The sequence below is a fragment of the Watersipora subatra genome, chromosome 1 (assembly GCF_963576615.1).
Source record: "Watersipora subatra chromosome 1, tzWatSuba1.1, whole genome shotgun sequence".
In the NCBI taxonomy this organism is placed as follows: Eukaryota; Metazoa; Bryozoa; class Gymnolaemata; order Cheilostomatida; family Watersiporidae; genus Watersipora; species Watersipora subatra.
The window spans coordinates 17,370,507-18,422,007 of record NC_088708.1 but is presented as its reverse complement, the minus strand read 5'-3'; the positions used below and the strand labels follow the sequence as shown (position 1 = coordinate 18,422,007).

Sequence of the window (1,051,501 nt, the reverse complement as noted above, 5' to 3'; positions counted from 1 at the left end):
TTGCAATTAACCTGCAATGATATTATAGCCTGTGTCATCCTTTGCAATTTTTTGGAGCTTTCAAAGACATTTTAAAGACTTGAAAGACATTTTTGTTTAATATTTATATTAATAATGTTGCATAAAAGCTCATTGCACTCATTGATATGTTTGCAGTCAAAACTAGCTTTTTATGTGCAATGGAAGAGGGGTTGCCAGCATCAATCCATTGTAAGATCAGATTACCGTAATGATGCTATCAAAGAATATGCTATAAATCTGCAAATTTATAAGTTGTATAACAATAATATAATCAAATGCTACAGATATATTCAAGAACATGTGGCATAAATGAACCATACGTATAATACAAACAGAAACAAAGCTTAGCATTTTTGAAGCTAAAATATTTGCATCGTTTGCTCGGCCAGTTCAGTTGTGTTCTGATTGTTGCTTTTAATGGAATGAACAACTTCTGGTTGTTCATTATCTTCGACAGTATTCTCTGACCTCAACTCTTGTTTCGCACTGCTGAACTAGTCGATATTAGCATCCAAACAATTTTTTAGCAAAGCAAAACTTTTACGCATTGATTTTTTCACACATCCAACGGGTAAAGGTAGTGATTGCTAAGCACAGCTTTTAGCCTAAAACTAGTCGTTCATACACCATCGTAACTGTAAACCGTTTTTATATGCAGTACATGAAAGTATCAAGACCGTGTTAGACAAGAAACTACTATTAGCCCGATACACTACTTAATTATTTCTATGATGTTGCTTTCAAAGTTTAAAGAAAAAAACGAGAAGCCTTGGAGTTGGACCACGAAAGAATTATTGTTTTGTTAATGTAAACGATTCATTATAACAGGATTTTGTGGACACTTTTCTAGTGATCACTCGCAATTATTCGAAGAATGTCGGAGTGGCGATCAAATGGAGGTGGCATTCAATTAGAGGTTTTACGGTAATCCTATTTCTCACTAAAAGGTGTCTCAAAGAAGCCAAATTTGCAGCAGTATTTTAGTCAGAGAAGTTAGTTTGTCTGTAGATGCCCTAAACTAGGTTTTAAAGTTAGTTTTTGTATCAAATGCAGAAGCCTTGACAAAGAGTAAAAAATATTTCAACAAAGGTCTTTGCTACTCGCTCAATAGAATCATATGAGAAATGTATTACAATGGACCACCACTTACAGTTTATTAAATGTGTCCTTGCATTTGCTAGTAATAGTTTCTAGCATCTTAGAACCTTGCATTCCGGTTAACAATGATAAATAATAATAATGAACTATAGAAAATAATTCAAATTGCGTTAGTGTCATTGTAATTTCTTTTGTTCCACTTTTCACTCATCAAAAGCTTTTTCATGTCTTCTTTAAAAATGATTAATTGCTTCATAATTAAGGAGGTTTTTTCAAAAATCAAACATCATAGGTTAATTGTAAACCATTCTCAATGTACCATTGTAGCATGACACAGTGTCAGGGGGATGTATGTCCCTCTATTACATGATGCAAATGCAAAGTTTAAAGGTTCACAGTGATAACGGCAAAAGCAGTGTGGTGACAGTACCTTCTACTGTAGCTAGCAACACCTGTAGCTAGCAACATATTTCAGCAACACCTAGTTATTTAGCGGCACCTCAGTTATCTAGCTAGCAAGGCCTCAGTTATCTAGCTAGCAAGGCCTCAGTTATCTAGCTAGCAAGGCCTCAGTTATCTAGCTAGCAAGGCCTCAGTTATCTAGCTAGCAAGGCCTCAGTTATCTAGCTAGCAAGGCCTCAGTTATCTAGCTAGTAAGGCCTCAGTTATTTAGCTAGCAAGGCCTCAGTTATCTAGCTAGCAAGGCCTCAGTTATCTAGCTAGTAAGGCCTCAGTTATCTAGCTAGCAAGGCCTCAGTTATCTAGCTAGCAAAGCCTCAGTTATCTATTGGTACCTCCAGTAGCAATCGGTTCCTCCTATAGCTAGTGACATCTTAATAGCTAATGGCCCTTCCTACAGTTAGCAGCCTTTTCTTCAGCTAGCAGCACTTATAACTATCAGCATTTCCTATAGCTAGCAGTATAACTTTCAGCTAATAACCCTGGTCATTTCAAATCTCGCTCCGCTTGTATCACTTGTAGCCATGGCACAAAATATCTTAGCAGGGCATAGCAAACACTTGCACCCTTTTGTCATAGATGATTAGGTACAAAAGGATTTACTCAAATTCTCTATATGGTTTATCACTGCCCTTTACTGCCTGTTAAATGTTAAAATCTTACCCCGTTTTGAAAGAAAAATTAATAAATTGAACTTAGTTTCTTTTTGGTAGTGCTTATTAGTGAATTTATATTTCAGTAACTCGAAAGTGAGAGGCAATCACAAATTAAACATTATAATGCTCGCCAATAGTAATGAGGTTGCGCTGGCAAGGGTCCAGCTTCATGCAAATGATAGTACTCATGGGCAATACATGAGGTGTGTGAAATGATAAGCGCTTTCAATTCATTTGCGACGTCCTCCATTTCTATATCTAAGACGTTGAAATCAGCATTCTTGTAGTACTCTCCTATTTTTGCATTGGTAGGCACAAAATGCAAGCTTTGAACAGTGTGGGCAAGATTATGGGATCGTTTTGAAGCCACAGCTTCTACTTCTCGTATGACAGGGTTATGGCCTATGAAATGGGTATCTGTACTTCTATCAATATAGCCTAGGGGAGCGTGGTTTGGTGCATCCCTTACCTCAAGGTGCAAGGTCGATGGATTTACGCTTGCAAAAAACTGTAGGCTTCCAAAAACATCTCTAAATTCTAAAAATATATCTCTTTTGTCTGAAAATTTGGTTACTTCGACTACTAACGCAACCGTCTTTGTTAAAAAATCTATGATTTCCATGCACAGTATTGGAAAGTTTGCTTGGCTGCGAGATACCGCATAGCAACATGGCCGAATAAATAAGTCTCGCCAGGGCTTTAAACAGGCAATAGAGGGATTTGGTGGCAAACCTTTGACAAGAAGGCCAGGAAGTTCGCGTGTCATCGGGTAATCATGCATTTGATAGGAAGTGTGCATTACCTTCAGTGCTGCCACCATTATTATTGCTTTGCTTATGACTGTTCTTGGAAACTTGTACTCCAGAAGCACAGAGTTGTTCTGCTCTTGGGCATTGATGGTGGCCAGCCAAGGAACAGCGTTTCCTGATTGCATGTTAGCCATGTGGTGTAAAGTCGTTATTACTGTGAATGGAACACTTTTTGTATCCGTCAACATCTTCCACACCATCTGCTCCTGGGCATCTGGTTCCAGCACATTGTGCAGTTCTGAACTATCAATCCGACTAATCGGTTTATTGTGTTTGGGAAAATACAGCAAGCTCGTTTCTTGAGTGAGTAGAAGGCCTCCGTGTACAGTCATGACCATATTTCTTGACCATAGCATTATATTGGCTCGTTGCAACTGCATGTTTATTGCTACTAGAAATATTGGCTCGTACCAGAGACGAGAATCTAATGGCCCGACACTGCGACTTACATCATAGATTACGTAGTATAAGATGTCATCTTTTGCTCCTTCTGGTCTAATCATCAACAATGATACTCGTTGAAGTCTGAGGATATCAGTGCAATCCACCAATATTTGATTTGCGGGGCCAGCCATCACCTCTTAATCACCTGACAAACCTGTGAATTGAAGTAGACGTTCAGCCCTTCGGACATTTGTAAACTTATATTATCCAAATAGTAATCACCTGGCACTTTTAGTAAGTTATTAGCAAAGGTTTGTAATCAACTCAATACTGTATGTATGCTATTAATAAATGTTTGTAATATGTTTGAAACTGTCGGTATAATATTGAGAAATGTTTGTAACCCACCTGGTACTGTATGCATTATATTGATAAATGTTTGTAATATACCTGAAACTGTAGATATGATATTTGTGAGTGTTTGTAATATATCTGGTACTGTGTGTATAATAAGGATAAATGTTTGTAATCCACCTGGTACTGTATGTATGATATTGAGAAATGTTTGTAATCCACCTGGTACTGTAGATATAATATTTATGAGTGTTTGTTAACTAAAATTTTCAGAAACAAATATCTAAACTAAGCATTTAATCTCAAATATTATTACATGATCTGCTTGTGTGAATGCTTTCCATTGCCAGTAAGTACTGACAAAATGATATTAGCTGATAATGTTGTTAATTGTTAATCCGCTCTCTGACGATGTATATAGACAATGAAAAACCATACCTAGTTACGTCTGTGTAGTGTTTTCTTCAACAAAAAGTGATCTAGTATTCTATTTCATTTAAGAGTTACCGCATATCTTGATGACATCATATGGTCTGCATTAAAACTATGATATTTGTTAATCCAACAATCTTTCATAACTTTCATAGTTTTTAACTTAGCTATTTTTACAATAGCTGCATAGTTTTTGTACAGGTTTTCTTGTGACCTCGTGATGAACCACTTTAGCATTGCCATAAAACCCATTATAAGTTTGTCATGTTGCTCTTTGATTGGATGAAGATTTTTTAAGGCTAAAAACAAAAAATTATCCAAAGTGGTTAAAGTAGTACTGTTAGCATGAATGTGTATCACAAGATCCTAAAAACTCCTCAACATAGTGCAGTAGTTTGGGGTAGAACATAATTCTTGTATTTCTATACGTATTTAAATGGTAGCCTTACGAAACAAATCAATGCACATTCCGGGATTAATGCATGTAAAATGCTAGTACCAGGTTTTTTATGTGTGCTTTGCCTTCAAGCAAAGCCTGAAGTGATGGCAAATAAATTATGTAGATTTCCGGTGTTAAAAGTAGGAATTGGTTGTTCTCATAACTTATTAATCGATTTCAGTTTTAACTATCCCAATAAAATGCTATTTATTTACATATAATATTTTAAATACACACTTTGTAATAGTGGTTGTTCGCAAGTAACACCTGCTACAAAGTGTCTTACAAGGATATGCAAAACAACTATACAACCTGGTACTAAACAACTATAAACCATTGTGTTTGACAACCTAGGAACTATCCATCAACCTTATGAAGTCTTTCCATAAAGTTAATGCTACTGCAAGCTGGCGTAGAAATATGATTAATTTTGCTATAGAGAAGATATTAAATATTTTAGCTCGGCACCCAATGTTTTTGATTTGTGTAATTCTGATAAACAGCAGTTTTTTTCAGCAGATGCAGAAACCATCATACAACCATAACTGACTACAGAAAAAGCAGGGTGTAAAACTCATCAGTTTAGCTTTTGTTAAAATTTGTCAACATTATGGCAACTGATGATCAGTTAATCAGACAAGCAATAAAGTGCCACTCAGTTATACAAAGAATTGTCTGCTCTTTGTTGTTTGTGTCCAGCTCACAACTTTCTCTAGTGATTATTTTCTGTGTAGCATTGCATCGGATTAGTGCTGTGGGAGCTACTACAGACTTCACAACTGAGTGTTAAGTCTGGTATTTATACAGCGCTTAGTTTATTTTCCTGCAGTGTGCTTTATGTTGTGTCATTCAATGTGGTGCTGTTATGTTTTCTCTGTAATTTTCTGTAATGTGCTGCCCCATGCTTCATACCTTGCGCAACTGTCGATGTTGCTGAGATGACGGTACAAAATTGATGCCCATTGAATGATTTTATCACTTCTACCTGCAAAGTCTCGGCTGATGTTACACAGTTGATGTGAGTTTTTTATCTGTGCATTGCTGCTAGTTACCATTGACAGGGCCTACAGTAGCAACTAGAGGCAATCAATGTAACAGGTCAATCTGTAACAGACTGCTTCTGGGTCTTGTGATATAAATGCGATATAAGTTATCGGTGAGCCATGTACCTAACTATGGCACTATCACAACCAGTATCAATTATCAATGATGAATTAGATGTAATATAAATAAAGCCACCGAGGTGGAGTGTGACTATTTCCAAACAGTAACAGCTGAGAGTTTAATCAGAACTCACATGACAACATTTAATAGCTCATAGTTATTATAATAATATATCTAGAACAAACACTGCAAATTTAATTTAATTAATTTTGCCAAATTATTAACGCGTTAAACAAAACCACAAGCGATTATAGCAGGTTATCTAAGTAGCCGTATGTGTTAGTAAGAGAAGCCATAAAACCTCCACTAGTCATGATGTCATGACGTTTTGTACCAATTTATATGTAAACTGGCTGCTGGAAATTTGGCTCAAGAAAGTATGTATTGACAGCAATGTATCTAATTTCACAAGTTGCCATAGGTTATTGCAAAAAAAGTGCATCTTTTATTGGATATCTGATGAGTCCTGATTCGTGGGTAGGCTTATGCGTCATGCTTAAAAATGGTCTTCATTAAAGTCAAGGAAATGAGAGACAGGTGTGTGTGTGAAATGAAATGGATATTACCTTTATTTCCACCAAAAAATGTGGTTGAGAGCAAATCAGGCCATGAGACAAAAAACATACAAAAAATATCAAAGTGAATCATGCGTATCAAAAGAAAAAGTTATTTTGCGTAATGCTGTTCTATAGTGTAAATTGATAAGTTGATGATGTCTCGTATAAGGTGCATATGGTTTTTTTAGGAAGTAGGAAAGTAATGGATGGTTAGGTAGATTGGAGATGCGATTTGAGTATTTTAAACAGCAAATATCTAGTTACACATTTAGCTCCTCATTTAGACGCTTGTCATTACTGTCCATATCAAGTAGCATAACCCTAAGGGAAAATGTTTGGTGGTGTTATGATTTTCTTTATCCGTTTTCGATGCAAAGAGATACCAGCTTGGAGAAGCGTAAGACAAAATGGACAATATATGATTCTGGTGAAAGAGTGATAGTCTCAGTTACTAGCTAAGGTGCAAAGCTACTTGATATTTGTCCCGGGATGTATAACTAAAGTTGAGAGAGTTAAAAACTACTCAGAGGTGAATAAATTGTTTTGGTAATAGACAGTTTTAGCGCTGATGACCAGCACAGAATTTTTTCCTCTTTGATTCATTTATATCAATATGTATATTCATTTTATTCTATAATACTAATCCTTCTTTGTAGCCCATACGCTTCTTTCTCTTCTCACTCTTAGACACTATATATGACCCCTTTTCACTCTTAGACACTATATATGACCCCTTCTCACTCTTAGACACTATATATGACCCCTTCTCACTCTTAGACACTATATATGACCCCTTCCCACTCTTAGACACTATATATGACCCCTTCTCACTCTTAGGCACTATATATGACCCCTTCTCACTCTTAGACACTATATATGACCCCTTCTCACTCTTAGACACTATATATGACCCCTTCTCACTCTTAGACACTATATATGACCCCTTCTCACTCTTAGACACTATATATGACCCCTTTTCACTCTTAGACACTATATACGACCCCTTCTCACTCTTAGACACTATATATGACCCCTTCTCACTCTTAGACACTATATATGACCCCTTCTCTATACAAAATGCAAAAATGAAAGATTTCGGCAAAAATGCTTATAAAATTTTTTACAGAAAACAATGTCTTTCTCACTCAAATTATACCAACCCATCAACTTAAAATTAAACCACGACAGCTAAACCAGAGCATTACAAAACATTGTCAGTAAAGTAGGGCGTAATACCCAATCCAAAGAGATGCGCAAGTTAAGCATGCGATCAGCATATGCTGTACAGGTCACCATCTCTCTATAATAGTCTATACCAAATTGTATAACAGTACAACTAATCGCACGATTTCTAAAGGTTAAAATAATTAAGATAGTTTTAGTGCGATGGGAATACTTACCACACAGTAATTGTACATGGTACGACTGTGTATATGATATAATGATCTAGAGTATACACTTTGTAACGCGAAGAACTTACCTCGTGGTCATTAGCTTCAGCTCGATATGATTACATGGCTTCTGTAAGAAGTGAGAGTATCAGATAAAAATATACATGTATATCCATCCGTCCAACCACATGAGATGGTTCATCAAAATCTTTTAAAAATATACACTATCATTTTTAGTTTGAACAGGTTGAAATTTTGTAGAAAACACTGCTTGATATGTTTAATTATGCTATTTTAAAATTACTCTAGTCGACCAGCATTATAAGGCTAAAAGTAGTTATTTTATAGGAATAATAAATTACTCTCCGAGGGCTGTAGCTTCGCTGTTTTCTATAACTGCATTTCTAGATTATGTGCCATGCTTCTTATTGGTCTGACATGTTTGCTGTAGATATTGGTACCATGACACAACCAAATTCGACATCTGAAGATTTGAGTGACCTGGTTCGGCTAGAGAGTGTAACTGCAGTTGAGCTAAGAGGAGTTAGTAATTTCAATAAGTCAGGCACATTAGTCTCTGTATATAATGTATCTGGACGGCAGGACGGCCCATACATATTCAACCCTTTGCTATTGCATCTCTATAAAATGCCTGGAAACACTGATGTTGAAACTACAGTGAAAGTGGATGACCCCGATGATGGACACACAATACTGATGGCTGTAGGAAGTCTTTGTTCCACTACAAGCCTATTACAACTGTATCTCGGATCAACTACTAACATTCACATAGCTAGTATTGATGATGAAAATATATGGACAGCAATTGACACAAATTCGGCCAACTCATTAATATGGAAGGAGCGCAGTGACTCGTATATGAGGCCATATCATGTGGCTATGACGCAATGTCAATGGGCGCGAATTAGCCTCGGAAGTGAGTATGTCCAATCAGTCGCATCATTTGAGGCCCATGGTAAAAACCATTCCTTGTGTCTACGATTTCATAGTCAACTTCATGTTTACCAAAAGGCGATATTAGTTATGGCAGCGTTGAAGCTATTTGAGGCTAGGTTCCACTTGCATACTCATATTATAGCTTCTGAAATGCCTGCCAACATGCCACCATTGAAAGCCGATACGGACGCTCTGTCATGTTTACAGCATGTCGGTGACAGCGTACTAAGGCCATACAGTATCAATGGTTCTGATAGTTTAAACAATGGCGTGAATTACGTTTCTGAGTTGCTCGAGTTGGTGCACAACGCTGTAACACTTATTGTTGTGCATAAGGAACGAAAACCGGAATCGCATGTAATCGAGTTCAGAAACACCATCGATATGCTATGCTTTTACGCAAAGGTCGATTTATCTACAAACACAATTACTGTCCATACGGAAGATGATTCTATTCTTGGTCATATCGTTCAAGCCAATGGAGAAATGTTAATAAACAATCGACTAGAAATGAACAGCAGGTTAATTGCTCCTTATAAAAACTTGCAGAATCAACATTACCGTGTACAGCATGTCTATAGTGCGACTGACCCGGCCTTTAAGATGGCTGAGTGTGCGCTGACAGATGCCCTTTCTGCTTTACACATCCACATTAATGAGAAACTAGAAGCACCCCAAAAGGCTATGATTCTGGCCTACAGTGCATACTTGGCCAAAGCTTACTACGAGTTATTCATGACAGGGCCTCTACCGACTGTCGAGGAATACCCGTACCGCAAGAAGAAAACTCAGGATTGATAAAATTTTACTATTTCTGTCTATTTGTTAATCAATTTTAATAAACAATCACGAAGTAAAAAAAGCTATCGCTTTTGTAGCACATTTAAAGATAATGTTCTATAAATGACACTCTAAAATGTAGTTGTAGTGGCCATTGGCTAGGTTCTTCTACCCAATGGATTTGAGTCTAAATACATAACTTTTATAATAACTTTTAAATATAGTATTTTTCAGGGTGGTGGGTTCTCCAGCAGGTATATCAACTACCAAAATTATGTACTATATGTAATCTAAAACAATTTAATTGTTGTACACAAAGTTCATTATATGAAAATGAAAATACAAATCTTTTAAAACTTCATATCAAGAGAAAAGCGTTTCGTTTAATTCAAACAAATTTGGAGAAAAAATAAAAACACAGTAAAGGTGTTTAAATGTTAAATAATTAGCAAGTAAGGGCTAAATAAAGTGTTTTCTACTACAATGATTACAATGAAAAATTATTTGATACTGATACAAATAATACAAACTGAAAAAAAAACATGAATATTTTGACTTAATAATGACAATGAGTACATAAAAGTGTGTGTATGAAAAGGTTTATGTTGAAGAAGAAGCTATCCATCCAAACTTTGAATACAACGATACTGGTACATATGTAAAATTGAGATATATGATTTAAATACATCACTGTAGTGCACGAAAGTAAACAATAATCTTTGTCCGGCAGAAGTTATATAGTTAGGAGGTGAATGCTGACAGTTTTCAGTGATTGACATTAGGATTTGTCATTAGTCAATGCAAATAAAAGTCGAGCTAGAATTGAAGGCATGCAAATTAAAATGGCACATTTGAAAATGACAAGTTAAAAAATAGGTAATTAATATAAGCATTTTAAAAAACTTGAAAAAAACCAATGCAAAAGGTTTCTGTTTGTTTTTGAAATTACTAATTAAATTATATTGATTAATAATGAAAAGTACTTGCTTAGCTTGTATTTTGCTGTCTCAGCTAAAAGTAAAAGTGGTAATACAACTCTGATACGTCGAACGAATGCAACGTGGAAAACAATGCCAAGCCGATAATTTAATAACCGATAGTTTTTTCGCAGTTAATGTATTTTAACCAATTCACTAGACATACATATGATAAAAATTTAAACACCTCATTTTATATATAAAGATTATTAAATAGATATACATTGAGATATATATCTATCTTTATATATCTTATATATAGATAAAAATCGTAGATTCGCATGAAGAAATTCACCAAAAAATTCTTTCACCGCCGCAAAGCATTATTTTTTGTTCCAAAACAATCAGAAGAACTCATGTTGAAACTGCCTTCAAATCTTTCATTTAGATTCTCAGACCAAACCTGGCTTGAAAGGTCCAAACTCCTTAACAAACCAACTGGTGAACACGAGAGCTACAAATTGGTTGACAAAATGGTTGATACAAATGAACTTGTCAACTATCCAATAGAATTTTTAAATGGCAAGCAACCTGTGGGGCTGTTTCCTCATAGTCGTATTTTGAAAAGAGGAGTCCCAGTTATACTTCTCTGAAACAGACCCACCAAAGCTTTGCAATGGAACTTGATTAGTTATTGAACAGAAGATGGTCTATGTGCTAGAGGTCGCAATTTGGACCAGAGTCTCTCTCATTCCATTAGATTGGCCATTTTAATTTGAAAGACTTCAGTTTTCAACCAAACTCAGCTTTGCAGTGTCTGCAAATAAAAGTCAAGGGCAAACAATAAAAGTTGTTGGACTGAACCGTACTGAACGGAAAAACCATCAAGTACATCAAGAAGTTATTTACAACTTATATTCATATCTGATCTACTGATTGTCTTAAACAGCTTAACCCAGTAGTATACACATCTATCGTATATTTTTGTTCTTTGCAATATCGATTGACACGCCACGCTGATTTATTAAGAGGAAGTTCAGCGTATGTGCCTTCGATCAATGATTAAATAAAGTAAGATAACAATAGACGTGTATATAATGACATTGAAACTGCGCAATACCAGTTTCACTTTGTTATCACTATGGGAATGAATACTGCACGGTACAGTGAACCTGTTAGTAGTAGCATTACTAGCAAGCCTGTTGCTGACATCAATAGATTGACGGAGATATAGCTATTGCATCTAGCTGTGATAGGAGTAACGGGTGTTTTATTAGACAAATAAAGAAATGTCACATAACCACATAGCGAGACTTATTAGAACTGGAAACAAATCACAACTGCAACAAGCTCTCAAAACTCTATCCTTTGCGAACAGACCTGAGGAGCTGCTGGGAAGAGCCACAGAAAAGGCTCTTCGAGTGGCAGTGTACGATGGGCACAATGAAGTACTTGAAGTTGTATTACAAGCAATGACCGTTGGTGAGAGGTTAGAGATCATGAAGCAGCACGATGAGCAGGGATATACTTTTATATCAATGGCTGCTTATAAAGGACACATCGACACCGTGAGAATGTTGCTCAACTTTTTAAAAACTGATAACGCTGAATACCAAGTGTTATCTGCTCTCAATTCTCGCAACAGCACAGCAATTCATGCCTCGGCTCATTCAGGACATGTCGCCATTGCTGAAGTTATGCTAGCCTCCATTAATCCAGAACAAAGAGCTTGCCTACTGTTGCTTCAAGACTCTGATAAATACACTGTTCTCTCCTTAGCAGCATTTCACGGTTACAGCGAGTTCGCTAAATATGTACTTAGCAGCTTAGAAATGGAAAAAAGGTGGAAACTGTTAAAAACTGTAAACGAAGAGGGTTTCACTTCTTTGCATATTGCCAGCTCAAAAGGACACGGCTCAACAGTAGCTGTTATTCTAAAGACTCTTAATATTAAGCAAAAAATGGAGTTGTTGAAGAGCGAGAACAAAGAAGGTTTTACCGCCCTCTCTCTCGCCATACAGTTCAAACACCAAGATGCAATGAAAGAGATACTTAATGCTGTCAATGATAAATACAAGATGGTTTTGTTGAGACAGAGAAGTAAAAAGGGTGGAACTGCAGTGACTGCCGCAGCATACAGTCAAAGTTCTGAAATGATGAAATGTCTATTAAAACAGATTCACCGAGATTCCCATTATGAGCTGCTGAAAGAGTGCGGTGAAGGTGGCCGAACACCCTTGAATGTAGCTGCATATAAAGGCTACAGTGAAATGGTTGAAGTGATATTAGAATCAGTTGAGAATGATGAAAAAATATCATTACTGCAAATGAACGAGGAAGATGGGAATACAACACTGTCTCTTGCTTCCTTTGGTGGTCACCTTGAAGTGGTAAAGGCTGTTCTTGACAGCATCAATCAGGGGGTGCGTGAGAAACTTTTAGCTCTAACAGATAAATACGGCAATACTGCAGTTCATGTGGCAGCAAGCTGCGGCCATGGGGAGACATTCATGGCCATGATTAGCTCGGTCACCCAGGCTCAGATGTACAGTCTGGCTCGCTTGCAAAATGATAAAGGTAAAACTATATTTCACTACGCAGCTGAAGAAGGCAACACGGAAGCTCTAAACAAAATTCGTCAGGAGACATCAGAACCTCAGTGGCAAGAGCTGATGAACATGGAAGATACAGAAGAATGTACTGCTCTTGGTGAAGCAGTAAGCAGAGGCCAGACTGCTGTTGTAAAACTTTTGCTCAATTCTATTACCCCTAAACAAACACATGACATGTTAAAAATTTCAAATGACTACCAAAGGACGCCACTCCACTTTGCTGCGTGTAAAAGCTATTTTGAAACAATCAAAGCGGTACTAGAAAAAATAAGCCCCTCAGACGTTTTGAGCTTGCTCACTATAACTGATGTGGATGGAGAAAGTCCTATATTTGAAGCGGCTGCACAAAGCGAGGGTAGAGTGCTTTCAGTTATGCTCAAGATGATTGACAACCCTAAGAAGATATTTAAGGCATTATCCGAAGTAAATGCTGAAGGACTCATCTCACTGCAGTCAGCTGCAAGTCGAGGAAATGCTGATGCAGTTGAAGTAATCTCCTCAAAGATTTCAGCGCAAGGACTTGAATATCTGCTCTCAAAAACTGATGCGAATGGTGACACAGCGTTGTCACACGCAGCTAAAAGTGGCAAAGTAAATTTTATCAAAGTTGCAGCAGGATGCCTTAGTCCGGAGAGACTATATTCTATTTTAAAGACACAGAACTTGCAAGGTCATACTGCCATGCATCATAGCGCCAGCCAGGGCTGCCTACAAGCTGTCACAGATGCTCTACAATGTCTAAACCCGGAGTCGATGTCTGATCTACTAGCTGTCAAAGACTATGAAGGTTCAACAGCGCAAGCACTTATTTCTGCTTCAGCTGATTATCAGACACAAAAGCAACCTGATCCTCCAGCAGGTTAGTATAACTATGACATAAATGGTAGACTCCTATGCTGCACCACCAACACTGTTTAAAGTAAAACTCGAAACACTCACTGTACTTAGTTTACTAGTCGTCAATCGATTGTCTAGTAGTCGTTACATAATTGGTTTTATTCTGATTTGTTGTCATACAAGTTAGACTGTGTGACATTTAGAGGTCATATGAATTGTAGCTTGAACTGATCAAGAAAGAGATTGCTTACTAATAAAATGTTATTAGGGTTTTCCATTAATTTAGTCATTAGTGAATTATCACATAACCTAATAATTTTGTGCAGCTGATAAAAACTTTGTAGTAATCGAAGAAGTGCCGCAGGAACTCAATATACCTCTTGGAGATGCTAACAAACTGAATGAACTTTCAAGAGGGAAGACTCAGCCCGATAATTCTTTACCAAACGTCATAGGTCGTGAGGCAGAAAAAGAAAAAATGGAAACGCGTTTTGATATAAAACGAGAACTACCTGAGAAAAAAAAACGTGTCGTCAAGAGTGAAGGTAGGATGACATGTTCTTATCACAACTGTCACAAATATTGTTGCTACGGAGTTACTGATTGTAGCTAAAAGATAATTTGACAATAGGTAGGATCTAAGTTATATCTACACCACACCTTGAAATGATTTTAAATAACACTGAAAAATATATTTTTGCGTTTTAGCCGATTATTTTAAGGATTTTTAACAAAATTGTTAATTGCAGTAAGGAATTGTGTCCTCTTTTGCAAAATAGTTTTTAGAAAGAAGTAGGTGATACAATGCTAGTACTTATCTGCTATTCAAGCAGGGCTATGGCTAGAGGCAAAGGATTACACTGTATAAAGACTTGCCAATTTTCCAAAGTAAAAATATTGACTTCATCAATGCACATGTTTTGAAGTATCTTGGCTTAGCGTGAGCTATTTTTTGTTTTGTATAGATGTAATACAACAGATTTCATCAAATACATTACAGATAGCAGTCGCTAATGCGTACACATTAGTTATATAGTAAAATCAAATGTATATGTATGTATGTGTACTTGTGGGTTATTTTGCCTTTTAGTATTTTTGTCAGCAAACATCCAAACTTATCAATTTTCACCATTTGTAAATTGTAACAGACACTAGTCACCAATGCGAACACATTACTTATAGAACAGTCAAATATATGATTTTTAACATTCTAGAAGTTCAAGGTCTAAATGAGCTAGACAAAGATGATAAACCGAAGGAAGACAAACAATCACAGGATATGATGAAAAACCATGAACTAAACATACTGTGCCGAGACACTTTTAAAGATGAAGGTGAAGCATAACAGAAGTCATCTAATGTGTTACAGATATTAACCACCAATGTGTATACATTATTTATAGAAAGGCCAAATATATGATTTCTATAATTTTAGAAGCTAAAAATCTAAAAGAACGAGACAAAGATGATATAATGAAGGAAGACATACAACTACAGGATATGATAAAAAACCAGGAACAAAACATCCCATGCCAAGACATTTTTAATGTTGAAGGTGAGGTATAACAGAAGTCATCTAATGTGTTACAGATATTAACCACCAATGTGTATACATTATTTATAGAAAGGCCAAATATATGATTTCTATAATTTTAGAAGCTAAAAATCTAAAAGAACGAGACAAAGATGATATAATGAAGGAAGACATACAACTACAGGATATGATAAAAAACCAGGAACAAAACATCCCATGCCAAGACATTTTTAATGTTGAAGGTGAGGTATAACAGAAGTCATCTAATGTGTTACAGATATTAACCACCAATGTGTATACATTATTTATAGAAAGGCCAATTATATGATTTCTATAATTTTAGAAACTAAAGATCTAAAAGAGCTAGACAAAGATGATAAACCGAAGAAAGCCAAACAACCACAGGATATGATAAAAAACCATGAACTAAACATACCATGTCGAGACACTTCTAAAGTTGAAGGTCAAGCTAAGTTAAAGGCTTTGCCTAATTGCTATTAAATTTGAAATATTTTGTGGGTAGATTTCTGCTTAGATGTAAGTATCACAATGTTGTTCTTTCGGGTTTCTCTTTCATCTTAAGACCCAAGACTTCATAGCTCATTATGTCATAAAACACTATGATTTTTTTGCTTCCAGAGATTTACAATCATAGCTTCATGTCTTTTTAATATTGATGCACAAACACCTGAGAATGTTACATCACAGACGCTCAGTAGGCCTGCAACTTTTCATATGTCGGTAAACATGATCCAGTCATGATTCGAAAAGAACTACTGAACAAGAAGAACTTGCTTATAAGAAAGAAAAGCAGTTCCGGAGAGTAATGTGGATATTTTATTCATGTAGACTATAAATTGCATCATTTTTGTTTCCAGGAGCACAAGGTCAGTTAACTTCAAAGAAGGTTATTGACCCTCTCACGGACAACAGCTCCTCTCTAGAAGGGTATACTGAATTAAAGCCAGTACGTAACAGCCTACAAAATATTCCAGGTGCTCTTACATATCAGAATGATGGTAGGTATAAGCATAAGTCAAGTAGACTATGGTGTTGAAATAGTTATTTTTTATTAGAGGTGAATGAGGAAGACACTGATGTAAGTAGGAGTAATACTGTTGCTACGGAATTACTATTTGTAGCTGAAAGATAATTTGAAAATAGTCAAGTTACTCAGTCAAGTCCACACACACCTTGAGATGATTTTAAATAGCACTAAAAATTATTTGTTGTGCAATTGCCAATTATTTTAGTGAATTTTAACAAAATTTTTAATTACTGTTAGAGAATTGTGCTTTTTTGCAAATTTTTTTTAGAAAAGAGTAGGTGATACAATGCTAGTACTCATCTGATATTCAACTAGGGCTATGTCTAGAGGCAAAGGATTACACTTTATATAGACTTGTCAATTTTCCAAAGTAAAAATATTGACTTCATCAATGCACATGTTTTGAAGTACATGTATCTTGGTTTAGCGTAAGCTATTTTTTGTTTTGTACAGTGTAGTAACCTTTGCTAATACAACAGATGTCATCAAATACATTACAGATAGCAGTCTCTAATGTGTACACATTAGTTATAGTAAAATCCAATGTATAATTTTTATTATTTTAGAAGCTGATGAGGATCTGAAGGTGCTAGACAAAGATGATATACTGAAGGAAAACAAACAACCACAGGATATGGTAACAAATCATGAACAAAACATACCATGCCAAAACACTTTTAATGTTGAAGGTGAAGTATAACAGAAATCATCAATTGCATTACAGATACTAGTTACCAATGTGTATATATTATTTATGGAAAGGCCGAATATATGGTTTCTATAATTTTAGAAGCTGAAGATCTAAAAGAACAAGACAAAGATAATAAACTAAAGGAAAACAAACAACCACAGGATATGGTAACAAACCATGAACAAAACATACCATGCCAAAAAACTATTAATGTTGAAGGTGAAGTATAAAAGAAATCATCAAATACATTACAGATTCTAGTTACCAATGTGTACACATTATTTATATAAAGGTCAAATATATGATTTCTATGATTCTAGAAGCTAAAGATCTAAAAGTGGATATGCAGGGACAAATCCTTTTGCTACTACAACAGTATTACATTTAGATATGCTAATAAAATTTGCTAATTTGATTAGTGCATTTGATAATTTTAACATTAGCATAATCTATATATATATTTCTCAAAGTTTGTGTGTGTATTCATGTATTCATTTGTAGATGTGATTGTCCAGCTAGAGCTATTATTTTAGCACTGTGCCCACGTGTTGCGATGCCTCTGCTAAGAGATATTTTTTGTAAGGTTTAATTACTATAACTTAAGAGAATGAACAAACTGTTCATCAGTTTGAGAATCAACAAACTGTTCTAGAGTGTATTCCCAGTTCAAAAGTGAACTGCAGAGGCCAATGTCAGATCCTCCCCGATCCAGCACTTCAAAGTTCTGGAAGGACATCTGGGAGAAAGAGACTACTCATAACACTACTGCAAATTGGCTGAAGAGGCTTAAAGAGAGCCATCAACACACTGTGGCTCAGCAAGGACTCACCATCAGCAAAGTGGACATCAAGTGCAGAGTGCAGTGCATGAAGAACTGGGAAGCACCTGGCCATGACATGATTCAAGCCTTCTGGTTGAAGAAATTGACATCACTTCACACTAGAATGGCTAAGCAGATGGAATGCCTAATAGAACAAGGTGACCATCCGGAATGGCTGACCAAAGGATGAACTGTACTTCTGATAAAAGATCCAAAGCAGGGGCCGATTCCCAAAAACTATCGACCAATAATGTGCTTGCCCACCACCTGGAAGCTGCTCTCAGGAATAGTTGCCGACAAACTGGAAGAGCACATAAGTCACTATATGACCAGTCTCCAGAAAGGAATTGGGCGCAACACCCGAGGAGCCAAACATCAGTTACTGGTGGATCGGACGGTCTGTCAAGACAGCAGGAGAAGGCATACCAATCTTGCCATGGCTTGGATTGACTACAAAAAGGCCTTTGACTCAATTCCCCATAGCTGGATACTTGAGTGCCTCAGTATGTACTATGTTCACCCTGCTCTTGTGGCATTCATCAAGATGTCAATGACCAAATGGAAGGCGGAACTGGAGGCTAATGGCAAAAATCTGGTGAGTGTAAAAATTAAGCGAGGCATCTATCAAGGTGACTCCTTATCACCGCTGCTCTTCTGCATATGCCTAAACCCTCTAAGCGATATGCTGGAGAAGACTCAATATGGGTACCAGTTTAAGAATGGCACCAAGATAAACCACCTCTTCTGAATGGATGACATCAAACTGTACGCTAACAAAGGAAGGGACATTAAAGATATAGAAGAAGGGTACAAGTACTTGGGGATTATACAAAGCAACATCAACCACGAAGCCGAGGTACGTCACAAAGCCATTACCGAATAGAAGAAACGCCTTCGACAGGTCCTACAGAACCAGCTCAATGCCAAGAACCAAGTCATGGCAATAACTACCTAGGCATTGCCAGTAATAAGATATCCAGCAGGCATAATAAAGTGGACTGAGGAAGCCATCAAGGAAATAGATATAGAAACTCGTAAACTGCTGACCATGCATGGAGCACTCCACCCAAAATATGATACTAAAATCTCGATAGGAAAGATGGCGCTAGGGGACTCAAAAGTGTACAGCAGACAGTGAAAGAGGAAGAACAAAGCATCAAAGCCTATGCAGCCTCCATGGCCACTTCAGATAAGTTGCTAGCTGAATTTCAATCGGCTGCTTTGACAATGGAGCTTCGCCCTGATGATGAGGCAATTGACTAGCACGTGAAACCTCTTCATGGTGCTTACCACCGACAAATATCTAAGGTTGGCAATCTTCACCAGAAATATATGTGGCTGAACAAAGGAAACCTAATGGCCAATACAGAGTCGCTAATCATGGCAGCGCAGGAGCAAGTGCTCCCAGCAAGGCAACTCCAAACGAAAATCTATCACACTAGAGATAATTCTAGATGCAGACTGCAAAGATGCACCTGAGACCATCCAACACATCATCAGTGGATGCAAGCAGCTAACAGGAAACGCATACAATGAGCGGCATAATCATGTCTCAGGTGTTGTGCATAGAAGTCTATGTGATGAGTATGGCCTTAATAAACCACAACACTGGTGGGAAGCTCCTGGTAAGGTCAATGAAAATGACCGCGGTAAAACCCTCTGGGACTTCTACATCCGGACTGACAAGCATATCCTAGCAAACCAACCAGATATAGTGGTGGTGGACAAAGAGAACAAGAGGGCTACTATAATAGATATAGCAGTACCCAATGATTACAATATAGCTAGCAAAGAAAACGAAAAGGTAGGGAAATATCTCCCTCTTGGAAAAGAGATTGAAAAATGCTGGGATGTAAGAACAACTGTAATTCCAGTAGTCATTGGGGCACTGAGCAAAATAACACCGGCGCATAAAATGTGGCTTGCCCAAATACCGACAGCAATCAACTCAGGTGAGTTGCAGCAAAGTGCACTATTGGGAACAGCTAAGATCTTGAGGCAAGTGCTCAAACTCCTAGGTCTCTGGTAGGAGACCCGAGTTAGAGCAGAAATTACCACCCATACGGGTTAACCGGGGTGAGGAAACAATTTATATATATATATATATATATATACATCATGCTACAGACAGTACTGTTTCGGCTATTGAAGCCTCATCACTGCATCTCAGAGCTCAGGCAAGGGACACAAATCCCATTACCAATGACAGTTGACTTCCTGCCATGAAACAACTAAGCTGCCTCACAGACTTTAAGAAAGTCAATTTACTGACATTCGAGTGCTCAAATCACAAAAGTAGTGAGCTTTGCACATCCCTATATATATATATATATATCTATATATAAAATATTTATAAGTGGAACTTCACTCTATAAGTTAAACATTTTATTACTAATAGTTTCATGTGGTACAATCAGTATCACACTCTTCAGATAAAATGTCTAAAATGAATTTCATACTCCAGTAATAAATACGCCGTTATGCAGAGTTAGATAAGCTGATAATTGGATGAGTGTACAGAAGCCAAAAGCCAAATAGTTAAGTGATACAATTATGTAGCAAGAACTTAACATATATATATATATATATATATATATATATATATATATATATGTATATAATAGATAAGTGGTCAGGCTTACTGCTAACAGCACTCTACGCTCTAAAAAGTGCGTCGTGTTATAACTAACTAGAGTGTTGGAATAGGTTAATGTTACTTATCTTTCTTCCAGATTGGTGTTTTACTTTGGGGTCACGACAGGTCTGTTTCGTGCTGGTGCACTCTTCAGGTGACTTGTGTTAAATGTATATATATATATATATATATTCTGCTATATATATATATAGTAGAATGCCCGGCGTTGTTCGGGTAATAAAAAGGTTTTGGACAGATAATTTGTTTTCGTTTAACATATACAACATTTACCATTGTGACTTTTAAATTTCTTATCATAAAGAAAGTGTTTTTGTGCAGTTCAAATAAATTAAGAGAAAAAGTAAAACAACAGTAAAGGTTTTCAAACTTTTTCGAACAACTGTAACTTTTAAATTTCATATCATGAAAGAAGTGTTTTGGTGAAATAGATTAGAAAAAATATAACTCTAAAGGTGTTTAAATGTAAATGTGAAATCATTAGCAAGTAATGGCTAAATATAGTCTGTTTTGCTACCATTATACAATGAACAATTATTTGGTATACAATTATATGATTTTAGTTCGTTTCAGTGTTGACATCATAAGGCGAAAATATTGTATAGAGTAGCAAAGAAACCCATAGTAATTATCTAATGCAAACACCTGGTGAATCAACAAAATCATTAAAAAATAGTAACAGAACAATATGTTTATCTTAGTAACTATAGTTACCTACAAAAACTTTAGAGTATTTTTTGGTTATGATCTGCAAGTAAAGGTAATATTACAATGTACTATGTGCAAAAAGTACCATGGAGTTTTTACCTTCAAGACAGATGTGTACAATAAACGCTGAATCTAACTTAAATGAATTTAGCTTACTAAAGGCATACTTAAAGGAAGTTTTAGTATGTATTTTAGTAAAATTCAAACTTCAAACTAAAATTTTATCAGTATCTGTTTGCGAATCTGTTTTACCATAACGGATATTGCTGAACTGACATGGTGAGCTACGTATAACTCTTAATAACATATATAATCAGTACACAAATCACCAAATTTTAATTTCAAGAGAAATTTTTGTTAATATCGTATGGCGGAAAACAAATTCGCCCTGGTATGGCGAGGGCAAAAAACCATCATGTTTTATAGTTAGGCGAACAATGTTTTGTAACAGGGGCATCATAACCCGTGGGCGCAATGTATCAATTAATACGCCATAAAGCGTGTGAAATCGGAAAAAGGATATATCTATATATATATATATATTTCTCAATGTACGTCTGTCGTATGTGTGTAGGTTTTCCGGCTATAGCTATTATTAGAACAGCTGAGCTGGACAACAATACAGACTCAAAGTCATGGCTTACCGTCATTGGAAGCCTAACCTTATTAACTAGCTTAGTGCAATTTTCCATTGGCAATATGCCAGGCTACTGGCTTGAAAGGTACAGTTGTTTGACAAAGTTTTAAAACCTTTACAGTTGTTTTTATTTTTCTCTTAATTTATTTTAACTACGCGACACACCTCTCTCATGATATGTACTTTGAAAGTTAGAATGGCAAATGTAGTTATATGTTAAATACAAATCAATTTTCTGTTCAAAGACTCTTCTATTACACGGGCAACACCCCGTGTAATAGAAGAGCCCTTATAATACAGTGTATAATAAGAGCTTTCGTACACTTGTGGTTAGATGCTTGGTTTACAAACATGCGGTTGCAATCATCAGGTGTTCAAATTCAGCACGATGCAAGCTTGTCATTCTAAGATTTAAATAGCTATAGCTAAACAAACTGATTTACAGAATCACAGAAAACACGCAAACACTGCACTGAGATTTATCTCTATAAAGAACGAATTAGCCCTAATATGGCGAGGACGAAAATTCATTGTGTTTTATAAAGTTATGCGAAAACATTTTATAATAGGGGCATCGTAACCCATAGGTGCAATGCATCAATTAATATGTCATTTAGCATGTTGTGAAATCGGAAAAAAGGTATACAGTTTATAGTAAAAGCAATGGTACCGTAAGAGCCTTTGTAGGCTTGTGGTTAGATGATCGGTTTACAAGCATGCGGTGGCAATTATCGTGAGTTAAAATCCAGCACGATGTGAGATTTTCGTTACAAGGTTTTAATAGCTGTAGCTGGACACACCGATTCACAGAATCACAGAAAACACACAAACACTGAGTTTATATATAGATTATTATTATAACTACAGCTGTATATATACAACTGAAGTAAATATTATCTAAAAGAGAATTACATTAATAAAACTAATAAGGAGCGTTTAACTGTAAGTATGAAGCTAAATATAAAATTTATTTAAAGAATAGTTTGTACTCACTGTAAAACCTCTATTTGAATGGCATGGGGCTCTATTTTTCAACCCTTCCTTATAGTGGCATTTAATTATAGGTTGCCTTCAAATAAAGAGTTTATGGTAGTTTTTTGCTACTGTCAGCTTGAAGGATGCTTTTGTATGTGTAGGTGTGTGGTATTTTGCCTTTTACTAACTTTGTCAGCAAACCTCAAAACTTAGCAATTGTTATCATTCTTTGTAAATTGTAAATTCTCACAGAAAACTTCTTTTTAAAAGTTTTTACATCTTTAAATTTTGCTGCATATTATCAGCTTTCAGTTCTTGCAGCGACAGCAGATATGCAGTCATTGCCGAGTAAGGAGACAAATTCAGCTGACGAGTTAGAAATACTGAATGCTCAAGCTAAGGAATACGGTAAATACATACCATAACTTTTATTTGATGTACTCGCTGCAGTTATACATTTCTTCAAGCAGTATACTAGCTGGTTAAATTTTTCCTAGAAACAAACATTATCATTGGTAAAGACATTAACAAAACTCCATATGATCTTTGACTTAATTTCATGGATAACTTTTAGTTTGCTGACTAATAATTGTCCCTTTCCTTTGTAGCGCGCAAACAAGAAGAAGTGTTAGCTCGTATTGCCCAGATTAAATCTCAAAAGACATCAACTGGTCAGTAGTCACGTATACATTGATTGTTGTATATTGCATATGGCTGCATAGCGCATATGATACTCTAATACCTCTGTGTTATGAAAACAAACATACTCAGGTATTCTAGTTTTGAACAAGCAAGTCACTACGAATTCTGTTTATGAAGTGCACAGTTTTCATACGCATAATCTTAAATGTATAGTAAATACACAACACAAGTCAGAGAGTAGTTGTCAAAGCCATTAGCATCACCTATGAAGCAGCTGTTTAAAATGAACTCAATACTTCGAAATAAATTATGTGTTCAACTCACACTGATACAGGATAACATTTATTAATATGTAGAGTGTATTTAGTAGCTTGCCAGTGCCATTCTATATGTAAGCACATCTCTACATCAGAGAGTTAAAGCACTTTACCCATAAAGGTTTCAACTAGGCGTTGTCATTAGTTTTTGATCCTAGTGATTCTCATAAAATCTGTCAAACGCAGCAGAATTCTTGAGTTGCAAACATCTTCACAACCATAGTTGGTACCGACATATACATACATGGACGAGGTTTGCAATCCAAATGTTCGACATTCACTAGTACTATCATTTGAGCTGCCTTTAGCGTACTCTTGTCAGTAGAGAGGCTTGTTGGTTACTGTAATTGCTGGAGTGTCTTGTTGCTTGCAACAGTTAATGAAGTGTTTTATTGTGTCCCGTACTATAAAGAGTGTCTTATTTAATATTGCATTGGATTAAAAGTATTGTTATCTTCTTCAGTTAATTAATTCTCCTGTACTCTATTGTATTTGATAGAGTGTCTTGCTCAGTGTTGCAGTTGTTGGAAAGTGTTGTTATCTGCTGCAGTTAATGCATTCTCTTGTAGTCTACTGTACTTGATAGAGTGTCTTGCTCAGTGTTGCAGCTGTTGGAAAGTGTTGTTATCTGCTGCAGTTAATGCATTCTCTTGTAGTCTACTGTACTTGATAGAGTGTCTTGCTCAGTGTTGCAGCTGTTGGAAAGTGTTGTTATCTGCTGCAGTTAATGCATTCTCTTGTAGTCTACTGTACTTGATAGAGTGTCTTGCTCAGTGTTGCAGTTGTTGGAAAGTGTTGATATCCTTGTCAGTTAGTGAAGTCTCGTGTTGTCTACTTATTTATGAGAGATCACACGATTTTCTGCATCGGTTTTACCAACACTCTAAATGACCCTATTTCATATAAAACTTTTCTTCTTACTATGAAACATCTATAATCCTATAAGCAGCAATGATACTTATCCTTTTGAATTGACTTTGTGCGTTTAACTAACGTAAAAAATGGTTTGCTCTTGCTAGTATTAAGGTATTTGTGTATGTAAACAGAAGCTAGGTTCATATATGAGATGGCTGAATAGATCAGTGACTAGATTCAGTTCGGGCTGCAAAAAGATTGTATATTACAAACCCAACCAGAGTCGACCTGCAGCCCATTCTTTTGGTGGCTCATAAACCTGTCATTAAAGAGACAAAACTTAGTGGGAATCAACCTGCTTGTCAGCACTCACCCGCTTTTTCTGTGGCTTGTATGTTGATAAGTCTAGTCCACTGCAAACTACAAAACTTGAATTTGAATAATAAGCTACAGAGAGTTAACTGTTGCTTGTTTTAAGCATTCCTGTAAACATAGCGCAGCAGCTCAATTGAAATTTAAAAACAATAATAATTTGCATTGAATATTTGGTATAGTTAAATTTTTAAGAACAACATTCCAATTGATAACTTTTGTAGCTAATGGCTCTGAGGAGTGAACTTAATGGATGCTGACAATGAGGCTCAAGAACACAACAGCTGCTCACTTATGAGTTTAACTTTCATTGGCTATTGTTATGTCTTTTATCAGTATTCTTTTGCATTATTAGTTTTTATATTTAAGGTGTTGCATTTGTTGAAATAAAGATGTATTTTTTGCTATTAAATATTGGTATCAATTATAGTTTAGCCCTTTCACTAGTGTCTTGAAAAAATACCTTAACTCTGTATGGCAGGAGTTGCAATAAAGTATAGAAATCCCTACTTTGTGTTCTTTTCATTCAATATGTCTTTTATTATATTACGTGTGAGTTTAATTTTACCTTGCATATATTTAAACAAAGCATTTCAATAATTTATTACAATATAAACTGTGCATTTTACTTGCAAAAGTCTACGTTTTTTATTTAGCACATGTATACTAATCTTACACCTCAACAAGTAACTAACGATGTCACATATTGTTAGCCACCTCTATGCCCTGCCCATTATATAATATTGCAATATGTATTTAAGCAGAAGTGTCAGGGTTAGAAATGATAGATGACCAGTAAGTCAAAAGAAATAATAAATTGTGAGATCACGGAATACCATAACTGCTGTAAAACATTGCAGCAAGCACCTCGATACATCAACAAGCAAACATGACAATCTAGGGCAATTGCTATGCTGCTAGAAATATCAAGCATGGGAGTTGTCCAACCTTCAAAGCTGGTGCAACGTGAATAATTATATGAAACATCAGTTAGATTGGGAGTCGTCTGATCATTATAATGAACAGCTTATGAATGAAAAATAGCACAAAATTGCTACTAAATCATGATTATTATTGATCAACACCACTTAATATGAAAAAGGCTAACTGGCTACAACAATCACTAATAGATATTCAGTGAGGCAAACAACTCTACGGAGCGTCAAGCACAAGGAGAGATATATCACCAATATTACAGGAGCCAGCTAGATTTATGACTTGTTGGAGCGAAGTAGCAGTCAGCATGCACCAGATCAGCAACTAGTCATCAGCGAGACAATTATTTCCAACACTTTATTTAGTATATTTAGATATTGCTTATAACATCATTTTAGTCTAGAAAATGTTGTATTGTATAGCAGTAGAAAAAATATAGCTTAATTTTTCAAATAATTATTACAATAATTATTATAACAAAAAAAAACAAAACATTTCAGATATTAATTAGTATAAATTTAAATTATTAAATAATAAAATTTTCTCCCTTGACAGAAGCACAGCAATAAATATTCATTCCGAAGCACAATGCACGACTAGCAACTCAAACATACTTGCATCTCTAAATGTCTCAAGCAAACTTATATGCATTCTTTTTTGGATACATTTAAGCCATTTAAAGTGGCTGGCAATCGTCATTGCACCAGCATGAATGTATAAGGAGTTGGATGGATAGACTTCTATGTTGCACCGTTATATATCCTTGAGACGGGCCGATGGTACAAACAAATAGCCCCAGTCTTACTTCGTTTTTGCTTGCAGCCGGAGCAAAGCGAAAGTGGTTTTACTACAACGATAATATAATTACAGTCCATGACTTCATCTATTTTACATAACATTTTCTCCTATGGTATTTTAGATACGGTAACGGCTTTTTGTTAACTTGCCATTGGTTGGTAACGTCATTGATTGTTGAAACATAATGCTCAGTCATTCTTGTTAAACGTAGTTTCATTTTTGTTGTCAAAACCTTTACTCGTACACTGTTAATGCTCACTCTAGGCCAACCAACGAATGTCCGCTTATAATTTGCCGATGGTCGCAATTATCAGGTTACATTTAATTAATGCTTTTTATTTATTTAATTATTGATTTGTTTATAGCGACGGAAAAGTTTGACCTTTTGTGATTTGAGATCATGCAGTAATTTCAAATAAACAAATATAATTTGAGCCATTGCATTGTCAACCAATCAAGTTGTAAATTATTCTTTTGCCTAGCTATTATCGTTCAAGAAGCATCTTTGCAGAGGCATACTGTATGTATCTTATTCAACGTAAACGTGAATTTGAATAAAAAACAGCATAATGTAAATATCATAGTTAAATAAAATGTAGTGGAATATCTTTGTCGTGTTCTAATTATTTGCTTCACCGCTTCTTAAAATTTGTCTAAAAATGTGAATTAGCGATAGAAATGCCAACCTCTGTCGAGATTGGGACTTGTCTAGGTTCGGACTTGTCGACGTTGGGACTGTTTCCCTTCAGGAAGTATTAACAAACGATATCAGGGAGCGTTGTTTAAACACACTTCAGTTGGAATTATTATTTATTACTGTTAGATGTATTTTGTTCTTTTAAGTTTATGAAATGGTTTTTGCTTATGTTTAAAAAATTTTTACATTGACCAATATTGCCCAAAATTATAGTTTGTTTTGATGCTATTTGGCCATTTTTATATTAACACCAGTTGGTCGTTATTTTTAAGGAGTAGTTCTTATGAATAATATTGTGTTTTACTGACATTTTGTTTTTCAGCGGACAAAATAACTTGATCAGCAGACTGCTGTGGTTGACAATGGATGGCAAGGAACACACAAAATTATAGGTGATCGAGATGGAGAAGTACGAAAGAATAAAGGTTGTTGGACGAGGAGCATTTGGGTGAGTTTGTTTTTACACTGGAAGCAATTTTGAGTGATGCATACAGCTGTGCAATTTTTGCATGTCATGCGAGGCTGGGAATTGATCCACATCGCAAAATATATTAATTATATTTAGCTGCGGATGTACATTACCTTCGCATAATTTGACCAGCGTGCCGAGTTCGGTGCAACTATACGAATTTGCCATTTTGGTTATATAGCCAATGATATACAGCCCCCATGGGGGCTGTATATCATTGATATAGCCATATGACTGTGTATTGGTAGGGTGGTTCACCTCATTCAGGCTGTCTCAGACAAAAGCCTGTCGATAGTCAAACAGATTCCTGTTGATGCCATGACTAAGGAAGAACGCATTGCTGCTCTGAATGAAGTTAAAGTCCTCTCTATCCTCAATCACCCCAACATCATTAAATACTATGAAAACTTTTTGGAACAAGCAGCACTTATGATTGTCATGGAATACGCAGAAGGTATGTAGTTTTAGGCGGTGTTTGTAATGTATCAATGGCCATCTTACAAGCTCCATCAGTCTCTAGGGCTATTCTATGTAATAGTTGGGGCGCTTGACTCTTGCTACCAAATTAATTCCTTTAATGGAACATAATTTGGCCTACATGTTCGGTAAAAGTTAATATTTGATTTATAGCTTAATAAACTGCCATAACTTTGGAACCACACAGTATATAAAAAATGTCTTGATGCCAAGTTAATCAGCATGAAATTTTACATCAGCTGGTCTTACAAAAAATGCCAAAAATGTGTTGCATAATTACCTCGGACACTTTTTTGGCCATTTTCCCTACGACCATGAGCATGTTCGAGTCGGACGATTTATCAATATTATTACTGCTTGCGGGATTATTTTTACTGCTAAAAATAAAATAATCACACTCAGTAGTACTATTCTTCAATAGATAATCACTCAGAGTCCATTGATCTACAATTAGTGAAACTTCTGTAGTTGTAATGCGTCTGACACAGCTAGTCATTGCTAAGAGAAAATTAAAAAAAAAAGTTTTTGCAAAGTGAAGCTATGCTCAGGATGGGTTGGAAGCATATTTTCTTTTGCTCAACTCATAATAACAGCTAATTGTTTACTTTCATTCAAGTAGAATTAAAATAGGCTAATCAAAAGCATTTTGTGCGAGTCCTACTAAAGCCACACCATGTGGCTCGTGACCATACGTAAACACTTTGCCGAGCCGTACTACCCGGCTCGTGGTAGTGAAAGAACTAAAATGAAGAAAACTGTTTCCATCTAGAGTGATGGATTTAAATCAAAGGATTCTATGATTTGATGTTATGATTGAGTATTTTTACGTTACGAATTTGTTTTATTGTCCCATTTGAGAGAATTGAGCTCAACAAATACTTTGATAAATCCTCCATCTAGGCCGAACCAAATCACGTTTCTAAAGCCTTGAACTTGCACTTTGCTACACATCAATGTCTATATGATATATAATATTTAACAGGAGGGACGCTGTTTGAATTCTTGCAAACGTCAACGAAGCTGATAGAGGAGGTGGAGATACTCAAATATTTCACTCAGTTGCTTCTCGCTGTCCAGCATTTTCACTCAAAGCAGATCCTTCATCGAGACTTAAAAACCCAGAATGTTCTCCTCGACAAGACGCGTAAAGTTGTCAAGATCGTGGATTTTGGCATCTCTAAAGTATTAACAAAGTCTAATGCTTTCTCTGTAAGTATCTATCTGCGCTAACAAACTTCGCACAATACTCCAACAAACAAAGCCTTGATGATCTTAATGTCATTAATTAGTCTTAATGATTAATGCCTTTTTTCTTCAAGAGGAGTTGTAATCTCTTGGCTTTTGCATGAATCAAATGCAAAGCTGGTGATTCAAGTATGTTATGCTGACACGCAATCGTGACGTTCTGCTACCTGCTCTACAGGTGGTTGGCACACCGTGCTATATCTCACCAGAGCTGTGCGAAGGCAAACCATACAACCAGAAGAGTGACATCTGGGCTCTCGGGTGCATACTCTATGAGATAACCACTTTGAAGAAGGCTTTTGAAGCCCCGGTAAGGTTAGGTAATGTTTGTCTTTCTCGCTAATGCTATTCTCCAGTGCCTTACACTGTTAAATGCCCAATTTTTTTTCAAAAGTAGTACAAATAAGGGTAAAAATTCATATCAATAAACAGCAGTTATACGTAATGCACAAGTTATAGTAATATTGATGATAAGTTATGGTGTACTTCTAAATCGTAAACAGGCATAGCTAGTCAACATTGTCTGATGACTTTGAGAAAAAAGACCTTCCTCAAGATGTGGTCGAGTGTTTATGAGCAGGCAACCCTAGGATATATCAAGAAGATGGGACTGCCCTTTTTGAAATTGGTACAATATTGGCAAAGGAGACAGTCCTAAATACATGCAAAAATATGTGTGCTCATTTGACAAATTTTAAGTGTGTAGATATTAGTTAGTGTTTTAGAGAGGTGTGAGATTTACATAAAGTTAACAATTCCAAGAATTGACTCATTTCTAGGTAATAGAATTGATCTCTACTTAACCATTTGCATCACCTTCATCAGAAGTTTGCAAGGTTCATCTCCCAAGTGAAATTTGACATGTCTATTGCAACGTGTAACACAGCTGTTACAACTAAAGAGTTAGGTATAGGAGTCTCACGTTCTAAGAGTTTTCAAGAACACTATCGTCTGCTTCATGTATGGTTTCAAGGGAAACGGTAACATTTTTAGAAAAAATCCATTGATGGACTCGTGTAAGGCCAAGTTTTTATTTCAACGCAAATGTTTTTTTTGGTTACTAGTTCAGTCTTTGACCCACCAGCTATGTTGTATCCTCAACAATGTCTAGCAGTAATATAGACTACCATCATCTTTGTTACAGTCCTTGCCAGCATTGATAATGAAGATAATGAGGGGAACGTTTGCTCCACCTGCAGAGCATTACAGCCAAGAGCTTAAGGATCTCATTCTAAACCTGCTACAGTTGGACCCGGACATGCGACCGAGCGCCAACCAGCTTATGGCTAAACCTATTGTCATAAACACCACATTACTTCTCCTTGACATCGGCAGCACCCAGTGCAAAGCGAGGTATATAGAAACACGGAATTACTTCTGCAGTCATTAATGAGAATTTTTCAAGTTTCTGTTGTGTATGTTACCATTATATGACAAATAGAGATGATACTGGGTTTGTCTGAAGTGTGTCGGTTTGACTCCTTTTTAGGCCAGATGTGATAACCCCACAGGGCAGGTCTGCTAAAGTTACTTCTAAGTGCAGTAAGTGATATCACTATTTATTTTAGTATTCACTCTGCTGCGTTATTCATCTTAGATCTACGGTTGTCTCTTACTGATTGTGTGATAAAGACACTGTGGTAACACCAGCCATGTATCCATGCCTGATAGCAGCTGACGAGCCATATGTAACTGGGCATGGCTGTTTATTGAACTGTATGTTGTTTTATGTTCAATGTCATCGATGCATGAGCTTGCTTTTAGAGCTCTCGTGTAACATCAGCATACATTTCATACAGGTATGAAATCAGATGCGGAGTCTCCTATTATTCAAATTAAGTCGCACAGCAGAGTGTGGTGCTGGGGCAATGGCATATCTAAGCCGGGCATGTTGCCTCTACCCTCATCTGACTCCGAGATAATTGAGGTCTCTTGCAGTAGGAATCAGCGAGCGGCCGTAACTCAGAGTGGCACAATGTTTGTCTGGGAGGTAAGATTATCTTAGCATAATTAATGTGTTATACATTGTAGTGTTGGGAGGCTGATCATGCTCTATCTTGGACTGCTGCATAGCTAGTTCATCTAATATTTCACTGTCAATTCTCGACGCGTGAAGTCAATCTGTTGCCAGATATCAATATCGTTGTATGCTGGAGTGAAAACTCTTACAAGAATACACCATTGTGTTTCATTTAATTTGTTGTACATCCAAAGAACTTGGCGATAAATATTTGAAGTAATTACATGTTAAAACAAATGCCTTATATAAAACAGTACATTACCTTGCCTACTACATTTTCTTTACCCTACATTACCTGCAACTGTTTATCATCTGTTTTTATTACCCGTGCGTTTTCATTCCAAAGCCTTGCCATTTAAGCCACACTAGCCTGATGGATTTGTTAGGCGATGTATGTGGTTATATGTGTGCAAATACACTTCCGCTCTCCGTTCCGATGCAACGTGATGGCATAATTTTATGTGTGCTCAATCGTGAAAGCAAGTAGTTAGCTCTTATTAGCAAGCTTCATCAAATTATTCATTGGCAATGGGCCAGGCTAATAGCAAGTGGCAGTCAACTACATTACCCGTCATTGTTTATAGGCTGATTTTTAGTACCTGGGCAATGCCTGGCATCTAGCTAGTATATATATATATATATATATATATATATATATATATATATATATATTGTACTATATATTATGTATATATATATACTAGCTGTGCCACCCGGCGTTGCCCGTGTAATAGAAAAGTCTTTGGACAGAAAATTGATTTGTATTTAACATGTAACATATGCCATTCTAACTTTCAAAGTACATATCATGAGAGAAGTGTATCGTGTAGTTGAAATAAATTAAGAGAAAAATAAAAACAACTGTAAAGGTTTTAAAACTTTGTCAAACAACTGTACCTTTCAAGCTAGTAGCCTGGCATATTGCCAATGGAAAACTCCACTAAGCTAGTTAATAATATTAGGCTTCCAATGACGGTAAGCCATGACTTTGAGTCTGCATTGTTGTCCAGCTCAGCTGTTCTAATAATAGCTATTGCCGGAAAACCTACAGACGGACAAAAAAAATAGAAATATATATATATATTTCTATTTTTGAGAAATATATATATAGATATAAGATATATGCAGATCTCAGTGTTTGTCTGTCGTTTGTCTGTCCAGTTATAGCGATAAAATTTTAGCAACGAAAAATCACCTTCATACCGGATTTGTACTCGCGACATTCATTTCACAAATCTACTAGCAAGTACACGTAACCACAAGGCAAAGCCGTTCTCATTCTCATTTCTCTTAGTCTCTTACCATATTATACTGTATACCCTTTTCGTGATAATTAATATTCGTGATAGTATTAATTAGTACTACCTTTTGCGTTTGTTATTTTTTTAGAAATTTGTTGAAAGCTAGTTTTTTCATAATTACCTTTTTTAGTTTGTGCTTTTTAAATGTGCCATTTCAATTTCAAATGTGTCGTTACATTCCTATTTCCGGTTTTTCCTAAAACTCGATCGCTAAATCTGTAAAGAGTAAATATTTTTCACATGGACAGTTTTATTATCTTGACTAGGAATTGTCTCTATATTCTCTCTCTGTTTGGTCAGACAAAGTACCGGATAAAGAAATTTCGATATCTCAGTATCTCGATATCTTTGTACTATTATCGAGAGGTACCAGTATCATCGTATTCGAAGTTTCAATGGATAACTTCTGCTGCAACGATAACCTTTTTTATACCCACGCACTTCTATGCACAAATTGTTATTATTAATTCAACATATTCATGATTTTTATTTTGTTTTCTCAGTTCATATTAATTGTGTCTTTACCAACTCATTTTTCGTTGTAGTCGTAGCAAAACAGACTTTATTTAGCCATTTCTTGCTAATTATTTCACATTAACATTTAAACACCTTTACAGTTATTTTGATTTTTTATTTTATTTCAACTACACAAAACACTTTTCATGATACGAAGTTTGAAAGTTAGAATGGTAACTGTTATTATGTTAAATAAAAATTTTTTTATGTGCAAAGAGTTTTTATTACCCGTGCGACGTCGAGCTAATCTAATCTAAAATTTTCCCACTACACCCTTCTAGAAAGAAGGAAAGGTGTGGGAACTCTTTTATTACAAAAATTCTTTACTAAAAACCTCTCAGGTCTCGAGTTGTTCTCGGCCAAAAAGAATTAAAAAACACATTTGTTCGGATTGTTGGCACAAACAGACCTGCTTTTTGTCGAGTGTTGTGGTGCTTGATAGTATTTTTAAAATCAGGGACCGTAAAGTTCCTTTCCGCTGCTTTTAAATAAAATGCACACCTAATATCTTTTCGCCGACAAGTGTATTCTTTTCGCCGATACGAGCATTCAACTAGTTTATTTATATATAGATGGAGCCGGTGAATGTAAAAAATAAATTATAAGCAAGAAACTAAATTAATAAAGTAATAATATCCAATAAAGGAATATGATTAATTGAAGCGTAGATGCGGTGACATAGGAGTCAGATGGTGTGTAGGTAGGAGTTGCAATAGATAGCCCAGTCTAATTTAAACCACGTCTGTTTCTTAAATTGACATAACTTACTAATTTGTTCTGTTTTATTTGAACTATAAAAATTTTACCTTCTATTAATGCAGTCAGTTTATCCACACACACACTTATATTCAGCTTTCTTTTTTTCATAACAGCTACTGGACAATCTTTCAAAAACTTGTTAGTTAATTCATCCAACGACTTTTATTCATAATTTTCTATTGTTTTATTGCTACGAAAATATTGCCTTCTTCCTGCTTTCACAACTGTTGCTGCTTGCACTTGTATTCTTTGAGCCCAGGATTTTAAAACAAAAAGATGGATGTGAAGCAATGTTTACTATTTAAACCAGCGATCTACTAGTTGGTGCTATAATTTTTGCTGTTTCCTCCTATCATTGCACATAAATCGTGCTTAAAGTTGCAAATCATTGGGTAAGGAATTTTGTATATCCTCATTATCTTGATCTGCGTGTATGTTTAACTAGAGCTCTAAGGATTTGTTTAGAAAACGATGCAAGAGTCAGTAGGCAATGAGTTTCGCTACTTTCTACAGTGATTAGATACATTTACTTTTAACATATGTGTAATATCTGTACTAAGTTTCTGACTTTTAATAGATTCAGAATGTTTGGAAATTGCATTTGCTCACACGCTTAATCTTCTGCTGTGTATGACTATTGAAAAAAGTTTTCAATACCAAATATCATATCTTTAATACGAAGCGATAATACAGTTAGTCTTATTACGAAAACCCATCAACCATGGTTGTACATTTTAATATGAGGATACTTTGGGAGTTGCCTTACCATTATGTACCTGTTAGCAGGGTTGCACAACTTCACATAGTTGCTTTAATTATGAAAATGATAAGAATGTGTAAATAAGTGCAATAAATATTAAATGCAGTTAGTATAACCTGTTTGTTTCTATAAAATTGTTATTGATACAATAGTTTATTGCAGTCAATTACGCTCTGCATAATTCTCACGCATATTTTTATCAACATTGAATGAGGGAATAAGTTATTGGTTTTTATTATAATTGCTTTAGGTATGCAGCTGTTTTTAGACTTGTAATATTTACTATCAATCAAATGCTGTGGATATGCTGTTACATCCTAAACTAGCCTGTGGCCTCTTTATGACCTGATGAATGTGTCAAGGAGCAAATACTTCAGTAGATAAGTAGGCCATACATATATTCTTCAGAGCGCACCTTTTGGAATGGATACAGAGTATCCCTACATTCCTAGATTACTGGAAGGCCAGTCTGCTGTCTCTATCCAGCATGTCTCCTGCGGAGATCTTTTCATAGCCTGTGTTACAGGTATGTCTGCCTAAGTCCTAATGAGTATCAAGGGTCGAGATGTGCAGGGCTGGTGTTGGATTGACGAGTTCACTGCTAAAATATTGTAGGACAACTGGTTGGTTTTCAACTATCTTTTTGACCTGTTTAGTACTCATGTCTGACTAGGGTGAGGGTAGGGAAATGCTGGAGCTTAAGATAGAAACTCGAGTGTTTTTGTTGTTGATGAACATTAAGTTAAACCCAAAATGCTATTTTTGTTGTTTTTACGTAGATGTTCGCCTTTGTGCATCGTTTATACAGATGGTATTACTGATATTATTTCACTTTTTATCAAATTGTTTAACCATTTGTGAACAAGGAGCACAAGTCTAGATCCTCATCTCTCTGTAGTTTTTTTGAACTTTTCAGGCTGGTTGGAATGTTTGCTATTTTACCATCGCATTTCCTCAAAATGGTCACTTTGTTTCGTTACATTTATCTGTGATTGGTCGACTTTTAGTTTCATGTATCTGTGATTGGTCAAATTTTAGTTACATGTATCTGTGATTGGACGATTTTCAGTTACATGTATCTGTGATTGGTCAACTTGTAGTTACGTGTACTTTTAATTGGTTGACTTAGTCCGATTACAGCGAAAATGAGTAGCTTGTTTAATCACTGCTTTATGTTATATGCAAGGTTATTGGTAGCGCTTCGTTCACAAACAGCAAGAAAGGTCGGCTTTTTGTTGGATTGATGAGGCAACTTGGGCTTTTCATGACTGTGCTTAAAAACCTCTCAGCAATTGAGTTCACTCATCGAAGTCCTGGCAATACAGCTCACTTAACTCATAGTAACAGACATGGTTCTCCTGCATCGTAGTAATAGAGATCACTCACTTACCTCATAGTAACGGACATGGTTCTTCTGCATCGTAGTAATAGAGATCACTCACTTACATCATAGTAACAGACATGGTTCTTCTTCATCGTAGTAATAGAGATCACTCATTTACCTCATAGTAACAGACATGGTTCTCCTGCATCGTAGTAATAGAGATCACTCACTTACCTCATAGTAATGGGGATCTTGTCACGTTACGATTTATTCGTTCTTCCTATTTGGCAGAGTTTAATTTTGTCTTCATTAAAGAGTTCTGAATGATGACATACAACCTTCAGACAGGTAAACCTTTAGCGGTACTCAAATAGTGCTCAATTCCACTAACACTGACATGGTGAGGTAAGCCGAGGAACACTTTATTTTGTAGACAGAGGGATCTTAATGACCTTTGGCAGTGGAGCCAATGGCTGTCTGGGCCACGGCGATAATCTTGACATTGCACAGGTTTGTCCTTGACCGTCTTTCCGTCTAGTACTGCCATTACTGTTAAAATTGTTGTGTCATTATCCTTTAGCATTACGTTGATATTTGCAGGCGAAAATAGTAGAAGCACTACTAGGATATGAGGTAATAAAGGTTTCGTGCGGACCAATGCACATCATGGCAGTGACCAATGACAATGAGGTATTCGCTTGGGGAAAAACAGACTCAGGTATATTGTCTGACTAAAACTTATTCGCATTACTTACACTACTGCTACATAACATGCACTATGTGTCCATGACGCGCATCATGCAGATTTGGAGTTGTGCGCCTGTTGCGTTAACCGTGCGAATTAAGTGTTTCTATAGACATTCGCATATGTGGATTGACTCCAGCGCCTTGTTGAAAAGAGGTAAGAAATTGTACGCTATAAGTTAATAATTAATGATGCAGTTAGCGACGCACGTGTTAGCGACGTAAACACGTGAAACTCGATCGAGAAAAGAAGAATGGAAGTATTGAAAATGTTTAAAATTGAATAGCCGACGCGGTATTTCAATGCGCATCATTTGCAAGTGCTGTTTCCATTATTCGCAAGCCTTTATTATGGATTCGACAATCTTTTGCGAATTGCAAAACTCGCTTAGCTTGTGGATTTATGCCGTTTCCATGATGCGGTTACCTTACGGATTGGTCCAGATTTGCACATCATGCGTGTCATGGAAACATAGTGATGGATGTTTTTACATGAATATTCACATGACAAAGGTTAGTCTAGTCGTCTATAATTAGTTTTTTTACCCGCAGAGTGTTGGAGAAAGTTCGAACAATTATTGTGCATTTTACTGAAAAAGATTTGCTTTATGCTTGTTGATCACTCACCGCCAAACTCTTCCCATTTGTTGACCACTCACTGTGAGACACTCCCATTTGTTGACCACTCACTGTCAGACACTCCCTATTTGTTGACCACTCACCGTCAGACACTCTCCATTTGTTGACTACTCACTGTCAGACACTCCCCATTTGTTGACTACTCACCGTCAGACACTCTCCATTTGTTGACCACTCACTGTCAGACACTTCCCATATGTTGACCACTCACCGCCAAACACTCCCCATTTGTTGATCACTCACCGCCAAACACTCCCCATTTGTTGACCACTCACTGTCAGACACTCCCCATTTGTTGATCACTCACTGCCAGACACTCCCTATTTGTTGACCACTCACTGCCAGACACTCCCTATTTGTTGACCACTCACTGCCAGACACTCCCCATTTGTTGACCACTCACTGTCAGACACTCCCCATTTGTTGACCACTCACTGCCAGACACTCCCTATTTGTTGACCACTCACTGCCAGACACTCCCTATTTGTTGACCACTCACTGCCAGACACTCCCCATTTGTTGACCACTCACTGTCAGACACTCCCCATTTGTTGACCACTCACTGCCAGACACTCCCTATTTGTTGACCACTCACTGCCAGACACTCCCTATTTGTTGACCACTCACTGTCAGACACTCTCTATTTGTTTCTCAGGCCGGCTTGGTCTCGGATCAGAGGAGTCAACTAGCTACAATAAGCCTATGCAAGTCACCACGTTACCAGATGACTGTAATCCTACCAACGTAGTCTGCGGCTTCAACTCTTCGGTGGTCCTCACAGCTGAGGGGCGTACTTTCTGCACAGGCAGCAATCGGTAAGACAGCTGAACCAAAGGAAACAAGGAGTCTTTATTGTAACACCAAAGATTTTCTGATATGCATACTTGCTGTTCGGCGTATATGAATGTCCTTCATTTCCTGTATAAGTATAGCTGCTGTATTACGTATGTAGATATCCTTTATTATCTGTATCAGTATTATAGCTGTTGTATTACATATGTAGATATCTTTTGTTATCTGTATCAGAATACCTGCTATATTATATATGTAGATATCCTTTATTATCATATTATTACATTTCTGTTGTTTCATTATATTTCCTTCAGCATCATGCGGATTATCGTAAATATCATATTTCTGTTGTTATTTTTTTTATTGTTATGTAGGGATAATAAACTCTGCCTCGACTCACCGCACCGAGAGCTCAATGAGACCATTTATAGATTCACAGAGATTACTCATGGGGCTCTGTGTACGAGTGAGATCGTTCAATTTTCTCTTGGCACTATGCACAGCGCAGTAGTCACTGGTAAGTTACTATGCACAGCGCAGTAGTCACTGGTAAGTTACTATGCACAGCGCAGTAGTCACTGGTAAGTTACTATGCACAGCGCAGTAGGCACTGGTAAGTTACTATGCACAGCGCAGTAGTCACTGGTAAGTTGTTATGCACAGCGCTGTAGTCACTGGTAAGTTACTATGCACAGCGCTGTAGACACTGGTAAGTTTTAAAATTTGTGATGCTTGTTAGAAGTCTGTTTCGAATAAATGTATTGTGGGAGCATGAGCCAGAGAATACACCTCTACCAGTATGTCTATGTAAGCTTGGGAAGGTATCGTATATATGAGTCTTTTCTGGTTACTCGCAAGTTACATTGCTATATAAGACTTTCACCACTACATAGGTTAATCATATGCCAACATCTCGTAGAGGTCTGTAATTCGTGTTATGTATGCTGCCTTATCACTCCATATTCTATCATAGCTGCTCTATATGCTGCCTTATCACTCCATATTATATCATAGCTGCTCTATATGCTGCCTTATCACTCCATATTATATCATAGCTGCTCTATATGCTGCCTTATCACTCCATATTCTATCATAGCTGCTCTATATGCTGCCCTATCACTTCATATTATATCATAGCTGCTCTATATGCTGCCCTATCACTTCATATTATATCATAGCTGCTCTATATGCTGCCTTATCACTCCATATTCTATCATAGCTGCTCTATATGCTGCCTTATCACTCCATATTCTATCATAGCTGCTCTATATGCTGCCTTATCACTTCATATTCTATCATAGCTGCTCTATATGCTGTCTTATCACTCCATATTATATCATAGCTGCTCTATATGCTGCCCTATCACTTCATATTATATCATAGCTGCTCTATATGCTGCCTTATCACTCCATATTCTATCATAGCTGCTCTATATGCTGCCTTATCACTCCATATTATATCATAGCTGCTCTATATGCTGCCTTATCACTCCATATTCTATCATAGCTGCTCTATATGCTGCCTTATCACTCCATATTATATCATAGCTGCTCTATATGCTGTCTTATCACTCCATATTCCATCATAGCTTGGTATCATAGCTATCATGGTAGAAATCAATAGTATGGAATAACAGTAAGGCCATCATTCGTGAATTATGTAAGGTAGCTGGCTAACAGCTCCATTATCAAAATATTACTAGTTCCTCTCAGCATGGGCCAATCAACATAAGAATATTGTTTCATGTTTGTAGAATATTGTTTCATGTCTGTCCCAGTTGTCGGCAGAGATTAGATAAAATCATTCTTTATACCGATGGTCAATACCCATTGTATCAAGCATCCTGTGTTACTGATTGCAAGAAACCAGTGATTAGCTCCTCATTAGAATCTCATCAACGTAGAATCTCTTCAATGTAGAATGCATAGTGTTGAGTTGTTAGCTGATGGGCTGTTTAGCTTAGAATGATATTGGTTTCTTTGCAGCGTCTGGTCAGGTGTACACATTCGGTAGTAACACATATGGCCAACTGGGAGTGGGTAGGAGTGAACCTACACGGGCTGTTTGTCTTGTGGAGTCCCTCGAGTCTGTTATCAATGTTTGCTGCGGAGACACATTCACTGTTGCTGTTACTAAGGGTAGGAGAGATGCAAATATGTCTGCCAACATTTCTTTATACATTAATATATATTTTTAGCTAACCGTTTTCTTTTTTAGACTTGCTGATGTTCCTCCTGTTACCTCTGAAGTGGTTGCAGCTGTGATCTATCGTACATATTTCAATACTGAACACCTCTAATTCTAAGACTCATTGTTACCAAGACGACTGGTTTTACAATTCCCAAAGTGCATTACGCTATGTGATCAGCTGCAGCGTTAATCTAATTATAGCTTGGAAGTCTTAAAAGGTTGACTTGCAACAAAATTCACATTACAGTTATTTGGTATTAAAAAGTTTACCTTGTCTTACTCTGCTGTGTTGTAGGTGCAAAATATGTTGAAATGTGATTACAAGTTCTTAAAACCTCAAAAACGAACAGTTAATCGCAGCCATCACAAAAACGCCGTAGGTTGGAATCTCTTTATATCGATGACGTACACAACCCGACGTAGTTATTGTTTTGACATGCGATGTTATCACGTGAATTGAAAGGCCAATAAAAGGCACAATATAAAACCTCTTGTAGTACTAGTTTATGATAAAAAAAACAACAACCACGTCGAGTTGAGTACGTCATCAAAATAAAGGGATTCCAAACTACAGCGTTTTCGTGATGGCTGCTATTAATTGTTCGTTTTTGAACTTTAAGAGCTTGTATGTAATCACATTTCCGCATATTTTGCACCTAAAACACAGCAGAGTAAGACATGGTGAACCTTTTAATACCAAATAACTGTAATGTGAATTTTGCTACAAGTCAACCTTTAAAAAATATTACTCTGAGTAAAAAATACCTTCTTGTTGGTTTGCATAAATTCAGCAAAAACTGTTTTGAAAATGTTGTTTTTAAATGGTTACATTTAACCTGTATGAAAAATTTACACTTATAAGATTTTATAAATGTAAATTATAATATAAATGTAAATTATATTATAATTTACATTTATAAGATTTTGTTTTCAAGTCAGCTTAGGCAAAATGGTTTTTAGCCGGATGGCAATACTTGCGAAATAAATGTTGGCCCATTTGAATTTTGTGGAATCATGTGTGCTGATTTGCCTTATCGGAGTTTGGAAGCTTCCAGTCACTCATGAGCCTGACTGGCCTTGCTAAACTAATAACATTGCTCATTTCAATCAAAGAAGTTCAGTAGTAGTTTTGTATACATGTAACTCATAATGCTCAGGTGCCCGTGTTAGATGGATATAACAAGGGTATTCTATGTCTATGGCTTTACTTTACTGGTTGTCTGAAGTGTTTTCATAAAATTTGTTTGTCTACAACTTTTAATAAAGGACGCATCTTGAAAGCGATATTAGTTTTGAACTGCTGACACAAGCTCTAATACAACTCTTCTATATAAATAGTTGGGTACAAAGGAATTTTTGTACTGAACTAAATTGTTTTTACTGAACTATAATTCAGGCACTGGCTGTTCTTAATGAACTGCCTAAAGAGGCATATGACATTTGTGATTTCTCAGTCATTTTGTAAGCATGTATTTTGAAGAGGACTGACGATTTTTAGCCAATCCCCAAGGGCAAGTCTGTGAGCACTGGAATCTTATAGGCTGAAGTCATTGATAGTGTATACCGGTAACTGTATATCTAGCCCATCTTTTATGAACCCTCCCTTTGAAAAACCTCTGACCTGATATTTGCAGGCGGCTAGTTTTTTATCACATATCAATTTGCCGTCTTCATTCCTCATTGCTAAAGTTACTATTAGTAGAGAGCAAACATAGCTAGGTAAAAGTAGTCTCCTTTGTGTTGAAGTATACCTTGTTCTTGCAGAAAACAATGTTTATACATGGGGAAACAAGTCAAGAGGCCGGCTCGGTAATGAAGATAGGGATACAATGGCTCCATGTCAGGTAGAAATCAATGTTGGAAGCCTACAGCTTGTATCAGCAGCTGCGTCTAACGGTGGTACACTGCTGGCCTTTGGCAATATTGGCTAATAAAATAATGCAGGTAGTGTTGGCGAGTGCCTGCAGGATTTGTTACCACGATAGTATTTATCTCATCAACCATATACACCACATACTGACTCTTCCTTGCCTGGCACTGGATTCAGTTTATTTAGAATTTAGATAGAAATTGGCAAAATTGCTCTTAATATTTGTTAATTTGGAAATTTAGAAACGGTTAGCTACGAATCTCATGTAATCATATTTTACATATTTTTGTGCAATACTCTATGCAATGCTATGTAATAATTTTATAACAACTGGCAAGAGGAAGTCATAGTTTAGACTCTAATAATTTATTAAGTTGATTTATATTACACATACATAATATATATCACTATGTAATTTTAAACGCTATTATAATAGAGTCACAATGAGAGATTTTATGTGTGAAAAGAGTGAGATACACTGCACTGCCAAGTTGCTCATTCAGACTAGTGTACATTATACAGAGTGGCGTAGAGTTTACGATTACCGAAACATGATAATACGAAAATATGTGTAGAAATATATGGGTAAAAGCTGCATGCTAAAATATATGCCAAAAAATTAACTTTCATCTAATCCTAACAGCGCATTACAAAACATTTCCTTTTACTAAAATTGATGGCAGTAACATAGGGGCGCAACTGCAAGCAGACGATGGAAATGTCTCCTGCATGGTGGATGCTGCGGTATGGCTGTAAGTAGGTTAGTGGAGTGTAGATGTAGAGATTGGTAGAGAGGATAGGAGCGGGGTGGCTTTACATTTATATGCCTTGTTTCTCAAGATATTTGTAGGTTGGGTTCTCATATCCACTCTGCATAACATCATAAGATACATTTTGGATAGTATGCAAACAAAAGAATGGTTAAGCATTATAATTATGAGTTGGGGAAACATACAAGACTTGGGAAGAACTACTAAAGATTTGACTACAGTGTAAATATTTATAATTTCCAAGCATAGTTCATTCATACCATTATCACATCTGTTGGTAGCAAGTTGGTTCAATCACAAATGATGTTTAAACCGCAGACGTGCGTACATTGAGCAATAGCAACATAAATGCTTCTCAGAGAGCTTAATGAGGAAATGTGTGTCATATAAAATTTGAAGAGCCGTTGATGTCAATTGCTATTCGCTGATGAACACAATCGTTTCGGTGCCAACCATAAGGACTTACAAATGACAGATGGATGTTACCTAACCATATTAGGTAACATCCATCCATGTTTGTTTCTATTCAATGACCAAAGCTTGAAGTATTGTGATACATGAAATAATACTGTATATATATATATATCTATATAACCACAGCCTACATATACCATCAAACATACACATACGAAGATACTTTGTTATCGTAAAATCATTATAAAATGCATCAAATATGTTCATACAAATACAATGTACTTCATTTCATTTACTAAATTATAAAATTAGTATAAAAATCTTGCCGTTGAAATGTTAACAGAATACAGCATAATGCTTATTTTGCATTTTAAAAGCTACCTTTGAATTCAGGTGAAAGTTGAGTCTCCTAGGACTCCAAACCTGTTAGCAAACTCGGAACATAACTTGGAACATACCTGCATGCTGGCAATGTGCTTATCCTCAGCTGACATGTTGTCCTCAACTGAGACCTCCAGATAGCTCTCCTTTGATGGTTTATTGCCCTCAAGCTTTCTCTTAACAACAGCAACAGCTAGCACAACTACTGCCAGACCGGCTATGACTCCTGAAATCATGTCAAATGCTACTAACAACATGCTGGCCGGACACCTAGACATCTATTACCTAGCACCTCAACCCACACAATTAGTCACACAATAGTTCACCTGTAGAAGTAAAACAACAATTATCTGTTATGACGATTGCCCTAGCTATTCTAGTACAGCTATTCTATAGCCTAATAAGCGTAACATAAGCTACAGCTCAGAACTTCTCAAAACATCAGAACTTTCATCGCAGCATAATAGCTTGTCGACTATAGCGACAATATAGCTTACCAATAGCAATGCCAATGCCAGCTCCGGCTGAGATACTTGAAGAAGAGACAGACATCGAGCTAAAGGAGTTAGAGTTTACTGCGAGTCCGATACCTTTAGCCATGTGATTCACCTAAAACATACAAAGGGTAGGTTATTCCTGAAGACCTGGCCACTATTCATTCCCTAAAGACTATCATTTCTTTATGAAAAAAGACAATGTTAACAATGTTTGGTTGTTAACAATGTTAACAACCAAACATTGTTAACAATGTTTGGTTGCAGCTGCACCCAACCATGATCACATCTTTTGGATGTTTCGTACGAGTTGCCAAGCGTTTCATGGAACAACTTAAAAATGTTGGTATATAAGCTTCTTCATGACAAGAGAATACATCCTGAAGAATAAACCATGAAAACATGACAAAACAGTTCAAGGGTGACAGAAAGGGTTGAGTCAGTGTCATGGGTTATTAGTTGTAGCGATACACAGTACAAACTATACTCCCTCTGTGACCGTTTTACAATGACGAAGAATTAGGTTGATCAGTTTTAAAGAGAGAACTCAACTGTGAGGCCTGGTTCAGACCGATGCCTTATGTACATGCAGCGCCCTGCTAAGCAAATTTATGCAGGCGTGCGATTGATGTGCCAATCGCTATGAATCGCTATGAACCAAATAGCTATGAAATCGCAGGGTGGTGCAAATAAATCTTGCGCACACTCCACAAGAACATTGTCCTGCGCGGCCGTGCATAGTCGTGGGTTCGCTACGCTAAGGTTGGTGTGAATCGAGGGCACCACTTAATTTTAGGCTCATGTGGTTTTGACCCTCCACCGCAAAAGAGATGAGTCAAGGACCTTGTTCGTTTACTAACAAATTAAGGTCTTCGTTTTCACGTTTGTTGTAATTATTATATCATGTATGAATATGGAGGATTTTGTCACTGTTGATGAAATACAATTTATGGAAAAGATATGGAATATCAAGGTTTTTTAAGACAAAAGCATTAAACATTACAAAAACAAAAAGCTACTAAAACAATCCTCTGGGACTTACTTGCTGCCTGTTTTCTTTTATTGAATCTTTTTAACCATATAAACGTTGCAATTCATCATTTTTGTCTGTTGCGAAGTACGCTGTTGCTGACGCTAGTAATGATATTACATGATTTCTTGAAACTGACCAAAATACAATTTGTGTGAAGTCGTGCGCTCTTTGCGAATAGCTGTATCATAACTAATTGAAGACAACTGCTTGTGCGAATTGAAACGCATGATTGATTATCCAAAAATATTTGTCTGAACCAGGCCTTACAAAGGGTGCTTTTGACAGTGTTTCTTGGACTATAGATACGCTGCCTTTGTTTAACTTATTGTACCGATGCCATTTATAGTGCTGCTATCATGTATTAGCATCCCTTGAATAATGTTTTTGTCATTGTTATTGATCAAGTACTTGTTTCATGCGTGATTATTGTTCAATCTTCTCTTTACATCCGCGTAGTGCTATATCGACTGTCTGAAAGACGAGAATGTCGTAAATCCGCATACCTTAACCTGAGGAGAGATCGCTTTTTGTCCATAGGCAGGCTCATTTTTTATCTTACCATCAGCATCAAAGACCTTAACTGCTTTCACTGGCTCGATCAGCTTCTCTGTACAAACAATACCTCCATCAGTAACGGAAACATTCTATGGAAACATTCTATAACGTTCAGTGATGGAAACATTCTAACATATACACGAGTTGTGAAAGGAAGCCTACTATTACGAAGCTCTGTAAACAATGAATTACAGAGAATTACGCTAATTTAAAATCTTTATAAAAACATTTATAGAAGGGTTAATGATACTAATTGCTGCTGAGTATTGAGATAGCTGAGCATTGAGATAGCTAAGCATTGAGATAGCTGAGCATTGAGATAGCTGAGCATTGAGATAGCTGAGCATTGAGATAGCTGAGCATTGAGATAGCTGAGCATTGAGATAGCTGAGCATTGAGATAGCTGAGCATTGAGATAGCTGAGCATTGAGATAGCTGAGCATTGAGATAGCTGAGCATTGAGATAGCTGAGCATTGAGATAGCTGAGCATTGAGATAGCTGAGCATTGAGATAGCTGAGCATTGAGATAGCTAAGCATTGAGATAGCTAAGCATTGAGATAGCTGAGCATTGAGATAGCTGAGCATTGAGATAGCACACTGACTGGGCACAATCATACCTTCACCATTAGTTGCTAGTAATGATATTGGCCAATATTGGAACCTGCTTACCTTTGGCAGCAAAATCGGCAGCATACTGTTTATACATTCCCCTAGTTGGTGGCTGGCTAGTACCAGGTTGGCTAGTACCTGGTTGGCTAGTCGCTGGCTGGGCTGGCTTGTTTACTAGCACTTTAATGACTGGCTTTGGTTTCCCTGACTTATCAGGGTATGCCTTGGAATCAGCATCCTTGGCCTCAGCAGGCTTGGAGTCAACAGCAACTCTTGGTGGCTGGAAATATAGTAGCAGTAAGAGATAGTTTTCATTCTTTATCAGTTGGAGTAATTATTTGTTTCATTTTATCATTTCTAGAATAGGTAAGTCTGGTGAATCCAAGCAATGTGTTAACATACTGTAACTAACACGCTGCAGTTAACATGCTGTAGTTGATACGTTGTGCTAACATACTGTAGCTAACACGCTGTGTTAACATGCTGTAGTTAACACGCTGTGTTAACATGCTGTAGTCAGATTGTATCGGCCTTGCATAATGAAGTAACATTTTGTGCATCCGAGATAACCTTGAACCAGACGATAAGTGGCTCCATAGAGGTAACCAAGTTAGATGCCAAAATATAGTGAAACCGTTGCGCAAGAGGCAAAAATGGCTGTAACAAGAGGCTAGTGCCCTTAACTTCGTAATAAGAAGCAAAAGTATCCTAAAACATTCCTATTAATGTCTGTTAGATATATCATTCACCAATCAATTAAATTTACGACGTTTATGACAACTTGACTCATAAACAACTTGACTCGTGTGCCACTTGCGTTTTAGTGCAAATGAGAGGACTTGGAAGAAGTTTGACTAGAAGTTCTCAACATAGTAAGCCGTTTAAACGTAAACATTGTTAGTGTGAAAACATGAATACTGTCTTATCTAATGTACTCTGATGAAGCCTCACTGAAGGCTAGGATCAGTATACTACCAAAAATGGAGAGGATAAACCATTGACGAAATTGCCAGTAAATCAAGGCTCGAAAAAGAAATGAGTAATAGGGCTAATAATGGGAGCAAAAAAAATGAAAAGGGGGAGTAGGGTAAGGACCTGATCACAAGAATATAGAAAAAAGGCAGAGATTAAAAGACGAAAGGTAAAGGAGATTGAGGACAAAGAGAGAGTGAAGCGAAGGAGAGAGTGGAACGAAGAGGAGGATGGAACGTAGGGGAGGGTGGAACGTAGGGGAGGGTGGAAAGTAGGGGAGGGTGGAACGTATGAAAGGGTGGAATGTAGGGGAGGGTGGAATGTAGGGGAGGATGGAACGTAGGGGAGGGTGGAACAAAGGGAAGGGTGGAACGAAGTGGAGAGTGGAATGTAGGGAAGGGTGGAACGAAGAGGAGGGTGGAATGTAGGGAAGGGTGGAACAAAGAGGAGGGTGGTACGATGGGGAGAGAGAAGACGGAGGAGAGAGAAGACGGAGGAGAGAGAAGACGGAGGAGAGAGAAGATGAAGGAAGATGGAGGAGATGGAAGACAAAGAAGAGAGATGAGAAGGGAGGCAGTGTAAAATGGTGTGAACATACTTTGGTCACACGCTCGGCCAGCAGCTCATCCTTCAAGGAGCTGATGTATTTGTTGATGTCATTGAAAGTTCTTGATCTCCAGCTATCAACTTCATCAAGAATTTCTTTCTTCATACTGTCGCTGTCGAGCATGTCCAAGAGCCCTATGCTCTGGTTGATACGAGCACTATCAACAATAACAGGTTTTGCCCTAAATTCAAGCATACTCTAGCCATCCGCTTACATTTTATTACCATAATTCAAAATGGCAAATTGCTTTGTTTGAAGATTATATAAAATATGAACAATGAGAACATATAGGTCTAGAATCATGATGAATCAGTTCCGTAATACCAACTAACATAAATTAAATTGAGATTAATTACAAATTTCTCTGATAAAAAAAGGAAGAAATGCAAAAAAAAAAGATGAGAGTCATTAGTCAACACTGTAGACATTTCATTAGCCATTACCGCATGACATAGTTGCTTGGGTGTATTGTGTATTAGATTAGCTGTAAGACCTTAACTTACAGGACTGTATCTATATTGCATTGTTTGAGCATATAAATATATATCGCCGTCTGCTTTCAAGCCTGCTCACGAGCATAAAAGTTCTCACGCAAGAGCCATTTGTACAGGAAGTCAAATAGCACAAAAAGCCGAGTAAGAACACATCTATCAACACATATTTCAAGTGTTGCTTTCAAACGAAAATAACATGAAATGTCTAGTGAATTTGAGCGGTCGAATTCAAGTTAAAATAAGAGGTTTATATCAAAAGCAGGGGAAAAGGGAAATACAAGGGATACTAATATGTTAGAAGTAGGTTATTTCATATAACATTTGTCTCTAACAATGGGTTGTTAGTAAATGAGAGACTGAAAAAAGCGACTGTTTCTTTGTGATAACATTTCAAGTTTAACATTTGCATCAAGCTTTGAGAATAGGTACTATATTATCAGCAGTTGCTTTTACATATGATCTAAAGCTATGAGCAGTAGCTCTAAGTATGACTAAAGGATAGCAGTAGTCAATTTGTATGACTAATCATCTACAAATAAAACCAAAGAATGAGAAGATAATTGCATCATTTTATGATGTATGATTGCTGATTCTAAAGCACTTGACAATCAACTTTAACCAAGGTTCTCTACCTGATGAGAGTGAGATGAGTGAGGGTGGCAGGAAGCAAGTCACGACCTTGCGCTGCATCACGGTCTCTGATCTTAGTGTAATGACTAACGCAGTGTTTCTTGTCTTTTTCTTCAATGCTGATATACCTCATCAACAGCTTTGTTATCTGTGCAGGCTGAAAGATACAAACAAGTTGGCTTGAACAGACATGGGTGAAAGTAAGCTGAACAGGTAGAATGGGGAGTTACTGAGAGCGGCTAAGAGATGGCGTCTAAAGTAGATAGAAAGGGTAACTACTACCTTGGATAGTATTGCTAGCAAACGGAGAGAAGGAATCAGTTTTGTTGATGAAGCAAGCGGTAAGCTGGTGTAATATTAAGCAATACGATCAATATTATGATGAATTATAGATATGTTAGAGCTACTGACAGAATTAATCATGTGATAACAAGATGGCTCCCAAGAGAGGGAAGATACAATGCAAGGGTACGGTACTAACTGCTTCTTTACAGAGTTAAACCGAGGCTAATGAGAGAGAGAGAGAGCACTCATGTCAATGTTAGAATGTCTCCCGTTTGACAATTTGAGAGGCTGGTCAATGGTATAAACTACACGCAGCCAAAACTTGCTGCTTTTGACCAGACGTGCTTCATTCAAGCCATGCGCCGGCTCATGGAAACACAAAGTCTCGTTTCCATAGCAACTGTATGATGCCAAACATGAACAGGCTGCTCTTAACAGCTTCATATCTTATTCCAATTCACCAACTGAAGAAAAATTGCTAAAGCTAAAAAAGAATGTGCAATTTCCAAAGGTAAGTGTAAACAAATTCGCAATTTATAATCATTGACTAGGTGTGGGGCTTTATACTACATAGTGGTACCATAACTTGCTTTGAGACCTTGAGCAACTGAAATGGTGCGGTGCTGGACCACCACTATGACAATGGAACCAATGGAACTATGACAATGCTATTAATATTCTCTTCATCAGCCCTAACTTACGAAACTGAAAGCTTTGTGTATGTTTTTTCTTAGTTTACTGTGTCTTTTAAATATTTAAAGACTTTTGCTTTGGATGCTTATGCAAATTCTATACATTAACAGCATTTTGAAAGGTTTAATCAGACCTTCATCTTAAACAGATAAGGTTAAAATGCAGAGAAATATACCAGAAACATAAAAGCGAATTTAATGCTTCAAATATGCAAATGAAAATGCCAGATCAATAAGAAAAAAGACTTCTACTGCATGATAAACAATTGAAACGGAGCCGATGCTACTGCGTCGCTATTAGCAATGGCACCAGAGAAAACAGGATGGTGTTGGCTGTTTGTTGGCTGTTTGTGCACCTGTGCAGGTGCAGCGGGTGAAGTGCGTGTATCAATCGTGTCAAATGTGAATGTTATGAGACTAAAGATAGAATACTGGTTGCACGTGACTAGCGACTCTATAGTTGTCTAGCCTTCCATCTATTTATGAAGAGTTCATGATAAACTAGTTTTTCATATAAAGCGACTCCAGGTGACACCCTTTCCACAGAGACATACATGTAGGTGAAACCAATAGTTTAAAGACTACCAGAGAAGAACTGGTCACCACAATTACTTGTCAAGAAACTTGTATATAATCTAATCTAGAGCTGTTGGAATAGTTGAACACTAGATCAAAATTTTAGAGAACATACCGCTCCACTAGAAGAAGAACAAAGAGAAATAATGGTCCAAAAAGTTGTGAGAGAATCTGCTTAGCCGAGTGATCCCAACCACGTGTAACATTTGTTTTAAAATTTGATCAAGTACAGACACAAGCGCTGAACCAAAGACCTGCACTGCATTTACAATAAATATGCAGAAATGAACGGGCTTGACGAATAACACATACTTTTGAGTGGCTGGCGAATGGGTGAAGGTATATTTACGGTAACCTAGTCTTGGTTGTCAGTTCAAACAAAAATGTTAGTTAAACTACTACATCTACTTCATTTAGTAAACAATCTAAGAGGAAACGGGTGCATTTTTAAGCGCTTGCAGCCGACTTCATCTGCGGCTGACATTACTTTGGGCCATTCTTTGAACATAGCAGAGCGGTCATCTTTGAACTCCTTGCCATTGTTTTGTAACATAATTTAAAAATATATGTCTATAATTACTGCAGGCTATTAACTCTTTTACACCGTAAGACAATGATTTATTTGTCTGTGACTATCAAACGCAGCGTTGACTAACACCGAGTACTTGCGGTAACAAAACAAAAACTATCCAACTAAACTTGATATGCAGCACCCAATAAAACAAGAGCCTGAGCAAACTGACGCCATGAAACGTCAACAAAACAGCCAAAGAATACCAGCTAACCCTTTAATCTAAGTTTCGTAAGAATTTAAGGCTGATGAAAAAACTAGGTGTAAATAGCACTGCTGGTATATCAGTAGTGAATCTGGCTACAAAAGCATTGAGATAACACTTTGCAGCAATCCTATATAGTCGATACGTTATATAACAGTCCTAGGTATTAGTAGATGAAGAATGACTATCAATATGTATAAATATATAAATCTCAAAGTGTGTTTATGTGTGTGCGTAGTTCAGTATGTCCAGTTATGTCCAGTTATAGCCATATAAATCTTGGAATTAAAATCTCACATCCTGCTGGATTTGAACCTACGAAGATTGCAACCACAAGTTTGTAAATCCAATTGTCTAACTACGAGTATACGAAGGCTCTTACAGTTCATAGCTCTTACTATATCCTGTATACACCCTTTTCTCGATTGCCCACGCTAAATGTGGTATTAATTCAAGCTTTATGAACTCTATTAACTCTATGAAACATGATGCTTTTTTGTCCTCGCTGGACTAGGATGTCAACAATAATTTCTCTCGCAATTAAAATTTGGCGATTGTATTTCAGTTCAGCGTCACCCATTATGGTAAAATCAGGTTCGCAAACAGATAAGTGATAAAATTATGTTACAAGTTTTCTAAAATGCCTACTAAAACTTCCTTCACATATGTTTATAGTAAGCTAAATTTATATATGTTAGATTCAGCGTTTATGTTACACGTCTGTCTTGAAGGTAAGAACTCTCCACGTAGTACATTGTATTGTTACATTTTTTTGCAGATCATAACCACAAAATGCACTAAAATTATTGTAAGTAAATATAGTTACTAAGGTTAACATATTGTTTTGTTACTATTTTTTAATGATGATTTTGAAGATTTTTACCAGGCAATGATTGCATTAGATAATTACCACGGGTTTGTATACCCCTCTATACGTCTATACAATATTTTCGCCTTATGATGCCAACACTGAAACGAACTAAAAGAAGTACTAAACGAACTAAACGTAGCAGAACAGACTATATTTAGCCATTACTTGCTAATGATGTCACATTTACATTTAATTAAAGACTTCTAGAATTTTATTTTGCCTCATTATTCATTTCAGCAAAACACTCCTTTCGTGATATGACATTTAAAAGTTACAATTGTTTGAAAAAGTTTGAAAACCTTTACAGCTGTTTTCTTTTTTCTCTTAATTTATTTGAACTGCAAAAAAACACCTTTCTCGTGATATGAATTTTAAAAGTGAGAATGGTAAATGTTGTATATGTTAACTAAAATAAAAAATTTCTGCAGAATGACTTTATTACCCAGACGATGCCGGGCATTCAGTAGTTATTGTATAAACTCATGGTATAACAGCTGGATCACAACCAGAGCTTGTGAAAAGAAATACTTTCAGGAGAGCTTTTGGCATGTGCCAGAGTGGGCTAAGCCCGAGTGGCTAGGTTCATATGAGATAAAATGATGCAGACATTTGTTATTTAGGCTGATGGAAGTTATGCTGACAAACACATGGCTGCTTTATATACAAAGATCATTGAGACAACTAGCCCTAAGTGATCAGCACACTTTGTTTTACTGCACAAAGCTACACTTTGCAGTTACGCTGATAATAATGACCAGCGATACCCAAACTCTTACAGCAACTGTAGTTCAATACTGTATTGAAATTCAACAGCTTTTAGTACAATTTAACATTTATTCAATCGATGACTTAGCCTGAGATCTACTAATCAGCATGCCCCTGCACATCATGCAACAATGGCAAGTGGCAAGTACCGACTCACCAGACTATCTAACAATATCAATTACTAACCTCTGGCTGATCAGCTTCCAGCTCTGTCATGAGTTTCTCAATAGTTTTTCTCTTCTTGGAGTCGAGACTGGACTGAACATGCTGCTGGTGAACAGCGTCTAGCTGCAGCACTTTGCTGTCAGCTGCAAAATTGTAAGTGAGAATTCCTAAGTGATACTGTACCGGTATGGTTGAACATGAAAAGGGAACGCAAACAGTGGATATGCGTGCAATTGTGATAACAAAAAGGTTCATGTGAGAAAAAGGTGAAAATGTTAATATGAGTATGACGCTCATATACCCAGAGAGGAACATAAATAGAGCTGTTCCTCATGATTCCATTAGCTTATTAGGGTTTAGCCTAGCCTGTCTTGACAAACTATTGTTTTTGCGTAGTTGTCCCCCGTCGAGCGGCGCGCAACAACAGCTTGTCACAAGACGTACTGCACCTGATGCATCAGCTGCACTTATAGGGAGTTGTTCTCTTCTGTCTACGTGGCTTGGCCGCGATGTTATGTCGGTCGCTCCATTGGTAATCATAACGGATTTCACGCAAAAATTTATGTAGAAAAAAAAACAAGATTACAACGTTTAACCAAAGACCAGTTTCTGTGATGAACTTTAGTAGAACTTAAGAATAAAATAAACTTAAAATAAAATCCATAAGAACAAATAAAACTGACTGATACAAAAATAGAAATAAAACTGACTGAGCGCACAAATAACGACATGTTTTTGTGCGCTCGAGAGATTTTTGTTTAGTCGCTGTTGTTGCCTAAGTTCTCAAATTCTAATAAAGTTTACTGCAGAGAGGGGTTGCCAGTTAAACGTTCTTATCTTAATTTTTCTACATAAATTTTTGCGTGAAATCCATTATGATTACCAATGAAGCGACCGGAATAACATCGCAGCCAAGCCGCGTAGACGGAAGAGAACAACTCCTTATAAGTGCAGCTGATGCATCAGGTGCAGTATGTCTTGTGACAAGCTGTTGTTGCTCGCCGCTCGACGGGGGGACAACTACGCAAAAACAACAGCTTGTCAAGACAGACTAGGTTTAGCCATACTAAACTGATCTTTCGTCAAATTGGTAGAGTCGGAACACAGAAAATGACATTTCATGTGTCAGGCTATAGGTATAATCACAACAATGACAAACTGTTACAATATCTCTTACAATAACTAGACAACAATTTACTGCTATGACTTATGGCCATTTACAAGTTCAGTTGGCCTATGTCTAATTCATGCACTTACCTGTTGCCTGCAAGGCAAAATACTCTTTCTGAAATCTAGGAGTTATCTCCTTGTTCATGAGCTCAGCACCCTTAGGATCCGTCTCCTTTAGGCGCAGCACCCTTGTCCGTGCCTCGGCCCACTCCTGCATCAGCTACAACATGAGGGCAGTGAACAAATTAAGATAAATAAGAAAATCTTTAAGTGAAACCTACCTAATGGCTCAGGATTTGATGTCACACTGGTGAGAGACAAAATTTCGAAAAAAGCACGCCTTAGCTAATGTGGTGGATCAAGACTGCAGTCTGACTGCAGCAATAAAAATAGGTACGAATGGACAAGACGACCTACACCTACAAGTAGTGGGCCCTGCAGAGGACCACGAACAATTGAAATTACTTGAAAAGGGTCGCTTGCCGCCATAGCACAACTTTCATCTAGCACTAGCACACACTCACTTCTCCTGACCAAGCCTGTAATTAGTCGCCCATTCAACCCTTAGTAATCAAGTGGAACATCGATAAAAGGCATGGAGACTCAAGTGTGTATACAATGTCACAGAACAGCTGCTGTGGCTCACCGTGGCAAGCATCGACTAAACAGACAGACCTAAACAATCAGATATAGTAACAATGACTGCAGCAATATAAAGACTAGCTAGCACCATAATCACTAATGTTATATGCTACGAACTTTTGTTGTATTAATCATCTTCGTGGCATGTAAATGGTTTCAAACGTCACATATTTAATCTTTCAAAGTGATTAAAACCTCCGATTCAAAGAGTATATTTTTTAAAACATTGTATCAACAACGAAGTAGGCCCTACTGCGTATGATGTAAACATCAATATTCGTATTATTGCATAAATCTTTGCGATCGGAGGTTGGATTTTAATCGTCTACATTGGTGACGTCTTTACAGCATCCCTACGCAGCTCTGTTTTCAATGCACGTGTTTTAAAAATACATAATGTATTTTTAAAACACATGCATATGTATTATCTCCAAATTTGAAAGAAAAATTTCTCACGCCTTTTGCCCTTGAACGCATTTTAATAGTGTCAGCCGTGATATAAAATATCTGATATGATCTATATATGTAGCTGAAAACGCAACAGGATAATATAGAAAACACGGAATTGTGTGATAATTTCTTCATAGCAAGTAAACTCGTCAGTTACGAACAATTGGGAGTTGCGCAACCACCCCTGCATATCATGTAAATACGTCTTCCTCATTTCTACAATCAAAACCACAACTTCGAAGCTCAAAATTTTGTAGCGTGTAACACTAGTGAATGATCTGCTGTCCGATCTGCCATCCATACTATCATGAATTAAGCCAAATGAAGGAAACCAAATATTTATTTAACGCATTGGCTTGCATCCCTCACTATAGTTTGAGATTTAGCTGGACAACAAGTTGACCTATTAGGTCTCTTAGCTTTTAAGGAGAACAACAGCAATAAATTGTGTCAAGCTATTTCTCAGGATTACTAACAACTCGTGAGTGACATCATATTAAGACTGGGGCAATGCTGGCGGCTATTAGAGTAATCTAATAGCTGCGTTTCGTTTGGAGAGACTTGTATTGTGAATTGAATCAATTACTGATATTACTCACTCCCCAGACTACACTGGCTAGTAGTCACAACTCGCTGTGTAATCCCTTCAGCTATATTCACTAGGAGGAAAAGTCACACTAGTAGCAGCGGAATAAGTTAGCAGTTCATCAACCTTAAAGATTTAGAAGTTGCCATTCGCACCCATGCCAGTAGCATTTTTATAAACCTTGAGGAGAGGGAGACTGTCTGATACACAAGAAGCAATGACAAGATGACGTACAGAAACTTGTCGCCATGTAGTTTCTAATCGTAATGAGGTCCTGACGTACAGTGGATATCCAGCAGAATATTACTTGATTGTAGAGGGACAAACAACTAAACATAGGATAGGTACAAACTATGACCTTAACAGTAACGAACAGGAAGTGAGTTTCCTCCTTGGATTCGCTGCCAGATTTGGTGTATTCTAGCGTGCCAATCCATAATTAGGCCAGCCGTGTATTCCAGTTAGAACAAAAATATTGTTGACAAACGATATCCAAAACCCTTTTCCAAATAAATGGCAGAGGTGAAAGTAGAGGTGTAAAACCAGGAAATCTATCTATGAGCTCATATCAATAAAGGCACGAGAGAAGATTCACATATCGCTAGCAATAGATGAATAGGAAGGTGATCAAACAGGATTGTCCAGAGATGCGGAGACATGCTTCGCGGTTGCCATAGCAATCCCTCCAGTATTCACTAACCCTGTTGAAATATAACCTAGTTCCGTTACACGCCAGAGTGGACATATTAACAATCTATAGGTTGGCTAACAAGCACACTGAGAGTTATACCTATGCTGTCCGTGTTATGTCTACGTGTTATGTCTAAGATCCAAAAATTTCAGTTCAAAAACTGAGCAGTTCAATATAATTATCTATAGTTCAATATAATTATCTAGCATCGAACGGTTTTCAGTCAATATTGTGCACAGATCTTGAACCTTTTTGTCCGTTTTATGACTTTAAAATAGTGACAGAAGCTGATGTTTGGCCAAAATTACACAGATATTGTTCAAACCCAATCTGTAATGTTATCTGCTAATGTTAATGCAATACTGTTCGGTAATCTTCACGTGTTTCAGAAACAAAGACCGACTAGTGAACCCTTTTTACATATGGGTGTGAATAGCTATACATAAACAACCGTGTCAGTGATCAATTCAAATCTATATACATGTATTTCCTATATGTTCATTTGACCAGGCTTTTGCAAAAACTGCAGAAAGTGAAAAAATATTCACAACAGACTAGGTCCAAATATACCTTGGTTCTTAAGGTGAAATCAGCCAATCCTACGCACATGAAATGGCTCACTATTTTACTGGTATTTGTTCCATTTAAAGATGAGCTTAAACAATATTTTTGTAGATTTTCGAGGATCTGACTGCCCGGATGTTTCAAGATTAACCCTTTAAACCCTAACGGCCAGTTCCCCAGCACTGAGTAGGGTGTGTCAAAAACCCTAACGGCCGGAAAACCCGGCATTCACATGGCTCTGTTTACAAAAGCTATTTCTAAGTAACAGCGTAAACCAATCGAATTAATTCTTGCAGTCTGAGCTATTCAGCCGTGATCACGTTTTGTCAATTTTAATCTTTAAACATTCTGGCAGTCAGGCCACTTCAAACATCAAAAACAATCACAAATGATAGAAGAACACTGTTAAATAAAATAAATATTTTTAAAATAAATTTTTTATTCTATTAAAAATACTTTTTAATAAAATCTAAAATCTGTTGCAAGTTCATCTTGAAGAGGGTGACCTAGCAAATGGTAATATTTTAAAACATGTGGAATGCAACGAGCAATTTGTACAAAACTCTCACCTTGGTGATCTTATCATGGTTGTCTTTCGTCAACTCCTTCTTGGCAAGTTCAAAAGCATCGTGTTCGTTGTCCATGTAGGCGTTCTCTTTCATGTGGAAATAACTATCTACTACAGTCCCCTCGTTCAACTTTGCTGAACTCTGCGCAGGTTTCACATCAACTATAATCTTTGGCTTATCAACATCGTCAGAGCTGGTTGAGTTGGACTCTGGAAAGGACATCGGAGCGCCGATATATATAATCAACAAGCTGTTAAAAAACTTCTACACTGTGCAGCAAATGTCAATGACAATACAGTGAACGGAAGGATATAAGGGCTGCAAGTTGGTGACCTTACAAGTTGGTGACCTTACAAGATTTCTGTCTGTCTGAACTAAAACTGTAACTATTTTCATAATTGTTAATAATTTCTTCTCATGGCAATAAACTCATGATTTCATCCAAACAGTGAACAAACAAAGGCATGCCACAGCAAACAAAATATCCTTCCACCTTAAAAAACATCTCCTTTCCACCTTATAGGACTACCTTATACTGCCGGCGGCACTGATTAGGTTCTCTCAATCTTGCGTAAACTTTGGTATACGCATGAGCACACGCATGAGCGCACCGTGTAATTACAGTAATTATGCAGGAGCTTTGAATGACAAAGATGAAAATTGTTTAAGGTCAATTTAAGCAGAGACAATGGTGGATTCCTAGGAAGAGAACTAGCTGCTAGGGTTACCGCTGCCCTGACAGGTGCTAGCAGGAGAGTCTAACCTACTGAGCAGATACAATTATATACTAAGAGTTTTATCAGGGCTTGAGTGAAAGGACAGACAAAGAAAATCCATTAGCACTACTGGTGAGCTAACAAGGTTCTGTCAGTCTAATTATATGGAGACTGGAATAACCTTTTGTCACGGAATAACAAGGTTTATGAATTAGTTAATCTCCAACTAGCTCGCGTCTCCTCAGCCAACAGACAGCAGTGCTGACAATTCACTAAGAAGATCGTACATCTCCTAATTCTTCAATAAACAAGTTATTTTCTTGGGAATTTTAAGCTGACTGCTCAATGGTCGCCATTCATGTACAAAACTAAACTGACTTGCGTATATGAATATTAACATAAGAAAACTATGATAGCCACGCAAAGGTTTGATTTGGTCAAACCTTTTTATTCTGATTGACCAATTTGAACCGTGACAGTGTGAGGGTCTAATCTTACCATCTGGGCAGCAGACATACTCGACGCCTGTGAACAAGTCTGTCCCGCATGGCAATAACATGGCAAAGCTGTCTGTTTTCATGTGCTCAATTCCACGGCATGCCTTGTGGGCGACATCGCTCCACCAGTCGAATCCATGGCACTGCTTGGGCTGATGCACGTGATCAAATGTACAGTCGGTTGGAACTATTAGAGCATCACTTTGGAATGGTCCAGTCAGACACCTGCAGAGAGATCAATACACCTAATAGAGATAATGGCAAGAGTGAACTTTAGTTACATGTACATTGTACAGTACATGAAGCCTGTGTACTGAGGTGTGACTCGACTGCCCTTTCCAAGGGAAGAGGGTAGAGATGGAAAAGATGAGAGCTTAAGCGGTGTAGGTTTATGAGAGCAAAGGAATGTGTGTGTGCATAGAAACACATTGTAAGGAGAGAAGACAGCCATATTAGCGACTGAGTATGACTGGCCTGAATAAAGTGAGACAAGAGAATGTGAAATGATAGACACTGTGAATAGAGAGTGACCTCAAGGGGAGACCAACTAAAATGCAATAGAAGATTAGGAGTTAGCCGCATTATCAACTGCCACCTGCGAGTTGAATGCACTGCGGCACTCGGCACCCTTGGCCCAGCAGCCAAACTGCACTCCACGAACTTTATGAAAAGACTTTAACAATAATAATCAATTAGGGGTTCATTAAAGATGAAAAGAAGCTGGCAGACTACATGGATACCCTATTACAACAGCTGCGCAATATATTATGACACAAACGGTGCAGACTTGAACAATATTCAAGTTTTCTTACCAGATTCTAACGAAGGTAGCTAGTACTGAGACAGCTGTGGAAGCTTTAGAGAAGACCGATTACTATTTTCATGACCAAGCAGTGTATGAGATAGTATCTTACCGATAGGGGCGCACTTTGAAAGCCTCTGATGAGCCGCAATTCGATTTACCGAGCGAACACCAACCGGCGATACGTTTTTCTTCACTTGACTCAACGATATTTGTAATGTCGAGTGTAGGGTATGACTTCTTGCAGTAAGCTAGTATCTCACTCTTGCCCTCCATGCAGTCGGTTCGCGGATCAGCCATCCAACTGCCATCCTCATGCATGTGCATGGCACCCATGTCGCACACAAATGCCACGGATGGCTCAAACTTAGATCCGGCACACAACTGGACTGCCACCACAACTGTCAAATAAGATAGCAACTGAATACTAGATCTTAGACAAAACATGATAAGCACATGCATGTAAAAATTAGACGGAATTGTGTTGTGTCGTTGAGTCAGAAATCAGAGGAAGATTTTCCCATGCTTTCACTCAAGACTAACGGAAATGAGACCATGCACAGCGTAAACAAATACTGTTCATTATAAAAATACTATTAAGTACTCTCTAAACAGGCGAGCCGAGGTCTGAGGATATTGCATCAGGTGAGAGGGTGGACATCTTGACATTAAAGTTGGTAAAATATTGTGTAATAAATTGATCGTACAAGTTATTTGCAGTGTCTAATGACATTGTGTAAAAAGGTAATGCATATACTAAAATGAGCGATTAATTAACGACTCAATGCTCAATATAGCAGCACACGAGGGAATTGAAGAGTAACAATAACAATACATTAAACCTATAATCAAGGAAGAAGCACTTGGCCATGGCTACCACCTTCGATTCGTGATGGGAGCTAACCTGCAGAAGGTAAGTTATATGTTTGCTGAGCTAAGAATGTCATGTACTTAAGGGAGAGGACCGTAATGAGATGGTCACATATACTCACCAGCCAGAAGCAATGATGTACCTCCCTTCATCGTTTACGATGTAAAGAAGGGAAAAGCAGATGAATACGCAGATCTCTAACTTCCTTAAGAGTAATATGTGGAGATATTATGTCTACAACACAATAGCAACATAGTGGTACTAAGAGTAATATGTGGAGATATTATGTCTACAACACAATAGCAACATAGCGGTACTAAGAGTAATATGTGGAGATATTATGTCTACAACACAATAGCAACATAGTGGTACTAAGAGTAATATGTGGAGATATTATGTCTACAACACAATAGCAACATAGTGGTACTAAGAGTAATATGTGGAGATATTATGTCTACAACACAATAGCAACATAGTGGTACTAAGAGTAATATGTGGAGATATTATGTCTACAACACAATAGCAACATAGTGGTACTAAGAGTAATATGTGGAGATATTATGTCTACAACACAATAGCAACATAGTGGTACTAAGCCAATAAGCTAGCCAACTGCTTTCTTGGCAAAAGGCGTTTGGAGGTAACTCATACAAAGAAAACAAAAAAAAAATCTATAACTATGTCTAGTTTTTTGTTAGTAATGGATTTGTCATATAGATGCATGTATAATATACAAAATACAGGCACTTCACTGGTTATTGATATTATTGGCACGTGTCTGATTTTATCTCACAGATTGTCTTTTCTATGTCAATTCATCTTTCTATAGGAAGTGACCTTAATAATATTCATTACTGAGTAGATAGAGTCTAACAAGAAAAAAAATTTGAATTCAGGTACTAACAAAATTCAGGCAAATCCTGATGCTGAGTAGCCATGTTATCGCCAACTATTTTTCGATATATATAAAAGAATCTCACTCACTCTAGTCATTGTCAACAAAGCGCAACATGGACTAAAATAGAACCACAACCAATTTTCATGATAAACCTAACAACCAAGTGACAAGCTATAATTTTGTTTTAAAAGAAATATAAAGTAGGCTATTGTTTAGCTTCACAAAATCTACTATTGTGTTACCATTATATTTGACATTTATTAAAATGCTAGCATAAAACTAAGATTTTATTATTGAAATATCATGCGTCAGAGGGTTTCACACACCTACTATATAAACTCTATGATCATATATTATTTTATTCAAAAATAACTGCATGTAATGGTATATGTGAACATACCTATGTGTATTCGAATCTATTTTAAATGCCTGGTGTTACAAAATTAGGGTCAAGCCAGATATACGTGAAGCTACTTATTGTCTTAATTAGTGGGAGCTTTACAAAGCGTTACAAATGCATATAATGCCTCTTTTTCTATTAATATGTACAAAATATAAATGCTTCAAAATATTATACGCTGGCAAAATGATAGAGACTGGTTTAAACTAAACAATTTGTGCATCTACCGCATGTATCTTAACTTCTATAATAGCAGAATCAAGTTTGTTGTCAGTAAACAGACTTGCTTTGATGGTTTATTTCTTGCCTTAAAGTTTATTGCCGGAACTTATTACAACTGATTTGTGTTCTTTGCTGAACAACTACGACAATTGTCGAAGCTTACAATTTTATTTAACTACAATAAAAAATATGATTATTGGAATATGCATGATCAAAAATTGTTAACCGAGAATTTTATTTTGTGACATGAATAGACGCGATTACACTCATTAAGTAATTTTTACTAATATGCATAAGTAAAAATATTTGTTCGTTAGATATAACCATGATAGTTTTAGAATATGTTCTTGGATATTTTATGGCTACCACTCATGGATGTTTGTATGAACTTATGAATTCAACGACTGATAAATATGACTTAATATGTTACCAACAAACCTTTGATGCAACTGACAGAATTTAGAAATATTGTGCAAACAGATTTAGTAACCATCCACAATAAAGACAGTTTTTGCTATAAGTGTAACCTAAAACACAATCGATCGAAAAAGTTCCCGCTCTCATAGCTCCAACTGTTAAAAACAGTGTATAACAGTATTACTTACATTAAATCCTAGTGCCAAAATTAACGATGTTAATTTGAAATACAGACACTAAAAACCTTAGTCGCGATCTGGCGAACTACTAAGACTACAAGGACTAAGCCACCAAATTGGATGGTATGTGACGTCATACAAAGACGTCTTCTCCAGATGAGTTGAAACCAAATATATAAAAATCGTGGAAGTGTTTGATATTTTATCATGAACCATTTTAACCCTGTATCCTATACTTATATTGAGAGCCTGTTGTTAATTCCTGTCTATCTTCAAACAAATATTTATAACAGTGGTTACACAAACGACCTTCCACACAAACGACAACAACGACCTCGTTGTTTCAACATGTTTTGATTGGGCAACTTTCTTCTAACTGACCAATGAAAATATTCATTTGGATGATTGAGCGATATGAAATATCGAGTTGCTAATGTATACAATAATGGCGCTCGCGAGTTCCGCTATTTTCGAACAGTGTTCCGAATTATAAATGTTTATTTACGTCGTGAAAAAAACAATTCGCATTAAAAAGCTGGTAAGTTGCTTAATATTATAAATTTTAATAAAAATAAAGGCATAGAGGCATGTTATTGTTGAAAAACGCTCGTATTAAAACCGTTCGTATGCTCATTTTGCTTGTTGCTTCATGCAAAACCTTTTTTACACGCCAAGTATAAAATTTTGCAGTTATTTTGTTAATATAGCTAGACATTTACATGTAATTTTTGTATTTGACGGATATGAACTAGGTCTAGGTCTAGGTGTTTTAAGAACCTGTAAATCCCGAAATCGGGCAAAAGAAGGCCGTTGAGAACTTTATTTAAAAATAGTCAATAAAACATAAAATTATGGTAAGCCGCGCAAGTTGCGCGATGTTCTAGGTAAAAAACTATTCATATAAAACCCGGTGTTTGCACATACAGCTGAAGGAGCACCCCCCGTAACCAATCTTGTTTCATGACTGTGAAGAACATTTTGTATTTGGTTAAAACTTTCGATAAGAGATTCATGGCAGTCGTCAGATAAAATCTTTAGCATGAGAGACATTCTTGCATGTTTGCGTCTTAGTTCTAAAAGTTCCAGATCTACCAAAATTCTTGCCTCTGTAACACTCTGCCTACCTTTCAAACCAGATATAAACCTAACCGCCTTTCTTTGAACTGCTTCCAATGATGCTACCTGTCGCATCAAATGAGGGTCCCATACTTCACTCGCATATTCCAATATTGGTCTACACAGAGTGAGATATGCAACCCTTCTAACCCTCATCGGCGCATTAAACAAAACATGTTTCATCATTCCCAATCGCTGACTTGCCTTAGATATGATTGAGTCTATATGTAAATCCCAATTAAAATCATTTGATATAAAAACTCCGAGGTATTTAAAACTGTCTACTAAAGATAAAGGTCTGCCACTTAGGTAATACACCACATCTGGGTTTCCGCTACTCTGCCTTGCAAAACGAACGATTTGGCATTTATCAGTGTTAAAATTCATTTTCCAGTTATAGGCCCACTGGTCTAATATGTTTAAATCCTCCTGGAAATTCACTGAATCCTGAAGGGTGTTTACCTGAGAAAAAAGTAAAGCGTCGTCTGCAAAAAGCTTGATAGTAGAAAACTTTAGATTATCGGAGATATCATTTATGTACACCAAAAATAGGTGGTAGCTCAGTAGCTTCTAATATATATATATATATATATATATATATATATATATATGTATACAGTTCATGTAGCAACAATTAAATTAGAAATTCGACAGCTTCAAGTTATGCCATATGGCAGTAAGCAAGCTAATGTGATTAAATTATAAAGATTAGCAGAATATATATCTGCAAAGCTTTTGTTATATGCTACAGATAAATAGGCCTATGCGTATTTGACCAACTAGCTGAGTTTTGTATTAACACCATTTTTGAACTGAGAATGAATTCAATAATGAATAACTAGTAGTGAATGCTTGCATAAGGATGATAAGGTGACAACTAAAATGAAAACGTGATTGCTAAAGAATATATGTGCATCTACTGTGTTAGTTTAAGGCTGTCAATGTTGCTATAAATCATCTCAATAAACTTACACTCATTGCTCCAAAGGGGGATTTCATTCATCTCAAATATTATGAGTTAGCCTACTCTTAAAAATTATATACTCCAGCCTTCAACATAAAGCTCCTCTTCTTTGATAAAAAATACCAAAGAATTGCTTAAAAATTTAGAAGTTGACTTTTGGACATGTGTAATATTTAAAGGTGTTTTTATGCTTTGTCAGGACAGCCATCAGCGCACATTATGTTTCAAGGTACATTGCATTGGCTCAGCATAGAACTACATATGAGAGCGTCATCACAGTCACCCTAAAACCTGCAGACAATCTTCTTCTAATGGTATTAATATAGAATTGATCATCAAAATATCTTCTGAAATAACCAGCTACTTGAATCTTAGCAGTGTTTTGCTTTTTTGTGATATATGCAACTAACCTCTGAAACTCTTATGTGTGTTAAATTACTTAATCGTTTGCTGGCATTGGAAATGGCTTTTTGAAAAGTACTAACTTTCTATTGATAACATAAAGCATCTGTGACCTGGTAGTCTAGAATTCCTAACCCCCAAACACCAGATTGAGCTTCAACTTTAAACCTCTCTTTGCAATGGAGCGCATCTCCAGTCATTAAGGTTTTTTTGACAGTGAGCTCAAATATGTCTACCAAGATCACAGAGACATTGTTTGTGCAACATTGTGCTTAAATACACGCAGCCTCAGCTTCCAGTAAACTAAGCCGACATCATATTTTATCTTGAAAGGATTGCTCATACATAGCTGATGAAAGGCATGTAACTGACTTATCTCGTAATACAGGTGCCAAACAGTTAACCTTTATAGTTTCTAAAGAGGAAATAATATGTTTTCAAGTAATACTAAAAGTATGATAAGGGTGTTTGAAAGAACTTCTAAACATGAAGCTTGTAAATTGTGTGTTATGATGCCAGATGCAAATGACAGATAACTAATTATTTGGTGAAGTCTTCGTTATTTATTTAAAGGCGCGAGAATAGATCTTAGCATGTAAGTGGAAATTTATTCTAGCATGATAAACAAAATATATATATGTAAAATTGTCATAACACAATTCGAATATTATTAGCCAAAGAGAATCCTGCCATATGAGTTACTATAGAACAGAATGAGCATCAAGGATCATGTAAGAGCCAATTTAGCAAGAATTTATTTCTAGAGAGTCCGCTAATGTCTTACCTAAATTTGGTATCACTGGCTCTAATCTGGTCGCACTGTTAGTCAGTGTAAGTTATTCTACAATGGCTCGAAAACCAGCCAAACTTTTCGCAGTAGAAGTTGGTAAGTTAGTACATTCTGTAAATGGGTCTTCACTCACAGAATCAGCCATTTCTACATTTTAACCTAACTTTGTAACGCTATAGAAAAGTATTATTAATTGTATTCATGCAAATATTATTTGCGAATAACATGAAATGTTAAAGCGAGTACAGTTAAATGTTGTATTTTACTGAATGTGATGAAACCACATTTGGTACTTAGCATATATTTTAGTACTCAGATTCAGTATTACTTTAATGCTGAATCATCAGCTAGTAATTCAAAATTATTCAGATTTTCTCTTTGTGTTGTTCTCTGTACAGTATAAGTGGAAGGGACAACAGGTAGTTTAAATTCACTTTAACATTTACTATTCTTATTATTGCTATTATTCTTAATTTGTTTGTTATTTGCTTAGATCTGTATAAGTTGCAATAACAATTTCTGATTGTCAATAGAGTTTCATCAGATGACTTATATTTCTCTTTAAAATAATTGGAGCTAATCTTGAGCTGTATTAGGATATTATGGTTTGTTTATTATTATTCTTTTTAATTTCTAATGAATTTTTATTTATTTCCATGGTAATTACCAGTAATATATTCTGTGATTCCTTCGGAGGGCTTATACGTGTATCGAATTGCATGTGTTGACACAAACTAAACTTTCACTTTGAACAATACATACAATAGACAAGTTATTCAGTATCCTTGGCACTTTCAGCACAATACCCTTAGTCTCTCTGCCCTTTGGCTAAATTCACATAATTGCAATAATAACATATTCTATCAAGTGGTTTGAACATTTAATGCTTTCCATTCATGTTGATTCTTGTATTCAGTAGTCCCTTATTAGTAAAGTAAACTGTTTATCAAGTTTATCATTAGCTCCAACTATAGACGCCTCAAATAATTTAGCTTTATTGACTTTCAGATTAACCCTTGTATATTGATATTTTGTCTGTCTAGTGGCATCAGGGTGTAAAAACACCCCATTTAGTAAAAATCTTTTTAGTTTATATATAATTTGTCTTCATTTGTTTGTTTGTCCTCTATCCATTATAAAACCAGTGAGCGAATTTTGACCAAGCTTTCGCAGGACAACTTCTATGGGTCTAGAGATTATTTTGGGGTATATAGCTCTGGGGGGTTGGGGCTAGAGGCCCACTAAGGGGCCAAAAACAAAATCATTATGATATGTATTTTACTGTTGCCACTATAAGATAAACTATAGTTGTCTGATATAAATAAAATTTATGCAGTTAAACATCAATGGGTTTAAACATGGTTTTAAGATGTTGGTTTCCTGGGGGCTGGGTTGGACGCCCTCTGTTGGCTAAACCTTATTAATCCAAACTCACCACTATAACCTAGGTCACATTTATAGCATTTAATTCAAACCTTTGAAAGAAAACCTTTCTATCTGTAAGGAAGGTTTAAACATATTGAGATACGAGATGGACATTGTGAAATAATGTTTCAAGTGTTATGTCATTAGAAATTTTGATTTTATAGTCAGATTAAATTATTATTTAATTATTGTAGAATATGATAGGATTGATGAGTGACGTTAAAAAGTACAACACACGTGTAAACACAAACACATAAACTTCATTTCATAGAAGTGACCCGGGAAATGCTGGATATTTCTGCTAAAGATTTTAAAGAACGAATGTTACATGTGCTCTATTATAGACTATATTCACCTTAACTAACTACTATTTTAGATTGACCTGTCATAACTGTATGGTGTCGTACCACGATGTCACGCTGTGCTCTACAAGTATTTGTGACAGTTGTCATGGCTGTCCTCCGGCTACTAGACACAGTTACTTCCGTACCATGTGACCTGTATGACAAGACCATGGTATGGCGAGAAATGTCCACCTCAATTGAGGTCCCGTGGATGTTGGACAGTGTATGCGAAGACTCCAAAGAGTGTTATGGAACTGAAGGATATGCCGACCATGTCCAACTTTGTCCAGTTTTTGTTCAACTCGGAGACTCTGTAAATCTCACTCTGTCAGCTGATAGTCTGTATCAACTGCGACCAGCCATAGGTAATACTATTGATATGTGCTTGTATTTTGCTGATTTCTTAGTGTCGATGTCCAAGCAATGTTGTGCGCTTTATGTACATGACACACTCCTTTTATGTTAGGTTCTCAGCTATGTCCTTGACCATACCTGTATTTATTTACATAATTATGAGAAACTCGTGTAATCTCGACTACGAATTTCCTTTTTTACTTATTCTTAAAAGGAATAGTCATTGCTTGACTGATACTACTAGATAATACGCTCTGTCAGAGAAACCTGAACACCTGCTAATTTTATACTTAGGTTAAAAGTTATCTTCCCCTGTTCTTATAGCCAAATCTCTACTAAGACTATTACAGCATACAATACCTTGTTGATTTATGCAAAAACACGACAAACCCAAGCTAAGTGCACCTATTAAATTGGATCTCTTCAAGTTCCAATTTTCTCAGTTTAAAAGCGGTCATGTTTTAGCAAGTTTTAAGTATATAATGTATTGTAAATGTATTATTATTTTAACAAGTTGCCAAACAAAACGATGACAAAAGCTCTCTTGTGACTTGTGGTATAGCAACACAGGTGCATCCAGGCTTCGCTGTGATTGGTGAATATTTTAGCATGCGGTTGTTCGGGCGATGTCGTTCAGCATCCCTTACATATCATTGGTTAGGTTTGTCAATGATGAGCACATTTTTGCATTGTGAAAAGTAATACACCATAAGACATCCATTTTTATAATTCTGTTATAAAAGAAAATAGTCTTAGGAAATGCTTTTAAATCCCCATTTTCAGTGACCAATATTCAACCAGGAAAGGGGGTTTTTAAAAAATAGTCCTTTTTATCAAGTGTTGCAAAAACACAGGCTTACCTGATTGATTTGTACAGCCGGCAGCGTAGCGGTACAAATTGTCTCCTGCTGAATATGGCTGTCCTAAAACATCAGTCTTGTGTCACTCGCTATCAAAAATAGGTCCAACATGACTTCAACTGTGAAATTGCTGAAGCGGAGCCACTAATGTGTAGAATAAACATGTTCTGTTTTTGTTGCAGTTCTCCGTGCTCAGTGGGAGTCCTGCTTTGGCATACCTGCTGTCTCTGCCAGTGCTGAAAACGTGATGGTGCTAGATAATGTTCCTGCTGGCAGCACTTATGTAGTTCAAACATCAGACAATGACATTAATTTCTGTGAATTTGGCGTAAGGCTCAACTTAACTGTACTGCCACATGACTGCAGAAGTGCTGAGGCTGATAGCCTTTGCTCCTCGCATGGTACCTGCATGGTAGAGACATACAACCAATCTATGTACTCCTGTTACTGTGAGGAAGGCTATTATATGCGGCACTGCGAGGAGTATGATGCGTGCACAACCGCCGAGTGTAACCATGGTGGCACTTGTATAGACGTTGTGGCTGGCCTGGTGGAACAGAACTTTACTTGTGATTGTTTAGAGGGTTACGCAGGTATGATTAGTTACACAGCAACATTATGTTGCCGTCCCTATCTCTTAATACATTTAAACCTCAACACCTGAAGTTAATTTGTGTCCATATTTGATTTGTATGTTGAAATGCTCATATGCTGGAGCAAATATTCTTTAAAAAATGCATTATGTTTTTTTTATTTGTTCTATAATCTAAAGCTTGGAAAGCAATAATAAAAATTTCATAATAATTATGAAATAATTAATTTTAAATATTAAATATCATTAATTATTAAATTTCATTATAATAATTTCAAATAACTACATATAGCATTAAAGTAAATAATTTACATAGAATGATGTAAAAAATTAAATATAAAAAACTGAATTATATATAAAACTCAATTAATAAAGTATAATAAATTAAAAGAGATTATTGTTACATTATCTTAGAGACATGTAAACCCAAGCATGGTCTCAACGATGCATATGTGCTATAGGAAAGTGAGTGGTAGAAATACACAGTGTAACCTTCTCAAGCTTACGCTAGATGAAGTTTAAATTAACTTATTTTATACATTTATTTTATTTTAAATTTTTATTCGTTTTTAATTTTACTCACAAAAATTTAATGTTTTGAGAAATCTTTGACGCTGTATGTTGGAAATTAATTTTCATGTCAAAACAGGTATTTTCTCATATTTTATGTCAAAAACTTGTATGCAGAGGTGATCGATCATAAGTTGAAGTTTTACTGAAAAAGTTTTTTTTTCAAAATAGGGCAGTAAATTTCAGAGAGTGAAAGTAAAAAGTAAACGAAAATTTTTGATCCTTGATCAAAAGAGTGAGAAGTACGTTTAGGGAAGGAAAAGAACTTTCTTTAGCCTTTGAGTATGGTTGCTAGTCCGAATTCTCAGTGCCACATAGCTGTACTTTATACCTTCTAACACTTCCTAAGCTCTGTGTAATTTCCTTGTTAAAACATAAAATTTGCGTCATGCTAAGTACACACGTGTTGCCTTACATTTCCTAAGACATAGTGCATCCATATCTCAGCATTCTTATCTCAACAGTCATACGTCGCTATTCATATCTCAGAGCGGATGACTCATAGGCGTATAATCCGAGCTTATTGACTCACCCTCTTCATTCATGAGCTTTTGTTTTGTTCACTTAAAGTTAAAAACTGCCAGACAGTAAAGCACCCTCTCAGATAGCGCCATAACAACATACATCCTTTTCACCGCAGCGTCACTCTATTATGTATAACTTGAAAGTTCTTTTATATGGTGATTTCTGGAACACTATAAAGTTCTAAATGGTCTTCAGAAAGTTCTGCACCCTGTGTAGACATGAAGAATATGTTAGCCTGATTGGTAATGGATGCTGCCACCCTCCGTAGAGTCTTTAGTCTTGTAGCCTTATGGTTTATTATAAAGCACTGCTGACAAAGAATGGGGAGGCTTACCTGCAAGACTAACTAGAGAATGAAGTGGCCATCTGCAGGAGCAAGCAGCAGCTCTTCTTACAGCTGCATATATTATTATTAAGATATGGCCTTGTACATGTACATGCGGGCCCTACATGTACATGTAGGGCCTGCATGTACATGTAGGGCCTGCATGTACATGTGACATATCACACCATTTATGCTGTTTATAACCAATTAGCCATCTGACTGCTTGCAGGTGCCGACTGTTCAATTATTACTGCCCCATGTGAAAACACGAACTGCGGGAATGGCAGCTGTGTTGGCATCACCTTTCTACAGTATGAATGCCAATGTCTGTCAGGTAATCTCTCCTCTTTTCACTAATTCAATTGTTGTCCAGCTGGTTTAGATACAATAGCTGTTAGTATAGAGGCTAAACATAGCGGCATCACTGAATAGAACTTTGTGTTTGAGGAACTGATAACCGTTGAATGATGAGTCTTTAAAAGGTGTAATCAGCAGTGGTTATTTTATGTACATATTTATTTGTATTTATATAGTATTAAAGACTAGCTTTGGCACTAATAATCATTCTTGTTTCTGTGATTTGCCATTGCTTGTAAGATTTTGCAAAACTTTCGCTTGAGAGAATTTAAACACTAATTGTTGGTTGTTCTTTTATCATTTTAGGGTTTGAAGGAGACCACTGTGATAGGAACATAGACGACTGCATAGGCAACCCGTGCATGCACGGTAGTTGCATTGACATGACTAATGCATATCGATGTCTATGCGACAATGGTAAATAGTCATGAGCAAATAGCGGAGGGACAAATTTAGTTCCTCGTGTAGACTGTAGACTAGCAACTGCGCTCTTTTCTTTTATGCAATATTCATTACTTTTCAACATAAAGCAGAATGCTATTGTATCACATCACGTTTTGCTAATGATGACGAGGTTCTTCTGTAGGATACGAGGGAGATAACTGCAGCGTAAATCATGATGACTGTGATCCACCTCGGTGTCTGAACAATGGCACTTGTGTGGATGGTATTGCCGAGTACACCTGCTTATGCGTGCCTGGCTATGAGGGTATCAATTGCTCTCTCGAAATTGATGAGTGCTCAACTTCTCCGTGTTTTCATGGCGACTGTATCGACCAGTTTAATGCATTTGAGGTAGGTAGTTTCTGTCGTAATTGCTATCATCTGATACAGCTGTTATACCAGGGAAATATATTTGAAAATCCTTAACTTGTTTATTAAGATTAGATTTAATTCAACAGCAGTAAAGCATTGCATATTATGACATAGTTTAATAGACAGGATAAAACTGTGTGTGTACGCGCGTGCATTGAAGGAATTAGGAGCTGCTTCACATTAGTGAGACAACTCCCAATTACCATGTAATGATAAAATTGATCGATATGTGTTTTCATTTTGTTGCTCTAGTGTGAGTGTCCTGATGATGGGAGATTCTACAGTAAGTCAACTTGCGAGCTGCTTAACCCTTGCACCTACAACACCTGCAGTGGCCAGTCTACCTGCGTCCCATCTTCTAACTGGACAGCCAACTACACGTACAGCTGTAACTGTTCAGTGGGATATGCAGGTAGCAACTGCTCTATAGACATAGATGAGTGTGCCGGAGTTGTCTGCCATAACCATGGGAACTGCACAGATGGCCCTGGAAGGTTCGACTGTCTCTGCATAGAGGGATATGGAGGTAAATCCTATTAGAATCTTATTGGGATAGCTTTTGGCTGGTCTGGTCTCTAGGGCCTATATAGATATTATATCAAATGTGATAAAAAATATGTGTTTAACAAAGACATGGGATAACGAAAATGATTTTCCTTTAGTTGTTGACATACATGTTGCTCTGCTTAATCTCAATTCTTTAAGGTGTACTATGGCCATCCTATAGGATTAAATTCACAGTCGTATAGAACATATAGGCTGCTCTGCACTTGTTGTCTGAACTGCAACACAAATAGCCCCAGTATAACAAATTATTTCAAAATCTTTAAAGCTGTTTGATACCCGTAATGCAGTTTCTAGTTAATTGCTTATGAGCTCTGCAGAGGATGCGTTAAATTAATAATTTGTGAAGTTTTCTTTTCTCAGATGTCCAACTGTTTTGTGCCACCTTACAATTGTCATGGTCTAACATGCCTTTGTTTATCTTTGCTATGAAGCTAGTGACAGCCCCAGCTGTTTTTTACAGGCACATACTGTGAAGAAGAGATAGATGAGTGCGGCAGCGATCCCTGTTTTGGTGATGCCATATGTAAGGACTACTTGAATTTTTTTGTCTGTGAGTGTCCCCTCGGCATGACGGGAGAGACCTGTGCGGAGGAAGCCACCTGTGCTGATAATCCGTGTCAGAATGGAGCCGAGTGCAATAGTACACAGTTTAATGAGGTTAGTTCTTATTTTATTGACTAGGCAACAGACAGGTATAGTTTGAGATTATTCAACTTCCAATAGTTCTGACAGGTTATAACTAGTGCCTGAACCAGGTACGCAATGCAACACAGTTTGTATTTGGTGAAATTAATCTTCTTGGTCAACTCATTGAGAAACTCATCAGGAAGACACATGTGGCTAAGTTTAGCCTGTGGCCTTATGCAAGTGTAGCAAAAACAAGCAATAGAGAGCTGGGTAACAAAAATTATGGGATACAATCTTTGATATGCAATCTTTTTGCATATCAAAGACTGCATCCCATAATTTCTGATCACATACCAGATTAGAGTGTGTTAGTTTGCATTCCATCAACTCTGACTAAAATGTTTAGAAACTTTTAAATGCATGCATGTACGACTTGCATGAACTACTGCATGCATAGTAGTGCATGAATGTACCAATAAGTTTTACAGGTAGAAAATGGATTGGCTTAGCAATTGTGTACTGTTGCTTGCAGACTGTCTGCCACTGTGTAGATGGGTACACGGGCAGGTATTGTGAACAAGAGATAGATGAGTGTAGTTCTTTTCCCTGCATCAACGGCGTCTGTAGGGACTCCCTCAACATGTACTCCTGTTTCTGCTTCAATGGCTGGAAAGTGAGTAAATCATTTGTATGACCCTAAAGTGATATTTGATTGAGCGATTGGTATATGAGTGATGCGTTTAGATTAAATAATAGAGTTTGTAATTTGCTGTCATTCAGAATTGGGAGAATTGTTAGAGTGCTGTTGGTAAAATCATCAAACCTGACCAGTTGCAATTGATGTTTAGGTAGTAGCTACTAGCTGGCTTTCAAACGCTTACATCATCTAAGAAGTCTATCATAATTCTGTTTTATAATAATCTATATATGTAAATCTGAAAGTCTGTCTGTCTGTCTGTGCAGCTATAGCTATTAAAATCTAGAAATGAAAGATCCGTTTCATGCTGAATTTGATCTCGGAACCTCTCGTTCGCCAGGCGATACTCTAACCAATCAAGCTACACGAGATGCAATAGATTCATTAGATGATATGAGTCATTTAGTTGGTTAAAATACACATAGCACTCTGCATTACGCAACACCACTAAAGCTTGCTCTCACGGCTCTTATTAGTAAGTTTAGCAATCTGAATACTAGCTTGCTCAAATTAGCCATTGGCAATGTGGTAGGCAGATGGCAAGTGGCAGACAACTACATTACCTGCCACTGTTTATAAGCTGTTTTAATACCCGTGCAATGCCGAGCATTTGGCTAGTCTATCAATATTCTATCTAATTCAAAAGTTTATCTTTATTTCATAACCATATAAATGATTTGTTTGTTTCATAATTGTCCATATTTCTCAACAGTTTAACTTTTTACTCATTGGTACAAATATATGATAAAGTAAACCATGTGATATTATGATATGGTCTGGTTTGGCTCAGGGACGAAACTGTGACATCAACCATGATGACTGCGCAGCGGAACCTTGCCGCAACAATGCAACCTGCATAGATGGAGTGTCAGATTTCAGTTGCCGCTGCCAGCTTGGCTTCAACGGAGCCTTCTGCGAGGTCAACATAGATGACTGTGCCAATGTATCCTGTAGTCAGGGGAACTGCGTTGATGGTGTAAATTCTTTCTTCTGTAGCTGTGACCCTGGATATACAGGTAAGCTAGCACTACGCTTTGTAGTAGCAAATGATGTGAACATGAAGCTCTTTTTGGCCACTGTTATCCAGGTCACACAGGGTACTGTTAGGGTGGAAAGTACTATTTTATCTGTAGCTATAGTCATGACCACTTATGCGGGTAAGTATGCTTTTCTTGCAGCTCTGACTTTGGATGCACAAGGTAGGTCTGCGCTTTTTCTTTGAAATTGTCAATCTAGGTGCTAGACACACAGAAAACTTACTACATTTTGTTTTACTGTAATCCTGAAGATGAGCACACAGGTATGTAAATACTCTTTTTTTCTCAGAGTTTATATGTATGGATAGCGCTATTGATGTCAGTGCTCTTTTTTTACATCGGTTATAGATAAAATGATGCGACTGCCTTATCGAGCTTAGTTAAATGAGTTAGATGAGCAGTTATTACCTCTGGTGCTCTCTAATTGGCACATAACATAAAACCTCTAATTGAACACCACCTGTATTTGACCGCCACTATAGGAGAGTAGTTGAAAAATAGAGCGCCATGGCATTCAAACAGAGGTTTTGCAGTATTTACAATAATTGTTTTACACATACTTGTTTGTATACTGACCTACAGTTTTGGTTACAACCTTTTGTATTAACCTCATTTTTTGTTTGCTCATTCTAAAATACCTCTACAGCCTTTTACATTCATTACTATTGATCTAGTTTAGCAGAGGAGAAGGAGGAGACAGGCTGAATTTGTTAGAAGTAGTTACTAGAATGGAACTTTAGTTTGTCTTTCGGCTTGCTTCAACTCATGAGCCGTAAAGACACAGATTATAATAAGTTTCTTAGCTTTTACAAACATTGAAGAAAAAAATTAGACTGGGTAAAACAGATTTTTAGTTAAACGAGTACGTTAAATATCCTAGATTCAAGGTCTGGGCAAGTCATGCTACATGAATACCAGTGTTCTCCCACAATAATAAATTAAACTTGAATGTATCAAAAGACTACTAGCGGTATGTTGATTCAAGGGTCGCTGATAATTGGCATCTCATTGCTGGAAGGTTCGTATATCAAATCGGATGTTCTGAGTATTTGTTTTCCAGGAACATTCTGTGAGCAGGAGATAGATGAATGTGCAACCCAGCCATGTATGAACGATGGAGTTTGCACAGACATCATCAATGGGTTTGAGTGCGAATGCGCATTCCCTTACTCTGGCCTAACCTGTAACCTGCTGCCCTGTGACAACTTCCCTTGTCTCAACCAAGGCACTTGCTCCAACATTTTCACCCCGCCAGGCTACCTTTGCAACTGCGCCAGTGGCTATGCAGGTATGATCATACATTGCTCTTAGTTATGGTTCTATGTGGTCAAAGATGTGGGGTTGTTTGAGAGTGCGAAATGAGAAGGGTACAGGAAACACAGAAATTCACAGTTGTTAGATAGGGTGAGCAATCTCTTGAAGATCAAGTATAATGTCTGCTTAGCTCACTGTAAGCAGAGGCTGTGTGCATGTTAGTTAAGAGCCATTGTTGTACAAACAATGACTCTGTGATATTGACTGGACATTACAGAGTCCAGTGGCAAGGTAACCTTGATGACTGGAGACTTGCCCGAGAGCACTTTAAGGTTGCTGGTACATGTCATTCCAGTCACCACCGGTGGCTGGAATTTTTTGGGGGAAGTGAACCCCAAAATGTTGTTGGCAGGTCAGGCATTTTAGACCACAAGGCCACGGCCTCTCTCAGATCATGAACTATCAAATAATAGGCACATGTCAGAAACTAATAGGGCAGCATCGCTGACATCAACCGACATTTGAAAAATTAGTTGCGTAAGATATAAAATATATTTATAAACAATTCATTTGACTGTTACTGCATTGTTTGTTGGCTGTGCACTCGGACCATAAAGTACGTCTTCGATAGTTTTTCATGTGTTCAGTCAGAATATCAGTCAAAAAGACTCACGATGTTTATTCTTTTAACTTGTCATTGGAGTAGCCTTTTTATAAAATTTATTGATTAATAATTCATTAAAATAATAAAGAATTTTACAAACTCATGTCAATAATAAAAATAAACTTAAAGGACTATCTGTTATGTTAGATAAATTTATAACTAAGTTTGTCTCCTTTTTAGTTTCATAATGCTCTCCAGGTCAGAGCTTTTCTATAGTGTGCTATTTCAGGGCTGTAGGTTAATTACTGCTAAATTTATAAGCGTGTAAAAGTGACATCAAAACCTCAGATGGTGCAGGTCATGACTGATGACATCAGAGGCAAGTGTCTAATTGGTTGTGCCTCTCACTTGACTGTATCTGAGCTGATCTCATTCTTCTTCATAGTTGCTGTGACCTCTAGAGTGACATCCTAGGGTCACATTCTAGAGTGACATCTAGAGTGCTAAATCCTGCTAGGGTTGGCTGTAGGTTAACTCAATAATACAATCTCCTAGCATGGTCGATATATGCAGTCAGATTTATCTGTATTTGTAGTGGACAACTCCAAATGTTTGAGGCTTTTGCTTTTTTTGTTAAACTTTCAAATTTTAGAAACATCAAATGTATCTATATGAGGATCTATTGGGACTACATAGATGTACTGAATGCTCTATGCTTTCAACGTGCCCAACATGGTGATTTTTATGATGGACTTAGGTGCTTTCTTGCAGGCAGTACCTGTGATGACAACATTGATGACTGTCAGAGGACAACAGATGGAGTCATTCCTTGCAATAACCGAGGAGCATGTGTAGATGGAGTTAATGCGTATGTCTGTTTATGCCAACCTGGCTGGGTTGGGTCTGACTGCCTCTACCCTGTCAATGACTGTCTTGGTATGTGTTAGCTTATCTCAGCTGGTTTATTCTAGTCTCAGCTGGTATATTCTAGTGGCAACTGGTGTCAGTTGGCTTGTTGCAGCTGTCACTTGATCAAAGTTGATTTTGTCATTTTGCGTCGATTTGTTGAAGTGGAACTGACAACATTACAAATTTTCAATTATTATTTAACAATACAATCGTGGTTTCTCATTTATTAACAATTGAATTGATTTTAGCAAAATGGCAAATCAATTTTAGAAATAAAAAAATTCAGGCAATCACTCAATACTGATGCAACTATAATTTTTTGGAAACACATAGGTATCTGATGCAGACGAAGAGTTTTCATTATGTCTGACTAATCAGTGTGCTATTAATGGGTAGTCGCCAATTTTGATTATCGTCTGGTGACATTTTCTTTGCTCATAAAGCATAAGCAAGGTCATTAAGCAAGGTCAAAGCATATGGCTCAAGTCCATAAAGCTTATGTCATAAATATGTCTTGTGATAGTCTCTGAGTCATGACTATAGTATTACACCAATCTTCTCAGTTGTGCTATTAATAATTTTCTCATTTATACAATTTGAAAATTTGAGAATTGGGTAATACTAAACAGCTAATCTCAAAAGTTAATTTTTTAAAATCTAACACTGTATGAGCTAATGTTATGAATAAATTTTGAAATCATACAATTTTTAGATGCCTTGAAAAGCCAAACCATTTTAATATAATTATACTTTTAGCTAATATTTATGCTGATTTTCAGGAATTTAAATGTTGTTAAAGCATATTATTCAGACCAAAATACTATTAAAACATCAACTTGTAATGTTACGGAATACTGATAATGTATTTAGTTTGTGCGCTGTCAGTTCTCTTCTAGAAGAAAAGCTCTGTCAGTACATATTCAGTCAGGCTTCTACCGTCATCACCTCTACGACTTCATTGCTTCAGCAATGAAAAAAGTTATATGAACAAATGCGAATATCATTGCTACCTTCTCTATGCTGTGCATTCTAATGAGCCTGCTAATCGATTGGTCTACCCTGCACCTTCTTTTTTAATATGTAAAACTTAACACATTTCGGTACATGTTAACTGGTCACCAAGATTTGCAGGATGTGTTAGTGAGCCGCTGTTATAATCTTGTTTACTAACGAGTACCACATTTCTTGTTTACAGAAAATGACTGCCGACATAACTCCACCTGTATTGATGAGGTTTTTGGATACCGATGTGGATGCACTGCAGGCTGGGAAGGCACTCTTTGTGATGTAGAGACCAATGAATGCACTGAGAGTTCCTGTGAGAATGGTGCTACTTGCATTGATCTCTTCAATAGCTTCAGGTGTTTATGACTTATGTACATCGATAATACTTGATATACTAATAAACTCGCAGCAGAAACATTCTTAGGCATGACCGATTGACCCCTCTTAGCAAGAGAGAGCAACTCATCTTTTCCTTTGCTTAGCAAATGCTGACATTGCTATCTCTGTATTTATTTAGATGCGAGTGTGCAGAGGGCTGGTACGGTGATACCTGCGCCTTGGAGGTCAATGAATGTGAAAGTGAGACCAATTGTCTCAATAATGCAACTTGCATAGATCTGACCAACGATTTTGCTTGTATTTGTCTTCCCTTCTATACAGGTGAGGTTGAGAGTTGTCTGCTCATTATTATTCTTTACATTCTTTATTCACATTTCATCATTATTATTCTGACAGTCAGTTTATTTAAGACCTCTGACAGGTTGACATTCGTTCATGTAACATTTACAGAACATATATTGCTATGAAGGCCATGAAGTGATTGATCAATTCCATTAATTTGACAAAAATAATATGTACCCATTCATCATGCCTCAGTTAGCAAGGATTCGCAGTTGGCAGTGTTTCAGTATTGTGGAGCCTTAATGATTTACCATCTGTTAGTTCTATTTGACACACTGTAATATATCTGAATAGGGTTGGGCAGTTGTGACGTTTTAGTTGTGACATCTTAGCAGTCACATATCAGCTGCGACATATTAGCTGAGCCATATCAGCTGCGACATATTAGCTGCGACATATTAGCTGGGACATATTAGCTGTGACATATTAGCTGCGACATATTAGCTGCGACATATTAGCTGTGGCTTACTAGCTGCAACATATTAGCTGCGACATATTAGCTGTGACTTACTAGCTGCAACATATTATCTGCGAAATATTAGCTGCGACATAATAGCTGCGACATATTAGCTGCGACATATTAGCTGCGACACATTGGCTGCGACATATTAGCTGCGACATATTAGCTGCGACATATTAGCTGCGACACATTGGCTGCGACATATTGGCTGCGACATATTGGCTGCGACATATTAGCACCTATATTCTCAATCATAATATGATTATAATAAAGCCAATGAAATAATGAAACATGGCAGCTTGTATGTGTATTTTGTTCATCATCAGTTTGAGATTGAAATATTTCTCGACAGCACGCAAATGTTTTTGCAAACAAAATGGAAATCATTTGTATGATGTTTAATACAAAAATTAACATGCTGTAAAAAATCAAAGTTTTGCAGAGAAATTGTCCACAAATTTAAAAAGCTTGTGGAAAAAAATCAACTCTGTGGATGACTTCTTTGCAGAAAGCAGCTCTGGCTGTGAAAGTTTCCATTACAAATCATATTTACAAGTGCAAACATGACATCTCTACAAACGTCTCCTTCAATGTCTGTATGATAAGACGCTGTATTGTAGGAAGCTTGTGTGAAACATTCTATCGTCCCTGCTCAGCAGAGTATAATGAGTGTCTTCATAACTCCACTTGTACGGAATTCACCAACGGAACCTTCCATTGTGGTTGTATGCCAGGTACAGTGCAACTATTCAGCCTAGACAAACATTCTGACTAGGTAGTCAGAAAGAGGTTTGCCAATTTTAACTTGGTGAAAACACTTTTCTTAAACAGTGTGTATCAGGATGTTGTAAAAGCTAACGAAACCCTAAAACAACATCATCAATGTTTTAATATGTCACGTGTGTAACCTATAAATGCGATCAAATTAAAAAGTTATGGTTTCGCTGGGGGTCGAACCCAGGACCTTCCGCGTGTGAAGCGGACGTGATAACCACTACACTACGAAACCCGCTTGAAAGTTGAAGTGTTTAACGCATTACTTGTACAATGCATTGACCGCTTATCTATTACGCTGCGTTGATATTAAGCCGCTAGTTTTTGATTGAGCTTTGCACTTTCTTTTATGGGAATCGCCCTGTATTGGTTAATGAACCACGGGCGGTGTGTTGCTTGCAGGGTTTGATGGCCGGCTGTGTGAAATAAATATCAATGAATGCTCTGACACGCCATGCAAGAATGGAGGCTCGTGCGAAGATATGATCAACAGCTACAGGTGCCAATGTATGGCAGGTTATACAGGTGTCCAATGTTTGACCGAAATTGATGAATGTCAGCCGAATCCATGCGTCAACAATGGCACATGTCAGGACCTGGTCAACGAGTGAGTGAAGAGTTATATAATTTATGACATACCAAAATATCGTTTTATAGACACGGTGAAGGGTTTTTAAATTATGGATTGATTGAAGCCTAAGTACCTTCACCAAAAATTGAAAGCTAGTTTCTCTCAAACTTGAGGGAAGCATGAGTTTACACAAGGCTATTTCGATGGTACGCAGGTTCAAATGCACCTGTATTACTGGATATATTGGAGCTACCTGTAGCCAAGACTATGATGAATGTACTAATCCACGCTGCCTCAACGGAGGGAGCTGCATCAACACTATAGGGAGCTACAAGTGCGTCTGCTCTCCTGGTTTTGAAGGTCAGCATTGCTCTGGCTCTCTTGCTATTTCCCCCTTCTTCACCTTTTTTTGTAAATGAAATATATAATATAGATGTAATCCTACAACCTCGCATGACATCTGAGTGTATGCTTGCAACAGGAGGCAATATAGCAAACTAGATCTGCAGTGCCATACATTACCAATTACATACTTGAAAATTCTTTTTTCTTCTATTTCACCCATAATTTAAACCGAGGTGTTAACTCTTTGGACCTTATCATTTGTATCATAGCCATATTTCATGGCTGTTCGCTGTTCGCCGAACCTACTTGAATGAGTTTCAAATGAAATTAACAGGCCAAGCTCTAAGTAAGTGACTCATGATTAGGCCTCCATTGCTTATATACTCTGGTATACAGTTACAATAGTCATATACTCTGATATACAGTTACTATAGTCATATACTCTGATATACAGTCACTTTAGTCATGTACTCTGATATACAGTCACTATAGTCATATACTCTGATATACAGTTACTATAGTCATATACTCTGATATACAGTTACTATAGTCATATACTCTGATATACAGTTACTATAGTCATGTACTCTGATATACAGTTACTATAGTCATGTACTCTGATATACAGTTACTATAGTCATATACTCTGATATACAGTTACTATAGTCATGTACTCTGATATACAGTTACTATAGTCATATACTCTGATATACAGTCACTTTAGTCATGTACTCTGATATACAGTCACTATAGTCATATACTCTGATATACAGTTACTATAGTCATATACTCTGATATACAGTTACTATAGTCATATACTCTGATATACAGTTACTATAGTCATGTACTCTGATATACAGTTACTATAGTCATGTACTCTGATATACAGTTACTATAGTCATATACTCTGATATACAGTTACTATAGTCATATACTCTGATATACAGTCACTATAGTCATATACTCTGATATGCAGTTTGAATATATATTTTTTGAAATGTGTTTGCAGCAATTTGAAATAGAATAGCAATTTAAATATCCAAATAAGGACTTACTAATTTCTGCTAATCTGCCCTACTGAAATCCAAGAGCTTTGTCAGTCTCTCAGCAACAGATCTGTATTATAGGGGCAGATTGTGATGAAGAGATCAATGAATGCAGAAATGTCTCGTGTTTCAATGGAGGCAGTTGCTTAGATGGATTAGCCTCATTCTCTTGCCAGTGTGTGGATGGTTATGTTGGGACATTCTGTGAGACAGACGAAGATAATTGTGAGGGAACATATTGCGGCAATGGGAGGTGAGCTATAAAATAACATGCAAGTTTTTACTCTAATCAGTCTGTTGTAGAATTAACCGTTCTGTTGTTATTTGTTCAGCTGTGGTTTCCAGTGAGAAGCTGAGACAATCTATGAACTGTTTTAAACTTTGGCACAGTCAAACCTACGCACACCAAGTTAATCTGTTTCAATACATGTACTGTATTTGCTTTGTATGTCAAAACCATTGTATGATGGAGCAATTGTTGTTATAAGAACACAATGTCTTGTTTAATTCGTCTAAATGCCTGAAAAGCAGTGATAACTACTTTAAGTAAATACATATATATACATAGCGTTGAAAATATGTGTAATATAAAACTATTTAGAAGATTAAATTATTTGTAGACAGTGAATAAATAGAGTCATAATCAGTAAACAGAAGTTTGATCATTGCTTTATTTGAGATACATGTGAGCAGACGTGTAAGTTCAGCATTGTGAAGTCTCAGTGGTACAGCGATAAAACTCATTCCATAAATTCATATTTCTTTTGTTATTCCTAGGCTATATTTTAACTCCTACCACATTTTTACTTTCACTTGTAAAATTGCAACATTTCATCGAATGTTAAAAATCAATTCGTATATCAAGACTAATATTCGCTCAAATTTCACAGCGTAGGAAAAATGCACATATAAACATATCATAAGTTCATGTTTGACTGTACAGGTATTACTAGCAGTTCCAAGCATTGAAGCATACAAGTTTAAAGAGTAGACAAACTAAGTATTGAATATTTATTTCGCATTAATAATATTGATTATGTATCAATAATCAATATTATTGATTATGTATCAATAATCAATATTATTGATTATGTATCATCATTGATTGTGTAATCATTGATTAAGTATTTTGCATTGATAATATTGATAATTGATAATGTATCAATAATATTGATTATTGGTTGCATACTGATAATGAAAACTGATCAAGGGCAATTGTGAATATTTTATACCTTCACATTCTCTCACAGGTTTTGTATTTGTATAAGTTTATCCAACTCCATTGAAATACAGAACGAAGAGAAAACTGGTTATCAGAATTCTTACTATTATGTGTTCTCATGTATATAGCAAAACGTAAATGTTTCAAATTGTGTTTGTCAACGGTAAAGAATGAAATGTACAAAGAATGTATTTTTTGATACGGTTGAGAGAAGACACATTTTTAAAAAAGGTTGGAGGTCCAGTTGCAGCAGCAGCCAGGCTGTCTGTGATAATAGTAACTACTGGTGTCTGACCGTCGCTGCCGTGTCTGACCGTCGCTGCCGTGTCTTACAAGTTTCTAAGACTATTTTTTGTTAGATTTACCTTATTTCTATATTTCAACTAAATTTAAAGACATGTAAAATAATCCATTGCGATCAGAACAATGATATCATAAATGTATGGGCTGAAAAACAGTTTTAAGAGCAAAAGTAAGAATGTGCTAACGGAGAATAACAAACCGTTTTCTTTCAGAGTTGTTCACGTACTAACTTTATGACTCTCATAAAATTGATACATGGATTTTTTTTAAATGACAGCCCTGGTGTGATATTCTGTTAAAAATATTGTTTTGTGTATAAAACATAACATTATTTGGAAAAAGTTATTGCTTCGAATGTGGTCTATTTGATTGCTACAACGTGCCATATCACCAAATCAACCTTGTATGGAAATAAACCAACAATACAGTTTGTCTTAGTAAATGCACTCTTGGTCAACTATCACATGTACATGTACGTAGCAAAAGAAAGTGATCAAACAAACACATTGCACAACTTTTCAATAGTTTTGAAAGGCTGAAGTAGAGCGGCTGCTCCGTTATATGAATTTTTATTAAAACTTGAATTGGGAATTGAATTGATTCTTACACAACACGTTGCAAAAGAATTGGGATTTGAATTGGTAATTTTTTGATGAGAATTGAATTGAATCGAGACATTTTTTAAAGCCTTATGAATATCTCTGTTAGGGAGTGTTCAGATGTGTCGTGGTGGTAGTAGTAGGTAGTAGTTAGTAGACCTGCGCTCACCGTATGAGGAGTTACACACTTTTATTTTTACCACTAAACATTTCCCAGAGTGATATGACCCTTTGTAGCTGCATAGATCAAGTCGCTGGATACAGATGTCAATGCAATGCTGGATTTGAGGGCTACAACTGTAGCATAGACACAGATGAATGTGCGAATGCACCCTGCATGAATGGCGGCAGCTGTCAAGATTTAGTCGATGCATACAGATGCGACTGTCCACAGGGTTTCTCAGGTACCAACTGATTTAGTTTACTACATCATATTTGTGTAGTTTTCAGTCTTTTGTTTTGCAGCCCATCTGCTAAGACTTTGGTTGGTGTACAAACCTCTATTTCTTCAGCATTTGAATTGTATGTTTTATGTGTTTGCAGGCGAGGATTGTCAGTTTGATGCCTCAGTGTGCGCTGATGGAGTCTGCTTGAATGGAGCAACATGTGTGGAAGGTCGAGGCACAGAGTATGAGTGTTTGTGAGTACACACTGCCAATGCTATAGTTAACATAATTATTTTCTTTGCAATTTCTTTAATGTATTACAAAAATAATAATTTTTTAATTGTAAAGACTTTTTGTTTATAAAATGGTTCGGACTAACATTTACAAATTTGACGAGTAGCCGTAAAATTGAACTCTGCAAAGCAAGAGTTGTCTGTTCTTTTTTAATGTGGACTAGTATGAAAGAGAAAACAATTCTTAATTTTGGAAATTGGCAGCTGTTTATTGAGTGCTAGATAAACCTGTCAGTAAGTCCTTATTATTAACATTTCTTGTAATGCTAGTCAAGTGGGACTTGGTAACTCACAGGCTTTGACCTTGATAACTTCTGCTAAATGATAGCCTCTACTTGTGCTGTTTTGAAGCAGCAACTAGGCCTGATCTCTTGATTATCTACCATTGACCTTTAGGTGTCTAGATGGCTTTGAAGGCAGTAGCTGCGAAATTAACATAGATGACTGTGAAGCGCATGCTTGTGCTAATAGTGGTTTGTGTGTTGACGGAATCAACAACTTCACATGTCTGTGCTCGGATGGCTGGACTGGTGCTAACTGTACTATAGACATCGATGAATGCGCTCCTAATCCGTGCTTGCAAGGTGGCATCTGTCTAGAAAATACTACGCCACCTGGATTTAGGTAAGTAGGCCATTATCAGTGATATCAGATTGCAGTGCATTTACTGTTATCTGACAAGAAATGGCAGGTGTTCTTCTGCCATCTTTTAGATGTTTGTGTATATCCGGCCTTGGAGGTGATGTTTGTGACATTAACTATGACGACTGCCAAGGATCCTGCTTAAATGGTGGAACTTGCACTGACCTGCTCGATGGTTATAGCTGTGAGTGTCAGCCATGGACGAATGGCACACGATGTCAGAATATCATTATTACTACTTCAGGTATGACATGACCTAGCAGGTCAATAACCCTTTACCTCCACCTACATCTTAACTGTATGCTAGCATTTGTTAACTGGACAAGCTTCGGTTTATATTCTATATTAACCAGTCGTGCTTTGTTGTTTGCGTGTGTCTGTTAGCACATTTAAAGACTATGAGTTTCCATATTTTTGGCCGATGTCATTCAAACTTCACACGCCTATGCTCCGTGCCTTCTACCGGGTCACTAAAATATATGGTTTCAAAACTCCATCTGGTTTCTGAGGACCCACCTGCAGACTATCCGATTAAAAATGAAAAAAGTCTCGGGCATCGGCGGGCTTGCTGCTAGTCATTTCAAAGCTTTGTAAAAATTTTCAACAGTTTTATTATCTCTGCGGCTGGCAGCATTTGCTATGAGTAAAATAGTCTGAAAATCAATAGCAAAAGGAAAATAAGCTGGTAAAAGGACAGATATTCAGATTGGGCTGATTAAGAAAACTTTCGAAATGAAAAGCAGTGGGCTGCCTTTTCTAGCTGTTAGCTAAATTTCCTACAGAAAGTTTCTGCAATGTTCTGTGTTGAAATTAATATTATGGTAAGAAACTAATTTCTAATGTTTTTTTCTTATTAATTCCTACATCCTGATAATATTCTCTGTGGGTTTGACCAGTTTGTTAAGTTTTATACATGTTTAAAAAGTTGCTCATTTTTATAACTAACCTGAAGCTAAGTGCTGTGACTATTCTGATATTTACACCCGTCATATCAATTGTGAACAGAAAAGTTCTTTGTTGTACATCTAAAATATTCCTTCAATATGTAGACCAAATAGCAACTACAGTTTGTTTAGATGCCATGTGGGGTATGCATACAGCTTTTGAAAACTTGTAAGATTATCACAGAGAAAGAAGCCACTATATGTATCTGCCTTTTTGACAGACCATAGATTGTCAAAAGACTTAACAATTTCTGTTGATTTCAATGGTTTCGCTATGCCACCTTCTAAATATTCTATAATTTCTATAGATCTTGCACCTCTTTTAACTTTTACACATTCTGCTCTGAATACCACTCTACCCGCTACAGAGTCTACACTTTTGACAGATGCATCACCTGTTACAGATTCTACAGTTTCTACAGGTGAAACACCTTCTACAGGTTCTACATCCTCTACAGGTCAATCACCTGCTACAAATTCTACACCTACTACAGGTGAATCATCTCCTACAGAGTCTACATCTCCTACAGGTCAATCACCTGCTACAAATTTTACACCTACTACAGGTGAATCATCTTCTACAGACTCTACACCTACTACAAGTGAATCGCCTGCTACAGATTCTACACCTCCTACAGGTCAATCACCTGCTACAAATTCTACACCCTCTACAGGTGAATCATCTTCTGCAGAATCTACACCTCCTACAGGTCAATCACCTGCTACAAATTCTACACCTACTACAAGTGAATCACCTGCTACAAATTCTACACCTACTACAGGTGAATCATTTCCTACAGATTCTACACCTCCTACAGGTCAATCACCTGCTACAAATTCTACACCTACTACAGTTAAATCATCTACAGATTCTACATCTTCTACAGGTGAATCATCTCCTACAGATTCTACACCTACTACAGGTGAATCATCTCCTATAGATTCTACACCTACTACAGGTCAATCACCTGTTACAAATTCTACACCTCCTACAGGTGAATCACCTTCTACAAATTCTACACCTACTACAGGTGAATCATCTACAGATTCTACATCTTCTACAGGTGAATCATCTCCTACAGATTCTACACCTGCTACAGGTCAATCACCTGTTACAGATTCTACACCTCCTACAGGTGAATCACCTTTTACAAATTCTACACCTATTACAGGTGAATCATCTCCTACAGAGTCTACACCCTCTACAGGTGAATCATCTTCTGCAGAGTCTACACCTACTACAGGTCAATCACCTGCTACAAATTTTACACCCTCTACAGGTGAATCATCTTCTGCAGAGTCTACACCTCCTACAGGTCAATCACCTACTACAAATTCTACACCTGCTACAAGTGAATCACCTGCTACAGAATCTACAAGTGAATCACCTTTTACAGGCTCTACACTTCCTACAGGAGCAGCGACTTCTACAATTTCTACACTTGACAGTTCTACAAAAATTTCAACAGTTTCAATGGCTTACACAGAGTCCACATCTCCTTCTACATTTCATACAAACGTTTCATTCTCTTCGGACCTTACGCCGTCAAATCCTACAACCTCTGCCTCGTCTTTTCCAGACTCTACAGCTTCATCTCAGTCGACAGCCTTTTTAGTTTCAACTGTTTTCACTGAGCAAGGTATGCAATTTATTTGCTTTATTATTACACATATAAATGTATCATTTCTATTGACAAAAAATAAGATTGCGGAACAACCATGGCCCGGTCGGTTGGCATGCTGATCTCTTACAAAATGGGATCTTATAGCAGTTTTTGCATAGGATGCAGTTTCCAAAGTCTTTATTCGCAGGGCAGTTTCACAACTGCAATTATTATCAAAACAAAAAAACAAATTATGAAAATGGGTGAGCTAGTGATGTCAGTCTCAAAATCACATTTTTGTTGCATATTATTATACTCTATTCCTATTTTTCATTGTTTTTGGGACAATACTAAAATTCCATAATATGCTGAGGCTTGAAAAACCATTAGATTATTTTCATAAATTTATCTCCTTGAAGGAAGACACCGCATCATAGTTCTTAGTACTTCTTACATTCATATCTTGATTTGGCTCACTAAAGGGTTGCTTCAAAAGCCTTCTTATCCTAACATATTTGGGGTATTAACTTTAAAAAACAGGAAGCTACTTGTGTCTTATTCTCTAGTTATATTTCCTTGTGACAAAAATTGTTTCAAAGCGCTGCTGTGAAAATTGATCGATGTTTACTATTGAGATGATTGCAATGGCAATATTACTATCATTTTCTTGAATATTTTTCATCATTTTGGTTTTGGGCTGAAGAGTAGACTTAGAGATTCCATGCTATGTCTACCATTTTATTGACTTCTCAGAGAGCCTCTGCAGCTGTGCTACCTGCATGAATGGAGGTCGTTGCATAGACATAGAAAATGGAGTTGAAGGGAACATAGGCTATGAATGCATGTGTCCAATGCCCTACACAGGCAACAGATGTGAACAAGGTAAGTATAAACTGATAATCTGTAGATGATATCACTTTTGCTACTAATTACACTTACACTGATATTCTGTTGGAAGGTGGTCTTGCATATACGTGTAAGTGATTCCTTCGTAGGCTGTTTAGTTGTCGAACAGATAACTCCGAATATAAACAAGAATCATGTTTAGTTCAATAATGCTTAGTTGCACTAGCTTATTGAAAACTGAAGAAAGCAGACAACTTTTCTCCTGAGAAATTTACAACTGGCGTAAATTGTATGTACACCAACGATTTGACATAACTCAGATGTTAAGGTAACCATTTGACTAGCTATTGTACTGCAACATACACTTATTTCAAGTTCCTTATTTTTATTTTTTATTATTTACCACTGATATGATTCAGACGCATTTCAAGGCCATCATTGCTGCCTACCCTCCTTAATAGGGAGTTGCTTTCTCTATGCTTCATCTGATTAGATTTCTTTTACCCAATCTGATATAGTTTTCTATTTGTTAATCAGCAAAGATTTGTATCAAATATGCTTAATTGCTGTATTTTGCTGTTGCTCTATTTATAAACTGTTAGGTTTGAAAGTGATTTGTCAATATGGTCAAAATAGCAAATAGAACATTTACACAATCGTGCTTTCATTGACTGCTACTTGCACGTGTTTGTTATTGACTAATACTTCTTTTGTAGAAAGTGTTGTGTACCCTCCAGCCTTTTCCATGAGATCTAGCCTCAGTCACTCTCTCAAGCTAAATGGTTCCATAGATCTGTATGTGACATTCTCTGTTTCTGCTGGTGGGAGTTTGCTGGTTGTAACCAGCGACACCAGTAGTCCAAGTAAAGTACTGCAGGCATCAGTTAATAACAACAGCATAGTAGTTGTTGCTACATGCGTGCTTGATAGCGATATGCAACTTGAGCAGATGGTCCAAGCTGAGTGGAATGGCAAGCACACTCTACAGCTCAGGTACATCTCTCCACATCCTCACGTATAGTCTTTAGCCTCAGGTCTATCAGCTTTAGCAGATTTCTTTGAGAGTTGCCAACAATAGTTAGCGTTCTGTAACATATGATTAGTTGGTTTAACAGTCACTATTATGTGTAATTAAAAAATAATTTTTGAAAAATTTTGTTGGTATAAGTGCGGTCATGTTTGAGGGCACCTATTTGAGAATAACTAATATTAACAGTGTGCTAATGCTAATACCGGTAATAAAATATTATAATATAGAATTATATGTTAATAGTGACACGTAACACCGCAACTTGAACACAATAGCCAATGGAAACACATCAACTGATGTCATTTTTGGAGACTTATTTTTAGAATTTTAACCGCAATAAAGTTTTGCCGATTTTAATCTTGAAACATCCTGGCAATCAGATCACTTAAAACAACAAACTTAATCTCAAATGATACAAAAACATATAGATTTTTTGTCTAATTATTTTTTAATTTGACATGAGAAGCCCTTTAACCTATTGTTATGGATGTCAACTTCTTTTGTCTGTGGGCAATCATAGTAGTTACACTTGTAGATATGACACAACTGATGGCAGCTGCTATCTTTCCTTGGCAGTAGACAATCAGACAGCTGTCACATCAGAGAGAGCAACAGCGGGTGTCATCACACTAGATACTCTTGTATTGGGAACATTTGATGACTCATCCTTCACTGGCTGCATATATGACTTGCTTATTGGTCAGTCTGAGATAGATGTCGTGGAGGATGCACTCTCAGGCTACAATATTGGTAGGCTATTATTTAGAATTAGCAGAAGGCCTGGCGCCTGCAGGTGAGATTTTTAAAAAGCTGGTTCTTAGGAACCAGACAGAGTTTTGAAACGGAAGGAACGGAGTATATGCATGTGGAATTTAGATGAAATGTTCCAAAAGTATGGAAATGCATAGCATTTACATGGACAGACATACACAGACACACGCACAGACACGCACAGACACGCACGCACACACATACAGGTGTTTCTCAATGTGATGTTTTAAAATTAGTAAGCAATATTATTGGCTGTATTTTTTAGGTAGCTGCGACTCAACTTCCTGTGCATATAGTTTGTGTGAGAATGGAGCGGAGTGCCTTGAAGATGATAACGGGTGGTATTGTGACTGCCCGCCTAGTTATGCTGGGAGGTTCTGTGAAAAGAGACATTGTGATGTGAACCCATGCCTACACGGTGGATCTTGCATTGTGACTGGCGATGGAAAAGACTACATATGTCTCTGCCCCTATGGAAGGCATGGAGTAGACTGCTCTCAACCTCTTCAGATCACCAATCCATATTTTCCTGGTAGGTGCTAGTGTGCTGTATAGTTCGGGTTGCCTTTTTCCTTAAAGATGACCTTACACAAGTTTTTGTAGATTTTTTTCAGAAAGTATTAGTATTTTTTTATCATTTGTGGTTGTTTTTAATGTTTGGGGGTGATCTGACTGTCAGGATGTTTTAAGATTATATCGACAAAACTGATCAACGCTCAGAAAAAAATATGTGTGAAATTATGTCACTAGTTGCTATAGTTGCGATAGCTGATATCAGTTATTGCATTCAAGTTGCAGTGTTACACGTCTCTTTTCTGTCGGTCTCTTTGCAACTATAGATGTCATAATCGAACTTTCGCTTGATCTGGGCATTTTAACCGCGATAAAGTTTTGTCAATTTCAATCTTGAAACATCTAGATTAAAATCCATAAAACTTGATCATGATCAAAACGATCAGAATTAAAGTACATGCAAAATGGCGTCGCTAATTTTAATCGCTGCTATAGTTGATATCAACATTTGCGTTCAAGTGGAAGCACTACTCATCTCTATTCTGTCGTCTCTTTACAATCATAATCACACTTTACGTTGATCTGATCATTGATCGTTTTGTTGATTTTAACCTGGAATATCCTGGATATCAGTTCACCTCAAACACCAAAAACAATCGCAAATGATAGGAAAATATTAATACTTTCTGATAAAATCTACAAAAACATTGTGTAAGTTCATCTAATTTTTATTAAGCATTTTTGTCACATTTTTATGTGTGAAGAAGTTGTCTCACCTATGGTAGAAAAGTAACTCCATAGCGGCCTTTTGTTATGATGAGTTGTCATGCTTATAGGGGAAGTGGAAGGCTACTCAGCATTTCTATCCTACCCTAAGGTTTGGGGCATAGCTGCAGGCTCGACCTTTTACATAGAGTTCACTGTCTCTACTGAGAAAGCATTAAACAATAGCCTGCTCCTCTTTACTGGACAGCAAGGCATTGGCAGGGGCTCCGACTATCTTGCACTGGGCCTTCATAATGGTAAGTATAGTCTCTTTGAAGCGTTATCACTTTACTTATAAATGATGGCCTGTTTTCAGTTTGATGCAAAAACAGATTTTTCAGCGTATGCAGACTTATGTCATTAGGTTAATAGGTCATTAGGGCATGAATTACTAGGTTATTAAAGAAATTTATGATGTAATCTAAATTTAAGGTTAAATAAATACTCAGCCAATGGTTTCTTAGTAAACTTACACAACGGTTGTGAACATTTTAAATGATTCTTGTTGATGGCTACATAGTATGAAATTAAGAATTGTCTTCTCTTTTATTCAAATAACCATCAGAAAAGAGACAGACAATTCTTTATGTCACTGAGGGGTGTTTTATGGCTGTCTAGCAAACTCAGAAAGGTGCTTGTTTCAATCATGATTTTTAAAAATCAGTCAGAACGATCAATTATAAGTCAGTGAATTTTCCTATTGTTACATCTAGGCGCAATATTAATATTGACAATTCCATGGAGAGCTCATTTCAGAGTGTCATTCTACGTGTCATTAGTTTGTTATAACTGCCCTCTATTTACTTATTTATAGAAGCATGTTATTGTTATAAAAACAAATAGAAAATAGAAATTTGCAAGAAAATGGTAGCAGTCTGCTGGTGTATACATATGTAAGAATCAGTATGGAAGCAGTTGCCAGATAATCTAGCTTAACTCTCATTGTCATTTGTCTACTCCTATATAGGTTTAGTGAGAGAGTATAGGATGTTTCTTCCATCAACTTGCATAGCATAGTAAAGCAGAGTTGTTTGTCTTTTTGCTACATCATTTGTTTGCTGTTTTTACAGGCCATGTGGTGTTTATGTTTGACCTCGGCTCTGGTCCTGCCACCCTCACTTCTCAAGATAGCCTGATTCTTGGTAACTCTTTGCACCAAGTCGAGTTTGGCCACAACAGCTCCCATGGCTACCTTATAGTCAACAATCAGTCAGAGGTGCAGGCTTTTAGCTCAGGGCCACTATCTCGACTCAACTCTCAGTCCTCACTGTATGTGGGCGGAACAGATCTTGAGCTGGCATTGTTGCCTATAGATGTTCCATTCAAGGAGCAGTTTATAGGTTGGTGAAAATGCAATGCATTTTTGTTTTGTTGCGTATTTCATGAATTCTTCAAAAGAACTTGATAAATGTTTACTAATTGTGGATTACACCTTTATATCGTAATGAAGTTTTAGCCATGAAGTTTCAGATACGAAAAATCTGCTTCACCCTAGATTTGAACTCTCAACCTCTCGGCCTGCAGACAGACAAGCTAATCTACTACACTTTGCTGTCCTTGCCATATTATGGAATAATAATGCACATACTTATGCGTCACTTGCGAAAAGACTAGCGCGCTTTCGTGAGAGGTCATTACGCGTAACATAACTTCAGACACGGCTCTAATCATGGCTTAAGTTACTAGCTTAGGTTACCCAAATCTATTGAGTAATTATTTTATCACCCATGCACCGCTGGGCATTCAGTAGTATTAACTATAACACTAGATTAGCTATTTAGTATCTTTCTATCTTAGATCTTAAGCTAGACTATGTAATGTTATTGAGGTCTATTTACGATATTATAAGATGTGTGTACAGTCTCACCTACAAGTCTCTGTACGATATTATAGGATGTGTGTACAGTCTCACCTACAAGTCTCTGTACGATTCGGCTATGGTTGCTCCTGGTTATCCAGCTGGTCTGGTGGAAGCGGGTCGCAATGTGCAGCAGTGTCAACGTAAAGAGTGTGATGTGCACAGCTGCTATAACGGGGCTACCTGTGACGATCTTGGGTCTAGCTTTAGGTGAGCTACAGTCCGGCCTTTCTATCATGATTTGAATGTGTATCCTCGATATGAACTAGCCATTCCTTTGTACAGTAGGCACTCCTACAACATGAATAATCTGTCCTGAGAACATTTACATTATAGGGATTTCACCGTATTCCAACAGTAGAATACATGTAAATTGCCTAACCCGTTCCAAGATCTTCTCAAACTTACCCCCTTGGCTCTTTGAATTGGAAAAACTAAACACAACTTTTTAATTATATGACTGAGCAGTAACTGTTGTATAATCGGTTTGTATCGACAGCTTTTCCTTTTTTTGTTATCACTTTCACTCAGTTTAGGGTTCATGATTACATAATTTTATGTCAAGGTGTGGGGTGCACACACCTTCAATGCTAATTTAAATCAATTCTTTCACTTTTTTGAGCTTTTTTTATGCAGCTGCGTAAAACAAGCTCAAAACAGTGAGAGAATTGATTTAAATTAGCATTGAAGGTGTGTGCACCCCGCACCTTGACATGACAGAGTCTATGATAGACGTCATTTTCTCTCCAAAGTGCAGCAGAAGAGAAACGATATTTTTAAGGCTATGGGATTCTCATTATTCAAATGAAATTTGAGAACTTGCAGTGACTTGACACTTTACGTTATATGGAAGTGATATCAAGTTATATCAAGTAATATGTAACGTTAAGTAACGTCGAGTAACATTATATGGAACTTCGTATGATGCAGAAACTTGTCATTATTTTTTTACGTTAAGTGGAATTTGCGTAAAAGGAATATAAAGTACAATAGAATATGAAAACAATATTTAAAAATTTTCCGCTATAAACGTATGCGCATACTTGATGTACTGCACGGGTAGCAGTAAAAATAATGGTTTGAATTATTTGCATGCAATTGATGAAGATAGAATTAATCGAGGAAAGGAAATCTGAATTTACAATCTTTATGCAATTCACATATCTGAAACCTTTACATGGATACTGTACATTATGTGGAATATACATAAAAGGTTTACATTATAAGAGCATCTACTGTACTCTTATCAGCGCAGATTCCAGGTCAGCATATTGTTACTGGATTTGTAGGTGCATATGCCCAGTGGGGTGGTCAGGCATGCTCTGTGATGAAGCATCCCTATCTAACATCTGTGACACAAACCTGCATAACTGCTCAGCTGGCTCTACATGTGTTCCTACTCTCGAACAACAGTATAAATGTCTATGTCCTCTGGGAAAGTCTGGCATTTTTTGCTCTCAAGGTAATCAACAACATTCAGGAGTGTGAAAGGTAATAGCAGGTGTTCTAGTGAAAGGTATTAGCAGGTGTGTTAGGGAAAGGTATTAGCAGGTGTGCTAACAGGTGTGAATTGGTTGGTGACCGTCCGGGGTAAAAGTAGGCTTATAAATAGCCAGATTATCACTGTCATCGCTCTATCAATGGATGTTTTTAATGGACCAATCGTGATCCAGTGTGTCAACAAAAGAAGCTGCAGATAGAGATTAGCTGTTATGAATATTCAGATACGTACTAGATAAGTCAGCAAGCACTATCGACGGTTTCAACAAAACTATAGAAAACATGTTTAAACGAGTAACTTTGTTATATAAAGTGTGACCTGTAAGCTGAGTTTGTCATAACTTTTACCTGACAAGTCCAAATATGTTTGTGCGATTCAACAGAATGTTCGGTGCAGGCCTGTGTTCCCTGGGACGGCTGGGCGGCTGAGCCGTCCCAACCTTTTAGTGATTTTCTGCGGCTATGTACTAAGAATTGCAATCTAAGTTCATTCACTTGGAATTTCTATCAACTAATTTACTAGCAACTAGTGTTCTATACTGTCTCCGTGGTGATCTCACAAAATGAGTGATCTTGTGAGAATTTGTTAAGACTTGGACCCTGAACTGTATTGCTTATAGTTGGGGTGTGAAAAAGACTCCCAAACTTGCATTTTCTTTATTATAACATAACCGAATCAAAACATTGATGAGGAGCACCATGGGGCAGGCTCGTCTAAATAATCTTCTAATATTATACATATATAAAGATGTTGAAATAAATACAGAATCAGTTGTGAAAGATTGTTGCCCATGAACACATTGACAGGACAAGAGCTATTGCAATAAAGAAGTAATAGTTCTTGTTCTGTCAATGTCCCTTACATAAATCTATCTATGTTCTAATCTAAATCTATCGTGTTTTATATTGTTAGTTGAATAAAGATAAAGTTTTGCCTACCATGAACCATAAACAATATATTTATGTAGATTTTGATGCTTACAATTGATTGCATTTATGCATACTTTGACGGTTGTTGATGCTTATAAGGTCCAGAGCTTCAGGGCATTGCCCCGAACCCCGTTGGGGGCTTACACCGTACTCCAAACCCCCAGGTGTTCATAACTAGTTGCCTAACATTTGCCACCCCAGCTTGCAACCAGGGAATACAGGCCTGGTTCTGTGATTAAAATATGGCTACCATGTTTTATGTAATGTTCTTTACATTACAAGACCTCAAGAAGCTCTGCTATATTGTGTTTAAGGGAACTCACAATTCATTTACCAAACATTTGAACCAAATGATTTTGAGAATATTGGTTGTTGGCAAATTGCATTGAAACCCAACTCAGCGATACGTTGGGTTAGTTTACTCTTTTTCTAATGTCAGATGTTGAAGAGGACAACTCCTAATTTTGCATTTTATAACTAGCAAGAGGCATAGTTGGCCATGATATACACGGAAAGCTTCCAATGACTTGCTATATTATTTTGCTACAGAATGTCTTTGTGACATGGTTATGAATTTATCTAATATTTCTCTCCAAACATTTCTACCCTCACATAGACACTGTAGACAGACTTCTTGCTTAGGCAACTTGTCACCTACTGGTCACCTAATCAAGCTTGTCTTTTACGCTGTAGATCTACTCATCAGTGACCCGCTGTTTGATACTGAGGAATCCCACATGGTGCTCAACGCTGTAGATATAAGAACTAACACTTCTATAAACATGCAGTTCAAGCCTACTAAACACGAGGGCCTCCTGTTCTACTCATCCGAGCATGAAACAGAATATTCCGGAGACTTCTTGGCCATCTCCTTAACAAATGGTTATGTTATGATCTCTATATCTATGGGGAACGCAATTCCATTGGTTCTACTTTCAACCAATCAGAGCGTTTTAGGTTAGTAGAATGGAAGATAGTTTTGGCCCATTTATGAGAATGTAACAACTTGTTAGATTACCTAACTTTGGTAATGTTGATTTATGATACGTGATCCCAGGTGTGGTTTGAGTCTTTAATATAGTGTTTAAACTCTAATTTCATGAACACTAGTACACTAGCAGTCCCGTGTGCTGTGAGAGATCATCATGTGTAATAACTATGTGCACAGCTATTCATAGAAGTGAGAAGGTGGTTGAGTGACACAGTTGGTAGCATGCCTGATTACTAAATGGAATATCAGAGTTCAATTTCAGTGTGGAGCAGTCTTTTTTTTAATGCTTTTAGCGTGACTTTGAACAGACGGATGGTCACGGCTCCTATTGTAGTCAATCTTGTGTTTATCATGGTTTCAACCCAAGTCCTTATTCAATTACTTTATGCAGGCAAAAACAAAAGCAAATATGTTGTAGTTACATACAATACAAGAGAAGAAAGACTAGGTGTCTTTGATATATTTTGGTTGGCCAGTGGGAAATAGTCAAGTGTATATTAGAAAAAAACCATCTGAACAAGAAATTGAGACAAATGGTTGCTAATTAAAATCTGGGTTTATGGGCATCTGGTTCAATCGCTTACAGGAGAATGGAATAGTGTGGAGCTGATACGAAAAGGAGGAAATGTCACTCTGATATTGAATGGTAACAGCGAGTCCGCTGTAGCTTCTGGCTCTTACATCCTTTTGGATGTGTCTATCTACTTTTACCTCGGTAAGTGCGAGACAACTCCTTGAGGCAATGCATCTGTCTTTACTATATATATTCTATGTGATGACTGAGCATTGTATCGTTTCTAGCTGGGTTGCCTGACTTGACGAGACTGAACCCCAAGGCAGTCAAAGGAGAACCATCAACGTACGAAGGCTGTGTTAGGAGGCTCGTGGTGAATGGGTTCAGATATCATCTTACTGTCTCAGGTGGTCTCTTCATTTCCTGCTCTCCCTAGTTGTACTCTCTCATCTACACTCTTGTTTTTATGTCTCTGTATTGAGCTGCAGAAAAGGTTGCATTAAATTAATGCACCCTTTTCTTTTTCATTTCCGAGGTTCTCTGACTGTAACTCACCCAGGCAAACTGTTAGTTATTCGCAGATGGGTATCTAGTTAATGGCATGAGCAACACTTTATTAGTGTTTGTAATTGTAGGTGCTGTGAGTGGAGTGAATGTGAAGGATTGCGATGGAACACGCTGTGGAGATTCTGTGTGTCTGAATGGTGCTACCTGCGTGCCTCAACACGAGGCTAACAACTATACTTGCCTCTGCACTCAGGTATATACCACTCCCTATATCGGCCTGCCTCTAGTTTATTTCTGATTTATACTCATTGCTGCTTGTTGATGATGTCAGCAGACAGCATCTAGGCCTTATTTTCTCTCTCATACCTAGTTGCTACTTACAGGAATTTTATGGACAAAACTGTGAGAATTCAATACAATGCAAGGACAGGTGCTCTACAGGTGCTAGATGTGTTGAGGTTGCTGCTAATGACAGCTATTGCATGTGTCCCCTTCATTACACCGGAGTTACTTGTGATGAAGGTTTGTCAGTTATAGGAGTGATTACAGTGGCTTCTTTTGTTGCAGTTTTATGACTGTAAGATTAAGAAGCTTGTAAAGCCAAAAGTACCCTGTTAAGTTTGTAGCTTTTATAACCTGTTTACTTGTGCTGGAGGGACTACATATTTTCATTGGTAAAGTCCCTCAGCGTGTAACAAATGCACAACATTTTCAGACTATATTTTGAACATTGAATCTGAAAATGCCTCTTTTACTTTTGAAATTTTCATGATTTTATTGAGGCAAAAAATTATTTCTGGTTTATTTTTAGGTGAAATGTTTAAATAGTTATATTTTGGAATACTCAAATTGTACAACTAATTTTTCCCCGATGAACCTTTTACTAAGTATTTCCCGTTGGGTTCTATATAGCAGCCCATAAAATCCATCCTATAAATATACAGTTTCAGACAACAACTCCAGTTTTCACATGCTGGGCAGAGAAGAGAGTTTTATATTGGTAGAGGAGGTGCCTGCCCACCCAAACAATTCAACCCATTTGTCCATCTCCTTGGAGTTTCTTGCTTCTACTGACGGTCTGCTTTTGTGGTATGGACAGGTATGTGACAGCGTGTGATGAAGGGGTTCAGCATACCGTTTGTCTAAACTGAGAGTTTAACAGAATGGTGCTTAGGGTAGGCTAACATACTCTTCATGTAACTTCTCCATAGCCTGTGCTCAGGGCCAGGGTTTATTATGTTTGTTTTTTTATTTTAGACCACAAAGTCTGATTACATTGGCGTCGGGATCGCTTGTGGAAGGCTGAAGATTGCATGGAGCTTGGGCTATCTGTCTTCCAATGAGCTCTTCTTAGCTAATATTCATGTTGCAAATGGAAGCTGGAGGTCTCTTGCTATCACTAGGTGAGTCAGCTGTTAAGGTGGCACCTGGGAACATGTGCTTATTTCTATCAATAGTTGAAATTATTTATAGTAAAATCTCATATTATGCTCTAATAGTTGTCCTGAATGTTTATTTACAGCTCAAGTGGTGATCTACATGCGCAATTAGATGGAGAGAATTTCTATGGCACCACGCCTGGACTTTATAGCTCTCTAGATGTCTATGCACCTATGTATTTTGGTTAGTATATATGTACAGAGTGTCTGTATATTGATTTTTTACACTTGGCAGCGCTGCTACTAGTGAATTTGATGCTGTCTTTTGCCATGTTAGTGATAACTAAATTTGAAAGTAGGTAGTTTGTTGTTGAGGGAATGATTTGTCAGTGTCATTACTGTAAGAGAACTTTTAAAATCATAATTAACATTGAATATCTATCTCAGGTGCTGTGGAGAAGCAATAGGGTCACTGCTAGTTTGTCTTGCAGTGATTGTATACTAGGGGCAGGGATGTGGAGTATTACTGAAACAAGGATGACAAAAAATGCATGTCTTGGAAAAGATTTGAAGGAGAACACAATAGAAATAAAAAAGAAATTTTTAAAAATAAACTTGCACCAAATCTTTGTAAGTTTTATCAAAAAGTGTCAGTATTTTTCTATCATTTACGATTGCTTTTGATGTTGGAGGTCATCTGATTGCCAAGATGTTTCACGATTGAATTCGACATAACTTGATCGCGGGTCAAATGCTCTGAAGGAAAATATGTGCAAAATAACATCACTAGTTGATATCGCTGCTATAGTTGATATCGGCTTTTGCAGCATTACGCGTCTCTATTCTATTGGTCTCTTTGCAACTACACGTCATAATTGCACTTTCTCTTTCACTTTCTCTTGATCTCAGTGTTTTAATTGTGATAAAGTTTAATTTATTTTAATCTAGAAACATCCTGGCAATAGGATCATCTCAAACTTCAAAACAATTGCAATTGATGGAATAATACCGTAATAATAATAATAATAATACCGTAATAATAATAATAATAATACCGTAATAATAATAATAATAATACCGATACTTTCTGAGATTCACTAAAGTTTATACGTGTTCATCTTTAAAGCGTCTGCCAAAAACAACTTCCAACATAACGCTATGATAAATAAGATTGCAATGTGAGCATAACAGAAAATCATTTATAAAATAGTCCTATGTAAAATAGGGGCCATAAAATGGTCCATCTCATCAGTGCTGTCATAAGCTATAGCCTTGCATTGCCCTCATTGTAGCCTACTGTAGAAAATTTGGTTGAGCGTTAATCATTTCTTACTGTAGAGGTAAATGTCAGTAGATAAGTATAAAGTTAAACTCACCACATAGATAGTACAAAATCTCTTTTGTGTTTACAAAGTTCAAAAAAACGTAACATTAATTGGATTTGGACCATCGGTGCTGCCAGTTGTTGGTTTGTTATAAACACTGACAGGTCACAACAGGTACTACCATGAATGCTCTTTAATTGTGGCTGAAATCAAGAAAGAAGCTAATCTATAGGAATATCTTCTCATAATAAAGCGGAGAATATTTTGCATATAACTAGTTGTATATCTTCATTTGTTTCAGAGTTTATCTGAACCTCCTCATGAATATATTCCATGTTAGTAAGTCGGTTCTCCCATAGGCTAGTTAGACAGCTGATAGTTTTAATAAAACAAGAGGGTATATTCCAGGAAGTGTTGGCTATCAAAGGAACATATCAGAATCTACAGGAAGCTTATTTGAGCTGCCATTCTCAGGGTGCATCAGGAAGCTGCAAATAAATGAAGAGGCAATAGAAAGGCTTTCCTACTGGAGCTCAAATATTGACAGCTGTGACACGTGATAGCCGGTGTGCTTTGCTTACCCAAAGCATCGCATTCATTTTGCATAATTTGACCCGTAGACACTAGACGGTGTGCAAGCTTATTCCATTAAGGTTTTTTTATGAAAAATTGGGGACAGCTTTTTATTTACCTAGTTCATGATTTGAGCATCACTCATTGGCTAATGGTCACTAGCAAAGCATCACTCATTGGCTAATGGTCACTAGCAAAGCGATCACTCATTGGCTAATGGTCACTAGCATAGCTTATTGTCTACATCTCTAGCATACATTTCCACATTTCCGTTCTTTTACAATTTTTGTGAATGTTTTCATTAGTTTTTCTGTTTACTACTTGTCACTTTGTTTACTAAATAGTCATCATTTTTATTTTTTCTTTGTGTGCTTTTTCTCGAAGTCGGTGTCCATAATAGTTTTTTCCGTCCATTGCATATCTATCACTGCTCAATTTATGAATTTTAAATGTATTTTACTGTTTTTACTAATTTTTACCACTGGTTTATCATAATTGTATCATAAGTTGTATTCTTCTGTCTGTTTTATTAACTCTGGCATAATAGTCATGAGCCGAATTAAAGATCTCCATTGTCTTCTCTGTATTGCAGCTAAAGCTGCCAGCTATATATAATATATGTATTTTAAATGCGCAGTTGCCATGCAACGGAGCAAGCTTTGATTTCATTGGTCATAAGATAACGCTACACACATTGTACTTCTGATCTTGAATTGTTAGTAGTTATCACCACCTGCTTGAAACTGGGTGAAGGAAAAGCTCTAATCACTCCACCAGATATTTTTTGTAGTTGCCCATTTAGTTAGTTATTATGAGCAGCTTCATGAAAATTTGACTTTAGTAGAGAAAATGTTTGATAACTTCCTTGTGTTGTAGAGGTCAAGTTCTGCTCTTGGAAAGTTTGAAAAGTTTATGGAGTGCACAACTTCTGTTTCAACACATTTCTTTTTTGTGTTCATACATAACAGCTTTCTACTTATCAGGTAGCAAGAGATAAGTTGCTCATCTAAGAAAATCTTTAGCATGATAAGAGTGAGTGTTTGTCCATTCATCTGTAGCCGCAGCTGGAGGGTAGGATAAATGATCGCATTGTGTGGGACTCGAACTCATGACCTTCATAACCTTCATAGATCAAGACTATAACACCTGCACCAATCAACTGCATTTCAGTATTGCAGAAGGAATGTGCAAATAGCTATTTCCACAGTACCCTAGATGGCCAGGGTATTAGTTGATATAAAGAAAAATGTGAGTGTTGATCTAATGATGTTTTTAGGGAATAAAAAACTGCAACTAAAATATTTTTCACCTACAAACGCATGTGTTTGGCCGATAACGGTATTACCTGAAAAGTAATGCTTCAAATGGAAACAAAGAACATATTAGGTTTTTGCAAATATTCAACTCAAACAAATCAAAAAAATCCTAAGTTGATCAACAAATAGATCATAGCTGTTAAACTGAGCATATATCATGGTATTTTCACTATTGCTGTCATGTCGCAGCAGAGCACATTCAGTTGCAACACCTGTTTGTGTAACGGTTAATCGATAGTGTCCTCTGAGAAACAAGATTATATTGCTGATTGACTACATGAGACCTGCATGTGGTGAGTATGCAAGAAGACACGCCGTATCTGTCACTCCTGTTGAGATGTAAACACAAAGATGGAGATTAAACAATAAACACTGTTTAGTTTAACAGCTTAATTGCTAACAAAGCAGAGATACGTGCAGATGATGTAGCCCAAACTTTTGCTAAAAGAATTTGTATGTGAAAAATTTTGAAGATCAGTAAATTGTGCCAGTTTAAACAATGGCCAGCTGAATGGTCTTAAACCAAATACATCTAGCTGATTTTTTTTGTTGAAATTATAGGAAGTTCTGCCTCACATTTGTCTGCACAATAACTGAATTACACGAATACTGCTCCTTGCTAATAAAATAGTCAACTTCTGTTATGTTCAATCAATTAGCTAGACTAACAATAGTTGTACCCAAACACCTGGTTATATAATATATTTGTTAGAACAACGTGCCCTAACAGAAAGGACATCTCCAGCACGCTATCAATTTTATTTTTTCTCAACTAGGTGCCCTAAAGCATGACCACACTTCTATGAACAAAATTTTTTACAGAGGTTTTCTGAGTAGCAATTGTTAAACTAATGAACTATGTGACAGAACACATGCTGTTGTTGGCAAACCCTTGAAGATATCAGCTTTGCTTGGCATGCATGGGTACGTGTAGTGTCCCACAAACAATGACTTGATTAAGCATATCTGGGTCTAGTGGTTAGAGAGCTTCAATGTCCAAATGCTGGCCCAGTTGTGGAGAGTGATTCAAGGATGAATACCCTTTTTTGTGAACACGGGTGGCCTTTGTTCAACCCCAACCAATCATTCACAAAACAGCTGTTCTGAACCACTAGGTCATGATTGCCTTTTCTTAGTGGCTAACATAGCAAGTGTTTAAATGAATCAAAGAAGTAAATAGCAATCTTCAAACTTGTAGCATTGCATATCAGGTATTTTTTCTGTCTGAGTGTTGAGTTGAAGATTGCAAGCATCTCACACTTAAATTGTAACAAAACATTTGAACGCAAGTAATAAAATATGGTTTAGGTGGTTATTTAACAATTCTGATCGTTCCTAAATGTGCTCTGAGTGTTATGAACAAGGACTTGAAATCACTAAAATCTGAAGTAGTTGATTAAAATATTAGCAAATTAGGGCATTCTTTAAAACCAAATAGAAAACAAGCTTCGAGTTGAAACCATCATTTGTTGGGGTTTAGAGGTGACGACTATATTAATCTCTTCGAAAACTTTGTTTTGTTTTCTAGTTAGCTCAACATTTCACTGTACGTGTACTAGTTATTGGTTAAAACATTATTGAAGACACACCTCTCTGGTATCTTTTTTTATTGGAAGCCTTCTCTTATTTGGGCTGATGGATACCAGTCAATCTAATTGATTTGCAGCACAGCATTATGATACCAGGTGCAACATTGATGCCATCTTATTGATACCATAGCTAGATTCTCTCTACCAAGAAGCCCAATAGTTATAAAGGGGCGTGTCCAAGCAATGTTGCTAGTCCAACAATGTAATGGTTGCTAGTCTTTACAGTAACATCAATAATTGACAAGGTAACATATAGTGTTACACAATCAAACAGCGGCATCATGATATTGCTGAATCATAATAAAAATGAAACTACCAACCTATAAACTATGTTTGTCGAACAGCTGTACAAGAGCGCCTAAGCTGCTGTTTAGTAAGGAAATAATTTCTATGAAATACAATTTTTCAGGAATTGTTTTAAAACCTATTTATTAATACAGATAAAATATTAAAACTTTTTTGTTTCAAAAACACCAGGTGAATTAAAAGCAGCTAATTCTGACAGGTAACAGGTATCTGCTTGGATTCAATTTTAATTAGAGACTAAGAAAAAGGAGTTTATCGAGGGCTAATTTGTATTGGAGTTGCATCCCTTTCGATATTGGGCACACAAAACCTAACAAATGTGACAAGAAGCCAATTGAAAAATGGTTGTTGGGGAAATCCCTCATCACTTCAATTCTATTCAACAAACGAGGGACTAATCGAACGCACGACATGGAAATGAAGCAATAGTAAGAATATGCGGCTATAATGACGACAGCCCTCTTTAATTTTTCAGTTGCTCGCCTTAAGAAATACCCCAAAAAACGGTCTACTTTGTATTCATGAGCGCAAGTTTCGCTTTGGAAAAAAATTGAAAAAACAAATTTTAAGTTAGTTATTTTGTTTATACTGTTTCTGATAACTTAATTTAACAAAAAAATGTATTTAAATTAATTTTATCAACTATAAAATCTTCAAGTAATTTGTTATTGCAATTGTTCATTATTCGACACGAGCAGCTATACAAGAACAAGTGCATCATTACGATTGTTTCCGGTGAGCGAATATTTCGATTTTGATAGGAAGTGTCTCTATTCGATTCAGCTGCTTTCAGCAATATATTCACAACATGGGTGACAAACCAATCGACAAACTTGCCGGTAACGATGTCAATCAGCTCATCAGTTTAGCTAAATGTGCTGAACAGGCAGAAAGATATGATGATATGGCATCTACTATGAAAAAAGTGGTTATTTTGAAGCGGGAAAGCAAAGGCTCGTTGGCCAGCGAAGAAAGAAACTTGCTATCTGTTGCATACAAAAATGTCGTTGGAGCCAGAAGATCATCGTGGCGAGTAATTTCTAGCATAGAAGGAAAGACAGAAAATAACGACAGAAAACAAGCCATGGCCAGAGAATATAGAGAAAAGGTGGAGGCCGAGCTCAAAAAGATTTGCAACGAGGTTTTGGTAAGTGACTATAATTTGATATAATTGAACAATTTGCTGGCTTACGTAAGTATCTTTTTCTTATTTTTGCACGGTGATGTTAAATAATATACACTAAACATGCCAACAGGTAGTAATCATAATTACAGTACTCATCGTTTCGACGAGGATTATTGGACATGTCTATCCAGATTTTGCGTAACTGATGGCGATTTGTAACGATAGATTAGTTTTTTGTTGATAAACTAAGAATATGTTCTGAAAATATTACGTGGAAGAATTTTACAAAATTACTGACATATTTTTTTAATGCCGAACCTTTTGACGATATGCTCTTGTGGTGCATTTTAGTAAAGGGTGATGACTTCCGCAATGCCATCCACTTAAAATCAGCTCAAAGCTTCTTTTTTTTATAAATTATATCGTTTTCTGTGGTGTCGCTGACCAAGTCCTCTGTATTTGCTATCGGGTGAATTATTGACCCATGCTGTTTTTGCAAAACGTAATCGAGTTCATTGACATTAAGTAGAAGATTAGTGCACAATCATGTCTGTCTCTACCAGGTGTTGTTTAAAATGTTTCTCATGTCATGCATTCATGGTCTTGTTCATTTGCTTCAGGACTTGCTCAATGAGCATTTAATACCCTCTGCTGCAGAAGAGGCCGAATCAAGAGTTTTCTATCAGAAAATGAAGGGTGACTATTATAGATATCTTGCAGAGGTGGCTTCTGCAGAAGAGAAAAAAGGTAAGAATATAGACATGGCGTTAATTAACTATGATTAAATTTTTTTTTAGTTGTGTTGCTTGCAATTCGGTGCTCTTGTTTTGCAGGTGTGGTTGATAGCTCAAAGGATGCCTATGCTCTAGCTTATGAAGATGCCAGTAAGGGCATGCCACCTACACATCCCATTAGACTTGGTCTTGCTCTGAACTATTCTGTCTTCTATTATGAAATCCTCAATAATCCAGAAGATGCCTGCCATTTAGCTAAAAAGGTACTTGAGTAGGCTTGTTGATGCAACTGCAGTTTATGCTTAAGTGGGTCATATATTCTTTTCTGTGATTCATAAAGTTTCTATTTGTCTTAGGCATTTGATGACGCAATTGCTGAGCTGGACACTTTGCAGGAGGATGCATATAAAGACAGCACACTTATTATGCAGTTGCTGCGAGACAATCTCACTGTGAGTGTATAATTTTGTTATGTTGCACTCTGTAATTTCATTATTTAGTCGAACTTCTTGGGTCTGCATTTGCATGCTAATACTTCTTTCAGAAATAGTTTACCGTGTTATTGAAGTTAAAAGCGTACTTCAAGACTAACATTTGAGACTTATGGGATTACTATTGTAACAAATCCTTGCCGGCAGGCCATTCGTCATACTTACACATTCCTGAGGATGTAGTTTTCCGCAATTACCATATATTTATATGGTGAGCGTACCACTTTATGAGATTGGGCTATACCTCATGGAGAAGGTAACTACAGTTAGGCTGGTCGTTATCACTCTTGGCCATGGTAAATGATTGCCATTGCATTTGATGAGTGATCCAAGTCGAATAACAGCTATGCAGACCAGTTATGCTGGCCTGTAAATATAAGTTGAATAAATAAACCTGCAGAAACTCATTCAAAGGTAACACGACAATATTAATGAAGTCGGCACAGCATTAATTTTTTCAAATTTTGAGTTCTCAAACATTTGCGTCATGCAGATGCTTTAAAATGCTGTCGACTATGCGTTTTAACTGCTCCAAATTGCGTATGAGTAACAGATGAATGGTTTTCATATTTTTAATACAGTAACTTTAATAGTCAGAACTAACAATCAACTAGTTTTAAACTTTGTTGGTTTACAAAGTAATGCAAAGGGGTAATATAACAGTACTATTAAACCACAGCGGTTACCAATGTATACTTGATGCTCGATGACAATAGGTCCATAATGATATTTGTGATAGACTTTTTTTTTAGTCATTAAAATGTGCTATCGCTTTTGCGCATGCAGGCTGAATTATTGTCAGTTATTCTGTGGAAGGTTTAATCCAGATTAAAATAATGTCAGGTTGTAGAGCTTTTGCTAAATGTACGGGCATTGCCGGTTGCTCTTCAATCAACTGCATAGCATTATGATTTGTAAATAATGCACTGACGAAAGGTAGTGAGCAACATAATTTAGATGTCATAGATGAAGAGCAAAATTCGCTACTTTTAAAGCGGATTATAATGCCTTTGTAGTTGTGGACGTCAGAAGATCAGCCAGTGGAGGAAGACAATTAGCCTTGCACCATCCTTGCCACTTGGGGCAGTCTAGACACCAACAAAGCGGCTGTTATGGCAAACACATCCTTCATCCTTTTTACAGAGCAGCACTGCATATGCCTTTCTCTACCCTTCACAGCTTTTCTTTCATGGTTGTGATGGAACAAAATCTCCGCTTATTCATCTGACTGGCTGTTCTTCACATACCTCTTCAGTCATGGTTGACAAACTAGCTCTCTTTATCGCACACTATTATACACACACAGACCGGTGCTGTCTAGTTAGCACTGGCAACCAAGAATCTACTCTTCTAATAATTAACTTCTCTCTGTCGTGTACTCTGGATAGGCTAGCTACGCCACTGACTCAACCTCTCATTCTGCAGGAAAGGAACACGTATATGACTACTTAATTTGCTATGGCTGTGTGATGTCAGCATCTTAACATCTCAGTTGTGACACTAGCTATTAGTTCATTTTGTGATTAGATTCTTTGTGGCAACTTGGTTATGTCATTGGCGTATGGTTATATTTACCAAATAGTGTTTTATATTGTGATAGATAAGTTAGTACTGCAGTATATATACATCTCATATTTTTAGACTGTATCATAGAATACAGATTTTACGATGGTTCATTCTGACATATCATTTTCCACATCATCATCCTCGTCATCAATTGCATTAGGTCCAGAGTCTGGTGCTACAAAACACGACAATTGAATTGACAAAATATCACAAAAACACTACTAGGTAGGCCAACAAGAAATTGCTCAATTGCGACTAGGATTTCGGCAGATCTGGTTATCACATTTTCTCAAAAGCTAAACTCATAAATGCAAAAAATAATAATGAAAATATTTCCACAAAGTCGATGTTATTAAATTAAGCGTCTTCTGGCACACCCTAGAAATTTATGTACAAAAAGACAGAAAGACAACACAATTACATGTATGCTATGTAGGTATATTAGGTATTGTACTTTGATACAACGCGGAAACAAATGAGTTGCAGTGTAAGAAAAGAGAACTGATGACTGAGTAAACCGGAATAAAAGTAACCTTGTAAACAACTACGAATACAGAATTTAGGGAATGAGCCAATGAGAATCATGGCTGCAAACAAATTAGTGTAGATAAAACCTAAGATAATTGGCGTTTTCGTTGTCAAATAAGTATTAAATCTTCAAAAGATATCAAACAATAACAATTGAGTTATACTTTTCAAAAGTTATCGAAAAAAATTATTTTCCAATGAGTAGACTAATCAAACAATTTTTATTTTGCTTGTATTTTTTTATTGCTGCTAAGTTAATAGGAAGTGGTAAGCGAAAATACATTTGTACGGATGAATCTACAAATATATATATATTTCTCAAAGTTTATGTGTCTCCCTCCAGCTATAGCTATTAAAATCTTGGAATAAAGAATCCGTATCAAAAGAGACATAGTAGTTGATGCAAACATATGTAGTTGATGCAAACACATATGTAGTTGATGCAAACACATATGTAGTTGATGCAAACATATATGTAGTTGATGCAAACATATATGTAGTTAATGCAAACACATATGTAGTTGATGCAAACATATATGTAGTTGATGCAAACATATATGTAGTTGATGCAAACACACATGTAGTTGATGCAAACACATATGTAGTTGATGCCAACATATACAGTCAAACATGGATAACTCGCCTGTGGATGGCTCGAACACATGGTTAACTCGAACGGTTTCTTTGGTCTGTTCCCATGTAATGATAAATTGCTATACATAACTCGACCTCAACTCTGTTAACTCGAACAGTTTTTTGCCCAACGGCTATCGAAACGGTTGTTATCGCTTTAGAAAATCACTTTATTCCAAGCCATAGAGGTAAACCTCAACTTTTCGTAATTCATAAGCGTCGTTATTACCACCATCGGCAAAATATTTTTGTCAACGACTTTTCTAAAGGTTTGGTGGAATTTGATTTATACCAAACATCCGCTTACCGATCGCCCTTTGGAAGCAAGGAAAAGTGAGGTAATCTTTGCATAAACTTCAAGAAAAATCGGCAAAATTGATCGTGGGTAAAAAGCTCAAAAGAAAATTGTGTCTTTTCTTTTGAGCATTTCAACAACGATCAAGTTTTGCCAATGTCAATCTAAAAAACGTCCTGGCAATAACATCACCTCAAACAACAAACCAATCTCAAGTGATAGAAAAATCTCTATACTTTTTGACAAAAACGTTTTAAACTTTACACTAGATGCATTTAATTTGAAACAAGCCATTTGTGCTTTTGATTTATATTATAGTTTGTATATGTACATGTATCTACTAATAAATAAGTAAATACATGGACTTGTGACAGTGCTCTAATAACTTGAATGCTCTGATAATTCGAACACTTTCGCTCGGTCCCGTGAAGTTCGAGTTATCCATGTTTGACTGTATGTAGTTGATGCAAACATATATGTAGTTGATGCAAACACATATGTAGTTGATGCAAACATATATAAACCATCAAATCAAAATGCTTGACACAATAAATGCACCTCAACGCTGTATAACTCAATCCAAATGATGTGCCCAACCAGTATGAACTTACCTGCTACTCGTACTGATGGTTCTAAGGTAGTCGAGTCTTCCTGATCTATCCTCTTCAGCTTGCCGTCGTTACTCCACATGACACCCAACGTAAAGTGGAATTCAGCCATTGGATGACAAAACAGCTTCTGTAAACAACATACTAGCTATAAAAAATCAAGATTAAATAATAAAACGATGCCTCTATTCAAAGAAATAACATTCATATTGTTGCTGCATTATGCATGCATTCACCTATTTATCTACCATCTAGAATTTTTGCCACCCGTTGAGAAGCTCATGTTTATGAGCAGTTAATCCGCAATTTTAACTTTTGTAATCTTCGCACATAGGTATTTCCAAAAAATAATTTATTCAACGAATGACCTTAAAAATAGTATAAAGGAACAAGTGATGTTGCCCTGAAATGATCGCAATGAAACCCTATCAATTTTAACAGATTCTTCCCTTATGATTTATACTACTACGAGAAAAATGGAATATTGCATACTGGAAATTATCTCTCTCTCTCTCCCCCTACCCCCTCCTTTCTCTCCTGCAGCCAGTCGAGGTGACTAAGACTATCTATGGTTGTGGCTTGAGTACGATTGCATTTTGCCCCATAATTGTAACTTTAAAAAAACAGCGAGATAAGTTTGTAGGCCAATGGGTACCAGTAGCAGCATTTTCACAATGGCTGACACGGTAACGCATAACAACATAAATTCAAAATGCAGTTTAAACAACTAAGAGAGTTATTAGCCAACAAAATTCCTATACAAAACAAGAATCAAGAGACATAGTTTACTGAACTCGCTTGTAGAGAATTAAAGAAACACACAATTTAGTCTGCTTCAGCCATTTAATTTTATTGCTATGTGTAAATGCTCGTGCGATTATTTGCTTAAAATCAACAGTAAAAACAGGTTTCAACGGTAATCTCTGAAAATAAAGAAATTTTTTTTACTGTAGTAAAAATATTTTCAGCCGAACTGACACTTAGAATGAGATTCCTAATCGCTTTTTACATTTTCTTTGTATATAAAAAAGTGTTCACTCGAAAGTGGTTTCAAGTTGAGCAGGCTTGGAGCATGAAGGTTCCCACACTGCCTTTTCTATAGCTGTTTCTATATTTTCTAGGAATCTCCCTTTTTGGAAGCAAATATTTGCTTATATATTATAAAATTCAATGCTGGTCAAATTGTAAATTGAGTTTTGAGTTCACTCCTCTCATAGTTGAATTAGGCTTTTTGTGCTAAGATAGAATTTTGCTTCTATATAAAAAGTTGTTTGTACCAATAATAATAATGTCATTCAATAGAAATATGCAAACCAAACTTTGACCAAAACTCATATACCATATAGACTCGTCCATATGCATACAGCATGGATAGTGCAACCCTTGATTGTTTTTGCACAAAATCCAATACTGTATTTACATATACTTTATGTATAATAAGATTCACACTTCTGGGTAGGCCCTACATCACACCCATTATACATACTGTATGTCTCATATACAAAATTCAAAACAAAGAAACGGGCAACAGACTATGGTGTCAATGTAAGTAGGATCTAGTTGATATTGCACAACTAACCCAGTTAGTATCAGGTGCAAGCATGTCACACAATTATTTAACTCAGTCGTGTTTACAATCTAAACTAAAATCCAAATTGTGAATACGCAAAATAACCAACTTCATGGTTGGCATCTATCAGAGAATTATCACATTGTCCAAAATCATACAAGCAAATGTAATACAATAAAATTAAATAAATAAGAAAAAACAGAGGAAGACAGAATAAGCAAAGCTAAAAGATATATAGCACTGCAGGTATGAATCAGATAAGAAAATTGGTATTGGAAGGGCATTACCTTAGCTATGAAAATACATGCGAATGAATGCGTGCGTTAATTAGAGGGAGAAAATAAAACCTATTCATTTTAAGGTACTTGTAGACTATAAGTGGTACACATAGTGAATGTAGTTCTGCTAAGAAGTTCACCGGTAACGCTAGGGTTTGCTAAAAGTACCATGGGAATTAATACTAGGCCTACCGGGTAGGTTATGGTTACAGATAATGCATTAATTCGTACACCTTCAAAAGTATTACCTGTGTATAGTGTGGTCATCAACTGGATAGAACACCTACACGCTCCTCACTAGTAATTTCTAGCGCCTGGGACAATAGATCATCTTAACTAATATTGCGAAAGAAAATATTGAACTTTTTCCAATTTAAATGTTAAATATTCCAAACTTGTTTTGCAGGATATATATATATATATATGCTTCATAAAAAAACACTTTAACAAGTGGCAAAACATTTCAGAAATGTAGAATTACATCACAGTTTTCAATACACCGCACCATCAGGATACGATTACCTTGACATACGATTTTTCCCCTTATGAAGTGGAACATGATGATTTTCTTCACCTCACCATACGAATCTTATTTCACCATATGAATTTAACAAAATTTTCAACCGAGTTCAAATTTAGCAGTCGTTCTTATTACGTATGGCACAATAACAAAGACGCTGAGATGATGTTAGCCGAAAACACTTTCACAACGCCTGAAAGAGACAAGATGACCGGTTTCTCTGAGTTCAACAATTTTTGTGTGTAAAATGGTAATATTTTTACTTTAAAAATCAGTATCAAAGTTGGAGTTGCGATCAATCCAAACCGGTCAGTGGTCAGACAACTTCCTTTGACCTGGTAACAAAAATTTACTTCATTACAAAAACTGCATCATTTGGGCTTTCTTGCCGAATTAGGTTGACAAAGGTTTTTAATGATATCGGCTAAAATTGTATTGAAAACGAAGCCAGAAACTAATAAGTGATAGAATTTTAGTGAAAAAAAGTTGAAATTCAGTAAAATAGTTAAAAATACAAACTACAATTTAGCTTCAAGTGTGTGTTTAGTAAGCTAAACTGATTTAGAGTGAATTCAAAGTTTATGTTATGCGTACGTCTATCTTGAAGGTAAGAACTCTCTACAGTATGTACTGTACATAGCACATTGCAACGTTACATTTTAATGCAGATCACAACCGATAAATACACTAAAGTTACTGTAGGTAACTATAGTTACTTACAGTAACTATAATAATAACATAATAACATACTATTTTGTTACTAATTTTTAATATGTACTCAGTACTTGTATTAAATGTTGATGATTTTACTAAAGTATGCTTGAATTACAATATACAATTACTATGGTTTCTATACCCCTTCATACGATTTTTTCATCATACAATTTTTTCACCATTTTGCCAACTCTGGAACAAATTCAAATCGTATCCTGAGGGCGCACTGTACAATACGTGAAAACTTGAGCATGATCGGATGGAGAAACTAGGACAAGTAGGTTGAAGGCCGTTTAGCAAATGCACCCCTACCTGAACATTCAAATTTGCACTTGTTGCAATTACAACAAACTATCTCTGCTAAACAATGAGGGCAATAGTGTGCAGATAACATTACATACTCACAATCTACGAAACGAAATTTGACAAGCTAGAGAAATGGTGACCATAGGAATGTCACTGACACAGCATAAGAGCATACAGTGAAGTCATAGCCAGCCCACTTGCATGCCATACTACTGTTCTGGTAGGCTATTTTAGCTGTCACCTACCAATATCTGTGCTTGCTCTGGCGTTAGAATAGAGCCCTTTTTACAAACAATATATTCTTGAGAAAGAGTTACAACTCCTCGCTGCAATGTCGTTGGCAAGCCTAGTTTTCTTAGTTGCGGCTCCATCGCATGAGAGAATTCTTTGAGAGGACCCGGCTCGAGCACTACAGTTTGGAGTACGTCTGTGCCTGAGCGTGCATAGTCTAGCTCTCTGTAGTTGTTGAACCACCTACAGAGAGATAACAAAGAAATACAAAGCTTGAAAAAGGCTATGGATAATCACAGGAACAATAACCCTCTACTTGAGACCATTTTAACATACAAATTTAACAACATACGATGTCAAACCTGAGAAGAGTATGGAATTTACAGCTGAAGCAATTTTCAACACCAAGTTTTTCAAAATACGGTCATACTTGAACATACGAGCGCCCCAACATGTGAGAAACTCGAGATATGAGCTGATTTTTGGGCAAGTTTCTTCCTTGAGATACGAGCGTATGAGCCAGTTGTCAATGGCCACTACATGGCCATCAAGCAAGTATGCGAGAGGCCGCTTTTGAGAACAGCAACGCTCGGTCTTTCTCCTCAAATTAGTTTGAAGAAAGCTTTTAAAAGGTTGGCTAAAAGTTATATCGAAAGAGAGGCAAAACGTGGGCAACTGGAAACAGATACTAAACAAATAAGACCACGAAATTAAAGTTAGTTTAGCAAAAGATTAAAAGTTAGCTTCAAGTGTGTGTTTAGTAGGCTAAACTCATCAATATTAAATTCATAGTTTTTATTAGGTAATAATAGTGTACCTAATGTGTATCGTGTTCTATGAATGTACCGAATGCGTTGCTCTCAAATCTCTCTTAGACAGCCATTATCCAAAATCTCTGTCTCAAAGGTAAAAACTCTGTTCAGTAGTGTACATAATTATGTTACATTTTATTGCAGATCATAACTAAATTGGTATTTGTTACTTTTTTAGCGCATGCACTGAATTACAACAACTAAAAATACGTTTTCCACCGTAATATCCTATTTAGGTGGTTTTTTTTCATATAATGCTAACAGATTAATTTGTACTTACATGTTTCATATAGGAAATAGTGCTTTGAGATATGAGTAAATTGACATACGAGTACTAGTATATTATCATACCTTGACATCCGTCAAGGTATGATTGTACTGCAGTTTGTGAGTGAAAGTGAGGAGGCTGGTAAACAGTAAAATAAAACGTAAAAGAACATGACAATAATAAAAATGTATCGATGAAATATTAAACCAAACACAGCCTTTGTTCAAGTAAGTTATACCACATCTTTCTATCTCCATTTGAACCTCACAGCCTATTGGTATCTCCATAGAAAAGTAACAATAAAAACCTTTTAGTACTTTGTTTTTACATGAAATTTAGCACTTTCATATAATTTACTGTAATGTATCGGTTTTATTGCTATGGTTACTATGGTTACTTGAAGTATTTGTTACCATTTTTTGAACTTTGGAGCAAATTAAGCGGAGTACAATTGTCTGGGATTTACTTTCGTTTTAAATAGATAAATCTTTATTTTGCATGACGATTTTCAATGTTAATTGCTAGACTGCTCTCACGGTAACAATCCATAAATATGTTCATTGAAGGCAAATGTCCCTAATGACTGCTCAGGTGTATCCCTGAGGTTCTAATCAGATCATAGAACATTTATATGCAAAATGAAAGTTGTAATATTGCCGATTGAGCTTAGCCTTGCTCGGAGTGGGTTCAACCCTTAGTTGACATTAAATTAGTCATTAGTAAAGCCATAGAATCTACTAAGCCAGAGCCATAAGCTTTGGCTATCTACTTATATAACTCTTCCATCACGAGATATTTTTTTAACGTCACGGAACACTGTTCTTATTATAGTAAAGATTTTTGTAAAATTTTACAAGGCGGTCAATGATGGCGAGTGGTAGGCTTAGAGTATCAAATAAGCTTACATGAGCAATCAAGTTACTAATTAAATCGGCGAAGCATAGTTGCAGCTGATTTAAATTAAGCATTAAGTTTTTAATTTCATTTTGTAAAATAATTAAAAGATTGCTTACACCACCTGATGTGGCATGGGTGTCTACTAACCTGAATGCCAGGAGTTCGAGTTTCGCGCATAGTAATCTTTTATGAAACACTATATTATTTCTTCAGTGTGGCTGTTTCACGCAAGATTACAAAACCGTTTTTAAGTACATAGATACATATATTTGCTTCAACATACAAAGCTTCATATGCCAAGGTCGGCTGGTAAGAATAGTGACTACAAGATGTGATGATTTTAACAGACAGATCTTCAACAGATTAATTTCATCTGTCCAAGTTTGTCCGCACCATTTACAACAGCAACTAACACTTTAACCTACTTGACAACTTCTTTTCGGGTTTTATTGGTGAATAACAAGCCAGTTTGACCCTTCAACTCTGCGCTGACAAGATGTAAGTTATCTTTGAACTCTTCATCAGCGGTGCGACCGAGAGCTACTGCCATCACTTTATTTTTTCCGAAGAAGAATCTGTAAGAGCACACAACTCGTAGTACAATTTACTTGCTGTCCACTCCTGTCATGTCTTACACAACAGCATCCGAGTCTCCGAATGAAGAGAGAGGAATCTTACCGGCTCTGACTCCATTCCTGCCTGACATCCTTCAGCCTTACATTCCTCATGTTGTGTGTAGAAAATGTGAAAAGACGAGCATATTTGTCTAGGCAGTCTCGAATCTAAAAGCAAAAACGTATTTCACTTCTCAGTGACACACGCCTTCACACGCTTTTAAGGATTTCATTGTGATTCCTATATTTAGCAGCAGAAATATACTTTTTGGGAAGACATGACAGCAATAGTAAAGACTGGATGAATGCCCGGCTTTGCCCGGGTAATAAAAACAAGTTACTATTGCAACAGAAGCTCGTTGTATTCAAATTTTTGATAGATGGGTAATAAAAAACTATTTGCGCAAAAAACTTATTTTTGTTTAACACATACACCATTTACCATTCTAACTTTTAAACTTCATACCACGAAAGAAATATTTTTGTGCAGTTCGAATAAATTAAGAGAAAAAATAGACCTTCTTTGTTTGCCAGAATGGAGAGAAAATGTAGGGGCAATTCCTACTCTAAATAATACAATTGTCCATGTGAAAAGCATTTAGCTTTTACCGATTTACCGAAACCGGGAATAAGAGTGTAACGGCACATTTGAAATTGAAACAGCACATTTGAAAATTACAAATTAAAAATTAGGTAATGTTAAAATAAACTTTTCAAAATTAAAAAAAAAAAAAAAATGCAAAAGGCAATATTAATTAAAAATAAAAAAGCACATTTGGTGCGTGCAATTAAGAAAATGATATACAGTATATGGTAAGAGCATGAAAATGGTAAGGACGGCTTAGCCTTGTGGTTACGCGTAATTGTTAGTAAACTTGCAATATGAATGCCACGAGTTCAAATTCACTATACAAATGATCTTTCGCTGCTAAAAGCTTATTGCTGTTACTGGACAGACAAATGACAGACAAACATTGAGGTTTATACATATAAAGTTGAAAATAAAATAAGTGGCTATAAGATTTGAAGCATGTTTCCAAAGATTGATATTGAGTAGCAAATTTTGTTTAATAAAGCCCAGAGAACATATTGAATAGATCAATATTAGATCAATAGATCTGTGTTAGAGAGACATTTAACATTTTAACTGCCCGTCTTAATTGAAGTTGCACAGGGACAGCTATTAGCTTGCGAAACATTGATACAGACCATAGACCTATTAACTATACTAAAGCATAGTTAATAGGTCTATTGGTACAGACATAGAGCAATGATTAGTAAAGGTGGCAGCAAAATATTGTGGTGGAAGCTGAGCTTGAAAAGAAACCATACCTCCTCCACTAATGTCTGTTTTAGCTGTATGCCCTTCTTTTGTGTCCGGGTGAGTGAGACTAAAAGAGTGTGATGCTACATAAAGTGATATCTATACGATTTCTGATGTAACATCCCATCATGATTACACACTCTTTGGAATTATTTTTCCAGCACACCACAGAACTTGATGCTGTGTTGGCCATGTACATGTACCTCAAAATGCTACCACACTCGCAAGAGACGACTAGATGCATTATAGAACTCCAGTTGAATGTCATTTAGCAGCAGTAGCTGAATGCAAGTATAAGCAGATAAACACTGTATAAGTAGATAAACGCGTACAAGGAGATAAACGCTGTATAAGCAGATAAACACTTACTCTTTTTGTCTCTCTTTGACTTTGGCATGATTGTGTACGTTAAAGAATATCTACAATAAAGGGGACAAAATAGTTATTAATGGATAGCAACAATTGCGATGAAGATACATATGATGGGTACATATGATCATGTGCCAAGTGCCTATTGGTAAGTCAGTGTAGATACGGATGTGCTGAGAAAGGCATGATGACAATGTTTACGTATTTCACTAAAATCATTACAGGACAGACAACTTTAATCAAGAGCGTATGCCTTGTGGAATCTTTTTATAATAGTTTAGCACTCTCAAGCATGACCAGTAATACAGGTCAATGACAAACTAAGTTGTTATAGCTATGTGGTCAGCTATTGTCACAGCTCCAAAAATTGAATGCTCTCGGCAATGCTTCGTTATTGTTGTTTTTTGTTGTTAGAAGCTGTTGAAGAGCGTTGTTTAGCATGATCAAATATCTGCTATGAAAACAAACTGTATCACAAATATAATTATGGATTTGCCTACAGATTTTAAGTCTATAGCGAGCTCTTGTCTAACAACATAAGTGATACATTGCTATTGTATTAACTCAACAGTTAGTAATATTTAATATTTGTTGAATTTTTGTTTTGTTTTTAACAAGTGTATTTAAATATTAACATCTTAGGCCATGAAAATCTCAAAATTTTAGTTGCAACAAAAATATGAAAGCCCAATGTTAAATTTTTGCTATACGAGTATCTAAATATTTAAAGTATTGCATGCTCAGCAATAATTTGCTGTTATGTGCCGTTACGGGTCTCGTTTGGGTTTTCTCTGTCCATGGTTTGTCATTGAAGACCACCCTCTTATGTTCACAATTTGGGCTCCATAAAAATTGTTCTTTTTATAGGGCCGAACAGTAGTCATCGAATGAGCACAAAGATGCATCAAAATATTTATCAGTGCCTAGCACTCCTCTTTTTTTACAAAACCTAATGAGATTTGCTATGCTCAAGGGTGTCGGCAGCTCGGTTTCCATCACACTGTTCTGAAGAACTAAATTTGTCCACAAATTATAGTTTTTATCATGAACCTGTGGGCTTCAACAGTAGATACATAGTTCATCCACAATATGAAGTTGTTTTAAGATCCTCGGCCAACAGCATCTCTAGTGCAACTGTTTTCTAGGTAGCTTATTGGCTTTTGCAATTTTCCAGTTTGTATTGTCTATGCCAATGCCCAACAATAAATCAGGTGCTGATGAATGTATGTGGCACCCAAGGCAGAGCCAGCAAACGATGTGAAGTAATAGCAATTTTGCAAAATGTAGAATACTACTCATTGTTTTAATGGCTCAACCGGTCATTGATGGTGTTGAAGAATGTGTTAAAACTTCATGTCTATTACCTGGTAGTAAATCAGAAAACATTTGTTTTAGCCATGGCGATTTTCATTTCTAGAACAACGACATTGGTTTAGGTAGATCTGCAACTCATTTCCATCAAAATTCTTTCGAGTCTGCATTTGCTAATTTTAATCCCAATGTCTGAAAGCATATCATATTTAAAAAACTTTGGTTTGGTTCGAAAAAGATGATCTTAGAAGAAAACTAGGAATTGCTGACCTCTGCAACAGTCTGCTTGAGCAGCATTTCTAAACAACTTTGTTGGCATTTAAAAATTGCAATATAAAAATCATGAATGATTTTATGTTACGGTTATATTCTTGAACCTTTCCACTAATACCGAATTATCACAGAGCTACTTACACTTGAGCTGCTAATTCTTAAGCCTTCCCTAAAACTTTTCCTTAATTCGAGGTTGTTATATATGCATGTGCTTGTTCGCGTGCCTGCTTATAGTGAAAGAACAAGTGTTAAACAAACAACAGATTCACTTTTGAGAGGCCTATAAAATGGTGTATATATATATATATATACATGTATATATATATATAAGAGCTATCCGAGGGTGAGTTATCCGAGTTTCACTGTATATAAGATATATCTATAGAAGTTTACAAAAAGCAGTGTTCATCTTCTTAACTGACTTAATATGGCTCAGTCGGCAAAATCATTATTGTGTACTTGTTATAATGCTCCGCTTGGGTTAATCTATGGTGAGCTATACTATTTGTAGTGGTTCGGCATTTTTTGCAGGTTTCCAGAGTTTATGGCGTTTGTGTGTGGTCAGTGGCTACAATGCTGTTTTGAACTTAAATATATGTGACGATGACGGAAAAAGATTTTTTTCTAGTAACTTTGGGTTTTAGGCCTATGTCAAGGAAATGGACTACATAGATGCGCCTAAAAATGTTTAGTTGCTAAGATAATTTTGTCATACACATTTATTGTATATTTAACGAAATGCGTAATAGTTTATGAATAAACATGTTTGCTGCCAGCATGATTATATGTTGTGTAAGGCGTTTGTTTTGCGTAACACTTCTACCGTATCTGCAGCGAAATCTTGCCCTGTACTGTATGCCAATTTTGACATTAAATGGATTTTCTACTATCAATGTTGTACAGTGAAGTGAATGGGTCATGAAAATAATAGTACATAAGTTTTGCCATTGAAGTAGAAATGTTTGCAGTGAGGGTAAGGTATCACGATACCGGTAATGATAGATTCATTGGCTCTATAGAACTTTTTCACTACTGCATGCAATTAGAGCATGCTCCCTGCAAAGCAAAGAAGCATTGTTCCCTATTGGTTTTGCTATGAGGTGTGGATTCAACATATGCTGAAGCTCCAAGCCATTTAACCAGACTTTATGGCACTGAGGATAATGTTTATGTATTTTTAAACACTTGCCGACTGCCCGACGTTGCACGGATATTAAAAGCAGCTAATAAACAGTGTCAGGAAATGTAGTTGCCTGCCACTTGCCATTAGCCTGGCACATTGCCAATGACTAATTTGAGTAAGCTACTATCCGTATTGCTAAACTTACTAATAGGAACCATGAGAGCAAATTTCAGGAATGTTGCGTAATGCAGAGTGCTATGAGCATTTTAATTGACATAACGACTCATATCGCCTAGTGAATTCATTGCATCACATGTAGTTTAATTGATTAGGTTATCGCTTAGTGAACGGGAGGTTCCGAGATCAAATCCAGGTCAAAGCGGATCTTTCATTGTTAGATTTTAATAGCGATAGCTGAACACACTGAACAACGGACTTTGAGATTTGTATATATATAGATATAAACAATGAAGTTTGTTATTGCTTCACACAGGATCTGACTTTTCTACTGTTAATTAGACAATGAGCGCAAAACCATGTTTGAAGCTGCTCAAATGAAGCTAAATCATAAGGGAAGCTGATGGCAAAAAGTTGGAATAATTTGATATAGCTGGAATAGCTATTAAATGAGTATGCAGCTCATTAACTACTATTGGTCATGCGTTGAACAAATCAAGACGAAACTCGCTGGGTATGAAGAAAAAAAAGATGAGATTCACTAGTAATAGTCAAAAACACAACACAGTGCTTGAACTAGCTACAGTTTTGGGGGGAAACCATTGATGTATCAGAATTAGTAATACTACTAGTGAGCTCACATACTGAAAACAATTTGAAAAATATGTGAGTAGTAATCTAACATGCAGTATAAGGTAGCGCTTGCAGATGCTACAAAGGCTGGTGGCATTTAAACCTGACTACCAGGGATGTAAAGGGGTACACCTTGACCTTTTCTGTTAATTACACAACAGAAGCAACTTGTGATGATGCTGGTGAATGGTTAGAGCATGATGGCCAGAGACATGGCGCTGCCAATATATCGGTTGCCTATACCATTGTAAATGGGACTGATGGCCAGCTGAGCTGACATGAAAGTTGCCATGAAAAATAGAGGAGGTATTAAGCATCACTCAAAGTCATGAAACCAATCAAACAGGCATTAGGTAAATGTGAAAGTTTGTTGTTATCCGACCGATTCATGAACCCTTAATGAGTAAAGCAAATGAGACAGGTTAATGCCATTTCAATGTAATAAGCAGCTTAATTAGTTATGAAGAAATGTGTTGATGTAAATTATGATGGTCAACTTTTGGTGATGAAGTGATAACCTGTGACATAAAATTTTAGCTATTGAGGAGTTTTCCTGTCTTCAAGACTTGTGGAGATTTGAAAGACATTTTTGAGCATCTTTATAAGGCAACTGAAAATGTGCAGCCTCACAATGCAAAGTGGCTATGAGAAGTTCTTGGTTAATTTGGTAATGTATACTTGTGAATGACACTTTGTTGCAGCTCCTACTTACATTGTAAAAATTTTGCTTTATCAAACTAAGCATAAACATGGCAACAAACAGTAGTATAATTGCTAGCACCAAGATGAAAAGCAGCATCAACAACAACTCTCATGAGACCCATGAATTAAACTTTGTTCATAAGGTTGACTGGTTTGAGGCCAAGGAGAAGAATGAGGAAAACCTATGATTATGTACTAGACACAATGGTGGTTCTGCAAACCTCTAACAAGATAGCACAAGTGAACTCTCACTTTGGCGATAATATGGTGAAGGCACGGCCAGTGTCTATGAAGTGAAAATTTGGTGCGGCTAACTTCATAATTGATGAGGACCTGATGAATGTGTTCCAAGATCTTAACAAAATTATTCTAAGAAATAAGTTTCCAGATAAACCAAAATGGGAAGCTTAGGGAATACTTCTGCAATTGTGAGCAAGGATGGGTTGCAAGAGCAACTTTAAGGCAAAAGAAAAACCATGATTTTGCACCCTTTTTATATCGTAGCAATCTCTCAAGCCTTGGCACTTATTAGTGTTTGGAGTGCCATTAGGCCTGCCTAACCGGCTTATATAAGCATGTCAAACGGAGGGCATGCGTCTGTACACAAGTTTGATTGTGTTGGAGGAACTAAGACTACAAGCAACAGATTGGCTTGCGGAGATCACACCTTGTTTTATATAAAGTTTTAGAGAATGTGAGTTCTAAGAGTTGGATGCCCCACGAAAGAATATATATGCCTAATAGATGTATAAGGGGTGGGAGGTCAAGGGTCATAATTTATTTGCTTGACGCAAATCCCGTTTCCACAAAACTATTTTAGGTGAACCTCAAATAACTTATGTAGACAACTAATTAAAGTGAGACGCGACGCACACACATATATGAAACAGTATGAACGATTCAGTCAAAAAATTGTTCCCGGTGTCTACGCTTACCAACCAACAGAAAAATAGTATAGATCAAAACCTATGTTTTAAAGAAGCAAATAAATAAGGTAAAGTAGCAACCATTATGGAGAACACTTTTAGAATACATGTGGTGTGATAGCCGTCGTTCTAAAAGTCAAAGATATAATTTTAACGATGACAAATCACAATCTTTCCTTGAAGTTTCAGGTTTTTGGCTATGTCAAAAAAATGAACTAGATACATGCGCTCAAGAAATTCTGGTTGTTAAAATGTTTTTATAATTATTGGCAGACATTTATTATGTTTTTAAAAATAAATACAAAAAAGTTTTTAACTATAAAAATCAAACTTTTGCGAAAAACATAATTTTATGTCGCGGATTGAAAAACAGTCCGTCGGCGGTCACTTCCTTTCAAAATTAGGCCATTGGTTGAAAGAAGCTTTTTAATTGCTTTCACGTTTATTAGTATTTGTGTGAGTAATATCGTTTTCGTTCCTCGAAATTTTGTTACCAGCTTTAAATTTGTTGTTCCTTTGTAGTGTAAGTATATATTTTCGTGATTATGATAAGATTAAGCAGAGCGGCATTGCAGCTCTGATTTAATCTGTATATTTGCCTTCTAGAATCATCATGTTCGCAATATTTTGAATACGTTATAGCAGTGACATTTAATGTTAGTTTAAATGTACTGTTCTATCATGGTATGTAACAGATTTTAAGCAGGTTTATTTAAAGCTCAGTTTGATTTTCGATTATATATAAACGAATGACTTGTCTAATACGTTTTAACTTTATTTAACAACGAGGAAGCCCGTTGTTGGATAAAATCATAACACTTGATCAAATACATACATGTAATTTGAAACATTAGTTTAAAATTAAACTAGGTTAATATATTTTGGATAATCAAACAACTTCAATAATTAATTCTCAAGTTGAAACACTACGGTTGGTTGCTAATCTAGGAACTAACTGTTTTAAAAATTGAATTTTTGCCAGACTTGGTCCTGAGTGTGGCCCACTTAAAAAATAGGCTACCCGTAAGCTGACACAATGTTTGAACTTGACCTGCAATAAATAGCTTAGGGATATTCGGTACCCATGGACCCAGTACCCAGTATGTACCATAGAGAGTTCCTATTGTCTAGACAGACATCCATAATATAAATATTGAATTTAACTGTAATGAATTTAGCTTACTAAACACATACATAAAGCTAAGTTTTAGTATGTATTTTACTAAACTTCAACTTTGCCATCGGCTAAAATTTTATCACCGATCTATTGGCGGTTTCGTTTTCACCATATTTTATATCGAATAATGCTGAACTGAGAAAGACCAAGCATTGTATCTCTTTCAAATGTTGTGAGAGGGATTTTGATGTATAGCATATTGCCATCTTCACTCTTTCGACGTTTTCAATGCACTGAATGCCAAATTTTAATTTCGATATAAATTTTGGTTGATGTCGTGTAGCGAAACAATATCGTACAGCAGGAACAGAAAAAACATCATGTTCCACATCGTAAGGCGAAAAAATCGTATAACAGGGACATCGTAACCCGAGGGCGCATTGTATGTCGATTTATCAGGCCGAGTTGAACAAGGAACTGCTTTGAGTAAAACGTTAGGTCGAATAAGGCTATTATTATTTCGACTGTTTTCAAAGTTTTAAAGAAAAAAGCTAAGGCTTTGGAATTAGAAAATGAGCTTTGATATGCCATAACAATAGCTGCTGTCACGTCATACAATGTTCCTCAAGCGTACTCTCATCATTCATCAGAACGCTTTAGTTTTTAGGTCAGATTGCAAACCACATTATGGATGAATCTAAAGACAATGAATCGGGTTTAGACCTTGGTGACTTAGAATTAGAATGTAGTTCTTATAATTGTGACAGTTGATCTTTTCTGGTACACTGTCACTAAAACTATTGCAACCACTACATCATCAACAAAATAATTGTTATTGATGTAGCCGAGTCCTTGCACTATTTTGTGGACCATTTCTACTGATCATTTTTTATTATTGGTTTGTAATGATCAAAGCATTTCAAAGTTTCGGTCAAATACAGGTGGCATCTAACTAAAGGGTGGTGCTGTGTTTTTTAACCCTTCTACAGTGGTGTTCTGTTAGAGGTGATGTTCAAATAAAGGTGGTGTTCAAATAAAGGTGGTGTTCAAATAAAGGTGGCATTCAAATGGGGTTTATGGTAAATTTGTTCTGAACTTCGGTTTTCAAATATAATAGTTTTTACACATTTACATGTAATTTATTCATAAGGCACTGTTGTATTTTGTCATATTGCTTTTTAGCTCGCATCTATATCGTAGTCCAGATAAATTTTGTTAACTTTATTAGTATTACTATGGTTCTAGCTGCACTGTGCCAATGCGGTTTTGCTGATGACTAATTATCAATAAGTTGCGTTAATGCCTATGTTGATTCAATAATTTAGTTTGTTTATTCATTACAAATTACAATCTTCTCTAGCTGCGATGGTTTGCTGTATAATACATTCACACTGTATAAATTATCAAGTAAATCATTAGTATCGTTAGTCATGTACTATAAGCACCTAATCGAACCACTATGTATAGCACCAAACAGTAAAAATGTTTTCTAAAAAGTAAGTAAATGTTGACATATGCCACACAAATGTTATTTCAATTTGTGATCCTCTGAAATACTCTTAGTTTTACTGTTTCATGTAATAATTTCATACCAGTGTTGTCTAATTGTTTGCTACGTTTCTCTAGATTGTAGACTGTTAGTGGTTACCCTGCTAAATCTAATAGCAACTACTACTTGTATAAACGCTGGCAAGAAGTATTGCGAGTTCAACCGGCGATCTCTAGCATTTAGCAGTTGCTACAATCAATGTATTCATGTTGTGATTAGAAATAGTACTGTAGATTGATAGTTGACTTTACAATGGAACAATGTTCTGATCTCATCTAATAAATATTTATAAGGATAAATCTGGTGCTGAGATTAGGTATTTAAAAACTGGAAAACGTGTTTAAACTAAAACTGTTGATTTACATTACAAATCGCTTCCTACAACCATGGTAATCAGTCACTAAAGAGAGATGGGCTTTAAGGTATATTACTGATCTGACAGATCTCTCAATGGATCTAATGTACTCTAACATTGTTATTTAGTTAATCTACTTCAATTTAGTTGGGAAGTTGGGAGTCATGGATATCTATTATCTGTAGGGACTGCGATTTGTGTAACCAGGAAATGTGATAGTCAAAGTTTTGTGGAAGGTATCACACTTTACATTCAGTTTTACTCTAGTCTGTCTGTTCATGACTGTCCTGAGGCTGCTGTTGAACAATGAAATGGTTATGATAAGGTAGTTCTTGTTTCAACTGGCAAAATTGAGGTATTAGATTTGATACAGAGTGCCCTGCAGCCCTGTGATATGTTGCGTATCAGAGAATTTGTCCGGTGTGCGCGTGATCAAAGTCAAACTTGGTTTTTAGTTACGAGCAATGAGCCATGTGCCATCTCAATTCTTAGCCAGGTCCTTGAACACCATCACTTATTTACTTTAGGCTGAATAAAAACACATTCAACATGTCACGTGAGGAAACAGTAATACGGGCTAAGTTGGCTGAACAGGCTGAAAGGTATGATGATATGGCTTCTTACATGAAGACAGTTGCTGAATTCGGCGCTGAATTGAGTACAGAAGAAAGGAACTTGCTAAGTGTTGCGTACAAAAATGTGGTTGGCGCCAGGAGATCAGCATGGCGTGTTCTCTCAGGAGTTGAACATAAATATCAAGATGAGGAGGGAAACAAAGGCAAGCTTGCTGCAAGTTATAAGGAACAAATTGAACAGGAACTTTCTAAGATTACTCAAGAAGTTCTGGTATGTTTTTTAAAAATTAGTTTCATTTTGTTTCATATTCAAATCAGGACATCCTTCTTCCTTATTATTTAGGTCTATTCACAAAAACATTTCAATATCATTCGGATGTTTTTCAATAAGGAATGAATCCTAAAGTATGCCATTTAACTTTATGGCCTGCATATTTGCTTAGCTTTCTGGGTTCAAATTGTAAGCTTTTTTGTTATAAGCTATTGCGCAAATAAAAATATTGCGCTACCATTGATGCAATGTTTGAATGTTAAAAAATCAGTCTCTGCAAGTTTATTGTGTTTGATCATGCTAAAAAAATTATGTGATATTAGTCACCTTTTAGGATGATTTATATTTATTGACAGCATCATCCTGCTTGCATTTTTATACAAAATAGAAATCTATCTGCGAGAACGCTGGTTTGCTGGTGTGCTTGAATGACTCGCTGAGGATGTGACTGAGGCATATCCTATGTTTAATGATTGACTCACAGGGGCTGCTCGATGATAAGCTCATTCCAAGTGCTGCTGATAATGTAGAAGGAACAGTATTCTATCTGAAGATGAAGGGGGATTACTACCGATATGAGTCTGAGTATGCGACTGGTTCTCGCCGGGAGGGTAAGTGGTTGTATGAATGCTGGCTGTTGGATCGCTCCTGCAGGCTTGTATGCATCATATGCTAGTATTAACCACCTCATTATTCCCTCTGGCAGTAATTACGCTGTGGGATAGTGGGGTACTGAGTTTATTGTGTCTGTTCTATTTATCTTTCATTATATCTCTGCCGTCATATGTAATGTCATTTGGTAACATGTTTCTCTATCAATTTAGTTCTTTTCTGCTTTCTATAACAAACATGGGTTTATTAATGCGTAGAGCCTCTCATGGACCGGCATAGATTTAAAATTTGCATAAAGTTGGTGTTACTTCCATTTTGGTAGAAGTAATCAAGGACTCCAAGGCTGCGTATGAGAATGCATTTGAAAAGGCTTCATCAGATGGGGCAGGATTAGCCCCTACACATCCTATCCGCCTTGGCTTAGCCCTCAACTTCTCAGTGTTTCACTATGAGATCATGGCTAACCCAAAGCAGGCGTGCACACTAGCTAAACAGGTTTGCGATCACTTAATTTCATTAGTTGATGTCAAATTGATCTGGTCCTAGAAGTTGTTGCCACTAGATGCCTCTAGTCATCCTAGCTGTACTTTTTGTCTTCATAACTTCCTTGAACTACTTATTGCTTGTTTTTATTTAGCCATTGTCAGTCATGAAATGTATTTAATGCAACAATAGCGCGACTGCGCTGTTGTCTAATTAGTTTATCTCGCAAGAAAGCTCAAAAAGATCTGGAATGCAGCATATTCGATGGTAGAAAACTTTGACATTGATAAAAAAATCTTTTTGCAAATTCTGACAATCATCATCTTTACATGCTTGAAAGATAGGCCCTTAGTAGCATTCTATAAAACATGGATACTATAAAAATTTATCCAAAAGAGGACAATTTTCCTGCGAGATTCATCTCACGAAAGGCCCCCTGACAAAAAAAGTAGCATTGAAAAGTTTCATCTGCCATCAATTACAATCCAGTGTACATTAAAAGCCTACTGCTTCCTAAAGCCGGTTTAAATCTGTGCAGTGACGATGAAAGTACATTTGTTTGTCTGATGTAAAGATAAAGTTCGGTGCTTTAGCTCACACGTAGCACGTTCAAATCAACTTAGAACATCAAGTCATCTTATAGCCCAGAGATGTGACATAATTACTTTGTTAGTTCAGAATGACACCACATCTATTTTTATATATACATGTTGTTGAAATTTGTGCTTCCGATACATAGATGTTGCAAGACAGCAGTTTGCATCCTTCTTGTTTCTTCGGATGAATGATTTTCTAATAGCAAAATTCTCCACAGCTTGTTGATGCATTGAAATGAGGCGTAACACTGGAATTTTAACAACTACCAGTGTCTTTTTGTGCTTTGATGTATGCCTAAAGCGTGTACAGATTTGTTTTCTTGAGTTTTCTCTTTGTGCGATAGACTTTTCAGATGTTGATGGTTGAGCGCATTTTGGTTGTTGGAAAAACCAAAATTCAATTAGTTGTAACAAAACATGGGCTGCTTTGTTAATTTCTGTTCGATGTTTCTGTAACAGTTGAATAAGATTGATTATGGACAAAAAGATATTTAACTAATATGGACTGAAACACTTCTGTGAAATAACGGCGCACTCATAACTCTTTTAGTTGTGAAATTTATTTTTGTTACAACCGAGAGACTTTCTTTAACAAGTGTTCTTCAAGAGCTTTGAACAATAAAAAAATAGCACGTTAATGTGTTACTAATGCAGGTTAATGCTAAATTCTTGCATGGTCAAGTAAATAGTCGACTACATATCTTCACGATTTCGCCTCGCATTTTTCATTAACCAGCAGTAGCGCTTGTGGCAGGCATATAAAATTATTAGGAACTTTTCACAAGAAAATGGCCCTAACTTAAAGTAAAGTTTCTGATCAGTAGCCATTTTTACAAGTTGTAGAATTTTGTGGTTTTAATGCATCCATTAGGATTGTGCTAATGGCTAATTTGGTGCTTGAATGATTTTTGTTCATCCTCTTGATTGTCGAATACACATTGTTACTTGATACACTTTGTTAACAGGCATTTGATGATGCTATTGCTGAATTGGACTCCTTAGATGAAGGCTCTTACAAAGACAGCACCTTAATCATGCAGCTGCTACGGGATAATCTCACCGTATGTACCCACTTTAATATGTACCCATTTTAGTATTTACCCATTTTAATATGTACCCATTTTAGTATGTACCCATTTTGGTATGTACCCACTTTATTATGTACCCGCTTTAATATGTACTCACTCTATTATGTACACACTTTAATATGTACTTACTCTATTATGTACACACTCAAGTATGTACCCACTTTATTATGTACTCACTCTATTATGTACCCACTTTATTATGGACCCACTCTATTATGTACTCACTTTAATACAAGCATATGCTTTGTCATTGTCTTTTGTTAGTCTGATTTCCCTTCTACATAGAACATGCTTACAATGAAGTGTACAACCAAGCTTCCTCATCATAACCTTGACAAACATAATTTCAGTTGTGGACATCAGACAATGCCGATGCCGAACCAGATGCTGAATGAGCCAACAGTGCCACTAATGCCCTTCCTCAAGTCTCTCCCCCTAGCCATGTCTCTGCTCTTCACTCTACCATAATACCACAGAGAATTCTCACTATTCGCCCTACGTCAACAGCCGCTAACAGAGACCCACCTTTCAGCGCGGTGTTTGTTGTCATTTCTGTGCACATTTTAAAATTATTCGCGCTTACTTTTTCTTCGTTTTGTCCGTCTAAACTCTCAGTCATGCTGTATGTTTACACGCAGCTCATAGTTGGAGGTAGACTCACTTAGTTTCTTTTTGTTAAATCATTTATTTACATTAATTTGTTGTTGGTAGAAGTGTTAGAATATACTGCGTCAACAGATGGACATATCAATGTTTTGTACTACTTAGTCTCGTTATGTATCCTCCGTCTACGCAGTACAAATTACATTGTCTCTAGATATGCTTGAAAATATATATATAGAAATAATAGAGATGAAAATAGGTGCATTCTGTATAGCAAATAAGTAGGCTTGCCAAATTTGACATGTTACCGTCATGGAAAAAAACTCAATATTTAGAGACTATTACAGCCTCCATTACATCTGCAGGATAAACCACTTCAAATTCCTAGCATATTCTATGGCTAGATATGGCACAAATCCTATCTCACAAACCGATACGTGTATAGGCAAATTTAGCTGAGTGGTCTGGATTCTTTGAGACTGCCAGTAAGGTATGTTACATTTAGGTAGAATCTTGAAAGCGTTTCACACAAGTTCTTAACATGGGTCAGTTGTTCTGAGTTGTGTAGATCTCATTAGAAAGAAGTTGATATGTTGTGTGTACCAAATACGCCAACTGCGTAATGAATTAATAAATATTAATCATTGTGACGTCGTACACCAACTACCTTACAATCCTTGTAACGGATGGAATTTTTTATCGCAGCAACTATCAAGACTCGACTTCATTCCTTTACTTGAGTAGAGCTGTTCTCCTCCTTGATACCATTGTTAGTTGGAGTCTTAAAGTCAACCTTGTGGGGCAAATTGTTTTGGTTAGGTGGTATGGTTGGTGTGTAGAATGGCGATGCCTGATATTCTCTGTATCTACGGTGTAAATGCAATGGAGCACTGACTAACATACAGACTACTACTGTTATGGAATGGTGTACTAACAATGCAAATGTTTGGAGCAATGCTTTTGTGTTACTGTTATAGCATGAATCTATTGTGAGCATTGACTAACTCTCTTTTTCTCAAAAATAACTTCGTTAATATTCAAAATTTCCCTAACTTTCGAGCATATGCGCAGATCGGCCTAAAGCTACAAAAATTATTCAGAAATAAAGAAAAATTGTCCCACCTGTTGTATTGGTCATCTTTGGCGGCCCCTGCAAGATGGGCTGAGGGGACTCCACCAGGAATCTGTTGACTTAGATATTTCATACCTGGCAAGGTTTGTGATGTTGTCAAGTTGTTAGCAGGGTTGAATGAGGGATAGGACACAGCAGCGTGTAGCATGCTTGGCCCTGCAGTAATGAAGTTTGTTTCATTTTAGATTGGTAAAATAGGCTGGATGGAAGTTGAAAAGAATTAATATTATCAGTATTTTAATTATTTGGTAGTTGATGACATAAACGCTGACCATAAGTATTACATTTTGTAATACATGCTGACCATAATGTATACCATTTTAAACCAATTAGCTTCTAACACATTATTTCTTAGCTTTGACATTCCTATTTGAGAGTTATCTATCTATGTGTAATAATTGATCTAAGCTGTTTCACACTGACCATCTTGTGTGTTGGGCTGGACAGTATTGTGATGAGCAGATGATATGTTGGAGCTAGTATTGTTGCTATTTGAGCTGGACTTTGATTTGCTGCTTCCACTTCCTTTAGGTTTTCTTTTCCTAGTCTGTATTCCTTCCTTTTTCATAGAGGGTGGTCTATTCACCTGCACAGAAATCATAAACATAGCTTTAGTGTTACACAGATTGAAATAAAGTCATTGATCAAATACGTTGAGCTCTGAAAAGAAATTCCAACGTTGTTTATTGGCTGTTGAGAGATGAACATAATTAGGGTTTGCGGGAATGAGTAAAACCTCGCTGTTCATAAAAATATTCAGATAGGTCAGTTAATGCTTTGCTCAGCAATTGTCTGACATTTTTCCTTCAATTAAGGCTGCTTGGTCGTAAGTCAAACTCTCCAGCTTCTTTGGCAGCAAATCGAAACAATACAAATACTAGTCTAACAATAATAACACCTTCACATTCAACAGCTGGTGGAGAGGAGACAAATCCACGCACTTTGGGAAAGTAATTACGGGACAAACTATTTGATGTCATTCAGAACTAATTGCCTTGTAGAACAGTTTACGGTCTTTTGGCATGTCTTCTAGCGGCAGCGTAGTCAATGACAAACACCAACTGTTAGGTAGCTGACAGCCAAATTGGCTAAATAAAAATGTTAATGCTGGCATTAATGTTGTTATTACTATTACTAGTACTCTCGCTGTCCGGTGCGCCGTGAGAGATGTTCAGGTGTAATGTCTGTGTATGTGTGTCTGTCTCTAGGTGTATGTCTACCATGCTGAAACTGACTAGTTCTAATCCCACTGAAAGCAGTCTGTTTTTCTAACCCGTAAGAGTGGCTTCAAACAGACGGGCACAGTTCTTATTGTAGTAAAGACTGCTCAGGTTTTATTAGTCTGAAGATTTTGCAAAGTGTTGTTTAAGATAGTCTAATATATGCATAAAGGCAAATCTTATTTTAAATATAATAATAGACATTTCTATTACAGCTAACTTTCCTAAGGATATACTGCTGAGGACTTTGAGTCTATACGATGACTCTGTCTCTCTATTATAGCAAGCAAAATTATATCCCTATAACAACAGTTCCAATTCAGCAAAGTTCAAAGTTCAATAATGCTTAAAATTTTGTTTTGCTTCGATCAATCTTGTGTAAATGTAGCAAAACATTTTTAATTGGGCTAGAATTATGAAAACAACTATTTTCTCATATTTTTCATTTTATCCACTTACATGAAGCAGCATTTAGGCAGCAGTAAAAGTTTGTAATAAGCAGCATCTGAATTCACAAATTGAGAGAAACAAATCTAAAGTTTGTTGCAATATATAAATTAAAATCTTTTATCAAATCTTTTTTAAATGATCAAGGTCATATCTATATATTCTGATAGTGCCAAAAGAGTAAGTGGTCTTTTATTGGGCAATTCATGATCAGCTCATATCAGCAGGCCTGTAATCACAGCTTTTAAGCCGCTTCCTTTTCATGGGTACACAACTCCAGCTTATTTATGATTTGAATGCACGCTAACTACCACTTACCTAACAGTTTAATACTTTCAAACTGTTGGTTGTGAATATACTAAATTAAATGAAAACTATTTAAGATTCCATAATTAAATTGTAGGTCTATTTCATTTCTTCTCAAAAATGTGTGAATATGAAATGTAATTTATTTTTGTAGTTGTATAACAATCGCATTAGTACATGTAGTTCATGATTAGCAAAGTATTATAACGCAAAAAAGTATCTAGAAAAATACTACATTTTATACTGTACAACTACCTACTGTACAACAAATACAACTAATCATCGAAAGCAATGGTTTGGTATCAATGATTTGATAAAACAGTTTCACAATGTCATTATCTGTGGTTTTAGAAGGAAGTGAATCATTTGGACACCATTACGGCATTAGATATACGCATTGTCTTTATTTCAGAGCCATATTAGCTCTTCTAGATGCATGGACATAGCACTTACATTGTGAAGCTTATAATACAGTCCACAGGCGTTACAGACAGGTTCTCCTTCATTGTTTCTCCTCCACAGAGTCGTAGTGCCAGTGTTGCAGTTAGCACAGACAAGTCCAGTACGCCTGCTCAGTCCGGCCTACAAATAGACTTGTCAATTTACTAGCTTTTCCTCCTACTTTTATATACGGTATACTGTGGAGCACTCCAGCTTAGAATTCAATGGAATTCAGTGCTACACAGTCGAAAATATAATGGTATGTTACCTGATTGGTAAGTACATAGATAAACATGGCATGTAATTTCTCTAATAAAAGCTATAGAGCTATCAGAGCTACATCTCTAACATAACTAAACCTCTAATAGAGCTACACCTCTAATAGAGCTACATCTCTAATAGAGCTACATCTCTAATAGAGCTACATCTCTAATAGAGCTACCACTTTTAATAAGCTACATCTCTAATAGGTGAACATCTTTGACTAAGTACATTTCTGACGAACATACATCTCTGACTAAGGTACATCTCTGACTAAGGTACATTTCTAACTAAAGTACATCTCTGGCTGAGGCACATCTCTGACTAAGGTAAATTTCTGACTAAGGTACATTTCTGATTAAGGTACATCTGTGACTGAGGTACATCTATGACTAAGGTACATCTCTGACTAAGGTACATCTCTAACTAAGGTACATTTCTGAAAAAGCTGTCAGAAGTAATGAATCTGATTATTTTTATTTTGTAACGACTTCAACAGCGTGTTCTATAAAACAACAGATGGTACTTTGAGAGAAGTGCAAACATGCTACTGCAAGCAAAGTAATGTGCTCATAATAATAATAATAATAGAAGTGTTAACAGATGTGCACATAGATGTGGTCATAGATGTGCTCATAGATGTGCACATAGATGTGTTCATATATATGCACATATATGTGTTCATAGATGTGTTCATATATATGTGTTCATAGATGTGTTCATAGATGTGTTCTAATATGTGCGCAGAGATGTGGTCATAGATGAGCTCTTAGATGTGCACATAGATATGTTCATAGATGTGCTCATAGATATGTTCATAGATGTACACATAGATGTGATAATAGATGTACGCATAGATGTGTTCATAGATGTTCTCATAGATGTGTTCATAGTTACGTATATACAAATCTCATAGAATATTCTTAATTAAGAAGTCTTACCGATGAACTGGGCTGCTTCTTTGGAGGGGTAGGCGTTGGTTTAACTTGTAGTGGACGGTTCAAGCCATTCATTTTCTGGTAGAGACCACATGCATTGCATAGGTAATGTCCATCAGTATCTCTTCGCCAGAGGGGCGTATGCATGGCCCCGCAATTAACACATTCTCTGTTCTCGCCATAATAAGGATCTTCGGCAACTATAGCATAGAATGAAACTTATATTTCCATGATTCATTTGAATATTAAAAAAACTTTTTAAATACTGTTAATTTTCAATTATGTTTTATAACATTTTTAAATTTTTACAATGAATCGATAATAAATAAATGTTTGTAGCCACAACTGATAGGAACCACTGACATGTAGGGCAAAGATGTGGACTGGAAACAGCAGAGTTGTAAGAAAGGCATGCTGTGTTTGTCAAGGCTGCTACTCAATGGTGAACTTCAACAGACAGAACATGGAATGATGAATAAGTAGTCAGACCTACTGCTACCAGCACTCTACGCTCTGAAAAGTGCGGAATGTTATAAATAACTTGGGTGCTGGAATAGGATAACTGCAGTTATATTTTTTCCACTAGATGTTCTCCTCTGGAGTCACTACAGATCTGTTTTATGCTTCTGTACTCTTCAGGTTATTTGCCACCAGTCACCTGAAGAGTGTAGAAGCTCGAAACAGAACTGTAATGACTCCAAGTGACAAAAAGGATAAGTATATACCTAGCTATACGACATTTTCGCTATACGATGCCAACCATGAAACGGATTAAAATCGTATGGCGAGGGCGCGCTGTACAGTTAACCTATGCTAACTCTCTAGTTATTAATAATATAATCCATTTATAACTATTTAGTTATCCTACGCTATGTTCAAAAGTAATTCTATGACGTGAGTAATTCTATTAACAAGATAAGGTTTTCTTCAAACTAAGACACCCGACTAGCGACGCCACGAAACAGATTTGTAGTGCAGAGAGATTCAACTTTTCAAATAAGCTTTTATATAATATATATATTTATTTTATGACAAGAAAACTAATCATCATTGTATCTATTTACTGCCATAACTGAGATGAATGACCAGCACATAGTGTAACTACGTGCTCAGACAGTAGTATCTTGAAATAACTGCTTGTGGTCATTTAGACAGCATAGAGCTACGGTATATAGAACTATGGTATATAGAGCTATGGTAGACAGATCTCCTGCACATAGAGCTATGGCACATAGAGCTATGACACATAGAGCTATGGCACATAGAGCTATGGCACATAGAGCTATGGCACATAGAGCTATGGCACATAGAACGGTAACACATAGAGCTATGGCACATAGAGTTATAGTACATAGAGCTATGGCACATAGAGCTATGGCACATAGATCTATGGTACATAGAGCTATGGTAAACAGATCTCTGGCACATAGAGCTATGACACATAGAGTTATGGCTAATAAAGCTGTGGCACATAGATCTATGTTACATAGATCTATGGTACACGCTTAGTGAAGGAAATGGAGAGTGAAGTATTGTAGCATTATAACAACCGTCTAGTAGAGAGCAACATTGGTGACCCTATTAATCTTATCAACTACTGAGAGAGCTATCGCAAGTCTGTTTTCCTGCCAATTTGATCAGAGATAAGTAACTCTGATCAGATTGGCAACCCAGCTTTGTTTTGGGCTACATTCTGAAGTTTTCCTTGAACACTTTTCTAATGAATTGTAATTAAATGATTAAATGCTATCAAGATCCGATAAATTGCAAAAGGATTAACACGGGTGATATAATATAATCGGAAAATTGAGCTCTTAATAAATTTTAAAACTTATTTCTGTTTCGTTAAATATGCTTATTTTGTTAAAAAAAATTATGCTCTCCGCTTGGTTCCTAGAACTAGTACGTAACTTGAAGGGGCGTTACTGAGTTCAGCGTTGTGTTCCCATTCTCCATTGTATGAGTGTGGCAATTGAAGAGAGCTTGAACTAAAGTGGAGTGTACCATAGACCTTATCTTATCCCGTTTCCACGCATGTCATGAAAACCTGATTATGCCGAGCAGTGCTATCGCAGTGTCAACAAGCTTACCACATACCCGTTTGACTAAGTTAAACACTGCTGGCAACATCGGCTCTCCTTAACGCCGCGCTCACTCCTGAGAGGACAGACGCTATACTTAAACATTACTCGTCGTCGGCTGAAGATCATTATGTAGCTTACTTTATTATAAGTTGTTCCAATATCTTCATATCTACATTGATATCTTAATACTAATATCTTCCTTTTAGTGTGATTTCTTTAGATGAGACATCGATTAATCAGTACCAGAAATATTTATAAATCGGATCTCGCTCATGTAAACTTTATCACGTTATGTTGTTCAAGGTTTGAGGACAAAATATTTTATACTGAAATAATTTTATCATATACAGTGCTTACGTGAGAAAAAAATAGAATAGTTGTAATAAAAATATTAGCAATTCTACAATCATGCTTTTGATATGCATTGAGGTCATAATGGAGCAGTAATTTAAAGATATATCCGGATTGGCCAATATATTCTATGTGAGAATTGTTTTGTTATTGTAGACTGTTATATGTTCCTATATTTTATCAGTGTATCAAAGAAAGCTTACAAATAAAATCATTATTATATTATAAAGGGAAACCTTTAATATATTATCAAGCTAATCAGAATTCACACTACAAAACTAATTTGCTTCAAGTTAAATTTTTCCAAAACTTCAAAACGGTCATAAATGAAGCACTGTCTGTAAAAGTAAAAGACAGTTTATCTTATTTTCTTTTCTTCAAGATTACACTGCAGATTTTTTCAAGTTCTACTCACGACTACATTTACCCGCTTTAATCGATCAAGTTGAAGCAATAGTTTGGAACATTTTGGAGCCTGTACAACCAGGAAATTTTACAGGTTTGACACTGACCAATGACACAAATTTAAACAAGCGACTCAGCCTGCAGCCTCGACAGGAGTTAGCAAACTCCAGCATAAACATCTGCATATAAAACGCTGCAAACACTCAGGGACAATCAAAAACTGTTTGCTCAAGGGCCGTAAATGCATATAAACTTATTAATTATCTGGAGACATACGGCCATTCTTATCAGAAAGCACACTAAGAGAGATGATGTTCAGTTTGCTTTATTACCATGAAAGCGGTTGGATGCTTGGCTCTGAAAAACTTTGTAGTTGCCAGGCGGACACCTGCAATGCTTCATTGTGCGCCGCAGCTAAAGCTTCTAGTTTGAATTACTTCCCAAATATTAAAAATAGTTCACAATTTTTTTTCCCATGTAGCTAGATATATGAGGGGGGAGTATTTATATCAGCCATAGAATGTGTGTTAACCTGCCTGCGTTTGCCAATGAAAGTGTAATTTGTTTGAAAACAGCGAACAGACTGCGGGGCATTTAATAATGTTTTATGATAGCTTTGATGAGGATTTTTAAAACTTTCTTTGGCATTTATATCATCTCCAAGCAAAAATGTTTTTATAATGTGTCGGTAAAGACCTATTTTAATCAAAAGAAATGTGACAAGTTAAACTTTAAAGAAGTGACTTTCTGAATAACTCTGATGTATTTCAGCATTTAAATATAGTGGTAAGGGTACTATTAAGTTTCAGTAGGATGAAAAAGTAAGTAGTCGTCTCTCCTTGGAGAACGATGCTGGCTCAAAACACAAAGATAAGATATTGTATAATTTGGACAAAGTTTTTTAAATGGTGTGTAAATGGTGTGAGGCTTCCTTTACCAACTATTATATAACTTTATTATTTCTTCATCAGACTAATACATATTGTTTATTCAAAATGCAATCAATAATAAAGCATACACTACATCACCATTGCTAATGCCTTTCAAATGCATTTTAATTACAAATATGTTACTAATTCATTTCTAATGCATTATCATTGCGAATGCATTGCAATAGTTCATGAATCCCTATTGATACTGCACAGTTTAGTAATTTCATGGACACAAACTATTTTTTGATTGGTTGTCAGCTACTAATAATATTTAAGTTAATAAAGCTAATATAATATACAACATTAATTTTAAATTCAAATTTTTTATATACATCTTTTATAAAATTGTGGAAGTTTGTCTTTCCAAAAAATTAACTTTCAATAATATTTATCTATGGTTTGCTTAAATGAAGCAATAAATTTGCTAGTACAATAGTAAAGAGAAAGCGCAGGTATTTGATAATAACAGCGTGCCCTGATCTCATTCATCAGCTAATTTGTTTCTAAACGCCAGTGAACTCTTTCAGAGAATCTCTTTTAGGATTGTCCATAATATGTCTGTACCTGGACCTCCTGCGTTATCTTCTCATATTAATTTCTCAGCCGCTATCAGTACAACTAGTTACACGCCAAGCGTGACTGACCAGTAATATTAAAAGGTAGTCCACAAAAAGATTAGAGCTTAAATACAGTGGTAAGAGGAATGCCTATAGTTAGATTTACTTTTCAGAATGGCTTTGTTGGAGGCATGTTGAATTAAAGTATTGATAATATTGAGTGAAAGAAGATGATAAAAGCAGCTTTTGATTTTTCACAAACTCCATCCAAGAGTTTACTTGTAATCACACATGTTTCGAAACAGTTCAGCACTTTTTTTAAACATGTGCAATATTTTTATTTATTAAAAACTCCTGCATTTTAAGGCTTCCAAAGTTAGGAAATGTCCTGTAGACCTCCATCTGGCTTCGATCTATTGTATTATAGAACTTACTATCAGCAACATTGTCTAGATGCCTCCGAATTTCCTGAGTGCTGTTTGTAAACCCTGTCATAGGATAGCCTGCTGTCCAAGAGCTTGGTGCATTTGGATCAAGCATGTAGCCTGGGTATTGCGGAGTAGCGGGTAAGGAGTAACCCAGTCCTATAGGACTTGGGTAGGCTGCAGGATCCCAGGCTCTATCAATAGATATTGCACTTATTTATTGATTGTCTCTATAGTTTTGGTCAGATATTGCTTATTAAAGCAAATAGCAGCTTAAAATGAAGTAGAAGCACTTGACTTGCATGGCAATTTAAAAAATAGACTCATATTCTCATGCAAAAATTAGCCCCACATGTACTACATAAGGAAGTGCCTTTTTCTTTGAAGATGAGAATGGACTTAGAGCAGAGCTGAGCAAAGCAGAGCTGTCTGAAGCTTGCATAGCAATATATATACCTACCCTCTCGCAGAATCAGATGTAAGTGAATATTTTGATTCGCTAGGCATTTTTATAAAAGTTGTCGAGCAAAGCAACTGAAAAAGTGCTGTGAACCGATAAATAACAAGAAACCTTGGCTCGATACCGAACCGGCCCGAACTTTTAAAAATGTGTTTCCTTAATCCACCAAACTTTGACGATCTCAACACCATCGACTTGAAGTAGAATCTTTCATCAAAATTTTTTTTGTAATTTACCTGGTTGGAGTGACAGAGTAGTGGTGGGAGAGTAGAGGTGTCGTTGAACTCGCGGAGAACATGTTTCCGGTTCTGTAGATATCTGTGGCCGAGGAGTGATAATAGGGGTTGCCTTTTGGTGTACCCGTACCGTACAATCCTTGGGCGGTGGAGAGGGTCGCTAAGTTGTCCTCATACGTCATGAGTGGCATAGTGCTTGGAGGCATTGTCGCTGCCTGACTCACCGCTCGTGTATCTATAGTACCAAAAAAGTTATCCACCTCCGGAAAATCAGGTCTTCCCATATAGCTAGCCGGGATGGCATCTGGCTGAACAGCGGAGGCGTGAGAAGCGCCGTATATGGGAGGATGAGATGGCTGAGCGGGATTTAGAGTGGCATGAGTGGTTTCTGAGGCTGGTCGGTTGCTCTCCGCTCCTTTCTGAACAGCGCTGCTTCTGACAGTCTCAACAAACGTGTTGCTGTTAGTTACAGGGCTGCTGTTACCCTCGGACATACCTGCAGTCCAATAATACATCATTTTTGTCAAAATATATTACTATTTTTTAAATGGCAGACATTTTCAACTTTGACGGCCTTCACCCCAACAAAGTCAGTTTCCGCGTCAATAAATTTGACTTTCTGGACACTTTGGTTTGCTTATCTGCTTCATAATCACGTCTGCTATCATACAGACATCATACAGAAATAGAAGAGAACATACAGCAGTCGGAATACTCTATGTACACTTTTCAATCATTTATAAAAAGTAATACGAAACTCAACATAAAAAGCATGAAGTTGTATTCTAGATACACACGGAAAGAAAAGAGTTGATATGTATATGAAATGATACCTGCTGATAATGCTAGACAATAATGGAATCTCGATGAATGCGCATTGTAGAAATTATAGATAAACACAAGTTATACTTACCATGATGAACGTCTAACAAGAAAGTCTGCCAGCATCACATACCCAGCTGACATTAACCAAAAACATCAATGTCAGCATTCCAGCGCCTGACAGCCGACAGCGACAACACCATGGCTTACTTTAACAGAATCTAACACAACTCTGGTATAAATAGCTAGGGTATATGCTAATAGTGAAAGACGATCATGTGATCTTCGCTAGCTGTATCTCGTAGAAATTATCTACAGCTAATGCATGCGCACATTTGGAGAGATAAATAGTGTTGGTGTCAGCCGCGCCAGTAGAAATGCTCGCAAAGAGTAAAAGATATTGCTGTGTTGTGGCACTAGTGTCTAGATGGGAACACAAGAGCTACCCAAATAGAAGATAACTGCGAGCTAGATGTCGATAAGGGTTAACTTTAATTATGCCTTCAATAAATGCTAGAAATTTATAAAGATAGAGTGAGCGAACCGCTATCAAGAGATAAACCCAATTATCTTAACCCTACCGTCGTGCGGCCGATGGTGATAAGCTCTCTTTCTCTCCTGTTAATCTCTATTCTCCTTCTTATTTCTTGAGTTACTTTGTCAAAAAATTATTTTTTGAAACGTCGAAAGGGACGTGGTCTGGCAAGGAGCGAAGTAAATTTGTGAGTGAGCGCGAGAAGGGGGAGGAGTAATGGACGTTTAAAGCTATTTGGTTCTTATCTCTAGTTTGGTTTACTTTGTAACAACTCTTATCAAGGCAAAGTTTACAGTCTATTTGAAGTCATATGCAGTTGACTGGGTAGCATACAACTTGGTCAATATACCAGTCGCGTAACATTGAGTAGTTGGGTTAAATGCAGCCGCACCTTCGCAGCCCGCTCGCCACTGATGCCTCTTTTATGTTCAACTAGCCGACTGTCCGGCTTTGCATGAGTAATGAAAAAAGTTTTGACACAAAAATTTATTTTTAGTCGACATATACAACATTTACTATTGTAACTTTTAAATGAAAGTATTTGTTTATTTCTATGTGCGCTATAAGTCTAATTAAGTTTATGCTATATATACATATATTTATAATCTTTTCGAGAAGTCTGGGCGCGAATATTTCTTTTAGTATACTGGCAGTCCCGCACACCATTAAAGATTGGCAGGTGTAATAAGTATGTTCACAATTACTTCATAGCATGGCAAGGTGGCCGCTGGCATTGCGGTTTGTGCACCCGTCTGCAAAACCACTGTTTCTGAGTTCAGTTTCAGTTCCAAATGGCAGCAAAGGTTGCAAGGGTGTGTATTTTATCGTTATAACTAGACATACATACCACAGATCAACAAACACCAAGATTTGTATATAGCTATTGTTTTTTGTCTTAGAATTTAAACAGTGCTTCTGGACGAGACTGCCTAAAATGGAATGCTTAAAAAGAACTTATTTAACAATGCAATCAACTTGCAAAGACCTCATTGAGGTTCAAATTATTCGACTTTGTTTCCTTAAATATTTGAGAAAATACCTCATTTATTTGTATTACAGAATGCAATTAAAAAACAAATTAAAATAACTATCACTGCTGTTTGATAAAGCAAACTATTTATCTAAATTGTAATTTTAGACAGAGTGAATTCTTGAAAATATATTTTATTTCATATAACACGACTCAATTACATAATGGGGCAATGTCTCTTCTTAACTTTATTATGTATTTATACTAGCCAAATGCCCGGCGTTGCACGAATATTGAAAACAGCTTATAAACAGTGGCAGGTAATGTAGTTGCCTGCCACTTGCCAATAGCCTGGCACATGGCCAATAGCTAATTTGAGCAAGCTAGTAGACATATTGCTAAATGTACTAATAAAATCCACGAAAGCAACCTTTAGTGACGTTGTGGAACGAAAAGAGCTGTGTATTTTGACTCGAATAATGACTCATATCGCAGAATGAATCGTTGCATATCACCTAGCTTAATTGATTAGGTTATCGCCTGATGACCGAGAGGTTCTGAGATCAAATCTTCTGCAATACGGATCTGTTATTATTAGATAGTAATGACTATAGCTGGACAGACCAAACCACGAATGATGACAGACCTGTCAACTGAGATTTATCAATATATATAGATCACAAAGTTTATCGTCATCTGTTCAGATGTCAGATGTTTTCTTGTTAGAGTGAATTATTTTTTGCCACACGATATCAACAATAAATTCTCTCGAAATTAAAACTTGGCGATTTTTGTACTGATTATATACGTTATTAAGAGATATACGTTGCTTGTCATGGCAAGTTCAGCATTAACCGTTAAGGTAAAAACAGATTCGCAAACAGTTCAATGATAAAGTTTTCGTTAAAGGTTTGAAGTTTACTAAAACACATACTAAAACTTCCTTTAAGTATGTGTTTAGTAAGCTAAATTTATTTATTTTTGATTCAGAGTTTATGTTACACGCCTGTCTTGAAGGTAAGAGCTCTGCCCGTAGCACATTGCAATGTTACATTTTCTTGCAGATCATAACTAGAAAATGCACTTAAGTTATTGTAGGTACCTATTGTTATTAAGGTTAACATATTGTTTTGTTACCATATTTTAATGATGACGATTTTGATGATTTTTACCAGGAGGTGATTGCATTAGCTAATTACTATGTGTTTCTATACCACTCTATATGTCTATACCATATTTTCTCCTTATGATGTCAACACTGAAGCAAACTAAAATCATATAATTGTATACCTAATAATTTTTTATTGTAATCGTAGGAAAACAGACTATATTTAGCCAATATTGCTAAGGATTTCACATTTACATATAAATACCTCAACAGTTTTATTTTTCCTTCTAATTTATTTCAATGAAACACTTCTTTCATGATATGAAATTGAAAAGTTACAGTTGTTTGAAAAAGTTTTAAAATCTTTACAGTTGTTTTAATTCTTTTCTTAATTTATTTGAACTGCCCAAAAACACTTTTTTCACGATATGAAAGTTAAAAGTTAGATTACTAAATGTTGTATATGTTAAATAAAAATGAATTGTTTATCCAAAGACTTTTTTATTACCCAGGCAATGCCAGGCATTCAGTAATATAATATATAAATCTCAAAGTTTGTCAATCTGTCTGCCCGTCTGTACAACCATCTATCTAGCAATAGTGGTAAACTGTTACAAACTGGATTTGAACTTACAACCTCCAGTTTTGTAGATGGACATCCATTTATCCAATACACTACACTGTGTAACTGGCTATTCCATGGAATAAATTGGGCACATACTTAAAACACATGCTAATTTTTCATGGCTTCACGTTAGACACTGCAACTAGAATTATGCGGAAAGCCATACCAGAAGAAAAATGCATGCCTATACATGAAGAAAAATGCTTAAACTCATAGCCAACAAGACTATTGCAATCAGTATAGATCTGCATTAGGCACTGCAGCTGGAGCGATATGAATTAAACAGAAATAAACAGAGTAAACAGAAATAGCACATTACACAGAGATAAACACACACCTTGATTTGTCAGTTAGAATGGTAAATGTTGTATATGTTGATTAAAAGTCAATTTTTTGTACAAAAACATTTTCATCACCTGTGCAACGCCAGGCATTCATTAGTAGATATAAAAATCTCAAATTTCTTTTTGGTCCGTCTGTCCATATGTCTAGTTCTAGCAATTAAAATCTAAACCACTACACTGCAATTATTCAACTGACAGTGATAAATGATTGTGATGACATTCATTACATCAGTTACAATACTCACACTTAAACTGCTTGGAGTTATTAACTAGCACATTTGATCCATTTGATCCGTATGTGGAATGATTATTAAGCTGGTTTCAAAAATGAATATTGTTTTAGTAGAAATTTAAACTACTTGTTTACGAGGTGAGCTTGTCAAATTCATTAGGTACTTATTTTATTTCACCTAGTAAATATATATATGTATATATATATTTCACCTAGTAAATATATGTATGTATATATATATTTCACCTAGTAAATATATGTATGTATATATATATTTCACCTAGTAAATATATGTATGTATATATATATTTCACCTAGTAAATATATATATGTATATATATGTTTCACCTAATAAATATATATATGTATATATATATTTCACCTAGTAAATATATGTATGTATATATATATTTCACCTAGTAAATATATATATGTATATATATGTTTCACCTAATAAATATATATATGTATATATATATTTCACCTAGTAAATATATATATGTATATATATATTTCTCAAAGTATGTTCGTATGTCCGTCTGCATTCTGGCTATAGCTATTATTAGAATAACTGCAGCTGGACAACAATGCTGGCGCGATGTCATGGAGTACCGCCATTAGAAGCCTAGCAGCTTACTGCAATTCTCCATTGGCAATGTGCCATGCTAATAGCTTGAAAGTTACAGTTGTTTGACAAAGTTTTAAAACCTTTGCAGTTTTTTCATTTTTCTCTTAATTTCTTTCAACTACACAAAATACTTCTTTCATGATAGGTAGTTTGAAAGTTAGAATGGTAAATGTTATTATAGTTATGTTAAATACAGATCAATTTGCTGTCCAGACTTTTTTATTACCCGAGTAACGCCGGGTAGCACAACTCGTATATATATATATTTGATATATTTGTATAGTATATATTGTATATATATATATATATATAAAATTGTTTCCTCACCCCGGATACCCCGTATGGGTGGTAAATTCTGCTCTAACTCGGGTCTCCTACCAGAGACCTGGGAGTTTGAGCACTCGCCTCAAGATCTTAGCTGTTCCTAATAGCGCACTTTTCTGCAACTCACCTGAGTTGATTGTTGTTGGTATTTGGGCAAACCACATTTTATGCGCCGGTGTTATTGCGCCCAGTGCCCCAATGACTACCGAGATTACAGTTGTTCTTACATTCCAGCATTTTTCAATTTCTTCTCCAAGAGGGAGATATTTCTCTACCTTTTCTTTTTCTTTGCTGGCTATATTGTAGTCATTGGGTACTGCTATATCTATTATAGTAGCCCTCTTGTTCTCCTTGTCTACCACCACTATATCTGGTTGGTTTGCTAGGACATGCTTGTCAGTTTGGATGTAGAAGTCCGAGAGGATGTTAGCGCTGTCATTTTCATTGACCTTACCAGGAGCTTCCCACCAGTGTTGTGGTTTATTAATTAAGGCCATATTCATCACATAGACACAACACCTGCGACATGATTATGCCTCTCAGTGGATATATATATATATACATATATATATATATATATATATATATATACATGTATATATATACATATATATATAGCTATATATATATATCCACTGAGAGGCATAATCATGTCGTAGGTGTTGTGTATAGAAGTCTATGTGATGAATATGGCCTTAATTAATAAACCACAACACTGGTGGGAAGCTCCTGGTAAGGTCAATGAAAATGACAGCGCTAAGATCCTCTGAGACTTCTACATCCGGACTGACAAGCATGTCCTAGCAAACCAACCAGATATAGTGGTGGTAGACAAGGAGAACAAGAGGGCTACTATAATAGTTATAGCAGCACCCAATGACTACAATATAGCCAGCAAAGAAAAAGAAAAGGTAGAGAAATATCTCCCTCTTGGAGAAGAGATTGGAAAATGCTGGGATGTAAGAACAACTGTAATTCCAGTAGTCATTGGGGCACTGGGCACAATAACACCGGCGCATAAAATGTGGCTTGCCCAGATACCGACAGCAATCAACTCAGGTGAGTTGCAGAAAAGTGCGCTTTTGGGAACAGCTAAGATCTTGAGGCGAGTGCTCAAACTCCCAGGTCTCTAGTAGGAGACCCGAGTTAGAGCAGAAAGTCCCACCCATACGGGTTAACCGGGGTGAGGAAACAATTTAATAAATATATAAATAAATATATATATACCGTGCCGTACTTTGTAGCTAAACAAGCACTATCGCAACCAACCAACACCGACAGAAAATGCAACTGCAAAAATCGGGAAAATTGCCCTCTAAACGGAGAATGCCTTTCAAAATGCATAGTATATCAGGCAACCGTAGAGTCTGAGGAACGCGATGGGCAAGAGACACAAACGTATGTAGGCCTCACCGAAACAACTTTTAAAACAAGACTAGCCAACCACAAAACATCCTTTAAATATCCTACTAAAAGGCTACAAACAGAATTGAGTAAATACATATGGGACTTAAAAGACAAAAACATTCACTATAATATAACCTGGAAGATCATCAAAAGAGCGCGGTCTTACAACACATCAACAAAATCTTGCCAGTTATGTCTATGGGAAAAGTACTTCATCATATTCGAACCGAAGTTAGCCAGCCTTAACACTAGAAGTGAGCTGATATCCACTTGCCGGCATGCCAGAAAACACCTAATTAGCTCAATAACATAATTTGACTACATAATTTGCTGTATACTATAATATATATATCACACAATAGTATTAAGCCCTCAGCTTTATTAAGTAATTTTATAGCTTGTACATTATACATTTTAGTCATTCTACCTGAAGATTGCAACACGATTGCATGAAACTAATAGTAGTAATGATTTTAACCTGTAGTTTTGAATAAACTTCATATATAAATATATATATATATATATAATATATATATATATTATATATATTACTTCATGGGCAATAAACTCATTTCAAACATGAATGTTTTTCAAATTATGTCATGCAATAATCACAAAACGAAAAAAGGAACAAAAGGGCAACAGCTAGCTACAGTTAAAGCCAAATACATGGTTTAATAAATAGTGTGTAAAATACCTTTCTCTGCTAAGAGAACGGATATCAGGTGGAAGATTGTTAAAGCAGCTAGCAATGATATTTTCAATATAATTGTTAGATGTATGCAATTTGTTCATATCACATAAGTTGCATGAGTTGAAAACCTGTAACTGTCGTGTAAAAAGTGAAAACCACAAAACATTTAGCATAGGTAAAGTGAGAGGATGAAAAGATTTGGAAAGATCATTCGTCGGAATAAAATATGCTAGAATATGAACCAAACTAAGACAGGTTGCTAAGAGCTATCTAGATTAATCTTATTGACTTTAGCAATGTTGAGACAGACAGCGGCTTCCTGTATAGCTATCAGTCTACAAGGTCAAGTTTAAATGATAGTAAGATGAAAGGTCAAGGTTAAGTGTGACATGAAAAATACTGGTTGACTTATTCACTGAAGAAAGATCTGAAAGTTTAAAAATATATTCTGAAATCTTTTCAGAATGCTTTTCAAAATACAAATGTATATTCTAGAGCCAGTGTGACATCCAGCGATATTATTATTGCTAGTAAATCTTTGTAACTCAGAAGCCATGATAGGACCCTGAAAAACTTCATAGATTGAGTCTAAATGATCATAAAGCATAAACTGGCGCAGAATGAAGCCTTCCATGATAAACCACTATAATAGACTAACCTCCAAACAAACTCTGCAACATGAATATAATTTATGAATGAAAGGAATTGGCTATTTAATAGTATGAAGGAGAGAGAGGGAGAGAGGGAGGGGGACGGGGAGGGGGAGAGGGGGAAGAGGAGGGGGAGGGGAGGGGAGAGAGGGAGAGGGGGAAGAGGAGGGGGAGGGGAGAGAGGGAGAGAGGGAGAGAGAGAGAGAGAGAGAGAGGGAGAGAGAGGGAGAGAGGCAAACATACAGACATACAGACATACAGACATACAGACATACAGACATACAGACATACAGACATACAGACATACAGACATACAGACATACAGACATACAGACATACAGACATACAGACATACAGACATACAGACATACAGACATACAGACATACAGACATACAGACATACAGACATACAGACATACAGACATACAGACATACAGACATACAGACATACAGACATACAGACATACAGACATACAGACATACAGACATACAGACATACAGACATACAGACATACAGACATACAGACATACAGACATACAGACATACAGACATACAGACATACAGACATACAGACATACAGACATACAGACATACAGACATACAGACATACAGACATACAGACATACAGACATACAGACATACAGACATACAGACATACAGACATACAAGCGTACAATATTATTTTACACACATTTTGTAATAAAATTGAAATTTGAAACAAAGCATTTTGTCAACTTTTTTTTGAGGATGTCACTGAAATCCTTTTGTACATGAATTCAAACTATTTTTTACTGCAACCCTTCATGCATAATGATGAATTCTGAATATTATACCTACTAGATAAACTATTGATTATCATGCTATTTGCTGTTAATTAATAAACAAAAGCATAAACATTTTTAATAGTGTAGTGTAATGACCATTGTCAAGTCTCTTATTCCATTGAACTCAGAGCCACCTGACAAAATACATACAGTTCTTTAATGGAATGGAACTGTCAGCTTATGCTTTTAGGTAATATGGAGACATCTATAAAAATGTTATGATCATCAAAAAAGCTTTCACCCTGTCAAATTCTCATTGGTTATTGTTTACCTAATGTCAAATGATGACCAGAGAGTATTCCTATAAGATCAAATTTTCAAATCTACTCAGTTTATGATTGTTTTAATCTAACCATGTTCTTGATAGCTTTTTACCAGGTTAAGACAACTCTAAAGGATGAAACAAAAATCATCGGCGCACGGCTGTAAGTTTGTGTTGCGGGCATTATGGATATTATTAACACTCTTACAAAAGGTATATTAACTAAATAGATTTGCACCAGGAGCAGACAACTTTACTGACTATACTGAGTGTCATGACAACATTATAAAGTGACATATTGTGTATGTATTATCCCTATAATAGGGATAATATGGTAAAACGAATAAAAGCTAATTATTAATGTTTAAAAAATTCCTTCTTGGTGAGAAAATACTTGATTTATATATCATTTTAATGTATTGGTTGTAACCATAGTTACAGATCTACAAGCAGTTTTCTTGAAAATCAATAAATTGTGACATAAAAAAAAAGTTTGTTCATCTCTTTGAACCAATCGCACATTTATTCACAGAAATATATAAATAATAAGACAAATAAAATTTAGCTCGTATAATAAATAAGGCCTGACAGACTAAATCAACAATGTCCTAGAGTTTGGTATGAAAGCAGGTGGTCAAAAATGGAATACTGTGTGAAGGCTAGAAGGGGTAGTTTCCCTACTTGCACACTGACCAGAAGCCATAAAGGAATGCATGCGCTAACATCAGTACAGAAATACTATAATTTTTGCTTCAACAATATTGTAATGTACACTCGTTTCCTGATAAATATTTTAAACAATTCTTCATGAACATTCGTTATAATTACATTGAGATATCATTGGTCATACAATGTACAACAGAAGGAATAGGTTACCGCGTCAAATAATGTATTAGCCTAGAAGCCCGATGTTCTAGACTGTAAAAGAACGATAAAGAAGACTGCTGATAAGAAACAAATTTGACAATAATAAAGAAATTTTAATTGTAAAAACAAGAAAAATAGGTCATGTATAAAATTAAAAAAGTTAATTATGTACAGATGCAGGAGAATAAAAGCTAGGAGAGTAAGTTTATTATCTTAGCAAAATAGTTCTGATGAGTCAGTCACCTGACAGTCTCTAAGACATAAGTGACCTGCATTACACTTCATCAGTTTACTGTAACTTGACTCGTAGCTGATAATGAATTAGAATATTCTTTGGTAGCGGAGGTAAAAAATGTGTCATAAGTGAGAGATTGACTAGCTGGATTGTAGAGGGTGCTGCCGGCACTGAACATGTTGAGGCTGTTATTGTTTTGTGACGAATATAGTGAGATAGAAGGAAGGGTGTCGGCTTTCATCTTTGGCATATCTGGCTCACTGCAAGAAATGTGAAAGAAGTTTGGCTATAGCACTTTATACACTTTGCAACCATATTGTCTTTTTAAGGAGGCTTGAAAGAAAAGAACAAGTTATCAAAATGGAGCTGTTTATCATGTGAAATAAAAATTGATCACCGGTTATCAGGAAGTCAATCTATCAATCTATCAAAACATGATGAACTGCTCGAGAAGATTACCTATGTAAATTATGAGAACCTTATTTAGAAGCTTTTTGCTTTTTGAACTGGCTTTTTAAAATTAAGGTTAAAACCGAGCCCTCTACTCCTATCACCAACCTAGTCTAGAGCTGTGATAATTGGGTGATAATATTGTTATAAAAGTTTTTTGTCCTTGTTTTAAAGGCCTAGCGGTATATATATATTTTTTAATATTAAACCTTATTTGGCACCAATATCATAATTGAAAATAAATGTTTTCCATGATGTGCCATTACAAATATAATCCAAAGAAAATAAATGTGACAACAATTTTGACTTTGATAGAAACTTTCTGAATAGCTCTGACGTATTTCAGCGGTAAATTAAATGCATTGATAATGGTATTATTAAGTGTGTCTGTGGGATGGGAGTAAGTAGTTGTCTCTCCTTGGATGATTGTCTCATCCTCTAGAAAATAAGCTATAACAGTTCACTTGCACTGGTGACGCAAAATGAATTATTCTGTTGCACTTTGACCAACCAAGGCTTTTCCATTTGTGAAGCACGTTGGTTAATTTAGCCTTTGAATAGTAGACTTTAACTGTACCTTGAGAAGTTGTCAGACCTCGTTGTGCTGTTAGAAAGAGGAGACAAATCGTCTGTGCTGTTTGCTGGAGAAGGTGCTGGTGACTTTCTCTTCAAAGCGTCTGTTGACTTCCTTTTAATCATGTCTGTTGTAGCGGAGCTAACAAGATGGCTGCTTGCAGATTGCACTGTATTTGGATTGCTCTTTGGTTCTAAAGAAACGAATGTCACACGCTCAAGGCATTTAATTAAAAAATTGCACATTGCAAACATATTTCATATTCGTAGACCTAAAAAATTTTGACAAAAACTGTTTATTGTGCAAGAACTTGTCAACTGAACTTTTGGTTTTCATTTCTTAAAGCTACTTTGGATGCTTGATGGAATTCAGAGAGTTCATCTGAAGTTCCGGAATATTCCTTACTGATATTTTCAAACAATTATGTAAGATACGCAGGACCAAATCTGTTTGCATAAATGTAGATAAGAAAGAGTTGACTCACTAGCAGGCTTCTCCTTATTGGACGATTTGGGCTTTCGTTTTCTTGTTTGAATTCCATCCTTTTTCATAGTTAACGGTCGATTTACCTGCGACACACATAAGCACAGAGCTAGTTACAACTAAAGCCTATCTGAAATTTGAACTGTTTCAATCAGCACCTTTCTGTTGGGCTGACAATATTTAAAATCAATCTAAAATGTTGCTCACGAAATTGAAATATAACAAAAAGTAATAAAAAAATGTTTACTATGACGACAAACAGAAAATGTTATGTTTTTTATGTTTAGGTTTTGGAATCTTATGAATGAGTTAAAACTTACATTATGTAGTTTGTAGTAGAGCCCGCAGGCATTACATACAGGTTGACCTTCATTGTCTCTCCTCCATAGTGTAGTTGACGTTGTATGGCAGTTGGCGCAGGTGGCTGCTTGGCGTCTTGAGGATGACTGTAAAGTTCAGAGTATGAATTCTAGTTCAACGTAGATGAATCATGTGGATTGACTGCATGATAGCACAAACCTTATGGGTACATCAAAAGAACTATTCATGCCTAAAAGCCGATAAGCATTGGATATTTAAGATATTGGAGATTATTTATGACCTCAAGTATGCCTAAATGAGAAAGCTTTGACTTCCAGGTCATGTTTAAATTCCGAAGTGATAGTCTCATCTCCGTAAGTTAGCAATAAGGACCACAATAAGGAAAATATTCTATCAATAACTTGGCAGTTGATAAAAAATTACTGCATTGTTTTTGATATAATTTAATTAAAAGTTTTTGACACATGACAGCAGGTGACACTCTGTGCTATAGTTACATGTCATGCATTCACACACGGCTTCATTTTTTACCTTGTGCCAGGAAAATACGGATATTTGTTGACACATCATACTTGGTAATATGTGATGCCTACAGTCATTTTTTAACTCTTTTATCCTTAAATTTACTAAAATAATTTTGTTCAAACTCTTGGTGAATGTACCAAAATGGGAGTTATGCTCTCAATACAGAAAAGCTCATATTGCTAATACGCTATATAAACAATATATAAAATAGCATGATGTGATTTGTTGACTGCAAAAATTGTTTTTCACACAGTGTAAAATAAAAAGTTGTTGACAGGTTAGTAGAGGAATAGATGACAATCACCGTCTCGGCAACGACCTTGACTCACAGACTAGCAACGATGACATTCAGCTGTGGCCACTGACATCATCTCCGCGTCAAAACAAACTCATAGAAATTTCAACTCCACAGTTTAGTTGAAAATATTTTGTCAAATCCGACATGAGAAATTCCAGAATTGTTTTTGGTGTTGAAAGATCTGAAGGGACTGGCTTTACACAATTTGACAGCAATGGCATACAACAGTGTAATGCTGATCTTTACATTAGTGGCCTTTGACATAAAATTAACACTAGCATGCGACGGCGCAAGCCAGCGCTGCATGCTACTTCTCATGCCAAAACTGGGACAGATGTTACGGCCAAAATTCCTATTAACCCGTTAAAACCAGAGCCCGATGTAGTCCGGGGAATTGTCTTCCCATCTGATCCAGCTCACGAGTAAACTTGACGAGTAGTTTCACTTTGTTTATCTATGCTTCTAGTTCACACAAGATTACAAAATTTTGGTTTCTTTATGCATGATATGTTTTTAGTTTAATCACTAAGTGTCAAGTAGATTGGACAGTTAGTTTTTGAAATATCACCAAAATACCTTCTGAGCACTTCTAAGCAACCGACAAATGAAAGACGGCTGCTAACAGAACATCAATTTCTAACAGCACACTGATTGACATTTTTGGTAATGAAGGATCCAAATTTAAAAAAGCTAGAAAGTTTTTTCCCCTCAGCAACAAAAACTATTTGTGATTTATTCATAACATTTATAATAAATATACAGACTCTATCAGACTCTGAGTACCGCAATCGTTTCTTCAATTTTATTTAAAACATCAGTTCTTTGAACGAATATATACAAAACAATTCACTGCATTTAATTTTCTTTTGTTTATCATTGACTTCTATAAGCGCTAAGGTTCATTATGATATTCAGTTCAGAAGGAGTTGTGCTATCCTAAGTACTTTCACAGTCAGTGGAAAGTTGTTAATACCATCCAGCATCAGAGTATCTGCTTGTATATACTAGACTAGGTATCAAAGCGTTAAAGGACCAACATTTTACCTTTGCAAGAAGCAATCACGGATCTCAGACTGATTAACATGTCAAATCGCATAAAAAATGGTTGTTATTAAAGCTCTTTTAGCACCAAACCGTGTTCAAACACAATATACAAACAGGATTAAGCTATGCATAACTTTGCAACAAATAGTTCATGTATGCCAACATTACCAACCGGTGAAACAGTTAATCTTTTCTTGAAGAAACGGTTATTATTATTACTTTATTATTATTACTATTATTTTATTATTACATATTCATAAAAATAATAATATAAATATTATATTAATAAAACTGAATATATGTTATATAAACTATAGTTGAAATTTAAAATGAATTATGCAGTTTGCTATATTTATAGAAAGGAGTTATGAATGCCTTAACAATTTCTTCTTTCGATTTCTGAAGCTTTGTATTACAAAATTGCTGATGGTTACAGAATGGCATAATATTTTGATTGCCTATTACTATTATTTAAACTAATAGATAGCATAAGTATTGCATCTATTATTTATAATGATAGATAATAGATAATCTAAATATTATATTTATTTATCTATAACAAACTATTTAAATTCTATATCTAATATTACTTACCTATTAAATAATAATTAATAATTGAGATTTATACATGTGCAGCCATCACAATATTATAATTAAAAACACCATAATTCGTCAAAGCAGATCTCCGCTATCTCATAATTGAGTATAGCATTGGAATTAGTTTAAAATAATTTAGAATATTGGATTCATAGATATAACAACAGATATAGATTCTAATATAAATTCTACAGATCTAATATGCACAACAACTCACAGTTATTAGAAATAAAACTTAATTTACTTAGTTTTATTATCAGTAGTTAATTTCATTGTTATACCTATTATATTCGTGAATAGGATATTGCGAGGTGATCTTGATAAAATATATTTGAATTTTTTAGAACAAGATACAACATTTCTGTTACCAAAAATATTTGTCGCATTGCTGTACATGTCTGTGTATGTCTGTACAAATTACACAGGCTTTATAACTCCTTCAAAAATTCAGTTTTAAACAGATTTTCAGCAGGATTTTTCTATGCCATTTTAAAAATTTTTGAATGCCAATTGATATTCACCGTGCGTCATAATTTTTACAAAAACCTTTTTAAAAACATTATCAAGGTCGTTACCAACATATGATTTTACAATACCAGTAAAGTTTATGTAATGCCATTTCGCCTTTTTTCTTGAATATTTGAATGTGTTTACTGGACATTAAATGCTTAAAAATTACACAGTATTTAATGTAAATACGTAGAAGTAGCTGTCTTACTAACCAAGCGTCTCTGAGCGCTCTTCATGAGAGGTCTGTTCTGCCCGTTGGTTGTGTGGTAGAGTCCACAGGCATTACAAAGGTAGTGACCAGTGCCATCTCTCCTCCAGAGTGGAGTAGATATTGAGCCGCAGTTCACACACTCCCTGCTGTCAGCATACAGACTCGAGTCCATCATACCCATGCCGTGTTGAGCAATGTCTACTGCAGATCAAAAAAAGCCTCGTGAGGGTTGTCAGATTGTAAAGTTACACTGCATATGTTAAACTGCATATGTTACACTGTATATGTTACACTGCATATGTTACACTGCATATGTTACACTGTATATGTTACACTGCATATGTTACACTGCATATGTTACACTGCATATGTTACACTGCATATGTTACACTGCATATGTAACACTGCATATGTTACACTGCATATGTTACACTGCATATGTTACACTGCATATGTTACACTGCATATGTTACACTGCATATGTAACACTGCATATGTTACACTGCATATGTAACACTGCATATGTTACACTGCATATGTTACACTGCATATGTTACACTGCATATGTTACACTGCATATGTTACACTGCATATGTTACACTGCATATGTTACACTGCATATGTTACACTGCATATGTGAGAAAGCGTAAACCGCAACTGTTTCTTTTTTCTTCCTTGAGCATCTTCTAGAAGAGGCAAAGACTTTATATTCAAACGACAACATTCTTACAAATCGCCTATCAATTTTGTCATCATTAACAATTTGACCGTCAGATTAAGTTGGAACGACAATAATCTCTTTTTGATAATAACATTATCGATAAAAGCAATAGCGTTTGTGATACACTTGTATGGTTGAATAACAATAAGATAGATTTATCACAGAGCTGTGAGAATAAAACTTGCATCTCTAGAAAGCTGGCTAGTCTGTAGCTTTACGAAGTCAGCACAACCGCTTGACAGGCTTATTTTTGAATTCAACCGAGTTCAACTTTATGTAAACAGAACTCGAATACAATTCAATGGCATTACTAGGCATACTCCGACAATAAACAAATGTAAACATTTTCGTATATCCATGGTTATGACACAGAGTGTACTGTAAACTATCTGGATGTTTGAGGTCAGCGGCGTGTTAGTTACAATGCTGACTCTAAAGATGTTCATCCATAAGCTGTGCTGATGGATGACATATGCTGACTAATACGCTAATGACCATAACAATAACAAAAAGTTAATTGGCCACAAGTTATGCTAAATAATTAGGAAATAAACAGAAATATTAAAAGTGCACGGGTGTGGAGTGAAGATGGAAGGCTGAGAGAGAGAGAAAAGAGAGAGTAAAAGAGGGTGAGAGAGAAGTAGAGGGAGAGAGAGGGACATGCGAGAGGACACGAGAGAGGGACATGAGAGAGAGAGAAAGAGAGAGAAAGAGTGAGAGAAGTAAAGGAGGAGAGAGAGAGAGAGAGAGAGAGAGGAGAAAGAAGGAGAGAGGAGAAAGGGAGAGAGAGAAGAGAGAGGGGGAGAGAGAAGAGAAAGAAAAAGAAAGAGAGAGGAGAGGGGAGAAAAGAGAGTGGAGAAAGAAGGAGAGAGGAGAAAGGGAGAGAGAGAAGAGAGAGGGGGAGAAAGGGAGGGAAAAAAAGGAAAAAGAGAAACGAAGAGAGGATGATAGGAGCGAGAGACAGACTGCCTGTCAATGCAGTCAGTCAATGCCTGAAAATGTTATTAATAATGAGTTGCTTGTATATTTATGTCCAGTTGTCGTTTGCTTTGCTGGCAAGTGCCCGAGCACTCTGGTCAGAGGCATATATACTGCCCGGAACACTTAACTTATGGAGACACGATTAGCGGCTGACTCATGGTGAATCAGGATGTAGAAGGAAGCCATCTATCACAAAACAACGTCGCAGCCTTATCGTGCCAAGCCTATTGTCTTGGCATTTCAAGCCTCCTTTGTCGACCATATTCATCGGCGAGCAACAACTTTGCTTGACCCAATAATTTATTACTTTATTACTTTAAGCTCAACAAGCCATAAAACATCTCAATACGTAAAATACTACAATTTGTGGCCAGCGCGACCCAGTCTTTTACAAAACTCAAGGGTCTCTATAGCGATGGACTGAAATACAATAAGTGATTTATGGCAAATAACAGTTGAAGCGCTATCAGAATTTTTGGTTGTGTATTTATTTTGTGCTAGGATGTTTACTGTTTGTACCGGTTTGCTGATTGTGGGATTTTGTACAATTTTTACAGATTTATTCGGGCTGGAATATACAAACTTATATTATGAAATATAGATATATTTCATATATGTTATTAATATATGTATGTATTATACTTGAGCATAGCGTCTATATTATGTGTTTATCGCTTTTATGTCGTTTATCGTTTGTGTTTATCACAGCTGCACAAATGTTGCGCTGTGATATATTTATTTTAATTTTGAACCTATATGTATGATGTATGTGATACATAATACATACATAATAATTATAATAATATATGCCTATAAAATGTACTTTGTCAATTATAATATCTATGTTCACTGCACTGTAATTAATCTATCGCAATCTGGTATTTCAATTGCAAAACTTTTTATGCTTGTAAACATATTGCAGAGTTGAAGAGGAGCCGCTTTTAAAGCAGGTTTACAAGAAAGTCGCACTAAAAATTTATTTATGCAATTCACTTATTAACATCAGCAATTTGCAATACTGCATTAGTTGAAGTCTGGTTTAACAATCGCTTGCATAACTTAATGCAATATATTAAACACCCGGTACATTCAGTTCTGTTGAAAATAATTATAAATTAATTAAATTAGTAATTTAGTAATTTTGGCAATCTAATATTTATAATACTGATAATAATAATATTAATATTGATAATATTAATAATTTGGTTCTATGACAATAATAGCATTATAGAAATAGGGTGTCGGTAAATATAAAGAAAACCAAGTGGGTTGGCTGTGATTCTAAGTGAAATAATTATAATAATAATAATACCAATAATAATGAATATAATAATAATAATAATAAAATATGCAGTCAATCATAAACTATAATAAAATATAAACAATGATGCTCTGTTGTTGGCTAATTTACTGAAACAGTACAGACGTATTACAAATCATTAGCACAAGCGCAATTTGTTATATTATAACGTACTGTATATTATAAGTTGCGCTGCCGTATTTACTATCTGTGAAATCTGGTCTAGAGTCGGAAAAACATGGTGTATAAACTCCCAATATGATATGCTGAGCTTTGAAGACATCAAAACTGAAAATTGCGAAATTGAAAGAATCTAAACTAGAGAGCTTCCGTTAAAGAGGAGAACTTTGTTGCTTGTTTTGAAGCTGCGCTGTTATATAAATTATTTGACTGGAGAGAGATGTCAACATGTGCAAATCAGGGGTTATTCCATAGTTCACTAGTGCGATGGTCAGGTTTCAAGGCAATCAATTGTTTGTTTATAGTTGTCAGTTGGGAGCAGTGTGTTACATTACAGGAGTTAAGAGACCAGCGAATGCAATAGTTAGCTACACGCTGTCTAGTAATGCTGCTTGTTATGTTGACAACTAAAATTGAAACGATTGTTGCTTTGTAAGGGTAACTTGTTGCTGGTAAGAATTCAGAGTAAAACTATTGATCCAACTGGCCATGGATTTGATACCTCAAAGCAACCAGCGTTATTGTAGCTGCATAGAGCAATTGCATGTATTTTAATTAGGATAGACTGTTTTGATATATTATTTTGACACTTTGAGTTGACCCTGTGACAAAATCATTAGGATGTTTGACATATTGAGGCAGCAGATCGGCTACATCAATTAAAAAGCAACCAAACCAGCCCACCATGCAATGGAATACTACAGCGTTGAGTCACACTCTGGAGACACCCAGAGGAGAGTTATCCGCAAGGCTCTATTTACTCTCACAGCGCACGGCGACAAATGCAGTTGAAGGTCTTACAATATGGTGATATTCAACGCTTACCCGAGGTAGCGAGGCTATCCGGAGAAGACTGACTGACATCTGCCATAGGTGCTTGTACCCAAGCATTGCCTGTGTCTCCATATGACGGGTACATGGACCTGTTGTACCCTGTCATCTCGTACATGTCGCCATTGGTCACATGGCTGGAATGCGCTGGTGGGGGATAATTTCCTGAACCTATAAGATGATATATAGCAGATTTTTGGTGCCGGTTAAGCAACGCTATTTCTATGTTAAAGAAGGATAATACACTAGATGTCACTTTGGTGTCAATTTATACTGACTCGTGCATGAGTTTGAAAACGACCCAGACTTTTCAACGATGCTCAGTTTTTAAAATTAGTTCGTCTAAAATTAATTTTGACGAACAAATGCTAAGAACCTTTTGTTTTTTAATGAAAATTCATTGAAATTAGCAACAGACTGACTTTTAATATTAAATAAACAAAAACTAAATAATGAACCAAACAATAAAACCTTAAGTTTAAATGATCGAGTTTGAAAAAATTTTTTAGTGAAGCATTTTGAAGGTTTAAATAAAAAAACCAGCAATTTAATACTTTAATCACATTTTTACAAAATTAACAGCTAAATTGTAAATATTTTATGTGTTCCTCTGATGGATAAAATATAATATAACAAGTATACAATGATAACATAGTTAATTTTTTAGTACCAATTAAACCGCATAAAACATAGACTATTTTTAAAACAATAGATACATGTAGGCCAGAGATATGTTCTTGAAAGTTGAAAATTAAGTAAAATTCAACATTAAGACATTTAGCTGTATATTTTGAACCAGAAATAAAAAGAAATGTGATTGCTCTGGTCTAAGGTTTTCTCTCCTCTTTTTAACAACTAAGATAACAATTCATGAACTGAAAACTACACACTTTCATCACTCCTGGATATTAGTATGACAATGGATGCATAAGTCATTGATTGAAGAATACATTGTTTCCTTATGGAAACGCGCACCATGACAAAAGAACACGGAAATATCTCATGTTTAATGATGATTAACAAAAGACATGGCTCATATTTGAAGCAAAGATGACAATCGTAAAAGTAATCGTTGTTGCATGTTGCTATATGAATCTTTGGCCTCATGAGGTCACACCAAGTGAGTCCAAAAGCACATGACCCATCGACCTAATCCTCTGTTTACAAAAAGCAAAAATGATGACAAACAGCACGACCACCAGTGACTGTATTATGCTCCCTCTGTCAGCTAGTAAGTAAAAACAATTTGCTACCTTTCTTTGTTTAATCTCGCCAAATTCTCTGTCCGCACGCACGTGGTTTCGCTGATTTCGGACCATCTGGGTGATGAGAAACGGTATGTTGAAATGTCACTGATAACAGAAGATAGTCGGGCGACCACGAGAGAGATAGTTGGGTCTGTAAACTTGGCAACTTCCATTTCCTAGTTGCTACTACTTCTTTGTCCAATTATCATGTTTAACATTTTTCATTGCTATTTTAAATATGTCATAGTCATGCTTTATCAAAGCACCTGATAATGGATGCCATAAGTGCTCTTGTACTGAAGACTATATGGGTTGTCAGCATCACTCATGTTTCTATTAGATAGTCGAGTCACAAGATGTTGTGATTGTTTTAAAATAGCGCATGAGTTCTCACACAATGACAGAATTTACCAAAAGCCAGGCTATTTGTGGTATAATTATGAGCGTTCTAAATTCTGATATAATGTAATTTCAGGATACCATAATAGTGGTGCAGACCACAGACAGAGCAACCATAGACATTGACGCCTAATATCAATGTCTATGGTTGCTCTGTCTGTGCTTACGCTGTCATAATATATACGACACTCAAAGTAAACCCTAAATAAACTAGTTAATACTTTTAGAACATTTAAAAAAAATGTGATGAAGTTCTTTTTAAGCCTAAATTGTGCAAGAAGGAGACATAGAAAATAATTCAATAATGTCCCGTTTAAATTACTAACACGGCTCTTGATCTTTATATCTGAGAACAAATATGTCATAAACAGTCTAGATTGTCCAGGCTACGACCAGCTATACTCTCCTACCCTGGCCAAACAACAGACATCACTAGATGTGCGTCATACCCCTTCATCCCCCAGTAAGCTCCCTAATTTGTACACTCTGCAAGTTAGACAGCGTGTGTCCACGAGTATGATTTCATGCCTTCAAAGGTTATATTAACCTACTTTCAATTTTGATGTTACGGCATTGCTTCCCTTTAATAAATAAATGTGGTGAGATATTATTGGTATTATAGCTGATAGCACTTCAGATAGTAAAAGAACCTTGGAACCAAGGCTGGAAAAAGCTGTGGCTATAGTAAATTTCAATGATTATAAGCCAGAATTTAGGCCGAGCCTTACCCTGCATGCTGTTCCACGTGGCCGTCTGCTGAGGTAAATAAGGACTTGAGCTCGCTGACTTGCCAGAGCTGACTGTGCTCTGGGAGGAAGGCAGGTAGCTGCTGGTGTTCATCTCGTACCCTGATGGTTGGTAGGTCTGAAAGTGAACAAGTGGTCATTAGTTAGTCTCGCCAGTTCTGCTGGTAGTCAGGCAGCGTGAGCGCAGGGCAGCATGCGCAAAAGCTAGAAGGAAGTGTTTATAGCAGTGTATGTTGCAGGCAGAGGACCAGCGTTAACACTGTAGTTATGAGGCAACAGTTTTAGAAACTCGTTATCAGTGTTGAGTGCCTTCGCTATCCGGGTCTAGCCTGAAGAAGGCTGATGTATAGCCTCTGCTCCAGATGCTTTTTCTCTATCATTTGAACTCGCCTAGCTTTAATTCTACTCTCATTGATACCAACAGAGAGCATTTAAATTTGTTCTTTGTTATATATTGTAGAAATGAGGATTTCAAAACTGGTTAGTTGATGCTGCTCTGCTGACTTTTATAAGGTCAGCGAGTTGCATACTGTTTGTTATACCCTTTGATTGTTTGAAAACAAGATAAGTGAACGGAACTGATAAGACACAATATTACGTACCTCTAGCAGAAGAGCAAGCATCCTATATGATAACTATAATCATAGAGGTTTCACAGAGCGACACCTCTCAAATAGTCTGATAATCTGCAGTTCCCTTTTTAAATTGAGTAAAAATGGAGCAGGACTGGCCAAGGCCTCTGCTCAGTTCATTACTATGCGACTGAGTGCTGCATAAGCTCTAAGGGAGGGGTCATGGGGTCAATCGTTGAAAGACAGTTGTTTAGTGGATCATAGGGTTCTATTATTACATCATCTGATGTTACAAGCCTTAAAATAAAGTCATAGACTGAGAGTTAACGGGCCAATGATGGAAAGGATCGTTGAGATGGTTAATTAAAGTGAGAATATTTGAACGTCTGTACTAAAGCTATTAATTAGAGATATTACACTGAAACAACTATTCTGCTAGCAACTAGTCTGCTAATTTGAACCATGTGGCTGATCGTACCTACCAGACAAAATAACACTTCTTTTCGATGCAAATTATTTGAGTCTTACACATATTGGTAAAAAAAAAAATTTGGCCAAAAGAAAACGGCATCATAAAAAATAAACATTTAAAAAACGTTAAAACATCGTTTTTTAATTTTTTTTCACTTCATAGACATCCACTTTTCTTTCAGTTGGTAGTGACAATATTCACTCCCCTATAGTTGGGTCTACGTGACACATTTGACCACTTTATATATGCAGCTCCTTATATGAAATGCTTTCATACTATTGAATTTACAAGCAGTGAGCTTAATGCCAATTGATCGATAGGAAGTTGTCATCTCTCTCAGCAGTTCGACTATTCAGTGGCAGGTGTTAAACTTCAGACATAGCCTGACCCTGTCAGCCGCTTAGATAAACAACCAAACTCTGGAAGTCGTAGAATCTTTTTGTTATTCAATTGTAGTGCAAATTTTTGTTCTGGTGACCTCTCTATGGCGCAGGAGCTGACGTGACTTGTGACAGCACCACCATTCAAAATATTTTTATCAAGAGCTTAAACAGAAGATCTAAAGCATTGTTGTTTCATTTATTTGCAGTTAATGCAGGGAAGATAAATAAAAAATTGTTCATAAGCAATGTTCCGATATACCAGTAACAATCAACACAAGTCAGTATTAAAATAAGTGTGCTATTGGGAACGGCTAAGATCTTAAGGCAAGTGCTCAAACTCCCAGGTCTATGGTAGGAGGCCCGGCGTTGAGTAGATATTACCACCCACTTGGTTTAATAAGGATGAGGAAACAATTTTTTGGTACACATTTGAGATTACAAAAATGCTAGCTAAACAGAACTTTACACGGAAAATCAAATTTTCGTGGAGTAAAATAACATGTGTAAGAGGAACGAATACTTAGCTAATAGTCACTACAATTCTGTTACCATTTCTTAAAAGAATACTATTATTAAATGGTCTTATTCACCTGATCACGGCAGCAAATGCTGACTTGTTTTCTTGTTAATGCAAGATTTCTATTTGTAGACATTACGATGCGATATTTCTACTTGTAGACATCATGATGCGATATTTCTATAGAACATCAGCTGATTAAAACAAAACCATCAGCTCTCTTCAACATTCTTGCGCGAATAGACAAATTACTTTAAAATTTTTATCTGTGACTGGTGTAAATATTTCAAATATTTCAGTGGTTGTAATCTTATTATGAGGGAAGCGACCCTCACTATGACCAAAGAGTCAACAAGCCCTACGCGCAATGTCTAAGCAAATCGTGGTCATTGTTAGCGCACTCATCGATATGCTGATGGGATATTGCTCTACATGTATATGCAGGCAGGCAGCTCCACAATCCAGTGCAGGTCTTTTATCAAATTTATCAAATGTCAAAGAGTGTATACAATCACTCCATACTGACATTATGCACACTGTTTCCTTGCTTTCAATAAACTTGAAAAATATATATTTTGATCATTTATATGCTCAGATGAATACCATAATACAAATTCAGTGACATGATGTAAAATGAATTTGGTAGAATTTTTATGTAAGTTTCTAATATTTATCAAAACCAGGAAAGCTTAATGCTTACATTCCTAATAAAGAATTGACCAATCAGCCATTACTAAAAACGTCTATATTATATTATTATAAAGTTAATCCTGTAATTTATCGAGGTAATACTTTAGCAGCAAAATAATTATATAACAAGTGCTCTCCATCCAAACTGAATATTATCTGAAAAATATTAAAAAAAATTTTTATTTCGTTACATTCTTCTGCTTAGTCACTGCATAAAGATAATTACCATAGAAACAGTAGGGTAAAGACTGTTATTTTTTAACGTCAAATAATTTTCATATAGCATGAATATATTGAAAAATATATAAAAATTTTCTAAATATTAACAATTGCTGTCATGCTAATATAACTAAATATTGTTTCCACACAACAGGTCTCCCAAAATATTTACTGGTACATTAGAGGACATCAAGAAATATCAATCATGTATTTATATGAGACTCAATTTACTCTGACCACTTGATACCCTGGTCGCCGATTGCTAATGTTTCATTTACCTACCAATAGGGATTATTATATCAGACAGAAATACTAGATAATCAAAACCTCAGAAATTTTCTGAACCTCAAATTGACATTCATTTTGACTTTCGCGTTAATTGAGGGCTGCTAGCATTGACGCTGACATAATTAAGGAGATATGGATCTACGGGAGACGGTAAAGTGACAACTAGGAGTGTTTTCTATAAAGGAAGTACCCCTATTCATAACCGGCTACTCAAAGAAAAGGGTTAAGAACCGAGATAATTCTACTGGGAATTTTATAACTCCAAAACTGTGGGAATATATGAATAAGACGACGAATAATAGAAGAAATATATAACTTATACTCACTTGAATATCATTGCTGTAGACCGATGATGAAGAATAGTTATAGCAAGGAATGCTGCCATACAGCTTGTCATATTCATTTCCTATAGACATGTTATCCGTACCCATTGGCATTACCATAGGCGACATGTATTTGGAGTAATCCTGCCCTGCCGTAGCTCCGACGGCAGCCATGCTCGAAAAGGGTTCCTGGCTAGAAGAAATATTACAGAGGTTTAAAGATTGTCAGAGATGGGAAAGCTCAGCCACAAACAAAGCTCAAGATATCTTTATGACTGATTCATAAATAAACTTTGATCCTAAACTCAGTTTGACCTTAATCTGTCCTTTTTTAGTTTCAGTAGTCACAACAATACAATCACACCGCGTTTGTTTATTTTTTAGAAAATAAAAAATGAACTTTCTTTAGCGCTTCAGAGACAATAACCGCTGATAATGGACTCCACGTTTAAAAAGTTTTGATAAACCTAAGTGCAACACGTATTTATCGCTTCATTAGCAGGTTAGCAGGAGATCATGTAATCATCGTAAGGCTGTTGACAGACTAAGTGAACTTTAACAAAATATGCGGCATCATTAAAAGGAGTTTCAGGTTTCGTTCTATGATTAAATTCCTTCGCTTTTGAAATGAGTTGTTATGTCAGGAGCAGTCGAAAGGGTTTAACTATCCCCACCTTTGGCATCCTCGCTAATTTGACATCCCAAACTCATAATAGATTTTTTTTCTGGGATAATTTGAACAAAATCTACGATGAATGTCAAACTGCTTCTATTTATAACCGTACAAATCTTGCACAGCCAAAACTCCCACGATGAAGAGCCTAGATCACACTCACCGCTCTACAGCTGACAAATTCTCCAGTCAATTAAAACTGTCACAGATATCATTAACAAACAAAAGAGTATTTCGCATTGACGAAATCATTCATTACAAAATAATATAATAATATATAATAATAAGATATAATAATATAATACGCTAGTATAAAATAACTTTGTTTACACGAGTTGTTAAAGTTTGCAAATTTGCAGCTTCAGGTATTTCTCTTTGCGATGGTCATGCTTTAGATGAGGCGAAAAGCTTAAAATAGTTAAAATATAGTTCACTTAATAAAGATATAGTTTGTTTCTCTGTGGGCATCTCAACAGAATGATAAACTAAAGTTGTACTACTTAAGCTGCTAGCGTATCGCAACCAGCATTTTATCTCGTATGTCCTCAGTGACCCAGAGTAATGAATCTTACCTTTTTATCACCTTATGGATTCTATCAGCCAAGTCTTGCACTCTTGTTGCAGATGCTGTCTTCATTAGATATGCTCGACCAAAAGTGAGATTAAGACTTGTTTGTACAGCAGATATAAGACGTTCCTCTTGTACCACTGTTTGGCGTCAGCCAATAGGAGATGAGAAGAGCGGGCACCAATCTTCGCTGACAGATAATCCCCGTATGTTGCCATGAAGGTCGATACATAATGCCAAACGCTAGCCGAATGCTGATTGGGCAAAGAAGAAATTATTGTTTATTTTTGTGTGGAGACGATTGCTTTAGTCACTGTGGTCAACAGCAGTAATGGTTTGTTTAAAAACAAGAAATTATGAATTATTTTAGGTACACTGTGGCTTATAAATATACTCAACTACTTAAGGGAAAGACAAATAGGCACGAAAAAGACAATTAGCATATAGAGACTGATTGAGTCATTATTATAATAGAGAGACTGCAGGTATGACCAACAGGTTTCATTCGGCGCAATACGCTCTCGCCATAATGCCACAGATGGACTAGGAAGAGAAACAACAAGTTTGTGTAACTTTATTAGACCTCAGCTCGGTATCCAGCTGAGACCCGGCAATTTGTTATCAGAAAACATAGAAAAGTGAATATTGATAACACATGGGCAGAAGCAGCGTGTGCAGGTCTTAGTTGCTCGTGTAACATATGGGGGCGCGCAGACAGCATAAGTGTGCCCAGTGCATTTTTATTCCTCTTTTTGTCTTTTGCATTGATGTAATTGTGGCCATATTGGAGAATAGTCATGTTAGCAGTTGTTTCAGCAGCAGCAGACAGTGGCTGTTATGAAAAGATTATTGTAGAATCTTGACAAGGTTTCGGTTAGAGACAATATAAATTTTTTTGATTGCCTGATAAAGTCATAATTCGTATGACTTAGGCTTGTTTATCCTGTCAAAAGATATTCAATTAAATCTCATTTTATTCATACTAGATTAAATCTATGATTAAATCTATGCATCTGTATAGCTCTTATGTCTATTCACATATCCCTGTCCATCATGCATAACGCAATCAACTGACAATAGAGGCATCGTGTTATAATTCTTTTTTAGGTTTAGCGAGCCTAGCTGTAGCTTTTTCTAACTCCGTTAAGTTGTAGAAATGTATAAGGTAACAGCATTCAAAAAAGCATTCAAATGATGAAAATAATAAGGAAGGTTTTTTATAGATACTAGTACTTTGGTAGTCTAGTGTTGTGAAATATTGTTAATAATTGTAATAACTATACGTACATTTATTGCAATCAGCCACAATTCAGTTAAATGATGTAGATAGTAGCATGCCGGGCTGCAATAATGAAAGTTGGAAGTTCGAATCCTATATGATGGAAGCTTTTTCCCAACCACCAGCTCTGGGTATCAACATACAACTAATGCATGAATTAAAATTATACAAATTCAAATTAAATATTAACACAAAAAAATATGTTTTAGAGTTTATTAAATGTAGGTCAAGAATTAGGTCATGACAATTTTTATAATTTATAAATAAAAGTTAAAGTTTTTAAAGATTGTATTCACACACCTTTCTGTTTATCTATTTTTGAATGATGGTAAGGACTCCGGTCTGCTCGATAGCCAGCCAATCAGGTGTGAGCACTGAAGCCATGTAAACGGCCCTAATAACTGACTGTAATGAATTAGAAACACTTGAAATACACTTGAAGTATCTTGACTTCGGACATCGCTGGCTCACGTTGACCGCAGCCAAAAGGAGGATAATCGTTTTCGCTCAGTCTTGGAGGCGTTAGAAAATCCAATTTTTGACCTGGTCATTGGCATTGAAAATGTGAAAATTTGATGATTGATTGTGTGATTGAATAGGAAGCCGAAGAAGCTCTTCCGTTCAACTCTAACCTTCTCAGGATAGTTAGAGGGGCTCTTTACTTGCTGTAAACTAGTAAACAGGCCTGCTACATAATTATACTTGTGGAGTCTACAAAAAGCTATCAAGTAATTTAAATTTACAAATTCAAATCACCACAAAAATATCTCTATGTGAAGACAGCACTGCAACGAAATTATTGCTGCCGCTAAAACAAGTTTAGATAAATAGTTATTAACTTTATTCATTATTATAGGTAGATATTAAAATTATTTACAATTTTGCTTAACGTAAATTAGACCATAAAACAAAAACAAAAAATATTAAATTAAATTATGCGTATTTAAAGAAAACGCTCTTTTTGTATAACATGACATACTTTTAATATTTCTTGCGTGTCTTTTTATGGCGTACTTATAACTTGCAGGAGTAAGCGCTAGGAGGCAAAAGAAAGATTCCCACAAGTCACCGCTAGCTGCTCTCGCTAGCTGTGAGACCCAGTCAGAGAACGCTATAAACAAGCCGGTATGTTATTGGAATAATTATTGCCACCAAGGATCGGCTGGTATTGACACAAGATAAGGCTGCTAGCAGACAGAATGGTGTGGACTGGTGTGAAGGCTAGTGATGAAGCTATACGCCAAAGGCTGCCTTATCTCTGCCACTCAACCAAGAATTAGGAGAGAGATTAGATATATCTTGGCTTGGTTGGCAGAGCAAACATTGACAGACTCTGTCAAGTGCTGGAACAAGCACTTCGGCATTCATGACTCTCTTGCTCGACCTCTCACCTCGCCAGTGTTTCCATCTAGCCCTAGTCTTGCAAGGGTATGCTCCTTCTATAGGCTTGTTATATGTTATTTAGTCATAAAAACTATTTTTGTGGTATAGACACTTTATATCATCATTTTATAAGAAATATTTGCTAAAAAATTGACAACGACAACTTTAAAACCATTATGTAAGTAAATGGGTGCAGGCTGGTGAAAGAAAAATATTATAAATTATTATTATAGTTGTTATTACAATAAATATAAATATTATTATATTATCATAATTATTAAAACATTCACAAGAGTTATTATATAAAGAATATTATCATAATGCTGAAAGAAGATAAAATTAAATATAAATTTCATTTTTTGCTCAAATAATTGAACTAAATTTGTGTTTTTATTAAACAAATTAGTCTGGTAATGTATTAATTTAACTAATTTTGTAACATGCTTAAAATAGTTTTTTTCACTACTTATAAGAAGAACCAAAAACTTATACATAGTGAAACAGCATCATCATAGATTAGGCAGCAACCTGTTTAAACCATTTAGGGTGACAGCAGCTGCGATAGGGTGATAATCTATCTAGGTGTCGTCAGCGAAGACAGACTGGTGGACCAGCCCGGTACTTGAACATTTGGTCGGAGGCCAAATCACTCGACATGGCAATACTTGAGCCAGGTCCTCTTTGGCACCCTCTCCGACAGTAATTTCACTGCGTGTAGAAACCGAAATGCGATAAACCTCTCATATCAAGTGATCATCGGTAAAATTCTAAAAATAGACAGATAATTGACAGCCGAGAATTGAGCTTTCTATGAATGCATTCATAGCCAACCACGCGGATCAGTGTACGACGGTGTAAATTTAGCCGATCCTGTTCTTACAAGTTTAGACTCAATTTTTACAGTGATAGTCATAAGTTGATGACTTGGTATCTTCTAACGTCACAGATAAGGAGGAAAAGATGAGTAGAGCTTTAGGAATTATGATGAAGGAGCCAAGAAAAGAGTGTTAGCTTAATATATGTAACCGCTAAATATATCTAGCAAGCTATTTTTAAAAAAAATGTGTGAATTGCTCAAGTAGATCCACGATGTGATGATTCTATTTTGTACCTACCCAAAGATCTATACTTAAGTTTAATAATAGTTTCAAGTGTTCTTATATAAATTATTGTTTTTCCATTTATGATACCCATTTTTCCTTTTTATCAATTTTTTGTGTGGCACCAGATGTAAAACATTTTTATATGAAAACAATCATGAACTGCCCATAAAAGTATATATCTATAACATATATAATTAATATTATTATCTTGGCAATTCTGTTCACGATGAATATTCATTAATGTAGAGCAGCGGTGTACAAGCTGCCATTTTGTGTACACGGAATAAAAAACACGCAGTTCAAATAAGAACGTAACGGTTATTAAGCGGACGCCCAGCCTTTGTCTGATTCACTTGATAAGGGAGCGTCAGAGCATTCCCAGTGACTAGAGAACAATCAATAACTACAATATATCATCCACCCTGTAATGAACTTGCATTGAAAAAACAAATTGGGAATTTTACCTTGGATAGAAAAAGATACGAGAATAAGGGAGATATGCAGACCTACTAGGATTTTTATGTGAAAAAGTCAATAGCATGCAAATAACTATATATTCGCACAATAACAATAATATATCAAAAAACATAAAATATTATACATTAATTATAATAATAATACTATAAAGAATATACATACTTATAAAAAGTGGCGTATCTTTTAAAGCTAACAAAGACATTCTTGAACAAGTTTATCGTAATCAGACAATGCTGACTTCTCAATGCTGACTTCTCAATGCTGACTTCTCAATGCTGACTTCTTTCTTCATATAAATCATAAATGCTGACTTCTTTCTTCATATAAATCAGACAATGCTGACTTCTCAATGCTGACTTCTTTCTTCATATAAATCATAAATGCTGACTTCTTTCTTCATATAAATCAGACAATGCTGACTTCTCAATGCTGACTTCTTTCTTCATATAAATCATAAATGCTGACTTCTTTCTTCATATAAATCAGACAATGCTGACTTCTCAATGCTGACTTCTTTCTTCATATAAATCATAAATGCTGACTTCTTTCTTCATATAAATCAGACAATGCTGACTTCTTTCTTCATATAAATCATAAATGCTGACTTCTTTCTTCATATAAATCATAAATGATAAATAATGTTTGACAATTAAACAGGCAGACAGGTAAGATTGTTGAAGTCTAAGATTTACTATTGATACTAAAAGTTTTTATTTTCGTTATTTTTGCTATAGTTATTTATATATAATGATCTTTTGAAGAAAGAGTTGTGCCCTCACATAGCTAATACAATGACAGAGGTTTTAATAAAAAATGAGAAGATTTAAACTATAAAGAAGCAAATAATTTTTACAACAAAAGTTACCAAAAACATGGTGAGTGAAACATTTTGTATAAAACAGCCTAAATGAACAAAAAAGAATGATATCATTTTTTTTATAAACTAATTACAATGATGCTGCATTCTTTTCAATATTTTTAGCTGCTCTAATCATCTCACATTATTAACAAGAATATTACAAGAAATAAATTGCAGTCTTTGATTTTAATTTTTAAAGCTCACTGAACAATTTTAAAATTGACGCAAACAAAATAAGAGTATAAATTCCAAAAATCGGAATTGAAATATTTACTGAAGCCTTGAAAAAGACTTGAAGGTGGATCAGCTATAGCACCAATCTATAGCACCAATATATAGCACCAATCTATAGCACCCTTCTAAAGCACCAATCTATAGCCCAAATCTATAACACCAATCTACAGCACCAATTTATAGCACCAATCTATAACACCTATCTATAGCACCCATATATAGCACCGATCTTTAGCACCCATCTATAGCACCAAACTATAGCACCAGTCTATAACACCAATCTATAACACCAATCTATAGCACTGATCTATAGCACCCATCTATAGCACTGATCTATAGCACCCATCTATAGCACCGATCTGTAGCACCGATCTATAGCACCGATCTATAGCACCGATCTATAACACCGATCTATAGCACCGATCTATAGCACCATGGCTGCCTAACTTGCTGTCTATAGATTGAGGGTTTATGTAAGGTCATTGGCTGCATCAGGATAGCAATCAAGTAATAAAAATCTCTCTAACTAATGAAATTATAAAATAGCTGTCATCAAAGAATACAAAAGATTAAAATTCTGGAAATAATTGTAAAATTAAAAAAATAAAACAAACAAAATAAATGCCAAACAAATATGTTATTTGTAGAAAATAATGCAAATCATGCTAATCTACTCATGCTATAAGTAACCCAAGCAACAGGTTGTCTCCTCTATCATTATATATACTAATAGTAATAATAATAATATATATAATGCATCACAGCAAACACTTCTTACAATATTAAATTTTCTATCAGTCAATCAGCTACATTGCACCAATGTTTTATGTTATCTATTTACATTAATTATATATTATATGAACTTTAGTTTGCATCTGTAGCTTTAGGTAACACAAACAGTTCAAGTCTACAATCAGATTTTTTACTAGCTAGTGATAAATTTGGGATTATATAGGATTTAGATAATGACAGGCCTGCTGTGGTGCCTTGTGACAGGCCTGCTGTATTACCTTGAGACACGTCTGTTGTGGTGCCTTGTGACAGGCCTGCTGTAGTGACTTGTGACAGGCCTGCTGTGATGCCTTGTGACAGGCCTGCTGTAGTTCCTTATGACAGGCCTGCCGTGGTACCTTGTGACAGATCTGCTGTGGTGCCTTGTGACAGGCTTGCTGTGGTAACTTGTGACAGGCCTGCTGTAGTGCCTTGTGACAGGCCTGCTGTGGTAACTTGTGACAGGCCTGCTGTAGTATCTTATGACAGGCCTGCTGTAGTACTTTGTGACAGGCCTGCTGTGGTACCTTGTGACAGGCCTGCTGTAGTGCCTTGTGACAGGCCTGCTGTGGTACTTGTGACAGGCCTGCTGTGGTAACTTATGACAGGCCTGCTGTAGTATCTTATGACAGGCCTGCTGTAGTACTTTGTGACAGGCCTGCTGTGGTACCTTGTGACAGGCCTGCTGTAGTGCCTTGTGACAGGCCTGCTGTGGTACTTGTGACAGGCCTGCTGTAGTATTCTGTGACAGGTCTGACACAGCTCTTTGTAAAGCTGCCATGAATCACAAACCTTTTTAATATTTTTTAAAATCTAGCATTACTTAAATTATAACTTGAAGCTTTAAAGTAAAATAGCAATATTATTGTGTTATATCATAAAAAGGCAAACTTATCCGCTTGAAGACTGTGGTTACTGTCAGACTCAACAAATCAATTATTGTTTATTTTTGGGTGAAGGCAAATGTGTATCTATTTATGTAAAACAGCTGTAATGATTTGTTTAAAGTAAGTATGAATCTATTTAGACATACATACTTGCTGATAAATATGGTTAATTAGTTCAAAAAAGACAATTGAACGACGTATGAATTACAATACGATTTCTTTGTTGGTGAATTATGTATAAATTATTGCATAGTTTTATGTAACTGCACCTTGAGTCTAAAGTCCAGTATTCTACGACAATCTTGCTGGACACAATACTTGCCTGTTCATTTCCAAACTAGTTATTAGACATTTACACAAGTTCAAACTCTGCAGAAAACTGAGTAGCTTAATAAATTGCATGTATAACCTTTGGATTTGAAATTTACATCAATATAAACACATTTTCGAAACATGAAATTTGACAAAACAACATTACATCTTACTACAAGCAAATCAACAACAAAAATACAATTATTAATTCTAGTGGCCTCAGCTACTGCCCGATGTCCAATTAAAATTTTTCAATTTTGTTAGTAGAGGGCACACAACTCCGGCTTTGAATAAATAAATTTTGAAAGGCATAGGCTGATGTAAAAATTGAATTTGTTCACATCAATTGGTATCAAAGAATTTTTTATATGTTTATTGTTTCTCAAACTAGATATTTGTGAAGTTGCTTACCACTAGTTCAATCAGCCTACCACTAGGTCAATCAGTCTACCAGGAGGTAGACTAGTCTACCAGGAAGTAGGTTTGAGAGGAGGTTGAGTCTTAAGAAGAAGAAACGGGCAGACCTCATTGAGTGACCATTGTCATCAGTAACACTAGTAGGAAATGTTAGGGGATTAAGTTCGTTGCAAAGTGAAAATTTTGTTTACTGCTTTTATCTTTTAGGAAATCCTATCAAGAACTGATAACTACTCTGGCTCAATCCGATTACATGCGCAGCCCAAAGAATGAGCAAAGCTAAATGGCAAAAAGAGAAGACAACTTCAAAGTGTTGGTAATAATTACAAACATTGGGCTTCAATTCTGAGGTGCTATTAAGGTAAATTATCAAACTATAAATTTGAAGCTTTAGCTTTCACCAGGCTTTATCTATAACCAGCCTACAGACAGGTATTTTGTTCACATTATCCTGTAAATCGCTTCAATGAAAATCTCCTAATAGGCTCGACAATAGTTAGGAGTCAGCTAACTGACTTAAATGTACTTTGTATTTGACGTAATTTGTGTATTTCAAGGCGCAGTTTGATGATCTCTGCAAAAGATTTTTGTGTCAAAAGTCATAAGGCTGTAGGATAGCAATATACGTACATTCGCTTCAGGGCAACTCAAAGTATCCTGGTTTTACTAAAGTTTATTACATAACTAATTGAATGTCCGACGTTGCACAGGTAACAAAAAGGTTTTTTGCGCAAAAAATTTGCTTTTTAATCAAAATATTCAGCCTTTAACATTCTAACTTTTCAATGAAAGTGTGTATTTCTGAGTACTGTGTTTATTTCCGTGTAATTCATACTGTACCAGCTGCAGTGCCTACTGTCGCTCGATACTGGTTTCAATAGTCTTATTAGCCTTGTGAGTTAAAACTTTTTTCTTCACATATGGCCACACATTTTTCTTTTGGTATGGCTTCACGCATAACTCTAGCTGAATTGTTAAGCGTAAAGTTATTAAAGATTGGCAGGTGTATTAATTATGTGCTCAATTTATTCTATAGTAAAGTTAGTTAAACAGCGTAGTGCACTGGATAAATGCCTGTCTGTAGAACTGGAGGTTCCGAGTTCAAATCCCGTGCAAAGCGAATTTTATGATTCTAAGACTTTATCACTATAACTGGACACACGGACAGACAAACAAACGCTGAGATTTATATATATATATAAATACAGCTACTTTTTATGGTGTCTGCTAGTTTGTTGTTACACTAAGCAGTGTTTAGTTATACTGCAACCAGGCAGTAGTTGGGAAAGTGAACTACTACTAGGAGCTATGATTGTACTTGACCTCAACAAGTTATCAAGAGAAGTTTACCCAGGCTATACAGCTTAGTAATTTTTAACTCATATCAAGGATACTTCAGTGTGAAGAGTAGTTTGAGTTTTTAATATTATCCAAATTGTCATTACTACCTTTTCAGGTGAAAACAGATGTGGTAGTTTTGTAGCCAAGTAGGAGTAAACCAAATTGCTGAACTTATTGAATTCCAACAATCATTGACCAGAAACATTTTTAGATTTGTACAACCTATGAGAAACAATCTTTTTGCTGTGCCAAAGCTACTAGCAGTGTGCTAAAATAAAAGCGCATTAATTATGTGATATTTATGATATATTCATGATAGTGCTTAGAATTTTTCCAAAATTAAAAAGAGCAGACAACTTTTAAAGTTTGTTTACGATAAGCTTCACATTGGGCACTTTATTTACAACAGTACTGTTAATTGGGCACTTCATTTACAACAGTCCTGTTAATTGGGCACTTTATTTACAACAGTACTGTAGATTGAGCACTCTATTTACAACGGTACTGTCAATTGGGCACTTTATTTACAACAGTACTGTTAATTGAGCACTTTATTTACAACAGTACTGTAGATTGAGCACTCTATTTACAACGGTACTGTCAATTGGGCACTTTATTTACAACAGTACTGTTGATTGGGCACTTTATTTACAACAGTACTGTTGATTGGGCACTTTATTTACAACAATACTGTTAATTGGGCACTTCATTTACAACAGTCCTGTTAATTGGGCACTTTATTTACAACAGTACTGTAGATTGAGCACTTTATTTACAACGGTACTGTCAATTGGGCACTTTATTTACAACAGTACTGTTAATTGAGCACTTTATTTACAACAGTACTGTAGATTGAGCACTCTATTTACAACGGTACTGTCAATTGGGCACTTTATTTACAACAGTACTGTTAATTGAGCACTTTATTTACAACAGTACTGTCAATTGGGCACTTTATTTACAACAGTACTGTCAAATGGGCATCATTTCTTTTGTTTCTGGAAAAGACATGCAGGAAGCATGAGCCTGCATTACATGCATTCTTATATAGATGTAGATGTAGGTTACATATCCATCATCAGACATCATGTACAAGTATAGGTTACATATCCATCATTAGACATCATGTACAAGTATAGGTTACATATCCATCATCAGACATCATGTACAAGTGTAGGTTGCATATCCATCATCAGACATCATGTACAAGTATAGGTTACATATCCATCATCAGACATCATGTCCAAGTATAGGTTACATATCCATCATCAGACATCATGTACAAGTGTAGGTTGCATGTTGGTCGTCAGACATAATTTTAGATGAGTGCAAGTTATGCCTCATCAGTCATAGGTACATTTAGATTATTTATCTACATGTATGGTTAATTGATTTCATATGTACAGTATATATAATTTCACACATATATGATCTGAAAAACATTCCTGATAAATGTAAGCTAATTTTTTTATGGCTTAACATGGCAGGTAAAAATTTAGGGTGGGTGTCGTTTTTGGCACATTTAAAGGTAGATCTAAATTACAAATGTAATGTAGGGTCAACAGTCTAAATGAGTATTACGCTCAAGTGGTCCAAAATAGGGTTAAATATTTTAATCTGAGGAGATTTTGATTTGATTACATGGAGATGAGTGCAAGTAGAACGACATGCACAAACATGTTCACTAGTAGCAAAGTAGTAGTAGCAACTAGTAGCAAAGAGTCAGAGAAAAAGTTTAACCACATTAAGTGCTTATAAATATCTTAATTTTAATAAAAAATAGACAAAAAATTATACTTACACTTTGAGATTGAGTGATTATTTGTATGAATTGTAAAATTGTGCTATTGTTGGCAATAGTTCTAGGGTAGGCTTAATAGTGATCAGTTGGTTGTCATTATTTGAAACCCCGAACGAATAAAGATTAAAAGAATTTCACATAATACTTACATAGTGTTCAATACCAGCTCGACCTGTGTGGGATTGAGTACTCTTAACATGTGTTACTATTAACTGAAACCTAACAATTATTCTTCACTTGACCAACTTACTACTGAGTTTGGGTCTACAATCTAAGGTATGTTATAAAACTTGATGCAATGACACACTGAAATACTCATCCATTAATGGAATACGGCATTCACACATTTATGCACAGACGCATTGAGGTAGTGATAATTTTATTGAAATTTACTAGATGCCTGTTAAATACAGATAGCTTCAAAAGTGAGAAATATTTAGTCAGACAGCTGGAGTGCTGCACTAAAAACATAGGTCTCTTGCTGAATTTATCTAAAACTAGTGGAGTGCATGGCGTTGTACGAGTATTAAAAATCAGCTTATAAACAGTGACAGGTAATGTGGTTGCCTACCACTTGCCACTAGTCTACATTTGTTACCTGACTCTGTCAGACTGAACGTGTTGCAAAATGCATCCCCTCGGTTAATCTGACAGTTCCAGAGGAAGGCCTTGATAAGTGTCAGGACCACCCAATGTGGTTTATAAAAAACTAGTTCTCTACTAGAGAACATGTTAACACTACCAAGCATTGTCACTGCATGACAGAAGCATGCCAATACTTTTAACTTACTATAATATTTGTGGATGGGGCATGTTACATACTCTACAATGTTTGTTGGTGGGGCATAATGCATACTCTCTACAGAATTTGTAAGTAGGGCATATTACACACTCTCTAAAATATTTGTAAGTAGAGCATATTACATACTTTCTACAGTATTTGTAGGTGGAGCATATTACATACTCTCTACAGTATTTGTAGGTGGAGCATATTACATACTCTACAATATTTGTAAGTAGGGCATATTACACACTCTTTACAATATTTGTAAGTAGGGCATATTACATACTCTCTACAATATTTGTAAGTAGAGTATATTACACACTCTCTACAATATTTGTAAGTAGGGCATATTACACACTCTCTACAATATTTGTAGGTGGAACATATTACCTACTCTCTACAATATTTGTAGGTAGGGCATGTTACGTACTCTACAATACTTGTAAGTAGGGCATATTACATACTCTCTACAACATTTGTAGGTAGAGCATATTGCATGCTCTCTACAATATTTGTAGGTAGGGCATGTTACATACTCTACAATACTTGTAAGTAGGGCATATTACATACTCTCTACAACATTTGTAGGTAGAGCATATTGCATGCTCTGTACAATGTTTGTAAGTAGGGCATATTACATACTCTCTACAACATTTGTAGGTAGAGCATATTGCATGCTCTGTACAATGTTTGTAAGTAGGGCATATTACACACTCTCTACAATATTTGTAGGTGGGGCATGTTACATACTTTCTACAATAGCCATGTTAAGTATCAATTAATAGACTGTTTACAATACCCAATCTATAGAATATCTCATTTTAGTGATGTGACTGTAAATGAGATGTGACGAATGATACAATAAACTGTGGACAATCGACCCATTCATTGCTTTACTCTTGTCCAGCAAACAAACAATAGTAAGCTAAAACATGCAACAGACGCGACTCAGACAAGTTACATGACATCAACTGCACGCAAATGAATGGTGGAAATCAGAGAGTCTTCTCCGAGGTTAGTAAAAAGAGAAACAGATTATTATCATCTCACTGCCAAACCAGAACTAACAACCCATACTTTCATCACCTATTGTAGTTATATTGTTCAAATCAGCTATTTATCTTTTTTACTATTTGCTGTAGATGCTAGCAATTGCTTCTAATGCTTCCTACTGTACTTCTATGATGTGCAATGAAATGTTGTGCCTCTATAGACAACCTTGCTAAAAGATCAGTTCCTAGCATTAGGTCGCGTTTCATAAAGAACACTGCTCCTAGGCTATTCTATTCCTCGGAGTTTTCTGCATTCTCTTTAGTAAAATTTAGTTTAGATTTTGAAACGCAGACACCTGACAGATACATGCAGACACCTGACAGATACACGCAGACAAATGACAGATACACGTAGACAAATGACAGATACACCATACAACAGCCAGATACATGCAAACACCTGACTGATACATGTAGACATCTGACAGATACATGCAGACACCTGACAGATACGCGCAGACACTTGACAGACACACGCAGACACCTGCCAGATATACGTATCAGAGAATGTGACTAACTGAGATTCATAAACAGTTTGACATGATTCAAACACGGCAGAGAAGTGACAGGGACTTTTAAAAGAAGCAAATAATACAAAAAAACTGAACTTGCTGTATATATTTGCTAAAATAGCTGCCATTTCTGTTTGCTTCTATACAGCATCATCCACTCTTTTCACTAATCCTTTTTATGTGCATCTCTCACATAACTGTTTTTTACATATAAGTTGAATACAACCATACAAAGACCTATAATATAAAAGACCTCAAAACTTAACATTGCCACAGAAGTGTGCTAAAATACAGCTTAGGCGTGCGTGCATGTAGCACCTAGCATTTTAACATGAGCTTAACAACGTAGCAAGCCTCCATATGGTATCGCCACAAAACCTGCTTTGTCACCAGGAAGAGAGTGAAGAGAGGAGCAGCCTGCCAAGGCATGCTATTGAAGAATACAACAATAAAGGTGTCACACCTCAAAAAAAAGACTATTTGAGTTCATGGGTGATGATTCTGCTTGCCACGGTTGTAACTTTGACACTTGCGACAATCAGCATAGCTGTAGCCATTAGCTTACAGGGTGAGTATCAGTAGTTCAATTGGTACCTCTATGGAATTCAATATGCTTGTTTGTTTGTTTTGATTGTTGTGTGTTCAGCTATCCTTGTTGATCAGCCTCAAAAGCATTGCAACTGTCAGGCAGTGTTTTTTTAAGAGGAGCGACCTTTTGTTATGTTCTATGGCAGAGCTGTTCTTATGTAAAATGCCTGTCATTATCCTTTCACAATATTTTTGTATTTTTTGTTTAATAACACTGTTTTTCACTTTCATCACAATATTTGATATTTTGTAGGGACAACACAACCTGCGACACTTGCTGCTACAGGTCGGGTGGCTACATTACTGTTCATTAGACATCTAATTCTATCTTGAGAGCTCTGATGGTAGCAATTCTTATGTTGGTTAATTTAAACTTACTGTCAGGTTTTTTGCAACAAAATCGCATAGAAAGAATGTGATGTATGACCAGAGCTGATTACTTGATGACAGGTGAATAAGGTGTAGACCTTTTACAGATGATTGCCAGTGAGTTAGGTTTATTATTAGTATTATTCTTACTATTATTATTGTTGTTATTATTATTGTAGATACATATGTTATTCGGTTTAGCCTAAACAGAACATTTAATGACACGCTTGCCGATAGCACGAGTCTGGAGTTTCATAGACTAGCTGAGACCACTTGCACTCAGGTAACGATACTGACTAACTCTACTTTGTGAGTCTCATACTAACATAAGGCTGAAGATTAAATATAACATAGGTGAAGTTACAAAGGTAACGTTACAACATAATAAGCTGTATCTGTGACCTGTATGATTCTCTGCATGTAATACCTTCCATTAAACCTTGTATGCGTGACCATGCAAAAAATACTGTGTGTAACGCATTCTTTTAAAAACGTAAGAATAGGTCATGACTTTGTGACGAAGATTAGATGAAACATCAACTATGGAAGTATGGGTATCTCTGAAAAGGGGCAGATACTGAGATATGTGTTGATGTCTAGATGTGTTGGGTTAGTTAGGAGTGAGATGTCCAAAACAAGGAAAGATAAGATGGAGGTTGTCAAAAAGGAAATAAACTAAATAAAGAAAAAGGGAGATAGAGAGAAAGAGGGAGAGAGAGGGAGAGAGAGGGAGAGAGAGAAAAAGAGAGAGAGAGGGGGAGAGAGAGAGGAGAGAGAGAGGGAACAATAGAGAGGGAGAGAGAGGAAGAGAGAGAGAGGGAAAGATAGAGAGGGAGAGAGAGGAAGAGAGAGAGAGGGAGAGAGTGAGCGAGAGTAAGAGAGAAAGAGAGAGGGAAGGAGAGAGAGAGGGAGAGAGAGGGAGAGAGAAGGAGAGAGAGGGAGAGAGAGGGAGAAAGAGAAAGAGAGAGGGGGGGGGGAGAGAGAGAGGAGAGAGAGAGAGGGAGAGAGAGGGAGAGAGTGAGAGAGGGAGAGAGAGGGAGAGAGAGGGAGAAGGAGAGGGTGAGGGAGATGGAGAGGGAGAGGGAGAGAGAGAGGGAGAGAGAGAGGGAGAAGGGGAAAGAGGAAGAAAGGTAAAATTGTGGCCATGGTTCTTAGGAGGTTTGACTACCATTCAGACAAAGCAGTGATCCGTTCTTGTTCTTGAGTAGAATGCTCCTGGTAGCGGTTTGAGATTCTAGTACCACATTTCTTACAAACGTGTTGCTTGTGACAGCAAAAGTGTTATTTCTTAGATGCTTGAACTCATGTGAACTCATAAGCAGTGCTTTGTCTTAATTGAAGCACTGTAATCGTTTAATATTGAAAAGAACAAAAAGGCAACCAGGAATAAAATTTAGCTAAAACTAAGTAATGGAAACTCAATGATACCCATAGTTCCTATTATGTATACCGATAGTTGGTAAAGTATGATCACAGTCTGTGGTTCAAACTGGAATTAGATGGAAACTTGCTTGATAACTTTGAGACATATACAGCAGACTGAAGAGAATTGAACTCGAGTTGCTCATAAGTACATCATGGACATCAAATCTATTTTATACCCTGATCTTGGTCTGCTTGATGATCTACTCAACATTGTTGAAGAGTTTCTGTGGGCTAGTACGGTCCCACGTTTGATGGTACCCTTTTAGGGACATTGCTAGTGGCATCTTGGCTGACTAAGCGATGCATACATGCTCAAAATATATAAGGAAAATGACAAGAAAAACTTGTATTACATTACTAGCATTAAGCTTGGCTCGGCCTAAGATTTTTTAAAATTTTCATTTCGATAGCTCACTGCATGCAACCATGTAGATTGTCAACGCGAGTTGCTAAAATGTTTTCCCAACAACAATCCATGAACGCGTTCATTGAGGGCAGTTGTCCTTGATGCGTGTGAATGTGTATTATTGAGTTTCTAATCAGATTGCTGTTTAAGAGGCGGGTTGTAAGGAACCGGACAGAGTTTTGAAACCAACCATTTTTATGACCTGCAGAAGGTAGGGAGCACATGTGTGTGAAGTTTGGATAAAATCAACTACAAATGTAGACATGCACAGTCTTAGTGGGACAAATAAAAACACTCACACAATTACACTCACAATTACATGATATGATCTATTAATAGAGCTATCGCGCATACTGTATCATCAAAGGTCAAGTAGACACAACTCCGACTTATAGCTATATTTAATTACCGCTTAACTTCTCCTTTTATTTGTGCATATACTTTTAGTATTTTCTTTGATTTGTTAAAATTATTGAAATTATGTAGATGGATTTTTCTAGCCTTACTTTTTTACTGTAGATTGTCAGTTGGGCATGACATCAATCATAGACTAACACATGCATCGCTATTCCATAGACACTGGAGTTATCTATACTCGCATAAACCAACTTACATTAAGCACCAGTAGGCCTACATAGTATTTCTATTATACATTGCACATAATACCTTGCTCGACACGTTTTTCATATATTTGGATCATATGCAACATTCTGTATATATTAGTTAGAATATAACAATTCGTGTATGGTACCAACGATGTACCATATACCGTACAAGAGGACATTAGGCACACATACATCTTATATGCAGCCACCCAAAACATATTCTCAAGTGTTACATTTGCGACACTTGACACAACTCATCATTGTTTCAGATAGACGAGCTTTACAGCGCTAGCAGTTTAAAAGATGCCTACCTTGGATGTCTTCTGACTAGTTTCAGGTAATACAAAAAACTACCTTTAATTTAACTGTAGCAAGGGTCAAGGTCACATATTTTATCCTTGTTCCAGATTTGATAAATTATCTTCGTATGTACATTTGTCCTTCAAAATAGGCATGGTGCTGACATGGCATATGCTATCGCCAAGAATTTGGTATGTAACTTGTCGCCCACACTAGGCGTGGTGTAAACAGGGCATATGCTACAGCCAAAGATCTGATTACATTACATGCTACTGTGGCGAGTCTGATGTGTGTCTATGACAAGGTGTTATGTTAAACTTAGCGTATTGGTTATCACTCTGTTGCCACGGGGAGATGATTTGTAGAAAATTCAGTTTGACGATGTATAAAATATGAGTTATGGTATTGAAGATTAGTTATGTTGATGAACTAGGTTGATTAATGCATTTTCACAGTATTCCTTTTCTGGCCAAAAAACACTCTGATGATCATTGTTTGTAATTTAACCCCATGCCTGGTAAAAGTGGGCATGAATTCAGTTTAGGAGATGGATGCACCTCTTCATGGCCATTTCATGTATGTACCATCTATCATTGAGAGCTCAGTCTATAGTGCTGATAACGCATTAAAATTAGTGACACAGTTTGTCACAGACGTGTTACTGCTATGAGCATAATATTGATAAGAAACTATAAGAAACTATAGTAATGTTGAATTTTAGGTCAGTACAACGCGCATACAATGCATGCGCAACGGACATACAAGTCACTTGCAACGCACAAACATTGTGGATACAACACCGACAAAAGTAATCAATAACGCATTAACAACAAAATATTTATATTTATAGTCTGTTAATAAAACAGGTCTAAAACATTACACAAAGTATTCTGTTTATTTTCTATTGACCGTTGTAAACTTGTATAAGCGTTGTGATGGTAGTGTATGCGCGTTGTATTCACAAAGCAAGCTTAGGAGGAGACAACTTCAATATAAAGCCTCTAGGAGAAAAAGCTACTAAAGGTTTAATCATAGATGCTTATCACTTACTGTACAATGAAGCCTGTCAAGAACTAGGCATGAATGACAAGAGCAATAAACTCCAAACATAACTAATGCTTAAGCTAAATCAACTAATCCGAACAGCTTAACACGAGGTGATTCAATCCAATGAAAAGATTAGGAGGGTTTATAGATTATGTTCTTATCTATTGCCTGTGTGGAGCAGCTCATAAATATATACATAAGTGTGTGCGTACATAAGTACATATCGGCGTGTATGACTACATAGCATGAGAAACCTCTCATAACTACATGCATAAGTAGCTGCTTATATGGGCTCTTATGAGTATATAGCCTAAAGACCTCTCAAAAGTGCATACATAAGTACCTGCTCATATGGGCACAAATGAATATATAGCCTAAGAAAGCTCTCATAAATAGATCCATAAGTATGTACTCTAAGGGCCTGTAGGAGTACTTAGTTTGAGAGACCATATAAGATTATTTATGATCTCCTCTTCACTTTACAAACATGTTAGATGAATACCGAAAAAAATTTCTTGGATCCATCGGCAGGCATATTTCTATTCCATAGAGTGATAGCAGCATCTGCTGCTTTTATTGACAGTATTGTGCTGAGTTTAACTCGTTATCTATAGCATAAGAATCAACAGTTCTTGAAGCATGCTCCAGTCCAATCTATCTTAGGTTTACATTTAGATTTCTGGTATAAACAGAAAACTGGGAGTTGTTTTATCTTTTCTTTAGACAAGTGTTTTTAGGCTTTTTGTTAGTGAAAGACCTGCAGTTGAAATGTCTACAGTTTTTTTTCAGTCAACGAAAGTTATAACAAATCTTTTCTATTTTAATTGCTTATTTGTTAGTGGTTATAGTAAGCTTATAGACTCCATTTAAACATGGTTGAGCATTTGTGAGGTAATTGATTCATTTCATTTTCCTCATACTAACTAATACTACTTTATCCATCTCTAAAGGTATTTTGTAATATGGATTTCAATATATGTTTTTGTAGTGATAAGAAAAACTCTATAAGCAGCTAAAAATTACGCTGCTCTACAGTAATGGTCAGTTTTAGTTAGTATCCTTTATGTTACAAAATTCTTCTCTGCTGCCAGTTCTGGCAGCGTTATGACTCAAGCCATGCTGCTGTTTGATAACCAAGCAAGCTTAACTACCAAGAAGGTCCCACAAGGCGTAAAACTTAAACCAGAAGAGTATGCCGTCTTAGATACACTAGATACGAGAGGCAAACTATACATCTCCAATTATATATCTGGAACTGCTAGTATACAATCTATAGGTAAGTACATGTAAATACATGTGGATATTGACATACAGTTCACTCAATGTTGTCAAGGTGCTCCATGCTACTTTTCTTTATATATTTCTTTTTGTTGAAGTTCCAACATCGTTATGGATGGCATTATGAGCAGTTTAGTCTTTGAAGAGTTGTGATTTCAGCTTAAATACATCGTTACAAATATTTGCTTATTCTCCATTCAAGCTTGTTGAGTGTGGGAACCATTAGCATGGAGTGACTAGCGTGGCAGCGGGATTACCTTGCATAGTTTGTCAAACAGCACCAGTTCAGCGACCTGTGTCATCAAACAATCTGCAGATGACCTTGGTAAATCTCTGGACACAGGCTACTGCTCTCTATACATCTGTTAAACTGTACAACTCCATGACTTGCCCTTTCTGTCACCAGATACACCAACCAATGTGACAAAACTTCTAGACAAGATTGAGAAAGTCAGAAAAGATGAACGCTGTGACTCGTCTCCGTGCTTGAACGGAGCGACTTGCTTTGATGGGCTGGACACATTTTTCTGCTCATGCCCGGATGCTTACACAGGCAGCACTTGTGGATCTGGTGAGCACAAACTCTTTCTACATAGGAGTACAAATATTTACCTGAACCCTTTCAGTCAGTGAAAATATATTTTGAATAAGCTCGGCTAGTCATGTAATTTTATTGACACTTTTGCTACTATCACTCCCATCAATAGAAGGACCATCTTTCAAAGTTTTTGGCCAGCAAGTCTGCTTGATGTTTGCTTCTTTAAGAAACATATGCCACTGCAGCAAGAACATAATGAGTAATTGTAGCAAAACAACATACTTATTTCAGGATATATTTACCGGCCCTGTGCTGACAATGTTCTGTGTGCCTCATAGTTCGGGTTCACGTCACACCAATGTATGAGAGGATTTACATTTTTGCGAAAAAATGGTATTTGAACACCTGTTAAGCATACTTAATCATTTAGCGTATTTAGCGTAAGCAAGAGGCAACTACATTCATTTTTGCAGCAGTCTAAATAAAGTGGAAAACTGCTACAAGTCCGAAAACACTCGCCTATCATGTTTTCTTTATTAATAGATATAGTGGAGTGTAACCCAATGTCATGTGGTGGCAATGGAGAATGTTTAGAACTAGCTGGAGGTGGCTTCAGATGCATTTGTGATGATGGTTTCAGTTCTTCCAACTGCCAGACGGGTGAGTTCTTCAGCTAATAGTGAATTTGACATCTCTAGTAGCCATGACCAAAATTTGTTTGCTCTTCTAAACCGAATGATATTTTTTAAATGTAAAGTTGAAATATATGTCGGTTAGTCTGTGACACCCCATTAGATTAACTTTTAAGTCAATTAGTCATGGCTCACTCTGTGCATTAAAAAACTGCAGCGGGTCACGCAAACAATGAGTCAAGTTTGGAAACAACAATGCATTACTCAGCCTCGTGTGTCTGCAAATTGTTCATAATATTTATTTTATTAATTTTCCACGTCGCATCTACTGTTTGACACAATCGGATCGATCCTTGGAGCCAACGTTCTTTCATGAGCAATACTTTTTTTAAAACTGCTGACCTTTTTAATTGTATCCATCTGATCGGCAGCTTTTATTTTATTTATTATTGGCAACTTGTCGACTACATTATGCGGATCTTTGCTGGGGGCAATGTTGATCCATGACTGCACTTTTATTAATCATACAACGAATCAACTTGTTAACTTTTTGTCAATGAAATTTTTGTCATGGATTCTGGCTTGAATTTATTTGTCATCACGGTTCTGGGGGCCTTTGGCACTAAAATGTTTTCACGGTTCTCAAAACTAGCCTATTGGTATGCATGCCTGTAGGCCCATGGTATTACCTCACAGGTGGTACCTGCAACTGCTTTATTGGCAGTCTTCAGTACTATGGTACTGGTGCTGCTCACCGATGATCATTGGTACTGTATGCTGGTGGTGATTCTTGGCAAGTTGCCAGAGGTTATGCTTGCCGCCATTGCTGTTAGCTACAATCATCCTAAACAACCACACACAACCTCTACACTAGCACCGCAGTGTCTCTTCAGAAACACTGATCTACTAACACCATAACAAGGTTTTATCGGCATCTTCTGCTTCTCTTTTACACAGACATCGATGACTGCGCTGACAGTCCTTGTAGAAATGGTAACTGTACCGATCTCGTAGCAGACTTTAACTGCACGTGTAATGACGGATATACTGGCATCCTTTGTGATATTGGTAAGTGATTTACTCTTTAGTTTTTTAATAGTTTATTGTGGTTCAATCTTACTGAATAAGAAACAGAAGGTGGTAGAACATAGTGTTGTAAATCAAACAAAAATATTACTTGTAGCCAGCTGGCGTACAGTTTTACGGTATGCAGTGCCTTAATATCACAAAAAATGGTGGGTTGCTGATCTGAGAGTTATCAAAAATTAACCATGAACTATGAGCCATCAGCTTACGATTTTTCTATTACATAACTTCCTGCATCAAAGTTTATAAAATCCTTCGCTCAAACCTCATCCATTTTCACACATAATAAACTTGCTGTTTCAATTTTTTAGAAGTTGATCCACCAATAAATTGCACCAACCATCCGCCATGTGGAGACGCAACCATCACTAGAGAAGTTGTAATCAACTCCTACACTGTCAGTGATGTTGACTCTCTATAACCTTCTAATCTACTTTGATCTGAGTGTAACATCATCTGCTGTCAGTTCAATTGCACATGCATCCGTCAATCAAGATATGTTAACTGCTGCATATGTTGACTGATAAAATTGCAGGAAGGAGAAAGTGTACTATACACGTGTATTACTGGGTACAGAATTGTGGGCTCTGCTAACAACTCTGTCAATACAGAGAGTGTGTACTGTGAGAGAGATGGCACATGGACAGCTACTCCCACATGTGAATGTAGGCAATAGTTTCAACTTTGAGGTAGCAGTCCTTCCTACTGATATGTGTCTAGTCATGTCGCCGCTGAAACCATGTTTAGTCACAGCCAATGTTTGAAGTCAGTTTAGGATGCTACATTCCAAAAGAGCTTTCAGTACTGTGACGGGTAAATTGATGAGGCAACTCCTTATAAAATGAGCAATAATATAGATAAACCTCACATCATTCTCATGCATTACTGTAAGCGTAAATCACATTCTATCCTGGTGTATCAGGCTCGATTATCAAAAAATTTGAAACCGATGAAAGCTTGAAATTCTCTTTGCTATACAACGACTAGTTTTGCTTTGTTTCAGCTGTTGTGTGTGGACTGCCTCCAAATGGTAGGAATACAACATCTGTAGTCTCTGCTGAAGTTTCCTACCCTGACAGCTACACATACACTTGTCTCCCAAACTACAAACCTGATGACATCATGGAACTAGAGTGTCTCTTTAGTGGCGACTGGTCTCTTCCACCACCATCCTGTACTGGTATGTGGGTTGCTACCTCTACTACGTTATGGTATTAATATGTAGACCTGCTCTCGTCCCCCTCCTGTACTGATATGTGGGTTTGTTCTCTGCTCCTTCCCTAGACTCACATATGCTTATTTTATTTTCAATTTTCTTTGTTCTCATTTGTCCTTCAAGTATTTTTCCTTTTTCTCTCCCATCATGGTGGGTTTCTCTAGTCGACAATACTCTGCAGCCTTGTTAGGTGATTCTGGCATAAATTAACCCTGCATCCTTTGTCCATCCATTACCAACCACCTACATTACTCTTCAGTTTTGACGTGTGGTTTTCTATGCTCTCCCTACAGCATCTTGTACAGAACTGCTCTTCTGGTCTCTTCCACATAATACTTCACTGACACATGCTTCTGTATTGTCATATCTGATCATGTTTGTGCATTGATCTTTATTTTTAGGTTTCTCATCATATTTGTGTTCTGATGTGACTTTCTCAGATCATCCACCACCTTCCAACTCTGATATGCGCTTTTTGTTTTGTTCGTCGCTTTCCTGTTTTTGTTTTAACTGTTAACAGCTGTTAACTTGTTTTAACTGTTGAAATATTAGTAGTTTGTTGAATGTAACATTACATTAAAAATGCTACCTAAAAACCAATTTAAAGGATACTAGTACCAGAGACAAAATATTAGTACCGAATACTATCTGGTGCTAACTCTCTCAGTTTAGCTGCCTAATTCTTTACAATTTACCAAAAAATATTTATTGTCATACTATAAGATCAATGAGGCTCATAAAAAACTACACGCATTAAACTTGAGCTCTGTAGAGATCTAGTTGACATCATGCATGTTGCATCCATGTTTGTTGTCTATGCCATTCAAACTTCAGCCCTGTCAAGCCTGTTCAACTCCTTTTCACTCCTTCACAGTAACTACTCCAACAGTACTATAACTGTTTATTTGGTAAATTAGATTTTACCTTAATTTTAAATTTTGACTAGAAACATTTTTATCACAAGTATTTGCATGTTAAAGTTTAATTAAAGCTGTTTATATAATTCTGGTTACTACACTCATAACTGATCTTATCACCATATCATCACTGAGAGAAAAATTAAGAACACAAAGAATGTGTTCTTTGTGTTCTCAATTTTCCTGAATGTGTACTAGCTACCTATTTCCTGAATGCTAGTACATGTACACATTCAGGAAATAACTTCAACATTGTATTTTAAATCATGAATAAAATTAACTATATATATATTAAATGCTGTGGATATACATGTATTTAATATACTATTTCTTACAGAAATTCAATGCTTTGATTCTGCTCTGCCTGACCTACCTGATGCAACCTTTACCAGAAGGAATGCTTCAGTAGGTGAAACAGTAGACTACATCTGTAATGAGGATTTTCGGCTAGCTCCTTCATCTCCTACTTCCATGATTAGAACACAAAACCTGACCTGCCAGAGTGATGGGACATTTACTGCCCTTACTCATAGCTGTGTCTGTGAGTATTTCTCACTCTTATTCAGTTTTAGGTATCATTCATATGGATGTAGTTTATGAGCTTTACAATAGCTCATAAACTACAACCTTATTGCAATTATAAATTGCATAAATTGTATAAATTCATCAATTACAATTTCATAAATTAAAATTTTTAGGGAGTTTTTAAACGGCAACTATTAGGTTATTTCTATTAGGTTTTACCAGCGCTGTGTAGTGGAGAGTCTCATAACCAAATCAATCAAAAATCATAGTTTCCAAACGAACAGACCGCCTATATATATATATTTCTCAAAGTATGTTTGTCGTCTGTATGCATTCCGGTTATAGATATAGCTTTAGCGCACGCTGATTATTTTACTGATGCGGCCACGCGTTATGACGCCCCTGTTGAGAAATGTTTTTCATAAGGTTCAATTACTATATTCTTCGCGCGCAGACAAGTATAATGTATTCGTGATAAGAGCCTCGACATTCTATCTCCTTTCGTTCAAAAGAAGTGCGATATCTCATTTTTACATTTGTACCAGTATTGAGAGATAGTAGTATTGTCATATTCAACATTTTGATGAATATCTTTTGGTGGAACAGTAACCTTTTTCGAATACACATGCTTCTATGCAAGAATTTCAATTACAAAAACGAACATTTTTTTGTGTAAGTTTTGTGTAAGTACCTCCTAAGTTAGAAAAAAGATAATTACTTATGTTGCTGACATTATAGCTGATTCAGATTCAGATTTTTGTGATTACACAAATAATTAAAGTAGCAGCGCTCACTCTGATGGTGGTGAAAGTAATAGTTTTGTAAGAGTAAGGAACATTGTAAAGGATCGTTTCGTAGCGATCGTAGCTTCACATCGCTTTATCAATACACAAAGTATAGATACATTGAATTTATTGCATGGCAGTGTTTTTAACATATTAGAAGAATAAAATATGTAACAAAAAATTTCTAAATGAGTTTGAAATTGAAAAAATATTGTTTACATATTATGAAGCAATATCGGCATTTTTCGTTAAAATGGCTGGCCGTAGGCCGATAGCCAAAATTGTACATGGACGGCAGTGAAAGGGTTAAACACACACTTCTATACAAGAATTGTTATTATTAATTCAACGTATTCAAGATTTTTATTTTGTTTTCCCAGTTTGTAATGATTGTGTCATTACCGAATCATCCTTTATTGTAATCATAGTAAAACCGACTCAATTTTAGCTATTACTTGCTAATTATTTCACATTTATATCTAAACCCTTTTATGTTGTTTTATCTTTTGTAATTTATTTGACCTGCACAAAACTTTTTCCTCATGATATGAAGTTTGAAAGTTACAGTTGTTTGACAAAGTTTGAAATCCTTTACAGCTGTTGTTATTTTCTCTGTTAATTTGTTTCAACAACGCAAAACACTTTTCTCATGATATGCAGTTTAAAAGTTAGAATGGAAAATTTTGTTATATGTTAAATACAAATCAACTTCCTGGCCAAAGACTTTTTTATTACCCGGGCAACGCCGGGTAGCGCAGCTAGTTTTTTATAATTTCTAATAGAGAGACCTGTTAACAAAAATTTTTTTTTGTTAATGCTAACAAAAAAAATTGTTTCTTTTCAATAGCTTTAAAATTGATTGCTGTATTATACACCTTTTAAAAAAGGACAAAATTCATACAAGATGATACCAATAATTCAAGATACGCTAACCCTTTTTAAGCTCAAGTCACAGCGCAAGTCTCACCTAACTTGGCATATAACTTAAATTCTGATGGGTTTTGTATCTGCAACCTGATTCTGGTTTGTGTTTCTAGAGTTATACAATTTTAAAAGCTTATAAGAATTTTCAAGATCTGCAAAAAACAGATTTGTTACCACATTTTAAAGGAGAAAATAACTTTTAGACCAATAACGATATATTTTTCTGAATTTTTCATTTTCAAATATTTCTGCTATAATACATCATTGCTAGTTGTATTAAATTAGGTTCACTCAGGCCTACAGAGTTGAGTGGATAATTATGAACTGTGTAATATTGCAACTGCCGCTGTAGCTGGCTACTTACTATGTCTGCGATGTAAGGGTAAAAATGCCTTGCTTTTCCTGCACAATATAGACACACCCAAAGACAAATAGTGTTTTAATTTACACTACAAATATCTGAAAGCAAGTTGATCCCATTTTTATTAACATTGAACTCTATTAGATGTAGTATACAAATCAAACTGAATCTGTCTATTAGACTGAGATACAGGGTATAACACTTAGAATATAATATGTATATGTATCACAAAGTTTGTGTGTGTATGTGTGTCATTCCGGCTATAGCTATTAAAGTCTTAGAATACAGAATCCGAACTGAAGAATATTTGATCTCGGAGCCTCCCATGTTCACCAGTCCGACGCAGTACCAATTAGGCCACAGAGATTTATTTGTTAGCTAGCCAATATATGTCAGTATATGAGAGTAAATATCCAACGACTTTGTGTACTACGCAGGGTGATTGCGTAACGTGAGACGAATAGCTCTCATTACTAAGCTCACTAAAATTTTCCATTGGCATTGTGTCAGGCTAATAGCAAGTGGCAGGCAACTCTCATTACTTCTCATTGTTTATAAGCTGATTTTTAATACGCGGGCAACGCCGGTACACGTAGCTTTTATATAATAAATTATGGAAGCTTTGGATTGCAGTTGTATTTCATGTTGCGAATGCAAGCAGGACCTTTTTTGTATTTTGCCATAGGTTAGCAGTTTGCAACACTGTTCCAGCATTCGAAAAGTATCACATACATGTTTAATAAGCGTAACATTGTTGTATGTGTTTAGGTAGAAACTATGTTATACACAATATATTTGAATCCACACAACATCAGTGTTAAATTTGTTTGTCATCTCATTCTATTTTTACTATGTTTACCTTGTGCACTTTTGTTTAGCTTGTGTGAACTAACTTGATTATTACTGGTTCAGGTACTAGTGATGGTGTTAAGCTATTTTAAGTAATACTGATATTTACCAGTAAAATTACTTATATATTCCGTAAGTCAAACAATTAAAATATGCAATTAGCAAACTTCTAAAAAATAATATTAATGAAAAAGGGTAGAATAACTAATGAAATTTACATCCTTACTTATAACAGATGTTCGTCCCTGTTTGTTTGCTCAGTCCTGTACGGCTGTGAGTCTTGACAGTCAAACATGAGTCGTGACAGTCCCTAGGCAGTGAGTCTTGGCATTTGGTGGGAGAAAAAGACTTTGCAGGCAGGATAGACGGGCTCCTCATCAGGCAGAGGGGAGAGCCAAGCAGAGCCTAGGGAAAGAGGCTGAGTCATTGGAGTTGTTTTCTTTTATAGATGTCTAGAATGTAGGAAGGCTAGCCTGTGAGAGTGGGTTGAGTGTTAAGATTCAATGCTTTATGTCAGGTGTGCAATGATATCTCGTTGGCGTAAGTCTTCAGCTGGTGTACACGATATAGACAAGTAGATTGGAGCTCATGACTTACTCCTGGTATCTAGGTGGTGTCTGACAGAGAATGGCAGATCTGTATACGTATAATCATTTGACTCGCCTCTAATGCTCCTTTGGTGGATTTCTGGTGGTGATTGATAAACTCAATTGCTTTCACATCCCTTTGACAATTTCTCCAGCTGGTGTTGACACAATTTCTTTGATCGATTCCTCCAATTTTAGAGTTTCTAATTTGCATTTGGCATTTTCTAATTCTTGGATCTTTTGATGTCTTTGGGTGTCTTGCTGCTTGAACGTTTTATAGGCTTATCTTGTGGTCTGGTTGCATTTCCTGTTGGTACATTGTTTTCTAATATTTGCATACAACAGCATTCACAAAAGGGTGCCCCAGTTGAGCATAGCACTCGCAGGAAATAAACCTAAAGAAGGCCATAAACATGCTCTAGCATTCTCTGTGTGAGTTTAATCCTGCTATAGATTGTGCTGCTCACTGGAAGTTCCCTTTGTCAAGTGGTAGCTGATAGCCTTTGCCACTGAATGCAGATCGGGCTCTTGACAACATGAATTTGACGAGTCCGTTGCTGTAATGCAGGCAACTCTTAAAAGAAATATAAAATGAAAGCTCATTCAATATAAATAAAGTATGAAAATCACATATTTGTTGGAATTATTTCAAGTTGAAAGAATTCGCTCACAGGTTATGCGTTTCGGTTAAATCTGCTAACCAATTTTTACATAAAATTCTAATCTAATAATTCTAAATCTAAAATGCGTCACTAAGGTTAATTTGCTGTAGATAAAAAAATGACTTTTATTTAAAAGTTGTTAACTGCATAAATAAAAGTTTTCTTGACTGCATTACCACACAGTATAACTAAGAAATATTAAAAAAAACACGGAATACTTTCATTCTTTTCTCTTTTCCTTTTGCTGTTTTGTAGAGCATTGCACAAATCATGCATTGGATTACATCTACCATTCTTCATGTTTTCAAACAAGAGACTGTATAATTCAGTAAGCGTATCACGCAAAAAGACAAACAAGACTAGCTAACAATAGTGTGCTCTGTTTGCAACAGATAAATACCCAAGAGACTGCCGAGACTATTATGCTAGAGATAATCTCTTTTCCGCTGCTGCCGATGCCTGCGTCACAGTCACAACAGATGCAGACGGACCTACAGCCGACCAGTCTCACCTACCTGTCTTATGCTGCCAAGAGCTTCAGGAAATCTGCACTCGAGTATATAGTATATCATCTGCACAAATTGTTTTGTCAGAAATGCTTTGAAGATTACAGACCATACCTCAATTATTTTTTCTTTCCTATTTTATGCGGCATCTTTTACTCTCAATATTAATTGCCTTGTCAGCGTTGTAACTTATTTATGTTTAAATGCTGTTTAAGGTTTCACCAATATCTGATTCCTCATATGCTACTGTTGCGGGCCAGTGCACAGAGACAACATCGGAGGCTATTCTACCGAATACAGAATTCTTTGGTAATGACAGCAAGCTTTGCTACTCAACACAAGAAGTCAGTTATACCGGGAATCACAGCCAGATTGTTTATATTATTGCTAGCAGTGCCGGTATTTGCAAGCAACAGGTGAGTTTGTAGATCGACGAATACTTGACAGCTACAACACATTTGTTGTAGATATATTGTATCGTAAAAGCTATTTTTCTAAAACACCAGGCTATTTTTCATTTAAACAAGAATTCTAATTGAGCGAGTGAAAGTGGAAGTGAAATGAAAGTGAACGAAAGCAAATGCGAAGGTGAAAGCAAATTGAACTAGAATGCAATCTGTAAGGAACAATAGCAAGATGTGAGAAATAACATGTAAAGGAAACTGTCGGTTCTCTTTACTCTCCAAGAGAATAAATACACCGTGTGTATCACAAATGCAGATATATATATTTGAATAATATATATGTAAATACATGGAGTCAATGTGTGTGCATACAACTAACTACATGCCAAGGGATTACGGCTCTCTCTGCTCGATTCTTCTCTTCAGACTCCTTATATAGCCAGTTGGTGCGATAGGCTCGGCCCTCTTCTTCAGGCTTGTCTTCCCCAGCTTGAAGAAGAGGGCAAGAAGATGCTGAGCTTCTTTAACGAGCTCGGCATACCGAGCTGGCTCATCGATGACCGAGTCTCCTGCTGTGATGAAACTCGGTTCGATCGTGCCGTCGATCGTAAGGTCGTCTCGGCAGCTGGCTCTGAACACGGTGCTCTGCCGTTACACATAGTGGTTTAGCGAATGGTTTTAACTTACTGTAATTTGCAGCAACAACCTGGCTTCTAGTAGAAATAAATGTTTATATGTATATATTTTATTAATATAATAATTAATACATATAATATATATTATATTAGTGAAAATGCTTATAAAAATTATTTAAAGTTGCTACAATTGTTTAAAATTATTAATTTTGTTTTACAAACTTTTATTGTCTGCAGGTTGTAACTATATGCCAGGCCAGTGCGGACTCTCTCTCACTAGTATTGAGACGTTATGGAGAGTCAAGTGGTTTTCTCTATGGTACGGCCATCTTTCAGCCTGTTGATGGCTCAGCTCTTCTCATGAATGTCTCCAACAGCGCCTACACCAATGCTGTCTGTGATTGTGCTACCAGTGGGTCTGCTGTAGATGCAAATGCTAGAGGAGATTGTGCATCAGGGTATGTATAGCCTGTCTTCTAGCCTGCGCTACTTCTAGATCTGTCATTTGCTTAAGCACCGATACTGTATAGGCCATTAAAACCAAGAGTGAAAGTTCTTTTTAAAACTGCCCTGTGTGTATAGCAAACTAACATACAAATTACAGAAGCTTAGATCACTGTGAATAGCCTTATCTCTTACAGCCAAACATACAGTGGTTACAAGAAACGGTTGGGGCTGCCAACTCGCAGATTCCTGACTTAGTCACTAATCTATATCTGTATATATAATTTTCAGTGTTTGTTTTTTTGTTAAATCCTGTGTCCAGTTATAGCAATTGAAATATAGTAATGAAAAATCCAAACGGCACTGGATTTGAACTCGAGACCTCCAGATCTAGAGACGGCGAAATTAATCATTAGGCTACACAGAATATAATGGACTCATTGGGCAAATAGTCATTAAATTGGTTGAGATACTCACACTTAGAGCACTTGCTTGCTAACACTGTTGACCGTTGCGCATAAGCGCGTTGCGTTGTTAAGCCGGCCCAAAATGTTTTTGGCCATTTTAGGTATTGTTTTAGTAAAGATTTTAGTAAGGGTCTAGCTTTCAAGGTAAGTTACTCAAATTCATTAGGTAATTATTCCATAACCTGAGCAATGCCGGCCATTTGGCTAATCTGTAATAAAGTACGGACTGTTTCCGCCCGATACCACCATTAAAAGTTAGGAAAAAAGATCACATTATACAGGATTCAAACTAGTAACTTTCACCTTGGTAGTCTGGCGTGCTGGCACCTGCGCCAATCAACCACCTTCTGTGTTTCTGAATATAATAATCGTGTCCATAGTTATTCTCTTTGCGCTTTAGCGGCGCAACCTCTTACAGCACTCTGGGCTGCCAGGGTGCTAGTTCAAATAATTTTAGAATGTACGAATGAATAATAAACTTCGAGTGAGTCGTACAAAGAACAAAAAGTTATTCAGATTTCGAAAGTTAAATGCAGGGTTGGTGTAGCTGAGCATGTTTTCTCTTGCCATCATCTAGCTCCTAATACTTCCTGCTTCTTTCACATGGTAGCAATTTATTCTTCTGATTATGGCTAAAAATACAGCCTTCAATAAAACTGCCTTACAAACTAAATAACAGTGATTTGCACTGCTTTTTCTTTTGAAACACAAAGCTGCTCAAGCATGGCGCTCTCACTAGTTCATCCAATTTGGTTGCCCTCTGAAGGAGTCATGTTACAATTTGAATTATAGCCCATAAAATTCAAGTTTCATGGTTTAGTACATTGTCTGAGAGTTCTCAAAACAGAGGTGAATAAATTGTAACCCACGACTGTCACTAAAAGTTAGTTTTGTCATCTTTACAGTTTACCAGAAACTAAAATACAAATTCTTATAAAAATGTGAATATTGTATCCTGCTGAACTAGCTCTACAAGGAAGGTCGATGTTAAACAAGCGCATTGGCAACAACAATGGAAGAAGAATCATTGGATGTTGTGGTATGCCAGGACTACGGAGTGTACTGCATGCCACACTAACAACATTCATAATCATTTTTTTTTTTAAATACGTTAAGTAGTTTGTAAATTTAACTACTTAGCTTAGCAGACAGGAAGCAGAGTTAGCACCTCGTGCATCATATATTGAGAAATATTTGAAAATGATGGTTAGCTTGTTTTTTTAGAAAAATAAAACTTGAAGAACTTAAAAAAGGTTTATTACAAAATACTAGTAACAAAGAAAGATTTATAGAGGCTAAAAGTGAGACCAAATACAAATTTAGGTCTTTATGACTAAGGATTTTAAATGCTGTATTTCGCTATTGAAGAATAATGAAATAAAATAAATTTACATTTCTTACCATAACGAATTCAATTGAGTGACTGCTAGCTATTTTTTATCTAGAGAGAATGGCCTGGTTTGCATTTTGAATCACTTATAAAAGACTATTTGAACTCGCAGTTGGTTCTTTCCATCCGAGTATAGCATGTAAAATGAAAGAATCGTCATCGTGCCTGCCATGTCAAGAGGAAAACACAAAATGCGCACATTTTTTAGACTTAAGGACAGATTTGATAATGCCTTCATGCTACTCACAATAACTGGCATCAGAAAAATGTTCAAATCTTGAAACGATTCGATTATGACAAAAACATATTAAAGCGCAGGGAGTATTAAAGCAGCCAATCAGAATTCAATGTAAAATGCCTCATCAATAATCAGAGAAACATCTATCAATATATGCTGACCTTTTTCTTTTCACAGCTGCAGTTGCACGACAGTGGGTCCTGTATCGACCTCATTGAGAGACACAATAACCCAGTATATAACACCGGACAGACCTGCCTATGTCACCCACCTTCAGTTGTCTCAGCATAATAAACCGGCAGCTGGCAACTTAAACAACGGAGACTTTATTATAAGTGTTGGTGACATTGAGTGCTGCGAGGTATTCTAATGAATACCAAGGACCTAATGCAGCCAGCTATGCTAGGCAATTGACGGAGCTATGGCACACAGGCTATATTATTTTACTAGTAAATCCTACAGTTTTAGATATCTAACCATAGCGGCCCAAACCTATCCTCTGATTCTAAAAAAAATGATAGCGGCTAATGATTTCTGAAGCTTACTTTACTAATTGACTTATTATCATTATTCTTCTCATTATTAATGTTTATAATTACACTCTCTCAAAACATTGAAACCTTTTGAAGTTATCTATTTCCTGTTAGCTGAGAACACATAGTCAAGTGTCAAGAGAAGTGTATTATAAAATACATGATTTTAAACAAAGTTTATTTTTATTGTTCAAAAGGTTAAACCTTGCTTAGTCAGTGGTTCAGTTTTATAACAGCATCTAGAACAGGAGCCAAGTATGTTATATTAAAGTTGAATATTTGACATATATAGATGACATATATAGAGCTATTCTTTTACTCAACCTAGACTAAATATTAAGCTGCTTCATATTTTTTCAACAGCAAAGTAAAGAGCTAAACTTTAAAGCACAAAAGAGCTAAACTTTAAAGCACAAAAGAGCTAAAGTTTAAAGCACTAGATTTTACTAACTTTCATACCAGAAAATGAGTTAGGTTTGGTTTTAAGGCTACAGACAGTGTAGCTTCGTGTTTCTTTATTACCATTATGAAGGATTTGGTCAGCCAGTCAAGTTCTATGCTGACTAAAGGTTTCAAAACTTGTATATATGAATAAAATCAGTCGAAATGTGCAATTGTAATGCTATTTATATTATGTCGTTTGGGTTTGCAAAATCCCTTTGCTTCTATGCCATGGGATTCGTGGTTTCCACTCATCTAGTAAGTTCTACCTGTAATAATTATACACAAATAGACATTAGTGAGAATTGTCAGCCACATTGATTATTAGTCAAGTAAAGATTTCTAGATTCAACCATTGAACAGCAAGGCAGCAGATAGGCGACAATCAGAATAAAAGCAGTTAGCTTTAACAACTTCATAAAGTCACGTGCGTTAACCGACTTCCTCAAAGACATTGGTTATAGCTGGAGAACTCTTATCATGCAGTATACTCTTTAAAATTTTGTACATGCAACTGTATGTAAAGGCATATCTTTTGGTAGTCTATTGGTAGGGGCCTGAATGAAGTATAGCTACAGGAAGTAGAGCTCCTACTGTATCTTCTTGTTTCTTATGCCCACAAAATTTTAAATGATTCAGTTTTTAGAGTTGAAGCTCTTTTTTTGGTTCTGATATGTGCTTATTTATTGCTTAGAGTGGTGTGTTAGCAGAGCAAACACAGACTTCATTGATTGTGAGTGTTTGACTGAGGTTGTATGATTGAATCACATGACTATGTTCCATACCTTAACTACATTAAAACTTAAAGGTTGACTTGCAGCAAAATTCACATTACAGTTATTTGGTATCAAAAGATTCACCATGTCTTACTCTGTTGTCTTGTAGGTGCAAAATAAGTAGAAATGTGATTACAAGCTCTTAAAAGCTCATAAAACGAACAGTTAATCGCAGCCACATTAGACCCCCATAGTTTGAATTCTCTTTCCAAAATGGCTCAAATGGGACGTAGTTGTTACAAGATGGTTTCTGTTTACACTTTCATGCAACCTCATGCGTCGACATATTTTCACAAATATTCTTCATGCATTCAATAAAACCATGTCTATTGTTCTTGCGTGTCTGTTTTATCGTCATTGTATTACTGTCACTTTTAGCACTGATATCTTATAACTTACCGTAAAAATTTGTTTAATTTTTTAACCTTAGCTCGAAGGAGTACATATCATTGTCTGATAATCATGACGAGCCTGTTGGTCACCTGTGATAATCGAAAAGTACTGCAGAAATTATTTGCGAAGCATGGGGTCACATGATCAGATTACGACTTGACGATTAGATCAAGCCAAAACAGAACTGTAAAGTAGCGAGCATCTATATTTAATACGGGATCTTCGGTAAAACCCGAAGTATTTGTCATAAACTAGTGCTACGATAAGTTTTATATTGAGCTTTTTATTGGCCTTTCAATTCACGTGCATGAGAACATCACGTGACAAAACAATAACCAAATGTAATGACTACGTCAGAGAAATACACAGATTCCAATCGACAGTGGCTTTTCGTTTTTGAGCTTTTAAGAGCTTATAATCTTATTTCCACATATGTGGCACCTGCAACACAACAGAGTAAGACATGGTGAATCTTTTGATACCAAATAACTGTAATGTGAATTTTGTTGCAAGTCAACCTTTAAGTTGAAGCTCGAATTACACTGTATAGCAGTTTGACCACAAAAAGTTTGACATTAACAAAGTTTAGCAGATCATATTTTGAAAAATATTTAATATGTATCAAAATAGGATTTCTATGCTGTAACCATTTTGTACAGTCACATGGTATATTTAACTAACAACATTCATTCGTTTCATTGTCAGTCTAGTTGGAACAGTTTCCATGTTTCTGTAGTTATTTATGATAAAAATCACCAAGTAAATGTTCCATTGAAAAAATGCTGATCACAAGGCTACGAGTGGTCGAGGTAGATTGCTTACTTTAGTATGCATAAGTGACGAGCTTAACAAGGGGGCACAACTCCCTGGCATTCCATCAACTATGTCATTCATCCCACAATTCCAACACAAACAAGTGTTACCATGACAGCGGTGTGGTTTTGCATAAATGTGCCAACTTAATTTTTCAGTATCTACCTGTGAAAGCCTTTTTGAGCCACAACGCTCAGCTACTAACAGATAAACTTGGCACATATTATTTTACATGAAGGTATCAAGTTTTCCTTTGAGGATCACAACTTAATTTAACTAAAGCAACAAACACTGACCTGAGTTTTCCAGTTCTATAAACCATTGACACTTTCCTAGGCGGTCATCTTCGGCCAACATCTGTTTCACTAGCTCTCTAAGCTTGCGTTTCGATGTCTATGAGAAAAATGATATCAGGACATGGTGAGAGCTATTACACATATTGTGCTTGCAGCAACAAACATGTAGGCTGTGTGTTTATTTTGACCTTTATGATGTCATAAAAATGAGCGTACAGCAAAGAGTAAGAGCGATCTGATACACTGGCAGTCTGAAGCTCTAAGTTGCCTATCTGATCAGGAAGAAAGCTTCACTCACTGCATCATACTGTCTCATACACAAATATCTGTAAGACTATCTGAGTAAGTCTGAGTTACGAAGTGCTTTATATAATTGCTGGTAGATCAACATGTGTAAGCATACTAATTGATGGATATGAAGCTAATCACTCTGAGCACACAACTCAGTCTAAAAACCAATGGTAAGATAGTTTGTATTACTTTTCGCTTATTATCTGTGGCGGGGAACTCATCAAAATATAGAATCCTGGCCGGCTGCTGTCGTTGATACATCTACAATTGTTATAAACAGCCTTCAATTTACACACTGATGTTTAGGATATTTCTATAGAAGCAATCAATTGACCTTTTCCAATGCTGATGGTATTTGTTTCATATATACATCTCATTTGTATATATACTAGCAAAGTTTCCGGCATTGCACGGGTATTAAAAACAGCTTATAAACAGTGGCAGGTAATGTAGTTGCCTGTCACTTGCTATTAGCCTAGCACATTGCTAATGGTTAATTTGAGTAAGCTAGAATTTGGATTGCTAAACTTACTAATAAGAGCCGTGAGAGCAAGCTGTAGCGATGTTGCCTAATGGAGAATGCTATGCATACTTTCACCCAGATAGTGACTCACATCACACAATGAAATAGCTCAATGGGTTAGCATATCTCCTGGGAAATGAGAGGTTCCGAGATCAAATCTTTGATACTGATTCTTAATTCCAAAGTTTTAATAGCTATAGCTGAATAGACCGAATCAATAAGCTATTAGCCTGGCACATTACCAATGGAAAATGGTATTAAAACTCAGCTTGTAAACAATGAGAAGTGATGAAAGTTGCCTAGCACTTGCTATTAGCCTGGCACACTGCTAATGGAAAATTCCAGTAAGCTAGTTAATGAGCGGTAGGATTCTAATGAGTGTACGCCATGACATTGCGTCAGCGTTGTCCAGCTACAGCTATTCTAATAATAGCTATAGCTGGAGAGACACACATACATACATGTACTTGGAGAAATATATATATAAATAGAAGATAGATATATTTTTTGTAATTCACTAAACGAGTGAATTACTCATTCACTTGCTTAGCTTCATGTGTAGTAACAGTTTCATTTCTTCCTCACTATACTAGCTCTCGGTGATATGGTATTAAACATGACTAATCATGCTGCTGTGTGGCTAGATAATTATTATCACAAAGTATGATTAGATGACTTGTTATAGTGTTCATGGTAATACACAAAAACAACAACAAGGGCCCCTACTCAAACAACACAAGTTACAGTAACTACTACATCCGGAGTTAAAATGTTTTACTGTGATCTAAAACAGAACTTACGCTGATCTGCAGAAAACTATGCACTCAGACATGTTACTACTATTTTAATTAGACTCTATTCGCACAAAACCCTGTACATCTGGCAAAATAAGAACATGAAGGACACCTTGTTCAAGTTTAGAATACTGAAGAATACACATGTACTGAACCTTGTACAAGTCTGGTATACCGAGGAATATACATGTACTAAACCTTGTACAAGACCGGTATACTGAATAATACACATGTACTGAACCTTGTACAAATCTGGTATATCGAAGAATATACATGTAATGAACCTTGTACAAATCTGGTATACTGAGGAATATACACGTACTGAACCTTGTACAAGTCTGGTATGCTGGGGAATATACATGTACTGAACCTTGTACAAGTCTGGTATACTGAGGAATATAAATGTAGGGAACCTTGTACAAATCTGGTATACTGAGGAATATACACGTACTGAACCTTGTACAAGTCTGGTTTACTGAGAAAAATGTATGTACTGAACCATTTGCAAGTCTGATATACAGAGAAATAAACATGCACTCACCCTTGTTCTGTCGGGTATACAGAGGAAAATACATGTACTAAGCCTTACACAGATTTGAAATACTGAGAAACAAACATATAGTAATACTTACACCATTTGATTTACAAAATTGAAGTAAGCTTTCTTCAGGTATTCGACGTGGCTTCTCTTTTGTTCTAGAAAGCAGAAAATGTATAGCTTATTTTTAATATGTAAACATGCCAAATATTGCGAAAATAAGCATGTTAATACAGACCAACTGTCATGGTTTTAGACAGCTACTTTTTGTAGTCTTCTACAGTTGTTACGCCGGAGGTCTATAAGCGAGTAAGTTTATTGAAAACCATAGTTATGTAGCACCTGAATTTAGATCGCTGATTGTTTCTATGTGGGACATTCAACAACTAAAATTACAAAGAGACAACTCTTTGTTAGATCTCACCTCTAAAATAAGAAAAAGTCTTCAGTCTCATTTTTATACATAAATACTGCAGAAAGAGCCCAGCAGTAATAATAATTCAATAATATATATTGGGAAGACAACTCATAGGCTGCTCTACCAACCAGTAAACTTGTTTAATCAGCTAACAGGACTTTTCTCTGCATTAAAACTACTTTTTAAGCTTATATACTACATATAAGATGTGCTACATGACTCGTACAAGAAACAATGTGTCATACACATGTGAAATACATGTACCATGATGACTTACTGTAAACTCTCCATAAGATGGTGCAGCTTGTGAATATATAGAAAGTTGCAACACGCAATAAACTCGATTGACTTGTAAAGACTTACTGGATGCAGCAGGTAATTTCATCTCCGATCCAGTCATTCTGTTTTCCAGTCACCACCTAAACACGAATGATAAAGATTATAGGATTGCAGGATTGTTGCTTGATCATAAGATATTACAAGCTGCATATTCTAGATGTTTCTAAATTTAAAGGTAAAAGTACTAATATAACATTCCTACCAGCTGCCATTAGCAACAGTCTTTTTTTCAAAATACTAATATTATTTTTCTCACAACCCGTTATTTAATTGTATTTACTCATAATAGTGTATCTTGTATTATGTTTGTTTCATAGCCACAGTTTGCAAAAGATGAAGTCTGTAAACACATTTATAAATTATTAGGTTTATTACTAAAAATGGAAGAATCAATGCTGCCAGCAGCCAGTAAGAACGTGTCTATTTTGCTTAATTGCTTGATGACAGAGTTGATGACAGTAGGCCAATGAGCAGTGTAGGATTGACAATGAAGTGAAATGGTCTAATCTCATAGGCATACATCTATAAACCATGAAAGAATCACATGTAATCAAGCTCTACTACTATATAATACAAGTCTATATTTGTAGTCTACTTAGCACATGATTAGATATCTTCAACGCATAAATATAGGAAAACTTCTATCTGGAATGTCAAACTTGGTAGTATTTAAATACCTGCTTGCTCAAGTGGGACTAGAGAGCTAGTGCCATGACAGGGTGGAGAATTGAAAATTAAAAATGGTGAATATTTGAATGAACATTTAGTTTAGTCACACCGATAACTGTATGACTATTGAGTGTATGATGAACAGTCTGTTTATACAAATCAAGTTTGTATCTGCCTCTGCTTATTCGAAAACAAGCCTCAAAAAAGTTTAATACCCCCTGATTTGCTTTGAATTCCAGTAAGCAAAGTTTTGGCCAATTTTTGTGAGAAGAGATGGGACATTGACAACTAACTGGAAATACATTTTTGCTTAATCTGGAGAGTAAGAGTAAATATCTTTACTTTAATTAAACATGAATATCTATAGGTAGTTTACTGTGGCAAATTACACAAGACTAAAGATTATATTACTATTCATAACAGTTGTAAAAATTGGCCTTCCAAGTTTAATGTTCACCAAATCAAAACGCAAACCTTCAAACACCTCAATTTACTGACATGTATCACTTTTACATAAAGGAAAGTAATGTTAAACAAAGAGCACCCAGCTCTGTGACAGAACAGATAAACAGTCAAAACACTGATATTTCACCTACTAATTTTAGAGCAGTCAACCTGAATTATAATATTATACAATGAACGGACACTAAGTACAAATGCTACAGTTTCTGTCGGTATAACAGGTCACAACAAAAGAGCACAACTTACACAACAAAAGAGCACAACTTACACACGCTTGTCTTATCTCAGGGTGGAGGCAGAATATCTCCTCTATAGGTCCTGGATACTCCACCTTGCCATATATATTAAACCTGTCTTTATCATTCATTCTTCCAAGGACTTTAAATGTACCATCAGGGAACATTTTTCCTGCATCTCTGAATAAAAATGTACACATAATATTTCACTCATGTATTTAAGTAAGACATAAATCATAAAGTCAGCAGCCTTGTAGATTATCAAGTTGTATTACTTGAAGCTAGATTAGCTATTTATATACTGACAGTTCAAGACATGGTTTAGCCAATGAGTTCTAACAAAGAAAAGAGAAGACATGAATTTTCTCACAATCTTAAAACAATGAACAGCTCAAAGAAAGACACATTAAGGAATAAAAAGGTTACCCAGTCCTAATAAATCCGTCATCAGTGAACATCTGTTTAGTTTGTTCTTCGTCATCTTTGTATTCTTTAAATACTGAAAAATTCTTTGCTTGTATTTCACCGACTTCTCCAATGTCCACCACCTGGTCCTGTGCATCAGCTATTCTCACCTGTAAAAAATAGCCCAGCTGTATACTTAAAGGAGAAGATCAGCCACAAACTTTGATTGTGAGAAATTAAAAGTTTATGTTTGTAAATTTAAAAAAAGCGCAATGCAACTGCTGATATCACTCTCACTCTCTACTATAGTAACTGATATCACTCCCTACTATAGTAACTGATATCACTCTCTACTATAGTAACTGATATCACTCCCTACTATAGTAACTGATATCACTCTCTACTATAGTAACTGATATCACTCCCTACTATAGTAACTGATATCACTCTCTACTATAGTAACTAAACTTTTTCTATAGTTCTGTCTAAAGCTGAGATTTCACACTAAACCTAATAATTTATTATATGCAAGTTAAAATGATAACAACTGGTCTTTCGCACATTTATGTGACAGTGTGAGTAAAGCACATGTGATGTCTGGTGCATATGTGTGGTTACCGCTGTGAAAGTATTAAAAATAATCAGTGAATTTTTCACAAACAAAGAACTATCTAGAAGAATCTTTATTAGAAGTGCAGATAAGTGTTGATAGAGTTATGTTAATATCTAATAAATAAATGTTTGCCACACGCATACAAAACCTCACCTCAGTATCAGGCTGTGGAGACAATCTCGCTGTCTTTAAACGGAGTTTAGCATCTTCTGATTGACCAGGAAGAATCATTCCAATTCCTATCATCTCCGTCATACCATAACCAATCTTAAAGTATAATGAATAACAAAAGTAGGAAAACTTAAACTGACTATAAGAAATATTCTAAATTCAACTCAATACTATAATTGAGAAATCAATGATAAGTTCTAATAACAATACATAGAGCTGATTGTCTAGCATTAATCTCATTTATTCTAGTAGTCAAGAATCTTAAAATTTATGTTTTCAAAGACTGATTGTCTGAATGATAAGTCTAGAAAACAAATAAAAACATTACTGTTAACTTTCCCAACAGTTCAACTAAATGGTAAAACTGTACTGTTGGATCTTTTGATGAGAGTTGATTGCTATGAATTGCTTTAATGTTATTATAGAAGTACAGAGAACATACATACATTGAGAAAGCTTTTGAGAACTCATCAATACTTTATTAAAACTGTCACAACTATTGACTTATTTTGTAGCAATACGTAAAACAGAGTTAGTGAGAAAAAATAATTAATCAGGCTTGTTTGAATAAAGGTTCTACAGTATCTGCCTACCAGTACAGCTGCCTTGATGATCTGTTGAAACTCTTCAATGAACTGATAAGATATTAACTGACCACCGAGGGTTGCAATCTTTATTTGGTGAGGTTGAACCATCTCCTGCTCCTTCATGTACTCCATAATAGCAGCTATCACACTGATGGTTAGTGCTATTACCTCCACCCTAAATAGAATCATGTAATAATGTTATGTGCCGCTTTACAATAGATAAGAAGTTGGGATAAGGGCTAGTAGAACACGTTACAGTTTATGAGAGTAGCTTTCTAGTCTGAAAATCCATTCCGGAATTATGGAAATGCAATGAGAGCGCACAGAATATTTCTAGATGTATTTTAGGTCATAGATAGTACATTACAAGTCATATAGAGTATGTTACAGATCACAGAGGGTATGTTACAGGTCACAGAGAGTAAGTTACAGGTCACAGAGAGAAGTTACAGGTCACAGAGGGTATATTACAGGTCACAGAGAGTATATTACAGGTCACAGAGAGTATGTTACAGGTCACAGAGCGTGTGTTAGGTATCATGGAAAGTATGTTACAGACAGTCAGAGCTTGTAGCATAACTTGTATGATCTACACGTAACAAGCAATGGGTATAGGTTACATGAACTCTAACTTTATAATCCCCAGGGCAAGTAATTCAATACGAACAGGCATGAAGTCACTTCTGTGAAGTTTAGACAACCAAGTAGTAGTCCTTGCACCATCAACAAAATCTATATCATGAACAAAACCTACTTCTCAGCAATGATGGTTTCTGTGAGCAGTTTTCCTGGCTCCTTCAAAGGCATTTCTTCATAAGTTTCTGGTATCATAACAATTGCACCAGCTGACTGAACAAGTGCTCGCACTAGACAAGTGTAGCTGACCAAAGTGTCAACATTCATGTTTGACACAATTGTGGTCTAAAATTAGAGTAACAAATGACAGAGAACTTTATAAATCACAGACAGATTGGTTAAACAAAGAACAGAGTTAGAAGCGAAAAGCGAAAGGTGAAGTTTTTAGCTATTTTTGAAGATATTTAGGTAGATATTAGTAGTAGTCAGCAGATGCTGAAGAGATCAATTTAGAGATCTGTCAAGACATACACACATGCTCAGTTTATCTTTCAATTGGCCAAATGGTTCTCTGGTTGGTGATCTTCAAAGGAAGATCAAAGTTATGTCAAAGGAACATCAATGTTATAGATCTGAGTCCAGCAAAGTGAGCTACTTATGTGCCATAATTGGAGATTGAATGTCATTTGTCGACAGGAGTAGTTCAAGGTCAGATGTCACTCCTGCTACCACCAATGGCCTTTTTAGGGAAGATATACGTTTACCTCAATCTCAATAGAGAGTAGGAAGAGTAGAGAAAACAACCTGATAATACACACTTACCATAGTGAGCCCTGGACCAGTCATGAAATTAGCAAAACTGTGCTGGGTGCGAGATGCGCATTTTGGATTTCCTGTACTTCCCTGAAAATCGATGTAACTCAATACCAGTTTTACAATTGTAAACTGCAAATAAAATGCTTCAGAATAAAATAATGTTAATTAAAAACTTTTTTATTACCGTTTTATTTAGGGTCTTTAAATGTAATGCCACTAAACTGTAGCGCTTATCTCTTGTATTAAGCTGCAGTTACCAAAATATCATATTCACATATTTGCAAATGACACCGAATATGAGAAATTTTATAAATAGTTTATAGCGTTAAATAATAAATTGTATAGACATACAATAATACTTAACAAATTACATTGTCAACCATCTAATCAGCGCTTATGAAGAAGCGCTGATTAGATGTAGTTGTGTCAGTAGCTTGGCAAAAAGAAGTAACTTCAAATAATTACTTTGGGAGTGATATATGCTGTAAAATTGACAGGTTATTTTTAAATTGTCAATACATTGAATTTAGTTTTATGACATTTTTAGCATTTCTACCCACCTATCTTATTTTAAAATAGAAATATCAGCTTTAAATAAAATCTAAGACTGCTACAAAAAATTAGACAGGTCTTACCAACATATACAATTTATTAAAATAGAGGTAAATGGTTAGCTCTATGTTATATATTTAAACTAGCGGAGATCAATCAAAAGCTAGCTAGCCGTCAAGTATAATATTAGGTCAGAAGCCTTCAATTATACATAACTATTTAAACAACTCATAGATCTTCCATTATTGTACTGGAATGCTCAGACTAACTCCTGCTTCACTCTTCCAAAAGTACTGTTATTCTTGTATTAAGGTCACAAGGTCAGCTAATTGCTGCCATAAAATACAAGTACCTGTCTAATCAAACCTTTCATACAATTTGTAACATACAGATATTGATGGTGAACTATTCAATACCGAAGTGAATAGATGCTGGCAGATGAAGTCAGGTTGAACTCTTTCTCTAGCTTCAGTCAGCTGATCATCTGACACCGTTTCTCCAAGCTCCTTCAGTTTATACAGAGTCTTCACAGCCTTGTGGGTAGGAGATCTGTCTTTGTAGGAGCTGTCATAGAATATGTGCTCCAGGGATGGTAACCTGAGGTCAAATTGAGACTATCATTGTTTACTAGCTAGCAAGGATTACCCCAGAGCGTATTGCACTAAAAGTTAGAAATTTGGTCTGGTGTGCAAAGTTACGCAGTCTGCATAATAGTTTAAGTCAATAGCATACTGTTAATCTTATAGATAACTAGCCCAATGCCCGGCATCGTACGAGTATTCTGTAGTTATTGTTCGGCCAGCTTGACAATCGTTATGTGTACCGGTCAACAGCGCTAGTTATTAATTCCGAGCAAGCGTATCTCAACCAATGTAATGACTATTTGTGCAATGAATCCATGGTATTCCGTGTAGCCCAATGGGTAATTTTACCGTTTTTAGATCTGGAGGTCCTGAGATCAAATCCAGTGCTGTGCAGATTTTTCATTGCTAGATTTTAATTGCTATAACTGGACACAGGGTTTTGACAAAAAGACAAATACTGAGATCTATATATAGATAAGTGTGACGAAATGTAATGAGAAGAACCAATAAATGTGTAACTATTGAAGGAGGACAGCCAGGAGGTGTAGACTTATTAGAAGAAGACAGCGAGGAACTGAAGGAAGTGTGAGTACTGTGGAGTACAGTGTTCATATAGCAAACTTTATGACTCACCTGCTAGAAACTTTACCAGTTGTCTCAGAATCCAGAAGAGAAAAGAGAGCGGAGGCATTGTGCCCTCCTGCACCCTCTCCACACACGATAACTTTAGGGGCCAACAGCTTTATTTGAGTAGTTATCCTCTCTTCTCTAGGAGGGTGGATAAACAAATGCTGCAAATAAACATACAATGAGTTTTTACCTCACAGTGAATTTATACACAATTTTTAAACAATAAACATGACCAACAACTATGGAAGGCATAAATTAATCTCTTGACCTTATAAAATGAACTTACAGCAAATCCTAGGCCTATTTCCGCTGCGGCAGCAAACAGTGCAAGAGCTTGAAATGTTGAGCAGCCAATCAGAGCAATACTATCGACACCAGGAATGAGATCCAAGGAAAGTAACCCTTTAGCATATTCTTCAGCCTGTAGAAACAGCATCATGTGTTAGGAACCTACACACAGCAGACATGAGCTATGACTATAACAAACAATGTTAAAAATCCTTAATCTTAATGTATGAATATTTAAGGCAGTCACATGGGAAGTAAATAAAAATAGGTTTGTGTGTGATAGTTGAACAAACTTTGTGAGTAATATCTACATGTAAATAAACTTTGAGAGTAACATCTGAATAAACTTTGTGAGTAACATCTGAATAAACTTTGTGGGTAACATCTGAATAAAGTTTGTGAGTAACATCTAAATAAACTTTGTGAGGAACATCTAAATAAACTTTGTGAGGAACATCTGAATAAACTTTGTGGGTAACATCTGAATAAACTTTGTGAGTAACATCTGAATAAACTTTGTGAGTAATATCTGAATAAACTTTGTGAGCAATATCTGAATAAACTTTGTTAGTAGCATTTAAATAAGCTCCATCTTTTATAGATTTAAAGACAGGGCAAACAGGTGAGTAAACTAAAAGACAAAAATTACTCGTATAAACACTATATGTACTAGAAACTTGCTAATCAAGTAATTCTGATTGGTTGGTCAAGGTCATAGCAAGTACACTCTTTCACAGCATAGTGAAAATCATCTCTTGTTATATTAGTCAAGGAGGGTACATGCTATATTATGGGATCAAACAGCACTTTAAATGAAGCTGTGTAATCTGTACTGACCTTTGCATGTCACTTCAAAAGTTCTCGTTTGTTTTTCGTGACAGGAGGTGCACAGGCTAAATGATGGTAACAGAACAAAGAAAACTTGCAAAACCTCTTCTACAAGAGCCAATAACTCAAAACAACAAGGTGAAACTCCCTAATGACCCATCTTTTGACTTTGTTATTTGGATGCGACGCGTTGTTGGCCTTCTATATTGATCAGCTATAGAGTTATCAGCTATAGAGTTATCAGCTATAGAGTTATAAGCTATAAAACTATCAGCTATAGAGTTATCAGCTATAGAGTTATAAGCTATACATTTATCAGCTATAGAGTTATCAGCTATAGAGTTATAAGCTATAGAGTTATCCGCTATGAAGTTATCAACTATAGAGTTATCAGCTATAGAGTTATCAACAAGAGCTCAAGTTTCACAACATATAAAGTATGTAGTGAAACTTTAAAGCAATTTTAGATGGCTGCTCGTGTCTGTGAATCCCTAAGCATTACTTAACTGAGTCATTTGCATCAACTTGTCTCTTAAAGTCAGCAATGTTACTTAGTTTAGAAGAGCATTAGTTGGTAATCACTGATTCAAGTGTATTATCTGAATATGGCGGTCATTTCCTCACATCACCCTTTGAGCTCTAAGTTTCTGAGACAGCTACTTTGTGCTTGCATCTATTCAGTTACAAGCAATAGATGCAAGCTTACTTTTATTGCTAGTAACTGAATAGTAATAGAAGCTATTTAGTTCAACTAAGCTTATTTAATTGTGCAGATAACTCTACAGCTAATATTAATTCTCACAATCTATCTTGCTGTAAGTCAATTATCTGTACTAAAATTAAGGATATCCCTCAACCACCATCCTTGTGTGATCTGCAAACCTCTTTATCAATCATGTGTGCAAATCTCTCACCTGTGCCAAGATGTCAAGATTGCTGACTCTCTCTCCTGTATCCATATTTATTAGCATTACTTGTTGCTGCTTAGCTCTTGTGTTAGCAAATGCTTGGTGGAAAAGATCATATCTGTTGCCAGGCATTGCAGGACTTTTGGTATAACTTTTAGTTAGAGGAGACTGCATGCTGGCTACCTGCTAGATATTTGGCTTCGCTATCTGCAAGACATTCATTAAAATTGTCTTTCTTCCAATTCTACTGTTTTTAAATGTATCAAATTTTTAAAATCTATGGCTCTAACATTCAAGTTATCGTTGATGGGCCTTTTGTCTAGTATATATTACTAGCTGTAATACCCTATTATAGTGTCTAGTATATATTACTAGCTGTACTAACCTATAGTGTTTAGCATATATTACTTGCTGTAATACCCTATAGTGTCTAGTATATATTGCTAGCTGTACTACCCTATAGTGTCTAGTATATATTGCTATCTGTGCTACCCTATAGTGTCTAGTATATATTACAAGCTGTACTACCCGATAGTGTCTAGTATATATTACTAGCTGTACTACCCTATAGCGTCTAGTATATATTACTAGCTGCACTACTCTATAGTGTCTAGTATATATTACTAGCTGTACTACCCTATAGTGTCTAGTATATATTACTAGTTGTACTACCCTATAGTGTCTAGTATATATTACTAACTGTACTACCCTGTAGTGTCTAGTATATATTACTAGCTGTATTACCCTATAGTGTCTAGTATATATTATGAAGTGTCACTGTGTTACCAGAAATCTTCCAGACTTAACCAGACTTCGATCTTTATTTACAGAAGTGAGTCAGGAAGAAACACGTGCTCTCACTAGTCACCATTTACCACCTATGAATATCAGCTCTTGGTTACAATCAGCATAGAGTCTTTCACATTGCAAAAGTTTGATGACACTGCTAAAATAGTATTTCACAGTTGACCTTGGGGGTTCCATGATTAAGGAAAATGTGTGGCTCATGTGTTAAGATATTTTTTCCTATTTTTAAAGTCTAAAAATACTACAACGCTGCTTTAGTTTCTAATGCAACAGCTCTCTCAATTTTAGTCTTTCAAAGTACTGTACAATAAAGAATATATGCTAGGCCTAATCCGGCAATTCACCTTCATCTAAGGCAAGTACTGTACAGACATTTCTAACAAATATGAGAGTGGATAACTACCAAGAACTTGAGCTGGCTACTCCTGCTTGAACAGGAATAGCCTACATACCTTTGTTATATGTAGTTTCTGCCTCAAACTGTGAAGTGTAACGCTAAATGCTGTTAATCTATGTAAGTGATAGACTGCTCCGAAGGCTTTAGCAATAAGACAGCTCTGAACAACTACTCTAGTAGAGCACACTGTGCTATATATTTATCAACCTTATCAGTGATAAGTGATGTGGCCTTTGACCTGCAAGTATTCTAGTTGGTGCTAACATTCTTATCTCATGTCGTACCAAAGGTCCTCTTGTTACAAGTCCTATGCAATGCACACCTGACTATCTCATGTAAAAGCTTCTACTGTTGCTTTATTCGATACCCAGAGTGTAGTAAGCTGCTCTTTATTTTTTTAATAGCAAAGTAAAAAGCTAAACTTTAAAGCGCAAAAAGAGCTAAACTTTAAAGCGCTAAAGAAGAAAATTTTAAACCACTACAGTGCTAAATTTTAAAGCACTAGATTTTACTAATTTCATAACAGAAAATAAGTTAGGTTTGGTTTTGAGGCTACATACAGCGCAGCCTCGTGTTTCTTTATTGTCACCATGTAGGATTTGGTCAGCCGGTCAAGTTCTATGCTGACTAGAGATGTCAAAACTTGTATATAAGAATAAAATCAGTCTAAATGTGCAATTGCAACACTATTTATATTATTTCATTTGGGTTTGCAAAATCTCTTTGCATCTATGTCATGGGATTCGTGGTTTCCACTCAGCTAGTAAGTTCTACCTGTAATATACACAAATAAACATTAGTGAGAATTGTCGAACACATCGGTTATTGATCAAGTAAGGATTTTTGGATTCAACCATTGAACAGCGAGGCAGCAGATAGGCGACAATCAGAATAAAAGCAGTTAGTTTTAACAACTTCATAGTGCCACGTGAGTTAACCGACTTCCTCAAAGACATTGGTTATAGCTGGAGCACTCTTATCATGCAGTATATTCTTTAAAAATTTGTACATGTAACTGTACATAAAAGCATATCTGTTGGTAGTCTATTGTACAAAGGTAGGTCTATGCTCCTCAGGAGCCTGAAGGAAATAGCGACAGGAAGTAGAACTCCTATCGTCTTGTTTCTTATGCCCACAAAATTTTAAATGATTCAGTTTTTAGAGTTGAATCTCTTCTTTTGGTTTAATATGTGCTCATTTATTGCTTAGAGTGGTGTGTTAGCAGAGCAAACGCAGACTTCATTGATTGTGAGGGTTTGACTGAGGTTGTATGGTTGAATCCCATGACTATGTTCCATACCTTAACTACATTAAAACTTAAGTTGGAGCTCTAATTACACTGTATAGCAGTTTGACTACAAAATGTTTGACATTAATAAAGTTTAGCAGGTCATATTTTGAAATTTTTTTGATTTCTATCAAAATAGGATTTCTATGCTGTAACCATTTTGTACAGTCACATGGTATATTTAACTAACAACATTCATTCGTTTCCTTGTCAGTCTAGTTGGAATGGTTTCTATGTTTCTGTAGTTATTTATTATTTAAATGATTGCTTCGGTAGTTCATTCACCATGTAAGTATTCCATTGGAAAAATGCTGACCGCAAGGCTACGAGTGGTCTAGGTAGATTGCTTATTTTAGTGGGCATAGGTGACGAGCTTAACAAGGGAGCACAACTCTCCGCCATTCCATCAACTAGGTCATTAATCACACACTTCCAACAAAAACAAGTGTTACCATGACAACAGTGTGGTTTTGCATAAAAGTGCTAACTTATTTTTCAGTATCTACCTTTGAAAGCCTTTTTGAGCCACAACGCTCAGCTACTAACAGATAAACTTGGCACATATTATTTTACATGAAGGTATCAAGTTTTCCTTTGAGGATCACAATTTAATTCAACCAAAGCAACAAACACTGACCTGAGTTTTCCAATTCTATGAACCATTGACACTTCCCTAGGCTTTCATCTTTAGCCAACATCTGTTTCACTAGCTCTCTAAGCTTGCGCATCGATGTCTATGAAAAAAATGAGATCAAGACACGATGACAGCCATCACACATATTGTGCTCGCTGCAAAAGATATGTAGGCTGTGCGTTTATCTTGACCTTTATGATGTCACAAAAATGAGCATACAGAGCGATCTGATACACTGGCAGCTGTCAAGCACCAGCGTCTGAAGCTCTAAGTTGCCTATCTGATCAGGAAGAAAGCTTCACTCACTGCATCATACTGTTTCATACACAGATATCTGTAAGACGATCTGAGTAAGTCTGAGTTACGAAGTGCTTTATATAATTGCTGGTAAATCAACATGTGTAAGCATACTAAATGATGTTTTTGAGGCTAATCACTCTGAGCACACAACTCAGTCTAAAAACCAATGGTAAGATAGTTTGTATTACTTTTCGCTCATTATCTGTGACGGGGAACTCATCAAAATATAGAATCCTGGCCGGCTGCTGTCGCTGATACATCTACAAATGTTATAAACAGTCTTCAACTCACACTGTGATGTTTGGGATATTTCTATACAAGCAATCAATTGACCTTTTCTAATGCTGATGCTATTTGTTTCATATACCATCATATTTGTATACATATTTGCATAATCCACTAAGCAGGTGAATTACTCATTTACTTGCTTAGCTTCATCTGTAGTAACTGTTTCATTTCTCTCACTATACTAGCTCTCGGTGATATGGTATTAAACATGACTAATCATGCTACTGTGTGGCTTGATAATTATTATTACAAAGTATGATCAGATTATGTACTTGTTATAGTGTTCATGGTAATACACAAATACAACAACAAGGGCCTTCCACTCAAACAATGCAAGTTACAGTAACAACTGAATCTAGAGTTAAAATGTTTTACTGTGATCTAAAACAGAACTTACACTGATCTGCAGAAAACTATGCACTCAGACATGTTACTACTATTTTAATTAGACTCTATTTGCACCAAAACCTTTACATCTGGCAAAATAAGAACATGCAGTACATCTTGTTCAAGTTTAGTATACTGAAGAATACACATGTACCGAACCTTGTACAAGTCTGGTATACTGAGGAATACACATGTACTGAACCTTGTACAAGTCTGGTATACCGAGGAATATACATGTACTAAACCTTGTACAAGTCTGATATATGGAGGAATATACATGTACTGAACCTTGTACAAGTCTGATATACGGAGGAATACACATTTACTGAACTTTGTACAAGTCTGGTATACCGAGGAATACACATGTACTGAACCTTGTACAAGTCTGGTATACCGAGGAATATACATGTACTGAACCTTGTACAAGTCTGGTATACTGAGGAATATATATGTACTGAACCTTGTACAAGTCTGATATACTGAGGAATATATATGTACTAAGCCTTACAAAGATCTGGTATACTGAATAATACACATGTACTGAACCTTATACAAGTCTGATATACGGAGGAATACACAAGTACTGAACCTTGTACAAGTCTGATATACGGAGGAATACATATGTACTGAACTTTGTACAAGTCTGGTATACCGAGGAATACACATGTACTAAACCTTGTACAAGTCTGGTATACCGAGGAATATACATGTACTGAACCTTGTACAAGTCTGGTATACTGAGGAATATATATGTACTGAACCTTGTACAAGTCTGGTATACTGAGGAATATATATGTACTAAGCCTTACAAAGATCTGGTATACTGAATAATACACATGTACTGAACCTTATACAAGTCTGATATACGGAGGAATACACAAGTACTGAACCTTGTACAAGTCTGATATACGGAGGAATACATATGTACTGAACTTTGTACAAGTCTGGTATACCGAGGAATACACATGTACTGAACCTTGTACAAGTCTGGTATACTGAGGAATATATATGTACTGAACCTTGTACAAGTCTGGTATACTGAGGAATATATATGTACTAAGCCTTACAAAGATCTGGTATATAGAGAAACAAACATATAGTAATACTTACACCATTTGATTTACAAAATTGAAGCAAACTCTCTTCAGGTATTCGATGTGACTTCTCTTTTGTTCTAGAAAGCAGAAAATGTATTGTTTATTTTTAATATGTAAACATGCCAAATATTGCAAAAATAAGCGTGTTAATACAGACCAACTGCATGGTTTTAGGCAGCTACTTTTTGTAGTCTTCCACAGTTGTTACGCCCGAGGTCTATGGGAAAGTAAGTTTATTGAAAACCATAGTTATTTAACAACTGAATTTAGATTGCTGATCATTTCCATGTGGGACATTCAAAAACTAAAATCACAAAGGAGAAACGCTCTTTTACGTTTCACCTCTAAAATGAGTAAAAGCCATCACTCTCATTCTGATGCATAAGTACCGCAATAAGAGTCCAACAGTAATAGCAGTTGAATGATAAATATTGAAAAGACAACTCATATATCTATGAGCTACTATACCTGCTCTACCAGCCAGTAACAGTATCAGATCAGCTAAACAAACTTTTCTCTGATTTAAAATTACTTTTTAAGCTTGCATACTACATATAAGATGTGCTACATGACTCATAGAAAAAACAATGTGTCATACACATGTGAAATACATGTACCATGATGACTTACTGCAAACTCTCCATAAGATGATGCAGCTTGTGAATATATAGAAAGTTACAACACGCAATAAACTCGATTGACTTGTAAAGACTTACTGGATGCAGCAGGTAATTTCATCTCCGATCCAGTCATTCTGTTTACCGGTCACCACCTAAACACGAATTATAAAGATTATAGGATTGCAGGATTGTGACTTGATCATAAGATATTACAAACTGCATGTTCTAGATGTTTCTACACTTAAAATTAAAAGTACTAATAATACATTCTTACAAGCTGCCATTAGCAACAGTCTTTTTTTCAAAATACTAATATTATTTCTCTCACAACCCGTTATTTAATTGTATTTACTCATAATAGTGTATCTTGTATTATGTTTGTTTAAAAGCCACAGTTTGCAAAAGATGAAGTCTGTAAACACATTTATAAATTATTAGGTTTATTACTAAAAATGGAAGAATCAATGGTGCCAGCAGCCAGTAAGAACGTGTCTATTTTGCTTAATTGCTTGATGACAGAGTTGAACTGTAAGTTCTTCAGGCAATGGTAGGCCAATGAGCAGTGTAGGATTGACAATCAAGTGAAATGGTCTAATCTCATAGGCATATATCTATAAACCACGAAAGAATCACATGTAATCAAGCTCTACTACTCTATAGTACAAGTCTATATTTGTAGTCTACTTAGCACATGATCAGATACCTTCAATGCATAAATATATGAAAACTTCTATCTGGAACGTCAAGCTTGGTGGTATTTAAATACCTGCTTGCTCAAGTGGGACTAGAGAGCTAGCGCCATGACAGGGTGGAGAATTGAAAATTAAAAATGGTGAATATTTGAATGAACATTTAGTTTAGTCACACCGGTAACTGTATGACTATTGAGTGTATGATGAACAGTCTGTTTATACAAATCAAGTTTGTATAAAACTTCCTTATTATAAAACTTGCCTCAGCTTATTATAAAACAAGCCTAAAAAAGGTTTAATAACCCCTGCTTTGCTTTGAATTCCAGTAAGCAAAGTTTTGGACGAGTTTTGTGAGAAGAGATACGACATTGACAACTAACATTTTTGTTTATTACGGAGAGTAAGAGTAAATACATTTACTTTAAACATGAATATCTATAAGTAGTTAACTGTGGCAAATTACACAAGACTAAAGATTTTATTACTATTTTCTTACAAAATGTTGGATTTCTAAGTTTAATATTAATCAAAACACAGACTTTCACTTTCAAACACCTCAATTTACTGATATGTATCACTTTTACATAAAGGAAAGTAATGTTAAACAAAGAGCACAGAGCTCTATGACAGAACAGATAAACAGTCAAAACACTGATATTTTACCTAGTAATTTTAGAGCAGTCAACCTAAATTATAATATTATACAATGAACAGACACTAAGTACAAATTCTACCGTTTCTGTCGGTATAACAGGTCACAACAAAAGATCACAACTTACAAACGCTTGTCTAATCTCAGGGTGGAGACAAAATATCTCTTCTATAGGTCCTGGATACTCCACCTTGCCATATATGTTAAACCTGTCTTTATCATTCATTCTTCCTAGGACTTTAAATGTACCATCAGGGAACATTTTTCCTGCATCTCTGAATAAAAATGTACACAATATTTCACTCATGTACTTAGGTAAGACATAAACCATAAAATCAGCAGCCTTGTAGATTATCAAGTTGTATTACTTGAAGCTAGATTAGCTATTTATAAACTGACAGTTCAAGACATGTGTTAACCAATGAGTTCTAACAAAGAGAAGAGAAGACATGAATTTTCTCACAAACTTAAAACAATGAACAGCTCAAAGAAAGACACATTAAGGAATAAAAAGGTTACCCGGTCCTAATAAATCCGTCATCAGTGAACATCTGTTTAGTTTGTTCTTCGTCATCTTTGTATTCTTTAAATACTGAAAAATGCTTTGCTTGTATTTCACCGACTTCTCCAATGTCCACCACCTGGTCCTGTTCATCAGCTATTCTCACCTGTAAGAAATAGTCCAGCTGTATACATGAAGAAGAAGATCAGCAACGAGTTTTGATTGTAAGAAATTAAACGTTTATGTTTGTAAATTTACAAAAAGCGCAATGCAACTGCTAATATCACTCCCTACTATAGTAACTGATATCACTCCCTACTATAGTAACTGATATCACTCTCTACTATAGTAACTGATATCACTCCCTACTATAGTAACTGATATCACTCTCTACTATAGTAACTGATATCACTCCCTACTATAGTAACTGATATCACTCCCTACTATAGTAACTGATATCACTCCCTACTATAGTAACTGATATCACTCCTTACTATAGTAACTAATATCACTCCCTACTATAGTAACTGATATCACTCTCTACTATAGTAACTGATATCACTCTCTACTATAGTAACTGATATCACTCACTACTATAGTAACTGATATCACTCCCTACTATAGTAACTGATATCACTCCCTACTATAGTAGCTAAACTTTTTCTGCAGTTCTGTCAGGTTTAAAGCTGAGATTTTACACTCAAACTAATAATTTATTATATGCAAGTTAAGATAATAACAACTGGTCTTTCGCACAATGACAAACAAGTAACAGTGTGAATAAAGCGCATGTGATGTCTGGTGCATATTTGTGGTTACCATTGCAAAAGACTTAAGAACAATCAGTGAATTTTTCACAGACAGAAAATTATTTAGAAAAATCTCTATTAGAATTGCAGAGAAGTGTTGATAGAATTGCGTTAACATCAAACAAATAGATGTTTGCGACCGTGTAAAAAACCTCACCTCACTGTCAGCTTGTGGAGACAATCTCGCTGTCTTTAAACGGAGTTTAGCATCTTCTGATTGACCAGGAATAATCATTCCAATTGCTATCATCTCCGTCATTCCATAACCAATCTTAAAATACAACGAATAACAGAAGTAGAAAAAGTTAAACTGATTATGAGAAATATTCGAAGTTCAGCTCAGTCCTATTATTGAGAAGTCAATGATGAGTTCGATTAACAATACATAGAGTTGATTGTTTATCATTAATCTCATTTATTCTAGTAGTCAGGAATCTTAAAATTTAAGTTTTCAAAGACTGATTGTCTGAATGATAAGTCTAAAAAACAAATAAAAGTATTATTGTTCATTTTCCCAACAGTTCAACTAAATGGTAAAACTGTACTGTTGGATCTTTTGATGAGAGTTGATTGCTATGAATTGCTTTAATGTTATTATAGAAGTACAGAGAAAGTACATACATTGAGAAAGCTTTTGAGAACTCATCAATACTTTATTAAAACTGTCACAACTATTGACTTATTTTGTAGCAAAACATAAAACAGAGTTAGTGAGAAAACATAATTAATCAGGCTTGTTTGAATAAAGGTTCTACAGTATCTGCCTACCAGTACAGCTGCCTTGGTGATCTCTTGAAACTCCTCAATGAACTGATAAGATATTAACTGACCACCGACTGTTGCAATCTTTAGTTGGTGAGGTTGAACCATCTCCTGCTTCTTCATGTACTCCATAATAGCAGCAATTACACTGATGGTAAGTGCCAGTATGTCCACCCTAAATAGAATCATGTAATATTGTTATATCACGCTTTACAATAGATAAGAAGTTGTGATAAGGACCATTAGAATATGTTACAGTTTATGAGAGTAGCGTTCTGGTCTGAAAATCCTTTCCGGAATTATGGAAATGCAATGAGAGCACACAGAATATTTCAAGGTGTATTTGAGGTCATGGATAGTACATTACGAGTCATGTAGAGTACGCTACAGACCACAGAGAGTATGTTACAAGCTGTAGCGAGTCCATTACCGGTCATATATAGTACACTAGCTGCACTACCCGTCTACAGGAACAGATTCACATGCAGCATAAGGTTTATTGAGAGTTGTCTTTCATACTGTAAAACAACTCCCAATATGCAGTCTACTGAAATTGTTGTCATGATCAGAGAATGCATGCACATATAATCTGATATAATGGAAATAATCATAATATAATGGAAATCTGCAATGTGTCTTACAGCTAGATGCGCGTAAAATCTAGTAAATATCCTAGATTCACGTGTCTAGATTCATGCATCCGTTCACCCTCGTCTATATTTGCAGTTGACGATCGAGCATTTCTGCCGCTGAGCACCCGCCTCGGCTGACCAGTCTTTACCCGCTGAGCAGTTGACAATTGCGTTCTTGCACTTGCCTCGCAATTAATCGCTTCGCACTCGCAATCAATCGCCTTGTAATCAATCGGCCTGCACCCGCCTCGCAACCAATCGCCTTGCACTTTCCTCGCAATCAATCGCCTCACAATCACCTCGCAATCAATCGCCTCGCACTCGCCTTGCAATCAATCACCTCGCACTCGCCTTGCAATCAATCACCTTGCACTCGCAACCAATCATCTTGCAACCAATCACCTAGCACTTAATCGCTTTGCAATCAATCGCCTCACACTCGCCAACTCTTTTATCCGGAAAGCCGCGTCTGGAGACTCTCGCTGTACTTGGGGCAAAAAAGGTCTCCCACGCATCCCTGAGTGACGCCACGGCCCCAAGCCTAGCTGTGCTACCCGGCGTTGCCCGGGTAGTAAAAAAAGTCTTTGCACAGAAAATTGATTTGTATTTAACATATAACAACATTTGCCATTCTAACATTCAAACTACATATCATGAAAGAAGTGTTTTGTGTAGTTGAAATAAATTAAGAGAAAATAAAACAACTGTAAAAGTTTTCAAACCAATGTAAATTTAAAATTTCATAACTTTCAGTGACCTATATATTTTGATAATGTATAGTGGAACCTCAGTTCTCAAACATAATCAGTTCCAGAAAGTAGTTCGAAAACCGAGTTGTTCGAGATCCAAAACAATTTTTCCCATTAAAATAAAATAATGTAAATTTTAATCCGCTCCAAGGCGAGAAAGCAACTTCGGTAAAGTATTTTTTCAACATTTTACACCATAAGCTGAACTTGTACCTGGGTAATAAAAATGTCTTTGCACAGAAAATCTATTTGTATTTAACATATATAACAACATTTGCCATTCTAACATTCAAACTACATAGGTAACATGAGAAAACATGATAGGTAACAGATCATGAGAAAAGTGTTTTGTGTAGTTGAAATAAAGAGAAAATAAAAATAACTGTAAAATTTATCAAACTTTGTCAAACAACTGTAACTTTCAAACTTCATATCATGAGAAAAATGTTTCGTGCAGGTCAAATAAAATTTAAAAATAAAACGACTATAAAAAGGTTTAGATGTAACAGTGAAATAATTAGCAAGTAATAGCTAAATTGAGTCTGTTTTGCTACGATTACAATATGAGATGATTCGGTAATGATACAATTAATACGAACTGAGAAAACAAAATAAAATTCGTGAATATGTTGAATTAATAATAATAATTCTTGCATAGAAGTGTGTGTATAAAAAAGTTACTGTTTCACCAACAGCTATCCATCAAAACTCTGAATACGACGATACCGGTACGACGATATGTTACGTAAAAATAAAATATTGTAGTGTCTTTGTCTGATCGGAGGTGAGAGAATCTAGATGCTATTCCCACTCGAGATAATACAGTTGTCCGCGTGAAAAGTAGTGACCTTAACAGCGATTTAGCAATTAAACCCAGAAATAGCCAGAGATAAAGCCAGAAATAGATGTTCACAAAAACGGCGTCGTGTTTCATAGAGTTAATAAAATTTGATCGCCTAATTCTAATATCGAGAGAGTCTATTGTCGATATCGTTTTGCCGAAAACAATTTAGCCCTAATACGTCGAGGACATAAAAACATCGCGTGTCATGAAGCTAACAGAAAGCCATCGAGTTGAAATTATTACGTCATTTTTGTGTAAAAACGGCAAAAGCTGAATAGGTATAGAGGTGTGTACTAACCTGAGATTTTCGTTAATGCGCCCTAGATACCTAGTAGCCGCTGATAGTCCGATAGGTACGGTACTCTATAAGGCGGACACTCAATCAAACATGCAGACAGACAACGATTGCCGTTTATATAATAGATTACAGATCCCAGAGAGTATGTTGCGGGTCAAAGAGGGTATGTTACAGGTCATAGAGAGTATATTACAGGTCATGATGAGTATGTTACAGATCACAGAGCGTGTGTTAGGTATCATGAAAATAATGTTACAGACAGTCAGAGCTTGTAGCATAACTTGTATGATCTACGCGTAACAAGCAATGGGTATACGCTACATGAACTCTAACTATATAATCTCATGGCAAGTAATTCAATACGAACAGGCATGAAGCCACTTCTGTGAAGTTTAGACAACCAAGTAGTAGTCCCTGCACCATCAACAAAACCTATATCATGAACAAAACCTACTTCTCAGCAATGATGGTTTCTGTGAGCAGTTTTCCTGGCTCCTTCAAAGGCATTTCTTCATATGTTTCCGGTATCATAACAATTGCACCACCTGACTGAACAAGTGCTCTCACTAGCCAACTATAGCTGACCATAGTGTCAACATTCATGTTTGACACAATTGTGGTCTAAAATTAGAGTAACAAATGACAGAGAGCTTTATAAATCACAGACAGATTGGTTAAACAAAGAACAGAGTTGGAAGCCAAAAGCGAAAGGTGAAGTTTTTAGCTATTTTTGAAGAGATTTAGGTAGACATTAGTAGTAGTCAACAGATGCTGAAGAGATCAATTTAGAGTTCTGTCAAGATATAAACACACGCTCAGTTTATCCTTCAATTGACCAAATGGTTCTCTTGTTGGAGCTCTTTCTACGTCAAAGGAACATCAATGTTATGGATCTGAGTCCAGCAAAGTCAAAGGAACATCAATGTTATAGATCTGAGTCCAGCAAAGTGAGCAACTTATGTGCCTTAATCAGAGATTGAATGTCATTTGCCGACAGGAGCAGTTCAAGGTCAGATGTCACTTCTGCTACCACCAATGGCCTTTCTAGGGAAAATATATGTTTACCTCAATCTCAATTCTGTTAGAACTAATTTGGCATAGAGGAGTAGAAAAAACCTGATAATACAGACTTACCATAGCGAACCCTGGACCGGTCAATAGGTTAGCCAAACTGCGCTGGGTGCGAAGTACGCATTTTGGATTTCCTGTGCTTCCCTAAAAAACAATGTAACTCAAGACCAGCTTTACAATTATTTAAACTGCAGGTAAAATGCTTCAGAATAAAATAATTTTAATAAAAAACTTTTTTATTACCATTTCATTTAGGGACTCTAACTGCGATGCCACTAAACTGTGGCGCTTATCTCTTGTATTGGGCTACCGTTACCAAAATATCATATTCACATACTTGCAAATGACACCGAATATGAGAAATTTTATAAATTTATAGTTTATAGCGGTAAATAATAAATGATATAGACATACACTAATACTTAACAAATTATATTATCAACTATCTAACCAGCGCTTATGAAGAAGCGCTGGTTAGATAGTTGTGTCAGTAGCTGGGCAAAAAGAACTGAGAAGTAACTTCAAATAATTACTTTGGGAGTGATAAATGCTGTACAATAGACAGGTTATTTTTAAATTGTCAATACATTGAATTTAGTTTTATGACATTTTTAGCATTCTACCCAATTATCTTACTTTAAACTAGAATTATCAGCTTTAGATAAACTCTAAAGACCGCCGCAAAAAAGTAGACAGGTCTTACTGACATACACAATTTATTACAATAGAGGCAGATGGTTAGCTCTATGTTATATATTTAAACTAGTTGAATCCCTGGCGTTGCCCCAATAATAAAAAAAGTATTTGCGCAGAAAACTTATTTTTATTTAACATATACAACATTTACCATTCAACCTTTAAACTTCATATCATGAGAAAAGTGTTTTTATGCAGATTAAATAAATTAAAAGAAAAAATAAACAATGAGTTCATAGACATGTGCGTATAAAAAGGTTACTGTTGCTGTGGAAGCTCGTTGTATTCAAAGTTTTGATGAACGATATTGATAAAAACGTAAAAATGAGATATCGGACCTTCTGTGTCTGATACTTTGTTTGACTGAATGGAGAGAGAATGTAGAGACAGTTCTTACTCGAGAGAATACAATTGTACATGTGAAAAGCATTTAGCTTTTACAGATTTACAAAACCGCAAATATGAGTGTAACTGAACATTTGAAATTGATACGGCACATTGAAAACTACAAATTAAACAAATAGGATGTGATGGTAAAAAAATTAGCTTTCAAAAATTTCAAAATAAACAACAAATGCAAAAGGTAATGTTAATCTATATGTATAAATCTCAATGCTTGTCTGTCTGTCTGTCTGTTGTTCGCCTGTCCGGTTATAGCCATAAAGTTTTAGCAATGAAAATTCACCCTCTTACTAGATTTCTACTAGAACTCGTGACAATCAAATCGCAAATTTACTAACAAGCGTGTGTAACAGCAAGGCTACTAACAAGCGTGTGTAACAGCAAGGCTACTAACAAGCGTGTGTAACAGCAAGGCTACTAACAAGCGTGTGTAACAGCAAGTCTACTAACAAGCGTGTGTAACAGCAAGTCTACTAACAAGCGTGTGTAACAGCAAGTCTACTAACAAGCGTGTGTAACAGCAAATCTACTAACAAGCGTGTGTACAGCAAGTCTACTAACAAGCGTGTGTAACAGCAAGTCTACTAACAAGCGTGTGTAACAGCAAGTCTACTAACAAGCGTGTGTAACAGCAAGTCTACTAACAAGCGTGTGTAACAGCAAGTCTACTAACAAGCGTGTGTAACAGCAAGTCTACTAACAAGCGCGTGTAACAGCAAGGCTACTAACAAGCGTGTGTAACAGCAAAGCTACTAACAAGCGTGTGTAACAGCAAGTCTACTAACAAGCGTGTGTAACAGCAAGTCTACTAACAAGCGTGTGTAACAGCAAGTCTACTAACAAGCGTGTGTAACAGCAAGGCTACTAACAAGCGTGTGTAACAGCAAGTCTACTAACAAGCGTGTGTAACAGCAAGTCTACTAACAAGCGTGTGTAACAGCAAGTCTACTAACAAGCGTGTGTAACAGCAAGGCTACTAACAAGCGTGTGTAACAGCAAGTCTACTAACAAGCGTGTGTAACAGCAAGTCTACTAACAAGCGTGTGTAACAGCAAGTCTACTAACAAGCGGGTGTAACAGCAAGTCTACTAACAAGCGTGTGTAACAGCAAGTCTACTAACAAGCGCGTGTAACAGCAAGTCTACTAACAAGCGCGTGTAACAGCAAGTCTACTAACAAGCATGTGTAACAGCAAGTCTACTAACAAGCGCGTGTAACAGCAAGGCTACTAACAAGCGTGTGTAACAGCAAGGCTACTAACAAGCGCGTGTAACAGCAAGTCTACTAACAAGCGTGTGTAACAGCAAGGCTACTAACAAGCGTGTGTAACAGCAAGGCTACTAACAAGCGTGTGTAACAGCAAGGCTAAACCATTCTTATCACTCCCATCGCTCTTACTATATACTGCATATCACATTCGCGATTGCACACGCTAAATTATTAATTAATACAGTGCGCCTTCGGGTTACGATGCACTGTTATAAAAATTATTTCGCTCTATGATATGGAACACAATGTTTTTTCATCCCCATCATACAAGGACAAAATCTTTTCGACTTTTTTGCGCCATACGATATCAACAAAAATTTTTTTCAAAGTTTGGCAGTTGGTGTACTGATTACGACGAAATAACAAAAATTCTGATATGCTATTCGCCCAAACCCTCCCGCAACGTCTGTAAGAAATACGATGATCGCTTGCTTTCTACCTCAGTTCAGTGTTATTCGTTATAAGTTATAGAAAAAACTAAACCGAAAACAGATGGATGATAAGATTTTAGCCCACGGCGAAGTAAAATACATACTAAAACTTAGCTTCAAAGTGTGTGTTTAGTAAGCTAAATTCATTTTAGTTAAATTCAACTTTTATGATATATCTCGAAGGTACGAACTCCTTACAGTACGTACTGCTACTGCTCATAATACATTGTAATATTACATTTTTTTTGCGGATCATAATCACCAAATACACTAAATAAACTAATGTTACTATAGGTAACTATAGTTAGTAAGGTTAATATACTATTTTGTTGCTAATGTTTAATATTTACAGTACGTATATAAAACTTTGATACTTTTTACCAATGGTTGTTCGCATTAGATAATTACCATGGGGTTCTCTCTACTTCTATACGAGATTTTCGCTATATGGTGCCAACACTGGAATGAATTAAAATCGTATGGTGAGGGTCCATTGTATATAGATTTTTAAGAGCAAAAAAGTCTCAGCATACGTTTTTATTATTGTTGTATTGGAAGATGAATTGTGTCGAGTTCTTGTTAATAATAAAAAGTGCACATTTGCAAGGAAACGTGCAATCTGAAAAGGATATACAGTATATGGTAGTAGCGATGGGAATGATAAGAATGGCTCAGCCTAGTGGTTAGGCACACTTGTTAGTAGACTTGTGATTTTAATGTCGCGAGTTCCAAACCAGTACGAAGGTGATTTTTTGTTGCTATAACTTTATCACTATACCTGGACAGACGAATGACAGACAGACAAACACTGAGATTTATATTAATATAGATAAAGATAATAATAAAGCGGATGTGAGCGAGGATTAATCAAAGGCTAGCTAGCCATAAAGTCAAGTATAATATTTGGTCAGAAGCCTTCGATGATTCATAGAGTTATTTAAACAACTCATAGATCTTCCATTATTGCACTGGAATGCTCAGGCTCACTACTGCTTCACTCTTCCAAAAGTACTGCTATTTCTTGTATTAGGGTCACAAGGTCAGCTAACTGCTGCCATAAAATACAAGTACCTGTCTAATCAAACCTTTCATACAATTTGTAACATACAGATATTGATGGTGAACTATTCAATACCGAAGTGAATAGATGCTGGCAGATAAAGTCAGGTTGAACTCTTTCTCTAGCTTCAGTCAGCTGATCATCTGACACAGTCTCTCCAAGCTCCTTCAGTTTATACAGAGTCTTCACAGCCTTGTGGGTAGGAGATCTGTCTTTGTAGGAGCTGTCATAGAATATGTGCTCCAGGGATGGTAACCTGAGATCAAATTGAGACTATCATTGTTTACTAGCTAGCAAGGATTACCCCAGAGCGTATTGCACTAAAAGTTAGAAATTTGGTCTGGTGTGCAAAGTTCCGCAGATTGCATAATAGTTTAAGTCAATTGCATGCTGTTAATCTTATAGATAACTAGCCCAATGCCCGGCATCGCACGGGTATTCTGTAGTTATTGTTCGGCCAGCTTGACAATCGTTATGTGTACCGGTCAGCAGTGCTAGTTATTAACTCCAAGCAAGCGTTTTAAGCATTAGTATCTTAACCAATGTAATGACTATTTAACCGATGAACCCATTGTATTTCGTGAAGCGGTTAAGTTCGACGTCTCTAGATCTGGAGGTCCCGAGATCAAATCCAGTGCTGTGCAGATTTTTCATTGCTAGATTTAAACTGCTATAACTGGACACAAGGTTTTGACAAAAAGACAAATACTGAGATCTATATATAGATAAGTGTGACGAAATGTAATGAGAAAAACCAATAAATGTGTAACTATTGAAGGAGGACAGCCAGGAGGTGTAGACTTATTAGAAGAAGACAGCGAGGAACTGAAGGAAGTGTGAGTACTGTGAAGTACAGTGTTAGTATAGCAAACTTTATGACTCACCTGCTAGAAACTTTACCAGTTGTCTCAGAATCCAGAAGAGAAAAGAGAGCGGAGGCATTGTGCCCTCCTGCACCCTCTCCACACACAATAACTTTAGGGGCCAACAGCTTTATTTGAGTAGTTATCCTCTCTCCTCTAGGAGGGTGGATAAACAAATGCTGCAAATAAATATACAATGAATTTCTACCTCACAGTGAATTTATACACCATTTTGAAACAATAAACATGACCAACAACTATGGAAAGCATAAATTAATCTCTTGACCTTATAAAATGAACTTACAGCAAATCCTAGGCCTATTTCCGCTGCGGCAGCAAACAGTGCAAGAGCTTGAAATGTTGAGCAGCCAATCAGAGCAATACTATCGACACCAGGAATGAGATCCAAGGAAAGTAACCCTTTAGCATATTCTTCAGCCTGTAGAAACAGCATCATGTGTTAGGAACCTACACACAGCAGACATGAGCTAGGAATACAACAATGTTAAAAATTCTTAATCCTAATGTATGAATATTTAAAGCAGTCACATGGGAAGTATATTTGTAAGTAGGTACGTAAGTAAGTTTGTGTGTGATATTTAAACAAACCTTGCGACTAATATTTGAATAAACTTTGTGAGTAGCATCCAAATAAACTTTGTGAGGAACATCTGAATAAACTTTGTGAGTAACATCTGAATAAACTTTGTGAGTAACATCCAAATAAACTTTGTGAGGAACATCTGAATAAACTTTGTGAGTAATATCTGAATAAACTTTGTGAGCAATATCTGAATAAACTTTGTGACTAATATCTGAATAATCTTTGTGAGGAACATTTGAATAAACTTTGTGAGCAATATCCGAATAAACTTTGTGAGTAATATCTGAATAAACTTTGTGAGCAATATCTGAATAAACTTTGTTAGTAGCATTTAAATAAGCTCCATCTTTTATAGATTTAAAGACGGGGCAAACAGGTGAGTGAACCAAAAAACAAAAAATACTCGTATAAACACTATATGTACTAGAAACTTGTTAATCAAGTAATTCTGATTGGCTGGTCTAGGTCATAGCAAGTACACTCTTTCATGGCATAGCGAAAGTCATCTCTTGTTATACTAGTCAAGGAAGAGTACATGCTATATTATGGGATCAAACAGCTCTTCAAATGAAGCTGTGTGATCTGTACTGACCTTTGCATGTCACTTCAAAAGTTCTCATTTGATTTCCGTGACACGAGGTGCACAGGCTAAATGATGGTAACAGAACAAAGAAAACTTGCAAAACCTCTTCTACAGGAGTCATTAACTCAAAACAACAAGGTGAAACTCCCTAATGACCCATCTTTTGACTTTGTTATTTGGATGCGACGTGCTGTTGACCTTCTATATTGATCAGCTATAGAGTTATCAGCTATAGAGTTATCAGCTATAGAGTTATAAGCTATAAAACTATCAGCTATAGAGTTATCAACTATAGAGTTATCAGCTATAAAACTATCAGCTATAGAGTTATCCGCTATACATTTATCAGCTATAGAGTTATCAGCTATAGAGTTATAAGCTATAGAGTTATCCGCTATGAAGTTATCAACTATAGAGTTATCAGCTATAGAGTTATCAACTAGAGCTCAAGTTTCACATCATATAAAGTATGTAGTGAAACTTTAAAGCAATTTTAAATGGCTGCTAGTGTCTGTGAATAAGCATTATTCATTACCCTAAGCATTACTTAACTGAGTCATTTGCATCAACTTGTCTCTTAAAACCAGCAATGTTACTTAGTTTAGAAGAGCATTAGTTGGTAATCACTGATTCAGATGTATTATCTGAATATGGCGGTCATTTCCTCACATCACCCTTCGAGCTCTAAGTGTCTGAGCCAGCTACTTTGTACTTGCGTCTATTCGGTTACAAGCAATAGATGCAAGCTTGCTTCTACTGATTGTAACTGAATAGTAATAGAAGCTATTTAGTTCAACTAAGCTTATTTAATTGTGCAAATAACTCCACAGCTAATAATAGTTCGCACAATTTATCTTGCTGTACGTCAATTCTCTGTATTAAGAAATAAGGATATGCCTCCACCATCATCTTTGTATGACCTGCAAACCTCTTTAACGGATCAATCAAGTGTACAAATCTTTCACCTGTGCCAAGATGTCAAGATTGCTGACTCTCTCTCCTGTATCCATATTTATTAGCATTACTGGTTGCTGCTTAGCTCTTGCATTTGCAAATGCTTGGTGAAAAACATCATATTTGCTGCTGGGCGTTGCAGGAGTTTTAATATAACTTTTAGTTAGAGGAGACTGCATGCTGGCTACCTGGTAGACATCTGGCTCCGCTATCTGCAAAACATTCATTAAAATTGCCTCTCTTTTTTTACCTTCTCTTCATTAGTACGCACTAGAGTGAAAACAAATGGTGCGCCTCAGATAATTTTAGTCCTTAACCAGCATTTGTATATCAAAATTGTTGCCTTATTATGCGACTAAGAAAAAAAACAATAGAATGTCATAATTTATAATGTATCACACTGTTCTAGGTTATTGTTGGTTAATTGTAAGTTAGCTGTGTTCAGACCTGCCAACCCAAGAGTGGGGCAATGCGTGAGATTTGGTTTTGGGGCAATTAATGTATCAATGATAGTATATATATAATTGAGGAAATTGGGGCAAAATCTCACGCATTTTCATTTTTTCTTTGGGGTGATTGCGTGAGTCTCACGCCCAATGCGTGAGAGTTGGCAGGTATGGCTGTGTTATGTACATGTGTTAGCTGTGATTTGTTAGCTTGTTTTTTACCTTCTAATTTAACCGTATTGAAATGTACCAATTTTTTTTAATTTGGGGCTCTAACATTCAAGTTAGCGTTGACGGACCGTTTGCCTAGTATATTTTACTACCTGTACTATCCAGCGTTGCCCATGTAATAAGAAAGCCTTCGGACAGAAAATTTGATATTTAACATATTTTTATTTTACAAATTTTTATTTAACATATATACTACAACATTCACCATTCTAACATTTAAAGTTTATACAATAAAAAATTATTTTCGTACAATTCAGATGAGTTAAGAAAAAAGTAAAACAACTGTAAAGGTTTTCAAACTTTTTCAAACAACTGCAAGTTTTAAATTTCATAACTTGAAAGAAGTGTTTCGTTGAAATAAATTAGGAGGAAAACCAAAAATATAAAGGTGTTTAAATGTAAAATCATCAGCAAGTAATGGCTAAATATAATCTGTTTTGCTACGATTACAATGGAAAATTATTTGGCATATAATTACATGTATACTATTTTAGTTCCGTTTCAGTGTTGGCCCGCAAAAAGGCAAGCATGCAAAGCTAGAGACGGACTTTGCGACGATACCCGATAGCTGCCAATCTAGAAATAAGCACCGCAACCAAAAGAACGCACGATAACGCTTTCATTTTTATTGTTTCATTTATGTGAAGTTTCGTTTGTGTATTAGCAGTAGTACATGTATATGAATTATGTTTGATATGTACCCATACAATTTTTTGGATTATTGGAAATATTTTTATATTGAACTATCGATAATGTCATTGTTTACCCAGAACAATATTATTTTTAATCAATAAAGAGTTCATAATCATCAATCCAGAACAGGGACTATGGCCGGAACGGCCATTTGTTAGTTTTCTCACTCTCCGGCGTACCTGCCAGCTCTCACGCATTGAGCATGAGACTCACGCAATTGCCCCATGCCTCACGCATCTCACGCCCGTGTCACGCAATTGCCCCTTTTATCCTAGCAAACCTGTTTTTTGCCCCAATCTACAAGTAGTAACCATATACTTACTACTAATAAACAACTATGTATAAACATATTTGTGGCATTTCATCTATCAATAACCTCCACCTCCACGACATGTAGTTTCCATATGGAGTTATATTATCTTTCGCGGCGGTGTTTTTATACACTGAAAATTTACCCCACTTGTCAAATCCTCGCGTTTTCATTGCCCCCAAACAGGCCTGCCAACCATAGAGTGGGGCAATGCTTGAGATTTGGTTTTGGGGCAATTGATGTATCAATGATGTCCAATGATAGTATATATAAAACTGTGGAAATTGGAGCAAAAATCTCACGCATTTCTCACGCATTTTCATTTTTTCTTTGGGGTGATTGCGTGAGTCTCACGCCCAATGCGTGAAAGTTGGCAGGTGTGCCTCCAAAATAGACTCTCACTCCTTTCCCCACTCCAAGGTTGGCAGGTCTGCTCTCCGGGCAAGTTTTACCCGCGTTTCATCAGCAATCAGTTGTATATGAAAGAAGCCCGAATTTTACGAAACTCAGTTGGTGTTTGGACATCGTACCATAAAATACAGATACATGTATTTTACTTGCAGTCTGATTTATTAACTCGAATTTTCCCGAGACTAATTGGAAACGACCTGGCATCTGTTTTAAGGACACAGAACTGGACTGCAATATATTAACAGCCCCGTTGTCCGGACTACGCAATTGGACTCGGTGGCCAACATAGTCAATAACAACAAGTGGTAACAGGCCCGGCGTAACTTTTTCAGACATTTGCCCGCAATCCATTATAACATGGAGTGGTATAGAAAACCATAATTGTCATACTTTGTAATGCATAAAGCTGGATGTTTTATGATGGTAGAAGTAACAAGTCCAGAGCCTTTTCGTTTACTAATTGCTAGCAGAAAGCACAATGCCGATGTACGTGGTGCACATGCACAACCGGACATTACATAACAACAGTAATTATCTAATGCCATCACCTCCTGGTGAAAATATTCATTAAAAAATAGTAAGTAAATAATATGTTAACCATAGTAACTGTATGTACCTACAATGACTTTAGTGCATTTTGTAGTTAGGATCTGCAAGATAACATAACATTACAACGGACTACATGGAGAGTTCTTACCTTCGAGACAAACGTGTAACAGAAACGTTGAATCTAACTTAAATGAAGTTAGTTTAATAAACTCATACTTGAAGGGAGTTTTAGCAAACTTCAGAATTTCCACTCAAATTTTATCATTTATCCTTTTGCGAAGCCGTTTTTACCATAGCCGATAACGCTGAACTCGCCATAGCGAGCAGTAACGTATATCTGAATCTATGTATATACTCAGGGTCGTATATCTTCACAGTGAAGCTATACGGCTCTGATATACCTATATATTTATCAGTGTTGGTGTGCAGGTGTATCCAGCTATAGCTATTAAAACATTAGACTAAGGAATCTGGACTACATAGGATTAGAGCTCGGATCCTTTGGTTTGCTAATCAACTAATTACTAATTCAGCCACAGACGCTTGATAGACCCCAAGGCAATATATGTCGCAATCGGGGAGCAAATACCCAATGGCTTTCTGTAACTCCGCAGGGTGATAGCACAACGTCCCAAGAAGCTGGTAGCTCTTACTAAGCTTCCTCAAATTATTAATTGGCATTGTGTCAGACTAATAGCAAGTAGCAGGCCACTCTCATTACCTCTCATTTTTTATAAGGTGACTTTAATACCCAGGCAATGCCGGGTAGCACAGCTAGTAACGTATATAATCAGTTCACAAATAGCCAAATTTTAATTTCGTGAAAATTTATTGTTAATATTGTGTGTCAGAAAAAATTCGCCCTAGTGAAATAATAATGAAAAAGCATCGTGTTTCATAGAGTTAGGCGACACATATTTAAAACAAGGTCAATGTACCGCATGGGCATAATGCTCAAACAATACGTCATTTAACGGGTGCATACACTATGATAGTGATATGATAGTGTATTTGAGCAAAATGCCTTGTATAGCTCAGTAGTAGAGCACGTGGGTTTAACACGTGCGGTTGCAATCTCTGTGTGTTCACATCCATCAGAATGCGGAATTTTAATTCCAAGATTGTAAAAACTATAGCTGGACCTACACATGGACACACTAACATTGAAAAATATATAGATGAGGCATCACAGGCATCACAGACTCCCTTCCTTATTTCCAGAAGTGAGTCAGGAAGAAACACCTGCTCTCACTGCAGTCACCATTCACCACCTATGAACATCAGCTTTTAATTACAATCAGCATAGAGTCTTTTACACTGCGAAGGTTTGATGATTTTGCTAAAATAGTATTTCACAGTTGACCTTGGAAGTTCCATGATTAAGGAAAATGTGTAAAGACCTTTTTTCCTATTTATATTTTCAAGCTCTAATAATACTATAACGCTGCTTTACTTTCTAATGCAACAGCTCTCTCATTTTTAGTCTTTCAAAGTACTGTACAATAAAGAATATATGCCAGGCCTAATCCGGCAATTCACCTTCATCTAAGCCTCTAAGGCAAGTACTGTACAGACATTTCTAACAAATATGAGAGTGAATAACTACCAAGAACTTGAGCTGTCTACTCCTGCTTGAACAGGAATAGCCTACATACCTTTGTTATATGTAGCTCCTGTCTCAAACAGTGAAGTGTAACACTAAATACTGTTAATCTATGTAAGTGATAGACTGCTCTGAAGGCTTTAGCAATAAGACAGCTCTGAACAACTACTCTAGTAGAGCACACTGTGCTATATATTTATCAACCTTATCAGTGATAAGTGATGTGGCATTTGACCTGCAAGTACACTAGTTGGTGCTAACATTCTTATCTCATGTCGTACCAAAGGTCTTCTTGGTACAAGTATTATATTACGCACACCAGACAATTTCATGTAAAAGCTTCTACTAGTACGATATTCGATGCCTAAGGTGCAGTAAATTGACAGTTTCTAATCGATATGCCATTTTTAGAAAAAAATTCAAAAATGGTCACAGTTGTATCTAGCCATTTGGCTTCAGCCAGAACATACAAACTGCAAGTAACTTGTTCTCTGTAAGAACATAAGGTTTTCTCCTAATTTAAAGTTATAGTAACTTTATTTATGATCATGTAATCATTCAGCTTGTCTCTTGAAGTCAACCTGTTGAAGACCGAGATGTGTTGAGCTTGTCTTTCGAGGTTGTTTTCTCTTTTTATACAAATATTAGCTTTTCGATTTTCAAACTTTAAAGCCACTCCTCTCTGAATTTGAACATGTACATGTATATGACTGGTTAAGTTAAGATGGAATGCAGAAAGTAAAAATTCAAAGGTCATATGAATTGTTCAGCTTGGTTAATGATAAACTGGCGGGGTTGAATCACTCACCACATTAACAAACAAACACGGCTCTCTATATGCCGCTGTATATATTATCATATAACGTTCAACACCTTCTACAACTTACATCGTCTAGATACACATAGCTGGAGTTATAGTTTTCCAAAGTATAGTTGTGGCTTGCATTTTAAATTCCACAATGCAACCAGGCACGGACAGACTCGTGTGTGTACATATCTACTTACGCACACACACACACATACATATATATAAAAAATGTTTTCTCACCCTGGATACCCCATATGGGTGGTAATTTCTGCTCTAACTCGGGTCTTTCACCAGAGACCTGGGAGTTTGAGCACTCGCCTCAAGATCTTAGCTGTTCCCAATAGCGCACTTTTCTGCAACTCACCTGAGTTGATTGCTGTCGGTATCCGGGCAAGCCACATTTTATGCGCCGGTGTTATTGCGCCCAGTGCCCCAATGACTACTGGGATTACAGTTGTTTTTACATTCCAGCATTTTTCAATCTCTTCTCCAAAAGGGAGATATTTCTCTACCTTTTCGTTTTCTTTGCTGGCTATAATATTGTAGTCATTGGGTACTGCTATATCTATTATAGTAGCCCTCTCGTTCTCCTTGTCCACCACCACTATATCTGGTTGGTTTGCTAGGACATACTTGTCAGTCTGGATGTAAAAGTCCCAGAGGATCTTAGCGCGGTCATTATCATTCACCTTATCAGGAGCTTCCCACCAGTGTTGTGGTTTATTAAGGCCATACTCGTCACATAGACTTCTATACACAACACTTGCGACATGATTATGCCACTCAGTGTATGCGTTTCCTGCTAGCTGCTTGCATCCAGTGACGATGTGTTGGATGGTCTCAGGTGCATCTTTGCACAGTCTGCATCTAGGATCGTCTCTAGCGTGATAGATTTTTGTTTGAAGTTGCCTTGTTGGGAGCACTTGCTCCTGGGCTGCCATGATTAGCAACTCTGTATTGGCCGTTAAGTTTCCTTTGTTCAGCCACATATATTTCTGGTGAAGATCGCCAACCTTAGATATTTGTCGGTGGTAAGTACCATGAAGAGGTTTCGTGTGCCAGTCAATTTCCTCATCATCAGAGCGTAGGTCCTTGCTATAAATATATATATATATATATACTGTATATATATATAGGTATATACTGTATATATATATATAAATAAATATATAAATATATATTATTTATATTATATATATTATTTATATAAATATATATATATAAATACATGTATATATATATATATATACGAGCTATATATATATATATATTTATGAGCTATATATATATATATATATATATATATATATATATATATATATATATATATATATATATATATATATATATATATATATATACATAAGTAAAAGCGTAAGATCTGAGCAGAGTGCTCAATGATATTTTTGCTCAATGTCTGTTTTATTGATTTTATATATATAAATATATATATATATATATATATACCGATGAACTTTTACATATTCACCAGCACTAAAGTGAGAGCTAAAGTAGTAGCCCAATTTTTAGATTAATAAAGAATAGTCGTTGTTACTACTAAAAACTAATAATACCATTGCCACTACGAGCTATGGTACCTTCCGGCAGTGTCAGTTTTTCCTGTGCATTTTATAGCTATTAAGCGTATCTTTCAAAACCCTTCAATCAAACTCAAAATTCTGCATCTATTGTTTACACTACGAGCTTTCCCTTGGCTCATTAACAATTATAGCTAGAACAAATTCTCTTCTTACATTCTCACCTCTACCCAAAATTAGCATTTTTATTAAATTTGTCGACTCTTAGGTTTCACACAAACTGTTTCATCAGTATTATGAACTTTAACTAAGAGGCTCATAGCTCTTCATAAGTTGAGTCTACACCTCCTATGTAAAAGGCAACAGAGCCTAATGCTTCTCTACCATCATTACCTATAGAGTGCAGCTTAACACAAAGTCTTTTGTGACCGCTGAACCACCTGCTATCGTTATCATTGTGTCCTAATTTCCTTCAAATCATTTCCATTTTCAAAACCTCCCGAGCCTTTTTTCTCATGACCCTTTCACATCACCTTTGTCTAATTTTAATGATGGAAAGTCATTGAAGGGGAATGCTATAACTAGTGCACGGCCACATGGTAACGCTTAGCCTCAAGACCAGTAAAAACATCACAGGGAACATTAGAAACACTACAGCAATGTAAAAGCTTAAAACATTTACTACAAGGTTTGAAAACCTACAAAATATGCTTAAAAAGCATGTAACATGGCAGAACACACTAGTACATACTTCAACAAAAACGCAGCTGTCATCCTGCCGACTGTGCTATGTACTGTCACTTTGTACACAGGTGAACACTGCCTCCCCACTCTGCTGTGTATGTTTTATGGAGCATTCCACATTTTCTACACTTGCAACCTACAGGTTGATGTAGATAGAAGCAAGCCTTTCCAAAGTTAGCCTGCTGATTGCAGCCCAAGTGTACAATGCAACCAGGCATTCAAATAATGTAGATTAGATGCTTGCATATATAAAAAAAGCATCGAAAAGCACATTTATTTATAACCATGATATTATATTTTTTATCAATGATTTGGTCATTCATAAAACAACACTTTCTAAGTGTTACTAGCCCTTTTTCAGAGCCAGACACACCTTTGGGAGTCTTTTTTTAATCTATTTCCTTACTATATAACTTCATAGCTGTTTTTCGGTCAATAATTTGCCAGGGCTATGAGTCTTTCTTTCAATTTTCAACGCTGGAAAATTTTGATAAAACTTTAATAGTTAGTCAAAATTACGCATACATTTTATTGAAATGCATGAATTTTCTGAGCTGTCAGTTAACCAATGGAGCTTCAACAAGAATCCTTTTTAAAAAATATTTTAAGATAAATTCTACGCATGAATGCACCTGTGTGCAGATAAATATAAATACTTGTGGCACATTCACAGAGATTAGGCACATATGTCTAGAGGTGTCTGAACACGTGAAATCTGTACACATAATATCTAGACACATAATTTCTATATGTGTCTGAACATGTAATGAAGGGGTCAAAAGCAGACACAAAGTGCATTAGCTTACAAGTTGGACAGCATACTATTCAAAAAATGTATCATTTTGGTCTGAAGACAAACATTAAAACATAATTAGCTCTCAGGAGAATTTTATTATAATATATTTGATAGTTAACAATGTTTACTGACTGCTACTGTTCAAAAAGGTAAACATTGCTCTTGGAAACAGCATTTCAAACATATGAGCAAAAGCTAAATATGCAAATTAATGGTATAAATTTGATATAGAATATAAAGCTATTAATGCATCTCAAAATAGACTTATCCTCGAAATATCATCTAAAGTTGTTCAACTCTTTTTAAACAGAAAGACGAAATCTTAGACCTCTACGACTTCCTGACATTCAAAACAGAGAATGAGCAGACACATATATAACCTTAAAAGTACCTCCAGTACATGCCGATGTTCATCCTTTATCAGTGAGTAAGGTTAGGGCAGCCTATCAAGTGTTACGTAAAGCAAATATATAAAAGGATATATAAGGCTGTTATCGGTTCAAGTTGATAACACATATCAGCAACACTAATAAGGATATTTTATTTGGTTGCCGATAACCACCACTCTGTGTTCCTTTACAAAGTCATGGTGCAGGTTGTGGTCCCTCCTCATCTAGTAAGTTTTACCTGTAATACATATTGAAAGACATCAGTAAGAATCATTGGCTAAAAGATTCATTCGCTAAGGGAGGTATCTTGCGTGCATTCCTCAATTAGGGGACATATGGAAAGTCGCATTTGATTCTATCCACCAAACTAAGTAGTTGGTTTAAACGCAACTTTGAGACAAAATATTAATGCCTGATTCAGACTGATGTCATATGTATTGCGTGCGAGGTGCTGCGCCCTACTATGCCCACTTATGCAGGTGTGTGATTGATGTGTACCAAATAGCTATTAAATCGCAGAATGATGTAACTAAATCTTGTGCCACTCCACAAGAGCATTGTCCTGTGCAGTCATATGGTTTATCAAAAAATATCAGTCTGAATCAGGCATTACTAGAAGCAAACCAGAATCTTTAGAGCTGCCAGCAGCAACTGTGGTCAGTTTTTGTGGCGTATAGCCGTTCTCAATAGTAAGTCTGAGTGGAGCAAAACTAACAACTTCTTGTTTTTAATAATTGTAAGTATTTGCAGCTGAAATTGATGTTTTAGTTAAACAAATGAAAACATAATGGTTAGGCACCAAAGTTAAAATGTTGGATTGCATAGCTATGCTCAATGTTGTTATCATGTAAATATTCACAAATACTGAATGTAGACGAGGGTTTATCAACGCTTTACTGATGTGCATTAAACTAAAAATGATGAGTAGAAATGTGAAAAATTGCTAAAAAACGAAATAACTTGTTATGACTTGATTAATGATTCCTTAGCTATGCCCCCTATTTTCAAATACTGGAAAAGATAAAGATAAACAAACTAGCTGGATGCCAGGCGTTGCACGGGTAATAAAAAAAGTTTCTGCCCAAAATATATACTTTTAACAAACATGTACAACACTTACTATTCTAACTTTTAAATAAAGGTGTTTGTTTATTTATGTGTACTATGTTAACTCTGTATAATTTATACTGTACTGGCTGCAGTGCCTACCATATATCTATACTGATTGCAACAGTTTTGTTGGCCATGTGAGTTTAAGCCTTCTTGTCGAGTATGGGCACATGGTTTTTCTCGTATGGCTTCACGCATAACACTAGCTGCAGTGTTAAGCGTGAAGCCATGAAAAATTGGCATGTGTAATAAGTATGGGTCCGATTTATTCCATAGCATAGCCAGTTGAACAGCGTAGTGTATTGGATAAATGCCTATCCGCAGTAATGGAGGTTGTGAGTTGAAATCTAGTGTGCACCAACTTTTGCAATTTTAAAACTTTATTGCTATGACTGGACACACAGACAGATGCACACTGAAATTTATATATATTGTATAAATTGTATAGATAAGAACTCAGCAATTTTTCTTTTTTGTCTGTTGCAAAGCGGTATCTTTAAAAGATTTAAATGGCAGACGACGATAGTAATGTCACATGATTTTTTGAAACTGGCCAAAATGTAATTAGTGTAAAGTCATGCGCTCTTTGCAAATTGCTGTATCGCAAACAATTGGGGACACAAAACTGCTCGTGCGAGTTGAAACACGATTGATTACGCAAAAATTTTGGTCTGCACCAGGCCTTATCTCTTGATGGGATTTACTTGCTCTCTAATGTTCTCGGCTAATTGAAGTTCGAGGGTTTCGTTTAGACAACAAACGGTAGCGGGTGCAAAGAATCTAAAGTGTATTAAGCTATCACAATAGTAATTTTTTCGATTGTTCGTTGTTGCAGTTTCCTCAGCACTCGCCTTCTTGTCTGTTCTGTCGTTTCACTTCAGTATTACTAATATTATTATTATTAAACAGTGAAGTGTGCAATTTTGCTATTGAGGAAATTTGTATCAAACTGGTTACCGTTCCTAGTCCTACTACTCAGCTCCTTTGAAGTAGCCCTAAGTCTTAAAAATGTTGGTGACTCTTGATCTAGACACTACGAATAATTTATATGCTAGAATAAGATTGAATAGCACTTGGACTAGTACAAAACAAATAAAATGTTGTAGACCTTTGTGAAGGTTACTTCATTCCTATTACGCCTTTGCACCAGCTCTGAGTTTTTAGCTATGGCTGGAATAGTATCAAAGATTAGGATTTAACTCATTGCTAGCTCATTAGTGTACTGTTTAAGTAGATTATTAAAAGTGCAACTTCCAATCCTAATGGGTTATAGAGCTTAGGAAATACGATGAAATACGGCGAGTATGCCTGTAAAATTAGTACTTGTGGAACAGACCATCGTCATTTTAGAACATTTCTCAACCTCGGACATCCAATATGGTCAAGGTAAGTTGTTTATTGTAGTGGGAATAAAGAACTCATTTAACAAGAAAAGACAGTGCTTCACAACTTCATTAGGCATGATCTCCATCGTACAATTCCATGAAACGAAAGCATTGAGCTATGACGACAGAAGGGAAAATTTGTTGTGAAATACCAAACAAAGTCGGCACATAACTTTTTTATCATGTATGTGTCAAATGTAATTTGTTAAGAGCAAGGGTGAGGCAACTCTTGATTGGTAGGACTTGACAAATTTTAGAAAAGTAAAGACATGTTCCAAACTCAAGTGTTAACAACTTATCTAAGCTGAATAAACAGATATCTACCTGATTTCTCCAGGTCAATAAACCACTGACATTTTCCTAGACTCTCATCCTCTGCCAACATCTGTTTCACTTGCTCTCGAAGCTGGATTTTTGATGTCTATAAGACATGAGATTATGATCTTGTGACAGCCTTCGGGCATATTATGCAAGCCATAGCAAATATTAGTGAAATATTGGAAATTTCAACCAGCGGTGTACACTACGTGTTTATTTTAAATTTTGATTATGTTGTCCTAGAAATAAGCTTATAGAGAGAGAGTAGGAAAAACTGCATGATGGGGATGAGCACACAACTCTACCCAATTAATTCAAACAATGTAGCTGATGATATAGTGTGGTATTTATTACCTTCCGTCCATTTATGGTGACAGGAAAATCGTCAAAATATAGAATTCTAGCCGGCTGCTGTCGATGATACATCTACAATTGTTATAAGTTGTCATTAATTACTACACTGGGATGCTTGGGATACAGTGGACCCTCGCCATATGATTTCAATTTTTTTCAATGTTGGCACCGTAAAGCTAAAATGTTGTATAGAATAGTAAAGAAACCCATAGTACATATCTAACGCTAACACCCCCTAGTAAAAAACATCCAAATTTTATATACATACTGCACATATTAAAATTTAGTAACAAAACAGTATGCTAATCTTAGCAACTATAGTAACCCACAACAACTTTAATGAATTTAGTGGTTATGATCTGCAATAACATGTAACATTACGATGTATTATGTGCAGCACATACCTTTGAGAGTTCTTACCTTTGAAACAGATGTATAACATAAACATTGAATTTAACCTAAATAAATTTAGCTTACTAAACACATACTTGAAGCTAAATTTTAGTACGTATTTTACTAAACTAAACTTCAACTTTGTCATTGTCTAAAATTTTATCAACAATTTGTTTCCGGTTTCGTTTTTGCTATAACTTATAACGAATAACGGTGAACTGAGAGAGCAAGCATCGTAACTCTGTCAAGTGTTGTGAGAGGGATTTTAACAAATAGCATATCGACATCTCCGTTATTTTAATATATTCAGCCCACTGGCTGCCAAATTATAATTTCGAGAAACTTTTGTGTTGATATCGCATGGTGAAGAAAATGTTGTATGGAGAGGAAGAAAAACATCGTGTTCTACATCATAAGGCATAAAAAATTGTATAACAGTGACAACATAACTCGAGGGTGCCCTGTACTTCAATAAAAGTAGACAGTTAACTTTTTCTAATGCTAACGGTATTTGTTTCATAAATTAGTCATTCGCTTGCTTAGCTGCGTGCTAACTGCTTCATTTTGTCCGCAATATACCAACTCTCAGTTTTACAGTATAAAAACATGACTGGTCATGCTACTACATAACTCAAATTATTACATAATGTAATCAGCATAATTATAGTGTTTATGGTACGAGACCAATATTACAATTTATGTCTTCTACACAAACAGAACAAGTTATAAAAACTGCTAGAGTTACCTTTTTCATTCTGGTTTAGCAACAAAACTTACTCTCATCTACAGAAAGCTGTAATCTTGTATGGTGAAAATTGAATTTAATTAAACATTATAACAATACACTCGTATTGTTATAATATTTTTATTGAATTCAATTTTTACCACAAACAGGCACCAAATCTTTTTTCATGTTTGGTATACCAAGTGATAAGCATACCCTAAACTTTGTACAAGTCTGGTATACTGAAAAATACACTTTTACTAAACCCTGTACAAATCTAGTATACTGAGGAACATACACGTACTGAACCTTGTACGAGTCTGATATACTGAGGAATATACATGTATTAAACCTTGTACAAGTCTGATAGACTGAGTAATATACACATACTGAACCTTGTACAAGTTTGATATACTGAGGAATATACATGTACTAAACATTGTACAAGTCCGATATACTGAGGAATACACATGTACTAAACTTTGTACAAGTCTGATATACTGAGGAATATACATGTACTAAACCTTGTACAAGTCTGGTATAGTAAGGAACATACATGTACTAAACTTTGTACAAGTCTGGTATACTGAAGAATATACATGTACTAAACCTTGTATAAATCTGTTATACTGAGGAATATACATGTACTAAACCTTGTACATATCTGATATACTGAGGAATATACATGTACTGAACCTTGTACAAGTCTGATATACTGAGGAATATACATGTACTAAAGCTTGTACAAGTCTGGTATACTGAGGAATATACATGTACTAAACCTTGTACAAGTCTGAAATACTGAGGAATATACATGTACTAACGCTTGTACAAGTCTGGTATACTGAGGAATATACATGTACTAAAGCTTGTACAAGTCTGGTATACTGAGGAATATACATGTACTAAACCTTGTACAAGTCTGATATACTGAGGAATATACATGTACTAAACCTTGTACAAGTTTGATATACTGAGGAATATACATGTACTAAACCTTGTACAAGTCTGATATACTGAGGAATATACATGTACTAAACCTTGTACAAATCTGATATACTGAGGAATATACATGTACTAAACCTTGTACAAGTCTGATATACTGAGTAATATACATGTACTAAACCTTGTACAAGTCTGATATACTGAGTAATATACATGTACTAAAGCTTGTACAAGTCTGATATACTGAGTAATATACATGTACTAAACTTTGTAAAAAGTCTGATATACTGAGTAATATACATGTACTAAAGTTTGTTCTTATCCGGTATGCTGAGAAACAAACATATAGTAATACTTACACCATTTGATTTACAAAATTGAAGTAAACTCTCTTCAGGTATTCGATGCGACTTATCTTTTGTTCTAAAAAGCAGAAAATGTTTAATTTGTTTGATATATGTAAACATAACATGTTGATACATAAAACCCTTCCGGGTTATAGCAGCTACAACAATTTTGTAGCTTTGGGGGTAGCTTGGTAGGGTCTCAAATGTATGAGCAAGTAAGACTAATGAGAACCATAAGTACTAAACTTGCGAATTAATATATCATAAAACCTTTATTTAAACGCTATGGTGCTTTATTATTCAACTCTTCCCCTATAGTGGCATTCTATTAGAGGTGACATTCAAATAAAGATGGTGTTCAAATAGAGGTTTTAAGGTAGTTAAGCAGTTAATCAAACATTATTAATTACAAAGAGAAAACTCTTCTTTTGCTCCTACCTTACCTTAACAAATAAAATCTCCAGTCCTATTCTGATACATAAGTTCTGCAGTAAGAGCCCAGCAGTAACAATAGTTTAATACATGTAATAGATATTGGGAAGACAACTCATAGGCTGCTCTACCAGCCAGTAACAATATCTGATCAGCTAAATGAATTTTTCACTAATTTAAAATGAATTTTAAGCTTGCATACTACATATAAGATGTGTTACATGACTCGTACAAGAAACAATGTGTCATACACATGTGAAATACATGTACCATGATGACTGACTGCAAACTCTCCTTAAGATGGTGCCTCGTAAAGACTTACTGGATGCAGCAGGTAATTTCATCTCCGATCCAGTCATTCTGTTTACCGGTCACCACCTAAACACAAATTATAAAGGTTCTACAGCCTCAGAACTTTTGTGTGTTCTGGAAGTTTCCCAAACAAAAGGTAGGCAAGAATTAGGTCATTTTTTCTAGAGAAAAACTATAGTGATTTTAAGGTTCTGCTTGTCTCTGTTATATTTCCTAATTTGATAGTGAACTTCGCCATCTAGACACCTTGTATGATTCACCGCTCCTGCCCAAAATGAATGCTAGTTGATCTGTTGATCTTGGGTGGTCTGTGATATTGTGTGGTCTGTCTGACTTGCCATAGTGTTATAAATTTGATTAGGTGTGCTTGAAGTCATATTTCTGTCAGCCTTTGAGCCAACAACATGAGTTTTTCAGCACTATTTTTCAACGCTGATACTTTCTTTTATTTGTATTAAGTTTCATCATTACGCAAATATCATATATATATGTAATCAAGAATTAACCAGAAGGGAATCACATACTATTATAAGGTAATTGTTATATTTTTCATATTATGTGTTTTATTTTATATGTTACCAATGGCTTCACAGATGACCAACTGTATAATTAATATACTTTCAATAATCTTTTATCGGCAATCAAGTTATTGTTTTATTGTATTTTCACGGTGTTGACAAGCATAAATAATAAACTTGAATATAATATACACTATGCCTCATCATTCGTACGTGACAACATAACTGTGAGTCAGGGGATCCGCTACAGTGATTATTAATCATTACAAAGATGTCCACACATTTTTAATGACTGCTGATGACTCTTGCTAGCTCCAGCTTCACGAATTCACTTAGTCTAACAGCAGTGCAAAAATTACATACACTTGCAAACAGTTTAAACATATGATAAACATAGTACATGAATTAGCATTAGAATCTGCAGCCTTATATTGGTCTTAATTTTAAAAATATTCATAATAAATTGTCATGTGCTCAGTGTAGAACTCATGTACACTATTTTCGTCTAAGATTTTGTTAGAAGTAATTTGCTTTAATAACCGATGGAAAGTATACTTTGTTTATTTTGTAGAGTAGGAGTAAATATATTTACCTTAAACATGAATATCTATAGGCATTTTACTGAAGCAAATCACACAACACCAAAAGTTTACTGTAGCGAATTACACCACACTAAAAGTCTACCATAGCGAATCTCACAACACTAAAACTCTACTGTAGCAAATCACACAACACTAAACCTCTACTGTAGCAAATCACACAATACTAAACCTCTACTGTAGCAAATCACACAACACTAAAACTCTACTGTAGCAAATCACACAACACTAAACCTCTACTGTAGCAAATCACACAATACTAAACCTCTACTGTAGCAAATCACACAACACTTAAACTCTACTGTAGCAAATCACACAATACTAAACCTTTACTGTAGCAAATCACACAACACTAAACCTCTACTGTAGCAAATCACACAATACTAAACCTCTACTGTAGCAAATCACACAACACTAAAACTCTACTGTAGCAAATCACACAACACTAAAACTCTACTGTAGCAAATCACACAACACTAAACCTCTACTGTAGCAAATCACACAATACTAAACCTCTACTGTAGCAAATCACACAACACTAAACCCCTACTGTAGCAAATCACACAATACTAAACCTCTACTGTAGCAAATCACACAACACTAAAACTCTACTGTAGCAAATCACACAATACTAAACCTCTACTGTAGCAAATCACACAACACTAAAACTTTACTGTAGCAAATCACACAACACTAAAACTCTACTGTAGCAAATCACACAATAGTAAACCTCTACTGTAGCAAATCACACAATACTAAAAGTCTACTGTAGTGAGACACACAACACTAAATATTTTATTACAATGTCTTAACAGTTGTAAAAGTTGGCCTTCTAAGTTTAATATTCATAAAATTAAAACACAATCCTTCACACACCTCAATTTGCTGACACCTAACACTTGATGACCGACAAAGAGCACAGAGCTCTGACAGAACAGGTAAACAGTCAAATTGCTGACATTTTGCCTACTGATTTTAGAGCAAATAACCTAAACCATAATGTTATACGTGTACAACACGTGGACCCTAGGTTTAAAGACGCGATGACAGCAGACGAAGAGTGCACAGCTTTGTGACATAACGGATAAACAGTCAAGATGCTCACATTTTGCCTACTGATTTTAGAGCAAATAACCTAAACCATAATGTTATACGTGTACAACACGTGGACCCTAGGTTTAAAGACGCGATGACAGCAGATGAAGAGTGCACAGCTTTGTGACATAACGGAGAAATAGTCAAGATGCTGACATTTTGCCTACTGATTTTAGAGCAAATAACCTAAACCATAATGTTATACGTGTACAACACGTGGACCCTAGGTTTAAAGAAGAGATGACAACAGACAAAGAGTGCACAGCTTTGTGACATAACGGATAAAAAGACTAGTTATAATGCAGTATCTACATATTTTTAGAATACGCAACTTAAATCATAATACTATTCTATGAATGGACACTGAGTTAAAAACACTACAGTTTCTGTCGGTGTAACGGGTCACAACAAAAGATCACAACTTACAAAAGCTTGTCTTATTTCGGGATGGAGACAAACTATCGCCTCTATAGGTCCTGGATACTCCACCTTGCCATATATGTTGAATCTGTCTTTATCATTCATTCTTCCAAGGACTTTAAATGTACCATCAGGGAACATTTTTCCTGCATCTCTAAATAAATATGTACACATAATATTTTACTCATGTATTTAAGTAAGACATAAATCATAAAGTCAGATAAGATCTGTAAGCCTACAGATTAGCTAGACCAATCAAGTTTTGTTTCCAATGAAACAACCTTGTTGCCAATCACATACAACCAATCAAAAATCTTTTTGATAAGCAATTTCATTTCCAATTATTTTTCAAAACGGCAAAACCGGATCATGGTCGTCATGGCAATAAAAAATTCAACGCGTTCGTTCAATGCAAAGGAAGCTTCAGAAATTTTGTGAGAGTGGGATTTGCTAAACAATTTTGTACTTGTAGCGAATTTTGTTCTGAACAAGACGCATTTTACAGTAAAACAATATCTGCATTGATTCTCGGGATATTGCATAAATACTAGCGGTATATTGATTTTTCGAAAATTCGTTTGAATTAGTTTGGTCAGATTATCGATTTTAGCGCAGTAGTGAAAGAGTTAAAACGATGAACAGCTTACAATGAACAACTAGATTAGCTATTTATAAACTAACAGTTAAAGACATGTGTTAGCCAATGAGCTCTAACAAGGAGAAAAATGATTTGAGTTTTTACACAACCTTAACACAATGAAGAGCTCAAAGGAGAACAAAAACAAGAAGGTTACCCAGTCCTAACAAATCCATCCTCAGTAAGAACTTGTTTGGTTAGCTCTTCCTCGTTTTTGTACTCTTTAAATGCTAAACAACTCTTTGCTTGTATTTCACCGACTTCTCCAATTTCAACCACCTGGTCCTGTTCATCAGCTATTCTCACCTGTAAAAAATAGTCCAGTTGTATACTTAAAGAAGAAGATCAGCAACAAGTTCTGATTGTAAGAAGTTAAGATTTTATGTTGGTAAATTTAAAAAAGGTGCAATGCAACTGCTGATATCACTCTTTACCATAATAACGCAATTTTTTCTGCAGTTCTGTCAGGTTTGAAGCTGAGTTTTTACAAATCACCTAATAATTTATTATATAAAAGTTAAAATGATAACAACTAGTCGTTGGCACATTTCAGTGTCTGGTGCATATTTGTGGTTACCATTGTGAAAGTGTTAGGAATAATCAGCGAGTTTTTTACAGACAGAGAATTATTTAGAAGATTGTTTTCAGAATTGCAGAGAGGTGAAAAAGACGCAAAGTGATATCAGTATCAACACCACCTGTCAATGAGAATCCTCACCTCTGTATCAGGAAATGGATACATCCTTGCATCCTTTAAACAGAGCTTCCCTTCAGAGCTGCCAGGAAACAACGCTCCGATTAACGTCAATTCTGTCATTCCATAGGCGATCTTGGAGCACAGCATGTAACAACAGGTAATCAAACCGATTATTAATTCAATTCAAACTTCAACGCAAGATTATGATAAATGGTAAGTAAATGGTAAATTTTAGTAACAGTACATGCAGCTGATTGTCTGGCAATTTAAAAATCAAGAAATTTTAATTTATAATTGGAAAAATCATGATAATTGTTAAAATTAAGTTAACACAATATTGACTACCTTTGTGTAACTTGTAAATTGAGTCATAAACTCTTTTGCAAAATTTAATATTTTATTGAGAAATATTTTGATGGTATTAAAAGAGGTGTCTCAAGCATTCATCTATACCCGTTATTCTGTATCTGCATCCTGTGAAGTTGTCCACTCAGCGTTATAATCGCAATCAAGTTTTACCTATTTTAATCTAGAAACATTCTAGCGATCAGATCACCTCAAACATCAAAAACAATCTGCAATGCTAGAAAAATACCAATAATTTCTGATAAAATCTACAAACAATTTGTGTAAGTTCATTTTTAAACTATGAAAAACTCATCGATTATTCAACAAAGTTCACAAAAAAATACTATATACACCGTAAAACCTCTAATTAAACGCCATGGCGCTCTATTTTTCAACTCTTTCTCTGTAGTAGCACCAAATAGAGGCGATGTTCAAATAAAGGCTGGCGTTGTATTTTTCAAATGGCTCGTCAGATCTTTGGGAAGATCAATTTAGCCCTTTTATGTGCGAAGCGAATGTCACCTATATATTTTGCCTTCTCGTTCCAGTAGAGCCATAGTAACTCTTTTAGATGCAATAAATCTGCTAACTTACCACAAACTTGTCAAAAAATCTCTTAATAAATATGCATTGAGAAGCCAAGAAATATTTTTACCAGTTGATATCTATAGCTTGCAATTAATTCTGTGATGATATTATAGCCTGTGTATTGCTTTGCAATTTTGGAAAGCTTTCAATTTTTATTTCATTCTGATTTTGAAGACATATTTCTATTTTATATCTATATTTAACAATGTTGCATTAAAGCTCATTAGCACTCATAAGCACTAAGATGCTATCAAACAATATGCTATAAATCTGCAAATTTATGTTATATGATGATAATCTATCGAATGCTACAAATATATATATTCATGAACAAGTGACATAAATGAACCATACTTATAATACATTCAGAAAGAAAAATTAATGCTTTTAAAACAAAAATATTTCCATCGTTTACCCAAATAGCTGCATTCTGATTAATGCGTTCGATGAAACGAACATCTTATGGGTGTTCAATACCTTTCACAATGTCTTCTGATCTCAACACTTCTTCTGCACTGCATTTTTTTAGCAGAGCAAAACTTTTACGAGATGCATTTTGCACAAATCCAAAGCATAAAAGTTTTGTTTGCTAAGCAAAACCTTTAGCCTAAAACTATCGTAGTTGCTCATATATCGTCGTAAATGTAAACCGTTTGTCACATACTGCGAAGTATCAAGATCGCGTTAAACAAGGAACTACTATTAGTCTGAGACAACTACTAAGTATTTCCATTGCGATGCTTCAGTTTTAACAGAAAAAGTGAAAGGCTCTGGAGTTGGACAACAAGAGAATTAGTTGTTATTGAAGTAAGCTATTCATTATTAATGTAATTTTGTAGACACTTTTCTAATGATTACTAGAGGTGGCATTCAAATAGAAGTGGCGTTCAATTACAGGTATTACAGTACTTGGGCGTATGTTGTAGGAAATTACATAATATACTTAGTCTGTTAAAAAACTTTGTTATCTGCCTGAAATTATAATAAAGCAAATTAAGTTAACTAATGTTTTTACAGTCTTTACCCACCATAGCATTTATCTTGGTGATCTCTTGCAGCTCTTCAATGAACTGATAGGACATTAACTGACCACCAAGCAGTGCAGTTTTTAGTTGATGAGGTAGAACCACGTTCTGTTCCTTCATGTACTCCATGATAGCAGCAATTACATTTATGGCAATTACTAGTACCTCCACCCTAAATAGGATCATATAATATTGTAGTGTCACGCTGTACAGTAGGTAAGAAGTTGTGACAAGGGCCATTAGAACATGTTACAGTTTATAAGAGTAGCTTTGTGTTCTTAAAATCTTTTTAAAACCAGTGTATTCGTACTGAGAGTAGAATGAATCTTATAAGATGCATTTCAAGTCACATCGAGTATGTTACAAGACATAAATAGTTGGTTACATGTCATAGACTCTATGACATATGAATAGACTCTATGACATAGAGAATATGTTACAGGTCATAGAGAGTATATTACAGGTTACAGAGAAAATGTTACCGGTCATAGAGAGCATATTAAAGGTCACAGAGAGTGTATTAAAGGTCACAGATAATATGCTACTGGTCACAGAGAGTAAGTTACAGGTCATGGAGAGTACATTACTGGTCATAGAGAATACGTTAAAGGTTATACATAGTAAGTTACAGGTCATAAAGAAGAGAGTATAGTACAGGCAGTGATTACTTGTTGCACGTTCTGGTAGCATAATAAAAAATGCTAGATCCACTCTAATCTTATAATCTCATGGCTTGTAATTCAATATGAACAGGCAAGAAGCCACTTGTATAAACTCAAGGTAGCTGACCAACTGTCATGACATTAAGAAGACGTACGCCGTGAATGTAACCTACCTCTCAGTAATTATGGCTTGTGTGAGCAGTTTTCCTGGCTCTTTCAAAGGCCTTTCTTCATATGTTTCTGGTATCATAACAATTGTACACGAGGCTTGGACAAGTCCTCTAATTAGAATGCCATAGCTGACCAATGTGTCAACATTCATGTTTGACACAATTGCATTCTACAGTTAGATCCATATGCATACTATCGAATCCATACATTCTGCGAATGCACGGATGTGAAGCCAAGCGTACAACCACTAAGCCAAGCAGCGAGTTTGCCTCCAGCTAGAATAATTGTACTTACATGTATAATCATTACACATCACAATCTCTCACGCAATCATGATCTTCAAGCGTTCTAGAATTATTCAAGTGTGCTAATTTTTCCATAGTATTGCAAGTAGGCCGAGTGGTATTATAGTGGATAGCATGCTTGTCTACAAAACTATTATTTTTGAGTCCAATGCCAGTGCGGAGCAGATTTTCACTCCTATAAGTTTATCGCTATAACTGGACATATGAACGACAGACCAACAAACACTTGGATTTATATACTACTGAATGCCCAGCGTAGCATGAGTAATAAAAAGGTTTTGTCACAAAAAAGTTCTTTTTAATCAACAAAGACGACATTTACCATTCTAGTTTTTAAATGAAAGTTACTTTTTAGTTTTGTAACTTTTTAAAACTTTAACTTTTAAATGGGTGTTAAAAAATGATTACACCTCATAGAAATAGAAACCAGACCTTTGGTCAATGTACAGATGTGAAACAAAGTGCACTACCACTAAGCCACATAGCTAGCTTCGCATAGCGTAGAATAATTGAACTAACATCTAAAATCATTACGCTTCACGATCACTCACGCGATCATGATTTTCAAGCGTGTTAGTATTATTAAGCATATAATCATTCCGTAGTATGGCAAGGTCGCAGCGTGGTGTAGTGGTTAGTGCATCTGAGTGCAAAACCAGTGGTTCGAAGCTCATTATTAGTGCAAAGCGGTTTTTTGGTTCTGTAACTTTATTGCTATAATTGGACATACAAATGACAGACAGACACGTAGGCCAACAAACACTTAGATTTATATATATATAAATATACAGCTGAAAAATACAGCTGAAAAACATACATTCTATTTTACACATGGTAGTGAAAAAGTTTGTATAGACCAATTTTTTAGCACCTCAAAAGAAACATCACGATACTGTTTTTATGAAGTTTTGTCGTAAAACATATTGTCAGTCCCAATGTCAACTTACTTAATAGAACTCAATTGAGTGCAGTAAAATGATAAAATAAAGAAGACAATTTGATAGTGCATACTTACCTCAATCAGTCCTAGTTCTGGCCCACTCACTAGGCTTCCAAGACTACGTTGGGTTTGGGATGTGCATTTTGGGTTTCCAGTGCTACCCTAAAGAGAAAACAGGAGATTTCTTACAAATGCTATGAAGTTAGTCGTACTGAAAATAAAATGTCCTTAAATAAAATATTGTGAGCCAACATTTTCTGACTTTTTTAGCAACTTTTTAACCCAAAAATCAAAAGAAAAATATTGTTAAAGTTTGAGAAGTTGCACGAAAATGATCAAAATGTTGTATTTGCATTTTAACTGAAAACTCAAATTTTAATTCATTTTAAACACTAAAACAAATAATCAGTTCAAACATATAATTCATTCATTTCAGTTTTCTTTAACAAGATAGATGTGAAAGTTTACTTTTATTTTTACTCATTTTAATAAAGGAGATGAGAAAAAACATTTAGAAAAGTGAACTAGTCACTAGAATCCGATTGAATATAGCATCGCAAGCCTTTAATCACACACAAAACTATTAACACGGTGATAAAATCATTCCTTTATTTTCTGGAAAGAATTATTTCTACTTAAAAACTTCTAAAGGTACTACAACTTACTAAAGAATGCAGCTGTCATATCAAACCTTTTTTACATCGATGTCAGCATTGTGTTGATAACAGAATACAAGTACACACATTATCAGTTGTACATCGGCGGTACATGTTGATAGTTTAGCAAACTCTAAAGGCAACCTATTTTATCACAGTGAATTATACTGTACAGAGTACAGTATAGCTATTGATGGTGAACTGTTCATGTCTCTAATACTGGGTAAAGAGTTACTAAATGATACTGTACAGAGTATTGCTGTTGATGGTGAACTGTTCATGTCTCTAATACTGAGGTAAAAAGATAATGAATGATACTGTACAAAGTATAGCTATTGATAGTGAACTGTTCATGTCTTTAATACTGAGGTAAAGAGTTACTGAATGATACTGTATAGAGTAGAGCTATTGATGGTGAACTGTTCATGTCTCTAATACTGGGGTAAAGAGTTACTGAATGATACTGTACAGAGTTGAGCTATTGATGCTGAACTGTTCATGTCTCTAATACTGACGTAAAGAGTTACTGAATGATACTGTACAAAGTATAGCTATTGATAGTGAACTGTTCATGTCTCTTATACTGGGATGAAGAGTTACTGAATGATACTGTACAGAGTATAGCTATTGATGGTGAACTGTTCATGTCTCTAATACTGGGGTAAAGAGTTACTGAATGATACTGTACAGAGTACAGCTATTGATGGTGAACAGCTCATGTTTCTAATACTGAGATAAAGAGATACTGAATGATACTGAACAGAGTATAGCTATTGATGGTGAACTGTTCATGTCTGTAATACTGGAGTAAAGAGTTACTGAATGATACTGTACAGAGTATAGCTATTGATGCTGAACTGTTCATGTCTTTAATACTGGGGTAAAGAGTTACTGAATGATACTGTACAGAGTATTGCTGTTGATGGTGAACTGTTCATGTCTCTAATACTAGGGTAAAGAGTTACTGAATGATACTGTACAGAGTATAGCTATTGATGGTGAACTGCTCATGTCTCTAATACTGAGATAAAGAGATACTGAATGATACTGTAGAGAGTATTGCTGTTGATGGTGAACTGTTCGTGTCTCTAATACTAGGGTAAAGAGTTACTGAATGATACTGTACAAAGTATAGCTATTGATAGTGAACTGTTCATGTCTTTAATACTGAGGTAAAGAGTTACTGAATGATACTGTATAGAGTAGAGCTATTGATGGTGAACTGTTCATGTCTCTAATACTGGGGTAAAGAGTTACTAAATGATACTGTACAGAGTTTAGCTATTGATGCTGAACTGTTCGTGTCTCTAATACTGACGTAAAGAGATACTGAATGATACTGTACAGAGTATAGCTATTGATGGTGAACTGTTCATGTCTCTTATACTGGGATGAAGAGTTACTGAATGATACTGTACAGAGTATTGCTGTTGATGGTGAACTGTTCATGTCTCTAATACTGGGGTAAAGAGTTACTGAATGATACTGTACAGAGTATTGCTGTTGATGGTAAACTGTTCATGTCTCTAATACTGGGGTAAAGAGATACTGAATGATACTGTACAGAGTATTGCTGTTGATGGTGAACTGTTCATGTCTCTAATACTGGGGTAAAGAGATACTGAATGATACTGTACAGAGTATAGCTATTGATGGTGAACTGTTCATGTCTCTTATACTGGGATGAAGAGTTACTGAATGATACTGTACAGAGTATAGCTATTGATGGTGAACTGTTCATGTCTCTAATACTGATGTAAAGAGATACTGAATGATACTGTACAGAGTATTGCTGTTGATGGTGAACTGTTCATGTCTCTAATACTGTGGTAAAGAGTTACTGAATGATACTGTACAGAGTATAGCTGTTGATGGTGAACTGTTTATGACTCTAATACTGACGTAAAGAGTTACCGAATGGTGCGGTACATCACCATTAAGTTAATATTGCTACTGTTACTATTACTGCTGCTGAAAAAATTTTTAGCAGAACAGCCTGCTCAATCATACCGAGGTGAAGAGGTACTGACAGATGAAGTCAGGTGTAACTCTCTCTCTAGCTTCAGTCAACTGATCATCCGACACAGTCTCTCCAAGCTCCTTCAGTTTATACAGAGTCTTCACAGACTTGTGGGTAGGAGATCTGTCTTTGTAGGAGCTGTCATAGAATATGTGCTCCAGGAATGGTAACCTGAGGTCGGATAGAGATTAAAAATGTTTACTAGCCTGCAAAATTGTGCCAGAGTGTACTTCCCTAAATTTTATCAAACTGTCTTTGTGCCATATTGTGCAGTTTACAAACACATGAAATCGAAAGGATTTTGATTTGGCTGACGACACCCTTGTCTTATTGCTAAATCAGAGATCTTTTTCATATTGATTTCAGGGTTTTTATAAAACATTGAGTGATGAATATGACGTGAATATAAACTGGGGTGCTATGAAATGAGGTACCATGAACAGCAAGATTATGAAGTAAAGTACCAGTTTGTGTGATAATGAAATATGAAGACTGTTGTATTTTGTGTTAGTTGTTTTCTCCTGCATACATATTTTATTGTGTTAGTTGTCTGCTCATGCATAACCTAAGTTCTCAGCATTATGATATAACCTGGTTTTCTTGAGGGTTTAATAAAGTTCCCTTCCAGTTGAACTTGCATCAGAATCTGACAGTAATAATTTGTCTGAAAAATAATCCTGGTATAATCCTAAATATTAATGGCTTTAATACTCACATCTGACAAATTAAACATGGTGGCAGCGGTGTGAATGAACATTTGTGTAAGATGGAGGGCATATCACCACCACAACAGCTGGATTTAAGGGCAAATGACCTTGCAGGAGAATGGCGTCGCTGGGTACGTTCTTTCAGTGACTATTTACTTGCTATCGATCTAGTAGGAACAAGTGGAGCTAATGAAAGGAGAAAATTAGCTCTATTTAGACATGTTGGTGGTGAAGATGTGAGAGAGCTGTATAGCCAAATGGAGTTCGTAGGCACTGACAATGAAGGAAATCCAGAAGAGATTGCTGAAGGTGCAACAGGCAGGAAAATAGATGATGTCCTGAAGCGGTTTCGAGAATATTGTAACCCAAGATCTGGTGTTATAGTAAGCCGGTATACTTTTCATAACTGCTCACAAAGTGGAGAACCCGTGGATGTGTACTTAATGAAACTCAGGCGCGCAGCTGAGAGCTGTGAGTTTGGCAATCAACGAGATTCTCTAATCAGAGATAAACTACTTTTTGGACTAGATGATCATAAACTCAGGGATAAAATGATGCGTGAACCAGATGAACGTTTAACTCTTGATTATGTTATAAAGGCTCTACGAATTGCCGAGGTTTCTAAGAATGCACAGAACTCCAGTGAAAAGCCCACAGAGGTGAGTTTTGTCACATCCCACAAGAATGGTTCCAAATTAGAAAATGATAAACCAAAGATTTCATGTAACAAATGTGGTCGACGGCATGTTCGAAATCGATGTCCTGCTTTCGGAACAACTTGTCGAAAATGTAAACGGAAAAATCACTGGGAGTCAGTATGTACCAATGAGGTTACTCAAGCCGTAAGCGAGTTACAGGTTGCTGATAATAATGAAGCTAATTCTGACGAAGTGTTTCTTGGCGAAATATTTGACATAGACAGCGTAGGTCTAGAGGCCGGTTCATGGTATTCCAACGTGAGGGTTGACACTGACATTAAAAAGAATCAATTGATGAGATTCAAATTGGACACTGGTGCGGCCCTGAGCGTTTGTGGTCCTCAACATTGCGTAGGAACTCAATACCCATCTACAAAGAAGCTGTATGGACCAGGTCGTACACTTCTCAATTGCATTGGCGTCATTTCTGGTAAACTTACTGCGGGTCGGGAGAAAATAACAGAAGACATATATGTCATAGAAAACCAAAACACCCCGTTATTGAGTAGAAAAGCATGTGAAAGCCTCAAGTTTGTCACCGTTGACAAAAGCAGGTGCGAAATCGGGTCTATACGCGTCAGTGATAGTTTGTTCAAAGGACTAGGTAAGCTTGATACAGAATATTCCATTACCTTGGATGAAAACGCAAAGCCGTTTGCATTGCATGTTCCACGCCCGATTCCATTCCCGCTTCGACAGAAAGCTAATATTGCACTTGAGAAAATGGTTGAAGACGGGGTAATTGTAGCCATAGAAGAACCAACGCAGTGGGTGGCACCAATGGTGGTAGTGCCGAAACCTGGGCAAGACAAGGTCAGGATTTGTACTGATTTCACAGAACTCAATAAATATGTACTCAGAGAAGTTCACCCTATGGCCACAGTAGAGGAAAGCCTGGCATCCATAAGAGGTGGCAAAGTGTTCTCAAAAATCGATGCCAATAGCGGTTTCTGGCAGATTCCGTTGTCAGATGAATCCAGTAAGTTGACTACTTTCCTTACGCATCGTGGCCGATATCGATATTTAAGACTCCCACAAGGACTAAACAGTGCCCCAGAGATCTTTCAAGCTGAAATGAACAGGATTTTGGGGGATCTTGAGGGTCTTATAGTACACATGGACGATATACTAGTGGTTGGACAATCTACAGAACAACACGATTCAAGACTCAGCGTAGTATTAAGGCGACTCGAACAAGCTGGAATGACTTTGAACAAGTCCAAATGCCAGTTTGGGGTATCTAAAGTGCAGTTTCTAGGATATGTCATTGATCAGTTTGGAATCCACACAGGACCAAGAGTGCAAGGCATCTTGGAGTTTCCTACTCCTGCTAATGTAACCGGAGTAAGGAGTTTTCTCGGATTAGCTAATCAATACGCGCGGTTTTCTCCTCAGCTGGCTGATGTTACCAAACCTTTGAGAGATTTACTTCGCAAAGATGTGGACTGGATTTGGGGTTACGGTCAGCAGGAAGCCTTCCAGAAGGTGAAAGAGATATTTGCCAATCCACCGGTACTGGCGACATATGATCCTACCAGAGAGACTATAATCACAACAGATGCTAGTAATCAAGGATTGGGAGCCACCTTAAGTCAGGTGCAACCAGATGGCACTCGAAGACTAGTCGCTGCAGCGAGCCGCTCTCTAAGCGATACAGAACAACGGTATGCGGCTATTGAAAAAGAGGCTTTAGGAGTCTGCTGGGCTCTAGAAAAATTCTCCCAGTACATTCTAGGGATGAAGAAAGTTTTGATTGAAACAGATCACAAGCCGTTAATCACACTGTTCGGAAATCTATTCCTAGACCGGCTACCCGCAAGAATTCAAGGTTTTAAGCTCAGGCTACAGAGATTCGATTATAGAATTACACACATCAGTGGGAAAGACAATATCGCGGCTGATGCCCTATCGCGGAATACATCTACCAAACCTGACGAGGCAGATGCTCAACGGGTGGAAGAAGTTGAGACAGTAGTAAATGGTGGTGTGAGGTTAAATGGCTTAGATACCAGGTTGGAACAAATGAAAATAGACCAAAGAAACGATGAAACCCTAAGCAAAGTGCTTCAGTTTGTCAGTGAAGGTTGGCCAGCATATTTATCATCCACGGACACTCTCATGCAGCCTTATTTCGAACGAAAAGCTTTTCTCTGCATCAACAAAGGGTTTCTGATGATGGGAAATCGACTGGTGATACCGCTAAATCAAAGAAGTAAAGTATTAGAGGATATACACAGGGGTCACCTGGGAGTAACCAAATGTCAGACTCGTGCGAGAAATAGTTTGTGGTGGCCGTGCATGTCCAAAGCTATCGAGACAATGGTTGGCCAATGCCAGATCTGCCAAAAAGACTCTAATACTTCATTTGAAACTCTGAGACCTACAGCCACCCCGGATCGCCCCTGGCAAGTCGTTGGTTCGGACTTATTCCATTTTCAGGGTCAGACATACTTATTAGTTGTGGACTATTATTCCCGATTTCCTGAGATCGCATTGCTGGGTAAGGATAGCACATCTAAGAATGTGATAAATCACATGAGAAGCATTTTCTCGCGACATGGGATACCAGAATGCGTCATTTCCGACAACGGTCCCCAATACTCTGCACAGGACTTTGTGGAATTTGCAGAGACATATGGATTCACTCAGGTCACAAGCAGCCCTCATTACCCGAGAGGGAATGGCGCTGCCGAAAGGGCAGTGCAGACTATTAAGAAAATGCTAACAAAAGAAAAGGATCCTTATCTGGCCCTTCTGGCATTCCGGACATCCCCTCAACTGGGATTATACTCTCCCGCTGAGTTACTGATGGGCAGAGTACTAAGAACCACTGTAACATGTCATCCTGATGCACTGATACCCAAACTACCAGATCACGAGCAATTTAAAAAGAAAAATGACTCGTACAAAGATCAAATGAAAATCAATCATGACAGTAATACTCGCGTAAAAGATTTACGACCGCTAGAGAAAAACAGTGCAGTCTATATACGAGATAACCATCGTGACGGTGTTATAGAAAATCGACCGAATGTAAACAATCGAGCTGTACAAATCACTTGTGATAATGGCAGAATCGTGACACGTAATCGGTCCGCAGTTGTACCTACTCAGCCAGCTACTCCAGCTCCAAATACACTCACCACTCGCTCAGGGCGAACCGTTAAGCCCCCTTCGTACCTTACTGACTACGAGTTGTGAATCCCAACGTACATTGTAAGGTTGCCTGTTAATTAGTTTTATTAACCAACATCATTACATGCTTTGTAATCTAGAAAAGGGATGTTGTATTTTGTGTTAGTTGTTTTCTCCTGCATACATATTTTATTGTGTTAGTTGTCTGCTCATGCATAACCTAAGTTCTCAGCATTATGATATAACCTGGTTTTCTTGAGGGTTTAATAAAGTTCCCTTCCAGTTGAACTTGCATCAGAATCTGACAGTAATAATTTGTCTGAAAAATAATCCTGGTATAATCCTAAATATTAATGGCTTTAATACTCACATCTGACAAATTAAACAAAGACAGCCTATAAGTGCGACTCTATTATATGACAACAACCTATAAGTGTGAGACTTTGATATGAAGACAGCCTACAAGTGTGATACTATGACATGACAACAGCATATAAGTGTGACACTATGACATGACAACAGCCTATAAGTGTGACACTATGATATGAAGACAGCCAATAAGTGTGACACTATAGTGTGAAGACAGCCTATAAGTCTGACATTATAATATGAAGACAGCTTATAAGTGTGACATTATGATATGAAGACAACCTATAAGTGTAACACTATGATATGAAGACAGTTTTTAAGTATGACACTATGATATGAAAACAGCCTATAAGTGTGACACGATGATATGAAGACAGCCTATAAGTGTCACAATATGATATGAAGACAGCCTATAAGTGTCACAATATGATATGAAGACAACCTATAAGTGTGACACTTTGATATGAAGTCAGCCTATAAGTGTGACACTATGATATGAAAATAGCCTATAAATGTCACAATATGATATGAAGACAGCCTATAAGTGTGACACTACGATATGAAGAAAGCCTATAAGTGTGACACTATGATATGAAAATGGCCTATAAGTGTGACACTATGATATGTGATGCTAAATATGTGAGCAGCATAAAGTAAAAGAACACATTCATACAGCATGCTTTATGACTCACCTGCTAGAAACTTTCCCAGTTGTCTCAGAGTCAAGAAGAGAAAGAAGAGCGGAGGCATTGTTCCCTCCTGCACTCTCTCCACACACAATCACTTTGGGAGATAGCAACTTCATCTGGGTAGTTATCCTCTCTTCTCTAGGGGGGTGGATAAATACATGCTGCAAACAATGTACATGTATTTAATTGGTAGAGCAACCCAAAATGGTTTGTGGCAAGTTGTAGGTAACAATTTCAAAAATTTCTCCACATTTGCTGCAAACAAATGAACCAATCTATGAATATATGGGAATTTTTTAAATAATCAGTGAACAAACTTAATTCAGTGTAAAGAATAAAACTTACAGCAAATCCTAGTCCTATATCTGCAGCCGCTGCAAACAGCGCCAAAGCCTGAAATGTTGCGCAGCCAATCAGAGCAATACTATCTACACCAGGAGTGAGATCCAAGGTAAGTAGCCCTTTAGCATATTCTTCAGCCTGTAGAAACAGACTCACATGTCAAAAACCTGCTTCCAGATTACCAGAGCTAGAAGTATATGAAAAGGTGATATTTTATAGGGCTTTTTCAAAATATATTTTGCATTCATAACTTAATCAGTTTACTTAATTTAAATAAGATGTATTTAAGGTAGAATGAAAGTTGATTCAAAAGCTGAAAACATTCAAGGTGAAACTAGAAGAAAATCAAAGTGCGATGATAACAGATGAGTGGAGCAAAAAATACAAAATGTCTGTGTTGTAGCAGATGTTTTTTCTTGGCAATTAATTTTGGTTGACCAATCACGATCCTAATGACCTATTAGAATTTGAAACAGGTTTATGCGAAACAATTTTGACACAAATGCCAACTTTTAAACATTTTGAATTACAATTTGGTTTTGCAAACTGACTGCAACAATTATCAGTGTCGTTTACATATAACCTTTCTTTTTCAATTCCTTGTCTATTTCGTAACTCTATCTCTCTCCTTCTCCATCTCTCTCTCTCTCTCTTTCCCTCTCTCTCCTTCCCTCCCTCTCCCTCCCTCTCTCTCCCCCTCTCTCTCCCTCCCTCTCTCTCCCCCTCTCTCTCCCTCTTTCCCCCTCTCTCTCCCTCCCTCTCCTTCCCTCTCCCTCCCTCTCCTTCCCTCTCCCTCCCTCTCCCCCTCTCTCTCCCTCTCCCCTCTCTCTCCCTCCATCTCCTTCCCTCTCCTTCCCTCCCTCTCCTTCCCTCTCCCTCTCTCTCCCTCCCTTTCCCCCTCTCTCCCTCTCTTCCAAATATGCCAAATTATGCCATACAAAGATCATAAAACAAAAAAGGGCAACAGTTAGTCAATCAAATCAAATAAATGGTTTGACATGCAGCAATTACACTATCTTTCTTTGTTAATAAAATGGATAATACACGGAAGATCGTTAGTTGTTAGACCAATTGTTAGAGGTTGTATGCAGTTTGTTCATACATAAGCTGAAATAAGTTAAAAACTTGTTATTATCATGTAAAAATCGAAGAAACAAACTATGCAAAATCTTGCTACCTATAATTAACGTAACATAAACATTTAGCATAGGCAGAGTAAGAAAATGCAAAGATTTGGAAAGATCTTTCATTAGAATAAGATATGCTGGAATATGATGTAGATTTGCAATTAGTTAGAGAGCTTTTTTGCAACAAGCATAAACCACTAGTGACGTATCTTGGAGCTAGATTATAATAAATGTGTATACCATAAATAATATGGCAAAAGATCAACTTAAAACAAAATGCTGCGGCAGATTTGGAGTTAACGTATAGCCTGCCAAACTGGAGCAGAGTCAACGACTTCGTGGCTTCATTACAAATAGTGGCAACTCAGTTTCTTCCAGAGTCAAAACAAATCCTAGCAGTTTGGGCTCACATCTTCAAGTGATACATGTAGACCGGCTGTTATATTTAAGAGTAAAGCTATATTGAAGGTTTCATCAGTGTTATAAAGAACATCTGATTTTTGTAAATGGATTATGACAGTTGGTGCGAGAATTAGTCGGTAGTAAAAAAAACAAACTGTGAAACTTGTATCACTTTTACTGTAGTCAGTCACTCAGAGGAACAGAGCCTAATTTTTTAATCACCCAACTTTTTACCAATTACCAAACTGCCGCAGTTTGTGTAAAGCTAATCAAACAGTCGCAGAAGGCAGCTTGTATCTGGAAGTTCTCAAGCGGTTATCAAATGAATCCGTCACATCAACTTATCTCGTGATGTCAGCAAGGCTACTTTGTTTAGTTTAAAAGAGAACTGTTTAGTAAACATTGTCTCAGAGCTATTACAAGAATGTAGACATCAAATCTCCTCTTTCGTCTACAGATTTAGCTAGCTTTGTCTTCTAGCAGAACTTCTTATCACTGGCGTATTAAAAGCTGGTAAGTTAGGAGGATACATTCAGTACCGTTACCAAGCTTCCAAGAATTTATCTTCAATAGAACAACTATCTGTAATAGCGCACTGGCAATCCCGTGTGCCGTGCCAGATCGTCAAGTGTAATAATTCCGTGTACAATTGTTCTTAGATATGGAAACGTGGTCGCGTGGCGCTAATGGTAGCAAATCTGGGTATCAGCGTTCAATCCTTGTGCGGTACAATTGTTTTTTTTTCCGAACGCTCTTAGTGTGATTTCAAACAGCAAAATGGACAGCTCTTATTATAGTAAAGATTATAGTAAAAGTTAGAAAGTACTAGTATGGCTCTATCACAATCACTCAATGTCCTATAAACCACGGCGAGGTTTTAATGCATCGATTACCTTTGCAAATCTCTCACCTGTGCCAATAGGTCAAGATTGCTGACTCTCTCTCCTGTATCCATATTTACTAGTAATGATCGTTGCTGCTTTTGCCTCGTATTAACGATTGCTTGTTGGAGAAAATCATATTTGTTACCTGGTTTTGCAGGAGCTTTAGTATAACTTTTAGTTAAAGGAGACTGCATGCTGGAAACCTGCTGGCTATTTGGCTCCGCTACCTGCAAGACATTCATAAAAGTTGTCTTTCAATTGCTCCAGTTGTCACCCAGCACTGTAGAATCTATCATAGACATAGTTCACTGTAACCTTAAAGTTTAAACCTTTTTATATGTGTTAATTTATTGGCAATAATTTCATTTCAAACAGAAATGTTTTCCAAATTATGCCATACAACAATCATAAAACAAAAAAGGCAATGGTTATCCACTAAAACTAAATAAGTGGTTTGATATATACTGTTTAAAATACCTTTCTCTGCTAAGAGAATGAATAATAAGTGGAAGATTTTTAAAGCAGCTGGCAATGATATTTTCAAAATAATTGTTAGATGTTGTATGCAATTTGTTCATATCACCTAAGTTGAAGTGTGTTGAAAACCTGTAATTGTCATGTAAAAAACGAGGACATAAATCATGAAAGATTTTTCAAGCCTCTTTAAACTGTTTCCTTCTCATCTGTAATGCATGACACTATATTACAAATGACATTCCTGACACTTATTAGGATATATGCTGGTGTAAACTAAGATTATACTACTGTACTAGAATAATTACCTAGAATGAATTTGAGTAACTTACTACCTGGAAAGCTAGATCTTTACTAAAATGTTTATGAAAACCATACCCACGTTTTCAGCCAGTTTAACAATCGTTAGGCGTAACGGTCAACAGTGCTAGCAAGCACTTTAACCATGAGTAACTTAGCCTATGTAATGACTGTTAGTATTACGTGCAGCTTAATGGTTAGGTTTGTCACCTCTAGATCTGGAGGTTCAGAGATCAAACCCAATGCTGTGCGAATTGTTTGTTGCTAAATTTTAGTTGCTATAACTGGACACAGGGTTTAGCAGAAAGACAAAAAGACAAACACTGTGATTCATATATATAGATTAGTAATCTCTGGCTGCGTATTGATATCAGCAGTCTGTTACAGTTAGCATAAAGATATACAAATGACAAAGGTTTTGAGATTGATATGAGATTGTAGAAACAAAACATTAAATTTAATGGAAGTGTATTGTTGGCCAAGTCTAAAAAGATTCTGAAAAAAGTTCTGTTATTTAAGTTATATAGTTAATTATCTACTCAACTTAACAATGCATTCATGCTTCCTGCAATGCATTAATATTGCATGTTGTCTATAATTGACAAAGGCGTTTGAAAATCTTTTCTAGTCAGTGTTTGTCATAAAAACCAATTTTATTTGTTTAGTTTTTTAAATACAAATTGCTAAGAAGTTTAAATTCATTGCATGGCGCTATCAATTTGTGCTATATTAAATCATTGTTGCAAAAGCTTAAAGGTCAGGAAATTCCACATTAGTTGATTTTTTATTTTAAGCAACCTTACTTAACTATTACAATGACAGGGCGTATCAAATCTCTTATTTTATGCTGCGCTAAATATATAAAAACAGCACAGTATCTTACTATACAGTATACTGTATCGTAATACAGTATACTGTATGCGTTATCGGGGCGTCTATAGACGCCCCGATAACGCATACAGTATACTGTATTACGATACAGTATACTGTATAGTAAGATACTGTGCTGTTTTTATATATTTAGCGCAGCATAAAATAAGAGATAACGTAAATTTCCTATTACATAAATACTAGCTAACTTAAAGCATTTATGTAAAGTTTTTGCTTATTATTTGCTTATTTGAGAAAACAACATATAGGGGCATTTCTATTATATATACTCTGGTACATACCCTGATAATCTAGTGAGCCATGAGAGATTGTCAAGTGTGCCAATAAACCGAGCATAATAAGTAATTACACAATTATCTAAAAATACCAGAAGGGGGTCAAATGGTGCAGGTGTTAGAGTTGATCTACCAAGCTGAATGTCACAAATTGCAATTTTGTGAAAACGATGTTTTAGATTAACCTTTAATCCTGCTCTCAAGCAGACAGAGGAACATACACCACCCATCATAGTACGGATACTGTAAAATCTCGACTTGAACGTCATGGCGCTCTATTTTTCTACTTTTCCCCCGTAGCAGCGCTTTATTAAACGCGATGTTTAAATAGAAGCTGGCACTGTATTTTTCTATTAGCTCATCAGAATTTTGAAAAAATAAATTTAGCACTTTTATGGGTGAAGCGATGCTAATTTCATTTACAGTTTGCAGTCTCCTTCAGGGGATCGACAATAATGCCATCGGCCTCAGCATTTTTGTTAAACCGTTTTTCATATACGCCGAAGTATCAGACCAAGTTGAACTAGCAACTACTTTGTGTTAAACAGTCGAATACAGTTATTAATTATTTTGATGGTTTTGAAAGTTTCAAAGGAACAACAATGAAGCATTAGAGCTTTGAAAACGAATTTCAAAACGTCATAACAATGGCTGCTATTACGTTGAACACTGTTCCTGAAAAATATTCTCATCGTTGATCAAAAAACTTTGAAGTTTTCAGGTCAGATTATAAACCGCGTTATGGATGAATCTGAAGACAATGGATCGGACCTAGACCTCATCCGACCTCAAATCAGAATGCAGTTCTGATGATTGTGACAATTGGTCTTCCTAGGTACTGCAACCACCACAGCAACAATGAAAGAATTAATTGTTATTGATTATTGATGTAACATTATTAGTATTATTATAATTATTATATTGTTATAATTATTATAGCATTATTAGTCATTATTAGTACCATGTTGTGGACACTTTTTTTGCTAATCGTATTTCATTATGAGTTTGTAAAGATCAAAGAATGTCAAAGCAGCAGTCAACTAGATGTGGCATTCAAATAGCTGATTTATGGTATATTTTTATTTTACTTTTTTTTAGACATACAATTACATACACATTACAATAAAATTGAAAAACTCGATTTAAAGTATCATTGACGATGTTACTTAATTACTTGTTTTCTTAACTAATAACATAAAATTACCGTAATCATGGACCATAAACCAACTAAAAGTGACACGAAAAAATAGAAAAGTTGTTGATACAAACCAATAATACTACAGTTACTGTACAGTAATTAAACTAACTAGAAATTCCCCTGTCATACAGCCCATGACCAAAGAGATATTAGAAAAAAGAAAGGGTACTGATGATTGAGAAATGCAATATTAGCAGTCAAATGGCACTGCAGCGCAATAAGATAACTGCAATGGTGGCTGTAATGTACTGGGTGTGGGTGTTATTATATACAACAAACAGCAATAATGAAAGGATAAGGTTATATGTTTATATTTTTCCTCCTGCAATAGGAGAAATGCAAGATTGGCTAATATTAGAAGCAAAATGCACTGATATTATTAGAATAACCAATATTATTAATATGGTAATAATAGAAAACCAATGCACAATTTTGTTTACATTTCAAAACGTCATAGCTAACAATATCAAGAAGTTGTGATATTTATATAGATTTTTAGAAAATCTATTTAAAAAAGTGTTTGGTCATGACAAACAGCAATAATGAAAGGAAAAGATTATATGTTTATATCTCTCTCTCCCTGCAATAGGAGAAATGCAATATTGACCAATATTAGAAGTAAAATGCACTGATATTATTAGAATAACCAATATTATTAATATAGTAATACAGTAATAATAGAAAATCAATGCACAATTTTGTTTACATTTCAAAACGTCATAGCTAACAATATCAAAAAGTTGTGATATTTATATAGATTTTAAAAAATCTATTTAACAAAACTATTTACAAAAAATAATAACAGTAACATATTACCCATCATCGATGTTGTTAGTGTGACTATAAGACTTCAATAGTCATCCAAACTTATGATTAAATATTGTAATAATCTCATAAGAATCGTTAGAAAAAAATATCGTCATTTCCTTTACTTTCACTGCTTTGGACATCAGTTAGAATACCAAAATACTCAAAAGTTTCCAAAATGTCAGTTACTTTGAAATCCACAAAAAAGAAACGATATCTGTACTTCTACGTTAATTACAGAAACCTTCGGCAATTCGACAATGCTATAGACTGGTGAAATGTGCACGTTATTTTTTCGTGAAATGCGCACGACTTACAAACTCTATTCTCTGTTGCTCGGCGTTTCGTTTGCCGGTCTTAACTTTTGTTAAACCAAGCTTTTCAAGCGTTTTGTGATGATTTTCGGCCAAATCAATCTGTCTATTTGTGTATAATCCGATCAGATGGGTAAGTTTTAAGAGACTGTCGACAATTTACAAAGATTTGGTAACATATTTAAATAGGCTTATATGTGTTTTGTATCGTTATTATACTTTAACGACTCTACAAAACGATGGTTAAATTTGTTGATGAGATTTCGAGACAAGGGTTTGCGACGTTGTTGATGAATAATTTTCGTAAGTTGTGTGCACATGCATTTATCATAAAAACTCAAACTTTGCTCCTCTCGTTCGGTCGTGGGATAATATAAAGTGCATATTTAGCATGTACAATCGCGAAAATGATATACAGTATATGGTAAGAGCGATGAGAATAGTAAAAACAGCTTAGCCTTGTGGTTATGTGCGCGCACAAGGCTAAGCTGTGCGCGCACATAACCATAGTTTGAGTTTTTGTGCGCACAAGGCGCACAAAAACTCAAACTTTGCTTCGCTCGTTCGGTCGTGGGATAATATAAAGTGCATATTTAGCATGTACAATCGCGAAAATGATATACAGTATATGGTAAGAGCGATGAGAATAGTAAAAACAGCTTAGCCTTGTGGTTATGTGCGCTTGTTAGCAGACTTGTGACATGAAGGTCACGAGTTCAAATCCACTTAAAAGTCATGAAAGTGATTTTTTGGTGCTAAAACTTTATCGCTATAACTGGACAGACGAAGAATAGACAGTAATGCAATATATTACATGTAATACCGCAAGTACAATATTGTTATATGGAAGTAACCATATTGTACTTGTGGTACTATAGTAGCAAAAGTAGATAGTATAATGAAAAAAATGCCTAAACCGCTGGAGATATGCTATATTAAAATGAAAAAACACCCAATACATCAGAGGACCATCAGGAAAGACAGTCATCATATACCCATCTACAAGCGGATTACGAACTTCTCAGGAAACTAACCCATGAAGAAAAAGACACCAATTGATCTGCCAGAAAACTATAAAATGAGATTAGATCTTTATCAGATACGACCAAAACAATTGAAGTTGTCATCATTCTCAATCATTACACTCCCATGACATACTTAAGACAGTCCACTCAATTTCTAACTCTCTGCAACATAAAGAACAGAACCTCAGCACCTCGCAGGCTAACAGATGCATCTATAAAAGAGATCAGCTCCAATGAGTCAGCCTCCCCTTCTGTCTGCAGAGTCTCTATTCCCTGCATTTGGAGCCTCTTCCTCCATCATCAGCTGAGCTTCATCTCCTTCACTATCTCAACTGCCGTGCCTTTATATATCTAAGGACTGGCACGACTCTTGTTTGACTTTTGAAACTCACAGCCGTAGGAGACTGAGTAACGAACATGGACGACAGTTTGAGTAAGAGTCTAACTTTTATTGGCTATTTCATCCTTTTGTCATTAATATTACTTGTTTTAGAATTTTGTTAGTCATGTATTGTTAGACTTATAGAATAAAGAAGTATTGTATCTTTTGCTGGTAACTATCAGTATTGCTTACAAAAGCTTAATACCTTCACTAGTACCTGAACTAGTAATAATCAAATTAGTTCACACAAGCTAAGCAAAAGTGCATAAGCTACACATAGTCATCATAGAATAAGAGGACAAAGCAAATTTAACACCGATGTTGTAGGTGTGTGGATTTATATTGATTGTGTATAACAATTTCTCCATAAACACATAACAATATTTCTTTAGTTTTAAACAACATAACTCTATCTTTAAGTCTGCAAGTGTTGTACAATGGAAAGTATATGCTATGAGAAGGTTACGTACCTATGTATGCCTCTGCTGCTACAAAACCTTGCAGCGTAGCGCTAAGTATTGTTTACGGTTATGGGTTAACTGGTCGCACTAAAAGGCCTAGAGAGGAGACGAGGCAGAACGACTGCAGAACAAATGGTCATTAATCAGAATAAATCATATGACAGATTGGTGTCAACATCTTGACCTCGTGTTATAGCAAATACTATCCCGCTTCTACGGCCTTCTGCAATGCATCCCAAAGCATTTCCTAGGCTAATTTGATTAGTTACTAGTCTATAATGGCTACTAGTATATTGAGAATTACTGTATCCAGTACATAATTCGTTAGGGCTTTCAGGTAGTGTAATGGTGTAGAATAATGGTGGTGTGTCTGTGTTTCAATCATATGCTTCGGTACGATTTCCTTCGAGGTAATGTTTTTTCTAACACTTATCTCTAATCCAATAACACCTAAATTTGTCAGGGGTGCATATTAATCGTCATAACTTTCAAACCACACAGTCTATAAAAAAATATTTTAATGCCAAATTAATCATCATAATTTTTACATTAGCTGATGCCATGAAAGATGCCTCAAATTTCACTAATGAGAACAAAACAAAATTTTTTCTCGCCATATTCCAAAAGACCGTGGTCATGTCCAAGGCGGATGATTTATCAATATTATCAGAATTTACCAGAGATGTTTATAAGGCTTTGAAAAATGACTGATTTTATTTCAATTCTCATCAAAAAATTAACAATTCAAAAAATTTACAATTTCTTGACATCATTTATCGTGTAAGAATCGATTGAATTCACAATTCATTGCAAAAGCTGTTGTGTATGTATCTGGATACGTCAGGATGTTTATGGATTGATTAGACATGATATATTAAAATTACAATCGGCAGCTTTATTCACAAACTCACGCTGATCAGGTCCTGGTCCTCAGTCGTTACTAGGACCGCAGTGAATACTGATCACACATTATATAACATATTTCTACAACATCCCTTCTTGGGTTTGTTTAAAATGAAAAACATCTTTCCAAAGTAAAACATACATATATCCAACACTATTATACACTACTTGAGTATTGCTTGACTAGAACTATGCGAGTATTACTAAGTTACTACTTGGTGTTACTAAATCTCTATTCAAGAGCCAATATACGCTGATTATTATCAATTTACTGTCACAGCACAAACACAATCTTTCAACTTCTCAGGTAGTTTCCTTTCTCTCACTGGACGATTTCTTTCTCCAGCTATTCCTCCATAAGTTCCATCTCACTCAGTGCTTCCTGTGGTAGCTCTGGCACTCTCAGTGTCTCCTGTTGTTGCTCAGGCACGCTGAGTGCCTTTTGTTCTCTCTGCATCCTTATCACTATACTGCTTCCTACTGTTCTTCCAGCATAATTATCAACAAAGCATTCAGATGGCACAAATCTTTTTACATTAGACACATTACGACCATAGATTTGGCCGTTGTCTGTCTCTATTGTAACTTTCGCACCTACTTCATAAGTAATGGTGGTAGGAATAAATGAATAGGGAGTATCAACTTTACTTGGGTCTGAGTTTTGCACCAAATCCTAATCACCTACTATAGTGTCTGAATATGGTTTGTTGTCAGCATATAGTTTAGACGGATGTCATTGTACAGACATGTAGCAGTTAAATATTAACCAGCGACATTATTATCTACATTTGAAAATTGAGGCAACTTCGTACGAGTATTTCTCCCAAAAAGCATCTCAGCTGGGCTTTTCCCATTGCTGTATTTCATTTGGGCTCAAACTAATGTACATCTGAACGCCATTACATATTTGGGGATTTCCACCTTATAATCTTTGTCAGCATCATAAGCAATACGAATTCTTTTCAACATACTAGCATTTTGTCTTTCAACCTCGTTGTTAGCCTGAGGCCATCTAGGTATCACTCTCAAATGTTCGATTCCATTGTGAGCGCAAACGCCAGTAAAAACTTGGGGTATAAAGTGAGGCCCATTGACACTTTTGATTGACTTGGGTAGACCATGAATAAGAAACACTATCTCTAGCTCATGGATGATTTTCTCACAAGTGATAGTTTTCATGTATACTAGCCTATCTCAAAAAGCTGACTGCTGTTACAGTAGTAGTCGGCTTTTTGAGACAGCTCATAGCCTTATACCTAGTCAATTATGGCCAGAATGTATTCCTCTGATGATAGTGGACCCCAAAAATCAATAGCTATGTCGGTCCATGCTATGGGTCCTGCAGGTAATTGGATAGCCCTGATAGGTTCAGGATTTGCACTTTTAGAAGTGGTTTGACACCCATGGCAGCTTTTACATAATATCTCAGCGTCTAGGTCAATACCTGGCTATTAAACTTTTGATCTCAGATTCTGTCTAATTCAGACTACATCCAGGTGTCTTTCATGGGCCAAATGTAAGATTCTAGACCTAAGCTTTTAGGGTGTCAACAATCCATTGCTTCTGAGTATTAGTTTACCAACTGTATATAGATCATCTTTTATAGCTCCATATATATTTGAACCAGTTATATCTTTCCAATTTTGAAAGTTTATACAATTCCTATCTAGCCATAGTTCGTCATCTTTGGCAGACGCAAGTTTGATTTCTCTAGTAGTGACTTCAGAAGGTGTTGCTGACTGTGCAACAAACCGAATGTATGCCATATCTTCCAGCTGCGCTTTAGACAGAGTTTGACCTGTATTTGCTCCAAGGAGTCTACTTAGTGGATCAGCAATGTTGTTTTTATCTTTTACATAAACCACTCTAAAGTTGTATGGCTGTAGTAGCAGCACCCATCGCTCTATTCGAGTACAATATTTAGATTTGGGGGAGTAGATTTTGAATAACGATTGGTGATCTGTGATCAAATCAATTTTTTACAAATCCAAACAAGTGCCAAAGTCTTTTTTTCAGTTTGACTGTACCTCCTGTCTACATTAGACAACCTTCTGTTTGCATAATCGATAACTTTGTTCGCACCCCTCTGGTTTTGAACCCAAATATCCTAAAGTGTTGTGGTCAGACAGAACATTCTTGAGCTCACTGAATGCTTTTGGTTATTCGGCACCAAACACAAACAGTTCTTATGTGTCAGCTTTCTGAGTGGCTCCTACTGGTCTGAAAGAGTTGAAAAGAATCGACCTAGATATTCAACCAACCCAAGGAAACTACAAACCTCTTTAGGTTTGTGAAATCCTCAAACTGCCTAAACTTTTTCAACTCCTGGTTCAATACCTTTGCGGATGAGCCTATATGCACAAAAAATTCAACCTCCTCAACTCCAAACAAACATGTTTTAGGAGTGAAGGTCAAAACCACACTCTTCAAAGCACCAAATTTAGCCTTGTGTCAGGCTCTTCTTTTGTTGAGCCATGCATTACTAGGTCATCACTCATATTAGCCATCCTTGGTATGCCCCTGCAATAAAATATATGCAGTGATACCAAAGTCTTTTAAAAACGTGTGTGGGTGGCAACATGGAACTGCACTGACATCTCCATTTTGGCGCACATCGAGTAACAGATTGTGTAAAAAAAGTAATTATAAAGGAAGGATTGGTGCATTTTGACGCGAGTTGTTTTGCTTATTAAAAATAGAGAATCGAGTCAATTCCTCTAAGGTGACAGTAAAGACTCGATTCAATTCTTACTGGTAGGATGCTCTGAGTCAATTCAATACTACAGTAAGTAAAAGATACCAGAGAATCGCATCTTTTCAATTCAACTGTGAAGTGAGCCTTAAAGCTTGCTCGAGCAAGCATGTTAATTTGAGCATCTATCTCGGCGGTTTACGGCATTGTTATTACTGATAAAATATAAATAATAACCTTTAGTAGTACTTTTGTTCAATAGATAATCACCCAGAGTCCATAGATCTAAAAATTAGTAAAAATTCGTAGCTGTAATGCGTTTAGCACGACTGGTCATTGCTAACAATAAATTGCGATAAAAAAACAACAGAATTTGAAAAGCGAAACTACGCTCAGCATGGTTTGTTAACGTATTTTTATTGGCTCAACGCATGCAAATAGTTGTTTCCTTTTGTTCAAGTACTGATAAGTTAGGGTAATTTAGTGGTGTAGTGGTAAAAGTGCCGGGCTATAAGTCGGAGTACCCGAGTTCCATTTTTGCGCAAAGGTATTTATTACTAAGGCTCTTGGTGTGACCTCGAACAGATGGACACTGCCTTTATTATAGTACTGTAAAGGTTTTGTGCGACCTTCACTTTCCTCCACTAGTACAAGACTCGTGCATAAGTACAATACATATATTTCTGCTTAGTTCATCAAGGTGTACAAGAAATTAATCAAGTGACAAGCAATGAACAGGCCCAGAACTGTTACAGCTCTGCTCTACTAGACAAATGTTCGGGCTTATATAGCTGCTAAACTCCGCCCCTGTTCTGCTTGGTTAGACCCAGCACGGCTCGGCCCGGCTTGGCTCGGTCCAGCTCGGCTCGGTCTTCAGTCGGTACGACTCTGGCTTAGCTATGCTTGACTCGGCTGTACATTGGCTTGGCTACATGTAAGGGGATGCCATCCACCACACACTCCCCCCATTGGCGACTAGGGTCTCCAATTCACATCCTGTGGAAGGACTAGCTGGGCCAGAGCCTCCTGTTGGCGGGCTCCATAGCGGAGGGGCTCTATCTCCTCCAATAGTAGCTGGGGTTCCCGGCATAACTTCATTCAGTGGCTCCTCTACGCTGTCCTCTGTCAGAGTGGCATCCAGCAGCGCCTCTGCTCCCTCCTCCGTAATCTCCAACACGGCAGAATCTGGCCGTCGTGCCTCATCCCTCTCCATGTTACTCCCTTTGTAGGCCACCACGTTTGCCGGTGTTGGCCTACCTACTCCTTATCCAGTCAGGGTTCTGTCCAGGTCCTCCACATCCGTGTCTGAGGCAGCTGCCCCGGGGCAGCTCGTGCCGGCCTCGGCGGCCGCCTTCTCCCACTTCTGATCTCCCTGGTCTGCTGCCACATCGACTGGCTTCGGTGCACTTAGGGCTTCCTCAGCTTCTTCCAAGCTCCTGGTGATCAAAGCCAATAGTTCCGGCAAAGACGCATCACATGCATCATCCAAGTTCTCCAACAAACTGAGGGCGTTCGGGGTGAGCGAGTGCTCCAACAGAAAGGCCTTGGTAGCGGCGGTGAGAACTACCTGGTTGTCTTTTTGTCCCACCTCCGGGTCGTTTGCCGGTGACTCCATCGAGTAGCACACTCTGTTCCCGTACCGGTCTGGCCTTCTAGTAGTCCGGGCCGGCCTTGGGTTGTGACGGACAGGTTCCGATGAAGTCTCTGGTGTCGGAGCCGTTCCAGTCTCCTCCGGGTTTGATTTTGGTTCTCCCGGAACTTCTTCTAGTGGGACCGGATTGGCTTCTACCGAACTTGGAGAGGGTCCTTGGCGTCCCTGGCGTTCTCCTTCCTCCGGTCCGGCCGGGTTTTCTCCCGGAGTTACCTCTTGTCCTTGCTTTTCAGCAGCCTCCAGCAGCAACCTTTCCCAGTTGGGGGCGACATTATCGGCACAAGGTTCACTCTGGCCAGACAATGACCCTCTTGCAGCCCTCCTGTACTTGAGACAGCACAGCCCCTACTCCACATCTGCTGGTGTCCGTGTCCAGGATATACTGCCTCCGAGGATTCGGATAGCCCAAGATCGGGGAGGTGCTGATTCTTTCCTTCAGCGTGTCAAAGGCGGCCTGTTCTCCTTCCCTCCGTCTTCAGGGCTCTCCCTTTGCAGTCAGTCGGTGCAAGGAGTGTGCTATAGTGGCAAACTCCGGGATGTATTGTCGGTAATAACCGACCATTCCGAAAAATCCTTGGAGTTCCCTTACTCCGCGCGGACTCGGCCACTTCGCTACTGCCCCCACTTTGTCGGGGTCTGTAGAGACTCCGTTCTGGCTTACTATGTGACCCAGGTAGCAAACCTGAGGTTGTAGTAGCTCACACTTGGAGGGCTTCAGCTTTAGTCTGGCCTTGTGAAGTCTCTAGAAGACCTCCTCCAGCCGATGTAGATGCGTATCGAAATCCGGGGTGATGACGATAATATCATCTAGATATAGCAGCAGCGTTCTTTAGTGGAGGCCATGTAGGACGCGTTCCATGAGTCTTTGGAAGGTGACGGGGGTGGACGTCAGTCCGAAAGGCAACACCTTCCACTTCCACAGCTCAGACCGTGTCGAGAAGGCTGACTTCTCCTGCGCTTCTGCATCCAGGGGCACCTGCCAGTACCCGCTCACCAGATCGAGTGTACTAAAATAGCAACCGCCGGACAGGGCGTCCAGGCTGTCATCGATGCTGGGTAGCGGGTAGGCATCCTGCTCCCTGACAGCGTTGAGACGCCGGTAATCAATACAGAAGCGCCATTTCCCGTCCTTCTTCCAGACCAACACAACGGGGGAGCTCCAAGCTCCTCTGGCGGGCTCGATGAGTCCTCGTTTGAGCATGTCCTGGACCTGTCTCTCGGCCTCTGCCTCCTTTTCTGGTCCGAGTCTGTGAGAGGGTTGTCGGATTGGCCGAGTACCCTCCTTAAGTGGAATAGAATGTTTCACCTCCGAGGTCCTTCCCACGTCGTCATCAACCGTACTAAATAAGGTGGCATACCGACACAGCAAGGTTGCCAGCCCGGACGTTTGTCCCCTGTCTTCACAGTTCGGCCGGGCCGACTGGAACAATTCCTCAAGTTGAGCTGGCACTCCATTGATTGAAGTCAGACCGGCGTCACACAGTAAGGGATCGTCCTCTTCGACCTGCGGGGCCTCCACTACCGTGTACGTGCCGATTGTGGCTCTGGACCGAAAAGTCAGCGGCCGCTCCGTAGTATTCATACAGCGGGTAATGACTTGTCCCTTGGGTCCCGGCTGGTTCAGGCTACTGGCCATGGGAGGTCCGTCGGGAAATTCCTCGATTAGTCCCAGGGGGCAATAGTTCCGCGTGGTGATGCGACAGTGTATCGCCATCTCTGTCCGGGCGGGAACCACTACCCCCCTTATCACCTGCACTCTGCTCTGGAGCAACCGCCCATGCCGGTCCGTGCAGACTAGCTGTCGGCCATCCACCCAAACCACCGATTGCTCAAACTCGAGAGCGCATTAATGAGCCACGAAGAACGGCATTCTGAGGATGGCATCCTCGCTCAGTCGGCTCACTACGAAAACCTCCTCCGTCTTTACGTCCTTCAAGCGCATAGTTAGACGGATTATTCCGTAGAAGGGAAGCCGTGTTCCATCAGCCAATAGTTCGTGGCTGTCACTCTCCTTGAGTCGATCCCGCACGGTTCCTGGCAATCAATCAAATACCTGCTTACTGATCAGATTGGTGGTGCATCCGGTGTCCAGTAGGAACTGGATGGGCCGCCCCTCTACTTTTCTTGGGAGGAAATAGCTGGTGGAGTGCGGTCGGCTGAGGGCTTGCGCCCTAGGGGTGTCCTCCAGGACATCCTCCGTGTGGCCTGGAAGGCTTCCTTTCCGTGGTGGGGCGAGGACAGCACTTCGGGCCGTACCACACCCGGAGCAGTTCTGCTGCTCTCGTGATTGCCACTCCTAAGGCGGAAAAGGGGTCGGCCCTGCCGCTTTCAAGGCAGGCTTCCAACTGTCTGGTCCAGTGGGGATGGTTCTCAGTATCTGTGGCGGAGGAGATTTGGGGGTCACCCTCCTACGCTTCGGGCTACGTCCCTGCCGTTTGCACGGAGCGGTGTAGGCAATATCCGAGACAAGGGGGCTGTCCAAACTAATCTCACCCAAGGACTGGTAATAATTTCGTGTCACCACAGGTCCTTCCTGTACACGAATTCTCTTTGGCCTAGTTCTTGCTGGTTGAGACCAGCCATCAGCCATCGTCAAGTCCCGCGAAATCCTAGTATATTTCCGTGTTTGCTTGGCCTTGGCACAGCCAGTAGTCAGAGCTACAGCTGTGGCCGTCCTCTCCCAAAGCCGGTTTGGTGTGGCGAGGGCAGTTCTTTCGTCCATGCCCCGGTTGGCCACATCCCCAGCAAAGAGTAGCTGGCTGGCTCCTTTTCTCAGCTGGGGTGCACACCTGCTCCTGGAGCCGTTTCACCTTGTCCGTGAGAGTTTGGACCAGCCGAGCTAGTTGTCCTATGACATCGGTCTCAGCCAAGTTCACCTGGTCAGAGGTTCCTCCCTCCAGAACTCGCACCGAGGATCCGGTGGGCCTACGCTCGCCCCCGGGATTTGGAGATAGTCATTTCCGGCTTGTACAGCGTCTGCCAGCGTGGGTGTAGGTATGGCCAACAGATGTCTCTGCAGGGCAGGGTCCCTCAGCGAGCTGCAGAAAGTTTCCTTAGCCATGCTATTTTGATGGCAATTTGGCAGGTCCCCGTACGCAATGCGTACCAGCCTCTCTACCTCCATAGCATGCTCCTGCAGCGTTGTTCCCTCCTCTCTCTTAAGGGCATTGAATTGGCTCAGCGCCTGCCTAGCGGATAGTACGAACCTTGCCTGGAGGGCATTTAAAATGGCCCTCTGGTCCTCGGCTCGCCCACAGTCCTCAGCCTGCTTGCCCAACGCTTTCCAGAGATGCAATAGAGTTGCTCCTTCCGTCCACTGGTTGGCATCGGCTACTTCTGTGAAGCGAGCAATAAAATATTCCACATCTTCTTTCCCAGTATACTGGGGAATCCTGAAGCGCGGCACCGGTTCCTGAGCTCTCGGCATCAGCAACACCTGCTCTAGTGCCTCGACTAGTCCGTCGGGTCCCGGGTCAGCGCTCCTGGCTTTCCTGTTAGCCATGTCTGGCTCCTAGTAGGTTTCTACTCTTCTCCCAGAGCAGTGCCTCTACTGTGTCCGCGGCTGCTGGCTCCTTTCTGGGTTTCTTCCCATGGGAAGTTCTTCCAGTAGAGTCACACCGCTTCCTTAAGCAAGTCCTGTCAGATTCCTTGGTAGGTTTCTGCTTCTGGAGCAGTGCATCTACCGGTTCAATTGGCAGGCTTTCCGCAGCTCTTCCTGGGCTTCTTCCGGTAGGAAGTTTTTCCAGTAGGAGCCTGCTGCTTCCTCAGATAGGTCCTCTTAGTAGGTTTCTGCTATCGGAGCAGTGCATCTACTAATCCGGTAGGGCTTTCCACAACTCTCTCTGGGTTTCTTCCAGTAGGAAGTTTTGCCAGTAGGAGTAGTGCTGCCATTTTTATCCAGCCCAGTTTATCCTGAGTCCAGTGATCCAATGCAAGTCCTGTGGTGGAGTTCTTGGGATCGTTACCAATCCCACTGCCACCACCAGTGTAAAGGTTTTGTGCGACCTTCACTTTCCTCCACTAGTACAAGACTCGTGCATGAGTACAATACATATATTTCTGATTAGTTCATCAAGGTGTACAAGAAATGAATTAAGTGACAAGCAATGAACAGGCCCAGAACAGCTCTGCTCTACTAGACAAATGTTCGGGCTTATATAGCTGCTAAGCTCCGCCCCTGTTCTGCTTGGTTAGACCCAGCACGGCTCGGCCCGGCTCGGCTCGGTCCAGCTTGGCTCGGTCTTCAGTCGGTACGGCTCTGGCTTGGCTATGCTTGACTCGGCTGTGCATTGGCTTGGCTTGGCTACATGTAAGGGAACGCCATCCACCACAGTACTAGTTGAATGCCTGGCATTGCACAAATAATAAATTTTTGCATGGAAAATTTATTTTTAATACACATACCCAACATTTACTATTCTAACTTTTAAATAGAGATATTGGTTTATTTCTGTGACTGCTATAAGTTTAATTAAGGTTATGATATATTTGATTAATATTTATAGTATTTTGGGGAAATTTGGGCATTTATTTTTCTTCTAGTAGTTCAAGCGTGCTAACTGATGCATAAAGCATGCTTATTTTAACCAAATGTCGGTAAAGATTGGTAGGTATAATAAGTACATGTATGTACACAATTATTCCATAATATGGCAAGTAGGCCAGATGGCGTGGTGGATAGCACACCTGTCTACAGAACTGGGATTTCTGAGTTCAATTTTTGTGCAAAGTAGTTTTTTCGTTTCTACAACATCGCTATAACTGGACATACAGACGACAGACCAACAAATGACAAACCAATAGGCCTACTTAGATTTGAATATATAGAATTTAATAGATAACAGATAGGAACATACTTCTAATACAAAAGTGCATACAATCAATTCACCATGCTGACAGTTACAGTTACACGGAAGACTTCCAACAATATCATATAATTACGTGTGTTATCTACACGTCTAATACAAACATTGCGGTAGAGAGTATAGCATAAATAAAGAGAAATTTTTTTATTCAAAGACAAGTGACTTTCTATCTTTTCTTTTCAACATTTGGTCCAGTCTCAATCATTTACTCTCCATTCCATGTGAAGCCTTATTTGTTGTCTGAGCTTTATCTAAAGATGATCCACTACATATTTGCTTCTTTAAGTTGTCCTTCTTCGATAGGCTAATCTAACATCACAAATTTACTTGTTCACACTATATATATATATATATATATATATATATATATATATATATATATATATATATATATATATATATATATATATATATATATATATATATATATTTTCTATTTATATATTTTCTGATATTTTGGCACATTCGGTAAAGCTTTTCATTTTAGTACAATTGCATCTGAGGAGTGCTTCGCACGAAACAAATTTGTAACGCAAATACTAAAAGTTTACTTTTTTCGCAATAATTTTTCAAATATTTCATACTCCACTAATAATCTTTTAGGTTTTTAGTGTAGAGTTCTCTTTTTATATGCTTTTGCACTTGCTTTTAGTTAATATATATATATATATATATATACATATATATATATATATATATATATATATATATATATATATATATATATATATATATATATGTATATATACAACTAGCCTTTCTTGAGCATGTCATAATACTGCATAGCCTTATCTTTATGCAACCATAGACTTAGAGCCAGATACTGTTTATCCAGTGTGCAAAGAAAGTGCTTACCTTATTGGCCTTGAATCCTTGAATTTCAGCAAGAGAATAAATGACCTCATAGGCTTACCATATTTTCATACGGTAAGTGTGCTGCTATGAAACGGCCTGTTAGCCGTAGTTGACAGGGTCTGTAGGATTAAAAGCATTTTCTCAGCTGACAAATGGAATTTTATTACTTTTTATGGACTGCTCTAAACAACTGAGCTTATGGCAATGGCAGCACTTGGCAAAGTCTGCCATACGGCAGCAACTACAGCTGTCACTAACACTCCCTACTCAACAGTGTATGGCTAACATTATTAGATTTCCAAGTCCTCTCAAGTCAAGAGTTTCTAAGGCTGGATGTGGTAGCTTTATGAGCTTACAAATCAACAGTTGCGCAGAGCGTGTGACAAGGCATGTATGGTTCATATGCTATTCTGTTCTTAGAGCAAACATAGTGATGGTTTCATACATATTAGCATATTAGCAGTCCTGGGAGCCGCAATATCTCATCATGTGTAATCACTATGTTCACAACTATTTTTATATATGCAAAGATGGTCGAGTGGTGTCGATGATAGAGCACATGGTTGGTCATCCAAACATCTGGGTTCGATCTCCATATAGTGCATTCTTTTCACTCCTAACGTTTCTTCGGACAGACGAACAGACAAACTGACTCAGCTCTTATTATAGTAAAAATAATTTTATCAGATTTTCTTCAAATCATTAAATACTAGTTCCCTGCAATCAGTTTCAAGTAGAGAATCATGGCTACAGCTTGAAATATGTAAATATTCAAGTTAGGACATAATGCATTCAAATGTGATTGAAAATTGGCTCGCTAAAAGTTTATACTCTATATGGCATAAGCTAGGAAGTAATTATAACGATTTATTAACTAGGATGGTTGAAGGTGAATCAGCCAGTCTCCCATGCACATAGTTTGTAGATACATCAAAGACTGTTCTAGTGTCATGGCATAATACAAGGTGTAGGTTAGTATATTCTGGAGTGTTCTTTACTCTAATAATAGCGTAGGAATCGTCATCTCTACGAAAGAGTTGGAGCTAGCTCAGAATATCTTGTTAGTAGGTTTTGCCTGTAATATGAATAGTAATATCAAAAATAAACAATAGCATTTACTTGAATGCACAAATAATTTGCCCTTCCATGTTTTGTATTTGTTTGTAAATAAAATGCAGGCCAGATTACTACAAGTTCATGAAATTGTTATCTGTTTATTACCCTTACAATTGCTATTAGAGGTTGCAATTTCAGACTAAAACAGTAATTAGTTGAATCAATGTTTTTAAAATTATAGTCTACAACGCAACACAACTGTTCATCCTGGAATGTAGCAACTATTGGGTTTATAAAGATAATAGCATATTATTATATTTGAACTATTGTATTATATCATTATTTGAATTTAATCCATGTCTGATTTACTAAACGAATTTAACCAAAATTGAACGATTGTTAAACAGAAACAAGTTTGTATGTATACCATTTTATATCTATTCTAGAGCTTAACAGATTGCTCTGGCACTGTTGAAGATGTGCTGTTCCTAAATACATGTAACATGCACAGTACATGTAATATAGACAGTCTCAATTACCTAAGCAGAATTGGTCTCAAATTGTTTATAAGCATCAAATAAAACGCTGACAAAAAGTTTTCATTGTAGTGTAATTTCTGTAAAAATATAGTCTCAATCATGAACAAGCAACATATAATTCTATCGGTTGGTTTTGCAGAACAGTAGGATGCAGTAGTGATGAGGATGTGGAAAGGACAGGAGGCACCGAGCGTGCCGCAGAAACAACAAGAGGCACCGAGCATGCCGGAGCTACAACAGGAAGCACTGACCGTGCTGGAACCTATGGAGGAGTGGCTGGAGAAACAATCGTCCAGTGAAAAGAAGGAAACGACCTGAGAAGTTGAAAGATTATGTTTGTGCTGTGCTGCATTCTGATGCATTATGCAATAGATGGCAACATTTAACCTTGATACAAACCTCCTATAACACTGCTCATGGTCAAAGAGGTATGTAAAATTGTATTATATTCTCAATGACTGTCTATTTTTAGACATGCTGAGAACAAAGCACCTTTTGGCATCAACTATGAAGCAAATTTATCTATCATTAACTTGGAGTCGTAATTCAAGCTCTGGGTAGAGTCAAATAGCATACAATAACGAAATACTGCTAAATAAAATTTACTTCACTTTAAGAACCCATAAAACAATTTTGTGATAGCACTTTTGTCGACACATACATGTACATTTTGGAGCAATTTGGAGTTATTTTTGCATGACTGTAGGGTTTATGGAGAAGGTGAAGATTAATTTTCACAAGTATAAGTTGAATATTTACCTGATTTTTCAAGATCGATGAACCACTGGCACTTCCCTAAGCTTTCATCCTTTGCCACTTTTTCTCTCACTTGTCTTCTAAGCTCCGGTTTTGATATCTGCAGGTAAATAGAATTCTACCATTGTATTTGCTTGTAAAGAATAACTGCATAGCTCTACAGATAAAACTGATACATACTGATACATGTGGTTATTGTACCAACCTTTCTTCCATTTTCGGTAAAAGGGAATTCCTCAAAATATAGTATTCGTGCCGGTTGCTGCCTTTGATAGAGCTAAAACATTCACACAGATACCGATTGTATTTCAGCGCAACTTGACATATCTTTCTTTTTTAGTTTGTTTTGTTTTGATAAATATACAGAACTCGAAAATATATTTATACAAAACTTACCCCATTTGATTTCCAGAACTCAACCAGTTCTTCTTCGGCGATTCTGTGTGATTTTTCTTTAGTTCTAAAATGCATGCATTTATTACACACATTTAGAAAAACCCAACGTGCGTTTGACTATTCATAAAATTTGCATATAGGCCTATATATATTTGTATATATGTATTAGAATATATATATCTATATATATATTTTCAAATTTTGTGTGTATGTATGCGTGTCCAAATATAACTATTAAAATCTTGGAATAAGAGTTCGTAAAGCAGAAGATGTGATCTCAGAACCTCCCGTTTGCCAGTCCGACTGCCTTACCAATTAAGCCACACAAGCGTAACAGATTCGCTAGACAATATATTGTAAAGGTTGTGTGCGCTACCTTTACTGCTCCACCAGTACAAGACTCAGTGCAAGAGTTCATACATATATTTTATCGGCTTAGTATACAGTGGTTACAACAATAGCATGCAACAAGTCGTATAACAGGTGCAGATCAGCTGTGCCTTCTCATCAGAGCGCGTGCTCTTATATAATAAGAGGCCCGCCTCTTGTTCCACTTAGCTTGGCTCTGACCGGCTTAGCTTTCTTCCTCTTGTTATTCCGCATGATTGAGCACTGCCCGGCTCGGCTTAGCTCAGCCTTAGGCTCAGTTTTCGGTAGATCACAATCCACAACACACTCCCCTCCATTGGTGACCACGGTCTCCAATCTAGACCTTGGGGAGAGCTTATGGCAGCCACCTGGCAGACCTCCTCTTCTCCTGTCAGAGTTCTGTCTAGGTCCTCATCATCCACTTCTAAAGCAGCTGCCTCGGGGCAGCTCGTGTCGGCTTCGGTAGGCGCCTTCTCCCATTCCTGATTTCCCTTGTGTGTTGCCATATCTACTGGCTTCAGTGCACTCAGTGCTTCCTCAGCTCCTTTAAAGCTTTTGGTGATCAAACCAAAGAGTTCTTGTAAAGATGCATCACACGTGTTGTCCATGTTCTCCAGCATACTAACGTCATTCGGAGTAAACGAGTGCTTTAAAAGGAAAGCTTTGGTAACGGACGGGAGAGCTGTTTTACTACTTTCCTTTTCGACCTCCAGACCGTTTTTCGGCAGCTCCATTGAATAGCACACTCTGTTTCCATACCGTTCCGGCCTCCTAGTAGTCCGGGCCGGCCACGGGTTGTGTCAGACCAATTCTGAGGGAATTTCTGGCATCAGAGTCGTTTCGGTTTCCTTCGGGTTTGATTCCGGTTTTCCTGGAATTTCCCTGAGTGGGACCGGATCAGTCATTACTGAGCTCGGTCTTTGATTATCTCTCTCCTCTGGTCCGACTGGGTTTCTTATGGGAGTTGCTTCCTGCCTTTGGGTTTTTGCGGCCTCTATCAGCAGTTTTTTCCTAGCTAGGGGGCAGCATTACTGGTAAGGGGCTGTTTTACTACTTCCTTTTTCGACCTCCAGACCGTTTTTCGGCAGCTCCATTGAATAGCACACTCCGTTTCCATACTGTTCCGGCCTCCTAGTAGTCCGGGCCGGCCACGGGTTGTGTCGGATCAATTCTGAGAAAATTTCTGGCATCAGAGTCGTTTCGGTTTCCTCCGGGTTTGATTCCGGTTTTCCTGGAATTTCCCTGAGTGGGACCAGATCAGTCATTACTGAGCTCGGTCTTTGATTATCTCTCTCCTCTGGTCTGACTGGGTTTCTTACAGGAGTTGCTTCCTGCCTTTAGGTTTTTGCGGCCTCTATCAGCAGTTTTTTCCTAGCTAGGGGGCGGCATTACTAGTAAGGGGCTGTCTCAGATTTCCTCCAGATTTTTTTCCGGTCTGCTGAGTCGGGCTCCCTTCATGTTAGAGCCCCTTCTTGGCTCCAGGGTAGCTGGGGCTTGTCCCAGCTTCTCTGGACAAGTGTGGTAAGGCTTCAGTCTCGCTTTGCTCTGAATTGAAAACTGGCCCTGCCTCTCTACCAGATAGGTGTAGTTGCCCCAGGCCTTTAAGACCTGAGACGGTCTCACGAACTTCACCTGTAGCTTGGGGTTTTTCCCCCGTCTCTGACGTTTGTTCGTGAACCATACCCAGTTCCCTGAGGCATACATTGGTTGCTCTTCTCGGTCTTCCTGTCTCACCTCCATCTGGTTCTGCCATAGTGTATCATGCACAGTTTGCAACCTTTGCTGCACTTCGAGGGCATGTTCGTGGGTAAAGAAAAACCCAGTCGGTGGAGGGTGGCTCTCCAGCTGGTCTGGCAATCTCAGCTCCCTTCCCAACATCAGCATATTGGCTGTTTCTCTGGTTGCGGAGTGATGGGTGCCTTGGTATGCCCTCATCAGCTGGGGAAGTAACAAGTCCCACACTTCCTGTCCTCGAGCTAGCAGTAACGCCCTCAGGGAATCTCAAGTCCACGGTTGGGTGGTAAGAGATGGTGTGCGTTTTCCCCACATTCCAGATCTGGCACAGTTTGGCCATTAGTTGGCTCTCGAACTGCATCCCTTGGTCTGTGTGGATCTGCTCTGGTAGCCCCAGGTAACAGAACACCCGCTCATCCAGAGCGTTCACGACCACCAGTGTCATTGGCTATTGGTCCTAGAGGGGAAAAGGTATCGACCGTACCGCTTTGAAGACAGGCTTCCGATGGTCTCGCCCTGTGGGACTATCCTCGCTAGCCCTTAGCATCTTAGACGGAGGAGATTTAGTAGCCACCTCCCTAGGTTTCTGGTTATGTACTTGTTGCTCACACGGAGGGGCATAAATGGCATCTAGGATCGGAACAGCATTGAGACTGGCCTCACTCAAAGACTGATAACAATTTCGTGTTTCCACAGGCTCTCCCTGTGCACATAATTTTCAGTCTAGTCCTTACTGGTTGAGACCATTCGTCAGCGTTCACCAAATTCCGGGTGGTTTTGGTACATCTCCGGGGTTGTTTGGCCTTGGTACAGTCAGTAGCTGGAGCTACTGCTGTGGCCTCTCCTCATTTCTCGAAGCCAATTTTGAATAGTGAGGGCAGTTTTCTGAACGTGCCCTGGCCTGCCACAACCCCAGCAAAAGGTAGCTGACTGGTTTCCCTTTTTTGTTTGAGTGTGGACTCGCTTCTGGAGTCATTCTACTTGTACTCTAGTGAGCTGCAAAACGTCTCCATGGCCATGTTATTCTGGTGAGGGTTTGGTAGGTCTTCGTACGCAATGCGTACCAACCTTTCTACCTCTATGGCACGCTCCTGGAGTGATGGTCTTTCCTCTCGTTTAAGGGCGTTGAGCCGGTTTAACGCTTGTCTTGCGAACAGCCCGAATCTTGCCCAAAGGGCACTGAATACAGCTTCTAGATTCTCGGCTTGCCCACGGTCTTCGACCTGTTTGCCCAGTGCCTCTTGCAGGTGCAACAGGGTTGCTCCTTCTTCCCACTGGTTAGCGCCAGCCACCTCCAGAAAGCAGGCAATAAAATATTCCACGTCTTCCTTTCCCATGAACTGGGAAGTCTTGAATTGTGGTGCCGGTTTTTGGGCCCTTGGCATCAGTAGCACCCGTTCTAGTGCTTCGACTAGCTGATCAGGTTCCGGTCGGCGCTTCGTGCCCTTAAAGAAGCCATGTTTTGTGGTGAGGCTTTCAATAGGTTTCTGCTCCTTTCCTAGGGCAGTTCATCTACTGAGTCCATTGCTGCAGGGTTTTACACAGCTCTCTCTAGGTTTCTTCCTGTTGTCAGGAAGTTTTTGCAGTAGGAGCAGCGCTGCCGTTTTTCAGACAGGCCCTATCCCGTGTTGTCCGGGTTTCTTCTTACTGTCACTTTGAAGGCAGCAAAACGTTCATCCAGAAGTCCAGCGATCCAGTACGTGTCTCGTGGCGGAGTTATTTGGGATCGTCTTAATCCCACCGCTGCCACCAATGTAAAAGTTTTGTTTGCTAACTTTATTGCTCCACCAGAACAAGACTCAGTGCAAGAGTTCATACATATATTTCATCTGCTTAGTATACAGTGGTTACAAGAATAGTATGCAACAAGTTGTATAACCGGTGCAGATCAGCTCTGCCTTCTCTCAGAGCGCGTACTCTTATATAGTAAGAGGTCCCGCCTCTTGTTCCACTTGGCTTGGCTCTTACCAGCTTAGCTCTCTTCGTCTCGTTATTCCGCATGATTGAGCACAGCCTGGCTCGGTTTAGCTCAGCCCTAGGCTCAGCTCTCGGTGGATCACATTTCACAGCAATATGTCGCTATATGGGTGCAAATACGCAACAGCTTTTCGTTGCTACACAGGGTAATGGCATAATGTCACAAGAAGTTGGTAGCTCTTATTAGTAAGCTTACTCAAATTTTTCATTGGCATTGTGCCAGGCTAATAGCAAGTGGCAGGCAACTTTCATTACCTCTCAATGTTAATAAGCTGATTTTTAATACCCGGGCAAAGCTGGGTAGCACAGCTAGTTTATCTATATATGTAAATGTCAGTGTTTGTCATTTGTATGTCCAGTTATAGCGATAAGGTCTTAGGAGCAAAAAATCTGTTCACACTGCATTTGAACTCCGAAGCTAAAGAGAAGTAGAGAAATATTTCTTGTTCAGAGAGAAGATTGAAAAGTGTCAGCATGTATGAGCAACTGTAATTCAAGTAGACATTGGAGCATTGGGTACAATAACGCCTGCACATCAAATGTGGCTTGCCCAAATACTGGCAACAACCAACACAAGTGAGTTTCAAAAAAGCGCGTTATTGGGAAGTGAGGCAAGTGCTCAAACTCTCAGGTCTCTGGTAGGAGACATGAGCTTGATCAGATGTTACCACTTACTTGGTTTAACAGGGGTGAGGAAGCAACTTTCCTTAGTATATAAATTAACTGTAGAGGCTCAGCAACCTCATGTGTCTGAAGACACAGCCTCCTAATTAGAGATACCCAGAAACAGATGAACTACTGTGGCAAAATAGCACAAGGCCTTTGCTTCCACAAAATGGCTCATCCGGCTTGAATACAATCAATTGAGAGTTATGCTCCGTTAAACATAAGTCTTCTTATTAGCTTTGACAATGCTAAAAGTGTTTTTCACCATTCTATATTGTTTTATACTTAATAATTAAGATGCATCAATAACAATTTGTGTTAATCATTTTGGTTTTTCCTGTTATAAATAAACATTACAAGCAGCCTTGCATAGCTATCATCTAACACTCTCCAAGCAGAGGGACATAATGGTTTATTTACTTACTGGATGCAACAAGTGATTTCATCTCCAATCCAGTCATTCTGCTTGCCACTCACCACCTAAATAGGAGTTGTGTGCTCAGAGTACATTCATAGCAAGATGACATCCATACGGAAGTATAGAATATTATATTTTATAATATTCTACAACATTTTATAATATTTTATAATGTCTTATCACATTTTATAATACTTTGTGATGTTTTATAATATTTTATAGCATTTTATAATATTTATAGTTTTTATACTGTTTTATAATATTTTATAATTTATAGTGTGGGTGACTGTCAAACACTTTCTGGTACTAAACTATTCTGTTTCATGCAAATTTGTGGCATAAATTGCAGAAATTTTGAACTTAGTCGAAATGCTGGCCCACAGACTAACCAATAGCTAGTTTTAAGAATGTCTCTAAAAACAATGTGGTCTGTTACAGCGCTACCCCTTCCCTACTTTTGTGTTGGAGTAATAGATGAAGATTACTTACTCAAACAATCAACCTTATTTCTTTATTACTTACATATGCTTGACTTATCTCAGGATGACGACAGAATATCTCCTCTATAGGTCCTGGATACTCCACCTTGCCATGTATGTTAAATCGGTCATTGTCGTTCATTCTTCCAAGGACTTTAAATGTACCATCAGGAAACATTTTACCAGCGTCTCTGAATTATACAGAAAGTGTGATGTTTCAAACGTATATGTAAGGTTTCATTGTAGTAACTAACAAGTACTTGACTGAAACCCATCCTCATCAGTAGTACTAGAGCTAACTGGAGCAAAAAAGTGTACTTTAGCGCTTTACTAGTTGGTTTTACAGCACTTAGTGTATTTACTCACTCAGAGGTTCAGGAAGCACTTAATACGCTGTTTTTTCTGTCACTAAAGCAGCGGACATAATCAATGTTACACAATATTAATTATGTCATTTCATTTATATTATGTTATTTCATTTAGCAATTAGTTCACGAAAAATCTTTGCAAACCTTTGTCTGCTGTAGTAGCTATAATTGCTAACATATTTCAAAAGCTCTTGTCAGCAGCTTGTTGACACTGTGACTAGCCTGTGAGTCAGTATATCGGTCAGCTATACAGAGAGCAAAACAGAGTTTCACTATTATCTTGAAGAAAAACATATGAACTAACCCAGTTTTGATAAATGCATCATGGGTAAAGGTTTGTCTCGTTAGTTGTTCATCATTCAAATACTCTTTAAAAGCCGTGATGTTCTTTGCTTGGATCTCACCGACTTCACCAATGTCCACCACCTGGTTTTGGTCATTAGCTATTCTCAACTATAAAAGGTCATGAACCCATAATAATCTTTGTAATGGTCAATCTGTACGAACTGAGTGTTCAACCTTCTTTTACGCTGCAATTCTTCAGATCAGCAAATTCAGCAACCGCAATTGAGCGCTCACAAATCCTGTCATTCTTACAGAAATATGATAAAAAGGTGTTTACTATTACTTTACAACAATTTTTGTTATGAAATATTTATTAATACTTATTAATATATATTATAATTATATTAATTGTCTTATTTTCTGTTGCATGTTCATTATTTTAATGGCCAGTATACAAAAATATTTCATATCAAAATTACCTGGTTTTTTACTACACTTCAGTAAAACAGTTTGGTTTTGCCGAGAATTAACATAATACCAGCTCTTGTTATTCTGAGATAGATCGTTTGTTGTCTTTTCAAAACAATTGCTATAAGTAGCTTAAAACTTTACCAACAGTTTTGAAACTTGGTTGTATAGTCAACAGAAAACTGGAAATGTTGAACATACGAAATACTGCATGAATGAATGAGTGCAGCAGAGATCCTGGCAGAGGTCCCGACTATAATTGTTCATTGCAAAAATAAAAATATGCAGACCATTAGAACAGTAAAGGACTCTCACCTCTGTGTCTAGATATGGATACATTCTGGCCTCTTTCAAGCAATGTCTAGCTTTCTCATCGTTACCGGGAGGAGTCATTCCGATGCCCACCATCTCTGTCATTCCGTAGCCAATCTGCAATCATACGGATCGGCCACGCATATCTGCTTACACCATGAAAATTTAAATTAAAGAAACATTATTTTGCAGAATAGAAGGCCTTCTGTTTAAAGGTAAGATACATGCAACTAGCGGGAAAATAAACTTGAAGGAGTTCAAGGGTGCAAAGATCAGCATAGCAATGTACCTTTTCTGTCCTAAACTCAACTAGAGCTTTAAACTATTATTGGAAAACCGCATATGAAAAAAGTTTATTCTCTCAGCATTTCCCTTGTAGAATATGGCATAAGCGATGGGCAATGTCAAAATCTACTTGAGAGAATAATAAGGCGGAATTGATTAGAAACTAGAGAAGACCCCGTTGTGGAAAAACGAGTTTTGTCAAAGATGTTGATACAAGCTGACCGGTACGAAAGCAGCTCACCATGCTATAAATATCTCTGTTTCTAGACACTTCAGCGTAAGTACAGTTATAGTTAGAGAGGACAGCACAGGTTGTGTGTTCTATAAAATGCTCAGATATATTTTTCCAAAGTGCTAAAACTGACAGATAGTACGAAATATAATACCCAAAAAACACTGTGACAGATGGTACTATTATATTATATTAGAAAACAGACAGTGAGAGAAGATACATGTACTATTATAGATTATACTGTACTTATTGTAAGAGATTAGTGCTTACTGTAACGGACGCCTTTGTTAAAGTTTGCAATTGGTCAACAATCTGGTGAGAGAATATTTGACCACCGCAAACAATTCGCTTAAGTGGTAGAGCTGGTAACACTTCGAGCTCCTTCAAGTGATCCAGAATGGCGCCAAGAACGCTCATGGGAAGGATTATCACATCTACCCTGAGAATAGCGAGCACGATATTAGCTATCTAGACCAGCTTGTACACTGCTCTATACCCTAGTGGCACTGTACACTATTTTATACCATAGTGATACTGTACACTACTCTATACCCTAGTGATACTGTACACTACTCTATACCCTAGTGATACTGTACACTACTCTATACCCTAGTGACACTATACACCACTCTATACCCTAGTGATACTATATACTACTCTATACCATAGTGATACTGTACACTACTCTATACCATAGTGATACTGTACACTACTCTATACCCTAGTGACACTGTACACTACTCTATACCCTAGTGACACTGTACACTACTCTATACCCTAGTGATACTGTACACTACTCTATACCCTAGTGATACTGTACACTACTCTATACCCTAGTGATACTGTACACTACTCTATACCATAGTGATACTGTACACTACTCTATACCCTAGTGATACTGTACACTACTCTATACCCTAGTGATACTGTACACTACTCTATACCATAGTGATACTGTACACTACTCTATACCATAGTGATACTGTACACTACTCTATACCCCAGTGATACTGTACACTACTCTATACCCCAGTGACACTATACACTACTCTATACCCTAGTGATACTGTACACTACTCTATACCCCAGTGATACTGTACACTACTCTATACCCTAGTGATACTGTACGCTACTCTATACCCTAGTGATACTGTACACTACTCTATACCCTAGTGATACTGTACACTACTCTATACCCTAGTGACACTGTACACCACTCTATACCCTAGTGATACTATACACTACTCTATACCCTAGTGATACTGTACACTACTCTATACCCTAGTGATACTGTACACTACTCTATACCCTAGTGACACTGTACACTACTCTATACCTTAGTGATACTGTACACCACTCTATACCATAGTGATACTGTACACTACTCTATACCCTAGTGATACTGTACACTACTCTATACCATAGTGATACTGTACACTACTCTATACCCTAGTGATACTGTACACTACTCTATACCCCAGTGATACTGTACGCTACTCTATACCCTAGTAGTACTATACACCACTCTATACCCTAGTGATACTGTACACTACTCTATACCCTAGTGATACTGTCCACTACTCTATACCCCAGTGATACTGTACACTACTCTATACCCTAGTGACACTGTACACTACTCTATACCCTAGTGATACTGTACACTACTCTATACCCTAGTGATACTGTACACTACTCTATACCCTAGTGATACTGTACACTACTCTATACCATAGTGATACTGTACACAACTCTATACCCTAGTGATACTGTACACTACTCTATACCCTAGTGATACTGTACACTACTCTATACCCTAGTGATACTGTACACTACTCTATACCCTAGTGACACTGTACACTAGTTTATACCATAGTGACACTGTACACCACTCTATTTCCCTATCCACACATTACACTGTAGTACACTTTAGTCACACTGTACAATGCGCTATACCTTTGTCATAATGTATACTGCTTTGTACTCTAGCCTCGCTATACACTGCTGTTACATCTGTTGCACTTTATACAGTAAACCCCAGACATCAACTAGTAAAGCTCATCAATGTAGCTCTTTAGAATTGTCATTATATCTTACTCTTCTTCATTAATAACTTGAGTGAGCATTGCTCCTTGTTTCTGTATCGGTCTCTCTTCATACGTCTCTGGTATTGTGATGATGGTTCCAGTGGTGCGGGCGAGAGCAAGGAGAAGAAATGAGTAGCTCCCGACAGTGTCAACATTCATATTAGGCACGAGGGTCGCTGTCAGTAGATGATATATAGCATTTCAGTATTTACTCACGGAACTCTGTATACAATGCTCTGAAAATCTTGTCTTATCCCACGACCAAACGAACGGGAGCAAAGTTTGAGAGTTTTTATGATAAATGCATGTGCACACAACTTTTGATGAATAATTTTCGTAAGTGAGCAAACGATGGTTAAATTTGTTGATGAGATTTCGAGACAAGGGTTCGTCTCATTGTTGATGAATAATTTTCGTCAATGAGACGAACCCTTGTCTCGAAATCTCATCAACAAATTTAACCATCGTTTTGTATAGTCATTAAAGTATAATGACGATACAAGACACATAAAAGCCTATTTAAATATGTTACCAAGTCTTTGTAAATTGTCGACAGTTTCTTAAAACTTACCCATCTGATCGGATTATACACATATAGACAGATTAATTTGGCCGAAAATCGTCACAAAACGCTTGAAAAGCTTGGTTTAATAAAAGTTAAGACCGAAAAACGAAACGCCGAGCGACAGAGAATAGAACCATTAAGTTGTGCGCATTTCACGAAAAAATAACGTGCACATTTCACCAGTCTATAGCATTGTCGAATTGCCGAAGGTTTCTGTAATTAACGTAGAAGTACAGAAATCGTTTCCTTTTTTGCGGATTTCAAAGTAACTGACATTTTGGAAACTTTTGAGTACTTTGGTATTCTAACTAATGTCCAATGCAGTGTAAGTAAAGGAAATGATGATGATATTTTTTTCTAACGATTCTTATGAGATTATTACAATATTTAATTATAAGTTTGGATGACTACTGAACAATGACTACGTAATACAGATTTTGTAAAAATCTATATAAATACCACAACTTCTTGATATTGCTAGCTATGACGTTTTGAAATTTAAACAAAATTGTGCATTGGTTTTGTATTATTACTATATTAATAATATTGGTTATTCTAATAATATCAGTGCATTTTACTTCTAATATTGGCCAATATTGTATTTCTCCTATTGCAGGGAGAGAGAGATATAAACATATAATCTTTTCCTTTCATTATTGCTATTTGTTGTATATAATAACACCCACATCCAGTACATTACAGCTACCATTGCAGTTATTCTATTGCACTGCAGTGCCATTTGACTGCTAATATTGCATTTCTCAACCATCAGTACCCTTTCTTTTTTTTCAATATCTCTTTGGTCGTGGGCTGTATGACAGTGGAATTTCTAGTCTTATCTTTCTTATATCTATATATATATTTCTCAAAGTATGTCCATGTGTCGTATGTCTGTCTGCATTCCGGCTATAGCTATTATTAGAATAACTGCAGCTGGACAACAATGCTGACGCAATGTCATTGAGTACCATCATTAGAAGCCTAGCAGCTTACTGCAATTTTCCAATGGCAATGTGCCAGGCTAATAGCTTGAAAGTTACAGTTGTTTGACAAAGTTTTAAAACCTTTACAGTTGTTTTCATTTTTCTCATAATTTATTTCAATTACACAAAACACTTCTCTCATGATATGTAGTTTGAAAGTTAGAATGGCAAATGTTGTTATATGTTAATTACAAATCAATTTTCTGTCCAGACTTTTTTATTACCCGGGCAACGCCGGGTGGCACAGCTAGTATATATATATTTCTCAAAGTCCGTCTGTTTTCCGGCTATAGCTATTATTAGAACAGCTGAGCTGGACAACAATGCAGACTCAAAGTCATGGCTTACCGTCATTGGAGGCCTAACATTATTAACTAGCTTAGTGAAATTTTTCATTGGCAATATGCCAGGCTACTAGCTTGAAAGGTACAGTTGTTTGACAAAGTTTTAAAACCTTTACAGTTGTTTTTATTTTTCTCATGATATGTAGTTTGAAAGTTAGAATGGCAAATGTTGTTATACCAAATACAAATCAATTCTATAAATATAAATCAATTTTCCGTCCAAATACTCTTCTATTACACGGGCAACGCCGGTTGGTACAGCTAGTTATGTATATAGCAAGGTGTCTGGTATTGTTTCAATTAGCACCCTGTATATCACATAAATGAACTGGCTGAGTGCATTTTTAATATGAACTGCAATAGTAATATAAAAGAAACTGTAAAGGCTGGGAACTGTTTTCTGTTAGCATTTAAACCTTGAGCACAAATTCAGACATTGGTATCGCCTCCAGCAAACTGAGACCAGCTTTGGAGAATTTTCATCTGCACATTATAAAACTTGTAAAAAGGAATTTCATTGTTTCCTGTATTATTCTATATTTAAAATTTCTGTTTGATGTACACAAAGACACTGCTTGTAGAGAACATAAAGAATTTGATCTCGTACATTAATCTAAATTGGAACCATCAGTTTCACAGCAATAAATAACCATCCTGTTTGTAATGGAGTCTAAAATCTGTTTTTCTGTTCATTAGCTAACGCCAGGTAAATTCATACGTACCATTTCCAAACACTGGTCCATCGCATAAAGTCTCTGCAATACTGCCTTGAGTTCGACAAACACACTTGGGTTTTCCTGTGCTTCCCTAGAAAACAAAGGAAGTCGTTTATAATCATATCATGACATTGATTAGCGTTAACTCTGTAGACGATAGCTACGCTCATTGCACATGTTACCGTTAAGATTATTGCTACTTTTACTCTGTTACTGTTACTACTGCTAATATTGCTACTGTTACTCTTACTGCTAATGCTACTACTGGTAGTGTTAGTGTTATTGTTACTGTTATTGTTACAGACACTTTTCTTTTTAATCTTTTGCAGCTGTTACTATTAGGCACGGTCACTGTTGCTGCTACTTTTTGCAAGAATTACTGTTATTGCCAACATCAATGCCACTGTTACTGCTACTTTCACGGTCATTGCTACTATCAGTGAAACTTTCTGTTGCTGTCACTTTTACTTGTACTGCCTGTACCAATGCCACCGCTAATGCTAATGTTACTGCTACTGTTTCCTGCTATGGCTACTGCAGCGGTTACCTTAATTTATGCTGTTACTACCACTGTTACTGCTCCCGCGACAGCTTATCTCACTTTTAATATTAATCTTACTGATACTGTTACTAGCACTGCTACTTCAGAATGCCTCGGACAGCTGCTCGATCATACCGAGGTTAGGAGGTACTGAATGATAAAGTCAGGTGTAACTTTTTCTCTAGCTTCAGTCAGCTGATCATCAGACACAGTCTCTCCAACCTCTTTCAGTTTATACAGAGTCTTCACAGACTTGTGGGTAGGAGATCTGTCTTTGTAGGAGCTGTCATAGAATATGTGCTCCAGGAATGGTAGCCTGCGAGAAGCGGTAGAGATGGAATAATACAATAGGAATATGATATCGTTATAATATGATAACCATTAATTTAACTTTATCATAAACTAGACGATTTGAATAATCTCAAAGTTGGTAGGTAGTACTCCCCATTATCTTTAAGTTATTTAGATTCAAAACTGTCAAAGATAATTGAAAGGTTACATTGACTCACTTGCTAGAAACTTTACCAGTTGTCTCAGAATCTAGAAGAGAAAAGATAGCGGAGGCATTGTGCCCTCCTGCACCCTCTCCACACACAATCACTTTAGTGGATAACAAGTTCATTTGAGTAGTTATCCTCTCTTCTCTAGGAGGGTGAATAAAGAGGTGCTACAGATAATGAAGAAAAAAAACTAATTCCTTGTGTGAACCTGTAATGAGTTGGGGACAAATGTTTTCTTTTAAATAGACTATAATTATATATTTCTAATGAGCTATTTAATGTGTGTTTCTAAGTATCATACTTGTTTATGAAGTGTCCACAGGTCCACAATGTCCACAGGTCATTAGAGTACATACATAATTTGAGTTTTAGTTGCAAGCTTGAAATTGACTTGCAAGCAGATTTTAATGTTTTGAAATCAGTAAGGAAACAGTAATCTTAAGTCGGTTACAATAAAACTAACCTCATCAGATCCTTTGTTCACACAATTTTAAAAATAAAAAATTTAATGTTTAAAATATCATCTAACGCATATTGATTCAAGTTTGCTGCCTTAAAATGTTGAACACTGTGAGTATTATATTATCTACCAAATTTTGTAAAGCAAAGATGAATATCACTTGGGTAATAACACTAAAAACTAAACATTTATGATCTTCTTCCAATGAAACATGAGACTCACCTCTGAGTAGTAATTTTCTATTTTAATATACAAGCCAAGAAGTTGGGCCATTTTTGTTGGCCAAGTTTTTGCACATGATTTTCAAGCATGCTCGCTAAAGCGTGAAGCGCGCAATTTCAACCAATCGGGATTAAAGATTGGCAGGTGCAATAAGTATGCGCACAATTATCTCCTAGTGCATATCACCAGTTGGACGCGTAGTTTAATGGATAGAACCTGCAGTTATGCAGACAGGCGTACTGAGTTCAATTCCATCATGCAACGAATTTTTTTTCTGGAACTTTATCGCTACAACTGGACACACAAATGACAGACAGATGACAAACAAGCATTGAGAGTTATATATATAATTACAGATTTATAAATATATATAAAACATGGTCGAATCTTTGAGAAAGCCTCATCAAACCCATGCGGTTCGATCAAACGCAGATTAAGAACCAAAAGGGTTAAAATCATGTGACTACAAACTACTGACAACCAGCAACTAATACCAGCTAGTACTGCGCTCTCTTTGGCTCATAGCCGGTGTCCATTTGGCAAATCTAATACATAATCGTGAGCTGTTAAACTTACGGCAAATCCTAGGCCTATTTCTGATGCGGCAACAAATAGCGCCAAAGCCTGAAATGTTGAGCAGCCAATCAAAGAAATGCTGTCCACACCAGGAGTGAGATCCAAAGTAAGTAGTCCTTTTGCATATTCCTCTCCCTATGTTAATAAATAAACAACAGTTAGATCCATATTTGTAAACTGCAAAAACTGTCAGGTTTCGATGCCAACAAAACTTTCAACTTATCATTATTGCTGCCACATTCACATGGCTGAAATTGATCAATGGTAACTTATATACAGACTCATGTACATAACATCGCAAATAATTTATCACCAATTTACACTTCTGCTAACAGGTTACACCGTGGTATAGATAGTTTCAAATAAAACGACCAATGTAAAAGCATTTACCAATTTCAGAATAGCAAGGTTGCTGATTCTCTCTTCTGTGTCCATATTCACAAACAATGACTTCTTCTGCTCCTTTCTCGTCTCAGCGAATACTTTATGGAGAAGGTCATGTTTGTTAGCCTGTCCAGTTCCAGGAATGCGCATGTAACTTTTTGTAAGTGGAGCTTGCATGGCGATTGTATTACCTGCAGCAGTTTCACTTCAACAGACTGGTCTGTGCCATTTTACTTTAAACATCTATTATAGGCCTAGAGCTTAATTTATTAGCTCTTACCTTCTCATAGACATGTGGTGTAGCAATCATTGATCTCACCATTTACTACCCATAGCTCTATGTAGTAGCAAATATTATTAATTTCCCTTTATTACAATCACATAAAAGTTTATTTTTTAATTTTTGGCTAAAAAGATAATTGCACTTTTTTTCTTACTCCATAAATTGTAGAGTTATCAGAGCCGAACTTGTATTAAAGTTAAAATACTTTTAACTTTAATACAAGTTAAATAGAATAGCTTCTTTAAAAATACATCTCAAGTTGTAAAAATTATAAAACATAATTCAATATTTTAGATTGTGGACAACTATATTTTAGCATTTTGGCTGAGGTTTTGTTAGTAGATAACGCGTCGAAATGTGAAGGTATAATGTTTCTTCAAGGTCTACGTGCAGTTTTCCTAACAGCTCTATTCTACATTATCAGTAACAAAGCTGTCATATCTCTTGCTATCCACTCTACAAATCATTTCTATTATAGCTATCACGCTTGCATTTTTTCAATTGAGAAAATTTCACCGGATGCGCAGCTAACTCTATTCAACAAATGTACAACTAAGTTTAGCAATTGGATTGCTTTATAAGCTATATATATATATATATATATATATATATATATATATATATATATATATATATATATATATATATATATATATATATATATATATATATATATATATATATATATATATATATATATATATATATATATATATATATAGCTATATATATATATGGCTGTATATATGTTGTATATTATAAGCTATTAAACATCAATTTAAAAATTGCTTTCAACTTTATTTTGATTATCCATAAAAATAAGGTAGACAACTTGTTATGTCATTTCACTAATAATGGTTCATGGATTGCGTGGAACGGTTATTCTGTTTGACCATTTTTCCAAAACGTTACAAATTTCACTATAGGCAGCACATTGTGTGATGGCAGCGCATTGTGTGATGGCAGCGCATTGTGTGATGGCAGCGCATTGTGTGATGGCAGCGCATTGTGTGATGGCAGCGCATTGTGTGATGGCAGCGCATTGTGTGATGGCAGCGCATTGTGTGATGGCAGCGCATTGTGTGATGGCAGCGCATTGTGTGATGGCAGCATATTGTGTAATGGCAGCACATTGTGTGATGGCAGCACATTGTGTGATGGCAGCGCATTGTGTGATGGCAGCGCATTGTGTGATGGCAGCACATTGTGTGATGGCAGCGCATTGTGTGATGGCAGCACATTGCGTGTTGGCTTGCACTTATTTGAAGATTATCAACTTGTATTTTAGCAATAAAACACTACATTTACCGCTACTCACAGTAATTAAAATATGTCTTTGTATCATTTTATGACTGCTCCTTGCATTGTATTTTTAAAAAAATGGTTAACCTTACCTTGACTTCTTGGAGATAATCTTGTTTTCTGTTTGAATGCTGAAAGAAATTATACCAATGTTAAATATTGAATCGTAAAGCACGTAAAACAGATACCGCAGTGCAAATGTCTCTGACTGCGATCGCGCAGTCCCAACAGGTGCTAATATAAGATATCAGAATGTTTAAATACATCCACTGATTGTCTGATTTGGTTTTGGTAACTAAAGAAATATTCTTCATTGATTAGCGTGCATTCACCGAAAACCCTATCAGGTATCTTCAACTGGCACGATACAATCATGCTATTCATTGTATACTGTTACCAACACCGTGTCTTATCTATGAGATAAACAGGAATAGGATGAGGGGTGTTGCCAAACAGGTGCTCTGCATACCAATGCTGGTCTTGAATATTTGCCAAGGTCCACCATAGCATCATCAGCTGACAAGCTTGTTGCGGTTAACAGACAATTATGAATTATAATAAGTTGTTTCTTCTTCAACCGGTCTCCAACTCTATTGGGGTCAGTTGTTTTATGACTATTCACTGACCTCTCAAAAATCAGCAATACCTTGGCAAGTTATGGAAGTTCCAAAAGATGGTTTGCTAAGAAAATGACTTTTTAGCAAGAGTTACTAGTCTTCAAGTAACAGACTCTAAAGGAGTTGTCTCCACAATGGTACACAAGTAAAGTATAAGATTTGATTAAATCGTAACAACAAAGCAAACTCGCTGTGGCATAAAAAGGAGCTGAGAAGCGCTAAAGTCTGTTAGTTGAAATTACACAAATTCTGGCTTCAGATTTGAACCAAACGTAATTGTTATCTGAAAATTACTTGCAAGAGTAAAATAGGCAATATCAGCCTCAAATTACAGCCTCCCTTTTTAGACTCAACATATGATAACTGAGAAAGGGTTTCACTTTCATATATATTCTCTTATACATGTATATTGAAAATCAAGTAACAATATGTAAGCAGTTTAGTTCGAGTAAGACAGCAACACACAATAACTACAAAGTACAATGGTGACAGTTTCCAATTTCCAAAATATGTACTTAATGCATTTGAGCCTCACAAAATTCTGCTACAAACAAAATGATGAGTTATACCAGGAAGCACACACATCGATGCATATGATTTTAGTATCACTAATGAGAGACACTGTATATAGTTTAGTAAATAGTTTTAATAATTGTGTATTTCTCTCAGGTCGAGCATGCTATATAGTTCAAGCTAAATGCACCATTGATGTTAAATTTCACTTGAAAAAATGAAGGAGTCTGAAAAGTATGGATTAATCTATGGAAACAATCAGTTCATCTATGAAATTAAGCATAATAGTAACAAGTCAGACAAGGTATTTGTTAGTAGTAATTAGTAGATAGCTGGATGTTTGTGAAAGTTAATAATTTTGGAGCTGATGTGTCTACTGCAGCCTTGTCTGCGTTCTTTTCCGCTGCTCACAAGTAGATAATGTTAGTCAATTTCCATACCAGTGTTATAAATGAATGCTGCTGTAATGGTGTATATACACATTTAGTCTAAGATTTACTGTTAAATAATAGAACTTCATACATAAATGCTATTTCAAGTAAAAAATTTGTTGTCTTTTGGTCGAAGTCTCTTGGTTCTGATCACATCTGGGTGGTTAATAGGTTCTGCCTACAACATTTGATGACAGCTGCTCAAACCATATCTCACTGCATAGTTCATTTTTATTACCTATCTTAACACAAGGCAGAAAAAAGGCAGAAAACAGGGAAATTTTATACTCCTATATCAACCAGTTAACTAATTATAGTTTACTGGTTGTAAACCTAGCGATGACTAGATATTTTTTCCGGTCATCGCCGGGAAAAATATTTTACCAACCTGGATAAAGGCATGAAGAATATCTGAACAATTTTTGAACAAAATCGCCCAAAAAATGCAGGAATGCATTGCATTTATGCAAACCAACAGACACACAATGACTAAATGGAATTTATAAATGCACACAAAAAATGATAGTAAGGTCTACGATATTCACTATCTTCATCATGATTACGAAGTAGTTACAAATCCAACCTGCTATTAACCAGAAGCTAAATTGTTTCACTTTTCACACCCTAAATTTGATCAACATACCAGCTCTTATGAGTTAGGAAGGAAAATAGGGAATCATCATAAATAGAAATACCTACCTGACTTCTCAAGGTCTATGAACCACTGACACTTGCCTAAACTATCATCTTCAGCTATCATCTCTCTCACTTGTATTCCTATTCTGTGCTTGGATATCTGTACACCAGAATGGTTAGCTCAGGGTTTGTTTAAATGTTACAGCTAGATGTCTAATGAACTTCTTATCAACAGATACCTTGATTTACTTGATCAGTTGGCTCCTGTATTATTTTTGCTTGCAATAAGCAAAATGGTAGAACCAGGCTTTAAATGAATTTTATTTATTAATAATAAAAGTGATATTCAGACAACTAAATATAAATATAAAAGTTTGTAACAAAATCATCAGTTATAATAATAATTCCACCATTCTTATAGATGTATAGAGATTTGGCAGAGTGGCACCCTAGTTATCAAGGAAACGAGCTCCTAAGTAACTAAAAAACAAAAAATAAAAAATGCAAAAACAATTTCAACTAAAGGAAAAAGGTATGAGAAAGGAGAAAGTTTGTATGGTTAAAAGTAATATAGCCTAATGGCAGCATAACAGGAATACTAATACAATGACATACTAATGCTTTAAGAAACATTAGTATGTCAACTAAAATGTCACTATGTTCAATTTTAAAAATTTTTAAATCATTAAAAATGATTTTTAATCACAAGAGTATGTGACCTCTCACCAATTCAACTCATATTAAACTAGATAATAGACCATTGGATACAAGATCACTTACTTGATCATTGAACCTTGTCTAGACTAAAAACTAAATAATTAGACCATGTGTTACATTACCTGCTAGATAATTAGACCATGTGTTAAACTACATACTAGATAATTAGACCATGTGTTAAACTACATACTAGATAATTAGACCATGGCTTATGACTATATATTAGATCGTTGGATCATATATTAGACTACTCCACCATCAAGAAATTAGAGTTTTACCTTTCTCTCGTTGTGAGTGCTTGGAAATTCATCAAAGTATAGAATTCTGGCTGGCTGCTGCCTTTGGTACATCTAAGATAAAAAGCAGACGATGAAAATCTTTAAGATGGAGGAAACTACTGTAACACTCAGGCCGTCCGAGAGACTAAACAATGAATAACTGCATTGGTTTAGTAACATATTCAACGAATGCTTCTAAGAAATCAATGAAACAATTTCGATAGTTTTTTTAAAACCGTGTTATCATGCTCATGAAATATTTGCTTTTGCAATGGCTAACAGTACAACACTTTTTATACTCATTCCTCGGTTAGTAAAGGTACAATTAATGATTGTGTATGGAACTTACACCATTCGCTTTACAAAACTCCAACAGCATATCTTCAGGTATCTTCTTTGACTTTTCTTTAGCTCTAAAACAGAATTCATGTGCAAATCAATACCAGGTCTACAACAACGGGTATGCCCTAAACAACATATTCAGACTAACCCACCATGGTCAGTCATATAGTGAAATGTAATGTGATTTTTTGAAATTACATAAAGTAGATAGCATTAAAATCAACGAAACAAAGCAGACCCTCTGCATCATGGAACAAATAATTTCTGTTTGTCAGATTTTTCACTATAATATAACATGCAGGTCTTAGTTCTGCTGAAATTCCACAACAAAAACATTTTCTGTTCATCTAGTATTTTTTAAGACTCACAGAATGCAGCAGGTGATTTCATCTCCAATCCAGTCATTTCGCTTGCCAGTCACCACCTAAAGAGATTTCAGACATTGACCAAGTTGCTGCCTTTTTCATAACCAGCCAATGATAAGCATTGTGGTCAGATTATTGTCAGTTTGGTATGTACTAAGTTCAACCCTGCTTTCTTCACTGTTCTTATCTTTGATAAATATTTTAAATAGTTTCTGTAAGTTAATCAGAGCTGGCTCTTGTTACCATGCTCTCGCTGTTCTCTGTACCTTATTTCCATTTTTTTAACAACTTGCTCATCATCTACACCACCTTGCATGAACAGCTCTCTCCTTTTAGTTGATGAGCAACTATTGCCCACCAATAAAAGAATAAGTCTTTTCTAGCTTTTTTAGCAGCCTAGACTTATTTTATTCCATTTTATTGTTCATTATGTAGCTGTTTTATCATCAAGTCGTCCTTCACACCTGCTTCATGACTGTTAAAATTCACAGAAAATTGTTATATCCACTTTACAGATATACTTTTGTCAAAGTGTAGTTTTTATTTTGTGACAGGCGATATTGACATTCATTGTTAGCTGAACTGAGGTTGAGGTATTTTTCCCAAGTTGCTACTTGACTAGATTTGACATAGACCTATTAACTATACTTAATAGTTAATAGGTCTATGTCGTATAGTTAGTATAGATAATAGGTCTATGAGATTTGATTAGAATAGCCTAAATATTCTAGCCTTAGCCTAGTTACTCCATAGAAACACTTAATAGACTGACTCCTCGTTAGAGTATCTTGGTGAGTGCGCAGATTCTGGATAAGCTATCGTACCAATTCTCACCAGTCTGACTCAACACTTGATCTTACTATTTCCACCAAGACAAAAGACATCCTATTTAATTGCCTAAAGCATGTTGTTATTACAAGTTCTGGAAAAGGCTTCACCCAGATATCAATTTGACACGATTCTTGCCTTCAGTAAGGACAGAACACAGTCAGAAGTCGCATCTCTTCTATCCACTGTATCTAAAATCTTGTAGTTATTCTTTTAATCTTTATTCCTTAGCTTAAAATCTATGTTGGTAGAAAACATACATAAACGGCTTCCCTTTAACATACGGTATTTGTTTTTCTTTTGTTTTAATAATTTACATCATTCTAGTTTATGTACTATCCATCTACATTTGCAGACCGTGTAGTCTTAGATTGTGTAATTAATGTGTCATAGAGTGCGATTCCTAGATAGTGAGAAGCGCATACAATACAGCTTTAGTTCATCTATTTAATTTTAGCTTCTCAAAATAGAGAACCTTAGGCTAGAAGAGAAGTTGTATTCCCCTAACTACATGGTAGCTTGCTGGAAAGATTAATATTGCGAGAAAGAGAGCTGAGGGGGTCTTTCCCCTGTTGGCTTGCCTGTACAGCAACTGTAAGCTACCTGTACTTTCGCATATGTTTACTGTATGTGCATTGACTGTATCTACAGAAAGTTATGCCAGTAAGGAAAGAAATGTTGGCTGCTTGTACCACAAGCAGCCAACGGTTGTCTTCTACGGAAGTTTCTATGGAATGGCTCTTGTCTAGCTAGGATTTCTAGTATTACAGATAGTAGAAAACTAAGAAACGTGTTGCTAATCAATCAGAAGTCAGCCACTACAAATTGGTTCTCATTGGCCCACGATGTCATCAATTTATATAACTAGACCATAGATATATAAACCATATATCTATGAACTAGACTTACGTATGCTTGACTGATTTCTGGGTGAAGAGAGATGATGTTTTCGATGGGTCCAGAATATTCTACCTTGCCATATATTTTAAACCTGTCGTTATCATTCATCCTTCCGAGAACTTTAAATGTGCCATCTGGAAACATGATTCCAGCATCCCTAAAATTAAAAAAAAGTTGATGCTTTTTCATTATATTTGCTAGTCATAGCATAGACTTACCAAGTCTCTCATTAGAACTATGATTACACACTCAGCAGATGACATGTTATCATTACACTTACAAGTTATTGATCTTACTAGAAATTGTAATATTGAGTAATGTTGCTAATGCTGCTTCCTCCTTAGAATTCTGCAAATATTCATAACGTGAAAAATTGTTTACCCATAACACTTTATACAGACCCAGTTTTGATAAATCCATCCGGGGAAAATAGCCTTTGGGTTTGTTCTTCTTCTAGCCTGTACTCCTTTATTGCCAGCGGGCTGTTAACCTGAATCTCTCCAATTTGCTCGATGTCTAAAGTCTTATTCTGTTCATCCGCTATCCTCACCTATAGCGATCATCAAAGTTATCATTGTAAGTTTATTTCTTGCAACTCAAGCACATGTAATATACCTTCGCAAATGGTTATAGGAACTGACTTCAATCTTTACTATAATGAGAGCCGCATCCGTAGGTCCGAAGCGAAACTAAAAGCGTTTGGAAAAATGATTACACTGCACGCAACCAAATCCAGATATCCACCCTCCCAGTCAAGCACAATACATCAGCACCACTCGACCACTTTTCTACATTTAAGATTAATTGTGCAATTACTTATTACATATGACGATCTCTTAAGATGCACCAGATTGCCTGGTTACTAGTATTTACTATACTAATAGCCATGCCCTTTCGTCTGTCCAAAGCCACGGTTGGAGGTTGAGAAAAAAGATTGCCTTGTGTGAGATTCAAACTCCCTACTTTCAGAATGGTGGACCTGCGCTCTAACAACTGTGCCAATCAACTGGATGCTATATTTTGCAATAATTGTACATATAGGCAGTTAAACATCCTGACAATCTCTCGCAATACACTAGACTGTCAGGGCACTAGTGTCGATAAAATGTAGACTACAAACCCTAAATCTTCAAATATTGCTTCAGATTTTAGGCCGCGATACCATTTTTGATACCATTTTACTATAGGCATGCAGCTCATTTAGATATACTTTTAAAAACACTTAAACAAGTATTTGGTAACTATTGGTAGGAAATTACGATGTGCTGCCATATTAATTGGGACTGAGATGAGCAGAGTAACTCTTAAGTAAGAATTTAAGTGGTTTAACAAGAGGCACTTGCTAAATATCAAGCAATGTATTAAGTATCTCTTCAAATTTTAGAAATTCTATTAATTCATGTATATTTTCTATGTAAACATAGTTTCTTTATATAATACCTTAAACCATCATCAGCTGTCATCATGTTAACATGCTGCAGAGTATGTTAACATGTTAAGCTTAACATTGCTAAACTGAATAACAAAACAAGTTTAGCTATAATTAACAATACATAGGTTTAAAGGGTTATATTGTTTAAACCGATTAAATGGCTCTGATTGCAATGAGTGAACTTGTGATGTAATCAAGGGAATCAGAATTTTAAAAAAAGTAAAAAATAAGAAAGGAGGTCAAGCTTGTAACCGGTAAATAATAAATGTTGGGTGTATCCGGCTATTTACTCTCGGGTTAAAATATGATGACAAGTCTTGTTAAGTTAGCAGAACTCCAGAAATACTGGAATGATGCTAAATCCCTACAGTTGAACAAGCAACACTTTAGTTTACCGTAGCGAAAGGATATGGCAGCAGCCGAGCTTCTTTGGTGCAAACTTTTCTCTTTGAAGAGTCTATGAAAGATGTTGCTCCAATTCCAATGAGTTCAGTCATTCCATAGCCGATCTGCCAGAAATGTATCCATAGCAACAGTATGCAATTGAAGTTTTCATGCTTTCATAACAACATCAGCTTTCTACTAACAACTTATATCAGTTTGTTTTTTTTATTCGTTTTATATTAACTTTTTAGTTTTAATAGTTTTATGTACACTTTTGTTTGCTCCATTTGGTCACAAGTGTAAGTTATAGGTCATAGGTTATAGGTTATAAGTTATACATTTGTGTCAATGTATAAGTCAGCGGGAAGAGAAAGGGCGAACTCTATTTGTATTCAATGACGGTACCTAGACAGTTAAAATTGACTACAACATCCCATTCTCTTTACTTAATATGTATGCAGACATCTAGCTATTTTTTGACCTTGACCTAATCAAGTTGGTGCAGCTTGAAGGGGAATTCAGTTATAAATATTAGTGCGGATACTACTGACGACAATTGCTGCTGGCATATCCTTGACTGTATCCATTGGCCACTATAGCACACGTCTTTAGTTTTAATTTGTTTACACAAGTATTTCAAAGTAAAATAATATTAGGCTACAGCAATCATTTTGTAATAAATAGTCATAAAAAATCAAAGATACTCTCTGAGAGTTCTGATAACTATGATACTAAGTAGATACACTCAGAGTTCTGATAACTATATATGGTACTAAGTAGATACACCCAAAGTACTGATAACTATGGTACTAAGTAGATACACTCAGAGTTCTGATAACTATGGTACTAAGTAGATACACCCAAAGTACTGATAACTATGGTACTAAGTAGATACACCCAAAGTACTGATAACTATGGTACTAAGTAGATACACCCAAAGTACTGATAACTATGGTACTAAGTAGATACACCTAAAGTACTGATAACTATGGTACTAAGTAGATACACTCAGAGTTCTGATAACTATGATACTAAGTAGATACACTCAGAGTTCTGATAACTATGGTACTAAGTAGATACACTCAGAGTTCTGATAACTATGATACTAAGTAGATACACTCAGAGTTCTGATAACTATGCTACTAAGTAAATACATTTGGAGTTCTGTTAACCATGATATTAAATTAGTTAACGTAATTAATTAGCATTAATATACATGTACATACGCAATGCACTCCTTTTAGAAGTTGCTCCCCGTCTTCTAAGAACTGGTAAGAAATAATCTGACCGCTGTAAAAAACCCTCTTTAGTGGATGAGGAATTGATATCTTATTCTCCTTTATGTAGTCTATAATTGCTCCCAAAGCACTCATGGTCAGAATCAGCTGCTCGACCCTAAAAGTCAGTATGATATAGAGGTAGTTAATGAGCTAAGCAATGACTATGCTACAAACCAAATATATGAAATTCATAAAACATAAAGTTTGTATTACACCAAAATATAACAAGCAGGATAAGACAGAATTTTCAGCAAGTAGAGCAGAAGGTATGGAAATATTAACAACTCTATTGGACCAGAATGTTATTAGCTCACTTCTTTTCTATTATGGTTTCCACCAGAATCTTTCCTTGATTTTTCATTGGGTTCTCTTCATATGATTCTGGTATGGTAATGATGGTACCACACAACCCAACGAGTCCGTAGAGCAGGTAGACATAACTCGCCATGGTGTCAACATTCATGTTCATCACCATCGTTGTCTAATAGCATAAGACACATAAGCTTCTTTTAGACTATTTTTCAAAAGAAAAACAATATTTATAAAATCTATAATAGTGATAAACCTATAGTTTATGTAATCTACAAAGCTGTTTTACTCATTCAATAGGATAAATTTCCTTTAGTTTCATGAACTATCATAATGAATTTACTGGATCATTCAAACTCCAAGTGTGTGAGCAGCCCTTGAAGGTCAAGTATATGATGTCTGCTTAGTTTACTGCAAGCAGAGGCTGTGAGTGTTTTTTAAAGAGTATTGTTGTACAAACGATGGCTCTGTAATCTTGGCTGAACATTTCGGAGTCCAGTGGCAATGGAACCCCAATGACTGAATACATTCCCAGTTGCAGAGAGAGTAAATTAAGGTTGGATGTCATTTCTGTCACCACCAGCGGCCTTTCTTGGGAATTAAACCCTAGCCTGTTGTTAGTAGGTCAGGCCTTCTAAACCATTAGGCCAAGGCTGCTCTCCAAACAAGTTAGCCAAAAATGGCAATGATTTCGATTTCAGCCTAATTGCTTTGCTCACTAACCTGCAAAGGTCCTTGGCCAACGCTTGTCAACTTGACAATAGCCTCCTGAGCCCTAGAGGTACATTTTGGGTGACCTGCGCTTCCCTGTCAACAATACGTATGCTAATTGACTAAAGAGTCTGCTACAGCTCATGAATGATTAAAGGTTGGTAGGAACTTGTGAATTTGGTTAACTTAATTCATTGATTGTAATAAATGAAAAATGTATCGCTTATACATTCTGCCCATGATTGACAAATGCTAGACTAGCACTGTTAACAGGCTAATAGCAGTGTTAACAGGTTAATAACAGTTTTAACAGGTTAATAGCAGTGTAAAAAGTAATAACAGTGTTAGCAGGTTAATATTGGTATTAACAAGTAAATACCAGTGTTGATAAGTTCATGCTGGGGTTAACTAGTTAATAACAGTGTAACAAGTTACTACCAGTGCTAACAGCTTTATACCAGTGCAACAGGATAATACCAGTGTTGACAGGTTAATACCAGTGCTAACAGGTTAATACCAGTGTTAACAAGTTAATAGCGGTATTAACATGTTAATAGCAGTGTTAACAGGTTAATAGCAGTGTTAATAGATTAATAATAATATTAACATGTTCATAGCAATGTTAGCAAGTAAATATCAAGGTTAACAGGTTAGTAGCAATATTATTAACAGAATAATAGCAATGTTAAAATGTTCATATTAGTGTTAACAGATTAATATCAGTACTAACAGGCTAATATCAGCGCTAACCAATTAAATACCAGGGTTAACAGGTAGATGGCAGTGCTAACAGGTTGATAGTTAACTCAATAAAAGCATACTTAGTCAATTTTCTGAGTCAGATATTTCTTTAGCTTATTCTTCAAGACTGCTAGCACCCTTATATGTACTTGGAGCACTAAATTATACTGCTACTAACATATCTGAACACCTAACGCGCCTTCTATATTTTAAGTTTCCATACAGCGATAGTGTATCGATAACTAGTTTGGCCAGTGACAAAGTACTATGCTGGACCGAGAACCAGGTCGTAGCTTCAAAATGCGCTACAGTAGACTGATGATTGTGCGACGCTTTATGTCAAGGTCAAGCGAGAGCTTTGTGAACGCACAAGTGTCAACACAAGGTCAATGCGCATCGTAATGCCCATTGGACAATGCACATTGCATAAATGTTTCGCTTCCAAACAGTGATACTGAATCACTACAGAATGAGAGCGACACTGTTATTTCCATAATGACATTGCAGTGCCATCTGAGGGGTGTCACTACACGTATTGAAATTGATAATAATACAACCAGCTATCAGTGTGACACTACTTGGTATGCCTTGTAACCAACTACTAGCATTGCTAGTACATCGGAAGGTTAGGATTCTAGACTACTCTAGAAGGTTCTCTAGACTACTCATTCTTCTATAAATATAGCGATCCTTCTAAATGATGGAGTCACTACAGCCAAAGAGATGGATTTTATAAAAAGTTAAAAATGTACTCTAGAGTTTATAGAGAGCTATTTCATGACAAAGAAGGGTTAGAGAACATTTACCGAAGTAAATAGATGCTGGCAGACAAAGTCAGGTTGAACTCTTTCTCTAGCTTCAGTCAGCTGATCATCTGACACAGTCTCTCCAAGCTCCTTCAGTTTATACAGAGTCTTCACAGACTTGTGGGTAGGAGATCTGTCTTTGTAGGAGCTGTCATAGAATATGTGCTCCAGGGATGGTAACCTGTACCAAAACAATGGTGAGTAGTTTATGCAAATGAGTGCATACATTCCTATGCGCTTGGTGAGACACATGCTTGCTTGAGATTTCATAATTACATGTAGATGGAACATTATTAAGATGTAAGACTACTAATTCTCGTTCAAGTCTAATATCTAACAAGTTATATTATTAAAATAAATTTTATTTTATAATAATTTAATTATGTATAGGACTTTTAAGTTGCAGAGGTAGCGCATGCCACGTTTTCAGGTTGTGGAAAAGATGCTTGTCATTTTCAGATTACAGAGTTGGCACCAGTCATTTTCAGATTAGAGTTACCACTGACTATGATTTCAGGCTACAGAAAGGACAGCTGTTATCTTTTTGCAAAAACAACTTGAACAAAAATTTTGAGCATGTAACTTTTTGTATGATAAAAATGTGTCTTATGCCTAACTATTGTAGGAGGTGGTTTGAAAACTGACTGCGTTACTTGTTTTTATTGCGCTGCAAATACAACTAAATCAAGTTTTTAAAAGGATGATGGTGGTGACTCACTTGCCAGAGATTTTATCTGTTGGCTCAGAATCAAGAAGAGAAAAGAGTGCGGAGGCATTGTGCCCTCCCGCACCCTCTCCACACACAATCACTTTAGGGGCTAACAACTTTATTTGAGTAGTTATCCTCTCTTCTCTAGGGGGGTGTATAAACAAATGCTGCAACAGAATTGTAGTCCCTATCATATAATAAGGAGTTGATAGATTTGATGTCGAATCATTTCAGTTAAAACTTATAAACAACCAACTATTGCAGCACAGCACAAAATAAAACTTACAGCAAATCCGATACCAATTTCTGCTGCCGCAGCAAATAGAGCTAAAGCTTGAAAAGTTGAGCAGCCAATCAAAGCAATATTATCGATGCCAGGTGTCAGATTCAATCTCAGCAGTCCTTTTGCATACTCCTCCGACTGTGCAAATAGAAGGTTTCATCAGATAGGTATAACCTTGTTATAACCTTGTTATAAAATGTATACTCACAGTATATCATCATAACAACAAAACAGAAAACACTATTTGAGTTGACTCCCCCAATGATAGGATCTTGATCACAAGGCAATGCCAAACAACTCCAATAGCAACAGGGTGTGCTCTGAACCCTACTCTGTAACCACTAATTAATATCGTAAGCTATTTCACTTTCTTACTAATAAAAAACAGTCGTGGTCTAGTAATCTAGAGCTCCTGACCTTGTATTCAATAACTAGAAAACGCTACTAGGTTTGATCAATGATATACAGCCCCCTATGTTGGGCTGTATATCATTGGTTTGATACAGAAAAAGCATCATAACTTAATTTGTTCTCTGTCAAACCAGCTAATGCAGACTGATCTGCACTCTGACAGGCATTCGTCTAACTCGAGTTAGCTGACAAAAAACTGATCAAAAGCAGCACCTAAATTGACTTTTGGTAAAAAAGTGCTGCAAATAAAAAAAGTTTTCATTCAACATTAATACTAAAGATTTACCCAATTATTTTGTTATTTTAACAATCATTATGCTTTTATTTTTCAATCATTTAGTAAAATAATGAATTGACCAAGTTGTAGTTTGCAGAAATTAAAAACTTGGAGAGAATTCTAGAGCTTGAGCCATTACAATCTATATAAATCTCAGTGTTTGTTTGTGTGTCATTCATGTGTCCAGTCATAGCGATCAAGTTTTAGGAACGAGAAATCTACCTAGCACTGGATTTGAGCTCAGAACCTCCAGTTCTGTGAACAGGCGTACTATCCATTGCACTCTGCATCCAATTGGCTATACTGTGTAATAATTGTGCACGTCATAGTTATTACACCTGCCAACCTTTATTGTTGATTGGTTAAAATAGCGTGTCTCAGGCTTTAGCTCGCCTGCTTGAAGATCACCATTGCGTGAGAGATTATTATGCAATCTTTTGTCCTAACACTGATTTCAAGGGATGGACATGGCTCTTATTATAGTAAATATTTAGACAAAGTTAAGTTACTCCAATTCATTCAGTAAAGAAACAGCCAATTGAAAATAAATTTTGTATGCAAATACTTTATTTTTTATTACTCGTGCAACATCGGGCATTCAGCTAGTTTTTACTATAATAAGAGCTGTGTTGTTCATCTGTGTGAAGCCACTATTGATGACTGGTAAAATGATTGCCTTGCACAGGATTCAAACTCGCGACATTACGCCTGGTAAACCAACAAAGTGACGACTGCACCAAACAATCACTCATTGGGGTTACGGAGTAACTGTACATAGTTATTATACCTGGGCACGCACAGCACACTCAACTGTCAGAGTACTGATCGTATTAAAAGGACATTACCACTTGATTATGTAATCAGAACTTTCGGGTACTATACGCCTCAAGTGACTCAGCACAAGGTGTCATGACATTTGCTTCTTCAATGAGCCCTTATTTAAATAATGTAATTGTATAATATGAGCTATTTCTTGCCCGCTATAAAATCTTCAGTGAGAAAGGAAATGACCATTTGTTATTGAGTCAATTGTTGGAAAAACGAGTAAAATTACAGTGCACATGTTTTACTGAATCACTTCTGATGGCTGCACAAGGCCGCTATACTGGTGGAGTTGTCTGCAACTAGTCATTGCATCATAAACTGTTGACTTATGCATCTTCAGTTTATAGCTAAATTTATTATTTAGCTATGAAATAACTATTCTGCTTTCAAATTTAGTCATTTTTTAAATTGATGTTCCTAAGCAATTTGTAAAACCACAGATTATCCAACTATTTGTAAACCTTCAACTGTAAAGATGACCTTGTGAGTTTGGCATTACAAGATCATCTTTACAGAGTGAATGTTTAAAATGTGGAACAATACTGAGGGAAAATTAATAAAGTTTTAATATTAAAATATAAATTTTTAGTTTCTTAATAATATTAATTTAATATCAATGTAATATTTAATATTAATGGTTAATTAATATTAATTAATATAATTAATTAATTGTTTGATATTAATTGTAAAGCATTCTAAATTCAAAACTGGACGCATAAAAAATAGCCATTTGAATTAATTCTAATTAATGTTCAATTTTTTGCCGGATAACCAAGAGCTTCGAGAAACACTAAAAGCAGTTGACTAAATGACCTTGAACCATTGTTTTGCCAGAACAATCTCGATTTCAAATGGACTGTGCGCAAACTTATACTATACATAGTTAACACTATAGTTGAGTTCAGGAACTTTTTTATAAACTAAATAAGCAAGTGATAGCTCATCATTGCGTTGCATAACATATATTACGCAACGCCATGATGAAGTTTGTGGAAATTTACAAATATATATTTGCTTATATGGCTCTTAACTCATGTATGCATGGAAATTTCCAACAATTTACCTGTTTACATCATTTAGAAGGTAAATATGCATGTGTATATCCTAGACACGAGCCTGTTTATGTAACACACCGATTACATATATAGTACATGTAGATTTCTAAGAAAGGAACTTGTTTATGTAATGCTAACTTTTATGTTTTCGATGTCACAGATGATATCTGCGACATCATTGAGAACAGGTATGGACTTGAGCACAAAACTCTTGATCAAGGAAGCCATACTATCTGCAAACATAAAGCTTAGTGTTACATAAACAAGTTTATTTCTTAAAACTGACATGTATACATGATCAACGAAGTCTCCATTGTTTACAGAAAAAAGATGTCAATTCACTCAGTCACTAGAGCTCTGCCATTCACAAATAGAATAAGGTAGCGATTCTCTGTCCCGACTACATGGCTAAATGTGAATTAAGATTTATGTAGAAACCGTCCGCTATCAACATCACTGGTCAACTCATTATAGCCTAAGCTTGCTCGAGCTCAGTCCCAGTTTGCTACCTTACAGAGTGTCCAATCTATCTGACCATCATTAAACACATAAATCCTAGGTTAAATAAACAAAATTATTTCTTGAATCTCTACATGTATACATACACTTGGTGTTACATAGGCAGTCATATTTCTAAGATATCTACATGCATGCATACCTTCTGTATGATGCGAACAGGTAAGTCTTTTGACATTTACACATATACAAAAATTTTAGAGCTGTATAAGAAGGTATATTTCCAGAAAACTCCATGTGTCATTATTTCATACCTGTGTCTGTATATATATGGCGTAGTGACTAGCAATAATTTATATACATTGTACAGCTAATATGATATGTTATAGCGAGGGTAGTGATGCTAGACCGAGCCCCATGCACGCTAATAAGTCAGCACAAGTGAAAGATGTAACTCTGACATATTCTAACCTACCTGGGCTAAGATTTCAAGGTTGCTGACCGTCTCTTTAGTATCCATGTTTACTAGGAGACAGCTTCTCTTTTCCTTTTTAACGTCGTCAAACAACTTGTAGAAGAGGCGGTATTTGAAAGCTGTGTCAGAAATGGATTTGGGCACAAAACTCTTGGTCAATGGAGTCTCCATTGTCTGTAAAGAAGAAGTCAATTGACGCAGTCACCGGGGCTCTGCCATTTATAATAGAGTAAGATAGTGAATCTCTTTTCTAATTACGTGATCAAATGTCAATTTAAAGATTTAAATAGAAACTGTCTGTTTTCTGCAATCGCCGATAGTCTCACTGTAGACTACACTTCCTCAAGCCGAGGCCCAGTTTCCTACCTCACCAGACTGCTCAATCCATCTTCTTACGATATGTTATGGCATTTGTTTGTCAGACAAAAATATTAAATGCCATTGTATCCAAGCATATAATGCTCCTGTCTCCGGGTTACAGCTTATATGATTTTTTATATAAATGCAATTGTATCACTCCAAGTGGTCAAGTTTTGGCCGAATAAACAGGATGGTACCTGTCAGCAACGAGCTTATATGCTTTTTCGTTAACAAAGACTGGTTTAGAGGATACAGAGAGTTGGACGGACTTTAAGTTTAACTGCAGCAGTTGAAATAGTAGATGCATAACAATCGCTATTTCGTAAGGATATTTTTCCTCATGTAAACATGCTGCGTCACAAGGTAGTTCATATTGAGGAATCGTCTCATATGATAAAACTAATACAAAGCCATATGTATAACAGCGAAACATTTGTAAAGGATGTAACCTACAATTGGAGAATAGGAGCATTCATAGTACACACAATTCGAACAATAGGGCTTACCGATGAGACCACAACAAAACCTTCTGGTTGAAGTTTCAGCAATCAGAATTCACTCTAGTATTCAGCACTGGTCATTCAGAGAAGCTTCCAACCACGAGCGTTGGTAATTAGAGACTGCCGACCAATGTTACAACTATATACACGCCTCATCAACTGTTTTTACGGATATGCTACTACTGATGGACGATTAGGCAATTTGCCAATTATCTTTTCCTTATCCATAGCTTGGAGTCTAATACTCATTGTAGTTGACATATTTGTCACACAAAGTGTCAACTAACTATCGGTCAGTGTCTAGCTATTATTACTACGCATAAATACCAGCAATACGCTCAATGAAAATACCCAACAGAAGACATCGGCAAACCACTATTAAAACTTGCCAAGAAAAGTCATGGTTATAGGGAGGACCATGATCACCTATGTCCTCACAAGACATGGTACTTCTTGGAGAAAGATAATTACCAGACATTTGTATCATCTCAACTACTCTCTTTGCCTTCCTCATAACAGTCTCTACCAAATCTGAAATTCAAATAATATTATGTTGAGTAAAGCTGACTAAAAACAGGAGCTATGGTCATATTGGAATATAAACGGATCATATGTTCTACTTACAATAAAAACTGATGCTGTTTATTACTAGCAAAGACATGATCGTGCTTAAATAGAATTTTGCTACAATTCTGAAAAGTAAACATTTACTTTTAGGTAACAAACCGCTAATCTATGCACGCACTCTTTTTGACCAACCTAGCCTGCAAGCATTGTATTAATCCTACAATAGCTATTCCTCACTTACATCTATACTAACAGCCTACTTTTTCATTGTCTGTTAGTCCACATTTTTGGCCGATTTCATCCAAACTTCACACACATATGCCTTCAGCCAGATAGCTAAAAATAACTATTCGGTCTTGAAACTCCGTCTGGTTCCTTAGCAGCTCTTTAAACCTGCGGCTATCTGAATGAAGATGAAAAAAATCTTGTCATCGCCAGGCTTAACACTAGTTAATGATATAAGTGACCCAAAGGAGATGTGCCTCGAGTCATTTATCAAAGATTCAGTTAAAGGTTACTCAGAAAAAGCTTTGTTTTTATCAAGCTTCTAAACAAACACTTTATTCTTTATTATGATCTTTACTATAATAAGGGCCGTGTCCGTTCATCTATCCATCCGCTTGTCCGAAGCTACGCTTAGAGTGTTAGGAACAAGATGTATCACACAGAAATCTAACTCGGATATTTAGATTAGCAGCCAAGCAGACTACTAACTGCATCACTCGACCACCTTGCCGAATGTGGAATGATTGAGCAGATAGGTATTACACATGATGATTTTCTATGAAGCCCGGGACTTCCAGCGTACATGTGCTAGTAATAATAATTTGCTAGTAATGTATAGTAACTAGCGGAATTTCCGGTGTTGCACGGGTATTAACACTCAGCTTATAAACGGTGACAGCAATGCCACACCTATAAACTCAGCTTATAAACAATGCCACTTGCTATTAGCCTGGCACATTGCCAATGGCTAATTTAAGTAAGTTCTTATTAATACATATAATGACGTTGCACCGTAACGGAGAGCGGTAGCATATTTTCACTCAAATAGCGACATATACTGCCCAATGAGTCCATCAATCTTGCGTAGATAAATTGGAAGGCAAATGCCTGTCGAATCGAGAGGTTCCGAGATCAAGTCTTCTGCGTGCGGATTTTTCAATCCAATATTCTAAGAGCTATAACTGGACATACTGAATTACACACAGATACATACACTGACCGAGATTTATATGATTATATATAACAAGAAGATATATCTTACGCTCCTGGCTAAATGTTCTAGACCTAATTATTAGAGGCCTGTCGTGTTACAGTCAGTTGAGCTTTTGAGAGGACTTACTATACAGTGTTTATAATGGAAAACCTTTCACAATGTTATCTGTAATTGTTCTATCACCAGAAAAATATCCGCTCCCACGTTGGAGACCAGCAACTCAGTTAAAATGCAGTGTATCTGACGCTCAAGAGCAAGTGGTTTCTCTTTGGCCAGCAAGGTTTCCTTGCCGTTGTCTTACTTGATTTAGAACATTAGACTGACTTGGCCAGGTTCATAGAACTATGCAGTATAATCCAGCTTTTGCCTATAATAAACAAACGAGGAGACAATAATCGTAAAGTTGAAGAATTTTAGGCAAATTCTTAGTTATTGCATTCTTTGCTTATTTGCAAGTAGAAATCCAATTGCTTGTTTTGACCGACTCTATTTTTCCGTGACAACTGGCCGAGATATTGGCTGGACAGGTCAACTAGCGGACAAGTCAACTAATGGACAGGTCAACTATGGTGATTCAGTTTAGCCAAGTTGTGTAAACAGAAAGAAACCACAGTAATCATGTAATTAAATGGACACCATAAAGGTCTATGTGCTTATTACGAACTTCCTATAATAGTATTGCTGATTGCTTAGCACTGCATCGTGTGTTGCTGTGTAACATGGCCCTTCTAGAAAATGCCCCATTCATTGCATAGTTCAAAGGTCGAAACAGAATTTTACACTTTCACTTCAATATTTCTCTAGATTATGTCACCACATAACATGACTATTTTGACATTTTAAAAGCAATTTTTCTTTCATATACTAGCAAATGCTCACAACTCACAAGGAACCTAAACATCTCATTAGTCCAGCTGATCTTTATCTCATTTTATTCTGCTGCACACAATGGTCCATAAATATTTCTTTAAATCCGAAAGAAATCATCAATTTAGTTGGTCAGTCTCTTCTAGGGTGCTAGCTGGATACTTCGTGTCACATTTTCATTACAAAGTGTTACATTAAAATTGCCCCAGATTCATCTACGATGGTTATTATACAATCAAGCATGCATTTACTTCTAGATTCAGAAATAGAGATCAATTTATTTTACTTTGCGGAAGATCCAAGTTTAATATGATGTTGGTACAATTTTTAGCAGTATATCAAATGAATTGTGTTGTATCATATTAATGTTAAATTTCAGAAAGAGTTTGTATTATTTTAAGATTTCTGTTGAAGGACAAGGATATTTCCACTCTTCCTGATTAGTTTTTTTATTTTTATTTTCTGGCACATTATAAAAAACATCCTAGAAATGATATTGTCTGCCAAAAGAGCTTATATATAATCTGCAGGAATACCATAGTTCTATTGCCCAACCTCTGCATGTTGCCAAAAGAGCAATAGGCATCTGGAATGCTAAACATGTCACTCAAACTGCCATACTGTGACAGCTTTAAAAAAGGTTAAACATTTTGTAATTTATATTTGGCCAGGGATCATGACAGATTTGGAGACTTCCTGCTGGTTCTTTATCAGTTGATGATATCTACACAAAGAGTGGGGCAAAAAATTTAGGAATGCACTTATCAACTGAATAGGCAGTAGCAATTACTCACAAATCAACCATGCAGAGAAATGGTTTGCATGGTTTTAATGTTATGCAATTGTAAGACATGTTTACAAGTCATGTTCCTAAGTATCAATTATATACATAACATCCGGGTCTCATCTGCAATAACCTGTGTTTAGTGCTATCATTTTTATAAATACAAATTTTATGATTATTTGCATTTACAAAAACTGTAAATCTGTAAATACAAATACTCACCACAGGGAGTACCTGTGGTGTAGTGGGTAGCACTCTGGACTGCCAAGCAGCAGTTATGTGGTTCCAGTCTCACCAAATGATGTCAGAAATGGTGCCTGGTCCCAAATATCAGCCCCAAAAATATGCAAAACATGACAGGAGCATGCCATCCCACAACAGCATCCCATTGACCTGACCAACCCAGCTAGCCAACTACAAGCAGATACGGACTGTACAGGGTATTATCTGGTAAAAATATTACTCACCGTAGGACCATACACGTCTGCTGGTTATGTGTAGTCTAAAATGCTCGAAAAATTCCAAACTTCAAGTATGGAAAACACTTTGCTTTCTCCAATGTTTGTGACTTGGTGAGGCCAGTTGTCAGAAGGCAAGAGCTTGGAACCTCTTCCTCTCTACCCCGCAGCATGCGAATAATTATAGGTGCCCACCACAAACATAAACTAACATACACTTGAGATTTATTCTCTAAGGCTCTAGTTATTATATCGTGCCTGACAGCTTGACTGGCTCTACAACTGAACATGTAAACACTCACTAGTAAATCACATTTTGTTAGCTGCGATTATGTGATAACAATAAAACATACATAAATGAAATGTATGTTTAACAAGTGAGTGTAGATAAAAAGCAAGTTAATATAGAAGTATGTTTATTGTAGATATAAAACTGAATTTCGGGAAGTTAACATCTCATCTTCATGGTTGCTCCTTGCCTTGTCTCGCAGTGAAGAGGGTGACAACTCCATCATCAGCCAGTTTTAAAAGCTTGTCCCAATCAATCTTTTCACTAGCAAGGGCATCAAGTTTTATCAATCCTCCCTTTCTATCACTGTCTATCCACTCCTTTTCTAGCTGCCAATAGTAAGTATATCAGAGATACAGACAAAATAGAGATGTCATGGTTCACATTGAATATGGTTACAAGTTACAAACACTCAGCGTGTTACACAAACCTATCATAACCTTTAACTGAAAACGTTATTTAGAAAAGCTATTAGTGTAGAGTTATAATTACATTTGAAAAATGCTTCTAAATAGTACTTACTACATTGCTGTTTTAGTGTACATCAACACTTTGTTTGCAGATTGCAAAATGTACACTGCTAATTATTCAAAAACACAAGATATCATTAAATAAGCAAAACTCCAATAAATCCGCCACATAAATATCCATAAGCCAAAACTCTGGAGTAAATAACAAATAAATTTGACTAAATATACAATCAACAAAACATTTGTCAAGGTTGATCTAGAAATAATATGTTCACTTCTAATTCTTGCTGAAAATATTGTCTGAGAAAATTAGGCCGCATTTCTTTAGCGCCTATACAAGTGATCGACTTGACTGTTTGTTGTAAGTGTTTGTTCATGAACCAGTGTATTTAAATATTACAGAATTTTTAAAAAATTCAGCAAAGTTTACAATCCGTGGCATTTAAAAATAGATGCAGCCTTAATTTATTATTTGATCATAAAAATAACTGCAAATAACTAAGGCTACATATGAGGGTGAATAAGGCATAATCAGGCTCGTGTTTATAGCTAGTGGATTAGCTGTATTAGCCGTTGCAATGCTGTAGAATGGCAATTTGATTTTAATGGCTGCATACATTAACTTGATAAAAATTTGCTAAATGTGAAAAATTATTAGATCAATATGATGGTGTTAATATACATGTATGCTAATAATTCAATGTATGTTGTCAATGAATGCATCGTTTGATAAAAGTGTGATGTAACACTTATACAACCATGAGAACCAATGCCAACAAAAGGCAAAAAAGAAACATTCTTTTGTGGCGCAAACAACTCGATTTCAAAGAATATTAGGATATAAAAACGTCCTTGGAACTCTTGGTCAAAGTCAAATATTAAAAATATGCCGTCTAAATAACGATGACTCAGCAACATTGGCTAACGGATACACATGATGAGAATGCCGCTAGTAAACTGTAATAGATCAATTAGGATCAATGCAGGATCTGTGAAGCCAGACTGAACCCGCAGGTGCACACCTTTTATTAATGCATACGCACTGAATACCTACCTGCTTAGGAACTGATACACCAACCCGGATTTAAATTAATAACTTTCATATACAGGCTAAATGATGCTCTACCTTCCATTATAAAAAGTATAGCACTAAATGAGTTTTGGAAAGGTATCAACGCTACCATGGTAAAATTATAAAATTCACAAGGACTTACGCCAAACTAAAACAGCGAACTAAAAAAACAACCCAACACAACTACTCTACCTGATTCAGTAGGTCTTGGTTAAGATAGTGCAGGTAATAAATGTGCTGGTTTCGGTCTATCGTCTTCCTATCCTTCTTTGCCATGTTAAGTGCTGCTACAATACTTATTCCTCCTTTAACTGCTTCATGGATAAATGTTAGTAGCTTGACTACTCTCTCTGCACTGTCAACTGTAACATATGTTTACTATTTCTAAACCTGACTACTATCTCTGTGCTGTCAACTGTGACATATGTTTACTATCTCTAAACCTGACTACTATCTCTGCACTGTCAACTGTAACATATGTTTACTATCTCTAAACCTGACTACTATCTCTGTGCTGTCAACTGTAACATATGTTTACTATCTCTAAACCAGACTACTCTCTCTGTGCTGTCAACTGTAACATATGTTTACTATCTCTAAACCTGACTACTATCTCTGCACTGTCAACTGTAACATATGTTTACTATCTCTAAACCTGACTACTATCTCTGCACTGTCAACTGTAACATATGTTTACTATCTCTAAACTTGACTACTCTCTCTGTGCTGTCAACTGTAACATATGTTTACTATCTCTAAACTCGGAAATAAAAAAAAGTATCATGATTACCAATACATACCTGAACATTTAGTTACAAAGAAGAAACATTTTGAAATTGCAATCTATCAACCGCATCCAAAGAATGTAACCTATAAAATGGGCTGGGCAATAATAAATTAATAATAGTACATATAATGGTTTCTAAATATGGAAACCGGCTGATTGAACACTTTCCACTATCAGTTTCACTGAAATATTAACTGCTTTGAATTAAGGAAGCTATTTTATAAAAATCGCAGTGAACATATTTCACTATATATAATTTGATACTGTGTGTTCATTGAAACAAAGCTATTCAACAGACTTATTTATAAAGACCAACAATAGAAGCAACAAGTAACTTAGTATCACGTTTATAAGAAAGTCAATGACATACATAACCCATTGATGTACTACTTCCTCTTTTTGGTGCACATTCTTTAAAGAAGCAAAGGATTGAAGATATTATCCAGAACTCGAATACAAATATTCAAAAAGTAATTTTCGACACAAATGCAACAACCAGCTGTAAAGCTTTGGAGCTTCCGGGCTAGTTTTCGATGAACAGTTTATGTTGTAGAACTTGAGCCCAATAAAATTAACTTTTCAAAAGAGCAAGACTATGCCCAAACAATGAATCATTACTGTACACTCGTGATAAGATTTGTTGGTAGGCTATCAATCCCGGTGTTGATTATTATGCAATCATGAAAACATTCGTTTCAGACCCCTTAGTTCATGCAACTACATCTACTTAAACACCGGTATAGACCAATATTATTATCCAAAATTACTTGTGTCAATTGTGTCAATGGAATCTTCTGGAAGTCTTACCTCTTGTGCGCTTGAGAGCTTTGCCGGAATTACCCTTAGCCTGTTCGCAACGAATCTGGATCATGGTTTTTGGCTTTGGGCGACTCACCTTACCTAATTTATAACACAAAATTATTGTTATGTATGAACCAGTTACACCCGATTTTATGTTTGCCAGTATAACAGCTCCCAGTATAAAGTTGGTAGCTGCATTTTTATTAAATACATCTATAGTGAAAATATTAAAGTATTATTAAGAGTTGAAAGACTGTCTTAGTCAAACCCACTTCAAGCAATTTAAACAAGCAACGGACACCGAACGTCAAAAGTGTAATGAGCAGCTGGCTCCAATAAATGGAGAGACATGGTTCCTCACCTTCGACACTAGTTTGCGAGTGACCAACTAAGACCTTGAAAGGCAGCTCTAAGTCACCCAGAGTCATGCTGTTGGAGTACTTGGCTCCATCTGGATAATTATAATATTTGAGGAACTGGCTATCAGAATGGCATCTTAACAAGTGATACAAGCTAGGAATTTGTCTACAGACAATTGATAGCTTGTTGAACTGAGTAAATTCCATGACATTCTTGCATCTGAACCAAAAAAATTGACATAAATACAATTAGTGAAAGAACTCGGCATTAGAAAAACAATTTTATATCTTTATATATTTACAATTATTTTGTAGATTCCGTGTTATATCCATATATAATATTGATTCTACCAAATATTATATACTAGGTGAACGCCCAGCGTTGCACAGGTAGTAGAAAAGTTTTTGCACCAAAAATCAATAGTTATTTACCATCTAACTTTTAAACGAAGGTGTTTGTTTATTTCCGTGAGTGTTATAAGTCTAATTAAGTTTATGTTATATATATATATGTATAAATATATATATATATACATATGTATATTTATAGCATTTGAGGAAGTCCGAGCACATAGTTTTCTTTTGGTAAAACTTTTTGTCTGGTAAATTAGTTCAAGAGTGAACTAATTTAAAAAACTGTTTTGCTAAAAGTCACCTTTAGCTCTGCATTTTTTCTTTTACCCATATTATTACTATTTGAATTATTTTTTCAGTGTAGAGTTGTTCTAGCAAGCATGTTAATAATACTGTGTATATATACATAATATAATAAAATGGTAATTGATAAGTAAACGGTAACAATATAATATAACTCATAGATGACGTTACGTAGTGTAAAATCGCTACAGCTTTTATTTAGATATATTTTTAAGCTATAGTCAAAAAATCATTAGTCTTATATGAAAATCACTGCTTAACAAAAGAGCTTTTTCTAAGCCTTTAATGTTGAGTCTTACAAAGATGTCAGCTGTCATCCACTGCGGAGCTAAGAAAGATTGTATGTGAAAGTTTGGAGAGACTATAGCTATTGGGTACTCACTATGATGTAAAATAGATGAGAAGGTAGTAACTTTTTTAATATCTGTAAGTACTGAAAAGAAAATCAGTTATTCATTAATACATGTATGTGAAAAAAACAGAAAGAGAGACGGAGTAAAATTTTGAGTAAACAATATAGTATATACATATGTCTATGACTAAAGACATACCTGTATGTAGCACCAAGCATTCTTCTCCCGATTCCTCTTCAATATTGTGTTTCAGAGTTTGCACGTTTTCTCGCAACTTAAATGGAAATATCAGATTCCTTCCATTGATTAGCAACTTGATTGTTTCGCCAATTATTGTTGCTACAAAAGTAACAAATATTCACCGCGGCTTCTCAGAACCTGACAGGGAGTGCGTCTAGTTCTTACAAGACACTATTAATAAGCAAGATTGGGTAGTTGATTTTATTTCAAATAGATCTATTTGCAAACTCAAATACCAATTACTATTATTTGATTTGGTTTCGAGAATTTCCAGTATTTAGTATTTTATTTGGTATTTGGTCCTGAGATTTCCCAGTATTTGGTATTTGATTTTGTATTTGATTTTGAAATTTCCCAGTATTACTATTTGATTTGGTATTTAGTTTCGAGAATTTTTAGTAATAGGTATTTTATTTGATATCTGGTCCTGAGATTTCCCAGTATTACTATTTTATTTGATATTTGGTTCTGTGACTTACTAGTATTTACTATTTGATTTGGTATTTGGAGAATTTTTATTATTTAGTATTTTATTTGATATTTTTGTTCTGAGATAGCCCAGTATTTAAAATTTTATTTGGTATTTGGTTCTGAATTTATAAATATTCGCTAATTTATTTGGCAATGTTCGGTATAATTGAGATTGTTCAGTATCTGGCATTTGCTTTGGCATCATAATTTGGTTTATAATTGGCCAATATTTTTTCTGGTATTTTGGTTAGTAACAACCCTGTGCTGACAGCTTTAAAAGAATTTGTTCTGAAGAGGCTGACCAAATTTACCACCCACCACACTTACGTCCTTGCCACACTACTGGATCCACGCTTCAAGCTGAACTGGTGCACTGATGAGGAGTTCAGGACCTACGAGACCCTTTTACTGTCAAAGCTGGGAAAGGAAACCTCTTTTGGGAAGTGTACTGATGCTGAAAATACCCCTCCACACAAGCAACCACGATTGGAGGAAACTTACACAAAGCTTCTCGTCAGGAGTAAAGCAGCCTGGGCTGAGAAAGATCCTGTGCTGACCATGGTCAAAACATACCTAGAGTCAGCGCCTGAAAGTGAAGCTGTTGACCCTATGGAGTACTGGGAGCGATCCAGCTCCAATACTCATCTAGCTACACTCGCCAAAAGATATTTGGTTGTCCACGCTAGCTCAGCCCCTGTGGAAAGACTGTTTAGTTCGGCCGGACATTTCCTAAGACCAGAGCGCATGCGTACGGGGGACGATATGTTTGAGGCACAGCTGCACATCCGCTCAAACTCGTTCTTGCAGAAGTCTGGCAATATTTAATGTTCAATAATGTATACAGCAGTTTACATTGTAACCTAACCTACATGTAATTAGTCCTAATCCTAACCATCTTGCATCAGCATACATAATTACCTTGATATAATAGTGTATTTTATTCTTTAGAACTCGCAATCACAGTAAGCCATTCTGTATTTGTCTCGATTTTCTGTCAATAGTATCTTTATTAAATTTGAACATACCATGAATAATGTAGTACCTTTAAAATTACTGTCAACCATAAACAATTTTTTGTCTACATTATATTGATTCAATTTGAATGTAACATAAGTACGTAATAAAGAATGTATACATTTTTATATGGGCAGAGTTGTTGGATGTGAACGTGATCAGTGATTTTTAAATAATTTGATAATTCAGTCTGCAAATAAATTTAATTTGGTCTTGATATTTTCCAGTATTTAATATTTAGCATAGTTAGCATAATGATGTTGATATTGAATTGACATTTCCCATTATTCAATTTGGAGTCGGCTCGGTAAGATTTTACATCATTTGGTTCTGAAATTTCCCAGTAGCCTACTGTTATTTGATTTGATATTTGGTTCCTAAATTTTCGAGTATTTTGTATTTTATTTGGTATTTGATTCGGAAATTTCACCATATAACTATTTGATTTGATATTTGATGTCGAGAAATTGCAGTGTTTGGTAATTTATTTGGTATTTTAATATAAAATTTCCCATTATTCCTATTTGATTTGGTTCTGAGATTTTCAAGTATTTGATATTTTATTTGATATTTCGTTTTGAAATTTCCAAGTATTAATATTTGATTTAAAATTTGGTTTCAAGAACTGCCAGTATTTGGTATTTTGTTTTGGGATTTTCCCGTATTACTATTTAATTTGATATTTGGTTTGAACAATTGCCAGTATTTGGTATTTCACATGGTATTTGGTCTCAAATTTCCCAGTAGTACTATTTGATTTGGTAATTGATTTACAAAATTGTGAGTATTTGATATTTTATTTGGTATTTAAATTTGGTTATGATATTTTCCAGTATTTGGTATTCTAATTGGTCCGCCAAAGTGGCCAATTACCCAACAGTGGTAATAAGCACATAAAACATAAATAAATAATAAAAATAAATAAGTTAAACAAAATAAATAAGGTATAAATACTCAAACATTCAACAAAGAGAACACTCATCTGAACTAATTTTTCTCCAAGTCAAGTATTTAACACGATAGCTTTGTATAATTGCAGCGTGAACAACCATTTTTCTTGCACGTATTTTTCTTGCCTACTTGCACATGATGAACATAATAATCAGTGACTATTTGCTAATTATTAGTTTTGTTATTGCTCAAAGCACGTGCCTAGCTTGTATATTTTGCTGAATACAAAATGGATAGTTGCCTGTTAAAATTATTGCTAGCTGCCACTATATGTACATTACAATCTTTACTAAAGAATTTTAAGGCAGCTTTACGCAATGCAATTTAGAGATCAAACTTTTATCAAAGAATTTCAAAACTCGTTTAAAAATGTATCTCGAAGGGCTTAAAATAACCGCAAGCTAAAATCGTTACAAAATAACATAAATAGCTACAACAACATTGATAGTTATACGATAATATATAAATGGTAATAAACGTCTTCCAATAAATGTGAAACATTCAAAGATGAACTTGCACAACAATTTTAGTAAATTTTATCAGAAAGTATCGGTATTTTTCTATCCTTTGCGATTGTTTTTGGTGTTTGAGGTGGTCCGATTGCCAAAACTGCCAAGATTAAAATTGATAAAACTTGATGGCGGTTAAAACACTAAGATCAAGCGAATGTATGATAATGCCGTCTATAGTTGCAAGGAGACCGACAGAATAGAGATATGTAACGTGTCAACTTCAACATAATTGCGGATAGCAACTATCGTAACTATAACAACTAGTGACGTCACTTCTAACGTATTTTTCTTCTGAGCATTTTAGTCGCAATGAAATTTTACCGATTTAAATCTTGAAATATCTTAACAATCAGATCACCTCAAACATCAAAAATGATTGAAATTGATAAAACAGTACCAATACTTTCTGATAAAACCTACAAAAATCTGGTGTAAGTTTATCTTTAATACCTAAAAATCTGCCCAATATGTTATCACTGAAACCCACCAATGATGCATTGCTCATGATTATTGCAACTACAACTGCTAGGACCCACGTGTTGCCTTTCATCATTTGCTCTCAAATCTCTTAGTACCAACCCTTTTTAGCGATTAGTCACAAGAGCTTGTTGCTAGGCTACAGATCAAACAAATGCTAGCCTTATTTTGTGAGCGTATTGAGGCTACTCAACCATCACTTACTGTAATAGATAGATTTCTTTGCTGGAGGATGAACAGAGGGATTTTCCGCAGAAGATCCTGTAGACATCCTGGGTCGAATGCTGAATGGTTTTAATGGAGGAGTTGGTACAGATGTTCCTGGCGAAGATGACAGCAAATGTGTTATACCATCATTTCGGTGATTTCTTTCTGATTCGCTGGTGTCAAGGAGGATGGCTGAGAGACTTGTGTGAGGAGTTCGTGATATTCCTTGATTGTTCAAAGTAAATGCAGGGAAGCTATTTGGGGAAGGTTCAGTTAAAGTTGCTCTTGTATCTGCAGGTATCTGTGGCTGTCTTTCAGAGAAGTCCACGGGTTTACATGGAGTTGAGTTGACACCATTTGTCATCAGCAAACTTGAAGGAGCGAAGCTATAACCATTTGAAGATGACTCAGTGGAGATGACTGTTGTAGAGAAATTGTTCTGGCTTGGGTACGCCAGTAATTGAAAGCTGCTAAGTGTATCTGCAATATAAGCATCATCACACTATATTTAAGCTCTTAACACACCATAGAGTCAAATCAATAGCCTACTAATAGTTTTGATTTAGAGCTCAAGCTTTTTGTGCAATTGACAATTCTTTGAGAGGTTTGATCATAAAATGTTCATTTAATAAACGAGTTAAGCTCTCAAGTTTTATTTCAACCTAGCTAATTGTTGCTGTTGATTTGGGATCAGCACAGTTTGAAACAAAACCAAAATTTAGCGATAGATCAAAGTTTAATTGGTTAGGCCAGCGTTAACAGCTCAGTTACTAATTTGAAATTGAAATAGTTGAAACGAAACTCAGTTTTTGCTAGTGACTCTATTTTAACAATTACAAGAAACTCTATTTTATTTCAAAAACTTAGCACAATCGGTCTTTAAAAATAGTTAAACTGTGACACACCACATTGGTCTGATTACCGAGTGTCACTAGAGTCATCAGGCATTCATACTAACAGTAGTTTTAATCACAAACTAAATTGTGCTAAAAACTATTCAGGTCAGATGTGTCATACTATACCTTGTAGATTTTGTCGCTCTTTCTCTTGCCTTAAGAAGGCAAACATATTTGTATAACCTTGGCCATCAGCCAAATCTTCTGGCGTCTTGTTGTGACTGTTTTTAGTATTCAACAAAGCATCAAGTGCCGGCCTTGCACTAGAGTCAACATTATGCAGATTATGTATTGCGGTAGTATTTCCAGACCTCACCAGCTGGTGAAGGACCGTGTTTCCCAGCGAGTCTTGAAGAGAGAGCAAACTTATCACAGTGGATGAATCAAACAGACCAGTAATATATATCATGATAGAAGTGTTGCTTGCAGCTGAATGTAGGAGAGTGCTGCCATTACTATGCTTTGTCACAAGTAATTTGTACCTGACATTAGATGCCACCCTTTCAAACATGCTTTGAATAACTTCAACGTGACCCTTTTGTGCAGCAATATAGACAGGTGTGGCACCTTCATTCTCTGGCATGACAAGCAACTGAAATATCTTTTCCTCTGATAAATCCTTCAACATGCATTGAATAGCATCCGAATGGCCTTGTTCTGCTGAATAGTACACTGGAGTTTCACCATCGTGATTTTTCATTGCTAAAAATTGGTGTCTCTTTTCAGGCTTCACGCTGCTCAATATAAACGATATCATTTCTACCTGACCTTTCCAAGCTGCTTCATGCAAAACAGACTGACCTTTTTTAGTCTGAATAGCTAAGATGTTGCAGTTCTGATCAAGCGACAAATAACCTAGCATGCACTCAATAGTTTCAATGTGACCTTTTTTCCCAGCAAGATGCAGAGCAGTAGATCCAACAGTATTTTGAATGGCCAACAGGGCATATCTTTTATTTTTAGCAGTCTTATCCATCATGCACTTTACAACATTTGTTGCTCCATTTTTTGCAGCTTTGTGCAGAGCAGTATGACCCAATGGTCCACAATGCGTAGCTAAAAGATCATAGATATTCTCAGATGCAACACTTTCTAGCATATCATGAATAATCGTCGCCTGTCCATGTTGAGCTGCTATGTAAACAGGAGTTGAGCTGACTACACACGGCATTGCTAGTAAGTCATATCTTGTACTAGCTGCTGTGGTGTTAAGAATATACTTGATGACATCTGTGTGACCTTGTGAGGCTGCCATGTAGAGAGATGTAGCACCATCATTGCACCTTATCGCTAATAGCTCATTCACCTTTTCAGCTGATACCCCACTCAGAAGTGACTTCAATGTTTCAACATGACCTGTTTGCGCAGCAGCATAGACTGCCGTTGCACCAATTGAGCTTTGCAGTATAAGTAAGTTTGCGACATTTTCTGCAGATACATTTTTCAACATAGTACGAATGACCTTTGCGCGTCTATTCAAGGCTGCTACCATTATAGCGGTGAGTTTACCACAACTTTGTATTTTCAATAAATCAACAGTGGCGGTAGGAATGCTTTTCAACATACAATTTACTGTTTCTGCGTAACCATTCCGTGCAGCAAGGTGGAGTGCAGTAGTACCATCTTTGTCTGGTGTTGCCAACAAGTTGTATCTCTTATTCACTTCTATGCTATCCAGGATACAATGTATTATCTCTGTGTACCCATTTCGGCTAGCCATGTGTAATGGAGTAAAGCCGTATTGGTCTGGTGTCATTAGCATGGTAAAGCAAGCATCTTTTGAAGCACAACTCAAGATATATCGTACAGCTTCTGTTTTACCATTAAGGGCTGCTATCATTAAAGCTATGCAACCATTGTTATCTGGTGTTGCTAACAAAACACTATTTTTCTCCATTGTTCCACATTTAAGCATGCATTGCAACATCTCAGGACTCCCATCCCCTGCTGCAATGTGTATGACTGTTGTACCAAAACTATTTTTCACTGAGAGCAAATCAAAGTTGCTGTCACTGGATGAGTCATTCAACATAGACATCATTGTCATAGTGTGACCTTTGCTAGCTGCTAAGTGTAGACCCGTGGCTCCTTGATTGTCTTGTAATCGAAGCAAGTCTTTAACACTTTCTCTGCCTACAGTTTCTAGCATGCGTTTTACTATTTCATTGTAACCATTCTCTGCGGCAAGATGGAGAGCAGTAGTACCTCCCCTGTCTGGTGTTGCCAACAAACTGTATCTGTAAATTTCTTCTATGCCATCAAGGATACACTCCACTATTTCAGTGTGCCCATTTCGGCTGGCTATGTGTAAAGCTGTATATCCAGTAGCATCCTGCAGTTTGAGGATGTTATAAGCTTGTTCTGATGATATACAGCCTAGAATGCATTGAGCAAATTTCAAAATGCCATTCTTTGCAACATAATGTATGGATGTACGGCCATCTAAGTCTTTCAGCGATATAAACTGCTCGACTTCTCTAGGAGATAATTTCGACAGGTGACCAAGGATACAGTCAACACTGTTCCATTGGACCTTTTGTATTGCAATATGCAAGGCCGTTGCACCAGTATCTCGAGGTAATGCTAGTAATTCATAGGTTCTATCTAAAGAGATGCTCTCAAAAATATGTTCTATAACACCTCTGTGTCCATTTCTTGCAGCAATGTAAAGAGCTGTCGAACCAGTCTCACGCTGCATAGACAACAGTTCATACCTCTTGTCATCCTCTATTCTATTCAACATGCATTTAACACTCTCTGTGTGACCATTCAAAGCTGCAATGAAAACTGCGGTAGCACCAGTAGAACGTTGTATCGATAATAAATCAAAAATCTTGCCAGTCTCAATGGCATTTAGCATGCACTGTATCACTGCAGAATGACCATTCTGGGCCGCCATGTACACCGCAGTGTCACCATCTTCATCTTGTACAGATAGTAAGTCATAATTTTTGTCAAGAGCTGTTGGGTTTAAAAAGCACTTCACAGCCTCTGTGTGCCCACCTTCAGCTGCTATGTGCACAGCTGTGGCGCCAGTAATCCGTTGAATCTTTAGCAAGTCATATGCCCTTTCCAAAGGTATACTTTCTAACATATAATTGACAGCATCCACTAAACCTTCCTGGGCTGCTATATACAAAGCTGTGTCTCCGTCTCTGTCCTGAATTGCCAGCAAGAGATATTTTTCATTAGCAGTTGTTTTGTTTATCATGCATCTAAGTGTCTCTGTATAGCCATTTTGAGCCGCAATATATATTGCAGTATTTCCATCATTATCCTGCAATGCAAGCAAGTCGTAAGTCTTACCAGGTGGCAAACCATCGAGCATACAGGCAACTGTTTTCATATGGCCATTGTGTGCAGCAAGACGAATTGCTGTGCTACCTTCCACATCCCTTTTGGCAAGTAGGTCATACCTTCTATCTGATACTAAACTGTCAAGGAAGCATTCTACAGTGTCCATGTGACCACAATCAGCAGCAACATGTAGAAGCGTTTGTTCAAAGATGTCTCCTTGACTTAGCTCAAAATATCTTTGCTCTGAAGATAGGGCATATAAACAACTCGTCAGACTAGGCAATGAGATGGTGCCGTTGTTCCTGTATGAACTGAGAAGCTCTCTCAACTCTACCACCACGTCTTTCTGTTTCGTTTCAATCGAGAACGGTTCATCTGTAAAGTACAAACCAATGCTCTATTCAGCATAAGGTATCTGAATGATGCAGATTATCTGGTGACCTAGAGTATTGATAACCATATACTATACCATTCTATTTCAACAAATAGCAATTCAGCATTTGATAGTACTTTACATTATATGAATATAAATTGATGCTATTCAATTTTGAAAATATTAACCACAATTGCCATTCACAGTCAGAAATTCAAAGGAAGCCGAGCGTAGCAGCCAGTAATGGATATTATTTGATAACTCACCAAAGTACATTTTAATAAACCCAATTAAATTTAGGCACGCATAAGACTATGTTCAAAACCGGTCCAATTATAGAGTACGATTGTTTAGCATTTTCTTGAAAACGATAACCGCGTGCCCTACTAGGCTGAAACTACTACCTACATGGAAACTCCTCATCTAGTCAAAATACATTAGCGTTGAAAATGTGCAAGGCGTGGATCGTGTGCCGATACATAAACCTCTCAATACGTTTAGGATCTTGTTCTATTCACTTTACATGTCCTGTGCGCGCATTGGATGGCTCGCGCGATACGCACAATGAATTGTAATGGCGATGAAGCAGCATATTCACGGGGCGTTCTGATTCACGCACTATTATAGTAAATCGATATTTGGCTTAATAACACAATTATAGTTCAGACACTAGATTTTTCTCTGACGGTTTTTATTTTTTATTTACTAAAATTTATTTTAGCACTTTGTTCACATATGCGTTTATGAAAAACATTCAATATGAAAAACAAGTAACTGACAAACTTGAAGAAATAACAAACTTGTAGTTCATGTATTACGAAAACTACGCCAGCATAATAAAAGCCAAACAGCATGTTAATGTAGTAGATACTTCTCAAACAATATACTAGCAGCAAAGGTATGTGATACTAGCAGCAATAATAGCTGAAATAGTTGCTGTTAGAAAGATGTCAACCTAGGACATCAGCACAGCATGGAATTCGTTTAAGCAATACACTGGACAATAAAAAATTTTACAAAAAAGAAACAGAACAAGAAAACTAAACAAACTGTAAGTCAATAGATATCAGCATTATCAAAAATAGAACAACCTACTTAACAGTTATCAATAAATATTATGCTAAAGAAGCATCTTTATAATGCAACAAGTACAAACCAGGTGCATTTATGCTAGACATCACATTGTAGGTACCAGCAAGATTTACAACTTACTGAAGCATTGCAATTCACAGGGAATTATCAGTCAGCTTCAAGCAAGCACAAATTTGATGACATTTTTATTGAACATATTTTAGCTATATTTATTTGGGATAGATTTGCGTTGCATAAATCGTACACTTTCATGATAACGAGATCCAAAAACATAGATAGTGTATTTGGCAGAATGATACTTATGACATAGCTTGAGAAAAAGCACATAAAACAAAAGATAATTTGTAACAAACATAAATCAATAGTTCGTAGTGTCACAGGCTGAGAAGTTCCGGAAAGTGTTGACATAATGCAAGTGCTGTTTTTTTGAGTTAGAGCCATTTTAGTAAAATTAGTTGCTTGATTTTAACTATTTTTGAGCATCATCATGAGAATTTCAAAACCAGAAAACAAGAACTGACTTTCCTAAGGTATACATTTCACAAGCTTTGTGAAAAAGCATTCAAATCAATCACATAGAACCCCGATACAAGCAGCCATGCTATTTGAGAGTAACCTAAGGATGGCTAACAAACAAACAAAAATTGAGTGAGAGTGCTGAGAGTAAACATAGAGTGAGAAGTGGTGCAGAGAAGCGCAAAAATAGTAGATAGAGAGAAAGAAAGGGAGAAAAAGAGAGAGAGAGAGAGAGAGAGAGGTAGCGGTGCGATAGACTCTAAGTTGAGAAGAGCAACTATAAGGAACCCAAGACAATGAGAGAATTCTGCAGCAAATGCTAGCAGAAGACCCATCCATTTTAACAAGATATATTTACGGAGCCAATTCAACCAAAAGCTGCAAGCAACCAAAATCATTAAGCCTATACACTCTCTTGGCCCATAGCAAGCTCTGTTACTACACTCCAGCAAACAAACCATAAATTACTAAATAAGACATAACCACATGAGACAAGGTATACAGTACATATTATCTTGTTGACTCTGGTTCTTCAGAAGTATGTAGTAGCGTCTGTATTCAGACATCTTTATAATAAATAAAGTTTAGAAACATTGACAAATGCGTGTTTGTTGTTAGTATAAGCTTATTATCTCCAAAGAGTTTGAATATTGACATGAGGGTTCATTTTTGAAGTAATATAATATTGGAATGAAAAATTAAAAAGCCCTGTAATATTAGATAATTTTGACCAATTCACAATATTAAGAAGACATTTATTGACTCACTGGCTCTACCTTGACTTTTAGCAACAGTTTTTGGAGCAAACGGTGCTATTTCGTTTAAGGTCAGAGTTTGTCTTCGGTTGAAATTGAAGTGAAAGTCCAGGGGCTAACAATTACACACAACCAAATACATGTGTATATCAATGCAAATATGCTAGCAAGTTTAATCCACTGTTTAATAAATCTGGAACAGAGTAATATCTTGGAAACGTACCTGAGATGCATTGAAACCTGGTGTGAACTGTTCCACTCAAGTCAGCTGTAAAATCTCAAGTGTTTCCATTGAATTATGCTGCCAAAAGGCCTACTCGAGTTATGGTTTTACATGAGTTTACACGAGTTATAGTTACAATCACAAACTTGCTTTGTGACAGTTTAAAAGAAACTTAAAAATGATGTTCTCAGTCTGTTCCTGACTGCGTCGTCACTGTGGTCATAGCTTGCAACCGCACAAATAGCAACTGGCTCCTTGATGTGATCGGTTACTGGGTGGCCTTAAAGCCATTAATCCTTAATATGGCACAAGAGAGAATGTAGCTAGATGACTGTCTTTCAAATCAAGGATTGGACCTGGGAGGTATCGAGTACATGTACAGTACATGTATGCCTAACTGCTTGGCCGAGGCTGCCTAACAATTAAAAATTTGCGTGTGTGCGCGTCTGTGTTAGTCTGAGTAAATGATGTGTGTTTCCACATTTCATGTCCATTTTTATCCAAACTTCGCACTCTGAAAATTTCACACTAATAAGCTCAGTGCCTTCTGCCAGATCACTAAAATATTTGGTTTCCAAGCTCTGTCTGGTTTCTGAGCACTAGCCTCTTAACTCACTAGCCCATGTTTAGTGATATGATTGAAAATGTAAAAAATAACAGGCCTCATCCGACTTGCTGCTAGTTATAAATAATTCTGATTGTTGTTCATTGCAAAATGTGAACCTTATGTGCATCACTTTGTCAAATACTTCACCAGAACTTGATTTACTAGTCAAGTTTTGGTGAAGTGCAGTTGAGTTGCAATGATGATAATGAGTTTTTTATTCATCCTCCACCATTTTTTATTTATTTCTTATTCATTCATGTATTTTTTAGTTTGTTTAAATAGGTTGTTGAAACGACCTAATTTTTATTTATGTAGTTTCCAGTTATATTTCTTTTACATTATTTCCTCATTTAACTTTAGGCATAATCAATAGTTAATAATTCTCTAATTTAAAAATTAATATTTAATAGTAAATTTAATTAATATTTAATATTAATGCAGAGAAGTAATATTCTTTTGTTTTATTCTTTTATGAATTTAAATTTTTATTCTAAAAACAGATTTTTCCATCTGCATATATTATAAGATTATAAAACTGTAATTGTAGGTGATATGATATAGTAAAGCTCTCTAATACATAAGAGTTTGCAAGGATACCAGCTAAACCTATGCAGTGATGTCCTCAGCAATAGATGGGCTGGTTTTGGTCACAGTCTTAAAGATCTCATTGGGAGAATACGAGTAGGCCTACCATTTCAGTTACTTTATAACTACAAAACCAATCGTGATATCGTCGTGTTTGCCAGTATCCCCTGCACTAAGTATTACTTATTGTTAAACTAGTACCGTGTATATTCACTAAACTATTCGCTGTACGAATCTATCAATGGATAAATATCTATTTATAAAATATTTCAAGATATTTAAAACTTCTTGTTGAGAAGCTATCACAGTAGTAAATTAAATGGTTTAAACATTACTAGCAGAGGGTGAAACATAACATAACAACTGGTAGAAACCAGGTTTGTGCTTGCTTAATAATTTAAGTTTTTATGTGTAGTTACATCCTTTTCCAGATATGCATTTTATGAAACCAAAAATTCAAAACCTTTGAAAATAATCTTTATAAAAATGAAAAATTATGTTGACTAGCTCAAGTATCAAACAAAATATTAATTTATATATGTGCATTGGCCTGATACCAACAATGATCAGTAAATAATTTTGAAAATTACTTTATTTGAGTCTTGCAAAATTGTGTAATGAAGGTCTGCAAAGCTCGACTAGCTTTATAATAGAAGCAATTTCAGCAGAAATAGTATTATAAAAAGTATGATCAGCTGATAGTGGTGTTTTACAATGACCTTGGCGAGCAGAATGAACGTTTGTGCATGTCTCGGTTCTACCTCCATTTGACTGTACTGAATCCTCGTCACGATAGAGTTACGCTTTGTTAAGGAGAGACCACTTTGTGAGTTCACATTATGATCACTGATTACAGCTGACAGAGAATGTATCTTTTCTCTTTCAGCCATACAAAGGGGTTGTATTGGATTCAAATGCTCATCTTCATCATCTCTAGTGTGCTACAAAAATAACTTTGCATATTCACATAACATAAAATATGAGCAACAACTTCAAATACATGGACTAGAGACCAAAATTTAATGAGACATACGTTTACAGTAGTATTGGATGGAAGCAGTAAGGAAATATAGTAATAACCAGTAAAGAAGGCAATAATCATTTTATTTTTTAGTTTGTTTTCAAGTTTTTGAAACAGTATTACCAAATAATGATGACACATGAATAAAACATTTTTGTGTAGATATTATGATTGACCAATTATGTTAGAGCAACAACTATCTAAAGATACTGCTAATACGCAGACAGCTTTATGTAATTCAAATTCATAGAGGTTGTTTGTTTTTGTTTCCTGCGGATTAGATATTTTGTATAAACAAAGATCGTATACTAAAACTATTCTATGTAAATTACCTTATTAGTACAAATTACCTTATATACATTTGATAGTTGATCTTAGGCCAACCTTGTATGTTTGGCAAGTAATCTCTACTTTCTCAATTCTAAAAGTCATCTTTCAATACAGCTAAATCTAAGATGAAATAGTTCTATTGAATATTGTAACATTTGCCTACAAGACCCAAAATAATCTGTAGTGTTGATGATCTGTAATGTTCATCTCATTAAATCTGTGAGCAGAGCTTACCTTATCAACCTCACTCAGAGTAATGTCTAGACTGACATCAAACTAAGCCTTCCATATTTGTCTGTGTTATGTTACAAGTGGTATCAATAAGCAATTATGATGAAGCGTTAGGTTACAAAAGGAAGCCTTAGAAATGAGAAGAGCAAATTAGGCAGGCACGAAGGTTCAGCCCCGCGCTACCTTTGATCCAAGAATGCAACTATTGACTACAAGTAGATTGACCATCACTGATTCGTTGATGGGAGGAAAAACTTCATAAAAATAAATTTGATGAATTGTTCTGATTGGGCTCTTTGCATTTGAATAAACCAATGACTACTGAAAAAATAATATGTAATAAATATAAGTTACAGCCAGTTTAAAACAGCGAGTTCAATCAAATTTCAAATAGCTAATCAACATTTGTAAAAACTTGAGATTTTAATTGACAATACACAACAGCGTGGTAAAATAAAACAAAGAAAATACTATTTTTTGAGTGCTGCAACCTTTCAAATCATGTCATCAGCTAATACATTTGACAGACAAGTAAAATAACTTCTCATGTTTAACTTGTCTATTCTCCACTCACAATGGATCATTATCAATACTATTATCATTATCAATACTATTGTCATACATTGAAATAATATTCTGATAGAAATAAAATTGGGAAATGTCATCTTGTGATAATCCATCATCCTCAACTAGTAAAACCAATAAACTCCCTCGTGCTGTTAGTTGCTATGACTACCGCAGACAATAGAGAAATAAGTGTGACTACAGAGCATTTGTCAGCAAAAACTAGTCACTCAAATCAGTGTCTGAACCGTGGCCGTAGAGAGACATGTCATCAGCGAGGCTGCCATCTAGTCCACTAGTAGATGCATCAGTCATAGCTTTTGGTTTGTAGTCTGTGATAATAACAGTTACATCTCCAGCAGTGACGACCATGTGATGCGCAGTGCTTCTGTCTATGTTTTTCAATCTTGCTGGTCTACAAATAAATTCTAATGCTTTACGAAACAGACAGCTGAAAATTAAGAATATAGCAATAGATAGTAATAGATATAGAGTGCACCATGAATATAGTAATAGATATAGAGTACATCATGAATATAGTAATAGATATAGAGTACACCATGAATATAGTAATAGATATAGAGTACATCATGAATATAGTAATAGATATAGAGTACATCATGAATATAGTAATAGATAAAGAGTGCACCATGAATATAGTAATAGATATAGAGTGCACCATGAATATAGCAATAGATATAGAGTACATCATGAATATAGTAATAGATATATAGTACACTATGAATATAGTAATAGATATAGAGCACATCATGAATATAGTAATATATATAGAGTACATCATGAATATAGTAATAGATAAAGAGTACACTATGAATATAGTAATAGATATAGAGTACATCATGAATATAGTAATTGATATAGAGTACATAATGAATATAGTAATAGATATAGAGTACATCATGAATATAATAATAGATATAGAGTACACTATGAATATAATAATAGATATAGAGTACATCATGAATATAGTAATAGATAAAGAGTACACCATGAATATAGTAATAGATATAGAGTACACCATGAATATAGTAATAGATATAGAGTACACCATGAATATAGTAATAGATATAGAGTAGGGGAGGGTGAGGTAAGTTGAACCTATGTCCAAGTTGAACCACCACAAGATTTGCCTTCTTCTGGATAGCTTAAATCTATTTTATCGATCACATGACTAGCGCAGCGTGATTACATCATTTTCTCTGAATAGTCAGTCAATACAGACTTGCAAGCTAAGCCAAAAATTTACATAAGTCAATTTTACTGCCTAAAAGCAATGATATACAGCCCAAATGGGGCTGTATATCATTGCTAAAAGTGAATATGATGGCATAATAGATTTTTAGGCTGGAAGGCAGACATTCATCTTGGCTGCTGAAAATTTTTTGCTGCTGGATGTCTATTGCACAGAAAACAATTATTGGATATTGTTATTTCAATTGAACGCAAATTTTACCTTTTATTTAATAAATCATCCTTGTTCTTCCTATGGGCAAGTAGAACCAGGGCTGATGGGGTAAGTTGAACATATGTTCAACTTACCCCATCAGGGATATTTTCAACTTACCCCAGATATTTATCTGTGTATATGCATGCATTTGCCCTATTTTTGATGCCTCGAAACTATATAGGCCTACGACAAACAAATCCTGACAACACAAGCCAAGAAGTGATGGATCTTGCTCTACTTGAAGTTGCTGTGGAAACTTCAGTTAGGAAAGTGGCTTTAGCACATGACATAGATCGAATTACCCTAATACCTTATGAGTTGAAGAATGAGCAAACTGTGATCAGCTATTCTGGCACTAGGATACTACACATGATCTTCAGCAATAAATTAGAGAAAGACCTGGTCTCTCACATGAAAGAGCTAACCAATTCTTTCTACGGATTGTCTAAAAATTTAACTTTGGAACTGGCTTATGAATTCGCAGTAAAGAATCAGCTAAAAGTACCACCAAGTATCACCAAGGGAAATATTACCTTGCCTGTCACATGGAAAAAAAAACATTGAACAGAGAAAGAAAGATGAGAAAGTTGGCTTCAATTACTGGCACACTTGTCAAAGAGGCTATTGAGATTAAAAAAACAAAGCAATCACAGCCTAAGGTCTCCTATGTCGAAAGTTATGAAAGGTGTTAAGCACACTGGTCGAGAGTTCTGACACCAACCATGATGAGCCAAAACCTGTGCTATCCGAAAACTCTAGTGACAATGCAATCACAGATGAGAAAGTTCAAGCCAATGACGTTCAAGTGGGAACCTACTTTCTTGTTAAATACACAAGAAAAAAAACCTGTTACAGGCTGCTCAGATTGAAGCCATATCTGGTCAAAAGTATGCTATCGATTCCCTGAAGAGAGTTAGGCACTCCAATCGGTTTATCATGCCCACCACCAAAGATTCTGACACTATTAGAAGTGGCAGAATAGTAAAAGTCCTAAAACCTATTTCAAAGGGCATTACGGGTCGCAACGTTGGTGGTTTCGCCTTTCAAATTGACATTAAAAGCAACAATATACGCTAAATGTAACTTATATTGTCATAGTTTACTGCAAGATATATTATTCTTATTTTAAACTTTGTTTCTTATAACATTATTGCCATATGTTCAACTTACCCCATTAGGTGGTTCAAATTGGAACAGGGTTGGGGGAAGATGAACCGACTAACAACCGTTTTTAAATAATAAACCATAAACAAACTATTATGGCTAATCACTTGTAAAGATGATGCTACATAGCAAACAGTCCTATGTTTCTATTATTAGAGTTTAGGAAAACAAATATCAATATGTAGTGAAAAATCTGCATTTTTGTAAAAATGGTGGCAACTTACCCCGCTCTCCCCTACATCATGAATATAGTAATAGATACAGAGTACATCATGAATATAGTAATAGATATAGGGTGCACTATGAATATAGTAATAGATGTAGTGTGCGATGATATGAATTAAACTTGTTTTATTTTTAAAGTTTGTCAGACTATTGTGAAATTAGGAGCAAGCAGCCAAACCACATAATACCAGCATTGCAGGGAGTAAATAGTTCTGATTCCTTCAATAATCGTATTGAAAAAGAGTTTCAAGAAGGCACAAGATATCATTCAATTCTAAAATCTGCACGCCAAAAACCACGAACTGTAACAATAAGATGACACTATACATTGACGGGGATGATTGTATATAAATAACAAACATTTTAATCGATCAAAAGTCTACATGTGAATTGTAATTTTTACTAATCAAGTGTTGGCAGACAATGGAAACACTAGCTTTCATCCAATGGCTGTGGGCTACTCAGCTGCACACATTTCATCACAACTCAATATTCACTGATTAATAACGCCAATAGGCCAATAGGGTTGACCATCCAGGCTTCCTTCAGATAAATGGACAAACACTACTCGAGGAATTCACTTGAAATTATTTAGGATTATAACGATTACTAACAACGTATAAATAGTAACCTGGTGTACCAGCTACCATCAATATATGAGCATTATTCTAGTTTATGAGTTACACCCAGTATATGAATATTATTCTAGTTTATGAGTTACCCTCAGTATTTGAATATTAATCCAGTTTATGAGCTACAGTTAGTATATGAATATCATTCTAGTTTATGAGTTACACTCAGTATATGAATATCAATCTAGTTTATGAGTTACACTCAGTATATGAATATTATTCTAGTTTATGAGTTACACTCAGTATATGAATATCAATCTAGTTTATGAGTTACACTCAGTATATGAATATTATTCTAGTTTATAAGTTACACTCAGTATATGAATATTATTCTAGTTTATGAGTTACACTCAGTATATGAATATTAATCTAGTTTATGAATTACACTCAGTATATGAATATTATTCTAGTTTATGAGTTACCCTCAATATTTGAATATTAATCTAGTTTATGAGCTACACTTAGTATATGAATATTATTCTAGTTTATGAGTTACACTCAGTATATGAATATTAATCTAGTTTATGAGTTACACTCAGTATATGAATATTAATCTAGTTTATGAGTTACACTCAGTATATGAATATTAATCTAGTTTATGAGTTACCCTCAGTATTTGAATATTAATCCAGTTTATGAGCTACAGTTAGTATATGAATATTAATCTAGTTTATGAGCTACACTCAGTATATGAATATTATTCTAGTTTATAAGTTACACTCAGTATATGAATATTATTCTAGTTTATGAGTTACACTCAGTATATGAATATTAATCTAGTTTATGAATTACACTCAGTATATGAATATTATTCTAGTTTATGAGTTACCCTCAATATTTGAATATTAATCTAGTTTATGAGCTACACTTAGTATATGAATATTATTCTAGTTTATGAGTTACACTCAGTATATGAATATTAATCTAGTTTATGAGTTACACTCAGTATATGAATATTAATCTAGTTTATGAATTACACTCAGTATATGAATATTATTCTAGTTTATGAGTTACCCTCAGTATATGAATATTAATCTAGTTTATGAGCTACACTCAGTATATGAATGTTATTCTAGTTTATGAGTTACACTCAGTATATGAATATTATTCTAGTTTATGAGTTACCCTCAGTATTTGAATATTAATCTAGTTTATGAGCTACACTTAGTATATGAATATCATTCTAGTTTATGAGTTACACTCAGTATATGAATATTATTCTATTTTATGAGTTACACTCAGTGTATGAATATTAATCTAGTTTATGAGCTACACTCAGTATATGAATATTAATCTAGTTTATGAGTTACACTCAGTATATGAATATTATTCTAGTTTATGAGTTACACTCAGTATATGAATATTAATCTAGTTTATGAGTTACACTCAGTATATGAATATTAATCTAGTTTATGAGTTACACTCAGTATATGAATATTATTCTATTTTATGAGTTACACTCAGTAAATGAATATTAATCTAGTTTATGAGCTACATTCAGTATATGAATATTAATCTAGTTTATGAGTTACACTCAGTATATGAATATTATTCTAGTTTATGAGTTACACTCAGTATATGAATATTAATCTAGTTTATGAGCTACACTCAGTATATGAATATTATTCTAGTTTATGAGTTACACTCAGTATATAAATATTAATCTAGTTTATGAGCTACACCCAGTATATGAATATTAATCTAGTTTATGAGTTACACTCAGTATATGAATATTAATCTAGTTTATGAGTTACACTCAGTATATAAATATTAATCTAGTTTATGAGCTACACCCAGTATATAAATATTAATCTAGTTTATGAGTTACACTCAGTATATGAATATTAATCTAGTTTATGAGCTACACTCAGTATATGAATATTAATCTAGTTTATGAGTTACACTCAGTATATGAATATTAATCTAGTTTATGAGTTACACTCAGTATATAAATATTAATCTAGTTTATGAGCTACACCCAGTATATAAATATTAATCTAGTTTATGAGTTACACTCAGTATATGAATATTATTCTAGTTTATGAGTTACCCCACAAGGTTAATTTTAGTTCACAAATACTACTCTAACAAATGAACATGATCATAAGTGAGGGTGATTAATCAATTACATTTAAAATAGACATTTTGTTGAGCCAGAGTTTATTACCAACCTCTTAAACTTTGGCTTTTTCACACTTTTTTCCTTTTTAGTCTGCTGCAAAGATACCTGATGGATAATAGCTTGCTGTTGATTAGTCCTTGGTTTCCTACAGCACCCAAACACAAAGTGTACCTAGAGTATCTTTGCTATATATACTTATATTTATTTACATAGTTAAAAACTTTCATACAGAAAGAGTAAAAAGAGAAACATTTAAAAGGAGAAACTCATTAAGAAGCTGTCAATACAGAACTCCATTATAACCTGAAGCGATGGTGGCCAGGTTTGACATCAATAAACATTAACAAAAAATTAACTAGTAACACTTCTCATAATAATTAATCACCATGTTCTAAAAAGGTAGCAATAATTATCAGCAGCAGAGTGTGATGAGAAGAATAACAGTTCAATGACTCAGCAGATCAGTTAATAAATGCCGACTGACCTGGTAGAGGTGCCTTTACGAGTGTCACACATGGTACATTTGAATGCTTCCACTGAGTTATTAAATGTACAGACACTACAATCCCAGCCATTTGCAGCTTCTTTTGTTGGTTTGCTCACTACTCGCTTTGGTCTGAAACAAGAAACACTAAGTACTGAACAAATTAATTTTCTGACATTCAATGTAAAATTTGAGCGTATATCTGTGCTGAGATTTAAAGTAATTTCCAGAATATGACATCTAAAGTTTTGTAAAACGTAATGATTTAGTAAATCAGCATGTATACATGCAGTTTTCTTTCACATAGTTTGTCTCTCAAGTGATTGCATAATACTACACTGTGTTTTGCCCTTCTTTTTAGTGTTAAAATCATAGATCCCTAAAAAGACTAGGACAAGTGGGAGCAGTTGTAACAGAACAATTTTTTCCAATTAAAAAATAAAATAATAGTACACTGTAAAGCATAAGCTAACATCTTTGGGTCAGGTCTTTAAAAAGTCTCCATGAAAAAGTGTAAGTGATGTGAGGAAAAGGAACTCTGAAACTAGTGAAAGTAAAAAGGTTGCCTGTGATAATTATCAATACTGCATAAAAAATATCCAACACAACAATAATATAAATAAGTTATATTAATTTGTTTGTTTTATTTCACATTGAATCATGACATTATAAGACATAAGATTATAGGAAATTGAGGTGCAATGTGGGCCCATATGCGCAGTAGCATGGCTATTCGAGGCGCAGATCCCGAGTTAACAGATAAGATTGATTGACAATGAAAAAAAAACATGGTTGTCTAAGCAATAGAAATCGGAGCAAATCTGTCCCAGAGAGTCCAGCAAGTACTGCTTTAAAACAGCTCAAAACCATCATGATTATTAATTTTCTTTAGCAAAATTGGCAAGGAATTCCATGCGGATGACACACGATAGGCAACCCGTCTATGGCCACCAGTCGAGGAGGACGGTGGAAGAGGTAATGAAAATAAGGAATGACGAGTGTTGTAATGTGTTGACAAGTTAGTTTGAGATTTAAACTGTGTGAAGGCTAAAAGACATATTCTTAGTTGGTAAAGTTGCTGTATAGGCAAAACACGAGATCTTTCAAGCAAAGGAGTTGACGGAAAATAAGAGTTTTTGTGATATACTATTCTCAGCAATTGCTTCTGAATGACTAAAATTTTGTATAGGTAGCTGATTGGAGCATTTCCCTATGCTTCCAAACAATAAGCTATTTTACTATTAATTAGAGTATTATATAAAAGCAAAAGAGGCATTTTTGGTAAGATCAAAGAGGCTTGGTAAATAAGTCCAAAGCTTTATCGCAGTTGTTTCCTCAATAGTTCTATGTGTCTTTACCAGTTTAGTGTACTATCTATTGTAACGCCTAAAAAATTTATGCTAGCTGTCATTAGTATGTTTTGTCTATTCATGGAAATGTTTTCTGTTATTCAAAATTTATTTTTTGGATTTTGAATAACTATGAAATTAGTCTTGTCAACATTCAATGTTAGTTTGTTTTAGTCACACCAATTTTTTATCGCATTTAATTCTTTGTTAATTATAGTTATATCTTTATTCAAGTTTTTAGCAGTATAAAATAGGTTAGCATCATCGGCAAACTAAATAGTTTTAAATTTATCAGTACTCTTTACAAGATCATTTATATATAACATAAATAGTGTTGGTCCAGGGATGGATCCTTGGGGTACTCCACATTTAATTACTAAAGGTTGGAATATTTTCTGAAATATTATAACACTTTGAAGACAATTTGATAGATAAATTTGAATTAATTTTAAACTTGAATGAAAAAAAATTATTTGCTTAAGCTTATTTACCACAATAGAGTAATCTCAAAAGTGTGTATCAAAGTGTGTATCAAAAGATAGTGTATTAGAAAAGCCTTTGAAAAGTCAAAGAAAATACCTAAAAAAGATAGACAATTGTTTAAAGCTGTAAGTGTACTGTTTGTAAATTCTACCAATGCTTCACGAGTTCCTTTCCCTTTTTGAAATCCAAATTGAGATTCTGCAATGTTTTCTTTAATAGTGTAGTTATAAATTTATTGGTTAATAAGATGCTCAAAGATTTTTGAGAAAACCGGCAGAATAGAAATAGGTCTATAGTTATTAGATAAAATCTTATTGCATTAGTTTTTAAATATGGGTAAAACTTTAGCGCATTTCATTTTTTGTGGGAAAACAAATTGCTTTATACTTATGTTGAATATGTAGGCCAAAGGTTTTGATAACTCAAGTGAACATGCTTTCACTAATTTCGCGGGAATTTCATCTATGCCTTCTGCTTAATGTTCTTATTAGTTTTAAATTAGACTAGCTCCATATTTCTATTATTATCTCTGCTTAAACGGCGTCTGTCTCCTGTATCACCAAAGGTACACCTAAATGCGTCTGTTTTGAAAACAAAAATGTTGCGACAGTAAAATACCATTTTTACTGATTATTATTTTTATTTATTTAATCTCTTACATATAATTTAGTTCTTACATTTAGCTTTTTATATAATTTTTAACGTTTGGTTTTTGAGTTATGCAATTTATTGAAAAAAGTGCAATGTAGCGTTATAAGAAAATTTCCTGCAGACGGTTTTGACACATAATGCCAACATCGAAATGAATTAAATTTGTATGTTGAGCCTTGACTGTATTTAAACTTTGGACTCGACAATCCCAAGTTAAACTTTCTTCACTTTAGTCATTTGGAGTGTGTAGTTACCAAAGTTTTGCGCTTTAGAAACTAACCTGCCAGCTCCTTTCTTGTCTGAAGGAGTGTCCATTAAGAAGTTCTTGTTCGGTATAAAATGAAAGGCTACAAAAAGGCAATTGAAATATGAAGTAAATATGCATTTGCATTTTGGAGACTTCCACTCTTAGTGCTACAACCATATGTTGTTCTCATCAGCGACAAATGTTTCTAAACCAACAAAACTTTCGTGTTGCTGTGAAGACTAAATCAAGTAGAAACATGCAGTAGAGTGTGTGCTACCCAAAAAAACTTTATCAAAAACATTGTCTTAGAAATGTGAGAATATCGAGATGGAGACTACTTTAATGGCAGCTTTTAGGAAGTGTTCTGCAATGCAATTTTGCAAGCCAAATTTCACTATATTGCACAACCAAATGGCATATCATGATATTGTGCATGTACATATTTTGAATCTAGCGCTTAGAATTTTTACTTGAACCTTATTTGTTTCAATTGTAAAACATTCTTAGCAATGCTATTTCTTCCTTATATATAATTTATGAAACAAGGAATAATTTACATGATTCGGAAGTACCCAATTGAAAGAGCAATATGGCCTTTTGTGATATCTCTGTTAGCAAAGAGTATTAAAACATTAAGCATCCCCAGCTCAAAGAGCACACATAATAATGTAAGGTGGTATTAAGCAAAACAATGTAACCTATTAAAAAGGCTGCAGAATATTTAAAATGAATTGGTACTGTTTTGATGAGAAATAATAAAGAAATCTTGTTTTTGAGTATCAATTTAACTCCATTTTCCTCTCGATGCACTACACTTTTTATGTCCATAATGACATTTGCTGTTAATATTTTCCACTGCTTAGCTATTGATTCTGTGAGAGACCTTTAATGTTCTTTCTTTGTGATTGTTTCATTTGTTTTCAAGCAGGTAGGCTTGTAATTGGCATTTGCTAAGCTGAAATGTATTTTAACCTTTGAGAAGGGAGAAAGTGTTAGCCCGAATGATGGTCTTGAGCAGGGCTCAATACCATCCCTGTTATTGATGCAGGTCTCGGTGCCACTACATTCCTAGTGGTACTCGCTGTCCAGTCAGTTTCGCTTATCATTGGATAACAGAGGTTGAAAGCAGATACGCTGTCACAGAAAAATAAGCTCTAGCAGTAGCATTGAGATGTGAGCGGTTCAACTAGTATTCATACGGGTTAGTTCTTATGATGGAGGTTGACCACAAACCCTTGATCTCTCTACTTTCATTAATTCAAAAACTTTCACGAAAATTCCAGACAAAATGCTTTGGTTTAAACTGCGATTGATGAACTACTACTCTCTGTCAATTGTGTATGTTCTAGAATCTAAGCAACATATAGCAGGCATTCTGCCAAAAATCAATGGTCTGTCTTCTGCCAGTGCTGTGCAGTTCATTGGGTAAGTAGAGCACTCCAATGAAGCATTCATACCAAAACTCTCAACAGTAAAGCGTATTCAATACTCCCAAAACAGTGACCTGATAATGTAGAAGTTGATAGTTTTGTAGACAAAAGTGGCCTCTTTTCAAATAATTGTGCCAGCCACAGTCAAATCAAAACACCTACACGAGTTACACAAGACTCTGTGATGACAAAGAGAATATACAAGATGAGAAACCGCAGTGTGCACAAATTCTCACTCATACTTTATAACTAGTTCTGCTGGGGGAAACAACTTGATGAAGCAGGTCAAATAGAGCTGATGACAAAAATGCTATTGTGGATCTCATTTAACTATGGAACAGTACTGGTGGACTAGAACAGATACAGAGGTTGAGTATGCTATTGGCCATTGTTTAAAATGCCAGTTAAATGGCAAATTCGCTGAGAGAAGGCAAGCCGCTCTACAACCAGTAGCTTTATCAACTGTGGTCTGGAAAAAGCTTGCAATTGATATTATTGGTTCTTTCAGTAGAGAATCTCTTAATTCTAAGTATGCTACAGTACCTATGGACTATTATTCAAAATGGTCAGGGGTTGAATTTAGTGCCAATGTCACCAATAACTCCATTAGCGACAATCGGAGGAGTGTATTTGCAAAAAAAGGGTTCCCTCAAGATATTGTTTTAGGCAATGAAGTGCTCACAGTTCATTTCGACAACTTACAGATAGTCTGTCAAGTCTTTTACCCTTGTACTTATTTACATATCGAAGTATCATGCTCAAGCTATTGGTCTCGCTGAAAGATTCAACAAAACTGTAAAGTCAACTTTGCTTACATTAACAGATGCTACATTTATAAAAAGAAAAGAGAAGTGAACTGACTTTTTAGGAATCTACCATGATACTGTACATGCAACGGCTGATGTGTCACATAGTCAACTACTTCGTGGTCGTAGAAGGTGTTCTGCATTGTATGTGGCATTACCAGGATCAGATCTTCCAACCTTAGTTGATCAATCAAAACTTCGAGAGCGTGTGCAAGCTTAGCAGAAATACCAAAAAGTCTATGCAGATCGTAGGCTATCTGCTGAAGGGCCACAGTTTGTTGAAAGAAATTGGGTGAGATGCAAAAACCCTTTGATATTCTATACTCAGCACAGTGAGCCACAGAAAATTGAAACTTAGCTGGAGTTGTAGCAAACTCAGATGCTAGTAACAATAAAAAAAACAGCTAAGTGTGTGGTGAATATTAGTCCATACCTTGATATTCTGACCCTGAAACTACTGTACGCTCTCAATATGTTTCTAAGCCGCCAGCCTATTCAAAAGATTAGGTATGTGACAAAAATACAATTTAATACCATAATTGCATATCTAATTAGGCTAAATGCTAACTACATAATTATGCACTAGTTTAGAGATATCGAACAAGTTTTGTTCAAAGCCTTCATATTTTCTTCCCAGTTTGAATTTGAACTGTTTAAAAAATCGATTGTTTAAAAATTTTTTTGAAAGTTCAAAATGTGTAGAATCATTGTTTTTTTAGGAGAGAATGTGTAAAATCCTCTGCTATGTGTTACTCTGTATTATGTTATCACTAGTTGAATGCTTGGCAACGCCCGGTTAATGAAAAATTAATTTTTATTAAACATGTGCTACATTTTATTTACCATTCTAACTTTTTAACTTCATATTATGAGAAAAATGTTTTTGTGCAGTTTAACTGAATTATTAAAAAAAGCAAACAACTGTAAAGGTTTTTAAACTTTTCAAACGACTGTAACTTCTAAATTTCATATCATGAAAGAAGTGTTTTGTTGAAACAAATTAGGAGAAAAAATAAAACTTTTAAAGGTGATTAAATGTAAATGTGAAATCATTAGCAAGTAATTGCAAAATATAATCTGTTTTGCTATGATTACAATAAAAACTATTTGGTATACGAGTATATGATTTTAGGTCGTTTTAGTGTTGGCATCATAAGACGAAAATATCGTATATGTGTATAGAGTGGTATAGAAACCTATAGTAATTATTGAATGCAATCACTGCCTGGTAAAAATCAATATCATTATAAAAGTAGTAAGAAAACGATATGTTAACCTTAGTAACTATAGTTACCTACAATAACTTTGTTGCATTTTGTGGTTATGATCTGCAAGAAAATGTAACAATACAATGTACTACGAGCAGAGTTGTTACCTTCAAGTAAATAAACGTCATGTAACATAAATGCTGAATCTAACTCATATGAATTTAGCTTACTAAAAGCATACTTGAAGGAAGTCTTAGTATGCTTTTTCGAAAACTTTTAATTTAAATTGTATTACTTATTTGTTTGCAAACCTGTTTTTACCATAACGGATGACGCTTAACTGAGACACAATCGCCAAATTTTAATTTTGAAAGAAATTATTGGCGATATTGTTTTGCAGACAACAAATTAGCCTTAGTAAAAGAGTACAAAAAAGCATCGTGTTTCATAGAGTTAATAGAGTCATAGAAATTCAATTAATACATCATTTAGCATGGGCACTCGGGAAAAGGTTGTATACAGTATATAATAAACTATTAATCGTAAGGGCTTTAGTAGACTCGTAGTTAGACAATTGGATTGACAGTTAGACAATTTTCGTGTGTTCAAATCTAGCAAGATGAAAAATTTTAATTCCAGGATTTTAATAGAGCTATAGCTGGACACACCGAAGGACATACACACAGACAAACTTTAAGATTTATAGATTATTTTTTCTTACTTTAACATTTTATGTTTTTATTGGTTTCAGAAATGCTGTACAAGCTCCTGCTCATTTATGGTGATATAATATTAAAGAGCTCATACTAACACTACCTGCTAATATACCTGACTTCTATGAACACTACACATGTGGGGTGCATCTGTACAACAGAACAATACCTCATAACGTCAACAGATACAAGCCTTTCCCAACTCAAAATATATTTGCAGCCTCGTATCAGTAGGAATGTTACCACAAAGCTTGGACGCATAAATATGCCTAAATCTACAGGTATATATATTCGAATCTGTCCAATACGCCCGAGGGCATTATATGAACATAAAATTTGAGATAAAATGATTGATAAGAACGCTAAAACCTAATTTGTTGCAACACTAAGATCGTATTAAAAACTGAGGGAGTCATCAACGCCCTGACCCACAACATTCGGTGCCATTCTATTATAAAAAGAGTGCCTATATTGGTCTATCCTAAAATGTGGGTGGACTACTCCATGACGGGTTTGGTGGGATGGGTTAAAAGAGATATAGTTATTGAGGTCTAGTTCATATAGACCAAACTCAATTCTTTTTAAAAATTTCAAATCCAAATCTTCTCTTCTATCTTTTAGTTCTTGGATGTTATTTACACGCATGCACTCTGTGACACTATCCATAGGCCCGAGTCTGAAAATCCATCGAACCCCCCGTCTTTGAATTGTTTCTAATTTGTCAGTTAAGCCTTTTGCGTGCGGTGACCATACCTGACAGGCATATTCGAGTAATGGTCGAACAATTGTGTTATAGGCGACAATTTTTGTTGATATGCTTGCATTAAAAAGGCAGCGTCGGATAAGTCCGAGTGCCTTATTACTTTTCTTAGTAATGTTTAAAATATGCTCGTGCCACTTGATGTCGCTTTGTATGAAAACCCCCAAATATTTCAGACCATTCGCCTGTGGTATAAAAATTCCGTTCATAAAAAGTTTAAAATCTGGTGTCGACCTGCCCACCTGCATGTGGATACACTTTTCTGGATTAAATGTCATGCCCCACTGTGTGGCCCAATGCTGTAATGCTGTAACGTTAGTCTGCAAAGCCAGCTGGCTGGTGTTTGTCAAATCCATGCACAGCAGAGTATCATCGGCATACAGTCGACAGTCAGCGTCTTTCACACAGAGTGGCAAGTCATCGATGTAAAGAATAAACAATAGGGGTCCCAGCACTGAGCCCTGAGGTACTCCTGATTTAATACTAAAATTATGTGATGTATAACCATTCACTTGAACCACAGAAGCTCTGTTTCTGAGCCACGCTTCTATCCATTTGAGGGTACCTGTATCAAATCTGTAAGCCTTCAATTTGTGTATTAAAAGTTGGTGGGGCACCTTGTCGAAGGCCTTTGCAAAATCAAACGAGACTATGTGATACTCTCGGCGTTCTGCCAGTGCTTTAGAAGCAAAATGTGTAACATCCAATAATTGGGTGGTAGTGCTAAAATGTTTGCGAAAGCCGTGCTGATTGTCACTTAAAAGGTTAAGACTGGTTTAAAGGTGCAGGCCTGTACTGGTTAAAAGGTTAAAAGGTGCTGTTGTTACTTTCGTACAATTAAAATACACTCTATTTTGAGACTTGAACATTAACCAATGTTCTAATAATAATAAATAACAGTTATTAAATTAAAATAATAATTAAACAATGAGTCGTATGGGCAGCAACTCATTTTAGAAAATAAATATCACATGAAGCTTAGCATATCAGTGATAAGTATATGACAAATACTTGAGTCCCAATGAATCTTGAATCGGAAGGTAATGCTAAAACAATATTTGAATATAAAACACCCCGATAGCTAAAGATACAGCAAAAACCAGCTTACAGCTAATGAGTATATAATTGCATTTACACAAGATTTTGAAAATTTTTAGACAAATCGGTTCCAGACACAAAAGTATTTCAAACGTACTCGCTAAGTGTGCCCAAGAACCTATTCAGAAAATACAAGTACAGGTACATATATTACAAGCCGAATAGTGAAAGTTGTTTTATAGCTCGTGAATTGCTGGTTACAATTTTGTTTTTGACATAGTCGATTGAATGTGTGTATTGAGTATGAGTATTGTGAGGAAAACAGACCCTTCGAAACAGATAGACTGTAGTTCCAAAGCTATTCTCATCTTTACTTTTTGTCTCCACGTCCGCAAACACCGCTTAGGTCAGGCCACACAATTAATTCAAAGTCATACATTATACGGTAATGGCATGCCTATTTGTAAAATGGTATCAACTAAAACTGTTTGAAATAAGCACATTTGCTTCTATTTTTGCTTAAAATACAGTTTTATCTGAAAGATTATTGTATGTTCTCCTAAGGTATTCAATTTTCTTTCCACTTTGTAAATTTGTGCATTGATTATTGTTTAGTTTTGCGCTTTCAATCTTTGCGACCAGTTATGTTTTTATTACTAAATACTGTGTATTATCGGCAGATGTGATTTACTGTATCCAGCTTATTTTGTGTCCAGCAGTAAATTACTACTGGAAACAAGTTTTATTTCTGGATACAAAATATTAGTTTTCTCAGATGTATTTTGATTCCTGCTGTCATTATGCTATAGTTACATGCCATTGTTTTAACTAGAATCATTGGCGACTGATTCAATTTTGTGCAGGCCTGTACCGTTACCACAGTTCAGTTAAAGTTAGTTGAAAGGCCACATTAATGCAATGTTATGTATAAACTGCAATTAGTAGCATGGTTTATTGACCTTTGCCACTGCAAGATAGCAGCACACCAGGTGTGTGATAACGTGACGTTGCTGATTTCAAATAGCCTTAAGGCTGATTTTAGCTTTATTTAGAGAAACGCTGATAAACCTGGCAAACTATGAAAGGTTTTGGTCTTCAGGCAAACTAAGAATACATATAATCAAGTAATTAAATCGATCATAACTAGTTCATTTCTATCATATGTCAAAAAGCCTTTTGGCTGAACCTGCTGATTCTCTGCTAACCAATGCATCATTTTTGCTTCTCAATAGGAAAAAAGATACAAAGTTATGTCTAACAGGAAGACTATCTTGATTACTGGAGGAGCTGGCTACATTGGAGTACACTGCATCGTGTCTCTTGTCAAAGCTGGATACAAGCCTATTGTGGTTGATAACTTGTATAATGCTACTTCAGGTGTCATAGAATTTCCTTCATCTGTTTGCTTACCATTCCACTGCTCAGTAGAAAAAGTATGGCATACGTACATGGCTCGTTAGGATATATCAACTTTGATTTTGAGTTTAATGAAATTCAGATAATCATAATTATTTTACTGGCCTTTTCAAGGTAGAAAATACTCGTATGCTATTTTAGAATAACAATAGCAATAACAAATCTGTTTAACAGTATCAATTAAGATTTTCATCGATTGCATAAGAAAACTGCATTTCCTTTAACTCTTGTGTGAACAGAAGTTTATGGCTACTCATTGGTCTAATGAATAAAATGTAATATCTATAGAATTTAGTAGTTTTTTATAGAATAGTATAAAATTTAAGCATTGCAGACTTGTAAATTATTGTTTACAGCATAATGCAGATTAGAATGACTTAGAAAGTCATAACTTGTCATAGAATAGAGCCATGTTGTGCAGAATATGTAGACCTCTTATGTCTAAAGTATAGACTTGTTGTGTCTAAAGTATAGACTTGTTGTGTATAAGGTATAAACCTGCTGTGTATAAAGTGTAGATCTGTTGTGCATAAAGTATAGACTTGTTGTGTACAATGTATAAACCTGTTGTGTATAAGGTATAGAGCTGTTGTGTATAAACCTATTGTGTCTAAAGTATAAACCTGTTGTGTATAAAGTATTGACCTGTTGTGTATAAGGTATAGACCTGTTGTGTCTAAAGTATAAACCTGTTATGTATAATGTATAGAACTGTTGTGTATAAAGTGTGGAGCTGTTGTGTATAAGGTGTAAACATTTGGTGTATAAATTTTTTGCAGAACAGTTTTTCTTTTGCAGCATTTATTGGGACTCTCTATGTATAGATGTTAAAACATGGTATTCCAATTATTCTGTAACAGTTTAACAACCAATTTTTACCAGTTGAACAATAATCTGTTACCCAATAAATCGGCATTGAATTACAAAGTGGTGACTGGAGAAGCATTAAGTACTTTAGAGCAGCATAGGATGATGTAGCATTGGGTGAAGTAGCATAGAATAATTTAGAGGGATAAGTTGCTGCCCACTCTTGTCATATTTAGGTTCTTTTAGTTCCAATTCTAAAGCTATGTTTTAGATGCATTAAAGGCTGTTGAGGCAATAATTGGTGAACAAGTTCAATTTTACAATCTTGATGTACTAGACAAGGAGGCACTTGCTAAAGTGTTTCAAGAGGTCAGTCATATCATTGTCTCTGGAGAAGTGAGTTCATCACTGCATTTCAAGCACTTGCTTAACATGTCATAAAAGCAGTATCATGCACTTTGTTTTCGGGGCAGAGTAGTAGATATGTACATGTGTAAAGAATGTCTGCGGGACACCTGTACTTAGCTCTGCGCTCAGCTAGTAGAAACAACGCCATATGTTCAGATCAATACATATATTTTGCTTCTCTTGAGATACAGTAAAACAACATGTACTCTGACTAGCCGTGTCCCTTTTTTGTCTTTATATCTGGTCAAGAGCTTTGGCTCTGCCTCCTCCCAAATCGATCTCGGATCAGTCGTAGAGCTGAGCCGACCTGAGTTGCATCGGCTGTTGAGGTTTTATTTAGCCTACCTTCCGCCACACATGTATATTACCAGTAAAATAACTATATTCTTTCTATACTGTAGTGTGTCAAAATCAAAATCATTTTAATGATTATTAGCTTGTGAATATTTAGCAAAGAGGAAACATCTACATTGTTATATAACACTTCTTTATACTCTGATTATAGAATGAAATATTTGCTGTCGTACACATGGCAGCATTGAAAGCTGTTGGGGAGTCTTGTGCTATGCCCCTCAAATACTACCATGTCAATGTCAGTGGGACTATTATTCTTATGGAGGTAAGGCTAGATATGGTTTGTTAAAAACCTTGACATTGGTGCTTTTGCATAACTATTTTGTCATTACTGAGAGCCATCTGGGAGTCGACAAAATAAACATGGAGAATGTGTTTTTTATTTTGACACATCTCTCATTCATTCCTTTCTGACACTCAAATTATCCAATATTTGATTTTGATTGATTGCATGTTTGATTAATGTACCAAATATGTGACAGTACAGAATGCTAATAAGCACCAAATATGCGGCGGTGCCAGCGATCAAGGAGTATTGGTCATGATGCAACATTTTTATATAATTTTTTAATTTTAGCAGTTTGTCCACTTAACTGACTAGGAGGGGTTACGAGACAATCCCCCTCACCAAAACCTTCCAACTCAGATGCTTTTTAACAACAACAGATTCAATGTTTACTTTACTGACCAAGCTTATTACTCAACTTGCAAACTAAGGAGTTATGCTCTCTTTTTTCCGTGATTGATACCACTTCCAACCATACTTATAACTATAGTATCAATTGTGCTTGGACTCGTCCAAACCTTTTTATCTGCAGGTAATGAGAGAAGCTAATGTAAAGAATTTGGTCATGTCTAGTTCTGCAACTGTTTATGGTACACCACAGTACCTGCCTATCGATGAGAAACACCCTGTGGGCGGCTGTACCAACCCTTATGGCAAGACTAAGCTTTTCATGGAGGAAATCATGCAAGATGTGTATGCATCAGATAAGGTAAACTATCCAGTGTCACTCTGACATGACATTGGTACACAGGCTGTTTTTCACCATGTTTTAGTGGTTAATTATTCCAGTAGCTTGTAGGTATGATTGGTCGACAGCCAGATTTTATCTTCAGACACCATTGTTTTGGCCAACAACTTGAAAACAATTTAAAAATAGTTCATTGGAGCTGTGAGTTTTGTGTCACTTTTATTTATAATAACTCTATCTTAGTCGCAGTCAAAAGTGCCTGCTAAAATATATTTGCTTGGTCAGTTTTTATTTGTGACATATGAAATGTTTGTACGCCGGTGGTCAGAGCTCAGCTGTAGATATATCCTGTACTTGCAGGAGTGGAACATAATAGTGTTGCGCTACTTCAACCCTATCGGATCACACGAGTCGGGCACTATCGGAGAGGATCCAAAGGGCATCCCTAACAACCTGGCACCTTACATCTCACAGGTAGCTGTTGGCCTAAGGGAACAACTCAGTGTTTTTGGAGACGATTATGACACACCCGATGGCACTGGTAATACCTCCATTGACTCTCTCAAAACCCTCGTTACATGATAGTATTAAAGCTTTTAGTGCACTGTTTAGTGCAGCTATCTCCAATTTTTCACATTTATATGAATTATTGTTTATTTATATACATATTATATATTTATTTACATATATATATTTATACATATTTATTTATATATCATTGTAATACAGATTCTATGTAATATTTTAATTAATAGAGTGACAGCACATAATTGGTGCAAACATGATATCTAAGTCACAAAGTAGTTTGTTACCTCTCAGTGTTTTAATAAGTAAATACAGATATGATAGTTTGCGCCTAAAGTAGTATATAGAATATTGTGTAGAAAAATATGTCTCAAACAGCCAGTTGCTGTAATCATAATAGGCTTACCCTGTATCATACATATCTGTAATAGTAAATCTTTGGTATGTGTCATATGTGGAATAGAGGGTTTATAGCATGTATCATTGGGCTTTCTTGAAGTTGTGCACCAAGTTTATTACACATTGATATGTAGCTGAACCTATTACCATGTATCATATATGTAGTAGGCTGGCTTTAGCACGTATAACATATGTAGCAGAGTGCTCTTAATATGTACCACATGTGTGGTAAAGTGCTTTTAATGCATTTTACTGTATGTATAGTAGAGCACCTTTGGCATGCATCAAAAGTGTAGTAGAATGTGTAGCTTCGTATGTATGTTTCCATTGCAGCCTGTCTAAGCACACGGTACTGTATGCCCATGTAATGCTTTGGTCCGCTCGTTTCTGCTTAATAACATTCTCAATTCTCGTACTTTCTAGCTGCCTCTTTGTGTAGCAACAGTGCAAAACAGTGAAGAGTGTTGCTTACAAAATATCTAAGAGAGCCAAACTGTTTTGCTAGTCTAATCCATTACAAATCGCTGTTGAGCTCATATCTGTTTACTTTGTCAAATACAGCTGAGAATTTAAGGACTTTCGGTAATGTCACTTGTGAGGCCATACATGTGCAGCCTAATAAAAAACCTTCAATGTCTTGTTATTCAATTTAACCTCATTTTCAGCTTGTTTTGCAAATGACTCCTGCAACTAGTTTACGGTGTTAATGTGATATGTAATCAGTGATGTTGCCCCTTGAGTGATTTACTGTATGAACAGGTGTTAGGGACTACATACATGTCATGGACCTAGCAGAGGGTCACTCATGTGCTGTAAAAAAGATTACCGAAAAGCCAGGTTTGAAGGTGAGTATCAATTCAAGGCATGCAGCATTGCAAAGTTATATTATGATTTTCACAAAGTTTATTTCAGCATGCTATCTAATTTCATGCACAGGTGTGTATTATAATGATATTTAAAATGAACCAAACTTGTGATACTACTATTAACTTGACTGCTGCTATAAAAGGAACACCCTCTCTATTTGCTCCTTTCATGCGCCTGTGCTGCCAGTTTTTGTTTGTGTAGGAATATCAGTTTAAATCTTCTAAGAAATCTTTATAAAACACCCTCACTAGTGCTCACCATAACTAGTACTCACCATAACTAGTACTCACCCTAATTAGTACTCACCCTAACTAGTACTCACCCTAACTAGTACTCACCCTAACTAGTACTCACCCTAATTAGTACTCACCCTAACTAGTACTCACCCTAATTAGTACTCACCCTAACTAGTACTCACCCTAATTAGTACTCACCCTAACTAGTACTCACCCTAATTAGTACTCTCCCTAACTAGTACTCACCCTAATTAGTACTCACCCTAACCAGTACCCACTCTAACTAGTACTCACCCTAACTATTACACATCTCAGCTAAAAAAACTGAGTCCCTCCTGTTACTCTTCTTTATCTTCTAGAAATATGAAGATCTTCTTTTGCCAGATACAGACATATGTCTGACGTGCTACTCGTAATACTTGCTAGCATTGTATTGTTATTTAAAAATATTCTCTGTTGTAGATTTACAACCTTGGAACTGGTCAGGGATACAGTGTTTTACAGCTACTCAAGGCCTTCGAGAAGGCCACTGAAAAAAATGTAAGCTGCTTTGGTGACCAAAAAGTTTTCATTGTTTGTATTCCTCACCTGTTTGTATTCCTCACGGTAATAACATGCCTCGAGCTACTGTATATTGTGTGCTTTCAGCTGTTACTCGTCTTTAACCTTTGGCTGTCCATCGTAATGAGCTCACTTACGTAGTCTTCCGATATCAACTAGTTTCCGGATGTCCTGTTGGTGATGTAAATAATAACGAAAACATCCTTATACTCTTCAGATACCATATAAGGTGTGCCCAAGAAGGGCTGGTGACATAGCGGCCGGCTACGCTGATCCAAAATTGGCTGAAGAGGAAATGGGATGGAAGGCTGAGAAAGGCATAGATGACATGTGTAAGTAGTATAGCCCCTGCCACTTTCCCATTGTTTTGTTGGCTGTTTGACCCTTTTGGTTGTTGGTGTATATTGTATAGCCGATCGCTCTCTTTGTTTATCAGTGGTAACACTGCAGTGTGATTGCAGCATTCAGGAGTTTACTGAAAATTGGTTTTTTGGAAAAAATTTTGTAACATTTGATTGATAGGGTTTTGGTTAGAGCATTTATCAATCATGAATTATATTAAAATATCAGTTTCTTTTTCCTTCCCTGACTACTTCAATCTACACTGTACAGGGTGAAATTTTAGCTTTGCTATTTCTTGAGGACTTTCCATGTTTGGCTATTGCAGTTATGTATTTCTTATGTGAATTTCGTTGGAGAATCACTCAATTCTATGAGTTTAATGAATACCTTTTTCCTAGCAACTTGTGTGTAAATGTGTTGCAGGTACTGATATGTGGCGATGGCAATCAAAAAATCCCAATGGCTACTCATCATAGAAAAACCAAACTTGACTGCTCCCACAGTTTTCTAGACCCTTCAAGCCTCTTCATCATCTTCACTAAAATCCAACCATCTGAAACAATTAGTTCTGATGGTGCTTTTTCTAAATTTCTATATACTTGCATTTTTGTGAGATTAAAAAGACAGCCAGTTAAATATATTTAAATACAGGTACAAAATCAGTTTGTAAATCTTTATCCATAGATATAATTGCTTGTTAACAAATTCTTAATTGCTTTAATTTTTTCAAATACTCTACATTATCTGCATACTGGTATATTAGTTGTGAATATGAAAAATTTGTTGATGCTCAAATTAGAGTTCACGTATGCATTTTTCAAGGAGGTGATTCTCCTAATGATGCCCCGCTATACATTCCAAATACTTGGCCTTGTCATCAGTCACCATCACTTATGGAAAAATGTGTGCAAGTTTTTTATTCATCAAACAAGCATTTGTTTGACTTCTACTAAAACAATGTGATTTTTCATTTACTTTTTCACAACATCATCTCTTTGGTTGTTTCAAACAATTTTTGTTACAATGCTTATTGGTCATTTTTCCGTGCTTCAGACTTATCCCAACCTCTCCGAGTGAAAGCTCTCTATAAACTGTTACCTGTTGATTTTTGTTTGTTTCCTTCTATAAGTTTTTTTCAGAACAAATGGCAGTAAACTATATTACTATTTAGAATATAGCCTAACGTTGGGTGTCACACCAAATTAATATTCTTGTACACTATTTCTTTCATACCCATAGCCCTTCTTGTGGGCCTTCATCAAGTCTTTAGCGGACATTTTATAACTTAGTTTCTCAAGCGCTTACAGTGTCCGATTTAGGGGTTTTATGTGTAGAAGATGTAGATGTTAAAGTAGTACAGTGGGCATATATTTTTAGCATTAATTTTAATATATGTGCTAAGACATAATATCCATAGTTAGTATCTTCTCCATGTTTATTCCGGTTTTCCCTATTTGTGTTAATAAAGCAACGGAATGCGAACTTACATTTTGCCTTAGTAAATGTTTTGCTTTGTGCTCTCTGTGGTAGATAAAGTCGACAAAATGCCGATGCCTGGCCCAATTATGCTCACCATTTATGCAAACCACATCGGACTCGAGCAGCGTCGGGTGTTCTGAAATAAAGAGTTGTCTTCTCGTTCGAAAACAACCTACCTATATACGGGCAGTTCGAGGAGGTCAAAAAGCGGTGTTATTATTCAGTCAGCGGTTGTTGTTTGGGAAAATGGAATGCGGCGAAATTAACAAGCGAAGGTTATTGTTTTTGAATCACGCAGGCTATTATTTGGTCACGTGATGTTCGGTCGAGACCCACATGCGCTTTAGTATGCAAACAACTTGGGCTACTTTACACATTTTGGTAACGAATAATGTGATCAGTTTGGCAAGTACTGCACGAATTGCACCGTATTAGCGCACAACTTTGACTATTAATGCACGTCTTTAGAATGCATTGCAAGTGAGTTGCAAAGGTATTACCTATTCCAGTTTTGTTTTCACTAACTACGAAAAACTTTGTAATCAGTAGCATCACCAACTTCAATAGCGTGATTATAAAACTGAGGTGACCTATGTCCATGGTTTAAAGTATTTAAGGAAACAACGCGTTGCAGATTTAGCCTGATAAAACTGGATAGCCACTGACGATTTAAATATTCTTCTAGTTATTTGTACCCTTGTTACGCTGTATTCTCCTGTATACGTGTATCTGCACAAATGCAGTTGAGCATATATATATATAATTCTTTATTGAATTAAACAAAGAGCCTCTTTTTGCAGGCAGAGGAAAGACCTTAACAATATTTAAAAATATAGATATAAATGTAATAAAGGGATAAATGATAATGACAGATTGTCTTCTTAAAATATCCTTGAATTTGCGCATCAGTGTAGATTGCGGTGCCCGGCCCGCAAATGCAGTTGAGCATTAAACACTTTATGCACAAAGTAAGACTTAGGTTTCAAGACAATTATCAATTATTTTAGATTTGCTACGGGTTATTCGTACTAAATACATACAATAACGCTTTATCAATATCTGGGCCTATTGAAACCTGAAATAACTACCGGGTCCTTGTTCACATAGGATTAAATAGAGAAGTTAGTGTGATGCTACGAGTTTTTAAGTTTGCGATTGTAAAATGGTCAAAGCAATGCCAAACCAAGCCATTAGTTTAAATAAAATAATCAAAAAACGTGTATTCAAAATTAATTACAGTGACAATAAGTTTGCCTCAATGCTGAGTGCTACGAAACTCAGTAGTCTCTCATTTTTGCTATTGTATTTATAGTGACTCAAAGCTTTTTTAAAAGTATTTTAATAGAATTTCTCAAATATTAGTGTGAGATTTTGTGCATTCATTGATCATTTATTTCACTGTAGTTCTGTTGATGTTTGCGGGGAACGTAAGATGATAAAAAGTGCCTTGACTAGAAATGCTCTAGTCTTAATACACAACCACGAGTCAGTTGACTATGAAAAATAACTGTGCATGTATGGAAGAGCCCAATTTGATAAGCACTATTATCATCATTTACTTTGTCTTTACAACTATTAACCTTATAGATCACGGAGCCACAAGAAAAAAGTGTCTAATATTAACCAAATTAACACCTGAGAATAGTCACAGAAAAACCATGTTAGTTTATCTTATCATCTTGGACTTTGCTGTGACTGTATTCTCAGGTTTTTACATGGTTATTAGTAGACACTTTTTCGTACATTTTTAGCTGAATAAATCACTAGGAGTCATACCCTGAATACTCAAAGCTATAAATATTAACAAATTACCGCTGGTATTACTTGCTTGTGCACAAATTACATTTAATAAAAAAAGCTATTGAATTGCTAGCTGTGATCAAGTACCAAAATCTTTAAAGTGGTATATAGTTTTTCACTTTGGAGATCATTTACATGTATTTTTATGATTGTTCTACTTGATATTTATTCAACCCTAGGGTAGAATCAGCTGTCCTAATATAGGCAATAACACCAGTAATCTGAGGTACAATCACCTGCCCTAATATGGGCAATAACACCAGTAATCTGGGGTACAATCAGCTGCCCTGATATATGCAATAACACCAGTAATCTGGGGTACAATCAGCTGCCCTAATATAGGCAATAACACCAGTAATCTGGGGTACAGTCAGCTACCCTAATATAGGCAATAACACCAGTAATCTGAGGTACAATCACCTGCCCTAATATGGGCAATAACACCAGTAATCTGGGGTACAATCAGCTGCCCTGATATAGGCAATAACACCAGTAATCTGGGGTACAATCAGCTGCCCTAATATAGGCAATAACACCAGTAATCTGGGGTACAGTCAGCTGCCCTAATATAGGCAATAACACCAGTAATCTGAGGTACAATCAGCCGCCCTAATGTAGGCAATAACACCAGTAATCTGGGGTACAATCAGCTGCCCTAATATAGACAACAATACCAGTAATCCAGTGTACATTCAGCTGCCCTGATATAGGCAACAACACCAGTAATCTAGGGTACAATCAGCTGCCCTGATATAGGCAATAACACCAGTAATCTGGTGCACAAACAGCTGCTCTAATATAGGCAATAACACCAGTAATCTGGTATACAATCAGCTGCCCTAATATAGGCAATAACACCAGTAATCTGGGGTACAATCAGCTGTCCTAATATAGGCAATAACACCAGTAATCTGATGTACAATCAGCTGCCCTGATATACCCTACAGGATGAATTTATTCGCGGAGTTAAATTTGGCAAAAATTGCCATTTCATGCATATTCGCTGATTAATTTATTCGCTGCTGAAAACTGTCACTCTCTATGAAGAGTTAACTCTATTACGTCTAGCAATAAAGTTAACCCTACGCATGCGCGCATTGCGTGTTTCGTTTTCTATTTAGCTTACAACTACGGGTCGATCGTGCTAAGCTATAAATTTTTTGCTGCGTTCAGAGGTTTTCACGAATATTCATAGATTTGGAGGCCTTTGATGAACCAACCATTTGTGGTAAGTAATGAGTTTTTTCAAAACCATTTACTAAATTACGTGTAGTTGAATTTTACTTTGGTTCTTCGGTAAAACGCGATATTTATTTTTTCCATTCCTACCGCTTCATTATTTGTTTTCGTGTGAGAGAGATTTTTCATCATACACGCAAGCACAATGACTGCAAGGGTAGTATATGTCATTCTTAGAAGAACACCAATCATTCAGGGAGGTCTGGAAATTGAGGTAGAAGTGATCGCAGCTACTCACGAAGAGAATATATCTGTTTTAAAAAAGGAACAAAAACGCCTTTACGAGCACAAATCTTTGGCCAACCGGCAGAACTTTGCAATAGCAAGCCACGAGGAGAGTTCTTATGATAACTTCCTTACCAGCCATGTAGTAGCGAGAGAATCGCCTTTTAACATCTACACAAGACAGTGACAGCGATATAGAGCTGCTATTACCAAAATAACTATTCAGAGAGCACCATTAAACGCTAGTATTCACTTATCAAAAGTATCAGTTTAATTTTATTGCTCTAGACAACCACCATATAGACTAAACTTTATATTTACTACATTCATCGTTTGTAAAATTTTATTTGTATTTGAAATATTTTATTTGTACACTCAAGTTTGTAATAAATTATAATATATCTATACATGAAATAAAATATATAATTTAATCATGTTTGCTGCAGCGATATCAAGGAGTTGTTGTCGATGAAGGGGGTCTAGGTTGACTGGTTGCTTCTCTGCCAATATTCCTGCCTTGATGAATATTACTACTTGTCTCTAGTTTTCGTAATCGGAGTAGGTTGTTTCATTCTCAATCTGCAGTAAACACAAAAAGAAAAAAATATTAATAAGTGTTAGGGAAGTACAAAAACAATAGCTGAAGTATTTAATGAAAGCGATCAGTTTTTAGACAAAAGAATTAACTAATGCAGTTAATTATGGAAAAACGTATCTGCACTGCAAATCAAATACATACCATAATGTCCAGATCAGAATTATGATCGTCCCAACTTTGGTATTAGAGGTTGATGGAGTTGATTTCAATGTAAAAAGACTAGGAGAGATTTTCTTGCGATGACGAAGCCATGCCGAATAACTTGTGAAAACCTTGAATAATTTTGTAAAGTTTGATACAATGGCAATAAAACTCGAAGCCCGGCGATGATTTTAAAGAAGTTTTGGAACTCGGCTACGTTTAGTACTTCTGCCTAGCGACTATTTTTGCGATGACGCCATTCTCCATATCTTGTGACAACCTTGAATAATTTTGTAAAGAAATGTGATGCATTGGCAATGGTGTTAGCTCAAAGCCCAGGCAATGATTTTAAAAATGTTTTGGAACTCAACTATGTTAAGTATTTATATTAAAAACTAGCCTAGCAGCTAGTGTTTAATTTGATGCAGTAGTTATTCTCCCTTGTGTTTAAAAATAGAACTAATTATTCACGGAATTTAATAATTCGCGGAATTGACTGTTCGCGAAATCGTGAATTTTTATAACCAATGAATATTTTCATCCTGTAGGGTAGGCAATAACATCAGTAATCTGGTGTACAATCATCTGTCCTAATATAGGCAATTTTACCGGCAAACAGTGCTTTAGGTTAATCACTACAACTATAGATAATTATTGCGAATTGAAGAAAAAAAATTATAAAAGCGCAATGTTTCAAGGTACAATTTAAAGTACAGATTGTGCTGTTGGGCTTTCCAAGAGTTAGAATTTTCCGTTTTTAAAAGATCATTGGTAGATCATGCTAGCTAGTTTTTTTCAAAGAGCATTATAGTTCATAGACTGAACATGCTTCCATTTAGGAAGTGCTAAAGGCAACGCGATGTGTACAATTTAATCTATTATGGGAATCCTTAAGCATTGCATAACCTCTAGAATGGTCTGCAATATTTTTGAAAATAAATAGGGAATAATTATTCTCCAAAACCTATTCAACCAAGACAGTGAACATAGAATCATCCAATCTTTCACCAATGTACAGTTTTACATCTAATTGGACTGTTCAGTACATCACACTTTTGTTTAACTGATGTTTCTGTAAACATGCTCATCTTTTTCAACAATTTAAAATAATTATTTTCTTTGAATTAACATATGCTTAACTTTTTTGTCAATAAAATAAAAGTGAAACCAACGATTTGTTACAAAGCAATAAAACATGGATTAACCCTAAAATGGATGACAATTCATCTTTTATCATACATTACATTAAATGTATGAATACTTGAAAAGGTACTAAGATGAGGTAGTGGTTACTATTTATTCTAAATACTTGTTAAAACTAGCTGCATATGAATTACTTGAAGGTAATTACAAGAGTTCATTCTGTTCTTTTTTGTTGATCATTTAAAGGTTGATTAAGTTCAGTACTCAAGTGAAGTCCTGTGTTTCATTTAAAATTCAAAATTCCTTTTATTTTGTATAGAGCTTTGCTTTGATTGACAAATGATTTTTTTTAGCTCGGTATGAATCATGGTTAGTGGTTAACTCATACTATTGATTAATACTTTGTTCAATTCACCTTTAAATTTAATTGTTAAATTGTTTTTAAATATTTCTCTATGACTCGAGTTTTCTCTGGTGTGAACACGTTAAAGCAAGACAGAATATTCTGCTGCATCGTGGCATTTGGCATTTTAGTTTTCGTGTTACATTTAAAATGAGAAATCTGATAATAACACAAGTATCAAACTTAGACTGCTATGTAATATGATATGATTAGATAACAGAAGCTAGTATGAGAGTCGAGGATAACGGACTCTAAGAATAACCTTAGCAAATATTGCATAAGCTGTTACTTACCTGCTACACAAACACAGGATGCTTAGTTAGGATATAGCATATTTTTGCTATTCACCTTACTAGGCCAGCTTGTTATCAAGTCTGTAGTCTTATGGTCGGTATGGCTTTTGAATGATTTTTTACTTATAATTTAAAATAACTTGTGAAGTCTTAAGACAAAGATTTGATTTATTAGCATCAGAAAGAAAATGATATTGTTTGTTGCAGATGCCTAGTACAAAGGCCTATTCAGTTATCTTCAGTTTTTTTCAAGCATTCCTGTTAATGTTCATGTAGTTGTCCAAATTTTAATAGACTTAATTTTTAAGGATAAATTTGAAATAATGGTATTTTTGCTCATTCATCTGTATTAGCTTGTGATTGTTCTGCGATCATGTATAATAACTCACAAGAACTGTTCTGTTTCAGCACTAAAGGTCAAGCTGATTTTGATCATGTAAAAAAAGAGTGATAAAATATTTACAATGGAGGACAACTCCAGCAAATCTTTGTCTAATGAGGTAAGTCCTATTTTATCTTTATTTTCAAATAAAGGCAACTTTGTGGTAACAGATTTTGATACGACCACTTAATCCCTTTGAAGACGGAATAACAAATTCCTGCATTGAAACTGGCAAGTCTTCAATTGTAATTAATGGGTTAGTTTGGTGCCACTGTATTTCATATTGTTCATTTGTCGTAAGAGCCATGACCACTGGTCAGCTACTGCTGTATGTATAATATTAGGTGGTAGTGGCTGAGACTGTCTTCTTGCTCATGACTAAAGAGCACAGGATCTCAAAGCACCTGAGGGCCAAATGGTATCTCAAGCATGTCAACAAAGTCCTTGAGTTTCCCTATGTAGATGTGAGTATTCAAATGATTTCTTCCCATAAATTGACCTTTGTTTTAGCTTTTGTATTAATGTTTTTTTAATTAACATAGCCCAATAAAAATTATAATGATTCTGTTTACAATATCAATGTAATACTATTCGTTCCATTCCACTGTGGTCATGTGACTTAGTTTTAATGACATTGCAGCATGAAATCAGCCATTCGTTAAAAACTAATAAATGGACATAATTTGTTGTTGGCATGTTCACTGCCAAGTGAATAGTTTACCGCTAATGCTTTGTTGATCTGAAGTCAACATTGTTAGTTGACTAGTTGACTAGTTACTAGTTGCTGAAGAAACTATTGGAACTTCTTATTACAGTTGTATACCGTTCATTGTCCAATATGTAGAAATTTCATATCACCAAACGGTGCCTTTTAAATAATTATTTCTGCATACTGCTGTTATTATGGCTGGGATGTTTTTTATTTGGCTTTATTAAATTATCTCAAAAATGTGCAATTTATCTAAAACAGTTGCTAGCTGCAGCAACATTGACAGGGGTTAGTTATGTCAGTAGCTTGAACTAATAGCTGGTTTTCAAATACTTTGTGTAAGTTGTCACTCGCCATGTTGATCATGAAAATGGCTTCATATTATAAGAATTTTTCTTGTCTGCATTTAATTTGAGTTTAACAATGTTAATCTATTGGTAGTCGTTAGGGCCAAAGGGTTAGGATCGTTAGGGGTTGTTGTTTAAGCAAATCAATGCCTGTCATAGACTCAAGTCATAATTGCCTGGAGATATAATTTGGTTGCGGGCACTTTTCATTATTACATGGACAGCTATTTCCAAATTGCAGTGTTTGAATCAGAGATGTATATTGCATGAGCCACTACTTATTTTACTGCACATATTTTCTAGGCTAACATGTTTTTTGCTCATTTGCAACTGGCAACTCTGTTGTTGGTCATACATCCTCTCTTACAGAGGGAGCATCTCTCATCCTCCCTTACAGAACTTATAACTGTTATTAGGTGGGAAACAGTTTATCACATTTTTGTGTATCTATGATTGGTTCGATTTTACTGCGATTAGAGTCGAACAACAAAAACACTGGCTGAATTCCATCTAATAGCCTATATTTATTCATTTGATACATTACACTCGTTAGGAGATGCTTGCATATTGTGATTAAAAAAACTAGAGATTGGTGACCATTTATACATACGTATTTACATATGTTGCTCAATATGTCAAAATGTTAAGAACCATGGAAAATCTGTTCACACCTCGTAATCATAAGACGCCTCTACATGCTTCAAAATATTTTTTGTTTTCATGTTTTCTTTTCTTTCATCTTTCATTTTTTGGTAAAGTTTGCACTTAATTAAAGAGGCTCATCATATTTGCAATGTTGTACTATTTTAACATTTATCAGGAACATGAGTCTAATAATTTCTACTCAAATGTGCAGCCTGTGCTTCATAGCTGTGATCTTTACTATGACTACGAATTGCTCATAATAAAAAACCGCAGTGCAGTCCTTGTAGCCAGAATTTTGCGACTATTCACCCATCAATATCCTTTCAGTGTCTGTTATTTGTAGCTGAGTATCGTTTTACTCATAGGGTCTGCTCTGATCTAACATACTGGTAGATGGGTTGTCATTTACTTGTCAAATATGCTTGGCAGCTGTTTTATCTTACTTTGCGCTTTAGGACAGTGTTGGCCATCCTCAGTTGGTATCCGTGTTGGTCAATGGAGGCAAGGCTTTGAGGCGACGAGAAGATGGCCGGCCAGTCAAATTCAAACTAGCTACTGATACAACTGTTAATTTTCTTTCCACACACCACGACCTTGTATTCGCTATAGATGTCAGTTTTTCTACTATATCCAGTGTGAGTATGCAATCAGATTCTCTCATATCTCATAGACCCTGCTGTTCGGCTGTCTGTCTCTCTCATATTCAGTGTTAGTGCAATTTGCTGAAATCAGTTTGGCTCTTATATTATCTGTCCTTTTGGCTCATTCTGTCTGGTGCGAGTGTATGTCCATTCAGAAAAGTTAATGTGATAGGCTGATAGCTGCTAATTTTTTGCCTATTTTAATCTAAATAAACTGTTGTAAATATTATATCCTTTTGCTAGAGTTATGTTTACCAAACCTCTAATTAAATGCCATGGCACTCTATTTTTCAACCCTTCCTCTATAGTGGTGGTCAATTGGAGGTGGCGTTCAAATAGGCGCTGTATTTTTCAAATGGCTCGTCAGAATTTTAGGAAGATAAATTTAGCCCTTTTTACGGCCGAAGCGAATGTCGCCTATATTTTGCTGTCTTCTTGCAGTGGAGCCATATTAAACCTTTTGGATGCAATAAAACTGCTAACTTAGCTTTAAATTGTCAAAGATCTTTTAATAAATCCGCATCGAGAAACCAAGAAATATCTCTGCCCGTCGATATCTATTGCTTGCAATTAACCCGTAATGATATTATAGCCTGTGTCCTGCTTTGCAATTTGTTGGATCATTCAATTTTTATTTCATTCTAATTTTGAAGACATATTTTTATTTTATACAGTAGACGCTTCCATAACGTATACCTCCTATAACGTAAATTCCAGATAACGTAAAAAATTTATGTGAAGTTTTTGTCAAAGTGGCGATCAAATAGAGAGTGACGCTCTATTTTTCAACCCTTCTCTCATAGTGGCGGTCAAATAAAGGTGGCGTTCGATTAGAGGTTTAACAGTGTATCAGAATGCAAGTCTACTGCTGTAGGACAGACTTAAAACCAAATTTTATACATCTCTGTGGACTAGTTCTTGAGAACTCATTGCCCATGCTGTCATCGTTTAGTATGTTATTTGTTTCCACCTGTTTTAGTCAACTGCTGATTCGGAGGTGCTGTTCGATAAGATGTACAGTTCTTTTAAAGAATGTGTCATTGGTCTCACTAAAACTGTAAGTTTTTTTCCATCTCTTCACCATTACTACTTGTACTATCTACTTGTACCATTACTACTGGTACTATCTATTTGTACCATTACTACTTGTACTATCTGCTTGTACCATTACTATTTGTGCAATACATCCTATTCTTCTTGAGTTGTTCTCTCCTACAGTTTATTATTCCTGGAAGTGATGGCAAAGTATTTGTGCCCTATCTATATGCTACCGTCATAGCGTACTCACCACTCAATGACTGCCCAGTACAGCAGGTATTTCTACTACACTGTCTAATGCAAAGCCGTGTGTGAATTACATATTTGGAGATATCTGCTACCTTCTTATTTCAGCTACTTGAAACCGTAGTTGTTCTGTGGCTGAACAGCGCATCCCTTTTTACAGCACACCAACTAACAACTGCATACTTCGACTGTCTTGTGTAGCCTTGCTGGTTCAGTTGTACACTAGTTGACGATTGAAATTTTACTAACAATCTAAAAATCAACCATGCTACTAAGTTTTAGATTTCTTGATGTTATGGCAACTTAAAAAATATTTGTTAGTTATCTTATCCTTCTTAATATGGTTTGGGAATAATTTGCCGAAATGCTATTTTGCTAAACCCTACACATCCGTTTCTGTACATCACGCATTTTACAAATGATTTTGTCCAACAAAACGGAATGAATTTTAGGCTATAATTGTGTGATGTAATGTTAAGTTAAAAGAAATGTGATGCTAATTACAGATATTATTCTAGTTTGCATCCAAAAATTTTGAAAGTATTGATGTAAGTGTTAAAAGTTAATACTTGTTCGCAGCATAATTGTAGGGCATTTTAGGTGCCTAGTAAAGACAATAAGTATTGCGCAGATAGTTGTGGGCAGCTTTTATATGTCTTGATTTGAAGAAGGTATACATATGCATGTTGACCAGAAAGAGTCATATGTTTAAGGGATTAGAATGGTGCAGATTTGTGGGTTTGGACTTGAGGATGCAAGGCTGGCAGTTCAAAGCCCATTCATGACCATTTTCTATGGTGAAGGCTGGCTCTTAGTACATACATCCAACCAATGCTATATTCTTAAAGTGCTGCTACTATTACAGTGATGTGCAAACTTTAAACTATCATACGAAGTCATAAATATTTTGCTTTAGTTTAAAAAATGGAAATGCTTGCTAATTACTTTCTACCTGATACAATATGTAAATTACTTTATAAGCAAGGATTCTACATTTTTCAGTATTTCGTGGTCAATATACAAGACATCTACAGGCTATATACCGATAATATGCTATACTCCAACTATATAAGGTCTTATGCAGATGATGTGCGGTAGAGTTGCCCCGATTTTAATATCGGTATTGGTGCCGATATGGGTGTTAAGCATCTGAATCGGTATCGGCCGATCTTTTCTTAAAAATCGGATAGTTCAGATACTTTTTTTACAGATCAACTATTTAGCAGAAAACCGTATTTTAGCCTGCTACACTAATAAGAAATTATCAACTGCAAGTTCCTTACTTTTACCTAATGAATTCCAGGCCTGTCACACAATCTATTTCATGTCTATAGCCTAATAAACATCCAAACAGCTGAGGAAGCTTTTGGCTTTAGTCAGGACGTAATCACAAAGTGCGGTATTTCCCAATTACAGTGGTATGATTTATTGCAGCCAATCACGAACAAGAGAACAATGTTGAGCAACAAGAATGCGGTGTAATGTTTCTATTTACTAGCATTACGAAAGTAATTTGAGTAGTCGATGCATAAAGTTATCCATCTCTCTCTTGATCCTGACGATATGATGTACCGTATTGTTTGTATTGCATAAAATAATCTCAGTGGCTTATCGGTATTTAGCCTGTCTTCCATCATCTGTGGCTAATGAGTCCTTCAGTACGACCATAGAGTTATCTCCCCCTAGAGTGATAACTGTGCCTTCAACAACACGAGCATTTCCGGTGCCAACAAGGAGCGTTTAGGCCACGCCCCTTTTTTTGTGCTAGTCAATCATAGTGATTGACAGAACAATAACATCAGCCATGAGAATAGTTAAACAAGGATCATGAATTTCCAGTTAAGATAGTAATTAATGCTCATATTAAAGAAATGATGATTATAGTTTCTTACTCTAATATATGCTTATTATTTAAAGCAATTCAATACCTACCAGGGATCGCTAAACATATTATGGAAATGTTTACTTTTCCATAAACATAAATATTTCCATAATTTCAGGGAAATAGATATGGAAATTTTAATTTAGAAATATGGAAATGGTATGAAAATGGAAATGATATAGATATGAATTATGGAAATGTTATGGAAATGGAAATAATAGAATCGGGGCATCTCTAATGTGCAGATGATATACTATATACAAACCATATAAGTTCATACACAGATGATACGCTATACATCAACCATATAAGGTCCTATGCAGATGATTTACTTTACACCAACCATATAAGGTCCCATGCAGATGATATACTATATACAAGCCATATAAGGGCCTATGCAGATGATATACTATATACAAACCATATGAGGGCGTATGCAGATGATATGCAGATGATATACTATACACCAACCATATAAGGTCCTATGCAGATGATATACCATATACCAATCATATAAGGTCCTATGCAGATATATGACCCTATATACAAACCATATGACGGCCTTATACAGATGATATACTATACACAAACCATATAAGGTCCTATGCAGATGTTATGCAATATACAAGCCATATAAGGTCGTATGCAGATGATATGCAGATGTTATACTATATACAAACCATATAAGGTCCTATGCAGACAATATGCAGATGGTATTCATACTGCATACAAGCTTTACATGGGCAATATTAAGGCCAGCTACAGATGTGCATATCATCTAGACCATATGTGGACCATATTTTAAATCATGTACTAGCCATATACACACTATGTACAGTTCATATACAAACCTTAGTATCATAAATCATATGCAGGTGATATATGCACCATATACCAACCATTTAGTTTATATTTTTAATATGATCAATTGCACAGATAAAAATTTGCAAAATAAAGTTACATAATGTTTTAACAAAATAGCAGTTTTTTCAGAAAGGCTTTCATGTAAAGTAAAACTCATTTAAATGCTGTGCTACATTATGCTTTGTGTGGTGACCATGTTGGATAATAAATCCTGATTTCTCACATGGTTTTCATATAAATTGTGCCTGGTAGAGTTCAAGTGGAACAGCTCTCCTAATGATCTGGGGATTTTATAAGTCTTAAATAGATTGCCAGTAAGTCTTTAATAACTATAAAATCAAACGCATAATACTACACTTTGCTCACCCATTGGCTCATAACATAGGTAATATAAGGAGTTGTCTTCTTACAACACTAATGCTCGAGGCCACACTGAACTATAAACAAATTACAGTTGTCGTAGCTCATCTGTGAAAATAAGCTGCTCCACAACTTGATAAGAGCATGGCACACTTAGGCAGGTGAATGCAGGATGTGCAACTAGTCTGTCTGTGAATGCTGATTGTGTCAGTACAAAGTATGTGGATTTCCATGTGTGAGGTAAAACCCGGGTGAATGTACTGTATGTCACTGGTAGCATGACATCCTTTGCTGTATTATGACTGGAAGTGTTGAATTGCTTTACAACAATATGCAAGTGGTATTCATACTGTATACAAGCCATATATAGGTCATATTAAAGCCTGTCATTGACAACTGTCATTGACAGCTGTGTTGTCTGAAATGGATTGTTTGATAATGAGACGTCATGAATTATCTCTCTATAATACAAATTTTTGCAAACTCTAGTCTGACGACAGTTAGTGGCAAAGTGTTTGGTGCTGCTTTTAGGTGCTGACTCATGGATACCTCGTATCCCACTACAATGTCGGAGAGTTTATTCAATTTGTGAGCCAAGAATTGAATAGATTTGAGAATGGTGTGGCCAACTATATGCGTTCCATACTTCAAGAGGTCTGTCTATAAATGGTGCCATTGTTTATAAAATTTAATGCATGCATTCCATAATTGGAGCGGTTTGTCTTTATTAGTGATGTCATTGTTTGTAAAATGTAATGCATGTATTCCATACTTGGGGAGATTTGTCATAGAAGTGGTATCATTTGTGAAATGTAATGCATGTATTCTATACTTGGAGAAATTCGTCTCTATTAGTGGTTTCATTGTTTGTAAAATGTAATGCATGTATTCTATACTTGGAGAGATTTGTCTCTCGTAATTATGTCAAAGTCAGTGATATGTGTTGCTGTGCTTATTATCTCCACTTAACCATTCTGTGATGTTAATAAGCACATGCAATTTGCTAGTTGAAAAACTGTCCTCAAACGTGTCTGCTTACAACATTAGACTTCTATTCTATGTACAGCGGTGTGCCACTGTACCACAGTATGATAGGGAGGAGGATAGGCGTGACTCGGCTAATAGCGCCATCGCTCTTGATGAACCAGGTGCTATCAGCAAACTCCACCTCGGTCCGGAAAGAGGATTCTTTCACTTGATCAAGAATGCTATGCTTGCCATTCATCTTCTCCCTACCAACTGTAGTTCAGGTACAGCTAGAAGTTCATTGCTAACATATCATACTCTATCAAATTCTTGAACTTTGTCTGAAAACTTTTACACGCCTAGTCAGATTAGGGGTCTACTCGTTAGTGGAGGCCCATGGAAGTCCGGGTACTTAGGTCTGAAGGGCTTGGGGGTGGGGAAAGATATCTTGACATGTTTGTGTGTGAAAGGTTTGTGAAGGACCATGCTGGATTGTCTTACATTATAGGCTTTACCTAACAGTGGGTGTTACATACCGCTTATTCACTGCATCATATGAAGGAATGAGTCTGTTTCGACCTGTCTTTGTCATCGATACCCTAGGACACTTATATTTCGCTAGTATTTAGTTTCGTGAGTAGCACACAGCATAAAATTTCGCTGCAACTTAATTTCGCGGCTCTGATGAGTGCGAAAATATAGTGATGTGAAAATAAATGCAGTGGAAAAAACAGATTACATTCTTCAGGTCCAGTTTGCTAATAAGAAAAAAATTCAATTTGGGACTAGTTCGTATTTGTAAACCACAGGTTGAAATGTGTGGGTGAGATCGGCAATTCAATTTGATCACTTGCTGCCATTTGTTTTTTTGACAATCAATGACGTCTAGGTTCCTCCCGCTGTGACTTTCACACTCGAATCCCAAGAAAAAGAAAATAGATAGGTAGCAAACAACTTCACAACCAAAACTGTATAACCCTTACGCTGCCATAAACACATGCGTTTTCTAAGGGCCACTGCCATAAACGCATGTTTGGACTTTCTCAGCAATTGTCTGGTAACCTGATTTTATTACTTGTTGACCACATAACCCACGGTCTTTAAGTGTTTTATGAAATTGACTGTGTTGTCCGAAGATTTCTCTATAAAATCAGCCTAAAACAACGAAGCAATTTTAAACTTTTGTTTGAGAATTGCTAATCTAAAAACGAACATTTTTCTGTGAGTTCATTAACTACCCCGCGCGAGTCATAAAACAGGTAATTAGTTGTTGATGACATAATAGCCAATTTAGATTTTCGTGATTATACAGATAATTAAAGTAGAACTTGAAAAAATACTGTATACATATCATGAAGCAATATCGGCAATTTCGGTAAAATGGCTGGCACTAGGCCGGTAGCTAATTTGTACATGGTTGGCAGTGGAAGAGATAATGTGGTTAGACCTGATGAGGGTTGATATTGTTTATGGTTGGTAATAAAATTCATCACTACAATAATTATTCTGCAATTTAATGACTTCACCTACTAGACTTTCATCCTCATCAGTTACAAATTCTGTGACTAAACTGATATAATCTTAATTTGCTTTGCCATGCTGCTCAGTCGGTGTATTAGCTATAATGAGTTTACCAGAAATTTCCCATTTATCCCAACCACAGACGAAAATTGCCTGCATTTCTAATATGACGATTTTATTGTGAATATCAATGAACAAAGCTATTTAACTTCGCGTTTTCGTTCGTTATGATAGTTTAGTTTCGCTCATTAAATTTTCGCGAGAGGATGACACCGCGAAAACGCGAAAGTTAGATGCCGCGAATACATAAGTGTCCTAGGGTAGTTCTTTCTGCCGAGTGCGTGCTACTGTTAGCACGAAAGCGGGTAGCTCCTTAGGTCGTTAGGTCATTTGTGGAAAGCAGTATTTTTGATGAAGTCATGAGACAGAATGTTGAGCCACCTGTGAGCTAAGCTACAGACTTTCCATGAGTCTAATAAAGTCTAATCAACAAACTATTTAATACTAGCTACTCTATGGTTACTCTATGGCTGCTCTATGGTTACTCTATGGTTACTCTATGGCTACTTTATGGTCTAGCTATACAACTTCTACAGATTTAATGCCAAGCTCATATTCGTCTCTGGCTGAGTAGCACTGTGTCAACTACTTGTTCCACATTTCAGTACCATACACCATTCTTAGGTGTTTAATAGCTCATACATACTATACTGGGCCACTTGTAACACATAGCTGCTTAAAAGCAAGAACTGAACTCCTGTTTTTTTGCACAATTCGTACTTTCTTTACCATTGGCACTCGTAAGAACCGTGTGAGCTAGATGGAGCATTCGCAACCAATGGAAAAAAACTAGGAAAAATTCATTTTACATTCTTTCTTTATGGCCTACAAAGAGTAACATATTCCATATGAGATGTATACCCTTCTATGGTTCAGTGATAGTAGCCTTAGTTACAGTGTGAAGAGGGTTAGGTTTGAGTTGTGTGTCACATCCTTAACTCCGTGGTTTTGTGCTTGTAAGAAAGTCTACTATAAAGTTATAGATATGCTTTTACGAATTTGTCTACTGAAATAACATGTTTCCTGAAGAGTTAGTTTAATAGATATTTCAAATCTTATCTGAATTATTAAAATACTATATAGAAGTTTTTATTTGCTTGTCTGGTATAGATGATCAGGGACTATTTTTTGCTAATAAATACGGCTGTGTTAATGCCTGATGTAAACCTAGCAATACACCTAATGATTTTTATGCATATTCGTTGGTACGATTGAAATTGTTAGTTTAAAATAAAAACTGTTAATCCATGAGTACCTTGACTTTTAATAGCAAATATAATGAAATTTTATGTTTTATTCTCATCATCCAAATCCTATTGTCTGATGCCCATATTCAGTTATGCCATTGAAGCGCTTATCTATCTGATACTTTTTCTAATCTCAAACTATTGCACTCTATTGCTAGACTGAAATATCAAGTTGCTGAATTACTTGAACTACCTAGAACATTGCAAATTTCGGTTGTACCGCTAGTTGCATCATTGTTGTTTACTTACTGTTGTACATGTGGCGGCATCATTGCTGTATACTTACTGTTGTACATGTGGCGGCATCATTGCTGTATACTTACTGTTGTACTATTAGCGGTATCATTGTTGTATACTTACTGTTGTACTATTAGCGGTATCATTGTTTTATACCTGCTGTTGCACCTGTAGTGGTATCATCGTTTTATACCTATTGTTGCACCTGTAGTGGTATCATTGTTGTATACTTACTGTTGTATTTGTAGCGGTATCATTGTTGTATATTTACAGGAATAATAGTGATTACTGACGGCAGCGTGGGGATTGGTGATGTTGGACGGTTTGACAATCTGTTGGTGCAGCTCCTCTCTCAGTCATGCACATGTAGTGTGATAGAAGTTGGCTGTGAAAACAATCTGAAGAGGGGTCTAGGTCGTGTCCCTCACTCAGAGATGCTGCAATTTATTGCCACAGCAACATTTGGTGCCTACTTTACGGACACTCCTAGCATGGTCAGTGTCGGGGATTGTCACTCCTAGCATGAAATGTGTTGGAGATTGTCACTCCTAGCATGGTCAGTGTTGGGGATTGTCACTCCTAGCATGGTCAGTGTTGGGGATTGTCACTCCTAGCATGGTCAGTGTTGGGGATTGTCACTCCTAGCATGGTCAGTGTTGGGGATTGTCACTCCTAGCATGGTCAGTGTTGGGGATTTTCACTCCTAGCATGGTCAGTGTTGGGGATTGTCACTCCTAGCATGGTCAGTGTTGGGGATTGTCACTCCTAGCATGGTCAGTGTTGGGGATTGTCACTCCTAGCATGGTCGGTGTTGGGAATTGTCACCCCTAGCATGGTCAGTGTTGGGAATTGTCACTCCTAGCATGGTCAATGTTGGATTTGTCACTCCTAGCATGGTCAGTGTTGGGGATTGTCAAGTGGATTTCCTTCCAGCCTGCTTTACATGTGGTCAACATTGGTTAATCGTTAACATTGTGTATTTTACCTTACCGATGAAGAATGTGTTTATAATTTACATATAAACACTGCCATGAACACAAGCACTAATTTCGGGGAATTTCATTTTAATACTCAACTTACTCTTTTGATTATTTTATTTCGAGTTGAGTCTTTGCCCGGTGAATACTAAACAATTGCTATAATTCTGTCATTATAGAATCTATGAGCATTTCATGTCGTTTACTAGTGCTAGATACATCCAGCTACAAATATATATGTAAAATTCATCATCTCTGCAGCAGACCAGTGCTTGACATAGATTTGACCCCCATGCATTTATTACAGCAAAATGGGGAATAAATTTATACGGTCATAACAGAGGTAGTCTTACCTTATCACAAAAATAATTGCAATTGAGTTTTGAAAGGATTATATGTAGCACAAATGACTTAATTTCTAACCGATAGATCGATAGATTAACTCGTGAATATAACATTTATTTTCAGTTTTAGTCCACTTGGCACGAGAATTAAAAGTACATTATATTTAGTTGCTTTGTGATTTTATCAGTTGTGCTGGCGATTATGTAACATATAAAAATATTTAAGTTTTTTGTTGTTCTTGTAATGGCATTTAGATACAGTAATATGTTCTATCTTCAATTATTTAATGGCTGTTTTTACACAGTTGTACCTGTGCAACTTTAAAGCTCTTCATTATGCTTTCAATACTTCAGCCAACTAAAAAGAGTAATTACTAGAGGGTGGATAATATAAACTGAACCATAGAAACTATTGTTATTATGGCATCTGTTTATAAAAGGTAGTTTGTCTTTCTTACAGAGGGTTCAAAACACTTAGTGTTGATGCCCTTTTTGGATTTAAAATGATAAGATTTAGGCCAATGAGGCAGTCAGTTGTCCGAAATAATGTGAACACTTACAGTCGTGTTGTAACCTAACAGCTATTTAGCTACTGTGTTTTGGCTGGGTAACAGCAATACTGAGTGGCGGAAGATGAGAGCTAGACTTTGATCCAGCTACTTCAACTACATGTATAACCTAATGTTTGATTGTTTGATTAAAGCTTTTGTCCATTTTCAGGAGGAAGACTCAAGCAAAGAGATGAATCTCTATCATGAAGGAATTCTTTGTTGGGATTTCAAAAAGAGTATCAAAGACTTTCTCAGTATTGGACCCACTACGTCGTATGTTCCATAAATATATTCTTTTGTGTCATAGACATGCTGTTTTGGTGGAGAGCTTCTAAATGGTTGCTTCCTTTTAGTGAATGTTTTAGAGAATCTCTAGCTGTTTATATATAATTGCCCGCAACTGTCCGCATCATCCTATGTTACAATTTAAATTTTTTGTTATGGTTTCAAAAAGGAAGCAACTCTAATCTCTGATAGTTTTTATCTGCATGTATGACTTTACGCAGCTAAATAATTCTAAAGACAGTTTACACTGAACCCCATTCAAATGTGGTATCGATGGGCCTGAGTATGAACATTGGTGTCATAGACATCTATCTGCCTGGATGTATGATACGAACACATAGACATCTATCTGCCTGGATGTATGCTATGAACACATAGACATCTATCTGCCTGGATGTATAATATGAACACATAGACATCTATCTGCCTGGATGTATGATATGAACACATAGACATCTATCTGCCTGGATGTATGATATGGACACATAGACATCTATCTGCCTGGATGTATGATATGAACAAACATATTTGCTTTGATCAAGCTTTCACATTCTTCTTAACCAATTTGAACTCTGATAGGGTCAGACAGCGTCCCTGTTGCAGAGTTACTCTGATAGGGTCAGACAGCGTCCCTGTTGCAGAGTTACTCTGCATTTGTTTATTGAGAACAAAATTTAAGCATTTCATCTGCTGTAAAATGTATTTAAAATCAGTCGCTGCTATTCTAGGAGTTTAGTTACTATATTTTCTAGTTGACCACATCAGACTCTAGTCAGATTCTACTGATAGTGTTCCTATCTTATAGTCAGACTCTACTGATAGTGTTCCTATCTTATAGTCAGACTCTACTGATAGTGTTCCTATCTTATAGTCAGAATGCTATCAATAAAGGAGTATCTGACAGACTAATATTCATGTAGTGCTAATAAATATACGTGATAAGCTCTTTGCTATCAAATCTCAAAGCTTGTAATATTGAATGATACTGTACTGTGCTGACATGTAGGAGAATCTTGTCAAATATTCAACGTCGATGTAATCGTAAATGTAATTTCTGATTACGAACAAAATTACCAATTTTGAAAATTTGATCGCTCTGATGATCATTTGAAACTTTTTGTTATTGGCTAAGCCTTTAATAGTGCAATGGTAGGAGAACCAGATGCACATGTATGGGAACATAACTTCTCAAAGGCATAGACAGCAATGCAATTTATAAACAGCTGAAACATCATTGCTCTCAGTATGGCCCAGGTTTAGGAGTTGTTTTATTTATCCCTTTTAATCACACGAGCTCATCATTGTAATGCCTTTCTGTAATGTCTATATATGTATCCTACTGCTAGGTGCCTATCTTATGAAAGCAAGTTGAGAAAGAGGTGGACCGAGTATGCGTTGACCGTGCCAATCAACTGCGTCATAACCACACGCATGAAGGAAGGCTTCACCATCAAAACTGTTGATGCCTCTGAAGGTGCATATTTGCTTATATCCTGTGGCATTCTTTATATTGGCACCCTTTCTTATAGCAATACATGAAGTATCACAAAGCTAGAGTGTGATTAGATGAGTCTATGATAAGTTCTCCATATGAAAAGAAAGTGAGAAGAAAACTTCTCAAAATCTGGCATTTCAAAATTTAATACAAGGTTGATATTAACGTTGTGCTACTTCAGCAACAGTAAGTAATTTTTTGTTATTTAAACGTATTATAAATTTATTCTAAATGTTATTTAAATCTTAAATTTCGAATAACATTTCATCAATCATGATTTTTTAAACTGTTCTTTTTTTCTGTTTGTATCCTTCAATTAGACAGAACGTTCCTATCAGTCAATATATAGTACATCATCACCTTTTGACTGTATATTAATGCTGTGAGACATGGTCGTACAATCAGACAGGATAGTAGTAAAAGAATGAATGAAAGAGAGCTCTCAGCGTAGATTTTTCATGCTGTAGCACTCAGATGAAAACTTATGAGTCTTGACAGCGCACGATATAAAAATAATTATACCTTTTAGGTAAAATAACGTTATTGTTGAACAGTGTCGTTCGATAGCGCCAACGTACATCACTCCATAGCATTGCTTAATCGAGTGCGCAGAGAAGTGAATAGGTAGTGTCTAACTAAAACTGATGGTGAATAATTATTAACAATCATAACAAACGCACACTTTGGCTTTTGGAGAAATTAAAAAAGTGTAACGTTATTGGTGTTTGGACAACCGAGGCCATTAGGAGAAAGTTTATTATTCTCTCTTACTATACCTTGTCACTGTCCTTCATCTCATATATTTATATGTTTATTATGACCAACCTGTTGACAGCCCAAAATATGTTTTATGACTGAATTATTCATGTATAATAAATTTTACTTGAAATTTATTATACGGGAAATAAAATACTTGACTACTAAAAAAACTTGACCAATCAAACAGGATATAGTCACCTGTATTATAGAGAAAAAGGATTTTTTGTAATTCGAACAACATTTTTTTAACTGGAGAAAAATCTCAACAAACTAAAAAAATATGTGAGGGTCAAAATTGGTCCAAAATGTGTTAAGATTAGTTAAAATTGTCAGGAGTCATATTCACACATGCTTAAAAGAACTCTGACCTGTATTAGCCTGAAAATAATTTCAACTTTGAAAGAAAGTCACTGGCTTGTTCAGATATTAGTTAAATGCATAGAACTAGTAAGCCATTGGGAGCCATTTTATGATGATCTGGCATGATTTTAGCCATCACGCCCTGTCACACAATTTTTCATGTGCCACACGTTTTACTAAACCCGGTGAATGTCATGTTTTAAAGGCTACTAACCTTTAATATATTAACCATGTTAGGACAAGCAATCAACCACTTGACTGGCAGGTATTAAAGAGTCTTTCACTTTTATCTCAAAGTGGTATCAGCAATTATTGATGATTAGAAGATTCCTACAGTTTTCCGGTGGTTTATAGATCATGGAAGGTTCTCCCAGGTTTTATGCAAAGTTATAGCATCAGTAATAGCTATAGACTAAAATTAACAGGGACGTTTTTAAACTTCCGAAAGTATAAACGTTCATTGGCCTGAGTGTATGACATGATCCACCCACACAGCCGAGGTAAGTCTAACCATGACAGTTACTGTTAACGTGATATAATGAAAGAAAATGTTAGGCATTCATCTTGTTTAAAGGGAACTGTAGTGCAAGATCCTGCTGCTTAAGTTAACTTCTAAGTTTCAAGTTTCCGTCGAGAAATCCAATAGGTAAATCGACTGCAATTGTCTTGCTCATTTCATATTGTAGATGGGATAAAGTGTAACAATTACAGGCAAGGTTGGTTGTTTAGGAATATGCGGCGCTCGGCTCTCGCTCGCTTTCCCACATTTACTAATCAAGAGTCATCACTCAATTCCAGTTCCCCATCTCCTCGCATTCGCCTGCTCTCATCGCCATTTCTTATAGGCTGGAGCGCGAGTTGATAGGGGCCGCCTCTCATTCCACCCTGCTGGTTGCTCTAGAGTCTTGGTCCTTTGCTCTGCGCAAAGTAGCTGAGTATAAACCCTGCTATCCAATGGTGTATGTTGCTGGCTCAACCTTTAGCCCTTGATATTGGAACTTTTCAGGGTCTTTGAGGTCATCTTCTTTGACAAGAATTACTTTGGCAGAACACGAACAGATATAGGTTGAAATGTTGGTGTTTAGTTTCAAATGTCTGACTGTTTGCTGGTAGTTACGGCTGAAGGAAGTACATGTATATGTACCTTTGATGAAATACTATGGTTTGATATTCGCCAACCTCGTCACTCTTTTGATCCTCTCTCCATTTTTGCAGAGATTATTGAGGTCGTTATGGTGCTTCCGTGGAGAAAAAATGTGTGCATAGAGTACAAGGCAAGCAGTCCTTGGCCAGTTCCAGCTCACAAGTGAGTATTTCATGGATTTCTTATTATTTTGCTGCCAAACTATTTGAAGGTTGTCAGGGTCCTTCAAGCATCATCTTTTTAATGCAGCAAGTTTTTGTTCGTAAGTCGGTACATTCTAAGAACAAAAATTTACTTACACTAAACTTTTGTCAAAAGGTTGCCTGCACCTGAATTAATAATTTTATAGTTGTTAGAAATTAACCATTTTATTAAAAAAAAGTGTTAAAATGTTAGCAGTCTTAATCTCTTTAACTGGCAACAGGCAGTATTTGGGAGCCACTTTACAAGCTAACTGAATAAGGTTTTGCATGTAGGCTTATTTCATATGTTGCATCATAGAGCAGACGGGCTTGTCTTAGGAAAAATATTCTAACATTCATGCCTAATCATAACATTTATACAATGTTTGTCTTTACGCATACAGGCCAGTGACGAGTGTAAGCATATGCTTTGAAGGCAACTATCATTTCTTACACGACCTCACATGCAAGAAAGCTCATATCAGAGCAAATATGTCTCCCAGGTACAGACAGGCACTGGTCTCAAAGTTCTGGAAAAGTATTCTTAGGTGAGTCACAACTGTACCCTTTGCTGTTCATTTTTAGTTTTGTCAGATAAGGCCAGTTCTTTTTCATCTTTATGCTAGCATACCTATTGTGTTTGAATGGGGCTGCCAATTACCTATTGGTATAGCAGCACCCAGTGGAGCTGCCACTTGCCGGTAATACATTAAACCATGCAAACAATATGCTAGGAGTGGTAATGCTTTTACACTGTACAAATCTTCAGTCCTAAAATTATTGTGTTAATGTGCTCATTTATGACACTAGCATTGTAGGAATTTAATATTATTTTTGTGCATAGGTACTAAAACACTGAACACTAAAACTGGCCATTTGAACAGGCAATTTTCCGATGTAGCATGTACATAAAAAAACATAGGATAGTCTCTCTGTATTAATGTTTGCTTCTATAAACAGTAGAATTGTATAATTACTCTGTTTTCATGAAACGGTAAAATTATTAGCTTGTGAAGTTGGCTCTACACTAATAATATTTTAGCTGTTGCATATTTTTATGGATTAGTTTTATTAACATCTTTTGGGGAATGTAATTGATATCAAAAAAAGTTGCTGAATGTTCGTATTTTTACCTAAAAATTCAATAATGCTTTTGAATACTCTCAAGAATAAAAACATCTCTAAAGATTTTAAGAGCTTTTTGTGATCTGCTAAAGAGTTTTTTGGGTAAGCATCATCTTTAAATGCTAATTTATGCTTCACAGTAAATAGAATTGCTTTGTGCAGGCGATTGCTGTTGCTTTATAAAAGTGCTGTTAAAACAATTTTATTAAAAGCAAATTGTGCTATTTTAAACATCTATATATATTTCTCAAAGTTTGTGTGTCTGTGTATGTCCAGCTATAGCTATTAAAATTTTGGAATTTAAAATTTCACATTATGATGTATTTGAACTCATAGAGATTGCAACCACAAGTTTTAAATCCATGCACTCTACCACTAAGCTATACAAGGCATATTGATCAAAGGCACTATCATATACGGTATAGCTTATGCACACGCTAAATAACGCATTATTTGAAACTCTGAATTCTATTAAATCTATTAAGTCAGACATGAGGCTTTTTCATGTTTTCTTGAACTTCTATTTTCGTAAGGTTCAATTGCTATATCCGTGGTCAAGGCCAATTCTTTTCACGTGAACAATTATATCATGTTCGCTTGAAAAGAATTCTTTCGCGCCCTAAGAAGCGCCTCGACACTCTGTCTTCATTTTGTCAGACAGAGACAAACGCATCGACAGGTACCAGTATCGTCGTATTCAAAGTTTTGATGGATATCTTCTGGTAGAACAGTAACCTTTTTTATACACACACACTTCTACTCAAAAATGATTATTATTAATTTAACATATTCAGGATTTTTATTTGGTTTTCTCAGTTCGTATTAATTGTATCATTATCTAATCATCTTTTATTGTAATCGTAGCAAAACAGACTTAATTTTGGTATTACTTGCTAATTACTTCACATTTACATCTAAACCCTTTTATAGTCGTTTTATTTTTTTTTAAATTTATTTGACCTGCACAAAACATTTTCCTTATTATATGAAGTTGGAAACTTACAGTTGTTTGACAGTTTGAAAACCTTTACAGTTTTTATTTTCTCTCTTAAATTATTTCAACTACAGAAAACACTTTTCTCATGATAGTAGTTTGAAAGTTAAAATGGCAAATGTTGTTATATATATTAGTGCTGGGCACGAGTACTTCTTGGTCAACGGGTTTAGACCCGCCCCCTTCTGTTCGGGTTTTTCGAGTATCGGGTAGCTAGTAGTGCTAGGCTCGGGTATTTCTTTGCCTACGGGTTTTTCGGGTATCGGGTTTGTTGATATGGATTTTATGTTTAAATTTTCTAAACAGATATATCTTCAAATTTACAAAGCAATGATATTTCTTTTTAATTTATTTATCATTTTTCAGTTTTTATTGACTGACATTCGTACTCGTAGCGTTAACAGGTGGATTGTTAAACAGTCAAGATAGTCTGGGACTACAGGGCATTTTCGTGTAAACAGGTGGCAGAAGATAGGGTCTATGGTAGTTTAATACTTAAGCATGTTCTATGTAACTCTCTGACTTTTTGTAGATGGTGCTCCAAATATCATAAAAAACTTTACATTATCGGCTTTTTCCGTTAGTAAGGCTTGTTGGCTTAGTAAAGCTTGGTTATAATGAATTATGTAATCCATAATAGCTAGCTGTGGTAATCAATTTAAACAGAGTTATTAAATTTTCACTGCTACTATCGACGCTGATAGCTGTTTCTAACAAGGCGATAGCGGAAACAGACCAAGGACCTATGTGTTATCGGTGATAGCGAACACGCGCCGTATTAAAAATAGCATAGATTTGTTTATGAAGCCGATTTGGCTAATTGCGCAAATAAAATTTGATGTAAGTATTTCTTCTCATCTTTTAATGACAAGTAATCACTGCTTGACTACAATAGCTCTAGTAGGCATAGTAAATAAGGTATGATATATTTTATTCTATTTATTAAATTAAAGACTCGTTAAACACCATTGTCATGCCTCCTTAGCAAACATGGCACAGAAATGCCCTGTGGTCCCAGACTAAGAGCGCAGGGTGCAATAGACCGAGTTTTTGTTAACACTACCCGACGGATCCGTGTACCAAAACCCGAACTTGAAAGTCAAAACCCGAACCCGAAGGACCGGAATACCCGAAATCTCTATTACCCGATACTCGAGAGAAGATAAACCCGCGAGTTCAACGAGTATTACTACCCGTGCCCAGCACTAATATATATGTTAAATACAAATAAATTTTCTGTTCGAAGGCTTTTTATTACCTGGGCAACGCCGGGTAGTACAGCTAGTTTTTCAATATTTTTTCATGAATTGCTATACTCCTAGTTGATGTACATTTTTTATTGTTAACAAATATTGATAGTCATTGATGAAATGATAAAAATCATATTTAACACTTTGAACCCTTTGCCCGAGATAATTCGAGAGTTGTTTTCCCACCTGATCTTACGCCCGAGTAAACTCAGCCGAGTAGTTTCACTCTGTTTTCCGAATTTCCAGTTTACCTAGGATTGCAAAATTTTTGTTGCTTTGTTTAATAAATTTTGAGTACAATCACGAGGTTTCAAGTCTATTGGATTATTAGTTCATGAGATTTGCGGAATACAGAGTGCACTTCACGATGACCGAGAAATGAAACATGGCTGCTGACAGAACATTAATTTCTAATAACACACTGATTGAAATACTTGGTAATAAAGTATCAAAGATAGACAAAGCTAGAAAGCTTTCCCTTAGCAACAAGAGCTTTACACTAAAACTAGTTGTTTTTTCTATTCATAACAAATAGACACACTCTATTAGACTCTGTGTACTGCAGTTATTATGTCTGTTCAGTTACATGTAATCTATCAGACTCTGTGTACTGCAGTTATTATGTCTGTTCAGTTACATGTAATCTATCAGACTCTGTGTACTGCAGTTATTATGTCTGTTCAGTTACATGTACCTCTAAAACGTCACCTCTTTAAAAGAGCATGAAAAAAAGAACTATTTACTCGATCAAATTTCTGTTATTTTGATTGAGTTCTACTGGCTTAAAGCTTCAAAATGATATTCAGTTCAGAAGTTGTGCAACTCGAAATGCTTTTTCAGTCGGCGAAATGTTATGATTACGGTCTAGGATCAGGGGTCCTGCTTGTTCATATATGTATATACAAGTATGTAGGCTTGAAAGTGTTAAACTCCTCTTTATGTTTATTAATTATAAAGGCTCTACTTGTAGTCACCGAGGTACCTACAAATGTCAAACATTGGCTAGCTATACCAGCTAACAGTTTAATAGGACAACCGCTCTCTGGTTGTGGGGCTGATCCTCTGCTAAGGATTTCATTTAGCGGTTAATCGACAGCTTTTTCTATTACATTTATATATAGCAATATACAATGTAGTAGTGATATATCATTTTTCATCAATGATTTTGATGTTAGTGGAACAAAAACCCAGTTTTGGGAACAAGTGCACTCATGAAGCGAGCTCTAGGCCGTGACATGAAGAGGTAACTTTTTTGGCAAAACAAATTTATGAGTTACTGATATCAATGCCGCAGACTAGCCAATGTGTGGACACAAAATAAGTTAGCCTATGTTGTCTATTAATTGTATCTTTAGTTATATTGCCCTTCAGTGAACATTTTATGAGCGTGTAAGTAGAGTGAGGTAAGTAATAAAATTTCACAGGAAAAATAAGACTGGCGCTAGTATTACGTACTGAGCACTGTTACAGCAATTATAGCACTGTCAGTCTATAGTTGGTCTAGATAGAGTCTAGATGGCATAGAGTCTAGTGATTGGGTTATAACCTCAAAACGTCAATCTTTATTGTATGTGGAGCAAGCTCAAAGTAGGGTGAAGAAATACTCAATAACTATCGTATTTGTATGTCCCGCCTTAGTTTTCGAGTGGTGGTTATTGAATTAAACCAAATGTCTTGCATATCTCATCTCGGAGATTAAGCTAGCATTAAATTCTTCCTTTTCACAAACTGGAAATTTAAAAACTAGTTCGTAGAAATTAGATGTTCTTGAGAGGCTTGTTATAAAAACTTATCAATGCGCGCTCTGAGCTTCCGTGGTTTAGTGATTAGGGCTCAGATTTATGATCAGTAGGTCGGTGGTTGAGTCACACAACGATCATTGGTGGTTTTACGAAGGCATGCAACCACCATTGCTTCTGTGCTACATCAGTCCAAAGTCTGTAGACCACTATATAACCTGAAATGTTGCTTTTCACAGAGGTGTCAGACTATAAACTATTTGATAGTTTTTTTATCCATGCTAACGTCATGATAAATTATTTTTACATAATCTTGTCTTACATCTAATCATAATCAAAAAACAGCGATTTTAAAATAATTATATAGGTTTGTAATTGTTTCAATTAATATTTTGCAAGTATTACGAATCTGGGTCATGAAAATGTTAAAAAAAATGCATTATTGAATAGAAATTTTAATTAAAAAAGTCATTGAAACCGCCACAATTTCTAATGTTATATGCTACTATTGATAAGCTTTTGTAAGCTGCCAGGTAACAGTTAATATTTAGTACCTGATGTAAGACTGGTGAAGGCTTTTAAACCAGGCTGGCGATTAAGACGTTTTTAGCGGTTAAATTATTTAAAAATTGTCGCGAGTAGGACTACTAGTTATGGATGTCATAATACTGCAGTCAGAACTTTACATGTGAAGCTTTAGACAAGGTGTAAAATTTAGCAGATATCTGTCTGTCACATGAAGCAATTTTCAACATTTTCTGCAACATTTCTCAAAGCGTTACAGTTTTGAAGTGAAAAAATAGCTGGTAGAAGCTAAAAACAAAACGCAAAAAATATAAAAAATCCATTAACTTAGACCATATATGTCTTGTTTATTTATGTACATGTCCCACTTCTCATCTTTACCATCAAATCTAAGAATATCTCTTTTAGGTAATTTGACAATAAAACCCTTGTTTTACAGATTCTTATTAATATAATTTTTAAATGTAATTTCAATTGCAAATATTTGTTTATTTGCATAGTTTTATCTAATGTATTAGAAGTATTTTGCAGTTTTTCTTGGCTCTGTAACAAAGCAAAATGTTGGTGATCTATTCTTGTAATGACAATGGCTCTAACAAGAATTTCTACATACGAAACAAATATCGGAACAGATTAACGGTAACTTTTTGGCTGTATGTTTAGCTTTTGCCTGAAACAAGAGTTGTGTACCCTTGTTGTGTTTGTAGTTTACGACCTATAGATGAGTCGCTAGTGAAAATTCAAGCATTTCACACACAGGATGAATTCTCAACCATACCAGAATCCATAAAGAAGGGCGTAGCTTTGTTCTACTGCCCCACTGTACGGGATGGCCAGTCTCTCGACATTATAAATCACAGGTACAAAATGTAGTGCTTTGCTCTCCAAAGCTTCTTTCAGTCCAGTCCAGTGCATACAAACTTTTCTGCTGATGGTCGTAGATTCCATTCACATGCAGCTATTTATCTGAATGAAGAGTAAGATAGATCCAAGATAGGTTGTTCAGTCATCAGTTGTAGTCAAATATTGACCTGTCCGTCACTCGCTAATGACCATTTCATTTAGATGTGTTCATCTAATGATCCTTTTCTGTATACCGTACCTTTTAGACTATTAGCCGCTACTTTTTGCCGATGTTTTGAGCCATGCGGCTTATTTAGAGACTGCGGCTATTCTGTGTTTTTTCTTTCACCGCTAGGGCCTATTAACTGGAGTCTCTGATTAATGCACCCTAGCGGTGAAAGAAAAAACGGAACAATGCCTAACGGCACTGTTCCGTTTTAACCAGCAAAGCTGTTAAAAGCAAAGCAAAGAACTGATATGAGTTCTGCGGTCTATACAAAAGGTGCAGCCTATGTATTGTTTTATTATCATTTTTTTAAATAAAGTGGATGCCGCTTATATAGAGGTTAATAGTGCAAAAAGTACTGTAGGCTCGATTTGTACTGAAGATTGCTAGCAAAACAAACATGGAAAAGTCTAAATTTTTAGTTCTCTGCCACTGGAGTTGTCTCATAATGTAAACACAGCCACTATATTAGAATTTCTATTTTTCTAGCGATGATGCAAGCATGGAGCAGTTTACTAACTACTGGCACAGGGTGCTGTGCATAGATTTGGGCGTGCCTCTCGACAAATCTGGTGTGGCATTTGACCGCTCGTCACACATTATGTGAGTCGCTTAGTAGTCAACATGTCACTTTGTCACATTTCTTTTAGTCTGACATTTTGTTTTGTTATTGAGTGTGAATATATGCGTCAAGTCAAAGGATATAAGCAGTCAGTTTATGTTTTGCCTAGTTTAAATTAGAGTAAGTTATGACGTTCATCTCTAGATCCTCCTGTTTTAAATCTGTGCAGTGCCGAGCATAAACTTGTTGTTAATAATCTAAGTTTTGCATTTAGTTTTTACATAATTTTGTGCAACGCATTTGTTGGGTTTTGAAATGAAATGAACAACTTTCAGAATATTTTTTCTGGAAATTTGCCTCAACATATAATGGTTTTAATTTAATGTACAAGGCAGATCTAGGAATGAGTTAGCTCTGTGTGTAGCTTTATGAGTGTCTAAACAAATTGAAAAATGACTATTGAGGAGACAATTTTATCAATCCGATCAATCGTTCAGCATCTGCGCACATTATTGCTATGGTATAATAATAATGACACGGTATAGAAAACAATGTCAGTTCAGAGTAATTTTCTTGTGGAGTAATTATCAATCATTAAATAAGGTCCATGACAATTACATGAACTATTGTGTAGGTAGATATAAGAATGTGTGGCAGTTTGTGTTTGAACTTATTTTAGCACTAGACTAGGTGAAGGGAGACACAACTAAATTTGGGTTTAACAGACATCAGAATAGTAAAAAGATGCTACTTGTTAAAGTTTTTATAATGGTCATGTTACAGTTCTCTCAACTATTGTATAGCCTCTACAATTTTCTAGGTGTTTCCTTTCTTCTCTGGTTTGTTAGCGCAGTTGTGCAATTCTGAATTGACTAAAGCTGGCCATGCGTCAATTCTAGATTTAACTGTTTTCTCTAATGTATACCTGCACTCTCAGCAGGTCTATATATATATACCTGCTCTCTCAGCAGGTCTGCTTACATATATATTTACCAGCATCTCCTGTCGCAGGTGACCGGCTCCCACTCATTAGTTATGCTTCATTATTTCTAGTGTGTTCCTGCTTTTCTGCTTGGCTTTTTAGTATTCCATAGGTTTTCTTCTATGGATACCTCTATTGCTATGCGTATGTCAGTGTGTTTATTTGTTGATGTCTATAGCTTAGGACTGCACTAATCTATGTGTTGCTGCATGCGTTTAGTTGAAGTTATTATTTTATCTCGTAGGATTTATTTCCCATGATTTTAATTGCTCAATCGCCTAATGTGTTTATTCTTGTTTTTTCCTATGTAGAAATGAGAATTGTAAGCTCTTGCATGATGTAGGCAGATAACTTCACTTCTAATAGCAGCTCACAGAAGTGTTGTATTAGACTATATTATCAAATGTCGATGATTATTATCAAAAATAAACCTTACCTCTTGCAAAATTAATCTAACATAATATATTACCTTTGAAAAATAAAAGTTCATTTTTTTAAGTGAAACAATAGAGTATCTACGTATATGTAAATATGTCAATGCTTCTATTTTTAGCTTTTAAAAAGTTCTTAGACTTTTCCTTTTTTATAAAAAAAAAACTCCCAGGTTATAGAATAAAGGCTTATCTTCCTACAGGTTACTGGCAAGGTGAGGCAAGTTTTTATAAGTACGTTACAATGAATGTTGCACTATTTCTTTCACAGCAAAAAGCATGACTTCTAGGATCTTTTAACTTCAATGATAGTCAGTTTGTAACTTTCCTTTGTAAAAATGGAGCCAAGTATTTGAATTGAAATTTTATTCTCTCTAAAATATTTTTTTTTTTATTTAACGATTATTGATGTTGCGATAGGATACTGGAACCAATTGATAAATATTTTAAATATGACATGTCCACAGGGAGAAATGGTTTCACATTACACGGCTCTACATGGTGTTGGAGCACGATCCAAGACATCCTGAGATGCTGAACATTGCTGACTGCAATGACAGATTCCAAACCCTCCAATGCCGACAGGCAACTGTCACACTGACCAATGCTCTTCGTGACTGGAGTGACTTTGAGTTGCTTGAGCGTAGTCACTATGTCAAATATATACACAGGTGAGAGAAGCGAAAGGTGCTCAGCTAAGGAAGTCAGTGAGTGATACAAGCGCAGGAATTACAGCTGGAGATGATCTGTACAAAAAGGGGAACTTTGTAGACTAGTAACTAGGTCAAGGCCAACCTTCTCTCAATACTGTAAAGTATTTTGCTGGCTAATAGCAGCAGAGTATCGACTTGCTGTTCCTTTGTAAAGTTTCGTTATCAAAACATGGTTATAGTCTCGAAAGTTTCACTACTGCTAATATAACACTAAAAACTTCCATCCGCCCAGTGCGAACATAGCCACTCTATGGTTCCCATCCGCCCAATGGGAATATGGCCACGTTATGGTTTCCGCCAAGTGCAAACATAGCCACTCTATGGTTTCCATCTGCCCAGTGCGAACATGGCCACGTTGTGGTTTCCATCCGCCCAGTGCGAACATGGCCATGTTATGGTTAGGTAATTTAAAAAGCAAAGTGGCAACATGATCAGACTGCATTTAATTTAAAGTACACTGGCATTGAGCTCGGGGTTTCCTGGGATTTCTTCCTTTACTATCAGATAGCCCACAACACAACTTGTGAAGCGCAAATTGCCACACCGCTTTTACGGCTCCAATCCATGAACACATTCATTGACGGCAGTTGTCCTTGATGCATGCAAAGGCGCGTTTCTGAGATTACAATCAGGTGGGTGTTTGAGAGGCTGATTCTCAGGAACCAGGCGAAGTTAGAAAACAACACGCTTTTGGTGACCAGACAGAAGGCTAGGCGAATATGCATTTGAAGTTTAGACGAAATTGGGCTTAAAGTGTGGAAACTCACAGCATTTCCACAGACTAATAGATACAATGACAATGTGGGTTTAATTAATAAAAATTTAAAATAATACAAAAATTGAATTTTGATTTATCAAAAATGATCTATTGTACTTTTAATATTTTCATCTGCATGTACTGTATGACTGAATAGTAATATCAGTGCTATCATGTGATCTGAGATGCTGTGTCTGGTTATATTATTTGTATGATACCAGAGTTATGCAGCTCTATGCAGATCCTCTAATTTGTTAATTTCATGTTCAGCTTTGAACACATCCTAGATACGAGTGTTTGCGGTACCTAGACAGATGCCCACTATACTTTATGATGGCTGTATGAAACTTTCATATAACCAAAGATGAATATCTTTGAAAAGTATTTTACAAATCTGGTATTATATTTACACAGATAGTCAGAGGTTCATAAACATGTAGCAGAGTTGGTAAGAGGTTGCTTTCTAAAATTCTTTTAGTTTCTACTTATGGCTATGGGAGATCCGAGTTTAATGTCATCAATTAAAGACCAGCATTTTTTTTCTTGAAACGATCCAGTTAGTTTGGTATTGTACTATATAAATTAAAAATTTATATAGGCATACTGAATTTTGTTAAAATAAACAAACATTACGTATCTTCTGATTTTCCTCCATATTGCTTGTCATTTTATACAATGTGATATGGGTTATAGACAGAACAATGACTCGACTCCAATCAGCGGTTACCATGCAGAAAACTGGCAATCATTTTGCATGATCATGCTGAATGTAAAAGGCGCTTGCGTGACCCTTAGGCTGACGTTTCTGGGTGGCACCGACAGCATTTACCGTACTCGGGTATGTTTGTCATTTTACTTATTTCTTCACATTGTAGCATTCAAGAAATTTGTATTCATTACATAATTATTTGCTTTACAGATGTCACCCACCAGCCTTGAAGCAAGTCTTGTAAGCCAAGTAAATATGTTTTTTTTATTTGTATCCTAAATGTTATGATGGAACTGAAAATATTTGTTCAGGCTTTTTAATTTAAAAACTAGAATGAGAGTTGAGTGATAGTGAACGCAAACATTCACATGAGATGTTATAAATTTTTGTTTAGTTTGACTGCTTGACATGAGGCAGTCATGACTTATCATGCGAATGATGTCATTGACATTTTTTACCAACATGAGTAAAAACAAAAACATTTGAGTAGCGTAAATTTATACTTTGGCAGGTGGTTTGGAATTTAATAGATAATTGACAAAGTCACTAAAAATATGAACAAGTATAGCTGTTATTAATACATCATATTGCCTCTTTTTGTGGAAGAAGTTGATTGCATGTTTGAACCTGACTAAAGGCTAGTCTGATAGAGTAATTTTTTGTAACCATGTTTGTTTCTGGTCTCACATCTCTGCTGCCAAAATATTGGTGAGATGAGTTTTGCAGAAAAGTGGGAAAATTTTAAATTACATAAACTTTTAAATGATAATTTGAGAAAGTTTTGAGAATAAAATTTTAATTCCATTTCAAGAAGTAGCACAATCTGGAAATATATTTCTGTTTTCTGGTAGATCTGGAACTCCAGGCCACCAATAAGAGTTATTCTTAGTCATGTAGACCGCTATAGTATGGCCTGTTGCTTTGTCTTATTTCTGGAAGGAAATTTAAGTGTTTAACAGAAAAGTCTTTCTAAAAAGCTTCTGAAACCTTCGAGTCTGAGTTGATTTATGTCTACCGACTGACTGACAGTTGATAGAGGAGATGAAGGAGATGCTGCAGGGCTTACATTTCCAGAAGAGGCCAGAAAAAGCGAGTAAACATAGCAAGAGACATATTCGTGGCAGTGGTCAGAACGTACCACCACTGCAACGTGAATGGGAGGAGCGCCAGTGTTGTATTCACATGACAAAACCTCTTGACCGAGTTCTTGTGAGGTACACCTGAAACTCTATTTATTTTTTTGCGTCCCTTTGTGTGTGTATTCAGTTATTGATCGCTTTGCTTTGTAGATACAAGTTCAAAAACTTTGTTTCTTCCTGTCTTGTAGATATGAAAGAGTTCCCAAGACGATTCTCACGGTAGATGACATCAACCATGACATTGCTCCTATGGATGGTGTAGCATCTCGTCTTGCTAATTACCTGCACCACCAGAGATGGGTCTGGTACCTTCAACCATCTGATGACAACAATCAATTTGATTCCTTGGATATCAAATCGATTGGCAATATATTGGATGTAGTTACAAAGTGAGCCGCTATCAGCCACTCTTAAAGCATGTCATTGCAATGTCATTGTGAATGTCCACCGATTGATTGATGTTTTTGTTACAGGTTGAGGCTTCAAGAAGGTTTCAACTTCTCTCAAACAAACTCAGGAATAGTCTCTATGATACTGGAGGTGGACATGACGGTATGTTGTGCGCTTTGCCCCTTTTTCGCCTGTCCTGTAATTATTGTTTGAAGTTATCATCTCTTGTTTATGTGAAAGCGATTTGCTTGAATAAGATACATACATGTACACGTGCTTAATTATCCTGTGATATGAGATAATCCACTAATTGCTAGGCTTTTATTAACTGACAGTCATTTAGCCACAATTTAGCCACTGGACGGCTCTTTACCCTATGAATAGCCCTACATGATGTTACGGGTAGCTTGGCATGCTAAACTTTCTTCGGGAGTCCATCAACAACTGCTTTGCTTTGACTTGCATGTGTAGGAGGAAATTACCCTTCGGTCATTCTAATTTTGGAGATAGTGTTGTAAGTTCAAAAACTGTTGCAATAGGACAAAGTTTGCTTGTTGCATTGAAGGGAACTTGGTATGGCCAGCTCACAGAAGGGCTGTAGAAGCCTAACACTAAGCTTTTTGTTTGTGTTTTTATGTCAGTTTTTATCATTATGACACGTCATTTGTTACCGTAATTGGTGCCTACATGATTGCACGAATGTATGCTGTGCGTTTTTGTTAGCAATTTCATGATAGTCAATCCTGTATGCTCCAAGAATTATGTAATATGTAAATGTTTCTTCATTGCGTACAGTTTTCATTTACATAAAATTATGGTCAGTCTGTTTGTTAGTCAGTCTAAATTGTCAAAGTAATTTGACAATTTTGGCTCTTTTATAAAGTTGACTACAGCTTTTGATCACAATTCATCCCAGAAGACTGTTTGAAAAACAAATTGTTCAAATTCTAAAACGATTTATTTCATTACAAATAGTGTAAATAAGTTTAACCAGTTCCAAGACTAGAAAATATTTTTTTAAAGCATTTTTATTATATATTACACAACAAACTGTTTATTAAAAGAGCAGGTGATATTTTAAGTACACTGAATTTCTCTGAGCAGTAGGCTGAGAATGTATTGTCATATCCACAGCAACTCCGTACCCCAGCCTCGGTTCCTCAGATTGTTGTTTGAAATAAAAACTGTAGAAATAACTTGTGTATTTTATTATAATAAAAGATAACAATAAAGTAGTACGCTATGCAAAACACCATAGTTTTGCAAAGCAAAACATACTTAGCATATTTTGTAAACCTCAACAAGGATGTGGATACTAAAGATAGAGAGAGAACCTGTTTGCGACCGAATCCCACTTTGTTGGGTTTCTTCGGCTTTTTTTGAGTAAGAGTGGGGTTTGAGCTTTAAATTAGCGTTCAGCATTTGAAGCCAAATGTATAGAATCTTTTTGTTTTAGTTCTGATTTTTTCAAGTTCTTCAGGTAAGGTAATAATGGTAACCTGTTACCAAGCGTTATTCAGGCTACGAATAATATTAAAAAAACTGAGGTTGAGCTGTAGTATTCGCTGAAGTTTAACACCATACGACAAAAATATGTAAAAGTAATCATAAGTTGACGTTTGAATGTATTATCAGATAATATTCGAAAAAAAATATTAAAAAATAATACAATTTGTAAATAAATTGTTGGACTAGATGAAAAAGAGAAACTTGTAATTGATTGAATGTATCAATAAGTTTTAATATTCTACATGTATAGAGATCAATTGAGGGTTCTTTTATGTTGGGTGCAGATGTTTTAGCTATATAGCAGGTTCCTATCTTGTTTTAATTTTTGATTCTCTTTGAAAATTTTGCATTGACTTGTACAAACCATTGATGCATTATGCATAACATAACCTAATTATAACTTACTATTCACAGACTGACCAACATGAGCAGCCTAGCTAACCAATTTTAAAATAGCATTTATTATCGCTGGTTAGAATGGCACAGTTGACTCTAGTCAAATTTAAATCTACCAGATAGCGTTATAGTCATTTGTTTGCTTGTTTGGCTTGGTTATTTATAACCTATTTATGTCATTGGATGAAAAATTCACCTGATTGACCAGTCATGTCTGTTTATACAATGTTGCTAAGGAGTGGTACGTGTGATCACTGCATTTGGCTAGGCGTGTTTCAGCACTGGCTGTTAGTTATCTACTTGTGAGGGTAGTAATAGCAGGACTCAAAATCAGATCGGAGCATGTTTGTTAAATGGATGTCTCTGTCATTCTTAACTTCTATTTATTAGCTGAGTTCAGTTATGCCATGGTTCTTTTCAAAAAATGGCCATCCTAGTTCTGACATGAAATGAATGCTAATTCTTGCATTATCTCACAAAACTTCAAAGTGTTCATTTTCCCGCTATAAGGATGCTTTTGAAAGTGAAATTTTTATTTACCGTAAAAAGTCAACTTTATGAATCTTAACATGCAATTATGAATATTAAGCTGCCAAGCATTCAGCTTTAGTTTTTAGGCAAAGCTCCGTAGATGAGACAACGTTGTGTGGTAACTGATACCATGATGCCTTAATCTACTCATCTCACATTAGTCAGCTTACCCCACACAGCTGAATTCGTCTCCCTAGCTTAACTTCACTAGTGTTACATGCTACGGAGTTTTGTCGTATTTTTCATCTTCGTAGCGTGTAAATGGTTTAAAACTTTGAATCTTTAAATCTTCGAAGCGATTCAAACCTGCGTTTCGAGGGGGTATTTTTGAAAACATTGTATCAACAACGAAGTACTGCGTATCATGTAAACATCGATATTCGTATTATTGCACAAGTCTTTGCGATCGGAGGTTGGATTTTCATCGTCTTCTTTACTGACGTCCATACAACATCCCTACGAAGCTCTGTTTTTAATACCTTGTTTTAAAAATATTATTTCCGAAATAAAAAATATCAACTCCGAATTTAAAATAAAATTTTCTTACACGCTTTGACATTGACATTTGACCTTAGACACAGTAGTGGTGTAGTAATTTAGTAGTGTCAGCCGCGATATAAACTATGGGCCCTGTTGTAGCTAAAAACGCAACAGACTAATATAGAAAATGCCTAGTTGTATGACAATTTCTTTGTAGCACGTAAACTTGTCAGCTACGAATAATTGTGAGTTCAGCGACCACTTCTAGGTATCATGTAAATTCATCCTCCTCATCCCTACGATCAAAACCACAACTTTGAAGCACAAAAATTCGTAGCATGTAACACTAGTGCTGTCTCACATAGGTCAACTCGTCTCACATAGGCCAACTTGTTTTGCATAAGCCAACTCGTCTCACATAGGTCAACGAGTCTTGCATGGGTCAACTCGTCTCGCATAGGACAACTCGTCTCACACACATCAACTCGTCTCACATGGGTCAACTCAGTGTCGTATAGTTTCACAGAGTCCCGTGACCAAGAGCCGGAAACAAAAACGCTTGATTCCAAACAAACCCGATCGACATACTGATCTCTAATGGAATATTTTTTCCTCGCTCTCAACATCTCACTCTTTTGCATTTACTTTACTTTATTACAAAAAATCACTGGTATTGTAGTTTCTTGTAGAGAATTTTTTCTTTTTTCAAATGGTGTATAATACAACAATCAATTTCATAGCGACTGCCAATGGGAGTAATTTTTGTTGGTTAGTGTTGCGGCCTCTCCATTATAACTTATATAAAACAATAGTGGGCGCGGCTTATTTGTTTGGAGCCGTGCGAGCTCCGATATGCGCATCCGTTAACAGCGAAACTCTGTGAAGTTATACAGCTCTGTACTGGCAGAGTCATATAGCTTTAAAAAGTCTCGCGACTAAAACCGGAAACAAAAACGTCGGATTCCAAACAAACCGGATCGACATACTGATCTCTAATGGAATATTCATACCTCGCTCTCAATACCGCTCTTTCTTGCATTTACTTTACGTTTAAAAAAAACGTTATTAGCAGCTTTTTGTAGGAAATTTTGTTTTCTTTCAAATGGTTCATGATACAACAATCAATTTTAAAGTGACTGCTAATGGGAGTAGTTTTTGTTGATTAATGTTGCGACCTCTCCATTATAACTTATATAAAAATAGTAGGCGTGGCCTGTTTGTTTGGAATCGAGCGAGCTCCCGCATACGCTTCTGTTAGTCGCGGGACTCTGTGAAACTATACGGCTCTGGGTCAACTCACCTCGCATAGGTCAATTTCTCACACATTGGTCAACTCGTTTCATATAGGTCAACTCGTCTCACATGCGTCAACTCGTCTCACATGCGTCAACTCGTCTCACATGCGTCAACTCGTCTCGCAAGCGTCAACTCGTCTCACACGCATCAACTCGTCTCACATGCGTCAACCCGTCTCACATGCATCAACTCGTTTCACATATGTCAACCCGTCTCACATGCGTCAACCCATCTCACACGCGTCAACTCGTCTCACACGCGTCAACTCGTTTCACATATGTCAACTCGTCTCACATATGTCAACTCATCTCACATACGTCAACTCGTTCATACACAACTATGGCTGGAGCATTACGCGAATTCCACGAATTCTTAAGTTTCTGTTTTTCTTGCCTGCAACACCCGTGCACATGGAACTTGTCTATCTAGTTAAGTTTTGCAAATTTTTTTACTGTGATACGGACTGCCGCAACATTGTTACGCCTCGTTCTTGTATGTCTCCCGAGTTCTCTCAAGATGATCATGAGCATCACGATGATATTGTGCGACGTTTAAGGAACAGCCATATCTGTTGATAGCGCAGCTAAGCTCTGTCACAAGAAGCAACAAACTTAGGCGAAAATCATTTAATGATTTTCCATATGTGACTAGTGTTGAAGATAAATCGAAGATGAAATAATTAGACAATAAAAATCATCATTCATAATATCTGTTATAGCGATCAAAGGCCTAACTCACATTATGTTTGATGACCATACCAAATAATTTTACTGATGATCACATGAATAAGCTCTTTGTCTCAAGAGGGAAAAAGTTTAACCATTTTACTGATTCCATTTGTTTACTAATCTACAGTTTTTGCGCTGTCAATGATATTCATCAATGCTGCTAAGAAAAACTGAATCAAATGCATAACCTTGGCTGACATGTAATGGGTGGAAGCAAAAGGAAAGTATAACAACTCCTTGATCATACCTGCAAATTATTGTAAATCACAACAATTAAAAATGGTATAGTAATCATGCAAACGTTTAACCAGTTGAGCTTGGCTCAGAACGCAGATCCTAGGGTTGTGTTCATTCTCATGAATTCTGTTATTCATGTGACATCACGCCCCAGGTGCGAGGGCTTAGGAAATGTATGTGAATGAGGTTTAATCTGTCAATGACACATCTGCATTTATTCAGCCGCTGCTGTATCTACCCTGTGGTGATCAGAAATACAATCCTTTGTTTACACATTTGAGTCCAGCTACCCTTATCAAAGTAAAAGTTTGTTTAAAAAATGTTGCTGCGCGACGCAGGCCCTCCTGGTATTTACACCAGGCCAACTTATCGCGGGGCTGAGTATTGTGTTTTATCTTGTAGACTTTTATCTACTACACAAACTTGAGACCTCTAGTGTTGCTATAAATTATGCTGTGTGCCAGCAATCATATAATGAGCATATGAGCTTATGAGATTTTGTGTTAGCCTTATCTCAAGTGCTTATTCTTTGACACTCACATTGCAACAGTTTTACCGTGCAGTATTCTATGATAACTAAAGTTATTGCCATATTAACTTTTAATAATTGTTGTGAGATTATTCTGTTCTCTTTACTAGAATATCTCTATGAATCATTCTACTTGTTTTTGGGACATAATTATCCTTAACAGCTTTGTGTCTATCAATCAATTTGAAGTTAGTTAGCGCATTACCTTTTCCTGCAGTTGAAAGATAACGATTTGTACAAATGGATATAGCACCCAAAAATATGGACTAGTGATATGAATTAGTGCTGGGCACGGGTAATAAAATTCGTTGAACTTGTGGGTTTATCTTCTCTCGAGTCTCGAATAATAGAAATTTTGAGCATTTCGATCCTGCGGTTTTGGGTTTTGACTTGCGAGTTTGGGTTTTGGTACACGAATCTATCGAGTGGATTAGACAAAAACTCGGTCTACTGCGCCTTGCGCTCTAAGCACTGTTTAACAACCCGCCTGTTAACGCTGCGAGCACGAATATCTGTCGATAGAAAATAGTAAAACATAATAAATAGAATAGAATTATAATTGCATTGTAAATTTTAAGATGTCTGATGTTTAGAAATTTTAGACATAAAATCCGTATCAACAAACCCGATACCCGAAAAACTCATTGGCCAAGAAGTACTCGTGCCAAGCACTCCCAGCTACTCGATATTCGAAAAACTCGAACGGAAAGGGCGAGTCTAAACTTGTTGGCCAAGAAGTATTCGTACCCAGCACTAATATGAATGTCAGTTGGTCTACCAATTGTAATTCAAACCATTTAAGTGAGTAAATAGGGTTCAAGACTTGACTGGCTAAAAAGACCTTTTTTATCTGCTTTAAATGCAGAAGTCGAACAGCAGTAGCAGCTAATCCATGTATATTTAGAATTGTGAGAAATCGAGTGCAATTGCTTTTATGTAAACTATATAAGCAGATTTCTACCGTGTGGTGAACACCTTGTTAAGAAAAGCAGAATTATTTTACAGGATGTTGCAGTAACAAGTATGCGCTTAGCAAATGTGCACACACTCTCTTGTAGGGTCTTCTACTGAATATATCAATAGAATTAGCTGCTGATGCTGGGAGTTGTCTCTTCCCAACTAAAACCGCAAATAGTTAATCGACTTTTATTTTTTCTTTGCTCTTTTGAATATATCAAAGAAATTGTTTTTTTTCAGCATTTTTAAGGAACACTAAATAACATGTTCATTTGGGTAATACATGAACCTGAAAACACGTATTAAATGTTTGCTGCCAAATGCTAGTAAAATTATAACAGTCCATTCTAGACTTGATCACATTACACGCAAAGCTATCTACTGATAAGGATGACTGCTCGAAACCGAACAAAATGATGGTTTTTCCGGATGGTGCGGCAATTTTTCTATGTAGTTTTTCATTGCTTCATGAAGCCTAAAGCTGAGCCACTAATTTTTTTGCTTTTACCCATTTGTGCCACTTAAACATGTGACATACGTCTTGACCAACATTACCAAACTCATTACTTCAGGTTCACCATTGTTGCCTCTAGTCACACTTTTAATATTCCATTCTCGAGCCCAGTTTTAAATTTTCAGTTTGTTTTAGAATGTAACGGAAGGTGCAGAGACTCAAATACCCAAGGAAGACCAAGAATCCCTGTCCTGCCTTGTGCAATACATAACCTTTCCACCACAGAGGCGCGCAAGGCTACAGGATGGGTGGGTTGAATAAAAATTCATCTATAAGATCTTCCTTGGAATTATCCATAAGTTTTATCATTCCACTCTCTATACACATTGTATTACATGTTTATACATTGTATGGACATGCGTATGTCCAATATATTGGGAGTTAGTTCCTCTTGCTGCTGAAGATATTTCACACAAAAGAACAGATACTGTTGTATTTGCCACATGAACAATATGTTTTCAGAATAGAATGTCTTGTATTATATATGTGAGTTACTGGTGTATGGTTCTATATCATCTATGAGTTGCTAGTCTGTGGTTCTATATCATATATGAGTTACTAGTCTGTGGTTCTATATCATATATGAGTTACTAGGCTGTGGTTCTATATCATATATGAGTTACTAGTCTGTGGTTCTATATCATATATGAGTTACTAGTGTATGGTTCTATACCATATATGAGTTACTAGTCTGTGGTTCTATATCATATATGAGTTACTAGTCTGTGGTTCTATATCATATATGAGTTACTAGTGTATGGTTCTATATCATATATGAGTTACTAGTGTATGGTTCTATATCATATATGAGTTACTAGTGTATGGTTCTATATCATATATGAGTTACTAGTCTGTGGTTCTATATCATATATGAGTTACTAGTCTGTGGTTCTATATCATATATGAGTTACTAGGCTGTGGTTCTATACCATATATGAGTTACTAGTCTGTGGTTCTATATCATATATGAGTTACTAGTGTATGGTTCTATATCATATATGAGTTACTAGTCTGTGGTTCTATATCATATATGAGTTACTAGTCTGTGGTTCTATATCATATATGAGTTACTAGGCTGTGGTTCTATATCATATATGAGTTACTAGTCTGTGGTTCTATATCATATATCAGTTACTAGTGTATGGTTCTATATCATATATGAGTTACTAGTCTGTGGTTCTATATCATATATGAGTTACTAGTCTGTGGTTCTATATCATATATGAGTTACTAGGCTGTGGTTCTATATCATATATGAGTTACTAGTCTGTGGTTCTATATCATATATGAGTTACTAGTCTATGGTTCTATATCATATATGAGTTACTAGTCTGTGGTTCTATATCATATATGAGTTACTAGTCTGTGGTTCTATATCATATATGAGTTACTAGTCGGTGGTTCTATATCATATATGAGTTACTAGTCTGTGGTTCTATATCATATATGAGTTACTAGTGTATGGTTCTATATCATATATGAGTTACTAGTCTGTGGTTCTATATCATATATGAGTTACTAGTCTGTGGTTCTATATCATATATCAGTTACTAGTGTATGGTTCTATACCATATATGAGTTACTAGTCTGTGGTTCTATATCATATATGAGTTACTAGTCTGTGGTTCTATATCATATATGAGTTACTAGTCTGTGGTTCTATATCATATATGAGTTACTAGTCTGTGGTTCTATATCATATATGAGTTACTAGGCTGTGGTTCTATACCATATATGAGTTACTAGGCTGTGGTTCCGTATCGTATATGAGTTGCTACTGGATAGTTCTGTACAAGGTATGCGTTTGCAGGAGCAGTGAGAGCGATGGTGAAGACGAGATCCTTGAATGTGGGGAACTGGTCATGGTCACGGAAGTCTGGATTGAGCCACAGCATGGCTTTGTAGCCAACAGCACTCCAGAACGCTTGGATTATGATGGTTGTACCTTCTACAATTGGCCTGACAAGGTAGGCTTTAGTGAACGCATTCAACTGTGTGCTCTTCAGTAAAAGATAATAATACTGGTAACATGTTTTTAAAAATCCAAGAAAGAAATGCTATTATTATTATTCCGTCTCAAAAAGTGATAAAATATTAGCAATATATTTTTCCAGCAGATATTGAACCTCATTCGTACCAATAACGATTATCCAGAGTCATGTTGGCTTCTAGTTGCATGATTTCACTGTTATTTCGCAAACACTAGGGCACATAGCAGCTATCAGGCGTCTGCCCGAGCCACTAATTAGGAACATCGAGTCATTTCTATTCTTTTTCAATAATACTCAGCCTCGGGAATGAGAAGGCAATAAAATTAATGTTGTAGGTCACAATGCATCTTAGATTGTTGCTATAGGAATTTCTTCCATTACCATAAACTGGTGTGGTCTCTCATTCTCAACTGTCAGTAAAAATTGCGGACTTTGACGAGACTGTCCTTTACCCCAGTGGCCAAGGTGCACCCTTCCTTTTTCTTTCTTACGCAGCGCTTGCTGCTGGAATTTCTGGCTTCAGTTGTTCATAATCTCCTGGGCTATGGGAATGACACGAGCTAAGATAGAGCTAGTAACATAATTTTCTGTGTGTGGTATGTTCATAGACGCGTATCATCCATGTTGCAACAATAGTCAGGCGTTACTGAGGTAACAAACTCAGTACCTAGCACCTCTGAACAAATTGTCAATTGAGTACTTACATACTCACATATGCATGTCTTGATCTCTTGATGAGGGATCTGCAATCTCCTGCCTTGATCAGGAATACTACCAGTTGGTCTACATTTTGTTCTTAGTAGTGTCTCCTTTTAGCCCCATTGAATTTGCCTGGTTTTCTTAGTTTTTTGGTATTGCGACTCCTAACAACTATTAATCGCTCCGTAATGGCTGACATAAGATGTTGCCAGCGGATATTTAGGAATGCAGCCCAGACCACTGTCTATCTTAGAGCAGTTTCCTAACTGTGTCTCAAGATACACGAAGATGTTTTGCGTGCTGGCCAGCCGGCAACTGACAACGAGTGACACTCTTGTAATGCGACACTAACAGTAATAACAGTCCTGACCGTATCATATACACACTGCAATTGTTTACATTCACTCATCTGCTAAATTTAATTTGGACAGCTTACATCCGAAACATTACCGCTGCCTAAACTGACAGGCAGCAGGACCTTCTTCAGTAAGACTGAGATTATATTATAGCGCACATCACCATATGGATTCTCCAAATTTCAGACAGAGTTCTTACCCTATTTGAGGCAGCTTTTAAATTCTACTTCTTGACAGTAATATATCAGTTGTGTGATGCATCTTAAGTCAGACCGTTATTTTGGCTGATGCATTCTCCAACAAGATTCACTGGTTCTATTTACTCATGGATCACTCCAGGGATGGTCTCTCACGGTCTGATTGCGTTATGTCATTGCCTCTGTCATCATCTCAGCTTATAGTTGTTTGCGTTTTAGATTAAATTTATCTATCTAAGTATTTTACAAGGCCCAGACTTATTCAACAGCTCATCTATTCCCTCGGCTGACTAAATGGTTTAGTCAGAAATGAAAAATGCTTTACTAGAAATGCTGCTCATTCTGCCATGTGGCAGTTTCTGCATTGATTAATCTATATGGGATTGACATCATTTGCTGGTTTGCAGTGAAGCAGATCTCGAGTTCAAAAATGACCCTCATTGGCCTTTTTGTCTTCACCGCTATACTGTATGCACAAGCCTATCATCTTATACAATTATTTATAAACACTTGGAGAGTTCTCATGGAAAGCTGTAAACTAGGTCAATTACCGGTGCTCCGATTGCCATTTTGCCTCCTGAATGAAGGTCATAAATATACATCAGCCCAGTCATCAAAAGCAAATATCAATCAAGTTCAAATATCAGTTGTTTTGCTAAAAATATATTTTATGTTGACAAAAATATTTCAGAATTCCAAGACTAATGTATAAATAGTTGGCTAACCTATCTTCTACCATATCCAATACTAGTAACTGATAGCATCACATCAACACTACCCCTGGGTTCATTCAACAGTTCACCAGCCTCAGGCAACGTTCACAAATATAGTATTCTGTATAAAGTGTAACTGTAGCTCTGTGCACTGCACACAATGATAACCCAGTCTATGGCATAGAAATGTGCACTGTTTAACGTTATAGTTATAAAACCCACTAACAGTGATAGCTTCAGGTAGCACTACTGACTCGCTCTACTGTATTCATAATAGCCACGCAAGAAGTTGCATTCATGTTATACCGCTTTGTGATCTCTCCTGTGAAAATGGAATAAAAAGACAGACTCTCCTTTGGTTCAAGTTATGTAGTGATTCATTTTATTGAGTGCCATTCAGCAGTGCTGATGTAATGCTGATGTAACAGACCTTGTGGTCATATATCCTTATTAGTTAAGGGTTAATAACACTTTCTGCAAGAACACTTTCTATCAAAGACTATGCTTTGTATTTTATATTTTTGTGACACATTCTGACATGCCTCGAAGTATTACGAGTGAAATATAGTTGCCGTTGTTACCCGTACTGCTAGGGAGTGATCCAGATTGGAGGGCTCAACTAAGGACACCATCTAGGAAGAGAATCGTTCTTGGCCTGCTCTACGAGCAAGTCGTTAGTTAGATTGCCTCCAAACGACTCTCGCGTGAGCGGTTAGACCGTTTAAACAGAGCGGAGCATACCACTGCTATTTAGTCTATAAGGCAGCTTTTTGATCTTTTCTTTCCAATTGGTTATTTTATTCTGCTACAAATGCAATATGATTGGAATAAATATAGCCCTAATTGTGGTGAAACTTTTGTAATTGAGTGAACATATCAATAAGTTTTAATATTGTACATGTATAGAGATCAATTGATGCCTTCTTTTATGTTGGGTGCAGATGTTTTAGCTATATAGCAGGTTCCTATCTTGTTTTAATTTTTGATTCTCTTTGAAAATTTTGCATTTACTTGTACAAACCATTGATGCATTATGCATAACATAACCTAACTATGACTTTCTATTCACAGACTGACCAGCATGAGCAGCCTAGCTAGCCAATTGTAAAATAGCATTTATTATCGCTGGTTAGAATGGTGCAGTTGACTCTAGTCAAATTTAAATCTACCAGATAGCGTTATAGTCATTTGTTTGCTTGTTACGAATGACTATTGTATGTCCCATATTCTTACCATTATCTTGAAATGAAAAATTAAGTAACTGAGTGCAAACCTACTTATATAACTTTGAACATCGATTTCCTTTTGTGGTGCTTACAATGTACGTAACAGTCAACCTAAACATTGCTGTTAAACTCGAATAAAACATTAAAACTTTTAATAGGTCTGAAGACAAAGAAAAGAAATTTGCATTTAATAATAACAAAATTAAATAAAGTCAACAAATATTCACGCACTTATACATTAACAATTTCATTTTTAGAATACTGGAACAACACCTGTCATAATTCTTATAGTAAAACTAGCTGCGATGTGTTAAAAATTTTAATCAGTATGAGATTGGTAATATAAACTTGGCCGTAGCCGAAAGATAAAATTGAAACCTTGATAACTCGACGCAAACATATAACTAAGAAAAATATATTTCCTTCCCTGTTGAACAGCTAAACAGTACTCGGTACTTAAATGTCACTGTCAGACTCACAGCCAAATGTTAGCAATTTTAATCCATTTAAGAGATCGATTTTTGTGCAGTGTGTAACAAACTGTAGAAATAGCAACACTACTTGTTCTTTTATCGCTGTACAATATAAATTATGATGTCTATGGTAAGAATAGTTTTATTAGTAATTGTGAAAAAAACTGTCATTTATGCGGTCATCTCATGTAAGACTAGTTATTTTGCGGGTTGTTTGAGATTTGTTGTTTGAAGCGCTTCGTGTGGCATGGTGACACATAGAGAGCCTCAACGGGATATCTATTTTAATGGCGTTAGCCTTGCAAATAGCTCAAGGTCTGATAAGGCCTGTCCTATGGGTAAGGTATAGCAGACTGTTTATGCCTTTCTGATCATAGTTTGTGCTTACTTAGATATTCGGAGTCTCAGTTCCGTGACTACAAATCTGATGAAACGCTTATTCATTTTATTTCCTAATGCATTTTCTTTGTCTCATTTTTACCCTGGCATTTTTTCATTTAGGTCATAGCTAAATATAGTACCAATATCTACATATTCGTTCATCTAAAGTGCTGCGAGCTACTTTAACTAGATTTTAACTAATTTTGGATCAGGGACTGGCAATTGAGTTTAGAGTAGGGTGACTAGCCAGTCAATAATGTTTAGTTTGTTTGTCAAACTCAATTCGTAGTTGCTTTCTATCTGACTCATTGAGTCATATGATTACATTTGTTGTAACCATTTCGGGTGAACTTCTGTCACTGTTTACTCCGCAATGACCAGGAAACCAACAAATAATGTATTGAAAACTCAGACATCTTTAAGGTCACGTTTGAATCACTGTTTCTGTTGTGCAGATAATGCAGGTTTGGAATTGTGTGCACATTGTGTTACCGTGCAATAAGTGTTTCAATGAACATTGCATGTAGCGGGTGCTTTGTTGAAAAATATAAGAAACTCTTTAAAAGAGGTCATAGTGGCGCACTCCTGTTTCATCAAATTAAAATAGGAACGACTGAAGTGTGGAAAATGTTTACAATGGAACAGCTCGTGCTACATTTTTTTGCGCATCATTCGCAAGCCTGAAACATTCGATAAAAATTGGCGAGGAACAAAACTTGCTTGACTTGCAGGTTTTTGCCATTTCAATCTTGCAGATGACGCGAACTTGCGAATTAAAGGGGGTCATCAAAACATAGTGACTGTTGGGTCTATGATAAATCTATTGTTTCAGGGTACATCTATTGTTTCATTATAAATCTATTGTTTCATGATACATCTATTGTTTCATGATAAATCTATTGTTTCATGATACATCTATTGTTTCATGATACATCTATTGTTTCATGATACATCTATTGTTTCATGATACATCTATTGTTTCATGATACATCTATTGTTTCATGATACATCTATTGTTTCATGATGCATCTGTGATTATATGATACATCTGATTATATGATACATCTATTATTAACATACAGGTGATATACTCTAGGACACTTATGTATTCGCCTCATCTAACTTTCGCGTTTTCGCGGAGTCATACTCTCGCGAAAATTTCATGAGCGAAACTAAACTATCATAACGAACGAGTGAAAACGCGAAATTCTATAGCCTTGTTCATTGACAGTCCAAGAAACAAATGGCAGCAAGCGATCAAATTGCATCATCGATATCGCCCACACAATTCTACCTGCGGTTCACAATTACAAACTAGTCCCAAATTGAAAAAAAAATTTTACCAGTGAACCGGACTTGAGGAATCTAATTATGCTTGTTCCGCTGCATTTATTTTCACATCACTATATTTTCGCACTCATCAGAGCTGCGAAATTAAGTTGCAGCGAAATTTTACTCTGTATGCTACTCACGAAACTAAATACTAGCGAAATATAAGTGTCCTAGGGTAGTCAGTAGGCAGCAGAATAAGTAATCCTGTCATTGTTTGCATGGAATAGGCAAAATTTAACCATTTGTTATTTAGACCTGTGACTTGATGGCTTCGGCTTGAATTCTTGCATGTCATTTGATGTAACAGTTCTACATAATCTATAATACATTCTTTATAAAGTCCAATAAATTGTAAACTTTGATCTGTCAGGCTTAGGGGGTGTGTAGCTTATCTTCAAGCTCATGCCCCTCAAGCTCTTCCTCAATTATTGCTATCATGGCTCTGCCTCCTCCATTGTGCAAACAAGGGGCGGTAACGTATAATGGGATTATCAGGCTGAGATGGAGATAGCTAACCATTTGCTCATACATTTTGACATACTTTGGGTGATGACAGTTATACTGAATCTTTTTTATGTGCAACCTTCAGTCTTTTTTGTTCTTACATCATTGGCAACAAATAATACTAGTGCACTTCTACATTTTTCTCCATTTGGAACTCTATTTATTTTTGTCAAACACGGCTATTTCTAAGAAGCTTGGAAGGCTGCATCATGAATATCAATCACCAAACAGCACAATCCTAAGCGATGCGATTCTGTGGCTATCTGTTGAGACTCTCTCTTGCATACACTAGGCCTGTTTGGTTCGGTGCTTGATGTTGCTCATGCAGCTTTACACATATTTGAGAGCGAGTGATTTTCTTTTGAAAAAGCATCTAATGTGTATAAATATACATGGCTCTTCCATGAGCATCTTCTCTCGTTACTTTAGCTAGTTAATACTAACGTGCCTATTGACTGCGGCTGCCCGTGTAGTCAGGCTTGTCAAGCCGTTGAGCAGAGGATTGATGGCTCACTCGCCGAATCAGGAATAAATTGTCAATTTTATATCCAGAGAATCCAGTATTTTGCGGGAAGCTCGTAGTTATCATTAAATGCAATTAATTCTATCCTTTTCATCTCAGGAAGTCTTTTTCATCAAATGTCCTACCATTACAGCATAAGAGTGGTTTAGACCTTACCATGAACTAGGCTACTTTTTGATATTCACCAGCTGGTATTTCTATTCCTGTTCTTGATATGATCAACGATATGAAATTTTACAGAAGTATCTTTTCTGTGATGTCACCTACTCAAATAGGGAAGCGAGCTTTTTTGTTCATTATCTGTGATCCCTTGTTTGTCACAAAAGATCCTTGCTTTGGATTTCTTCAACTTGCCTCTCCTCTGCCTTTTTTATAACTATCTGTGGTTGTGAAAGCTAACATTACGTGTCCCTGGTGGACATTGCCAGCAATGGTGTTTGGAGCTGTTAACAGTGGGCATGCAATCTCTTCGATACACTATAATATGATTATATTGGTTGTTGCTTTGAAAATGGCCAGGAGATTGTGTCAATCTGTAGTATTCACTGTATGAGCTGCCAAAATAATATTTTTTCAAATACAAACTATTTCTTAAGTATTTTATTGTCTCATTTTGCAGTTTTTTTCTTTTGAGGTTGATTTATGTCTTATCATGGCTCATTGCTTGTGGGAATACTATCTACTCTATGTTCTGGCCTATCTTTGCGATTGCAGCAAACCAAGGCGCACTAGCGACTACATGCGCTAGCTCAATTCCGAGTTTCCTTCTGCTGGACATGACCTCCGATTCTTCTGCTCTCTCATTTTTTCCATAAATATGGGTGTCTTTTGGCCTGTTTGCTTGTCAGATAAAGGGAGGCGTTTCAGTCCCTTTGAACTTTTGATAACCAAAACCTCCCCTTCAAACAGGCTCAATTGAAGATAGCGGACAATAGTTAGCAAGTTCTCAGTATGTGCCACATCTATCTTAGTGGGTGTTTTCTCCTGCTCCACTTTTGACTGGCGTGTACACAATGGCTAAAGCATTATAGAATCTCTTATCACCAACCTGGCAGTGATTGAGATATGCATTAGAATTTAAATGGAGCAAGTTGTTAACCAGGAGTCTCATTCGGGCTGCATAGCCGCTGCTATCAGCAGGTGGTTAATGGTAGCGCAACTGACTAGCTGCAACAGTTTCTTTGGCACTTTCGACAGCTGCCAGCTTGTCAGTTGGCTATCCATATTGAAGGCCATGTTCAGTTGGAAGATTGATTCTGCCAGTGCTGATACACATGTCAGATCTAACTCTTCCAGCTTAGTTTGGCTCATCAATTTCATCAGCCACACTTCTATCACTCTGACCGACTGAAGGGCTTCACCGGATGCTGACAACAGTTCGTTTCAACAGCCTCATATTAATCTCTTAATTTTTGGTGTTTATGGATTATACTTTGAAATTTTATTCTTTGCATTGCTGGCAACAGTGGTTATGTAATTGATAGTTGTGTCCATCGTTCATGACACTTATTCATGCACTTGCGCTTTGCTCCGGTCATTAGCGCACGCAGCATGTTGGGATGAGTGTTGCCTGCATTTTAATTGGATGGAATGTTGAAGCTAATAAGGTCAAAGTTGATGGGCTAATAGAAAGGAAAGCTAAGCGTTTAGAGAATGCAGTGACACATTTTCAACCTCAGCTTTAGACTGCTCGGTAGGTACGCGGAGGGCTTGTCAGACTCTTGTTTTTGCTGTTTTACTTACACATTGCTATCGGCAAAGAAGACCCGTGTCAAACTGGTTTATACACATAATTATTCCTAGCTCTGTAATTCTTGTTGAAGCGCTTGAATGTGTTGTTGATCTGTCTGTCCTGTGTCATGATTGTGCTGACTAATTCCATTGAATTTGGGTCATACTATTGTTAGCCTAGTTGAAATCCACTAGTCAGTCACTGTTTGACAGATTGTAGTCATTGCTTGCATAGATGATTTGGTTGTGGAACAGAGGGAATGTTTGTATTCCTTTTTGTTAAATGCTTGAATAGTTTCAACTGAGTTTACAATGTTATCAGTATTTAGATGCCATCCTTGGCTCGAGGCATTCACTACAGTCTATATAGCTCAGTCAAATTCTCTTGGTATCCGCTTGCCACCTCACAGATCTGTTCGCTGTTTCTTTATCGTTGTTTGGGCACTTAGCGCGCTTGGCCACAGCTTGCGCTTATCACATGGTTTATGGAGGTTTCTAGAGAACGACAGTTATCGTTGTGCAAACGTGGTAACCCAGTGCGATTGGAGAGAAGCTTAGAGCCTGCCTTATCTTTGCTTGTAAGTGGCTGCTTGATGAAACTTGATGTAGGCAAGGATCGTGAGAAGTTTGCAATGCTCGTGTTTGTGACAACACCTGTTGGTTGACATTCGAGGTGGTGAGCTGGCAGTCACTATTCAGTGTTCAGTCTGAAGCTATGCTTCCAACGTGAAGGCGCACTATGTTGAGACTGTGAAAAGACAAGGTCTGGGAAAGGGGCAGTGGAGACGTTGGAACTCCTCATTGTTGCTAATAGATGAGATTCAACTCCTCCAACTGCTTCCTGTCCTATACAACACCAGGGCCTCGAAACGTCGTCAGACCTTTCATACATCGTTAAGTAGTGTTTCTTCGGACACTATGTACGGACTCATCGGTAATCGATTACTGCTAGTTGTAAGGTTGTACATTTATTCAAGTCTGATTTTCCACCGTACTAGTTTTTTTCATTCATTTCTATTATTTAAATATGCTGATGCTCTCTGGTTACATAAAGCATCATCTTAGGGTCTAAACCCGGTAATAAAAACTTGAATAATTACTATCACATGTTAACTAAGATTTAGCATGCGATCATAATTAGGTTAGTAAAGATTGTTGTATTTTTAATTAAATTTTGATGCTGAATCAATCATTTATATGAGGTTGGTTGCTCTTATATTTTGTCAAAGTTGATATATGGCTTGGCCTGAGCTTATTTATGATAATCGTCCTGTATGCAAAGTCGTAATACTCGTAATAAACAATCTTACGCAGATGAAAAATTCATCTCTTTTCATTCAGTCACTTAGTTTGTTTTGAGTCGCTGGGTTCGTGACTGCTCGTCACGTCTGTCATCCAATGACATGTTTCCTTGCATTTGATTTGAAATGCAAGGTTCAGCTGAAGAGGCTTTCATATATTTGCATTTATGATCAGATTGAGTGTTGCAAAACCAAGCTTGTGACTTTAACTGTTGAACTACCAGCTAATTATACCATTCATTTTATTGTAATGAGGAATATCTTGAATTTGGCCACCTTGACGGGGAAGATTGTTGCTCTAGTTAAAGCCTATGCACACTACCAGCCATTGTATGAGATTCGTTGCAAAAGCTTTTCGGCAAGCATAAACTTTGTCGCACACCTTATCTCATTCAAAAGGTTTCACAATGCCAACACGGAGCCTCCATAAATTAACTGAATACAAACATTGGATGAGATAAAAAAGAGAATGCCAAACGTTATTGAAGATCTTTTGTAGCCAGCTTACGGCTTCTCACAACACTAGAGAGAGGGAGACTAGAGAAGCATAAAGCAGGAGCTGGTGTGTCTCAATTACTATAGAGGCCCACTGTATTGTGACTAGTCTAATACATACAATACCTTCAATCATATGCTGGTATGCCCTCATATCATGGCTAGCATCTCCTCTCTGCTAACAATAAACAATAGTGGTCAGATTCAACTTCAACTAGTTTTAATCATAATGCTCATAGTAACTGCCCTCTAGCGAACACAGAATCTCTTCTGCCTTTTACTTTAGTTCTAGAATATTGCAAAGCCTGCCACTATAGTTTGAGTCCTTGCTAAAAATATGACATAGGATATCTAAGGTAAAGGCAGCTATACAGAAGTATGCATAGATCCAAAACAGTCTGTTGACATTGCTTGGTGGTTGCCTGCTGATCTGACAATCCCTAATAGACTGTCTGAATTTATAAGTCTGCTTTGCCAACATAGTATGTTGTAACGATGTAGTTAGAATTAAAATGGCAACCTGAAAGATGGGGCGGGATGTAGCATGCGCTGTATAAACATCGCTGAATAAATATCGGTACTATATGGCAATTTATTGAACGCAGTCAAGAATAAAGATCATTCTTGGTTATTCACTTGTCACGTGAGTGACAGCATGACACAACAGTTGACTGCGTCTTTTGTCTGTGTGGATTACCCATTGATATGGCTAGTGGAATTAGGCCATGACTGTCGGACTCTGTGACTCTCTTGAATGCAAGTCCTTTATAGACATTCTATTGTGCGATTGCAGCAGACACTAATGCTGAATGAAATGACAAGTGTATTTTTGGTTATGTAGCTTTGAAATAATTACTGCTTACTACCAGGTTTTTCATTCTAATTCGCAATTGTTGTTTGTAGAGTTATGTAAGGTGTCCTGAAGGTTATTTATGGTTAGTACTAACTATTCAACTAATCTACCGATTGTGAAGGGGTGGACGAATCTACTAGCTATGCATTCCTGATAATTTAAATAAGGGTAACACATTCTAGCAAAGAACTGTAATTTGTATGTGATCAAGTATGCAACTAGCCAGGAACTAAGGCTGAAGTACCATGAGGTAGTAAATTGCTAGTATATAATATGCTCAAAAATGTTAATATAGTTTATTTTCAGATTTCCCAAACATGCCATAATAAATGTTCAAAACATAACTGATACGGTAGGCCTACTGGGTACATAATAAGGATTTGTTTAGGCATACTCTAGGACACTTATGTATTCGCGTCATCTAATTTTCGCGGAGTCATCCTCTCGCGAAAATTTCATAAGCGGAACTAAACTATCATAACAAACGAGCGAAAACGCGAAATTAGATAGCTTTGTTCATTGATATCCACAATAAAATCGTCATATAGAGGGACCTAGACGTAATTGATAGTCCCAAGAAACAAATGGCAGCAAGCGATCAAATTGAATTATCGATCTCGCCCATACATTTCTACCCGCGGTTTACAAGTACAAACTAGTCCTAAGTTGAAAATTTTTACTTACTAGCGAACTGGACCTGAGGAATCTAATCTGTTTGTTCCACTGCATTTATTTTCACATCACTATATTTTCGCACTCATCAGAGCCGCGAAATTAAGTTGCAGCGAAATTTTAGTCTGTGTACTCACGAAACTAAATACTAGCAAAATAAAAGTGTCCTAGGGTATGTGTATCCATAAACTTATAAAATCTTTGAAATGCAACTTCCACCGATACTCTACTGCTGCAGCTTGACCGCTGCAGTAGCCACTCTATCGGTCAAAGAAATAACTTTCTAATGTATCTAATAACAACACTTCTAACATAAGCCCAATACATTTTTATAAGCAAACTGGTTGGTTATTGTAGCCTAAAATTTTGAAACTATCTTTTAAAACCTTGGGTCGGGGTTTAACGATGCATTTATCCACTGTCGACATACTCTGCCTGACTTGGTTAGCATTTACCCTCGCGTATCCTAAAAAATTACTGTAGTTCTCCTACGATTGTGATGGGTATGCGATTGAATTTCAAACATCAAACATATTTCCCATCTTGTACCTTTTCATATTTCAGGTCGTATAAATTATGTTTTATTACTACAGAAATTTGTGTGGGATAGCTGATGCAGGCCACTATTTACCAAATGCATGCAAATAGATGATCCAGAGATACATAAACAGATTATCAACTCTTTTAGCTCGACTATAATTTCCTGCTAGGAATCAGTAGTGACTTGTTAATCACATAATTCAGTTTGAAGGTTGTGGCCTTATGTGATCAGGGAGAGCTGCAGCCATTTCGGAGTCTCACATTTCTTGTTAGGAAGAATACGAGGTCTGATCCAAAAGTTCCCGGAATGGAGTTGTATACTCGTGCATATTTGCACGATGGAAAAACCAATTGCAGGATTGGCTGGGAAACACCTCTGGAGTGTTGTCACAAAATTTCAGGTTGCTATGACAATGCGTTCTCATGTGAGCTAACGATATGTCAAGGTCTGTCCGGTTCTTCCGTCATTTTTTAACAAATTTATCGTCATATCTAATCAATCGAAATAGCGTAGTTGCATTAAATTTTGTGCGAAATTAGGGAAAACAAGTACTCAGACAGTTGAAATATTAACTATCGCTTTTGAAGATGCTGGTCTAAAGAAAACACAAATTTTTGAGTGGTACAAACGTTTTTATGAAGGTAGAGACAGCACTGAAGATGACGCAAGGTCTGGCAGACCAGCGCCGGCAAGAACTTGCTCGTAAATTGTTAGTGTGAGGTCACTAGTCATGCCAGATCGACGTTTAACCATTAGAGATATCTGGAGAGACTGGACTTAGTTTTGGAACTGTTCAAAAAGTTTTAACTGACAATTTAAACGATTTTTTAACAATTTAAACGAGTTGCAGCAAAGTTCGTGCCAAGCTTGCTAACTGATGATCAAAACGAGCTCAGGATGCACCCTTGCAACGATTTTAAGGAAGCTTTCAGGAATGATCAAAACTTTATTTTAAAGGTCGTAATATCCTTGTTTTTCCTAATTTCACACAAAATTTAATGCAAATGCGCTGTTCTTGTTTATTAGACATGATGATAAAAAAAATTTTAAAAGCGACGGAAGCCCCTGACAGACCTTGACATATCGTCGGCTCACGTGAGAACGCCTTGTCATAGCAGCTTGAAATTTTGTGACAACACTCCAGAGGTGTTTCCCAGCCAACGCTGCAATGGGTTTTTCCATCGTGCAAATATGCACGAGTATACAACTCCATTCCGGGAACTTTTGGATCAGACCTCGTACATGATAAAATCAAGGTCAGAACTGCATTGGAACCTGGTAGTGAAACGATGAGGAACAGAAATTTTACAAATACACTTGAGCGTTCGTTCAGCAACTGCATGCGCATTTAGTTGTTATACTATAGCTGTGCTTGTTTTGCTGTAATCAGTGAATGTACAACCTAAAGAGTTGATAAAGCAAGCCTGTGGTTAGGAAACAATGTTTGACAAGAGACTTATGCCAGTTTTTTCAAAGGGTTCTACAGGCTGATCTTGCACTTTAATGTTTTCCTGCGATATGTTATTCAATGGAGCTGGGTATCCATGGCACTTCTCACCCTAATCTATTTTTAGTCATACAAATGTTGCAATAAGCAAGCTTATTGTTTTTAGTATCTTTATAAAACAACAAAAATGTGCTCATCAATACCAGAATTAGATAATGAGACATGCCAAAACATTCTGAGCAATAACCAAATTAGTGTAGGAATCAATTACCGAACATATCAGGTCATCCTTGGCTGCCAGGTATCAGCCTTTGTCACTATGGCCTAATTCATATCATCATATCTCCCAACCAAAATAAGCCTACTCCTGCATGTTTGTTGATAAACAGATGATAATAGTACAATTTGTTCCTTAATAAACCAATTAACTGTATGATTTATTCAAACGTCTCTGTGGCAAAAACTATTTAGGTTAAGCTGTACCAGAGTACACAAGTAATACTTTACACAAATATTGTAAGCGCATAAAGATATATAAAAGTAGGCGTGGCAATCGGTGAAGGACAACTTTAATTTGTCGAACATTTTTTCAGCATTTTTGCTCAGGGCCGAATGGCTCCTGTTAGTCTCTACAGAAATAGTAATACTCAGACTTTGTGGATATATCTATACCATAAAAGGGTCTGTACACATTATCCTGCACACGTGTTGGAAAAGATAGTTTACATCTTTTTGAATCGCTCACAATTTATAATTAGTAACACAGACAATTACACACAATTAGTAACACATTAGTAATGCATTTCTAACATATCAAGGTCTAAGGCTCGGAAGCATTTGTCATTAAGGCTCGGAAGCATTTGTCATTGAATGACTTGAGAAAGTAATTTTCTAAACTTGGATAAGTCTGGACCCTTGGAGAATGCAGATATCTGACATGCCTGACAATTGAGCTACTTTGTCTACTCATCAGCTTCGTATTATTAGTGCCTGCTTCACAAAACCGCTATTCAATGTATCATCTACCTACAAAACTATTACTTTAAGAGTTGCCCTCTCTGCCTATTTTGCCATTCCCACACTATTTATCATTTGTAATGTTACTAATTATAGCATATATATATATATGTGTGTGTGTGTGTATATATACACATATACATTGGTGCACATATATATTTTTCAAAGCTGGTGTTTATGTAAGTGTGTAGTTCCAGTTATAGCTATAAAAATCTTGGAATAAAGAATCCGTATGGCAGAAGTTTTTATCTCGGACCTTCCCGTTCACCACTCCGACGTCTTACCAATTTAGTCACGAGCTTGATGTGTTCCTTGGGCAATATATGTTGCTATATGTGAGCAAATACCTTCCTATCGAATTACTCTTCCTGTCGAAATTGTTTTGGAGTTCTAAGGATTCTCCTTCTGAGATGTGAAGTAAACGTGCCATTGCTGTTTATATTTTCTTTTTTCTTACGATTTTTGATGTAACTGACCTGCTGCATTTTTTGCTGTTTCATTATCAATTTCTGCGATTTTTGTTATTGTATCTTAACCTCTAATGTTTTTGATGTTTAAGAGCAAAACATATGAATTGTTTACTTTTATTTTCTTTTTTCATCATCATAAATAGAAAACCTTTTATTAAAATTGAACACAATCTATATCTACCCGTCTTTATTCATAGTAGCAGTATACAGTACAGTTTATGGTGTAAAATGTTGAAAAAATGCTTTACCGAAGTTGTTTTCCCGCCTTGGAACGGATTAAAATTTACATACATTTATTCTAATGGGAAAAATGGTTTCGGATCTCGAACAACTCAGTTTTCGAACAACCTTCTGAAACGGATTATGTTCAAGAACCAAGGTTCCACTTTGCGTTATTAAAAGATAAACGCCGTTAAAAGTTATGAAATTTTAAATTTAAAGTGGTTTGAAAACCTTTACAGTTGTTTTATTTATTTTTAGTTTAGCTGTTTTGCACAAAACTTTTTTTTTCATGATATGAAAGTTACATTTGTTTGACAAAGTTTGAAAACCTTTACAAGTTGTTTTTATTTTCTCTCTTAATTTTTTCAACTGCACGCAACACTTCTCTCATGATATGTAGTTTGAAAGTTAGAATGTTGTTATTATATGTTAAATACAAATAAATTTTCTGTTCAAAGACTTTTTTATTACCCGGGCACCGCCGGGTAGCACAGCTAGTATCTATATTTCTCAAAGTATGTGTGTATGTGTGTCGTTCCAGCTGTAGCTATTAAAATATTGGAATTAAAATTCGGCGTTCTGATGGATTTGAACTCACGACGAACGAATCCGCAATTTCTCATCCAAGCCCTCCACCACTGAGCTACAACAGCATATTTATCAATGAGTTATCATATATCGTATACCGTATGCACACGCTAATTATTTTAGCAATGCGCCCACGCGTTACGATGCTCGTGTTAGAAAATATTTTTCGTAAGGTTCAATTACTATATCCAGGGTCAAGGCCAATTCTTCTCATGCGGACAATGATATTATCTCCTTAAGAAGAGCCTCGACATTCTCCCTCCGTTCGGCCAGATAAAGAAAGTACGATATCTCATTTTTACATTTGTACTGGTATTGAGAGGTACCAGTATCGTCATATTCAAAGTTTTGATGGATAGCTTCTGGTGGAAAAGTAACCATTTTTATACACACACTTCTATGCAAGAATTGATATTATTAATTCAACATATTCAGGACTTTTATTTGGTTTTCTCAGTTCATATTAATTGTATCATTACTCAATCTTTTGTTGTAATCGTAGCAAAACCGACTTAATTTAGCTATTACTTGCTAATTATTTCACATTTACATCTAAACCCTTTAATAGTTGTTTTATTTTTTCTAATTTATTTGACCTGCACAAAACATTTTTCTCATGATATGAAGTTTGAAAGTTACAGTTGTTTGACAAAGTTTTAAAACCTTTACAGTTGTTTCTGCTTTCTCTTAAATTATTTCAACTACACAAAACACTTTTCTCATGATACATGTATGTAGTTGGAAAGTTAAAATGGTAAATGTTGTTATATGTTAAAAACAAATCAATTTTCTGTTCAAATATGTTTTTATTATCTGGGTAGTACAGCTATTACTATATATAGTATATATATATTATATATATAGTATATATATAGTATATATATACTATGTTTATATAGGGCCTACTAGATATAACTAATTTCTGCATCATCTGCACATCAAGTCTCATGCTGTTTTGTAGGTGTTTCCTAAGGATGAGAGATGCATTACTCTACTGGTAACACTGGACCACCTACTCAAGCACTGCTATCCTCTCAGCCGTGCATCTATGTCCAGGTACTGAGCCACTGCTGTAGTAGTCAGTCATGCAAATGGCTAGAATGAATTCCTCCTGGCTGATGCTTACATGTTTTGTTTTGAGGTTGACCAAAGACTTCTTTCATCTCCAGTTAATGACTTGTATTGGAGGAGTAATAAATAAACACCTGGTCGCGAAGCGGCAAGGAGACAGTAATGGACACGGTTGATTATATCAATAACCAATCTCATTAATTTATTTCCCTGCATGTTGCTTTCACCTCCTAATACTTAAGTAACAGTCCATGGCCATCGGTCGTGACTGTCTCATTTTTATGCATAGTATTATATTATTTGGACTGCTTCATTACTAACCTAAAGATAACATTCCTTTTGTTGTTATGGTTAGTGACTCAAATGGTGGCTTAGCAACAGGACATGCATGGGTACACAATTGTAGCTCTTTGGTGTCTGGGAGACGAGAGAAGTTGAGCCCACAAAGTTCTGATGACGCTGACGCATCAGCGGATAGAGTGAAGCAAGTCCCATTCGTCTTTTCAGTCTTGAAACTTTTGCCCATGTGCCAGCAAGTGGAGACACTATTCCCTTCTTACAGTGCACCAGGTGATGACTGTCTCTCAAAGATTTGTCTTTTTGTTTGGCATATTAGAATTTAAATGATCTGCTTTCTGAAATTGTGCCATTGCTGGCATTATGACTATGCCTTATTTCTGCTCACCTGTTTATTGGTGGTCAGAAAAGCTATAACAAAATACATAAATTCCGTAATGGTATCTGTTGAAATAATGGTAATACACCGTATCGAGCAATGACCAAGCGTTTACGTCTCTATTTCTCTTTGAACTTAGTTTTGTGTCAATGTCTTCAAACTGTTATCATTTTTAGGATGAAAACTATTCCAGAAAGAAAGCTGTCAGTTTGCTGATTGCTCAGAAATCTTTTTTGTGCCACTTATTGTTTTATTTAAGTGGCACAAAAAATATCAAGATCCAGTTTATATTATGATAATTTCTACTAAATATGTAGATTAATTGAGTTCATGACCAGGTCAACTACTCAATAGATGCATGCGCATAACTGTAGATTGTATGTGTCACCAAATATCCGCTTGGTGCAGTTAAACTGCCACTTTTCAATCAGAATCATTAGAAGAATATTAAAACAAAGCTCGGAAAAAAAGCATGTTTTAGTAAATTATACTGCAGAGCATGCGGAGGAAGGGACGGCTTCTGCTGCCCGCAAGACCAATGATATCCTTTTTCACCATCTGATAACTGAACTCGAAAACCATCCAAATGCCTTCGAGATGGATCTTGTCCCAGAAGAATGCATTAAATTCATGAAGCAGGTAGGCACTAATACTGGCGCATGACTTAAAACAATGACTATTCTGTACACCTGTGTGTTTAACTGTGATGGACTTCCGAGTTAAGCTGTCTCATTTGACTTAACACGCTTTGCCTCACCTCAAGCTCTCTATATGCTACCCTAACATTCTCAAGGTATGGCTCTAATAAGATAGACAAGTTGTGGAAATCAGAGTATTAGTTGCATTCAACACAGTTTTATTGAAAAGGAAACTATTATTTTGACAAGTACATGTTGTATTATGGAGTTGCGCTTCCCTAAGAAGAAAGATAATTCCCTTGCTCATTAGATTCAGTCATCTTTTCTTTTGAATGATTACATGTTACCAGCTTAACATTATTCCAATAGCCATTAATTTAAACATAACTATTGTTTTACTTAGTTCTATTGTGCACTGGGTTTCTATGCTAAAAAAATAACCACGTTTTCAAACAATCACAAAAATTATAAGTAAAAACTTTTAATAAACTCTCATTGACTGCCATGCTGAAACCAAAATAGGTTGATGAGCTAATAAACCATCATATTTATTTCACATCGCTGTTATCTATTCTGCTTGTTGATAACCAATTGTTGAGGTTATTTATATTTTAAATTTAGTTATAGGAAGTTTTAAAGGTTTTAGTTTGAAAAAAAATAGTGTTAAATTAATTTTCCATTTTGCTATGACAGGCCATTAATAGAAATTACAACAGATTGTCCATAAGTAATCCTTTTGTTGACTGAGATTCAGTTGTAGCTTTGGCTGCTCTGCTTCCAAAATTTATAAAAGTAGCTGGCTATAACTTGAAAGCGTTTTTATTACATTTTAAAACCATTCTAGAATGTAATTAAAAATCATTATAAATGATTGCAAATCAATTAAAAGGATTTAAACACAACTGCATTGCGATTGAAATTGTTTGGTTATGATCAATTTCAATATATGAAAAGCTCTAATGGTAGTTAAACCATTTTTGGTAAAATTACCATTCTCTTATATTGATTACTGACAAAAACGCATAGAGATTGTCTCAATAATGTCTTCAGGTGTTGACTCTATGTAAAGATATATCATTTGAACTGTTTCTTGCTCCTGTCAAAAATTATTTCAGCAAACACTGGATAGTCTACATACATGTAGGAATCAAAGCTTCAGTTCCCCTATTTACAAAGGCTGGTGAAAAGCCCAAAAGTTTCATTTCGAATCAAAGAAACCATGTCTTAAATTTCACGGAACTCGTTTGATTATATTCTTGCTTTGTTTAAAAAATGCTCGATTTTTATTATGGCCTCATTTTAATGAAATGTGAAAATCGGTCGTTCGTAGATACCGTATATTACTGAATACTGTTAGAATGGGATTCTAACAGGGCTACCTATATGTATGTCTTAAACTAGACTTTAATGTTATGTATAGACATTTAGCACAAGTTTGTAATGAATTTCATTATCTCTTGGATAACATCAAAACTTGGAAAGTTAATGAGATTTATTTTGCAAACCGGCGCTGGCTTGTGCCGACGGTAGAATGAGAGCTTGAACTGGTAGCATAAGCTGGTGATTCTGGTGACAAGAGTAATACTAAATAATATCATTCGTAGACTTGTTAGTATTCCCTACCCATAGTAGATAACACTAACCAGGTGTCGCAACAGGTGTCGCAGCAGTAGCAACCTTTGAATTTTGTTAATTCTTTTCAGCGAAAGATCTTTTCTTTGAATTATGTTAATCATAGTGAAACTATCCTCTTCTGGATAAGATCTTCATAGTTGTCATACATCATAAGATGCTACTAGGGAACAATCTTTGAAGCATGGAAGTGCTGTGCTCCTTCATTCTTAAATTCAAAGATAGAATTTTATTGCTTTTGCAAGGCTTTTTCGATTTCAAAGTATCTTGGATTGTAAAGCTTCATTTTAGTTGCATTTTTTATGTGAAGAGTTTATTTTTTTCAGTTTATCATCAGTGTTTTTTAACTATATCTCAGCTAAAGTGATGGCTTTTTTAAATTGTGGGAGTTATCTGCTCTTTACAATTACAGTGTTTTTTATATTTTGCACAGCTGCAAGATAGGCCACGGTCTGATACTACTGACTCCCTACCTTTTTTATGGACTCCTCAAGTACCCACAGGAAGCGCTCCTAATACAGACAGAGATGATATGACAGCGCGGAGGTAGGTTCTTGATTTACAAATGGGTATATTCTGTCAGATGTTGTGTTGGTGTTTGGAAAATAATAGTTTTGCAACAAGGGAAAATGACTTAGCAAGATGTAATCATGAGATCTATGTGTCCAATACACAGTGAGAGAGCGATGGCCAACACCCTCGATTCACCAGCAAGTACTCTGCCCCGCGGCACATTACCGTCCAGCATGGAGAACCCACCTGATCTAAAGTGTTACTGTATTCCTGGCAGCGCTGACAAGCACGGTGTGGTTGACTCTGTTACTATGCTTTTTATGCCTTCATCTTATAAGAACTTGCAGAAGATGTGCTCCAAAACTCCCAGCAGTGGTCAGTATATAGGATGTAGTTTCGTTAGAGAGAAGGCAACTTTCTTAGATAGTTTGTGAATACTTTTGTAAATAGCTCCGGTCTCAATGTAGTTTTGCTTTAATTGTCCTTGAATTGGACTCGTATTATTTTAAACAACGTCTTTAGCCATGAGGGAACACACAACGTTACGATAAGCAGATACAAGAAATTAAGACAGTATTGCATGAGTGGGTAACTAAAAATATGAACAACTAAACATAAAACTGCCTTTATATAATATTTAAACCATTTGTTCATGCTGTTTTTATATTTTTGTCTTTTGGCTATTTGTATCACTTCCTTTTGTTACACAATCCTCTTTATTTTGCGGCTTCATGTATTTGCCCAGCCTTTCTTCCTATCCACTCGCCGGCTCTTTGTTGTTTGTTAAAGACTACAACGCACTTTCGAGTTTAACGCAAACTAGTTTATAGCAAATGAACACTACAAAAGCTGTACTTGCAAGATAGCTAGCAACACTTAATCGTAGCAATTTAATCATGCTTTTTGTTTTTCAACTTTTAATTGAAAACTTGTAGAAAAATAAGAAAAATAGTCAGGCAAGCTGCCTGTGTCTACATAAAGTAACATTTTTGAGTCGTTTGAGCTTTTTTGATGCCCCTGTTGACCAAACATTAAGCAGTCATGACGCCAGACATCATCATAATAAAAAGATTCAGTTGCAACTCACAGTACTAGTTTCGTTTTTTATTTACTCATGAAATAGTTTGTTAATCGTGAATAAAAATAGATAGCAAACGACTTATCTAAAATGGGAGTCGTTGGTATGAGTTGCTGTCATGGAGCATAGTCAAATAAAGCACATTTTACACCGCCACACACTTACCTGTTATAATACTAAACTATAGACCGTATAGTTTAGTTGCAAGTCTATCGGTTATCATTCAAATTATAGAGAGCAAAAAAGAGGAAATGGATGTAAGTGAAGAAGATGCTACTGTTCCTCCGCTGAATATCGATGGCATCCAAGCTGACTCAGATAATCGGTGCTTGCCACTGCCTATCTACATGTACTACTGTTCAAGAAAACTATTGGTTGACTGCCTCCTCTATCAGACCAGAGAGTTTATTAAAGCTGATGAGTACATTGTGAGTCTCTGCAGTGTTATTATAAATGGCATAGCAATTCTGTAAATATACAATCCTTTCGTTGTGAGCTCTTGTAATCTATGAGTAGATCATCACTGTGTTTCCATCCTTTGCATCGGTTCAGAGTTGCCCACTGCCGATGAGTTCACTCCCTACTGTTTCGGAGATGTGCTATAGATCTTTCTAAGACTCATGATTTATCCTTATAAAACTTGGTTAAGTAGACTCGCTTTTGGGTCACGGTCACTTTTTTAATTCATGTTTCATCAACTAGTTGCACTAAAAAGTGATTATTTTGTCACCCTCGTACAAGCAACCCATCCTTAGCATGTAAATGTTAATATAAAGGCAACAAGACAAGTAAAAAAGTAGTGAGTGGCATTAGAACGTTTTTGTAGCAGAAACCCGTGTGGCTGTGTGCTAAAATGTTTCTACCTCCACTTGGGAGACCCTAGCCGAGTATTATTGACGCGATTCCATCAGCCATGAGTGTTTCTATGATATCAAAGTACTCTCACAGTGAATGCCTTCGCACAAATTTCACGAAGCAAAGTGGTGTCAAATGCGTTCAGATTTTACTGTTTCTATGATTCGGAGTGGAAGCAACTCCGAACTCATTCGAAGCATGGAAATGCATTGTATGAGTAGTAGGTAGGAAGGACACTGCAATTGTCATGTTTGCCGATTTTTCTTCATACATTCTATTAATGTTTTGAAAGTTTTTTTATATTTTCTGTTTTAATTATGGTGACTAACCTTGACTATTTTCGTAAAAAAATTTTCTCAAGTATGGTTTGTAGGACAAGAGATTTGCATCGCAGGCAGATGGTTGCAGTAGTAGAGAGTACAAGACTTCCTATCGTTCTGATGAGAGTGACAGAACACCATCATCAGCACACAGACGTAGATATCGCACAGATTCTGGAGGTTACAAGCATTCATTTTCTAGGGCTACATCTATGGAAATGCCACCAGCTGACACCTCCGCCGCCAAACTCGGCAACTACTGTGAGGAGGCCTTCTGTAAGAGCTTCATTACAGGTGAGTTTTTATGCCAGAGATTACTGAAGTGAAGTAAATGATAGAAATATTGCTATGGTTGGATGAATGGTTGGAAATATTTTGTAAATATTTGCAAACATTTTTGCAAACGACTGCGCTATTTTGGGCTGCCATTTGCCCATATACACATAAACAAGGAAGCATCAGCAATGACACTTGACAGTGGCAAACAAGTGACTGTTTCAAATGTAATATGTATGATGACTGTACTGTTACTCAGCAATGACACTTGACAGTGGGGTACAAGTGACTGTTTCAAATGTAATACGTATGATGACTGCTGTTACTCAGCAATGACACTTGACAGTGGGCTACAAGTGACTGATTCAAATGTAATATGTACGATGACTGTACTGTTACTCAGCAACAACACTTGACAGTAGGGTACAAGTGACTGATTCAAATGTAATACGTATGATGACTGTACTGTGTTACTCAGATCGACACTTGACAGTGGCGTACAAGTGACTGTTTCAAATGTAATATGTATGAAGACTGTACTGTTACTCAGCAACAACACTTGACAGTGGCGTACAAGTGACTGTTTCAAATGTAATACGTATGATGACTGGACTGTTACTCAGATTGACACTTGACAGTGGCGTACAAGTGACTGTTTCAAATGTAATATGTGTGATGACTGCTGTTACTCAGCAACAACACTTGACAGTAGGGTACAAGTGACTGATTCAAATGTAATACGTATGATGACTGTACTGTGTTACTCAGATCGACACTTGACAGTGGCGTACAAGTGACTGTTTCAAATGTAATACGTATGATTACTGCTGTTACTCAGCAATGACACTTGACAGTGAGCTACAAGTGACTGATTCAAATGTAATACGTATGATGACTGTACTGTGTTACTCAGATCTTTCATGTGACATTATCTAAGAATTAAGGAGTTTAGTTAAAGCAAATTCAGTGTAATTCAATGCTCATACCTTAGGATATGTGGTATAGTTAACAAGCAAAGCCTGTTCACGTCTTATCTGCACCACCAATAAAAAATTATTCATTCAATTTCAAGCTTGAAAATATGGTGAAGATGGTCATTTTGAAGTAACATGTCAAAAGCTATGGCTGTATTCTTTTTTATAAGAACTAATTTTTATAAACGATGAATAATTCTTGTCTTAAGTAGGAACATAAACCTCTGACAACAAGTAAACTGTTTTATGATCTGTCAGGCCTATCTTGCAGCTGTGCAAAATATAAAAAACACTGTAATTGTAAAGAGCAGATAACTCCCACAATTTAAACAAGCCATCACTTTAGCTGAGATACTCTAGGACACTTATGTATTCGCGGCATCTAACTTTCGCGTTTTCGCGGTGTCATCCTCTCGCGAAAATTTAATGAGCGAAACTAAACTATCATAACGAACGAGCAAAAACGCGAAGTTAAATAGCTTTGTTCATTGATATCCACAATAAAATCGTAATATTAGAAATGCAGGCAATTTTCGTCTGTGGTTGGGATAAATGGGAAATTTCTGGTAAACTCATTCTAGCTAATACACCGACTGAGCAGCATGGCAAAGCAAATTAAGATTATATCAGTTTAGTCACCGAATTTGTAACTGATGAGGATGAAAGTCTGGTAGGTGAAGTCATGAAATTGAAGAATAATTAATGTAGTGATGAATTTTATTACCAACCAAAAACAATATCAACCCTCATCAGGTCTAACCACATTATCTCTTCCACTGCCACCCATGTACAAATTAGCTACCGGCCTAGTGCCAGCCATTTTACCGAAATTGCCGATATTGCTTCATGATATGAATACAGTATTTTTTCAAGTTCTACTTTAATTATCTGTATAATCACGAAAATCTAAATTGGCTATTATGTCATCAACAACTAATTACCTGTTTTATGACTCGTGCGGGGTAGTTAATGAACTCACAGAAAAATGTTCGTTTTTAGATTAGCAATTCTCAAACAAAAGTTTAAAATTGCTTCGTTGTTTTAGGCTGATTTTATAGAGAAATCTTCGGACAACACAGTCAATTTCATAAAACACTTAAAGACCGTGGGTTATGTGGTCAACAAATAATCAAATCAGGTTACCAGACAATTGCTGAGAAAGTCCAAAAATGCGTTTATGGCAGTGGCCCCTAGAAAACGCATAAATGCGTTTATGGCAGCGTAAGGGTTATACAGTTTTGGTTGTGAAGTTGGTTGCTACCTATCTATTTTCTTTTTCTTGGGATTCGAGTGTGAAAGTCACAGCGGGAGGAACCTAGACGTCATTGATAGTCTAAAAAACAAATGGCAGCAAGTGATCAAATTGAATTGTCGATCTCACCCACACATTTCAACCTGTGGTTTACAAATGCGAACTAGTCCCAAATTGAATTTTTTTCTTATTAGCAAACTGGACCTGAGGAATGTAATCTGTTTTTTCCACTGCATTTATTTTCACATCACTATATTTTCGCACTCATCAGAGCCGCGAAATTAAGTTGCAGCGAAATTTTATTCTGTGTGCTACTCACGAAACTAAATACTAGCGAAATATAAGTGTCCTAGGGTATAACAATTACTGACATTTTGGAAGGCGTAAATTAAGAGGAGTGAGGCAAGCAACGAATGCTTGGATATGGTGGTAAGTTTGTGAATTTATTGTGCAACTCTCCAATGTGGTAATATATGAGTAAGACTACTATTGCTGGCCTTCAAGGTTTTCTTTCTATATATCTTCACTAAATCTCAGTATCTAACTGAAGATGCTAAAAGTAAAAAGACATGCAAAACTGGACTGTTTGCAGACTGAACAGAATATCTTTGGTAGATTTAACAAGGCTTTTTATTTATTGTCCGAAAACTCAAGTTATTCGTGCGTATAAACTGTCGATTTCAGTCTTACTTGGAAATACAGTGAAACATGGATAACTCGCCCTCGGATATAGCGAACACATGGTTAACTCGACTGGATTTGCTTGGTCCGTTCCCACGCAATGATAAATGGCTCTATATAACTCGAATTCAACACTGTTATAACGAACTGTTTTTTGCCCAACGGCTACCGAAACGGTTGCTATCGCTTTAGAAAATCACTTTATTCCAAGCCATAGAGGCAAACCTCAACTTTTCGTAATTCATAAGCGTCGTTATTACCTCCATCAGCAAAATATTTTTGTCAACGACTGTTCTAAAGGTTTGGTGAAATTTGATTTATACTGCTATACGATGAATAGCACGGACTAGCCGGGTCACGGGCGCAAGGATTTTCGCCACGCACATACAAAACAAAAACAGCATGTTGGTTTTGTATTTGCGTGGCGAAAATCCTTGAGTGCGTGACCCGGCTAGCCCGTGATGAATAGTTTTCCGACGTTGATTCCGTGTTGAATTAACGTCGGAATGTTGAATGTTTAAAACTTGTCTTAAAATGTCTAAAATTGTCTAAAAATGTCTTAAAATTGTTGTAATTAAACGTATACGTTGTCTTAGCTAAAAAAAACTATTCATCGTTTGACCTAAACACAAAATACGTGTGTACATTCAATAAGTATCCATTCAAAAAACGTGAGTGATATACAATGTACCGTAAAACCTCGTAAAACTTTTAATTGAACTGCCTCGGAGTGTTGCTCTTAACGAATGCCAGGTAAAGTAAGGTAATCTTTCCATAAACTTCAAGAAAGATCGGCAAAATTGATCGTGGGTAAAACGCTCAAAAGAAAAAGATGTCTTTTCTTTGAGCATTTCAGCAACGATCAAGTTTTGCCAATGTCAATCTAAAAACGTCCTGGCAATAACATCACCTCAAACAACAAACCAATCTCAAGTGATAGAAAAATCTCTATACTTTTTGATAAAAACGTTTTAAACTTTACATTAGAAGCATTTAATTTGAAACAAGCCATTTGTGCTTTTGATTTATATTATAGTTTGTATATGTTCATGTATCTACTAATAAATAAGTAAATACATGGACTTGTGACAGTGCTCTGATAACTTGAACACTCTGATAATTCGAACACTTTTGCTCGGTCCCTTGAAGTTTGAGTTATCCGAGTTTTACTGTACTTTCAAGTCATAGCAACATTTTTACAGGAATATTCCAGAGTCTTCAAAGAGGCTGTGTTGTTTCAAGAGATGATGTAGAGTTTGCCATAGAGATCTGCATGGATGCTGGTTTACTTGAAATAGAGATTACTGACTTTCTTACGCATGTCTGCTCCCACATGACTGCTCCTCCAATGGATGGCTCTGCGGATCAAGTCTTTGCAGACAATATGCCAACCACACCCAAATCTGTTAAGTTTGAGATAGAAGAATCTGCTAGCAAACCACTCTCATCTGACGTTAAACCTAAGAAGTCTAGTAGGTACGTAACATAGCAAGTACTTTAAAATACTGCTTATCAGTTCAGAGCAGATAACTTCAAAATTGGTCATTAGACATTCGTAGTGAGTTTTTATATCTGGAAATGAAAAGTTGTGGACGCTGATATACAAAGGTTTTAATATTGTAACAACATGCTTGACATTTTGGTTTAGCAAGATATAAATTATTCAAATGCAGTCGTACCTCTGCATACAAGTGTTCCAACTTACCAAAAATTTGAGATACGAGGAAAATTCTAAGCAAATATTTGCCTTAAAGTACGAGACAAATTTGAGCTACGAGACAGTTCTCGATGCGACAGCTAGGTGACCAAGTACGCGAGAGGCCGCTTACGAGAACAGCATCACAAGGTCTTTCTCGTCAGATCAGTTTGAAAAAATTTTTAAAAAGGCCGGGTAAAGGTGAAAGTGAGGCAAAAAGACCGGAAGAAAGAAAATAAAATACTGAAAAGTGAAGCAGTTAGAATTAAGATTAGAGTAAGATTAAAACTTATTTCTAAATGTGTGTGTAGCCAAATACATTTAAGTCAAGTTTAAAGTTTATGTTACATAGTGTCCCAAAAGTGTAGCGGACTGAATGTGCTGTGGTTAAATCTCTCACACACCTCTGTTAGCCGTTACCGTTTATCTCGAAGGTAACACTTTACAGCACTGTACATAATGATATTATATTTTAATGCTAATTGTAACCACTAGATAGGCATTTATTACTTTGATAAAATAGGTGTGGTGATGAATTAGAACAATTAAAAGCATGTTTTCCCATCATATATATATAGAAAAAATATATAGAAAAAATTATATGGAAAAAATTGATTTGAGATACGAGAAACTTCGCATACGAGTTCGGTCGTGCAACGCATTAAGCTCGCATATCGAGGTACGAGTGGAGGAGAAAAAGAAAAATTTTGAACATATTATCCGATGGACAGTACTGTAACAGCCGAATGTTGACATTTCGCGTCCTTTGGAAAACGATTATGTCAATTGACAATATATAAGATCTTGTTGATCTTAGTCAGTTTTATGCTATTCAGTGTCATCATCATTTTGGTGAAGACTCTTCATTATGTTCCAGTTACTACGTCTCAAGTTCTGCAAGAATCTCTCAACTTTTGACAATTACTCATTGGGATTTACTCATTGTCAAAATCAGTTAGTCAGACACATATTTATGAGTAGTGCTTGATACAGGATGGAGGGTCAAAATCAATTAGTCAGACACATATTTATGAGTAGTGCTCGATACAGGATGGAGGGTCAAAATCAATTAGTCAGACACATATTTATGAGTAGTGCTCGATACAGGATGGAGGGTCAAAATCAATTAGTCAGACACATATTTATGAGTAGAGCTCGATACAGGATGGAGGGTCAAAATCAATTAGTCAACCACATATTTATGAGTAGTGCTCGATACAGGATGGAGGGTCAAAATCAATTAGTCAACCACATATTTATGAGTAGTGCTCGATACAGGATGGAGGGTCAAAATCAATTAGTCAACCACATATTTATGAGTAGTGCTTGATACAGGATGGAGGGTCAAAATCAATTAGTCAACCACATATTTATGAGTAGTGCTCGATACAGGATGGAGGGTCAAAATCAATTAGTCAACCACATATTTATGAGTAGTGCTCGATACAGGATGGAGGGTCAAAATCAATTAGTCAACCACATATTTATGAGTAGTGCTTGGTACAGGATGGAGGGTCAAAATCAATTAGTCAGACACATATTTATGAGTAGTGCTCGATACAGGATGGAGGGTCAAAATCAATTAGTCAGACACATATTTATGAGTAGTGCTTGATACAGGATGGAGGGTCAAAATCAATTAGTCAGACACATATTTATGAGTAGTGCTTGATACAGGATGGAGGGTCAAAATCAATTAGTCAGACACATATTTATGAGTAGTGCTTGATACAGGATGGAGGGTCAACAAGATATTACTCACACAATCGTTAAATTAAATCAAGTAGTTTGGCTATCAGCCCATCACTGAACATAAAAAGTGCAACCTCCGATCATGTGACCTGCGACGCAGGGGCGTTATTCTTATATCGTTTATCGGTTTGTATCTATTTTGTCAATTACTGTTATCCATTGGACAAACTTTTACCTTTTTTTGCTGTTTGCAATAAAAATTTCCTTGAAAATGCACACAAAAAGTTCACATCTGCAAGTGTTTGAAGGGTCAGCCAATGGTTGAACCCCTAAATGATATTCCTCCGCTTACACTGAACGCAATTAACAAGAGTTGCGACACCTTGTTTGAGGCTGTTGTTGCGGCCTTTCATACAGCTTTCATGGTTGTGTGGACTGGCATAGCCCTTGAGATTACATTTCACATTTGGAGACTGTGCAGGTTGTGATAGCTTAACCATTGTGTACTAGATGTTTAGGCTGTTCTTTCATTTACAGCAATTAAGTTGTGCTTGAATCATCTTAGAATTACATGTATGAGTTCATCATCTTATCCTTTCAAATTTTACAGCTCTCTCTCTCTGTGGAATGAAGTCTTAACAAATGCACATAACAATGGTACTTCATCACATAAATGTTATGTTACTTTATAGAATTACTGGTATGAAATATAAATGAAATTCCAGTTTATATTTGCAGTCAACAAGCTATAAAGACATTTTTAATCATAACACAGCAGTTAGCACTGTCGTACTGTACTTGCCACTGGCGAGTTTTGAATTTAATAAGTAATATGCATCTATTTGGGAAAACGAAGCAAAATTTTACAACTGTAAATTTTGAATAAAATCTAATACACGTACATTTAAACAGACTTTGATCTATAGATACCGCTTGTCACGTACCCAATCGCTTTTTGTTTTTTTAACAACCACAAAGTAGCAAACACTTGATTGAGAACAGGCAACGCTTAACTCATATTGTAGTGTACAATCATTGCACAAATAATACTGTAAGTGTATCATTCCAAACCTAGTTTAAAACATTTCGAAGAACTCGATTTATTTTACGGAGTAAAAAACTTTAAATCTTGAAAGTTGTTTTTATTCTGGAATAGCAAAATTTGATTCAGAGTCGATATAATTATTCCAAAATATTCTGGAATAGCGGAGTCGGCTTATACACGAATAATGCCTATAATAAAGCAATTTTTTGTCTTAGATGCCTACCGACTTATAAATGAGTCAGCAGTTATGTTCCCGATTCGGCATCCGTATCTACTAGTAACTAACATGATTTTTTTATCCAGTGCGTCTTCTGATGGCAACAGTCGGCCGTCTAATCTTCGTTCTCCAATAACTCTGAAGATACCTTGTGCAGCCCTTTTTGACAGAAAATGTGAAACTGTTGTGTCTGCTGAGCTAATAAAGAGAAAGTTTTCTCATGTGATTAACAAGTGGTTCAAACCGGTGCCATCTCAACAAGACGTCTTCTACTACTCGCCAACCAATCTACAGAATCGCCTGGTAGGCTCTTACAAATGTCTAGCATTGAAGAATGTTTTGGCTGTCCATCTTTATACCAAATGTACATTGGGGGTATATTGTATGGGGGGGTACATCGGGTGTATGGGTGTATATATATCAGTGTATATTTTATATATGCTGAGTGTATGTTGGGTGTATATTTTATGCTAACCAAATGAATAGTAGATCTTTGCTAATACTAGTGATCGCTAGCTTATGTGCTCACAAAAAGTTGCTTTATAACGGTCATATATCTCAGGTTTTAAAATCAGGATGCATGCATGTTTATGTTTTACCTTGTTGTGGGGCAGTGTTGGGATTGCTCTGAAAGTGAGACCTGGGTAAGTAACATTTCTTTTGCCAGCATCTACTTTTCTGCCAACACGTGTTCTTTTAACCATCAGGTATGTTAACATATTTGCCATTCAAGCACAGCGACTCTCTTGCTTTCAAGTCTTTCAGGGTTTAATGTTGGTAAGCCAGCCATTTTTACGCGTCAGTGTGGCTTTTATGTCCACAATTTGTTGCATGGTGGTCTCGATACCCGCTGCATTTCTGAAGTTCAATTATTTCTAATCACGCACTACTATACCTGCACACGTTCTGATAGAAATGATATTTTACCTGCACAATGTCATGTCTAAGCATTGACACTATTTCATTTATTCACTAGTCCGAGTCAGAATATTAGCTCGATTTACCTGCTATCATCAGAGTTTCGGTGGCTTTATGTTAGCATCCTTAATCCACCTACATTTGTAACACTTCCCGTTGCAGGTAAAAATTGTTCTGTGGCTTCCATAAGTTTTTGAAACAATTTGTTTGATCTTTTAAATCAATCTAACTTTATCCTCCCAAATAGTTGTGGTCGCCTTCCATCAACAGCTATCACAAACTTCATTTTTGACGAAAGAAAATTTGTATTGCATTATGAAAATTCATTCAGGTTTGTTTTACATGATGCCTTTAGGTAGGACTAGAATTCAATAAAGCAGGTTTAATACGCATTGCGATGGTTTTATTGTTGGTTCCTCATAGTACTTAGTCAATTGTCAGATTTATGAGGAGTTCTTAAGGCGATGCAGTAATAGAACAGTTTGGATGACTCATTCATCAAAATAGTTTTTGCTACATTTTCACAGCTAACCAACCTCTGCTGCTGTGACAATAAAATTTTCGGCAGCGAACTGTCGCCCCAAACACCGCTGTGATTCTAATTCGTCAAAATGATGAACGAATAGATGACTATACATCTACACTTTGATAGTGTTTGGCTGTTAGATATACATTATATACAATATATAAGAATAACATGATAAATTTTTCATTTTAATATAAAAGCCAAGCTTGTTGGATCGTGTTGACTGTGAAATGATTTCTGTGGTTTCTTTGACAAATTGACTTTGATAAACCTGGAAGCAGTGCAAACAGTAATCTGTATGCCTGGCAGCAGTGTGAGCAGTAATCCATATACCTGGCAGCAGTGCAAGTAGTAATCCATATATTTGGCAGCAGTGTGAGCAGTAATCCATATACCTGGCAGCAGTGCGAGCAGTAATCTGTATGCCTGGCAGCAGTGCAAGTAGTAATCCATATACTGTGTCTGGCAGCAGTGCGAGCAGTAATCCATATATTTGGCAGCAGTGTGAGCAGTAATCCGTATACCTGGCAGCAGTGTGAGCAGTAATCCGTATACCTGGCAGCAGTGCAAGCAGTAATCTGTAGACCTGGCAGCAGTACGAGCATTAATCTGTATACCTGGCAGCAGTGCAAGTAGTGATCCATAAACCTGGCAGCAGTGTCCCAACTAACAATTTTACGTTCCCAGAACATTCCAGGGATGTTCCAAAAAGTCCCAGAAACGTTTCATCGTAACGTTGTCACAAGATTATTTGTAGACACATTTTCAATGTTCCAGAAACGTTGTGGGAAATACATTGCTAGAACGTAACTCTCACAACGTTCCAGCAATGTTGTGGGAAATACTTTGCTGGAACATATTTCCCATAACGTCCCAGCAACGTTGTAGGAAATACATTGCTGGAACATATTTCCCACACCATCCCAGCAACGTTGCGGGAAATACATTGCTGGAATGTTAGCAAATGATCTCGCATAACATTCCCACAATATTGGGAGAACATTGTGTAATATTCCGAATAGGGATTTTCCAACTTATTAGTATATAGTAGTATTCCTAGGTATTACGCATCGCTTTCCTTTTGGCGTTGGTTCGTTGAGCTGAAACAAAATTTAAAGGCAGAAAAGTTGTTGACACGTTGGGCATTGGGTTCGCTCCACGAAAGTAATGATTTTATACTCGTTAGCTAGTCAGACGTAGCTTTAATCTAACGTAAAATAGACTAGCACATAACACTTGAAACCAACCGTACTTGTGGCGGTGTGATCAGTTGCGATGAACTCACACTGTCGCGTCATGGTATGACACTTTCCTGCACCCAGGAAGCTTAATGGACCCTAGTCATTTTTGCGATACGTCTAATGAAGTGCGAAAATTGAAATTTGTAGTGACTTTTCAATTCATTTACATAAATCATTCAAAATTATCATTATTGTTTTTCATTATTTTGTTTGTTTCTATATCTGTAATAAAAAATCTATAAAATCTTTAATTTGCATCATTTTAAATAATTTTTTGTTATGAAAGGGTGACAACTTCCAAAAATTAAATCATGCGTTTTTGTACCATTTTAGCTAGAAAGTTAGAGGAAAAGGTTTGCTAACGTTATTATAACGTTGTTACAAAACATTGTTATTGAATGTCCCAGCAATGTTACAGGATTGCTACTTTGAAATGTTTGGGTGTAAACATTCACATATTGTTTTCTAATATATTCGGAACAGTATGGCGTTTCACCATTATGGAACATTGAGCAGATGATCTGGTGCAAAATTCCTACGACATGGAAAAATATGTTACAGAATATTCCACAAGCATGCCTTCCATGATGTTGCCTCAAATATATTAGCTAACACCCCAGGAACGTTTTCGTCCAGAACATTAATTGGGTGTAACTGGGTAGACAATTTCTAACATTTTGATGTTTCACAGAATGATCCTCTAATGAATTGCGTACAACGTTACTATAATATACCGAGCATAACCGTCGACAATATTTTTTCCTTAAGCTATACAAAATTCCACCAACATTACATCTCCAAAGCAACCTAAATATATGAATGTTAACACTCAAACATTCAAACATAGCATTCTTGAAACATTGCTGAGACAATTATTTAAATGTAAATTTGATGTCACCCAATAATATTCCAGTTACATTTCAAGCCAATGTTACATGAATGTTTGCACTTGAACATTCCAGAGTAACGTTCCTGGAACATTCATTTGAAGTTAAATATGAGGTCACACCATAATATTCCAACTACATTCCAAGCCGATGTTATATGAATGTTAACGCTCGAACATTTCAGAGTAACGTTCCTGGGACATTTCTGGAACATTCATTTGAAGTTAAATATGATGTCACACCATAATATTCCAACTACATTGCAAGCCAATGTTATATGAATGTTAACATTCGAACATTCCAGAGTAACGTTCTTGGGACATTCCTGGAACATTCATTTGAAGTTAAATATGATGTCACACCATAATATTCTAGTTACATTGCAAGCCAATGTTATATGAATGTGTTCACTCGAACATTCCAGAGTAACGTTCCTGGGACATTCCTAAGTCAATCATTGGAAGTTAAATATGATGTCACACCACAATATTCTAGTTACATTGCAAGCCAATGTAATATGAATGTTAACACTCAAACATTCAAAAGTAACATTCCTGAAACATTGCTAACAAATTCGTTTGAAGTTAAATATGGTGTCACACCATAATATTCTAGTTACATTGCAAGCCAATGTTATGTGAATGTTAACCCTCGAACATTCAAAAGTAACATTTCTGTAACATTGCTAGGACATTCATTTGATAGTACAATTGATGTAACACCATAATGTTCTAACTACATTGCAAGCCAATGTTATATGAACATTAACCCTCGAACATTCAAAAGTAACATTCCTGAAACATTGCTGGGACAATTATTTGAATGTAAATATGATGTCACACCATAATATTCCAATTACATTGCAAGCTAATGTTATATGAATGTTAACACTCGAACATTCCAGAGTAACGTTCTTGGGACATTCCTGGAACATTCATTTGAAGTTAAATATGATGTCACACCATAATATTCTAGTTACATTGCAAGCCAATGTTACATGAATGTTTGCACTTGAACATTCCAGAGTAACGTTCCTGGGACCTTCCTGGGACATTCATTAATAATGTTCTCTAACGACGTTATGATAACGTTAGCAAAGTATATTCCTGTAACATTCTGCTGAACGTTATGATAATATTTTTGCACAACATTCTATGCAACGTTCCTGCGACATTGTTGGAACATAATTCTACAATGATCATCAAATAACGTTTGTAGAACGTTATGACAATGTTTGTTTGGAACGTTATATCAGCGTAACGTTACGGAACATCCCAGGAATGTCGTTGTTAGTTGGGGTGCGAGCAGTAATCTGTATACCTGGCAGCAGTGCAAGTAGTAATCCATTTACCTGGCAGCAGTGCGAGCAGTAATCCATATACCTGGAAGCAGTGCGAGCAGTAATCCGTATACCTGGCAGCAGTGCAAGTAGTAATCCATATACCTGGCAGCAGTGTGAGCAGTAATCCATATACCTGGCAGCAGTGTGAGCAGTAATCTGTATGCCTGGCAGCAGTGCAAGTAGCAATTCATATACCTGGCCGCAGTGCAAGTAGTAATCCATAAACCTGGCAGCAGTGCGAGCAGTAATCCATATACCTGGCAGCAGTGTGAGCAGTAATCTGTATACCTGGCAGCAGTGCAAGTAGTAATCCATATACTTGGCAGCAGTGCAAGCAGTAATCCATATACCTGGCAGCAGTGTGAGCAGTAATCCATATACCTGGCAGCAGTGCGAGCAGTAATCCATATACCTGGCAGCAGTGTGAGCAGTAATCTGTATACCTGGCAGCAGTGCAAGTAGTAATCCATATACTTGGCAGCAGTGCAAGCAGTAATCCAAATACCTGGCAGCAGTGTGTGCAGTAATCCATATACCTGGCAGCAGTACGAGCAGTAATCCATATACCTGGCAGCAGTGTGAGCAGTAATCCATATACCTGGCAGCAGTGCGAGCAGTAATCCATATACCTGGCAGCAGTGTGCAAGCAGTAATCCATATACCTGGCAGCAGTGCGAGCAGTAATCCATATAGCCGGCAGCAGTGCAAGTAGTAATCCGTATACCTGGCAGCAGTGCGAGCAGTAATCCGTATACTGGCAGCAGCGCAAGCAGTAATCCGTATACCTGGCAGCAGTGCGAGTAGTAATCCGTATACCTGGCAGCAGTGCGAGCAGTAATTCGTATACAGATTATTGAGTTGGTCAAGTAGAGACTTGTCTTCTTAAAACTGCAAAAATACTGCAAGAAGTTTTTAAAATCTCTGCAAATATAATTTCCATATAAATTAATGATATTTCAAAATTCACTATTTCGTTGTCTTTAAAAATATAGGCTAAACCTTTGGTTCCAAGTTGAAGCACAATAGTTAACGGTTTGTTAGTGTAGTGTAATATGGACATAATGTTCAAGTTTAGGGATTACCTCCTGTAGAGCCTCTGTTAACAATAGACAGTCATTTAGCTAATGACTAGTTGCTATATTTAAGAATACTCTCATGTTATAGTATAGTCCTATAAGGTGTAGTTAAGTTGTTAACTAACAATACAGTTAGTTAACAATAGACAGTCTTCGCTTAAGGCTAATTGTTATATTTGAGAATACTCTCACGTCAGTATATAACCATATATGATGTTGTTTAGTCAACTGAGATTCCTGTCGAGTCGGAAGATGCTGACTTCTTGGAGGCTGGTGATGATGATACAGGAAAGGAAAAGGGTTTCTCTCGCTCTGTTTCTGAGGCATCCAAAGACTCGATGGCTGTTGTACAAAATAACATGAAGCCTCTCTTTGTTCACCTAACTGCCAGCTTCAAGAGTGAGCGAGTTTTTCAATCAGTTGCTGACATACCCGTCTGTCTGTGTAAGTTTTCCGCTCGATACTCGATGGCTTATCTCAGCCTTATATCTCTTAAACTGTTTTTTTGTTGGTTTCCGGTATATGTATTTACCTGCTTAGGTGAAACCTCAATTTGTATAATCTATTTGAGAAACTGTACAATATGTACAGTATAATGATGTGCTTCTCCCTAGCACGTTTTTTATTGCAGGTGAATTGGAGGACGTGTTAAAAAATATGGATAGCATCGATCTTGCTAATGCTTCCATTACACTTGATATAATCTGTTTGACACTCCCAAGTGAACAAGGCGACATTACAACCATCTCTGAGAAGGATGAGGACAGTTCAACTGAAACTAGAGACTCGATGGCTGCCATAGCAGATCCTGGTTTGTTACCTAATCTTCAGATCTATTTTTATATTTATAAATAATTTGTGAAAAACTGCATGTTTTGTCTTTCACTTTGGTTTCATGTTGTTCTATTCACTTGTATGTTAGCTTGAGCTTATAGTAATGTTGTAGATATGAAACATGCTGTCAGCCCTGCCCAGTACAATGATGTCCTGGAATGCAAGAAGCACATCGAATGGCTGGTGAAGGATGAGATCGCTGCCGCCATGCGCTCCATCAGCCCTATCACTGAGGAGACACTTTGCATGGTTGCAGAGCATGTCAAAAATGGACAAAATGAGAATCCATGTAAATATGCCGAGGAAAGGCTTGATTATGTCTTTGGACCTGAGATGAGTCATGACATGTTCTTACAGGTACTTTCGTTTTTATCACTTCTTAATTTACTGGTCACATATCAAAATGTTTTAGGCTTGAACAACATGGAAGTTATGTTATTTACATTGAGTATGTTGAGATGGTTGCGTGATACCAGTGGCATTTCTGAAGGAAATTAGTGCAATTTGGTTTTAATTTGCGGAGATCATACTCTACACCGATCCTTAGCCTGTGGGCCGGATTGTGGCCCGTGGGCCGCCTGTTGCACACCCCTACTCTACAGCGATCCCTTGCTTAGCCGATTAATGAGGACCATAACTAACCCGAAAAGTAAAACTAGTGTCAACCTTGAATCAAGTTTGACATACATTGCATCAATTATAGTTTATAACCTCATCCAGTTTGTGTCGACAGTATAGCTGATAATTAATGTATTTAGTTTACCTTGTTGTTTACTTGGAAACAGCTTTAAACTGGCTTGTCTGTTCATCCTTTAGGGAATTACCTTGGCCTGTATAATGGCCTACAAGAAACAACAAGCTAATCAAGCAATGTCTGTTTTTAATCTTTGAGGATAATGTGTAGGCTAATAGATCACCTTTTTGATTTGTTTGAGTTGTCATGAAATTGATGTTGACCTTGACCCTGTTATCTTTTCATTGCGCACGATAGGACTGCGATTATTGAAAATTCGTAATGCCCTGTGGACATATATGGTGGGACGCGAAATAGCTTGAAAATCATTGCATATAATTTGGCGAGCCAATATCTTGTTTTTATGCAGCAAGAATTTGTTAGGCTTAGTTTTATTAACGTGTCATACAAAGGACACCATGGTCATGCCTCAGTCAGCCTTCTTCACGTTTCAAGGAGTTTGAAAGAATCAACGTGACAGGCTATCAGTTGATTAAATGCGGTGACTATTACTACCTGAGTCTGGATAGGGCACGTCTTAAGACGCTAACAGCCCCCACCCCTACACACTACCAACTTGAAGATGTGGCCTCTAAACTAGGGGAGATGAACGCACCTGATGTCCATTTTGCTTCCTGTGATTCTCCAGGTAAAGCTTTTATCCGTAGCCTCAGATCACAAGTGACAGTAATAAGGTCTCAGTCATTAGCCCATAGGTGCTACTACTCTGCCGATGAAGACCAAGGGTGGTCTTCATTGGCAGAGTTGTAATCTGCAAGTCTGTGATGAAGGAAAGTGAGTTTCCATTGGCTAGAATTCCAATTGCATGTACATTTTATACATTTCTACCTCAGACCATTTTTTATTTCACATTCACTCAGGGGTGAAAAAAATAAGATTAAGTATTTGCACAGACGCTACTGTCATCACTAACTAGTTGTTCAGGTTCCATTATAGTATTCAAAAAATATATTTTAAATCAGTGATGTTGTAGGAATAACAAACATGGTGAAATTCACCCAGTTCTCATTGGTCAATATTTTTTAGCGTTTTTCGTCACTGTATGTAGCCATAGTTATTGTCTACACTGTCGTCTGGATACTCCTACCCATGTGTTTCCTATCTATTCTTGATGAGTCATTATACCAAGAGCACCTTTTCAGCTACAACACAAGTTTCTAAAATAAATGCTAAATACAGAAATTGCTCTAAGCTCTTATTAATATGTTTATAATATTTTACATATTTTCTTGGAAAGAAAATTATGGATATGGACACTTGAGCATATCACACGGTTATGTTATTAAACTTTCTCAGGCATCCTGTCGACATTCGTCATAGGCCATTCTGCTAGTTGTTCTTCCTCCCTCAGTCAACTCTGTCTTTGCCATAAATATCTTCACTCTGCTATTGTAGTAGAAATACCCAATGAGAGAGAAGAATTCGCTGTCAGCACCATGTCAAATGTTAAATATAGCATGGAAAACACTTCGCATCTCCATGAGAACGGGTTTGAACCATTCATGGATCTTGTTGAGTCACAATATTCCCAATCCAAAGAGATGAATCACAGTGACTCCAACAGTAACAATGAGGTAGGTTAGCTCATGACAAGGATTTAATTCAATAAGGTTTCTGAGAAAATATTTTTGTATTTGTATCTTTGTAAAGTTCATATATCCGCCAGGCTGTTGTAAACATATGCTCGTTTATTTTGTCTTTTTACAGGCGACCGATATTGAGGAGGTGTCTGGAGGTCAGTGCATACCTGCATCTGCTCCCCCTACTAGAGAAACACTTCTCAACAGTCTTCCTCAGCGTAACCAAATTGATGAGTGGGAGAGGTAAGTTAGATGTGTCCTTCAGCTCCTTTACCAGTATGTAAAGGTGTACAGGCACTATTATATGTAGGGGAACATAATTTTCCATAACCATATTTTCCATGATGTGATTATTATCCATAAGCAAATATGGTATAGGTGATCAAACATTATCCTTTCTTGTCTAAAAACACTTCGTATTGATATGAATGTCCAGAGAGATTCATCACAAGATTTTCCAAAATATTACATACTGGAGTTGAATGTTATACATTTGTGATTTATAATGTAGCGCCTTACATATACGCAGCGTGGGCTCATCACACATTCACAAGTAGCACAATTGGAGATAACATATTCGCTACGACTACATCTAGACCTTTGGTGATACAAAATATTCTCACTTCCTATTTACCGTGTTTCATATAATAAATGCTCGCAGATATATGCTCTTGTCTCTCCTTGTGTTAACTCATCATTGAGTGTCAGAGAATTTTCATCAAAAAACTTGCCAGTATCAGTATGGCCTGGGAAGTGAAAACAATGCAGCTCACTGCTACCAAGCTGTTTCTTGTGTGACTAACATGTTTTTAATATAAATATGTTATGGTATTGGCAGAGATGATGAGGAATTTGCTAGCAAATGCGGATCACTACCAAAAGCTCTGAGCTTTTGCAACATTAACTCTGAAAGAGGCTTGAGTGAGAAAAAGAGACTAAAGCGAGTGTCTAGTGGTCCCCAAGAGCTGCACTCAATCGACTGCAAACCCAAAATCAGGTGAGTTTATCTTTCGATTTTCTTTTAGTTTATGTGAATCATATTGTGTAGCTACTGACATCTGTGTGTTTATACTCCGCTATTGGATGTCTATCACAGGCACTTTTCTGAAGACACCGGTCGCAAGAAGACAACCTTCGCTGCCAATGTGCTGTCACCACCTACATCTAATAACATAGCTGTGAGAGAGCTGAGTGAGCTGGAGTCTGCTAGGTCTCGAAATCCTTCCGGTCCGTGGACCCCCATCAGTAACCGGTTTACCGGTTCAACAGGCAGTGGTACGTCCATTGCTAAACTTACCTATCTCTGTTGTCCACATGAAATTTTAGTTTGCGTTTTAGAGTTAATTTTCAGTGCGTCAGTTGGATATGTCTTTGGAGTGACCGGTGTTAATATATATATATATAATATATATATATATACATACTTTATATATATACTATATATAAATACTTTATATGTATAATATATATAAAGTATATATAGAGATATGTATATATATTATATACGCATCTCTATTGTTATGATTGCTTTTCTCTTGGGTGTTATATCATGTGTTTGTAATTGTATAACGACCAATCAACAACATTCACAGATCATAGAGCAAACATTTTCAAGTTGTTTTTGGGAATATGGACATCATCACGTTGTGACATATGATATATGAAATTGTCTAAATCGTGTGAATTTTAATTCGAAATTCTGAAATGTTATTAAAATAAGAATATTATTAGTAGTTTCATGTATATAAAATCGTATGTTATATGAAATTATTTTAATTTTTCAATTACATTTAAATAAATAATGTATACAAAAATAAGATGGTTTTTTAACTAAAAATGTAACAAAGTATAACATAATTAGCAGTTGCAATATTGTAGTCAAATGTTTGTATGCTACAATACACTAGTCAAATGTTTGTATGCTACCATAGACCAGTGAATGTGAGCAACTTTTATAATCAAATATTTAATACGCTATATAATGTTATTGCTACATACATTTTCATGCCTTTGCAATCTCCACATTTTAAATAAGTTCTAATCTGCCAAGCCTGAAACAAAATTCTACTACTGCTTAGATCGTCAGCATGCATTTTGGCACGGCCTGTTTCACTTTATTGCCTATTTGGTTCAGATGCTCACTCTCATCCATGATTTAACTGTAAAAGGGTGCTTAGTGGTTCAGCATTCTAAAATGAACTAGCAAACTCATTTGCAGTTCCGTCTATTATTTTCTCCTTACATATCTTATTATATTATTCAGGTTTCCAGCCTGTTAAATCTCATAGGGAATTCACTAATTACTATTACTATAGACTGAAAGAGAAAAAAAAGGAGCAACTGGTTTGCTTGTGTTGATATTAAAAACTAGTTGATATGTAAAACTTTGAGTTTGATATTCAAAAGGGAAAAGTATTTCGACATTCAATTGTTTTACACTGTAAGAAATAGTTTTGAATTATATTCGAATGGACCCGTTTACCGCATTTCAAGCATAGAGTGTAATTGTCATCTCTATAGAAATGTCTTCTATATTTGGCACATCCTTGTTTTGTTCTCAGTCAGTGTGCGAATGTTCTTGCTGTCACTTGCCATGTAGCTTGTTTCTTTCTTAGAGACAACTTCGGACTCTGACCCAGGTAATTCTATAGATATGTTCTGAACTTATCATTGTGAATGTTTTGTCTGCTATCTGCCACTCACTCACTAGTAACACGACAGGTTGGCTGGCAGTGTAACTAGCTAATTAGTCAGAAGACCAACTAACTGTTCTAAATTGGGTGAGAGTAGTCAGTATTCTCTCCTTGATAGTGTCACTACACGCCTTCTTTATCTTGTAGAAAAACATAAAAAAAGGCTGTTACAAGGTTTTGCAAAATTTATTTGACAGCGCGCAACATTTTCAGAAAATTCAAATGATGAAAACTCTAATTTTCAGGACTTTTATTTAGCCAGAAAGGCAATAAAAATAGTTTTTAGTCATCAACAATCGAACATACAAGTAGATTTATGTCTCATGGCATCGTACAATGTATGTTAGCATTTTCTGTAAAATAAAAATGAGTGAGTAGGAGACTGATGAGTCACTAGCTCACGCCTTATCAGAGTTGGAATATAAGAGCCTAGACACCAAAATGGTCACGTTTCTGTCCAATTATTTCTTGGGTTGGCTTGTGAAATGAATACTTTATAGAAAATGGTAATCCACTAGTACTTGATTAGACACTCAGAACTCAATACTTCAGCATGGGCTCGCCTAACTGATACCTGCTAGGCTGTGGGGCAGCCCGCATCCTGTAATTCTTTACATCGGATCTAGACTTGTCCCATGCTTGTGGTTCGAGTCATGGTTGTTGTAAAGCTGTTGCAAACGCACCGCCGCTTCTCATACACTATAATGATTTCTAAAGCTTTTTGACTGGGTGGTGATAATTTTTTGTTCGTTCACCTATGCCAGTGACGAACAATCGAAAAAATTTTAATCTCGAGTTTATGCTTTGCTATGATATGAAGCAGTTACCTCACTTCATATATCTCTAGCTGTTCTTTAAGTTGTATCGATCTAGTTTGGTTTTGACGCTCTCTTCATATGTGATTATGACCACTGCATGGCATGCTCAAATCATGGGGTCTCTGGCAGAAAGGTCTATTTCGCTTTCGTCATCAGCAATTAATTTAGTATTCTGTGGGCGTGTGTTTAGGCTATGAAGCTGACTTCAGCGATGAAGAGGGAACGGGTGAAGGCATTTCTCTCATTGGCACGGACATTGTGAACAGATCTCCACAGATGCCCAATCTATGGCTAATCATGCAGGTACATGCAGATGACGGGCATGTTAACAGCAAAAGTGCAGAGTCTGGTCCTAGACTTGCGCGGGCCGATGTCGACTCGGGCTACAGCGTACGTGTCTACTATCACACAAGGTAATTATCTTTTAACCTTATTTTTCCAACTAATGCCTAATTCAAATGAGGTCAAATATTTAACGGAACCTGGAATGAAATGAAGCATTAGTTTGCCTGGGAGGTCAACTTTCACCAAAATGTTTTCCTGTTTTGTCCAACTCACTGCAAGCCGCAAGAGTTTGAACATCATTACTTTCTCGCAAACAATTGACCAATAGCATAGATTTAGCTTCATCCATTATGGAGGCGACGAGAGTTATAATTACCCAATCATATCTATCCTTTCCATATAAATTTTAGGAAACTTGAAGATGTGATTGCGTCAAATTTGAGTTGATTTCAAAGGAAGCATTTTTTCTTGTCTATCAGTTGATATGTTGTTTGTTGGCGATCTCATTGTCAAGATGTTTGAGGATTAAAATCGAAAAAAATGGATTGCAGTAAAAACGCTCGGGCCAAAAAGACATGCCCAGACTTGCCCAAAAATGATGTAACGAGTGATACAACCTGTCTCTATCTCTCGTATTCACATTGGCTATTTGCGATAAAAGTCTAGTCCTACGCGGCTCTATTGGCATATATTTTATTTTGTATTTGATCATGTTGGCTAGGATAAAATTTTAAATCCAGCTACAAATACATTATTATGAATGTCTCAAACGTCTCTCATAAGGGAAATTCAAAACTTGTCATATTAGCTCCCTCTAAATGCTGTGTAAACATCTGAGTACCGACTACGAGTCTGCCGGTCTACGGTAATTAGGTCATCGAGTTAACTTATTTCATCGCGGCCTTTGTATCAGCTAAGTTCTCAGTTGCTACCCACACCGGAAACTAGCTACTAAACAAAATAATCACGCCGCCATCTTTGAAAAGAATATGTTCGAATATACGGCAAAACCAACTGCATCCCAAAAGTCATGTATAGTCAGCGTTATCCAGTCATTATCAGTATCAATTTGTAGAAAAAATTTACTGGTCACGTCCGATTAGTTAACATTCAAGTTCAAAACAAATGGTGTTATGAGTTGACCGAAATAGTGAACGCAAAACAACGTCAATTTCGTTAAAATCAATTAACCCACCGATTCTGGCAAAGGATTACTAAAGCCTAATTACTAATGTATTCAATATGTTCTGCAAATCATGTTTTGCATTGTCTTCAACGGTATTATTATTTTATATAATTTTTACAAGCCAAAAATTTTTTATCGCAGCATAAAGTTTTTATTAAAAACATCCATCCAAGCCATGGCCATTCACATAGTTTCAGCTTATATAATAGGACAAATTACTTCTACTGCAGATCTATTATCACATTCGTGTCTATTTTTCCCATTTATGGCAGTTTCCAGACCAACACGACTGCCCCCCTAGTGAACCGCATTAACATCCTGTAACAATAAAACAAATGTAATACATGTCATTCATATATATGTCGTTCTAACCCGTATGTACTGAAAGCTTTCAATTTGAGAGTTAGATAGATTGCGAGTGTAATTTTCGAAATGAATTAATGTTTAATAAAAGCATAAATACGCAAAGCCAACAATTCGAAGCTTTGTTTCTGAGAGTTAAAGATGAGCATTGATCAATCGATGTTCCTCACTTCCTACAAGTGAGAAATAAACATAAATTCTAATCATAAATCTAATTTACTAGCTAAAAATGCCAAATAAGATTTTAAGCAAATGTTATAGCTAGGTGAAACGATTAAAAAGTTGTGAAACGGTAATTCGTGATAGCAAAAAGTTATAATTTTACTTATTAGTAGATGTATTCATGAGTAATAAAATTATTACTGTTAGTTTAGAATATATGTAAAGGACACTAAAGGTTAAAGATAAATTTACCTCCATTCTCCTATCTTTCTCTGCAGCATAACGCTGTTGACGCTTGTCAGCTCTAACCATAACCTGTCTGCCCCAACCTTTAATCACCTGACGCTCAGAAAACTTTGAGTCACCTCGTTACAGCATTGTTACAATTGTGTTGTTGGCCAATAAAACGTGTCAGTGCATTAATTCAGTAAATTAAATATTGATGTCGATCCACGTAGCTACTAGAATCTACTACTAGTCAATGCACGTAACTAACTAGTAATAGAATAAAACCCCTAACAACGAAAATCTTCGAAATCACAAACAAAACTTTTTAGGAGTGATAACATTTAATATGACCTACGTATATAAAAGTTTCGCGCTGATGATTGGCTAGTGAAGAGATCTTATATATTTATCACTCGTGGACTCTTTTCGCATGTATTACTCATTACGTCACGAATGAAGCGCCCGCTCGAATCTGAGCGGCTTAAAAGATGGCCTTATTCAAACGCTTAGATCTCTGGACAGGGTTAGTCTATAAAGACAAAAATGACATCAAATTGTAGCTGATGTTTTAGTCTTTTATTGGTCTTAATTTAATTAAATCGACCTTTTTGACGCAATCATATCTTTAACAGCATTGCTTGATTGCCACAAAGCTGTCGAAGATTCACCATTTTGGCCCAAACAAAATTTCATTTTAAAGTTTCCTTTCATGGTTTCATCGAGATAAGTCATCGTGTGAACTAGGCTTCAGACATAGATCAGATTTATACTGAAGTCAAGCGTCACCGCAGAAGGTCACTAATTTACATCTCACATTTATTCTACTGCACGGTTATCAACACGCCATGCTGCACTAACTTAGGCTGACACTGCTTTAGCTGTCACAGTAAGATTTGGATTACCCAAGCACACCTGTTATCCCAGTATTTGTATAACCTGAGCTGATTCTCTCCTTTGGTTCTGTTTAGTGAGACGTTACCGTCAGAGAGATCGACAGAAAGATATTTCTCTGGAAGTCTCAAAGGCAATGTTCCTCAGGCTAAGCTTTTTAACCATGTGCTCAGCGAGATAAGGAGGACATGCAAACTTGTTAATCAACGTCTTTTGTTAAAAGATCTGCACAACAAGAGAAAGTAGGTCATGTGCAGATAACCCTGTCTGTGTGTCTTAATCGCAATCATTTCCTCGCACTGTATTATCATTGTAGATACCTAGCATTAAAAATATGCATCTGTTTGCCATTTTCATCTTGTTTCATAGCTGGCTATAACCTTAAAACCTCTTCTAATAACAACCTTTGTTCTGCTACACCTGCAGAAGCTGTTGTCGTGTTCTGCTTACAGTGCGCCCTCGGTTTACTCAGGTGATGGCCCTGTTATACGATTTTTTTGCTCGCCAATGTGGAACACGCTAATTCATCACCCTCCATAAAAAATATTTTTCACCACACGAAATCAACAAAATTTTATCTCCAAAATTCAAATTTGGCAGTCGGTATGCTGATTACGTCGGAATAAAAAATATTCTCATGTGTTATTCGCCGAGATCCCTCTAACAATGAGTGAACGAGATACGATGCTCGATTTCATTTATTTCGGCATTATTAGTTATTGTGAAAATGAAACCAGAAACAGATAAGTGATAAAATTTTAGCAATTAAAAATTTGAAGTTCAGTAAAATAGTTAAAAATACATACTGACATTTAGCTTAAGTATGTATTTAGTAAACTAAGTTCATTTAAGTTAAATTCAACGTTTATTTAATACATTTGCCTCAAAAGTAAAAGCTCCCTACAGTATGTACTGCACATATTACATTGTAACGCTACGTTTTATTGCAGATCATAACCACTAAATACATTAAAGTTACTTTAGGTAATTATAGTTACTAAGGTTAACATATTATTTTGTATATAATTTTTAATATGTACAATACATATATAACATTTTGATGATTTTTACCAGGGGGTGTTTGCATTAGATATTCACTGGTTTTCTATACCTCTCTTTACGAGATTTTTGCTTTACAAAGCCAACACTAGAATGAATTAAAATCGAATGGCGAGGGTCTACTGTACCTGCAGTAGCTACCTTTTTGTTCAGTAGTACCTGCAGCGGTTGGGTTGTCTCTGTGTTTTCTGCAATTGCAGTAACAGTCTTTGTACTTTGTTGCTCCTGCTGCAGTTGCCCCTGTGTTCAGCTGCACCTGCAGTAGTTGTCTCCATGTTCAGTTGTACCTGTAGTGATTGTCGTTGTGTTATGCTAAACTTTAAACAGTGTCTCCTCATATCACAACACCTGCAGCAAATGTCTCGTTGTTCTGTTGTACCTGTAGTAGTTGTCTCTTCATCCTGTTCTCAGTCACTGTTTTGCATTTCTGTTATGCCTGCAGCAGTTGTTTTTTTTTTGTGTTGAGCTTTAACTGCAGTATTCATCTCTCTGCTCCATTATATTCACAGAAGTTGTTCCTTTGTGCTTTTATACTCACAGAAGTTGTCCCTTTGTGCTAGTATACTCACAGAAGTTGGCCCTTTGTGTTGTTATACTCACAGAAGTTGTCCCTTTGTGCTAGTATACTCACAGAAGTTGTCCCTTTGTGTTGTTATACTCAAAGAAGTTGTCCCTTTACGCTGTTGCTCTTCTATAGCAGTCTCTTTGTTTTTGGTGGTTTCTCAATGGTTGTTTTTCGAATATCATATCTAATGTAAACTTGTCGATCTATTTGTAATTGCGAACATAGCATTTTTAGATGAGGAGGGTCAAGGCTGTATTATTGTCTTTGCTGTATCTCTGTAGATGTGACGTTCTTTTGGAGGAAAACACGGATGATGAGTTGAACACTGAGCATAGAATCCAAAAGAAGACAGATCAAACAGGTTTATAAACTTGCCTTACAATGTACATTGCACTGTGCTTGTAGGTGCTCCTTAAAATGTGATTTGGCTGGGTGCAATATCGCAAGAATTGAATTTTCAGCATTGGTACAATAAAATGCATGTCTCAGGATGCAAATGTTTTTCAATACAAGAAGAGTCGTGAGCTGCCAACTCTATAATCTCTTTTTGAACAGATTCAGATGGAGAGCACAAGTCAGATGATGAGTATCTGTATGCAAGAACTAAGTTCAAGCAGGGCCATTTCAAGTGTGAACTCAAGTGGGAAAAGGTCTTTCATTTGCACCCTCGCCTAAAAGGTGACAAGGGCAAGACTGTGAAGCGAGGTTGGTTGTCAATGAGAAAACATTTTCACTCGTTTTGCTCACCTGTTTGAGGAAGTATCGAGATCCCAAGCTGCAGGCTATTCACATAGCTGGTGGTTTTTTTCAGGTTTGGCTGCTTTGAGATCCGGCCTTAGCAATCTGAGAATAACAAACAGAAGCAATATGTTTGTTCACAAAGAGAGACAGACCGAGAGTATTTTCTATCTCAGGTATACCGTAAGGCTGCTTAAGGTTTTCTAGTCCCCGTGTCTCTCTAACATATAGTATACCATGAGACTGTTTAAGGTTTTCTAGTCCCCATGTCTCTCTAACTTATATCCATGAGACTGTTTAAGGTTTTTTAGTCTCCGTGTCTCTCTAACTTATATACCATGAAACTGTTTAAGGTTTTTTAGTCCCCATGTCTCTCTAACTTATATGCCATGAAACTGTTTAAGGTTTTCTAGTCTCTGTGTCTCTCTAACTTATATACTATGAGACTGTTTAAGGTTTTTTAGTCCCCATGTCTCTCTAACTTATATACCATGAAACTGTTTTAGGTTTTCTAGTCTCTGTGTCTCTCTAACTTATATCCATGAGACTGTTTAAGGTTTTCTAGTCCCCGTGTCTCTCTAACTTATATCCATGAGACTGTTTAAGGTTTTCTAGTCCCCGTGTCTCTCCAACTTGTATACCATGAGACTGTTTAGTATGAGGCACAAGAGGCCTGCTACATATTTGTCTTAACATACTCTCACTTTATGTTTGATTAGACTAGCTGAGGCGAATGACTCTCTGACTACGCCCAGAATCGAGTATGGTGATGAACCCCGACATATCTCTGCAGATATACACCCAACAGCGATTCTCTCCAGAAGCCCCTCAATTAGCCGCACTCGTGAAGAAAGTGATGTAAGACCGCTTTATGCTGATTCCTAGGGTGCCCAAAAGTTTTCTACTCCTACCTCCCTGTTTTGCACTCTTACTTATGTGTATTCATAGGCTATCTTTTACTTGTTGCTCTTTATGATAGCCGTAACCACAGACATCACTTGTTAGATACTGGAAGACTGGATGAATTCAATCACATTCTAATATTTATCAACCACATTTTATTTTACGCTCTCAAATAGCTTGTCCTACAAGGATTAACATTACAGTGATATACTGTAACATTAAGATTAACATTAAGTGAAGATCGTTGACCACATTTTCCAATGACTTGAGGGGAACAGATGTTGCAAAATATTATTGCCTGAACAATAGCAAATAAAATTACAGATTGCAGTTTAATAATATTTTTTGCATAATTTTATCCAAATATGCGGTTTTCAAGTCATGAAAATGAACAGAAAGATATGCGATGTTCCCAAAATATTGACAGAAACAGCTGCGATGCTATATAATTATATTAAAACTATTCAGTTTTTTTTTAAGATTATTTCAAAATTGTCTATTCCAATTCCTTATTCATGAAAGTTGTGCATGCATTGATAGGCTCTAAGCATATGGCTTCTGAACATTAAAAAAATTTACGAACAATTTTTTAAATTCTTTATTTATGTAAAAGAAGAATTTCTTGCTATCACACTCCGTAAGATGGTACGCAACAATCCAATTGGTATAATTCTATAACCAATGTTCACAAGTTGATATGGGTGTATAAATACAATGCAGACTTTTTTATACTCGCCTCATCTGCTTTAACCCTACGTTATAACTAGGGTCAAGTGGGGTAAGTACACCATCGAAAAAGGGTAATTCAATTTCGCAGTCTTGCTGCTTTGCTTTAACTAAATATTTGAGTCTAATAGTTGTCATTGTGAAACTTCAGAATGTTCTGAGCAAGAATATCAGCACTAAAAGACTGTTAATTAAATATCATTGCTTTATATGAAGCGCTAAAAAATGTATGTCCAGGTGGTGCATTTACCCCATATACAGGGGTAAGCGCACCACCTAGCCTTCTTTTCCATTGTTATGCATTGGTTGATAAACAGAGGCAAATGCACCAAATTGCTGATATTGAAATTATATAAAATTCAATAGAGATGAAAAAAAAAGTTTTTTTGAGCTTGTACCGCACCACCGAAATGTTGATCGTATTGAACATTAAAATTTTAAAAATTAGCAATTCTATACCATTGCAATTCAAGTGACCAGTTTTACTCGAGTGAACCACAAATTTGACATAGACTAACTCAAAAGTATAACAAAAAAGACTATAGAGATTGGAGAACTTAAAATGAGATTGAACCGTCTCTTTTGATGGAGAACTACATGTTTGCTGGGTGGTGCACTTGCCCTGCCCTTGTTATATATTAAGGTGCACATAGGTTAATGTTAATGTGTACTACATAGGTGCACTTGCCCCTGTCTCTAAAATTATCAGGGGCAAGTGCACCACCCCAGTTAAAATAATACAAAATTATTTGTTTGGATTAAAACAAGAAAAAAAGTATTCTATGGACAGACACCAGTTGCACTCAATAGTTAGCCAAAACAAGTATCCACTAAAATGAAAGTTATAAAATTATCAGTGAACAGCTCTAAATTTAAAGCCAACTACTTAAATAGCGCATTTACGTTTTTGTTGCTCACTTCACAAAAAATTTAAAATCCAGAATGCAGGGACTATAGCTTCCTGTGGAGGATCATGGGTAATAGTCCTGCAACTCATAGACAGCTATGCAGGGATTGGTTGATAAAATATCAACAGCTGGTGCACTTGCCCCAATGGTGCACTTACCCCACTTGACTATATCTGCCAAATTTGGTAGCCGCAATAGCCTAGCATGAGGGAAATTATATACTGGATAGTGGAAATTGTACAAGAATGGCTGCCAATAAAAGTGTTTTTTCTTTAATCGTGTGAGTTGCCTAATTGTTAACGTTTACATCATAATTAATACGTCTATGTTTTTGGCTGACAAAATGAGCTTATGACACAGTTTAGAGCTTGAATCCTAAGTGTTTTTGTTTTCAAAACTGGTTTTTCCTTGTTGAACATCAAATTCATTGTGAAAAATGAAATATTCTGATTATACTGTTATAAATAGATGTAATTGTATAATACTGTCAGTTGACCTGCAGTGCATATACACACTCACTACCATCATACCTTAACGCCTCAATGTCTACAAACATTAAAAATCGATGATGAGCTCAGACTATGTTTTACAATAATGCATTATAAAGTTATGCCTATGCATTCTTTCAACGAGACCGCCCGATTATCACAAATCCACCTGTAATTCATTTGGTTGGTACATGATTAAATCTGAATGCCAGGCACATGCCTCATATGCATCTTTAGCCTCAGTATCTACACTAACACCTAGCCTTAGATTGAACTCCAACTTTAAGTGATGACTCACATGCTCATCATCCATTTATGCAGAATTCCCGAAGGCCTTCTGTCACCGACAATGATGATACACACTCCATTTCATCTAGCAGAGCTTCTTGTAAACGGATCATGGCTGATGAGGGTGTAAAACTCCTGGTGTATGGCATAGATGATGTCGGTAGGTGTACAACTAAGGGAGTCCACTTCATTTGGTGTACTAAAGCATCGGAATTATGCTAGTATCGGCTAAACAAGGTTTTAGTTTTCATTCAGTAAGCTTGTAGTGAATGCCATTCGTAGTTATTTTTTCTTGGTCATACTTGGGAGTAAAAGAAAAGCTTTTCATGGCTGGTGTTTTTGATGGTTTTGCTTTTTCTTTAAAAAAATATTATATATACAGTCAAACATGGATAACTCGCCCACGGATAGCTCGAACACATGGTTAGCTCGAACGGTTTCTTTGGTCCGTTCCCACGTAATGATAAATTGCTATAGATAACTCGAACTCAACACTGTTAACTCGAACTGTTTTTTGCCCAACGACTACCGAAACGGTTGTTATCGCTTTAGAAAATCACTTTATTCCAAGCCATAGAGAAAAACCTCAACTTTTCGTAATTCATAAGCGTCGTTATTACCACCATCGGCAAAATATTTTTGTCATCGACTTTTCTAAAGGTTTGGTGAAATTTGATTTATACCAAACATCCGTTTAGCGATCGCCCTTCGGAAGCAAGGAAAGTGGTATTCGTTAAGAGCAACACTCCGAGGCAGTTCAATTAGAAGTTTTACGAGGTTTTACGGTACGTTGTATATCACTCTATCACTCACGCTTTTTGAATGGATACTTATTGAACGTACATGTATTCTGTGTTTAGGTCAAACGATGAATAGTTTTCCGACGTTGATTCCGTGTTGAATCAACGTCGGAATGTTGAATGTTTAAAATGTTTCAAAGATTGTTTTAATTAAACGTATACGTTGTCTTAGCTAAAAAAAACTATTCATCGTTTGACCTAAACACAGAATACGTGTGTACATTCAATAAGTATCCATTCAAAAAGCGTGAGTGATATACAATGTATCGTAAAACCTCGTAAAACTTTTAATTGAACTGCCTCGGAGTGTTGCTCTTAACGGATCCCAGGTAAAGTGAGGTAATCTTTGCATAAACTTCAAGAAAAATCGGCAAAATTGATCGTGGGTAAAACGCTCAAAAGAAAAAGATGTCTTTTCTTTTGAGCATTTCAACAACGATCAAGTTTTGCCAATGTCAATCTAAAAAACGTTCTGGCAATAACATCAACTCAAACAACCAACCAATCTCAAGTGATAGAAAAATCTCTATACTTTTTGATACAAACGTTTTAAACTTTACATTAGAAGCATTTAATTTGAAACAAGCCATTTGTGCTTTTGATTTATATTATAGTTTGCATATGTACATGTATCTACTAATAAATAAGTAAATACATGGACTTGTGACAGTGCTCTGATAACTTGAACACTCTGGTAATTCGAACACTTTCGCTCGGTCCCTTGAAGTTCGAGTTATCCATGTTTGACTGTATTTTGTTCTCAGTGATAAGAAAAAATGTTTGCTTCCGTCTCCATCTTCTACCCAATCAACTGTTAAAGACAAAGTTCCTCAAAGAGGAGTTTTTGCTTTGTCCATTGTAGGGTCAGATATCAAGTGTCCACTGTAGGGACAGACATCAAGTGTCCACTGTAGGGTCAGATATCAAGTGTCTACTGTAGGGTCAGATATCAAGTGTCCACTGTATGGTCAGATATCACGGTGGATGTTTTGTCCACTGTAGGGTCAGATATCAAGGTGGATTTAGTGAGGATGTTAGAGGCGAGGTTGGATGAGACAGTCATGGTGGAAATAGAGAAGCTGTTGTCCAGAAACCCCAACTGCATGCTAACTCCGCTTGATGTCCAGGTAATCTCATGTTCAATAAGAAATAAAGCATGGTACTGCTCGCTGTTATTTCAGTTTATTATGTTATTTATGTAACATAATATTCCAACGTTTCTCCAAAAGCTTTGCCTGCAACAAACAAATATTTTTAGATTGATGCCACTGTTATATCTCAGCAACAGCCAATGAATGATGAGCTGAACTTTTGCGCTAAGTTACATCCAGGTCCCCTCCATAAGTCTTATTACAAGTCTGTTGATATTGTATAAGATGGTTTTGTTTTGTAGCAGTTCTATGTTTGTCAAGTGCTGTTTCAACATAAATTTGTGACCAAAGCTTATGGTCACCTTCTTTTCAGGGCTAGGTTACATGCCGCTGCTAAGAAATTTAAGGTGTTAGCGCTCTTATTGAAATCACATGAGCATACATTCTGAAAAATTTAGAAAGTTGCCAACAGCTCCGCCTTTATACTACCCATTGTATTTGTTTGCCTTTGATTTCAGATATACTTGTCATTCATTTGTTACAGGTTTATAATCAGTTTTAATTCTACAGTAATACTTCAACTTACGAGTGCTCCAACGTACGAAAAACTTGAGATACGAGCCAGCTTTCAAGCAAGTTTTAGCACTAACATACGAGCCATGTTTGAGATGCGAGCACTTGAGTCAGTTGCCAAGTATGCCGGAGGTGTTTTATGAGAACAGCATCACACTGTATTTTTCAACTGCTCAGGTTATACTGTTGTACCGTGTTTTTTTGTGCACGATTTTCTGTGCAGAATTATGTGAATTAAAAGTACTGTGCGTAGACCGAAAGTTTGCCAGTAAAATGAAAGATAATACAAAGAAAAAGCAAATGATAACAGTCGATATTAAACGGAAAAATATGCGAAATTTGTATGCGTGATTCAGCTAGCTCGGCAATATGACAGAAATACATTCATAATTATCAAACAGAAGGATTATATTCAGGGCATTTAGTTCGCAAAAAGGACTAACCATAGTTTCTAAACGGTGCAGCGATCTTCACGACCGCTGATGGCATTGGACAAACAATTGGCCGGTGACGGCGTAACTGAAATGATGCTATGTGAAAAGGCCGGCGCTATCTATCCAAACTGTTTAATAAACATTCGGACAAGTTGGCTAGTGGTCGTGCGCTAACCATTTGTGACGACACCTGTGTTCGTCCTAATCGCAACATGTTGCAAGGGCGACAAAGGCAATCGTCCTTAGATAGGTTTATCTTAAAACGGCCGGCTAGTCGTGAAAGCGAAAAAAAGGAAAAATTTCTCGCTAACCAGCGAGAAATTTCAAACGATGAACGCCGAAGAAATTTTAATTACGTTTAGTTAAAAATGAAAGTTTGCTTTTAGGTTTGCTTCTAAGTTTGTTTTTTAACACTTTGATAAAATCCAAATTTATCAAAGTCAACTGTTGTAACGAAGGATAACTTATATCTCCCTCCCTGGCAAATGCGAGTGTTAACTGCTATTGTATGTATTTAATTTTACATTTTAATTAATCACATTTCCTTGCATTATTTTTTATTTGTTGCTTTTTGAAAGCATGTAGTACGTAAGGACAATAACCAACATGTTCTTCCTGTTACAATATCTTGTTTTGAGTGTTTTATTTGCTTTTTAGACTATGGAAACCAATCAATATATATTTAATTGTTCTATATATAAATGAATTGCACTAACATGCGAGTAAATTGACATACGAGCTCAGTCTCGGAACGCTTTAAGCTCGTAAGTTGAAGTATGACTGTAATTTAATATAAGGTTTGTTTGTGTTATGTATCGACCAAATGCGATAAAACAATAATCTATAAAAATACAGGTTAGGTTAACATTTTAGCCAATAAAAGTTTAGTATGGTTGAAATTTGTTCCCTAACTGCAGGCTTTGCTCACTTCCCATTCAACTTTTCTGTTAAACATTTTATTGGAAATAGCAGTGGGGTGTGTTGTATGTCTTAATAAGAAGTGCTGACGCATATTGCGCTTATGTATTTGTTCATTAAAAGATACTTTGGCGATTGTTTTTGTTAAATCCGACGTTTGCTTTTGATGATATAAAATACATAGAATGTTTATTGTAAATCTTCAGCAAGTTCTGTAGTATTCAGTGGCTTAATAAGAGCGAAATTGTCTTTACATACTCAATAAAGAAGTTTGTCATTTTATAAAAATACTCTTCTGTCACTTGCTTGGTGCTCACAGTTCCAATAAAATCATCAACTTAATCATTCTGTGGTAGTGTTTCACTTCAGTGATCAATTTAATCATTTTGTGGCGGTGTTGTAGGATCATATGCTGTTTGTCTCTGCCTCCTTTCAACTTTTATGGTTTACGGATCATTTATATTCTGGGAATTACATTAAAAAATTTGATCATTAGAGCAATAAGAAACATTCTTCAAGAGTTCTACTTACTAAGCTGCTTAAGAACTAATTGTTTAGACAGGTGAAACACGGGTCTTGTAAGTTTCCAATTCCCCAATTAGCAGGCATCATAAAAGTAAATGGACGTTGTGTGTCATATAGCCGTGATGGTTAATAATCTCCTTTTGGGTCATAGTAGACTGCCGCTCAGTCTTTCTTTAAATGATAATCCTTCTTCTCTTTGCTAAGCTGGTTTTTGTTTTGATCTCTTTCGGAGAGGCTCAAAACGATTCAAATCTTGGATCAAAGAATTGATGAAATCTTTGCGATTCTTATTGAGCATATATTATATTCTATATTATATACTATATATTATAGTGTACATAGTATAAAATACTTTCTTTGAGAATTGTTATAATTTTATGTTTGCTTTTTCTGGATCAATAGCTTGATCCAAATGCATCAAATGACAATATCATTTGGAATATAATTAAAAATGCATAACTTAGCTGTAGTTTACGTGTAGTACAGCTAGCAAGCACTTTTGTTTGCTGCGTGTTTCAAACCACTTAATTCCTTCAGTCATGTGTACTTAAAAAACTATGTTCGATAACAAAGTGCTTGTAATTATTTTTGTTTTATAATTAGTTTTCATGGTGAATGTTAAATGATGTTTAAGAAAGTCTTTAAAGACTTGGATAAGAATAAACAAAGAACTAGTAACATATTGCTCATCAAAATAAGACTTTTTATTAGCCATTTTGGTAGTCATGGCTAAAACGACAATTCACATTTTTCATTGACCTCTCCTATCACTTTTGCGCAAGTATGCTGAACAATTATGGCTCAGTGCATAAGAAAATCTCTCCTGAACCAAATGAGCAAAGTAAAGTTGTCGGTTTCAGAACAATTTTTGCAAAGTTCATAGACTCTGCGACTGTCATGTCACGTCTGCAAAGCATTTCTGTTTGTAGTTTCTACAAAAGGCAGAGCCACCGCCGATCTCTCTTAAATTCACACTGCCTGACAAAGTACTGCACCATCAGGCTGCCATTTTACATTACCTTAGGCAGAACCTGCTCTTGCCAGATCTTCTTTACCACCCCAAGTACCAAGACCCTGTACATGGCTTTCTTGATTACACAGAGTCCCTCGACAATGCTCCTCCCATGCTTGACTCCGACACATTTCTCTATAACAAATCTCCAGCCTATGCCAATGCTGAAAAGGGTGCAGGTATTTAAGTGAATCTTTACACATACAAGTTCCAAATGGTTGTGCTCTTCATCACTTAAACCATAATTGTCACGTACAACTTTTATCGTATTCACTAGGTAAATCAGACACGCCGATTCCGATTTTGTACTCAAAATAAAGATTGGTCCACTAACTTTCAGAGTAATGAAGGCTTTTTTATAGCGTTTTAATATCGGTCTCGAAAACAACACGATCGGCACAACAAGCTCCGCCCATAAATATGTGACGTAGCCTAGCTTTTTAGGAACAGAAGTTAGGGGTGTTTAGTCCGATTTAGAACGATAGAGATGGGTGTCTTAAAACCCATTATTATCTAAATTCAGCTTTCAAAATAATTTCAGTCTTTTCTGAATAGTAGATAAGCTATTTAACATTGCATATTTAAAAATGAGCTCGAAAAAGTGCGACAACAACGCTAGCTTGTGATAAAATCGCGCTTTTTTGAGCTCATTTTTCTCGGCGTTCAGCCTATTAAACATCATGTAACATAAGCTACAAGCAATTTCAAATAGTTTATCTACCTTTCATAAAAGACTGAGATTATTTTACAGGCTGAATTTAAATAATAATGGGTTTTAACTCAATCGCACTCGGCGCGAGTTAACTCGCGTATTTATAACGTTGCTATGCACCCAACGTGAGCTATCTCGCCTCTGAAATTTACCTACTCATTGTATCGCTATTTTCAAATTATAGAAGAAAATTTTTGATTACAAATATACAAAATACAAATATACAATGCGTACAAATATGCCTCAATGATGTCTCTGGCAAAAGTTATGACCAAAATAGTACAACCATATCGACATCTACCTAAACCGGAAAGCATCATAGCGAGTCGAAATTTTATTGTTCGCGATAGATTTTTTCAACACCAGAAGTAAATATGCAGATTCAGAAATGGTAAGACAATGAAAGACTGCATAAATAGAATAAAGACATTATTTTTAATGTTTCAAAGTTTTTATTAACTTTTAATTTTGCCAATTTGAATCGTTATGCTCGAATAAAAATACACTTTTTAGGCTGTCAGCCGTAGTCAGCCTAAAGTTATCATTCACTTTCGATAGCATCTTATTCTTAGAGCATTCTTAGAGCTGTATATGAAGTCTGAAAAGTCAAGAACAGAGTTATTGAACATATTTTTAATATTTGAAACATGTTTATGACAGTTTATTTGAGTTAGTGGCATGTAGATTAGCTACCTTTTGGTTTGAAGGATGATACTCGCGAAGAAAAGTTCGAAATTAAAGTTTCATAATTTTCATGTTCATTACTAACTGTATATGTATAAATAATATTCATTACTGTGTATTGTGTGTAATAAATAAGTTATTTTAGTCAAACTATATATTTTTTTGGTGCAAGTCTAATTTTGTTTCAGCAAATAACAATTTTTTCAAAATCGGAAATTTTCTGAAACTACCTTATTTGAGACACAGATACACATAAAAGATATATGAGTTGTCTATATGAATGTAATATCATTTGAAAAAGGAGACTTGGCAGGTTCTTGTGCAACTTGAATGAGTAAATTATCTCAGGCCTGTTTTTTGTATTAGTAATTTGAATTATGGCTACTTTCTGAAAAAGGAGCGGTATTTGGGGCTAACTCCCTGGAAATTAGTTGGGTGCGAATGAGTTAATACACCCATCTCCATTATTCTAAATTGGACTAAACATCCCCAACTTCCGTTTCTAAAAAGCTAGGCTGCGTCACATATTTATGGGCGGAGCTTGTTGTGCCCAGTGCGTTGTTTTCGAGGCGGGTATTGAAACGCTTTAAAAAGCCTTCATGACTTTGAAGATTAGTGGACCAATCTTTATATTGAGTACAAAATCGGAATCAGCGTGTGTAATATACCTAGTGAATACAATGAAAGTTGTACGTGACAGCTATGATTTAAATTCAGTTTGTTAGAGCCTGCAGTAGCATTACTAACCACAGTTCATCTTTGTCCTATGATTAGTGTTGTTGTTTATAGGACTAGCTCTGATATACCTTCAACTAGTCGACAGTATGAACAAACCAAAGCACCTTATTAGCTGCCCACCACCTGCGGAGGATGCCTGGAGGTCTCTTGACAAGTCCATGTTCAGCGAGTGAGTTTGCTTTTGATCGCTAAGTAAAACCTATTGTCCCCTGAGAAAGATGGCTTTTCAGAAATTCATTAGAGCTTTTAATCTGTACTGTTTAGGCTAGTGATAGTAATTCAACTAAATATTATTTTCTACCTTGTAGATTGACTTCTGTTCACAAAGTTGAATCGGAAGAGCCAAGCAAGCCTCTCAGTACATCCTCTTTTGTGCGATTCAGGTGATCACAGTAAAGCTCTAATTAATTGGAAATTTAGCTGTCCTTATTTAATGGTTTCAGTTTGAATCTTTTCAAACTATTACTCCTGATACCTACTTCTATTATCAAGGGATGAGTTTGACAGATTATGCATAGGGAGGGGTCACATTGTACATAAGACTCCTCGCAAGACTTCCATTTCTCACCTTACAAAATATTAGAGATGAGTTCTCGTTTATTGTAGCATCTGGTCTCGTGGAGTGATGGATCTGCAGGTGATGGAAAACCAATTGAAGACATCTCTGGTTCACTCTCTGTGTGATTTGGTCTGTGAATTCTATGCATTCACTGCTCCACTCTGTGAACCTCCTCCTCAGCTTCAGAAAGATTTAGCTGATCTTATTGCTCAGGAAGAGCAGCATTCCTATCATAACAATAGAGGTGAGAACATTTCATTCCACATGTTGACATTTTGCATCGATTGATGATGTAGTAGACATGTGCACGAAGTTGGTTGGGTATACAGTCAATCTCTATTTGCTATCACCTCAGCATGTGAGTTTGCTTACGTGTAAAATCTGAGCAAATGTTTGACCCTAGACCTACAACAGTTTCCAACATTTAGTTTTTGAAGTTTTATGGGACGTACAGTTTCCCAAGTGGCAGTGAAGATGCTGGTGAAAATTAGAAAATGTAATGTAAAAATAACCTTTAAATAACATTAGCTAATTTTACTTTGAGTTATTTGTCATGTATTTCTATTACGCTTCTATCTCTGACTTTGTGCATCACGGAGTCTTCCATTTTCTTGTCTCTATGATCAAGTAATGAGAAAACTTTTTAATTATGATTATTATTTATGATTCTATTTGTCATAAACATAGTTTAGTTGTTAACATAGTTTAATTATTAACGTAGGTAGGTGTTAGCATAGTTTAGTTGTTGACATAGTGTAGTTGTCAACATAGTTTAGTTATTGACAGTTTAGTTATTGGCATACTTCAGTTATTGGCATAGTTTAGTTGTTAACTCAGTTTAGCTGTTAAAATAGTGTAGTAATTGAAATAGTTTAGTTTTTATGGTAAAAATATTTTTTAATGGATTTTATTGTAGACTAAGGTTATTGTAGACTAGCCGAATGCCTGACGTTGCACGGGTATTAAAAAACAGCTTATAAACAGTGTAGTTACCATTGGCTAATTTGAGTAAGCTAGTATCCGGATTGCTAAACTTACTAGTAAGAGCGTGAGAGCAAGCTTTAGTGACGTTGTGCGTAATGCCGAGTCACTATGCGTATTTTCACCCAGATAATGACTCATATTGCCCAATGAATCCATTGCATTCAATGTAGTTAAATGGATTAGCTTACGAACTTGTGAATCTTTTGCGATACGGATTTTTCATTGCTAGATATAAATCTGCTATAGCTGGACAAACACCGAACGATGACAGACGACAAACTTTGAGATATGTGTATATATATACTAGTTGAATGCCCGGCGTTGCCCAGGTAATAAAGTTTTTTCACAGAAAATTTATTTTTAATCAACATGTAACAGCAGTTACCATTGTAACTTTCCAACTTCATGTCCTGAAAAGTGTTTTGTACGGTTTAAATAAATTAAAAGAAAAAATAAAACAACTGTAAAGGTTTTTAAACTTTTTCAAACAACTGTAGCTTTCAAATTTCGTATCATGAGAAAAATTTTTGTGCAGGTCAAATAAATGGACAAAAATAAAACAACTGTAAAGTGTTTAAATTTAAATGTGAAATAATTGGCAAGTAATGGCTAAATAAAGTCTGTTTTGCTACGATAACAATGAAAAATGATTTGGCAATTATGCAATTAATACTATCAGAGAAAACACAATAAAAATCCTGAATATGTAGAATTAATAACAACAATTAGTGCATATAAGAGTGTGTGTATAAAAAGGTTACTGTTGCAGCTAAAGCTATACATCAAAACAATGAATAGGGCGATACTATTACCTCTTGATACTGGTACTAAAGTAAAAATAAAATATCGGACCATTTTTGTCGGGTACTTTGTCTGACCGAACGGAGAGAGAATGCAAAGGCTATTCCTACTCAAGATAATACAATTGTCCACGTGCAAAGTGTTTAGCCTTTACAGATTTATCAATCGAACCTTAGGCACAAACGGCACATTGAAAATTACAAATTAATAAAACGGTAATGGTAGCGAAAAATTAGCTTTTAAAAAATTTCAAAAATAACAAAGGCAAAAATTAATATTAGTTAATAATAAAACATGCACTTTTAGCGTGTGCAATCACGAAAAGGGTACATAGTACTTACAGTATATGGTAAGAAAAAGGGTAATGTTGAGAACGGCTTAGTTTTGCGGTTAGGTGTTTACAATCATGCGGTTACAATCTTCATGAGTTCTGAACCATTACGAAGCGGATCTTTTATACCAAGATTTTATTCACTATGGCTAAACAGACACCCAATGACAGATGATGACAAACTTTAAGATTAATATGTATGTATAAAACATTTTCTTTTAGTTTTCGTTTACGGATTAGACCTTGCTGTCTCGAAAAAATGAACAAATTGTTGTAAATGAATGTCGATGATGTGCGTTCCCAATCAACAAAAAGTTACAGCAATCATGGTCTATAAAACCTGTGAAATTGATCAGGGAAAGGAGAGAAGTTGTCGATGCAAACCAATAATACTGCAGTTACGGTATAGCATTCAAATTAAAAAGTTAAGTTCAGTTTTTCCTGTTTGTATGGCCAAAGGGGTGAGTTTGGAAAGATCTTGGAACGAATTTGGCAATTTATATGTATTTTACTGTTCGTATAACGTAAATTTCCTTTATAGAGTATTTGCCCTATGTACTTCATATATTGAGTTATGACTCTATACACTTCATATGTTTAGCCTTGACTCTATACATAAAGTATGTAGAGACGACAAAATATGAAGTATATTTTGTATATGAAGTATATAGATTCTATATAGAGTTTTGACTTTATATACTTCATATGTTGAGTCTTGACTCTCTATACTTCCTATGTTGAGTCTTGACTGTAGGGTGAAACTCTGGAGAGCCACAGTCATCGTTTATTGTCTTGTTTAATTACAGGTGTGGAAGCAGCTCCTAACACTCCTACCAAAAAGTTGCTGAGTCGCTCCAAATCTGCCGCAGCCAGTGCGTTTTCTTTTAATATTGATCAAGTAAAGACAAGGACCCAGATAACATCTCCCCCTTGTTACGCACATGTATGTCTTTTTTACTTGCTTTGCAGAGTCATGTTTGTCTCAGGTTTAGTCATTTGTCATTTACCACTATTCTAAGATGTCTTTCATAGTTAGAGAAATGCCAGACAGGCATTTGTTCTTGGCATTACGAGTTCTCACCAAGTGTACTCTAAGGTTAGGGTTGAACAGGTGATTGGTGTGACAGCAATCTGTATGAGTAGGTGGTTAAGTCTACTTCACAATGGTATTATGGTCTCGGTTGGCCTTTGTATCCACCACTCCACTCCTGTAGCGCAAGTAATTAACCTTAGTGCGTTAGTCATTGTAGGAAGAATAGACGCTATAATGCATTGTGATGGCAGCTGATTTGTATATAAGAGTTTTGTTAAGTGCGGGCAGAGTAGGATGTAATGTATCTGTAAGGCCTGAACAAGCATAGAATTCCATTTAAGTCTGGCACATTAACAGACTAGGGAATTAGTCCATAAGCCATGCTATCAAGTCACTAGCTCCTTAAAAGGTTGAAGATACTTTATATACATATACGCCGGGCATTCAGCTAGTATACATGTAATTGTTAGAAGCATTAGTTTCTTAAAGGTTGACTCTCAACAAAATTCACATTACAGTTATTTGGTATCAAAAGATTCACCATGTCTTACTCTGCTGTGTTGTAGGTGCAAAATATGTAGAAATGTGATTACAAGCTCTTAAAAGCTCAAAAACGAAAAGCCGCCGTAGATTGGAATCTCTTTATTTCGATGACGTAGCCACGAAATTTGGTTATCGTCTTGTCACGTATGTTCTCACGTGAATTGAAAGGCCAATACAAAGCTAAATAGAAAACTTATCGTAATACTAGTTTATGACAAACACTTCGGGTTTTACCGAAGACCCCGTATCAAATATAGATGCTCGCTACTTTACAGTTTTGTTTCGGCCTGGCCTCATCGGCAAGTCGTAATCTGATCATGTGACCCAATACTTTGCAAATGATTTCTGCAGCACTTCTCGATTATCACAAGTGACCAACAGACTGGTCGTGATTATCAGACAATGATATGTACTCCTTCAAGCTAAGGCTAAAAAATTGAACAAATTTTTACGGTAAGTTATAAGATATCACCGCTAAAAGTGACAGCATTACGATGACGATAAAACAGACGCGTAAGAACAATAGACATAGTTTTATTGAATGCGTGAAGTATATTTGTGAAAATATTTCGACGAATAAGGTTGCAAGAAAGCGTTAACAGAAACCATCTCTCACAACTACATCACATTTGAGCCGTTTTGGAAAGGGAATCCAAACTACGGCGGTCTCGTGTGGCTGCGATTTTCTGTTCGTTTTTGAGCTTTTAAGAGCTTGTAATCACCTTTCCACTTATTTTGCACCTACAACACAACAGAGTAAGGCATGGTGAGTCTTTTGATACCAAATAACTGTAATGTGAATTTTGTTGCAAGTCAACCTTTAAAGAACAGTAAAGAATTAGCACTCAATACTCTCGAGTTATGACCTGAAGAGAGTGGATCTGTATCTGTTTGAAACAAATTTGTACAAAACAAACATTTTTATACAAAACAACTAACAGCTAAGCACTCTTTATATTTTGCATTGTAGTATATCTATATTTTACAATGATTCCCAGTTATTAACGGAGTTCTGTTCACAACATCAAGTTATCACAGCTTCTTTGTAATGCAGTCAATTTAACCAAGTTTTAATTGCTTATGTTAGTCTGTTTTTTGAACGGTGTTACATATGCACATATCTGGACACATGCTACATATGCACATATCTGGACACATGCTACATATGCACATATCTGGACACATGCTACATATGCACATATCTGGACACATGCTACATATGCACATATCTGGACACATGTTACATATGCGCATATCTGGATACATGCTACATATTTTTCTGAAGGGAAGCGAACGATTGACAAGCGGTAGCTCGGATATTGCTAGTAAAAAAGCGTCCATACTGGCAGACATTGACAAATACTTATTTGGTCAGAAGGGAAGCCTGTTACCATTCTACACAACAACTCTTATTGACTGGCTAGAATTCTGCTCCCAACTCGGTTTGTTTTTAGCTAAATCCTCTAACTTTATTGACTTTCAAACTTTCTGCTCTATTCTGAGACTTTCTCATTGCATTTCTTCCTATATACCAGCTACTCTTTGATATTTGTTCATTTCTTAGTGTTAGTGTGTGTATAACCTTGTTCACGCGCCTTAGAGTCTCTCAGTGTGTGTGTGTATAACCTTGTTCACATGCCTTAGAGTCTCTCAGTGTGTGTATAACCTTGTTCACGCGCTTTCCTCTCCGATTTACTCCTGGCTCACTCTTTTTGTTGTTCTTGTCTCACCATTCTCTCTTACTTTACTTTTGTTTTACCTCAGCTGTTCTCCCTCTTGGTTCACCTCTCTTCTTCATTTACCTCAATCTTATACGCTTTTTCTGGCTCACCGCTTTCCCTCCCATCTTGTTAACCACTACTTCACCCTTTCCATCTCTTTGCCCATATTTAGCTGCCATTTGTTTATTCAACTCTAGTTTTTTACCTATCGACTTTCTTCTCCTCTCGTTACCTACCTGCACTTTACCTATCGACTTTCTTCTCCTCTCGTTATCTACCTGCACTTTACCTATCGACTTTCTTCTCCTCTCGTTACCTACCTGCACTTTACCTATCGACTTTCTTCTCCTCTCGTTACCTACCTGCACTTTACCTATCGACTTTCTTCTCCTCTTGTTACCTACCTGCACTTTTTCAGGCTCATCAGTTCACCATTTAAACTTTTCCTGCCTTTTTACTTCCTCTTCCGCTTTCTCATTTCACTCCTTTTTTTACTCTCCTGTTCTCTTTTGCGGCCTCTCTTTCGGTCTCAGTTGCTCCGCTTCGAACATACCTGCCTTACACTCCCACTAACCTACCCTTAATCCTCATTCACCTGCTTTTTATTCTGTCTTAACTGTTTATTTTTTTGCATGTATCCTCCCCTTTCTCCTCATTCACTTTGTACAACTCACCTATTCTCCTTTCGTACTCGACTGCTCTTCATATCATGTACCCCAGCCTCACACTGCTTACACATTGTTATTGATTTTTTAGTCATCTAATTTTTAGGTTGTTATTTTACTTTTTAATATTATCATCAGAAAAAGCTCATTTATTTTACGTGCAGCGGTAAGCTAGTCAAATGAAGCACACATACTTTATAACTGCAGGTATGCCTGCAATGACAAAGATCTCATGCGGTCTCCTCAATGACTGTATTGTTGATCCGGTGATGAAGGAGTTTGAGTCAGTCGTAGCTGAACTCTCAGGGGTTAGCGTTCAGACCTATAAGCTGTGTGAAGACAAGTACCTACCTTACCAGACCTCTCGTGCTCCTATTCCAGTTAGTTTTCTATCTAATGCCTTTCTGGTGTATTTTATTCTATGCCTTGAGTGTCTTGTGAAGTAGATTTGTAAACATCTGATGTATGCATGCCTCAGTGGTCTCAATCCTCATTAACAGTCTAGTCTGCAAGGTATGTGTATATGCTTTGCAACAGGGATGGCTAAACAGGGTATTTAGACATCTAGTTGCTGTGAGATTTAGGCAATTATATTACTTTTTGCTAAATATTGAGTGTCTTTAGTTGCGTTTACACCAAGACGATTTATTGGGGTTTCTTTCGCCCCGAAAAAAATGTTTGGTGTAAAACAAAAGACAATTGTAAAAATGGTTTTGTTCCTGTCGTTGACACAAGATTGGTGAAACGCTGCATACTATGTTTGTTAACTTTTGGCGACTGTCATTGATAGAGTACAACATCGAATTAGCCAATAATATCCCGCAATGTCAATAAAGGCGAAAATACAAGCAAATGGAATGGATATCGATGGAATGGAAATAACCATTTCATTGGCTAAAAAAGGTGACCCATTTTGTATAATCGAAGTTGGTTTGGTGCAGTCATTGCAAAAATTTACTTAAAATCTAAACATAACAAATGCTATTTCAACTCAAACTCTCTCGTTGAAAACACAACTCCAACAAAATGTCCTGGTGTAAACGTGTCTTTAATGTTTCCTGGTAGCTGCATGCCCACAAATTGGTTGTACTGCATACCTGTGCCTTATGTTATCATGTAGTACATGTGTGTTTGTACTAGATGTGCACTTTGTGCATGAGAGTACACTTTTCTTTTGAGCATAGCGCATAAGTGTTTATGTATACTCACATGGTAAAGCTGTTTGCGCCATTCAGGTAGCATATGCTCTTTTACAGGAGAGTGTGGGTGCTCAAGACGGAGGACTGTTCACACATCTCAACTTCACCTATTCTGATCTCTCTCATGAACATATTCTCACTGTTCGCAACAGAAAGCTCTGGAAGGATAGTGTTGGTGGAGAGAGGAGTCGTGCAGTGCTAACACCTCAGTCCAACGCCTCATCCAGCAGTAAATTTTGTGTTTCATTTACATCTACTCACGTGTTTACCATGTTTAGTGTCTTGGGACTTCATATGTTCAAATCATAAATTTTTCTGCTCAGCATTGAAAGTGATTATTTAGTTATTGTATGAATACTTACACAAAGTTGACTCACGATAATCTTGCAGTGTCGAAAAGTAACCAGAAGTTTCAGCCCGCTTATGCTGGTATGGAAGGATCTCTCAGTTTGAGTAATTCTCAAACTGCATTTGGTTTGGACAGACAACTCCTACCTCGTCAGCAATTCTTAATGCTTGTTATTAAGGTAGAGTACTCGTGTTATTAAGGATGTTTGGTGCTAAACCACTAGCTGTGAAACGTTCTTTCAAGGAGATTTTGAGCATGTATATTTTTATTAGTCGCCAAAAGTATTTCCACACCAGAGGTCTTGTCATTTCTGGTGAGTTTCTTATAAGTCAGTGGAGCATTGTGCACTAAAGCCAGTAATACGCTCTCAAATGCGCTGACAACTATTTAGCGATGTAAGTGATCACTTGAGCCACCAATACAAACAACATGTTTTAACCAAGTTATTCTTTCCTCATTATTATGACTCAAAGCAGTAAATTTGTTTAATTTGAAAGTCAAGGATGTACAGCTGTATTTGAATACTGTTGCGAAAGACTGATGATTTAGTTTTAGAATGATATCATATTTAAATAACCCTGGTTCAGGTTAAATGTATTCGTGTAAGGTTACTTTTAACCTAAGTGTTTACTGGTGTTCATGAAGTTGGAGAGATCGGACAGGTTGTTCGTAATTACAGAAATTTGTGACTTTGTATATAATATCAGTTATCAAAATTACTATTAGTGAATGTGTTTAAAAGCAAAATTAATCATCGTCGGTGATTGAATTAAGTCATGCTCGCCGTCTCTCTGATTACTTATTGCAACTGGATAGTCAACCACAAATTCAATATTAGCAATCTGAATTCCGATCAAATATTTGACGAGATTCAAATCAGCTGATAATTACATGTAAGTACTGCTCTGCATGATTGACTGATCTGGTTTTTAATGAAATCTGACTAAATGACCGGTTTGGCTGCGAGTACCTTAGCATGGTTAGCCAATTAGACACGGAGTTGTAAAACTTGTTTGAACAGAAACAAGTATGCTAGGTCTGATGTCCAAGTCAAGGAAAGAGTTCTCAACTATGGCTAGTTTACTCAGTGTTATTGATAGCTTTTTGCAACCCTTACTGCCAGTGTACAGTTGTAAACGATTATTTTTATAAATACATTTTTAATAACCTTTTTCCTGAGCATTTATAAACTATGTTATATCTCTCAGTGTTTGTTATTACTGTATATAGAAAAATGATGGAGCGTTGGTTTAGCACACTTTACTCTATTAAAATTTTCTTTGTCAGAATGGAGAGCTGACCCTTTACTCGTACAATCTCGCTGATGCTAAGGATGACATTCTCAGGCAGCACATTATCCTCAATGTGAAAAAAGTTACGCGCTGGAACAATGCTCGATTTCATCTTATCAACTCAATAGCCCACCAAAAGATGGGTCTCTTCCAGCATGTCAGCATACAAAACATACCGAAAGAGCTTCACTGTGAGGTACTTCGTGGTTGTAGTTCTAGCAAAATGCCTTGTGTCCGCTGCAGGATTACGATAGTTGGGTACATTCATGTTTTCACTAGTAGCAGTGCTACTCGTTTAGGGAACCTAGTGTTATTCGGGTAGCAGGAAAAGAGAACCTTTGCTTGGGTCAGTTTGTATCTTTGTTTCTTCAGGAAAAAAATCCCTACACATCAACTTTTGAAGACACGGTTCAGCTAGCCAAGTCGTCACGACCGACCAATGACAGCGTAAAGACCCTGAGCAATCCTCGGCCTGGTTCGAGGTTTACAAAGCCTGCTTCCGCTCAGCTTCCTGTGGCTGCTCTTGATAAGGTTTACAGGGGTTGTAAGCCAACACGCCCCATGCATCTGAGTAAGGGTGGCCTTGAGAAGGACCCGATAGCCAGACATGGCAACCAGCTCATTGAAACTCACAAGAATGAACTCAGAGGTAATTTATTACAATGATTGTTGCTGCATCCTCCATCTTTCTTTGTCAATCAATCTGTTTTCATGCTCAATAATAATACATATATTGCAAGGAAGGCGTTATTCTATGAAAATAGAATGCCCACCTAATGAAACCCACCTGTAATAGAATTACAGGTGGGTTTAATTACACCCAAAGCAGTTCGTAGGTAGCCAAGTTTTATAACTGACTATTGTTTTAAAACCAAAGTAGCTCCACAAACTAATAAACATATTCCTATTGCTTATTGCTACGTATTAGCGATGTCAGCAACTCTTTCTTTGAAGTTATTTACATTTAAAAGTCCACTAATAGCAACTTTTTCATGATTTTGTTTTACTTTTTATTTTTATTACAGCAAATTTATATGCATAGTCTGAGAAGAAATGACAATATTCTGTTATGAATACACACCGCTTGTTGTAGTTGGAGTCTTCAGGGATTACTGTTTTCATTCGTCGAAAGATCCTTCTTAGCATAAATTGTCGGAGGAGCAAATATTGAAGAGTAAAATTTGGGTGATTTTGTGTACTTTCATGTATTGTAAGACCCATTTTCAATTCTTGAAAACTCAGTAAATCAAGCTTCAGTTGCCACCGATTGACTAAGAATACGTGTGCGTGTGCCCATTGTATGATTGTTCAGTCATCGTGATGTCACAGTATAACGATGTCACAGTATAACGATGTTATAGCATTGCTAGAGTAACTCAAGCACAAGTAGAGTGGTATAGTTAGTAGTATAGCAGTATCTTGCACAGGCCAAAGGATGATGAATATGGCCTCATAACAGTTTTAACAACTTGTTAATGACTGTTAACACACCAGTCACCATTAATACTATAATATAACAAAGCGCCCTCGGGTTATTATGACCATATTATACACTTTTTTTACCTTGATGTAGAACGTGCTAATTTTTCGCCCTCTATATGAAATATTTTCTGCCATACAAAAGCAACAAAACTTACTCTAGAAATTCAAATTTGGCAGTCGGTATGCTGATTTCATCAGAATAACGAATATGCCGATATGCTATTTGCTAAAATCCGTCTAACAATAAATGAAAGAGATATGATGCTCAATCTCGCTCCGTTCAGCGTTATTCGTTATTAGTTATTGTGAAAACAATACCGGAAACAGGTAGATGATAAGATTTTAGCAATGTAAAAGTTGAAGCTCAGTAAAATAGTTAAAAACCCATACTAAAGCTTAGCTTTTAGTAGGTGTTTAGTAAGCTAAATTCATTTAAGTTAAATTCAACGTTTATATAATCAGTCTGCCTCGAAAGTAAGAACTCCCTATGGTATGTGCTGCCTGTATTACATTGTAACGTTACATTTTATTGCAGATCATAACCACCAAATACACTAAAGTAACTGTAGGTAACTATAGTTATTAAGGTTAACTTATTACAGTGAAACTCGGATAACTCAAACTTCAAGGGACCGAGCAAAAGTGTTCGAATTATCAGAGCGTTCAAGTTATCAGAGCACTGTCACAAGTCCATGTATTTACTTATTTATTAGCAGATACATGTACATATACAAACTATAATATAAATCAAAAGCACAAATGGCTTGTTTCAAATTAAATGCTTCTAATGTAAAGTTTAAAACGTTTTTATCAAAAAGTATAGAGATTTTTCTATCACTTGAGATTGGTTTGTTGTTTGAGGTGATGTTATTGCCAGGACGTTTTTTAGATTGACATTGGCAAAACTTGATCATTGCTGAAATGCTCAAAAGAAAAGACATCTTTTTCTTTTGAGCGTTTTACCCACGATCAATTTTGCCGATTTTTCTTGAAGTTTATGCAAAGTTTATGCTTACTTTACCTGGGATTCGTTAAGAGCAACACTCCGAGGCAGTTCAATTAAAAGTTTTACGAGTTTTTACGGTACATTGTATATCACTCACGCTTTTTGAATGGATACTTATTGAATGTACACACGTATTCTGTGTTTAGGTCAAACGATGAATAGTTTTTTTTAGCTAAGACAATGTATACGTTTAATTACAATTTTTAAGATGTTTTAAACATTCAACATTCCGACGTTGATTCAACACGGAATCAACGTCGGAAGGATTTTCGCCACGCAATTACAAAACAAAAACGACATGCTGTTTTTGTTATGTGCGTGGCGAAAATCCTTGCGCGCGTGGCCCGGCTAGCCCGTGCTATTAATCGTATAACAGTCAGTATAAATCAAATTTCACCAAACCCTTTAGAAAAGTCGTTGACAAAAATATTTTGCCGATGGAGGTAATAACGACGCTTATGAATTACGAAAAGTTGAGGTTTACCTCTATGGCTTGGAATAAAGTGATTTTATAAAGCGATAGCAACCGTTTCGGTAGCCGTTGGGCAAAAAACAGTTCGAATTAACAGTGTTGAGTTCGAGTTATATAGAGCCATTTATCATTGCGTGGGAACGGACCAAGCAAATCCAGTCGAGTTAACCATGTGTTCGCTATATCCGAGGGCGAGTTATCCATGTTTCACTGTATATTGTTACTAATTTTTAGTATGTGAAGTACGTATAAAAATTTTGACGATTTTTACACGGGTGTGTTTGCATTAAATTATTACGATGGGTTTCTATACCCCTCTGTACGAAACCAACACAGGAACGAATTAAAAATGTATAGTGAGGGTTCATTGTAATTACATATAAAAAAAATACAGCTGTTGCCACAACGTAGTTTATAATCTCGTATCTCCAATATATCTGTACTAGTACTCTGGCAGTCCGGTATTCTCCGATCCGGTGAAATATTGTCAGGTGTAATAAGTAACTGCACAATTATTCCACAAGGTTACAAGACAGTTGGAGTGGTGGATAGGGTATAGGTTTACCGATATGATAGTCAGGAGTTTAAATCCCATTGAAAGCAATCTTTTTCCTAACCAATAAGTGTGGTGACGGACGGAAACAGCTCTTATCATGGTAAATATTGTCTTCTGCTTAATTTGCTTGGTGTAGTTCGAGGTGTTGCGTGTAACCTGGTTCAGAGCTGTTATAAGGTTATAGTTGTTGATATCACAGACAGTTTTTGTAGTCTTTCCTGTAAGAGATACTAGTATGGTCTAATAAATATAACATTGAAGCAACAAATTCATAGCTCATGTTGCAATTACATATAAAAAGCTTCTGAGACTAGCTATAAGTATTACTAGCAAGACCTTTGCTAGCTTATCAATCAATCGTGTGTAAGCCCGTCTACAGTCAAACCTCTTTATCCAAAGTTAGTTATAATATTTTTACGTTTACCCCCAAAAATGTACTGTTTCAAAAGATTCTGGACGATGGCTGAACGTTGATACAAGCATTTTCTTAAATTTTATGTTGCGTGTCAAAAAATTCATATGTAGAAGAGATTGTAAGTTGAGGTTCGACTGTAGAAGTGCCAAACATGGTCTCTGAAAATTCCTCTCTCAACTCTCACCACTATTTCTTAATATACTAAAATCACTTTCTACCTTCTCTACCCGAGTATACTCTATATAAAGTACTAACTTCAAGATGCTCAGTATAAGTCACACCCTAGGACACTTATATTTCGCTAGTATTTAGTTTCGTGAGTAGCTCACAGAGTAAAATTTCGAAGCAACTTAATTTCGCAGCTCTGATGAGTGCGAAAATATAGTGATGTGAAAATAAATGCAGTGGAACAAACATAATTATATTCCTCAGGTTCGGTTCACCGATAAAAAAATTCAATTTGCGACTAGTTTGTAATTGTGAACCGCAGGTAGAATGATGTGGGCAAGGTCGATAATGCAATTTGATCGCTTGCTGCCATTTGTTTCTTGGACTATCAACAGGCCAGTTTTCACTGGGGCAGCTGGCCGGCTGAGCCGCCCTAACTTTTTGGGAATTTTTTACGGTAAGTACAGTCCAACTCGAAAAACTCGCCCTCAGATAAAATGTAACATTTCATCTCACACACAAGGTCAACTCAAACGGATTCGTTTGGTCAGTTCCAACGCAATGATAAATTCCTTCAGATAACTCGACCTCAACATCCTTTATTCGACAAGTTATTTGCCCAACGGCCATGGACGCGGTTTTTATCGCTGTAGAATGTCACTTCATTCCAAGCCATAAAGACAAACATCAACTTTTAGTAGTTCTTAGGCATCATTATTATCATCATCAGAGGCAAAATATTTTTTGTTAACGACTTGTATAAAGGTTTGGAAAAGATTCAGTTTTATTAATCACCCGCTTGGCCGTGTCCCATCGAAAGCGTAAAAGCCTCCGAATGAACTTATAATAAAATCCGCAAAATTGATCTTTGTTAAAACGCTCAAAAGGAAAAGATTTTTTTTTTCTGAGCGTATTAACTGCGGTCATGTTTTGCCTATTTTAATTTAAAAACGTCTCGTCAGTCACATCACTCAAAACAAAACAAATCTAAAAAAATTACAAGTTATTGAAGAGGTGTCAGTGGTGAATCCAAACCTTTCCAGAGCCATGCTGCTTGTGTAGTACTGCGAGTGTCAGTGCATGTGTCTTATTTTCTTTCAACACACGGTGCTCACTGCATTGATTGACGTCCCCAGCAAACGATAACGCTAACTAATGCATGTGCATTGACATCAAATACCTATAATTATAAATCATTCCTAATGGGAAAATAATCCTAAATAATTGCAAAATAATAACGTAATAAATTTTGACAGTCAAATTATTTTGTCGGTTTATATTTTAACAATGCTATAGTGGTCGTTAAAAATGTTAAAATAAATGTCGTTATAAAATTCAATTACACAGTATCAATGAACAAAGCTATTTAGTTTCGCTTTTTCGCTCGTTTGTTATGATAGTTTAGTTTCGCACATGAAACTTTCGCGAGAGGATGACACCGCGAAAACGCGAAAGTTAGATGCCATGAATACATAAGTGTCCTAGGGTATAGCTTTAATATTAATAGTTAATCTGCGTGTCATATCTTTTAGTGGTCACTTATGCTTGTAGACTCTTATTACCGGAACAGTATTGAGGCTGATTTGTTAAAACACACCGACATCTTACACAGTAGTCACAGACTGCTGCGCTGACTTCAAACTCCCCTTGAGATTTAACTAGTAATATTACAGTATTAATAGTGACATGTAGCGAGTGGAGAAAATATAATATTCTAGTGCTTTAGACATGTTCATAATATTCCTATAACTAGGTATTCTGTTAGAGTAAATCTTATATTGATAAAATATCTTGCTTTCATAAAATGATTTTATTTGAAGTTTTTTATTATTTTAGGTTTGCAAGTTTTTCTACTCTTTCAGCAACTTTGATGTGACTTAATGCCTCACAACTTTAACAAAAATTCACTCAAACTTTTTCGGCAGTTTTTCCAACATATTCCATGACACATCCAACAATAATTGTGCAGCATTCCAGATATATTTATATTCTGAGGCTCTACTCCAGCATCACTATCTTTGCAGCACATTTACCATATATCAGTGTATCAGCATTATATTGACGCTTAAATCATGCTTTATAAATTATGTAATCTCTGCGAACATGCCACCCACAGAGTACGCACACCCACTCATGTAAGTGGACACACAGACACATCAACTACAAGCACTTAGAAACATACACATACATGTATACTATAGTAAGAATCAGGCGTGTATTATCATTGTCTCAGACATACATGTATAGTAGTGTTGCTTTCAGCAAGAAGTTGTCTTGTATTGGGCAAACGCTTGCATCATATTTGGCATGTATTTAAATTGGCAGATAGCGATCGAAAAAAGAAGCTAGATAAACTATATCGAAACTGGTTGGAAAGAGTTGGACCAATGAGAACAGAGATTAGTGAAGACCACTTGGACTTGCTCAAGCAGTCTTCACGACTTGTGCACCACATAGCTACTCCGCTGCTTCTCAGTCCACACTGGAGAACTCGGGCTATCAACTTACCTAAGACTATAGAAGAACTGCAAAAAATGGAAGAGGATAACACAATAACAAGCGTTAGTGAAATTTCCGTAACATTTTGGCATTGAAATGTCGTTCGTCGTAGTTTGTTGGAGGTTTGTGTTCTCTTGTATCTTTCCTGTCTAACTGTAAAATGTCGGGACAGTTTTTTTGAACTTCGAGGTATCATTGTAGATGCGATCAAGAAACAACTCAGGGGCAAGTGTAGGCAGCGTAAAGATGCTAGGTGATAGAAGTATTCCGAGAGAGTCTCCGATCAGCCAAGCAAAGGGATACGAGGAGGAGGCATGGCATGAGGAGATGAGAAATGCTTTTGTCAGCAGCTACATCGACTACCTTGGACAGACGCAGCAACCTCTTGGCCAGCTTGGTTTCACCACCATCAAGATAACCAAGCCTTCGAGTATGAGTAGGTGGGTAGTACTGATTGTTGGACCCCAGGCTACATCAGTCATTGTTCCTTATATACTACACATGTCATTAGTTCATGTTAGCTGCTTTTCCGCACAATTGGAAGCTCAAAACTTTATTAAAAATTTAACTGAAGTATTATATAACCACCCACCATAGTAGGAAGCTGTTTTCCACACAACATTGCTATACCCTTTCATGTATGAATCACTAAAACTATCGCATCACATTGTCAACCTACATTTAGGTTCATTTTTTGTACGAATGAACTTGAAGCTAGCAGATTTTCATGGACTCATTTCCCCTCACCTTCTTTATGAAAAGTGAGTGTTCAATAAGCACAGTCTATAGCTGTCAATTTAACTCGGCAGCAGATTTTCAAACATATCATTCAGCTATATTTACAAAACAAATGACGAGTCGTTGGACACGTCTCTCAGGCTGAGGCTTGAATTTGGTGAAGAACTAAACTTAGGCATTTTCATTCTATACTCCAGGTTTACCGCTTACCATAGGAAGCATTCATCAGGTGGTGCGGGTACAGAGCAGCTCGTGAGAAAGCGAACAACAGACAGTCTGCAAAAGACCATGCCTGGCGGTATCTTTATAATTGAGCTCTCTTTCCAGGAAGTCTACTTCGTCGTTAAACTATATGTGTTCAGCGCCTCACAACTTTCCCTTAACAAGCAGCCACAACTCGCCAATAGGAATGTATGTACAGCATTCAGTGATACGCTTTCTACCTTTTCTTTGGCATCCAATTTAACACTGCTGATAGAGAGATTTTTTCTAAGTTCTGGTGCAAAACTAACACATATTTATGATAGTAGGTTCACTTTAAGTGCCTGTTAGAAAATATGCAGAAAACATGTATTTACTACCATTTTCACTTGTTTCAGCCTATCTCCTACTTCATTGACATGTGTGACCGGATGCGAGACAACACTCACTGTCATTCTTTTGCCCATGATTTTCACCTGAAGGCTGTACATAAGTACGTAAAAGGCTGCAAGGACAGTTTTTACCCACCCAAAGAGTTCCACAAAACATATCACCTTGTCAGAATGCTCAAGGACTTTGCTATGTTTTATGAAGAGGCTCCGAGATTCTCTAGGAATGCTCTTGCCCTGAGTAAGTGTTGGATGCGTTGTAAGTATTTAACCTCTCATACTGCCTGTGTGGTCTCGGAGTTTAACTTTTGGATTTGTTCTCTGTAGAAGTCCTACAGCTTGAATCTACTAACAACCCTTGTGATAAACTCTATGAGCACATACTCCTTCGAGACACTCACAACCAGATGACCAAAATAGCAATGGCTGATGAGGATTCTGTAGAAGTAAGTGTATTCAAGGCGTTAGATCTTTGTCGCACCGCTATGCCAGTTGGTCAAGTTTGCAAGACGGTAACGTATTTGTTATATTTGACATGGCGCAAGTAATAACATACATGCTATAGTTGCTATGTAGGAAACGATAACACACTTGTTATATTTGGTATGGAGGAGACAATAATAACTTGTTATATTCGGTATGAAGGAAACAATATAATACATTTGGTAAAGTTGTATGGAGGAGACAATATAATGTTGTTCGATAGGTTTTTATGGCTGTTCTGTCATTTTGTAGACATTCAGTAAAACATGAATATACAGAAGAACAGCGGTTACATAATGATACCTATGTTTGTAGGCCGAATCACTTGAGTACGGGCTTGTCTACCAACAGTCCAATAGAAGATACGGAGAGTATGAAGTTAGCGTCATCATAGCTCATGACCATCCTCAATGTAAGTGTTCTTTCTTTCATTCGCTGGTCATTTTGTAATGCCAGTATCTTTCCAAACCATTCAGTTTTCTATGTATACTGCAATATACTCTCTGTACTCTTATATATACTGCAATATACTCTCTGTACTCTTATATATACTGTAATATACTCTCTGTACTCTTATATATACTGCAATATACTCTCTGTACTCTTATACATACTGCAATATACTCTGTGTATTCTTATATATATACTCCAATATACTATATTTACTTTAACGTATACTACAATATACTCTGTGTACTCCTATATATACTGCAATATACTCTCTGTACTCTTATACATACTGCAATATACTCTGTGTACTCTTATATATACTCCAATATACTATATTTACTTTAACGTATACTGCAATATACTCTGTGTACTCTTATATATACTGCAATATACTCTATGTATTTTTATATATACTGCAATATACTCTGTGTACTCTTATATATACTGCAAAATACTCTCTGTGCTCTTATATATACTGCAATATACTCTCTGTACTCTTATATATAATGCAATATACTCTCTGTACTCTTATACATACTGCAATATACTCTGTGTACTCTTATATATATACTCCAATATACTATATTTACTTTTATGTATACTGCAATATACTCTATGTACTGTTATACATACTCCAATATACTATATACCGTATACTAGAGATGCCCCGATTCTAATTGCACCAGCCGATTCAGATACCGATTCGATATACCGATTCTTATTGAAAAATAATCTGATTCAGATACCGATTCAGATTCTTTTGTGTTGCATAGATTATTGGTAATTGTATTATGCAAATATAATGCAAAAAATATAAATATTGATGTATTTATTTGTTTGTATTTATGAAAAAAAGATATACATGTATATATATTCACATACTGACATACCGTGCATCTAATAACAAACCAGTCCATGTTTCTTGAAATATGTCATTAATAATGGTAATTACTGTTAGTGGTACAGCTTTCTCTGTGATAATGAAGTCTTTCTTCTGCTGCTGAACGAAATGCTGCGCCTGTACAAGTCTAGAGCAAATAAATGCGTCTTTTAATTACTGTTAGTGATTCAATCATCTCAGTGAGACGTCTTTATCTTCTATCACTATCGATGTAGCCAGTCGTACTGAAGGACTCGCTTGCCGCAGACTATGGAGGACAGGCTAAACACCGATAAGCCACTGAGGTTATTTTATGCGATACAAACGATACATCATATCGTCATGATCAAGAGAGAAAGAGATAACTTTCTGCATCGATTGCTCAAATTACATTCGCAATGCTAGTAAATAGAAACATTACACCGCATTCTTGTTTCTCGTTATGGTTCTATTGTTCGTGATTGGCTGCAATAAATCATATCGCTGTAATTGGGAAATACCGCACTTTGTGATTACGTCCTGACTAAAGCCAAAATATTGCTCAGCTGTGTGGATGTTTATTAGGCTATAGACATGAAATAGATTGCGTGATAGGTCCGGAATTCATTAGGTAAAAGCAAGGAACTCGCAGCTGATGATTTTTTATTAAAGTAGCAGACTAAAATACAGGTTTCTGCTAAATAGCTGATATGTAAAAAGTATCTGAAGTTTCCGATTTTTTAAGAAAAGATCGGCCGATACCGATTCAGATACTTAACACCCATATCGGCACCGATTCCGATTCCGTTAGCAAAATCGTGGTAACTCTACCGTATACTCTTATGTATACGGCAATATACTCTCTGTACTCTTATATATACTGTAATATACTCTCTTTATTTTGATATATACGCCAATATACTCCATGTACTCTTATGTATACTGTAGTATACTCTCTGTACTCTTATATATATTCCAATATACTCTATGTATTCTTATATATACTGCAATATATTCTATGTACTCTATTCCCTCACTCTGGGGTAAAACTTGTCACTGTTTGGGGTAGCTCAATTTTATTTCTTCACAAAACTGTAATTGTTTTGCATGTGCTTGCTCAAGAGTAACGTCCAGGAGCAAAGGTTAATGGCAAATATTTATTGTTATTATGGCTGCAATTTTCAGGGTATTACTTCTCCATCTTTCGTATATGAGATTTTTCTAGTGTCTTCACTCAGATAGTTAAATCATTAGTAAACAACTACTTCTGCTGAGATAGTTAAGGGCTTCTTATTACCACCTCTATTTACTGTAAGTACACATTGCTAAGCCCAGAAGTATTATTTTTCACTGTGTATTCCTATACCCGTGTTATGAACTTATTACTACTAAATGTTTAAAAAAACTGACGTATTATATTGTGAAAACAATAATTTAATCTAAATTTTTTCCTTTACATGTATATAAACTATTGTGTAGGTAGCTACAGAGTTACATAGTTGTCAGAATATGAACATTGTTACTTCTTACACAACATGTAGTTCTCTCTATGACGTTCACTATCTTTTGTGCTGCAAAACAATACTAGCTCCGTGCATGTGAGTTTAACTCGCTGCACAACATTGGGTGGTCAGAGGTCACACAGATCATTGGAAGAATCTTTTGTAGCTTTCCGTCACATGGCTATCAAGGACAAACTCACCCTCGTCTATTTTGTTGTGTTGGTCAACGTTAACAAAGAACAGCAGTACCCCGGCTATGTTCCTCTTGTGAGAGGTGTTGCTTCTGACAACTACTTGGTTGACATCAGCCGTTTGGAGACACTCTCCAGTAATTCTTCTGTCTCCTCGTGTAAGTCACACTCCGCTTGTCACCCTGTCAGATGCAATGCTGCTCAAATCTGACCTTTTTGCCATAGACTAAGGTTTAGTTCTATTACTGCAATTTCTAATCATAAACCTGGCGCTCTCCATCCATCTCTGTTAAATTAATTCCAAGAGGTTTACCTATTTGTTTGCTCTGGCAGCATCTCGCAGGCAGATAAGAATGTTCTCGACTCGTTGGACTCATGGTAAGGTAATCCAACTGCGTATGATTATTGTTTGTATGCTCCTTTTCATGCTTGCTTGTGTTTGTATTAGTTGCCAATCGTGTGCATCATGCAGCCCTCAACAACACTACTAGTTGCGATTCCTAGCTACTCTTTTATTCTTGCTGTCATCACAAACTATTGATTCACACTCTTCCACTTCCTACATGTAGCTAACAAGACTTGCTATCAGCCATCACCTTTTAGCTAATGGCCATTACTGTCTGAATTCATTATAAAAAGATTCATTCCGCGATTTCTTGTATCTGATCACATCATCAGCATAGTCAGTACTCATATGTTTCTCAGACAGAGCTTTACATTTCTGTCTCTTGGTTGTCAGAAATGTTATATGCTTCGGTATTTTGTTGACTTTTACCCTTGCACATCCGGTGGCAGTTTTATTATTTGGTGCCATTCAACCTAATACAACGTATCATCTTCTACTCAGATATTTGTAACAGGGCTGTACAATGTGGCACACTAGCCAGCGGTGTACTCGGTGTCATGCCGCTCAAAACATTTTTACTCTTCTCATCTGTTACTTTAAATAAACCAAAATGCATTTGAGTGGCATATTGGCTTTACAATCTCACAGTATCCCCTGTGATATATACAATGTATGTAACAAGAGTTTTTGTGGAGTCGTCATACCATAAGTATGCATATAAGTGGAAAACTTCCATGCAGGCCAAAAAGAGTAATCTGTTAGCTACACAATATCATATTTGATTAGTTTACAACAAGTAATCGGACCTGAGAGCCACTTTTAATTGGTTTCCTCTAAATTTGATGTAACTCTTTAAGCATACAAAAACTATCAAGCTGAAAACATCATACTACAAAACTACTGTAATAATATAAAAATGCAGTTTTGTTTTTATATTATAAAATCTTGTGGTAAATTAACGTAGGGTCATACCTCGACATGCGAGCTTGCTGCATTCTAGGACTGAGCTCATATGCCAATTTACTCGCGCCTCAAGGCACTATTTTCTAAATAAAATAGCAAAATGCGAATTAGTCCGTTACCATATTATGAAAAATCACCTAAAGAGGATATTACAGTGGAAAAAGTGTTTGTAGTTGTTGTAATTCCGTACCTACACTAGCAAAGTAACAAATACTCATTTAATTGTTATGATCTGCAATGAAATGTAACATGACGATGTACACTACCGAATGGAGTTTTTATTTTCGAAACAGACTTTGGGGATAACTGTGTTTGAGACTTGACAGCACTCTAAACTTCGGCATACGAAACTTTTGTGATGCTACGTAATGAAAACTTTGAATTTAATTTAAATAAATTTAGCTTACTAAACACACATTTGAAGCTAAGTTTTTATCTTTTACTAAACTTACTGTAAAACCTCTAATTAAATGCCACCTTTATTTGACTGCTACTAAATAGAAGAACGGTTGAAAAGTAGAGCGCCATGCTTTAATTGAATGCATCTTTTATTTATAATAGAAAGTGATCAGTAGAAAAATGTCCACAAAATCGTACTAATAATGACTCGGTTACATCAATACGAATTAATTCTTTGTCTTCGTTCATATCCAAGTCCATTTTCCAACTCCAAAGCTTTTGGTTTTTTTCGTTACAACCTTGAAAGCAATACCGTAGAAATAGTTCATAGCTGTATCAGGTTAATCGATCTTAAGGCCTAAGGTTTAATGCGGTCTTGATACTTTGACGTACATGTATGTGAGAAACGGTTGGCAATTACGATGGAATCTGTACTGCTATTTTCAAACTATAACTTATGCTAAGCGCTCATGCGTCTAAAAGTGTATCATTATTTTCGCAAAACATTTTTCAAATAGCAATGTGTAAATGTTTTGCTTTGCTAAAAATTGTTTGGAAGCTAATATCGACTAGTTTAGCAGTGGAGAAAAAGAATGGAGGTCAGAAGATATTGTGGAAGATATTGAACAGCCAGAAGAAGATGTTTGTTCTATCGAAAGCAACAATTAGAATGCAACTGGCCGAGCAAACGATGCAAATATTTTTGCTTAAAAATTTTGTTTGTTTTTTATATGTTTTTTTATGTTTGTTTAATATTTTTGTTTCTGCATGTATTATAAACATGTTCGTTTATGTCACTTGTTCTTGCATCTATGTTTGTAGCATTTGATAGATTAATATTATATAACTTATTTTAAATTTGCAGACTTATAGCATATTTATTATTTGATAGAATCCTTACGGTTATCATAACTCGGCTTACAATGGATCGACACTCATAACTCCTGTTCTATTGCACATAAAAACCAGTTTTGGCTGCGAACTGTAGCAGCAAACATATCAATTAAAGAAATGAGCGTTTATGCAATATTATTAAATATAATTATAAAATGAAAATATGCCTGTCTTCAAACTTAGAATGCAATGAAAATTGAATGCTCCAATAAATTGCAAAGCAGAACACAGGCTATAATATCATCACAGGTTAAGTGCAAGCAATAGATATCAACTGATAAGAGATATTTTTCGCCTTCCCAATGCATATTTATTTAGAAATGTTTGACAAGTTGGAGGTAATTTAGCAGATTTTTGGCATCCAAATGGGTTAATGTCGCTCCGCCCAAGGAGAGTGCAAGATATAAGCTACATTCGCTCACCTGTAAAATGGTTAACTTTATTTTCCCAGAATTCTGACTTGCTTGTTGAAAAATACAACTCCAGCCTCTATTTGAACGCCACCTCTATTTGAACGCCACCTCTATTTGAACGCCACTTCTATTTAACCGCCACCTCTATTTGACTGCAACTATAAGGGAAGGGTTGAAAAAATAGAGCACCATGGCATTTAAATGGAGATTTTACGGTACTTTAATTTAGTCATATTTATTTGCATCTGTTTCCTGTTATGCGCTTTTTGCCTCGCATTCACTATAAGTTTTAGCCACAGTTTAAAAACTTTTTTCAAACCGAGTCGATGATAAAGACTGAGCTATGCTGTTTTCGAAAGCGGCCTCTTGCATAATTGGCCATATAGTGTAGTGGCCATCAAGAACTGGTTCGTATGCTCGTATCTCAAAGATTACTCGTATTTCAGGGTGATCTATTGCTTGAAAGTCAGCTCGTATCTCAAGTTTCTCACACGTTGGGGCACTTGTATGTTGAGGTATGACAGTATATTGAAGTGAAATACTGAATATCCTATTAATTTATATTCAGTCTGGGTACTGCAGGGGTTAATAGTCTGGTACAACTTTATTTTCACACAAAAACTCAAGTCTTGATTTGCTTTTTGTTATTGATTCATCATATCTGCATCAACAGATACTTGTGGAAGTAATAGACTAGAATGATAGGCTAGCACCCATCTTCTTCCAGTCTAATAGCAGAGTTGCCAATTGAACTTTTTATTATTTCATAAATTTTTACTTAGTATTTTTAGCCTATTCTATCATCTGCTATTATCTTCAACTTCCTCATTCACTTGATTCACGGCATTCTTCCAACTAGGCCTTTACATGGAGTATTTAACCATTTTGTCTATACTGTATATGTGTTATGTGTACTAGTAGCATATGTACTAATAGCATATGTACTAGTAGCTCTCAACTACTGGTTTCGCTGAGTGCCGTAGGCTGAAGACCTTATAACACCCACTTGAATGTTGTCAAACCAATAGCATGCTCTGTGTGTTTTTTTATTTGTGTGTCATTTTCGGATCTTACTGTCACACATTCTTTTTGTGTGGTTGCACATACATGTTTCTTGTCTGCGTAAAATCATGTGATAGCAATTCTTAACAGCCTACTAATTCTCCTGCACGAATTAACAAGAAATTAGACTTCATTGTTGAATAATTATTTTTGCAGGTTACTTTGTGGTACATTTGCAAAGCATTGTTAATCCGTTACATGCTATTCCATGCATTGAGTTGTGTGCTTTATGCCCTACTAGTTCCGCATGCTCTATAAGCCATATTCAGGGTTAGTGCTGCATGATATCTTTGCATGTACATTCGATTATTTGGTCTCAAAAGATATCGAATATCGAACATGGAAGTTGTCTTTTTTCGATATACATGTATAGTGTTAGGCTTTAACATGAACGATATGAGATATTGGTTTATATCGGTTGAAAAACAGGAGTTGTCACCTCTTTACAATAAAGAGAATAGAGAACTCCATTTTTGCAAAATGAAATAAGCCGATATTTCGATAAAATATCAGCTTCGATATTCAAATCGACTCGAAAACTGACCAAATATAAAATTATCCACTGAAATATATCGTCATATCGAATTATATTGTTATCGTGCAGCACTATTCAGGGTAATGCATAGTATGTATGCTAAGTGTCGGAGTTCACTTGAATCATTCAATAAATTGTGTTACGATCTGTTGGACTGTTTAAGAATCTTTGGATGTTGACTGATGTAGGTCCTTGCACCTTGACATACACAGATGATCAGTCTGTCAGCTCTTCTCCGACAAGGGAGGTCTTGTGTCCCCAGCATCCAACCTACCAACTACTAACTAGTCAGTGCAAGGCCATCAAGTAAGCTTGTTATTTAATATGCCGCATTACAGTCATCCAGATATGTGATAACCATTTCTCGGGTACTTGCTGATATGTGATTTAGACACTATTAACCAAAGTTGTTTTGTCTGTGTGAACAAATGCTTTCTATTGGTTTACTACAAGCCAATTTTCATGATAATAACCTTTTATGAGCCAATTTTGTTACAAAGTGCAACGACCAAATTCAAAACATACCAAATGCGGGTGTCTGTTACTCTCTAAGAGCGTAAAATTTAGAATTGTCTTCTCTTGCGATCAAGATATTACGAAGAGAATAAACAGATCTGTATATCGTATTTCACTTTAGTTCATAGAACTTAGCATGAATGCTTGTCAAAACTGTTATTCTAGTAGGCATTTAGTGAACAGATCACAGATGTTTCCATTGTTTGTAATGGATATTTGTTCAAATGCTTGAATAGAAAAGGAGTAACTTGAGTTTATTGTCAGTGCAACATTTTATGGGAAATTTCTCTTGATCAGTATGTTTGTAAAATAGCTATTTATTAATCTATCATCATTTTATCAGAATTGACTATTTTTATTAAATACGTGTAAATCAAATACTTAATTTTATATAGCTGACTCCGGGTCATGATGCATGTATCTGTAGCGGTTAACTTACCTGCCATAAAACCTCTATTTGAATGCCACCTTTATTTGAACGCCACTTCTATTTGACCGACAATATTTGACATTCTAAATCTCCTCAATCCCATAATAGCAAGTGATCAGTAGAAAAGAGTCTACAAAACCCTTTTCTACTGACCACTTACTACAACAAACAAAACTAATAATGACTGGATCACATCAATAACAATTAATTTGTCCATTGTTTTTGTTTGTATCAAAGTCAATTTTCCAACTCTAAGTCTTTGGGTTTTTTCATCAGAAACTTTGATTGCAACACCATAGAAATAATTAGTAACCGTATCAGGCTAATAGTAGTTCCTTTTTTAATGCAGTCTTAATACTACGACGTATATGAGAAAAAGTTTTCTCATTTACTATGGAAAATGAGCTACTGTGTATTTTGTGTTGAAAATGGTACTGTATCCTTATTTATAACCTTACATCATTACTGCCCCATACTTGTATGTTGTAATACTTAATATCTTAGTAAGTTAGTTCTTGAATATTTAGCCATCGTACTTGCGTTTTTAGCTTACCTTTTATGCCTTTCTGTTTTGCACTCATTATGCAGTCATTGCCCGCCCTGTCTGTGTGACCATGGCAGTCAGTTGTCAGGATTTCGACAAATGATTTGTCTTCTAGTCTTCTCTAGTCTATTCTTCTTCAGTCTTCTATTTAATAAAAAATATCTACGGATATACATTTTGCAACCCATAATTTGGTATTTTGCGGCTATTTTGATCACATGCAGTTTCTCTTTATTTGTGCTAAAAGTTTCCATTCAAAATGGCATCGCGTAAAATATTTTGCTCTGTGCTAAAAAAAAGGTTGACACTAGTATACTGTAATATCATATTAAATTGTTTGGACACTAACTGTTTGGGCACTAATTGTTTGGACACTAGTTCAGCTGTGCAGAAGAGGAGTCGAGGTCAGAAGATACTGCGCAAAGTATTGAACAGCCAGAAGAATCTGAAATGGTTTTAAATGAAGGCAACAATCAGAACGCAACTAACCAAGCAAACGATGCTAATATTTTTGTTTTAAAAATGTTAATATTTATTTTTAAATGTTAATTTTTGTTGCTACATGTATTATAATTATGGTTTGTTTATGTCACACGTTTTCGAATATATATTTGTAGCATTTTGTAGATCATTATTATTATAACATAAATTTGCATATTCATAACGTATTATTTGATAGCATCCTTACGGTTATCATAACTCGGCTTACAATGGATCGGCGCTCATAACTCCTCTTCTATGTATTTCACATAAAAAGCCAGTTTTGGCTGCGAACTGTAAAAAAATATTGATGAGTGCAAGGAGCTTTTATACAACCTTGTTAAATATAGTTATAAAATGAAAATATATCTTCAAATTTAAAAGGAAATAAAAAACTTGAAAGTTCTAACAAATGGCAACGCAGGCTGTAAGATCATCGTTGGTTAATTGCAAGCAATGTATATCAACTGGTAGAGCTATGTATCAGCTTCCTCGTGCATATTTATTTAGAAAATCTAACCCTTTTGGAGGCAAAAAGTTTGCTATCTCACCTCCAGCGTTGTAATGTCGCACCGCTTGAAAAAGAGTGCAAAATATAGGCAACATTCGATTCGCTTGTGAAAGGGTTAAATTGTCTTCTCCAGGGTTATGTGTTAAAGGTGTGTTAAAAGTGTTAAGTTGAGGATTAATTCTTCTCACCATTCTAACGAGGTGTTTGGAAAATACAATGCCACCCTTTATTTGAATGTCACCTCTGATAAAGCGCCACTTTAAAGGAAGAGCTGGAAAATAGAGCGCCATGGCATTCAAATAAAGATTTTACGGTAGTTTCAAGCACTAGTTAGTTTCTAGTTGTCTGCAGCCTCTCAAGCTTTATGGCTACATGGAATTGTAATTTGCCATGTTCTCCTGCAGGGATAGGCTCACCAAGCTAGTAGAAGAGGCAAGCCTACAGTGTCGCAAGCAAGAGCTCTGGAAGCGAATGCAGTCAGATCAGGTAGGAGACGGTTGCACAGTGTACACTGCCATAATTATTTTTATTCTTGTGTAGTCAGATAATGTAATAATACAAACAATCAAAATGTCGGCTTGTTAGAAATACTTTTTTGCAAATATTCACTTTTTAAAAAATTCTTTTGAAAGAGTTATGCTCAGAAGCTATTATTTTAGATGGGAGCTTGAACAAATATTTATTTTTATATTTGCTAAATAGCGTTTTCATGTATTAGAAAATTATAATGAATTTAATTTTAACTTTTGAAGTTTTGTCCTTTGTTGTGTTAAGTACCAATGCATTCAGCTGGTCTAGGCATGATCCACATGGCACTGAATTTGTATAAACTACATCTTGTTGTTTTGCATTTAGTCATAACAATATTTGGGCTTATAATGTTTCACTTTTGATTTCAATAGGACCCCAATATCTGGCCTTATTGGATTATGACTGAATTGGATGCCATACATGCTGCTGATGGTTTACCTATTGTTAAAGCGTTGATACTTTGTTGGCATTGATAACTTACTGTGTAAAAATATCTAAAAGTACACAGAAAAAGAATTTAAAATATTTTTGTAATGTTTTTCGGCTGTTGGGATGCCAATGAGCCTTCTAATTACTTAGATTATGAGGTAATTACAATGCATGGAACACTCAGTTTCCCTTTGTTTTGTTTCATCAAACCAATGAATGAATGCTTTGCTGTAGGGAACTCAGCTGTCATATGTAGGGTTTGAGGAGAATGAATGCTTTGCCGTAGGGAACTCAGCTGTCATATGCAGGGTTTAAGGAGAATGAATGCTTTGCTGTAGGGAACTCAGCTATCATATGTAGGGTTTAAGGAAAATGAATGCTTTGCTGTAGGGAACTCAGCTGTCATATGTAGGGTTTGAGGAGAATGAATGCTTTGCTGTAGGGAACTCAGCTGTCATATGCAGGGTTTAAGGAGAATGAATGCTTTGCTGTGGGAACTCAGCTATCATATGTAGGGTTTAAGGAAAATGAATACTTTGCTGTAGGGAACTCAGCTGTCATATGTAGGGTTTGAGGAAAATGAATGCTTTGCCGTAGGGAACTCAGCTGTCATATGCAGGGTTTAAGGAGAATGAATGCTTTGCTGTAGGGAACTCAGCTGTCATATGTAGAGTTTAAAGAGAATGAGTGCTTTGCTGTTGGGAACTCAGCTGTCATATGTAGAGTTTAAGGAGAATGAATCCTTCGCTGTAGGGAACTCAGCTGTCATATGCAGAGTTTAAGGAGAATGAATCCTTTGCTGTAGGGAACTCAGCTGTCATATGTTGGGTTTAAGGAGAATTAATACTATGCTGTAGGGAACTCAGCTGTTATATGTAGAGTTTAAGGAGAATGAATACTTTGCTGTAGGGAACTCAGCTATCATATGTAGGGTTTAAGGAAAATGAATATTTTGCTGTAGGGAACTCAGCTGTCATATGTAGAGTTTAAGGAGAATCAATCCTTCGCTGTAGGGAACTCAGCTGTCATATGCAGAGTTTAAGGAGAATGAATCCTTTGCTGTAGGGAACTCAGCTGTCATATGTTGGGTTTAAGGAGAATTAATACTATGCTGTAGGGAACTCAGCTGTTATATGTAGAGTTTAAGGAGAATGAATACTTTGCTGTAGGGAACTCAGCTGTCATAATTATGTAAGGTTTAAGGAGAATGAATACTTTGCTGTAGGGAACTCAGCTGTTATATGTAGGGTGTCAGGAGAATGAATACTTTGCTGTAGGGAACTCAGCTGTCATATGTAGGGTTTGAGGAGAATGAATGCTTTGCTGTAGGGAACTCAGCTATCATATGTAGGGTTTAAGGAGAATGAATGCTTTGCTGTAGGGAACTCAGCTGTCATATGTAGAGTTTAAGAAGAATGAATACTTTGCTTTAGAGAACTCAGCTGTCATATGTTGGGTTTTACGGAAAATTAACACTTTGCTGTAGGGAACTCAGCTGTCATATGTAGAGTTTAAGGAGAATGAATCCTTCGCTGTAGGGAACTCAGCTGTCATATGCAGAGTTTAAGGAGAATGAATCCTTTGCTGTAGGGAACTCAGCTGTCATATGTTGGGTTTAAGGAGAATTAATACTATGCTGTAGGGAACTCAGCTGTTATATGTAGAGTTTAAGGAGAATGAATACTTTGCTGTAGGGAACTCAGCTGTCATATGTAAGGTTTAAGGAGAATGAATACTTTGCTGTAGGGAACTCAGCTGTCATATGTAGAGTTTAAGGAGAATGAATACTTTGCTGTAGGGAACTCAGCTGTCATATGTTGGGTTTAAGGAGAATTAATACTATGCTGTAGGGAACTCAGCTGTTATATGTAGGGTGTCAGGAGAATGAATACTTTGCTGTAGGGAACTCAGCTGTCATATGTAGGGTTTGAGGAGAATGAATGCTTTGCTGTAGGGAACTCAGCTATCATATGCAGAGTTTAAGGAGAATGAATCCTTCGCTGTAGGGAACTCAGCTGTCATATGCAGAGTTTAAGGAGAATGAATCCTTTGCTGTAGGGAACTCAGCTGTCATATGTTGGGTTTAAGGAGAATTAATACTATGCTGTAGGGAACTCAGCTGTTATATGTAGAGTTTAAGGAGAATGAATACTTTGCTGTAGGGAACTCAGTTGTCATATGTAAGGTTTAAGGAGAATGAATACTTTGCTGTAGGGAACTCAGCTGTCATATGTTGGGTTTAAGGAGAATTAATACTATGCTGTAGGGAACTCAGCTGTTATATGTAGGGTGTCAGGAGAATGAATACTTTGCTGTAGGGAACTCAGCTGTCATATGTAGAGTTTAAGGAGAATGAATACTTTGCTGTAGGGAACTCAGCTGTCATATGTTGGGTTAAGGAGAATTAATACTATGCTGTAGGGAACTCAGCTGTTATATGTAGAGTTTAAGGAGAATGAATACTTTGCTGTAGGGAACTCAGCTGTCATATGTAGAGTTTAAGGAGAATGAATACTTTGCTGTAGGGAACTCAGCTGTCATATGTAGGGTTTGAGGAGAATGAATGCTTTGCTGTAGGGAACTCAGCTGTCATATGTAGAGTTTAAGGAACTATTGGATCAGATTTACAAACAGAGGTTGAGTCTTGATGAGCGACTGGAGGCTTCAATCTACTCTATGCCTGTCTCTTGGTTCATCGCTCTAACCAAGGTTCTGTCAGTCAAGCACCCAAAACTCTACAGAGAAATCGCTCATCCAGATGAATTGCTCAAACACGCTGTAGGTTCCATTCGTGCATGGTCGCTGTTGCTCAATTAGTAGAGATTTGGTCTGCTCAGATTTATCTGTTCATCCTAAAGTCCGCTGTATCTTTATAGTAATTATGATACCTTTTTTGGTTAGCAATTTATGAAATTGATAAGCACTGATGAGTGAAATTGAATTGTTTTAGTTACTGCTGATCCCTGACAGAGAGGACGTCGCCATTCTTCTCAACATGGATATTGCGAGTGGCCAGTCGGTATGTACATTTGGTTGATTTTCAATTATGTAGGCAGTAGTAGCTAATGTTGGTAATACAAAAATGTCAGCGCTTTTTTTAAACATAATGTATCTATGGTATCAAGCAACCGACTCTGGCCATTACAAATGGCATTTGTCGATGCGTAGGTTGACAACTCTGTGTAGTTATGGTAAGTGTGGAAGTTTCACCATTGTTCATTAGATGTTCCCTCACTTCGTACGAGCATGGCTGATCATCGAAACTATAGAGCAGCCGGCGTTTCTCGACAGCTCTGGCCTCTCCATTAAAATGAACAATTGTGTTGATCAGTTATAACCGACTGGATTAAATGAATATTAGACTAATCTCTCCGTGATCTATTATGACTAAATGGTGAACATTTGCTCAAGCTGACATACATATTTTTTATTGCATGAATACCATAAGCAACTCTCCTTTTAAAACCATCACTATTATTGTGGCTGCAACTTTTTCAGCGTAGATGTAACCATAAAATAGTAGTATTTTGGATAACAGTATGGACATGGCATGCATCATATTTGTTTCTTATGTTTTTACATAACTACATTTAATACATAAATTTTAGTCTCCCAGACTCCATGTATATATTTGTGTATCTAGTTAAACTACGACTTACAATTAATTTTTAACATACAACACCCAAAGTCTTTCGAAGTATCTCAGTTCAGCAAATAAATGCAGAAAAAGGTTATGTGTAAGTTAGATTAGGTTTTGCCATATATTACCATCACTACCACCAAACCTATGCATTGCCGTGTCTTTACTTCCTGTCCCTAACATAAAGTAGAAATAAGTCTATTTTTTGCTGATTATAAACAGCTTCACTAATTTGGTTTTCTCATACGAGTGTATTTCAGACTTTAGCATTTAGCTTTTACATAGTTTTATGTAATGCATTTGTTTTGCTCCTAAATGCAAATACTCGAAAGTATTTAGTTTCCACATATTCAGCTCTGGAATGAATCGCACAAAATACTATGTATTCTCACATGAATATTTGTTGCAGCATATGGTCTTAACATGTGTTAAGACTGTTAATACTGGAACAATTTAACTCTATGTCTATGATTGATTGTATGTATGCTCGCATATATGTATATTTTATGAAATTCTGTGCAATCATGCTAATAACTATTCTATGATTGTTAGGAGCTGATGCTATTAGAAAATGAGGTAGTTGCTCATGATGAAGTTCTATGCAAGGCACTGGAGGACTTTGTGAACACCTTGTGTTTCCATATGTGGTCTCAAATGAGCAGCTAGTGACGGATAGGCAGCTGGTACCGGGCAAGATTGCTCAGGCTGGTATCGATTGCTGCCTCCTCTGATCCACATCAGATTTATCTAGTCATTCTTATTTATTTACTCGGCTTACATTCGCCGAGGTAATATTACAGTAACTAGTAAACCAAAGTATAAATGTATAAACCCTATTTACAATTTACAATAAATGACTAACCATTTAATTGCCTTTCACCTGAGTCTAAATATTTTTGTACAAATTCTTGTGGACATTTTTAACCATAATTTACAATAAAAGTTTTAACATGCTTATAACCCTAGAAGGGTTTTAGCCTCATTAGCCTGGGCCCTCAGTGTGTCACTAGCATACTTTTCGAGCAGTTCCCTTTTCTTTCTCATAACTATGGCCTCTTCCACCTCCTGCTGACTTGGCACAGGGACATGGGATATAAACTGTTTTGGTCCGTCTGCTGTTTCCATCACTTTATCGCATTCCTCTTCAATATCAGGTATTCTGTTCTCGGTGGCATCACCATATATATCTTCCTCTTGTTGCGCTTCCACCAAATTCTTTTGCTTTTTACTTTTCCATTGTTCAGCCAGCTCCTGTATAACCTGCAGTCAAACATGCCTGTGCATTTAGAAAGTGGCCATAAAAACATGAATAGCTAATAGTTAAAGATGCATGTGCACAAAATTTCAGTGGAATTTGTCAGAATGTATCGCTATTTTTCTATCATTTGTGTAATTGTTTTTTATGGTTGAGGTAATCTGACTGCCAGGATATTTCAAGACTGAAATCGACAAAACTTGATCGCAGTTAACACACTCGAAAGAAATATATGTGCGTCACTAAGTCACTATCTGCTATAGTTGATATAGGATATTGCGTTCAAGTTGCAGTGGTACACGTCTATCTTTTGTCCATCTATTTGCAACTATAGATCTCAAACATAAAAAACAATCGTAAATGATAAAAAAAATACCGGTACTTTCTGACAAAATCCACCAAAATTTTGTACAAGTTGATCCTTAATAGGCGTTACGCTTTACCTTTTTCTCCATCTCCCTTTCGAGTGGCACAAGGATTCCATCATCTTCATCTCGATAGCCATAGTAGTCAGCATCTATGTCCTTCATGAGCTCAGCTCGGGTCTTGCGGGGTGGTGGAGGGGGCTCCTGGTAAACAAATGGAATGATATTGCAGGTCTATATAAGTGCATTGTTACAATATCGTGTAGCGGACGACCACCAGGATCTTTCAGCAAACGTTAACAAACCTGCTCAAATAACTCCTTCACACCTGGCAGATCTTTCGCAGCACCAAAATATTTGTATCCTCGGTTGCCAGGCACTTCCTTGCCCTCATGGTCCAACATCTTGGGACCGATCTTTCTATAGTCCGGTCCTCCCAACTCTTTAATCTACAAATCATCAAACATTTCGCTGAATTGACAAATTTGAAAACAAACACTATTATGAATCAATAAAAGAGTGCTGCTTAAAATGGCTTACAGAATGTACAGACATGAGGCTTCAGGTATCACAAGGGTAAATGTACACAAGAGCTAAATATATGAGCATTGGAAATATTACATCCATTTATCACAGTTTTGCTAAACAAAAGAAAAATGTACACTTCAATTGCATAAAATGCTGGTTGACATGTTGTAAACCTATAAAATCTTGGATTTCACAGTAAGAAATTTTTGACATGTGATTGCGTACATTAGATGTTGGTGTTTTGCATGTAACAATTTGATGTAACGGTTACACACAACTCATCAAATAAAATTTCCAACAGCAATACACAAGCAATTATTACGACAAGTAAGATTCGAGACCCATATCTAACATCACGTGATGCAAAATGTGGTGCCGTCAAAAACTTGAATAGCTAACATCTACCATGGCGTGATACAGCATTCATCAGTTAGTTACACCAATAATACACTGGACACGCTGATACAAACCAAACCCACATCAGGCTGTTAGAACATCCAACACGACGAAATACAACCTGTTACAGCATAAAATAGCTGGTAACAACTAGTAGTATTTTATCAATTTTTTATCAGGTAGTATTTTATTTTGAATTTTTAGTTGTTTATTGTCTACAAACCATGAAAGATAGGGCAAACTCTGGTTGCAGAATGTAACATAAATCAAGTTACAAGTGGATGCAACATAACTAGCAACATAATTTATAGATGCAATATTATAATTAATTTGTATAAATCTCAGTCTGTCATCATTTGGTCTGTCCAGCTATAGCTCCATGTATTAAAATCTAAAAATGAAAGATCCACTTTGTGCTGGATTTGATCTCAAAACCTCCCGTTCACCAGATGACAACCTAACCAATTCAGCTAAGCGAGATGTAATGGATTAATTAGGCGACATGAGTCGTTATCTCAGTTAAAATACGCATAATAGCAGTTGGAGTTAGCACGTTGGAGTTGGTAAAGTTAGCATTAGTTGGAGTCACTAAAGCTTGCTCTTATTAGTAAGTTTGGCAATAAGGATAGTAGCTTACTCAAATTAGTCATTAGCAATGTACCAGGCTAATGGCAAGTGGCAGGCAACTACATTACCTGCCACTGTTTATAAGCTGTTTTTAACACCCGTGCAACGCCGAACATTCGGCTAGTGTTGATATATAACTACAAGTGTGCAACGACAAATGTCGCATAACAGTTGTCGATCATAAATCATCTGGTCACTGCAATAACACTACACTTTGGTTATAACAATTCTGAAAATTTTTACACTGACACAATTCTGTTTTTTTATATTTAAACTGTTGACTAAAATTGCGCAGTCACAGAATTATGTGTATCCATAGCTGACACAGCATAAACAATAGATTCAAGCGTGAGTAGTGCTGTTGGGACAAGCAACTTCCATTATGCAGAGTTTGGTTGGTCTAGCCAAAAACATTTCTCCTGGCACCACCACCATTTCTACCGGCACCACAACCATTTTTCCCGGCACCACCACCATTTCTCCCGGCACCACCACCATTTCTCCCGGCACCACCACCATTTCTACCGGCACCACCACCATTTCTCCCGGCACCACAACCATTTTTCCCGGCACCACCACCATTTCTCCCGGCACCACCACCACTTCTCCCGGCATCACCACCATTTCTCCCGGCACCACCACCATTTCTCCCGGCACCACCACCATTTCTCCCGGCACCACCACCATTTCTCCCGGCACCACCACCATTTTTCCTGGCACCACCACCATTCAAAAGTTGCCGCAAGTTTTGTGAGTTTTATTTTTCCACCATTTTTTCCACGATCTTCAATTGTTTTGGATTACATAGTAAATTATTCCAGGTGTCCATTTAAATCCAAACATCTCAATTGAAATGAATTCACAAAACTCCGTAATAGCTCAGCAAATAGTTTGTGAATTAATGAAAGCTAAATAAGGTTGAGCGCAAAATTAAATATTGTCTTCTCTTTTCAACTTATGTTAAAAATCCATAAAACTTGTGCGGCGGCTTGAGCGAGCCAATGTTCTAATAATGGCTCAGTACAAGTGTTTCGAAATTGGTCATAAATTACTCATCTTTTGCTATTATGAATCAGATATGATATACAATAGATTCGTGCAACTTTAAACAAAATGGTGGGTTTGAGGAAGCATTGTTGGTGAGATTGATGAGAATTGTATAATGGAAGGTTCTAGATGAAGATGGTCGAGGATACCTCAGGCTCATGCAACTTCTACACTCACCCTGTCTTCCCAATGGCCTTTCTCACGCAGCAGTTTGTTGATCTCATCATTTAAATCACGCAGTTTAAACTCTCCGAGACCCGCATTCTGTATCTGTGAAACCTTTTTAGAAACTTCACCAATAATTTGTCTTCTCCATCTTTCTGCTTTTTGGACGTCATCACATTCAGTCGCCAAATACGGCCGCCTTTCTTTCTCTTCTGTAACATTAAACGAAGCCTGATAAAAATGACCAGATAGACATAAAAAATCAAAAACATCAGGTATAAAACATAGCTTAGAAATCTGTATCACCCAGAGCAAATTTTTCATCTAGCAATAACATTAATAATCCATATTTGTGATTGACTTATGCTACTGATCATACGTAAGCATGCCAAATAATTAAACTTTGTCTTAGGATTAGATTACACAGGATTAAAATTAGGGTTATGAGGTTAGTTTGGTAGTTTACTAAGGTAGAAAATGGCGCAACTTCATAAATTATTACGGTTATTATGCCCTTAAAAACACAGAGTACCGACCTGGCTTACAAATGAATCTATCCCAACATAAACACCTACTTTGTTTATAATGCAGCATGTTTATTACACCAAAGGGTAGTTACGAGAGGGAGATGATGCTAAAGAAACTTCTGTAACAATATGATACAGTTAACAATATGGTTATCCTGGGGTAAGATTGGTACATTTGCTCAGACTATGTTTTTCCTCAGCTCAGCTAACACTTGCTTTACATAGAGAGTGTTTACTTATAGCCTGTCTATCTGATATCGTAAAAACGTTTGCTCGCTGATGGCCTAGGTATGAAACACTTGCTTCAGTCTCAGGGTCAAACCTGCTGCCACTTTCAAATATTCTTAAATCATCAAGTGCTTTATGATTGGGCCCATTGAACAAACTGTTAATCACATTAAGAATGATAAAAGACCTAAAATTGTACTAGAAGCCAATCTTTGTGATTTGTAAGTTACTTTATTTTGGGGGAAGCTTCCGCTTCAAGGCCTGTTACACTGTTTAATAAAATAAGCTACCCTATTTAGTTTTCTTCTGCTAGATGTCTATAGTCAAGAGTGTCAGAGAATCATTTAGTCTATTATCTAAACGGCAAGGAGGAAGTTTTTTATTCAGCATCTTTTCAGGAGCATTCTAAAGGGTTGAGATAATTATCTTCCATTTTTAAAATGGGACATAATTCTGTAGAATATGAGTTTTTGGCATACAAACTCGAGTCTGGAACGGATTAAACTTGCATCTTAATGTGCCACTATATATGCGCTTTTATATATGTACATGTATATTTATATAGTGAAACCTCTATTTGAACGCCATGGTCCTTTATTTTTCAACCTTCTCTATAGTGGCCTTTTATTAGACATGGCGTTCAAATAAAGAGTGGCGGTGTATTTTTCAACTAATTTGTCAGAATTTTGGGAAGATAAATTTGAACCTTTAACAGGCGAAGCGATGCTAATGTCGCTTATATTCTGCATTCTCCTTCAGGCGGATCGACATGATGTGCCATCGGACTCAGCATTTTTGCTAAACCATTTTTCATGTATGTCGAAGTATCAGACTGAATTAAACAAGGAACTACTTGGATTATAAAATATTAATGTGATAAAGTAATTAATTATTTCGATGAAATTATTTTATAAAAGAAATTGTAAAGCTTTGGAGCTAGAAGATTAAAAAGAGCTTTTTTAAGTTTCAAAGATGATTTTAATATTTTTTTAAAATATTTAATGTTTCAAAGTTAGAGAATGCCATAACAACGGCTGATATTACCTCATACAGTGTTTCTGAAAAGTATTATCATCGCTCATCAAAATGCTACAAATGCAAAGTCTCCAGATAAGATTGTAAACCAGATTATGGAAGAATCTGAAAACAATGGAAGGATTTAGACTTAGTGACTTCAAATCGTAGTGTAGTTCTAATGATTGTGACGATCGATTTTTTTGCACCGTTACTACAGTCCTGGCAGCCATTACAGCAACAACAAAAAATTAATTGTTAATGATGTAACCGAGTCATTACTAGTAAAGTTTTGAGGACACTTTCCTACTGATCACTTTGTATTACAAATAGAGGAGGCTTTTAATTAAAGGTTGACGCAATATTTTTAACCCTTCTTCTATAGTGGCGTTCTATTAGAGCAGGCATTAAAATAGAGGTTTCACGGTATGTACCCATCAGCCATAGTCAACTTCATTAGACGAATCCAAAGCAGATGTCTTGGATAATTCTCTCAAAGCAGGTAATCCTAGAACAACAGTTCTATGCATTCCAAGCATTTACTAAAATCCCATGCAAAGTCCCAATTGCTGTCGACCAATCAGCATTGCCCTATCTTAAACACTCAACCTAAATGACAAGTCGTAAATTTTCAGTCTTCATTTATTTTTCCTTTTATTCTCTTATCATGCACCATCATGATCTCTTATCATGTACCATCATGTATTATCATGATCTCTTATGCAAATCAGTGTTAATTGTTCTGAGATAATTTCAGAGACACATTGGGACAAATATGCACAGTTCCTCAGAAAGGAAGCACTTAGCCACTAGATGTGCACTCACTACTAAAAAGGGTGTACAGACTTGCGTAGAAAAATGTCTGGGCTGCAGGACACTCCCTGCTCCCTAGCCCTCTCCTCTTATAATGCATCACCATTGCCCTGCATCCCTTCCTTCTTGCCTAACATTCTCAGACTGACTCAATTCAACTTCTTTTACATTCACACCTCATCCCTAGAATTATCTCTCATTACATATCTTCTCATTAAGTCCTGCTCAAGGTCAACCACTCACAAAAATATATTACGGTAGACGCTCCTACAATGTAAATAATCTGTTCCAAGAATGTTTTCATTATAGGGATTTTAGGTGGTAACAACCGTAATATACTTGTAATTTGCCTAATCAATTCCAAAATATTCCCAAACTCACCCTTCTAAAAGTAAAAACTAGATTTAACTTTTTAACTTACCGACTCTACAGTAGCTGTGGTGTTATTGATTAGTAATAATAACTTTTCTGTTTGTCCTATCACTCTTACACGGTTTAGGAACAATGAATACAATAATTTTAAGCTAAGAGAAACACTATGGTGGTCAATGTCACTAGTCCCCATATCTTCAATATCAATCAGTTTTTTTGACATTTTTAACTAAAGAGCGATTAGGAGCGTGCCAGTATTTATCGACAGTGAACAAAATATGACCGCCAAAGCGTGTGTACTAAACAGGGTATTTGTGCTCAAATAGAGCGCCAAAATCGGGTAGTAAATTGGATTTGATCATTGTAGTCTTATCACATATGAAATCATCACTCTGTGGCATGCATGTTAATGGTTTACAATTATTATGTATGGCCTTATTTGTTCCAGCTCCATTCTTTGTGGCAATTTGTGTAAAAAAGCTTAAAGATTGACTTGCAACAAAATTCACCTTACAGTTATTTGGTATCAAAAGATTCACCATGTCTTACTCTGCTATATTGTAGGTGCAAAATATGTGGAAATGTGATTACAAGCTCTTAAAAGCTCAAAATCGAACAGTTCACCGCAGCCATCACAAAAATGCTGTAGATCGGAATCCCTTTCCAAAACGGCTCAAATGGGACATAGATAAACACGATGCCGTCTGTTTACACTTCCATGCAACTTTATTCGTCGAATTATTTTCACAAATATACTTCACGCATTCAATAAATTCATGTCTACTGTCCTTAAGCGTCTGTTTCATCATCATTGTAATGCTGTCACATTGAACAGTGATATCTCAAAACCTCCTGTAAAAATTCGTGTAATTTTTTAACCTTAGCTCGAAGGAGTGCATATCATCCTCTGATAAACATGACGAGCCTGTTGGTCACCTGTGACAGTAAAAAAATGCTGTAGAAATTATCCGCGCTGTTAGGCAGAAAGTATGGGTCACAAGATCAGATTACGACTAGACGATTAGATCAAGCCGAAACAAAACTTTAAAGTAGCGAGCATCTATATTTGATACGGGCATTCCGGTAGAACCTGATGCGTTTGTCATAAACTAGTGCTATGAGACATTTCATATTGAGTCTTTTATTGGCCTTTCAATTTACATGATAACACCACGTGTCAAAACAATAATCAAAATGTTTGAGAACATCATCAAAATAAAGAGATTCCAAACTACGGCGTTTTCGTGAAGGCTGCGATTAACTGTTCGTTTTTGAACTTTGAAGAGCTTGTAATCGCATGTCCACATATTTTACACATACAACACAGCAGAGTAAGACATGGTGAATCTTTTGATACTAAATAACTGTAATATGAATTTTGTTGCAAGTCAACCTTTAAGATACTATAGTCTGCTTTTTCTATGAGTTGTATTACCTTTTATAAAACTTCGAGTTTTTTTACACTGGTTAATAAATAGCAGACTACTGAGTATGTATGGTACATCAAATGCCTCTGCTATGCTCCCTCCTAAAAAGCCATGGCACAAGACAGCAATTCAAAGCTGGAGTCGCATAACATTGGGAAAGCTTGACATCAAGAGTAAACAATTAGTGAATACTGACCTTAATTTTGATACTCCAAAAATTTTATTAAAAAATACCAGCATGCCATCTGCACTCCCATTTCAATTTATATATAATATGATATATATAATATGATATATTTCTTTAAAACATTTAGGAACTGCATTCACACTGAGTCAGTTGAACATGTGTTCAAATCAGAGGATCAGTTCTTTGTCAGTGACTGCCCGGTCTGTGTTTGGTCCAAAGCATAAGTATTTTTCTACATTGTTTTCCTTCGCTTTTAAATGGAGGTAGTAAATATACAGTCTCCATTTACCAGGTGAGCAAACTCAGGACTGCAAAAGTATACCACTCTCCCATAATTATGAGTTGTGTCGATACTCCAGACAGGTAGCCGAGTAGTAGATGAGACTTGGTTGAATTAATTATTATCTTAAAACACTACCAAAGATTTGACAGATCCAAAACATTTCAGACGAAGTTAGAAAAAATCTACCTTTTATTGCAAGATAACTATCCAATTAGAACTAAGCAAAACTGTAAGTTCTAAGTACCTTGACAAACCTGACACCTTATGCATATAATAGTCTTCGTTAAAGGATTTTGGAAGCTTCTAGGTTTCCAATTGATATGACAAGGCCAAATATAGGGGTAAAAATCCTATGGAGTGGTATGTGTGAGCTGGTAAAGGTTTGATGTCTAATTCATGTTATTTTACAGTTGCAAATGAAAGAGCCAATGTAGCATAAATAATGGCATCATCAAGATTGCAAAAGTGGAGACCAATGTGGGCATATATTCCTTTTTTAGCTGATACAGTATTACATCAACATACATTGCACAAGGGTGATGCTATATCTCGCCTCTTCCACTAGTTGTCCGCCTCTGCTGTCTATGAACATCTGCTAATCTTTTATCTCGATGCTTGCGTAAATTGTCATATCATCTTTCCGGTTTTTCGGCTATAATTTACACTAAATCGTGTTATTGGCAAAGAGCAGAAGCACTGTGCTTCCGGCCTACAGTCTGGGAGATACACCAGTGGAATGGAAGGAGGATATAAAATACCTGGATGTCACTCTACAGACTGAGCTGAGATTTGAAAAACACAACACAAAAAACCCGAAAGGCATGTAAGGTCCTCAGCATGCTGAAATATGTAAAATATATTGCCCTTAAACAATGCCGTCTCATAAAATACACCAGCCTATGCAAACCAATAGTAGAACTTCCAGAAACGGTGTGAAATGAATCTTTAAAAAGCACCATACATGTCAAGATGGGGCAGAACAATGTTATAAGATTCAAGCAAGACTTGAGGGAAGAAAAAGTGAAACTGACGGACGCAATGAATTAGGGCTGCAAATGCTAAAAAGCGTCGAAAAAATCAGTTTGACATTACTGACCAGTATCCTGCAAGCAGAGGACATTCACATTGTACGCTTGTTAGCCTATGACGAGATAGTAGATGATCGTACAACGATGATGCTGACCACACGATCAGCAGGTCGTGGCGAGCCACCATCAATTCGCACACCACAGATGCTACCACCAAAGCTTTCTGGCAAGGACCATATGCGAAATGAGGGCTGCCCAACTAAGCATGACCAGCGGTATTGCTAAACAGCGGGTCAAACATATCATCAGATCAGATTAGATTGTTCTCACTGAGAGCCTCTAAAGGCAAAAAGACATGAAAACTGAGTTTCAAGAACCTTTTTTGTTTATTTTTTACTTTTATTTATTTTATTCTTCATTTTATATTTATTTATTGACATATACATGTACAAATCTCTCCGGTTAAATCAAAACTAAACATCTGTACACTCGACATCCCCTCGAAGAACTCTAGTTGTTTTGACCAAAAGGAGTGAAAATATTGCCCTGATTTTATAGATGGCATGTACAATTCCCTATTTTGTCTTGTATCGTGCGGGTTATTGGGAAAAGTAAAAGTGTTTTGAATAACACCAGAACTCAACACTTTGCAATATAGTTTTATTCGGGCATCTTTTCTACATTCTTGTAATGATTTTATGTTAGTGCTTTCCCTTAATTATGAAAAGCTTACTGGTGATCTTATGCGGTAAACAAATTTCAGACATTTATTTTGGATTTTCTCGATCTTCTTGATCTTTTTTTAAATGTGGGTCCCACACCTGGCAAGCATATTCAAGGCCTGATCGTATCAGAGTCTTGTATGCCACTAATCTTGTCTTAGTGTCAGCTGTTTTAAGAACTCTATGTAACATTCCTACTAGTCTGTTAGCTTTTGATGTAATTTTATCTATGTGTTTTTCCCATTTTAATTTACTACTCAGCTCAACTCCTAAATATGGATTAGAGTCAACATTTGTTAACTTTACATTATGTAAATAGCAGTCTTGCTGAGATTTCAGTTCACCGATGAAAAAAACTGAACACTTTGAAGGATTGAAAGAAAGTTGCCAGATGCGGGACCATTCCTCGAAAGTCATTAAATCTTCGTTTAAAACTGCACTCTCGCTTCTTAAATTGTACACAAGGGCATCATCTGCAAACATGACATTCCGATGTTATTTTGCCTGGCAAGTCATTTACATAAACAAGAAACGGAAGCGGACCCAAAACCGATCCCTGAGGAACCCCAGAGAGAACATCGCAAAAATGTGATTCAACACCCTTCACTGAAACAAATTGCTTCCTACTAATTAAAAAATTTCTAATCCATGATATAAATATATAGCAAACGCCAAGGCTTTCTAACTTAAATAACAATTTCCGATGATTTACTGAATCAAAGGCCTTTGAAAAGTCCAGTATCAAAACATCTGTGATATGATGTTTCTCTTTATTTAAAGCTAAATCATTGAAAGTATGGATCAGTTGTTTCACATGATCTGTCTTTACGGAAACCATGCTGAGAGTCACAAAATATTTTGTTTTCGTCAAAAAATTGATGAATGTTGGAAGCTATTATGTGTTCCAGTAACTTGCAAGTAATACAAGTCAATGAGACAGGCCTGTAATTGTTTGGTTGCTTTCTATCGCCCTTTTTAAAAATTGGTTTCACCTTGGCAAGCTTCCATATATCCGGAAGAGAGCTCGAGGTCAGAGAGTACTTAAATATTTCAGATAATGCGTGAACAATACAAGCAGAAAAAGTCTTTAGAAGTATGCCAGTCAGATTGTCTGGACCACATGATTTAGCAACTTTAATGTCATTGAGAATTTCAGAACACCTTCCTTTTTTATTTCAAAAACAGAATCATCGACATCATATTTCTCAAAATCAGTTGGCAAAGGTTTATCGTCGTCAACAACAAACACCGACTGAAAAAAGCGATTAAGCATATTAGCTTTTTCCGTTGATGACTTTGATGTAGATCCATTTAGAGTTAGGTTGGGTATAACATCACAACCGTTGCTCTTTGCTTTTTTAAGGTGTCTGTAAAATGCCTTGATATCCCCTGACAGTAATGGTTTATAAAGGGTTTTAGATAGATGTCTTTTTAGCTTGTAACACGAGCATTTTGTTACATTTCTGTGTGTTTTTGTTCCTTGTAACATTATAGTTAGTTTTATGAGTTTTCATTAAACGATAAAAAAAGTTCTGTTTTTTTATAGCATTTGACAAGCGTTTTGTAAACCATGATGGTTGTTGTGTAGTTTTTCTTGTTCTAACTAGCACACATGTTTGTTTTAATGCCTGCATACCTGCACAAAATATTTGGAAATCTTATTGATGGACTCACCAGCTTTAATACAGCTAAGTATATTTGTCTCACACTCCGCAAAGACCTCAAAGCCTTTTACAAGATCAGCCTTGTTGTAGAAAAATACTTGAGTTTCCCTGAAAACCTCCTGATTTAGTTGTGTGAGATCAAGCCTAATATTTATCAAACTGTGGTCACTATATATAGGGGTAGAGACAATCACATCCTGAACAAAAGACTTGTTGGCAAACACTAGATCCAACGTATTCCCTTTGTTATGGGTAGTTTGGAAGACATTCATAGGAGGGAAGTTCATAGGAAGTTCATAGGAGAGTTCAGCTATTTTTGATAGAAAAGGATTATTGATATTATAGTCTCCATCTGCAACAAAATCTACCCAATCAATATTTGGCATGTTAAAGTCACCACAAATTAACAGAGCTTGATTTCTAACTACACTATCAACTTCAGAAAGAAGTGATGGAATAAGCATTGGATCTTGATTGCTTGGTGGTCTGTATACTATGAGCAAAAATATAGAGAATATGTTTGTCAAAGAGAATTTTATCAACAAGGATTCAGAAGAAGACTGGAGTGGAATAATATCTGAAGGATAGTCATTACGAATATATGCAGCAACTCCTTCTCCATGTTCATTTCTATCATTTCTATGCAACTGAAAGTTTATAATTTCTAGCTCTCCAGTATGAACATCTGATCCCAAATGGGTTTCAGTTAAGCAAATTGCAAATATATTTGGTGACAGCTGGAGCTCCCATTCTAGAAAATGAACTTTGTTGCGGAGAGAACAAATATTTGTGTGCAGAACATGCATGCTAATATCATCATTTCCTCTAACTATTTTTGCTGATGGCTCCTCATTTTGTTTATGTTATTCATTTATCTCAACCACTCAATATCATAGCACACAATTAAACATATCATGCACTCTCACTACAACGGTGACAGAAGAGTTCTACCTAATCAGAGATTATAGTCTATTCAGCACTTAAAACAACAAGGCATCGTCATAATGAAGTATAACGATGTTATTCCACATGGATCTAGTTACCTCCTTTTCCTTCAAATGCAGCCCTCCATCGTGCCAATGCTGTCATAGCTTTTTCTGTATTTCTAGCCATTGTGACTAAATGGTTTAAATCTTATTATATTATTCAAAAACAATGAAAAAATTGCAAACTTTGCCTATTACAATTTCACATGTTCTCACATCAAAACTTTCGCAAATCAATGAAGTCTATATAAAAACTATGAGTTAAGAATGCAAGTGGTTGGAGAGGTCTTGCTCGTGAGCCAGCTATACTAACACTATGTGAACAATTCAAATTTTATAATTAAGTTGAAAATTATAATAGTAAAAAATATTAAAACTATTGTTTATAGTGTGTTTCAATAAATAAGTTATTAACAGCGTAACTTGTTAGGCCACACAACTTTTTCCAACTCACACGCATCAATAACCAGAGTTCGAATTATAAATAAAATGGTTCGAGACGAAACTAGATGCGTGATGGAGCGAAGCTAACTATGTTAGTTTCACTTTCACCGCTCACCTCCACTTGTTAGTAATTTTAAACGAGTAATTTTAGTGTTAAGTTACAATGAAAATCGACATCTGTTTTTTCTTCGGTTTATAGCTGTGACGCTCGAGGTATGTATGCTGCTATTTGGGGTACGATTAAATTGAAAACAATTTTTTGTTATTAGACCGTGTTTAGTTTACCCACATGTGTAGTGTTTTAGGTCAATCCTCTGTTGTTAAACTGTGTTCAGTTTACTCATGTAATGAGGAGTATTTAAGGTTTTGTTATTTTAACAGGCTGTGGGTTGTTTAACGACTTAATAGTAGTTGTTGCAGAGTTATAGTCTAAAAGCGCGATTTATTTTATAATGAAATTTACAAAACGGAAAAGTTTCAAGTACAGATGTACGAGGTGGTTGATACTGAAAAAAGTGTAGTCTGAGATGAGTCGGAGCAATGTGAACAACGAGCACATAAATAGATTTTATGAATCTTTTGAGTTGGTGTTCAAAATATAAAAAAATAATCAAGGTACATAAAATCAGGTTATTATTTCTGTGTGGTGAGGCCCACCGTGTATACTGCATTATAAATACAATTACCGGTACATATTGCTTTATGATTTATTTGCTAGATACATGTGTTGAGTTAGCAGTGACTAATAAACTGCACAGTATGTCATCGAAGTAAATGTTTTCCGAAGAAACTGTTTCAATTTGTAATTTGATTTTTTGGCAGGTCATACATGTCAAAAAAATATGTCTCAAGTAAATGCAAAATCTGTAAAGTAGGGTTGTGTTTGTTGTGAACTATTAAAGCATAGCATCGAACTGTAGAAAGTAAGCAGAATGTTACGCGATTTGACCTGACAGCCAACATGATTTCAGGAGAGAAAATTTGCTCAGTCTTGCATTTCACAACTTGGCTCTGAATCAAGATGAAAGTTTTGTATTTTTTTCATCACCGAATTCAATTTCATTTATAAGTACGTCTAATAAAGAAAATTGGGAAAGGATGGTATTGGCACTAGACTTGTATTATAGGTAGGCCTACATCCTTTATCTAAATAGAACAAACACTGACTCGACATTTGGTATGGAAGGTGATACATGTGCGCTTCAAAATTCAATGGTGATTAGGATTATGTTTCATGTTGCTCATTGGTTTTCTATCTAATTTACAAAACAGTATTTTATCAGGTCAAAACATTTTTATCATCGGTGAAATGCAGACAGAGATTACATGGAACTACAGAAAATTGACAAATAATAGAAGGGATAGTATCGCATACACTAAGCAATTTGTCTTATTTATAACATTTTATTAAATATAACATTTTAGACTTAATCTAAAGACTTGCAATTTACTGTATATATATTTTAGGAATCGAACCAAAAGCCCAGCCTTATAATGATACTCTTATCATTGTATTAGCTGAATAACTTTTAAAGCTGTAAGGATCAAAGTAAACAACTACTACAAAGATCAAACTAACTAATTTTCAAAAACCTCATATCAAGCAAACCTCAGGTGTACCAACCAATCTTAAAACTGTACTGAAGCAAAACATTGTATTGCCTGAAAATACAGAGTAACTATTTTCTGTTTACATATAAAATTATTTTGGTCATATGCTGAAAATAAACAAAGGATGGAAAAGAAACGATTAAATTAATACAAATTATATAAAGAGAACCCTAATAGAATTAAGAAGATGTCAAAACCAACAAAAAAGTAAGTCTTAGAAAAAAAGTGAAAATGAGAGAAGTAGAAGAGTGAAATCTAGTATAAATATCACTGGAAAGCAAAGCACCATATGTGGAAATAGTACACAATAAACTGTCTTTGTTTGATTAAATGTGTACATGCATTTTAAGAAACGAAAATTGAGGTGTGTGCGCGTGTGTGTGTGTGTGCTAAATAATTTAACTACAGAGATAATCAGTGTTGAATTTGGTCAAAGGTATAGTTCATTACAGTTGATTAGCAAGTATCATTTGTACGTTGATTTGTAATCGTAGAATTATACGTACATTCATTATCAATGCTTTTAGTCTTCACTGATCACCTACTGATGATGATTTTCATTAACCATGACTTTTAAATATGCTGAATTCAGCAAAATCTGACATGAAGCCACACCAGTGATTCTGCATTACTGCATCCTGCTCTCGTTGTAATAATCTGTTGCAAATATAAGCACTCTAACAATGTACTTTTTAACCAAGTAATTTATATAGCGTGAGTAGGTTAGTACCTCTACATCATAGTACTTTGTATAATTGTTTGTCACACTTTTCCTTCAACTAGTTTACGTTATTGATACCTTGCACCATGTTAAAAAGCTAGGTACTATCAAATTTTTTGTCATGTAGCTTGCAATGATGTTTAATGACAGACAATGAAAAATTCTTTTAAGTAGTGTTGACCCTGCAGACCTGTGTTGGAGAAGCTTGAAAATAAATTAATTGTGTGGTTTTTTATGGTCATTTGTGTCAAATACAACCAAATAAGCAAAGATTTTTATCACAATGTGTAGAGAATATTGTATAGGGTAATTAGAAGACACAAGTATACAGTTTTATTGTTAGAATCTCACTCAAAAATAACTTACCATTTTTGGAATTAGAATTTTTTAAATGTTTCTGTGCTATATTATTACAACACTACTGTAAGTGGACTTTTTAACATTGCAGTTTTAATACCTGTTTATTGGTGCTGTTACATTAATAAATCAATCTCTTATAAATTCTTAGGTCTCAGCTATTTCTACTGACCTAACTCCCTGTTGCTAGAAACCTTCCAATGGTAACCATCCGATGGAGTTTTGTAAAATTGCTAACATCGACATTATTGCTTTGCTTCTTCGTGACAACGTTTCTCCTGTTTTCGTGGTTGGCCAAGAAGCATGTCAGCGGAGAAGCTAATGAAGTGTATGATCAAATAGGTCAATCGTTCACCAATAATCCAAAAGAATGGAAGCACAAGTTAGCTGTTCTAGTACCGTTTAGAGATCGGTTTGAAGAGCTTATGGAGTTTGTGCCCCATATTCATTCCTTCCTCAATAATGCATCGATAGAGCATCACATATACATTATAAACCAGGCCGACAAACTTCGGTTCAACAGGGCAGCACTCATCAATGTCGGTTACAAATTAAGTGTGCTAGACTGTGATTATCTGGTCATGCATGACGTGGACTTGCTACCTCTCAACCCTCTTCTTGACTATGGATACCCAGAAGGCTATGTATTTCATGTAGCCGCTCCTAATCTTCATCCGCTCTACCATTACAAGACATTTGTAGGGGGCATCCTCATCCTCACTCACCAAGATTACAGTCGGCTTAATGGGCTCTCTAACAGGTGAGCGAGCACCTGCTTTTATTGTCTTTAGCTAGAGTTTTTTACAGTGTTTATACAAATTGGTTGCTGCATAGTCACACAGTTTAGACTTCCAACAGCCAAAAATATTTAAGATTTTTGTTGTGTACTCATTTTAGATTTAAATCCTACCAGTGCATCAGTTTTATTTGCCCCTAGCAACAATCTTTAGGATCAAAATATTGTCATTACCTTCAACAATGGTACATAGGTTTGTCATTACTTTTGGATTGTGAATCATTTTTAATGAAAGATAGTGGGGGGGGTAAAGGCGCTTTATGTTTGGCCAGTAAGGCATTATGTACCTTGTTATAGAGACATCATGTGTCCGATTATGGAAGGATCATGTGTTCTGCTATGGAGGCATCATGTGTCCTGTTATAGAGGCATCATGTGTCTTGTTATGGAGGCATCATGTGTCTTGTTATGGAGGCATGAGTCTTTTTATGGCAGCATCATGTATCCTGTTAATGAGGGATCATGAGTCCTGTTATGGAGGCATCATGAGTCCTGTTATGGAGGCATCGTGTGTCCTGTTATGGAGGCATCATGAGTCTTGTTATAGAGCCATAGTGTGTCCTGTTATGGAAGCATCAGGTGTCCTGTTATGGAGGCATCGTGAGTCCTGTTATGGAGACATCGTGTGTCCTGTTATGGAGGCATAGTGTGTCCTGTTATGGAAGCATCATGTGTTCTGCTATGGAGGCATCATGTGTCCTGTTATAGAGGCATCATGTGTCTTGTTATGGAGGTATCATGTGTCTTGCTATGGAAGTTTCATGTATCCTGTTATGGAAACATCAGCGTGTCCTGTTATGGAAGCATCATGTGTCCTGTTGTAGTGGCATCATGAGTTCTGTTATGGAGGCATCGTGTGTCCTATTATGGAGGCATCTTGTGTCCCGTTATGGAGGCATTATGCATCCTGTTATGGAGGCATCATGTGTCCTGTTATGGAGGCATCATGAACCACGTTGCTTTTTCGTTCTCACCATACTAGTTCAAATTTTTTCCTGCCATACGATATCAACAAAAATTTCTCTCAAAATTAAAATTTTCCAGTCAGTGTACCGGTTATGACGAAAATGCCGACACGCTATTAACCAAAATCTCTCGCACAATGCCTGAAAGAGATTTACAATGCTCGCTATCTTGGTTCAGTGTTATAAGTTATAGTAAAAATGAATTAGAAAACAGAAAAGTGATAAAATTTTAGCCTATGACAAAGTTCAAGTTTAGTTTGGTAAAATACATACTAAAACTCAGTTTCAAGTATGTGTTTAGTAAGCCAAGTGCATTCAAGTTACATTCAACGTTTATGTTATACGTCTGTCTAGAAGGTAAGAACTCCCCACAGTATGTACTGTGCGTAGTAGCCTACATTGTAATATTACATTTTTTTGCAGATCATAACTACTAAATACACTAAAGTTACTGTAGGTAACTATAGTTACTAAACTTAACATAAAATTTTGTTACAAATTTTTAATATGTACAGTACAGATATAAAATTTTGATGATTTTTATCAGGAGGTGTTTGCATTAGATAATTACTATGGGTTTCTATACCACTCTATACGATATTTTCGCTTTACGATGCCAACACTGGAATGAATTAAAATCATATAGGCCTACATGTAATTGTATGCCAAATCATTTTTCAGTGTAAACGTAGCTCAACAGACTTTAGTTGGTCATTACTTGCTAATTGTTTTCCATTTAAACACCTTTACAGTTGTTTTATTTTTTCCTCTTAATTTATTTCGATTGAAACACTGTTTTCATTATATGAAATTTAAAAGTTACAGCTGTTTGAAAAAGTTTGAAAACCTTTACAGCTGTTTTAATTTTTCTCTTAATTTATTTGTTCTGCACAAGACCATTTTCTCACGATATGAAGTTTGAAAGTTAGAATGGTAACTGTTGTTATATGTTGAATAAAAATAATTTTTTTGTGCAAATCCCTTTTTTATTCCTCGGGCAACGCCTAGCATTCACCTAATATAATAATAATATTAATTATTTATTGCTGCTTATGTTGTTTTTCATCCTACTTGTGATATTGTCATTTCTTAATATTTACTCATGATACCCGAGATCATTTGTTTATATTCTTTTAAGTTTCATCTTACTATGACTAGTATTGGTTTGCTGGACGAAGAGATTTAGTTGTATGTGAACCATTTATTGATGTAACTATTTTTGCATTTGCCAGGTACTGGGGTTGGGGTCGAGAAGATGACGAATTCTATGTTCGCATGAAGGAAGCAGATATTATTGTAAAACGTCCAGATATCGAAAAAGTTAAAACTGGTAACAAGACATTTCGACATGTTCATGATCGAGTCAAACGTCCTCGTGACAATAAGCGGTATGGTGATCAGAAGAAATCTGGTGGACATCGCGATAGGATTACAGGCTTACAGAGCGTAGATTACACATTAACAGAACGATATGATATCACCATACACAAGGCTCCAGCCACCGTGTATAATATAGAGTTGGCTTGTGATAGATCTGACACTCCCTGGTGCGAAAACCCTTACTAAGGTTATTTATATTCTTTACAATGCGCTACGGTACATAAAGTGTGTTTCAGCTAATATAGTTATTTTTCTTGCTTTAAAAATCAATCAATTTTTCACTCGTTCACAGAATTCATTTTCTAGTCATTTAATGAATTGTAACTATGCATTCTTTTTCTAACGCTACAGAGTTGGTGCAAAACAATAGTTATGTCATTGGATTTTGATGTTGAAATTGAGGAATGCATAACTAGGCTTCTGCAGGTATTGTATGTATCGCATTGTATGTTTTAACACAATATTTTTATTGTTATGATGATTTTCTCGGTCCCACATGTTCGGTGCAGTGTTCAGTACAAATAAAAAATTCTATATCCCTTTTGCACATAGTCTTTATAGGTCTTGTTTAATCAAATGCCTCTAATAAAATAATATTTTTATGTCAACTGATTTCACTTTGCTATAATTCCGCACCTACTATTTCTCTCAGCATGCTCTAGCTATGTCAAAACCGTTCAGGTTTGCACATGTTCGGATGGTTTTTTGAGTTTATTAAACAAAAATTAGCATTTCTTAGTGAAACAAGTTTTTTGTTACTCCTTGGGTGTGAGGTCATTCGACAAAAACGTTTGTATTAAATCCTGTGAAAATTTTCTTCTTTGTTCTTTTCCGCCATCATAGAATATAAAAATATGTTATAGAATGCATGCAGATTCAGTATGTTTTTTCAGTTATATTTATTCAATTAGCATACATCATGATTTTGGCCTATACCAAGGTTGTAACTAACTGGTCATTGGTTGATGCAATAGCAAATTAATTGTGAAGGTTGGTTGCACAAGTGCAATTGTCTTTTGATAACCCATTGTATGGTAGGACTTTTCATTTCATTATCATACCAATTTATCTTCTGCATTCATTGCATTTATTTAAACAGTATACTGATTATACTTCCAAATATAACAAAACAAGGCCTTTGTGTGGCTGCAACATAGGTTGTTATAACATTTTACCATTATAACATTTTACCGCAGCATAACTATAGCACTATTGGTAGCCATGCAAGATTATCGCCTATTTGCAAATGTTTTATAAGCAGCAGAATACATTGGTATCTCTCAGCAGAATATATTGGTATCCCTTAGCAAAACAAAAGTGAATTTTACAGAATCCTAATAAACAATTAAAAATAATTGCAAATAAAGAGTTAGGATAGCCTGCTGGGCGTCAGAAGACCTCAACTAGTTTTTCTGTGAGGAGTTGTCCATCTTCGTTACGATGGCTAGAGGTGTGTAAGCAACTCTTACTATGTTCTAAACGAGTTCAAATTTTGCAAAATGAGGGGACTGCGTTCATTTTTGAATTCCACATCTGAAAGATGTGTCTGACTAAAAAGGCTAAAAAATTCAGTGGTAAAACTTGTTGTGAACTTAATATATCAGTGCTATGTAATCAATTTTTCTGACCACCTTGAGAACCAATAGCATTGCCGTTTTTAGATTGCAACCATCAATGTTTGAATATGTTAAGTTGAAAACTGATGACGGTAAATAACAATAACATAAGTTTTAATGATGACAATGCACACCCAATGCACTGCGATACACCTATTGTTTTCAATCTTTAGGATGCTATTTCTTTGTAGTTGCCCACTCTTTTTCTTCAACACTTTCATGCATTGTCGGGATTTGTTTAGAAGAATTTTTTTAGTCAATGGGGCGTTTACATAGAGCCCAACAAGTAGTTGCAAATGATCGTTACTGCTAAAACCCTGACACGCCGGAGAAAACGGAAACAGTCTGCATAGAGCGGCTACATTTTGCTTCTGTAGTGTTACAATCCCTAGATAAACGCTTGTTGTCTATCAGAACCATTGCTGTCGTTCGATAAAGAGAAACAATTAGCTTAAAAAATTCATTACACATTATGACCGTATTGGATTTTTGTTCGCAAAATGTTGTTTGTATCTATCCATAATACTTTCATGTCTAGGTTTTATTTGTAAAACAAGAAAGGGTTGTTTTTACTTATCAGTCACAAGCGCGGTCACTATAACTGAAAGTAGTTACACAAACACAATTACACAATGTTTAGAAACACTTTCTACTGTAACTAAAGATTAACGATTACACTTTACTTTGGCGTCGCAAAGTTCTTTTTTGGCTCCAAAGAAAGTGTCTCCTAAGTACATATACTTGATATAACTGGCCATAACTAAGCTTGATATAGCTTTGTTTTTCCATAATCTAAACTTGTGTTTACAACCGCACAGCTTTATATAATTACACTGTTTAATGCATATTCATGCAATCTTCTCTTTAAACCTTTAACGTACAAAAATTTTGTTTAGCTCGCTGATCTGAAATCTTGTGATTCATCATATGAGTTAGCCAACAGTTGTGTATTATTGTTTTGCATTGTTTACTTACAACTTTTTAAATTTCATCCTTTTTACCTAAAGTAAATTGCAGCCATGGCAAGACATCTACGGCTAGATTTGTAAGGGAATAATACTCCGATTTTGGGGGTGTGTTTGCTCTATTAATTTTACCACCTCACTACCAAGAGGCCATATGGAAAAAACCTTTCAAGCACAAGTAAACATATTCAATATATCATCAATTTGAACAACAATGGTGAGTGGTATAGGAGTCGGTTTACAACATTAATTGATAATACAGACGAATTTCCCTCGAGGGCTGCAGTGTTCATTACTAAAGTCAAATTGTTGTTCTACAATTTATTCTCTTTATTGAATCAATGATGGGTTGTCGAAAGATCAAGATGACCAAATGTGATGTCAGTACTCGCACACAAATGTCGAAAAGCTTGACCATTGAGCTGACTGAATGTTTAAGGCTAGTGAAGTTTAAGTGATTTCGATTAGCAGACTAGTTCTCTTCTGCTTTTTCCACTAAGAACAGTCCCCATTATATGTGTAGGTTATATAACCCATTGTTCTGAAATGGTTAAGATTTGCTGTCTTAGTTGGCCAGGATGAGTCAGCCTGATTGGTCATCAATGACACACCCCCAATGCATCCAATTATAGAGAATGACAAATATTGTATATATAGCATATTTTCAGGCAAATAGTTTATCTATCAGACACTACACTTAGTGTCTACACGTTAGTAACAGCTTTATTGTCAAGAGACCAAAATGTAGTTGACAAAGGGAAGTTAATTGTGAAACGTTGTCAAATTTTTGCCTTTGATTAGCCATGCACTCTGCTTTCTTGTCATATAATCATGATTACTATCAAAACATTCACCAAATGTACCATTAATTTGCGTTTTTCAATAATGTATGCTGTGTTTGGTTATGTACTCTCTCCTGTTCTCTACTTTTAGTTCTATCGATGTATGATTTGTTGTGTTTTGCCACCTTCTAACTAAACCAAGCAATAGTTGACTTCATCTATAAAATATTATGTCACTATTAAAGTCAAAGATTTAAATTGAAAGACATTTGGTCTTGTACTCTTTCAGTGTACACTTTCGTGTACACTTGTACACTTGTACGCTTGCATTTAAACGAAGGAATGAATAATTATTGCCAATTGAGCCTTTAAAATTATACATTCGCTACACAACTCATAGTTACTTATACAGATGCCATTTAAGGCATATATATATACACACATATACATGTATATACGTACATGTATGTACATATATGCATAAGGCAAATTCTGAAAAGCTAATAATAGCACTGGTTGTTTCAATGCAATTATTCAAGGATTTCCATTTTACTCCCATGTATAAGTTATGTTGTGTCTACCTGCAGTTTATTGTTATTAGTGTTAGATTGCAAGTAAAATCACTAATTTTGAAATATGGCTGTTAGCTTAGGTTGCAAATTTATGTCCCTTCCATCAGATTTGCAAGAGCATGATAGATTTAGAAAACATTCAACATTCGGTCTATGTTAAATGAATCGTAGTCTATATTCTAAGCATCAGAAGTATTAACATCTGGACAGGTTTGAACAATGTCAATCAGTCAATGTCACGTCAATCATTGTAATATGCCTTTAAGTAAAGAGAGCAATTATCTAAAATGGTAATACTTTTTTGTGATTTAGGTTGGCACGTAGACGCTGTAGATGCCAGAGCAACTCACTGTCTAATTTGACCTTATTACCTCACAGCTGCGTGTTGTGGATTTTTGTTAGCCTTGGAGTTATCTCGTATTGTTGAACTCTATAATGATGATATAGCAATGGTGAGTCTCGATCCGTATGCATTTATTTTCTACGATTCTAACATCTTACATCTTGAGTGAATCTAGTTGCGCTTATCAATTGAAGACATAATAGTTGTAAATACAATTGTAGTAGCAAATGCATTGAATACAACATTTTGACCTATATCAGTTACTTATGCTATTGCTTTGGAGATTGGCTGTAGTCAGTTGACCATGCTCCGCATCGCTCCTAAATCAATGGTTTTTTTTTAATTTGAGGCATTGCATAAAAACTCACTCATTATTGGCTTTATGAACTTCCAGGTTTGTACCAACCATTCCCACGTTTTGAAGCTTTTGTTTGTTCTTATCAAAGTTATATTATACGTATATATTTCTTATATATATACGTATTTCACCAAATTTCTTAAAAAACTTAATCTATCATCAACTTATAGATATATAGCTCACGTTTTTCATAACATAGATTCTTGTGGAATTTAATAATTACAAAAAACCATCACAAATCAAGATTACATGTTATGGCATACATGTATAGGGATTTATTTATAGAATAGTCAAGTACTAGTAATCCTACACAACATGAGACCGATCAGACGCAAAACCCCATTCATCACCATTCAAAATGTCATCGCTAGGATTTTCTTTTAGACTAACGGGTTTTTTTTCTAATTTATTTCTTTATTCATAGTATTTGCCTACAAGCCCACACTTTGATAATCCATTTGACACATCCACTATTGTGAATCCATTCTTTTTCTTGCACATGATTCACGATTCCTGACAGAAATTTGTCTTGCGGCGTAGCTTTTCTGTTAAAACCGTACATATTATCAAAGGTGGCAGTTTTGTTCTATTGGCGAAGCAGGCCAATATGAGAGTGAAGTATTGCTTTTCGTGCCCTGTGGTCTTCACTAGAACTGTCGTCTTTCGCTCTTTTGTTACTTGTTATACGTATTGCCGATGGCACAAAAACGTGGGCGTTTTTGCGGATGGCGTTTTTGAATGCCATTTCTTCAGCTACGCTTCACCTGCCTCTGATTCCGACTGATCTATTAGCGATTAAACGGTTTGAGCCAGAGAAGGGTCGGCTTATATAGCAGGTACATGTTAAAATCAAGATTTTTGAACCAAATTTTAGTCCTCGACTTATACTCCAAGTCGATTTGCATGCCGAAAATTACGGTAAATGCTGTGGTACAGAATGCATGACAACATGACTAGGGTCAGTCCTTCATGTCGCTCTGAAGTCAGGTTACCAAAGCAATCACACCGAAACTTTTGAAGTACGCATATCTGGTGTGAAACAACTTAAGCTTACAAAACGCAGCCCCATAAATCAGAGCCACACTCAACAAATTAACGTCATTCTAGCTATTTTTGTTTTGGCCATGCGATTTCATTTGTTGCAGAATGCTGCTTGCAAAAATACGGTAGATATTACATTTGTTGATAAGAAGTTCTCTAATCAAACCATGTCATTGAGTCTTGTTGTACAGCATTGTTGCCATGCTGGAGTACCTACGTTATATTCTGCAGATTAGAATTGCTGCCTTGAATGACAGCGGCAGTGACATTGATGAGGTGCACGAAGACAAAAATGTTGAAGTCAAGGTTACCAAAGAGGCTCAAGTAAGATGGCAGATATATTTATTTTATTAATTCTTGCAGCCTTAATTCTTTAGCTAGAACTAATCAGATTGAGGGCTAATTAAATGAAGGCCTAATCAGATCAAGGTCTAATAAGATGTAGGTCTAATAAGATGTAGGTCTAATCAGGTGAAGGTCTAATCAGATGTAGGTCTAATAAGATGAAGGTCTAATCAGATGGTCTAATAAGATTTAGGTCTAATCAGATGAAGGTCTAATCAGATGTAGGTCTAATCACATGAAGGTTGAATTACAGGAGAATGCTGCATACAGTCTCTACCACAAGGGCCTGAGCTATGAGAGAGCTGGTGCTACTGCCAAGGCTATTTACACCTTTGAAGAGCTCCTTAAGGATGATTTTATAACAAAGGTACATCATCAGCTAGACTGTGTTTCTGAGAGTTACCGAAATTAGATATAGACCCATATATTAGTTATTTGAGATGATGTCTTTATGCAGTACATTAGGCCAGCACTCAGTTATGACTATTCTCTAGCTTTAATTGTCAGTTTCATACACTTGCAGTATATGGTAGGAAACCTGTATACTCTCACCCTAAGTCTACATTCACTTAGACATTCTAAGGCAACATGGTTTGTGACAATAATCAGCAATTGTTCAGTGTTTGGGCTGTTTTTTTTTCTCAGTTTGTAGCTCCATTCTTAGGGTTGCCATCAAGTGGCTTCAATACAATATTAAGATTTGTTATTCGTTTTCCTCTATAGTTTATAGCCAATGTTACCGCTCTTGCATCTAGCCTTTAGCCTGACATTCCTTCTATACTCATACATTGTTTAGCCTGAGGCTGTCTCGGATGGCAAGCAGACCCATCAGAGTGATATACTCAAATACTCAGCATTGAAAAACTTGTCTAAGCTCTACTCATCCGAAGGCAGAAATGAAGAGGCTATAGAGGTTTTGCTGGAGGTTGGCTTTGAATATTCTCATCTCTTACCTATCAAGTTCTGATTCCATAAATGTGTATTCTGTATGCAGTGTGTATTACATATAATAATATGGGATGCGAGCTACCTCAAATATTCTACATACAGCATGCATCGCATATAATAGTATTTGATGGCAACTGCCTCAAAAGCTTATTTACGTATTTTAGATGGGTAGATATCTAACAGGGTAATTTTTCAGCCTCCGCTTTCACCATAAATTTGTAGGATATCTCTTCGTATGCCTTTTGCTGTTGCAGGCGTTTGCTATAGACTCGACTGATGTGTCAGTTTGCTACAGGCTCGGGGTGTTAGCTATTAAGCTCTACAGATACGTTCTTGCTTGCAGAGCCTTTGAGAAGGTGAGCTTGCTCAGGAAAATTGGGCATCGCGTGTCTCTTATCACTCAACTTGTGCTCGTTATCGCACAGATCCACTTATGAGTCCATTCATAAGATGCATGTATTAAATTGTAACCAATGATTTAGTGGCATCAAATCTTCCGCTGAGCTGCTTCATTAAGAGAATTGATGAATATGGGCCTTTTTAGAGAGCCTGTTTCACTTTGTTATGTTGTCTTTTGAACTAGTAGGTTGACAAATCTGCAGACTAATTTGTGGAGAAAATATTGCTGGGCAGTTTTAACCTTCACTTCAGCATAAAGTAAGATTAACATTTAATCGCCGATGTACGCTTTCCAATTTTTGGCATACTCTCCCTGAATACGAGCAGCACTTCCTCGATACATAAAACTGCATCAGTCTCGCATTAATTCATTTCGGCTACATATTGCACTGTTTAACATTGTTTAAGCAGCGTAGAACCAAACTATATGAAGGAGAATTGTATGCACATGTAACTGATTTCCAAAACTGATGTTTGAAAAAACTTTTATGTTGGAAATTTTATTTGTATGTCAAGACATATATTTGCTCAAGTTCAATATCATATTTAAAAAAATTGGTATGTTGAGATGGTCGTAAGTCAAGGTTTGATTGTCCCATTTTCTTTTGTAATAGCTTCACTTCTTCTCATGTACAATGGTTAGAGACATCTGTGTTAAAGAGAAGGAATGGCTTTATTGCCTTTGCATGATGACAATCTAATACTTTCAGGGTATAGAGCTAAGCCCTGACCACTGGCCCTGCCTCGACAACCTCATCACACTTTTCTATGTTCTCGACAACTATGAAGGTAAGGTAGAGAGGTCTGTGCTACAACAGACTAACTATAACATCTGGTTAGACAGCTTATAACATCTCTAAAGAAAGGTTATGAAAGGTTTTGAGCTATTTAGTATTTTTTTATTGAGCAAATGAGGCCTGAGAGAACATTGATGAAAAACCCGACTGGTAGGATTTTTTGGGGATAGTTGAGTTTGCTACTAAATAGGCTAGCAACATGACTATTATATCTTATCGGCACGGAATTGATTTAAGACCAGGTGCTGTGCTGTTTCTGATATCCTATAGTGAGGATCTCACATAGGATCTGCCACTTGCCACTACTGAGTGCTAGTCACTACATCATGCTATAAATGGCCTGTAGATCGTTTGCACTACATTTTCTAGTTAATTTATTTCTCTCAGCCTGTCTCTACTGCATCGGCAAGAGCTTGGCTAGAGACTGTGGGTACGTGAAAGGTCTTGTTATACGCAAGGCTATTTACAAGGAACAGCCATGTCTGGAAGAAGACTATGCAAGCGCTTTTGGTCAGTGGTGAGTTATCACTAGTTTGTCACTGAACTAACAGTTGCTCCACTTTTTATTTTACACTTTGTCAACTTTTTTACAGCTTTTCATGAGCCTGTTATCTGCCCACTGCATGATTTATTATGTGGTATGACAGTGATGCTGAGGAGCTGCGAGAGTGCACGGCTTGTTTACAAGACAAGGATGAGTCAGAGGTACTTGAAGAAGCCATGCTTATGAGAAGGAAACTGAAGGAGCAGTGTAAACCTAAGCCTCGCCGGTCTATCAACTTGGATTTGGCAGAATTGAGGCAAGTGCTGCTCTCTTTTTCGTTTCAACTGCCATTTTCCTAGTTCTGCGTGCGGACTATAGTGCTTCAACTATCAGTATTCATAGTGATGACATTAGTTGGTACTATAGTTTTCTTACCCTGTTTACGCTACCCGACGGTGTTAGCTGGCTTAGCAGCTTCCTCCCACTGCAATCACAACTCGAAGAGGTGTTGGTCCAAGAGAGAACTACTCCAAGTAGCAATATGGAAATTCTCAAAACATAAAAGTTAAAATATTCTAGCAGTTACCTTACTATTCTTACAGCTGGGCCAGTCTGGGGAAACGCCTAGTAGAAATATTTTATTACATTGAAGACAACGCTCCTGAACTTGTGAGTATATTACGACAGTGTCTATCAACTTGTGAGTGTGTTATGACAATTACCCTGAAATGACAAGTTTTACCTCGAACTGCCTATTTTCAAGTGTGCTAAGTAGTTTGCATGCTTTCATTTAAGGGATAATTAACAAGACTACCCTAAAGCTTGTACTACAGCTCTGTTCAGATTATGAACAGAGCTGTTCAGTTGGCTGTATCAGATAGTGTCAAGATAGCATGAATATTCTAATTATTCTTTGATTGGTAATACTGCTCTTTGCAGTGTGACATGATTCTCAAAAAAACACTTTTATAGATAAAAGATATCGTAGACTAAGGGTATCATAGACTGAGGGCATCATAGAGTGAGAGTATCATAGTTTAAGGGTATCATAGACTAAGGATATCATAGACTGAGGGTATCATAGAGTGAGGGTATCATAGTCTAAGGATATCGTAGACTGAGGATATCATGGACTAAGGGATTATTCAGATAAAATGGATATGTTAAAGGTTGACTTGCAACAAAATTCACATTACAGTTATTTGATATGAAAAGATTCACCATGTCTTACTCTGTTGTGTTGTAGGTGCAAAATATGTGGAAATGTGATTACGAGTTCTTAAAAGCTAAAAAACGAACAGTTAATCGCAGCCACACGAGACCGCCATAGTTTGGATTCTCTTTCCAATACGGCTCAAATCTGACGTAGTTGTGGTCGATGGTTTCTGTTTACACTTTCCTGCAACCTTATTCGTCGAAATATTTTCACAAATATACTTCATTCAATCAAACCATGTCTATTGTTCTTACGCGTCTGTTTTATCGTCATTGTAATGCTGTCACTTTTAGCAGCGATATCGTATAACTTATCGTAAAAATGCGTTTAATTTTTTAACCTTAGCTCGAAAGAGTACATATCATTGTCTGATAATCATGACGAGCCTGTTGGTCACCTGTGATAATCGAAAAGTGCTGCAGAAATTATTTGCGAAGTACTGGGTCACATGATCAGATTACGACTTGCGATTAGACCAAGCCGAAACAAAACTGTAAAGTAGTGAGCATCTACAGTATATTTGATACGGGGTCTTCGGTAAAACCCAAAGTGTTTGTCATAAACTAGTGCTACGATAGGTTTTGTATTGAGCTTTTTATTGGCCTTTTAATTCACGTGAGAACATCACGTGACAAGACAATAACCAAACAGTAATGACAACGTCAGAGAAATAAACATATTCCAATCTACCATGGCTTTTCATTTTTGAGCTTATAAGAGCTTGTAATCACATTTCCACATATTTGGCACCTACAACACAACAGAGTAAGACATGGTGAATCTTTTGATACCAAATAACTGTAATGTGAATTTTGTTGCAAGTCAACCTTTAAGGTTTACTGAGCAGTCACCAATTTGTTCTTTAGCATGGTATGTTAGTAGAAGTTGCTCTCTTCACAAATAAAACACAAATAGTTACACTCTAGTCACTAGAGGAAGGATGCAATTTGAGTCATTGGGTGAATCCTTTATGTTTTTTACTTTCAACACCTGCATTTATCTTCATAGACTCACTGTTCTCTTCCTCGCAGTGTAAATAACTGTGTATAACAGGGATTTTAAGAATCACCAATTTTATATAGGATCACTTTAGCCCCATTGTGATGAACAGAAAATGTGCGCCAATTACCCCGGACTCAGCAGCAGACAAAGTCACTGCATCTGTTCCAGGTATGACAACAAATTTGTAACACGCTGATAATCAGATTTTCCACACCCTCTTGGATTGGAGATTCCCCTTTTATAACAATGAGTTTGAATTTTTTCTAACATCAATCTTATATTATAGTAAGTATTGAGTAGGTCATATTTTCAGTAAAGCTTGTTCTGTTTATGGTTATGGGTACATTTTGGTTCAATAATACTTTTTTTATAAAGCTCAATTTAGATTGAGAGTATGGTCTTTGCCAATCATGGTTATTGCATTCTGAAGGAATGCAACCTTAGTGTTTGTTGGCGTATAGTTATAGTGATAAAGATAACCTCCAGGTCTGCAGACAGGCGTGCTATCCCCTAGGCCAAGCGGCTACATCACTATATAATGGAATAATTGTGTTCATATTCATTTCACTGATTAAAATATTTAGGCGTGAAGCGCCTGTGAAATCACTGTTGGTTACTACTAGCACGCCTAAAGATCATGATTGATTGCGTGAGAGACTATGCTGAGTAGCAATTATAAACTGACTTCATGGTTTTTTTTTGTAGTAAAGATTAAAATATTAGCTTAAGTTACTAGATAAAGCTACTGAAAATTCACTGGGTTAAAAAACTTAATCAATGGCAGCTACCATACTTTTCGGACTATAACCGCACCCCTATATAAGCCGCATCTGCTTTATTTTCCAAAAAACGATAATAAAACAATACATAGGCTGCACCTTTGTATAGGCCGCAAAACTCAGGACAGTGCTTTTTAACACTGCAGCAACTTTCCAGTTTAAAACAGAACAGTGCCTAACGGCACTGTTTCGTATTAACCGACGCTTTTTAACCTAGTGCCTAACGGAACAGTACTGTTAGGCATTGTTTCGTATTTTCTTTTACTGCTAGAAACGCACTAACCAGAGATTTTGTTTAATGCGCCCTAGCAATGAAAGAAAAAGCCACAGAATAGCCGCACCCTTATATAAACCGCATGGCTCAAATTATCAGAAAAAAGTAGTGGCTAATAGTCCGAAAAGTACGGTACATTACCTACCACTGTATATATAAAATAACTTATGTCATTTTAAAGCTTGAGCAAATGTGTAGCATAATAAGTAAAAAATATATTGCAACAATCTGATTTAGCTATGCCCCAAGCTTTCGAGAGTGTGGTAAGGTCGCCGCATTGTTTAGTAGTAGTGCGCTTGGCTTCATATCCGTGCAGTCGAATGTACAGGTTCGAACCCTGTGAGGGGCAATCCTTTTAACGCTCTTAGCTGGCTTTGGACAAACATGGCTCATATTATAATATAGATTAAAATATTAGTTTAGGTTACTAGCTTAAGTTACTCAACAGTTCATTGGGTAAAGAAACTTAGCCAATGGTAATTACATACCTACTACTGTATATAATCTATTTTATATTTTGAGCGAATGCATAGCATAAAAAGTTAGAAATTTTTTAACGATCTGTTTTAGCTACATCTTGAGCTTTCGAGTCTTTGAATTATGCATTGACTGGTACCAATGATATACAGCCCCCCCCCCAAGGATAGGCGACGGGCATCATATGGGTGGGGTTTAATGATCGTTTTCTGTTGGGATGAACCCGAACACAGCACCCGAACAAACAAATATGCTGAATAAAGCCCTTGTAACTTTACAAAAATGAACTATAGTGGTTATTTTACTGATCTGTTGAATTCATGTTGTCGTCAAATAAATATGGTATCCCAATATTGTCACCATTATGATCAGCCAGTTGCCATTCACAAGCATTCGTGATATTAATAGTCACAATCGTAAAATAGCCCAAATTCGGTTTTATGTTTAAATTTTGAGTATGAAAACTACACTTCATAGCTTTGCCTGCTGTCCCATCTTATTGGCCAGGTAACACAATGTGACAACGATGAAAGACTGTCATTTTATATTAGGGGTGGCAAAATATTAATCAAAAACTAAGAAAAAAAGGCCGTTGTTCGGGTAATTTTGGGTAAATTATATTCAACTTTAAGCATATACTACGACCTTTACCAATTTTAAAATTAGTAAAAGAAGAAAATTTGAAATGTTTTATTTTGCATGGATCCGTTATTTTGGTTAGGTATTACCCCTACATTGTAGAAATTCAAGGTTTGCTATTGTGAACCGCAGGGTCTACTGGCTGAATGAGCTAATGAAACGATAACAGCGAGTCGTGTTTTCCAAAACCTAACAAAGCAATGCGACCGCCCCGCGAGAATTGTGTTAGATCCGAAACCCAGGCTAGCACAATCCTAACAGAGAACGATCATTGAACCCCGCCCATATGATAGCCATCGCCTATCCTTGGGGGGCTGTATCTCATTGCTGGTACACACACAGAAATGAACAAATACCTTCATTTAAAAGTTAGAATAGTAAATGTTGTATATGTTGATTAAATATAAATTTTCTATGCAAAACTTGTCTATTACTCGTGTAATGCCAGGCATGCAACTAGTAAAGTATATGTCAAATAAACATTGCAGACACTGCCAGAAAAGAAGGCTGTGAAGAGACTGACGAGAAGGCACCACATTTACAGTTTGAGCCTACTGGAGACTCAGACATTTCCCAATGTACACTTTCAGCTGACGTTAGTAACTTTACACACCGTATTACTAACTTTGTAGCTCTGATGTAATTACCGTATGTCACCATCTATACAATCAATAACCTTCATTTATACATAAAATATTAACACTGATTCTGCATCTCTCGTTCTATTCTCTAGATGCACTTTAGTTCAGACAACAATTCAACTGAAAAAGCTGCAAGTGATGTAGATGGTTACCATGGTAGCGATCCGCTCTCCAACCATGACAGTATTGCTGTTACCATGGTTATGGAAGATATTCTCTCTGAGATAGAGCTCGTGGATGACGACTTAAGCAATGATAGATCTGTTGTCACTTTTGAAGAGTCTGGCTGTGATGCTGATATCATAGAACAAGTTCTGTCCAACATTGTACAGCGTGTTGCAAAAGAAGGCAGCAACTCCAATGTGGTGAAGCATAAGTCTGTCAGCGCTGTTAACGAAGATGGCCAGAGCTGTAACGGTTCCAGTCTGTTAGCAAATGGTTCGACTGACGCAGAGAACCCAGCTGAATTGTCTGGTTTTGGCATTGATGCAGTAGAGTGTGTCTTGTCTGGCATGATGGAGAAAGTAGAGGAAGCTGAGTGTGACAGCGATGTAACTAAAGAGGTATTGTATGACATTGTGCAGCGAGTGGCTAGTGATGTGGACCGAGCGGTCACTAATGAACAGAACACAGCAGTTGCTGAGCTTTTAGAGGAGCTTGTAAGTAACATTGAAAAAGATGAACGGCTTGTTTCTCCCGTTGTGGAGGATCATGTATATACCAGAAATTCTCCTTCACTACGAGAGCAAGAAAAGACGAAAAAAGGTCGCTACGTATCAGTCGCTGAATGCAAGCGAAGGTCAATGCGAGTAAAGCCGCCGACAACCAAACCTGGAACTACTGAAAAGGCAGTAAGATTTGACAAATCTAATCATGTAGCTGAGATAAAAGAACTTTTTACAAACCTACTCAGTAAGCAAGTTAATGGTGAGCAGACCAACCAAAAGGATGAATTCTTGAACTCTGTCACACATTCCGTACCCGCTGCTGCGTCTTCAGAGCCTGACAGTTTTTCAGATGAGCAAGGGGATATCAGAGAATTTTTAACCTACATAGACTCTAGTCGAGGAGTGATTAACGTGATGAGGGACTGGCTGTTGGCTCTGTCAAAAAAGCGTCAATTTGTCTGGTCCTCCAGTCTAGCATCTGTGTATGTAGATGTGTATGAAAAGCACCGGCCATGTTACCAGATACCCAACATATTCTCTGATGAAGCTGTGGAAGCTGATGTTTTGCTGGCTCTTTTATGGATGGAGTTGAAAATAGACAGGGTCATATCTGCAAAGGCATTTGAATCGCAGCTAGAAAGCGTGTTCGTAAATGAGTTTACATACTGGGAGATGGTTATTGGCAATGAGGAGAAGCTGCCTGCTCATTGCCAAGAGTTGAGCACGCGTTACTACTATATGGGTGCACGCTACTATAATGGCCTAGGCCAGCCCCTTACAGCTATTAATGTATATAAAAACCTTCTCACTTACCTCGAGTCCCTTAACGACAAAGACTTTTCTGTTCGTCTCAGCAATAACTCCTCAAAGGTTTTGCTTAATAGAAAGATGATCGAGACTGAGCTTGCCGTCCTAGAGAGAACAGAAGCTTTGAATGAGTTGGCTTCAGTGTACAGTGACTGCGACTATGCCAAGGTTCTCTCTCTACTCGAACCAACTTTTGATACTGAGCTGACCAATCGCTACACGGACTCTCGACTATCTCAACTCAATTTACTCATCAACACCCTAGATAAACTCACTGATTTTAATCTTAATATTAAATGGCTTATGTGTAGCTTGCAGGAACTCGTATATCATGTAGAAAGTAGTCACAAAGGAAACTGGGGAAAAATAATCACTCGTAATCTTCGCTCACTTGATACAAAACTAGATAACGATGAAAGTTTTCCCTCCAAATATGTGAAGCCATTAGGGATGTCCTGTCTTAAAGTTATTAAAGCAAATGTATCTGCGCTCGAGTCAGGCAAGAGAATGCTGGTGGATTCTGTCCTACCCTGGATAATCACGTCTAAGCTCTGTGATATTCTGCAAGTCTCTACTATTGGTTCACCCCCTCTTGAAACTCCCCCTTCTTTAGAGTAAGATATTTATTCAAGATATACTGTATGTAGGGTAATTTAGTTGGCATGTATAGAGCACATTCTTGTTAGTTTCCGACGATAAAGAATCTGCTCCTTTGTTTGCTGTACTCTGTTCGATCTATACCTTCATTTAATGTACATTACATACGAAACATGACATACCCATGACATCTGTTGTAATTTACTGCTAGCCCAAGATGCAAATGTGTTTTTAGTACAGTGTTTTATCTATTTCATTCTATAAACTGCTGCATTATCGTAATCTTATCTATAATTTGTTTTGTTAAAAAGTCTGCTCATTTTTAGTTATTTGAGTTACACTCGGTTTTGGGGTTGAATCATTAGTAATAAACCCACACTAGTGAAGTTCTCCGGCATGTTTAAGGAGGTTTCATGTTTTAGACAGCAATCAGCAGGTGCTCCACCACATCTTAAAACAATTTATTAATTATTTAGTATTATATTATGTATTATAGTATTATTATATATTATCGTTTAGTAATTATCTTTATCCATGGCTCTGCGATAAAGATATTTATTCTGGTGACACTCAAAAGCCTCTACGGCTTAAGTGAAATTATTTTTTGCTTTCACAGTTGCGTTGTATTGCGCAAAATCCAAAATTTTTTTGGTGTTTGTTGTCTGTAGGATTCTTAAGGCGGGGCACAAGTTCCTTGCCAAACATGGCCTTTGCACTAGCTCTGATGGTCTCCTTCTGCAGTATTTCCTTGAGAAGCTTTTTCAGCGACTCTCCATTGCTGGAACATACAACCGACAGCAAATGGAACAACAAGTTAGCCAGTGCATCTTTTGTCTCTATGGTCACCCACACAAGAAGGCACGTTACACTACCGTGTTTATCTTCTGCTCTCTAGTTTACACCAGTAGCAAATTAGTGAATCAAGGAATTTCACCTGTAATAGGCCTTTTTCAGTGTAATAGGGGTGATTACATTCACACTAAGTAGAATCCATAGTGACACTTGTATATCATAATTTTCAATTCAATCATCATTATAGATTTGCTATGTACATTTTCAATGGTGTGAGTCATTTATTTAATCAGTTATAAGTTTATAGTAATATAGTAATTAGCCAATAAAGTAATATATATTATATCTATACAAGAGACGCTTCTACAATGTAAATAGTCTGTTCCAGGAACCTTTACGTTATAGGGATTTTACGTTACAGGAACAATGGAAAATACATGTAAATTGCCTAATTTGTTCAAGGATTTTTCCAAACTAACCCTTTTGGCCTTTTAAAAAAAAAAACTAAACTCAATTTTTTAATTTATTGACTACCGTAACTAGTATTATTGGTTTGTATCAACAACTTTTCTCTTTTTTTATCACTTTCACGCGGTTTATGGTTCATGATTGCGGTAATTTTACAATAAGTTGAAGGGCCTGCACACCTCCAAAGTCAATTTACAACGATTTTTGCTAGACAGCAAAGTCTATTCTGCGAAGGAAAAATAATGAAAATAATTGATTCAACTACAACAAAGTAGAACAAAAATATATTTTTACTACAAAAAAACGGTGTTTATCTGTCCGTTCACATATTCGTCTCGAGGGTTCAAAGTTATGACAAAAGATGGCTTTCGACAATACTCCAACTCGTGACATTCAAATTGGTAGACCGACATTCTGACACCTGCATTAATTGATCGTTTCTGGATAATTGTGCGGCTCCTGATTTTTTGTGCTTTATCGACACATCTGACGATCACTCACGGCGAACCAGAGTGCCAGTGTTCTTGTATATATAGAGACATACATGTAGGTCATTTTGCCTCTGAAGTGCAGCAAGAGAGAAAATGATATCTTTAAGGCTAACTACGAGATTCTCATTATTCAGCTCGAATTGGAGAATTCACCCTGACTTGACACTTCATGTTATATGGATTTTTTTACGTAGTACGAAGCAAAAACTTTACATGAATTCTTCACGATGTGCGGATTTTACATTATAGGAATATCTACTGTTATATATATATTTCTCAAAGTTTGTCGTCTGTTTTCGGTGTGTCCAGCTATAGCTGTTAATATCTTGGAATGAGGATTCCGTATTGTAGAAAATTTGAACTCGTACCTTCCGGTTTACCACCAGAGGCCTTACCAACTAAGCCACACGAACTTGATCACTTCACTATGCGATATATGTCACTATGTGGGAGCAAATACGTTGACGGCTTTGCGTACTACCAAGGGTGATTGCCTAACGTCACCGAGAGGGTAGCTCTTATTAGTACGCTTACTCAAATTATGCATGGGCAATGTGCCAGGCTATTAGCAAGTGGCAGACCACTTTCATTACCTCCCACTGTTTATAAGCTGATTTTTAAAACCCAGGCAGTGCCGGGTAGCACAGCTAGTTATATATAAATCTAAGTGTTTGTTGGTCATTTGTTGGTCTGTCATTTATATGTCCAGTTGTAGCGATAAAGTTTTAAGAACGAAAAGCACTTCACACTCGAATTAAACTCGGAAACCCCCGTTCTGCAGACAGACGTGCTATTCACTACGCCACACGACCTACTTGCCATTCTAGGAATAATTGTGCGCATACTTATTACTCCTGCCTATCTTCAATGCTGATTAGTTAAAATACGCACGCTTCACGCGTCACTACTAGAACTACTAAAAGAAAAGTACATGCCCAGACTTCCCCAAAATGCTATAAATGTATGTATATACTATGAATGCCTGGGAAATAAAAAAGTTTTTGCACAGAAAATTTATTTTCATTTAACGTATACAACGTTTACCATCATAACTTTTAAACTTCATATTATAAGAAAAGTGTTTTGTGCAGTTCAAATAAATTAAGACTAAGTTAAAAACTAGTAATAATAGTAAAACAATAAAACTTAATAAAACTAAAACAACTGTAAAGGTTTTTAAATGTGAAATAATTAGCAAGTAATGGCTAGATAAGGTATGTTTTATTACAATGGTTACAATGAAAAGCTAATTGATACTGATACCGATATGTTGACTTAACAATAACAAAGAGCACATAGAAGTGTGTGTTTAAAAAAGGTTTCTGTTGCTGCAGAAGCTATCCATCAAAATTTTGAATACGATGATACTGGTAACTTTTGATAGTCGATACTGGCACAAACGTAAAAATGAGATATTAAAATTAAATACATCAGTGATGTGCATGAGGGTACTTTGTTTGACCGAACCAAGAGAGAATGTATAGGCAATTCCATCTGGAGAATGTCTATGTGAACATTTTTTAGTTTTACTGTTTCTAGCGATTGCCCTTCACAATAACCGAAAATTGAAGATTCAAATTGTGCTGTTACAGTCGAACTGTAGCGGAGCATTTGAAATTGAAGTGACACATTTGAGAATCACAAATAAAAACTTAATAAAAATGGCATTTATAACAATTTCAAAAGAAAAACAAACAAAAGATAATATTAATTCATAATAAAACATACATATTTAGCTTAGATTGCGATAAAGATACTGTCAATGACCTAAAGAAGGTAGGTATGGCTTAGCCTTGTGGTTAGGTGTGTGTTTCCATGCTTGCAATTGTAATAGTCGTGAGTTCAATTTCAGTACGGTGGGGATTTTCATTGCAAGGTTTTAGTTACTATAGCTGGACACAGAGAAGACAGAAAACGAAAGACCAACAAAAGACAAACTTTGAGATTTATATATATAAATACATATATATACATGTATATATATACATGTATATATATATACATGTATATATATATATATCTACATACATGTATATATATATATCTACATACATGTATATATATACATGTATATATATATCTATATACATGTATATATATATACATGTATATATATACATGTATATATATATACATGTATATATATATATACATGTATATAGATATATCTATATACATGTATATATATACATGTATATATATATATACATGTATATATATATACATGTCTATATATATTATATATATACATGTATATATATAATATATAAAGACATGTATATATATATATAATATATATATACATGTATATATATAATATATATATACAAGTATATATATAATATATATAGACATGTATATATATATACATCTATATATATTATATATATACATGTATATATATATATACATGTATATATATATACATGTATATATATTATATATATACATGTATATATATAATATATATAGATAACATAAACTTGATTAAACTGAAAGCAGACACAGAAATAAACAAACACCTTCATTTAAAAGTTAGAATGGTAAATATTGACTGAAATTAATTTTTTTGTGCACAAACTTTTTTTTTACTTGGTCAACGCAGGGCATTCATTTAACAATTATATAATATTGGAAATATGGTATAGTTTGCATAGTAGTACGAGGCATGTCCTAGGGCTAGGCTCTTTAGCTGCCCACCATATTGTTGTTGTTAGTAGTGTTGTTTTTACAGATAAAGGCCAAAAACTTGAGCGATCATGGTGCTTCTACAGTTTCCTTGACTTGGGCGGCGGCTCAGCAACTGTTTGACTACTACAAGCCAAAGTCTGTGCCAGATTTTGACAGCTACAAGTCAAGCACGATCCCTGCTGAACTTGAAGGTCTCTTTAGGAAGTTGGTTTCAGAGGTGCCTCCAGAGCACGCTCCCGACCCTAAGATAGTTAAGGTTGTCGATGCTTTTCTAAATGACTTGGCTACTTTGGATGACTTGGACTCCCTGTCTCCTCCATCCTGCAGGTATTCAGTGCAGCTTCACTTCATCATTTGCATCTACCCTAGGACACTTTTGTATTCGCGTCATCTAACTTTCGCATTTTCGCAGAGTCATTCATCTCGCGAAAATTTCATGAGCGAAACTAAACTATCATAACGAACGAGCGAAAACGCGAAATTAAATAGCTTTGTTCATTGATATCCACAATAAAAACATATTGTGAAATGCAGGTAACCTTTGTGTGTGGTTGGGCTCATTGGGCAATTTCTGCTAAACTCATTATAGCTAATACGCCGACTGAGCAGCGTGGCAAAGCAAATTGAGATAACAAGTTCTTTTGGAAAAGCAGGCCTGTATTCCCTGGTTGAAAATTGGGGCAGCTAATGTTAGGCGACTAGTTATGAGCATCTGGGGGTTTGGAGGGGCGGTATCAGCCCCCTCAAGAGGTTTCTTTCATGTAGGGCCTCAACTGGGCATCTCACGTAAAGTTTTAAAAGATTTTATCGGAATGTATAAACATTTTTTCTATTATTTGATATTTGTTTGTTTTAGGTGATGTGACTGCTAGGACGTTTTTAGATTAAAATAGGCTAATCTTGACCGCCGTTGAAACGCTCAGAAAAAAGACTTTTTTGTTCTTTTGAGCATTAAAACAAAGATAAATTTTGCCAATTTTTTTTTTAGTTCATCCTTAGGTTTTTACGCTTTCGTTGGGCCATTGCCAAACGGATGTTTGGTAAAACTTGACCTTTTGCAAACCTTTATAACAGTCGTTAACAAAAATATTTTGTCAATCATGATAATAATGACGCCCAAAAACTATTAAAAGTTAGCGTTTATCTCTCTGGCTTGGAATAAAGTGATATTCTACAGCGATAAAAACCGTTCCCGTAGCCGTTGGGCAAATAACTGTTCGAGTTAATGATGTTGAAGTCGAGTTATCTAAAGCAGTCTATCATTACGTGGGAACGGACCAAACAAATCCGTTCGAGTTAACCAAGTGTTCGTGATAAAATTTTACATTTTATCCGAAGGCGAGTTCTCCTAGTTTGACTATACTTAGCCACTAAAAATTCCTTAAAAGTTGGGGCCGGCCAGCCGCCCCAGGAAATACGGGCCTATGGAAATGCCAAGACAAACGAGGAAGATGATGATATTAGTTTAATCACTGAATTTGTAACTGATGAGGATGAAAGTCTGGTAGGGTAAGTCATAAAATTGAATAACAATTATTGTAGCGATGAATTTTATTACCAACCAAAAACAATAACAACCTTGGGCCATGGCCACCGCGGGCTATAAATACTTGAGATATAATATTGGTGCCACATCAGTCACGGCCATACCTGCCAACTCTCACGCATTGAGCGTGAGACTCACGCAATCACCCCAAAGAAAAAATGAAAATGCGTGAGATTTTTGCCCCAATTTCCACAATTTTATATATACTATCATTGATACATCAATTGCCCCCAAAACCAAATCGCACACATTGCCCTACTCTTGGGTTGGCAGGTCTGGTCACGGCAGCAAGGGCAAGTACCTAGACGTCATTGATAGTCCAAGAAACAAATAGCAGCAAGCGATCAAGTTGCATTGTCGATCTCGCCCACACATTTCTACCCGCGGTTCACAAATACAAACTAGTCCCAAATTGAAAAAATTTTTTACTAGTGATCTGGACCTGAGGAATCCAAATATGTTTGTTCTATTGCATTTATTTTCACATCACTATATTTTCGCACTCATCAGATCTGCGAAATTAAGTTGCAGCGAAATTTTACTCTGTGTGCTACTCATGAAACTAAATACTAGCGAAATATAAGTGTCCTAGGGTATAATAAGACGGTCTATTCTCATACGGTATAACTAAGTATTGACTCTGGTTTGAAACATTTACTTTTGATATTGGTAAAATTGACCATCAGCTCTGAGCAAGGTGTAGATATTGATAAACGGGATTATATACATTTACCTCTTTCAGCACACTCTGCTCGGAGGCCTACTATCTGCTAGCTGACTACTACTTCAAGAACAAGGAGCCACTGTAAGTGTGCTACCACCAAATACTGCTATGCAGTCAATGATGTGTTACACAGAGTTGTTTGCTGGAAGCTCACTTGTTACTAGTTGTTCTATTGCATTCAAGCATAAGTAGTGCTCACCAATTAACCGTGTTGTCATGCTTCAAATGAGTGTGGACTTTCCCGCTGCCGATGAATTCACATCCTACCGTTTTAATGATTCGAAGTTGCGCTACAGATCTTTCCAAGATTCACAATATATTCCTCCAAACAAAACTTGTTAAAGTAGAGTTGCTTTCGGGTCAAGGTCACTTTTTGATTTATGCGTAGTCAAGTAGTTGCACTAAAAAGTAATTATGTCATTATCCTCCTACGAGCAACTCATTCTTGGCATTTAAATTTTAATATAATGGCAAAACTATCAAGCAGAAAGAGTAGTGAGTAGCGGTAGAAGGTTTTCGTAACGGAGACCCATGTGGTTGTGTGCTAAAACTTTTTCACCTCCACCAGAGAGAGCTTAGTCGAGATTGATTCAGTTTCATCAGCAGTGAGTATTTCTATGATGTTAAGCACTCTCAAAGCGAATGGTTTCACAGATGCAAGTGAAATGGAGTCGAATGCGTTCAGATTTTACTGCTTTTATTATTCGGAGTGGAAGCAACTCCGAATATATTCGAAGCATGGAAATGCATTATATGAGTATCAGAGTTAACTCTGACATGCTAACTCATTGGATGCTTGAGAGAAATATAATGATATCTAAGAGGTGGGTATTCCACCAAATTGTTGGATCCAATGTTACATATCTCTTGATCACTTTATCAGCTCTGCTGTTACTTGTCACACAGTAAAGCCATCAAGCATTACATTCAAGATCTCTACTATAAACCAGACAGATTTGACTCCTGGGCTGGCATGGCCCTTGCTAAGAGCAGCAAGCTGGAATCGAGGTTACGTTTGGTAAGTTAAGGTAGACTGTGAACCTATTTTGTAGTAAATCTATTAATTGTTAGTATGGAACATATGTGAGTAGTTGTGTGCCCATAAATATAGAGGTCGTTGTTATACACATGTATGCTTACATATGTGCATGTATGCTTACATATGTGCATGTATGTGTAGTGTGGCTTCAGGTAAATACCTGTGAGAAAGCAGTGGAACAGTGAACAAGTATAGGACACGTGTGTCTGTTGTAGATGGAGCGACAGAGCTATGATGGAGCATTTCAGAAACTCGCGGTCAGCACAGTACAGTCTTTCACTAGAGCATTAGCGCTGAAACAAGACAATGTCAAGTTGTGGATTGAATACGCCTGTTCTGCCTATCAGCTGCACTCATTTGCTTCCCGCGTCATAAAGACTGTGAGTGCGACATTGCTCAATTACTCACCTCTAATAACGAACCTGGAATTGTATCAGTGGGTCAGCCTAACCCTCTATATGTCATATCACTGATTGCTGCCATTTTTGTTTCTGTTGCTAAGCATCCAACAGCTAACTTGAATGTACTTCCTTTGCCAATGAACTCCCCATTCAACTTCTCAAATTTTTACAGAAAAAATCGGAATTATCATCAAGTGAATTGGCCACATTCACAGCGTTGAAGAAAGACACGCTGGTCAAGTCAAGGCACTGCTATGAGCAGGCAAGTCTATGTAAGGCTGATGAGATGGAAGAAGCTTGGATCCACCACTATATGCTTGGCAAAATCTCAGAGAAGTCAAATGAGGATCCCTCAATTTATCTCTCACACTATCAGAAGGTAATAGAAATTACCTTTCTAGCACCTTTTGATAATACCTATATACTTCACATATGTACTGCTCCCTTCTGATTGGGCAGATGTTATGGGTGAAGAGCTGGGAAATTCATACTACTGGCTACAACCCGTCATTAAATAATGAACATGGATATTACACTATCTACATATATGTTGTCTGTCATTCATGAGCTAGTTAATCTCAACCCCAAAACAAAAATAGATTTGTTTATTAGGTTCTTAGATTTTAATTGTTATAACTGGACATACGAACGACAGACAAACAAACCCTGAGATTTATATATATATACAGTCATACTTCGACTTACGAGCTTAATGCGTTCCGTGACTGAGCTCGTATGTCAATTTACTCGCATGTTGGTGCAATTTATTTATATATAGAACAATTAAATATATATTGATTGGTTTCCATACTCTAAAAAAATGCAAATAAAACACTCAAAACAAGATATTGTAACAGAAAGAACATGTTGGTTATTGTCCTAACTTACCACATGCTTTCAAAAAGCAACAAATAAAAAATAATGCAAGGAAATGTGATTAATTAAAATGTAAAATTAAATACATACAATAGCAGCTAACGCTAGCACTTGCCAGCGAGGGAGATATAAGTTATCCTTCATTACAACAGTTGACTTTGATAAATTTGGATGTTATCAAAGTCTTAGAAGCAAACGTAAAAGCAAACTTTCATTTTTAACTTAACGAAATTAAAAAAAATTTCGTCGTTCATAGTTTGAAGTTTCTCGCTGGTTTGCTCATTTTTCTTTTGTTTCGCTTTCACGACTAGCCGGCCGTTTTAAGATAAACTTATCTAAGGACGTTTGCCTTTGTCGCCCTTTCAACATGTTGCGATTAAGACGAACCCATGTGTCGTCACAAAGGGTTAATGCACGACCGTTAGCCAACTTGGCCGAATGTCTATTTTTATAGTTTTGATAGATAGCACCGGCCTTTTCACCTAGCATCGTTTCAGTTACGCTGTCACCGGCCAATTGTTTATCTTTTATCCAATGCCTGAGTAGTCTCTCCATCAGCGGTCGGGAAGATCGCTGCGCCGTTTAGAAACTATGGTTAGTCCTTTTGCGAACTAAATGCCCTGAATATAATCCTTCTGTTTGATAATTGTGAATGTATTTCTGTCATATTGCTGAGCTAGCTCAATCACGCATACACATTTCGTATATTTTTCAATAATTTTCTGTTTAATATCAATTGTTATCATTTGTTTTTTCTTTGCATTATCTTTCATTTTACTGGCAAACGATCGGTCTACGCACAGTACTTTTAATTCACATAATTCTGCACTGAAAATCGCGCACAAAAAACACGGTACAAAAGTATAACCTGAGCAGTTGAAAAATACAGAGTGATGCTGTTCTCATAAAATACCTCTGGCATACTTGGCAATTGACTCCTGTGCTCGTATCTCAAACATGGCTCGTATGTTAGTGCTAAAACTTGCTTAAAAGCTGGCTCATATCTCAAGTTTCTCGTACGTTGGAGCACTCGTAAGTTGAAGTATTACTGTACTAGAAGAATGTCCGGCGTTGACTTGTATAAAAAATCAGCTTATAAACAGTGATAGCAATGCCACACTTAAAAACTCGGCTCATCAACAATGCCATTAGCCTGGCACATTGCCAATGGCTAATTCATAGACCTATTAACTATACTTAATAGTATAGTAATAGTATACTAATAGGTATATGGGCTAGTTTAAGTAAGCTCTTACTAATACATATAATGACGTTGCACCGTAATAGAGAGCGGTAGCTTATTTGCACCCACGTAGCGACATATATCGACCAATGAATTCATCAATCTCGCATAGCTAAATTGGTAAAGTATTTGCCTGGTGGGTGAGAGGGTCCGAGATCAAAATCTTCTGTGAGACAGATTTTTCATTCCAATATTTTGCCATCTATAGCCAGACACACTGAACTGCATACACATGGACTTTGAGATTTACGTGTATAGATAGAAGGTAGATAGATGTAATATCCATGCTCATTATTTGATGAAGGGCTGTAATCAGTAGCACGAATTTCCCAGCTCTTCACCTATAACATCTGCTCAATCAGAAGGGAGCAGTGCATATGTGAAGTATATTGATAGATTTCAACACAACAGCCTTGCAAAATTCATTCTTACTGGTCGCTTCCTATGCTCTGACATTCTGTATCGTGAAGGTATTCTTTACAACTGTATCTTTGCGTTCATTGTGACCTTGCAGCAAGTACATGGTGATTATTATTTGCATAGATTTATTTAGATTCATTTATTTCTGGTTGCATCACTCTCATCTTTTCATCATTTGATCTTGTTCATTGCTAGGCCGGCAAGTGTTTACATGATGAGGGTGCACAGTACCCTGTCAAGATCAGCTACATGTACAACCTACCACATCTGGCTGTCGAAGCTCTAGAAATGTATTATCGTGTGCATGCTTCCATCCTGAAATCCGCGCAAAGATCTCAGTCTACACAACACTTTCAACTCTACTCCGAGGTAATTTATTATAACCAAGCAGTAGGTTGCCTACAAGCAAATGATCTGACGTTTTCTCACACAGTCTTCAGGTAAACACGAGTTAGTAACATGAGCATATTGAAAGGATATCTGTAATTGAATAAAATAGTTTTAATGTTTTTTTAGTTCTTATGGTCATATTAGTTCTATTCGTTCATGTTCATAGTGGATGCAACGATATGTTTTCTCTCTAGGTTATACAGGAGATGAAGAAGTGCCCATTTACAGTCGCGCAGATTTCGTCTCCTCAAACTCCTCTCACAAGGAAGCGCAAGCTTGGCTCTGAAGCTATCGAAAAGCCTTCTGGAACTAAAGTTAGGAAGAGCGAATCAGAACTGCTCATCTCGTCTTGTGCTCCTAAAGTCTCCACAAGGAGACAAGAGAAGCTCAGATTAGATGCGGAGATAGTTTATGAGGTCAGCGTTATAGCAATCCAATTTAAGTTATACAGCCATTTCAACTAGCCAGTAATCTATACTCGGTTGCCCCAGTTCTCAGGGTTTCGCTACCTAAAAACTGAGCAATTTTGAACTCGGGCTATATTAGCAAATTTAAATAAAATGTGTAGCATTATCATCTTACCAGTGGAAAAGGTTGTGATTTGACAATGTCAATGTAAAGTAAAATATTAAGCTACATTACTATTATTATTGGCCGTAGATCTTCTCATCACTTTTTCTGTCACAAAGCACCGAGAATAAAGGCTAGCACAATTATTCTTGGTGCTTTGTAGTATGGCATATCAGGTCAGTTGTGCTCTAATAATCTAAATATTATGGATTCAAGGCTTGTATTGACTGTATTGACCAAGAGATTAGTCAGCTCATTAATTGCATGTATAAAATTTTGTAACTGCATGAAAGTTGGCAATGTCCTAAAGACAAGTCCTATTGTAACCCAAAAATAAAAGGTTTTGACATCCACGCTGCACTCTTATCGTTTTCGTCAATTTAACATGGATTTAAGGTCACCTGTTATTAATCGCAAACCTGTGAGTCTTCTTAAATGAAGCTGATTTCGGATCGTAGGAATCACAATGATAATTGTGATCTGTCCACTCATCTGTAATATTTGATATATTTAATATTATATATCATTACATATCATTACATATATATATATATGTAATGATATATGTAATGATATATGTCCACTCATGCAATATTTGATTCGTGAGATGAGTACGACTCATCTCAACAAATCAAATATTACATATATTCTTTCTGATTCATCTATTACGAAGGCTAATGAATGGAGGATTAATAGTAATACAGAAAAATACTTGGGATAATCCTTTCAATTACAATCGGAGTGTGCAATATTCTTCATTGTTGTTTTTGTAAATGGTGGTAGGAGGGCATTAGCGATTTGAATAAAGTTGGTAAAATGCTAATGTGCTTTCTCTATACTGTATTGTTAGGTGATGGAAGAGATTATCGGCAGAATAGAAGCTGTAGACTGCAAAGGGGAATTCCGTCATTCTTCATGTGTAGTTACTCATCAGGACACTGAGAAGCAAAGACCACATATAGACACTACATCAGCGCCAATAAAACGTTTGCTGCCTCATACAGCAAGTGCATCAACTTCTACTGATTCCACACGATCTCACATAGAGACACTACCATCCTACTCAGTACAAATGCCATCTCATATGGAAATCATACCGCCTCGCACAGAGAGCATACCATCTCACAAAGATAACACACCATTTTGTGAAAAGAGAATGATATCTCAAACTGAAAGTGTGCCATCTCAGTCAGAGGGTGACTGGTCAAGCACAATGAGCATCCCAGCTAATTCAAAAAGAAAACATGAATGTTGTATTTCTTTTCTTGCGGGGGACAGAGTGAATCACACAGAAGAGGAACCAACAGACACTGAAGATTCTGTACTAAGAGATATCAAGGCTCTGCTGCGTGACGTTGTCACTGAAGTGGACAGAAAGTTGGACACAGTCCCTTCCTATTCTGAAAAGTCCATGTGTGGTCGTCTATCAACTGTTACCGGTCTTAGCCTCAGCTGTCTTAATACCTCTCCACCATCCAGTAATACTCTAAACAATGAAGTGATTTTAGCTAAAGGACAGGAAAACTTTTCAGTTAATGAAAGAAGACAGGATTTCAGAATTTTTCCTGAAAGCTCTGTAGGTACTTCAGAGAATCGTAAAGTAAAGACAGATGGATTGCAGGATCATTTAACTGTACAAAGTGAGTGTAAAGACATCTTAGAGTTCACTGAGACAATTGCTCTCCAATCATCTCACCATGAAACTGTTAGTCAATCATGTGCTCGGAACATTACGTCTCAGCTTTATTCAGAAGAGTCACCGCCTCGCAGAGTTGCTAACACTGAATCGGAAGGAAAACGAGATGCAGATCCCTCAATGTCTCAAGTGGTGTCTAGTTCTTTCGCTCAGCCCACTACACCGACTGCTCCTGATTCTACGTGTGAAGATGGTTCTTTTAGTAGCGTTCGTAGCATACAGGTTAAGGCTGAATCATTACTCGAAGACTTTCAGGATGCTTGTCTTTTAGAAAAGGAGGTGCAGTCTAGTCTTAGGTTCCCAATAACAATTGATGTAACTCGGGCAACCTCATCGATCACTTCTGCTGAACTGTTGACAGCTGTTGTTTCAAAAAAAGTAGCTGAACATTTTGCTTCTACAAATGGTAACGATTCTTCAAATAATATCGGAATGGCAGATGGAGCAAATATTGCTTCCACAAATGACTCCGCTGCAGATGTTTCGATAATAATTCCAGCAGATTCTAGTGACAGTGGTGATGTAACTTCAATCACCATAACAGCAGCTTCGAATGTTCATACCAAAGCATCCACTACGACTGTGACTTCACCTTATTTATTAGCAAGCACAGTTTACGAGTCACCAGCAATTACCTCAATAGCGTGTGCAGTTTCTTCTCCAGCGTCAACTGTTTTAGATGAATTACCAAAGATCCCTTTGGAATCACCAACCATTTCTTCAATAAAACCATTTAGCTCTGGTATTGCTTCAATGGTTTCTTCTGATGGAGCACATATGTTCTCAATAGAATCAACTTCATTTATAGCAACATCAACTTCTTCGATGACATCTACCACTTCCTCGGTAACACTATCTCCTTCCTCGATGGCATCAACCATCTCCTCAATACTATCGACGTCTTCTCCAGTAACATTTACCGTTTCATCGGTAGCATCAACCAGTTCCTTGACATCATCGTCAACAACTTTCCCAATAGCATCAACGGCTTTCTCGAAAGCATCTCCTTCCTTGACGACATCAACAACTTCCTCGATGCCGTCAACAACTTCCTCGATACCGTCAACAACTTCCTCGACAGCATCCAAAATTTCCTCATCATCTTTACATGTTGCTGCTGCTTCAACACTCACTTCTCTCCCTCCATCCACTAGCCTTCATCCCCCACTCGCATCATCTCCAACCTCAGCAACAACTGCTCCTTCAAAGGAAACATCTGCATCAACATCTCCAGAGATACTGAGCAGAGATGAGTTGATACAGTCCTGTATCGCTGGCCTGAAACTTTGTGTCCAGCGTTACCCTCTGCACTACAAAAGTTATTACAGGCTCGCAAAAACATTTTTGCATGACAACCAAAGGAAGGTAAATTGTGTTGTATCTTTAAGCTGTAGATCTGTGACAGATAATGGCAGCATGTTGTGGCCAATGTAGGAGTTACCATACTGTCTAAATATGTTCAATTACCTGATTCTGTAGTTATCAGGTGTTAAATGGGTTTTGATTTGGCCTTGGTATTTTCAAATTTGAAAAAACATTAATTCTGTTTAAAATTTTGCATTGTGTACAGTGGACTCTCACCATACAACATTAATTCGTTCCGGTGTTGGCACCGTAATGTCATATAAAGGCATATAGAAATTCATAGTGTATATATATAAATCTCAATGATTGTCTGTCTGTTCATACTTTTGTCTGTCCAGCTATAGCGATAGTTTTAAGAATGAAAAATTAGCTGCGAACTAGACTTGAATTCACAACCTCAACCTCATTGTGTGACAAAAAACACATTGTATGAGGGTGCAATGTATTCTTCAATAATGTTTTGGTCTAAACCATGAATCATTTGGGTTGTAATGGTTGGGTGAAAGATTGTAACATATATTAGTTTTGTTCTACAGCTACTAGTACCATAGCCCTCCACTGGCTCCTATAAGTTAGTACAATATTTCACTGGCACTGTGAAGGCAGAAGTGCATCTATAAGAGCTATTATTCACAATTCTGCCACCACCAGTCACCTACCACCACTAGTCACTTTCAAGTTTAGTAGCTATAACAAGTTGTTTAGTATAGGGGATGAACACATACTCCGCATGCTAGGCGACTATGTTATATATGGTTTTAGTTCGATTCTGGTTTCTGTATGATTTATATTACCGGTGTAAACGGGACAGCTAGTTGAGTTTTGTTAATTAATCTTCAATATTGCCACTCAAATAATTTTTAAAAAGGTGCAACTGAAAGAATGTCGACTAAATCACAGTTGTATACGCGCAGGCTGACTCGAATGTATCAATCAAATGAGCGATAGACGTAGATTTAGGACAAGTCTGTCTGTTGGTAGCTTCTTTATATTGCTGTTATCTTTTCAACAGGATCTTGACAAGGTTCAGGATTTACTTCTTGGCAACACTTCAAAAAAGCGTGAAGATCGATTTGTTCCACAAGGCTTGTTTCAGGACCGAAAACACAACAACTTTTTCAATGTAAGTTGTTAGAATGTTATGCGTACATTACATCTTGTAGTGTAATGTAATGCTGAAAGATCATGCAATCATCTCCAGTGAATCATATCTACAAAAAAATTAAACCTAGACTGTTGGGTAATATTTATCATGCTGTTCAGTGTGTTGGCTGAGATGTTTAGCGCGTGTAAATTAATCAGCTAGAAGTACTTACTTTTTGTGCAGGGTGTTTGGAGCAATCCAGTACAGGAGATAGAACGCGCAGGCAGCTTTGGGGCTCATTTGTATAAATCGATTTACCTTCTACTGCAATTCTTGCATGAGAAACGAGACTATCACCTGCTCTACCAGCTGCACACACAACTGCAAAGAACACCAGATCAGGAAAGGTGCGTGATTTTCACTTACGGGTCAGGCGACTACACAACCGTTACCTAAATATGAATACTTTGAAATACATCTTTAAAAAATATTTTCACTCATAAGTAACAATACTGATATGTGTTAGCGTCTTGTTAGTGCTTCTCTGTTTGTTTCATTGTGTGTCTTTGTTTGTTGCACTTGCCTTCCAGCAATGGGCTTATCGTTAATATATTTTATTTGTATTTGTAACTTCAACCAAAATTAACAAGTACATTTTATATGTGGTAAAATGTGTAGAGGGCCGATCAACCTTATTCTGTCTTAATGTCTACATTGTTATGTCAGTATGAGAACAGGTGCTTTTATTGCCATGCAGGAAGTTTCTGAAGGATGCAGACAGGTTGCTGCTCTCCAGCAAGGCTATCGAATTTGCCATCCATTCACTGTATAAGGTTAGCAGGTGTTAACTTGTACTCGTTGCTGTTCATAAATACAGCCGCACCCTTAGAATACGATTTTAATCCATTCCAGAGTTGGCATCGCTTGGTGAAAAAATTGTATACAAAAATTTATACAAACACCTAACATATTAAAAATTAGTAACAAAATAGTATGTTAACCTTAGTAACTATAGTTACCTACAGTAACTTTAGTGTATTTATCGGTTATGATCTGCATGAAAATGTAACGTTGCAATGTGCAGTACGTACCGTTGAGAGTTCTCATTCTCCAGACAGACGTGCATATAACATAAACTTGGAATTCACTTCAAATAAGTTTAGCTCACTAAACTCACACTTAAAGCTAAGTTTTAGCTTTTAACTATTTTGCTGAATTTCAAGTTTTTATCACTAATTTTATCGCCTATTAGTTTCTGGCTTCGTTTTCAATATTTGTAGCAGATCTCATTAAAATCTTTTTAACCTAATTCTGCAAGAAAGCCCGAACGAAGTGCTTTTCGTAATGAAATGGATTTTTTTAACGGGTTAAAAGGAGTTGTGTGACCGTTGACCTTCTGTTTAAAGGGATTACAACTCCAACTTTGTTTCTGGTTTTAATGTGAAAATATTACCGTTTTATACAAGAAAAATGCTGAACTGTGAGAAATAGTCATAGTTTCTCTTTCAGGTGTTGTGAAAATGTTTTCAGCGAACAACATTTCGGCATCTTTGTTATTTTTACCTAATAAGCACACCGACTGCCAAATTTAAACACAGCCGAAAATTTTGTTGACTTCGTATGGTGAAATAAGATTCATTTGGTGAGGTGGAAAAATATGATATTTCACTCCGTAAGGTAAAAAATCGTATATCAGTGTAATCGTATTCTGAAGGTGCACTAGTATTTTGGAATAATATCATTGCTCAAGCCTGCAGCTAGTTGGGTATTTACAGGATTATGTTTTTGTACATGGTCAGGCTGATGATACATTTCTGCAATTTCATACCTGGTTGTTGTGAGCTTGCCTGCCTTTTGTGAGTGACACATACTGTTTAAAGGTTACACATACTCGTACTCGTACTTACGAGTTACACATACTCATAAGCTTGCCTGCCTTTTCCATTGTTAAATACAGGTTCATCCACGCAGTTAGATTTAGTACTCTATTGCTGTACTCGTCTTCTTTTGCACATATTTAAGCCATAGTTTAACCTACGCAGTTCTGTAGCTTTCTGGTTTTAGCTTAACTCATTGAATATTCCTATAGCTTGATAAAGTTTACAGCCTAAATGATTATTCAGGATTTTCAAGGCTACCCAAGTTTGTAAACTGTCATTTCTTCATCCCATTGTTGATATCATATACAAAGATTTATAATACACCAGAAACCCTAAAGATAGGTGATCAAATTTGCTAATTAGTTAATATGACTTTTGAATTTGTTGGGGTGTTGTTATTGTTATTATTATTATGTTGTCTTGTCAGCGATAATTTTATTAGTTTGAATCAATTCAAGGAGTTGCACTTTACCGAATCTCCCTTGTCTTGGACTCTTAAGCATAGTACCTGTTTTAGACGATTGGCTCGGATACAGACAGCAAGGCAGAGTATAATTATGCTGCCTCGCTACATCAGGCGCATAAGTGGTTCATATACTGCAACAAGCACACAATATGTGTACCCAATGCTCAGGTGCTACTCATGAAAGCTTACAAGTCCTACAAGCTATCGGTCGATAAGGTAGGGCAAGTCACTAGGCTCCCCATCATAGTTAAATATAAATGGCTATTCAAGGCTGTTTCATTGTTAGCCAGCGGAATGGTCTTAGAGTTTCAAAGACCTGCAGGTAATTGCCATAGTGATATATTCTGGCAAGTTTTATTAAAGAAATCAAATAATAATCTTAATGTTGTTCTATTTCTTTATCAATTGGTCTGTGTACTTATTCTATCAGGATTTTGATGCTACTAACAAAGTTCCTGTGGCATTTGTGAAAGACTTCTGTCAGCAGATGTTCTCTAGTCGCTCCAAGGACAAGTGCAAGTCTTCGAGTACAGAAATTAAACAGGCTGAAGGTGCTAAACCAGCCTCTACATCTAGTCCTAGTTCTACAAAGCCTCTCAGGGACACCGGCACGACAACCTTACCATCAGTAAGGGGTAGTTTTCAATCTTTTGATAAAGCTAAGAAGTTAAAGCATACCGTGCAGAATACTGACGCTATGGATACCAGTGTTCAAAAGGTATCGGCTCCCTCTGACATCCCTTCTACCTCGTGGCTGAACAAGGCAAAAGATGGAACCAAGGCATTGGCCAGCATGTTTACAAAACCTAAGTGACCTTTGACTGCCTCTTTTGTACACTTGTGTACTTGTACACTTGCATACCTGTGCACTTGTATACTTTTTATCTCTCATTAGAGCAATGCTCATCGCTTATTGATTTAAATTTGTCTAGTTGTTCTTTGCTATAACTGACTGTACATAAACTGTATGTCTCTCTCTATACCTGCTGATAATCTTTTGTAAATACAGTGTATGTTGTATCTAACTTTTGCTATTTTCTGCATTTTGGTTGTTAATCTCTCATATGTTTTATTATTAGTCAATACAATAAACCATTGAATTTATTCATCCCAAATAAAGTGTCGGTTACTTAACTTCACAAATACTACTATATAAATGCAGTGGGTTCAAACCCCACTCGATTCTTGGAGGTTTTTGTCCCGAAGAAGGTTTTACTCCAAGAATTTCTGAAAGTAAACCCCGTTACACTCATCAGTTGTTTTATGAATTTTGTAATGCTTGTTTGGTTAGTTTAAAATCATCAGTAACTTGCTGGGCGGGTGATGTGTTTTATTAAGCTAAACTTCTTTGAATAATTTAAAGATAAATTGCTCAATTTCCTTTTGTAGATATTCTACATTGTTTTCATGTTTATCTAATTGGAGTACAGCATAGATTACAAGACAGACATACAATAACAACTAGGCCAGACAGAAAGCCTGGCATATAGTGCAAGTTGTAGTCAGTTCATGTATAACACACTATGATTATGTAATTCACTCATACAAGTACAGAAGCTTTCTATCAAGTTACACACATATAGTATACTGTATATAATATAAGCACTGCGTGATAGCACTCATCTTCCAGACAAACTTGACCTATCAAATTTCACATTAACGCTTTTTATCATTTTGTTACCAGGCTATGTTCGCACTTTTTAGAGCAAATTAGTAAGGAAATTATTTAAAATTACATTGCAATAAATTACTAATTTAGCAGTACCATGCAAATACTCAAAACTTGCATCAGTGTGCAAATACGTGGTATGTGCAAATACTCAAAACATGCATCAATTGCAACTTGCAGTATATATATATATACTACATACTGTATATGTACAAAATATATATATTTTGTTTTTGTTTCTCTTCGTATTACGCTAAAATGTAGTGTTTTCATTATAGTTTGTTAGAGCATTCACAGCTATTAGATTAAAGCTAGCTCTAGAGGGATCTTTTATGAAATGTACCTTTTATCTTGTTGGCAACTTGGTCTAATGAGTAGCAGTGCATGCAGTCAGTATATAACTTTCTAATAGTCGTCTGCTGGTTTATATGAATGAGAGAGCATGTTTTTCTCACTGTCAATAATAGACATAAAACGGACATAATAACTAAATCGGTAGTTTCATGCGTCTAGCAAGAATCTGCTGTCTTTTTCGCAAGATGTTAGAATTTTAGGTTAAAGACTATTTGCAGACAGAAGATAATGTGGCTTGGCTGAGTTTTAGAGATGGAGGACGAGTCGAATATTGCAGCTCAGGTATGCTGACTTGTGATTGGCTGCTTAGTCTATCACCGCACTTACATCGTACAAGTGTTTCTAAAAGTGGGCTCTTTAATTATTAATAAAGATCGAATGCCAGCTTTTGGGTCTTCGCATTTTGTTTGAGTGATCCATTAAAGTTTGATAATGATGTATGCTGAGCTCACAGCAAGCAAAGGCTGTCTGTGATTTTAGGAGCATTATGATACAAACACATTTTATGTGATTTTTGCTGGACATGTCTGAGTCCAGTGGCTTCAAAACCTCAATAATTGGAAACACACCCAGTTGCAAAGAGCAATTTAAGGTTGAATGCTATTCCACTCACTCCTAGTAGCCTTTTCTGGGATTGGAACCCCAACCTGTTGTTCGTAGGTCATATATCCTAGACCACCGGACCACAGCTGCTCTCTTCTTACTACATTAATGTGAGACTTTCTTATGCAGATAGACGAAATAGAAGTAATGGCTGCCATATATGGAGATGATTGGATTGTGGAATGCGAAGGTAGTAGAAAGTATGTTATCAACATTGATAAAGATATCAGGCTCAGGGTGAGTTTCTCATATAGTTGTACATTTATTTAATAAAAATACTATAAAGTTAGTGCTAACATTTCTATGCAAAACTATTTTTACTGTCCAGTTTGGATTCGCTCTTATACTATTGGCTTTTTGATAAACTAGTTTGTCATGTGACTATTGTTGATTATTATTACTATTCTCATTAGTATCCTGGCAGTCTGGTGCGCTGAATTGAGATCATCAAGTGTATTAAGTATTTGCACAATTATTCCATAGTGTGGCAAAGGGGTCGATTGGTGCAGGCAATAGAGTGTCAGTCTACCAAGTGTAAACCTGCAAGTTCAAATTCTCTTGAAAGCAATCTTTTTCCCTAACTTCTAACTGCGACTTTGGACGGACACGAACCTTATTATAGTAAAGATCGATGAACATAGAACTATATATTACCAGTATTATTGTGTTTGGCTCCATCTATGCCTAATCTCTGTTGATAGCATGATTTGCGTCTTGCTGCCGTCTTATGCCCATACCTGTTTCACGTAGGTGCGGCTCACAGATGACTACCCAAGCAGAGCACCGCCAGTTTATGAGTTAGATGCTGTACCTCTCTCAGGAGATCAGAGGCTCAGACTTTCTAACGCCCTCAATCAAGACTACCTTGAAAACATGGGCCAACAAATCCTCCATGTTTGGGTAATGTCTTGTAAAGGCTTTATTTCCGATTGGATGGAGACAAGGCAAACAACTGAAGTAGTTGACAGCGCAAATGAGCCGAAGCCTCAAAGCCAGGAATTGCCCAAATCAACAACAGAAGGTAAATGAGCTCATTTTTCCATAGTCATAAAAGATGTGGTTTTAGGTTGTATTTTTGTTGCAGCAAAAATAATTGATTAGCAAAAATAATTGATTATTATTAATCTATAAAGGGAAATAAATTATTTTTCGATAGCGTTCTCCTCCAGCCACTCTATAATGTTCCGATGTTACTTGTATACAATCTTAATCTATAAATTTCAAACTTTGTAGTCTGTCCAGTTATAGCGATAACGTGTTAGAAATAAAAACTGCACTCCATACTAGATTTGAACTCACAAAGATTGCAACCACAACTTTGCAAACAGTTGCACCAAACCACATACCTAAGCCATGTCTTATTACTATTTACCGTTTTATCTATGGCATCTTTATTGCTAAATGGGATTGCACTTTTTAATTTTGATTAATATCAACTTCTGCATTTATTTTGATTTTTAAAGTTTTTTATAAGCCCTTACAAAATTTATCACCTATTTTTTTAATTTATAATTTTCAAATGTGATGCTTCAATTTTAAATGTCCTATTACCATCTCCATTTTCCGGTTTTTCCTCATGGCGATCGCTAATAACTAACTATTAAACTTGCAACATTTACGCCAGGACAATCGCATTATCTCGAGTAGGAATTTCATCTACATTCTTTCTCCGTTCGGTCAGACTAAGCATCTGACAAAAACAGTCTGACATCTCATTTTTATGTTTGTACCAGTATCGAGAGGTACCAGTAACGTCGTATTCAATGTGTTGATGGATAGCTTCAGCTGCAACAATAATCTTTTTATGCACACACCTATGTAATCATTGTTATTATTAATTCAACACATTCATGATTTTTATTTCGTTTTTTCAGCTTGTAATAATTGTATCGGTGTCAAATTATTTTTCCTTGTAAATATTATAGCAAAACAGATTATCTAGCCATTACTTGCTAATTATTTTATATTTAAACAACTTTACAGATGTTTTATTTTTCTCTTAATTTATTTGAACTGCACAAAACACTTTTCTCATGATATAAAGTTCAAAAGTTAGAATGGTAAATGTTGTATATGTTAAATAAAAATAAATTTTTTGTCCAAAGATTTTTTTATTACTCGGGCAACTCCGGGCATTCAATTAGTATAATATAAAGTGATATAGAATAATGTTTCGGCCATTTCGGCCCTTTTTTTCGGCCATTTCATAATCTTTGTTTTGTAGACAGTTCTCCAGATATTTTCCATGATGAGCCAATAACTGACCGGAAAAGCACTTTTCAAGCTCATGTCGCAAAGGTTACCTCCGTAAGTCAAGTTTCACAGGTGATGGAAAAATTACTGCGCAACAAAAAAATCTCTGGAGCTGCCCATAACATTCAGGTGTGTAACATAATGTGCTTATGTATGCGGGAACTATATAAACTCGGTCCGTTATCTCTTGTTATCGGACTACACAACCATGCGCTATAAATCTATCCAAAGGAGTTGCCATAATCACTGTTTTTCCATGCTTCAAATGGTTTCGGAGTTGACCTCTGTCAACGAATTCTCACCCTACCGTTTTAACGATTTAGAGTTGCACTATACAGAACTTTCCAAGATTCACGATGTATTCCATAAAGCAAAACTTGTTTAAGTAAACTCGCTTTCGGGTTATGGTCACTTTTCAGTTCATGCATATTAATTCAATTAATAGATCTAAAAAGTAATTATTTCATCATCCTCACACTAGCAACCCATTCTTATCTTGTAAATGTTTATGTAAAGGGAGAGAGTCAAGCAGAAACAGTAGTGAGTAGCAGTGGTACGTTTCTGTAGCAGAGACCCGCGTGGTTGTGTACTGTAATATGCTGAAATTCGGTTACCTCTACTGGAGAGAGCTTAGCCCAGCAGTATTGATTCGAATCCATCAGCAGTGAGCATTTCTATGATGTCGAAAAGTACTCTCACAGTGAATGTTTTCGCACAAATTAATCAATGCAAAATGGTGTCGAATGCATTAGGATTTTACCGTTTCTATGATTCGAAGTAAAAGCAACTCCGAACCCATTCAAAGTATAGAAACACAGTGAATAATGCCAAGCCAGAGTCTGTGTTCATAGAACAGTTGAGACTCACAAACATAACCTATACTAATGAGCAAGTGACAAAAATGCTGAGTAACTCTATGAGAATAGTGTAAGCTAGTAAATGATCTACAACAGTACTATAGAAGTAACAATATTGGCTGAGTGCGTCTATGGTTTGGTTACAGGCCTACAGAATATTGCTGAGCAATGGCTGCATAGCGCAAGATTGTGATGATGATGGGGAGACAAGTGCTGGTGAGAGGGTTCTTCATTTACTGAAAGTAAGCTTCTCATTTTATAAAATCCAAAATGGGTAGTTTTAGTCGCTCTATAAGTGTTGATATTGTAATTGAAACCTTATCAATGTATTTATTTAAGTTCATATTTACAAGTCATAACTTCTCATGGCCAGAGTTTATGACAGGCACAACTACAGAAAATGAATGGAAACGGTTGATGCAGTTATTGATAGTTATGACTGTTTTACATGTAATACCAACAGTTTTTAGTAAAACCTAACTTGTCAACTTGGTCTGTGTGTGTGCAGACCAAGTTGCAGGCCTACTCAATATGATGGAAGGACTCTACAGGTGATTCGATGCGAAGTAAATAATTCCTTAGAATGTTTACGCTATCAGGTTTTTACATTATATGAAGTATAAGATACATGTAAAGTCTACAATGGAAGTCTTTACAATGGCTTAATCCATTCCAAGATGTTCAGAAACTATCTCTTTTCACCGTTCAGCATGAAAAAAGCTAAACATAATTTCTAAATTTATTTGATGTAACTTCTTATGACTACACTCGATTAAGGGTTCATGTTGCGATAAATTTATGTTAAGTTAAGAGAAGCGCATGCTTTAAATGTTTATTTAAATCAAGTTTTTTCACTTTTTTCATCCACAGCAAGGCCTATGCTGCGAACAAACGAAATTTGAAAATGTATAAAATAAAGTAAAAATAAACAACAGATTTCCCGGTCACTCCTATACATCCTATACTCCTATCATTTTCTCTCTCCAAAAAGCAACAAGAGAGAAAACGACACTTTTAATGCTAACTACAGAGCCCTCTAGAGTCAAATCAAGTTTTAGGACTTACACCTACTTGATGCTTTACGTTATATGAAATTTCTTCCGTAAGATGTATGTAAAAACTTTACATACATTCTTGATATTCGATGGAATTTTTACTATAATAAGAGCCGTGTCTGTCCATCTGTATGCCTGAAGCCACTCGAAGAGGTAGGAAAAAAAGTTGCACCGGAATCGAGCTCAGGTGTTTGCATTTACAGTCAAGCGCTCTACCATCTGTTTCACTTCCCTACCTTGTTGTATCACAAAATAATTGTGCATGCACTTGTTACATATAACGATCTCTTATGGGGCATCGGACTGTTAGCGAACTAGTTTACATAAAAGGAGGTTTACTTTATGTGAGATACTACTGTAGTAAGTTTCAATCACCTTTAGTTGCAGGTAACGAGAGATGAAAACTCTCAATAACATTCAGCAGCCATCATTCACTAACGACTTTGCCGATAAACAGTGAAAGTATAATAAGATAATAATAATGCCAAATAAAATTGAAAAAATATTATAAAAATAATTAACAGTGATATTGTTTGTGTCTGTTCCATTCAGGAAACCTTAGAGACCGGCTAATTGAGAATTCCTACAAGAGTGAATAGCTTAAAATAAAAGAGAGAATCTTGGATCTTATGCAATGTTTTTCGTGTATTTAAATGTTCTGTAGAAGCTACTTTTGTTCTGAGTTGTTGATTGCAGATAGTAGACGTGACCAATGTGCTAGTTGTGGTTTCTCGCTGGTGGGGAGGCATAAAACTAGGTCCTGATAGATTTAAACACATCAACAACTGCGCTAGAAATGCTCTGGAGAAACAGCACTTCATATCAACCTCCAGCAAGGTAAGAGCATTTAGGTGCTGATTGGCTAAATAAGAAGTACTGCTTAGCAAGGCATCGTAAATAGCTTGCGAAGGGGATGCGTTAACAATTACTGCAGATGCTAAGGCTATTACATTGATTAATCACTTATCATTGCTTGCAGACATCCAAAAAGCCTCACAAGAAGAATTAATGAAGTGAACTTTCAAGGTGCTACACAGATTTACAAAATGACGCTAGAATCTAAGGCTAATCACTTTTAGATTTTGTCTATATTCTTGTCATTTTGATTTCTTACAATCCTGTACCACTGTATTTGATACTTGTTTTTTTCTTTTTGATTGCATCAAATGATTTTTAAGTACTACTAGTGTTAGACAAGTTTGACTAGGGTATAAAGATTTTGAGGAAGACCGAAAGTAGTATCAAGACGAATGCTGTTATTTTTTTATCTGATTAAACAAGATTTTTAGGTGGTCACAAATTTAAACTATTTCTGGAGCAGCCATTTTGTTTGGTTTAGATTGCTTAGCGTGTGCTGCAGTGATTTAGTCAGTCCAGTTAAACCTGTTTACCAAAGAAGTGAGAACATAGGGAGATAGTTCACCAAAATACACTAAGGGCCTGACCAAGTGCTGTCTAAAAATAATCAACGAGCCGATAAAAGGATGAAAACTTGATTTAAAAGCTGGAGGTGTGAGATTATCAAATACCGGAGATGTATAGTCGTATTTGTGCTAATTAGGACTTCGGATCTGAGTAGATTCTTTAAAGGCTTTTTCAAAGTCTGCTCATTCTTATTGCAGTTCATAGTTGACAGGTATATGTAAATTGATCTAGGTAAAGTTATCTGCTCATTCTTATTGCAGTTCATAGTTGACAGGTATATGTAAATTGATCTAGGTAAAGTTATCTGCTCATTCTTATTGCAGTTCATAGTTGACAGGTATATGTAAATTGATCTAGGTAAAGACTGATGTGCTATTACTACCTGAGATCAACAAGGAGAGCTAAGAGCTGAACAGCTCACCAACTAGCCTGTCTTAACAAACTTGTTTTTTGGAGTTGTCCCCTTTCAAGCAGGGGACAACTCCGCAAAAACAACAGTTCTTCCATACAGGCTACTCCTCAACCTAATAGTACGAGTATTTTTATCTATCATTCATTAGCTACTAAGTGTGATAGAATAAGCGACACAATTATATGTATAAAGAATAGCCACGGTAGCTTGTTGTGAGAAGTGGGTGGTAAGCATCAATATTCAGAAGTTGCCATCAATCAGACAGTACACAATCGAAGCCTAGTAAGAACCATGGCTATTCATTGTCAAGGCTGCCCATCATGCTTAGATGTGGAATAAGTGACTGTATGGCTGTGCTTAGTGGTTTAACAAGTTTTGCAAGGCCTGATCTACTGCCAAACCGTGTCCATAATTTTGAGCTAGTACCGTGCGGTGCTTATTTTAAAAATGTCTATGATTATTTTGACGTCCTCCCACTCTCTACTTCCCTCTCCTTTTGTTTGGATTTTAAGGACAGATTAATTTAGTACTAAGGTGTTTTTGAATTGCTGCCAGAGCTTGTCAAATGTTGCCTTTTTCTCAGCTTTGCAACTTCGCAAACAGTATTTACTGACCAACATCATAGGAAGCTTAACAGTAGTTAAGAGATCTTCCATAAATTGCTAGTAATAATGACTGTTCCCAGAGATGCCTTTTTCTCTGAAACATCTCGAGTTGCTTGTGCTGTGTGGGTCACTGGTGATTGGATGCTTGTCTTATTTTTATCCGCGGTGAGAAGTTACTTGCCTTACTAGGTGACTCTTTAACTTATAATATGCCATAAATAGTAAACTACTGCTGGTAGAAAATGCATTCGGTCGACTTTAATTTCAATCCAGCCTCTCAAAATCCTTCAAGCACCTGTTGTAGTCACTGAGTGTGGGTAGCAAAGTCTGATGCAATCCTTAGCACATTAAGTTAGAGCAAAACTATTTCCATTGTATACTCTTGCTAGTACTTTGAAAGTAGGCTTTGAAAGATGGCTCACGATGCTGTAAACTTGAAAAGCAAGGCTTTTTACACCCTTCTCTAAGCTGCTGTCATTCTTGTAGGTTACTTGAGGCTACTAAATTTCTTTGTTGGTCTAGATGTGGTACAGCATATATCTTCCTCTTTCATGCTAAACTCACCTCAACACTGACAGAGAAGTTTGCAAGTTCTGTTCCTCTATGGATTTTGAATGTATTTGAGGGCAGCTTTTTGCTATAGCATATGTAAGCTGACTAGCTATTTTGGAGGAGGCCTCAAGTATCCACTCTGTCAAATTTGTTGCACATTAGCAGTTAGTTTTTCTATTTCTGATCAGAGACACTAGTGTAATTGTCTTAACTGAAAGCAGCATACTCTGCTCTGATTTTACCAGTAGGAACTTCAAATGGTGCTGAATTGGTTAACAAATCGCACCAAAGATCGGTCACCGGATCAGTGGAAACTAGCTGTGATGTGTAACTTTCTTGTTGCCTCAACCATGCTATTTGTAAGCTGCAGAGACCATGGCCTAGAGGGCAAACATTGCCTTTCTAATTAATGAATGCTACCCTGTCTATGCAAGGGACTTGGAGTTACCTTTCCTTTAAGATTAGCATGCCAAACTGTACACTGCTTTTATTATCCGCTGTGATTGGCTAACCTGTAAACAACAGGTTAGGGCTCAATTCCTTAAAAACGTCCATCCAGGAAAAGCATCTGATATCAAATTACGTTTTTGTCAAATCAGCCGTGTAGACATACCTGCTAACTCTGACGCATTAGGCGTGAGACTCACGCAATTGCCCCATGCCTCACGCATCTCACGCTTGTGTGCAATTGCCCCTTTTACCCAAGCAAACCTGTTTTTTTTGCCCCAATCTTCAAGTAGTAATCATATACTTACTATTAGTAAACAACTATGTATAAACATATTTGTGGCATTCTCATCTATCAATAACCTCCATGTGGTTTCCATATGGAGTTATATTATCTTTCGCTGTGGTGTTTTTATACTCTATGAAAATATACCCCACTTATCAAATCCTCGGCGTTTTCATTGCTCCCAAAATAGACTCTCACTCCTTTCCCACTCCAGGGTTGGCAGGCCTGCGTGTAGACGAGTCTGTACTCTGACAGGCAACTGCCTAGTCAGAGTTTGGTGAGACGTGAATGCCATGCTGCGTATGATAGAATTGCTTAATTGCTGACAACTATTGCCATTCTACCAGCAAAGAAACTCTCTTGTTTCAAAGAATGAAAGAATAATGCTTTGTGCCATGAGTCTATTTACTCTGATGTAATTATATAACTCTATTCTTAGATTGTGCACATATAGAGTGTGTGCGCGCGTGTGTATGTGCGCTAGCGTGCACGCCCGCACAATTTCAAAAGAAGCCTTGGGTTTGCAGTTTGTTAATGCAGCAAGTGTTTAATAAATACATTGTATAGTAATGTTATTGTATAGTGCCAATTTACACATTATTGTCACCTTATTGTATAGTGATTGTAGTCACTGCATTTTTTAGTTGCCAAGCATCCTTTGCACTTTTTCGTTTCTTCTTTGATAATGCGTTAGGAAGGTAATGGCTTGCAGAGGTAGGACAACTTCTCCTCACCTCCGCACTTAGCAGCCTTACAAACCGATACACGCCAGAAAGTGACCTGCAAAGAGGAAGCATGGCATTTACAAATTTATACATATGTAAGAAGCTGGTAGGCTCGGCAAAGTGTTTGTGTTTGATTAAGCAAGCTGAGTCAGCTTATGCTTTTGGTCTATTTGTGTGGTCTATTTGTGTGTTCTATCTGTGTGGTCTATTTGAATGGTTCATGGGCTGCAAACATTTGGCCTGACATAAGTTGAGCATTACGTTCGGTACCACACTCAAGCTCCCTCGCATTGCCTGTTCATCAGCTTATGGGTCATACGCCATTGTGGGAGCTAGTAAGCCACTGTAAATTTAACCATACTATGATGATTGCTGTGGCAGCAGTCTGAGGGCAAACTTCTTGACTTAGCCAAAAAAGTGAGACAACTGCTATGCATGGTAAAAGGATACTGCAACCCAAGTATGTCATACCCCCTTACTCAACTGAGTGTTAGCATTGGAGTCTTGCTTCTCTAGAAAAGCACTGGTCACTTTAGTAATCTGTAAAAAGCTGGTACCTAATTGATCATATATTCATTGAATAGCACCTACTTTGTCATAATTTCACTTTAGTATTTCCTTCTATATATAATTTTAAACAAATAGTTTGAAACTACACTAATTAACGCTATCATCCAATCATCTCTGTAATGTGATTTTTGTTGCAAGTAAACCTTTAAGTTAGGCACATGTTTAGCCTCATATGTCACAGTGGAACCTCACTGTGGTCACTGTACTAAATCGTAGCTGTTTGACAGTTTTTCCCAAACTAAAGGTTCTAATAACGTTGTGGTTGTCAACGCCTTAAAATCGGAATGTATTACTGTACTTTTCACATTGTGAAAAGAATTTAGCATCGAAAAGACAACTCCCCTTTTCGTGTTTAATCGCAATTGTGAAATTGTGTTCTCCGTAGTTAGCATACTTTTTCCGTGTAGGAAGAGCCTTCGCGACCAAATGTTAAAAGCTTGAGGGGCCTATTAATAATCGCCTTTCATTATTAATTTGATTTCAGCAAATTTCCTCTGATCTCTCTTCACCAATTGTAATGCTATGAACTTGTGAATAACAATTCATGGTTAGCAAATCAAAGTTTTTTTTAATGTCGCGACACGACTATGGCAGTTAAGCAGGTATGCTAACTTTGATTTCAATATTTAGATCTCCTGTCGGAAGTCATATACCAAAAAATATTTGAAGTTGAATATTATGATAGTTTTGATGAATTTGTCTCTTCGAATTTGAGTTCCTGATCCATGTCGCCGGTTTTGCCGTTATGAAACCTCTAGGTCACTTCGAGTTTTATGCAAGCATTAGTTCCTAGTTGCTGTTTAATGTCTTATCGAATGATATAATTGACAGCCTCTTCCTGTTTTTTTTACTCAAGCTGTTAAAGATTCTACATAGTTGCTTGTCAAAAATGTCCAGCAATGTATCAAACAGGATACTAAATATTAATAACTTAATAGGTACAAATTTGCTGCACTGTATTGCTTCAAAATAACCACATGTGATACTGTAATCCAATGCCAACTGTGTTAGACGCTTTTTAACAACTTTTATACTAATAGGACCTAAATATGTTAAAAACACTGTAGGATTTTGATTTCACTGAACAGCGTACATATGTGCTTACAGTCTTTAGGCTACACATTTGTGTATGCCAGTTCTACCTTCCACCTACTAGCCAAAGCAATATCTTTAATGTTAAAAGGCTAAGGGGCCTGTTTAACTCCAAATGCGAGCATCACTAAAAATGTTGTGAAAAGACAAATACTTGAAATATATTTTTTAGTTCTCCAAAAGTTCTGTATCTAGTGCTTAATTATGTCATAAAATTGCATATTAGCTCAACTAAGCTCTGACAAACCTCATGTGCAATAAAAGTTGATGGTAACAAGAATCTCAACCAATTTTTTTGTTCACGTACAATTCATAAAAATGCATGGAAATCTGACAGAGTAGTCCACAACCATACCAACGTCAACAGCTTCATCAGAGAGTTTAACTTGTACAAAGTACATTGATACATTATTTTTTTGTTACTGTCTTCATTTTGTGTAGCCCATTGTACATAACGCAGTCTACTCTACTTTAACATATATACCAAACAGTTAATATAATGCTAAAAGTGCTCAACAAAAACAATGAATAAAAGCTAGAAGCACTTAGATCTCAGTGAAGTGAGGCTTAAAAGTTTTGGATGTTTCATCTAACTAGCAAAACATCTTGGAGGCAGCCACGTGTTGACTTGTGCCAAATATGTGGAAATGTGATTACAAGCTTTTAAAAGCTCAAAAACGAAAAGCCGCCGTAGATTGGAATCTGTTTATTTCTCTGACGTAGTCATGACAGTTTGGTGATTGTCTTGTCACGTGATGTTCTCACGTGAATTGAAAGGCCAATAAAAAGCTCAATATAAAACTTATCGTAGCACTAGTTTATGACAAACACTTCGGGTTTTACCGAAGACTCCATATCAAATATAGATGCTCGCTACGTTGCAGTTTGGTTTCGGCTTGATCTAATCGTCAAGTCGTAATCTGATCATGTGACCCAATACTTTGCAAATAATTTTTGCAACACTTTTCGATTATCACAGGTGACCAACAGGCTCGTTTTGATTATCAGAGAATGATATGTACTCCTTCGAGCTAAGGTTAAAAAATTAAATGAATTTTTACGGTAAGTTATAAGATATCACTGCTAAAAGTGACAGCATTACAATGACGATAAAACAGACGCGTAAGAACAATAGACATGGTTTAATTGAATGCGTGAAGTATATTTGTAAAAATATTTCGACGAATAAGGTTGCAGGAAAGTGTAAAGAGAAACCTTCTCCCACAACTACGTCACATTTGAGCCGTTTTGGAAAGAGAATCCAAACTACAGCCGTTTCGTGTGGCTGCGATTAGCTGTTCGTTTTTGAGCTTTTAAGCGCTTGTAATCACATTCCCACATATTTTGCACCTACATCACAATAGAGTAAAACATGGTGAATCTTTTCATATCAAATAACTATAATGTGAATTTTGTTGCAAGTCAACCTAATCATAACCAAACATTGTGCTTGGTGTCTCACATACCAACATACTGCTTGGTGCTTCATATATAATAACATACCGCTTGATACCGAATACTTGACAACGAATATTTTTCCTCATTCCCGATTAAGCATACGGTGTAGGGATCTGCTTGAAAAAGCCAAATCAAGCTTTTTAAATAGCTACAAAATAGAGTATTCTACATCAAAGGTAACCTTAAGTTAGGGCAAACTTTAGTCAATAACATTAACAATTTTTATGTGAAACATGGATTGCGGTCTTACGAAGGAAAACAGAATGGTAACTGTACATGGTACCATGCATTGCTACCAACTGTCTTGAATGCATTTTACCTGTAAAATTGTATTGGCCAGCTTTTTTACAGTATTCAAGTTTTGAGATTATAAAGTTTTAGTAGTAAAATGTTTCTTGGTTTAACACCAAGCCATGCATTCATCTTACTCACTGATCACTCTTGTGAATTGAACATCTCCATCATTCCACGTAGAACAATTGGTTTTTTCGTGTTTTTTTGCTTACCTAGAATTAGCTAAAATGAAGTATTTAATTACTTGAGTATGCATTTTCAAGATGTTTTGAAGGACTCCGTTAATTCTTAATAAGTACTAGACCTCTAACACATAATATTTTCATGTTTTGCCAAGTTTCAACTCGATCATTTCAGGTTAGATATTGGTAAGCATATACTCTTTCACATATAATGTAACTATATTTTTAAATAGTCAATATATAATAAATGTAGTGGTGCAGTTATATGAGACCTCACATCACGGCACCACCACATCTAAAAAAAAACAAATATATATATAACTAGAGTGTTCTAACTACAACTATACAACTAGTTACATGTATTTATATATAACTAAAGTTATAACGAAACAAACTTGTCATACCCTATTCCAACACTCTAGCTACTTATATAACTAAAGTTATATAAGTAGCTAGAGTGTTGGAATAGGGTATGACAAGTTTGTTTCGTTCTTCAGCACTCTTCAAGGGACTGGTGGTGTATGACTGGTAGAATAGCCTTTCCTCGTGTCACTGATGTTGTTCGTAGCTCCGCCTTTGTCTGAATCGAATTGCCCAACACGATCTAGGCAGAGTCGAAGAGCTCTACGAACAACTGTTACACCGGTAACACCAGGAAAGGCAATTCCACTAGCCATACACCACCAGTCACCTGAAGAGTGCAGAAACACAAGATAGACTTGTCGTGATTTCAGGGAGAAAAATCTAGCTGGATTTTAAATAATTAACTTTAACTTATTCCAACACTTTAGTAACACTGTATAACACTTATAAATTGTCATTTATAAGTGTTATAACATCTATTTCGGCATAGATGCCGTTTAGACCGCCTATTGTTAATCCCAAACTGTCATGTTTTGCCGAAATAAATCGGAGTCCCTAGGCACGGTGCTTCTGACGAACGAGTTGGCGAGTGCTAGACAATTGATTGCGAGGCGGTTGATTGCGAGGCGATTGATTGCAAAGCGAGTGCGAGGCGATATATTGCGAGGTGAGTGCGAGGTGATTGAGTGCGAGGCGATTGATTGCGAGGCGATTGATTGCAAAGCGAGTGCGAGGCGATTGATTGCAAGGCGAGAGCAAGGCGATTGATTGCAAGGCGAGAGCAAGGTGATTGATTGCACAGCGATTGAATGCGAGGCGGTTGATTGTGAGTGCGAGGCGATTGATTGCAAGGCCAGTGTGAGGCGATTGGTTGCAAGGCGAGTGTGAGGCAATTGATTGCAATGCGATTGAGTGCAAGACGATTCATTCACTATGTTTCCATGATGCGCAGTGCTTCGGAGTTGCGCCCTCTCTGAATCATGGAAACGGCGTCTTCGCACTGAAATCACTGCGCACCGATCAGTGCGAAGCCAGTGCAAATTCGCAGCAAGGAAACAGCAACTGCGCAGTGGCTGCGCATAGCTCTCATGCCATGGAGACGGATTCTTCGAGGGCCATTAACTAGTACAAATGTTATCCCGCTAATCTTGTTTTTTCTATTCTTCCGATCTTCTTTCACCTATATTTAATTATGGTCTGCACCCATGAGGATGATGAGGTGATTACTTTCCTAGACTTTGTTATCGATGCCAACACTTTTCGAAAAATATGTGGCAAGTCCTAAATTAACGTTTAAATAATATATTACTTGAAAAATACTTATTAAAACTATATTACTTTGTAAAAATTGTGTCAAGGTTTGTTAAACCTTGTGAATGTGTATTGTAAATAAAAGTATAATGATGACAGAAGCATAGAAAGACCGTTTCTGACGTTCGGTATCCATGATTGATTCAATTTCTCCATCAGGCGATTCGATTTATACAATTTCTCTTCTATGCTAATTTGCTGAAAACCACTGCGCAGCATGGAAACGTACAATCTCCTCGACTTCGGAGGGGCTGCATCGCAGTACTGCGCACCATGGAAACATAGTGACTGCGAGGCGAGTGCAAGGCGATTGATTGCGAGGCTAATGCGAGACGATTGATTGTGAGGGGATTGTTGGCTAGGCGAGTGCAAACTTGCGATTGTTAACTGCTCGGCGGGTAAAAACTGGTCGGCCGAGTCGGGGAGTCGGTAGCAAAAGCGCGCGATCGTCAACTGCAAATATAGAGGGGTATGAGCGGATGCAAGAATCTAGACACATTAAGCTAGAATATTTACTAGATTTTACATGCATCTAGCTGTAAAAAACATTGTAGACTTCCATTGTTCTCCTTAGCATTATTGACACGTATGACTGCATATGTATATGCATAGTCAGATCCGGGCAACAATTTCAGTAGACTGCATATTTGGAATCGCTTTACAGTAAGAAAGACAGCTCTCAATAAACCTTTTGCTGTAAGTGAATCTGTTCCCGTAGACGGGTAATGCAGCTAGTTATATATAAAGTGGAACCTCGATCTTTGACCATAATTCGTTCGGATTTGGCTGTTGGGCGCCCGTTTGTTCAAGGACAAAAAATCATTTCATGATAAGTGTTTTAATTCATTTTTAACCTTACACAAAATAAGTTTAATAGTAAAAAAATGTCTAAGCAATAATTTCCTCTAACAGTTCAAAGGTTGTCTACTGTTTTTCTCTACGCCTTCCCTTTATCACTCTCTTTTTTAAGACTCGCTATTAAGAGCTAAAGCAACACAAAACAAATAGAAAAGTGCCAAAAAATCTTTGAATGAACTGCGTACCTCTTAACAGTCGGAGGTGAATAGATGTTTACCGAATAATTGAGAAGGGCCAAACAGTGCACTCAACTTCACTTGACTCTTCGTTCTCATTCAGCATTCTCGGGCTAGACTTGGATACTCCCAGCTCCAAAAAGCTGTTTGAATTCAAATATACTTTTTCTTCAATTTTTTTATTAAGCTCTGAATTGTTGGAATAAGGGTGTTGAGCACTGATGTAGTTCTACTGTATATACATATATATTCTTTATATGTACATGTAGATGGCTGGTGCACTTGATAGGTCTGCTAGCAATTTTTCAATAAGATATATAGGCTATATAGCTTACTATAAAATTTCATTTTACTTGCGAACCGGTTGTATAACTTACTGGCTGTTGTGCCCTTGAGGCAATGACACTAAATGTACATGGCAACGATATGCTTGTAAGCTCAGGTCTGTTAGTAATGACAATAATGGCTGTTTCTCTTTTCGTTAAGATGAAAAATAACAGCCATGTTTTGGTGCCATAGTAGACAGTGACCTGACTGGTTCTATTATTAGCTATTATGCTAACCTGTTTTATTTATATAAAGCAGCATTATTTATAACAGCAAAATATTATCAATAAACAATAGGTTTTAGGGCTACTAGAAATAATTCTGTGAGCGTAGGTTGTTTTATAGGTCTCATCAGCAAGAGGCAAAGTTTTGTTTTTGTTTTCATTTACAGTATCATTTTCATGACTGACTCTCATGAAATGATGTAAAAATGATACTATTGTTATTAATATCTTGCAGTAAAAATTGCTGTCGAACATTTATAAACCAATGATAGAGGACTTATGGACACAAGAGTTGATTTCTACCAAATCTAACACCAAAAGCTGCATTTCGTGTCTTTGTTGCTGTCAGTTACATAATCTCTTACATAATCTTACCTAATTTCTCAATTACATAATCTTACATAATATCTCAATTACATAATTTCTAATTGTTGTAGCTGATCATTTTTAACAATTTGTTAGCAATATTCTGTTACTGAACCTCATGATTTGTTTTCGAATGAACTGTATGTCTGTATGTCTTTTGTATGTCTGTAAAACTAATGAAATCTGAGGTCAGTGTCAAGCAAGTACATGTATGTGCAACTAGTGGCTTATAATCTTCACCAACAAGCATCTGCCTCCTAGTTTAACCTGTTTCATTCAACAACCACAACATTCTTTCATAATCTCTGTAGACCTTCAGTTAGTCCAATGCCAGGTCGAGAGACATTAAATTTCAAAAGATCAATTTTGTTCATGACAGGCTCAAGTAATTTATGACTTCGTCACCCAGACTGAAGGAGAACTTCAGTTGGCAGCCAATGAAATTATCACCATCGTGAATGAGGTAAATACACCTTCATTTCCTTGCAGCATTCTTGCTGCTGGTGCTTATGGTATTTAACTATTTATGTATAACATTCATAATGTAGGGGATAGTGTAGCACATTGCAACACGGGGCACATTGAAACACCCTCAAATTTCTTGCTTGTTTTCATCATATTGAATTCTTACCTCACTAACTAAAGAGCTTTCTAGGTCATCTTATGAGATATCTTGATTGTATGAAATGAAAAGAACAGAAATTCAGTTGTGCCATGGTTTTGTAAATTTGTTGGTAATTTTTTGCCTTTTCATTTTTGTATCCAAATTTAGAGAATTGCATATCTTCTTTCTACATCATCACATGTTAACAAAAGTCAGTGGAGGCAGCTATAGACATGTTCGTAATGCACCCACCAACTTCATTATGTTGCATCATCCTGAATTGGGATGAACATTTTGGTTACTCAGAGTCATATGGGGCACGGTTGAAACACAATTAGCATCATTGCATGATGCTAATTGCAACATGTGTTAATCACTATGTTTCCATGATGCGCAGTGCTTCGGAGTTGCACCCTCTCCGAATCATGATCAGGCTTCGCACTGATCAGTGCGAAGCCAGTGCAAATTCGCAGCAAGGAAACAGCAACTGCGCAGTGGCTGCGCATAGCTCTCATGCCGTGGAGACTGATTCTTCGAGGGCCATAAACTAGTACAAATGTTATCCCGCTAATCTTGTTTTTTTCTATTCTTTGGATCCTCTTTCACCTAAATTTAATTATGGTCTGCACCCACGAGGATGATGAGGTGATTACTTTCCTAGACATTGTTATTGATGCCAACACTTTTCGAAAAATAGGTGGCAAGTCCTAAATTAACGTTTAAATAATATATTACTTAAAAAATACTTATTAAAAATACAGTCAAACATGGATAACTCGCCCACGAATAGCTCGAACACATGGTTAATTCGAACGGTTTCTTTGGTCCGTTCCCACGTAATGATAAATTGCTATAGATAACTCGAACTCAACACTGTTAATTCGAACTGTTTTTTTGCCCAACGGATACCGAAACGGTTGTTATCGCTTTAGAAAATCACTTTTTTCAAAGCCATAGAGGTAAACCTCATCTTTTCGTAATTCATAAGCGTCGTTATTACCACCATCGGCAAAATATTTCTGTCAACGACTTTTCTAAAGGTTTGGTGAAATTTGATTTATACTGCTATACGATGAGTAGCACGGGCTAGCCGGGTCACGCGCGCAAGGATTTTCGCCACGCACATACAAAACAAAAACAGCATGTTGTTTTGTATGTGCGTGGCGAAAATCTTTGAGTGCGTGACCCGGCTAGCCCGTGACGAATAGTTTTCCGACGTTGATTCCGTGTTCAATCAACGTCGGAATGTTGAATGTTTAAAACATCTTAAAAATTGTGGTAATTAAACGTACACGTTGTCTTAGCTAAAAAAACTATTCATCGTTTGACCTAAACACAAAATACGTGTGTACATTCAATAAGTATCCATTCAAAAAGCGTGAGTGATATACAATGTATCGCAAAACCTCGTAAAACTTTTAATTGAACTGCCTCGGAGTGTTGCTCTTAACGAATCCCAGGTAAAGTAAAGTTATCTTTGCATAAACTTCAAGAAACATCAACAAAATTGATCGTGGGTAAAACGCTCAAAAGAAAAATATGTCTTTTCTTTTGAGCATTTCAACAACGATCAAGTTTTGCCAATGTCAATCTGAAAAACGTCCTGGCAATAACATCATCTCAAACAACAAACCACTCTCAAGTGATAGAAAAATGTCTATACTTTTTGATAAAAACATTTTAAACTTTACATTAGAAGCATTTAATTTGAAACAAGCCATTTGTGCTTTTGATTTATATTATAGTTTGTATATGTACATGTATCTACTAATAAATAAGTAAATACATGGACTTGTGACATTGCTCTGATAACTTGAACGCTCTGATAATTCGAACACTTTTGCTCGGTCCCGTGAAGTTCGAGTTATCCATGTTTGACTGTATATTACTTTGTAAAAATTGTGTTAAGGTTTGTAAAACCTTGTGAATGTGTATTGTAAATAAAAGTATAATGATGACAGAAGCATAAAAAGACCGTTTCTGGCGTTCGGTATCCATGATCGATTCAATTTCTACATCAGGCGATTCGATTTACACAATTTCTCTTCTCTGCTAATTTGCTGAAAATCACTGCGTAGCATGGAAACGTACAATCCCCTCGACTTCGGAGGGGGCTGCATCGCAGTACTGCGCACCATGGAAACATAGTATATGATGAGAATAGAGGGGCAAGTTGCAACACATCTCAATTAGCCCCTCTATTCTTATAGAGGGAGCAGCTTGAGTAGCGTTGCAGCTGCGGTTTGATGCAAACCTCGATAACATCAAAAAGTTAATCCTCATGATGAACCCTTAAATTTCTGGACAATATTGATATAATTACTGCAAATGCTAACATATAGAAAGAAAACTTTTATCTTTAGATCAACATGTATACATGTTTTGTACCGTGAAATTTTGTTTGTCGTGATTGTTGTACACAGTGTTTTGAAGTTCGTAGCCAACTCTTTTCAAGTTTCTCTTGCTCAGATAATGAGTGGAAATTTGAATTGTTTGACTGACAATAAATTCAAGAAAACGTACCCCTTACTGGGGCACGTTGACACACCACATGTGCAGTTAGTACTTTTGTGATATTTTCCAAAGTATACAACTAGCAGTATTGGCATTTGGCATACATATGTAAAACATATTTCTGCATCCTTTGTGATTATCTACATTATATTCCAATAGTTTAGGAAAACATTATAGCAAAAAATGCATTTTTTGTTGCAACGTACCCGACCCTCCCCTACATGTAACTAATCATTTTGTAGGATGTAGGAGAAGGATGGTGGGAGGCCCGCAATCAGCGTGGAGAGACAGGTTTTATCCCAAAGGACTATGTTGAACTCATTGTATCTCCTTCGCTGCCTGAGCCTTCAATGCCTCCACCACCGCTGCCGAATGTACAGTCTCAGACAACAAATAATTCTTGGGGTCAACCACCGGTAGGACATTTTGCTTGAGCTATGCAGTGCTTAGTCATTATTTGTCCTTTGCTATCTCTTGTTGTTTTGTTATTTTTCGATCAGCCAATATTGTTATCTATGCAGTCATCAAGCTTGCCAGAAGACTCTGCAAACAGCACTACTGTAAATGACACAACTGAAGATAATGTGGTATTGCAGTATTAGCCTTAGCTCCATCCTCTCTATGAAGATCACCCCCACACTTGCAACTGATCACTGTGATTATGAGGCTGTAGCAGCCTGATTACTTTTCAAGCACTATATTGATCACGATCAGATCTATATTGATCACTGATCTGATCTGTATTGATCACTGGTCAGATCTATATTGGTCACTGATCAGATCTATATCGATCACTGATCAGATCTATATTGATCACTGATCAGGTCTATATCAGTGACCTATATATTAGATCTATATCGGTCACTGATGGAATCTATATTGATATCTAATCAGATCTTTATTGGTCACTGATCAGATCTAAATTGATCATTGATGAAATCCACTAGATTTTTGTTCACTAAATATCTTATTATGATAAACTTTGATGATCACATCGTCTTATTCGGAGCAGCAGTGGCGCTGCTGCTTTTCTAATTTAACCTCCGACCCTCTGACTGATTGAGTACAGCTTCCTCGAGAATCTTATAAAAACGCAATTCATCAACAGCTTAATTGGGTCTTGGGGGGAAACTGAGATGAAATATGAGTGTATATACATCTGTAGGTACACCCTTCGTGATAGCATGATATTGTTATAATCCTTTGACATAATGTTATGGCAGTCACTGAAAGCACTAGGTAAACAATTGGCATTGTATAATGTTACCATCTGAGTTGTTTCAAGACTAGACCTTTCCGTTTATTCAAGGAAGTACATCGTACCTGCTTAGTAATTAGCTTGTAGTTACCACATAGTTTAGGCCAGAGACGTAGTTGTTGGCAGTCTTGTCATGACCTTGCCTTAATGTCTATTGGACTTTTCTAGCAGTCGAGTTGGGACCAGCCTCAGGCAAGTCATGCTGCCCCAAGTCATGCGGCCTCAGCACCTGGAGCTGATGAAGACGACTGGGAAGACGAATGGTCTGACGATGGAGGCTCGAGTGTCGGCGATGAACACGTAAAAAGATAATTTGTTAGCATTAGATTGAGTTTTTTTTCAACCACCAAATTTAGAGATTGACTTGCAACAAAATTCACATTACAGTTATTTGGTATCAAAAAATTTTTCATGTCCTTCTCTGCTGTGTTGTAGGCGCAAAATATGTGGAAATGTGATTACAAGCTCTTAAAACCTAAAAAACGAACAGTTAATCGCCGCCATCACGAAACCGCCATAGATTGGAATCAATTTATTTCTCTGACATAGTCAAACGATTTGGTTATTGTCGTGACACGTGATGTTCTCACGTGAATTGAAAGGCCAATAAAAGGCTCAATATAAAACTTCTCGTAGCACTAGTTTATGACAGACACTTCAGGTTTTAGCAAAAAGCACTTACCAAATATAGACGCTCGCTAGTTTACAGTTTTGTTTCGGCTTGCTCTAATTGTCAAGTCGTAATCTGATCGTGTGATCCATACTCCTGCTAAACAGCACGAATAATTTCTACAGCATTTTTCGACTATCACATGTGACCAACAGGCTCGTCATGTTTATCAGAGGATGATATGCACTCCTTTGAGCTAAGATTTTATTGAATGCGTGAAGTTTATTTGTAAAAATATTTCGACGAATGAGGTTGCATGAAAGTGTAAACAGAAGTCATCGTGTTCAATTACGTCCCATTTGAGCCGTTTTGGAAAGGGATTCTAATCTACAGCGGTTTCGTGATGGCTGCGATAAACTGTTCGTTTTTTAGCTTTTAAGAGCTTGTAATCACATTTCCACTTATTTTGCACCAACAACACAGCAGAGTAAGACATGTTGAATCTTTTGATATCAAATAACTGTAATATGAATTTTGTTGCAAGTCAACCTTTAAGGGAGGTAAGTATCTTATTGGAAAGCGAAAATTAATATTGTTTTTGCAGGCTAGTCAAATGGGTGATAACCAGCAGAGACTTAATGTGCCTCGGCGTGAGGGGACAACAAGAACTAAGACTGCAGGCAGGTAAGACGTTTCCGTCGTATAAAATGGCAAGCAGTCGAAAAGCTTGCTCGGAAATATTTCCTCCTTAAATAAATCTGACAGTTTTTCTCCAGAGTACCTGTATTGTCTTGTATGCTGCAGGATATCTACATACAACAAACTGGGTTTTGACATGCAGTTGATGAGTCATGATGCTCAGAATGTTCCGGAAAATGAAAAGATCAGAATTATAGTGAGTAACGCTTGTCTGTATGAATCCCTTTCCTCAATACGTTTCTTACGCGCTACGCTGTCTACGCATGTCGATTAATGAATACCTTATTTTATTGGTTTGACTAGCTTTTTGTGTAGCATTGTCATTGCATCTATTCAATCAAATAGTTGCTTATAGCCAAAGTCTTTAATCACAACAATTAGCTCCATTAATGATTTATTAATCCAGGCAGTCTCTTTGATAATTCTGTTAGTTAATTGGTGTCTCCATTATCTTCCTTCTCATTGTTAATACGTATTGAAGCTTATTATGTCTTCTCATTATGTATCAAAGCCGTTGTGAGAAGAGCAGTGCGGTTGTTTGTTTCATAGTGATAATGATGGAAGAGATATTTATTTTAGTTCTACGCATGACCAAATGAAGTATAACTAGTGGCTCAGGGCTCGTTTGAAGCAGTCAAGCTATTAAGAGATGTGTTTGATCTGTGTTTGATCTATTAAGATACTGTGTTCTATCTATTGAAGAAGTTTTGTTTAGCTCCTCTACTCAATGTCTTTAATGGAGTGTCGCCATCAACAGTTGCTGTTGCTTTGATGTTCTACTAAAAACAACAGGGATGGGGAGTTGTCTGCCTACATGTTATGAGGCTGTCTCTACGTCACTCCATGCATTTGTAGGAGACAGCCAATGGCTGGGAATGGGAAGAAAATCGGGAACCATTTTCCTGTCTCGTCGATTCACCTAAAAAATCGAGTAAATTAAAAGGGCTCAAAAGTTTCATAGTATATCAACTTACTCCATCTGTAAGTATATAACTTACTCCATCTGTAAGTATATAATTTACTCCATCTGTAAGTATATTAATTTACTCTATTAGTAGTTCTAGTAACTTACTCCATCTGTAAGTATATTAACTTACTCCATCTGTAAGTATATTAACTTAGTCCATCTGTAAGTTTATTAACTTACTCTATTAGTAATTTTAGTAAGTTACTCTGTCTGTAGGTATATTAACTTGCTCTATTAGTAATTGTAGTAACTTACTCCATCTGTAAGTATAATAACTTACTCCATCTGTAAGTATATTAACTTACTCTGTCTGTAAGTATATTAACTTACTCCATCTGTAAGTATAATTACTTACTCTATCTGTAAGTATATCAACTTACTCTGTCTGTAAGTATATTAACTTACTCCATCTGTAAGTATAATAACTTACTCTATCTGTAAGTATATCAACTTACTCCATCTGTAAGTATATTAACTTACTCCATCTGTAAGTATAATAACTTACTCTATCTGTAAGTATATCAACTTACTCCATCTGTAAGTATATTAACTTACTTCATCTATGTGTCCGCCAATTCCTACTTATAGATGTTACTGTATGAATGTGCTATCTTTTAGATTGTTTCTGTAGAGATGTATTCTATCAATAATATTTCGATATCAAATAGTTCTGATCACATTCAGCTGTTGTATATACCGATATGATATAATATGATGGTCGGGTGAAGAGTACTGCTTATACCATTCTAAATATATTTCCTCATACTTACTCTGGAATTGATGAGCTGGTACGTGTAGCATGTAACTGTATTTCGATCAGCTGACCTGATAAGAAGGCTTACAATCATTCTACTCCCTCTGTTATCATCTACTGACACAAGAGAAATGAATTTATGCTTTTATCTGGCAGTTCAATTGATAATCTTGTGCAGGTGGTCTCGTAGGCACCTGTTTGTAACTGTCTAAAATGCGCATAAGCTATTCTTATTGACACCCCAAGTTCATTCATAAATTATTTCTAGTGGTCATATTTGAACTAGTGCAATATATATTTTACATAGGCATTGTCTGTTGGTATGATGCACAGACATTTTTTCTGTTTAGTCTTTCAGCTTTTATAGTGATATTTTTATTGTTCTGCAGTTTAGTGGTATCGCGGTACAGAGACGGTATAAACATTTTGATTGGCTCCAGGGTAGATTTGCTGAAAAGTATCCTACAATAGTTATCCCCCCTCTTCCTGACAAGCAGATATCAGGTACTCTATACACAAGTCACCCACCTTGCTGGTCACATGATTTTAGCACACTTTCTGTACATCCGTCTATTATATCTGGTTCGCTTCTATCGCTTGCAGTTCTCATTGCAGGTAATATATTGTGTATATTGATTGCTATCACTAATAATACATACATATAAGAAACATTCTTACAGTACTCCTGTACGTAGGGTTTTCTATTAGGATGTTACCGCTTGGTTGTGCTTGCTCATATCTGGTGCTAGCTTTCTGCTAGTCACAAAGGTTTTGCTGTCAAAAGATATATTCCAAAGTGCTTTTAAAGTATTATCTACACTGTAGTTGGGGGCTAAAACCTCTTTGCATTCCATGGAGAAGTATCTCTCTGTGTAACTGTGTACGCTTCTAACTGTGTGCCAATTGATATAGTTGCAGCGAGTATTTGTCTTGTATGTAGCGGTAGAGTCAGCCATAATTTACAAAGGTTTCTGAGGATTTGATGGTCAGAAGGTCTCTTTCTAGATCGTCCATCTGAAGCGTGTTGAGTCTTGATTATTTATAGTCCATGTTGTTTGCTTAGCCTCCAAATATGTGTGATGAGGAAATTTTATAGACTAGTGGAAATAACTTTTTGTGATTGTTATTATTATTTATCTAAAAATTAATTTTAGATTTACGTCTGTTAGTCTACTTTCAAGTGTCTCAGACTGCATTTTCATTGCGCCTTCGCAATATGTCTTACAAGCGTATGTAACGTAAAACCTCAGCGGTTTTTAAATTCTTAGTGCTGTTATGAACAGAAAATATTTACATATTTCTCTTTCAAGGTACTCGTGTAGGTTTAATGGAAACAAAGATAAAATTTGAATGGTGATATACTTTGTTGATTCTAACAATATTACAGTAGGAATAAATATGGCTGATAGAAATAACAATCGGCACCAGATGATAGATTTTGACTCCTCAGGAAGTTAAGTTGAACAGCAAAGCACCTACAATTGTATTAGTAAGATTGGTTTTCTTGACTAATATTAGTTTATCTTATACAAGGCTTCTTGACTAATATTAGTATATCTTATACAAGGTTTCTTCACTAATATTAGTTTATATCTTATACGAGGTTTCTCGACTAACATTAGTATATCTTATACAAGGTTTCTTGACTAATATTAGTTTATCTTATACAAGGATTCTTGACTAATATTAGTTTATCTTATACAAGGCTTCTTGACTAATATTAGTATATCTTATACAAGGTTTCTTCACTAATATTAGTTTATATCTTATACGAGGTTTCTCGACTAATATTAGTTTATCTTATACAAGGATTCTTGACTAATATTAGTTTATTTTATACAAGGATTCTTGACTAATATTAGTTTATCTTATACAAGGCTTCTTGACTAATATTAGTATATCTTATACAAGGTTTCTTCACTAATATTAGTTTATATCTTATACGAGGTTTCTCGACTAATATTAGTTTATCTTATACAAGGATTCTTGACTAATATTAGTATATCTTATACAAGGTTTCTTCACTAGTATTAGTTTATCTTATACGAGGTTTCTTCACTAATATTAGTTTATCTTGCACAAGGTTTCTTGACTAATATTAGTTTATCTTATACAAGGTTTCTTGACTAATATTAGTTTATCTTATACAAGGTTTCTTGACTAATATTAGTATATCTTATACAAGGTTTCTTCACTAGTATTAGTTTATCTTATACGAGGTTTCTTCACTAATATTAGTTTATCTTGCACAAGGTTTCTTGACTAATATTAGTTTATCTTATACAAGGTTTCTTGACTAATATTAGTTTATTTTATACAAGGATTCTTGACTAATATTAGTTTATCTTATACAAGGTTTCTTCACTAATATTAGTTTATCTTATACAGGTTTCTTGACTAACATTAGTATATCTTATACAAGGATTCTTGACTAACATTAGTATATCTTATACAAGGTTTCTTGACTAATATTAGTTTATCTTATACAAGCTACTATCAAAATTTTCTATATAGAAAATCTGAGTGCTAATAATACACTGTCTGTTTGCTATGTTTTTCTGCTAGCTGAGTTGTTAGTCAGAAATAGCAAATATAAAAACTATCCATGTATATTCTTGACCTACTCTATAACTACTGCACAAGCATGCCTAGCGATTGAAAATTGTTCAGTGAAAAAGCTATTCCAGATTATAACACAATCAGTTGTATTGTGATGCTTAGACATCACCATTGCTTCACCGGTTTATGTACAGTAACATTGCTCACCAAATAATAAAAACACTAAAAACAACTTTTAAAATAGATTTAGTAACTGTAGCATTTGAGTCCAAACCTACAACCCCTACTGTCGGCCATCTTCATCAATCTCATCGCGCCATCTTTTTTCTTCTGGGCTCTTTCGTTCATTAGTCAATGGAGCCAGCATGGCCTAACCTGGTCATATATGTTCCCTGCCTATCCTCAACAGGTCGGTATGAAGAAGACTTCATTAATGAGAGGATGAAGCAGTTACAAGAGTGGGTGACTCGCATCACCAACCATCCCGTTGTCAGCAGGTCACAAGTCTGGAAACACTTTCTCACCTGCACCGATGAAAAGGTCAGCATGATTAGATTATATTCAATTATTTGATGTCACCTTTTACAACTCACAATGCCTTGTTTAGGTGATTATTTGGTTTGGTCGCTCTTCTGTCAGTATTTCTGTATAAAAATTGTATTTGATCGACTAAGTTTTACCTACCTTTGGTTTAGAAGTACAGTCCACTACAGCTAGGGTCGATGGGTGGTCTGGTTTAGCTCATGTGTCTATGGTATACACCACGTCTATATTATCTTTAGGTACATATATTGATGTTATTATTGGGCTACTCATCGATTGTGGTTTACACGATGTCTTCAGGATACTCGTCCAAATAGGAAACTGTTTCATATGTAGAACTGTTCATCAGCTTAAAATTTTCAGCTAACCTATTCACTGCACAGTAACTCTTGAACTTTCTGTACCACGTTTTATACTATTAAGTGTGAGAACTGTGGGATAGATAACTATTGTATTTCTGTTGCTTTGTTGCCCTAATAATCTATTACATCTTTGAAGTGTTAGAAAATTTAAAATCACAAATGTCTCTTACCATGCAGAGCTGGAAGAAAGGAAAAAGAGATGCGGAACATGATAAATATAAGGGAGGACGATTCTTTCACACTCTAGTCACGCCTCCCAAACCATTAGACTCTAGCAAAGTGTAAGTTGATTGAATTTTTTGTAAATACGCTATTTCTTGTATACACCAATTCATGGCCTTAGATTCAATAGCTTGGAAGGAACGAGGTTCAGCTCAACAAATAACTTTCATTGGCTCATTATTGCTCACGCATCTCTGTCACTCCTGGGAACATTTTAGTTGAATATGTGGTTTGGAATAGGTCTGTGTTAGACAACAAGCCTCCTTCTAAATCACTCGATATTTATGACAAGCCTTATTTCTAGAAACATCTGCAGCAGTGGTAGTAGTAATAGTAGTAATAGAAATAGTAGTAATAGAAATAGTAGTAATAGTAGTAATAGAAATAGTAGTAATAGAAATAGTAGTAATAGAAATAGTAGTAATACTGTGCGCTACTAATAAGAGCACTCACTATTACTGTAAGTTCTGTATTATTGTAAGTAATCACTTAGCAATGTGCTTTGCATACATTTTAGAGAAAAAGACGTTGAAAACTTTGCGAGTTTTGTCAAGAAGATGGAAGATGGTGTACGAGAGTTGTCTTCTGCTTCCACAAACCAGTATAAGAAATACACTCATCGTATGTTCTCAATTGCTGTATCCATCTGTTGTTACCAGTTTGAACGTTTTGGCTTCATCTTTTGTTCGTATTTTTTAACAATTCAGTTCTCGCGCTTCACACGCGCATAATGTCTACATTTACATTTGTTCAATTTGACCTCCAAGTCTATCATTGTAAAATATTGAGCGGTTGGACTGAAAAAGTAATTGATGAGAAAATGAGATGCTAAACTAGTCTTTGAGTACAAAAAATAGGCTTGTTTCTTGTTCGCTCTCAACTTGGGTAAAGCCCATTTATTGAAAATAATGTTCACAATGGCAAAAGCTGAGTTTACCAAGAGTGAGCATTAGTCAAAGCTGGACCCATGTCATCGTTCATTGAAAAAAGCGTGCTGGCAAATTCTCTTGGTGAGTTTAGCGTTTGTTGTAAGAAACTTATGCAATGTCTGCAGTAAAGTACCAGTAATTATTGCAAATACTACAGCACATTCTTTTGTATAACGCTTTTGTCTTCAATGAAGATGTTTAGCATTGCTTCCAAAAGCCCGAAACTGTAGTAAATGTGCTAGTATACCAGCCATGTTATGGTTTCCTATTATTAAGGTGGCTTTAGCGATTTTGGTACAGTCATTAGTGCAATGATTCCATGGTGGTATATCATTAGTTCTACCCACTTTGATGATAACAGTGAAGTTTGCTATTTGTAGTAGATGAAATACTCGCATCTATTACATTATTAGAATTATGTAGAATATCCATGTTTTTGTTTTGTAAAATTTGTCAGCTTGCAGATTATTTACATGTAGTTAATACGGCCTCAACATTTTCATCATTAGCATGATCAAAAGCTCTGTTTACATTCCATAAAGCCTGGTTCCCATATCGATTGCGATACTCCGCCGGTAACTTGCGCAGCAAAACGTTTGTGACATTAGGCTCGGCGGTATATGTTCACATATAAGCTGCATCGCTAAACATAATCGCGTAATCAAATAAAATGTTCGCTAGCCATGCCGTTTTTATAATGGTGACCTTCACCCGTACAGTGCATTTCGGGAAGGTTTTGCCTGCGGCCTTTTGCGAAATTTGAACAGCGCTAAACTATTGAGATGCCGCCGGCAACTACCGGCGGTCCTCGGCGGTACCCGGTTCCCATTTCACCGCTAATAGCCTGCGGTGCTGTCGCCGGTGCTTTGCGACATATATGGGAACCAGGCTTTAGATAAGTAACTTGTTTGTGTAAACAAAGGGCTAACAACTTCAAAATCTCATATAACTGGTGGCTCAAAGTATGCCACTGCATGGTTGGGTGCCCTGAGTGCTTAGCAAACTAATTCTTTGTTTTACAGATTTTAAAAAAGAATATGAAAAGGTTTCGGAAGCAGTAAATGTACTCAAGGAATCATTTGAATGTGACGGTTGTGCCAACTCAGCTTCTCTCAACTCCGCCATTGCTGACACAAGCAAAGCATATCTCGATATAGCCACCATGTTTCATCAACAACCACGACGGGACTGGCTACCCCTAAATGACAACCTTCTCTTGTACAAGGGTATTCTTTCTGGCTTTGATGCTACCCTCAGTGCTCAAAAGGTGTGCACACCTAATAAATTTTATCTCCTGATTGTAGTGAAAATGGCAAAAAACCTCATGCTAAAAATTCTATGCTATGATTGTTACCTCAGTTGTACCATACCATTTTTGGCTGTTTTCTGGTTAGTTTGCTATAGAGGATCTAGTGTAGACGTGTTGCACTGACAACTTTTATAAGCCAAATGCTGTTCTCAGTGTGCGGGATTCTGCAGCTGTTGCAGCAAGTAATGATACAAGTTGATTATTTAAGCAGATACTTGGCAGCCTGCCATCACTTGTCACTAATCACAATGAAAAAATCGTGAACTGTGTGTCAATTGTGACGAGGTATCGCTTTTATACAGGTCGCCTCTACCAAAGTCAGGGAGAGTCTTAAAATGAGAGACGAAGGGAAAATTACGGAATCTGATGTCCAGGCATTCACAAGCCACGCTGATGCTATTTCCTTTTCTTTATATGCTGAAATCAACCACTTCCAGTCAAATCGGCAGCAGGAGTTTAAAATTATGATGCAAAACCTTTTAGCAGAGCAGATTAATTTTCACCAGAGGGTAAATTATCTCACATATTCGTACAATCATGTTGTTGGAACTTATCAATGTATGTGTACCATAGTGACAGTGCACATGAGAGTAAAGTTGTTTTATGAGCTACAGTTAAACGTTTACTACTTTGGCATGCCAAGAGGAAAACCAAAATCACATTCGTAAATGCGACCAGCTGGTTTCACAACCGATTGTTTTCAAATGTACAGCTCTGGTCAGCGCTGTCAACTGCCTGCTGACGATGAGTCACCAGATTGGAATTAGTTTGCTCGGCTGCCTGTAAAATAATGATGGAATTTGGCAAGAGATGGCATTAGATATCAAACATGACCTCATTGGAATATTTTGTTTAGATATGGATTATTGACATACGATATACATGCATCTACTAATGCACTGCATCCATTCAGTATTTGAGCCTTGGGATGGCTTTATTGTGATGCATTCAGTTTCGTTATTTTGACAGCTTAAAACAAGCTTCTCACAATTCAAGCATTTACTATGTTTTGCTGCCATGCTCTAGTTGGTAAACAACATTGACTATAAAGTCAACTATGTTATTTTATGGCTGCTTTTGTAGATCACACAGCGTTTGGAGGAAGCAAAGCGGCATTATGATGCCTTCTAGGGACAGTCTCGACACCCTCAGTTTTTTAACTATGCATTGAAGATCTAACCAAAAATTCTCAGCACCTATTATTACAACTATCAAACCTTTCATTCTCTCATCAGACTATGGACAGCTAACAGAGCATATCTTGATGTCTATGGACAAATTTATCATATTCATGCTGCAATCTATCGGGTTAAAGCGATGGGTAATTTTTGATAACCCCGATTTATGTATTGGCGTAATATCAGTATATTAGACCTACGGTCTTATTACTGCGCTGTCTGAGTAAACGTCTTTTCTATGATGCTACAAGCGACTAGTTTATGATGAATATGCTACTTCTTGACTGGCTTTTGTACCAACTGTCTGTATTATTCACAGCCTGTGTGTTGCACTTCTAGTCTGCTTATCAGAACGTAACAATTTTATATGCGCTGCAGAGGGGCCTTCCTGCTTCATTTCTTCCATTGGCTGCGGGTTTAAAGCTTGTCATGCATGGCAACAGACGAATAAGATTAGGGCTACGAATTCATTTATGCTTATAAGAAATTTTGGTGGGGAAAAATATTATAATACCACATAAATTATATAGATTTGTAATCAAAGATTACAACAGAAAATATAAAAATTTTAAAATCAAGCCTGCTGGAAAAGGAAAAAATTCTAATCATCAGTAAAAGCACCATTGTGTCTACACAAGAATATACAACATATCTAATAGAAAATATTAAACAAATGCACTATATACTTCCATAAAACAATATTTATCAAATTAATCATTTGAAACTATTTTACTGAGCACATGTAAGTGGTAGAGATGTATCAAATGATTTGAAGTAGCGACGTGAGCGTCAAGCACTCGCTGTCGGGTGTCAAGCACTCGCTATCAAGTGTCAAGCGCTCTGACTAGCTGTAATTTGCATAGAGATCAAACTCCTGGAGGTATGTGAAGAGCATGTCATATATGAACTGGTATTGAGCCTAAAACACATGGAGAATATAGCTGTACAAAACTTGAACTTACAGTATACGTTAAGCATTCGGTGCAATAGAGCGTAAGTACTTACCAAGTCTGTTATTGCCTGTGGACGTACCAGCCTTATCAGTTCGACAGTGTGAAATACATCCACCTCCTGGTCTGTCTTCAGTCTTTCCAAAGCATTCCAAATAGCTATGAACAGGCAGGTTCGCTCGTTCCCATCCCTAAATGTTTTATCGGCAGCATGATATTTGCTATTGCATGCACACACACGCAGCAAATAATTCTGGGTGTATATACAGATAGTCTTTAATAAGGTTCAGTACTCGCTCAATGACGACTTGGAACAACGATGGACTTTAAAACCTGCTCCAATATCTGTTCAATCACTTGTCATTACGACTGTGCAGTGGCAGTACAGTTGTGAGTGTAACAGCATGCTGTCGCATACGTTTGATAAGTTGGCTAAGGCAAAGCTGCCGCCCTCTCGTTATCTCTTTCTATGATTATATTTGTATGCTGTGTTCATAATCAAGTTTAATTCTCTTATATGTCCTCAAATTGTTGGAGAAAATAAAAAACACTACTCAAGAATCAATAAATATATATAGTAAAAGAAAATACCGAAGGAAGTACTGTACTTATTGTCGAATAATAACAATGGCTAGGCTCATTCATTTCGGATATTCTAGTTAAGTCTTAAGCTTTTAAAATTTTGAAATTCATGACTCAAATCTTAAATAAGACTTTAATATACAACCATAACAGTAAATAAGGTTTTAATGTATACAAGAAGAAAAAGTAAAAGATACCATATTGCCAAATGATGGCGGAATAGTCATATAACTCATATAACGACGAGTTCGTTTATCGAAGGGTTTTCTGGAATGAATTATTATCGATAAACAAGGACTACTTATATATATATACGTATATATATATATGCGTAGTGTTTTTATTATATGTACATATAATATAGTACATACCGTAAAACCTGTATTTGAACGCCACCTTTATTTGAACACCACCTCTATTTGAGCGCCACTATGAGAGAAGGATTAAAATAGAACGCCACCCTTTAATTGAACCATCACTTCTATTTGAACGCCACTTCTATTGGACCGCAACTATTTGAAATTCTCGATCTTCGTGAACCCATAATAGCAAGTGATCAGCAGAAAAGGGTCTACAAACTACTAATAATAACTCGAATACATCAAATACATTAATAATCGAAGCCCGAATGCAACATCATAGAAATAATTATTAGTAACTGTATCAAGCTGACAGTAGTTCATATTTTTAACGCAGCGTTGATATCTCGATGTATTTGAGAAACGTTTTCGCATTTACAATGGAAAGTGTGCTACTACGCATTTTGAAGCTAACATTTTGAGGCTAATTTGATTACACGTGGTTTCTCTTTAGTCGCGCTAAAAGTTTCTATTAAAACAACACCGGGAAAGAGTTTTACTTTGCTAAAAAATTGTTTGGACGCTAATATCGACTAGCTCAGCTGTGCAGAAGAGTTGAGGCCAGAAAACACTGTGGAAGGTGTTGAACAGCCAGAAGAATATGAGATGGTTTCAGACGAAGGCAACAATCAGAATGCAACTGGCTGAGCAAACAATACTAATATTTTAGTTTTAAAAATGTTAATATTTGTTTTAAAATGTTAATTTTTGTTGCTGGATGTATTATAATCATGGTTTATTTGTCCTTCGTTTTTGAATATATATTTGCAGCATTTGATGAATTATTATTATTATAAAATTTACAAATTTGCAGATTTATAGCATATTATTTGATAGCATGATTGCGATAATCTGAACTCAGCTTACAATGGATTGATGTTCTATTGCACATAAAAAGCCAGTTTTGTCTGCGAACTGTAACAACTATATCGATGAGTGCAATGAGCTTTTATGTAACCTTGTTAAATATAGTTTCAATAGTTATAAAATGAAAATGCACCTTCAAAATTAAAATTGAATAAAAAACCTAAAAGCTCCAACAAATGGCAACACAGGCTATAAGATCATTATTGGTTAATCGTAAGCGATAGATATCAACCGGTAGAGACATGTATCAGCTAATTCAGCTTCTTTGTGCATATTTATTTAAAAAATCTACAAGTTGAAGGTAAGTTAGCCAATTTCTTGCATACAAAAGGGTTAATGTCGCACTGCTCGAAGGAAAGCGCAAATATGAGTGAAAATTACAACGCTGCTCATTATTTAAACGTCATCTCTAATAAAGTGCCACTCTAAGAGAAGGGTTGAAAAATAGAGCGCCAGGGCGTTAAAATTAAAGTTTTACAGTACATATGTATTTATATATGCGCTAGATATTACTCAGGAGATGTATACAGAGCGAGGATTGATCAAAACATGCAGAAACTGTTGAAGAAGGAACGACTAACCTGCATTGCACACAGACTGAGCTATAAGCACTGGCCATCTGTTGACATTTCTCAACCTGCTCAAGCAACGTAATAAAAGTGGCCTTATCGTCAGGCAATGGCTTGTCTTGTTGCCAGAAATTAACTTGGAAGTATCGGAATGAATGAGTCGACTTGCCCTGAGAAAGCAATTGTACACTCACTTGAAATTACTGGTTTTAGTCAGCCCGCAATTATCTGCTCTTGCGTGTTTTAATTAGGGACTGGCGAAGAAACAAGTCGATGTGTGAGACAAGCGGTGACATAGCCTCACTTATGCACCGCTTGTCTCACACATCGCCTAGGCTACACCTCCATCCGGCTATCACTAAGATAGCAACAAAAAGTTTCATTATGCCTTTATTAATGCATTGTTTCATCTCTTTTATATTAAGTGTTTGATTTGTGTGATATTACTGAAGTACTTTTTAGGAAACCATTTAAGGCTGAAGAGCGAATTGTATAAATGACATGTCATTCTTATGAGAATATTTGATCCTATATACATACAATGGTATGAAAATGGAAAAAAATTCTTGGAACGAAGTGTATATGTAGAGGTTTGACTAAACTAGGATTATATCCTCACCATACAATTCTACAGTACGTGCGTAAATGAAAACGGATGGCATCTAGTACTACCTAGCACCATAAAGTAAGTAGGGCTAGTAACACTGCGAGCACTTACTCTTGCCTGTTTGTAAGTCAGACAGACAGTAGCGATAACAATGTCTGCTCTCAAATCATTCACCTCCGTCACAGTCACTCTGAACAATTCCGTCTCTAGAGGGGATGTCGGATCCACCGGGAGGTAAACACCAAACCGCTGCAAATATATTCTTTAAATACCATCACTAAATTACAATTGCACTTAATTTATCAAGTATGGCATAACTATTAGTAATTAGCTCTTCATCTTATTCGTTCTCAATGTCATGTCATTTACCAGTGTGATACCTACCAAAGCTCATACTACTGTAGCTCATATAATACTATAGCTCAGTAGCTAACAGTCTGATATAATTCTGCTGATGAGCAGGTAATGTCACCATTTAAACCATAACTGTCACGAACAACTTTTATCGTATTTACTAGGTAAATCAGACACGCTGATTCCGATTTTGTACTCAAAATAAAGATTGGTCCACTAACCTTCAGAGTAATGAAGGCTTTTTATAGCGTTTTAATATCGGTTTCGAAAACAACACGATCGGCACAACAAGCTCCGCCCATAAATATGTGACGAAACCTAGCTTTTCCAGAAACGGAAGTTAGGAATGATTAGTCCGATTTAGAATAATAGAGATGGGTGTCTTAAACCCATTATTATCTAAATCCAGCCTGTAAAATAATTTCAGTTTTTTATGAAAGGTATATAAACTATTTAAAATTGCTCGTAGCTTGTTACATGACGTTTAAATGGGCTGAACGCCGAGAAAAATGAGCTCAAAAAGCGCGATTTTATCACAAGCTAGAGTTGTTATCGCGCTTTTTTAAATATGCAATGCTAAATGGCTTATCTACCTTTCAGAAAAGACTGATATTATTTTTAAGGCTGAATTTAGATATTAATGGATTTTAAAACACCCATCTCTGTTATTCTAAATCGGTTTAAACATCCCTACGTAACTTCCGTTCCTAAAAAGCTAGGTTACGTCACGTATTTATGGGCGGAGCTTGTTATGACGATCGTGTTGTTTTCGAGACCGATATTGAAACGCTGTAAAAAAGCTTTCATTACTCTGAAAGTTAGTAGACTAATCTTTATTTTGAGTACAAAATCGGAATCAGCGTGTCTGATTTACCTAGTAAATACGATAAAAGTTGTTCGTGACAGTTATGGTTTAATTTTATAACTCAGCAGGTAATGTCACCATATAATTTTATAACTCAGCAGGCAATGTCACCATATAGTTTTATATCTCAGCAGGTAATGTCACCATATAGTTTTATATCTCAGTAGGTAATTCCACCATATAATATTTTATAACACAACAGGTAATGTCACCATATAATTTTATAACTCAGCAGGCAATGTCACTATATAGTTTTATAACTCAGCAGGTAATGCCACCATATAATATTATAACCCAGTAAGTAATGCCACCATAAAATTTTATATCTCAGTAGGTAATGTCACCATACAATTTTATATCTCAGTAGGTAATGTTACCATATAGCTTTATATCTCAGTAGATAATGTCACCATATAAGTTTTTAACTCTGCAGATGATGCCATATAATTTACTAGACCGTTAGATGATTTTTTAAACTATAGTAGTAATTTTACTCGCTACTATGGATCATACCTCGTTAGTAAAAGGGTCGGCTTCAAGTGCAACCACACACGGCACTTCATGGTCATATATAAGCCTTAGATAGTCCTCAATTGTGTTTGGAAGTGGCATCTGAGTCGCAATGAAAAGATCCTTCCGTCTGCATGACTAAGTAACATTTATGTAAAATATATGAAACGAATCTACCACTCAAATAGCTGATAGCAGTAATAAGGGTGGCTGACTATTTCAGTGACAAATGGAGTGCTTGAGGATATATGTGTCTCATATAGGAAAGAGAATAATCAAAAGGCAAGATGGCTCTGGCTTGAAATGCCGAACGTGTTATGATCTTAAAAAGCCACGCAAGAAATAATCATAGCGTACAATGGCAGGTTTCTATTTTAAGTATGTAATATGCCTCAAATGCTATTAAGATACAGATTCATAAGCTATATAAACACCACAAACACACCATGATATAATAATTTACTTACATTTATGAAGACAGCATTAATATAGGAAGATGAATAACCTGACGGTTGACTTATCACATGCAGTCTGTGATTGTCATCTGCAACACACATGAACGTACATAGGTCTGTCTCTTGCTTAAACCCTAGCATTTCCTAAATTACATAGTTTGGGAGATTACTTGTGCTCAACATAAAGGAGTCCTGCATCTAATCCTGAAAGATGAGCAATCCAGCTCCTAGTCAGTCATTTTGATATTTTATGAAAAACGAGTGTCAGGGTCACTCCTAACTGCTTACGAAGTTTTCAGATTAACTACAGATACCCCTCTCGGCTATATGTAAAAAGTGTCTGTCCTTGACTGGAGATACATTATTAAGAATTGTTGAGGCTGTCAGGCACCAAAAACCTGGAGTTATCCTATACATGTACATGCGATTAATACAATTCTTACTCTTTTGATTAGGAGACAAACTGGCATATGTAGCCCATTGTTATACAGCAGTCAATTGGTTACTGTAGTCTCTCAGCCTTAATTATTGAAGGTGAATATCGGAGTTCCACGAATAGCAGTTACATTGAAGTCAACATACAATTAGTTTTACTAGCATTAAACCTATATAGTAAAAGTAGAAGAAGCCCGTGATTCATCTCAAAACAGAGATGAATTACGGGCTTTTATATCAAATGCTATTACCTCAATCGTTGTATTTAGGATTTCTTAAGGAAAAAATTATGAATAATAATATTTTGTCCAAATTTTGTGGTTAGTTAGTTCAGCAGTTGTCTTTTAGTTCTGTTGAGTTGATGGAAAATTCGACAATAGCGATGTGCGTCTTACGTCGACACATGAAAGGCTCACATTTTGCGACTCATTGAGTATAACCAGCAGCAGAGTAATAAAATAACCACAATAAACAAGACCTCTACAACTAAATACACTCATACCATAAAGTACATTCACCATCACTAAACCTACTGTAAGTCTTCTGTATTTATGAGAAAACTCAGTTTCCAAACGACATGTGTACAGTATATACATGTAGCCTACATATGAGTTTACAGCCTACATACAGCCTACACATGAATACATATATAGATCATAAATATAGCCTACATATGAGTCTATAGCCTACACAGAGCCTACACATGAATACATACATAGATCATACATAAAGCCTACATATGAGTCTACAGCCTACATGGAGAATATACATGAATACATACATAGATCATACATATAGCCTACATATGAGTCTACAGCCTACATGGAGAATACACATGAATACATACATAGATCATACATAAAGCCTACATATGAGTCTACAGCCTACATATGAAAAACCCAAAAGTACTATTTATTACTTAATATTTTTACAATGTTGAAGCAACACCGTAGATATCTTAAATATTACTTGACTTACTCGGAAGTATTGCAGGGTTTTGATTCTTTGCGTGATTTGTTTTCTCATTACCAACGAAAAAGTCATCACTATTGACTTGCGTTGATATTTCTGCTAAACTCTATAACAGAGAAATGAGACTATAAATACGATGAAAGCAAACGTTGATGTCTAGAGAAACATACAAAGTCAACATGAATGGAGCAGAGGCTATTAAGAGTGGACAGAAGGAAGATATATGTCACCTCAAATTGCTCTCCGATAATGTCATTCTCTGACCACCTGACATATCTGTCCAGAAACTGAGAGGCTGGGTAATGGAAGTCTTTGCTTGCAAGGGCCTCGCAGACAGCCTGGTAGATATATCTATACTGCTCCTACAACAGAAGTGATGTACATGATCTCAGGCTACACTGGTTTACAACTGAAACACTGACCGCCAGATAGAAAAGCTAATGATTTAACATTATTAGGCAACTAGGAATCAGCTTGTGTACCCTTTGTATATACTTTGTACTAGTGAACTGATATTTGTGTACCATGTACTTTGTACTAGTGAACTGATATTTGTGTACCATGTACTTTGTACTAGTGAACTGATATTTGTGTACCATGTACTTTGTACTAGTGAACTGATATTTGTGTACCATGTACTTTGTACTACTGAACTAATACTTGTGTACGATGTACTTAGTACTAGTGAACTGATATCTGTGTACCATGTAATTTGTACTAGTGAACTGATATCTGTGTACCATGTACTTTGTACCAGTGAACTGATATTCGTGTACCATGTACTTTGTACTACTGAACTGATACTTGTGTACCATGTACTTAGTACTAGTGAACTGATATCTGTGTACCATGTACTTTGTACCATAAAATCATCTACATGTACTTCTGAAGATACGAAACACGGAGGAGATAACTTGGCTTAGGAAAATTCCACTCACTGCCGTCTGAACCATAGATACTCTTTGGTTTCGCAGACTTTGGACCAGGTGAAATACATTGATCTCTCCTTCCACTTCAGCTTGTTCCAAAAGGAAGTCAATAGCAATAAATGTTCCAGTCCGACCAACACCAGCACTGAGGTAAATAAAATAGGCTGATGGAGTGTCATTCATAACTGACAGACACAAACATCAAAATGAGAAGATGCTGGCGTGTATATGTGGTTATCACATCTGTGTTTTAATACGACGTGCCTACCTGCTGTGAACTACGTGTATAAGAGGTCTGTGTACCTGCAGTGAACTAGTAGAGGTCTATGTGCCTGCATTGAACTAGTAGAGGTCTAAGTACCTGCAGTGAACTAGTAGAGGTCAATGTGCCTGCAGTGAACTATTAGAGGTCTATGTACCTGCAGTGCACTATAAGATGTCTATGTATCTGCTGTAAACTATAAGATGTTTATGTACCTGCAGTGCACTATAAGATGTCTATTTACCTGCAGTGAACTAAAAGATGTCTATGTACCTGCAGTGAACTATAAGATGTCTATGTACCTGCAGAGAACTACAAGATTTCTATATACCTGCAGTGCACTATAAGATGTTTATGTACCTGCAGTGCACTATAAGATGTCTATGTACCTGCAGTGCACTATAATATGTCTATGTACCTGCAGTGCACTATAAGATGTATATTTACCTGCAGTGAACTATAAGATGTTTATGTACCTGCAGTGCACTATAAGATGTATATGTACCTGCAGAGAACTATAAGATGTCTATGTACCTGCAGTGCACTATAAGAGGTGGTAGGAGTCCAGCAGTAAGAGCTTTAATTTTCCTTCTAAACAAGAGGAATGGGGTAGAGTTTTTAGGGACTCCGTGGTCTGGCCAAGAAAGGAATAGGAAATGGTGGCAGATCAACGTCTTTGATTCCTGAGGCAGCGCGAGAATAATTGATGCTTTCATTTGCGGTTTGACTTGTAAGGGTCGAGTTCATTGGACAACATTACACATTACACCAAACATGATACTGTACCTACTGTAAACATAACAGGAGATGACCTGCACAAGGAGGCATTCATGTATAAGCTACTTTGCTATAAGCAGACAAAAATATGTCCGATTTTACTACCACGTTTGGTAGTAAATTTCTCCTTAAGAAATCACAGTGAATGTTTGGCTAATCAGGCGTACTGATCAGACATACTGGTTTCCAGCTGCCTTTAGTGAGAACGGCGAAGCTGAAGAGCAAAGAGCTAGTTATTCTTCTAATTAAAATACTCACACACTGAAGCTTTCATGAGGGAATGTAAGTATTCTTGTAAAGAAAAATTAAAAGCAATTTCTAAATAAATCCAGCCATGCATTCACCTGTACCTTGCGTATGCTGAATGTAGTCATTGTAAAGTCAGCCCAGTCTTCTGTGCAAGTATTCGTAACTTCAAGGTCATCGAAGGTCTCCGTCTTCCTGTGGTCAGGCCAGTATCTCTGGCACTTGAGCTGCGTGAGTATTGCGTATTGTAACTTGAGGTAAAGTTATTTTATCACTAGTGAGTTACGCATCACACCGCTGCAGTGAGGCCTCATATACAGGACTTACCAAACAACTTGTTTGTCATAATAAAAGAAATAGCATAGAACAGGAAGCTATAAGATATGCTGGGTGCATCCAATCACTAAAGAGTCAAAGATTACCTTTCCCTCCTCAACGCACTTGGTGACCATCACTATGCATGTAGCTTCATGCTGCCAAACCATCCTCCAGAAGTCAGCGCATGTGGTCTCTTTAGGCCCCGAGGTTGCAATGTAACATTTTTTCTTGCTGTAGCCCTGTCAATAAGGCATGTTTACATGTGTGAGACAGAGGAGCAGTGTGCATCCCTTTCCCGAAATGTCTTTTTTCTGTATTTCCTGGCTACATGTTTGTGATGTCGGTTGTGATGTCAGATTGGTAACACAGAAGGCTGCGAGCTAGAGAGCATTTACAAACTCACATTTATGTAGTTAGCATTGATGTAGTCAGAGCTGTGAATTCCAGGTGTTACTTCTAGAACAACCCGTGAATGGTCGTATGGTAAGATGTTCGCAAATCTGTTCTTCTCTTTATTTGCAGGTTCGAGAGAGGCTGTACACGAGGAGAGAAACCCGGTAGGCAGAGCCTGCAATAAATATTTTATGAATTATTTCTCGCACATAAGATATATATTACACACAGGCTATGTTACACACAGGCTATATTTTACACACAAGCTATATGTTACACACAGACTATATTTTACACATAGGCTATATGTTACATACAGGTTATATGTTTTACACAGGCCATATGTTACACACAGGCCATATGTTACACACTGGCTATATGTTACATACGGGTTATATGCTACACACTGGCTATATGTTACATACCAGCTATATGTTACGTACAGTTTATATATTACACACAAGTTATATGTTACACATAGGCTATATGTTACATACAGGTTATGTTTTACACAGACCATAATATGTTACACACAGGTTATATGTTACACACAGGTTAAGATTGACCAGTGTGAATATAGTTAACATCTATTTACATGTATACAGTTGAAAAATACTCACTTTATATTGAGCATATATTTGGTCTAGCTGGGCAGTGACGTATGACTGGAGGTTTGCAACAGCCACTGGGAGTGGCTCCACCACTTCTCCATTGACAGAGTCTGAGTCAGGGGACTTACGGTTCATGGCACCTAGAAAAACAATGAGATGTACTTAATGGTCCTGTTGAGCGGTGTTCAGGTGAAACAATATATTAACACCATGTTGTTTAGCAGCGTCTTTTGTTAGATCTTAAATCTTAGACCATTTGAAGCATAGTTTCTCTTGTAGCTGGCTAAAATGTACACGCACATTTGGCCATAGCTCAAAAACAATGTATGAGAAACAAAACTACATCAGCTTCTATTGAACGAATGGATTAAAGAGAACACCTTGGCACATAATATGGCCTCTTTTTTATGTTTTCAAAAAAAGAAACGCCAAACTCACTTGTGATTCATTCCATTTTAGAAAATTAGCAACTATTTACTATGATAAGAGACATGTCTGTCTGTAGCTTACATGCTTATACTGCATGAAAATCAAACCCAGATCTTCCGATTTAAGGCCAAGTGCGCTACTATCTGCACAAGTCAACCACCTTTTTACAGCTAAGAATACTTGTACACATAGTTATTACACCTGACCGCTTCTCACCGCACATGAGACTGGTGAGCTGCTAGTAGTAATAATTGTATGTATCTTTTTAAGAATTTTGTTGAAGTAGACTGCATTACTGACAAAGAGCTGCTTAATACTTTGGATTAACCGCTGATGTTTCCACAGCTCAGCAGCCAACTTAGTCACTTACGAATCAAGCTAATAGTGATAAAGTCTGGTGAATTGAAACTTAACTGGCTCACTAACCAAGCCTCTGCTCCATCAACAGTGTATTAACATACTGATTATACCAAATAAATGCAGCGATGATTTAGATGACAAGTGAAGCGAGTGAGAGGTGATAAATCCGAATTGGGTACCTCAGTTGCAAAGCTCCTGCCCCAAAGCATTAATGCTAGGGCAAGTATTGTTATCACTTGTCTTTTCAAAGAGCTTGTGACAGACTAGCACATGCAAAAAGTTTTGGTTATTGGAGCAGTAGCAATTTTGTTGCGACCAGTTGAGGTCTGGGTTTGGGTCAATAGGTCAGCAAAGATAATAATAATAATCTAAATAACACTCGTAAAAAGATAGGAGAGTAAGTGATCTACAATGAGTTGATAGATTTGCGAGTTCTGTGATTTGGTGAGCGTGTGACAGAGGAAATAGAATCGCGCGAAGGCTAGAGATGCCATTGACTACTCATTCTCATAACATAACTGAGGCACTCCCTTGACTAGAGCCGCTACAGTAAACTTTTGTACATGAACTAACCCACAGCTGTACACAGACTTACCACATATAAATTGCACTACCTTAATCAAGCGATCTATCTTTAGACAACTAGATTAAGCTGTATATATCTTTAGATATATACAGAGTTGCTATGCATAAACAAGCGAGTATGAACTTTACTTAACCAAATCAGAAATTACATGTCTAAGAATGTGACAGAGCAGGTATCTTTGTTATGAGGTGCTTTAGATGATGCTTGGTGAGATTATTGAGCAGTGATACTTTAAGATGAGTAAATAGTTAAGGAGAGATCATTTTATGGTGTATTATAGAGTTATGTCAAAAAGAATAATAGAAACAACCTCTACTTGTTGCACGAGTTACCTGTGAGTTATCAGCTACAGTGTCTACGCATATTCAGGCTATGATGTACAAGTTCATTTTGTTTGTACAAGATTTTGTTATGCTTCATATGTATGATACATATGATATATATATATATATATCTCATGCAAAATAGATAGCTCTATTTAAGAATGTAAAGGATCACATATTGTAGTTTAAACAAGCAAATAAAAACACAGTCGAATAACGAAAACAAGCTAAATTCTCACCTTAAAACTGTCAATGTCAGGGCATGAATCAACTGCTGGTGTAAGCAACCAAAAAAGTACATCACAAGTGACAAGTCTATTAAATAAATAAAAACGAAAATACTAACGTCTGCGTCGAAGAGGGATAAGCTCAGCTCTCATGGTTGGCCTTCTAGAAAAGAGGCTCCTTCTGTTTTTCACCCTATCAAAAATAGTGTGCATAGTAGCTGATCCTGCTGTTATAATCATAATTGAGATTAGAACAAGATGAGGCAGCAATAGGAAAACCCCTATAGATGTGTATGTGAACATAACTTCCCAATGACCTAAATGTTAACGTAATTTGAACAGGGTTTGAGTGTTGATTAGAACTAGACTGGGAGTGCTGAACTACTAAGTTATCATGCAAGAGAAAACCAAAATAGCGATATAGAGTAGTAGGTGTACTCACATGATAAGCGCTACAGCAGCTATTATGAGAGCGACAAAGAGAGTCACCAGAGCTGAGACAATTCCAATAATCAACTGCTTCCTCAGCTGTTCATCGACATATTTGACGGCTAATAAAATTTGAGATGAGACTTACTATTACACACTAAGTGCTATACAACAAGTTCTATCTAGTGGAAAACCAAAGAATCAGACTTGATAGGCCTGTGACAATGAGGTTTATGATCTTCTTTATGCAAGAAGATCAGGAGACACAAAATATTGATGATCATATCATCTGTGAAGGTAGAGTAGGTCACTCAATCTTGTACCGGCAGGGTAGCAAAGGCTACTGCTCACACACAAAATGAGTAAGTAAGAGATGCTACAGCTTCCATATATGGTTGAGATGGAGGCGGGGGCTACTACTCCTATATAGACAAAAGAGAGACAGGCTGTCGCTCACATGCAGGCGGAAAGAGGCGGGACTACTGTTTCCATAGAAACAGAGGGAGGTGGAGCTACTACTCCCGTATGAGAAGAAGGATTAGAATTAGATAAGGCTGCTATTCCTGAACAGACATAAGATGGAGCTAGGCTACAATATAAGCGGGCAGATAAGCCAGGTACTGGTCTCTCATAAGCAAGGAAGGAAGGACTAGTGCTCTAGCATAAATGTCCAGTATACCGCAAAACCTTTAATTGAATGCCACCTCTATTTGAACGCCACCTCTATTTGAACACCACCTTTATTCAAGCGCCACCTTTATTCAACCGCCACGGTGGGAGAAGGGTTGAACAATAAAGCTCCACCCTTTAATTGACCGCCATCTCCATTTGACGGGCACTTTGACATTCTTTAATATTCGTGAACCCATAATAGCAAGTGATTAGTAAAAAATTGTCCACAAAATCGTAATAATACTGAATTGTTTACACCAATACCAATCAATTCTCTCGTTGTCTAACTCCAAAACTTTTTGTTTATTTTTTCGTTAAAAACTTGAAAGCAACACCATAGAAATAATTAATAACTGTATCAGGCTAATAGTTGTTTCTTGCTTAATACAGTCTGGATACTTTGGAGTACATGCGTGTAAAAAATGGTTTACATTTATGATGGCATATGAACAACTAGTTTTAGGCTAAAAGTTGTACTTAACGAGCATGTGGCTAAAAGTTTATTATTACACTGTAAATGTATTTTTACCAAATGGAACGTGGAAAAGTTTTGCTATGCTAAAAAAATTGTTTTGATGCTAATATCGACTAGTTATTATTGTTAGGTATTGAACAACCAAAAGATGTTCGTTTCCTCGAAAGCGACCATTAGAATGCAATTGGCCGAGCAAACGATGCAAATATTTTATTTCAAAAACGTTAATTTTTGTTGCTGCATGTATTATAATTTATAAGTATGGTCTGTTTATGTCACTTGATCATAAATATATATATATATATTTGTAGCATTTGATAAACTATCGTTATATAACTTATAAATTTGTAGATTTATAGCATATTATTTGATAGCATGATTGTGGTAATCTGATCTTACAATGGATCGACGCTTATAACTCCTGTTCTATTGCACATAAAAAGCCAGTTTTGGCTACGAACTGTAGTAAACATCAATAAGTGCAACGAGCTTTTATGCAGCATCAGTAAATATAGTTACAAGATAAAAATATGCTTTTAAATTTAGAATGAAATAAAAAATTCAAAGCTCCAACAAACTGCAAAGCAAGGCACAGGCTATAATATCACCGCAGGTCAAGTGCAAGCAATAAATATCAACTAGCAGAGATATTTCTCGGCTTCTCAATGCATATTTATCAAAAGATCTTTGACGAGTTGGAGGTAAGTTAGCAGATTTATTGTATCCAAAAAGGTTAATGTCGCTTCACCCACCGGAAAAAAAGTGCAAAATATAGGTGACATTCGCTTCGCCCGTAGAAGGGCTAAATTTATCTTCCCAAAACTCTAGCGAACCATTTGAAAAATACAATGCTAGCCTCTATTTGAGCGCCACTTCTATTTAACCATCATAATAGAAGAAGGGTTGAAAAATAGAGCACCATGGCGTTAAATTAGAGGTTTTACGGTATATACATGTAAAGTATAGAAATAGGGCTAATATATCTTTCACTCAACTCACCTACAACAGGCTCCTCTAGCCTGGTGAATGTCTCTTTGCTAACCTGTAATGACAAATACAAGTAGTCAGACTAGGACCCTAATAAGAATAATGCTAGTAAACTTCCTGGGTCACTTGGATATTTTGAAGAGAACATTTCATATTACAGAATGGCTAAATAACTAGTCTGATAGTTGATGCATCTACAACTACACAATCACATAACATGACAGCTATCACTATGCGCCTCCATTCCCACTGACAGCTGTTATTGAGGTGAAGCAAGCATCTGTCGCGGATGACAATTCTGAACTGGTTGGTTTCAAACTCTACTAGAACATAAAAATGTACTTGGGCGGTCATAGTACTGACCAAGCATTTCTTTCCGTTTGATGGCAAAGAGAGTATTCAAGGTCAGACGCTTTTACTGTCTAAAGTGACCTAAACCCAGACCTGTTGTTTGAAGGTCACAACATCTCCATCCACAAACTGACACCTGGTACCAAGTATGCATATAAATCATAGCACTATTAACTATACAAAACTATATGAACTAGTAACTATAGTTAATAGGTCTGTGATATCAATAGACAGTTGCCATAATTTACCTCTATCAGCTTTACCGCTGGATATGAATTAGGAATAAAGTCTTATCTGATGTTATTATAAACTATTAGAGCCACTGCGAAATGGGTAAATCATACACAGTAAGCCATTTTTACAAGTATTTCTAAGTAATTTTCATTAAAAAGATGAGACAACTCCTGTTCTCAAATATATTATTGTTAATTAAAATTGTTAATCTATGAAATATTTAGACCATACCATAAAGAAAAGTATGATATAATGAGCCAACCTCCATATGAAAGAGCAAGGGCTTTCTACGCCGCATATGATTACTTATAATGCACTGAAGGGTATAAGAACGAGTGCATAGATAACATGTCACTCTTTCATATCACCAGCTAGCAGAAGGAGAGCGTTTATATTTCTAGTTGCTAGGCAAACTCCCACAAACATCAACGTGACCTCTGTGAAACTTAGTTCTAACATAGCATCATCAAGCATGCATATACTCTGAAGCTGTGTGAAGATTGTAGCTGTGGCTGTGGATGAGGCTGTGGTGCAGGACTTTTCTACAGATGCACGCGAACAAGCCGCAAACCAGCCTCTATACAACTGACAACAAATTGGAGTTATCTGAATTATTCCTAACATTAGTAAGGATCAAATTGTCGTAAGCAAGCCACTTAGTCACAAAAAGAGAAGACAACTGCCATTACTTACCGAGCCTCTGGTCACTCGCACACCGTAGTAGATGATGTACCGCTGGCCTTTGGTAAGGGGGGCATTCAGGTAGCCCCCGACCTCCGTGTTAGTGCCTATGACAAAGGATGTGTCCGCTGCATTTAACTTGGCAGTGATATACATTCGGGGTACAATGGACTTGTACCGGCTGATGTTTTTCTCTGTCAGGAATTTAGGGTTGATGACTGTCAGAGAGGTTGAGTTTGTCAGCTTCTCAACAGCCACAAAGTACGCGCTGCCAGGAGTAAATGTTTTATGCTAGCCATACATCGGAGAAGACACATTATAGGTATGGAGTGTCGACACAGGTACCTATGTTAGTAAACATTTCAAGAAATAGGTCAGGGTTATCAGTTTGTAAAACTTACCTAGCTGGAAGATCTTTAGCATCTACTTCAGGCAAATAGAGTGTTATAGTGCTGTCAGTAGTCTTTTCTATAAGAACTTGAGGTTGAGGGGGAGGGAGAGGGTCTAATAGAAGACAGACAAAAATGTATATTTATTTTGTATCACCATATTCCACATAGGTGGTCACAGAGCCATACTGTATACAAGTACACATAGAGTCATACTGTATACAAGTACACATAGAGACATACTGTATACAAGTACACATAGAGACATACTGTATACAAGTACTCATAGAGACATACTGTATACAAGTACACATGGAGACATACCGTATACAAGTACACATGGAGACATACTGTATATAAGTACACATAGAGCTCTACTATATACAAGTACATATAGAGGCATACTGTATACAAGTACTCATAGAGACATACTGTATATAAGTACACATAGAAACATACTGTATACAAGTACACATAGAGACATACCGTATACAAGTACACATAGAGACATACCGTATACAATTACCCATAGAGTCATACTGTATACAAGTACACATAGAGACATACTGTATACAAGTACACATAGAGTCATACTGTATACAAGTACACATAGAGACATACTGTATACAAGTACACATAGAGACATACTGTATACAAGTACACATAGAGACATACTGTATACAAGTACACATGGAGACATACTGTATATAAGTACACATAGAGCTCTACTATATACAAGTACATATAGAGGAATACTGTATACAAGTACTCATAGAGACATACGGTATATAAGTACACATAGAAACATACTGTATACAAGTACACATAGAGACATACTGTATACAGGTACACATAGAGACATACTGTATACAAGTACTCATAGAGACATACTGTATACAAGTACACATGGAGACATACTGTATACAAGTACACATATAGGCATACTGTATATAAGTACACATAGAGCTCTACTATATACAAGTACATATAGAGGCATACTGTATACAAGTACTCATAGAGACATACTGTATATAAGTACACATAGAAACATACTGTATACAAGTACACATAAAGACATACCGTATACAAGTACCCATAGAGTCATACAGTATACAAGTACACATAGAGACATACTGTATACAAGTACACATAGAGTCATACTGTATACAAGTACATATAGAGACATACTGTATACAAGTACACATAGAGACATATTGTATACAAGTACACATAGAGACATACTGTATACAAGTACTCATAGAGACATACTGTATACAAGTACACATAGAGCTCTACTGTATATAAGTACACATAGAGACATACTGTATATAAGTACACATAGAAACATACTGTATACAAGTACATATACAGACATACTGTATATAAGCACACATAGAGACATACTGTAAACCAGTACTCTTAGAGACATACTGTATATAAGTACACATAGAGCTCTACTGTATATAAGTACACATAGAGACATACTGTATATAAGTACACATAGAAACATACTGTATACAAGTACATATACAGACATGCTGTATATAAGCACACATAGAGACATACTGTATACGGGTACACATAGAGACATACTGTATACAAGTACACATGGAGACGTACTGTATACAAGTACACATAGAGACATACTGTATACAAATACACATAAAGACATACTGTAAACAAGTACTCTTAGAGACATACTGTATATAAGTACACATAGAGCTCTACTGTATATAAGTACACATAGAGACATACTGTATGTAAGTACACATAGAAACATACTGTATACAAGTACATATACAGACATACTGTATATAAGCACACATAAAGACATACTGTATAAACGTACTCATAGAGCATGCTACATGTAAGTGTACCCACAACTTACAGTTAGGCTCTGTCCACGCTCGCTGTACGGCTGCTGGGCTTAGACCAGCAGGATTCTTAGCGGAAAGTGTGCAGCGATACTCGCAGCCAGCCAAAAGCATGCAAATCTTGCCTTTTAGATCCCTCGTGTCTGCCACTAGCATGTCATGCTCCATGCTATGCCTTATGATGCTCTTGTTGGAAAAAGCGGTGATCACTGAGCAGTTTGCCTTAAATGAACACGAACACATTATAACTATGAATTTCCATTAACTGCCATCTTTGTGTGATCTCATCATACAATTTTCAGTGAACGAAAGTTTTTAAAATGCACATATATTAACATAGTTATTGTCTTTGGATTATATCATGGCTTCACACTAACTCAACATGAAAGCACTCATAATTATCCATAGACATTTGGTGACTCATAGACCATGTTAAAGACTTTGCACTAGTTGATAGAGATGTACGTGTAGATCTATGTCTATGTCTAGTCTGTACGGTTGGCTAAAGTGTATTAGCTAGCCATTGCCTCAGCGGATCAGGTATTGCTCATGTTGCGGGCAACTAGCACATACACCATATGAATCTCGACGTATAATAGTTATACACCTACATGTATGTCAGCACTTTTTGTTATGCCCAATAAGTTAAATAGCGTGGGGTGGTAGCGCTGATGCTAATTATCTAAAAGCGTGTATGTTTGAAAATTGCCGGTACAGGATTAGATCTGGCCAGCTTAGCAAGATAAAAGCACAGATACTAGAGAGCACCATCTACACAATTGTTTCTGTGACGATTGACAACAACTTACAACCTTGTAACTTCAAATGTCGACATCATCCACTACAGTCAGCTACGAAACATTAAACTATTAAAGCAACCTTCCATATCTAAACATGATAAACAATCGCTTGACATGAAAGTCAATTCATGGAATTATAACAAAAAAGCACAAGTAGCCCCTAGCTAAGCTTGCTCTTGTTGATCTGTCATAAGACACACTGCGGGTTCGACACCTACCACATAGGAGTTGATAACTCCGCCATCAAAATCAGGGGCAGACCATTCCAAAGCTATGCATTCTTCATTCAAGGTGCTGGCAGCAAATCCAAGTGGGACAGAGGGTTCTAGGACGACAAGCTAAGTATTTAGCTGCATATTTATCATTTTTACTTTTAGTTGTAGCTACAAACTAGCTTCAAAACATAAACAGCAGGTAGACATGCTCATACACCCTAGATAGCTCAATTGAACAATTAGATAAAAACACGTGCACTTTTAACTAATATTGGTGCAGTTTGCTAGAATATTCATGTCAAGCCATTTCTGGTTATAGTAAAAACTGTATATACACTTCAGGTCATAACAAGACTGTATATCAACTTCAGGTCATAACAAGACTATGTATAAACTTCAAGTCATAACAAGACTGTGTATCAACTTCAGGTCATAACAAGACTGTATATCAACTTCAGGTAATAACAAGACTGTGTATCAACTTCAGGTCATAACAAGACTGTGTATCAACTTCAAGTCATAACAAGACTGTGTATCAACTTCAAGTCATAACAAGACTATGTATCAACTTCAGGTCATAACAAAACTGTGTATCAACTTCAGGTCATAACAAGACTGTATATCAACTTCAGGTCATAACAAGACTATGTATAAACTTCAAGTCATAACAAGACTGTGTATCAACTTCAGGTCATAACAAGACTGTATATCAACTTCAGGTAATAACAAGACTGTGTATCAACTTCAGGTCATAACAAGACTGTGTATCAACTTCAGGTCATAACAAGACTGTGTATCAACTTCAGGTCATAACAAGACTGTATATCAACTTCAGGTCATAACAAGACTGTATATCAACTTCAGGTCATAACAAGACTATGTATAAACTTCAAGTCATAACAAGACTGTGTATCAACTTCAGGTCATAACAAGACTGTATATCAACTTCAGGTAATAACAAGACTGTGTATCAACTTCAGGTCATAACAAGACTGTGTATCAACTTCAGGTCATAACAAAACTGTGTATCAACTTCAGGTCATAACAAGACTGTATATCAACTTCAGGTCATAACAAGACTATGTATAAACTTCAAGTCATAACAAGACTGTGTATCAACTTCAGGTAATAACAAGACTGTGTATCAACTTCAGGTCATAACAAGACTGTGTATCAACTTCAGGTCATAACAAGACTGTGTATCAACTTCAGGTCATAACAAGACTGTGTATCAACTTCAAGTCATAACAAGACTGTGTATCAACTTCAGGTCATAACAAGACTGTATATCAACTTCAGGTCATAACAAGACTATGTATAAACTTCAAGTCATAACAAGACTGTGTATCAACTTCAGGTAATAACAAGACTGTGTATCAACTTCAGGTCATAACAAGACTGTGTATTAACTTCAGGTCATAACAAGACTGTGTATCAACTTCAGGTCATAACAAGACTGTGTATCAACTTCAAGTCATAACAAGACTGTGTATCAACTTCAGGTCATAACAAGACTGTATATCAACTTCAGGTCATAACAAGACTATGTATAAACTTCAAGTCATAACAAGACTGTGTATCAACTTCAGGTCATAACAAGACTGTATATCAACTTCAGGTAATAACAAGACTGTGTATCAACTTCAGGTCATAACAAGACTGTGTATTAACTTCAGGTCATAACAAGACTGTGTATCAACTTCAGGTCATAACAAGACTGTGTATCAACTTCAAGTCATAACAAGACTGTGTATCAACTTCAGGTCATAACAAGACTGTATATCAACTTCAGGTCATAACAAGACTATGTATAAACTTCAAGTCATAACAAGACTGTGTATCAACTTCAGGTCATAACAAGACTGTATATCAACTTCAGGTAATAACAAGACTGTGTATCAACTTCAGGTCATAACAAGACTGTGTATTAACTTCAGGTCATAACAAGACTGTGTATCAACTTCAGGTCATAACAAGACTGTATCAACTTCAGGTTATAGTAAAAATAGATACAGACTTGCACAAATGTCTGACAAAACCTTAGCTACGGCTAGTTTATCTTCACTTACTGGTTGGTGGCACAAACAAAGTTAGTTTCTTGGTTCCTCCATCCCCTATTTCATTGCTGGCTCGAACCTGCCATATAAGTGAAGGTAAATTAAAACTGCAGCAATAAATGAATCGCAGACAGATGAATATTGACAAGTCTGTAAAGGAATACATACATAATGATAAGTCTGTAAAGGAATACATATATATTGACAAGTCTGTAAAGGAATACATACATATTGATAAGTCTGTAAAGGAATATATACATATAATATATACATATATATTACATATATATACCCCACATGCCACCATATAACCCATGTACCCCTTATAACCCATGTACCCCTTATAACCCTATGTACCTCCACGCACCCAATATAATCCCATGCACCCCATATAATACCATGCACCCCATATAATGCCATGCACCCATATCACTCCATGTACCCCATATAGTCCCACATAACCTCATGTATCTCATATAACCCCATGTACCCCATATAACCCCAAGTACCCATGCATCCAATATAACTAATGCACACAATTTTTTCACAAGTTGCTTGTTACCCATTATACCTTGCTCACTTTAATTGTGTCTTCAATGTATTAAACAGATTTATCAGGTCTTTAAACTGCTGAAAGCAAAATCCTAGAGGAACCTTTAAAGCATAAAACAAACTGCACCTCAACATCATATTCGGTATTCCAAGAGCCATTGAAAAAATAGCTCTCCATCAGTCCTACATCCTTCAGAGGTTCTATAGTTTGTTGCGAAGATGACTCCTTCACAGCCACAGAATAGCCAGTTATCCCCCCTTTGTCTTTGACTGGAGCACTCCAGGAAAGAGTCACTTCTACACCTTTCACGGTGTAACTAAGTTCTGAAGGCGCATCAGGGACTGTAAACGTGTACATGTAAACAGGTCATTGAGAGCTGAAACTGTGTCCGGTGCTGGTATCAGATGCTGTATCACGCGCTACACTCAGGATGGGTGCTAAACATATTTTCTATTGGTTCAAAACAGGCAAATGATTGTTTCCTTTCGTTTAAGAACAGATACAATAGACTGGTTAACTAGCTACTTACCAAACGGAAACGTTTTGTACGAAGCCTACTAAAGCCGCATCATGCGGCTCTTGGCCATGCACTAGCATTTTGCTGAGCCGTACTATGCAGCTCGTGAAATCGAAAGAGTTAAGTACATGGAAACAGGTGGCCGGTATGTATAGAGACTAAGAATACAACACCCTGTAATGTATGTATATGTAACAATACATGTAATACCCTCTAATGTATGTACATTTAGGACTACACGCGCGCGCAGAAATGAGGATTCTAATTTCTTCAAGTACAACTGTACCTACTGGAACACACGATGTCTTTACAGTAAAGCTGGAACACACAAAAAACAACCTACAGACTGACCTTTCTTTGGGGTGCGAAAAGAGAGGAAGCCTTTTTCGTTATCGGTTGAAGCAAATGTAGATTGCTCTGCTTGATTTCGTGCCTCCAAAGACACATTATAGTATGTGTAGGCTTCTAGATTGGGCAAATGGCAGACTATATCTCTGCTGCAGGAACTTTGTTGCGTCCTACCATCATTAGAGACATAGGCCCGGTATTGCGTGTTTCCGTGGCAATTTGGATCAGCAGCCTAAAAATTATTTGTGGTATTAAAACTCCTGACCAAAATTAAAATATGCTAGTTCTGTATTATATGTAAGTAGTACTATTACTTACTATATATAGTAAGTAATAGCTTATAATAGCATTATATACCATTCTGTACTTACAGTAATGCATTATATATCTACAGTATTTAATCTTTGGTATTATTGTATTCACAATGATGTTGTTTACTTACACTGTTGTTTGAACTACTTACAGCGATGCATTACATACTTACAGTAGAAGTTCTATGTACTTACATTAATGCCCTAAGTACCTACAGGAATATTCATATTAACTTACTTCAATGGGACTATATGCACATGCATACAACAATCATGCAGCAAACACGTTGCCCACAAGTAGTCAGGTATTGAGTATAAAAGTTACAGTCACTAATAGAGAGTCACTAACAGAGAATTGCTTACAGAGAGTCGCTTACAGAGAGTCGCTTACAGAGAGTCACTTACAGAGAGTCACTTACAGAGAGTCACTTACAAAAGTATGGAGCCGCTATGATTTTCACACACATCTATTTTAGGATATAGCAAACTCATGAATTCTAACTCAAGCATTACAAAGCCAAGTACTACCTCAATTACTATAGTCTTTCTTGCTGATTATTAGTTTGTTAATTTAGTTTTTCCATAAAATTCAAGTTACACCACCTGGTCGGTTACATAGTTTTAAATATTGCTATACGTATTGACTTGAAGTAGTTATCCTTGTTTTTTAACCTAAATACAATGTATTATTGTAAGATTATTCACACAATCATACGACAATTTTGACATACGAAGCAATATCAAAATTATTTTGATGTTTGACTCTACCAAGCTAGTTGTGAGTTTACAGAATACAGTGTATTCTACAGATGTCAGGTATATGCATGGAGTCTAAGTACACCGAAATACACAGCAGTTTTGGAATACGTATAGCATAGCGTAAGTGCCATTAGGGTATGGCTTAAAGGTTAACTAACAACATTTTTAAATTACATCTACTTACCGAAATATAATCATAATATTTCATTTTTCAGCAATGATTTTGATGTTAGCAGAATGAAAAACCAGTTTTTGAGACAAAAAAGACTCACAATGTGAGATTAAACTGTGACATAAGGAAATCATTTTTCAGCAAAACACGGCTGCATTACCATCGTAGAGTACTATGATGTACAGTACGATGTCAATGCTGATGATTAGCCAATCAGTAAACGCGAGAAATGAGGGTTTCTGTTGGCCACCATGCTAATACATTTTTCCCATCTAGTCACCCCATTACATCCTTTGGGCACCCAACATGGCGGATAAGTGCGAGCCAAGGTCAAAGCAAACTTCATAAATATTGAAAAAGTCTACGCTGTATTTATATGTCTCGTATTAAATTTCAAGCGATCATTGTAGAACTCCACTAATCAGCTTGATTGTCACATCTTGTGCAGTGTGCTAACAAAACACTTTTCCTTCACATAAATAGGAAATTTGAACGATTGTCTGTAAAAGTAAGTTATTCATAGAAGTCATATATTTAATAACTATTAACGCATTCTCTGCTTTCATGAATAAGAATTGTGAACGAACAATATTTCGATAATGCAATTAAAAAGACGATCGATAAATATACAGCGTCGTATCTGTTTCTGGTCAATATTTTGCAAAGATCGCGAATCTTTCTCTCCATTTTCATGACTTGAAAGTGTTGATAAAACCTGGTAGTTGGTTGAAATTATACAAAAATATTATCCTAAGTCTGATCTGTAAAATTACCTGCTACTGTAAATGCAATATTTTGTGCTGTCAGTTAACCTTTAAGAGCCATTAACATAGCATGTACATGTATGTTGTGGAGTATTTGGTTCCAAGTACAGACACTTACAGTGTAGGTTAGCCGCACCATGACTGTAGCCAAACCACCAGTAAATTTGACTGCTTGGAGGGTGAAAGGAGAGGGAGCTGGAAACAAATTGGGTGATACTTATAAGAATTTATAAAATCATAGCAAAAGCAATGATGAATCTGAAATAAAGCAAACATAAACAGCAACGGGTTTTATCAGTTTATCGAAAAGAATGACATTTCTGTTAGCGTTTGCACAAATCGAACTTGGAGGAGAACATAAATGTGTTCTGTAGACCGAACTTCAACAAGCCCACAAGTAACTCTTCCATCAAGGATCTGCATGCAGCCTTAAATACCTAGGGAACTTAGGCTATAAAGGCTGTATGCAAGCAATGGACTAACCTATGGACCTGTATTACATTTGATACATCTATGGCCTTGCTACACTCGCTATGGCAATACATCGACAAGAAGTAGCTATATTCATGTAAAGAATTACTAGAAAATACGTGTGGCAATAGAAATTTCAACCAAAATAAAAAATCATACAAGTAAATTTATAAAATATAATTTAAGAGAATAAAAGTTCACAGGCAGTCAGCAGGCAATAGTCGACAGCACACCGGTCAAACCAATATTCTGTCAAAAAACCTGAAGCCTGCCGAGTGAAAAAAAAACATACGTAACTCCATCTCTTTTCTAGCCACATGTGCTACATGTATATATTGCTGTGTAGAAATTACGGTCTGCACATACTGCAAAACCTCTAATAGAGCACCACCCTTTTAAAGTTTAATTGAACACCACGTCTACTTGACCATCACTTTGACTTCTTTGATCGTTACGAACCCTTAATAGCAAGTAATCAGACAAAATCAAACTACATGTAATAATGACTCGGTTGCATCAATAACAATTCTTTCATGGTTTTTGTTTGTGTCGAAGTATGTTTTCCAACTCGAAAGCATTTTGTTGTTTCGTTAAAACTTTGAAAGCAACACCACAGAAATAATTACAAACTGAATCAGGCTAATAGTAGTTTCTTATTCAACTCTGGTCTTGATACTTTGACGCATGTGAAAAATGGTTTACATTTACGATCGTATACGAATTACTAGTTTGAGGCTAAAAGTTGTGCTGAGTGTCCATGCGGCTAAAATTTTATCCCTCATTGTGCAAAATACAACGAGTAAAAGTTTTGCTCTGCTAAAAAATGGTTCAGCAGTGCAGAAGAAAAGTTAGGTCAGAAGACATTGTGGAAGGTATTGGACAACCAGAAGATGTCTGATCCATCGAAAGCAACAATCAGACTGCGACTGGCTGCACATATTTTTGTTTCAAAATTTTTAATTTTCGTTTTTGTATGTATTATAAATATGGTTCGTTTATGTCACTTGTTTATGAATATATATTTGTAGCATTCGATAGATTATTATTATATAACTTATAAATTAGCAGATTTATAGCTTATTATTTGATAGGATCTTTGTGGCTATCTTAACTCAGCTCACAATGGATCGCCGCTCATAACTACTCTTCTATTGCACATAAAAAGCCCGAAGGATAGTGCAAAATATAGGTGACATTCGCTCCGCCTGTAAAAGAGTGAATATATCTTCCCAAAAATCTGCTGAGCTATTTAAAAAACACAACACTAGCCTCTATTTGACCGCTACCTCTATTTGACTGCCACTATAGAGGAAGGGTTGAAAAATAGAGCGCCATGGCGTTCAAATAAAGGTTTTACAATATATTACATGCAGCGGAAGCTATGCACTAGATGGAGGACAACCAGGTAGGCTATATTAGCTTTATATAGAGATGTCAGCCTACAGTTTCTTCTCCTCAAGACAGTCATATACTGGTAGTGACCATGCAACATATTATGGCAGTTGGATTCAAACCAAAATGATATATGACAATATTGTTTAATTAGCCATTCCCAGTAAAAGTAAGCAAGTTCACACATTTCAGGATGTATGTTAGAGAGCAAACGCTGTTTCATAGACAAGCGCAGCTAGTTACTTACAGTCACATGGCAGCGTATCTACGCGCTGTGTGTCAGGGGAGATGGCCACATACTCCTGGTCGCGAACGATCACCCTTGTAACGATCTTGTACTCGTACGACTCTCCGGGATGACTAATGAGGAGGGTAGCCGACATGTGGCTGTCTTGAATCACAGCCAGCTGTGCAGACCAACCCAGGGGATATGTTGTGTTCAACACTCTGTACTCCACGCTATACTCATCAGGGGCCACATTTCCTGAGAATCATAGCAAGTGTTTTGTGTGCACATCGTCATCACTACACGACATCAACATGACATCTTAGACTAGAGAATAACCGTTTACTAAATTCATTGATTTGACAAGAATACTTTGAGAAGAGAAATTACAAGGTTCCAAGAAGCAATAGCTTCTTTGTCATGTGATGATGACAAAAAATATGGATTTGTTTCCCATTGGTTGAGGAGTACATCTTACAGGATTGATTGGTACATCTCACAGTATTGATGAGTACATCTCACAGTATTGATGAGTACATCTCACAGTATTGATGAGTACATCTCACAGTATTGATGAGTACATCTTACAGTATTGATGAGTACAACTCACAGTATTGATGAGTACATCTTACAGTATTGATGAGTACAACTCACAGTATTGATGAGTACATCTTACAGTATTGATGAGTACAACTCACAGTATTGATGAGTACATCTTACAGTATTGATGAGTACAACTCACAGTATTGATGAGTACATCTTACAGTATTGATGAGTACAACTCACAGTATTGATGAGTACATCTCACAGCAATTTATATAATCACATCTACTGAAAAGCTAAAAGTTCAAGAGCTCTTAATATTTCTAAATGAACTACAAATGGGAAACTCCAGGTTTAGGTTAACACTGAAAAATCTTTACAAATGTGTTTAAAAACTGAGCAACTGTGTGTTTTGCTGACTTTTAAATTGTTAAAATAGCATAAGATCATTACAGTAAATGAGAAAGAATGGCTGTATATGGCTAACAAAAGCCAGCACAGAAATGTGGCATCTAAGGCTTAATCAGTAAAAATAATTTATGACTTTATAAGTAAGTACTCATGACTTACAGATACAGTCCTATATACACTCATGACTTACAGATACAGTCCTATATACACTCATAACTTACAGATACAGTCCTATATACACTCATGACTTACAGATACAGTCCTATATACACTCATGACTTACAGATACAGTCCTATATACACTCATGACTTACAGATACAGTCCTATATACACTCATGACTTGCAGATACAGTCCTATATACACTCATGACTTGCAGATACAGTCCTATATACACTCATGACTTACAGATACAGTCCTATATACACACATGACTTACAGATACAGTCCTATATACACTGCGAATGAGTGAGGTATGGTGAGAGAAATCAACCCGAATGTAGACTGACATCCCTAAAAACCTATTCTAAGATATAGCAAAGCTGTTGAGCCACAACCACACTCAGAAATAGATGATAGCACCTGCACAAGGAACAAAATGCAAACAGACCAACTCAAGTTTCAGAGAGTGCAGGCTTTAAAGCGACCCAACGATACATTTCTACTAGACAAAATGAATTTCAAAATCTCCTTCCAAAGGGCATGCTTTTTGATTGCATACTTGACACAAAATACGCATCAGCTTTTGAACAGAAAAACTCTCTTGATTGTTTTCATCCGTCTCAGCTCATCCAATATCCCTGCATATACCAACTTCTATTACTTGTCATGGAGTCTGCAGTTTTAATAAAATCTCGATTCTAACTAAATGCTTGCAGCAACATAATGACTATAAATCTACTTCAACGTATAACAACTGCATGACATCTTCATCAGAATAACACTGTAATCTATATAAATACAGTCAAACTTCTACAGACATAATTATGTTAAAACTGCCACATATTAAAGTAATCCTAACTGTGTATATATGAGCCGATGATGTGATAGATTTTAGCAAATCTTCATGTTTGACAGATTAAAATTATGCTGAAACATCGACTGAATCGCAGTTTGAGCTAGTTGAATTTGCAGAGGATGTCTTGGTCATGATGACCAATCATAGCCAATCATTGGTCTTGATGACCAATCATAGCAGAAAAAGATCGGTTTCGCTTCAAACATAAATATAAATTCATAAATATCATCTATAGTAATCTTATGAAGGATTGAATATGGCAATCTGTACGAATATGATCACACCACACACATTTTTATTTGCTTTTATTTCAATTCATATACATGCATATGTATCTGTATGCATATGTATCTGTATGCATATGTATCTGTATGCATATGTATCTTGTATGCATATGCATCTGACTTGAAATATGTATAGATGCTTATCGTCAACCACTAACAAATGTAATGCTCAGAATTTAGCCTACATAATCATTCAAAGACAACTCACAGCTGTTTGATTGACATATTTGGAAACATGACAAAATGAAGATTAATATAATATATAATTTATGGCTATCGACTGAATTCACAATGAGTAACAATGTTTTAAATGATAATTTTAGTTTTCAAAGAAAGAGTCTAATTTATTTCCCACACCGCTGTATTCAAACGCGGAGTGTTTATTGACAGTGTGGTCAAGGTGTTAAATCGCGACACAAATTGTTCGTCACAAAAATCTGCAAAAAAACTAACAGCGAGTTATCATGCAGTGTACATGCAGCTTGAGAATACACCGTAATTCGTCAATTTGTTTTTTACAAAAATCTTATAACATATCCTCATAGAATATTACAGGTAAGCGCACTCAGCATTAGAACATTTGGTTATGTCAAACTGTATACAAAACTAGGAGACAAAAACTAAATTTATAAAGTAACAACTAATAAAAAAGATTTTTTATTGTTCGTGTGCCGTAGCGATATGGGAACAGAAGTGTAGACTCAGCGACACAGAAGTTTGGAGATAGAGAAGGTGACAAGGTCAAAGGAAATATTTCAACAAAATTAGATAAATACTTTTGTTGTTTTTTTCTCTTTTACATTTTGTTTTTGAATTTTCTCAAGTTTCTTCACTTTTGCTTACAAAGCTCTGATGAATCCAGAAACACTGAAAGTCATATATTAGAAATGACTTTGGCAGTAGAGAAACCTGAGATAAACCTATTCTACAGTCTTTGAAAAGTGCGATTGCAAGAATTGTGTGAGTATAAAAAAAAACAAGAATACCGGAGTTGTGTATGACTTACCCGAGTTCATGCTTCTGTTCCAGACATCAAACTTAACGACCACAGCACCCGCAGTCTGTTCAAATGTGCTAGAGTTGGTTAGTATCACAGGCTTCTCCACTTCTTGCGCTGTAAAATTTAGTTGCACTTCTCCTAACTCATCATCTCCGTCGTAACTTTTCAAGAGGCTTGTATACATTACACCCAACTCGAGCTTGCTCTCAGTGTCATAAATGCCGAGAAGGTCTGATTTCGCTGAAGCAGACTTGGTAAGCAGTTTGTCTCCACTCAAACTGTTGATTTGGTATTCATATACGGCAAACCACTCGCAGTATGTCACATTCTAGAAACACAGTAGACAATGATTCATTCGCATTGCTACTATGAAATATGACTAACCAGGCCTGCTATGTCTCCAAGCATCCGAATCAAAGTGGTCTGAATGTGAACTGTTTTGTAATATTTTCTCGATCCCATTTATTGGTTAGTTATATATTTGACATTATTCCAAGTGTTTTACAACATTTCATGCAGAATATTTCATTGGAAAATATATAATAAACGTAATAACAGCAAATATGATAACAGTGTAAAACAGTTTCAAACCAAACGTAAATGACTCTGACCACCAAATAAAACTATAAATGTTAAGCAACCAACTTAACTAAATATTTTATAGCTTCATTCAAATCTCCCTTTTGTAAATCAGCAAGTTTCTGGGAAGAAATTAAACTAGTCATAAAATTTTGACAGTCAAACTGCAGTTACAAGTATGTGAAATGGAGAGACAACTCCAAAATACACTGTCAATCCGCCATTGGGACAGTTTTGCATAAGCAGGAAGCTCATATGCATAGACACAGTACATAGAGAATAATAAGACGCACGGGGACTAGCTCACGTCTCATTATATTTATAAAGACTGAGTCCAAGAATTCACCAATTTGAACTTGGTTACATTCAAGATCCAGTCATGTGAACTCAATTGATGGATCTAAGGCTTAGGGCTTCACTAACCCAGTCATGAAAAATGATATTTAAAAACATTGTTAGACAAGACTAACGCAATGATGAAAGAACCAACATCTAAACTTAATATGGACTCGACGAGACTAAATCTGCACCTTCCTGAAGTAACAATACCTTAATTCAAAATGTTAAAGACAACCATTTTTAATCCTAATGCATACAAATGTGAAAATTGAGAAGATAACCCAGAATATGCTAAGAATTATCTTTAGAGAGATTTCCATGTAAAACTCTAAATTGCTGTCAGATGGTAAAATCAGCAAAAGTCCAGCTAGCAGCAAAGGATAGCGGAACTAACTAATCAGCTCATGGGAAAAGACAGGTGTCGGTAAGAACCTGCTTATCCTTATCAGCAAACCAATGCCATCAACTGCATGGTATACTATGGTAGGGACAGAGTAATCAACTAACTCAACATCAGTATTTCACTGTATCCATCTTATACTAGACTAGACACTTGAAACTAGACACTGCTCCAGAGTCAAGCCTACTTACACATACAAGAGCACTAAAACTTAATATGCCGAAGATAAACATTTTTTCGTATAATTATGCCAAATCGGAAGAACATCGGCTCGCGTTTTGTTTGTGCCTACAGTCCAGCTTCAGTTTTTAAATGTCACAGGTCTCAAACAAACTAAGGCTTAACAAATTATATCACAGTTTTTAACTTGAGGTACCAGCCAAAAATTCAGAACTTGAACAGCCTCGAGACAAGCCAAAAATGGTATGGTTTGGGTGCCAGCTGACACGCTCGTTATCTTTAATATCCAATCATTGATTGTAGTTGTGATTAGTATAGTTTATCTAAAACTGATTGTATGTTATGTTTTTCATAGTGTACTAAAGTATTATTTTATTTTTATCTCTTATTAGAATACAACACACAAGCTATTTCTTCGCTTCTTTATTGTACATGTAAGTTTAAAATTATACATATTTCAGATTTATAATAAAAGTTTTCAATAATTTCAAAGTTTATAAATTATAAACAGAAACTGGGGTGTGAGCTACTCAAATGCAGCAATGCATTCCCTGGCATAGCTTTCTCTATTAACAAAGAACTTATGAGAAATTCAGTGTACTTAAGTCATTATCCACTCTCTTAATATACAATTTGTGGTGCAAAATAATGTGAAAATCCTTTAAAGAGTCATGTTTCAGCTTGGAAAAAAGGAAATTTTACATTATTGATATTGGGAAAAAGTGTTTCATAATTTAAACAATTCGCTTTTTGAACTGTCTTCTTGAGCCAAATGTGGTAGCACTGTTGTTATTAAAGTTGGCTTCGCTTAGTCTTCCAAGATCATAAACAGATTTGCAAACACTATTGCAGATACTACTTAACAAATGGTTTGTATGAATCCAATTATTTGAACATTTATCTCAGGTCAGTCAGGGATCGATTATAAAATACCTGTCACTGTATAAGCATATTTTTTTCAAATGCTCACCTGCTGAAACTCAACCAGGCCAACAAGCAACCTACTCTAGATCCACACAGGATATAGTGAAAAACAGCACAGCAAATGCTGATCACAAACTGATTCAAAAAATCATGAAAAATACAAACTTTCAAAACTTTCTTACAAGTTGCAGCATCAAAATTGCATGCGTTCATCAAAACAATTTGCAGGTAAAACTTTCAAAAAGAATATTGATGCCTAGGATAATAACAATGAGAAAACACAAGCGGCAGCTCCAATTCTGTCATAGAACAATTGATACGCAGACATAGATCTATTGAAGCTATTTGGAGCTTGAGTTTTACATTTTTAATAGCTATGAACATACTTAAGAGATGTGAGACTCGGGTTAGTGAACTAAAGTCTAATCAGTCAGTCACTATTGTTAGTCAACTAGAGTCTAGTCAGCCAGTAACTATTGTTAGTGAACTAGAGTCTAATCAGCCAGTCACTATTGTTAGTGAACTAGAGTCTAGTCAGTCAGTCACTATTGTTAGTGAACTAGAGTCTAGTCAGTCAGTCACTATTGTTAGTGAACTAGAGTCTAGTCATTCGCTATTGTTAGTGAACTAGAGTCTAGTCAGTCAGTCGCTATTGTTAGTAAACTAGGGTCTAGTCAGTCAGTCACTATTGTTAGTCAACTAGAGTCTAGTCAGCCAGTAACTATTGTTAGTGAACTAGAGTCTAATCAGCCAGTCACTATTGTTAGTGAACTAGGGTCTAGTCAGCCAGTCACTATTATTAGTGAACTAGGGTCTAGTCAGTCAGTCACTATTGTTAGTGAACTAGAGTCTAGTCAGCCAGTTGCTATGGTTAGTGAACTAGAGTCTAGTCAGTCAGTCGCTATTGTCGTAACGACATTGAATAAATCATCAAAAGGCCTTTTCTACTTGACTTTGGTTCGTGACTGCTAGCAGCAGTATTAATTTAATAGCGTGCTATATGTAACTGCTAGTGAAGTAGAATATCAATCATTTTAATACAATATTTACAATTATCTGCTTGTATTTAAACATTATCAATAACTTCATTTATAAATATAGGTACCCTAACAGTATGGTGGGCCGTGAAGGATCATAAGGTGTAACAACTATGTGCACAGTTATTCTTAAATATGAGAATATTTGTACATGGACGGCAGTGAAAGGGTTAAATAACTATATAGCTTTAATTCGTTAGCCATAGATCGCAAGGTTGATAATGATGTTAAAGAGAGAAGTAAGAAAATGACATGTGCATAGTAATGTTACATTTTATTGCAGATCACAACTAAATAGATAACTATAGTTATTAAGGTTAATATACTATTTTGTTTTTAGCTTTTAATATGTACAGTACATATAAAAAATTTTGATGTTTTTTTCGAAGGTATTGGCATTAGTGATAAAATTTTCACTTTACGATCCCAACACCAGAACAAATTAATGTCATACCGCGAGGTCCACTGTACCAGTATATACAGCAGCATATGGAAAACAATACATACCAAGGTACATATCTGTCCATATAGTGATAGACACATCAGTGTAAACAGCAGCAGCTATGCCAATACATACATGTGTACTTATAAAAGTGTACATTACGGCACTCGGCACTCATAGATATAGATACACCATTAGACATATATAGCGGTACATGTAAAAGTATACAAATCAAGACTCCCAGCAATACACATATCAGCAGTCATATAGCAGTAGCACAGCAGTAAACATAATAATACATGCAGCAATGCACAAAACTAAACACAAAGCAATAAGGGTAACATCCCAAACAGCAGTATAAAGAAGGGGTTATGCAACAAGCCATAAAGCAGTACTTGAATAAATATACATAACAGTATGCAGTAGTATATATACAATATGATGGTATACCAGAGAATATAAAGAGCAGCTTAGAGACACATAAGTCAGTACTCACTGGAATATCTACATCGACGATGAGAAGGTGTGGGGACTCAGTCTGCAGTCTAGAGTTGACTGTTGCCTCATTCTTGGCATCCTTCCAAGCTACAACCAGATACAGTACATATACCATATAATGTCTATGTCTTACATATCCTAGGACACTTATATTTCGCTAGTATTTAGTTTCGTGAGTAGCTCACAGAGTAAAATTTCGAAGCAACTTAATTTCGCAGCTCTGATGAGTGCGAAAATATAGTGATGTGAAAATAAATGCAGTGGAACAAACATAATTAGATTCCTCAGGTTCAGTTCACCGATAAAAAAAATTTCAATTTGCGACTAGTTTGTAATTGTGAACCACAGGTAGAATGGTGTGGGCAAGGTCGATAATGCAATTTGATCGCTTGCTGCCATTTGTTTCTTGGACTATCAACAGGCCCGTATTCCCTGGGGCGGCTGGCCGGCTGAGCCGCCCCAACTTTTTGGGAATTTTTCACGGCTATGTACAGTCAAACTCGGATAACATTTCATCTCAAACACAAGGTTAACTCGAACGGATTTGTTTGGTCAGTTCCAACGCAACGATAAATTGCTTCAGATAACTCGACCTCAACATCATTTATTCGAAAAGTTATTTGCCCAACGGCCATGGACACGGTTTTTATCGCTGTAGAATATCACTTCATTCCAAGCCATAGAGACAAACATCAACTTTTAGTAGTTCTTAGGCGTCATTATTATCATCATTAGCGGCAAAATATTCTTGTTAACGACTTTTATAAAGGTTTACAAAAGATCAAGACCAAACACCCGCTTGGCCATGTCCCATCAAAAGCGTAAAACCTCCGAATGAACTTAAAATAAAATCCGCAAAATTGATCTTTGTTAAAACGTTCAAAAGAAAAAGATGTCTTTTTTCTGAGCGTTTTAACTGCGGTCAAGTTTTGCCTATTTTAATTTAAAAACGTCTCGTCAGTCACATCACCTAAAACAAAACAAATCTCAAAAAGTAGAAAAATGTTGATACTTTCTGATAAAAAATTTTAAAACTTCACACGAGAGGCCTGGCTGAGGCCCTACATGAGAGAAACCTGTTGGGGGCTTACACCGCCCCCCCCTCCACACCCTAGGTGTTCATAACTAGTTGCCTAACATTAGCCGCCCTAACTTGCAACCAGTGAATACAGGCCTGACTATCAATGAACAAAGCTATTTAATTTCGCGTTTTCGCTCGTTCGTTATGATAGTTTAGTTTCGCACATGAAATTTTTGCGAAAGGATGACTCCGCGAAAACTCGAAAGTTAGATGAGGTGAATACATAAGTGTCCTAGGGTAGTCCTGCACACATAGCCAGTGTCTCACATAGTCCTGCACACATAGCCAGAGTACCTGTACACACAGTTAGAGTACCTGTACACACAGTTATAGTACCTGTACACATAGCATTATTACCTTTAAACACAGTTAAAGTATCCGTATGCATAGCAACATTACACCAGCAACCTGGTGCAAAATTACAGCAACCTGGACACACAGCGAGACTACCTGTATGCATAGCAATATTACCTGTACACATAGCAATATTACCTGTACACACAGCTAGATTACCTGTACATGTGGCTACAGTAAAGGAAGGACCAGGAAGGCTTTGGTCGAGGCCAAGCGCTAGAGTAGCAGTACACTGATAGACTCCCTGAGGAACACTGATGGGAACGTAATCGAACACATCAATAGGTATTTCACCAAAATGACTGGTGCCAGTAGAGGACTTGCAGGATATTTTGTACGCAGCCCCAGTTAAATCCGCTTGGTTTGTTGGGGGGTCGTCTATTTGAAATTCGATTTCACCAGACTGTGAACTCCCGAAGTTCAAAGTGTCTATAGTTGGCCTTTCCAGCTCTGCAATATGTATAATAAAAAGTAGCTCAGACTACACACAATGATCCAAATGTGGAGCTGGTGTAGCCATCTTGAATTTGCAATGACTCCTAGAGTGCTCTAATCACGACTTAGCAAGTCTACATGTATAAATTGGTTGGCTAGAACATCATACTTAACAGATTACATAATACAGATAAACATGGACAGTGTCATGCTGACAAACATCCCCTAACCTACATGTAAGTAGGTCTAGCGGTACTTATTATGCTATTGGAACTAAAATGATTCCAAGAAAAGATGCCAATGCAGCCCAGTGGAAACTAACAAGCGAATGATCCGTCAATCGATAAAAATTTTACATTATCAGGTAGCCTGTTCAACATCATTACCCCGCATGAACAACTGCACATGCTAATAACAGCACCTCCATATTAGCAACTGTTCCACCTAATGATGGCACGGTCTATTAGCAAGTTTGCTATCCAATGACAGCGCATCAGCAAGTTTTTAGCCCAATCCAATAAAAGTCTCCTCACATTAATAAGTACCTCAATCATTGGTAGCGCATTGCATCAATATGTATTCTATTAAATGACAGTATCCTGTCAGATGACAGCATCTTTAGATCAGCGACTAACTATCCAATAAGACCACTCTCACATCACTAAGCACCCCATTCGACGACAACGCTCTTACTCAAGAACGTATCACATCCGATCACGGTACCCTTACGGCGATATGCATTTCCGACCACCACACCCTTATGATGGTATGAATCATGCTCAATGACATGTTTACCCACCGGATGACTGTACCCTTACACCAGCAAGTACCTCCTTCTGATGGCAGCAATCTTACATTAAGTAAATACCCGTCTGATGACATCGGCAAGTACCCCACCAAGTATGGCGTGGTATTAGAATATATAACATACCATCATGATCAGCTATGTCATAGCACTATAGGTACTGGGGTAAAGAATAATGCCGTGACACAGAGTATGACAAGTGAAGGTAACTACAATCACTCAGCCTATGCTTGTGAGATTTATTAGCAATCGAGAATCTGATACGAACTTGTCTGACAGGCTGGGAATCCAGAAAAACCGAAGGCACAAATATTCTGGTTGTTGCACGGCATACATCCAGTCTTCTGGTCACAACCGCATTCAACCGCACAGTGACAGGTCAAGCATAATGCGTCTTTTAAGAATGCACCCAACTCGCAGCTCAAATCTACAAAAATACATATACCAACAGAAAACAAGGTATAGAGTGACTAAACTTTAATTGAACTACAACATTGTATGGTTTACAATAAACATTAAAAGTACAGTTTTAAAATATGAGCAAACCAAACTCATCTAAAACAAGCCGCTAAAACCATACTCAGAGTATGGTTAGCACCTGATGAGTATGGTTTTCTCGATCTTAAAGTTGTACTTTTAAGTTTTATATGTGAAGGCATCACAATTAAACTGGTTTCATATATAAACACATCTGTGCTTGAGCTACATCAGGGCTTCCAGATTAGGAGTAGTCGCACCAATAAGGGGTAGTCGCATCCATAAGGGATAGTCGCATCCATAAGGGATAGTCGAACCTATAAGGGGTAGTCGCATCTATAAAGGGTAGTCGCATCCATAAGGGGTAGTCGCATCCATAAGGGATAGTCGCATCCATAAGGGATAGTCGCATCCATAAGGGATAGTCGAACCTATAAGGGGTAGTCGCATCTATAAAGGGTAGTCGCATCCATAAGGGGTAGTCGCATCCATAAGGGATAGTCGCATCCATAAAGGGTAGTCGCACCAATAAGGGGTAGTCGCACCAATAAGGGGTAGTCGCACCCATAAGGGGTAGTCGCATCCATAAGGGGTAGTCGCATCCATAAGGGGTAGTCGCATCCATAAGGGGTAGTCGCATCCATAAGGGGTAACCAAACCCATAAGGAGTAGTCGCACTCAAAAGGGATGGTCGCCGCCATAAGGGGTAGTCGCACCCATAAGGGATGGTCGAACCCATAAGGGGTAGTCGCATCCATAAGAGGTGCGGGTGTTGTTCGCCTGGGTACAGGAATCAATTTTCATCTTTTCAATACATCAAAAATATATATCGTAACGCCATCAATCCTGAAAATGAACCGCGAATTTTACTCACTCCCAAGGAAACACATTTTGATCAGACAATAGCAGAGAAGAAGCAGGCCAACAGTCAAAGAACATAAAGTGTGTTGTTCTTTTATATGTTGCTGCAGTGTGAAAACGTTGACCTGTCAATAACAAATTGTTTTCATATATTTGGAATATGTCTGTTTTTTATTATGCTTTGAGCACTTTTTTGTTTTATTCAAATCAAGGGGGTGTGAGATTGCCATCGTCAGCCATAGGAGGTTTGGCAATAAAAAGAGTAGAGAAGCGCTGGTCTACATCAATCTTGCTCTTGCATCCTTATCGCAAGTATGAACAGAGGTCAAAGGTGAGTCATGCTGTCTTGTGTTATTTTACTATACAAATGTAATTAAGGGTGGATATAAAGCTTGATGGTTAATCAAAGGTCAGCTTGTCACCATCTGATCATGAATCAGGGGGCAGCAAGCTGAAACATCTAGTAGCCTAAAGCTGCTTGTGTAGACATAGCTCATGGAATACTTCTAACAACTTTGAAGACAAACCAGTGTCTACGGTATTATATTCCTACGATTCATCAACAGAAAGATTGCTGTATTACAATGAAACTAATAAAAATCTATTGCACTCAGATGTTAAAGTATGCATATTATGTTGTTACATATAAATGTGATGGTCAAGCACTCACCAATATCAGAAATAGGTTTAGAGCTGGAATTCTGAGCTGCACTGCACGCCGCTAGCACAATTAGCCAAAGCCATTTGGTAGTAACAACCATTCTCACAGCATGACTACAAAAGCATTGTTTGTAAGTGGTATGAATACTCGGCAGCAGATTTGTGAGTGACAGCATCATTCAAGGGATATAAAACAATAACAACAAGCAAGTGAACTTGCGTTACCAGCAGGTCACTAATATAGCGGTACGACTCGCATTTGCTCTAACGCCAGCCATACCTTAATTAACTCTACCACATCCTCTCAATAATTTAAAAATAATTAATAATAATAATTAAATACTAGAATAGAATCAAAAGAAGCTAACTCCAACAAAACTTGGCTCTTCGGTAGAAGACATAAAAAACTTATCCTAAAGTTTCATTGCAAACATGATTTAAGGAGAGCCCTTAAATAAATAGTTCAAAATGCACTATAATGACTGCGGTCAAATGTTAGCCATTTCCAGATATAATTATCGAAACACGGCATGGATCGCTAAGAAAAACTTTGAAATCATGTAATATGTAAAGCCGAACTTTCATCAATAGAAAACTATTACATAACACATCATAACTTTGTCTCTAGAGAAGTTAATTACATTACATTCAAAAATAGAAATTGAATGTGGCAAGCTTTCTAGCTTTTAGGAAATAGCAATTTTCGGTGTGCAGTAGATACTTATGCGTATGAGTGAGTTTTGATGCTGATATCCACCCGCCAAGGTATGGCATTGACCCTTCAAGCCATTACACTTTCAATAGTTTTTATCTGACACTTATCATCAAATCACTATGGTGATGCATTGCCGAGGTACTAATGAATGTATGTATCAATTAAATATTCTATTTTAGTTTTTGTATCACTGGGGTAACACGATATGGATCTACTTGCGTCAGTTATCAAGAGATGCGTATTGAGCAGCATGTTTTTTCACATACATTAAAAAATCATCCAGTCTTTAACCAATTCACTCCATGGTTATCCCCATAAAATTTTAACAATGGTAAAAAGCTAATTTGCACTTGGCAGTTTTTCGTAAGTTTTTTTGTAGATAACTGTGCGAGCTTTTAAAGACTTCTACATAGTACATAAAATTACTTTTGTTATTTCATTAAAGATTTTTTGTGAGCTACAATAACTGTCATGTATCGCATTGTAAAATGGTCATACTGGTTATAAAAATGAAGATTTGATCTCACAAAAAAGGTTAAACTGGGTAGCTTTGACTGAGCTAGATAAACAGCACTACGGAGAGGTCAGAATTTTAAACTCAAAGCAAAAAAACCTTTTAAAATTCAATAAGATTTTTGAGTTGTACTAGTTCCGTTTTTGCTTCCACCACCCAAAAAAATACATGGTTTTCTCAATATGTTACAATGCATTTAGGCTGTGCCCTAATTTGGTTATAATTCAACCTTAATGACGCGTGTAACACCACTTAGTGATACAAGGTGTTGATTTAAACAATAAGCTGAAATATTATTGATCATGACTTTGACACATAACTTTGAACACCTGTTGTACCAATCGGTTGTACCAACCCTTGGGCATGTTATTCTCACTTTGTTTAAAATAACTTCTGCAGTTTTGTGTTTTCTTATAATATATTGGTTTTAAGCATTTTGCTTCCCACTTGAAATTTTGTCTAATTTTGCTGTAAATAGCCAAGCTTACCGACTTTTATATATGTATATACATATTATATCATCAAGGAGGAAAACTGTATCCAGCATAATTAACGTGCACGTAATCACAAAAAACTCCCATGTATAATTGAGACCAACAATATCATATGGTGTCACGAGCTGTTAGATCTCGATCATGATAGATGAATTACATAAACCTAAAGAGCTGTCTTTTGAGAGCAATGCTGCTGAAAATTGGCGACTCTTCGAGGCCAAGGATGATATATACATCAAGCAGGTTTCTCTGACGAAACCATGAAAGTAAAACTAATGATACCGTTAAACTTGCCCGCTTCGAGAGACAGAAATCTAGGTTGCTTGCCTACCTTCCAATAAGAGCAAACCCTGCAAAACTATACAATTGTCTTGCAACTGAGCAAGGAGATGACCATAAGACTCCAAAAAGAAAATTCAAAGATCCTATTAATCTGTCTACGAACATGATTTTGAAATGCTAAAGTTCAATGAGTTGTTCAAAGAGTGCAATAATGCCTCCTACTTCGTGACATCAACTATCGTGGCTTTGCTGTATCCCAAATTTAAGATGACCTTTATTTGGACATGCATAACAATACACTGGCAGTCTCATGACCAAAGCTGTCAATGAAGAGTTATCCCCTTTCTCTCATATCTTATATATCACATGTGACTTCATTCTCACAATCAACCAAGTTCACCACAAGCGCAAATATTCAAATCATTCCAAATGCATCCTAAAACATAAATGCATTCTCAGTCTTAAATATTGGAACTGAGATTAAAATATAGACTGAAAGTCAATAAATAAATCTTAAATCGATTTACTTTTTATTTATGAAACTTACCTAATATGCACCAAACAAAGAACCAATGCTATTCATATGAAAATCTCTTAGCAATGAGGTGGTTGATGTCAGCGATAAAATAGAATCTTTGCTACAATAGCTTGAAACCAATTGTCAACTATTGAGTGTAATTGAACCATTCTTCATATTTCAACTACAGAGAACCACCAATATGCGCTTTCTATAGTTTTGCTATCCTGACCCTGATTGGCTCAAGAATATTAAGCATTGACTTTACCTCTTTGATTTCTGCTCCAGTCATGTTTCGACATTAAGTTCTTATTAATATCTCATAGATTTTAGTATTGTATATATTATGCAAGTATGCTGCATGTAAGAACATGTATATCTACTTACATGAATAATGATTGCAAACATTTAGAAAGCCATGTAAGAGTTCTGAAATGTTAATTAAAATTAAGGCATATACTAAAAAAAGCGTTTCTATTTCGCAGAAATTTCCAATTCACGGGTAGGTCTGGAAGATAACTGCAAAGTCGGAGGGATTGCTGTACTACGTCACCCAGCACATTTTGGTGACTTGAAGAATGAACTTCTGCATGACTGAATAGGGGTATTTATGACAATAATATAAAACAAGCCTCTCAAAAACACCGTTTTCACTCTTGTCAAAGCAGCCCAGGCCAACCATATCAGCCAGACAGCTGAGAGTGACATAACAGCCTTTCAATATAGATCAGAGAGTACCTTTAGCAGTTCAGCTGTTGTTGTTTAACAACAACCCAACATGAGCAACCAGCCTAGGCCAGCCCAGCCGTGTGAGCTGTACCAAGTCCAGCAAAATGAAGGAAGTGGTCTGCCTGCAGCTAAATGAATCACTATGTGTGAGAATAGTGGTCATCTGAGTACGTAAATTGATCAAGGACTCGGCACCAGATAATCTCATAATTAAAGAGATGGCTATTTCCAGTAATCAAGTAACACCGAGTGAAAAAGCAAACATTGACATTAAAATGAGAAATAGCACTACCACATCATTCTCAGCCAAAAGTGTTACCATGGCAAAAGCTAATGTGATCTTTATCAGTAACATATACAAATATGCTCACAAAGCAGATCCCTCGTAGGTCTCAATGGCAGTACAACTAAATCTATATCTAATCGCTCTTGCATGTTGTAAAGGTGGCGAACATATTCCATTATCCTTTAATGCTTTATCTAGTGGTGAAAATACACTTTAATGCTTGCAAGATTGCGTGAAAATGAATTGTGTTACACTCCCGGTTGCTGGAAGTGAGGTAAATGTGGTCTAACAACTTCCGGTTCATATATTTCAAGAATACAAGAATTTATTTGATGACAAGCTCAGTACAGGATATACTCTTGTATGAGCATATGGCATGAATAATGGTTCCCTGATTGTTTTTGTAGGAATTGTTTTTGTATTTTCATATACTTCATATAGAATGTGGCACATGCTTCTGGGTACATCCCTTTTTAAAATTTTGTATGTCTGGTATACTGAAGGCTTTGCAAAATTTTTATATTTTGATGCCCTGAAGCCTGCCACTTTAACCTGTGATGCCCCTAAACCTGGTGTAAAGGCTGCTTGAATGTAGTTTGAAAAAACTGATCAGTTATGCCAGTTGTTATGCTAAAACAGAAACTCGTTGCTGTACTTGCTACAGTAAACAGAAAAGTAATTATCGGCTGCCCTGATGCAATCACTGAGATCAACCAGCAAACCGTTGTGTCCACTTTTGGAAAACGTTTATTTGCTGCACCTGCTCACCTTTAAAGGATGATTATTTTAATTCAAAGTTATAACATTAAGATGGTCTACAAGAGAGGTAAAGACACACCGATTGCAGACACACTGTTCCATGCTTACTTAATTGAAGCTTACACATCTGAGATAGAAACTGACAACTTCAATGTCCTTTTGTGGTTGTTCATAAACTGAATTGAAAAAGCGGAACTGGAGCACACCTCTGAACAAGATCTGTATGCCAAATACTGACAGAGCTTTGTGGTATTGCATGGTCCGAATTCAATGCAAATCTTCCCAAAGATATCAAACCACATTTCTTGATTTGGAAAGAAATTAGACACCACCAAATTATTTGGCATCATTGTACCAAGGTCACTCTGGCATATAGAGTCCTCGGAAAAGGGCTATGGAAATAATGTATTGACTCGATGTTTCTACATATAAGTTACCAAGTAGCAGTAGATTTTTTCAAACTGGATTGTCTAGCAACTTCAAGACACTACCTCAAATGCAGCCATTCAAAAACTAATGCTTCACTTTATGGGCTTCAGAGCACTGTCAAACCTATTTTTGGCAATAGGGCAGCACTATTGCACCAAGCTATTTGAATAAGTTCCAGATGTGTTAGGAAGTAGAACACCTGCTTACCTAAACACAGAAAAGCAAATAATCCTACTAATTGAGCAGTGTATACAATCAAGAACCTGATGGGAAAGGCCTTCCAAGATGGCAGTCAAGAAGATTTTGCAGTTGTTTTTATAAGAAACACAACAAAACATAAACCAGGTTCACTATCTTGATACAGACGTAGCTTAGCAGTAAAATCAGGCTGCACCTGCAGTTTAGTGATGCAAAAAACCTTCTGAAACAAAAAGTCAACACGGAAAGAGTTCAACACAACATATTTTGTCGGAAAACTGTGTAATGCAATTGTCATATGCCAATCAGCATTGAAAACCATTGGCTTGAAGCTGAGGACGCAGTTAAAATGTCAAATAATACAATTAAACAACTTTCAACCATTGTTGCACCGAGGATGATTGATAGTTCATTTGTTTGGCAGATGCCAGATGATGACTTTTATCGCAGAACTAGAGAACACTTTAGTAGGCCCATTCTACCCAGGTTTCTTAATGACAGTAAGCAATGAAAAGCGGTAAATGGTTCACATTTTTCACACCAAAATCTATCTCACTGCCAAACATTGGCAGGTCAATCGATGCTGAACAGACTAGGACAGCCACAAGCGAGTTTCAATGTGCTCCCATGCTTCCGACAATAATCCTAACACTAGGCAAGGATGTTGTCTGAAAATATCACTGAAACAAGATACAACCAGGAAGCGAAGCCAGTCTACAAGATACACGGTCAATACGCACTAACAAAATGATGCCCAAAACTTCAAAAAGATCCTGTCGTGATGTTTTGTATATTGTAATGGTTGACAGGCAGGTCACGAGGTCATGCATACATGTATGTTTACATGGATTGTGTGGTTTTACTGTTTCCTGATCTAATTAACTTGTGATCAACTCATGATTAATACTTGGATGTAAAACTGATTTGGTAACACACTTGCTGTTGTGTAGCTGATCTGACAAGAATAAACTAATCTACTCTCCCAAGATTATACTTCATACATTCACATAACACAGTACAACTATAACAATATCATACATGCACTACTGGTACGCCCTAAGAAACATATGACAGATCCAATAATTGGAAAAGCAACAAACAAATTAGAAACTCAAGGGTGGAAAGAATCCATCACAAAAAATGAGTCAATCGACCTGCTGGAGAACCAACAAAGTGACATTAGAAACGAATCAGATATTTAGATATATACAAATCTGCCATCCTCTGTTTTGTACCAGGAGTTAATCACGAGCTCCACTCTACATGTTCACATCACATACACCAGCTGGAGACTTATGCAAACAAGATATCTCCACACACCTGGCACAAAGCATTGAACCTTAACACTCAACCTATTCATCATAGGTTAGCCTTCTCACATGCTAAACAACTATAACAGAGAACAGCTCCAATGACAGCCTCTTTTTCCTCTGTATGCTGAGGCTTTTTCCTATGCCTGTGGAGCCTCTCTCTTTCCCGAGGACCAGTTGAGGCCCTCTTTCTCTTGCGTCTGCAGACCCTCCTTTCCCTGCCTGTGGAGCCTCTTTTTCCATCATCAGCTGAGCCTCTTTATCTATGAACTGCCATGACTTTCGTTTGACCGTCGAGACTCAGTCACATGGGACTGAGCAAAGAACATGGAAAATTGTTCGAGTAAGGGCGTAACTTCTATTGGCTATTTAAACCTTTTGTCATTAATATTTTTGTTTTAGAATTTTATTGTGTGTTTTAATTGTTGGACTTGGAAAATAAAATCTTCTATTGGTAATTATCAGTATTGCTTATGCTGGCTTAACACTTTCACTAGCACCTGAACAAAGTAATAACTATTTTAGTTCTCGCTAGCTAGCTAAGCAAAGCGCACAAACTGAACATAGTTGAAATAGAACGAGATGACAAAGCTAATTCAACACTGATGTTGTGTTTGGATTTAAGATTAATTATGTATAACATACTTTTTCCATAACCACTCACAATAAGAAAACTCAAACATCGATTACGAAAAATACAAACACATTCTGACTTTATATTAATACACCCATCAGCTAGACCACAAAACCTTACGTATATAACTCAAAAGGAGATGAGTCAATATTGATCATAACCTAATGTCCCAGCTCTTTAACATTTCATTCTAACAATCATCTTTGTTTTGTTGTTAATAAATATAGAACAAACCATTTTCTCAGTATAATGAACATATGCACAGTCACAAGAAACTAATTTAAGAATTGATATAGACAAGATTACATGAACAGTAGCAAAAATTGACAGTACACGTCCTTTTGGCTAATTACTTCTTTAACGAGCATTAGCTGAGACCCCACAGATTTTAGCAGCCAAGCGTAAAAATATCCATTGATACATAAACGTTTAGCCATGAAATATTATATAGCCCTTACACTTCATATTTAGCTAGGCGTAGTAAGATAGTATGATAGAGCTACGAGAATTACACAGTGTGTAGTGTCAAAGGAACTTTTTCCTCCGATCGAAGTACAACTTCTAGCTCGAGGACTTACATTACGAAGCGAATGCTCTCAGATCTCTACGTATAAAAGATTGTAGATAATAAGGTTTAGAGCTAGGTCATATAGACTAAGGTTATCTGTGTAAAACGAATTTAAAAACGGAATTACAACGGACTTGCCGACATGCTCTTACTACTCTAGTGAAGTCAATTACAACCGACAAGTAGGTCAGAAATGGATGCGAAACATCTGTAGTTTGGTCAATCTTTGTACAAAACCAGCCGCTGCAATGGCTTCGATTGCAGCATGTTATGGAAAAACAGCATTATTATTAGCGCTTTTCTCATTTGCAGCATGTGTGATTTCATTTGTTACTCCATATTGGCTCGTTTCTTGGGCTCAAAAGCAAAGCACATTCACCAGAATTGGCATGTGGGAGGTTTGCTTCACAGCTTTTACGGATCCGAAGCAGTACGCATACAGATACTATAGCGGATGTTGGTGGATATATCATTCCGAGTTGGACGATGTTAGACAAATGTTGAATCCAGGTAATAGATAAATTATTAGCAAGGTTTGTTTGTTTTCTAAAGAGTGAATCCATCTTTATCATTGGTTAGCAGGTCTAATATGAGAGTTGTAACAAGCCAGAGCGATATTGGGGAAAAAACTAGTATTACTTAAAACTGCTTGTTTTAACGAATCAAAAGGTTTAGCTTCACATATGCCTAAGCACAGAATTTCATAGTGTAACCCTATAGTGTCTACATAGTAAGCCTGTCCTGACCCACCTTATGCCACTCTGGCCTACTTACCTGCCCTGGCCCATTTTTAAGTTTTTGGTAATTTCTGCGAATACGGGCACACTGAATTAATATCCTTGTAGGTCTTTTTTTTAGTTAACCAAAGTTTGCTGCTGTTACCAGAAAAATAGACCAAATGTTTTCTATCTTTGATAGCTGTTGAATAAAAATAGAGTCAGTCGGGTCTATTCAGAAAATTAAGATAGCCTAAATATAGGTTTTATTTTAGGCTATCATTTTATACGTGCGGCTAATTTAGGACTGTAGGCCTATACTAATTTCTAATACTAATTACTGATCCATTTCTCTGTTTTTATGTATATTTTATGTATGTTAAACTTATTAAATAAATTTAGACATGTAACAGATATCTGCTTTGCTTTCTCTCTCTCTCTAATCAAAGTTTTGTTCCCTATTATTTAAGTGGTCATATTTCACATTAATTAATCCCCAGCCCCTTATATAAGCATTGAAATAAATTTGGATTCATATGGCATGGATACATAGCTTACATCATATGCAATAGATTAATAGAAAAAATATAGAGTCTCACCCTAAGTTATAATGACCACTTGCGTAATATAGCTGCTTTTTAAACATCTACCTACACTTTTAGGCTATTTGATGCATAGTTGTACAGTTTTCTGTTCATGTGTGCAGAGCTAACATATTTCTATTTGTATTTAGACAAACGTTATATTAATACAAAATTGTGATTACCGTAAAATCTCTATTTGAACGCCACCTTTATTTGAACACCACCTCTATTTGAATGCCACTATAGGAGATGGGTTGAAAATTGAAGCGCCACCCTTTAATTGAACGACACCTCTATTTGATCGTCACATTGACATTCTTTGATCTTTACGAACTCGTAAGTGTTCAGTAGAAAAGTGTCCACAAAATAGCACTAATAGTGACTCGGTTACATCAATAACAATTCTTTCGTTGTTTCTGTTCATATCGAAGTTCGTTTTCTAAATCAAAAGCATTTCGTTTTTTCGTTAAAACTTTGAAAGCAACACCATAGATATAATTACTAGATGAATCAGGCTAATAGTACTTCCTTGTTTAACTCTGGTCTTGATACTTTGACGTATGTGAAAAATGGTTTACAATTGCAACGATATATGAATGACTAGTTTTAGGCTAAAAGTTGTGCTGAGCGCCCATGTGGCTAAAAGTTTATCATTATTTCTGTGAAATGCAACAAGTAAAAGTTTTACTCTGCTAAAAAATTGTTTGGACGCTAATATCGACGAGTTCAGCAGAGCAGAAAAAGAATTGAGGTCAGAAGACATAGAGGAAGGTATCGAACAGCCAGAAGAAGATGAATTGGATTCAAACCGAAGCAACAATTGGACGCAACTGGCCGAGCTAACAATGCAAATTTTTTTTTCAAAAATTTTAATTTTTTTTGCATGTATTATAAATATGGCTTGTTTATGTCACTTTTTTTAATATATACATTTGTAGACTGTAATAGATTTTATTATATAACTTATAAATTGCACATTTAAGGCATTTCATTGTGTCATGTAAACTTGGCTTACGCTGGATCGATGTTCAGAACTTCTCTTCTATTGCACATAAAAAGCCAGTTTTGGCTGCAAACTCTAGCAATCATATCAATGAGTGCAATGAGCTTTTATGCAACATTGCTGAATATGCCGCAAAACCTTTATTTGAACGCCATGGCTCTCTATTTTTCAACCCTTCTCTTAATTGAGTGGCACTCTATTAGAGGTGACGTTCAAATGAAGGGCAGCATTGTGTTTTTTCAAACACCTCGTCAGAATGCTGAGAAAATAAATTTAACCCTTGCATGTGTGAATAAAATGTTGCTTATATGTTGAACACTCCTTCAGGCGATGTGACATTAACATTTTTGGATGCAAGAAATTTGCTAACTTACCTCCAACTTGTCGTAGACCTTTAAATAAATATACATGAAAAAGCTGATACATGTCTCTACCAGTTGTTTATTGCTTACAATTAATCTATGATGCTCTTATAGCCTGTGTTGTAATTTGTTGAAGCTTTGAAGATTTTATTTCATGTTAAATTTGAAGGCATATTTTCATTTTGTAATTATATTTAACAAGGTTGCTTAAAAGCTCATTGCCCTCATCGATATGCTTGGTACAGTTTGCAGCTAAAACTGGCTTTTTATCTGCAATAGAACAGAAGCTACGAGCATCGATACATTATAAGCTGAGTTCAGATTATCGCAATCAGGCTATCAAATAATATGCTATAAATCTGCAATTTTTATAATAATAATATATCAAATGCTAGAAATATATACTCAATAGTAAGTGACATAAGTAAACCATAATTCTTATACATGCATACATACATTGTATATGCCTTTATTTGAATGACACATCTATTTGATCGCCACCTCTATTCGACCACCACTAATAATAGGGGAGGGTTAAAAAATAGAGCGCCATAGCATTCAATTAGAGGTTTTACGGTAACATTATGATGAATAATTGAAAAGTTTCTCTACTGTTCTCTTTGGCAGATTGGTTCAAGGCTGTACAAGCTTTCTCCGTCTTCACGCTCTTCAGTTCCTTTTTGGCACTCATTTGCTTGCTCATCGCCAGAGGCAAAGTTAATTACAGAATCGAATGTAACATAGTTGGAGCTATTTTCGCTCTTATAACAGGTGAGGCTAATTTACTCTCAATATTTGTGATCCGGGAAAGAGTGGAGGTCTCTGTTGGTTTGGATGCGCTTGGTTGGACGTGTACTGCAATAAATGGCTGAGCAGTTTTTGTCATGATCAGTGAATGTGCATGTATGGAGGGAAGCATGTTAAAGATAAGCCTTATACAAGATTTTAGTAGATTATATCGGAAAGTATCGGTGTTTTTTATCATACGCAAATGTTTCTGATGCTTGAGGTGAGCTGATTGCCTGGGTTTATCAAGATTAAAATCGACAAAACTTCAAGACGGTTAAAACGCTCTGGAGAAAAATATGCGCCGAAATGACATTACTAGGCTCCATGTCTCCCTCATTCGATGGTATCGGCTATTGCGTTCAAGTTGCAGCATTACGCACCTCTATTCTGGTGGTCTCTTTGCCGAAAAGCAACTATAAACGTCGTAATCGCGCTTTCGCGATTACGACAATCACAAATGATAGAAAATACTGATACTTTCTGGTGAAATACTTTAAAATTTTAGGCAAGTTCATCTTTAGTTAAGTGAAGGTGAAGCCAACTCCATGTACAGTTCAAGCAATAAAGCTGGACCATACGTGTCAAGTCTCAATGCATTCGTGTGGCCACACTGCTCATGAATCAATTGAATGTAGAGTTGTCCGCTACTTCTCTTGAATTCATGAGTAGGCTCATGTTAATTAGCTAACTTATTTGCTGGCAATCTTTCACAATGCAGTACCGTGTTTTCATTGCGAGCAATTAAGAAATTCTAGTCCCAGTCATGGTATGAAAGTCAGTCTATGTGCCCCTTTCCTATAATCTGCTACCATTGTTAATGCCATCATAAAATTACATTGTAATCTGTGATTCTTACTGTTTTTGTAAGTTGAGTCGTCAGCTATCTTAACTTACTATGTTTCTCCCTTTACTGTTTTTATGGCCATAGCTATACCAAATCATACAAAAATACTCCTGTGATCAGCAGTTGAACAATTTCATCAACAGCAAGAGCGGCCATTTGTCATGTTGATGCAAGTGAGATTTGTGAATTCATTCATATGGTGTTTGTTTGCTTTTCTCTCAATTTATTTGGAAACAAGTGGCTCTACTTGTAAATTGTCCTTGTGTCCCCTTGTATTTTTTAGTTCTAACTAGCGCATTGTCCGTGATTATCTTCGGGGCGTGTGCAAAGGACCCGCAGCAGTACAGACTTCCAATGCCGCAATACAATTACTTCGGTGCTTCATTTGGAATGATGATTTTGTGCTGCCTCTCAGCTGGCTTCTGCTTTGCATTTGCACTCAGTGAGATGACATTGCTGCAGGATGAAAAGGAAGAAGATGAAAAATATAGACGACGATGACTGTTAAATTGCGTGTTGCTTAAGGATCAATATCATATAACATAAGTTGTGATGATGTCTCTCTAATATGTATGTTTAAAATCTCTTACAGATTTAGTTTTATTATATTCTACCTTTATGTCATGAATGTCGGTAAGAAAATGAACATGGACGGAGCATGTATTTCCTCTTATCCTCACAAACGCAAAGTTTCAACATTCCATTTTTATCATTCCTATTTTGTCCGCTGCAATGTATTTATACACATCAATATTTTTACATGAATTTCAATATATTATAGATATATTGATGATGTTCCGAGTTTTTTTCTGTACGTATCATTCCATTCGCGCTTAGTATTTTTCATAATCATTTCCTGTGCTGAAAAACTGCATTCTGAAAGGCTGATAACAATAGTAGCGACATTAATGCTGTTATACACTGTTTATCATCCATGTAGCTGACTGACCCTGCTGATGGCTGAGCAGTTTTAGTGTGTTTTGGTAATGATACTAGAGAGCCAGGGCCAGCACAATTAGGTACAGTTTTGGTTGGTAATGCCATTTTATGCTTCGCAATATGAAACTATTTTGTTGGAGTTTATGATGAATAAAAAGTAATTTTGCATCACATGAGACATCAAATTCATATAAGGTTGAGTTAACTTGCACCACATGAGACATCAAATTCATATAAGGCTCAGTTAACTTGCACCACATGAGACATCAAATTCATATAAGGTAGAGTTAACTTGCACCACACGAGACATCAAATTCATATAAGGTAGAGTTAACTTGCACCACATGAGGCATCAAATTCATATAAGGCTCAGTTAACTTGCACCACATGAGACATTAAATTCATATAAGGTTGAGTTAACTTGCACCACACGAGACATCAAATTCATATAAGGTTGAGTTAACTTGCACCACATGAGACATCAAATTAATATAAGGTTGAGTTAACTTGCACCACATGAGACATCAAATTAATATAAGGTTGAGTTAACTTGCACCACATGAGACATCAAATTCATATAAGGCACAATTAACTTGGCTACTTATTGTTAGCTGGATCTATGAACAAATTACTGAAGTCTGAGAATGTTTACATTTACATTACAAGGTTGTACATTGGACTGTGCCTGAAACCGTGTAGAGTGCATCCTGGTCATTGACTACAGAATGGTGCAGACTATCGATTCACCCGTTACTACGGCTATGCCTGCCTCATTTACTGGTTTGAATTTTAAATCAATCAATTTTAATATCCTGCATGCATCTGCTACATGTAAGAAGAAGGCTAATACGCTACCTCAAAGAACTGAACATCATCAGGGTGAAGCTAATAGTCGTACCGTGCCATGTAACTTATGTAGTAGAGAAAGACGTGTACAAGAAAGTGATGTATCTCTAATTCAGTTTCTTGCAAGCTTATATGAAAGTGGTAAACACCCAGTCCTGGAAATAGGCTTTATGACATGGTTCAATGTCCATGGAATATTGATTTATAATACTATACTGCCAGTATATTATTGTACTGTGTACCATACCTAAGCTGCAGTCGTTGAGTCACTAAAACATTGAGTCACTTTACTCTTTGCCTCACCAGTTTTCAATTTAATTCTCACAAGACGGACAGAGTAGCAGACAAACTGGAACTATAATGGAAAAGGAAGAACTGACAGATGCAACATAAATATATGCAGCTGTACTCACCCAATTTCCTATGTCTCATACACATTAGGAGGAGGTGATCTGGGAGAACAGTTATAAAGATGAATGAATGTTCGCCACTGTTGAGTGACTGATAATACAGCAGCTAAGCGGAGGCTGTATCTGAAAGCAGCCGATATAAAAAATAATATATATAAGCGTATATTGACATATATCCAGATACAGTTTATCTCTCTCTGTGGCAGTCGGTCATTTCGACAATGGTTTAGGCTTTATCATTGACCACCATGCAGCTTTGTTTTTTGCTTTTTCCTGCCGTTCGCTAGTGTTTAGTTCCCTCAACTTCATGTTACGCTCTGCTACATCTTCGTATCTCAGCCTGGGTCTGCCCTGATTCCTCTTTTCTTCATAGAGTTGTGAATTATCTTAGCAATCGCTCATATCCCGTCCTCATGTGCACATGTTCCTGCGATCATAGGCCTTGTATATGTATATACTACTGACTGCCTGCCATTGCGCGGGGAGTATAAAAATGTTTTACATATAACATTTATTTTCAATCAACATATACATTTAACATTCTAACTTTTAAAGGAAGGCATTTGTTTATTTCTGTGTGGCTGGCCAATACATGATTCAAATATTTGAAAGCTCGAGGCATAGCTAAAACAGGTTGTTTAAAAACGTTTCTTACTTCTTATGTTACATATTTGCTCAAGATTTAAAACAACTTATAAACAGTACCAGGTAATGTAGTGGCCATTGGTTAAGTTTGTTTACCCCATGAATTTGAGTAACTTAAGCTAGTAACGTAAGCTAATAGCAAAAAGGATATACAGTATATGGTAAGTGTGATGATTCTGATGAGAATGGCTCAGCCTAATGGTTAGGCAATCGGTTAGGCTATCGCAGATAGGCTTATGATTTGAATGGTGCTAGTTCCCAGTCCAGGACAAAGAGGACTTTCTAACGATAAAACTTTATTGCTATAGCTGGACAGACAAATGACAGACAAACTTTGAAATTTATAAATCTATATACATTCATATATGCACCCAAGTGTATATATAAGCCTACATAAACATACTACACTATGTAGCATGTTTTTATGTTGGAAGCCCATAAAAATTTTCAGACGCAGATGTATTTCGTTATTTCACATAACTGTTATTGTCTTTCAGCCCTTAGCTAGATATTGCCTAAATTTAATAAAACATACACTCATGGAAATTTTATAGTTTGCTAATGCAGTCAAACCTCGACATTCCAAATTAAAATGTTTCGGTACTTGCTTCAACTGTCAAAACTGCTTCATGTTGAGCCAAATACACCGCTTTACATTCAATTCATTCCACAGCTTAAAAACTTACCAAAAATACTTAAGACAATTATATATACAATAACATTAAAACAAATGTATTACTTGCATAGACATGTATATATATATATAAGTAGCCATACATAGATATACATAGGCATATGTAGGTTTACTATTACATATTTAAGCATACATAAACATATGTATAAGCCTCAATATATATAGGTTTGCTCAAACATGTACGTATATATAAACAAACATGTATCGTTATACATAGATATATGCAAATGCGCATTATCACATTTAGGTGTTACCTAAGTACACCTTGAACTATGTAAATATACACTAGCATATATACAGGTACACATAGACATACATGAGGCTTATACAGACATATACTAGTCACGCATAGACATTGCTCAACAGTCATGTTCAGTGTACAGGCTGTTCATGCTGAACAGCCATGTTCAGGCTTGCTCAGTGTACAAGGGTTTTCTTGCAAAATTGTAGTATTTGTGATTCGCTCGCAACTGCAAAATAACTGTTTTATTTTAAGCTTAGCAATTGAATGGAATGCTCAACATACCTGGTAAATGATGTATTATAAATTCAAAAACGAATCGATACTCGAGATGAACTGTAAGCATGACAATGGCTCAAGATATGTCATACCTATCCTTGGCATCTGTCATACCCTGATTTATCACCTAACACTAATTTTAGCAGTCGCCAGGATATCATTATTCTTTGTTAAGATATTGCCATGACAACAGCGGTGTTCTAGCGTCCTCGCATATGTATATATCCTCAGTTGCTAACGGTGACAGCTAAGGAAGACGACTGCCAACATCCGGTGAGGATTCTCACACTAGTTCTATTATTCTCTCAAGTCAGTCGGCACTCAGCATGCCTTCAAGGCGGAGGGCGCCAGAGGCACTCCGCTTACACTCTAACTACACGACGGCAAGACAACACGAGGTGCTATGTAGAAGGTCTCATACACAGGCTGTTGTTACCACCTGCAACGCTTGTTAGGTGACTGTCCAACACAGTTTTATTAAAAGGAGCTCATGCAAGTCTCTATGGATGATCTATGAAACAGTAATACTGTTGGTAGGAGGTTGGTAAATATCTTTGCTCATAGATTGTTGACAGGATGTATAGGTTGCATGTGTGTGTCACTTTTTTTTGCCTATATTAATCATTAACAAAATGATGTTTTTTATTACATGCCAACAAAGGAAAAGACAGAATTCAGGAGTGATTGAGTTGAACAAGTGTTTAAAAATTGGTAATATAATAGTATAGTTATTAATAGTAATATACATGTATATAACTATAGCAATATAACTGACTAAGAGCCATATCAGGTATGTGATAATATAGTAAGTTATATTTTAGGTGTTTAAAAGTGGCTACAACCTGATGTTTAAGCCTTGCACTATCTATTTGTCTGTAGATACCCTTTTCACCCTACTCACGCTCTACAATAAAACTAAAGGCTTTGTAAGCCTTTAGTTTCATATTTGATGTCAGCCTTGCATTGAAACTGGTATTACAGAAGGTTCCCTTTGATTTCCCTTTTTTGCTAGTGCCAAGGCTATAATACAAATGCTGAGGCAAAAGACAATGTGATGGCCACAGCCTGAATAAAAGTAAAATGTTGAATCAGAGCAGTGCCACTTATCAGAACACAACCATGGTCATGCCTTTTGACTTTAAAAAACAAGAATGTCGGAATGCTGGAACATTTTATTACTTGAAATTATTTTATTCTTTTGAAGCTTTATCCTTTATACATTAATTTATGTAAAACTAAGTGAATTTACTGTTGTCATTGTTGTCTGAAACAAGTTGACAACTTCAGAAGTCTGTGGAGTAGCATGACAGCATAATTGAGATACACTATTTTACACACCCTTATATTGTACAACAATATAATGTTCAGTTAACTATTATGTATTTAACATGTTGGTTAAACGGATTGCCTTTATCATGGCTGCCCGACTACTTCAAGGGCTTATCTTATGCTTGCTATAACTAATATTATAATTATAGTATTATCTTATCTTATTCTTACTATAACATGACAAATACAGGGTGTATGTACACATGTACATACACATGTATGTTTGGCTTTAACGATTCCTCGACCTGCCTTTCAATTTATCCCAATTTCTGTACCATCTGTTCTAACAACAATGATAATCTACCAGTTGTATTGAGACACAAACAAAGCTCAACTTATGAAGTTTATCCGATTCCATATTCATTCATATGCCGAAATGGTTGTATGTTGGAGCAAATATTCTCAAAAGAATACATGCATTGGTTTTTGTTTAATTTATTCCATAAAACAACAATACAAACTGTAAGCAATTACATATAACAATAAAACTAATGCATTAAATGAAACTGCAAAAAATTAAATATAAATAATAAATTAAGCTACTAAAATAATAATCTATAAAAAAATTTTTTTCTTTGCAATTGTATCTTAGGTTCAGTAATAAAGTGACTGTATTAATAAGCTTACTTTAACATACACAATATATAGGTAGTTTGTATCGTCTTAACTTACAAATATTATTTTTTCATTAAATTTTATCATCTAGTACCTTTTGGCATTTATTGTATAAAACTATACTGTCGCTAGACATTTTGGACATTGTATGATAAAAGTTACCATGTACATCGAATCAACTATTTGCTCAAATTTATTGTCATTAGTTGAAAAATTCTCAGGCAGATATAAGTAAAGATTTGACTATACACACTAATCAATTTGCATGTAACTCCTTACTTCCTGCTGCACACCCAGTAAACACTTCTAATCAGTAATAGCAAATACCTACAGTGTAAAAGGCTTTTATGAAGAACTCACTGACGTTGCCAGCAGGCATAACACAACAAGTTTATTACATGTTTTCAAACAGGTTAACTTTTTTAGTATGTGTTGATAGTCAAATATCTATTGTGTAGTCAAACGGACCATGCACTAGCACCTTAACACGCCTCCTTCTTTCAGTCTTGTGATTGTAGGTAACTTAAGAAGGAGTACTGGACATACTTCGTTAGTGTCTCAAGCTCTCTCAGGTTCATCCAGTAACAAGACCGAGCGACAATGGCTACCAGTGTTGCTGAACATTTATTAGAGCTACTGCTGATATGATTTACAGCCTTCTATATGACAGAAACTTCCCTCAACTCTGTCTGCCTGACATTCTGCTATTCAGAGCCTATTCATTATATCGATCAGTAGTAGCATCTCACATAATAGCTCATGTTATCATTTATTATCTGTAAACCTTTGACAGATGCCTTTATAGTGTTACGCATACCGCTGTAGAAACTGTCAGAGGTTTAACGTTTTAAATGTAAACTATTGTTTATATATTCTTTCCCGCATCCCCCCTCATTTCCCCCTTCCCAAAGTGTTGAATAACAAGTGCTGTTGTCAATTTCACAGCTTTTGCTGACCTGAGTGCATGGAACAATCAGTGGCAATACCGTCACCGAGGTTTACCCTCAAAGAGCTGCGTACAAAAACATTCCCGAGTCTTGTACATAGTTAAGTGTTTGCGATTGAGGACCGACTGAATGTGGTTGCATGATTGTGTTTATATGTTTGCTTTGTTTGTAAATAGCTCTATATATATTATATATATATGCATAGTAGTTGATTTTTTGTTATGAGTGTTTGAGGAATGCTGGTGAGGAAGCCTAAATAACCATAATGTGCCATTTCTGCTATATTCTGCTATACCTCATAACCTCTAAATGTTCCTTTTGATAAAATTTATCATCATATACAATATTTAAAAAAACGTATTTATAATAGGTGATTCCATTGCTTGAACCTAGTTGTGTTTTATCACACGTTGCTGTTGAATTTAAAAACCCAACATCCTGCTCGATACTGTTTATAGTGTCTTTAGACACGGTGCTGGTATTTATTCTGGCTTTATTATCTTTGTATACGCTTTAACCACTCGTATCTAAATCATGTTTTTATGACATGTGTTGACATTATATTTTTACAACTTTTATTACCATAAAATTGTTCCAAGTCCAAGATGATCTACTTTATACAGCATGAAATAAAACTTGCAATACTACAAACTCAGTCCTGGAACTGCCGATGTCTCCTTTTGTCTGTGCTTGTATATATTATGCAGCCTTCCCGATCTCCACACGACATATCATGTGTGTACATCAATTATGCATGATTCAAGCTTAAGTTAATTGATGCACATGTAGGGCATGGGAAAGAGACATAATTCAATGTTGATCAAACAACTCTAAAAGAGCAATGTTACACTCAGTGATACTAGAATGACTTCATCCTGCCAACAAAACAGCCCGACCAAAGTGCTATTTCTATGAATAAATTAAACCTAACATTGCAGACTTTGAACGTGTCTATAACGGTTATTGGAGACACCTGTACAGACCAAAAATAGAATAAGAGAGATGAGTATTAGAAATACAACAATAATAGTAATTAAAATTCGCCCAAGTGTTTTGGTTTACAATGCAAAGCAATCGACAGACCTAAGCACCAGAGATAAAAATTAAAAAACGAATGACCGGCAGCACCCTAGCTCGGTCTCAGCTCACTGAAAACTTTGGTGTATCTAAGAGAAGAACTGACTTCCGTGACAAAGCTGATGATCCCTTTCTTCTCTTTTTCAGACTTCTTTGATCTGTATATGAGGACAAGGGATATGGTTGGGTCTATCCTTGAGACAAGGTAGAGCTCCTTATTTCTCTGTAATTTATATCAACACGCCTGAATGGTTAAACAATATGCGACTGGGTTCATTTTAAACCTAGCAAGCTGAAATGGTACATGGCACAATCTTGCATAGCAACACACAACAGCCATTTTACTAAACAAAGTCCTTTTCTAAGTGAAGTAAGGAAACTAAGCTATTGAAAACCAATTGGGTGGCCAGCAAGAAGCGCTGATGTCAAATGCACTTTAGTGAGCATTACTAAATTTACACATAAACAATTTAAAAATGAACAGCAAGCCAAAAGAAATACCCACCCCCTTCATTTACTGTTTCGACCTGAAGCTTAACAAACATTTCAAAATATTAGAGAAAATGTATACATAGATGTGCACATTCTTCCTATTTCCACAACACCCCAACTTTTTTTAACCAATGTATTCCTTTGAGAATACAGGCATTAAATTACCGTAAAACCTCTAATTGAACGCCACCTCTATTTGACCACCACCTCTATTTGACCGCCGCTATAGAGAAAGGGTTGAAAAACAAAGCACCATGGCGTTCAATTAGAGGTTTCACAGTATTTGAATGTAATCCTCCTAAAATAATATAAATGCATATACAGATAGAAATGGAGTTCAGCATATCCAATGCTTGCATCGGTTAAGCACGCGATGAGTTGCACCACTGCCATGGTATTATGTTGAACAACCTGTTTTCAGCCTGCAGTCTGGAATGGTGCTAGAGAAAACATTTGAGCGCTGAGATGGAAGCTACTTGTCATCATGACTAGGATTTGTCTCCCTTGCCAGTATAAGCTACATCGCTAAGTCATTGTGAAAATGAGGCAGCTGCCTGTCAGAAGATTTAGTGTCATATCCATATATATATATATATCCATATATATACTAATATATCTAGTGGAAATCTTCTGACTAAAAAGTGCTCAATGCCATAAAGGCAGTGCATATAGAATAATTTAAAAGAAGATAAAAATTTTGACTATTATATTTACACTACTAATAGTTTCGTGTTAAAAACACTCATCAGGTGACATTCATTTATGCGCAGAAGCTTATATATACACGTAGGAACATACAAGCTTGGCAGTGATCTTATAATGAGGCATGCAAGCACTGTAAATTCCCAAATTGATGGCAGTAGTAAAAGTACAAAGGCTAAGCAATAAAATTGTAATTACAATTTGTAATTACAAATTGTAATTTACAATTTTATTGCTTAGCCTTTGCACTTTTACTACTGCCATCAATTTGGGAATTTACAGTGCTTGCATGCCTCATTATAAGATCACTGCCTAGCTTGTATGTTCCTACGTATATATAAGCTTCTGCGCATAAATGAATGTCACCTGATGAGTGTTTTTAACACGAAACTATTAGTAGTGTAAATATAATAGTCAAAATTTTTATCTTCTTTTAAATTATTCTATATCCATATATATATATATATATATAGTTTATATATCGCTATAAACTAATAAGAATTGCTCGATTTATAACATTGGTTTCCTTTTAAAACATAAACTACCTTTCTAAACTAATATACCTTATCTTTATACTTATATCTATAAATTGACTATGTTTTAGCAGTTCTGCATAAGCACAGAAATTAACACATTTTTGCCTTCATCAGTTTATAATTTATATATTTTACCATCATGAGCTCTTGTCTGAAGAGTTGTTGTTATATATATAACACATCAAATGGTCATGAGATTCACTGACTGTTAGATATGGCTAGAATTGTGTTAAAATCGGGTCAACTTTTAAAAAATTGTTAAATTCTTTGAAAAAAAATTGTAAAAAGGATGAGCTAAAATATACATGTATTTATGGCTAACCACAGTGTGCATCCATAAATGAAGAATAACAACACATGATGCGACTGCCATAGCACTGATCATGCCAGCTGCCAACAGCACCATGGTGGGTTACAACAGGGGTGACAACTCGAGATGACTCAGCACAACTTGACCAATAGATACAACATTAGAGACTAAATTATTAACCAACAGCTCTAAACAAAACTATTGTCAACACAACCTGTGTACGGGAGTTTACAAAAATAATATTCCTTGAAAAGAAGTTTGTTTGTTGTTTCAGACAGATTCCATAAACAAAGGCAGGTGAAGCAATGCAGGTAATAGGCTGACACAGTCATGTAGAGTAATTGCTGACAGAGGCTGGGTGTTAGGTGAACAAATTAGTCGACTTTCAGTCGTAAAATAGAAAAACTTGCAAATATTCTCTAACAGTTTAAGTTAACTAATATCTAAATTTAAGTTTCACGTATTTTGTTTCACCTAGTAAGTGCATTTCTTGCTATTGTGTGATGTTTTGCATCTGCTTTACAGTCGAAATCCATATATAGTTGGGTGCCAACATTTTAAAATCCCATTATATTATTGTGACAAACTGTTTATGGTATCAACTTTTTACAGTAAAGAACTGACGACATAAACAGAGCCATCAATAAATAATCTGTATCTAACAAGGTAGATCACACATACCTAAAAATTGGTCATTGATCTTATTAATGTACCTTCCAAAAAAGCCACTAGCATTTAAATGTTTGCTGTATATTTTTTATACAGCGCAAATCTCTAAAGCAGTTGATTCTTGTGATTATAAGTTTGACGTAATGACAATTTAAATGGTTGCAAACTATTTGACCTTGATTTTAAATGTACAATTTAGCTATTAAGGAGCAAAACCTAGTTAACTTTGTCGAGATGACGACTCCTCAGTTCTATAAATATCTGCGGTGTAGCAACCTTATGCACATGTACAGCTATCATGACGTTGTCCATCTCAGGCATAATCTTACATCATCATAGAAGTCTACTGGTTTCTCTAACAGGTTGAGTTGTCGCTCCTTGGTTGACATGAACATAACCAGTGAGGTCTGGTAAAAGGAGGGAAGACACGGCAGCCTCGAAAGCTCTCCACAATCCTACAACAAGATAAAATACCATCAGTGACGTCAACTAAGGCACATACTCAGAAAACTTAGAGCCTGTTTGTTGCTAAAGATGTTTGCTTATTAGGTCTAATTTAGCTAAATTCACCAGCAACTAATATACACCATATATTTGCTTGTGATACTTACCAAAACGTTTGTTGGATAGCCAAAGATAGTGATGAAGGCTTCTTTGCCTTGTAAAGTCTGAGGAGGAATCGATGAATAGGAGTAGCCAGGGCCGGACACTAGCAATCCTTCTGAGTTGAGAACCAAAGCTATCAGATAAGCATCCGTCTTCTTGTGGAAGGCAGTAAGTCTGACAAAATAGAAATGATATTACAGCATTAAAACAGCGCTAAACACCAACTTAATATAGTCAAGAAATTGAAGGCAAGCAGATGGCCAGTCAAATATTCCAATGAAGTCCACCCACTAAGCCACTATATTCACCTTTCAAAGTCGCTGAGTCTATGTAAGACCTCTACAGTCATATATCCGTATCAGTAGCCAGCCGTCTGTAACCCGCCTTTCTGGTTGGTTAATAAGGTCTGGTAATGTTAATAAGGTCAAAAACCTCCGCATACAATGTTAATCTAATCCGAAATGCTCTTAGTACGTCAAAGTCATTGCATGTTGAACTGAGTAGTCTTATTTGAACATAAAACTACATAAAAAACTAAATAAGAAAATACATATATGTGAAAAACTAATAAAATAATAACCTCTAGAGATCGTTAGTATCACTTCAAATTTGCATCCAAAACAGGCGAACAGAGGTGCAGACAAAGAGACAGAGTGTTTAGATAGGCTAGTGATAAAGATAGCTTAACTTAGAATACGTCAATCATAAATAAACATAAATTATTTATCATTTAGTTTTTATATTAGATGTTTTATATTTTATCTTCAATTCTTACGGCCAGCCTCTACACTTTCACTATTTTCAGGTCTTATTCTGCTCACAACACCTTGACTTTTTTCCTCGTGATAACTATTAGTCAGCTTGGAAGATTTGCAAAGAATTGATTTGATGACAGTTGGCCATAATTTTTATGTTTGCTTCAGTTCTATTGCCTTTTTCCTCTATTTTACCAATACCACTATTTCCACTAGCGTTCCTGAGATTCAGGACTTGAACACTATAAAACTATAACTTCTATAAGCATTATAGTTTTATAGTGTTTATAGTGTTAAAGTTTATTAGCTAAAACTATATGCATTGTTAAATATAGTTATAAAATGAAATATGTTTTAAAATTTAGAATGAAATAATAATTGAAAGCTCCACCAAATTGCAAAGCAGGACACAGGTTACATATAATATCATTGCAGGTTAATTGTAAGCAATAGATATCAGCTGGTAGAGATACTGCTCGATGCATATTTATTAAAAAATGTTTGGCAAGTTGGAGGTAAGTTAGCAGATTTATTGAATCCAAAAGGATTAATGTCACTCCATCGAAAAAAGAGGGCAAAATACAGGCGACATTCGCTTTGTCCGCAAAAGGGCTACATTTATCTTCCGAAAATTCTGACGAGCCATTTGAAAAATACAACACCAGCCTCTATTTGAATGCCACCTCTATTTGATCGTCACTATAGAAGGAGGGTTGAAAAATAGAGCGCCATTTTGGCATTTAATTAAAAGTTTTACTGCATGTAAAGATTTACAAAACTACAATAGTTTGATGAAACTCAGACTTCGTGTGATGGAAATTATTTTGCTTATTGGGTGAAATTTCATAATGCATTTCAAAATATTTCATGCTAAGTGATCACAAGTCAAGATTTGACTGCAGATGCAATTTTCTTGTAATAATTCTGTTATCTTTAGCAACTTCATGAAAGCCTTTTATTCTTTGCTGATTTTGTGAAACTCTCAAGTGAAGTAATCATTATGAACACCTACATGCATGCGCACCATTGAATTACCCTCCAACGACTAACTATAACCAGAAAACACAAAGTTATAAAGCTATAAAGTTATAAAACTATAAAGTTATAAAGCTATAAAGTTATAAAGCTATAAGGTTATAAAGTTATAAGGTTATGAAGCTATAAGGTTATAAAGTTATAAAGCTATAAGGTTATAAAGCTATAAAGTTATAAAGCTATAAGGTTATAAAGTTATAAAGCTATAAAGTTATAAAGCTATAAAGTTATAAAGCTATAAAGTTATAAAGCTATAAAGTTATAAAGCTATAAAGTTATAAAGCTATAAGGTTATAAAGCTTATAAAGTTATAAAGCTATAAGGTTATAAAGCTATAAGGTTATAAAGCTATAAAGTTATAAAGCTATAAGGTTATAAAGTTATAAAGCTATAAAGTTATAAAGCTATAAAGTTATAAAGTTATAAAGCTATAAAGTTATAAAGCTATAAAGTTATAAAGCTATAAAGTTATAAAGCTATAAGGTTATAAAGTTATAAAGCTATAAGGTTATAAAGCTATAAAGTTATGCTCACATAAAGAAGAAAAAGGCAAATTTAACTCACTTGGCATAGTAGTCGATAGAGCAACGGTTCAGATGGGGTCGCATATCTCCATGTGGACAGTATTTACTCAACACTTCATAGAAATACAGCGTGAACTGCAAGAGAAGTAGAATTACAAGATTATAAATAAAAAAGACAACAGCAGCACCTTCACATATATACCAATACCTACATATATGCACTTACATAGCTACTACAGAGAGCCAGCTGCGCTCTGACCGCTGCCTACACTCCTCACCAACTGAGAGTCACATGTCATATTAAACAGAGAATGCACACGGCAGATGTCTAATAGTGCCTACAGCTTCCCAGCTTTCATATTTAGCGTGATATGACTTAGCCACCAATGAAATTACAGAAACTGATTTCCTAGAAAACAGTAACTATAGGTTTGTTAGAGCTGAGAGATCTGAAGTAATACTATTATTACATGGCCCATTCAGGGGTGAACTAAATTGAGCACACTGAGTGTACCGCGTGAGAAAAAGATTCGTCTGAAGCGCTTACTGGGATGAACCAGCCATCAAGGGTCACACTTGAATAGGCGTATGATTTGTGGGCCGTTTCTATGTCAAAAAGGAATAGTGGCGAGTCCAATATCTGTTAGTGAATAAGGCAGTTTTGTCGAAGACTGAGTGCTATTTCGGTGACCACCAAAAATTGGCAACCCACATAAAAAGTAAAAATAATGATTTTACGTTATTAAGATAAAATCAAGCTACCATAAAAAATAAAAAATCATTGGAAACCCCTAACAGTTACAAAACAGCTCTATCTCGTTCACAAGGCTCACTTGAAAGATTTTCTAATTAGTTGCTTAACCAGAGAACTGCTTGGTGGTGTAGCCCCTAAAACATATTGTGACAACGATACATCAGATAATACGCGACACGAAGACAATACTTATTATTCTGTATATAACAGCATTCTTTCCTCCCTGAAATATCTTAGTGATGGTTAGCATGCCTACAACTGGTTGTCGATAAATTTCAAAAGCTTTTCTTATCTCATATCATCAGATGTTGTTAGCTTGTTAAAGGCAGAAAGAATGAGAGTGAATTGACGGCACGGAATAATTAAACATTTTATATACACACAACTATGCCAGCTAAAAAGCATGGCAATTCTTCCCTATTTATCATGTTTAACAATGAACTTTTGAATGACCGTACGGACACTTGCACCACAGCCCTACTGTCAGCAGACCTTGGAATAAACTGCATTCTTGTATTGCTTTAGCCAGGTGTGTAGATATGGTGTAAGTGTTTTCATTCCAAGAAATGTGCGTTTAATAAGATGACTCTGCGGTAAGGTGGTGGCCATGGCTAGGAGTTTAGACAAGTTGTTGTGCGCCATCTGAAGGTGAAGGAGGGATTCTGTATATAACCATCTTGACATGGCTATGTCTGACTGGAGAAGGCTCTCTATTACCTCACATTCAGTACTACAAAAGCCAAGCGAGATATAAACAACATTGCATGAAAGATAAGGACAAAACCATGCTCGATATGTTGGATTACAAAGAGAGTAGGACTGACAAACACCAAAAATTATAAATTTTAATTAGCAGTACAAACACACTTTTCATTAAACCATAACTGTCACGAACAACTTTTATTGTATTTACTAGGTAAATCAGACACGCTGATTCCGATTTTGTACTCAAAATAAAGATTAGTCCACTAACCTTCAAAGTCATTTAGGCTTTTTTAAAGCGTTTCAATATCCGTTTCGAAAACAACACAATCGGCATTACAAGCTCCGCCCATAAATATGTGACGAAACCAAGCTTTTTCAGAAACGGAAGTTAGGAAAGTTTAGTCCGATTTAGAATAATAGAGATGGGTGTCTTAAAACCCATTATTATCTAAATCCAGCCTGTAAAATAATTTCAGTTTTTTTATGAAAGGGATATAAACTATTTAAAATTGCTCGCAGCTTGTTACATGACGTTTAAATGGGCTGGACGCCGAGAAAAATGAGCTCAAAAAGCGCGGTTTTATCACGAGCTAGCGTTGTTATCGCGCTTTTTAAATATGCAATGCTAAATAGCTTATCTACCTTTCAGAAAAGACTGATATTATTTTTAAAGCTGGATTTAGATATTAATAGATTTTAAAACGCCCATCTCTATTATTCTAAATCGGTCTAAACATCTCTACGTAACTTCTGTTCCTAAAAAGCTAGGTTACGTCAAGTATTTATGGGCGGAGCTTGTTATGCCGATCGTGTTGTTTTCGAGACCGATATTAAAACGCTATAAAAAATCCTTTATTACTCTGAAAGTTAGTGGCCTAATCTTTATTTTGATTACAAAATCGGAATCAGCATGTCTGATTTACCTAGTAAATACGATAAAAGTTGTTCGTGGCAGTTATGGTTTAACGTAGTTGATTCCAACCACCATAAACTGACCAATTTAAAAGATGCACATAGGCAGAAGTGAAGGATTTGGTTATGAGAGGTTTGTTACTGTTAGTCTCCAATATCTAGATCTTTAAAAAAGATTGCCTCAGTGAAAGGTCAAGTTAAGATCAACTCAGATTAATAAAGATCAGCTCAGATGAATAAACATCAACTCAGATGAACGAAGATTAACTTAGATGAATAAAGATTAACTCAGATGAACGAAGATTAACTCAGATGAATAAAGATTAACTCAGATGAATGAAGATTAACTCAGATGAACAAAAATAAACTCAGATGAATAAAAATTAACTAGCATGAATAAAGATCAACTCACATGAATATAGACACCCTAAGATAAATAACAACTGACATGACTAAATATTAACCCACATGAAAACAGATTTGAGAGGAGCCAGCTGGGGATGGTAGAATTTATTGTTGCTACCCCGCAGCACAAGCTGAATCTTGGTTAGCAAATTTTCTTTATCAGAGCTCTTGGTGGCTGCCGAATGAAGATTCTCAAAGCTGACAACAATTGAATCAAGGATGATGCGTGTAATATAATGGGACTAGCCATGCTCCATAATACAAGCTAAACCATATTTACTACTTCTCATAATTATTTATCAGACACACTTTGTCAAGTCCAGTCACTCAGGCTGGCAGTACTGCTGCAGCTATTAATTGCTGTCCCCAAAAGGCTTATTACAACCTTTTACCCTTTATTAGAGGCTTCTGATAATCAAACTCTCCTTGGCTAGATACTGGATTAACTGTTGCCAACACATGAGGAATGGGCTGAGTAAGAGGTGCACCTACCTAAAAACCAATATCTTTTAATAAATGTCAAAATAAAATTTGACAACTGCAAAGCATAGATGTAACACTGAATAGAAACCGAAGACGGCTGCATGTTTCTTATACATGTACCGACACCACAGCCCTTAACTTAACGAGAACATAACTAATAATAATAAAATTAATTGTTATTACAAAACAACTAGTTTTTATTACAAAATGGCTTTAACTGAACTTTGTTTAAATGTATTTTATTACCTCTTTCAATACAAAAAAACAAATAGAATTAAAATAGAACAACAATTCTAACTATAAAAACCCACTCTATACAGTAACTATAAAGAAAAAGAAAGGATACAAGTCTATCATCTGACATTTGACTTGGACATAGGGCAGGAGTTGACCACAAACATGAGCCACCGCTGATAATTTAGCCTGTGGTTTCATACTGTATTCTTCAATTTTTCTGCACTCAGCAGCGACAACATCATACAGACTCTTAGCCTAGATAACACGGAGTAGCAGGCAGCGTACAATTGACATCACAAGAAAAGCATGCTAAAACTTTTGTACATAGAGATATGTACACTAGATTTGTTAATTGAAAAAAAATTATAAATACGTACTCCAAACACCTTAAAAATACATTTATAAGATAATAAGAAGTTTGTCTGCATTATTAACTGATAATGCAGACATGTCAAAAACAGTGTACTCTATGAACAGAAGTGCATCTGAAACCTTAATATTCTTGTAGAGGCCCAAATATATTTGTAAGCCTATCTGTCATTAAATCTCAAGGCTGACTACATGGTATGGCATGGTGAGTGCACCTGTCTGTCTTACCATAAAGCCTGCACGCAATATCTGCATAATGCAAAATAGTTTTAATATGCGCTCACCACAAACAAACGCTCTACAAGTCAATGCATTAAAGCATGTTTCTCGACAAGAATATCACAAACGCAGTAGCATAGTTTTACTTTAGAAGATCACAAAGAACTTCAGATTTCCGATGCCTTCCTTAGAACATGTAATGTCTTTCAGTCTTCAGCTAGATATTACTTAAATACAATGAAATATGTGCTCATGGAAACTTTGTAGCTTGCTAATGCATTCAAGCCTCAACATTTAAAATTAGACTGTTTCGAAATTTGCTTCATGTGCTGAAACTGCGGCATGGTAGCCAAAATACCGTGAATACAGTGTTTTACATTCAATGTATTCCACTGCTTAAATACTTACGAAGAAGTACTCAAAGTAACTATATATGACATTAAAACAAATGTATTACCTAAAACTAATTCTAAAACTAAATGTATAATAAACGAATTATATATAGAAACTAAACTAATACAAGTTTAAATTATCGCTTCGCCTTAACATTGAAGATAAAAGGGTTGTTAGCCTTGTAACCTAAAAAAGGAAGTTATGAAGTGCCGCATATTACCGTTGGAGCACCGATGTTTGAGTGCAAGCAAATATCAGCAGTCCATAAGGAAAGTCCTTGTTGTTATCGATAGCAAATTTGGCTAATACAAAGGACACCTTTCAAACAATGGCTATAACATATAACATAACATATAACATAACATATATAACATATAACATATATAACATACATGTATGTATTATCTTTATTTTAAGACTTGCTAACCATCATCAGCGTTTAATATTTGGCGCTAGCCGGAAAATTTGGCAATGGTTTATGGAGCTTCCACCAAAAAGTACCTCAAAGGAATTTGCAGTTGAGTTTTATAGAGTAGAATTATAGCATTAATTTCACGTAAACTGCCTTCAAATACTTCGACTATTAATAATTTGCAAGTATACTTTATGAATAATCTACCTTTTTATATGAGGTCACAAAGAGAAGGAGCAAGTTGAAGCAACCTTATTGCATGGGCTATTTCTTCAGCAAATCACATGTAAATTAATCAGGCGCTTGAATTATTATCACCAAAAAACTTTAACAAAAGTAGGAGTCAAGTTAGCCTTTGCACAAAAAATACACATCTGATCATAAATATATACTTACATCTTTCCTACCAAACCACTTGGAGCTAAGGTAAAGGAACGAAGAGTAGGATTTTTCAGCAACAGCAAATTGCCCGAGAGCGCTGAGGATGGTGAGCCACATTGCAGACTCCGGAGAACTGGATTTGACTTGTTCCTTCTGCTTGTCCTAAACATTAAAGGTAAGGTAGGTCATGACACGAGCATATATTTAGACAACATAGATGGGGACTAGAATTCCCAATCTGCACGCAAGTTAAGGTTTACAACAACAGTAACTCTTCAACAAATGTTGTAAATGCTACTGAAACATTAAATTATGGCTGGCCATCGCAATACTAAGCCAATTATAAATGGTTTTGCAAGAAATTTAATTCAAATAAGAGGATTGTGCGAAAGCTTTTAGTTTTGTAAAAAACTACAGAAGCTGCATTCTGTAGTTTTTGACAAAACTAAAAGCTTTCGCACAATCCGCTTATTTGAATTAAAGCTTTTGCAAAACCATTTATAATTGGCTTAGTAAGCTTCATAGTAAGAATTCCGCAGCCACAATTATGTCTTCATATTCACATTAAAAAGCTGATGAATGCATTTAATGATGAAGTTAACAAAGCTGTTATATGACTTACCACTGCATCTTTGGCCTTGTCATACTGGAATGCCCGTATGCTATCAAGGAACTGTGAAACAACCTGCTCTGGAGAGCTACTGATTTCAGCAGTACTAGCCATAGTAGTTGCACTACTGGCTGACCTGCAAATCATGTAAATGCTGACTTTAGGCGCTAAGCTGAAATACAAAATTTTAAATCGACCACAAAAATTACTTGCTAAAAATTTAAAAATTACAATAAACTAATATCGATATTTGAATGATGGCTGAAAAGGCTAACAATTAATACTACTTGAACTAGAGAAATATGTATCTATACAAACTTTTCAATATACTAATCAAAAGAAAAAGGTTGTTGCTACTAGCATCCCATCAGACTTATTTATCATTCAGCTTACGTAAGTACCACAAATAAACATAATTATTTAACAAACACGCATCAAATATTATAAATAAAGTCTAATTAGCTGCTGTCTTTTGCCTCAGACTCTACCCAAGCTTAAATTTATTTGCATAATTATTAATTATCCTTGTTGTGTGACACATCACTTGGAAATTTAAAGCAAATCATGCGTGAACTTAGTAAAGTGTTATAGTGTTGAGAAATCAAGAATCTCAATATAGCTGTAAAATTAACTGATAGCATGTATTGTGAAGCCAGTTACACAGTATTATTTTGGGGGCTATGTTTACATGCTTTTTGTTTCATTTTGGATGAATAGCAATAATTGGACAACAATGTGATGGCATGTTTGTGGATATAAAAAGTATTACACTACCGTATGTCTGAATTTAACTAACGGGTTTTTGGGAATCAAGTTCACTAACGGACCGTGCCGACTGTCTGAGCTACTAGGCACCCGCAGGAGCGTAGAATTTCAAGAGTTGGGCTCGTTGTACGGGAAGTCAGAACTTTAAAAACAAAATAGCTAGCTGTTTTGCAAATCGGAATAGCGTTGACTCGACAGCCGCATGAATTTAGTTCGATGCATTTGAGGAAAGAATTGCCTCAACGCTCGCAAGCAGGGCCGTTATATGAGGCAGCCTATGCTGTGCAGAGGCAAAATTTCAGCACCCAGAACGGCCCAGTGGCGAGAGGAAATTGGCACCCCAAAAACTCTCGTGATAGAAGTCAAGAAAGCGCGATTGTGCCGCGATATATGACATTATTAAAACCATAGACCTATTAACTATACTAGACTGGGCAATGCGAAGCCACGGTGTCCTAGATAAATAGCCACATTCTTCGCGACGTAACGTCAACGCTTTGTTCACTCGCAGCTGGTCAGGCAAGCGAGTCATCATTGTTTACATTGAAAGAATGGCAGAGACAGTTTTTTGCTACATGTAATTTGACATAACTACTAAAGTACACAAGATATTGGTTTAAAATTTTAGATGCAAAGCTTATACACTATGCATTTCCTGCCCTGAAAATTTGTAAACATAAAGTTGAATATTTCATATGTAAAGTGCGAGTAAAAATGTATATTGATCTATTCAAAAAGTATTGCAAAATTATCAATGTTGCCCTATGCTATGGGCTAACATGTCAAATAGCTAGGTGTACAAACTGATTTCAAATGCATACACACCGGTAAATGGCACACTGATCGCAGTCTGCCATGAACATAAATGTTGGGTCTTAGGTGTTATGCAAACAGTATCAGAAAAATCGTAGAAAACAAATTACCAATGGTGCAATTTTCTAGACATATTGTGACACATGACTAAGGACGACCAGTCGGCTGAGCTTTGATCTAAGATTACTTTTGTTAGCTGCAACCTTTGTAGCCTCATGGTAAATTCTAATTCTGACATATCTGGATGTGATAGTTTTAAATAACGCTGCGCTGTGACTTGAGCATGGAAATTCCTGATGCAAATTGCTTTGTAAAACCAATAAAAGAGTCTTTGTGACTACCAGCTTGTGTATGTCTGCAGTGATTCCTTGTAAATCGACACACTGCCGTATGATCTGTTCTGAGCCTGGACATATCTTTGTGATGACAGGATGAGGTGTAAACAGACCACCTCTATTTTTACACTGATTAGTATCGCATCATCCCTGGTGCGTAAATCTGGACAGGAGGCTATAAAGCTGGTGCAGTCATTGCAGTTGAGTTTTAAGTTCTGTACCACATAGCCTGCTAAATAAATATCATATGCTAATATTATTATAAAAAGTTATATATTATAAAAGTTATAACTATTAACTATATGTTACGTAAGTCTAGGTGTTTTTCTTCCGATGGAAAGGTGTAGAAACAGTGTAGAGTTTTGAGAAAACTCTAAAAACACCGGATTGTGAGAGTTAGATTAAGATGCACTGATGTAGTGAGCCGTTTAGAAGTTTATTGACAAGTTGATTCTCGTTATATCTCACCACACCGTGAAATCTAAAAGATTATAAATTCATGAGTGTGTGTTCACATTACTAGTTACAGATAGTGATTAAAACATAGCAAATCTTAACAAAAGCAATAATAGTGAAGCAAATATTGCAATTCTATAATAATTCAGTATTACTTTGATAAACTGACCTTGCCTCCGTTCCCACAATCCTGATTAAGAGTATATTAAGGCTTGTATAGCTTTGTTCAGGTTAGACTATAATTTTACATCTTGTTGATTGTGCTACTGTACAGCAACTGCCTAGGTAAAATTTCTGTGGGTGGTTATCATTCGATCGTTAACTGGCATGGCGGGAAAAGAAAATGCTATTATTGCTGACTTTGATTAAAACATGTTGACACATCCTAGTGTGGATGACTTTTGTGGCTCAGACAGAATGAGTATGAAGAAGTTAATTGCTTACGGATGTTTTCATAATCTATTCGGGATGAGTGATGTGCCATTGGTGATGTGTATGAATGAAATCTATTTATATTGTCAAAGGTAACCGGTTCTTGATTTAATTTTATTTTACACTCCCACCAAATTTATTTGTTAAATTTATTATTGGTTTTACTTGACTGCAACAACAATAGGCTCTTTTGCTCTTATGCGTTATAGCATACTATTACTACTTACTTGGATAACATAATAACTAACTCAAGTGTTACTACTACTACTACATGGATAACATAAAGATAACTAACCAACGTCAATCTAGGCTTTCAAAACTACAACCACTTTTGTGATCGGTCGATTCAGCACTGTTGCCTGCTGTATAGGCCTGCCATTCCGGTCAATGAGTCTGTTCCCCAAGGTTACCTCAACTGTTCGCACAAGACCATCCTTACCCGCTACTGCATTTGATACACGTCCAATTCTCCAATCACATCTTGCCATGTTATCATCCTGAATCATTACTATGTCATCGACTGACATGTTTTCCTTCTTCTGAGTCCATTTTTGCCTTTTCATTATCATGTTCAAGTATTCATTTTTCCATGTCCTCCAGAACTCGTTGGCAATCACTTGGGAGTGCTTCCATCTTCTCCTACCGTAAACATCGTCAGACTCGAATGTTCCTGGCGGGGGGGCAACTAAGGGGGTAACCTTGCCATTCAGGAGCAGGTTGGGAGTCACAACAGGATCATTAGCATCAGTGATTTTGGTACCTGTTAATGGCCGGCTGTTGATGATGTTTGTAACTTCATAAAATGCAGTGCGCAGTGTTTTCGCATCTACCATTTTGAATTGCATTCTCATACCATTGAGGATGTCTCTAGCTGTTCTTATCATGCGTTCCGTTACCCCACCTTGGTGGCTAGCAGTGGGTGTGTTGAACTGAAACTCAATTCTGTTCTGTTCCAAATATCCTTTCATTTGTGAGTTGTTCACGCATGATTCTTTGGCCAGTTCATTTCGCATACCAACGAAGTTGGTGCCGTTGTCAACAGTCATGGACTGAATTGGTCCTCGCAGAGCCATGAAGCATCTCATCGCCTGAATGAGACAATCTGTTGTCATTTCCTCTAGCAGTTCTATGTGGACTGCTCTGGTGTAGAAACAGGTTATCAACAGCCCCCAGCGTTTCACTTCGCTTCTTCTCTCTTTTATGTAGAATGGTCCGAAGACATCTGCCCCGATATGAGTAAAAGGCGCAGCCCTCTCTAGCCGTTCGTTTGGTACATTTCCCATGTACTGCATGGCAAGCTTGCCTCGAAGGCGCTTACATCCCACACAGTTGTTAAGAACACTCTTCACATTGGCTGGTCCGTTGATCAGCCAGTATCCATTTCCTCTCACAGCGCCTAAGGTGCTGCGGAACCCCATATGATAAACCTTTTCGTGGTAGTGTCTTGTTATCAAGGTACTGAGATGGCTATGCTTTGGGATTATGATCGGCTTGTTCCAGATGTTTGAGATTGTTCTCCCACCAACACGGAGTATGTTCTTGTCATCTATTTGGGGGTTAAGGTTTTTCAAGGACTCTTCTCCCACCATGCTAGGATACGCTTCCTGTTGTACTACTCCAATTATGAAGTTTTCTGCATTTAAAAGATCATCTGGGCTGATTGACGGTTTTCGCCATATTCTTGTGGTTTTGGCTTCTGCTTTCCTATTCTTGTATTCGGTGATCACTTTCTTGAGCAATGCTAGGCTTTTGATAAGAGTCGTCCACCTGCTAAACTTGGTGAATTTGCTTGCCAGGGTGGTTGTTTTAGTTGTTACTAGAGAATTGATACTTCGGATTTCAGGATCATCTGCTTGAAGTGAGGTGTTCACCGTGTGTTCTCTTATGTACTTGTTGATGTCATTCTGTTTGAGGAAGGCGGGACCTGTGAGCCATGTTTCCATTTGTACTTGCTCTGCCATACAGCCTCTCGATGTGAGATCTGCAGGGTTATCCTTCGTGGATACCTTTTTCCACTGACTTGCGTCTGACGAATTTCTGATCTCTGCGACTCTATTAGCCACATACACGTGAAACCGTTTGGCTTCATTATGGATGTAACCTAGAGTTATGGTCGAGTCTGTCCAATAGAATTCTTTATCTATTGGTAGCTTAAGCTCCTTTCTCAGCAGGTTGGCTAGCCTGCAGGCCGTAACCGCTCCTTGTAACTCGAGTCGAGGGATTGTAGTCACTTTCTTTAAGGGAGCCACTCTCGACTTTGACATGATGAGGTGGCACGCAATTTCTCCTTCTGCCGTCGTGTACCGCAGGTATGAGCAGGCACCGTAACCTTGACTGCTCGCATCACTGAAATGGTGTAACTGGATTGTTTTAATGTTTCCCGGAGGTTTCAGACAGCGCTTGATGCTGAAGTTGGCTAGTTTTCCTATGTCATCTAGCCAGTCTCTCCACTCTCTCATGTCGCCAGGTTCTAGCAACTGATCCCATTCCAAGTCTGCAGCTGTGACTCTTTGTAGGATGAGTTTGCCTTTTAAGATGAGTGGTGATATCAGGCCCATCGGGTCATAGATTTGTGCAATTTTGGAAAGCACGTTTCTCTTCGTGATCATAGCGTTGTTGGTTTCTGGGGCTGAAAAGTGGAAGGAGTCGGACTCTAAATTCCATTCCATCCCGAGGGTTCTTTCGTTAGGAAGCTGTTCTTCGAAGATGTTGATGTTTTTGATTTGCTCGCTCCTTTCTGATTCAGGTATAGCCAAAAGTACAGTTTTCCTGTTGGAGTTGAACTTGTGTAGTCTGATATTTGCTTTGGTGCAGATCTTAACTGCATTAGTGATTAGATCAATGGCTTGTTCCTCAGTGCTCACACTGGTTACGCCATCGTCTACGTAGAACTCCTCTTTTAAGAACTTTGCAGCATGTTGGTGTTCCTCTTTGTAGTCGTCAGCTATTCGGCGCAATCCGTATGTTGCTACACCGGGGGAGCTCGCGGCACCAAACAGATGTTTGGTCATCCGGTAGTCCTTGATCTTTCCATTCTTGCCAGTCCATAGGAATCTGAGAAAGTCTCGGTCAGGCCTATCAACAATGAAGTTGAGAAACATTTGCTGGATATCGCACGTGATCGCTACAGGTTCTCTCCGAAAGCGTAGCAAGATTCCAAGCAAGGAATTAAGATTGTCAGGCCCGCTTAACAGCTCATCATTTAGAGCTACTCCCTTAAACTTTGCGCTTGCATCAAATACCACTCTCAACTTACCTTTTCTTTTGTGTCTCACGCCAAAGTGTGGTAGGAACCATACTTTACCTGATTCTGTTGTGCTTGGTGCTTCTTCCGCGTGTCCTGAGTCAATCAGATCCTGCATAAAATTGTTGTATTCACCTTGGTAGCTTGCATCAGCGTTGAATTTCTTCAGGAGTCCCTTGAAGCGTTGCTCAGCTTGAGCTCGGTTGTTGGGTAATGCTGGAGGTGCAGTGAAGGGTAAAGGCATTATGTAGTTGCCACTTCTGTCTACCTCCGTTCTCTGTTCCATGATTTTCAGGAACCGAATGTCTTGTTGCGAAAGTTTGTCATCTGATTCGGCATCCTTGAAGTCTTGCTCCAGTAGGTCCATGATTTCCTTGCCTGCTGAAGTCATGTATGCTTTCCGGTTTACTGGCAGTATCGGCTCACGTCCCCCACACATGGTCCAACCGAATAATGTTTTCACTGCAAAGGGCTCACCTTTGGTGCTCGTACGAGTTTCCAGTGGCTGAATGACCTCGGTGTAATTCATTCCAATCAGCAGCCCAATTGGTATGTCTAACAATGGTGGCATATGTTTGGCTATATCGGACATGTGTCGAAATCGTTTGGCCTGCTCGGGTGATGGTAATTGACTCTTGTCACACTGGATGTTTCTTTTGTAGGCGTTTATGGTAGCTGAACTGTCATTCATAAAACCTGTTAGGTGGAGATTGTCGTATCTCTCTATATCTGATGTCTGTTGTCCATTCATTGTGTGGATAGTAACATTGGGCTCTATAACACTTACCTTTGCTTCTAACCTCTTTAGAACTTGAGGGGATGCGTAGCAGGCATCCGACATGTTGTCTAATAGTGCGTAGACTAACATTGATTTTCCAGACGGTACCGACATTTTAACTGGTATGGCCATAGTTGTGAGTCCATTAGTTGTAGTTGTAGCCAACGTGGTTTTTGTGGTGTTGCCGGGTGGTTCACTCTTCGGGTTTGTTTCGTTCGGTAGTACTTGTACTCTCTGAGTACCGCTGTTAGTTGTGGCTGGTGGATTTGGTTGAGTTTGAGTAATTTCTTTTCTAGGTTTGAAGTTCGGGTCGTGGTGGACTGTAGCATGACTTTTTCCACAGACGCTGCATTTCAGCTTGGTTGCACACTCTTTGTAAAGGTGTCCTGGACGAACACATTTAAAGCAGAGGCTGAGCTGTCTGATGGTTGAACTCTTTTCTGCCTTGGGAAGTCTCTGCAGTTTACGGCATTCGCTAACCTGATGGTTATCTAACTTACAATGAACACATCCTTTATCGATAGCTGTCGAGAATGTATTCCTAGATTGACCAGGTCCTTTCAGTCGCTTATCTGGTAGTTTTGTTTTGGAGTTGAATCCTCTTGCAAGTGGAAGTTGTCCTATCTTTGCTTCTTCTTTTACGAAGCTGCAGAACTCCTTAAAGGTTGGGTAGCGGTAATAGCTTTCTTCAGTTTTGGCTACTATTCTTGCCCACTTCCACTTTAGGCGTACTGGTAGTTTTCTGCACATCTTTTCATTTTCGCTGTAATCATCCAACACTCTCAAGGAATGGACTGAACTCTGGGCACTCAGCAAGTGGCCTAAGAAGTCACTAAATTCTAGTAAAGTTTTTCCATCATCGGATACACTCGGCCACTTGGAAAGCTGGTCTCTAAAACTCCTCGCTAAGATGTGCTCGTTTCCATATCTTTCTTTCAAAAGTTGTCGCGCTGCAGCATACGCATGTTCTGTGTTTGACATGAAATGTCCTTCGATAGCTTTCTTAGCCTCGCCACCTGTAAACTTCTTGAGGTAACGAAGTCGTTCTACTCCATCAATTCTCTCGTTACGTAGGTACATGTCGAAATCTACTTCCCAGTCCTTGAACTGTAATAGGTCTCCTTTGAATACATCTGGCTCAATGCTTCGTTTTCGTATGGCAGATGCTAAAACATCAGCTAGTTTGTCCATTGGATCTGTCCGGTTGTTTGTGCTTGTGCTAGGACTAGGAGCTTTAATTTCTCTTTGATGCAGTCTTTCGCTGGATTGTTGTATTGCCCGTTGAGGGCGGAGATCAGGCTCACTTTGTGGAGTCGGCTGAAACTGCAAAGCATTTTCTTGATGTTGTTCTGAGTGATCTTCAGCTGCTTCCTGGTTGTGTACACTACCTTCGGAGTGTTGCTGTTCTGAGTTTTGTTCTTCTGCATTTGGTGATGCAGCTGGTAGTTCATGTCCATACATTCTTCTTTGATTACTCTCATCTGTTAGTTCTTGAAATAGTCTTGCGTTTTTGTTAATTTCTTCGTTTAGGTTTCTCATCATCTCGGCCTGCCTTTCTTCTTCTTGTTCTTCGAGTGCATCAATATCTTTATCTATGCTGTCTCTAAAAAACTTCATTTGAGCGAGCACCTGGGTGTACGTGGTTTGAAGGGATTTGGGAAGCTTGCCTTCATCATTTTCATGGAGTGTCAGCAGCTCCTGGTATGTGCCAAGAATTTCCTTAGCCTGGTCACCCAATGCATCGTGAATGTCATAAAGCAAGTCGAGAGAAATCTCTTGAGACAACTTCTGCTGAGAGACCTTGATAAGTCTGTATGCAGAACTAACCAGTTTTGTGAGCTTAGTACTTAGCTGGTAAATATGGCTTTCCGTAGCCTTAAGACCTGAACCAACATTTCTGCGCTCTCGCTTACGCGTCATATTTTCTGCAGCCATAGCTGTGGAGTTGTTAGTAGGGTTATCAACAACAGATTCTGTCACTACAGTGCTACTACCATTATTGGTGGGTTTATCAAGAACGGGTTCAGAATTTTCAGCATTAATTTGTTGTTCAAGTTCTGCAATAGCCTCTGTTTCATGACTCGACAGATCAGCAATGGCATCATCACTCAAATCATTTACTGGACTAGACATTTTAAGACCGTATAGATACCTATCTTAGCAATGTTTATCTTTCACGCTTGTTTATGCCGTAGGATTTGTCAACAATCAAATGTGTTCAGCTTACACGCAGGGGTGGTTGCCAGTTAATTTTCGAATGATTTACAATATGAGGCAATTTTAAAACTCACAAATGCACAAATATTTACACTCTTATAAAAACTATAAATGAAAAGAATAATGTTGATATCGAGAATTGTTAGTAATTGCAATATGACGGACAAATTAAAGCAATTACACAGGTTATCTAGCATAGAAAGAAATGAGTGCCTATATTGACAGTTGAATTCGTTGCACTATGCTATGAATTAGTTATACACGTGTGTCAAATGTTCACTGTTTCTTGTTTACTTAGCTGCTTGAGTAGACTGCTGCTGGATTGCTTCATTCATTCCCTTCTGCTGGCTTGTCCTTGTGGTTGATGAGCTGGCTGGGTTCCTCCGTCTGCTGTGCTATTTATAGCTGCTGCTATCTAGCTGATTTCTTCGTGAGGTGTGGTAACGAAGGTTATTATGTGGTGCGGTTTGATTATGCGTGTCTGAATGTTCAATATAATTCTACGAATCTTTGTGTTGACAGAGCGTGTGTGCGTTGCACCGTTGCAGCGCTAGATTCTATGTTGACAGGCTATAGTCACTTCTATTTATTTGCTTGTAGATGTACGGATTGTTTCTGTTACTAGTTGTAGCACTATGCTATGATGCTTCGTATAATGTTCGGGTTAGTTGAGCGTATGCGTATGGCACAACAGATTTACAGTTTCTTCAGGTTAATTTGATCAGACTTGCTTGATCAAGTTCAGGTTATTTGTGCATGTACAGCACAACAGGTTAACAGTTTGGGTTGATCAGGTTGGTTTGATCGGTGAATCGGGTTACGCACTTCTCTAGTTTAGGTGTACAGGTTGGTCTGCGCTTGTATTGCACAGCAGGTTGCCTCTCCTCCGTAGATTCGAGAGTTCACTAATAGTTCGCCTCTTGACGGAAACCAATATTTCACTTACTGATTGTCTCTTGGCGGAAGGCCGGATTTCACTGACTGATTGTTTGTCTCTTGACGGAAAGCCAGATTTCACTGTAGAGTTTTGAGAAAACTCTAAAAACACCGGATTGTGAGAGTTAGATTAAGATGCACTGATGTAGTGAGCCGTTTAGAAGTTTATTGACAAGTTGATTCTCGTTATATCTCACCACACCGTGAAATCTAAAAGATTATAAATTCATGAGTGTGTGTTCACATTACTAGTTACAGATAGTGATTAAAACATAGCAAATCTTAACAAAAGCAATAATAGTGAAGCAAATATTGCAATTCTATAATAATTCAGTATTACTTTGATAAACTGACCTTGCCTCCGTTCCCACAATCCTGATTAAGAGTATATTAAGGCTTGTATAGCTTTGTTCAGGTTAGACTATAATTTTACATCTTGTTGATTGTGCTACTGTACAGCAACTGCCTAGGTAAAATTTCTGTGGGTGGTTATCATTCGATCGTTAACTGGCATGGCGGGAAAAGAAAATGCTATTATTGCTGACTTTGATTAAAACATGTTGACACATCCTAGTGTGGATGACTTTTGTGGCTCAGACAGAATGAGTATGAAGAAGTTAATTGCTTACGGATGTTTTCATAATCTATTCGGGATGAGTGATGTGCCATTGGTGATGTGTATGAATGAAATCTATTTATATTGTCAAAGGTAACCGGTTCTTGATTTAATTTTATTTTACAAACAGAGTTAACTGTCTTTTGCTGGAGTATTAGAACAACCAAATGCACAGCAAAAAATTTTACTCCTCTTGTCCTGCAAAGTAATCAGTAAATAATTGCATTCTTATGCAACCATCATAAAGTAAAAATCTTTTTGTTAGGTTTAGCTACACTTCTAAATATAGCACAGCCATCACCATACTCATTTACTAGCCTATGTCCACCTGCCATGGTGATGAAAAACTTCATGAAATGGGCAACACTTCGTCTACTCCGGGGTTGACACCTCTTTGTGCGAAGCAACTTTTCAAATATTAGTGCCAGCAATGAACTCTAAGAAAAATTTTTGGAAAAAACTATTATTTGTATGCATATCTCAGAAAAATCCGCAAGATTTCTTGCTCTTCATATCTAGGTACCTCTCACAACCACACTTGAAAACAATTGGAGTAAAATTTACCTTCGAATCATTTCCAGTGCTGGTAGTTGCTCCACTCTCAATGGTTTCCTACTTAAAACTATGGCCTGGGCTAGGCAAAGTGAACAAAGCAACAAAGTGAACATAAACCTATTTTCTGATGCTGTTTGCATGACACCTAAGACCCAACATTTATATTCATGGCAGACTGCGATCAGTGTACCATTTACCAGTGTGTATGCATTTGAAATCAGTTTGTACACTTAGTTATCTGACATGTTAGCCCATAGCATAGGGCAACATTGATAATTTTGCAATATTTTTTGAATAGATCAATATGCATTTTTACTGGCACTTTACATATGAAATATTCAACTTTATGTTTACAAATTTTCAGGGCAGGAAATGCATAGTGTATAAGCTTTGCATCTAAAATTTTAAACCAATATCTTGTGTACTTTAGTAGTTATGTCAAATTACATGTAGCAACAAAGCTGTCTCTGCCATTCTTTCAATGTAAACAATGATGACTCGCTTGCCTGACCAGCTGCGAGTGAACAAAGCGTTGACGTTACGTCGTGAAGAATGTGGCTATTTAAGTAGGACACAATGCTGAGCCGTGATGCATTGGATTGCCCAGTCTAGTATAGTTAATAGGTCTATGATTAAAACCATAGATATATATACATAGGTATATATATATCTATGATTAAAACCAAAGCCGTATAGCTTCAAAGTCCTGCATCAAGAACCGGAAACAAAAATGCTGTTTCCAAACAAACCCGATCGACATACTGATCTCTAATGGAATATTCTTACCTCGCTCTCGACATCTCACTTTTTTGCATTTATTTTTTACCAAAAAAAGTTGTAGTTTTTTGGTAGACAATTTTGTCCTCTTTCAAATGGTGTATGATACAACTATCAACTTTAAAGCAACTGCCAATGAGAGTAATATTTGTTGGTTAATGTTGCGGCCTCTCCATTATAATTTATAGTAGGGGCGGCCTGTTTGTTTAGAAACGAGCGAGCTCCCATATACGCTTCCGCTGGCCACGAAACTCTGTGAAACTATACGGCTCTGATCAAAACAAGTAGCTCTGTTGGTACTCTGTCTTCCAAGCTTCAGTTCATGATTGAGCAGTTGTTTATAGAAAAAATGCAATGTTGCAGATTATGTAAATTTTGGGAACTGATCCTCTTTTTTCTCAACGCCAAGAACAAAAGTTAACTCAGTTTTTGTGTGTACCATTGAATGGAGTGAACTTATACTCTCACTTTGGGTGGTACATGTAAGCTCTAAAAACGCCTTTGGCTTGTCTGATCTAATAAGGATTTATTTACAGTGATGAATAGCACTGCTGCTATTCCACTGGTGCAGAATTTTTACATGCCACAACTCACACCTCCGCATTTCATCATGTGACTTTTGAAACAGATCAGTTGTAACAATGATATACAGCCCCCCATGGGGGGCTGTATATCATTGGTTGTAATAGTAAGTAACAATATCAAACCAATAATTCTTGATGAAATAAAGTCAGCTGTGACCCATCGACAATTATATGACCACAATTATACGACAATAAAGTCAGCTGTGACCCATATAGACAATTCTTGGCACAAATGCAGGCATCAAATCATCAAAAGGCTCAGTTTTATCATCGAGCTGTATTAATAAATATAAGTAGGACAATTGGCCAGGCTGTGTCTTTATATCTTTTTACAAATCCCAAAAGCGTCGTAATCCTCACTATTGCTACAGCATAAATTAGTAGAGTTTGACTAACAATGTCTGGTGTTAACCATTAAAAAGACTCATGTTTGTGCCTCATCCAGGAATCATGTCCGCTTTATGAGGTGGCGGATTAGGAAATAAAATGTGAGATGAAGTTTGAAAACACATCCAGAATGTTCACTGTATTCTTTCAATAAGTTTTAATATATAAAAACCTGGTTTGGAAATACTCAGTAAGATGCTATTCAGACTGTACGAGGATGAAGTCTCACACCTAACACACCTAAAATAATAAAACAAAATAATGCCAAATAAAATGCTTCTATGTCATATATGGGAGATGCTGGAACATTTTCTGATGTAGTAATGGTATCTTCTTGAGCCACAGGCAACTGATCATCATTCAGTGTGTCATAAAATTTACTACAATGACAACAAAAGAAAGTGTTACTAACAGAAAGTATACATAAGTGTTAACTAACAAATGAGACTTGAGATGTATTCACATCATCTTATCAACAATAATGAAAAGTAATTCCAAAAACTGATCAATAAAATTGATTGAATGAATGATAAAAGATTTAAGGAGATGGTTTTTTAGATTTATATTTTACACCTATTTTCCATTCAAACATGTGGATCAGACAGCTGTGAATAAAAATGCATGGCCTGCTGACATTCTCACAGAGCTTTGGACGTGTAATCAAGAAACCATTATCACTCATAAGACATCATTTATAAATTCTGGTGTGTACAGTTAATTAAAAGCGCGAGTCACAGCCATGGACTATTCTATACCTATAAACATACCGGTATTATTTCTTGGAGTGAGTTTTGCCTAAAGAAATGGTTCTTTCCACACAGAATGATAAACTGTGTGGGGCAGGGTGGTTCTTCTTGGTTTCCTTCCCATAGGCATGTTCAGCAGCCTTCCTACGGAAACCTCCATGTTGGCTAGTTGTTGTGCGGAGTGGCCTTTTTCTTCTGGCCACTGCTGAAGGCTGCACTCCAATTTTAGTCCTGCAATTATTATGATATTTGTTCTTTTTCATGTGAAATATGTTTTGCGTTATGTCTTACATGGTATAAATCTGATGATAACTTGATTAATCACAAAAACTTATCCAGAATATCTGATGAGGAATGTCTGACACCAGCCAAACTATTAGTCCCAAAACCGCTGGGAGGTGGGCCTAATAGTTAGGCATGTATCAAACAGCTATCAATATTGAATACCATGTGAGGCATGCTTGTACATTAATGTATAACTGACTGACTTGTTACCTAAACTATGGTAATACTACACCCTGCCAATTCACTCTAAAATTTACCTCTTTTGCGTAAAACTGTATCCTTCTCCTAAAGACAATGGTGTGTTCAGGAGAGTGAGTTTCTGACTCGCTGTACGGGCCTTCCACCGTTCAATGAAGGTCTCAAAGGCCGGACCATACATAGCCACCTCATAGTAGTTTTCAAGTTTATCCAACATTTCCTTGTGGAATGCATCAATAGCTGCTTGCCTTGGAAAAAAACTCAATAATATGTACATGATGTGCCTATTATAAACAGTAATATCTCCCAGTGTTATGTAATCTTGTCTTTTAACTATTGAATCATCATTGTTCACACAGAGTATGTACTTCGGCATGAATCATAAAATGTACAATCATTTGAGAAGCAGAAATCATTACTGAATAAACTGACCAGGAGAGTAAACACACAACTGGAGTAATGAAGCAAGAAGCAGAAGGTGGTAAGTTTGTTGAACAGAGAACATAGGACAAGGGGCTTCTGACGTGATTTTATCAAATCAATCACCCCCAGTGGCAAATAATAACCATCAGGTATGTTATGCCATGATGATTGCTGACATGTCATAACAGGCATGTGTGACAAAAAAGCTTATAAATGGAAAACTTGTATAAATATGTTGATCATGTGCCTTGTCTCGTGGCCTACCATTTCTGGCGCTGTAGTTCAGAAACCTTTGGTATCACTTCCACTTCTGAATAACTGTTCTCACTAGAATGATAAAAACAAAACAATTGTTCACAAAATGTAACATATCAAGCCACCTAATGAATTTTAGTGTTTGAGTAATCATACCCACATATGACCAAACTTTATATTGTATAACACAAGTAGGTTCTACTTGAAAAAGATTATTTATAATTTCGTACTGCGAGTGGTTCGAATGAATTCTTGGTCTCAAAAAATTCCAATCTTTAGTAATAGTAAGCTTTATGGCTGGCTTTTGTTAGTCATACATGACCACTCCATTTTACGAAGCGTTGATGGTTAATACTAGGCCAGTACCTTTTAACAATCTCTTCATATTCAAGATGTTCTTCTACTTCTCCTTCTGTATCAATCGTTTTGTTATCTATAAAAGTATTGTGGTGGAGCAGCTCCAACCAGCCTTTCTGTGCTTTCTGACCTGTAAAATAGTTTAGGATGTTTTATTAGAGTTTACTGTGAATAGTCAAACTTTACATCTAACAAGGCTAAGCAAACTAGTTGACATCTTATCATTTTAAACAGTAATTAGTCCTATGGTATTACCTGTTGAAAGCCAAAACAAATCCTCCCTTTGGTGCTGGAGTGGCTTGTAGTGGTGTTCATTTGTTCCACGTTCAAATGCACTCTCCATCACAGCCCACAGGTGCTTACAGAGGTTTTCTGTGTTGCCATAAGTGCAGCTACACAAACCTAGGTCAGCTTGAACGAGTCTCTTGGTCTTCCCTATGACAACCTCATACTGGTCACCCACCTTCTGCAAAGATCAAGTAAGTTATATATACATTAAAAACCATAAGGTCATTATTGCAGCACAGAACTTACTATACTTGAGGAACGCTTAATGGGAATATCTGGACTTAAAAATTGCACTCCAGTTATCCTGGGAGACTTCAATTGTGATCTACTGCCCAATGTTTCAGACCAAAGAAAGAGAAAAAAGATGTTGGAACTTTTAGAACGACTAAATTTAAGACCAAATATCACAAGCACCACGAGGATAACCCTCACTGGCAAAACTCTCATTGACAGCATCACCACACCTAAGAACCTGTCCCCACTGAAGGCAGATGTTATCCCAAACAGCACCAGTGATCACGACAGTTTTTATAGAGATAAACTTATCCCTGCATTGTTAGCCTCATGAAGTTCAGTAACTTTCTGCTCCACAAAAAACTTCAACCAAGAGAATTTCTTGAATGATCTCTATCTAAGCAATGGGACTGCATGCCTTCAAGAAATCCGACACAAGACATATCCCATGTAACTCAACTTACCCTACTCTAAAATTAGGTCCAATTGCATAAATTGAACTAATCCACCTCATGTACCACTTGCTACTCACATGCTTTATAATTGCTGATGAGGTTGCAGGTCGTTTCCTTCTGTGTCTCAGCTCTGTCCTGCCATGGGCAATATCAAGAAGTCTATTGCAAATTGATATCTCAAATTTTGTGATCAGATACTCAGTCAAATGGACACAGTTAAAAGCTTTAGCTCGATGAAGAACTGTGTCCTTGAGAAGTCTGAATGCTGCCTCCACAAAATTGTTGGTGTTGTTACCTTAAAGATCGAACGTAGATGTTAAGTATAAAAGAAATAATTCGGCAGCACAGGCCCACATAAAATCATACAAGAGGCAATATATAATAAAGCTATAAGGCCATACAATTCGGGCTTAATTGAGTATAAACTAGACAAATTAAAGGACAATAACATTTCATGCAATTTCTTCTCGTACATAATATCAATTGCAGTGCAGACTCATGCCAAGCATTGAACTTTGTAGTATATACTATATGTATGACATGCAATACAACACCACATTCAATTGACCATAGCCCATGTATACACCTAAAAAAACTAAGGAGGTGAAGAGCAGAAGCAAGGAACAGTGAATTGCATGCAACAAGCTTGTTTTAATAGCCACCTCTTGTGAGACTGCTCTGGCGGAAGCACAAAGCCCAAAGACTTCGCCTGCCATGTAACACGCCAAGATAATTGGCATAATTTGGATATTTTGCCAGACACGAATGGTCACTCTCATAGCTATAAATCATTAAGGAAGCTGTTAATGGTTGTGTTTCAAATCATCAAATATACATTTAAAGTATGCCAGATAAATTACAAAGAATTATACCTAGCCTAACTATTAGTCCCCAACCCTCCCCAACCCTCCCTGCTGTTTGGGGAGTAATAGTTATGCTAAAATTACACCAAATAAACACTGCGACATCTACATAACAACACCAAGGATTGGTGTTGATATTCTGCTTTTGTTATTTTCATTATCCATAATACAGGGTAATCATTGCTGCTCCATTTAGTGCTCTCGCTCCAAAATATTAGTAAGTATATGAAAATTGCTTTCTGAATAATAGAAATATCAAATACATAGCATTATAAATTATACTTACATTACCATGTATTCAGATTCACTATCACTGTAAAGAAGCCTACGAAACAGTTCCATGCATGTGTTACGATCTCTCAAGTGGATCTTGTTGTGGCTGTTCCACAGCCATCTCCACACCGCTTGCTGTATGTGGAATGTGCAAAGCAGCACTCGACTTTCTGGAAACACAGTGTTAATGGCTGCATGTTCTGCCTCTGAGTCATCATCCATAAACAACCTGGGTCCAACTAAGCCTAAAATGTTTGAACGATGGGTGTTTATCGTACCAAACAAGAAGAAGGGCAGAGATGGGTTCCTTGTCACCAAAACACTGATTGCCAAGAGAGGTTTTTATGTGATTTGTGAAATGCATTGTTCTGGGTACTACCAAGTTCACTCATTAACCACCAAGCAGAGCGGGGATTTTTTTCACTTGTCTCTCAGCCACATTGTTTTCTCGAGTACCAACATTCAATGACTTATAGTCTCAGATGAATTATCTTTAAAAAAATAATAATGACAAACCTCTGTTATAGAAGCCAGAACTGTCAGCAAGCTGTTTGATCTGGTCTAATCCCATGGTGATGGCATCTTCACTTTCACTTGTGGTCAGAAATGCACCTGCAATAAAATCACAATATGCTTCGTTTGGGTTTTTCGATGTTCTAGTATTTCAAAACCTTCATGGCTTTTTGCAACTATAGCAGGCATTGTCTTGAACAACAACATCAAATCAGGTTGTTATTAGTGAATGAAGAACTACATTGTATTTAAATTTTATTCATACCTAAAGGGACACCCCCTCCATGGCAATAGGTTAGACAACTCCTCCATGGCAATGGGTTAGACAACTCCTCCATGGCAATGGATTAGAAGTAAAAAGAGGCGGGTCTGGTGACCGTCCATTCCACCACTGGCATCTAAAAACATTATCTCTGCAGACTCTCTGCAACAGATTATGTGTCATGCATGTAATTTTCACTGCTAGTTTGAACATAAAGGCGCATTTAAATGATAAATAACAATAAATGACACTGAATGACAATTAATAAAAAAATATAATCAGTGGTTGGGGTCACTAAATCCTATGTCCTATCTACTTAGTATGTGCATGCTGTACATAGACTATACTTATGTAGAGCCACAGTAATGTTTAGAAGCTGACCTTCAATTGTGTGAGCGCTCCATCAGTGGAGTTATCAGAGAAACAACCATTTGGCCGTTCTTTGTTAGACCTGTCAAAAACTTGACATCCTCATTCTCTAATTTTGTTTGTAGAGCCTCTCTCATCTCCGCGGTTGTCTTTTGAAATTCACCATATTTGATTTTTTCAGTTTGTTATAAAGTCTAAAAAGCAAAACATGAGAATTGCTAGCAATTTGAATGGTTACCAAATAATTTGTGGGTCAGACAATGTACGCAGAGCGTATAAACAATGTTCAACTGGCCTCTTCTTCACACAAATTATATACCTTGAGCAGAACTTGGATGATGGGATGATTGACCTGTCCGCAAGTTTGACAACATCCTCTTCAACAGTCATTTTCAAATGACTTAAAGCTGAGATCGGAGAATGTCCATCAACAAAAAGTTGTTCTAGTGCTCTAGCGGTTTTTTCAGAGACACGATTCTTTCCAAATGAAGCAGCAGAAGCTGTCTGGTGGTTGTGGGCCAAATTGAGCTTAACCACTGCTTCACTAGATCCCCTTGTAACAGAAAACATTTATTTCTATTAACTAATCTGATGAATTCAGTCCAACAGTCGCTTAACAAGTTACAAAATTCTTTTAGAGGCATAGAATCAGGGGTAACAATGTTTTATTTAATTGTTATGTTACCAATTGATTTTGATAACCGATTTTGGTTTGAGATACAGGCATTACCTCAAAATGTATTTCCTAAAGCAATTGATAAGAGAGACTCGCTATATTGTAACTTACATGTTTCCCTTTGGCTTTAAATTTATTGTGAGTGTGGCTGGACATCCAGTGTTTTTTACGTTGGAGTATTTTCGCTTCCTCTTCTGCTTATTTTTGCAGCTATGCTTGTTTTGATACTGTGTTTGATGCTGACAAACAGCTCTAAGCTGAAAAAGGTAAGTAATATATTAGATCCACAGAGTACAAACATGACAGTGTATACCATGCTTGCACTAATCCAATGCCCTTGAGGTTCTTCTTTCACAACTGTATAGTGTGTCAGACTTGGGTCTTGTATCGTTCGAGTGTGGTGAGGTTAGAAAACGATTGAATCTGTTCTTGAGTCACAACCAGCGCTTCTGGTTATACTTTGCAGGCTGGTAATAAACCTGGCTTAACAATGCTAGAGTATTTCCATTCCTATTATACTCGTGCTAACTTACACGAAACAGGAGTCTTTCTGTAGGCTTCCTGATTTCCTTGGTGCGCCATCTGTTGTTTGCCTGAAACGAGGCCTTCCAAGCCAAGATATCGGATTTTGATTTTAGTTCCTTCACAGAGAAAACAAAGGTCGTCTTGGAGGTTATTCGGACCATCTCGTGCTTTAAAAGGTGATAGGCAAAACCTTCAGGTAGGATATTCTAAGAACAAAAAGTATCATCAAATGCCTTAATTGGTGAACACATCACAATCATACTCAGACCATGATTGATAGCAAAGATACACTATATAGTTACTTCATCATTACTAGTTTGACCAATGTAGTGAGTAGCTGGCGGCAAACGCCCACCAACCTCCCTCAAAATAATGTAATGGGGCAAATGAAATGCATGGATTTTGGGGGATTTTGACAACCAAGGTGTCATATTAAAACAAAGTACGTTCTAAAAGGTGAGCTCATTTCTAAAAGATGAGCTCATTTATGAAGCGCTGCATGAAATTTGGACAGAGTAAGCTTGACTTAAACGACTGATTCATAATATAATATGCTTGGCAGGCATATGATATTTATTCTGTGAAGCAATTCTATGAGAAAAGGTTTTCCTTGGCTTGTCTTTGGTATGAGCAAGCAAAAGTGAGTTCAGTATTCGGTTAGACAACACTAAGTGCAAGTAGAGTAAGTAGTTCGTGATTGATTTTGTTACAATGTAGTTATATACAAAATTAAAAATCAAATGATTATATCTCTGCTCTACTCTTCCCCTGACTTAACTGAAGATCAAAGAACTGACAGACAGACCACACAGGACAGTCTCTTGAGTTTTGTTTTTAGTTCATGCCTTACTTTACAAATGCTGTCCCATTCTGATACTCCCACTTCTTGGTGACTGGCTGCTGGTTTTTCACAATGATATGTGTGGTCAGTGCTCATGGTATGATAGGTCTCTGATTCAAGCTTGCTGAAAGAATCTTTTCTCCAAGATGGGAAGACGCAAATTTAGTGTACGAGTTTAGAGCGCGATAATGAGCGTTGTTGGCGGGTAAACCCAACAACTCAACATTCCTACCTCCCGCGCGCGTTCTCATTTGGGGTGCTGATTTCCTCTCGCGGCCCAGTGTCGTGTAGGGACACTGGACCTATACGACACCAGTGTCGTAAAGGGACCCTGTACGACACTAGAACGGCCAAACGGTGATTTTCTTGTTGTTTAGGTTGACAATGTTCGGACGAAAGGTGCGAAAGTATCGTGCAGAGCCCGTTTTCAGGATATTACTAGTGGTTGCAAACCTAGCGAATCCATTTCGAGGCCAATTTTTACTGCTGAGAAAGAAACGGAAAACAGACGTTTCGGTTTTGTCTGTTATGGATTCACATATTTAATAATAACGATTAAGTTTAAATGTGCTAGACGCTGTTGAACTGACGAAGAATTTTGATTTTGACGATTACCATAAATTTTGGTCTTCAAAACATTTACTTCCACGTAAGATAAATATTTTGATAGTTTTGGGAAGCCAATTACTTACGGGATCATGTAGAGTAATTCTTGGTTGGCTTGACTAGCCTTATTGCAGTTTTACGAAATATTTTGACGATAGTCACCGGACTGATTACAATTGGCAAATGATATTTGAAATGTTTTCTTTATTATTATTGTTATATCGACGCTGCGTGAGGCAGACGTGTTTAGAACTATCTTGAAACTTTCAAGGAAAAAATAAATTTGCCGCGAGCTTTCTTCTTATTGCTCATATATCGAGTATGCTTGCTAATTGTTTTTACACTAGCTTTACATGAAAACATCTACTTCATTGCAAAGAAATCAATTCAGGATTTTCTGAGGCTGCATACTTGTAACAGCTGATTTAAACTTTTCGTAATTTTGTGTTTTTCTTTTTTTAATATCTGTTTGACAAGCTCTAGTTACGTATTATATGTATATAATTTGTTTGTTTAGTGAGCTATGTTATTATCTATATTTGCATGGAAATATTTATTGCTTAGTTTTTATTTTGCTCACTCGTTGAACCTGTTTATCCATGGGTTAGGGTAGTACCATCAGCACCAAACCTGATCACCCAAGGCGTGAGAAGATTCTCTAACTTTGTTAAATTCAAAGTCTACCATCTTCAAATTTAAATAATCTTTAGGAAAGAATTCTGATATCACATTGAACTTTGAGTCACTCAGTGACTGGTGCTCTTATTATAGATCTAGATAGTTTCATTGTTCTACCATTATTTCTTCTGAGCAGAATCACAAACCTTCTAATATTCAATTTTAAATAATCTTTACTCTTTTATTTATAGATTTGCTGTTTAGAGTTTATTATCAAATCTTAATCAATAATCATTATATTTTTCTTTCTTACCCCTGGCACAAGTTTACATACCACATGACATGTATTCAATAATTCGTACGGACGGTGATACACAGCAATCTTCATGACTTTTGAGAATTTTTTTTAGTATTATGCTTGCTTGTATAAGTTGCAATAATACAATTAAAACTGCTCTCAAATAGGGTTTCTTAGGTGTTCTGTAAAATTATTTCGATATTCGGGAGGGCGTTGACCCCCTCCTGAACCCACCCCGCCGGCCGCTCGGTCCTACAGCCCTAACAAGTCACCTAAGGGGGCATCTCAAGATATTGGCAAAGGCATCCTAAAAATGAACAATACAGCCCTGCTCGCAAGTACATGTATATAATGTACCTACGTATATAGTACATGTACCTATGCAAATTACTTGCTTACTATCTCTCGTAGACGTTTCAAAAGTAGAAGACAACTCCGATTAACTTCAAGATTAATTGTAGCGCATCAGCCATAAAACAGACACCTGTTCTGTTTTCACAATTTAGTATTTTACTTTTGGATTTAACAAAATTACACTTTAGAGCTAATTGGTGCAAATTCACATTAATTATAAGATACTGAAGAAGCAAATATAATTGTAGAAATATAGCACATAAGCCACATAGCTAAATTGGTCCTGCACTACCCATTCCCGACAATGTTTTGCAGTGAATACAAACTTATTAGTGTGCCAATTAATAAATCTAGAGTCTATGACAAACGTCGTCAACAAATTTTTGTTGTTGAGCAGAGTTTCGATTGGATTGTGTAACGGCGTATTATTTTGTGAACAAATGTATATTTTATAATCGTGACACTTCTGCTAATTTGCTCGGCATCACATCATGATTTATACAACATCTTCAAATAGAATCACCATTTCTAAAGCTAGCAAAGTACAAGTCAAAGATTGAGAAGAACATACTTTTCTACTATGAATAAATTACTGTTTTGAGAATTGAAATATTTGTAATAATAAGTTATTATAATTCCAAGGTAATAAATATGGACCTGAGTGTTATAAATATATTAATAATTTTGTGCAAGTTTCTATGAAGGCTAATAAGTGATAAAACTTCATTAAAACCATCATCTCTTTTTTATCCTACAAATAAGCTCTATTATAAAATACATATTCTGAAATACCTCAATGTTTCAAAGAAAAGAACTAGCTCTGGCAGATACATGATACATCATACCTGCTGCCTCTGCGCAAGAAGCATTCACCCTCAAAAAATTTGATGATAAGAAATACACTAGACAAAATCTACTAGTGTGCTGCATTAATATGATCCTGACTTTAATCAAAGACTAACTTAGAAACATAGGAAGAGCGCATAACGAGTCTAAATAATCACTCATGCTTATTACGCTACTAAGTTAATGCCCAAACCAGCAATTGCAACAAGAAACTAATATATAAAACGCCTGTTCCAGAATATTAGAGCAAAAGACTGACTGGGTGAAAGACTTGTTGCATAATTTATATTTAAATGCATCAGGAGAAATGTTATAATGATGCTTCTAATGAAGGGGGGAGATGGAAGAGCTCAAAATACTAATTACTATGCTCGTATCTCGAGCACTGTGTAAAAAATAAGACCTGCAAGATATATTAAACAGTGTCTTGAAATACTTAGCAATAGATTATAACAAAAGCCTATGAAGAGATCATATTTCGCACACTGATTAACAAAAAAACATGTCGATAGTACAAAGCATCTCAAACATCCTAAAAGAACTCATTGCTGTTTGCGTCGGTTTATCTCACCAGGATAGTGTTCAGAGGCCTTCTCTTCCGGCACATCTTCTGCTTTCACAAACTGCTGAATATGGAATTGGGAGGCCTGCAATGCGATGAGAAAGAATATTGACTATTAACGACAAACTTTCAGCTACATACCCACAATGCACTAAAAAGCACACGAGTCACACGCCACAAACGAGGAGCTTAGTGAACGTGCTAAAATATTCAATGATTATTAGCCAGCCAGAGAGAGAGTGCCTACCTGATAGTTAACCATGGAGTTCAAGGCAACTGCACCAATGATAATCTCACAAAATACAAAGGTAACGAGAACAACGTTCATGGCTATTTCTAGAGGCAGACTCCTCGTAGCCCTGTAGTTGAGCAGAAGAAAGAGGCAGGACGGAAGCTGTAAAAGGATGGTTAGAAGCCAGGAGCCTGCTAGCTCTGGCACCTGTGAAAACCAGCATAATAATTGGGAGATATAGCCTATAAATGCATATTCTAATAAATGCACACATGTACACTAATAAACACATATTCTAGTAATATGTATACCAATAACACGTATCCTAATAACACTAATAACACATTCTAATAAACACATATCCTATTAATGTATATTCTAATAAATACATATTCTAATAAACATAAATTCTAATAAACACATATACTAATAAACGCATATTTTAATAATCACATTCTAATAATAACACATATTCTAATAATAATAACACATATTATAATAAACACAGATATTAATAAAGCTAGGGAAGTTATTTACATACTCGGTATTTATTTTCAAACAGCAAAAATGTTCTGAAATGCAGCAAACATGTTGACAGGAAAGCTGAACAATGTCAATTATGACACGGTAATCTTCTAGCCACTGCCTTAAACTTGGATGTTCAGCATATAGGTAAGTAAAGACACCCTTGTAGTCTTGATAACTAACTATGTCAGCTGCTGTATACAAACCTTCTCTGTTAGGTTCCCAAGGTAACCGAGATAGAGACGAATGAGCTCCACAAAGGACATCATGACGACTAGAGCGATGACCACAACTCGGTAAAGCTCATCTAGACAAGAGTACTAAAATATGAAATAAATCTTTGTTTTCACCTGAACTACCGGTATGCGAGACCTTCCCAACCAGGCTAGATCAAAAAGATCCATTTTACTGCATTTGGAATATGCAGCGGAATGTGATTATGGAACATGCATTCATCTAGCAATCATGTGCACAGTACATCATATTCAGCAAACACTGTGGCATGTGCACAGTACATCACACAGAGCAAACACAGCAGAATGTGCACAATACATCATATGCAGCAAACACTAGCATATGCACATTACATCATATTCAGCAAGCACTGCAGCATATGCACATTACATCATATTCAGCAAACACTGCAGCGTGTGCACAGTACATCATATTCAGCAAACATTGTAGCATATGCACATTACATCATATTCAGCAAACACTAGCATATGCACATTACATCATATTCAGCAAACACTGCAGCGTGTGCACAGTACATCATATTCAGCAAACACTGCAGCGTGTGCACAGTACATCATATTCAGCAAACATTGTACTGTAGCATATGCACATTACATCATATTCAGCAAGCACTGCGGCATATGCACATTACATCATATTCAGCAAACACTGCAGCGTGTGTACAATACATAATGTTCCGCAAACACTGCAGCATGTGCATAGTAGGCCTACATGTTGTTCAAAATGACTAGTTACTATGAGAGCAAATATGAGTGTGTACAGTCTTCAAAGCTAGCTTTTTAAGCGTTCCGTAACAACCATACAGAAACTAATGAAACAACTAAAGACACTATTACACTAACCTATATTACACACCTATTACACTACTTAGTAGAGGCCGGAGGGTGTGTTGAACTTAACCGCTGCATTAACTTAACTGATTGTCAAACTGGTAAAATCTCAGTCAATTATAAAACTTGAGCAGGAATAATTTGTACTATTTTTCATTTGATGTACAGAAAATACCGAAAGTTACTAAAAAATCAGAAATTCAACTGTTCACCGCGAAGATAGGATAGGATGAAACCGCAAATTTTCATCTCAATGGTGTATGCAGATATGGACATGAGATAATATAAGCTTTACAGAAAAAAAGCAATGGCTCCTAAAACTCTTCATTTAGCTTCAGCATTAATTATGGAGCAAACATAAGCAAGGCACTAGATCTCTTACTGACTAGACACTGGGATATTATGTAAATATTCGAGGCTTCCTAGTGATTAGCCGGTAACACGAGGCTGGCTTTCATGGAGAGCCAGAGCTGGCTTTCATGGAAAGCCAGGGCTTTGAAAAGCTAGCTTTTCACAGGAAAGCCGAGAGACCAACAGGTCTCGCTATATAAACAGGCGTTGAAGAGATGTTTGGCAGAAGCCTCAGTGGGAGAGCAAGTGAGCTGATCGTGTGTATTGACATGCTTCTACTGACAAGCAATCTGTGGTGTAGAGATTAACCTTGAAAGTCCATCGGGTAGCAGCCAGGCTGCTGATTTGGTTTGCCTATGGGTTGGCAGTAAGGACAGTTGTGAGATTAGTGACAGCATTCTGCTGTGGGCATGTATCGCCGTGGTGGTAAAAGCTGGTCGCAAAGGGGAGATTGGTGTGTCATCGTAGCAGCTTGGTGCTGCACAGAAACATCCTTGTTGTATTGCTGACACATTAAATTAATCAAAATAAGTAAAACCAATACAAAAGCAAATTTACACTTCACTTGAAGCAAAACTAGTCATGCTTACCTTTGCTTGGTAGGTAATGCAGCTTGAAATAACCCATACAGGAAAGTAGAAAGCATTAAAATAAAGAGCAATTTGTAGTGGCAAGCTTGTAAGGTATTCATTGCCTAAAAATACGCAGAGAAAAACAAGAAAGCTTTAAAATAGAAACATAAATAGATAGAGAAAATAAAACTATGGACCTACAACTATTACTTTCAAATAAATTAATAACTGGATGCAAAGTAATTTAAAATAACGCATTAGCTTTTAAAATGCAATGAACATGTAAACAGATAATGACGAAACTCATCATTAAAACTTTGTCGTTATATTTACAAAAATTAGCGCAGATGTATTTGCTGGGACTGTCAAACATGTAACGCAGCCTGAGTTAAATTGTAAGACTAGTGATTCTCAGCAAAAAATATTGTAAAATTGTTAAAGAATTTAGATCATCGATGTATATATTCAAGACCTATTACTTTTAAAGTAGCTTACGGTATGTCGATTCCAGTAAGTAAAAATAAACGAACTTTGGTTAACATTTATAGATTAGCAATGGGCGTAAGCCAATTTTTCAACGTCTATTATGGCAAAAAATACCAACTAGACTCACAGTAACATAACAGAATGTCAAAAACAAAATTGAAGATAATTTGATTCATTTCTTCTCTCAACGCTTGATGAAATGCGTATATAAAAACGTGAAAAGCGATTATTTAATTGCCATTCCAATCCATTTCCTTACCTTTTCTAACATCTTTGGTTCTGTGATGAGATAAATATGAATGCTGATCTACAAAAAGCTTGTTGGTAACTTTTGTAACAACCTTTCTAACATTGCTGGGTAAGCCTGGACCATGATCGGCCATGCTGTCACGTGGTGTAAACAGAAAGCGCCGATTAAAGTTATCAAATTTGTAATGTATCTCAATGGAGAAATTGTCTGCTCACGATAAACAAAAGTCGATACGTAAACAAGCACCAACTCCAGGAGTTTAAATTTGTAAAACTAAACATTTATATTTTGCATTGATGAACATAATTTGCTAATAGATATATACGTTTAACTAAAACTAATGATCCAAAATGAAATCGTAGAACTAGTGAGTGATGACTTTCTTAATTTTGTTTGGGTACGATAACTCCAAAACTCTTCTCATGACTATAATGTATCATATCAAACTAAGTAATAAATGACAACTAATATGCATTGTTTTAGTGAGCAATACTTACAAATATTCATCATCTTGCAAAGGCTACAGATATGTAAATATCAACATATGACATTGTAAAGAGAAAAAGATGAGGTTAGCCACGCGAGTGGCTCTTAAAGACATTTAGGACAGCTAATTAGAAGCCCTAGCGTATTAGGTTAGGAACATGAGACAGTTGGGAGTTCACACCAAATGAAATAGCAAAGTAGCCTGAGATTCAAAGGCTAGAAAAAGTCAATCAACTATTTCTACAGGTCAGATGGAAGTAAGCTAAATCGAGAACATTGGAGTCCAGGCATGAGATAACAGCTCTATCAATTTGAGATTTATGATTTGGTGCAAGAATAATGTAACATTCAAGTTCTAAAAATTTTAGGTAATAATGTGGTCTGTTTTGTATTCATGCTAGCATAACAACCAATAAAAAAATAGATTACTCCAAAGCCAAGCCTTCTTACAGATCGCATCTGTCATTATATCGAATGCCTGTAAAATGATGTAACTAGATAGCGCACTACCATATAGATAGAGCTCTACCATATACGTAGATAGAGCACTACCATATAGATAGAGCTCTACCATATACGTGAATAGAGCACTACCATATAGATAGAGCTCTACCATATACGTAGATAAAGCACTATCATATAGAGATTGAAACTAAAGCTGTCATTTGGCAGACAATCTTGCAACACAGAAACTAGCGATATAAAGAGTATATGAACATCCTGACCTCCAGAGCTGCTAATATCCGGAGTTAACAGATATTTCTATGTATATGTTATATGTACATCATCTGACATATTTACATTTGTGAAAACAGAATGGCAACTGTAAACTGACAATTTGATGTAATTCTAAAGTCACCACATTGTTTGATCACACCAAGACCCTCCTCACTTCTATAGTAACATCTGTCTGATGCTCTAACCACGAGCAAACCAACACTTTGTCGCCACCTCATATTTTAGGTTTTTTCCAGACCGGAACATCGTCTTCCTCATCGCTCTTTTCCTCTTCTTGCAAAATAGTAACTGGCTGAGTCCTTCAATGTGAATCAAGAGATCATTTTTTGACCATTCCAGATATGACAGATTTAAAAAGAGCACAGGGTAGACAAGAGAAACGCTCTCAGATATGAGTTAAAATAAAAGTCATATGACACCCTAGCATGGCACTTACTTGTCATAGGCATGCCCTGACCAATAGGGGTCCTTGGCAGCATTCTCTGCATGCCTGAGAATAGCAGCACGAGGATCCTGATCTCTCTCATCGGGTTTGCGTGTGGCTATCTGCTTAGCGACATACTGGGATAGGGTGGAGCCGTGAGCCATGACACGTCCGTCCACCCCAACTGATAACAAACCAAGCATACAATGTTATGGATTTAGTAGTTCAAGGGTCAAGTCAACCCAACTTGAGAGGCTAAAGAACATTCAAACTCCAAGAGAATATGTGAAACACATGCTACAATCAGGCGAGCCAAAATAAACTAAAAGAATGCAAAAATAACTAAATCATCAGCACCTGAGTAGAACGATTGCTTAGAATGTGTGTAATGGCAAGAGGAAGCTTAGAAAGATAAACGTACTTGAGCCACTGATTGGTTTGAGAGGAGCGTGAGATTTGACAGGGTCCTTCCTTGCTTTCTCTGCTTGTTTCTTCGTGCTCATCTCTCTGTCTTCACGAAACATCTTCAGTGCATATGCTGTAATCATATCAGCATGAATCTAGGGTCTAGCATGAGGTACATACATATCAGCATAAATAACAATATGGAGATTTTAATTAATATAATAAAAGATTCTATGAATCTAAACTAAATTTTTTTAGGTTTAATCAAAGCGTATTACCAGCATATGTAGTTATATACTTGTTATACTCGTACAACTAGAAGATACACTTGCTATGTCTGTGCAAGCTGCATATACGTATACAATCAGCATATATACTTAGTATATACTCATACAGTAGTCTACATGGTGTAGCCATACACCAACTTGATATACTTGGTGTACCCATACACCAACCGAATATACTTGGAATACTAATACGTCAACCTAGTATGCTTAGTGCACCTTTAAAATCAGCTTGTCTACCTACGAGTTATGATACGCTGGTTCTTTACGAATTGAACATCATTCTTCTTGCGCTCAGTTTTGACAACGCAGAGTTTGGCTCCCCTGTGACTCTTCTCAGGATCATAAAATAGTTTGCTCAAACCATCACCTGTGCCAATTACAATCTGATTAAGTCGTGGGTGCCATAGACATCTCACCACATGCTGCAAGTACATGTATTCTACATAGACATGTGTCTACAAATGAAATAAAGATAGACAAACCCTTTGAATACTGTGATGCCTGCAACTTGACTCCATACCTAGGGTTTGTTACTAATGCCAGTAAAAGCTCAACAAGCCCTATTCACTGTGTTCTCGTGCTTCAAGTGGGTTTGGAGTTGCTTCCACTCCAAATCATAGTAATGGTAAAACCTGAATGCATTTGATGTCATTTTGCTTCGGTAAATTTGTGCAAAGGCATCCGCTGTGAGAGTACTATTCGACATCATAGAAATGCTCACTGCTGATGGATTCGAATCAATACTGCTCGGCTAAGCTCTTCCCGGTAGAGGTAACCGAACTTCAGCATATTTCAGTACAGGGCCGTATCCTCCTATACTGCAGCTACTGCCATGGCAGTACCATTTTTTGAGGCTCAAAATCCCGGAATTCATGTCATTTTTGCTTGATTTTAACACTTTGGCTGAGGAAATGACCAAAATGTCGTTTATCGGTTGCGTGGGGAAACGGCATTTATGTCGCTTTCGGTAGACGTTTATAAAGCTGCCGTCTCGTAACGTTAAACAAAGGATATGAATGCTAGTAAGTTTTAAATATCATCAACAAGATATTAGTCGATAAATTAAGATATGAACCGATTATCCAAAAGGCGTTGCTTTGTGCTAAAGAAATCGCGCCTCCTCGGAAAAGAATAAAAGCTGGAAATACCAGTCAACATCGGCTCGACTTTCAAAATGGTAAAATAAAATATTATTTGATCCTCCGATTGTAAGAGATTTTTGGTGTGATTAGAATAACAATAATTCAGATGAGAGAAGTGATGTAAACTTTTTAGACTTTTATTATACTTGGGATATACAGAGAAAAACGATCGTTTTGCTAGTTCGAACAACAACGTTATAGCGTTGGGCTTTACCGAAAGGAATGCTTCCAAGCATTTCATACAGAGACAATTGTACATGGTTGTATTTTTTGTAGTAGTAGATATGTAAATGAATGCTTATGTACAAAAGATTTTGTTCATAGAAATAAATTTAGGTTTGAGCTATGCATGTAACATGCATAGCTCAAACTTAAATCTACCACTTGCTCAGTATTATAGACTATAGTATAAGTGCATTATTTTTAACATGGTGCTCTATTAATTTTACTTTTTAACTCTAAAATATTATTTAATTAAATTATTTCATAGGAGACTACTCGTCTCCTACACCATTCAGCAATGTACCCGGTGATAATTCTACCTCATGCTAGCTGTGGCCAACCCCTTTAGCAGCTTTCATTCACATTATATTTTTAATAAGCGTTGTTAAAGACAAACTCAATAAACAGTTTTATATTTAGAAAACTTGATTATAATGTCAAATTTGCTGTTAGAACATGTGCCCCATCAAGAGCCAAGTGTGCTAGATTTGCACCATTTTGACTAGTTATACTAAAAATTTTCTCGGGGGAGAACCCCAAGACCCCCCTCCCCACTGAGAGGGCGTTCAGTACCCCTCTTGAACTTTCCCCGCAGTACCATTTTCAAACAGGTGGATACTGCCCTGTTTCAGTACACAACCACGCGGGTCTCTGCTACGGAAACATTCTACTGTTACTCACTACTGTTTCTGCTAGAATTTCTGCAACCTCTGAAGTGACCTGTATACTAAGTTCTGTTGAGATCTTGCAATATAGCACACAGCAATGGAGAACACAAACATTAAATCGCAATCAGACATCCTGGATTAATTAGTGCAACTAGTTGACTATGCATGAATCAAAAAGTGACCTGAAAGCGAGTCTACTTTAAGAAGTTTTATTTTGAGGAATACATGGCGAATCTTGGAAAGCTCTGTAGCGCGACTCTGAATTGCTGAAACGGTAGGGTGCAAAGTTGTCAGCAGTGGGCAACTCCAAAGTTGTCAGCAGTGGGCAACTCCAAAGTTGTCAGCAGTGGGCAACTCTAAACCCATTCAAAGCATGAAAACAGCTATTGAAGAGGATGCAGCTTACTGTCTGAGAACTAAACCAAAATTTGTTCAGATTTTTCAAGCTAATATACACAGAAATGCAGCTCTAGGTTCTAGTATATAAAGACTCTTACAGAGACGACACACAGCACAGTCTATTATTAGGAATACTCTAGGAAAAAACCAATTAAGTTGCTATTTTAGCGGCTGAATAACATCACTATGAAAAAAGGAAGGAATGTCAGAAAGACTTACCGAGTCTGACACTGTTGATTCCATGATACGTTGGAGAGAGTTTCTTTCCAGAAAAACTAGTTTGCCCTCCGTCTCCCCTCTATTGAGGGAAGTACCTGTCATCACCATCTTATCATCTGGGCTGAAACAGCAGTCCGTCCTGCAACAAGACGAATTATGAATCTCCATAGAGCAAAAATCAACTGAGTGAGCCATGCAGAGCATCTACAATTCCAAGTCAACTGCAAATACTTAAATTAAGTACAGCATGTACTTACATTAAAAACTTGTTAAACAGATTGGCAGCGACAGCCACAGGCTCAACGAGTTTTCTCACATCCCACACCTTCACTGTATCATCACCTGGAGAAAACTAAGAAATCAGGCAGCCACCAAAAACAATTCTTACACTGTGTAGTCGAAATAACGACATGACGCCTTTAGAAAACTGTAACAGACAACCAGCTGCTTGCTACAACTATCAAATTCTGATTGCATGCTGGAAAAGAGCAAACAGTATAAATGGGGGTGAATAAGATTGACAATGTTTACTATACACATCACAGTCTGCATATGCAGGCATCTGACGTGCCAATCAAATGTTGGTGCGTCAAAAACAGCTTGTTCAGCTCTAGGCAAATTATCTTCTCTTATGCCATGAAAAACATGCTAGGGCAAATAAATGCTGTGTAAAACTGACCTCCTCTGCTAGCAACTGAGAGACCATCATACGAGAAGGACAGGCATGACGTATCGGAGCCATTGGTGTGAGCCTTCCGACACACCTTTGCTACATTCACGTATCGCTTGTAGTCCCACATCTGAATGCTGCCGTCTTGGCATGCTGCAGCGATCAGTTTGCCATCCTTGCTAAACGCACATGTGGTCGGAATGTTCTTCTTCCCGACGGAAGTTCTCGGCTTGACAAGATGTCGGTGCTTGATGCTGTCGACTGTCCATAGTCTGACTGTGCTGTCAAAGAAAAGGACAGCGACTCCATTACAAAAAAGGTCCAGAAAGAGGGGAAAGCAGCGATGGAGGCTGTTGAGAATGTAACACAAAGGAAGTCAAAAATAACTTGCTTAGCTGCACATAGAATGGTACATATGAATGATATATCGGTTGATGCGAAGACTCAATGACCACAAAATCCATTAGTACATATCGTAGGTGATGCCACATAGATTGTACAAATCCACGGCTAAGTAGACACAGAGTGGCGCTTTGATAGTCACATAAATGGTAGAGGTGAGATTCATAAAGCAATTGAAAAAACACGAGAATAGTGCTGAATAGAGAAAAACACGGGATGATAACAACGAATAGCACGGTGGTATAGAGACAGGTGAATTGGATCAAAGAATGCCGAGTAATAAAAAGACACTCATAAGCTGGTGTGTTCACACACATGTACACACGCACACACATGCTGACACATACGCGCGCACACATATATATAGAAGTAGACTAGTAAATGTACAAACAGATCTTGTGATACACACCCATCATTCGAGCAGGTCATGAACTCATTCTTCACCTTTGGGTTCCAGCATCCACAGTTCAACATAGCCGTGTGACCCTGCAGCAGAAGAAAAGCGAGTGACCTAGTTTCAAGGCAAAGCATGTCTGTCAGCTAAGTGAGAGAGGAACTATTCATGAACAGCAGGTAAATGTTGTGTTTGCGAGCTAAGAGATGCATTAGGTTAGAAGTCACTCCCTGGCTCAGGAGCCAGGGCTTGATCTTTCATTTTTCTGTTGCGGCTCCCTGTGACTTATGAGAATAAATATTGAGTATTTTACAAAAATTAAATTTAGTTTAAAAACATAATTTCAAAATCATGGTGAATTCGTAACATTAAAAAACATTTTAAATGTTTTATCGCCAAAATATGTGTCACATCAGCCCATATGTGAAACTCGAATGCCTGGCCTACCTCACATCTTTGGTCGCCCGCATTTACCCAGCACACTACCATCATGATTTATTGACTTTCCAACACCTATCAGACAGGTAAATGATGTAGTAATCCAACAAACACAATCCACAAAACGGAAAATCTCTGAAAATAACAATGTTTAATGCTACATGGACAACTAACATAGTGTACTCCAGTACACAGAAGCAGACTGCATATTTTCTGGTTTGAATTGTCAGGTTCAATGCCAGCAGATAATATTTGTTTGCATTTTTCATTCAGGGTGTGTTTCGTTATTTGGATTAGCATTTCTTAAATAAAAGACACTGGATTTTTTATTTAAAATCAAGCATTGACCAAGTGTAAAATGGTTATTGTTACATGTGGAAATAAAATTCTTTGGTCTCCACAGCAGTTCTTTAATGTCATAAATGTACTATAATATAGTTTCTTGTACAAATCATACATATTGTGTGTATATATAATTATATACACATAATATGTATATATATATATATATATCTTTGTATGAGGTCAAAATGGTTTGTGACTCCGTGTGCTTTCCTTTCACTCAAATGGCTCATTGAGTAGAAAAGGTCGCCGACCCCTGAACTAGGTGAATAAGAAATACAAACCTGCGTAGATGCTTGATCTACTATGTACTGATAACCCTTCTTGCATTCCATCACCTCAAATCCATCTCTGTCTAGAACTTTAGCCTGTGCATTAGCTCCTACCACTAGTATGTTCTCTCCTGTACAGCTATATTCGATGCTGTGGATAGCATGACTGCAACATAAATGTCATATGTATACGTGTCTACAGACCTTTCGTTGTACAAATAACTATGACATGTTATAAATTATGACAAGAGGTGAGCCAGTCTATAGAAACATTTCACTGCAGAGTATGCTTGACATATAATCTTTTAGAATGTCCTTTTTTCCATAACCAGTGTAACAAGCGCATGCCTACGATGAGCACATAAATCATATTCCAACCTTTCACACGGAGTACACTTCCTGAAAGATTGCAAAGAGGAATCCATGCCAGCAAAGTCCCACAACTTTACATCGTAGTCAAAACTGCCGGTCACAAGCCTAGCTCCAGCCACATCTAGCGCCAGCGCTGAGACCTGCAGAGATGAGACAATACATATAAAATAATTAACAGGCTGCGAATACAACATAGATATAAGAGTTCATACCGTGTTTCAAATTTTGTTTCCATCTTAGTTTGATAAAATCAAAGACTAAAACAAGTATTTATACCCTCAGAAATAGTACACTATTTGAATTAGGCATAAAATTGTGAGAAAATAAAAAAATTTAAAAAAGGCGAAAAATTTGAACTAAACAAAAGAGAAAGAAATTAACTAAAAATAACTTTGTAAAGTGTACAAACAGCTTCACTGGCTTTTCTTCAAAAATAAGTTACATTTTAAATCGCAGGCAAGTAAATTTTGATGCTCGTAGCCGAGCATCAATCTTTTATCTGTTTTAGACATTTTTTTCTCAGAAGAAACAAGGCCTTACAGTAATAGGTAACCATATCATATGATCAATTTTGGGAAGCTGACCATATAATATGATCACTTAAAAGCAGCCAAACATACCACATGATTATTTGATAGTAGGTAGCCATATCATGTGATCACTCAAATGTACGTCGGTAACCACATTATGTGATCACTTGATAGTAAGTACCCACACGATAACATTATTTCGTTCTGACAATGCATTGTATTACAAATGCCTATCGCAACGATGAAAGTATTTAGTAACAGCCGAGTGATGTGATATTACCTAAAATATAACTCAAACAATACTAGTGATATGTATTATTATATATATAGTATATTACTAGTAAACTGGCAACATATGTATTTCCATTGTGAAATTTTTAATTGCTATTGTTTTTTAACACCATTGATTTTTTGGTTTTGCAACAATTTCAACTGGACCCAGCAACCGGTTTGATTTATATGTGTGTCATTTGATATTGGTGACCTTGATAATCACTTTGGCTGCTGCTTATGATCAAGTGACCAGCGAAAATCAAGTTAGTGTGTGTAAAGGAGTTCACTCAATGGTGGATATCACTCTATGGTGGAGATCACTCTATGGTGGAGAATACTCACAGTCTTCACCCCGTGCCTCATTACAACTTCATTTGTCATTGGAATCTTCTGGTCTAAAGTCTACAATGCAAAATAGTGACAATGAAAATCAGCATTTGTAAATCATAGGTCTGATTTCCAATTAACAACCAAAACAATTACCTAAAAATATGTTCCGTATAGAAAAAGCTACCATTGCTACAATATATTATCTTCTGTATACTTACCTCCTCTGCCTCCTCTTCTAGCTCATCTTCCTCGTTAGTTTTGGGATTCTGAGAAACTGTTGATGAGAGTGAAGCAGGTGGCATCGGACCGACGACCTCTTCTGACTCGGAGGTCTCGGCATCATGGCTTTTCTGTTGTAAAAACATAAAACCAGTTGCTACATGTATGGGACAAGAGAGTAACATTTCAATGATAGTTATATATTACTTATCATGACACTGCCAAATACTAGGAAACTATCACTAAACACCAACCATCTTAAGATTTGCAGGAACAGGAGGACCAACTAGCGTGTCAGAGCTTGAACCAGTGGATTGGTCGGGTTGAGATTTTCTTTTTGCAGCATCTTCTACTGACTTTCTATACTGCTCTTCAAGAGTAGCTACAAGCATATACATAGATGTACCATATTAGAGATCATGACACTGATGGGTTCACTCTAACATAAAGCTAAACTATATATATAGATCTGTGTTGTTTTTCACTTGTCGGTCTGTCATCCAGATGTCCAGTTATAACGAAAAAGTCTTAGGAATAAAAACCCGCATCGCACTGGAATTGAACTCAGAAACCCAGGTTCTAGTGCACATACTTATTCCACCCGCCAATATTCAATGGCAATTGGTTAAAATATTCACGCTTCAGCTAGCGCACTCACTTGAACTACTAAAGAAAGTCCTCAGACTTCCCCAAAATGCTATACAGTGTATATGTATGTATAGCATAAACTTAATTAAACTTATAACAGACACAGAAATAAACAAACACCTTTATGTGAAAGTTAGAATGATATATGTTGAGTAAAAATAAACTTTCTGTATAAAAACTTTTTTAATACCCGTGCAACGCCAAGCATTCATCTAGTCTTCATTATAATAAGAACCATGCCCATCCGAAGCCACAGTTGGAGGTTCAGAAAAAATATTGCAGTATACGAGATTCAAATCAGCTTCACTGTCCAGCTCCTTAATACCTCCGCCAACCTCGCCTTTCATGATTTTAGAATAATTGTGCATATGCTTATTCTCTGTGCTTTATTGACATATCAGACAGTCACCTGCCAGGGTATTAGTACAGTCATACCTCAACATATAGGTGGCCAATACACAAGAAAATTGAGATGCGAGCAAAATTTCAAGCAAGTTTCTACCTTGAGATACAAGGAAACTGAAATATGAACATACCCACCGGTTCTCTAAGCGGCCACCAAGTGGTGAAGTATGTGAACAGCATCGCTCAGTCTTTTTCATTGAATTTGTTTGCAAAAAGTTTTAAAACGGCCGGCTAAAACTTATGGGGAAAGCGAAGCCAAAAGCCTGAAGCCAGAAAAAGACAATAAAAAATTAAAATAAGACAGAATCAGAGTTAAATTTAGTAAAGGATCAAAACTTAGTTTTAGGTGTGCGTTTAGTAAGCTAAATTCATTTAAGTTAAATTCAAAGTTTCTATTAGGTAGGGTCACAAACCTAGTGTATTAAACGTGTTGCTGTCAAGTCTCTCTCACACCGCCGTTAACGACTACGTCCGTTTCGAAGGTAAGAACTCCATACAGTAGGGGCCTACTATACATAGTAATGTTACATTTTATTGCAAACCATACAAACAAATAGGTATTTGTTACTTTGTGAGCGTAGGTAATAGAATGCAACAATTAAAAACAAGTTTTTTTTATCGTAATAGCCGCGTTTTAGGTGGTCTTTGCATAGTACTAACAAACGAATTAATTTATATTTAGTAATTTTATATAGGAAATATCGCTTTGAGATATACACACTCAGTCCAGGAAAGCATCAAGCTCATATGTCTAGGTATGACTGTACTTATAAAAGAGATATTAAGGCCATTGGTCAGTCATGAAAAACAATGCATACATTCAATGGTGTCCTTGTAGGGGTATCACAGAGATGCTAGCTAATGCTAGTTGTGCTAATATTATCCTCTAAACTGGGGTGGCTTGGATTAGTGACCGCATTCAAACTCTAAATGGATATCATACATATTAACCACAAAACTGCGTCGACTTGATCTGATGAGATGCCAAACATAAAAATTTTCAAACCATGCCAATTCGGTCTAGAAGCACACCAGACACAACTATTTGCAAAGGTTTAATTGGGTGTCAGACTCAACAATCTCCAATCCATGACAACTAAGTATTGGAGGATGCCAGAATTGGCCACCTCTAAACTATGTTAACTTAGCTAAGTGGCATAGTAGGGTGTATAGAACCAATACAGCTAGTAATACGGTTCTTCAATATAGCTGCTCATTATATACAAAGGTAACTTACACTGAACTAGTTGGATCTTACATAGAGAGTTAAGATTTATGAATGCAACGTAATATGCTTATGACATATGCTGCCCAAAGCTAAAACCCTTATAGTTCACTATTAATAGCGTCATCAAGGATGATGCTATTAATAGTCCACTATAGCATCATCCTTAGTGATGCTATTATAATAGCATCATCCTTGATGATGCTTCCATCATAGATTTAAACATTCATCATTTGTGTTAAAGGCGAGGAGCCATAAAAATATTGTTATTAAATGTTGGATAATAACAGTCAAATGATTATTAACAGGCAGTTATACCTGAATATCATAAGGACATATTAGATAACGAGCGAGTAATCAAAATATTTAGGTATTTCTACAATAAAATAGTTGGCTTGATTATTAGTGTAATACAAACAGAAATATATAAAAGCTATCTGTCTTACCAACTTTGTCATGGTTTCTTTCTACAGCAGTCTTTCTGGCTTCTTCAAACATCGCCATGAAATCAAAGTTTCTGGTTTCTTTACCTAAATATTTGTTAAAGATTGCCTTGACACAGTTGAAAGTGATTGGGAGCAAAAAAAACAATTTCCTTTGACATCAAGTTATACAACAGCATCACAAAATTCAGTGCTGCAGTCAAACACTAGACTGGTTGCATGATAATTCTAAAGCCTGTGCTGTACTTAAATCATTACCTGCCATTGTTGAAGACTGCCAGTAGGCCTTATCACAGCTAAAGTCTAGGCAAAGCTCACATCTAGGGAATATTCATTTCTGCAATGTACATCTATGTGTGCAATATGAAGCTATAGCAAGCAAGAATTTTAAGGTCTTTTTTCAACAGAGTGTTTTATAGTTTAAACTTTAATCAAATTTGAACATGTTCTTTTACTAAGTCTACCATCAATTGGATTTACTGCTGTGGTAATTTTCAAATCATCTAAATTGCCATCAAATAATTACGGAACACACATATCATATGATTGTGAATTATCACATGGAAGTATCGGGTGATGCAAATATCAAAACTAAAACACAACAAAGTAATCAAAACTTTTAAACTGATGTCACAGATTAATAGGATAGGCCTACTCCTCAAGGGGGTTCACTCTCAGTTTTCTTCCCCAAGGGCTCGAAAAAAAGCACGTTTTAGGGATGTTTTTGATGGCCAGACACTGTTTTTAGCTTAGTGCAGTCGATAGGGGCCAAACCTGTCTCATTGAGTTCAACACAGTAGAAAGGGGTATTCATGAACCAAAAAATGGGCAATTAGTCTGTGGTGTGAAGTGATGACTGATGGAGTGATGAGGGGTAGTTTTTTTTTATTAATGTGTAAGTCAGTGAAAAGGGTGCATTTTATAACATCTCAGACTAGCCCTTGGAGATTAATACAAAAGAGTGAATCCCATGGGGCCTAATCTAGTTAATACAAAATAGTGTGTTTTTCAATAATATAGGTAGGAATAAGCAATACTTCATTTTTCGTACACGATTCTTATTACGTAGTAATAATCTTTGATTTTTAAAATGGCACTATAGTTCTTGCTTTATTTTGTCCGGCACTTTAAACATATATCAAAGGTTTTGTTAAAAATATCGCACACTAAAAACTAAAGCATAACTTGTGTTATACCATGTTTGTTGTAGGCGATTGTTCATTTATATTTTGAATGCATTCAAATATGAGTTTAAACTGCTACGACTACGACAAAAAAATTAGTCTAAAGCAGATATAAAAATAAAATATCTAGCTCCGGCAATACTGTCGCACGGTAAGCTGCGGTATTATATCAGGAAAGACGTCGTGAATGATCACATCCGTCAACAAAAATATCTAGGCAGTTACTGGTTTCATACTTTTTGCAGGAAACGTAAAAAGTTAAGAGGTATTAATGGCAGTAAACTTAGCTATTGTGCAGGAGCAATTACGCTAGGATTTCAATTTTTCTTATCTCAAACTAATTAAACTTACGCTCTAGCTAAACTGCGCATTATTTCCAAAGACTTTTTAGCTGTATTTTTGTGTTCATATTTAAAACAGCAGTAGTCTTTTTATGTTGTGCATAGTTTGCTTTATTTACTTGCATTAGAAATTATTTTAGACTAATCATTTGACTAACATTTAGAAAAGTTTGGTAGAATCCTGTAGCAATATTGAAAGCAATAATTTTTATTTCAGTTTTTAAAATTCCATACTGAAGATAGAAAAAACAATCAACCCTTTTCTCATATAGCTTAGATTAGATCAGAGTCTTTGAGGTCTCAGTTACGTTATAAAGTTTTTACTCTGAAAGTTTAGTAATTGCCTGTTAAGCTGCAATTCTAATTTTGTCAAAGCCTTCTGATCAATGCACTGAACTACTTCTCATTTGCTTGACAATCAATCAAACTGAAGCAATGACACGGCAGCAAATTTTTACCAGTGTCAGTAAGCATAGGTCATGGTGATGTTGAGTATTACAAGAGGAGTTTAATTTTGGCTTTCATTTTGCATACGGCATTCAATTTCTCTGTTTTGATTATTTTGGCTTTATTTAGCCTTGTAGGCACAAAACTTTGCACTAAACTGATTGCACGACTCAATCAGGTTTCTCTATAATTTTTTTAAATTATTAAGGCACTGTTTATATTTTAAACTGTGATTTTGTGTTTTATGTTGGTAGACATTATGCCGCCAAAAGGAAAACCTACGGCTGCTGCAAAAAAGCCTGCTGTTGCAGCTTCTAAAACTGGAAGTAAAGTACCTCCGAAAAGTGTCGGAGCTTCAAAAAAGGGTTCAACTGCAGGTAAAAACTAACTTGTTTGAGGAAAATGTTGTTCTATGAATAATGTAATAGTAATGTAAAAAATAGTTATGATAGTGAGTTATAAAATACACACAGTTAATATAATTTACAGGCTATCATTATTTAGTGAGTTGAGATCATTGATGAAAGTACTAAACTGTTTTAGCTGGAAAAAAGCCTGAATCAAAAGTTGTTACAGCAAAAAAAGTAGACTCTAAACCAGCTGTAAAACAATGGACCAAAGAAGATGATGCCGCAAGAAAAATTCAAGTTGTTGCTCGTGGATATATCAGTCGACAAACAGTTAAGAAAATGCGCAAAGAAAAACTGGAATATGAAGCACTGATGGACAAGCTAGAAAATGAAGTAAATTGCATTTATTTACAAAATAGTGCATTTTGTTTACATGTTTTAAATATCTGGTAAAGTCATTCTTCTTTGGCAGGCATGTATCGCAGTTGCTCGGCAGAATCAACGAGAAGCCGAGGAACAAGCTAGAAAAGAAATGGAGGAAAGAAAAAGAAAAGCTGATGAAAAGAAAAGAGTCAAAAGAATGTTAGAAGCTGCATTTGATGGAGATATTAATGAGATAAATGCTATACTTAAGGAGGTTACAATTTCACATGAATCTCTTGCTTAAAAAATCACTTAGAGCAGCATAAAGATTTTTGTGGTAATAGCAAGCGTGATAATGGCAATTCTGTGAAACACAGATACAAATAATTCATTTTGCTGGAGCTTTTAAAAAGTTGCTCTAAGTATGTTGCATATGGTTGTAGGTGAGAGATTTAGATGACAGGAATAATATAGGACATGATGTCGTGGGAGAGGCTAAGCGCATGAGACATTTAATGAATATAGTAGAATGTGAGGATGCGCATGGTAACACACCTCTTTCTGAGGCAGCCAGTAAGTCAGCTTCTACATCTTTAAGACATTCACATGCTGTGACTTTTCAATAGGCTCAACTCTCAATGAAGAGATGCAGTATTAGTTAGTAGTTCACGACTGACTAGCATTAAGCTCGGGATTTCTTTCGTTTTTAATAAAATGGCCTGCAGACGGGTCTTCAAAAGGTTAGTTTTCAGGAACCAGGGGAAGTTCTAAAAATAGATAGTTTTAGTAACGTGAAAGAAACCACAGAGTATATGCGTGTTAAGCTTGGATGAAATTAACCAAAAATGCAAAAACGCCCAGCATTTACGTGGACTAACAGACAGACAATGACAAAGTGAGATTTATTAATATAGATTAGCATGCGGGTGCATGAGTCTGATATGTCTGTGCTTACAGAAGAAGAATAGATTAAATATTGGCTTACCAGACAATGGCAGACTTAGACTCATGTTAGATTGTTGGCTCTGTTACCACTCAATCATTAACTATTTTGGATTTGATACACAACTATTATTATAGCCTACTGACAAATAATCATGGATTGTGGACAGAAATAAGGTTATATGTTAAAATGATGCCAATTGATTATCCGTTGCTGTTAAATGTCCAAGCACCACCAGTATTAAGTTCAACTATGATATAAAAAAATGAAAATGCTTTTTAAACTTAGACTTGTATTATAGCTAGTACAGAGTGTCACAGGAGGTTTCAGCAACAAACATTAATTGGGTTTGTCTGCTCCTGATCTTACTCATTGACTAAGGTTTGCATAACTTCTTTTACAAGACTTTTATTTATTTACAATGAAGATATCTATTCATACAGGAACAATTCATGACCACATATGATGCTTGTCATGCTAGTTTCAGGTTTCCAGCAACCCATAATTGCTGTGTAATGCAGGCGGAGGTGATGTAGAGACGATTCGCTACTTGATAGAACTAGGGGCTGATCCAAACTCACGAGGACAGTTTCAGAGGACACCTCTTTATAGATCAGCATTTGCTGGACACATGGACTGTTGTGAGATGCTGCTGCAAAATGGAGGAGACCCTCGGCTCTACGCTGAAGACTCCCAGACACCTTCATCTGTATGTTTCTCAGCACTTTCTCTATCTCTCTATGTTCAAAGGGGGCAGCACACGTGAGCTAGTTCATGTGTGTGGCAGCACATGTGAGCTGGTTCATGTGTGTGGCAGCACATGTGAGCTAGTTTATGTGTGTGGCAGCACATGTGAGCTGGTTCATGTGTGTGGCAACACATATGAGCTGGTTCATGTGTGTTCCAGCACATGTGAGCTGGTTTGTGTGTGTGGCAACACATATGAGCTGGTTCATGTGTGTTCCAGCACATGTGAGCTGGTTTGTGTGTGTGGCAGCACATGTGAACTGGTTCATGTGTGTGGCAGCGTATGTGAACTGGTTTGTGTGTGTGGCAGCACATGTGAGCTGGTTCATGTGTGTGGCAACACATATGAGCTGGTTCATGTGTGTTCCAGCACATGTGAACTGGTTTGTGTGTGTGGCAGCACATGTGAACTGGTTCATGTGTGTGGCAGCGTATGTGAACTGGTTTGTTTGTGTGGCAGCACATGTGAACTGGTTCATGTGTGTGGCAGCACATGTGAACTGGTTCATGTGTGTGGCAGCGTATGTGAACTGGTTTGTGTGTGTGGCAGCACATGTGAACTGGTTCATGTGTGTGGCAGCACATGTGAACTGGTTCGTGTGTGTGGCAGCGTATGTGAACTGGTTCGTGTAAATGACAGCACATATATATAATGAATCGGCCCATATAGCTGGTTCATGTGTCTGGTAGCAAAATATAGCTTTGCTCTTTAGTTGATAAACAATATACATGTTCAGATATATAATGCAATATGGTAGAACATAATATAACATACGCATATAATATGGTGGAACACCTTATAACATATATAATGTGATATGGTACAACTTAGTGTAGTTTGGTGTATAAGAAAAATAATGAAATAGTACATCAATTGTTTAGTTTAATGTTACTCAAGTTGCAAGTTTTATGTGTGAAAATAATAATTTTATATTGTATTCGTTTGGTATATTAATGTAAATTTTGATGGTAAATAGCAGTTGTTTTTGCATTTTGACGTGAGTTTTGTCTGACATTTTGTCTGACATTTTCTGCCAGCATTGACAGAATTATTGATTGTTAGTATAAAGAGAATATTGTTGTAATTTTTTAATCTTTTACTTGTTAAGGGCTATAATCAATCATATAATAAAAATTATAATTTGCCTTATTTAAAATACTACAAAAAACTAAAATAACTATAAAATAATAAAAGTTGATTTCAAGTTTAAGTATATTTGCAAGGTCATTTATTTTGCTGTTTTTTAGAATTTCATCCCAATTTTAGTCATTTAAACTATCTTGTTTTCTCAATTTCACAGTTTACTAGTTTATGTTGATTATGACAAACAAAATTGTTTTTATTTGTTATATTGTTTTTCATTGATTCAAAAATAATTTTGAATAATTGCCTCATTCTATATATATAATGGCAGAGACCATAATGGCAGAGACCAAGGCAGATGCCTAGCCAATCCCAGGATTGGCGCTATAGTCGGGCCAAGTCCTGGCGCAGCAGAAAACTCGGCCATAGGTGAATCAACCTGGCCTAGCGAGTTGAGCGAATCGAGGACTAAGAAAACTCAACAAAAAAACTGACGGTCTGATACAATCGAGGGGTGGAGTTGAATGAAAGAGCATATTTATAAAAAGCGACAAGAAGAGTGCAAGAGACAGCTGATAGCTGAAAGTCTCTTGCACGTTGTTTTGATATATGCACACACACTGATCACATGTATTTATAAATATATTCATGAATCTTTAATTTTGTGGAGCAGTAAAGGGTACCAGCATTTTCCTTAACATTGGTGGCAGCGGTGGAATTGCGGATCCTAGCTCCACAAGAAGCGACGGACATTCGGATGCTCAAGACGAGGCTATCCTAAGAATAGTAAGGGGAGTGCATTGCAGACAGAGCACCCCCAGGTGAGACATCCCTGATTACGGCGAGCCGTAACTGACTAAGGGCAATGTCTTCTGAGACTGCCCTAACAAGACAAAGGAAATGGCAAAGGGCCACAACAGTGGGGTTGACTACTGGTTGCCCCAAGTCCGACAGAGCCCGAGGAGTAATAGAAAGCCAAAATGAAAGAAGTGTGTACCTACCACACTGGCTGAGATGGCGGCGAAAGAGACTTTCGCCACAGCCTATCACAAGCTTACTACAAGGCTCTAGAGGAGTACCGAGTGCCTGGAGGACAGGTTGGGCATGGTTCACCTGTCCGACCTATTCTTTAGGTCAGCTTTGACAGGTGGATCCAATGTGTCTTAGAAGACAGGTTCGAATCAGAATCAGATCAAGCCACACCAGGATGTGTTGCCAAGAGTGCACTCAGAGTTCAGCGCGGGGCCCCAGGTTGATGCACCGTTGGAAGCCCATCTTAATGGCCAGCTTGACTTGCCTTACACCCCTTCTGGTTTGATCTGACACCCCAAAAGCCTACTCCAGGAGCGTGGTCTCTCGAGGTCAGCCTCAGAACCAAGTCTGAAATTGATTGGCTGGCATGCAGTATGCCGACTCCGTACGATGACTAGTAGGCAGTCGGAAGTCTGCCTTGAAGGCAGCAGGGTTGACCCGCCATATGCTCCTTGGTCAGACAGGCGTCCAACTTAAAGGCTGGCCCAGCAAATTTAAGTGTCCAGGCCCTAGCAATTTGCCTTGCAAAGCAAGAGTATTGCAGAACCGATCAGGGCATAAGTGCTAGACCGGCCCCACTCTACTAATTACTTCCCGGAAAGTTGGAAGACTGGCCTGTCCAGTTCTTGATCGAAACCGGGTGCACTACGAATTTGCTGAGCAATCCAATCTTTGACAAGCTCTCTCAGGGTGTGAGGGACTTGTTGGAAGTGAATGACAGCCACAGTCTTATGGGCAATATAACTCGGCTGCCATTCTACAGAGTCATGCCACTGCTCATATGGCTCTAAGATGTAAAGACCGAGGAGTTTTTTTGTCGTGAGTCACATCAACAAGGATGCCATCTTCGGGATGCCGTTCTTAGTGGCACACCAGTGCGCAATGGAATTCCAACAGCCGGTACATGTCGTTTTCATGGATAGTCTGCCCCTGACCTGGACAGACAGACATGGCCAGTCTGTTGGAACTACTGCCCGTTAGGGGTGATAAAGGGCTGTTCGGGTAGGCCGCTATTGACTACAAGTTTGAACTAGCCTCAGCCAAGGAGAAGCATAATTAAAAGGTGCCTCAACCTCGTAGACCAACTCCTACACCTCCAAACCAGCATTATGGTCGGCATTCACACAGGAATGGAAGACCACCAGGTGGATGACAAACCATCCTTTTCTGGCTTGGGTGTCGCACCGCCGAGTACGAATACGCCAAATATAGGGGTGCTAGCTTATTTGGAAAACCTGCTTACAGCAGTTCGGTGAAGCTGCATGAAACCAGTAAAAGGCTGAGTGGCTGTCACAGTTGATGACACGCTATCAGGGTACATTCAGCATCAGCGATGTTGGTCGAATCTTCGAGGTGGAGCATTCTATTGCGCTAAAGACTGAATAAGGGAACCCGGTCCATCCAGCAGCTTCTACACCAAGTGAGACCGAAGGCTGAGTGCCAAGTTTAAATGCTGCTGAGCAAGGAACTCATTGAGCCAGAGGTACCTAAAGCTCTTCACAGGTGTTGGTCTAAAAGAAAACGGCAAGTCGCAGTTCACTACTGACAACTAAGGGTGACTATATGCTGTAACTGAGCAGAATGCTTACCCCTTTTCCCAAAATGATGACAGCCTCGATGCCTTGACTGGCAGCAAGTACTTTAGTACACTGAATCTGGTCAGTGACAAAAGGCAAGTACCCTCGGACACTAATGCACAGGAGAAGTTGGCGTGTGCTGCCCATTCCGGTCTTTTGAAGTATAAGATCTTATGTTTATCTGTGCTGGCCACCTTCTAAAGACTAATAAAACGTGTGCTACACAATTTGCATTGTACTATGTTGCTGCTGTATTTGAATGACATCATCGTCATCAATCCTGACTTCGACACCCATCTGCAGTGGCTGGAGGAAGCATTCCAGCATTTGAAGGAAGCCAGGCTCCAGCTGAAACTCTCAAAATGCGAGCTGCTCCAGTCACAGGTGCGATACTTAGACCACGTAATTAGCTCTGAGGATGTATCTGCTGATCAAGAAAAGACGCAGGTGGTCCAAGACTGGTCGACCCCCAGAAGGCTCATGGAGTTGCAAGGTTTTTTTGGGTACGGTAGACTACTACTGGTAGGGTATACCTAGCTTCGTTACCACAGCATGACCTTTGCACCGGTTGACTGGCAAAGGCGAGAAGTGGATTTGAGGCAAGGAAGCGCAGACCACCTTTGAGGAGCTGAAGGAGCATCTGTCCTCAGCTTTTGTACTGGGCTACTCTGATCTAAGCTGCTCGTATATCTTGGATACGGATGCCAGTTGCTGTGGAGTGGGTGCTGTGCTGTCACAGGTATAAGAAAGGGCCAAGAGAGTGATGGCTTTTTTCAGCAAGACTCTGGCACCTGCGGAGAAGAATTAGGCCTACTGTGCAACCTGGTTGGAAGCTTGTTGTAGTAAAAGCCCTGAAGCATTTCCAGTCTTACCTGTACAGTCAGCCATTTGTTTTGCATACAGATCACGCTTCTTTTCATTGACTATGCCGGCGAAAAGAGCTTTCAAACCACATGGCCAGGTGACTAGAAATTCTAGATGAGTTTCAGTACACTCTGAAACATCAAACCGGACTTCATCACAAGAATTGCGATGAGTTCAGCCAACAGACTTGTGAGAACTACCGGCAGTGCGAGCTCATCGAACTGAGAGACAAAGAACTGATTCACAAGGAGCTTGCCATGAAGGGCTAGATCTCGTTGGACAGACTCGAGGGAAGCCCAACAGCTGTATCAGGAGTTGCCAGGACCATTCATGAAATGGCCGAATGCATCGGCTTGTTCGCTACAGTGGCAGCTAGAGAAGTTGGCTCAGAAATGACCAAAGCATCCCTGGAACTCTGTGACACGGCTCCGGTGATGACTTGGGATGATGCCGACAAGCAGATGGCTCAGATGCAAACTGTTGGCTGAAAACCGATAGCCACAATGTACCATGCCATCACTCAAGCAGAAGAATAGATGCGGGATCTGTTTGAGCTGGGAGGACAGAAACTTCGGCTGCTACACAAGATCCTGTCATTCCTAGATCATGACTGAATGAGGTAATGAAGGTTCAGACTTCCCCTATGGCCAGCCTCGGTGGTGCACGGTTTGTCCACCAGCTATCAAAAAGACAGCCGTTTGGTGGACTCACACTCTTGCTTACTCTTGGGTGGGCAGAACAATCAGCCAACTGAGACTGACCTGGTTCAGTTCGCCAAAAGGAATGATGCTTTTGGTGAAGAGACTGATTTAAAGCTGTGAGGTCTGTCAAGCAACAAAGCATTGTGGCACCAAGATAGCTGGTGGTAGGCATAAACTCTATGTCAAACACTTTTGGCAAAAGGTGGCCAAGGACTATATGGGACCAGTGCTAAAAACACCGAGAGGAAAGAAGTGGATCCTGGTGCTCACAGACCACTTCACGAGATAGCAAAATTCTCTGGATTTCCTTGAGGCCACGGCATCCGTGGAGCAAATGTGTTGGATCAACGAGTGTTCTGCTACATAGGCCAGCCAGAGCAAACTTTCTAGTGACCGAAAAGGATGGTGCTTTAGCTGAGCTGTCTCCATGGGCAAATTTGTTTTACGCAGAGACACTTATAGATTATTCCCTTTAAGGAAATGCCGAGCAGTGAATCGAGTGAGGCAACCCTTGAAATTTATGAGCGTCTTGACTGGGTAGAGAGAGTGGAAAGAGTCAAATTGTTGAGCTGAGGCAGATCTCTTACTTAACAGAGACTGAGCACATCGGGACATCGGCCTCTGCCAAAATATCGACTCAGAAGTTACGCGTCCAGATAGAAAAGCAGCCTGCCGAGCCAAAGAAAGAGATCATTTTTACGAAGGATGGAAGCTCACATGGAAACAGGTTGCTGAGGTGTTATATGAGCCTGAAACTTGTCGACAACATATCATTCAGCACTTTGACGTGTACGTGTGCCCCTGTTGTTGGCAGCATGTCTCTCGCAATCAGATTATGTCACATCGGAAGGCACGTGGGGACGCCGGGTGTACGGATGCACTCTACTTGGTGGATGAGTTCGAGTGGTGTCCCTTTCTACAGGCCTCTCTATGAAGTCGTGTACTTCTACTCTGACCTTGGCTGACTACCCCTTTAGAGAGCCAGCAGCTAAGTCAGTGTGGATAACAGGCACGTACCCAACAGAAGGAGAGCGAACTCGCCAGAGTTCAAGCCGACTCGGCGATTGCAGGTTGCTCCTGTATGATCCATCCTGTTTGAATTGCCCAAGCCTCAGGCTGCAAGCCCACCTTCCAAAAAGAAGAGGACGAGAGACTGGCCCTAGTGTCACCCTGTTAGATTGAGGGATCGAGTGCAGGAGGCTCGGACATGGGCTGAGTGTTGTGCCGCGAGGTTGATCCGCCTCTCAGAAGTACCTACAGCTGATGAGCCCCTTTATTACTGGCAGAAGAAAAGAGCCTACCTGCTGTTAGAGAATAGTCACCGCTGGTAGGAGCTGGTCCCTTGCACTGCCAGTTTGGTACGACCCAGAGGCTGACAGGAAATGACTGAGTTTTCGCCAAATCCTGGGTCCAGTGACTGAAGTTTGGGGCACGAAAGCACTAGTTCTGGTCCCAACAACTCTTGCTAAATGGACAGACACCAAGGCCTTCACTGGGGTGAGAGTGTGATGACAGAGCGTAGAGATCGGGGCTGGCTGTTTAGCCAATCTTAGGACCAACACTATAACCGGATCAAGTCCCTACACAGCAGGAGACTCTGCCGTAGATGAATCAACTTGGCCTACCAAAGTTGAGGAGACATAGGATCAAGAGAAGCCAACAAAAAAACCGATAGACTGATACGATCAAGAGGCAGAGCTTAACGAAAGAGTCTAACTATAAAAGGAGACAAGAAGAGTGTAATAGACAGAGATAACTGGCAGTCTTTCACATGTTGTTCTGATGTACACGCTGTACACACTGATCACATGTATTAATATATATATTCATGAAATATCTTATTGCTTGCACACAATGTCTTTAATCTTGTGGAGTAGTAAAGGGAACCAGCAGTTTTATTTACATATAGTAATGTATACATACACATATGTATATTTTTATTTTTCAAGGTTGGCCAAGGTTGTTAAATAGTAATCAAGTCACAAGCTCGTTTATGTCTCAGGCATGCTTGAAGAAAGCAAAAATAGAATCTGAAATTTGTATTTGTGTCGGTCTGGGCCTACAACAACAGTCTAAATTTCCATTATATTGGCTTGTATAAAGTTGGATGCAGCTGACTATAACGTGCATTGACTATTATTATCTATTATATATCTATGTATATTCTATATTATATATTTATTATCTATTATTGACTATTATTATCATTTGAAGACCACAAAACCCACCTTAAATTTTGCCAATAAATTAATACAAAATTTTTTATATTCTCATGCAATCATTGTGATATGTAATGTTTACATACAGTACATCTGTAAAAGGTAAGTGAATGAAACTCATATAGCATTTCTCTATAATCATGTTGTTACATTCATGGCAAAAATGTTCATTCATAGAGTCATGGTTTTCCGATTTCATATTGTTTAGACATCACCTTGTGACGCTTATATATAGAGATAACCGTCAACGCTTTTACATCATAGGTAACTCTTTGAAAAATGCTTTAGGTTGCTTCTATCGACGCAGTAAAAGAGATATTTGAAAACTGGGACATCTCACTCACTGATGAGCTGCTTACAAAAATAGATGGTGCAAAAGAGCGAAGGAAGGAACAAGAGCGCGCAAGAAGGGAAGCGGAGATGAGTGAATTGGACAGACAACTCTCTGACGCTCAGAAAGAATATGAAGCGCACCAGAAGACACTCAATGCTCTTTACTGCGAACTCAACAAGAGAATAGATGAACACGACACTGCTCCAGCGCTCGGTTTTCAAAAACCAGAGATTACTCTCCAGGTTGAACTCTTTATTTGTTTCATTTTGTTCATTGGTAATTTTAGGGCAGCTTCGTGTGTTGAATAACCTATTAACTTTGTTGTCAAAAATGATATTGCATTCTGCAGGCCATCCAAGATGCTGAAGACAAGCTGGAAATCGCTAAGGTAGATTTTGAAGCCTCCAAGGAAAAGATAAGCAAGCTCAAGTTGTTGCAGCAACAACACAAAAAGGAGGAGATAGGTGAGTCTGCGGAACATCCGATATGTTGTAAATTTGAGATCATTTGCTGGCAGCTGATGTCTCATGTTCTCATAGGTGATTAATTAGTGCAGGTGGTAGAGTGTCTATCAGTCTGTTGAAAGCAATCTGTTTTCTTAACCTCTAAGCGTGACTTCAAACAGATAAATGCGGCTATTATTATAGTAAGGATTCATGTCCGTATTACTTGGTACATGCTGATTTCCTAAGTACTCTGCTCAAAGATTTATGATTATTCATTAACCCTCTGTGAGTAAAATCTTTGTACTATTTGTTAACTTTCATTCTTTAAAGCTGTAACAAGGGTTTGAAGATTTTGCCGTTGCATGCTGGTTTGAATTAAAAGAAGATTTTATGATTGTCTCTATGAAATTTCAAAAAGGAATACAATCTTATTTATACGCCTTTTTAATTTTTATTGCTATAATATTACAGTTAATTGAGTGAGTCAAATTGTAGTTTAAGAATGGGGTTTAGATTGAGTTAGCAGACTGTGTAAATGTTATTGTCTGAGTGTTAGCTTCTTCTTTAAGTGAGTATAATCAACATGTTTGTTGTGGCATATTTAAAAATATGAGATTAGAGAACAAAGGCTAAAGTGTAAAGATTTTGAGACGTATATGTTTAGCTGTTGTTGTGAATATACAAGCTTTAGAAAGTTTATGATTTGTGTTCATAGTTGTATTCAACAACGTCATCTCTATGATTTTATTAGTCAGTAGAGACTAACGACTCCTAACTGCTCATGCTTTCCATCAATCCACTATTGATCCACATTGGAGAGCACCCTGTTATTACTCAGTCTCTAGAGTTGTTAGCCTGTATATTATGGTGGTCTACCACATTCTACTGGTTTACCCAAACAAGGCTTAATTCATGTAGTTTGTCAACTGGCCTTGAGTCCTTGACTGTCTGGAGTGGCTGGAGGTTCAAACTGAACTTATACGGTTTTTTTGGAGTACATGTGTTGGCATTTCTAACATGCCATATACTGTGTGATTGACTGGCGAGTTAAGTATATTTTTGACCTGCTGTCTCATTTGGTCTGGATTAAGTATAATTGCGTTATCGCATTCATTATGCAAACAATGCTAGTACACTTTGAACAAAGCTTTTGAATAAACATTTACTGAGTAGAGTATTACTAGAGCAGGTGAGTGAGGGTTAGGTGATTAACTAGTTGTTGCTAGGGTTCTGCTAACACTGAAGGTTTGCTCTCACTTGTGGTACAGTATGCCTCCTAAAGCTTCTAAACCCGCTTTAAAACGTGCTACTAAAAAGACGACCACTACCGGGAGTAAAACGACTGCAACAAATAAATCAGCTGCTAAGAAAGCTGAGCCTGTAAAAACGGCAGCTGCGGAATCAGCTGCTGCTTCTACTGAAGAAACTAAAGGTATTGAACGGCGACTGCAGAAAGCAATATACATGTAGTAAACTGGACAGATTACTTGCTGCTGTTGTTGTTTTATAACCTCCATAGTTAACATCTTATTGTATGTCAATTTCTGGCTCTTGCACATTGTGACAAGTTCAAAAAACAATCAGCTCACTTTTTGAAAATGTCTAAAGTTTTTTAAACACTTGAGATGTGTTTACATCGTAACATTAATATCACGATTCTTGTGTGCAGCGTCTGAAGGTCTCCAGCTTCCTGGCTTGGCAATAAACATCAGAGAGCTTCCAGACATCATATTCAGAGATGTGGGAGACAAAGTCAAGGCCTCTGGCAAGTAAGTGTAATTTATTAGTTATGTTGACTAGAATATATAATGTGTATTTACAAAGGGTTGTGTCTAAAAGCAGAATATACGTGTAAATAAACATGAAAATGATAGAATTTCTTGTGTACGACTGTTTTCTCAGTGTCAAACATACAAACATGTAAACAATTTTGCATTTGTCTCTAAATTTTTTCAACTCCTTTTAAACCAATATCAAGATGCTATTATGCTGCATTGTTTTAACAAACATCTTTTGTTGTTATGGTTACTAACAGGATAACTACTAATTTCACAGTTTGGTGATTTACCAGATATATCAATTAAGCATGGTCCTTTTGTATTTGAAGTATGACCAAATTACATATCTGATCTTTATGTTTTGCACTAGTATTATTATTATTCAATGAGAAACAACTACATGCTTAATTGTACATCTTACTGACACACTTAAAACATGTAATTCCATTACCACTACATCTAATTCACTGATGAAATACATCGGTTATTCAGAAAGTCCTTTTCCTGAAATCAAACTTGTTGTCAACTTTTTTTTCTTTTGTTCAAATTACATTTATGTTTTGATGACACATCATGAAACGCATTTTTTCATGACGTGTCATTAAAACAGATGATTAAAAAAATTGATATTGATACCAAATAATATTCGAAAAAGAAGAAAAATCGATATTCACCTATTGCCCATATTCAATAATCTGGTAAATCTAGTTAGACCTAAGTTCACTCCTTCGAAAAAGCATTTAATACTGTTATTCTGTGTGGTTTGTCTATAGCAAAGAAAAACTTAATTAGTCTGAGAATTTGACAAGGAACAAGCTCTATTTGTTGCAATGTCTAAATAGCCTGGGCACCTTGTAGATGGCCGATGATAATTGACACAACAACTCAAGCGTCAACCTATCTGCGGTACCAAGACACAAACTATCTCAACGCCCTTGTGCCTAAGGACATGCACACGGAAACCATCAGACTCGCCTTGATTGGTTCTCTTAGATTTGGTAAACCTCTTATCATAGACATGATGGAGGTAGATATGTATGAGACAATCTCTGACAGAATGGATGAGTTGCTTCCTGGTCTCTTGGGCATGCTTATGGATAAAACCATCATGAAGGAAGACAAGTATGTTCATTCATTTTGTTAACATTACACTTTATTAACAGCTGTGTTATGGTATAATTGAGTAATTGTACAGCTATGTTATGATATAATTGAGTAATTATACATCTATGCCATGATATAATTGAGTAATTGTACATCTATGTTATGATATAATTGAAAAGTAGTACAGATAAATGTAGGTTGAAGTGCACTTGAGCCACAAAACAACTACAGTTATATTATGTTACAGTTGAAATATAGTACAGCAATGTTACGATGAAAACTGATGCGCTTAAGATATGAAACAGTTCATTTTGTTTCATATGATTTGTGCTAGTGGAATGTCCGGCGTTGCATCTGTATTAAAAAAACAGCTTATAAACAATGGCAGTTAATGTAGTTGCCACTTCCTGTTAGCCTGGCACATTGCCAATGATTAATTTGAGCACGCTAGTATCTATATTGCTAAACTTACTGATAAGAGCCATGAGAGCAAGCTTTAGCGGCGTTGCGCCGTCACATAATGCAGAGTCACTACGTGTATTTTAACCTAGATAACCACTCATATCACCCAATGAATCTAATGAATCTCGCATAGCTCTATTGGTTAGCTTATTGCCTGGTGAAAAGGAGGTTCAAATCGAATCTTCAAATCACTTTAGAGTGTTTTCTAAAAGCTATTCTTTTACCAGGCCAACTATATATTTATGCACTTTTAACAGTTATATGAAGCTGGTAAAGGAAGTAGATGGTGAAATGTACTCCAAACAGAATTTTAGTCCAACAAGACTCGAAAACTTTCAGGTTATCTTCATATCAAAGAATATATTTCCATCAGAGAAACTGCTCAGCATGACCTACACCCTCCGCATACACGTACCTGAGTGAATACCGCTCCTCTTCCTGCTCTGTTATTTCTGTATACCAGCATCCTTAGTTACTAAATACTAGGAAGATATTGATGTAGATTTATTAGCACATCCCTTAGTAGTTTATTTATTTTCTTTTTTCAAGTTCAAAATTTTTTCTCAAACCGTCCTATTTCATTCAGGTTTCAATACTTATTTAGGATTTATTTGGTTTATGTAGTGCTTTTCAAATTTTAATGTGAGTTTATTTTGGTGTGAAATTATTTACTATAATAAACTGCAGAAGGTACAGTAATGTAAAACATTCTCAAACATTTTCACTCACAGAATTTTCCTGGCTTCTTTATTATGCTATACAAGAAACTAAAGTTGTAAAGCGTCAGAAGTACTGGAACGCTTGTGACGTATTATATATTTACATATATATATATATATATGGTATACTAGCTGTACAACCCGGCGTTGCGTGGTTGATAAAAAAGTCTTTGGACAGAAAATTTATTTGTATTTAACATATAACAACATTTGCCATTCTAACTTTCAAACTACATATCATGAGAAAAGTGTTTTGTGTAATTGAAATAAATTAACAGAAAAATAAAAACAACTGTAAAGGTTTTCAAACTTTGTCAAACAACTTTTAAACTTCATATCATGAGGAAAAAGTTTCGTGCGGGTCTAATAAATTAAAAGTGTGAATGTGAAATAATTAGCAAGTAATAGCTAAATTAAGTCGGTTTTGCTACGATTACAATAAAAGATGATTCGGTAATGATACAACTAATACAAACTGAGAAAACTAAATAAAAATCCTGAATATGTAGAAGTATTAATAACAATTATTGCATAGAAGTGTGTTTGTGCGTGTTTGTGCGTGTGTGTGTGTGTGTGTGCGTGCGTGCGCGCGCGTGTGCGTGCGTTTGTGTGTGTGTGTAAAATAATCAGCATGCGCTATAGCTAGAATGACAGATTCACATACACACATACTTTGAGAAATATATATATACATCTAGATATATCTGTTGCATGCAAATCCTATGAATGTCGACAGTATAAAGTCAATTTCTTATTTTGATTTTTGAAATATGCATCATATGGCATATATAAAAGGTGAGGTAATTTTGTTGGCGTCTGGGAAGATATAATTAATGTTCCCATGTTTCCTTATCAATCACAATGGTAGTCTGGCACATGTAAGGAATGCCTTGACATATGTGGTAAAGTACCAGTTATATTACTGAATAATGAGATATATTTCCATCTGAAATCATTGATGTCAAATCTATTGGGAAGCGTTATTGCAATTTGTCAATAGAGTAGCAAAGTTGGTGTGGCCCAGATGTCTATAAAAGGCATCAAAAGTATTACGATATCACAGAGAGACAGACCTCTTTTCGAAGCTAAGAAGGATTCTTTTTTGATATCACTTTGAAGATTGCATAGTTTATCTCTCCAGCATTACATAGACATAGACTTGACTAGACTAGACCAGCATGACATAGACTTGACTAGACTAGCATGACATAGACTTGACTAGACTAGCATGACATAGACTTGACTAGACTAGACCTGAATGACATAGACATAGACTTGCTATTAAAGAATATGAGATACACAAAATGAAGCTGACACTGATCCAAATGGAAATTCCATTTTCCAAGTTACTATAATAACTCACTCAATCTATAACATAGTTTCAGAACTCTTTGATAAAATCTTTAATGACTGCTTCGTAAATAGCAAGAGTAAATGTTATATAAACTTTTGGTTACATACTGCATAATCATTGGTAACAAAATTGTTCATAGATGGCTTTATAGCAATTAACTGGTAGAATGTCACAAACTGATTCACCCAACGCATTACAACTATCATGCATCTGGATATTATTAGGTCAAAATATTATATTACAAGGTGAAATCGTTGGCGGAAGTTTTGTGTTATGTTAAAGGTGTCCTCTGAATAATAGCGTGGTCTCATCTATCAGGACGTATAGATGAGACCAATAGCGGCTTAATGTAAAAACCACTGCGAAGAAACGAAAATAACAAAATGAAACTGATAGAAGTTTGAATTGGAATTCCAATTTCCCAGCTCCGATCACGCCATACATTGCATCATCTATTAATTTGTTTTCAAAATTTGTCAAGCTATCAACAAGGTAGTGATGTGGGAGAGCTTGGAAAGGTAAGTCTTGCATTGACCGAGGTCTGCATATGTGGTTATACTCAGTGTGATATTGAACAACGACTGTGATCTGATGTGCATTTTGTACATACAACTGTTATTATTAGTGTACATGAAATTAATGTTGTACACGAAATTATTGTTGTATATAAATTACATGGCATTATTTATCTTTTTAATATCACCCTTTCAACTTGCTTGCAAATAAAGGCTTTTTTCCTATTTAATTCAATATAGATCCATAATCATGAAATTATTATTATTACTATTGTACATGAAATTATTATTGTTGACAGATCATCAGTTTCAGCTCTGAAAATGCAAGATTTCAATAACAGAGAGCCAATTAAACCAAGCTGGAAGCTAGGTAAATATATTACTAGCTAGGTAAATACATACTCGTCTTGCATAGTGTAATAGTGCAGTTTAAGAGAAGCTCTTCTGTTCTATTCACTGAATGTTCTGTTTGACTTGACCAAAGTTTTCACGTCACCTATTGATATATCGATTTATTTTTCCAAAGTCTAGTATTGACCTAACTTTGATATGAATAATCTATTCTGATAATAAGTCTCTTTGAACCGATTTGCTAAGATCCTACAGAATCTATTGCCAGGGCGAAATATAATTAATTTTTAAGCAACGTTTTTTTTCAGCTAGCATTTTGTTTAATTTTCTTTTGTTTGACAGCCACAATATACATCTGCAGTACATATTTTAAGATAGAATTGGTTGCTTCAAGGTTTTGATAGACACACAAGTAGGCCCAGTATTTTTACTTTCAAGGTTTTATGACAAAATTGCTTACAACAAGGATGTTGCTGTGGTAAACACTCTAGACAAGGAAGTAGCGGGTGCTATAGGTATTTTAGTTTTAAAAACTTTCGACCATTAATTTACTGTGTTGATGATTTGTTGGTTTTTAAGGCAGACCTAAAATGGAGCAGTGGGCGCGCATGCAAGTTCTTTTGAGAAATCTACAGCAGCAACAACTAGAGATGCTCCGACAGGAAACTATGGTAAATGAGTCGCAGAAGCAGAAGGAAGGAACAAGAGCTGAGCTGCATGGTACGAATTTTTGATATTACCTATCTTATTTTCTGTGTAGCCGAGTTTAACCTGGATAGTGTTAGAGATTTAATCAACAAAACTTTAATCATACAGTAATAATCTTTGCACTTGCAAACAATATCCCTATTAATTTTAGGGTTACAGGAGGAGAACAGAAAGCTTAAAGAACAACTGGCCCTGTTAAAGAAAAATGGTATGCTCCATTCTAACAGACTATTGCAGTACACACCCCAAATGAGATTGTTGGGCCGCATGATTATATGTTTGCGATGTTGCGACACTGCGATGTGCTGACTACTTTGCTGACTTATGTTATTATTCTTTAGATCTACCTATCATGACGACTACCACCAAGGCTGAGTTTTGTACGGACCAAGGCAGTACTTATATGCTGTCAGAAAATGACCAGCTTTCGATTCCTGTAGAAAGTTCAGATTAAGAACTCGAGCTGCAAGTGGAACCTATTTTATCATGTATTAATTACTACATCTATATTTTGTTTGCATTTGTCTATTAATATTATTGTTTACGCCAGTTTGTCATTTGAGCTGCTTTTTTAAAGCATTTCAAATAGGCAGTACGTTTATGATGGAGGATAGGGAAGCGCCAGTTCTCTTCCGAATGGTCAGTACCTTGTCGTGGTGGAAGGGCTTAACTTGGTGAGAACATCATTCAAGGAGTTTTATTCTCATGGACAGGTCACACACTGTACATAAGAATAAAACTTTTTTATTTTTTTAATCCAAGAACTAAATCTGGCCAAAACATTTCCCTAACTGGGGCTTCCCTTCCCCCGTCATAAAATCTGTCTATTTGCGCCGTCTTTGAAGCAGCAGCTCATGTGAAAAACTGGCAAGACAGTTTTAATATACATATAAACTTTCACTGAATTGTTTTATTTATGTTTCAAAGACCACCAGTTTATTTCATTAACCAAATTAACTTTTTTTATTTCAAGCAATAAATTATGTGAAACATATCATACATGCACACACACTTATGCTCACATGTGTGAGCACATGCTCACATATGTGCACACTGGTCCTTACACAGGACTACCATATTAGCGCGAGAGTTAATTGCCTGACAATGCAATTTCAATTAGAGAAGGCCCGTCTTCTGTAAAGCTGTAAAAGAAAACTGGTGTAATGAACAGGACCAATCTTCTCCTTAACAATCTCAAATCAAGATCTCACAATAAAATCAACAATGACTCATTAAAATCCACACACGCATAAAGTAGGTCACCTGACGATCACCGACAACACAAAGACATAAGAACTTTCTAGATTGATCAATTATGCAATAGTGCTTTGCCCTGCATAGCCTCAGTGTAATGATATTGAGCTAGCCATATTTCACTTTTGGATACGTGTCAACTTCCTTGAGTTAAGCAAGCTTTGAGTGAAACGGCTGGCCGGAGCAGAGTGCTCAGCTCTTTTCACTTTCTCCAGTCAGTCACATATATTTGTGCAAAGTAAATCTTCTGTTCGATCAAAATGCAGGAAGGCTAAATAAACCGAAGAACAGCAGCTTCAAGCATGAACTTACCAATGACGTAAATCTTCATATAAAACATAAGCATACCCAGACAGCATTACCTTGCCCAAGCTCAAGGCACTTGAGCTTTTACTTGAAAATCTCCTGATCTTTTTGGATAAGCTTTCAGCTATGCATCAAATCAGCCGTGGTTATAAGCTAAGGCGATGGCCGTAGCTTGTAAACACGGCCATGGCCCTGGCCAAGCACTCGCAGCCCGCATTGGAATGAGGTGGCCATGGCCGTGGTCATCTCATGCTAGTGCCGGCTGTACTCTACAAACTGCCGAGCCTTTCTTTCCTGTTGGTCATGTAACAACCGACTGGCTAATCGGCACTCCAAGACTCGGGTGAGACAATTCTGGGAGAGGCTCAGTGTTAGTGACAAGTTGGCTGAAGCGACTGGTACGGCTTTGGCTGACTCCTTCCTAGGCTGTCGAGCTGGTCCCGAGGCTGGGCTGACTCCTTGCTGATTGACGTGTCCGTCAGTCTCTTTCTCTTGGCCTTCTTCTCCAGAAGCTCATGTCTGTCTTCCCTGACTGGTCTCACTGATTGCTCCTCGCATATCAGGTGAGCTATGACTAGGGTGGGGGTACATGGCTTTACGGAGAAATCACTTGGCCACTTTGGAACCTTTCGAAACGGCAGCCACTTGACACCGTCGACGTGATAGGTTACGTCCTCAAATTGGCCATCTCCATGTGCATCCCGGTGTCACATGACTTGATCTCGCAACACATGCTGTCACCTACAGAAGTACAAAAAGATGGAAAAATACTGCAAGACATGACGTCAACTCCTCCTATCACTCATGACAAAGCTGCAGAAGCCACAATTGTCTGGCTTTTTCTTTAGGGTGGCCTTTACGCTGTTTTAGGTGTCCTGTGATATAAAACTCTCAGGCTTGACTACTGTCTTCTTCGCAAGTGACTCCTGTGAGTGAGTCATGGCTGGTTTCTCCGATTCAGTCTCTGTGCCAATTTGAGTGAAACGGGCCGGAGCAGAGTGCTCAGCTCTTTTCACTTTCTCCAGTCAGTCACATTTGTTGTGAATTTCGAGTGGTAAAAATTAACTTAAGCGTGACTGGCTGCCGGCTTTTTCTAGTCCTTGCCTCTTGTATGCCATGATTGCAGATGGCTTAGGTCGGCTCGTGTTAAGAGGTTCGAGTGGCAACCATGTGTGACTCTATGTGAGCATCCCTGTCTTCAAAAGCAGGGTCGCTCACAGAGTCAATACAAGACACCAAGACACCTCACTAGACATCTCTGATATTCTCCTCGTTGGTGGACCCACTGCCTCGTCTAAGTCTGCCAGGACCGTGCTCTGACACATGACCATAGGCTTCTCATATGTGTCTAGGAGGCCCTCTAGCTGCTCCTTTGAGGGTCCTAGCTGGATAAGCATTTCTTCAGAAGAATAATCTAACTCACCTTGCTGAGATTTCATACTGACAGGGTAGAAGGGCTGTAATTGGCTTGCATTATAGCAAAAAGACATGGTGCTGAACTAGTACATTTGTGCTCTAGATAGAAATGCCCATTCTACTGTTTGTTTTTGAGCTTGGCGCCTTTTTTCTGTTTTGATATTACTCCACCAAAATCGTATGGGATTGGCTGGTGGTATATTAAGGCATGCCCACTCACCGTATTGATCCACCTTTCTGGTTTGCTGAGTCAATCGAGGATTGGCCCGAGTAACTGTTGAGGCTGGTTCTCTTAAGCCTCAGGGTCGGGCTAGTTGTCTCGGAATGTCGAGATCTTTTTCATTTGTATGTATTTTTCTATTCTATTCAATTCTAATCTGTGACCAAGCTTCCATTCCATGGCTTTAGAGCATCAAAATTTGAAGTGGACAACTCAAGCATTTTGTCAGGCCAGAGTTCTGTCTCTTTCATGCTAATCCTAGCTCTCTTTATGTTAAAGCCTCTACAAGATTCTACCACGGCTAGAGCTTTTCCCAACTTCTTTGGGCAGGCATAAAGGGCTTCAGCCAGCCTTTGCATTAGATAGAGAAATATCCCTGCTGCTCTACCAAATAAATCGTATGTGCAGTTGGGCCAAATGTTTAAAACTTGGTATGGCTCCAAAAATTTGGCTTGCATATGAGAGTCTCCTTTTTCGCCGCTTGTTCACCATGTAGACCCAGTCTCTTGGGACATAGGAGGGTAGCTCTCTCAATCCTCTTATCTGATTTCTATCTGTGCCTGGCAGAAAGTCTTGTGTACCTCTTCCAACCTTTTGACTAGCTCTACTGCATGCATATTCATGTATTGGATGAGATTCTGTAAATGGAGGATAGTGCTCAAATGGCACTGGCAGCCGCAGCTCCCGTTCAAGAATGAGCATGTTTGTCATCTCCACCGTGACCAAATCTGCCATACCCTGGCATTCTCTTATCAGCTGAGGAAGCAACACAGCTCATTCCTCCTGGTCCCTGTTTAGCAGCAGTGCCCTGAGTGAGTCACCCAGTTGCCGATTGTTACGCTCTAATACTCCATTGGCCCGAGAGAGGTATGGGGTAGTGTATGACTTCTCCACACACCAGCATTGAGATATTTCAGTCATCAATTGACACTTAAACTGCTCCCTTAGTCCGTGTGGATTTATTTTGGTAAACCCGTGTAGCAGAAGACTCTTTCATTCAGTCCGTTGGTTGCCACTGTGCCGTGATGTCTGGGTAAGCCAAAGCAACTTGCCATCGAGTGGAGTAATTGGTTAACACAGGTATTCATTTGTTAGCGATTGGTGTCAATGGCAGTAGCCTCACAAAGTCCGCTGCTACCTTTTGCCAGGGATGCGGCATAGGGCCTGCTGTGTGCAAGCTGCCGCTTGCCTGCTTCTAGGTGTCTCTGTCCCACTGTGCTTCACGGCTTGGCACACCTCGCAATCCTTTACTAGTCTTTTCACGGTCGCTGTTGGGCCTGGCCAGTAACAGGACAGACGGAGATGACTTATCGTCCTGCCTACCCCAGAGTGGGCTAAGGCGTGTGTTTGCCACAGCAGTTATTCTGACAGCTGGCGAACAGACTGCACACTACCTGAGCAGATCCTAGGGTAAAGTCCAGGCTTCCAACACTAATCTGGTTATATTTTGAGAAATAGTCAGATTTTGTGCAATTGCCGGCGATTCTAAACTCACAGCTCCAGTTGCTCTCTCGTCTACAGTTTGCTTGTAGGCGTCGGGGTCTCAGCGAGTTGCTTATATTTGTGCCAGCTCTTTGCCAATGTCACCTCAAGTTTTCACCTGAGCTGTGTCTGTTACAAGGTTTTAGGGCGACCTCAACCGACCCTGGGTCAACCTTCTTGGCACTTTGAGGTACTACCAATTTGAGGGCAGCGAGTTTAATTAGATGGCCGGTAGTCTCGCATGCGGTCTTGTCAACCTTTGACCCTATTGTTAGGCTTCCTATGAGTCTACATGAAAATGGCTGGCCTTTCATGGCAAGTTTCTTTCAGGTGGGTCTACCATTACTTAGCTCAATACACTGCTGGCAGATTCTACAGGTCTGCCAATTCAACCCATCAGCATTTCCATGGCGCAACCAGGTGTTCATGCTGCAACCCCTAACGACTCCACAGAAACCCAAACCACTTGAAATATATAAGGTTTTATATATTTTTCTCAACTCGATATATATGAATCTAAGAACTTATTTGTCTGTCATCCGTATGTCTAGCTATAGTGATAAAGTTATAGGAACAAAAAACCGCTTTGTACAGGAAATGAACTCAGAAATACCAGTTTTACAAACAGGTATGCTAACAGCTACTCCTACGTGACCACTTTGCCATACTATGCAATAATTATGTACATACTTGTTCATACTACATGCTGATACTGCCAATTTTTAATGGTGATTAGTTACAATTCGCACGCTTCACCCTTCACCTAGCACGCTTGAACTACTAAAAAGACTTACATGCCCAGACTTCTCCAAAATGCTATAAATATATGTATACTAGCTGAATGCTCGGCGTTGCACTAGTAAAAAATGTTTTTTTAATATATACAACATTCACCATTTTAGCTTTAAGTGGAAGTGTTTGCTATTGTTTATAAACAAACACTTTCATAGCCTCATGAGTTTTTTATTACCAAGAAGCAAAAAGTATGTTCAACATTTGTCCGCATCCCTAACAGCCAGGCTGCTGGAGATACTAACAAAAAGTAAAACATGAATACATATATTACCAAATACCACCACAAAAAAGTGTTGAAAGGTGCTAGAAGAAACAAACTAGACAGTTTTAGCACTACACCATTGTAGAAATTATATTGTTACTGCACCTAGGTTACCAAAATTGTATAATATAATCTCACAGTTTGTTGATTGCCGGTGGTATATTCACGCCTTCAGACTAGAAATGGTAAGATAACATAAACGATGATCACCTGCAGAGCACTATTTGGTTCGCTTCTTGTATGGAAACATTAACAAAACAAGATACATACAGGGAGTACAGCCAGTTTACAAGACACAAAGATACACACGCAATACACACTAACAACATGATGCCCACAACTTCAAAAAGATTCAATAATAGGAAAAGCGACAACAAGCAAATTGAAAACTCCAGAGTGGAATGAATCCATCACAGAAAATAAGTCAATCGCTCTGACAGAAAACTACCAAAGAAAATAATACCCTTACCAGACAACCAAAATAACTGAAGTTAGTCATCATTTTTAATCAGTAAACTCCCATAGCGTACTTAAAACAAGTTTACTCGAATTTTAATCTTCTACAACATAAAGAGCATAACCAGAGTGCTTAAACACTCTCTCACAGGCTAACAAATACATTTATAAAACAAACAGATCCAATGACTCAGCCTCTTTCATTTCTGCCTGCTGAAGCTCTTTTCTCTGCTCATGGAGTCCCTCTCTTTTTCGAGCACCTGTTGAGACTTTTTTTCTCTCATCTGTGAAACTCTTAGCCTACCACTTGCTTAGGCTCTATCCTACTCGGAGCCTCTTCCTCCTTCATTATCTGCGCCTCTTTACCTGTAGGCTGTCATGATTCCCATTTGGCTGTCGAGACTCACAGCCGTACAGACCTGAGCAAAGAACATGGAACAAAGTAGAACATTCGAACATGGGCGTTTGAACAAAGGTGCAACTTTTATTGACTATTATAGTCTTCTGCCATTAATACTATTGTCTTAGAATTTTGCTAGTTGTTTATTTTAATTGTTTGACTTTTGGAATAAAAAAGTATCTTTTACCGATAAATATTAGTATTTCTTATGAATCATGTAGCTTAACATCTTCACCAATACCTGAGCCAGTAATAATCAAATTAGTTCACACAAACTAAACAAACATACACAATTTGAACACACGCAAAATAGAATGAGAGGCAAAGTAAATTCAACAGTGATGTTATGTGTGGTTTCGAATTAATTTTGGATAACATAATTTTTCCCAAATCCCACATAACATCCTAATGTGGTTAAGATTGCACGCTATGTGTGTGCTGTATACCTACAATGTTGAACAATAAGAAAGAAAGCTAGGCACCATCATCTACAACTAGTTTGCTATGTCAACTACAAGGAAAGCTCAAGGCTTTGAGCATTAGATTGGTTCTATCAGTTATAAAACCAGCTGACCTCAGTATGCCAAATATACCAAATATAGTACATATACATTGAGCTGAAAAGCTGATGTTTTTACAGCAACAAAACTTCTAGAAATATGTTTATTAAAGCACCTCTTTGTTGATTTTAAAAACAGTCTCTTAATATCTCCGAGGTGATCAGTTTAACTTTTAGAAAAGAGTTATTTACCCACGTCAAACAAAGTAAACAACTCCTTTAGACCGTACATTAGTTATGTAAGTTGAACCAAGAAAAACGGAAAACTATACCAAAAAACTACATACGCCACACTGTTCAAATAGCGGTACGATATGTGAACGAGCCTACCCCGCCCCGTTGCTCATACAATATCATCGCAATCGGGCTACTCCATATGATAAATTATTCTGGTAACGGCTAGCACGTGTAGTTACAAACCAGTCCATTTTTTACGTCTTGGCGGAATCGTAGAAAACTTTTACTTATTTATCAGATATATGACTAAATACGTTCGAAACAGGCGTTTTGTGTGCGATGGTGTACTTTGTAAAAATAATTTGTCGTGCAAAAAGCTACGTTGAGCAGTATATCTGCAGATTGCAACATCGAATCAGAGCAAACAGGATTTTGTTTTTATTTTGCAATTAACAACTAAAAGCCCATGCCTAAAGTTGGATGCAAAACCTTGTTCATCTAAGCATAATTGTTGGTGGAATGAGCCTTTGGAAAATGCTTATGATTATCTAAGCTCAGTGTATGTTTTGCAGCGTACCACCAGTCTCATCGAAAATAGGTGATTTATTTAATGACCTTGCTGCACAACTGAGCCACGCTAGTACACATGTACACATTTAAATGAACATCTTTCCCAACTTTAACAAAGTACTAAATTCTGTCAACAATTTTTATGATAGAAGCTTTGACAAACCTATTTATTTAAGCTCTTAATAAAAGCCGAAGACGATTATGACATGGCTATCCCAGTTAAGTATTTGCTAACACATGTGACCACACTGACACAGTCAGATATTGTGTTGAGTGTCAGTGCATTCAAGATCAGCCACCTAAAAGTAACCAACTTGGAAGCAAGACCCAAACACCCTTAGGCAGGCATGCTCTGCTATACAGCTAGTACCTGACTAAATTAGTTGTACTTCACTCATTACTGTAATTTCTTTAAATTTTGTACAAGTCAGTCTAGGTTTCCCTCTTCACAGCTCAGGTTTGTCGAGTAAGATGCTATACTTAGTTTTTAGAGCTATCGCATTTTGAGGCTAGCCCAAATGGCTTAGAGTAGTTTTTCAGCGCTCACATTTTTGGCTATTATATTAAGCTTCAAAAACATAAAAGAGAAATGGCATCTGTCATGCAATATCTGTAGCACTGTTTTCACCCAATGGCTTATTGAATTGCTAATCCACTTTGATTAGGACACGAGCGACCTTTTAAATAGCCACATATTCCTGTGTCCTCACTCTACTCCGCACAACAAAATATATCCTAATATAACTCACATAAAAGTAGCCATAACGCTGTGCGATGAAAAATGCCTTTTATCTGACAAGGCACTTTTCTCAAGATTTGTGCCACAAGGATGTTATGTGAAATTATTAGAAATATTCATTTTAATAGTTCAATAAAAGCACAGTTGACTAATGCTCATAGTGTCATAGATTTTATAGCAAACTAGCAATGTGCATACTCTTATCGAACTTCTTTAGTTTTTAATGCAGTATATATTCGCATTAATCTATTATCTATTTTATTTATTAATCTACTATCTATATTATCCATTAATCTACTATCTATCTCATTATATATTCCATTAATCCCTTCACCTATCAATAAGCCATTGAAATACTGATTTAGGGTTATGAATCAAGTTCTGTAATGGGTCCAGCAACTCCTGCTAAGAAATTATCTTCGATGATGAAGCAGCAGAATGGTATGTCGCTTAGAACTCGCAAAACCAGATCTGTAGAGCCATTAGAAAAGGTAGAGCCAGTAACTAAGAAAAGCTCTTATAAAAAACAAACAAGTACATCATCAGGCTCAACATCAGTTGTGGAGGGCAGTGTAGAGGCAGTAGATGAGATTCAACTTACCACGTGTCCTAGCGGTAGCCGAAAAAAGCTGACACGAAAAGCCAAATCAATGGATCCATTGAATGGAAAAGGACTGTCTGAAATGCAAACTAACACATCAAGTTCTGCTTCAAAGGTTGAAAACGGTGTAGAGATTATACAAAATGATCAGCATAGCAATCGTAGAAGCGGAAGACGAAACAAATTAGCAACAAACAAAGTTGAAGTGAACAACAACAATAATGAAGATAACGCAGCAGGTGATGGAAAAAGCATTGGTCAGACACAGAGAAAACGTGCAGGAAAGTTCTTTGATTTAAAAAAGCTTAGAAAGCAAGATGCTGAGTCTGACTCGAATAGTTCCCTTTATCCCAGTAGTGGCTGTTCATTGCAGTCACTGCCTCAAGTGGGGATGGCTAAAGATTTGTATAGTGAATCTATTTCCAAAATTGCTCTCAAAGATTCTCAAAAAGGCAGAACCAAATCTTCAGCAAACGATCAAAAAGTTTCAAAGAAATCTATTAGCCACAAGTTATCTGAAATGCATTCATCTGAAAATTCTACACAGAAAAGGAGCAAAAAGAGGTCATCAGACAAGATCAGCTCACCACATAAACCTTCTGCTAAGAATCCTACTGCTAAAGCACCGAGGAGAAGTACAGTGAAGTTGGTAAGCTACAAAGAATCGGTAACAAGTGATGATGACTCTGATAAGGATAGTGATTTCAGTCCAGTCAGTGATTCTGCAACTGACAGTGATGTCGATTCCCAAGAGGAGGTGCATAGTGATGAACCCGAGCAGGTGCAAGCAGCTCAACCACCAGTCAATAAAACTGCAGTTACAAAATATGTTTCTGCCGTTCCTGCAATGGGCTTGAAAGAAAGGTCATCTAAGAGCGGTAAAAAAAAGCCTGGGAAGTTTGAAGTAAACCAGCCTAAAAAATCGAACCAATTAGTTGTAGGCAAGGTCCCATTCAATTATGAAGCTTTGGCAAAATTCAAGCGCTCGCAAAAAGAATCTACAGATGCACCATCTAAAGCATTTAAAGGTGTTGCTGCTCCATCTCCAGCAACACCTTCAAAAATGAAATCCAAAGTTGCTAAAAAACGATCAAAAGCTGCTTCATCCACAATGGATGAAGATGCCAGCTCTTCTGACGATGATGCTGCTGATTGGGAAGAAGTGAAAGGTAAGAAGTGTCCCTTCTGCAAAAATTGTTGTCCTCTATTGTTAGTGTAGAATAGATCTACAAAAACCATTAAACATAAGTAATGCTGGAACAATGCAAAAGAGAAGTTCTATGAGGTAAATGGAATAATAATTGATTTGACTCCACTTGGTTTAAATCAATTTCTTATAGAATTAACTGTTACTAAGATAATTTCAGTGTTACAACTTTGCTTTAAGCTACCATTTTGTTAGTGCTAGTACATCCTTAGATTTTGTGTATATGTATTATTTGTGCATTGTTTTTGCATATATATCTATAAATCTCAGAGTTTGACTGTTATTCATCTGTCCAGTGTAGCTATGAAGGTTTAGCAACAAAAAATCACCTTCATACTGGATTTGAACTCACGCCATTTAAATCGCAAGTCTACTAACAAGTGCGCCTAACCACTTTAAATGCTGAATTTAACTTAAATCATTTTAGCTTACTAAAAATATACTTTAAGCTAAGTTTTAGTATGTATTTTACCAAACTAAACTTCAACTTTGTCATCGGCTAAAATTTTATTAGTTATCTATCTGTTTTCAGTTTCGCTTTTGCTATACCTTATAACGAATAACACTGAAGTGAGATAGCCGTTATTTCCTGGTAAGCAGTACACCGACTGCCAAATTTTAATTATTTTAATTTTGAGAGAAATTTTTGTTGATATCGTATGGCGAAAACAATTTCGTTTTCGTATTGCGAAGATGGAAAAAAACATCGTGTGCCGTGTTAATAATTTAGCGTTTACAATCACGAAAAGGATATACAGTATTAGGTAAGAGCGATGGGTTTGATAAGAGCGGCTTAGCTTTGTGGCTAGGCGTGCTTGTTAGTAGATTTGTGATTTGAGTGTAGTGAGTTCAAAACCAGTACGAAGGTGATTTTTTGTTGCTATAACTTTATCGCTATTACTGGACAGACAAACGACAGACAGCCGACTACAGATGAACGACAGACTAACAAACATTGACATTTTTAGATAGTGTATATATGTTAAGAGCAGATCTATATCTGTTTAAAACAGATTTGTAGTGAATTTCCTAACAGCTCAGTATTCTTTATATTTATATTGTAGTATTATAACGTGTGTGTATATATATATATATGTATAAATTAATGTATACATACACGTATATACAATGTATATAAATATTACTTAATATATATGTATATGTGTATATTTAATCCAATCGGGGACGATATGGCATATATATATGTGAACTGATTTTATTAAAGTGGATTGGAATTCACTCTACACACTAGAGGTGGAACGAGACACGGGACGTCTCGAGTATCGACCTGTCTCGTCTCGTATCGGTCTCGTATCGGTCTCGTCTCGACTTGACTATTGCCAAACTCGAGACAGGAAATAGAACTAAAGCTCCTGCGCACGGTTGTTAAAACAGGGCTTCTTGCGGTAGCAACAACTCCATATATTGTAATGGATTGCGGGCAACTGCCTTTAAAGTTATACCCGGTCCGTTACTACCTGTTGCTATTGATTATGTTGGCCACCGAGTCTAATCATGTAGTCCGGACAACGGCCCTGTTAATATATTGTAGTTCGGTTCAGTGTCCTTAAAACAGATACCGGGTCGTATCTAATTACTCTTCGGATAATCCTCGGATAATAAGACTATTGGGGGTAAAATGTCTGTATTTTATCGTGTCTAAACACCAACTACCCTTCATAAAATTCGGGCCTCTTTTATATACTACCAATCGCGGGTAAAACTTGCCCGGACACAAAGAAACGAACAGAAGGCCGTGTCGACCATAGTCCGTGTTCGGTTAACAATGCCATTATTGTTAGTTCAATATAAGAATACACATGTACATGTATACAGTAATTCATATAATTTCATGAGTACAATTTAAATATAATTCACATACTACAGTTAATACACAAACAAAACTTAACATTAATGAAACGATAAGAATGAAAGTGTTATCGTGTGTTCTTTTAGTTGCGGTATTTCTTTGTAGAGCGACGGCTAACGGTTTCATTACACATTACATTAAATGTAAGACTTATTCAATAAATGTTAAAAATATACATGTACAAAGCAATATGTTTTTTAATAATTATGATAAATCAAGCTCAATATTCTTAGAATATATAATTTCGGTATTTTAGAGCTGTTTGTGTCACTTTTGTTTACAAAAACTACATGCATATCACTATTAAAATGTTGTATTCAAATCGTTTACACCAGGTGAAAATTCAATTTAAAAAGAGCTTTATCAATTTTATATATACCAAGTACGCTAGTACTTGTGTTGTGATATCATCACCAAATGCTCATTATTTCACTGTCTCGAGTCTCGAATTTTTACAAGACAGTGTCTCGAGTCTCGTCTCGAACATAAAAAACCTGTCTCGTTCCACCTCTACTACACACTATATGCTTCACTATCCATACATGTAGTTTTTACATAATATTTTTTAATGTATCTGTTTTGAAGCTATGCCTAGTATTGCCTAGAAGTTACTTAGAGTATTGCTCGTTGTCTTCAGCTCTCGAATGAGTTAAACCAACTTCGATGCATTCTTTGAGGGATTCTCATGGAAATATTTCCTTCAACATATTAGTTTGCGACATACAAAGCTAATATTGAAACTGGTTAACTCGGCATTTCAAGGTTTGACTTCATGCAAAAGTTCTGCATCATTTTATACAGAGCCTATCATAAGGTTTCTTGTAACATAACTCGATCGCTTCGTTTGAGCTCAATTGGTCATCATTACTATGAGCTGGCAGTCTGCTTTTTTGTTGTTGTACTCAAATTAGCCAAGAGTTATTCGATTTAGCCTGACCATCTACAATGATGTAGCAGCAGATTTTGAACTAAAAGATAGCTCCAATTGTATTAGACCTATTTGTTTAGACTTCATTGTAGGTTTGCGCTCTAGTATATTCTATAAATATATCCTTCATATCTTTGGACCTTTTGTATATGTATGTGGGTATGTTTTGTATTTCATGTCTTTGGTCTAGTGGTTATGATATATGATTGCTACATTTTAAACTTTATTCTACATATCTAGTCATCAAGGTGTACTTGTACACATTAAGTTTGTTATGTATATATATATATATATATATATATATATATCTATCCATATTTTAGATTTGCCAACAGGAATAAAAAGTGTACAAGTAACAGTAGATTCTACCAAGGAGAAAAAGTAAGTCTCTGTTTATAGTCACTTGAAAGAGCGATGTCTAAACTTACACTCAATTTAGAGCAGTGTCTATACTTACACTCAGTCGATAGAGCAATGTCTATACTTACACTCAGTTGACAGAGCAGTGTCTATACTTACACTCAGTCGATAGAGCAATGTCTATACTTACACTCAGTTGACAGAGCAGTGTCTATACTTACACTCAGTTGATAGAGCAGTGTCTATACTTACACTCAGTTAATAGAGCAATGTCTATACTTACACTCAGTTGATAGAACAATGTCTATACTTACACTCAGTTTAGAGCAGTGTCTATACTTACACTCAATTGATAAGGCAATGTCTATACTTTGATAGAGCAATGTCTATACTTACACTCAATTGATAGAGCAATGTCTATACTTACACTCAGTTGACAGATCAATGTTTATACTTACACTCAATTGACAGATCAATGTCTATACTTACACTCAGTTGATAGATCAATGTCTATACTTACACTCAGTTGATAGAACAATGTCTATGCTTACACTCAGTTGACAGAGCAGTGTCTATACTTACACTCAGTTGATAGAGCAATGTCTACACTTACACTCAGTTGATAGAACAATGTCTATACTTACACTCAGTTGATGGAGCAATGTCTATACTTACATTCAGTTGATAGAACAATGTCTATACTTACACTCAGTTGATAGAGCAATGTCTATACTTACACTCAATTGATAGAACAGTGTCTATACTTACACTCAGTTGATGGAGCAATGTCTATACTTACATTCAGTTGATAGAACAATGTCTATACTTACACTCAGTTTAGAGCAGTGTCTATACTTACACTCAATTGATAAGGCAACGTTTTGATGAAACTATTTATTGACTAGGAAAGGCTGGGATTGGTTCACATATTCTCAGCAGTTATGGAGGAGGTACATGAAACATGAGCATGAGTATCGACACAAGGTGAGGGTTCTAACACACACTGATACATCGATACCGATTGATGAACGATCCTGACTTCTAGTCGTTGGCATTACAGTCATACTTCGACTTTCGAGTGCCCAAAATATGAGAAACTTGAGGTACGAGCCAGCTTTTAAGCAAGTTTTAGCACTAACATACGAGCCATGTTTGAGATACGAGCACGCGAGTCAGTGGCCAAGTATGTCGGAGGTGTCTTATGAGAACAGCATCATTCTGTATTTTTCAACTGCTCAGGTTATACTTTCGCACCGTGTATTTTGTGTGCGCGATGTTCATTGTAGAGTTATGTGAATTGAAAGTTCTGTGCGTAGACCGAAAGCCAACCGGTACAATGAAGGATAATGCAAAGAAAAAGTGAATGAGAACAATTGATATTAAACGTGAAATTATTAAAAAATATGAGAAATGTGTATGCGTGATAGCAATATGACAGAAATACATCCACAATATGTACAATTATCAAACAGAAGGATTATATTAAGGGCATTAAGTTTGCAAAAGGACTAACCATAGATTAACCATAGTGTCTAATTGGCACAGCAATATTCACGATGAGATGGAGAAACTGCTCAGGCTATGGATAAAAGACAAACAATTGGCCGGCGACAGCGTAACTAAAATAATACTATGTGAAAAGGCCGGTGCTATCTATCAAGACTATAAAAATAGACATTCGGACAAGTTGGCTAGTGGTCGTGCATTAGCCCTTTGTGACGACACCCGTGTTCATCCTTTTCGCAACATGTTGAAAGTGCGACAAAGGCAAACGTCCTTAGATAGGTTTCTCTTAAAATGACCGACTGATCATGAGAGCAAAACAAAGGAAAAATTAGCTAAGCTGCGAGAAACCTAAAACTATGAACGCCAAATAAACTTTAATTACGTTAAGTTTAAAATGAAAGTTTGCTTTTAAGTCTTGGAATCAGAATCCAAATTTTTTGAAGTCAACTGTTCCAAGTCAATGAAGGATAACTTATCTCTCCCTCCCTGGCAAATGCTAGCGTTAGCTTCTATTGTATGTATTTAATTTTACATTTTAATTAATCACATTTCCTTGCATTATTTTTTATTTGTTGCTTTCTGAAAGCATATGGTGAGTTAGGACAATAACCAACATGTTTTTTCTGTTACAATGTGTTTTTGTTTGCGTTTTTTAGAGTATGGAAACCAATCAATATATATTTAATTCTTCTACATATAAATAAATTGCACCAGCATGCGAGTAAATTGACATACGAGCTCAGTCCCAGACTCGCATTAAACTCGTAAGTCGATGTATGACTGTCATAGCCGTTAAGGTTTAAGAGCAAAACTTTGTGATGTTGGGTGTGTTAGTCTCCGGTATATCAGTCTCTGATAAACTTTGTGATGTTGGGTGTGTTAGTCTCCGGTATATCAGTCTCTGATAAACTTTGTGATGTTGGGTGTGTTAGTCTCCGGTATATCAGTCTCTGATAAACTTTGTTTGAGCTTCATTGTCTCAACTGTAATACACCTATTAGTTACATTAGTCTGAATGTAGCTTCAACTCCCGAATATACTTTAATATCAAGTTGAATTGATCAAACCACATAGCGCTATATGTGTGGACAGTTCATCTACGCGTTTGCGGATGCATTTCTTAGCATTTAAAAAGAGATATTAATACATGATGGTGTGAAGATTGGAAATATGTACACAAAATATTACTTTCTTGTAGAGGAATAAATATACATATACAGTCAAACATGGATAACTCGGCCACGGATAGCTCGAAAACATGGTTAATTCGAACAGTTTCTTTGGTCCGTTCCCACGTAATGATAAATTGCTATAGATAACTCGAACTCAACACTGTTAATTCGAACTGTTTTTTTGCCTAACGGCTACCGAAACGGTTGTTATCGCTTTAGAAAATCACTTTAATCAAAGCCATAGAGGTAAACCTCATATTTTCGTAATTCATAAGCGTTGTTATTACCACCATCGGCAAAATAATTTTGTCAACGACTTTTCTAAAGGTTTGGTCAAATTTGATTTACACTGCTATACGATTAATAGCACGGGCTTGCCGGGTCACGCGCGCAAGGATTTTCGCCACGCACATACAAAACAAAAACAGCATGTTGTTTTGCATGTGCGTGGCGAAAATCCTTGAGTGCGTGACCCGGCTAGCCCGTGACGAATAGTTTTCCGACGTTGAATCCGTGTTGAATCAACGTCGGAATGTTGAATGTTTAAAACGTCTTAAAATTGTTTTTACTAAACGTATACGTTGTCTTAGCTAAAAAAAACTTTTCATCGTTTGACCTAAACACAGAATACGTGTGTACATTCAATAAGTATCCATTCAAAAAGCGTGAGTGATATACAATGTACCGTTAAACCTCGTAAAACTTTTAATTGAACTGCCTCGGAGTGTTGCTCTTAACGAATCCCAGGTAAAGTAAGGGATTTTTCTTTGGTAACTTTTTCTTGAAGTTGCATAAACTTCAAGAAAAGTCGGCAAAATTGATCGTGGGTAAAACGCTCAAAAGAAAAAGATGTCTTTTCTTTTGAGCATTTCAACAACGATCAAGTTTTGCCAATGTCAATCTAAAAAAACGTCCTGGCAATAACATCACCTCAAACAACAAACCAATCTCAAGTGATAGAAAAATCTCTATACTTTTTGATAAAAACGTTTTAAACTTTACATTAGAAGCATTTAATTTGAAACTAGCCATTTGTGCTTTTGATTTATATTATAGTTTGCATATGTACATGTATCTACTAATAAATAAGTAAATACAAGGACTTGTGACAGTGCTCTGATAACTTGAATGCTCTGATAATTCGAACACTTTTGCTCGGTCCCTTGAAGTTCGAGTTATCCATGTTTGACTGTACGTATATCTTCTTGAGTACTGCTATGAGCATTTTTACAGTTTTCACATCGAGTTATCTTTGTTGTTACATCGAGGGATTAGATTAAAACTATTTTATTTCTGCTGAATTATGCGAGAAATTATGTCAGGTTCTGTTTTAATCTAAAAAAGCAAAGAAAGTACTTGTATTTAGTTGTAGCAAAAACAATTGTTTTGCACTTAAAAGGTAACTGTATGAAAACGATTCGTTGTGACAGGTATAGAACCATTTCTTAATAGGTATTCTAAGGAAAATCACCAATGGTAGTAATCACAACTGAAATAATACTCACATATTATAACATGAGATTTTATGGTCTATTAAATGTTTGCTGTCTCAAATTAAAATTAATAAATTGTTATCAAGGTTTTGAGACTACTTTTTACAGTTTCATTTGCACATAAAAGTCAACTGTGTATAAATGATTCGCTGTGACAGCTTCATCTTCAATAGCCTCAAAACTTCTACCAGGTTTTTTACTTGCCTAAAAGACTTACCAGGAGATCCTTTCACTCAAAATAACTGAAGTGTAGCTTAAATAAGAGCTTTAGACACGCCAACAATTGATGATACTATACAAGTTTCCTTGCCCCGCTGTTAGTAGATCTATGAAAGCCACTTTCGTAGATGAAATATGTTTTAGAACATTGCAATACTGACCCTTTATTATGTAGCTATGCATCGTGGTTGACCTTTTCACAACAAGGTTGATGAAAAGCTTTTAATCTGATTTATTTTTAAATAAAACACTTCTGCGCGATATTGGCTTTACTTTTTATGAACTCATCGTACACTATATTTGTTTGGTACACACCAGCTGCTATCTCTAGCTCTTCTGGTACACATCAGCTGCTATCTCTAGCTTTTCTGCTACACATCAGCTGCTATCTCTAGCTCTTCTGGTACACACCAGCTGCTATCTCTAGCTCTTCTGGTACACACCAGCAGCTATCTCTAGCTCTTCTGGTACACACCAGCAGCTATCTCTAGCTCTTCTGGTACACATCAGCTGCTATCTCTAGCTCTTCTGCTACACATCAGCTGCTATCTCTAGCTCTTCTGGTACACATCAGCTGCTATTTCTAGCTCTTCTGGTACACACCAGCTGCTATCTCTAGCTCTTCTGGTACACATCAGCTGCTATTTCTAGCTCTTCTTGTACACACCAGCTGCTATCTCTAGCTCTTCTGGTACACACCAGCTGCTATCTCTAGCTCTTCTGGTACACATCAGCTGCTATCTCTAGCTCTTTTGGTACACATCAGCTGCTATCTTTAGCTCTTCTGGTACACACCAGCTGCTATCTCTAGCTCTTCTGGTACACACCAGCTGCTATCTCTAGCTCTTCTGGTACACACCAGCTTCAATCATTTCCACTATAGTTGCTGTGTATGGCTTGCTGTGCATTAATTTTCCTTTGTAAACATTCGGCCACAGTTGGGCTTATCTCTATTGCCAAAGTCTGACCAATTGTGACTAAAAACATAGCAAACTGATTTAAAGTGTGCCTTTTTAGAGATTAGGCCAGGTTGACATAATAGCAGAGTTTACACTAATATTTAAGTTTGCCAAGCGGTATGGTATTTTTCCTTTGCGATTATCTTCTCTTGAACGGAAGTTATGAGCATTTAGAATGAGTAAGTTTAAAGCACATAAATTACATAATTTTTTTATTATATATTTCAATACATCAGAGTCTTGGCTTTCAAATGAGCCTATATTCAATACACAAAGAATAATAGAACTATGAAAAACAGGGTGTCAAAAGTACGTCCTGCAAAAAAACACTTGGTTCAGGTACTCAAAATGTGACGACCTAATTCTCATTTAGCCTTAGGTCGTCGATCCCTTTCGCTGCCATTGAGGCCGCGTTTTTCTGTGACAATCGGTGCCGTTAAACCCGAGTAGCGCTAATGATAAACTAAGATTCTAGATAATCAACAATGCCCGCGATCGTACTAATGCCCGACCAATACAAACACATGTTCTGGGTTAATTAATTATGCTTCAATAAATGTACTGTCATTGATAAAAGAAATGAAATCACATCGATTAAATTGTGACCTGCGGTTGCGTGGCCCTAGGACTAAACGTCAATCGCACTTTCGCGAGATCACGCAATGCTTGAATTTAATTAGTCTCAGCCGGCACCTGCAACATTACATTAAAAATAAAGAGCTAGTGCATAATATCATTGGGAAAATATAGTATGGTTCTTAGAGTCTGAGGTACTTATTATAGAAATAATATGTACATGGAGAACTAATGACACTAATTCCTTTGTCATCTTCATTCGTTCTCTGGAGTTGTCCTACCTTCGCCTGCCACTAGCGTCATTATCGTAGTTGATAAATAAGCAGTAAGAGCATGCAACAACGAAAATGAGAATTGTGACGTCACAATTTTCGAGACAACGCCAGTAAACTTTTTCGCGGTAGAGCTCTGGGGAAATCCTATAAACACCAAACAATAGCTTATTCGAAAGCCAAGACTCTGATGTATTGAAATATACAATAAAAAAATTATGTAATTTATGTGCTTTAATGAAACAAACACCTACTATAATTATAAAGAACTTATTGAAAGAATCAATGAAAGTTTCAAACTAGCCCTATACTCCGAGATAAACATGTTGTCTCTATTATGGTTACTGAGTAGCCTGGTCTCCAAAACTGACTGAATTTATGACCGATAGGCAGCATCTGTTTCCTGCAGGTTGAATTGCTCTGTCTACTTTCATCTGGGCAACAATTGAACGCCGTATGTAACGATGAGCTCTTCAAGGCGCTCGCTCTCTCCTCTTTTGAGAAGACTACCCTTAAAGGTAAAAAGTGTACAGAAGCAAACATCATGACCATTCTATCTACAATCATAAAAAGAGTCAAATTGGTGCCCAAGCCTCTCCTACAGTCAAGTGTCAACAGTGAGTCTTTGGTGAGTTTGTGATCTGTTTTAAGTCAGTTGCACTGACTCGGTATTGCGTATAGACATGTTAAACACCACGCGCACCATTAATTTCATGTTGTAACACTGATGCTTTCCTTTAAGGGTAATTCACATCAAATTTCAAAATATCTCATCAGCAAGTGTAGATATTTTGCTATCATTTAAAATTTTGTTTGTTGTTTCAGGTGATCTCACTGCCACGATGTTTCATGCTAAAACAAACAAACAAAATCTCTAATGATAAAAAATATCTATATTCTCTGACAAAACTTCTAAAATTTAATGTGAATAACCTTTTAATATTTATGTTGTGTTTTCTATAGTTGGACACTTTTGAGGAAGGCCTGCTCTCCGGAAAATTACACAGGACTGATGAGTTGCTCCTTGTAAGTACTCTAGACTCCTCTGAAAATTTTAGCCTCGCTTCTATGACAATTGTTATCTTTGTGGTCATTGTTGTCTCACTTTCAGGCTAAGTTTACTCTCATCGCTGACACCCACGGACTCTTTCCTTTGATGTTGTGGCCTATCCATGGCAACTGTACTTCGACACTATTTATACTCACCGTAGTTGTTAATAATAACCTGTTATCATTACATTCATCCATATTTTGTGCTCCATATAGAGACAATCTTCATCGAATACCTGACGTACTTATATTAGTAGCCCCCAAGGATAATCTACTAATTGCAGTTTGTGCTCGGAATGCTGCGGGCTCTCGGTGCTTCAGCAAGACTATGCATGGCCTGGTATCCAGTACCTCTTCGGATTGCTCACTTTCAGAAGCTTCAGCAAATCGCGAAATCTGAGGCTTCCGGCTCAAAGTGAGTGTTTTGCTCCACTCTGCTGACCCGCTGTCAGTTTTAGCTGCTTATGTCTCTAGTTACTTGTAGTGCCAAGTATAGTCGAACCTCAACTTAGCGATCACTTCAACATACGAACAACTTATTTTACAAATGACATAAAGTTTGAAATTTAAAAAAATTTGTTTTTGAACCAGTATTTGGCTCAATATTTAAAATACTTTGTGTTGTACGATGTTTGAAGTTTCTCCAAAATGAGGCTGACTTTTGAGACTGACTGAGGCAGGTTTAAATATATTTTTAAACAAAAAGTATATAAGTAATAAAAACAACAGTCGATGTGTCAACCAAGGTAGTTTAGACTGTAGTTTGTTGACATTGAATTTAGTTACACCACGTTGCTCTATCATCATCGCTGCCTCTGAATCTCCTCATCAACTAGCCTGTGCTTCTGTTTTTATGCCTTCTACTGTAAAGTACCAATCAATACATATTTTTTATCCAGTTTTTTATTTAATTCATATCATCTAGTTTTTTATATTTATCTTTTACATAGTTTTCTATAATGCATTTATTTTAATGCTATATACAGATACCTGATTGATTAAAAATATTATTATTAATACTTATATTTAATAAATAAAGTATTAATAATAATATTAATTAGTTATTATTGATAATAATTAATAATAATTAATATTTGGTATTAAAATATTTATCATTAAGTCTTTGAGCTGTATAAGATATTAAACGAAATGCAGTGTACTTTTTAAGAATCTTTGTTTTGGCATGTGACAGTTTTGACACGCAGCGAAATTGTCTGAGGTTTTTGAGGTTCGGCTGTTGTTAGTAAGTTTCTGACCATTACTATTGAGTGTAGTGTTATGAGGATGTCCATTTGTCAACCAAGGCAAAGTTTTCTTATGTTCTATTGGCGACCCAAATCTTATATCGATGCTATTTGATTGTGTATTAGGTAAAAGCCTTGGCATTGATGCTAGATAAATGCAAACCTTTAGTCATGCAGCTGGCAAGACATCAAGGGAACCACGACAATCAATAAAATAGCAAACATCATTTGGACACAGAGTATTATGAGACAAAAGTTGTAACAGATGTTAGATACAAGTGAGGCTATGGGCTACAAGTGCTTTGTTGAACAGAAATAAAATGATCTTTTATCTGAACTCTTAAATGTTCCTCCCGGATTGATCTATGCTTGGGTGCTTATATTTGCTCTATGTCGAACTGGATATTCCAGGTTCCCAAAACCTTTGCTTAGCATGTTAAAAGTATGTAAGCTATTATAACATTTGACATGCTGATATGTTTAACGTGAAATATAACATCTACTGATAATGCAAATATAAGTTACTCGCACAAAAGATAAAAAGCACTCTTGCAGTTATGGTCAAACTTTAACAAATGGTAATGATTTTAAGTCGACGTTTGGAAACACTGGCGGATTGTGGTGAGAATAGTCTGATTAGTGACACGCAGACAGCTGAGTGTTAATTATTAGTATTAAAGCACATAAATTACATAATTTTTTATTGTATATTTCAATACATCAGAGTCTTGGCTTTCGAATGAGCTATTGTTTGCCATGGTGAGACAGACATTGGTTGGTGTTTATAGGATTTCCCCAGAGCTCTACCGCAGAAATGTTTACTGGCATAGGCTCGGAAATTGTGACGTCACAATTTTCTTATGCGGTGTTGTGTGCTCTTACCGCCTATTTTATTGCTTACCGCTTATATTTATCAATTACGATAATGACGCTAGTGTCAGGCGAAGATAGGACAACTCCAGAAAACCAATGAAGATGACAAAGGAATCAGTGTCATTAGTTCTCCATGTACAGATTATTTCTATGATAAATAACTCAAATTCCAAGCACCATACTATGTTTTCCCGATGATATAATGCACTAGCCCTCTCATTTTATTGTGATGTTTTATTGCGACTGAGACTAATTAGTTTCAAGCATTGCGTGATCTCCGAAAGTGCAATTGACATATAGTCCTAGGGCCACGCAACCGCAGGTCACAATTTAATCGATGTGATTTCATTACCTTTATCAACGACAGTGTATTTATTGAAGCATAATTAATTAACCCAGAACATGTGTTTGTATTGGTCAGGCGTTAGCACGATCCCGGGCATTGTTGATTATCTAGAATCCTAATTTATTATTAGCGCTCTCTGAGCGTAACAGCACCGATTGTCACAGAAAAGCGCAGCCTCAATGGCAGCGAAAGGGATCGACTACCTAAGGCTAAATAATAATTGTGACATCACATTTTGAGAACCTGAACCAAGTGTTTTTTTTTGCAGGACATACTTTTGACACCCTGTTTTTCATAGTTCTATTATTTTTTGTGTATTAAATATAGGCTCGTTCGAAAGCCAAGATTCTGATGTATTGAAATATATAATAAAAAAATTATGTAATTAATGTGCTTTAGCAACAGCCTGGTGTGCGACCATCAATAAATTTCCTGTAGCTTGTCTATTGCCCTCTTTGAATGTTGTATTAAATTTCGATATGGTCTAGTGAAAAGAAAGAATACACTAACTGTTGCAATTGTTGGACCTGAGACAAGCATTTTTAGTTGCTTTTAACATAAGTCAAGGCTGTTGTGTTTTTATGTTAAGAAACATATGTTGTCATTCCAGTTTCTAGATCTGTGGTTTCATGGTTCTGATCCCTTTGCAGCCCGAATGCTCTATTCCCAAGCGCTATTATTTCTGCTAGTGTCGATGCACTCCATAGCTATTTCTTTGTTACATTCACCATTATTTGTCACCTAGGAAACGTTAAACACTGACGCATTTGTCAAGAAGTCATGCACCAACTAATAAAGTATTAATGTGAATGAGTAACCTCTCTAAATGTCGATTTGCTGCTTTTGCAGGACTAAAGGCAAGATCAACTTTCCCTTCACTCCAGGTATCTCTATTCAGTTTGTAATATTTTTATTATATTTGTAACTGCACTGCTATTTTTATAAATGATGAATTATGTGTGTAGTTGTCTCCACCTCAACAGTTTGCACAAATACCAGTTACGGTTTCCACCAATCATAGAGATGATTAAAATGCTATTGCATTCTTCAACTGTATGCCGGGTATGCTATCATTTTATGAGTACATTTCCCAGCAACAACCCCTAGTAACACTAGTGATAATTGGTCCTTTGTTCTTTCAACATATCATGGCTTCTGTTTTGTTCTCTCTTCTATATTTTTTGTTATTGCTGTGTTACACCAGCTGAAGATATATTATATTTATCAGGTGAAAGATTTCATCAAAGTAAAATTTTGTGATGTGCAATAGCAGTTTTTCTCAAAATTATGAAGGGCGACGTGCGGCACCATAAATTAAATACATAAAATAAAATTAATTTTTTGCTGCTGTAACAAATACTAAGATTTCTGTTTTTGTAAGAAGTTGGTAATCTTTTATTTAGTTAATAACAAAATAAAAAAGCCTCTATTAGCAGGCATATTATCAAATAAAGTGTAAGCTGTAAAAGTATCCTGAATACAAAATAGCAGGGAACAATTCATGTTTGAGATTATTTGTGTAAAGAATTAAGAGAAAATTTACATGAGAGGATGACTTCAAATAAGTTATGCGGAATAACATACAAAAACAAATTGATTGATACTATATACAAGTGTTCATGTCTGAAGGCTAGATTTGCTATCAGTATTGATCGCGGCAAGATTGATTGTTGATTACTAATTGGATGACTATAATATGGTCTGTATCATCTGTCTGTGTGAGTATCATCGATGTTTACCCGTATGGTCTATCTGCAGTGGATTAATTATGTTTTTGATTGAATCGGCAGCTTTCATGCATAAATTCAAGCAGATGCTGATAGTTGTGAGGGTTAGGAAATAGTTTTTATCTTATATTTATGTAAGGTAACTGTATAGGTAATGGTCTACTGTTTCGTCTTTATCCGAGCATGTGCATGTTGGTGTAAATGTTAATTTGAGTTTGTATAGGTGATATTGTAAGGTTGTGTGGCCTGTGAAGAGCCCTGTTAAAATAATTTATCTCCTTATTTATCTCCTTAAAGATATTTGTCTCCTTGGTACTATAGGTAAGTGGAATAGGGTTCTTCTCCAGATGTTCTGTTTCAAGGTCCTTCAATAAACCAGTGGAGCAGTGTCCTGTTATCAGATGAATTCTCCATCGTCGTAGCTAATCATTAGCTGTTTTCAAATAGCAGACTTTTTAAATGACTTGTTGACATATCTGCTGTAGTTGTGTTTTTACTATTTAGGCTTACAATGTGAGAATGTATCTACTTTTGAAATTTGTTTTTGTATATAACACAATTTTTGTGAAATAGGTCTGTTCGACTGCCATTCTACAGTATGTGTATATGTCTCTGGAGTTTAGAGACTCAGATGTAGGTATATTTGTGATACGGTGGAGTGCTTCCATTGAGGGGTTGGTCTTTGCTCCCAGTATGTCTTTCAAACAGCTATGGAGAGGATTGTCAGCTTTTTATCCCATATAAAACTATTGTGAATCACTTTCTCACATTTTGTAAAAAATGTGCTGGTACCACAGGTGTACATGTGGTGTACATCGGTAGCAATTAATTTCTAGACTTGTTATTATCGCTGTTATATATTTCTGCCGTTTGTGATGACAATTACGTTTGTAGTTTTTCTAGTTGATTGTTCGCCGGCGAAAGCTATTGAAGTCTAGGCACATTATAGTACGCACGATGTAAACTTGGCCAAACTACGTGAATATAAGCGGGTGACATTCCGTGACAATATGGACCTAACCCGGCAAAGATATGCCGGTGAACAACAGTAACAAAAAATTTCTAACAATTTGTAAACATGGAGGCGTTATATAGAATATTGCTCAGCCTAAGGTATGTCGACTCTGTGGCGCAATTGGTAGCGCGTCTGACTCCAGATCAGAAGGCTGCGTGTTCGAGTCACGTCAGGGTCATATCTTTTTTCTTAATCTGGTATTAATGTAGTTCAAGAATTTACCAAGTAATCACTCAGTACAAAATTGTGATTCGAAATACAAACTAGAAGATAGCATTCGATTCAAAATAAGTCGTATGGCAACTTGCTTGAAAGCTCTTGAACAATAAAATAGTTCGTTTGTCCCAAGTTAAATAGCCTCTATGAAGTTATTTTGTGGTAATTGTTTTGCACCTTCTCATTCTTCGCTGATTTGAACGATATTTTGACTCTGTGATGCAGTTGATAGTGCCTGACTCCAGATCAGAAGGCTGCGTGTTGGGAGTCGCATCAAGGTCATATTTTTCTTTTTTCAATGAATAAATATAATTCAAGAATTCACTGAGTAATCATTTGATAAAGGATTTTAATTCGAAATACAACTAGAAGATAGCATCTGATTCAAAATAGATCATATGTAGACTTACTTGAGAACTATTAAATGACAGTAGTTTTTTTGCTCAAAATTAAACAGCTTCTATAAAAAGTATTTTGTGGTGATGATTTCGTATCTTCTGATTCTTCTCCTAAGTGAAGGATATGTTGACTCTGTGGTGCAATTGGTAGTGCGTCTGACTCCAGATCAGAAGGCTGCGTGTTCAAGTCACGTCAGGGTCATATCTTTTTTCTTATTTTGGTATTAATGTAATTCAAGCGTTTACCAAGTAATCACTCAGTACAAAATTGTGATTCGAAATACAAACTAGAAGATAGCATTCGATTCAAAATAGGTTGTATGGAAACTTGCTTGAAAGCTCTTGAACAATAAAATAGTTCGTTTGTCCCAAGTTAAACAGCTTCTATGAAGTTTTTTTGTGGTAATTGTTTTGCACCTTCTCATTCTTCGCTGATTTGAATGATATTTTGACTCTGTGATACAATTAGTAGTGAGTCTGACTCCAGATCTGAAGGCTACGTGGTTGAGTCACGTCAGGGTCATATGTTTTTTGATTCATAGGATCGATATTATCCGAGAATTTACTGAGTAATCGATCACTCGATAAATTATTTCAATTTGAAATACACCCGAGAAAATAGCATTGTGTTCAAAATAAGTTGTATTGAAATTTACTTGAGAACAGGGTTTAAACCAGTGCGGTTTAAATCGAGCGGTTAAAACTCGGTTTAAACCAATGGTTCAAACCAATTGTTTTTAATCAATGGTTTAAAAGCCGGTTTTTTCGGTTTTTTTCATTATTTTTTGTGAAAAACATAATATTTTAAGCTTCTAGTGGTTATGTGCGATAGAAATGCAATTATATGTAATTATCAACTGTGGAAGTTTATTTAGGACACAATAGTAAATTGATGGCGGAGCTCAAGTTGAAACTACATGAAATCCTAGCACAACAATGAATTAGTGAATTTAGTTTTCAATTGCTTTTATCAAGTGATATAAGGATCTCTTTAATGGTGAAATATAAAAACCATGTGAAATATACTAATCCAATCATCGTCTCTAATAATGAATGAATACTTTTTCAAGTCTGGCCAGTGAGAAAGGATTACTTGTAATTGGAAATTAAAACAATAAAATCCTTTTGGGCAAAAGCTTTAAGTTCGCAAACTAATATTTCATTTCTTGGGCACAAGACAAAGTAGTTGGATTGTTACAATTCAGTTTATCAAGTTTTTTGTGATTTGAAAAGTTAAAGTTGTGCCTCAATTTTCCAACATGCCTCACAAACAGGATCCCGTTTGGCAGTTTTTCACTCGAACTGCAAAGGCAAAGGTTTTAAGACAAAGTGTAATAGGTGTGCTGTCGTAATGCGAGGTCACGCAGATAGGCTTAAAGCTCACGTAGCAAAATGTCAAGCTGAAAACACCAATTTAGACAGTGATGCTAGTATTCAGGTGATAGAAGTTGAGTCATCTGCCACTGCTCCAAACACTAGCAATGCATCTGCATTATGCTCTGCTCTACACTACATACGACTAATCACTTGGATTAAAATTCCTACTTATACATAGAGCTGTATGTAAAATATTAACTTTATGTGATAAGATTTCTGCTCTGTATTTCATCAATCATGTTTGGTTAAAGACTCATTCCGAAATTTCCTTGTTCTCTCTCTTATTTCCCATAACAACTCCCACAGCACCATCTTTAACAGATGATTCCATATATGTATGTTCAATACTCAATCATGCAGCTATAGTAAGTGATGTTAATTAGACTTAAAATTGCAAAAACTGGTAAAATTATGAAAACCGGTTTAAACCATAAAAACCGGTTTAAACAAAAAACCTGTTTTTTCATAAAAAAACCGTGGTTTTTTCCAACCCTGCTTGAGAAAACCCAAACGATAGAATATTATTATTTGCTCCACATTTAATAGCTCCTCTGAAAAGTATTCTTTGGTGATGATTTCTCGCACCTTCTGATTCTACTCCTAGGTAATGATGTATCGACTCTGTGGCGCAATTGGTAGTGCGTCTGACTCCAGATCAGAAGGCTGCGTGTTCGAGTCACGTCAGGGTCATATCAGTTTTTTACTTGTTTTAAAATATAAACTAACTAATAATATTTTATTAAAAGTTAAGATTTTGGTCATCAGCCGTAGATTTTCGTCAGGGAAAAATTGTTTATTTTCCAAAGCATAACTGCTATGAAATAGTTTTTTGCGACGATGATTGGTCAGCTTTTGTCTTCAAAGCGGTGAAAAGTTTGACTCTGGTGTAATTGGTAGCGCGCCTGACTCCAGTTCATAAAGTTGTACGAAAGCTTCGACAAGGTCGAAATTTATTTTTGGTTCATATTTACATAGTGATTAAAAATAAAATGTATATTATATTATATTAATACGACAGCAGTTTATTCAGCCTAAAGTTTGTTTTGTCATCACAGATAATACCACATTATTTTTTCATGCCATTTTTCTTAGCTGTTCTTTAAATTTGTTTCTGTACATTAAATAACACAAATTTAATCACGAAAAGGTTTAAGAGATAGATAAAAATGTAGCTATGAACTTACATCTTATCAAAAACACCTAAAACAAGGAAATCTGCACAATTAGTTCAATACAATTTAAAGGACTGAGCTTGTCAAGAAACTGTTGGCCATGAAAGTCGGTATTAAAAATCGATCTGAGAGTGTCAAAAAGTAGATGTAGCATTACAAAGCAATAATGATACACGAGAATTTTAAGACACGCTTGGCAATGATCTTTCTTATCGCTACTGAATGACAAACTGTTTATCTGACCCTCACATTTACATCTTAACCAGTCATCGACGTGCACCAACGCATGTCTTGCATTGCATTCAGTGAGATCGGACATGGCTGTGTAATAATCCTTAGGTTTTTTGTCTTCACCCATCTTTGCCTATGGTTCGACTACAAATCAGCAGGCTGTGTGCTCAAGTTCTGTGAGGATTATAATTTTTCTCAATGCATATCCATGGTATTGATACAATATTAACCAGATGAAAATATCAGCATTTCGAGGTATACAATAGCACATCAATGACTTCAGTGCACCTCAGAAGATAGTTCTTTTGCTGCTCTCAAGTTCGACAGCTCTCATGGAAGCCTCTTTGCAGTTTTTTGCCTTATCTCAAACCTTCCAGTTTACGCTGTGGCATCAGCTGCTTAGCATCAGATTTAAATGCTCAGTGTTTGAGTCATGTCAAGCTCGAAGCTTATTTCAGCAGACGTCACAGCTGATTCACAGTTTGCTCTTTCAAATCGAAAAGCTTAATCTTATTTGCATTGAATAATGGTCGCTGGCAGGATGCAGTTTGCTGCATTTTGTTGTCATTCTGATTGTTCTTTGTTTTAATGCATTTATCATAACCCAGGAGTTTTCTTAGAGTAGGAAGTCGTACGCTATCTAACACCAACCATCTCTGTAAAAGTAAGAAAACTTGGCAAATAGTTTCATCATAGTGAGCATGTGTTGTGGTGAACTATTGTGAAGTTTGAAAATCCAGTTTTAAACTACATTAAAACATTGAAAATTTAATTTACTGAGGATTGACAGCCTGAGAAAACTTACCTTGCAACATATTTTTGACATGCTATGGTACATGTACATGACATGGTTTAGCAGGTCATTTGCCACTGATTCCAACTTGGTTCTTATTATGTGGCGACTCAACCTTTTGAACTTCCCTGAATCTTTGTATATCGATATTTTATCATGCTGCCTCACAAAATATTATTTCAAAAATGTTTTGCTCAATTTTTTTCATCAACATGTTCTGCTAAAGTACATTTTATGTCTTAGCAATCGAATTATTTCTTGAACAGATTGGTTAAAGCTCCATCTACTGTCTTATATAACTTACATAATATATACCTATACATGTATAAAAATTGAAGAAAATACGGTATTTTCCAACCGTATTGATTGTTGCACTATTACAAGTCATTTTGTACAGTGTTTTTCTCCACCTAGAAACCATAAACTGATGTTCCTTGTATAACATAAGTTGACAGCTGCCAGTTTTATCATGTACTTGATACAAATGCTTGAAATGTAGTCGGCAAGGATTCAACTTTTGGTTTATCTCTAGACAAAATTGGGAAACAAGATGAACAGATTTGGCTGGAGGCGTATGATGTGAGCGCCAAGAAATGGCTGACAATTGGTGGCAGTGGAGCCATTTTAGCCGATTTGTCAGAAGTTGAAGTGAAGCTGTCTAAACCAATCACATACATTGTGTCATACGACAACGGTGAGTTCCTTTGCAGTTCTTGTAACTATGCTGTTGTTAGGGTATGTTATCTATAATCTACATGTATATACAATATCAGTTTAGGTCTGGTTCTCATTGGTCACAATCCGCATGCATAAGTCGACCAGAACCTGAAGCGACACATGTACGACGCGTTGTAAATATTGGCTTAAAAGTCGTATGATGCAAACACTTTTGGCTAAATTCAAGTTTTACCCACTGCTCGACCATTGGAGATTATGATGGTGTTTGGCCTAGTTACAAATTGTCCAATCAGAAGCAGGCTTGTTAGCTGGTCTCATGAGGCATGCTCAGGTGCTTGATACTTGTTCAGATGGCAAGTTTAAGGATCTAACGCAGAAATATGACTCCAAGTGGATGACAGGCACAGCTAAGCTTCGAGTTTCTGATAAATGGTGGCAGAAGACAATCGCTCCTTATCGGCCTCAAGAATCTAAGAAAACTAAAGAAGAGGACAGCCAACTCCAAAGTATGATTAATGCATTCGATAATATATTTGTACCTAGTAGTATCACAACAAGGAATCTTGTGTATATACTGTATGCTAACTTCTACCATTTGTTGATTGTATATACATCATATATAACATGTACAACATCTCCGGCTTCTTTCTGATTCCCACTAAATTTGACAGTCCAACTTTTCACTAAGAGTTTGTTAAGCCGACAGATCGATATGAGAAACACAGGCATGTGTTTGCTGCTATGTGTATAGGTAAGCTGTGGTAAGCTTTCAATGTATAAAATTTATTCAAATTTCTAAATTTTCAACTTTTTTTAAAACAAATTATTCTACATTTTCAACTCAAATGTATGATAAATGCAAAGCACCAAAATGTGTTGTGGTTCGAGTGTGGTTCAATAAAGTGGCGGGACAGTAGTTATGGCTTTCCTTTGTTTAAAGTGGAGAAAATATCTGCAATAAATTACCTAAAGCTCAGAAATGGGTATTCAGTGACCAACTTATGCTATTTTAGTATTCAAACTTTGTCTATTTTTTTCTTTTAGATAATCTGGAGCAAATGCCATTCCCTAGTACTATTTCTGGCTTCAAAGACCATCCTTTGTTAGTACTGTGTACTTCCTTCTTGACACATTCGCCAAATCTTGCTTGATAGGTTTTGGCAATATATCTTCATCGCAGTTCATTGTGTAAAAGATTTCACAAAAATGGAAATTTTACAAGCTAGTTGGAATTTGTAATAGCCAACTCAGTCTACATTTGCTAACATTGTAACTGCACAGGGTTAATATCACACAATTGTGTTGACAGGTATGCACTGGAGAGACACCTACTCAAATTTGAAGCCATCTACCCGCGGACAGCAGTTCCTATGGGATACACAAAGACAAAAGAGCCTATCTATTCTAGGAGTTGTGTACATGAGGTGTGTTGTTGCTGTTGCTGCTTAACTCTGTGGCTTGGCACAGCTTTTGCGTATGTCCAAAAGCTGCGTGGTCCGGCTTTAGCAGGTTTCGTACAAAACATTTCTGATGAGTAGTTAATTAGCCTATTGTGTCTGTACATAAATGAAAGGAAACAGTCGTCCGCCTGCGTGAGCCAATAGAAAATAAGTTTACAGTCCACCCGTAGCTAGCTTTCGCTTTACAAAAACTTAACTTTTTGGTTATAATTTCTTTGCAACGACCACTCGTGTCAGGCATGTTACAGCTTTGAAGGTTTCAGTAATTGTATATTAATGAACTTTGAACAATTAAACTACCGAGAGAGATTATTTTATTTTCAGTGGTAATAATAACGTCACAAGCTACAATAATATTGACAACTTGTTTGACGCTGAAGAAGCTCATGGAAATGCTCATGGTAGTAGCGAGAACTGCTAAAAAAGTGTCTGTAACATATTTGTAGCCTTTTTTATGGTATCAGCTGATGTAGAACTTTATGTTCATTAATTTGCTATCAAAATATTTTTCATAGACTGTGGTTCAAAGGTTATGACAATTTATGTGAGCCTTTGTTAAATATTAGATTTTACCAAATATTTAATTGTACCATTAAAAAAATTAATTTGGTAGTCAAAGAGTTAATAAATGAACTGTGATCAGCTCATTTTTGCCCATTACAGCTTCATTCCAGGGAGCAATGGCTAAAGGAGGCTTTGCAGGTAAAAGTGGGTGAGGAGCCATACAAGTTTGTTAAACCAAGGCCATCATTTAAGGACTGGAAGAATGGAATAAAGCGTACAGAAGCTACGTTGGGGACATTTGGACGTTGGCAAACGGAGCCTTATGTTCCTGCTACGGCCGAAAATGTAAGTGCTCTGGAATGTGTGTAGCAAGTCTCTCGCAGGACAGTCTAATAATATATCTGCCTTGTGGTAGTCATTGCTACTTGTTGATTTTTATTCAATCCTGTTGCAGGGTATCGTACCTAAAAATGCCTACGGAAATGTTGATATGTACCAACCCCAAATGTTACCAAAAGGCTGCGTACAAATCAGAAGTAAGTGGCTGTATTTATAATTACATTTTCATACTAATTTTCTCATACAAATATGATTTTATGCTTTTGTTAATTGTTGACCATTCTGTTCTGAACAGCTCACTCATCTCCTACGATCAATGGTCGGAATGTTTTCTCTTGTAGTCGACTCAATAGGGAAGATAGCTCGTAAAATGGGTATAGACTGCGCACCAGCTATGGTTGGATGGCAACTCCGCTCTTCCGCTAATGTTCCCTTGTAAGTCGGGGTGTTCATCTACATGTATCATATTGGTAGTACCTAGTTGAAGAATAGCGTTTTCATATACACTTTCATTTGGAGTTGTGTGAACAAATCGTAAGGGAGCTTCTGAAGAGTAGGCTTTGCTTTTCTAGTTAGTACGTAATCGTGATACATTATAGTATCATATCACAACATCTGATTGTACTTTATAGTATCATATCACAACATCTGATTGTACTTTATAGTATCATATCACAACATCTGATTGTACTTTATAGTATCATATCACAACATCTGATTGTACTTTATAGTATCATATCACAACATCTGAATGCACTTTATAGTATCATATCACAACATCTGAATGATATTCAGACTAACAAACTTCATTAAGTACAGAAGTATGATATTCTTCATAGTTATATCTTATCCGTAACAATAATATTAATATGTAACAATATTAATAACAATTAATATGTACGTAACAAAAATCAGTGCTCTTAATAAAAAAGTATAGCAAAGTTAATGTGTTGTAGAATACCACGATGGAATCATGGAAGCCAATCAGTTACATAAAAAACTAGTAATGTTTTGTTTGTATGTAAATAATATGCATGTCTGAAGTCAGGCGTGGGTACTGAATTGATATTGGTTTGTCATGTAGTTGTGGAAGCTGAAAAGTTACTATTTTGGCAAAACCTCACTTCTGTATGTATAACATTACGTACAGTAATAAAAAGCCTTGGTAAAGCTGAATTGTTTAAATGTTGCATTTAATAGCATATTTAATTTAATAGCGCTTTCTTATCATTTCTTTTTTATTATTTGAGTTACTCAACTTGTATAATGTGATTTTATATGTATATATAATTGTAATTGTGAAGTGACCCTCAACTTAGTTGTCTTTAAATCATAATTTTCCGTGATGTGACCTAAAAGTTCATCGAATACTTGACTCGATATGCGAAGCAATTTCCATCATGTGACATCTAAAATTTCTCGAAGCAGTTTTGTAAGTAAAAGTGAATAAGCTGGTTAATGTGTAAAAATATGTCAACTTTATTAATTAAACTGGTATATCTAGTATAAGTTAGAGTAAGTTACACTGTGTGTTTCCATCACTCACTATACCAACGAATGTATGCCATGCCCATCCTGTAATTCTCTAAGGTAGAATAACAGTTAAAACACCGTCGTACTGATTATGACTTTATTAATTTAGTTTTACACGCAATGAAGGTTTTTATGTTTAGTTTTCACATAGTTTTATGTAATCGATTTGTTTTAATGTTGTAATTGCTTCAAATACTCTTGAACTCAGAAATGAATAAGACAAAATACCATTTATTCTTATAAAAATATCCCAATATGTGAAGGTTGCGACAGGCAGGCAAATATTAACTCTGACTTATGTTGTTTCCCGATTTACTAAATCAACTGAGAGCTCTATTTATACTAGTAAGTGTTTAAGTGATTTTGATGACAAGTCTTGGGGGATTTTGCTTTCTGGTGAACCTTTTCACTAAACTGACCAAACAATTGCTATCAATTGAATACCGATCACATTGTATTATTCAGCGCGCTACTGACAGCGTGTAACTAATCTTTGTATAGATAATAGCAGATAGCATTTACTAACCCTAGACCCATGAACAATACCTTTTCAAACTAGTTTCATCGCTGTAACTTGTCAGTGTAACGTTCTTGACAACTGATAGTGATCTGGACAGTTGTTTAGTGTTAATCATTACAATAGATGCTATTTATCATTTCTAGAAAGATTTTTTCTGCCAAAGATCCACTGTAATCGTGACTTTATTCTTTTGTTTTGTTAAATGAGCCCTTTTAAAACATATTTCACAGCACCAAATCCTGTGTGTATAGGTCATCTTGTCTATGGCTGCAGATTTGATGGATGGGTTATTTGTAAAGAGTTTGAGGATGCATTGCTGGCAGCTGTTGATGATTATGAAGAAGAGGAAGAGAAGAGGGCTCAAGAAAAAGTGGAAAAACGTGTTTATGGCAATTGGAAAACATTGATCAAAGGTTTACTGATCAGAGAGAGGTTGAGGCTACGTTATGGCAAAGGTGAGATTATAACCAAATGAACCTACGGCACAATTGATGATTGTTAACTGTACTGAGGATGGTTCATCTTTTTGCAACATTCAGGTTTAATGCATCCCCCAGTGGAGCATGCGTATTTCTAATGTTCTTGTCTCCCTTTTGAAACAATATCTGTAATGTTGTATGTGTTTATGGGTAGATTTAAAATTGCTATCTGTGCTGTAGATAACTTCTAAGGAAATGAGGGGAAGACTCATCGGATACAGCAATCTCATACATAACAGACATACATATCAACAAAAATTAATTTCAGCATGCGCTTCATGTTCTATAGTTACTACCCAGTTCTCTGTTGCATATTACATACTGTATTTTTGTTTTATAGTTGGTATTTTAGAGACAGGATAATATAATCTGTAACACTAGATAGTATTTGGACATATATATTTTATGCAATTTTATTTCGAGCATTCTTTATCAACAGTATTATCAATACATAGTGCCACGGTAGGATCTGGCAAAAGTTTGGTTATACTATCTAGCAGACCATTTTTTTGAACGAAAAGAGGCTAGTAAAACAGGCGGACAACTTGCAAATCCAAAGCTAAGTTTGGAAGTTGTCATGCTTGGGTAGCAACACCGCAACAACCATGTCTTGGACATCTAGTCACTGACAATCAAATACGATAGCCACATGATGCATTCCTGGCTTGTAGCCAACAGGGAAAGGCAATTTCCATATTCTTCAATGATTCAAGACAACTTAGACGCGATGGAAACACTCAGAGTCTGTAGCTGTGCAGACCACTTGTCCAGAGCATTATACCTGCAAGTGTCTGTCGCCCTTTTGTCCAATATGAGCACCTGGTTCAACTGGTCAATTCTACCTTCTATCGTACTGAAATAAAACAGGTGAGCATTGGAATAGTAGTAGGCATGTTATACGATCAACAACTGTACATTTGCAAAGTACCCTAAGTGTGGGTTCGGCATATACGGTAACCAGCGTAAAGCACTTTTTTGTATTACAATAATTTTTCAACTGAATCTTTTCTACAGCTATGAAGCAAAACTAAAATAAAATACACAGTAAATATCATGATCCTCATTTGAGTGGCTAGATAGATATATCAAGACAATGGCTGCCTAAATATGGTAGCAGACATACTTGTCAAGAATGCAGGATACAAGTAGAACCTCCACTTCTGCAGCATCGATGTTCAGCTCCTACAAGACAGCTAGCCATTATCCCTCACAAGCTAACAGCCCATGCCTCAACAGTCTTGAAGAAATACTTGTGTTTTCTATCCAGTCAGTGAACAACCATCACTTATCCTAGCTTTTTTACAAATATTGATCAGATTCAGCTTCAACTGCTGTCATTTTCAACTTAGCCGTCAGTAGTACGCACATGCCATACACTATTCTGCATATGCAAATACTGCCATGATCTGTTCATATGTAGCTTCAAGTATCATCGACTGATATACAATTAGTATTATAAAATATCATTGTTTTAGGTATTTGAATACAGACCCTTGATATGAACGGGATGTGAATTCTTGTGTAAGGTTTAATGAGCTTGATGAGCACTTGGGTTCGAATATTCCTCAGCAGATCTGAAAGAAATCACACAAGTCACTCTGGCAGGATACCATCATAATTATGTTATATTCTCAGACAAACAAATTGCAGAGCTGTACAAATAGTTAGGCTTGGAAAACCATGACTACACAGTAGGACATACATATGTTAAACTTCGGTGAGTTGCCAAAAAATTTGACAGCCACAACTCGTTATGGCCAATATCATTACGTGCAGGCTGAAGTATGCCTCACATCGGTTTATCATATTTCATCGTATAGTGTAGGTACAGTATTTACATTTATGTAATTAGTGATATATTTAGTGGATGACATACCAGAGGACATGTCTGAGTGATTACTATTACATAAAATCATCAGTTAATATTTACTTGATTCGTGCTACAACTGAACTGGGAAATCTCAATATACATGTACATAAATTCAAGAACTTTCTCATTGCTCCTTTTCTAGTTTATGTCAAAATAGAACTGATTTTCAGAGACAATCACACCAATTGTCTGCTAAATGAATGCAATGGTTTTTAAAAGTACTGTAATTGCGAAAATATTCACTCATTGCTTATAGCTTGTTTACTAGGATAGTAAAACTACAGTATGAATATATTATAATAGATAATTACAGTTTTCGCAAAAACTTTCTTATCGTATTATTGATTGTTGCAGATGTTGTATAAAATACATGTACATTTATATAATAACAATTTTTTATACAAAATTTGACACTTGAACAAGGATCGGATCTATTAACATGATAGTAGACTTAAATATAGGTAGGATACAGATGTCTGATATAGCCATGATATCTTCTACTTATCGTAATAAAATGACATAAAATTCTGTTCTAGTTGGGCTAAGTAATTGGCAGAAAATGTTGGCTGTCATGAGTACACGACTCCCAACCAAGATGCAGTTGGGATATTATTGCGCTGCTTATGAAGCAGCGCTATACAAAAGCTTATCTGATATTATGACTAACAATGATGCATTTGATGATGGCTCCTAGTCATTGTGAGCATAAACAAACTTTATTTCCTGTTGCCATATGGTAATAAGTTAATAACATATGAACACTTATTAAACTGTATCTTCATCAAAACTATCAAATCAATCTACCTATTATAGTAACAATCACGAGGAGTTCTGCGACTAGCAGGTATAAATATTGTGTTTGACAGCCTGCAAAACAGGTAATTATCAACTAGATTACAAGCACTGATGTCCTATTTTACTCAAGTGAACAATAATAGTCTCTACGCATTCCTCACCTTCTATGTGCTCCCTTATGAACGGGTCTTCCATTATGGTCTGCCTGTTCACCTTCAATATTCTCTCAAATTCATTAATGTCGTTATTCTGATAGGCACTGCAACGATATCATATCCATGACTAATACATTAGTTTGTCAGACAGCCAGTAGTGGAATCATGTACATCTACAGGTTTAGTAAATATTTAACCGTGTGACATCTGGAAGCTACCGTAATTGGTATTACTTAAGTAGGGTGTCACCGAGTACCCGCTTCACAAAATATAGTCTAACATCTCTTCAATAGCTTACTCAAAAGAAGCAATCAGGGTATAATCATGTGCCCGCACCACTGACAACAACACTGACACCTCAACACAGCAATGTTGGCGTGAACAGTTAATAATAACTCCGATTTTTCTTGTAAACATTCAAGAAGTTGTGATCATATTTCCACAATTATTACTAATCTGTCCGACCATTACAGAGAACCCATAGTGGTAACCCCTGCGAGTCAACTACTAGTACATGTATGTAGATGCTGGCGTATCAATAAACAGAAGGATGATAAACAATCACAGATTGTGTCAACAAATATTTCTCCGCATCTTCTCTTCATGAAGCTATGATGCTAAAAGCTTAGTCAAATTTGAATAAGCAGTCAATCGCATAGAGGTGGTAGTATACTATATACTGTATAATCTGGAAATAAATTACTAAATTACACCTGTGAGAGTGTAAATCTAGATATTTTCATCAAATTTGCAAGAGAAGCATTTTCGCTGCTTTGCAACTTTAGACCCTTTTTCAATTCACCTGACTAACTCTCTAAAGTTTGTGAAGGATAATGGCTAACTGTTAAGTCGTAGATAAGCCTTGTGATAGCCTCACCTCACAAGGTTGGTCATGGCCAAGATTTCTGGATTGTTTTTATATGGTTTAGCCTCTTGCGAGTCAAATGGATTTATAGCTGACTTCATGAGCATATTGGCCAGAACCAGATACTTGAGACAAGTGGCTCTTCGAGGACTACCTGACTCGTCGTAGTTCTTAAATGCCTCAAAGAAGTCAGTGTGTGCCTTCTCATACTCACCCTCACCGAGATGCATCTTGCCTCCACATTCTGTGTAACCGACAATGATTAACAATAAACAACAAAACTCCGAAAAAAAGAAGATACATATGGTCAGATTTTCTTCGAGTTAGTCATGCTCAGGGACTGTAAAAAGACACGTACACCGATGCTAGCTATAATTCGTGTAACGGGGCACATTCCATTATCCATAACAAATAGCAAAACAAGAACGATCGCTTGAACACAAAAAATGTTATGAAACTCAAGCAAATGGAATGACTCATACGCACCCCGTATGACGCCCATAATGAGTGGATGAGGGATAGCGGATTTTATATGGAGAGATTGTTCATATAAAGCCTTAAGCTTCTTGTTATTCTTCTGAGCTGTGTACATCTGTATCTCGAGGGCATAAATTTCAAGTAATTGTGTACCTTTCTTCAAGTCGTCTTCTCCTTCTGTAGTCTAGAATACCACAGAGGAAATAAATGAATATAAGTTACATGTCATAAAGATAAATGAAATGAACAGTCAAGATGGGAGAAACCAGAGCTACGTTGGAAAACAAACAGAAAAGAGGCCAATAATAAAAGCGAGTATAAAAAAGTGAGATGGAGTATTGAGTGGAAGGATAAATACTGGCAGCGCATGAAAAGGTGTAATAAAAGGAGAGTATTGGGGTAAGTTGAACAAGTTTTCCTACCAAACAAGATTGATGAAGTTGTTTTAGCACCCTCTGCAATTTTCCGTATTCTTGTCTGTCAAAATACAGTTTTCCCAATTTGGTATTAGTTTTGAACCATAGTCTGTCATTCTTGGATTCTCTAAGAGCATCCAGGGTAGTTTCATAAAAGTCTTGTAGAAGACTCATCTGCAAAAAACAATGGTGCTAAGCAACTCATAGAAACTACAGAACAATATGAAACATGACCGTGCATGCTTCTGAGCAACAGCTTATATAAACATACAGACAAACCTCAACTTATCATCACCTCTATATATGAACTTTTTGATATATAACGTAAGATTTACGTAAAAGTTTGTTTTGATATACGAAAAAATGTCTAAAATACGATGTCTAAAACTTCACGAGACAACACCTATGTAAGTAGACAAACTAATAAAATTTAATGTAAAAATGATTAAACAAAAGTACTTACAATGAACATTTTTATTACCTACTCTACCATCAAACCTATGCATTGCGGAGCCTTTACTCTCTTTCATGCGTCTCCAACATAAAGACCCCTTTAAGTAATTATTACTTACTTAATTTAGTTTTGAAATATAATTAAGGTTTTACATAATAAATTTGTTTTACTGCTGGTGATTACTTGAAGTATTTATCATTGTTTTTTGGGTTATGGAATAAAATTAACAAAACACAATATATTCTTATATAACATCTGCTCTAACATACAGTTTTGACATACGGAGTAAACGCCGAAACCGATCAACTTCATATGTAGAACTTTGACTTTGTTCCAAATTTATAGAATTAAACTGCTTTTACACTGTTAGCTATGCTGCTGTAAAAGGCATGGTACTATCAAAGTACTATCTCAAAGACTCTCACATCATAAATGGCATTCAAACCTGTTTGGATGTAGAGATGTTGTCTAAAATAGAATTGATAGACTTCTCTGAATAGTTGCGTGTTACTGCAGACTTGATATAAGTTAATAGTTGTTTGTATCGGGACATCATTTCTGCATATTCACCCTACAAACAGTGTGCAGAGGGAAGATAACTTTGACATAACAAAAAAACTCATGAGAATTTCAACTGCATGTATACAGGTGATGTGAAAAACTGAACTAAGTTTTTCAATAAAGCATAACAAAAGCTGTGGTTGGAGTGGTTTTCGTTATGTAAAAAAATCTTTGGAGATTATAATTACGATAGGGACACAACTACCAGCCTGCATAATGTATGCAAAACATATCTTTTTATTGACGTAGTATTTAGATGTAAAAAAGTTATAAAAAATTGTAAAAATGTGTAAAAAGTTGAAAAGAAACAATATCTAAATCTAAGCCTTACCATCTATCAGATAATAAAATAATTATGCCTTGAAGGTAAAAAACCTGAAATTGTTATATCGTATGCATGTTGTTGCAATTTCCTTTGCATATTTTCATTCATTCCGATATGTGCATCAGAATATGTTGGCAGTGTAAATGAGGCTATTGTAATACACATTACATTGTTCACATCAGAATATAAAATTAAAATAACTGAAAAAAGAGCATTCACAACAAACCAGACAAACATGAAATTGATTTTAACTAAAGCAAGCTCTAGCCTGCCTCGTCAGACAAGGCAATGAAACAAGATGACAAACAACAAAACTCGAACAAGGAATGAACAAATCATGACAAGAAACGAAACATCACCATTAATGGCATAGAAAAGGTAAGAGTAGCCAATTTTGTTAAGACTTTGAATCTCACCAAAGCAAAGTTAATCTTTATCATTTGTTTTAAGGCTCGAAATCCCCATTCTCCTTTGTCTTGGCCTTCGAGTTCGAGAACCCTTTGAAAGCTAGCGAGGGCTGCTCTTGGATCATCTGATCTCAGCGCTTTGGAGTTGTAATATTGATTTTCCAAATCGACATCTGGTTCTGAATTGCTGTCTTCCGAGTACTCCTGAAGGGCAAGGGAATTTGATCAAAGAACTACCACTCTATTTGAGTGGCTGTAGAATACTTTCAGCTGTGCAACCCAATGTATTACTATAATGTGACATAAATACTTCCATATACAGCTCTATAGGGTAATCTAGATCTACTATGGTATTAAAATTTAGATAAATGCATAGTCCATAAAGTAGAAAACAGATAACAACATTGAACATACAATCCATTTAAATAGACAGCAAATGTGGTTGAATTTTGTCAAAATATAATAGATACAGATATGCTTTTGTTAGTAAAAGCTGGTTTAATCTTGTTTAATCGGCTACCTTGAAACGCAAACAGTGTGCCATTCAACCTTGTATTCCTAAAACTTGCGGCTTGGCTTATCACCATCTTTTCAGCCTTCAGCTAGTTAATAACACCACCATAAAATCTTGAGCATTATAGGCAGAGGGGTTAATTGTATTTTAGCGACACGTAAATGGAATGGCCACTGACTAATACAGGAAACAACATCAGTGGCAGTGACCTTGCATGATTTGGGGATATTACAAGTAGACAAAAAAATCGTTATAGTCAATTGTATTAACACTTGCCTAATTTATGGAGGAAATGAAGATTACATATTTTCTTAATTTTTGTCGATCTAAATTTTCAGGTTCATGTTCACAGCTCTATAGCATGCTAATTTAGGACTTATTGATCATATTGAGATATCGAACCTCAGACCACGGGATTGTAAGCCATTGCTGTTTCTGTGTTTTCAAGTGTTTTAGGTGTTTTTAGATGACCTACTGAAAATATTTACTGTTTAGCACCAGTAACGAGATGATAACTCCGAATCAAATATCTACTACGTCAAGAGACAACTTTACAAAAATGTACCATAATAGTAGAGCAGGAACATAAACTTATCTTTCAGCCTTTTTCTTCAGAGGGTGGGCTATTCTTACAAAGATGTTTCATAGTCAGAAATTTATGCTGAACTCAATTATAATGTTTCTACACCTATGTGCTTGCACATTTCTGATTTATAGAGCATTTTTGAAATGGGAAGGGGGCAACTCCAAGTTTGCTTGGAAAACCTTACATATCACACAAAGAAAACTATTTTATAATTTCGAAAATTAATAAATGCTTTTATTTGAGATTTGGTGAGTCAACTTTCAGCATTTTTTAATCCCTGCCAAGGATGCAGCAAGACTGCTTGTTTCACTCTCTTGATCAGTCTGTGAATGAAACCCTAGTCAGAGTGACTGAACTTCAATATGAGACAGCCAAACATTATTCAAGCAGATGGTTGATATTGGAAGAAAAGAGCATTCCATGTGAAATTGCTCAAAAAATGCTAAGCATTGAGAACTTTGATGAGAGTTCAGACTTGTTATGTCATTATGACTGTTATAAAAAGTATTGTAACAAACTTGTTATGGAAAGAGCTGAGAAAAGACATGAGAAGAGACAGAAAGAATGTAATACACATCAGAAGAGGTGAGACTAGATATTTATAACTTTACAAATTCATGATGATTACTTCATGATGATGGCACTTTGGTGGGGAAAAAAAGAAAACATTTTCATTTTTGTCTGCACTTTTTGGGAGCAGCAAAACTAACACTTTGCAATTTACATGACGTGTTACATCCTACAATTTGGACATAAATGTATAGATAAATTACAAGTATGATCCTTCCTTGGTTTTTTGCATATGACCACACAAACTACGCTAGATATGGCATGCTGTACTATGCTGAGATGACTAATCTGAAAGTATCGCATAGCAAGGTGTATGAGGCTCTTATGAAGAAGGGATATTTTACTTATCAATCACGACATCACTGTTCATTCAGCTCTATCGCTTGTGATCAATCTATTGAGCAAACAGTTAGAATAAACTCAAAGTCTCACGGTGGAATCATAGGGTTTACCAGGAAGTCATGGGCCTCTCAGTGCTGGACTCTATCTCACCCGGAACGAACAGCTGTACATACAGACATGAAGAAGATGCTAGTGCTTGGTGATTCGGATACAGCAACTTATGAGATGCGTGATGAGGCATGCAAGGCTAATGAGGAAATGAAGGAAGTCATGAAAGACTCATAACAGCAAGAATAAATCCATTTGCGTTTAAAACCACCAAACTAGTACATATTACCAGTGGTGCAAAAGCCCCCATTGAAGTGAAGCAGGATCTTGAAATAGCAAATGTGATAGGAGAGAAACAGCTTTTAGAATTTGTCCAGAAGAGGTTAAGCACCCAAGAAATTGATTTCAATGCATCCATCAAGTCAAACAAGCTCAAAACCTTCACTACATTACCATCAGCTAAAAAGAAATAAAAAAAAGTCCTAGAGTGTTCGCACAGACTGTTTGAGAATTTGTTAGTGATCAGCCAACAGCGTAACTTGGATTTGAGAAAAGTGTTATCATTTGCTTTTGGCAACATCAGCTGGTCCCTGGCTAACTCTGATGGCTCTATATTGAAGACTGCTAAATTGGTTCTGATGGCTGCTGTTGAAAAAGATGCTGATGATCAACAATCAATCTATGTTAACCAGGATCAGCTACCAGTCTTTGATGCTGTTGTGGTTGTTGCTATGGCCGAAATTCAGATCCTGAAAGCTCCTCCAACTTTTGGCATGGTTGCAAGTCAGCTTTTGCAACGAATAGTTAGTATTGCAAGCGTGTATCACACATGTGGTGTGGACTTTGTTTGTGACACATACCCTGATATCAGCATTAATGGAGGTGAGAGAAGTCGTAGAGGTGTTAAAGAAAGGCAGAAGGTTGCTGAGTTTAGTCCGAACTAATCAGTGCCAAAATGGTCTGAATTTTTAATAGATGGCTCAAACAAGAATGAATAAAGCACCATATAAAATCTTCTGCTGACCGTCTCGCACATCACAACCAAACCTACCACCCACACTAGATGAGTTAAATCTCCATATATCTAGGGCTGCCTATCAGGCTGTGATTTGGAGAAGAGCCAAGCAAATCATCATCAATGCCCCATCCTCCAGCAACATGGATGGTTTATGGAAGATGGAGAGCTTGAAGCTAGATGGATGACACAACAACCAGCACCTCCTGATGTGCTCATAACATGTTTTGTCGATGCAAAACTGGGTACCAGTTTCGTCGCTGCCAGTGCAACAATACAGATCTCAAACGTACGGACATGTGCAGATGCAGCTGCTGTAGCAACAGAAATAAAGAAGATGGAGATGAAGGTAGTGATGCAGAAGACTCAGATGACTGTGAATTAGAAGGTTAGTATTTGAGTGGTATTGTAACCAGAGGTGTTCTTCATGTTTGATTAGAATATGTATGTGTCATACCGTATGAAAGACTGACTAATTGCGATTTCACTTGCATAATAAAGTATAGGCCTACAGTTCCACAAAATAAGCATTAATGATGAATATATATTGTTGTATATGCGTGTGTCTGCCTCGTGCCCATTCGTATTGCAGGACCTTAGGTTACGTATGCCAGCTCGGCATTGAGAGGTCACGCCACAAGTTCGTGGACCTATAGGAGTCAGCCATGTAGACGACTACGGCGATATATATATGCGACAAACAGCAGACGAGGCTTTTCCCTTGTGGATTTCTTGGTGAGTGCACGTATTTAACATGGCGCAGTCGGCAGGATCGCCGATGCGTGGCTGTTAAAAGTGATTTGTGCTGTGATAATTGTGTTCAGTGTTTTACAGGTTCTATACCTCGTGGTAAGTGTTTCGTGTGTGGTTTCCGTGTTTACAGTGTTGTGGTGCTCAGTGAAATTTAGTGTTTACGGTGTAGTGGTGTTCAGTGAAGTTTAGTGTTTGTGATGTTCAGTGAAATTTAGTGTTTACGGTGTAGTGGTGTTCAGTGAAGTTTAGTGTTTGTGGTGTTCAGTGAAGTTTAGTGTTTACGGTGTAGTGGTGTTCAGTGGAATTTAGTGTTTACAGCGTTGTGGTGCCGAGGGAAATTTAGTGTTTACGGTGCAGTGGTGCTCGGTGAAATTTGGTGGTGCTTTTAACACTGGTGTAGTGTTCGTGTTGTGTTACGCGTCAATTATGGCATTTAATTTTAATGAGTTTCCTTCGTTAAAATTGGATAGTGGTGACGTTAATGGTTCATGGAAAAGATGGTTTGATAGTTTTCAAATTGTCGGAGAAATGATTAGTATGAGAATGGGCAAGGATGAAGACGGCAACCATAAATTTAGTGGCCGTACGAAACTTCTTGCGTTATTACACGCAATAGGTAGTGATGGTAGAGATGCTTTAAGATCTGTTGGTTTTCGTATGTTGGATGAAAATTCTACTTACGATGAGGCAATAGCTCATTCAGTTACTATTTATGGTACTGATGAAACGGTTTACGTTAAAACGATGAAATTTGTTACTGTTTCACAAACTGCTTGTGAAAAGGAAAGTGATTATTTACTACGAGTTGAAAAACTCAGTAGAAACGTTAATTTTGGTGGTAATGAAGATGTAAGGAAAGAATTTGCTCTCGCAATAGCTGTTAATGGCTTGCGAGAAGGTTCTTTACGTAGGCATTTAATGCAGCAAACGGAGTTGAATTGGAAAATTCTAACGGATACTTTGAAGGCCAGAAAACTCGCGCGAGAATCTGACGCCATATTGGAAAGCGCTAGATATAAAACTAGCGAACTTAATGTTTCGGAAATTTCGACAAAAGCTCCTAAAAATAAATCTAAAGTAAGAGGAGCCAGTCGTTATTCAAGTTCTGATTCAAGTGCTTGCGAAAATGGTGAAATTAACAGAATTTCACAAAGGCAACGTAAAAGTTATTATGATGAAGGGTCTAAGACTAAATACTCCAGAAAATGGAGTAGGAATTCAGGTTACGAATCTCCTAGATATGATCGTAGGAGCAGGTATAGAGACTCTAGCAGGTCTTCAAGAGACTCTAGCGTTGATAGATATAACCGCAATTGGCGCGTCAAGTCTAAGGATGGACACTCACCTAAGAGTGATGATGAATGCTACAACTGTGGTAGTAGAGATCATAGGCTACGTAGTTGCCCTGCAGCTAGATGTTTTATATGTAATAAGAAAGGTCATACTAGTATTGACTGTAAGAAAGAGGGCGCCGAGAATACTCGGAAAGGTGAATATAGACACGGCTACAACAGAAGTAGTAGCAGGGAAAGTGACCAGAGTAGGGGCAAAAGCCCTGATAAAAGAGATAGCCATAGTACACGTTCCCACTTCCCAAGTATAAGTGTAAAGTTTTCATCTGCAGGTCTTAAATGACTAGATAATAAAATAGTAAGGACCTTGAAGGTAAATGGTAGTGAAGTTGATTTCACATTTGATACAGGTGCTGATGTTTCAACTTTGACTGTTCAGACATCAAGTGAACTTGGTTTAAATTTGAAAGAGTCAGATCAACACCTTAATGGTGCTGATGGCTCAAGTCTAAAAGTTCTTGGATTCAGTAGAGTAAATATAGAGAGCTCATATCGTACTACTGATGCTCCTGTATATGTGTTGGAAGGTTCTAGATGCAACCTTTTAGGAATGACAGAACTTAAAAATCTTAATTTACTCGCTGTCATTAATGGTATGTGTACGGATAATTTCGATCCTATTCAGAAATTTCCTAAGGTGTTTGAAGGCTTGGATGCTGGTATGTTTTCCATCACATCGAGAGGTGAGGCGGAACCCGTCAGGTTGTATTCCCCAAGATCAATTGCAGCTGGGTTGAGATCCCAGGCTAAGAAAGAGCTTGGTAAAATGCTCACTGAAAAGGTTATAGAAAAAGTAGAAATACCTACTGATTGGTATAATAATTCGGGTCTAACAATAGCTCCGAAATTTGGTGGTAAAATCAGAATGTGTGTGGATTTAACCAATCCAAATAAGCAGTCGTTATCCCGACTAGGTTGCATAACGCTTATGCTTGTATACTACGTTTTCAGATACTTTACTGAGTTATATATATCGGTGCTGATGTCTGTTGCCTCTGGTGGAGGAGGACCCGGAGACGAGGAGCGGCCTGGCGACAGGAAAGGAGCGGACAGACACCCCGCTAAGACTACCGGTCAAGCTGGTAAGGAGGCCACACAAAAGCCTAAAGGGAAGGCCAGACAGATCTGCGGCAAAGAGGGCAAGCTGTTTTGTTGGTTCTGCGGATGTAAGAGGGACCACTACGCAATAGATTGCCTTAGCAACTATTGCAGGAAGTGTAGAGAGAAGGGCCATTGGGCAAAGGAGTGCAAGGAATCAGTGTGCAGCTACTGTGGGGAAGTAGGGCACCTGATGACTAAGTGCATGGCTGGAGGAGCCTCTTTCACCAGGAAAGGAAGGAAGCTTCCGGAGGAGAGTAGAGCTAGTACCAGCTCTGAGGATATGGCTCCCAAGCCTAAGATACCCACCCGCAGCATTAGCTACGCGGCCGCAGCAGGTGGTAAGATAGTTAGGCGACCGGTGGTCGATAAGGTCCAGTCATTTTTGGCTAATATTCAGTTTGACTTTCTGTCACAGGACGAGGTTGCTGCCAGGAAAGCTGACATCACCAGAAGGAGGAAGGAGGCCCTAGCTGCCTACCAAAGGACTCTTGCCCAGCTTCAAGAGGAGGAGGACGACCTGGTTCGCCAGCTTGATGCTGATCGCCAGATGTCCAAGGCTCTGGATAGCTTGAAAAAGCTTACCCAGAAGGTTTCAGGTACCGCTGCCAGGGTTGGTAAGAGTGGTGGATGTGCTAAGGGCAACGAGGCATTTGCAAGTGGCAACACGGGCAAAAGCCAAGATGCACCGGTTAGCAAAGTGGTTGACGAGGGTGGCACTGGTGACAAGGTCGGTGGGGCTAATGAGACCGATGAACCGAGTACCAGATCGCAGAGATCCTGGGTTGGTGAGATTGAGGCTGCAGAGGACACTGAGCAGAAGAAACAGGAGATGCCTGTGACTGCCAGTGGCGGTGAACTGGTCAAAGGGCCAGTTCACAGGGACTCTCACATTAATGAGAGTACGGAGGCTTTGCCTACAGAGGCACTGTCTATGGAGCCAAGCTTCGGCGAGGCTGAGTTTGTAGGTAATGGAGACTCCAGTGAGGAAGAGTCTGACATGGATGGCGATGGTGAAGGGACGGTGTCCATGGATGTCGATGAGACCGGAGAAGGCTAACACCTGAACTGTGAGTACCGGGTTTTAGGTAATGATGAGTTTCTGTGAGGTCACCAATGAAGACCTAATAGGCGCCGATAACCTCGGTGAAGATTCCTGAACCAGGAAAACCGGTGTATGTGTAAGAAAGGGTTCCGATACCTCCCAAAGGAACATGCGCAAATCAAAGGTACGTTCCTTTTGTCTGCAACGCATCTTCCTTAAATGTGTTCAGGTTTTTGTGCTTGTTGGTTGTGTACGGCATTGCGCCTGTCTAACAAACTTGAAAAGAAAGGGCATGTTGTATATGCGTGTGTCTGCCTCGTGCCCATTCGTATTGCAGGACCTTAGGTTACGTATGCCAGCTCGGCATTGAGAGGTCACGCCACAAGTTCGTGGACCCTATAGGAGTCGGCCATGTAGACGACTACGGCGATATATATATATGCGACAAACAGCAGACGAGGCTTTTCCCTTGTGGATTTCTTGGTGAGTGCACGTATTTAACATATATGTATACTAAAATACTATATACCCATGATCTAAGTCTTTAAAAATACTTTTCATTTTGTTTTGCAGATCTGTAATGATATAGGAGTTGCGGAATAACAAGGACAAACTTTAAAGCTGCCACAATATCAACCAACCATGCCGAGAACACATAATATTATATAATACAATTATAATATTATTCTAATATTTGAATAATAAATATTTTAGTGTTATCAGAATTGATTCCAACTTAGGTTATTGCTAACTATTTAGTATTTATATGCCATTTTCATTATCACATTGTTGGTAGAAGCACATAAAACACTACAGCCATTTATTTAATTAAATAATATTTTAATTATATTGCTCAAAAATGAACAATCTGAGAGGTTTAGAAACTAGATATTTGAAATCAGCTCGAAATTTTGATCTAGATGCCACTCTTATCACACAGCCCACCTTCAAAAGGAATAAATCACTTTTTTGACAGCTTTTTGATGCCCTCCTGCTCTACTATAATTCAGAAAGCAATTAACAGAAAACATAATTTCAGGCTTCAAGCTAAATAAAAGGGTTCAGGCTAAATAAAATACAATTTAATTTAGCAATGTGGCTCAATTTTAACAAATCGCAAGAATGCTGCAATTCTTCGTCCGTAGGCAATTATAGAACGTATTATTTTTATACAATGTTTGCACGTTGAGTTTTACATATAACAACAAAATGCAGGTTTACTTTTTTATTTGCAAACAAAATAATTGTTTCGATATGGCTGTGTGATATGCACATACCTGCCAACTCTCACGCATTGGGCGTGAGACTCACGCAATCACCCCAAAGAAAAACTGAAAATGCGTGAGAAATGCGTGAGATTTTTGCCCCAATTTCCATAATTTTATATATACTATCATTGATACATCAATTGCCTCAAAACCAAATCTCACGCATTGCCCCACTCTTGGGTTGGCAGGTCTGGATATGCATTCGGAAAAGCATACACGTGTATTACTTTGTAGTAAAGCTAAAATACTATGCATTACCAATATGATTAATGGGTCGTTTTATTGTCGTCTTCTTTTGCTGCAAATAATTAAAACAGTTGATATCGAACCAAAACCGGCCCATAATGTATCATCCTATATTAGCTTTCAATATTGTCGGAAACTAAATTGGAAGCGTATTATTGTAAACCAATGTTTTGCATGTGGCGTAAAACAAACGAACACATACCAAATCGTATTCTTCATCGTCATCGACCATAAAATCTTCTCCATCCGACATTGCAATGGTTGTACAATGAGCAAAGAAAATAAAGAGAACTAGCCGTTCGGCAACAGATTAAAAAAATAAATATCTCACAAACATCGGACATATAGCGATTTGGACATTTTAGCAAAACGACTCGCCGCGAGTCCGACCGAGCGAAAGTTTTTGAAAACTTGCAAAGCTCTATAAACGTCGGATCGTTTAAAAATATAGACCAAAATATCCTCAAATTTGTCTAATGAACAGAAGCTATCGCTTCTCCTCCGAGTAAATTTGGCGAGTAATTTTTTTTATTCATATTAGACCCAGCTCCACAGTTTTGTAAGTCGATACAGTTTTATGACCTACATAAAGTCTAGTCCAACTATCGTATAATCTAGTTTTCTTCTGATATTTTTAAAAACTTTTTGTTGTACTACAGTAAATGAGCACATGTAAATTTGTAAAAACTGAAAAAACTGTGACTAAGGCTAATGCACATCTCGCGAAGTTCAGAATAGTTGTCTCTCCATTACTTGGACTTCTGACAATCTCATAATTTTGTAGTTCCTGTTAGTGTTCATGTTGCATTAAAAGTAATAGAGAATTAATTTAATTTTTGTATTCGGTGCGTTATACGAGATACAAATACGAAGACCAATTTGTCGGCCAAAGGGAAAAGCAGATTCATCAACCCGACACATTTCCATAAGAAATGGTTAGCAACTGCTCATTTTGTTTCCACGTCATGATTTAAGTTTGTGTGACTGCAGAAATTGTTTACAAGTTAATCAAGCAAGGCTTATGTATATACATTGTAAAATCTTGGCCAAAATTTTTATTTAAATTATCTATTCGTACGATGTTATTAGCCATCACGAAATCCAACTTGGCTTGTGTTTGTTACCGAAGTATTACGTACCTTTGCCGATTACAGGCGGATTTTCTCAAAAACCTGCCCTGTCACAATCAGCAAAACTTTGAACATATAGAACCTGCTTCCAGCAATCGTGGGAGCAGTGGCCACGGTAGCAGAAATACATCATGCTCGGTAAGGCAGCCCATGCTAGGTGGACATAACTTTATGTTTAAATCAGACTTGTCGTAAATAGTGTATTGGTATTTAATTAAACTGTATTAGCTACAGTTTTAGTAACTATTTTGTGCATGAGTGAAATTGAAGCTTTTCATGCCACAGAATTTAAAGTTGCCACACCATAATGTAATGTAATAATACTGCTTCTCCATTTTTTGTCAATGAGACAAATTACCTATTCAACTCTTGATGGAGAAGGAGAATCCCCAAACTTCAGTTGTCTCTGTCTGGATCACTCTGAAAATTTCCAATTTTTAAACCGCTATTTCAATTAATAAAACATATTTCCTCTAAACTCCATGTTGGCCAAACCATATGCGCCAAATATGAAAGGAAAATGGTGAATAAATTACATATTTGCCTATGTAGGCTAGTAATTGTGTTGCCATTTTGACAGAGTGGATGGGGAGGGGGAAGAAGATCGACACAAGTTAGAAATTCTTATATATACTTTGAATATTATGATTATAACTTTGATAATTATGAGTTTTTTGCAGTCTTTATCGGCACTAGACTTATTCTAGCAATTCTCTACCTTGGCCATATTCTTTGTTTCAAAGTTGAAAGTACAACGGTGAATAAATTGCACCATGGTTTATATCACGACAACATTGCTGAACTTGGCTGTGCATTTTTTTATTACACTTCATCATATATTTTTGGCGAAGATGAAAGAGTTTCTTCATAAAAAAGGTCCATCAATAACAAGGATATATGGACGCTGGAGGAGAAGTTTTTGGACCTTCCAAGAGCTCCAACGTTGTGGAGATAATTTGGCCAAACTTGAAGCATTGCTGGAATAAGAAAGGTTACTGTAGCTGATCATTTTTGTGCCAAAGGAAAGTTCTCCTCACCATATTCTACTAAACCAACAATCATTTTACTTATAACTTGTCAACTCACCTTACCCATACTGAATCGTTTTCCTAATACAATAGGCACTCCTACAACGTATATAATCCGTTCCAGGAACATTTACGTTATAGGGAATTTACGTTATAAAATTAGTGAAATACATGGTAATTGCCTAATCTGTTCCGATATCTTTCCAAACTCAACCCTTGGGCCATGCAAAAAGGAAAAACTTGACGTAACTCGTTTAATTTGTGGGCTGTACCGTAACTGCAGTATTATTGGTTTGCATCGACAACTTTTTTCCCTTCTGTGATCCATTTCACTCGTTTTATAGACCAAGATTAAGGTAATTTTACAACAAGTTGATGAATACTGCACATTTTTGGCGTTCATTTCCAACGATTTACTTATTTTTCTAAACAGCAGAGTATTCTGCAAAGTAAAACTAATAACAAATATTTTGTAGGTTTAGAATGAAGCAAAACAACAAAATATTTTTACTATAAAAAGCAGTTCTACCTGTTCGTTATCTATCTGTATCCAGGGGTCAAGGTTAAGATAAAAGATAACTTCAACGACACTTCAACTTTGACATTCAGATTGGTAGACCAACGCTGTAACACCTGCACCAATCGATCACCTTTAAAGGTTGACTTGCAACAAAATTCACATTACAGTTATTTGGTATCAAATGATTTACTATGTCTTACTCTGCTGTGTTGTAGGTGCGAATATGTGGAAATGCGATTACAAGCTCCTAAAAGCTCAAAAATGAACAGTTAATTCGCCACCATCACAAAACCGCTGTAGATTAGAATCTCTTTCCAAAATGGCTCAAATGGGGCGTAGTTGTACAAGATGGCTTCTGTTTACACTTTCACGCAACCTCATTCGTCGAAATATTTTCACGATTATACTTCACGCATTCAATAAAACCATGCCTATTGTTCTTATGCATCTATTTTATCGTCATTGTAATGCTGTCACTTTCAGCACTGATATCTCATAACTTACCATAAAAATTCGTTTAATTTTTTAACTTTAGCTCTAAGGAGTACATATCATTGCCTGATAATCATGACGAGCCTGTTGGTCACCTGTGATAATTGAAAAGTGCTGCATAAATTATTTGCGAAGTATTGGGTCACATGATCAGATTACGACTAGACGATTAGACCAAGTCGAAACAAAACTGTAAAGTAGCGAGCATCTATATTTGATATGAGGTCTTCAGTAAAACCCGCAGTGTTTGTCATAAACTAGTGCTACGAGAAGTTTTATATTGAGCCTTTTATTGGTCTTTCAATTCTCGTAAAAACATCACGTGACAAAACAATAACCTAATGTAATGAATACGTCAGAGAAATAAACTGATTTCAATCTACGGCGGTTTTTTGTTTTTCAGCTTTTAAGAGCTTGTGATCACATTTCTACATCTTTTGCACCTACAACACAGCAGAGTAAGACATGGTGAATCTTTTGATACCAAATAACTGTAATGTGAATTTTGTTGCAAGTCAACCTTCAAGTATTTATGAGCAATTGTGCAGCCATCCTATTCTCTGCTTTGTCGACACATTTAATGATTTATTAAGACGAACTAGAATGTCGCAAAATTTATACATAATAGCTATAATGCTACACGCGTGTCGTTTTTTTTCCCGCAAATGCGGAGAATTAAACTAACATTCAAATCGATTTTGAAAACTCGCCCGACTTAACACTTTACGTTATCTGGACTTTTTTTACATATTACGAAGCAAAAACTTCACATAATTTCTTTACGTTATTTGGAATTTACGTTGTAGGAGGTATACATTATAGGAGTGTCTACTGTATATCCTACAGATTGTAACAAAGTCTTCTGCATTTTAACAGGTTAAAATGCCACCCGTTTTCATACAGACGAAGGATTACCCATCAGAGCAAAGTATGTCTCAATATGATTTAGAAGCAATTTAGTTCTCTTCAAATGTTCTTTTTATTGATAGCAAATAGTTTATATGCTGCTATTTATAAAGTCTGTTTATTTCTTTATAATAAGTTCTTATGGGTAGACACAAAGTTGAATGGTAAGTTTCAGGAACAACTGCTTTCAGAGCCACTGTCTTAAAGTAAAATAATCCTTTTCATGAATGACATGACAATGGTAAATTGGTAATGTGTTAGAACTGTAGATGGACATAGCTGAACCAACGCAATGGAGGGCTCTGTAGATATAATCATTGTTGAGGTCGTACAAGAGTGTCAGTTAATATACTAGGTCACCGGCCAGCCACGGAGCTTGTACAGTAATCCTCCTACAACGCCACTTCAACTATCGTGTCTTCGCTGCATTATGACCTTTTGGTGGCCTTTATTTGGATTTGTGTAGCTGTACACAGCTGATCTTATTGTTAAGGCATGGGAGTGCAGAGTCTGTTGATATGAAAGTCACCCGGCAAAGAACCGGTTGAGATCAGTGATACAAATAGAATCTCTTGTGAGAATGGCTCGAGACCGATTTTTAACCATTGAATGGAATTTATAAAAGTTATATAAATCATATTGTATTTCCGTTTTATAGTAATGATCACAACTGAAAAGACTAATATTCTGCTAAGGTACCTGCAGCAGCAGCTAGACAAAAGGGTAAGATTATTCTTTACAGTTACTCATGAAAGCTAGAATGAAAATCTTTGTAGTCATTTCATTGAATTTTAACAACACTGCAGCAATCTGTAATTTGTAACTTTTTTGTACAGTAAAAACCAGAAAATTGATGTCATTGCGGTCTATGCACTGTTTTGGGACTTTTTTCACTACAATCATTGTTTCGTTGACATGGGTGGTTTTATGAATTGTACGCAATTATGCTGATCACACATGACATAATTTAGAATATTTTTGTTAAAGTAACATTGAACATGTTCATACTGTTGAAGGGTGATACTCTGCGTGACTAAATGTATATTGCTCCTATATAAAGCACATGTGCATCACTTCACTGACTTGGTACCATTTCGACATGTGATTATTCATACATGCTAAGATCTGTAATTCCATTGGTAGAACAAAAAGAGAGAAGCCCCGGAGGAAGCTGGTAATCCAAGGAAACACGCTAAGGTAACAGTGGACCACAGCTAACTGCTATCGCAAAACAACCAAAAACCTTTAAAGCAATTCTAACTATGAGTGCAGCATTTGACGCCCAAACTTGTATAACATCTCCCATGTCTTACAGCATACTCAGCATTTCTTTCAATTTAAAGACAGCTATTTTCATATTTAATATATATATATATATAAGTATCAATAGCAAGGCTTAAAACATAAAAAAATTAAGAAAATAAATGTAACAGAAACACTGCTCAGTCTTCGTGTAATGTCTAATGTGTGAAAATATTTTACTGATAGTCAGCCACTACGTAACCTACTATGCAGCAAATATCGTCGAAAGAACAGGGTAATGTGTCTAATGCATCAAAATATTATCACGAATAGCCTTTGTACAAGCAAAATAATGGAATGGAGATACAGTATATGAATGCAGTGTGCTCTGCACTTACTCATAACAGATGTACGTATATGGTTAATAGCGCTGTAGAATGTCTGACTAGATCTGTTGTAAAATGCTATCCTAACTGGGTTAAAGTGAATTTGCTAGAAGTATTTTGATGAAAAGCCTGTTTTCTTGACCACAGCGTCTCGCTCTATCCGGCCGGACGCGCCTGGTTTGCCGGAGGCTGATTTGTCACAGACCTTTCCATATGTTTCAATGTTACAAATTGCTTAGCGACCTCATCAGTGCTTCGTTGTGAGAGGATCCTTAGGATCGTCCAACCAGTCTCATTCAAGTAGAGCTGTCTGCCAAGAGAGCACCAGCATGCGCAGCCTCTCTGTAAGTAAATTATCAAAGATAACCAAGGAAGTTCAACACAAACTGCTATTTTAAAAGAACCCAACTTTAAAATGTTACTGATTAACGAAGAACTCTATGCGAAGGTGTTATTAACACACGTCACAAATTCACTAGTTCCAAGGACAAACTGTTTTGCATGACTAATATCGGAACAAAGAAATCATTTGCATGTTAGACAAGCATATTTAATGAGTAAATGACCCATATAAATCACCTTCACAAGACATTAATAGTTCCATTTGCTTGTTCCGTGACTGCGCACAAAAAATGAAAGTCATTTTCAACATACTGAAGAAATATTTAATCAACTAGCACTAGAAGATCATTCATTTTATTGTCAACAATAAAGAGATGAAATGATCGGATGAGCACCTGCGAGTAATGTCACTGCTAGTTTGAGATTTCGTTCCTAGATCTAGTCAAATCAGTAATAATATGAATTTGAAAGCCAACAAATACATGTACACCTAGCCGACTCAGATGTTGGCAGCCATTCTAAAAAGTGGTAGAATTAGCTCTTACATGTATTAGTATTTCGGGTAATAACCTCAACATTGTTAATCTACATTGTTAAATGCACATAATTGCCGAGTTACACAAAGAGTGTCTCAACTCTAGTATTGCTAAAAGCACCAACATAAAGATTCAGTACCTGGATCAGTATTGGCCAGTATTTTTCGTAAATCAGGGATTTCAGATACTCTCATTTGACTACAGATTTTGATAATAGCACCCAAGCCTCCTACACTAACTATTAAAATAAAACACAGCTTTTATCACTCGGATATAAATGTCTAATGAAATCTTATATTCCGATACTAGCAAATTAGGTTTATTCAAACCCGAACAGCCTAACTGACGAAATCGGTGAGTATTTTACTTACTTGAATGGCCATGTAAATAATGTGTTGATATTCTCATTTATAATGATCCAAATTATTACTAGCAACCACACGCCAGGAATAGAAAGCAAGACGCTTATTTACTAACATTACGAAACTAAACAAAATTTTTATATTTTTCTTTTTCCTAGATATTAAAAATAAATCGATGCATACTTTTTGTATTAAAAAAAATTGACCATGCAGAGCAAAACAATTAGATCATATCTTAATTAGGTCAGCTTTTTAATGACATGGTATTTCGACTGGCTGTCATATTGTGAATGGGGTTGAATGAAGCAAAAAGCTCTAGAAGCGGCCACCTTACCTGCTCTACGATGGCTCGCAACTGCAGAACAGCTACACCAACTATACTGTCTGTTCTTGCAAAGCAGTAGTCCTTAACACAGATATGTAGCTCGTATGCATCTGGCTCAGCTTCACTGCCTATCATGCTACAATGCCAACAGCGACAAACATATGTACCTCACCTATTGCTCAAAGAACCTATGAGTAGGATAGATTTTTCCCATGAATAGGCAAGACTAACAGGAAAAAGGCTAGATGAACTACGAATGTTGTTACTTTACGGAATTCCTAACCGGACTACAATTTAATCCTATACAGAAAAAATGTCATTGAAGATTAGTGTACATATTGCTCATAAAAAGGTAATTAATATGAGCTTCTAACATCCTAGATACAACTAGGATGTGCAAACATAGCAGTTCGGTCAAGCATGAATTTGGTTTGAACATCAAACTCCTTAGCAAATTGTCTTACGATTAAAATTATGACCACTCAGCTCAAATTACTTACAATGAGATGTCTTCATTAAACTTTGGTGCCCAGGAATTACTTTTGGATTTTGTGGAGAACTTTCTCTTCCTTGACGCTAAATGTGGACCCAAAAGATTCACTTCCACAAATGGCTGAAACATTCCGTTGGTAGCCCAACGCAGGTCGTTGCAAGCTACCACTACAACACGATATATTCACTATACAACAGCACCACCAGAATCGGAGCAACAGAGTGGACAAATATTTCTAGACGCTATGATAAAACTAAAAATCAGTCTGAAACAAACATGATGGTAGCTCTGCATTAATGAAGGGTTACGTTCTGAAGACACCGACGTTAAGGGAATCCGTCGTTAAATGATTCATTTCTTCGAGCCCTCGTTGCATGGGTATAGGCTATTTGCACTATCCCTCTTTCCTTTTTCTTGAATTTCTAGTGGCTTTTTACTATTAAAGGTTGACTTGCAACAAAATTCAAATTACAGTTATTTGATATCAAAAAATTCACCATGTCTTACTCTGTTGTGTTGTAGGTGCCAAATATGAGGGAATGTGATTACAATCTCTTAAAAGCCAAAAAACGAACAGTTAATCGCAACCACATGAAACCGCTGTAGTTTGGATTCTATTTCCAAAACGGCTCAAATGTGACGTAGCTGTGGTAGATGGTTTCTGTTTACACTTCCATGCAACCTTATTCGTCGAAATATTTTCACAAATATACTTAACGCATTCAATAAAACCATGTCTATTGTTCTTACGCGTTTGTTTTATCGTCATTGTAATGCTGGCACTTTTAGCAGTGATATATTATAACTTACCGTCAAAATTCATTTAATTTTTTAACCTTAGCTCGAAGGAATACATATCATTGTCTGATAATCATGACGAGCCTGTTGGTCAACTGTGATAATCGAAAAGTGCTGCAGAAATTATTTGCGAAGTATTGGGTCACATGATCAGATTATGACTTGCCGATTAGACCAAGCTGAAACAAAACTGTAAAGTAGCGAGCATCTATATTTGATATGGGGTCTTCGGTAAAATCCAAAGTGTTTGTCATAAACTAGTGCTACGATAAGTTTATATTGAGCTTTTCATTGGCCTTTCAATTCACGTGAGAACATCACGTGACAAGACAATAACCAAACAATCATGACTACGTCAGAGAAATAAAGAGATTCCAATCTACGGCGGCTTTTCGTTTTTGAGCTTTTAAGAGCTTGTAATCACTTTTCAACACATTTGGCACCTACAACACAACAGAGTAAGACATGGCGAATCTTTTGATACCAAATAACTGTAATGTGAATTTTGTTGCACATCAACCTTTAAGTGTAAACAGGTACGTTAAATTTTAACTTTTTCACTTAGCTTTTGCGTAAGCACTATACCGTAAGTGCGTAAAAACAATGTCACGGCTAGCGTAGATGTATAATATCTATGGTCATCATTACTTGAATGGTTTTAAAAAAAATTTCATTCAGCTACTTCAAGCATGTTTGGAAATGTTCACTATTTTTAACATGACGTATTAATTCCGAGTTGCCACTGAGTGGGGAATACCTGTACACTAAAGTGTTACAATACCATTTCACTAGCTAATAATTTATAATTTAAGCTCATGAGCACATATATACATAGAAAATAATCTTAAGTCTTGCTCCTAGATGTAGAGAAAATTGATTCTGAACTCGAGGAGAAAGGATAAGTAATTAGGGTGAAATGGTGAAATGGCCTACCTTTGACACGAATCTTGTGATCCCCTGATCCAGGATGAGTAAATAGGTCTACTTGTATGGATACTTCTCCAACAGGATCAGCCACTGCAAACTTGTCTGTAAAAATGAGTTATGCTCACATTTTCAGAATTTCAAATAGCTAACTACCGTTAGATCCTGCTTTTTATGACGTAACATCCGTTAATTTGCATGAGGTCCAGGGCAATGACTGCCGATCTGAGATACCAAATCATTCTGAGCTCCCGTCTGTCACCTGCTAGTTTATAACATAGACGAGGAGCAATGGTGGCATGTTTAATTTAGTAAAATGGTTTAGTGTTATAGCGAAGACAAAAAAGAAGACGAAAAAGAACAAATATTTTAAAAATGCAATTCAATACTAAAATAATTGCTAAGTAATAGTAGATCATGATTAAAAAGTTATAAAACACTCACATTTTATTAATTTACTGCTGAATTGTATGAATCAGGTTCAAAACATGTCTTGACAGCATGAATGCTTCGCTTAACGGAAAACATGACAGCAACGTTTTCAATCAACTTTTGAAAAAATATAATAGTAGTATGGCTGTCCGTCAAAATCGACGATGACCCGCATCTTAGCGATGCACGCTTGGGTCAAGCAGTATGGTAGAGGTGACCCTGTTCTCAGTGTCTACCACCTCTGGAACTGTCAGATTGACCTGAAGGTATGCATTTCGCAACACGTCCAGTCTGACGGAAAAAATATAATGCTATTGTGAAGAGAGAATGACTGGTATATGTCTGGTATACTGCTGAGAGCAAACTTTAATGAGGGCATCCACAATTAGACTCGATAGGTGATGATTTACCTTAAATGCATGAAAGAAACCTGAAAAATAGGGCATTGAGCATGTAGTCCTTTCATCAGATAGTATATAATTTATGCTGGATGAACGAAGTTCTTGATGACTTGACAGTTTAGTAAACAGTAGTAGGGTTATGAGAGGTGAGTTAAACTAGTGGATTACCATGGTAATAACACAGCAGCCGATGTAGGAGAGTTTTCGCAAATAAAATGAACAATATATGGTAATGTTTGCCCAGAAAAAACGGTTTGAACCAGGGCTTATTTGCACAGCCCTTGACTAATTAATCAACCCGCTCTACCTTTACCATGATATACACAGCTGAATCTGTCAAAGAACACTCATTGAGTGCTATTGCAGTACCCTACATACCCTGCTGTGTCTGTTTGCTTATGAACGTAGAGATGAGAGTGTCTGTAGACTGTGTGTACATTGCCAATGCGTGCTTAAGTGATTGGATTTCAGGCGAATGCTCCATGTAGTGCTTCCGTAAGCCTTTGCCTAATAGATAGGGGCATGATTAGGTAAAGGGAGCACAAGCAGCAGATCAAGTATACACATGTAGCCCTATAATTAATTGTAAATATACAGATGAACACTGAAAGACTCACCTGAAGCATTAAAATAGTCAACTATAGTGTTAAGGGCGACCGTCACTACTGCGCATTGTTTCGGGGACAAGTTCTTCTCTGACTCCTTAGATATGTCCTAAAATAGGTGATATCTTGCTACGTCACACCATTCTGCATGATAATTTCCTACAGTCACAACCCTTTATATGATAGTTTCCTACAGTCACAACCTTTTGTATGATAATTTGTTACAGTAACACCCTTTAGTATGATACCTTGCTATTCACACCCTTTAGTATGACACCTTGCTAATCACACCCTTTTGTGTGATACCTTGCTAGTCACACCCTTTAGTATGATACCTTGCTAGTCACACCCTGTAGTATGATACCTTGCTAGTCACACCCTTTAGTGTGATACCTTGCTAGTCACACCCTTTAGTATGATACCTTGCTAGTCACACCCTTTAGTGTGATACCTCGCTAGTCACACCCTTTAGTATGATACCTCGCTAGTCACACCCTTTAGTATGATACCTTGCTAATCACACCCTTTAGTATAATACCTTGCTAGTCACACCCTTTAGTATGATACCTTGCTAATCACACCCTTTTGTATGATACCTTGCTAGTCACACCCTTTAGTATGATACCTTGCTAGTCACACCCTGTAGTATGATACCTTGCTAGTCACACCCTTTAGTGTGATACCTTGCTAGTCACACCCTTTAGTGTGATACCTTGCTAGTCACACCCTTTAGTATGATACCTTGCTAGTCACACCCTTTAGTATGATACCTCGCTAGTCACACCCTTTAGTATGATACCTTGCTAATCACACCCTTTAGTATAATACCTTGCTAGTCACACCCTTTAGTATGATACCTTGCTAATCACACCCTTTAGTATAATACCTTGCTAGTCACACCCTTTAGTATGATACCTTGCTAATCACACCCTTTAGTATGATACCTTGCTAATCACACCCTTTAGTATGATACCTTGCTAGTCACACCCTTTTGTATGATACTTTGTTACTCACACCCTTTTGTATGATACCTTGCTAAAATTCTAGGCGCAACCTTTAACGTGATACTTGTTTAAATTTCCAGTTATAGCCTACTGTAAAAGCAAAGCTTATGTGAATGACACGGGTAACGAAACTATCTTTTTTTAACAAACATTTGCTAATCTAGATTCTGTAAAAGTTACTCCTTATTTAATGTAGTAAAATACAACTACGGTAAATGTGATTGACTAAAAGCTTGTTCCTAATTTGTTAGACAACAACCTATTAAAATTATGAGAACTACAAAGAAACTGTTTGGCCATAGTAACGAAATAATTTGTACTCACCAGTATTTATAAACCAATAAAAATTAACTACCGTGAGAAGGCAAATCTTCAAAGCCAGACTTACTATTTGTTAGTAGTTGTGTGACAGCGACTGGTTAAGTTATATTAGTACATTAGCAACAGATTATTCATATTTGGAGCTTCTAAAAGCAATCATGATAGTGGCAAACAAGGAAGCAGTGCAGGACCAGTCAGTGCAGACATGCAGCTTCAGAGCTTAGCATTTGTGCATCAAATCCGCTCCACGGCTGGTTACTCTCAGCCACATAGACATGGAAAGTTGCTCTCACCCGCATAGACATGGAAATAATAGAATTAAGTAGCTGTGAGAGTGTTAAATATTGTAAAAAAGAGAGAGAGGTTAAACCATCACCTGTAGTGTTGTAACAGGTATTTTATTTAGCACTTGTTTGGACACATCTTCTATTTTAGCTGTAGCATTTTGAGCAACCCGTGATCCAAGGAGCTAAAACAGCAACGTATTCAATAATACTGCAACTATGACGCATGCAAGATAATCCGACACTGTAGTAAACCTTGCAAGCATCAGGATTAGCGATGTGAATGCAAGCGACTAATGAGAAGGTTACAGCGCCAATTGAGATTAAATGTGTTAATGAAAAACATGACTCATCTCTCAATGCTTGATAATATCCCAAGTGGTTTTGTTTGGTTGATAATCTAAATCATACAGGCTGGTCAGACACTTGTACAAAAGCAAATGAAAAGCAGAGTACACGACTGCTCTTTTGATACATTGCTCAGAGCATTAAGCAAATCTTTATTTTCAAATGTAATGGTTGACAAGCAAACCTAGGCGTTGAGATGAGGCGTTGAGATGAGGCGTTGAGATGAGGCGTTGAGATGAGGCGTTGAGATGAGGCGTTGAGATGAGGCGTTGAGATGAGGCGTTGAGATGAACTTATACGATATTTTAGTAGACTTTATTAGAAAGTATCAGTATTTTTCTAAAACTGTATTTGATGTTTGAGGTGATCTGACTGCCAGGATGTTTCCTGATTGAAATAGACGAAACCTGATGGATTAAAAAGCTCAGATCAAGCGAAAATGTGATTATGACATCTACAGTTGCAGAGACCAACTGAATAGAGAGGAGTAAGGCTACAAGTTGAATGCAATAGTGGTTGAATAGCCGATATCAATAATGAGAGAGACAGGCAGCCGCGCGACTAGTAACATCATTTCGGCATGTATTTTTTAGCATTTGAACCACTGTCAATTTTGGTTGATTTTAATCTTGAAACATCCGAGCAGTCAGATCAACTCAAACATCAAAAACAATCACAAATGTTAGAAAAATACCCATACTTTCTGATAGAATATACTGAAATTTTGTGGAAGCTCATCTTTGAAGAAAAAAACAGAGAACAAGGACTTCATCCAGTCAACGCCGACACCCCAGCAATCAACAGGAACCGGGATTTCAAGCACAAGGAAGCCAAAATCAGTTGACAATTTAGACAGTAATCACGAGTAGTTTCTAGCAAATCCAGCTTGACTCACACCTTGTTTACAATTTTCATAACATATTGTTGAATCTCAGGTTAGGGCTACAAATTCAACAATTGACCCCAGTTAGCAAAAGGTATTGCAGTTGGACATGCACGCGGGTAAAGAAGTGGGCCATTCTTCAACCAATGATATACATATAAATCTAAAAGCAGCAGACAGACATGAACATGAATCCCGACACCAACAGTTAATTTTTAAATGAGTATGTGAAAAGGAAAGACAACTAACGTGTCTAGGATCATTGGCAGGTGGAAGCACCACGGTCTTTTCCATGCACTGAACTGTATTTCTCCAGAGCTCTTTTAGCAACCTCTTCAAAACCTTCTTTTCACACAACTCGGAGAAGACCTCGAGACTACAACAAATAAAAATGGTGGTAATCTGCTCATATCCCTCCAATGAAGAGACTTTAGTCATCTGTGAAATATATGAGACACAAATAAGTTGAAAGTGAGTCACTTCTTTACAAGCAATAAACTCAACTAGTTGTGATCCATTAGCAATGCTTGAGAACAGTTCAATATGCTAGCAAAAGATAAAAAACATATCAAACAGAGACATGTGAAATGATAACAAACTGAATCACCTAATCGAAGTGTTTGGAGTCATGCTGAATAGATACATACGTGCCGTTGAGTAAGTTCATGAGTGGTGCTAGAATTGCGTCTGCCAGGTCTTGTAAGTCCTCAGTTTGACCGTGTTGAGCGGCTGACAACTGACCTCCACCTTTCACCTTGCTGTACATGAGCCTGGAAAGTTCGTCCATTGCCTTCCTTATTTCAACGCTAATACTGTAAAAAAACGACACAACTCCTATTTAATACTGGACGCATTCATTAACTAAAACATGCGTCTCATTTAGAAAAACTCGACATTCTATGCTATGTATCAATTCTATGAATAGCATATATTTGCATAAAGAGAGAAGATTATTCCGTCGACATAGAAAACTCGCCATTTACCGAGAATATATTAGCAAAACACTTTCATACACTCAGAATGTCTGAACAGTGATAAAGTAGTGTACAAATGTACACTCAGTAACAAACCTACACTAGCGATAAAGTAGTGTACAAATGTACACTCAGTAACAAACCTACACTAGCGATAAAGTGGTGTACAAATGTACACTCAGTAACAAGCCTACACTAGTGATAAAGAGGTGTACGTGTGTACACTCAATAACGAACTTACACTAGTTAGTAATAAAGTGGTGTACGTGTGTACACTCAATAACGAACTTACCCCATAGCAAAGTGGGCAGCAAGCTCATCAAGCGTGACACCAATCCTAATCTGTTGCTCGTCAAGGATGTCCTTGGCATTGATGTCAAGGTCTTCCCCTCCCATCGCTCTCGTAACCTTGTCTAATTGAATTCTTAGTTGAAAGATGTTATTTTGAAGGATGCATGCTACTTGATGGTTGGACATCTGGCGAGGGAATTCGGCTGTAACTAAATTCTGATAGGAGTGCAGCACCTTGTCCACTGTCTACAACGGATGCAAGCTGTGTTTAAATATGAAGAGTTTCTGTAGGCAGGTGTCTGAGTGAACAATAGATAAACAATATAAATTCAAACCTCCCTATATAAAGTTAATTCGTTCTAAGATCATGTATATAAAACCATCGTAGGTAGCAAAACATATTCCTAGGAAAACACAATGTAATCTGTTTCACATAAAAAAGACATAACAGACATTTGTTTCGTAACCAATAAACCTTACGATAGCTCCGTAATGAACACTGCGCCATTAAGACAAATGCATTATGAAAAACTAGGCAAAGAAGTTATGTGAAAGAAGTTATGCGAAAGAAGTTATGCGAAAGAAGTTATGCGAAAGAAATTATGCGAAAGAAGTTATGCGAAAGAAGTTATGCGAAAGAAGTTATGCGAAAGAAGTTATGCGAAAGAAGTTATGCGAAAGAAGTTATGCGAAAGAAGTTATGCGAAAGAAGTTATGCGAAAGAAGTTATGCGAAAGAAGTTATGCGAAAGAAGTTATGCGAAAGAAGTTATGCGAAAGAAGTTATGAGAAAGAAGTTATGCGAAAGAAGTTATGCGAAAGAAGTTATGCGAAAGAAGTTATGCGAAAGAAGTTATGCGAAAGAAGTTATGAGAAAGAAGTTATGCGGAAGAAGTTATGTGAAAGAAGTTATGTGAAATAAGTTATGTGAAATAAGTTATGTGAAAGAAGTTATGTGAAAGAAGTTATGTGAAAGAAGTTATGTGAAAGAAGTTATGTAAAAGAAGTTATGTGAAAAATGTAAACTAATAAAGTCATAATCAATAAAAAAGGTTTTTATAGAGATTTTACCTTAAGAGACACACAAACAGAAGCGCTGGCTTGAACATGATAAAGTTCAGAGGTAAAGGTGCCAATAGAGATACAAGAGATATGCAACACAATATATAGACTAACTTAGCTTAATTGTTTTTATAGGTTTTATTTTAAATGTTCACTTTCACTTACAAAGCTTCCATGTTTCAAGAAACTTCAAATAAGTAGGTTCAGATGATAAAAATACGTGGCACAACTTACTTTTACTTTGATTTGAACAAATTTACCTAGATGTTGTTCTTATCTATATTTTGTATGTTTTACTTACAATTGACCTTTTTATATTTACTTACAAAACTACAATGTTTTGCGAAACTTTGAACATCGCGCGTGGAAATGACTTGGGGTGATCATTCCAATACATCCTCATGTTCCACTTGATGTGTTGGAAACGTTTTTATGTTAAGATGATGATAAATAGAGGTGTAGCTATATATAATCAGATAACTATAATAATAATAATAACTAATGATAATAATAATAAAATGGACCAACCAGTGCAAAGCGTTTAAAATAACTCTTTTGAATTTCTGGGTCAGGAATCTCGAGTCTCTTGATGACATCCAGACATTGATTGACGGTAGCAAAGACATCAGTTACCGAACAAGAGAATGGGGTCTGGTCAGACACTTGTTTAAACTACAAATACACAGAAGACTGTTAAACATGATTACCATATTCATACGTTGTGAACATGTACTATATTTGATGGGTTGACTGATACCAGCCATTTCGATAGAGGGAACTTAAATTTGCTTATTTCAAGTCATATACAGTGTATATGAAATAAACATATAAAATGTATACGATGTGATCATGTTTGTACAAATGTTTATTTTCAACCATTAACAAAATTTAATGTTCGGAATTTAATCTTCATAATTATTCAAAAACATAATTTTACAGCTGTGTAGTTTGCATATTGGAAATCAGGACAAAATGGAAATTAATTTAATATATAATTTACAGCTATTGACTAAATTCACAAAGAGTAACAATGTTGTAAATGAGAATATTAGTTTTCCAACAAAGGAGTCTAGTTTATTTCGCACATCACTGTATTTCAACAGGAGTGCCGACATTGAAACAGACAAACTGCAAGTTGTGGGTTGTAAAATCTTACTAATATCTCCATAAATGTGTTCAAGCTAAGACTCACCCCGTCCTTCTTGTCCTTCTCAAAAGCACTATTTAAGTAATCCATGCAGACCATGTCGTTTTCGTTAAGCCACTGCATGACAAAAGGCTGGAACCACCTGCATTGTATGTCACAGCAACACATTAGAGTAAAACTACGGTAAATCAGGCGATAGGAGTAATAGATATGCTGATATAGCTGCGAAACTACGAGCCTGTACTCACCTTGGATACTCGGGCACAACACCTTGCATAGCAGCAATGCCACTGAGGTAGTCGTTATAAAAACTTTTAACTTTGAAGTGCATACTCATGTAGTCATTGCTTGAGAGCTCTCTGTGTTCAAGCTTTTCATGCACTGCAACAATTGAGAGCAGAATCAACTCAACGCCTTTAAGTAGCGTTACTATCTGGTCAAAGGCTAAGCTTTTATTCTTAGCTTGTTAAACCTTTATTTAAGAGATCTCAGGGTCAACACATAGTCATAGTAGTATTGTAAAGCGTTTTCTTTTGAGTATTTGTAAACTCGAATAATGTTTAACAATTTTAAAAGAACAATTTTAAAACATACTGACAATATTAATAACTACTAGGTTATAAAAAGATCAGGCCTAATAAAAGGAGAGACAATCGGAGCGAGCTGCTGATGAAATAATTGCGACAGGAAATACCAGATCTTTGTGAGATTTCTCATGCGGTTCATATCCCAACTAACACAAAAATAGCAACCAAATTAAACTTCCTTTATTAAGAAATGTTACTAACAATCCTTTCTTGCGCCAAATGTGTGCTTATATTGACAACTTCATAGCTTACCTACAAATGCTCATTTTAATAATAACCACAGCAACGACAGTGTGAGGTACAAACTCAACGAGTAATCCACTTGTAGCGGCCATATTTTATTCTCTCAAAAAGTTTCAAAGATTCGCTAGCATCATACCGGCGACAAACTTTAAAAAATCTATGCTTTTCTAAAATGATGGCTATGTAAAAAATATTCCACCGCGCGGACACTGGAATGATATAAATGTCATGTTATGCAGAACAGCCAGTAAATTTTATTAATAACAAAGCTAAAGGTATGCATTTAAATCTATCCGTGTACATGTACATTTGTAAGGCAAATCTACAAATGTAAAATGGGAGTTGTCTGCTTTCCCATCCTGCAAAATGTATGCAAGGATTCTATTATAAAGAAAAAACATTGTAAAAACATCTTTCATTAGAAGCAATATACCCAAACTACACGCTGTCATAGAAAACTTTAAATGCTAGCTACGCCAACAGAAACTAGTAAAATAATATAGAGACCTACACCCGTCACAAGTACGTGTAATGACGACATGGTGGCTTACCTTTGAGAGCCTCTGCAAAATCATTAGAGAAGAAGGACCAGAGACACTCTGCGCTCAGCTCACCAACATTGAGCTCATGGTGAAACCTGTAATGATAATAATAATCTAAGCTAAAGATACTTTCCTCTTCGCTATACATTTGGTTTACAAACAACTAACATCATATAAAACTATAATAAGCAATACTATTATATATGTAACAATAGAAAACAGGGATATGAGGAGACTATCGTATGACATCATCAAGTAGACGGCACAACGATATGGAAAGAAATGTTGCAGATGAGGCGAAACTATAAACTAGATTAAGAGCTTGTCATTAAATATGGTTTATGGTCAAACTAGTACTTGAGAAGTTAATCCATGCCAATAGATGCTTTGTATGTCAAAACCATCGTGGTTAGTGTAAATATTCTTATAACCATATATGGCATACTGTTTAGTTCACTCTAAAGTTCAAAAACAATGATAAATACGTAGCAGTAAAATGCATTGCATACAGCTATGTATAAAGCTAAATGTAAAAAGTTAAATTGTATTCAAAACTGTATTAATAAAGTGATTTTAAGTAAAAAGAGGTTTTTATTTTCAACTAAGAGACAGGTGAATGTAAATGTTGGCTCAGCAATGCTTCGATGTGGTAGTAGAGAGCGATAGAAATACACAACATACGGTAACTCACTTCAACTTACACTATACATGTATATAATTCAAATTAACTTGATACATATTTTTCTATCTATTTTTATTATCTCTTTGATTTTTAATTTTATTAGCAGTTTTATTTTTACTTAAACAATTTAAATGTTTCCAAAAATTTTGAATGTTGTAAATTACTTAGAATGTCGAAACAAACATGTCCAAACATGTGATGGTAGGTCGAGGTCCAACTGCGCAGAGATTAACTGAAACCATATATACAGTGTAATCTGATTATTGAGATAAATGTGAAACACATATTGATTCAGAACAAACTGGTAGAAGAGAGATTAGCAACATCTTACTGGGTTATAACTTGTGCATAGTGGTTCTTGTCCTCTTCGATGACTGATGCCATCAAGACTATCAGCTTATTCCAAAAGTTGAGGTTGGTAGTGGATGGCCCTTCATCCTGCTGCAACAGGTCAACATTACGAACATGATTCAAAAACTTCTCTAGGCGAATATGTGTTAAGTATGCAAACTATCTTACAACTTACAAGCTCTCTTAGAGCGCTTGCCCACTATATGCGCATGAGAAGACGACTACCACTCTGAAATAATAAGTTGATTGAAACGGTTACAAGGATAATTTGCATGACCGTTTATGGGTACCAGCAGTTGATTGTCATATGCCTGGAGGCCGATCAACTTACTGCATTCACCATACTTATACAATAGATAGCAGTTGGGCACTATTTTGGTTGAACATCTTCAATTGCACACTAGTACACTGCCAGTCCAGTGTGTCGTGAGAGATCATCATGTGTAATAACTATGTGCACAGTTATTCTTAACCCTTTCGCGGGCGAAGTTTCAGGACTATATCAGACCCCCCCTGGGCGAATTAATTTTCCGGAAAATCAACTTCTTTTAAAAGATTTATGCACTCCTTTGTATGTTATTGTGTGCATATATCTATGTATAAACATGAATATGTATTCATGTATATGTCCAGATGTATATATATATCTATATATTATAAATGAATAAAAATGTATAACATAAAAATACTTATATATGTAGATCTACCAAGATAAATATATATATTGTATATCTTTTTATGATACAAGTGTACACTTTAATAAGCACAATTTCTGTATAACATATCCAAAAGCATTCTCCTTTACAAAGGCCTACATCACAGTCTTTGCACCACGTGCTTATTCTTGTCTTTTTGTACCAATCACACAGCATCTACTGGAGTAAATACTGGACCTGTCACTACTACAAACTGATGAATGGTAGGAGATTTATCTCTTTTCATATTGGTAATATTCTTCCAGGCACTGGCACCCAACCCACCTCATCCTTATTACTGCTACCAGCTTTTTAATCAATATCAATTCCAGATGTAAAATAATTACAATCACAATTTGAACCTGATTCATTGTCATCTCTGGTTACTAAATCTAAAAAGTCACAGTCAACTCCAATTCTCTTAGTAACTCCGGTACTAGTACTTGCTGTACTAGATTAATCACGGAGAGTTCTCTTAGAAGTCGTCATGACGATAAACTAAATAAAACTCTCGAAGCTTTCAGTAAATAACGGCTAAAACAGAACCAAAAAGAAAAAAATAATTAAAAATTATTTAGAACGGTTTTCTAATTTGTTTCGCAATTTTTATTCATTTATTACTGCTAAAAACGATCGTTTTGTGCAAATAGAAAAATTTTTTTAGAGGCTAACCGAAGCCAATATATTATAGCTTGCTATCGATCAAAAAAGTAAACAAAAAACGGCATTTAGCTAACCAAAGCCGCAATAAAAGAAATATGTTTCTATGGCGACAAAAATGTCGCTCTGCCCATTTGAAGGAGTATCGCAAAGCGACAAAAATGTCGCTTTTCCAAACACCTGGGTTCGATTCTCGTGAGGTGCAATCCTTTTTCCAAATGTTCTTAGCGTGGCTTCAGATGGACAGGCGGATGAACATGGCTCTTATTATAGTAAAGATTGTTAATCAAGTAAACTCGACGCAGGTTAAACCTAAAATTTTGCAGGACATATCAGTAGCTCTTGTTTACCTGCTTGCTGTTGGAGTCAAATGATGGATCCTCGTATTCTCTCTCGAACAGCTCAGAACAGTTGTCATAGAGAAAAGAATAGGTGCTGTCCATACAAGCCCTAATACATTTGGTAACAACATCGCAGGCTCGCTCCGGGCTGGGTAGCTCTTGAACCTGATAGACATAGTGGTGATGTAAAACTGCAAAGCAATTCGTACCGATGTTTTACCCATAAAACAAGCGTTGTTAATTCCACCCTAAGCACCAGCAGACGAACGATCCAACACCGAAAAGGTGTATTATTAAGCAGGACAAAGTAACCATTACAATTGCCTGCACACCAAATACTTCAAGAGAAAGCTAATGGCTGGAATATTCTAAAAGTTGTTACACGAAGGAACAAGGACTCATTCATTAATAGCAAAGGATTCCTAGTCAGCATTACCAACTGCGCAATTAGTAAATGTTCATTCGCATTGCCTTCACCCTTACATGGAGAAAGCTGAGCAACAAACCTCATTCGGCATGTTTTTAGTCTAAACAACAAGAGTTCAAATAAAGGAATGCAATAAACTACGGTGAAGGCGAGTTGAAGAGGTTATAGAAACAAGAGCTCTGAAATCGACAAGTCAGGCATGTGAGTTAAAGCAGACAGGAGCTGGTGCATCTATTTACTCTCAAGTACAGTGAGTATTACACGATCATTTAGTATTTCAGTGTAACTACCCGACTGATATAGAGTGATAAAGACTCTGCTTGCACTATGTTAGAAGCTTTCGAGGCTAAATGGATAAGCTCGCCACTATTGGACATTCAAGGAAAAATCTTAAGGATTTGGGTAAAGCTACAAAATACCTTTTAACAAAAAACGACAGCAGAGAAACAAAGTTTTGTATTTTCCAGAAATTTTTTTAACAACAAACACTTTGTGTAAAAACTATTTCAGGCATTAAAAATATTAAAAACTTATTAAAAACTTCTTTGCAATGCTTTTCTTATACATGAAAAAAATACAAAAACCTGATTTTATTTTCTAGTTATATTTTAAACTTTTCATTTTATATTTTTTATTTTATATTTCATCCTAACCTCTAACCATGGCTTTGAACAGACAGCCCGCAGATGGACAGATGGACCAACAGAGAGACACCGTTCTTATTATAGTGTAAATTTTCTAGACACTTGAAAGTGATTCAGCAAGCTTAGCCAAGGAGCCAATCATAATCACACCTTTTTTAATAAGGTAAAACATCTTAAGTAAAACTTTTATTAATACCCAGAATTCACTGCTGTAGATTCAGTCATTTAAGCAAGAAGCTAACTGGAAGGTAAGCTTTGTAGATAAACATCCAGTATCAGCATACCTTCATTCGGAAGAACGTGATGCTAGTAAGGAGGTCGATAGTGCATTTCAAATCTTGTAGTCGATGAGGATCAGACGACTGGAAATATTTCTACAAAAATAAGGCAGGAGCTGAACATGTTATTTTCTCACATGTTCTAGCCTTACCACAAGAAAAGAGAGCAAAAGGAAATACCAATTCCATCCCCAGCTATCAACCACCTGTGTCTAGTAAATTTGCAATCAACTCTCTTTTGGAAGCTGAAATATATATTTTAAGAATACAACTTGAGTGTTGAAGTCTAGTATGAATTGAGAGAACTTGAGTGTTGAAGTCTAGTATGAATTGAGAGAACTTGAGTGTTGGTGTCTAGTATGAATTGAGAGAACTTGAGTGTTGAAATCTAGTATGAATTGAGAGAACTTGAGTGTTGGTGTCTAGTATGAATTGAGAGAACTTGAGTGTTGAAGTCTAGTATGAATTGAGAGAACTTGAGTGTTGAAGTCTAGTATGAATTGAGAGAACTTGAGTGTTGAAGTCTAGTATGAATTAGAGAACTTGAGTGTTGAAGTCTAGTATGAATTGAGAGAACTTGAGTGTTGGTGTCTAGTATGAATTGAGAGAACTTGAGTGTTGAAGTCTAGTATGAATTGAGAGAACTTGAGTGTTGGTGTCTAGTATGAATTGAGAGAACTTGAGTGTTGAAGTCTAGTATGAATTGAGAGAACTTGAGTGTTGAAGTCTAGTATGAATTGAGAGAACTTGAGTGTTGAAGTCTAGTATGAATTGAGAACTTGAGTGTTGAAGTCTAGTATGAATTAGAGAACTTGAGTGTTGAAGTCTAGTATGAATTGAGAGAACTTGAGTGTTGAAGTCTAGTATGAATTGAGAGAACTTGAGTGTTGGTGTCTAGTATGAATTGAGAGAACTTGAGTGTTGAAATCTAGTATGAATTGAGAGAACTTGAGTGTTGGTGTCTAGTATGAATTGAGAGAACTTGAGTGTTGAAGTCTAGTATGAATTGAGAGAACTTGAGTGTTGAAGTCTAGTATGAATTGAGAGAACTTGAGTGTTGAAGTCTAGTATGAATTAGAGAACTTGAGTGTTGAAGTCTAGTATGAATTGAGAGAACTTGAGTGTTGAAGTCTAGTATGAATTGAGAGAACTTGAGTGTTGAAGTCTAGTATGAATTGAGAGAACTTGAGTGTTGAAGTCTAGTATGAATGGAGAGAACTTGAGTGTTGAAGTCTAGTATGAATTGAGAGAACTTGAGTGTTGAAATCTAGTATGAATTGAGAGAACTTGAGTGTTGAAGTCTAGTATGAATTGAGAGAACTTGAGTGTTGATGTCTAGTATGAATTGAGAGAACTTGAGTGTTGAAGTCTAGTATGAATTGAGAGAACTTGAGTGTTGGTGTCTAGTATGAATTGAGAGAACTTGAGTGTTGAAGTCTAGTATGAATTGAGAGAACTTGAGTGTTGGTGTCTAGTATGAATTGAGAGAACTTGAGTGTTGAAGTCTAGTATGAATTGAGAGAACTTGAGTGTTGGTGTCTAGCATGAATTGAGAGAACTTGAGTGTTGAAGTCTAGTAAGAATTGAGAGAACTTGAGTGTTGAAGTCTAGTATGAATTGAGAGAACTTGAGTGTTGAAGTCTAGTATGAATTGAGAGAACTTGAGTGTTGGTGTCTAGTATGAATTGAGAGAACTTGAGTGTTGAAGTCTAGTATGAATTGAGAGAACTTGAGTGTTGAAGTCTAGTATGAATTGAGAGAACTTGAGTGTTGAAGTCTAGTATGAATTGAGAGAACTTGAGTGTTGGTGTCTAGTATGAATTGAGAGAACTTGAGTGTTGAAGTCTAGTATGAATTGAGAGAACTTGAGTGTTGAAGTCTAGTATGAATTGAGAGAACTTGAGTGTTGAAGTCTAGTACGAATTGAGAGAACTTGAGTGTTGGTGTCTAGTATGAATTGAGAGAACTTGAGTGTTGAAGTCTAGTATGAATTGAGAGAACTTGAGTGTTGGTGTCTAGTATGAATTGAGAGAACTTGAGTGTTGAAGTCTAGTATGAATTGAGAGAACTTGAGTGTTGAAGTCTAGTATGAATTGAGAGAACTTGAGTGTTGGTGTCTAGTATGAATTGAGAGAACTTGAGTGTTGAAGTCTAGTATGAATTGAGAGAACTTGAGTGTTGAAGTCTAGTATGAATTGAGAGAACTTGAGTGTTGAAGTCTAGTATGAATTGAGAGAACTTGAGTGTTGAAGTCTAGTACGAATTGAGAGAACTTGAGTGTTGGTGTCTAGTATGAATTGAGAGAACTTGAGTGTTGAAGTCTAGTATGAATTGAGAGAACTTGAGTGTTGAAGTCTAGTATGAATTGAGAGAACTTGAGTGTTGGTGTCTAGTATGAATTGAGAGAACTTGAGTGTTGAAGTCTAGTATGAATTGAGAGAACTTGAGTGTTGAAGTCTAGTATGAATTGAGAGAACTTGAGTGTTGGTGTCTAGTATGAATTGAGAGAACTTGAGTGTTGAAGTCTAGTATGAATTGAGAGAACTTGAGTGTTGAAGTCTAGTATGAATTGACAGAACTTGAGTGTTGATGTCTAGTATGAATTGAGAGAACTTGAGTGTTGATGTCTAGTATGAATTGAGAGAACTTGAGTGTTGAAGTCTAGTATGAATTGAGAGAACTTGAGTGTTGAAGTTTAGTATGAATTGAGAGAACTTGAGTGTTGGTGTCTAGTATGAATTGAGAGAACTTGAGTGTTGAAGTCTAGTATGAATTGAGAGAACTTGAGTGTTGGTGTCTAGTATGAATTGAGAGAACTTGAGTGTTGAAGTCTAGTATGAATTGAGAGAACTTGAGTGTTGGTGTCTAGTATGAATTGAGAGAACTTGAGTGTTGAAGTCTAGTATGAATTGAGAGAACTTGAGTGTTGAAGTCTAGTATGAATTGAGAGAACTTGAGTGTTGATGTCTAGTATGAATTGAGAGAACTTGAGTGTTGAAGTCTAGTATGAATTGAGAGAACTTGAGTGTTGGTGTCTAGTATGAATTGAGAGAACTTGAGTGTTGGTGTCTAGTATGAATTGAGAGAACTTGAGTGTTGAAGTCTAGTATGAATTGAGAGAACTTGAGTGTTGAAGTCTAGTATGAATTGAGAGAACTTGAGTGTTGAAGTCTAGTATGAATTGACAGAACTTGAGTGTTGATGTCTAGCATGAATTGAGAGAACTTGAGTGTTGAAGTCTAGTATGAATTGAGAGAACTTGAGTGTTGGTGTCTAGTATGAATTGAGAGAACTTGAGTGTTGAAGTCTAGTATGAATTGAGAGAACTTGAGTGTTGAAGTCTAGTATGAACTGAGAGAACTTGAGTGTTGGTGTCTAGTATGAATTGAGAGAACTTGAGTGTTGAAGTCTAGTATGAATTGAGAGAACTTGAGTGTTGAAGTCTAGTATGAATTGAGAGAACTTGAGTGTTGAAGTCTAGTATGAATTGAGAGAACTTGAGTGTTGAAGTCTAGTATGAATTGAGAGAACTTGAGTGTTGAAGTCTAGTATGAATTGAGAGAACTTGAGTGTTGAAGTCTAGTATGAATTGAGAGAACTTGAGTGTTGATGTCTAGTATGAATTGAGAGAACTTGAGTGTTGAAGTCTAGTATGAATTGAGAGAACTTGAGTGTTGGTGTCTAGTATGAATTGAGAGAACTTGAGTGTTGGTGTCTAGTATGAATTGAGAGAACTTGAGTGTTGAAGTCTAGTATGAATTGAGAGAACTTGAGTGTTGAAGTCTAGTATGAATTGAGAGAACTTGAGTGTTGAAGTCTAGTATGAATTGACAGAACTTGAGTGTTGATGTCTAGCATGAATTGAGAGAACTTGAGTGTTGAAGTCTAGTATGAATTGAGAGAACTTGAGTGTTGGTGTCTAGTATGAATTGAGAGAACTTGAGTGTTGAAGTCTAGTATGAATTGAGAGAACTTGAGTGTTGGTGTCTAGTATGAATTGAGAGAACTTGAGTGTTGAAGTCTAGTATGAATTGAGAGAACTTGAGTGTTGAAGTCTAGTATGAATTGAGAGAACTTGAGTGTTGGTGTCTAGTATGAATTGAGAGAACTTGAGTGTTGAAGTCTAGTATGAATTGAGAGAACTTGAGTGTTGAAGTCTAGTATGAATTGACAGAACTTGAGTGTTGATGTCTAGTATGAATTGAGAGAACTTGAGTGTTGATGTCTAGTATGAATTGAGAGAACTTGAGTGTTGAAGTCTAGTATGAATTGAGAGAACTTGAGTGTTGAAGTTTAGTATGAATTGAGAGAACTTGAGTGTTGGTGTCTAGTATGAATTGAGAGAACTTGAGTGTTGAAGTCTAGTATGAATTGAGAGAACTTGAGTGTTGGTGTCTAGTATGAATTGAGAGAACTTGAGTGTTGAAGTCTAGTATGAATTGAGAGAACTTGAGTGTTGGTGTCTAGTATGAATTGAGAGAACTTGAGTGTTGAAGTCTAGTATGAATTGAGAGAACTTGAGTGTTGAAGTCTAGTATGAATTGAGAGAACTTGAGTGTTGATGTCTAGTATGAATTGAGAGAACTTGAGTGTTGAAGTCTAGTATGAATTGAGAGAACTTGAGTGTTGGTGTCTAGTATGAATTGAGAGAACTTGAGTGTTGGTGTCTAGTATGAATTGAGAGAACTTGAGTGTTGAAGTCTAGTATGAATTGAGAGAACTTGAGTGTTGAAGTCTAGTATGAATTGAGAGAACTTGAGTGTTGAAGTCTAGTATGAATTGACAGAACTTGAGTGTTGATGTCTAGCATGAATTGAGAGAACTTGAGTGTTGAAGTCTAGTATGAATTGAGAGAACTTGAGTGTTGGTGTCTAGTATGAATTGAGAGAACTTGAGTGTTGAAGTCTAGTATGAATTGAGAGAACTTGAGTGTTGAAGTCTAGTATGAACTGAGAGAACTTGAGTGTTGGTGTCTAGTATGAATTGAGAGAACTTGAGTGTTGAAGTCTAGTATGAATTGAGAGAACTTGAGTGTTGAAGTCTAGTATGAATTGAGAGAACTTGAGTGTTGAAGTCTAGTATGAATTGAGAGAACTTGAGTGTTGAAGTCTAGTATGAATTGAGAGAACTTGAGTGTTGAAGTCTAGTATGAATTGAGAGAACTTGAGTGTTGAAGTCTAGTATGAATTGAGAGAACTTGAGTGTTGATGTCTAGTATGAATTGAGAGAACTTGAGTGTTGAAGTCTAGTATGAATTGAGAGAACTTGAGTGTTGGTGTCTAGTATGAATTGAGAGAACTTGAGTGTTGGTGTCTAGTATGAATTGAGAGAACTTGAGTGTTGAAGTCTAGTATGAATTGAGAGAACTTGAGTGTTGAAGTCTAGTATGAATTGAGAGAACTTGAGTGTTGAAGTCTAGTATGAATTGACAGAACTTGAGTGTTGATGTCTAGCATGAATTGAGAGAACTTGAGTGTTGAAGTCTAGTATGAATTGAGAGAACTTGAGTGTTGGTGTCTAGTATGAATTGAGAGAACTTGAGTGTTGAAGTCTAGTATGAATTGAGAGAACTTGAGTGTTGAAGTCTAGTATGAACTGAGAGAACTTGAGTGTTGGTGTCTAGTATGAATTGAGAGAACTTGAGTGTTGAAGTCTAGTATGAATTGAGAGAACTTGAGTGTTGAAGTCTAGTATGAATTGAGAGAACTTGAGTGTTGATGTCTAGTATGAATTGAGAGAACTTGAGTGTTGAAGTCTAGTATGAATTGAGAGAACTTGAGTGTTGGTGTCTAGTATGAATTGAGAGAACTTGAGTGTTGGTGTCTAGTATGAATTGAGAGAACTTGAGTGTTGAAGTCTAGTATGAATTGAGAGAACTTGAGTGTTGAAGTCTAGTATGAATTGACAGAACTTGAGTGTTGAAGTCTAGTATGAATTGACAGAACTTGAGTGTTGATGTCTAGCATGAATTGAGAGAACTTGAGTGTTGAAGTCTAGTATGAATTGAGAGAACTTGAGGGTTGGTGTCTAGTATGAATTGAGAGAACTTGAGTGTTGAAGTCTAGTATGAATTGAGAGAACTTGAGTGTTGAAGTCTAGTATGAACTGAGAGAACTTGAGTGTTGGTGTCTAGTATGAATTGAGAGAACTTGAGTGTTGAAGTCTAGTATGAATTGAGAGAACTTGAGTGTTGAAGTCTAGTATGAATTGAGAGAACTTGAGTGTTGAAGTCTAGTATGAATTGAGAGAACTTGAGTGTTGATGTCTAGTATGAATTGAGAGAACTTGAGTGTTGATGTCTAGTATGAATTGAGAGAACTTGAGTGTTGAAGTCTAGTATGAATTGAGAGAACTTGAGTGTTGGTGTCTAGTATGAATTGAGAGAACTTGAGTGTTGGTGTCTAGTATGAATTGAGAGAACTTGAGTGTTGAAGTCTAGTATGAATTGAGAGAACTTGAGTGTTGAAGTCTAGTATGAATTGAGAGAACTTGAGTGTTGATGTCTAGTATGAATTGAGAGAACTTGAGTGTTGAAGTCTAGTATGAATTGAGAGAACTTGAGTGTTGGTGTCTAGTATGAATTGAGAGAACTTGAGTGTTGGTGTCTAGTATGAATTGAGAGAACTTGAGTGTTGAAGTCTAGTATGAATTGAGAGAACTTGAGTGTTGAAGTCTAGTATGAATTGAGAGAACTTGAGTGTTGAAGTCTAGTATGAATTGACAGAACTTGAGTGTTGATGTCTAGCATGAATTGAGAGAACTTGAGTGTTGAAGTCTAGTATGAATTGAGAGAACTTGAGTGTTGGTGTCTAGTATGAATTGAGAGAACTTGAGTGTTGAAGTCTAGTATGAATTGAGAGAACTTGAGTGTTGGTGTCTAGTATGAATTGAGAGAACTTGAGTGTTGGTGTCTAGTATGAATTGAGAGAACTTGAGTGTTGAAGTCTAGTATGAATTGAGAGAACTTGAGTGTTGAAGTCTAGTATGAATTGAGAGAACTTGAGTGTTGAAGTCTAGTATGAATTGACAGAACTTGAGTGTTGATGTCTAGCATGAATTGAGAGAACTTGAGTGTTGAAGTCTAGTATGAATTGAGAGAACTTGAGTGTTGGTGTCTAGTATGAATTGAGAGAACTTGAGTGTTGAAGTCTAGTATGAATTGAGAGAACTTGAGTGTTGAAGTCTAGTATGAACTGAGAGAACTTGAGTGTTGGTGTCTAGTATGAATTGAGAGAACTTGAGTGTTGAAGTCTAGTATGAATTGAGAGAACTTGAGTGTTGAAGTCTAGTATGAACTGAGAGAACTTGAGTGTTGAAGTCTAGTATGAATTGAGAGAACTTGAGTGTTGATGTCTAGTATGAATTGAGAGAACTTGAGTGTTGAAGTCTAGTATGAATTGAGAGAACTTGAGTGTTGAAGTCTAGTATGAATTGAGAGAACTTGAGTGTTGATGTCTAGCATGAATTGAGAGAACTTGAGTGTTGGTGTCTAGTATGAATTGAGAGAACTTGAGTGTTGAAGTCTAGTATCAATTGAGAGAACTTGAGTGTTGAAGTCTAGTATGAATTGAGAGAACTTGAGTGTTGAAGTCTAGTATGAATTGAAAGAACTTGAGTGTTGAAGTCTAGTATGAATTGAGAGAACTTGAGTGTTGAAGTCTAGTATGAATTGAGAGAACTTGAGTGTTGAAGTCTAGTATGAATTGAGAGAACTTGAGTGTTGAAGTCTAGTATGAATTGAGAGAACTTGAGTGTTGAAGTCTAGTATGAACTGAGAGAACTTGAGTGTTGAAGTCTAGTATGAATTGAGAGAACTTGAGTGTTGAAATCTAGTATGAATTGAGAGAACTTGAGTGTTGGTGTCTAGTATGAATTGAGAGAACTTGAGTGTTGAAGTCTAGTATGAATTGAGAGAACTTGAGTGTTGATGTCTAGTATGAATTGAGAGAACTTGAGTGTTGAAGTCTAGTATGAATTGAGAGAACTTGAGTGTTGAAGTCTAGTATGAATTGAGAGAACTTGAGTGTTGATGTCTAGCATGAATTGAGAGAACTTGAGTGTTGGTGTCTAGTATGAATTGAGAGAACTTGAGTGTTGAAGTCTAGTATCAATTGAGAGAACTTGAGTGTTGAAGCCTAGTATGAATTGAGAGAACTTGAGTGTTGAAGTCTAGTATGAATTGAAAGAACTTGAGTGTTGAAGTCTAGTATGAATTGAAAGAACTTGAGTGTTGAAGTCTAGTATGAATTGAGAGAACTTGAGTGTTGAAGTCTAGTATGAATTGAGAGAACTTGAGTGTTGATGTCTAGTATGAATTGAGAGAACTTGAGTGTTGAAGTCTAGTATGAATTGAGAGAACTTGAGTGTTGAAGTCTAGTATGAATTGAGAGAACTTGAGTGTTGATGTCTAGCATGAATTGAGAGAACTTGAGTGTTGGTGTCTAGTATGAATTGAGAGAACTTGAGTGTTGAAGTCTAGTATCAATTGAGAGAACTTGAGTGTTGAAGTCTAGTATGAATTGAGAGAACTTGAGTGTTGAAGTCTAGTATGAATTGAAAGAACTTGAGTGTTGAAGTCTAGTATGAATTGAGAGAACTTGAGTGTTGAAGTCTAGTATGAATTGAGAGAACTTGAGTGTTGATGTCTAGTATGAATTGAGAGAACTTGAGTGTTGAAGTCTAGTATGAATTGAGAGAACTTGAGTGTTGAAGTCTAGTATGAATTGAGAGAACTTGAGTGTTGATGTCTAGCATGAATTGAGAGAACTTGAGTGTTGGTGTCTAGTATGAATTGAGAGAACTTGAGTGTTGAAGTCTAGTATGAATTGAGAGAACTTGAGTGTTGAAGTCTAGTATGAATTGAGAGAACTTGAGTGTTGAAGTCTAGTATGAATTGAGAGAACTTGAGTGTTGAAGTCTAGTATGAATTGAGAGAACTTGAGTGTTGAAGTCTAGTATGAATTGAAAGAACTTGAGTGTTGAAGTCTAGTATGAATTGAGAGAACTTGAGTGTTGAAATCTAGTATGAATTGAGAGAACTTGAGTGTTGAAATCTAGTATGAATTGAGAGAACTCCAATCCTTTTGGTGTGTTTTCGACTGTTTTATAATCACAAAAGATGCCAAAAAACAGTCCTAAACACAGAGAGAAACGCAGGTCCTGCAAAAAATAATTAAGTAAGCTGCTCTAATTTTTTTTCGAGATATTTGTGCAATGAAGATCAGTTTTAAAACACCACAAGAGCTTTTATATATAGCAGTCTTAAGTGATTGCAGAAGCAGGTTTAAGATGAGGCGCAGCTCATAAATGGTGAGTCAGCTTGGGTAAGAAATATACCCTACAATTAATATATTCGGTTCCCTGCATTGCTTTACCTGAAAATAATGTTCGCAATCGATTTATTTCTTCGTATGCTCAACGGTACAGAAAGCTCTGTAGCATGGCCGCGTGGCCAATGCAAAATTATAGTTATACATGTACTACTGAATGCCGGGCGTTCCGCAGGTAATACAAAAGTCTTTGGAACAAAAATTTATTTAATTTAACATATACAGCATTTACCATTCTAACTTTTAAACTTCATATCAGGAGAAAAGTGTTTTGTACAAATCAAATAAATTGAGAGAAAAATAAAACTGAAAAGGTGTTCAAATGTGAAATAATTAGCAAGTAATGGCTAAATAGTCTGTTTTTCTACAATTATTTCAATGAAAAATGATTTGACACCGATAAAATTATTACAAACTGAGAAAACAAAATAAAAATCATGAATATGTTGAAAAAATGATAACAATGATTACATAGAAGTGTGTGTTTAAAAAGGTTACTGTTTTAACCAAAGCTGTCCATCCAACCTTCAAAAAATACAACAATACTGACACCTCTCGATACTGGTACAAATGTAAAAATGAGATATCAGACTGTTTTTGTCGGATGCTTTGTCTGACCGAACAGAGAAAGAATGTAGATGCAATTCCTACTCAAAATAATACAACAGTCCAGATGTAAGTTTTAAATTTAATAGCTCGTAGCGATCGCCATGAGGAACTATTATTAATTGGAACTGGTAATGGGACATTTGAAATTGAAATGCTACATTTGAAAATTACAAATTGGAAAAATAGGTAATAAATTTTGAAATGGCTTATAGAAAATTGTACAAAGTAAAATAAATGCAGAAGTTAATATTAATTAATAATAAAAAGTGCATATTCATTTAGCGATAACGATACCATAGATAAATTAGCTAAAAATGATAAGAACGGCTTAGCCTTGTGGTTAGGTGCGCCTGTTTGCAAAGTTGTGGTTGCAATCTTTGTGAGTTGAAATCCAGTACAAAGCCCAATTTTTGTTCCTAAAACTTTATCGCTATAACTGGACAGGTGACAAACTTTGATATTTTTAGATATAGAGTAGATGTCGATAGGTTTTTGCAAGCCCACATCCTTGAATTTTTATCAGCTAATGCTGTACTTCAACAAGTTATTGTTCAACAGAAGACACTTAAATATTGTAACATATCAGGTTATCGTTTAAAAGTACAAAAAAAGTGCTTTTGTATTACAGCTGCTTTTATGAATCACCTGTGAGAACAAAAACATCTTTCAATATTTGTTGGTATACTATTTGATTTCCAAAATCAAAAGTTAAGATTTTATAAGAGTTATAGGTAAGTTCAGTTAAAGCATGAATTTTAAGTAGCTTGAAGCAGTAATTTATTTGATATTCGATAAAAGAAAATGGTGCTTCTTGCAGCCGCATTTTAAATTTAATGCAGCTAAATTTAATGGGACACTGAAGAGAAAAGAGGATAAATGCAGGGTTAGTTAACATGCTTCGGTGAATTACTACAAAGATTCTTTTTAATAAGGAAATACAACAGGTAAACAGGAAATCACAGTCTTCCACTAAAGCTCAACTCACCCTATATTGTGCCAAATCAATTCTCAGGTTGTTGTGAAGCTGGTCTAACAGCTTTATGAACTTCTCTCTACCAAAGTTGGAAGCAGCAAATCTGTCGCCACATGAAACGTGGGTCGTTGCTGCTGTGTGTGCATAGAAGGCATTTATATTAGCCAGAAGTGTGCTCATCACGCATGGCACTCGTGGAGACAGATATTTGCTTGACAGACAGGAAAAATGCCTAAAACAATAAAAGGCCAGCTAAGAATTTTAAACTAAGACTTGAGATCTATAAACAAAAGGGCACATAATATGACCAGATAGACCATAATAGAAGGAAACCTCAGTCTATGATAGTTAATGTCCTTTGCTTTGTGATCAACATATTTCTTATCACAACTTTTCAAGTCATCAAGCAATTTTTACGAAAGCAATATTTTTAAATATTTTTAAGTATTGAAGGCACGTATGTATTATCATTTTAGGGCAAAGTAAATCATTATGTGTGGAATGTTAAGTTGTTATTATTGTTGTATATTAAGTTGATGTCTGTAAATTTGACTAATTAGTCACACTGATTATGAAACTCCAGAAACTGTTTGCATACATACTCCTTGTGATGATAAGTTTATGGGCATGAGACAAAAGGTAGTCTCTAGCTTGGTGGGTCTTTATTTTTACCTAGTTGCACTAACATATCACAAAATTAATATACCTTAATACAAAATTAACAATTAAGTGAATCAAAAAGTTTAGAGGTTTTGGCAAAACAAAATGTTAAAAGCAAAGGCAGTTGCACAGTTGCAGTCTTGAACGTACGTCATAGCTTGGTAGATCGACTCAATTCCATATCTGACAGCGAACTCCTCTACGACACCCTGGGCTGGTTGGTCAAAGTAGATTTTCCAATCCTCATCCTGAATTAAACAAAATACTGTTTTTTATACGGAAAACAGGTCTTAACAGTCCTGTACATACGCCTTTTATAATCTAAGGAAGATATTTCAAAAATGGTGGAACAAAACAGATGGTTCCAATTGTAGTTTATATGCAATGCATGCCGATTAGAGATTTCTTGAATAATTTATGAAACAGCAAATAAAAGAAAAAAATTCTTTGATGCTACTTTGGTTTGACAGGCCAGTTTGTATTGATATGAAAATGGAATAACTTTGCCAGCAATCAGCATTGATACAGTAAATCCATTGTTAGCAGCGGGTTATGACCAACAGGTAACAATTGGTACATATTACAGGCCACTAATAACAACATACGCGATAGACAGACAAACCACTCGGAATCACAAATCAATGAGGATTGCATAATCTCTTCACATGTACAGATGTTACAAAGAGCCTAACACTAGAATGAATTAAAACTGCACGCGGGTAGAAAGAAGGACACTTAGCACCTGAATGAAGGCAGGAGGTAAAAAGCAACAGCACTGAATTAATCACATACAAGAGCACGATGATACAGCAGTGTCGCGGGTATAAAGCAATTTTGTTCAGACTTTTCAGATTTTAATAAATGATATTTAGTGTGTGATTATAATCACGAATAAATCAATTCGTTTGTACTACAATACACTGTAAGAACTTTTTATATGAACGAGATTTATTGTAATAGAATTATGCGCAAAGCTTAACCAGTTGTAAACTCGCATTACCTGCAATGATTAACAACAATTTTATTTATAGTTGGTTATCTGTACATTTGATGTACTGATCATGTATACAGCCATCTTAAAGCAAACGAGAAAAGTGGTCTATGCATAAGTTTGATTACATAAAACGTTAAGCAAGTTTTGACTCTAACTTTAATAAAAACCTGAGCGTACAGTCTTCAAAAAGCTCAACGCCATTCCGCTTAAGCCCACGGTGGCTTTGCGTCTTACAAGTAGTACAACGATGCTCACCAAATAGGATTTTTATTTTTTTATTTTGCTTGAATGCATTAAATCTGTTGAACAATCAACACAGCCAACAGACAAAACCAAACCCAAACTTTCCACTGATATTTATTCTTATGTTTGTACTGAGAAGCAATCAAAATATATAATCTATCTTCATGAAGACGATAGAAACATCTGCGGTAACAGATGAAGCGGTTCATGGAAAGTCTGCGAAAAAAAATAACCGCTGATTATAATAATGTTTAAGAAAATACGAAGAAAGGCCGTTGCATTGAGACAAAATTTAATTATATCATTTATTGTTAATCGCCTTCTAGAGCAATGACTCTATAGACACTAATATTTATTATGTATTAATAGTAAAGTAATAAAAGGAGCCCTTCAGATATATCATTTGTATACTATAGGATTTAGATGATCAGTTTTGTAAAAGTGGAATGAGCCTACAATATTGAATGGAATATGTTTTTGATTCGAGTTGATATATCCATTTAGCTGACACTATTGAATGCATTGAGTGGTTAATTTTGTCTTAGAAATTACAAGTATGTTTAATCTAATTCTTTTCAATTTATAGTCATCCAACATAAGCCATCCATGAATAATACTGATCAATGTGTGGCTTTGAATTGCATCCTTGCTGGCAGTTTCATAACGATATTATACACTACATTCTTACATTAGAAAGATTAACATGTTTGACAGAGAACTGACTCAAAATAACGCATTTTTGACATTACTTGATGTACGCGTATAATGCATATGATTTCTTAAGATACAGTATTATATCGATATACCAATTCTATGATGACTATTAGCTAAAGATTGCGGTAAATGAAAGACATTATGAGTAGATGACCTTTTAGAAGAAATACAGGAAATATATGGCTACCTATGGTACTAGATCAGAGAATGTACTGATAAGAGAAGTAGAAAAACAAGACAAAAAGAGAGAGAGAGAAATTTTGCTAGAAGCACGACAGATTTACTACATAGAGTCAAAGGTTGGCTACAGTTTACTGTCCAGCTATCGCAAGCCACATCAGTTTTTCCTTCCAACACAATTATTTTCGTTTCCCCATTATAAAGATTTATTCACCAAGAGTTCGAAGAAATGAAAATACTTGTGCTGGATAAGGTAAACGCATCGTATACCTACCCATGGACAGATGACAGCCTAGATAAATAGTATTGACATGAGCATTGTGACACCCGTATCAGCAATTCTTGCTCATTTTTTCAACCCTCTGATATCTGCGTTTTAAATTCAAATATTGGCTATAAGGTGATGAATTTTTCTGACACTAATCTAGTAAAATGATGCTTGACTCATGCATATAGCATGTCTGTAGCTACTGTCAGATGCTTTAAAAGCTCTTTTACAGCAACACGATATAGTAATTTGTCTTCCAACAGACAAAAACATTAGTTACTAAGATTTGCAAAATATCACTGATACAAAATGCTACTGATCCGAAGGAGCTACAGCAAAACCAGTGAAAAAATTGTTCTAGAGCTATGCCGGCTAGAGCTATGTCGGCTAGAGCTATGTCGGCTAGAGCTATGTCTGCTAGATCTATGTCAGCTAAAGCTATGTCTGCTAGAGCTATGTCGGCTAAAGCTATGCCTGCTAAAGCTATGTCTGCTAGAGCTATGTCGGCTAGAGCTATGTCGGCTAGAGCTATGCCTGCTAGAGCTATGCCTGCTAGAGCTGTGTTTGCTAGAGCTATGTCGGCTAGAGCTATGCCTGATAAAGCTATGTCAGCTAGAGCTATGTCAGCTAGAGCTATGCCTGCTAGAGCTATGCCTGCTAGAGCTATGTCGGCTAGAGCTATGCCTGCTAGAGCTATGCCTGCTAGAGCTATGCCTGCTAGATCTATGTCTGCTAAAGCTATGTCTGCTAGAGCTATGTCGGCTAGAGCTATGCCTGCTAGATCTATGTCTGCTAGAGCTATGTCGGCTAGAGCTGTCGGCTAGAGCTATGTCGGCTAGAGCTATGCCTGCTAGAGCTATGCCTGCTAGAGCTATGTCGACTAGAGCTGTCGGCTAGAGTTATGTCAGCTAGAGCTATGTCAGCTAGAGCTATGTCGGCTAGCTTGTGTACCTATGGCTAATACCATGAATAGAATAATGAGACAATGTACTGCTAAAATACGAATGACAAGAAACCATCATGACTGCACAAAGTTAGTCAAATACGTCTTTAATTATTATAATAAGATTTTTTTTCATACAAACATAGCCTGTGCTCAGGTACAGTTTACAGTGTTATCAGAAACATACTAATTTATGCTTACCGTTTTGGAGTCGGGAAGGTTTACTTCATCCCCAGAGGCTTCACAGAGATGATGAAAAATGCTCTAAAAGTGTAGAATCATAACATTTCCATTTGACTACCTAATCAAGCAGCTAAAAAATTAAAACAAAATACTCAAAAAATGGAGGCAAACATATTTTGTTTTAAAATACCAGAATATTGTACTCTGGCTGATTTCGTGCATATTATAACTATTACAGCGGTAGGCAGACCTTCTATGATATTATAACCATTACAGCGGTAGGGAGACCTTCTATGATATTATAACTATTACAGCGGTAGGGAGACCTTTTATGATATAGAATCGCTGGATGGTACCTAATAGTAAGTTCATATAGCCTACATACCTCATGAAGAGACGTGTACTGCACATGATACGGTGCCACTTTCTCCTCGCCTTTAATCGCTACACTTATATGCAGTCTAATAGCCCCTGAAACTGCAGATTTTCCAGTTCTTTTCTCTGTATAAATAGTTTCAATATTAAGAAATATGGAAGATATCTTTTATACTATTGATTAAAATAAATAAGAAAATAATTGGCAGCTAATATGATCAACACAAAATGGGTTTTTCAATCTGATTGGTGGACTGGAAATAATAGCTTTATTCTACAGGCAGAAGTATAATCATTAAGAATCTATCTATAAAATAATAAAGGGGAACCTCGCCTGATACTAAATCAAACTAGCCAAATAAAGTTGTTCATAGTTATTTGCTATTAGTTAAACTTGTTCATAGTTATTTGCTATTGGTTAAAATTGTTGATAGTCATTTGCTATTAGTTAAAGTTGTTGATAGTCATTCGCTATTAGTTATTTTCTGCACCGGTTACTAAAACAATTAGATTTCCTTCACAATAAAGATTCTATTAACATTTTACAAACGAATGATCTATCTTTTGGAGACATCAATGGTGCATTAGCCTAATTTACACGGACTTTAGCATTGTAAAACTTGTATTCTCCCAAATTTCAGCTTCTTGCACAGGAGAATTATAATTTGCAGCGAGACTGACCTTTTACCACTCGTAATATATTGCAGTTTTTGTTGTGATAAGTTCAAGATAATTTGGATGAGTTTCTTTTCATCCGTTTTGCTGCAGTCGCTGTTTGAACTGTTTTACTTATTTTGAAAAATAAAAAATATTTAAGAAATGAAAATGGATAATTTACCATTATCTCTAAAATGATGTTTGGTGTATGAATAATGAAGCCTATGGCTAAAGTTGTCTTAACCTACTTGTATATACTGGACAAGTTACTTTTGGTAAAAAAATAAAATGAAGTCAGGAAATTCTTCAATCTATGTCTGTTGAAATGCAAACACAAAAAGGTAAAACAAAATGCAAATGTTGAAGTTCAGAGAGGCAGCGAAGAGCGTACTAAAGAGGCAGGAACAAGGAAGAGAAAGGCGACTTTAAAACAGCAAACACACTAGTCTATCAAGGATGTCTATTGCTAACACAGCTTGAGAAAGATTATTTCTATGTTTTTAGCTTGGTCTCAAAAAGGCAAGTTTTTCTTAAAGCAAAAAGCATTAACCTTGATATTAACGTTCTGATGATGTCTCTATCTACATGTATATCTAAAACTAAGAATACGTATTTATCAGGGTATTCTAGTCTAAGGACAAGTATCGCCGTGGTATGCAATAGCATGCATCGGCATTGTCCGAGGGTTACGGTTGCGCGTGTCCAAAGTGACTATGATGGTATGCATTAGGTTGGTTCCAGGCCTTGCGCTACACTATTCACAGTGTTCACACTGCTAGCAGGAACATGTGTCAGAGTATCAACAAACATCGTCAACGAACTGAGTTTTTAAAATTAAATGTAAATATACGCTATCATCTCATTGTTGCGTCATGTACAATGCTATTACAGGCGTAAAACACTTTAAATAGCGATAAACATGAGCTTAAAAATTGGCGCATATCACTATGAAAACATGGAATGAGAAAACTTCTGCTGATTAAATACATTAGCTGTTACTCATTTTTTAATTCTGAAATCTTAATAAAAAATTTTGCTGATTGAAAACCTACAGCCGACGATGACACGGAGCGAAAAAATGTTGTGGAATTAGGGAGTTTTTATTTAATTGGCAGATGTATATTAAGGAAAACCTTTTAATATAACAGTTTAACTAAGTTTTGTTTCCATAACAATGCAGTAATAATGCAATGAAATCATTAAAACTTTTTTTTTCGCAGACACCTTTCAGTTAGTTGCATTGATCGAATTTATACAAATTACGAGAAGCATTTAGAAGAACAGCGTTGATTGGTAATATTTGGTGCATACGGGCAGCAGAGGAACACTCTATCGTGTGACACATGTTCCTATCATGACAAAAGTTGGGATTAGAACACAACACAAACAGTTAGATCGGGCATACATATACCTAGGTTATACCAAACGTCCATTTCACCATTGAGGGTTCGGACTTCGATGATCGTTTGACCAAGGAAGTCGTCACCCTCATGTGAGGTGAAAGTGGATCGGAGCTTAGACTGTAGGTCGTTGTCCTCATCCCTGTATTAATTAGACAGAAAAATTAACTGTTAATCATGTGAATGAGAACAAGGAATGACAACTCCGTAGCTGAACGCAATGATGAGAGACCAGGAGCTACATACAAACGGGTGTATATCGTTCCATCATTGCTGTCAACTAGAGAGCTATCGCCACATAGACTGGCGAACTGTCTATAGACACTCAGACCTACCTAGGTTATACCAAACATCCATTTCACCCGACAATGTCCGAACCTCTATTATAGTCTGACCAAGAAAGTCGTCAGACTCAGGCACAAAATTTTTGCGAATTTTTGATTTCAAGTCATCATCTTCATCCCTGAAGCAGAGAGTCACTGACAACACGGCAAAAGATTAATAGCATATTATCTTATGTCTTTTTACAGGCTCTACAATATGTTAAAATATAACCAAGGCAGAATATTTAAAAAAATGCACAAGCAACATTAGATAATGGCTAATCTTACTCCTATGCAATTGAACTATTGCCAAAAGTCCGCTACAAAAATCAATCATAAAAAAGTAAGACACCTGACTTCAACACATCCTACCATAGTTGGAAGACTAGGTATGTTAGTCTGGTATTGTCTGAAGTACCAGGAATACTCAGATAGAACTTACTGGACTCCATAAATTTGAACTAAGTAATAGGAATGCCTAAATAATTGCCTCGGTGACAATGATTGATAATGCATGACTGCATAGACCTTCTCAACTTTGATATTCATGCTCATCAGTAAAAATCACAAGCTCCTTGTTTGCACTAGAAGAACTAGTAGCAACTGTGGAAGCAATAAACAACAAGGTTTCAGTTACACGAAAAAAAGGTATATTTTATTGTTTTCTTATTTAAGTTTTTTGTTGTCCTCTTACTGTACACAGCTTCATATGTCTTCACCTTATCCATAAATACTTAATCCGTAATATTTTTGTGACAGTTGCTGTTTAAATGCAAAGTTATAAACTAGTCAAAACTAGGAGTTGCTCACTCATGCAACCCAAATCTGTAATATCAAGGCCAAGCAATCGTGAACCCTATTTCTCACAGACTCAGTCCGAGAACAAACCTAAGCTGAAATGGCTGTCTTCTTCAAATGTTAGCAACTAAATGTGAACTAGGCTTAGTGACTCTACAAGCATTTCTATCATCCATTGAGACGTCACGGTCTGTAAGGGTGTGACATGAGAATCTTACAAAGATGACTTTTTACATTTCAAAACTAAATTACCCTTCATAGAATGATAAAATATCAACTACGCAATTCTAGTGCTGCATACACAATACTTCATACTAGCGTGTACAGTAAACATTTAGATTAAGGAGCTGTTTTCCTATTCTTGGTACATATTAATATTTGGTATGCGCTGGTTTACTAATACGTAAACAAGTTTGATATAAATCAAACCTTAAGAAATAAATATTAAACAAACTGTGCTGATACCATTGTAATAGCGATATGATATCACTGGTGTTGATAGTCCACAACACACCACAAACAAAATTATTTACAATACCTACCCAAAAAAACTAAGTGAAATAATAGTGAAATAGACATTTAAGACTTGTTTTATACCGGTATTTTTTATATAACAGGCTAACTGAGACTACAAAAAATGAGCATTAACAATGCATTGCCAATAGCATTAAAGTGTTTTGTTAACCAAGTAAATAATTAGCTACATAACTATAACAGCAAAACTTCGCCTTTGTCGCTTAACTGCTTGTGAGTAAGTACACCAAATGATTGCAAATGGTTTCAATAAAAATTCACCTGATCAAAATGAAGTTGTCTTCCCCATAATCAAAAATGCACAATAAGTAGACACTGTCACACCTCCTTTAATTAATCTAGCCAATATAATGTTGAAGGATGGTATTGCTATAGGACACTACAGATTGACTGGACTGTCGAGGGTTAAGAGACTGATATTTTAAATAAGAAACACTCACCAGACTCGTACTTTTATTCTGTCAGAAGAATTGTGGCACTCACTAAAACATTCAGACAGAAACATTATCACTAAATGTTGCTTAAAGAATAGAGAAAGCATAATATTATTATGCTTTATTAGTTATCTTGATTTGTTGACTGATGTTCTAAAAAAGAATCAAGGAGGTTGACCTACCAGAAGCTGAGATATAGCCAGCCAAACACAGGTCTACCTAATAAAGAATCAGAGGAAAACTCTTCGTAAATCCTGAGAACTGTGACGTATGAAATCGACTTAATGGTCATGTGCCGGAGTTGCGCACCCTTACCGCCGTTACGTATAATGATTGTTTTGGCTACGAGATGTGAAACGCTTCTCGCGATAGTAAATAATTTACAGACTACCTCTGGTTTCTCAGGAAAATCAAGCAAACATTGTGTGGTAAAGGCATTTGCCCACAACTCCTCGCCATGATTTTTCAAAACAGAAGAGCAGATTTTGACTATTGTGCTTCAAATTTTAACTCGATCTCCACGGATATGCTCCGAAGATCCTCTGTTCAACGAACGGCGCTTGTATAGTCTATATGCGACATCCGCGATTTGCAGTTGGTTTAGAATAAGAAATGGGAATGTGACTTTTTGTTCATTCATCATTTTTCTTCTGTGTATCTACTGCAGCATTCAGTTGATTTTCATGATTATCGTCACTATTAACAGACTGTAAGTTCACTACAGCCATAATCTTAAAAAGAATAACTTGACCGTGCTGCTATTGCTGTAAGAAAAGAAAACGATAACTTTTGATTTGATTTTTCTATTGATCTATTATCTTATCTATGATTATTTTTATGATTAATATAATAATCATAATGCATATTATACAAAATAATAATATAACTGCGTATAGAATTAATGATGTAACTAATATAATTTGTAGAAAATTCCAAATGATAACCGAGATTGATGATTGATTTGATTGATTCCATTTATTAGCTATAGTTAAAAAAATCTGAACAACGCTAAAAATGAGTCTGAATAGGGAAGCTAAGTAGGAGAACAACAAAACTGAGCTGAACTAGCAGGATAGCGAAATGTTGCGAAATAATAGATGCGTGTAATTATTTTATGCTAAAACTAATCTACACGTCAGAGGGACTGGTTCGGAATTCTGAGAGCAATGATTGTTAGGCTCAATTTGATTGCTCTATACTTACATGGATTAAACCAATTAAAACGCCGTGATTGTTATAGGAGAGCGCATTAGTTGGCTTAATTGACCAATGGCACACAAGTCGATTTCATACGTCATATATTGATGATTACCAAAACACTTATGTTTTTTGCTAGACCTGTGTTTGGCTGGCTATATCTCAGCTTCTGGTTGGTCAATCTCCTTGATTCTTTTTTTAGAACATCAGTCAACACCTCAAGATAAATAATAAAGCATAATAATATTATGCTTTCTCTATTCTTTAAACCTGCAATGACCTTCAAATTTTCTACAACGGTGATTTAGTTGTTCTATTAAAGCATAAATAATTTTCATGTTTTTTTAACTGCCACTTGAAAGTTGTAAAGAACTATGCACTGAACATTTTTATGACATATCAAAACTAATAATCGCCAACATTGTGCAAAGCCATGAATAATTTAGTCTGGAATATGACATACAATGTGAAGTCCTGATCCCAGACAGGATTCAGTTCCTTTGGCACTGTCTTTGTCCTCTTCTTCGTCCTGCCAACCTGAACTGTGACATATGGGTCACTCGTGCCAGTCTTGTCCTTGCCTGTTAAGCCCTGAGCACTCTTCACTAAAATGTAGCACATTTTATTGCTAACGTAGGTCAACAGGCCCTCTCCTATACAGACAACTCAGCTAGCTGTCTATAAGGTGAACGGGTTGCATGTGTACTCTAAAAGCTAAACTGTGTATATTGTAAGGCACTGAGTTACTAGTGAGAATTCACTTACTCTTGCATAGACGAAGAAAAGTACAACTATGTAAGTACAACGGTGCTTGGAGTGTCAGTAGTGACAAGTCATAAAGAAAAGGTTTGAATTGTTGATTAGCTGGCAGTAAAATTTAAAGCATTTTGCGATAGATGTTTTAATGGTCGGCTTTAAGGTGCAGTGTGATGAGATAAGGCAAAATGCGTTAGATGTTAAATGGCCTTTCATATGTCATTAGTGCAATATTTGAAACTTTTTCTCCCCATCAAAGATCACTAGGTCATTGTCCAGTCACTAGGTCATTGTCCAGAGGTCCCTAGGTCATTGTCCAGAGGTCACTAGGCTCCTCTTCACTGATCTCATCATGCCTTGTCAAACTCCCGCTCACTCCTTATCTAATGACAACCAGCCTCTTGCTCAGTAATTATTCTGAACATTGCCCAAAGACTAGCCCAACCCTTATCCAGAGACCATCTCACCCCCCCCCCCCCCCCTAGACCACATCCGTCCATGCCCTGTGGTAATCCCACCCCCTGACAAATGACCATACCAGCCTTTGTCCAGCTTCTGCTCTTTAATCGCCAACAGACTATGCCAGCCCTGGCCCAATAACAACAGCGATACCCAATGGCGCCACCCCATCTCTTAGCTAATTGAGCATACCTTGCCCTGTGACCACACCATATCTTGCCAATAAAAACCTCGCTAAATGGACAATGATTATCCAGCCTCTTGCCCAATACCCCCCTCCCCCGACCCATGCCCAGAAACCATTTCATCGTTTGCTCATGACTGCCCACTGACCAGCTAATCACTTGCCTAATGATCCCCCAGTCGCTTGCCCAGTGACTACCTAAGCCAGCCCTTGCCCAGTGGTTTTTGCTTATGCTGATACGACGCCTGAGAGGTGCGGGAAGCTCAGATGATATCTACTTACTAATAGCTCTCTTTGTTTTAGGAAGAAGCCATGCCCTCTTGACTGGTAGAAGACATGAGCATGGATCAACAAGGGCTAACAGGTCAACTGTATGAAACGTAAGTCAAGAGGACCAGCTCAGCTGACCTTACACACAGTAAGTTAGGGGCGAAGTTGAGCTAATACCCAGGTAATTGCTGCCCAACCATTTAAAAACATGACAATAGCTCTGTTACTCCTACGCCTTCCTTACTGCACGTCACAGAAGCTTACTACTTCATGTATATATTTATTCAACTCTAAAGGGTCACTCGCATCAACTTTTAAAAGATTTTCGTCAGAAAGTATAGATTTTTTTCTATCATTTGAGTGTTTGAGGTGATCTGATTGCCAAGATGTTTCAAGATTAAAATTGGCAAAACTTGATTGTGGATAAATTGCTCAAAAGCAAAAGACTTCTCCAAAAATGACGCCTGTAATCACACTTGTATCGTTCAATTTTAGTTTGATAAAACTCAGCTCTTTTCAGTAAGATTGCGAAGAGCAAGGAACATCTAATTTTATTAAAATGATGGTTTCATTTCTTATTACAATATTTTGAGCAAAAAGAAAACAGTTTCAAAACATATGTGCGCAAAAACTGCTACGACCAAAGTTGCTTATAGTTATATATTTGACAAATAATCATCCAAGCATACTTTTCAAATGACAGGTCTTTAAAAATAGCATTTATAAATTTTTATAAAATTTAGAAGAGATATATATTTGTGTACGATGTATTTTTGTGTATTCTTGTGTCTTCAAGCACAGCTTATAAAAGTAGACATCACAAAGCATTCGAACGAACTAAAACAATGTTGGAGAACCAGATATACGTGACATGAGCCCTTAATATGATGTACACATGTAAGTAGGGATCAAGGAGAATTACAACTCACCTGTTATAACTAGCCGTGCAGACCAATTAGAAGTGCCAGCTAGGAGGCCGTCCTTAACTGACTGCATGACCTGCTTATGCTCCTCCTCAGGTACTTTAAACACAGTTCTGAAACATGCAAAAAGGGGGCATACCTCGATAAGCACCTGCAGCACCTACAGCACCTGCTGCCACATTATTAAATATTCATACACCTGTATTGCCCATTCTTATAAACCTTCAAGTGCAATGCAACTAAATGAAAAGTTTTGCAAAACTGTCAAAAGATTTATGGTTATAAATGGTATGACACACCACTAACAGTTTGTTGCAAAATAAACAGATATTATATATTAGCTTTTCCGATGTAACCACTGTTATGATTTGGATGTTTACACTGGCGCAAATGCTATCTGAACGATGAATTTGTTTCTGATTAGTGTTCAATGACTATGATTGTCTTTAGCAGCAATCATTTACCAGCAATCGTTAGCTAATCGTCCATAAACGATATCTAAAACAGATTTGGTTGCAAGCCAAAAACAAGTCTTGTGGTTATGTCCAGCGGAGGAGTGTAAAGTCTGCACAAACTTTTGTTTTTGGTGAAACAGAAATATTGTTTTATAAATTTTAATTATACATCTGAGCTAAAGACTTGCAATGAAAACATTGAAAGATAATAGTAAAAATATTATTTTCCTCATTAGAACCAAGTTAACATTTTGGTGCATTTTAAGGTATTGTTTATTAGCATGTGAAAGTATGTAAATATGTTGACTGACTTGCTTATTTGTTATTAGGAAAGAATATTCATCAACGAGCTTTGATATAAAACTTACAGCTGCATACTTTCCAGTGGAATGCAGTGCAGCCATCACAAATAGATTAGAGGTGTCAAATGAAAATTATCATAACATATGAAATATTTAGTCAGCAATAAAATGACACAATCAAGTTTTGAAAACATTATACAAAAGAGTAAATGGTGAGCTATAAATCAGCTTGTTAACTAAAATTTGATGGCGTCTCAAGTAGAACTCTGTCAGCACCGGACTATTCGTGCAATGGCTACTAAAAACACTAGAATTTTGAATAAGGTTAACGTACAGATTAATTTTCTTGCTTCTGAGTAATTTATTCTGCATAGTTTTGGACTAAAGTGCAACAAATCAACTATGATAAGGTTTAAATGTTATAATAATCAAATAGTGTAGCTTATAAGTTTTTGTCACATACACCAGGTTCAATGAAATATCCTGGCACTGGCACACTAACGCATGACTCTTCTCACTTGTGAGATACATGTGAACCATCTCAACCTCCTGATGTTACTAATTTGCTAGACTTTTCAGTAAATAATGACATATTTCTAAAGAGGCCATCCATTAACCAAGTTCTATCTTCCGGCATGCAAGTGAAATGTAATAACTATGAATCTACACATATTCTTTTATCATTTTACCATTTCCAAGCTTGAGAACTTCACATGTTGCTTAAAAAGTAATGGTGGTTGTACTATCATTTTACGATCTATTAGAACAGCGAGAAAGAATCCTGAAGCGTTAACACGCACCGTATGAATTCAAAGACCTCTGGAGTGTTTTTCTCCAGTAGCTGCATTCTTTCACGCATGGCAGCCTTTTTAATGCCAGCTTTGTCTTCAGCACCATGTTTAGCATTCTGCTCTGCTGACCCTGCATCGGATAAAGGGACAAAATGTATATAGAAACGCTTAATTATCAGCTACTCCCTACATTAACTAGATATTGCCTACAGAATTACAAAACTATTGGAAGTGGCTTTACTATCTACACGAAACTACTCATTGAAGGTTAAATGTGTATCATAAAGTACAAATATATACGTAGCATGACAAGGAAGTTATAAGGAATACACCATTGGGTGCAATCACAAATATTACCATCTCACTATTATTGTAACTATTTTTTTTCTTTCAGTTTTTACACATCCATTGAATAGTAATTTGTAATATTTTTATTGTGCAATAACAATTTGAAAATTTGTAACCAACACTTGTTTTGCAAATTTTAGCAGCGGGTTGGTTGGTTCCAGCAGTAGCTGGTCGTGAATATATTATAAAGAATTGTTCATTACGAGCCAAAAAATCTGAAATTAAAAATTGTTTTTTTATTTTACAAAAAAACATAAAAGAGCTGACAACTCCAAACAAGAAAGTTGTAACTTATTTATGCTTATTCAAACCAGTATTTAAAAAAACCTTATGCTGGAATCTTCTTCATCAATTTCCTTACCATATAGGAGATTAGCTCAAATCGATCTTAATTCATTAGCAGACGTTGAGGCAGCACGGAAAGTCTCAGCCAATTCATAGTATTTTAAATGGTAACTTTCGCAAATGCCATAATCCACATTAATTTTTTCATAAAATGAAAGAACAAGCATTTGATATCTGAAAAAATAACTTACAAAATTAATATAGAGAAATACCACATTCACAAATATTAGACCAAGCCTTCAGTAAAAATATCAATAAGGGAAACCCACGCTGCAGGCAATCGGCATTTAAAAGGTCCTTGCACTTTTCGTGGCACTTCACCCCACACTCGGAGCACTTGAGTCCTTGGCGAGCCAGGCCCCAGAGTAGGCCTTCACATTCATGGCAGTACGTAGGTCGGGTGGCAGACCAAGTGTGGAAGGAGTGAGGAGTAATAGATGAGATGGGGTAAATAGTTGCTTGCAAAGCCTTCTTGTACACATGCATTTTCTACAACAATGCGCCAAGTAACGTACACGAAGATGCAGACAGCCTATATATCACAAACAGATAATCTACTCATGGAAATATTAAAAAATACTCAAAAGTAACAGCTTGGCCACAAGCTAAATGTAATGAGGCAACAGAGAGCTGCGGATGTGTTCATGCGAAACTCCTCTACAACATAAACTTCTTTTAGCTAATTTACAACAGAAAAAAGGGGATAGAATAAATTATTCAGCTGTTTTCTGATACTAGTGGTATATTCATATGAATAACAAATTTGTTGGATAGATACAATACCATTTAAAGAGAAGGATAAAAATTTCTTATGATTTCCTTTTTATTAATATACCAAATTTTCTTTCACTGTTTGAGAAGGCTGTTTGACTTACCAAACTATTGCAAAGCACTAGTTGCGTGTTGTACAGCATTACAGTAGTTTACCAATCAAGCAACATAGTTCTGACATTAGCTGGCCAATGGCAAAATGCAAAATTAAAACTTATTTGCACTTTTATTTAACTAAAACAAAGAGCTGACAACTCTGAACAAGAAAGTTGCAACTTATTGATGTGTGTTACTGTGCACTACACCACACTTATTCTATAACATACACCGAGGAAAGTCGATTCCGTCTATGGCATGGCCATATATTTTGTATATCTGACACGAGCAAAGTACACACACTGTATTTGATACTTCTTATTAAATATAAAAGTATATTTATTATTGTTAATGGATTTATATTTACACAGTGTTGTATTACATTTGCATGCATTCTATTATTTGTAATTATTAGTCCAATTGAGCCGACACGACAACTAAACTTAACAACTTAAACGATGGGTTTAACAGACTTCAACTCAATACGTCACCATGACAACAAAGGAGCATTATTCCTCTGTACCTCAACAACTGGAATTGCCTCCCCTTGCTGCAATGGTTGTTAAAGGAACACATATATGTAACAGGAAAAGTCGAGGTGTACGATAAAACCAATATTTAGTTTGTTACACATTTTGATGTAGTAAAATATAGTTTGTAAAGCTAAAATGTTATGCTATCTTCAATCTCTAATTTCAATGAACTGTTAGTGGCTCAAAGAGATACATGTTGATAGTTGGGTCAATTTGTGATAGAATAACACAAATACCAACAAAAATGAATGAATTCATGGTAGATTCAAAGCATTTGAGACGGTTAGTAGGAAAACTGCGACAGAAAAAATACTTGGAAAAATATTTTTGAAAGGAAAAACTTTAGGAGTGCTTGTGCAAAAGCAATTCATACGGTATTGCTCACACAGTTTTTGGCCGAGCAAAACTTTTATGAGTTGCACTTAGCACAAATACGACGCGTAATGGTTTTGCTTGCTATACGTAACCTTTGGCTCAAAACTTGCAAGCCATTTTTTATGTACAAGTACTTTGAAGTATCAAGACCACGTTAAACAAGGAGCCACTATTAGCTTGAAACAGTTATTAATTATTTCTATGTCGTTGCTTTTAAAAATTTAACAAAAAAAACGAAAAGTTTTGGAGTTGGACAACAAGAGAATTGATTGTTATTAATGTAAACAATTCATTATTAATACGATTTTGTGGTTTTTACTGATCACCTGATGTTATGGGTTCATAAAGATCAAAGATAGTCGAAGTGGCGGTCAAATGGAGGTGGCGTTCAAATAGAGAGTGTCACTCTATTTTTCAACCTTTTCCTCTAGTGGCGATCGAATAAAGGTGACGTTCAAATAGAGGTGGTGTTCAATTAGAGGTTTTAAAGTGGATAACATTAATTTAAATTCATGCTTAGTAAAGACAAGTATAGCTTAATTTTGTTTGTAATCTGTAGCGCTAAGAAATCTACAATCGGATTAGCCCGCAGATATGCTTTATAAAATAATTTATTGCTTGCTGTAGACATCTACAAGACTACCAAAATAAACCATCAAAACTGAGTTATTGTAATGAATGCTATTTTAAAAACAATCTGAACACGACGCTTCCTTTAGTTTAAGAAAACCAGAAGAAGCTTTTTCAGTAACACAAATGTTTTTTAAATATATCATAAGGTATACTTTATGGATTTTACAGGCTTATCAAATTAAGTTTTTAACTATATGCATTTGATTGTTGGAAGAAATTTAGCAACAGTAGTAACCAGTAATTATTGGTAGAGATGGGAAGAGTAGAAAAGAGGGTTGTGGTATGAGATGCACAGATGAATATAATCGATTCATAGACAGAAACATTTGCACAAAGCATACTAGTTACATGTAGTAATAGACTGGCTCAATTAATATGTGCTGATAGAAATTGTCAGGCAAATGTTCCTATCACTGTCCCAGCTTATCAAAACTCAATGGTAAGAAAAACCTATACATGCAGACACATTTCGAAGAGCACGATTTGCTACTTTTTTAATAGAAATGCCATGCCATTGATTAAAAACGATTGTTTACTGACTATCCGGGACATTCACCAAGTGGCCATAGAATGATTTTCTCATTGATATAATGAGTCTTTATTAAATATAGGGTTAGCTTAGGGTTACTAAGCTTTAACTTTTATGCATTGAAAATAAGTTGAACTTGACACCATATCAATGGGACAACATTGTGACCGGCGCCGCCTGAGTATCAACAGTTACATATATAGCTTTAGGTGTAGTCTAAGCCCCATCACTAATAACCAATATTAAGTTGCATTTGTCTACAACGCCTCCAGCATTCTGCATGCCTCCACAGAAAACAACAGACAGGTTCCTGAAACAAAAAACTTTCAAAACTAAAGAAAACTCTTAAAGCCTTTCTTTTCACCAGTTCTCTTTTGTCCTTCCGAATATTATGTGATGTGGAGACAGTAAACCGACTAGCACTAGATGGTAGTCAAGGAAAAGGGGTTCTAGGATTTCGCTAGCAATCATATTTCATCTTTCAGAACGAATTACCATGCTATTATATAAATTAATTTATTCTTATATAGTAACCAGACTACGATTGCTCCCGAAAGAATACTTCAAGTAGTCTTTAAATATATTTGCCTGCAGTAACCTGATATCAACTGAATGAATACAATGCATATTATAGAATAGGAGTGTCAGCACATACCAGATCTTCATCATCCACAGAATGTCTGGCAGCGAGGAGAGGCATTCCACTTTTACCGGCATGCATTGTCTAAGAAAAAGACATGAGATATTTCATACAATATCATTAGCAGGTAAAAACACAGCAAGCTGGTCAAACAGTGAATAATGACTGACTGCCGGCCACTCGTTGCAGAAAATAAATACTGTTACCAAGCAAAGCATCTAGCACAAAAAATCAACGTAATGAACAAAAGACACTGCAGTGCGCATCATTTTTATTGTAGCAATCTGTTTATAAAGAAAATAGGAAAAGAAATGGTATGCGAATGCAATAGATATTGAAGCATAAGACAGATGTGGCAAACTGTGAGTGACATTGCTTTATACAGTCACAGCGATAAGGGGACTACAATGAATAGACTGAGATCATGTTATAAACTACGAGATCAGATAACCAAAGTAAGGGCCGAGCTTGAGAGGCCCTTTGACCTTCAGATGGTCTGCTATAACAATACAAGGGGGCGAACGCGATAAAGCCATTCTTTGCAAACGTGAAGGCGAGCTCATGATATACATATTAAAGAGATATATGTGGGCGCGTGTGTGTGTGGTATGCATGTATTGGTGAAAACTGAAAACACAACGATTAGGGTGAGCTGTTACCTGTAGGACCTGACAAAAAAATAGACCATGCTTAAATACATAAAAGAGAACAGTTTTGAAAAAATGCTTTTATATAATCGGATGCTTAAATTGATGATATGATTTGCAGATACCTGGAAATATTCACGAAACTGACTTAATCTTCATTAGCCACAAACAAAGAATAGTAGGCAAGAGTTGAGTGTTGATGAGGTTGTTGATGGCATTAGTAAATGACACTCCATTACTAGCAAGCGTGTGTATAACTTCCTAGGCAACCTTAATTACATTCCATAGATGAAACATGCGAGCAGTGGTTCTATATTTCTAGAGGGCACATGATACACTTTAGTATATGATACACTTTGGTATATGATGCGTTGAGGAAGAAATGAAACTTTTCAGAAATATACTAAACACAACGCTTCTAACAATAAATATATCATATGTAGATTTATTGTTGTTAGAAACTCTAGTTTTGTAAAGAATAATAGAAGAAGCACTCAATACACTATGTGCAACATGAATTACATACTACAACACAAAATTTAAACACTTAGCTGTGAGTTTGTTAGCTCTAAGAATTTGTTTCAGGCACATATACAGCTTTTTGAAGTTGATGAGAGTTGATCTATATCTGCTTGAAAAAAATGGTAGTGAGTTAACTAACAGCTTAGTGCTCTTTATATATATATATACAGTATATATATACAGTATATATATACAGTATATATATACAGTATATATATACAGTATATATATACAGTATATATATACAGTATATATATACAGTATATATATACAGTATATATATACAGTATATATATACAGTATATATATACAGTATATATATATATATATATATATATATATATATATATACATATATATACATATATATAACACTGTATACATATATATACAGTATATATACAGTATATATATACTGTATATATATACTGTATATATATAATACTGCATATATATATAATACTGTATATATATATAATACTGTATATATATAATACTGTATATATATATACACAGTATATATATACACAGTATATAGTATAATGTACTTGAGTATATATATATACTCAAGTACAGTATACTATATATGGATATATAAATATAGGTGTTTGTCTTTTTGTTAAACCCTGTTTCCAGTTAAAGTAATTAAATTCTAGCAATGAAAGATCAGGATTTGATCTCAGGACCTTCAGATCTAGCGATGACGAAATAAACCTTAAAGCTACATGGATTACAATAGATTCATTGGGCAAATAGTCATTACATTGGTTAAGATAGTCACACTTGAAACGCTTGCTTGGGGTTAATAACTAGCACTGTTGATCGCTGCGCGGTAGACAGTAATTTACCTTTTCAGGTAAATTACTCAAATTCATAAGGTAATTATTTTATTTCCCGTGCAATGCCAGACATTCACCTAGTCTACATATATAAATCTCAAAGTTTGTCTGTGCGTGTGCGTAGTTCGGTATGTCCAGTTTTAACTATTAAAATCTTAGAAATAAAATCTTGCATCTTGCTAGATTTGAACTTACGAAGATTGCAACCACAGGTTGGTAATCAAAATGTCGAACCATGAGCCTACCAAGGCTTTTACGATTCAGAGCACTTACTATATACTGTATATGCCCTTTTCCCGATTTCACACGCTAAATGGCGTATTAATTGAAACTCTATAAAACACGATTCTTTTTTGTCTTCACCGTGCTAGGGCTAATTTGTTTTTCGCAAATTGATATCAACAATAATTTCTCTCGAAATTAAAATCTGGCGATTGTATCTCAGTTCAGCATCAGCTGTTATGGTAAAAAGGGTTCGCAAACAGATAAGTGATAAAATTTTAGTTCAAAGTTTTCTATAATGCATACTAAAAATTCCTTCAAGTATGTTTTTAGTAAGCTAAATTCATATAAGTTAGATTAAGCATTTATGTTTTACATTTATATTTACGTAGTACATTGTATTTTTATAATTTCTTGCAGATTATAATCACAAAATGCACTAGAGTTATTGTAGATAACTGTAGTTACTAAGGTTTACATATTGTTTTGTTACTATTTTTTAATGATGTTTTAGATGGTTTTTACCAGGCAGTGATTGCATTAGATAATTACTATGGGTTTCTATACCACTGTATACGTCTATACGATAATTCTGCCTTATGATGCCAACACTGAAACGAACTAAAATCATATAGTCGTATCCCAAATAATTTTTCATTGTAATTGTAGCAAAACAGACTATATTTAGCCATTACTTGCTAATGATTTCACAGTTACATTTAAATACCTTTACAGTTTAATTTTTCCTTCTCATTTTTTTCAACAAAACACTTCTCTCATGATATGAAATTTAAAAGTTGCAGTTGGAAAATCAGTATAGTTGTTTTTTTTCCCTTAATTTATTTGAACTGCACAAAAAACACTTTTCCCATAATACGAAGTTTAAAAGTTAGAATGGTAAATGTTGTATATGTTAAATACAAATCAATTTTCTGTCTTAAGACTTTTTTATTACCTGACAACGTCGGGCATTCAACTAGTATCTAATATAATACGGGCCATGTCCGTCCGACACCGCAGTTCGAAATTGGGAAAACAGATCACGCCATACAGGATTCAAACTAGTAACTTTCCCCTTGGTAGTCTAGTGTGCTGGCAAATGCGCTAATCAACCTCCTTCAGTTTCTGAATAACCGGGCATATAGTTATTCTTTGTGCTTTACCGGCACAAAGATTCAATAGTATTCAATATATATTCAAGTTACAATATATATATATATATATTCAAGTTACAATATATATATATATATATATATATATATATATATATATATATATATATATATATATGAAATCACTTTAAAGATGCTAGAATTCAAAAATATACGTAGTGTATTGAGTGCTCTCTTTATTATTTTTTAGGAAACTAATGTACAATGGATTCACACAGCAATTTGGTTCTCGCTAAAAAAACTAAACTTCTATGATACTGTGATATTATGTGCAGGCCTAATGGGTTGATGTTATTTGCTGTGACTGAGTGGATAAGTGTGTGAATGCCTACACCAAGATATCAATTTGCTTTTTTTTGCTTAGAAAGCACAACTCCGGTTTGCAAATTATTGTTTTCTGTATGCATAGGTTGTATTTCTTTGAAAAAATATGTAGAATAAGATTTATGCTTGCTCAGTATTTTCTATTTTATGGCTTACTTTGTTTTTCCTTTAATTTCCACAAGTGCAAGCTGAACACTGTTTTTATTAGCTATTTTGAATGAAGATTTGTTGTTGATGAATCTTGTTTTAAATTCCATTTCACATAGACCCACATAAGTTTCTTTGAAGCAACAACCTGGTCTAAGAAAACCTAAAGTTGGTCTATGTTTAACAGAATTCAAAACAATGTTTAACAACCACAAAGTATTTACTAAAAAGTCAAACAGAAATAAGTAGACATGTATGGAAACTAAAGGAAAAACAATCAATGTATGACCTGAAATCGTCAATACTGAAAAAACTAAAATCTTATTAATTGTTCCTGTGCATACACGAGAAAAATCCTTATAACTTGTAAACTGGAGTTGTGCTCGCTAAAAAAATGACAGCATCTCAATGTAGGGAGCTTACTCACTAGCTCAGTCACGGCCAATAACATCGACCAATCACCTGTGTGTATAAAATCAGAGCACCATACGAATTTAGTCTCTTTTTAGTGCCTGACGATTTCATAAGTATAAATCTAATGTATCCTAGTGCAAATACATTTTAGTAGAATCCATGTTACTTATTCTATAACTGGCCCTATAGCATATTGAGTATATTGATAATATGGTAAAATCTCTTTGGATATGATTGCACAAAATACATAAAATTATAAATGTGTATATAGATATATAGTACTAGGTATGGAAAATAGTTGCACTTATCTTTGCAGCAACTGGCAGTTTCATGATTTCTGCTAATTTTCAGGTAGCAGCCTGAAGATTGACAGAGGAAGTCATGAAACTGCCAGCAGCTGCAAAGATAAGTGCAACTATTTTCCATAACTAGTACTATTTGCTCCAATTTCCTGTAAAGCTCTTTTATTATATATATAGATATACTGACGAGTTTATATTTGCTCTATAAATTTAAGGGTTTAAAGATCTATGAATAGATCTATGAATAGATCTATGAATGCCATGCTAGAGCATGCATAAGGCTGGGTTTGAGGCAGAACCTAGCAACTACTCTTTTGGTTGCCATGGAGATTTGACTCAGCTCAGCTACACATATACATATGAAGAAGATAACTCCACCAGCACTATGCAAAATGGTTAAACATGCTGCACTTTAAATGCAAGCTGGTAGTCTATGAGCCTTTAGATTAAGGGACTAAACAAAGGAAAATGCAAGGTATCACATGACTTATGGACAGCCCAGGTTAAAATCAACGTAATGAGGAGACAAAATTACGACTATGATATGTGCTTCAGCACCGATACATAGTCATATCATGCACTTACATAGCCAAGATCATGGCTAACGGCGCATCGGCGTCGATTCTAAAATGTATTAAACTTATAACAGACATTTGCAACAGAATATAATATAGTCAATAAAATAATAAGTGTGGAAAGGCTTTGTGCGCTAGACTACAATGCAGGTAAGATGCGTAACGCAGGTACAGGTGTCACTAGGCTAAGGGCTCCGTTACGACCATTTAGAATTTGATAATTTATATGTAAGCGCGCATGGAATGTTAACAAACAATCTCATCAGTGTGTTCGTGTCAGATTTTGAAAGAGAACAAAAGCATTAATAGGAACTGTGAGTCGTTCACGAATCTGCGGTATAGATGTATGTTCAGACAAAATAATGCATTGGCTATGACACCAGAAACAAATCAATGAGCGTACAAACATCTATGAATCTTTTTCCGAATGAAATTGTTATAGAACGAGACCTTGCCTAATCATCCCGTACTGAAGGGAACAAAGCCGAAGCTATAATTAAAACAGTAAAGAATGTTACAAGATTACAATAATTAGTGAAGAGTGAGCTATACAAATCTTGTAAGGAAAGCGAATGTTGTGATCAATGCATTGTGGGTCTATGCTTGTGTGAGCCACTGGTTAGATGTGTATGCTTACCAAATCGGAAAACCTGGCTGCTCCAGACACTGGTTTCTGCTGATGCCAAAAAAAAATCATTACATGATAATAAAGATGTTAGAACTTGATATGAATCTATTTATTTATAAACTACCATCACAAAAATTTGTTGGGGAATATTTATTTAAATAAAATATCTTCTTGAAGAGGTCATTGAATATTCCTGTGCCATAATAAAACATTGTTAATTACAAACTGATGCAGCAACCACGCCTTGAGAGTAGTAAACTAAAAAAATTATCTTTCGAGATCCCTGTGCATACCCAAACGTGTGAAAATTTTTCTGTATCGATTTTCAGATAGCGTCAATAAATTAAGTAAACTTCATTCAAACATCCCCTTTAATTCGGGAACTTACGATAGTAATAGCATTTAAGAATCTGGGAAGGGTGAATGGCAAAGAAAATGTAGCATCCTCAAAGGTTCCGCAGGTATATTCGCAGGTATATTACGGAAATTTTTTTTACGGCCGGCGAGATTAAAACGGGATGTTCAAAGTAGTGATCCTACAAGTTACAAATATATGCCCTGGTTGTTGGTTCATCGGTTTCATAAGACTTTGAGCAGCCTAGCTGTAAACTCACAGTGCTGACTGCTGCTTGGGCAGCAAAGACTGTTCGTAATACTGAGAGGAAATATTGGTTCTTTACACTCAACTAGCGCAAGTGTCTGATGTTTTAAAGTGAATCGAATGGAACAGGTGCCTAGACTAAAAGTAGGCATGTTTACATCGCATTGTCTTGTATGCATAAACAAAGAAACAAGGACAAATACTATGATGTGGAAACTAACATAGCGTCAAGTTGATACGATATAAAAATTCCAACAGATATGAATCAATAACTTCATGCGTCTGAACAATGAGACAAAATATTTGCCCTCTTTATTGCGCGAGACCAGTATGTACACCGATAGGATGTCATCATGTGAACCATGTGGCTGACTGTTATGTGTTGTCATTACTCAGTTGTCACGGCGCTCATGCTAATAGGAAGGATACAGTTGGACAGACAAACTCAATGTTTATTACCATCACATTCAGCTGATGACACAGGATAACAGTAGGTAACAGATAAATTATGAACATACCAAATCACTGACGAAGGGTACGGATTGGCGTCGGCTGGGCAACTCCATTCTGGATGGCATATCAATACCTGTGTAGAAGTTATCAGCCCTACAATGAAAACATGATTTGGAATGAACAGAGATGATCAGATCTTAATATTAGCTTCCAGAATGACCAAACATAATATATTGTCAAACTTCGACTTAGGGAGTTATCCACTTCAATATTTTCTTTGAACTAGTAGTATACTGGTGCAAAAATTTTTATAAGAATATTTTGTATTTTATAAAAATACAAAATGTTCCTGAGCCAAAAAAGAACAATAAATACTTCCCTTATATACTGCCTGAACACATGCATTATATAACACTGCAATAAATCAAATATAAAACCTATATATATATGTAGAATCTAAATTTATGAAATAATAATCAGTGAAAATAGTTTTTATTGATATTTTACCTTGAAAATGCGTCAATGGAAGAGTATGCTCGGCGAAGCATAAGTACGGTGATTGAGTAATAAAAATACACTGTGCAACTTATACTAGATAGAGGTTACCCTATATTATATTTTTTATTATCTTTAGATTATGTGTATAATTTATACCAACTTTTCACTTTTGCTTACAAAACTGAACCTTTTGAAAAAATTTGAACACGGTATGTTGAAAATTACTTTGTATGCCGGGACCAATTATTTGTTCATATATTACCCCAGATGTTCAGAAATTCCTTTGCATAGAAGTGATCATCAATGTTTGATAGCGTACTAACACTGTCATGGAACATTACACGCAGGTATAGTACCCATTGGCTAGTTGTCTGCAACTGATACACAAAATCAAATAGGTAAGCAGAACAATGCAGCAAAACTACTATTAATGACAGCGACTAAAATCCAACACTGCATTGCGTTTACACTGCGGTCTCATTTTCGTGAGTAGCATTGATCTGAATAAGAATAAGCCTTTGTACATAGAAACAAACTCTATCCATTTCGACTTACTGTTAAGAGTGGGCATTGCCAACCATAAATATTGACTACACTCAGTGTTCACACGAGACATTTACTTTGAAAGTAATGAGTTATAGCTGATGACAATCAGGTAAAACCAGTAAGTAATCATAAAGAAACGGTCTGCCTAGTAATTGTTACATTGGAAAACCTTCAAAACTTTATATCTTGAGCTAAACTAAGAGTGATTACATTAACTACCTTTTCAAGAATAAGCATTTACCGTCTTGTTGAGCTCACAAAGCTGCCAAGAGCGGCAGCTGGCTGTACTCTAAAGAGTTCATTACCCCCTCCGTGAGTGTCACAAACAGAAAACAACTTCATCGAGATGATTAGTACAAGTAAACTCGCTGCTCCGGCAATCGAAAGTAAGTGATGAAAATTATTTTCCTCACTCAGCTTGTTGGTGACCAGATATGATCGTCATAAATATTTGTCACAAACAATATCATGTTTGCTGCATTGACAACTTCACATTCATTTGATCGATTCATCCTTAGCAAGGGGTCCCTGATAACAACTTGGCAATGTAAATACTATCTAGATTGCCAACTATTGATGCCATGTACAAAAGAATAGGAGAACTATTTCGCCAAAATAAAACAGTATCAAGAAATCTGAACTCTGTTTAGTTTGATGATTGTTTGGTTATCTAAACAGATGAACTTTTTGTTCATCGCATTTCCTACCCCAACCATCAGTTTCCCAACAACAAACATCTTGCTTTACAGAAATTTATAGCAAATAAAGCGAAAGAAATGATGCTAACAAGTGAAATTTTATAAGAAGTTGAATAAATATGTGGTGTTTTGTGTAATAATTACGATTATGAAAAAAATATTATAATGACCAAAAAAAATTATGCATTTGTATTTAATTGAATTGATCTTTTAGCTATTAAACTCATTATGTGGCAGAGTAAACTATCTCGCTGCCATATGCACCGAGTCAATTAATTGCCTTCACCAGTCGTCTCTTGACAAGCTGGTACTTCACTAAGATTAAAGACTCTCTTGCTTACTATTTCTAAGAACCCATGCGTTTCTGCACCCATGTCTTCAGTAAGCCAGCTCGCTATATGACCAGAAACTTTCTATATATCATAAAATAGAAGTAAATGCTCATGGATGGAGCATTCTCACTTTTATCATTGGCCATGAATATTCATGCTATACAACTTCTAGCCTAGCTCATCAGGTACCTCAAGTTGTGTAGTGCATCTTGGCACAGCATTTGGGTATGGCCAACAACCGCATAGTACGCCTTTAGTAGGTTTCGTACAAAACATTTCTAGTTAGTAATTAATTAATTAGCCTATTGTATCTGCACTTGAACGAAAGAAAACAATCATTCGCCTGCATTGAGCCAATTAAAATATGTTTTCAATCCCCTTGAGCTTGGTTTCACTTTTTATAGCAAGTTCTTAGCAATGACCAGCTGTGTCAGACGCATTACAACTACAGAAGTTTCACTAATTGTAGATCAATGGACTCTGAGTGATTATCTATTGAAGAATAGTACTACTGATAGTGATTATTTTATTTTTAGTGGTAATAATAATGCTGTAAGCTGTAATAATATTGATAACTCGTCCGACTCCGAACATGCTTACAGTAGTAGCGAAAATGGCTGAAAAAGTGTCCAAGTTTATTCTGCAACACATCCGTAACCTTTTTTATGGCATCAGTTGATGTAAAATTTTATGCTGATTAATTTAGTATCAAAATATTTTTGACATACAGTGTGGTTCAAAGGTTATGACAATTTATATGGTCGCAACTGGGTTATAATAAATAATAGGTTTTACCAAATATTTATGTCCTGGGAAGAAAATAATTTGACAGCGAAAATGTTAAGACCAACGTCAACCAATAAAGCAAGTTCTGAACAGGACATTCCAGCCTCCTTCTAAACAGGACATCACAACCTAATCCTAAACATACTCTACAGCATTACTCAACTAAGTTATCACAGTTTACCATCTTTCCTAGGAGGACTCTTTTATATTCTGTTTATCAGATTAAACATTAATATTTATGCAAAATACAACAAATTTGTTTTATCGCTATAATTTATAATGAATAGATCAAGAACTCCATGGCTTAAAGTTGGTTATAAATATTCAGGTAGAGTTTTAAAATTAATCTAATTATCTTTCAAATGGCTCTAATTTAAGTTTTAAACTTCTAATGCTGCATTCCAACGTTTAGTTTGTTATCGTCTACATACACGCTGGTAGCATGCTACACAAAAGACATCATCTTTAACAAAAACATAACGAGACTGTTCCCAAACTAAAGTCTCTGGTTTTATTTTAAAGCTAAATGGAGACTACGCTAAACGATCAGAAGGTAGAAGAGATTCAAAAATGACAGTAATGAAACTCACACATCGCTAATCCACTTATTTTTCCTCGCGTCACCAGGCAGCGCTGTGATCTCATCGGCTGCCTCAGACGAGTGTTCTCTTTGAAGTTTCTGCAAAAGACCGGTAAATTTTAGTCCAATGCGCATTGTGTAGGTCATGTAGCGATTCCAGAAGTAACAACAGAAATGATACTGGTGACAATGTACCTTCATATTTATATATCAATAGAGTTATCTACCAATAGAGTTATCTACCAGTATCTTATGAAGGTCTATTTGAACAATACGGATTTCATCATAGTGTTACAATCGCATAATTACTTGACATCATTGTGGTATCAAAATCTAAGAATACATATATGAACTCCATACTTTGGGCTTCAATAAAAGTCCTCAATGCCTATATCCAGTAGCAACGAATTGCTAAATATAGCTAAATTACATAACTAAATACATACATATAATAAATAAACATGTATAACATAATAAATCCGTGTAACTAAATTATGACTTTCCCAATATTTCTTGCCAGGCTCCTTTAAAATGTATTCCTATAGTAATAAAAAGCCTCAGGTTTTATGCTAACAAACCTTTACTTTTACTACCTCAGAAATGAAAGGATTTGTTATCTGAACCGGTTCGATAATAGAATATTGGAATAGTAAACAGAATCATACAGCCTTTTAAAGTGAGGATATATCGAAGGTGGTCAGATCAAATTTCATGCAAACCAAACAAGCAAGAATAATGTTTGCTATTTGACAAAGGAATGATTGAAATTTAATTAAAAATTAATCTTAGATTTGCGGCTGAGCTATGGCTGTGGATTGAGTAAAATATTAATGCAGCGGATAGACAACGGACAAACAATGACTAAATGGTGTTTGTTGCACCTTTGCCAAAAAAAGATGATGCCGCCAGTAACATTTTTAGGAAAGTACTTGAAAGCCCTCCAATATTTCACCATATAGATTTTAAAGGGTGAATGCCGATCACTGGGCAAGGTCTATCGAAACCATTAGAGTGAAAAACAAAACCAGAGCCGGAGCCGCTGCACAAGGTTAAAGATGAACGTACACTAAATTTTTGTATATTATGTCAGAAAGTATCGATAATCTTCTATTATTTGCGATTGTTTTTTAGATTTAAGGTGATCGGATTGCCCAATTGTTTCAAGATTAATATCAATAAAACTTGATTGCAATTAAAACGCTCAGTTCAATCGAAAGTGTGATTATGACGTCTATAGTTGCAAAGAGACCGACAGAAAGGAGACGCATAACGCATCAATTTGAACGCAATAACTAATATCAACTATCGAACGATAACAACTAGTGATGTCATTTTGCCCGTATTTGTCTTCGAGCAATCAAGTTTTATCGATTTCAATCTTAAAACATCCTGTCAATCAGATCACCTCAAACATCAAAATCAATTTCAAATGATAGAAAAATACCAATACTTTTTGATAAAACCTACAAAGATTTATGTAATCTCATCTTTAACAACAGAATGGCCATCAATTGATTTCTTGTTTAAAAATTGAAAGCATACTACTCAATTTTAAAAGCTATAAGACCGTGCAGTGTTAGACGTTGATGTTACTATGTAAATAATTCATCTGTAATGATTTCACACAATCCAATTGCTCAAGGTCAATTGCTACCATGTAATGCAAGGGTTCCCAACCAGGGAGGAATTCCCCCTAGTGGAAAATTTTGAATATACAAGGGGGAACAGCGAGGTGTCTGATCTATTAAATTTTTAATTTATGTCCTGCAGTGCCGTGTGAGTTTGAGTCTCATCATTTAACATTTTGGTTTTATCTATAACACTACGTAGTTGCTAATGATGAGCTACTAGTCAGAACCCAGATATATGTGAACACATCCATCGAGATTTTGATTGGATATTAAGTTAACCTAGTCATAAACCAATTCACCGCCATTCCAAACGTCATGTATTGTTGTGTGTCGTATGCGTGCTGCATAAAAATTAATAATGTTTTATTATACGTCTAGATACAAAGTACAATAAAATGGGATTATAATTTGTATCAGTTGTTTTTAGTCATGTGAGTTAAGTGTGTGGGGAATCAAATTTATGAAAAGACAAAAGGGGGGAACTGAATGGAAAAGGTTGGGAACCCCTGATGTAATGTTATAATCCATTTGCATACACAATATTCTCCTGAAATATTCAGTGACTACTTCATTTTTGTCTAACAATTGGGTGCCTTCCGAAGTTGTAAACTTTATTCAGTGTAACTCGCGCCTTGCTATATGAAAATAAATTTACTGCTATGGAGCAGTAAGATAATGCACTTAAAAATTTAAGAACGTTGAAACAATTCCATAATACCCCATTTGCCACATCTTCGGCATAACAATCGAGTATTGTAAACCACATTTATTGTAAATTGCATTTAGCGATAGCGTGTAAATAACTTATTCAAAAAGTATGTGACTCTTCCATTGGCTAGTCATTCCATTCCATTGACTTGTCATTTAATTAAAAATAGACAACTACTAAATACTAAAGCTTGACCCTTTGAAGCCTTACAAGCTTTTCCACCTGATCCTACGGAGAGCACTTCTAATCGACCCGTGAAATAAAAAATGGCTGTCGTCAAAACATTAGTTTCTAATGACAAACTGATTGAAATTCTTTGTAATGAAGATAAAAACTTGGTAAACTGACTAAAAAATAAATTAAACAGTTTCTTATCCTCAGCAACAAGAGCTCTACGCTAAACTATTTGTTTTTCTATTCTGAAAAATATACACACTATCAGACTCAGTTCATACCAACCATATGTTTCTTCAGTTACCTCTACAACTATACACACTCTATCAGACTCAGTTCACACCAACCATTATGTTTCTACTGTTACCTCTACAACTATACACACTCTATCAGACTCAGTTCACACCAACCATTATGTTTCTACTGTTACCTCCACAGCTATACACACTCTATCCAACTCAGTTCATACCAACCATATGTTTCTTCAGTTACCTCTACAACTATACACACTCTATCAGGCTCAGTTCATACCAACCTTATGTTTTTTCAGTTACCTCTACAACATCACATCTTTAAAAGAGTTTGAAAAAAACTATTAGCTATATTTAATTTCTGTTTTTTAATTGAGTTCTACAAGCTTGGAGCTTTAATATGATATTCAGTTCAGAAGGAGTTGTGCTACCCTAAGTACTTTCACAGTTGATTGAAAGTTGTTAAAGGTTGACTTGCAAAAAAATTCACATTACAGTTATTTGGTATCAAAAGATTCTTACTCTGTTGTGTTGTAGTTGCCAATATGTGGAAATGTGATTACAAGCTCTTAAAAGCTCAAAAACGAATTGTAAACAGTAAACAGTGGGTGGGTGTAAACAGTCCGAAGTATTTAATGGCTGCAAAGATCAGATCTCAGGGAATCCACAAAATAAGTAAAACCTCTCTCTAGTTAGTTATTAAATATTCCTTATTGCTAAACGTTAATTTCTTTACTCAGCTCTAAACTTCCAAAAGGTTTAACAGTAAAATTTATGTTGAGTGCTGCCTATGTATGCCTACAAATTGAAAATGCAAAGTCGTTTGTTATAAATGTTATCTATTTGTTCTATCTATATCGTTTGTTATATTGTCGACTTATTATAAATACCTATCGGGCATTATTACTGTTCATATAAATGTTATGGTGACACAATATGGGTTTGGAACAGTCGCTAGCATTGATGAATATGCAGTTTACTTTGAATAATTATAACACATTGAGTTTTTTGGTGTCAACAAACTTGTGATTAGTAAATAGTAATTAGTGTCACTTCAATTACTTTTTATCTATGACTAGACTGACAATGAATGTGTCAGCTAATGAATAGTAATGCCTTCTGTGAGCTCACATCCATGCAAAAAACTACTGCAAGTAATCCATGAACTACCTCGTATGAGACAATACCTCAAACTTACAGGTAAATAACCCAATAGTGTGAATATACAAACAACAGCGAGTAATGCCATCTATTAATATTGGTAAGTGTAAGTTCATTAGATTTCAGGGAAATTTTTTAATATATAAATTTACACATTTTCCTTCAATATATACATTTTCATATGAAGCAAATTCTTCTTATGCGCTCTAATGGTAAATTAAGGTGATTAGTCAATTAGTTGAAGGTACTAGTGGCTGTTTACAACAGCACATCCTGTGTCCGAGTGCTTATTTACTGCAAAATATTACCGAGTCATAACGAAGAGAGGACAACACCATGATTAAGGGCGCTTTTAGGTCCTCTTTTGTAGAGGTTACGCGATGGGACGCATGTGTGGTATTTGAATGTCAATCGTGTGCCCTAAAATTGTAGGAGAATTACAGTAGTTTTGGCCTTGATTCAGAATCGTGACAGCCAAGTCCGAGTCTATTGACAGTGGATAATCAGGGTTGTTGATGCCTCCTTAAAAGCTCTAGCCCGAGATATTTATAAAAGCTTGTTTGTAGACCACGGTGCAATAACCAAATGCGCGGTCTTAAAACGAATGAGTTTTAAGTATGCTAAAAATGCATTCATTGGATCTATTTACGAGTCATTAAGAGTAATTTACAGAGTAATTTACAGAGCAATTATTATATCAGACACATATTGTTGCAGGCAGCAGAAGATAGGAGGTAGGAGATAAGATGAAGTTTAAGGATGCATGTAAAACTAAATGAGTGTGTATAGTGTACCCGTTCAATCGTGGACATTTATCCGCATTTTTATCCCGAGCACCCTTTGAAGGTACGCATGGGGAATTCGAAAGCGCCCTAAGGTACATATTGAGATCGACATCATCACCCTTTCAACTTATGCCATGGCTAACCGCTCGCATTGTTATAAATGTGGGAAAAGTCGAAATAAAAGTATATTGGAAATAAGCATGTACAAGCATTAAGCGATGGTTCTTTTAAAATCTATGTATAAAAATATTACTCATCTTATATTCTGTGCAATCTATACTAAGCCTACAAGAGTTATATGGCATCTTTTAAAAATGTGGAAACTTCATAAAAACCTTGAAAGAGTCTAGCAAATAGCATTATTCATCTACATCCAATTGCTAATACAACTCTCGCACAATTCTTTTTAGCTCTGAACTCAAATGATCTATTCTATTCTTTTCTGTTTTCCTAGCCAGGTCTATAAAAATTAGACACTCATTAGAACTCTAAATGACAGCATGCCATGAACTGACATGTGCTAGATGGACGACAGAGTTATAGAGCACACTGTAACAGATGTTAGGCAAGTGTGTCATGTATCAATGACCACAAAGTCAGCCATCGATTTTAGTAGTAACAGCTTGCTCTCCAGTGGGATTATTCGACAGTTATCAATATTTATGGAATATGGCGAAGCATAAATTAAACATGAAAATACTGTGCGGTAAACTCTTTTCTTTCATTTTCATATACACTGAGCAATGCCAAGCAATTCTAGCCGAGGCCTCATGTGTGAAGCAAAGCAAGTGTAGTATTGTCTTCAGAAGCGTGATCTCTACTTGAGTGATAGTAGGGCGCTTGGGCTTGACAAGCTACTTACCCCATTATGTTTGTTATGAGTTAGCTCAGAACTCAACTCATCTATCCTAGCCTTTTTCGTTGCAGTTTTCCCTAGCAAAGTCTGTACCAACTCCGTAAATACATTGGCACTAGATTCAATCTCAACAGGATGTTCCCCATTGAGAGTATCGGCAGCGATGCCTTTCTCCAAATCTGGATCAGAATTTTTTGGAGAAACATTATCTTCTGTAGGAAACTCACTTAGTTCACTTGAGATGAGTTGATTCAATGCTGCCACAACCTCGGAATCACTCGACCATTCCATACTGTCAGCACGACTAAGTCTGTCAATATCATCTATTTCGGATTCACAAGATGATGGCTGATATTGTCTCTGTGGCGCTGAGACATATGAAAAACATCGACTGTCCGAGGACAAACTAAGGTTGTCACAATTATGATCTTGAACTCTCATCATAGGGCTTGGTGGTTTAGCATCTGTCGGAAATTCGCTACTCACCTTACCATTGACCAACTCACTAGTTACTGTATTATCTCCCTCAGGTTTTACCAATGCAGAAGATGAGTCATTGTTATTTGGTTCCATTCTAGATGATACGTTATTCTGAGATGCTGATCGATGATAATTCTGGTCATCTCGATTGTTTGTTGTATTACACAACTGACTTTCTAGCGACCCTGAGTGACTTGCATCTTGGTCCATTTGCCAATGAGCCATACAACTGCACTCCGTGGCTGAACTGTCAAGGCAGGTAGAGCAGGAATCGCTGTGAGCCAGGTAGCTACACTCATTGCTAAGACTTTTAGAGATAGAGGGGTTACTCAGACCGCACGTACACTGCAAGTCTGTTGTGTCGAGCGAAGCACTTCGGCAGACCTGCTGGATTGGGGAGCATTCTCGACTTGGACTATCAAGTAAAGGGGATACCCATGATGATGTAGTTGATTGGCAGTCCGCCACTATCTCACTGCTGTTCAAATTGTCGTCTGAAGAATCCCGTTTTGGCAAAGCTCTGCTGTGACTGTGGCTGGAGCCTGATGAATTATTAAAGCTTATTTCACTATCAGAGGGCTGTACAATTACGATTTCAGGCGCCGGAGGCCTAGAGTAATCAACGTCATTTCCCACTGGTGATTCTTTTACCTCGCTTCGCTGAGGCAGCAGTGTGTAAGATGGCGGACAATCACCATCAGCATCATCACTGTTTGCGCTTGGACTTAAATATCCATCTCCTTCTGACGAAGAGCAGCTGCCATAAAATTGAGTGTTTCTGCGATGTAACTGAATTCGATGTACATCATCAGCGGATGAACGTCTCTTTAAATTGTTGACTCCGCCATTTTGATGCAAGGGTTTCCCTCGTGATAAACCAGGTATGAAGCAAAGAAGAGATCTCAAGTTGAGACTACCCGCTCCAGAGTTGTACATGATGCTTGTAGACGAGTCATCGGCACTGATCGCATATCCTCAAAAGCGAGCAGCAGTCGCAAGAGGCGCGTGACAATATTATGATTAGGAGTTAATGACAAGCTTCATGTGTAATAATACCAATCAATATGCTTACGATTCATCAGTTAAGGTAACGCTTGCGGTTACAGGGCAACAATATACTTGTCATTAATATGGCAGCCAACTAAGACTCATCTGCAAATTATCTAAGTGGATATGAACAATAAGCATATTTTACAATCTGCTGAGCAATGCAAAGCGGCAGAACATACGTGAAATGAGAATCCGAATTGGACAGCAAACGGCGTATAATATACGAAGTTGTGGGTGTCTCTCTTCAAATGGCTTTTACGCAAATTAGACACATAAAGAGAACCGTTTGAATGCTGCAAGCTGGTAATGCAAAAAAAAGATGATTATGTCTTGACAAATCAATATTATACATTAAGGAGGGATGAGTGGGCTTAATGAACGGCAAGTATCTAGCGAATGTTTACAAATAATCACTTATCGAAGTTAATTTCTCGATCTTACTTTTCAGCTTATTTGTAGAACTATCATAACACTACGGGCACTTAGCCGGGGTTATCTCCCAAAAATGCATGGCTTACCCATTGTATGATTTTATGAAATGATTTTACAGTTATCGGATGATTGTATTGAAATTCTGTACTAAAGCTTTTACACCTCTTGATTCAATCATAATCTATAACAGTAAAAACTGGCATTAAATCACCAACATCATTGCACCTTTATTACAGCCTCTGATATTACAACGAAATTCTCAAATCCTTGCGTTGTTTTGTGTGTACCTTTTAATAAGCTCTTGATTTCTGCCTGCCTTTTACACTCCTCTAGATACAAGTTTCTTTTTGAACAATAATTATTGTTCAAAAAGAAACTTGTATCTAGAGGAGTGTAAAAGGCAGGCAGAAATCAAGAGAATAAGATAATTATGATTTAAGATAACATAAGATTAATAAGATTAACATAAGATCAATTATGATTAATAATGGTAATACGAAACATGATAAACTCATTTTATTAAACGGCTGAAAGCACTGAGTGACATGCTATATTTGTAAGCATTTGAAAATTTTGTCCACAATATCTGACATAGTAATAACTTCACCTAGACAGCCATTTCATTTACATAAAAATTAATTTTTAATAATGTAAAAATGAATTAATACTTCTAAAGTGATACCATTAATGCAAGAGCTCTGAAAAAATTTTTCAACCAAAAGTCTTTACTATAATAAGAGCAGTGTCTGTCTGCAACTACGCTTAGAGCATTAGTAAAAGAGATTGCGCGGCAAGAGAATTGAACCAAAATATTCAGTTTTCCAGCCAACTGCACTAGCAACTCTGCCACTCGACCACCTTGTTGCATTGTGGAATAATTGTGCACATACTTATAACCCATGATGATCTCTCACAGCGCACGGGATTGGACACACTGTGTACTAGTTTCTATAAAAGATGAACTCCACGGGAAGACAATAACTTGTTAGTGCTTTCTTTGTGCAAGACGACAAGCAAACTAGAGGGACTTGAAAAAGAAGTCTATGAAGAATGGTCTCGTATGTATGATTAAACTGGTCATACATTCCCCGGTGACAACATAATACAGCCTTCTGCGAGTTTAAATTCACTGGTAAAACTCTTGAGGGTAATCCAAGAACTAATCAATAGCTTGCAATTACGTGTCAATTGGTACGCACCAAATGTTTCGTTTGATGTTAACACGACAATCAACAATTACTTTTGCATGACCTAGACTATACATGTCCAAGCAAAGACTAACCATTCAAAAAAACATGTTTTCTACCCATACAATACTTTCTTTAAATATTTAGTTTCATTATTTTTATTTGAGTTATTCTTTTTATCTTTTACAAAGAATTTGCCTTTTATAGAAACATCAGTACTATTCAAATTATAAATATTAATGTGTAATTAAAATTACAACAGTTATACTTTTTATTATACTTTCGATTATACCATAGCCAATATAATTATTGTATTTTTATCTTATTTAAATTCCACATATTTGAGAATATTAATTCCATAGATATACATGATTTGCAAGTTAAAAAGTGAACACTTCATTTTTTGAGAAATGCATACATAAATGGTAGCTTCGGATGAGGTTAGATGGCCCTGACAGACGCCCCTATACTTATTGCGACAATGTAATACCGAGGTAGACACAAACGAGCATACATATCACAGCCCGCCTCAACTCTGTCATAACCTTAACTTCTTTGACTTGTAGATTGTTTGAAACTTTTTAAATCAGAGGATTAAAGTAGGGTTATTTTAAAAAGATGGAATCTGTTATCATTGAACTATCGCTCAATGGGCAAGTACAGGTTAACTGTTTTCATAATCAAATCTCCCAAGGTAAGAACAACGCTAAGTGAGAACGCCCACTTTTAAAAAATAAACGACGAAGCTCGCAAGCCAAATCTAAAGTACCAAACAGACAGTTATCTGACAATAAGTGATTCTTACATTATATATAATTATATATTATTAGCATACTAGTAACATTATATATTACACGTATTAGTATGCTCCTTGTTAATAAACAAACAAACTACATAATTATACAGAATAATTAATTATTCTGTATAATTATATATTATTATATTGATTTTAAATAGTGACCGCTGGTGGCTAACAATTTAAAAAGACAATGTCGTTTGCTACTGCACATTTACCTTTTATAAATACCTATTGAGCATTATTACTGTTCATATAAATGTTATGGTGACACAATATGGGTCTGAAACAGTCGCTAGCATTGATGAATATGCAGTTTACTTTGAATAATTATAATACATTGAGTTTTTTGGTGTCTGAAAACTTGTGACACAAAATGGTAGCGACATCATTTTATTCACTTGAGTTAAGAGAAGTACACATTAGTTCAACGAAAGATATAAACGACTGATTACCAACAGATTTTATAAAATTGCATTCCAATGGCAGCTGATTTATTAGCAGCATTTACGCCCATTCTGGCTGAAAGCAGTACCTAAATTAAAATTATGCTACTGTTGTTTCTAGAAGAAGAAGAAGAAAGCTATGGTGGAGAGTGGGGGATGCAGGTGTCAGCAGACCTGGGGCTAATTATCTAGTGTTGAGTTGTCTGCTCACCATTATTGTTAAAACATTCCACCAAAACATGACACGCTATATCACCACAAAACATTAATTCTCCATATCCGATGCATAAATTGAGCGAATACCTGACCCTAAACACAAAGTAATTTTCTTATGATAGTCACAATTTCTTGAAACTGCAGGTTCAAAAGTAAAAGTGAAAAAATGAGTCATATGAAGCAAAAAAACAACAAAGAATTGAGTAAAATATATATGATAAGCTAATTCAAACCTAGTTCAAGCTAGTCTTACAGTACGTTATACCAAGTATCTCTAGTATGGATGAGAGGAGTGAAAGAGGAGGTAGCTAGAGATATCAGGCGACTGGATTACCTGTTTCACGCTATGAAAGGCCTTGAGCCAGCGAGCTTTGGCAGGTGTCGGTAGACGTAGGCGCCGAGGAAAACCATCAGGCTCATCTTGAAATACTTTTGAAGACGAATCACTATGCGGCATCTTTTCAAATCCATGAGAGGCTGCCTCCTGGTCACCTTCATATTCAGTTGTGCAACTTATTTGACTGCGGACGTCGGATCCGAGGCTGGCACTGTAAGAACAATGTAAACGCTCATCACAGCATCTTGAAAAAAGAAAAAAGCCAATGCAGCAGCATGACCATTTCTGCGCCGTCTCAAGAGCCATCAGCAAAGGTTTAGGCTTGACTGCCGAGCTGCCAAACATTTAATGAGTGTTGACTAACCTGACCAAAATGGTACCAGCATAATTTAACTTGTGGCGGTACAACATGTGTATCACTTGAAGTTAACTAAATGAAAAGTGGGTTAGTTTGACATTTGAGTTTAAAGATGAACTCGCACAAAATTTTAGTAGATTTTATTAAAAAATATCAATATTTTTTATCAATTGCGATTGTTTTTTATGTTTGGGGTGATCTGACTGCTAGGATATTTCAAGATTAAAATCGACAAAACTTGATCGAGGTTAAAACGCTCAGAAAAAAGAAACGTGCGAAATGACGTCACTAGTTGCTATCGCTGCTATAGTTGATACTGGCTATTGTGTTCAAGTTGCAGTGTTATGTGTCTCTATTCTGTTTGTCTTTCTGCAAATATGGACATAATGGCACATTCGCTTGATCTGAGCATTTGAATTGCAATCAAGTTTTGCCGATTTTAGTCTTGAAACATCCTGGCAGTCAGATCACTTCAAACATCAAAATCAATCGCAAATGATATAACAGTACCGATACTTTCTGTTAAATTCTACTAAAATGCTGTGTAAGTTCATCTTTAAACATTAAATAGAGTTGGCGCTCTATGCACTGAGTCTATGCTCTATGCACTGAATCACAATAGAAGTTACCTAAAAAATGAAAGTCTATGACAATGAGTGGTGAGTAAGAAAATTACCGCTATGCTGTACAGGTAATTGATGTGTGTTTGGCTTGTAAGTTATTAGTGAACTAGAATGAGTGACCTGCATAATGCATGAGACAATACAAAAAATATCTATTTTAATTCTGACACAAAATTAACCATCTTAGCCCATCTATGCAAGCAATTAGTGCTAACGAAAACCAACACAAATAGACAACTCATTAAAATTAATGGTGTTATACAAAAAAGAAGCTGTGACAAGAGAGAGAAATTGCGAAAAAAAAGAAAATGCTAAACCATTAGCGTGTATAAAAAGGTTATTCAAATATAGTTTCATTTTCTGATATCCTATGCGGTGCTGCTTCACGCTGTCGTTCAGGTCTCATATTTTTTACACCCTTCTAACTCATTTTATCTCTTTAAAAATGCAAGCACGATGACAAAAATTTACAACACATGAACTTGAAGAGTTGTTCACTCCTGCATTGAAAACAACAATATAGACTAGAGTGGGACTGTGAGCGATTACAAATCCAGCAATTCGTTATCAGGCTAGCAGACCATATATCGGTAATTTTCTTCCAACAACTTTTCCTTACTTTTATATCAGGTGCCTTATTTTTACTACCAACAAGCTTATTCTATGCCTGACACGTCCTGTACAACAAAAGCAACCAGCACTTAGTTAAACCAGAACAGTCACCATTCTACCCGCGATCTGAAGGGCACAGCTATGAGAGACAACAAAACTTGCTGTCTGATTCGAAATTTCATTTAAAATGCCTAGAAACACAACCAAAGCTTTATCTATGGTCACATTAGTGGTCCTGACCTATTAAAGAAAACAAGCAACAAAACCTCTAGAAACACAATGGTTGCATGCGATGAAGTAAATTTGGGTGCAACACAACATTCAAATAACCTGTCATCGCAATAGTAGGGGTTCATCTCGACATTGAATGGGCCAGATGATTGGGGAGCCAATGAATAGCCCCCATAATCATTCAAATATCCCACTTGATCTTGGGGCTCTCTAACAACAAGCAACACATTTTTAACTAACTATTGTCACAATATCCTCACAAAAGGCTGTCATAACAACAATAATTTAATAAGAGAGCGTGACACTGCAAATTGTGGAATAGCAAATTATTGCAGCGACTATAAAAATCTCTGATCACAAAATAGCCCAATAGCTAACTATGTACCTCTGCATATCCTGTGTTATATCCTCCAGACTGTGGCATGTTGAGTCCAAATCTCCCGGGTCATCCGTGGTGCGCTCAGGCATGGTAACATATCTGTGAGGCGACAAATATATGTAAAAGTAATAGAACTCCTCAAAAATGATCAGGCACCTGCTATGTTGTATCGATTCAGTAATCTACCCCCTTTATAAGAGTTCTGTCACTACACGCTACAGTTATAGAAGACAACTGGTTTTATATAATTTAATGGCTAAATGTTCAAACAATATTTTTAGTCATTTATCTAGGTTTACTGTTAGTGTCTAGAAATGTTGCACACACGACTCCTAGCATGTCAAACACTATGCACTATGATTGTTTTCAAATGCATTAAATACGATCACATAAAATATCTGTAATGAAATGATTGTCGATAAATAGATAACATTACTTTTTAGTTTGAAGTTTCTAATTTGTTTTCAATAAAATATATGCCCATACCCTGAGAAATTATAAGTTTTGCATCTGTTTTAAAGTAATTTAAAAAAATTTATTTTAAAACAATTCGCAAACATAGTCTGCTACCATGTTAATTTTACACGACATGTTTTGAGACAACAAATACTAAAGAACAGACAACTCTAAATTTTTTGCTTTTGTTCGTATCAAACCAAATACTGTAAAACCTTTATTTGAACATCTCTTTATTTTTATGCCACCTCTAATAGAACGCCACTATAGGAAGAGAGCTGAAAAATACGGCGCCGTCTTTTAGTTGAACACCACCTCTATTTGACCGCAACTTTTGGCATTTTTTGATTTGATGAACTCATAATAGAAACTGATCAGTAGAAAAGTGTCCACAAAACGGTACTAATAGTGACTTGATTACATCAATAACATTTAATTTTTTTCTTTGTTGCTGCAGTGGTCGCTATGGTTTCAGTGACGGCATATCTGAGAAGACTTTAAAATGATTTAATGAAAGATGAGAATAATGTTTAGGAACACCGTACGATGTAATAGCAGCGATTGTTATGGCACATCGAAATCTGTTTTCTAACTCCAAAGCTTTACAGTTTTTTTTTTAAAACTTTGAAAGTGACACCATCGAAATATTTAATAACTATCCAGGTATAATATGCTTGTTTAATTCGATCTGATACTTCAACGTGTATGAAAAAAAGTTTAGCAAAAATGCTGAGATCGATGGCATTAATGACACTCAGCCCGAAGGAGGGCGCAAAATAAATACGAAATTATTATGCTTCGCTCGTCAAAATATAAAATTCATATTCCTAAAATTCAGATGAGCTAGTCAAAAAATTCAGTGCCACCCTCTACTTGAACGCCGGCTAATAAAACGCCACTACAGAATACTGGTTGAAAAATACAGCGCCATCGCGGTAGAGGTTCACATAAAGGTTTTACGATAACTATTCATCAGCATGACAATATGTTATGTTATAAATGAGTCTTCAGTGCTATTGCTAATACACGCAGCAAACCATATTGCTAACACATGATGGATCCTTGGTACCACTAAGTTGTGCTTGTACAGGTTAGGTAGGTTTATAACCAATTGCTGTAAAGCACACTAGCCATGCTTAGGAACACTGTTAAAGTACAATCCACCTGGAAACGGATGCCCAAACTACTTCATCCGTTGGAGCTGAATCGACTTGTCGTCGAGGCGGATGAAACTTGAGATTTCTTTCTTCCATTCTATGTAACCAGCTAGGTGTTTTGGTTAGCCAGTGCGAGCGTGAAGGACCACGGAGTGCCGGCTTCCTTGTCAGACTGCTCTTTTTTTGAACAGGAGCAGTTTCAACGTCGTCTGCATTTTTGGAAGCATCTGAATCCTGATGATCAATTTCATTCGAGCTTTGATCCATTATTAGCGAGTCAAGCAGAGGAAGTGACAGTTGGTCTCTCGAGGCTTTACGCTGAGAAATAACAAGATGTTCTTCGCTATAATCAGGCTCTACTGTTGATAACCGAACTTCTGCTGGTTCATTCACCGAAGAAGTAGACGAAAGCTTCTCACTGTCAGCAGAGTCAGCTGCACAAAATATCAGTTGATTAATATAGACAAAGTCACCATTCTCTTATATTACAGACGCCATCACCGATGTTAGTTGTGAGACGAATCTATACCAGCCTAAAAGTTAAACTGCTAAGTAAATGGGGTTAGAGGATCAGATGAGCAGAAGTGAACATGCATATGAGCCAAAAGTCAGCGCCAGCTGCTTCCTCAGCATTACCAACCCCCAATCATAAGAAAACTGACTGAATGGCACCACACATGCTGCAGTGGTTATAATATACATAATATACATCTCCATTAAAATGTTTGATTTTGTAGTGTGAACTAGGACAAACGTTTAACAGATAGTGAAACAACTCAATCGTTTTTATAATGATAAAAATCATTCCATATTTACAAGATACAGTCAAACATGGATAACTCGGCCACGGATAGCTCGAAAACATGGTTAATTCGAACGGTTTCTTTGGTCCGTTCTCACGTAATGATAAATTGCTATAGATAACTCGAACTCAACACTGTTAATTCGAACTGTTTTTTGCCCAACGGCTACCGAAACGGTTGTTATCGCTTTAGAAAATCACTTTATTCAAAGCCATAGAGGTAAACCTCATCTTTTCGGAATTCATAAGCGTTGTTATTACCACCATCGGCAAAATAATTTTGTCAACGACTTTTCTAAAGGTTTGGTAAAATTTGATTTATACTGCTATACGATTAATAGCGCGGGCTTGCCGGGTCACGTGCGCAAGGATTTTCGCCACGCACATACAAAACAAAAACAGCATATTGTTTTGTATGTGCGTGGCGAAAATCCTTGAGCGCGTGACCCGGCTAGCCCGTGACGAATAGTTTTCCGACGTTGATTCCGTGTTGAATCAACGTCGGAATGTTGAATGTTTAAAACGTCTTAAAAATTGTTTTTATTAAACGTATACGTGTCTTAGCTAAAAAAACTATTCATCGTTTGACCTAAACACAGAATACGTGTGTACATTCAATAAGTATCCATTCAAAAAGCGTGAGTGATATACAATGTACCGTTTAACCTCGTAAAACTTTTAATTGAACTGCCTCGGAGTGTTGCTCTTAACGAATCCCAGGTAAAGTAAGGAATTTTTCTTTGGTAACTTTTTCTTGAAGTTGCATAAACTTCAAGAAAAATTGGCAAAATTGATCGTGGGTAAAACGCTCAAAAGAAAAAAATGTCTTTTCTTTTGAGCATTTCAACAACGATCAAGTTTTTCCAATGTCAATCTAAAAAAACATCCTGGCAATAACATCACCTCAAACAACAAACCAATCTCAAGTGATAGAAAAATCTCTATACTTTTTCATGAAAACGTTTTAAACTTTACATTAGAAGCATTTAATTTGAAACAAGCCGTTTGTGCTTTTGATTTATATTATAGTTTGTATATGTACATGTATCTACTAATAAATAAGTAAATATATGGACTTGTGACAGTGCTCTGATAACTTGAACGCTCTGATAATTCGAACACTTTTGCTCGGTCCCTTGAAGTTCGAGTTATCCATGTTTGACTGTATCTTTTAAATATACATAAATTTTGAACATATTCGATACAGAAATGATGATCTTCATATGGAGAAATGAAGGCGAGTTGTAGAAAAACTGGGCTAATCCAATGTTCAATGAAAGATGCAAAGATAGTCAAACACAGAATCGCCAGTCAGTGTTGCTCCTATGAAGGCTGCCTATCTCCTTATACTCTTGTCTTGTCAAGCTACATCAAGTTGAATCTTGCACTGTCATAGAAGAGGTGTGTATAGTTTGCATATGCAAGATTTGTTAGCTCCTCAACAACTGATGATGGACCATCCTGACAGGTTTATGAAGAACTTACAGCTAAGTCTTGATAAGGGGAACTCTCATTAGGTTATGATCATCCAATCCGCACAAACTTGGCAGAAGCCTCATTGGAAGCAATTGTAACAATGTTGATGTTGTTGTAGTGATCTTATGTGTTTTGTTCTATAGTGAGGTGTATCAAGGTGGAGGTTAATAAACATATCATTATAAACCAAAATGGAGACAAGAAATACAACATCAGCACCTACATACATGTATTTACACTTGGCTTCCTCTCACGGTTGTATACTGCCCATATCATACTGGCTTTCTATCAGACATACTTGTAGTTGTTACAATACTATAGCCTACCAATGGCTAGTGTGTAAAAAATAGAGCACATGCACATATGTTTACACTACAAAACTTTTGTAAAAATGTGAAAAATGACTAGGAGTCGTGTGGCCAGCCAAAACTTTTCATGTCAGAATCTTTAGCTGAACGAAACAGTCCAAGCGAAAAAGCTTGCAACTGAATACCTTCAGACTCAACTTGGTTAAAAAAAGGAACAACCATAGCTTGGAGTTGGTGAAACAATTTAATGCTATGAAAAGCGATTTCCATTTAATTTTTTGCTATTAGTGAATTGATTTTGTTCATCAACTCGAAATAAAATCACACAAAAACAAAACTCAAATACTACAAAAAAAATCACCTACAAAATGACATCTTTTGGGATGCTCAATTCAATAATTTATCATCAAAGGTTGACTTGCAACAAAATGCTCATTACAGTTATTTGGTATCAAAAGATTCATCATGTCTTACTCTGCTGTGTTGTAGATGCCAAATATGTGGAAATGTGATTACAAACTCTTAAAAGCTCAAAAACGAAAAGCCGCCGTAGATTGGAATCTCTTTATTTCTCTGACGGAGTCATTACAGTTTGGTTATTGTCTTGTCACGTGATGTTCTCACGTGAATTGAAAGGCCTTAAACTTATCGTAGCACTAGTTTATGACAAACACTTCGGGTTTTACCGAAGACCCCGTATCAAATATAGATGCTCGCTACTTTACAGTTTTGTTTCGGCTTGAACTAATCGTCAAGCCGTAATCTGATCATGTGACCCAATACTTCAAAAATAATTTTTGCAGCACTTTTCGATTATCACAGTTGACCAACAGGCTCGTCATGATTATCAGACAATGATATGTACTCCTTCGAGCTAAGGTTAAAAAGTTTAACGAATTTTTACGGTAAGTTATAAGATATCACTGCTAAAAGTGACAGCATTACAATGACGATAAAATAGACGCGTAAGAACAATAGACATGGTTTTATTGAATGCGTGAAATATATTTGTGAAAATATTTCGACGAATAAGGTTGCATGAAAGTGTAAACAGAAACCATCTACCACAACTACATCACATTTGAGCCATTTTGGAAAGAGAATCTAAACTACGGCGGTCTCGTGTGGCTGCGATTAACTGTTCGTTTTTGAGCTTTTAAGAGCTTGTAATCACATTCCAACATATTTTGCACCTACAACACAACAGAGTAAGACATGGTGAATCTTTTCATATCAAATAACTGTAATGTGAATTTTGTTGTAAGTCAACTTTTAACAAATACTCTGAGCTTGTGTGGCTAATCAGTAAAAATTTAAAAAAATTTAAAAATTTATCCATGTACCTTTAAAACTTTAAAAAGTTTTGGACCAGACCACCCCGCTGGTGTTTCCAGTAAGCTTGATGCTACATTGATTACAAGTATAGATGGTGTTCACCTAAGCATAGGTTGATGCAGATGCACAAGGCAGATTTTAGAACTACTGTTCAACTTCCACTTGAGTATGCTATGATTGACTGGTCATAAGGAATGCGCAGCGCATCAAGCGGGACAGGCCTGGAGCTACAAATGCTCTACGCATTAGTCAAAGGGCAAATGCTTTTGTATGAATTTGCACAGACCACATTATATACTAAGATTATCTCCCTTGCCCAAAATGTAGACTCCTTAATGCTGGGTGCCAAATCAATTCCAAAGCCTGCTAGGCCCGTGCCGCTGTGTATGAATAACTAACAATTTGACTTCATTATCTTTAGTGTTTAGAGCCACCGTCATCCCTAGCACAAATGTGATCATAAAATCCGAAATTCTATAAGCCGTAAAACTCAAAACCTTTTTGGCACCTACGTTTCAGCATTCGTGTTATAGAGATAGCTGATTTAATCTCATTAGATTTACTTGAGCAAGTAAAGAAAGGCAGAGAGAACGATAGTATAGCTAAAACCTGTTCAATGAGTTTTTCGATGTTGCACGTGCACCAATTTTACCTCAAAGCATTTGTAAAAAACATATTTTCAGGTACATTAACGTTGCCTCACTGATCCTTTATATCATTTACAGATGACACTGGCTACTGCTATCACAGCAACTGCCCTTTATCTGATTGTGTTAAGTAACTAGGGCGCTAGGGAAACTCGGTCTTACCCTGGTCGACTATTGTAATACATAATTTCAGGAGTGCCACCCTGTCTCTCCGTGTGTGTACCACCGGTCTCCATCTCACTCACATGAATAGACCTACGAGGCTTGGGTACTGGAGGTTTACAGGGAGTGGATGGTCGTTCCGTCATACCTTTGTTACATTCTTGAGAGTGAAAGCCATTTTCTTGCCAGTGATTATCGGAGACATTAGGAAAATGATGGTTTGGTGATCTCGATGCATACCCGTTCATTCGGTGACTTCCAATTTTTGGGCCCGGCAGAGAGGTCTTCTGGTTATTTTTATGATAGGGATTATGGTCACCATGTATTACAAATTCGGCAGATTCGTTTCGGATAACATAACCATTAGATTGTATATGGGAGTTATATTCCCCATCTGACAGATACTGGCCATCATACCGGCTGCATGTTTCCACTCCGCTATATCGATCCTCTGGAGACAAGCCTTCTCGACTACTATTTAGATGTGAGGGTAAGGATGACGGGAGCCTGGCACCAAGTTGGTGAGCAGATATGTTATTGTGATGGTTAGAAGACAAAGGAAAGTTACCTTCGCTGGTATAGTCAGAGTCATTAGCTGAAAGCAGACAACCACCACCTCTGGATCCACATATATACAGAAATTGAGAGGATGATACAGCCATGCCATTAATACAGAGCCAATGAAAGCTCACCAAGTACATTTTGAGTGCACGGGAACATGCAGACAAAGCAATGAAGGTGTGCTAACACAGATTGCAATGCCTGGTAACTTGTGACTAAACTTGTTTGAGGGTTTTCTCAACGCATCAATGTGTAAGCGACTGGGTACAATGCTAGTAGCGTGAAAGCAGGAACTTCCTATAGAGCACACGCGCATTAAACTAACCAATTCCATGTAAGGTTTTGGGGCTAGCTTGCGTCAATTGACAAGTAAGGTCCACCTAACACTAATAAAAACTTTTTTATAGCGTTTATGCCGTTTCCTTAACTAAAATGGCTGCTAAAATTATACCACTGTGAATAAAATTAACCAATTTTATTCAGTGATATAATTTAACCAGTGATTAAAATTAACCAATTTTATTCACAATTAAACCACATATCTAGCAGTAATATGGTAGTCTTATGTAAAGACATCTTAGAAGGAACAAGAGATTTACAAGGTGGCATAACGTCCTTGTTTGATTAGGAAGTTTTTTTCAGATTCTAATGCATTCGAAAGTAATTGGTTATTTACTTGTGAAGTAAAACCGAAAATACAGCAAGAAAACTTGAAATGATCGTTCGAAGAAATGCTTGTTGATTATAGAAATGAATGCTCACTGCGAGCGGTGCGTCTAGGTAATCCATCATATAAATGTATTATTTCCTTGATCAATAATGCAATCAAGAAGTAATTTTCCTATTTACAAAAAAGTAGCAATGCTACCTCAATTGGTTGGCGTTGGGATGAATCATGGAAATGAAGCTATGGCTAAAACAGGACCATGCTCAGTAGGCTAAAAGCGTAAAGTCTAGAGATTCCAGAGGCAGAAAATCTGCAAGACTATTATTTCTATTGGATTAAACAAAGTTTGTCACCAAATCTATTATATCAGACTATGAGTAGGACACCATAACATTCTGTTAGCTGATGGAGATGTTTAGACAGAAACAAGGATAGATGTTTAGACAGATGCTTTTGGACTTCCTACGCTTGGGTACAGAATTAAGATATGCATGAGACGTTCAGATTCCATCAACATACCTCTCACAATTGTGGAAGAATTACAGCTGTTTTTGCCTTGATCCGGACACACCAAAATACGCTATAGCCTAATCCGGTAGGCTACGCTGATTAGCACGAATTATTAAAAGCTGTGGCCAAAAACATTTATAAATAGTTTAATATCCATAGGTTATGATTATCAAATACATGCTATTTTTATAATAAACAGTTTTGGTGTCTAAAAATGTAGCATTAGAATCATTCACGTGTCATCTAGAGAGTATTTACTGTGCCAGTCAGAAATCGGTGAGAGCTGCATGAAGAGGATAATTCCGAGCTCATGGATATGTGAAGAACTAAAATAAAGCTTATCGGGCACCTTAGTACCCCATGTTGCCACGTGTACCCCTCTAGTGTATGCGTAAAAAATCCAAAAGCACCCATAATCATCCAGCAAACACGTGTTAAATGTATGTTACGAGTTCAACCGGGATCAAAACACTTAAGAGTTGTTTTCTCATTAACCTAATTTATTAGGGAAATAAAACATGATTGCATGGTGTGATTTTTAGTACAAATAACATATGGAGTACACACCTGACAAAGCAGAATGCAAGGAAGGACAATTACAAAGCGAAGTAATTTAATAAACTTACATGTTGGTTGAGAGTTACGCCTCCTCTACAATAGAATGAAACAGTATGTAGGTCTATGATGCTAGGCACAAATGGGCAGAACCAAGAGTAAGCAAAGTAAATTGAGAGAGTAATGTTGAAATTTCTAAACAATAGTAGCGCGTTTATGCTGAACGGCTGTTTGATCTCTTTTCATCTTGTGGTATTACGTATTGACATAGGTTATAGGCAGTACGGTATGAAGAAAATGGAGATAACATAAATCTATATGGTTGAAACTTGAGACTCTGTCTAGTAATATTAAACAGAAGGTATTTTTGTGTCTTCAATGTTTCTAATAGATTTGAGAGCAAGGAGTGTAACCAGAGTGTAACTAGTTGACCTTGAAACGTTAATCCTGCGCGCAGTATGCTGAGGGTATCACATAGACCTATTAACTATATATACTAATAGTATAGTTAATAGGTTAGTTAATAGTTAATAAACTATGAAGTAGCATTGTTATGTTCCCACTGTTGGTTAAGTTACAACACAATTCATAACACTTTGCCTACTAACACACTGTAAATTACCTTACACTTAGTTTTGGTATCGATAGATATATTAATTCTTCATCCTTTAGTATGCATACAACTTTAGAATGCATACAAATTGAATACAATACCTAATAATTATTTTGAAAAAATCATTGCTAGGTGCTTTAACAATCTTCCAGCTAATATCCGTTCTATTAGCAGAGAAAGGCATTTTAAACGTTATACGTTGAACAACTTATTTGATTTGATTGGCTAACTGATGCCTTTTTTATAATTCTTGTAAGGAATAATTTGGAATAAATTTCTAAATTGTTGCCAAAAAAAGTAAATAATAATCGTGTCACTTGAAAAAAATTAAATTAAAAAAAAGAACTTTAAACTCTGCGAGTTGAAACAACAAAATTTTTAAAACTACAAGATTTTTAAAACTACAAGATTTTTAAAACTACAAGATTTTTGACTAAAATTTCCCAGGGCAACTACAACGTTGTCTCACGCTTGGCGCTCGTCAGGCTGTGTATGATGGTTTTATATCTATATACATGTATATAAATCTCAGTGTTTGTCTTTTTGTTAAACCCTGTGTCCAGTTATAGCAATTAAACTCTAGAAATGAAAAATCCAAACAGCACTGAATTTGATATCAGCAGTTGCTTAGGGTTAACAACTACCACTGTTGACCATTACGCGTAACGATTGTTAGGTTGGCCCAAAATGTGGGTATTTCTTTAGTAGAGATTTTAGTAAGGATCTACCTTTTCGCCATACGAAATCAACAAAAATATGTCTTAAAATTCAAATTTGGCGGTCGGTATGATGATTACCTTGAAATAAGAAATATGCCGATATGCCGATATGCTATTCCCCAAAATCCCTTTAACAACAAATAAAAAAGATACTATGCTCGATCTTACTCAGATTGGCGTTATTCGTAATTAGTTATTGTGGAAACGAAACCGGAACCAGATAGGTAATAAATTTTAGCAAAGAAAAGTTGAAATTCAGTAAAATAGTTCAAAATACATACTAAAACTTAGCTCTAAGTGTGTGTTTAGTAAGCTAAATTCATTTAAGTTAAATTTAACATTTTATACGACTGCCTCGAAAGTAAGAACTTCTACGGTACGTAGTGCACACATTATTTTGTAACGTTAAATTTTATAGCAGATCATAACCGCTAAATACATTAAAGTTACTGTAGGTAACTATAGTTACTAAGGTTAACATACTATTTGGTAACTAATTTTTATATGTACAGCATTTATATAAAATTTTGATGATTTTTACCAGGGGCTGTTTGCATTAGATATGTACTATGTACTAATATGTACTACTTAATAATACCCTTCTATACGAAGTTTAAATTTTAAATTAAATTAAAGTTTAAATTAAAATCATACAGCGAGGGTGACTGTATTATATATGTATATACATGCTTTGCAAACTACTAAGCAAAGATGTCAGTGACAAGACCAGAAACTGTGCTCCATAATGTCAGTGGCTGATCAACCCATGCAAATATTATGGTTTTTATTCCTTGTTCTTTCTAACAACATTAGCGTAGCAGACGGCAACAAATGACTTATTTAAAAGAATAGCCCGAGGACTGTCTAATCATTTCTTAATATTTGTATTTAAATATGTTTAGTTAATTGAAAACACATTCATTACAGCTAATCACGCAAGACTGGTCTAAGCGCTTGAAGCAAACGAATCTCTAGCCCGGAAACTAGTTGTAGCACACGAGAAAAACTGAATACTTTATAATAACGCAAATGTGGAAGTAGGAAACACGGGCTACTTATAAATGAAACTCTCAAGGAGTGGCCGCACGATAACCAAATCAAAGATTTTTGTGCAGAGGGTTTGGTTGAGAAAAACAGCCAATGTGATTAAAATGTAAAAGCATAAAGCTGAAGGAACTCTCCAGTGCTCAGTTAGGCTCAGCAAAGGTAACAAAAGCTCGCAATTTATTGAATAACTTTTTATTAGTGAATAGTTGGTTTAACTACGATTCAGAACATGATAAACAGAAACGTGAGCCAATAACCCAGGAAATAGATGAAAAACAACAATATTTTTAGTTATATACAGACACATATGGTTATTATTTGCAAGCTTTAGTTGAGCTCAGCAAATTTACAAAGTATTAGTGAAAAAATTACAAGTATCTTACCCCGTGTCATACATGTAGGTAGTAGGAGTAATATTATGCGTATGATATTCAAATTCCATTCACAGACTCTATTATCATGAAAATGTTTCGATAGTTTTTTACATTATTTGGGTTGCACAATGGTACATGGAACACCAAATTACAAAGGTTTCCTTGACAGTAAGCATGTATCTACGACACACAGGTAACTGAATATTTAATACTTGTAGGCCAATCACGTCATGTTTAACAGATGCATTTGGTGAATGCTAAAATGTTATTGGATTCGTCCTCAGGTCTTCCTCTAATCAATAGAGTAATTACTCCATGAATTGCTTATTGTTGAAAGCAGTGTGTAGAGCACAACTCTAAATTAATTAAAATACATATGTACACGTAATCACCTTTGGTATTTGAAGGTTCATTTTAAGGTAAAAGATTTCAAGGAAGGAGCTTTATACTTTACATCTTAAAATAAGCTATTTCTATTCTTTATAAATTTTAAATAGAATCTTTTTACAAGGTCTCTTGATTGGCTATATATATGTAAATATATACTAAATTAAAAACCTTATATACCGGAAAACCTTTATTTAAACGCCATGGCATTCTATTTTTCAACATTGACCCTTAGAGTGACACTTTATTAGAGGTAACATTCAAATAAAGGGCGGCGTTGTATTTTTCAAACACCTCGACAGAATGATGTGGAGATAAATTTAACTGTTCTATGGGCGAATCGGGTGTCGCCTATCTTTTACCATCTTCTTCGGGTGGTGCGACAAACCCTTTTGGATGCAATAAATTTGCTAACTCACCCCCAACTTGTCATAGATCTATAACTAAATACGCACGAGGACGCTGATACATGTTTCTACCAGTTGATATCTATTGCTTGCAATTAACCTATGATGATATCCGATGAACCCACATACATTCAAGTATCAAGATCGCTTTAAAAAGGAACTACTATTAGCCTGATACAGTTATTAATTAATCCTATGGTGTGGCAATCAATCTTAGTTTTAACGAAAAAACTAGACTTGGAGTTGGAAAACGAACTTCGCTATGAACAGAAACAATGAACAAATTAATTATTATTGGTGTAATCGAGTCATTATTAGTACGGTTTTGTGGACTATTCTCTACTGATCACTTGCTATTATGGGATCGTAAAGATTAAAAATGTGAAAAAGAAGTGGTGTTCAAATACAGGTTTTATGGTATATAATATATATATATATATACATATAATATATAGAAATGCATATAAGTCTTTCTAAAAGGTCTCTTGTTTGGTTTCTGGTTTCTATGCAATATATTATATAAATAATATATATAATATACATCATTTCTAAGTAATTAAGTAAAAAAAAAACTCTAAAGTAGATGATTTTATGACTAAAATTTTCGTTATAAAAATTGTTGAGTATATAATATATATAAATGTATATAAATTGGGCAATAGATGTCACCTTTAACATCTTGCAATGTTAAACATTTATAGAAAATACGGGTGCAATAATATTTAATATTTAAAGTGCTCGTGACTCAAATCCATATTCTTTACTATCTCATGAGCATTAGATATGAATGATATATTGAATGATATGAAATGATATCATTTTTTCCTGTTGTAAGAAAGCGTATTCGGTTCGAGGCTGCGCCAACTACCACATCCTTGGTCGCACTACCGGTTTGGGCAGTCTTACAAAACACACTAACACGTTTTAAGCAAACAGATCATAAAATGTTTTAGAGCTAATCTCGTTGTGAATGTCAGCACATTTCTATCAAAGTCACATCACACAATTATTTGTACTATTTCTCTCAACTACCAGAAACTCCGTGTTTCAATTGTAATTACGAATGAAAAATTTGCCTTCATCATCGACAAAACTGCTTTATAAACCAGAGTACAATAGCATGCAGCGCTTCCGATTTTTCATGTTGAGCGATGCCTTGCAGTGCGACTGCTTGAGCATGAACCAGTTGGAATTTCCATATGCGTTTCGGAAACTTTTTTTAGCATACGAATGTTCTGTGGCTTGTACCAACATGGCTCGGCAATAATTACATGGAACGCTGGAGGGATTTGCAACAATGTGCAGATCACTGACTGAGCTGCTAACTAAAAAATCTTACTTACACGTAGTTACTTATATTATAAGTGAAGCAAACGTGTAACTGATATGGGATGATCCTTATCATAAGGGCACTTTCAATAGCCATATAACCACATCATTCATTATTCCTGATACGGTACTTACTTCTAACTGAAATCTGATTCTTTCACTTACGATTAGCAATGAAAGCTGGCATGCAAGTGTCAAATAACCTGAAGAGCAACGACAGACAGAACTTATTTTTACATGAGGTGCGCAACTGCAGGTCATTTGCCTCAGCACACACCAAATGACAAAAGTGTGCCAAGAGTGATCCAGAAACTGTTGTATCTCAATAGCATGATGAGTAACACATGCCAAGTCGATGTACCAGCAGGTGTTACATGTAACTCCGGTATTTGTCTATATCAATAAAAGGTCATGGAAAGACTGGATTTAATCGCTGCAATGCCACGAATAATTGTTCACATGTCATTTTAATAGGAATTCTTGCTATTCAAATACTTTGATACAAAAATCGTATAAAAAGGAATAAAGCTATATACTGTCCTTATAAAACGAAGGCTTCAGCAGACGATCAACAAATTGTTTGATAAAATGAGGTAAATAATAATTTTTAGTAGGTATCAAATCCCTTTTTCCAAATATTCAATTAACAAAACTCCCTGCAAAAAGCTGTTCGAAAAACAACATTCAGATGATCACTAAAAACCAGTACCCCTCCTCTGAAGCACTTCATCAATAGGGGATGGTCTTATTGCCCAGTTGAGGCACAATTACCAAAAACAATATTTTCAGGTTTTTATGACAACAAACTTTTCTCAACAATACGACAACTTGATGCTAGCCTCAGAGTTTTTTAAACGCAGAATACGTCTGATTGGTTAAGGTCAAGGTTAAAAAGTGGGTTTGAACTGATGACCTAGCACCGAGTAAAGCATACTCTACCGAAATACTAGATATCTCACAGTGCACATCACCAGCAGATCAATAGACGAACGATGTGAGGCATGTTAAATAGAGCATAGAATGCAGAATGTATGTACAAAACGGCATGGCACTGCCTTGAAATCGCTGGTACATTGTATCATGTTTTTATGATAGCACCAGCAAATAACTAGCAACAATACCAAGTTTAGTTTAGTGTTAATAGACTCAGACCATAGTCAAACAACATCCAAAATAAAGCTTTCAAAGTACACAAACCTCATCTGAAACAACCGGAGTTGGTAAAGAGTGGCCCACACAGTTTGAGTTGAACTCTGGAATTTATGATTCCATTTATTTCATTTATATCATTGGATTTTTGCCTAGCTTATAAACCTGTATTTCATGGGTGACGATATACTTATTGTGTCATTTACTAATTTATGAAGAAAATAAAGTGCATATTATATTCGCTAGTAATATGTTGCCCAATCAAAAGCAAGCATTTACTACACCTATATGAAGCAAATTGAGCATTGGTTACTTGGGCTGCTTTGTTCAACTGAAGCTTGTGAGGCTGAACGCTTTATCCTTTACATAGCTGGGAGGCTAGGTGGTACCTCCTTGATTTCATTTAAGATGTATGCAAGTACCCTATAAAGCACTGATGAGGATGTCAAATGCTAGATCACAGGAATTTAGCTCTTACAAACCAATTATTTGAATGCCTATAAATTTTATTTATTCTTCGAAAAGCTGAGAACGAGGAGAAACCAAGCAGATGATTCTGCCCTCATCCTCACAGAAGTCTGAGTCAGAAGTCTGAGTTTCAATAGAAAGCATCAATAAGACAGCCTGGAGGAATTTATCAAAGAAAGGAGGCAGTGACTGTGTCCATTACTCTAAATCAATATCGCATTCTATTCCTACATGCATAGTAACACCCTGTTGCGCTAACAGCAAAAGCTAACTCTCTAACGCGTGTGACCGTGTGACCTCGATACGCAGAGATAGCTTTTTCTGTTAGACAGAATGTTCCGACTCATGTAACCATTTATATAAATCCAAATACAGCCTGCCTACTAACAGCACAAAACCGCACCCCTTTAGGAATGCATCATAAGATTATCCTGAAGCGGTGCATTTCCCATGAGAACAAGATACAATTAGGTTCAAATTAAAAGCTGCCTATTGCTCGACTTACCAACTTGCTGCAGCACAGCGGCAAGCAAAGGACGACCTTAATAAACATGCTATCCACTCGACACAGTCAGTGATACTAAGAGTCTAAAGTAAGTCAGGTGTGAAAGCGACCTCTGAAATGGCCGAGTGCAGCAATGTGTGTCCTATTACAAAACTATTTGCAGACCTTCTATTTGCGGACCCCCTATTATGCACGGCTACTATTGAAATGTGGTTTTTTCTATACAAGTTTGTGAATAGAGGGCAGCAAATTATGAATGGAATGTTTTGAGCATAGCATGTATTTGTCAACTCAATGGCCTTGGAAAAAATCAAAATGCTAAGGCCCTGTTTTAGTTGAACAGCTAAATTGCGCCTCGAGATTGCCTGCATTTGCTTCCTCATGGTGGGACTAATAGTTCAAAGAGTATTTCTTGTACCACAAGGTGCATTTCTAAAAGAGATTGCCTCAAATAAATGCATTATATACAGCTATTTAAAGAACTAAATGTAGAAAACTATATTATATGCTAAAAAGTGAACTAATAAACCACTAATCAACAAGTTTTATTGTCATATCACCTTGATATTTTATTTATTATATTTTATTTCACATTAAATTGTGAAAGCCAGCCTATCAGCTCTCGCTCGTTCCTGGCTTTCTTTTCTTTGCAAAACCTTCATTTTTTCCTAATAACTAATGGAAGGCTTCAGAGTTGTTTTAAAGACTTTAGCCGGAGATGTTGATGTAAATTTTTAAAAAAGCATTACATTCTTCCTTGTTGCACAACTGCTACCACTCGCGCTAGTCTTCTGCGGGTCCAAGATTTCAAAAAGCAAAAATGAGGGTATGAAACTGTGTTTGATGTTATCCAAGCAACATAAAACAAAAGAAACTGAATAAAAACTGTGTATACATGTACACATTTACCAAACAGCAGCATTACCAGATATTCTGGACGTCATATGACAGAAATGGCATGCAGAAACAAATATTTACATAAATTATATGTGCGCATCAAAAACTTTGATGTCTAGAGGTGATTGTAAGTCGAGGTTTGATAGGGTAAAAATTTTTTGTTATTACAACGATCAAAACCAGCAGCAAGAATAGAAGAAGACCAGAAAAATAACATTGGTATGTATATGTTGCGAGCAAATTGGCAGGAACACGGTACACAGTATGTGTGTGACACTAATAATCCCCTACACCTTGATCTATACCTATTCTAAGTGCCAAAAAGATTTGTTTGTTAAGGCATTTGCCAGTTCCTGCAGTGCCAAGACAAGATTAGCAATTTATAATAGCTCATAAATCATCTAGTGGCTTATAGGAAGTTCCGAGAAATGTGAGTGTAGCAAAAGTGATAGGGCGGAGTTTTGGTTTCGCGTGAAATTATTTAAAGATTGACTCGCAGCAAAATTCACATTACAGTTATTTGGTATCAAAAGATTCATGTCTTACTCTATTGTAGGTTCAAAATATGTGGAAATGTGATTACAAGCTCTTATAAGCTCAAAGACGAACAGTTAAAAAAACGGCCGTAGGATGGAATCCCTTATTTTGATGACGTATTCAACTCGACGTGGTTATTGTTTTGACATGTGATGTTATGACGTTAAATCAAAGGCCAATAAAAGGCTCAATATAAAACATCTCATAGCACTAGTTTATGACAAACACTTTGGGTTTTACTGAAAAACCCTTATTAAATGTAGATGCTCCGCTACTTTACAGTTCCGTTTCAGCTTGATCTAAACATCCAGTCGTAAGCTGATCATGTGACCCATATTTGTTGCCAAATGGCGCGAACAATTTCTGCAGCATTTTTCGACCATTACAGGTGACCAACAGGCTCCTAGTGTTTATCAGAGGATTATATGCACCACCTCGAGTTAAGGTTAAAAAATTAAACTGATTTTTAGGCTAGGTTTTGAGATATCAGTGCTCAAAGTGACAGCATTACAATGATAAGAAAATAGACGCGTAAGGACAATAGACATAGTTTTATCGAATGCGGGAAGTTTATTTGTGAAAATATTTCGACGAATGAGGTTGCATGAAAGCGTAAACAGAAGCGTATCGTGTTCAACTATGTCACATTTGAGCCATTTTGAGAGGGCTTCCAACCTACGGCGTTTTCGTAATGGCTGCGATTAACTGTTCGTTTCTCAGCTTTTAAGAGCTTGTAATCACATTTCCACATATGTTGAACCTACAACACAGTATAGTAAAACATGGTGAACCTTTCGATACCGAATAACTGCAATGTGAATTTTGTTGCCAGTCAACCTTAAGTCAAGGCACACTCTGAAACTTCCAACTATCCAAAAGGTCCCTATCTACCCATGACAGTAGTCTCGATGAACAGGATCAACGTAAGTGGCATAACTGTTTCATAGTCAAAATAAAGAACAATTCTGATGAATTATTATTATATAGCTATATTAGTCAACAGCTGAGTAAACATGAATAATTACAGTGTGTAAATGCTGCTATATAAAGTGGTTAGATGGCATGGAGTCCTTGCTAATAGTAACTCTCAGACTTTCATAACAGAGATGTCTATCAACCAGGTGGAGATTTTGTTATCATGTCATAAAAATCATGAACTACGAAAAACAAAAGCATATAGCACTGATAAAGAAATACGAATCATAAACGTGATTTTCGTTCATGGTCTTCAGTAAAACAATAAAGCACTCGACAGTGAACTATAAAAACTTTAAACAGCCTCATTATGATCATGCATATCAAACATCTGCCTGTCCATTACTGCTACAAAAAAATTAAATTCCTCCTTACTATAATCTTAAGAGGGATGTCACGGAAGCCATCACAATTAAGCTTTCCAGGTTTGTTGTTCAACTTTAGATTATTTAAGTTTGAAAAATATTGCTCCAATCAATTATATTAAAGAATTTCAATTTTAATTAAGCATCCATATATATATACACAAATATTATTGACAAATGATGTCATCATAATTGGGAGGGTGACTTTTGGAGGATCACTTACGGGTACAAACACAGGACCACATAGTATAAACATGCATAGCCTACAATTGCCCTATACACATCATTCATACATTTATTCATTCATTCATAGAGTCTTTAAATTCCAGTTTCTTATAAAATCAATTCTTTGCAAAATACAAATTTAGAGTTGCTGTCATAAAATAGCTGTTGCAAATTTCCAACAAATGAGGGGGCGTTCAAAGGCGTAGCTAAGTGAGTCGGGAACAGAGTGTAGCCAATGATATTAAGTAAACATACCTGTTCATCAAATGCATCACCATTCCATGTGCTTTCAGAATCAGAAAAGAGCCTTGCCTCAGCTTCTGGTATTTCTGAAATGGATGCATAGTAGATAAAATACTTAAATGTGATCATTGTATGAAGAAAATTCTCACAGCTACCGCAGGTAAATTTTTTATTAACATTTGAATCAACCAGTTTTTCAACTACCAAATATTAAATAAGACTGGTAGAAGTTTTAATGCGCGAAGTAGAATCTAGAGGTGCCAAAATATAGAGACATGTAAAACTAGCGACAACTGAGGCCCCAAAAAGCAAATGGTGGTGAGAGTCTGTTGAAAAAACAACTGCCATTAAACTAGTAGAGCGTGCTGCCACAGATCTTAACCAGTTTTGCACTACATAAAGTGTCATAAAAGAACCATGACGAGACCCACTCTTACAGAGTGATGTTAGAGTGTTCACCATAGCGTACCGCATGCTTGCATGGTGATATTAGATTATTCTAAGATCAGTTTAAAAGTTTTAACTTATCCCGACATATGTGAGTCATAGTAGCTGCATGCTTTGTTAAGTTCAACTTTGTATCTATTTGATGGAGTTGAACTAACTTGGTAAACATAAGTTAACGAAGTGCTAATTTAAATATGTGTGAACGAACAGAGCCTCAGATAAAATGGGTGATAGCCAAATCGATTAGCTAAACTCTGAACCTATCTCCATTAGCATTGCAAAGGACAGCGAGTTGTATCATGACAATTAACTATTGTTGGAGCCTTTCACGCCAACAATATATAAGAATTATCGCTACGTATTATACACTCGCAAGCGCAAAAAATCTTCACTATAATGCATCCTTATTGTAGCACCTGGGCGCAGCTAAGTACAGAGTGAAATACTAGCAAAGCCTATGACAGCGAGTTATGATCTGGCCTCATTTAGAATAATAGTTTTAGAAATTTGAAGACGGGTGGAATCAGTAAGCTGAGAATTCTATCAATCTCATACAAATTGTTTCACGAATAATTGTAAGGCATAAGAATCCATCGATACTTTTACACAATTTCCATGACTCTTACGAGAAACAAACTCAGCTATCGTATTCCATGTCTAAAATGGGCATTTGTGCGTTTCTATGCTTACAATATCGCATCCTTTGCATTCCAACAATTAACCCGATGAAAGCGTTACTGTAACTTAAAAAATATCCCTCTAATTGCAACATTACTGACCAAGCGATATCAGCAGTATCCAAAATCGATGATACAAGTACTTATTAAAACAACAAAATGTTCCACAATGATAGGTGAGCAGGATGATTTTTGATGCAGATGTGTTCATCACATACTTATGATGCATTCAGAGCAAATGAGTTCACTTCATACTTCCTACTCTGCCACAGCACATGAGTTTATAACATAATTCTGATGCTGTTAGAGCAAATGTGCTGACTCCATACTTCTGATACTGTCAGAGTAGATGTGATTACTCCATACTTCTGATGCTGTCAGAGTAGATGTGATTACTCCATACTTCCGATGCTGTCAGAACAGATGTGCTGGCTCTATACTTCTGATGTTGTCAGAGCAGATGGGCTGACTCCATACTTCTGAGGCTGTCACAGCAGATGTGCCGGCTCCATACTTCTGACACTGTCAGAGTAGATGGGCTGACTCCATACTTCTGATACTGTCAGAGAAGATGAGTTCACCACATACTTATGATGTTGTCAGAGCAGATGTGATTATTCTATACTTTTGATGCTGTCAGAGCAGATGTGTTCACCATATACTTGTGATGTTGTCAGAGCAGATGTGATTATTCTATACTTTTGATGCTGCCAGAGCAGATGTGTTCACCACATAATTGTGATGTTGTCAGAGCAGATGTGATTACTCTATACTTGTGATGTTGTCAGAGCAGATGTGTTCACAACATACTTCTGATACTGTCAGAGAAGATGAGTTCAGCACATACTTTTGATGCTGTCAGAGCAGATGTGTTCACCACATACTTGTGATGTTGTCAGAGCAGATGTGATTACTCTATACTTCTGATGCTGTCAGAGTAAATGCGCTGACTCCATACTTCTGATGCTGTCAGAGAAGATGAGTTCATCACATATCTCTAAGGCAGGGACATCAAGCCTAGAGCATTGTCAGTGTTTTTCAAGCATTCTGGCATCACTTGTGTTTTATTGGCTAATTCTATTAGCACTAAACACATATTTTACATTTTTAATAACTATGATAATTCTTTTCATGACTGTAAGATTAAAAAAAAAGATTGTAAGAGTTATCGAACATAGAACCTCCTAGAGTGATATACTATACATCAGTATTATTAAAAATTACCAGGGCGTCTCGGTTATCATGAAAGAAACTGGCATGCACAGTTGGCCAGTATGGCCACAAGCATATGCACCATGTCCCAGAACATTAGTGCCTTAGAGCAACGACTTTGTAGCCAACTTTTTTACTTCGTCTATTTCTGAGAAAGCTGGATTAAGAATAACCAAGTCCTTGTCTTCGTGTAATCCTTCTCCCATAGTAAACAGCAAGATGCTCTAATGCTAACAATTGCACTTACAGGTATACTGTTTCAGACTAAACTGTTACAAGTATGTTTGTATCTGAAGTTCACATGTCATTAGAAGACTCTCTCCATTCTTATGCTTATTCAAAGGATTAATTTTCCTGTCACCTCTACTAGCTGCACAATGAAAAATCCCAACTCTGCATGCATAAAGCGATGATCTCATGCACTTTATGATCCCTACACTGGAAAAGGAACTAGCACTAAAATATTACACCCACATAGAATTTGCACAATATGGAATAAAATAGATGCGTATTTCACTGAGAATCAATAGATAAGTGCACTTGCTGTGTAAGAGATTATAACAAAAATTATCCTCCATTGAGGTTGATATTGATTTTTTAATTATTTTAATCATGATATCCTTGAAACGTCTTCAAAGTCTGCAAGATGAATAACAGTGCTCACAACTCTTTCGCAGGCCTAACTGATAGCCATCAAACAGGAAACACCTGGCTCAACTGGAGACATTTAGCCACTGCCCATGACCTAAGTTTAAGCGATGTGACTAAAACATAAACTTTGTCATATTTTTCTGTTAGTCAACGAAATTTGATGAGAGGTACTATTGTTAATATGCTTTACGTGGTCTCACTTTAAGCTTTGATGAACAGCAATGTAGTAACTGTAGCAGCCATGCCAATGCGGTGTCAAGATTGGTAAAAATGAATCGCCAAGTTACAAAATTATATGGTTTTAATTTGCACTTCTAATTATCTGTTGTATTATTTATAAAATCATTTTGCTGCCATATTTTGAGCTTGGCTACACTAGGTTTTGAAAACTCTTAAATCAATTATTCATGGCTGATTTGTATTCTATGAATACTATTTTCTCAACAGAATTCATTTTTAAAATTGTAAAGCAACAGCCGCATCAAGCCAATGTCTACCATTCCTTATTAGAGGAGCTGATCCAGAGCTGTATTTAATTTATCTAATTTTGCCAATCTTCGTTGATCCAATTTGTGTCAAGGACAAGGCCTAACCGACTACATTTCGATTTGATAGAGTCATCGCAATTAAAGGAAGCTGTTTCTCCTTAACTGAGAAAGAAAAGCTCAGATTAAAGATGCATTCAGGTGAGGTGACATTGGGAGTGATTTCGTAGCTTTGTGATTGTATCCGAGAGCCAAGATATGAGTGTAAACAGCTAAAAATGCTGGCTACATTTGTAGAGATCGCCAAAACACAGCCGCAACCAGTTGAATTGACTTATCGCAAATACATGACCTATAGCAGATCGCATATAATTTTAGTGATTACACAACTCTTATTTATTTTAATAATACTAAACAATTTCTTTTTGCTAAAGGTGAACAAATCGCGCATTACAAATCAATAGTATGTATAAGTGCATAGCATTTCCATTACAATTCTATCAGGTTTTTGGTACAAAAACCGCATCTTGAAACTTTTTTTTGAAAATTCATTCGCTTTGACATAAGTCAAGGAAGATTTGAGCTTTCATTAGCATTTAACCAAAACATGACCAAGCAAAGAAAAGCTTGAGATTGCATTGGATTAAAAACAAACTTGGAATAACCTGCTTACATGCAAATAGCATAGTCATGTCTGATTCATCTTGATGTGGCAGTAACTCAAAACATCACCAAAAGGCTATCTCCAATTTTAGATGATGACCTATTTTGTTATTATTAAACACGGTTGAAGTAAAACATACATCAACAAAGAGAAATTTCCTTGCAACTTTTGAACCTTAACACTTTGAAGCCTTACCTTGTATACACAATCAAGCCCTCTGATCCTAGACAGTACTCAGTATTAACAACTTTCAACTGACTGTGAAAGTACTTAGGGTAGCACAATTCCTTCTGAACTGAATATCATATTGAAGCTCCAAGCTTATAGAACTCAATTAAAAAACAGAAATTAAATATAGCTAATAGTTTTTCTCAAACTCTTTTAAAGATGTGATGTTGTAGAGGTAACTGAAGAAACATAATGGTTGGTATGAACTGAGTCTGATAGAGTGTGTATAGTTGTAGAGGTAACTGAAGAAACATAATGGTTGGTGTAAACTGAGTCTGATAGAGTGTGTATAGTTGTAGAGGTAACTGAAGAAACATAATGGTTGGTGTGAACTGAGTCTGATAGAGTGTGTATAGTTGTAGAGGTAACTGAAGAAACATAATGGTTGGTGTAAACTGAGTCTGATAGAGTGGGTATAGTTGTAGAGGTAACTGAAGAAACATAATGGTTGGTGTAAACAGAGTCTGATAGAGTGTGTATAGTTGTAGAGGTAACTGTAGCAACATAATGGTTGGTGTAAACTGAGTCTGATAGAGTGGGTATAGTTGTAGAGGTAACAGTAGAAACATAATGGTTGGTGTAAACTGAGTCTGATAGAGTGTGTATAGTTGTGGAGGTAACAGTAGAAACATAATGGTTGGTGTAAACTGAGCCTGATAAAGTGTGTATATTTTTCAGAATAGAAAAACAAATAGTTTAGTGTAGAGCTCTTGTTGCTGAGGAGAAGCTGTTTAATTTATTTTTTAGTTAGCTCTCCTATTTTTTATCTTCATTACAAATGATTTCAATCAGATTGTCTTTAAAAACTAATGTTTTGGTGGCAGCCATTTATTATTTCTCGGGTCGGTTAGAAGTGTCCTCGCTATTTCGGCGATATATCAAAAACTAACAGGGCAATCGATATGAAATTTCAGAATTATACTAAAAACGTAAACCGCATAAAGCAACCAACATATCATCAACATTTCATAATCCTACGTAAAACAACAGTACATAAAAACAAAGCGAAACTACGAAACCGAGTTTCCTCGGGTGTGTGTATGTGTGTATTTTATTTCATCAATTAGTAGAAATAATATAACATTAAGCAAAATGAAGATATGGCTATAATATTGATTAAGTTAAACAAAATAAATGAAAGCTTAGTTCCTACTCGTTAAGGCATGATGAGGCCCACATGCGCAGTAGCACTGCAGTTAGTCGAGGCGCTGGGCCCACAGGAATTGGCAAACTTGAACAGCAGGTCTAAATTAATCTAGGCTTAACAAATGGCTTTTAACATTAACTTTAAAACTAGTGAATGCAGAAGTTTTGCGTAAGTCTATCGGAAGGCTGTTCCATAATCCTGATCCTACCTGTTCCGTATGATCAGGTAGGAAAATATTTTTCCCGAATTACCTCGGACCCAGGCTTCAAAGTATTCAAGAACTCCGGGTACTTGTACAAAACATGGATTCTAATCGTATTAGTGTCTAAGATTTATATTTAGGATTATTAAAGGAACATCAGCAGTTCAAAAGAATTCCTTGAAATATGAGTATTAAAAGGTTTGGCTGCAAAATCAACTACAGATATTACAAAACAGATTGTTATATTTACAATTGAATCGTGTACAATTGTAACAATTGTTTAGTTAAGAAATCTGAACGTATTCAACAGGCCTTATAAAAATTACTACACAGATTTGGATCAGACATAATAAATCTGATAGCACGTAATAAAGATAAAAAGAAATAACTGTTTATGATATAACATGCCCACATAAGCCAACATAAATCAAGTACTGTTGTTTATTCGCATTGGTTTTAATCTTAAATAAATACTGTTTTGTTATGACTATCAAAAAAATGCACAACCTCCTGCAAAACTTGATTTCATTACACAAAAGAACAGGCTGTATAATGAAGTTTTAAATTTTGCTACAAAATTCCATTGCATAAGTAAAGCTTGCTAACCAATAAACATAAACAGAGATCATATGTTAGTTTAGCTTTGACTTTCCAATTAATGCTGTTTTACTGCATGTACATTAACACCCAGTAAGTATGAAGTGAAAGACAAAGACACCATGCTGATGTGGTCTAGTGCTGGTTCAAACAATCCATGACATGTCTTGACTGAGATTCAACCACCAATTTACAAGTAATGTACGCACTGAGACATCAGTTTGTTCCAAATTAAAAAAAATAATCATCACATATGAGATTGAGTAAATGCAGCAAAGGTAAAAATCTATAGCTAAGAGTAGTGCTACATATTAAAATGGGTCGGTAAAAATGGCTACATCATTACAAATTCATGTCAATAAACCTTCACTCTTGGGATTCTCAAAAAGACCCCAATTACAATTTGCATACCAATTCCTCACAAGCATGATTTGATCAGATTTACGTTAATCCTATACTAAGAGCTCTAGCAATAAGGAAAGGTTTTATGCAATAGGGGAGCTAACGGAACATCAAAACTTGAAACATAGGACAGTAGTGAGATAATAACGCGGATGAACCAAATTTGTCTAGTCGTTTTCACCAAAATAGGCCATAATTGCGCAAACGAGGATAATGCTTACCCATGGGCATCTCAAAGCGAGTATCAAGTAGCACGCTGTGTCCTGAAACTCCTGTCGTCTTCACATGATCTCCTTCAGTGAACACTTCCTTGTCGAGGGCAAGCCAATTGCCGGAGCCTTCCTGTTCTCAAAGAATCCATGAACTTATGACAGATGGCAAGTTTCACAAGTTTTTATACCTGGCTCGTGCATATTGATGAAAATCTTAACGTTTCGCGCTTAGTTTGATCGTGAAAAAAAGTACAGTTAGATGAGAATCTTCAGTGAGTCACTCAAACCTTTGCCATTGTACCAAGAGGGCGATCAGGTTATATGCAGGAGTTAAATGAGAGTGAAGTCTGAACACATAAAGTCAGTTCATTCAGATATTTGCTAAGTAAATCAAAATCATCATATGCTGGAGCAAATATCCTTATAAGACTACATTATATTTTATTTAGTTTGTCCTAAAGCCCAAAAATCTATTGATAAATACTTCCAACATCAATATATATAGCATTAAAATAAATGCATTCATAAAATTAAATGTGATGTTTAAATTACATGTGAGAAACAATGTGATAAACCATGAAGATAGATTTTTATTGTTACTTTACCTGTAAACAGAAATGGAAGTGTGACTAATACATAGAGCCAGTGACGGAGTGATTAATAGAAATATTTTGAAAAATAAATTTATGTAAGTTTAACTTATTTCAAATTAAACTAGATATAGTTACGATTATCTTAATTTACATGTTTTTGCTATTCTGTTTATGTTTCATTTTCAATGTCTACCAGCTATTGTACATTTTAATTACAAAACTAATGTTTCAAGAAATGTCAGACATTGCATGTTAAAAATGACTGCATTTCGAGACGGCTATTTACTCAAATTTTACTCCGTGTTGTCAAAAGATTCACAAGATGAGGCAAGTTGTAAATCGAGGCTTGACTGTATAACAAGATTGGCTAGTACAAAATGAATTTAAAAATTGTATATCATATATAGTCCTAAGTATCACTATAGATAACTAATGATGGAAAGGTAATAGAATAGTAATCTTCTACACAATAGCCGAAGTATTTGTGTTATAATAGTCATATGGTAAAACCACCAACCTCACTAGACCGACGTATCGTGGCAAGTGGCAAGAGAATACCTCCAAGGTTGGTGTCCCAGAGAATGCCCTTGTTCCATAACTCGATAAGAAGGCTTGACTCCATCTGATCCGTTTCACTGGAAGCGGAGAAGCAGTGATTAGCTTCCATTAGCGAGTTGCTACCATGGTTACCGATAGACACCTAAATTTTTATGCGCTAGTCAAGTTAAAACTATAGTCAGCAATATGGCACTTACCATGCTGTCCCTTTTCATTGCCTTAATTCTATTGTCAGCATAGGATAATAGCATAATAACGTCAGCCTACTCCTTGCTGAGCATCAGGGCCCTAAACCAGCTATGGCCAAATGGCATTTGGCGTATTTAGATTCGGATCTTTTTAGGCTTTCTAGTGGATCTTTTAAGTTGGCCGCCAAAAAAATTTTGTCAAGTATTTATTTTAGAGTTTTGTTTAAAAAGTTTTTTGTAAATGTTTGTGGTAATTTATTTGGTCATCACCTGTAAGCTTGGAAAAGTACCCAATAACTACTAGTATAGCTAGAAGACTACTTACTTGCTTTACTTTAACTTACCTATGAGAATCATAGTTTTCAGCCATGAATTTTGTGAAAAACTACCATAGAACACGACTTAAAAATACTCATCTTCATGAACTTGTAAGAGTTGTTGCAAGTAGCAGGAACAGGAAACCGTGTTTTAATAGTATTGTGAAGCCAAAGCCCACTCATCATTTTTCTCACTGATATCGGACATACATATTACAGCAAACGCATTCACTGATTTTTAGTCTAATTATTTATATAAATAAAGTCTTTTAAATTGTATTTGACGCTTTGTTTTAGGATATACACAAATAATGACATGTTTTTATTTGTAAAAAAAAGAAATGCACATCTTCAGCCGATTGTGAATCTTTAATTTGTCAGATTTGTCTGTAGTAGATCATGGCCAAAATCATCCCTGTCAAGACCATCCCTGCCCTAAACCATCCTCCCAATTAGCAATTACGCACTTTAGCGACCACAAAATTAACTTCTATTCCTGATCAAATCGCAAGTTCTGTGTCATCAAGGCAGAGACCTACTGCAGGTCTCTAAAATAGAGCTCCTCATATCTGCTGCCATTGTTACAAACCTTGTAGAAAAAGACCGAAAACAAATCTAAATTCTAGGTGAGCAATATTTCATAGATGAGTACTAAACAAAAAAAATTTTAAATTTTTTTAAAAACTGTTTTCATGACTTAGTACAGCAAAAGAAGAAAAATTGGGTGTGCGCTGTTTTTATGAAATAAAGATGTTTGTTTAAAAACAATACAATAATTCAACTATTACATGTATTATAGTTTGCTGACTCTCGAGGTATTGAAATAACAATACACTACTATTGCTTGTATCGCTAAACAGCAACAGACCTAAATTTTTTTGCAATGCATATCTGAAGAACTAAGGTGAAAAACAGGGTACCCATGATTATAATCAAGTAAGATTTGGTTTTTGCGATGAATATTAGACTACCTTAAACAATGTTCTCATAAGTCTAGAGGGGGCAGAAAATAATGTGTTGCATAGTTAATTGACTAAATAGTTGACTAAGTATACATCACTATAACGACAAGACTTACAAAGATCTTACAAATTATTTCATGAGAAAACTATTCTTGGAGTAGAGTCTTCTACCCCATAATGATTTTCATAAATGCATATTTTGTCACTACCGCGTCTCGTTTAAACTGTTGACATAACCAATCCAGAATTGATAGATTATGAAACACAGGTGAGCAGCGTACACTCATTATGCAATTGCTGAATTTTCATGATTCAAAGGTGTCTGTCTTACCAGACGTCATTCCTTTCATGAAATAGCATTGCTACAGAATGAGTAGCCATCAATGGTATCATATTGATGGCTACTTAATGGCTAAATATAAAACCAACAGCGCCGAGTTGCATCGAGTTGATGATTGAATGACTGAAAAGGTGGAGCGTGCATGCTGGTGTTTTCTGCCAGATGTTGTGTGTGAAATATATATTATTTAATAATGATTCAACTAGCTATAAATTGGCCAATCGTGTTCAATCTGTTTTCAGCAACTTTTTTGTTCATATTAGTCATAAAAAATTATTAGCTTCAATAACTCCATAATAGGTATGTAAAATGTACAAAAATAGTATGACACAACCTATTAAACTATTGTATAACTCAAATTACTGTATAACTCACACTATAGTATAACTGAAACTATTATATAACCCACACTACTATATAACTCACACTAGTGTATAACTCACACTATAGTATAACTGTAACTATTATATAACTCACAATACCATATAACTCACACTATTATATAACTCACACTACTATATAACTCACACTAATGTTGAACTAATTATTGTAAGACTCACGCCATTTCATAACTAGTGAAAGTGACTAACAGAAATAGCCAGTATGACAACTTATCGAAAGACTTTTTAAACAATCGACCACACCGGACTTGTCCGTTGATAGCACTAAGCATGCGTCAAAAGCACTAGCTCGTAAGAATGATTTCAACCAAATGAACGTTATCGGCTCTTAAAAATCCTATTTCCTCTACGAATAGAATTACTGGGAAAGGTCATTACACGCATTCATTAAATTGTGGCAGATTGTAACACAACATAACTTCACTACATCTATTAACTCATCCCTACGTCTACCGGCTACGGCTTAGCAATCTTCATAACTGAGTGACATCGGCGAGTTCAGTTTCATAGAGTAACATATGACCAACAACGGCCAATCGTTATCAGCCAGATAACAGACTTCCTGTGAATTACGAAATCTAATAATGAGGTGCCTACCTAAGCAATAAAATGGATGGTGACACTCACGCCTAGCGATATTGCAGAGCGACGTTTGTCAAAAGTAAAACAAACTGCATGTTGCCTGGAGATCAATTTTTCAATTAACAAGAATTAATGAGAACTGCGGGAGTTGGCCTTGGTGCCTAACTTTGTGAAACCATGAACATGAACTTGACCTTATTTTCTCAAAACCAGAAACTCCCTCCTCTCATGTGAACCTCACTCCACCAGAACCTCCCTCCTCTCCGCGTGTCAAAAAACTTTACTATGGAACAACAAATATTGGTAAGTTTCCGACTGATAGCAAAGCGACTTCGCCGATGCAAGTCACCACTAATACATCAACAAGAAAAGCGACAAGGAAGGCAGCGGTTATTGCACAAAGTTCCAATTAAGCCATTACATTTGCTTAATTATGGCAAGTGATGAGTTTTAAGCAATCTCATGACAGTAGTCTGAGGGTTCGGAGTCGTCATCATTGTGTAACTAAACTATGTTTCGTGTCAATCAACAATAAATGGCAAAACAATGTCAAAGCAACAGTCTTCCTGATATAAATATTATGTAATGTCAAAAAGGAAAAAGCTATTTGAGCAGTGTAATTGGGTGTTTACAGCTCAGGCGGTTACTGTCAGGCGTGGTAAACACAATAACAATAGAGGCGTATGGCACGATGAAAAGGTTCGATAAGTGGGGTTACATAAAACGTATTAAAACAAAGCAAGTCAATTACAACTGTCTATAACTGAGCTTAGCTTGGTATTCTAAAAGCTAGATCTTGCTTGTAAAGCTAGCCGATAATCTGCTATTCAAATTTAGTTGAATTCTCTGCAAGCCAATAATACAAGCTTTATCGTTATGATTATTTATGTGAAAATTCAGCTTTTATTTTCTTTTTCACTTAATCAATATTGTAACTATATTTATTTCTTCCTAATGTTATATTTTTACTAATTGCTGAAATAAAATAAAACCCCCACACCAGCAACGCGCTTTACACGCGCTGTTTGTTTGTTCGGTGAATGTTGTTAGCAATAAAAAGGGCGGCTAAAATCACGAAGATTAACTAGGGAGTATTAAACTCTATCAAAAATATTTGTTGTGATTTCTAGGTCCACCAAGCTGCTAGCGATTTATAAACTTTTGTAATAATCCTATCAAAGGAGCTCAATCAAAATCAAAGCTCCAATCAAATTAAAAATCCAATCAAATCCTATCAAAACCAGCAAATGTGAGTGACAACAATTCTCTATCAAAAATACTAAAAGAATACTTTAACAAATCAGCATGAAAATATATACTTTGTGTGGATATTTGTTGTGTTTTTACTTAAATTCAAAACTCTCTTAATAGAAAGAAATACCAATCATCACTTTACTTATATTATTGAGTTGCCAATCAACTACATGTACAAAATTTGAGCTCTTCCCAACCCCTCGAATAGCTTACAATGACGGAAGGAATGTTGTACTTTCCGCTATGATTGTGGTATACAACGGTACACGAGCATCTAATCGTAGAGCTGTTGTTAACAATGGGTACATATAGGTCTCTACGACGGTATTCAAATACAAGACTAGATATGTCACCAATAGTAAAACTTCTAGGCTACATAACGATAACCGAAATGTTCGGTATATGCCAAAAAGCATATTAGTGGAGTCGCCTGAAGGTCCTAATCTACTAAATGTATTTAAAGTTTAAACCCCTCATTGTTGAAATCGGAGAATACGAGATGATTCCAAATTTATAGGTATACAGAGGTATTAATACTTGTTCATTGTGCAACACAAATATGAATTATTTTGTGTACGAGTCCCACAAAGAACCATAATGTCAGTATAGACTGCTACACGTGGTAATCTAAATCTCACACAACTATATATTAACATCAATTTACATATCTGTTACCATTATTTAATCTCCTCAGCCAAGTACAGTAAGATGAATTTAAACAAAATCAATCACTAACAATACTATGCAGCTACATCTATTGAAGGAACAATAATCAAAACCAGTACATACAACGATGTGATCGTCACCTGCCATCAATTGCGACGACACCAGTTCTAGCAAATTGCCAGTGTTGGTTCAGAAGCCTTTCGCATAACTCGTGAATCATTAGTGAAGTTTGTTAGGGTGCAATCTCGATGGTTTTAAAAACCTGGTAACAAGGATATTTTCTATGGTGATAATTTTTTTGCGACTATTCCAAATTGAAAAGAATACTCGAAAATGACCTTGAACTTGCAACTTTATTGGCAAGTATACAACCAGATTTTGTATTCAGGTAATGAGAAAAAATTCAGCAACATTGGTCATTCGGTGTAGCTGTATAAGGGGATGTTTCAGATGTTGGACATGAACACCGTCCAACAAGGATCAAATTTTTTTTATAAGAGTAATGCCTTTTTGGTAACGAGTTTTTTCGTAATGGCTTTTCCCCATGCCAAATCACAGAAACAATGCAACAATGTAAACAAGTTTCGATTCTTATCAATAAGTTTGACCTACCCTACTGAAGCCCTAATATTACATGACGCATGTTTGTTTTGAAGAGCAACTCTTCAATCATACCCAAATAATGATATGCTGGCATTTATGTAAATTTAATATCTGTGTGTATCCCAAACCATTTCAGAGCAAATACAATCTTCAGGAACTAATGCGCAGCAAGTAATATAATAGTAATATACCGTAATACAGATTAGTGTAATCTATAGTAGTATATTTAGTGATGTATAGTAAAATAATTTATAGTAATATAAAATGTTAATAAAATAAAAAATTACAATAAAATGTCAACCTATGCAGCTGCTACCCTTTAACATTTTGTCTCTAAAACTGCCGCAATGTGTACACAGCTTAATTGTCTAACCATTTTTTCTCAAAATTGCTAAGCACAATTTTGGGTAAATAGCCTATATATTTCACATTACAAACGCTGAAAAAATATTTTAAAACTCATTAACACATTTTCCCAGTGACTTAACTCAATTTCCATTCAAAGAAGCAAACAGTACACGAATGAGCCGGTCTAACACATTAATTGGCGTATTGTAGGAACTTTCCCGCAGAGGATTTCAAACATGAGCGTTTACTACTTGCACTAACTGCAACAAACTGAACAGACCATGTACACACAATCGCTACACTGTATCCTACTGCGAGCTACAGTCAATGAAAGGATAAATGCATTAGCTCTCAATTCAAGCGGCTAGCCAACCCAGACCTTATGAGACAGTTAGTTTCCTACCATACGGTTGTAAATAATGAGAAATCGATAAAGACAGTGGAAGGTTAGCGAGCAGTTGAAGAAAAGAAGAGAGCTAATGAGTAATTAATATAAGTAGGAAATCCATCGAGTATAGCTATACGGTAAGTTCAGACACTAAATATTGACTTTGAAATAGAATTCGAGTAATCCGATGACAATCAATTAGATTCTAGCTTGCAACATCCTATAATGCATACTGGATGGAGCCCGGGCAGCGGCAATAACGACACCACTGGGAAGCTCCTTAATATGCCTGAATTTCATTACTGCAGCGCAAAAGAGCTAATAGGAACAGCATAGCAACAGCATAGCAACAGCATTATCACAATCTAAAAATTACATATTGCATTTCATAATAGTTAACATAGTTTAGGTATTGTATCGGTCATTCAATACTGAGTGAACTCACAACAGAGTTATTAGTCAAGCTCGATATTTCAGATGCTATGTAGTGTCTATGCAATCAATTGAAAAATCTCCATTTGAAGAGGCTGACTGATAGCTTAGAGTGTGCAGTATAAGACAACTTGGAGTATATGATATAAGACATGACTAGTAACATGGAGTGTGTGGTATAAGACATGACTAGTAACATGGAGTGTTTGGTATAAGACATGACTAGTAACATGGAGTATATGATACAATACAGGACTAGTAACATGGAGTATGTGATACAATACAGGACTAGTAACATGGAGTATGTGATATAAGACATGACTAGTAACATGGAGTATATGATATAAGACATGACTAGTAACATGGAGTATGTGATATAAGACATGACTAGTAACATGGAGTATATGATATAAGACATGACTAGTAACATGGAGTATATGATACAATACAGGACTAGTAACATGGAGTATGTGGTATAAGACATGACTAGTAACATGGAATATGTAGTATAAGACATGACTAGTAACATGGAGTATATGATATAAGACATGACTAATAACATGGAGTATGTGATATAAGACATGACTAGTAATATGGAGTATGTGGTATAAGACATGACTAGTAACATGGAGTATATGATATAAGACATGACTAATAACATGGAGTATATGGTATAAGACATGACTAGTAACATGGAGTATATGGTATAAGACATGACTAGTAACATGGAGTATGTAATATAAGACATGATTATTGCTCTCATGAGCTACTTTGTTATCTGGCCTAGTCAGAGCTATATCATTTACAATGTTGACAATTTTCTCATAAGGGTCCATTTACATCACACCAAGTAATCTATCGCGTTCCATAAAATGGCTTTTCCCCATCCCAAATCACAGAAACGATGCTACAAAGTAAACAAGTTTTTATTCATATCTATAAGTTTGACTGACCCTACCGAAGCCCTGATACTACATGACGCATGTTTATGTATTGATGAGCAACACTTCAATCATACTCTAGTAATGAATTGCTGGCATTTATGTAAATGCAATATCTGTGCTGCATCCTAAACCATTTTAGAGCAAATACAATCTTCAGGAATTAATGACGCAGCAAGTAATATAATAGTAATACACCGTAATACAGATTAGTGTAATCTATAGTAGTATATTTAGTGATGTATAGTAGAATAATTTATAATAGTATAACATGTTAATAGGATATAAAATTGCACTCACAACATGAAGTCCTGATTCCAGCAAGGACTCTTGCCCCGAACAGCAATTGTAGTTGACTTGACATTTTGCAGTTTGAGAGAAACATAACTGTTTAATTTATCTGAAAGGAGAAATGAGAAATGAGAAATGAGAATGCTATTATTAAGGAAATGATATATGAAAGTAGCCGATAAACGAGTATACAAATCTCGGTGATTATTTGAAGCTAGGTTTTTACAAACTTACCATTTCTCATCATCATCGGGATAAACTGAGTACCCCACAAAGGTGGTGATCACAACAAGATGGTTAAGTGCATTAAAAACTTACATAACCGCCTCTAACAATTTGTTTCTCCAACCCAAATCATCACAATGTTACTAATTTAAATTATAATCTGATAACTGTGTAATAACTGCCATTGCAATAAATTGAAATTGTAATAAGCTGATGCCCATATATTTGACAAACCAAAGAAGATATTGGGAATTACTGTTTCATTGAGAGATGAAACGCCTGCAATTCAACCTCATTAATAGATAGTTAGCAAACAACACGCTTAGTCAAAATGATACGTCAAAAGGTAATCTCATAACAACTCACCTGTTGACCCTGACAGCTTAGCACTTTTAACTGCAAACAATAAAGACATAGGTTAGTCTCCGCAAATGTGTACATCAATTTAAATCAGTTTTCAAGGAAGAAAACATAGCATAACATATATACATAATGTATATCTATATTTCTCCATACATGTGTGTATGTATATCTGTGTGTCATTCCGGCTATAGCTATTAAAGTCTTTGAATTAAAGATCTCGCACCGATGAAGATTTGATCTCGGACCCTACCTTTCATCAGTCCGACACCCCACCCAATAAGTCAGAGAGAATAAGTTGTTAGCACCCTGGTATAAGTCACTATATAAAAGCACAAACCCAACGGCTTTGCATACCACGCAGGTTGATTGCGTAAGTAAGTGATTGTCATTAGTTAGCTTACTAAAATTTTCCATCGGCAATCTGCCAAGCTAATAGCAAGTGGCAGGCAAGTCTCATTACTTCATATTGTTTATAAGTTGATGCTTAATAAAGTACTCGGGCAACGCCCGGTAACACAGCTTGTCTACGTATATATACATAAATCTCAGTTCTTGTTATTTGTCTCTTAGCCTGTTTGCTGTCTGTCCAATTATAGCGATAAAGTTTTAATAAAGAAAAATACGCTTCGCACTAGATAAGAACTTGGCACCTCCTGGCAGGCGGGTGGACCTAAACATCAAGCCACACCGGCTATTTACGATACAATGGATAAATCGTGCTCATAGTCATTACATCGGTTAAAATACGCATACCGGCGTCGTGTGACGTGTTGTGTGTCACTAGAGTTGGCTTCACGGCTCACAGCTTAACAGCCTTCACAGCTCTTTGTATAGTAAGTTTAGCAATATACTAGCTTAATTTACTCAAATTAACCAATTTGAGAAGACATGATAAAATTTAGCCAATGGAAACTGCATTAACTGTCGCTGTTTACAAGGTGGTTTTTATTACCCATGCAATGCTGGGCATTCACCTAGTTTATCATAAATTGCCCCAGGTATGAACCGAGCAGAGCTGACAAAAAACTTTCATTATGTAAACTTACATAATAAACCAATTGGCCATTGTGAATCAATTGAGCTCCCTTAATGTATTTTACTACAAGCTTCAGGCAATACAGCATTACAAAACACTACCACAGCGGCATCCAAATATAAGTCATTACAGTCATCTAGATAGAGTTAGATCTTCTTTCAACTAACCCTAAAAGTCATCATAGACACTGCCAGATGATCCGTGAGCTGTGCCTAATCCTAAGGAAAACGTTTATAGTAACAAAAGACCTGCAAAAATTCCTGATCATCAGAGATCAAGTAACACTCAGCAACATGCATTGTGTGGTGAATAGAGCTGATGCAACGAATTAATCAAATATCTCCCCGAACTTCAACATACTTTGACAGCTGTGAAATACTTGGCGCTGATAGTAGCAATAGTTTATGCCTTCAACAATATTTCAAGAGACTATTTGAGAAGGTTGTAAATTTTTGTTTTATAAAATATATTTAGCCAAGTTAGCTTATACCTTTTGCGAATAGTTTTAAAGCTACATAAAAACCTAGGTTTTTTTCTTACTCAAAAATTTGACAATAAAAAAATGCAGTAAAGCATGACCAGTATGATACAAAAATGTTTCGTGTTATTATGTTTGGAACAACAAACAACCTAGCATACCCCGAATAATGTGAATCATCAACTCATATGTGTATTTATATGGCTTGTCAGAAGCATATTGCCCGAGTCCTATAGTGATTCTAATACATAGTCAATTATTCTACATCTATTTTTGTGAATTAGCGCTTTCTTTATTTCCAGCCCATAATCCATACAGTGTGAGTTTAGTAGACGAATACATGGATTAAAATGTTGGGAAATATGCTACACGAGTTTTGCTGAGGAGCAACATTCCCGATGATTTCTAGCCGTAAACATGGAAACCAACCAGTATAATATTGGGTTTGCTCACTAAATATAGTTTTATACACAGCATTCTTGCCCATAACACAACAGAAAACCTCTAACCACAAACGACATATTTGTAATGACTTTCCTGAGTGAGTAAGGTAGACTAAAATGTGTTGAAAACAATGCTAGCGCAGTGGTTGAATGGATTTATTTAACTGAACAGAAAGTTTTTTCACACATTTGGTAACCAAAGAAAGTATAAACATGCCTTTTACGGGTTGAACCAGAATTCCAGTGAGCAAAAATTCCATGAAGAATAATCTGGCATGGCAATATATAATTCATCTGTTAAGACATATCGAAAGTCGTAAAATATTCTAAAACATCTAAAACAGCCCAAATCATTAGTGGAGAGAATTCTTAGAAATACTTGAAATTCAACATTGACTATTGAACAACAAGTTACCTAGATAATGTCCATACCTCAATAATTCACTTATATACATGTACTAGCTGTGCTACCCGGCGTTAGCCGAGTATTAAAAATCAGCTTATAAACAATGAAAAGTGTTGAGAGTTGCCTGCCACTTGCTATTAGCCAGGCAGATTGCCAATGGAAAATTTTAGTAAGCTAACTAATGACAATCACTTAATTATGCAATCACCCTGGGTGGTATACAAAGACGTTATGTATGTGCTCCCATATAGCGACTTATATCGGCAAGCTATCCACTCATTCTTTGTGGCTTATTGGGTAGGGTGTTGAACTGGTGAACGGTAGGGTCTGAGATCAAATCTTCAGTACGGATTCTTTATTCCAAGACTTTAATAGCTATAGGAATGCATACATACACGAACATACTTAGAGAACTATATATATATACTGTATAGGTAATACGAGTTGAGAATGTATCAAGATAAAGCTAAAATACCCTATCGTTTTAAATCATATATTGTGAACCAGCAGGAGTGAGTTCTTGTCTGACTTTCCTAGTAGCACTGAGTGCCTACATGTATTAAAATGTTTCTTTCTATCAGGTACTATTCTACCAGAATTATATTTTGCATTTTGGTTCATGCTGAGGTCACTTTTGCCAACTTGCTCAAGGTGTCACTATGATATAACTCTATTAAAAGAGATGACAAATACTTGTATATACCAGTTCAACTGGCACAAGCATTGCTTTCATAAGCTTTCATTGGCTAAATGAACATATAAATGGTCTTAAAGGTTGACTTGCAACAAAATTCACATTACAGTTATTTGGTATCAAAAGATTTACCGTGTCTTACTCTGCTGTGTTGAAGGCGCAAAATATTTGGAAATGTGATTACAAGCTCCTAAAAGCTCAAAAACGAACAGAAAATCGCCGCCATCACAAAACCACCATAGATTAGAATCTCTTTCCAAAACGGCTCATATAAGACGTAGTTGTACAAGATGGTTTCTGTTTACACTTTCATGCAACCTTATTCGTCGAAATATTTTTATAAATAAACTTCACGCATTTAATAAAACCATGTCTATTGTTCTTATGCGTCTATTTTATCGTCATTGTAATGCCGTCACTTTTAGCAATGATATCTTATAACTTACCGTAAAAATTTGTTTAATTTTTTAACCTTAGCTCGAAGGAGTATATATCATTGTCTGATAATCATGACGAGCCTGTTGGTCACTTGTGATAATTGAAAAGTGCTGCGGAAATTATTTGCGAAGTATTGAGTCACATGATCAGATTACGACTAGACGATTAGACCAAGTGGAAACAAAACTGTAAAGTAGTGAGCATCTATATTTGATACGGGGTCTTCGGTAAAACCCGAAGTGTTTGTCATAAACTAGTGCTACGAGAAGTTTTATATTGATCCTTTTATTTCATGTAAAAACATCACGTGACAAAACAATAACCAAATGTAATGACAACGTCAGAAAAATAAACTGATTCCAATCTACAGCGGCTTTTCGTTTTTGAGCTTCTAAGAGCTTGTAATCACATTTTCACATATTTTGCGCCTACAACACAGCAGAATAAGACACGGTAAATCTTTTGATACCAGATAACTGTAATGTGAATTTTGTTGCAAGTCAACCTTTAAGCTTAAATTTTAAGAAATATTAATAATTCGTATTTCTAGGAACACTTTCCAGCTACGCTAAACTAGTATACAGACTACAAATTTTCAAGCTTAAGTTACGATAAGCGAGTGAGGGCGCCGATAGGATATATATTCACAATCAAAAAATGTACGCAAACAAAAACTCCCATTTTAAGCGGTGCCCATATAAGCAGCACACTAAATGCACAACTGTTTTTAGTCAGTAATGGCATAAATACTGACCGATACGACAACGTTTCAGGCTTTCTAGTTACAAACTTGAACTTAAAATTTAAAACACACTGAACTGTGCCTAAATCAGAGGTCATCTAAATACTCAAACATTTGAAACCAATCTAATTTGTGGTAATTTCCAAATTTTTCAAACATTTTTCAAACAAAATCATTCAAAAACAGGTTCCCATATGAAAGATTAATGGGTTTATGGGTTAATGGAAGGTTTATCCTTAATAAAACACTAATGTTAGCTCAGCTGCTTAGTCTTATTATAATTGAGGGAAGCGTGGAGGGGTCGAGGGCTCACGAGCTTGCCATAGAACAATCAGGTCCGCATAGCGCTAAAAGTAGTTTTCCATCAATGCTATTTTTAGGCAGTAAACAAATGGCAAAACATCTTAATTGAAATATGGCAGACAGTAACTACAGAGAAGTTAAGTCTTTGAATTTTACCATTTGTTGTCTTTAACTTTCTCTAATTTTGAGGTCTTCATTTTGTATACGATAAAGATTTTTGTTAATTTCAATTTAAAGCTGCATAAATCAACGAGAATAGTAGAGGTAGTCTGAGAATGTATATAATTATCATATTATTATAACATCCATCAACGCTCGACCAAATAATAAATAAAAAAGACAATAATGATAATCTTATTTGAAACATCCGCTTTGCTGCTTATATGTTTCTGGATTCAAAGATTTTCAAGTGTTTCCAATCATTAATTAAGATTTTGCTCAGTTATATCAAGTAAGCAGCTTGATTTGCTAAATATTATTGGACAGGCACAAATTATTCAATTTTAGTTAACTCAGTTTTGAATTGAATCAATTCAAAATAAAAAAGATTCTTATTGGCGCAGTTCTGACAACATGCGTAAATATTTTTGTAGCAGTCTCTTGGCTTTAAACTGGCTAAAAACAGTTTACAGTCAATGACTTTACATACGATTAAAAATTCACATGTTTTACTAAAGCTTTAGTGATTATTTAATGTTTGTCAACTTTATTAGCCCCTAGCTAAGCGCTAAAAGCAAAGAATGCATACCGGATCAGCATTATTCATGGTGATCTATTGAGTAGTAAATGTAGCTGACGGTGTATAAACCAACTAACCAACTCTTACTGTCATTTTTAGATCTGACACAGACAATACGCCTTAGCTCGATAACATGCATTGAATAGGCATGAATGGAGGTATACGTGTGGTTACTACAACACAGGTCAAAAGTAACATTACAGTGAAGCTCCTTAAAATGGGTAACAAAACCACGCAGAATGAAAATAACCTGAATAGAACAAAAGTGTATAATTAAAAAGAAACAATTTAGGCTATGTAAGTATATGGTTAGTAGTGTAAGAAGTAATCGTTGATATTGTATCATGTCCAGTAATAACGATTACCTGTTATGCAGAGCAAAGACGACATGCCGCTAATAGCAACACTGAAACAGTACTTCACATTATAGTGCCCGCTTAATTCAACGGCTACTGAAAAACAGTGGTAGTGAGTACCATTTAGCTCCTTCAATTGCAATGTTGTTACACTGTAACAAATCGCATAGTCGACATTGACATGAAGTGTCTGAGCTACGTCATATCAACAAACCAATCAATCAATTTTTTGAGCATTAGCCCGAGTTTTCAAAAAGTTTCTTTGAGTGAGTGAGAGCGTCGCTTGAGTTACCTCTCAATAGTACTTCTGATTACCACCATCATCAAAGAGCTAAATAACCTTCACTTATAGCAAAAAGATATTAAGCGATTTGTTTTACTGGGATTTTTTATAGCGCCTCAATAGCTAAAATTAGCGCATTGTTCAGAATTTAGGTTAGGCGGTAATTTTTATTTGGCTTTCGTATAAGCATTTTCTTGAATTATGGCCTAGTCCATTAACTCGCATCACAACACTATAAAATGGAGGCTGTGAGAGCAAATGTTTTACAGAGCGTAAAGCTAGATTCACCTGACGAGTTTGTAAAGTTATTCAATTTAAATGTTTTGCTCAAGGTACTGTTAACGTTGCTGTTGTAATGGTTTGGTAGCAGTGCGTAACATTATTTGTTTATTTTGTTATTCAAACATATTAAAAGCGTTGTACTATGCTATACTTGATTATGGTGGTGCAATGCTTTTAATAGTGCAACTGTTTTGTCTTGTGCATGCCATTCTATTATCCCTAATGTTTTTCTTGTAAATGTGTGAAGATTTGAAATAACGATAATCCTTCCAACAAGGCTAGGTAAAGTAGGATCGATATAGAGTGTCTGTTGCATGAATATGTTTTGAACTGAACTACGTCATTTTAAGTTTCTAAATCACTACTCTTTTGACATCTTTTGAAGACCTGCATAATCTGCCTGTTTAAATGTATTTTTACATTAACATTTTTGTATAATGTTCTTAGTTATGCCACTAAACTTGGAATGATCACAAGCTAGTTTTTTAAATACGTAAAAGGTTTGTTAAAAAAGTTGCCAACAATATAATTTATTAAAATGAGCATGCATGCTAATTTTTGTATTTAATGCAATAGATTTGATTTTTTGTGCAATAAAGACACTATGCTATTGACATTGTTGACTCAGCTGCAGAATTAATGCTCCTGTAAAAATGCTTTAAATTTTTCTGTCAACCATTTTCTGTCGAACCATATATGCACATTTGTGTAGGCAATATACAATTACATGATTTATACAATTGTTTTATTAAAGAATGGTTAATGCTTACAAAATCAATCTTTTATGGAAGAAGGATGAGGATTTGAAGGAGCTTGTTAGTTCTCTTACTGAAGAGCAGCAAACAGAACTTTGGATCCGTCTTTCACCACACATAGTCACAGCCACCATTAACGAGACTGCAGCGGAGGCAGATGTTTCTGATGCTATTAACAAGGTTGTACTTGAGTTTATTTATGTAACTGCAGACTGGAATAGAACTGTTTATTCAGATTATACTCTTGTTATGCAGTTCCTTTTATAAATAATGACTTATGCTAACATTATGTTTAACATTGCCTGTTCTTAATAATTCCTGATACATTGCGATATTCAACTATGCATTAAAGGTTGACTTGCAACAAAATTCACATTACAGTTATTTGGTATCAAAAGATTCACCATGTCTTACTTTGTTGTGTTGTAAGTGCCAAATATGTGGAAATGTGATTACAAGCTCTTAAAAGCTCAAAAACGAAAAGCGGCCGTAGATTGGAATCTCTTTATTTCGATGATGTAACCACGAAATTTGGTTATCGTCATGTATGTTCTCACGTGAATTGAAAGGCCAATACAAAGCTCAATATAAAACTTATCGTAGCACTAGTTTATGACAAACACTTCGGGTTTTACCGAAGACCCCGTATCAAATATAGATGCTCGCTACTTTACACATTTGTTTCGGCATTATTCAATCGTCAAGTCGTTCTCTGATCATGTGACCCAATACTTCGCAAATAATTTTTGCAGCACTTTTCGATTATCACAGGTAACCAACAGGCTCGTCATGATTATCAGACAATGATATGTACTCCTTCAAGCTAAGGTTAAAAAGTTTAACGATTTTTTACGGTAAGTTATAAGATATCAGTGCTAAAAGTGACAGCATTACAATGACGATAAAATAGACGCGTAAGAACAATAGACATAGTTTTATTCAATGTGTGAAGTATATTTGTGAAAATATTTTGACGAATAAGGTTGCAAGAAAGTGTAAACAGAAACCATATCTCACAGCTACATCACATTTGAGCCATTTTGGAAAGAGATTCCAAACTACGGCGGTCTCGTATGGCTGCGATTTTCTGTTCGTTTTTGAGCTTTAAAGATCTTGTAATCACCTTTCCACATATTTTGCACCTACAACACAACAGAGTAAAACAGTGAATCTTTGCATATTAAATAACGGTAATCTGAATTTTGTTGCAAGTCAACCTTTAAGGTTTAACATTAATTTTAAAAAGATTATTTTGTCTCCGTCTTTGGTCCTTAAAAATGGACCAGTATGGTGGTTAAATATATATATACATACAACTACCATATAAATATATATATTTCAGGTTTCTCTCATTATTCACTGATACATATTTGACTTTTATTCAAAAACCAAGTGTGTAATTTTCTCTTTTTACTCTTTGAAACATCTTACAGCAACTAGCACAATAGTCGATATACATGTAGCATAGCGAGAAAACATAAGTGAAAAGTCGGATTATCATAGCCAGGTTCGTAGATATTCAGTTATACATCTCACTGTATATTCAAGTATCAACAGCCACACTATAAATCCACATCGTATATCAGTATGTAGCCAAATACAGAGCATCCATCTCAGTAAATATGAATATTTAAACACATATTATGATCTTAATTCTGTAAATTATAAAGATTAGTAAGTTATATAAAGTTGAAAAGTTAATTAAAGTTAAAAATGGAGCAGTGTGGTGGTTGGCTGGGTTGTAAAAGCAGAAGCTTATATATGTCATTTGCCTATTATACATGTAAGCTTTTCAAGCTTTTATGGTGGCAAAAACTTTCATTTGAATGTTGAAGCATTGCCTTTTTTTGCAGGATCCATTGCAACTTTTACAAGTGGCAATTAGGCTGGCCCAGCAGTTTATATCTTCATCAGATTGTATCATCCCACAGGATCTTTTTCAGTCAGTTCTCCTTCTGCACGGTAAGGTCTCTTTTTTCTTTCCACATTCACTGACATTCCTGAGGACGCTACTTGTTACAATAATTGTGCTCTGTCGGCAGGGTATGTGTTGGCATCTGATCACAAGCACTTAAAAGGACCCATGGTGAAACTGTGTGAGAGCTGGTGGTTGAATAGCACAGAAGGTCGGGAGGCTCTAAGCTCCTTACCAGTTGTCTTCCTTCTCGAAAAATGTCTTCAAGAAAAATCAGCAGGCACTGTATGCATTTCTCTTATTCATGTCTCGCTCTGCTTGATGCGTACCTGTTGCACTTTTCATCAAGTATGCTATTTGTTTTAGTATATGTCAAGACTTTGGAAACTACGTGATGCACTAGGAGGTATAGATGTTACCAGCGGCAAGCTTGTTTGGGATCTCATACTCAACCTCTTCACACATTCAGCATTTCTCAAGAATTCGAAGGTATTTTTCAGTTTCTGTCTAATTATTGTGTATTAATGTTTGATGAAGTCCAATGCATGAAGTGTTGACTCATAATGTAGTAGACCTTTTAGTGTTGGTACCACGCTTTGCGCCTTTTCAATCACATTTTGTTTGGTAGGCACAGAAGTTCCTTTCCCATGCCATTGTGATGCAGCCTCTCATGCTAAAGAGAATCCACCAGACAGTCAAGTACGGCCTGGGGCAGGCTTCTCTGTGAGTAATAGTGTAATAATAGTAAAAGTGTGCCCTGTTTTCTGGCCTTATATACTGGGAACAGTTAGACTTTGACATACAAAATTAATCCTTTGCAATATTTGATTTACAGATCAAAATTGTTGCATGTTTGAGCGATATTTTTACACTTGCTTATTTTAAGTCATATACTGGCATATGACTTGAAGCAAGCAAATAAGAATTTATGTGGTGTGATCATATCTGTGCAGATTGTTATCTTCAGACATTATAAATAATGAAATGTTCAGAATTTAGCCTCCATAATCATTCAAAACATAATTTTACCACTGTTTAGTTAGCGTATTCGAAATCAGGACAAAATGAAGATTAATTTATGGCCGTTGACTAAATTCACAATAGGTAACAATGTTGTAAATTTTTTCTTTTTTTTTCCTTTTCACAAGTTTTCATTTTTTCCATTTTTATAAGTTTTCATTTTCGAACAAATGGTTCCAGTTTTTTCACACACCACTGTATATAAAATGATATTAAATTTCTATATTGGTCCATGTTTTAGAGCTATGGCTGGTATCTATGCTGGAATAGCCCTGGAAGCCTGGAAGAAGTGTGAAGATGCTAATGTGAAGGCTGTAAGTAGACTGAGTCCATCTTTCACGTTTCTCCATAGGCCTACAATCTAAATTTAGGAAGAGATGTGACCATTGTGTGCTCTGTATTGTAGTCGATCGAAATGGAAATGATACAAGACATGATGTACAGTGCCATTTATATAAAAAGAGGTGGTAGCAAGTCTTTGCATGCGCGCCTTATCAAGGTAACGCTTTCTGTTACAACTGTCAACCTTCATTAAGCTATAGAAACTTTTAATTCACTCTGTTTTACACTATCAATCTTCTTTACTATAAAAAGAACAAAGTTCGTCCGTCTGAAGCCACAGTTTGAGGTTTTAAAACAGATGGCATTTTCGTTCCAGTACATGTCACACATTCACTCAATCAAGTACCAGTCTGCAGTGAATGCAATGCTCGTCAACTTGTACAAGCCTTTTTTGTGGAGATCCTTGCATGCAGCTAATGCTGACGTAAGAGCCAATGCTGCCGAATTGTTTTTGGATGCGATGCCATTGGTGGACACAAGCAAGACTAAAAAAGAATGTGAGGAGAGCCTCCAGAAGCAGTTTGACATAATGGCAGTGAGTCATTCTTCTTTTTATTCAGTCATGCAGCATATATAGTGTTTCCTGTGACAGGTGACTTGTGATTCTGTTCGTAATAAAATGGCTTCTGACTCTCTGTTTGTTCTTTTCAGAACAAACAAATTTGGAACAAATCTGTTCAAAATTGTTTTTAAACATAATAAGAACAAAGACTTGATTAAAATCTATTGAGCAATCTTTAATTCTAAATAAGTTCTTTAAATAAATAAATTCTGCTTATAAATGCTTTTATAAGCAGTTTTAGTGTCACGCAGATCAACTACCTACTTTACAAGCTGATTTATTTTAAATCCCACCCTAGTTTCAACTCTTTCATCAGACTAAGATTGCTTCGAGTTCTGATTATCTCATTTTTAGCAGTTGTCTTCACTGAATTATCACGTCAAGTGATCTTATATATAGACAGTCTAAATTCCCTGTTAATTCAACAAACTTTTACATTTTGACTTTGTCCCAGCTTATAATCTGGGATCACGTATTGATTACAGATAATTGTGCTTTTCGTTTTATAGCCGAATTTTGAAAGGTTTGCTTCCAACTTTACCATGGTAAGACTCTTGTAGCTGGTGTGTCTGCTGATGCTGTCTTCACAGTCATATTTGTTCAGGATTTGTTGGAAGAAGAAGATCACGTGGTTAGACAGGTAGCGATCGCGGGTGTCTGCCGGGTTCTCTCAACGTATGCTGACCAAATACCGCACGAAGTAACATCGGACCTCTTAGCTGTGCTCTTCACTAAACTTGCTTGGGACCAGTCGTCTATAGATGTCAGAGTTGCTGTTATAAAGGTATGTTTACTTGTTTACCTCAAGAAGTGTAAAAGCGTAGATAAACCAAACACGACATCTACAAGTTACGTAGCAGTAATAAATGAATAGTAAAGAATACTTATATTTTGTTAATTTTTTTCCCACTATCGCCAGCTATCTGCATTCATCAGGGTGCGGTGTATATATTAATACATTTACAAATACAGTGAAACTCGGCTAACTCGACCTTCACGGGACCGAGAGAAGGTGTTCGAGTTATCAGAGCATTCAAGTTATGAGAACGCTGTCACAAGTGCATGTATTATTGTATTTATCAGTACATATACAAACTATATATAAATCAAAAGCATTGATTGCTTGTTGCAAGTTAAGGGACCTCTCGTGTAATGTTTTAACAATTTTTATCAGAAAGTATAAATTTTTTCCTTTTATTACTTGAGATGCGTTTGTTTGTTTGTTTTAGGTGATGTGACTGCCAGGACGTTTTCAGATTAAAAGAGGCAAAACCTGATCGTGGTTGAAACTCTCAGAAAAAAAGACATTTTTCTTTTGAGCGTTTTAACAAAAACCAGTTTTGCCGATTTTTCTTAAAGTTTACCTGAAGGTTACCTAGGTTCTCCTTGCTTGCGGAGGGCTTCCCCCAGGCGGATGTTTGGTAAAATTTGATTTTTTGCAAACCTTTAAAAAAGTCGTTAACAAAAATATTTTGCCGATAGTGGTAATAATGACGCCTAAGAACTACTAAAAGTTGTTGTTTATCTCTATGGCTTGGAATAAAGTGATATTCTAAAGAGATAACAACCGTCTCGGTAGCCGTTGGGCAAAAAAACTGTTCGAGTTAACGAAGTTAAGGTCGAGTTATCTAAAGTAATTTATCATTGCGTGGGAACGGACAAACAAATCCGTTCGAGTTAACCATGTGTTCGAGATATCCGAGGGCGAGTTATCCGAGTTTCACTGTATATATATTATATACAGTGAAGTAAGTAATCATGTGTGTGTAAGTGTGTAAGTGTAAGTAATCATGGCTACAATAAACACCACTATGTACATCCAGAAATGCAGAGAGTTAATGTAACTAGAGTTAACATAGGTTAACCCGATTTAACATCTTATTGAAAATGATACATGTATATATATATATATATATTTATATGCTTGTGTATATAAAGATATAAATGTTTTCCTCTCCCCTGTTAACTTAAGAGGGTGGTAATGCTTACTCAAGCTTGGGTCTCTAGGAGTTTGAGCACTCACCTCAAGATCGTAGCTGCTCGCAATAATGCGCTTTTTTGCAACTGACTTGTGTTGATTGTTACTGGTATTGTTGATTGCTCTTGCCCTGCCATGATTAGTTACTTTGTATTGGCCGCTAGATTACCTTTGTTCAGTCACCTATATGTCCGGTTCCTCATCATCAGTATGTGGCTCCGTTGTCACAGCAATTCAGTGAAAGTCAGCATTGCATATATACATGTATATACCGTATATATGTGGTATATACACTGTATATATACATCTACACTGTATATGTAATGTATACCGTAGGTCCTTATGCTCAAGCCGCGCGGCCTGTCGTCGGACGCGGCTTCTGGTTCAAGGTCATAGGCCACGGCTAAAGCCAAGTTTTTAAAACTTATGTGGGGCTCAGGGCGGCTTCTCGATAAATGTGGTCTCTGATCAGTTCCGCACTATAACCAAAGAATCGCAGTCATGATACACTTTTCCGTACAGGGTTTTGGCGACCTACTCATTTATTTTCAAGGTCATGTTTATGGAATACTTTAGAATAAAGAAGAATTTATCGCTCATGTTTAACTCACCACCATCATAGGTAATTAACACCTTTTCATTCTTGACCGGCATCTTTCCATAAACGTGAAGCCCTCTAACAGTGCAATAAAAATCTAGCTGAGACATGGCAAATAAGTTCTTGATGCAAGGGTTTAGGATTTTTTATTTGAACTTGGAAGTAAAAGAAAATCCTTTTCACGTTTACTGATGCAGCCTAGTTTCTTTTTCAAGAGGACGGGGGTATAGCGAAGCCCGTCTTAACACTCTCGCTCCCGAAAGGGGTCAAGGACGATAAAACCTCAGTCATTAGCCGCGGTCTGTGGGCGTACGCGGCTTGTTGGAGGATTATTTTTTCTTTCGGGAGTCATCTGTATTTGAGCACAAGCCGCGCGGCTTGAGCATGAGGACTTACGGTATATACAGTGTATATATATGTATGTATATTTACGCTAGATGTATACATATATACTGTATATATATACAGTATATATATGCTGTATATGTACTGTATATATATACACATAAAACAAGTTATAGAGTGACTAAGTTTATTGCACCTCAATATTGTTTCGTATGGTTTACAGTAAAATCAAAAGCACAGCTTCAAATCTGAGCAAACCAAACTCGTCAGGTTATGGCTTTAGCACCTGACGAATGTAGTTTGCTCAGATTTGAAGCTATTCTTTTGATTTTAATGTAAACCATATGAAACAATATTGTGGTGCAATAAATTTTAGTCCTCTGTAACTTGTTTTATTTTTGCTCCTTTTTAAGTGAAGCACTTTATACATGAAGTCACCAAATCAGACTAATTATATATAAACATATACCGGTATATAAATATATACGAGGTCTGATCCAAAAGTTCCCGGAATGGAGTTGTATACTCGTGCATATTCACACGATGGAAAACCCCATTGCAGGATTGGCTGGGAAACACCTCTGGAGTGTTGTCACAAAATTTCAGGTTGCTATGACAATGCGTTCTCATGTGAGCTAACGATATGTCAAGGTTTGTCCGGTGCTTCCGTCTTTTTTTTAACAAATTTATCGTCATGCCTAATCAATCCGACAGCGTATTTGCATTAATTTTGGTGCAAAATTAGGGAAAACAAGTATTCAGACAGTTGAAATGTTAACTATTGCTTTTGAAGATGCTGTCTATAAAAACACAAATTTTTGAGTGGTACAAACGTTTTTATGAAGGTAGAGACAGCACTGAAGATGACTCAAGGTCTGGCAGACCAGCGTCGGCAAGAACCTGCTCGTAAATTGACAGTGTGAGGTCACTAGTCATGCCAGATCGACGTTTAACCATTAGAGATATCTTGAGAGACTGGACTTAATTTTGGAACTGTTCAAAAAGTTTTAACTGACGATGTAAACAATTTTTTAACAATTTAAACGAGTCGCAGCAAAGTTCGTGCCAAGCTTGCTGACTGATGACCAAAACGAGCTCAGGATGCACGCTTGCAACGATTTTAAGGAAGCTTTCAAGAATGATCAAAACTTTATTTTAAAGGTCGTAATATCCTTGTTTTTCCTAATTTCACATAAAATTTAATGCAAATGCGCTGTTCTGGTTTATTAGACATGACGATAAATTTTTTTTTAAAAAGAAGGAAGCACCGGACAGACCTTGACATATCGTTAGCTCACATGAGAACGCATTGTCATAGCAACCTGAAATTTTGTGACAACACTCCAGAGGTGTTTCCCGGCCAACCCTGCAAGGGTTTTTTCTATCGTGTAAATATGCATGAGTATACAACTCCATTCCGGGAACTTTTGGATCAGACCTCGTATATATAGATACATATATCGGTCTATACACACATATATATATATATATATATATATATATATATACGTGTATATACATGAGTGTGTAAGTAACAATGTTTACAGTAACACCTACATTAACAGTAGGTTCAAGCTTTCAAGGTACGTTTCGAGACCGAGCTCCTGTGTCAATTCATTCGTATCTCAAATAATTTTTTTCATATAAAATAACCAAATATAAATTAATCCGTTGGTCACCTGCCAAGATGACCTGACCAAACCAAGGTCACCACATCACCTGCCAAGGTGACTGATTCATCATACTTGGTTTCGACTGTTTTAAAAAACACCCACATGTAAAACAGAATATTAATATATATTACAATATATGTTATAATATATAATAAAACAGTGATATTCCAATTCACCGATCATACTCACAAAATAACAAATACTTACGTAGTGGTTATGATCTTCAATAAAATAGGCATTGTGACATGTGACATCATTACAGCAGCACCCTCGATACGGCAGCACCCTCGATACGCTCCAATTTTGTAAAACTGCGTAAAATAAACTTTAGAATTAACTTAAATGCACTTGTACTTTGCTTACTATACGCACACTTAATTATAAGTTAATCTTATGTTACACTAAACCTAATTCTAATTTGTTTTCATTTTTTGCTTTTGTTTTTTTTTCGCTTTGGCTCAAACAGATCCGGAGAACTGCTATTCTCGTAAGCAGCCTTTTGCATACTCTGTAAAGAAATCTACGAATTCCTGAATTGGGTAAAGGTAGCTTATTCAGTAGGTGCTGTCAGTACATTTGGAGAAAGCCGGAAAAAGGTGAGAACAAGAGTGATGTTATTTGTTTAGTTGAGTGCTTGATTAACGTCTGGTTAGACGACCACACACTTAACACTATACACTTGGCCACATCGGGGACTGTCTCATATTAACGTCTGGCTAGACGACCACACACTTAACACTATACACTTGGCCACATCGGGGACTGTCTCATATCTCAGGTGTATCTCGTGTCATACGGCAAAGGTTTGCTCGAACTTTTCTTATCACAAATTTGTCACATTTTTGGCACTCATATGTCATGGTATTACTGTGTATGGGTGTGTTTGTCATTTTTTCTGTTGTCTCCACAAAGTTTTAAAATGTCTGCGATTATGATGTTTGTTTGATTTTCACTTTACCCCGTAGGGAATCTCACAACTTTTGGAGAACCATGTGAACTATGCCTTACTCAGCAACATGCTGCCTTCTGTCGCTGACCTTATTCATGACAAGTCAGAGAAAGTGAAGCTTGCCTTTGCAAAACTGCTCATAAAAATCAAGCATATTCGTGCCTTCAAGGTTTGTGCACTTCCAAACTGTATAAACCAACTGCCTTGTATATGTAGTATATATACTACATATGCAAGGCTGTTGGTTTATACCATTATATGTATGTGTGTGTGTATATATATATCATGTATATATATATCATATATACCTGTATATACATCTGTATATATCACATATACCTGTATATATATATATATAGCCTATATCTGTATATATCAGGTTTCTCTCATTATTCACTGATACATATTTGACTTTTATTCGAAAACCAAGTGTGTAGTTGTCTTCTTTTACTCTTTGAAACATCTTACAGCAACTAGTACAATAGTGTATATACATGTAGGCATAGCGAGAAAACATAAGTGAAAAGTCGGATTATCATAGCCAGGTTCGTAGATATTTAATTATACATCTCATTGTATATTCAACTATCAACAGCCACACTATAAATCCACATCGTATATCAGTATGCGGCCAAATACTGAGCATCCATCTGAGTAAATATGAGTACTTAAACATATATTATGGTTTTAATTGTGTGGCTTATAATGACTAATAAGTTATATAAAACATTCTAAATAATGTTATGATCAGGTCATTGTTAATATTCTGTTGTGAGTACTATAGCCAGTTATTCTTATCGAGATGTATGATGGTAAAATGCGGAGCTCAATCAACTGCAATTAACAACTGACAATTACAATGACTAACATCTAAGTGTCTGCGGTGCTAATTTTGGAAAATCAAAACCAAGTCAATTGACTGCCCCCCTGGTACTTTTCCCATTATGAAAGGTTTTTACGTTCTATCCTTTGAAATTGTCTCTGCGCGTGCTCTACTATACCCATCATTTTTATGTTATTATTTTTATGTTTATTATACGCTTTCATATTCTCCTATAAATCTCTTCTGACAGTCACTTCATGTTATCGACAGCGGTTCATTATATCATTTGCAGATATGGAAAATCGTGCGCAGAGAACATGTGTTTGCGAGATTAGAGGTGGACACCGGTCCCGTCTGCACCAAGCTTGTGGAGTTGACTTACAGGTCTTTTATAGACGAGAGCTTGAGCAATGATATGCAACTGGACCGTTGTATAGCACTTATAGAGTCAGGACTGGAAAGGTCAAGGCAGTTCTATAAATACGTCGTTAAACATATCACTCTTCAGCAGGCAGGTGTGTAATATTGTTTCATCGTAGATATTTGTATATTAAGTATACTATATGAACCATTGGATCAGATATGTCTATAACTGATTTTGTACGATTGGTCTAATGACGATTGTAATGCCGAATGATCCAAATCCGATTGTCTAATAGACCAATTCGTCCCAAGACTTTTAATCTAAAACCGAGTCGTACAATATACCATTTGATCTAATGACGATTTGTCTAAAATTGATGTAAAGACAAGGGTAGAACTACGAACTAGAAGGTAGAACTACGAAATCTTGAATCAGAATTTGTATGTAGTGCACAAAAGGTAAAATCCTGGAAGTTTTGTTGGAGTAAATGTAAAGTCAGGTAATGTTCGTTTAAGAAAGAAACTGTACAAATACAAAATTAACTTTTTTGTTCTTCTAAAAATTCTATCATGTGCAAATTCTGCTAGTATCTCCAACTGTCGATGCCATGCTTCAAGGTTTTTGTGGCTTCAGCAATAACAGAAAAAATAACCAATCTATATGTTTGAGCCGATCGGCATTTGAGCAATATTTTCAATAAATAAGCTGGCTTTGGGACTAATCACCCTAGACCTGTTTATAAAATGTGTTCCTTTTAATGAGCATGTTTTTTTTACGCTTGCTACTTTATGACATGTTTTGCATTCAAGCAGAGATGGCTGTGTACATGTATGTGTTTCACATTTGCATGGGTTATGTTTATGACATGTTTTATTTTAATTGTTAGGTCTCAATGGTCGTAGCATTCCCGCATTTGCCTAAGATTTGAAGTGTTGTTTGCATGCAGTTTTGCAGCTTTTTATTGTTGTTTTTGTCTAGTGAACTACATGTTGCTGCTAAGAAAGTGCATTCTGACTTGTGTTAACAAGTACAATGAGAATGCAAAGGAAAACCGAAGGCCATCTCTTTGCACCACCCTCAGCAACATGACCATTGCAGCACAAAATGCAACAACCGTCGGCGATTTCACTATGATTGACAATAACATTACTCTATTTCATAAGGTGGGCATACTGTTCATTCCTTGTCTTATGAGAGTGCTAAATGTGGTAGAAACAGAGAAGCTCAGGTCTAAGCTGGGTAATCGCTATATAGAAGATGGCATTAATCATTGTATGTCTGCTTTAAAACATGCTTGAAGCAGTCTATCCAAATGCTATGGAATATTTGACCAAATTATATCTTAAGATAAACTTAATATGTAAACCAACTCCTGAAAATGATTCCGCAATATGATCAGATATTGGCGAAATAATCTGAACCAAAGTATTTTAAATTACGTTTTAGCCCTAGTTGTCATTTTTAGGACTTGGATAGGATGTAGTAAACAAAAAAACACGATTTTAAAGTGTTGCAAACTATTCACAATAAAACTGTTCTGGCACTGTCCATGTTATTTGTTCGTGTTGTTCGATGTGAGTTTTCAGAAGCTATGCTTTTCACTATTTGAAACACTAGTTCGCATAGTTCAATCCAATAACAAAAAAGTAATTAATACATTCAAAGCCAACAAAGATTAAGAAATATTATTTACTTGAATCAATACTGATCATTAAATTATTTTTAAACCATGTCACATTGATGATAGGATCTGTATTCATATGATAGAACTTGTTTTTCCACTTTGGACCTTTTTAGTATCTTCCAACTCATCTCTCTTTTATTCTTATGAGTTATTTGGAAAATTCTCTTTACATGTATTTTGCTGATATTTGTTGATTATTTTGTTTTTACTAATATGTGGTCATAGGATGCAGACAGCCAATACCCTTGTTTGTTACTGATATGTGGTCATAGGATGCAGACAGCCAATACCCTTGTTTGTTACTGAGGTGTGGTCATAGGATGCAGACAGCCAATACCCTTGTTTGTTACTGATATGTGGTCATAGGATGCAGACAGCCAATACCCTTGTTTGTTACTGAGGTGTGGTCATAGGATGCAGACAGCCAATACCCTTGTTTGTTACTGATATGTGGTCATAGGATGCAGACAGCCAATACCCTTGTTTGTTACTGATGTGTGGTCATAGGATGCAGACAGCCAATATCCCTGTTTGTTACTGATGTGTGGTCATAGGATGCAGACAGCCAATACTCTTGTTTGTTACTGATATGTGGTCATAGCATGCAGACAGCCAATATCCCTGTTTGTTACTGATGTGTGGTCATAGGACACAGACAGCCATTACCCTTGTTTGTTACTGATATGTGGTCATAGGACACAGACAGCTCTCAAGAGGAAGAGTTGACCATAGACAACACATCAGTGATGAGGGGCCTATTCGATGTCATTTCCATTTTATGGGCTGGCTTCTCTAAAGAGCTCAATAAAGTACGTGCAGCTGTTATAAGCCCAGACCGTGGTCATAAATTTACAAAGTTTTGAAGGTTTTTACTACAGTATTCTAGCATGATAAATTTGTATCTCGTGCGGCTAGCTGGTTTTTGTCTATGCTTCCTGTTGGATTTGTTGCGGTTTCTTTAGTTGAGGTTTGTTTTGTCTCCTACTATTTTTTGAGTTCAAGTTATTGTTTAGTTTATACTTTGTTGAGCTGAAGCCAAGTATGTCACTAATTGTTTAAATTCTGGCTTACGATTAAGATTTCTATGTTTAGCAACTTTTGATTACCTTCAAATCAAATTATTATTATTTGATGTTAGAATTGGAGCTCTTTTTATATACATAACTAGCGGAATGTCCAGCGTTGCACAGGTATTAAAAACAGCTTATAAAACAGTGGCAGTTAATGTAGTTGCTTACCATTAGCTTGGCACATTGCCAATGGCTAATTTGAGCGAGCTATGTAGTATCCCTATTGCTAAACCTACTAATAAAAGCCGTGAGAGTAGGCTTTAATCGCATTGCGTAACCCATATATCGGCTCATATCACCCAATGAATCCATCAATCTCACGTAGCTCAATGGTTTAGTGTATTGTCTGGGGATGCAAGGTTTCGAGATTAAATCTTATGCGACTCAGATTCTTCACTCCATGATTTTAATAGCTACAGCCGGACACACAAAATTATTCACAAACTTTGAGATCTATATACATGTATATAGATACATTATAAATCGGTTTGTATTAGTAATGCTACTTTTACAAAATGTATTTATTGTTTATTACATTTTAAGACTCGCTATATCACACTCGTTAGTTGAACATCTACAACCATCTCGTGCAACATATTTTAAAGACGATTTAGCCATATACTATCCAGCACTTGCTTAGAAATACTTGATTGTTAATTACTGGAATAGTCTCCATAGTTTCAAAGATGAAGATTTTAGTATATTCGAGATTTTACTACGCAAGGTTTTAGTATATTCTATCGGAAAGTATCGCTACTTCTCTATCAGTTGTAATTGTTTTTGATGTTTGAGGTGGTCTGACCGCCAGGATGTTTCAAGATTAAAATTAACAAAACTTCATTGCTGTTGAAATTCTCATAAGAAAAATCCATGCGAAATGACGTCACTAGTTGTCATCGTTGCTGTAGTTAATATCGGCTATTGCGTTAAAGTTGCAGCATTATGTGTCTCTATTCTGTCGGTCTCTTAGCAACTAAAGACATCATAATCGCGTTTCCGTTTGATCTGAGCATTTTAATTGCAATCAAATTTTGTCATTTTTAATCTTGAATCATCCTGGCAATCAGCCAGGAAGGAGCCTCAAGCATGGAAAGCATTTGCAAATGGGAGCAAAATACCTTCTGATAAAATCAACTAATATTTTCCGTAAGTTCATCTTTAAAGTGCTTCTGGTTCTCTTTAAAGTCTTCTCGGCTAGCTAACTCATTCTCTCATGAGTGCAAAACCTATATGTTACTCTAGTGCATTCTCAAAGTTGACTGATGCTTTCTTTTAGAGTGGCTGCATCATTCATTTGTGTAGGTACTATCATATCAATTCTTCAAGAATTGCAAATGGTTTCAGTCGCGTGTGACTGTTGACTCACATCTTGAATTTTGCCTTAACCTGTGCGTCATATACTTTTGTAATTGCTCTGTTGTATATCTACTTTTGCCCTTAGGTTGGCAATGAAGAGTTGCAGGCCATCCTGTTTGACAAATTCAGCAGAGCGCTCCTGGAGTTCTTTCCAGTCTTCGAGGTACCTCATGTGTTTGTTTTATACTTTCACTACAAGAATCGTCAATTTCATAACCATCCTTTTTTATTGGGTTTCGCTAAATCACGCCATTTCTTGATCTTACGTTTTATAGAATGACCAGATCCAGGAAACTCTTCTCTTCATTGCTAGCTTTTTGCCATTGAGCTTCGCGAAGCAGTTCTGCAGGAGAGTGGAGAGGGAATTTCAGAAGTTGCCAAACCGTGACAATATTGAAGAAGCTTTCCCCGAAAGTGTGGTCTTGTGTGTTTGTGCATGGGGTAGTGCTCGCAAGCTACTGGAAACTGTGCACAAGTGGCTAGCACCATTAAATGGCATCTGCAGACCACGCAGAGTGAGTTATAGCATTGTCTTGCCTTAACCTACAAACCTATCAGCATAAGATGTCAATTATTAATAATTGTTGATAATTTACTTATTAATTAATTATTATCATAATATTAATAATATTGTATTTATTTAACCATTATTTTAAAAGACCCTTTTTATTTGTTTTTAGTTTATTTATTTAGTTTTATTATTTATTATTATTTAGTATTTATTTTTAGTTTAATTATTTCTAGTTTTTTAATATATGATTTAGGTTCTTACATAGTTTTATAAAATTCGTCTCTGTTTTGATGTTATGTGTAATTATATCTACAGATTTGGTTGTACTGTACTCATCAGTTATCTGTTCATACAATATAAACTATCAGTTATCTGTCCATATTTTAGAGTTCACGAGATGGTGGGTTCATAGCCGCTAGCCTTAAAGCTTCAGTTCAGGTTGTGAAGTGTGTGCTGAACCACCCCAACTGTTTGTCCAAAGTTCAAGAAGAAAATTCACTGCTTCAACAACTATTTGAAAGGCTTGCCCAGGCTCAGGTAAGTTCACTGCGTTTTTATTTTGTAATCCAGTAAAACTTGAATAATATCATTTTCTATACTTGGTCCAATGTTTCACATCACAATATTAAATGCTCTATTGTAAAACTGTGGTTGCGCATACATCCACAACATGCCTGCCAGCACACGTAATCTTTGAACAAACCAGTTGGTGTGTGTCGGTAGAGGAGCAACTCGTGCGTCTATGGTTGGACAGATGACTTACTTCCTAATCAACATAATCCTCATTCTTTTTCATTCATTCTCAGCACAAGCTGGTTTTATATGAGACTAGCTGTGCTTCCCGGCGTTTTCCGGGTAATAACAAAGTCTGGACAGAAAATTGGTTTGTATTTAACATATAACATTTGCCATTCTAACTTTCAAACTACATATCGTGGGAGAAGTGTTTTGTGTAGTTGAAATAAATTAAAAGAGAAAATAAAAACAACTAAAGGTTTTCAAACTTTGTCAAACAAATGTAACTTTTAAACTTCATATCATGAGGAAACGGTTTTGTATAAATTATATAAATTATTTTACAAATGACATTGATAAGCCTCCTTCACACAAAGAACTATTTATATATGGATAGAAATATTTATCATATTCTCACTCGCAACAGATATGTAAAGGTCACTGGGCCAGTTAGAACTGTCCAGGAAGCTTAACCCTTTCGCGGGCGAATTTTTAAAACTAAATCAGACTCCCAAGGGCGAATTAATTTTCCAAAAAATCAATTTTTTTTAAAAGGTTCATACACTTTTCTGTGTGTTATTATGTGCATATATCTATGTTTAAAGGTGCATATGTATACATGTATATGTCCATAGGCATATATATACTGTGAAACATGGATAACTCGCCCTCGGATATATCGAACACATGGTTAACTCGAATGGATTTGCTTGGTCCATTCCCACGCAATGATAAATGGCTTTATATAACTCGACCTCAGCACCGTTAACTCGAACCGTTTTCTGCCGAATTCACAAACGTGGTTTCCGTTCAATTCATTTCGAAAGAGTTTCCACTAGTCGCGGAGCTGAGACTGCTCTGCTTTCTTAACGAAAGCGCTTTTTATACGCGTATAGTGTACATATAATTTCCCCCGTACCGTATAATGGAACCGAAAAAGAAATCATATAAAAATTATTAATAGGGTCGCTAAGACGTTCGCTTAGTTACGGCCAAGCTATAAACGTTAGAAGATATTAGCGATAAAAATTTAATAAAGATAGACACAGCATGCAAAATACATATTGTAGCAGTGATTATATGCGGATACATAAAGATAAAATGTCACAAATAGGCTTGTGGCTTAGCGTCCGCTACAACAGACATCCGCTTTACGATGGCATCACGCAAGCAAAGAAAAGCGTGGAAACCTTCTGACAAACTTAAAGTACTCGAGAAAATCGAAGCAGGACAAAAGCTATCAGCATTATCAAAAAGAGAAAATCTTCCAAAAAGTACAGTGTCAACATGGATTAAACAAAAAGAAAGAATAAGATCGTTATGTGACCAAAATTCATCAAGGCTAAGAGATCGTTCAACGTCGCACGATGATTTGGATGGTGTATTATTGACTTGGTTTAGACAAGTGCGTAGTGAAGGCGTACCAATCGATGTGCCAATTTTGTTAGAAAAGGCTAACAAGTTTTTACAGGATTTAGAAAAGGATACTATTGTTTCTCGCGATTGGATCGACAGGTGGAAGAAAAGGCATTCTATTGGCAGTCAGATCGTTGTTGGAGAGTCAGCTGCAGTTAATGTTGGAGAAGTGGAAAGAAGAGGTGCTTACTCCATTACTTCAAACGTACACTTATGGTGACATATTCAATTATATATATAATATAATTTATATATTATATAGACATATATATTATATGGACAAAACCGGATTGTTTTACAAGCTAGCTCATGGTCGACAAAATGTTGCACTTTAAAGGGGAGAAGTGTAGTGAAGTGAAGTTGTCAAAAGAAAGACTGACTGTGGCACTTTGCGCTAATATGTCTGGCACCGAGAAGGAAGTTCCTATTGTAATAGGAAAGTTCAAAAATCCCCGCTGTTTTAAAGATGTTACTAACCTTCCATGTCAGTATTACCACAATAAGAAGGCTTGGATGGTGAGTGACATCTTTCAAACATGGGTAAGAGATTTTGATCGCCGGATGACCAGAAAAAACAGAAAAGTGCTTCTCATCATTGACAACTGTCCAGCACACCCAACTATGCATGGGCTTATGTCAATCAGGCTTCTATTTACACCACCCAATACCAAAAGCGTGCTGCAACCTATGGACCAAGGAATCATTCGAACTTTTAAATCTTATTATCGTCAGCAAGTTTTGCAATTCACTGTTGATTACATTGACACTCATGGAAAGAAGCCAGATGCTTCTATCAATGTTTTGCAAGCAATATGCTGGGTGGACAGAGCATGGAGCCGTGTCACAAAAGAAACGATTGCCAACTGTTTTCACCACGGGTTTGGTCATACCAACCTTGATCAAACAGATGCGACTTCAACTGCTAATGATAATGAAGAAGGTGACACTGTGAGAAATCTAAATCTTCTACTACACACCATAGATTCTACATCAAATGTGACAGTAAGTAAGTAATCTTGAAATAGCCAATTCCGTTACATTATTATGAACTCGACCTGATAAAGGGCTAAATTTATGACTGTCTAAGGTGCCTAACAAATGTTTTAAAAATAGTTTTACTTTAGCTTAAATTCAAGTTTGGTTTTGCAGATGAGCTTTTAGTGGTTGATGCAGACATTACTGTTGCTGAGCATTTGAGTGATGCAGAGATTGTGCAGTCTGTGACATATTGTGGTACTCTCGATAAGTCCGATAGAGAGGATGAGGCTGAGATTGTTGAACCTGATCCACCTACCTTGGCTGATGCAAACAACGCTTTAGATGTCTTCAGACGTTTTATAGATACGAGAGAGTGCAAGGACTATAATAACTAGTTTAAAATCTATTTCTACAATAAGTCACACTGTTGATCTTTGTCAAAAAAATACCTTGTCACAGAATACACTCGATAAGTTTTTTAAATGAAACAACTGATCAGATGTAAAGCATGCTTTTTTGCATTGGTCATAAATTTTTACTTATGTCCAGTTTTAAAAATTATCAGAAAGAATAGATATTTTTCTATTGGGCTGAGATTTGTTTGCAGTTTTAGGTGATGTGACTGACAAGACGTTTTAAGATTAAAATTAGCAAAATTGATCTCGAGTAAAACACTCAGAAGAAAAATTGTCTTCTGAGCGTTTTAACCGCGATTAGGTTTTGCCAATTTTAATCTGAAAAAGTTCTGGCAGTCACATCACCTAAAACAACACACAAATCTCAAGTGTATAAAATTATCTATACTTTCTGATAAATACTTTAAAACTCTACATCAGATGCCCTTTAACTTACAACAAACAACCTATACTTTAGTTTTATATATACATGTAGTTTGTATATGTATCTACTGATAAATACATTCACTTGTGACTGTGCTCTGATAACTTGAACGCTCTGATAACTCAAACACTTTCGCTCGGTCTCGTGAAGTTTGAGTTATCCATGTTTCACTGTATATTATAAACAAATAAAAATGTATAACATAAAATATATGCTTTTCATAATAATTGTCTATTTACGAATGATATTTTCGAAAGCATTCTCCTTTACAAAGGCCCACATCACAGTCTTTGCACCATGTACTTATTCGTGTAACAAAGAGCTCCCACAAATATGTACTTTCTGGATTGACAGGCTCAAAAAACTTTTCAAAATACTCTACTGGTTGAGCATCTACTGAAGTAAATACTGGGCCTGTCACTGCTATAAACTGCTGAATTGTAGGAGATTTATCTCTGTTTATGTTGGTTATATTCTTCCAGGCACTGGCATCACTCCTACTCACATCCTCATCATTACTGCTACCAGCCTTTCATCACTGTCACTTCCAGATGTAAAGTCATTCCAATCACAATCCAAACCTGATTCACTGTCATCTCTTGCTACTAAATCTAAAAAGTCACTGTCAGCTCTGAATCTCTTAGTAATTTCGGTACTAGTACTTGTTTTATTAGAATAATTTCGGGAAGTTCTTCTCTCTCTTGAAAAATTCGGTAAATAAAAGCTAAAACCGAACCAAGAAAAATAAAAGTTGATAAATTATTTAGAACAATTTTCTAATTTTTTTCGAAAGTTTATTTATTCATCACTGCTAAAAACGATCGTTTTTTTTCAACCTTTAAGTCAATTTTTGAGGCTAACCAAAACTACTATATCATAGCTTGCTATTGGTAAAAAAGTAAACAAAAAACGGCATTTAGCTAACCAGAAACTGCAATAATCAAATACGTTACCGAAACGAGAAAAACGTCGCACTGCCTATTAGCAGCCGTATCGCAAAGTGACAAAAACGTCGCTCTGCCCGCGAAAGGGTTAATCCTTTATTCTTGCTGAAGTTTTTCTTTTATTATGTTCATATTATGAACCTAAATTATAACTCTAATAGATTTTCATCGCTAACTTGTGGCACTTTTTTCCTCGAGCAAAAGTATAGCAACGCAGCTGCACAAATGTAATTGCTGTCACAAATTGTTGATCATCTGATAAAAAATCCAGCAAGACTATGGTGGTCTTCATGCAGCTGAGGCCAAGTCTCATAGGTCAATCTCGTTGCCAACACAAAACGTCGCTAGTAGCATTGGCCTATGTAGCTATAGCAGATATCAGACCATCTGTTGTCAATGCATTTCATTGGGCGGGTATTCAAATAGCTTCAGCCAGGTCGATGGAGGCAGCTTGGTTGTGTTTTTGAATTACATATTGAAGCGGAGTCTGCTCTAACAACAAATCAGAATCTCATATTTTTAAACATGAAAGTGTACGGTTCGTCTGCTCATCGTAATACCATTATATTTCGACGGCAAAGTACCAAGCTTACATAGTTGTTATCTTCAGAATTAATCAAAGACACAAGTGTTTGCTACATACCTACACACATGCCTACATACACACATACCTACACACATGCCTACATACCTACACACATACCTACACACATGCCTACATACCTACACGCATGCCTACACACATGCCTACATACCTACACACGCGCCTACATACCTGCACACATGCCTGCATACCTACACACATGCCTACACACATGCCTACATACCTACACACAGGTTCATTTAAAAGTACTTCAAGCTGGCTTAGTACTGCACCAGCTCGTTTGTTTTGTACTATGTCACTTTTTTTGCTGCTCACTGAAGTAGATATTAACATTCTCAAATATAAATCTACATACATACCTGTAAACCTAATACAGTCAAACATGGATAACTCGAACTTCAAGGGACCGAGCAAAAGTGTTCGAATTATCAGAGCGTTCAAGTTATCAGAGCACTGTCACAAGTCCATATATTTACTTATTTATTAGTAGATACATGTACATATACAAGCTATAATATAAATCAAAAGCAAAAATGGCTTGTTTCAAATTAAATGCTTCTAATGTAAAGTTTAAAACGTTTTCATGAAAAAGTATAGAGATTTTTCTATCACTTGAGATTGGTTTGTTGTTTGAGGTGATGTTATTGCCAGGACGTTTTTCAGATTGACCTTGGCAAAACTTGATCGTTGTTGAAATGCTCAAAAGAAAAGACATTTTTTTCTTTTGGGGTTTTACCCACGATCAATTTTGCCGTTTCTTCTTGAAGTTTATGCAGATTACCTTACTTTACCTGGGATTCGTTAAGAGCAACACTCCAAGGCAGTTCAATTAGAAGTTTTACGAGGTTTTACGGTACATTCTATATCACTCACGCTTTTTTAATAGATACTTATTGAATGTACACACGTATTCTGTGTTTAGGTCAAACGATGAATAGTTTTTTGTAGCTCAGACAACGTATACGTTTAATTACACCAATTTTAAGACGTTTTAAACATTCAACATTCCGACGTTGATTCAACACGGAATCAACGTCGGAAAACTATTCATCACGGGCTAGCCGGGTCACGCACTCAAGGATTTTCGCCACGCACATACAAAACAAAAACAACATGCGATTTTTGTTTTGTATGTGCGTGGCGAAAATCCTTGCGCGCGTGACCCGGCTAGCCCGTGCTATTCATCGTATCGCAGTATAAATCAATTTTCACCAAACTTTTAGAAAAGTCGTTGACAAAAATATTTTGCCGATGGTGGTAATAACGACGCTTATGAATTACGAAAAGATGAAGTTTACCTCTATGGCTTTGAATAAAGTGATTTTCTAAAGCGATAACAACCGTTTCGGTAGTCGTTGAGCAAAAAAACAGTTCGAATTAACAGTGTTGAGTTCGAGTTATCTATAGCAATTTATCATTACGTGGGAACGGACCAAAGGAAATGTTCGAATTAACCATGTGTTCGAGCTATCCGTGGACGAGTTATCCATGTTTGACTGTATTTTCATAACCATTTTATGAATAAAATTAGAACAGAATAAATCTGTACACGGAATCATATACGGGAAAACAGTCAGGTGTTACTTTGGGACTTAGACACAGTTGGTGAAAATAACAGTCAGTCATGTGGAGAAAATGACCCTAGTTGCTTCCTGACTGCATCATATCATGAAATCAATTTGTTGCTCTTTTAGTATGTTTACTCTCAAACCTCTTCCAAAGTTCCGTAGGTGCTAGTAGTTCCGTAGGTGCTAGTAGTTCCGTAGGTGCTAGTAGTTCCGTATCCTAAAACTACACAATACCGATATTTTGTTTCTGTCAAAAAATCAGGTACATTTATTAGCAATATTTAGATTCTGAAAAACGTGACAAAAATTTTTAAAACGTATGTATGTATCTAATGTATTCAGCCATAGATATCGGAAACCTAAAGGAGGAAATGCATATGGTTTTGGGGGTTAATAAAATTATCTTTATAATCTATGTTGCTTTATTTTTTTTCCCAAATGCTGGAAAAAATGAATCATACATTTGTTGCATTTTTCTATAGATCATTGTTCAGCACTGTCTAAAGGAGACTAAGTCATTTGGCTGGGAAATCGACACGCTAATATCTCTGATGACATTACACAGTAAATTGCTTTACATCATATACGAGGTAGGTGCTTCAACGGTTGAACAGCTGTTGTTTCTCTTTTGTTCTGGTTTGAAGCTTTTCTACCGATTCTTTGGTAGCTAAATTCTACTTTTAATAGGGTGATGAGAAGAAGTTGCTGTCACACATAACTGAGTTATCTTCTATCATCAACAATTATTGCTATGATGGGCTCACTATTGATGACCTCGCTCTCTCTACAATGTAAGTGCGCATTACGCTGTTCATCTGATTACATTTGTTTGGTTATTGCTCACTTAAATAGCAGTACATTTCTATTCGCTGTATTTCAGCGGAGCTAAGAAACGTCGTCGTCTTCAGGATCCACAGGAAACGGTACTTTCGGCTGATGATTCTACTTTGTGTCTGAATGTAGGGGGTGGTGATTATGTGAGAGAACTGAGTACAAAGGCTGCTCAGTTGGCTCTCACTGTCATTCTGAACTATGTTGCGTTGCAGAACCTGTCTAGTGGAGTCCTGCATATTTCTTGCTCTTTATTCAAGCATGCCACACTTCTCTGTTCTGCTGGTAAGTTGACAGTGCATACATGTACTATTACATATCCAATTGCATACCATACTTCTAGCAAATGTGTGTACATATAGCAAACGTTAAAATAAGTGCTACCTATAAATTTCTTGTCTGTTTATAGAGCATCATTACATTTCATAGGAACAACGTTTAACACCCCAAGTTAACTTCACCAAAACATTTTATCAATATTTAGCAGCACAGATATGTTTGTTGAGATGCAATGGTGATCTACCAATGTTCAACGCTAGCATATATATTATCTGAGCTCTTTACACGCCGGGTTTACATTAGACTGGTCTGTCTGCTGACAAGCACTAAATATTTCATGCGAGTTTTAGTAGATATGTGTTCACTTGGGTGCTACAGCTTGAATAACTACCTGTATATCGCAGGCTTGGCCGGTACACTATATGAAGTACTGCACCAGCTGACTAATTCTGCATCTGTCTCTGATGACTGCAACACAGATTCATGTGATGACTCACTCGGCGAAGCGTGGGTTCAAACTATCAGATCATTTACTTACCATGTACGCGGCGCTGATTTCATGACTGGCAAGGTAGGTGTCTACCGCGGGATTGTCCAATATATTATTACACCAAGTATCATGTGTTAGCACAAATATCCCAGTAAGAATGCACTAAAAATGGTTCAATTCGTTCGACGGATAAATTTTTGATAAGTTTTTAAAAAGTACTTGTAGGAAAAACACTATAGGGGGTTGTGAAACAGATTATTAATAAAGAAATAGGCAATTTTAAGTATTGATTATTACTACCCTGGGAGAGAGGGAGGATGGGAGGGGAAGCGAAGGAGAGAGAAAGAGAGAGAGAGAAGCGGAAGAGAGAGGGGCAGAAGATAGAGATGCGAAAGTGTGGGATTAGTGATCCGAGTAGATGGAATAGATGGTGTGGAGGTAGATGAATGTAGTGAGAGAGATACGCCGTGTAACTCACTCTTACTTGGACTATTTAGGTTTAAGCTAATTTGATGGACATTTTACCATCTTGATGTTTTATATTGTTTACATTTACTCCTCAATTGTCACTTGGCTTGACCAGTTTTTCTTATGAAAGTGGAATGTTTTGAGGAATATCAGGAACTTTAAATGTAGAGTCGAATTTTTATACAAAAAATTTTATATTCCAACTCGGAAAGCGTACACGTTATTGTAAGTTGGCTGTTAGTTGATTTTCAGCAAAGCTCTGTGTTTAACGACAGATTTTTTCTTATTCGTCCAAACATGAAATTCATTTGCTTTGTGGTTTTGTCCTTAACCAAAAATCAATGACCAGGAGACCAGCGCCAACAATATGATTTATGGAACAAAAAATCTTTTTTTTTACAATAAACTAGAGCTGCACAGGATTATAAAAATTGATCGCGATTAATAACTGGTCTGAACCAATTAATCTTAGAATTAATCTAGCAAAAACTTGCATATTCAAAAACGAATAAGACAGCTACACATATATTAATTATATTTTAAACAATTGTTAGCAGTAGTACATGTTATGTACAATGTACTAAAGTTACAATGTAATAATTATTATGAGTATGAAAACTGTTTATGAAAGTCTATAATTAAGTCAGCCAAGAGTTGAGGCAGCACAGTTTATTCACATTACCTGAATAAAGAGATGCCCTCTTCCTACATACAATATTGCCAGCTTTAGAGAATAGCTGCTCACAGCGGACAGTAGTACCAGTAGTCAGTAGTATTAGTTATTGTCTGCGACAGCTGGTGATGATTTCTGCGGGTAGGATGAGAATTAGTTAAAATATATCTTAATGATGATGTGCTGTGGTGGTAAGCAAATTCTTTCTGGCATATACTGCACTTCGCTTTCTTGTTTACGCTTCCAACAACTTACAGTAATGCGCTACCTAGGGTGGAAGACATTTTTCTGCTTTCATGTTCCAATAAAGTGTCAATCTTATATTACTAATATTCTGAAGCTGAAATATGATTGTGATTTTTTTGAAAAATGAAACTACATGTATAATTTACTTAAGAAAGCTTTTAAAAATAAATAAAAGTAAACTGTAAGATATTAAATAATACTGAAATCACTTTTGTTGCTATTACCTAGAAACATGTTCAAACATCTAACAACATGGCCGCTTACGGCTAGATCGGCACAGCGCTTGTGCATTGTATTGTATAAACAAGTTTAATTGTTAGTGACTCACTGTGTTTTCATAGTCGAGTGCAAAATAATTGTGGTTTAATTTATTGGTAAGAAAGTGTTGCTTGTCATGATATTTATTTGCTAGTAAATTAAATGGTAGTAACCTGCTACGTTAGTATTACGAATGTATGGTGCTAAACAGTACAAAGGAAAGGAACCACATCAAGATCATCACTTCGGTTGCATTTTAATTGAAGATTAATTGACCAAACTCAGTTAATCGTTTATTTGTATTAGTCATGTTAATCGTTTAATTAACGCGATCATTGTGCAGCTCTACAATAAACAGTCGCATTCGTAACAGTAAAGAGGCCTGAGCTACAAAACATCCATTTATACCAAAGTGGTAGTCTGTGACATTGACATAGACTTGTCAGCCAATTATGTACAAAACACTAGCATGAAAAAGACGGCGAAATTTAATACCGCAAAATCACCACCAATAGCTCAAAGAGTGTTTCTGTAGCAAAAACAATTTTTTTATTATCATTTCAGAATGTGTTACCAGGTTTGAAGAGCTACTATTATAGGAGTGGGTGGTTTTGCCATGTTGATGTATTGCAGGCAAAGTCTAGCTGGGTGAGGCTGGTGCAGTCAGCCGATCTACTTGTGCTTCCCTTGGGTAAGAGAATTGTCGCCGAATTAGTCGAAAGTTTTCTCTCATTACTGGATGAGGGTGATATCACATCATCGGTGTATGAACGCATGCGAATGACTATACATAGTTCAAGTTCCATTCAAAGGTGAGGGAAGTCTACTCTTACCTCATATAAAGGTCATTGCTGACAGGTTATGTTTCGGTCAAAAAATGTTCTGTTGCTTTCTTTCAAATAAGTGATATTTTTAAGTGATATTTGAGATTTTTACAACTATTCATGTTTCTTACAGTCTGGTATCCATTCATCTACAGAACAAGCTCAAGGATTGCGATGAAGGAAGCTTGAAAGATAACATTTGTTTATTAGTAACCATGGCGTCGATATCCTAGCTCGTGTTAAATATAAGCATGTTGAGTAAGTGTGCTTTATAGTATGCTGTTTTGATGAATTGAAAAAATATCTATTTGTTATCAATGACTTTGTAGTAGAATAATTGTAAATCTTTTTTCAATTCGGCAAATGTCATGCAGTAATATTGCAGCCTGCCTTATGCAGCCTGCCTTATGCAGCCTGCATGGAGCCAATGTTTATAATTATCTGTGAGACATGTTTTGTCTTCTTATTTTCTGTTACCATATTTTACGGCCGATTCTATATTCATTTATTTATTTCTGCATATGCTACATATGTATCTTACACACAAGTCAGTTGTACACTGTTTTGTTTTGTCAGAGTTTTCTGAAAATATTTTATCAAATATTTTAGTTTTCATCATTTTATGGCTTTGTTAATCATACATAGCAGTCATTTTTTCATCTCACATAATTTTTAGCATGTACATGTACCATATTGAACATTTTAGCATTTTTCTTTGATCTTTCAGCAGGATAGATGGAATTGTATTCTCTTGGCACACATTTCAGTAACACTTCCGCTGATGATTTTAACAGCATCTTAATGCAAATATAAAACTACACGTTTCACTGCATGCTAGATTAGTGAGAAACCTTTCCTGGTGCAGCTTTTTTCAACAGTTATGTTTAGAAAAATTTGGATTTTTCAATTTACTTCAAATATAAGATTTTTAAAAAAAGGGGTCACACAAAACAAGCATTACAATTAAGCAAAAGCATGATGTATTAATAAAACCATGAGCAACTGTTTTATTTCAAAAGTAGTTATCTGCAAATGAAAAGGCTGCCATTTTGCACCCATGATCACTAAGAGGTAAAAAAGAAATTTGGAAAAAGTGTTTTCAAATCCCTCTTTAAAATCTCTGCAAGACAAACTAAAATCATTTTGTAATAGCAATATTTTTATCATGGTTTTGTGATGATAATCACAGTAATTACATAACAAGTAGGGCTAATATGTTTCTAGAACTTCTATATTAATTTATTAATGCTATCATCAATAATTGGTTAAGTGGCTTGTTTAGCTAGCTTCCTGCACATAGTCAAGAAATCTTTGACGACCGTCTGCGAGTTCACACCTTGAAATAAATTATTTTTGCATTATCGCATAAGCTAACCTAATAATTGTTTGTTGCCTTCTTAGAACTTCAATATACATACTGAACCAATCAAATGAATATTATGGACATTCAATGAATTATCTTCATCGAATGAGAATAAAGTAGAGAGGATGGACATGAAGTGGTGAGCTTGAATGCATTGTGATTTGTGTTTTGGTTTAATTTTACAAAATTCTAATATCAATGCTACATTTTTAAATAACCAGCCTTTCACAATGCACCTTTTTCTTTGGTAGGACATCTTAGTTATCAAGTGTTCTGAATAGCTGTAAATTATTAGCGTTATAAGAGCGTATAATCAAACTGTTATGCTCGCATTCAAGAGGAGACTAATACGCAATGCAGAGTTAGCAAACGGCATTTGGCAATGTATTCACAATATCAGATATTTTCACTCTTCTTTTTCTGTGGTACTATTTAGCTGTTATAGTTGCTAATGTTTGCTGTTTGGGCTTTTCACAATGAAATCAATTGTTGGACCACGTGCGCTCTTTGCATCAGGCGAATAAAACTATAAAAAAGTGAATGCTGCCCGATCAATGATGGTTTTTTTCGTGGTGTTATAATCTGGTACTCGATGAGATTGAAGCAATAAATTACGTAGGCTCCGCTCTAGGTGAATCATATTTTTGAACATTGAAGACGAATAAGTAGGCAAAACCAGCATTAAAAAAGTTGTGTATGCGCTAATAAGCAACGCATGATCACATGATTTAGAGAAAGCCATGGCCTGTCAACGCAAGGCAACAACCAGCGCAACAGTAATGATGAGCAACACTACCACAGCTGCGCCTATGCCTAATATCAGCTTGGACATCAAAGTGCTTTTCCATAAAGATTTCAGGCAATTCTCTTCATCGGCATCATTCATACTGAGAACTGATTGATTTGCGGCATATCCTGTTGTTGTATCCTTATCGGTGGCAGGTACCGTATCTTGGCAAATACTATTCTTTCTGTGATGAGTAATATTTGCGTGGCAGAACTTCACCTGATACTCTCTTGATTGCATCATGCTCATCAACTCCTCAGCTCGCATACAGGGGCTAACGGCTGATATCACACCAGCATCACTCCATTTGTAGGGCCCCAACAAACCTTGGGTTTCCAAGCTCTTACAGTAATTACCCAAAACATCATTATGTCCTTCCACTATGGTGCAGAGTTCAAGAATTATTTCATTGTTCAGATACGGAGCTGGTTCTCCTACAGAATTATCTGCGCATGTCGTCTGCATAGGCTTTTTAAGCGTTGTCCATAGTCTGCTGGCTTGCTGGCCTAAAATAATTATCAAAATTTGAAACTCCTTTACATAGACCTATTAACTATACTTATATACGTATAGTTAATAGGTCTATGCTCCTTTACTAGTAAGATAACCGCTACTTACCAACACACCCATTTGTTATCCGGGGTCAAGGTCAATTGCCATTTTAGTTGTACCTTTTAGAAAACAGAACATAACTGACTGAAAAACAGGTCTCAAGGCTAAACCTTTACTGCCACAGATTTTATACTAAATGCGAAGGTCACATTGCAGCTGACCCTGTCTTAAACCTACTAAATGATGTAATGCGCTGCTCAATCTGTTTCATCACATCTTTACTAGTAACGTGTCCACTGGCCACCCTGTCACATAGCGTTTCCACCGCTTCGCTGCTCAACTTTAATCTCTCTAAATCTTCCCCATACTTCTCCTCATCCTCCTAAAATTGTATGTCACACAGATAACCTTGTGCCAAGAAAAAAGCCAGAAAACTAAAACTAGCTTGGAAGTTTTGAGTGACTCAGTCTCCGGTAGGTCTGTTAAAATGATTAGTTGACATAATTTCTGTTAGGCTATGTTTATCTCACCTGCAACAGAAAATTTTGAACACTTTGGCGGAGAAATCTGCTGCTGCTTTTGTCGAGTGGGAGCTGAAGAGTTCTTTTACCAACTGTGGCACTGGAGCCTGCTTCACCAGAGCGCATAAATTGTCGAATTTCAGGAAGGCTCTGCTGTCGACCTGATTTATCAGAACATTTGCAAGAGAACTGTAAGGTTATTTAGTCATCAGCTTACCATTCTGCATAACCCTATCAGTACTTACTATTCAATGCTCGTATATGTATATAAATTAGTTGCTTCTAGAAAACCTTGCGTCTCAAGAACTCTTACAAAATTATCCAATTATTTTCTAACAGAATTTTAAATGTTCCTGTCATATTTATGATATCACAATAAATCTGAAGTTTCTATCTACAATGATATCAATAAGAAATAGTGTTAATTATTTGTGAGTTACTAGTGTAGTTTATCATATTATGTCCTTCTACAAGAGCATGCGCTTGTGATTAATACTGCAATCTTTAGACTGCTAAAACAATATCTTGTATTTGCTCGAATTGCCATTATTTCTGTTTGCTCAGCCATTTTGAACACTAACCAGCAAAGTTGCAATGCTTTGCTAGCTATTATGTGAAAACAAATTTCACTAGCATTTCTTTTTGGAAATGTAATAAATTTTAGAATCTACATGTGAAGTTAAAAACCACAGGTTAATATTTTTCACTATGAAGGAAATTGTTATTTTTAGCTGGGCAACCTGGTCTCTATTGTTTGATTGTAATACTGAACATTCATTCTGTTACGATTACTCGTATTGTATGATGATGATACTACTTAGTGCTGTTGTATTTTTACACACCGTTGTCTTTAATTCTATTGACTAATCTAAATGTGTGATAATGCCTGAGAGGACACATCCACAAAAAATAAGATAAATTATCATTTTATGAAGATCTACTTCCTATGTATCTTTTGACAGAACTCTCTGCAATCACATTTTTTGATAAATCTTTTTTCTAATTCAGATACTTAGGCTACAAATGATCATATTTATAAATTAACATTGTAACATTAAACACTCTTTTTTAGACAATGATTAAAATAGCACATTGCATATTCATTAGCAGTATATTAATGTATTGTTGCATCTCAAAAAATTTCAAATGCATGTGGTTTTCTTTTGTTTTTATATATTCATAGATGCTCAGTTTGGCTGAAAGCACTCAAGGCTGATATGACAATTTAGTTTATTAAGATTGTTGGATGACTGATGTTTCTATTCTCGCGTACAAGATATCTGCAACATGATTCTATTTTGTACTTAAAAAATTTAAACTTTTACCAACAGAGATAGGATGTCTACCTCAACTTGATAGTTTCGAGTCTTTCTTGTATAAATTTTTGTTTTTGCCTTCGACGCCACATTGCATTACCTTTCTCTTTGTCACCAGATGTAAAGCATTTCTTCTATAAAATGATATTCGACTGCCCAATAATTGTATGTATATGCATTATATATATATTTATACTTTTATTGAACAGTTCATAACCATCCACATTTTATGCTCCATACAGACACAATCTTCATCACATACCTGACATGCATAAACATCTCTTTCACAAAATCGAATCCAATTCTACAAAATACTTACTGGACTGCGAGAGTCGGGTAGAATATGTTGAACTTCTGTTAAAGTGCCTCATTTCGATGACACTCGACAACTTTGCATACACAGATATATAGTGAGTAATAAGTCAAGACGGCAACACAAGTGGAGCACTAGCACTTGGTTTATACATAAACAAAGAGAACAGATGACAAGATAAAGTATATTGCTACACCAGTGAAGGGACGAGAAGAGATAACATCTCTACACTTCCTGCTTTAGGAAAGCCTATACTGTATAATATCTGCTGATGGGCACAGTTGATAACGAGAATAAAAAAAGCTTCAGTTTGACATACAGACCAGCTTTTGAATAATATCATGCCTTTGTAGATTATGTAAAAATGTCTAGCAGGTTGAATGAAAGGTTTATAACTGATAATAACACAGGCTTAAGCAATATTAGGTAAAATTAATACTTAGTCATCCAGCACCCACTAGCCCAAATACTACTAGCACCTACTATCATCGCCCAAGTACTAGCATAACAATGAAAACAACCTTTAATCAATTGTTTTTTATATTTACCGCTAAAATTACTGCATTTCATCAGTTCTAAAACATCACTAACGTTGAGATGTTTTAACCATAATCCTATTTTCTAATAGAGCAACACATCAGTAGAGTGTTGTGTTGTCTCAACAAAGATATCAAAAGAACTACAATTCAGACAAATTCAAATCATCACAAATTTCTTCATTATCTGAAACAAATCTGTCACATTGCGAGTATCTCAGGTAACTGTCCTGAGAACACAAATAGGAGGTGGGGTAGTTATCAGCTTTGAGACATCTGCTGCTCCAAAAACTCACTGTAGGCCTTACGCTGATCTAATTGATTAGGAACAAAGTGTCCACCGGGATGGTGCAAAACTACGGGATCTTGGAAGTGCTCAATTAATTCATTACCCATATCTGTAACAGAACGTGGCTGATAGAATGGCAAGTGAAGAACAACACTGTACTAAAATGCATATTTAGGATTGTTAGCTTCAAGTGAAGAATATAATGAAAAATAAACCTCCTAAGCGAAATATTCAAAGTTAGCTAAACACTTTTTACATAATTAGTTATAGCTTCAAAATTTAGATTAAAGCTATGATCTGGTTAGAAAATATCCTCCCCGTGTCTTTAACAGATCTCATGCTAATATTTGTCTTTACTGTGACTATAAATGTGCAACAACACACCGAGAACTATTTGTTAATGTTCATGGCAGACACAATTGAAAAAGTATGTATGATGCAATCTACCTCTAATCAAACATGCAGTACAGATGATACTTACCAAGGGGGATAACTTCATCAGCCTCGCCTATGCACAGAAGAGCCTTTGTTGAGCACTTTATATCTTTACTATAATATTTACGGTGAGGAGAGCATCGGCTTTTAAACCCAGCGAAGAGCATCACAAAAGAAACATCAAGAGAAATCTCTAAAATGACACAAATAAATGTGTGTAGGTCTTCTCTCGGTTACTAATCAAGGTGGTGAGTAAATAACTCATTTATACAAAGCTGGAATATTTTGGAGCATACAGAACTCGAGTACACCAGCCAGTGGTAGAACTTCAACCATAAAATGCTTGGGAACATACAGTACTCGAGTACACAAGCCAGTGATGGAACTTCAACCATAAAATACTTGGGAACATACAGTACTCGAGCACATATGCCAGTGATAAAACTTCAAACATAAAATACTTGGGAATATACAGTACTTGAGTACATACGCCAGTGATAGAACTTCAACCATAAAATACTTGGGAACATACAGTACTCGAGTACATACGCCAGTGATAGAACTTCAACCATAAAATACTTGGGAATATACAGTACTTGAGTACATACGCCAGTGATAGAACTTCAACCATAAAATACTTGGGAATATACAGTACTCGAGTACACAAGCCAGTGATAGAACTTAATCCATAAAGTACTTGAGAATATACAGTACTTGAGTACATACGCCAGTGATAGAACTTCAACCATAAAATACTTGAGAATATACAGTACTCGAGTACACAAGCCAGTGATAGAACTTCAACCATAAAATACTTGGGAACATACAGTACTTGAGTACATACGCCAGTGATAGAACTTCAACCATAAAATACTTGGGAATATACAGTACTCGAGTACACAAGCCAGTGATGGAACTTCAACCATAAAATACTTGGGAATATAAAGTACTCGAGTACACAAGCCAGTGATAGAACTTCAACCATAAAATACTTGGGAACATACAGTACTCGAGTACACAAGCCAGTGATAGAACTTCATCCATAAAATACTTGGGAACATACAGTACTTGAGTACATACGCCAGTGATAGAACTTCAACCATAAAATACTTGGGAACATACAGTACTTGAGTACATACACCAGTGATACTTGAACACAAGCATGGAACCATGTACTGTACAAAGGTCTAGGTCATTATATACATAACTAGTTACATATGTAATAAAAATATACAGTTTATATATATATATATATATATAATACAAATATACTGTGTACATATAAATATAGTAATTAGCAATACATGATCAAAAACTTGATAAAAAAGCATGCATAACTAGACATGCATGTAACTTCACCACATATACGTATATAACTGCATATCCAGTTTATCTACAATATTTAGTGAAATATGTTAATCAGCTTTATTGATATACAAATCTAAGATAGCACCTTTAGATTCTTTCATAGCACACAGCATAGACAAGAACGAGGCTCCTTGGCTGAAGGCCAGTATCCCATCAAATGGACCCTAAAGAAGAGCAGACAACCCTTAAATACTACTTTAACATGATTGAATTACTACATTCTATTGGAGATAACAATCTTTACTATCCAAAGAGGCGTGTCCATCCATTTGTCCATCCAAAGCCACACTTGGAGTGTTAGGAAAAAATGCATTGCACAATTGAACTCAGATATTTGGTGTAGCAGCCAGATGCATTACTAACTGAACTACTCGAGCCCCCTTGCCGCGCGTGGAATAATTGGGCAGATAACTATTACACATGATAATCTCTGATGGTGTACACGACTGTCAGCATACTAGTTCATATAATAGAGGAAGTATTGAAATTAATGTAAATAAATATAGTGACCTCGACTTACAATCACCTCAACACACAAATCTTACAGCATACGAGATAAACTTTGAAAAAATATTTGTCTCGACATGTAAAGTAAATTTTTGCTATTTTGTGAATCAGCACAGATATAGCTGTGGTGATAAAAGAATCAAGGCTTTTTAGAACAAAACAGAAAATAATAAAACGATATGGAAACTATCTTGGAATAAATTCTTTAAATAATCACTAAAACTGACTAGAAGTTATTGCGAGGAAGACAATGATGGTCATGTGAAAATAAGAAAGCTTGAAACTAGCGAAAATATGAAGGCTGGCAGTGACCTAAAAATCACATAAAAAATCATCTATAGATGAATTATATTAAAAATTTAAAAGTTCTGTTAATATAAATTCATTCAGTCTAACTTAGACTAGCTCCATATCTCAATCGGGACGTCTAACTATAAACTGTTCATCCCCAGTCTTTGAAAGCTCCACCATAGTATGTCTCAAAGGTAAAATTGATGTGATTTTTTTACTATAATTAGTTTTTATATAGTTTTATATAACAACATTTGTTTTAATGGTAGATATAATTATCTAAAGCATTTATTATTAAAGTTTGAGCTCCGGAATGAATTAAATAAAACACAATGTATTCTTTGTGAAAATTTTCTCCAACATACAAAGTTTGTAACAGACTGTCCAAATATTGGAGTGGATTAACTTTGTACATCTAGTTCGACTGTATATACATGTAAGTTTGACTGAACTCACATTTTCTTTAATGAACTTGAGGATATAGCCAACAGATTCAGCAAATCCCTGTTCAATATCGGAGTATTCTATTGCTTTATAGTAATTGTCCTCCCTTGAAAACCACCAACCTAGACTAGGGGCATGGCTCATTCCGCCACCTTGCTCAGCACAGACTTCGTGAGGAGCATCAATGAACACTGTGAATTTAGAAGACATAGCAATGTGATATTTGGCAGATGACGGTTACACATGAAGTTTTTATTCACTACCAATAAAACAATTTATACAGTAGACGCTCCTATTAACGTATACCTCATATAACGTAAATTCCAGATAATGTAAAAAGATTATGCAAAGTTTTTGCTTCGTACTACGTAAAAGATTCCACATAACATAAAGTGTCAAGTCGGGTGAGTTTTCAAATGCCATTTGAATGTTAATCTATCTTGCCACACTCACGAAAGGAAAACCGACATGAGTATACCCTTATATCTATCATATATATATGTACAACTTCCATGACATTCTAGTTCGTCGTGATAGATGGTCAGATGTGTCGACAAAACAGAGAATAGGGAGTAACAAGGAGCAATTGTTCATCAATACTTAAAGGCGATCGATTGGTGCAAGTGTTACAGTGTCGATCTACCAATCTGAATGCCTCGAGTTGGAGTATCGTCAAAAGTTCCTTTTTATTCAAACCTTGACCCCTGGGTAAAGATAGACAATAAACTGGTAATACTGCTTTTTTATAGTAAAAAATATTTGGTTGCTTTGCTTTATTGTAGACGTATAAAATATTTGTAATTAGTTTTACTTTGCAGAATAGACTTAGCTGTTTTGAAAGAATAAGCAAATTGTTAAAAATGCGCGTCTAGTATGTGCGCTCCCTTCGACTTATTGTAAAATAATCGCAATCATGGTCTATAAAACCAGTGAGATTGATCAGAAAAAGGAGAAAAATTGTTGATGCAAACCAATAATACTGCAGTTACGATACGACCCACATGTTAAAAGTTTAACTCCTGTTCTTCCTTTTTGCATGGCTAAAGGGGTGAGTTTGGAAAGAACTTGCAACGGATTAGGCAATTTACATGTATTTTACGGTGTCTATAACATTAAATTCCTTTAACATAAACGTTCCTGGAATGGATTATTCACGTTGTAGAAGTGCCTACTGTATTTACAAATCTGTATGCATTTCCTACTCCTTAATACAAGGCTTAAAATATTGCTTATCATCCCTTATTCATCGCTTTTAATATTATTCAAAGGAAATTAATCATAAATGTGTAGTTAGAGCATCAAAACAGTGCTATTCAGAGCTCACATAAACCTAGGAATCAAATTCAAACTAAACTTCATCACCCTATTTAACTTACCAAAATCAGCATACTTTTTGAGAGACTTTCGAAAAGAGCCAGTCTTTTCCCGAAAGGCGTAACCATGCTGTCTATAAACAAAGGAATAACCTTCATTTGATTAATAACAATAATAATAACATACATGTTTTGATAACAACTGATTGCTAGACTAAATGAATAAACAAAGTGCTTACCTATAGCCGTGAAGGCATAAAATCTAAAACAGAAATAATGACAATTAGAGCAGATACAAGGTATTGTTTTAGCTGTCTAAAGATTGCAGTACTAATCATAAGCGCATGTTCTTGTAGAAGGACATAATATGATAAACTAAACTAGTAACTCACAAATAATTATCGCTACTTCTTATTGATATCATTGAAGATAGAAACTTCAGACTTATTGTGATATCATAAATATTTATTTAAATCATATTATCATTATTTTAAATCACTATTCAAAAATATTCAAGTTATTTAAATTTATGAGCAGCAATTGTGATCACAGATAATCTTTCACAAATGATCTCAAGCCAGAAATGTAATAATAGCTGTCATCATAAAAACATATTACAGTATTCATTATTTTTAGAGTCAGGAAAGCCCTATGAAGCAGTAGTCAATTTCGGCGAGGAAAAACACAGCTCTTTGCACTCCTCCATATATTTATTAAAGGCTTTTTTCTGGACTGACTTGAGTGGAATGCCGTGACCTCCAGGATGATAGAGCACCTGCATGTTTGAGAAGTGGCCAATCACTTCCTCACTTCGTTCTACAAATATGTTAAATTACGTGTTATGAGCAATTTTGCCAGCATCATAGAAAAGATGCAGTTCAGGTATCAATCAGTCAGTTTTTGTACACATGTATGTAGAAAAGCATGATTACGTTGAGGAGGTTGTACACTATGCCAGAGCCCACTATACGTACATACATATTTAGCAATGAATTATTGTATTTATATGTGTATTGCAGGTCTACATATTTATAATCCATGTATATTATATGGCCAAAAATTGTCATTACAAAGAACTAGATATAAATATAAAGTACAACATTGAATATACTTATTATATACTGTACTATTTAAAGACTAGGTGAATGCCCAGCATTGCACAGGTAATAAAAACAACTTATAAACAGTGGCAGGTAATGTAGTTACCACTGACTAATTTTCTTTATTCAATGAATTTGAGTAACTTAAGCTAGTAATTTAAGCTAGCCATAATTAACTTATTAGCTAGTTAATTAACTTACTACGTATAATGAAAGCCTTGCTTGTAATTGTGCTGATACATTGCTTATACTTGTACATTGCGATGATCTCATTGATAATGAGATCATCGCAATGTACTTCTAGCATGCGTATTTTAATCGATGTAATGAATCTGACCACAATTAATCCATTGTATAGAAAGGTAGCCGGTTAGCTTAGTGAATACCAGACCTAGAGGTTGTAAGCTCACTTCCACTGCAAAGTGGGTTTTTCGCTCCTATAACTTTATTTCTATAACTGGACACACGCACAACAGACTGACAAACACTGAGATTTATATATATACATGTAGCTTAACTTAATGAATATCACATTGTCATTGTGTGTGCCTGTTAGTCTGTATAAACATGAATTTTTACATGTTTGGCCGACTTCATCTCAACTTCAAACCTATATGCTCCATGCCTTCTGCCAGGTCACCGAAAATGTTTGGTTTCAAATATCCATCTGGTTTCTGAGAACCAGCCACACTGAGGAAAATTGCCCACAGTGAATGGCGGCCATATATTGCTGTCATGAAAGCTGTGTAGCAATTTGCTTTGAAAATCTACACGCGTGCTGCAGGCTATCTGATTAAAACTGAAAGAAATCCCGGTCAACAGTTGGCTCGTTTCAACTAAACAAACATGTAACATCACACTATTGTTTCGCCTAAACACACTGTAACTTCACACCATTTTGTTTAATTTAAACACCCCGATTGGCGAACACCGTAGACTATCCCTCATTTAATTTACTTGTTTTATGTCACATTATGATTGGAAAGTGAAGGCTTCATTTCATATTAACGAAAATTTCAAAAAGTTGTCACTGGTTCTCTTCGAGTCGAGCACTTTTCAGTGGGTATAACAGGATGAGCATTAACATAATCCATTATTGTTAATTCAAATTCACTGGTTAAATGCTAGTAAACAACAGGTAAATTTTGAGCTAAAGTTTACAGTGATCCAAATCGGGAGAAGGTACATGTATTTAACTTAGCCTGCAATATTGCGTACATTTTTATAATTAATGCAAACTGAAAGAAAAAAAAAACAATGTGGTTTGCAAACCTTTAGGTAATACATTATCAGTTTCTCCTATTGCCAAGAGACACTTTATATCTCCTAGAAGCAATTTAGACTTTTCCAAGCTTGCATATGCATGTTTTTCATTTGCAATATCGCCGAGTTTCTGCTGTTCCCTTGCTATGTCAGGAAGCTCTTGTCGTTCGTTCAAGTAGCCCGAAAACACCTGTTGTTCTTTTGCACTATCATTAGATGCCAGCTGTTCCTTTGCACCATCTAGGAGCACCCGCTGTTCTTTTGCATGATTGTGGAGCACCTGATGTTCCTTCCCATCATCTAAGAGCACTTGCTGTTTCCTTGCATCATCCAGGGACACCTGATGTTCCTTCCCATCATCTAAGAGCACTTGCTGTCCCCTTGCATCATCCAGGGACACTTGATGTTCCTTCATAGAATTTAACAGCACCTGTTGCTCCTTCGCATTGCTGAAGAGCATCTTCTGTTCCTTTGCATTGCTGAATAGCACCTGCTGTTGCTTTGCATCACTGAGGAGCACCTGCTGGTCTATAGCACTGTCAATAAACTCAGGATGCTCTCTTGCATTAACAGCAGGTAGTTGTTGTACACTTTGTTCATCCAGTAGCTGTGCCTCTTTCCAACCACCGCTATCTAATGATGTCCATATAGTCACCAACTCATTGTGGTACTGGTTTATGAAACCTGCCACTAACAGCATGAAGGATATACTTGAAGCAGCACCATGTTCTACAATGCATAACAGTAACTTAAGCATATTGTATAAAAATAAATTCATATTTGATTATTTTGACATTTCTATAAGCAATTTCAGTACAATAATCCATCCTACTTCGCAGCTTCAACTGTTGTGGCTTCATCTGTACAGTATATGTATACACAGTGACGGTCTCTATGGGATGAATGGGAGAGCACAGTCTATTGATATGAAAGTCCTCCAGCAATGAGGTAGCTTATGCCAGTGATAAAAACCAAATTTCTACCAAAATTGCACGAGACTACTTTCCAACTAATGAACTGAATTTGACCATCTCTCCTCCATCTACAGAGTATCGACAACAAGCGCTATTCGTCATTGCGCTATCCTGACACTAAATAGCTTGGGAATAATTTAAAATTGACTTTGCTGCTTTAATTTTCGCCCCAATCATGCTCCGCCATTCAATGCTCGTTAATCTCTCACAGATTTCAGTATTATATATATATAATGTGCTATACACGTATGCCACGTGTAGAAGGACATGCACTTACTGTACTTGCATGTATAATAATTGTGAACGTTTACAAAACAGTTTAATTTCTCTGAAATGTTAAAATTAAAGCTCATACTTAAAACAATTTAGTTTATCTTTTGAGGAAACTTCCATTTTGTAGGCGAGTCCAGATCCACCTGTTTAATTTCCATTTCACAGGTGGATATGGAACATAACCCATGTGAAGTAAAAGAGAATACCATATACAAAACCCTATGAAGCCCTGTTAATAAAATATTGACTAACATCATGACAGCAAAATAAAGCATTGACTAATACGTATTCAGGAGGTGGCAGCATGTGCGGTAGGGAATGTTATCAGACTCGTGCTTTGAGGTAATGTACTCATGCTTTGAGGTAATGTACTCATGCTTTGAGGTAATGTACTCGTGCTTTGAGGTAATGTAATCATGTTTTCAAGTAATGTACTCGTGCTTTGAGGTAATGTACTCGTGTTTTGAAGTAATGTACTCGTGCTGCGAGATAATGTACTCGTGCTTTGAGGTAATGTACTCGTGCTTTGAGGTAATGTACTCGTGTTTTGAAGTAATGTACTCATGCTTTAAGGTAATGTACTCGTGTTTTGAAGTAATGCACTCGTGCTTTGAAGTAACGTACTCATGCTTTGAGGTAATGTACTCTTGCTTCGAGGTAATGTACTCATGCTTTGAGGTAATGTACTCGTGCTTCGAGGTAATGTACTCGTGCTTCGAGGTAATGTACTCGTGCTTCGAGGTAATGTACTCGTGCTTCGAGGTAATGTACTCATGCTTCGAGGTAATGTACTCGTGCTTCGAGGTAACGTACTCGTGCTTCGAGGTAATGTACTCGTGCTTCGAGATAATGTACTCGTGCTTCGAGGTAATGTACTCGTGCTTCGAGGTAATGTACTCGTGCTTCGAGGTAATGTACTCGTGCTTCGAGGTAATGTACTCGTGCTTCGAGGTAATGTACTCGTGCTTTGAAGTAATGTACTCGTGCAAGAATTTATTTGCTTTTACTGTTAAGAAGGTAGAGAAATGTTCCGCAAGTCTGGTAGTCCTAACATTTGCACCCTGCCACAGCTACTCACAGCACTATTGTATTTTGAAGATGGGCTTTTTGCAGCATCATTTGATGCACACAAACAGGCAAATATAAAAAGGTTTGGTATTTCAATAGAGCCTTTTCTATGACGTTTATCCATTGATGAAGAGATCCAACAAATGATTCTTTCGAGGTATGAAAAGTCATCTCTGAAGACTTAATATGTTGTTAGCTATATCCAGTTTACATTAAAACCAATGTATTGTAATTCTCATTTTGACATTTTATCTCAGTTTTTTTAAATAAATAAAATTTAATTTAACATTATTTTACTTTCAAATAATGAAACCTTGAAAACTGATTACTGTGTAACCTTAAAACATAAATAATCCAACACTGTATATTAAAAGCAATAAACAATCAGAATAGGTTAACTATAATGCTATATGTACATTTTACTTGGTGGTTTATTAGGTTAAAACATACATTATTTTGATTTTGTCCTGCCGACCAGCTGATGAAATATGGCTACCAGTGATTTTCTTTAGATCTATAGAAATCAGCCTGCAATTATTCGAAGAAGTAGCTAGTCAAATGAGTATTATGGAAATGGACTTATTAAAACCCTACGAACACGAGGAATAGACACTTATGATGTTCTGAAATGAATGCTGAAGTGATGCCATGACCTCCTAATGCTAAGAAACAGTAACCATATAAACAAACCCTTTAAAGACATCTGCGCTGAATAGGTCACAGCCATGCTTGCACCTTGACTGAATCCTAGAATGCCATGAAAGGGTCCCTACAAGAAGCAACCACACCGCTGTATGAAACAGAACTCTGTAAAGCATGAATTTGAAAAAATTATATAAGAACTACACAATGAACAGACAACGCAACAGAATATATAACCTGTTTAATAATAGTAGCCTTAATATGTTCAATAGACCTCTGGATTCCTGACTCAAGCACATGCTTGTCCTTGAACCACCAGGTCCGTAGTGCCTGAGGATTCCCACTAGCATCAATGGTATTTTCCTCAAGAGCATGAGGTGCATCGATTAGAACTACAATAGTTATACAATGGACTTAGCAAAATAACGCTGACCTTCGCATCTGTAAATGGAGATAATTTTATGGTTGCGGAGCTGATGAAGCTATGGTATAGCTCGGTAAAAATAATTGAGACTACCAACATCACCAAACGGCAGGAAAACCACTTTGTTGTGTTTAGCTTGAAATGAGCTATACAGCTTTGGTAATTATATAATCCTTTTATCCATTCTAAGCTTACTTATATACAATAACCCTCTTATTTCAGTAGAATAGAAACTAGGCTCCTTTTGAGCATGAGCCATCATTTTAACACTCGGAACTAATTTCTAGGCTTTCACAATTAATAAACATGTAAGTTTATGTAGAAGCATACAAAGAGAAGCATTGATGACTCGATTCATTCTGCTTACTGAAAATAGAGAATTGAGTTGTTGATTCCTCTAAGGTGACAGTAAAGAGCCGATTCAATTCTTACTGGTAGGATGCTCTGAGTCAATTCAATTCTACACTAAGTAAAAGATACCATAGAATCAATTCAATTCATTCGTGAGTTGAGCCTCAAAGCTTGCTTGAGCGAGCGTGTTAACTCGAGTGCCCATCTCTGGTACTGACTAGTAAATGGCATACATACTAAGGAATAGGTTTGTTATACATGTGTATTTCTCTTTAAATCTTGATATATGATAAATTAGCCCACTGTAACTGCATGTACAGTGACAAAGGCATATTCAGATGGCGCCATCAAAGCTGAATTGCAAATGATGGGTAAAAAACACAATACTTTTTTTGTAACAAGACGATATGAAAATTTATTTTAAATTAAAATCACTAATATAAAAGTCAAATGTTGCCAATTCCTGGTCTTTTCAGAAGATCTAAAAGCACATTTAGAATAAGATTATCATAAGAATAAGCATTATCTGATTGAAGTAACAAAACAGCCCTCTAAATCAATAACATACCAAAGTCTGCATGTTTCTTCATCGCTGAACGGAAAGCTCCAGTTTTTACATGGAAAACGTCTGCATTTTGTCTGTAAAACAGCCAACAAGAGCTACAATCATAGCATCTCTTTAGACAAATTTAACCTTTATTTGTGTTCATTCATGCAATATATAAACTAAAGTAGTATAATCAAATTTTCAACTTACTGTTTTTAGTAACTTACCTGTATCCGTGCAGACATAGTATCTGTAACACAGGAGCATTCTCTTCATAAATGTTTACCAAAATGACAGTAACAATCCCAATCATAATAAGTGAAATGTAGTCATTATATCCTCAGGGTACTGACTATAGTTCGACAATATAGTAAGACTAGCCAACTGCGCAGCATAACAGAATAATTACATAAACAAATTGAGTAATTTACTTGGGAATCTAGCTCTTCACTAAAATAATACCAGCGTTTTGGGCTAGCTTAACAACTATTACGCGTAACAGTCAACAGTGCTAGTTATTACACTGAGCAAGCGCTTTAGGTGTGAGTATTTTAACCAATGTAATGATTATTTGCCCAATGAATCCATTGCATTCTGGGTAGCTTAATGGTTAAGTTGTCGCCTTTAGATTTGGAGGTCCTGAGATTAAATACAGTGCCATGCAGATTTTTCATTGCTAGATTTTGAATGCTATAACTGGACACAGGGTTTAAGGCAAACAATGAGATTTATAGATATGCCTTACTCAACGACAGTACTCTTTTGCTCCTTTATCACACCCACGATATATCGTGCGGGATGAGATTGACAAAGAAGCAATTGCAGAAAAGTGCATAAAACTTTTATAAACATGACAAGCCATAATTTCATGGCGAATTAGTTAATTAGCAACTCACACAAACAACCACCATTGACGAAATAACGTGTGTGATGGAAATGCTTAAATCTACTGCATAAACGTATGAGTTCCTTGCGTCTGAGATATGGCTGTAAGATATGGTTTATAAACTGGCTTGATCATTTAGGTAAAAATCATTTAGGTAATAGTTTTTTCAGCTAGCCAACATTAAAATAGGAAACAACTAAACAATAAACAGTCACGTTTTGCAGCAGCTATTTAAACATGTATATTGTTTTATGAATGAATGATTAAACTGTTTGTCGCGTTTTCATATGTACATGCTCATAGATACTGCAAATTAAATGATACATCTTATAACTTTTGTAATGCTGAAAACACCAAAGGAATAGGCCATGCCTATGAATGTTTGAAACATCAGCACTTAAGGGAATTATTTAGTTCGGACATATACCAGCACATATGAACTATGTCTATGGTGACCAATGATGTTGCATGTATTAAGACTTCAGGCAGATAACATATATTTTTGCACAGACACTTCTTGACAATTGCATAAAGGAACAATAGTTTTTTGGTGTTTTTAGCGGATTCATATTGGATACATTATATAAGAGTGCACAAATATGGTACTGAACGCACCAATGCATTCATTGGTCTTTTCCAACGATGACAATGAAAGACATTACAAAATGTTGGAGTTGAAATTATTGGATTAAATAGTGATCCCTTTCTTTTGGCATGTAATGAAAAACATTATTTTGCTAATGATTACCAATTCAAATAAAAAGTTATCCATATATCAGAATAGCAAGGCTGATAATAAAAGTATCTAGAACATAACTTTTGAATCCACATGAGACTGTTTGCCAACAGCAAAAATGAAGATTAAACCACTCGGCTAAAAAAAATCATCATTTATGTAAAAGTTTAAGCTGTTTAACCTATAACAAACTTTGACACTTATGGCAGAGAATATCCCATAGTCCTAAGCAAATGTCAGTAAGGTTTGCAGTAAACTTCAATTTCAAACTTCAAACACTTTCAAAAAGTAATGTTGAGATGATAAGTCAACAGACATGCATTACTAGAAACTGTTGTGAAAGTTCATACGACCGACTTATTAACCAATCCGAGCCTCCCATTCAAACTCGAGCAAACAGTAAAGGACTACCATCATCCGTACATGCCACTAAAAGTGAATACTTTAACAGCTTTCTACCTAAAACCATAAGAGACATCAAAAATCCTACAAATAACCACCCAGCTAGAGCACTATAAACTCATATAGCAAGTTAAGCTCGCACTACTGACAAACATTAAACTCAATTACTCGAAAATTGAAAACCACTGACAAAATAAATGAAATCATATGAGGCACACCACTTCCAACATTAAGTGGTCTAGTGTGAAGACAACAACTACGAGGTAATACGAGAATGAGCATATGCTATCACGAAAGCTAAAAAAGTACTAAAATAAAAAACTCATACAGTGCAAAGATTTGTTACTCAGTGACTAAGCCGCTCAAAGTCAAGTTACCAATTAATAAAGAGTTTTGTCCTACAAAACAATGCTCTGTGATAAGTGTAGGTTTTTGTAAAGGTTACAATCGTTGTTAAACATGTGAAAAATTATGTGCACACACGTAAGCCAACTTGAAGATCTAATTGCTTATTTAAAATCTTAAAATGTTTACTAGATTTATAACTATTATAATAGATGAAGCTAGTGTAAACTAAGCACGCGCATTTTGAGTGAGAGACGTCATATAAACAACTTACTTTGAGCTTTTTGTTAGCAGCCATTTACACAAATAGCTAGCAGATTACGTAAATAATAATTATGTTTAGAGTTTTTGAATAGCAACAGTTTGTGGTCGTTTCAAAATCTGTGAACCGAGATCGGAGACTAGCGAATATTAAAAACACTTTGCAAGGCTATGAATAAATAACTCAGAATGGCCACGCTGTATACTGTTTGAGAGGGCTCAAAGATTTCGGTTGTAAAAACGGTGCGGGGCGAGTCGTATAGCTTCACAGCTGTGAAACTACACGGCTCTGGGTGCGGGTTTTCGGTCTTTTATTTTATACATTGAGGGAAATAAACAAATCTCTGCAGGCAAGGGAAGCTTATTACAATTGCAAAAAATGGTGTAATGTTAAATACAAAATCGACAAGATAAATAACAAGCATAAACAAATAATACCAAGAATAAACATACCTACCTACATGTGAACGTATTCTAGATTTGAGGCCAAACAAAACTCCGGGTGTTTAGGTTTGACAAGAGCAGATAACTACCGTTTAATTATGAACATTATTGCAATGAAGAAGCAGTAATGAAACACCCAAACTCTTTACAGATATCACCATGGCTAGTGACTAGACCTTTCGTGGATTTTAATAAATTTCTATTATTGCTAAAAAAAATTTGCATTCATGTACATCTCCAGAATATATTTTGTCGTCTTTTGCAGAATAACACTTTAGGAACAAAATTATATTGGCCTATATTATGTTGTTATGTGTGATATTTAAGGAATATACTCACTTGAGCACCACACTAACATTAATGATTAATTAACACTGCTTCACTTCAATCTAAACTATGCTTATATGGTTGGTTGCGTAAGGCTAGCCAAGGGCTAGCCACCTTGCTTGTTATGGTTGTTAAGAGTGGAGAGTTCAACTTATAGGACTTGACCCAAATCTTTAGTGCAAGTCTAACTATGCTAAGCCTCAGATGTTGATGTAGCAATAGAAATAGTCTTTATTCTCATGAACGAAAACCTAATACACAAGTAGCAAAATTCTGGAATTAAACAAAGATAACAAGTAGTAAAAGCCAAGTAATATAAATATCTTACGCTAACAACTGTATCTATCCTTAAGCTAAATCTTGTACGTCTACAAGGCATCACTGTCAAAAGAAGATGAGCTAATGAAATTGTTCGCTTTTATAAGCATCTTGGATAGCCTGAGGACAGGTATATAAATGTTCAGTATTATATCTTTGTCGTAGGAGTTAGTCCATTGGAGGAAACACTGTCTTTGGGTACGTCATCTAAAGATTGCTGATCTTGCAGGTTTGGATGCCATGATTGCATAAGATTGCTTCCGTTAGCGCTGTATATACGTCAGGGAAAAGTACTGGGTTAAGGCGATGGTAAGTTCAGTTATTTTTGGCTGTGCTTGGTGGTGGTTGGTAGATTTGATTGCTTTTACATTCCTTTGGTGGTTTCTGCAGATGGTGTTGCCACAGTTTTTATGATTGATTTCTTCTAAATCTCAAGTTTCTAATTTTCTTTTGACGTCTCCAATTATTGAACCTTTTGATGTCTTTTAGGTGTCTTGCTGCTTGCAGGTATTATATGTTTATCCTGTGGTCTGGCTACATTCCCCGTTGGTACAGTATCTTGTTCTGTATCTTGTTTTCGTATTTTCTCCACACAAAAATGTACAGTACAGATGTACAGATAGCAAGCCACACCAGCTGTAAAACCCATGAAGGCATCCAAAGTCCAATAATTAAAAAGCATCAACAAGCTAATTAGAAACTTGAAACTGAGAAGAATCAACTACAGAAAGTGAGCTAATCACACATCAGAGAAACCACCAAGAGAAGTTGAAATCCATTTCTCTGCCAGCTAACACCGGACATTGACAAAATAACTTGAATATACCATCTCAGTAATCTGGTGAATTTCCGATGACGTGCCCAAAGACAATGCTCTCTCAATGACCAACCTCAGTAACATAAATACACAACCCTGAACACTTATACATCTACCCTCAGGCTAATCAAATGCCTATAAAAGAGAACAATTATAATAGTTCATACTTTTGTTGATATTGGGGCTTTGTAGACGTACAAGACTGAGCTTAAGAGCAGGCATGGCCGTTGGCGTAAGATATATAATTATTATTACGTAATTATATATATTAACGATATTAATTATAACTGTATATTAAATAAATTATAAGAAATTATAACGATAAATTTTATATTACTTAGCTTTTACTACTTGTCTTTACTATATTCCAAAATTTTGCTACTTATGTATTAGGTTTTGGTTCATGAGAATAAAAAATATTTCAATTGCTACATTAACAACGGAGAGATAGTATAGACTTGCACTAAAGATTTGGGTCATGTTCAATAAATTGAATTCTCAACTCGTGACAGCCATATCAAAACAAGGCGACTTTCCTTCAAGTAAACGATCATAGAAGCATAGTCTGAATAAAGTGAGAACATAGTAGTTACTAACCTATGATTTTAGTGCAGTGTTCAAGTGAGTAAATTCCTTGAATACTACATATAACACTGTGCAAAATTCTTGACTGTGTTCTCAATAAGGGTATTTTGCTACTTGTTATGGAAGTCAGGTGTCAGAATGCTTGTGACATCATTGACTGAAACTTCTGCTTTGTTCTATGTAAGCAGTGAGAAAATTATGGTTTGTTGGTTTGAATTCAAGGTTTTTTCTGAGATTGTGATAGTTTGCACATTTTAATATGTTATCGTAGACTGTCTCATTTTTCATAAAACATGAGCAAGTTTATGTGCAAGCCATATCTATTTTGTACAATGAATGCTTGTATTCTTGTTTGATCACTCATCAGGCTGCACAACTGACCAGTGATACTTCTTGGCAAATTCAAAGGGATAGGAGTTTTGTTGATGTGGTATATTCTCAGTTGAATAGCAGTCCTTTGTTGTTGTGGCCTTGTCTCATATGGGCAATCATAATATGAATGGTCTCTTCCCCAGAAGAGTTTTGCATTTTTGATTTTTTATATCGATCGGCGTGGAATGGTTGCTTTTTTAAATGCCTGCCTAGCACTGTAGTTTGATAAGAACATTGGGCGGGGTTTTACGAACATACAATTTCCCCTTTACATCGTAATTTAAATTTTTCATATCTCACAAAACTTGCAGCACATTGAGATCAGACCTGCCAACCTTGGAGTGGAGAAAAAAGTGAGAGCCTCTTTTGGGGGCAATGAAAAGGAGAGGATTTGATAAGTGGGGTAAATTTTCATAGCGTATAAAAACACCACAGAAAAGAATAATATAACTCCATATGGAAACCACATGTCATGGAGGTGGAGGTTATTGATTGATGAAAATGCCACAAATATGTTTATACATAGTCGTTTATTAGTAGTATGTATTAATGCTGCCCGATATCTTAGATGTACATTTGATTGTTTGGTCTCTAAATATATCGAGTATCGAAAAATATCGAACATTGGAGTTGTCTTTTTTCGGTATCTGGTGTTAGACTGAAAAAAACAGGTTGAAAAAAAACATGAGTTGTCTCCACTTTACAATAAAAAGAATGGACAACTCAAGTTTTGCAAAATAAAACGGGCAGATATTTCGATAAAATATCGGCTTCGATATTCATATCGATTTGAAAACTGACCCAATATAAAATCATCTACTGAAATATATCGTCACATCGAATTATATCGCTTTATCGTGCAACACTAGTAAATATATGATTACTACTTGAAGATAGGAACAAAAAACAAGTTTGCTTGGGTAAAAGGGGCAATTGCGGGACACGGGCGTGAGATGCGCGAGGCATGGGGAAATTGCGTGAGTCTCACGCCCAATGCATGAGAGTTGGCATGTATGATTGTGATTGAAAACTTAAAAATATTTGCTACTATAAAACTATGGAATAAAATTAAGCCGCTAAAAGCACACAACGCAGAGCGCCGCATTTTTAATGCCGCAAAAATACATATCGTACACGTATACGACATTTACATAGTCGGCATATGCGGAAATTCAACCTTGGCACATGCTTCTTTTACCTCTAAATCGTAAAGGCTCTTTCCAAATCGATCCGTTAATTTTATGAAATGATTTGTCTCCATCGTTAAAGTAGATTCACTCAATCTATAATTTACTATTAAATATGTAAGTATTGCCACGGCTTCTTTGTCTGAGCATAATCATTTAAATCACCAGATAACCTATGATATAATATACCATATTTCTGTCGTTATTCCGTCAATATAGAAGACTAACTAGCCATTGTCCATTTATATTTTGTTTACTGTTTTCACCTTTTATATTTAACGGCAACATTGGCTGTTTTACCAGTCTTATACGACTTATATATTTGAGGTAATTTGCTCCTTTGTATTCACAAATACTTGGTGGAGAGTCGTTTTTCTTTACTTCGATGACAGTGCTGTGAAACAACACGACCTGTTGATAGGCTCTGTAAAATGGGTTTCACAGTTCAAACAAAATATGAGCATGTCGGCTTGGATGGACTAACCCGATGAACCACAAGCCATTTCTTAGTTGCATTAGTCAACAGTAAACCAAAGCTAAAAGAACCATTGCAAATTTTAACATAGCTAGATTTTTTGGAACATGCTGTGATAGACAGCAGACAATTGTAAATCTTATTCATAAATCAATTAAGATTTCACTAACACAGCATTTAAATGTTTCACAAATAGTTTGCTATTTTTTGCATTTAGAATCATTTGAATATTTGCATTCGTCAGAATGCAAATATGTGTAAGAGTTTGTGCATTAGAACAAATTTTGCAGCTTCTGCTCAGAGATGGATTTCTTACTTAATTAGATAATCAATTACAAGCAAAACTTTTTATTGTTTTTAATTAGCGCCATAACAACATATGCTGCTAGATTCTAGTTTTCGGTAGCAAATGTTACTACTTATGCGTAGTTTGTAGATAAAGTCCTAAAATCATGGTCTAATATTTGTATAGCAAGATGTAATTTCGTCATTGTTAGCACCACTAGTTAGTAAATCTTGTCATTAACACAACATGTAAAATGTTTACACACCCATCTCAAGTTGTGATGCAAATGATATAATACATGTAATTTGTATATGCAAATCAAATACAAAGGTATAGGGAAAGTAAAGGTATTTGCAGCGCAAATGTGGTGTTCCTGTATTCCAAAAATTCTCGCAATAGCTATTCTAGGCTCCAAACCACAATAGATAGCAGACCATTTTTTGAGATTTCTGTTATGCTTTCAATATTCTTGCCTTACTTGCAGACTTGAGCAAATCATACGAAATAACTAGAAACCGAGTGTGAGCATTGTACGATTTACATATATTAAACTGTAGGGATGTGATAAAACTAATTTATAATAACCTTTACAAAACTATGTACTTAACCATACTCATGTACCGATCATACCAAAACATCGTAGTAAATTTTAGATTAAAATTTCAAAACATACAATGTATTTACTGGTTTTGGCAAACAGGGGAGCATGTTTGGGCTCGCTGTTATTTATAAGATTTTTAAGGTTCATATTATAAAATACTGAAGGTGAAACATGAACTATATGAAGCAGTGGTACATGTAAACTTTATCAGGTTTTGAATTAAAATTAAATATAGACTATGCTTTAAGCATGAAACCAACTTATGTTATTAGCTTGCAGTGTTTAGACGACAAAAAATATTTCATTCATGTATTCAAGGACAATTGTAATTTTTCACTACAATCTAAAAATTGATACTATCAGCCAGCGTTTAATAACTATATGTATTTCTAGTTTGCTAAACTTAATAGGTTTTAAATAGTCTATGAGCTTTACCATTTTCAGTGAAAGTTCTATGCTCTCTTACAGCAAAAGATTAGCTATAGTCAAAGATGTACTCTGAAGTGCTCTGTTGTCTTCAGTTGTAAATTCATTGTAGGCAATGAATTGTAGTCAATCAAATGCTTGCTCAAGCATACATAAATTCCACTGCAACAGTCATACTTATGAGAACAAAAATCAGTTTTGATTTTGCCTGCTTACCAGCAGGGAGTTTTTCTTACGTAATAGTTGACATAAAAAGCAAGGGCGATTCGGAATTCTCAATATGCTATTATATGGTCCACGTTTCATGAACCCTTACATGCATGCAAAGCATTTCAGGATTAGCGTCCCGGTAGTGTTCGTGCATCTGCCTTGGCATTTGCACAAACGCTACTGCAGGAGTTTGCAATAGACAATTCTTAGGTTTTAAATGCTAATACTATGTATATAAATATAGTAATACTAGCTGTGCTTCTGGGCATGGCCCAAGTATTAAAAATCAGCTTATAAACAATGAGAAGTAATGAGAGTTGCCTGCCACTTGCTATTAGCCTGGCAGGCTATTCAAAATTCAGCTTATAAACAAAGAAAGGGATGAGAGTTGCCTGGCACATTGCCAATGGATAATGGTATTATAAATCAGCTTACAAACAATGAGAAGTGATGAGAGTTGCCTACCACTTGCTCACCTACCACTATTAGCCTGGCACATTGCCAATGGAAAATTCCAGTAAGCTAGTTAATAAGCGCTAAGCTTCTAATGACGGCAAGCCATGACGTTGCATAAGCATTGTCTAGCTAACATATTCTAATAATATCTATAACTGGAGGGACACACATTCTTTGAAAAATATATATAGATATACACTAGCGGAATTCTCGGCGTTGTACAAGTATTAAAAATCAGCTTATAATCAGTGACAGGTAATGTAGTTGCCTGGCAATGTAGTTGCCTGGCACATTGCCAATAGCTAATTGGAGTAAGCTAGTATTGCTAAACTTACTAATAATAGCTGTGAAAGCAAGCATAAAATGACATTGCGCTGTTACGCAGAGTAGTATGCGTATTTTCACCTACATAGCGACATATATCGCCCAATGAACTCAATCTCAAATAGCTCAATGGTTTAGCATATCGTCAGGGGAACTTGAGGTTTCGAGATCAAATCTTCTGCTATAGGGATTTTTCATTTCAAGATTTTAATAGCTATGGTTGGACAAATAGAATCGCACAAACTTTGAGATATAATGTATGTACAGTGGAACCTCGGTTCTCGAACGTAATTCGTTCCAGAAAGTTCTTCGAAAACCGAGTTGTTTGAGATCCGAAACAATTATTCCCATTTGAATTAATGTATGTAATTTTAATTCGTTCCAAGTCGAGAAAAAAAAATTCAGTAAGGTATTTTTTTAACATCTTACACCATAAACTGTACTGTATACTACATATTATAAATAAAAATGGGTAGATATAAATCGTGTTTATTTTTAATAAAAGATTTTTTATCTATGATGATGAAAAAAGAAAAAACAAGTAAACATTTCGTATGTTTTGCTCTTAAAATATCGAAAACGTCAAAGGTTAGATACAATACCAAAAATTGCAGAAATTGATAATGAAACATCAAAAAATGCAGCAAATCAGTTAAATCAAAAATTGTGTGACAAAAGAAAATATAACCAGCAGTGGCACGTTTACTTCACATCTTTGAAGGAGAATCTTTCTTTATAACAAATTAAGGTAACTCGACTGGATTAGTTGTTTCCTTAGCAAATCTCTTCAGTAGAGGAGACATCGTCCCAAATGGTTCCATCCATTTTGTAAAGAATTTATGAAGCGTAACTCGCTTCTCCCCTTGTTAACGGATGTTTCCATGCTGTTTCTGGAGCTGTTTCAAACATTTAATTCCAATGCTCACGCTCCGGTTTGGTCGAGAGCCGAATTTATGTTCGAGATCCGAGATGAAAATATCTCAAATCTTTGGGTCAAAAACTGAGTTAGTCGAGAACCGAAGCGTTCGAGAACTGAGGTTCCATTGTATACATATATATACAGTGAAACATGGATAACTCGCCCTCGGATATATCGAACACATGGTTAACTCGAATGGATTTGCTTGGTCCGTTCCCACGCAATGATAAATGGCTCTATATAACTCGAACTCAACACTGTTAATTCGAACTGTTTTTTGCCCAACGGCTACCGAAACGGTTGCTATCGCTTTAGAAAATCACTTTATTCCAAGCCACAGAGGTAAACCTCAACTTTTTGTAATTCATAAGCGTCGTTATTACCACCATCGGCAAAATATTTTTGTCAACGACTTTTCTAAAGGTTTGGTGAAATTTGATTTATATCAAACATGCGCGTAGCGATCGCCCTTCGGAAACGAGGTAAAGTGAGGTAATCTTTGCATAAACTTCAAGAAGAATCGGCAAAATTGATCGTGGGTAAAACGCTCAAAAGAAAAAGATCTCTTTTCTTTTGAGCATTTCAACAACGATCAAGTTTTGCCAATGTCAATCTAAAAAACGTCCTGGCAATAACATCACCTCAAACAACGAACTAATCTCAAGTGATAGAAAAATCTCTATACTTTTTGATAAAAACGTTTTAAACTTTACATTAGAAGCATTTAATTTGAAACAAGCCATTTGTGCTTTTGAGTTATATTATAGATTGTATATGTACATATATCTACTAATAAATAAGTAAATACATGGACTTGTGACAGTGCTCTGATAACTTGAACGCTCTGATAATTCGAACACTTTTGCTCGGTCCCTTGAAGTTTGAGTTATCCGAGTTTCACTGTATATATATATAGATATATACAGTATATATATATAATATACAGGCAAACTCGGATAACTCAAACTTCACGGGACTGAACAAAAGTGTTTGAGTTATCAGAGTGTGCAAGTTATCAGGGCACTGTCACAAGTCTATGTATTTATTAGTAGATAAATGTACATATACAAACTATATATAAATCAAGTGGATAGATGGCTTGTTGCAAATTAAAAGGCTTCTACTGTAAAGTAAAAAAATATTTCATCTGAAAGTATAGCGACTTTTCTATCACTTGAGATTGGTTTGTCATTTTAGGTGATGTGACTGCCAGGACGTTTTCAGATTAAAATTGGCAAAACTTGATCGCTGTTGAAATGCTCAGAAGGAAAGACATCTTTTTTTGGAGTGTTTTAACCAAGATCAAGTTTGCCGATTTTTTTAAAAGTTTATTTGAAGGTTAGCTCACTTTTAATTGCTTTTGGAGGGCCATCGCTAAGCAGATGTTTGGTAAAATTCGATTTTTTGCAAACCTTTAGAAAAGTCGTTAACAGAAAATATTTTGCCGATGATGGTAATAACGGCATCTAAGAACTACTAAAACTTGAGGTTTATCTCCATGGCTTGGAATAAAGTGATATTCTAAAGCGATAACAACCGTCGCAGTAGCCGTTGGTCAAAAAACTGTTCGAGTTAACCAAGTTGATGTCGAGTTATCTAAAGCACTTTATCATTGTGTGGAAACGGACCAAACAATTCCGTTTGAGTTAACCATGTGTTCGAGCTATCCGAGGGCGAGCTATCCGAGGGCGAGCTATCCGAGGGCGAGCTATATATATATATATATATATATAGCTCGCCCTCGGATAGCTCGAACACATGGTTAACTCAAACGGAATTGTTTGGTCCGTTTCCACACAATGATAAAGTGCTTTAGATAACTCGACATCAACTTGGTTAACTCGAACAGTTAACCAAGTTGATGTCGCTAGTACATATATATATATATGTACTAGCGTACATATATATATATATATATGTACGCTAGTCTTATGTCATTGTATAATTTATTTTAATTATTATTTGTTTTATTTGGATCATTCTGACCCATACTGATACCTAACAAAATAATTTTTTATAAATAGCATAATCTTCACTACCAATCGCCTATTAAGAAGCTGTGTACAACATATATGCAAGTTGCACCAGATATGAAAATCATCACATATTTTGCATATCTGAATTGATATTCCAGATTTCAATTGAATTTAACCTGTTAACTTCAAGTATTTCAACTTCAATTAGCGGCTTATTTTTAATTTTAGTTCATTTTTCAATTGAGATTTTAAGATTTTATTCTTTCAAGATTTTAAATACACCTTCATGTGTAATTTCGATTCAACAGCACATCTGCCAAACTTATAAATGTAGGTCTTAACCTAGGGAAACAGTCTTTCATAAACGTTACTTCAAATTTATGTGCCTCAATGCAGCATTAGCTCAGCATCAGCACAGCATCATTACAGCATCAAGTTAATTTGTTACATTAAATTTGCTGATAGGGTAACAGGAAATCTTAAATTGTATTTTCGCTTTGTGGTTTCAAAAGAAAATTGATCAAGAGAATTTAATAGCAGAACCATTTGAATATTCTAATCAACCTTGGTAAAATTTGTAATGAATTCTTAAACCAATACACTATAGCATAAAGCAACGATTTGAAACAGATGTTGTTTTCTGCTTATAAGTTAGTATTTATGTTTGTCGTATAGATTCAAATGCAACTTTTTAAACTTGTCATTGGAAAGCCTGAGACTTCATGCTATGCTACAGCCCTATGGAATTTTCTGAATTCATCACACTGCCTCAAGTTGAAGGAGTGGTCTTTACTTCTCAATCTCAAAAAGTTGAAGGACAGCTTTGTATTACTAGTCACCACCTCATTCTCGCTCGCCGTATTGAAAATCAGGATGAATTCTGGGTAAGATACTTACCCTAGGACACTTATATTTCGCTAGTATTTAGTTTCGTGAGTAGCTCACAGAGTAAAATTTCGAAGCAACTTAATTTCGCAGCTCTGATGAGTGCGAAAATATAGTGATGTGAAAATAAATGCAGTGGAACAAACATAATTAGATTCCTCAGGTTCAGTTCACCGATAAAAAAAATTTCAATTTGCGACTAGTTTGTAATTGTGAACCGCAGGTAGAATGGTGTGGGCAAGGTCGATAATGCAATTTGATCGCTTGCTGCCATTTGTTTCTTGGACTATCAACAGGCCCGTTTTCACTGGGGCAGCTGGCCGGCTGAGCCGCCCCAATTTTTTGGGAATTTTTTACGGTAAGTACAGTCCGACTCGGATAACTCGCCCTCAGATAAAATGTAACATTTCATCTCAAACACAAGGTCAACTCAAACGGATTTGTTTGGTCAGTTCCAACGCAATGATAAATTCCTTCAGATAACTCGACCTCAACATCATTTATTCGAAAAGTTATTTGCCCAACGGCCATGGACGCGGTTTTATCGCTGTAGAATATCACTTCATTCCAAGCCATAGAGACAAACATCAACTTCTAGTAGTTCTTAGGCATCATTATTATCATCATCAGAGGCAAAATATTTTTGTTAACGACTTTTATAAAGGTTTGCAGAAGATTAAGTTTTATCAAACACCCGCTTGGCCATGTCCCATGGAAAGCGTAAAAGCCTCCGAATGAACTTAAAATAAAATCCGCAAAATTGATCTTTGTTAAAACGCTCAAAAGAAAAAGATGTCTTTTTTCTTAGCGTTTTAACTGCGGTCATGTTTTGCCTATTTTAATTTAAAAACGTCTCGTCAGTCACATCACTTAAAACAAAACAAATCTCAAAAAATTATTATTGAAGAGTTATGAAGTTATTGAAGAAGTTATTGAAGAGGTGTCAGTGGTGAATCCAAACCTTTCCAGAGCCATGCTGCTTGTGTAGTACTGCGAGTGTCAGTGCATGTGTCTTATTTTCTTTCAACACACGGTGCTCACTGCATTGATTGATGTCCCCAGCAAACGATAACGCTACTAATGCGTGTGCATTGACATCAAATTCCTATCATTATAAATCATTCTTAATGGGAAAATAATCATAATTAATTGCAAAATAATAACGTAATAAATTTTGACAGTCAAATTATTTTGTTGGTTTATATTTTAACGATACTATAGTGGTCGTTAAAAACGTTAAAATAAATGTCGTTATAAAATTTCATTCTACAGTATTAATGAACAAAGCTATTTAGTTTCGCTTTTTCGCTCGTTTGTTATGATAGTTTAGTTTCGCACATGAAACTTTCGCGAGAGGATGACACCGCGAAAACGCGAAACTTAGATGCCGCGAATACATAAGTGTCCTAGGGTATTTATTTTGCTACTTTCTTTGTTATTTCAGAGTTAAAAGTATGTTGATGAAAGTACATGATTTTACAGTTCTGGATTCGGCAGATATGTTTGTTAGAGATTTATATCTTTGTTAAGTGGCTTTGAATTGCTCAAGTGATTGCTTATATGCTGTTGTGTAGTAGTTTTATCATGCAATTGTAAAACTTGTTTCAGTTGCCACACAGCAAAGTTGACCAGGTGGAGAGGAAAAACCCTAATAGCCGTTCTTTGACTCTTTACTGCAAAGACTTCCAGGTCATCAGTCTCCTTTTTCCACAGGCAGAAGAATGCGCGCAAGTTGCATCATCCATAGAAAAACTCTCCAATCTAGGTGTTAAATTACTGCCTTCTATAGAAATTCACATTTCATTTCTTCCCTGTTACACCTGTTGCATTAGTTATTGTTGACTCATTGGTAATTATTTAATTCAGCAATTAGGAAGGAGTCATGATTTGTTTCAGCTGATGTCAGTCTTCTCTACCCATTCTACCACTCATGCTCTTTTCAAGTTTTGGAGGATGGATGGCTAGCCTTTACCACACATTCCGAGTTTACTAAATACAGGAACTCCAATGATTTTAGGCTATCAGAGGTCAATAAAAACTTTGAGGTATTAGCATTTACTCAATTCCCATTGCCCTAATCAATATAAAGAATGCTGATTCCATTGAGAATTTTAATACAAGTTCTTTTTCATATTTACAATATTTAGATGTATGCTAATCTTTCTAGCTGTGTCCATCTTATCAAGGCCAGGTGGTTGTTCCCAAGTCAATCGATGATGAAACTATCCGTAAAGCAGCACCATTTAGAAAACTTAACCGGTTTCCTGTTCTTTCCTATGTTCATAAAGCTAGCGGGGTGAGTGAGCTCCTGTTCATCTTACCTTTAATGATTAGTAGTACATTAGTCTTAGCGTTCGATCTTTACTATAATAAGAGCTGTGTCTGTCTGAAGCCACGCATAGAGGTTAGAAAAAAATTCATTACATAAGAATTGAACTCAGATATTCAGCTTATCAGCCAATCACATTACCAACTGTGCCACTCGACCACCTTGCCAATAACTGTGCAAATATTTATTACACATGAGGATCTGTCATGGCCCACTGGACTGCCAGCGTACCACCACATATAGTTATACTAAGTGAATGCTCTGCAGTGCACAGGTAATAAAAAAGTTTTGTGTTTAGAAAATTTATTTTTAATTTGTCAAATTTCTTTACCAAATGATTTTGAGTAACTTAAGCTAGTCTAAATATTTACTATAATAAGAGCCATTATTATAATTTGAGCCAGCTTTAGGATAAAAATTGCGTCTTCATCTCACGCAATCATGATCTTCAACCTGCTAGCTGAATTGTGCTATTTTAACCAACTGGCAGTAAAGATTGGCAGGTGGACAACTATGTGCACAAGTATTCATTAATATGGACAGTTGGATGCGTGGTACAAAGGACAGCTCGTCTATGTGCAAAGCTGGAGGTTCTGAGTTCAATTTCAGTGCGAAGCGGATTTTATCACTATAACTGGATACACAGATGACAGTCAAGCAAACACTGAGATTTATATATACCGTAAAACCTCTAATTAAACGTCATCCCGCTCTATTTTTCAACCTTTTCTTTTTAATGGTGGTAATTGGAGATGGCATTCAAATAGAAGCTGGCGTTGTATTTTTTAAATTGCTCTTCAGAATTTTGGGAAGATAGATTTAGCCCTTTTACGGGCGAAGCTAATGTTGCCTACATTTTGCTCTCTTTTCGTGGTGGAGCAATGTTAAAACGTTTGGATGGAATAAATCTGCTAACCTACCTCCAACTTTTCAAAAATCTTTAAGCAAAATATGCATTGGGAAGCCGAGAAATATCCCTGCCAGTTGTTATCTATTGCTTTCAATTAATCTGCAGTGATAATGTAGCCTGTGCCTTGTTTTGCAATTTGCTAGAGCTTTCAATTTTAAATTTAAAAACGTATTTTCATTTTATATTTAACAATGTTGAATAAAAGCTCATTGCACTTACTGATAACTTTGCTACCGTTTGCAAGCAAAACTAGCTTTTTATGTGCGATAGAAGAGGAGTTATGAGCGTCAATCCATTGTAAGCCATGTTAAAGGTTTCCTTGCAACAAAATTCACATTACAGTTATTTGGTATCGAAAGATTCACCATGTCTTACTCTGCTGTGTTGTAGGTGCAAAATATGTGGAAATGTGATTACAAGCTCTTGAAAGCTCAAAAATGAACAGTTAATCGCAGCCATCACAAAAACGCTGTAGATTAAAATCCCTTTCCAAAACGGCTCAAATGAGACGTAGCTGAACAAGATGGCTTCTGTTTACACTTTCATGCAACCTCATTCGTAAAAATGTTTTCACAAATATACTTGTCGCATTCAATAAAACCATTTATATTGTCCTTATGCGTCTATTTTATCATCATTGTAATGCTGTCATTTTGAGCACTGATATCTCAAAACCCCCACCGTAAAATTTTGTTTTGCTTTTTTAACCTTAGCTCGAAGGAGTGCATATTATCCTTTGATAAACATGATGAACCTGTTGGTCATCTGTGTTAGTCGAAAAATGCTGCAGAAATTGTTCGTGCCATTTGACAGGCGGTATGGGTCACATGATCAGATTACGACTAGATGATTAGACCAAACTGAAGCGAAACTGTAAAGTAGCGAGCATCTATATTTGGTAAGGGCTCTTCGGTAAAACCCGAAGTGTTTGTCATAAACTAGTGCTACGAGCAGTTTTATATTGAGCCTTTTCTTGGCCTTTCAATTCGCGTGATAACATCAAGTGTCAAAACAATAACCAAATTATTTGAGTATGTCAGAAAAATAAATTGATTTCAACCTACGGCGTTTTCGTGATGGCTGCAATTAACTGTTCGTTTTATGAGCTTTTAAGAGCTTGTAATCACATTTCCACATATTTTGCACCTACAACACAGCAAAGTAAGACATGGTGACACTTTTGATACCAAATAACTGTAATGTGAATTTTGTTGCAAGTCAACCTTTAAGATAACTTGGAATTAACAAGGATACTATTAAATAATGTGCTATAAATCTGCAAATTTTAAAGTTATATAATGATAATTTATCTAATGCTACAAATATATATTTTCATGAACAAGTGACATAAACAAATCATACTTATATTACACGCAGAAACAAAAATTAACGTTTTTAAAACAAAAATATTTGCATCGTTAGCTCGGATAGCTGTGTTTTTGATGGAACGGGCTCCTGGTTGTCCAGTACCTTCCGCAACGTTTTCTGACCTCGACTCTTCTTCTGCACTGCTGAACTAGTCGATATTAGCGTTTAAACAATTTTTTTGGCAGAGCAATACTTTTCTGCGTTGTATTTCACAAATGCAATGCGTAAAATTTTTGCTCGCTAATCGCAACCTTCACCCTAAAAATAGTCATTCGTCTACCATCGTAAATGTAAACCGTTTTTATATACTGGTACATGTACTTAGAAGTATCAAGACCTCGTTAAGCAAGGAACTACTATTAGCCTGAGACAATTATTATGTAATTATTTTTATGGCGTTTCTTGTAAAGTTCTAACAAAAACAATGAAAAGTTTTTGAATTAGACAACGAGAGAATTAATTGTTGCTGATGTAAACCATTCATTATTAATACAATTTTGTAGACACTTTTCTACTGATCAATTGATATTATGGGCTCGTAAAGATCAAATAATGTCAAAGAGGCTGTCAAATGGAGGTGGCATTCAATTAGAGAGTGGGCGGTGTTCAAATAGAGGTGGCGTTCAATTAGAGGTTTTTGATATATAAATAGAGCACTATATTTTTACTGTTGAGTGACTATTCTGCAGACGTACATGGTGAGAGCTGGCCAGGTGGAGGCAAAAGGTAAACGGTCTCGGGAGGATGAGGCACTGCTCGATGCATTTGTAGTCAGTGGGAAAAAGGCGTACAAAGTAGATATGCGGACAGGAACCTCTACTGAGAATTCCAATGGTAAATTTATATAGATGTTACTCGTTTGGCACAATTCAGTCTGATGTACCATAATTTTAGTTGCAACCAATTATTTTTTATAGCGAATGTTAGATTATCACATACTCTAGTTTATTGAGTGTCCAGGCTGTAACAGGTACCCTCAGTTCATCTCATGCGAGATAACAAGATATTCTTGTGTACCTCTGCGATTTAAGCTACTTACTATTTTGTATTCAAAGAGACAGAGGGGAATTACTCACTCTGGAAAAAAGTAAATCTACCTGTGCAGAAATGGCCAGTAGTGCAAGAATCATTTTCTGCATTGATTGAAGGTAAGGAATGGTTGTATGGTTATCAATACTGCTGTAGAATATGTATTTTGACTTTCTGTACTGAATTATAGGTGCAAATAGCATGTGCAGTGTCAATAAATACTGTACATCTCCTGAAACTGAAATGGTTACCCATTTGAAAATATTTCAGCATGTAGAGACACAACTCTTTCTACTGAGAAGTTCCTGTCAAAACTTAACTCTAGTCATTGGTTGGACTATGTGAGGGATGTCCTTATATGTTCCTGTGTGGTTGCCACCTACATCCATAGAGAAGGTAAGCATTGCTGCGTGTTAGTGCTGCGCTTGCTTGTGTATTGTGTTGACATACACAAGCAAGTGTCCCTTTTCATAATCTTCTGTCTTCTAGCTCTGGTCGTTCTAACCTTCACCCTAACCATCATTCCTTTTTATATCTCTGGTTTTGGCTTTCCATTTTTAAAGGCTTTTTGTTTTCAACCTATTTTTATCACTTCTATTTTTAACCCATGCATTGCCACACTCAATCTTTTCTACCCTCACTGTCCGCTACTCTCATTCTTTCTACTTTCACTCTCACTTTCTGCTACTCTTACTCTCTACCACTCTAACTCTTCACCACCTTTACTTTTCACCTCCACTGCCTGACTCTCCACTCACACGGTAATACAGTTGTTCGTGTTCCAGTTTTTTGTTTTCATATTTCTTTTCATAAGAACAACTACCCAATTAGTTACCGGCACTATTTCTACTTGTAGCATGTACAGTCCTGATAGAAGGTTTTGATGGCACAGACAGAACGCTGCAGGTTACTAGTCTTTCTCAAGTCATATTGGAGCCAGACTGTCGGACAATAAGAGGGTTAGTCTACCACAGCAATACATTAATGATGATAAACCAGAATTGAGGTTATCTGTAGCTGTTATTCTTTGGCATCACAGGTTTGAAGCATTGATAGAAAGGGAGTGGATACAGGCAGGTCATCCTTTTGCAGACCGCTGCTCTAAAGCTTTGTATTCAAATACACAGGCCAAGAAGGAATCACCCATGTTTCTTTTGTTCCTTGATGGTGTCTGGCAGGTACTGTTTTAAGATTCTGACTTGGATCTTTTTTGTCTTGCAATGTTGACCAGATATTAGTTTTCCAGACCTTTATAGCACCTATATGGTCTTTCAGCCTATCATGTTTTTTGTTAAAGATATGGCAGCAGTTTCCATGTTCCTTTGAATTCAATGAAGATTTTCTACAATTGCTGTATGACAACTGCTACAGTTCAAGTTATGGTAAGTAACTGGAACTCTATAGCAGCTTGAATTTAAATGATACTCTCAGTGAGCCTGGCAGTCTGGGATTTCTTTCATTTATACCAGTAATCAAATAGTCTGCAGGGTTTAGTAGCCTGTGTTTAAAAGGCTGTTTATCAGGAACCTGGCAGAGTTTTGTAACCAAATACTTTTAGCAACTTAGCGGGAGGTACAGAGCATATGAGAGTGAAGTTTGGATAAAGTTGGGCAAAAACTGGAAATGCATAGTTTATGTGAACGCACTCACAGTAAGGAAGTGGAATTTTTTAATACAGATCATTTTGGTTAAAGGTTGACTTGCAACAAAATTCACATTACAGTTATTTGATATGAAAAGATTCACCATGTCTTACCCTGTTGTGTTTTAGGTGCAAAATATGTGGAAATGTGATTACAAGCTCTTAAAAGCTCAAAAACGAACAGTTAATCGCAGCCACACGAGACCGCCATAGTTTGGATTCTCTTTCCAAAACGGCTCAAATGTGACGTAGTTGTGAGAGATGGTTTCTGTTTACACCTTCATGCAACCTTATTCGTTGAAATATTTTCACAAATATACTTCACGCATTCAATAAAACCATGTCTATTGTTCTTACGCGTCTGTTTTATCGTCATTGTAATGCTGTCACTTTTAGCACTGATATCTTATAACTTACCGGAAAAATTCGTTTAATTTTTTAGCCTTAGCTTGAAGGAGTACATATCATTGTCTGATAATCATGACAAGCCTGTTGGTCACTTGTGATAATCGAAAAGTGCTGCAGAAATTATTTGCGAAATATTGGGTCTCATGATCAGATTACGACTTGCCGATTAGACCAAAGCGAAACAAAACTGTAAAGTAGAGAGCATCTATACTTTATACGGAGTCTTCGGTAAAACCCGAAGTGTTTGTCATGAACTAGTGTTACGATAAGTTTTATATTGAGCTTTTTATTGGCCTTTCAATTCACGTGAGAACTTCACGTGACAAGACAATAAATAAATTTCATGACTAGGTCAGCAAAATAAAGAGATTCCAATCTACGGCGGCTTTTCGTTTTTGAGCTTTTAAAAGCTTGTAATCAAAATCACATTCCCACATATTTGGCACCTACAACACCACAGAGTAAGACATGGTGAATCTTTAGATAACAAATAACTGTAATGTGAATTTTGTTGCAAGTCAACTGTTAAGGTATTACTTTGGGAGACAGTAGACTATGTCAACGTATAGCTTGTTGAATCTATGTCAACATGTAGCTTATTGAATCTATGTCAACGTTTAGCTTATTGCATCTATGTCAACGTTTAGCTTATTGCATCTATGCCAACGTGTAGCTTGTTGAATCTATGTCAACATGTAGCTTATTGAATCTATGTCAACGTTTAGCTTATTGCATCTATGTCAACGTTTAGCTTATTGCATCTATGCCAACGTGTAGCTTATTGCATCTATGTCAATGTATAGCGTGTTGAATCTATGTCAACATGTAGCTTATTGAATCTATGTCAATGTTTAGCTTATTGCATCTATGTCAACGTTTAGCTTATTGCATCTATGCCAACGTGTAGCTTATTGCATCTATGTCGACGTGAGGCTTGTTGAATCTATGTCAACATGTAGCTTATTGCATATATGTCAACATGTAGCTTATTGAATCTATGTCAACATGTAGCTTATTGAATCTATGTCAACATGTAGCTTATTGAATCTATGTCAACATGTAGCTTATTGCATCTATGTCAACATGTAGCTTATTGAATCTATGTCAACGTGTAGCTTATTGCATCTATGTCAACGTGTAGCTTATTGAATCTATGTCAACATGTAGCTTATTGAATCTATGTCAACATGTAGCTTATTGCATCTATGTCAACATGTAGCTTATTGAATCTATGTCAACATGTAGCTTATTGAATCTATGTCAACATGTAGCTTATTGAATCTATGTCAACGTGTAGCTTATTGCATATATGTCAACATGTAGCTTATTGCATCTATGTCAACGTGTAGCTTATTGAATCTATGTCAACGTGTAGCTTGTTGAATCTATGTCAACATGTAGCTTGTTGAATCTATATCAACATGTAGCTTGTTGAATCTATGTCAACATGTAGCTTGTTGAATCTATATCAACATGTAGCTTGTTGAATCTATGTCGCAATGATTTGCAAAGCCTGTAACATAGTTTAAGTTTTTAAAAAAGATGAATAATATGGTTTGCGCTTTTGACAACTTAAGTAACTTTTCAAAGCCTCTCCATATTGATGTTGTATACCGAGTCAGATTGATGTAGTTGTTTACTGAGTTTCGTGCAACTAGTTTGTTTGACTGTTTAATGTTTCTCATTAACATGTTGAGTTTTAGAATATATGAGAAAGCATTTGCAGTCATTGGCCTGAGTGGTTATAGATTCGCTATGACCCTAACTTTTCCTTAGCACTTACTGTATATTGAGCAATCACTTTCGTGTTGCTTGAAATATCATGTCACTTCAGTTCATTATCAGGTTTGCTTTTGCTAGGAACCTTTCTTTGCAACAACCAGAAAGAACGAGCGCAACTACATCTTCACAAGAGAACAATTTCTCTATGGTTAGTCGAGTAGTACCCTATAACTAGATGATTAGAGTGATGGATAATTCTTACAAGGTAGTAGTGTAGTATTTTATAACTAGATGATTAGAGTACGTATCCTCTCGAGTTAGTGTAGTGGTAATTGGCGTGTTTGCAGATTGTAGCATTAACATTAGTAAACCATGTCTATGTTTTCCCGTAAAACGTCTTTCCTATACAACAGTCTAAAAGCTTTTATCACAAGTGTTTTTCGTCTTCAAAACTGGTGTTTGTTTTACTCCTGTCACATGGAAATCATTGTTGGAAGATAAAATATCATGATTGTATTGTGATGAATGATGTCATTTTAAACGCTGTCAATTAACCTGTGGATGGTTATTGAAGAGTATTTTACATTACATTTCCAGCTGATGGTTATGTGCGATATTAATTAAGTTTCTATCAGTGTGATTGGCTGTCCCTCAGTTTGATTTACCACCAGCCATTACAGGTGTCAAGAATAATCAATAGGCTGAGCTTCCATAACAAATGATAGTTTGTCTAAATTATCAAGACTCTTTTAGTTGGTTTTTGGTTAAAAGTTGCGTTTCCTGCGTATCAACTGGAGTCGTTTATTTTATCTGCCATGCTTTAGGAGTTATGTGAACAGACCTGAGTTCCTGGAGCTATATTTGAACCCTCTTTACGAACCCAACAATGATGCTATATTTCCTTCCATAGCACCCCAATCTCTAGTAAGTTTTGAAGCAATTTATGCTTCCAGCAACATATATCTAGTTGTCGGAAGTGTAGTGTCCTATTGTATCATTCATTTGTCAATTGTTTTGAGAAGTTATGATAAAACTCACCCAGTTAGTTTAAGACATTCAACTTTATTTGGCCTCACAGTTATGCATAGTACATATTATGAATATATAATCTTTGTGTTTCTGAGCAGATCCTCTGGAAAAATCTCTATATGAGGTACCTGATAGACCCAGCTCCACATAGAGAGGTCTGGGACAAGATCAAACATATCAAAGGGAAAAACTCAGGCTTGCAGCTCAAGGCCAGTCGGCTACGCAGGTACGTCTGCATTTAGCCATCGTTGAAGGAAGTTGGATGATTTGGTAGATTAGGCTGGTGTACCTCGTGTAGTTTGTTTCCCTAGTGTAGCCAGTATAATAATTTTTAGATTTTCTGATATGCAGTACTCCCTCAGTTTTCAGATCCTTGAATGTTAAGCAAATCGCTGTTCGAAAAGGTTATTTCAAGATAGGGTTTTACCTCAACTGCCAATTCAAAATTTGGAACCCTAACACCCTCGAGATAAGCAGGGAAACTCAGACGACTGGGCTTGGTTGCAGATTGAGGTTGCTTTTTTGTTCTTTAACAATCAACCATGATACGCAGATGTCTTCATGGTATACAAAATATTAACTGTATTTTGTGTTTCGTATAGTCGCATATCTCCAGAGATGGGCACTCGAATTAACATGCTTGCTCGAGCAAGCCTTAAGACCCAGGATTCACTTTAGAAATGAATTGAAAAGAATTGATTTTCTGGTATCTTTTACTTACTGTAAAATTGTATTGACTTGGAGTAAGTATCCCACCAGCTTGAATTGAATCGAGTCGTTACTGTCATCATGGAGGAATTGACTCGATTCTTTCTTTTGAATAAGCAAAATGACTCTAGTCAAAATGCAACGATGTTTCCTTTTACATATTATCACTGTGTTGATGGAAAATCGATCATGAACAGTGATATCCAAAGTAATCTGATCTGTTACTTGATGTGCGCCAAAGCGAAGATGTCAGTGCAGTCCTGTGTTGCCAGTCACACACGTTATTGGTCAATAATATCTACTACGCACTAATATAGTCTAGCTCCATGGTTTGCCTGCGTATTGACAATAATGTTATTAATAAGCTTGATAACGGCTCGCAAATATTGTTCATTCTGTTGAAAAGGCTTTATAATGACTCGCCTTACCTATACAAAAACAAGAAGTACAGATTGCATTGGTAACAGATCCACCCAAAACTTTGCTTTAATAAACTTAGGAAGTTAGGTTATCATTTTGCCAAAATGCCAAAAACTAATCAGTTATGAACCTTTTCTTTACTCACATGGCATAAAATCGTGGTTTCAAGTTTTCATTTTCGATTTAAAATGGATGAAAAAATATTGTAAACAGTGACCTGAATGTATTTCTGCTAGTGAAATTCCTCAACACTGGACCACAGATATTTTTGATCACTACATTTTTATATTAGATAATATGTGTCTGTGTTTTGGTCAAATTGCAAAAATGATAGCTTTTTGCAGCCGGTTTCACTAAACTAAAAAAACATTAAACATTCCTTTTGTTTTTCAAATGCATTGATTCTTGTGCAAATTTTTTGCTGATTTTAGAAAACTTTAAATTGAAGTTATATGACACAAAGTCGGCTTTTCAAACAAAAATACCCAGTGTAGCCAACAAAAGATTGTAGGCATGACTTAATTTCATTTGAAAAAGCAATGAAATTCGTAGTGAAATAGTTGATATTTGCTATACAAACAGTCAATGGACTGAGCTAATGCGTGTAGCTAAACTAGCAATTGTAGGTTATTGTTCGATATATCGCCATAAGTCAATTTCTGTAAGAATTGATAGAGATTTGATTTTGTTCATTTGTGAGAATTGAATAGAGTCATTGAAGTTAGGAAAGCTAAAGAATTGATAATTGAATTATGTTTTGCGATGAATTGTGAATTGAATCGATCCTTACATGACATAATGCAAAAGAATTGGGAATTGAATTGTTAATTTTTTGATGAGAATTGAATCGGGTCATTTTTTAAATCCTTATAAATATCTCTGATTAACTCCGTATTGCGTCTTCAGAGGAAGCAAGTGCGATGTTGGTGATGAAAAGAGAGAAGTGGTGTTCAAAACTACTGAGTTTAAAAATGAATTAATATCGAAATCGAAAGTTTTTTTGTACTTTCTCCATTCTACAATTTGTAGAAACGAGGCCAGGGTATGAGCCGATGCGGAAATACATTTCGCAGCTTAGCTTAATTCATTAATAGTGCATTTATGAGAAACTCGGTGTTTTGGCATAGATTAAAATTGTTTATAACAGGAAAATCATTCCAAAGGAACAAAACACTTTTTGAACTACTTTTTGGAATGGATAGTGTTGTAACTCTCATTCTCTGAATATAATCTGTGCCAAAGTTGTTCACAACATTTCAGTATTAAATGTAAAATTTATTCTGGCATGTCAGTTGAGAGTTTTGCAATGAAACAAAAACCATGTAACATTCTGTTATAATATGGCAACTCAGATGCCTCTTCTGAATTGGTTGTGGCTGTTTTTACTTACATATTTTACCAATTCTTTGCAAATACAATTTTTCAAATCTGTGGCAAGCTTTTAAAATTCTTTCCACATATGACCTCCTCATCTATCATTTGAATTACGGCTGACAATGGAATGTTGGAAAAGGTTATTTCAGTTCTTCGCTGTCGAGCGATCAAGTTAACGAGTATTAGTGTATTTCTTTTACCTATTATCACTTTCACGGCTTCAATGCGCACTCATTACTACTCCCAACCCTCCTTAATGAAGTTTTATGTTAAAATTTAATTTGACCATTGTAGTTGTGAACTCTGGCAAATGCTGACTTAAAAAGTTTTATTCAAAGTTTCAATACGCTGTTGTAAAAGTTGATTTTGATGTTGATTGTTGCTATCTCGCTAGCGAGTCGCTTAATAATTCATTTGTATTGTTCTTTCAGGCAGATAGATGCCCTGAGCAAGGAACTACAGGATGAAGGCATATCGACAAATGAAGCTCTTGTCAGAACCACTAGTTGAGTCAGCCCATCTGTAGTTTATGTTTAGCCTATTTTTTTCCGATGACCAACATAACATGCCTTTGCCAATATTTATTTCCATAGATTTTTATTCAGGAAATGTATGTTGTTTAGGTGGTATTCCATTTCTAGCATTAGCCTTTAAAGGGGCAAATTTTATTTTCTAATTTTACTATATTAACTTTTGTTGTAAGCTGCATCCACATGTAAGTTTTTTTTATATAAATGTTCAATTAGAGGATTAGTCTCTGGCTAATCATAGCCTGAGTAAATGAATACATTTCCACTTGAATTCATTCACCTTTTTCATACCTTTTTATTTCATGTATGATCAGGATGTACTCTTCTATCAAACTAACTCGGCCTAAACGTAGAGCTCAAGTTGGATGGTATGCATAATAGAAAAGATTATGAAAGAACTCACTTTAGCATCATTACTTTCAATGATAGTATTCACACTTATGGTTGACAGTATCTTCAAGCACACACAGCTTTTGCTTTTATTTTTAAAATTCGTGGATAATCCCTTACTAGAATTTCGTTGTACAGTACATGTAAAATTCTTTACATGGTAAAATAACTAAGCCAGCAGAAAACCCAGCAATGAGCTTTGCTTGGGTCTGATGATAATTTTAATATATTTTGCAGCTTGCAAACAAAAGTAAGTCTTATGACAAAGACTAACAAAACTAGCACATGTCAAAGATTAATAAAAAGGCAGGTGTTGATGAATAATTAAATAGTAAACACTCGTAGCTGCTACCTCTAATCAATGATATACAGCCACACATTGGGGGCTGTATATCATTGCTCTAATGAAACGCGGATTACAACTTTGCAGATTGTGGAACGGTTTTCGTTGGAATACTTGTTGCGGGCGCTTTTTAGGACCCTTCGTCATATAACATTTTTGCTCGAAACCGGAAAACTAATTTCTTTGGCGCTGAAAGATACGTTTCTTTGCTATCTTTATTTTATAGCCTTGAAATTTGTTGCACGTCTACCGCAATGCCATGTTAACACAACCTTGAAATAGAAACAGATTTTTAATTTATCGACTCTCAATGCCTGATAAAAGTGTGCTCGGCACAGGACATGCTACAAAGCGTCGATTTGCTGAGTGAGTTATCTTTGTTGTACTATTATTGCTATTTTATTACAACATCCGTAAGAACATTCTCAGTTGTTTTAAACGATTTACATGTACTTTGTTAGTTGTATTGTATTTCAATTGTAAACACGTTACGAGCATATCTTGTTTTAAAGTATGTGGAGTACATACCATGTCAATAGAGAAATCTTTATTTCTCTTACAGCTAGTAATAGAGATAGTATATTCAATGTAGAAGATGGGAAAGGTAAAATTTATTTCATTTCCTTATTCACACCTTTAATAGAACATTTATATGGTTGACCATATTTACATTATTGTGTTCACTCACTAAATTCATGTACGGTCATGGTGTATGATTGTACTTTGACATTGTATTTTCATTGGTGTAAATCACAGGTGTCCTTTAGTGGGATATCGTCGAGACCGAGCCGTAGGCTACACACATACAAAAACAACAAATGTCAATGTAGTTATGAACAAAAACAAAAGTATGCATCCAAATATCTCACCTATCCGATGAGTAGCACACACAAAAACTAAACTAATCGACAGGACCACCCATCATGTCAAAATATTCCAAGTTTTAAGTCATGTCCTGTACAGCTCACCTCATGGTTTCTCAAAACTTGTCCCTAAGTCCCTATTAATTTGAGATTGTCCGATTGATGTTTTCGAAATGGTCGCTGCTAGCTTCATGTTGTTTGCTATCTAGTTCGAAAAAAGCTTTTTGAATTGGCTTCAGCACCTTTGCAGCATAATGGTATATGTTATCCTTCAGTTTTAGCTTAATTGATTTCGATATGGCACTCGCTGTTTTTTTACTGAGCCCATATTGTCCCCTAAGCTTGCGACAAACTTGTTCATAGGTATCACCGCCGACTCATTTGGTGGTTGGAACTTTCAATGTCATTGGTAGTCGCAGCCTACTTATTCATCCCACAGATTATGTTTTACCACTGCCTCAAAATAGGACAAAAACTTCTAAATGGCTTGTCCCCTCAAATGAAGGAGCAGGAATAGGCTGCAAGCAACCTTTACAGTGCCGTGCTGTTTCCATCATACTAGTGTCTAAACCATGTGGGCCGGCATTACATCTACTCATGCGCACCATGTTTAAATTTAAAGAGTTTGTGAGAATTGCTTCGCTATAATCCCACCGCTGCCACCAATGCAGAAAACTTATTGGAGTAGGGTGGAGACAACTCTTACTTTTGGCGTATCTATGATACATTCTTGAACTCGACTCACTTGTGCTCTGGTGAAATCAACCGAGCACGCTGGTCCCAACGTTTCCCACAATCCAACCTGCTGAAACCACCAGGAGGATTGTTTGTACAATCCATTCGAGTTTCAGTAGATTATGAAATATAAAACAAAGAAAAACTGCTAAAATATTGTTACCTCTTAATATATATTCATTGTAATTTGGTAAAAATAATACAATTCCATCTACAGAGACGCTGTTCAATGCCGTTACATAAGATCAGCAAAATGGCAAAGTTGATCAAATGGAACATTCTCACTTGTATCGTGTAACATGCATATGTACAGAGTATACCAATGCTCACAGTTGTTTCATATGTTTACCATCAGCACTGTTCTTACGCAAAGGGCATTCAGAGTAACTGAGGGTTTGAGTGCTTTATTAGCTCTTTCACTAGGCTGCATTATTATACATTGTTGCTGACATTGGCTTGTATTCAGTTTTTGTCGAGTTCCGCTTCCGTTTCCGATGTGATTGGTGAGTTGAGAATCTGTACATTCATAGTTATTGTAATGGTCTCTGTATGATCACCCTCTTGTTATCATAACTTGTTGCACCGACTTTGTATTTGTGAGCCTTCAACTGTGTAAGTTACGTCGGCCTTGGATCATACCATCACATTAATATATTTACAGACTCAAAAAGGTTTGCTTGATATAAAAATGCATGTGGTTTTTTCTGAATTTATCTCGATGTGTGCTTTGGTTCATACTTTTCTTAATGCAGTGGAGTCGATCCTTCTCAGATTCAGCTATTTTTGGGTTAGTGTCTGTATAGCGGCTAACCGTATACAGTGTAATATCATGCCTAGCCAGACAGCGAATTCAATGTTTTATTCATTTTTGGTTTGGAAAGGTATGCCAAGAATGACATCATTCTTAGGACAGCCCATAGTAAACCTTGTTGTGGTAACAAAATCATGAATAACATTCATTTGTAAGAATTGCGGAAGTCTTTGCATTTTGGCTAATTAATAACATGTCTGTATGCCGGTTGAGAGGTCGTGAAAGAAGCGTTTTGAGGAATTGCTGTGGCAGCCAGTGTCTTTGAAGTAGCTGTAACTGCGGACTCTCTGATCCATTTGTGAACTGCCAAAAATGTCTTTTCAGGCGCATAGTTTTTATGAGATGTTTAGGTTATAAGTGAAGGTAGTCAACCTGACATTAAATGTCAAGTGATATGTATCAAGCCCCTAAGCCTACTAGTCAACCTGACATTAAATGTCAAGTGATATGTATCAAGCCCCTAAGCCTACTAGTCAACCTGACATTAAATGTCAAGTGATATGTATCAAGCCCCTAAGCCTACTAGTCAACCTGTCATTAAATGTCAAGTGATATGTATCAAGCCCCTAAGCCTACTAGTCAACCTGACATTAAATGTCAAGTGATATGTATCAAGCCCCTAAGCCTACTAGTCAACCTGACATTAAATGTCAAGTGATATGTATCAAGCCCCTAAGCCTACTAGTCAACCTGTCATTAAATGTCAAGTGATATGTATCAAGCCCCTAAGCCTACTAGTCAACCTGACATTAAATGTCAAGTGATATGTATCAAGCCCCTAAGCCTACTAGTCAACCTGTCATTAAATGTCAAGTGATATGTATCAAGCCCCTAAGCCTACTAGTCAACCTGACATTAAATGTCAAGTGATATGTATCAAGCCCCTAAGCCTACTAGTCAACCTGTCATTAAATGTCAAGTGATATGTATCAAGCCCCTAAGCCTACTAAGCCTCTGCTTTTTTTCTTTTTTTTCAGCTATTGTTAGCTCAAATTCATAGTTCTTTAATAGTTATTTCACTTCAGTCACTAATTGTTGCCATTTTGAATTTTTAAGTTTTAGTTCTATCGTTTTCCTATTTGGCATAATCCAATTTATTACGCAAGGTGGTAAAGGCTGTCAATTTTAGAACATTTCTTCAGAATATTACAAGTTTCTCAATATATATATATCACTAATTTTGGAATTGTCATCCTTTGTAAAAGTAGTACTGCTAACCGCTATCATCCAGAAGTATAATTGTTCGAAATCTTTTTGTTCCTGGCCGGCTGCGAAACCACTACACCATCGGTTTATACTATGGCCTGTACATGGCTACATACTAATTCTTGCGCAGCCCAAGTTTAGCAGGCTGTTACAAAAGCTTTATACAGCGTGTAGGTGCTATGCTAGTTGCTGCTACTCTGCTGACTGTCTACTTACAATTATTTCATCATAGTTATGGCAATTTTAACTTGTTAACAATATTTATCTACAAAATGCCATTGTTACAGGTTAATCGATGATGATGATGACTCAGATTGTGAAATAATTGAGGTCAAACCCGCCAAAAGAACCCGAGCAGATTCTTCTGTACCTTTGATATTTGGTAATTTCTTTAAGAGGATAGGCGACTGGTTTAAGAGAACCCACCGTACAAATACGCATTTATTTGGTGCGGCTGCGGAAAGCAATAGTGCCGCTGATGCTATAGCACATGGCGGACAGGTACCTCTACTCCTAACTACTTATTTCAATTGTTCAACTTCCAGTGCTAGTATTTGTTGCTTTAAAAATTAAAATGTTTCTACAGTAGATTCATTTACAGAAACAATAAGTTCGTATATAAACAATGTTTCCTGTTAGCGAATAGTTAGCATACGGAGCATTGCCTAGTTGTCACATCTGCATTTGCTTTAATTTGATTGACTATTGTTTACTTTCATTCATTTTACTATTACATGCATTGATAACTTTTTATCATTCATACAAATTTTGCATCGGGCTTACTTCAAGACAAATATTATTGCGCTATTAGAAATTCTTATAACATTAATTTTATATGTTAAAATGCATAAGTTATGTTTTACTAAGTCCATTCAGTAAGAAATTTTTGAATTACTGTAATTTGTTAGTGTTCCATTTGTAGTATTTGGAAGAGGCAAGCAAAGATAAGTTCATGCCAAGGCACGAGAACAATGGAAATGGCAAGCCAAAAGCCGGCTATCCTTCCCAACACATGCTGGATTCTGGTTCTAGTCAGCGAGCAGCATTGGCTGGAGGTAACGTTCTTAAAATGTTTTCAAAGACTTACTGCACTTGTTCTATTTTGTAATTTGTGTCCGTCGTTGAAGATGACAAAGATGAACATCTTAGAAATCCTATCAAAACTGTTGTCTTTCCAGGTCTTTATACAAACGGAGATGAACAGTATTTAGACAATTCTGCTGGCCGAACTTCAACAAGATCAAAGTTCGAAAGCAAGAGTTATCCACAGAGCACTGGCACGTAAGTAAGAGTTATCCACAGAGCACTGGCACGTAAGTAAGCGTTATCCACAGAGCACTGGCACGTAAGTAAGAGTTATCCACAGAGCACTGGCACGTAAGTAAGCGAAAGTAATGAAAGAATTTCCAGGATATTCTCACTTTTGCGTGTTCTTCTGGCTAACTAACTATTGGTGGTTATCATAATCATGAGAGGCATGCACATAGACTTTAGGAATATATATTTGTTATTGATCACATTGTTTTGTGTAGTACGACTCTAAAGAACTATTTCTATAAATCTAACTGTAATTACATACTAAATTATTACGATTTAAATCAATTATTGCAGTTGGAAGAGAGATCTATAACAATCTGTTTTTATAATCAGTTTTTAATTTTTGTCATGGTTTTAACCATAGACCTATTAACTATACTAGACTGTATAGTTAATAAGTCTATGATTTTAACTAAGTTACTTACGCTCTGATTTGCAGCTTTGAATATTAATACCTACATGTCAAGTGCATAGTAAACTATGCTATAGTAGCTAATGCAATCAAGTAGCAAGGAAACCTCAACTAGAATTTTATGCAGTGCATGCATTCATGGAGAGTCCTCTTAGAAGTAATAAAAAATTAATGGCTAAAATTAACTGAAGATTGTGACAACAAAATTGAAATTACAACAGAAAAGTAAGGTTGATGACAGAATGAAGTTTAGGATAGCAGGAAAGAGATTAAGATGACATAATAGAGATTAAGACACTAGGATCAAGATTAAGACAACAGAATAAAGATTAAGACAACAGGATAGAGATTAATACCAAAGGATAGAGATTAAGACAGCAGGATAGAGATTAACACAACAGGGTAGAGATTAAAACAACAGGATAGAGATTAGGACAACAGGATACTGAGGATAGAGATTAATACTGAAGGATGGAGATTAACACAGCAAGGTAGAGATTAAGACAACAGGATAGAGATTAATATCACAGAATAGAGATTAATACCAAAGAATAGAGATTAAGACAACATAATAGAAATTAAGGCAACAGAACTTTTTCGATTGTTCCAAGTTTTCATCTTTTATGGCTGCTGATAGTCATACGGGCTGTGAGAGATCGTCATGTGTAATAACATTATGTACAACTAGCTGAATGCTTGGCATTGTACAGGTAATCACAAAAGTTTTTGCGCAGAAACACCATTTTAACTTTTAAATGAAGGTTTCTATATATCTCTGTGTGCTATAAGTCTAATTAAGTTTATGTTATATATATACATTTGTATATTTATAGCATTTTGGGGAAGTCTGGGCACATATTTTAATTTCAGTAAAATTGCTCGTTTAGTAAATTAGTTGAAGCGTGCTAGCTGAAGCATAGGTATTTTAACCAATCACCATTAAATATTGGCAGGTGTAATAAGTATGATGTGCACAATTATTCCATAGTATGGCTAGTTGGATGCATAGTGTTATGGATGATTTTTTTTTGGATAAGAAACTAATTTTATTCAAAGCTAGAGTTTAATGTTTCATTGTGAAAAATAATTTGAATGTTATTTAATGCAGATTAATCGAATGTTTCTTTATCTATTCTCAGCTATTAAATGCTCTTTATTAATTAAATGCAATTTAATCGCATGTTATCATCTTTTAAGCGGCTGTGATCAAAATCTATTTGAAATAAACCTTTTAATTTTTACTGTATAATTCGCCTGCTCTTGATTTACTTTTAGACAAGCACAAATTTCTTCATCACATGGCATGGTACCTTCCACAAGCAGTATGTACAGCTTTTCACAACCTAATGATAACGTCGCAGAGGGTTATAAACACCATACTATCTCAGGCTACGGCCATGACCCCAGGTAATTGCATGGCCGCATTAACGATGCACCTAGTAGTTGCATGTATTGCCACCACATTGTGCCAGTACTAGCATATTGTGTGGATGGTTCTTACCTCATACTAGTGGCCTCTAAAAAGGTCACTAAAGGTCAAAAGTTGAAAAAAGAATTATAAGTTTTATTGGTCAATAAATTTTTGTAATAAGCATCAAGAATCTATCTGCTGTTAATAATCTTCTGTGCTCATCAGTGGATCAACTGAAGAGATGAATGGATCGATGCAGAGAAGCTACATCAAGGATGCAGTTAAACATCGGCAGGCTACTTCCAAGTCCACAGTCTATGATAGATCCTTCAGTGGAACAGGCTCTCCCCCTCTCATTACAACTATTAATCGAAGGTCAAGCACTAAAAAATCATCTACGGTGCGTTAAAGCTGGTTTAAAAACTTTCAAATAGTTATTGATGTGATTCTTATTTGTGACAATGTTGTTGCTAGCTCGATCTCTGAACACAGAAAGTTGACAACTAGGTTGTGTTATGTTAAATAGTTCATATCTCTTGAGCAACTGTTAACAGCGATAGATAGTCAGGTGGTTGGTGGTGGTCGGTAATAGTAGAGTGGTTGGTAGTTGTTGGGTGGTCGGTAATAGTCGGGTGGTTGGTAGTAGTCGGGTGGTCGGTAGTAGTCGGGTGGTCAGTAGTAGTCGGGTGGTCGGTAGTAGTCGGGTGGTCGGTAATAGTCGGGTGGTCGGTAATAGTCGGGTGGTCGGTAGTAGTCGGGAGGTCGGTAATAGTCGGGTGGTCGGTAGTAGTCGGGTGGTCGGTAGTAGTCGGGTGGTCGGTGATAGTCCGGTGGTCGGTAATAGTCAGGTGGTCGGTAGTAGTCGAGTGGTCGGTAGTAGTCGGGTGGTCGGTAGAAGCTGTTAAATGGCTAGTGATAGTTAAAATCAGGGCGTGTTTTCTTAAAGCATTGAAGAGGTTGAGCCTGCTCATCAGACAGCACACCACGATGTAAATCAGTGAGCATGAGGCTCTGTGGCTGTCAGTAAGTAAACTGACATATTTTGTAGGTGTTTGATTTGGAAGAGAAGGAGAGATACAAGGTACTGCTCAAGCAATATGCTCTACGAGTTGACAGTTCTTCTCAGCCACAGCCAGTATTCAATACAGAGCATATCTCCATGTCCAAGCTTTCAACTAATCCCAGTGCAGTGAATATTCCACCTTTGTATGTGTTAGTTCACCCTCCTACTATCAAGGCCCATATTCATATGCAGAAGTTAAAGTTGTCTAATTGCACTGCCTATATTTCGTGGTAGATATTGCTGCTGAATTGCCATCAGGTGAAAAAATATGGCATTATATGATGGCAGCATTGTTTCTATTTATCTATCGTTGCTTTATAATGAACCTGTAATACAAGATATGCATGGCTTTTAGCAGTGGCTTGTTACGAGAAGAAGGTTCAACAGATAAACCTACCACAAAGATTTCTCAGATCTCTCCCGTTCACGATGACTCGTTAGAGCTTCCTCCTTCTGACAGGTTTAAACAGCCACAATCGACCCCTCTGCACTCCCGAAAACCTAAAGGTAAATAAATTTCTATTGACCTTTAAGCAATCAGTGTCAAGTAATTCTAAAAGTCTTTTTGTCTTTTCAGGTAAGCAAACCGCAATTTGTTTTTTCTAAGGATATTTTATGCTTATTTCTAGCTAGAAGACCACTTACAGTGAATGGGCCGCCTTTACAACCGTCAGCCATGACCGTTCGTTGCGATAAACTTGTCCAGAAAATGCAAGACTTGTGAGCTCTCGACTTCCTTATTGTTGTGCCATTATTCCCGATTCGTCTTTTTGCAAATCTACAATGTTGCGTGAGATTGTTTCGCTCATAATTATATGTGTCATATAATATAGGAAGCTACAACTCCGTTGCTTGTTTACAGGAAAGAGAGGAGCCTAAACAGGCTGGCAGAACAGAGGGCTCTGAAGGCTGAAGAATTGAAACTAACCGAGTGGGAGAACTTGGTTTGTATCTGATGTTTATCTTATTTCCTGTGCATTTTCTTACCATTTTGTATATTTTAATGGGTTGGCATTCGAGTAAGAGAGTCTGTGCGCATTCTTAACCAGAGGGCGCAGGAGGACAATCATCTGGAGGAGATGGTGAAGCAGAGGCTAAAGCTAAGTGCAAAAATTATACTTGATGATTTGCCGACACCTGAGGAAGAGCCCTACGATGAATTTCCAGGTAATTACTGTTTAGTCGAACAACAGCAGTTTGCCTCGACATCGAATCGTCTCATCTCATTTCTTCATCTGCTTTTGTCACTCGTGTCTTCTAGAGCTCACCGATGAAGCTGAGATAACAATAGCAGAGGCTTGGCAGCGAGGGCCAAATAATATTTTATCCGATGCATTCAGGATTAGGATAACCAGGAGTGACATGGCAACTCTCGCATCTTCCAACTGGCTTAATGATGAGGTCAGAGTAACAGTTTTATAGAACTGCATTTCTTTGGTGTTTGACCGCATTTACAAGGTGTATATGTTTCTTTTGACTGGCATTCCTTACATTTTTCCTAAAAATCAATTTTGTTCAGTTTTCTCATTCATGTAAGGCAGTGTTGTCCATTATCAGGATCTGTGTATGTACTTTTTTGAGTTTTTTTATCTGCTTGTCTCGTTTGTGTAGGACTGAATAGCAGTTGCTGCTTTTGATCATCCCTCTGTGAAATTCCTGCGCACTCACATTTCTTGTCTATTACGCTCCGTAGAATTGTCTTCCTTTGTTTTTATAATCAGAACCCTATATACAACAATCTAGATGCTATTAAAATAAGTTGGTATGGAAAAATTTGTTAACAGATACTTATGCTTAAGTGTCTTTTGCATACAATCATCTAATTCTAGGTAATGTCAACCTGGCTAATATGTCAATCCTAGACATGTGAAGTTAATCTGTTCTAATACTTGCTTTGTATGATGAAACATGATGTTGAATCAAATATTTGTATAAGAACGTGTTGTATTACGAGTAATTTATTCTATAGCTAAAAAATTTGCCCTAGAGACACTGTGAATGCAAGCGTAAGCTTGGCAATACGTATGTTCAAAGGTATAGTCAGGGACAGAAATGCGTATGTTCAAAGGTATAGTTCAGGGACAGAAATGCGTATGTTCAAAGGTATAGTCAGAGACAGAAATGCGCAATGTTCAAAGGTATAGTCAGGGACAAAAATGCGTATGTTCAAAGGTATAGTCAGGGACAGAAATGCGTATGTTCAAAGGTATAGTCAGGGACAAAAATGTGTATGTTCAAAGGTATAGTCAGGGACAGAAATGCGTATGTTCAAAGGTATAGTCAGGGACAGAAATGTGTATGTTCAAAGGTATAGTCAGGGACAGAAATGCGCAATGTTCAAAGGTATAGTCAGGGACAGAAATGTGTATGTTCAAAGGTATAGTCAGGGACAAAAATGTGTATGTTCAAAGGTATAGTCAGGGACAAAAATGCGCAATGTAAACTTTTACTCACTAGAATATAACTTATAATATAATATAAAAGTAACCTAATGTATATTTTTTGTACTTTCAACTTTTTATTTCCACCAGCCTTTTTGCCTTTACCTATGAAACTAATGCTACGAGAAGTTTCATCTGTTGTATATTGAAAAATTCGTATGGAAAGGTTTATGGTAAGTCTGTCTGTATGTCTGCACCCTCAACAAGTTAGCTGATGGCCTATGTATACTCCCATAACTCTTGCCAAGACTAATTTTTTTCAACACCCAAGTACAGTCTATCGAGCTACAAGAAGATCGCCATTTCCAATGGTCTGAAATATGGTGATTGTATTTTATTAAGAGATTGCATCGCTTGGTAAGGCTTTTGATATACTATGCTTGTAGGTTGTCAACTTCTACTTCAATTTAATTCAAGACAGAGGTGGGAAGGACAATTATCCATCAGTTTACGTGTTCAACACTTTCTTCTACCCTAAAATAATGAAGGACGGGCACAAAGGGGTGGCTCGCTGGACTAAGAAGGTTGACATATTCAGCAAAGATCTAATATTAATACCTGTTCATTTAGGAATGCACTGGTGTTTGGCTGTAAGTTCCCAATTACTTGAATGAATTTTCTGTAAAACAATTTGCACAATTTCTGTCATTTTCATGCCACTATTGGTAGTGAGCTTAGATTTGAATGGCTGAAGTAGACCATTACTGATGACACTTGTCAATAGGTGTTGTCATATGCATTTTTTCATTTATTTTAGTAATGACATTGTGGCGTTACAGTGTAAAACATTGCATGACAGCTCATTTTGGTTAAACAGTGCATAAACTTAAAAGACAAGAGCATACAGTATTTTGATTCCATGGGAGGCAAGAATCAGTCGTGTCTGGATGCGCTTCGTCGTTATTTGCAAGACGAGAGGATAGACAAGAAAAAGGAAAAATTTGATACTTCCAATTGGGTGCTTGAATCTGTTAGGGTGAGTAATATACGCACATTCTTTGCTGATGTTCACAACATCGTTTAGCTGACCCCAACAGCTGCTAAAATGTATATATTTATATCTACATATTCCTTTTATCAGACTGCTTGTACACGTACTTATAGACACGTACATTTATAGCATAAGAAGTAAGACTGCATCCTTGAAACTGGCAGTAGCTGAAAGCTAGGCTCATATTATTCATCTATATATATTTCTCAAAGTATGTCTGTATGTCTGTATGTCTGTATGTCTGTATGTCTGTGTGTTGGTACGCATTCCGGCTATAGATCCTTAAATTCTTGATATTAAAATCACGCATCACGATGGATTTGAACTCACATCGATTTCATGACGACTTAGTAATCCAGACGCTCTACCACTGAGATAGAAAGCCATAGTGGTCGAAGATGTTTTAATATAACATATACACAATGCGCGTGCTAATTATTTTAGCCTTCAGCATCGACGATTTACGATGCTTCTGTTCAGAACTATTTTGTAGCCTAAGTATATACAACGCGATGCCTATTCGTCTTTTTTCATTAGGGCTAATTTATTCGGCCCCACGATAATTAATCTCGAACTTAAAATTTTTCGAATTATGAACTGATTATATATGTTAATAAAAGATATACGTCGCTGAACTTGCCATGGCGAGTTACCTGTATCCGTTAAACGGTATATCCGGTATCCGTTGAAATAAAAACATCTCGCAGTGATAAAACTAATGTTAAAAGTTTAAGGTTTACTAAAATACATACTAAAACTTCTTTCAAGTATGTGTTTAGCAAACTAAATTCATTCAAGTTAGATTCAGCGTTTATGTTATGTTTGTCTTGAAGGTAAAAACTCCTCACGTAGTGCGTTGTAATGTTATATTATCTTGGGCACGCAGACCATAACCACTAAATTCACTGAAATCATTGTAGGTACTTATAGTTACTAAGGTTAACATAGTACTACTTTGGCACTATTTTTAATGATGATGATTAGTACCTATAGCCTATGATATTAGCCTACATGTCAATTTTTGCATGCCAACACTGAAACGAACTGAAATCCTATAATTCTTATATTGAATAATTTTGGATTGTAATTGTAGCCAAATATACTATATTCAGCCATTACTTGCTTATGATTTCACATTTAAACGCCTTTACATTTTTAATTTCCCTTCTAATTTATTTCAACGAAACACTTCTTTCATGTTATGAAATTTTAAATTTACAGTTGTTTGATAACCTTTACATTTGTTTTATTTATTTTTAATTTAGTTGTCTTGCTCAAAGCTTTTTCCTCGTGGTATGAAGTTTGAAAATTACAGTTGTTTGACAAAGTTTGGAAGCCTTTACAGTTGTTTTTATTTTCTCTCTGTATTTCAACTACACAAAATACTTCTCTCATCTGTAGTTTGACAGTTAGAATGGCAAATGTTGTTATATGTTAAATGCAAATCAATTTTCTGTCCGAAGACTTTTTTATTACTCAGACAACGCCAGGTAGCACAGCTAGTTAACCTATATATATATATATGTGTGTATATACATGTAGGTATAATAAAATTTCAATTACAAAATACTTCCATATTCTGTTAGAGTTTTTATTTTAAATTAATCTGTTAAATATGTGTATTCTGAAAAGTTACACATAATGTAATGCCTCCAAAGAAAAGAACCTGCAATCATTCACCTCTTGGGTGGTGTGGTAATGACATATGTCTACAATTATTCAAATCTATAAATAAACAGCTTCATAATTTATTTAACACCTACTTGATGTTGTATGTGTTAAATAAAATTGATGTTATGTGCAAAAACTTCTTTATTACTCGAGCAACAACGGGTATTCAGCATGCATGTATATACCCTAGGACACTTATGTATTCGTGTCATCTAACTTTCGCGTTTTCGCGGAGTCATCCTCTCACGAAAATTTTATGTATGCGCGAAACTAAACAATCCTAACAAATGAGCGAAAACGCGAAATTATATAGCTTTGTTCATTGATATCCACAATAAAATCGTCATATTAGAAATGCGGGTAATTTTCGTGTGTGGTTGGGCTCATTGGGCAATTTCTGCTAAACTCATTATAGCTAATACACCGGCTGAGCAGCATGGCAAAGCATATAAGATAAGTTTTTTGGAAAAGCCAAGACAAATGAGGAAGATGATGATATTCGTCACTGAATTTGTAACTGATGAGAACAACAGTCTGGTAAGAAGTCATAAAATTGAATAATAATTATTGTAGGGATGAATTTGAATAAACTGAATAAATGAATAAACTGAGCCATGGCCACAGCGTGCTATAAATACTTGAGATCTAATATTGGTACCATATCGGTCACGGCGGCAGGGACCTAAACGTCATTGATAGTCCAAGAAACAAATGGTAGCGATCAAATTGCATTATCGATCTCGCCTCCACATTTCTACCTGTGGTTCACAGATACAAACTAATCCCAAATAGAAAATTTTCTCCTTACCAGTGAACTAGACCTAAAGAATCTAATTATGTTTGTTCCACTGCATTTATTTGCACATCACCATATTTTCGCACTCATCAGAGCTACGAAATTAAGTAACAGCGAAATTTTACTCTGTATGCTACTCACGAAACTAAATACTAGTGAAATATAAGTGTCCTAGGGTATATCCTCGTGCTGCAGACAGTACTGTTTCGGCTATCAAAGCCTCGTCAGTGCAGCTCAGAGCTGGCAAGGGAGATAACTTCTATTGCCAATAAGAGTTTTCTCATGAAACAACTAAGTTGTCTCACAGATTTGAAAAAAGTCAATATGTGACACTAAAGTGCTCAAATCACAAAAATGGTAGGCCTTTTATTCAGGCTGATAGTGTCGCACCTCTCACAGAGTGCTCAACCAAACCGGAGTTAGGAAGCGTGTCACTCATGCTACGGACAGTACTGTTTTCTCTATTCAAGCCTTATCGGTGCAGCTCAGAGCCGGCAAGCGAGATAACTTCCTATATGTATGAAATTACGTGAAATAAAAGTTCCAGTCAAGTTTAAAACAATTTCATTACTGATAGTGTCCGATAGTTACTGATAGTGTCCGATAGTTATTAAGTTTTTATTAAGTTTTTAGTAGTTAATGGTTTCTAATATTTTTTACTTTTACATCGCTCTATTTTACTGTTGAGCACTTTCATGCAAGAGACTGTGAATACAGCATTACGACATCTATGGTACATATATATATAGATATATATATATATGAATATACATATATACATATACAGTCAAACATGGATAACTCGCCCACGGATAGCTCGAACACATGATTAATTCGAATGGTTTCTTTGGTCCGTTCCCACGTAATGATAAATTGCTATAGATAACTCGAACTCAACACTGTTAATTCGAACTGTTTTTTTGCCCAACGGCTACCGAAACGGTTGTTATCGCTTTAGAAAATCACTTTATTCAAAGCCATAGAGGTAAACCTCATCTTTTCGTAATTTATAAGCATCGTTATTACCACCATCGGCAAAATATTTTTGTAAACGACTTTTCTAAAGGTTTGGTGAAATTTGATTTATACTGCTATACGATGAATAGCACGGGCTAGCCGGGTCATGCGCGCAAGGATTTTCGCCACGCACATACAAAACGAAAATCGCATGTTGTTTTGTATGTGCGTGGTGAAAATCCTTGAGTGCGTGACTCGGCTAGCCCGTGATGAATAGTTTTCCGACGTTGATTCCGTGTTGAATCAACGTCGGAATGTTGAATGTTTAAAACGTCTTAAAAAATGTTGTAATTAAACGTATACGTTGCCTGAGCTACAAAAAACTATTCATCGTTTGACCTAAACACAGAATACGTGTGTACATTCAATAAGTATCCATTCAAAAAGCGTGAGTGATATACAATGTACCGTAAAACCTCGTAAAACTTTTAATTGAACTGTCTCGGAGTGTTGCCCTTAACGAATCCCAGGTAAAGTAAGGTAATCTTTGCATAAACTTCAAGAAAAAACGGCAAAATTGATCGTGGGTAAAACGCTCAAAAGAAAAAGATGTCTTTTCCTTTGAGCATTTCAACAATGATCAAGTTTTGCCAATGTCAATCTAAAAAACGTCCTGGCAATAACATCACCTCAAACAACAAACCAATCTCAAGTGATAGAAAAATCTCTATACTTTTTGATAAAAACGTTTTAAACTTTACATTAGATGCATTTAATTTGAAACAAGCCATTTGTGCTTTTGATTTATATTATAGTTTGTATATGTACATGGATCTACTAATAAATAAGTAAATACTGGACTTGTGACAGTGCTCTGATAACTTGAACGCTCTGATAATTCGAACACTTTTGCTCGGTCCCGTGAAGTTCGAGTTATCCATGTTTGACTGTATTTAGTGCTTACGATCTGCAAGAAAATGTAACATTACAATGTGCTACGTGTAGTAAGTACCGTATGGAGTACTTATTTTCAATACAGTCGTATAACATGAACATTGAACTTCACTTGAGCTTGAACCTCAATTTAGCTTACTAAGCACATACCTAAAGCCAAGTTTTAGTATGTATTTTACTAAACTAAATGTCAACTTTCCACTAAAATTGTATCACTTATCTGTTTTCGAATTCGTTTTTGCTATAACTTATAACGAATAACTCTGAACTAAGATAGCGAACAATGTACAGTGCACCTTTAGGATACGATTTTGATCCATTCCAGGGTTGGCATCGTATGGTGAAAAATCGTCTGTAGGGGTATAGAAATCATAGTACATAATTATATAGGGCAAACATCCCCTGGTAAAAATCGTCAAAATTGTATTTAAGTGCTGTACATTTTTAAAATTAGTAGCAAAATAGTATGTTAATCTTAGTAACTATAGTTACCTACAGTAACTTTAGTGTATTTAGTGGTTATGATCTGCAATAAGCTAAGTTTTAGTACCGTAAGTCCTCATGCTCAAGCCGCGCGTCTTGTGTTCAAAAACAGATGACTCACGAAAGAAAAAATAATAATCCTCGAACAAGCCGTCTGTGGTATCTAGCCGCCCTTACCAACAAGCTGAATATGCCCACAGACCGCGACTAAAGGCTGAGGTTTTGTCGTCCTGGACCCCTTTGGGAGCGAGAGTTGAGACGGGTTTCGCTATACCCCCGTCCTCTTGAATGAGAAAACAGGCTACATCAGAACATGCGAAAATAATATTCTTTTACTTCCAAGTTCGAATTAAAATTCCTGAACCCTTGCATCAAGAACTTACTTGCTATGTCTCAGCTAGATTTTTATTGCGCTGTTAGAGGGCGTCATCTTTTATGGAAAGATGCCGTCACGAATGAAAAGGTGTTAATAACCTATGACTTTGGTGAGTTAAACATACCTCGTCATCTTCATAGATAGATGTTTCGTTTGGAATTTAAATTCGTTTAAAAAAATACAAAAAAAACACCCAAGAAATTTAATGTCATGAATTCAAACTAAATAAAATCTTCACTGATAATTTGAATAAGATTGTGAGGTTAGTTCATTCGGTTTGCCTCTGTCTGTCGTTCGGCTGAAAGAAAAATCCCAAATTTTAATGAAAATTAGAAGAAAAAAACATACCGGTGATAATATGATGAAATATAAATTAAATAAATTTTCGAAAAACAGTCTGGTCATTTCGCAGTTGAGAAGCAGTCTTCTTTAGTTTAAAGTATTCCATAAACATGACCTTGAACATAAATGAGTAGGTCGCCAAAACCCCCGTACATAAAAGTGTATCATGAATGCGATTCTACGCGGAAGTTGAGCAGAGACCGCATTTATCGAGAAGCCGCCCTGAGCCCCACGTAAGTTTTTAAAAAATGGCTTTAGCCGCGGTCTATTACCTTGAACCAGAAGCCGCGCCCAACGACAAGCCGCGCGGCTTGTGCATGAGGACTTACGGTATGTATTTTTATCTATTTTACTGAATTTCAACTCATTTTTATCACACAATTTTATCGCTTACCATTATGTTTTCACTTTCACTATAACTTTTCGCGGACCTGTTTCAACTTTCAGCCCGATTCGGCAAGAAAGCTCAAACGATGCTGTTTTCGTAATAAAGTGGATTTTTGTTAGCAGGTTAAGAAAAGTTGTCTGACCTGTGTAAAGGGATTGCAACTCCAACTTTGTTTTTGGTTTTAAAGGGAAAATATTACTGTTTTTAAACACGAAAATTGCTGAACTGAGAAAAATCGGTCATCGTGTCTCCTTCAGATGTTGTGAAATTATTTTTGGCGAACAGCATTCGGTGCCTTTTTTATTTTGACGTACATGATAAACACCCCGATTGCCAAATTGGAACTCGGGCGAAAATTTTGTTGAGTTTATTTGGTGAATTAAGATTTGTATGGTGAGGTGAAAAAAATCATACTCCACTTTTTAAAGTGAAAACAATCGTATATCAGGGTAATCGTATTATGAGGGTGCACTGTATATCTCTTTAGAGGTTGTGGGAGAAATTTTGGCAAATAGCACATCGATGTTGTTATTTCGTCATAATCAGACATCGGTACGACTGCCAAATTTTTATTTTGAGTGAAATTTTTTGTTGATATCGCATGGCGGAAAACAAATTCGTCCTAGTATGGCGAACACAAAAAGGCATCGTGTTTCAATATAGAGTAAGGCGAAAAAAATGCTACAACAGGGTCATCGTAACCGATTGCACACTGTATTAATTAATAATTTCACTTGTGCAGCTGCGAAAAGGGTATACAGTACATGGTGAAAACGATGGGAATGGTTAGAATGGTGTAGCCTTGTGGTTCGGGGCGCTTGATTATAAACTTGTGGTTGCAATCATTTTGAGTTCAAATCCAGTACGAAGCACCTTTCTCAATCCTAGATTTTAGCCGCTATAACTGGACAGACACTGAATGACAGATGACAAGCTTTAACATTCATATATATAGATATATGTGCATATTTTTTATACATGCATGTATATACAGTGTGAGTTTTGAGTTTGTTAAGATCAGTCATTGCAAATACCATTGTTTAGACTCGAATGCTATGATCGGAAATTATCACATAATCTAGAAGTAGCTTTAGAGATTTACTATATAACAAATCAAGTTAATGGTTTTGTTGCAGGATATTCCGCAGCAAATGAATGGAAGCGATTGTGGCGTGTTCACTTGTAAATATGCGGAATACCTGAGCAGAAACGCCAGATTTACATTTTCTCAGGTATTTTAGTGTTTTATCATGTTAAAATAATTTTGCCTATTATGAATGTAAGCCAATTATAAGCAATGCATAAGCAGAGATGGCTCCTATTGCGTGGTATTTATGCTTTGCTCCTATCAATATCCTTTTTGGACTGTTTAATTGCATGTCACATTTGTAATGCACGCTCTTCTTTGTAGGCTCACATGCCATACTTTCGGAAGCGCATGGTCTACGAGATTCTCAAAAAGAAGCTATTGTAAGGATATGCAGTGCTGTCATGATCAAGAGCTTAAAGCTTGCGCAATAATAGTTTTTGTTTTGATAGACATTATTCCGGCAGGCAGCGGGTTTACCAACTGTTTTAATACAGAATATGATGCTAACAGTGTGGGGCTTTTATAAATACCTTTCAGATACTGCTTGAAATCCACCATGACTGGCTAACATATTTCTGCAAGTATATTGTACATATCATGTAATCCTGTACAGCATTGAAACCTTATCTTGTTAAAATCATTGCATATGAATGTAGACTAGTCATCTCCTGCTACTACAAGAATATTTTTATATAAAATGTCAAATATAAGGTAATTGCTATTGATTTTAGGGATGTGTGTTACAGATTGCAGGTCATTTTACCTATGATGATGATAGAGCATTAAGATTTGAATTAGTGTTGTGTAAGCTGTCATTTTATTGAAAACTGTTCTGGTATATCTACCTGATGCCATTCAAGAGTAAAAGACTCAAAACAGCAGCAAATTTAAACAGAAAACTGAGCCATAGTAACCATTGAGGGCAGCTTTGCAAATGACAAAAATATAATGGTAATAATTCAGTAAATCAGCGACAAGCGGTGATGGGTCATTGTTGATAATAAGATGCGCAAGGAGCTCTACAAAGAATGTGCAGAGAAGTGCTATAGTTTATCACGAGGAGAGTATGTCTATTCATTGTCACTATTGTCACTTGAGCTGGCTAAGTCATCCTCATTGGGAAGCACGGCACTGGGAGCTACCTTCATGCCCTGCTTGTTCCTCTGCAGTATTCGTTGTCGGGCTAGCTTTGCCTGGAGTAATCAAGAGTTAGTTACAAAGTAGACCAAACAGTTTGAGCACGACTAATAAAGCTTGAGAAAGAAGCCTTTCAAAAAGGGCAATAATTCAACTGTATGAATAGCTGTCATCTCAAAATAGGGAAGTACTTAAAATGTGTGCGGTAGAAATAGATGCAAGCTGATAAAGGGGGCAGCGGAGGTATGCTTACCTGCATCATGATCTGTTCAAGTTTGGCGGGATCCTGCTCTGGGATGCCACAGTCATCATCTGACTCTTCATCCTCCCTCCAACCAAGCTCCTCTAAGAATCTACACATAATATAAAGTATCAAGCCAAGGTTAATGCCTGCGGAATGTCATGAGGACGTACTAGCTAACAATTCCCAGTCAAAATCTTATATATTTAGGCTACGGTATGTTACTTTCTATTTTCACACATCAACAGCTTAGTACAATAATGCTTCCTAGCAAAACACTGAAGGACTTATGGAAAATATCTTACTTTTTCTCCTTGTCAAGGGAACTCGATAACGGAGAGCAATCCTCATGTTCCCCGTTCTCACGAGCTTTAATAGTTGCATTTACCGTACTAGTACCATTGCTGCCATTGCTCATTGGTATCATATTAGTACGTTTAACCGGTTTCACCTGAGCTCTATACACCTTGCCTCCACTAATGTTGCTTGTTAACACTGCAACAGTAAAAAAGATTGCTGGTACATGATATCCACACAGCCGTTGGATAGTTTGATCCAATAGTAATATCAAGTGACAAAGCCAATAGTTTTTTGCTAAGCGCAACATAAAAAACAAATCTAAGCTGATACAGTAAATGTAATACAGCAGTGTAAATAAATGGATAGCTTTCCTGCTCACTTTGGTGGCACTAGCAAACAAAACGAGTGCTTTGACGCACAAACTATATCTAGCATACTTTGCTGCTGATAGAGCAACGTAAAAATATCCTAGTTTATCAAATATTTTTGCAACCATGTATAAAACGCTTAACTTTTACATTTGAGGCTTTTACATTTAAGTGAAGAAACATTATTATTGGACTGGCTCTCATTGTTATAATTATGTAAAATCTTAAACTTAGCAAAGAGGCCAGCCGCAACTACCGGGACAAAACTTACAGTTGTCATTCTGCTGGCTAGGAAACGAGTTCTTGTTGCTCGTATCTTCGCGTGTCCGCTCCTTAATGCGCCATTGAGCTGTGTTGTGACCTTGATTTGTCCGTGACTGATTGAGGACAGATGGAGCGGCTGGACCACTACAGAGTAAAGGAAACTCCTCTTCCAAGGGTTTATTTGCGGGTGCCGTATTGATGGGGGCGGGTGCAAGTCTGGTTGAAGTGCTCTCGCTGTAGCTCCCGGTTGACTGTAAATATAGTCATTAGTGTCATGCTCAATAGATATTTATGTAACCGAAATACAAGCAAAACATGATTATAGGGTTGCACCTAATCAGCAAATGAACTAACTGACCATGATACAAAGTAATGTTTGTGAAACACTAAAATGCTGTATTGTTGTCTCAGATGGTTTTGGGACACACCAAATGGTTTTGATGGGGTTTTATATACACATAATATGAATACAAACAAAACAGGTACACATACTTGAGATCTTTGAAGTTGTGTAGGGTGTTGGGGGCCAGACGACGGCCCTGATCTGTATGAATGTATATGCGCTCGTCCACCGGTAGGCCTGGAGTGATGTTGCTGATTTGGCGTAGGGATGGTGCGTTGAAATTGGCTGTAGTTCGGCGGGTCGCTAAGGCAGCTGTGTTCAGTATGACTGATGCTATGCCGATGATGGTAGGGGGGACTGTGGGGAGCCTGCTGACTGTTATGTGTAGGATTGTGTGGCTGCTCTTGCTTCTTTGACTGAAAAATGAGATAAGCAATCATGAGCGGTTTATTACGCGATACAGAATAATATAAATGTAGCTGTGCAGCTCATCCAAAGAAACTTGGTATTTTTGAAAGATTCATTCAAAGTACAGCGACAACATTAGGTATTCAGATTCAACTCGCATGCCACTCGCACATAAAACAACTTTTCTAGTCACACCATAGGGAAGGCGTGAAGCGTCATTAGTCAATGAACATTGTTCGAACTAGGATAAACCCAATACACAAAATTGATCGAGAAACAATTTTATATTGTTTTGATGGGTTGCAACATCAAGTCAGTCTTGAGAATTGTTATCAAATAGATGAGAACGAAATCAAGCGAAGTTTTCTGTCACCTTATATTTTTACTTTTTACAATACTTTGCCGTTTAGTGACAACCTGTAAACCAACCTTACCGGTTGGTTTGTGACTGATGAAATGTATAGCAAATCCATACCACAATTCTAAGGAAATTATAAAGCATTTCATTTAAGAAAAACTGAGAGCAAATCGTGCAAAACTTTCATGAAATATTTTTAGCAGCCCATATTTTTTTCTGTCAAGAATCTATGCGATCACATAGAATTCCATAATTTGACGAAAGCAAATTTCCATGATAAAACAACCACATTGAGACGATGGAAAACAACAATTCAGATCATTGTCATACCCAGAAGGCATCTACTAGCGACATTTTGCATTTGACCTCTATGTCTTTACTTTCAGACACAAAGCATGCCAAGCAAAGCATTTAAAAATAAAGGGAATTATTATAATGTGGAGAAATAGCACCAACCTACATTTAAGATGCTTAAATGCTACAAAATAAGTTGTCACAAAAAATAATGCGAAATACACATGTAGGTCTCCACAAGATAACCAGGACAATCAACTCCCATATAATGCCAGTTTTGTAGGAATATTTAAGTTTAGATAGAAACTAATAAAGTATCATTAGGTATGGCTATCAGTGTTCAATCTGAAATCATTTGGACTTGTCCGTAAGCCAAACATGAAACGGCAAAATCAGTAATTAGACTATTCCAAACTATGCTTGCAATCAGCTTGGTTGTTGGCTACTAAATTAAAAGTTGGTATTTTATGTCTCCTGCTAGAGACAATCACAAAGCTACTTATTGATTTGTTTTTTTACGGCCATTGCATGAGATCATATAAAGACTCAGTCTTGCTTATAATTATGCCATTTATTTTGTTACAGTAAGATTGCTGCCATCACAAAAAAATTTAGACAGTAATTTATATGGATACCATGCAATTATACAGAGCAATGCACAATAAAGAAAATATTTCACATTGAAAGACGATAGAATATCCCATCAACTTTTTTATTGCATGTTTCTCTAAATAAAAATGAAAAATTTTGATAGACAAAACATTTTGTTTTTTGTTTACAGCTGCCATAGTTGATACATATTTTTAATACTCCCGCCAGCATTTACCGCTTCTTATTCACTTACCACAAATGTCAAGGTTAAACAGATTTACTGCGATACCCTACAAAGGTTAACCACAACCAGAAATATCCTCTGATGCTTCAACTGCAATTGAGTGAACTGGTTTACCTTAGTAAATATTAGAGAATATGTTAAAGATTGAGTCTGACAATCCCAAGTCAACGCTAACTAGGACTTGGAAAGAAGTGAACCCACTTACATTTTGTGTGGCTTCAGGTAATTTCAACCATGCAGGTGCAAAGTCGATAGATCTGTTAGTTGAATGTGCCATTAATACCCTCTCATATCGTACACCTTTCTTCAGCACTAAAAAGACAGCATGCAACAATGTATTTAATACAGTCTTTCATTGACGATGTTTCATATGATGAAAATATTCAATAGTTGTCTTTTAGATTATGACAACAATATAAAACAGTTATCACAGAAAAACACAACAGCCACTAATCATCCAAAAATGGTATTACGAAAATTGCAGTAATCCAATTTAAAATCAATTAAAGACAGTGATGAACAAAAGTCTGAGTACACTCCAGACCAAAGTGGGATTTCTAAGTTCTCACGAGACAAACTATATACCGTTGAATGCGTAATTTCTTGTAGATTCAAACAAAACCCGTTTTGTCACCAGATGATTGCACAAGTTACACAGAAATGAGTGCACAGGTGTCTATTCCACCAAATACTATAGTAATGAATAACTGGTTTTGATAGTCTTATTTGAATACTTGAAATAACACTTTTACACAGCTTGGCATTACTGAAAAGGGTCAATAGGGTGTAATTAGCGGTGTAGTCTCGATGCTTGATTGATCCGCCCTTGGCTCTGATCACCAGCTTGCAGCACTTCGGCATACTTATAAACAGTTTCACCACAAGCTTCTATGTGGCTGTGTGGTTCCATGTCTTAATGATACTTTCAATCAGCGATTTTTTTCAGGGTTTGACTCGTCCTTCCCTGATCATCTGCCAAGTTTTTATTTAGACAAATTTTGGGTTGGTTATTGGTTTGATAAGTTTTTGAGGCGCTCCACTCTTTTTTACAGCACCAATCTTTCACCATGGTACATTGTCTTTTACACATCTCCAGAGTGATTGTGGGTGGTGAAGGTGGACTCATCTGAAAACAAAACTATCCTCTGTTGAGCATAGTTACAGAACTGATGACACCTGACCCACTATAGTCTCCTTTTGTGTGGCTCGACCAAGAGGCACACAAAATGCATTTTACACTCACGCATCCCGTTATCTCAGAGACGTCTCCTGTTGGTATGTGGATGGACAGTAGAATCCACCCTTCCCTTCCAGACTTTGATGAGCTCAGGATGAGCCATGTGTCAGTTTGCAAGAGAGAGTCACCCTAATAACTCATCTACTCGCTGTGTGGTTGTCCTCAGGCGTGCAGCAAAGCTGTATCGACAACTGTGTGAACTCCATTCTTGTTTCACTCCACCCTCTCAGCAATCTATCTCACATCTTTTCCTGCTTGCGAAGGTGAATGATCACTCCTTGCTAGTGATGTGGTCATAATTTACCGCTCTCTACTGATTTACACTTGTAAAGATATTTATGATGAACCCCAAATTTGCGCTTTCTTTGAAAATGCACAGCAGTCCTTCACACTTCAAAATTCAGCCTGTGATTGCTGAAACCTTGGAATTTTCCATGCACTTTACAAAAACCTTTCTTTGTCTTCAAAGTGATTCTATGGCCATTTTAATTTCAACTAAACCAGGTTAGGGCATTGTAGTAATTAGCAGATATCAATGCCTGTCACTGATCTCGTACTAGTAATTCGATCATCATACAATGTGTATAATATTAATCTAGAAACCTTGGGGTTTGATTTGATACTAAGTATGATATATCTTAAGGAGATTAGATGCGTTACATGACATGAGAAAAAAGAGTGTCAATAGCACTAAAAACTCTGTGAATTCCAAGAATTTTGTCCATCACTGCAATAATCTGTACATACTTTTATCGACAAAAAAATGGATGGTCACACCAATAATAAAAATTGATGACTATCTAAATACGCTTGGTCAATGTTTGCCAACTGTATGGCCATACAAGGAACCAGGTGCTGTCATTGAAAGCAGATGTACTACTAGATCTTACCATTTCTGAATAAGAGTGATAATAACACTATTTCTTCCCGAGAGTAGTTACAGAATTTTCCAGGACTAGTAATCAAGTTAGTCTCCCGGACCAGTTCTACTTCACTAGTCTTTCAGTTGTCACATCAATTCTTTCCAGAGCTTTGGTCACACTTGGTCAATAGAGACACTAGACAGCCGGCAAGAATATACCGCAATGCTAGTCACTTAATCTCTTTGCTAATAAATTCGCTGTTTGATGTGATTCAGTTGAAATCTGGGAAGGAAATATGGCCAATATATTAACACTAAAAGCGTAATGGGCAAACACATAAAAATGAAGGAAACACTATACTATGTAACTGTGTAGAGTTCCTTTTTGCAATATTTTAATCAACTTAGTGAGAAAAGCATCATGGTCTTTGACATGGTGCAGTTTCCTGCTAATATTTTTCATATAACACATCTACTAAATCAGCTGGTCATAGAATCACCCCATATACTAGGCCTAAATTAAATGTTAAACAATCCGGAAAAGCCATGTTGTCAAAGAAACCGAGTTATTGACAAAATGAGATCATTGCAAAGAGGCTAACATAGTGAATAGAGGGTTGCAACTTTACTCTACTGTCAGCCGGGTCCACCAATGCATTAACGAATTGATAAGTAAAATGACAAAGATGCGTCACCAACAAACTAAACAAAATCCTAAAGACATACAGAAAAAGATCATATAATTATCATTTAAACTCTATGCTAAGGAAACATTGTCTTATAGTATGAAGTTTGAAGGGTACTCGATGAAAAATACACATCTTCGATTTTACACAGCAGACATTGCATACATATAATTATTGCAGATCAGTGTAGACACAAACCGCAATGACCATTTTACTACGATGTTATCCTTAATCAATAGGTGTAGGACAGAAAGAAAATAATATAGAGGTTAGGAAAGTTTAACAAAACATGAAAATTTAAATCGTTTGGTTATTTTGTCACAATCAAAGTGAAATAGTAGAAGTTGGCTACATAACTACACTGGAATAATAATAAACAACTGGCTCATGGTTTAGCGCTAAGTAAGGTGACTCTAGTTGAAAGCCAAATGTTGACTCTTGTTTCTCGCAGATGAAAGCAAAGACCATTTAACAAGTTTAGTGCATTATCTATATACCACTTGACCGTATCGTACAAAATGGTTGAATTTAGTCAATGCAGTAACAAGGTGTGGGGCTATTATTAAAGCATGCCTAGCATTAGTTAGCCATGCATTTATATAAATTTAGAGTTCCTGTGCAATAAGTTATAGATACTCCCGCTTGGTTTTCAATAAAAACATAGTTTAGTCAGAATAAATCCGAGTTGGCTAGATGTTAAGATACATTGATTAACTGTGACAATAGCTACCTGGGATGAGGTTACTACACCTTTTTATTTTTAAACACAATATTTTCATAATAACTGCTGTTCTTAAAATATAATTGTCTGCGCTGTAACGTTTTGGCTACACATTGCCAACGGCTCCCAAAATCATCGACGTTTGTCGATTCCTTCATATTTTATTTAAATAAAGCAATTGTAATAATACACATTATGAGCATGATATGTTGTGTTATTAATTTACTGGTGAGTGGTAACACTATAGAATTACGTGACAAATGGCTAACAAGCGAAATAGAGGTAACACGGCGAAATTATTTGTCGTGACAGCATGTTTAAAATAACTGTTAATCATCTTATGGTTGTGCATGACTTTACGATATCACACTAACCAAATCAACATTGATCACATACAAACTAATTAAAATCGTTTCTTTCGACAAAATACTGTTTAAGCCGATAGAGTGATTAAATACTGTACGTTGTATAAATAATTTGTTGTTTATTTCCATATCATCTATACGACAGAATTCGAATAGCTGCAGAAACGATGTAAACCTACCAAAAAGTGTAGGCTGAACTAAAGACGACTGTGAAATTTTCCACTAGTGTTAACACCAGAACATAAGTCGATTGTAGAAGCTCGAAGATGAAAAACGTTTCTAAAAGATAGACTCGACCAATTACGCAAAATGTACTACGATGACCTTGACACCTTGTCCACAGCGCTATCTAGCGGCATCCGAACGCGCATACACAAACTTTAATCATCGATCAGAGTAAACAACTCCAAAATATGAAAAGACCATTTTATTTACCGAAACATTATCGCCCCTTCATTCTTTGCTTAACCTTTTCACACGTCCCAATTTAGTACACATACAACGTCAATTAAGCACCACAATTGTTTGTAAGTATAGTGCAATGCTTAGTAGGTGTCAGCTATGTCAGTTTATCTGCTGTTGCTGAAGAGTTTTAAAACCAGTAGCCAAACAAAATGCTGTAGTCACTTACTAGCCCAACAGCTCAAATCAATTACATACGCATCTAGCTCTTGCCATCATACAAAATAGACAACTTAGGTTTGCGTCATTAAATTTTATTGAATAAATCATTGCTGATTAAATAGAATAAATCGTATGATATTCAATAATCTAACACTTGATATATTAATGGCTCTCTCCCTTTTTCCCTGCTACTCGTTTGAAGTCATTCATATTAGTAGTACTAATTGCAGAGCCAATAAAAGACAGCTTGTCTATTTTAGTGGTCTCCTCCCCACCTTGATTATCCTTCACAAAAACAGTTATAGACTGTACATTCTGAAACTTGACAAACTTCAAATTGATGATGCTATCAGCACTCATGTCATCTGGTGTCAGCGAGAATTCTTGAACAGCAACCATAGCTTCCGCAGAATCAAAGTCGGGTGTGTGTGGTAAATTGGCAAATAATTTTATGTTCTTCGGAGCTGTTGGTCCTTCCGCTTGAAGTTTAAATGAGTGAAGTTTAACATTTTGAGTGAATGCAATTGTGATTAGCAGCTGCTCATCAACATCTGACTCTAAATAACCGCTTTTTTCTAACAAGTTGGCCAACACGTGGTCATCAGACTGATTGAGACATTCTGACTTGCTCGCATCAACAAGGGAGCCCAAATTTATTTGCCCTTTTGGAAGGCCAGGCTCATCTTCACCCGCTTCAGCCACACCTTCCACATTTTTCTTGACAAAGTCCTCAAGCGCTTTAGGATTCGCTCCTACAACATTCATTAAATTTCATTTAATTCAATGAGGAAGAGACGGTCATTAACATCTCACAGACCATTTGTGATGGTCTGTGAGATGTTTGTATGCCCAACTGCTAACAAATATTAGATGTTCATGCTTGCCATTGATACAGATGTTAGAAGTCACAAGTTTCTAGGATTCCTAGATAATCCAGTAAACTTCTACCCAAAACTTGGCGAATATAAATCAAACATGAAACAATTTTCATATGTATAACGATTGATTTTTTTAACTTGTCATTATAGTCAGTTGTAGAGTTTATTTAGTGCAGCTGTGAGATATTTCTCTAAATATACAACACCATTCTCCTTCTTAGCTATATCCATTTTCATCGTCATTTAGACGCGTATGTAAAGACGCAAATGAAATCTGAATAGTATTGGTTTCAATTGAAAACAATGAATAGGGCTCCTTCCGGCTAGCAACTACATGCACTATCAAATAGCTGGCCATTTTGTTCTGCTAAAACAAACTCGACTAACTATCACTACCTACTTGTTATTCCAACAACAAGACACTAAAGATGTTCTAAAACATGCAAACTCATTCACATAGTAGTTTTTATTAAGTTAGTATTATGTAAAATTTTAAATTGTCTACTTGAATGAAAGCACAACAAGCTTTTCCTACCGCTTAGTAGTACAGCTAGTTTTCAGTGCTATATATATTCAACTTAATAATCAAAAACATTTACTTGTAGCTAAATTTTTGAACTCAATATTAGGTAACAAATGCCAAACATTTTTGTGTTTGTATAAGATTTCGTACAAAATATTACAAAAATGTAACGCGGAAAACTAATTATTTGAAATAGTTTACAACATGTCAAATGTGCCAACACAATGTAGACAACACAAAGGTCCTGCACCCTAAATATTCTCAGTGGGATTCATACAGCATATACCGTAAAACCTCTAATTGAACACTATGGCGCTCTATTTTTCAACTCTTCCTCTATAGTGTCGGTCAGTCGGAGGTGGCATTCAAATAGAGGCTGGCGATGAAGTGACATTCAAACAGAGGCTGGCGGTGTATTTTTCAAATGGTTCGTCAGAATTTTCGCAAGATAAATTTAGCCATTTTATGGGTGAAGCGAATGTCGCCTATACTTTGCCCTCTCTCACTCTGGTGGAGCAATATTAAACCTTTTAGATGCAATGAATCTGCTAACTTACCTCAAACTCGTCAAAAATCTCTTAATAAATATGCATTGAGAAACCGAGAAATATGTCTACAAGTTGATATCTATTGCTTGAAATTAACCGGCGATTATATTATAGCCTATGCCTTGCTTTGCAATTTGTTGGAGCGTTCAATTTTCATTTCATTCTAAATTTAAAGACATATTTTCATTTATAACTAAAAGTTCATTGCACTCATTGATATGTTTGCTAAAATTTGCAGCCAAAATTAGCTTTTTAGGTGCAATAGAAGAGGAGTTACGAGCCTCGATCAATTGTGCTATGATGCTATCAAATAATATGCTATAAATCTGCAAATTTAAAAATTATATAATGATAATCTATCAAATGCTACAAATATATATATATTAGTTGAATGCCCGCCGTTGCCTGAGTAATAAAAAGTCTTTGAACAGAAAATTTATTTTTATGTAACATATATACAACATTTACTTTTACTTACATTTTACTTACATTTACTTTTTCAAACAACTGTAACTTTTAAATTTCATATCATGAAAGAAGTGGTTTGTTGAAATAAATTAGAAGGAAAAATTGCACTGTAAAGGTGTTTAAATGTGAAATCATTAGCAAGTAATGGCTAAATATAGTCGGTTTTGCTACAATTACAAAGAAAAATTATTTGGTATACGATTATACGACTTTAGTTCGTTTTAGTGTTGGCATCATAAGGCCAAAATATCGTATAGACGTATAGAGTGGTATAGAAACCCATAGTAATTATCTAATGCAATCACTGCCTGGTAAAAATCATCATCATTAAAAAAAGTAATAAAACAATATGTTAATCTTAGTAACTACAGTTACCTACAATAACTTTAGTGCATTTTGTGGTTATGATCAGCAAGAAAATGAAACTATGTGCAGAATTCTTACCTTCGAGACAGACGTGTAACATAAACGCTGAATCTAATTTATATGAATTTAGCTTACTAAAAACATACTTGAAGGAAGTTTTAGTACGCATTTTAGTGAACTTTTAACCAAAATTTTATCACTTATCTGTTTGCAAACCCATTTTTACCATAACGGATGATGCTGAACTGAGATACAATCCCCAAATTTTAGTTTCAAAAGAAATTATTGTTGATATGGTTTTTTGGAAAACAAATTAGCTCTAGTACGGAGAAGACGAAAAAGCAGCGTGTTTCATAGAATTAATAGAGTTCATAGCGTTTCAATTATTACATAATTTAGCGTGTGAAATCGGGAAAATGATGTATACAGTATAACTTATAGTAAGAGCTATGAATCGTAAGAACCTGCGGAGACTCGTGGTTATACAATTGGATTACCAACTTGCAGTTGCAGTTTTCATGAGTTCCAATCCAGCAGGATGCGAGATTTTAATACCAAGATTTTAATAGCTATAGTTGGACATACCAAAGAAAATACACACAAATTTTGAGAAATATATATATATATATATATATAGATAGAATCATGAACAGGTGACATAAACGAACGATAATTATATTACATACAGACACAAAAATTAACGTTTGTAAAACAAAAATATTTGCGTCGTTTGCTCGGATAACTGCGCTTTGATTGTTGCTTTTGATGGAATGAGCTTCTTCTGGTTATACAATACCTTCCACAATGTCTTCTAACCTCAACTCTTCTACACTGCTGAACTAGTCAGATATTAGCATTCAAACAATTTTTTAGCAGAGCAATACTTTGATGCGTTGCATTTAGCACAAATGCAATGCGTAAAAGTTTTGTTCGCTAAACGTAACCTTTGGTCTAAAACTAGTCATTTATCTACCATCATAAATTTAAACTGTTTTTTATATGTATGTACTTCGAATTATCAAGACCGCGTTAAACAATGTACTTTTATTAGCCTGAGAGAGTTATTAATTATTTCTATGGTGTTGCTTTTAAAGATTTAACAAAAAAATGAAGCCTTGGAGTTGGACGAAATGATTGATTGTTATTGATGTAAATGACTCATTATTAAAAAGATTATGTAGACACCTTTTCACTGATCACTTGATATTATGGGTTCATAAAGATCAAAGATTGTCTAAGTGACGGTCAAGTGGAGGTAGCATTCAAATAAAGATGGTGTTCAATTAGAGGTATTACGGTGTATACGATCATATGTGTGTATATGTAAAAAAAAGTAAGTGGCAAAAAAGGTGCAGCAAAAATGACTTGCAACTTGAAAGTGTATTTAAATGACAAATCATATAAAACATTTCAGTTTCAAGTCACATAGTCATGGGTTGCAATGACTGAAACAGCACCACCCATGAATGAATACTAATAAAAATTGAAATGGTAATGAATAACTTATTAAATTACAATTGGTTGCTCTTAAGTTCATTGCCCAACACTGCGAGTAGACAAGTCACATAATACGTAGGTATAGATGCATCCTATGCCAACTTGTACGAAAGTTATTTCAGATTTTAAATCGAAAACTGCATCTTCCAACTTGCCCAATGCGGAAACATGTTGTGACTGTGTTTATAATTGGCCACCAAACCTGTATAATTAACGGTAACTTGGTCATACTAAACTGTGTGACCGTACAAATGTTTTATTTCCTGCATATCGATTTTCACTACCTGTAATTATAAGCACATTCGCTGGTACTACTGATTCATCTAAGCAGTGACTTTAATGTGCACTAGAATATGGCCATCTTTGACAATCTGGCCATTTTTAATATATATATGCAGTAAAAATGTTTAATCTTATAATACTAAATAAATTTTTTTAAAGGCTGTTGTTAGCTGATAGTTTACTTTTAAAACATTCTGTAACTATACTTTTTGCTCAACCTCATAAGTGGGGCTCCATCGAAAGCCATATGTGTTGTTTGTTGATTAGGAATATTACAAAAGAATAGAAGCAGTCGACAAGATATTTGAAGTGATTACAAGTTTGTTGATTGTCTAGGCTAGCTGTATGATAAGTAATTCTACAAATATTTACCACGCAGTTCGTCCACTTTCTGTTTATTTTTGAAACAGAGGAACGTTGGCATAGCCGTAACCCCATACGTCTGCGCTACATCCTCTAGTTCGTCAACGTCGACTTTCAAAAAAAGTGCTTGGCTGTATGTGTTGCTCAGCTGTTCGTATAAGGGCGCCACAGCCTTACACGGCCCACACCAGGTAGCAAAAAAATCCACAAAGACAGGCTTGGCCCCAACCTGTTGCAATGTCTGTTGAAACTGAGAAGATTGTTGAAGAGTCACGACTACCATTGCGACTATTAAAATAATGGTCAAAATTACACGAAAGGTGAAGAAATGAATCAGCTCCTTTCACCAATAAGTGTGAGCGACGTCGATACCCGATAATAATAATATGAAAAACATTTTCTTGTAATTAAAACTTTGGTTCGGAGGCACTTCCGGTGTAACAACTTGATAGTACAATGAAGTAGAATGAGTGATCTTTGCTTTTACAGAGGAGATTACTCCTTGATTAGATGTTTCAAGAGTAAACAACTCTTTGTTTACATGACTTGGGGAACCAAAGATTATAGCCTGAAATTATGGTGTGAGCCTAGCATTAACAGGTAAGTTAGTAACCAGTCAACGAGTTATCATAGGTAAAGTTCAAACAACAATAAATGTAAGGTTATAGGTAGGTTATAGTGTAAATGCTTACACTATAACCTACCAAAATAAGGAAGGAGCTTTCAAAACTCTACTTTATAATTTTTGACAAAATTGATCTAAAGATTTGAAGATTTTTGAATATGAAAAACAAAAATTTGCTTATTAGGGCTTGGTGGCTTAGGTATTATTGAACTACTTCTGCATAACCTGCAAACTTACTTGACATTTTTTGCAAAATAAAGAATAATCTCAACTTTTTGACCAATATTTTTTATTATACAAGGTCGATTTATCAAGATGTATGCTTCTGTAACCAGACTCCTTGATTTAAAATGAAAATTATGCCTATTCATTGTACCAAAATAACTCATATTGCCATATCACTAAATGTTTTCATATGAAAGTATGTTTTAAACCTGTAACAATTTGCATGTTTTTCACATAAAATATAGATTTATCCAAAAATAAAAACAAATATTTCATTCATTCTGCTGTTGGCATTTTAAGTTCTGGCACTGATGAAAGCTTTCACAAAAAATATTGTCTATTTTTTGCTCAGCACTGCTAAAGAGTGGCTCACTAAAGATTTACAAAGGATTATTTCAAAAATAAAAAGAAAGTTGCCATTTCGTCATGACCATTAATTTATTAAAACTAAATAAAACTAAGATCAAATATATGCTATATAGCTGAGAAAGCGCACCATCAAGGAAACAAATTATAATGTAATTCCTACAATCTACTTTTTCCAAATGATACCTATCCGATAAAACAAAAAACATTCAAGTCACTATCAAGGTTTTTAATACACATACTTATATGTACACATAAAAAGCTTCAAAATTTTGTATCAAAGGGCCGTAGGTAGCCTGGAATCTCCAAAAATATGACAAGCTTGATAACATCATTTTAATTTTAGGAAAGTCTTTTTCATCCTGTTTTATTATTGCACTATACCTAACAAGTTTTATTATTGTTTATGAAAGTGCAAGCTGGAAGGCAATACTATAAATATATTACTGTGGTATAAGGCAATTAAAGGCCTTGAAAGGTTTTACCATAACAACCATCAATACATGGTATTACAAGTGTTGGTTTTTCAATCAGCTTAACACAATGATTAAACAAGCTGTTATGTGTCGAAAGCAATCATCTAAGTCTCTTGAGTTTTAATAATCCTGCAATAAGATGCTCCATGCTTAGTTCTCAGGTAGTAACTAGTTACAAGTGAAAAATATAGTTGTTATACTTTTTAGTAGGAAAAATTTTCAAAGTGCTTTCTAATAGCAGACTGAGCAGTGATGAGTTTTATTGACAATTATAAGTGTTTTATTCCATTTATTCATACAAACTATCTTTCTATATGTATCTATTGGTAGCTTATAATGGTGATGCCATTTAACGGTGAAAAGATTTTGGCAGAGGGCTAAACAATTTTGTAATTTAAACAAGTTGCGGTTGTTGTTATTCCTTAAGCGTAATATAAAAATGATAAGCACAAAGCCTTGATAAACAAGCCTGCTTAACCTCACTGCAGCTTTTCTCTACTGCGTTCATCAAGTTAGATTGTTTGTTAGCCAGAAAGGACATATACTGACAATAATAAAGTTAACATTCAATCCTGTTCAATGCCATTAACTTGCAAGTTTCAAGTGGCAAACTAGTCTTGATTAGAATGCCTGATTACCAATTCTAGGATTCATACAATTGTACTATCAATCCCGTCCCAAGGCAGAGGTTATATTGAGACATGTATATGGACTTCTTTCGAAGATAGTAAAGATTCAGGCAGTGTGCTCATTGTCTATCTCATTAGCAAAACTACCTCGAATTACAAACTTGTCAGAAAGGTGTTCAATTAAAAGCATGAGAGCAAAAAATATTTACTCTACAGACTTACATTTCGTCTTAACTAAAAATAATATATTCATTAACGGAACAATCAGACATCGCCAGGCAATATATAATAACGGTAACCATAAAAAGGGCTCTAGTTAGCATGCTGCAACTGGATAGTAAAAATAAAAATATGTTATAATGTTTATATAATATTGAATTGAAACTTCAACAACTATTGAACTAAATTCAACTAACATGCAAATACCATAGTTTCAACACACGACATTTACTGAGCACTGATAATAAGCAGACTATTTTGATACTTGATTAAGCACATGGGTATTGTCATCTTTATTGATTTTGTACATCAGCATCTCTGAATTTTCAAGAATTATCGATACTATAACTCAATTAACACTTGAAATCTTTATTGAATCAGAGTGTTTATAACCTCTGATCTTTTTAACATGATGGTAAGATAATACATTGTTATTGCTACTTCCATCTGAAAGAAGCTGACGAGGTGGAGACACTTTTTCAGCATTTATCTCAGACATTTCCAAAGAACTTGATATGTTTTCATCACAATCAGGCTTGAGGCTGTTATTGTTCAGTTCAGAAGCTGTCATAGCCAAACCAGTTTCGCCGCACCCACCACAACTTATGTCGCCTAAATGACTACATGGTAGAGAAAGCTCTGTAGGAGAGTTCGTAGTGCTCAGAGCTTCTGTCTTGAGATTGAGAGGAGTGTTGCCTGAGCTGTAGTTATTGCTGTTTGATGGCTGGTAGATGGTGCATTCATTGCATGAAGGTCCATCGATTGCTGATGGACATTTGCTTGGTACATTGAGACATGATGCAGCATAGCTACCTTCTGTTGAGCATTGCAAATTTATCAGCGGAAAGGAGTTTGGAGACGATTCTTGGCTAGATACATCAAGTTGATCTTGCTGGAACACCTAGTAAGAAAACAGTTGAAAAATTAAGTAACTGCTCAAAAATTGCATTATGAAACATCAGAGACATGAATGTAAGTGTAATTATTTTGAACAATTATCTAAAATACAATGAGCAACATGTATGAATGCAGAATCCACATTGGAGAGTACTACGGTATCTATAAAAAAACTAATGCGTCAGCCTTTTCCAATCGATTAAAGATTCTGACACAGACTTTCATATGTAAAAGGAAACCTAAAGCTGAAACAAACGTAAATGACCGAAAGAAAGTCAATATATACTAATGAGCAAACCAAATGCATCAGCTAAAACATGCTAACCATTCAGCTTGAATATAAAATATTTGTGTATGTTGCATCAACACAGCATGCTGGTTTCCAACCATTCTAATTTCTATTCATGGCAAAAATAGAGCACAAACTATCGGCTGAAAAAAAAGATTGCCCTTGCAAAAGCCTTTATTAAGTGGTTGCCATTCTAAAACATTTGCTACTTGTATTAACATAACAAAGCTAATTTTAAATCAATTCAAAATGTCATATGAAGAGTACTACAAAAATTGCGTAGCAATTTTTGTAGTACTCTTCATAGACACTGACCAAATCATAAGTCAAGAGAAAGTCTGTAAGGATGAAGAGGATTACTAGAATAACTCTTGCAGAATGGATGGCCCAGTAATAATAGGAATGCGCAGTAAAGATATTTTAAGGAATCTCTATACGGTCTATGAAACATATCTCAATATGGAGGAGATGACTGTTGACCAAGATGGAAGAACAAAGTGGAGTGCAGTAGTGACCATACTCAAGATAAGGAAACCACCCTGTGGGTAATATACGGAGGAAAATGCCAGACAAACCCACTGCAGAACCGGGAGAGATCAAAACCAGCAAATTCTGAATTGTATAATATTCAAATAAAAAAATATTATGTAACAGCCATGTAGGAGCCAAAAACAAAGATTGATTAAATATATTTTCTATTCGTAATTCACGTTAATTGTGGGTAGATATGTCATTTTTTGTAGAAAGGTGGATGACTCATAGATTATTTTTATGTTAATCATAATATTTAATATTTTGGACACTATTGGGTAGTGTATACTGGGGCATTTTGAGTCAAAAGCTTAGGAACCAATCAGAAGCCAAGTTAAACACCAAAACACTTCTGCTTAGTATCTATAAATACCAGAGCATTTCCTCTACCAGACCAGTCTGTGACAACCTGTGAACATCAGCAGCTCAAAAATCTAACCAAGGATCATTGCTAACCGTCGGTTTTTTTCATTAAAGTAACTTTTACTGTTGTGCAATAAGGCACCTAAACGAGAGTTGTTTTGGAAAACCATGTACAATATGGTTTACATCAGTTTACCTCACAAGTGACACTGTATCACTTGTGAACTGGCTCATAACTCAATTTTTATTGTATATAAAAAGCCAGTTTGTACCGCAAACTGTAGCAAACTTGAATCAGAGTAATAAATTTATATACAACATTGTTAAATGTACTAATAAAATTTACAAATTTGTTCAAACTGAGCAAACTAAAAATAATTTTTCACAGCTCCGAAGATTTGCAATTCGGGTTATAAGATCTGCATATGTAAACTGGTCGCAAATTACTGTAAAACCTCTAATGACACTCTATTTTTCAACCCTTCCTCTATGGCGGCGGTCATATGGAGGCGGCGTTACAATAGAAACTAGCGTTGCACTTTTTCAAGCGACTCGTCAATTTTGGGAAAATAAATTTAGCACTTTTATGGGCAAAGCGAATGTCGCTTCTATTGTGCCCTCTTTTTCTGGTGGAGTGATATTAAACCTTTTAGATGCAATAAATCTGCTAACTTACCTTCAACTCGTCAAAAATCTCTAAATAAATATGCATTGAAAAACCGAGAAATATATCTATCAGTTTATGTCTATTGCTTGCAATTAATCTGCGATGATTTTATAGCCATTGTCCTGCTTTTGTTAAAGCTTCCAATTTTTAGTGTATTCTAATTTTGAAGACATTTTGCATTTTATATTTATATTTATCAATTTTACATAAAAGCTCATTGTACTCATTAATATGTTTGCTACAATTTGCAGACAAAACTTCCTTTTAATGTGCAATAGAAGAGGAGTTACGAGTTAACCGCAATGATGCTAATCGTTATATAATCTATAGTTTTGCAGATTTATAGCCTATTATTTGATAGCATCATGCTATCAAATAATAGGCTATAAATCTGCAAAACTATAGATTATATAACGATAATCTATCAAATGCTCCAAATATATATTCATGAACAAGTGACATAAACGAACGATACTTATATATTACATGCAGAAACAAAAATTAATAATTTTAAAACAAAAATATTTGTTTCGTTGCTAGGATAGCTGCGTTCTGATTGTTGCTTTCAATGGAACAAACATCCTCTAGTTGTCCAATACGTTCCACAATGTCATCTGACCTCCACTCTTTTTCTGCACTGTTTTTATGTATTTACATCGAAGTATCAAGATAGCGTTAAACAAAGAACAACTATTAGCCTGAAAAAGTTAATAATTATTTCTATGGTGTAGCTTTCAACGTTCCTCTACCATCGTAAATATGACCAGTTTTTTAGATATGTACATCAAAGTATCATAACGACGTTAAACAAGGAACTACTATTAGCCTGAGACACCTATTATTTATTTCTATAGTATTGCTTTCAAAGTCTTAACTAAAAAAGCAACAACCTTTGAAGTTAGACGAGAGAATTGATTGTTATTAATGTAAACGATTCATTATTAATACATTTTTGTGGACACTTTTCTATTGATCACTTAATATTATGTAAGTGATCAGTAGAAAAATTAAAATATATTTGGTTCATAAAGATTAATGATAGTTATGTTATAGTGGTTGTCAAACGGAGATGGCATTCAAATAAAAGTGGTGTTCAATTAGAGGTTTTACAGTATATCATCTTGTAGAGAAATCGCTCGGCCTTTAAATACATATTAATTTAATGTCTACGGTGCAAATTTTTGCTTTTAAATAGAGCCGTAAGAGTCCTACAAGAGTCTTACAGACACTCCACAGAACTACTGGTAGTCTGTGTTGAAGCGCAGTAGGCCTATCAGTAGGCCTATCAGTAGGCTGACGTATTAATCAACGATGCTCTTGGCTACAATACACATAGGTAATATGTACAAAATAAAATCAGCAGGAGCTTAGCGAACAACCGAAGGTCACATATAAGATGCACTAGATTATAAGGCGCATTGTTGGTTTTTGTGCAAACTTTTTAATTTTAAATGTTCCTCAGAGCCTGAAAAATATGGCACTCGTTCTCCTGGTTTTCAAGGTATGACTATAGTATCCCGCAGAAAAGATATATGACATCCATTATGTTTATGTGTTGAGATGCATTAGTTGTCAAGCAGATAGTTTTATTACACCTTGACCTCTACATACAAAGTTTATTTGTTAAGTTGTTAAACTCGTCATACATTGCAGAAAATAATCTGATACGAATAAACTCTCTACTTTGCTACTGCAAAACTTTTGATTTTTTGAACGTTAATTAGTCTTATTTGCTTTCCAGAATATAAACATAGCGATTGCTTATTACGTATTTAAAGGTTATTAGCAAAAAAGCGTTAATAATTATTTGCTCAAGTAATGCCCTGCTACATAAACACCATAAAATATTACTATCAATATCACAATCAGGGCGTATATATAACTCAGGGCGTATTTTTGGATTTTTCAAAGGCATTCGATACGATTAATCACAAAATTTTAATTGACAAACTTTTTTACTACAATTTTAGTGTAAAGTCTTCCTCTCTTATTCAAAGTTATCTCCAAAATAGATTTCAATTTACCAAAACAGATACTGATTGTTCGCAAATGAGGGCAATTACGATTGGTGTCCCACAAGGATCAATTTTAGGACCCCTCTTATTTTTAATTTTTATAAATGACTTAGTAAATGCTGCACCTGCTTTGGATTGTATTTTATTCGCAGATGACACCAATATATTTTCAACAGATAATTCTAAACTCCAAGAGGAATTAAATATTATTAATGAATGGTGCCTATCAAACAGACTCATTTTAAACAACAGTAAAACATTTCAAGTAGTTTTCAAAAATCCGTCTAAAAACACTCAAAATTATAATCTAAGCCTTTCTTTAAACAATTCTCAACTACAAATCAAAGATTCGACTCAATTTTTAGGTATCACGTTAGACAACAACTTGACTTTTAAAAAACACATCCAAAGTCTCATCAAAAAACTTAATTACATATTACTAATATTACGTTTCATTCGCCCCTACCTAGACAAATCAACCATGATCAATTTGTACTACAGTTTTTTCTATTCTCTTTTAATTTATGGAATCGAGTTTTGGGGCCACGGCAACAAAACTGATTTAAACAAACTTTTAATCATGCAAAAAAAGGCAATCAGAATAATACTCAATTTTAAACCAAATCAAACAGTTTCCAAAAATTTTAAAATTTTAAAAATAATGCCAATTGAAATTTTATTCCAGTATCGCCTGCTAATGTTTTTAACAAATTCTTTCCCCATGGAAGAGTTGCAAGATTTTATGATAGATCATTGTCAAGATACCCGTTTAAAAAGTAAAAATCAATTAAAGTTGAAAAAGTGTTTGTCTTCTAAGGGACAGAGATCGATATTTTTTAGTGCAATGAAATTATATAATAAATTTTTGAGTGATTGTGCGGGCTCTGCTCCGGGTCAGCTGAAGGCGAAGTTGGTAGAGCGCCTGTGGGCGTCCTGGGACTGTCCTTCCTGACTCTGGTGCTCCGGAGTGTGCGCTTATCGCTGATTCTGTTTCTTTTCCTACTGCTTGCTGGGGCTGCCTTGACTCTAGCCTCTGGCTATCTGGCATGTCCTATTGCTACTCTGTGTATTTTTTTTACTCATATTGTCATGTTATTATTACGCAATAAAAATCAAACCAAACCAAACCAAACAATCAATGACTCAATCAATCTCTCAACGAATAAAAGATATACTTTTTGTGAAAACATTGAACGAAAATGTAGAAACTAGACTCCCAAAACTATAAAATGAAAAATTAAATGTTTGAAAAGTATGTTCGTTGTAGCTTCAGAGTGTTAACACGCAAGGATGGTGCTAAGATGGTAGACAGCATGCAAAGGTTTATATTTTGAAAAAGTGGGCAATGAATATGTCAAAACGATAATAATTGGTGCATCATCTACCATAACTATCCAACACCAAAAGGAATTGAACGAGCAAGAATAAACACTGTTGTGTGAAAAAATTGGACTCAAAGTATAGTCAAATCTTACCTATGATCAACTCAACACACGAATTTTCAGCATGCGATGTCGATTGTGAGAAAATACTGACTCTGAACAACAAATAATCCAACAAACGAATTTCGTCAAAACATTCTAGCTTTGGAAGTAAAAGTAAAGATGGTGATATAAACTCATAAAACCCAAAAATAGAAAAATATCTAAGCCAAGTTAGTTTAAATTTCACCTATTAGGAGTTAGGCTAAGTTACTCTGTGCATTTTTACCGCCGGGTCCACTTCTCTGATGTAAAGTAAGCCTACAAATGCAGAGGCGGGTCTATTGCGGTGCATATGGTGCAAACGCACCACCCTAAATATGGAAAAAAAAAGAAAGATTTAAAATCCATCAAGAATTGAGTGAATTGCATTTCATTTCACCGAGAACTTGCTTTGGAAATGAACAAAAACGGCCTAGTAGGGCTCGTTATAATGATCAAATTTTAATAACCTTGACCTGAACTTGTTTAGATTATAAACAAACTAGCTGCATTACCCGCCTACAGGAACAGATTCACGCGCAGCATAAGGTTTATTGAGAGTTGTCTTTCATACTGTATAACAACTCCAAAATGCAGTCTCCTGAAATTGTTGACCTGATGTATTATTATGTAAATTGTCTACTGAAATTGTTGCTCTGAATATGCATACACATATTACATGTCAATAGTGTTGGGGAGAATAATGGAAATCTGCAATGTGTTTTACAGCTATATGCGTGTAAAATCTAGTAAATATTTTAGATTCATGTGTCTAGATTCATGCGTTCGTCCATACCCGTTTATATTTGCAGTTGACGATCGCGCACTTCTGCCGCTGAGCCCCCGCCTTGGCTGACCAGTCTTTACCTGCCGAGCAGTTGACAATCGCGCTCTTGCACTGGCCTCGGAATCAATCGGCCCGCACCCACCTCGCAATCAATCGCCTCGCAATCAACTGCCTCGCACTCGCCTTGCAATCGATCACCTCGCACTCGCAACCAATCGCCTCGCACTCGCAATCAATCACCTCGCAATCAATCGCCTAGCACTCAATCTCTTCGCAATCAATTGCCTTGCATTTGCCAACACATTCATCCGGAAAACCGCGCTTGGATACCCTCGCTGCACTCGGGGCTAAAAAGGTCTCCCGCGCATCCCCGAGTGACGCCACGGCCCCAAACCGCTAACTGCATTACTCGTCCACGGGAACAGATTCATGTACAGCAAGAGTTTTATTGAGAGTTGTCTTTCATACTGTAAAACAACTCCAAATATGCAGTCTACTGAAATTTTTTGCCCCGATCACACTATGCATACACATATGCAGTCATATATGTCAATAATGTTAGGAGAACAATGGAAATCTGCAATACGTTTTACAGCTAGTCTACAATGCATCAGTCTCAAACCACTCAAATCGGAATTGCCTTATTTGTGTACAGAGAACTGATAATGAAATTGACATTGCTAGGCAAACTGAAGTTTTTCAAACTGGCAGTATTGAAAAGTTTTGCATCTTCTAAAAAATTATACAAAATATTTTGCTATCGCCAGCATTTATTGAATGGAGACTACATGCTTAAAACACTAATCATAGCTCACCAGTTTTTCGTCTATAGCCTGTGTTTTGACATGGTATATACAAACAGTAATGAGGTTATGTCGATAAAATTTATATGTATAACAGCTCAGACAGTATGATGTCAAGGCAGACACAGCATTAGCACCTTACAATAATAAAACATAACGCCAACATGATAGCCTTTTTATGAGATACAATAAGGATAACGAATGCATGAAAGTATATATATACTGAAAAATATGTTAGAAAATGCTGCATGTGGTATAGCAGAACACGAAGAACATAGCATGACATAACAATAACACAATGTTAGTTCAACGCAACACTTGCAGATAGACAACATCTTTTGTTTTTCTGTCGGGTGTATGAACAAACAGTTTTCGGCTTGTGCCTACTTTTTAGCAGGCGACGTACAGCCGGTCATGGCTAAAGCAGGGTGACAGTAAGTCGATACCGGCTGCTCTCTTTCTTTTCACCATTGCCTATCGCAACCCTCGGAGTACTCGTGCAAGTTCTGTAGTAGTAAGTTATAGTAGGCCTACTCGTAGCTGGAAAAAAATTAGTAACTCAGCTACTGAAGGAAATGAACTTGCCCAACTATCACAAGCAGTGGCAAATCCAACGTTATTAAGTAGTTGAGATGTGGCAATTCATGGGCAATGCAACATTGAATAAAACGTACTAACCTTTTCGATGTAGAAATTTAGTAGGTAAAGCGGAGTAGCAGTACCCGTGCAAGTTCTGTAGTAGCCGTAGTTCTGTAGTACTCGTAGCTGGAAAAAAAGCAAAAGTAACTCGGAAGGAAATGAACATGTTTACTATCACAAACAGTGGCAAATCCAACGTTTTCAACCCTTTCACCGAAGTAGACTCATTTATGCGTTTTCTATGGTCGACCACCGTAGTCACATTTTTGCGACTTTCCCAGCAATTGCTAGTAACTGAATTTTATTATTCGTTGATAACCTAACCAACGATCTTTAGGACTTTTATGGTAGTGACAGTGTTGTCCTAAGATTTCTCTATAAAATTAGCCTAAAGTTTAATATTTTAATCTTTGTTTGGGGATTTCCAACTTGAAAACGAACATTTTTGTACAAGTTCATTAAAGGCGTCCGAATTAGAATACAAATAACTACTTATGTTGATGACATTATAGCCGATTCACATTTTTGTGATTACACAAATAATTAAAATAGCAATAGCAGCACTGACTCTGATGGCAATGAAAGTAATGGTTTTGTAAGAATAAGGAACATTGTAGAGGATCGTTTTGCTTTGTAGCTTCACATCGCTTTATCAATGCACAAAGTATAGATACAACAAATTTTTTGTATAGCAGTGCTTGTTAACATGTTGGCAAAATGAAATATATAACCAAAACAAACGTTCTAGATGGAGTTTGAAATTGAAAAAATATTGTATACATATGAAGCAATATCGGCAAAATGGCTGGCGGTAGGCCGATAGTTAAATTTGTACATGGACGCAAGTGAAAGGGTTATGTAGTGGAAATGTGGCAATTTATAGACAATACAACATTGAATAAGAAGTACTTACCTTTTTTATGTAGAAATTTAGTAGCTGAGGACTGTGTTTTTTCCAGTGACCGCAAGAAACCAATGTTCGCATGACCTTCTCGGTACACGTTGGTAGTAAATATTAATCGCATTAAATTACTATTCATTAATTTATTTTATTTAATGATTAGTACATTTGTATAGCTGTATAGGCACCTTTGTATAGCCCGCAGAACTCAGGACGGTGCTTTTTAACACAGCAGCAACTTTGCTGTTTCAAACGCACCAGTGTCGTTGGGCACCGTAAAGAGGCGCGCTAACCAGAAATGACGTGATTTTTGTGTAAAAACGATGAATAGGTTATGTATAGAGGCGTGTACTAACCAGAGATTTCTGTTAATGCACCCTAGATACCTATTAGCGGCTAATAATCCAAAAAGTACAGTATTCTATAAGGCGGACACTCAATCACATGCGCACACACACACGCACACACACACGCAGACAGACAACGATTGCCGTTTATATAGTAGATGAGGGGGGTCCCAATAGACATACCCAATTGAGCCACAACTTTTTTGAAAAAAGTACTACAAGAAATTTTAAAAGCAAAATGTCTCAGAAGAAAGGCCAAAAACGAACTTTGGATCATTTCTTTCAACAACAAAACAACAATTCCAAAAAGTATGCCCTACTACCCTAGGACACTTATATTTCGCTAATATTTAGTTTCGTGAGTAGCACACAGAGTAAAATTTCGCTGCAACTTAATTTCACGGATCTGATGAGTGTGAAAATATAGTGATGTGAAAATAAATGCAATAGAACAAACCTATTTGGATTCCTCAGGTCCAGTTCACTAGTAAAAAAATTTTTCAATTTGGGACTAGTTTGTATTTGTGAACCACGGGTAAAAATGTGTGGGCGAGATCGACAATGCAACTTGATCGCTTGCTGCTATTTGTTTCTTGGACTATCAATGACGTCTAGGTCCTTGCTGCCGTGACTGATGTGGCACCAATATTATATCTCAAGTATTTATAGCACGCGGTGGCCATGGCTCAAGGTTATTTTTTTTGGTTGGTAATAAAATTCATCGCTACAATAATTATTATTCAATTTTATGACTTTCCCTACCAGACTTCCATCCTCATCAGTTACAAATTCAGTGACTAAACTAATATCATCATCTTCCTCGTTTGTCTTGGCTTTTCCACAGGCCCGTATTCCCTGGGGCGGCTGGCCGGCTGAGCTGCCCCAACTTTTTAGGAATTTTTGGCGGCTAAGTATAGTCAAACTCGGAGAACCCGCCTTCAGATAAAATGTAAAATTTTATCACAAACACTTGGTTAACTCGAACGGATTTGTTTGGTCCATTCCCACGTAATGATAAACTGCTTTAGATAACTCGACCTCAACATCATTAACTCAAACAGTTACGGTATTTGCCCAATGGCTACGGAACGGTTTTTATCGCCGTAGAGTATCACTTTATTCCAAGCCAGAGAGATAAACGTTAACTTGTAATAGTTCTTGGGCGTCATTATTATCATGATTGGCAAAATATTTTTGTTAACGACTTTTATAAAGGTTTGCAAAAGGTCAAGTTTTACCAAACATTCGTTTGGCAATGGCCCAACGAAAGCGTAAAAACCTTCGGATGAACTAAAAATAAAATCGGCAAAATTGATCTTTGTTGAAACGCTCAAAAGAAAAAAGATGTCTTTTTTCTGAGCGTTTCAACTGCGGTCAAGATTAGCCTATTTTAATCTGAAAACATCCTAGCAGTCACATCACCTAAAACAAACAAATATCAAATAATAGAAAAAATGTTAATACTTTCCGATAAAATCTTTTAAAACTTTACGTGAGATGCCCAGTTGAGGCCCTACATGAAAGAAACCTCTTGAGGGGGCTGATACCGCCCCTCTAAACCCCCAGATGCTCATAACTAGTTGCCTAACATTAGCTGCCCCAATTTGCAACCTGGGAATACAGGCCTGCTTTTCCAAAAGAACTTGTTATCTCAATTTGCTTTGCCACGCTGCTCAGTCGGCGTATTAGCTATAATGAGTTTAGCAGAAATTGCCCAATGAGCCCAACCACACACAAAGGTTACCTGCATTTCCAATATGACGATTTTATTGTGGATATCAATGAACAAAGCTATTTAATTTCGCGTTTTCGCTCGTTCGTTATGATAGTTTAGTTTCGCTCATGAAATTTTCGCGAGATGAATGACTCCGCAAAAATGCGAAAGTTAGATGACGCGAATACATCAGTGTCCTAGGGTATGTCTGTTTTATAAGAGCATCGTTGTGTAGCTAGTAATGCAAAACATTTTTCATGGTAATTTGCAGAAATGATGACTTATTTCTGCAAAGCCAAACCAAATTGCTGTTGAGGTTTTGTGATTGATTTTGTCTTGATTTTCTTTTATTGCACAATTGTTTGATGACTTTCTGTTTATAGGTAATCTTGATATACATAGTATAATAAACATTATAAAACACCAATTTAATTAATCATATCTAATGTCAATTTTTATCTCTACACTTGTTGTTTGCTGCAAACAAATGATTACACTTCTTTGGGCTCAAACACACTTCTCCTTCCTTCTAAGATGCCTAAATTTCAAAAAGTTCCGCTAGCGCTGGGCCAGGCAAGGGGGTGGCCCCGCGCACCCGCTCCCACCATATATATATGTGAAGGGGGTCACAGAAACCATGATTAAGTCACAAATCACGAAGTTGAGTTATCCGACTTTGAAGTTGCACCAACTGAATTTATAATATTAGTAACAATTTTTGTAACACGTGCATCTGGACCAATCAAAGAGTGATCTTTCTGGATCTGAAGTCAGTTTAGCCAATAGAAGTCTTTAACCCTCGAAAAAACTCCTTAAAACCGTTGCTATGCTAAACAGGAAGTACTGAAAAATAACGTCTGATAAATATAATCGTTTCTTTTTTGCCGATTTTAAAGATAACTCTGACATTTTAGACACTTATAATGAGTACTTTGGTATTCCAACTGATGTCAAAAGCAGTGAAAATAAAGGGAATTACAATGATATTTTTCTAACGATTGTTACAAGATTATTACACTATTTAATTTTAAGAATAATTATTCGAATTTCTAAGATCGAAGTATATAGTGACCGATAGTGTGCAATATGTTACTGTTGTTATTTTTTCCAAAGATTTTGTTGATGATTTGGCTGTGCCTGATATCGCGGTACTGCCAAGCCGTTTTTAATATCTGTAAAATTAAGTAATACATTTTCTTATAAATATACAGCTATTTCTATGACAACCTGCTAAAATCTGTTTAGATTTTTTAATTCAGCATAATTTTATGGATATAAATACAGAAATCTAGATAAATATCACAACATCTTGATATTGCTTGCTATGACGTTTTGAAATGTAAACAAAATTGTGCATTGGTTTTCGTTTCTCAAATTTTAACACCAGCTTTCTCAGAACTATGTTTTTGCACTAATGGTAAACATGCATTCAGTTTATTGACTATAAAATCTGTTGTAATTAAGCTAGAATCCAAATTTCTTTTGCAAAATAACTGAGGATTTTCTCCTTCTGCTAATGTAGATAACTCCAAATCTTACAATTCCAACTTAACCATGGTTTCTGTGATTATGACCATAGAGTTATTTCCCCCTAGAGTGATAACTGTGCCTTCAACAACACGAGCGTTTCCGGTGCCAACAAGGAGCGTTTAGGCCACGCCCCTTTTTTGTGCTAGTCAATCGTAGTGATTGACAGAACAATAACATCAGCCATGAGAATGATCATGAATTTCGACAGTTAAGATAGTAATTATTACTCATATTAAAGAAATGATGATTATAGTTTATTACTCTAATATATGCTTATTATTTAAAGCAATTCAATACCTACATGCCTTGCAAAAGCACTGAATAGATAGTGTAAGTAAGTGAGTTAATGCAATCAATGATATACAGCCCCCCATATGGGGGGGGGGGGGGCTGTATATCATTGGTTACTCATAGATAAGATAGATAGTCATACTGGGGTTGTATTACATTGGTGTGATGGGAAGCTAATCGACTGCCATCAACTGAAAGTATTGACATTGTATGGTGATAGAGTGATTCATTGACACCACAGTCCACAAACAGCCCTTGCATGTAATATTAGATTTCAATACATATCAATCAAATACAAAGACTAGCTTGAAGCCAAGATGTCCACTAGTTGGTGGACATCTTTGCTTGATGTAAGCAAGCAAAAAGTTTGAAAGTTAGAGTGGCAAATGTTGTTATATGTTAAATAAAAATAAATTATACTTAATTATACTAAATTATAATTACTTAAAAATAAAATAGACTTTTTTATTACTTTATTTATTAAATCATTTTTTTATTGTAATCATAGCTAAACAGATTATATTTAGCCATTACTTGCTAATTATTTCACAATTAAACACATTTGCAGTTTCATTTTTTTCCTAATTCATTTCAACGAAAAACTTCTTTCATGATATGAAATTTTAAAGTTGTAGTTGTTTGAAAAAGCTTGAAAACATTTACAGTTGTTTTTGTTTTCTCTCTTCTCTTCATTTATTTCAATTACACAAAACACTTCTCATAATATGTAGTTTGAAAGTTAAAGTGGCAAATGTTGTTATATGTTAAATAAAAATAAATTATACCTAATTATACTAAATTATAATTAAATGAAAATATAACAGACTTTTTTATTACCTTATTTATTAAATAATTTTTCATTGTAATCATAGCTAAACAGATTATATTTAGCCATTACTTGCTAATTATTTCACATTTAAACACATTTGCAGTTTCATTTTTTTCCTAATTTATTTCAACGAAAAACTTCTTTCATGATATGAAATTTTAAAGTTGTAGTTGTTTGAAAAAGCTTGAAAACATTTACAGTTGTTTTTGTTTTCTCTCTTCTCTTCATTTATTTCAATTACACAAAACACTTCTCATAATATGTAGTTTGAAAGTTAAAGTGGCAAATGTTGTTATATGTTAAATAAAAATAAATTATACCTAATTATACTAAATTATAATTAAATGAAAATATAACAGACTTTTTTATTACCTTATTTATTAAATAATTTTTCATTGTAATCATAGCTAAACAGATTATATTTAGCCATTACTTGCTAATTATTTTACATTTAAACACATTTACAGCTTTATTTTTCTTCCTAATTTACATGTATTTCAACAAAACACTTCTTTCATGATATTAAATTTAAAAGTTGTAGTTGTTTGAAAAAGCTTAAAAACCTTTACAGTTGTTTTCTTTTTCCTCTTAATTCATTTAAACTGCTTAAAAATATTTTCTCATGATATGAAGTTTAAAAGTTAGAATGGTAAATAAATGTTATATAAAAATAAATTTTCTTTCCAATGACTTTTTTATAACTCGGGTAGTACAGCTCATAGTTGATGGCAGTCGATTAGCTTCCCATCACGCTAATGTAATACAACCCCAGTATGACTATGTATCTTATCTATGAGTAACTGATTGCATTAACTCACTTACTTAACACTATCTATTCAGTGCCTTTGCAAGTCATGTAGGTATCAGGGATTACGTGTATGTCACAATTTCCATTTCCCTAATTCATTTCCATATTATTTCTATTTCCATAAAATTCCAATAATTTATTTCCATATTAATTCAATTTCCATAACATTTGCATAATTCAGTTCCATATTATTTCCATTTCCATAAAATTTGCATAATTCATTTCCATATTAATTCCATTTCCATAATTCATTTCCATATTATTTCCATAATTCATTTCCATATTATTTCCATTTCCATAACATTTCCCTACTTCATTTCCATATTATTTCCATTTCCATAATTAATTTCCATATTATTTCCATAACATTTCCCTACTTCATTTCCATGTTATTTCCATTTCCATAACATTTCCATAATTCATATCCATAACATTTCCCTACTTCATTTCCATATTATTTCCATTTTCATAACATTTCCATAATTCATTTCCATGTTATTTCTATTTCCATAACATTTCCATAATATTTTCATAATTCATTTCCATATTATTTCCATAACATTTCCCTACTTCATTTCCATATTATTTCCATTTCCATAACATTTCCATTATTCATTTCCATATTATTTCCATTTCCATAAAATTTGCATAATTCATTTCCATATTAATTCCATTTCCATAATTCATTTCCATATTATTTCCATAGCATTTCCATAATTTATTTTCATATTATTTCCATTTCCATATTTCTAAAATAAAATTTCCATATCCATTTCCCTAAAATTATGGAAATATTTATGTTTATGGATATGGAAAAGTAAACATTTCCATAATATGTTTAGCGATCTCTGGTAGGTATTGAATTGCTTTAAATAATAAGCATATATTAGAGTAATAAACTATAATCATCATTTCTTTAATATGAACATTAATTACTATCTTAACTGGAAATGCATGATCCTTGTTTAACCCTTTTCATAGCTGATGTTATTGATCTAGTCAATCACTACGACTGACTAGCACAAAAAAGGGGCGTGGCCTAAACGCTCCTTGTTGGCACCGGAAACCCTCGTGTAGTTATCACTCTAGGGGGAGATACCTCTATGATCATGACCCACATTACACAAATTTTGCACCACACACTTTTTTCCTCGATCCGCCCCTGCAATGATAACCTCTTTTAATTGATTATTACTTAATTAATTTAGTTTTACATGTAATTGCTTAGTTTTTTCACATACACAGTACTTTTTAAACAGTTTTTACAATGCATCTGTTTTAATGCTATGTGTAATTATCTGAAACATTTATTATTAGGTTTGTGGACTAAAAAACTAAATGAAATATAGTCTAATCATATAGGTGTAATTGCTCTAGCACATGAGGATTTTTACATATAAAGCAAACTTTGGAATGACTTTATGACATGTGCAGAGATTTAACTTCAACAATCATTCACTACCCTAGGACACTTATGTATTCGCCTCATCTAACTTTCGCGTTTTCGCGGAGTCATCCTCTCGCGAAAATTTCATGTGCGAAACTAAACTATCATAACGAACGAGCGAAAACGCGAAATTAAATAGCTTTGTTCATTGATAGTCCAAGAAACAAACGGCAGCAAGCCATCAATATGCATTATCAACCTCGCCCACACCATTCTTCCTGCGGTTCACAATTACAAACTAGTCCCAAATTGAAAAAGTTTTTCTTATCGGTGAACCAGGCCCGTATTCCCTGGGGTGGCTGGCCGGCCGATCCGTCCCAACTTTTTAGGAACTTTCCGCGGCTAAGTACAGTCAAACTCTGATAACTCGCCCTCGAATAAAATGTAACAATTCATCTCAAACACAAGGTTAACTCGAATGGATTTGTTTGGTCCGTTTCCATGCAATGATAAATTGCTTCAGATAACTCGACCTCAACATCATTTATTCGAAAAGTTATTTGCCCAACGGCTATGGAGCCGGTTTTTATCGCTGTAGAATATCACTTTATTCGAAGCCATAGAGACAAACATCAACTTTTAGTAGTTCTTAGACGTCATTATTATCATCATCAGTGGCAAAATATTCTTGTTAACGACTTTTATAAAGGTTTGCAAAATATCAAGTTTTACCAAACAACTTAAAATAAAATCGGCAAAATTGATCTTTGTTAAAACGCTCAAAAGAAAAAGATGTCTTTTTCTGAGCATTTTAACTGCGGTGAAGTTTTGCCTATTTCAATTTAAAAACATCTCGTCAGTTACATCACCTAAAACAAAACAAATCTCAAAAAATAGAAAAATGTTGATACTTTCCGATAAAATTTTTTAAAACTTCACACGAGAGGCCCGGCTGAGGCCCTACATAAGAAAAACCTGTTGGGTGCTTACACCGCCCCCCCAACACCCCCAGGTGTTCATAACTAGTCGCCTAACATTAGCCGCTCCAACTTGCAACCAGTGAATACAGGCGTGCGGTGAACTGAACCTGAGGAATCTAATTATGTTTGTTCCACTGCATTTATTTTCACATCACTATATTTTCGCACTCATCAGAGCTGCGAAATAAAGTTGCAGTGAAATTTTACTCTGTATGCTACTCACGAAACTAAATACTAGCGAATTATAAGTGTCCTAGGGTAATCTAGTAAAGGAAGGTTACATTGGATTGGCCATCTATTACTGGTGTTACATGCTACGAATTTTTGTCGTTATTTTTCATCTTCGCAGCATGGAAATGGTTTAAAATGTCTCATGTTTAATTCCTAGAAGCGATTCAAATCTCAGATTCAAGGGGGTATTTTTGAAAACATAGTATCAACATCGAAGTACTGCGTATGATGTGAAAAATAATATTCGTATTATTGCATACATCTTTGCGATCGGAGGTCAGATTTTCATCGTCTTCATTGGTGACATTCTCTCAGCATCCCTATGCAGCTCTATTTTCAACAAACGTGTTTTAAAAAATATTATTTGCGAAATAAAAAAGATTACCTCTGAGTTTGAAAGAAACATTTCGTACAGTTTTACATTGACATTTGACCTTAGACACACTTTAATCATGTCAGCTGCGATATAAAATATGTGCCCCACTGTAGCTTAAAGCGCAACACGCTAATATTGAAAACGCAGAGTTGCGCGGCAAGTTTTTCGTAGCATGTCAACTACTCAGCTACGAACAATTGGGAGTTGTGCAACCACTCTTGCGTATCATGTAAATGCGTTCTCATTCCTACGATCAAAACCACAACTCCGAAGCTCAAAAATTCGTAGCGTATAACACAAGTGAATGTCAAATTCCAATCACTCACATTCTCTCTAATTTATAGAGCTTACATCAGTTGGAGATTCCTTTGATGAGGATGCATAAACTGATTCGCTCGAGCAGGTTGAGGATATCCTCATTTCACTGTTAGAGCCTGCTGTATCGCCATCTGGAGAGGTTTGCTCTTGATCTACAGTGCAACAAAAAACGGTTGACCTTGATGTATTGACTGCAATTGTATACAACATGATGAGCATCAGAGATTCAACATATAACTCAGTGAATTAATCCTTTTCCTGTCGTAAGAACTCAGTTGCAAACGCACTAAGCGATTTTATGGCGTGCGTCATGATGAGCGCGGAGATATAACTGGCATGTGACTAAACACACTTGAGTGATTCATCAGCAAATGATAACCCAGACACGCTCACAAACTGCCAATAAAATTCCGTATCATCAATTTCTTTGCAGTTGTTAATAAATTTAAGTCAATATGGCGCCTTCTAGACAAGGACGTAAACAACTTCCGCTTTTGTTATTAGGCCTTTCTCACTTTCACGGATTGTACACTACAAGAAGAGATAAGAAGAAAACTATTCTTGTATTTTTAACTGTGATATTTTACAATCTTTTTATATAGTTTACTTTATAGTAGTTTTTTATTTTTAATATAATAAATATTTATCATTCCAAAGATGGTCAACCTTCGCAACGATTGACTTCCGAATGTTGGTTTTTAACATGGTTTCTTTGTAATTTTAGTGTTGTGTCATACAGGACTGGGTGTGCTCTTATTAAATATATGAACAATTCAGTGTTCATTTTGATGATGTTTTAATCATAACAAAATAGCAAAATGTTGTTGCTGTACGTTGGTGAACATTGATATGGAAAAATTAGCAGCCATGGAATTGTGTTCTGGGAAAACCAACCAATCGAAATGCATAAAGATATTATAGAGAATGTTGTTGTAGAGAATCTTGTTGTTCATAGAGTTGTTATAGAGAATGCCTAGCATTATGGCTCTGCATGAGCTAGCTGAGCAAGTTTCAGCGCAAATTAGCGCCACCCAGCGCGATATCGCACTAAATATCGCCTACTGTGTTTGCACCTTAACAGCTGTCATAAGCTCAGATGTAGCTGTACCATTGGCCCAAGCTAGCCCCAGTGAGCAATGAAAAGTCACTTGAAGTTTTCTAATCAAGAAATTTGCTACTTTTCACACAGAACAACAGTGGTGTAGTGGTTAGCACATATACACCTTAAAGACTTCCTTAAGGAGTCTATAGGTTAGCACATTAGACTGCCAAGCAGCAGATTGGTAGTACGAGCCTCATTAGGGATGTTAAAAAGGGCATACAATCCTGAATTGCTATGGTGGAGAGGGAGGGAGCCCCTTACAGCAGTGGTTCTTAACCGGGGGAATTCCCCCCAGGGGGAATTTTGGGATTTTAGGGGGGAATTTGGTAGTTTGCCAAAGGGATTTCCGTGGCACCAATTTTTTCTTACATAAAGGGCAGCGAGGAGTGAATGAATTTCAGTAGTTTCAACAATGCCAAGATCTAAAACTGTAGTAAAGGTAAGGACTGCTACACTACATGCATATACATACCTGCAATATTGATTGTTCAGTTACCGATTTGGTTTGCATAAAGGTATAACATTTTGACAATTTGCTCTGTAGCCTAACATATGTATGATGTTCTGCTCATGTAGATATTGAACGTATTCAAATATTTTGATTGCATATCCCATATTATAGGTGTTAGAAATGTCAAAGACAAAAAAGACGAACATATGATGATTCTTACCTTAAAGGTTGACTTGCAACAAAACTCACATTACAGTTATTTGGTATCAAAAGATTCACCATGTCTTACTCTGTTGTGTTGTAAGTGCCAAATATGCGGAAATGTGATTACAAGCTCTTAAAAGCTCAAAAACGAAAAGCCGCCGTAGATTGGAATCTCTTCATTTCGATGACGTAGCCACAAAATTTGGTTATCGTCTTGTCACGTATGTTCTCACGTGAATTGAAAGGCCAATAAAAAGCTCAATAGAAAACTTATTGTAGTACTAGTTTATGACAAACACTTCGGGTTTTACCGAAGACCCCGTATCAAATATAGATGCTCGCTACTTTACAGTTTTGTTTCGGCTTGGTCTAATCGGCAAGTCATAATCTGATCATGTGACCCAATACTTCGCAAACAATTTCTGCAGCACTTTTCGATTATCACAAGTGACCAACAGGCTCGTCATGATTATCAGACAATGATATGTACTCCTTCAAAATAAGGCTAAAAAAATAAACGAATTTTTACAGTAAGTTATAGGATATCACTGCTAAAAGTGACAGCATTATGATGACGATAAAACAGACGCGTAAGAACAATAAACATAGTTTTATTGAATCCGTGAAGTATATTTGTGAAAATATTTCGACGAATAAGGTTGCAAAAAAGTGTAAACGGAAACCATCTCTCACAACTACATCACATTTCAGCCGTTTTGTAAAGGGAATCAAAACTACGGAGGTCTCGTGTGGTTGCGATTTTCTGTTCATTTTTGAGCTTTTACGAGCTTGTAATCACCTTTCCACATATTTTGCACCTATAACACAACAGGGTAAGACATGGTGAATCTTTTCATATCAAATAACGGTAATGTGAATTTTGTTGCAAGTCAACCTTCAACTATGGATTCACTTGTATGATTAAAAGCGGCATCGAAGTACTACAATGTGTTTTGTGCATGAAAGTGCTCGCTAACGACTCCATGAAACCACATCAACTTAAGCAATACTTAAGAAATAAACATGCAGTAAGTAAAGTAATTAAACTTTATCAAACGCTCTGCCTTGCAAACATTTCTCTTCCACAAGTTATGCAAAGATATGGATGCTGTGCACTCATGACTATTATTCCACACCGAAGTTCGATGGTTATCAAAGGGTAACATGCTTCTGCGTTTCTTCAATCTACGAGCAGAGGTCAATGAGTTCTTGAAAACTCATAACAAACCCAAACTAATGACTTCAATGCAGGTGGAAGGCTTTCATCAGCGTCTTGCTTACCTGGTTGACATATTTGGTTCAATCAATGAAGTGAACACAAAGTTGCAAGGTAGAGACAGAAATGTGTTGAATGTAACTGATAGTATCGATGCATTCAAGGACAAGCTCAAACTCTGGGTGGAAAGACTGGCTACTGGGAATGTAAGAGTTTCATTTCCAGTTCTGCATTCATTAGTTGACAAGAAAGCTCCTTCCGCTTCTTTGCTAACCGACATGAAGCATCACTGGAACAGCTTGATAGCAGAGTTTAAGAAATATTTTCTAAAGTTAGATCCTAGGACAGCAATTGATGAGTCTTACCCGAAACCCTTTCAGGCGCAATGTCCACAAGGTTCCGGAACAGCTTCAGGAGTTTTTAAAGCTGACAAACAACTCTGCATTAAAAGATGACTTCAAGGAGCTATCAATAGAGCACTTTTGGGTTCAGGTCCAAAGATTGGATCCCAACATAAGCCTGGCCGCTTTCAAAATGCTTATACCATTTGCTTCCACATATCTTTACGAGTCAGCATTTTCAGCAATGCTAACCATAAAGAGCAAATCTAGAAAGCGTCTGGAAGTAGAAGCTGACCTATGGTGTGCCCTATCTACAACAACTCCTAACATAAAAATTCTGGTCAGCTCCAAACAAGCACAGAAAACGCACTAGTCTGCTGACTGTCTTACAATGGTAGATATATTGAGTTTTAATATACATTCATTTTTAATATTCCATGTAAACATGACTGTAATAAATGCATATATACATGTATATATATATATGTATATAAGTTATATATGTAAATAAAGTTCATTATCTAGTTGCAGTGCGTTATTTGAAGGAGTTGAGAGGGGGAATTTCTGTCTTTAGGTTTGGAAAAGGGGAAATGGGACAAAAAAGGCTAAGAACCACTGCCTTACAGAAAACTAAAGGCAGGCACTGGAACATGGCTAATGACTTCATGATTAATCCAATCAATTGGAAATGGTCATGACTCAAAAGACCTGGCTACAGTAGTATTTTTACATTTTTGAAATGTATTAGTTCATAGCTACTAGCATCAAGTATATGGTCCAACAAAATGAATAAGCATTTTTCATAAAGTTTTCCTGAAATGTGGTTAACGTGAAAATTAGAATCTATTTACTGGCCCTTAACAATTAGCAACAAGAAGCTTTGGATTCCTGAATTAGCCCGTAGATATTTTTTTAAATATTTTTTAGAGAGGAAACAACTTGAGTGTTATATTTTTGTGTAAAACTGTACTGCGCACATTTTATTGATTCTTTAGAAGTTATTATAATTACTATCAATGAATAACATTGACTGAAAACCATTCAAATATTGTTACGTTTTCTTACTGACACTCAATATTGGTTCAATACTCTGCAATAATAGTTCAAATATGTTTGAAAAGTGTTTAAATTATTTAGATGAGCTTTGCATGTATTTTGGAATAGTCATTTAAGTTAAAATACAGGTCTGTATTAAAACCATTTTTATGAATCTTTTACTACAGTGAAGTACATTTTCATCCTTTCTGTTGGTATACAATTTGACTCTCATGCTAGTAGTTTGGACTTTTATAGGATTTTGAAATGTAATTGGATGTTGTAACAAAAATTCAAGCAATTTGAAGAAGTATTTTTTTTGCTCACTTCAACGATGTGATAATTCACTAAATCACAATCTCCGAAATTCCAGTAGTGGTATTGCCAAAGAGTCACCTACACTCTAAAAGAGGGTTAAAAACACAAATGTTGTTTATTACTGTACAGGATAAATTTATTCGCGGAGTTATATTTCGCGAAAATTGTCTCTTCATGCATATTCGCGGATGAATTTATTCGCGGCTGAAAACTGCCACTCTCTAGGAAAAGTTAACTCTATTGCGGCTAGTAATATAGTTATTCCTACGCATGCGCACACCGCATTTCTGGTTTATATTTAGCTTACAACTGCGAAGCGATCTTGCTAAGCTATGGTAAACAATTTTTGCTGCGTTCAGAGGTTTTCACGAATATTCATCGCTTTGGAGGCATTTGATAAGCCAACAACTTGTGGTAAGTAATGAGTTTTTCACATTTACTAAATTAGTTTAATTTTACTTTGGTTCTTTGGTGAAACGCAATACTTATTTTTTCCATCCCTACCGCTTCATTAATTGTTTTAGTGTGAGAAAGAGAGAGAGAGAGATTTTTCATCATATACCGAAGAACAATGATTGCAAGGGTGGTAGATGTCATTCTTAGAAGATCACCAATCATTCAGGGAGGTCTGGAAATTGAGGTTGAAGTTACCGCAGCTACTTACGAGGAGAATATATCGGTTTTTAAAAAAGGAACAAAAATGCCTTTACGAGCACAAATCTTTGGCCAACCGGCAGAACTTTGCAATAGTAAGCCACGAGGAGAGTTCTGATGATAACTTCCTTACCAGCCATGTAGTAGCGAGAGAATTGCCTTCAACATTTACCCAAGACAGTGACAGCAACAGAACTGCTATTACCAAAATAACTAGTCAGAAAGCACCATTACACGCTAGTATTCACAAATCAAGAGTACCAGTTTAATTTTATTGCTAGACAATCGCCATATGGACTAAACTGTTTATATTTACTTCATTCATCGTTGGTAAAATTTTATTTGTATTTGAAGTATTTTATTTGTACACTCAAGTTTGTAATAAATTATAATATATCTATACATGAAATAAAATATATAATTTAATCATGTTTGATGCAGCGATATCAAGGAATTGTTGTCGATGAAGGGGTCTAGGTTGACTGGTTGCCTCTCTGCCAATATTTCTGCCTTGATGAATATTACTACTTGTCTCTAGTTTTCGTAATCGGAGTAGGTTGTTTCATTCGCAATCTGCAGTAAACACAGAAAAAAAAAAAATTAACGAGTGTTAAGGAAGTACAAAAACAATAGCTGAAGTATTTAATGAAAGCGATCAGTTTTTAAACAAAAGAATTAACTAATGCAGTTGATGATGGAAAAACATATCTGCACTGCAAATCAAATACATACCATAATGTCCAGATCAGAATCATGATCGTCCTCAACTTTGGTATTAGAGATTGATGGAGTTGATTTCAATGTAAAAAGACTAGGAGAGCTTTTTTGCGATGCTGAAGACATGCTGAATAACTTGTGAAAACCTTGAATAATTTTGTAAAGTTTGACGCAATAAAGCTCGAAGCCTGGCGATGATTTTAAAGTTTTGGAACTCGGCTACGTTTAGTACTTCTACCTAGCGGCTATTTTTGCGATGACGCCATTCTGCATATCTTGTGACAACCTTGAATAATTTTGTAAATAAATGTGATGCATTGACAATGGTGTTAGCTCAAAGCTCAGGCAATGATTTTAAAAATGTTTTGGAACTCAATTACGTTTAGTATTTATATTAAAAACTAGGCTAGCGACTAGTTTTCAATTTGATGCAGTAGTTATTCTCTCTTGTGATTAAAAATAGAACTAATTATTCACGGAATTTAATAATTCGTGGAATTGAGTGTGCGCGAAATCGCGAATTTTTATGACCAACGAATATTTTCATCCTGTAGGGTAGCATTCCGTAGATAGCGGGCCAGTATCCAAATGTATAGTAATAAAGTAGAAAAACAGCTAAAGCTGCAATAAAAAACGTTGAACAAATCTGAAACCTATAACACATTAAAAGATGACACCTTACATAAAAACTAAAGGATATTATAAATATCTGGGCATTTTTTTGTGTGGATACTGTCAACTAGTTTGATAAAAAGAATGATAATAACACAAAGATGTTGAAAATGGATGCACTGAAAATGTAGCAATACCCAATAAACCACCAGTGATCAGGTATCAAACTTGAACTGCGGTCAAGCTTATGAGGTATGGGATCTTTTACACAAGTTCTCTACAGTATAACATTCATTCATTTATTGGATTAGAGCCTATATTTTAGTATGGTGACTGTTGTACAAGGAACTGTGCGTCTCGCAAAAATTTGTTTTATTTTAATTCTTTAACCTGGCCATAAAGCTGGCTTCTCACAGACTACCCACTTTTTCTAGTCACTATTTTCTGTAAACCACAAAACATAAAATGTAAATGTTGGTTCTCGCAACAGCAAAATATTCATGTCCTTTATATAATACTGTATTTAAATAACATTGCATAGTCTGAAAAAAGAGGCTTCGGGTCCTCACATCAAAGTATGTTCCCTTATAGGTATGCAGCTAAATTTCATCGTATGATAACTTCTGCAAACAGACTTTTTGACATACAACATAAAATTAGAGTAAATAGTTGTCTGGACATGTAAAATATTACATAAGCACATGCATTTTATTTTCGAAATAAAACAACATATATGTATCCTAGAGAGGTACCCAGTCAAGGTTGGATGCAGCGTAAGATTAAAGTAACCAATACACTTCATTTCAATAGTGCACTAGCAGAGATTTTTAAAGCCTGTTAAAGATGCCTTCCAGGTGTATTAAAAGCTTTATTTGAAAGCACATGACACTGTTTTATTAGCACTAGCACCATTAATTCTACTATGATTTTAAATACACAAATCGAAAAAGATTTAGCATTTATTCAATTCATAAAACACATTTTTCATATTGTCAAAGCTTATTTACAGCATTATTACACGAAAAACTTTGTAAGAAAATAAACTAATATTAAAATTTGAACCATATAAGCTCACGCCTGAATTTACTTTTGTGAATAAGATGTTATGAAAGCACATTCTTCCTAAAATAAAAATGTTTGGATGCTTTGATCATACGACGACTAATCAACCTTGACACAGTTGAACATGTTTATGATAGCTTAACCATAAGTAAACAAATTTCATTAATAATTTATATAAAACAAGAAACATGCAATGGATAGAGTTACAAACTCCAGCTATTAAAATCTTGAAATGAAGAATTCGTATCACAGAAGATTTGATTCCGGAACATCCCGTTCCCCAGACGATATGTTAAATTATTGAGCTACGCGAGGTTGATGGATTCATTGGGCGAGATATGTTGCCATGTGCGTGAAAATACACATACCGCTCTGCGTTATGACGCAATGTCATTTTATACTTACTCTCATGGCTCTTTATTAGTAAGTTTACCAACTAGCTTACTCAAATTTCCATTGGCAATGTGCAAGGCCAATGGCAAGCAACTACATTACCTGTCACTGTTTATAGGCTGATTTTTAATACCTGTGCAATGCAAGGCATTCTGCTAGTTATCTACTTTTGGTCTGCTACAGAAGCAAAATTCAAGAATTCTTGTTGAGCTTAAGAAGCATGAAGATTAAGGTAGGCTTTTCAAAACAGCATCTATTTTAAAAAGTACAGGTCGTTGTAATATGATTGACTTTTTACCGAAAGTTCAACTCAGATCATACCTCGAATGCACGACTTGCATTGCTATTGGGTATACATGTACAGTCAAACATGGATAACTCGAACTTCAAGGGACCGAGCAAAAGTGTTCGAATTATCAGAGCGTTCAAGTTATCAGAGCACTGTCACAAGTCCATATATTTACTTATTTATTAGTAGATACATGTACATATACAAACTATAATATAAATCAAAAGCACAAATGGCTTGTTTCAAATTAAATGCTTCTAATGTAAAGTTTAAAACGTTTTCATGAAAAAGTATAGAGATTTTTCTATCACTTGAGATTGGTTTGTTGTTTGAGGTGATGTTATTGCCAGGACGTTTTTCAGATTGACATTGGCAAAACTTGATCGTTGTTGAAATGCTCAAAAGAAGACATTTTTTTCTTTTGGGGTTTTACCCACGATCAATTTTGCTGTTTTTTCTTGAAGTTTATGCAGATTACCTTACTTTACCTGGGATTCGTTAAGAGCAACACTCTGAGGCAGTTCAATTAGAAGTTTTACGAGGTTTTACGGTACATTCTATATCACTCACGCTTTTTTAATAGATACTTATTGAATGTACACACGTATTCTGTGTTTAGGTCAAACGATGAATAGTTTTTTTGTAGCTCAGACAACGTATACGTTTAATTACAAGAATTTTTAAGACGATTTAAACATTCAACATTCCGACGTTGATTCAACACAGAATCAACGTCGGAAAACTATTCATCACGGGCTAGCTGGGTTACGCCACGCACTCAAGGATTTTCGCCACGCACATACAAAACAAAAACAACATGCGATTTTTGTTTTGTATGTGCGTGGCGAAAATCCTTGCACGCGTGCCCCGGCTGGCCCGTGCTATTCATCGTATCGCAATATAAATCAAATTTCACCAAACTTTTAGAAAAGTCGTTGACAAAAATATTTTGCCGGTGGTGGTAATAACGACGCTTATGAATTACAAAAAGATGAAGTTTACCTCTATGGCTTTGAATAAAGTGATTTTCTAAAGCGATAACAACCGTTTCGGTAGCCGTTGGGCAAAAAAACAGTTTGAATTAACAGTGTTGAGTTCGAGTTATCTATAGCAATTTATCATTACGTGGGAACGGACCAAAGGAAATGTTCGAATTAACCATGTGTTCGAGCTATCCGTGGACGAGTTATCCATGTTTGACTGTATATGTTGCTTCTCACAAGTATGTATTCTTTGTCTGGCTTAAATGTTGAGTAGCGGCATGGTCTATGTCATCAAAAAGATAGCTTAAAAGGGTTGACTTGCAACAAAATTCACATTACAGTTATTTGGTATCAAAAACCCATTATGACTTACTTTGTTGTGTTGTACAGTAGGTGCAAAACATGTGGAAATGTGATTACAAGCTCCTAAAAGCTCAAAAACCAACAGACAATCGCAGCCACACGAGACCGCTGTATAGTTTGGTATCTCTTTCCAAAACGGCTCAAGTGGGACGTAGTTGTACAAGATGGCTTCTGTTTGCATTTTCACGCAACCTCATTTGTCGAAATATTTTCACAAATATACTTCACACATTCAATAAAACCATGTCTATTGTTCTTACGCGTTTATTTCATCGTCATTGTAATGCTGTCACTTTCAGCACTGATATCCTATAACCTACCATAAAAATTCGTTTAAGTTTTCAACCTTAGCTCGAAGGAGTACATATCATTGTCTGATAACCATGACGAGCCTGTTGGTCACCTGTGATAATCAAAAAATGCTGCAGAAATTATTCGTGAAGTATGAGTCACATGATCAGATTACGATTAGACGATTAGACCAAGCCAATAAAAAACTGTAAAGTAGCGAGCATGGTAATTTGATACGGGTTTTCGGTAAAACCCGAAGTGTTGGTCATAAACTAGTGCTACGAGAAGTTTATATTGAGCCTTTTATTGGCCTTTCAATTCACGTGAGAACATCACGTGACAAAACAATAACCAAATGTAATGACTACGTCAGAGAAATAAACTGATTCCAATCTACGGCGGATTTTCGTTTTTGAGCTTTTAAGAGCTTGCAAACACATTTCCACATATTTTGCACCTACAACACAGCAGAGTAAGACATGGTGAATCTTTTGATACTAAATAACTGTAATGTGAATTTTGTTGCAAGTCAACCTTTAACAAATATGCCATTCCTTACTGCAGCCACAGTGATGCAATATCATTGAGAAGCATGAGGCATATGTGCGGATTAAAAGTACTTCACTTGCCTAAAATAATACAGACCATAAATAACTTGGTATGCTAGAATTTAATCCTATTAGGTCTGAGAACTAAACAGCATTCAGCTACAAGAAATAAAAGAAGCATATTCTCACCAAATGATTGAGACTCCCTTGACATTGGCAAACGAAGCTGGCCATCTTGATTCCATGGTGGATAAAAGAAAGGAGGTTCCATCTTTTCCACAGTAGGTGCTTGAGCACCCCATGTACTCGGAGGAAGGCCATGCACAGTACTTGACATCGCTGAACAGTAAGGTGGCAGCATTCGATAAGGCTGCATTCCATAAAGATGTGGTGGTAATATTGCACCTGCATGATCACCTGTAAAATATGAAGCACTACATAACGTATTGTGCCACAATATACCTATCATAACAAATTATAACAGTTCTAAAAACAAGATTGGCCTTTTTACAAAATGTTACTAATGATTAACAGTAAACAAAACTAAAAATCTCAAAACCAATAGCTGCAATTGAGTCAGGGTCGAGTCAACCAAAGGCTAGAAATTAATTACCTTTAGTGACCCACTAAGAACACGCAGGTAAAAACAACTCGTAGGATGTTGAAATTTATTGCTTCATAACAAGAAAGCTACTACTATGAGGTTAACCTGAAAGGATGAGTGACGCAAAAATTTTACAAACTCCCTACAGTCAAACCTTCACATATAGCGTAAAACCTCTAATTGAACGCCACCTCTATTTGAACGCCACCTCTATTTGAACGCCACCTCTATTTGAACGCCAACTCCAATTGACCGCAACCCTGAGAGAAGGGGTGAAAAATAGACCGCTACTCTCCAATTGAACGCCACCTCCATTTGACCATCACTTTGATATTACTTGATCTTTACAAGCCCATAATATCAACTGATCAGTAAAAAAGTGTCCACAAAATCGTATTAACAATTAATCTTTTCTATCAATCACAGTTAATTCTCTCGTTGTCCAATTCTAAAGCTTTTCTTTTTTTTTCGTTAAAACTTTGAAAGCAACGCTGAAGCAATAATCAACAACGGTCTCAGGCTAGTAGTAACTCTCGGTTTAACGAGGTTTTTCTACTTTGAAATTGCCTACATATAGGTATAGAATACAGCTTAAATTTACGGCGGTAGATAGACTTTTAAAGCAGCGTTATAGAAATAATTACTGTCTCAGGCTAATAGAGGTTCCTTGTTTAATGCGGTCCTGATGCCTCCAATTACATGTACATATATGAAAAACGGTTTCAATTTATGGTGGTAGATGGAACTTGGAAAGCAGCGCCATAGAAATAACTACTATCTCAGGCTAATAGTAGTTCCTTGTTTAACGCAGTCCTAGTACTTTGAAGGACATGCATATAAAAACCGGTTCGCAAGTTTTAGACCAAAGGTTATATGTTTCGCGAGCAAACTTATAGCACTGCATCAGTGCTAAATGCAGCGCGTAAAGGTTTTGCTCTGCCGAAAAATTGTTTAGACGGTAATGTCGACTGGTTCAGCAGTGCAGAAGAAGAATTGAAACCAGAAGATATTGTGGAAGGTATTGGACAACACGAAGATATTCGTTCCTTCAAAAGCAACAATCAGAACGCAGCTATCCGAGCAAACAATGGAAAAAATTTTTGTTTTAAAAACGTTGGTTTTTGTTTCTGCATGTAATATAAGTTTGGTTTGTTAATGTCACTTGTTCATGAATATATATTTGTATCATCTGCTAGATTATTGTTGTATAACTTATACATATGCAGATTTATAGCATGTTATTTAATAGCATTTCGCGGCTATCTTAACACGGCTTACAATGAATCGATGCTCATAACTCCAATTCTATTGCACATATGCACATAAAAAGCTAGTTTTGGCTGCAAACTGTAGCAAACGTATCAGTGAGTGCAATGACTTTTTATGCAAGATTGTTGAATATAGATCCAAAATAAAAATATGTCTTCAACTTTAGAATGAAATAAAAATTGAAAATGCCGACAAATTGCAAAGAAGAACACAGGCTATAATATCGTCACAGGTCAATCCATTGTTTTTTTTACGTCATCACCCTGTTTGCACATGCGCTCGTCCACGAAAAAGCCGCCATCTTTGTAGAAAACGATCGTCATTCTCTTGATTAATAATATTTTTCGGTGTTGTTTTGACACTAAAATAAAAAATTTGCACACAAAAGCATTGTTTGCAATAATTAATTGCAGAAGCTTCGTGTTTTTAACGATAAAATGTGTCCATAAAGATGGCGGACAACAATAGAATGACGTCACGAAAAAACGAAGGATTGCAAGCAATAGATATCAAATGGTAGAGATATTTATTGGTCTTTTGATGCATATTTATTAAGAGATCTTTGACATGTTAGAGGTAAGTTAGTATATTTATTGCATTGCATCCAAAAGGTTTAATATCGCTCCACCGAAAAAAAGAGCAAAATATAAGTGACATTCGCTTTGTACGTAATAGGGCTAAATTTATCTTGCGAAAATTCTGACGAGCTATTTGAAAAATAGACCGCCAGCCTCTATTGGAACGCCGCCTCCAATAGACCGCCACCATAAACGAAGGGTTGAAAAATAGAGCGCCATGGCGTTCAATTAGAGGTTTTACGGGTTATTAGAGGCTTTAGTATATGAATATTTCAACACTTGAAAATTCAACGTAAAATCTAAAAATAATTAAAACACATATAAGCCAAGTTGGTTTAAACTCAACTAGTCTAAGGTAGAGTAGTGCAGGCTACATATCTCTTGCACAACCATCATTTCCAAATCCAAAAATAGCAGAGCCTACATTTTTGGTGACGTTTCTTGAACAATCGGAAAAACCTCTTTTTATTATCACTTTATTAATTGAGTTTTTTTACATATAATCTAGTTTCAGGGGAGTAGCCATGGCCTAGTGGTCTAGTACACCTGAGTGGGGAACAGCAAGTTGCGGCTTGATTCTTAGTATAGCCTTCGGTGGTGACAGGAAGGGCATCTGACCTCCAAATCCTGCTAAATCAACAATGTAGATTTGTCTGCTATGGCTACCCAGAATAACAGGGACAGCCAAAAGGTGGTATGTTTTAACATACAACTTAGCTTCGCATTTAGTGTTTACATAGTTTTATATAATTCATATGTTTAAATGATATGAATAATTTACCTGCAGCAATTATTAAAGAATTATTATGGGTTCTTGGGATGTTCTTGTACTCCCAAGTTGAAATAAAGTAATGATAAAAATCTCTTTATTAATTATTACTGTAGTAGTTTTTTTAGTCTTTTACGATGCAGTTGTTTCATTGTTGTGCAATCAGCGGTAGGGTTTATTAAAGAGTGCTTTGATGAACCAACAATTTGTGGTAAGTAATGAGTTTTTTTTAAACCATTTACTAAATTAGTTGAATTTTACTTTGGTTCTTCGGTAAAACGCAATATTTATTTTTTCCAACCCTACCGCTTCGTTATTCGTTTTAGTGTGAGAGAGAGATCTTTCATCATACATGGAAGCACAATGACCGCAAGGGTGGTAGATGTCATTCTTAGAAGATCACCAATCATTCAGGGAGATCTTGAAAATGAGGTTGAAGTGACCACAGCTGCTAACGAGGAGAATACATCTGTTTTAAAAAAGGAACAAAAACGCCTTTACGAGCACAAATCTTTGGCCAACCGGCAGAACTTTGCAATAGTGAGCCACGAGGAGAGTTCTGATGATAACTTCCTTACCAGTCATGTAGTAGCGAAAAGAATTGCCTTTAACATCTACTCAAGACAGTGACAGCGACAGAGCTGCTATTACCAAAATAACTAGTCAGAAAGCACCATTACACGCTAGTATTCACTTATCAAGAGTACCAGTTTAATTTTATTGTTAGACAACTGCCATATGGACTAAACTGTTTATATTTACTCCATTCATCGTTTGTAAAATTTTATTTGTATTTGAAATATTTATTTGTACACTCAAGTTTGTAATAAATTATAATATATCTATACATGAAATAAAATATATAATTTAATGTTTGCTGCAGCGATATCAAGGAATTGTTGTCAATGAAGGGGTCTATAGGTTGACTGGTTGCTTCTCTGCCAATATTCCTGCCTTGATGAATATTACTACATGTCTCTAGTTTTCGTAATCGGAGTAGGTTGTTTCATTCTCAATCTGCAGTAAACACATGAAAGAAAAAATATTAATAAGTGTTAAGTACAAAAACAATAGCTGAAGTATTTAATGAAAGCCATCAGTTATTAAACAAAAGAATTAACTAATGCAATTAATTATGGAAAAATGTATCTGCACTGCAAATCAAATACATACTATAATGTCCAGATCAGAATCATGATCGTCCTCAACTTCGGTATTAGAGATTGATGGAGTTGATTTCAATGTAAAAAGACTAGGAAAGATTTTTTGTGATGACGAATCCATGCCGAATAACTTGTGAAAACCTTGAATAATTTTGTATAGTTTGGTGCAATGGCAATAAAACTCGAAGCCCGGCGATGATTTTAAAGAAGTTTTGGAACTCGGCTACGTTTAGTACTTCTGCCTAGCGGCTATTTTTGCGACGACGCCATTCTGCATATCTTGTGACAACCTTGAATAATTTTGTAAAGAAATGTGATGCATTGGCAATGGTGTTAGCTCAAAGCTCAGTGTTATATATTCATACTGTAACACGTTCAGGAATAAAGAACCACAGGCTAAATAGACTACTAGAAGTTATAGCTACTGGAAGCTACGGCTTAGACGGCTATTAGGCTAGGGCTTAGACGTCTAGAAGACACGTGACCCCCCATCGCTATATAGCGACTGGAGACCAAGCTGACGGCCTCTTGTGATCAGGAGTTCACGGTGAGTGCTTTATTGCTCCCCCAGCAATATAACATGGCGTCGTAGGCAGGATTGTTCGGGGAGAATTGTGATCGGTGATACGTTATTATATTGTGGTGTAGTGGTGAATAACTAGTGATATCGGCGATTGATAGTGGTGATACAGTGGTTAGTGATTTTCCGTGGTGTATTTTTTGTGATAAGTGGGAGACACTATACAAGGGGAGTGGTGATTACATTGTTATAGAAGTTCCGAAGGGTGTTCGGAGGTAAGTTTAAGCTATTTTTGAATATGGCTAGAAATTTGAATTTTAATGACTTTCCGAAACTAGTAATTAATAGCGACGATGTTGGTGGATCATGGAAAAATTGGTTAAATGAGTTTGATCTAAGCGTTGAAATGATCACACTGAGATTAGGTGAAAAAAAAGTTACAATAGAGGGCGAGGAAGAAACTGTTGATGTATTTAGAGGTAGAATGAAATTAGTATCTTTGTTGAATGCCGTGGGTAAGGCAGGTAGAGCAGCTTTGACATCTTTAGGTTTTGATCAAAAAAGTGCAACTTCTACATACGAGGGAGCCATGGAACTTTTGAAAACTGTTTATGAATCTGAAGAAACTGTTTATGTTAAAACAATGAAATTTGTAACCGCTAGTCAGGCTATAGGAGAAAATGAAAATGACTATTTATTACGAATTGAAGATTTAAGTAGAAAAATGACTTTTGGAACTGAACATGATGCTTTGAGACAAGAATTTGCTTTAGCTATTGCAGTTAATGGGTTGAGAGAATCTTCTCTTCGATCCCAGCTGATGCAACAAAATGACTTGAATTGGACTAAGTTTTCAGGTATCTTGAGAGCTAAAAAAATAGCTAGAGATTCAGAAAGAGCTATGGAAACTGTTAAAGCAGGCAATTTTAATGTGAAATTGGAAGTAGATGCAGTAGAAAACAACTCAGAGGTCAAAGATAGCCAATTTAAATTTGACTCTGATTCGGATAATGAGAAAGAAATGAATAGAGTATCTTCTAGAGACAAATATAAATCTAGAGGGTATGGTAAGGATAGGAAGTCAAGTAAATACGATAAAGACTATAGTAAAGTTAGAAGCTCTAGAGACTATAGTAGTTCATCTAGGGATTCTGTTAGAGAGAGACCACTTGAATGGCGTAGGAGAAGTAGAGACAGGTATTTCCCGAGGAGATATGATAATAGATCTAGCAAAAATTCTAGACGGTATCCATCTCCAGGGGCAGATAAATGCTATGGTTGTGGGGTGAGAGGACATGAAATCAGATTTTGTCCAGAGGTAAGATGCTTTTTTTGTGCTACCAAAGGGCACACAATTAAGGACTGCAAGGTACGTAGGAGTCAAAGGAGAGATAGGTACGAAAGTAGTGGAAGTAGTGAAGGTAGAAGAAGTCCTACTCCCAGAGTAAGGTTTTCTGAGTCTAGTAATAGCAGCTGACTAGACGAGAAATTTGTCAGAAATTTATCTGTAAATGGTAAGGATATGGAATTTACTTTTGACACAGGAGCTGATGTGTCCACTATGACTGAGAAAGCTAGTAGAAAGCTTGGTTTGAATTTAAAAGAACCCGAGCAAATTTTGAATGGAGCTGATGGAAATAGATTGAATGTTTTAGGAGTAGCTGATGTAGCTATTAAAAGTACTTACAGAGCTATTGATACTTCTGTTTACATACTTAAAGGTTCCAGAAGAAATCTTTTAGGTATGCCCGAGATTAAGAAGTTGAATTTGTTAGCAGTTATTAATGCTTTGTGTGCTAATGAATTTGACCCTTTGAAGGAATTTCCTAAGACCTTCGAGGGACTAGGAACAATGCCTGGTATTTTTAGTATTGACATAAATAGGAATGCTGAACCCGTTAGATTGTACGCACCTAGGCCTATTGCAGCAGGCTTGCGTGAAAAAGCTAAAAAAGAAATTGATAAAATGTTGGAAAGTAAGGTTATAGAACCTATAGAAAAAGCAACTGATTGGTGTTCTGGTCTTACCATTGCTCCAAAACAAGGTGGTAAGATTAGAATGTGTGTAGATTTGACCAATTTGAATAAATGTGTTAGAAGGGAAGTATATCCTTTACCTAGGATATCAGACATGTTGAGTAAATTGGCAAAAGGAGTTATGTTTTCCAAACTTGATGCTAACTCCGGATTTTGGCAAGTTAGACTAGATAAGAAATGCAAAGAATTGACAACTTTTGTAACCCTATGGGGTAGATTTTGCTTTAAGAGAATGCCTTTTGGGATATCTTCAGCCCCTGAATTTTTTCAGAGAGAAATGGAAAAGATATTGAAAGGCTTAGACGGAATTGTATGTTTGATGGACGACATTTTAGTTTACGGTAAAACTGTAACCGAACATTGGCAACGTTTACATAAAGTTTTAAATAGAATTGAGAAGTCTGGAATGACTTTGAGGAAAGAAAAATGTGAATTTGGATGTACCGAGGTGAGGTTTTTAGGACATTTGGTTAGCAGTGCTGGTATTAAACCAGACCCAAGTAAAATAAAAGCTATAGTTGAAATGAAGCCTCCGAGGAGCAAAAAGGAGGCCAGGAGATTTACCGGTATGGTTAATTATTTGATGAAGTTTAATAAAAGGTTAGCTGGTTTATGTACTGCGATTTATGGAGTAACGGGTAGTAAATCAGAATGGTATTGGGGTCCTGACCAACAAGAAGCTTTTGAAACTGTTAAGAAAGAAATTTCTAATAGTCCAGTATTATGTACTTTCGAGATAAATGCTAAACATAGAGTTTCCGCTGATGCTAGTAAAAATGCACTAGGTGCAGTTTTGCTGCAGTATAACGAGGAAGGTGCGTGGCAACCTGTAGAATACGCTTCTAGGAAAATGACTGAAACTGAAGGTAGATATGCCATGGTCGAAAAGGAAGCTTTAGCTACGACATGGGCATGTGAGAAGTTTGATTACTATTTAGTTGGTAGAAAATTTAAAATAGAGACGGACCATAAGCCTTTAATTGCGATTTTAGGTGAAAAGGATTTGTCTAAACTACCTGTAAGAGTACAACGTTTTAAGTTAAGACTAATGAGATATGATTATGATATTTTTCACACTCCTGGAAAAGATATGTTCATTGCTGATTTGCTTAGCCGTCCGAACAGTGGTGCTGTTTGTGATGAGGTAAGTAAAGCTGTTTGTAATAAGGTAGAAGCTTATGTTAACTCGATAGTTTCCTCTTCTGCATATGGGGACGTTAAAGAAGAGAAACTAAGAGAAGAGGTTAATGAAGATTCAGATGCTCTCAAGTGTATAGAGTATTTATATTCTGGTTGGCCATCTGAATTGGATGGTTCTAGTAAAGAAATGATAGGTTTATATGGATCTAGAGAGAGATTAAGTATTTATAATAATATATTGTTATATGACTCTAGGCTGTATATTCCTAAGTCATTAAGACCGCAGTATTAGGAAATTTGTCATGAAGGTCATCAAGGCATAACGAAATGTTGCAGACGAGCGAGCTCAGCGTCATTTTTGGTGGCCTGGTTATAGTAAAGAGATTGCAGATTATATAAGTAGATGTAATGTTTGCATTATGCATGGTCAAGTTAAACACCAGCCCATGTATGAAGCAGAAATGCCTTCTAAACCATGGGAGGTGATAGGTTCGGATATACTTGTGTTTGATAACGAATATTATCTGATAGCTATAGACTATTATTCGAAGTGGATAGAATGTCTGCATATAGAATCTCAAACTGCAAGAGAGATAATTCGAGTACTCAAGTATCTGTTTTCTCGATTTGGTATACCCAACGTTATCAGGTCTGATAATGGAACTTGTTATGCTAGTAAAGAATTTAGAAACTTTGGAGAGAAGATGGGCTTCATTCTAACTACTAGTAGCCCCCGGTATCCTTGTTCTAATGGTTTAGCAGAAAGCGCCGTAAAAATTGTTAAAGGATTATGGGAGAAAAGCCAAGATAAAGATGTGGCTTTGTCTGCGTATAGGACTACACCTTTGGCTTCAGGATATACGCCAAGTGATTTGATTTTTGGTCGAGCTATTAGATCAAATTTGGGCTTCCCATATGAAAGTGATGTAGACTATGAACTGTTTGAAGAAAATGAAATTAGACGTAAAAAGAAAATTAAGAAACGGTGGGATAAAAAGTATAGAGTTTCAAAGTTAGACGAGTTAAAACCTGGTCAAATGGTTTATGTAAAAGCTCCTACCGATGTAGGTTCAAGAGGTATAGTTTTAAGAAAGGATAAATCCCCTGAAAGTTACTGGGTCAATGTAGGCATGAGTGAAATACGCAGAAATAGAAAACATTTGTTTTTGTTGAATTCTGATGACGAGAACACATCGTCTGACTCTTCTGAGGAAAATTGTCTTTCCTTGGATAGCTACTCCTCAAAAGAGGGTAACTCTGAAATAGTAGAAAATGCCAACGGTTTATCTGGAAGTCAGGAGAACATGATCCCTGATTTAGAGAACTTTGAACAAGGGGAGGAAACTCCTGGTGTGGCTGAGCATGTGGAGGAAACTCCTGGCATCAGTGAACACGATGAGGAAACCTCTGTTGTTGAGAATAGACTCGTTCCAGGAAATAGTAATGATTTGCCTAGAAGAAATTCTAGAAGTAAATTTGTGCCTCTTAGTAGAGAACCTGTTGTCACTAGCTCAGGTCGAGTTAGTAAACCACCTAAGAAATATGGTATGGAATATTATAAATGACCTTGTTTATAGTTTCAGATTGATATCAGACCAATCTTACTTCTCTATCACTTATGAAGAGTGCTGGCGATTCGCCGGGAGGTGGTGGTGCCGAGAGCGGCGGTGCAGGTAGAGGCAGGGGTGGAGGTGTGAAGGTGACGAGGGATTCAGAAGGTAACACAGTGTTTAGTAAGCAGAAGGGGAGTGAGTCGGGTAAGAACGGGAGCGAAGGTAAGAAAGAAGCGTACGGTAAGCCAGGTAACATCAAGTGTGTTGTCTGCAAAAGCTTTAGAGACCACTATGCTGCTCAGTGTCCTGGATTTATTTGTTATAATTGTAAAGGTCAAGGACATTATGCGGTAGATTGCATGAAGACATTGTGTAGATTTTGTGGAAAGTTAGACCATGAACTTGAAGGTTGTACTCTTGGTGGGTCTTCCTATAGAGATATTGCAGCAGGTATTAAGCGTAGGGTAGAGGAGAGTAACAATAGGGGACCGGATTCTAAGTTGAAGAAGCCTAGTTCGAGTTTACCCTTTGTTGCTAAGATGGATAGTTTTGTAGAAGAGATGGAGTCAGAGTCTGTTTCGACCGAGGCTGCCATCGAGCAGAGGAAAGCTATGCTCTTGCATAGGAGGAGACAAGTAGAGGAGCAGTACAAGCGCATTGTCTGCTATAGAGAAGGACGAGAGAGGGTTGGAGGAGATTGAGAGTGAGAAGGAGTATAGAGAGGCTCTGTTGCACTTGGCTGCTGTAAAGCAAAAGAGGGTTCAGAGGAGGGGTGCAAGGAGCGCGAGTTCCGTAACGACTACTAGAAAGGAGAGTAAGGTTGAGGAATCCAAAGAGGAGATCCAACCTGAAACCTCCGTTGTGAGAGTAGTCCCTAGCAGAGATGCTAGTTGTGAGGAGAGTAAGGTTGAGGAACCCAAAGAGGAGGTCCAACCTGAAAGCTCCGGAAAGAGTGGCAACGACGACCAGCTTGCTGGTTCTGAGCCAAAATTTCAGAGTGGCAATGACGACCAGCTTGCTGGTTCTGAGCCAAAAGTTCAAAGTGGCAATGACGACCAGCTTGCTGGTTCTGAGCCAAAAGTTTCAGATAACCTGGTGGCAATGGAGGAGGAACATGAGAAGGCCGATTGGTATGGGGATACTGCCAGTATGGAGGAAGGTGATTTGCTAAATGGAGATGAGGTAAATTGAGATGGACTGGGGTGCGATTAAAAACTGTTAAATTTGCAATAACTGATGACTGAAGGAAAGACGAGTAAGTAAACAGAATATTGGGTGAGTAGAGAGATATTTATCTCATCTTCGAAACGGTAACTATGATTTGAAGCTTTGGTGATTATCTAACCTGCTTGGCTTAATAACCCTGCTTCATTGAATTTAACGCTCCTCTTGAGAGATTATTTGTTCTGCTAATAGTGGTTGCACTTGGGTAAATTTGAGTGTATTGGAATTAGAGTTCGTATTTGGATTTTAGATTAAGCGGTGTAGTCTTGAAAAAAAAGGGCATGTTATATATTCATACTGTAACACGTTCAGGAATAAAGAACCACAGGCTAAAGAGACTACTAGAAGTTATAGCTACTGGAAGCTACGGCTTAGACGGCTATTAGGCTACGGCTTAGACGTCTAGAAGACACGTGACCCCCCATCGCTATATAGCGACTGGAGACCAAGCTGACGGCCTCTGTGATCAGGAGTTCACGGTGAGTGCTTTATTGCTCCCCCAGCAATATAACACCCAGGCAATGATTTTAAAAATGTTTTGGAACTCAATTAGGTTTAGTATTTAAAACTAGCCTAGCGGCTAGTTTTTAATTTGATGCAGTAGTTGCTCTCCCTTGTGATTAAAAATAGAACTAATTATTCACGGAATTTAATAATTCGCGGAATTGACTGTTCGCGAAATCGCGAATTTTTATAACCAACGAATATTTTCATCCTGTAGGGTAGTAGTGTTGGTGTGTGTGGGCCTTACAAATATTTAAACTACGCATTGGCGATACATTTCGACGATATGAGCGGCTAGGCCACGACAGTTACACCAAAAAGGAATAGAAAGCTGAACAATAATTTAGTTGATAAATATCACAAATAGACTGGTAGTCTAAGTGATCCAGCTCTATGATGACCATTATTGTACAAAAGTCCCTTAAAGATGTGGTTGCGTCAAAAAGGTTGATTTACTGAAATTAAGACCATTCAAAGGCTAAAACATCAGCACTACAATTTGATGTCATTTTTGTCTTTGTAGACTAACCCTGTCCAGAGATCTTTGCGTTTGAATGAGGCCATCTTTTAAAAAGCTCAGATTCCAGAGGGTGCTTCGTTGGTGACGTAATGAGTAATACGTGTGAAAAGAGTCCCCGAGCGATAAATATAAGATCTCTTCTTTAGCCAATCATCAGGACAAAATTTTTATATACATGTAAGTCATTTTAAATGTTATCGCTCGTAAAACGAGTTGTCTGTGATGTCGAAGATTCTCGTCATTAAGGAGACTACTTTATTACTAGTTAGTTACGCGCATCGACTAATAGTAGATTCTAGTAGCTACATGCATCGACATATTTATTTTACATTAATCATCGGACAGGTTATGGTTAAAGCTGACAGGCGTCAGCAACGTTATGCTGCAGAGGAAGATAAGAATGGAGGTAAATTTATCTTCAACTTTGAGTATCCTACACATACATTCTAAGCTAACTGTAATAACTTTAGTACTCATGAACACATCTACTAATAAGTAAAATTATAACTTTTTGCTATCATGAATCATCGTTGCATAAATTTTTAATCGTTTCACAACTTTTTATCATTTCACCTAGCTATAGCATTTTCTTTGGCAATTTTAGCTAGCAAATTAGATTTATGATTAGAATTCATGTTCAGTGTGTAAAAAGTGATGAAAATCGATTGATCAATGCTCATCTTCCACTCTCAGAAACAAAGCTTCGAATTGTTGGCTTGGCGTATTTATGTTTTTGTTAAACATTTATTGGTTTTGAAAATTACACCTACAATTTATCTAGCTCTCAAATTGAAAGCTTTCAGTAGATACGCATTAGAATGACATATATATATATATATATATATATGAATGACATTTATTACATTTGTTTTAATGTTGCAGGATGTTTATGTTTACAGGTTCACTAGAGGAGCAGTCGTATCGGTCTGGAAACTGCCATAAATGGGAAAGAGAGACACGAATGTGTGCTGCACAAACCATATAATGTTTTGTTTGAGTTTGCTGCAGTAGATTAATTTGTGTTATTATATGAACTGAAACTATGTGAATGGCCCCGACTTGGATGGATGTTTTTAATAAAAACTTTGTGCTGCGATGAAAATTTTTTGGCTCGTAAAAATTATATAATAAAATAATATTGTTGAAGACAATGCAAAACATGATTTGCAGAACATATTGAATACATTATAGCCCTGTTATCATCTATGCTGAAATCTTCTCTGATAGACGGATTTATGAAGTGTTATCAGAGCTGTTTTAATAGGTACTTCTGAATAGCTCGACTCAAATCCAATGGACCAAATATTAAGTTCAAAAAATTTTATGCTTCACCCTACAAAGTGAAAACAGCTGAGTCCACAAACCGCCAACCAGGTGCAAGAATTGCTTTATTAATCCTTTACTAGAATCGGTGGGTTAATTGATTTCAACGAACTTGACGGTGTTTTGCGTTCACTATTTCGGTCAACTCATAAAACCATTTGTTTTGTACTTCTAGTTTCCGGTGTGCGTGTAGCAGGGATCGCTAAACATATTATGGAAATGTTTATTTTCCATATCCATTTCCATAAACATAAATATTTCCATAATTTTATGGAAATCTTATTTTAGAAATATGGAAATTTTATGGAAATGGAAATAATATGGAAATGAATTATGGAAATAATACGGAAATGTTATGGAATATGGAAATAATAAGGAAATGAATTATGGAAAATGTAACATACACGTAATCCAAGATATAAACAGAGGCAAGTTATACTGGCTAATACGTCTATATAGGTGTGTATTTAAATGAAAGAACATTTAAAGCGCTAAGTGTATACATAACAGGGATCGCTAAACATATTATGGAAATGTTTACTTTTCCATATCCATAAACATTTCCATAATTTTATGGAAATGGAAATTTTATTTTAGAAATATGGAAATGGAAATAATATGGAAATGAATTATGGAAATGTTATGGAAATGGAAATAATATGGAAATTAATTATGGAAATAGAAATAATATGGAAATGAATTATGGAAATGGAAATAATATGGAAATGGATTATGGAAATGTTATGGAAATAGAAATAATATGGAAATGGATTATGGAAATGTTATGGAAATAGAAATTGTATGGGAGTCAATTATGGAAATGTTATGAAAATAATATGGAAATGAATTATGGAAATGGAAATAATACGGAAATGTTATGGAATATGGAAATAATAAGGAAATGAATGATGGAAAATGTAACATACACGTAATCCAAGATATAAACAGAGGCAAGTTATACTGGCTAATACGTCTATATAGGTGTGTATTTAAATGAAAGAATATTTAAAGTGCTAAGTGTATACATAACAGGGATCGCTAAACATATTATGGAAATGTTTACTTTTCCATATCCATAAACATAAATATTTCCATAATTTTATGGAAATGGATATGGAAATTTTATTTTAGAAATATGGAAATGGAAATAATATGGAAATGAATTATGGAAATGTTATGGAAATGGAAATAATATGGAAATTAATTATGGAAATGGAAATAATATGGAAATGAATTATGGAAATGTTATGGAAATAATATGGAAATGGATTATGGAAAAGGAAATAATATGGAAATGAATTACGGAAGTGTTATGGAAATAATATGGAAATTAATTATGGAAATGTTATGGAAATGGAAATAACATGGAAATGAATTATGGAAATGTTATGGAAATAATATGGAAATGGATTATGGAAATGTTATGGAAATGGAAATAATATAGAAATGAATTATGGAAATGTTATGGATATGGAAATAATATGGAAATGAATTATGGAAATGGATTATGGAAATGTTATAGAAATGGAAATAATATGGAAATGAATTATGGAAATGAAAATAATACGGAAATTAATTATGGAAATGGAAATAATATGGAAATGAATTATGGAAATGGAAATAATATGGAAATGAATTATAGAAATGGAAATTGTGACATACATGTAATCCCTGGCGTGTAGCAACTGAGAACTTAGCTATTACAATGCCGTGATAAAATAAGCTAACTCGACGACCTAATTACTGTAGACTGGTAGAATTGGTAGTCGGTACTCAAATGTTTACACAGCATTTAGAGAAAGTTAGTATGACAAGTTTTCGATTTCCCTTATTTGAGGCGTTTGAAACATTCATAATAATGTATCTGTAGTTGGATTTAAAATTTTATTCTAGCCAACATGAGCAAATACAAAATAAAATATATGCAAATAGAGCTATGTAGGACTAGACTTTTATCGCATTAGCCGATGTGAATTTGAGAGATAGAGACAGGTTGTATCATGCGTTACATCGTTTTTGGCAAGTCTGGACATGTTTTTTTGGCCTGAGCGTTTTTACCGCGATCAATTTTTTTGATTTTATTCTTCAAATATCTGGACAATAAGATCGCCTAACACAACAAACAACATATCAAATTATCAACGATAGACAAAAAATGCTTTCTTTTAAAATCAACTCAAATTTGACGTGACCACATCTTTAAATCTTAACAGCATGCTGTATCACTAACAAATTAGAGTACGATTCTTTGAAAATTAGGCTACATGAAAACAGCATATTTTAAAATGATCGTAGAATAAATGATACTTTTCAGCTATTGTTAAAATGTAGCGACGATAATAATTTATTTTATATAATTTTTATATAACAGGTAGGCAGATTGGTGATGGTCGTGACATATCATTGTAATTTTTTGTTGTGCACTTTATTAGTTTAAGTTACCTATGACATTTGCCTTTCTGACATGTATAACAAGCAACGACTCAAGTTAAATTTATACATATATTCAATACAATCTGGCCTAATATTAATACTTAGCAACATTTGTATACTTCAATCTTCCACTTCATATTTTTGCAAAAACTTGATGCATGTGTTGGTCAAATTAAGGTTGATTCAGCTGAGATAACATGTATAAAGATATGTAGCAAGAAACTAAATGCAAGCGCAAAGAAATTAAGAGTTTCACTTTGATTATACACTATTTGCCGAGGAAACCTTTAACTACAGAATCGCATGGCAACTCATAGCAAACTTTACATACTTCGGTCAAAATACGATAAGCATCAATTCAGCCACTGTGTACCCTAGGACACTTATGTATTCGCCTCATCTAACTTTCGCGTTTTCGCGGAGTCATCCTCTCGCAAAAACTTCATGAGCGAAACTAAACTATCATAACGAACGAGCGAAAACGCGGAATTAAATAGCTTTGTTCATTGATAGTCTAAAAAACAAATGGCAGCAAGCGATCAAATTTCATTATCGATTTCTGCCACACAATTCTACCTGCGGTTCACAATTACAAAGTAGCCCCAAATTGAAAAAGTCTTTCTTACCGATTAACCGAACCCAGGCCCGTATTTCCTGAGGCAGCTAGCCGGCTGAGCCACCCCAACTTTTTAGGAACTTTCTGCGGCTAAGTACAGTCAAACTCGGATAACTCGCCCTCGGATAAAATATAACAATTCATCTCAAACGCAAGGTTAACTCGAACGGATTTGTTTGGTCCGTTCCCACGCAATGATAAATTGCTTCAGATAACTCGACCTCAACATCATTTATTCGAAAAGTTATTTGCCCAACAGCTATGGAGAAGGTTTTCATCGCTGTAGAATATCACTTTATTCCAAGCCATAGAGACAAACATCAACTTTTAGTAGTTCTTAGGCGTCATTATTATCATCACCAGCGGCAAAATATTATTGTTAACGACTTTTATAAAGGTTTGCAAAATATCAAGTTTTACCAAACATCCCATCGAAAGCGTGAAAACCTCTGTATGAACTTAAAATAAAATTGGCAAAATTGATCTTTGTTAAAACGCGCAAAAGAAAAAGATGTCTTTTCTCCGAGCGTTTTAACTGCGGTCAAGTTTTGCCTATTTTAATTTAAAAACGTCTCGTCAGTCACATCACCTAAAACAAAACAAATCTCAAAAAATAGAAAAATGTTGATACTTTCCGATAAAATTTTTTAAAACTTCACACAAGAGGCCTGGCTGAAGCCCTACATAAGGGAAACCTGTTGGGGGCTTACACCGCTTAGCCCCCCCCCCCTCTACACCCCCAGGTGTTCATAACTAGTCGCCCAACATTAGCCGCTCCAACTTGCAACCAGTGAATACAGGCCTGCGGTGAACTGAACCTGAGGAATCTAATTATGGTTGTTCCACTGCATTTATTTTCACATCACTATATTTTTGCACTCATCAGAGCTGCGAAATTAAGTTGCATCGAAATTTTACTCTGTATGCTACTCACGAAACTAAATACTAGCGAAATATAAGTGTCCTAGGGTAGTCAACCCTTTAGTGTCATTAACATCCTAATAACATTAGCATGGTTATGACACTGCTGGCATGACATCCTAGCTAAACACTTCTGCATCAATGTTGATTATTTGCCATAGGGCTAAATGACACTACGCAATTGCTTATTTTTAGGAAGTGTTTGATATTCACATAATAATGAAAACCTTACAACAGACCTGAGTATAATGCATGGTATGAGCAGTAGAGCAGAAGTTTTTAAAGAACTTCGAGCTGTTGATAAATGTAAAATATAGCTGCTAATTCAACTAGTCCTTAAAATGCAATGAGTCTTTCTTTATTAATACTTTTATAAGACAGGCAGATGAAAGTATTTAATACTTTTGGATTTTTTAACTTTTTAACTTTTGGAATCAATTGCCAATCTAGTGTAAGTCTACACTAAAATAAGGGTTTATAAGTTGATACATAGATTTTTTTATTTACTACTCATTAAAAATTATAGAAAAATCTCGGGTTGTGTTCATTTAGAACACAAATTAGGGACGTAAATCAATTAAAAAAAATCATTGGACAACAAGCTTTATTAGTGTGCTCCGTTTAATGAACAAAGATTTTTTATAACTGGTTATGTTGCTAACTTAACTACTACCTTTGTTGTTAACTTCAGCGCTGTTACCTTGATCACTTCACTACAAACTTACCATTGCCCGTATGATGGTGATGTGGAAAATGTCGACTATCCGCATGTTGAATAGCACCAATAGCTTGATCTACTTCAGGAGATAATCGAGAAGCGAATTCATGATCAAAATTGTCATACTGATCTCCATTTGGGTAGTTTTTTATTGGGTGTTGATATGGCCCATCACCTCTCATGTAAGGTAGATATGGATGATGAGAACCCGCTCGCATAGCTTTTCTTTTTGTTTTAACTCCTTTTAAGAGCTCAGGTCTGTCTTTTTTCATGTGACTGTGGCTGAATTCAAAAAAACCATTATCACATATGCTCCATGAAAATCCATATTCCCTTAGTAGGCGGCGCAGGTTTGCAAAAGAGTTAATTTGCACAAATCCAGGATATCTTCCCATAATTCCATCCTCATATTTTTTATCATCAACTATTACAGTATCTCCATTTTCTCCCCAATACAACATGTCATTGCAGTCGTTTACAACGGCCCAAAACTTTTCGGGAAATCGCAACAATGTATCTACTCTTAAATTTACCTTTCCACTAGGAGGTACAGGTTGCATCCATGTTTTCTTTTTTTCTGACGAACTATGATTATTTCGAGAGCTTCTCCGTCGAGGCTTGACAGGGTGGCCTATGGCAGCCTGCACAGCCTTTCGTTTGGTGATTATATTGAACATTTCTTCACGATCACCTCTTTTAAATGATGGATGCGAAAACTGGAATTCGCCTGTATCGTTGCTTTGCCAATCAAAACTGTATTCCCTTAAAAGCCGACGAAGATTGGCAAAACTCGATATTTGCACAAACCCCGGATATGTTTCCATAATCTCACGTTCGTACTTATTATCGTCCACAAAGAATGATAAGCCGTCTGAGCTCCATCGAAAAATCGAGCAAGCATCATCGTCGACAACATCCCACAGCTTGACTGGAAAATGCGTGACATGCTCGAAGTCACGCTCTACCATGGCGCTAGCATAACTGCTACAGCAATATCGGAATGTCACCAAAATATGGACGCCACGTACTCTTACAAACTCAAATAACGTAGCGTCTGCCTGGTGAACCTCGTTGTGACATAGTTCGTCCAATAAAATCCTACGGTTTCTCCGATACCAGAAATGTTGACAACATGGATTATTGAGGCGACAAAGGAGACCCCCCTTTCGTAATCTTAACGCTCGGCACTTTCGCATGATCCACTGTTCCATATATCGGCGGAATGTTACATACCAAAAGCGTCGTCGCGGTCATGTGATTCTTAGTCTACTCACAGTTGGAAGAGCTTAGTAGTGGTCATTAGAGCAGCTATTTATTGGAATACATATAACGAGGTTTGTTTTACGCTAAATTGCAATAAGATTACAGTAATTTGCTAAATTATTTTGGCAATAGCATTTTAGTTGTCTTATTCAGTCATAAATGAAATATTACAACGGATGGAAATGATAAATGCGGTTTTTGTCTTCACTTTCTGATAAACACATATGGTAGCGTTATCAATTTCTGCCTCTGACTATTTTTGGTCACTTCAGGAATTTTCTGAGCTTGTCCTATCTTACTGAAAAAAGGAAAATAAGGCTAGTACGTTTTTTTGTAAGCATCCCAATCATCATGTACATAACTTCGTTGTAAAGTATTTAATAATGTGGTGCTTGATTTGTTTTCATATTCCAAATATATTCTAATCAGGTTGTTAGCAAGTAATAGCAGTGGTGATTTTGCTTGACATCAACAGTTTGAGTTCCTTTAGTTTTGGATCTGATATGGGTCGTGTACCAGTTCCTTCCAATTTTAATAATCATTTCGTACTACATACCGATTTATAGATTTTTCGGTCAAACAAGTGCAACGCGAACCTTTGAATTGTAAACGCTTGATACTGTAAAGTCGTAATAGGTTTTTATTTGGTATTTAATTAATCTACTAGACGGTGTTTAATGTTTATTCGTTTTGCTAGTTGCACTTATTTACCGAAAAATTTAAGTGTTTAATCATTAACACTTGAATTATAGGCCATATATTTTAACACTTTCACAACCAGTATAATAATTTTGAGCTTTTTAAATATTTTTATATACAAGCACAACCTTATTGGATCAGATTTTTCTGGTTTATTTGATTGTGAAATTTTTAATGCTTAGGCTATGCTGTTTAATGCTAGGAGGCATTTGAGCATAATTAGGTGAGCACTGTTGATATGTGAAAGGGGTGCGTAATCGTCTACAACACTGTGGTTATTAATCTCCATATCAGACTTTTTTCAGGATCGAAAACAAGTATAATGCGATTGCACAGACAAAATTTATGCTCAGGTTCAACTGCAAGGAAAATTTATTGGAGAACTTTTGACAATTCATTCACTCATAATAGCTTGATTCGGGTGAACCTTCCTTTTGCTATCCGTCAATGCCACTGCCCCATAAACATGTGACTCACGCATCATTTTACTCAAATATATATATATTTGTCATACATGAAGTGATTAAATATTATTTCTATAAATAATATAAGGAGCAACGATATATTGCAGTTGAAATAAAAATATACGTTAAAACGCTATAGTTTTTACTTTTTTCTGGCACTACTTACGGTCTAAAAGTACTGGCATATCAACTTTCATTGAAATGCTGACATAGCCTGCAATGAACACTGTCTCTAAGATACCTCAATCATTTAAATATAATATATATGTCTAGCCTATATAATATGTGTACAATAATAAACTATCTGCAAAGCAGTCTATAATCACAGTATTCACACACGCATTAATTAGTCGATATCAAGGATTGATCAATACAGATTACTAGGTTCTTGATAGCAGTTACACCTGTGGTAAGCTCTATCTACCTACTCACACTACTACTGCAACTAAGATTAGTCTATAGCAGATTGAATGCAATGATCAACTTTGGTGCAAGGTGTATGAATGGGATTGAGCATGGATAATTTTCGAAGTTGAAACAATATGTGGCACACTGCGCTTATTCTTGCATAAAGTGCACCTTAGTAGAGCAGCAAAAATAAACTTACCTACTTTAATCTAATTATAAGACGTAGACATTAATGGCTTGCTTTACAAAGCGCTCTCTTTTTTCAAACACTATTCCAGTTTTCCTCCACATCTTAAAGCATTCAGGAAACTCATTTTTGAGTGCATTTTTAGGTACTTTGTTAAAAATGGTGTACTTTGAACAGAGCATATTGCAAGCTGGTAAAAGGACGGTAATATTAATTCAGCTATCTGCCACCCGCATATTTGTTACATATGTCTAGTGAACATTATGATATTTCAACTGTAACTGTCTGGGACACTAATATAGGTTCACTCTTCTGCATGACTGTTTTGTTCAACAAAAATCAAACAATGTCAGTAAAATACTCTTCTACATTCATGAGAGATAGGCCTAATAATTCTTCTATTACTATTGGATGTTTCAGCCATGTAATGCTCTGCAGTTTTTATCTTTAATTAAGCTCAAGAGAATATGACACAACCAGCTGTGCATCCTTCAACTTCTCATTTAGTAAGCATGCAGTAATGTATTATATTTATAGGCGGTTTCACGTTAGTTCGCGGAGTTTATCTTTAATTTGGCATATCAAAAATTAAATTATGAGCACAGGGAGTCAGCCATCCGCTCCTCCGATGGTCTATGATTATGACCAAGATGATAGGCCACCTCAGTATGAAGCTCTTCAAAAAAATGCTGGTGAGTTGTCATATAATAAAACGTATGTCTTTGATATTTGGGATTGAGTCCTTTTTTTTGGAGTTTTGTGAGTAGGAGTTTAATTTTTATTATAATAGAAAACTATTAACCATTTTCCATTTTAAATGCAAATTTTATGAGAACCCAGCAGTCAAACAAGTTCATTTTGCATGCATAACGAACGTGAATAATGTAATTTTTGCATTTTGCATGCATAACGAACTTGTTTGAGTCGATTTATAAATTTATATAGATTATTTACAGAAATTTACGTTATATTTGCTATCGCGTAAATACAGTACAGATTGATTAATTTAGTTTAAAAAGTTTATATAAAATACCAATATGTAACCTCTACCCTGAATTGTCGTAATCATATTTCTAGTTGTTAATATTTAACCTTCTCATCACTTATTCTTTTTATCATTGTTAACATCTCGGTATATTCTGCGACAATTTAGGCCCTCAAACCAACTATGGAGCTTTGCCAGGTCCGGTATACAACCCACCTCCTGGAGTCATTACAGTACAACCTGCCACTAATCCCCGTGTCATACTTGTTGGAGGCTGTCCAGCGTGCCGGGTAGGTGTAGTTTATATTAGTTGAAAATATTTTTAGAAATAGTATGTTAACAGAATTTTAGCAAGGCTCAACTGACAAAAGATTGGTCTCAGCAAAATTTAATAATTATAATTAATACTTTAATGCTTAATGCTCCTCAAAAAAGCTGCTGCTGAGCCAGTATATACAGATGTAGATGCAGGCCACTAAAGTCGCATCAAACTAAATCACTCTGGTACACCCCCTAATCTTTGGCATGTCTGTTGTTGTTAAAGGTTGACTTGCAACAAAATTCACATTACAGTTATTTGATATCAAAAGATTCACCATATCTTACTCTGTTGTGTTATAGGTGCCAAATATGTGGTAATGTGATTACAAGCTCTTAAAAGCTAAAAAACAAACAGTTAATCGCAGCCACACGAGACCACCGTAGTTTGGATTCTCTTTCCAAAACGGCTCAAATGTGACATAACTGTGGTAGATGGTTTTTGTTTACACTTTCATGCAACCTTATCAAAATATTTTCACAAATATACTTCTAGTATTCAATAAAACCATGTCTATTGTTCTCACGCGTCTGTTTTATCGTCATTGTAATGCTGTCACTTTTAGCACTGATATCTTATAACTTACTGTAAAAATTCTTTTAGTTTTTAACCTTACCTCAAAGGAGTACATAATATGTACTCCTTCGAGGTAAGGTTAAAAATTACATAGTTAACAAATTACAAAATTACATATTTAGTTACATATCATTGTCTGATAATCATGACCACCTGTTGGTCACCTGTGATAATCAAAAAGTGCTGCAAAAATTATTTGCGGAGTATTGGGTCACATGATCAAATTACGACTTGCCGATTAGACCAGACCGAAACAAAACTGTAAAGTAGCGAGCATCTATATTTGATACGGGGTCTTCGGTAAAACCCGAAGTGTTTGTCATAAACTAGTGCTACTATAAGTTTATATTGAGCTTTGTATTGGCCTTTCAATTCACGTGAGAACATCACGTGACAAGACAATAACTAAACTATCATGGCTACGTCAGAAAAATAAATAGATTCCAATATATTTCGTTTTTGAGCTTTTAAGAGCTTGTGTAATCACTTTTCCACCCATTTGGCACCTACAACACAACAGAGTAAGACATGGCGAATCTTTTGATACCAAATAACTGTAATGTGAATTTTGTTGCAAGTCAACCTTTAAGATATTCAACGCCGATTCTGTCTTTCAACGGGACGACTCTAAAAATGCGTTCATAATATCTGTTTAATGAGATTCACTGTCACATTTGAGCCAAAGTTCTTAAATGGTAGTATATACAGGTATATTTTTAAATTTTAAACTGTTAAAGTTACTACTAAAATCAATCGAGAGAATTGGCAGTTGGAGCGTACTAAAATCAAGTAACAATTATACAATGAATTTTCCCTAAGCATAGCTTTTGAGTATTGTTATCCTTGTTTCATGTGCACTTTCTAATTGAAATAATCCTTAGAGGAAGTTGTCCGTGCGGAGGAAGTTGTACAGTTTTACTATTTTCATTCGCAAGTACCACAATGTCATTCTACTAACTGACACGTGAAATATGTTATATGGTTGTTATATTAACTATACAATGCACCGATGAATCGCCGCACTACAAGCAGTAGAGTTTGTTGTAGCTATTGACTTGGAACTTTCTAGGCGATAGTATTCAAACCTTGATAACTCTGTATAGTGATTCAACTTTATCAGTGTCAACTTGATTGTTGTATGTAAATAGCATCATGCTGAATAATCAACCTTTTACATATCGTGGTAGATGCAAATCGTGCTATGTTATCATGGCAACATTTTGGAAGTCAGCTATGTAGTAGATAAATCAGAAGTCACCTTGAAATATATCATATTTAGGACATAATCTTCTCAGGACTATGAAAAGAAAAGCGAATATACTGTAGGAAGGTTGCTTCAGTTTTTACATAACTAGCTAATAGCTCGAGATTATACAAAAAAACTGTCATTAACTTGTTACACTACAGCATTAAAACAATTGAAGAAATGTCACAGCCATATATGTTTTCACAAGAGTTTACTCGTTCGACTATACATTTTTACTGCACTGCTGTGAATTTTTTATATATTATGCCTTTTCGATATTACATATATATTTAAGTTTGTGTTCGCATAACCAATTGTTTAATGCCAGGCTCTCTCTCTAATGAGGAGTTGGGCACTTTTACTGTTTTAGTTCCATTAGCTTAATTTTATTCATGTCTTCAGTAAAAAAATAAAAAAAGTTAGGTTTTTTTTTAACAAAAACATTGTTTTGTCCCTAGAAACTGCGAAAGATTGAGAGCTGGTCTGATATTGCAAGCGTGATGCTTCGTTTTTATAATGCTGGAACATAGACATTTTATCAATATTGTTTGGTCTATTCGAAATTATGAATGGTCAGATGCTTCAAAGAACTGCTGACAGGCAATCGAGAACAGATGCTATTTTCCACTTTCGAGCCATTTGGAAAGTCGCTCAATGAACGAGATAAGAATTTGCCCTTCCCTTTTCTAAGGAAGTTGGTTGTAAGGACTATCTTTCCATTACCCAAATATGAGTTGCACACAAAAAAATATTTTATCCTCAGTACCGAGTTGCAAGTGTTCTGTTTAAGATATGTACACTTACAGTATATAGCTGTCATCAGTGTTTGCGTGTATGCGAAGCTTGACCTTTGTAATGAGTCATTTATGTTTACCGTTTTAGATCGGTGTCCTTCAGGATGACTACACTGTGGCCGGAGTTCTTTGTGCTATTATATTTTTTCCCATTGGGATACTATGCTGCCTCGCTTTGAAACAGCGTAGATGTTCCAACTGTGGTGCAATTTTTGGCTAGGGAGCTTAGGACCACAAGCTAGACAAAATGATGACACCTGCCATCTGACACATTTTTTACTTCTCTTTGTACTATTTCATTACTTGGGAAAATAAGGGAAAATAATTTTTTCTTTTCAGACAGCAAGTATTTTTCTACCAAAAATGACTCTTATGATTACTTGAATATTGTTAACAGTTTTATATTTATTTTATCTAACTTTTGTGCACACATGTAATCTGTTAGCCAATTCATATGGTTAAGCTAACCAAACGCATTATTACGTATCATATTTGTTATGTTGACTTTTGGTGTTTTAACATATAAAACTCAATAATAACTTTATGAACCATGTCTAAATTTACTTCAAAGATTTTCCGAAAATGCAAATAGCGAACATTGAGCGATGCAAACAATTTTCAGAGTACTTCAGTTTTTATAGCAGCAAATAAATGTCACCTCAATATGGCAAGTAGTTCCTGTATGATTCAGCTGTGCAGTTTTCCATCACCACTGTCAGTTATCACCAAACAGGAATTGATTTTTGAGCAAATTAAAACTTTGAAACATTTTCTTTGGTCAGCATATATGTAGACTTACTATGGTAATCTCATAGTTGACATCAGCTAGACATGTTTCATTATTCTTCAAAATGTGTGTGTGCCAATAAAAATGACACGAATAAAAGCAAGCACTATTTTGTTGCTTGGTATTAATGGATACATTTCACTTCTGGTATGTGCTTGCTATGTAGTGGCTATAATAAGGTTGGTCCATCCAAGGGTGTTTCTCAGGTACTCCAGTATGAAAACATTGGCAAATTTATAAAAACGAATGTGAAAATTTATTTTTATTTTTGTAAAGCATTGTTGGGGAGCAAACAACTACTGAAAGGAGAATAAACACCTTTTTTAATGCATAAAATATTCTTTAATACATTGTTACCAGCGTGATATTATTTGTCATGTACATAGTGCTGCTACTTGGACTTAGCAAAAACATAGCTCATCGTAATTGGTCAGTCATCTGTACCCAAATCTCACCCACTATTATTATGTTCTATTTTCTTATTTGTTTAGTCTATTCATTTTATTGTACCAAAATATATCAGAAATGCAAGAAGAAATATAAAAAGTAGTAATGAAGAGGTAAATGGTGCTCCAGTAAGCTTTGATCATATGTGGGGATGAGGAGAAAACTCTCACTCAGTACAGAAGGCAAAGGCTGTGTTCCCATCATGGCCAGATTAATGATGGGAAGGAAACAATGTAAGACTAACGTACAATAAGTATGACATGACGAGTTTATTTTACAAGCCTAACACAACATGATAATCAAAAGAGAACATGATCAAAAGTCATTTAAATAAATTGTTACTACAGTACCTGTAAAGTTAGCTTAGAACACTTAATGCATAAATGTTGCTTTTTGAGAGTTTCTATTGTTATTAACCTTAATGAAAGTTAGCTTATAGAACATGTTTTGAAGGTAGTACTGCATAAGAATTGTATTTGTACCACCAATAGGGGATATAACAAGGAAGACCGTCAAAATTGAAATACGTGTACTATGAAGTCAACAAAGCATTTTATTATGCAACATTTCTTAACACCATATAGAAATATAGCGTTCATAAGTAATTCCAAACGGAAACATACATGTTTGACATATTGGACTTGAATAACAAAACTATATGTCGCACTTCTTTGTTTCGATGGGAACTTTTCTGTGTATGGTCACTAAGTTGTTATCAATTGCTGGTTTGTTGAAGCTAGTGGCGATGTTGTTAGCGGGATCTGTCAGAGCTTGTCGAACTGTATAGTCCATGTCGAGAGCCCAATTGTCTAAATCTTTGTTTTCACAGGTTTTCATGCATAGTATTTGTCTGAAAGATTAGTAACTATATACAATATATATATATATATTGTTGAAGAAAATAATTATCTGAAGGATAATTATCTAAGTAAAACTAATGAAGAGTGTTCAACGTAAAGTGTGAAGCTAAATCAATAAATAGTTTGAGGAATAGTTTGTATTTAGCTTCCATCTACTGTCAGTTTCAAGGGATGTGGGTCTTTCCTCTCATCATATAAAACGTATAAAAAAGTGATGAGCC

General features: G+C 36.2%; 46 protein-coding genes and 4 non-coding genes across 62 annotated transcripts; 23 read left to right on the top strand and 27 right to left on the bottom strand.

Annotated features, from left to right (window-relative positions):
* The first annotated feature begins 11,793 nt into the window (after window positions 1-11,793).
* Window positions 11,794-25,734, top strand: LOC137407430 (serine/threonine-protein phosphatase 6 regulatory ankyrin repeat subunit B-like). Its single transcript, XM_068094074.1, has 12 exons — window positions 11,794-13,889; window positions 14,212-14,412; window positions 15,082-15,201; window positions 15,303-15,422; window positions 15,524-15,643; window positions 15,745-15,864; window positions 16,280-16,420; window positions 17,016-17,138; window positions 17,240-17,359; window positions 23,255-23,341; window positions 23,542-23,604; window positions 25,344-25,734. The coding sequence occupies exons 1-12, from the start codon at window positions 11,891-11,893 to the stop codon at window positions 25,361-25,363; spliced, it is 3,234 nt and encodes a 1,077-aa protein (XP_067950175.1). The 5' UTR covers window positions 11,794-11,890; the 3' UTR covers window positions 25,364-25,734.
* A 1,173-nt stretch (window positions 25,735-26,907) lies between these two features.
* Window positions 26,908-42,854, top strand: LOC137386015 (serine/threonine-protein kinase Nek8-like). Of its 3 annotated transcripts, none has more exons than XM_068072662.1 (15): window positions 26,908-26,979; window positions 27,873-27,998; window positions 28,268-28,473; window positions 29,479-29,705; window positions 29,920-30,051; window positions 30,886-31,094; window positions 31,231-31,283; window positions 31,541-31,731; window positions 35,506-35,623; window positions 36,855-36,931; window positions 37,022-37,139; window positions 38,460-38,619; window positions 38,971-39,113; window positions 40,582-40,734; window positions 42,551-42,854. In XM_068072662.1, exons 2-15 carry the CDS (start codon window positions 27,952-27,954, stop codon window positions 42,715-42,717), a joined length of 2,001 nt encoding a protein of 666 aa, XP_067928763.1. In that variant the 5' UTR covers window positions 26,908-26,979; window positions 27,873-27,951; the 3' UTR covers window positions 42,718-42,854. The 3 variants fall into 3 exon arrangements, with proteins under 3 accessions (XP_067928763.1, XP_067928762.1, XP_067928764.1); XM_068072661.1 differs by lacking the exon at window positions 26,908-26,979 and adding an exon at window positions 27,087-27,167; XM_068072663.1 differs by lacking the exon at window positions 26,908-26,979 and having other exon boundaries at window positions 27,891-27,998; window positions 28,287-28,473.
* Window positions 42,855-43,003: 149 nt separating this feature from the next.
* LOC137386017 (amyloid-beta precursor-like protein) lies at window positions 43,004-63,536 on the bottom strand. The gene is made up of 14 exons (XM_068072664.1): window positions 63,431-63,536; window positions 61,427-61,539; window positions 60,547-60,835; window positions 59,634-59,857; window positions 58,420-58,628; window positions 55,005-55,137; window positions 53,769-53,890; window positions 49,620-49,774; window positions 48,485-48,650; window positions 46,975-47,194; window positions 46,252-46,355; window positions 44,719-44,830; window positions 44,299-44,447; window positions 43,004-43,526 (listed from the first exon to the last, which is right to left on the bottom strand). Exons 2-14 carry the CDS (start codon window positions 61,455-61,457, stop codon window positions 43,476-43,478), a joined length of 1,965 nt encoding a protein of 654 aa, XP_067928765.1. The 5' UTR covers window positions 61,458-61,539; window positions 63,431-63,536; the 3' UTR covers window positions 43,004-43,475.
* A 4,993-nt stretch (window positions 63,537-68,529) lies between these two features.
* On the top strand, window positions 68,530-102,920 carry LOC137407339 (protein eyes shut homolog). The gene is given in 39 exon segments (XM_068094001.1): window positions 68,530-68,827; window positions 69,859-70,269; window positions 71,918-72,022; window positions 72,352-72,414; window positions 72,632-72,840; window positions 73,105-73,387; window positions 73,889-74,085; window positions 74,588-74,728; window positions 75,543-75,768; window positions 76,850-77,077; window positions 78,419-78,583; window positions 79,752-79,917; window positions 80,079-80,221; window positions 81,323-81,436; window positions 81,879-82,083; window positions 82,262-82,407; window positions 83,520-83,691; window positions 85,800-85,966; window positions 86,106-86,202; window positions 86,638-86,865; window positions 86,955-87,127; window positions 88,136-89,467; window positions 90,185-90,313; window positions 90,994-91,270; window positions 91,843-92,057; window positions 92,344-92,610; window positions 93,428-93,613; window positions 94,427-94,696; window positions 95,250-95,421; window positions 96,588-96,676; window positions 98,338-98,601; window positions 99,222-99,350; window positions 99,437-99,556; window positions 99,785-99,909; window positions 100,040-100,178; window positions 100,601-100,755; window positions 100,914-101,059; window positions 101,179-101,279; window positions 102,769-102,920. Coding segments are annotated over 39 exon segments (8,205 nt in total).
* On the bottom strand, window positions 81,639-81,711 carry Trnav-cac (transfer RNA valine (anticodon CAC)). The gene has a single exon. It is a non-coding gene; the product is annotated as a tRNA-Val (tRNA).
* Window positions 102,921-106,865: 3,945 nt separating the features above from the next.
* On the top strand, window positions 106,866-132,562 carry LOC137407265 (uncharacterized). Its single transcript, XM_068093894.1, has 11 exons — window positions 106,866-107,291; window positions 107,891-108,017; window positions 108,104-108,267; window positions 108,361-108,456; window positions 109,512-109,552; window positions 116,236-116,376; window positions 128,722-129,040; window positions 129,525-129,651; window positions 129,975-130,147; window positions 131,697-131,792; window positions 132,170-132,562. Exons 1-11 carry the CDS (start codon window positions 106,953-106,955, stop codon window positions 132,212-132,214), a joined length of 1,668 nt encoding a protein of 555 aa, XP_067949995.1. The 5' UTR covers window positions 106,866-106,952; the 3' UTR covers window positions 132,215-132,562.
* On the bottom strand, window positions 110,061-120,150 carry LOC137385966 (mRNA turnover protein 4 homolog). The gene is made up of 7 exons (XM_068072601.1): window positions 120,029-120,150; window positions 119,668-119,726; window positions 118,400-118,503; window positions 118,147-118,296; window positions 115,759-115,987; window positions 112,129-112,255; window positions 110,061-110,236 (listed from the first exon to the last, which is right to left on the bottom strand). The coding sequence occupies exons 1-7, from the start codon at window positions 120,054-120,056 to the stop codon at window positions 110,169-110,171; spliced, it is 765 nt and encodes a 254-aa protein (XP_067928702.1). The 5' UTR covers window positions 120,057-120,150; the 3' UTR covers window positions 110,061-110,168.
* Window positions 132,563-132,800: 238 nt separating the features above from the next.
* On the bottom strand, window positions 132,801-144,135 carry LOC137385964 (GATA-binding factor 6-B-like). The gene is made up of 8 exons (XM_068072596.1): window positions 144,021-144,135; window positions 142,618-143,113; window positions 141,931-142,115; window positions 137,171-137,367; window positions 135,981-136,109; window positions 133,978-134,140; window positions 133,545-133,710; window positions 132,801-133,288 (listed from the first exon to the last, which is right to left on the bottom strand). Exons 2-8 carry the CDS (start codon window positions 143,109-143,111, stop codon window positions 133,147-133,149), a joined length of 1,476 nt encoding a protein of 491 aa, XP_067928697.1. The 5' UTR covers window positions 143,112-143,113; window positions 144,021-144,135; the 3' UTR covers window positions 132,801-133,146.
* Window positions 144,136-152,545: 8,410 nt separating this feature from the next.
* On the bottom strand, window positions 152,546-169,341 carry LOC137385965 (transcription factor GATA-4-like). Of its 3 annotated transcripts, none has more exons than XM_068072597.1 (9): window positions 169,273-169,341; window positions 168,031-168,220; window positions 164,546-164,681; window positions 162,166-162,342; window positions 158,160-158,359; window positions 154,973-155,098; window positions 154,654-154,738; window positions 154,173-154,362; window positions 152,546-153,405 (listed from the first exon to the last, which is right to left on the bottom strand). In XM_068072597.1, exons 1-9 carry the CDS (start codon window positions 169,335-169,337, stop codon window positions 153,195-153,197), a joined length of 1,380 nt encoding a protein of 459 aa, XP_067928698.1. In that variant the 5' UTR covers window positions 169,338-169,341; the 3' UTR covers window positions 152,546-153,194. The 3 variants fall into 3 exon arrangements, with proteins under 3 accessions (XP_067928698.1, XP_067928700.1, XP_067928701.1); XM_068072599.1 differs by having other exon boundaries at window positions 158,160-158,356; XM_068072600.1 differs by lacking the exons at window positions 168,031-168,220; window positions 169,273-169,341 and adding an exon at window positions 165,166-165,314.
* A 20,258-nt stretch (window positions 169,342-189,599) lies between these two features.
* On the top strand, window positions 189,600-202,198 carry LOC137407185 (uncharacterized). The gene is made up of 10 exons (XM_068093816.1): window positions 189,600-189,696; window positions 190,626-190,736; window positions 191,066-191,151; window positions 191,290-191,419; window positions 191,758-191,934; window positions 193,225-193,428; window positions 197,973-198,136; window positions 198,302-198,502; window positions 199,363-199,583; window positions 201,842-202,198. Exons 1-10 carry the CDS (start codon window positions 189,600-189,602, stop codon window positions 202,032-202,034), a joined length of 1,584 nt encoding a protein of 527 aa, XP_067949917.1. The 3' UTR covers window positions 202,035-202,198.
* Window positions 202,199-202,420: 222 nt separating this feature from the next.
* LOC137410478 (3-[(3aS,4S,7aS)-7a-methyl-1,5-dioxo-octahydro-1H-inden-4-yl]propanoyl:CoA ligase-like) lies at window positions 202,421-217,511 on the bottom strand. Of its 2 annotated transcripts, XM_068095895.1 has the most exons (16): window positions 217,404-217,511; window positions 216,151-216,351; window positions 214,407-214,541; window positions 214,124-214,281; window positions 213,323-213,503; window positions 212,361-212,441; window positions 211,717-211,883; window positions 210,969-211,137; window positions 210,358-210,471; window positions 209,613-209,761; window positions 209,219-209,366; window positions 207,844-207,899; window positions 207,157-207,220; window positions 205,397-205,468; window positions 204,917-205,013; window positions 202,421-202,907 (listed from the first exon to the last, which is right to left on the bottom strand). In XM_068095895.1, exons 2-16 carry the CDS (start codon window positions 216,316-216,318, stop codon window positions 202,894-202,896), a joined length of 1,773 nt encoding a protein of 590 aa, XP_067951996.1. In that variant the 5' UTR covers window positions 216,319-216,351; window positions 217,404-217,511; the 3' UTR covers window positions 202,421-202,893. The 2 variants fall into 2 exon arrangements, with proteins under 2 accessions (XP_067951996.1, XP_067951997.1); XM_068095896.1 differs by lacking the exon at window positions 205,397-205,468.
* A 435-nt stretch (window positions 217,512-217,946) lies between these two features.
* LOC137407103 (3-[(3aS,4S,7aS)-7a-methyl-1,5-dioxo-octahydro-1H-inden-4-yl]propanoyl:CoA ligase-like) lies at window positions 217,947-237,442 on the bottom strand. Its single transcript, XM_068093734.1, has 16 exons — window positions 237,419-237,442; window positions 235,847-236,047; window positions 233,999-234,133; window positions 233,716-233,873; window positions 232,907-233,087; window positions 229,037-229,117; window positions 228,357-228,523; window positions 225,386-225,554; window positions 224,775-224,888; window positions 223,826-223,974; window positions 223,434-223,581; window positions 222,059-222,114; window positions 221,356-221,419; window positions 219,759-219,830; window positions 219,274-219,370; window positions 217,947-218,122 (listed from the first exon to the last, which is right to left on the bottom strand). Exons 1-16 carry the CDS (start codon window positions 237,440-237,442, stop codon window positions 218,109-218,111), a joined length of 1,830 nt encoding a protein of 609 aa, XP_067949835.1. The 3' UTR covers window positions 217,947-218,108.
* A 6,603-nt stretch (window positions 237,443-244,045) lies between these two features.
* Window positions 244,046-275,973, bottom strand: LOC137394760 (3-[(3aS,4S,7aS)-7a-methyl-1,5-dioxo-octahydro-1H-inden-4-yl]propanoyl:CoA ligase-like). The gene is made up of 16 exons (XM_068081524.1): window positions 275,844-275,973; window positions 269,734-269,934; window positions 267,298-267,432; window positions 266,956-267,113; window positions 261,345-261,525; window positions 258,754-258,840; window positions 257,436-257,602; window positions 256,604-256,772; window positions 254,661-254,771; window positions 254,100-254,248; window positions 253,312-253,459; window positions 250,684-250,739; window positions 249,942-250,005; window positions 247,521-247,592; window positions 247,173-247,269; window positions 244,046-244,591 (listed from the first exon to the last, which is right to left on the bottom strand). The coding sequence occupies exons 2-16, from the start codon at window positions 269,899-269,901 to the stop codon at window positions 244,578-244,580; spliced, it is 1,776 nt and encodes a 591-aa protein (XP_067937625.1). The 5' UTR covers window positions 269,902-269,934; window positions 275,844-275,973; the 3' UTR covers window positions 244,046-244,577.
* A 28,717-nt stretch (window positions 275,974-304,690) lies between these two features.
* On the top strand, window positions 304,691-306,086 carry LOC137406955 (mRNA decay activator protein ZFP36L3-like). The gene is made up of 2 exons (XM_068093578.1): window positions 304,691-304,733; window positions 305,725-306,086. The coding sequence occupies exons 1-2, from the start codon at window positions 304,691-304,693 to the stop codon at window positions 306,084-306,086; spliced, it is 405 nt and encodes a 134-aa protein (XP_067949679.1).
* Window positions 306,087-309,280: 3,194 nt separating this feature from the next.
* LOC137406878 (uncharacterized) lies at window positions 309,281-322,052 on the bottom strand. Its single transcript, XM_068093510.1, has 13 exons — window positions 321,882-322,052; window positions 318,386-318,520; window positions 318,109-318,266; window positions 317,391-317,571; window positions 315,856-315,939; window positions 315,138-315,304; window positions 314,770-314,938; window positions 313,555-313,668; window positions 312,129-312,277; window positions 311,737-311,884; window positions 310,003-310,058; window positions 309,642-309,705; window positions 309,281-309,364 (listed from the first exon to the last, which is right to left on the bottom strand). The coding sequence occupies exons 1-13, from the start codon at window positions 322,050-322,052 to the stop codon at window positions 309,281-309,283; spliced, it is 1,680 nt and encodes a 559-aa protein (XP_067949611.1).
* Window positions 322,053-326,890: 4,838 nt separating this feature from the next.
* On the bottom strand, window positions 326,891-340,138 carry LOC137406811 (serine/threonine-protein phosphatase 6 regulatory ankyrin repeat subunit B-like). Its single transcript, XM_068093441.1, has 9 exons — window positions 340,129-340,138; window positions 339,242-339,864; window positions 336,319-339,133; window positions 335,294-335,776; window positions 331,623-331,763; window positions 330,417-330,506; window positions 330,062-330,154; window positions 328,660-328,829; window positions 326,891-327,254 (listed from the first exon to the last, which is right to left on the bottom strand). The coding sequence occupies exons 1-9, from the start codon at window positions 340,136-340,138 to the stop codon at window positions 327,099-327,101; spliced, it is 4,581 nt and encodes a 1,526-aa protein (XP_067949542.1). The 3' UTR covers window positions 326,891-327,098.
* Window positions 340,139-345,508: 5,370 nt separating this feature from the next.
* LOC137407949 (YY1-associated factor 2-like) lies at window positions 345,509-360,735 on the bottom strand. Of its 2 annotated transcripts, XM_068094343.1 has the most exons (5): window positions 360,637-360,735; window positions 354,645-354,711; window positions 351,882-352,013; window positions 351,447-351,542; window positions 345,509-346,201 (listed from the first exon to the last, which is right to left on the bottom strand). In XM_068094343.1, the coding sequence occupies exons 2-5, from the start codon at window positions 354,677-354,679 to the stop codon at window positions 346,009-346,011; spliced, it is 456 nt and encodes a 151-aa protein (XP_067950444.1). In that variant the 5' UTR covers window positions 354,680-354,711; window positions 360,637-360,735; the 3' UTR covers window positions 345,509-346,008. The 2 variants fall into 2 exon arrangements, with proteins under 2 accessions (XP_067950444.1, XP_067950438.1); XM_068094337.1 differs by lacking the exon at window positions 360,637-360,735 and having other exon boundaries at window positions 354,645-354,736.
* Window positions 360,736-360,949: 214 nt separating this feature from the next.
* On the top strand, window positions 360,950-368,661 carry LOC137385617 (UDP-glucose 4-epimerase-like). The gene is made up of 10 exons (XM_068072114.1): window positions 360,950-361,011; window positions 361,799-361,943; window positions 363,061-363,158; window positions 363,703-363,816; window positions 364,370-364,546; window positions 364,886-365,066; window positions 366,209-366,294; window positions 367,015-367,092; window positions 367,331-367,445; window positions 367,879-368,661. Exons 2-10 carry the CDS (start codon window positions 361,817-361,819, stop codon window positions 367,929-367,931), a joined length of 1,029 nt encoding a protein of 342 aa, XP_067928215.1. The 5' UTR covers window positions 360,950-361,011; window positions 361,799-361,816; the 3' UTR covers window positions 367,932-368,661.
* A 624-nt stretch (window positions 368,662-369,285) lies between these two features.
* Window positions 369,286-506,149, top strand: LOC137406741 (KICSTOR complex protein SZT2-like). Its single transcript, XM_068093375.1, has 72 exons — window positions 369,286-369,414; window positions 375,185-375,276; window positions 375,503-375,622; window positions 377,315-377,494; window positions 378,480-378,557; window positions 378,719-378,814; window positions 382,422-382,544; window positions 382,957-383,140; window positions 386,195-386,415; window positions 387,963-388,066; window positions 389,425-389,552; window positions 391,379-391,408; window positions 391,908-391,998; window positions 392,423-392,566; window positions 398,359-398,511; window positions 399,210-399,323; window positions 401,163-401,366; window positions 402,859-403,003; window positions 403,904-404,088; window positions 404,202-404,402; window positions 404,487-404,565; window positions 411,716-411,828; window positions 413,391-413,547; window positions 430,274-430,368; window positions 430,790-430,953; window positions 431,556-431,698; window positions 433,763-433,875; window positions 434,006-434,217; window positions 435,155-435,348; window positions 436,149-436,389; window positions 440,481-440,754; window positions 444,015-444,231; window positions 450,143-450,362; window positions 450,550-450,729; window positions 450,865-451,109; window positions 451,942-452,134; window positions 452,902-453,080; window positions 453,214-453,329; window positions 453,925-454,083; window positions 454,183-454,361; window positions 456,788-457,010; window positions 459,790-459,954; window positions 461,618-461,697; window positions 461,892-462,041; window positions 462,148-462,250; window positions 462,794-462,932; window positions 465,421-465,547; window positions 467,190-467,314; window positions 470,658-470,919; window positions 472,926-473,043; window positions 473,183-473,257; window positions 473,481-473,677; window positions 476,356-476,492; window positions 478,411-478,567; window positions 479,719-479,891; window positions 480,768-480,939; window positions 481,101-481,237; window positions 482,347-482,547; window positions 482,724-483,000; window positions 488,776-489,011; window positions 489,151-489,389; window positions 489,885-490,098; window positions 490,287-490,518; window positions 490,605-490,723; window positions 491,076-491,172; window positions 493,738-493,920; window positions 494,096-494,140; window positions 498,563-498,680; window positions 501,260-501,341; window positions 504,393-504,593; window positions 504,766-504,834; window positions 506,008-506,149. Exons 2-72 carry the CDS (start codon window positions 375,241-375,243, stop codon window positions 506,119-506,121), a joined length of 10,977 nt encoding a protein of 3,658 aa, XP_067949476.1. The 5' UTR covers window positions 369,286-369,414; window positions 375,185-375,240; the 3' UTR covers window positions 506,122-506,149.
* Window positions 506,135-519,307, bottom strand: LOC137392835 (pre-mRNA-splicing factor ISY1 homolog). The gene is made up of 5 exons (XM_068079172.1): window positions 519,147-519,307; window positions 509,851-510,050; window positions 507,381-507,524; window positions 507,154-507,279; window positions 506,135-506,715 (listed from the first exon to the last, which is right to left on the bottom strand). Exons 1-5 carry the CDS (start codon window positions 519,214-519,216, stop codon window positions 506,410-506,412), a joined length of 846 nt encoding a protein of 281 aa, XP_067935273.1. The 5' UTR covers window positions 519,217-519,307; the 3' UTR covers window positions 506,135-506,409.
* Window positions 519,308-519,640: 333 nt separating this feature from the next.
* On the top strand, window positions 519,641-525,904 carry LOC137392827 (beta-1,4-galactosyltransferase 7-like). Its single transcript, XM_068079161.1, has 3 exons — window positions 519,641-519,746; window positions 522,374-522,982; window positions 525,216-525,904. The coding sequence occupies exons 2-3, from the start codon at window positions 522,423-522,425 to the stop codon at window positions 525,547-525,549; spliced, it is 894 nt and encodes a 297-aa protein (XP_067935262.1). The 5' UTR covers window positions 519,641-519,746; window positions 522,374-522,422; the 3' UTR covers window positions 525,550-525,904.
* Window positions 525,905-531,241: 5,337 nt separating this feature from the next.
* Window positions 531,242-560,343, top strand: LOC137406667 (calcineurin-binding protein cabin-1-like). The gene is made up of 23 exons (XM_068093304.1): window positions 531,242-531,364; window positions 531,639-531,752; window positions 532,188-532,310; window positions 532,588-532,689; window positions 533,443-533,521; window positions 533,917-534,046; window positions 534,177-534,329; window positions 534,616-534,682; window positions 539,134-541,130; window positions 541,782-541,971; window positions 545,599-545,882; window positions 547,844-547,906; window positions 548,732-548,843; window positions 549,080-549,244; window positions 549,438-549,644; window positions 552,000-552,173; window positions 552,389-552,610; window positions 553,615-555,825; window positions 556,838-556,948; window positions 557,153-557,316; window positions 557,667-557,742; window positions 559,307-559,471; window positions 559,686-560,343. Exons 1-23 carry the CDS (start codon window positions 531,242-531,244, stop codon window positions 560,067-560,069), a joined length of 7,416 nt encoding a protein of 2,471 aa, XP_067949405.1. The 3' UTR covers window positions 560,070-560,343.
* Window positions 560,344-561,360: 1,017 nt separating this feature from the next.
* Window positions 561,361-567,891, top strand: LOC137405224 (protein IMPACT-like). 2 transcript variants are annotated; one of them, XM_068091460.1, is made up of 8 exons: window positions 561,361-561,560; window positions 562,011-562,118; window positions 562,632-562,902; window positions 564,106-564,263; window positions 565,138-565,233; window positions 566,743-566,883; window positions 567,026-567,072; window positions 567,829-567,891. In XM_068091460.1, the coding sequence occupies exons 1-7, from the start codon at window positions 561,531-561,533 to the stop codon at window positions 567,053-567,055; spliced, it is 834 nt and encodes a 277-aa protein (XP_067947561.1). In that variant the 5' UTR covers window positions 561,361-561,530; the 3' UTR covers window positions 567,056-567,072; window positions 567,829-567,891. The 2 variants fall into 2 exon arrangements, with proteins under 2 accessions (XP_067947561.1, XP_067947557.1); XM_068091456.1 differs by lacking the exon at window positions 567,829-567,891 and having other exon boundaries at window positions 567,026-567,545.
* A 3,689-nt stretch (window positions 567,892-571,580) lies between these two features.
* Window positions 571,581-592,477, top strand: LOC137396575 (sorting nexin-18-like). Its single transcript, XM_068082890.1, has 14 exons — window positions 571,581-571,670; window positions 578,099-578,182; window positions 581,080-581,253; window positions 582,264-582,395; window positions 583,310-583,389; window positions 583,510-583,600; window positions 584,260-584,385; window positions 585,515-585,629; window positions 588,094-588,224; window positions 588,767-588,870; window positions 589,329-589,432; window positions 590,763-591,007; window positions 591,352-591,558; window positions 592,133-592,477. The coding sequence occupies exons 1-14, from the start codon at window positions 571,656-571,658 to the stop codon at window positions 592,178-592,180; spliced, it is 1,656 nt and encodes a 551-aa protein (XP_067938991.1). The 5' UTR covers window positions 571,581-571,655; the 3' UTR covers window positions 592,181-592,477.
* Window positions 592,478-592,680: 203 nt separating this feature from the next.
* LOC137396564 (receptor-type tyrosine-protein phosphatase T-like) lies at window positions 592,681-639,585 on the bottom strand. Its single transcript, XM_068082881.1, has 32 exons — window positions 639,543-639,585; window positions 632,228-632,331; window positions 630,488-630,646; window positions 629,139-629,429; window positions 627,543-627,631; window positions 623,152-623,473; window positions 619,912-620,148; window positions 617,920-617,996; window positions 615,799-616,027; window positions 615,057-615,271; window positions 614,390-614,456; window positions 612,324-612,430; window positions 611,320-611,527; window positions 609,444-609,546; window positions 609,055-609,310; window positions 607,789-607,831; window positions 605,656-605,764; window positions 605,333-605,406; window positions 603,298-603,428; window positions 602,688-602,852; window positions 602,389-602,523; window positions 602,071-602,193; window positions 601,478-601,626; window positions 600,691-600,826; window positions 599,983-600,114; window positions 599,759-599,858; window positions 598,358-598,434; window positions 597,894-598,028; window positions 596,273-596,410; window positions 595,567-595,724; window positions 593,233-593,368; window positions 592,681-593,146 (listed from the first exon to the last, which is right to left on the bottom strand). Exons 2-32 carry the CDS (start codon window positions 632,316-632,318, stop codon window positions 593,072-593,074), a joined length of 4,467 nt encoding a protein of 1,488 aa, XP_067938982.1. The 5' UTR covers window positions 632,319-632,331; window positions 639,543-639,585; the 3' UTR covers window positions 592,681-593,071.
* Window positions 639,586-639,826: 241 nt separating this feature from the next.
* LOC137402268 (uncharacterized) lies at window positions 639,827-645,060 on the top strand. The gene is made up of 3 exons (XM_068088766.1): window positions 639,827-640,162; window positions 642,945-643,088; window positions 644,234-645,060. The coding sequence occupies exons 1-3, from the start codon at window positions 639,850-639,852 to the stop codon at window positions 644,449-644,451; spliced, it is 675 nt and encodes a 224-aa protein (XP_067944867.1). The 5' UTR covers window positions 639,827-639,849; the 3' UTR covers window positions 644,452-645,060.
* Window positions 645,061-650,493: 5,433 nt separating this feature from the next.
* LOC137398966 (KICSTOR subunit 2-like) lies at window positions 650,494-675,105 on the bottom strand. 3 transcript variants are annotated; one of them, XM_068085133.1, is made up of 10 exons: window positions 675,076-675,105; window positions 663,494-663,617; window positions 662,887-663,033; window positions 661,207-661,352; window positions 660,441-660,575; window positions 658,848-659,085; window positions 657,642-657,736; window positions 655,293-655,461; window positions 655,011-655,136; window positions 650,494-652,195 (listed from the first exon to the last, which is right to left on the bottom strand). In XM_068085133.1, coding segments are annotated over exons 1-10 (1,353 nt in total). In that variant the 5' UTR covers window positions 675,078-675,105; the 3' UTR covers window positions 650,494-652,024. The 3 variants fall into 3 exon arrangements, with proteins under 3 accessions (XP_067941234.1, XP_067941245.1, XP_067941239.1); XM_068085144.1 differs by lacking the exon at window positions 675,076-675,105 and adding an exon at window positions 664,278-664,366 and having other exon boundaries at window positions 650,495-652,195; XM_068085138.1 differs by lacking the exon at window positions 675,076-675,105 and adding an exon at window positions 664,256-664,320 and having other exon boundaries at window positions 650,495-652,195.
* On the bottom strand, window positions 666,024-668,951 carry LOC137410610 (uncharacterized). Its single transcript, XM_068096054.1, has 2 exons — window positions 668,790-668,951; window positions 666,024-667,772 (listed from the first exon to the last, which is right to left on the bottom strand). Exons 1-2 carry the CDS (start codon window positions 668,949-668,951, stop codon window positions 666,588-666,590), a joined length of 1,347 nt encoding a protein of 448 aa, XP_067952155.1. The 3' UTR covers window positions 666,024-666,587.
* Window positions 675,106-676,396: 1,291 nt separating the features above from the next.
* Window positions 676,397-685,232, bottom strand: LOC137406583 (uncharacterized). The gene is made up of 14 exons (XM_068093210.1): window positions 685,176-685,232; window positions 683,107-683,304; window positions 682,217-682,401; window positions 681,644-681,690; window positions 681,270-681,365; window positions 680,767-680,998; window positions 680,280-680,398; window positions 679,695-679,912; window positions 678,896-679,106; window positions 678,650-678,770; window positions 678,293-678,355; window positions 677,665-677,853; window positions 677,144-677,353; window positions 676,397-676,756 (listed from the first exon to the last, which is right to left on the bottom strand). The coding sequence occupies exons 1-13, from the start codon at window positions 685,230-685,232 to the stop codon at window positions 677,149-677,151; spliced, it is 1,941 nt and encodes a 646-aa protein (XP_067949311.1). The 3' UTR covers window positions 676,397-676,756; window positions 677,144-677,148.
* Window positions 685,233-686,924: 1,692 nt separating this feature from the next.
* On the bottom strand, window positions 686,925-690,857 carry LOC137408124 (transmembrane protein 17B-like). Its single transcript, XM_068094515.1, has 5 exons — window positions 690,734-690,857; window positions 690,007-690,110; window positions 688,187-688,300; window positions 687,471-687,662; window positions 686,925-687,308 (listed from the first exon to the last, which is right to left on the bottom strand). The coding sequence occupies exons 1-5, from the start codon at window positions 690,855-690,857 to the stop codon at window positions 687,204-687,206; spliced, it is 639 nt and encodes a 212-aa protein (XP_067950616.1). The 3' UTR covers window positions 686,925-687,203.
* Window positions 690,858-691,101: 244 nt separating this feature from the next.
* On the bottom strand, window positions 691,102-703,946 carry LOC137386083 (WD repeat-containing protein 70-like). Of its 2 annotated transcripts, XR_010977817.1 has the most exons (17): window positions 703,874-703,946; window positions 702,936-703,014; window positions 702,681-702,764; window positions 700,211-700,338; window positions 699,956-700,087; window positions 699,750-699,809; window positions 698,611-698,744; window positions 698,245-698,398; window positions 697,196-697,272; window positions 696,394-696,665; window positions 695,972-696,056; window positions 695,715-695,853; window positions 693,306-693,486; window positions 692,794-692,910; window positions 692,385-692,556; window positions 691,824-692,247; window positions 691,102-691,716 (listed from the first exon to the last, which is right to left on the bottom strand). XR_010977817.1 is itself a non-coding variant. In XM_068072762.1 (16 exons), exons 2-16 carry the CDS (start codon window positions 702,940-702,942, stop codon window positions 692,163-692,165), a joined length of 1,827 nt encoding a protein of 608 aa, XP_067928863.1. In that variant the 5' UTR covers window positions 702,943-703,014; window positions 703,874-703,946; the 3' UTR covers window positions 691,102-692,162. The 2 variants fall into 2 exon arrangements, 1 of the variants encoding a protein (XP_067928863.1); XM_068072762.1 differs by having other exon boundaries at window positions 691,102-692,247.
* Window positions 703,947-704,083: 137 nt separating this feature from the next.
* Window positions 704,084-719,359, top strand: LOC137400431 (IQ motif and ankyrin repeat domain-containing protein 1-like). Its single transcript, XM_068086761.1, has 11 exons — window positions 704,084-704,126; window positions 704,904-705,026; window positions 705,193-705,392; window positions 705,472-705,636; window positions 705,806-705,935; window positions 706,827-707,014; window positions 714,818-715,105; window positions 715,213-715,327; window positions 716,979-717,078; window positions 717,946-718,209; window positions 718,911-719,359. Exons 2-11 carry the CDS (start codon window positions 704,909-704,911, stop codon window positions 719,074-719,076), a joined length of 1,734 nt encoding a protein of 577 aa, XP_067942862.1. The 5' UTR covers window positions 704,084-704,126; window positions 704,904-704,908; the 3' UTR covers window positions 719,077-719,359.
* Window positions 719,360-731,322: 11,963 nt separating this feature from the next.
* Window positions 731,323-758,363, top strand: LOC137406492 (DNA repair protein complementing XP-C cells homolog). The gene is made up of 17 exons (XM_068093111.1): window positions 731,323-732,706; window positions 735,791-735,923; window positions 736,808-736,886; window positions 742,509-742,727; window positions 743,063-743,125; window positions 743,434-743,564; window positions 746,462-746,513; window positions 750,377-750,398; window positions 753,092-753,235; window positions 753,570-753,725; window positions 754,264-754,321; window positions 754,529-754,643; window positions 755,343-755,528; window positions 755,638-755,719; window positions 755,864-755,957; window positions 757,849-758,030; window positions 758,235-758,363. Exons 1-17 carry the CDS (start codon window positions 731,323-731,325, stop codon window positions 758,243-758,245), a joined length of 3,111 nt encoding a protein of 1,036 aa, XP_067949212.1. The 3' UTR covers window positions 758,246-758,363.
* Window positions 748,460-748,532, top strand: Trnaw-cca (transfer RNA tryptophan (anticodon CCA)). Its single transcript has one exon. It is a non-coding gene; the product is annotated as a tRNA-Trp (tRNA).
* Window positions 749,098-749,170, top strand: Trnaw-cca (transfer RNA tryptophan (anticodon CCA)). The gene has a single exon. It is a non-coding gene; the product is annotated as a tRNA-Trp (tRNA).
* Trnaw-cca (transfer RNA tryptophan (anticodon CCA)) lies at window positions 750,963-751,035 on the top strand. Its single transcript has one exon. It is a non-coding gene; the product is annotated as a tRNA-Trp (tRNA).
* A 91-nt stretch (window positions 758,364-758,454) lies between the features above and the next one.
* On the bottom strand, window positions 758,455-773,539 carry LOC137385506 (COP9 signalosome complex subunit 2-like). Its single transcript, XM_068071979.1, has 10 exons — window positions 773,419-773,539; window positions 764,389-764,583; window positions 763,532-763,657; window positions 762,639-762,806; window positions 762,226-762,400; window positions 761,752-761,983; window positions 760,881-760,978; window positions 759,546-759,628; window positions 759,178-759,236; window positions 758,455-758,907 (listed from the first exon to the last, which is right to left on the bottom strand). Exons 1-10 carry the CDS (start codon window positions 773,467-773,469, stop codon window positions 758,763-758,765), a joined length of 1,332 nt encoding a protein of 443 aa, XP_067928080.1. The 5' UTR covers window positions 773,470-773,539; the 3' UTR covers window positions 758,455-758,762.
* Window positions 773,540-773,926: 387 nt separating this feature from the next.
* Window positions 773,927-778,733, top strand: LOC137403896 (DET1- and DDB1-associated protein 1-like). The gene is made up of 5 exons (XM_068090004.1): window positions 773,927-774,151; window positions 774,371-774,484; window positions 777,263-777,314; window positions 777,951-778,015; window positions 778,436-778,733. The coding sequence occupies exons 1-5, from the start codon at window positions 774,149-774,151 to the stop codon at window positions 778,508-778,510; spliced, it is 309 nt and encodes a 102-aa protein (XP_067946105.1). The 5' UTR covers window positions 773,927-774,148; the 3' UTR covers window positions 778,511-778,733.
* A 142-nt stretch (window positions 778,734-778,875) lies between these two features.
* LOC137403905 (protein unc-13 homolog B-like) lies at window positions 778,876-849,853 on the bottom strand. Its single transcript, XM_068090016.1, has 34 exons — window positions 849,746-849,853; window positions 848,132-848,224; window positions 845,920-846,133; window positions 835,422-835,510; window positions 832,037-832,124; window positions 830,300-830,338; window positions 825,141-825,209; window positions 821,818-822,037; window positions 820,865-820,985; window positions 819,314-819,420; window positions 817,179-817,320; window positions 815,525-815,566; window positions 813,765-813,892; window positions 811,383-811,498; window positions 811,016-811,078; window positions 807,623-807,720; window positions 806,825-807,044; window positions 795,908-795,997; window positions 794,562-794,717; window positions 792,837-792,946; window positions 791,833-791,918; window positions 790,700-790,832; window positions 790,497-790,593; window positions 789,833-789,976; window positions 788,245-788,489; window positions 787,626-787,790; window positions 787,228-787,354; window positions 785,840-785,932; window positions 784,151-784,247; window positions 783,912-784,040; window positions 782,710-782,805; window positions 780,986-781,145; window positions 780,495-780,621; window positions 778,876-779,262 (listed from the first exon to the last, which is right to left on the bottom strand). Exons 1-34 carry the CDS (start codon window positions 849,832-849,834, stop codon window positions 779,077-779,079), a joined length of 4,179 nt encoding a protein of 1,392 aa, XP_067946117.1. The 5' UTR covers window positions 849,835-849,853; the 3' UTR covers window positions 778,876-779,076.
* Window positions 849,848-882,895, bottom strand: LOC137406396 (protein unc-13 homolog A-like). The gene is made up of 7 exons (XM_068093008.1): window positions 882,799-882,895; window positions 875,036-875,153; window positions 873,935-874,055; window positions 867,014-867,087; window positions 856,833-856,857; window positions 850,056-850,172; window positions 849,848-849,915 (listed from the first exon to the last, which is right to left on the bottom strand). Exons 1-7 carry the CDS (start codon window positions 882,801-882,803, stop codon window positions 849,848-849,850), a joined length of 528 nt encoding a protein of 175 aa, XP_067949109.1. The 5' UTR covers window positions 882,804-882,895.
* Window positions 882,896-889,534: 6,639 nt separating this feature from the next.
* On the top strand, window positions 889,535-917,516 carry LOC137406305 (condensin-2 complex subunit G2-like). Its single transcript, XM_068092899.1, has 23 exons — window positions 889,535-889,627; window positions 890,369-890,512; window positions 892,186-892,294; window positions 892,375-892,532; window positions 892,614-892,736; window positions 892,876-892,970; window positions 893,509-893,581; window positions 893,674-893,766; window positions 893,926-894,144; window positions 894,776-894,955; window positions 899,731-899,883; window positions 900,830-901,052; window positions 901,880-902,064; window positions 903,281-903,394; window positions 905,097-905,174; window positions 905,287-905,526; window positions 905,910-906,059; window positions 913,090-913,197; window positions 913,295-913,398; window positions 913,488-913,723; window positions 914,122-914,288; window positions 916,486-916,664; window positions 916,810-917,516. Exons 1-23 carry the CDS (start codon window positions 889,535-889,537, stop codon window positions 916,907-916,909), a joined length of 3,324 nt encoding a protein of 1,107 aa, XP_067949000.1. The 3' UTR covers window positions 916,910-917,516.
* Window positions 917,517-918,663: 1,147 nt separating this feature from the next.
* Window positions 918,664-921,647, bottom strand: LOC137385935 (uncharacterized). Its single transcript, XM_068072555.1, has 4 exons — window positions 921,535-921,647; window positions 919,909-920,060; window positions 919,616-919,760; window positions 918,664-919,332 (listed from the first exon to the last, which is right to left on the bottom strand). The coding sequence occupies exons 1-4, from the start codon at window positions 921,584-921,586 to the stop codon at window positions 918,788-918,790; spliced, it is 894 nt and encodes a 297-aa protein (XP_067928656.1). The 5' UTR covers window positions 921,587-921,647; the 3' UTR covers window positions 918,664-918,787.
* An 8-nt stretch (window positions 921,648-921,655) lies between these two features.
* LOC137402523 (esterase CBG03338-like) lies at window positions 921,656-936,076 on the bottom strand. Its single transcript, XM_068089026.1, has 7 exons — window positions 935,997-936,076; window positions 926,951-926,973; window positions 926,775-926,845; window positions 925,411-925,589; window positions 924,242-924,320; window positions 922,835-922,981; window positions 921,656-922,462 (listed from the first exon to the last, which is right to left on the bottom strand). The coding sequence occupies exons 1-7, from the start codon at window positions 936,018-936,020 to the stop codon at window positions 922,326-922,328; spliced, it is 660 nt and encodes a 219-aa protein (XP_067945127.1). The 5' UTR covers window positions 936,021-936,076; the 3' UTR covers window positions 921,656-922,325.
* LOC137385934 (uncharacterized) lies at window positions 927,032-934,370 on the bottom strand. Its single transcript, XM_068072554.1, has 6 exons — window positions 933,581-934,370; window positions 933,375-933,445; window positions 932,269-932,423; window positions 932,080-932,158; window positions 929,084-929,803; window positions 927,032-927,527 (listed from the first exon to the last, which is right to left on the bottom strand). Exons 1-6 carry the CDS (start codon window positions 933,664-933,666, stop codon window positions 927,361-927,363), a joined length of 1,278 nt encoding a protein of 425 aa, XP_067928655.1. The 5' UTR covers window positions 933,667-934,370; the 3' UTR covers window positions 927,032-927,360.
* A 3,982-nt stretch (window positions 936,077-940,058) lies between the features above and the next one.
* Window positions 940,059-960,335, top strand: LOC137402477 (myotubularin-related protein 9-like). Its single transcript, XM_068088982.1, has 15 exons — window positions 940,059-940,150; window positions 946,443-946,590; window positions 948,200-948,356; window positions 948,488-948,636; window positions 948,759-948,887; window positions 951,888-952,032; window positions 952,254-952,346; window positions 952,498-952,623; window positions 953,084-953,186; window positions 953,267-953,405; window positions 953,525-953,609; window positions 956,138-956,207; window positions 956,824-956,923; window positions 957,127-957,254; window positions 959,962-960,335. The coding sequence occupies exons 2-15, from the start codon at window positions 946,447-946,449 to the stop codon at window positions 960,038-960,040; spliced, it is 1,647 nt and encodes a 548-aa protein (XP_067945083.1). The 5' UTR covers window positions 940,059-940,150; window positions 946,443-946,446; the 3' UTR covers window positions 960,041-960,335.
* A 685-nt stretch (window positions 960,336-961,020) lies between these two features.
* LOC137392454 (uncharacterized) lies at window positions 961,021-979,825 on the top strand. Of its 3 annotated transcripts, none has more exons than XM_068079010.1 (16): window positions 961,021-961,159; window positions 964,696-964,909; window positions 965,331-965,463; window positions 965,587-965,689; window positions 967,413-967,544; window positions 967,774-967,948; window positions 968,597-968,754; window positions 968,970-969,118; window positions 969,241-969,331; window positions 969,474-969,555; window positions 969,661-969,778; window positions 969,873-970,012; window positions 971,439-971,642; window positions 971,870-972,028; window positions 979,147-979,242; window positions 979,422-979,825. In XM_068079010.1, the coding sequence occupies exons 1-16, from the start codon at window positions 961,104-961,106 to the stop codon at window positions 979,482-979,484; spliced, it is 2,073 nt and encodes a 690-aa protein (XP_067935111.1). In that variant the 5' UTR covers window positions 961,021-961,103; the 3' UTR covers window positions 979,485-979,825. The 3 variants fall into 3 exon arrangements, with proteins under 3 accessions (XP_067935111.1, XP_067935110.1, XP_067935112.1); XM_068079009.1 differs by having other exon boundaries at window positions 968,967-969,118; XM_068079011.1 differs by lacking the exons at window positions 979,147-979,242; window positions 979,422-979,825 and having other exon boundaries at window positions 968,967-969,118; window positions 971,810-971,945.
* Window positions 979,826-979,894: 69 nt separating this feature from the next.
* On the bottom strand, window positions 979,895-987,825 carry LOC137392491 (vasculin-like). The gene is made up of 8 exons (XM_068079012.1): window positions 987,699-987,825; window positions 985,776-986,030; window positions 983,854-983,960; window positions 981,903-982,169; window positions 981,418-981,661; window positions 980,784-980,973; window positions 980,491-980,590; window positions 979,895-980,293 (listed from the first exon to the last, which is right to left on the bottom strand). The coding sequence occupies exons 3-8, from the start codon at window positions 983,923-983,925 to the stop codon at window positions 980,171-980,173; spliced, it is 996 nt and encodes a 331-aa protein (XP_067935113.1). The 5' UTR covers window positions 983,926-983,960; window positions 985,776-986,030; window positions 987,699-987,825; the 3' UTR covers window positions 979,895-980,170.
* A 400-nt stretch (window positions 987,826-988,225) lies between these two features.
* Window positions 988,226-993,404, bottom strand: LOC137400513 (thioredoxin-like protein 1). The gene is made up of 2 exons (XM_068086842.1): window positions 993,078-993,404; window positions 988,226-988,895 (listed from the first exon to the last, which is right to left on the bottom strand). The coding sequence occupies exons 1-2, from the start codon at window positions 993,349-993,351 to the stop codon at window positions 988,306-988,308; spliced, it is 864 nt and encodes a 287-aa protein (XP_067942943.1). The 5' UTR covers window positions 993,352-993,404; the 3' UTR covers window positions 988,226-988,305.
* Window positions 993,405-995,668: 2,264 nt separating this feature from the next.
* LOC137407088 (uncharacterized) lies at window positions 995,669-1,043,230 on the bottom strand. The gene is made up of 4 exons (XM_068093695.1): window positions 1,042,253-1,043,230; window positions 1,024,543-1,024,770; window positions 1,013,808-1,013,926; window positions 995,669-996,509 (listed from the first exon to the last, which is right to left on the bottom strand). Exons 1-4 carry the CDS (start codon window positions 1,043,211-1,043,213, stop codon window positions 995,958-995,960), a joined length of 1,860 nt encoding a protein of 619 aa, XP_067949796.1. The 5' UTR covers window positions 1,043,214-1,043,230; the 3' UTR covers window positions 995,669-995,957.
* Window positions 1,043,231-1,043,535: 305 nt separating this feature from the next.
* On the top strand, window positions 1,043,536-1,049,745 carry LOC137400635 (membrane protein BRI3-like). Its single transcript, XM_068086968.1, has 4 exons — window positions 1,043,536-1,043,579; window positions 1,045,804-1,045,958; window positions 1,046,420-1,046,541; window positions 1,049,275-1,049,745. Exons 2-4 carry the CDS (start codon window positions 1,045,862-1,045,864, stop codon window positions 1,049,404-1,049,406), a joined length of 351 nt encoding a protein of 116 aa, XP_067943069.1. The 5' UTR covers window positions 1,043,536-1,043,579; window positions 1,045,804-1,045,861; the 3' UTR covers window positions 1,049,407-1,049,745.
* Window positions 1,049,746-1,051,501: the final 1,756 nt, after the last annotated feature.

Bases quoted from the DNA above. Each gene is read 5' to 3' on its own strand.
- LOC137407430 (XM_068094074.1), top strand. From the start codon at position 11,891: ATGACCGTTGGTGAGAGGTTAGAGATCATGAAGCAGCACGATGAGCAG. The intron at 15,423-15,523 runs GTGAGGTATAAC...CTATAATTTTAG, and splicing joins AGACATTTTTAATGTTGAAG to AAGCTAAAAATCTAAAAGAA. The intron at 23,342-23,541 runs GTAAATACATAC...TTTCCTTTGTAG, and splicing joins TGCTCAAGCTAAGGAATACG to CGCGCAAACAAGAAGAAGTG.
- LOC137386015 (XM_068072662.1), top strand. From the start codon at position 27,952: ATGGAGAAGTACGAAAGAATAAAGGTTGTTGGACGAGGAGCATTTGG. The intron at 30,052-30,885 runs GTAAGGTTAGGT...TCTTTGTTACAG, and splicing joins AGAAGGCTTTTGAAGCCCCG to TCCTTGCCAGCATTGATAAT. The intron at 35,624-36,854 runs GTATGTCTGCCT...TTTATTTTGTAG, and splicing joins TTTCATAGCCTGTGTTACAG to ACAGAGGGATCTTAATGACC.
- LOC137386017 (XM_068072664.1), bottom strand. From the start codon at position 61,457: ATGAAGGGAGGTACATCATTGCTTCTGGCTG. The intron at 55,138-58,419 runs GTGAGAGTTTTG...CTCATGTTGTAG, and splicing joins ACCATGATAAGATCACCAAG to CTGATGCAGGAGTGGGCCGA. The intron at 44,448-44,718 runs GTAAGCTATATT...ACATGATTTCAG, and splicing joins TGGCATTGGCATTGCTATTG to GAGTCATAGCCGGTCTGGCA.
- LOC137407265 (XM_068093894.1), top strand. From the start codon at position 106,953: ATGGGTGACAAACCAATCGACAAACTTGCCGGTAACGATGTCAATCAG. The intron at 107,292-107,890 runs GTAAGTGACTAT...CATTTGCTTCAG, and splicing joins AGATTTGCAACGAGGTTTTG to GACTTGCTCAATGAGCATTT. The intron at 108,457-109,511 runs GTGAGTGTATAA...ATGCCTTTGTAG, and splicing joins TGCTGCGAGACAATCTCACT to TTGTGGACGTCAGAAGATCA.
- LOC137385966 (XM_068072601.1), bottom strand. From the start codon at position 120,056: ATGCCAAAGTCAAAGAGAGACAAAAAGA. The intron at 119,727-120,028 runs GTAAGTGTTTAT...ACACTCTTTTAG, and splicing joins GTCAAAGAGAGACAAAAAGA to TCTCACTCACCCGGACACAA. The intron at 115,988-118,146 runs GTAGGTTAAAGT...ATCTCTCTGTAG, and splicing joins ACCCGAAAAGAAGTTGTCAA to GTGGTTCAACAACTACAGAG.
- LOC137385964 (XM_068072596.1), bottom strand. From the start codon at position 143,111: ATGTCCGAGGGTAACAGCAGCCCTGTAACTAACAGCAACACGTTTGTT. The intron at 136,110-137,170 runs GTAAGACTTCTT...GTCTATTTGTAG, and splicing joins AGAAGCAGCCCAGTTCATCG to GCCGGACTGAGCAGGCGTAC. The intron at 133,289-133,544 runs GTGGGACAATTT...TTTACACCGTAG, and splicing joins AAAGATGACCAATACAACAG to ATACAGAGAATATCAGGCAT.
- LOC137385965 (XM_068072597.1), bottom strand. From the start codon at position 169,337: ATGAAGACAGCATCTGCAACAAGAGTGCAAGACTTGGCTGATAGAATC. The intron at 164,682-168,030 runs GTGAGTATAAGT...GTTCACTTTCAG, and splicing joins TCTACAGCAATGATATTCAA to ACCTACCAACCATCAGGGTA. The intron at 153,406-154,172 runs GTACAGTTAAAG...CATTTCTTGCAG, and splicing joins AGGTCTGACAACTTCTCAAG to TGAGCCAGATATGCCAAAGA.
- LOC137407185 (XM_068093816.1), top strand. From the start codon at position 189,600: ATGTCATGTGGTGGCAATGGAGAATGTTTAGAACTAGCTGGAGGTGGC. The intron at 189,697-190,625 runs GTGAGTTCTTCA...TCTTTTACACAG, and splicing joins TTCTTCCAACTGCCAGACGG to ACATCGATGACTGCGCTGAC. The intron at 198,137-198,301 runs GTATATAGTATA...ATGCTGTTTAAG, and splicing joins TTCAGGAAATCTGCACTCGA to GTTTCACCAATATCTGATTC.
- LOC137410478 (XM_068095895.1), bottom strand. From the start codon at position 216,318: ATGCAGTCTCCTCTAACTAAAAGTTATACCAAAAGTCCTGCAATGCCT. The intron at 214,282-214,406 runs GTAAGTTCATTT...GTTTATTTGCAG, and splicing joins AAATAGGCCTAGGATTTGCT to CATTTGTTTATCCACCCTCC. The intron at 210,472-210,968 runs GTAGGCAGATAC...TTATACTTTAAG, and splicing joins TCATCAAGGCAGCTGTACTG to ATTGGTTATGGTATGACGGA.
- LOC137407103 (XM_068093734.1), bottom strand. From the start codon at position 237,442: ATGCGTGAGGCATGGGGCAATTGC. The intron at 236,048-237,418 runs GTGAGTCTCATG...AATGTTTTGCAG, and splicing joins GTGAGGCATGGGGCAATTGC to ATAGCGGAGCCAGATGTCTA. The intron at 233,874-233,998 runs GTAAGTTCATTT...ATTTATTTGCAG, and splicing joins AAATAGGCCTAGGATTTGCT to CATTTGTTTATCCACCCTCC.
- LOC137394760 (XM_068081524.1), bottom strand. From the start codon at position 269,901: ATGCAGTCTCCTTTAACTAAAAGTTATACTAAAGCTCCTGCAAAACCA. The intron at 257,603-258,753 runs GTAAGTATGCAC...ATCTAACTGTAG, and splicing joins CAGAACTAGGACTGATTGAG to AATGCAATTGTGTCAAACAT. The intron at 250,006-250,683 runs GTAAGTCTTTAC...TCTGCTTTTTAG, and splicing joins GAAATTACCTGCTGCATCCA to AACAAAAGATAAGTCGCATC.
- LOC137406955 (XM_068093578.1), top strand. From the start codon at position 304,691: ATGGCGATTGTATTACCTGCAGCAGTTTCACTTCAACAGACTG. The intron at 304,734-305,724 runs GTCTGTGCCATT...ATTTCACTATAG, and splicing joins AGTTTCACTTCAACAGACTG to GCAGCACATTGTGTGATGGC.
- LOC137406878 (XM_068093510.1), bottom strand. From the start codon at position 322,052: ATGGAGACTCCATTGACCAAGAGTTTTGTGCCCAAATCCATTTCTGAC. The intron at 315,305-315,855 runs GTTAGTGAGCAA...TTATGCTATTAG, and splicing joins TTGGCCAAGGACCTTTGCAG to ACAACGATGGTGATGAACAT. The intron at 310,059-311,736 runs GTAAGTCTAGTT...AAATCTCTTTAG, and splicing joins CAGAAATCAGTCAAGCATAC to GTGGTGACTGGCAAGCGAAA.
- LOC137406811 (XM_068093441.1), bottom strand. The intron at 335,777-336,318 runs GTATAGTATGAC...CTTATATTGCAG, and splicing joins AGAGCGACAAAATCTACAAG to ATACACTTAGCAGCTTTCAA. The intron at 330,155-330,416 runs GTGAGGAACCAT...GTTATAAATTAG, and splicing joins CTCGCAAACTAGTGTCGAAG to GTAAGGTGAGTCGCCCAAAG.
- LOC137407949 (XM_068094343.1), bottom strand. From the start codon at position 354,679: ATGGACACTCCTTCAGACAAGAAAGGAGCTGGCAG. The intron at 352,014-354,644 runs GTTAGTTTCTAA...TTCTTGTTTCAG, and splicing joins GACAAGAAAGGAGCTGGCAG to ACCAAAGCGAGTAGTGAGCA. The intron at 346,202-351,446 runs GTTGGTAATAAA...ATTTATTTGTAG, and splicing joins AAAAAGCCAAAGTTTAAGAG to ACCAGCAAGATTGAAAAACA.
- LOC137385617 (XM_068072114.1), top strand. From the start codon at position 361,817: ATGTCTAACAGGAAGACTATCTTGATTACTGGAGGAGCTGGCTACATT. The intron at 363,817-364,369 runs GTAAGGCTAGAT...TTTTATCTGCAG, and splicing joins GGACTATTATTCTTATGGAG to GTAATGAGAGAAGCTAATGT. The intron at 365,067-366,208 runs GTAATACCTCCA...CTGTATGAACAG, and splicing joins TGACACACCCGATGGCACTG to GTGTTAGGGACTACATACAT.
- LOC137406741 (XM_068093375.1), top strand. From the start codon at position 375,241: ATGGAGGACAACTCCAGCAAATCTTTGTCTAATGAG. The intron at 413,548-430,273 runs GTAGGCTTTAGT...GCTGTTTTGTAG, and splicing joins TCTACAATTGGCCTGACAAG to GTGTTTCCTAAGGATGAGAG. The intron at 479,892-480,767 runs GTTAGTTTTCTA...GCTCTTTTACAG, and splicing joins CCTCTCGTGCTCCTATTCCA to GAGAGTGTGGGTGCTCAAGA.
- LOC137392835 (XM_068079172.1), bottom strand. From the start codon at position 519,216: ATGGCTAGAAATACAGAAAAAGCTATGACAGCATTGGCACGATGGAGG. The intron at 510,051-519,146 runs GTAACTAGATCC...TTAATGTTACAG, and splicing joins TGCATTTGAAGGAAAAGGAG to AAGAGAAAGAAAGGCGGCCG. The intron at 506,716-507,153 runs GTAAAGCGTAAC...GTTTGACTGCAG, and splicing joins AAAGGGAGATGGAGAAAAAG to GTTATACAGGAGCTGGCTGA.
- LOC137392827 (XM_068079161.1), top strand. From the start codon at position 522,423: ATGGTAACCATCCGATGGAGTTTTGTAAAATTGCTAACATCGACATTA. The intron at 522,983-525,215 runs GTGAGCGAGCAC...TGCATTTGCCAG, and splicing joins CTTAATGGGCTCTCTAACAG to GTACTGGGGTTGGGGTCGAG.
- LOC137406667 (XM_068093304.1), top strand. From the start codon at position 531,242: ATGCTGGAGTACCTACGTTATATTCTGCAGATTAGAATTGCTGCCTTG. The intron at 533,522-533,916 runs GTAAGGTAGAGA...TATTTCTCTCAG, and splicing joins TGTTCTCGACAACTATGAAG to CCTGTCTCTACTGCATCGGC. The intron at 545,883-547,843 runs GTATTCAGTGCA...TACCTCTTTCAG, and splicing joins CTGTCTCCTCCATCCTGCAG to CACACTCTGCTCGGAGGCCT.
- LOC137405224 (XM_068091460.1), top strand. From the start codon at position 561,531: ATGGAGGACGAGTCGAATATTGCAGCTCAG. The intron at 562,119-562,631 runs GTGAGTTTCTCA...TGTTTCACGTAG, and splicing joins ATAAAGATATCAGGCTCAGG to GTGCGGCTCACAGATGACTA. The intron at 566,884-567,025 runs GTAAGAGCATTT...CATTGCTTGCAG, and splicing joins TCATATCAACCTCCAGCAAG to ACATCCAAAAAGCCTCACAA.
- LOC137396575 (XM_068082890.1), top strand. The intron at 583,390-583,509 runs GTAAGACGTTTC...TGTATGCTGCAG, and splicing joins AGAACTAAGACTGCAGGCAG to GATATCTACATACAACAAAC. The intron at 588,225-588,766 runs GTCAGCATGATT...CTTACCATGCAG, and splicing joins TCACCTGCACCGATGAAAAG to AGCTGGAAGAAAGGAAAAAG.
- LOC137396564 (XM_068082881.1), bottom strand. From the start codon at position 632,318: ATGGTTGTTACTACCAAATGGCTTTGGCTAATTGTGCTAGCGGCGTGC. The intron at 600,827-601,477 runs GTACATAGACAT...TATTTACCTCAG, and splicing joins CCTCTTATAGTGCACTGCAG to TGCTGGTGTTGGTCGGACTG. The intron at 599,859-599,982 runs GTGACATATATC...TCTCTGTTATAG, and splicing joins TTATCGGAGAGCAATTTGAG to AGTTTAGCAGAAATATCAAC.
- LOC137402268 (XM_068088766.1), top strand. From the start codon at position 639,850: ATGCGAAACATCTGTAGTTTGGTCAATCTTTGTACAAAACCAGCCGCT. The intron at 640,163-642,944 runs GTAATAGATAAA...TCTCTTTGGCAG, and splicing joins TAGACAAATGTTGAATCCAG to ATTGGTTCAAGGCTGTACAA. The intron at 643,089-644,233 runs GTGAGGCTAATT...TGTATTTTTTAG, and splicing joins TATTTTCGCTCTTATAACAG to TTCTAACTAGCGCATTGTCC.
- LOC137410610 (XM_068096054.1), bottom strand. From the start codon at position 668,951: ATGGAATGGAATTTAGAGTCCGACTCCTTCCACTTTTCAGCCCCAGAA. The intron at 667,773-668,789 runs GTCACAGCTGCA...ATCTGGAACAAG, and splicing joins GCAAACTCATCCTACAAAGA to CCGATCATAATCCCAAAGCA.
- LOC137398966 (XM_068085133.1), bottom strand. The intron at 659,086-660,440 runs GTGGGTTAATAT...TGGCTTTTGTAG, and splicing joins CCTCTCAAATCTGTTTTCAT to TACTGAATGTGAGGTAATAG. The intron at 655,462-657,641 runs GTGAGTTAAATT...CTATTTTGTCAG, and splicing joins TCTATCGACTACTATGCCAA to ACTTACTGCCTTCCACAAGA.
- LOC137406583 (XM_068093210.1), bottom strand. From the start codon at position 685,232: ATGGTAGACTTTGAATTTAACAAAGTTAGAGAATCTTCTCACGCCTTG. The intron at 681,691-682,216 runs GTATATAATTTG...AATCTGTTGCAG, and splicing joins TCATCCAAGTTCTGCTCAAG to AGAGTCTGCAGAGATAATGT. The intron at 679,913-680,279 runs GTGGCTATTAAA...TCGATCTTTAAG, and splicing joins CCAGAGCAGTCTCACAAGAG to GTAACAACACCAACAATTTT.
- LOC137408124 (XM_068094515.1), bottom strand. From the start codon at position 690,857: ATGGCCGATCATGGTCCAGGCTTACCCAGCAATGTTAGAAAGGTTGTT. The intron at 688,301-690,006 runs GTAAGCATGACT...TTCATATTTTAG, and splicing joins GCATTACCTACCAAGCAAAG to TACTCTTGTCTAGATGAGCT. The intron at 687,663-688,186 runs GTTTGTATACAG...TGGTTTTCACAG, and splicing joins TTGGGAACCTAACAGAGAAG to GTGCCAGAGCTAGCAGGCTC.
- LOC137386083 (XM_068072762.1), bottom strand. The intron at 696,057-696,393 runs GTCAGTTTTACA...AGTTTTCTCCAG, and splicing joins CTCAGTTGCTAGCAGAGGAG to GTGATGATACAGTGAAGGTG. The intron at 695,854-695,971 runs GTAAGTACATGC...GTCTTGTTGCAG, and splicing joins CTGTTTAACAAGTTTTTAAT to GACGGACTGCTGTTTCAGCC.
- LOC137400431 (XM_068086761.1), top strand. From the start codon at position 704,909: ATGCCGCCAAAAGGAAAACCTACGGCTGCTGCAAAAAAGCCTGCTGTT. The intron at 705,637-705,805 runs GTTACAATTTCA...ATATGGTTGTAG, and splicing joins TAAATGCTATACTTAAGGAG to GTGAGAGATTTAGATGACAG. The intron at 717,079-717,945 runs GTAAGTGTAATT...GGCACCTTGTAG, and splicing joins AAAGTCAAGGCCTCTGGCAA to ATGGCCGATGATAATTGACA.
- LOC137406492 (XM_068093111.1), top strand. From the start codon at position 731,323: ATGGGTCCAGCAACTCCTGCTAAGAAATTATCTTCGATGATGAAGCAG. The intron at 743,126-743,433 runs GTAAGTACTCTA...TACTAATTGCAG, and splicing joins GGACTGATGAGTTGCTCCTT to TTTGTGCTCGGAATGCTGCG. The intron at 750,399-753,091 runs GTATTCAGGTGA...TTGGGAAACAAG, and splicing joins CAATTTAGACAGTGATGCTA to ATGAACAGATTTGGCTGGAG.
- LOC137385506 (XM_068071979.1), bottom strand. From the start codon at position 773,469: ATGTCGGATGGAGAAGATTTTATGGTCGATGACGATGAAGAATACGAT. The intron at 763,658-764,388 runs GTGAGATTCAAA...CACTGTTTGTAG, and splicing joins TAAAGATTAACTTTGCTTTG to GGTGAATATGCAGAAATGAT. The intron at 758,908-759,177 runs GTATGTCTGCTA...GTTTTATTTCAG, and splicing joins GTATCCTGCATTCTTGACAA to TACGATAGAAGGTAGAATTG.
- LOC137403896 (XM_068090004.1), top strand. The intron at 774,485-777,262 runs GTAAGGCAGCCC...GCATTTTAACAG, and splicing joins GCAGAAATACATCATGCTCG to GTTAAAATGCCACCCGTTTT. The intron at 777,315-777,950 runs GTATGTCTCAAT...TCCGTTTTATAG, and splicing joins GGATTACCCATCAGAGCAAA to TAATGATCACAACTGAAAAG.
- LOC137403905 (XM_068090016.1), bottom strand. From the start codon at position 849,834: ATGGAAGAAAGAAATCTCAAGTTTCATCCGCCTCGACGACAAGTCGAT. The intron at 790,833-791,832 runs GTAAGCCACCAT...CAATTGTTGCAG, and splicing joins TTTTGCAGAGGCTCTCAAAG to TGCATGAAAAGCTTGAACAC. The intron at 780,622-780,985 runs GTAAGTAATTTG...TTGGCATTGTAG, and splicing joins TTTAATGAAGACATCTCATT to CATGATAGGCAGTGAAGCTG.
- LOC137406396 (XM_068093008.1), bottom strand. The intron at 867,088-873,934 runs GTAAGCATTATC...CATCCATTTCAG, and splicing joins TCGCTTTGAGATGCCCATGG to AAATACCAGAAGCTGAGGCA. The intron at 850,173-856,832 runs GTAAGTTTATTA...TATTTTGTGCAG, and splicing joins GCGTAACTCTCAACCAACAT to CTGACTCTGCTGACAGTGAG.
- LOC137406305 (XM_068092899.1), top strand. From the start codon at position 889,535: ATGGAGGCTGTGAGAGCAAATGTTTTACAGAGCGTAAAGCTAGATTCA. The intron at 894,145-894,775 runs GTGAGTCATTCT...ATATTTGTTCAG, and splicing joins AGCAGTTTGACATAATGGCA to GATTTGTTGGAAGAAGAAGA. The intron at 902,065-903,280 runs GTGGGCATACTG...ATGTGGTCATAG, and splicing joins ACATTACTCTATTTCATAAG to GACACAGACAGCTCTCAAGA.
- LOC137385935 (XM_068072555.1), bottom strand. From the start codon at position 921,586: ATGAGGCACTTTAACAGAAGTTCAACATATTCTACCCGACTCTCGCAG. The intron at 919,761-919,908 runs GTGAGATAAACA...ATACAATTTTAG, and splicing joins TTCAAAATTTTCTGTTGCAG to GAGGATGAGGAGAAGTATGG. The intron at 919,333-919,615 runs GTAGGTTTAAGA...TAATTATTTTAG, and splicing joins GCAGCGCATTACATCATTTA to GCCAGCAAGCCAGCAGACTA.
- LOC137385934 (XM_068072554.1), bottom strand. From the start codon at position 933,666: ATGATTGGGATTGTTACTGTCATTTTGGTAAACATTTATGAAGAGAAT. The intron at 932,424-933,374 runs GTATGTTATTGA...TAACTATTGTAG, and splicing joins GAAGAAACATGCAGACTTTG to TTCTAATCGATGCACCTCAT. The intron at 932,159-932,268 runs GTTATATATTCT...TGCTTCTTGTAG, and splicing joins AGGCTACTATTATTAAACAG to GGACCCTTTCATGGCATTCT.
- LOC137402523 (XM_068089026.1), bottom strand. From the start codon at position 936,020: ATGGCTGCTAACAAAAAGCTCAAA. The intron at 926,974-935,996 runs GTAAGTTGTTTA...TTTCTGTTTTAG, and splicing joins CTGCTAACAAAAAGCTCAAA to ATTTTATGCCTTCACGGCTA. The intron at 926,846-926,950 runs GTAAGCACTTTG...CTTTGTTTATAG, and splicing joins TTATGCCTTCACGGCTATAG to ACAGCATGGTTACGCCTTTC.
- LOC137402477 (XM_068088982.1), top strand. From the start codon at position 946,447: ATGGAATTTTCTGAATTCATCACACTGCCTCAAGTTGAAGGAGTGGTC. The intron at 952,624-953,083 runs GTAAGCATTGCT...TTCTACTTGTAG, and splicing joins CACCTACATCCATAGAGAAG to CATGTACAGTCCTGATAGAA. The intron at 956,208-956,823 runs GTTAGTCGAGTA...GCCATGCTTTAG, and splicing joins AAGAGAACAATTTCTCTATG to GAGTTATGTGAACAGACCTG.
- LOC137392454 (XM_068079009.1), top strand. From the start codon at position 961,104: ATGCCTGATAAAAGTGTGCTCGGCACAGGACATGCTACAAAGCGTCGA. The intron at 969,119-969,240 runs GTAAATAAATTT...GCTTATTTCTAG, and splicing joins GCACTCCCGAAAACCTAAAG to CTAGAAGACCACTTACAGTG. The intron at 969,556-969,660 runs GTTTGTATCTGA...ATTCTTAACCAG, and splicing joins TAACCGAGTGGGAGAACTTG to AGGGCGCAGGAGGACAATCA.
- LOC137392491 (XM_068079012.1), bottom strand. From the start codon at position 983,925: ATGGCACATTCAACTAACAGATCTATCGACTTTGCACCTGCATGGTTG. The intron at 980,974-981,417 runs GTAAGTTTTGTC...TTACTGTTGCAG, and splicing joins TAGCCAGCAGAATGACAACT to TGTTAACAAGCAACATTAGT. The intron at 980,294-980,490 runs GTAAGCATACCT...TGATTACTCCAG, and splicing joins TTGAACAGATCATGATGCAG to GCAAAGCTAGCCCGACAACG.
- LOC137400513 (XM_068086842.1), bottom strand. From the start codon at position 993,351: ATGGTAGTCGTGACTCTTCAACAATCTTCTCAGTTTCAACAGACATTG. The intron at 988,896-993,077 runs GTAAATATTTGT...TGAATGTTGTAG, and splicing joins GAAAGTGGACGAACTGCGTG to GAGCGAATCCTAAAGCGCTT.
- LOC137407088 (XM_068093695.1), bottom strand. From the start codon at position 1,043,213: ATGGTAGAGCGTGACTTCGAGCATGTCACGCATTTTCCAGTCAAGCTG. The intron at 1,024,771-1,042,252 runs GTAAGTTTGTAG...CATATTTTACAG, and splicing joins TCACCATCATACGGGCAATG to GTGATCATGCAGGTGCAATA. The intron at 996,510-1,013,807 runs GTAAGCTCTATA...TTTTCTTACTAG, and splicing joins CAAAGGAATCTCCAACTGAT to GTGTTCCAGCAAGATCAACT.
- LOC137400635 (XM_068086968.1), top strand. From the start codon at position 1,045,862: ATGAGCACAGGGAGTCAGCCATCCGCTCCTCCGATGGTCTATGATTAT. The intron at 1,045,959-1,046,419 runs GTGAGTTGTCAT...GCGACAATTTAG, and splicing joins AGCTCTTCAAAAAAATGCTG to GCCCTCAAACCAACTATGGA. The intron at 1,046,542-1,049,274 runs GTAGGTGTAGTT...TTACCGTTTTAG, and splicing joins GAGGCTGTCCAGCGTGCCGG to ATCGGTGTCCTTCAGGATGA.